Source organism: Bactrocera oleae, chromosome 5, assembly GCF_042242935.1.
Source record: "Bactrocera oleae isolate idBacOlea1 chromosome 5, idBacOlea1, whole genome shotgun sequence".
Lineage (NCBI taxonomy): Eukaryota > Metazoa > Arthropoda > Insecta > Diptera > Tephritidae > Bactrocera > Bactrocera oleae.
The window spans coordinates 54,097,637-55,171,009 of NC_091539.1; the positions used below are offsets into that span (position 1 = coordinate 54,097,637).

Consider the following 1,073,373-nt stretch of genomic DNA (forward strand, 5'->3'; position numbering starts at 1 on the left):
TGTTATCATTTTGATCAATTTGATAATTAATATTCAATAATGCGACGCATCAGATGATGTGACCCTCTATACTAAATAATTTATTTAATTATAGTTATAAAGAATCGAGGTATTTTTTTACTAAACTGTCGGAACACTGAAAGAAGAAAATAGACTTAAAATAACCTAAAGAGGTCACGATATCGCCTTTTGCCTCCTTTTTATATAAATTTTTTTTCCAAAAATTGAGAAGTTCAAAAGAATCAGCCCTAAGTCTAACAAATAGCATCAGGCGCTAAATTAAGAGTTTCGTTTAAGGGAGTATATTCACTTGTGAATTTAAAAAAATCATTTGTTTTTTGCTTACGAATGTACGCACATACATATATTTGAAAATATTCTTTACTTTAAATGCGTTTTTCTCGAAACGCTGTTTTCAGAGTCGGTTTGGAAAATTTCTCTGAAACGGCTTACCGATCGACTTCTTAAATTAGTTTTTTCAGCTAATAATTGAAAGAATACGATTTTTGATAATAATTTGCAGTCTAAATTTTTTCACAAAAAACGAACTTTTTGGGGAAGTTGCCATTTTGCAAAAATCAAAATTTTGACTGGACCTTCGATAATTAGCTGTCTTAATATACCTACATATCGTAATAATAACTTTTTTTTTAAATTTTGGTTTAAATATTTTAAGCAGAAAAATCTTCCTCACAACGAAACAACGTTTTTCGGAGGTCCTACTGGAGATCGCGAAGGAGTCAAATCTATTTAAATTTTTTCAAAATGTATTACCGATTATTAAAGTACACCAAATTCTGTACGTTTTTTCTTACTTGCAAGTGGTTATAACCCCTTAAGTATAAAGCGGTACCGAACATACAATTAAGTTTAACATTTTAAATTTGTTATATATATTTTTCTCAACCTAAATGTTCTGAAAAAGCATTCTTATTTGTTTTTTGGTCCACTGGAATGAAAATATGTTTTATACTTATAAGCTGGCCTAAAGAAACTTAAGAAATTGTTCAAATATATTAGCAGTAATTAAAAATTGTTCAGGAAGACTTGACTTTAAGTATCAAAGGATCATAATCAATGTGTGCTTGCCCCAAAATCATATTCTTAGATTATTTAATTTCGGATTATAAGTGGTGTTTCAGCAGGAGTTGCTTGATTTAAAACCAAGATCATTAAGATAATTCACATTTGACAAATTTGAAATTTTTCTCATAAAAATTATATAAGTTGACAGTGAAGTTGACCTTCGACAGAGGTTTGGTTGGCCGACAGCTAATGCCTTTTCCAATAACCGAGTGAATTGCACGAAGAAGATCGAAAAGTATTGCCGAATTAATTAGCTTTTATTTATTGATAATTGCATGCTCTGTAGATGATCTATATTGAAGTATTCTAAAAATATACTTTTCAAAAACAAACAACAAGGATTTTACTGGTTATGCCTGCTGATACACCCTATATAATATTGTATTTACTTAGTACTAGGCTTATATGTATAATATTTATGTAAGTATATTATATAAGTACAATAGTTATATGTACATAGATTCTATTAAAAACCGTGCTATGCTACAAATATTTTTCATAAAATTCTATCTTTACTTTTTACATACGCGTTGTCGTTTTTATACATTTCTTGTGTTAAAATACTTGCTGGAAAAGAATTTAATATTAAATAAACTTTAATTGAAAAGCTAAAAAAAAATAATATATTAATAGAAATAAAGTTTAAAAAGTTTAAACTAAAAAATAGTATTATATTTAAATTACATTTTTAATAATTTATTTTAAAAATATCGTTTTGCTTTTATATCCGCTAACCTCATATTGAGATACTCTCCACCGTTTCTTCCGTTTACTTACATATAATTCTTTTAGCAATTCTTACTTATTCACAAATAATTTCAAACCATTTTCAGTTAGCCTGTAGCATTGCTGAACCCTAACACGTTTGTTTCGATTTTTTCGCTAAGTTTCACGAATTGCTCTTCGGCGGCAATTGTCTACTTTTCGTCGCGTCCTTGTATACTTGTAATAAATTTAAATTTAAATGCACCATTAAATCTCATTAATTCCTTTCAACTATTCAGTTACATATTTTTTTTATTTATTTACTTATTTGCTTACTATGTACTATGACACATACACATATACATGTATGTATATATGTGTGCATGTGTATATGCTTACTATAGTATAAATGTATGCGTGCTTATCTACTCGAATTAAGTATTACTCATCTTTTGTTATTTATGTATGTATATATTTCAATGTATATATGTATGTATTTAGGTCTAAGCATTATCCTTTATATTACCCAGATTCGTAACAACAACATTAACTGGAATCTTAAAATCTACAACTACACCAACTATGAAACAACGACACAACACAACGGCAGTGTATGCGTGTGTGTGAGTGTGTCTGTAAGCGTCACACCGCACCGCTGCCCGCGCGCAAGATTACGAGTACCATACTTATTGCTTTCCGACGTTCCCCACATACGACAAATTAGTCTTGAAGTCAAAAGTCTCACTTAAACTATTTCAAAGAAATTGTTTTTTTGCGTGTTTTGTTTTTCACTTTTTTCTTGTTTTTGTACGCTTATACGTTTTTGGGTCGTTGCCTCTTACAGTTCCGTCACGGCATAGTTGGAGTCGTCGGTGATGGCGGGCGGTGGTGGTGGCGGCAAGTCGTCATCATCATCCATATTATTCGCCGAACTGCCATTGTGTAGGGGCAATGTATTGGCGCCGTTACTATTGTTGCTGCCGGCATTGTTGCCACCTACGTTGCTGCTATTGTTGCTACTACCATTGCTGCTGCCGTTGTTGGTGTTGTTTTGTTGACTGTTGCTGTTGTTACTTTTCGAGTTTATGTTGTTGTTATTGTTGTTATTATTCAATCCATGACCAGGCTTGGGTGGTGAAGCGATGCCAACGCCACCACCACCAACACCAACACCAACACCACTACTCACGCCGACATTACCCACATCCGTTGTGGCCTCTAGTGGTGGCGGTGGCAGGGGTAATGATGAATCGTCGTTCGCCTGTCGATTATCCACTGCTGTCGCTGCACCATTTTGCATTTGCTGTTGTTGTTGTTGTTGTTGCTGTTGTGCGGCCGCATGTTGTGGGTGGTCAGTGTGCGCATTCGCGTTCGGTGGCGGCGGCGAGGTGGGTGTGCCAATTCGTGGCGGTGGTATGGCTTTCATCTGTGGTGGCAGCTTCATGGGTGGCCGTTGCAGCGTCCTGTGACACAATAAATTACACAATGGTGTTTTTTTAATCATTACTCATTTTTTATGAATTGGCAGGCAGAAGGGAGAAATGATTTACATAGTTACAGTTTAAGAATTACTTAAAGTAGTAAAGGAAGCATTTTGTTTTTTGCCACCATGTCTTTCTTAAAGAGATTACATAAATTATATAAATGTTCAAAAAAAGAAAACTAAAATATTGCTTTGGTAATAGAACGCCAACTGTTAGCTGATCGGTCAAGAAAAATTTCCTAGAACCTCCTTATATAGCAAGAATAATTTATTTACGAATCGAATAATGCCAAATACTCAAAAGATTCAGTTGAAAAGATCCAGAACTTAATGATGCATAACTTGCCCACTTTTTATACCTTGAACAGGCTATATTAAGTTTGCATTTAGCCATATCCGTCTGTCTGCATATACACGAACTAGCCCCTCGTTTTCAAAGATATTCATATTAAATTTTGCACATCTTCTTCTCTCCAAGAAACTGCTCAGTTGTAGAAACCGCCGATATCGGACTACTACAGCATATAACTACCATACAAACTCGGACCACGAAAGCATATAGCTGTGATTCAAACTGACCGATTAAAATACAGTTAAATATCTTTTTTACTCTTTTATGCTATAAGAAATGCATCTGTGTAGAGTATTATAGTATCGGTACAGCCGAAGTTAACGTTTCTTTTTAGTTTACATGATTTTATAGACATTGGGACAGCAAAGTCCACTTTTCGGACCATTAACCCTTCACTTGATAAAATCACTGAAGGATATTATTAAAACAAGATTAATGAAAGGGTCGCTGTATTTCAGAGAGGTTTCCTCAATAAAACCTCATTCCAATGATAATTAGCCTGAGCAAGGGAAATATTTCCGTCGTTAACATTTAAATTGAATGACAATGGACGGATCGTATTACTCCTAGGAGACCGATTTTTAGAATGTTTAGCAATTAGTCCCGAGATAATCTGACATGAAAAAAATTGTGGTCCGTTCTTACGAAGTACCGAACTTTGAAAACAATATTAGGGCGTTATCACAATTCCAATTTTTGAACTGCCTCACCGTAGATTGACATCGTTGTCCTACTACACTAACATTATGCTTAGATTGACAGTCGAATATTCATGTAATATGGGGTTATCCCCAAAGTAAAAAGCTGGTGTAAAATTTTTATAGATATTTCTTCGGATATAAAAATTTTCATAAGATGCATATTGAAAATCGAGGCATTGAGTGAATTGTTTAAAAAAAAGCTTTAAAATGTGAAAGCTCGCATAAAAAAGCTTGTAATATGTATTTCCAAAGTGAAATACAATATTCATTTTGAACATTTCATTCAAGACTAGCGCAACAATAGTCAAGGCTTTAAAAGTTATGAAATCTCACATCATGCAATACAAAAATTACTTTAGTGGACCCGAAAGTATTCAAAAATGGGAAAGCTCTCAGAAAAAGCTTGTAATAACAGTTTCAGAAGTAGAATAGAATATTAATTTTTGGGATTTGCATTAAAAGTATTCAAAAATAGAAGAGCTCTTGTAAAAAGCTTGTAGAAACAGTTTCAGAAGTAGAGTAAAATATTAATTTTACGGATTTACATTGAAAATCGAGACTGGAACGGTATAAAAAGAAAATTCTTAAAATTGTAAAAGCTCCTAGAAAAAGCTTGTAATAAGAAGTTCATCTATACCAATGCATGCAATACAAAATTTACTTTAAAGGAACCGAAACCGTTCACAAATCGGAAAGATTTCGTAAAAAGCTTTTAATAAGAGTTTAAGAAGTAGAAAGGAATACAAGTTTCAACAATCCATACTAGGAATACTAATGCTTACCATATGCAACTGAGTGAGAGTAAGTTTTTTACATAACTATAAATAAGCCACTTACTTCGAGTAACTCTGTTGCTGTTGATAAATTGACTCAACCCTAGGTGGATCTGCGTCTTTTGGAATCTCAGGTAATGGGCAATTCAAGATCGAAGGCTTATACTTGGGATCAAATTTGCCACCTTGACGCAGTGTCGAACATTTGTAGATCTGTTTATCACGGTCGTAGATTGCCGTATCCATACCCGATGTGGCAGGTATATCACGATGATGCAAACCATCCTGTGGCGACTTCATTTGATTGTGTGACTGTTGCTGCTGTTGGTTTGGTGGTGGTGGCTGCTGTTGCTGATGCGGCGGTACATGATGAGCTGGTATTTGTGGATGACCTTGGCTCTGTGAATTCTGACGACGCATCGTTGCCATATTCGAGACATAAATTGAGCCCTGACTAACAGCCACCAAAGGCTGATAGATCGAATGCGGATTGCCATTTGGCTGCAATGCGGCAATGTGTGCCGGTATCTGTTGATATATTTGACCTTGTTGAGCCGCTGTCATGTGATGTGCTGGATGAGCTGCTGTGGCATAGGTGCCATATTGTTGAGCTGCCTGTTGTTGCTGTTGATGATAGATGGCATGTTGGTGTTGGACCGCAGCGGCGACAGCGGCATGCGAATGTGGATGCGGATGGTGACAATAGATCGGTTGACCTGCCAATTGTTGAGCTTGCTGCTGGGCGAGTTGTTGCTGTGCCGCTTGTTGTTGCTGCTGGAGTGCCGGTTGACTTCGTGCTGGATCGCTACAGGCTACTGGTGATTTTCAGTAAAAATCATTGGCTTCCAAAGTTTTGCATTGTTTGCTTAATGTAGCATATTTACCGTTATTGGGACCTGCAATTTGGGCGTAGATTATGTTAGTGAGGAATGAGAGGCGGATAGGCGTGGAGGTGAGTGAGGAATATAACGTGAAAGCGTGATATATTTGATCAGTGAGAAAAATTGGAAATGGAATATACTACTTTGAAGAGTTCATAGAGATGGAGGTCGAGTGATGGCCGAATGAAAAACGTTTGGCTTCACACACACTTACCAGTCAAGTGGGTAGGGCTATGATTGTGCGACGGCAAACGACCCAACGTATGCGTGCCCATAGCCCTCATGTTCTGCTGCATGTGCGCGTGTGCCATCATCTCGTGCTGCTGTCGCTTAGACGGATGCTGCAAGGTGTGCGAGCCACTGATCACCGGCGGACTGAAGTGCCTGCAAAAGAGGTTCGAACAAACAAATTTAAACAAATCTTACATGAGGGACATGCTCACCCGTTGTGGTTGCGCGGCAATGTACGTGCCGCATTCATCATTTGTTGATGATTCTGTGGTGCCGGATGTGAAATATACGACGGCTCATCGACCTGTGCATAGTCATTACGCTTTCGTATATAGATCCATGTGTGCGAGTCAACCCAAACCATAATCGTCAAGAGGATCGCGGCAATAAAGCTCGCAATCAACATCAATACCAAACCGAGCAGTCCACCTTCGCAGAGTCCTCTGGCGGCGGCCAAGAAGTTATGATGCACAGCCTTACAGTCCACCAAAGCTGTGAGTTGAGTTAGCAAACGCTCACTGCTATTCAAATCTGCATTGACCGCGCCCAATTTCGGTTGTAAACCCGACGACTTGAAGAGCACCAATGATATTTTCATTACCGTAGCCATGGCGCTGCGTGCATTGTTGAGCGAATTTTGCGACTCACGCAAACGCTGTGTGAATGGATTAGTGTGACCGGGTTCACATTGAGTGTAATGGAGTAGAACATTAGTTGGAAGATCACGTGGCGAAGTGGAGACTAGGAAATCAGCGGGATTAATGCAGAGATCACCCACAGCAACGGATGATGAAAGGTAGAGACCAGACATTAACCAAGATCCGGTGACCGCAAGTAGGCCGCAAACGCTGAATAATATGAGTGCACAACGTGAATGACGCGCCACGCCCACCAATAGAACGGCACAAAGTACCAATAGTAGCGCTAGAGTGGCCACAGTGCCCGGCCAACGTATAAGTTCCCACTGATCGCCACGCTGTAAAATATTTTAAGACATCAAATTGATTCAGATATTTTGTAAAAGTAAACATCAAAGGGGTATTATAAGTCCAAACATACCGACAAAAACTGTGTCATAGAAATACCCAACAACGGTCGACGTATATCACCAGCCGCGTTAGTGGCTAGCGTCACATTGCCCTGCACAATATTCAGTGAAACGAAGAGTATGGAGAGTGCGGTCTGGTTGGCGACAGGTTGGTCAAAAATATCAGCCAACTCAACGAGTTGTGGCCGAATGCGATTCTTCAAAGTATTCTCCAGTATGTGCGTCTGATTTCGTATGGTGGTAACCAAATTATCAACCTTGCGTCCGGCGGTCAGCACCTCAAGCAGTCCATTGTGGAGATCATCGTTGCCATATAAACCTGCAAAAGATAAGTGGAAGGTATTTGATTGGGAATATTAAAGAAATTCGTACAATTGCGAATGAGTATTTCCGATTTATATATACCTAGAGTCCACAGAATGTTTAACTTGCTACTAAATATTAACTCGAATGCTTTTAGAATTGGGCGACAGCTCTTCTTGGAATGAAATAGCGAATCTAAATATCACATATTCTAGGCAATGAAGAGGGACAAATACACACATATATTGCCTAGTGAAGCTTCTTACTCATTTGCTGACTCCGTTCTTGGAGTTTCCTTTAATATCCGTAAACATTTGACCAACACCCTAAAGCTCACCCAACAACAACATAATTTTACATATCAAATCCTGTATTCCTTGATGATTGACTATCGAATAGCGTGTAACACGCTTTACAGCCATATTCATCATCGAAAAGTCCAAACTACGCCTCATATATTATTGTGAAATAAATAACTGTACTTTTATTTCATGTTTTAAAGATGTTTGCCTTTTCATATGTTTGGCTGAATTGTAAGGGTTGGCTTTTGACTATATTTGCCTATGCTTACCTACGGTTCGGCGTCGATACTTCAACTATTATGCGATTAGTGACATTATACTAATACTCCAATAAATTTACATACGAGTACATACTAAGGTATATATTCATATTTCGTTTGAGTTGTTATTGAAATGTACTCCCGTTTAGAAGGAGTGCCACTGCCAATCATCAAAGTAATCCCTTACCAAAGTGGACACACCTAATTCAAACATAATTGTAATAAGAACTCACTTTACTCTGTGCAATAAAACTAAAAAAAATATATATAACAAGTTTACTTGTACAAAGTGCACATTAATTAGTTTTATTATCAACTTTGCCAGTTTTATGGAAATTTAATGAAATTATGACAAAAAAAGAGAGCTTTTGTGTCAGAGACAAACTTTTCACCTTTTTATTATTTGTTGTTTTTTCTATTAGACAACCCACAAGCGTCCACAACCTTTGCTTTAATTAAGTTGAGAGCAGAATTTCAAATTTCGAAAATACTTACCGAGTCCTATCGCCGCACAGCACATTACCGTTACAATGGAGAGAGCAACTTTCAAACTTGTAATGGAATGTGCTGGTCGCGGTTTTCTATCACAACATCGTGTCATTAAATAGAGCAGCAGTCCAAGTAGGGATATGATGAGGAGCGCGGCCGGCACGGAACCCAATATACCCAAACTCTGTAAATGAGAGGCATAAAGTTTATTAAGTATTATATAGGCATATTTTATTAGTTTTTAAAATATGCGTAAAAGACATAATTATTTTTTAGGCAAAGTTGTGATTAAAATTTAATGCCAAATTTACCTACTTATTTAGTCTCAAAAATATTTTTTTTTTAGTACTGTAACCTATTTTAAAGTTTGCCGGGCGTGCCGACTAACTCTCTTTCTTTTTATACCCTTAACAGGGTATATTAAGTTTGCCACGATGTAACACCCAGAAGGAAACGTCGGAAACCTTATAAAATATATATCTAAATGATCAGCGTAACAAGCTGAGTCGATTTAGCCATGTCCGTCTGTCTGACTGTCTGTATATACAAGAACTAGTCCTACAGTTCTTGAGATATCGATCTGCAATTGTGAATACACATTCTTTTCTTCCCAAGAAGCTGCTCATTGGTCGGAACCGCCGGATCACTATAGCATATGGCTGTCATACAAGCTGAACGATCATGTCCTTGTAAGAGCTTTTTTGTATTTGTAAAGGGTATTATATAATATTTTATGGATTTTATCTAAAATATCACTTAAGCAGGTCAATCGGATGGATAGATATCTTATTATTATAGAAGTAAGGGAAAGATATGGACCGATCACTTCGATAATTTTTGGGAAAGAGTTACCATACATTATGAACATTAATTCTACTAAGTTTTGATTCGATAACTTCACTAATATTTGTATTATCGCATTTTTAATAATTTTTTGCATCACCCCTACAATTTGCAATTGCTACGCACTCGAGGGTAAATGCTCTTGTATTTCCTTGATGCAGAATCCGCAGTTCCCTGTCGACCAAATACCAATTTTGTTCATCGTTAATTCTAATGAAAGGAACACGAAAGCCTGGGAATACTGGAGGCCACACATACAGATTCCCGCATCTTGAGAAATACGTCACTGTTGACATATGTATATAAAATATTGAAAAAGTGAAGGACTTTGTTTATCTCGGAACCAGCATAAATATCACGAACAAGCGTGGATATCAAGCGCAGAATACCTCTTGACAACAAGTACTTTGGGATCGGTTGGCAAGTGAGAAACCCTCTCTCGACAAACAGAAATTACGCTCTATAAGTCTCTTGTCATTTCCATCCTATTATTCGGCGCAGAAACATGGACAATGATGAGATGAGAAAGCAGTTAGAGCATTCGAGAGAACTTTACTCTACAAGAACTTCGGAGTGAGTACCGAAGAGATGGGATCACGAACTGGCTGAGCTCTACAGCGACATGGATATAGTTAAGCGCACAAATAATCGAATGAATGCGCAAGTTATACCATGTTGTAAGCATGAAAGACGATGCTGGACAAGGTGCATAGGGACCCTCTCGGCCCACACCAAATTACGATTGCAGTAACAAAGAAGATAAAAAACTAAGGAAAGGCTTTATAATGATAATTCTTGTTTGTCTGTGGTTGTCTTTTGCAATCGAGTCCCAATCTTGACTCTATCGTTTTTGATGCGTTTCTCACTGAAATCCCCAGCTACGGTTAGGTTTTGGGCAAGAAATTATCATAATTCCCAAGTCGATGGAAGTTGATGATTGCAGAAGAAGAAAATGACCTCCAATGGTCTTTTAATTAAAGTTAAAGAGTCATCTTTGGAGGACATATTCTTAGATATATAAACTATGAAATAATATCAGAGTTTGCCAATAGAATTATATGGAGAGATTCTGAACTTACTGGAAAAGCAATATAAAATAAACGGTTCAATAAATGGACTCAAAAATATAGTTGAACTATACAAAATCCACTCCCAAAGAGACCTAAATTCAAATATCTTGATTAATGACTATTTTGATACAAAACTCCTATGAAAATATTATATTTATATATATCACAAAGTTAAATACTGTTATTCACACTCACCTCCAAATAGATTTCATCATTCGGGCGAAATGTGCTGTTGATTTTGTGGAAAGTGATGTTGTAGTGCGGCAATGCATGCAAAAGCTTCGCGATGACCGGCACCCTATATTGGTCCGTATATTCATGATGATAATCACCCATTTTCACACAAAAGCCCCAATTAATTTAATGTCTCTTTCGCAACGCCTTCTCGTTACGTTACGGTTTCTTCTCACACGCTTGCCACTTTCCTTTCCTTTTGTGAATTTCTTAAATCCGTTTACGAGCTTAAGTACATACTCATATAAACACAAAACCAACAACACACTTTAACACACGGTGACTATCAGGTCCGAGCGGCGCATAGGTGAGAGGGCAAGCGCGTACGTGACGGTCGGTGATGAAGTGCGGAGATGCGACGTTCCGCAAACAAATAAACCGAGGTGACAACGTTAGCGCCGCCGATGTTATCAGCCAAAGAGCTGAGGAGGTTGCTGTATGCTGATGCTGATGCTAATGTTGCGATTGTGCGATAGATGTATGTGCTGTTGCTGTTGTTGTCGTTGTGTTCTTTAATGGCTGAACCTTTTTCGTAAAAGGAAATGAAGCCAAACACCAAAACACTTTACACTGGATACATTGTTGAAGGGAAGAAAGAAAGCAAAAAAGGGAGTAAAGAAAAAATGAAATTTAAAAAGAGAACTTCTTTTGTTTTGGTGAATTGGAGCACACCTACACATATTTAAATTAAGGCCTCCTATACCCAGAAACTCACACACACACTTGTACTTGTGTTTGACAAAGTACCGGAAGTGTGTCAAGAGTGCAACAAAATAAAAACAACAAAAAAAATGCAAATGCAAAGACAATTTCTAGTAAAAGATGTACACCAACAACCACAAGACACCCACAGATCATGATCTCGAGTGATACTTGAAGTGTCGGCGTCGCTTGACTGCCATTCAGTCATGTCCTCAACATGTCTCCCTGTTCATGTCTCCTTCTGATACCAGCATTACATACATATAAGACGCATACGAGTATAGCAGTGCCGACCGAAGAGTTGACATGGGGTGCAATTATTTATTCTGTCTTCTTCTTTTGGTTCTCGGCTTAGAACTTAAATTTATACTAGTAGCCGAAAAGTGATGTAGGTCCATATTTAATAAAGTACCAGAATTATAGTTCAGCCTCAAGATAAAGCAATTAACTGTTCAACTGTTGACTAGTATAAAATTATGACCAACATTCTGTTGACCAAGCGCCAAGACAAAACTACTGCTAAAATTCAGATATCAGCAAAGGATAGATAAGCTTAGGTTAGGTTAAGAGATCGATCCTAACAGTGGTCTCAATTTTTATAAGGCGACTAATATCAGTTTCCGCGGAAAGTCTCTTGCTTCGCCGAAAGCAAGGCTACCGAGATATTTCCATCTTAGCCTTGCAAAGGTTGGACATTGGAGGAGAAAGTTTATGGATGTTTCCATCTGTTTCCAGGGATAACTTCACACGGTAGAAAAACTTAACCAACCTTTTGTAGTAGATAAATGGAGCCATCTTTTTTGGGAAAAATAAAATTTTGCAAAGCCATCGTACTAAAAGTTCTATATACCAAGAAAAGTAGCCACTAAACTCAGGAAAGTCCATATCGGCTGAGTTAAATATATATTATATATTCTAATGTTGAATGTTTTACTTTCTTCAGACAATTTTTATTTCATTCTTTAATTCGCAGCTCCTAAACTTGCCGTCGCCGAACAGGCTATATTTCGGACTTTGTATGAGACCCGTTGGCTTTTTGTACCAAACTTCGTCAAATATAAAGATTTGGTTCCACATACCTAACCATCTTAAGTAGTGAAGAGACTTTGTAGAATCAAAGGTATATATAAAATCAAAGATATGCTATGTCAGTAGTAATATTTGTTGCCAGTTTATTGATATAAGTTATTTTAGTTTTAGGTTAGAAAAACCAACAGGGATTTTTCTCTCTGCAAGTTAAACGGTTTTTTTTTGTTTAAATATCCAAAAATATCACTATATCGAAATTTGTTATGGATATAGGTCGACTTAAAATTGTGTTTGGACTTGGGTTTGGTTTACTAGCGAAATTTTCAATTTATCGTGGGAAGCTTCAGTAATTTTAATTATAGTGTAATCTAACTACTAGTTTCAATGTTTTAAGTATTTCTTCCTTGAGCAGAGCTTATTAAGTTTGCCAGGAAGTTTATAATACGCAGCAGGAAATGTCTGAGACCCTATAAAGAATATATATATAAATGATCAGAGTGACAAGATGTATCGATGAGTTCTGAGTTTAGCCAGGTCCGTTTGTCTGTCTATATACGTGAACTAGGCGCACTTTTTTTGAGATATCGATCTTTTTCTCTCCAAGAAGCTGCTCATTTGTCGAAACCGCAGATATCGGACCACTATATGCTGTTGCTGCCATATAAACCGATCTATTTAAAACAAACCTCTTTTATTTGGCAGGGATTATTGTCCGAAATAATTTTATAATCATTTAACAAATTGTTCAGATCGGATCACTCTAGTATACAGCTGCCAACAAACAGATCTATCAAAATCAAGTCCTTGTATGGAAAACTTATTGCACTAGGCAACGCGAATCAGTCAGTCATCGAATAATTGTTCATTCGGCCCACTATATTGTAGTTATAGCTGCCATGCAAACTGGCCGATCAAAATCAAGTTGAAAAGCCTTGTACACCCTTTCGTGTGTGTTTTTCTTAAGTTTCGGACCATTCTGTACTTGGCGCCTTCAGGCCTATAAATCCATGTCCAACAGCTATTTTTACAACTTAAATATTTTTTTTTTAAATTCTGAACCCAAAAAAAATCGCCGCAGATACGCCCCTGTATAAACGGGTTCTACTATACTTCCAACAAATTTATATATACATCGATAAGAGTTTCGTAAAAGTCCTTCGTTTACGCCCGCGCAGCTGCCTTTTGACATTCTATTCTTCGACTTTGTCTGCATGTAACCATCAATCCGTTGGTAAGGGTGCACGCCGTGCTTCCTTACTATCGCTTTTGATGCATTTTAGCATTTTAATGACACTCACTGAGGCACTCATTAACTTCGATTCTTCGCTGGTGAAAACGTAATTACATACATACGCAATATATGGTTTATACGTGTACACATTAGCACTTAATGCATTTCATTAAAGCGAATCGCATGAATGAAGGTGCTTTGACGATGTTACTAGAACAAAACTGTATGTACATATGTATGTGTCTATGAGTGCAATATTACGCTCCATCATCTTAAGTGTTTACTACATACTACTTGGACGTCTTCCAATTCATATTTCTCGCACTTTACTACCTACTTTGCTTTTTAAATAGCCCACTTTAGTGTATCTAACTGAGATTTATTGCATGCTTTCTTTAATGGCTATATTGGTATGGAAATGTGAATAGATAGAGCCACCCACCTACACGTACACGCCTACTTTTTATGCACACATACATTATCATAGATATTCATGCACATAGCTCAAAAGCAAAGAGCAATCCAAGTGAGGCAGCAGCAGCTCTAAACCTTAATCTGCAAGTTAAATAAATATGCCCTTCGGTTGAAAAGCTGCCGAGTTTATTTGCCTACATTGCGGGGTCACACATTTTACTAACAATGGTATCCCAGTGAGCACAAATGGTGGTTTAAATATTGTTCAAGGATAATGAAAGGTGCTTACTCTAAATACAAAGACGTAATCCGAGTCTAGAGCTAAATGTAAATGTAAATGTAACTTCGAAGAGTTAGAGACTGATAGAAAACGCCATTTTAAATACAAAATGAAAGAGTGAGCAATATGTTTATGCCGTGATAAGCTTGAATGTGCCGTAATCCATAAAACTAAATTTTCCTTTTCCTTCCTTCTAGTTAATAAGACCCTGAGTGTCTAGACGATAAATCTCTAACGGAGTATATAGATTTTTTTTTATTATATGGTTAGGTTAGGTCGTAGGGTTGATCTTCGTACCAAAGGTAACGGGGAATCTCACTTAGACAGCTGTGAATGCGTTGTGATTGACAAAATCCGTAGATATGAAACACCAGACATTTATTGACCGACAATGCCTTATGAGCCTAACACAAATTTATTAAGGCGGCTAATATCAATGCCAGCAACTGTGCTAGGTTGGACGAAGGTCTGACAAAAGCTGGACATTTAAGAAGAAAGTGCCAAGATGAATTCTCTTCGCCTTCCTCCATACAGCTTTGGCAATTTTCATTCGACAAGATATATAGTCTCACCGCATGTAAGCCTATTCGACAATGTCCAGGCAGAACTCCTACCATTGCGGCGAGTTGAACTAAGAGCAAGTAGTTGAGAGAACCTATTCTGTCCATTCTAAGCGAGAAGGATCTCGCAGCTGCATAAGATTTTTTTGTTCCTGACCAGCCCTTGCTAATGGGAGGTCCATCAATCCAACGCTGAAGCGTAAAGGGTGCCCACTCGTTCCCAAGCTGATAAAATTGGAGTAAGATTGCCCCACCTACTATAGTGAATTTATAAATTATTTTCAGTTTTACTCTTTATAAAAAAGGTTTTGTTAAGATTGTTAATAGTTACTTGAAATATATTTTAAAACAAACCATAACACTTATCGATCCAATTCAGCAGAATTATATTAATTAGCGAATAATTTCTGGTGATTAGATAAGAATAATAGGCACTCAATATAATTATAATTATAATTATTTACTATCATATTTCTAACCCAGCAAACACCAAAGTTAATTATCGAATATATAATGATTATATAACTAATCCCTTTCTCTAATCTCTATTATTATAAAACAAAGTATAGTAAACGAAATGTCTATAATTCTCCAACATTAGAGACTATGTTTACTTTGGCTTTGCGAACTTTATGCATATTTTTACGATTGGTATATTGCACTAGAAAATCTCAGAGAATCGGACTATTATTGATAATTGCCTAATATAAAGGATTTGTAAAAACTCTATTATTATTATATATAACATATAGAACACTAAAAGTCAAAATTTAAAATAAATTGTACCCTTACACCTAATAAAGACAATTTTCACTAAAAGTCTTGAGTACTCAATTATTAGTAGATCGAATGAGGGTTCAAAGAATTAAATGGGGACTACTTGATATTCTTTTAAAAAAAATATTAGATATGGTCCCAATCTACAATAGTTCTGTACATACTGGAGGATATTACTACAAAAGTTTGACCTTTAAAAAAGGGAAAGCATAGTGAGAAATAAAGAAATAAAATCACCCATTTATCTAGACTCTGTTGGCTTGTTTGTGGTCCAGTCTTGAACAAACCCAAAGTTAATAGTGCGTAACTCGATATTATTAAAATTTCAAGAATGTTGCAGCCTCTTAGATGATAAAAATTGCAGAAGAGTGGGAAAACCATTCTGAGAATTTTGTATAGAAAGCGCCTTTGAATATTATTAAATTTCGAAGCATGTCTTAACAACTGACACAAGTCAACTCTGAATATTATTTTAGCCTTTTGGATCAGCTGGATGAAAAAACTCGTGAGATAAGACCTGGTTTGCAGCAGAAAAAAATCATTTTCCATTAAGACAATGCCACCTGCTCGCAAAATTGTTTTAACAATTACAAAATTCAACGAATTAAAGTACGAATTGCTTGAGCATTCACCGTATTCACCAGATTTGGCTCCCAGTGACTACTACGTCTTCAGAAACCTGAAACAATTCCTTCGTGAAAAGCGTTTTTCATCGAATGAAGAAGCTATTACAGCCGTAGGCGGGTATTTTGCAGAGCTTCCAGAAAGTCATTTCAAGGATGGCATAAAATTATTGGAGCATCATTGGAATAAGTGTATTGCAGTTAAGGGAGATTATATTGAATAAAAAATATATTTCGTACCAAATGCCGGCATTTTTTCATTTCGAACGCAGAACTTTTCAACCAACTTGTATATTTAAGTTCTACGAGGGTACCATTTAAGCAGACACTTTTTATATTTGCTCAGAGCGACAGTTGTAATAAATTGTCTTTAATTTCAATACTAGCTGACAATAGAGCTTTAATTGAAGAGTATACATACATTTTTATGTATACAAAACCCCGGATGGTATTTATTCTTTAGCTCAACGATTATTTTGAAATATTTTTCGTGGCAGAAGTATCAAAATATTTGCCGTATTGAAGAAAAGGAACTTGATTTTCTGATTTTATATTAACTCAGTTTTACACTCCCTAAAAATATTATCTATATATAGATATATATCTAAGTTTATCTAAGTACATAAACTTTGTCTAACGCCTGTCTGTGGAATTGTGTGTGTTTAGTCTCGCTGCGGATAAATCCTCCTTCAAATACTTAAATTTGTATACATATATGTGAGTGTAAAGTGTGTGTGCGTTTGTGTAAAAGGATAATTTCATTATAGTACTTAGAGCCGAATAAAATCACTAGCCTTGTTTATATGTGGGCACACACAATTTTCATCCCGGAATTAACAAATACTCGAAGCGAGCAGAACTTCAATGAAACGTTGAGCAAAAAGAGCGACTAAATCAAATCGCCGAGAGCGCACATGAATTAAAATCACTTATACACATACATACATATATATTGTATACAAGTATATTTTTATCGCGCCCATTTGTTTGTTTACATTTACGCCAACGGTATTATCCTGGCAGCGCATTCTTGCGCAATAACCGGCGAATTCGCCGCACAAAGCGTGAGCGCCTAACCGTTTGTGTGTGGTAGCGCTTGGCGAGAGCAGGAAATGCAGATAACTTTTGCTCTGTGATAAACTAACTTTTATTTGACTCTTCTAATTGACACTCTCACATTGAGGTTATACGGCATGTTAAAGGCTACGCCTCCCGTTTAGTGAGTGCCACAAAGTTATCTCGTATCCTGTGTGCTATGCTCTCACTGCCGTTATTGATGACGAGTACGCGAACGAGCACGACGGCGCGACGACAATGGCTGGTTATCCTGTTATACAGTTGCCATATCAGCGGGCTAGCCAGCCAGGCAAGTGCTCTTATAAAGTGTATTGATTAAAAAATCCGCTGTTTTTTTTTTGTTTGTTTGAAGTTCGACACAACAACAATAACAATAATAACAACAACAACAGCAGCGACGTTAAAGTATTCGAATGCGCAGCGCGTATTGCTAGTGTTATTCCTGTTCCTATTTCAATGTGTCTTCCTATTGTGTCCTGCGCGAGGGTCGCCTTGACTCGCACGAATCGTGGCACAAACACACACACATACACTTTTGTATGTGTTTGTGTGTGTACGGCTACGAATATCAATAAGGACGTGCTTGCGGCTGACAAGTACATGTATGAGTCTCGTAAAATGCAACTAACGGTGGCGGGCGTCGAAGTCAGTCCGTTGTTTGGCAAATGCAGATATACAACAAATGTATATACTTATGTATGTGTGTAGAGGGAGAGAGCGGGGGTTGACTGCTCGCCTGCCTGCCTGCCTGCCTAGAAGACGTCGGCTACGCCTGAGACTGCGGCAGGCGCTTTACTATTGTGTTTGCTGGATAAATGTGGCATGTGGTGATGGTATGGGGTAGCGCGGGTGTAAGGACAAACCTTTGCTGGTTGAGTAATTGCAAGCGCTTTCATGTGGTTGCGTATGTGTGTTGCTCGCATGGATGCTGCTTTAGGGTTAGCACTGTCTATAGACTTTACCGTTGCGCGCACACATACAAACACACACATTAGAGGCAGCATTAGATATGTATGTATATGTATGTGTGTGTATTTCCGTGCATACATACATTTGTATATGATTTTGTGTTCCTGCAATGCACAAATATTAGAAAATCTTCCACAGACACAAGCAGACAGGGAGTGGACTTGAAGTTGTTGCGATTTAATTAAAAATTGCAATTAAAGTGTTTCTCTTGCAGCATTGCAAACACTTAAGTATGAACTTTAAACTTGATTTTGCAGCTTCGTCAAGCTTTATCTGCGTGTACTAAATAAATTTTGGTTTGAAAATAATTTTTAAATAGAAAAAAGTTTTGCTTTTGCACACTTAGCAATATATGTAGCTGGTATTTTAACCGTTATTATTATTTTGCACAATTTTCCTGAACATTTTTATTTAGTATGTACTTTTGGCTACACTTTTATTTATATATTTTTTTAACTAATACACACTCACTGATTTTTCTTTAAATTTTTATTTAATCTTCTATTATAATTAATGGTAATTTTGTGCTTTGCATTCGCAAAACTTTTATGGATACATAATTTTCGCCCCACAAATGCACTCAGCGCAACTACAGCAAGCAGAAAACTATGAACTATATTCGTCTGAGCTTGTATTGTAGCTGGAAAAGCATAAATTCACAGCCATTGCTGCTTTTTTGCCAAACACTTACTTTTCCTCAAATCACATACGATTTTATTTAAAATTTTTGTTTTTTTTTCAATCACATATTCTCCATTTATTCATATTTAATTCATAATTATTATTTTTTCTTTTGTTAATTATTGAAATGAAGTGAATTTTTCAACAATCACTTTGCTTTGTATCCGACGGTCGATTTCAAACGGCTACCGTAACGCATGAACCACACATTTTGAGCGTCGAACTAAGTATGAAATTTTTTTTCTTTTAACCCGGTCACACCCTCTATCGCTGGGCACACGAACACTCAGCTATGAGTATTCGTTGATTTTATGTACAATTTGTGGAATATACGAGCATAAATATACGGAACAGGAACCAGGACTCAAAGCACTCTGTGCAAATGAGAATATCAAGAGAGAGACAGCGCGAGCGGCGAGCTAGAGCGTTTCTTTAACATTTTCGCAGCGAAAATTTTGAGAGAGACAGGATTTCAAGCCCGCACTATGTGCTTTACAGCGTTTTGTTTAAGTGCTTGGCGAGTACTCTGATTTCGCTTAAGAGAAGAAACAAGTGCAAAAGTGTGCTTTCTAAAAATTATTTAAATGCAACTTTCAATTACACAATTCAATTAGATATTCAGTTTTAAAACTACAAGTATATGATTTGTAAAATAATTCTGCTAAATACTATCTACACTGGTTCTTTAACTTTTTGAAAGTTATCGTCATTAATAAATGTAGATGGTGGACTTGCATGAGGCAAGTTTTCGATGTTGAAGCAGTTTATAAGGACAAGTCCGTGTCAAATTTGATCAATTGGTAGAACCGACAGTTTACCGTTGACCATTTTGTGCCAGTAACACTTCTATCTGCAGTCAACAAGGTACACCGCTGAAAATAGTCTTAACTTGTCTCTAAAGAGGCTAATAACCTTAGGTCCATATGCTGATAACAAGAACCGCTCTCTTTTTGTCTTTTTTTCTAAGTATGGATTCACTAGCATCCGTCTTAATGGTTTAGCGGCGACTTTTCTAGCCAAATAATCGGTGATCTTGTGTCCACGAATACCTATAAGACACGAAGGTTTTTAGAAAAAATATTTTTGTGTACCTTTTCTTAATATTTCGATAGGTAACATACTTTTTTTTTCAATTCTATTTTTCAGATTTTATTATTATTGCTTTTCCACAGGCTTCGTCTAAAAATCTCATCGGTATTCAATTAAATCCACATAGTTGAATTTCGAATACTAAATCAGTATTTACTTACTTTTTATTCAAACTTTGAGGTGTTCAAGGATCGGCTGAAAATTGCGACAAAAATTCAGACCTGCAACGTCGCAGTCTCTGTACAGGCACAGCCCCTGTTGCTCTCTTCACAAGTTTAATCAATTCGCCGCAATGCTTCAAAATAATTTTTTTGTAAGTTTTGTATTTGTAAGCCATTATTATCGTGCGCTTTCTCTCTCACAAAGCAAATCCTTTGTTCATTGATGACAGGAAGGAAACTTTGGCAATGCCGGAAGTAATGTGTTCGCCTTTCAAAGGAGCGCTTTGAAGTCATATGCAATATGCTACTTGCGCTGACCTCAAAAGTGATGCAATTAAGAGTTGCTACCGTTAGTTAGCTTACTACGTGTTGGCCAAGTAGAGAAATAATACTCGAAGCTAATAAGTATATAACAAAGCGATACATTTGAAGAAGTAAATGTTATTATCGCTGCGGTATAAAAATAACCGATAAAAGCGATCTTCTAGCTTTTCGATACCATATTTGTAGAAGCGGCTATTAACTCTACTTTCTCGCATTTATAAGGTCTATTAAAAATAAATCCAATATTTTTCCAATAGATGACTTTAGTAATCGTCGAGTCCAATCTCATGTAAGCACTCTTTCGATTGCACAGGAGCTAAACATTACACAAAAGACCGTTTGAAATCATTTAAATAAGGCTGGACGCTGACCCCACAAGCTCCAGGAGGTTGGCTAGGAGGTTCTCATGCATTCATCTTGTAGGTAGTGCGGAAGTGGCACCAAGTGAATACCAACTGTTCCTATCTATTGCCACTAATTTTTCTGGTGAAAATATCGCCTCAAGAGAAGAGTGTTGTTGTTGTTGTGGTTGTAGCGGCAGAATTCTGCCGAGTTGAGAAGCGTGTAAAAATCAACTATTCAGTGTTTTGCCAATAGGGACTAGGGTTTCTATGAGAGTAGCTTTGATACATACCTCCAGAATGACTATAATTTAAAAAATTAATAAAACCTTTAATTTCAGGCAAAAATAATGAATTTATCTTTACTATACATTATAACTTTCCAGCGAGCATATCCAGGGTCTGCGAAAAGAGAAAAATCGTAGAGTATGGTGTAAGCGCAATCCATTATATTTTGCCATCGTTTTCTTTGATTTGTGGTCACGGTGAATACGACAATACAATCCTATTCCTGAAATTGTGCTATTTTCCGCGATTTTATAAGGATGTATATCCATCAATCACTCTCACATATCGACGCAAAAGTTTAGGTTTATTAGTTCGCTCTGTACTCACTTTGCACAGCCATGCCCAACACATTCACTCCTCTATGTTTATCGACTACAGAGCTTATAGGACGTATAAAAAATTTATCAAATCACTTTCGAAAGGATTATAGAAAAATATTTATATGTTATTATATATTTAAAATCACATGCTAACAATTTCCCAGGAGAGAGTTAAAAGAGTTTCTGAACCTTCAAATAACCTATAGAAGAGGTAGATCTTCCTTCCAACCACAGTCAGACCTAACAAACCGGAAAAGGTAATAATTTTTGTCCATATAATGACCACTACCACAATACATTTCTATTACTTATATTTCTTATAAAAGAGATATGATCTAAATAAATAAAAAATATATTTTCAAAACAAATCAAATATTTTCCACCTCATTTTTAGTTTTGGCAACCCTGTGCAATTGATAAGAGATTGGCCACAGCTGATCACTCTGAAATTACAGTTGTCAAACCAATTTGACTTTTCATTTGTTCTCAGCAATAATTGTGAGTAAATTTCAATTTATTTGTGTTTGGAAAAGGAGTGTAAAGTAAATTGCCAAAAATGCGCTAAAAAATAAAATTGCAATAGAGTGTGTAACCGATTAAATAGGCCAACGACCAAAAGAAAAATATAATTAATAAAATTCCAGTTTGCGGCGGAGTTCAATGTAAAAGCTAGACGCGTCGGTTAGTAGCAACGATGTCGGTAAAGTCACAACGTAAAGCCGTTGCTACGGGGGCAATGGGGAACGCGACCGGTGAAGGAGTTTCCCATGAAAAACCCAATTATGGTTTAACTACGCGTGTTGCACTATCACGTCTGCACGATGATATTGAAAAATTGTTGCGTGAGCATGAGGCCACCTACGCCAAGGAGAGGTAAGTGCAAAAGCAGGAACATTGCTAGACTTTCGCGTAATTGTTTGTGTATATGTACATATATATGTATGTGTTTTAGTCTAGTCAAAAGTGTTATTTATGTACATATTGCTTGCGACTGTTTGCATACTTAATTATTAATAATATTTGGACAATTTCCAAATTTTCGTGTTGTTGTTTATTACAGCTACTATCGCAAACTGCGTTCGGCATTCTTCAAACCAAGCGACACACCATTGGGATGGCCTGCAATCACAGCTACGCTATTCACTATGATTGCGTTGCTTATTGGTGAGGCATATCTGGCGTCGATCTGTGTTGCGGCTATCTTATCATTGGATTTGTGCGTAGTGGTGCGCGAAAATCATTTACGTCGCACCGAAATCTACCGCAAGACACGCCAGGCACTCGCCGATATACGACTCGCTGAACGTGATCTATGTGGCGAGTGGCAACCATGCAATTATCCGCATCTGTGTTGCCCAGTTTCACCTTGTGTGTCGCTGCAGTGGACATATCGCGATGGTAATATTGTAAATTTACCGTGGGCCTTATTGGTACGCGGCGATCACATTGTACTACGACCGGGTCACATAACGCCCGGTCCGTGTACGGAAGTGAATGGAAAGCGCACATTTGAAATGCATGAAATATATGGCCCAACACAGGTGAATGATCCGCCAGTGCGTCCTTTGGCGCGTGCACCTCTACCAGATTTAATATGCACATTGCAGACGACGCCTTTTCTGGATAATTTGCGTGTCATTTTGGAAAACTCATTGAAGCGCCCATCGACGATATACAATCAGCAGCGTTATTTGGTGGGTAGTCTAGTGTTCTATTGGAATGTTTGGTTTTCCAATGAAGTGCTAATTAAATTATGAAGTTTATGTGAATTATTTTATATACAATTACTTGTGCATGCGGACCTAAACAATTATTATAAGAAGTTTTATGATAAGAAGTTATTTTTAACTAATTAAGTCCACATTTGACCAAATTTATATAAAAATAATTCCTGTTTTGTACTACTTTTCAATTACTAAATTTTTTATTCATCCACAGCTGGTAACGAAATACATACAACAATGGGGCTTCATATGTGCACTTTGTTTGACGCTTTTTGCCGGCATGTTGCGTATTAATGGTTTAAGCAGTTCGCCCAATGTCGGCACACATCCCAATGAGCAACATTATTGGAAATATGTTTTCCTAGAGACACCAGCTGCTGCAGTTATACCATTACTGCCACTCATTTTCCCCATCATGTGGATATCGATGAATTTGTGGGGTGTGGCAAGACTACAATGCTTTCTCAAAATACCACAAGTGCTCATCACTAAAGACTCGGAAAAATCATTCGAAGAAGACTTGGATGCGCCCACCTTTGATTATGACAACATATCACTGTTGCGTTCGAATGTATTTCGCAATTGGTTGCAACTATGGCATGGTGACAGTGAACTGCTACCACGTTCATCGAATTTAGTGCAAGTATTAGGCTCTATAACAGCACTTTGTTGCATAGACAAGAAAGGCATACTTTCATGGCCAAATCCAACAGCTGAGAAGGTATTCTTCTTACACGATACCGACAATGATCACTTGGATGATCGCAGCACAAGTTGTTCTACGTTGAACACCGAAAGTAATCATACGAGTCAGGCGGAGAGTAAAAACGGTGGTATTGTTGCTGAAGTGCTCGATCTAACACATGATCAACACTGTCCATTTCGTTTGGAGTTCGATGATCATGGGTGGAAATCGCATATCACATCACTTAAACCATTGGGTGTGTAAAGAATTTAAAATTAGAAATAGAATAAAAAAAAATCTAAATAATCTACTTGTTAGGCCTCGCAATATTGTTGAATACTTGTTCGCCGCTGACGCATGCACATTACGCGCAATTCTGTGGACATGTAACCGCCGTGGCGATGCTGGATAAAGATTTGGTGCCAGTCACGAATCGGTATGCCCACGTTGATTCCAGTTTGACTAGCTTTTTGCATGGGTACGTAGTTCATTTTCGAAGCTTGCCTTTTGTTTCTTGGTTAAAACCTTTTTGGGTTTCTACTATTTTCCAAATATATTATATTTTTTTTTGCCTATATTTATAATATTAAACAAATTTACTTCTCAATTCTTTTTCCACAAAAAATGTTGAATTTTCTCAATTAAAATTTTTGTATTTTGCACAAATATGAAGCGAACAATTTTGAAAAACCATCAGTTTTAAAGCAAACAAAAGAAAAGTAAATCAAGCGCCAAATTCCAAATTAACGAAAAACAAATATTGTGTGTATATATCCATTGAAATAAGGCAAACTCAGCAGAAAGCGTGCTACGTACTGCCACTAAAGCGCCAACATAAAGTGATTTATGCAGAAAAATTCCAAGTTTTATTATGCATTTGACCGAATTGTTGAAATTCATGTAAGATGCGAAGCTATTTTTCACAGCATTACACTAACGCACTTACCCAATAACTACAACAACAAAAACAGCTACAAAACTTAACCAAATTGGTTTTTTTGCATTATTTTCGCCATTAAATATTTTTAGCCGCTATTTAATAATATAATACTTTTTTAATGAAATTTCTTTTTATTAACGGAAAAAAAAAACTTTTGTACTCATACAAAAAGCTACGCTGAAGCATTTAACGCAACAAATGAATAACAGGTTTATTGCACTGTATAAAATATGTATATTTTTCTCATATTTTTATATTCGCTTTGCTTTTCCAAATTGTTAATTAATAACAATCGTTCGGCATGTTGTTTTTCAAAATTTTTTATAAATCTTTAATTGTTGTAAAACTGTTATGTAATAATTGCCACATGAAAAACTCATATTTCATCGTATTAACCATTATTTATTTTATTTTATATATGTGTGTGTAAATAAACAGTGAAAATATTAGTTTATATCATGTTGCACACTCATATTTGTAGTAATTTTCGCCATTTTATTACTTATTAATTATTAATTTTTATGAAACAAAATAAGTGTTTTAATATAAAAAAATACTTAATGTCTCTAAAAAAATTTCAAAATCCAATTTTGAAAATCCAGTACCGCGAAGTTTTTGTGTTATAAGGATTAAGGTGTAGGTAACGGAAAAAATATGAATCTTTCATTTTCTATTGTTAAAAAATAAACTATTCTCAACAAATCTAATTATTTATCATAGAATTTGCTTAAGAAGTTATATCCACTTGTGAAATTCGAAAACGCAATTTTTTTTAATATACATATATATAAAATGTACATATGCTTGAGAATATTCTTCGAAAATTTGAATTTGTTCCGACAAATTGTTTTGGAGATATGATCGTATTTAAAAAATTTAAACTTAGCTACCAAAACTTTAAAAGCGTTTTTCTCGAAACCTGTTTTCAGATTAGGTGAGGAAAATTTCTCCGAAACAGCTAGACCGATTGACACGAAATTTAAAATTTTCGCACGATATACTTATATATATTTGTCAGCTGGAGATTGAGGGAAAAAGTTTTGACAATGCTTTCGATTTTTTAACCCACTCTGAAGTGTAAGTTTTGTCACAAAAAACTATGTTTTTTTTTGGAAGCCGCCAGTTTGTGAAGAGTCAAAAATTTGACTAGTCCTTAGATCATTATCTTTATTCATCTAAAATAAAAATATATTTTGCTTTTGGATTTTGGTTAATTTTAAGTTAAAAAATCTTCCTAAACGCCAGACACCTTTTTCGGAGGTCTTCTTGTTGATTTGCTATGTGATCAAAGAAATCCGAAATTTTTCAAAATGAATCGCCGACTATTAAAGTACATTAAATTTTATAAATTTACATTTCTTAAATTTAATTTATTAAATAAAATGCCTCTTCAACGAAAATTCAGAAAAAACGTTAACTTCGGTTGCACCGATCTACTCAGCTCGCTATGCCTATCATTTATATAGAAATATATAATAGAGTCTCCCAAGCTTCCTTCTGGATTTACAAACTACGTGTCAAACTTAATATTCCCTATTCGGGGTAACAAAAAAAACGTTTTCTTCCTGACTTGCAAGTGGTTATAACTCCTTACTTGCTTCTAGCGCTTTTCCAACATATTTGTTTTAAATGTTTATATCATTATGTTCATTTAAGTTTTCTACAGTTTATCTACGCATATTTTTATTTCTTCCCTAACATACCAAGCAGCTTACTTGTTTATGTATGTATGTAAGAACACTAACATATTTCTCTTCGTAAACTTTCCCTACAGAATCCATTTGTGATCATAGCTTCGTATTTAAGTCATCGACTATCTAAGTGTTTGTGTATTTACAAAATTTTCAACGAAGACATAGAACATTTTCTTATAAAGTTTTTGTATTTGAAAAATACTCACACTTTGTTTTTTCCGTTACTTATGTAAGCATATCATCATTAGCACATTCCTACATACATACATTAAACATCATTTCTACATACGCAATTTATTATGCCCATATTTTTACATTTATTCAACATTATAATTTAAAAAAATGCATTTTTCTTCAAAATGATTTTACTAATTTTAAATTTTGCTATTTGCAACGTGAAATTGTGTGCAGACGTTGCCTTTGCGAATTGGCCAAACAAATCGGTTTTAAGGATTCTGCTACAGATCATTTTTCACTCGAGGGTCAGTTGGCTTCCTACAGACATTTGGTGAGTAATAAATATGGATTTTATGAAAATCAAAGCTAATAAATATTATTCAGTTAAATATAAATAAAACATGAAAGAAGAAGTTACCGGCGCGGCTTAGTAATGTATAGTCTCGAAATTTGTAAAAATTAAGGACGTGTCTCGGGTGCCTCAAAATTTTATTAAAGTAAAATCAAACGAGATTTTGAACACATCTACTTTGAAATCAACCGGTCTAATTTCAATATGATGAATGATAGGTATGATTCCAACATTTTTCGATATGAAATCTTTAAGTGAAAGATTTTCTTCCAATTTTGTGGAGATATCTCCGACCGACATACAACGACATAGGGGTTACATGGGTTTTACGGCTTCAAAAAAAAAAAAAATTATTATCATATTTAATTTTTTAACATCTCTAGAATAATGTCCTAAATTCTCAAGTTGATACCAGTAATAGTTTTGGAGATACAGCTTTGAAAAGTTGCGCGCTCGAGTTTAGCTATATAATCGCTTGAAACTTGAATCTCTTTCTTTTCGAAACTGTGTTTTCAAAGTCGGTTGTCGAAATTTCCCACGAACTACTCAACCGATTTTAAAAAAATTTTACACAAGTCTTTAGGATATAGTTTACCGGGTCTTGCCGTGGAGGATTTTTTAGTTAATTACAACTATTTAAAAAACAAAAAACGTCGAGGAATTTTCACCAAGATTTGCCTGTTTTTTTTTAAAAACGTTTGCCAAAAATACAATTTTCACTTTATATGTTTTTTCTCCGTCTCCGTACCTAGTTAAGGGTCTTAGTTCAAACACGTATTTTTATCTTTATTTTTTCCGAGGGTCTGCCGAAATGACGTTGTAATGACTGAGTTTTGAATATTTTCCTTTGGGTGGTGGGCGTGGTAAATAGCCGATTTTTCTCATTTTAGATGGTGATATAAAATTTTTTTTTCTCTAGTTTCGCTGAGATATGCTCAGATTTCTATTAGAAAGTATTACGCCCATTTTCATTAAAATTTCTAAATTTTTACTCAGTATAAACAACCGTTAAGTATTTATTATCTCACAACGTACAACATATTACGCGATTATTTGCAAAAATAAAATAAATTTTTAGCAATCTTATGTTATAAATAACAAAATTATTATAATTTTCTACCTCCCTCACGCGCATCCAGCAACCGGAAGTGGTGCGTCGTGACATTCGCTTCGCACGCCAACTGCAGCTATCGTCTAAAGTGAAGGTACCCTTTCCGCACTCACTGTCGGTGGTGATGCGCGAAAACCCTGCCGGCTACCTTTCGCTCTTCACCCAAGGCACCGCCGACATTATAATGGATTTCTGTGATGATTTTTGGGATGGCAAAGACTTGCGCCCACTTTCGGCGCAGGATCGAAAGAAAGCGCTCGATTTCTATCAACGCAGCGCGCTCACCGCCTACTGCACCGCCTTCTCGTATCGCCCGCTGCGACATGGCATTAATGGCGCGCTCAGCGGCGCACAGCACACTGGTGGACCAATTGCATATCTAGAATTGCCACCCGAATCGAAAATACGCATGCAACATGTTGATCGCGCCCATTGCGATTTCGAGAGTGGCGGCCATATACATACGAAATTGAGTCACAGCATCAGCACTGATTCGCTATTATTCAGCGAAAGTAAAGACGATGACATCAACGATGTAGAGGGCTGCTTCGAAATGCAATGCCATCAGGTGTTCATCGGTATGGTGACTATGCAGTATCAAGCGCAGACGGACATTGTACAGCTGGTGGAGCGACTGGAGCGCGCTTGTATACGGTTCGTACATTTCAGCAAAGAAAACGAGTTGCGCTCGCGTGTATTCTCGGAGAAGATGGGTCTGGAGTCCGGCTGGAACTGTCACATATCGCTGTTGAATGAGGGAGATGATAAGGCCTCAATGAATACTGCTGCCGAGAAGGCTAACACCAGCGGTACGTCTGGGCGTTCGGGTAACAAAAGTTTGCAGAGTAATAATGAGAATAATATCAACATTGTTGAGTCCGCTCATGATCACACGACAGCCATTAGCACAACCATCAACAAAAACAACAACACTGCCACAAGCACCATCAATTCAACCACCAATAATGTTTCATTGCCTCATAATGTAGAAATCATAAATCAGTGCACAAGCACGCAGAACACCACCACCACCACCATTACCACTACCACCATCAACATAGGTAAACAGAAAAACAACAACAGCAATAGTAGTAATATTAGTAGCACGCATCCCCCACATCAAACGCACCTAAATATAACGAATATTACAGGCGGTACAGGCGGTACAGGCGGCACCGATAACGACGCCGACGACGAAGGCAGCGATCTGCATCATCTGCTACCGCCACCCAATCTCGAGTCTTCCAAAACACTAAGCTCATCAGCACCGGGCGCCATCTCCAATCCCGATGAGTACCAAGCGGTGCAGCTTAGCTCAACACCGCCCTCGCGTCGCAGCAGCGTCAGTTGTGGTGGTGAAGGTAACGGCAAAAACGAGTCCTTACACATGGTGGATGGCGGCAACCAAGTTATTGTAGATGCCGTTGACGATGAGCACCGCCAATCGGAGGACTCTGCCATGGATGAGAATTGTCGCTCGATGAGCATCATAACGGAGAGTACCGAGCAGAGTGCTCCCGTACACTTTGACATGTCTAATCGTGCTAAATTGCCGCGCGGCATAGAGAATATACGTCCGCATTTGGAACAGGTGGACAATGTGCCATTACAGGTGTCGCTATTCACCGACTGTTCGCCCGAGGCGACGCGTCAAATGCTCGATATTATGCAGTCATATGGTGAGATTGTCGTGTGTCTCGGCTCTTCGGCCAGCAATTCAAATGCGAATATATTCCTGCAAGCCGATTGCAGCATAGCTGTCGAGCCGCTTTATCCGCAAGTTTGTCAAGACATTAACGCCTACACGGATGGCAATCTAACAAATAACAAATTGCGTCTGCTGCGTCTCAAAAAAGATCTCAATGGCGAGGAGAAATATGGCAGTCATGAACCCTATACCACCGAAGAGCTGCTCGAAAGCGGCTTCTATGGCAATGATGAGCCACAAATGCGTCCAATGCAGTCCGCCGGCAACACTGTGTCCCCCGTCTACCTAGGTCGGCTTCTCAACTCGTTGCCCTGTTCGATATCGGTGTGTCGCGATGAACCGTTATCGCTGGTGTCCATTATCGAGTTGTCGCGTCGCTTTTCGGCTGGCCTTTGGAATTGCATACAATATTGGGCTTGCTGTGCCGGCGCGCTTTCGATGATCAATATTTTAAGCGCTTGCCTTTCGCTGCCGCCACTATTGACGCCGATTATGGTGCTTTATTTGATGAGCGTACCGGTACCGTTGATTGCGCTCGCTTTGGCGCACATCGATATCGATCCGAAGATTATGAATCGTGCCACAGGCAAGAAGCAAACCGAGTATGATACGAAGGTCTTCGGTTTTGTGATATGGTGTTATGGCTGTAAATTCATCGCTCCCATTTTGATTATGGTAAGTGCGAACTAATTGAAATTTTATTTATATTTACTACTCAAGCTTTGAGCCTTCAAAGTGATCGACCAAAACCAAGTCCTTGTATAGAAAAGTTTTATTTGACAAGATATCTGTACGAAATTTGGCATATATTATGGCCCAAGACAAAGCTAATCGATCGAAATCAAGTTCTTGTATGGAAACTTTTGTATTTGCGAATTTTTGTGATATTTTTTTTTATATATTTTTATAGGGGTCGCCTTTGCTGAACAATATGAGCAAAAATAAGAACATTTTTGTTGTGATATTACGAAATTGTTCCCTTTACACTGCTCTTTTATAAGATTAGTAGAAAAATATGTTCCGAGAAACATCTGCGTTGACAATATTCGGATGATTTTATCCCCGTTTGAAAATTGAAAACCCTACCTGCATAGGCAATTCGCCTCAAAATGTACATGCGTATGTTCTACTGAAGCTAATAATATTTCATTTTCCAACAGATTTTCGCCTATTGCACATTTATGGCGCATCCCATCGAGCTCATGGACATTGACGAGGAGAAATTGCATATCAACTTGCAAATCGCGCGCATCTTCTCTTTCCTCGGCATCTTAGTGCATTTCGGTGAGCATATTTAGCATATTTACTAGATACAATACTCATATCAAAATTTTTACCTTCAAGTGGTGATTTCCGCCTGCTTCGTGCACCGCGATCACTCGCTGTGGCAGCGCAATCCCTTCCGCAATCACATCTGGGCTTTCACCTGCGGCTGCACGCTGCTCGTGCACATCGTCATCTGTGCAGTGCAGATCTGCCTGCAGGACAATTACTTCGTGGAGGCCTGCGGTATGTGGCCGGCGATTGCGTTTCTCTATGGTGGCAGTTTTATAAGCCTGGCGATCACGGAGATTTGCAAGTGGCAAGAGATTAAGTGGGTTTTCAAATTGGAATATAATTAATTTTTTGATTCATTTATTTTTCTTTATATTTTGTTTTCAGAGTTAACACACGCTATCAGCGCCGCGCGAGGCTTGACTTTGGCACCAAATTGGGTATGAATTCACCGTTTTAAACACATACAACACAATTATAATAACAATTGCGACTGAACATGTAAGCATTGAGTATTGGTAAACAATCTAAAGAGACTAATTCGTAATCAAAGAAACAAAAATAAGTAAACGTTGCAAAATGCGCAATAAAAAATACCCTAATCTACATTATTAAAAGGCAAAATAGGAACATATTTAAAACATAAACGATAAGCAATTCAAGATGTAGTGCCAAAGTTGCAAAAAAAAATTAATGCAATGCAAAAAATTACAAAAAGAAAAACAATAAAGTTTAAACGTAAATTTGTATGAAATTCTATGCCGTAAGCTAAATGTGAAATGCGAATGCGCCGCTGACACTGCCTAATATTAAAACATATTCCAACTATGAGAGCAAAAAGCAGTGAAATCAGGCACTGAATATAACGGTTATTTTGAGATTTTAAAAACGTTTTGAAGAATTTCTTCAAAGCAAATACTAACTGATATGTTATGTTTACCTAAGCTAAACTTATTTTTGTTTTGAACATTTTACGTAATCTCTCTTTTAAGATTATTATATTTACGACTGTACATATTTGAAGCTTATATTATATTTATATATTTATCTAAAGGTCGAACTAAAATAACTTTCTATTTAAATTTTTTCAATTTAAAAAAATTTATTTTTATGATTTGTATTTTTTGATAAAAAAATAATTTTATTTTGGTCTGATTATTATTTTTTCGTTAAAAAAAAGTATTATTCTTTATTTTGGCATATTTGAACAATTTTTTCCACTAAAATTTTTAAATTTAAAGTTTTCACACTGCTTCAGCAAGAATACATATTTATTAATACATAAACTTATTTAGAAAAAAATAGTGTAGATAATATAGCGCTACACGAGTTTGCAGGAATAAAAAATATGAAAATACAACAAATACAAGTTTTGTTAGAAAACTAATTATTTTTATCAACAAAAAAATTAAATAAAACTTGAAAATAATACTTTTTTTCTATCGAAAAATAGAAATCAAAAACGATTATTTTTATATCGAAAAAATTACAATATTTTTTTGTCGAAAGCATCGATAACATAACGATACTTTATTATCGTAAAAATATAAAACAATATTTTTGGAAACAATAAAGTAAAACTATTTCTAATTTTTTTTATCGAAAAGAAAGAAAATATTGAATATTTCTTCTGGTTGGAATCGATATTTTTAAAAACTGTAAAGTGCCAAGTATCAAGACCAAGAAGAAGTTAAACAGCAAACTATCGGAAAATAACAATCGAAATACGGTAATTTTTTTGTCGAAAGATAAATAACGAATAATTTGATAAAATTTAAAAGTAAAATATAAGCACACTTTTTTGTCGTAAAAAAGATTTATTATTATTATTAATATATAATTAAAATTTTATTTACAATTTTATATTTTCACAAAAAATGGATTTTGAAATTTTTTTTAAATGTCTGCCGGAATCGATTTTTTAAAAACTATAAAGCGTCAATTATGATTTAACGAAGAAATTAAACTGTTAAATATCGAAAAGAAGCCACAATAACGATATTTTGTCGATACGATATTCGATATAACGATTATTTTTTATTGTAGAAATATCTAACGATAACTTTTGTTTTTTAAATAAATAATATATATATAATTTTTTATCGAAAAATAGATTTCTAAATTTTTTTTTCTTATATTATAATATATGGCCGAAGTCGATATTTTTAAAAACCGTAAAAATCAATTATGTTTCGCCTAGAAAATTAAACAGTAAAGAATATCGATTATCACAAAACACAATAATAACGTAAAATTTATCTAAGAAATTAAACCGTAAAATATAGATATTTAGCGAAAAACAGAAATTATATATTTGTATGATAACCATTACAGTCCCGTAATGAAAGCTTGAAGATTGAATTTATACAAACATTTGTATTTACAATACAATTATTAGGAAGTAACGGAGCTATCCTGTCGCTTATCTACGACCGTGTGTTGTGCACTTAAGAAAATCGATTTCAGCTTTTGCTCTCAATTGAAAAAAGGCATTTCCTTAAAACTTTCGACTACTTCTCGCGCGCATTCGCATTCACGGCATATTAAGTAAAACATCGTAGCTTCTAAGTAAATAGTTTTTAGTATGTGCTGTCAAGCAATTAACTACATATGTATGTACACTTTTTTATAAACCGTTGTGTTTTATGTTCATATGTTCATATTTTTGTATTTAACTGTATATAGTTAACAAATTTTCATATATTTAACGACAGAAAGTGTTTACGAATTTTTTCACTTACTAACAAATACCGTTATGTAGAATTTACTATGTTTAATGTATGTAAAAATAGAAGATATCGCCGAAGACAAGAAAAACATACAAAACGTATAATATTTATAATTATAATATTTAAATATATTTTTTAATACTGCGATTTTACAGATTTTTTTTTATTCGTTTTTTTTTATTGCAATCACCTTATTTTCAAACGCTTGAAAAATTTGTGATTTTATTGAGTTATTTTAAAATATGGATACAAACATATGTACATACATACACAAAAGATTTTGAAAGGTAGTTTTATATTATATGAATTTAAATTTTATAAATGTTTGAAAAAAATATTTTAAATTTTATATTTTATTTATTGCTATCAGGGTTGCGAATTTTTTGATTAAAAAATTTTGAATTTTGAATGTTGGAATTAAAAATTTAAATATTAGAATCTATAAAAATATATTTTTAATTCTTAATCCAAAATGTAACGGATTAAAAATTTAAAATTTAAAATGTTATTTTATTTGGAATTTTTTTGTTAAATAGTAATTCTAAAACATTTTTTTAAAATTCGTTATTATATGCTTTGGAATAATTTTTTTTTGTCAATCCGATATTTGGAATTAAAAATTAAAAATCAATTTAAAAAATATTATATTAAAATTTAATATAGTAATTTTATTTAATAAATTTAAATATTAGAATCTAAAAAAACAGATATTAAATGCAATAAATTTTCTTAAAAATTTAAAATTTAAATTATTTTTAAGTGTTTTTTGTTTTTTTATTTTGTTATATAGTAATTCTAAAACATTTTTTTTTTAATTCTTAATTATATGCTTGTGATTAATATTTTTTATTTTTCAATACGACATTTTGGATTAAAAATCAATAAAAAAAATCTTCTATGCAAATTCGAAACAGTAATTGTTTTTACAACATTATTGCAACCCTGATTGCTATTAATCATTTATTGTTAATTTTAAACTCTTTTCATGGAAATTTATCTATTATAAAAATATTGAGAAAAGTATTTTATACGTTACACACTTGAACAACACTTTAGAATTTTTTTTTTAATTTTTATTAATTTTTTTTTTTCAAAAATAGTATTTTATAATCAAATCAGGTAAATAAATTTTTCCATAAATTTCTTTTTTTATACTATTGGCTAAGCGTGTGTGAGCTTAAGCTTTAACAATTGAAAAAAATTTAATTCAATAAAAAAATTCTAGATATTTTCCCGAAAATATATACAAAATTTAGAAAACTTGATATCGTAAACAGTTAAAAATATTTGCATATTTTTTTAATACACCTTAAATTTATTTAGTTTTTCTCTAAAACAAAATCGTAAAATTCGGTACCACCAAAAGAAATTAAGTCTAAAATTTTTTTTTAATTTTAAACTTTTTTAAAAATTTAAAAATGCGCAGTTATTTACATCAAAATATTTAATGTGTACAAAAATATTCAAAAATTATTATTTTTTTTATAAAATATTAAACTTAATTTTATTCATCAGATTGAATGAATAAAATATCGAATTTCGTTGTGGTTTTACTGAAAACTTCAACAATCAATTACTATTTTATTTGAAACATAAAAATTCTCAAAATACTGTATAATTTAATTTGTATATATATGTACAGCTGTGCTCACAGAAATAGCAGTGCGAGAAATGCAATCAAGTAATGTTATTTTTTTCAACGTCTACGCATTGTTGTTGTAGAATGGAATGTGTATAAGGAAGAAACGAAAAAATCCCGTTAGATTTGCGAGATTTAAGCAAATGAACAACTCGTTTTGCTAGAAGCACCAGTCTTTGGCTGTTCATTAAAATAGCAGTGTGTATCTTGATAAGCCAAAAAAATTTTGTTAAGACGTTTAATTGATAAAAAGTAAGTGGTTTTGTGTTAGTGACTATTATTAACATTAGAAAACACTAAAATAAATTTATATTTTTTAACTTAGTGGGCAGGGCCAAACATTGTACTCCTGAAAAACAAAATATTTTAGTGCAACTAAGAAACCTGGGAATAACATATAAAGACATCCAAGAAATATTTGTATGTTCTGCTAAAATGATTCATAATGCTTTAAACTTTAAAGAAATGCCCGAAAATCGTGGTATCCAACGTAAAACCACACCTCATGAGGACCGATCTATTGTGCGATATAGCAGGGCGCAGCCTTTTGCATCGTCCAGCAAGATAAAAAAATGACTTAAGCTTGAATGTTAGTGGCGTTACTATTCGGCGACGTCTTAAAGAACAAAATCTCAAAGCGTGCCATCCACGAAAAGTTCCACTGTTAGCCACCAGACATGTCAAAGCACGTTTGGAGTTCGCCAAAAGTCACCTTAATTGGCCCATTACAAAGTGGCGAAATATTTTATGGAGTGACGAAAGTAAAATTGTGTAATTTGGTGGAAAGGGCTCCAGACAATATGTCAGACGTCCACCTAACACAGAGTACGATCCTAGGTACACTTTGAAGACAGTTAAACACGGCGGATTGAGTATTATGGTATGGGCATGTTTTTCTTACAGTGGAGTGAGCCCTATATTCATGATTGATGGGATCATGGATCGATCTGTATATGTTAACATATTAGAAAATGTTATGCTTTTTTATGCCAATTGGGAAATGCCACTAAAATGGACGTTTTAACAAGATAACGACCCCAAACATACAAGCAAACTGGTCAAAAGCTGGATGGCATCAAAGCGGATCGATCTTATGTCATGGCCTGCGCAGTCTCCGGATTTAAATCCAATTGAAAACCTATGGGGAGATGTTAAACGATATGTTGCAAATGCAAATCCAACATCTCGATCACAGCATTGGGAGGTTGTTCAAAAATCATGGGAGCGGATCCCTGTCAAGCGCTGCCAGGACTTGGTGGATTCTATGCCTCGCAGTTGCCAGGCCATAAAAGAAAATAATGGGTACACGACTAAGTACTAACCCAAGCAAACAAATTAAAATAGTTTTTTGGAGTTCAACAATGTTTTTTGCAACTAATTCCACTGTTTTCATTACTCACTGCTATTTTTATGAACAGCTGTAAACAGCACTTTTTTGTTTAAATTAATAATGTAAAAAAATTAACAACATTTTGAATAATAAATTGATGTGTTTTTGTTTAAAATAATCACAAAGTTAAAACAAAATTAAATTTGTGAACATTCATTTACTTTTTGATATATAAAATTAAGTTTAAAGTTGTAGCTCATGAGCACTGCTAATTTTATGAACACAGCTGTACATATGTACATATGTATGTATGCTTTCATATTTTCTTTCATACATTTTTTCTAAATAAAATAATTTAATAAGAAAAAATATTCTTTCATAAAATTCTTGAAAGAAAAAATTTTTATAGCGCACTTACACCAAAATCAGAACACACTTTCGGAACGAAATTAATTTTTCCAAATTTTTTTTTTTAATATACTATTTTTAAAATTTTTCCAAATATTACTATAAAAATGTTCTTAGTTTTTTTCAGCTAAAGCCATACAAACACAATATTATTTAATTTTAATATTTTATTTCACTAAAATCGCCAAAACATTCATATTTTTCATTAAAAAATCACAGAAAATTTAACACACATTTTTAATATTTTATTGAGAATTTAAATTATAAAAAAAAAAATTAAATAATAAAAATAAAAATTAAATAATAAAAATAAAAATTTAAAAAGTCATCAATGTTGTTTTATTATTTTTCTTAGAAAAAAGTTTCAATTGCAAAAACTTTTATTGCACAAATTATTTGCACCAACTCCATCATATAATTACAGCAAAATTATCCCATAAAAATAACTCGCACTAAAAATATAGCGATCGACCACCCTAGTTGCGGCGTTACAAAAATTATTTTAGTAGCGTACGAAATTCCCAAATCGCACCAGGCGCGCAGAAACAGCCAGCAAGTGGCGGCCGCGAAAAAAAAATAGCAAACGTGTTGCATGCTTTCAGGCGCAACACTACAGGGCGCTGCAATAATTAATATAACAGTTTGTATGCCAAGCAGCGTGCAGTTTGAGAGCCACGCGCACTACTACATGAAAGAAGCCAATGGCATAATAAAAAACAACAACAATTTAATGCTTATACGGATTTTCACAATTTATTTTTGCATTTTGCACCATTAAACAATTTATTTTTGGTTTTTTGCAGCAGTAAATACAATTTCTGCTTGCGTTTGAGTTTACTATTAAACAATTTGCCGGAGCAATTTTTTGGTTAACAAGCCGAATTGAGGAAATTGCAAAATAATTTATATTACATATACATACATACGTGTAGGCATAAATACAACAACCTATTTTAACAGTTACTCATTGGAAGAGGCTATATATACATATATACTATAAATAACAATATTATTATTATTATACATACATATATTTTACTCCCTTAGAAGCGATGGCAAATTATAAAAAAAAAAATATTAATAAATTTAAATAATTAAAAAACAATAACAAATTTTATAAATCCTCCAAGCACGTGCTATATTCCGAGCTAAGAAAAAATGACTTAACAGCTTCGATTTGATTTGCTTTTTCAGCTTCATTTTCAACTTCTTCACCTTGCAGTTGAATGTCGTTTGCACTTTCCTCTGCAATTGTTTAGACTTTTGTTAATTGTTTGAGTTTCAAGTGTTAGATATGAAACAAAAAAAAAACAGTACAATAAATATATGTGTGTGTACAAAATGTCACATTCACAACATCATACATACATATATCTTTTCCATTTATATTTATGTTATAACAAGAAGATTCAAAATACATGTATGTAAATACGCGCGTGTTGAAATAGTTGATTTGTTTTAGTAACAGCAGTTATATGTAGTAATAATGGTATTAATAATATTCATATATATGTATATAGTAATTACAGTTATAATTGTGGTAGAAAAAAGAGGCTTAAGAAGTTTATATAGGTAAGTTCATGAGAAGATGTCGACTCAACTGTCATGGCACCAGCTGTTCGGTGTTAAGCATACGCTTACGCAGTCTGTCTGTGTAACAAGTTTGGGTTTGTGTTTTTGTTGTTGTTATCACATTTGCGTTTGCTATTGACCTTTGTTGCTGCTGCGCTTGCGGTTGCCTCCATTTAGTTTACTCACTTTTCGGTATCTCATGCACCTTGAAGATATTCGACAGTTCGTCGAGCAGCGTTTCATGCCGGTAGGCTACGCGTATGTCGGGCACATTGGTGCGTGTGATGTCGTTGCCAGCAACACCTTCCCGCGTGTAATTCGGACCGAGCCAATGCTGTTTGACCTGCGAACGAAATATGAGAAGTCGGTTAAAATAAAAGTACTATAAATAATTAATGAACAATCAGAATTGGATGAATGATTTTTTTAGTTGAGTCAAAACATATTGGAAGAGAGATCAGGTTAATTAAAATCTTGCAATCTTATTTACCTTAGGTAGTATAAAAAAAACTATATCTTAATTTTAATAGGTCAGTTTGTATGACAGCTATGTGCTATAGTGGTCCGATGTGAACAATTTGCTCGCAGATTTTAGCATTGTCTTAGATAATAATTCATGCCAAATTTCCGGAAGATATCTTTTCAAATAAAAAAGTTTTCTATACAAGGACTTAATTTTTATCGGTCAGTTTGTATGGCAGCTATAGTCTTATAGTGGTCCAATATCGGCGGTTCTTATAAATTAGCAGACTCTTGAGGAAAAAGGGCGTGTGCAAAATTTCAGTTTGATATCTCAAGAACTGAGCGACTAATTCACCTATATACAGACAGGCAAATGGACATGACTAAATCGAATACAGAAAAAAGCTATCACCTTAAATTAATAACAAATTTTTATAGTTAAAAATTTCATAGGAATAATTTTGAGGAACATTTTACACCTCTACCGACCGTATATATACGTTTTTTTAGATGTTTCGATATAAGTTAAGCCCAGATAATAAGCAATAACGAGATTGACATGCCCCAGTAGTGTATTGGGCAATGCAGAGATATCGAGCGATATTTAAAGTTTCAGAAGGAACAAAAATTTATTTCCAGCCGCGAATTAGCAACTCAGAAACACCTTCACAAAAATTATAAGCAGCTGTTACAACAACCATAACGACAACAACACATTTTAAGGTAAATGTAAGTACCAACTCTAATATGACTTGTGTGGATGACGTAAATCCACTAACTAATATAATACATGAAGTTTGTATAAAGATAAAGCCTACACTCGGTTATATAATATTTGCGCTCACCTTATGCGGAAAACCACTCATAATCACACTGTTGCGCGCCAATTCGCACATATCACATGAGCTCAACTTCCACACTTGCGCCGCAATGCTGTACTCCTCCATCAGGGGTTCCTAAAGCAAATGCAAAAAACCCAATTATTCCACTTCAATTAAACTCAAACCGAAGCTTGCACACTCAACTCACCTTTGTGAAGTGGAATTGTAGCGGATCATCAGTGGAAAGTGAGACTATAAGACCGCGCGCCAAATACTCCGGCAACGGATTGCGATGATAGTTGAGAAAGAGTGAATTATTAGAGAGTGGCGACATGGCAATGCCGATTTGTGTCAGATAAAAGAGATACTGCAGCACAGGCACTTTACGTAACAGGAGACCGTGAGAAATGTTCTCAGCCATTAGGTAGCCACAAACTAAATGCTGCACCGGACCGGCCTCACCGCAATGCGGACGTAAAACGAAGGTGTTCATGCCGCGCGCTCTATGATAGAAAGGGTAGGGATACAAATTTATAATTAATATATAAATAAAATTTTGAAAAAACAAAAAAATAATAATAATAAATTCAAATAATCACTTACTTTCGGTATTGATTCAACACAGTCATATTTGCGTACATGTAGTAAATGTAGTAGGCATATGGTGGATTCTCCTCTTCACTCCACGCTTCCGGTGTTGGTATGTCTAAATCAATAATTGGATTCTCCGGTTTCGATTCATCGTCCACCGAATCGAAACCGATTACATAATTTAGAAAACGATGTAAATCCGGATGCTCGCTGGGTCGGCTTGTAACCTCAAAGAGTGGCTTAAAGATGTTATCCAATATATTTTGGAATGAATTCATCAAATTATTGGATTTGAAGATATCACTGGAGAGAGAAAGAGAGAGTGGAATTAAAAATAATGCCACAAAATGTGAGAAAGAAATAGATGAACTCACTAAAGTCGTGGTATCTGTATCAACCAGCGTACATTTGTCGAATGCACATTGTATTCGATGGCCCATTTTGCTAACTTCTTCCACTCATCCGGTGATTTGCCATAAATGGAGAGACGTAGCTCGGTATTTTGGTATTTCGATTCCTCCAAATCGAAGGCAACTTCCTGTTAAAAAAAAAATATTTATAAAATAAAGTTTAAAAAATACTCAAATATATAAAATTAACGTCCCTTCTCCACTCACCTTAATAATTTGTGCAAAATATTTGCCATTCGAATAGTTGTCCGTCTTGAGGAAGACCTCGCGCAAACGCGACTCACCGATCGGATTGTATTTGGAATTGAATTTGTCGAAACGATGGAATGTGTTTCGGTCCGCATGCACATCCAACATATCCACAGTTAGATCATAGGTGGTTAGATTCATTGACTGGAACACATCTTTCAGTGACATTGGTTGACCTTTGGTGATTGTCACAATTTCATCGGCGTTATTTTTCAACGTCTTCTTAATGAAACGCAGCAAATGTTTCTGATTCATGCAGGAGGCGGCGTGTATGTGAGTGTCCACCTTTCTGTGTGGAGAAAATATAAAAAATTGTTTTTGATAGAAATTAATTTAAAATTCGAAATTTTCTAATTATTAAATTCTTAAGGCTTTGAAAATCCTACACGAACTTCAGACTCTTAAAAATTTAAATATCTATGTTTTTTGTTGAAATTTATGTGAAACAACAAAAAACAAATAAAATTGAAAAAAGCAATATCTTTAATAAAAAATAAAATGCAGTGAGTTGGGGCATAAACAGTAAGGTTTACACCAAATTTCGCTATATCGTTAGATAAAAATCAAGAACTTAGTTATTTGAAAATTTTCACATGAATTTTGAGGTTATGTCAAAAATGTGTGAATACAAACGTTATAGATATCTTTAGTATCAACAACTTTACAATTAGTTTTGCGAAAATCGAGATAAACCAATTTCAAAATTTTAAAAAATGGACGGTTAGTCAGACAGACATCGCGAAAGCAGTTCGTCTGGTCACCCGAATATTTTTGATAGCAAGTTTCATCAACACATTTAGAAATTTATAGACCACAATCTATATAACAACTGATCAAAATTGACCCGGATTAGTCTATTTAAACTGCGCGTGAAAGCCGAATCGATAAAAATGCTTTTTTTTTTTAGATTGATAAAACCTTTTTAAGGTTCGTGTGAAATGACTGTTTGTTTACGACACCAAAAGATTGTTGACGATTTTTACTATAACAAAAAAAAGCATTGAACCTAGTTTCCTTGAAATTTTAGGATCAATGGAATCACGGCAACGCAATCGTTGAAAATGTTGCACAAGTGTTTTGGAGAGTCTACTTTATCACGATCAAAAGTACTTTAGTGGCACAAAGCATTCGGTGAAAGTCGTGAAGTCGTCGAAAATTTGCCTCATGCGCGTCGTCAATCCATGTTGTTGTTGTCGAAAACTTTCCTGAACTAATTTCGAGGAATGGTGCCGAGTTGACAGTGCTTGGCTGGATAAAAATCCGGGTCCGTTACGGTTACTTAGACACGACTGTCGTGGAAACGGTCGTCAATACATCTCTGTTAAAGACGATAACATCGAAAATGTTAAAGTTAAAGAAACAGTGCCTAAAAAACATCGTGTTGGCAGCAGAGAGATAGCAAAGGATCTCAACATCTCTTATTTATCGACTCAATACATTTTAGTTAAAGTTTTGGGTATTAAGCGTTGAGTAGAGGTCGCAATAGCGATGCTTGACAGTGTAGCTGAGGACACTCAGGAATAATATATCGAAACTGTTCAACAATCTAGCGAATGGTGCTACCACCAAAACCGAAAAAACCCAAAATTCGCTAAAGGCAATGAAGAACGAGGCACAAGTGTAGGGAAAATTGCATTAAGCGTTGGCATGCTTTCGTTGGCGCAGATGCATATTTTGTAGGCGGCAATTAAGTTTTGTATTAAAATACGTGAAAATGTAGTTATTTTCGCAGTCCGGGTCATATTTGATCAGATGGTATAACATTGGACATATCTAATTTTATGTTTCTGAAAGTACTAAATAGTCGATTTTATCATTGTATCACTTTCAAGCCTTAATATTTAATATAATAAACCTACTAGATTTAACTTACCTAATATTATAGAAATCGCGATGTGGCACCGCTTTCTGAGAAGCCAACTCACGTAGCTCATTTAAAAGAACATGCAACTGGAATTTCGATGAGAGATAGCAAAGCCGGCGATAACAAAATGATTTACTGTGAGGAAAAAACAGCAAATATTAGTGAAAATTAAAATAAAAACTTTATGTTTGTATGTATATAGAAGACAACTCACAGTGGTCCATCAACAATCATATTACACATGACCTGCATGTCGTTAACGAACTCCTTGAGATTTGGATACTCGCATTTCACCTCCTGCGTGCATTCCTGCGAATATAAAGTGAAGCATGAAACAAACTACATATATAAGTATTTACATATATGTGCAAAAAAAGTGCACCCGCTCACCTTATCCTTGTAGACGTGGAAGACACCGTTAATACTTTTGATTTCATAGTCATTATCAGCTGGAAATTCCAATTCCCATGGATCAGACTTGTTAATTGGTGGATGTATGGGATGGTCTACATATTACAGGGTGTCAGGTGCCAGCGGATGGCGTATGGCGGATGACGGTGTGGAGGTGGTGACCAAGTTCATGTGTTGATGACCCAGTTAAATACGTGCGTGTGTGTTGTTGTGATTTCCATAATTGTAATTGCATTTGCGTATTTTGTTGTCGTTGTTGTTGTTTGGTGTTTAATTTTCATGTCATTACGTGTTGCGTGGCGGCGTTGCGTTTCAAAAATAGTTTTACGCAAACGCATGCAATTACCGTTGCACGTACAAGTGCGCAATGTGTATGTATGTATGTGTGTGTGTGTGTGTGGTGTTTAAAAAGGAAAAGAAGAAAATCAAATGTTTATTTTTATACTAAAATGTGTCATCTACATAAAATAAGAATTTAGTTGGGTCAAGTTTACAATACATACAAATGTACATATATAATGTATGTAATATGTATTGTACGTAATTTAATTCTACAGTTATATGTATAACTAATTTGTATGTAAGTATATATGTATGTAAGCTAAGACTAAACACTAAGTTGATTAAGCAAATCTCGTAGGTTACACAAATAAGTCAAAGAATATAAAGAAAAAGCACACAAAAAACAATAACGGTAAAACAAAAGCTTTCGATTGTTTCGCATAGCGCAAGCAGAGGCTTAGTAACAATGCGCTTCACAAAAAAAAATAATAATAATTATAAACAAGTAAAAAGCTGGTCGGCTGTCGGTCTTCAAAACCTTAAGGTCAAGGCTTTAGCGCACAGAATTTTGGAATTCTATTCAAAATCGTTTGCTAATTTATAATTAAAAATAAGAAAAAACGTTAACTTCCTTACAAGAACTTAATTCCGATCGTTCAATTTGTATGGCAGCTATATACTATAGTGATCCGATCTAAACAAATTCTTCGGAGATTACACTGTTGAATTAGAAAATAACTCATGCTAAATTTCGTGAAGATTTTACGTCAAATAAAAAAGTTTTCCATAAAAGTGCATGATTCCGATTGTTCAGTTTGTATGGCTGCTATATGCCATAGTTGTCCGATATAGGCCGTTTCGACAAATGAGCAGATTCTTAGTAAGGAAAGACAGGTGCAAAATTTCAGGTCGATAGCTTAAAAACTGAGGGACTAGTTCGCGTATATACAGACAGACGGACATGTCTAAATCAACTCAGCTTATCATGCTGATCATTTATATATCATTATATAAATATTTTATAAGGTCTCCCTGTTCAGGATATAATTATACAACAGCGATGATTAGGCATTTGTGTACATAATTTTTTAATTTTTATATATTGTAAAAAAATAAAAACGTTAACTTCGGTTGTGCCGAAGCTTTAATACCCTTCACAACTACTAAGGCTCCTTACAAGAACTTTGATCGGTCAGTTTGTATGACAGCTATATGCTATAGTGATTCGAACTGAATAATTTTTTCGGAGATTACTTTGTTTAGACAATAATCCATGAAAAATTTCGTGCAGATAGCTTGTCAAATGAAAAAGTTTTCCATACAAGCACTTCTTTCCAATCGTTCAGTTTGTACGGCTGCTATATGGTATAGTGGTTCGATATCGGCCGTTCGGAACTAATTCGCATATATAGATGGATAGACGGACGGACATGGCTAAATTGACTCAACTCGTCACGCTAATTATTTATATACTTATATACTCTCTGTATAGTCTCTGACGTTTCCTTTTGGGTGTTACAAACATCGTAGCAAACTTAATATACCCTGTTCAGAGTATAAAAATAGCATTTATATTATAAGATGTATGTAAATGAATGTCCTCTGTATAATAAACACATGTCAGGCTCTCTACTTTGAAGCTTCTTTGATAAGTTTTTCCACCTGTATGCTTGTCGCAGAGTAATAATAATACCGGCGAATGTAATTAATTTTGAATCAAAAAGTTACAATCAAGGGAAGGGTGTGTCATAATATGCAGTCACACAGGTAGAATGGAACTGTTAATACCTGATATTGGTTTTCATGGATATTTAATGATTAATAGAACTATATTTTGCATTTGATTCAGAAAAAACTTAACATCATATACCATATTTAGGTTCTAAGGGGAAACTGGACCTGATTGTTGCTTGGGCGATATTTCCTAACCAGTTAATAAATCTGGCTGAGTACTTATTTAGTATATATATAGTACTATCAAGATAGCAACCATAAACAGCGCAAAAATTTTCGGAACCTACCAATAGAAGATGATTTTTGGAAAACATACTTTTGTTCAAAAATATTTCATTTTACGAAGAAAAGACACGATTTAAATTGTACGGAGTTGTCTGTTTAACAGTGTCAAATATTATTTTTTTTTACCTACGGGAATTATCCACCTGACATACACATTCAAAAAATCGATTTTTGTTTTGCTTATACAGCGAATGTACAATACATATTTTTGAAAATGTTCTCCGAAAATTTGAATTTGATCTGGCAAATAGTTTCGGAGATATGAGCGTATTCGTTAGATTTTTTTTAATTAGTGTAATCGGTTCCCAAAACTTTAAAAGCATTTTTCTCGAAACTCTGTTTTCAGAGACGGTGAGAAAAATTTCTCTGAAACGGCTGAAGCGATCGACTTGACACTATCACACTTTTTTTCATTGACATTTTCACAAAGATTGGCCTAAAAGCTGTAATTCTGTATCAGAGGAATTCGTTTGATTTTTTCTGAATTCCAAAATAAGATCTCAAACTGAGACGTTTTTTGAAGGCGCTAAACTGGCCTTAACCCTAAAATTATGCAGCCATGTTACTGAAAGACTCATATCAATGCGATACTCATGAATCGAAATCAATATTGTAAAGATTTTTAACTGGATTAATTTAAAAACAGCAAAACGGTTTCATAGAAAATTTATATAAGTTTATAGTTTCGCAAAAATTGTTGCATTACGACGTTGAAGCATATTTTCTGTCAGCTACAAATTAACCAACTACTATTTGTTAAAGTTCAAAATACTATATACTAAAGCTCTATGGGCTTACTATATTAATTACAAATTTAAGAAGTAGAAGCCATCTTCTATTCGCCACTTCACTAGTCACTACGGGCTATTGAACACGCTCACTTAAAAAAAAATTACATTGAAACAATCTAATTAAATATAAGAGAGTCTCTCTATTAATCGTATAATCTCATTCTTTTTGATACCCAATTGATTTATCCGACTCTCCGGGTTTGGCGATTCGAACAAACAACTGGTACGAAACAAAGTTTAAGTAAAGCAAGCGCAGAAGTGGCGAAGCGAAGATGACTTATTTATCCGAGTATATAATATATTAAAAACTAAACAAGTTTTCAATAATCATTATATTAAGCATTACATCGAGAAATTAAAATAAATTCACTTTTAAAACATTGGTGAACAAAGAATATATATTATTTAAAAGCAGACAAAATTTGGCGTGCAAATCAATTGGAAATTGCAAAATTCCAAAATAGGGTGAGGGAAACATAGCAAATAATAACTGAAAAACACAATATAAGTAATTCAAAAAATATAAAAACAAAGCAAAAATAAATGCAAATATACTTTTATTTCAAGTTCAATCACATTACAACATATATAAATCGTGTAAAATCTTAGAGCGATTCCGGCTTTCGGTGATTGATATTTATATGATCGTATGTTTTGCAATGAGATAACAGTTCAATGAAATTTTGAAAATCGAAACGAAAATTTGCAAGTCAAAAAAAAAGATTTAACAAAAAAAAAGAACAAAAGTAAGACACAACTCATTCGCCCGCTGCAGTGGTGAAATGCATAAACGAACGAATTACCTGTCTGAGTACTGGGGAGGCTGATCTTGCGTATTATGGCTATAAAAGAATAATGTTGGAAATCAAATACATATTTTTGTTTGCTCCAAAAAATAATTATAATAAAAAAATAACACAAAAATAACAAAATAATGAAATAATCATAGAAAAAAGTAAATAAAAAGTAAAATGTGTGGCTAAAAGTAGACCGAGATTTTCACATTTTCTATATTTTAGAAAAACATTTTTCGAGAAAATTTTGTACATTTAGAAGAAAATTAATATAAAAAAGAAGAAGAAGAAAGAATTTGCAGTGCGATAGGCAAAACACGACACGACATAGCGGCATTTATTTATGCATGTGTAACTGTTATTTGAGGAATTTTAAACGGTTAAAAAAACCTACAATTTTGCTTTGTACATATTTACAATGAGTAAGAAAAAAATTAAACTGAATTGTATAAATTACCAAATTTAAATTTTCAATTCAAAAACTGCCAGAAATTAGCGGAAATAGTTGTTTGTGTAAATAATAGGTACATACGAGTATAATATTATTATTTAATAATTAAAAAGTAGGACTTTCTAAGAAAAACTACTTTTTCTACATTAAATTTCAAATACTAAAACTTTCAATAAAATTTGGGTATATTTTTTTCTAGCTACCTAACATTTTGAATGAATTTTCGTTGCCTTCAAATCGAAATTAGCTTGACTCACCTGCAATGGTCTTGCGATTCTCGTGTTCAATCGTGCCGAAACGATTGCGCTCGTGCACGGTTTTTAGAAAACGTCTTGTTGTTGTCGGGAACGATTGACCAGAATGCAACATATAACGTTCACGTAATTCCAGCGCTTGTATGAGTAGCGTGGAAGCGCGTTCTAAATCTTCCAATGGCACACCACTTGTATCCTCACCGGAAATGGAAACACGTTGAAAATTGGGCAATTCATGTTCCTCTACGTCGTAATTATCCAATGTCATTAAACTCTCTTCGGTGAGTAATGATTGATGCTTGTCAGATCTGTAAAACAAAAAACGAAAGAAAAATCAGTTTATTAATTTTGTTTTTATAAAAATGTTATATTTAAATAAATATTATATATATTAATGAATGCTCGCATTAATTTTGCGAAAAAAAGAAAATCGTTACATTCATATGCTTAAGCTTTGACTCGATTTTCCTTAAAATTATTCAATTTTCATATATAAAAATTCGATCATATATAAAATATAGCTTGGCAACTCAGAAACAACAATGAGAATGGAAGAGAAGAAAGCTTTAAAACGATGACAGATTTATTAATATCAGATCATCTTCTACTTATTCATACTGAACTTAGAAATGGCAGTGAAAGAAATATAATCTTAATACTGAACACTTTTGTTTTAATAATTTTTTAGTTAATTTTTTTATAATTAGTTATTGGAGGTTACGACAACACTATTATCGAATATATTATCTTTCGAGATTGAGATTAAAAGATACCCAATAAAACCTTGGATATCACCTGAAATCATATTTACCACCTACCGAGTTGTAGTTTATGATTATATATAAAATATTGTTGGAAAAGTACTATTTGTCATTTTGAAAGTAATTTCATAATCCCAATCTCATGGAACTCTCGATTAACTTCTCTTGTGGCAAATTTTTCACCAGCAAAATTAATCGCCATAGATAGTAACATATAGTGATCAGTTTATGCCATTTTCGCACTATAAAAACATAATCTGCATAAGAATATCCCAAACAAGCTCCCGGAGCTTCTGGCGCATCCTTATCGAGTTGTGTGGCCTGTTGTTCTCCTGATGGAGCATAATTCCGCTCTTATTGGCCAAAGTTGGCCATTTCTGCGGGATTGCCTACTTCAGACGGTACAATTGTTCACAGTACAGGTCCGAATGAAAAATGCGCGTGAAGAGGAGCCGCTCATAGATGATTCCCTGCCAATTCCACTAAACACACAGAAAAACGTACCTTAACGTTGTTGTAAATGAACCTCTTTTTATTCTCACTAACCATACGCTTCCGTCACCCACAAGCGTTCTTTTTGCTGATGTCCATCTTTGCATCGTTCTCAAACAATACTGAGTCAAGCAATCACAAAACGGTCTGAGATGCTTCTTTTTAGGGAAATCTTATATTTCTAACGCCATATAGCTTAACTCAATCGCAATAATACATCGCGAGATACAGTGATACAGATTACTGAACCATCTTTGGCATAATTAATGGTTTTATTTTACTAGAGCCTATATATTATATAATACATTTTTCTAGACCTACTGTAGTTTTGTAACTGAACTTTCTCAAAGCAACTGTATAGAAAAGCCTCAGAAAATTAATTTAGATATAAAATTGGAAGATAAGGAAATTTTTATTTCTCACATTCACAACACTCTTTAACATTCGCATAAAAAACGTGTATGCTTACCTGTAGAATATTTCCAATGTTTTAAATTTATAAGTATCACAGGCGAAAGACATTCTCGACGTTTAAGACGCGTCTTAGCATTAACATATACTACTTAGGTATTTACCGTTGAAATAAGGCACTTGCGTATGTCATGAGTATAAACACTTAAAATAGTTCAATATTTTGCTCGCAACCGCTAAAGGATTACAAGTATTAACTATAAAACAACCCAGAGGCAAATGTGTCACAAAAACTATTTCTTGACACACAGAGTCGTATGCAAAAGCATTACTGTTTTTATTCCTTTTTTTTTGGGTTTATTGCATTATTGACAGTTGTGACGCTAAGTAGATGTCATGATCGATTGCTATTATTGTTAATTTTATTTATTTATTATTTATTTTTATTTTGTAAAACTAATGCCAAGAAGATGTAACTGCTAGGATAAGCAAATGCCACGTGCCATTTTGTACACGCAGCCCAGACAGACAGCTGGCGTTTAGCAACAGATACGAATATGATTGGATTACAATTGCTGGCAAACACTCAATTTTTTACTTCCTCAGAACAATTTTGCAAACAATGACAAACCAACTAACATACCATCTGACTATGCTTGCATTCAATGAAAGACCTAAGACAGTGAATGTCATTTTGTAGTTTTTGTGTAAAGCGAATTGACAATTTCTGGAATTCGGGAAAAAGGTGTTGACCTCCACACGCTTTAAATGTCATTAATTGAATGATTGAGTTTCGTGCGACACGAAAACGAAGTCGAAAAGTTCAAAGCACGCAATTTGAGAAACTACTCAAGGAAGTTGTGCAGACTAATGGAATTTTTTTATTTAACTTGAGTTTTAAGAATAAAAGAGTACAAGTATTATTGAGACAAGTTGAAAATAACCATTCTGATCCCATTGAAAGTAGTAAAGGAAATTTTGATTTATGACAGAGATTTCGGATTTTTTTGAACCCAATCAGAACAAAAAGTCGTTTGCTATCAGTTAGTCAATCTTCATGTCATGTCTTTGCTAATTCGAAATATGCAAATAATTTAATCTTTCTTGTCAGCAAGTGCTCTTTTAGACTGAACATGATTAACGCGAATAATATTTCGATTCCATGGCATATTTCGAGACTTTGAAACATAAAAGGCCCAAGAAGAATATGATGAATAATTCTGAGGAAACTAGAAAAATTGACGATTTTGTTAAAATGTGATATCGGCTCAAGCAATGCAAATAAATTTTATAAATAATAAATTAAACTGAAGATCCATAAAAACTCAATTCTAACTCCATCCCAGAAACAACAGCAGAATATACGATAAACCTCTACTATTTTCAATAAATTCAATCCCGCTTAGTGATGACAAAATCTTATTAAGTGTAGGGCTTAGACCACAGCGATTATTATATAGCAGTCTTGGAACGTATCAAATACGTAGTCGATAAAAAAAAGACACATTTAAAAAAGAAGAAAGTGTTTCTTCAAGACAGCGTCACACACATCAATGAAAATTATAGAAAAAAGGTTAATTTTGTTCTATTGAGTTAAATTTTCAAATAAAACCTCAAAGTAAAGAGAATTTATTTAAATATATACGAAATAACTCCATTTTCACGACAGTCGGTTCAGCGAAGCCAAAATAGATGGCGCGTTACATCTTAGAAACTTACCAAAAGGGATAAAAAAAATCTGTAGTAAACAGAAGACAAAGACAACAAATAAGAATATGCATTATTTTCCAATGAAATATATATACGAATCAAAGAGATGTGATATCTGTTTAAAAGGAGGTCTGTTACCTCAAAAGCCTAGCCTAACAACAAGGTAATCTCTAGTTATCCAAGTACTTTTTATGTATTTCTTATCAAATTAAATGCATGAAGACGAGCAACCGGTGTTAATTTCTTCTTTTTTTTTTCAAATCCACCGACCGATATTTGATTGGCACAACAACGTCGGTGGTAACTGTAAAGTTATGCGGGTTATGCGCGCACGTTATTTGTATTAGTGGTGACAACTAATGAACTGGGTCTACAAATATCGCAACGACATTGGACGTTTTGAACAACGAGAACGCGGACGCCGCGTTCCAAATCATTTGAATGCAAAAATCGTACTAAAACAACATATAACTAATCTGTGGGTTGTATGCGGCTAACAAACAGGCCCAGGTTATAGAAACACACACATATGTACATACGAGTACATACATTTATGTATAGATTCATTAACATGTATGTTCATGCAAATATGCACTGCAATCTATACAGGTGCAGGTACTCGCATATTTCAGCGGCATAGAACTCTGTAAAAAAAAAAAAACTGTCAAACCAAACCAAACACTGATGGATGATGGTTGTCAATGATGATGTGTCGCGAAATTGCACCAACTGGCGCAAGCACATAACTAAGCTTCTACTCACTCATTTCTTTAGGTATGTGCTCGTGAATGGAACACGGTCATAACACCTCGACAACTAAGAATTACGACAAATTTTGAATACGGAACGCATTCGAGTGCACACACCGCCACTAATGCACCCTTATTCGGCAGCCAGATATATGTATGTAACATACATACACACATACATGTGAACACTAGCTGCCAATGTCGGCTGACGGTGTTATATGACAGCACTTATGATATATGGTGGGTGAGTGCTTAACTGAATGGCAGGAGACACTAAATCGGCAGTGGAGTGAAGCCACATATAGACCGGACACTACAAGTATACATATGTATGTACATATAGGCATATAATTTTGATACCCATGTCCAAAACTTGTGCACAACACACTAAAGTGTTTGCATATGCTGAAATAATTATTTCCAAACAATTGAATAGTAATTGAGCGGTTTTTGGAGAATGTCTTTATAAACACAAAACGCATTTACATAATAATTTTTTGATTAAGAAAAATAAAAAAATAAAGTGTAGCGGATAAATGAAACTCAAAGGAATCTTGCTGTGTCACTTGTATTGTGGCGTAAACTAGAAGCTTAAGTTTACACTTTAAAGCAAGATGGTTGCTTTCTAAAAGACCGCCCCATCATGCTTGGCTGGATTGTCACGTTTTTATAATAATAATAATATAATAATAATTAATATTGCATAACTCAATAGTAATTTAATAGTTGGTTTGTGCAAGAAAATCTCCTAACCTTGACCATAAAAATAGGTACGTCTGGGTGGAAACTATATTAAAATTTAGAGTTAGGGTTGAGACTCAGTTTAATACAAATCTGTGTTCATAAGCCCGAACGTTAGGACGATAGGGATAAGAGTAGCATAATGTTATTATACAAGTCTAAATTCCATATCTGTACCGATTATTGTCAAAAAAGTATTTTTTGTTTTGTTTTTTTGATAATTGATGGTTGTCCATGGCAAAATCCTGTCACGAAGTGTTGCGCATAAAATTTGTTAGACTTTTGGTTCCGCATTATAATTTCTCCGATAAAAGTACGACCCTCATATTATTAATTTCTGAGTCTGCGCTGTTAAGAAGGCATCGACTGAACCCATGAAGTCTGCGACTTTTATATCTTTATATTTTGATACCTCGAATATGTTACGCTATCACAAAGAGCAGCCAGATGAACAAATCTAACATCTGATCACATTTGGCTGCCGATTTTTATTATAAAAAAATTTAAAAACGGGGTTGACTGAAATTTTGTGTTTCCAATGGAATTACGGCTACGGAAGCGTTGAAAATGTTGCAGCAGTTTCTTGGAGAGTCTACTTTATCACGAACACAAATATTTGAGCGGCACGAAGCATACAGTGATGGTCGTGAAGTCATGGAAAACGTGCCTCATGCGAGTCGCACATTTACCTCTGTTAACGAACCGTAAAAAAAAAGATCTGAATCTTTTGCGAAAAGCAAGATCGAAAAGAGGTTGCAAAGAGATGCTTGAAAAAGTAGCTGAAAATCCTTTATTTCCTCCAACGCATTATTACTGGTGGTGAGATATGGATTTATGAATATGACGACGAGGCTGTCCAACAATCTAACGAATGGCGCTCCAAAAATGAGCTAAAACCGAAAACACAAAATCGCTGAAGGCACTGAAAGCCAAATTCGTCGAGGCTTAAAACAATTGTATGGAAAATTGGATTAATTATTGGCATGCTTGTATTGCTATCAGGAGCAAATTGAACTCGATAATAAATATTTGTACTAAAATAAGTGAAAATTAAGTTTTTTTTTGTCAGTCCGGTTCCAATTTTTATTTTCAAATTCTAGTTTTAGACAGTTGCTAAAATGTATAAGAAATATTTCGTAAAAAAAAAAAAAAACAAGACGCCGTATTAAGAATCCTTCATGGGCATTTCTCTCTCCTAATGTTTCAAACCAACAAAACGGTACGGAACGGTTATCGCTTAGCAACACAATCTCAGAAATTTTTAAAGCAATATTTCTCACAACTTTAATGGCCGAATATATTCCCTACACAATAAATAAAGCAAATGTGATAGTACAATGGCAAGGCAAGATCTGTAAACACCGTAATATTTTGGCATGTAATCAAACTGTTCCCATAGTGGAAATGTAATAAAAGACATTAATTGTCTGTGTGTATATCTGTCAATGAATTTAACAAATTATCGTATAAATTACAAAATCTTGACTCTAATGCAAACAATTCATTGCATAAATTTCGCACGATTTGGCAATAATAAAACCTACATATACAAGCATACCTTCTGTGTATTGAATGAAATTTTAGAAATAGCAAGAAGGTGCATATATCAGACACATAAATACATATGTATGAAAAAATCGATAATTCTTACATTTTATGTGATAAATGGAAATTTTTTTATATTGTATATATTTAGGTGGACTTGAACACTAGGAAACATATTTCTTATACAATATTTCCAATAGTCTAATTCTAATTTTAATAATAAGGTAAAGCAGTTTTAAATTGATGACAAAAAAGGAAACAGGTAGAAAAGGTGTTAGCCTCGTTTTTTCATATAGATTTTAAGCCAAGCATGTGCTTTTGGCTGTAGCTAGAGTTGCTAACCGATAACTTTTCAATACAATTTTTGCGTGGAGACCCAACAGATAATTTCTTACTTAAGTAATGGTCAAAATGCATTCTAAAAGAAGGAACCAAGCGAACATAATTTTATATTAATTGGTTATAAGGGAAAAATAATTATATTTTAATATTTTACAAAAAAAAACGTGGCCTACATTTAGGCTAATATTGATATAACGTAACCGAGTAATTAATAAAATAAATCTGTCGGCTTGCGAAAGAAGAAAATCAATAAAACAAATCCACTATGTAAATCTGTAATCATGGTCACTAAATATTTCGAGTTTTTTAATTCGTATTATAAATAATTACCGCAAATTCGTCACAATATTATAAGCTACTAAGAAACCTACCTCGAAGGTATTGCCTCATTTAATTGCCGCTGGATTTGTAATTTCTTCTCAATTTGTTCGATAGGGAATTGTGGTACCTCATATGGTGCGGAGATTTCATTGGGAAGTCCATCTTCGGAAACGTCACTGGGCACAGGTGTCTTGATTAGACGTGCCGCTGCAGTGGAGGTGGGCGAATCGGATCCTGAAATAAAAAAAAATAGTTGATAGAGTAAATAAATGAAGTATATAATAAATAAAGTGTTTGTGTGAATTAAAAGAGGAAATTAAACGCTTGCAGCTGCCGCAGTAATCTAAAGCTTGTGTCTGCTGCCTGCTGCTGTGCATTTTAATTAGTGCAAAAGGCTGCTGGCCGTAATCAACGCATCCTGCAGCTGCTTTTGATCAACACCCAGTTGATACGAGTAATCTAAGTACTTTTGCAGCTCATTACTACCACTATTGTTGTTGGCCTAGTTCTCACACCACTCACCCGCGCCATTAAAGCCAACACTCAAATTAATGGCGCTGCGGGCGAAGCTGCACACGAGGGTACGTAACTACAAGCGTAGAGCCCACATTTGGCATGAAAATCAATATATCACTACTACTGACGGCTCTGACGTCGCTGACGGCAATGTGGCGGCGCTATTAAGTGTTGCACAGGCATTACCTCACACGCTTGCAAAAGTACACAACACAACTATTTTTGCGTGTTTTTGCTGTATTTGGTAGCTGGTCTTTTTACTTTGTTTTCTCGAATTGTGCTTTCAACTTTCGCGTTGTTGCTACTGTCGTTAGCCTGGCGGCGTGATGGGGCGTGTTTGTGGTAATTGGTTACCAAGCAATAGTTGTAAAACGAAATAGGACACCTTTAAGAACGCTATCCTAACATCAATCAGCTATGTATGTATGTTTTTCGTTAATTAATTATCACTGCAAAACTTTGAAAGTCAACTGCAAAGAGTGAACTGTCGCCCGCATACTCGCTCACCTTTAATAGTCAAACCAAAAAGTTTTGCATCGACCAACAGGCGTTGTGACGAATCTATTCGATTAAAATTCATTTCGAAATACTCAAGCTCTTCGAAGCTGCTGATCGATTTGAAAACCGAAAGTAACTAATACGACTCTATTTACGAACAAAACAACTTAATTTGATTTAACACAAATCTCCCGACAAAGCTATGCTGTATTTCTAGTGCATTTTGCTGATAGGCAGATGATTTCGAGTGATAAGTGGGCATATAGACAATGGGACAGTTGAAAGAGACTGAAATGCGCTCGGGTAAACAAACTGAACATTTATAATCTTCGTACAGTTCTAGTGTGTCTATTTTTGGAGTACAAGTTAATATAAGGCAGTATTTAGGTTTTTGAAAAATATGAAAAATATTTTAAAAATCAGAAAAAAAAATAAATAATAATAAAAATTTAAATCGAGATCAAATATACTCAATAAATTTCCTATCCAATGGTTTTAGGGAAAATACTTTTATGATATTAATTAATTTTTTTTTATACGATAATTGAAATGTTATTCTCTTCCTAAAGCTATGTTCTAAGCTCTCAGCAGCAAATGAAATTAAAATTATGGTTTAAAGAACAGATGCCTTCATTTTTCACTAAAAATATCATTTGGCATCCGAACAAATCACATCATCATATCAAATAAAATTTTATCACTGCGATACTTCACATATTACATTAAATCAAATCATTCTTTCATAAGCCGAATTTCTGAAAATACCATCAATCATAATGCTGTGAATTACACATGACATCACTTCTCTAAAATACATTACGCGAAAATTGCTAGTTTAAGCACATCCCACAACTAATCATATGGAAACATCACGCCTACCACAAAACATCACATTACATCTCATCATTTTATATCAAAAACCAGTGCAATCCTATTACATCGTACTATATCAAATCTCATCATATCGCATCGGTTCAATACATTTATGCTCCAATAGAAAATACAACACTTTTCATCAATATGTAATGAATCCAAATCACCAAATCATATCACGTCACATCACTTCATTAAACGATTGATATTATCTCACATTGTACAATGACATGGTAAATGATATCGTCCCAAAAATTAATCAGATTTCAGCACGTTATCAACACAAAACTCCCACCATTTATTACCAAAAAAGTATATATTTATTCTATCATTATCACTACATCATCATTTCACTGTTTAAATGAAATACTAAATCAAATCATGTCACATCTATCGAATCACATCATATCATTAAGCAAAATATATCACATGATGTATACGTCATATCCCATCATTATTTCTCCATCTGTATTTTGAAATCAAATAATCATATCACAAATTACTACAAAATATATCCTATTTTGTGCAGATGATATCATATCACACAATCACATCATATACACATCACTTCATATTCAGAACATCATTTCATATATTTCATCTATCAAATCACATCACATATTTAAAATCGAAACATTGCAAATTAAATGGTATCACATCACATCAAATTGTTACATTAAAAATCAAAAATGCATCGCAGATAAAGAAATTTAACTAAGAACTAAATCGTAAAACTAAGTTTTTATCAGAAAAGTCTAAAATATGTATTCTAGTACCATGACTATAAATGTGAAAGTTTTTACTGTTAAAAGGATTAAAAAAAACTCTTATAGAAAACAAATAATGTAAATCAAATAGTTATTACATCATACAGATTTATATTAGATGATTAGATAATGCCTATGTGTCGTACAATGTTAAGCTAGACTGAAAGCAATTAAATTTCACAGGTAATTTTATTGCAACTCAAATTTAGAATTAGGTGGTTATATCCACTTGTGAATTAAATATAAACTTGAAAATACTCTATGAAAATTTGAAGTTGATCCGGCATACAGTTTTGGGAATATGAGCATATTTGTAAGAACTTTTTAACTTTAATTTTTTAATTTCGATTTTTTAAGTCACTCTGAAGTGTAAAAAACGATTTTTTTTTTGCAGGACACTCATTCCCCGAGCTCATCTTAAGTAACAATAATTTTTTGGGGGTTTTGGATAATTTTGTGGAAAAAATCTGCCTCACCGCCAGATAATTTTTCGGAGGTCATCACAGAGACCACTATGGGATCAAGGGAATCCACATTTTTCCAAAATGAATAGCCGATCATTAACGTACATTAAATTTACCTTGTTTTATGTATTCACTAAATAAAATGCCGGTTTATAAATCACGAATCATGAGAAACGCGTTGTTACTAACTTGTAAGAGGATACAACCCCTTAATATGGAATAATTTTTAATTTACATTTCCTTGTATATTCCTTAATTTGAACGGTAACAAAACGTAATTACTTTTTAGTGAGCAAGTAATCGAACCACCTTAGTTTAATTACGTTTTCTTTTTAAATTGCCAATTCCATTTATTTTATTTGTTGTTAATTATGGAATTTTCAACGTTCATGCTTGTGATCAGCGACAGTCGCAAGTGATAAGACACAAATTGATAAGCTAAGTTTTATTACACATTTAACATACATTAGGGTGGCTAAAAAACGTTTTTTTTTCGCTTCGTACTCTGAAAAATTGGTTGATAGACACCTCTAAGAAAATTTATCCAATTAATTGTAACGGGAAGGTCCTTCGACTAACGGTTTTCTATTTTTTTATTATTATCGCATAGAAAAATTCATATCTCGCTTCCAACTACTTGAAAGAGCAGTAAATTTTTTTCATGACTATGAGCTTTGCAATTTAAAATGATGTTTTTTCATGGAGTTATATACAAAAGAAAAAAATTAATTTGCCCTAAAATATTCAAACTTCAACTATTAATATCTTTTAAACGGTTAGGAAAGAGAGAATTCAATTTCCTACAAAACCTATTAGTGGTTGGAAGCAATTTTGGAAATTTTCTATAGAAAAAAAAAATAATGTAAAACCGTTAGTTGGGGACCTTTCCGTTACAATTAAGAGCTGATAGACTTTCTTAGAGGTGGCTATCAACCAATTTTTCAGAATATGAATCCAAAAAATAAAAAGACATTCGTTTTTTTTTTTACCCACCCTAATATACATATAGTATGTGAACATGTATGGACAGCGAACTTATTTTTGACAATATAATTTGTGATGAATGCTTGCTAATAATCTTTAATTTACTTAGCATTCAAATACTCGTAGGAAGATACATTGAAGGAAATCAATCAAATTTAAGCAAGTAGGTGAGAGAATTTGAAATATTATTAGCACAAATTTTAAAGGGAATGAATATAAATATAACGTACTTTAAGGAGTTTCAACACAATTCACAATACAATAAAACTTACTGGGCGTTAGGGCTCCAGGTCCCGATATAGACCGCATAACTCGATGCGTAGTCACAAAGGGATAACGACTGATTCGCGGCTCTGGTATATCAATCGAATCAGTGGAATCCAGTGCGTGCACACCACGAAGACTCATCTTTATTATTTATATTATTATTAACGCTTTTCACTAGTTGTTGTTGTATGTACACTGCTATTTTTTATGTTATTTATTTGATTTTCACTTATGTAACAAAAGGAAATTTAGGTTAACACACAATAATTCACGTAAAATTTATTATTTATTATATTTTCAATTTTTGCAATTTGTTAATTCTGAAGAGCAATCAAAATGAAGTAAAATTTTCGAAATGTCAACCGTTGTTGGGAACAGAATAAAAATTAATTTCAATCAGCAAAAATAAAATCTATTTCGAAAGTCTATATTTCTTGACTTATTATTTATGCTTTCCTGCGACGTTCGGCAAGTAAATAAAGATATGTATCGTAAACAATTTTACACCAATTCACATTTGTTTGACTTTGCTTTGAAAATTGTGTTGCTATTGCCTTTTCATTTTATCGTATTTTGTTTATTTATATCAGCTGATGCTTTTCACTTTTGATTGTCTTTTCAATTTCGTTTATATTATTTATTTATCGTTTTTTTCCTTTCATAGCGGTGCAAATGTTGCCAGAGTGCTAATATTTATCTAAAAGACACCTACTGAAATCAAAGAATTTCATTGAATTTCATTGAACATAGAATGTTAGGCTTTATCAGTGAAGACACTGAGCTCAGCTCCGCATTTTTTATTTGCAAATTAACATATCGCGTCGATCGGTCGATTCAGGCAATGATCTACAGAACATTCATTTTTAAACGAATAAATTTCAAATCAATAAATTTTCAATCTTCGCAAGTGCATTATAAAGATGTAATATATTTATCGAACCCTAATGAAATTGTGAAAAATATTTAAGTTTCTTATTTTATAGCAATATTAGATAATTTCAGAAATTTTCGGTATGTATCGGTCCATATAAATAGGAGTTTCCTATGTTTTCTAATTTTATTACATTTATTATTTGAACATAATTTCCAACATACCATACATATTCTCACATCGAGTGAGTCAATTAAGACATTCCTGTCGATACGGATTTGTACACGTTTTCAAAGCACAACAACTGTACACATACATATTTTGTTGATAACTTGTCGAATTTTAGCTTCCAGCTTTTCGGTCTCAACTGATTTATCCCTACAAACAGTTGGTTTGACGTATCCCAACAGAAATTAATCGAACGAAGCCAACCGATTAGGTAGAAAATATTTCGTAAAAAATTTATGCTTTCATGCGCTTTAGTTCTTGTAGCAATTATCTGCTAAGTCCCTTCACCACTTAGGTGAATGAAATTGACCGAAACATAGCAAATCTTTTACCTTTTAGACTCCTTTTTGAGGGTAATGATGACCTTATCTTTATTTTTAACAAAGTTTGGACCGTTTTTTGCTGCTATGCCGCTAAGAAGTTGTCTACCTCCAAAAAACATCATATATACATAGTAGGGTGGTTGAAAAAACGAATGTTTTTTTTCGCTTCGTACTTTGAAAAATTGGTTGATAGACTCTAATCGATCCTCTAAGATATGTTCTCCAAGTATGAGCCCCTAATTCTTCCAAAAGACCAAAAATGGTCTGTTTATTTTTTGTTTTCTTTCCCTTTAAAAGACGAAAAATTATACGGATCATTTTTGTAGAGCAGAAAACTTCCTCTAAGACTATGAGCTTTGCAATTTTAAATTATGCTTTTTCATTAAGTTGTAAAACGCAAAAAAAAACAAATTTGCCTTCAAATTTGCCCATTTAATATCTAAATTTTTTCAAAATGATCTCCCAGCTGACTGTTTGATAAATAAAGCCACACACACCCTAATTTTCAAACACATTTAGCAAATAATCAGATAGCACTGTAGGTATGTCAATATGTCAACAAACGATTTGTGAATTAGACAACGCAAAGAATTTACATTCAAAGGTAATTGACTGCACAATGAATTTGCGATTTATACGAGCATTTTGCCTAGTCAGTCCGTGCACACATCTGCTGTTATAATGACAAAGCAATGAGAATAACAATGCGGCGCCAAAATATAAATAAGTGTTTGAACAGACACGAATGTGTTAAATGTACATTAGGGTGGTACTCGGGTGCATCTTTTTGCTGTTACAATTTTTGCTTCCAAAATTAGATATACTCTAGGAGAAAAAACCGAATGCACAGTAAAAGTGGTGTAAAAAATATTTTTTCAACAAAAGAGCTTATCAGTTTCTGAGAAGTGTTTGAGCGGAGGTGAACTATAAAATTTATATTTGAAAATATGACGAACACGCTAAAATACGTTTCACCTGTTGGGATAAATATATATATGCAATAAATAAAGACTATCCTCCTTTGTCATTGTCACGGCGCAATTATTAACCACACGCTAAACTGAGAGACAACAAAGGTATGTTTGCCTATATTATACTTGTATATAATATATATTTGTATGTATGTATGTATGTATTTCAATTTAATGTTTTGTTTACAAAATTGGATCAATATAAAAGGTACGAAATCGTATGTGCATACATATATATTTGTGTGTATCACTCGTATTAAGTGATCTGATCGCTCTAGAGATCACATACGATGACTTGCAAGCGCTTGCTTTTGCTTTTGGCAAACATCCAACAGAATTAATGACCGGCAGATGGCTAAAACAGTACTTGATTTAAATGAGGTTAATAATTTGTTAGAAATCCCACGTATGTATGTACATAAATCGGAAATGTATTAATTCTTGATATAAGTATGCTATAATTACTAAATACACAAATCATAATTTAAGAAATTGTTTTTATTGCTTAAAAATATTTTAGAAAGGAAGAAGCAACTATTCATTAAAAAAATGTCAACATATTGTAAATGCGGGTTATCTGATCCACTTTTTAGAAATGTAACAATATATCTTCTTTCAAAATGAAAACGTCAAAAAGCGTGCAATTTCTAAAAAACATGCATAGCTCCGCAAAAAAAAAAATCCTGTGATAAAATATTACTTAAACAGCTAGAAATATATTCCGAACAAATACTCAGACGAATTAATACTTATGAAGATTAGATCTAACTACAAAACATATGCAATACAATTCAATATACAATTACATACAATTACAATTCTATTGGATACAATTCATTAAAGCTCTCTCATAGAAACTATAAGATACGAACGATTCGCTATCAGTCTGCCTCTTTGTATAAAAGCCTAAAACAAGTTTCGGGTTTTCGAATGTGCATATTTTGGATTCAATATGTCCTTTGATTTTTCTAATAAGAACTTTCTACAATCACTTCTTTATCTGTTTGAGAATTCGTGACGATAAAAATTATTTCTAAGAAGAACTAAGAACTTCCACGCCAAGTCCACTTATCAAATTCTAAGCTTGCGGGAACACCAAATTATCAGTTTGTGGAATAGATTAAATATTATACGTTCATATCTCGAATCCACTGAAAAGTCAGCCAGATTAGACTAGTATGATTTTTAATTATGATTAGAGTAACGTAGCAATACTTAAATCTAATGTGTCAAGGAACATGCTTAACATCATTAGTGCTGTTACAAAGAATAAGCAGAGGGTTTGTATATAATATCGCTCTTTTCTACAGCGGTTTCCCCCGTAACTCTATTCCACAGATCTGTTGTAAATTTATGTATCCTTGAATGTTTAAGTGACTAAAAATATAGCACAGAGATATTTTATTTTCACATATTTACAAGATGGACAAATCACTTACACATTCAAACAGTGATATTAAAAGTTTTCAGTATGCCAAACAAATAGAACAAATAAAAGCGAAACAAATAAATAAAACATTTATTTAATGCTATTAAAATCAATTGTTATACAAATGTGCTGTATATTAATTAAGACATTTTCTAAAAGCTTTGCACTCAAGCATAATTGTATATGTATATATGTATTTGACTGTTTTTAACTGTCACTATGCTAGATTTCTTGCAGAAATTTTAATTTCTTTCAATGATGTTATCAACTGGCTATATAAGTATACTGCGACAAAATCAAATAAGCATATAAGTATGTATATGCACATATTTGTAGATTGTATTAACATATATATTATATATATTTATTATTTTTATATTGTATTATCTTGTAAATATATGAATGTGACGTTTTAATCACTATATTTACGACACATTGAACCTAAAAGACACTCAAAATCAAGTACAATACACTCGTATTCATACAAGTATATCTCAATCAACACGCATATACCATATGTACATACATATTATATGTATGTATCAATGAATACATGATGGTTCTTATTGTCGCGTTATTGTCACTGCTACTATAGTAAAATCTATTTTTTCACTGATTGTTCACGTACAATGTTATTATTTTATGGCTTTACAAATTGCTAAGAAATACAATGGGGCTATCTCATGTAACACATACTTATGTACATTTATGGATATATATACAATATATACATAGTTTGTTTTACAAAAATTCAAGTCGAGCTTAGGAATATTCTCACAGCTTATTTTAACAGCTTATCATAGAAATTTGAATATTGCATTTATATGGAGACACATGTTCGTTGTGTGCCGAGTACACCTTGACGATTTTGAAATTATCATATTACTAAAATTCTCATTTGTATATGTCGTCACTTAAAATACAAAATAATAAGCTAACATAACTTTCATAAGTTTACAGGAGAAGGAAAAAAATGTATAAAATATATAAACTACACATATTGTAAAGAAATCTTAATTTTGGTTATAACTTGGTTATATCGGGTAGCTTAAGGGTTTACATGGGTTTGGTAGAGCAAAAAACGCCCTATTTTCAATAATTTTTTTTCATATAAAAATTAATTATTCTATACAAACTTTTTGTTATTCCGATATTTGATAAAAAAATTTTGAAAGGAAAATATTCAAAACTCGGTCATTACGACGTCATTTCGGCAGACTCTCGGAAAAAAGGTGCTTCTGCGTTGACAGCAGAATTTCTAACAGGATCATCAAAAGGGAAAGAGAAATTTGTGTTTGAACTAAGTATTGGGATGAGAAAAAACAAATCAAGTTAAAATTGTATTTTTGGCAGACTTTTTTACAAAAACATGCAAATTTTGGTGAGAACATTTTTTGTTTTTTAAATAGTTGTGTGCGGCAAGAAATTGTAAATTAGAGAAATCTTGACAACCGACTTTGAAAACACACTTTCGAGAAAAACGCGTTTAAAGTTTTAAACGATTATATAGCTGAGCTCGAGCGCGCAGCTTTTCAAAGCTGTATCTCCAATACTATTACTGGTATCAACTTGAGAATTTTGGACAATATTTGATATATAATATAGAATTTAACAAGACAATAGAATTTTTATTTTTTTGAAGCCGTGAAACCCATGTAACCCCTTATGCTTAAAATTTTGTAGATATGTATATGTAATATGATTAGACCGGGGTAGATAATATTTGAAAGCAAAAAAAAATCATAGTAGGATGAAATCGATTGGAAACGCAAGATAAAATATCAAAAATTAAAGGAAAAATATGCACGGACGATCTGCGGTCGGTAAGAGGAAAGAGGAGGGGCGTGGTTGAATTTTTAAGGGTCAAAAACGGTTTGACTCAGTTTCCGGCAAAACTAGAAGTCCTATAGAAAAATGTTATATAGCAAAATTGTAGGTATTGAAAAGATTTACTACTTTTATAACAACACCTTTTTCACATAACCTCAAAATTTATGTTAACAAATCAAATTTTCAAGTTTTTGAGTACTTTATTTTTGTCTTGTACAACAAAAAATATTCTTGGGTGAAATTTGGAGTAAATGTACCTACTTATGTCCCATCTTATTTTTTTTATTTATAATATTAAGGAGGACACCTTATTTCAACTTAAAATCGAAAAAAACCCAGTTTTTAATCAAAATTTCTCGCTTCAAAATATCCCATGTCTTTTTATTTAAGTAGTAAGCTTTATGTTATTTGAAATCTCTTCTTTCTGATGAAATAAGTAATACTCGTATATATATTACCGAGGAAAGTTTTCGTAAATGAAAAAAAGAATCCACTAAACAGCTGCTACTACGATATAATAGGTAAATGAAGTAAAAAAAAACAGCTTTCAACAATTTTTCAGCTTCTCCTTTTACTGATCGTTTTCAAATGATGAACCCTTGTTCTATATATAGTTATATTTTTCATTTAAAAATAATAAGTTAACCAATTTTGCAAAAAAAAAAATTGCTTTTTTCCTTCGTAGTGTTCCCAAAAAGTGAAAAATTTACATTTCGACAGCTGTCAAATACACACTAATTTCCATATAGAGATCTAACTTTACATGAGCATAAAGAAAATTGTAGCAATCTAAGAAAAACTGCTCGCGCATTTTATATGGACTAGTGCGCGTCAATTTTGATCTTGAGTGTATTATTATCAATTTGATTTACACGGAAGTTTTCATGTAAAAAATTTTAACATTTTTACGCAGCTGCCAAATACAAATTGTTTAAGGCACACTAAGCCAAACATGATGACTCAATTAACACCTTAATTGCTACAGCTAATTGAATTATTTGAGCTGATATAAATAAACGCATTGTTGAGCACAATATAATTTGTAATCTCTGGTATATTTTGCTATACAAAACACTGTGCAAATGGGTGTCAATTACAATTAACGAAAATATTCAAGCAAAAATATTCTTTCTCGCCTTTCGAAAATCACAACTAAACACGAGATATAACAACAAGTTAAACAACCGTTTAAATATCCATCAAAGATCAGTGTCTAGGTCATGCCCATTTACAATATTTTTAGCGAAAATGCATTGAACTCGACAAAAATTGTGTAGGTGAAAATAACATGAGTCATGGCATGAGAAACATTTTCTACACACACACTCGTATGTATCTATAATTTCACAACATTTCACAAATCTTAATTCGTAAATTTTTAAATAGGTTCATTGCCCTGTTTACTTTTCACGAAGAGGGTTGAAAATCCTCACTGCAATGTCAATGCACAGATTTATTTCCTACTACTTAATCCCTTCCATTAACCTTTTTCGAAGACAGATATATTTCTCCTCCCACCTCCCCAGTTATAAAAAGCACTAGCGAATGAAAAATGTGTAATGACAGCGCGATACTTATCTTAGACTTATCTTTATTTTTATTGGATTAATTCGTTAACAACGTGTTTACCATATAGGCAGTCGACTAGAAAGAATGTGAGACATATATAATATGTACCTCTATTACGTATCGCTAATACCGCGAGTATAGTTGCTGTTCGACAACAGTTTGCCAAAATGTATATTACAAGTGGATATCGACTACCGCAGGCAGTTGCGATATTTCTACAATCTTATGTAATAGCGTTTATAATATCTATTATCGCTTTAACTGAGCAGAAAGCCTACCCTTTTGACGTTTCAAGTGATATTTCAGAGATATACTTATGGATAAATGTTTATGTGATCACTCAAAGAGATATCTCAGATATTTTTGGGTATCAATGCTTGCAGAAGGGATCCTGAAACCTTTCGAAACGAACAACAAGGCAAAATAACATAGTAAAAATAAGAAATCATATTTTGTGAGGCTTTCTGGATTTTTGGCTTTCCAAAAAAAATAAACGACTTTACTTGAAATTTTGTTTTTACAATAGAATCACAATTACGGAATCGATGAAAATGTTGCAGAAGTATTTTCGGGAGTCTACTTTATCCCGAACACAAATTTTTGATTGGATTTTTGAAGCCTTCATTGAAGAACGTTAAGTCAGTCCGGGTCAAATCAGTTGATAAAGTATGGTTATTCATCAAAAAAATATTATAATACTAGTGCTATAGCGGTAAAAACCTTCCAAAAGTTGAACATGTCAAAAAAGCAAATTAATTCCAAGCACTATTTCAACTCCCACCACATTTATTCGTCCTATTCATGGCACTTTTGCGTAGAATTATTTTTATTATTATTTGCATGCCTACAGCAACTGACGCCTACTAAAGCACGCAACCCCATCATCATAACCCCACAAATATTTTCCACTACTCATACCCAAGTGCAACCACAAATATTTTTATTAAAAAGCACTAAAAGGAAAATGCTAACGAACAAGCAGGCAAAGCTCTCGTTGATTTTATCTCTCTGTCGCTATTCATCACTCACACTGTACACATTGCAAATACATAACTGAAAGAAAATTATAGAAGAGTAAAGTAAATAAATAAGAGCATGTCATTCATAGCACACAATAAAGGCGTAGAAAACATGAAAATTTGCGAACGAAAATGACGTTCTACGCTCTAACTTTGGCAAAAGCGCAAATGACGCAGTGGGCGCGCCAACAATTGCGACGACAGCGATGCGGTTTGTAATATCGGTGCATTGAGTATATGTATGTGTATATATAATATATCGGCAAGGGGTTCTCAATTGGCACGGATAGATGTTGGCGACCGAATGCTGTTCGTTGGCGACTGCCTAAACTGATGGCAAACTGCCACAAAGCTGCCCAATTGAAACTGAGCCTGGAAACCTAGGTTGGTAGTAGAACCTTTGGCATTCGTGGAAACAGCCTGTAAGTTTATCAGCTATGCATTTGTTTATGACGCAATGTATAGAAATTACCACAATTTCGTCTCGCCACCTTTTCTTAGTGCGTTTGACAGAAAATACATTGGTTTTCGACGTCATACAATCGCTATGACAGATTGACAGTTTGTTTCATTTAGGATGTAGCGTATAATGTAGACTCTTGAAGTCGTCCATCCAACAATAAAATGAAAAAAGTTATGAAAATTGTGCTTCAAAATAGTGGTTGTAGCATTATAGAGATATCACAGGCTGTCAATATCGCTTGCGAGTCGGCTCAACGTATTTCAGTAAATGTTTTGGAATTAAGGTAGGTCTATGCCGAACCCGGACAGAGATCACAAAGCTAAATCTTAACTACCAGATTTAAAATACTTGTTTTTTTTTTTTTTTGTTTGATACAGATACTTCTGATTTCTTGATATGCGCTCTGGGTAACATGACATGTGTTTATTATCGCAAAAAGTAATTCGCTGAAGCTTCTCAAGGACTACCCTAGAAGGTATGTATATTAAAATTTATTATGTTGGGAAGCTCGATTGAGCTCAAAGACAGCCTATTTCAAATAAGAAACATTAAAAAATTCGAGCAAAAGCTTCATTATAAGCAAATTAAAAAAAAATAATAATTTATAATTATTAAATAAATACTAAATCGGATAATAAAATTATTATATCGATTTCACATACGAATTTTATTTAAAAAAAAGAGTTTTAGTGTGTGTGCCAAGCATCCCGGAAAATAGAATCATGAAATGTACTAAACTAAAAATGCAACCAGCTGACAAAATAAAAGAGGATAATTAAGTATCCTCCAGGTGGGGGTCCGTGAAAATAGAGTGGCTATGAATGAAGAAACTGAATAACAAATCTAGCTATTTGGAGAATAATGTTACGCTTAATAACACAAAATTTCAATAAATCGCTTCCGTCAATGAACCAACCAATCTTTTATAGCTATCTGGTCGATGCCAACATTTGAAAACATCGGCTATATCGATACAAGATTGATGCTGTTCTTGACGTTGATAACCCTCAATTGGGGAGCAGTACAGAGCGATGATTCTACAATTTATTATTTAAACGGCATTTTGCTCCAGCACGATAAATGTACGGCGTGCCGAGCGAGAATTTTCGAAACGAAAGCTAAATGCTTTCACGTGCTCGCCCGATGCGTTTACTCTCTACTTTACATTATGGTAAATACATATTGTCTTGATGAGGTTTTAAAATAGTACACAGTACCCATAGTTCATATGAAAATTTTCATATATACCCCTATTGAAACAACTTTAACTCAATATACTAAACTTTCTACGTTAAGCCAAGTAACTCGGTCATTGAGTCCTATCCCGGGGCCTTTAAAGTAAAATAAAATAAATTTATACAGAAAAACACCTCTTTCACTTTACTTTCCTCTGATCTAAACGCATTAATCGCCATCGATATTTATCGATTGTTTTTCAATGATCGATTATTTTCGTAATTCGAGTTCTTTCGTCACACAAACGTCAGAAGAGCAATATTTTGAATCTCAGTGCATATCAAAACGCACAACACAATGCAACACTGCACTACGCGCTGCTAGCACTCGCAATAGCAACAACAATATTTATCTTTTAATTGCGATGACAATTCTGTCAGCGATTTATCATTGTGTTGCATAACAAGACATTTTCTTCGCTGCGTTCACAACTGCTCTTAAGAGGCAAACGCAGCGCTGTTCATCAACAAATAATTCCGAGATTTATTTCAGCGATTTATAAATTTTCCCACACAACATTATTAAACAGAATTCATTTCATTTCAATTATTACAATGCACAATCTGCTGTGAATGCACATTAAGTTTGAGAAGTTGAACTGTTGAGCACTTGGCACTTGGCGGTTGGTGGTTGTCGTTTGGTTGTTCTTTGGTTTGTTGCAATCACTGCACTTGCCGTTTGTCAGTTGACAAAGGAAATTTAGTTTTCCGCTTGAAAATCTACGATAAACTGAACTGATTGCCTTCGCACATTCACAAAAAGCAAAGCAAAATAACGCCGCCGAACGATCGAAACAAAAGATTTCTTAGCGTGAGTGCGGCGGAGCTACTACATAAATGATGGGATAATATTAAACAAATGAAAGTGCACACACATCCACACATAAATACTTATAGATATGTGCATGCATTTGAACAATAGCAGCAAAGGAAAAATGTGGAGCAAGAGAGTTGCAGGGGCGATGTTGTACGAGCGCTAAAGCTTCGACGACAACGACAACGCCAACAATTGCTAAGGCAACAAGAGCAACAAAATAATAATAAATACAAGTGTAAACAATGTAGAATATATTTTTGATGCATTAGTGTGCTGCAAGGCGCTACATACGACTGCGAGGTGCACTTGGTTAGATCGGTGGAGAATTGTCAAGATGATTGAATAATTTCTACTCTTTTTTTTTAAGATTTTATGATTCTTGCATAAAATATATTTTGTAAGTTATAGATTTGTTTTACCAAGATAGCTTTGTCGGTTCCGAAGAATCATTAATTACCTATTTTTTTAAATTTTAACACAATTATTATATGAAAATCGAAAAATAATATTTAAAACAAGTAACAATGTTAACTGTGACTACACCAAAGCTATTATACCCTTCACGTGTGCATTTTTTTATAGCACAAAAATGCATAAAAAGAACGTTATATTAATTTTAATCAATCAGTTTGAATGGCAGGTATATGATATAGTATTCCGATCTGAACAATATATACGGAGATTGCAGCGTTGTATTGGACAAATTTTTTTTTATAAAATTTCATGAAAATATATCATCAAATAAAAAAGTCTTCCATAAAAGAACTTGATTTTGATCGGTCAGTTTGCGTGGCAGCTATATGCTATAGTGGTCCGATACCGGCGGTTCCGACAAAAGAGCAGCTCCTAGAGGAGAAAAGAACGTGTGCAAAATTTCGCAGCGATATCTCAAAAACTAAGGGACTAGTCCAGGTATGTACAAACGGACAAACAGACATGGGGACATGTCTATATCGATTCAACTCATCACGCTGATTATTTATATATATAGTACTAGGCGCCCTCCACTGCGCTCCGGGACGCTCGCTCGCCTACGTCCGCCCCCCGCCGAGCGCGAGCTAGCTCGCTCTTATGTTAGTTGATTTTCGACAGCAGCAGAAAACTTTTATATATAATAGAGAGATATAGACTTTATATAGTCTCCGGCGTTTTTTTTCCAGATGTCAGAAACTTCGTTGCAAAATTAATATACCCTTTTGCGAGTAATATTAACAATAAGAAAAGTTCAATAAGGAGATTCCGAAAAGTTAAGTTGAAGTTTGTGGTAATACTAATAATGTTTTGTTGCTCATATATAGCTCTAAAATCCCACTACAACAACAATGTTACTGTAAGAAACATTTGCTGATCCTTAAATTAGCTGAAATGTAAGCGTTACTTTAACTAAGCGATAACGAATAGGAGTTTAGTAAACTCCAACTCCGCCAAGAGAGTGCTGTCCAATAAACTTACTAAATAATATGCATTTAAATTTTTATTTAGTCATCATAAAATACCGTCGCTTCCTGAATATTACATAGTCAATAATGAGAAAATATCGATATGTATCGATAGCCAAAATATAATAATACTAATTGTGACTAGTCGATTGTGTTTGGTGACCTCGATAAAAAAATGCAGAATATTATTAAATTACTTTTTTAACATTGCAAATATACATTAATGAGAATTACCAAGCTTTCTGAGCATTTGCTGAAGTTTTAAGAAATTTGAATTTATAACTAAAAAAATCTCAAAAAAAAAAAACTAAAAACCATAATTTAGGTATATGTAGTCACAATCGATACCACCATCACTTTTTCATGTAGCGAAACTATAAAACAATAACTCGATTTCTAAGCAAGAGTACACTTACTTTATTACTATATTTACAGGTGCTTATGAATCTGTATACCTATGGTATACAAATATATGAAGAAGACAAATATACTCGTATAGACATTGCTCGCACATACTTGCTAATAACCTCCTTTATGTTTGGGTATGTCGAAAGTTAATATCTAAAATTATTGTGAAATAAACTTAATACACTCATACTTATACTAATATGTACGTATATATGTATGTGTGAACATACGCGGTATTTAGACACTTGAGCTTAATTAATAAGTAATTGTGGCGGTGAGAATTAAAGTGACAGGTCAAGATGGTTGCCGGTAATTTTTTTTTTTGAAAGTCGATAAAAGATAAATTTTGCGAACAATAACCATTTAGTTAGGTGGGGTATAAATTTCCTGTAATTTTTTTTTTTTTAAACTGGTGCAATTTTGTGAATATGTTAAATTATACAACATATGTTAAAGTTATGATCACAAATATGAAAAATGTATAAACTGAGCCATCGATTATTAGTGCGATATTTTAAGACTTTTTAAAGAATGAAGAAGACCAATTCGAACAATTTGACAGCTTATTGAGTATGCACTTCTAAGAACCCTAAAGTCGTGTACAGCACTTCAATAGCTTTCAATCGAATAGCTTACAATAATATATAAGAATTAAAAACAAAAGGCAACTAGCGTAAAAAAATGTGTATTAATAGTAATTCCACCTATTCAAATATTCAGACCAATATCTCGAGATAAACTGAGCGACTTGGACTTGCCGTGTGCTGCAATAGAATTATGAAGGCATTAAGGGACAAACAGAATCAAAAGCAGATTTTTGAGAATTTAATATATAAAAATAAAAACTACTGTATAAATTGTTTTAACATGTATATCTATTTATGCATATTTTAAGAAATCACAGTAGAATTTTTGAAAAAAAAAATTTTCGAATTACACGCGATCTACGACGACGCTAAAAAAGTTCGTCCACTGCTGCAGTGATTAAGGCCGTCTCCGAGAATTAAACCTAAAATCAAAATCTCTACTAGAAGGTACGGTCCATACAATGACTTACGGTCGAAAAAAATAATCAAAAAGTTAAAAAAAATTACGGCCTTTTGAAAAATAATTGAATTTTACTCAAACTTTTGGATCAAAGAACTGATGGGTCGTTGTAAGGAGAACTATATGCGAAAAACTCAGAAGAAATTTAGATAATTATCGATAAAAACGCGTTTAAAGATAAACTGATTACGCTGATTGAACTGAGTTGCTACACTTTAGAAGACTGTAACTCAAAAGTTAGTCGATTTAAAATTTAGTACGTTATTTTTTAAAGGTATAACCTATAGAAAATAAAAAAAGTATCGATTTGTTTTGTAATTACACACTAAGTGTGGCTCTTCATAGACTCTTTTGAATATTGTTAAGTATTTGCCTTTAGCTTTTCAGGAATTTCGAAATCGTTTTATTTGGTATGCCAATATCTGCAACGAAGGGGTTATCCAACGAATTTTAAAGTATTCTGTCTGTACGAAATTTAAATAGAATTTAGATATTGAGGACAGCAAATAAAAAAATCTCAAACGCCACAACTTAATGGCACCATCAATCAGCCAGAGAAGCCTTGCCGAACTAAGCTGAACCATAAATGTTATTAATATAAACCATAATCTATTGTTGTCATTTTCAATTACGTTAATGCAATTGTTAAGCGGCTATATACCACACGATATCCGTATAAGTGCACATAGTATGTGCATATATGTATATATGCAATCCGGTCCAATCAATTATAGTTGTTATTAAATAAATACGTGAATGCACAAGCGTGTGGGCCACGATTTGCCATCTGTCAAAATGAATTTGTTTATACAATATTTTATAAGAATTATGTGCGCACTCACGAACGAGCATATACCTATATATGTACATACATATAGCAGCCGGCATTTAGGTTTACATAAGTACATATATTGAAAAAGGAAAAGATTTTAGGATTAGTAAAAAGTAAATAGCAATATGCTTTTACTTAAATAGAAGTTATAATAAAAAATCCACTATTTTTCCAACAGATAGCTTTAGTAAGTATCTCCTGTATTTGAGTTGCAATATAAGACGTTAAAAAGATAAGATATCGTGCTTAAAAAAACGTATATAACAGTTTTAAGATTGCGTAACTCAGTATTGTTTTAACATGTGTCAAAGATGGATACCAGCAAAAAGCAAATATGCCATATTTTACAGGGAAAACGGACCAATTAAATAAGGCTGGATACAAAAAGAAGCTCATCGACCGAATTTCCATTTGCAAATCGCTATTGAAGCGCAACAAAACCGATCCATGTCTGAAGCGGATGATAATTGCTGATGAAAATTGAGCTGACGCAAATGGTGGCCGAGCAAATATGGTATTGATGGTCTGGAATATTTTGCGATGTGTTTGGGATTTGCAGGGGATCACCTACTATGAGCTGCATCCGCACTGTCAACAGTTCGACCGTCTAAAGTAAGCCATCGCGCAGAAGCGGCCAACTTTGACTAATAGGAGAGGAATTGTGTTCCATCAGGACAACGCCAGGCTACACACAGCAATAGTGACGCGACAGAAGCTCCAAAAATTTGGTTTAGAGGTTCCTATGCGTACACCATACAATCCAGAACTGGCACCGTGTGATTACCACCAGCTCTTCACTATGGAGAATGATTTTGCTTGGTGAAAAAGGCGGCTCAAGAGAAGCTTGTGAAAATCGACTGTCTCGGTGTTTTGCCAATAGGGACGAGTGTTTCTATCAGAGTTGAATCATGAAATTACCTTCAAAATGGCAATTCCACATAGAGCAATAAACAAGCTTTCGAGAAGTGATACTTCTTGACATAATTGATGTATTTAAAAATAACAATCAAACTTCAACTGTTAATATCTTTTGAACGGTTAGGTTTAAGAAAAATTCGTTGGAGATTATTTTGTAGAGCATTCAATTTCTTGCAAAACCTATGAAAGGTTTTTTTTCTTCAAAATGTTGAAAGCGAGATATGAATTTTACTATTAGATAATAAAAAAATATATAAAAATTTAAGGCGGGGGACCTTCCCGCCAAATTAAGAGCTCATTCTAGGAGAGATTTTTGCAGAGGTGCCTAAGAACCTGATTTTCAGAGAACCAAGCGAAAAAAGTATATTAATTTTCTTTCTGGTCCACCCTAATGTACATACATAGTCTAATCTTATTTGATAAGATAATATAAATAATATTATTCTTAAATTTAAATTAACGCCATATGTAAGCGCCAGTAAACGATGAATCGCTGAAAATTTAGAGGAAAAACAATTGCGAATGTTGAAATATTTATGCGAGATATTTACTATGACTAATGCAAGCGAAAATTAAAACTATTGCGATAGCAATGCACTCATAGACACTCGTGTCGACGAAGGCAAAACTTTAAGTCTGCATAGATACAAGTCTCTAGGTAGCTATAAGAAAAATGTAAAATATTTAAATTGAGATTATAACTATGCGTATACTAAACGCAATTGCTAAGCAGAGCTATTTTGCAGTAAACAGAAGATATGACATGTTGAAAGAATTTTTAATGAATTTCGGCGAAATTCTTTAAATATATTTATTTAGATAAACTCAATTAGTATTATTAATTATTATTATTATTATTAATTATTATTATTATTAATTATATTATTATTAATCATTTTTATTAATTACTATTATTATTATTAATTATTATTATTATTATTAATTATAACTTTGGATTAAATTTTACAGAAATATGTAGAAATAAAAAAATAAATAAAGGAGATATGAAAAATCAATAAATATCAGATTTTCATATTTATACACATAATATACTCGTATATCGGTATGTTCATCGTATATCGTTGTATATTTTTATATATTAGCATTTATATTTATATATGTGTTTTTATTTTTGATAATAAATTCATATCTGACCAGAGTTTATCGCCTTTATAAGTTAATATGAAAAAACGGGTATATACATACATTTATGTGCACAAACTAAAACTATGGCGTTTCTATGCTGATAAATCGATACACTTAACACTTTAATAAGCTCTTTGGCATATAAAAAGTATATATATAATACATAGATAATATTATAAAGGTGAACAAATAATGGTGATTATGATGGATATACATAGATAATATTATAAAGGTGAACAAATAATGGTGATTATGATGGATAATGAATACTAAACAGGAGATGAAGTATCTTCAACATGAATAATAGTTGATTTAATGGTTATTTTTATAATGCAAAGGAAATACTTAAAGATACTCAAAAATACTGAAAACCTTAACAACATATACATATGTACATGTACAAACATATGTACATATATACAAGTATATATCAAATTTGACTGACATAAAAAAACATTTTCACGTATTTAAATAGAAATCTTTACTAACGCCTCGACGTCATTTTTGCAAAAGTTTCAGGTGTTTTGGTACAACTCTAGCATTGGCATGTTTAATAAGCAAAATGTGGAGCCATAAGAGATGTTGAGATCCTATGATATCTCTCTGAAGCCACTACAACAATTTTCAAGCACTGTTTCTTTAACTTTTTTTTTTTCGATGTTAACAGAGGTGGATGGACGACTCGCAACGGCAACTTTTTGATGAATTCACCGAATGCTTCGTGCCACTTAAATACTTGTATTTGTGATAAAAAGGACTCCCCAAAATACTTCTGCAACATTTTTATCAGATGTACATATGTACATATATTTTGAAAGATATGGAATTTTTTGAGGTATGAGCTGACAAATCAATTATTAAAGTAATGATCGGTTTATGTCAAATCGATGATCTATGGCGATAAACCAGTTAAGACTATCTAATTGGAAACCAATCGGCTCATTTTTGACGAGATATACTTAAGTGAGTTAAATTTTGTTCATGAACTAAATTCTATAAAACTATTAAAGCCAATATGAGCCCAATCATTAATTTCAAACAAGCAAACCCTTACAAATCTAACTCGATTTCTATAAACAAATGGAAAGGCATTTTAGGCACATGTTAAGAAAGTATATATATACTTAAAAACTTACACTAAAAATATTTTTGTTTTCGATTATTGTGATTTATAGATTTTAAGTATTTTATCTTAAAAATATTAGTTTATGAATTATTGATTTTATGGTTTTAAATATGATATTTGGAAAAAGTATTAAGAAATTAATTCACCTACATATGCAGAGATTATATAAATAAGCAACAAATTTAAGCTAATTGATTAATTTATTTTCAAGATACTCCAAAGCCAAAGAAAGACACCAAGTTTATTTTATACATATGTATGTATGTATGTATGTACGTATCATTGGTTTATTGTAAGTGCACACATTTTGCTTATCTAAAATCATTTCTACATGTTACTAGCTATTGTGGAGCGAATCTTAATAGATTAGGTTTTCATTTCACCTAAGGAAAAAATTAAACTTGTGCCTACATACATACATATATTTGTACATAGTACACATGTATATCCATATGTACATATGTCCAAACAGTATAAAAGGTAAAAGTTAAAATAACACGTTTGAAAAAATTTGTATAATATAATACTTGGTGATTTAGAAGGCTGTCAAAAACAGACATTTGTTGCATACGTCAAAAAAAAATCTTGTCAGGCAGGAATTTTTACACGGAACATGACTTGTTTACTTGCCTTAATAACAAAATGTGCATAAATTTGATTTTCTAATTACTTAAGCATTTAACTGACATATATAATCAATGAAAAGCAGTACTTTAAATTGGTAAAAAGTGCATTCGCATACCTTAGATGCCTTCAAATAGCATTTTAAAAAATCAGTAACGCTATTTTATTTCAATTTTTTAGAAACACCCACATAATTTTTTACATACATATAATATAGCACAACACTAGAACCATCTTGGTAACTTGGCAAATATGTATTTGTTTGTTTTGTTTTAGTCATTTTAATCCGACAGCTTGGCGCTCCTCAAAAACAAACACAATAACTTCAATCAAGCCGCCAGCACAATACTCCAATGATGCGTACCTGTATACATACATACATACATATGTACGTATAAACTTTTCATACCTATGACAAACGTAGTGTCAGCACAATGACCATCGTTTTTGGAAAAGCTGCGTCATACAAAAAATCAACTACTGCCACCTCAACCTACTTACGAAAATATTTCGCAAACTTAGTATTTTTAACATATTGAGCGCTTTTAACTCTCGGGTTTGCCGGTTCTTTGTATATTTTTTTGCCATTTGTGTCCCTTTATCAGCATATGCTATTTCCGTCCAACTAGACTCTTTAATTTTCAATAATTTTTTTTTTTTTTTATTAAAGGAAATACAATTATAAATAATTATACTACCTATAAAATATAAAAAAAAAAAAAATAAAATAAAATAAAAAAAAAAAAAATTCAATAAATTTTTAAAACTATTGTATTACTTACCCGATTTGGTTTTCAAGTCATGCCCATTATTCAAATCGAACTCCATTTCCATGTCCGTATCGAAGCCAAAGCTGCGATACCCCTTGGCACTCAAGGCATCCGCATAGTTTTGCATTTTTGCTTCAGCTGCCGATGACTCCAGTTTTCACTTATTAAGCACTGCACTCTATAACTGTATGTGTATGTGTGTGTATTTCACAATATGCAAAATATGTATCAAATATTTAAAAATATTTACACTTAAATGAACGCACTTTATTCACACTTTTCTAAAATTCACTTTGCAATTGAGAAAAACCAAAAAACAAACTAGCACAATTTCAAGTATGCGATATGTGCACTTAAGTGAATTTACGCCTCGTCTTTTACCTCTTTGATTCGGATTGCAATTTAATGCTGGAATTTTAAGCGAATAGTTGTATGGTTTGCTACTTGGCTCTTAGCCAATTTTTACACAAATGCTACGGGTATTTATAAAAATTATTATTACAAATATTAATTTATCAAATTTTGTGCATATAAATTCACTTTATTTTTGTGGATTAATTTAATTGTTGTTGCTGCTTTAAAAAGCACTACGTAAACAAAAACTTTCCGCTTCTCTTTTACGTTATGTGTGAACAATTTCACAGCGTCTTTGAAAATGCACCAATAATGTAAAGAGAAAGAACATAACAGAAACAAAAACAAATTCGAGCAGACCGTTTGCCAACCCTGCACTGCGCATACAACACTGGTGATGGTGCTGCCAATAAGAAAATAACATTCCTATTTGAATGTTGATGGAAATGATTGGATATATTTGCGGAATTAAAAAAGTAAATTGTAATTTCGTAATAATGAAATAATTAATGTAATATGCAATAAATTTTCAATTCAATTAAATATATATGCTGATCAATTAATTGTTTGATAGTAAAATTAAAAAAATTAATAATAATATCATATTCCTGGTATTCGTGATAGTTATAAGTATTAAAAAATATATTAGATTAAATGGAAGTATCGAAATTATTTATTTAGTAATCTGATGCTAACTTCGAGACTATTTCTTTTAAAACTTTCGTATAGACAACACAATAAATAAATAATTAGGCTTGGAAAAGTCGATATACTATAAATTTGTGTACTCGGCGAATAGCAAATATACTACATAGATATGATGTACTACTGGAAGATATATTTTATGAAAATTACATAACAATTTTAACCCAGAATCAAATTTTTTTTGGTTTTGAGAAATGAATTCCAGTTTTGATGAGTTCGCTATAATTCCCGGTAGTTTTTGGAGTCGACCTTTTAAGGGCCAATCTTTCGTATTATTTTCAACTAACTTCATATTTACATATATGACATCCCTCTTCATAGCTAGTTATAAGTCTATATTAAAAGTAAATCAATTGCTTTTCAATATAAAATAATCAATATTATTTTATATAAAACTAGGCTTTTAATATTTAATTGAAAAGATATGTATATGTATATATAAGAATATATTGTGTATATTTAAAATATAAGATCTATATATATATATATGCATATTTAAGATGTCAATATATTTTTAGCTAATACTTTGTTTCCGACGACAGTCAGTTTCGAACCACTTTAGATTCGAAATAATTCAAAATTATATGGTCGGTCAATGCAGCATATTACTTTCAAAACTATACAAGTTTTTGTATCTTTTGTATCTAAATAAATCTATAAGTATATAATTATAAATAAAAATATGATAAAAATTATACTTATAATAAAATATATAAATAAAATCAGACAATTCAATATTTGTTCGATACAAATCAGTAAATAACTACAAAATATGTAAACGATAGCATAATATATGAACTTAAGTAACTACTATAGTCAAGAACGAACGTTTGTTCTGAAAACAGGCCAGTTTTTTGCAGGGTTTTTGTTGTTGTTGTTGAAGCTGCAGAAAACATTTGTGAAATAATTTTGACGATTGCTAAAGAGTAGATCGTAAAAATACGAGTTCGTTTCACATTCGTAGACCCGACTGGTGCAGGTCGGTTTAAGGGCGCCAAATCTTTAGGAAAGTTGCCGCAACAAAAACTAGCACGCTAAATATCACGACTGCGCAATATAAAACCATCACTACGCGCAGAAATATTCGAATTGATTTCGTTTTGTACAAACATTTCAGTTTGTGGCGTTTGTGGAGTACGCTGACGTCTTCTTCTCAGTGATTTTGCATCCGCAAGCGACCAATCACGACTTTTCGACACACTTATAATACGATTTAATAAGAACTCCTTGTCTTTCGCCTCCAGATAGATCATTTCTTTAAGCAACTTAACCATAAGGCGACGCGCACGTGATTTGGCACGCAAATAGTAAACGAGGGCGCTTAGTGTGACCAACATTATGCCTACGGCAGCTGGACGTACAAGTAGTGTAAGTATGCGCCAAAGTGTCTGATTTTCCCGTAACTTCAGCACACCGTCGATAAATATTTGAAACATATAACCAGAATCACGAAACGGACCACATTGGGCGCTCATTGGCAGTCTAAATGAAAAGAGATCAAGACTACAAATATGAACTCATAAGCAAGTAATTATGTACGTACTGTGTCATTATGTAACCCAGTGTCAGGATGACCCCCAGTATTGATACAAAAGTGAAGACTAGATAAAGCGTTTGCGTTTGGGCCGAACGCCAAATGTGACACGAAGGTTTATACAGATGCAGCAAAAGCGCTTTGTTTATATAAAACTTTAGGAACAATTTACAGACGATAATTGCGACAAGCAGTGGTGAGAAGAGTAAACCTAGCCATAGTAAAGTTTGATTGTAAACGAGACCCAAACTTTTTTGTGAAATATCAAAGTCGGGACGACCGAGCCAAGGCCAGTACAAGCTGAAATTTTCAAAAAAAAAAATTGTATTTGTAACATATAGCAGCGCCAGGCACTTACCTTGACAAAAGTGTGCGAGTGGCACAGCAGAAAGGTATGACAATTAAACAGATGAAGGAATCGGTTATTATGAAACGGTACAATTCTTGTCCTATATGAGTCTCCCAACACTGAAAATATTGGGAAACATAAATAAATTATGCAGATATTAAAAATAGCAAGCAATTCACCTGACTGTATGACTTTGTAAGCAGAAAGTAAACCAATACGCTTATAATAACAGCCTCCAACAAAAAATTTCGCAATAATGCTATATGTAGCGTGCGGCGCGGCGAACGATAATCTTCCATTCTAAATGTAAATACATAAGCTTATATAAAGAAGCCATATAAAATATGTATACAAATCGCCTTACCGCGAAATCCATGATAAGACAGATTGCATAAGCAGCATTGTGAGATTTAGAATACCAGCAGTTGAAAGAGTTCGCCAGCCAGACACGTCATCAGTTGAGTCAAGTTCCTGGTAACGCATATAAATACAATAAATTACAACAAATTACAACAATTATCACCTCACACAACTTACTTTCAACAAAATCCACACGCCCACACCAGCACCGCCTATTATGGTAGCCACTAGCACATGGGCAATGGCGCGCGAACAAAAAATCCAAATACGCCACCAAACGGTTGGCTTTCTTTTGGGCACAGCCCGCTCATTAAGTACCGCTTTGAATTCGGCAAAAATCGCAATTTGTTTCAGTTCAGCCGCCTTCCGATTTGATATGCCAAAATCCCAAGCGCAGAATGTTTTGGCCACGAGTATGGCCCTGCCACCGCCGGCGGCTTGAATGAAGCTTATGCGATACACGCGCGCCATTCTATTGGTAGAGAAGTTCACAGTACATAAATTATATAAAATATTTGCACACAATTCTTTGAAATACGCACTTCGTGGAAATCACTATAAAATTCAGCAAATACAGCACCAGCATTGTCATGAAATAAGCATGTGGCAGGCTATATTGATTAAGCGCTGGATGTAGACGAAATGTTGCATTGCTATAGCCGCTATAGAAGATTAATGAATTTTGCATATAACCCTAAAATGAAAAGAGTTGTTATGGGTTGCGAGATAAACAAACTTTTCACATAAAATATTTACCTCTCCAGTAAAAAGATGCATGATTAGTCCACTAGCAGTCTCACTAGAATTTCCCGCGTATTTATCAGCTAATACTGTTTCGTTGAGATACATTTCGTTTGCTATGGTATTGTAGAGTAATTGTGGAAATATGACAAAACAGATAATGCAAAACAACACGAATACATTCAACATCAAGAGCCAGCGTAGAAATTTAAAGTATGAACTGACATTGCAGCCGAAATGTCCTTCGATGGTTTTAACCTCATCATACCATATTTCCAAACTATGGCTTATAACACCTACGAGTTTCCAACTTCTTAAGAGAAAACGTATGAAAGCATTTGTTAATTTATGACACCAGCTGCAGTGCGACTCCTCCGTTGAATGCTGTTCAATGCTGATGGCTAACTTTCGTTTAAGTAGACGCTTAGTGGCAAGTGGTTGCGGCAGGGCACGGAGCGTTTCACTAAAATGTTATGTACTAAACAAAAATGTACAAAAACTACGTTTAACTTTTTCTTACAGTCTATGTTCATGGCTGAGCGCTGTATCTTGCATGAGTCCGTCATGTTGCTCGATTTCCTTTGCCAACAATTCAATATCATTTTCAGCATCAACTCGACTATTCGAGAGCAGTTTTCCATCCGCCTGCAAATACCTACGCGATGGCATGCGATAAATTGTTTTCTCACGTATGCCGTGCTTATCTCGATCGAAACGTGCCAAAGTTTGTGACCAGCGACGCATCTAAAACGAAAAAGTGGAATTAATTTTATATCAATAACAATTTTTATAAATTTGCACAACTAACCATATTCGTAGGAGTCGCTCCACGATTGAAACTACTAGCTAACGCCGCCAATGGCGAAGTTGCTCGTCTATATTGGAGCGTGCCAAAATTACTAATCAACTCTATGGACTCATCGCCACATTGCTCATCAGCACCATCGCGACTGCCGCCACAATCGCTTTGTTTGCTTTTCGCATCATCTGCGGTCGCAGCACCTATAACAATCCTGAACTGCTGTTCATTACAACTGGTGGTAAGCAAATTTTGACTGCCTTCTAGTTGCGTAAGTAGTTCGCTGTGCGATGACGTCGTCGATGTAGTAATCACTTCAATTCGGTCCAAATCCTCAGCATCATCGGATACAAAGATCCGATTTTCCTGGCCATATTCCGACATGCCGTTCGGTTATTATTATGGGAAATAAAACATGATTTTAGACAAAACACAAATTCAAATTATATAAGAAAAATAAATTTAAAAAATTTAACAAATTGAACTAAAATTTTAAAGCCACTAAACTAAAATCAGCTGTGACTCTCGGAAGAAATTTGAATAGAAAGAAATAGGTGAAATCAGCTGTTATCGTGGGAGGCAAGAAAATTGCAAACTAACTTGTTTTATTTTGATTATTTTTATTCGTAAACATTCGAGCTGCTATTTGGTCTGAGAATTACTTAATACTCTTTGGTCAGTGGGAATTTTATCTCTGGTGGGAATGATTCAATTATTATAGTTTGTAACACCCAGAAGAAAACTTGGGTGAAAATATATATATATATATAACTGACCTGCGTGACGAGCTGAGTCGATGCCATGTCAGAACGGCGGATATAAGATCACAATAGCATATAGCTGCTAAGCAAACTGATCGATCAAAATCAAGTTCTTGTATAGAATTTTTTTTTTTTTGACAAGATATATTCACGAAATTTGACATAGAATATTACCAAAGGCAACGATATAATCCAGAACAATCTTTCTAGTAAATAGAATCTAGTTTATGCATATGGATTTGTTGACTCTTAAATAGCTCTTTGACCAATTTTATCTTCCCTTTTGTGTTAGGTGTCCATGTCTGTATGACCGATACATGAATACTGTGCGAGTCGCCAAAAATTAGTTGTGAAAAAGCACCGATTAGGGGAGTTATATATCAGTCTTTGGCGGATATTTGTATATTTGTGTCGGTACTGGTTACGTAAATCGGTCTGTCTTGAGGACGAGCATAACGTCTCGGTGCAATAGAAAATAGAAATAGGACCACGATCCACCAAGTTTATCGCAAAACATATTTTCTTAAAAACCTATTGTGACTATATGTATTATCTGATTAAGATGATGTAATTTATGACACTATTAATATATAATACATATATAATCTCTACAACAACTAGAATTTTGGAATAATATTTAATAGTAATAATTCCATTAATTATTAGGATTCGTGACAAATAATAACAGTAAGATCAAACACAAAGTAAAAATCCTTTAAGTCCATTCAAAAATCCGTAACACGTCCTTTACGCTCCCAATCACCGTATCGTGTTGGCTCTGGTCCAGCAGGTCCGCCAATTTCTCCAGTATGTGGGTTGGTTGCATTTGGCCACGGTTTTAGAGGTTCTTTCTCTTGGAATGGATGTTGTGAAAACTCATCTAGTTTGCCAATTGGTGTCTTAGCACGCAATTTCTTTTCAAACTCCACAACGCGTGCACTCTTTTCCTTTGGCTGCTTGGTATCACCGCAAACACACGCTGTCGTGGATATAGCAGCAATATTGGTTTGCAAAACATTTGCCGATGCTTGTTTTAAAGTCGACTCGCACAAACGACAAGTTTGCTTGGTAATATTCAACAAATTACTCATTATTTCAAATATTTTAGTAGGAATGAGTTTTGTATAAAAACAAATTTATTTCACAATAGAAATTGTATAATGACAATTGACAAGCTGGTTGTCAGCTGATTCTACTTGACTTTTTGGCTTCTCTCTTTCGTATGACATTTCGACATTTGGTGAAAATTTTGTTGAAAAATGTGGTGAGAACACGTTTTGTTTACTGTTCTGAATGTATGATTTAATAAATTCACCAAAAGCTTTTAGCGACCGGTTTTTGCCCACAGAGAGAGCACACGCAAGATAGAGAATAGAATTGTTTGAAGAGAACATATTTTATATTAAACGAATGTACTCTGGTGGGTGTTTGTTGATTTTATATTTATTTCTTTGTTCAGGCGTTCATGAAAGGGTCATGGAAATATAAATTTATATATAAATATATATATATATATCATATATATATATATGTACATATATATGAATATTTAAAAAACAACTGAACTGATAATACGTCCTTTAACGCACGTAGTCCGGCGTTCTCGCAACACAATATAAATGAATATTGGTCATTGGGGATCCATTTGTTTATGTGAATGCGTACGCATAATAAAAATTCGTAAATACATAAATTGTTGATTTGTAAAATTTTGAAACTTGTTTTTCCGCAAACTTGCTTTCCCTGCTAAATTTTGTCATATTTGTGTTTTAATTTATTATATGTTTGTTCGTAAATATTTACTTGTTTTGATCTTTCTGGATTTTCGTTCAAGATTGAATTTACTCACAATTTTAATAAACACGTGAAGAGTGATTGCAACAACAATCATAACATGCGCATATTCAACGGTCTACTTAATAAACACGTATTTGTATTTGAACACGATATTTCAGAATTTGTTTGTTATTTTTTAGACTTAGATTTTGAATTTACTTAGAAAACCAGTTAGTTTTAATGGACTTTAACCACTTTAGTCGATAATATTCTTTAAATACTATGAATCAATAATTACGGATAGGAATTAGTAAAAAAATATACATAAATAATTTATTTCAATTGGAAACGAATTTTTTCTACAGTACCTACAAACTTACTCAAAAAAATATTTAATATTATACTTTCGCAACCTGTTGCTACAGAGTATAATAGTTTTGTTCACCTAACGGTTGTTTGTATCACCTAAAACTAATCGAGTTAGATATAGGGTTATATATATATAAATGATCAGGATGAAGAGACGAGTTGAAATCCGGGTGACTGTCTGTCCGTCCGTCCGTCTGTCCGTCCGTGCAAGCTGTAACTTGAGTAAAAATTGAGATATCTTTATGAAACTTGGTAGACATGTTTCTGGGTACCGTGAGACGGTTGGCTGCTGTTAAAATTGTTTTTAAAAAGTAGGCGTGGTCCCGCCTCTAATAGGTTTAATGTGCATATCTCCTAAACCGCTAATGTTATAATAACAAAATTCAGTGGAAGCAAGTTTTTTTAGAACCTCTATTGACGGTGTGAAAATAGTTGAAATCGGGTGGCAACTCCGCCCACTCCCCATATAACGGTACTGTTAAAAACTTCTAAAAGCGCAATAAATCAAGCACTAAACACGCCAGAGTCATTAAATTTTATCTCTGGGATGGTATGAGATGACTTTATAGGAACCGCGTTCAAAATTAGACAGTGGGCGTGGCGCAGCCCACTTTTAGGTGAAAACCCATATCTTGAGATCTGCTCAACCGATTTTAACCAAATTTGGTGCATAACGTTCTTTTCATATTTCTATGTCATAGTGCGAAAATGGGCGAAATCGGACTACAACCACGCCTATTTCCCATATAACACCATTTTCAATTCCATCTGTTCAAGCCCCTAAGTACTAAATATGTGGACCCCTGTGCCTATAGTTGACCTTCTACCGAAAATATCAGCCAATCCACAAAGAAATCTCAAACGAGTATACCATTTGACTTTGCCGGAGTATAAAATGTTCGGTTACATCCGAACTTAGCCCTTCCTTACTTGTTTTTGTCATACATTTTTTTAAAAGTAATTTTCTAGTTTTCAAGGAGAATTTTGCATCATACCACAACGATAACAATACTACAAGAGCTACTTATTTTTTGAAGCTAACTATACACTTATTCCGAGGCAAATGATCCAGGTTGTTCGATTTTAAAAAACGTAATAAATGTAAATCTAGATTGTATAATCTCTGATAAATGTACGCATAAACACATGTGTATTTGACGAGAATACCCGTTACAACGGCGTAGAATGCAGAATCATGGCAATAGCAAAACGTTTGCCTACACACTCAATTTTTTTTTAGCGAAACAGCGATATAACTTTTTTTTAACTAATAAAATAAAAATAAATAAAAAATAAAATATTTCCCATCTCATTTATAATGAAAACGATACCTCTTAATATTAATATTGAGAACTCAAATTTTAAGAGGCTTCTTTTCTTACTTTAATGAAAGGTTTTAGCCTGTTTATTTCTTTTATCACCAATGTATGTACTTATATGTAAGTATTACTAAATCTGAAAAAGTAACCAACTAACGGTTTGCATCTAAGAGAACGCGTTTTGCTAGTTCTTTAAGGACACGTTGTTTGATATAACATCCTTCAAGTCGAATTAAGCTTAATTAGTAAGAAAATATACCTCATGTTAAGATCACTATCTCGATATGGCAGGTCAATTTATATAGCATTCGCTCTGAAGAATATGTTCGGAGATTGTAACGTTCGCTTAGGCAATATTTTATGCCAAATTTCATAAAAATATCTTTACAAATAAAATAAGTTTTCCAGACAAGAACTTGATTTGGATTGTTCAGCTTGTATGGAGCTATGTATATCGTATAGTGGTCCGATATCGGCAGTTCCGACAAATGAGCAGATTCTAGGAGAGAAAAGGACGTGTGCACATCTCACGTGTGTACGGTATCTCAAACACTGAGGGACTAGTTCGTGTATAAACAGACAGGCAGACGGACATGACTTAACCGACTCAGTTCGTCACGCTGATCAATTATACATCTATACACGCATGTATATATATTTTATGTTTCCGTCTAGGTGTTACAAACTTCGTGGTAAACTTAATATACCCTGTTTAGGGTATAATAAGTCCGTGGGAAAAGATATCAATAATACAGAGTCACTGAAGCTGGCCTTTTGCTCAATAAAGCAGTTGTTTATTTAAAAAGTAATAAATTAATATATTATATAAAATGACGATAGCTCAAGGACGTCTATAATTTATTTTAATTGAGTATTAATCATAATAGCAGCACAAATTTATATAAATTAAAATGTATATAGTACTAATAATTTATAGTATATAATAAACGAAACAAGGAGAGGTGAGAATGAGGACTTTTTTGAGCAAGTGAATTATTTTTGACTGTTGTTTGAATCATTATAAGCTATGATTCACACATATTTACATATATGGTATATCCTTCATTAATATTTTGGTTTTTTTAATATTGTAAATCAACAATTTGTATTATTGAGCAGAATTTGAATTAGAAATTTAAAGCAACTGTTCGTCGGCAACGCAGTTCTCACCCTTGTACATAGTATGTATGTATGTAGACAGATTGAACCAACTTCACTTCAAAATACTCATTTGAGCACACATTTTGACAAACCAGAAACCACGAATAACGTTACTTCAGCAAGAGTGGCGAGAAACACTTCGGCTTGAAACCAATTTGCTTTAAATAAGACGCAATTTTTGTTTTGATTCTTTTTACATAAAATATTTTGGTAATTTATTAAAATATAAATTAACACACTTATTCAGTCTAAATTGTTTACTAACTAAATATTGCTTCAACACAATATGCGCGTAAATATCTGGGTAATATTTTGTATCTTACAAATGCTTAAATGCTAGATAGAAAACAGTATGCTTTGGACTAGAAATCTGAGACGCGACCTCTGCGTTCCCAATCGCCGTAACGTGTTGGTTCGGGCCCAGCTGGACCGCCAATTTCACCTGTGTGTGGGTTCACGCTATTTGGCCATGGTTTCCAGGGGTCCTCTTGTGGCACGGGCCGTCCCGTAATTTTTTTCAAAGAGACTTTCGAAAGAAATTTTCTTGAAAATACCATAGCAGGGCTTTCCGGTTTATGAGCGGCATTTGTCTGATTGCATGTGCACGATGTGGAGAAGGCTGGAGCGGCTGTCTTCCAGGGATTGGGAAAGAAATTGATTTGCTTGCCCGCTGTCTGGCATAAGCGGCAACTCTGCTTCACAATATTGCTCATTGTTGTAAGTTTTGATTATTATATTTCACAAACACAGATTTTCAATTTAATATAGAAATTTTTTTTTAAACTTTTTCACTTTGTGACCGTTAAAAATTGGTTTTCAGTTTATTTTGGTTTTCGCTTTCAAGCTTTTGACTTGTTGTTGGTTGCTCGTTGCTGAACGAATGTTGCTCCAAAGCGGCGTGCAAGCGCTTTTATACACACTCGCCGAAAACCAAAGCGATACCGAAACCTTGAATGGCATACTCGCAAGTGAGCGCGCAATGGATTTCACGAAGAGCACACCGGACGCTCAGCGTAATTTTGCAGCATGTGCTTGGCGTGCGGAGCGCCGGTGAACTCACGTACGCTTGTTCCGAGTGGAGTGAATCACACGATAGCGGTGGTGGTGTCTGATGGGCTTTTCTGCATACGTATCAAGACTCGTATGTATGTATGTATGTATGTGGGCCTAAGCATTTCGTACGTTGTTGCTGTCACCAGCTGAGCTATCATCACAAAGCATTTCGGCGGCAATTGGTACGTATAATATCTTATTGAAAACTGATCACCAGCGATGTTACGTCCTTAAATGCACGTACGCCGCAATATGTAGTACATATATATGTGCTTGCGTATGTACATGTAAACATACCGGAAGGCAATTAGCCAATACACTGGATCGCTCACGTTTTATCTCTCTTTGGTGGCGCTTCACTGCGAAATCGGGGTTGCCCAGCATCAGGTGCAAAAAATGTGCAATATTCCATTTTTTCAATAATCATTCTAATAATATAAGGAATTCTACGAATTTGTCTACTCTCATACATACATACCTATGGACCGTTTTTGGCGGCAGACCTCTGTGCGCGTTTCTGGGGGGGTTGAAGTCAAATTCAAAGTCCAGTAAACGATCGCATAGTTTTGTGGTTGTTGTTGACTTTTTTATTCTTTTAAAGCTAATGTAGCCCGGTTTTAGAGGATTTGGTTTGCAAAAATTTAGATTTTTGCAAAACAAATAAATTTTCTCAATCAATCAAAATCAGAAAATAATACAAAATAAAAAAAAAATATTAAAAATATAATATATAAGTTTAAAAAATTAAAAAAAAAATTTTTAAATTAAAAATTAAAAAAAATTAAATATAAGAATTGCAAAAATCTATAAATTTAATTTTTTACGGTAATCTTTCATCACTTTTTTGAGAGAAGAAAACGTATTAGACGTTGAAAGATAAGGTCTAGACGGAAGAAAGTTGAGTAACGGTTATTTTTACTGCCAAAACTATGACTATAATATGTATAATGGGGTGGCAATCTGCATAATGACCATCTATGGGATTTAAATATATGCTTGGTATTAAATATGGGCTTGGTATTATATAGGGTGTCTTAAATTTTTTTTTTCAACTCCTACTCTCTCAAATGTTTCTATTTGTTGAAAAACAAGAAAAAACGTTTACTTCAGTTGCACCGAAACTATAATAGCCTTCACAAATACAAATGATTTTATACCAGAACTTGATTTTGGTCGGTTAGTTAGTATGGCAGTTATATGCTATAGTGATCCCATATCAGCGGTTCCGACAACAGACGGACGGGCATGGCTAAATCTACTCAGCACGCAATGCTGATCATTTATGTATACACTTTATAGAGGGTCTCTGACGTTTTCTTCTAGACGTTACAAACCCCGTGGCAAACTTAAAAACCTTGCCGCTTCAGGGTATGAAAATCCTCACCAAACATTAGACCTGTTACTCAACTCTAGCGAGTGTTTTATTTTCATTTAAAAAGCACCCTAATATACATACTTATTTATATAAATGTAGCTAGTATGTGACCTCTCCTGCTGATATGAGCTCTATTAAGCCCACAGTAGCGATTAGTGCCAAAGCCCGCTAATTCAAAACAATTTTATTTATTAATTGCTTTATTGACTATTAATATAATTAAAGGCGACAATAAAAACAAGCAAAATAACAAACAATCTGGGTTAAAAGCTTGATCCCAGTTCACAATTTTTAAAACAAATAGAACATAGTGAAGAAATGCCTAAACTGTTTGCTGCCTTAGCAGTTAAGAAAATAATATTTCAGACCCCAGTTGATATGACAGTAATGTTGCTATTATTGAATCACGAATTAATTTAAGTGGGTTGAATTTTACTACCATTATACTTTGATACAATATCCCAATTCATTCACAGTATACTTAATTATAATCTTAATTAATCTGCTCTACCTATTTAGATAATATCGGAGGGAATGTCTTAAAATACGTCACAGGCTATGTACTTATCAGATATATTTTATATACATAGGTAGGCGTTATAAAGGTAGCTCATGATTTTCTGAAATATTTTTTCTCAACTGTGGGTTTACGGTTATCAGATATTTAAATATTATTACGTTCCAAATTAGGGAATAAATTGAAGTACTGATGTATTTAAACTACACTGATTTGAAAATATTTATAGGGTTTGATACAAATTCGTGTTTATGAAAAGTTTTGGCTTCGAAAATCAGTGAATATGATACAGATTTACAAGCTGGCTTCACAAATAAAGGTATTCAACAATAATACTTTAGTTGAAAACAAAAAAAAATGTTCTTTTATACATTAGGGTTATTCTTAAAAAATATAATTATATCGGCAGCACCATACCCGTGAAGTCAACTATCGGTTAAGTCACTGGTTAATTACCCAAGAGGGCTACCAGAGACTTCTTTTAAAATTCCTATGAGTTTCTTAAGACCGAATTGACAATTATAATGGAAACTCTTGTGTGGGTGTGATTGTTCATCTTTTTCCTACGTTAACGAGTATTGGAGCTGGGCAGTTAAAAGCTATGACATACAATTAAAAAATTTCCGTTGAAGGTGTGTTCAAAGTGTTTAATAGAGACTGAATAGTTAAACTTATTATACCTTTTGTCTAATATAAAACGTTTATATAACTATAGCAGAGAATGTAAAATATTATATTACGTCCTCTGACTATAGTACATACTCATATGATGGCAGATATGCATATACCTTTGTCTGATAGGATATATTTTAATTATTTCATATGGCTAGTTATTTCGATGGAGGGCAGGAAAAAAAAACTATAGAAATATTATAAAATTTTATATGCAACAAATTAATCAAAATCATTTTTAGAATCCATGAAGAAAACGATTTAATTTTAATTGTTTTAGAAAATTTGCCTTGAATTTATCAAAATTCAACCGTTAATATCTTACAAACGGTGAGGTTTACGAAAAAATCATTGATGACCTTTTTGTAGAGCATTCAATTTTCTACAAAATCTATGAACTGTGATATTTTTTCAAGTAGTGGAAGCGAGATTTAAATTTTTCTATCTGATAATAAGAAAAAAATACAAAACTGTAAGACGCAGAACATTTCCCGCCACAATTAAGAGCTCATACTTGGAGAGACCTTTTTAGAGATGTCTAAGGACCTATTTTTCAGCGTACCAAGCGAAAAAAATCGATTTTTTTTATCCACCCTAATATATACTATGTAAATATATATATAGAAGACACTGCTGATACTTATAAATCTAGTTTTTTAAATACTATTGTATAAGAATTTAAATGTATTTACGTAAATGTTGAACTTGCTGCCAAAATTTTTATTTTAATATAACTAGACTCAGCTGTTGTTTGTTGAGTATTATGTGTTGTTTTGCGTGACGTGTTATAAAATAATATCTCAAAAACTCTAGTTGCTCAGTTCGAGTATATAATATAAAGCGCATAGAGTTTGAAAAAATTAATACTTTTTTTTGTTTATATACAGTGGTTAGAGCCACAAGTGTAACTTTTGAAGTAAACAAAAATATATTTTGACTTTTGAACATATCTCGATATGTACATATATATGTATCTTATATGTATGTACGTATGCATATATATATGTCTATTTATGGTTATGATATGTTTATCGCCTACAAAGTATTTTGTGGTCTACAAAATTGTAAACAAATGTAAACATAATGTAGCGCACATACAGTACTTACATACGTACATATATACCATACATATACTCGTATAATTATACAGACGTGTTCGACCCTTCCTACCCTAAACTATTTTCTGTTTTGCCTCCAGCGATTGTGCAATTATTCCACGATTTCTTGATTTATTAAAGTTCATTTGCAAAGCTTGTAAATGAATAATAAATATGTACTTATAATATATTCATATCTTTTCACTTCAACTATTGACGTTGAATATTTTATAGAAGTAGAAGTCTATTTGTAGATATTGGCATATATATGTATGTATGTATGTATGTATGAAAATAAATTCTTATCAATTATAAGAATTATAAACACAATATCTCTAGAGTGTGTTTATTTGTATGTACGTACATACATACATACGGTCATAAAAATGTGCATGTCCATTTACTAGTGCATTTTCTATTTATAGGCACAGGAACCGATTACGAACCGAGTTGAAAATCGATTAATATTCAAATTGAAATTAACGTTTTCACACCATACAAATTACAAACATACATACATATGCACATACTTAGATAGACACATGTTATACAGTTGTTTTGTGTAAAAGGAAACTTGCTTTTTAATTTGCATATTGGCATAAGCTATTTATTTTTATACCACCACACACACTTACATACATACATACAGTCGTGCGTACATCTGTGTGGCAAAAAATAGGTACAAAATGCAAATAAGTTTTAATTGACTTGAATTAATCGCAATTCAAATGTTATTGTTATGCTATTGCGTTATCAATTTCTTCGCTGTCCCATGTAAGCGCGCAATTTTGAGAAGAGGCCGGTACAAAGTCCACTGCGATTCCTTTCGTACTGCGCAATAGTGTAAACACCAGATTTGAATACATAAATATATAAATACGAATAAACGTTTTGATATCAGTTTCATATTTGACCATGTAAAGCTTAAGTAGGGTTCTCGTTGCATAATTTTAACTACGTGAAATGCTACTATTTTGAGTTGAGAAGGAAGTTATTTAAATTAGCTAAGCCAAATGTGGTTTATACCTAAAAATTTGATATAACAACCATTGTGGAACAAAAAAATATTTATGCAACAAAAAAGTGCGTGATTTATTAATGAAAGAATAACTTTAATTTATTCCAAAAAGAGGCTTTTGACCTACAAGTACAAATAAGTTGTATGCTTGTTTTTTTTTAATAAAATTATAAGACTTTTGAAGGGTATTATAAACATTAAAAAATAAATTTGTAAAGAGTTTGAGCTGCGCAACACCACCTACTCAGAACCTGGTTTCTAACTGCGGAATTTCTAACTATATTCGTGCCGTTTTCCAAAAGCTGGTGTGAATTGACTATTATTCCATTGTTTTAATATTTCCAACATGCGTTAGAAAGCTATTGATCTTGTACGTATGCCATTCATTTGAAACGTAAGGAACAATAATTTTTTCACTCAATTATGTTTGACCTTGGGCTTGAAAAGATGTTGCCAAACACAAAAAGAGCGCGCGGAATATCTGAGAGCTACTTAAGCAGCCGCGTTTAAAAGCAGCTGGATTAATTCAAAAATAAGGAATTGTGACTGGTGATGAAAAATGGATCCATTACGACAGCATTAAACTTCCTTGATGCCAAAATAATGGCGGGATCAGAAAAGCGTGCTCATAATACAAGCTTCTAAAACCGGATGAAATCATTGATGGGGAACGCTACCGTCAACAGCTCATCAAATTGAAGAGTGCGATTGCCGAAAGACATCCAGAATTCGCCACACGAGGCAATAATTTTTCATTATTATAACGCTCAGCCTTATGTTGCAACACCGGTCAAAAACTATTTGTAAAACAGCGGCTGAGAAGTTTTGCCACACCCGCCTTATAGCTTACACGTTTCCCCCTTTTGACCACGATTTGTTCCGATCGATGCAGTACGCCCTCACTAGAATAAGGTTCTCATCAGAAAATTTCTTCTTCAGTTCTTTTGGGATGGAATCCACAAATTGTGAGAAAGATGGAAAAATGCTATAGCTTCAGATAGGCAATACTTTGAACAATACTATAGTATATGTTTTTCTTAAATGAACGTTCAAATTTTGCAAAAAAAAAAACGCATGAATATAGTTACAGATCCAATGCCAACTAAAAAAGTACTATTTCTGCTATTTTCATGCCTAAAAGCACAACTCTTCGCAACTATTCATTATGAGTACATTAACCTCCCTCCGCACTCAGCATATGTATAAATGTATGTACATGTTGGCATTATCGCGCTCCCCATCGTGTTGGTCGTATTGAGTAAAGCAAAAACAAAATCACGTGCATAACAGCACGCTACTTTGAAATAATTCAGAGAACTTCAATAATACGAGCATATACGCACTCGAGTTGTAATGGGCTGTGTGGCTGCCTACTTTTTATATTCTCTACTTATGTATCGCTGACCGTCTGATCGCCTTTGACGACTCTCAAAAGTAAACAAAAAACATAAACACCACACGGGAGAGAGAGTGACGGTTTGCTATATGGTAGAAGCATAAATTGGGTCATAGATATGTACAATATGCTCATGCTTGCATGTTGTTTTTTTTTTGTTGTGTTGTACTTTTTTTGGCATAAGTTGGCTTTTGACTGCGTTACGATATAAAAGTCACGTCACATACACGTGATACAATCGGAAAATTGCAACAACTATGCACACACATTTATGGGCACATGTACTTACTCGGATGTTGTCTGTATGTATGTATGTCCGTATGAGCGTGTATGATTTTAGCTTGCTCGAGTACAAAGTACGTCGCTTTTCTCACGTACGCCGGCGAAATGACCTCCAGTGAAGTTTTACACTTTAACTTTAATCACTTTGTGCTTATGTACGCATACACATAAAAAATATAAGCAGTAAACATATGTATGTACATATAAGCGGGTGTCTACTCCTATCTTTATTTTAACACATTCAGGAAATTACATTGAATGTCTGTAATGTATGAATTATTATGGCTAATGACTTATGTCCGCTTTAGAATTTTAAAATTTCTAATTTACTGTTCTATGGCTATCTGCAAACAACGCATACACATACACACATACTTATATGGATTCATATGCCGTCATCTGCCCATATTTAAGTGGCGCGTCAATAAATCAATAACTTATTTAAAGTCGATAACTGAGTTTTGATTTGAAAATGTTCTCATTGTACTTCAGTTTCTAAATAAAGAATATTATTTGTGTTTTAAGCGCAAACAATTCTATTGTTGAAAGCAACAATACTTTCGACGGGTTTTGCACTTTTCTTTTTACCCTTTGCATTTTCGTTTTACGTCGGAGCCGCTTTATCGACACCATTTTAAACACATTATGTATTCATAAAAATTTGGCATACTTTTAGGATGAAATTTGAAGTCAATAAACAATTAATAATTAATATTTAAAAATAACAAGAAAAAATGTTAATTTCGTTCGCACCGAAGCCATAATACCCTACACAGGTGCAATTATATATTATAGCATAAAAGGGTAAAAAAAGATCTTAATTTTGACTTGAATCAGTCAGATTGTATGGTAGCTATATGCTATAGTGGGCCGATCTGGACAATTTATTCACAGATTATAGGAAGGCCTTGAACAATAATCAAAATTTCATAAAAATATCTCGTCAAATAAATAAATTTTCCATACAACAGCTTAATTTGTGTATGGCAGCTCAGACAAATTAGCAGCTTTTTGGACAGAAAGAACGTGTGCAAAATTTGAAATCGATACCTCAAAAACTGAGGAACAGTTCACGTACATACAGACAAACGGATAGACAGACATGGCTAAATCCACTCAGCTCAGGAATCACTTAAAAAATTGGGTAATCTGAAAACTCCTATAAAAATGCACCGACTATATCTTTTTTAGACTCTATATACCGGATATGAGGATCTCTGTCTCTCTGGTTGACCGAATACGAGTACATGTATTTTAAATGAAGAGGTCTCAATAAAATGAAGCGAGCATATTTTGCTTATCATTAAGTGGTACGATTTCAATAATAAGTGATACTGATCTATACTACACCAGCACTTACAAGATTATCTATTATATCAATAGGCCTTCCGCTTCTGTCTAATTTTCCGTTCCGCCCAAGCTTAACCATCTTCTAAACGGTAGCAAGTTTTGAGTGAGCTATGTAATGGCTAAAACTATTTTGGTAACCAATTTTGAAAACGATATTATTGGATATGATTATGAATCTTCACTGAAAGCTTATGAAGTGACTTGTTGGAAAGTATTTTTTATGAAGCAGTTTATACGCAGAATTTAAATGAAGGGTAGAGAGTGTATTTCAATATTTTTGTGTGAAATCTTTAAAGCTTTCCTTGCTTTTGAAATTCTCTATAATGGAAAAAATTTGGTAGTCTATTTTAAAACGAAAATTGTTGGAATGTTGAGCTTGTTTTGAAATAAAAACGCATTCTCAGAGTTTGCCAGATCAAGAAATCAGTATTGGGCCTTGAATTGGTGCCATACTCCACTGACCTAAACTTCAACAACTTTTTCCTGTTCTCAGAACAAAACAATGCTCGCTAGAAAGAATCGTAGCAATAATGTATGATGATGACCGAGTGAGAGACTATTTTTTTAGCATAAGATAATACAAAATGGCAACCGACAAGTTGGAAAATTACTATACATTGCTACAGTTTGGGTCAAATTTGATCAGATGGTACACTACAGAGTTTAGCATTGGCAGAGCATTCTCCGGTAATGGAGGAATTCAACGAGTGGAAGTTGGCGAAGTTTAAAAACGCTTCACTAAGGATCTTTTGCAAGAAAATGTACTAGATAACTTGCGGTCTACTTTCAAATTCAGTTCAATACTAGTAATATCAAAAACTAGCGCTAAGAGTTAATAAATGCAAAACTTTTAAAGCTGAAAAGCTTTGCCTCGATATTAAGTATAGGTTTTAATTTTTTTTTTTTTTTGTAAAATAAAAAGTATATTGTTTTTTTTTTTTTTGTATCTGTAAAAAAGATATTATTTATTTATTTATTTATTAGGCAAATTATTGTTGTTGCTTTGCAGCGGTAGCGGTTTTTTTCGTCTGCTCATTTTTTCTGTGTGGGAAAAACATTATAAAACTTATGGATGTGGAAACTTTAAAAATATAATAATAAAAAGTAATTAGCAAATATAATAAAATTATGTATAATTAAGTAAAAATAGCGTTTAATGGTAAAAATAAAATAAAACTACTTTGTGAAGTGCATACGAATGCAGGTGTATGGGCCGTTCGACAGCCACACACACACAACCAAACGATTGCAAAATAAAAACTAATTTTAAGAAATATAGATGTAGTAATCTAGCGCTTAATATATGTAGATATGTATGCATAAGTATATTAAGTAATTATATATATGTATATAAGTATATTTATATATGGATTTAATTTATGAGATTTTCATGAATTTTATTTTTAAATGTATGTATGTTTGTATATATATGAATAAAAATTATAAGCATAAATGTGTGTGTATATAAAATACAAGCACTAACTAGTTTGTTAAACGAAGTGGAAGAGTTATTTATTTCTTTTGAGTAGTCAAGGACTAAAAGCTTTTCTAAAATGTGGAGTTCAAAACGAATTTTCGTTTTTTTTTGTTTTTAATTTTAAGTTTCATATGTGGTATTTATGTGCATGCCAATTCTTCTTTATGTACAACCATAAAGTAATTGCATACAATTTTTTTTTTAATTTTTGTGGTTAGAATTTAGCAGCATATGCCAAAAGGAAGTGAAAAGGATACTTCAAAGGCCACAGTTCAAAGTATACTTATGTATATATGCAAGCATGTAGATGTGTTTGTAAGCACTTGTAAGTATGAGTTAATACTTACCTGCATTACTGTCAGCAATAAGCTTCTTCATTTATTTTCTAACAAATTGCACTTGAACTGCAATGTACGGCAGCTTTGCTTGAGATTTCATAATTCCATTTAAAGTCTAATTTTACAACTATTTTATGAATTATTTAAGCACTAAGTTCTATGTTTATAATTAATGCAATAAATGCTTAACGCTAGTGAAATGCAAAACAAAATTCGCCCGGCGATTATTGCTTATTAACAGCGCGGCGCTTCAAACCGCTCATAGCGCTAAGAGCGCGCTTGCCAACGCGGTAGTTCATGGCGGACGCGTCTCATCGACGACTGTTCAACATCTGTAGGTAGTATTCACAGTTGGTGCAGTAGACGGCGGGCGCGATCACGTGACGCTTTCGACACAGATTGCACTCCACCGCTTTGGCGGATGCCTTGACGATAGCGTTGTTGTAGACGCGTGTCGGTATGGCGGTCACATTGACGCTGCTATCCAACATCACTGGCGGCAGACCGTTCTGTTGCGCTGCAGCGGCATTGCTGTTGGCTGTGGCGCCGCTGAGACCCAACGGTTTCGGTGGTAACGCTGCTGTCATATTGCTGGCGCTGCTGCTGTGGTTGTTGCTGCCATTGCATAGTGAGTCCGTTTCGCCTTTGGTGCCGGGCTCGAAGCTGACCTTCTTCTGGTGCGACGCTTTGGTGTGCTGCGGTTGGGTGTTGGCTAGCGCGACAACGGCATTTTGCGGCACGGGGAAGTAGGGTGAGGGAGCGGCATTGGAATTGTGTATGGCTGTGGTGGGTGAGGGGTAGGGATGTTGCGGTTTTGGCATGTTGTTGGGGGTAGGCGATGGGAATTGTTCGCTGGCATAGCCGTGTGGGAGGGGTACGCGCTGGTAGGGTGAGGGTAGTGGTGCAGTGTCCAAACCTGGCACGCCCGGATAGTAGCCATTATTAGTTGGCAGTTGTTGATGTTGCTGTTGCTGCTGTTGTTGTTGCAAAAGCTGTTGGTGCTTTTGCAGTTGCACTGAGTAGCTTTGTTGCTGCTGGTTAACGTGCGAACGCGGTATGCTCACATAACTGGATTGTGCATCTAAATGTTGCTGTTGTTGTTGTTGCTGCTGCTGTTGAGCTGCTAGCATCTGCATATGTTGCTGCGTGGCAACATTAGCGATGCCGCTCATGCTCGTGCGCGCGGCAAGCAATGCATGATTGTTGCTGCTGTTGTTGTTGGCATGCATGCGCTCATCGTACAGTGCGTGTTGCTGATGCGCTGACGTCAGCTGCATAGCATACTGCGGCTGTTGTTGTTGCTGGTGCTGCATGCGATAAATATCCTGCATGGGTGTGTACACCTGCCCCGCTTGCATATATGGTATGGCGGATTGTTGTTGTTGGCGCTGCTCTTGCTGCTGCTGCTGTTGAATTTGCTGCTGCTGCTGACGCAGCGCTTCGAGTTGTGGACGTTGCAGCTGTACATAGCGTTGCATATCTTGACCCTGTAGCGGCAAGGGGCGGCGATCGTTACTCAACATTGGCGACGGCTGCGCCAATGGTAACGATGCCGGCAATTGTGGTTGCGTATGATGTTGTAGTTGAAGATGCTGTTGTTGTTGTGGTTGTACTGGTGTTGGCAGCGGTTGCACTATGCGCGGTTGCGCCTCTGTCGGCAAACGTATCATATTCTGCTGTTGTTGTTGTATGAGCTGCGCGCTCACCTTCTCGTTGGGATTTTGCGCTGTACGTAAGACGCGCTCCAAAATCGGATTCGGTATGAAGTCATCGTCCTCCTCATTGTCTGCCGTCGCCACAAGTATTACTTGATCGCAGAATGAAACGCTCTTCTTCTTGACGCGTTTGGGTAACACGGTGGCTGCAGCCGCGGCGCCGCTCTGTTGCGCGCCTTGTTGTGGTTGTAGCATTTGTTGCTGTTGTTGCTGCTGTGCTACCTGTGTATTGTTCAGCGTTTGTTGCACCATTGTGTTGAGCATCTCAACTTCGCGCAGCTCTTCGGCGATCTGCGACTGTGGCACTTCGTATTTCGGCTTAGGCAGCACCTGGTGTGCCGGTAGACGTTGCAGGCGCTGCGGCGCGCAGTCCACTTCATCCGATTCGCCCTTGAGTGACAACAGCGCTGGCGGCAGTCCATTCATTTGAGTGCGTATCGTGGTTTTGTTGGCGTTCAGTAGCTCCTGTGATGAGTAAGAACGTAGTGGTGGTTGTTCACCCGCCGCGTTTGCTTTCGATTGTTCGAAACGGTTCGCCAATTCGCGTACGCCATTTGACGATTGTTGCGTCAGCTGTACGATTGGTGAGTCTGTGGTGGCACGCTGTTGGGCATTTCTGAGATCAGTTTGCTTGGCCTGCAACTCTTTCAGCCAATTTGTAGGTTCACAGGTGGGTGTGGCCTGCTCTTTACGTAGCTTCATGAGTTGATGCCGTTGCTGCAGTTGTGCCAAAATGCTAGTGGTGCCCTCGAGCGTCTCCATGCTGCGCTGCTGCTTGTTTGCTTCGAGCACTTGCAGTTGGCTGATTTGGTGATTCAGCGGTTCAAGATCGATCTCCGGCGGTGGTGGTGGGAAATCTTCGCTGGCCTGACGCGAATGACAAGCCGATTGTGGTGGACTCGGGTATGGCGGTAGTTCGAGTGGTGCTTCGGTCGTATTACTGCCAGCGTTGCTATTAACGTTGCCGTTGGTATTACCGTTACTGGCGCCAGCTGGTATATCGACTTCATCTCGACCCAAATCGACTGCGGTGGCAACAAAACCGTTATAGTGCTGATATTGTGCCACACCATTTGTTGTCTGATACAAGGTGTCCTTCGGCGGACTCTGTTCGTTGTGAACCTGCGCGCACGTTGTGATAATGGTCTGACAGGAGTCCTCGCTGATTGAGGTGTTGGAACTCATAACCGAAACGTTGGAGAGATTCGCTTCGTGGTGGAAATGTTGCAACACCGCAGCGTCCTGTTGTTGCTGTAGTGCTAGCTGTTGCTGCAATTGCTGTGGTGTCAGGGCTGAACTTGTACGCATGGGTGGTGGTGGCGCCACCTTAGCGACCACAGTCAATTGTCGTCCGCTACCATGGAAGCTCTTGCGCATCAATTTGCTGCGCTCTAAATTCGGATTTGCATTGTTCGAGTCACGGTAGTCGAAGTGTCCCTCGGAAATGTAGCCACTCATGCCATTCTTACCATTCAAACCGACTGAGCTGTCGTCCACTGAAGTAGCCAACGGTGCGGGCGCCTCTTTCTGGTTGGCGGCGTCATCGCCGGCTTCGGTCAAATCAGGCATAGAGCGATTCTTGCGTCTTATAAGTCCACCCATTAGAAGCTTGCGTCGTATCTTGTGCTGCTTCTTGCCATTTTTATCCTTCTCCTTCTTCTCATCCTTGTCCTCTTTGTGTTTCTTCAGCGTATCCTTGGCGTTTACCAACAAAGTTTCCGTCAACGAGAACTCACGTGTCAGCTTATTGCGATCTTCACTGCGACTGCGTTTCTCCTTCTCCGATTTGCTGCTACTACGACCAAAGATTGAGCGACTCTCACGCTCCGGCTTCGTGACAACAGGTGCGGCTGGCTCGTACTCGATGGCGTTGTCGTCGTTGCCCACAGCGGCGGCTAGCGCCTTTAGCGGACTCTTCTTCTTCGGCAGCGTTGCATAGATCTCAATGCTTTTGTTGGCTGCTGAGGTCGCTGCAGCTGTTGCAGTTGTATTTGCCTGCATTGGCAACTTGTCCAATGTTTTATCCTTGCTATTTTGACGCACATGCTTCACACTGCTGTTGCTGCCCTCACGCATATGCTTCATCTCGGGCATGGCATCCATATCGGCGCCCTTCTCTACTAAGATGCGACGATGTAAGCTGCGCGCACGCATCACGCATGTGTTGTGTTTCATGCGTGCGAATGTCATGGTGTGCGGATTGCTATAGGGCGCATCCATTGCGGCGCGTGCGCGTCCAGCGGCGGCATTGCAGAGCACCAGCGCGGTCTCCAGATCATGTGATTCCTCGACGAGACGTGATTTCTCCAAAAGCTGATCGGCTTCGTGACACAGCTTTTCGCAATCGCCCGTAAGCATGGTTGAAGCAGCAGTCTCGGGTATCTTCGCGAGTTGTGGATTCAAATGATGCTTCGGTGGATATGAATCGGTTGAGCTCAACGAGAACGAATCATAACCAGGATCGTAAGGCAAACCATTGCGTGTGGGACTTTGCGGCACTGCGGGCGGATTACGTTTGCCCACCATGTAGAGATAGGGGTTATCCAGCGTCGTGGATGAGGCGGAGCTTGCGCTATTGCGATCACCCGACCAGTTGCCCGAGTCACGACGTCGCGGTTGATTCAAGTGATCCGGCATAGTCAGACCATCACTGGGCGGTGAAGAGCCATTCGAAGAGCCACCGCTGACATGTCCCGACTCAGCACTCTGACTGCGTTGCAACTGTAGATGATATTTACGCACCATCTGCGCATTAAGTACTTTGCCGATCTTGTGCGCCAATGTATCGCCATCCTTCTCCTCGGCTGTTTGCGCGTTCGTGCCGTTACTGTTATTGTTGGCGAAGATCTTATCCTGCACAACGCTCAAATTCTGATATTGCTGTGCATTCAGCACGTGCTCCACCGTCTTGCGGCGTATGTAAGCATCGGTTTCATCATTGCTGTTGTTGGTATTGTTTGCATTGTTGTTGCTGGTTTTTGCAGCCACAGCAGCGCCAGCAAAGATATTCTTTTGTATAACGCTCAAATTCTGATAGTCGTTGGGCGAGCGCAACGGTGTTGGTGTGATGGCACGACGTGTATTGCCCAAGTTCGGTTTCTCCGGCGTCATGGGGCTCGGTGTTATGGCGCGACGTATAAGCGTGGATTGTGTGATTTCCGGCGCGAATTGTGTGCCTCCTGAAGGTGGCTGTGGCACAGCGTAGAGCAGCAGCAGCGGCTGGTAGCGTCCACGACTGCATTTGTCGACAACACCTTCCCAATTGGGACCGACCTATGAAGCAGATAATATTTATGTAGTACGATTCGTATTGGGCGAAATATGCATGACTTACCTCCTTCACATTTGCATCATCGAAGTACACCCAAACCTTGAGTTTGGTGTGAAAGAAGAATGTCGTATAATGTTTACCGTAATACGAGACAATTCCGACCAATTCATGTTGTGCATTTTGTGCCCAACGATGTTCGGCAACCTGATGGAAGACGTCCGATAGACGTAAGCTGGTGCCGATAGCCTTGAGTACAGCATGCACTTGATCGGCGGCAGGACGTTCGGAGTCCCACACGATGCCAATCGAAACGACATCCGGACGATTGAGCAGCGCGCGACAGATGCCAATTTTAGCGCCACAAGAATTCTAGAAAATGACGAGAAACGAGTTTAGCAAACCAATGTTTCGAAATATTATGGGGGAGGAATTTAGTAGGTGCCACTTACCGGACAATCTCTGATGTCACCCATATTACCGGCGGCGCGCAGCAGCTGACCAAATGTGAGTTGTTGATGATTTTGCAATGCCAAACTATTTTGTGAAGTCAACGCTGATGCCGAGACATAGTGTACCATCTGAAAAAGAGACAACAACAAGAGCAAAAATTATAAATCAAAAGTTGCAGCCAAATTTGTGCATGTTTGTTTTTGTTTTGGTTTACTATAATGGTGTATGATTGGAAAAGCTTTAGCATAAGCTATCGGTTTTTAATTAAAAAATTAGTCAACAATAATTTTTCATATCCGAACTGAAAATGGTGTGACCCACTTGCTGCGTGGGTTCATTCACGACTTACGTTTAATCAAACTCGAGCTGTTGAACTGTGGAATGAACTTAAGCTGTACTTAAAGCGGTGATTGTTCGACAAATTCAAAACCAGACTCAACGCTGACCAAAAATGATCGTTGGACAACTTGACCGCTTGGGGTGAGTGTTGGGTCATTGTTGTTGTTATTTTATTTTTGCATAAATAATATTGTGTTCACACCGGAAAAGGACGCCCACTGCTTAAGCGCGCAACTAACCGTCCAAAGTCGGCAGTCAATGTGGAGACTGGGGGCGTAGTTGTGGTTGCTGTTGTTGTGGCAGCACGTGTTAGAGTGCTTTAATATGCTTTTAATGGACATTTAAGATAATCCACTTGACTAAGCATACACAGTTTCATCGACAACTAACTTGCAGATAAAAAAGAGAGCAGGTGTAGGCGGACCAGTTGTGGAGAGTGAGAACTGGAGCAGCATAAGACTAAATTATGTATTCCGATTGAACACGAGGCGAAAAAGCTGTCAATAAAAATTAAACAGTTTTCAAGTAACTTTCAGGCCCATGCGCTTTAGTCCAGTAAAAAGTTGCCTAATAGTTTTTTGAAAAACATCCATTTGGGAGTTCAGAGATTCTCAAGGTTTATGTATCATTCTCTGCGTTTTCGTTGATATATTTGTAGTATAAATGGAATAAGATATCGAGTCATCCGATATTTTAAATATAATATTACTCTAAGTCACTAGAGAGATACAAATATTCGTGTCTTATAACTTGAATTCATTTCCCTTTGTTCTTTGGGTGTAGACATTAGCTCTTCACCTTTTAAGCCGACTATAAATAGCTGAAAATTTTTATTTGAATTTTAGATGAGAACGTTGACAGAATGCACTCGGAAATCTTTCATTACTCAGGAGCTCATAAATTTAAGGACCAGCGTTAAAATTGTGTATATTCTTAAGTACAACCTAACTATTTAATATTTCATTCTCTTCAATGTTTCTCGACCAAAACTATGTAAGGAATATTTGGAAGAGACAAAGAAAGGATAGATAGATAGTTTACTGATCACTATTTCACCTCTTCGAATTATATTCATAGGAAGCTATTTTGCTGCCGATCGTATTCGTGTAAGGCCATATATCTTTTACTATCCATAAAGTTCAGAATAGTCAGAATAATAGCTACGTTTTAGGTACAGCTTAGTGCTGGTTTTTAAACTTTTTCAAGATGGCGACTTCCCTCTGTAATTTCTATAAAAATTAAACAAGTTCCTGAGTCTGTAAAGTTAAAATAAACCCTTTTCTATGTTTTTATGCAAAAGCCACTACAGATTTTGAACTATCAAAGCCTGACAGTTAAAATAGTTATTATATTTACTGCACCCATACTTTTTCCAAGCACTGTTGTAAGAAAACAGTTGATAAATGGTAGCGACAGTACTTTGTTACCACTTGAGTTAAGCTGTTTTTTGATTTTTAATAGCAATTATGGGGCGTGTGTATATTTTACTTATTATTTTTATTGTTATTTTTTGACATTTTTTCACTCCACTACTAATGAGTTCGAATGGGTGTGGGTCGCGCTGTCTTGTTGAAGTGGTAAAGTGTAATATAAATTATATCAAGACCAAAAAATAAAAATAAGAAATATATATGTATGTAGTATGTTCCGTACCGATCACGATCAAATGGCAAGCTCATGGCCATTTCTTGCGATTTGCTTTCATTTTCACTTGGCATTTTGCTCTGGAAAGCAAACAACGAGTTAAATCTATTTTGTCATGCTTCCTGATTGGGCAGTGAGTGGAACTAATACTGTTGGCACAATCAGATCAAGAACAGCTAAGACAGCGATTGCCAGCGTGGGCGAATGAATAAACTATGGTAAACGTTAAAGCGATTATGAATGCTTACATGAGATCATTTTATAATATCTACTAATGCTGGGTTATGTACATATAAGTATATTTGTTAGTATGTGGGCACATACATATATTCGCGAATGTATGTAATAAGTACTTCAAGACAGTTTTGAGCAATGTAGATCGTTTGAAATTATGCTTTTTAGAGAAATCTTATATCAACATTGATCTATATAAGGAGTTTCCTAAGCCTAGCTCAAAATTAGCTAATCTAATTGGTTACAGTTGGTGGTTTTTGGTTTGCAAACAATTTGGTACCGAAATTTTAGAAAATATTGGAAAAAAAATGTCATAATATTTATGTCATGACATTTATGTCTTACTAATTATTGTAAAAAGAAAAATATTATCTCATGATGTTTATGTCATAATTATATATATTGCATAACATTTATGGCATGACATACAAAAAATTTTATTAATAAAAAAATGTCTCTAAATATATATACATACAATACTTGCCATATTTCTAAAAGCTAACAGCTACTAGCTATATTACAAAGCTAAGTACCATATATAAAACAATAAAAATGTTGAAAAATATCTTTGTTTACATTTGCTATTGCACTCAAATATTTTTGAATTGAATTGAAATTGATCAGCACATATTTTTTCAACACTGATTTAGATAAACCATTAATATGGTATTCTCCTCTTATAAAGATGTTAGCAAAAAATTAATTAAAAATCGAATAAAAGTCTGCGCACAGCACTGGAGTACTGCTACTTATAACACTACTTCAAATATTCAAACATAGGCAGCAACCACCCGGTAGGAAAAATTTGATACTTTCTAAATTGGTCAAAATCGTTACATATTTACTAGTTGCCTTGTCTCAATTGGTAATTTTTTCAACAGTTCAAAATTTAATTAGGTTTTTATTTGTGTCTAATTTGCATGATATTTCGGTAATTTATGTCATGACATTTTTAAAAAGTAAATATTTTTCGGTTATGTTTTTACAAAACTAAAGTCATACCGAAATAAAAAATCCATTATTTTCCTACTGGGTCCGTATGGGATTTTCTCAAACATTTGACAATAGAAAACCATTCGCTCACTCGTCTAATGAGTCTACCAACGACTACACATAAGTCATTTATCTTGTTTGCTTCGTTTTTGCTTTTGTAAATTGTCCTTCAACACAAGATTAATGCACGCTTAGCCACATATAAGTAAATATATATGCGTCCAGCTGCTTAAAATACGTAAAAGTGGCGGATAAATATCAATGATTTGCACAAAGTCTGTTTTGACCGTCAAGTAGACGATTTTCACATGCCCGAACGCAATTCTCAGGCAACTTCATTTAGCACTCATGCATATTTATGTATCCATTCAAAATTCAATGGAGTGGTTAATTGTGGCAATTGTTAAAAAAATTAAATATATATATAAAAAATAATATTTAGAACAAACGCGCAGGTGCTTGGCAGCTGGTTGACAGTAATGCGAACTGAACTGGTTCTCAAAGACTGCAGTGTGTTTGACAACTTCAACTTTTAGCGCATTTTGCATTAGTTGAAAGCGTTCGTAAATTATTTGTTGCTACTGTTTTTTCCTAATATTATATTATATTAAAAAATATATATTTTTTTGAATTTTCAATTATTTTTAATTGCATTTTTTTTTTTAATTTCTTTGCTTTTAATTTTTTTTTAAACCATTTATTTTAAGATACAAAATTCAACCGAATTTTTTTTATAAAATTTTTGTTATAGTAAAATTTTTTTTGCTAAATAATTTTTTTTAAATTTTGTTTTTAACCATTCATTTTAAATTACAAGCATTTATAACTTTTTTAACAAACTAATATTTTTTACTTAATTAATTTTTAAAAGACCCACTTTTTAGTATTCTATTAACTCACTTCAACTTAGTGAGAAATATGTGAAACTCGTTTAATTCGCGCTATCCAACCAGATTCGCATGTAAATGTATACTTCTAACGTTTCCCATTTACATGCACATGGGTGTATCTAAGACTGGTCTGTGCAATTTATGCTGTTGTACTTGAAAGCCGCGTGTGCTCATGCTTTGCATGATTTGTAACGAAAGACAAGCGTTGCGGAAATTTGCATACTTGAACTTAACACCAAATTGCCAGGTGGAGTATACATACACACACACAACTACATAAACATGTTCTTGACACTGCAGTGTGACGGACGAAAAGTGGCGAAGGTGTCGCAGCAATCAAATGTAACAAGCTGATATTTCCTTCGCGGAGCTAGTTATAGGGTAAGGGGTGGCGATGGCTTTCGTTTTGGTTGGATTGTGGGCGTTGATATTTGTTTATGTATATTTTTTAGTGCTACTACAGATTTACGCTTTAATGCTTTATATATAACCGTGCATAAATGAATGAAAGAATTAGTTTTACTGAAAGAAAAACGCCTTCGTGGTTTAGGCTCAAGTTTAGTTCGACACATTTAACCATATATGTACAAGTATGTATGTAGATTCATGACTTGTGAAATACTACCAAAAGAGAGACAGAGGGTGATGGAAGAGAAAATGAATGAACTAATGCTGGGTTATGTACATATATGAACTATATATGAAATTAACTTTAGCTGAGCAAAGAAAAAAGTTACAGCTTGATGAACTCAACAACGACTTTTACAAATTTTTGGTTTTACTAAGGTTTCTAAGTACTTGAATGCAATATTGCAACAACCTAATTAGTAATTATTGGAGAGGGCCTGACCTCTTAACTCTATGTAACCTAAAGGACTGTAATCGATCGACTCTATGTAACCTAAAAAACTGTATTCGGCTAAAAATCATATCACAGAGGACAGATGAGCTGCCGTGACATCATGGTATCTACGTAAGATCGAGGTGATCTAGTGTGGAAGCAAGATTTCGGATTTATAGGTTTAACGAGGTTCTTCATTTATTAATTGGAAATAATTTGATTAGTGACGATTAGAGAGGACTGAATCAACTCTATATAACCTAAAGAGCTAAGATAAGTCGAAAATGGTATCAGAGATCACCGGTGAGCTCGTCAACTTCGGTTTGGAGCACAGGTAACAAGTTCTATTATCAATACTAATATAATTTATAGGACAGGATATCTAACTAAGACTGCTCCCAATAACTTCAATAAAAATAAAAGTTTCCTTATTTTCCCCGGATTTTCTTTGCACTCGACTTTTGAAATCCAATACTAAACTTCAACCAACAAGGCTCAGTGCTGAGGATTTCTTTAAAATATTGTTTTTTTTACGCTTTAAGCTCATTATCACAGTAGCATAAAGTTCTTGATTGATGGCGTCATTATCTATGGAAAGGAATTGTTTGAAAAAAATAGTTCCATGTTGTAAAAATTTCAACAGTTTTTGGTAGGAATATATATTTATAAATTTTCTAATTTTTGATTTTCTGCTATACCGCTTTCTAGGCGGATTAAGTTAGACGTTTAAAACAATCATTAGCTGATATTAAAATATACACTTTCTGTTAGGAAGTTTTCCAAATTATAAAGCTTTCTCTGCCGAGGAAGTCTATAAACACAGCACTACTTCCCATTAAAAAAACATTAACTGCGCTTTTCTAATTATAAAACTTAATTCCCAACAAATTAAGTAAAATGCATGCTATGCCTAATTTGACTTCGTCACTCACCTGTGTGAATGGCAATTGCTCCGAATTGGCGCCACACTTGCACACGCTCTGCTCGATGACGCGCATTGCGAAGCGACGATGTGCCACACACGCCTGCGACTCGCAAGCGTCGCCATCATCCGGTGAAATGTGCGAATGCACACGATGCAAAAGCAATTCAAAGCACTCGGCCGCATCGCCGAGGCAGCCGAGCGGAAAGCGGCGACCAGCTAGCGGACCACTAGCCAAGGCGCGACGCAAAGGCTCCGGACATAGAGCCGGTTCAGAGCTGGTCTGTAGTTGTTGGAAAAGTTCCTGTGGAAAAAGAAAAGAAGAAACAAAATTTAATAAATAAATGAATTGGTAAGGTTGCAAATTAGCAGTGGATAAGAGTGGGTTAGGTAATAATAATTAAATGCTAGAATGCACACATAGTCACACACACACACAGACACATAGAATATGGTAGTAAAATGTAAAATCAAATTAAATTAAATTGCACATAGTTTAACAGTTTACGCTTCAACACTCACAATCACAGCGGTTATGCAACGATCGCGCTCACCGCCACCCGCTTCGTTTGCTGCCAGCGCGAGCAGTGTGTCGTTGCTGCCGAAGATGTGCTCATTGCTGCTGCTCTTCCGATAGTAATAGCTATTGTTATTGCTACTATTATTGTTATTGTTGTTGTTGCCGTTAATTATATTGCTCATGCTGCCACCGACGGCGTAGCCCCAACCAGCTAACTCCGCGGTCGATGCCACCTTCGCGAGCGCGGACACTTTCCGGCTACTGGCGGTTTGGCGCGTCAGCGTCGCCGATTTGTAGCCGTCCAGCAGGGGATCGTACATTTTACGTGGGCTGCTGCGTGGCAAGGTGCCATTATTGCTGATCAGTTGAGCGTGCTGCGGATGCTGTGGCTTGAGTGGCGAGTTGATGCTGCTACAGTTGGCAGGTGTTTGTGCGTAGTGTTGTTGTTGCTGCTGATGCTGTAGTTTTTGTTGTTGTTGCTGGTGCTGTAGTTGTTGTTGCTGATGCTGTAGTTGTTGGAACTGTTGCATTTGCTGTTTCTGTAGTTGTTGCTGCAGCTGCTGTTGCAATTGCTGTTGGCTCAGCGCGTTTTGATTTGGTCGACAATTCTCTTTCGCCGCAGACGCTACTGCTGCTGCTGATTTGGCATCCCTTTGACTTTCCACATTGCTATTTTTAACATTATTGCTGTTATTGTTATTTTTGTTTTTATTCGCGTTCTTCGTTTCCTCCAACGTTGTCGTCGTCGTATTGGCCGCGGTGTTAGCCGGTTCTTTGCGTTTATAGCGAAACTTAATCATAGTGATAGTGTTTTCTTCGTTACTGTTGTTGTTGTTGTTGATTTTGTTATTTGCTGGTTATTATTGTTGTTGTTGTTGCCTTAAGTAGTGGCGTTTCCGTTTCTGATTAGTTACATTAAATTACCAATGTGAACATGGCTGACTTCCGTTCGCGTTAGCGCCTTCTCGTTGTTGTTGTTGTGATATTTTCTGTTTTTATTGTAGTGACTGTAAAATGTTGTAAATAAGTTTCGTTGACGACAGAAAAGTCAATGAATGCATGATTGGTTTGGCTAAACGCAGAAAAGTGTTGAGAGCTGACGGCGATTTGGAGAGCTTTTTTTACTTTTTACTTTTGTTTGAGCTTTTTTATCCGTAAGGAAGTTTCTATGCTTAAAATTGCTTCGATATAATAAAAATATTTTGTTTTTGTAAAAATAATACCCATAACCTAATAAAAATTTTCAATAAAAACTCATATATGAAAAGAGTGGTACTTAGCTAACAATTTGAATTTTTTTGAATTATTTCTTCGTGACGTCATCTTAGCGTTGTCTTGGAAATAACTTTGAATGAAAAATCAATCGAAAGTATTTATTTATAGTCTTTTAGCGAATTTTTAGGCACTGTATTGTCACAATGATGAAGCATTTATATTCATATAAGATCTCTCTTTCATTTACGACTCTCTTAACTCGGTTCATAAAAATTAAATAAAATACAAACATGTAGAAAAATTTACTGAATTAATTAAACAGTAGAGAGCATGTACAAGCCATATTCAATTGCTATAACTTCTTTTGATTCTTTTTCCCCAGAAATATCGCAGTCTATCTGATATATGGCAGCTCTTTGTTCGATTCGCCACTCTCTAAATTTCAACTATTTGAAAGCAATTTGAAAATAATGGTAATAAATGAGAGCAACAAAGGGAGAGATAGTGAAATGAAGAGCAAGAGATAATTCGTTTTTAAATCTTATAAAATTAATATTTAAGTTTTCCGTTTTATTTAGTTTATTTTTTGGTAATCGTTGCATATGAAAAAACTGCTCTGAAAATGAATTCACTCAATCTACCTTCGCGTGATTATATAATTTGTGTTTTTGGTTTCTGCTCTATTTCTGCTATTGCTTCAGGTAACTCATTGTGAGTCATATCATGGTTTAAATTTCGTAATGCCTTATTTCCGTTAGCACATTGCACCACAATTTCAACTTGACCCCATTTAACCCGCAAGAATATCCCACAACACAGCAAATAAATCAAAGCAAATTTTATATAAAAAAAAACCACATATCTGAATCAAAGCGGAAAATGTATAATAACAATAGCGAACTGGTTAAATGAGACTAAAAAAAGAAAATCGTTAAAAAAAGCAGTGTACTACGCATACAACGGAACTTTTTGTAGGGTAATGCGAAGCTTGCTGCTGATTTACCTACAAGATAACGAGCAATGACTTAACTAGCGAACCAAGATACGGGAACGGACAGATGGCAAGTGTTGGTAGCAAAAGAATAAGATATGTACTTTTGCTTATATAATACATTATGTGCAACTAATATATATATATATATTGTATTGCTAGACACGCTCAGCTTGACATGCTTTTATGTATGTAAATTGCTGAAAAGAAATATAGGAGCTGCCAGCTGTCTTGAATGGCAATGACTCACGGTGCGAACCGTTGCGAATTCGCACAAAAAGTTTGCAAAAATATTGTACAATTAAAAAATGTGTTAAAGTAAAGATAATTAGTCTAACACAAAGTAAAGAAATGGTAAAAAAAAACCAAATAAAATAATTAAAGAAAGAAAATAAAAAATTTTAATGATATGAAATAAAAATATGATAAAATAAAATAAATTAAATTGAATTAAATTAAGTTAAGTAAAATAAAATAAAATAAAATAAATTAAAGTAATAAAGTAAAATAAAATAAAATAAAAACAATATATAATAAATTAAAATAAAATAAAGTAAAAAAAAGTAAGAAGATAATAAAAAATAAAATATAACCGAGCAAATTGAAATAATAAAATTATAAATTGAAAAAATAAAATAAAATAAAATAAACTAAAATAATAAAGTAAAATAAAACAAAATAAAATAAAATATTATATAAATTTAAAAAATAAAATAAATTTAAAAAATAAAGTAAAATAAAATAAAATGAAATAAACTAAAATAAAATTAAATAATGTAAAAAAAATAGAAAATATAAAATAAAATAAAATAATTTAAATTTGATAATAAATTTAGAAAATAAATTGAAAAAATAGACGAAATTTTATTAAAATAAATAAATAAAACGAATAAATGAAATAAAAAATTATTTTATTACTAAATTAAGAAAATCAAATATAAAAAATGAATGATATAAAAATTAAATAAAATAAAATAATAAATTTAGGAAATCGATTGAAAAAATGAAACTAACAAAATTTTATTAAAATAAATAAATAAAATACAATAAATAAGTGAAATAAAAAATATATTAAAGTAAAATAATGAATTTTGAAAATACATTGGAATATAAATTTTTGAAAATATATTAAATTAAAATAAAACAAAATAAAATAAAGCAGAGTTAGGACTACAAATTTGTATAGTTAAAGAGATTATCTGAAAGTGAATACAACATATATGGTTTATTCTAAGATATATATATCTACGTACATAACTGCGCCAGAAGTACAAATTTACATAATGAGTACAAGAACCAACAATAATAAAGCAGTCAAATGTGCGACATCACAACCAGCTTTTAATAAAATCCCACCACAACTCAGCTTAGCCGGGCAACGGAAGTACGACGTACTTAGTAAGAACGTCTCAAACTCTCGATACCCAAAGGAAGTAAGTAAGTGAATAAATGCTAAGTTATCGCTTCGCGGCAATTGTGAATTTAAGCGCTCCGGAAGCCTCTAAGGCGTATACGAATTTAACTCTTTGACTTTTCGACGTACTGCCCTTGCGCTGCGCAGTGTGGTTGTCTACCCAAATGGGGCGCTATAACCTATTTGAACTTTTGCTTCCAAACGGAGGTATAAAATACAAGCTTGAAATGAGAGTAGAAGCCAAGAAGGGGAAGACCGACTAAAGGGAAGAACTGAAAGACAGTCATTAGTAAAGTGATGCGGGTAAATGTTATAAATGCTATCATTTAGAACGTGAATAAATATGCGTACGTTTGTGTATGTGTGTTTGTAGACACATGCAAATTCAAGACTTGTGCGTTTTTGGCGCACGTGGCGTCGCTCAAGTTGGTAAGCAAATGACGTTAATGACATGCCACGAGGAGGAAACATGAAAGCAATACAAGTCAGTAAGGAAAAAAAAACAGAAACAAAGGAGTAAAATACAACAACAAAGCATTAACAACAGTTGTAGCTACAAGGCGAGCCGACTAATTTCGTTGTTAATATACAACAGCTGGATTGCAAAAACATCACACACAAACTCACATGTATGTGGGTTAGTGCGCCCGGGGCTTAAGTGTGACATTAGGATACTGTTGGCTGCAGTTGCTAGCAGCTTTTCTGTTCGTAGGAGCAACAGCAGCCGCCAATTTGTCTTTCTTTTTTGCGGTATAGCGCGCATGTAGCACGTCATACAGCGTGTGGCATGTAGCAAAGTTTAGTTATTGCAATAACTCTTTATGTTTGACACTTGCTGTTGTCTCTCTGTGAGTGACGTCAAGTATTTCGTTTGGGGTTCAGTGTAAATTTTGTAGCATATTAACATGCAGGTTGTTGTTAAGTGCGCAGATGTTGGTTAAATGCGAGTATATAGTATATCATTAGTCGTATTATGTCAAATATAATTCTAAAGTATTATGAATACACTTTTTTTTTAATATCAAAGCACTTGCTTCTTGGATCGTTTGGTCAGCGGTGGTGCTACTTTCAACGTTATCGAAAACAATCGAATTAGTAGCTTTATAATAGGTTTAAGACAGGCGATCTAATTTCACAAAAAAATTTTAATAGTTTATTCTCGTATTTTATTTTTTAATAAAAATTTAAGTATATAAAAATTTGATATAATAAAATTTAGTTTTCTATTGAAAATATTAATTTAAGATTTTTTTGTAATTATGTATATTTTTTTAATAGGTTTGCTCAAACTCATATAAAAACATCAATAAATTAAATTTTTAATTGTATATTTGAAATCTTTTATTTACAATTATTTAATATTTTTCATAAAATCTTTCAAGGTTTTCATCTTCATACTAATACTAATACTTCATACTGAACCATTTTATCACTTAATTCCAACTCATTCTAAAGCGCACTTAACTCTTTCTTACTTTCTTTGCATCATCTCCGAAATTCGCTTGCTCAGCTGCTAAACTTTCGTTTTTTTTTTCTACAACATACACTCCTTATTGCGCAGCTTTCGCTCTTCCCATTTTAAAACAACAAATAATTACACATTCACTAGAAATTTTCCGCTCAAACATATGGACACACAAACAAGCAAACACACACACAACTGCAGCGAGAGTGCCGCAAAAACCTTTAATAAACTCATAAATTTGGCAACAACAGCGGTCACCTAATTTCCAAACCGGTATTACCGAATGCCGAATTCTGCAAACTGCATACACAAATACACATGTATACTTGTATATACTATTTAAGCATGTGGTTGTGTATGTGTGTGTAAGAGTACATGAAAGCGTCATTCAGCGGTGATGGCGTCAGCGCACGCTTAAAGTACAATAAAAAAGTGGCACAAGATATCAACAACAAGCGAGATGTACTCGTATAAAGATCGAAATCGTCAAAAAAGTGCATAAATCAGGAGATTTGGTTTTGCGCGAAAAAACACGTTAAACTTTTATGAACAATCGACAGCGCGTCAGCTGAAGTGACTGCAAATGAAGTGAGCTAATTGCCGAAAAAAGTGAAGCTGGAACAATTTGGCGGTTGCTGATTAATGTGTGGTTGTTATTTTTGTTGTTGAGTAATTGCGAAGCGTGCAGAGAATAGTATTCTTAATTTTTTTTTTTAGATAATTTTGGAAATTTTGAACATTTATGTATATTATAAAAAATATATACATTAATGTAGAACAGTATATAATATATAAAACCACTTATTTGTGCAAAACGACTATTTTGTTCACTTATAAATATTTAATTCAATAATTGCTTAAAAAGAGATATTATATAAATTTTAATATAAATTTCAATAATTTTTTAAAAATAAAATAAAGAAACCAGTTAGATTTTTTTTTTAATTTTTTTGGAATTTTTTTACTTGTCGAATATAAATTTTTTTATATTTTATACTGTTTGCTAAAAGTGTTGAATTTGCAAAGACAATGTCGCGCAAACGACTCTTCGTCTTCTGTTCACGCTTTCTGCTTATTTAAATATGTATAAAGAGCCCGTTGATACAGGTGTCAGATAGCGTAACGAGCGAGCAAGCTAAGAACACGAAATATTTCGCACTAGTGTATAACAAAAAATATTTACACACATACATGCGTATGAAAAAGTGTGTTGAAAGGGTGCTTCAATAAAAAATAAAAATATAAAAGGAAAAAAGTAAGTTTAAACAAGGGATACAAAATTAATTTAAAATAAAATAAACAATATAAAATAGAATCAAAGAAATTACAAAAAATTAGATTAAAAAAAACCAATTTAAATTTGATTTAAACTAAAAATTATTTATGTAATTTAAAATAAAAATAAAAATAAAAATTAAATTTAAAATTAATATTAAAATTAAAAATAATATTAAAAATAAAATTAAAAATAAAACTAAAATTAAAATTAAAATATGTATAAAAAATATATAGAAATTAAATTTAAAAAAATTGTATTAAACTACATGAAATTAAAATTAAAATTATATTTAAAATTAAAAATAATAATATTATAATTAAAAAATTAAATTAAATTCAAATATATTAAATTAAATGAAATTAAATGAAATTAAAATTAAATTAAATTTAAATTAAAATTAAAATTAAAATTAAGATTAAAATTAAAATTAAAATTAAATTTAAATTAAAATTAAAATGACAAAAATTTACTAAAAAAATTATAAACATTTAAAATAAAGTAAAATAATAAAATAAAATAATAACAAATAAAATAAAATCAATCATAAAAAAAATAAATTAAATTAATTTTTTAAGAATATTTAATTCATCACAAAATTGCAAAATTTATAAACAAAGCAATTTTTTTCAACTACACATATTCTCTAATATTATTTTCAACTCCTCTAATATTGTGTCTACCAAACTCTCTTAAAGGCAATACAGCACTTATTATTTTCCGAACATTAGTTTTTGTTTGTTTTGGGCTGTTGTCTTTTCGTCAGCTCGCTTTATTCGTGAAATGCTTAGATAAGCATAAAATGTTTAAACCTTTTAGATGCTTACGCATGCAAATTTTATGCTATTTACGTAAACACAAACAAATATAAGACGAACATTCACACTCATATATTCTATGACAGTACTTTTATTGCAGTGGCAAAGCCACGAAAAGACGCCGCGAAGTAGAAACTCAAACGCCTGAAAGCAACTTGGACTGCCAAACCGCTAAGCTGCTGAAGGGCTGTTTGTACCTACATGTGCATAACTACATATAAGTGTAAAATATAAATTTTATATGTGCATACACATATAATATGTAAATAAAATTCTACGTTTGCATTTGATATTTTTATGAGCGCACAGAATGCATTTAATTTCAATTTATTTAATAGTATAGTATATAAGTGATTGTATATGTGTGTGTTACATACACATATACATATAAATATATATGCATACAACTACTGGCAGTTACATAAAAGTATCTTCGTTAACAAAGAGCTGTATGCATGAGTGTTTAAGTGCAAAGAGAAGCATTCTACCATATATACATATGTATATTTATACTGGATAAACCTTTTACACATATATATGTTTGTTTGCATTTACTATTGTGACTTCAGCTTCCAGCATGCATACAGCTGCTGCATCTTTTTCGACAGTTATCTACAACCTTTTCTTAACTCTTTTCTGTTGCTTTCTTCTTCGCTTTTTAATTTCTTTTTTTCTCTTCATTGCTGGTTAACTATTGTTGGGCGTCGTCGAACGCATAGCCGATGATTATCTTTTTAGGTTGGCTAATTTATTATGTGAGAAATGTTTGCATATGATTTCTTCAAATGCACAATAGTATAATAGCTACAGTTCTCTTTCAGATTCAATAAGCTATAAGCCAAATGATGGATGGATTGAAATCAAATAGTGGAGGTGTGGGGATTTTAATAGCGTAAAATTTCAATAAATCAAAGGGGGATATCAAAAACAAAGCTAGAATATCGTGAAGGGATGCGAAATATAGCTTGATGCACAGTGAACAATTTTATAATGATTTTTATTGATTTAGCAATTCTTTAGTACGTCATAAATCAATCAAATTTACTAAAGACTTGAACGCCTATATCTCAACATTTTAATACCTACAATGTATGAAAACAATCTTGTGAAGGCTTTACAGATCTATTAATTGTAGCAAAGGCTCTTCAGCTACCTTGTTAATGTAAGTTTTGTTTTTGATCTAACCAAAATTATCAATACTCAAAGTGAAAGCTCAGCCGAACACAGTTATATAAATTTTCTTATAACTCACATACTCTAAGTTAATGCGATATTCATCTATCAAAGCTAAGGCAAACGCATAGTGAGGTAAGGACCAGAATTTAATCTGTATGTCCTCAAAATTGGTTGAACCACTTAGTCTGGGTATTATAAGGATGATATTTCCACTTTCTTTGAATACTTTCGGACAATGGAAATATTAAAATATTTTTATAAAAATAGTATAGTACAATGGCTTGAAAATATATATAGCCCTGGAAGTATTTTCAGCTGTTTATAATGATATACAATTTCCTAGAGGGTATTATGTAAAAAACTAACTAACTTATTATTTTTTTGTAAGTTTTGAAAAATAAAATTGGAAAACTTTAAATTTGAAATGTTTTAAGTGTCACACAAATGACCTTCGATAGAAATAGGATTTATGGAGAATTTTTTTCGAGCTTGAGTTACTTGATTTATTTTTATTTTTTGATTTATTTCACCAGTGACCATGACATGAACAAACAATTATTTTTGCAAGACTTTTGTGTTCAACACAAATGTTTTTATGTACGTATATTTTTTAACTGCGCAAAAATACACAAAAGGAAGCGACAATGCGCTAACAAATTGAATAACTGTTATTTACCCACAAATATATAAGGCAAAGCTTGTATGAATATGAAAAATCAATCAAATAAATCAATGAAGGCGTCAGCATGACACATGCAAATTATCAAAATTAGGCAATTTGGCGATGAACAAGTGATAAAAAGCAAAAAGTATATAAAAAGTGGAGAAATAAATAAAAAAATTCAAAATTAAAAAAAAAGTAAAAATAACAACCAAATGTTAAAAGCAAATATTAATTCGAAAAGTGTGCACTTTCACCTGCAAAGCACAAATAAGCAGCACAATCCCCCATACAACATATATAATATTTATTGTATATATGTATGAGCATAATATTTGAAGGCAAAAACAAATGAAAAAGCAACCAAGAAATTGCCGTAAATGCCAATGCGTAAGGTGAAATTATTAATAGAAAGAAAAAAAAAACAAAAACACATGTAACACATTAAAAAATTACTTATAATGGTCAATAAATATGCTTCACATACACACACAGATGTGTGCTTCAGTGGCGCATGCGCGCTTATGAGAATTTCTATTAAAAGGCCACTTATGCATAGAAAGCAGCGAATAAAACGTTAACTAGGTAAATATTTACGATATGCAAATGATGATTGGAACGAAAGTTTTTGTAAAATAGTAGGCCATTAATCGAAACTTGCATATCTAAAGACAAAAATGTGCTAGAATATTTTTCTTAAGAAATTGAAAGCTCTAAAACAATACTGATACCCATATACATATGTATATAGGTATGTATGCTTTTGAAAATTTTAATGTAAGAAGCATGTTTATACATTTTTTGTCTTGTCAGAGCTAATCAACAGTCATTGATGCGGCCTTTTTGGATGCCATTTGGTGAGCAGCGAGCTGGGAAGCTCAGCAAAAAGTTGGCCTTTTCAGTAAATAGCAAGAAAATAACATGGCAATTTAATGGTCAATATTATTGTCAACAAAAACACAAGCAATTTGTGACAAAAAAGGTAATACATTAAGGCTGTGCATACGAGGGTGAATCAAAAAAGTCTGATCTTATGTGTTTTGAAGGAAAATATTGAAATTTTATTTAAAATCAGGTTTTTTTTCTAAAACTTGTTAAGTATATTTGTAAAACCACAAAGTAATGAAAATTTTTCAATCGATGCCTTTAAAATTGTAAAAAAAAAATGTCTGATGATGATTACATGATTTTTAATGCTTTTAGAGGTGGAATAATTCCATCTTATTGTGATATTTATTCATATAAATATAAGAAAAATTTATATAAATAATAAAATAGCACTTATTTTTTTATTACAATTTTTTTAAAGCTGACAAAGTTAAAAAAACTTAAGAGAAATTAATAGCAAAAAAAATAATAACTTTTTATTTACTATTAAAAATAGCGCCTTTCAAAAATATTTCTTGTTTTGGAAAAATGTTTTTTAAATTAAATTAAAAATTATAAAAACAAAAAATATTTTTACACAACTCAAATCATTTCAACAATTAAATTAATAGTTATTAAATGGCGCCATTAAAAAACAAAATTTTTTATTTGAAAAATTTTAAAAAAAAATTTCAACACACCTAAAAATATTTTAAAAATTCCAGTTTCAGTTAGTAACTGGTGTCATTGAAAAACATTTTTTGTTTCGCAAAAAAAAATTATTCAAAAATAAAAAAAAAATGTCAGCTCAACCAAAATAAGTAAAAAAGTCCATTATTAATTAGTAACTGGTGTCAAAAAAAATATATCTTTTCTAAATAGTTGATAAAAATTACAAACATAAAATCCAACTCAGCTATAAATATTTCAAAAATTTCAACTTGCAATGCCTGCCATAAAGGAGACTTGGCTTACCAATTTCGCATTATCATAAAAATAATTAATTGCAAATATAAGCTATGTAATAATTAAGTTGTGTAAATACTTGGCTATTTTCTGAAATCACACGCACGTATTTATGCTCCTCAAACACATACATCTGTAAGCGCATCGGTAAGCTCTTGTTATTGTGAGCATTATAATTTAATTAGCTCACAAAATCAGTGTCAACCTTTTGAACCCCAGCCATTTTTTGATTTACTGACTGCAAATCTCGTGAAGCGTTGAAAAATGTTGTAATGGTAAAGCATGTAATACAAAAGACTTAAGCAACGTACTTGACACACTGGTCGCGGCTGTCAAGCTGCGCTTGTGCGTACATAATTTATGAAAAATCGTACACATAAGTGTAAAATCATGGCATACTGCCCAGCTTTGACCGCAACTATGAGTTTACGCTTAGGAAAAAGAGCAAAGTGTTTGAGTGTATGTTTTTCTTAAATTTTGCAGAGCTCTAATTAGTCAGCGTGTTTGCGGCGCTTCAGCTGTCATTCAAGCAGACTATTTTTTATGAAAATCTTTGTTTATGTTTTTTATTTCTTTTTTTGTTCAGCAGTTCAACCATTTTTTTTTTAAGCTAATGCTTTTTACTCAGTCACTTAAGCTATGTAATAATTAAATTATACAAATACTTTGCTGCTTATACGCACGTACTTTGAGTTATGTAATTATCTGGTGGAAATTAAATATTTATGAGTTTTGCTTACGCGCAGCGCAAATTGTACATTTTACAAATATTGTATAATTATACCGCGTACATAAATTTATATGTGCATTAAAGTAAATATTATAATATACATATATATAATTATGTATGTGTGTGCAAAAAATTAACAAATTATATAAATTTTTAAATTTATTTTTTATAGCCAGTTTTCGCTTTGCAATTATTTTAATCGCTCGTAAACGTGACAAAATGGGCAAATAATAAATCCTTTTTTATATTTAATTGCACAAAGTGAGTTCCTGCGTTTTATCAAGATCAAAAGTGTGATGGAGCATTGAATTTTAAAATCACTAGTACAAACATCTTTGATGTGAATAAAACTAATCTCACATACTAATAATATACACACAGCAAGTACATTTTAATAATAAATTTCCTTGTAAAAAAATTAGCCAGCTCCGAATGTTACCAACTTGCTAAGCTAACCGACCACCAACAGCTGTCACGTGTTTTTTTCTAAGCACACAACAAATGCCTTTTTTTCTTGTAAGAAAGTAGTTTTGTTATTTTTTAGTATTTTCTTCTCATACTAGTATGTGTAAGAGTACATTGTTCTTGCTGTTGTTGTGCTTTGTGTTATGCTTTTTACGAACGCGACAACACATTTTTTTTGTACCTTTTTGGGTGTCTGCCATACAGCAACAAAGGAGGAAAAGGTAATAAAAAAGCGTCCAGCGTGTGCACAAAGTGGAAGTGAGGAAGTACTTGTAGCGGTTCGAACAATTTCCGGCGCCACAACAAATGACTTTTTAAGGCATTAAAATGCTTGGCTGTTGAAAATTTTGAACAAAGGAAGGAATTAAATGATTATGAGCGGGAAACTGAGAATTGAAAATTCATTGAAAGAAAACCAAATTCAGATTTTAGAAATAAAAATTCAAAATTCTTAAATAATTTTTTCCCGAGAAATCACATGATATTACGGCTATTGACGTCAGCCCGTCGCTAATGTCACTTTGACATATTTATTACCTGCAGACAGTTATTAATTAATTATTAATTTTTATTAAGTTGAAAAAAATTGTTTCTGAGAAACAACTTTGCTGGGGTTTTCCTCCGCATGTTGCCCCCTTCTCAGCAGGCATTCATTTTTTCACTGAATAAATATTGTTGGCGATATTCGAAGGTCAGCAAATACGCTCATTGGCCAACCAGCTTTATGGTGAATAAACATTCATACACACATACATATGTATGTATTTGAAACTTGTATGCATTATGTTAATAATTTTACTAATCATTTTGTTGTGGGTTGCGCGTGTTTGCAATTTTTTTATGAAATTAGTTTCTTTCACCGCTTGTATTTTAATGCATAATTTCAAGAAATGATTAGTAAGAAATAAGAAAAAATAAAAACGCTATTAAATTGCATGTTTATTGTGTACAGGGTTGCCAGTTACTTAATAGTTATAAAAATAGCTAAGAACAGTGTTGCCAACTATTTTGAAATTTAAATAATCAAATTAAAATTAAAATTTAAATTTTATTAGCGAAAGATTTGAAAAAAAAATTTACTTTAGTTAAAATTTTAGAAAGAGATGCCAAACATTTAATATAGTATTTAATATTATAAAAGTAAATATAAAGAATATTTATCCATAGGCTTGCCAACTGTTATTTTCGTTGTAATAAAAATAAATTTTTACTTACATTAGTGAAATGTATGAAAAAATTATTTTATTTGCGTTATAATTCTGAAAAGGAGCGCCAATCCTTTTAAAATATTTTTTATTATATATTTTATTTTATTGCTTTTAGACAAATAACCACTAAAACAAAAATATAATACAATAATAAACGTAAAAAATAGCTATGAAAAGGGTTGCCAATTAATTTTTATTAAATAAAATTATACATTTTTTTAATATAGTTAAAATTTAGAAAGGGTTGCCACATTTTTTAAATTAATTTTAATTGCTTTTTTACTAGCAATATTAATTCTTTTTACGAAATTAGCCATTACAAATGGGGGATAATATATATAATATAAATAATATAATTAAAAAAATATATTTTAAATCATAATAATTTTTTCTATTTTCTATTTTTTATTTCTTTAATTTTTTTGTAAGTACGTTGAAAATTTTGAAGTTCCTACACTTACGTTTATCAGCGATTTATCACAAAGTCACCAGCGCATTTGCATGAAAAGTGCATTGACAGGCGCTTAGGACGGTGCCTTCATTTAGTAACTTTCGAATGCGTGTAGCATAAACAGCAACATGCGTTGAATTTTAAACTAGATAGCTTTACCTCAAGAGTTCTTTTACCTCTAATGATGAACAATGGTTAGAACTTAAGCTACTTTAGTGCTGACTTTAAGTTAAAAAGCACTTGTAAGCAATAGCAGGTGACTGTATAAGCTTCTTGTTACTATTTTAGACTTGTTTAGATAGATAAAAATGTGTTTATATATATATTTGATATTGAATAATATATATTCCAAAATTTTTTTTCGAACTTCCGAATAATTTTGCTTTTCTTTATATATCTGTTACAGTTTTCTATTTGTTTCTTGCAATTTAAATTCACTTCTAACCTGTAATTTAACCCCTTAAAAACCAACATTTTATGGTGGTCATTCATTTGAAATTTTGTCACGTCTGCCACAATTGAGCACACATTCGGCATAATGACCAAAATCTAGGTTGGTACGAGAATATTTGTTGTTCTGCACGCAGCATTGTTTGAGAAATGACACTAAATTCTGATATATTCTTTTGCTGTGAATCTTTGCTAACGACACCTGCTGTTCTGCTGCTACCACCAAACAATTGTCCAATACACAAAATCAGTGTAGTGATAAAAGGAGAAAACACAGATAAAATCTTACGTTTTGCCTTTATTCAACGCAACATTTATGCCAACACACGTTTTACCTGTTTGTTGGTGTATGTGCGTGTGTATTTGGCTTCCTCAAAGGGGTCGCTTTTCATCTTTTTTTTCGTAATTTTTTTTATTTATTATTTTTTGTTTGTTGTTTTTTTCATCTATTCTATTCGACATGCATTAAAATTCTACTTGTGTATTGTCTGTGGGCAAGACGAATGTCGCCGATGGCTAGCAACATCATAAATTTGAACTCATCGTAGTCATTTACAATCGAATTGTGGAAATCAAAAGAAACTGTTTGTATTGAATGTCGTCTTCGCTCTTGTTTTATAACTTAAAATCGTAGATAAATAAAGGCTAACTAGTAAAAATCGACTTAATTTAATATCAAGTTGAATTTATAGCGATTTAACGTGTGTGATGCGGTGTGTTATGTAATCTAACGTTAATCGTTAAACGATTTTTATTGCCCTGAAAAGTTTGGTTTTTTGATGATGGATTTTATATATACTTAACTCGAGGATGTTGAGTATTGTTGGGTTTGGGTTTTCTAAATGTAAAAAAATCTTAAATAGAAAAAAATCATTATAAATGCTGTGGCAACCCTGTGTCGATTTTTTAAAGTGAGCATGAAAATTTGTTTCCTAAAAAATGTATATATACTATTTTTTATTTATTATACTAAAATAAATATATTACAAATTTGGAAAATATATGCTTTTAAAGTCCTTTAGAAAACTGGCAACCCTATTTTAACAATAAGTTTCTGTTTCTTTCAAGTTTGTCTTCCCTTAGGTTAAATGGGTTTTTTTAAATCTATATATTTTTATATATATGTTTGTTTTGTATTTTCTTACTAAAGTTTTAATTTAAAAATTTTTTTTATCAAAATGGTAGTTTCTAACTTTTGAGAACTAACATTTCAAAATTACTACATTTACTATTATTCTATATATACTTTTATGAATTTGAAACCACATACTTTTTATATTATATTATTTAAAGAAATACTTGGTAACCCTATTTGACTACTTTTACATTTTCTATGTCAAAAATAAAATTGAAGACGTTGTTTTTAAATTTAAGTATTTTTAAAACAATGATGGTCAACTTTAGTTCAAATTAAAAAACATACAGTTATGTTCAGAAAAATAGCAGTGCCTGAAAACGTTGTTTTCAATAAATATTCAATATTTTTGACACAATCATGGACAATTTTAAATTAATACCATACAATTTAATATCTAATTAAAAAATTACAGTTATGGTTAAAAAATAGAAGTGTTCTTTTAATAATGACAAATAATAGCAGATTCAAACTAAAATTATTAAAAAAAAAATGTATAAAAGATAAAAGTTAAAAATATTATCAAACTTCATGCAGAAAAAATTTGTAAACGTAAAAATTAAATATTATAACAAAAAAAAAAAAAAAAATCAAGAAAAAAAATTTTTATGGTAAACTAGTATTGAAAGGGTTCAAGAATTGTAAATTTATCAATTCACCACCATAATATATAAATCAAGTCTTTTTTTTAAATCCAAATATTTGCCTCAACCAAACACACTTATAAATCTGACGCTATCCATCGATGACAGCAGTCACCGCAGCCAATCAATCGTTATCGCACACAAATCTGACGGCCATAAAAGGGTAAAACGGGTAGCAAATGGGGATTCCACTGCTAATAGCAATTTATAAATAAGTGAACATACCTGCAGCGAGGCATAATTTTATGCTCACATACTAGGCATAAATATACAAGCGTACTAAATTAATAAATATTTGCATTTGCATATTAGAGACGCCCAAAAAGCGATAAAATAAGTAAATAAATGAGCCAAGGGTTCGGTGCTTAAGGTAAATACAAGTATGGACACTTGCTGAAAAAAAAATTTTCCTGACGCTCGACAGTAGCAGCATAATAATTCACGTGGTATATGGAAAAAACGTACACACACACAGACAAAGTGTATGTGTTGGTGTGGTTGTGAGTGTGTGCACCTTGACAGCATAACAAATTCTTGATTTTTTCCAACGGCAGCAGTGCTTGAAGAAATTTACAAGACAGCAGTGTCAATAAGACGACAATAACCAACAATAAATATTTAAATGTTGTTTTTGTTCTTATTGTTGTCGTGCTGGATAATCGATAGCATAGCTGTGCGCATTGCATGTAAATGTTTGCACAGCTATTATTTAGCTTTAAAATAAAGAAAACAAAAATATCAAAAGAACGCCAAGAAGTTTGTGTCTTAAGTCTTTTGTTGGATTGCGCGCGCGCCCATCGCATACTAATTTCTGTATGAAATGCAAAGCAGCGCGAGATGTGTCTTTATTTGATTGAATAGTTAGTTGATTTAGCGTTTTGTTCTTCGCATTTGTTGTTGTTGCTGTTGGTTTGCCTGGGTTAATGGCGTTTTTATGCAAATGCCGGTAATTGACAGTTGGCTGTGCAAAGCCAATACATAGCGCTTGCCGAAAGTCCGCGTTCGCCTTTTTTTTAATTTTATAGTTTGTTGTTGTTTTTGTGTTTGATTTTGAGCTGCAAATAGCTACAGTACACTTTAAGGTTATGATTTTGCAAACGGTTTGTAGGTGTGTTGGGCTTAAGGCGTTGATATGCACACCAAGTGAGGTGTATGCAGAACGTGCGGGGCGAAGGCGTAAATAAATGCTGATTCGCTGTAAAATTGATTGTGCGTTGATTTTGAAATGAAGTACATATTTGTATGCAACCAGTTGAAGCGAAATTTCTTAAGAAAAATGCGGTATCGAACGCAAATTGAAATGCGATGCGAAGCTTAACGGAACTGCTTTTCGATTAGCTTATAATGATTCTGAGAAAGTGTAACTTTAGCCAACAAATATTTTTCTTAAAAAAATTTTTTTTTTTCTTCAATAAGTTTACTTCATAAATACCTTTTATTAATTTTTTTATGAATAAATTTTATTTTTTAAATATGTTATTTAAACAAATTATTTAATATTTCATTTTCATTATCTTTATTCAATTAATATAACTATATTTTTAATTATGAATTAATTTTTTATAAGTTTATTATTTATTAATTTTACTGTACATTTTTTTGTACAATTAAATATAAAGAATGTTACTACTAAAATTTGTTTGAGTAATTTTATTTGTAGTAAAATAATAATTTTTTTTTTATTTTAAAAGTTTTGCTGAGTAATATTTTAGTTATTTATAAAATGTTATTATTGAATAAAGTATTCACTTAGTTTGATTTTTTTTAAATTTTTAAAGTTAATAAATATTTTTTCTTAAAAAAAATTAAGTTTTTCCTTCGTTTAATTTATTTTAAAGTTTTTCTGTAAAATTTTTATTTGAAAAAATGTAGTATGTTACTAACAACCAAACTTTTTGTTAATTGATTTGTAAATTTTTAATAGTACTAATATTTTATTTTTAAAATTCTGTCTTTACTCAATTTTCTTAATTTTTTTTAACTTTTTTGCTTTTTGATGAAATTCATTTTTATTTCTTTTTTAGTTTTTATAAGAAAAAATCAAAAAATTATTTTTTTAATAATAGTAAATTTATAATTATTTTCCATTAAAAAACTTCTTTTTTAATCCTTTTTATTTAAAAATTTTTTTTTAGTATTTTAATTTATTTTATAGGAAAAATATTGACAGAAAACTTTAATTTTTCATTATTATATATTCAATTTATATGGTAAAATTTATTAAAATAAACTTTTGGCATTTTGAAAATAAGTAAAATTATATTTTTAAAATATGTCAACAATGGTGGATACCATTTTTTAATTCTTAATTTTCAAATTTTTAATGACTTTTATTTTATTTGTCAAATTTTATCCTTACTTATATTTAATTTAATTGAATTGTGTTCTTTTTCATGAAAGAAACTAAATCCAAAAACGCGGTTAATAACTTTTCCGCGTTAAGCTTTTACACTGCAAATTCCACCTTTTATTGTCAGACATAAAGTAAAGAGCAATTATGCCTTGTCAAATATAATTAAACACTTACTTTAATATACAAACATAAACTACACCACTTTAGTGAAATAAAAATAATTATATACGCCATTAAAAGTTTTGCGTGCAGAGCAATTTACGCACCTGCTATATATACACACATACACTCATACAGATGTATTTATATGCTCTATATGATTAAGTATATGAAAATCGAACTATGAGAGCGCTTTAAGCTAATTGTATAAAGCTTAAGTTAATTTATTTAAATCACTCATCTGCTTAGAAAACATTAGCTCGCTAATTTTGAGACAAAATTCATGGTAATCAACAAGTGGCGAAACAAGTTTTTGAAACCGTTTTATATTCATTGCCTCAGTAACCTGCTTCTGTGGTTTTTAAGTTTACATTTTGATATTTAAATATTGCTTGAAACTTTTTTTGTGAAACGTATTAGTTGAGCAGACAAGTCAGTGAACAAAGCAAAAGACTTAAGCGACGAACCTCAAATGTTTTGTTTTAATAGTTGTGGAATTAAATTTAGACAGATAACCATAACTAATTTGAATTTTTATAATGATAATTGCTAATAATAAATAATAGTAAATAATAAAAGCAAAACAAAAAAAATGTATCTTGATTTTTATCGGTCAGTTTGAATGACAGCTATATGATACTTGTATAGTAGTGCGGTCAGAACAATTTCTGGAGAGATTGTAGCGTTATCTTGGATAATAATGTATGCCAAATTTCCTGAAGATATTTTGCCAAATCAAAAAGTTTTTCATATGAGGACTTGATTTTGATCGTTCAGTTTGTATGGAAGCTATATGATATAGATGTCAATCCTCCCTCTTAGACAACAATCTATGCCAAAAAGGTTAAGAAAGCACGATTTTCCATTTTAAATAACGGAAAGCTCCCTAAAATATTTAATTTCATACTCTGCCGGTAATAATTGCTTTCTAGCCTTATACATATTTATATCAATATATAAATGGATTTCATCTGCTTTAAATTCAATAAAAATTATATTTTGCATTTAAGAATAAATATTTTTCCAGCTCTTTTATTTTTAAAACCGTCCAGCAAACAACACTTTCCATAGTAACTCCAAATCCATTTTTTTTCGTTCTACTTACGACTTTAACACTTAAAACAGCGTACAAAATAAATTTGCTATTTTTAGCAATAAAAATAAATATTTTTTCATAAAAGCAATTGCAATTTGTCACACTGTAAGCACTTTACTTGCGGTTTTCTAAGTAAGAAATTGTAATATTTGCACCAGCAAGTTATAAACACTTCGTAAAATATTTTTATTAATTCCTTCAAGCACTTCTTTTTGTTGTTTTCTTTAGTACAAAATATTTGCAATAATCAATTCTTAGGTATTTATTCTTTCAATTTCGATTTCCTCATAGTTCACATCTCACTTAAAAAAACTCGCGCCATTCGTTCACAGCTTCCCAACAGTACAATCGTCTGTACACATTGCGCGCTAAGCTAATTCGAAAGATGAAAATCGAAAAAAAAAATACAAATACAACAAATGTAAAAACGTTAAACACGCGCAAAGCGGCAAAAACGCGTCCAAACGCTCGAAACTATGGCCTAAAACTGAAACTCGTATGCCCAAACGGGCTTGGAAAACGTGTGGCCAACGAAAGAGAGAGCGTCAAAGAGAGCGCACAGGTAGGTAAACACAGGTGAGAGCGGCTATAACACACTTGTGTGCCGCAGAAAGACAACTTGCGCACATGGAATACAGCTAAGTAAACTGACGATGTGACTGACAGGCGAGTAAACAAACAAGAAAAACCCGAGTGGCGGCACACACGACAATCGGACCGACACACCAACCGTGAGTGAAACAAACAAGTCCAATAAAACAGGTAACAGACAACAAGACGAGCATAACCGGAGCGGTACAAGAAGAAGGAAAACAATAAGAATAAAACGAAGAAATTAGTGGAGGAGACACATTATGTTGGCAACTGGTTGTCAGACCGCCATTTGTATGGGTTGTCGGTGACGGTAACTGAGTTGGTGTCGTCACCGCTAGCAGTGAGTTCATGTGTGTAAACAAAACACTGGCTGTTGCCAGCAACAACAAAGCGCGCTATTCTACACGGCGGCTCACCTGTACTAACACAAGTGTGTATGAGAGAGAGTATTGGATACGGACCCTTATGTTAGGAGCATAAAGACGGTAAGTAAAAGCCACTGTCGGAGCGGTGAACTGGTTGGAAGCATTGAGTGTGTAGTATTGCTGCTGGAGTACAGGTAAAACATATAGTTTGAGAGTTGTAGGGTGTGAAGAAATGAGTTTGGAACGCTTGTGTATAGCTAAGCAAGCACTGAATTGGTTTTCATGCTCTTGTTACACCCTGTATTTACTGTATCCATTTGCAATTCGTTCACTGGTGGATGTTATTTATTAACGCCAACTGATTGGCGGGAAGTGCAAATGCGATTATGAAGTTGAGATTTTATTTTGTTTGCGCAAATTAGCTCTTAAAATTTTAGCATTTGTCAGAAGATTTTAAATCTAAAATTTTACACATCTACTAGCTAAGTAATTTGAATTTTTTTATTTGAAATATTACTATTTTAAATTATTTGAATTAGATAATTTTTTTTGTGTGGTAAATTCAATGAAACAAATCTTAATTATTAAGATTCGATTTTTTTGTTCACATACCATTTTTCGCCACAAAATTTCATTTTGCCCGCCATTTATGTAGCAAAACAAAAAATTTCTAAAATCTCTTATCACATAACCTCATTGCCCAACAATTACGCTTCCATTATTAATACACATTATTCAACTACTCACATATACAATTTTTGTATTATATTTTGTCATTCCTCTTTACCTTCCATACATCAACAGCATCTTTGTGTCTCATTGCCAGTGACACTCAGTGCTCACGTCTCAAATTTGGGGGTTAATTCTCATATCTCACAAATGCATCTAAACGCTTGAATTTTTATTGTTTTAGTTCTTATTTGTTGTAAATTGATTGCGCTCGGTTTTAAAAAATGATGATAATCAAATTAAATCGGAGTGTTTGAAGAACAGGTTTATTGAAATATGAAGCGGGATGCAGGTCAAAAAAAGAAGAGCACTATATGAATAAGGTTAAAGGACTTAGCCAAAGCAGATTATGGGATCAAAGTAATCAAGAAAATTTAAGAAAATAAACTGAGGTACAAAAATGTGTCAAAATAAAGAAATTTGAGTTTTGATTGCAACCGAATTATCTGGTGGCTTGATTGTGAAGAGTTCTGAGTAGTTGACAAGTGCTATGGTAGCTGAAATTTGAGGAATAAAGGGATTTGTTTAATGGTTTGGGAATAATCGCTTATCGTAAGAAGCGATTTAGTAAAAAATATTTTTGAGCATTTAAGTTGCTTAATTATATATTTTCTTTGAAAGGCGTGTAGAAACGCTTTTTAATTAATATAGATTTAAATTTAATTTTTGAAATAAACTAAATATTTAAACAATTTTTCTTCACAAAATATTTGTTTTTAAATATGGCTACATTTAATAAGTAGCCAACTTATTCCATATTAAAAAAAAATGTTCGCTATATATTGCATGCACAAAATTTTGTTTTAAAAATATTGTTAAACTATTTTTTCCATTGTTTTGAAAAATGATAAAAAAATTTCCAAAATATATTTTTCAATATTATTATTAATATTTTATAAAAAAATTTCAAAATTTTCATAAATTTCAATTTGAAAAATATTTAAAAATGATTTTAAAAAAATCTCATCAAAAATTATGAAAAAGATTATCCAAAACTGTATTATTTGCGTAGAAATATAAATTTAAATTAAAAATTTGTTCTGATACTGCAAACACATGCAGATTCTGCTCAATTGAAATAATTCGACGAGACTAGGCATTTACAGGTTATATACAATAATTTGCCTATAAGGCAAACACTTTAAGAACCAATATCCGAAGAATTAGAAAATTGTTGTAAAAACAAAGTTTTTGTTTTTGTTTTAATATTATAAAATATTTTTAGGCTTACAAACATTATTATACAAGTTAGTGGTTAATGGGTATAATGGGGTTATGAAATATTATAAGTAAAGTAATGCTTATTTACTTAAAGAACAGAATTTTTTACTTACAATTTTTTATAGAAAATAAAAAATATATTTTTATAAATTATTAATTGGCATATACCTGTTTGTATGTAATGATAAAATATATATATATGAAAAAATAACACAGAAACTTTGTTATAAATTAAATTATTATCTTAATCAATTCATTTAATCACATACACTACAAAACAGCCAATAACTTGCAATAAATGTATGTATATCGACCATATTCGAAAATTCGCCAGCGAACATAAACGGAAATGCCAAACGGTCCAGCCACCAAGTAACAAAGCACGAGTGTTTGTAGTAAATTTTGTTAACAAAAAGGCCACAAGAGAGTCGTGAGAAACTCTGCTGAAACTAAGAAAGTTTGAAAAGCCCACAAGCGTGTAGATATTAGCGCCAGCGGCTACTAAATAGATTGAAGTATGGCCAACTTACTTTGAATTTAATTGCAAGGCAACACAAAAGTGCAGTAAATCAAAGGCTAAACACTCGTGAAATAAAAAAAATAAATAAAATAAGTGCTGGTTGATGCTCGACTTATAAACATAGCTGCAGCATAGCGAAGAGATGACTCACGCATGCGCGTAGACATTTCTAAGCGAAGCTAGTTGTGTGTGGAATCCCTTATGGAATGCGGAGAATGCATGTAAAAATGCAGAGAAATGCGTGTGTGTAAAAACTACATATATATGTATTTGTATTCATGTAACAATAGCAACAAACAGAAACTGTTAACTTAACTTTTTGGCTTTCATATAAATATATGTAGCCCTTTTTTACATCTGACAGGCTTAACTGATTGAGCTATGTGTTGTACAACAACAGTAAATCAATCACGCAGCAATCAGCGGCTAATTGGTAACGCGACACGCCACAAACTGGCTACTTAAAGGCTGCATATGAGGAAGGTATAAAAAAAAGGTATACATTTTGAAAAAAATTGAAAAAATTTTAAAACTTGAAAAAACAAAATTTTAATCACAAATCTTAAAGTTTTTTAAAAATTATAAATCTGAAATTTTTTTAATGAAATAGCGGTGGCATGGCAATAAAAAATAAAAATTAAAAAATAATAATTATATCGGAAATTTTAAAAAATGATATATATCAAAAACCCAAAATACGTAAAAAGAAAACAACAATATACAACAAAAACCGTTACTGGCACTTAGCGTTGCCGTATGCATCACCTTCGTTTCGTAGAAGCAAAATCATACAAACTTGAAAAAGCGAAAAATCCCACAACGATTGAGCAAATCATTAATAAATAAATGAAAAATAAAATTACTAAAATCATTGATACTATGCGCTGAAAGTGTTTGGTAAACACTGTAGACTGAGGCCAAGCGTCGAAAGGTCTTAAGCAGAAAATTACCAATATTAAAGCAGAAATAGCAATGAAGCGTCAATAAAATCGAAAAAAAACACGCACGAAATAGCGCTTCAAAATCTTTTCGAAGTATGAATTGCTGCTACAACAACTAAAATGGGCACACAAAAAAATTCAAAATATATTGAAGCTTTATAATGAGGCCTCAAAAAGTAGTAGTGAAAAGGTCAAAACGCTGTTGCTGCGCGTTCAAGCTGTCAATTAAAAATTCGAAAATACAAAAATAAAAACAAACAACAATTTTAAATATTGTTAAATACATTTTTTTGCTAACTGTTTTGTTGTTGCTGCGTGCACAACGCACTTTACAACTTCTGCCAACAAAATATTTAGGCTTATGCGCCATCACAGCAACAAAAAATTAAAAAAACAAATTAAATGTGCCTCGCATATAGTGATGTGTGCGCATGTGTGTGTTTTTGATGAGTCAAATGGCGCGAGCTACATAAGAGCATCGCCGTGGCAATCATAAACTTTGCTGCTGGTCCACATGAGTTGAATGCTTAACGGCGCGATGTTGTTGTAATGCGTGGTGCCCTTTTATTTACACCGTTTTTTCCTATACATACTTGTATGTGCGGGTGTCTGTCTTAAAAGTTTTGATCTTCATCACATCACATTTTTTATTATTACAATTCTGGGTATTGACTTTGTATGTAAAAGTTAATTTTTTCCGCTCATCTTACATTTGTTGTCACACGCGCTGCGCTGAGTTTCTTCTGAGTCATTTGAGCTAAGCTTTAATTTTTTATCTTTTTTGTTTTTGGTACAGCACTTTAGTTACTTTTTTGTTTCATGTTTTTGAGCTCATCAAACAGCTAATATGCATTAAAAACCTATATGGTTGGTGTTTTTTAATTAAAAAAATTTTTTTTTTCTAAAACTGTGTGTAATAGGGTTATTGTACAATAATTTTTCCATAGTCATTGGGCGCAGAAAAATCATAAAATATTAGACATATTAATACTACCGGCATAAATTGCGCTCGTGTAGCTTTTGTTGTTCATTTATTAGGCTCACATTTTAGTAAATTCTAGTTGTGTCGAATTGTAAATTAATGTGTTTGTATTTTTTCAGACTTTGGAGTTGCTGCTGCTTAGTTACAAGTAATTTATTTGTAATGCGCGTTAGGTTTACTGTTTACATCCAAACAAATCTACGAACGCAAGCATATAAAGACTACTGAGCAGAGCTTTATAAAAACTGTGTATAAATTTATGGGTAATTAAATAGTATTTGTCAATAGCAATCAAAGCGGAAGGTTTACAGTTTTTTAATAATTTATTTATAAACATATATATAAAGATTGTTGTTGTTGTTTTTATATAAGAACACAATACATTATTAATATATTATAGTTTAGTAAAACTGTTTTAGCGTAATAATCCCCCATTAGATATTTTAGATCTTAAAAAATTCTACTAATATCAATAACGAACGGTAGCACAAGGGCACTTCCAAAAGTTTTTAAATACACAAAAAAGGTAAATTTTTAGATCTTGCTATTCGACTCTTAATAACTTGAAAATTTTGAATAATAATAATATAATAAGATTGTAAGATACAAATTATTTAAGTAATTTGGTTTATACACTGATCTTGCATGAAGTATTTAGAAAAATAATATCTTGAAAATCAAAACATTTTCATGAAAATGTCATGCGATTAGCTTGTTACGGTTTATGAACAATTTACAGACTTTCTTATTTCCGGAAACTATGTTGAATTTGTTAATAGACTTATTAACACAATAGTCTGCCATCTGCCGGACAATATGTGAAGACTAAGGATACTTAGCATAATAACTAAAGGCAAATTCGAGGTAAGTTGGTAGATGGTCCAATAGATTGACGATAGTGTTTGAAAATATTTGCTAAAAGTCTAAGAAAATTACTTCTTTCTCACTATATAAAAAACTAGCTCTTGAGAATTCATTTATAAATGGAATAAGTGTTGTGACAAGATACTAAAGAAAAATGGTTTGAAAAACAATTATATGTGATTCATATCAAATATGTAATTCAACTGTTTTCCCATGAATTTCAGAACTACCCTAATATTGTGTGTTTACTGCTTGTATGATATATTGTGCTTACAATCTCATTTTATTTGATTTTTTTATAATAACTTTTCTTCGCATGTTTTGACCTACCCTAGTGTGTTTTAATATGGAAATATTTACAGAGTTGCAATCTGATCAAATTTGACGCGGACTGGTCCATTTAAACAGCGGGTGAAAATCAAATCGCTAATTTTTTGCCTAGGATGTTACAACTTTTTTTTACGCTTGTGTGAATTTTCTCCATATATTAAGTACTCTGTGTTTAGCAGCTGTTCGTTAACGATGCAGAAACGCAATTTTTTTGTTAGTCCGGTTTAGTTTTGATCCGCTGGTATAGTTTAATTAAACCAAATACATTTTTAGTAGACAAAGTTTTAAAACACAAATAACTATTTCTGAAACATTTTAATATTAAATTTATTAATGAAAGTTAACTGTGTCGGGACTGCTAAGAAACCCCTAAATTCTTTGAACACAAATTTTAACTAATATCTACTCTTTTTTAGTAGAGCATTCTTGAACAATTAAAGTTATAAAGAAATCCCGACGATGAAGCAAATCAGCAGGCTAAGGCTTAGATAACACTAGATATATGCATACCCAAAATAAAAATTCATTTTAGCAATAAATCTAATAAGCATTGGGGACTAGGTGGTCAGCGTTCCTCAGGAATGTTTCTTGCACGTACAACAACAACATAACAAAATACAGCTGTCCTATGGATGCTCTGAAGGACACTCTGATTATCTGAGACTTCCTCAAAATACATAAAAATTGGAATTTCATGAAACAATTAGAAGAACTGTCGTTGCAATAAATAAAATATAATTTAAAATAGTTCTTTTAACAACCACTAATTCACGGCACTTCGCTTTAATTCCAAAGCAATCAGCTTAAGTTACACAGCATAGCATTAAACCCACTTTCATAGAACACACAGTACTTTAGAAACGTGCTCCAACAGCTTAGCACATAATATATTTATGCAATTAACGAGTAAAAAGCCTTTGGTGTAAATCATAGCAAACAATTAATCGAACGTTAATTAAAGCGTGTGCATTGTGCAGCAGGTAACAACAGCAACAACAATTTATTATATAAACGATAAATTCCGAATGTCAATAAGCCACAAATTACAAAAATACGTTTATGCACATATATTATGTATGTAAGTGTTTATGCATGTATATATGTGTAGCTAAATTAAGAACGCGCTTGGAAAAGCACGTGCTGTTGCGACTTATCAGCAAGCAATTACGCACAAAGCGGATTTGAAGAGCGCAACAACAAGCCGGGTGCACTTTACTCCGACGCAGAATACACCTTTATATATACATATATATATACAATACATATATATACATATTTATGTGTCTATATATACGTTTGGATATATTTATTATTAAATAAAGTGGTACTCATTTCCAACTAGAAAGAGCAAACGTGGACAAAAAAGAAGAGCTAGACAAATAAATGTCAGATTGCTGCATAAAAGCAAATAAATATACTTGTTTGCATTAGGCGCTTATTTGTTGTGAAGCACATTTCAGCGCGACAAACATACAAACCTAAGCATAACTGTTGTGGTTTATGTGGAGTTTGGTTGGATTGTGCGACACAAAAGCGGTTTGTCGCCGGTAATGCGCGTGTTGCATTAAATCAGAACATTTTTATTTATTTAACTATTTTTTTTTTACTTTTGCTCTAACACGATTGCTGTAGTTTAGATACAAGGAAAAAGTTTAATGTTTGCTTATTACAATACTATTTTATTTATGCATGTATGTGTGTATGCATCTATTTTTTTGTTTGCACCTCAATCACTTATAACAGTTTTCTGTAGCAATTCTCTTTTGTGTATGCACTTCACTGCACCTTTTGATTTTTTTAACACACACAATCACACAACATATGTATGTCTACATATGATTCATATATTCATCAGTATGTATATTAACTTCATAATGTTTTATCATCGCTGTACTTGCATTTTAGCGCATATCTTGCAGACCATAGACCAATATAAACTTCTATGATAAGCCCTGACTAAGTCAATAAGCGTATTAAAGGGCTGTCGCAAATGTACAAAGCGATAAATATAAATATAATTCAGTTACAGTATGTATTATTTTATATATATAGATGTTCTCGAGTGTGTTCCCTTTTTCTTAGTAAACACAGCTTTCGTAATTTTTCAAAGCAAACAATTTTAGTTTTATATGTCACAAGCAGTGACTAGTTTTCCACAATAGTCGTAACTACTAGAACACAGTTTTATCATATGCATATTATACATTTACGCTTACATATAATCCTATGTTACTAAAATTTTAAGCAATTAAATGCATATGTGTGTAAGTACATATATGCGAGTCTTTGGTTGTACTGTACTACTAATAGTTTTCGGTATTCAATAGGATTTTGAAATAAGCCTCAATTACCTTTTAAAAGTTTTAATCAGATTTAACAGCATTACAGTTAAATTCGGGATCCCGAAAATTTTCGGGACCCTTCGGGATTTTGAAATTGGATTAAAAAAAATGCTTTAACTTCAAATTTGTTCCGGTGAGCATAGTATTATGGCAAAATTTTCGGGATTCAACGGGATTTTCGCATAGGCCTTGCATTTATTCATTTAACATTTTAAAATTTTTAAGTGGCTGTGAACCTACTGAATTCGCGATCCCGAAAAGTTTCCGAACTGATCGGGATTGTTAATCGATCTTAAATTTCCACTAACATTTCTTCAGGTGACCACAGCTTAATGAGAAGATGGAGAAAAAATTATATACTCTGGACCAAATCGTGAACTATAAATATACGCTCGGGATCTCAGAAGAATTTTTTGAAACAAGAGATTTATCGATAATAGGTATGATTTTAACTGCTCTCATCTTTGCGTTTGCTGTCTGTGTATGCCTCATGAGGTAACGGCTCAAGTCGTTTTTTAATCTATAGCACAACTTAACTTCCAATATCTCACTTTCAATCACAAAGTGTTTTAGCATCCAATGTAACATAAACAACAAAATAACAACAAAAAGATGTTTAATGATATATATATTTCATTATCTACTAATCCTACTCTAAACTCAGACTAACTTCAAAGTAGCAGCGAAGGCATTGAAATTCTCCGGCGCCGGAATCGAATTTATTTATTCCACAACAAATATATGTTAAATTACCTCGTGAAAAATAATTTACTCTAATATACTAGCACAATAAGTCTAGACTCCAGAAAGGCACTTAGCACCTTTTCTTTTGAACTTATTATTGGAAAGTATCACAATGAAATTGAAATTTACTCAATTTAAGCAACAATTAACTAAATGATTTTTATAGAGCTTCAATTTATGGTACATAGTTAGAAGTAAAAAAGGAGTTGGAAGAGTTAACACCTTCAGAAGAACACTTTGGTCCTTTAGCGAATATTAGAGAGATCAAGAGAACTATGCATTACAAAACAAACACGAGTGATTGCTCAAAACGTATTCACAGTCATAAATCGGGTTACATAATGAGCTAAACTATAGTTACAGACAGACAGTTAGATCTACTTAGAGTAGAAAAACACCCTTAAGTAGCTAAATTAACCGTCGACGCCATATATGTACGAGTATATTACATATACATATACATACAAGGAAAAAGCTAATGATAATGAGTTAGCTATAGAAAACCTACAACTGAGTAAATGCACTCGCTCATTAAAATTGTATTGAATCAAAATTTGTCAAGCTATCAAACTGATTTAGCATTCAATCACTCAAACAATCAATCAATTTACTATTCACTAAGTAAATGATGAATTATCATGTGGGCAAATAAAATGTCAACAAATTAGTGGAAGACGTGGGATGAAAGAGGGATATAAATTAAAAAAAAAACAATAATTTTATGTAAATTTGGGTGTATGAGAGTGGAGAAAAGTCTGAGAAATTTGGTCAAGCGCATCCAAAGTGTGTTTTCCCCTTCAAAGATGAGTCACTCGAACTCCATAAATGCGATGTAATGCCAAAAGTGCAATAAAAAAATTAGAATCAAGCAATGAGGGCACAAAATGTAGCAACAGGATCATAAAATCTATTTTTAAAGCAGTTTTGGAAGCTATAAAAAGATTCTCGCCACATGTATGTAAGCGAGTGGTGTCCTAAAATGACTTAAATTATATGCGCGTATGCTTGTAAAAACCTCTTAACATATGTGCTCGTCAACATTTAATTTACAAAACACACGCGAACTGTGTACACACGTCTCTCTCTTGCTTCTTGTGTATATCTTGCTCGTATCACTTTTTCAATTTAACTTGCAATTAAGCAGCGCTATTCACAACTGGCGACTAGGTATATGGTAGGCAGCAAGTGTATTTAGTAAGAACTTTAAGACGGTGTGAAAGAGTGTGTTCAACCGCAACGGTCGCGCTGCTCGGCTTGCGTGGGAGATTCCCAGCGTTGGCCGAACGATTTTCATAATTTAAGCAACACACACGGCGTTTATTTGGTTACCCCACTTCTAAGCGCTCTAGTTGGAGTCAACGAGTCAACGTTTTAGTGCAGATTAATGTTTGGTTTTTCAACTCAGTATGTTTTCTTAGCTGACGGCATGCTTTTTACTGCCTCTGGCTTTTAATGTTAATTTATGCTTTGAATTAAAAGTCAAATAAAAGGAGCAGCAAAACAAATGCAAACAAACAAACAGAATAGGAAGAAAAAATAATTATAATTAAAGCCGGATTGCGAGCGGCTAAGCGTGTGTGGTTCTTTACACTCGTAGATAAATTTATATGCAGCGATTTGGGCTTAGAAATAAGCACCTGTGATTGCTAATATTTTGAAGTTTAAAGGTTTTTTTTTATTTAAGTAATTATTATATTACTACATTTTATGTTGCATTAATGGAATCTAAAATAAGTTTTATATTTTTTGTTCCTTTTTAATTTCAATGCTAGTTTTTTTAACTTTTTTGAGTAAAATTTATAAAAAAGAGTATTATAATTTGTACTTTGTAATATTTATTTTCTAAATTTAATATTGTAAAAAATATTATATTTATATAAAACATGTTGGGCTTAGGAATAAACACATATATTTACTAATATTTTGTTTTGCTTCTATTTCTACAAGAATATACAAAAAAAAAAATATTTAATTTATTATTAAATATGTTATCTGTATTATTGCACAAATATTAAGAGTTTATAAGTTTCATATTTCAAAAAAATTTATATTTATTTTTGCATTTATTGAATTTGTAGTTAAAAAGGCGAATATATACTTGTACTTTAAATTTCTTGCATTTTAAAAATTTATTGATATTTAAAAACAAATTTTAATTTATAACTAAAAATTTTTAAAAATTCCGCAAATACATATTTTTAAATCACGTTAAAAAATAAATAGTAAGAATTTGATTTTAGTGCTTGTTTTTATCTTGAATGAACTTTTAATATTTTGTAAATAAAATTATTAAAATATATAAAAATTCATATTTTTGATATTTTTATAAAAAATAAACATTCAAAAAAAGTTTTTATTTATTTGTGTAATTATTAAATGTTATAAATTTTTACTTGTCAAAGAACACGATCTTTTTTTAACTTTTTGTATTCGAAAACATTTTGAAAAAGGTTAATATTCTGCTAACTGCATTTTTTTTTTCTATTTCAAAATTCTTTAATCTTAATAAATATGATTTTAATTATTATTTTTAAATTTTTTAAATTGTCTTATTTAATATTTGTTATTTATTCTAAAAAGTACAAAAAGCCAATATTGTTTACATTTCTTGTTTGTGTTCTCTTATTTTAAGTACATACATATACATATGTATGTGTTTATCTACTGTTAGCAAATAATCGGTACGCTTTTTCGGCACTTCCTTTGTTTTAGCGCAACAAATTTAAGTAGCAAACAAATGTTAAAAGCCGAGAAGAGCTTTACAGTTCAAAGCAATGACAACAGGCGGCTGGCGGTAGTATAGAAGTAACAACAACAACCGCAAGTGTATGAGTAACAATACAAAGAAAACAGCAGCAACAACAACATTGCTCTTGCAATGACAATAAATGCAAATAAAATTGTGTGATACGACAACAAAAACATTTACAAAGCACAACAACATCTAAAACACAAGAAAATAACATTTACTGGAAAAAGTTGTAAGCCAGAAAAAAACATGCATGCAAGCTCAAGAACATGGCAAACAAAACAAAGACAAATTACAAGAAGTCACAGGCGCAGAAAATGCAACTACGACATATGTATGTGTTAAATATATGTTGCATATATGTACATATGCAAAAATGAGAGTAAAATTCTGAAATCAGTTTACAAAATTTTCTTTGTTAATGATTTTTATTTAATAAAATGTTTATTATTTCTAGTAGTATTTTTTTGTAGCATGATAAAAAATTGTAATAAGTTGTTCTTGTTGTTTTTATTTTATATTCTGTTTTTGTTGTCTTATTTAAATAACAAAATATTGGTTATATAATAAAATGTAACCATTATGTTGGCTTCCTACTGCTTAGGAACCAACAGTCAAAAGAAAAAGTTTGAGCGCCACTGTATTGCTTCCCAATTGTATACATGCTACTACAATATTTACTTTACCATCATAATTGCACTACCTTCCTCCTCACTTATTTTAAAGTGGTTTTAATCATGTACGCCCCACTTTTGTCCTATTTCACTCACCTTCTCTCAAAAACAAATATACATACATGTGTATGCAAATACTATATGTACAAGTATATGAGAACCTATTTTTATTGTCATTGTATAATCTTTCTTTTTTGTTGTGGCTCTTTAATAACACGTTTTCCACTTTTAACCATCTTCTGCCTCAGCATCTTGTAGTTCAAACTCCCCTAGAAACTTCTCTCTCTTAACTTCCTCAATACATTCCCATCCGTAATATTACTATTCTTCATACGCCTTCTTTGTGTCGTCATTGTTTCACTTACAGAACGTTCCCAAGCAGTCATTGTCCAAATTTCTATTCCCGTTCCCTTTTGAACTCTCACTGCTAGTGCCAATCTCCTAGCCACCTCTCTTTCTCTTTGCAATCGAGTATTTAGAAGTTCTTCTAAAAGACATCACTCGCTCGCTGTCTACGTTCATTCGCCGGTAGTTTTTCTTTATTATTATTATGGTTTTGTTGTTTAGTGGCTTTCTGGCACTCACACTACTTGTATTGCTTTCTACAACGTTCGTTACTCACTCTCATACATGATCACCGCTACACCTACTCTATCACGTGCATGTTTGTGTGTGTATTCTGGCGTTGGCCACTCACAAAAAATGGTACAGTCGCGCGCCATTTCACAAATTTTCCGAAATAGTGATCTGATGCTTGAAGTTTTCCCGTTTTTTCTTTCGTTATCCCCTCAATTCTCTCTTCATATCGTAGTAAGTCATGGTGGAGTGTTTGTTTTGTTGTTGGCGGTGATTTTTCTTACTTGTTTGGGAGGGATGTAGATGGCTGTTTATTATTTTATTTTCAAGCAATGTTGTTGTTGTGAATAGCAAAGGTGATGCTGGGGGTTAGCTGAAGTGTGTCTTATAGGATTTTCTTTGAGTTTTTTATGTTTTCTTTTTATCTTTTCAGTGTTTTTTGTTATTCAAGTTTTTTTGTGTTTTTGTTTATTTTTTGAACTTGGTAGGCGAAAGTGCTGTTATAATCCTCTATTTGTGAAGTTTGATTTTTATAGGTATTTTAGATGATTTTGAAATTAGTTTGATAACTTTGACATATTTTTGGAACTCACATCATCACATAAAAAAATTAAAAATAATTAATTAATTTCAATTAGTCAGTCAAGTAATATAAAATTTATTATGGTTACATCCGAAATTAAATTGCCACATATTCTGTTAAATTATTTAAACTAGCGAATTAAATCAAGTTGCTGCGTTTTTCAGAGTTACTTATTTTTTTAGCTAAGTAATCAATAGCTCTATTGAATTTTTGATGTTATAACTTGTATAGGGTTGCCACAAACAATAATTGGTTGATTAAAATTTATGACGCTAGTTTAAGTTAAATACTAATTTTAATTCAAATATAAGATATACCCAAATTTCATATCATATTTATAATAGAGTTGCCACAGATTTTGTTGATATGCAAACATTTTTTTTAATCTAAAACACATTGATTTAAGTCACAAATTATTAGTACGAATCTTGTACAAAAAGAAATTTACGAAAATCTCTTAATACCACAAATATAATATATGTATATATGGCAACCCTGACACATATTCGCATAGTAACATTTGCTAAAGCACGTTGTATCATTCTAATCATGCTAATACTTGCTTATATATTCTTGCCTATATCTTAAAGTATAATATTTGTTTTATGGGGTTGCCACCCATTTTGATTCCAAACCGTATTAAAATATACTCGAAGTATAAAATAAAATACCATAAATTTAATATATACTATACATTTTCCTAGTATTTGGTAAATTCGAAGAAACAAAAATCAATGATAAATCATAATACAGAAAAATTAAAAATATTTCAATAAAAGATATTTGCAAGTAGAGTTACAAACGTAAATAAAATTTCAAATTCTCAAAATAAATTTGCAATGTGAAAAAATTGAAATATAGTACAATTTTTAGTCATATCAACACAGTGGGAAATATTTTATGGAACAGGGTTGCCATCTACATGAAATTAAACAGTTATTATGGGCTATAGTAAGAAAAATACACAATAGAATTGATGGAAAGTCAATAATAAGTTCAAAACAAACTAAAAATTTAAAAAACTAAAACATGGCGCCAAATTTAATTATAACAACTCATTAAAAAATACATAAAACTATATTACAGAGTTGGCATCTATAAAAAATTTTACATTTCTTGTCTAGTACTTCATCTGAAACACGTAGTTAATGAAAACGCCTAAACTTGACAATAATTAGAAAGACTGTGAGCATATACATTTTTCAACAGCGTTGCCAGACGGTTCTTAATTCATCAAAAATTTAAAATGCCTTAGAAAGTTTCAAAAGAAAATATTTTCAGTATCTATGCTCAAATTATAATAAAAATTAGAATTTAGTAATAGAAGCTCTTCAGCTCCTCAACATCAATCTCAATGCTCGCTACTGTGTGCATAAATTTAAAATTCTACATTTTCTTATTTAAAAATTGCCTATGTGAAACCATCATTTGCAAAAAGAAAGGTAAAAAATGCCATCTAATGCAAAGTGGTTTCAGCAATTAAGTATCACACCTTATTATTCTTTTATCTCAACTTTTTTTTTACACCTTTCACACATTTTCCCACACACTCACCGCTGGTAACACGCAACAGCTTGTTCACGTTAACAACTTTCCTGCATAGTGGCAGCACATAAATTAAGAGGCGTACAACATAAAGTGGCTGCTGCATACACAGGTAACTACCCCTCAACAGCAAAGAGTTAGAATATAATTTTATGATTTGTGGACATATACATATGTACTTGCAACAATATATGCATGTAAGTGCTCTTTATGCAAATAGTTATGTAATTATATAAGTGCGGTCATTTAATTAACATATTTAGCACGTAATTTATCAATGCGCACCATTAAACTTCAAGTGTGGACTATTTAATATGCCACGCAATTGTCATCTAATTTCCTTTGTTTACTTTCGCCGTGATAAGCCATTTTTTATTGCCACTAAGAATTTCAGGAATGAACATTAATCAACGACAAAGACAGCAAAATGACATTTCAATTTCTACTTAAAATTAACACAATGGAAATTTATGCGAAAGCGCAACGAAAATGCAACCTTCAATTACAACTGCATGCATATTTATGCTTTGTGGCAGATATGCCAAAGTTGTGTGGCGTCCACTTGGCGTACACACACCCACATATATATGGTACACAAACACAAGTATGTACTTGGTGAGGTGTTGTTCGGCGCTGCCGGAAATGTGTAGGCGTTCGACGCGTCAGCGCAACAACAACAGCAGCAGACAATTGGCTGCCCGTGTCCTTTAGAATTATTATGACTTTCGCCTTGTCATTGCAGTCTTGTAGTCAGCGACCTTTTGTGCAATAATGCGGACTAGACACACTACCAGTCATCGCTAGTTAGTCATTGGAAATTTTCAGTTGAATTGTCAAATTTTATGTGCGCGCACACCCTCTCGCACTTAACAGCCAAAATACCGAAATACCGAGAAACTACACGAACACTGGTAGTTAACTGGTGTTGTATGTTTCCATGTGCAGTGGCATGCAATTTTATGGTATTTTCCATAATGTGAGTTATGGCTGTTGCACATAAATATTTTGTGGTCTATGGGTATTCCGTTAAAGTGCTTAAGCAGGCGCAGACGCATGCGTTTGTAGTAGCGGGAAAATTTATGTTGTTAAGGACAATGATGATGATGGAAATGATAGTAAAATTTCGAATGAAGGATTTTCCCAATAATAATATACCAAGAGGTTGCAGGAAATTTCTAGGTACATTTGTGAAGAATCGAGAAAATTTGGAAAAAATAGATTCAACTTTAACCCATCGCAAAGAAAAAAAAAAACTTTAAGTTAAGCATTCATTTAAAAAATGTCAATATTATTGAAGATAATAACATATTATATTAAAAATCCATTTCAGTCACTTAAATGAAATGTTTCTTATTATACGAGTCCATTTTCCCTGACATCCCTACTAACGCCTAAAAAGCTTATTTCAGCAATCTGCTTATTATCATGACATTGTCTTTAAATTTTATATCATGAATTTCCAATAATAAATTTAAAAGTGAATAAGAGTAAACATATGAGGGACTAGATGATCACGGAACTAACATTGGTACAGTAGAAAAGACTAGCGACTAATAAAAGTACATATATGAATAGAAAAAGTAGAGAGAAAGGGGCCTGCTTCAAGAACTATTTGATTTAGGTTCTTGCTAATATTAACCTACCAAGGTAAGATATAAACCTATACTTGTTCATAAATATCGAATATATTCTATCAAATCATGTTCAAATTGGCTGTTCTTGGGAAAGTTAGAAAAAGTATACGACTAGGTTTTCAAAGATTCCTATATCTACCTATCGTTTCAAGATGCCTTGCATTCTCAACAACTTGTAGCTGTTAGCTACTCCGTAACAGTTTTTACAGTTTTATGAGCCCCTACAGGCTTTCGAGAGTAGAAGAGCCAATAGTTTTGCGCTGGTTAAAATATAGTTTAAAGAAGGCTAAATCAATCACAAGGAAGCATAAATTCCAGTATTTGTTATGATTATTATATGCTACTAATTGCTGGATATATACACTTTGAGCACAATGCCAACTGAAGTGCTCTTAAAATGTCTTAGGCAAATCTTTAGTAATAACGCAACGATTACCCTTCTCCAGCCCAAGTCATGAAAAGTAGGTGAAAAAGTTTTTTAAACATCGAGATCCCAAGCGGCTGAGCTACAGAAGCAAAATTTTCAACAGCTAAGATTTAACAATACTGAAAATATATGAAGATTTTTTTTTTCATAACAGGGAGAGTTTACTAAAAATCCATACCCAGAAAAGTGTAAAAACTATAATTATAAGTATTTTAATGCTTTTAAGAGAAATAAAAAGATCAAAGAAGCATATATAAGTAAAAGTATATACCATGATATAAAAAAATGAGTATATATGATATATTATATAATATATGAAAAATCTATATATAATCGAAAACATTTGGTCCAAACGGAAGTATGCGAAAATATTTTTGAAAACTTTATATAAAAATATAATCCGCTTTGAGAAAAAAATACTATAATACAACAAAGCAAAGAACAATTTTAATTACGTTTGTGAACTTATGAAATACTTTTCACGTTTTCTTAGTAGAAAAAGTTTAGGAAAATATATAATGATTATTAAAAAATATAAAAATAAATTTTTTACCATTTACTCTGCATTTACAAATGAAATAAATTCTATTTAACATATATGTAAATGTCAGCAATCGCCATAAAAAGCATTAGCATTTCATTTGCCACACTTAAAATAAGTAGCAAAAGGTCGAGCGGCTTTAAGTTATCGCTGGCGAGCGAATGGCCCGCGGAGAATTGAAATCTTGTTTGCAAACGACATCAACAAAGCCGCACATCAAACGTGACGGTAAATTTAAATTTGCAAAATGTGCATTTATTTATTATAGTTTAAGGCAAATGTATATTTTTTGCAGTAAAAAAGAAGAAAAAAAATTAAAAATAAAAAACCAAAACAAAAACAAAGAAATATGAACTGAAGAAGCGCCAGCCAGTTCAACTAACGAAGCTAAAACAGCGGCAAAACAAGTTTCGAAACGGAACTCACAGCTGAAAAAGTCAAAGTTCATGAAAAGCCGCTTTGTTGCAAAGACAATTTTGCAAAGTGACAACAGCAAAAAAAACCAAGCAGCCAACAAACTGATTCTCACAGCAGCTAATCGCGTGCGCAACAAAAGACTTAAGCGGCGAACTCGGCGGCCAAAAGAGTTGAGGAACTTGTACAGAAATATATATTTGCGCTAATATATGTAAATATATCTCTATGTTTATATATATAGTTAAATCAGCACATGCTCATCATATGCGGCAGTTCGAGCGCCTGTTGTGAAAATCCCTCGACCACATAGCAGAAAACAAAAAGAAAATGTGTGGGAATTTTCCCTTAATACAACGCCTGTGCATTTTCCATCCCTCCACGAATCGGCAGCTTAGCAATAGCGCCATTATATTGTCATAAATAGGCGCAGTCAGCACGCACTTCTGCACACACAAACAACCGTTCACTTGAAATCGGCCAAACTGAGCGGTGGCACACCTGAGGGAAAATCGCTGCCGCTGGTTTATGGCTGGGAACAACAACAAACACGCACTTGAAATGGGCTCTGCATGCATTTGAAGTCACTCCGATTTTAACGACTAATTGCAATCATGCGCATCTTGCGAACACATACACACATATGTATCTATGCAAGCAACTTTACTTGTAGGTACATATATATAATATGTGTGTGCGTGCGTGTGAGTTTTGGTTTGCGCACGCAATATGCTTATTTCACTTTTCTGCAATAACAACAAAAGCATGTAGTGAGCTCCTGCAATTTTCCGCATTATGCACACACACACACACAATCTATGACAGGCATATACTAGTATATTTGACAGCTTACATTCATGCATCTTAGGCATGTAGTTTTTGTTTTTTTTTGTTTATATTTTCCTGCATTTATTTACTTTATAAGTAATTAAAAAATATCACATATAAAGTGTTTGTTATTATTGACGGTAAAAGTGGCAAATGCGTTAAATTTTTGACATGGGAAGTGAGTAAATTATTTTTACAACTTTAATGTGTTAAATGAGATTTTGCGACTGGAACTTGAAAAAAAATTAAAAAAATTAGGAAGTTCGGAAGTGTGGTTGGCAAACTTAATAAAAAATATTTTATAAAACAAAAAATTCTCCATATAAATAATATAACATATTTATTATACATTTTCGGCTTTAAAAGACCGAAAAATTATTTTACGATTTAGTTAAAATGTGCATATTTCCTGCATATGCAGTTCTTCTCAAAATTGCTATTTACTTAAGGGTTTATATCCACCACATTCGCAGTTTTTGCTTGTATATCGAATGTACATATGTATATGTAATTTTAAGCAGCTAAATCTTTTCCCCCGCCAGGTCCTCCTGGATATCGGCTATGGAATCAAAGGAATCCAACATTTTTTAAAATGAATCACCAATAATTAAACTGCATTAAATTCTGTAAATGTTTATTATTTATAAAATAAAATAACTTTAAAAAAAATCATGAAGGAACGCGTTTTTTCTGATTTGCAAGTGGCTAACCCCATTAAAGAAGTTAGGTAATGTTCATATTTTTTAATTGTAGTATACTATTAGGCGCATTCAATATTAATTTTACTTATTTTTAGAAGAAAGAAGATACCTTAAATAAACATACATATGTATATAATTTTAAATTTTGCTTCATTTTATATTTTTAATTGTAATTATTTCTTATAGGAAAATATATCCAGGCCTAAAGTCAGCGAACATTTTTATTGCTTTGTAGTAGGTCATAGATACTACCAGGAATCTGTGCTATGCAATTCGAAGTGAAAACTACAAAATATTTAGACTTTAAGTGTGGTTATTGGTGAATAAAGAAGTGGGTCAAAAAATACTCCAAGAAATAATTAATTTGAATGCTTGCACATTATAAAATCCAGAAAAATGTTTAATTTAATGTGCCTTTACAGCCATTTAATTTAGTTATTAAAAACTATAATTTGAAATTTCTTTCAACAGTTAGGATCTAGAAGACCAAAAAATGAGGTAACACAAGAATACAATTATTCACCGATATTAATCATAACTGGTAAAAAAAATATATTAAAATACATACACAACTTTGTACTGAGAAAATGGCATCAGTTTGCCTATAACTATGCCTTAACTAAGTTTACATTCCACAAATCTACTATTAGTGGATTCCAAATTATTTCGATTTTCACAATTGGCTTAATTTTGCTCCTTTAAAAGCATTTTTGTAATATACTTTACAGCGAAGATGTAAATTTTTTTATAACTTGCCAAACGAATATCAGCAAATGAAGTTTAAACTCCAATGCGATCGTATAACACAATCCACTCAATACAATAAAGTACATTGGAAGATCAGCAAAACGTTGCATACTTTTAGTCGCAAGCGATGTGATTAGCCACAATTCACGCATACGCTAACTCATACACACACAACAAAAATTTTATATAACAACAAAATCGTTTTATCGTGAAACATGGGTTGTCTTCACTTACCTTCAGCGCACAGAATATACAATCTTGACCGCAGCAAATGTGATGATTGAGGGTGCGAAAAGAACGACGAAAGGCGTCCAAGTGCCATAAGACCTGCAAGCAAAGAAGAGGAGATAGGGAATATGAAATAAAATTGTAAAACTTTCAGGCCAACATACATATATATTTATATTTATGAACATATATATCCATACATATATGAACTTAGAAAAACACAAAAGCAAAGTAAAAGAAATCATAAAAAGGTTTGGCTGCCAAGCAAAGCATTAAGTCTTCGTATTTTGTGCTTTGTCTCGAGTATTTTCTCAAGCCAGTCACTTTAGATTACGCTCTACCGTATCGAGTGAGTCAAACGAGTTTTTATGGCGGCCATGTTTTTGTTTTTCTTCTACAAATGCTCGGCGCACAACAGAACTCCGCGAGCAACGCTGTTTGAACGATTTTCGTAGCCAAAGCGTACAGCGAAAGAGTTAAGCGAAGAGTTCAAGATTGGCTGCTGTACATACACAGCTATATATCTAGTCAACTATAGATGTATATATGTATATGTGTGTTTACCCCATTCGCCACAGTCACAGCCCACCACAGCGGAGAACGACACAGCAAGAAAACTGGTTTCTGTGCTGCTCGAAGTGGCCAAACGCTTTACCCCAACACCACACGCTGGTGGCTGGGGCAGAATTTAGACTTAACAGCCGCAACATTTGTTGCTCAGCAACTTTGAAGCTGCCAGCGCCTACGTCGCTGCCGCTGCTGCTTGGGTCTTTGGAAAGTAGGTACAGTTTTTGTAATTGGTTTGGTGTCGCACAGCTGAATTGGTTGTGGCAAAAAAGCTTTTCCAGCAAATAGTCGCACACAACTGCAAGAACAACAGACAGTTCACGCTGAAAGCAAACAGCAAGCAGACAAGCAGTCGAGTTGGGTAGCTTGGCAGTCAGGCGGTCGAACAATGGCTTGCGCGTTGGCTTAAAGACACATACATATACATATATGTATGTATGTTGATATAGCAGTGCGCTGAAGCCAGAAAGGTTCATTTGCTGTAGACTGGAGGTAGTGCTGCTGCTTGTTGTTGTTGCTTGTTTTTTGTCATTTGCTTATCTACCTTCGAATTTTGCGGGCAAAACAGCTTGGCCAATGCTGAAGTTGCAGACTTTTGATTTCCTTCTTTCTGCACACAGGCACACACACTCTCACACAGACACATATATGCAACATACAGCTCTCAACAGATATACTTTAAAGCTGCTTGTTGTTGCTGCTAATGTTTTATGGCTTAACTTAACGCTTTTTGACTTGTCGAATTTTCTGATATTGTGCTTCTTGTTTTTGCTTTTGTTTTTGTCAAGCCAAGCCATTCAGGCAGGCAAGCAGTGAACTATTGAAAGGTTTCAGGCCAATTGTTTCAAATGCTTTTTGATTGCTTTGGCACTTCGCTTAGGTTTGGCGCGTTTCAATCGCCTGCAATGTGAGTGTATGTGTGTGTATGGCTATTGCTTTGTGTTGTTCGTGTTTTGCTGTGAGCTTCTTTGCAAATGTGTTGCTGATTGTTTCGCATACATATCTTGTGCTGCTGCAGCTGCTGGCGGGTCAGCAACATTATTTTTTGTATCTTAGCATGCGCTTATGTATCTTATTAGATGTAGACGGTTAGCTAGTAAGTGCATATGTATGTGTGCCTTCTAATACATATGTGTTTATGTTTTTTGTTTGCTTCTAACTCCTCGTTCGCGTTCGTTTTTTTGCTCGTCTGCTGTATTTTCGTTTATCTTTGCTTATTTTTCTATTGTTGTTGTTGCATTTTGATTTTTTTTTCTACTTCAGTTTTTTCTAAGCACGAAGCCCTCGCGTCTTTATTCCGCCATTTTGTTGTTGAGTCCCAAAAAAAAATTATTGTATCTATTCGCTTTACTCTTGACTGAACTGTGTGGCGTTGATTAACCTCAAATCTTTTAAGATTTGAAATTTTTATACATGTTTATACATTTTTTTCTAACTTTCAGCGCGCAGCTGCGCCTTTGCTTCATGGACATGCCAGTTATTGAATACTTTTCAAAGTATCTGTTGCATTGTTTATGCTGTTATATGATGCTGGCACGCACCACTTACCAATGAAGGGAAAATCAAACAAACAACAACAAAAAATCGTATAATATGATCGTTTGAAAAATGGCTAAAGGCAAAAATTTGTAACCTAAAGTCGGTTTCAAGTGTTGAATTTGACTGCTTGTATATCAATTTTATTGCTAGTTCATTTATGTTTTTGTTGTAAATTTTTTTTTTCACGTCTGTACGCATTTGATAGCCAAATTTGGTTTTTTCTATAAATTCTTTGTCAGATAATGCTTTGGTAGGGCTTTGTGTTGCTGTTATGTATGTGTGTTGTAGGCCTTTTAAGCGCTTTGTTCGAGTTGATTGAATTTTTAGGTAAAAGTTAGTGTAATATATCGTGTTTGGTAATTTACATGAACACAAATTGTGACACTATTTGGATGTAAAGTATAAGTATAAAATAAAAATGTTTTGTATGTGGCCTAGTGTACGTTTAAACATAACAGAGAAATAGATTAATACGAGACATATATATAGAAAAAGATGACATTTTCAATCAATTTCCGCTGAAAAAATAAACAAATATGCTTTATTTTATTGCCATACAATTAAATATTTTTGGTTTTGTTATTGTAAATTAAAAATTTTTATATTTAAAAATATACAGGGTATATTAGGATTGCCACGATCAAAATCAAAATTTTCAAAGGAAAACTTTTTTGTTAGACAAGACAACTTCACAAAATTTGGCAAAGATTATTCTCAAATATAACGCTAAAATTGTTCGAATTGAACTACCATAGCACATGGCTGCCATACAAACTGACCGATTAATATCAAGTTCTTATAAGAAAACTTCTATTTGACAAGATATCTTCTCGAAATTTGGCGTTGATTATTGCCTAAAGCAACGGTGCTATCTCAGCACATACTGCTCAGATCAGACCACTATGGCATATAGCTGTCATACATGCTGATCACTCAAAATCAAATTTTTGTATTGAAAAATTTTTTAGTTGGAAGGATATCTTCGCAAAATTTGGCATAAATTTTTACTCAAAACAGGGCTATGAACTCCGAATATATTGTTTAGATTGGACCACTACAGCAATGACTGACATACAAGCAGACCGATCAAAATCAAGTTAAAAATTTTGTATGCACTTTTATACTATAAGGAATGCTTCGTGAAGAGTATTTTAATTTCCGCGTTGCTGAAGTTAAAGTTTTTTCATGTTTTTAAGTAAATTTAATATTTAAACTTGGCTTCATTTTATCATTATGTACTATTTTATTTAGTACATTATATTACTTACAATTTTTATTACACTTTATTTTAAAATTTTAAGTTTCAACAGAGCAAACAAGTTTTCAAGTATTTTCATAAATATTTGCTTTAATTTTACTTTGCTCCAAACCAATGCTTAATAATCCCTTATATATGTATATCGCCCAATAAGAGCTTAAAACCAAATTAACTGGCCTCAACAAAAGACTTAAGCAACGAACGTATTCGATAATTATTTATGCAACAGTGTGTAGTATACCTACATGAATTATATTAAAAAATTAGTTTTGCAAATATATGCTAATTGGCCAATTTTATGCTGCAAAATTGATTAAAATGATAAGAGCGTATATACAAAACTATTGAGAAATTGAGAAAATAAATTAAATACATTCAGTACATGTATAGTATATTTGCTTATATTATATATTATAAGCCGAAAGCAAACATATCACGCTAACGCTTTGGTAGTCAATTAAATAATAATTTAAATTATTGTGACAAGCAGCAAGCAGCGAGGGGATTGAGATTGAATCAAGCTTATATTACAGTATGAAAGATTTAAGCAACTCAGTTTTGAACTAAATCAGTGATAATAAATAATATTAAGACCAAAAATAAATAAATAGCACTAGATGTGTCAGAAGTTTCGAAAAAAAAGTAAGACTCTTAAACAAAAAAAACCATAAACTAAAAAAAATAATTAAATAAAAAAATACTCAACTATCTGACAACGCTAGCTATGGCTTTTTGTTGCTGTAGTAGGAAATCCAAGTCGAAATTTAATCTGTATTAAATCTGTAACTGTCACTTTGAACACACAAAGTTGACCAAATCCGCGTAACTTAACAAAATATCTAAACTCGTTTCTTTCGACAACGAATATTTTATGGCAGCAGTTGGCAGTTGCACCAAACTTTAACAGCAGCAAGAGTTAAACAAAAAAATAGTAAAAAATAATTACATTGAAAGCAGCAACAAATTCAACTAACTGACAGCAATTGCAAAATCACAACATATTATGCTGTCCGCACTAAAAGTCGAGCAAAAGTCTTGCAAATAGATAAGGCAAGCACGAGCGAGCGCAAGCTGGATGGACGGGCGACAGTTAGCAAAACGGCAGTGGGCAACCGGTCGCCCAAATGGCCAAATGTCCAGCTGCACTACAAATATTAAAATACATATATGTATGTATGTATATATAATATATAGAGGTAGATAGATAGCCAGTGAAGTTAATTCGAAACAGCAACAAAAACAAAAAACAAAAATCAGAAATCAGGCTAACAGCAAGCCGCTTGCCAGAGCAGTGGCCAACTAGCGTTTTAGCTGCCTTACGTGCGCTCTACGCTGTAATTTAAAAGTGCACAGCCAAATTGGAAATGTGCTGAAATTAGAGCAATGAACACGCATCGCCTCGGTGAATGGGAGTGGTGAGTATATAAGCCGGAGTACTTACTTCATGCGCATATGATTATGTACATATATATATACACACCTGTATATATATATATATAGGAACATATAGAGAGCTCGCATGCGATAGAAGTAAAAAACTGAACATTAATATTAATAAAAATAGAAAGTAATTCGAAAGATTTATATATTTAAAAAAAAGGTTTCGAAATCCCGAAATTAATTATAAGAATTATTAATATAATTTGTGATATTTTTAAATTATTAATGCGTATGTTGTAAATATGGTGCATGAAAAAAAATTTAGAGTCCCGAATTCGTGATCCCGAAATGTCGGGATTTGGAAAGTGTTCTTGAAACTGGTTGTTTCACACAAATTTGCCATTCTTTCCGAACTTCGAATTCCATGCTTCGAGATCCCGAAAATTCGGAATTGGGAAATGTTTCTGAAATGCGTAATTTCACACAATTTCGTCAATATATGCAATTAAAAACTCAAAAAATGACTTAATGTTTTGCATATGAAAAAAATTATGTACGTATAAATTAAAAATTATTTAATTCAAAATGTTAGCTGTTTAATAAACAATCGAAATGCCTTATATATATTTTAGTGATTCACTAAACCAGTTCTGCATATGAATATTATATTAATTATTTATGTGCTTGCAGAAGAGTTTCGCGCTTAAGTCTCTTGTGTCAAAGAAATTTGCAAGCAGAATTCCAAGCGTATATTATTTCGATTTGCAACTGAAAGAAATATAAGTGTCTTTACGAATAATGCAAGACGTGTTTGCTAAGCATATTATATTATATATTCAAACATTTGTATAAATATTTGCAAATTTGTAAGTATGTGCTTGCACGCCTGCGCACAATAAATAATGAAATGTGAGTAGTGACAGCGAGAAGCTGATTCCAGTTGCTACCAAAGTAAAACAAAGTGATTGCTAAATAATGAAATAATATAGTAAGCAAAGGGAGAGACAAAAGGCATTAATAGCAAAGTACAATCACATTTCAAAGAAGCTATGCTGGCAGTGGGGTGGGGTATAAAAAGTATTATTCCAGATTGGAGCGATGTATACTGTTTGTAGTATAAAGCTGTGCATATATTACTTATAGATACAATAGATACATGTGTAGGTATATGCATATCTGTGTCTACATAAAAGCTATTTTATAGTTGCTCATCTGCCAGTGCAACAAATCTCTTTCACACTGTCTGCAGCAATAATGCGAACTCACTATGATTTGCTACTCTTTAGCAGATATATTAATTAAAATATAACCTTGATGCTTTGCTTCTCACGAATAATGCGGGATGATAGCCTTTGTTAAAAAGTATGAATCTGTATAAGGTTTACAAAGAGTTTTCTAATATGAAAAAAATCTATTTGTTGAGAAAAAAGGTAACTTTGAAGAAAAAACAATTCTAAAAGCCACAGTAATTTTATTTTAAGAAAAAGTCTAAATCAGCTCATTTTTATTAATGATTATTTAGTCATTATTAATTATTATCAAATGGTTTATTTTTAAAAATTATTTCATAAATATACTAACAAACTTATTCAAAGACAATATTTTTACAATATATAAAATGAATTAAGTAAAATCATTGTCGTTACAAAAAATATTGCAAATTTGTCAAAATTTTTTTTCCAAAAAACATTTTACAAAAAAGTGTCCAAATACATCAAAATTATTTACAATCAACATTTTACTGCTAATTCTCAAAAAGGCAAAGCAAATCGTTCATAACCTTATTTAAGTATAATGGGCCAGCATCTGACTCATACAAAGCCTGTGCTAATTACACACATTCGTTGCACCATTTTTGGCAGCTGGAAAAATTACCTTAAAAAGAATACAAGTTCGCTTGGTATTGACATACATACCTATGTAAATATGGCGTGTCGGCAATTCTCAAATGAATAGGTAGTGAAGCTCAGACATTTTGAGAATGGAAGTACAACTGTAGCACTGTATACAATTCTTATTGAAATGTGAAATTTATTTTTGAGATAATACCTGACTCGGGCAGAAAAAATCAGTAAAAAGGAAGACTTTAATTTCTAGTGAAAGCAAAGAATTATGGGATATGTATGTTGGATCAGGATAAAACATTCCACCGTCTAATGAATTCCAAGCTCGCAGCGAGGATTTTTTGAATGAGTTTTTGACCTTCAAGCACTTAAAGTGTCTTTCAGTTTTAACATCTCAAGGACTTTTAAGCTTAACTGATATATAAACAATTCTATAAGCAAGCATTTTAATATGAAAAGGAAGTTATTTGGTCTTTGAAGCCTTATAAAAGTTATTGATTGCCGAATGTGATATTGAGTCATACACTTCCACTCAAACTTTCTTAAATTAAATTTTTCAAACTAAAATTTTTATAACTATAACTAACACTAAAATAGCATGCTATTTTGTTTGGTAAAGAAACTGCTGTTGATATTTTTTCAATACATAAAATATTTCTAAAATGGTTTTGAAGAATTCTTACGAGTTGACAGCCTTCGAAAAAATATGTTTTCGAATCCGTTTCGACTAAGACGCATAGTCGGTTGTGGGAATGGGAACTGGTCAGGTAGTCAACTGGCTAAGCTGCCAGACAAAGTATTATATGTGTTAAGGTTATTGCTGAAAATTTCAATACTATAAATGTTATGAAGATTTTATCTCTAAATTATGTATATAATTCTATTATATATTTATTACTTATGATCCAAATCAATAATAAAATTATTTACTTTATATGACTTTGGATATATTTTTCCCCACCTATAACTAAAAATATTTAATGCCTTATAATGATTTTTTGTTAAGCAAAGAAAGCTACACAGAAATTAAAAAATTAAAGCTTTTAATATGACACCTGGAACACGAATAATAGTGAGGCAAATTCCCAATGCAAATAATCAAAAAATAACGTTTCCTTTTCTCGATGAATGCGATTTTCCAAGTGAAACTAAAACAAAAAACATTTTAAAAATCTAAAATTATATACCTTCGGTGTGAACTGAATATTTTTAATATAAATTTAATACATATTTTCAAAAACAATAGTTTCGTATTCATGGAATCCATTCTCTTGCTCTAAAATTTGGGAAATCAACTTTTCTGCATTGTATACTAAAGACTTAAACAACGAACTCGACACCTCAGACTTAGAAATAGTATTATAAAACATTATATTTTGCTTTAATGACGTTGAACAATCGCTTTAACTGATTGCAAATTAATAAATGATGACCAGTAGAGATCGTTAAATGAAGTGCGTGGTTATTTACAAACCGCCTACTGTTTGCAAACACAGCAAACAATAAAATTTTCCACAAATGCACTCAAAGCGAGACTTGTGTAGGTCTCAATAACCCACAACTAACTGACTTAAATTAAATCGGATTCATTAAAAGTAATATTTGCTTGAAAGAAACAAGGGCTTTATGAGCGTTTAATCGAATTTTGAAACAGAAAAACGACAGTGACAACAGAAACTTCACATTAAATCGAATATAAATTGAACATTTAACGTGGGTTTGTGGCGTCACACGCACTTCCGCCCATGCAGCGGCCGGCAACGGCCAAATGAACGCCAGCAGATGATAGCGACTAACAGCAGCAATGAAAATGCACAGCTGCAGCACACAAAAAATAAAAAATAAAATCAGAAATGCTAATAACGGAAAATAAATTTATGCCCGAGAGACAAAAATCAAATTATGATGAATTTTTCAATTCTGTTTCTTATTGTTGTTGTGTCATTTTATGGCGCTTAGCGGCAAGCGAAAATGAAAATCCGCCAACGCGACACTCAACTGACCAACCGGAAGGTAAATGACCAAACGATTTCAGTTTTTTGTCAACAGACATAATTTTTTTCTTTGCTTTTAAACCCAGCCGCTCTGTAAGCAAACTTAAATGTAGTAAAGCAAGCTCAAGTAGGCGTTTGTTGCATGTCGCGTTGAAAACGGTCCATAAAAATGTAATGAAAATATTAATTAACTCTTCAAAATGATTTTTTCTTAGTCGCGACTATCTGGGATACACACACACACATATTTATACACAAGCAAAGAGAATGTGTGGGCGCTGTGACAACAGAAAATGACAACAGAGCGCTGTTTGAAGTGGAAAACGGTAAAATATTTAATCCAAATAACAACAAATGTTAACTTCGTGCACATCAAAGCTATAATACCCTTCATAAATGCATTTAATATAGCATTAAAGGGTATAAAAAGATCTTTATCTTCATTATCATCGAACAGTTTGTGTGGCAGCTATATGCTTTAGTGGTTCAATCTGAATAATATATCCGGAGTTTGTAGCTTTGAAGATAATTCATATCAAATTTCGTGAAGATATCTTATCAAAACGAAATTTTCAAAAAAAACTGAGTAATTAGTTCGCATATATACAGACGGATATTTTGACGGCTAAATCGACTCTGCTCGTGACGCTGATCATTTATACATATACTTTATAGGGTCTCCAACGTTTCTTCCTCGGTGCTACAAGCTTCGTAGCAACCTCAATTAAATATAAATATAAACACACAAAAAAGGTTGATATTCCTCGCGCTCTCATCCACTTATCCTCTCTCCACCCCTTCACAATTATATTTTTATTAAATTTTCCGTTTCAATTTTTTCCGTATTAATGTGATTTCCATACAATTTATGCTAATTAAACGTTATGATATAATAAAATAAATGGTAGGCATTCAACTAGTCGTACCAACACGCAAACACACATACTTATGTCATACTAAATATAGCAATATACTTGTTGTTGTGTAAATAGTGCAGCAAAGCTGGCGGTGTGGTCAACGAAGCGTGACTAAACGTGTGCTAGCCCAACAACAGCAAAATAAAACAAAATTATTACCGACCGAAATCTAAATTTATAAATATGCAAACAGTCATTGGACTCAACAAAAATTACCGAGTGATTTATATCCGATGACTTTCGTTTTCATGTCGTGAAATATTTTCGCTTTTTATTAACAATAAATCACTGATAAGCGTTGGCAGGAAATCAGCGGTAGAGAAACAAAGCAGCAAACACGGAAGTGCGGGATTACAATCTTAGACACATACATATAAACATATATGGACATAGGTATATACACAAGGGCCGCTTGTAAGATTAGAATTATTTGTATTTGAAATGTTCGAAATGTCATGCTGCCACGTGCGAACGTGTCCTTTCCGGCATTGCTGCCATTATATGACTTTCAAGCCGCCGCCTGCGATAGTAGAGACTAGCTAGCTACGGCTTTATGAAGGTAAAGAACGCAGTCGGGCGCTTTAATTTCTTAGGCACGTACTTTGTGGCCCTGCTTAATAATCAATAGCACTATACATCGTGTATTTGTGGTATTTAAGGATTACTACAGCTATTTAGCAAAGTTCCAGCGGTATTTGATGCAGCGTGTGCCAACCGGAAACTTGCTATGTAATGTTATTAATATAAAATGACACGCGATAAAATTTTTTAGGCTAGGTTTAGTATCAATCATAAAAAAAAATTAAAACTATCTGCATTAGTTTGTTCAACATCATATTTTTCAAATTTCAAATTTTCTGAAGAATGATAAAACGATTTTTTATTTTTTTTTTTAATATTTAAACTCAAAAATGTTTCTAAAAATATTCACTTAAAAGACTGAGGTTCAAGTTTGTTGTACGTTTTGCATATTGGAGTAGCTTTTGGGAACAATCTATGCGTTTCAAAGGTGACTTTAGATATAAAAATTGCCGAATCTGCATCCAAAAATTTTAAAGGTCTGAAAATCTTCATTTTAGTTATACATAAATTTTCCTCCAATAATCTATTATCTAAGCAAATTAAAGTAAAATATTGTAATATAGATTTTTGTGATTTTTAATTCTATATTTCTTTAATACTTTTTTTTCCATTACTCATCAAAATCATCTATTAGAGCATAAAATTACGCACACCACGCAACTGCGTGTCAGATGAGACCGGTCTTCATTGGCGCTTTTGCCTTCATCACAATCATATCAATGACAATGAAATTTCAAAGAACAAATATATATACGAGTAAATGTAATGTGTTTACATAAAGTCTTATTGGCCTGCTACGAGGAAATGTAATCAGCTTATATTTTTATGACTTAAAGTAATATTATAATCGTTGGAGCAGAACACTATGGCGAAATTTAGAATAATAGAAGTGTTATATAATAGAGGAAACTAAAAGGGTAAATACGGTACAATTTTTTTCTTAAGAAAATAAGCAAGAAGGTGATGGAATTATGTATAAAAAGGTATTTGATTAAGAAAAAAAAATGAATTAATATTAGAAATGAAAAGAAACTATTAAAGAATAAATAAATAATAGAAAAAATTTTATGAATAATTAGCATTTAATATGGTTTAATGTAAAAATTTAATGTTAAGACAATTATGGCAAAACTATGTTTTAAAAAATTTTATTCGAAAATATATATATATATTTTTTAAGATATTTCAAACATAATTTTTTTTAATTTTTCAATAATCATAATAGCAGATTTAAATAGGAATAAATAAAAAAAAAATTTACATATTTCATAAATATATATTTTTATTGTTCAATAATCATAATACCAGACTTAAACTATAAATTTTTTAAATTGGTATATAACGTTAGAAAATTATTTAGATAAATATTTCGTAAGTTAAAAAATTTAAATTAAATAAAATTTATGTTGATATCAGAAAATAGTTCAACAAAATAAAATAGAGCAAAAATAAATTAAAATCTTATAAAAACTTAAATGTAATAATAATTTTTTATATGTATATTATTGTATCAAACACTAAAACTTCATGCAATTTCATTTATTGTAAAAAAATATAAAAATTATTAAAAATAAAAAAAATATAATACAATATAAAATTATTTTTTTTTAATGATTTCAGTCAAAAATATATTTAGGAAGTGTTGAAAGTTAGAAAAAAATAAAATAAAACTAAAGAAAACATATTTTGTAATAGTATTAATCAAAATTGAAAAAAATGTTAATGTTAAGGATTAAAAAAATATTTAAAAAAAATATCTTTTAAGGATTTAAGCCAAAAATGTATTTAGTAAGTACTGAATGTTAATAATAAAATAAAACAAAAAGGGAAATATTTTTTAAGCTTTCAAAATTACACATGAAAATGCTGCTTATGGCTTATGAATGAAAAGGGCACTAACATAAATATTTTACTAAGCTAGTTAAAAAAAAATTCAAGACACATTAATAAAAAATAAAAACAAAATCAACCCGAAATTTAAATTTTTTAATAAAAAACTGAACCAGTGTCAACTACACATGTGAGCTACATTCAAATAAATAACTTTAGTCATAACAATAAATCCAAATAACAAAACAAACAAACAAATATAGATTTAAGTCACGAACTTGCTGATAAAATTTCGACATTACACATTTTAACTTAAATATTTGCATATCAAATAATGCATAACTGAATAATAAGCTGATTTCCATACATACTTATCTCAAACCAAACAATTTCCCTTTTGAATTTTTCAATAATTTCATTTTCAATTTCTCAGCAAAAAAGAAGAGGAAGAGAAAAAGCTGCTCATTCCGCTATGTAAATCACTTAATTACGAGTATAAAGCAAGAGGTCCAAACTAGCATAAACCACCAGACAACTCGAAAATAATAGCACACACTTGTATTGGTTATAAGAAAATTCAGCTGATACAAATAACCGAGCGCATTGGAGGGCATTTGAGTTTTGTGAAAGTTTTCCCACTTAACGTCATAAGGCACAAATAAACAAAAACGTTCATACAGACATACAAAGAACAGCTTACGATAACTATAGTAGATATGTTTGTGGCAAAGAGTAAAACGTGGCAACAAGCAGACTTGCAGCCGGCAGCACTTGACAGCTTCAAGCGGATAGGAAACAGCCCAGCCACTGGCTTTGTTGGCGCAGCCAAGCTTTCGCTGTTGTTGGTGGTCAATAAAGCAGCAATACGCTGCGAGCTGGCTGAGCGCTGACCAATTTAGCTGTCGCAAATTGTTGGATTTTTTCATCTGGCCTTACAATACTAATACATATTAGTTATTAAGCTATTAAAGTAATTTTAAAAATTTGTAATATAAAAAAAAATATTTCTAATTTAATGAAAGCAAATTTTTTTATTATTATGCTGTTTTTAATGAAAAAAAGTTGATATCTGTTTCTATTTTATAGATTTATTAATAAAAATTGTTTTTTTTTTTCTAATATATATTTACCACAATTACCACTATTTGCATCCACGACGATCAGCAGATGTAACTGATAAATCCCAAAACGAAATTTACCATAATTGAAATGTTTTACAACAAAAATTTGCATAATAAGTTCCGATTGTTGGCGATTAAATCAAATTGCTTTATATAAAAACAAAAAAAATGCTTACACACCAAAATAGCATAGGCTGAATGCCAACAATGTGGTTACTATTTCGGCTCGGCTTTGAATATTTAATTGGGCGGCATTGGAAAAAATTAAAAAAAAAAACGAAAAGAACTACTAATCGACAGTTAACGATATACAAGTATTTTGTTGTTTTGGGCTTTTTTGGGCAAGTGTAGCACATAAATATGCACCTGTATATATGTTTATAGTTTATATAAATATTTATGCGAAAAATATGCCGCACATTTTACAAATATATTATGCGAATACATTTATTGAGAAATAATTTAATTTAAAAAAAATTATTTTTTATGTAAAGGCGCAAGCATATATATGTAAATACCGTTTAGAATAAAAGAAATCAGATTTTTGCTAAACGATATATTTTTCACATTACTCTAGCTTCTGCTCGTTTCGTTTAGTAACAGTAATATTATATTTCCGGTTTGGTTTCTTTATATTTGATAGAAATGTTTGATGAAGTTCAAGAAAAAATTTAGGTTTTGACATTTATAAAGATAAAAAGTAAAATGTCATTGAGAGAATACATAACTATAGTTATAAATTGACATTTTTTAATTAAAAGTACATATTATATATGTAGAGGTTTTTTTTAGTTTTTTGACCAGAAATATGTTGAAATTTTTTTTATTTCGTTCCAAAAACGATTCTCCGACAAAGCAATGGCTGTGGAGCCATTGGAGTCGATGATAGAGAGCACACCTTTTTCAAATGTCCACAATGCGATGATGAAAAACTCATACACTAACAATAGGTCAAATCGATAAGCACTTAGTGAAAGCATGGAAAAAATACTATATAAGAGGAGCTCTAAATTCAAATTTAAGCACTACCGGGTTGAGCGATGAAATGTTTTTAGTCCTAGGACAGATAACTGCTGGTTATGGTGAATTCTTTTTAAAGCCCTTATCCATCATATATAATATTTTATAAAAAAAAATCAATGTCGCTTGACCAACATCAGATGCCGTTTCAGAATTCTCACGACAGAAGTAAGAAAAATATAGAATATTGGAAGAGTGAAGGAAAAGTGTGGGTATCATATTCATCAGTACAACAAATGAATTGTACATTTAACATATGGAATAAGCTGTCCGCCCCACTAATGAGATCGGAGGGTTCTTGGGACTTTGGGCTCTTGACTCTATTCTTCGGTTACAAAAGAAATTTTGATAATAAAAAAACTGATTTCATAGAAATTCGTTGTTACATTGCCCAGTGTGAAATTTTTGCAAATATTTTTTTATGGTATCTGAGGTTTTGTAAATCTATAAAGACAATGCAACATTTTTTTATAAAATTTTGGTCCTTAATAAAATCTCTTATTTGCCTCGCAATAGGCGGAAGGAAATTAAAATTTTTTTAAGAAATCCCTAAACGCTTGATGATATTTACAAAAATTATAATCAATTATTGTTCGATTTAGAGTAAAGTAAAAATAAAATAAAAAAAAATAAAAATATTTTATTATAACAAAAAATAAGCCTAACTGTTTCAAATTTATTTTCGATAAAAGAAAAATTTTTTGATAATTTTTTTACGGCAAACATAAAAATTCGATAAATGTCATATCGCAAATAAACTTGGAATATAAAAAAATTATTGTCGGACTTGTGCTTACCTGCCTTTGAAAATTTTATAAAAATCCATGTCAAGTTTATTTTCGATAGAAATATATCGAAAATAAAAAAAGTATCGACAAAGTTTTTATAAAAGGCGGACAAGCAAAAATTCAACAACAATGTTTCACATATTTTAAATAATATTATCTAAAGAAAAATGCTCGCTGGTTACACATAACGCATGTATGTACTATGTAAACTCATATGTATGTAAGTAAATTCATAATAACAACAACTCGTACGCAACACGATTACAAACAACAAATAAACAACAAAATTATCAAAGCCATGCATATATTTAGCACACCAGTGTTATATGTTTGCCATGAGTTGATTAGGATTTTCCTGGCTCTGCACATTTTAGCGTATTCGCTTTCATTAGCACGGCGGCAAAAAGCCACAAAATAACAACAAAAGAGATACAAGAAAACGTATATAGAAATTTCCGCTTATTTGGACGTCACAAGAGCAGAGAGTGATAAATTAAGTGGGCATGCGTGCATAGGAAAAATGTTAACAATCTTTGAAGTACACAAACACTTACACACTTGTACACATATACATATGTATGCATATGCTTATACTGACACCTCAGTTTTTCCGAAGTGAGGGAAAAGCTGTCGTGGCTCGTTGACACCGAAAACAAGCAAACTTTTAAGATAACATTTCTCCTTGTATGTGTGTGCGTGTGTTTGCTCAAGCGCCATTTCGCTTCCCTGCTGTCTCACTGGAGGCACTCAGCCGCTGCGATCAATTAATTCTGCTGTAATTTTCATGCAACGCAATTTATTGAAATGCGCGTGTGAAATTTCGCTTTGCGGCTTTTTACGCCACCGACTTAGCTAAATGCAATTGCAAACTGTGGCAAGTCATTGCATAAGGTGGATAAATGTTAATGCAAAAACCACATATGCATGTACATATGTATATATATATATAAAATAAAATATAAATGTAAATCACAAATACAATAACAACGAAAAAATTAAATAAAAAGTAACAAAAAATAAATAAATAAAATAAATGCAAAAAATTATTTAAAAAATAATAATTATAGCATGCGAGAAAAAGTTTGCAAAAAAAAACTCTCAAGAAATATTTTTTTTTCAACACTCGCATTTTTTTGACACTTTTTTTTCTCACAGTGCACTCCAAGTGTTGCTAGCAAGTTAACAAGCTACTTTACGAGCTCAAAGCTGTTTACTTAACTATTTTTGGTTGCGCAAATGTTGCTAATTTTGTGCCCTTTATATGTTTTGTAAAGGCATACCTTGTAATAGCTTCACATATGCGTCAACAAAACCGAAAATTTTCTTGTCTTTTGGTTTTTGTAATTACTGTGGTTTACAAAACTCACGCACATGCTCACGAACACATAAATACCTCAGGTGTTGCAAGTAACCAAAAAATTTATTTCTCACTCATTTCATTCTGATCAACAGCAAACCTAACAACAATAACAACAATTTTGATATATGTTGCTTACCTTAATGACAGGCAATGCATTATTACGTCACGCATGCGCATTCATTGTTAGCGGATTAACAAGCAGAAGGACGAAGAATGCAGGAAAAGAGAAATAATTGAAACACAAAAAAGAAAAGAAAATGTGTAAAAGAATAAAAAAAGTAATAAGTGTGTGAGAGCAACTCAAGAAAATCTGTAAGACCTAGACTTTTTGTTGTATTTTTGATTTTCATATTTTGTTTTCAAAACAGACACTGTACTAAATGCTTTTATGTGGAAATTTTGTATTAGAAATTGCGTTAAATGTACGTGAGAGCCAATCAAGAGCAGACTTTACAGGCAGCTTGTTGGTAGCACTTGTAGAGATTTACTCCGCGAATCAAACGGCAGCAGTGGAGCAGCTGTCGTTAGGTGCTACGTAGCTGAAATTTTTACATTATTTTTTATGGATAACGGAGGAACACCTAAATACATGCGTGTGTGAGAAAACAGAAGATTTAGGCTCACTCCTAAGTAAAATAGTATAAAATTGAAAATAAAATTTATATAGAATAATACTTTATACTAACAAAAAATAAAGAAAACACGTTAACTTCGGTTGCACCGAATCTATAATACCCTTGATAGGATAGGATACAAAATTTTTTATGTTGATTTTGATCGATCAGTTTGTTTGGCATCTATATATCTATTAGTTGTCCAATATCGATGATTTCGACAAATGAGAAGTTTCTTGGGGAAAAAAGGGCGTGTGCTCAAAATCTGAGGGTCAAGTTAGCGTACAGATGAACAGATTCGTGGATAAATCGTGGTAAACTTAGGGTATATTCAGGGTTAATATATGATTATAAGTATATTATCTGCATGTGTGCCATAATGTTAAATATACAGAAAAAGCTTACAAATTTAAAATATCTTGTAATTATCAAATTTTTTATGTGCGTATATTCTGCGTATGTAAAAATTGTACTAAAATAAATAATAAAATTTTTTTTAAGAAATTATAAAGTATTATTTTATTTTTATAGGAAAGAGTTGTATTTTTTTATAATTATTTAGTTAACATTTGTAGTCTACCAAAATTTTTTCTAAATAAAATTGTGATATATTGTATAATTTGTTCAACCATCATAATTATTGTCACTGACCGCAAAAATTAAAACTTTATAATAGTTTCAAGTTATCAAGGATTATTTTCTAAATTAACCCAGTCAATGTTGGTAAGTGGAAACATACATATATCTAGTATGTTTTTAATAATTTAAAATTTAATGTTTAATAATTTATGACTAATTAGTAAATTTATTTACTTTTGGTATAAGTGACCTTATTTTTTTCGTTTATAATTATGTAGAATTATAAAAATTATTTTTATTAATTATGTTATATAAATAATTGCTAAGAAATATCAATTTAACTTTACCTAGATAATAAAATAAATGACACGCTAAGTTGTTTACTTAATAAATTAGCTTATTATTCTGTTTAAATATAAAAATAAAGAACCTTTCCTAACCAAAGCAACTAACAAAATAAATTAAAAAAAGAGCTAAGGCCAATCGCTAAAAAATCAAAGTCAAATGGGGCTTATAACATTTATAACAACAACGAAAAGTACACGAAATAACCATTGTACTACTCGGCAAATATAATATCTTGATTTTGAATCTATCTTGGCAACAAACACCAACTGATAATTGCTGCAAAATAATTATTCCAAGTCAAACGCAGCTGTCTTGCTCACAAACACACACATATTATAATATTATATATACACACACCCATACACACCAAAGGGGTTTTCTCATCAATTCGATTCGTGTTGCTTTTTTTCTTCTGTAATTGCACGGGTATGTGGTTGTTGCCGCTATGTGAATGTGTGACTCATAGTCCAACTAACTGAAGCATAAATGCCAGCACAGACGTGAAATGGTAGACTGCGCTCTAAGGCCTTATATATGTATATATACACTTTTGTATACATATAAACTTAAGTTTTTTATTATTCCATGGCAAAATATAGGCAAAAGATTAATAGCGAAGGTGAAAAATACTGTTTTTTGGTGTTATCGCTTCTGAATTTTTAAGCCTTCATAACTAACATACAGATTTTTTTTATTATTAAATAAAAATGAAAATAATATTTAGAAAAAATTCAAATAAAGTATTAATAAAATATAATGAATTAAATTAAATATTATATTTTTTAATTTTTTTAATTATAATTAAATTATATTATAATTTTTTTAATCAATATTAGTAATTTTTTGATCAACTATAAGATTTAAAGTCAACATTTAAAATAAACAAATTATAGTTTTTTTTTGAAAAATTACCATCAAATAATAATTTTAAAACCTAAATTAAGACATTTAAACTATTTTTGGCTTTTATAAAGTATTTTAAGACATTAAAGTATTTAAGACCGATAGTACAAAGTAAGGTTTTATTTCACTATATTTAGTAGTATACACTATATTTATGTTTGCAGACTTTGTTTAACACCTTTCATGTAAATTAAATACTTCAAAAAATTAAAAATGAACTTCAATTTTCGTAACTCATTCACTTTAATTGTTTAAAACGTTTCCAGCTAACAAGTTACATAGTATAAATATAAAAACACAGTCTAAAATAAAATTGTCAGCGGTAAGCCCATTACTTGCGACAAACTACACTTCCTCAAATGACTTGTCAAAAAAATGCTTAATCAAAAAAGCAACAAAAATATCAACCAGCACTCTTTGATGACAAGAAAATGGAAAACTTACAACTTTGACAAGACACATAAAATCGAGCGACTTTGAAATAGCAGTATGGGTATATATACTCAAGTAATAGTATACATAAATTTTTATAAATGCACATTTGTCTACATATTTGAGTATATAATGCTGCGGCAGGTAGGAAAATTTTAAAAAAATTGGTATAAATAAAATAAATAAATTTTTTTGATTTTTGATTTTATATGAATAAATAAATATAAAAATTTTGATTATTAAAAAATCTTCGTTAATATGTTTTTTTATTGAAAAACTAATAAAACACTAAATACTTTATTTTAACTTACATTCTTAAAAGTTTATTATAATAAAGTTGTAAAAGTATTCAATTATAGTAAAAAAAAAATTTTTTTAATAAAAATTTAATAATTTTAATAATCAAAATTTCAAAACGGAACAAATATAAAATCAATAAGAAAAAATTAACACTAAATGTTTAATATATAACTAAAAGATATAATTAATATTACTTAAATCAATAATAGATTTCGTAACTTAAAAGACACTACTTAGAATTATTTACGCAAATTTGAAAATAAAAATAATTTTTATTACAACAATATTTTAAATAAAATTTGTTTTTAAATTTAACTTTTTTTCTATATTATATTGAATAAATTAGTTACAAAACTTTTCAAATAGAAAAAAAAAATATTAAAAAAAAAATTTTGAAATAAAAACTATTTCATTTTATTTGAAATTATTTTTTCATATAAACATAAAAGAATTTTTAAAATATCAATCAAATGCCAGTCAAAACAAAGTCAACGGCTTGGAAAATGAACAACAACAATAACTTATAAAACACTTAGGTGTCAGCAGAAATTAAATTTAGCTACCACCGCAACTAGTTGTGAGGAAAATGCCCTAAAAACTGCTATACAACGAAAAATGCTATTAAAAAGTCCTCTAACGTCAACCACAAAATTTTCAAAATGAAAATGAAAAAAGAAAAACGAAGTCAAGCTAGCTTGTACCATATATGCATTTACACTCCATATGTATATATGTATTGTATATCTATAGTATATACTTACTAATATATGTACTTGTATAAGCAGTAGCGTAATTTGTGCATTACAAGCATTGTCGTCAACCAAAACAAAGCGCATGAAATACTCATACTTATATGCATACAGACTTAAGTAAAAAATAATGACAAGCCACCAACAAATCAGTCAAGCAGCAAGTCAGGCGACAACGGCAACTGTTGCAAGAACACTTGTTTGTGGCCGAAAGCAGTCATTAAATATACGAAATTACTTCTACAAACATATGTATGTATGTATGTATGTGTTTGTGGATCTTTAAAAAGCTTTCTACTAGTATTAATGAAAGAAATGCGCGTGACTTTTGCTGCTCATCAACAATTGTCACTGCTTTAAAATTCAGTGTGTGTTGAAATTTTCAACTATAAGTATTTAAATACAAAATTAAGAATTTGAGTCTATGTTTGTGTGTAGTTAGTGACTTGTGCACGTAAACAAAAACATAAATTGAGAATATAAAATATTTTCAAGCAAAACAAAATATGTTGAAGTAGAGGGGAAGTGGAGAATATATATATATATAATTGTATATAAACACAAAATGTCATTTATTTTGTTACAGTGTTGCTTCTAAACAACTTAGAAAATTACTAGCATAACAACAACAAAATACTAACAAGCAACATTAACCAACTTAGAAGCAGTTGGCATTTAATTCTTATTAAATAAAAGGCGCTCAATGAATTCAAGTTTCATTCAAGTTATAAAACAATGTAGTATATGAAACGCAAGGGGTAAACTCATTGAAACTAAGCCGCGAATAGAGTCATAGATCACATGTGAATGTGTGTGTGTGTTTGTGAAGTGTGACTTACATAAATTACAAGCAAGCAGGGGTGCAAGCTTTATGGCCAACAGCTATTCGGCTGACTTACACATACACATGTAGCTGTGTACAAACCTGTGTAGAGCTTTAAACGAAAAAAGTTGCATTCCGCGCATAATTATGTAAATTACATCGCAAGTGCTTACCCGCTGGCTACTCAATTAATAAGCGTTTATGCGCATTGACGCATGCGCACCGGTGCAATCTGTTTAAATTACAACAATTATATTGTTTGTGCTACATTCATATGCCAGTTATTTGTTTGCATGGTTGTTGTTCGTGTTTATAAAATATTTGCAAATATTTTATCTGGGAATTTCTAGTATGGATGAGTGGGCGATTCATTTCAATGGAATATTTTGATTAAATCGTAATATTTTATGCTCAATTTTATTTTTATGTTATTATTTTTTGAGTTGAAATATTTTTTTCAAAGATTTATACGGAGTCTTAGAGTTTTTAGCAATAAAATATTATTGTAGTAAGTAATATATTTTAATTATAAAAATAAGAACAAGAATTAAATATAAAATTTCAATTATAGTTAAATTTTTTACTATTTTATTATCTCATTCTATCCATTCTATGAAAATTATCGAAAATTTGCGATTATTTTATATAAATTCTATTTAAAAAATTAATGTATTTGCTATGGATTTAAAGGTGATGATGTCGAAAAAATGTAATAATAATGCATATCTACTTCACAAAAGTGTTAACTGCTAACTAATATTTTTTGAAAAGTTTATTGTTCAACTGTCAAACAACCGAAAAAAAATTTATTTTGATTTATTTCATTTTACTTATTATTATTTTAGTTCCATTAAATTGGAGTAAATATATGAAGCGCATAAAATGATCTATGCAATTTGATCAATGTTTTTCAGAATTATGAAACTTTTTTAACAGTAATCGGTGCTGAAAAGTTATCAAAATACCTATTAATTAAAAAAAATGTATAAATACGCCCCTTGAAAAGCAAAGAGCTGTTTTGAAATTACGTGTGATCTCTAACACTCCCCTTCACTAGTAAAAACTAATATTTTTGGAAAACTTTTAAAATTTCTTACTTATTTTCTCAGTAACTCAAGTTTGTCGCTTAAGTCTTAGGTTTAGGAACAAAATCTTTAAGCTGTAAAAAAGTATTGTATTGTAGAGTACAGTATTGTTGTTGTAATGTATTGAATGGTACTCTAACAGTCTCTATGTTTATAGTAATGCTCTTAGAATAAATAAAAAAATATTTTCTAAAAAAAATCTAGATAAACACTAAGCATAGCCTTAGTCGCCACAGTTCATTTCAATTTTTAAGACAAAATAAGTTTTCCAAAAATCGCTTTATTTTCTTATTACAAATTATTAAAATATTTATATATATTTTATATTATATTACAAAACATATTTTTGGGTGTTAAAAAAATAACATACAAAAAATTTGGTTTTAGGTTGTTTTAACTATATGAAAAATTTTTATACATGCTTTTGTTTTTGTTGTTGTAACTGAAACATTCCAAACCTCTACAAACTTTTAAAGACTCACACTCAAATTTACAAAAGAAAAAATATATTTTTGCATGTGTCTTAAAAAAACATTAAATTTTGAAAATTTATAAAAAACGAAAGAAAAAAGAAACCATCATACCAAAAAAATATATATAAAAACTATGGAGAATTCCTTTAACCATAAATATTAAATATGTGTCACCCAAATGCTTACAACTCAAAACACAAATTTCCACAATTTCTTCACAGCTAACATTACAAACAACCAAAAAAAAATTAAAAAAAAAGAAACAAAACCAACTCACCTTGCAGGTTTGAAAAAATGCGCCAACACTAGTTTTCGTATAGAAATCAGCATTATTTTTGGACGCTTTAGCGGGCAGCGTTTGCTGTTGTTGTTGAATGGCATTTTGTTGTTGTGTGGCAGCAAGCGGCGCATGCGGTGGCGCGGTTTTAATAGCAACAGTATCCATTTTTATAAGTTTTGGCAGTGATTTACTTGGAAAATATTATTTGTTACCTTCTTTTATTTTTTTAAATGTTTTTTTTTTAAGTTGTTTTTGTTAATATTGTTACAGTAGTGGACATTTTTGCATAAAATTTATTATATTGCAACACTTTCGCCAAGTTATGTGTTAAAATAATTGGCATATGTAATGCTTATGCAGCGTTTTTATGCCTGAATGCACACAAGTATTGGTTGTTGTTGTATGGATGTGTGTGTTAGGGTGTATTTGCACATATGCAGGCACTCACATAAGTATTAAGAATATTGATTGTATTTAGTTTTCAATACAGTATATTTGTTTTTGCTTTTAATATTTATTTTTATTGATACACACACTTGTTAGCTTCACAGGCCGACCCTTTTCTATATGTATATGTATGCATACATATGTTTATATGCAATATATGTACATATGAGCACACACTTGATGAGGGTTGTGCACCTTTTCTCAGCGCGTCTGCTTATCCTTATGTCCGTCCGTTTGCAAGTGGTCGGTGTGGCAAGTGTATCTTTTTCGCTTTGCGCAAAAAAAGCGAAGAACGCGCGTATATAAAAAAGCAAAAACAGAAACAAAAACAATTTCGGAACTACAGCACAACTGTTGTTGATTTACTTCCCTTCCGCTTTAGCTTTGTGCTTCTTCTTCGTGTTTGCACACTTTCGAGCGCAGCTTTCGACTTTTACACCTGTTCTTCGCTGTCCGGGTATATAATTTATATGTCTCGCCTGCGTATATGGTTACTAAGCAGGGAAACTTGAACTTGTGGTTGTTACTTTTGTTGCACTCATCGACTTTTCTACAATTTTATTTGCCTTTATTTGCTTTTATTTGTTTTTATGCACACTTTGTGTTGTTTTTTGCTCAAATTTTATATAGTTTAGGCAAATACCTATGTACATCATATGTCATTGCTTTAATATATATATGACAAAGAAGATCATCTTACTATGTTTTCAAAGCTTTTTTCTTTATGTTTTTCATTTGTTTTAAATACTATTTTGTTTTGTACGTGTTCTGCTCACTTCATAGCTGACATCAGGTGTCAAAAGTTGCACGTTGCTGGCTACAAGAAGTTCACAGCGTTAATTAACACTCAAAGTTAGACGCTCTCGAGCGCTCTTTTTATTTTATTTATCAATTTTAGTTGTGTCTCAGCACAGTTTTCGCAAGAACTGATGAGCATATAGCAGTAAAATATTAGTAATGCTCAAAAAACTAATCAACATTACTTCAATTCTAAGCACAATTACAATAACAAATACCTTTCCCGCTTCACTTGAGTTTTGATTTCACTAATCCACCGGATATATGAATTTAGTCAATACTTCTTTCTCAAAATCACTTCAACTAGTACTTTAGTATTCATACTCTCATGCACTTCATTTACTTTTTCTTCACACTCGAGCACATACACACGCACGCGCTGCTTTTCTAGCGCTCTTCTTCTTCTTCTTCTTCACAGCAAACATATAATTTCTCTAGTTAGTTTGTGCCACATATTTTTTTCCTCAGTTGTGATTTGTTTTTATTGCAATTGCCTTGCATTGTTGTTCTTCACTGGCGTTGTTGCTTCTGTTACTTGCGCCATCACGTCCACTACTCTTTACCGCATGCGATACACTGAATTTACCTGGCGTACAGGTAAACGAAAAATCCCTAATAGCAGCGCATGCAGTCGGTGGCTTGTCAGTGGCTGTGTGTGTAACGCCGTGCTTGTAAAGCAAACATTTTCGAACAACTGCTAAGAGCGCGGCTTACCTGCTCAAATAAACAATTGTTGCTGTTGGCATGTGAGCGGCGCGCTCTTTGCCTTAACTACCTGATATTCTAGCCAATTTGATAAGCTAAGCTGCTCTTGTGTTTTATAAGTCGGAGAGAGGGAAATTATGCTTCACTGCATATGCTTGAGTATATTTGTTGCCTACTTTCAGGTGTGTAAGTTGTTGAGTTTAAGTTAATAGATAAATGGAAGTTTAGCAAAAAAATGTTAATATTAACTGGCTTATGCTAGTTTGAAACTGTTACTGTTGAAATTATGTATTTTTGCTACAGCATAGCTGTTAATAGATTTCTCATAACAGCTTTACAGAATATAGTTAAATGTTTATCATACTGTTAGTTAATTACTTATATACAAAGGCAGTTAAATTTATGCTCATAAGTATAACTATTAACAGAAAATGTCAAAGCATCAAAAGAAAAAGAATGCTGTTAGTGGTTTAGCTTAAAACGGCAGTGATGTTAGTATAAAGAAGTTAACAGATTTGTCAGCGTAACATCATTAGTTTTTTCTAAATTCATGAAATTTATATAAATTTGTTAATTAATATTTTTGGGAAGGAGTAGACTATATTTTCAATGCTTAGTATTTTATAACTTGAAACTAATGAAAAATGTTCATAAAATAATATAGGCATCTAACAGTTGTATAGAAAATAGGATGAACTGTTGACATGCTTGTATTGACCAGGAGCCTATTTTGAAAGCAATAATAAAGTTTTTCGTATTAGTAGACGAGAAAGTGTAGTTTTTTTTGTTAGTTCGCGTCACAATCGATCAGATGTTGATAATATTGATTTTAGTTTTCAGAATTTACAGATTACACGAAGACTCTTATTTGATGCCAATATCGTAATAGTGAATTTATTTTATTGATTTCATAAAAAACAGCTGGCAACCCTTCTCAAGAATATTTCAAATAAATTTGGTTTGGTATACACGTTCGAATAATTCGCTCAATTATTCATTATTAATAATAAAAATTAAATAGGTGGCAACCCCACTAAAATACTTTACACTTTATATTTTCTTAAGTTTCTATAGTTTCAAATAATTTTTAACGGTTACAGATACAAGTAACTTGTATACTTTTTACGCACACTGAATTATACCAGAAAATTTATTCAAATCACCTTAGTCTTTACATATGGCGACGTCCAGCTTCCATAAAATATTAGGAAATTTCTGTGATTATAGTAGCTTAAATTGAGTTAAGGCCTTTTTTATGCATTCTATTTTAATTTTTCAACCTAATGTCAACCTTTCATAATTTTTTAACAAATCAGCCTCAACTTTTAATAAATGTGTAGCAGTTTTATAACTCGTGAATAATTCCTTTATCTGTTAACCACTTAAAGGTATACATTTATGTTATACTTAACAGAAAAAACGCAAAGTTAATTTAATTAACAGTGTTCAAACTGCAACAGCGGCTATTCTGTTTACCCGCTGTCTTCGAAAATTGTAAATTCTCACCTCACACGCCTGAAAGTATGTACTAAAGTTAACATATTAATTTCAAAGCCATGTTTTTGACTTAGCCTCACGTCTTTAAGCTACCAACACAACTTCACCGCATCGGACTAAGAGAAAACGGCGCAAAATATGCGCACAATTGAGCAAGGGATTTTTTGTCGTTATAAATGTTGTTTAAAGGGATATTTTTATAAAAAACATAAAAATAAAAACTATTGGCTTTTCGAAAACTGCACAAAAGCAGGTAAAACTTAAAGTTTTTATTCGCCACACTGTGCTTCATATAAAACCGGATTATGGAGTATTTTATGGTGGCCCATCAAAAAGGACTAAAAAACGCGGACGCGAAAGTTAAAAATAACGTTGGCATCAGCGATATTTTCAAGTCACGTACTATATGCTAAGGCAGATAAGAAATCGATTTAAAGTGAGGCACACATAAGGCTAAAGTGGCTTTTCGAGGAAAGCAATGAGGCAAACAAAGTAAAGGATTGAACAATATAATAAACATAAAACAATAAGAAAGGTAAAAGGGAATATATTTCATTGTTGCTGCAGATGTTTAAAGCAGGTTTGCAGGTATAAAATTATACAACTGAGACCCAAGAAACAGCAAATTATGATACTGGGCATAAAAATTATATTTAAAAAGTATATTTGTAGAATTGTATAGAAAAATATATTTTAAAAATTAAAAAAAAAATAGTTGGAATATACCAAAAAATGTATTCATAATTATAATAAATTAATATTGATTACGTATATATAATTTTTTTTTTCAAAAAAAATTTGATTATAACAATGTATGCTTTCCAACCTCAAACTTAAAAATTAATTTTTTTCGCGCCTACAATTCGGCACAACAATTCCCCCCAGCAGCGCCATTCGAACCTTCCGCCGAGCTTCAAACTTGAAAAGTAACGAACAAGCGACACATTCGTTTGGCGCGCGCTTAAACTCAAGAGCGCGCCTCAAGACACAAAATAAGTAAATCAAAACTAAAAACAACTGGAAACCTCAACTCAGCTGCAAAAGCAAAATAAAGCCAAGCGCTTATGTGTGGTATAACAACAAAAGCGCTTATGTGTGGTGCAAACGCGAATAAAATAACAAACAAGAGAACTGTCTCAACCCAGCTTAGCCGGTCACCAAAACAAAATGGCGGCTGTTGGGCTTGTTTGCTGTGGTTCTTCACACCGCACTGCTACGCTGCTTGCCTGACGCTCAACTCTTTCTTATTGTTTACCTGCCACTCATATAAGCAGATAGTGAACTAAAGTATACTGGTTTTTTGTTGTTGGCTACACACATATTTATATTTATATAGATATGCTTATTCTTCTTATTTTGTTGGCGCGTTGCACGTAGTAGACTCGAGTATCGAAGCAAACGTAGTAAAGTTGTAAGTATTGTAAATATATGTATGTATATATGAGTATATATTTATGTATGTGTATATGTGTGTAAAAATGTATAAAAATTTAAACTTATATACATACACTCGTATAAAGATTTATATGTGCGCGATGCAGTTTTAACTCGCTAAAAGTTGTACTCGAAGCACTTAAGTAACATTCATACATATAATATAAAAGCATAATATATATATAAATACGTTTATAAGTATATATACCTATATATATATCTATATATATGTCCGTGGAGCAACAGCGATCCGTTCACCTTTTGGCCAACACTAGATCTGGCATAAAATCGCTTTTACAGCATTAATTGCAACATATATGTATGTATGTACCTGTATATGTGTGGGTACTAAAAAGCGAATTCGCCAAGCTTTTATAAAATATCAATGTTTGTGTGTGTGTATGTTTATAGTAATAGTACCTACATAGTACTAGCAGAAATAGTGCCGCCATTAGCAGTGGTCGTTGCTGACGGAGCTGAAGGGTCGCTAATCTGTGCACTTCTCTGCCGCGCAGGAGCAACCGCCTCGCCACTCAACACCACCAGACGTTCGCTCGTTTTTAGCTACGCTCTGTGGTGGGTAGTTTGCGCTGTGATTGACTTTTTTCTGCATTTTAATTTCCCTCGCTTGCCTACATTTACTTGTGATTGCCTTTCTTTATTTTTATACGATGCAGCGGCTGCCAACTTCAGTTGCGCTTATCAACTTGCATTCTACTTTAGTCTTTTTTTTTTTTGTCTGTTGACTGTTGGCATTTTGTTGCTATTGTTGTTGGTAATCATCCAGTTGGCTTTGGTTTTTATTTACAATGATTTCTTCTTCTTTTTACCTTATGTTCTTTTATCACTTGGCCTGATGATGCGTGAAAACGCGCGAAATATCCACTTTGCAATTTTTAATTTAATTCTTGACATTTATATGTATGGGTGTATATAATATATGTATGCGTGTGTGTTCTATAGCGTATGCCTTCTGAATTTTAATCGAAATTATATATTTTGTAGTGAGAAAGATCCGCGTTTTTGTGGTGCCTCAATGTTAACCTGCTTCTCGCTTGAATTATTGCATAATATTTTATTATTATTTTTTCATGAAAGTTTTTATTTAACAAGAATTTTAAACAAAAATTTGAAGAATTTTTGATGTATATTATATTTACAAATATATTTGTGTGGAATAAGGAAAGGTTCTATTGACGCTTGGTCAACCAAAACTATGTACGCAAGTACTAGAAATATTTTAGTAAGTAAGTAGTAAGCAACTGATGGCGCTATTTTCTCAGCGTAAATAAAGAAATAACTTTCAGTAAAAACATTTATGTGAACCCAAGGAGGAAGCAGTAGTTTATATTCTTCCACCACTTATAAGATATGAGTTCTTACTGGACATTGTGCAATCGCCATTCATGCGATAAGGCCAAGAGCTTGTCTTGGAAGATCGTAAGGTGGAAACATGGAGGCATGTTCTCCTCTATTGTCCACCCTTTGCAAGACTGAGGGTAAAATATATTGGCAGTATTATTTCGGCGAACTAGGAGACATAGCCAAAGCACTTTCTCAATTTATGAAGCAGTAATGATCAGTTATAAAGAAGTTTAAAATATCACAACAGACCGGAGGTCTAAGCTATCCAAGTGATATCACTGTTGGAATCGACCTCATAAGCTTACCTACTTAACATAGTAAATATAATATTATTTAATAGTTTTTTGAACTTTATGTAAATAGTGTCCAAAATGTTTTAAACCCTCCGAAAGGCTAATTATTGTAATTGAAAGGAATTGCAATTACAAGACATTGGTAAAAACACTGTCAAGCTGTTGAAATCTATTGCCATCTATCACCAGTATAAAAATGGTACAAGATCATAGTATTACTTACTTAAGATCGACAACGATAATTTGTTGATTAATTTCGGTGCTACTTTTTATTCTTTCTCTTCCTAAATTTTTTAATATCAAATAATATATAATATATATATAATATCATATAATATATTTTCTCAAACAAATTATGAATGAAGGCATTTTCCATTCTTCTTGAGATAAACAATCTCCCCACATTATTTGAAAAGATTTTTTTTATTAGACTCTAAAAAACTTAGGATTGCGCATTAAGCACAGAATTTTTCGTGCAATTTTATATGAAAATTGCAAACAGAGTTTGAACCTACAAAAGGAAGGTGTAATATTGATATTTTCAATGAATCCACCACTGTTCTCAACTGAGTTTGGCTCAAAACCACCACCTCGTACTCTCAATTCCAACAGGATCGTGGTAAGCCCCATTATCCAAAGTAATTTCCCTGCATTACTGTGAACCAAGAATAATTTACGCTTCACCGAAGTATGGCTTTTCAATTTAAAAATTTTTTCTTTATAATTGTAAAACATAACTCAAATATTTTCAAGATATTAACACCACACATTCGTTCATTATGCTGATTGTATGAAACAAACGCGATGAACTCGTGCATCACAACACTGACAATTGGCACACCCGTAAATGTAGCGTAAAATATTTATGACAATTGATTTTAATTGTAAGCGCGACCATGGCATTTTTTCGCTAAATTACCAATTTTTTTTCCTAATTTTTCTATTTTATGTATCTACCTTTTATTAATTTTTTCCCCCATTGGTGATTTTTTCGCTACACAGCGATGATCATTTGTTTGCCTTGTCGTAAATTAACACTTGGGTACAACAACACACAGCAGCAATAGCAACAACAATATTGATAGAAATAGCAACAGCTAGTTTAGCAAACAAACTCGCGTCACACATGTGTGTATGTACGCACATATATATGTATCTGTGTCTGCAGAAAATTTAAATGAAGATGTTGCTAATAAAAATTGCAAACAACTCGGCGCAGGCCTGGCAGGCCTTACAGACACGGCTGAGCAACAGCAACGAGTGAAGTGAATAATAACGATTATATGAGTGTGTGCGTGTTTTAATAGCGGAGATCATACACACATACAAATAAGTTTATGATGATCACCTCGCTCACAAATGATCAACAGTGTGTGCGTCTGTTGCTTACAGGAGCACGGCGTGGAGATTTGTTAGCAAAGACATGTACCAGCAAAGTTAGAGACACAAAATTTAGTGTATGACTTTGCTAGCGTTGAGAAAATTAATAACACTATAAATTAAAATAAAAATTGAAAAACAAGAAATAATAATTAAAATTAATTAGAAATAAAAAAAAATCGAAAAAAAACAAAAATTAACAATAAATAAAATAATAATATTTTTAGTTTTTAAACATTTTATAATGTGCATACAAGTGAAATAAAATTATAATTTTAAACATTAATAACTTTTTTTCCTCAAAATAAAAAACAAAAAGTTCAAATCATCAATTTTAGAAACTGAGTAACTGCTTGTCTGAAAATTCTACAGTTCTCTTGACAACGTTATAAAATATGCAGATTTGCCTATTCACAATTAGAAATAAAAAATAATTAATAAATGAAATTATTAAAATTCCGTACACGTGCACATAAAAACAACAACAACACTCAAAACGCATTTCATATTAAGTTTCTCTTTAGAGTCACTGGCTCGGATATGTGGCGATTCAACCAATTGTGTTTTCTATATACAATACATTGCTCAATAAATATACTTAGGTATATAATATCCGTTATGTCGAATTCTTGTGCGTTTTCGATTGCTTCGGGCATTTATATAATAATGAATAATAATTGATTACTGATTTTGTAAATTACCGAGCAATTATTTGAAATGTTTTATTAAAGTGCTTTCTTTATATCTGTACGTCAAAAATATGTTATTTTTATTATTTTTTTACGCTAACAATCATTAAACATAACAATCTGCATTTATAGTTGCCTCAGTAAAAACTACGCACGCTTGAAGGCACTGAAGCCCATCTCAGCTGAGGCTTATGATAAGTGTATTGAAAATTTAATTAAGCGTTAGCATGCTTGTATTGGCTTAAGAGCCAATTTTGAAGGCGATAATAAATATTTGTATTGAAATGCGTGAAATAATTTTTTTGTCGGTCTGGGTCAAATTTGATCAGATGTTATATATAATTATCTGTTTGATACTGTTATATATTGACATTTTTGTACACATTTATGAAACAATTCTATATATAATATGTATATATAACGCAAGCTGATAAAAACTGTGTATTTACACCAATAACAAAAAAAAATAAATTTTTTTTTATAAAAATGTGCCAAATAATGACATAAATATGGAATTGAGGTGCTACTCAAGCTTTTAACTTAATCTGAAGTGATAAAATATTTTTGAAAGAAAGTGATATCTACTGAAAAAATAAATAAACTTTAATTTAAGATTTGGATTTAACCATGGTTCATGGACCCTTCAAATGGTCGCCGTACCTTCATCATACGTCCATAAACATACACATATGGACCTTAAACTAATTATTGTGACATATGTACCCGCATACAAAACGGTAAACAACGAGCTTGCCACTGCCATAGAATCACGAGTTTAATGTTGAACACGAATACAGCATGCAACAAATTTCTAGTGAACAATCAATGCTCGTCTGCTGGCGTTTTTGCCGCGTAAAAACATTATAAAACCAGCGTGTAAACTAGAAAAAAGGCGCGAATTGCCAACAAACAGCAATTGAGAGCAGCCAGCAGAGAAGGAAGAAGAAAAATTCAGCAATCACTAATAGCGAAGTGGATTTTCCAATGGCAAACAGTCAACAAGTACACAAAAGCACGTCGACAACTGCTAAAAAAGGACTGGACTTTGTTGCCTGTTGTTGGCGTTGGCAGTGCCACCTTCTGAAGCGTAGCGCAAATCGTGTGCACGCGCGCCGAACGTGCCAACAACTTGTCAGCAAACAACGCAGCAACAATAAGCCGAAGAAAATAAAAACCGAACAAAAACAAACAACAAATCGCAGGCAACAAACAGCAGACGGCAAACTGCTGACTGCAAACAGCAAACAGCAACAGCTGGACCAACAAACAGTAACAACAACTCAGTGAAGTCGCGTTGATGTGGAATATGATAAACGAAAATCAGATGCTGCCAGGAAAATTGCGCGCAAATTGCAAATAAATGAGTGCGCTAGTAGTTGTGCAAAAAAACAAAGCATGAAAAATAATAAAAATGTATATGAGTGAAGTATAAAAATGCAATACAAGAAAAAGTGCTCGTAAAAGGGAACCAGTATAATAGTTAGGATCGTAAAAGGCCAAAGTACAAAGTCCGGTTTGGCATTGATTTTGTGAACTAGCCCTTCAGATGCTGGAAAAGCGTGACACCTACATAGCGTCTCATAGATTTAAACGAGTTTTCAGGCACAACATATACAAGTATATGCATGTGTGTATATATTTATAAATAGGTGTGCAATTGCAGCGTGGAAAATGGCGGGAAGCAGTTAAGGTTTCCTGTTAAACAAACTAGTCTGATTTCCAAACATAAATGAAAGCTTCTACCGGAAAAACTGGTATCACAGGATACCAAAATTCGAAATGCATATGAAATAATTTTTAAAGCATTAATTTCCAATTAAAAAACCGCACCGCACTGAAGCTGTAATACGCTTCACAAATGCCCCTTTTTTATAATAAGGTATCAAGAGATCCTTATATTGATCGATCACTTTGTATGGCAACTATACCGTTTAGTGGTGTGATCTGAAAATGATTTTGAAGAATATAGCGTTGCTTACGGCAACAATCTATGCCAAATTTCTTGAAGATATAATGTAAAATATAAGATTTTTTCATACATGAACCTGAGATTGATCGATCAGTTTGTATGGTAGCTATGTTCTAAAGTGGTGAATATCGGCGATACCGACAAATAAGGAGCTTCTTGGGGTGAAAATGACGCGTAAAAATTTGATATCGATATCTCAAACACGGAAGGATTTACACTTATTTTATTTTTTCTAACAGTAGTGCGCATCAAACTCAACTTACACTCGAAAAAACGAATGTTAAAGTTACAACAACATAGTTTTCGTAATAAATGAGAAAATATTTAAATCTATAACTTTACGAAGCGTTATACGTAACTTATAAGTAGTAAAGGTTAGTACTTTAGCGAATGCGAGGTCTCAAAAAATTAATGATGATTGATTTTTCTGCAAATTTCCCGATAAGACAGGACTTTCATTCGAGTATGTTCCCACAAAAGTTATTGTATATTTATCTAATTTTTATCCATTCTTTGGAATGAGTCTCATTAGATCCTAAAGTATTAAAACAACACGGAAAACAACTGATACTTTAGAAAGTAGATAAATATGCAAAAATAGCCGAAAGCAGCAACTAAACACGCATTATTACTTTTCCAACATAATAGTGAGCCGAAAAGTCATCAAAACATTGAAGGTAATTAATGAGAAGACTTATTCTGCATGTCTTTTATACCAAATCTTTAATATCAAAACTGTATTTTCTTCCGGTCAATGCAGAACCCCCTTTATACTACAATTCAGTTAAAGGTTTGGAAATTTACGCTGATCTTTATGTATCTAACATATATGTATAAGCGAATAACTAGCAGCCCCACCCAATCAAAAAATCAAAATGAGACGACAACTGAGCACCCATCAGCTTTAGCTGCCCTTCACTGTGACGCAGAGTTCAAACTTAAGGCCAAGAACAAGTTTCAACAACAGTAAGTAAAGGCTTACTATCGTTCATTGGCAACATATCAGTTGCAACATCAGTAGTGAAGCTAGACCCTACATATATACATACTACTTATGCTATACAACTACTCTTAAAACTTGTATTATTTCAAAAATATATACACATATATGTAAGTATAACGAAGTAAGTGAATATATATTTATAAAATATTATTTCAGCATTGCTTTCTTAGCTCTTCAGCTGGATTTTAATTTTGCAGTGAAAACTCATCTCAATTCAGCTCAACCGAAGTCAACGCAAATCTGTCAAAATGTGCGCTTCAAGTGACTCTTACTCACATCAACGAATGTTGGGCATAAATTTTCTTCAAATAAGCAACTTATATATTGCAGTTGGCAGTTATCAAGATGGTTTTAAGAAATTGCATTGTTGCTGCTTTGGACATGCGCTTAAATGCGTATTGGCTGATTCTAGTTCGAATGCGCAGATTCTCGACTGTTGTAAACTGCTCAAACACTGTTCTATTTTATGCTTCTTTTTATTTTATTTTCAACGTTTTTCATTATTTTTTTATATTCCTTAAACAAAGTCCGCAGCTTCATCATTGAGCTTCGCATTTATTTACTTTAAGATTCGCCATATCAAATTGGCATGCACACGTGCGCGCTGCGCACATCTGTTGTTCGCTGACAAACATTTGCACCAGCAGCTAAAATTGTTGTTGGCCGTGTTTGACGTGTCCATGCTGCCGGCTGCTGCTGCTCATTTCTTTATTTAAATGTGTCTGCTTACGCCTTTTTTGCCTCGCTCAGCAGATTTATATGCAGCATCAGTCGAACGCTTCTTATGGATGGACTACACTGAAAAGGGGTTCGCGCTTGCTCACTGATGGCTGATTGCTTGTCGCACAGCTGCGGGCAAATTGTAGACATTTTTATAATATAATATTTTTTTTCTTTTTATATTTCTTTGCTATTTTGCTTTAGATCATTATGGATTAGCTGGCTGTTTGTCTGCTAATTTGTGCACATAAATTGTGGCGCATGTTGGGCTAAGCGAAATAGAGCAGTAAAGCAGTGGATAGTGCAATAAGTACGTGATATTTCAGATGGTATCTCAATGATGTAGATTTTATGTCGCTTTCAAGGAGTTTTTTTTACTCAAAATTATGTTTTATACATAAAAAAAATGAAAATTGTAATAAATGTTGAGCAAAAATTCTGAAAAAAGCAAAAATATCGTCTTCTCTTCTCATTATCAGTTAATGTACTTGTATATTTATTAATTTATTTATCATAATGTATATAAAGTTTTCTTGATGCAATCAACTGCTTATCCGATCTTGACTTATTATGCCTAGGCTCAGTTAGATAGGTCTATGTAGGGGCAACGTTAGTTCTTGTAAGTTTTCAAGCAGTTCAAGAGTTATATTGATACATATAAATAATTAATAATATAGATATTAAACACTTAATATTGTTTTATATAAATAAAAGAACAACATAGTTGTCTCATAAATGTTGCTCTTGAACAACATCTTCGAAAAATAAATAAAATTTTTGTACTAGAAAAAGAATAACTACATATTGCTTTAGTTTCCGATTCTACGGCGAAATACAAATCTGTCAAATATTATAGTGAACTAGTGAATCAGGATAATTCAATCTTAGTTTTTACAAAGGCGCAGCAGCGACAGAAATGACCGATGAATCAATTTCACCTTGACATCTAAACTTTTGATCAATTAATTTGTTATGAAGTAAACTGGAGCTACGTACATAGATTCATAAGGGAGCCAATTTTGATAATTTTTGGGTGTTAGTTTTTCGATCGGATTTCAACTATTTTCATGCCGTAACAAAAAGTACACAATGTTGCAAACAAGTTTTGATGTCATAGCTTTAGAAATTAACGAGATATAAGTATGTAGACTGTAATTGAGCTCGGAAACTATTTTCAAATGAATTAAAAGGAATTTTTTAAATTATTATTATATGTTTCAATATATACAGCATTTTGTTTCATATTTAATAATTTTATGAAACCAAATTTTTACTATAAATTTTTTTTTTTTTAATTTTTATTTTTACATTTCGATTTTAGCATTATCTGCCATTTGACACTTACTTATATACGTGTGTATAATCGCCATATTCTTATACACAATTTTTACTTTTTCATTTTTCCTGCATCACTTTCGTGAACTCATTACGCGGAAATTTGTATGCTGGCGTGTGCGACGGCCACGCAATCGAACAGAAGACTCAAGCGAGCAACGTGATTAAAGCAATAAATTTTTTATTCGAGACTTAATCTTGCGACAGTAAAACCATAAGCTCGCTCGCTCGCTACGTGCATGCTTCACATATAAGTAGTATGCAAAAACTATAATACATCTGTACATATATACTTAAATGCGTAAGTAAACATGTATTTGCTTCCTGGAAGTCTGCTGGCCTTTTTGTCGCACGCAGTGGCAATAAAGCAATTAACTGTGCCGCAGATTTATTATGACTTTATGAAATTTATGCAATATTACGTAAATTTTTCCTGAAGAAATTAAGAAATTGCGAAACGTAATTGCGATGGCATGAGGTGTGTAAATATTAGTTGAAAATAAAAATTATGGTTTTTCATTATTATTTCCTTTTTAAAAAAAGGAAAACTAAGCTATCAAAAGCTCTTCAGATGTTATTTGCAAATCTTCAGTTTTTATAATTTTTTAATTAAATTTATCTCTAAACAGATAAAGTTTGAAAAAATTAAAATATTTGTATATAATAAAAAAATTTGAATATTATAAGATATTAAATAAAAGATATTAAATATATGTGAATGGATATAGCTATATAATACTATTGAGTTCAGTTTATCAAAGCATCAAAGATCGGATCAACTTTTTACCGTCCATCATGGGCTAAATCAGAGCTTTAAAAAGTCAAATCAGTTCAAGATAATTCGAAGCTATACTCTACACTAATAGAAAATTTAATATATAGAGTTGCCTGCTATCAAACATGTCAAACTTTGTGAATTATAATACAGTTATTTGTCACACGAAAGAAGTTAGAAAAATATTTTTAACATTATGTAATTCACACATATTTTGGATAGAGTTGCCACATTTTTAATCAACTATTAGCTAACAAATTATTAGAAATTATATGCCAACCGAAAGATGATTTACAAATCGCTCCAGATATTAGTCGAAAAAATGTTCATTTAAAGCTTTTTAGAAAAATAGTTGTCACCTATCGCAAGAAGTAAAATTAAACAAATATATATATATATGATCAGCGCGACGAGCTGAGTCGATTTAGCCATATCCGTCTTTCTGTCCGTCCAAATGTACGCAAACTAGTCCCTTAGTTTCGGAGATATCAGTATAAAAATTTTACACACGTCTTTTTTTTCAAGAAGTACTTATTTGTCGGAACCGGCGATATCCGGCCACTATAACATATAGCTGCCATACAAACACGTGGATCAAATTCGAGCTCTTGTATAGAAAAGTTTTTGTTTTAACAAAATATCTTCATAAAATTTGGCATAGATTATTATTAAAAGCAACGCGACAATCTCCGAACAAATTGTTGAAATCGGAAAATTATAGCATATAGCAGCTATACAAACTAACGGAAAATTCTAGATAAATATCTTGTTATAGTTTTTTATGCAATAAAAAATGCACATGTGTAGGGTATTATTACTTCAATGTAGTCGAAGTGAACGTTTTTTCAATTTTTTTTTATCTATTTTCCTTTGTAGGTTATTTCCTTATACATCTTTCTCTTTCTAAAGAAAAATTAAGATTATTTAATGCAATTTTTTCCACTGATCACTTCCCGGTAACTTAATTCAATGCCGTGTAAAGTCAAGTTCAATTAATATAGCGTTACCGCCAACTCAATAGCATTTGTATTGTAAAAAGCGAGTATGTGTCTAAGAGACAAGAGTGCGCACGCGCGCTTACTTACATGCCCGTGTAATCGAATGCGTCTAAGAGCAGCAGCAACAAATGGCAGGCAATACATATGTACATATATAAATATATAAATAGACATCCCTATATATACGTCTTGGGTAATCGAGCGAGCAGCAGTGCACACAGCACACATACATACTCGATCCAACGACAAGGCAGTCAATGCCATAACCCGAGATTGAATCTCGACGCTAAATGGAAGCAACAGCAACTAAACTTGCCAGCGGAGAGGAACAGTTAGAATCGATGGTAAATTTATGTGAGGCTCGTGCTAAGGCACTTAATATTGGTGGTCTAACAAGTTACACATTACATATATACATACAAACACACACATACACATTTCTAGCTAGACATTCATACACGTTGCATTACAACTAACATACAAGCGCAGCAAAACAGCATCGACAGTGCATTGATGAGCAACAAGGTACTTAAAAAGGCCATACACACCGAAACCGTCCGGAAGGGGGCGTTGGGCATTGGCTAGGCGCGAAGCACAGACTACTGGTGTTGTTGGCAGCGCAAATGTGTCTTGCACGTCAATGCGGGATATTTATGATGCTGTCAAACGGTCGCGTTGTTTTTGTTATTGGCACTTTGCTGCTTATTTGTTGTTTTAATTTTGTTTATTCTTTACAGCGCTATCATTTTCAACCATTGTAGTTGATTTTATTGCCATTTCAGTGCTTTAACTATTAGACTCCATAATAGTTAGGAGCTGTTTGTTGTTGTTGTTATTCGCTTCTACAGTGCTCATTATTATGATGGTACATGTTGTTAAATGATGTTGTCGCCGTTAGAATGGCACACCACTCGACTCTCAATGCTGTATGGTGAATGGTGGGTAGTGTGTTGGGGGCGAGGGGTGTAGCAACACTTAGAAAGCTGTTATAAAACTTGCTATGAGCATTTGCTCCATGTTTATATGCTGTTCCACGCATTGTTGTTGCACAAAACGGCAAGGAAATGTTATTTAATTGTGCTCATAAAGCCAAGATTTTCAATTACCATTCTAAGGAAATTAAATCAAAAGACTTTGGACACGAACTTTGCCAATTGTTATATGGCTATTAGTTGGCAATGCGTCGAAAGGCGAGCGTACATAGCATGGAGCTGTACAAATCTGTTCTCGATACAGAGTAGACTGTAATTATAAGGCTAGTATATAATTGTGAAGTGAAAAAGTAAAAAATATATTAAATGTTATATATTATTCGTTCTGATTATATTATAAGTTTTTTACATATTTTTAATTTAAATTTTTTTACCCTAAACAGGGTATAAGAAGTTTGCAACACAAGAAAACGTTGGTTGCCCTATATTAAATATTCATAAATGATCAGCGTGACAGGCTAAGTTGCTTTATTTGTGTCCGTCTGTATACTATACGCGAACTAGTTCTCCAGTGTTTGAGATATCGATCTGAAAATTTGCAAACGTGCTTTTCTCCCCAAAAAACTAAACATGTGTCACAATCGTCGGTATCGGATCACTATAGCATATAGCTGCCATACAAACTGAACGATCGAAAATTTTTTTTATTGGCAAGATATCTTAACGAAAGTTGGCATGAAATAATGCAGTAGACAACCCTACAATCTCCGAACAAATTGTTTAGATTGTACTACTAAGGCATATAGCTGTGATACAAACTGACCGATAAAAATAAGTCCTTGTAAGAAAAACTTTTTTATTTGTCAAATTATTTTCACTAAATTTGGCATAGAACACATTATTTAGTTCGGAACAGTATAGCATATAGCCGGCATACAAGCTACCCTATTCAAATCAAGATAACGATCTATTTGTTCCCTTCTATGTTATAAGAAATGCAGTTATTTGATTTTATTCTATCCTTTTTTTAATTTAATTTTATTTTATTTTATTTTTTATTTTATATTATTCAATTCTATTTTATTTTATCTTATTTTATGTTTTTATGTTAAATTATTATTTTTTTTGCTTGAAGCTCTTAACTTTCAAATATAAATTTAGATTATAATTTTATATAAATAAGTCATTCAGTATTAACCGTTAATAACTTTTAAGGATCTTAAATTAACATACTTCTTATATAACTCATAAATTGCTAATTAACATTGACGATACTTTGCGTAAAATACTTCCTTAACTCCTTGATCGCATCTTTTCAACACACATACATACATATAAAGCATGAATATAACAATGGTTGTGCTTTTGTCTTGATCGTTTGTTAGCCACGAGTCAGCGAGTCATCGAATGTCCCATCAATTGTGCTGTCTGCTGCCAACAGCTGCTGCTGGGCCCCGCTAAAGCACACAAGAAAGGCAGACTTAGCGTTTGGGTGCAGCTGCCAAGGACCGGTTCGGCGCGTGCCACTCAAATGCGACGGCGCACCATTGCCACAATGTTATTGTGTGTGTGAGTACACAATACAAAAAGTTTTCATATTAGTATCGGCAATGTGTTAGTGCTGCGCTTATATATTGAATTCATATAAGTATATTTTTATTATTCTGTTATTGTTATTGTTGCAAATCAAATGAATTAATTAGCTTCGATTGCTGTGCGCGCGTGCGCCAATACTTTAACTGCGAACGCAACGTTAACTTGCAACATCATCATTTGTGCCGTGGTCATTAATGACCGGCAGCTGAAATCCACTGTTACCGAGACACACACACACATATTTGTATATGAAAGTATATAAATAAATGCATGTGGTGTTCTGTGGCCACAGGTACAGTCAGAACTTCAATTTTGCTGTTAATTTACGCAATTCAATGCGTCTATAGCGAAGCATTAACTATTCCAACGGTAACTGCTGCTGCGCATGCGCGTTTTTATTGTCGCTTTTTGCGTTGGTTTTTTCGTTTTTTTTTTGAGTGACCACTGCGTATACGCAATGCAATTAAACTATTTGTTGAGCAATGAGGGAAAAGCTTCACTGAAGCCGTGCCTAAGCGTTTTGCTTTGCAAATGTGCGCTAAATAACTAAATGCAGCGTCATTAAAAATTCATTAGTTGCATAATAAGTGAATAGTTGAAAAATGATTGACAAATGTGTATAAGTAATTGCTATCAGGTGTTAAATGATAAAGCCCGTATTAATGTATAAATTTTGAGCAGAAATTTCGACAAAATTTATATGGAACAAAAAAAATATTAACTTAATTTAAATAAAACACTTAAAAAATTTTACTTCGGTTGGACCAAAGCTGTAATACCTTTCACAAATACATAATATATATTACATACAAGAACTTGATTTTGATCGGTTAGATTGTGTGGCAGCTGTATGCTATATCTAGTGATCCGATCTGAACAATTTGCAAGGAAATTCTAGCAGTGTCTTTAACAATAATCTATAAAAAATTGCGTGAAGATATCACGTAAAATTTGAAAGTTTTCCATACAAGAACTTGATTTTGATCGTTCAGTTTGTATGGTAGCTATATGCGATAATGGTCCGATATCGATGATTACTACAAATGAGCAGCTTCTTAGCGATAAAAAACGTCCGCCAAATTTCTGTTCGACATTTCAAAAACTGAGGAATTACGAAAGCCTATATTATGATTACGGAGAATAATTCTGAATAACAGAGAAATTATTTACTTTCTTATGACTAAATCTTTAAAAAAATAGATTCTGACAAATACTGTACTAAAGTTTTTGTTTTGATTAGCGTTTGGCCGAAAGTCAAACGAGTTAAGACATACATATATTTTTCATATTTTTCATTTCTGCCAATTCTTATACCTCGTCCTCAATAGTTCCTTATAACCATCAATCATTAAATCCTTGACCTCCTCTCTTATCTGCAAACATTACCTCAGATATCTTAATTTAATTCAAATGATAAATGAAATAAATCAATAAAAATTCCAATCATACACCACATACAAGTATATATATATAGGCAATTTGATACAACAGCATATATATATATATGCATGTGTAAATCAAAATCATTACGCAGTGCAGTTTGGAGTTACCGCATTCTCTGCAACAGCACTGAATGATTAATTATCCAATGTCTATTGCACATGAAATCCATTATAAATTAATTAACTCGCAGCGGCGGCGCATCGGGCGCAGATCAGTGCAATAGGCAATTAATATTTAATGTACGATGTTGTTGCAAAATAACACCGTTAGAATGGCCGACCATCTAGCGGCATAACGAATTGCTCGAAATTAATACTTTCGCTTCCTATTCCTGTAGCCTGCAGTGCTTGGAGTGTTTAAGTTACAAAGCGGTTGTACATCAAATATTATATATACATGTGTATGTGTTTATTAAGTTATTCTAAAATCATTGAAACCTTTGAGGCTCTTCTTAACGGAAGTAAAATGTGAACGTTTTTTTATACTCTATAATATTTCGACTACTACATCTATACAAGTATGACTATTAATGAAAGATTATTAAACTCAGCAAGCAGTGTTATCGAGTCTTTCTGAACTTAGTAGATTTTTGTTACATTTAAAAGATATTAAATTGTTTTTAAATTTTTAATCTTTTTTTTTGCCCCTATGGAACAATTCTCTAATTCAATGTAGTAATAAAACCTAGTATTATTAGGTACGCCCAATTTTTTTTTTTTGATTTTTCCTAAAGCATACAAGATAAATTAAAACAAAAAAACCAGGTCAATTTGATCCGGCGTGTTCTTCGAAGGGTTAAATATATATAAATAAAGTCTCAATTGAACTACACGGAACGATTGCTGCGAGTTAAGGCAAGCAATGATATATTGAGTCTATAATTATACTCGTGCGATGTGCCAAGAGATGGCGGATGGAAAGGATTTGATTATTATTCCATTGCACCAATATTTCGAACATGCGTGGGGAGCTATTGACCTTGCGCGCCTTTTTCAGTAGATGTCTTTGAATTTTTTTCACTCCAAGGAAGTTTATGATGAAGATGAGCTAGCTGGACGAATCTGCCAAAAGAGGTTTGCATGATTTTAGCTTGGAAAACGCAGAACATTCTGGGCGGCCAAAAGAGTTCAAGGTGGAAGCATTACTCGATAAAAAAATGTGGCCAAACACAAGAAAAGTTCGCAGAATCTTTGGGAGTAACTCAAGTAGCTATTCCAAAACGTTAAAGCAAAATTATACATTCAAAAGCAAGGAAATTTGAATTGGATAGAGGCCAAGAGACGATGAAAGCTAATTTAGCATGTCAGAAATACTGCTTTAACGCTACAAAAATACATAAGTCGAATTTGCATTGGATTATAACCAGTAATGAGGGATTCATGTGTTGCTTAAATAAATATTGAAATAAAAAAAATATAAAAAAAATGATTAATAATTTTACTAAATGAACCTTCAATTATCGATTTATGTAGTTTTAGGAAAACCTAAGCTTAATAAGAAAGAAAGGATTGTGAGTAATACTCAGAGATTTTACTCATTATATTTTCTTCTCATTTACTTACAAAATACTTAACAAAAACCAAAAAAAAAATTAAGAACTTTTCGTTACTCACAAATATCTCAGCAATTTTAAGTATACGTCATTTTATCTAGTAAAATCAATATTTATTGCTTGAAGAAGCTTACCTGCAAAGAAAAGAAAATGACAATTTTACATTTTAAATTTACAATTTATATTATTAGTAATAATATTGATATGTATATGAACTTTCTGGGATGTAAAAAATACATATTGCAAAGTATATATATTTATATTTAATTATTTACTGTATAAAATTTATTGTAAAGTTTTTCAAATGCAAGTATTAATTCCATTAATATGTAGAAAAAAAAATAATCTAAAATATTTTTATATAAGAAAATAAGCGTCAATAAAAAATAAAGATAGAACTTCACCACTAACAAATTGCTAACTTCAATTATATAAATAAGCAATCTCACTACATATGTGGTCTAATTTGCAAAGAAATCACATAATGTATACTAATAAGAAATCATAATTATCATATAACAACAATTAAATTGAAATAAAATTACGGATGCTGAACGGAAGTGCTCGTATCAGTTACATAACATATCTTAGTTATTTACTGTACATATGCATTTATGCAATACTTTATTAAGCGGTTTCTACTTCCACATAAAATACATAATTGCAGTTCTATACAATATTAATATTAATAATAATAGTATAGTGGCAATAAAATTGCTAACCGGTGACAACGATATCAGCAGAAAATATGGGCACGGCCAGAATTAGCAGCAATAGAAACGGAAGTCGCCTTCTGTTAGTTTGTAAGTGGAGCCACCTTTATAATATTCTATGCATGCTTGTATGTATATTTGTTCGCCACGATCGGAAGTATTTTCAATTATTCTACTTCCGTTTTCTTCGATAAGCAACTTAAGTGCATGTATGAAGGTATTACAAACCGAGATGTAGTAGATTGGAAGGAGAGAATTAATAATTGTAGAGTTCGAGCTAATCGGTAAAAGCGGCTTGCTGTGAGCAGCAGTTAGTCAGCCATACATAAACATAAAGCTATTTTTGGAGGGGCTAATTAGTTAACACCTAAAATGAGCAAATGGGGTTGGTGATGCAAACATACAGCATATCCATCCCAAACGCCAACTTCACCTTCACATGGTAACCGCTGTTTAATACGAACGCGGCTCTGTTGACCGAGTAAAAGCGGTATAATCAAGTAGATTACGAAAACCAATGAGGGCTTGCGTTCCACCTAGGAAGTCTGGAAAAATGTATATATATATTTTAGAGAAATAAGATAAAGGATATGATTTTGAGAGCTGCTTTGTATAATTATAACTTGTGAGGCTGTCAGACTAAGAGAAACTTGGTACCTACGTGGATAAAAGTCTGATTACTCTTAAATTATTGGAAACGTCGATTCAATTTACGGTTATGTAGACCATCCAGTTGCCAAGTCAATTCTTGAAATTCATAGAAATTCAGTGATCTCTTGTCCTCAGTAAAATTCGTCTCTCCGTATTTTAGTAGAGTTTTACCTCGTCACTCTTCGATGGATATATAGGCAGTGAAGCTAAAAATCCTCTCGTATACAATTGGCAAATGTTTTTAGAAGGAACATTGTGAGACTATTATTAGAATAGCTCTTATCTCATGCCTTTATCAATTTTATGATGGGATGAAGGTGATTTGTCGATATATAATGGTTTATAACCTTTTTCAATAGCTTTTGGTACCACAAACGTGTTGCATAAATGACATCTATTACAATAAAAAATTTTGAACAAATCGGAACAAAAAAATCTCACATAAGTGATCGTGAGTTATGAATAATAAATTTCTTAGTATTATCCACATACATATTAATGACTATCGACTATATAGTTCGACTGTGTAACATGAAAATATACCAGATTAGCGTAAACATGTGCACACTTTTATTACAAAATGACAAAAACTACATAATAATATTCTAATTATTTTTTCAAATTATTCTATTATATTATTTTGGAAGTTTGTTGTCTTTTCTAATAATAATAAAAAATCTATACAAATCTCCGCAGCAAATCATAAATTGTTGTTTTGTTTAAAAAAAAAAGTAGCATAAATTGTTTTCAAAAATGTATTCAGAACATTATTTTCTGTTTTTTGCTACCCAAAAATATACCACTCCCTTGTCATTGAGAACATAATAAAAATTGCAGTAATATATCAATAGCATTCATACCTCTTTTTTTAATTAACAATGGAGAAATTGTAGAGGCGGCAATTAATTGATCGAAATATACATCAGAAAAAGGAATAAAAACTGTACAAATGAGCGCAAGACAACACTGGTGGAGCAAATAAATGCAGCGGCGTCAAAAAGTTGAAAACTAATACATGCCAACAGCAGCAACCAAAGACACAATAAAATCCAGCTTTTCGAAAGCCAACAAAATTAATAGCCAAAATAATTAAACGAAAAAAACATAAAAAAGCAATAAAAATAAAAAAATCGTAAACCAAATATATTAAACAGAATCAATAAAATGCTCGCGAAAGTGATGCAAAACTACGATAGGAGTGCCACACCAGCAACAAAAACAACTTGGCTACACAGCTAGCCGGAGAACGACTTTGGCACGCGCTCATTTGCTGCGCCATCGCTTACAAATAGCCTTAATAAAACAGTAAAACAAAAACAACAACAGTTCAAATAAAAAATTTCAAAAGCAACTTTAAGGCAAGGGCCCGCTTTGGTGCTTAAAATCAGTAGCAGTGGCGTAACGCTTCTGTGGCGCAAAAAATGAATTTCCAACAAAGCTGTGGCGGCTATTAGCCAGCCGAAAGCGGGCAGGAACTTATTGAGCTGCTAATGGCAGTGCAATTTATTTGGCTTAACCAGATCGTATTGGAAGCTGCAGCTCGGCGGCTACCTGAACTATTACGCCGCTGACTCGTTAATTCATTTGCATGCTGGACTATTTGGCTGAAGTGAAGGTCTGATTAGAGACCAGCTTAGAATTTATATAGCAGTTTTTGCAAAGGAATTTATTAGCTATGTTACTGTGTTTTCGTATTTACTGCAATTTTATGTTTTTATTTGATATTCAATCAAAACTTGGAATGCCTTAAAAGTATCAAGTGTATTTTTACAACTTCTCGTGTTATAAACTGAATTTAATTGCCAAATTTTTTTAACTTCTTTACTTTTTCAAATAGAAGATACTGAAATATGAATTTGTCTTTCCAATAATAAAGAAAAACAAGAAAATCATTAACCATTAACTTCGGTTGCACCGAAGCTATAATATTCTTCACAAATACAAAAGATTTCTTACAAGAACTTAATATTGATCGGTCAGTTTGTATGGCAGCTGATGATTTATATATATGTTTTATAGGGTCTTCGAGGTGTTACAAAGCTTGTGGCAAACTTAATATACACTGTTGAGGGTACAAATAGGAGACAGAAAAGCGGAAGACATTCTTATGAATATTAAGAGCGCATATTTGGAGAGAATTTATGAAGTGTCTTCTAACCAATTTTTCAGAGTATAAAGTGAGAAAGTAATAGACTTTTTTGACCCACCGTAGAATATATGCTCCAAAAACTGGGTGTTTTATGTACATAGGAGAACATATCAGTTTTAAAAGATGATATTTTCCAAAGCATCATACTATTATGTTTTTTGGAATTTTTTTTCTATCGATAATTGCGTCATTCTGCGTTTTTGGCAAAAATATATAATATATTAGAAATAGTACAAACTAATTTTCAACAATTTTACAGTTATGCGAAATAGTTTGTAATATAATTTTTCCAAAACTTGAATCCAATTGGACAAAATAAAAAGTTTGGTTTTTCGGTTTATGGAAGTCATAACTGTGCAAAATAGCCATGAAAATAAATTCAATGTTCTTTTTTAAAAAAAATTCATGAAAATATCATCTTTACTCATCTAAGCACCCATACGAAAAATATAAACAATTTGTACTTTATACTGATATAAATTAATGAAAGGGTCCAACATGCTCTATTCCTTTAATCCACATAACGGAATGAGTGCTTTGACTAGTAGTTAAGAATAGGTGCTGATTCTAAAACCTTACGCAATTTAGTGGCAGTGTCTTCACATTCTCCTCAAAAATTTAAAATATAATAATACGAGTAAATGCTTCTCTTAATAGCTTATAATCATTCAGAGGACCTCTACACTTTTTAATATATGATTATGTTATTCCATTTACCTACTGAATACAAGCGAATATCAGTAATCGAAATACAAGCTCAGGCAAGTGAAAATAATGACAATTTTAAAAAGTTCATAACAAAACACTACTTCTCTGCTTTTATCTCACCTTTCTTTACTTTGAGAATATTACGCCCAATTTTTAACTTAAGTAAGCTCAAATTCCAATTATATATCCCCATGAGTGAGAAATGTCAATAAATTTGACTTCTTCAAAGATGTTTTTGTTGATCTAATCAATGAATTTGGGATTCTCACCACGTTTAAGGAATAAATGTCGTATAAACTAGTAGTTGATAACCTCAAAGTTTTACCGAAACATCTAGAAAAGTATTGTCCCATGCTAAATATAATATAAACTGCCATACTCTTTGAGTAAACTAAGAAAGGTTCCATCTTTTGGGTTCCACTTTCCATCAAGAAAGGCTCCTTAAAATACTCAGATTGGGGTTACATTCTTACTCACTGCTTTCTTTAATCAAGTTTTTGGGATACTTCACGAATATTAGACGATTTGGGACTTTCCGGGAAGCTTTACCCCATAATAGGTAAATTCTACTATAAAGTTATTACAAGATATCAACAATATATATTTATATGATTTTCAGTCATTATTTCTCGTAACCCTTTTCCTCAACTAAACATTTTCAAAACAAGTTTTAAAACAAATAACTTGAGAAAAATATCATGATCAAAAACTACCTTTTTTCTATGGTATTAGAAGCAAAATATGAGCCACATCCATGGCATACTTTATTATAATAATTTGGCTTAAAATCTACCTATTTATTAGTAAAGGTTTTAGTTCGGTTTGATAAGAGTTTTGAAAGATCTCGTGTTACTAGTAAATGGACAAAATGTCTGTGTTATTACAAAGAATATTTAGTCAATGCTTGAATTAACAAATGACAACTCCAAGGTAATTAAAGTTAGAGAGCTAGAATACTATTTCCGCTAGTTAAGATATTGCAATCTAACTGGTTACGCCAAAATCTAATCTTATTCTACCGTTATTTAATTGCATTAACAACTGTATCTTCAAATACATACATAAGCGAAGATATCACTTAAGCAACATGTACGTTTAAGCGTACTGTATTTCTTAATTATATATATGTATCTCTATATATATATAAATATATATTCGAAAGTACAAGTGCTTCTGTAAAGACAATGACAGCTTCAAACAACAACGTCACACACTAAATCTTCGGAATTATTTCGTTTGTTTTGGGTTTTCCATTGCCTTCAACACTTTACTTTTGCTGTCATTTGATAGTCTGAAGTGGATATGCACACAAACAGGTACGACTAATTACACAGATATGAAGCAAACATATAAAGGTGTATCTCAGCACTGATACTTAAGTAGTTTTTACAACGTAGTGCCGCTTGGCAGTGGCAAGTAAGCAAAATCGAGAAAAAAATTAAAACTCTATAGAACAGTTCCATGCCGCTGCCACTTACGGAAGTCATTTAGGCCGGCTAAAAAACAAAAAAAAAACAGCGCTAACTGCGCAAAATCAGCAAATGCTCGAACAGCCATAAAAATAAGCTACTGAAATCCCAAAAAAACATAAAAGTATACTTTTATATCAAAATAGATGCCAGCAGCTTCTATTACACCGCTACGCTTGCTGTGTAGCTCCTGCTATCGTCCAAACTTGTGTCTATACATTTACTTCTACACCAGTGGTTAGTGAGTTCGTTGGCTTCGCCGACTTGTTTTGACGCAATCAAAGTGCGAACAGAAGCAATCAGAAGTTAAAAATGTAATTGCCTATAAAATTATTATAATGACATAAAAAAACAACAACAAAATGATTTTGAATATTTATGTCGCGATATACAATATATAGATATTTGCCGACCACCTCCCAGAATAACAGGTAGGTTCTCGGTTTTATGTGAGGTACCAAAAGAAATTTTTGAAGCGTTCATCAAAAATGCTTATAAGGAAACTCAAACTGACTTTTAATTTACAGTTTGGACTTTAAAGATGTCACAAAATGTTTTATAAATTTTTGGTAGGTAATTTGAATTTAAGTAGAAATTTTGCAACGACAAAATGTTTAAGGGTCGAAATTATCGAACACTGAAATTTATTTCTAAATTACTGTAAAGCACAACAGGCTGAGTGAAGAAATAGCTCAGTATAACTCAAATCGTTGCCATGCTTGTGCACTGTTCAGATCATGGTTGTCTCAGTTCATATGAAATAAATTCTGAGACAAGAAATTAATCGGTAGGTGGCGCTAAAGTCTAAACATCTCTCAAATCCTTTCACGTGTAAAGAAAAACTACTATAAACTACATATATACATTAGGGTGTAGCCAAAAAAAAAATATATCGTTTTTGCTTAGCCTGAGGGTAAAATCTGTAGATTATAAAAAAAAAGAAAATTTTTTGACAAAATAAAACGTTTTTATTATTTCATTCTTTTAAAGTAAATTTCGAGTTAAAATTCTTTTGGACAAATTTTTTTGGTTTATTTTAAGGGGTTAGCGGTAGTCAGAATTTTCAAAAAAATCTATTTTTTTTTTGCATTTTTGTTAAGTGTAATTTCCCGAAAATATTCTCTGAAAATTTTAAGTTGATCCGACAATTACTTTTTGAGTTATTCGACAAAGCGCTCGGGAGCAGGTAAGTTTTTTAACAAACTGGCGGGTGACAACTGTAACTCAAAACCGCTTAGTAGATTTTAGAGAAATTTATACAGGTTTTAGAATACATAATAAACTCGACCTTGATCGAAGGTTCAAACTTTTGGATTTTTTCACACCAATTAACTGTTGATTTTTTCCCAAAAATCTAGAAAAAAAGTTAATTTTTAAAAGTAACAAAAAAAGCTTCGATCAGGCCCAGGATTATCTATTTATAAAATAAATTTTTTTATCCGATTGCTTTTAGATGAATCTTCAAGGACTTATGATTGTCACCGCAAGGACCTTTTTTTGGAACTGAGTCAACACAGAAAGCTATAACTTTGGAAATTAAAATTTTGTTTTGAAATTTTCGTGACTTCAAGTCAAAACATTGTATAATAATGCCACATTACTACTTTTGTAAAATAAAATGACTTAATATCAAAAAAATTGCTGAAAATTCTCAGTTTTTCATGCCTCTGACTACACCTAACCCCTTAACGCTTAGGGAAAGCATGTTGTCGTTTAGGACTTTTATTCAAAACTCCAATAATGACCACAAAAATTTTAATTGGCCAGAAAGAGGACTCTCCACAGCTTCTAGAACACTTATCAAAAATATTTTACGAAATAAAACTCGAAAAATTTACTTTAAAACTGATAATTTAAAAAAAAATTTTTTTTGTTCAAAAAATTTCTTTTTTTATAATCTACAAATTTTACCCTCAGGCTAAGCAAAACAAAAAAAAAATGTTTCGCTCCACCCTAATTTACATATAATATAAGGAATTATAGCAAGGCTACACTGAATTCATCATAATGGAAATTGATTAGTTTGCTTTCTCTAGAGTGTGCAGAAATAATTAATTTTTCTCACGGAAGACCCTGCAGTGGTCAGAAAATTAACTAGAAATAAGAATAGAGACAAAATTATAACTTAAAAGGACGGGTACTAAGTCTTTGTTCAGGGTAACAAACTGACAGAAGAGTTAGAGAAACTTCTCCAGACCATTACTACGCCACTCGGCTGGCTGGCAAATTCGAGAAAATAATTTTGATATATAAAATTTTTATTTTTTTTCTAATATTCGAATATAACATATTGCAGCATCGGTCATATAAACTTGACCGAAAAATATTAGACATCATTGAAATACGAAGAAAATGTGGATGATACCCATATTTTCACTTTTAAGTAACATTTCATACTACTTTTTATAATGATGATTTCAACATGCTCAATTTCGAAGTTTAAAGTCAAATATTACAACTTTGTAGGCTAGATTCGAAAAACGGAGAAATTACTTTTACTTATGACTCAATATCTCGAAAAAAATTGTTTGGTTCAATACCCAGAAAAAGTCGCTTTTGCCATATAGTGTAAAATAAACTTGGGATCGATAACGTTGTAAAAATAAACATTGCTATAATCGAGTATTTAATATAACCTAACATATGAGTAAAGCAAGTTAAGCAGTCCTAAACATATGGTATTTCTATTTTTTCTCCGATATTTCTTAGTTTGGAAGGTAAGTTCTGAGGAATTTTATCATAACTATTTGATTAGCAATTAAGCTCTCTTTTGTGATACCAAATCATATGTTCTCTAAAAGTCAGCTCTCAGAAGCAATATATGTCAAAATCTTTAATGTGAAACTACAGAAAAAAAATTACATTTACGTGCATATTTATATATACTTGTAATGTTATGTGTGTTCCTATTCATAACAACAGACTTGAATGATTAATTAAACCATTAGTCACATTCCATACACTTTAAAGACAGCATCGCCAAGGCACCGAAGCAAGAGAATTTCAAATATTAGGTAATAAATAAAAGCAAATAGAATCACAAAATAAAGTATAAAAAAAGGAATGTAAAATCAATTTAATGCTTTACCCACACGGATCCAACACATTCGGAAGCAAGAGTTGTTGTTGGAAGATATATGAATAAGCGATGTAAGTACATGTATATGAACGAGTGCATAAATGTCACACATAAATAAGACATTAATGCAAAATTGTCCATTGTTTTATTCCCAAATTTAAGTATATCAAAGCTTTACACTTACTTATGGATCTTAAAATATCTTCCAAACTTAATTCTACTACAATTTTGTATTTTATGATAAATTTCCCTAATGTCATTAAATTCCCCTATTAGTTGTTCTAATTCTTTTAATGCGTTCTTTTATTGTCGCGTAGGTGTGTGCATTTTGGTGGCCTATCAGTCACCAGCAGACCACACAAGCACAGCTTCTTTTCTTTTGTTTTCATGGTTTAACTTCCATTAACTTCATTTCTTTGTACTCTTCCATTTATTTCTGATTTTTTTTTTTTGGCCAGCATTATTCTTGCGTCATCTATTGTTGTATATGTTTTCAACACCAATGCATTTTTAAGGCAATTACTCATTGGATCAGCAATTAAGGCGCTTTGACACTTCCGTTCTTACTACCTTACTATACTGCAACAACAAAAACAAAAAATCATCTGAAATAAAAAAAGAATACTTCCTTGGCTTGAGTTCTACTTGCGTGGCAGCATTAATGGTAATATATAAAATTTTAAGTATGCCAGAACTTCTTAAAGAATTAAAGTACTATACAACAAAGAAATTTCATGATGCTATTTAAAAATCTGCTGGGCCGACTAATCATATTATTCCACTTTGTGGGTGAGCTGCTTAAATTTTTATTTTGGAAGAATGGGATTTAAAAAAAAAAAGAGTACTAAGATGATTTCTTATGGTCATCTTCCAGAGGACTTTGACACAAATCTCAGGTAAAATATTTGCCGTCACACTTAGAATCTCTCTCCAACTCTAAAAGAACATATCTGATGGCGTTAGTAGAATAATAGATTAGTCAGAAGAATAAGTTATAAAAGCTTTCATTTATTCAGACAGTACAGCAACGATCACTCCAAAGTATGTGCTAAGATGCCAAAAATTGAATTAAAATAACTGGCAGAGTCGTTCGAAAACTTACTAACCTGTGCTTCTGTGCACAAAGATATAGAAAGAGACGAGACTACAGATGGATAGCAAAGACTGCAATATTTCTCTAAGTAGTTGAGATAACAGAAAGTTTGCACTAAGTTAACAAAAAAGAACTCCATACATATTTTATGAAAAAAAAACATTCTTAGGATCTGTAAGACAACCTAAAAGAGCTGTGCCAAAGAAATCATTTAACAAAAATGGACCAATGGAAAATGAAACTAATCAGACTAGCTAAATATCTCTTCAAGTAGTATTCTTAAACTCACATTGTCAGTTATGAGGAAGTGATTATTTGGGACAACACACTACTCCAGTTATTTACAGAGTCACCGACAAAGCCAAGCAAAGGTTAAGTTCTTATATAGCAAACTTTTTTATTTAACTACATATCTTCACGAAATTTTGCACAATTCATTGTTCAAAACGGCGCTAAAATCTCCGAATATTCATATATATGTATACTTTTTTTAATCGGACTACTATAACATACAAACTGACCGATCAAATTCTTGTGTAAAAAACTTTTTTATTTGACAAGATATGTTCACCAAATTTGGCATAGATTTTTATACACGATAGCGCTATAATCTCCTAATATATTGATCAGATCGTATCACTTTTGCATATAGTTGTCACATAAGCGAACCTATCAAAATCAAGATAAAAAACTTTTAATACCCTTTTATACTTCTGTTCAGTCAAAGTAAAATTTCTTTCTTGTTTTCTTTAATTTTTCTAAATTTATAGATATTGTACTAGACTATACTCTTACCACATTTTGCTCTAACTTTCATTTCAAAAGGAAGAAAATAAATTTCTGACATGTTTCTGGCAATATAAATAAAAGTAAAAAAAATATTTAAGTTCAATATAGGTTTTTCTGTCACTTTCAAAACAAAACTAATAGCTGGAAGTACCAATTTCTATTTTTTCTTACTACACAAACACACTTTCTTATTACTCGTGGTCAATAGCGATTAACAACTTGTATGCTGTTCTGCATGACTACGCAAACGGCATGAGGAAACAGTTACAAAATTTGTATCGCCCCAGAACACTTTTTAAAAATGCAGTAAAAGACTTTAGAAGCACTCAAGAAGCAGTTTTTAACTTTCCAAGCAAACTAGATTTTACCAAAAAAACAACGCTTCGCCCCCTCACAATACATGTACAACCACCAATAATTAAGCCATTACATACGCCGACACGTTTAAATTTAAATGTTGCATTTCCTGCACTCAAACATTTCCGGCCAACAAAAATTTACGAGTATTACGAACACAAAAGCCGAAAATTAACGAAAGTAAATAAACTCAAAAATTTGTCAATACACAGGGCAATCGATTGTCAACAAAACCGCAGAGTCTTTGGAAATGCGAGGAAACGCTCATTAACATTTTGACACTTTTGTGGACAACGTTTATGCGTAAGCGTTTGCATTCGGGGAATTTGATGAGTCGCATATGCAGACAAGCGGATTGGAAGTGTAAGTGCTCCAATTAACACGAAAAACGTGTGATGTATAACAAACACAGCAACAACAAAACAAATTATAAAAAACGAGAAAAGCAAGAACAACAACTCCGATGTGCAACAGCAACAGTAAGGCACAGTAGTCAGCATTAACTACTTACACTCTCCATAAAAGTGTTGAAAATAAACGATTGAATGGCGAACAGCGCTGCGCAACAAAAGACTTAAGACACGAACTCGATTTACATTCACAGCGAATCAAAGCAGCAGCTCTGCGAGCAGTAATTTCAACAATTAACAACAACACTTCGTGAGTGCTTTTTTTCTACTTCTTCTCGGAAATTAATTGATTTGCATTTTAGCATGCAATACAGGGTGCTTCGATTCGAGATACAGCCACTTGGCCGGTCGGCTTATTAAAAATGCATTTGCTTAATTGTGCAGAACACCGAGTGCTAAACACTCAATGCACAATAATTGGCAAAGTAAAGGCATGTAAAAAATATACATAAATATTATATATGTACTCACAAGTATTATATATAAAAAAGGGCATGTCTGCTGTTTCATCGCAAATTTCACAGGCTGCGCTTTCAAGCGTAACATATACATCAACAACAACAACAGCAAGCTGTAATGCCTTTTTAAAACTATGTTACACTTAATGGCCTATCAGCAGCACCTTTTGTTGTTCTTTGTGGTATTGTTGTTGTTTTTAGTGGTGTTGATGGCATTGGCACTGATTACTAAGCAGCAAAGCAGCAGTGTCGCTCACTAGTTCACACCAAACACCAAAACTACATTAATAAAAAAAAGCCAAAGACAAGTTAGCACTAAAGCTGTTGCTGCTGAGGCAACGAGGAAGACAATTAAGAATGAAGAAAGGTAAAAAGTTACTTAAGAAAGTTACAACTCAACGCATATTTCTTTGCTTGCTTGTCAAGTAGAGGCGAGGGCGGCACCTACCGCTGTGCGAACTGGGCGAGTCATGAGCGGCGCGAAGTTCAGCTGAGTTCACCGGAGAAGCGCCACAAGTCGATCTCAGTAAATTGATATCATGTGAAGCAACAAAAAAAATAAAAAGTTAAGTAAGTAAAGAGAGGATGGACAGCCACGCTGACAAGCACGGTTGTTGGTGGAGTGCAGTGGACAGTTCGAAGGGTGAGTTTGATGAATAATATTAAGATAATGTGTGTGTGCTTATGATATACATATTTAAGTATATGTTCATAAACATATATTTTTTGTAAATAACTAATATGCTTGAGAGTATGCTGCTTAGTATTGGTATATAGTGACTAACAAGCATAAGAGAAGCGTTTCAAAAGCTTTGTTTTGGGTTAAAATTATTTGGTATATCTACATATAAACAGGGTTGCAAATAATGCAGTAAAAATATAAACGATTTATAATAACTTTTTTTTTTGAAATCTCGAAAGTCTTAATCAAAAAAAAATTCCAAATTTCTAAACGGAAAAACCGAATTGAAAATTAAGTAAAAATTTTTAACCACAAAAACTGGTTAAAAGATTAAAAATGAAAACTTTAATTCTAAATATCGGCTTCGAAAATAATTACCAAATTTCTAATTCGAAAAACGGTTTTAAAATTACATAGAAATTTTTAAGCAGAAAAATCGGATTAAAAATTCAAATATTTATCCTAAATATCGGATTCGAAAATAATTTTAAAATTTGTATTCCGGATATTATTAAAAACTTATGTTTAATTAAATCAAACGAAGAAAAATAATCAAGCACTTGTGTCACTTTTATACTCTCTTGTAGGACACTCAAACGAATAACTTCGTTTCTTATTTTTCATTTATAATAAGAAAATTGAGCTCAAAACTACTAAGCGGAATCTGTCGAATCGAAGACGGCTAATAAAACAAACATTATGTAGTTAATGTGAAATGTGAAAAAAAGATTAAAATAAATATAATATAAACATTAAAAAAATTATTTTTAAGCTATATACTTAAAATAAAATATTTAAAATAAAATATGTAAACCATTGCGTGAATTGAATTAAAAAAATCTTTTTCGCATTAATATAAGACTGGTTATACACCGAACTTCGTTTTACTAAAATACTAAGAAATAAATGTGTCAATTAAAGGCGTAAATGCATAACATATATAATTGATTTAAGCAAATTTTGGGTGTGTCTTAACAAGTTTTGAAAGCAAATCGCTCAACATCAACTCAGACAACTAATTGATTGCAAGCAGCATTTCAGTAAATCGCAAGCAATAATAAAAAAATAAACATAATACCAGTAGCTGCCATGAAACCGTTTTTCAGTTGTCAGTTTTAGAGTTGTCTTAGCTACTGGAACACACCCCAAAAATGCATTTAAAATTAAAACGCAAAAAATAAAACACAAAAAAAAAGTTTTAAATACAAAAAAACTCAGATGTCTAGTTATTTAATAAAGCAAAAAATAAGTGATTAACAATAACAAAAAAATGTTAAAAGAAAATCTCATAAGTAAGGAAAATAATGGTTTTCTTTTTACTACACCTAATATGTAACAACAAGCGCGAACTAAACGCTTATATAGACAGCTAGTTAGTACTTGTATTTAACAACAAATAATCGTCTATTTCCTTTAAGTACACTCAAGTCAAACCAAATTCTGCTCCACTTTATTCTATTCAAAGATTTAATGCCACAAATTTTGATCTGTAATTTTTTCATAAACCTTTATTTTAATTAATTCTTTGCTTTTTGCTGTGAATCAAGCATAATAAAATTATTCTAACTCTGGTTTTCAGAACTCGGTAATTTAAGCGTATCAAAACGTCTGGTTATTTATACAATATCAACATCAATTGTTGTTTAAAATTGAGCAATTTTCTTTAGGTCAGCGACTGTAAATTCAACTTAAATTCAATATACACATACAATACATACTTGTAGATATACATATAAATTCTATATGTACATAAAAGTGTATAAGTAGATAATCGCGGTTTAAACAATACAGCGGCTAATATAATTATATTATAAGCTTAAATTCTTTTGGCAAATTAGCTCAACCATTGTAAAAATTGTTTTCTACCGTAATAAGCATAGCTCATAAATCCAAATAGGTTTAGCGGTGTTGTTGAAAATCTTACATATATTAAATAGCTTTGAATTGCTTACTAATGAAATCTCTTATGGCTGCTGAGTCAATTGGTATGTTATACTAACAAAAATATTACATAAATACGAGTATATAAAATAATAATCGCGCCATAGTATCCTTATTGGTAAATATACACTGCTTTCATAACTAAATTTGGGCTCATAGATGTTCTTTCTCTATTGCTGTTGAGAAATCCTCTGACCTTTTGAATGAGAAAGAATTGAAAAATTCTAATGCATTTCTTTTCTCACAACGCTAAAAGAGTTATATAATATAGAGTGAGCAATAAACTTTAAATGATTCGCAGTCGATTTTTTAATATGCTAAAGCCACCAAAATAATTAATTACACTACTCAACAAATCTGAAGGAAAAATTTGCGACTGATGTGCTAAGTATTTGAAATGTCGTGATTACGAATTTGAGTTTTAAAATGTTCCATCCGTATAGCTATTTTTGTCATTTTAAGAAATGGTGGTGATTTTACCCCTACACTCTTAACTGAAACCCAAAAAATCTTAATTTACTTATTATTAGTTATACGACCAGATGAAAATGAACTGGGAACATTTTAAATACTCGTATAATTAGCTTAATGAGCGTATATTATAAATTAATTGCAAATAAGTCTTTTCGAATGGGAAAATTAATAAAGCACCAAAATCAATGTCATATGTTTTATTGTTGAAAATTTAGGTTTTCTCTTAATAGACTCTGTACACTATCCAACAAACTCACACGCAGCTATATCTCGAGCGCCAAATATCTTGACTCTTGCCATAGCTATATGGAGGAAGGCGAAGTAGAATCAACCAGGCACTTCCCCCTCTATAGTCTAGCATTTGTCAGACTGAGATTAAAATATCTCGTTAGAACTACCTTGTGCACATCTAGTGAAGTAGCTGAAGTAGCGAGGATTAACTATCCGACTTAACCTACTATAAAAAACCTAAAACTAAGATTTTATGTCGTTTTCAAAATTGCTTAGAACTTAAAAAAAAGTTTAACAGATTAATTAAAAAAATCGTTTACATAAAAACTCTTCACTTAATTATTCATCACAATTACAATCCTCATTTATAAAGTACACCTGTACGTAATTCTTCAACACGAAATAAATATTTATGTAACAATTTTACAACCCTAAGAGGCTTAATTTCAAACACTTGTGGAATTTAAACCGTAAATATAAAATTTGATAGCCACTTAAAAATATATAAATATCTGTGTATATATATGTTTCCATGTCTGTTTGGATATAAACAGATGTGTGTGTGAAACAGTAAAAATAAATTATAATTAACGATGAGTCATTTATATATGCGCTTTAAGGGCACGCGAACCGCAGCAAATAGTATATAAAGATAGGCTTTTAAACGTTAGCGCCAACTGATACACATATGCGTACATAAAGATATATTTATACAAAGCTATAAAAAATTTTATTTTACTACAACGTGAGTTCTACAACTTGCCACAATTTTAACTGACAAGCTCACCGGAAGAAATGCACCGCCATCAACCTGCTCAGGAAGGAAGTAAATGTGTCTGAAGAAGGCAAAGAAGACATTGACTTAAATTGTATCTTTATATATGTATATGTGAGTATTTATATGTAAATGTCTCTTCACTTTAGTATCGTAAAAGACAATCATGCAAATGCAAAGCACTTATATATACAATCTGATCAAATTTGAGTCGGACTTGTTCATTTAAACTGCGCCCGTAAACCAAGTGCACACAAATATATATAATATAAGACACGAAAGAGGGTAGCAACTCAATGAGAGCAGCTCGCCTGCAATTTATTCGTACGTGAGTTCATTCGTTCTTGATAGACACACAGACACTCGAACGACTAGCGTCACCAGAAATTAGATGACGACTGCAATGAGGTTTATAGTGAAGTGCATAGTGCAGCTTGGCGGTGCAAGTGAGACCCTTCAGGATGGTTGTTGGTGCCCTGCTCTTAATGTATATGTGTGTGTTTGCAAAGGAAATTAGCTCGTAATGTGGAAGCAATGCAGTTTACTTGTTGCCTTGCACTTGGTGGTTGTTGCTTGATTATTTTTATTCTCTATTTTTGCTTTTAGCTGCCAGTTGTTGTCATCTCTCACTGTGCTACTTAAGAACATTGCGGCTACATTTAGTAGCTTCTTGAGCTACAATTCAATTCACTTTTGCTTTGCGACCGTTCCCATGTGGTACTTTGGCATTTGTTTGCCAGTCGGAATTATGATAGCCACAATCAGCATCACCCCAGGCCAAGGCATGAAACTCCATAGCAGAGTTGGTAGCGGCGTGATGGTCACTGTGGCTCAATTTAGCCGAGGAAGATTAGTTCACACGATAAGCCTGGGTAAGATGAATTTAATACGTAGGGAAATAGATGTGTTTGTATATATGTATATAGTATGTGTATGGAGCTGTAAGTAGCTGTAAGTAGCTTGTGTATCACAGGAGCAAGGCAGGAATTGATTTGCTGGAAAATATAGCAATCTCATGAAGAGTCGCCATGCAGCAGGGCATAAAATGATTATTTTCATTTATAATGCGAGCGTTTTGAAGCACGATATGCTGACGTTCGTGAAATCTATATAGAAAACACTTGTGGCTATTCATATTTGTTGTTGTTTTACACCCTTTTTTCAGCTTTGGTTGTCGACATTGATTGTGAGAAAAAAAATTACACAAGCGTCGAGGGCTATTACAATGGCAAAAGGTGTCTTAACACAGCTGCACTAAAACGAATTAAAAGTTACTTTTTAATTATTGTTTGAAGAGGCAACGCTTTAATTGGCTGACAGAGTGGCGCTTAGTCGCGTCTTAAAGCATAAATGGAACAACAAAAAAAATATTGTAATAATTATGAATAAAAACATATAAAAAATTAAAAAAGAAAAGTTCGCTGCTTAAGTCTTTTGTAGTTGCCAAGTGACAATTCGCACTTTCACTTTGCTCGCGTCACTAACAAGTGTCGAAAATGTAACGAAACAATGAGTGTAGCTAGTTAAAGCCACAGCACTTAATAAGAGGTAATAAAGAAAAAAAATGAAAACTTAAAATTACAAACAATGAAAAACGCCTTAAAAACTCTTAAAGCTACAAACTTAATCCGGAGCACCGAAACCTGCAATTAGAAAATAAACAAAGCGCTTGCTCTGCAATAAAGAAATTGTGCCACATGCATGCTGACATATAAAACGAACTACAACTAAGTAGTACAACGTCATTATGTCGGCTCAAACACCTTTGCGTCAGCTGCACATTACAAGCACTTATATTTGTAGAACGAAGCAAGAAACATTCAGAAAAAAATGTTTGCAAATAAAACAAAGCTAGCAAAGCAACGCGCCAATACAAAAAAAGGCAGAAAATAAAACTGAAAACATACAAAAGTAAATAAAAATCCACTTAAAGTTTTTGGCAATTTGACAGATGCGTTGGCTGTTTGAGCTGAGCGCTTTCGGCTGTTACGGTCATAAAAATATGCAACAATGCGCACGCGCTTTTTCGCGAGTGTATATACACTCATATTTCTATATATATATAAAACAAAAAAAATATAATATTACTGAACCCCGAAAACCGGGATTTGGGGAAAACATCGGGATACCGAAAAATAATTTTCGAAAAATTAACTTATTCTCTAAATTATAATTAATAAAGAGAATTAGTGTTATTGAATAACGAAACTAGTACTTTGAGCAAAATATCGAGATTCCGAAACAAAAAAATTAAATTGTTTCTTAAAATAAAATTGTTGTAAATTGATTTTAATAAAGAAAATATTAGTTATTAATCCCGAAACGTAAAACTCAGTTGTTATACATGAACAATTTACGATAAAATTAGACATTTTAAAATTGTCGGCATGCCCAAAAAAATTCTTTCATGGTTTGAAAAATAAAATATTTTACCATGTACTCATTTTCAACATGCCACTGCCGATATTAAAAGTTTCGGGATCCCGAAAATTTTTTTCATGGTTTGAGAAATGAAATATTTAAAATACCGAAGTTTCAGTTTTTCAATAATATTAGTAATTTTGAAATATTTGGAATGCCAGTCCCAAATTTACAACTTTCGAGATACCGAAAAAGCTCACTCATGGTTTGAAAAATATAATATTTAAAATATACCACCACGTCGACGTTTTGATGAATGAGCGAAATCGATATTGATTTCATAATTATATAAATACAAATTTTCAATATGTCAATCCCGAGTTTATAACTTTCGGGATTCCTAAAATGTCTACTTGGATTGAGAAATGGAATACTTAATACAAGTATACCGAAATTTTAAAATTATGTAAATACACATTTTCAACCTGCCAGTCCCGAATTTTCCACTTTCGGGATTTATTATAAATTTTATAAATTGAAAATTCTATTATTTAAAAATAAAATATATTACTTAATGAAATTTTAAAATTAATCTACAATTACATAAATGATTATTCACATACACAAAAGCTTTCAATTAAATTAAACCACTCTCATCATTTACTTTGTTTCCAATTGAAATCTTGAGAGTTACTTTACTAGCTTTATATTTCCTTACTGATCACTTTTTATATTTCTTTGGTTAAATTTTCTCATTTTAGTATATTACAAAAGGGAATTTTCGGAATCTTTTTCATCTGCTCTGCCACGTGTCTTGCAAATTTGTATATTGCAGCTGCTTCCAAATAAGTTACTAAATAACACAGCAGCCTGCATAGCGGACAGCTGCTCCGGGGCAAAATTGAACTGCACTTAGCAGTAGCGCTTGCTTTTGAAGGCTTTAAAATGTCCACCAAAATTCAGAAAAACACATTATCTCTAAAAAAATAAAAAGAGATTATTGTTTTCTCTTGCTTTTTACATCTTCACTCATTTTCTGACATCTCTGTGTCGGCGCTATTTAATGAATTTCCACTATTTCACTGACATAATTGTTTGACATTTCAATGCTCAATTCATTTATCAGCTCTTGAGGGGAATAAAAAATGTTAATTGATTGATTGTTTCAGCTTTGCGTGCGTGAATTAAGTTATTAAGTTTTGTGCTTAATTGTTTGTGGCCCTACCGGTCTTTCTTTAGTTACTCGCGACTAGCAAGTTCGATAATTTGGCAAGTACATAATGAACTGAGAATTATAAATAAAATTGTCTGTTAGCAATATTGATCTAAGTATTACCTGAACTTAAAAGATGGTTCTATAAATTTGAAAATCCCTCGCTTCATTATAAAAGAGCTAAACCACAAGCCTGTTTGCAATTTTTCTTTTTTTATCCCTATTACCTAGTGTATTCCTATTACCTACTATATGCTTGCCTCCGGCTGAGAAATATTAACTTTGATGCAAGTGAGAATCAGCTGTTTCTATAACAACAACAACAACTACAAGAGTCAGCCAGTCAGCTGATAATTTGATATTCAATGCAGTCGCTTAGAGTGAAATGCAAGCCACAATCTGCAACAGACGTGTGAACCTGCTTGCTTTTTCACATGAAAACTACAATTTGCATTTTATAAAAATCAGAAAAAAATAATAATAGAATATAATGCTAAAAATGTATACTAGGTCTGATTATGTTTAGTAGTAAATCTTCATTTTATATAGAACGTATATAATAATACTATATATGGATGGCGTGTTGAGTAAAAATCGCAAGGAAAATGTCTGCAGACATACTAGAAGCACCTAATGGTAGAATAGTATATACATGTATAAAGCACAAAACCAACAACAATAACTATAAAAGTAGTAAGATGTGATATCAAAGCATAAGTATATATTACATTTACAAGTGCATACTTACTTGTATATTTATGTATAAGGGGACGTGCTGTTTAAATTATTGTGCTGGGAATTTGGTGAACTTGTAAAATGTGCAGCGTGGCGAATAATTAGTTGACTAAATAAGTAGTTTATATGCAAAAAAAAGGTGCAGAGTGAATTTAAACATATCATGAGACGCATATACAAATACATGCATATACCTATTGCTGTATAATATTGCTATTACTCGAAAAAAATTGGTATTAAAAAAATATTTATGAAAATAAATGGCTTTAATACATTAATAATAACATATTGGTCATTGATAGACATTTTTTTAAGGCGGCACACGCGTTTAATTAGCAAATATTTATAGCAATTTAACTTTCCTAATATTTCTGCGTACCTTATCAACTGAATAAAAAAATAAAATCAAAAAACTTAAGAAGTATGGCAACTTTATGAGTTATCTGGATTGTTCAAAAAATGTAAGTAACTAAACTAAATAATCAAATTACATAGTTTTGCCTTAACAGCATTTTGGGAGATTTTTAAAAATAAATTAAAATTTTCATCTATGAAATTGTTGGCAACCCTGCTCAAAACTAAGCAAAAAAAAACGTATTATATATTAATATTAAATTTGAATATGTTATAAATATATGTTTTACTACTGATTACATCAAATTAATCTAGGAATGGCTGAACCAATAACTATTTGAAAAATGGCAACCCTAATTAAAATTAAGCCTATATGAACAACTCTTCTCAATACTATGAAGTCATTTAAGTGCAGCAACAATTATCTTTTATAAATAAATTATTTTATGGTTCTCATAAAAAAATATATGGCAACCCTAACATTTACAGAAATTTACAAATAATTAAATTAAATTATATCAATTTATATTTATTGCTAGTTTATTACGCGACCGGTGAGTATAATTTTATCAAAGGTAAAACACATATTTTAACGATTTGTAGTATTAACCAATTCTTAAGCGAAAAATTTTGATTCTATATAATATAAAGCATATATATATGTATATATATATATCTACGTGCTGTCCACGTAAACATTTTATAACTTTTATAATAAAAGGTTATGAGAAATATTTAGGAACCAAAAGTGTGCTTCTGCTTGCTTAATGTTTTACATCAACTTCAATTATTTTACTTTTTTGCCTATTTTTAACTAGCAACATTTTAATTAAACAACAATTAGCCATACATCAAAAAGGTTGCACTTCGATATAATCTAGTATAAAATTCACCCATATGAGTATATGCATATCCTACATGCATTGTCCACATTGCAATTTATTAATGACAGCGTCCGACAATAAAACTAAGACCACTGAAATTGGCATTTAAAGCTAAAAGGTGGTCACTTATTTAAGTCACTCAAGTGAGAACCTGTCTTGTAGCATAAAAGAAAAATTATACATAATTATTATGGCAAACCTCACACTTCACAAAATCAACGCCTGAGTCACATTTTAGTTGTCGTAATTATTTTGTCAACTCATGACTCTTTGCTTGAACGATTGTGACACACAAAAGATGATTTTGTTCCCTGAAAATTATTATACTTTTTTTTTTGTATTTATTTTCAAAAGCATTGAAATTTGATTTCCAAAAACCAAAAAAAATACAATTAATTGATGATGATTTTTTCCCTGAAAATTATTATAATTTTTATTTTATTTAGTTTCAAAAGCATTGAAATTTGATTTCCAAAAACCAAAAAAAATACAATTAATAGCTAACAAAATATACGCAAATCCAAGCAAGAAGAAATTTGGATAAAGTTAAGTAAATACCGAGTTGTCTGTCAAATACTCAAACAAGAAAAGATAATAATAATATTTCAATGTCGCCTCTGGTGTAGGAGGCTTTGATTTGACGGTCATCCTCGGCAACTGTTTTGTATACTCGTCCCAATTGTTTCCCAATAAGGCTTAAGACACTCAGCGCAACTCTGTTTTTTATTTGCATGCAAATACTCATATATATTTATATATTTTTATTTCTTTCGTCAAAATTATGTCATGCTGTTAAAAAGTTCTAACATTTAATGAGAACTCAAGAAATTATTACTTGACACAAATTTGAAAAAAATGCATAATAATGTACATAAGTAATTAAAATCAATGTCTTTCTCCAAATAATGATAGGAATGAATGGAAAATAAAGGGTGATTCACATGGATTAAAAAGATAATTGAACTGAAATTTTAATTAATTTTTTTTTTGTTTTATAATCTCAAAAATCTTATTTAAAAATAATTTTCAAAGTTTTAATCGCAGATACTGGATTTTTTTTTTCAAATCGAAATTACAAATTCAAAATGAAAATTTTATTCCTAATAACCAGATTGAAAAATAAAAAACCAAAGTGAATTATAAATTTATACTTATAAATGTGTTTTTGAATCTAAAATTTTTGACGTTTGCGTCCTTTCTGTTATACCGCTTTTATCTTTGTTCGCGGTTATCTTTGTAAAAGAAAAGCTTATTTTTAATAAAATTTCGACATAGTTAAACACTTTTTGTCTTATTTACATTTAATTACTATGAATAATAGTTAGTTAGTTATACGTCGATTTTTCCTTGATTGTACCCTTTCCTTCCAACTTTTGATTCCAGATATATTTTTATATTTTAAAACTAAAACAAAAATAAAATCACCAAAATCAGAATTAAAAATTTAAAATTTAATTTGTTACCCAAAAAAATTTAATTAGTAAATTGACAACTCTGGCGGTCGCTATTAATTCAGTTTCTGTACTTTGGGATTTTTGGGAAGCTCTGAATCTTATCTGGGAGAATCTGAAGAATATAAGGTGGTATTTTTCTGTGAAAATATTGCTTGAGGTATTATTAATTTATATATATTAGATATTATAAATATTTTTTTTCCAAAAATTGAAAATGAGAACTCAGCCTAAGCACTTTTGAATTTCCAAAGAGCCCCGTAAGATTTTTCTGAAGGATGCCATGAAAAACCGATATCATTTGAATAATCCTTGAATGATTCAATAAAATAATTCAAATTTAGAGCAAAAATCTTTAAAATTTTGGAAAACTAAACAACTGCACAACCTCACTAAAATAATTAATTTCCTTAACCAAAGTTTTCTTCTAACCTAGACTCATCAGTATCATCAAAGCTAAAAGAAGTAGCAATTGCAAAGGCGTGGAGACCTCAAGAGCGTCTTTGCTTAAATGTTTATTTTTGTGTGGGAGAAATGTGCAAAAACATGTCAGCTATATTTAGCACAATTATAAATACAACACAACAAACAACATCAACAAAGCAAAAAAAATACAAACAATAGCAAGAAATTGATAGGAAAGTTCACATCCTCAAAGAAACAAAAGAAATCAAAGGCAAGCAGACAATAATTATGTGTATATGAACACGTGCATATATGTTTATATATATCAATTGCAAAAACAACATAAAAACACCCAAGCTTCGTAACAACTGAAACCAGTGCGCTGCGGTGCTTTCGTTTGAAAATTAATTTTTTTTTTGGCATAAAAAGGTAAGGAAATCAAGGTAAATGGTGGGAAAAGTGCATAATATGTAAGTTTCATCAACTACCTACAGGGTGGTTTGACACAACATCAAATATTGAAATTTTCTGAAAGGTTAGAATGTTAACTCAAAAAATTTTTAAAGTCATTTTTTTAATTTTTAATCGAAAAATAACGAGCTGGCTCGATTTATCCATGCACGTCTGCCTGTATATAAGTGAATTTGTCTTTCAGTCTTTGAGATATCGATTTCGATTTTTCGCAAGTCCTCTTCTCCGTAGGGAGTATTTTTTTTCTTTTTTTTCACGAAATTCGGCACGAATTATTGTCCAAGCTAACTATAGAATATCCAAAATCGTACTACTATAGCATATAGGTACCATAAAAACTGGCCGATCAAAAGCTACAATTAATTAAAATCTTTTTATTCCCTTTTACGCCATAGAAAATGCATCGGTAAAGGGTATTATAACTTCGGTGCAGTCGAAGTTAACTTTTTTTCTTGTTATGCTAAAAACTGAACTGCAATTTTCATCTAAAATATAAACTACAGCAACTCAAATATGTGAAGAATAGGAGTTTTTAGTCTTCAAAATTTCCTAAACACCCTATAAATATATGCATCCAGCAAACAGCTGCTCACTCAGCTGTTAGGCACCTACATATTTGCCACAGTCTGAGAAAATGCAACAGATCGCATGCGCGAGGCAATAATAATCGCAATGCGGCAGAATTAAAGAAGATAATAAAAATAAATAAAATACAACTTCTTCCTCCACGTCAGGAAACAGATACAAACGGACACATACATATATACCAACATACAATTCGCAGCAGGCGCACGCGCGCCACTTATGCGCTGCGAAATTGCAAAAGTGAGCGTAGCAAGCTCAAAAAAATTTTAAAAAAATGCATTCACATATATCCATAAGTACGGATAATTACTTATAGTATGAGTACTAAACGTGTGGTCGTATATGAGTATGTGTGTATGGATTTTTATTATTTTTAGTATTTCCCATGCATGGTTTTCCTTACAAACAATTTTATGTTGCTTTGAAATAGTTCTTGTTTTATTTTTTTGATTTTTTCTGCCACACGATTTTATGTTATGCTTTTAATTTGCAAATTAATTTATCATTTATTTGTTTGAATAATTTCCATTGCGCTTACATGCCGCGGAGAGACCGCGGTAGCCAAGCATCTAGCAATCTAGTAAAAAAAGGTGGGTTTAGAATATGAATTTTTATGTCCATATTTTGCCGCCACAGAGCGATTTATTGCATGTTCTATGTTAATCTGGAACATGACTCAGACAAATCAGCGAATTGAAAGCGCCATTTTTTCATTAATAATGCAAAAAAAGCACCAAGAGCGTGTGAATGAGGCGATTTACAAGTTTACCTAAAGGTGGATTTAATTATAGTGGTGGGTGAAATGGGGAATATGTAGTGATTATATGTAAGTGTTGAACTTTATTAATTATATGCACATAAGAATGGAAAATAATCTATATTTTTTCTAGCATAATGAATTTTCTGTATGAAAACCTGAAAGGTATGACCCAAAAAGAGTAATTTCCTTTAACGAAATTACACAAAAGAAGTGATAACTTACTGTATTTGCAGAGTATTGTCTAAAAAATGCATTAAAAGTTCAGTCTTACCAAATTTTTAGTATAAAACTGAAGCCTTAAGCAACGAACTTGCTTTCAATTTATTCACATATGATACATACAATTATACACTGAATATACATAGCTAGATATAGCAAGTTTTCTATAACAGTTACAAAACAATTTATATTTATCGTTTAAAATGAATATTCTTATATCTGCACTAAAATTTTTTGATTTATAAATTTTCTAAAATTTTCGTTTTTTTTTTTTTGCAATAAAAAATTTCAAAAATCTTTTCTAGTATAATTTATTTATCACAAAACTATTATTTTTAAACTCAAAACTCACCTGCACCGCACAATTGAGGAAGCAATTATTTTGCCCGGGTCCATTTAGTAAGCCCTTCGATGAGGGTTCCAAGGTTGGTGAAGTTAGTATGTTGGGTGCGCGTAGCAGCTCCATAAGTCGATTGCGTTCACTTGCGTTTTGCACACCACCCATGGCATAGTGTTTGGTTGGCGTGACAGCATATAAGCCATTGCTTTGAAGTGTTGCCGTTTGGCGGTAAATCGTTGAAGTCATTGGTGAAGCCATTACATAGACTTTTCTTAAAAGATGGAGAGTTAGTTAAGATTCGTTTGATTAATTGCTCTCATAAATGACATTTTTGGCTGAAAATAAAGAAGAAAAATAATTTTTTAATAAAAGTTTGAATGTGAATCATTTTAATTTAGGTTACAATTTTTTATATTCGGCCAGCATAGAGTATTTTAAGGCATGTGTATTAAAAATATATTCATCAAAAAACTTTTCAAAATATAATGTAATACTTTTTCTTAACTTCCGTATCCTTAAAATCACTTCTATTAATAAATAAATTGTATAGGCTGTCGGAAACACCACTACTAAAATGTTAATTGGTAGTGGAAAGTTATTAGAATAAAATCAATATAAAAAAATGTTGCGCAAGCGCTACAAAATTTATTATTTTAGGGCAAAATGTTTCACCTGCAATGACTTTTTGACACCGGGTGGCGAAAATATAAAACATCGATGTCCAAAGAAAATGGAAGATCAAGTATCTTGTTACCTAGTTCTGTTTTTTAAACAGATTCCACAAACAAAATTTTCCACCATTATAAAATTTAAGGAAATGAAGAAATTATTATCCAAAAAATACAGAACTTTTCCGAAGAAACTTGTCCAGCAATGGGTTTTAATTTATTAGTCTACTTTTTTGAAAAAAAATTTACAAAAACACTTCACCCTTTCTGTATAGAAAATTGGTCGGTGTTATAGAAATATATCTATAAAGGTATAAAATATTTACGCAAGATTTTAATCAAATGTGTAAGTACCATCAATATACTTGAATCTTAAATATCAAACATCCTCGTAAATATACAAATACAACCTCAAAGTAAAATATATACTATTTTTTAAATTTTTTGCGAATTTTATTTTAAGAGTAATTTTATTTTATAAATAAATCAATATGACGTACATTTAAAGACTCTCATGTTTTTAATTCTGAAAAATTATGGATTCCGTCCATCCCATAGCCCCTTCCAAAAAAGGTAAGAAAAATATTGAGCCTAAAGTTATCTCAAATCAAAAAAACCAAAAAAAAAATTTTATTGCAGATAATTTATCATAATATAATACTAGTAATGATCGACGGAATAGTAAAAAAAATAGTTTTTTGAGAAAAAAATTACACTTCTGACTGGCGTCAAAAAGCAAAATAATGATTAAAATTATTATTTCAATCAATACCTGGCCAATGACTCTGAAAAACAGCGTTTCGAAAGACTCGAGTTCAAAGTTTTGGGAGCAAAATCCACTAAGTTAAAAAATGCTTACAAATACGCTCAAATCTCCAAAAATATTTGTCGGATCAACTTCAAATTTTCGAAAAATATTTTCAAAGATATATATTTTTGATATATATGCTGAACAAAAAAGTGAGTTTTTCTAATTCACAAGTAGATATGACCACTTAATCGTGATGGAAATATTTTTTTCTTTAACGATGCATATGATTTTTCTTTAATATATATGTGTATATATTTTTTTCAAATATACGCAAAAAATTATTTTATTTTGTAGTTTTTATGAATTTACTTTTTGCAAGCGAGTACTAATTTATTTCAATATCAACGAATTTTTCTCAAAATTCACACTTTAACATATACCATTTTTTCGAAAGTGTGTGACTTTTTAATTGATTAAATTTTTTAATATTTTTTATTTAATTTTCATAGTTTATTTACCAAATAAATCCACATTTGCAACATTGTATGATGTCCAAGCGAATACATCATACAAACTTAATTAACCTAAGTCTGCAACATTTTTCTTTTAGTTTTGTTATTGACGCGCATTGCACAATCACAAATTCCACTCAATGGACAGCACGGTGATAGATACAAACACCATGTAAATATATATTTTCATGCTACTTAAATGTATACATAGTGTGCATATCTATCTGCACAAACAAATCTGCTTGCATTACAAACCAGCGCATATGTACATCATACTAAGCACACATCTCAACTATTTATTATACTTGTACATACATACGTACACATCTACCATTCATTTGCAGCACCATCACCACCAAATTCAGCCAGTCACTCAAATGATTTTTCAAATCACACCGAGCTGATGGCTAACATGTCAACGGTTTATGATCGTAATTACATCATAATGACCACAACAGTTGCTGTTATTGTGGCAATATGAGCATACAAAGCCACATACATACATATATATACACTTAACTTCAAACATAAGCATAAAGTGCATATATTTCAAGTGGCATGCAGACAAAAAGTGGAACTTGAAGTGAGACGCTCACCTCGGCACAATTGCCGATCACTTACATACAGCCCGCCGCGCTAACGGTGTTACTAGTAAATTGTTGCTTTTGGTTATATGGCGGAATATTTTATGAATGAACGTTTGTCGGCAATTATACAACGACAGCAAAGTAAAATGTTTTTGTAGCGTAGAGTTGCTTGAGTTATGGTAAAAGGTAAATGTTGCGCCTTTCAATTCGCGCGGCGTTTAAAGCCGAGCTTTTACTTAAATACTAAAACATTTAACGAGCTCTTTTTTATATCCTAAATGTGTAGCAGAAAATAGTGAACTATTTCATTGTCTTTGTTAATTTTAATTCATTTAATTTTTTTTTTTAAATTATGTGTTTTTGCTCCACTTTTGTGTGAAAAACCACTTTCACCATCAAAGCAAAAATCCGCTTGAAAAGTGTAAGAAACTTGCGAATTTTAGCGATATTCGCGTTTTTCAGCCTAAGTTTGAAATTTCCCACGATATCAAGATATTTTAGATAATGGAACATGTATATAAATATAATTGCACTAATTATTATCAAAAATGTAAATAAGTTTAAACAAAAAAAGTTTAAAAAAATTACTTCTCATCAAAGCTTTAAACACAAAAGCCATTCCATGCATGTCCATTCATGACAACTCTACTGTATATCAAGGATTTAGCGCTGTCAAAATAGTTGTGGAGCAAAAAATAGACATTTTTTTAAAAAAATTTATATCAAAAAATATGAATTTTCCATTAAAATGATATGCAGTTTTCAGCCTGCTTGGTATACTGAACTATGTCGAACTTGAATTTAGTGTTTTATCTACCAACTGCAGGGGCTAGAAACCCTAGTCTGTCATTTTTATACCCTGAACAGAGTATATTAAGTTAAGATCAGCGTGACGAGTTGAGTCGATGAAGCTATGTCCGTTTGTCTGTCAGTATATATATGAACTCGTCCCTCACTTTTTGAGATATCGATCTGAAATTTTGCACACGTCCTTTTCTCACCAAGAAACTGCTCATTTGTCGGAACGGCCGATATCGGACCACTATAGCATATAGCTGCCATACAAACTGAACAATCGGAATCAAATGCTTGTGTGGGAAACTTTTTTATTTGACGAAACCTTCACGAATTCGGCGTGAGTTATTTCCTAAGCCAACAATGGGTTAGCATTTATATAAATGAGTCCTTTGCGAGATGCTGTCTTCATGCTCATACATACCTAGTTCTCCTAAAAGTATACCAGTGCAATAAAGTAGCATACATCTAGGCATTATCTTCAGTTATGACAATAACAGACCGGCAGCTAATATTTTTGTAAAATTGCACACTTATTTCAAATTTACTAAAGTAAGTAAAAGAAAACAACAACATTCGACAGAATATTATTGTTGGAAATATTTCCTTCTATATTAAATTTGTCTAAACTCCGCTCTAATTTTTTAATAGAGTAAACAACATTTCTCTAAAACGTCTCTAATTTGGAAGCCATTAAACAACAAGCAACATTTTATAACGAAACGTGACATAATTTAAGTTAATGCAACTAAAAGGCGCATTATGTAAATAAAAGAAAAGCAAAGTTAAGAGCTATGTAAAAGAGCGACGCAAAACTTAAACAGCATAATGAGACATACCTATTATCTATAATATTATATATATGTACACCAATATAAACATTCTTTGTATAAACATTTGTAGGTTGCTTTGTAAATTGATTACGCTTATAATTGGAAACCTTAATTAGAAAATATCTTGGCTAATGATAAACATGACAGAGCGACATGAATCTGAAATAGATGGTTTGGCGTGAGTCTTAAAAGCCGAGCGTTCTGTTACCAAGCTTTTAAGCTCCAGAAATAATAAAAAACATTGAAAAATAAATGGAAAAATGTAAATTAACAACAATCTCGGATTTAAAAACCGATCATTAGACTGCACTAACCACTACTAGATAACTTTAAAAAATTCCATATATTTCCCTCCAGTTAGGTATTTGTATTGCTGCGCGAAGGCGAGGTAGGCCATTAATCATAACAAAGTGTCCGTTGAAAGTTTTCGAAAAATTCTGTAATCTGAAGACGCACCCACTGTGTTTGCAGAAATCGAAGAAGTGAAGAATGTACATATGTATGTTCATATGCTGATGTTTGTTTATTTCTCTTATTTTTTAAATCACACCTCTCAAATGCCGCGTTCCGCCAGAGGCATTGCATGACTTCATTTGTTTGTATGTATGTTTTAAAGCACATCGCAGTTATCATAAATTGTAAATTATTTGTTGTTTCTATAGAAAAATGCCAAAGCTGTTTTTGCTTGTTTATAGCATCTTTTAATGAGAAATGCCATATTATGTAAACAACCTCTTCTTTTAATAAACTATGTCACACTTTTTGTTTGTGCTGAGTTTTCAAATCAAGCAAATACAAATGATCTAGTTTTGAATAAAGTCATTAATCGCATTTTCTCTGGATCACTGCCAAAACTAATTTGCGAAATCTCGAAATTTCGGGACTCACATTTTTTTAAATTCCTTAAAGTTTTAACAGTGTTAACGCTGATCAGACGTCAAAGGTAAGCTGAAGCTTTTCTATTCGAGGATAAACAAAGCAACATAAAGGTATTTTAATACAACAGCATCGCTGGTAATTTTAGGTTGGAGAAAATTCAGTTCAAATTTATTGTTAACATATTTGTATTCAACGACCTTTGGCGAGGTCAACGAACCTTTTCTATAAATTTAGCCAGCACAGCGGCTCCCTGCTTTGTTTACAATCTTTGTTTAATCAATCAATGTTTAATCCAATCGATGTTTAAACACAAAATATTAAAAAACGAAAATTTCGGGTCTGTGATTTCGGGATACCTCAACGGAACAATTTTTTTGAGGTTGATCAGATACTCTAAGTATGAAAGTAGTGTTGAACTTAGTATTTTTAAAAAGTGAAGTTCCGAATTTTCGTATTCGGTATTATGATGACGGGATTTTTATATTTTTAATTTTTATTTTAGATTTTTAATAGGATTTTCATAAACTTAAATCTTAATAATAATAAAATAAATTATTTTCTATTTCTAGCATCAATTTATACCAAAAATCATTTCAAAAACGAATTCTTCCATATCATGTTAAAACCTTCAGGCCATAAACGTCATCGATACATACCGATAAAAAAAGTAAATCCCAAAACACAGCGCATAAGAATAAAAAGATTTGGCTTGAGGCCGCTTACAGCAACAACTGCGAGATTTCATAAAATTCCAATAGAGAAAGTTACTAAGCAAAACCTGCTGACAAACATTTAGCGCACACACATACTGATATTTATGTATATAAATGTGCATAATTAAATTCGATATGCTTAATTTATGATAAATATGGAAATGGATATTTAAAAATATAAGCGTCAATTTGGTCGAGAGTTGAGAAAATTGAAAAAAAGTAAAAAAAGAAAGATAGTTAAATGAAAAATAAAGTGAGATTATGCTGAAAATATAACTAATATATGTACATATATTTAAATATGTGTAGAGAAAATCTTATACTGTATGTATTTAGTATTTTAAAATCAAAGTGAAGACTGAGAAGATTTGTTAAGCTTTCTCGGATCCTCTTGCTGTAAAATCACATGATCAACTACTTCTAATTTAATTGTTTGCTTGAAGCACTTAAAATATATTTTTACTCTCGCTACAGTACCGTTGAAACAGCATATTCTGGACATCTCTTACTAGATGGATTTATGGATGTGATAGTGAAGATTTCATTAAGATTCATACAATAACAAGAGCAATAAATAAATTCAAGAAAGATTAATATTAACGGGTTATGCGTACTGTTGTAGTCTCTAACACTCTAATGCTTCCCTCTTACGAAAAATTATTCTCAAGAGCATCCAGTTTCCCAGGCATTAGTCTACGGATCGGTTCCACCCTCTCATATTATAACGAACAAAATTACTGGTTGGTGGAAAAGAGAAGGCCGCTCTGTCCAAAGTATAGACTTATTAAAAATAGTGTTTGCAGCGTATTCCGAAATTAAAAAATAGAACATTTTGGAAATATTACTACAAGTATTGTAACTTGAGCTTTCCTCTTGTCATCCAAAGACAAGATCTACTGAAAGAGAATGTGCCGAAATGCTTAAATCTATTATTAGCATGGCCTGTCGTGGCGCACAGCGTCCGAGGTGTATTTTATGTATCGTCAAATGTAATCCTTGAATTTTATGAAGTCTTCCTATGCGTTCACTTATTGACCATAAACAATAGCGATATTTCAAGATTTTCTTCGACATTCATAGTAGAACCCTGTGACCGTTTTGTTCGACTGAATCTCAGAAAACCGTGACCATCATCGCCATCCGGCATTTAGTTCAGCCTTGTCAGCCACTGTTTCGAGTGTTCCTTGATCTCTGTACCGTGATCCATGTTTGGTTTCATCGGGGTCACGAACGACGACCCTTTCGGCTTGAACTTCAACAATTTTAGCGCTCAAATTTGTATAACTTTATGCGTGAGTAAGTTGGCAGGTAAGGAATGAAGTATCCACTTACCATCCACCTGCAGCTAGGAGGCATCACTAAAAACAAGTTGCGCTGTCTACTCGTTGCTCTAGTTACATAAATGCAAAATCAACCTGCTCCTGCATTGCCTACAAATTTAATGCCGCTAACATTTGGCAAGCCTTACCTAAAATGAAACGGTTCTTTGCAGCGACTTTACGGCTATATTATGACATGAACAAGCTGCGAACCTGTTGCTCTGTCAGCGCAAAAAGCACACGCACCTGTCTCGAGGCAACCAGCGATATTTTCCACAAAATGCGCTAGTTAACCTTTTTAAAAGAGTCGCGTATAATTTTTATAGCCGCGCAGTGCGTATACCGCTTTTTGGCACGAAATTTGCATTCGATTTGCGTTTGGCCAACGAAAAGCCTCAACTTGTTGCCAAAGTTGCAGTATGCACGACTAATTGCTTAATGTGGCACCGCTTGGCTTAGAAAGCAGCATGTACCTGCAACTGGTCTTCAGAAGCTATTTACGAGTGCGTCGAGTCCGGTCCGGTTGATGGCTCGCCATGTTAACTGCTGCGCCGATGCGTTGTGCGTGTAAATATCGAAATTGTTACCATTTCTGACAATTTATAAAGAATTTTAATGAAACACGCACACACGAAAGCAAAAAATCGAAGTAGCCATCTCGTGAAATCGCTGTAACATAGCAAAGCAGGTGCTGCAACTGACTATATTGATGGAAGGTGTAGCGCAGCGTGTGCGTAATTGAAAAATATTGCTTTTATTTGTCAGTGGTACCAGCGAAGTCGCCACATATTCCGGGAAAATTTTGATTGAAAATTTGATTGAATATGATTATGGCCTCCAATGTTTATTAATTTGATTGCAGATAGTATGTGCGCATGCGTATGTACGAGGGAAAGCATGTGAATAATGTTCGACTAGTTAACTAAGCAGTTCAATAACTAATTATTGGTGAAGAGATGAAGGATCACAACAAATTGTTATTGACAAGACGTTAAAGTCAGATTTCCAGATGTGAAAAATCGTCTCAAACAACTACTTTTACGTTCACACGGCAAATACTTGTTAGCTTTACTATAGATCTGTATAAGTTTCAATAATCAATATAATGATTTGCAGCCTCTGCTCTTACCCAATAACTGTTATGCTCATCTGATATCATTTAAATTTTCGAAATGCCTTTAATTTTTATTAGTCACCAAGAAAGATAGATATGATCTCCTATTTAGACTTTTAGTAACTCTGTTCAAGCCTCGGCAAACCGTCTTTAAACTTTTAGGCGGAAAATCCATCTTAACTCGTTGGATCATCGCACATACGTACCAGATGTTTCAGGGGTATAATAAACAAAAACCTCTCAATAAAAAAAATTTCACATTATTTCTTGACCCAGTATTGTTTAAGCAAGCGTCATAGATGGATTTTTGGTTTTGTCGATTCCGTTCCGGTAATTTTTTGGAATGCTTTGAAAGGCTAATTGCCAGAAATATCGATAAAATTATGGAAATCGTTCGACCGTCATGTAGGCAATGTTTCGATTGCACAGATTGTTCGATGTATGTAACGTATCGCTGCTGAATCGATCGCTTCTAAAGTGGATGTTTACTGGTGATGAAAAATGGGTCACTTAAGACAACGTCAAGTGGATTTGGTGGGATTAGCGGGAAATCATCTACTATGAGCCATGGCGATTGCAGAAGAAAACAATCGCCCAGAAGCGGCCAGCTTTGTTCAATAGGAGAGCAAGAAGCTTCGAGAGCTTTATTAGGAGATCACTATGCATTAGGGTGGAGCGAAAAAAATAATTTTTTTGCATAGCCTGAGGAGAGAAAATTTTATTTAACATCTAGAGGCGGCCCACTAACTTTTAAAGTAAATTTCGAGTTAAAATTTTTTTTGAATTTTTTTTTTAAAATTACCGAATTTGACGGTTTTTGACTTAAAATTTATTTAACACTTAAGGAAAGCATGTTATCGACTTTCTTTCAGAACTCCAATAATGACCACAAAAAAATTTTTTAAGTTGATAACCTAGCATTACTACCTGTTCTTGTCTAAGGCTAATGATTTTTCTGGAGTCGATTTCTCTTTACTAAATCTTATATTGCCTCTTCTAAAGAGAGTCGTCAAAGGAAAAAGGTTATATTTATTGCCAAAAATCCAAGATTTTATCAAAAAAGAACTTTTCAGATTTGAACAATTTGTATTTGGTCTATATATTTACTTCTATCTAAAAACCACGTGACAAAAAGCTTTTAAACTTTCAGTCTTTCGAAAGAGAATAAAGAAATGTGATTACCCATCACGGAAAAATAAAATCTTAAGCTACAATGTAACAACTTAAGCCATAAATTATGCTTAATCCAAATGTCTAACCCATTTTGATAACTCAAAATCATTTTCCGTCTTAGTTGCCGAACAAAAGCTTTAGAAGTAAAATATTTTAATCAATATTCAACAACAGACGCACAAAACGCACAGAACGTAAGGTGCGTCTAGAAGCCAGCGAACACTTGACGCCAAGAACGTGACACAGTCGGCAAAGCAACAGCCGAAAAGTGGAGACAAACAACTGTTTTTCCTCAATTTCTGTTCGGCGACTTCACAAACAATGACACAATATTTTCGCTTGTTGCCAAGAATCTTTTGTAGGCACAAGTGTTCTATAGGCTTAGCTTATTTTTAATTCTTTTTATTACGAAATTAGCATATTGATATGCAGGCGCACATAATGACTGCGTGCTCCACATACTCAATTATTTACAAATACACAAACACTTGTGAACAATACTTTGTTTATATGTAAATTGTATTATTTTTATTTTATTGTTGGTAACTACATACAATTTGGCGCATACAATTGCTTCTCCTACACATTTAATTAATACATATACATATATTTATATAATAATATATACATAATAAATCGATTGTATGTATTGCTTTGCTTTTATATAAATTAAGCAGCCTGCACGTGCCGGCCAACTTGTGGGTGGCTCTGCCGATCTTTATTAAAATCACATACTGAAGAGTTCAAGCCACGAGCTGGTCTCTTAGATCATTGACAGGCTACCCAATAGATTCCACTGAAATATCCAAATGCTTTTGAAATTTTAATTGACTCAGCTGTAGTGTGCTTTTTTATGGAATGGTTTTCGCTTGAATCTATTAAAACTTTGGTTGATGACGAGTTAGCAAGAAGGCACGTAGAATAGATAGTGTTAGACTGATATCATCTAAACTGACTGATCCAGAAGTTAGGTGGTTGCATAATATGTGTGTACTATCTTAAAGATAAGCTTTTTTATATATCGCTTAGAATGTTTTAACGATCTTCAAATATAAAATGTACGATCAAAACTGTGCCCTGGGTATTAGTATCACTTTCGATCTGATTAGTCAGCTATTTTTTCAATTATTTTAGAAGTTGAGCTTGGAGAAAAGGGGTGTATATCCACTATATAGATTATTTACTTATTTGATACCTCCAGAAATTGAGATAACCCCTGCAGAAATGAACAATTTACATACAGTACAAAATATTTTTTAAGATAGAAAAACTCACTGTCGTTCGATTTGTGTACTCTAATCTTGTAGAAATAATCTCAATTTAACAATTCGAGCCCAAGCGCACTGAAAAGACAATTCTTTGTTACCATGCCTGTGAAAGACTAAACTTTGAAGTTAAATCAAAAGTGGGTATCATTAAACCAACACAGACCCCTTAAATTAAGTTCTAAAGTCCAATAAAAATCACTCTAAGCAACCAGTGATATTTTAGAGTAAAGAGTTCAAAAGTATACTCCTTTTGCGCTCGACAAATATGCATCATCTTATTTCAAGTTTGTTGCAAAAATTTTGATGAAGTATTCTGCAGTATGAACTTTATGATAACTAAAATGAAATTTTGAGTTTACTCTAGCTTTAAAATCAGCTTCTGAGTTTTGGTCGACTCTCCAGCTATGAAAGTATTGGATGTGCTAACAACTGGATAACTAATTTATTTAGATAGTTAAATAGTTTAGGAAAAGATTCAGACTGAGACTATATGACTCTTTTGATTCAGGCTAGGCTTAGAAAAAACAAAATTTTTATTATTTTCAATTCCCTTTCTTCTCGATTAATAGTTTTATAGCATTGCGCCTAAATGTAGGTATTTTATGATGACCAATTGTTTTATAGTAAAATGTCGACTTAAATATTTTTGTATGCTTGTACTGTGCAAGTCAATGAGCTTTTAAAGTACTTGTAATTTCAGTAAATTTATGGTTAAAAATTTCCGACAAATTAAATTAAATGGATTTCAAAAATATAGATAAATGTCTCAACTAAAAGTTTATATTCACTTCTGTTCTGTCGGCAATTAGTTTCGGAGATATGAGCGTATTTCTAAGAAATTTCCCATTTTTCTCAAAATGCTGTTTTCAAAATCGAAGAGGAAAATTTCTCCGAAATAGCTGGACCAATCGACCTAAAATTTTCAAACGACCTTCTTAGATATATTTGTCAAATAATGATCGAAGGAATAAGGTTTTCCAAAATAATATTGATTTTTTAAGCCACTCTGAAATGTAGTTTTTTTCACAAAAAAAGTTGTTTTAAGAAATATTTTTACTAGTCCTTCTACCATTACCTGCATTCATCTATTGTGACAATAACTTTTTTGGGTTTTTGGATTTGATATAATTTTAAGCAGATAAAATCTTCCTCACCGCCAGACACCTTTTATCGGAGATCTTCCTGGAGATCAGCTAGCGCAAGGGAATCACAATTCTTTCAAAATGAAGCACTCATTAAGTATTAAGTAAGGATAAACTACATTGAGTTCTATAAATGTATCATCATCCTTCTGTAAATGATACATCATTAAATGATGTATATCTGTATATTTATATATAAATATTGTATATATTATATAAAAATATAAGTATATATAATATTATATATAAATATTGTAATTCATTGGCAAAGACTTTATTTTATTGAATTTTCTAACTGCTTGTATCAAAATCATTTTGCATGTGCCGAGTGTGCAAGGTCAAAATTTTTTTTCTTGAATTCATTAAATAAATTAGCTAAAAATTCCAAGTAATCATGTAACAATTACGAAATAAATATTTGCAACAAACAATAAACGTCGCATAATTTACACAGCAATAATTTTTCAAAGGCCAAGAACAGTGCAAATCAAAGCTATTTGAGTTATTTCATTTTTTGCACAATTTTACAATGGACATATGTGAATATGTATGTATATAGTTGTGAGTGATGTTTTACACCTGCATTAGTAGCGCAAATTGCATTTTAGAAACAAAGCTACGTCAGTATCACACGTGTTCCACTGCTGTGAACTAATAAGATTAGCTAATGAACGTCAGCAAGTGCTTTGTTTTCGTGGAATTGCATTACTTGAAACAAAAAATAAAAATAATCAAATACATTAAGCTGTATCATGGCATGTAATCGAAATTTTGAGCACCTGCACGCGGCCACTGGCTAAGCAACATGTTGCCCCAAGCAAATGAAGAACAAAAGTCACAAGCAACAACAGACAAATCTACTATTTCATGCAGTACAGCGCGCTATTCCACGACACATGCATGCATTCGTACATTTCTAATGACGGTGATGGCCAAATTAATACCACCGCAACAAAATATTGCTCGCAACATGTTGCCACACTGACCACACTGCATGTTTATATGCATACCAGTGATAAATATCACAATAGAGTGTGTGTATATTTATTGCAAACTCATGCTCTTACCCAATGCCGATTATGATGTTGCTGTTTGTGTTTGTATATATGTATATACAAATACAACATTGCTGTGATTAGCGTGGACGCCGTTAGCGTCAATGCAACAAATAATGCTGCACTTCTATTGGAGCGACGCGCAATTACCTTGGAATGCTGATGAAGCATTTAATCAAAGCAGAGTAACCGCGTGTTCTCATAAGCGTTGATTGAATACATACATGCATACACATACATAACTATACTTACTATATACTCTAACTAATTACACACACACATATGTATGACCGCTAGTATTAAGTGACTAACAAAGCTGCAATGCTGCTATTTTACACACTGTGACCACTACAATTACAGAAACACACACAAATGTTTATAACAACAACAACTATTGAATAAGTAATAGCACAGTTATGTGTTCTCGTATTTGGTGCTTCCTGCCGCAGTTTGCGGTGCAGCCAAAGCCAATACCAAAGTAAGCGGCGGACTGTTCAATCGTTTACAAAAAATAACGAAAACTCAGTCAACCGTGTCAGTGGCTTACAACGCATACAATGTCGCTCGTATTTTTATACTCTCGCAACCTGTTGCTACAGAGTATAACAGTTTTGTTCACCTAACGGTTGTTTGTATCACCTAAAACTAATCGAGTTAAATATAGGGTTATATATATATAAATGATCAGGATGAAGAGACGAGTTGAAATCCGGGTGACTGTCTGTCCGTCCGTCCGTCTGTCCGTCCGTCCGTGCAAGCTCTAACTTGAGTAAAAATTGAGATATCTTTATGAAACTTGGTAGACATATTTCATGATACCGTGAGACGGTTGGTATTGCAGATGGGCGTAATCGGACCACTGCCACGCCCACAAAACGCCATTAATCAAAAACAAATAACTTGCCATAACTAAGCTCCGCAATAAGATACAAGACTGTTATTTGGTACACAGGATCACATTAGGGAGGGGCATCTGCAGTTAAAAATTTTTTTTAAAAAGTGGGCGTGGTCTCGCCTCTAATAGGTTTAATGTGCATATCTCCTAAACCGCTAATGCTATAATAACAAAATTCACCAGAAGCAAATGTTTTTAGCACTTCTATTGACGGTGTGAAAATAGTTGAAATCGGGTGGCAACTCCGCCCACTCCCCATATAACGGTACTGTTAAAAACTACTAAAAGCGCGATAAATCAATCACTAAACACGCCAAAGATATTAAATTTTATCTCTGGGATGGTATGAGATGACTTTATAGGAACCGCGTTGAAAATTAAGCAGTGGGCGTGGCACCGCCCACTTTTAGGTGAAAACCCATATCTTGGGATCTGCTTAACCGATTTCAACCAAATTCGGTACATTACGTTCTTTTCATATTTCTATGTCATAGTGCGAAAATGGGCTATAATGGGAAATCGGACTACAACCACGCCTACTTCCCATATAACACCATTTTCAATTCCATCTGATTCTTTCACTTTCCACTATGCAAATCAGGTAACAATGATTATATCGGGGTAAAACTTTGCGTGAATAATGCAATTAAAGTATGCCACTTTGCGGCCAAAAATTGTCTAAATCGAACCGAAACTGTTCAAACCCCTAAGTACTAAATATGTGGACCCCAGTGCCTATAGTTGACCTTCTACCGAAAATATCAGCCAATCCACAAAGAAATCTCAAACGAGTATACCATTTGACTTTGCGAGAGTATAAAATGTTCGATTACATCCGAACTTAGCCCTTCCTTACTTGTTTCTTTTCGTATTGTTTTTGAGTTGTCTTTTTTATTGTTTTCTTCTAGCACAGTAATTAACATAACGAATTATTTTTTATTCTCCGCTCTAGCGCCAACTTGTGGGCTCCACCTCCACACGCGTACAATTTAACGCTTTAACGGTGCATGCACATAAATTGTGTAGGTATGTGTGAAGCTCATGTATACGCTTGTATGTATGTATGTATGTACACCTATATAATTAATAAAATGCCAGCAAAGCACTTAGTCACTACTAACGTTTAGTTATAGTTGAACTACATTTCAACACTTGATTTTGCTTAGTTTAGTACACTTAAAAAAAACTCTAGAAAACCAAAATAAATATCTTGAGGAAATTAGTATATTTTCGAAAAAAGTTACAAAATAGTGTTGAAAAAACGTTGAATCCTCTAAATATCTTTGCTGTTCTAAAAAAAAATTGAAAGGGCACATCTAGTGTAAAATTTAAAAAAATCGATTTTCCCCATATATCGATAAGTCATAGCTTTAAAAACATCAAACAAAAATTTTAAATCTATATTTCAAATAGTTTTTGAGTTACAGCCTTCTACAATGTAGCCACTCAGTTTTATCAGCTACATCAGTTTATCTTTAAATGCTTTTTTCTCGCAGCAACAATTTTTATACCCAGAACAGTGTACAATATACGAGTATTAAGTTTGTGACATAGTTGGAGATAAATAAAATATATATGTTAATGATCAACATGACGAGCTGAGTCGATTTAGCCATGTCCATCTGTATGTGTATACGTGCAAAAGTCCCTGTGTTTTAGAGATATCGATCTGAAATTTTGCACACCTCCTTTTCTCCCCAAGAAGCTGTTCAGTTTTCGGAACCGTATTAAAAATATTATAGTTCCGGTGCAACTAAAGTGAACGGTTTTTCTTTTTTTTTTTAACGCCGGCATGTTGAAAATGTTTGATTTTTTTCAACCATAGGTTGAAGGTACAAGCAATATCTTCTAGAAGAAATTTTTTTGATGTTTCATCCACGGAACGGTCTGGAATCGCTGCAGCAATGGAGGACCTTTTTCAGCTAACAATACATGTGACATTTTTGATATCACTGAATCAGTTTATAGAACTATTTCTGTCAATGGTAACTGGATCGTTATAACCATATTATATTTATTTCTAAGGTTCTATAATTGAAAAATCATTAAAATTAGAAGTCGTCATATTTCGAAACGCTTGGTTATAAATTTTCGGTAGAAATATAAGAAAAAGAGAAAAGTTAATATTCAAAAAATACTTTAAACTACCTCTAGTTTTCATTTGTCGATTATTAGTTCAGATTTGAAAATCACCACTTAAAGAAAAACTAAACAGTTCTGCTATGAAAAGACAGATCTCAAAGTATTATTGTTCTACTTGTACAATTATTAAAAGAGAGAAAAATTTACTACCAGCAATATTTTTAGTTAAAAAGAAACTATATTCTTATAATATTATATACACACAAATCTTGTATATCGACAATAGAAATCCTCAATTTAACGATTTCAGTAAAAACTATCCAAAACTATAAATTCATGTTTAAAAATCAGTTTTGTTACCACTTTAACTTTCAATTTCTCATTATGTACATAAGTCGATTCAATTAACGAAGTGTTAACGATGTGCCGTCTATGCATGCTTCAATAACATTTTCAACACCTTGAAAAATGTAACAGCAATAATTTCATGCTGGTATCGCTAAGTACACATGTGTGTAATACTGCTAATGTAGAATTTGTATGGGAAATTTTTTATTACCTGAAACATGAAACATCAAATGAAAACGAGAGACGAGTTTCGTCTACAAATGGGTGCGCAGTTTCAATATGGAAGTGCATGTGGTCTAAATATAAATAAACACTCAAATATACATACTTACATAAATACATTTGTGCAAATAATGAAAATGCTTAACATCATCAACTAAAATGCAACCTGAGCATCACCAGCAGCTGCACAAAAGCAAGTATTACTTTCCTATCAAGCTAAAACTACTTACTCCACCCTTCTAAGTTAACGTCTTGAGCGACTTATTTTATTAGGGTTTTCTAAACTGCACAACTTAAGGTTTTCGATTTGACTTTAAGCCACATAAGTTTATACATATATGTATAATATATAATGCTATGATTAAAAAAATAACTCTGTAGAATTGTTTAAATTTAATCGAATAAAATAAGTTCATAAGTTTTCTGGAATAACGAAATAAAGCGCAAAATATTTTTACGGAACATGTAAAATATATCGATCTCGAATATTGTTCAAGAATGGATTATGGAGATTTATGAACTCTTTTTCTCTGAGTGCGGAATATACTACTTATTTCTTTACCCTTTTAGGAGCTTTCTCCAAACTTTTCATGTTAACACTGTCAGCGATGGTGATGCAGAAGTCTAGATGCAAAGGCTATCACTTTTTTATCATTATCATACTATACCCATTTTTTTCTCCAGAAAAGTGACGATATTGATGTTAGTTCAGCTTGAAGCCCCTTCTCTAATATCTTATCAAATAAATTGTATTTGTTCGCAACGATTTCAGTGACAGGATGAATGAAAAAATCGAATCTTAGAAGCAACGAGGCCAACATAACTACATAACTTGACCCTAACTATAGACACTTCATTCTGACTGACCTATAACTACATATTACGTAAACAATAAAAAAAATGTTGATTGTAATTGTTGAACCATTTTTTATGTTGTATACGTATGATGAAAACAGCCACCTAGTCAAGGTTTAAAAACACTTACTAGGTGAACTAGGAAATGTAGTCTAAATACTATTTCAAATTACTCTATTTCCTAACCAATAATTCATTATCTTCGAGAAAATAAAACCTACATAGATACAGTATTGATCTGAACTTGTCAACAATAAGTTTATTGTGTTTGGATTGAAATTGTGGGCACGAGATGTTAAATTCTCGAATGAAAAGTTATTGAATCTTTTTCACATCGCAACACTTTAGCCCACACATAATGGAATGAACCCACCGGCTCACATAAAATTGTCGTTATTGCATATAAATGCAGATTTTACAATTATTCTGTCAGAAAAATGAGTATATATGGTTTACTTGTAAAGAAATGTAGGAAGTATCAACAGCAGAGCGTGGGTAGATGTCTACAATGTAATTTTAGTGTGCATAATAAAAAAAAATTTTTTTTTGGAGTTGTGTTTAATGAATTTATCAAGAGTTTATGAAATTTTTCTGGTCAGAGCGAGCCTTTTAAAAATAAAATTGCCGAGCTTTTGACGGAGCTCCCTCAAAACCAACTACCCCTGACAAAAAATTAGTAAATGTACGATATACGAAAAGTGGATACAGTATTAAAGCAACGGATAAAAATACTGTGAAATAAATAAAAATAAAGTCAAGATAACAATTTTTTTCATATATTGAGTAAAAAATGTCTTTGTCTCTGCCGCTAAATTTTTAAATCAACAAGAAACCTCACTCAATAATCAAAACAATCGTGTACAGTCAACTATGTAAATATTTATGCATTTGATGAAAGTGAAACTGTTGTTGAATTGTTGCACTTGTCTAGTGCTAGCAACAACAAAACTCACAAAACAATAACCCAGCTACCCAGAAATAATTTCCTCTGCTCAGACGCAGACAATTTTTCAATTTCATTGTGACCATAAACAATCAATTGTCATTGTTCGGCAACGGGACATCGTTGACACACTGAAGCATCATTGACAGTGGCGTCAAGCAGTCAATGGTGGCATAGCGTAAACATAACTAAAAAGAAATATCGAAAAAATGCAAGAAAAAGTGAAACATTAACAGGTAGTTAACACAACAACATTGTACAATGCTGTACAATCAACTGAGGAGAGGCTCACAGCTGCATAAACTAATATTGATTTAAAAGTCTGAAGCCTGAGAAGAAGGTTGAGAATGTGCAAGAAAGCGTATTAAAAACCACTACAGATACCTAAACTCAGGGTTTCACGTAACGGTTACACTCTTTTGAAATCCATAGCTTATAAATGGAAGATTTATCACAAACTATCGATTGACAATATCATGACTAAGAATCTAATTAAGAATGAATCTAAATAAGCTTCGTGCATTTTTCCATAACAGAAAAGCTATTCAAAAAATGTCTACTAAATTGTATATGTTACTAGTATATTGGTATTATATCAATATAGAATGATCAATTTTAAATTTAATTAACAATTACAAGTAAATAGCAAAAGTAGTCGAAAAAATTTGAAAGATAGCTATACAAGTGAATCAGATTGGATAAGAATTGACTTTCACATATAATTTTAACTTGTTTTTTCAGTCCATAAAATTCTTTATAATCTTAAATCAACCAACTAATTATTCTACTCGTGAAATCAGTTAACTGAACCTATAACGGCAAAATTTTAGGTTTCATTTAGCATCACCATCCCATTTGCGCATTTATGGACCGTTTTCACTCAATCTTAAAACACATATTGATAAAAATAAAGTTCCCGCTAGGTGGTATTGAAGCTCTTTATTTTCTAGTTGTATGTACATACAGAGACAGACGGACATGGCTAAATCCACTCAGCTCGTCACTCTGATATTTTATAAATATATGTATATACTTTATAGGGTCTTCGACTTTTGGGTACTGCAACATCGTGGCAAACTTAATATACCTTGTTCAGGATATAAATAGTGGGTATCTGGCAAAGATATCTTTCAAACCCCCGAATCGAAAACAAACAAAGATTTGCTTTTAAACTTATTGTAAAGAAATTTGTTCAATATTCTTGAGGATACCATTTTATACATATGACGAATTTTAAGACAAGACACTTACTACCTAACCCCATCATTCAAGTCGACCCGACCATTTTATTAAGAGGCTTGTAATTTTCAAGTCGATAGAAAGAAGGTAACGTCAATTATTAGATATAAGAAATCTGTTCTTCTTGCTTATACATATATTTCGTGTTGTTGTGCCCAAAAACCATCAAGTTTGTTGGTATGAGACGTGAAAATATTTCTAATACATAAGTTTTTGTTAGCATTTTCGAGACTAATACAAAAATATTAGTATATATGGTAGCATTTTTAACATATTCAAAACTGCTTCCTATAATTAGGGCGAAGCAAATTTTCGAAAAGAGCCAACCATAATATCATTTTTACATTCAGCTTTCGTGAAAGCCATAAAAGTATGCTGTAAAATAATTTTAGTCTTAAGCTCACCTTTTGAGATGACTCGCTAACTAAGCAACTCGATGAAAATTGAAAGCCAACACCTGTAAAGAAAAATAATATATGATTTAAATTAATATTTCAAAACAAATATTTGTTTTATAAAAGCTTTTAACACATTGACAAGAAATGACTAATGGCATTATAATGAGATATATTACTACAAAAAAATGTTATAATAAAAATGTACACAAATGATGGGTTGAGTGTTGCCAGATAATTTATCCAAAAAGAGTGTAAAAACAGAAAATAAAATTAAAGCAAAAATAATAAAAATAAAAACCAAAATTCAAACTTAAACACAATAGAAATAAGAAATTAAATCTAAAAATTTTTTAAAAATTATTATATTTGCATAAAAGGCAGAGTTAAGCTTTATTAGGTCTTTAAAAAACAACAATAAAACAGCTAGCCAAACCAAAATCACAGCTTAAACACATGCGTTAATTTATGAGCTTCCTAAATGTTTTAATAAAACTATACACGCACCAAAAATATGCGTTGATTACTACAAAAACTAACAACAACAATGTGTAAGAGTGTCAATCGGCGTTGAAAAAGACGCGTAGGCGTGCTTATGTAGATGAGGCAAAGAAACACATAAAAGAGATATATGTATGAACAAGCGCTTAAAAACCACAAAATGTGCACAAAAAATTTTATAATTATATATGTAAAGGCATATATATATGTATATGGTGTATAAGTATGTGCTTTATAATCCCACAAAATATGCAAATAACATAACAGCGCTCAGACCCGTTTTTTTTTTCAGTTTTGTCAGTTTTGTTGAAGTCTATCAAGTGAAATAGAAGCTAAACGAGCAACGAGGGTGTTGGAAATGCGCCAAAAGCAACCACAAAACGCTGTTTCAATGAACCTTTGTGGCTACAAAAACAACAATAATTCATAGGCACTTGTTATAACACGAAGTCACAAAAAATAGAGACAACGCTTGCTATTTTAAGATTAATTTTTATCCACGTGCTGAACATATTTGAATTTGCATAGTAAATTTGAGTAATTTAAGTCTCTCAAACTCGGTTTTCCTAATGCTTGGTTTTAGGTTTTATGCCGACATTTAGTATTGACCATAAATTAAGATTTTAATTGGCGTTTAAGTAAAATTAAGGCAGAAAATTAAATTTGAGACTGCTCTTGAGTCAACACATAAAATACAAAAACAATTTTTGTTGAAAAAAAATATTATAAAAAAAATTTTCTGCGAAAAATATTAAACAAAAAATTCACAAAAAAATGTTTAACCAAATTAGAGGTTATGTAGCTCGAAGCAGTCTTCTTTTTACATTCCAACTAAGCAGAAAAAACTCCAACATGTAATCGCTGTAATTGGCACCAAATTGAAAATCCATTTAAAACTTGTAATTATATTTTTTCAACTAACTCCAAGTGGCGGAAGACCTTAAATGATCCAATTGTGGGGAAGCAATTTAAGCTGGTGAACAAATGAAGCTTAGGGCATTTTTTTTACTCGCGGCTTTCTCAGACATGCTTAAAAGCTAACAAATACACATACTTGTAATAAATATTACATATGTATATACACGCATTAAAGATTTTTTCATGTTTCATCATTTTTTCTCATTTGCTTAACCATAATTCGTAGCCGCACTCAAAGACAGGTGCGTGTATCTGACTCGGCAATGTTATACTTTCAATATCACGCAAAGCTGTTCTTGATCTCAGCAAAAAATAAAATAAGCCAAACAAAAAAATTTAATACCAAAGCGATTTTAAAATTGATACCCCAGCGCAGGCCACAAATATGTTATGACAGGCATAACAAGCGAAATGAACGGTGAATGGTATGGCGTGTGTCTCAAGTTCGTTGCTTTTTTTAACAGATAAAAATCGAACATATGCGTATACACGATCATAATAGATGTGTATTAGATTGTAGCAGAAAAACAGGTCACCGTAATCTCTGCAATATAAATTAATGCAAAATAAATCTAAAAAATATTTTTTCTGATCACCATCGGATCATTATTATCTTAAAATATACACGTGCCTCTTTTCTTCGGAAAAATATTTTTTAATTGGAAAGAGTTAAAGGAAATTCTATATATAATATGTTATATATGATAATCTTACAAATGCTTGGAGCACAAAAATACTCTCTCGCGAGTTTTTAGTCGAGTTCATGCTGCTTTGAGATTAAGCTATGCTCATATCAAGTTTCGTGTTAGAGCGCCAAAAGCGCCATTATGAGTAATTATAACGGTTATTGCATGATTCTAGTTGAATATTTAAATAATTATCTTGTGAGAACTTCGAAGACTCATAAAGTTTAAGTCAAACTCGTTGTGCTTGGGATCTCGATAAGACTGTAAGCTTTGAGGAGCTAACTGTTTGGTTCAAACTTTACTAGAAATTATTGTGACTTAATCTACTAAAAGTGTAATGAGAACAAAAGATATACTTGTATGTAGATAGATAGATATTCTTTGATTAATAAAGCTGAGAACTTAAGCACTTTTGTTGATTACAAAGCACAAAAGAATAAATATATGAAATAACTCATAAATTAACGCTTTGGAAAGGTTTAAAAATCATTAAAATGATTAGAGTCCATCTTACTTATTCTAAGGATATGAGGCCTTCGTAAAGCACTTTACGCCATCTATACCCAAGATTATCAAGTTGTAATAGGCCGAAGATATATTCTAGAATGATCTTAACGAATCTACTTCATATCTCATTAATATATGGAAGAACCTTTTGGAATTATCATAAAGTATACAATTTTTCTGGAAAAGGTTGCTTTCATAACAAAGTTAACTCAAAATTACCGATTTCAAGTTCACACTTGGCGATTAATATTTTCAATTGCTTTCTTTAAGGCGTACACTTAATGTGAAAGTAATGTGTAAAAAATATTATTTTCATATTTTAAAAGGTTATACCTTAAGCAATAACATACTAAAATTTTAAATGAATGTCTCAATAATTTTTTGAGTTACATCGTTCTTTAATGTAACCTCTCAGTTCAACCAGTTCCATCAGCTTATCTTTAAAAGCGCTATCAAATTTCCCTTTGTGTTCTGTACACAGTCCTCCATACAATGACCTACCTAGCATTGATTGATCAAAAATCGAATTTCGGCAGGCCAAAATTTTGGGTAAAATTCAATCATATTTTCTAGTGAGAATTTTTTAGATTTCATTCATCATGGAGAAAGTCGGAATGACTGCATCAGTGGAAGACCTTGTTTTAGCGTTTTCGCAGATCACATGTAACTCGAAAAATATATAATTTTTTTCTTTAAAAATTTTACTTTGTTTTCTTAAATCTGTATAAATATGTGATTTAAAAAGTCACAAATTTTAAAAAAAATTGATTAAGTCTTTTTTTTGAGTTTTGAAAAAATCGCCTTTTTTAAGGTATCATCCCTTAAACCAATCTTTCCGGATTTTCAAATAGAAACTGGCGCGGTAAATATATATATATATTATACATTAAATACCCAACTCAAGCGCATGATACAAGTATTAACGAAGATTATTTAATTTAATAACTGTGTTTGAAATCGCATAGATACATGGATTGTTTAAAAATATTATTCACTTAATAAATAAATAATCATTTGCCCACTTGACGAAGAGACTGCCACAACGCCTATATTTTCAATTTACAAAAATACACCCATCCATACACTTATGTACTTACATATATCATATTTAATATTTTAATAAAAAAAGAGTACCTATGCGCTCATATTAGCCAATGGGCATTAAACAATACAAGCAAGTTGGAATCAATTGTAGATAAATGCCTAGGCACATAATTATTACTTTATTTCCGTGGGATAAATTCAAGCAATTTACATAGTTGCATTGTTGCAACTGAAGTGGCTGGGTAAGAAATTCCAATTGCTGCTTTATGTTTTCACTAATGTAAATTTGAATTTGTACAAGTTCGTATTCATGTAATGCTATGCATATGGGCACTTGTAGTGCATTATGGATTATACCATGCATAAGTATGTGCATTATCGTCGCTTTAGAAGGTTAGGGGCATTTATGTTTCTTGTTTCTTTTGTTGCATGCCACTTATCAGACATGATGTTTGCCACCGCCTCATTATTTCAAAGCAACTACAGATTTTATATATAAAAGTGCATGCACATACATACATATTATATATTAATAAATTCATATGGGGGTTTTGAGAAATTTGTTGAAAAATTTATTTCAATTTGTACATGTTCATAACAGTTACATATATATACATATTTTATATAATAATAGTCTATTATTTCATTATTTTTATGATTCGGGCTAAGTTTCTACCTCTTTTTGATGTGCCTATCAGCCTACTATAAGTACAAGGAAGGAAGTTCAGAACAATTAGTTCATTCCCAAACTGCTTATGATTTTTAAGAAAAGATATAAAATAATAATTACACACATATAAACTGATAATTATCAAAGTCATCGCTAGCAGCATATTTTCTTTACAATTATAGGAGTATTTGCGGTTGTGACTCGAACACGGACTAATGCAGTTATATAATATTACTTATGCTATTCTTGAAATAAAACATTTTTACATAGATTGGTACAACCTTTTTTATGTTTGATCTCTATAGGTCAATTAGTGTATTTTTAACAGATTTTTGTGTACAACGAGAAAGGTTTGTCTAGCGACTTTTACATTAGGAAAACAAATTGAACAACGATTTTGCTTGAAATTTTTTGTTCCACATGGAATCACGGCTACGGAATCGTAAAAAATTTTACAAACTTATTTTGGAGGAACCTACTTTATCACGAACGACATTCAATGAAGGCCATGATGACAATAACATTGAAGAAATAAAGTTGAAGAAACAGTGCTTAAAAATCGTCGTTTTGACATCAAAAGAATAGCAGAGGCTCACAACATCTCTTATAGATCGGCTCAACATATTTTGCTCAATGCTAGACTCGTACCAAAAGACCTAAATCTTTTGCAAAAATGACGTCGAGTAGAGTGACAAATATTGAAGTTTCTGCCCGCAATAATCCAATCAGGAACCAGTTAAATCGGATATAACTTAAGTCTCTGGATAAAGCAGCATAAAGTTTCTTCGAGCAAAAATGTAATGATTGCAGTCATTTGAAAATTCTAACTCTATTACTACCTATATCTCTAAGATATACAACTTGGAAGCGATAATATTTACTTTAAACCCATTATAGTTTTAAGATCCGCTCTTGCTTCTACGTCATCGTTCACGCACAAAAAAGCTTCACTGCGATCGCTTGCACGCCATAAAAATTAAGAAAACACATAAGCACACACAAAATGAAGCAGTAAACAGATCGACACGTGCCTAAAATACAGGCCCACGCAGAGAAACAAAAAGGGCAACAAGCAGACAGTAGCCATTGACGCCAGCTAGTGATAGCCTACACTTGCTGCTGAGTAAACAACAATGGAAAACAACAAAAACAAAGAAAATCAAGCTGAAGCTGCAAGTGGCAAGCCATTCAAGGTAGACACAGCGAGGTAGAGGGCAGCAATGGAAAGCCAACAACAAGAAAGTGTGGTGGGTGCGCTGGTATGGATTTGTATGCGTTAGTCAAATGTGTGTGGCAACTAAAAAGCTATAAGAGGTAAATAATTTTCGATTTGGAAACAGCAATTTACAGGTTACGAATATATGTATGTGTGTGTGTGTACCGTAAGCTGAACTGCCCAATAAGGCATATTTGTGCGTCTTCGCAATGTTGCTGGATCTGCACTGGAGTTCAGCTGCTGCGCTGGACCGTTCAACGCTTTTTGTTTATTTATTTCACTTTTTATAGGCTTATGGCTTTATGACTGGCACTTGTTTCTATTTGTATATTTTTTCCGATTTTCTAATAGCTAAAAATAGAGTATTAGAAAATCTGTGTGTATGTACCTACTCTGGTCTCACTTTACACTGAGGCAAACGGCGGCTTTTTGAACTGATGTGCCTAGGGAGTCTTTTTTTCCTTTTGCCTGGAGTATTGAAGTAATAAAACTCTGAAATTACACATCGCACACACACATAAGCGCATATCGCTATTTATAGGCACACACACATAGAGGAATGTGGCTACTTTAAGTAAACAAGTGGCTTGTGTAGCAAATGCATGTTCTATTGGTCAGTCACTGTAGTTCGCTATGTAGTGTATGTAGTGTAAAATATTCAACATGTGTTGCAAGCAAAAACACATGCAGGCCTTTCACTTGCACTAATTTGAAGCGCACATAAAAATTCTTTGCTTTCTATTTGCCCTCGGGAAATTCGTATTTCCCTTTTTCGAGCAACTAAAAGAAAATTTGTAAGAATTTCATGCATAATTGCAGGAATCAACAATTTTTCCAGACAATTTCCACCACCACACTCTTTGTCGCCAGCAACCACTCAGCACTGAAATTCATCAATTACGGGTAGAGGGTGTTATTTTTTATTTTTTGCATTTAGCTGGTAGTCGAATTTCAAGTGGTTTTATATTACACTGGAATTGTAGGAAATAGGGAAACGAAAAAGCTAGGTTTCATTTCTCTAATTTATATAAATATATAATGCCTCATGGCATGGCACGGCATAGCATTCAAAAACAAAAATTATTTTTTTTATAAAACATAATCTTCGCCCTTTATTTGCTTAAGTCTGAAGATGTTTACTACAATACAAAAGCGAAAATTTTCGTACGAAATTACCGCAAAAGAAATTTTTAAATTTATGCAAAAGAGTTTTGAAGAATCTATTTAATTGAGAATATATATAAAAGCGCCTATAAAGATTTTTATCAAAAAAATTTTACTGTAGATTCATAAAAAAAAAATGTTGATCACCTAAAACCAAAATGAACAAGTTGTTGAAACTTTTAAAATCAAATTCAATACGCATTTATGGGGATTTGAAACAACCGCTTAATTTAGTCAACCGACATTTTAATATAGACACGTTACAGTGTAAAACTTGCTCACTGATTGAGTCAAGGCGTTGCCTAAAACGCCTTTATACGAGGCTCGTAATCCTCGTGACTACTGCCAATAAGTAAACTTCTCAGGAAAAATGTAATATAGAGAGTATATAGACCGAGCATTCACATTTTGCATAGATGAATAAAAGAAGCTGCGACTATTGCGTTTAAATTTCAAAACGAAGAACTGCTAGAATTTCCATTTTTCGGCGATGTTGGTGTTTGAAGATCTTGACTAATGGTTGAAAAAACCATGAATATATCTAAAATTCCAAACCAAACCAACCAAACACTAGCTGTCTTCGATTAGCCATTTCTCTGCTCGCTTCTGCTCTCTTGTCAAAAACAATACATGTAAAAGCAACAACAAAGTTATCTAATAGAATTCGTACAAGAGAGTGTGCAGATACCTCATTAAAGTGGTACAGTCGCTATCTACAGTGCTACCAAGTTTTTTTTGCATATTATAGATCAGTTTTACTATTGTGAAAACAACAAAAACATGTTTAAAACGAAAAAAAGGTTTTCTCCACTAAAAAAAAATTATACCACTATTGTTTATGCGTCAGAAGACATATCAGTTTTGCCCCTTTATTGAAGCATTTGGTATAGTTTGTTCAATTCGCTGGAGAGTTACGCTTGGCGAATAGAAGACAACTACTATTTATTCCTCAGATGTTATGGGTATCTTTCCAAAAAGAGTCGGCTCAGAATAAAAGCAATAAACATAGATTTATATGATACTCAGGGTTATGACCAAAGCCACAGCTCCAGAAACCATATAATTAGAGTTTTACATAATTAGATATGTAACAGATGATAAGAAAATCATTATCACAAAAAAGACTAAAAAGCAAGGAGCTATATTCAAGTGTCGTACATGCAACACAAATTAATATCGACATGAAGTTTACTTTCTTTTTTTTTTTAAATTTGTTAAATAAAGTAAGTATATATATCAAGCTAAATTTTCACATACAAATAAGATTTAAAAAAAAACTCAAGAATTGACATTGTCGCAGTTTTAAATGATCAAATCTTAAGCAAACTTCAAAATAATAAACAAAAAACTCAATTAAAGTAAAAATAGTGTACTGTCACGACTTTTGTGGTCAGCAAACTGTTTACCACTCGAGTTTCCGGTGCAAAAACATTGAAACGGAAATGACATATCCAAACAAATGGCAACACCTTCAAGCAACACACAAGAGTCTTCGAAAGCCAAAACAAACATCTACACAAATTAAAATACACACACGAAAGGTATGCACTAAGTAAACAAATGTATTTATTTAAGGTTTGGCACAAGGTGTCCGCAAAAAAAATAAATAAACAAATAAAAATGGGCAAAAAAATCAATCATTAATCGCTGCTGCGTTCAAATTGACCAGCATAATTTATGTGCTGTGAAAATTTGCAAGTACCCACAAATAACGTGATCAAAGTCCAAAAGCAATATTAATATTGTTTACAAATTTAACAAAGTATGTATGTGTGTATATATAGATAATTATATTAAATTTTTTTTTTTGTGTCTCTGACCAGTTTATGTTTACTCAAGCAATATTTTGTTTGTGTTTTTTAAGTGCGTTCACTTATTCAATGGGCATTTCTGACCTAATATTAGCGCCATGGATTATTACGAAATCGTGACTTTTGCGGTTTTATTTTTGCCTATGCGCACAATGCCTCAAATATAAAAGTTTGCATGAAATTTTATACTTATAAACGAGTGTTTGCTCTGGTTGAAGTGCAAATAAAGCGAAATTCTAGGGAAATATAAATATATTAGTTTAAATAATCAGCTAAAGTAAATAAAAATTTGTTTTGGATCGCATACGTGCGATTTCAATAAATATACATAAAGTAAAAATATTAAAAAACTGCTTTTCGATGTTTTATGTGAATTTTTAATTATTAATCGTGTCATTTGTAAAAAAAAGAAATGTTTGAGTCACTGCATAAATTTCTTTAATAGATCGTACTAATATACCATACAAGTTTATAATTTTCATATTAATTTTTATTTTTTTTTCAAACTGAAACTTTTTAAAAGAAATTAATTTTATTTAAGTTTTCAAATCCCAAATTATGACAATACCACATTTAAGTATATCTATATGTAAATATACGATTAATTATTGAGCAAAACACACCTTTAACCCTGCACATACTCTATAACTTTTGGTATACCTGTTTATCACAACCAATCAATCAGCGTTTCTTAATCGATTAGCTTCGTTGTAATGAATACTTTGGAGTTGTAATTATATTTTAGCTCGGGTTTTGCTCTAAATTTGCTTACCGACAAAAATTTTTTGCGCTGAATTTTTCCTTTTTTTTAATTTTTTTTTGATTACTGTTTAAAGTTTAATGCCTTGAGCCCGAAAGCGGAACGACAGAGAGAGAAGCAAAAATAATTACAACTTAGTTTATCGGACACTTCAATCATTAGAAGTAGAGACAAGACAAAGTTATAATTGAGTAAATAAGAAATATCAGATAAGAATATACTTAAGAATATTAAAAGGTAAATAGACTATATTTAAGCGATTTTGAAAATAAATTTTAACGAAGTGTTGTCATAAAATTATATACATTAAATACATAACTACAAAAGACTACAAAAAGTATAGCTGTTTGTCTCAACTATAATTAAAATGGTGCAAAAGAAGAAAGTTAGCTAAATAGGGTTGCCATTTAGCTGAATTTTGAAGTTAGTTATTACAATCTAAACACAAATACAAAATTTATATAATATTAAGTAGGTATTTTTAATATATGGTATACTTGTAACAAATAATCAAATTTCATATAATAATGGGTAAAACGTTTCGTCAAAAGTGTTGCCAACGGCTAAAACCAATTTGAATTCATCGAATTAAAGCAATTAAGAAAATGGTAATTGAGTTGGCTAAAATTCGAAATAATACAAGTATATTCGAGTTGCCAACTTTTTTTCTAGCAAGTATGAAATAATTGTATGATATGATTATATAAAAAACAAAACGATTAAAACTTTTTATTAGAAGATATCAAAACGGAAAAGCATTTTTTTAGTATTTTTCTTAAGTAGAGTAGCCAAATTTTTTATAATTTCTTTTTTTATAATCGCAACATTTTATAAAAGAAAAAGCCATTCGATGAAGCAAGAACTTTATTCTCAGCGTTAAGTTAGTATGTCAGCTGTATGTTATAGCGGTTCAATATCGGCAGTTCCGATAACTGAGCAGCTTCTTGAGGAGAAACGAACGTGTGTAAAATCCGATATCAGATCGATATCTAAAAACTAAGAGACTTGTTCGCGTATATACAAACAGACGGACAGACGAACATGGCTAAATCAAGTCAGCTCATAACGCAGGTTATTTGACGGGGACACTAAGTTTCCTTCTGTGAAAACTGTTTCGATTTTATTGCCAACATTTTCAGTAAAGAACAATTAATTCAAATAAATAACTTTTTAATATAAAACACTTAGTACATTTAATTGGAATTAAACTACAAGATTAGGCCATTTTAATGAACATGGTTGCCCATAGGCATAATTTTTATAGCCTTCGACTAACCAATTTTTGTAATTTTTAAATTTTATTTATAAAAGATGTGCCATTATAATTTTGTGTACATTTTAATATTATGGTGAAGCCAAGTACGGGCTTAATTTTTTCCATTTTTGAATTTTTTAAATTTAATTAAAAAATTATTATTTTTTTTGTTTTTTGAAAAAATACCTTCAAAAAGCTCTTGAGCTATCACCTAAGGCAAGTTTTAGTCATTATGAAATATTATAAAATTCCAATAAAACGGAGTGCCGCTACTGCCAGCGTAAGCTGAGCCATGCAAAATGATCAAAGCCAATATGAAAATAACAAGACACGCAAATACATATGCACATACGAGTATATGGGCAATAACAAGTTATTATTAGTTATAAATGTAGTAGCATTGATGCATAGCTGGATAGCAAGCAATGCGAAGCAGTAATTGTTGGCCGCTGCAGAACAAATCGACCATGAAAATAAGTTTACCAAAGCTAAGCGCGAAATTCGCGACGCCCACTTTGAACACTATGAGCAAGCAATGGAAATGTTGCAGACAAAATAAGACATGTTGCCACTAAATACATGTAAAGTTACAAACGTACATATATGTATGTATATGTGTTAAATATGAAGTATTTGCACACGCTCCCCGTTAGCAGCCTAAGCACCTTTAGTGATTCCAAATACGGAGGCGTGGGAAAATCAACCCAATCAAGTATGTTTATACTATTATCTCTCGCAGTTTCCGATTTGATCAATTGTTCTATTGAAATTCGACTAAAGCATAGAAATAAAACAAATCGAAAATTAAGTTATACGCTCAATTAAACTCGCATATGTGGAAGGTGTGTAAACAAAGGCGCAGTGTGCATGAGTATACCATATGTGCGTATGTGTGAGAAAAATAAATTTCAAAAAATGTTTGATAACTTAGATCTGCTGAATTCAAAAATAAATTAATTTACATTTTAACACTACACTATATCTGAAATACACAATTTCATACATAAAATAAATATGCAAATCTCCCAAGTGCGCTTTTTTTGTTATATTCCAGTAATTAAAAAAACAGATTTTCTTATTGTTCTTCATTTTCTCACCTCATGTTTGTGCTATTGTGCGGCAGCTAGCACCAAATCTGCTAGTCAGCATTTTGTTTCGTTACCATTTTGAAATTGAAGAGCATGTAGTTACGTACATTAGGGTGAGCCAAAACAATTAAAATATTAAATGTATGGGTTAAAATTAATCGAATAATCTATATACAGAGAAAATAATAGGAGGTGGTTAGGGGTTTTTATACAATTCAAACATTTAAGCATTTTGAAGCTTTACAAAATATGCAGTTCTAGTGTTTTTACTTTATGTCTTGAAACCATTTAAATGTTAAAAATATATATTTTTTAATTAATAAGGTTATTAATATAATATATAATAATGTGAAAAAAGTTTTAATAAGGCATTCATTAAAATTTTTTTATACTAAAATATTGTCTTTAGTCAATATAAGATTTTTTTTTAATCTAGATTATAAACAAAATTTTGAGCTGTTTTTAACAATAAATTTTGTGCTCTACAAAGATGCCTTATAAAAAAACTTAATTTTATACTTAACGGTTCTAAATTTATGACATTTTTAATTAAAACATATTTTTTACCAGCTATCTTAATGCGAAGCTTTGAGTTCTTCTTAAAATTAAGCAAAAAATCCAGCCTTACAGGAATATTTTCTCCATCTGTAGATATGTTGGTTCGTTTTAACGCATAAATATCTAGAACTTTTTTGGCTCACCCTACTGTATGTATGCTTTGAAGTTCAACTTCCAAGTTTAGTTAAAGCGAAGAACTTAAAGTCACTGTCATTGTTGCGATTTAATTAATTTGAAAGTAATATTTTTTCGATACAAAATAATTATAAAATAAAGAGGGAAGATCTAAGAAATCTCGCATAAGTTTGACTAAAAACAGTGTGAAATGTTATAAGTATTTAGAGTAATATTACCTACGTAATTATAAAACAGTCGATATAAATGTAAAGGCTAAGCGAACATTTTTATGATTTTCTCTATGTTTGGTACCAAGCCACCTACTGTTATAGGTTAATGATGACCTAATTTCATTATAGTAACTACATATGTTATTGATCGAAATCGAGTCTTGTTCGAAAGCTGGAAAAATTATTTAATGAAGCAATCAATATCTTATATTCCCCATTATATCATGGTTATATTTTTAAATTGACGATATTGTAAGATTTCATAGCAAAATGGTAACCAAATTAGTAAAATTATGTATCTATTTGTATATGTACGTACTATTTAAGAAAATGTAGAAAAAAGAACCTACTCTACATACAATATATGGCATAGAAACGAAGCTTCACCAATTTTATGGTGTTTGGTAGCTGTTTGCTTTTACCAGTGCTTGTCGTGTTGATATCAAAGAGACAGCAGAGGATCTCAACATCTCTTACAGATCGACTCAACACATTTTGATTAATGTTTTGGGTATGAAGCGTATAAATGCTAGACTCGTACTAAACAACCTGAATCTTTTGCAAAAACGACGTCGAGTAGAGATCGTAAAAGAGATGCTTGTCAGAGTCGCTGAGGACCCTACCTTCGCCAAAAGGATCATTATTGGTGACGAGACGTGGGTTTATGAATATAGCGTCGAAACGGTTCAGCAATCTAGCGAATAGGTCTTCAAAAATATAAGAAAAAAATCGCTGAAGCCACTGAAGACCCTGCCAGACGAGGGTTTTAACAAGTGTATTACTATGTAACTCAATAGGAGCATATTTTTATGGCGATAAATATTTATATTATAATTCGTGAAAATGTAGTAGTTTTTTGTCAGTCCGAGTCATATTTGATCATATATACCATACATAAGGTTTACAACATATTTTTTGCTCAAATATTTCCCGGCCTGTTTAAGCTCATATTTTTATCACTGAAAATATTGGGGTCATCAAACTGAATTTTTCAGCTTCTCGTCGACTAAATAGTGCACTCAACAAGAATTCTGAAATATTTTCTCGTTGCTCAGTTATGTAGAATTTCGACACACTTAAAAGTTATGACAAAATACAATAATAACAATAAAAACCGAAGCGTAAAGTTTGACATGATTGATAAACATCAGTCAAATATAGAATAGCACAAAGAGATAAGCATAAAAAATGAGAGCAAAATAGTGTAGAATACTTTTTTCGAGTAAAAATTATCAGAAAGAAATACATATAGGTTATAAGATACGTATGATGTATGCAAAAACTTGCTGATAAATTGACAAGACTGTACAATGAAATATTTTTTCTTGCAGCATACAAAGAGCTGTCTATGTAGTTTTACAAATGTAAACGTATATACAAACGGATTTTAACAAAATACATATGAATATAGGTATATATGTATATTCATATGAATTTGGTTAAAATTTCAAGAAATTTTTTTCTACGCAACAATTTTGCGTTCCAACGAAATTCTCTTTCTGCCACAACGTAATCAAGCTTCCGGCTTACAACCTAATTTTTTCATCATCATCACTTGTTTTTATAAGACCGCGAATGCGCGATTTCTACAACAACTCGATGCAGCATAAAATTGTCATGTCCTCAATTTGCTGCAAGCTACGAGTAGGTCTGTAGTAAGTGAGTACATGAACGCAAGAGGAAAAGAATAGAAGGAAAAAAGTTGAAAAGAACCGCGACGTATCGAAAGATGAAACATGCGCCGGACCACTCAACACACCGAGTCTGCGCGTAAGCTTGCGTAAATAGCTGTTAACGGTGTCGTGCGCATTTTCAGCGAGAGCTAAGGTGAAAATTGCCGCTCAAAGAAAAATGTGTACGCTGAAAGATATATACATAAATACACAAATACGTTCTACATATTTATGTGTCTGCTTATCATTGTCTTGGCCAAAAAAGAGATGCGTGCGGGGAAGGAACCTGTTTGGTAAAGTGCGTGTAAGATTTTTGAAACTTTATATTTTCAATATTTTTATACCCTCAACAGAGTGTATCAAAATTGCTACAGAGTTTTTATAACTCAGAAGAAAACGTGGAAGACCATATAAAGTATATACATATGTACTTGTATATAAATGATCAGCGTAACGAGCTGCGTCGATTTAGTCAGGTTTGTCTGTATATACCTGAACTAGTTCCTCATATTTTGAGATATCGATCTGAAATTTTGCACACGTTCCTTTCTTCTTCAGAAGCTATTTATTTATCAGAATCACCCATATCCAACCACTATAGCATATAGCTGCCATAAAAACTGATCGCTCAAACCAAGTCCTTGTATGGAAAACTTTTTTATTTGACGAGATAACTTCATGAAGTTTGGCAAGCATTATTGTCAAAAGCAACACGACAATCTCCAAAAATATTGTTTAACTCAGATCACTATAGCGTATAGCAGCCATACAAACTGACCGACCAAAATCATCAAAAGATCTTTTTACACCATTTTACGCTATAAGAAATGCAGCTGTGAAGGATATTATAGCTTCGGTGCAGCCGACGTTAAGGTTTTTTCGTTTTCTTTTTTTAATTTTTTTTTAAATATTTTTTTTAAGAAGCATGATCGACACATAGACACAATACCTGAACGCTTGTGAGCGAAATTTTAATTACTTTTAAACGCCTAACGGTATTTACAAGCGAATACAACGTGCAGTCTGGTGGTTAACCAACGCCACACCTCGCCACTTATTGTCTAGCTAACGCACAGGCGCCCATTATGGGCATCGGCAACGTACTCATTTTTAATTTGCATTGCTTTCATCACTTTTTATTAACCAATACACATATAAGTACGTATATATACATATGTATATGCAAATTACAAATTTATGTGAGTGCGCGTCAGCGATAAGGCGCGCCTGCGCAAATCGCAAGCGCTGAAATTGCCACTTTCTACAGCTGGCGGTTATTGAGCAGTGCGTGCAACGTTAATAATTAATGCTGGAAAGTGCGTTTGCCACCAAAACACAAACAAATATAATATATACACACGAACACAGAAAAAGCTGTCAACAGTCAACAAGCGGTTCAACCGCATTTAACTCCATTCACGCTTTGAAATCCCAGACGACCAAAAACCTTGCATGTAGCAACATACAAAAAACAAAAAGAAAACGAATGATTTGAAAAGCTCATTTTACAATTCTGCGACTTTCTCACATCACACACACACACACACACAGGAAGCATGCAGTGACATTGAATTTGCCACAATTATATGATTTCATATATTTTTATCATTGTTGCTGACACCCGTAGCTCCACATGAGCCCGTAGACTCGACGCTGACTTATCAAGGCGTTCATTGTACCGCTGCAACGCCGCTGTCAATGTTCGCTCAACGCATTTCCCCATTAGCGGTAAATAAATGTGGCGTCAAAAAAGTGATTTAATATGGGTATCCATTGTATGCACTTTGTTTTTGTTTTTGTTGGTTACACAGTTGTTTTAGATTTAATTAAAAGTGCTTAAACATTACAGAAATTTCCAATTAACAATTGTGTGTAATTATTTTCCAACATGGCTCTTACGGTTTTACTTAATTAATAACAGCGGGTTTGAACGCGGCATAAAACACTTAGGCGGTATCAGGTATCGATGTAACGGTATATTACAAATTGTTTGGGAAATATATTTTTTTAGTTAATGTGAATGCCTACGTGTAATTTCATACTAAAATCGCTGTAAAAGAGTTGTGCATGCAGTGATACCTAGAGGCGAGACAATCTGTGAAGTATTCATACATGTATCAAAATTAACAAAGAGTGCTGATGTTTTGTCATATTGAAATAAAGTAAATATACCACAATTCTTCGAGCTATTTAGACCAGCATTTCGTTAATACATATGCTAACCGTTCTACCGATCTCTTAAATTTAAACTACGCGCAAACCGAATCGTTACAAAATTACCCTAGATTTGATACTCCAAAAACAGGCTTCTAGCACTAAAGCCCGATTATGGAACACCCATCCTATTAAATATCACAATACGGCGACATTCTAGCGCTATTGGCTCATTACTACCATCTGATCGGACTAGTCCATTTACTCTACGCGCAAGCTGTCTCTAAAAAAAAAAAATTTTCTTAAGTTCGTCAATTTGTGTGAGATAAAGTTTTACTAAAGCATGTCAATGCTAGACTCGCTCTAAGAAACCTGAATCTTTTGCAAAAACGACGTCGAGAATGTGCAAAAGAGATACTTGACAACATAACCCTACATTCATCAGACGGAAGCTTATGAATATGAATGGCGCTCCAAAAATGAGACAAAACTTCTAGCCGAGACTTATAACAAGTGCATGGAAAATTGTATTAGGCCTTGGCATGTTTTTATTGACTCAAAAAGAGCTTATTTGGAAGGCGAAAATAAAGATTTGTATTAAAATACCTGAAATTGTTGTTTTTTATTTGTGAATTCGAGTCAAATATGATTAGGTGGTAGTATTCTAATAAGCCTCAGTAACAGTCAAAAAACAGGAAATGCTCATTTCCGAATACCAAGGAAGCTCTGGCACATCCTAAGGCTTCCAAATCAACAATTACAATTATGCATAGTTGCCTATTTCTGGAAAAGCAGTGGATATCATCCTGATTATTATATGTATCTATATGTATCACGTCTCAACTGAAATAACGAATTAGCATAATTTCAATTTTCTATCGTAAATTTCTTTCTATTTTTAGTTAATGATCAATAGTACTTCATGGGCTTTTTCAATACCTATATGAGTCATCAAGAAATATAGTTGATGTCCGGGCTGTTGATTTGAGTTTAATTATTACAGCTTCCATAAAAGTTTCGGTTCCAGTTTTAGAGAGTTCAAAACGGATGGTTCTAAGTAAGTATTGATTATATAATATCATAGGATTAATCTGGAAATTCAAACAATATTCATTCAATACAGTGCTATAAAGAAATAATATATACGGCAAAAGAAATGCCGAAACGCATAAAATAGCAGTAATAAATACCAATTTTTGCTACTGACTCCTAATTATTTACGCTCGTAATGATTTTCCAAATCGAATATATATACCACACATACATACATGTACATATTTTTATGCTGAACAAAGAAAGTTGGAATATTATTCGACTTTATCGCCATTTACAAGTATAAACAAAGTACGTTTGAGTTAAGTAAAACAATTGACAATGAAAGAAGATACTTGCATCTGTCACTTTAATATAGAAAAATGTAGTGATTGCCATGAAATATCTTTAAAGATATAATGACATAAAGAAAATTTAATTTAATCCATAATTTGATGACATAGTATTCTAGAATAAATAGTTATAGCAGTATGTAAGGGTACAACCACCGAACCAACACTTTTTCCTTTCCGGCAGCATTTATATATGAATATATTATTCTGCCACATTAATTTTCGACTGCAACAAATTGAATTAACCACAACAACCGCCGTGGTAAGGCTTTCTTGTTATGGAAAACTTGTTGCTTTAGACAGGAAAGTGGCCGTAATGAGGCAAGAGTACATACACACATATGTACATATGATAAGCATACATCTGGTAAGTAGTATTTCCGAACTACAGACACACAGGAGAAACCCTCAGTTTTAAAACTCTTTTTTTAGCTTTTTTGTTATCGTATTCGAATTTTTATTTTGTTGTTTGGTTTTATTGTTTTTTTTTTTTTTGTCAGTTCGTTTATCTTCTTTTTTCCATATATATTTGCAATATTGCTTGGGTATTTGTAACTTCTTACTTCCACCTTGTGCGTGCTCTTTGCCAACAATTGCTCGCGCTGCTTATTGATCCAAACAACCAAATAAAGCTCTTTGCGGCGGAGAATAAGTGGCCAATTCGAAATAAATTAAATTTTGGAGCTATTGAGAAAAACGTTTTCGTAATTTTTATATGGAAAGAATTGTATTACGGCAATAAAGTAGTTTATTTAGAAATATTGCGTGTACTTTTATTTATAAATTTTTAATATTATATATTTATATCTTGAAGTAGGTATATTAAATTTGCCACGAAGGTTGTAACACCCAGATAAAAACGTCGGAGACCCTATAAAAAGTATATGTGAAAGATGAGCGTGTCGAGCTAAGTTAAGCCATGTCCGTCTAATTTTGCACACGTTTCGCGCCAAGAAGCTGCTCATTTGTCGGTACCGTCGATATCGGACTACTATAGTATATAGCTGTCATACAAACAGAACGATCAAAATAAAGTTCATGTATGGTAAAAATATCTTTCCGAAAATCAAATAATCTTGCCGCAGAAACACGACAATCTCCGAATAAATTGTTTAGATGGGACCACTATAGCATACAGCTGCTATACAAACTGGGCGATAAAAAACCAAGTTCTTGTATGGAAAGTTGTTTTAGTATAAATCTTTCTATAATTTTTTTTACTCACAGTAGTCATTCAGACATAATAATACTTTCAATACTGGCTTCCCACTAATATCTGCCTACATTTGCTTGTAAGTATTCACCATTCAACTTAACCATGCTCAACCTAACCTCACAGTCGCCATCAAAGCAGCCGCTTTATTTGAACGATTGCAACAAAGTAATTCCAATTTACTTGCCTTTTTTCGTGTAGTACAATAATACCACAAACTGACTGATAAATCCGTTCTAAACCGCAGACTGCTGTGAATGTGGATCTTTTTTGTTCTTGTACATATATATGGTTTTTGTTTTTTTTTTTTTTGTTTTTGTGAAAATTTAATAAATTTGACCACAACAAATAACTTGTCTCATTATCGCCTGCAAACAGGATGTTTCTTCTTAATTTTATTGCCTGTTGACGCTCACTCACTGGTTAAATTATTTTTTGTCGGTTTAATGGTTTTTACTTTTACCGTTACAAATTTGATTAAAATACAGCGCTTGTATTTAACTCAATATTTTTACTTCAAATGTGTATGTATATTTTAAATTTTTTCGGATGTTATAATAAAAAATTATAATTTTTATTACAAAAAATATACTATTTATAAATTATATTTTTTTAAATATTATTTTTTTTTACTTTTGCTGCAAATGCTGCATAAAGATAAACAACACTTTTTTATTTAAGTCACTTTAATTAAATCTCTGTATATAACTATATATTTCACTTTGTTATTTTATTTTTCACTTATTTTTTATTTTCATTTTTTGACACAGCAAAATTAAACTTGGGCTTTGAGTATGAATATATGTATGTATGTAGCTATGTAGGTATTTTTTTTTTTTTGTGTTTTTTTTTCAATTGTTAAATTTATTTTTAGGTTTGTAGTTTTTGATATATTTTCTAGTTTTTTATAATTTTTGTTTTTATTATAATAATCAAATTCAAATTCACCGCTTTATAGTAAGTATATTCATTTTTGATTTACTGTTTTTATTTTACTATATTTACACTACAATAATTTTTGCATATTTTCCCTTAAGAAATTCTTTTCAACAAATTTTACGTTTATTCGCACACTTTCACCTCCGCGGCAACATGTGAATAGCTGTGCAGTATGTATGTATGTACTACAACTGAAATATGCACTTTTCACCAGCATAAGTATAAACATATGTTTGTATGTATGTATGTATATATAAACAATCGTTTTGTTTCTAAAAAATCATTTACTTCAAGCTTTAAATATGTTAATTGTAGCTGATTTGAAACTAATATCCACCACAAAAATAGTAATTTTTTGATACACCAAAAATAATTTTCCGCCTTAGTACGATCACTTGATTAATTGTAAACAATTATTTATTTTATTATATATAATATTTTCATTTTACACCTGTTTTTTCCTTATTTCTTCAAATTATTTTGCAATTTGCACGCACCGATCGCCAAGCACGATCCATAGAAAGTTGCATAGTTTGCCTATTTAGTAGTTTACACCAACAAGCACGCACACCCAACGCTTTACGCGCCCAAATAACAATTAATGCGCAAAAGTACAAACGTTCGCACACACACACACTAACGCTCACAAATGCGATCAATCAAATCGAACGCGTTGTATTCACGGCTTTGTGGCTAAAATGTAACAAAAAACCGGTGGCAACATATCCGCGATTGCCAGTTAATAAATTGGTATGTATGTGTCTGTGTATTTTGTATAGAATTGTTTGGTCGTACAACCACGATCATCAAAACACTATAGCGCTAAAATCGCTCACCGGCACTCTCTGTGCTTGCTTTCGTTTACTTCGGCAGTGGCAATCGTACTGTCAGTTGGGAATTGGAAAATATAAACAATTGCCACAAGTGACGGCGCAAAAACACCGACGCGACGACTTGTTTTCATACAAGTATAAGTGTGCATACATACTTGTATATGCATGGATGCGTGTGTATGAGTAGTAAAAACAACACTTGACAGCTGAGCAAGCCTCGTATGCCGCCGTTGCCGTTGAGATCGGTTGTTATGAGCATAAAGCAACAACAGCATAAATGTGCGCATGTGTTGGTAAAAAAAATGCCGGCAAAAGCAAACGGAAAGAACACTGGCGATCGAGAGAAACAACAAACAAATGACACATATAAACATATGTAGTATCTCTACTGTTAACATAAGCGGCATATGTTAGTTAACATAACGTAATGGCATAATAACGTAATATAAATTGTTCAGTTATTTATAAATTTGGATTACCATTTGTTCAGTAGATTAGAGATTCAATCCAAGTTCACCAACAATCGGTATTCGAGAAGCAGTGCTAAATCTACTAATGTTTTTCAAGATGCCTTTGATTTCATGCACAGAACAACATTTATTATAGTTTTTAGAAAAGTATTCTATCTATGCTAGAAAGATACTACCAAAAAGTCACATGCGTTTCATATTTATGTTTAGCCAAATCTTACAAAGATGAACACCAGAATTGTATTTAGAAATCGAGAAAATTATTACCCACAATTCCCTTAAAGATAATAACTTTGACGCATGTCAATATGACAAGAATTTCATTATAAAAGACCTTTAGATCAACTTCCATATTATATTGCCTGATTCATAAGTCTGCACGCGTATTTTCTTCTCCATCATAAACTTCTTCCTATATCTCGGTTTTCTTAGTCTACTTTAGACTGTCATTTATTATTTGACTAGCCAAAACTGTGTGATGTATATGTGTCGTGGTGTATTCCTTTCAAAAGGATCTGCATTTAAAGGACAATAACATAGTATTTACTAGCACTCTTAGGAAATCTGCTACCAAAACTGTTTGAACTTTGTTAGAGAAGGAGATAGAATCCCTAACTGGATTCTACTAAGTAAGAGCATACTTTCGCAAGCTCTTAATTCTAGTATTATAGTATCCCGCTTCACATATTCATATCGGGTTTTGACAACACCACATACTTTTGACTTTTACGAGATGAAGAGGAAAGAATGTATGAGGATCAAGAATTTGTGCTTGCTAAGGGTTTAACAATAAGACTAGATTTTGTTCGCATCAGATTTAAATAATTTTAGATATTCTGAGTCAGAAATTATAATTTATAAATTTATTCTTTGTCAATATATGTATATATATGTATAATATCTTGCGACTACGCCTAAGATATGTTTCAAATACTTTTTTTTAATCTAAAATTTCAAATCATTTAAAAAAAAGTTTCGATTGCGATAAGGCTATGTTGGATTTATAGAGCAGTTATTTAAGAAGCTATAATAGCCTTCACAGATACAAAGGTTCCTTACAATAACTTGATTCCGATCTAATTTCGTAAAGATACCTGGTCAAATCAAAGAGTTTTCCATACAAGCATTTGATTTCGATCGTTCAGTTTGTATAGCAGCTATATCATATAGTGATCTGAAAAATTTCTTCAAAGATTACATTGTTGCCTTAGACAATAATCTATGTCTAATTTTGTGAAGACTCCTCGTCAAATGAAAAAGTTTTCCATGAAAGCACTTTACTCCGCTCGTTCAGTCAATATGGTAGCTATATGCTATATTGATTCGATCTAAACCATTTCTTCGGAGATTACATTGTTGGCTTAGCAAATAACTCATGCCAAATTTCGTGAAAATTACGTCATATAAAAAAGTTTCCCACACAGGCACTTGTTTTTATGGCAGCTATATGCTATGGGGGTCCGATATCGGCTGTCCCGCAAATGAGAAGCGTCTTAGAGAGAAAAGAACAGGTGAAATATTTCAGATAAGAAAGAAAGCTTAAAAACTGATGGACTAGTTCGCGTATATACACACAGTGGGCAAAAGGATAGACAGACGGACATGACTAAATCAACTCAGCTCATCATGCTGTTCATTTATGTATATATTTTATAGGGTCTTCGACATTTCCTTCTGGGTGTTACAAACCTCGCGGCAAACTTAATATACCCTGTTCAGGGTATAAGAAATCAACGGCAATGCCCTTGATTTCCAAACACAGAAAATCTCTTACTGTTTTCAGCTTTTTTTCAAATTTCATTCTAAGCAATCACACTAACTCTTCTCGTAGCTTTCAACATATTTAAAAGGAATTACTCGCCTCAGCTCATAAAATTATGCACGCTTGCGCATATCAACAATTCAAATCACCGTCATTACATCTATTTGCAACAACAGTGCAAAGGCGTAAACAACAAATTTAATTCAAATTGGCACACGTTTACCTGGGCTAAAATTAAAATGCAAATTTTCTTCTAATACAAAAATAACAAATAAGCGGAGAAAAACAATTATTACGTTAAGATAAGAGCATAGAGGCGACGCCTGCTACGAGCAAAATAAATATGTCCAAAATTTAACTTCACCCAACCAAGCGCAACAAATGCAGTTGACAGGCGAATTGGCCTAGACTTGGAGGCAACACTCAAAACTCAAAAGTGTGGCAGGCGAAGGCGAAGCGAATAAATTGTCACACCTTCGGCTGTTGAGCAAAAATTCATGTGATATATGGTATGTACCTATATACTATGTATGGTATCTTGTATGTGTATGCATGCTGTTGTAGTCAGTTACGAAAATAAAGTTAGACAATATTGTGATATAGTTTCTTAGACGTTATTGCAAAAGCAAATCTACTTTGTACAAGGGGACTCAATAAGAAAACTGGAAGTAACTTATTTATAGTACAGTCAGCATTAGAAAGATTTTACTGTAAAATAAAATTTAAATCGACTTCTTCTATGTTATTATAAAAAATTAAAAATAAAATGTTTAATCCCGCATACCTGATTAAAAAAAAAATTAAATAAAATTTAATCCCAAAAATCGGATTGCAAATTCATTTTTAATTTTTAATACCAATTTTAATTTTTAACCCCAACTACCGGATTGGAAAAAAAAAAGAAACATTCTAATCACAAGCATATAATTAAGAATTAAAAAGAGGAATTTGCTTTAAAATTAACATTTTTTAGTGTTCATTCAAATCAAAAAGTAATATCTTCAATTTTTAATCCCAACGTCAAGATTAAAAAATGAAAATGTAATTTTTTTAAATTTTTTAATTAAAATATTCGCTTTGTTCAGTACAGGGATTCGTAGCAGGGAGAGCACCTGCGGGGCCCCACCCCCTATCATATTTTATGTTTATATCTCACAAGCCACATAAGCTACAAGTATATATGGAAGACCAAATTTGTTGAGAAAAAGTCTTTCTGGAATTTCTTCACCCACTATCGAAATGGGTGAAATCGGATGATAACTCCGCCCATGCCTCATACAATGGTTATATTGGAACTACTAAAAGTGCGATAACTAGATCAAAAAATTAGTCAGAAGCAATAAATTTCACATCCTATATGATACATGACGAGACCTCATCAGAGGCAGTGACAAAATTAGACAATAAAAATGGCACTGCCCAACCTTTAGGTGTACCCGACCAAAATAAACGAAATTTGGTTCATTACATTACTTTCACGTTTCTATGCTACCGTGTGAAAATTGGCGAAATCGGACACATTTATATATAAATCCAATCCGCTATATATCGGTACTGAATTTTGGAATTCCATCTACCTATGTAAAATCTAAAAATTATCAAAATCGGACCACAATACGGAATATGTTGAACCCAACGACTATGGCTGAGTTTTGACCGAAAATATCGGTCAATCTATGAGATATATTATTAAAATTTAGATAAATATTTTTATGATAAGAGAATGTCTTTGTGTAAAAAATAGGTAAAATAGAGTGGGAAGTATTGACCCCCATATAACTAATACAAAGACTTTCCAACTTACGGTTGACTATATATTGCATATGTCAGTCCGTATGTGAGCTATCTTATATAAATTTAGTGAACGCATATCACTTTACAATATGTGTATATACTACAGTTTAATGCCAAAAATGAGTGAAATCGTTCAACAAAATAACATATTCCTGGGTATAATAATTTTCGTTATTCTAGCAGATTTTGTGCCGAATATATGATTATTACAACCACGACCACTTAAGGCAGTGCCAAAAATTTAAGGCCCATTTTTTATCAATTTATATCAAAAAGATTTCTTATAGTGAGTGTATAAATTAATAAATATATATGTAGACACTAAAAAGTGAAGAGAAAAATTATTTTTCTGCATCGATAGATCCTCTAAAATCATTTATAGCTCTAATTTATATTTCCTATATTTTGGTTTTCATTGCAACATTATTATAAATTTATGTTAATCAAATCTGTTGCACTCAAATTGCTACGAAACCCACAGGCTTGTTATTGTTAGGCGTGGTGTAAATGTATACGAAGAACTAATCGTTTAATATTTATTTGAAACTCACACATAAACTGCACCTTCGGTCAACTAGAATGATTTAGTAACGAAAATAGAAAGAAAAACGCATTAAGCTATCAATTATATAATATATAAAAGTACTTATGCTGTTTACTATAACAATCGGCAAGCCCCTAGTACTGGTATGCATTGGTAAAAAAATATAAAAACTCCAAAAGCGTTTATATTTAATTGAACATGATAGAACTTGTCTTATGCTAAATATGGGGTTAACCACTGTCATTTACTTCACCAAAAACTTGAATTTGCGTTGACTTAACAGATACATAAATTTTCGATAATTAAATACACAATTTTTTTATTGTATTATTTTCTACTATTTCTGTATTATTTTTTTCCCCACCAACATTTCTACAAACTTTTTGTTTTCACACTAAACTTAACTTAAAATTCTCTCAGCCGGAATTATTTGAGCTCCACGAAGTAGAACTGGCATGAGCAAAGGCAACACCACGTCCATTATTTTGACCATAGTTACCATTTTGCTGACTCCAAGCGGAGGAAGAAGATTGGGCTGCAGCAGAATTGTCAACAACCTCACCAGTGTAACCCAAAGGTGGATATGCATCGTACTGATCGCCTTCAATCCAAACCGGGCCAGCAGGTACTGGTGGTACAGCTCCACCACCATGAGCCATTGTCAATTGTTGTGCTCTACTTGCAGCTTGCGCGTTCTCTTCATGCTTCCATAATGTAGTTGAGCTGTGACTCTCGGCCGTAGAGGCTGCAGCGGCTTTCTCAACTTGTGCATAATGGTTATTGGCGTAATTCAAAACTGGAGCTGGACGTCTATCACTTCTAAAATTATGCGTTTTTACACCGTTAGCATTCATGAAATGATTCATGCGGCCAGAAGAATATTCTTGAGAATTGTAGGCATTCCCAGTGCTTGACACAGCCGCTGACTCGCCATGAAATTGTAGCGACGGCTTATATGCTTCAGCGTAGACATTAGGCATTGGGACCATACCCATCGGCTGCACGGTGTGTATGCCACCACAGGTTCCACAGTCCGTGTTGACGCCGAACATACGTTCTTTGATTTTATTATACAACACTTGGCTCTTCAGCAAAGGATTGGCCCATGTCAACACTAGTATGCAGTGAAATATTATTAGCTGTAAGTAAAAATTTTTAATGTGAGTAAAAGTTTATTGAATATATTGAAAAATAAATCTTACCAAACGCATTGTGTTATTAAATTAGTAAAGAGTAACGAGATGTGTACTACTACGCGGGTCAAATGTTGAAATACGTTTAAGATTGCCGGTGCCTGTTGCATGGCTTTTATAACATGTATTGAGGACAGGTAGAAATTTTTCGAAATTAGAAGTATTTACCTTTGAGTTCTCATAGATTTGAAAAGGGTGCAATAATTACAAGGACTTTCTCCTCTAAGCCCATGTGACTGAGAGAGTACACTATATATTATCAGTATGATCACTATGCTTTTATGCACGCATCAATATAATTATGTATAGAAAATTTCATTAAAAATTGAGTACCTGTGACCTTAAGAACGAAAGTAAGTGCCGAAAAAGCAATATTGTTTTGATTTTGAATAGAAAATCCGTAAAGAAAATAAAAGATGAAATATATGCATATTTAGGTAAACAAACTTCATTTATCGGCATATGTATTTGAATATTACACATGCACTTACTTTTCACAATAAAATACAAAATAACATACATTATGAAATTAAACTTAATATGAATTTTTGTTTAAGAGCAGGTCTTATTTTTATTATTATATAATATATTTGCTTACGATATTTTTACCGTCTAAAGCCCATCACTACTATTTATTCGAAACAATTTTCGAAAGTAATTTTGGAAAATGCTCAGGGAACAAACAAGTTCATTATAACAAATTTTCTTCTTAATTACATTTATTATTGATCAATCTTGGATAAATCTATTTTAAAAATTTTCTCGAAAAAGCATTTTTGTAATTTTCCGCAGGGATTACTTAGAGCCAATCACTATCAAATTTTTTCTGTATGTTCTGTATATAGTTTTTCACAATATTGCATATAATATTTTTTGATCCGATAAAAAATCGGGTTTTTTCAAGCCAAAAAATAGCAAAATTTTTTTTTACTTAAATTATTTTAAAACAATGTAGGAAAAATTTCTTTAGATATCATCCATGGGGAAAGCCTGCAGTGGTGGATCTTCTTTTAGCGCAGTCGGAGAACGTGTATAATTTCACAAAAATTTTTAATTTTTTTCAAAAATTTTACTTTATATTCTTAAAATATATATAAATTATCATTTAACTTTAAAAACAATTGATAGAGTAGTTTTTTTTTTTAATTTCCAAAAATCGTATTTTTTAGGCTGTCTGTTTTGGTATCCACACCGAATTATGAGGTTTTGTTAGAGAATACTAAGTAATTTAGTAAGTAATAAAACGCGTCTCAAAGTTTTGTTAAGCGACTGACACATGGTCGAGACGCTTTTCTATTACCTGCAATATCTTCGAAATCAAACCTAATATTTAGCATACACATCCATATGTATGTTTTCAGATAGTTTTGAAAGAGATTAAGCTAAAAAAAATTGATTATTTTTCGGTTTACCTAACTATATTGCTAATTTTTTGAGCGTACAACTATTAAAACGTTTGATAAAAACATACGCTAGCAAGATTAGTGGGTCTGGAGTAAAATCGTTTTTTACCTCTCTTCGCCGTATTGACTGTAACCTTCCTTCGACCTTCGAAATCGTTAACAATCTCCCTTATCTTTGAACAGCTACCAAAAGATAGTAGACAAAGGCGACAAGACTAAAGTTTGCCAAATCATTTTTGAATGAAAGAAATAACATTTTATAAGCCCCTTATCATTCCCGTGAAATATATTATATGATGTAGAAGCGTGGTCAACGACACATCTGATTATTGCAATTGTCAAAAGAAAGATTCTGCGATATATTTAAAAAGTTTTACGCAGAGGTACGGCGAATATAGCATAAGAAAGAGTCGTGAGCTAAGCAAACTGTATGACAAAAGGTTTCAAAACTATATATGTTCATATATAATATAATACAACTTAAAAGTCACTTGTGTAATTCAATATATGCGGCACAACTGAAATACACGTAAAATAATAACAAGAAAAAACTTATTGAAAATCACTGTCATGGTTAACACTCTTTCAGTACCCACTGAATTCAAGAAAGGTAAAAAAAAAAATTACACGCACAAAGAAAATGCGTAAAAAATTATCGAGAGGATGCTTCACATACATACATATTTATAATTGATTACATATACAAGCACCTAATGCGTAGTTACATAAATATGAATTTACTCGTAGCTTAGCTTCATGCTGTGGTAGTTCGATGACGCCGTTGGTAATTATTTAATCGAATCAGTAGAATTATTATCCGCAGCAAAAAGATGTGAAGCGAATGTAAAACACATTAAAAAATCGCGGGAGTGCTTCACATCTTATATTCGCATCGTTAGTACTACTATATTGAGAATTCCACAAGATTAGTCAGTTGTGGCATCCACAGCTAATAGATCGAATTACAAGCTCAAAGCAAAGCTGAATAAACCCGCTTGTAAAGAGATATGGAAAAATGTGTATGCATATGTAGTTACATAGATATATATTTATATACATACATATTTACATATATAAGGAAGAAAGTTAGCAACTCACGTAATATGTATGTATATATAGATTAATACCCATATTAAGACCCCTAGTACCATATACGTATGTGTAGAAAAGTGTACGAAAACACCAAACTCAGATCATGAAAAATATTTACCAGCTAAGCATTTGACCCTAACTGATCCATTGAAACTGCGCGCACAAACCGAATCGATAAAATTCTTCCTTAGATTGTTACAACCAGTTTTAGGTTGGTGTCAAGTGTGATCTCCATGCATACGTCAATTTTTCGAAAAGTTTGTCTGGCGATTTTTACTATGGAAAAAATAAATTGAACAACGAGTTTGCTTTAAGACTTGTGTTTCCAAAGGAGTTACAGCTACAGAATAGTTGAAAATATTACAGAAGTGTTTTAGGTCTTTAGTCTACTTCATTATGGACGCGAGTATTTGAGTGACATAAAACACTCAGTGAAGGTTGAAAAGTCATTGAAAATTTGCCTCGTTCATCCACCTTGATAATGACGAAAACATCGAAAAAGTGCAAAAATGCTACAAAATTGTTGGATCGTCGATCTCAACATCTTATATGTATCGACTATTTTGAAGGTGGTAATAAAAATGTGTATCAAAGTATGTGAAATGTATTTTTCTTTTATCAGTCAGAGTCAAATTTGGTCAGATGTTATATTGCGGTACATCAGGAAACGAAAAACATATCCCGCTCTCATAATTTTAAAGGTTATTAAAGGTGTACACTCTCACACATCACATTCGCTGATATTTCTCAAAGTTCATATTGCTTTCCAAATGGTATATAAGAGAATAGATAATATAGGATAACTTGTCTGCTATTTAAGAAATAGCATATGTACAGTGACGATCTGTAAAACCGCAATGTGTACGCCTTACTTACATTCTAAGTACTTACATATATACAGATATATTTTATAGTTAAATATCTAAACTGGAACTGTCAACGGCACGAGACAAATCAAAGCCAACAACTCAAACCCACAAACAGTTAGACACATATCAAACCACACAAAATAAAATATACAGCCACAGGCAACATAATAACAGTAACTGTATACTTTTACATATAATTTTTCGCCACAAACTGGCAGTTTTTTCACATTTAAGTACAATATGCTATAATCGATACATATCTACACATCGATAGTACAAATATTCCGATATGAAAACGGAATTTGCAGTCTTAAGCTAATTATTTTCTAAACAATATTTGCAACTCTTTACAAAAGTTGAGCAACGTCACACATACATAAGTCACCTTTAGTGCCCATTGCCGAGTGTACATATTATATATACAAACACATAAAACATTTGCCGCAGAGTCCACAAAATCAGTAAGATTGCTCCAGTTAATTGATTTTAACAGGTGGCAGGTTTCATGCTATTGCAAAAATCCGTTTACTGGTCTAAACCATTTGTGGCCAGCAAGCAATGTGCCTTTCACCGTGTGCTGCTGTGCTGTGCAACAAAGCCATTGCACTTTTGAGTACACAGAGCAGCACTTAGTAAAACATAAAATTTTACATACATAGATTAATACATATGTGTGTATGTATATGCATATATGTATATTAAGCATCAATGATTCCAGTTTTCTCGCCCACATATTGCAATGCAATCAGCAACTTCACAGGAGACACGAATGACCAAGCTAGCTTGTGCAATATCTGGGCAATAAACTACTGTTGCTGATACTGATACAGTTTTCATGATCTGATTAGATAGGTTGGCAGAATAAAGTTGGATAATTTAATTTGGTTTTCATGCATAGAAAATGCTTAAAAAAATATTTACGATAAGGCGGCAAATACTCAAAGAACATTTACCATTATTAATAGATTGAAAAAATGAAAGTATGAACATTTTATATATTCATATATACTATTTATGTTTAGTGGCTTAAAATCTTTTAAATAATATTAGCGAACTAACTATATGTTTGCTTGATAATGGCATAAAAACTTCAAGTTGCTTGCTTGAAGCTGCTGTTCTCACTATCCTTTGATAATCCCTTCTCTGAACAGTTTGGGAATACATATATCATTATTTTTATTTCCTTCCCACTATGAAAGTAGTAAAGTCGGCTACCACTACTGAAAAGGTTTGCGTCATGACTGCAATCGAATCGGCTGAATTCAAAATATGCACTAATTTATTGTGAGTACTTCTAAATATAGCTACTTGCTATAAAAACCGTAAATTAGAGTTTTTGAGTTTATACCAATATTGCGGCATTTAGTTTATTTTAACATTTTTTCGTATATTGTTCGTTTGTAAAATTTATGAAAATTTTGTTTTCCTAAAAACGCGTGTCTTGTGAATTTTGTTTGAAGATGCATTTTTTTTAATTACTAAATATAAAAGTGCATTTACAGAATTTATAGTACTTGAAAAAAAACTACTTTGAAAAATTTTGGATTTCCTTGATCCCGTAGCCGATCTGAAGGACCTCCGAAAACAGGTGTCTGGCGTTGAAAAAAATGCTCAAGATTATCTCAGATCTAAACACCAAAAAAAATTGTGTTGCTATGGATTGTTAGAACACAGGTAATGATCGAAGGACTTATCAAAATTTTGATTTTTGACAAAATTGTGGAACCCAAAAGGGTTGCGAATTTTTTATTCAAAACTTACAAATTAAAAAAATAATTTCATTTTTAATTTCGATTTCCTATATATGTTTATTCACTTGTATTTTCACTAACGAAATATTACACGACGCAAACCGCACACGAGATACTGAATTTTTAACAAGAAACATTAAATATTGTGCCAAACATTTGATGAAATTATACAAACTATAAAAAACAAAGAAACGCACAAACAAACACGAAGACGAACGGCACACGCATGTAATCTTTTACCTCTCCATCAAATTCGGAAGTCACTCTCTCATTCACACATACTAGCAAATCTCAACTGTAGATTTTTAATTACTTTTCCGCTTCCTTATGCATTTTCTTTCCGTGCCGAGCTATATATTTGAATATAAGAAATAATGTTTGAAGCACCATCTATCGAGGAGAAAAGTGCACTCTGTGGTACAGGGTACGAACAGATGTATGAAATGAAATAAAATCCAAAAGCGATCAAGTTGTTAGTACAATATACCTGGTTATATATTATTTATAACTACAATTTAACAAAAATTTGTACAATAGAAAATAATATTCAATACAATACACAATTACAGTGAAATCACATATATTTACATTTGCAACACCGATTTTGAGTATTCAATTGCGTTAGATGGCGCTCCTCAATTAGTTTTTATCTTTTGAAACGGAAGAAATAATTCATGAAGTTGCGGAACAGTGTGTGTGAGAATCGGAAATGTATATGTAGTTCCCTTGTAAAAAGGTGAATGAATGGTGGGAGTGTATGAGTAAGGAGAATAAATGAAAGACAGGAGGAAATGGACACTAAATTACAAATCTCTGTTGCCAAAGATTGAAATACCCTATTATCCCAAAATTCAATATCTAAAAAAACAAGTAAGGAAGAGCTAAGTCAGCGTGTAACCGAACATTTCATATTCGGGTATAATATTTTATATATCTGGCGTATTTAGTCATAGATTTATCACCCCTTTAGTAGGATTTAACAAAACCGTTATATGGGAAGTGAGCAGGGTTAACATCCGATTTCACCGTCGCAAAAAGTGTTGAAAAATGTGTCCTGTACAAATTTGGGTAATATAGCTTTATTGGATTGGAAGATATATACATTGTACTTATTAACTGGCGGGTCACACCCACTTTTTAATGATTTTTAAAACACACATGTTCTGTATCTCAACTGAGGGCTTAGTTAAAGCACTTTATACGGTTTGGATTAATGGCGTTTTGTGGCCGTGGCAGTGGTTCCATTACGCACATCTACGAACTCGTCCTTACTTCTTGTCAAGGAATATGTGTTCTAAGCTTCATCAAGATATCACTCAAGCTTGCACGAACAGACAGACAGGCGGACGGACAGATAGTTACCCGGATTTCAACTCGTCTCTTCATCATTTATATATACATTAAAATATGATTGAAAATATTTAATTTCTATATTTTAAGCTAAATAAACACACGAATAATCAAACATTTTTTTAATTTTGTATCACATATGTATGTATGTACATATGTAACTTAAATTTTTCTAAACTTGAACTGCCACGTAAGGCGTGGAAAGTTGTAGGTGAATAGGCCTTTATAGTTTTATTATTTCGTATTTAGTAAACATAATTATATGTATGTATGTTCTTATCATAGATGTGTATATGTATATTTCGAACTACCTATCATATCTATATAATATTTGATACCAATTATTAAAAACCAAAAAATATTGCGTTTGTATCTTTTAATGGCACGCGCGAAACATTGCAGTGAGAAAAAGCGAAAATTTATTAGGAATCGAAACATCCGTGGACTCTCTGAAGAGAAGTTGTATAGTTATGATACTACCAAGTACAAAGTATAGCTATAGACAAAACTTCAAAAATATCTTTCAGCGATCATTTAAGATTACTTTTTCTATTATTGCTCCACTTAATTTCTATGTAAATAAAAATGTATGCCCTACCTGTGTGAACTAAATTCTTTTTGCATATAAAAATAGTACGAAAAGGAAATTTTACATTTGCAATGCAACCAGAGCCAAAACCATTTAAAATTGTTAACAATTGAAAAAGATTTAGTGTTGGTACACACTACTACTTCATTACTCGCCGCTGTATATACCTACATATATATGTACATTTTCTAAAGTGATATGTTCGCATAAAAACTGCATTTTCATATAAAAACACTCACCTTGCACATATATACTCGCATACACATAAACATAAATATTTACATATATGCATATGAATGTAATTGCAGCTACAATTTGTATTGTACTCATAACGAAATATTACACGTACGAACAATTGCATACACGACGCGAACCACACTCGAGTTTGCAAGATAAACTATGAAATAATTTGCCAAGCATTTAGTAAAATCTATAAACTATTAAATTAACGCGACATTTTATGGAAGATATGGTATGTATAATAATTTCGAAACACTGATGCAAAGGAATATTATAATATAATTCGCGATAGAAACGCACAAGCACGAAGCCGTAAGGCACCCGCACAAATTTCACTTTTGCCATCTGCCACATCTTCTTTTTTCACAAACAGCCAATTGGCTTTAAGCACATATTGCAATGCTCACATTTTTATATATTTCACATATTATTTCCACTATTTCACACATTTATTTCATTACTTTCAATTATATTTCACTAGTTCAACACATTTTCTGCACTGCACTCACAATTGCATCAGCACGATTCACGATTGCGCTATCAAAACATAACTGTCGTTTTACATTTACTTTTCCGTTTCCTTATACATTTTCATTCCAAACTTTTGAATTCAAACATAAACAAAGCACCATCTGCCGAGGAGAGACGTATGCAATGCGGTACAGGATGATTCGCGCGTCTTTTAATTCGTATTGCACCAATGGGTGAACAAAATAAAACAAAACCGAAATTGTACAATATTTACTAAAACGACTAAATATTGTTATAAAATAAAGAAGTGTAATAAGATTACTAATTTTTTTAAGTTGTATTACGTAAAACATGTTATTATTTTTAATTTGAAATGTTTCTAGATGTAATCCTAATTAATGCTTGTCAATTACGTTACATGGCGCAACTCTTCCATTTTCTAGCCACAAATAATCGTATAGCTGCGGAAAAAAATGAGTGGGAGACGGAAATGTATTTGTAATTTCCTCTATGTATGCCTGTGGAGAGTAAGTAAAGGAGAGAATAAGATGAACAGCAGATTAAAATTCAGTTGAATCTGTGCCGGTAAGATGAGTTTGATGTATTGTAATATGAAAGGTAAATATTATATCAAATGTGAAAACGAAAATTAAATATGTATAAAATGAAGTAAAGCTCGCAGAATAAGGTGTTTTAGTTCTAAGGAAGGTTAATATTTTAAATGCAAAGAAATATACGTGGGTGAAAGCTAAATGGCTATATGCACAAGGCAATTAAACAAATGTAAGTTGTGTCATAATCGTGCCGTTGGTTGTATGTAGCTGCCACAAAATGGTTGCCTATTTGGTAGTCGGTTTATTTGCATGTGTGTACGTATGCATGTATGTACACAACAAAATGGCAAGTTCATATACATATGTACATCTCTTGGTAAGTAACATAATTTTAAATCATAAGTTTCCAATATAATATTGTACATATGTTATAAAATTCAAAATTAATATTAAATTCCTATATTCATAGCATAAGATATTCCCCGTATACACTCCTATGTACTTGTATGTATGCATATGTACATATATACAATCTGATAAAATTTGCTGTTCAAGTGAAGTTTGATCTGCTAATTAGTGTGTGTAGTTAGCAATTTTCCCCACAAAAAAATTGAACGATAAAATAGAAATTTAGTGTTTCAAATGAAATCACTGCCACGGAATCAATGAAAATGTTACAGAAATTTTTGAAGGTCGCGAAGTCATCGAAAACTTGTCGCATACGAGTAGTCCATTCACCTCTGTTAATGACGATAACATCGAAATAGTCAAAGAAACAGAGCTTGAAAATCATTGTGTTGGCATCACAGAGATGACAGAGGATCTCAACATCTCTTATGGATCGACTCAAAACATTTTGGTAAATGTTTTGGGTATGAAGCGTGTCAATACTAGATTTGTACGAAAGACCTCAATCTTTTGCAAAACGACACTTAATAGAGGTCGCAAGAGAGATGTTGAACAACGCAGCTGAGAACTCGCCATTCACAAAATATATCATTACTGGTGACGTGAGGTGGGTTTATGAGTATAACGTCGAAACTGTCCCACAATCTAGCAAATGATGCAACAAAAAGAAGGGAAACCAAAAATATCAAAATTCGCGGAAATCACTGAAGGACACCCCGGCCGAGGCTTATAACAAGTGTATGAAAAATCGGATTAACCATTGGCATGCTTGTAAGGCATGCTCAGGAGCCTATTTTAAAATACGTGGAAATGAAGTTTTTATTATCAGTCCAGTTCAAATTTGATCAGATAGTATTTACGCAATTTTATTTCTATAATTTACAATATTTTTGTTATTTGAAGAAATGGGTTTGGGATCGCTAACTATGCATCTAAAGATAATTCCTTAAATCCAAAATTACCTAATCTCATTATTAAACGATTTATGAATTTTTATAATTAAATATAGAATAATTTAATTAATTAATTTAGTGAATTGTCACGATTCAGGGAAATATAAAATGGTTTTTGGATGCAATTTGAAACTAAATATTACTTTAATTAAAAATATATTAAATTATTTGCGAAAAAAACTTTATATTTTTAACACTGAAAAACATTTCGATTATTATATTTTAAATTGACCAATTTGATTATATATACTATAACATTTTTTATTTTTTAATATCCACATATGCCGATTTACAATATTTTGAAATATTAACTTATATTTGAATTTCGTTTTAAAATATAATTACGGAACTAAGGACCAGTGATCCCAGTCTTGTATTTCATTGTATAAAATCAAGCCGGGACTCTGAGTACTCAAAACTTGCGAAGCAGCTAAGAGTATATAATTACGATCCAATTCACCATCCTTGACACCACAAGCCAGAAGCCTTTTAGCCGCAGTTAAGGCAGAGCGCGATGGGAGCTTCTCTGTGGGAAGGTAGACATTTTATAAAATAGATTTATAATAAAATGTAATTAAAAGTGAATTATCACCATATATTACCTGCATAATTTCCTATGAAAGCAATACCGGTGCCATTCATATTATAGCCATAGGTGTGTGCGCCCCGAACGCCCCAACCAGTGCCTTCATAAACAATACCATCATTGCCGATGAGAAAGCTGCAAGCGAAAATATTTATTTAGGAGAATGGCACATGCTAATCTAAATGATAAGAGTTCTTGTTCAACTAAGTTTGACACATAGTCAGTAACACCCGAAAGGTTGCGAAACGACGCAGAACCTATAATATGTATGTATATATACGAGTAAATGATCAACGTGACGAGCTGAGTGGATCCAATTGAAATTAAGTTCTTGTATAAAAAACCTTTCTCTTTGACAAGATATCTTCACGAAGTTTGACATAGATATTCACCAAAGTAACGGTACAATCTCCAAACAAATTGTTCATTGTATGTATGACTTTTTTATTCGACAAGATATCTTCACGAAATTCGGCTTGGGTTATTCTTCAAGGCAGCGGTACAATCTCAGAAAACACTTTTAAATCGGACCACTATAGCACATAGCTGCGACACATACTGACCGATCAACACCAAGTTCGGTTTTTCTAGTTTTTGTATTAATTACGTCCCTCTTTTTTTTATTGGGATCATAACAAGCAATGCCTCAAAATTTGTGGGCGTATCAACAGAAAGAAGGATAATCAGTAAACTAAACAAACACTCACTTATAACCGATGTCATCGTAATCCAAATCATTCATATGATAGGTTTGTGTATTCTGCAAAATCGATGCACATGTCAAAAACTCACTACACTCATCAGAGACGGTATGATGAATGATAACATAACGTATTGGACGCACTTGATAGGTGAGCGACTTAGCCGGTTTACCGCCCCACTGACGTTTCAATTTAATATGCGGACATTCGGTTTTACCCGCCAAAGCATGATTAATGCAAAATATCAAGCCAAACACTAAAAGCAACACGCTATTTCTCATTTCAATACTTCTTTGTTAGTTATTTGTATAGTCGTAGCTTTTGCCAAACGTCGCCGTTTCTTTTAACCGTTCCGATAGCTCAGCTGTCTCCCGCACAACTGATCGTTCTTCTGTCACTTGAGGCACTGTTTTATTATCAGCTTGTTTATGCACGACTTTGACGCGACAATTATTGCTTCTAGTCTTGCTCAGCGCTCTCTGCGGAACGAGAGAAATTTGCAAAGTTCTTTAAATACTACACAAGTGTATAAATATATACATTTGTATGTTTAAGGCAGGAATTTAATTCTTTGTGAAACGTCATTTTTCGAAACCAGTTCCGGTGTGTGAGTGATCCATAGAATTCTACTAATTCTTCTGAAAAAATATACGCAAATTAACAGTGCAAATATTATATAGATCTCGGTGTCTTGATAAGACATCACTGTAATGACGTTCCAAAAAAAGAAAAACTGACATAATTGAGATATAAGTTATTTTTTTTTTTTAATTAAGTGTGTGGTATCCCGCTGGAACCTGCTTTTTGTTTTGCATTCGTGTTCAATTGTTAATTAAACGACAATCAAAAATGAATTAAGGGTTTATAGAGAGGTACTTCCCCTTCCATTTGTTTAAAGCACAACAATATTTATAATACTTAAGAAACATTATCATTAAGAAACGATAAGAATGTGTGAAATATTTCTCGAAACGTTTTGATGATTATAAACTTGAATGTCTAAATTGTGCAAATTATTCATTTATTTATTATTTCTACATTAAAAAAGCTTCTTTTTTCCACAGGTAAAGATACATATATGCAACATAAAACTCTAGTGAATTATATATAAATTTAGTGTGAATAAAGCTGAAATTTCTATTAAGAATTGGGAAAATTTAATTTTCCTCAAAAATGCTTACTTTTCTATACAAAAGGATCTATTCCAAGCTAGTTCGCTGCAAAAAGGAACGAGAGTCCTATAGCCATGTTATAGTCATAAAGCCTTGAAGATGGGATGATGCGACTCTCAAATTATGTATGGATTTTGGTTTTTTACTGCACCGACTGTTTTAATCAATTTGAGCAATGGAATGAAGTTTTAAGAATGCAGTTAATCCTTACCAAGCAGCTCTTAGTGCAAAATGTGCGATTCTTGTCTAATAAAAGATGATGAAAATACTTTGCATTATACTACTTCTCAGTATTATAAAGACAAATAAGGTTGCTGAAGAGATCTATGGTGAATATATTATATTATATTCAGTCACGCTAGACGTTGTAGTGTGTACTTTTTCAAGTTAAAATATGTGGCACTATACCCTCATTTATAAGCTTTTTAAATATTCTTGACAGTAATACAAAAGTGATGAGTAAAACTGACATCCATTTATCTATATATTTTTAATATACCAAAAGTAGATCTTAAACTTAGTTCCTTTCATTTTCCATAAAATCCTTCAGTAAGAACCGAGTTTTCATTTGGGTGCTTATGTCCGGAGATGGGTTTGTCGAAATATATAATATATAAATATCCTCCGTTTTTTTGAAGCGACAGGTTTAATACCGAAAACAAAAGTGGTTGTAAATAAAGTTTAAAGTCACATTCCTTTATTCTGGTGATCTCTGTAATACCTAAAGTATTCAATTAGATAATTAATGACACCAAAGCCCAAGTAGGTAATGAAAATTTTCGGGGTTATATCGAGGACTCTTACTCAACGATCTAAACCCTCTTATAGGATCGATTACAGTACTATATATTTAAAGCAAATGACTAAACTTTAAATAATTACCCATTAATGCGATTTAAATATTAATTTTTATTATAAATTAGGATTATTTCATATCGCAACATTTTAGCAATTAATGATATATTTATATATACGCATATATACAAGTATTATATATTCCAGCCGCTACTGTTGGTTATAATTATTTATGGTCAAATCCCATTTTGCTGCGGCACCTGTTCACCATTTGGCGCTGTCATGTGCGCGCACCTTATGGTCACTTCGTGCATCATCCCTTTAACGTTTTTTGTTTTTTTTTTTAGAGCGAATGTTGAGGAGACGCACTCAATATTTTGCTCATCGAGTTTTCAACGCCTTCACACTAACCGGTGCACACGCGCAATAACGTTTTCCACATCTATTAAACGCTTCATTGAGCGCCGTCAAATACACATTTATTTATATACGTGCAAACATACTCATATATATGCATACTTTTAGATGTCTTATATATATGCATATGAAAATAAAATGTGAAAATAGGTGAATTGGCTGACAGGCGGTCGGGTTAACACCCTGTCTCTGAAAAATTCTAGGCAGGAGGACAAGTATACCAAGCTATTATATACATACACATACATATGTATATATAATATATATCCATACGTGAGTATCTTTGTATGCATATCGATATGTAGTATTCATATTCTAATATTCGAATAGCTGCTCAACAATTGATTCTGACCAAAGAGCGGCCAACCAGAACGCATGCGGTGCAACTCGTGCTACCACCTTCATAAGTGTATAGGCTGTTACATATATGCATAAATGTATATATATGTATATACATAAATTTCTGTGGTAGGTGAAAAGTAAGAGCCTAAAACCGAAAATTGTGAGCAGGAAAATTGCCGTCGTCTTCTCAGCCAATTTGTACTTGCATGACTGCGCAAGGGTAATGAGCAATGCGATTCCTTTCCGGCTTTGCGAGTCGAGTATTCGAAATTGCACAGCTGACAAAAGATTGCTCAGTCGGAGTTGAACTAGCGCATCGAAATGTACATCTAAATGGAGGATATAAAAAATCGGACCTTTAGTATAAGCTAAAAAAATTTCAAAAAAATTTAAAAAAAAATTAAGAAAATTAATCAAAATTAATAAAATTAAAATATTTAATAAAAGATAAGAAGACAAAAAAACTTGTGGAAAGTTCAAAATAAAATATAAAAAAACATGAAATAATATCAAACAATTTTTAAATCAGTTTAAGTGTACAAAAATTAATAAAAAAAAATTAGTAAATAATTTTATTAAACAAAATTAAATAATAAATAATAATGTAAATAATTTTATTTAAAAAAATAAATAATAAGTTTAAAAAGTTTAACAAAAATTAAAACACAACATATTATAGTGGAAAGTTCTATGTTATATGAAATTGAAAACAAAATTTAGCAAATATTAGATTATTTCAATTTTAAATTATATTATATTATTTTGATTTTAACACAACTCAAGAGTAGAGACATAAATAACATTATTAAAAAAAAATATTGGTCTCTATAATAAGTAGTGTAATAAACCATACGTAATACCATAAATAAATACAAGTTGTATAAAAAATTAAATTTAACAAAAAATCAAATATAAACAAATATGAAAATGTTAAGTCGAAAACTCTAAAAAATTTCAATGACAAAACAAAAACACTAAATGATGAAGTTAAAAATGTGAATATGAACATACAAACTATTAAAAAATTTATTCTAATTAATTAAAAATATGTGTACGTACTTTTTCAAAAAAACAAACAAAAAACAAAGTTCAAAGGAAAATAAATTAAAGTAACTACTGCACTGTCTTAACTAATTGACACTAAACTTCTGAAATTATTATGTAAAAAAAAAAAAAACAAATTAGTTACAAATCTTCAATAGGGCGTGTGCGTGTGTGTGTCAAATTCGGTGCGTTATGATCGTTAATATGTCAGCAACTCCTAGTGGTCACTTGCCGAATTCGTTGCCGGCAAATTCCGCGTCCACGAACTGCCTCGATGGCAGCTCACCGACGCATTGTGAATATAATTTTCTAAAACGAAAATTTGACAGCGAATGTGACTTAAGCGACTGCAGCGCCAATGTCGGTGTCCCGGAATGCAACACTGCTGACTATCACAACTCCACGCCGAGCACAACGCCGGCCTGGAAGAAGCGTCACCTAGAAGAAACCGCCAGCGATATAAACGATGCAAATGCCTGTTACAATAACAACGCCACCAACAACTACAACATCTACAATCAGCACACACACAACGAGACGCAGATGCTTTTAGATGCCATACAAACCGATGAAAATGTACAGAACGAAATTTGTGTCAGCACCAGTGCCATCAGTGCAACAAACAACAACAATACTACAATTAACAACAACAATAATAATGATAAAATTATTAACAATAATAATACTAATAACAACAATAGCAATATTACATTCAATCTGATAACCGGCAGCAGTTCTTTCATTAACGATCTCTTCGCCTACGATGCCAATTTGATTGTGCCAGTTACCGCTAGTTTGGTGAACCAACCCACCAACGGCAGTCCGGATTCAATATTGCCTACCTTTGTTACACCATCTAATAATGTTTGCGTGAATACCAGCTATGATGATGGTAGCAATTGGCAAGCCACAGATTTGCTAGAACTCGATCACCGTTATAATTCTGGTTTGCAAACCGAAATTGCACACCTGCATCCGACGGTCGCATTGAAGGCTGCCGAGGAGAGCACACTCAGCGTTGTACAGCAAAATCAAGAGCATTCCCATCCACTACAACAGCAACAGCAAATGGAGGTACCCAATCCATCACAGTTTCTAGTCCCTGAGAAGCAAGTGTCAAGTCCAAACGGAAACACGGGCCTTAGCAGATACCGTTCGTTGTCTACAGGTGGTCAGCTCATACAAACGCAACCGAATCAACAAACAACTCTTGCACAATCAACAACGCTAACAGATACAGAAGCTGACTTTGAGGACAGAAATCTCTCTTGGTTATTAAATTTTAAATTCGACGAATTTCCTCACCTTTCGCCAGATTTGGGTGGCAATAGCAATAATAATTCGCACACGAATGCTTTAAATAGCGGTTCACATCACCGGAATTCGTGCTCGCCTACATCCTCCCACAAATCGAATTCCTGCTCTCCACAATCCTCAACTCCATACTCAGGTATTCAACAAAACGTGAACGACTACATGCGTTCGCCAAAGGGCACTACGAAGGCGGGTAAAAAATTCGAAGAGCTTGTTATGGAAGTCACAGCCGAGGTGGATGGCAACGATATGATGATCGCGGAAAATGTTATAGTCGAGAACTCGCCACAGAGAACGTAAGTTGGCGCAATATTGGCGGATGAAAATTTTAAAATCCTCGATTGTATGGTCTATATCGTCATAACTATGAAACAAACACAGTAATTATGTGAAAGCATAATTTTTACGAATATGTTTATACCCTGAACCGAGTATACTTAGTTTGCCACGAAGTTTGTAACACCCCGAAGTAAACGGCAGAGATCCTTTGAAGTATATACCTATTATGCATATAAATGGTCAACGTGACAATCTGAGCCGATTTATCCATCTCCCTCTGTTCATCTATATATACTCGAACTCGTCGCTCAACTTTTGAGATATCGATCTAAAATTTATCACACGTCCTTAACTCCCCAATAAGCTGCACATTTACAAAATTGCCATTATCGGATCACTATAGCACATAGCTGCCATACCAACTGACCGATCCAAATCAAGTTCTTGTGTGGAAAACTTTTTTATTTGACAAAATAACTTCACAAAGTTTGACATAGATTATTGTCGAAGGGAACGTTACAATCTCCGAACAAATTGCTCGGATCGGACTACTATAGCATATAGTTATTATCTAGATAAAGATCTTTTTATACCCTATAATGCTGTATGAAATACACCCATCCAAAGTAAACGTTTTTTTACCTTGTTTCTAAAAAGGGACTCGTTACAGTCTGTCCTACAGAAAGGATTTAATAGTGTAATAGTATGTTAAACTAACTAAAAAGAGAGAGTATGAAAATTACAAATTAAGATCAATATGTGATTTCTAACAATATTTCGTTATAATATAATATGTAAAAGATAGATACTAACTAGTCAATAACCTATAATTTTAACTAGTCATTAACCTATCATCCATCTGGTAAGGTTCAACGTCTTGGCAGGTTTCAGAAAAAGACAAATTAGTTTTACTGTTCCGGCCTTTCTAAATCTTAACTTAAATACCTCAAACATTCAGTCATAGAGGAAGCCTAGAAATAAACAGTTAAAAAGTTTACAGGAGTTATCTGGCTTCGTAAAAAACTTGTTTTTATCAGTTTAATATTTCCATAACCAATTCAAACCATTTGCTTTATTAAATATGTTACATATATTATTTTTAGAAGCATATTTTAACAATTTACGGTTATAAAAACAAATTTAAGTATAGAACAACATACATATACATATGCTCTATAATGTTTCTATTTTACCCTTTCCATGTACCCGCACATTTTATTCCTCGAACTTCTTTGTACCACATACAATTCAACCACCAACAATGATACGTGGTATTAAACAACTCCCACTCCCAACGTCGCTTAAATGGAACGCCCCAACCCACCCCCACTGCGCTATTTCAATATGCCAACACAAAACCAGGCCAAAGAAACCACCATTCACGTATACGGAGCTCATTGAATACGCCCTCGAGGATAAGGGTGAACTAACGGTTTCTGGAATATATCAATGGATATCGTAAGTACAATTCTACATTTATAAATATTCAGCAAATAAATCTTTTTATGTAATACACACATACACACACTAAAGACTCGTGTAGTCGCCGTTAGATGAAATGTGGCGCCATTTTGTATAAATTCTATGCATTGTTTCAAGCTATTCGTTCAAGTAAGCAAAAGATTTAAGAGAGTGTGAGTGATGAAATATTTCGAAAACAAAAATGTAACGGATGTAATTAGACAAAACGAAAGTATGTACAGACTTACTTTGCAACTACCAGACAAAAGTATGTCTAACTTGAAAACAGCGAAAAGGTTAAGGAATTTTTGAAGCAGACAAGTTTTTCAACTGTAAGTATACCTGGCGTATGTAGGTTGATAAATGCATACATAAGCATATGTAATAAAACTCTCATATTTCACTTTTTTTGCGAAAATTTATATTATTTATTATCGTCTTCAAATTGGGACAATTTGTAACTTGATACCTCGAACATGATGGTCCAATTTTTTGTAATTGCTTCGATGGAGACATTGCTAATTCCTTGAGTTTCGGGAATAAAAACACAGTGAGCAAAATATCATGTTTAAAAAAGATGAGCGACGATTTTTTGTAGGTTTGCCCAAAATTTCACTTAGTAATTGACTATTTCGATCTCAATACTTTATATTCGATGAAAACGAAGAAAATGGCCCTGACTTTCAATAGACCAATTCCAATTCAAAACTACACCTTTTTTTTGTATATATTGTATTTATTTCTCCACCAAGCTCTGAATTTTTAAGCTTTTTAAGTACAAAAATTTAACCCTCTTCTTACAACCACCTTTTATGGAGTATCATATAGTACGCCTAGAGGAATTAACCTCTCTCAGGATTTATTTACATGGATAGTCATAACTTGAAAAGCTTCGGTGACTCTATGTAACGAATCATGAGAATATTCGCGAAACTGCTGAAAATCTACTTTGACTTATTCGTAATTCTTGTGGATCGTTGATTGGTTGAAAACGGATACGCAGGAGCGCCAGACCGCAAGCGGTCGCTCTTAAGCCATCATTAGGCCCATTTTGTTCCGAAGGGGTAACCAATTAAGTTCTATACAGAATTGCAGTGGATTTCACAAAATATCTTTTAAATTGGAAGATATCCCGTGTCAACTGGCCGAAGACTGGTTATTCGCAAAGGTAATGTTTCAGCGTCTCATCATTCCCCGCATTTGCATTCTATCGACTCCACTTTAATAAGTTTCTGAAGGTGAAATCTCAGAGGTAGGTGCCCTTGTGATGACTCCTACAATGTTACTTAGTTCTTTACTTAAAAGTAGAAGCTTTCTGGTCTGTCCACCAACGCTATCCCAGAGTACTTTTGCGGTATGCCCTGAGTTGCTAGTGTTCCAAGACCTGAGGTGTTCCTCTAGAGTCTATTGCTTCACGTAACGCTGAAAGAAACTGAATGGACTGACGAAGCTTAAGAGTATTGCATTCCATTCACCTTCAGAGCGGCCTAACTTTTTATCTTTTCGACTCCTTCTATTCCTATATAACTGAGTACTCAGATGATTTTTACTGAGTTGAGTCTATTTATCGCCTCTTTACGTAACCGACCGCAGTGAGACGTAGTGTATGCACTACAAATTGCCCAAATTGCCGCTTGGCTATCCTCTAGAAGGTTAATGGATGTGCTGGTTGGAACAGAAATCAAAAATTTCGCATGCTTCTCCTTTTCCTGATCGCATTCCCAATCAAACCTGAGTTCAGTAAAAAAAATCAAGTATAATACCATGCCCACAGTAACGCTGAGCCTGGCTTTCGTGGCCTAGTACATTGAACCGACTGTATTGCATATCACTTCACTTGAATACAAATAGCCTCCAGGAGCTTTGTCGAGGTAATTTTCCTTGCGAAGGCGAGAAAGCCCTCTACACCTGTTACAGGCGTTTAATGCGTCACTTTTTCGTTAGTGTCATCTACCAAATCAAAACCCAATATTCGATATACAAAACAGATCACTGCTCTGGACTCTTTAAAAAAATACTAAAACAATTACACATCAGCAAACGGTAAAACTAACTAACATATAAATTAGATGTACGCTACTAGTGAGAATAAAATAAATTCTTAATAGTACAAGCTTGAACATGTACTATCATATAACTAAATCTTTCAAGTTAACATATTAGCTAAAACTGCATGTCATCCAAGCCTTCGAAAGCACACATAATCGATTATGAAAATTTATCACCCTTTTCGTGACTGCCGTTCATTTGCATTATGCATAAATTTAAATTAACCGGAAAGGTCTGCAATACCTGAAACCACATACAAATACAAATATAGTCCATGCAGCACTCAATCGAAAGTAAAAAATGCCAATATCCGTTGGAATATTTGGAAAAGCATGTGCATTACACCATATCGAACTTGTTCGATGGCGTTTCGGTAATGGACAGCACCTGATCGAAAGCATTCAAGCGTATAAAAGGTGCATATAGCACACACACACACAACCATACACGAAGAATTCGTGTTTTTAGTGTGGGAGTCGGCGTCACGTGCCGCTTGCACATATAGATTTCTGCATGAGCGTGTGTGCACAACTTATTACCGTAGCACGCATATCGAAGTAATGCCCTCAAAGGAATCTCATAAGGCACCACCCTTCGAATTATAATATTTGATGCATATAAAAATGTTCATGACAAATGCCTAAATGCTGAACATAAGTTAAACGAAACATTTTACGCCCACCTTAACCTATAATTATATGGTGCACTGTGTGCTGAGATGGGATAAATTATAGTTAGTATGAGGGTTTTTGAAGCAATTAATGAATTGTTTCGATATAAGCTTGTTTTAGTTTGTTATAATAAGAATTTATCCTCACTTGTTACTAAGCTCCAGTTCAATTTTCAACCAAGGACTTGGTGAAAAAAATATTAATTTAACGTCGCATACTGGAGATATAATCCGGGAAATGTTTTATAATATATTATATAAAACATGTTTTGTTACCACGAAAGTAGAACTTTCGATAAAGAAAACAATCACAATGAACACCAATGAAATGTATGTTTCAACCCATCTTCATTTCATCTTTTTTATGCTTCCAACCAAATCCAAACCAGATACCAAAATTTTCATTAGTAATACCACTTTTTATTAGCATACAACAAAGAACGTTAACTTTGGCTGCACCTAAGCTCCAATACACTTCACAGGTTATTTTTATAGCAAAAAAGGGTATAAAATGAACTTTATCTTGATTTTGATCGGCCAGTTTATTGTCAGCTATATGATATAGTAGTCCCAAATTGGTGATTTCGACAAATAAGCGAAAAGGAAGTGTGAAAATTTTTAGATCGACATCGCAAAAACTGACCGGTATATACTTGTACAGATGGACAGACAAAGGGAGCCTATTCAGGGTGTAATAATGTTTGTTAAAATATTCGAAATACTTATCACTATTAATTTTAATCAAGTATCAACTTGATTCATACTACGATGCGAAAAAACTAAAGCAAATACATATTTTTTATAACCTATAAAAATCTAAGAAATTTTTACATATTCCGAAAGGTTTGTTAAAACTTCATCTTCGTCAAGTAATACGTACTCATATACAGATATGTATACATATATACATACCTAACCTCAATAATATTTGAATACAGCCCACAAGACATATTTGCCGACGATTAATGAAATAATAATAACAAACATTTAACGGTAACTTTACTCTCAACCCTTCTTCACCCTCGCACTTAAACTTCACTTCAGCTCATACCTTGCAAAATTTTATTGACTACCTACGAGTTTTATGAGTAAAACATAGTTAAAGTTATGCCGCCACGTACAATTTCTGTAAATATATACATATTTATGTACATATATATGGTTTACTACTTAAAACTATACACACACATGCATAAACACGTGGAATATAGACAATGAACACGCAACTTTAATTTCCTTTCATTTAGTGAGGGGAAAAAACGCTATAATGATGAGACGGGGAAAAACTATGAAAACTTATGACGGAACCTTGAATTATGTGCAGGACGAAAAGTTTGTCAGAAATCTCGGACAGCTTTAAGCAAATAACAATTAGTAGAGGAGAAATTTACCTACTTTGTGAAGAACTTTAAAATTTGTTCGTGCATTTACATATACCATATAGTATATAGACGTATATGGTATATGCATTTACATTTATTTATGGACTTTCTAGAACAAAACATGCTTGTAGTAGGGAGATTGAAAATTATAAACTGTACAATGTAACAATATTTGTCGAGAAATCGCGATCAAAGCTAAGTTAATATACATTTCCTTCATTTAAACACCATATACTACCTTATAGAATATGTTCGAAAAATTATTATCAAACTACCAGACATATCAGTACCATATCAGAGCGCTACATGCAGAGACAGAAAACTATTTGATTGCAATAGCAAAAATTTTACCAACTGTCACTTTCTTGGGCGAACTTCATATGTAGACCATTCATTCTGCACATTTCGACAAAATTCATTATTCCAGACACTTTTTGTAGCGAATTTTCAAAATAAAGTAGAACGTTAACTTCGTTTGCACCGAAACTATAATACCCTTCACAAAGGCAAAAGATTCCTTACAACAACTTTGATTGGTCAGTTTGTAGAGCAGCTATAACATATGCTCTGATGACTATCTAAACAATTTCTTCTTCCACCATTGCCCTAAGCAATAACCCATACAAAATTTCGTGAAAATATCTCCCCAAATGTAAGATTTTTCCATATATGCACTTGATTCCGATCGTTTGTATGGCAGCTATATGCTATATATAGTGGTTCGATAACGGCCGTTCCGACAAATGAGCAGCTTTTTGGTGAAAAACGGAAGGGTGCAAAATTTCAGATCAATATCTCAAACAGTGAGGGACTAGTTCGTATATATACAGATGGACGGACAGACAGACGCTGATCATTTGAATATACATATACTTTGTAGAGTCTCTAACTTTTACTTTTGCGTGATATAAACATCGTGACAAACTTAATATACCCTATACAGGGTATAAAAAGCTACATCAGGCACACATTGGATGCGTGTCGTTTCTCCTATCTTCTCGATCAGCACTTTTTCTCAAACTCTTCCAACTCCTCATTATTCTACTCACAGCGGAATTGCGGGAAACTGCAAAGCCGTTGCACTCGCAAGAAAGGCATATTTACCCAAATATCATCAAGCCGGGAACGAATGGGAGTTTTTCTGTCCTCTAGATTTATGGATCTCGCAAGATCTTAGCGTTTAATCATTAATCAGCAGCTAGCTCATATGCGGGTTCGCAATCTTTTTGGCCCAGAGTGAAACGTAAGAGCACTATTGAGTTGCTCGCTCTTAGCAAGGTTCATCTTGTCGCAGTTGTGGATGTTCTAACTGGATACTGTCCTATAGATATTCATGCTGTGAGGATAAGAACTATGCTCGCTGCCACCTGTCCAGTTTTCGCTAGACTCAGGTTGAAACATCTCGGTAGCCACAGCTTTGACGAACCAGGCAGATTGGCCGGAATTTATATAAGTCGCCTCAACAATTTTGTGACAGGCTTAAGGCGCTATGCTGAGTTACTAGGGTCCTGTTGATGAAAAAACTATCATTCTTAGCTGTTCAAAAAGACAGTGGCGACTTCTGTCACAAGGATCAGCTAGTTTACCTAACCTAACTTTTCTATATATTGGCCCCAAAATACCACCATTAGCGGACGTAAAGCTCAAGTTGCCTCGTGAGATCCGAATCATTTTAGCACAAAATTGCGATTGTAAACTGTTATGTTTTCAACTTAACGACAGTAGCAGTTAGATAATATTACATAAAATAGTCCATCGAATTCCCATGCCTGTCAAATTTTTAAACATCATCTATTAAAGTATGGTAAACTTTCCTCTCTCAGTCACGTCTATCCTAACTGGTCTTCTTTACTGAAGGTAACCGACTCTGGACTTTATATGGTTCAAAGGCAATATCTCAACATCTGCTGTGGTGAAGAGGAGAATATAGAGAAGTATTACATCCATTTTATTTAAGAAGATAGTCTGTGGTCAATCCGTAAGGCTAAACTACTGCGGTATGAAAAAAAGTGACTATTTTCTTGCCTCTGGCCATAATAAGTTCGTTTTCTCTAAGAACAAATTTGCTTGTTTCCATATATAGCATTTAATAAGTTCTTAATTCACCTACGAAATATTCCATTAAAACTTTCTGTCAAAGCAATAACAATATTCTTTCATAAACACACAACTAGTAGAAATAAATACAAGACAAAAACAAATTGCAGTAGAATAAATTATTACAAGTATTGTCATTACACACACACACATACACACACACACATCTCCATGTCCTGCGTGCCACCCGGACTTCACCAAAATCGTAAGCAATAGGCTCGCCAATGTACTTGTTAATATGTTTATAGTCACGCATCCACATAGATATGAGGCAAAAAAAAACTACGTAGGAAAGAATTTATATAAAATTTATGAACTGGCTTTCCGCAGCACAACTCGAAATGTACCTTGAAAAAAAAAATTGTTCGGAACCATCAACGGCATTAAGCATTGGTTTTGGCGTAGTTGGCCGTGCCGGGGCGTGCCTGGCACGAAAACCAGCCATCATCAGCCAAGCAGCCAGCCAGTCAGTAGTCGGCTGCCGGCAAACGGCCTATCAACCAATTTAGCCAGTCAGCCAACAAATAAACCAACCATCCACGGCCCACGAGCCGACCGGCGAGCCACCAGCCAACCAACCAACCACTAAACAGCAAACGAGCAGGCGGCTCTTCAATGTCTGGGCCCAACGTCAGCAACCCAGCCAAGTGGCCAGGTCATTCGAAAGTCTCGGCAAAACTTTCGAAAGGGGATGGACAGTGTAAGCGTGTGTGTGTGTGTGTGTGCAACAAAAGCTATTCGTGCTGAGCGCCGTATGTGGCGATGATCGGGGTATAGTCGTCCGTCATAAACATTTCATCGGAGTTGGAGAAATAATGGATTTTTAGTGATTATATGTAAATTTCGGTTGGCAAAATATGTACACCTATACATACATACACACAAATCAATTTTTCACTCTTAATAGGCATTCCTTCAGCGAAATATAAGTGTACGTGCATTTTATTTCGCCGTAATGCACATCCCATTTATTTTGTATGGAAAATGTATTGGCATTATTGTCATTGCTACTGACGTACGAAACCAACTAACTACGATATACATATATATATATATATATATATGAATATATATATCATAGGTATATTGAATTGCATTTGCACCTTTGCAACGCCCAATAATGGATCCTTCAAATACACAACACTAAATTTACCAAAAAATTAAGTATTTCCTGTTTATGAGTATATTATATAATAACATACATATATAAATAGATGACTATCAATATTATTGACAAGTGCGATTTTGTATCGAAATGTGTCAGTGTATGTCTTCTATTTTTGCCAATCACACAAACTCTTTACCTATAACGAGAGTATTTGGACTTGGTCCCATTCTCCCTCACACGTCAATAAGCTAGTGATAATACGAGTATCATCTATGTAAGTATCTTTGTACATACATATGTGTAATGGCTGACGTCTTCCGTCCATCGATTACTGCAAATGATATTTGATATAAATGGGTAAGTGGCACGACTTATACAGGGTGTGGCATAGTTTAGGTCATTAAACACTACATACTTCTGTCTTACATATTATATGAAAAAAGACATACGCCGAAATCTTAGGAGACCCATATTTCCTTTCTATGATATGAATGAGTCAGGATATGTTAGGTTACTCTAGTACTCAAAAAATTCAAAATTTTCAAGTTTTAACCTCCCAATGACGGGGTTTATTAAAAGGAAAATTGTCCATCCATACATGGAATCCGGATCCGAAATGGAATTTTTAGAAATTCTGATCACATTTAATTATTTATGCCCCTCCAAGTGATCCGTCACTAGCCAGCATAGTAAGAGATGATGCTTAATAAAAAGTTGCTGAGAAGCTTACATTCAGCTAACGCATCAATACTGGTGACGAGACTTGGATTTATGAATATGACGTCGAAACTTGCCAATAACACTGTTAAACACCGTTTTTGTCACACGAACTTTGTGATGATATTTGTTTTTGTTGGGTACATCATTTACATTGATGTTTCACGATGAATATCTCATAAACGCTTAGCTTAAACGAAAAATTATATGAGATCATATTTGTAGGGCAGTAAATTTCCTACAAAACTTTGAGTTTTGCAATTTGTACTTATTTTTTTCATTGTGGTATAAAATTATTTAGAAAAAAAATGTGCATTCAAATAATCAAACTTCAACTGTTTATATCTTTTAAACGGTTACGTTTACCAAAAAATCGTTGTAGACCTTTTTTGTAGAGCATTCAATTTCCTACAAAAGTAGTTGGAAGCGATATTTGAATTTTACTATCTAATAATAAAAAAAAAATAGAAAACTGCAAGGCGGAGTACCGGAAGTTTCCTAGAAAAGAGAAGAACCCTAATTATCATCAGATATCGATGGCGTACTAATCCAACTCTTTGTGAAGACATGCAAGGGAAGTCACCGTAAACCTAGGTACACACTAAAAGCACAAAAGTAGTAGCATTTCCTTAAGACACTTCCCGCACATTATGGAGCACCCTGTTTATTCAGAAAAAAGAAACGAAAACGGAAGCCTTCAAACTTATTCATAAATAAGCCGAACATCTCAAAACCGAGACAACGATACAAATCAGTCAAAGGCCTATGCACATACCTAAGAACATGCAAGTATACAAATATGCAAAAATACGATTATAGAAGAGTAGGTGGAGCTCTATTTCGCTACTTGTTCCAAGTAATACAATCAGAATGAACGCACTGGCACTCCACCATGAATCCTTTGCGTTCCGCGCTCATAATTAACTGCACGCAAGGCATATTTACCGTTGTAGCTATGTAAATCATAACGCCAATAAAGCGTTCCCCACACACTACGTCAGTGTGCAAGAAAACTGTGAGTCGCCATATTTTACTTTTGTTTTTGTTTTTTCTTTATTTTCATAATTTACGAGGAACTGCCCCTCGTTTAGTGCGCAACAGAAATTTGGGCTACACGACAATAAATATAAGTAGAATGACAAATTTAAACGAATGTTCCACATTACTTGGTATTCCTTTTTCGCTGTGGGCTGTATGAAGATTGGTCGGTGAAAAGTTTCTAGCGGAAGGGTCATTAAAAATTTACGAGTTTAGACATGGCTGACATATAAAAACTTACCAATCACTATTGTCATTCTCCCTTTTCCTGCGTATTTTTCACCTGTTTGTGATTCGCCTATGGTAACGATTTTTTTTCTTTTCCTGCTGAACGGTTTATAACACCGTTCAATTTCACGATAGACCATTAAAAAACGAGCGACTCATTTTTTTCCCCCTTGGTCTTTCAAGGGAGAGTGGAAGTGGGGAGTTCTCTGCTTTAAAAGTTGGAGTGCTTTGTCTCATGTTATGCACAAATTTAATTCAAAACCATTCTTTAAGAATGTAAAAAATACGACCCATTGTTATAGCTATTATAATGATGTCTCTCTACTCGAGGAAGTAATGCCTAATTAGTATATAACTTTATAGAAATCGAGAAACTAAGGCTCGCTACTAAGAAACCACTCCAACTTTGACCAAAACTTCATAGATGTCATTTATATGTCAGAGTAAATGCTCAGACCTCTAATAGAGATGATCCCACGCTGACGATCATGTCTTTTTTCTTAATTAGAAATTTGCTGATACCTGCAGGTGTATGAAATTTAAGTGAAATAGATTGCTGGATGTGTGACAAAGGGTTATCGGGTGTTTAAGAATATGACGAAACCTATTACGACCCGAAATATGACTTCGGCTCGAGCGATAATGCCTTTGACCGCGTCTATAGAAATCTATATAAATGAAAGTATAAACTAAATATTTCGTATTTTTCACCAAAATAATATTAAACGGCATCCATTTTTCGAAATTAAACTATGTAGGCAAATCTGTATTTACTATCGTATAGCAAAACCACTGACATAGCTTTGACACACGTTTCATACCATCCAATGCCCAGAACGGCGCTGACAGGGGGCCTAAATTGTTCACATGCCACAAAAGGGTGGCTTGCTGCATGCAATATGGTTGTTGTTGGTCGCAATGCAAAGCTATTTACTACAATATATGGCAATTGTTGTTGTTGCATACCTATTAGCCGCGTGTGCGCATTGCACACGATGTCCTTTCCGGTTTTTCCAACCCCACAACGAACGCCTGATGGGCTCACTTTATGACGCTAACCATTTGCAACCCTCTACGTTCTTTCATACCTGATTGGGGTTATATGCACTGATATCCATACTTACATACTCGTATAATGTTACTTGTATATATACAAGTATGCAAATGACGTTATGGGAGGGAATTCCGTATGCGGAAACAATGTAAAAGTTGGCTCAACTTTAATTGCCACTGGTCAAAGTTTTGATGAGTTTTTGTTCGTGACGCTGGCCAATGGTGGCTAACTTTGTTTTGATTGACAACCGCAGGGTGGCCTAACACAAGCAAAAGCCGTTATAACACACACATTTACATATGAAACTATATAAATGGTTTACAAAATGGAGCATTTTAATTTATTTGACGCAAAACTCATTAAAACTTTGGAATTCAACTGTCCAAAGTAATTGATGGCCAAAGAATCGAAATAATTACTGTTGGATTTAGAGTTTTTCAATATGTGCATGTTAGGTCATTGAATCCATCTAACAAATTTATGGATATTAAGTACACCATATACATATATCTAAAGTATATATATCTAAAGGATATCAGGTTATTGAACAGTATTTCAAAAGGCCTATAGACGAAGCAATGCCTGAAAGTCAGTTAAAGAGGAACTTCTGTCCAAATTGCCAAACCGTGAAACTTCTTCAAGAGTTACTCTATCCTACATTACAGAGGGTCTGTAAAACAAAAAATCGACTGGATCTAAAACTCCTCCTTTCGAAAAAGTAAATAAAAGTCTGTTAACTTGCGCTTCTAATTACTGACTACACATTTGATTGAAGAACAATATCAATGGAGTACATATCGAGTTTTCGTAGTCTTATAAACCCTCAAAAGTTGAGTTCAATCAGAGTTTCTGAGCAATACTAAAATATTTCTAATAACGGTCAGCGTTTTATTCGTTTCAAATGCCTATTGGTTTTCCTGTTGACCAATAAACATTTGAAACGAATAAAACCTGTAGAACCATCCAATTTTTGGACAACTCCAATCACACAGCCCTATTGGGAAGAAAATCTTCGGCCAAGTTTGTGTTGTATTTGAGAAAGTTTGTGTATTTATGGAATATGGTCCGAAATAAATGGTATTGGTTCTGAGTACTTTGGCATCCAACGCCTTATCAAATAATGAATGGAGGTAGCGTCTTACCAAATTGTTTCAATTAGACGTGTGCTGATGGCATACATTATTTTTCGATTGTAATCCCATCCCAGTCTAATCCCAGTAATACCAATTTAAATAATGATAAATGGGCTGAAAATGTTGCATAAAATGTTCTGAATATGTGTTTAAACACTTTTGCCGAAGTTAAAGTAAAATCGCCACTCGGCTTAATTTACACACACATTCGAAGGAAGTACTGAGATGAAAAAGTGGGTCATAAAATTCATTAGCTAACCGGAACACTCTAAAATTGTATGTACATATAACGAAAAATAAAATATCCCCGCGGAAATAACAAACATTAAAAGGAGCAACCCTTTAAAAGTTTTCCGAAAACAATATGCAATTAGTCCTGAAATCCTTAGCCTTACAGCGTCAATCAAAGATCTTTTTGGTTTTTTGTTTTGTGTTTGAATGCCAGTAAATAAAAAATGTAAAACAAAATTTTAATAAATAATAAACACTTTACCGCTTTACAATTCCAAATTGCATTGCAGTGATCGGTTCCCATACTATAAATCGAACGATGATCGTTGGAAAAACTCAGTACGACATAACCTCTCCATCAATCCACATTTCCGCAAAGGACTCAAAGCACCGCAGGGAGCCGGACACTTATGGACAATCTCAAGTGGAGATTCAGCAGAGAATGTGCTGGCTTGGGAACACGTACGACACGCTCATTACACACGACATACGAAAACTAGCTTTAATTTCCCATTTATTTCACAGAAGAAGCAACGACTGGATCTCTTCTTCAAAATGGAGTCGATGAATCGTGAACGCCTGCAGCAGCATCAACAGCAAATGCAGCAACGTCAGAGCTGCACTTCGCCGCATCCAGATTGCCAACAACAACAACGAAAACAGCAGCAACAACAACAACAAGCATGCATCTACGATGAGGCAGAAGTGGCAGCCGCCACAATAGCACGAGAAATGCTGAACAACAGCAGCGACGAAGGCTGTGCGCAAAATTGCAACAACTCCAACGACAACAACAATCACAGGCTTGAGAGTAACCATTTGGTGCACGAGTTGCCCTTCAACGATCTGATGAGCGATGAGGAGCTACGCAAGACAGCCGGTCAAATATTGAACGGTATTCACCGCGAAGTGGAGGTGCAATCGGTGAACTCTATCATCAGTACCTACCACGATGTGCTGCTGGACAATGGTAAGTAGTAGCGCTTGACTGTAAAAACAGAAAGGGCACTACATTGTTTTCACACTCTATCTTCTTTAACCACCAGAAGATTACCTTAATCCCATACACAAGGATGTCGCCGTGCACGAAAGTGGTCTGCGCAGCACGAACGCCACACATCTGGCGTCCAGCTCATACATACATTCGCACAACACAACGAACTCTCAGTATTATGTCACCGAAATCGATCCACTGGAATTGGGCATACAAATGTCACATCAAGTGGGTGCCGAAGAGGTGCTCTTCAGCGATGAGTTCAATTTGAATTACTTTGGCTATAATGGCGCCAATGATATTGTTGCCTGACCGCCAGCGGTAAACAGAGCTGATGGAGCTTCGGATGCTTCAGCGCCGCTCATCAATGTGACCGCCGTGGCCGGACGTGTAAGTTCGATCGCGGCTTTAGAAGCTGGCACACAACTGCTGCGACCGAGGTCGATTGAGCAAGCTTACGGTCAACCAAAGCAATAACCGGTGTAGTCGTGTATTAGTAATATTAATAGTTTTTAGTATATGTGTATGTCAAAGAGGTCTAACAATCATTTCTAGTCATTAAATGTGGGCGATATTAGTATATTTGATGGTTATGCCCACAATTAACCAAAGACACATCTAGCAATTTTTTAGAAATTAATCAAGTAGATAAGTATATATTTAGTTGTATTAAAGTCCTTTTAAGTGTATGTGCGTACTTAAGCTCCCAGACAGTAATTCATGTTGATTGGAGCCATTACATTGTGCGAGCTTTTTCATTAAGAGGCCAGGAACGCCTTGATTACATTCTAGAAAAATTAGGTTGCGATGTTTTGTTCATCGGAAATTTTTCGAACGCAATTAAAAAGTCGGTATTTCCGATGTTGGAGGGTTAATAGATATGAGACTTTCAGAACAACATGCCACCCATTGTCACACTCGACACTGTTATTGTCAGTGAGTGCACATAGTTGGGAAGCTTGGAAACAGTATAGGGATCTCAGGACATTTCATCCCTCAGAAATATTAGAGCAATACAGTTTTAACTGTATTTACTAAAGAACTATAAACATTATGGTTTAGTACGGGTCGCCCGAGGAAAGCTCCTTGTTATTCAGGAGATTTCCGGTAGGCCAGGTTCAGCCGGGTACGCATTAGCGCACATACATGATCAAATTTCTTTTCTAATACATAAAAACTTAAGTCCATAGTCAAGATATAATGAACACTAAATTTAAATTTAAATAAACTCTCAATAAATGAACAAGTTAAAAGTATATATTTTAATGCATTGAAATTCGGTCATTTCCTATAATAAATGTACTTTGCAGGAAGAATTTCGACGTAATGATTATAGAGACTTTATTGGCTGATAATCATATATAATCATAATCATAGTCAATGGACGAAACGGACTTCTTCGACGGGATTGTACTACAGGGAAATCGATGTTAGATAAAAGAGTTTGAGAAAGAATCTCGACAGAATGATTTTCGAGAGTGTATTAATCTGGTAAATGGTGAGTTTAGGTATTGACATTGACTTCTTCAAAGTGTGGATTCAGGAAACGCACTTTTTCAACGGGTTTGGACTACAGGTATATCGATATTAGATGAATGAGTTTGTGGAGTCATGGAAAGATATCAATGCATTTTTGGAGAACACTCTTCGGGCAGTTATGTTTCGGCAGATGTTTATATCAAGTGGTAACGACTCAGTGAGCCTGCATTTTAGTTCGGGTTAATACCTGTCCGAATGTGGACATCAGCGTTTCGGACTTTAACTGACGAGAAAGCAGTGAACATTTTCAAGAGTTCAAGGTTAATATAGTGGTTGAAGCACGGGAGTAACAAGAACTCATTTTTTCTTTTTTTAGTAAATTTCTGAGTGAGGCAACTACTAATACCTATCATATACTGTACATAACCCCCAAAATAGAAAACAATTTGAAGTGCGGTGTATGAGCTCATTTATATCTCAAATGTATGTCTTACTACAAATGACTGTAATACAATTATAATTTGATTATACATTGAAGTTGAACAATTAATCTTAAATGCTATATAAAATATTTTCATATGGATATCAAAAAGAAATAAGTGTTCTTATAACTGTAGTGTGCTGCAAGTGCCCAGTGTGACACTGCAACAACTCCCTTAACCGCGCAAATAACCTAGACAAAGAATTAATCGTCACTCTCTTCGAATGTTGGACTGCTCGGCGAATATGCTGGACTGGTTGGGCTATAGCCTTGTGATGGTGCCGTCGGCGAATACATCGGTGATGTGGGCGAGTAATTGCGTGCGGTCGGTGTGTATGTCGGCGATGTTGGTGAATATTTGGTGCTACTCGGTGAGTAGATCGACATGTTGGGCGAATAGCGTGGACTTGTGGCCGAGTAACTGGAGCCAGTAGGACTGTATTGATTGGCCGGTGAATGCTGCGGTGAGCTGGGCGAATAAAGTGGCGATGTTGGTGAATACTTCGGCGAAGCCGGCGAGTACTGTGGCGAACCGGGCGTATATTGTGGTGAACCGGGTGAGCCATCGTACGATGGTGATGGCGGCGAATAAGTTGGTGAAGTGGGTGAATATTTAACACCTGTTTGCGAATATGCCGGTGAAGCGGGCGAATAGTGTGGTGAAGCCGAATAATTGGGTGAGGTTGGTGAATATGATGGTGTAACTGGTGTGTAGTTTGGTGATGACGGTGAATATGAAGGGGACGTTGGCGAATAGCATGGTGAAGTTGGTGAATACGAGGGACTGGAAGGTGAATAAGACGGGGATGTGGGCGAATAACTCGGTGAATTTGGCGAGTAATTCGAAGATGTTGGTGAATAAGCGCTGCCCGGCGAATACATATTTGTGCCACTACCCGAAAACGATGGACTGGACGATTGATAGTTTGAAGTCGGCGAATAGACTGGCGATGTTGGTGAATAACCGCTGGTCGATGGTGAATAGCCAGTCGATTGTGGTGCGAAATTCGGTGTCGTTGAGTAACGTGGACTTGTGGCCGGATACAATGGGCTTGTCGGCGAATAATTCGGACTGGTTGGTGAGTAATTGGGTGAAGCAGCACCCGGTGATGAAGCGGTATAATTTGGACTTGTCGGCGAATACGATGGCGAAACGCTGGGCGATGGTGGTAAATATGGTGACATCGAGGGGCCAGGTGAACTAGGCGAAGAGCCAGGATGTGCGGGAGACCAACTTGGTGACATGCCCGAAGCATCAGAGGCGGCTGATGGCGAGAAGCTGGGACCGCCAGGTGTCATGCCACTCACTACGAATAAAATGTACAATCAAATGAAATAAGCAACGTATTAAAATAGTATAGCAAAGGTACTTACTTTGTCCAGATGGCGAGAAATAGCGTGGTGTACCGCATTGTACCCAAGGTGTCATGGGTGGTGTCATGCTCGGCGTAGCACCGGCGCCGAAGAACATTGCCGAACCGCCAATCATGCTCGAGCCCAATGTGCTCGGTATTTCAATGCCGTAGCGACACTTCTCAGCATCGAGCAGCAAATCGAAACAACCTGTAATTAAAAAGTGATTTTTATTTAAAAAAAAAATGCATGATTAACTTTTCATGATTCTCTCTCACCCGTGCCCATACGCGGCAATTGGCCCATAATAATGTTTTCGGACACACCTCTCATCGGATCGGTTTCCGCATGCGCGGCGGCATCCATCAACACATCGACCGTTTCTTCGAATGAGCAACGCATAAGTGCACCAGTATCCTGTCGATTGATGCCGTGACGTGTGATGGCCATCAAGTGACCCTTAGCTGTCATTACGTCACACAACAAAGCCAAGTGACGATAGTTCACGTACAAGCCGTAGAACTGCAGCACAGCATTCATTTCCTTCTCCACCGATTTACGCACAGCCTCTATGCCCAATACTTGGAAAATTTCACAAATATCATTCGACGATGTACGCACCGGATCCACATCACGTTCAGAGAGTACTTTCATCATTGAAGTACCGTCAGTTTCCAAAAGCCACTCACCAATGGCCTTAAATTCACCCGTCTCGGTGATGACAATACGCTTCTTACTGTCCGTTTGCGGTAAATGCATGTACACCTTGCCAATGGCTTCGATGCCCTGCAGTGTCATGTCCGAGAGCATATTCGCTTCAATACAACGCAAGAACATATCATCCTCCATTTTATCAACGGCTTCATCTTCATCTTGGAACTTGGTTTCCTCATTGTTCATGATACGTATGCGTAGCACCAATTTGTCAGCGTTGTCATCATTGAAAATACAATTCAAATCGTCACCGAAACCAGCGTTGATCTTCTCAGCAATCTGTTCCATAGTCAATTTCTTATCGGTCATACGTTTGCGATCCAATTCGATACGCAGCAACCAAGGTGAAATGCGCGTCGGATCGAAATCGGGCATCTCATAGTAGACATTCACGAATTCTTGATCCTCCGAGATGACAGTTCGCTGCGGATCGGGATCGTAGTAAATAGCAGTGTTGGCGGTCACCTTACGTAAGGTGGTGTGTTCCAAACGACACAGCACATTCTTAGCTTTCTCGGCATCACGCGCCGCACCGCCAGTAAGGAAAACAGTTAGTGAGGGCGCTTTTGGTTTTTTGGAGATGTTAATAATTTCCTTTAAACGCGGCACACCCAATGTTACGTTCTTCGACGACACACCAGCAAAATGGAAAGTGTTCAGTGTCATCTAAGAACACATAAAAAACAAAATACAAAAATTAATGAAGTAAGTAGACAGTTTAGCATTGCACAGCTGTGCTTACCTGTGTGGCGGGTTCACCCAAACTCTGCGCTGCCAAAGCGCCCACCATTTCGCCGGGGTTGGCTTGTGCCTGCTGGAAACGCGTTTCAATCTCACCAATCAACCATTCGAACGCTTCGGCTGAGAGACGAAACTCCTCCGCTACATATTTCGTGCAAAGCGTGGAGCGCACCAAACACTGGAACAGCAGTGTGGCATTCTCATTGGCCTGCTTCGAAAGGTGATCGTTGCCCACCACAATGACACAGCGCTGCAACAAATCGCGTACGCCATTAATTACGCGCAGCGGCGACAAATCTGTGGGCATGCGCTTATTAATGTGGAAAATCTTTTGCACATTCCAAATCATGCGCTGCAAATTGCAAGGCAATACAACCTGGCGAATGCAAAACAATATCAGTAAAATGCGTTACCAATATGAAAGCAGAAAATAAAGACACCGTACCTTAGAATCGCCATTGGGGAAAATCTCACGTAACGCTTCACGATCCCGGCACAATTGATCCCATTCGATTTCCAACTCGGGCAGCGCATTGCCACTCTCGCTCAGCTCTTTGATTACATCGTCGGTGAAAACTTTACGCATATAACGTTCGTTGGACCAATCGAATTTGAATCTCTTTTCAAATGCTTTATTTGACAATTTGACAGTTGGTAAATTTTGAAATTCTACCGTTTCACCAGCCAAACCGTCCTCGCCGTAACGTAACTGAATCAGCTGACCCACTGAATTACGCACTGTACCGTCGTAGTTTACCATAACCGACTCCATAGCCTTTATGAGACGACGTTGAATGTAACCAGTTTCTGCAGTCTTGACAGCAGTATCGATAAGACCTTCACGACCACCCATAGCGTGGAAGTAGAACTCGGAAGGTGTTAAGCCGGCAAGATACGAATTCTCCACGAAGCCACGCGACTCAGGACCGTAATCGTCTTTAATGAAATGTGGCAATGTGCGCTTACGGAAACCGTATGGTATACGTTTACCCTCAACGTTCTGTTGGCCCACACAAGCAATAACCTGTGAGATATTAATGTTGGAACCCTTCGAACCCGACACCACCATAGCCTTTAAGTTGTTGTATTCAGTCAAAGATTTCTTAGCAGAACCACCAGTTTTGTCACGAGCATCGTTCAAAATACGATTCACCTGATTCTCGAAAGTCTGACGCAAAGTATTACCTGTAGGTACGAACTGGTAGTTAGAAACGGTATGTAAAACAAATAAAATAAAAATAAATAAAATAAAATAGAATAAAAAAAAATAAAATTAAAATAAAAAAAAATATATAAGAATAATAATAAAAAAAAAACAAAAAAAAATAAAATAATAATAAAAAAAAACAAAAAAAAAATAAAATAATAATAAAAAAAAACAAAAAAAAAATAAAATAATAATAAAAAAAAACAAAAAAAAATAAAATAATAATAAAAAAACAAAAAAAAATAAAATATTAATAAAAAAAATTTAATTAAAATAATATTAAATAAAAAAATATTTAAAAAAAAAATAAAAAATAATTAAAACAATTAAGTAACTACAATTAGTTTAAAAAAAATTAGAAACAAAAATTTTTCAAATTTCAAAACAAAAAATAAAGAAATTGCAAAAAAAAAAATACAAATATAAAAATTTCAAAAAAAATATATAAAAAATTATATTATACTGAAAGTGATGCCCTTTGTCATCAACGCACATGTTCATTTTTGAACACATTTAATCAAATAAAAAAAATAAAATAAATAAATAAAAAAATTTAATTAAATAAAAAAATGTTTAAGTAAAAATAAAAAAAATTTAAAAACAAAATTAGATAATAAATAAAAAATCAGCACATACCGGGTGTGGGCTCCAACTCCATGTTGTGTGCTTTTTGAATAACGTTTATGACATCGTCCTTGGCTTTCTTGATGGCCATTTGAATTTCGTTATAGGTCTGAGGATCGGCAATTGTGTCACCAATACCGATGCTGTGACCCTCAAGCAATAGCCAATTATTAATTACAGTCTGAATGTTACCGTAGAAACGACCGGCAATTTCGTGACCCAATTCCAAGAAACAAATATGCAGCAGTGAACCCGCCGATGTACCCAATGTCTTTTTACACAAGATACCCATAATTAATTCACCATGTTCGACCATGACTTTAGTGTCACCGGGTGAGATCCACTTGTAGGGACCATCATCTTCATCATCTGGATGTGTAGAATGTGTGCGTATCATGTTTACATTGCCAGGTATAATCAGTGAAAATAATTGTTTGCCCGTCCACAGAGGACGAGGTTTCAAAATACACGGCTGTGGTACTTTGCCATCCCATGTGGGTAAGAACATAAGCAAATTCATCATTTGCTCACGCGTAATGAATACATCACGTTTTGTCATTTTACGTACAGCTGTTAGAGTATCCTGCACAATACCCATAACGGGTTTGTTAGCCTAAAAAAAAATAACGTAAAAAATTACACTGCGAAAAAATATAAAAAAGTATGATGGTAGAAACCTGTGGTGTGATAATTTGACGTGGTGTAACGTGTATATTCTCCACCTCAGCACGGGTTTCCATCGATTGCGGCACGTGCAAGTTCATTTCATCGCCATCGAAATCAGCGTTGTAGGGTGAAGTACACGACAAGTTCATACGGAATGTAGACCAAGGCAATACCTTGACACGATGTCCCATCATACTCATTTTATGTAGCGTGGGCTGACGATTGAAAATAACCAGATCGTCATCGCGTAAATGTCTTTCTACTTTGTAACCACATTGCAAATGCAAATCTGATGGTTTTGGGTGAAAACGCAAATCTATACGCTCACCATTGTCACGTACAATATACTTGGCGCCAGGATATTGTGAATTACCACGTCGCACCAATTCCTGCATACGATCAATATTAAAGGGAGTGACTAGCTCTGGAAATGTTAAATTTTGCGCAATGGAACGTGGTACACCGACTTGATCAATACGCAGATTTGGATCGGGTGTGATGACAGTACGTGCCGAGAAATCGACACGCTTACCCATCAAATTACCACGAATACGCCCTTCTTTGCCCTTCAAACGTGCTTTTATGGCTTTGAGTGGTTTGCCAGATTTTTGCATAGCGCGTGGCATACCGGGCATGTCATTATCAACTAGCGTGGCAACGTGGAATTGCAACATTTTTATATTCTCTTGTATGACATGCGCTGCAGCGCCTGTGCCTTCGTTCTTTTTCAATTCATTGTTTGCTTTAATAATATCCGCAAGCTTATGCGTTAAATCGTCCTGATTCTTAGCAGCACCAAACATAACAACAGCTGGACGCACAGCTAATGGTGGTACAGGCAATACCGTGACAATCATCCAATCGGGTCGTGCATATTTGGGATCCATACCAAGTATGAAACATTCTTCATCAGTAATATGTTTTAAAATTTCCCAAACACGCTCCGCCGTCACTATGATTTTCTTTTCCTATACGTATTGAATAAAATTTATAGTTGTAATAAAATACAATAGTATTCATTCGTTGTTGTTGTTGTTTACCTGTGAATCTTCATTTACATGCTTCCACTCGGCGGTCAACTCTAATCCACTGCGTCTCAATGATGGTTGATAATGACCGCAACCACCGTGACCTTGTTTTTTATTAGGATCCGTTTGTTGTCCATCTTTTGCCATATCCATATCCTCACCACCCTCGCACACAGTCTTACCTTTACACAAATCATATACATATGCCAGACGCTTTCGTGGCTGTCCCTTTGATTTCATAACAATCTCTTTAATTTTTGGATTTTGTGGAGATACTAACATTTTCGAGCAGTAAAAGCACACACAACGCAATATCTTAATCGTCTTTGTAATAAAACCAATATGAAAAACTGGTTTTGCTAAATCGATATGGCCAAAATGTCCCGGACATTCTGTCATATTACCAGCACAGGTTTGGCATCGAGATGTTCTGTCTATTACACCTTGACGTGGATCCATTAGACCGCCCAACTTTGGTCGACCACCTTCCATGGTCTCGGCAAACTGTACGCCTCCTTCTGTAACGGACATGCGACGCTACATCGTCGAGTGATAGTTAGCAATAATTATATCACTTATAATTATAAACTTGTCTTAATACTTACAATTTCATCAGGTGATAAAATACCGAATTGCACACGTTTCACTTGGCGCAATGGCGCCTTTGAATCGTTGGTCGCCATTTTTTAAGTATAATTATTTATGAGTTAAACAAAATGCCTCTTGTTAAAAACACATCAAAATTTAAAAAAAAAAATGCTAGCGTTCCGTTGAAATCTGAAGACGTCAGTTGTGCTGCACTCTACACGATGTGTCTTTTCTACGAAAGCTTCGTTCGTTATCGACGTCGCAGTTTCTTTTGGTGAAATTTGCAACTTTTTCAGACACCTTTTAAAGCTGGAATATCCACCTGTGCAATATAAAAAATGATGCGCACAAGTGCAGCAACCACTCAGCTGTAGTTTTTACAAACTTTTGTTTATATTTTTCGAGAATTTATGCTATTTTTAAATAATAAAATTGCCGCACGTTAAAAATAATGATTTTTTCCTTGGCGAAACGAAGCGAGTGTTTCGCGCGGGCCCATGGTCGCTATATTTATATCCGTGAAAACCTACAGAGTTGCATTTCTTAGTATTTCATTAACAATAGGAGAGATAACAATACAATATTTTAATGATACAAATATTATATTTTTAAAAACAAATATTTAATTAATGGTATTATGACCACGGGAATCTTTGGTGCGCCAAAATATTAAGATTTCGGTTAAGGAAAATGTTAGGAAATTTGTATTCGCATAAGTGACATATAAACCGCATGATAACAACTCTGCTATTTCGCAATGTCCAATGTTCACTGAACTTACCACCCAATAATTGTAAATAAACATAAAAGCAATCTGATAATAATTTTAGAAGGAGATATATTAATTGAACTGTTTTGGGTACTAAAGAGCATTTCTTTTGAAATGTCTGATATTACACCAATTTCCTCCAAACCAGCCATAGTCGAAAAAGACTCCAAATATAAAACGCAAGGTTTGAAACATTTATTTGACTATACGCATATTTAACCTTTATCTTGTCTTATGTCACGGCGTAAAAGCGGCAGCATTTCTTGGACTGGTTGGTGGAGTATCTGCGATATTTGGATTTTCTAAAACACTGGGAAAAGCAAAAGAATCACATAGTAAACTGATAGAGAAAAGTGGACGTGAGGCAGGTATCTTGCTTGAGGAGGGCTCTGTGTTGGCAATGCGTGCATTAGGTTGGGGTACTTTTTACGCATTTCTAGGTACAGGAGTGTTTTGTTATGGTGTTTGGAAACTATCTGGAGCGAGAAATGTAAGCCAAATATGAGATATTGTTAACATTACTTATCAATTTTTATCCACACAGATGGACGAGTTTCGTCTGAAAATGGGTCAAGGATTACCAAGAATAACGAAAGACACGCCACCAACTAGTCGTACGGATTTTGAATCACTGACAGATTTAATGAAATACTTGGGTTCGGGATGTAAGGAATAACTATTACCTTGCGGTCACATGCATAAAAATGGTTGAATAACTTAATATTTAGGAAAATAACTAATAATATCCTAAGAGATTTAGAACATAACAAAAAACTGTAAGTTTAGCCTTTTTGGTAAAATAAACCTTATGTTTGTTTATTTGCTAAATTTTCTTCAATTTTGGTTTCTTTTTTGATAAATGCATTGTGCTCGCATACCTCCATAACATTTCTTAAAACAACTTGAAATTGTGCATAGTCTTTCTCCATAAATATATATGCTTTTTGACGAAACTCGATTGATTCGCGTATGAATCTTTGCAAATCAGGAGCATTCTCCAAGTACGCACGATTTTGTGGCGACAATATAGATGTGTCAATAATCGGATGAGACTTTAGTTTAAACGTCTTTAGTTGTTGAATGGAATCACGCCAGAGTGTACTCCACTCTTTAATCTCCTGTCTCAAACGCTCTTCATAACTATGACAGAATTGGAAATGTTGTTATAAGCCAATAGAATTAATAAGAAACGTATATATAACATACCTCTTCACTTCGACATCTTCCTGATCGTCACGGTCTAGGAGAACAATTTATTCATTTTGATAGTAAAACGAAAGAACTTATACTTGTGAAGATATGCAACATAGATATATACATACCGTCATTTAATGTTATATTAAATATGCTTTTAGTGGCGTTTGTGGGTTGTGAGGCGTGATTGAGTACAGACTCATCTAGCTCTACAGTAGTTTCTGCTTCAGTATCTGTTAAAATTGGCGCCTGCATATTTTTATTTTGAAGTTTAAAATATATATGTGTATATAATAAGTGAATAATATATAAATTGAAATTGACAAACTATTGTTGCGCCTTTTTCGAATGTTCTTCTTCTTTTTCTTTAGTTCACAATTGAACTTTAAAGCGAGATTAATCTTTGAGTATTGAATATACATTGTTGTAGGTCTTTTAATTAGAAAAAAAAACTGTATAACTTTTTAACGTGAAAAATATTCATAGAGTTTTTATTTGATTTAAGTTTAAGGCTGTAAGTTTAATTCTGAACGAATGATTTTACGTTCAACTGTTCTCAACACAAAGTGTGAACTATTTCGTTTCTCATTTCAAGAAGAAGTTATATGTGCCCTACAAGTATTTACTTGTAAATGAAACACAAAAGCATGGAATTTCGTATTTTAGAACTCTTTAGTGGCATTGGTGGAATGCATTATGCTTTTAATAGTATGTATCTAAATAATGTCATAGTATATATAATATATTATCCTCCTTGTTTTGTCAGCTTCTGGATTGCCTGGAACTATAGTAGCCGCAATAGACATCAACACACATGCCAATGCGGTGTACGCCCACAATTATTCGTCTTCTGTAGTATGCAACAATAATATACAAAGTTTAACCCCTCGGAAAATAGAGAGGATGGACGTAAATATGTTACTTATGTCCCCACCTTGTCAGCCCCACACGAGGGTCGGTAATCGGTTAGATATAGCTGATAACCGGTCTGATGCTTTGCAACATATTTGTGATTTGCTACCACAATGCCACAAAATACAATACATACTAATGGAGAATGTCAAAGGGTTTGAGGTGTCAGAAGCGCATAAGCAATTTATTGAAACTTTAAATACTGCAGGCTACCATTGGAGGGAATTTTTACTAACCCCAACACAATTTGGCGTACCGAATTCTAGAAGTCGTTACTATTGTTTAGCACGTCGGAAAGACTTCAATTTCACTGGTGAATCTATTTTAGAAAAAATACCAAGTGAATGTGGAATTCCGGAAAATGGATTCAATGAAACTGTGATCAGCGACTTGATTGAACCGGAAGGTCTAATAACTAAGGACTATTACGTGCCAGAAAAAATATTAACCAAGCGTGTGTGGTTAATGGATATAGTTACTGCAGAATCAAAAAAGACAATGTGTTTCACTAAAGCGTATACCCATTATAGCGAAGGCACTGGCTCAATATATACATCTTTGTCTAAGAAAGATATGGATTTAGTATTTTCTAAGCTAAAAGAGTTAGAAACGTCGGGTGGAAAGGAAGAACTTCGTATTGAACTACTGAAAAGTTTAAAATTGCGTTATTTCACTCCACGTGAAGTTGCAAGATTAATGAGCTTTCCAGATACGTTTGATTTTCCGACAGAAACAACGAATCGCCAGAAGTACCGTCTTTTAGGCAATAGTATAAACGTGTATGTTGTTAGTATATTAATAAAAATTCTATGCTCCTGAAAAGAATTTGGTTAATATTTATTTGGTAGTGTATTTAAAATAATTTCAATAAAATAAGTAATAAATACAGTACAAACATATGTATAAGGTCATCTATTTATTAATACACTTGAATACATTTTCCGATTATTATTTGAAAAACTTGCTTTCTAAAGTATAATTTATAGTCGGATAAAATTTTCATGGTAATTGAATGCATTCGTTAACAAGTTTGATAAAATATGAGTGGAATGCCCAATTCTTATAATGAATGACCAACTTAACACAATAAATTTTCTATAATTAATATTGGAAATATAGTATTTACATAAATAAGCATGTCTGCATTTCTACAACAAATAGTAATAAATGTACTACACCCATTTAACCGTCCTTTAATTCACTGCCCCACTCCTTTGCAATCATGTATATAGTGTTTTGGTTTAATTTTGGTCCAAGTAGTGGATTCATCTGAGCCATGTAACAGCATAGCCAGAAAAGCCAGCAAGTCGCTGCAGTTAACATCATAATGCAACGAAAGAGACTCTGATTGGGTCCTTTTGGTGTCATCATTGGTACTCCGATGCCAACACATGCCCAGAATGCGGTGAAAAATAATACAGGAAAAAAAGCTGCTCCCATATTTTTGTTTAATTTATATTTCAACTACTATTTAATTCACAAAAGAAAAACTTGTTCGCGTCCGACGAGAAAAATCAATACACAAAAAAAATTACAGACGACAGATGACGATGTCAAAAGAACAAAAAAAACCAAAACTGTGCTGCCATGTTCATAACAGCAAGCATGAGCGACAGATGGTGCTGTGCTCCCTTTTTTTCTTATATAAATTAGAGAATGTAAATAATTTGCAATCTCTAATTTAAATTGTGAATTGGAGATCTTTTGTATAAATATTTGAAATAAAAATATAAATAATATTGTTGTTGTTGTTGTAGGAAGTTGAAATACAAACAATCAATTTATATATTTTAAATTATACCTTGTTAATTTAAAGGAAATTATGAAGGAAAAATTTTACAGAATTTCATATAAATTAACATATAATGATAACATTTTGCAAATTTGAAAATTTAAAACATTTTGTAAATTATTGCGTTATATTAAAACAACAAATTACAAATTATTTCATAATAATTTAAAAACTTGAAATGAATATTCTTTATTTTGTATGACAGTATTCCACTGTGCAAAAAAGCGGGCTTAGTGCGACCCTGTCTTAAGGCGTGGTTTAAAGAAAAATCTGTCAAGTCTACTTGTCACTATTTAGTCAATTGTGTTTATAGTCTATTTGTTGTGATTTTGTCAAAAATATTTTAATTTCAGCATCATCCTAAAGAAATCCTACACCACATATAGCGAAAATGGAAACATGGAAGCTTTTAATTATTACCGTTGTAGCCATTTATTATATTGAACAAGGTAAGTCAGACCAAAAGCTCTTGCCAAGAACAATGTCAACGTATTCTCACACTAATATCTACTTTCAGTAAACTTCGTCAACGGTTTGGAGTGTTATGTTTGTTCCAATCAGACAGGTAACACAGAGAAATGTTTGAATACGATAAAAACATGTGAACCAGGTGAGGATGCTTGCGGTACTGAGATCCGTTGGGGCAGCCAACCGTACTTCTCTCAAGGTGCACTAAAACAATACTATGTTTCCAAACGGTGTATGACAAAGCAACAATGTCAACAGCGACGTAAACGCTATATGCAATACTGCACACATATTTGGTATGAGGACTGGTGGTGCTATGAGTGCTGTGTTGGTGATCGTTGTAATTATTTTGTGATTGTAAGTTTAAATAGTTTAAAATCGTATGTATTTGATATTTCAAATGATATTTGTCCATTTGCAGAGTGCGTCAACAAAACAAAAAATAACTGCCACCACTTTAATCAGCGGCTTATTCTTAATTTCGCTCTACAGCGTGTATTCATTGTTGCATTGAAGAATCTGTTGAAGATATACTAAGAACATCGAAGTGCCTCGAAGTTTTTACTTCTGCAAAGTAAAAATTCGTAATAAATGCAAGATAAATAAGCATACACCACCTTTAGGAGAAAGTACATAGAATACTTTTATTTAATTAAATTCATACGAAAAATCTCAGCATTATTGTGTTCGAATATTATCCGTCCAACTTTTACACTAAGCTAAATGTTACAATTTGTTATATTACGATATTGCTTTGGAAAGGCAACAACATAAACTCTTTTATAATTTTTACTTTATTAACATTGCATCGTATTCATATTTAGTTTGTTAGCTGCATAGTTAAAGCCACAAGCGTATGCAGTATTTATTCCAGAAAAATTTTAAAATATTTATACATAAGTATAAGGCAACATACAAAATTATGCTCAAATTTGAGCCTGCACAATTTTTTACACATCAATAAACTCTTGTAAAGTTATATATCTGTCTTGAAAATTGGAAAAAAATAGCTTCTTAAGGTCGTTAATGCATTTTTTCTAATAATTAAGTCTAACGTTATACGTAGTATGCTTTTCCACAATATGTATCATCTCTCGTGATTCTCTACCACCGACAGCTACCGTTACAAAGTTTTTATAGCTACACAAAGCTCTGTATCTTATTTGCATATCACTCAATCTGATTTGTCGTTAGCCATTATAAGTGGGGCTCGGCTGACACGTACTGTTTGTACATCTTCTTTTCCTAGCATTTTTATTTTTTTTACAAATATTTTTCAAATGACTAGAGCACTACTAAGTCGAACTTTGTAACAACCTTTGGAGATTTCTACAACAATTGGCAAGTGTTTGTGAAAAATAAGGGTTTACTGACATATATTATATAATATACATACTTATATATTTATATGCTGCTCTTGACGTTGACATGTAAAGAAGAAGCAACGCGATAATCAGACTGACCGCCAAATTGTTTACTTTTGAAAAGAGAAATAAAAAATACAGTAAATGAAATTAAAACAAAAAAGTAATGCAAACAGTGGCTCTACAATAAATTTTATACGTGGCTTTCTAAGCAGTTTGCTGGCGTAACGCACAGCAAGCGGTTATGCTTATGGACACACTAGAGACGCAGGCATCAAGCAGCCGCCAACAACGGACGAACCTAGTTGGCATGAATGTGGACTACCAACGGTAAGTGGCGACAATATTGTAAAAAAAAAATACTAAATGATTTTCAATTCATTATGTAGACATGAAAATAGCGAATCGAGCAGCGTCAAGAAACGCAAGCCTTTGGCTGTTAGATGTGTGCACGTGCTAGCGAATGGATTCGTAAACGCTTTTTACGGATTTCTCAATTCGCGATTGCTCATGTAATAATCGGCAAGTAGCAGCAGCTATGAATACGTAAAGCTACCGCTACAATAACAACAAAAATGCATAGAGCTGCTATGCGTTGATGTATTTACCTGTTTTATTTGTTTATGCAAACATTTAAATACATGTGTATGGATCAAATATATATTCATAAAATTATGTAGAAATTTTAATATAAACTATACTCATTTTACCACAACCAGTTGCTTAATTGTTAGATTTCTTTGAGTTATTAAAGTAGAATTTTTTTTATTCATTAATATATATGTACGTTTATCGGACTAATATGTCTGGAAATTGTAGAATAATAGCCTTGGATAATAATCTATGCCAATTTCGAGGGGATATCTTGCGAAATAAAAAATGTTTCCATACAATAGCTTGATTTTGATCGGTTAGTTTGTATAGTAGCTATGTTTTAAAGTGGTCCGATCAGAACAATTGGATTGGTCAGCTTGTTAGAATGAGCAGCTTTTTGGTGAGAAAAGGAGAAAATTTCAGATCGATATCTCTAAAAAATGTTGGCAAACTTAATATAAAGAGGGTATACCTACAAATACAAAATAAAAGTTAAATAGTGTGACATTTCCAGTATTTATTTAATTTTCATCATAAATACAATTGTAAGTATGTATGTTGTATGTTCTAAATTATATACGAAATTAAACATATTCAAGTAAATTCAATCAATTATTAAATGCATATAAGACATAGCACTGAGTATAGTATCTGTATTATTATTTTCCTTTCTTCACCGTAATTATTATAAATACAAATAGTAAAAAGGAATTTTAATTGGTTTTCGATTATCATTTCATTCATTTATTGATAGCTTTTTATATTAATTTTTATACTTTGAACAAAAATGCAATATTATATCCAAAGCTTACTGCGCGCCATACCAGTGTTTCAATTTCAAACAAACACACACAATTAATTGTCTAATTAAACAAAAACTTATTCATAGAACCTTTGATTATTTTTACAATCTCCGATTACAATAAAGTTAATCTTCAAATTGACAATTCGTAATATAATAAGGAAAGTAATTTCATAGCAAATACATACATACATACAATGAAAATAAATCAAGCGCTTATTTTCCAGTAGCTTAGTTTATCTTTTTTTATATTAAAATTAATACAAAAAAGTATATATAATCACAATTGCATTTTTATGTATTTTTTCATTAATGAAGAATTAAATAAAATAGATTGCTATTTTTTTGTTTTGTTTGTAAAATAAAAATAAAACATCTTTCTAAAGTATAATTAATACGAGTAAAAAGCAACAAAACAGCAACATTATTATTAAAAATTTCATACATATTTCTAATTGTTGTTGTATACGAGATTGATTGTTTGATTTAAATTGGTTTGATTGGTATTAAACTTCAGCACTGTCATCGGTATGTAACTGCTTGTGTATGTGCCAGCAGAACGTGTATGCTTGTGTATGTGTGTATCTGAGTGTGTAGGATTTAGCCTATAGCCTAATAACATGCTTTACAGCTCATCCTTATGCAGTAATGTATAACGGTTTTTCGATGGCCCCAACTTCTTAAAACTCGATTCGGGCGGTGAAGTGCCTTTGCCAATTTTCATTACAACCTCGGTTTGCACTTCATTGCCAGATGGATCAGGACCATAATGGAACTCTCTGTATATAAAAAAAAAAAATTGAATAACAAATAAATGGATTACAAATTTGTATAGAAGTGTTTTGACACCAACCTGTGCAATTTGCCACTATATAAATCTTGCAAAAACTGCTTTAGTTTACCAGGCTGATACATATCTTCGAACTTTGGGAACATGTACATGTGACGGAATGAATCGATGGCAATCAATGGCAAGTCATCCTCTGATTTACCCAAATGGTGTAGTGGATGTGCAAACCGTTGGCCATCGGCGGTAAGGAAATTGATATTCTCTGCAAATAATATTTTTTTATTTTAATTGCTCATTAGATATATGTATATTAGGTTTCTTACGTTTTTCATCCAATAATTGTGTTTCGATAATTGCCTTGTAGTCTTTAATTGCTTCGGTATCGTCGGGTTTGTGGAAGAGTATCAAAAATGGCAAGCCCTCTTCGGTCAACTCTTCTGCGTTTTCGAATGTAATTTCACGCACCAATGGCACACATTTTTCTTGCACCCAAATCTTCAGCTCATCAAAGTTTTTCAAGCTGCCGGTATAGGTTTCGTCGTTTTCATGTGAGAGCGCAACATCGGGACGGAACACAATAATCGGGTTGCCTGGTAACAAATTGAAATGGAAATTAAATATCAAATAAATCACTTATATAAATATATATTTAAGCAAGCCAGCACATATAACCAGCACCAGAATTATTCAGTCTGTTGGGAAAATAAAAGTTAAATATTAAGCAGAATTATTTTGTACTTTTCGGTATATAAATGTGTATGCAAAAAGTATTAGTAATGGAACGTAAAAAATAGAAATTTGACCCAAAACCATTTGGAAATAAAAAATAAAATTAAGTAAGAGCGCTGAAAAATGCTGTTATATACAAAATAAAAATTATAAATAAAAGAAAAAAACAAGATTTACCTAATGTAAAATTGAAAATCGCATTACCTCGCTTTATATCGCTGTCAGCGTCCACAGCTTATAAAAATTTTGAGAAAAGTTAAAAGTTGTTATTGTTACATTAATATATGCAGGTTAATAATATAGTTTATGCATTAAGGCAATAATATATATTTTGAAACAATAGCCGTTCAGTTTTTTTTTTTTTTTAATTAAGACGAATAGCCAATCAGTACAAGTACAATGCATGCATTTAAGAAAAAGTATTTATTAGTTAATTTATATTAACTAACAAATTAGAATGTTGTAAAATAAAAAATAAAAAAATTGTAAAAAAACCTACAATAATGAAATTCCTTAGTACTCACCGGGTGGATGCATAGCCTGGGCTGCATCACCAAAACCGACATGGAATTGACAATCCTCCTTCAAATTTGTAGCAGCCTTACGGAAAGTATCATACTCCGGCTGATCGCGACGATCGAAATAACCGATAATTATTCGTTTCCGTGAATCAAGATTTTCCAAATCTTTCAATGACTTGAACTCCTTGATGGGATCCTCAAGCTGTTTGCGTACAAATTCCAAAAACGCCTCCGCAGAGCGTTGCCCACGATATTCACGCTTGCTCAGCTGTCCATTGCGTATCACCTTAAGTGTTGGGTATTTGGTTATATGGAAACGAGATGCAATCGAAGTTTCGCGATCGCAATCAACTCTTCCGAGTACTACTTTGCCTGCTTCAGGAAAAGCCTCTTTGACCTAAAATTCGTGAAAATTAATATTATAAAATAATACTTGTGTTTGTTTATTTTTACCTTATCGGCAGCTTCATTGAATATTGGCGCGAGGAGATTACTAAATCGACACCACTCGGCGTAGAAGTTGAGAAAAACCAATTCATTGGAAGCTGTTAACAAGCAGAAATTATGTTTAATTAAGCAAGTCATATGAAATGTTAGTAACATACATACATGTGAATTAGTTTAAATATATGTACGTACGTACGTGTGTAAATATAAATCTGGCTACACCTTGGCAGAAAATATACGCATAGATAATTATGTTGTGAATGGACGAGGAAAGAGAAAGTTATTTATGTAAATTTATGAAAAACAAAAAACAATGGAAACGCTTAAAAAATTGTACAAATAAGATGTTAATAAATTGATGCATTTTTAGTTAATCTACTTATTCCATATTTATACTGTATGACAATAGCATACTAAGAATAGTAATTGCCTATATATGTATTTCAAAACAAAGTTAACAGCTGTTTCAACTGCAGGTACAAAAGTATAGTACAATGATCTTCACAATAAATGGCAATTTAATTTTTTCTTTCGATTACTCAGAATAATTCCAATTATATTGTTTGTTATTATTCAAGTATATGTGTATAAAAAAACACATGTTTTTTTGCAAATATCTTAATGATGTACATAATTACTAATTTATCCCTCTAAAAATATATATATTGCAATAGTAGACTATTGGGAAAAAAATAAACTATTACCTGAAATGTGGTATTTTGAGTACGCATGTACATATGTATCGAAGTCTTTTATAATTTGACATACATAAATATCTGCCCAAAGAGTAACTATATATTTCGATAACGACAAAGCAAAATTGTAATGGTAAATTTTGTTTTAAGTTGAACGAAAGCAGTGGGAATAGTTTGCTTTTTTCATTTGTACCTCCATACGCACACTTTTACATAGCAAATTGTTAACTAATTAAAAAACAATTATAGCGATAACGATGTGACGCATCCAGTTTTATACAGTTCGAATAAATTTTCTAAACTTGCGCTGAAAGTCATTATATTAAAATAAAAATTTAGGAATTTTAACATTAGTACTAACCACAGGATATCACTATAGTACCGCGTTACTTAATATATTAAGAAACAAAAGCAATCAACGATATTCGATACGCCTATTTTTTTATCTAAGTATACTGAGCATAATTATACGTTAGTACAAGTCATATGTTAATGTACGCATTATGAAAAGCAAAGCTTTACGCCTATTTTATTTAACAAAAATGGGCATTTATTAGACTTGATCATTATTAAATTTAATTTTATGATCTACAGTGTACCGAATCAATTTGACCCCACATATGTAAATACTTATTAATGACAAATTGAAAATTGCAACAAGAATACCAAACGAAATAATTTAATTAATGCTACCAAAAAATTGGTTTTGCCTTTTGGCCTGTACACTCACACCAATTCTGGTATTGACACGTCAAGAGGAATAAAACGAGCGGCGGTGCGATAAGTGTGTTGATCTTCCTTTTCTTTACCTAAAATTCCCCAAATATGTTTATGCATAATTTTTACTTACCTAAAGTCATATCAATATTTTCACTATTCATATCCACTGCTCCAGAATCGGTAGGATTATAAAATACGTAAATTACCTAAGTAATACAGGTTTACATTAATGTTATGAATGAATAAGGAAAACTTTCCAGAAACCAAAAAAATTGATGCGACAACAAATCGGCTTAATAGTAATTGGTTAACATATTGGTTACTATTACTTACCATAAATATTGCTAAGAAGCGACATTTTCTACTGCTCCAAAACTGCATATTGCTAAAGTTCTTTATTAAATAAATATAAATAATTTAAGAAGATTTTGAGAAAGGTTTTCAGATGTTCGTGAAAAAAATCACTAGCACACTACATTCGTTTGTGTCTCTTTAGTAATTTCTTCTTTCCTTCTTATTGCCTTTGCGATGATATCCGTCAACTGCTGGCAGCAAAACAATGATGCCTACTCTAACACACATTGCGACATCAACCTTATGCTAATCTCCAAATTAATTATATATACATATATTCTTATTGATGATTGATAGATCGCGAGAAAATGCTACACGTTCAATAAGTATCACGTCAGTATTTATTCGAAAAAAATCGAGTTTATTAAACAAATATGTTAAAAGATAGTTTCTCTTATTATTTTTACAAAATGCCGAAAAAAATTGAATAAAAGTATAAATATAGTATAAAAAAATAAAAAAAAGGGTTTGAACATAAAAATTCTAGCAGCTATTGTTAAGAATTCCCCGGATCTTTAAAATTACTTATTTCAAAACTAATTTTTGTATAAATATAAACAAATAACACAATTTTAAGAAAATTTGCATGCTTTTAAATTATTTTGAATATTGTGTTCTGTCGCGCGATCAATATTGAACGTTTAACGCGTGATTCACGATACGAGATCCGCACATCAAAATATTTAAATATTATGTTTTATGAATCGCAATAGATCAATATTGCATACTACACTTTCAATATACCTACGTACCTACTACGGTTGTGCAAGTACTAAAAATGATAAATGGTATAAAAGTCAAGTAATGTTCTTTTAGGCGATATTTGTTTTTTTCTAAATACTTTAAGATATTTGGAGCATATCGTTATATATTAATTGCTAGTGTGCTAACCATAAATCTTAATAAAAGCTCTGGCATCCCATAATAATACCATTTATAACTTAAAGTTGGCTGCAATTAAAAGTTCTAATACGAAAAATGTAATCCGTGTGAATCTAGTGCGCCAAGAGAATTATATTATCTCTTTCTTATTAATATTAATTTTAATAAACGAGTTATATGCGAATACAAATATTGATTGTGCAATAGATTAGTAAATCTACTGATAATGTTTGTAATTAAACAAGTGAATGATCAATTATTCCATGTAACAACGAAATTGGAAAGAAAAACTTGCATTTAGTGACAAAGAAAAAAGCGGAAGATAGAAACAAAGGTGGAATAAAAGTGCAAAGGGTAAACAGATGAATGAAATGAATAGCAAATAAAATGAACCATACAAAGGCCGAATCAAGACGCATAAAATATAGCAGTGGACGAAGAAAAATCAAATAAAAATAAATTGTCGATTTTTTTTATTCATTCGCAGTATCTGTATTAATTTTTTAGAATACACAGTGTTATATTATTGTGCCCACGTAAAATAATAAGATATTGACACAAGTAAAAAAGAATCAAATAATTCCATGTGATTCGTTCAATCCTTAGTGCAGTTGCATAAAATAACAAGCTGTAACGCGCTGACGTCAATATTGAAACGAAATAAAAAACTGACCGTAATAGAAGTTTTTGACCGAATTGTTGGAAATTAATATTGGGTAAGCTAGCGGTAATGTTTTCATATCATATTATTTTTACAAATGGTGTATCGAAGTGTATTTATTATTTTTAATTAATTTACAATAACTTTTAAAACTAATTCTTGTAAGGCTTTATTGGACTTTGGACTTACAATGCCGGCTTAGGCTTTTACTGCTTCATAACATAGCCATTGCCGTTAGCGGAGGTGGCCTTTCAAAGCGTTATTCCAATAAGTATTACAGTTTGTTTGCAAAGTGCATAATTCCCGTTAGAATATGTAACCGCAAATGTTTCAAAACATACATAAACCAAAAACAGTGCCTTATAGTATACATATTTGTTGTTATATATTTGTATGTGATCAACTGTATTAGATAAGAATTGCAAACTTTCAAAGTGCTATAATTAATACTTAATACTACGTTAAGTTTTCCTGAAGATAGGGTAATAATTTGTGAATAAAGCTGCTGGAAAAATTTTCAATGTAATTACTGCTTAGGGTTTCAAACTTAATTAATTTGATCACACGTGAACATGCATATATTAAATAATATAAATTATAGGTTTGAATTCAATTTTTATATCCTTTGAATTTTTTCTGCTCACCACATTTTTTTGTTACTATGTATAAATGCATATGTATTATATATTCATATTCAGTCTCATTGCCTTCCATGCTTATTATTTAAATTGTATATGGTCATACAAATGCAAATTTGCAAAATTCTCTCAACATCATCGTACATTTGCTATCTACTATTCACGAAATTTGCAAAGTCATATTTTACTTATTCGCTTTCGCTTTTTTCTCCGATATCCGCTTTTGTATTGTGTTTTTATACTTTTCTTTGCCTATATCTATATAGTATATAGAACATACATACATAAATACATATTGGTATAAAATATATTATATGACACACAAACAATAATTTATGTATGTGGATGCATTTGTTTATATTTTCCTTTGTTGCGAAAATTGTTTGCAAAGGAGAAATGTTAAACTTGTTTATACGAAATAAAATTGCGCTTTTAATTTTTACATTAATATACCTAATTACCTTGCACAGCATAAAGTTTTTATTTCCTTTTTTCTCTATTATTTCTCAGAACTGACTTAATTGTTTAAATGCCAATTTATGGGTACGAAGAAAGCAATGTCAACAAAGAATTCGCAAATTGACACTGCTTAAGCGTAAACATATTTTGTAAGTGCCTTTAATATTACCCGTTTATACATATTAATGAACTTAACTATGTAGTGTATACATATGTGAGTTCGCAAATTACCAGTGCACGCTCATATACGTTTCCTGTTATTCGATTATTAAAATGAATATAAAGGTTTTTATTTAAATACATTTTTACCTTTTGCCTTGCCACAAAGTTGGTACCAGCCTGAAGGAAACGTCGGAGACACTTTTAATCTATGTACAAGTATATATGTATAAATGATCAGCATGGCGAGCTGAGGCGATTTAGTAATTTCTGTCTGTTTGTTCGCTTGCTTGCATGTACATATATACGCGAATTAGTCCATCGATTTTGGGATATCGATATTTTGCAAACGTCCTTTTCTCCTCAAGAAGCTGTTCGTTTGTCGAAACCGCCGATATCGGACTACTATAATATATAGCTGCCATACAAATGAACGATCAAAATCATCTTCTTGTATAGAACATTTTTTTATTTGACAAGATAATTTCAAGAAATTTGATAAAAATGTTTGTCCAAGGCAACACTGCAATCTCCCAACAAATTGTGCAGATCGCATCTCTATATCATATAGCTGCCATACAAACTGACCGATCAAAATCAAGATAAAGTTCATCATAAAATATCTTTTTTTCTCATGAAGTAATTTTTATTCGACTTAAAGGTTATTTCTATCAAACAAAGGACCAGAAAAAACTGGCAAAACGTTTCTCATTAAGCGGTTACGTTTTCATATATGTAGTTGCTAAAAGAAATGCACCTGTGGAAGATATTACAGGCTCGGTGCAGCCGAGGTTAACTTTTTTATTGTTTCTTTAAAAATTTGCTATGTTATTGTTTAAGAAAGTATGGCCTTTTAAATTCGATTGTATCGATTGTTTCGTGTTTAATATTATGTGTGTACTACACTTTTATCCAACGTTGCATCAAAATTTTTATTAGGTCGTTGAACTCAAATCGCGTCCTTGTGTGTGAAGGCGAATAATGAAACACGACTTTTAATGAAATGAGAATACTCTAAAAATTAATAAATATTTTTTTAAAGTTTATGTCATAAAAGTATAAAAAACAAGTAAGGAAGGGCTAAGTTCGGGTGCAATCGAACATTTTATACTCTTGCAACTTGCAAAGATCAAAGCCGGCTAACTATTGTACTTATACTTGTAGGTGTTGGAAAAATATTATATTAAAACAAGTAAGGAAAAGCTAAGTTCGGGTGTAACAAAGGCGGAGGTACATCTACAGGTTTTGGCAAAACTTTATATGAAACTAAGAAAAGTATCGCTATGATTTCATCTATTTAAGGAAAGAGGATATACTGTTATTAGAAAGAGATTCTGAATTTCATATAGATTTCTTACGTATTGACCGATAGGTGCGGACTTTCGAAAATATTTATGTTGGGTATATGGGCGCTAAGGGAAGTGTTGAGCTGCTTTTACCCATTTTTGGCACAAGTTATAGTGCGATTTCGACTATTTAGGACGCAAGACGAAATGCCTTGAAGCATATTTGTGCAAAATTTTAATGAAAGAAAAGAATTAAAAAGTTTGTTATTTGCGAATCAGGCATCTTTGCCGATTTCGCCCTTTTTTCCAGTGTCTAATAGGAAATTTATTGCTTGTGGCTCATTTACTCAGTGAGTTAGAGCACTTTTAGTAATTTTCAACATACCCGTATATGGGGAGTAGGCGTGGTTATTATCCGATATTTCACTGAATTTGAAGAGGTGTTAAAATGACATCTTAGGTTTATGTTGCAAGAGTAAGACAACTTTTTTCTATATGTGTAGCAAAAAAAACAATGTAATTAGTCACTGCTGCTCTCTTTGAGAAGAAAACACATGAAGATAATTATAAATACTCAAACCTTCCGAATATCACCATATACATTATATATCACACAATATATATTGTGACAGGTAAACGAAAATGCTTATGACAACGACGATGGCTTCTTCTAATCAATTTTTACTTTGCTGGTACATACCATCTGAACATTGAGATAACATATTTTTTGTTTTGTATACGAAAGAACAAATTAAAACATAGCAAAAACTTATCAGCATTATCATATTTGTATAAAGTTAAAGACAAAGCATTCCAATAGAAATCGTCAGTGTACCATATAACTCGTTACAGATAACACATTTTAACTTGAGACATTATTCGTTGGTTTCGCCATATTCGCATGCCGTATTTAATAGATTAGTATGTACTATACGTACTATATACACAATGTTTATTTACATTTACTACATTCGCTTTTCGGATTCTATCTAACATTAATCAATAAGCATACTTATATAGCTGTTGTTGTTGTTGTTGTAGCGGCACAAAGCATTTCTGAAGTAATTTCGAGGTAAGGTGCTGAGTTGACAGTCCTAGACCGGATAAAAATCCGGATCTGTTCTGGTTACTTAGACCCGATTGTCGTGGGAACGGACATATACATATATTGTTGTTGTTGTTGTTGTAGGTCCGTTCCGGTTACGTAGATCCGACTGTAGTGAGAACGGTATATATATAATATTTTGATTTGGTCAATCTCTTGTCTTTTTAGACATAAACTTCCGATTTTTAATAGAATACACGAGTGGGAATAACAGTTTCATTAAGTTATTACTGCCATATGAAGGCAGATTAACTATACAATATGTATAATTGCATTTTTCATAGAGAATTTCTTTTAGTATATCAATACAATTTTATGGCCTGTACCTACACTACTGCGCCTAAAACTATGCTACAAATATTTCTATATCAATGGTCTACGATTTTTCGTGAGAATTCGCACTGGGGTCTCACTGTATATTAGGTTTCATTTCTAAATTTAAAATAATTTTAACACCGAGATTAGAGATTTCCCAGTACTAAAAGCAACATTTTAACGTTGATTTTACCTATTCAAATTTGATCCGGACTGGTCCATTTAAACAGCGCGCGCAAACCGAATCGATAAAAAAAATTCCTAAATTGGCAATACCTTTCTTATGTTTATGTGAAGTTTGATCTCCATATGTCAATTACTGTGTATTTGGCAGCTGTTTGTTTACGACGCGACAGGTTTGTCTGGCGATTTTTACCATGAGAAAAAAATGAACAACGAGATAGACTCAACACATTTTTCGAAAAAACCAAAATACACTGTTGTTGTTGTAGGGCCAACAATAAAAATCCGGGTCCGTTCCGGTTACGTAGACCCGACTGTTGTGGAAACGGCCAAAATACGCTTAAAGCACTGAAGCCCTTCTCAGCCGAGACTTACCATACATAGAATATGTATGTACAAAAAGTGTATGGAAAATTGGATTAAGCGTTATACGCTTCTATTGGCTGAGGAACCTATTTTGAAGGCCATAATAAAGATTTGTTTTAAAATTTGTTTTGTAAAATTTGATTAGATTGTATATTTTTCCCAATTGTCTACGAAAGTGCTATGTGAAATATGAATCCAGAAAAATTTCTAGGATATGCCGTGGTTATATCAGCGAACACAAATTGCATTCCACGTACTTTGACTATAATGGTGTTATATCATGATTAGCAGTGAATTTTGAAACTACAATTGAAGTGTTTCAAGGTTTCGGGTATAAAACAATTATATAGTAATTTTATAATTTTTAATTTACGCTACTCATAGAATATTACAATGTAAAACGAATAAACTATACTTCAAACAAGTAAGGAAGGGCTAAGTTCGGATGTAACCGAACATTTTATACTCTCGCAAAGTCAAATGGTATACTCTTTTGAGATTTCTTTGTGGATTGACTGATATTTTCGGTAGTAGGTCAACTATAGGCACCGGGGTCCACATATTTAGTACTTAGGGGCTTGAACAGTTTTGGTTCGATTTAGACAATTTTTGATCACAAGCTGGCATACTTTAAACCTATTATTCACGCAAAGTTTTACCCCGATATAATCATTGTTGCTTGATATGCATACTGGAAAGTAACAGAATCAGATGGAATTGCAAATGGTGTTATATGGGAAATAGACGTGGTTGTAGTCCGATTTCGCCCATTTTCGCACTATGACATAGAAATATGAAAAGAACGTTATACATCGAATTTGGAATCGGTTAAGCTGAACCCAAGATATAGGTTTTCACCTATAAAGTTATCTCATACCATCCCAGAGATAAAATTTAATGTCTCTGGCGTGTTTCGTGCTTGATTTATTGCGCTTTTAGTAGTTTTTAACAGTACCGTTATATGGGGAGTGGGCGGAGTTGTTACCCGATTTCACCCATTTTCAAACTGTAGGTAGAGGTTCTAAAAACATTTGCTTCCAGTGAATTTTGTTATTATAGCATTTAGAAGATATGCACATTAGGTTTAGGAGATATGCACATTAAACCTATTAGGAGCGGGACCACGCCCACTTTAAAAAAAAATTTATCTGCAGATGCCCCTCTCTATTGTGATTCTGTATACCAAATAAGAAACATGTCTACCAAGTTTCATAAAGATATCTCAATTTTTACTCAAGTTAGAGCTTGCACGGACGGACAGATGGACGGACGGACAGACAGTCACCCGGATTTCAACTCGTCTCTTCATCCTGATCATTTATATATACATAACCCTATATCCTACTCGATTAGTTTTAGGTGATACAAACAACCGTTAGGTGAACAAAACTATTATACTCTATAGCAACAGGTTGCGAGAGTATAAAAACGCTTGATGCAATTAACAATTATCGCATATATTTTACATTCTCTATTTATACCGCACTTATAAATAAGCCTCTTTGGCGCCGGCCAGTTTTTATGAATTAATAATCTCTGTAAATTTCCCTTATCGCAGCGTTTAAATATTTACTGCGTATACGTATGTAAGTATGTGCATATACAGTGTCTATTAAAACTAAAGCCCAAAACAAACCATATTGCCCCTTCTCTCATTTTAGTTAGTCAGAATTTTCAAATAATCCATTTTTTTTTTTGTATATGCGTATTTCTTGAAAATATTCTCTAAAAATTCAAAGTTGATCCGATAATTACTTTTTGAGATATTCGACAAATAACAAAGTGCGCTCGAGCACTTCAAAGCGCTCGGGAGCTCTACAAGTAGTGTGAAACTTTAAATGCGTTTTTCTCAAAAATATGTTTTTTGAACTGGTGACAACTGTAACTCAAAAACCGCTTAGTAGATTTTAATGAAATGTATACAGCTTTTAGAATACATAATAAACTCTTGCCTGATCGAAGGATCTTTTTTTTTCCAAAAACTTCGATTTTTTAAGATTAATTAACTGTTGATTTTTTCCCAAAAATCTAGAAAAAAATGTCCTGAGGCCGCCTTTTTGTTAATTTTTTCAAAAAAAAGAAAAAAGCTTCGATCAGACCCAGGATCATCTATTGATAAAACTAATTTTTTTTTAATCCGATTGATTTTAAATGAATTTCCGAGGACCTTTTTTTTTGGAACTGGGTCAACACAGACAGCTATAACTTTGGAAATTAAAAATTTGTATTTTGAAATTTTCGTGACTTCAAGTCGAAACATTGTATAATAATGCCATATTACTACTTTTGTAAAATAACATGACTTAATAGCAAAAAAAAATTACTGAACATTCTGATTTTTTCGTGCCTGTGACTACCCCTGACCCCTTAAGTAATTGCTTCTATATTTACAAAAGCAAATAACAGAAAACTTTCTATTGAAACAAAATATATCGTTTATTCTGACATACTATATAATAATATATAAGATATATTTATTTCTCATTCTCCACGTTGTTCTGCGTTTGCTATCTGTTTGACTTTACATATACAAAATAGGGCTCGTACTTTAGTTTTAGCGGTTACTGTACATAAGTTACTACATTATTAAATCTTTAGTCAATCAATAAATGCTTGCTTATAGAATTAATTTGTTAACCTCAAGTCATGCCCTATTAAGTACATATATTACCTTGAATCGATTTTTCGTTCAAATTGACTTCTGTACCTGAAGCAATTTTCAGGGCAAAAGATTTCTCAACTTTATTACTGTTTGATCAAATGGAGACAAAGTGTTGACACTTATCATATTACGTGTACAATCGACACGTGTGTACCATATACAAGTGTAGTAGTAAACGAAATTTATCCAGCGGACAGAAAACAAAAAAAAATTAAAAACAAAGCAAAAAGGGGCATGTATATAATACATATATTATAAAGAACAATTAACTGCCTGCCAGTGTTTGCTCTATTTTTGTAAATTTATTTTTAGTATAATTTTTTTCTTTTTTAACTCGACAGCGTTAAATTATGTTAATGTGTTCGTGAGTTTTGTTTTCTTTTTGCATTTGTTTTGATTATTTCATTTACCAGTACTCAAATATGTACATATATAATTATAAATATACATACATATGTAAATGTATATTTTTGCCGATCGTGTTCATTTCTTTTCTACACTTTCATACATTTTCAATAATTTTATTTTGTTTCTCATATTTCTCGTGAGTTTTGTTATTTATTTGCATTCTTTTTAACCGAATACAAGTTTTTAGTGATAATTGTCACGCGATTACGTCTATATATTATAAGTAGTCACGATGGTTTAAGGAATGCACCTACAAGTATCAGATAACTTATGCTGAAAATAAAACAGTAGAAAGAAGCTATAGAGAATTGAGTGTAAGATAAGTTTTTGTGTTTAGGGTATTATGCCATCTGTTTAAACTGGACTGGTCCATTTAAACTGCGCGCGCAAACCAATTTGATAAAACAAAAATTTTCTAAAGTTTGCTAAAACTTTTTTTATGTTCGTGTGTAGCTCCATATGTCAATTAGCGCGTATTTAGCAGCTGTTTGTTTACGACGCGAAAGGTTTATCTGCCGATTTCTACCATGGATAAGATTTTGAAAAATTAATTTACTTGAAATTTTCTGTTTCCAATGCAATCACATCTAAGAAAGCGTTGAAAATGTTGTAGACGTGTTTAAGGGAGACTACTTTATCAAGAAGGCAAGTATTTGAGTGACATAAAGCATTCGGTGAAGGTCGTGAAGTCATCGAAAACTTGCCTTATGCGAGTCGTCCATTCACCCCTGTTAATGATTATAACATCGAAAAGGCTTGAAAATCGTAGAGTTGCCAACAGAGAGCTAACAGAGAGATCTTTATAGATCGACTCAACACATTTTGATTAATGTATTGGGTATGAAGCGTGTCAACTCTAGACTCCTACCAAAAGACCTGAATCTTTTAAAAACACGTCGTCGAGTACCGGTCGCAAAATAAATGCTTCACAACGCAGCTGAGGTCCCTTTATTCATCAAACGCCGTATTATAGGTGACAATATATGGATTTTTGAATTTGACGTTGAAACTGTCCAAAAATCTAGCGAATGACGCTTCAAAAATGAGCCCAAAAAAATCAAAGTTCGTTGTAAACACTGAAGGCAATCCAAGCCGAGGCTTATAATAAATGTATGATTGCATTAAGTATTAACATGACTGTATTGGCTTAGTAGCCTACTTTGAAGGCAGCAATAATGATTTGTATTAAAACACATGAAAACGTAGTTGTTTATTTTGTCAGTCTGGGTCAAATTTGATCAGATGTTATATATCTTAAAGCGTTATAATTATTAAAAAATTGGATTTAAATAATACAAGGGCTTACGTAAGATTTGATTGGAGTTCCCTAATAACTTCTTTCTTGTAGGCTTCATCTTGAAACTTGAAGCGCTGCTATTATCTCTTAAGAAAATCTGCTCCGCTTTCTTTCCGTTATTTAGAACAAATAATTTTGGGGAATATTGTCGAGTTGACAGTCCTTGACCGGATCCGTTCCGGTAGCTTGTCTGTTCGATTGCAATTGTGCTCTCTTGTGCTGTGAGAAAGTTTCATATTTCCCAATACTGCCTTTTTACCATTATTTTGAGAACACCCAAGCCCATTGCTTACTTCTGTTTAGCAATATTGACAGAAATGAAAAGTAAATCTAAATTGTTTGCTGTTAAATTGTAAAACCCGCAAAACTCCCTACTTTTTACCTTAGACTATTTTTTTAATCAAAATATGTCGGAATAAATCGAAAAAATGTTGTCGTCTCAGGTGGTTTATGTATGTTTGTATGTACATGAACTCACATCGCCTGTTTCTAACACAACATACGCGTGCTTAAGTTATTTGGTCCGTCTGCTGATGTATAGTGTCTCGAGTGAAAAATCTAGGTCAGTCTTGCTACAAATGCTGTTGACATCGTCGCAGTTGTCGTCACCTTCGTGGTTTCTTGGCTACAATTGTGGCGCCGACATAATCGAAACATATTCAAGATATAAGTGAAATAGTACTTTCAGAAAACTTAACGGAAGAATATGGCAAAAAAAAAATTTGAAAAAGTGTGAAATCATTGCATAATGCGAAAACTCCAAGGCACCCCTTCAAACAACACCCAGGCGGACGCAAGGTTGGATTTTCCGAAATCAACAATTTATTGCTGCAGCAACTGAAAGTTGCAGATATATGTATGTAACTATGTGTATGCACCTCAGCTCATGTTGTGGCGTCTTTAAAACTGCCTTCCTTTATTTTCAATTTCATTTACTTTTTTCACCTTGCACTTCAGGCGTCTTCTTCTTCCTTTTTCTATACCATTTAAATACTTATCACTTGCCTGACTGTAAATACGTTAAAACCAATTAATTCAGTGTTAAGTGGAAAAAGTGCATTTTCATTAACAGTTTTCAATGCACGAGCCACACAATGCTGCCCGTTAACGCATACCGCGCCTTGCCATGCCACCAACAACTAACAGCTTATAAACGTGCCAAATCGTCGTTCGCATACCCATCACTATCTCTAACATGGGAAAAGTTGCAACAAAAACAACAGACGCGACTCATTGTCAGTTAAGCCAGTCACTTTGTCAGCGTGTCTGTGTTGGAAACTACGACAAGTCTGTGGCGGTGGCGTCGGTGTTACCTACCAGTCAATAGTAAGTCAAGTCAGTCGACTACGTTGACCAATTGCAATTTCTTTTCTCCGGTTTTCCTTTGTCACGTTTCACTGGTTAAGATTCCAGCAAAGGCCGGTCGGTTGCCTTGCCGCTTTTCCGATTTTTCGTTGCATTGTGACTGTGGCTAATACTTGCCTGCCACCGACCATGTGGTTTTTGTTTTCACCTTTAAGCAATGTGTTTGTCTTTTTGTTTTTGTTATTTTCAAACGATGTTTTACTACAGCGCTCGTATTGCGTCGTTGTATGGTTTAATTTAGTGGCATAGTCGTTAGTTCGGTTGTTTAGCTCGTTAGTTGTGCAACACACACATAGTGCCACATTCATACATAGTTTTTATACATATGTATGTAATGTATGTATGTATGTATGTAGCTAGCTTTTTCCAAAAGCTAACGAGCTGTCCAGCCAGCATTTACTCGTTGTTTTTACTCATTCATCATTTACCTTTCTTTTTCGTTATGTACGAAGCATGCACATTCGTGTATTGCGGTTTTTGTGTCTGATTAAATGAGTACTCGATTACTTGTTTCCACAATCTATTATAATATTATCTGTTCGTACACAAAGTAAAAGTGCTGTTCGTGTGCGTATACGTTATTTTTTCATTGGTTCCGACGCGTCCACATAACAAGAGGCCAAGCAAAATGTGTACCTTGCCAAAATGTGTGCATTTTATGTATAAATATGTATGTATGTATGTATGTATGTATGTATGTATGTATGTATGTACATATTTGGGGTATGTTTGCTGTTGATGCACGTGTATTCGCATAACTAATGTGATCATTGCCGGATATGTGTGTATTAAATGTCACATTTTGTGTATTGAAAAGAAAGTGAGTCTGAAATGCAGTTGAAACGTGAATGAAAACTTTCGTGCAGTATGATTTTATAACATACATACCTTCGTGTGCGACACTGTTGACAAATGCAATGAAATGACAAATGTGTTTAGATGACAGTATGTGAAAAATTAACGGCACAACAGCTGCATTGTAGGAAACATTTGTATTGTAAAAAATATGGTAAACATTAAATGCGTCTAATATTTATTGCATACACGGAGAGATAAAAAAAATTAGTTAAGACGAACTGCAAACATATTTCTAGAGCGCACTTAATGTATGGTAAGCATATGATCAAATTTGACCCGGACTGGCAAAAAAAACTACATTATTGCGTATTTAAATGCAAATCTTTATTATCGTCTTCAGTGCCGTTAGCGAATTTGAGATTTTCGATTTCAGCTCGTTTTTGGAGCGCCATTCGTTAGATGGACAGTTTCAGCGTCATATTGATTAATCTATGTACATACATATATCTCGTCACCAGTAACACTGCGCGTGATGAATGTAGGGTTCTCAGCTACGTTGTCAAGCATTTATTTTGTGATCGGTACTCGACGACGTTTTTGCAAAAGATTCAGTTCTCTTGGTAGGAGTATAGCATTGACAAGCTGTCCTGGTTACATAGTTACTAGTTTTAGGCAGAGGCAGAAGTAATTAAAATAAGTAGATTCCTTCATTGGAAGGTAGGCTTGATCATAAACCGAATGTACAGTTATTTCGAAGCTATTTAACTGTTACTAGAAGGAGTACCTATATGCTCATATTGATCAGATGATACATATGTAGGTATGTTTCATTATGACTCTTATCAACAGCAGTCATCCTAATTTCAAAATAGGTCGTGTGTATATTGAGTCTCCTTAAACTAATTAGAATTAAAAATGTCTCTAAAATTGGACAATTGTTTAATCAATGTTTGTTGAATAGTTGTGAGAGTAAAATGACGATAAGAAGTAATAAGTTTACCTAGCGTCTTATGCCATTTCCGCACTCTTTATTTCAAATGATTCCATTGATAATCGGCAAATTTTTATGAGCATTCATTCAGAATTTCAGTGCAATCCACGAATAAAAGCTAATATGCGAATTCAAAACAAATTAATTAATTTTAATTTTTGAACATAATTCGTACATATAATTTGACCTTGAAAATATATATGTATGTATATGTGCATATGTATGCCTCTCAAACGACTGATATTTCCTACTTATTTTACAAGGTATGTTCATACTTTATTTTTACTCATATATTTGATTTTACTAAAACAAAACTGGATTTTGTGTTCGTGTTTGTGCTCCAAACTTTTGATTGAATCTACACGCATTTTTCAAGCACTTAAGTAACTGGTTGATCAACATTTTTTGATAATGCTTTATGCAGATTTACTTATTCAATTTAACAAAAAATAAAAATCACTGATTGAACAGAAATAAATATATTTTGGGGTCTTTGCTTTTGCGCTGATAAAAATAAATATTTCACTCACACTCAAAACCTTCGATAGCTCAGTTGGTAGAGCGGTGGACTGTAGAAGTGATTTGCAAACAAAAACAAAAGTAGACATCCATAGGTCGCTGGTTCAAATCCGGCTCGAAGGATACATTAAGTTGAAGATTTTTTGCTGCTTTTTTTTTTTAAGTTGTAACTTAAGTTTCTATAAATAAGAGTGAAAGCCTTTAAGCATAAATAATACATGTATATATTTTTTAATATGAAGTCAAATTTTTCTATGTTTTGTATAAATAAATGTTTTAATATTTTTTATTAATGCATTATTTTGTATAATGGTCTGTATTCCATGAAATAATGCATACTTTATATAATGTGCCTTCGATAGCTCAGTTGGTAGAGCGGTGGACTGTAGAGTTAATTGCATACAAACGTAGATATCCATAGGTCGCTGGTTCAAATCCGGCTCGAAGGATCTATAAATATGACTTTTTAATAATAATGACTATTATAGGACCTTCATTTAGACCCCATATACATATGTACATATGTACCTACCAAACGTATAAACTTCCCTTGTTATTTTGTCCATCGCTACCATTAATACAAGTATATACAATTAGTTGAAATATACACATTTATGTTTTTTTTTTTTGTTGACATTATGCTGCAATAAGGGAGTTATCTCAATAAAATGTTCAAAAAATTTGGTATAGTAATATAGTTCACATACTGCTGTGGCACAGTTACGTCAGTTAGCGATAACTCGTAAACACCTGATTTATTGATTTATATATCTCATTTCGAAAAACCTTCGATAGCTCAGTTGGTAGAGCGGTGGACTGTAGAGTTAATTATGTACAAATATAGAAATCCATAGGTCGCTGGTTCAAATCCGGCTCGAAGGAGAATATGTCATGTTTTTAGAGAAATTATAAATGAATGGATGTCGCAAAATATATACATATTTCGATTCCACCGAAAATAATAAAATTTATTGGAGTCAATTTAGCTAGTTTGTACAGAATAGGGCTATACTAAATAGATGAACTCATTGATATGATGTAAATCATAAATAAACGATTAAAATCCGTAAATTTATGAATATTTTTAATAGTTCGACCTAAGATTCAAAAGACATGTACATATGTATGTATATAAGACAAAATCGGCTCGTGATTTTGGGTTTTTAATTTAAAAAGGGTTTGATTTACCCTTTTTTTCCAAGTGCTTGAAGAGAATTACCCGCCTCTTCGTCAGACGTAGCGACCATTCATGACTGATTTGCTGAAGTCCGTAAAGGCATTTGAGCGACAAAGGACATCCAAAATAAACTGTTACGGACTCTCAAAGCACTTCACAAAGTGCTTTTAGGTGAACGTAATTTGAAGTTGATCGAGATAGGTGAAACTCGAAGGATATCAATTGATAATGTTAAGTGATGGTTCATGAATATTTGCACAATCTAACCTGAAAACAATGACAAAATTGCATGAATTGGTCTTCGAATTCCTCCCGCATTCTCCAGATCTAACACCCAGCAACTTTTTCCTGTTCTCGGACCTCAAGATAATGCTCGCTTGAAAGAAATTTAGCCGCAATGAAGAGTTAATCGCCGAGACGTAGACCTGTTTGAAAGCAAAAGACATATTGTACTCTAAAACTGGTATAGAAAAGCTGGAATAACGTTATAATCGGTGTATGTTGTTGTTGTTGTAGCGGCAAAAAACTTCCTGAAGTAATTTAAAGGAATGCTGTCGAGTTCACAGCCCTTAGCCAGATAAAAATTCTGGGTCCGTTCCGATAACGTGGATCCAACTGTCGTGGGAACAGATATCGTCCTCTTTGGCAATCATGTTAAATAGAAGAGTCGAATTTTCCGAAAAAATACGCTTTTCTTTACAAACGAAAAGAACTTTTTAACTTACCCCCTATACCAACCTGCGGATTCTGAAGAAAAAAAAGTTTTTGTTTTTGTTTGAAATACTCTCTAAATAGTATATTACGCGTATACGATATACACAAGCGCTATTCTAATCACTTGTACATAGTATTGGATCAAATATCTATTACAATACAATCATACGAAGTGAAAGGACACACGAAATAACAGTTAGTATACCTGACTATATATAGTATAGAGGGCTTATAGGAATGTGCGTATATATCTACATTAAATTGTATATCATTTATATCTAATCATTCAAATGTTAAGTACATAGTATTATAATAATAACTTTTATTGCTTCTAATACTTTACAAAATCTAGAACTTTTTGTTTTTCTTTTACATATGTATGTACATCCATACAAATATGTATATATATATATATATATATATATCACGTCTCATAGTACCTACAATACAACTTTCTCGAATGTATCGGCCATTGCCAGCCACTTGGTGGAAACATTGACTCCACAAACAGCGACACTGGATACTCGCTGCTTGCTCCACTATGAGAACGAGAGCGTTGCCATTGCCACTGCTCATATTCCAGCATACCTTGCACATCCAAATATATGACCATATCTATCCACACCATATATATACATATATACATGTATATATGTATATAGTGCGATTGTGTATACGGGCAAATCTACAATACTTTGAATATGTATATATATATATATATATATGTATATTGGGTCTTCGTACGTCTCCGATTACTACGATTGCGGCTACGCCATTTACGGTTGTAATCGCTGTCACCGCTTTTAGTCAACTACAGTTGCTACTCGGTCGCGTGACGCTTTGTAACTAAATAATTCAGTTGCTTTAAAATAACTATATAAAAATATTAACAAAATCATAGTATATACTTTTAGTTAAATACCGTTAGACATACATATGTGCATATACTATTATATATTCAATGTTTGTTGCAATTTCTTATGCGTATAATGTGGGGTAGGTCGGTTCCATAAAAACATACATTACTCACTACTTGTGAAAGTCTACATTTAATATACCCATATAATTTGGCCTCAAGTAATCGCATAATTAATTTTAATGTCAATTTAGTTGTTTAAGATTTTTCCTTTATCAATTAGACGCAATAATTGAACTAACATATTTAATATAGATAAGAAATAGCTTATATTCTTGCTTCCCACTTTGCTTTTACGCTTTCGTCCTGTCTGTCACTTTTACGGTCGCGTGTTCCTGTTCGCCGCGGCACAATCCACTGTGCTAGATACAGACTATATTCTCCTGCGTGTGTATAATACAGACATGAAAAATGTGTGGCGTAGTTTTAATTTCCTTTTCCATCAGTTTTGAAGTGTAACATATTCACTCGGCAAAGTAAAAAAGAATTTTGAAATACATTTTTTAAGCTGCTTACATACTTTTTTTTTCGAGTGAAAGCCATAAACAATGTGTCAACTGCATTTTTAGTTGCTGGATGAATTTGTAAAAGTTTCAGTGTCTAAATTGTCTACAACAAAGTGTATACTCATGTGTAAGCACGTGCATGGCTAATGATAGTATTTGGTACGTGTGCGATGGAAATGTAGTTAAATTCGCCGCTTAAATTTATTTACCTATAGCTGTGTCGCAAATCATGATTTGAGCTTTAATAAAATGTTATGGAAAAATTTGTTCACGCTATCTATTCATTTCGCTGTTATTCCAAATATATTTAAGGTCTTAAAAGCCTTGAATGTTTAATTTTCTAATAATGCTTAAAGTTTTTGAGATGTTCTCGAATAGTATTTTGTATGGTATTTCTCATAAAGTGTTTTAAGATAGAATTCACAGTTTCCTTTTCTAATATTATATGAGTCCAGTAAAAACGAAAAATGAGACCTTATAAGAGACATACTGTATTGAGAGTATATTATATTATAACTGCAGTAACTGAACGTGACTATCTTGTTAGGTGTTGAAGAACCTGATTCCCTGATTTTTGATCATAGAATTGATGTTTTAGTACCACCTCCTTTGAAATTTTAACGCCGGTTATAATGAACAGTAAATTTTAGCAACATAAAAATATTTATTGAACGAAATTCTAGTGACAACCTATAACTCAACACATCAGTTCTGCAAAGTTGGTTTTAAATCCCTTCTACTCCATAAAAATCTATCCACAGCAAAAAAAAAAAAATCAATGAAGTCTATATAAATCTATTACAAGTACGTTACTCTTGCTTAATAAAGCTTAAGATCTTCAGTATTAATTTGAGGCTAATGATGGTTGCTTCTAATATACATAATATTTTAGATAATTTTTAATTCGTGTATTTTTTTTCAAAAATTAATCGCTTATTTAAGAAAAACATGTACAATATGTGTAGAATTATTCAAGGCATTGCCCATCTGAATATATAACTTTTTCTCATCTTTTTGGCAGCGTCGGCTTGGCGGCCAAGCAGGAATTAAGCCAATTTTTGCTACCATTTTCTGATATGAACCGTAATCTAGTGAGAGCGTTCTGCATCGACCAGAATAAATGATAGTCAGATGGGGCAAGGTCTGGGCTATAAGGTGGGTGATGGAGAACTTTCAAGCCTTTGTTTTGGTTTCAGCCGGTTTTTAGAAAGTTAATACAGAACGTCCTTCTAATCCTATCAAATACAGAGCATCAGAACCATGGATTTTTGGCTTTGCCATTGGTTTGGCGGATTGGCCAGGTTTCACATATAATTATTTGTGTTTAAGGTTGTCGTAGTGGTTCCATTTTTCTTCGCCATTTACAATTCGATGCAAAACGACTTCTTTTTGTAGTGTTCAAGCAGCATTTCTGATGAGCAAAATTGGGTTTCTTGGCTTCAATTTGCATGGCACCCAATTTCGTTGCTTTTAAATGTATCCGGCTACTTTAAACGTTTGATTACTTGAATGACTTCCGAAGATATTCTGCGCGGCCTTCATGTGTTTGGTAACAATTTTAATCGAGGGGCGCCCAGGACATTCCTTCTGTTCCTAACTGAAATCGCCACTTTTAAATCGTATAAATCACTTTTGCTCTGCTAGAGCATGTTCACCATAAACTGCCATCAAAATATGATGAATTTCGGCGGAGGTTTTCTTCATTTTAAAGTTACGAAGAAGAACTCTGCAAAAACACATTCTCAGGCACAGCTCTCGACATATTTGAATAAAAATGTTTTTTTTTTATTGTTTACCCTTCAATCAACAGTATCTTTCTAGCGCATTTTTGGAATTTTGGAACAAAAGAAAGATAATCAAGTTACGCCCTCTATTGGTAGACCGCAGCAATATTAGTTATAGATCCAATATAACCTCGAATACAATTTTTTAAATAAAATATTCTCTTCTTATTTTCTTTATAGTTAAATGGAGGGAACGGATGGATCACCCCCACCTTCCTTGTGTATTGTGCGCGCTACTGAGTTTTTCCCAAGATTAAACATGGAAAAAGAAGATGCAGACTTGGAAGTACCCTATCAAGAACGTTCGTATTACATTGACATCAATTTTTTTTTAAAATTTTCTAAAATAAAAATAAAAAACTAACTCTACATTTATATATACTTGTATACCTACAGTTGCTGGGGAATTTGTCTTATATCTGGGACGTACTGATGATGGCATTTTGTCGCTCTCAACATACCGTATATTTATACTTAAAAACTCTACCAACTCAGAGACATCCGTGCCACTGGGACTAATCGAAAGCTTACAGATACGTGACCTGTTTCATCTAATCATCAATTGCAAGGACGCTAGCACCGTTAAATGTTCCTTTGAAACAGCTGAACAGTGCGCCGAATGGCTGCGACGTATACAGTTGTGCGTCGGTGTGCCAGAAACCTTAGAATCGCTATTCGCATTTCCCTTCCACTCGTACATGAGTGATGCAATAAATATGCAAAGCGAAGCTTATAATTCGCCCGAGTACCTGGAACGCTTACAACGCGCTAAACGTGCAGACGAAGATTTTATGCGCGAAATCATACGACTCGGTTTCGATTTGAACGGAACGTGGCGTATTTCCAAAACGAATGAAGACTTTAAATTATGTCCGTCATACCCGCAACGGTTACTGGTGCCGGCCTGCATTTCGGATGACATGCTTTACGAGGTAGCGAAATTTCGTGGCTCGAGACGATTGCCAGCCGTTGTGTGGCGTCACAAAAAATCCGGTGCAGTAATTGCACGCTGCAGTCAACCCGAAGTGGGTTGGTTTGGTTGGCGTAACAACACAGATGAACAATTACTCAAAGCTTTGAGCGAGGCGTGTGCATTTGATCGAGGTGAACAATTGCGTCGCCAAAGTCAGTCTATCAACACGGCGGTACGAAAATTGACATCGAGCGAGAGTACACCCTCAAGCACTGACGGCAGTCATGAGGAAGTAACGATGGATGAAGTGCAGGTTTGTGCATTCAACAAATTGTTTAAAAGTTTTCCAAAATAAGCTTGTCTCAATTTCGTATTTAGAAAGTCCTTATTGTCGATGCGCGCAGCTACGCTTCCGCGGTAACGAATCGTGCACGCGGAGGTGGTTGCGAATGCATTGAATATTATCCGTCGGCTGAAATCGAGTTCATGAATCTGGGTAACATACATGTTATACGTAGGAGTTTTCAAGCGTTAAGACAACTATGTGCTTCGCCAGCAGATTGTCAAAAGTGAGTCCTGATGGAGTTTTTTGTATTAAATGTGCAAATTGCATTATTAAAACCGTTAATTTTTTTTACAGTTGGCTAGGCATGCTCGAGAAGACATTGTGGCTGCAACATCTCTCTGGCTTGTTGGCCGCTGCCGTAACTGTTTGTCATGCTATTGAGAAGAAAGGGCGGCCAGTGTTGGTGCACTGTTCGGATGGCTGGGATCGCACGCCACAAATTGTGGCCACAGCACAATTGTGCTTGGATCCATACTACCGTACTGTGGAGGTAATTAAGCCAGTCAAAAAAAAAAGTGATCATTATATTCAATAAAAATTTTTTTTGTTTAGGGTTTCCGCGTATTAGTCGAACGTGAATGGTTGAGTTTTGGTCATAAGTTTTCTGATCGTTGTGGTCATGGCCCTGGTTCGGATGAGCTGAATGAACGTTGTCCAGTTTTCCTGCAATGGTTGGATTTGGTACATCAAATACACAAACAATTTCCTTGTAGTTTTGAATTCAACATGGCATATTTGGTAAACTTTATTATAACAGCAATTTTTAGGTTTGCTTTATTTATTTAACAATTTATTTTCTATAATAGATCAAATTAGCACAACATTCACATTCATGTCTTTTCGGCACCTTCCTATGTAACACATACAAGGAACGTTGCGAAAAGTCAGTGTTTGAGCGTACTTACTCAGTCTGGCCTTTCCTATCAGGACCTATGTATAGAAGTCCACTTTATTTACCAAACAAAGATACGGTGAGCTTGCTACCGAATATATAAATAAGCATACCTTGTTTAATGTAAATCTTTCCCTTTTTTCTCAGGTTATTTGGCCTGCGCACAATGTACGGGATCTACACTTATGGACTGAAGTTTATTTGGGAAGTTTGGGAAATCAAAATAGCGTCGAATTCGTAAATAATAGCAACGAAAATTTGCAGGGAACGACAAGTAAGTTTATTACAAATAATTTTTAGTAACGTACAACAAAAATGTAATGTATACAATCATATTTATAGCTCCTTTGGCTAAGACGCGTTCTTACGGCGATTTAGTGTCAGCAAATATCATGCAGAGTGGCATCTCAAGACGTTCCAGCGACCCAAATATGACTGTGGAACCGAAGTAAGTGTACCAAATTAAGCATCCATACCATATCATCAATTTTGGTTTGGCTTTGAAATGTTGAATTGGCCTTTTTTGAGTAAATTCAAGCATGCCACCGTTGTATCCATAACTCCATATATGATAGTTCATGTTTAGGATGGTATTTCTTGAATAGAATTTGTATGCGGTTTGCACCGCGACCTAGGGTCTATTGTGCCCTTATTTGTTGAATTATATAGCCTGTATGTAGTACATTCTCCGGAGCATATATTCGAGTTTCTCGAACAGTTAAAGATATAGAAATCCAAATCTACTAAATAAGAAAGCGGGGCTAGTTCTTTTTTGTGTGTATCTTAACAAATATTTCTATGGTATTGTGCTACTACTCGACATTCTTCTTGTACAAATTTAAGTTTATGGACAGTGGAATCGTGAGGAATATTAAGGGGCCTGTCTACAATTTTGGATTATCCGGATTATCTGTTAATGACGATAACATCGAAAAAGTTAAAGAAGTGCTTGATAAACGTTGTGTTGGCATCAGAAGGATGGCAAAAGATCTCATCATGTCTTATGGATCAAGTCAACACATTTTGGTTTATGTTTTGGATATGTTTTGGGTATCGAGACTTCTAAGAAGTGTTTGAAAAATTGGATTAAGCGTTGTCATACTTGTATTGACTTGAAGGCGATAATAAATATTTGTATTAAAATATGTGAAAATTTATTTTGTTTGTCAGGCCATGTTAATTTTATTTAGATGAAATGGTTTATAATATATATTTAATTTTCTCGTCCCTATAATAATTTATTTATTGCCAACGTTGTAATTGTTTTCACTTCTTTTATAGTTTAACAATGGCTACAAATTCTGAAAACAACTCCATCGCCGATACACAATCCGAACGTGATGATTTGCCAGATAATGTAATTGAAACGATGCAGCGAATTGATAATTTCACCACTCAGCAAAATAATCATGATGAAGACAACTTTATGGATGCCGCAAACACTGCAGAGAACCCACAAACTATTAATTCGCAGTCTAGAGAATTGTATAGGCCTATCATTAATACTGAAACGACTGTAGACTACAACAACAGAGCACTATCAGCTTTAAGCAAAAATGAGCACCAAGAGCACAATGAAAAAAATTATAATTCACATGACATTAAGCCAAAGGCTAACGGTATTAAACACCAAAATGGCACTACGAAGGCTGCCCACAGTAGCAGAGATATTAGAGATTCGGGAGGTGGCGACGATTCAAACGAATTTAAATCAAATACAAACGACGATCTTATGATAAGTGTAGAATTGAGTGGTAAGTAAAATTTTGTTGTTGAAATATCCACAAATAAATGAAGTGTATTTTCTATTTAACACGCAATTTTTTGAGTTTTCAACATTTTCTTTTCATTATGTTAGTTAAAATTTACAATAAATAAAAAAGACTTTTATATGCAAATGTTTTTTTTTTTTTTTTACTAATTTTTTTTCCGTTTTGTTCCAGATGCAGCCTTGGGCAGACACAGCAATTGGCATGGCGCTGTCAGCACTAGCACAGATACTTTAGTACCCATCGAAAGAAGACCAAGTACTAATGGCGAAGAAATATCGTCCTCGCCTGCCAAAGTGGAAGTCGATGTTATAGATGGTTTTCGTACACCTGAAAAACTATCCACATTGGCGGACAAAGAAGAGCTTGGCTTAAGTTCTCCGTATGTTCTATTAAAACAAGAGGTAATTAATTGATATATTTTGTTAAACTATTTATATTAAAATTTGTGTATGATCTTTATTACATGTTCTATAATCAGCGACAAAATTCTTCAACTGGTAATGGCAACAATGACAACAGACCTACCGCCAATGGCGTTAATAACAGTATTATGCCAAATGTTCATGGCACAAACGGTACCTCGAATCGTCAAATCTTGTCAAATTCATCTAGTAATACCTCCGTTTCATCTACATCGTCTTCACTCAATAATTTAAATACAAACATGAATAATACCAACAGTAATAGTAACAACAGCATCGCAACAACAATGACAACAGCCACAGATCAAAGCGCAAAAGATGTTGCTACAATAGATGTAGAAGCTTGTATTGCTGCTACAGGCGTACAAGCGAATTCAACTGATGTCATGAATGAAAGCATCATGATTTTGCCAGAACATCGAAAATTGCAAATATCTGTAAGTGGCAAGTGTGAGGCTATCTCGAATAACGGTTCGTCCTTACCAACATCCCCAACAGGCTCTGACGAAAAGCCAAGTACTAGTCGTGCAAGTGGTCAAAACGGTAGAGGTGAGAATGTTTGGAATGGCAGAGGCACTGAGGGCGGTAGACAAAATAAGAGTGGTGCCGGTGGTAGTAAAAGTGGTGCAGCCGGTGGTAGTGGTGCCGGTAGTGGAGCCGATGGTAGCGCCGGTAGTGGTGTCAGTCGCGGTGGCGATGGTGGTGACAGTCATGGTGGTGATAATGGTAACGGTGATGCTGGCAGAGCGGGTGGTGATGCCGCTGGTGGTGAGGAAAACGGACAACGCCGTCGACGCCCTTCAAATTCAAATCGTCAATATGATGGATTTCACATACGACAACCAGACGGAAGGTGAGATTTCGGTTAACTTATGAATATGTAAATAATTTTATTAACGCGTATTATTATTTTTTTTTCACTTATAGCATACGTTATTTTTTTACGGGTAATCGTAGGCCTGGTATACGCTCCTTACCGTTGTCACCGCCACCCCGTCAGGAACGACCTCACCTGTTATATTCCTGCCCTGACGGTTTGGCGCATGCGCTAAGCGAACAAAATATGCGTCTACATCAAATTGTGCAAGAACATATGGTAAGTGAAGCTAGTGAGTGGTAGTCTTAGAGAAAACGATTTTTAACAGTGAAATATTTGCTTTTCATTTAGTTAAGAGAGGATATTCTATTGCAAGAAATACATGATATGGAAATTGAACTGCGAAGGAAAAGATGTCCAAATTGTAATGCCGCTCAAAATAGTGATAAAAACGAAGAACAGGTAAGAAACTAAAGTCACCATTGAATTACTCATAATACTTTAACACTGCGCAACAAAATGTAGGATGATGATGATAAATAATGACAGCGAGAAGAGCATGGATTTTATTTGATTGAAAAAGGTGAAATTTTTTATTTATTTTTTTTTTTAAGGAAAGGAAAATTATGCATCAGAACGTCATAATTTATATCTAGCTTAACAGAAAACAATACTTCTACTACTACTATTTTTCGCGTTTACAAAGTTTTTTAAATGCAATGACATTATTAGTACTCGCTGAGAAATAATTTCGATATTTAAATATTTTTTTTTTAACTGATACTCAGTTGAAAATCTTCGGTGAAACTGAATTTAATTTTAGAACTGCCTTTGTTTCGACTGTTGTTCGCCTGATTTTTTAAGATTTCGTTTTGTTTTAACATTTGAATTTAATTATTATTTTGTAGTTTTTATTTTAATAATTATTTAATTTTTATTTAAAATATTTTTTAAATTTCTATTTAGTTTTTTTTTTAATTTAATTTTTTTTTTTATTTTTTTTAATTTAATTTTTTTACAGCTGTAATATTTACAGTTTTGATTATAATTTTCCTTAGCTTATCATTTATCTACATATATGTTTTTGGTTGACAATCTACGTGATTTGTAATAATACACATTCCTATTTATATATGTATGTCTATTCAATTAAGGTAGACGAACTCTTAGTTAGCAGAAGTAGAGTACGCGATTGTACTAAGTGCCAATGCTTGAATGCGAGATCGTGTACAAAGTGTAAATTACTATTGCAACAGCAGCAATATCGACAACAACAACAACAGCCACTGCAAAAACAACCACGACCTCGTTGTCATACTGCGGTTGATTATCGTGATCGATTTCCTAATCGTTTTCATAATTGCCATTGCCTTTGCCAAAATAGTCACCACCAACGTAAGCGTTATCATAGTTTCAGTTGTAGCCTTTGCTATAAGAAAGATGATAATATACAGATTGACGACGATAATGATATCACCATGACGTTGCTCAGACGTAATTGTAGTTCTGATTATGCTGATAGCAATAGTTCCTTGTTAACGGTTAGTCTTGTCATCGGTTTTCATTCGATCATTGCATTGCTTAAGTGCTTATTGTACTTGTATGTATAACGGTTAAGTCCGAGCATTTTCAGAATAGAGAAGGCGCAAATGTTATTTAATAGAATACAGCAACATTTTAAGTGGGTATTATAGTATATAATATATATTGAAAATTAATCATATCTCAATAGTATAAATATTCTATAATATCTGCTTAAAAAATGATTTTCGAATTATTTTAAAAGTTACCCTAATGTTAGTGTCGCGGCAACTCGATCGGTTTAGTCATAACGAATCTAACAGTAGAGTAAGATGGTGACGTGTACCACCACTGTTGCTGAAATCTGTTCATTAATATTGGTGACTTCTATATTTTCTGGTAAAATGCTTATGGCAGCATATCGATACGTTTGTATTCTAAACTTGTATTACGAGAGTATATGCACATTAGGGAGACCGTTATTTCCCCAAGTTGAATTTGTTTTTTGTGCAAACGCCCGCTGCAATTTTCAGTTCCAACTTTATCTTTCTCTATTTATCTATCTTTTTCCATGATTTTCCACTCCTTCAAAAGTTGTCCGAAATTAAATTTATGCATTCAAGTGAATTATAAATTGTGTGTTGCTCATACGACATGGTGTACTGTAAGAATACCTACAGTACACTTGATGCCATGACTCAATTATATAAGGTTGTGTCGATAGCCCAAAAACAATAATTTGTCAAAAGTAATTCGATCCATAATGCTAATTGTTTTGATTTTATGGTAAAAAAAAATTAATTTTTCAAATATTTCAACCAATGAAAATGCGTTTTTGAGTGATAACTGAATACGAATACGAATTGTAAATCACCCAAAATCATCAAATTGTAAACAGAAAAATCATAAGCAAAGCAAAAAACAGTTTTTTGACATTATGGATACAAACACTTCTTTCGTAAGAGGAAGCACGCTCCGTATCGACACAACCTTATTTAATTGAATCATGCTTGATGCATAACTTTATATGCGTATAACTTTTAAAGGAATGTTTCTAAGGAAAGACTAATCAAGCCTTTTTTGTTTAGTCGTAAATTTTGAATTATATATTCCTGTGTTCAAAGTTATAGGTTTATTTGCTTTGGAGATAAAAAATGTAAGGCAAAATATAAAAAAAATCCCATGTCAAATACATAAGAAAAGTAAAATGATTTAATCACGGTTTAAATTGAAAATATAGAGCTTTTTTTACGTTGAATAGTTTTTTTTATTGCAATAACTGAAACTTCAGGGGCGTTTGCAAAAAAAATAAACAAGAAAAAACGTTAATTTGCTATATGCTATAGTGACTAGATCTGCACAATTTCTTTGAAGATTGCACCGTTGCCTTGAACAGTAGCCCTTGCCGAATTTTTTTAAGATATCTCGTCAAATTAAAACGATGTCAATACAAACACTTGATTCCGATCGTTCAGTTTGTATAGCAGCTATATGCTATAGTAGTCCGTTATCGGCGTTTTTCACAAATTAATATTTTCTTGAAAGGAAAATGGACGTGTGCAAAATTTCTGAACGATATCTCAAAAACTGATCATCGATATATATATACATATTTTATAGGGTCTCCGACGTTTCCTTCTGGGTGTTACAAACTTCGTGGCAAACTTAATATACCCTGTTCAGGGTATAAAAAAATCAACTTGAGGAAATAACGTACACCCTAATGCACATACATGTATTTTCGGCTACATTTTCATAGAAAATAAAGACGAAAGTATTGCTCATACATCTTCTTTATAACAGTTTATAGTTTTCCTTGAGGAATTAAAGTGTTTTGAAAGAGTGGCTGTCTTCAATTAGAAGTATGATTGTGTAAAATGACTTAATTCTCCTTCCTTTACATTTTATAATGGTATTCCTAAGTTTATTGTTTCACAAAAACGTTAAAAAGTTTTACTTTACTTTCGAAAAATAAGAAATTATTCACAAAAATTGTTATAAAAAGCTCTTAGTGCTAAAAAAAAACATGTAATTAAATAACCTATAAAGTTCGAATCAAAATGAATTGATTTTGATTTTAACACCGCGAGCCTTACTTTACTTTCGAAAATGAAAAAATTCGCGAGCTCTTATTGCTAAATAAAACAAGTAATACATACATACATACATATCGATATGTTAATTTGTAACCGAAACTTTGTTGTTTGTGCTGTTTCAACGAATGCTGCTTTTGCTTGCTTTGTGCGAGTTGCACTTTTTCACTCCTTTGATTGCTGCGCTGCTTCTATACTAACTTGCTGTTGTTGCTGCTGTTCGCTATAGCAAATATGTACCTCGCAAAACCTCATAACAAATATGCACTTGGTCTAATTAGTTCTCCTAGTATAAATGTGCGTTTATTCCGCCTAAACTCTTTTCGATTAAAAATAAAGAACAAATTGGCTAATCGCATGTCTACTGCAAACTATTGAAATTTTCAATATAGTCAATGTTCAACACGTTTCCTTGTTTTAATTGTTGTTTAAATCACGTGACTATTGCCACAAAGTATTTTCTGAAAAATTTAATTTATCTGTGTTACAGTGTTCAGTGGCCGAAAATTTAGAGAATGCTTCAATATGCTCATGGGAGGCTGTGGAAGATCGCAGCGCTCCATCATCTAGCGCTAGTTCCTCCATACAACAACCAAACACCACAAGTGCCCTCTGGGTACCAGACCATGCTGTGAAACGCTGCACCAGCTGTCAAGTCGAATTCTGGATAGGCCGCAGAAAGCATCATTGCCGGTGTGATAAATAAAACAATTAATATTATACACTTTTCATTTCTTTTCTTTTAGAAATCTTCACTATTATACCTATATAAACTTGTTTTTTTATGACTGTTATGCTATTTTATGTTTGATTTTTGATTCATACACTCATTTATAATATAAAATATAACCTTTTTATAACATAATTTATAACCCTTTTATAATATAAAATATAACCCTTTTATAATATAAAATATAATTTTAATTCTACCTCATCCTTAATTAATAATTAAATTTAAAGCATCATTTGTTTTTAATATCAACATTATGCATTTGTTAATAACAAACTTCTTAATTATAAATTAAATACAATACTTATGTGTATACATGTTTACTTTCATTATGTGCTGATATAGTTATCCCATTGTTTAATAGTTTTTCCATTGTTTTACTGTCTTAAAATGTTTGTTATTTGTATAAACTTTGTTTTTATTTCGAACTATAAATCTCACTATATTAATTAGATTATTTTACTGCAATGAATTATATTGTTAAAATTTCTTGTTAACAAAATGAAGTTCTTAAAGACACATGAATAAAAAAATCTGTTCAAAGATTATTAAATATTAACTTCATTTTGTCCATGAATTAGTAGTGTCCATACACTTGAATACTTCCCTGGTTTTCCATTTTTTTTTGTTTTTTTTGTGTTCATATCCTATTTTTTATTTATATTATTGTTAATATTTTTTTGTATAAATTTCAAAACACTTTAAACTGTATTCTGTTTCTCGTATATGCGCTACATTTATATATTATTTTCTCTGTTTAGCTCTTGTGGGCAAATATTTTGCGCCGACTGCTCTGAGTTTTGGGCACCGCTACCTGATGCAAAGCTTTTTAAACCTGTAAGATTGTGTGGACCCTGCTATCTTGCCGTAACTACGAGAATAGAGGTAAACACTATACACATTAATTGAGAAAATTTGGTTCACCTACATACATATTACAAATTAAGTAAAATGAAATCATCGAATAAGACATTGAGAGGAACGAGACTAAATTTTGGTAGGTCAATTTTTAAGTTAATTTACTAGTTTTTCGTAAGACATTTTACATTAGCATAGGTATGTAGCTATGGAAAATCTATAACAATTTTTGTTTGTGGATTTCGCAGAATAATACACATAAAGTGTTTTATTTTCAAAAAAAAAAAGAGATATAAGCAATTATTTGTTCACTACATACTTAAACTCTTGGGAATATAAGTACTACTTGAGGGATACATTCTATAAAATATCAAACATATAACAAATAAAAAATAATTGCATGTACTTGTGAATATCTGTATCGTTTCGTGGCAGAACAAATATAATTCTAATTCTACGTCATTTTATTGAGAACATGAAAAGAATACTTTAGTTTAATGAGCTTAGGCATACCCTAAAAGAGTGATTTAAATCTCCTTCTATATCTCTTATTTGCTTTTTTTTATAAACCGAGGATTTAAACAACCTGCTCTCCGCTTATGTCACCGACATTTAACGACTTATTTACTAAAATACGGGGTATACCATGCAAGTTTGCATTTGTCGGTTTATATAGTTTTTTTTTGTAAAATAAGAAAAATTCTCTAAAGGGGCACACCTAGTGTGACAATCTAAAAAAGGCAATTTTTGGGAATTAAAAAAAAAAACTCAATTGTTTTCAAAATTTTAAGCATACATATTTTAAGAATACACAGCAAAAAAAAATTTTCGCGTTCTCCGACGGCTTTAAAAAAGGTCTTCCACTCCTGCCGTGATCTCGGGCTTCTCCGTGGATGAAACCTAAAAACGAAAATTTCTTTTCTAAAAGATGCTGCCTTGAAAAAAATTCAAAAAATTACAAAACGGTAGAGTAACTCAAAATGTTGGCCATTTTTTGCCTATTTAATTGTTAGATTATTGTATGGAGAACTATATACAGAATATGCAGAAAAAAATTTGATAGTAATCCGATCATTTGTCCCCGAGTAAATTCTCAAGCAAATTTGATAAAATGTAGTTTTGAGAAAAACGCGCTTAAAGATAAACTGATGGAACAGATTGAACTGAGCGGTTATATTTTAGAAGCCTGTAACTCAAAAAATATTTGAGATATCGATTAAAAATTTTAGGTTTTTGAAGAAACAAGCTATGAATATAAAAAAATAGATTTTTTGTTATTTAAGTGTTAAAGGTGTGGCCATAAAATCTAATAATAATACAATGCTAATTATATTTTCATCTTTTACCTAAACGTTGAAGGGCGAAAAATGCTTTGAAAGGGTTAAAATTACTGAATTGTACTTTTATAAATACAAACAAAGTATATTCCTGTTACCGTGGTATGCTGAACATTTGTGAAAAGAATAAGTATATAGGCTTAATACATATACATGTGTGTCTGTCATGGACTTTAAATATACCAATTCATTTGTGTATGCAATTATTTTAATATTTTTTTTTTTGATTATTGCCATGTTTATAATTGTGTTATGTATATGTATTAATGCTTCTGATCAAATTTGATCCGGATTGTACTTTGAGGTGTTAATACAACATTTTATTATCGCCTTCAAAATAATCAATACAAGCTTGTCAACGCTTCGTATACTTTCCCATACACTTATAAATCTCGACTGGGATGGGAATTTTGGAGCTTCATTTTGCTAGATTATCGGACAGTTTCGACGTTATATTTATAAAGCCATGTCTTCACTGAATGCAGATCAAATTTTTTTTTCACGCAAACAAAAACAAGGCTGTACCAATCTAGGAAAACACATTTTTTTTAAATATTCGGTATGCGCACAGTTTATGTGAAGACGTCCTGGTCAATTTTGATCAGATTATATTATATATATATATATATATATTTTTTTTTTTTTTTTTTTTTTGTTATAAATATTTACGTCACATCACTATTTCATTAAACATTTCTGATCCAATACGTTCACACATACAAGTGTATTCATTAGTTTGGAATTAAACAGTTCCGTGTTCGCAAAATCAGAAACTTTTTGTAGTAAAAACATTTATTTACCAAACATAAATATCGTTAACAATGAAATCATTCACATTTTCTCCACAGCAACAGAGCAACGCAATCATTGCAACAAATATGCCAAATTATACAGCCACAACCACCAGCACAACGGCCAATGCTGCCTGGACGACTGGAGGAGCCTCGCGAAGTTCGCCCAAATTAGCGGTGTCTGCAGTCTCCAATGCAACGGCAGTCATAACCACAACAACAACTACACCTGCGTCCAGCACCATAACGGCGACAGTGCTACAACAACAACAACAACAACCGCAGCGGCAACAACAACCTAAACAGCGACATAATGTAGCAACAGCAACTACAACAACTAATGGAGCATTAACTAATTTGCATCAGCCAGTTGCAGTACACGGCATCGCTGTTGCCACTGCAAATACACCTGCCTCAAGTACACGGATCATGGCGCCAATACCCATAACAGCCGCGGCAGCAGCTGCCGCAGACGCGCTACAACAGCAGCAACAAAGACAAAATGCAGCAGCAGCTGCAGCGACTGCAAGCGCTACCGTGGCCGTTGCAGCGGCCGAGAGCAGCAGCATGTCGCACATATTAATGACAGCGAACAAAAATATTGCAGCTAGCGTTGCAAATTAATGAACAAGAGCTAAAGCCTAAAGTGCATCATTTAATTTTATTTCGTAGCAGAAATTGAATTTTAATGATCATTATTTTTATAAGAGACACCTCTAACTAAAATGCTGTTAAATCTGCTCGTAAGTAAGTTTTAGCAGCTAATGTTGTGCTACTACATCACACTACGGAGAGTGGCGAACGCGAGAGAGACTGTGCTGCCAGACTGTCGGCAACTTTGTTGCTATCGTGCCTAGACATGTGTGGATTATAATGCTTAACGCCGCGTGCTTGTATTATTTTTTGAAATACGTCGTATACGTCGACTTTTGTTTCTTAACTTTTTAACTATACAGTGGTCCGGTAATGTACTATTGCATACGTTTGACCATTGTATATGTTTATTTTATAGTAATTCTCAAGATAGAATTTTACACTAAGAATTTATTTTAAATTAAACTAACTCTTTGCATAATTATTGAAAAAGGGAAAATCGGGAAATGCAATTGCGGCGTCGAAGTGGTTTTTGCAACAAAAATTTATTTTATAAAATACATTTTTTAAGTAATTTCAAAATGTATTGAATTAATTAAGACACTTGACTTTATATGTATATGTGTACCTTTAAAAATTGTTGATTGGCGCTAAATGGTAAACTATTTTAGAGAAAACGTTAAAATGAACTAAACATTATTGGAAAATTTGAAAAACTTGCACTAAATAATGAATTGAAATTTGCTTTACATGCGTTATTTAATTTGGTGCATTTTATTCACTTTCATTATTTGTTGTTACGAGTATATTACTACAGAAAAACAAAATCGCAGAAAAACGAGTTATAGCAAAAGTAATAAATTAAAAACAAAAATATAAAATTGTAATCGAAATGAAAAATAGTAAAATCATAAACCAAAAATTATATATGTATATGTATAGATATATATATACACACATACACACAATATTGACGAACACATTGATCGTGTAATTGTTTAAAATGAAACAAGCAACTAGAAGCTGCGTGCTTTTACTTACTAATAAATGTGAAATTTACAATATTTGATTATTTCTAAGGGAATATTTAATGCAAAATGGTTATGTTTAAATTAACTTTTCCCCTCCCTCCCACTATATTGAACACAATTGAATGTATGTATGTATTAACTATTAGGAATTTTAAATATTAAAGAAATTTATCATTATTGCTTATAACAAAATAAAGCAGAAAGCAAATGAAATACGAAAAACAAACTTTTACAAATGTTATTTTACGCTAATGATATTAAAAAAAAAAAAATCTAAGTGGTAAGTGTTCGTAATAGACAAAAACTTAAATATTTATTAAAAAATTATCAAAATTTTTACAGGTTTATTCTACAAACAACACCTCTTCAACGCCTTTGTCTTCCTACAAATGGCGTAAATACAATCTATTTGCAGGCTTCTTCAAACGGCTTAACACTTTTATTGATGAAATTATTTCTCAAAACCTCTAAAAATTCAACACTTTATAAACGCCATAGGAGTAGGAAATCTTAACAAGTAAAGAAGAACATGTCATATTCTTGCAACTTGCAAAGATCACATCGGGGAAAATAGTTTCAGGGGTTTGGAAAGATTTATATTAAAAAATATTACGTAACAATTCTACATTATGCGACGGAATCCTAAATGCTCTAAATACGCTGTAGCAACATGTTGCAAGAGTATAAAAATTGTATAGGATACTCAAGTAACAGCAGTGCATGTCACCACAGTAGCTTTCTACCAGAAAGATATTAGGTAACACTAAATTACCAGCGAAAAATCTCTTTAAATGTTTACCTTGATTTCTTCAAACCGCCTGATCTTTAAGTCCGTTTTTTTACCCAGAAGAGGGTGCATTAAGTTTGCCACGATGTTTGACACCCAAGACGAAACGTCGGATACCCTATAGAGTATATAATATATACTTATAAATAATCAGGGTGAGAAACTCAAGTTCTTGTATGGAAAAGTTTTTTATTTGACAAGACATCTTCACAAAATTTGGCAAGGCATCGCTAAAATCTCCAAAAATATTGTTCAGATCGGACCACTTTAACATATAGCTGCCATAAAAACTGACCGATTAAAATCGTGCATTAAAAAAGTCATATGTGAATGATTGGGGTGCAGCCGAAGTTCACGTTCCTTCTGGCTTTATGTTTGTTTTTAGTTTTTTTTTTTGTTTGTTTTAGTTTTTTTTTTTACATTTCTAACATTTGCTAGTCTGTAGAAATATAAAATATTTTCTTATTAGTATAAATTATTCGTCTATCTCTGCGAAGTAAGCAGACACACTGATCAAACAAACATCAAAGTCGCGACAACAGATAACGGAATCTTAAACAACACTAAAATATTTACTCATGAAGACATATTTTACGTTCATAAATATGGTACATACATTCATATGTGATCGTGCACTTAGCTATATACTATACTTATACATTAGTACTCAAGAATGATTAAAATAGAGAAAATGACATTGTTCTTAAAAAATTGTTCCTTTTATTTATATTACTTTTATTTAAGTACCTCTGTAGGTTGTATAGCCAAAAGGATTCAGTAGTAATGGAATATGATAGTGCTGACCCTGTTCACATTGCACCACGATCTCAATAAAGGGATAAAAACTATTAACGCCACGTTCAGCATGATATGGTTTCACATCGAAGTGCAACTTATAGATGCCGGATTTGTAGTGCGATGCGGGCACTAATTGGTTCACACGACCATCTTTATTGGTAGTTGCCTCACTCAGTTTCTGCCAATTATTTTCGCCCTCTAGACGGTGAATGGTAATGTTGACATTTGCTACCGCCTGACCTACTGTTGTGTCCAATATATGCGCAGATATAGTGCGCACATCAGCGCTCACGCTATTATTGCTAACCGGCTCAAAACCCTAAAAAGCATACATAAGGGAATATTAAGTTAAAGAATCAATAAGATGAATTTTCAATATGCACCTCTTTGGTCTCGACACGAAGACGAACGCGTTCCCAGCTACTGCTCATTGTATTATGATATTTTATAGAAAATATACTGAGTGACAGTATGAGCGCTGCGCTTATCTTCATTTTTAATTTATATTACTCTTATTGTTTATCTTCTGTATGATATTGTTTGCGTATGAGTTTTAATATTTTATCAGCAGAATCTGAAAAATTTTCATATTTATACCATATGTATATGGTAAATGCAGTATATGCCGTATATGACGTAAACTATTTTTATATTAAATATTTTTAAAAATACTTTGGAGTTTATAAAATTGGGTAGGAAATCACTATGGCAGCTCAAAAGCAAAAGGATCTAACTTTAAAAAAATAAAAAATAAAGTATTAAAAAAATGGGCCGAAATATAAAAAAATCCCTTCAGCTAAAAAATAAAAAAGTTGCTTAGTAACCGTTAGTAATTAATGGTACACGAAACTTCAAAAAATATATATATATATCTGAAAGGAGACAATCACACAATTTAAAAGACATCTTCAACTACCGTTAAAATAGGAAACACAAATTTATTATTAGTAACGGACAAAAATCTTCTTAGTAGACGTAGCTTAAGTACCTGATTAACTATACATTTATTTAACTCATAACTATAGCTTTATACCTTGCATCGGGTATAATTAGTTTGCCACAAAGTTTGTAATACACATAAGAAAACGTCGGAGACCCCATTTAGTATATAAGTACATAGACTTGATCAGCGAGATGGTCTCAATCGATTTAGTCATGTTCGTCAGTCAGTCTGTATATACGCAAACTAGTCCCTCAGTTTTTGAGATAACATAGTATTTTACATATGTACATATACTTACATATATACCCTTTTACACGCCACTATTGCTTAAAATCCTTCTACCGACACCAATGTGTAGATTCCAATAGCTACTTAGTTATTGAAACATTTTGTTTCCAATTTTCAATGAAAAGCTCAAAGCGCAGTGAACGATTCACGCATTTTTCTAAACTTTTCCTAGAATTCATTATTTGACATGCCTGAAATATACCCGAAGGTTACAAGTTGAGCTTAATGCTAATAATACTAATACTAATTTACATATGTTTGTACCACCTATTAGGAAAATGAGACCAATTTTTGGTAAGCAGATATGGATTCAAATCAAAGATATATGTATATAAACTAAAATTTGATCGACGAACAAAATATAAGGTAATTGATTACCAAAAATGCTTAAATATTTAATTATTTTTTGATGTTGTTGTTGTTGTAAGTGTGTAGATAGAGTGGATAAAAGTTTTATTTATGCAACCTCCGAGACAATATCAAGAAACCTCGACTGATAGTTACGATTTTTTTCCTATACAAAGCCTTGCATTCACATAGAAGATGTTTTATAGTCTTTTCTTCTTCTACCTCTTGACAGCTTCCACAGCAGTCCTTAGACAGTGACGCATGTGCAGCCCATGTTTCAAACATGCCACGTTTGCCTGCTTGTTCAGCAAGTTGGGGATTGACTCCATAGAGACTCAGCTATATCTATAACAAGTTTATCGATTAAATATCTACAAGTAGCCAGAGGCATATAAATTCCCTCTTTTTCGGAGTCTAATATCTGCTCTGGCTAGTTCATCTGCATCACAGTTACCAGGAATACACCTAATGGGAAGCGCAGGAAACGTGCTGTTTCGATGGGGCCGGACCATAGGGGGAAGGGTGTTAATTGAGAGTTTTTGAAAGATCTGCAAAGCCAGTAGAAAAGGCTTTGCAGATCTTTCGAATTGAACTAATTTAAATTGATACCGATGAGAGAAAAATTTAGAAAAGTCTCCCCCGAATTCGGGATTAATGTGGGTATGGGCGGATAGAGCAGGTTCTCCAGATTATAAATATATATTTAAAATTATAGTTTTGAGATATTTGCATTAAGGTACAAAAATTCAACAATTTAAAGAATTTAATATCTTCTCATCTGCCCATAGCCAATTTAACACCGAATCCGGGGGCCGCTATTCGAAATCCCAGTTGAAATGAGTTTTACATCTATAAAGATCAATTAAGAATTTGTTTTAGTACAACTTAGTAAATATTTCATACAACTTAGTTAATATTTCGCACGCAATATTTGTATGTGCACACCACACGTTATATTTTTAGAACTAAACACTGTTCCGATTTCGTTCGTACAAAATGCAACTCTGCTATAAGGCGAATACAACCATGCATTGTGAACGCCATTTTCCTCAGCGCTTGTCTATAATTTTGCTCATTCTTTTTCCGGTGGTCGAGTCGTACGGATGTGCTTCTAATTTTATTAGTGGGAGAAAATCTATAGGATACATAACTGAGGAAATTGTGTGTTTGTGTGTAAGGTGAAAATATATAGTAGACAACATGGACGGTGGTATAAAAGTTGAAGGAGTCAATGGTGCTACTCCGTTGCCACAAAGAGCTCAGAAGAATATGCCACAAGGTAATAAAAAGCCCATTATGAATGCTCAGCAGCAAAAACAGAATGATGGTGCTGATGGCGCACCAGCAGAGAAAAAACCACGTTTTAACCAGAATGGTCCTAATCAAAACCAAGGTGGTAATCAAAATAAAAATTTCGGAAATCAGAACCGAGGTTTTGGTAATCGCAATAATAATCGTAACCAACAAAATCAGAATCGTGGTAACCAGAATCAGAACCAAGGAAACTCACAAAATCAGAATCAGGTATGTAACCATTATTATATTTGTTAAAATTTTATTCAATATCAATATCTTATATAAGTAAGAAAACCACTAAACATTCATGTATAAATGTCCTATAAAATTAAAAAATCGATATAAATTTTCTCAAAATGGCGAATGTAAAATGGCGGCTAACCATCGTTCGCTCTTCGTGAATCGAAGGCGTAGGTTGTTCGTTTTCAAGAAATCGAATTGCCAACGTATGAAAATATTGTTTGTCCAAATAGCCACACATCTTCAATTCTTTTAATTTAAGTGCATTTTAAAATTAACATAATACCGTTATATTGTGTTACCAACTTGTAATTTATTTGATTATTTCAAAAACTTGCCTTTCAAACTAATATACATTTGTCGGTGAAAATCTAACTATTATTATGTGTTAAACGAAGAGTTCAATGAACATTTGAACTCGATATTCCAAAAAAAAAAAAATTGACTTAACTATTGTACTTCGAAAATAAAACATTAGTACAGTTGCGTCAATAGAAGAAATTGTGAACGTTCAACCCTACAGAAAAATATTTATTCTTCTAAATATACAAGTTTAGTTTATAGTAAGTATTTCAACAATGAAAAATCTTGATAAAACTTTTTCAGCAGAATCAGAACAAACAAAATCAGCCAAATCAACAAAAACAACCAGATGTGAAGCCGGTAGGTGATGGCAACCAGGCAGCAATTAAAAAGGATGTTGGTCCAGGACCGCAACAACAACAACCCCAGCAGCAGCAGCAACAACAGCAGTCCCAACAGCAACAGCCACAACAACAACAACCACAAAACCAACAAAGGAATCTGCAACAAAATCAGCAGAATCAAAATATGAATCTCAACCAGAATCGCAATCGTGGTGGAGGTGGCGGAAGTGGCCCTATGGGTAATCAAGGAGGCCCAGGTGGCAATCAAGGAGGTCAAAATAGAGATCGCAGCCGTGGTGGACGAGGGGGTCCAGGTGATGGTCGTGGTAATCAAGGTAATGGCCCTTATAATAGGAGTGATGAATTCTTCATTGGGCAACGTTTAAGGGCGATCGGAGGCCCAACACATGAACTGCCACCGGTTGAGGCTACCGAGGAACCCAAGTTCTCTGGCCGCAATCGTTTATACGTTGGAAATCTTACCAATGATATTTCCGAAAATGAATTGCGAGAAATGTTTAAACCATACGGTGAAATTGGTGAAATATTTTGTAATGCTGAGAAAAATTTCACTTTCCTTAAATTGGATTACCACGTAAATGCCCAGCGCGCCAAACGTGAATTGGATGGCACCATGCGGAAAGGACGTCAATTGCGTGTTCGTTTCGCTCCCAACGCTACCATACTTCGTGTAAAAAATTTGACTCCTTTCGTCTCCAATGAACTTCTTTATCGATCTTTTGAAATATTTGGACCTATTGAACGCGCTAATGTAGTTGTTGATGATCGCGGTAAATCCACTGGCGAAGGCATAGTAGAATTCGCTAAGAAATCGTCTGCAAATGTTTGCCTACGGTTTTGCAATGAGAAATGTTTCTTTCTTACTGCTTCATTGCGTCCGTGTGTTGTTGAACCATTTGAAATTAATGAAGATGATGATGGTCTGCCCGATAAGTCGCTAAATAAAAAATCACCAGAATTCCATCACGAACGTGGTGTAGGACCACGCTTCGCCGAGTTGGGCTCCTTTGAACATGAATATGGTACCAGGTGGAAGCAATTGCACGAATTGTTCAAAACCAAACAAGATGCGTTAAAACGTGAACTCAAAATGGAAGAAGAGAAACTTGAGGCCCAAATGGAATATGCACGATACGAACATGAAACTGAGCTGCTTAGGCAAGGTAAGAACTATAAGAGTAAAAACATAAAATTCAGATATAATAATTTGTTTTTATTATATAGAATTGCGTAAACGCGAGTCTGATAATGAACGCAAGAAGATGGAATGGGAAATGCGCGAAAAGCAAGCCGAAGAAATGCGTAAACGTGATGAAGAAAGTATGCGTCGGCAGCAAAATGAAATGCAATCGCGTATGTTGCGTCAAGAAGAAGAAATGCGTCGTCGACAACAAGAAAACACATTGTTTATGCAAGCGCAACAGCTTAATTCTTTGCTAGATCAGCAAGAAGGTTTCGGCGGCAATAATAATGGAGGTAATAATTTCGACAATTTTGGTCGAGCATCCAACAATTCACCATTTGAATTCAGAGGTAAATAATCTGATTTTAAATGGCAACAGTTATACTAATTTTTAATGGTAGATCCAATTTCGGCTCTTTTAGGCAACAGCGGTGGGGGTGGTAACGGTAACGGCAATGGCAATGGGCCAAATAATCCACAGGTACGTTCATTTTTCGAACTCTTCATGCAATCAAGATTCTAAACATACAAGCTCAACAAACATATCAATAAATTCTTTAAGTTAAAGCTGCAAAGTGGGTCATAATTATGCATCTTAAATGCTTTGCAATGCTTAATACAAATGATCCTTAAATCGGTCATATTTTGAATTGTTTCATAACAAATTCAGCTCGCACCATTGCGGTGTTATTGTTTACTACAATGATACGCTCGTAATAACTTAACGGGTTATATATATATACGCTGCTGCAATGGCAATAACTTGTATTATTTTTAATTTGTAAAGATATAAAATATAATTGTGTTCGTTAACTGAGGCTGTTTAGGTAATTAATAAAATATTGGTTTAAAATTTTCACTATACCCAATTTCTTATTGATGTGAAAAGGGCGTAGAGCAATAATTATTTATATCATAAACAATAGAACAATAGTGTAAGTAGCTACTCGTAATCAAAGCATGCGTGTCAGTTAAACATTTTCAAGGAATTTAATGATATTCGGCCAAATATTTTATATTCCAAAGGAACTGCATTGTAGAGTCTAATCTTAAGTATGACAATACATTGCAAACGCCTTGAATGTGCGCTTTGACGTAAGCTTGTTTAAGGGTATGCTACTGAATGATATTTGTTTCCTGATTAATAACAATAGACAACAATATGTGCACTCATTTTCAAAGATACATAGTTGATAACATTGGGTTAGGCAATTTGTTCTTTCGGTTAAAAGGAATTATGAAATGTTACAGTGTGTTTAGGAAATGTGTATTATTGCAATTATGACTTGAAAAATTGTAAGCACTCTTTGAAGAAACATATTTGTGTTTGAACTTTCGAAACTTATAATCTACGACAATCGATCGCTTAAGCGCTTAAACCTCTTAATTTAAATAACTTTTGTTTCAAAAAATATGTGGGATGTTTTGGTGGTGGGGGAACACAACTCTGTGTTGTACAGCAACAAAGCTTTGATTTATGTGGAATTACAATTTTGGGATTTTGTGGGGTACTGGAGTTGAGTAAAGTGACTCATCTCGGCACATTTGAACAAGTCGAAAATTCTCTTATAATATATAACGCTATACTAAACAGTTTCAGATATCAAAAAAATTTCGATACAAATTTAAGTGAAATACATATACTACTAACACTTGATTTCGGCGAAATTATGCTTGTTTTTAGCTTTGGGTTGGGCTTATAATAAATGACAAACAAATTTATACACAATTCATTCCGCGGCATAGCAATGATGAATGATATTGTTCAAATTGTATGCTAAATGTAATCGTCTTAAAAACATTGGTGAAATTAATTTGCAAATAGGCTTTTGACGGTGGTTACCAAAAGTACCATCAAATTTGAAACTTGATAAGTGCCGTCGAAATTTTTTTTCTAAACAAGAAAAAAAACATTAATCTAATAAATTATATATACGACGACTGAACTGCTTCGACAGCATTTATTTTTGTTATAGTTTCCGAACTTAAATCTACGCAGTGTTCTATATATGAATATGTTTTGATAAGAGTTGATATTTTCGAGTTATTGTAATTTAAACACATTTCCCAACATTATACACGAGCAGATTATATAAGAAACAAGTGTAAAATAAACTCCACACTCTGTTGTTTTGGAGAATCTATGTGGTGTGCCATATCTATTTGTTTGCATACGTAGTAGAAATGTTGAGTAATGGGTGGTTTTCATTTTTTGCGTATCAAATTCTTTATTAACAAAAGAAAAAACAACAGTCTAACTTATTACATTTGCATATGAAATTCTTTATTACCTTCACTTGCGAATAGGATACGTTTTCATTTGAATTTGGTGGTGGTAACCAAAACCAAGGTGGCAATCAACGCGGTGGTAATAACAACGGAAACAATAATCCATGGGAACGAAGAAGACGTTTCTGAGATTCAGTGTCACCTTAAATGAATGTGCGTGAGCGATTACGCTGTATTTTTAATGATCCAGAGTGAAAAATTATGAAAAATGATTGAACAATTAATACTACTGTACTACAACCAATTTCCACCCAACAATAACACACAATCAAGCAGTTCTATGGCTGTTGGAACATTTATAAAGAACATGCATATAAAGAACAAAAACTTTACTCAAAGGACCATTGATTGATCAACACACGATATTAAAAAAAAAAAAAAAAACTTGAAAATCAGCAAAGCGCGTACACCTGCGCAAGTTCTCATGTTTTAATTAATATAACTAATATATTTAAATGTACGCTTTTTTAAACGATTTAAATTCTAGTGAAAAAATGTATTCAAAACATACATTCTCTTTAGGCAGGATAAGTTATTTGGAAGCTATAAAACGTGTGTAATATTTGGTTTGAAACATTTTAAATTTGTATAACAATTGATCAAAATTGAAAGCAAGAAAATTCAATTCTGATGACGCTAGAAAGTGTAAGATTTCACAACATACTAGTATTTATTGATAAGGCATCAAACGTAAAGCAGCTTGAGCTTTATTTGTGGTAATTGTCTCATTTTCACCGATTGCGATCTCTTGAGGCATATGCAACACGAACTTACTCGTCTTGACCGTATTGGAAATTAAAAAAAAAACAGTATACACAGTATAAATTTCACATAAAAAACATATTCAAACTGAATATTCAGTTTTACCGTTAGTTTTAAGAAGTATTAATCCAATATTAATTATTATGAAGCACATGCAAAATCTGAAAATGTATTAACATCGGATGCTGCATACCAACATATATATTATATGTTTATGTGTAAAGTATCTTGAGGCATGAAATTTTACTTCAATTGATTGCGTCTGCCTACAATTGCTTTCTCGTGCAATTTTTAAGCTTTTGTGCGATGGAGATTTTTAGCTGACGAATTTGTGAAATAAAATTTCGTTTGTCTCTTCTTGCTCTATATTATGCGTGTGTAATATTTTTTGTATTACATATTTAGAACAAAAATGGTAATTTACATTGATTTATGTAGACAAAACTACAACAATTCTTAGTCTAAAATATAATATAATACATGTTCAAATATGTGTAATTAAATGGAAAAACTCTTTTAATCTAAATATTTTGAAATTAAAATTTATCGCAGTGTTGATGATGGTTGGAGGGGAGGGTGGCCGCGAAGTGATTTCACTTTGTTGCATTGTTTGTTTGTTTGTTCGTTCGTTCGTTCGTGGTGTTGGTTCTTGGTGCTGATGAGAAATGTGCGTGCCAAATGTAGGTGCTTTGGAGATTGTCAGAGTGTTTGTGTAATTTTTCGCAATAAATCATGTGTTTTCTATTATATATTGTACTTTTTATTTTGCGTTTTCAAGTAAGAAAAAGACTTAAGCTAATATATATAAAGATGTCCTTATGGTCTAAGAGACATTTGCAAAGCTTTTGTTCTTAGATTTGCACATTCCCAACTGGGATATGAAGTAGTTGCGCTATTTTTTTTTTTTATGTTTTAAAATATTTTATTTTATTAGGTACACAAATTTTTCATTTGATTCTTTGGCAAGAGCACATAATTGCATGAAATACAATATATTTATTGTTGCCCATCTGAGTCACATTTATTTTAAGAGTAAAAAGAAAGTTTAAGAGCTTTTCTCCAGTAAATAATTTTAACTAAAAATGCCGCAATTGCAAGTTATTCGCGATTAATGGCACTTTTTGCGTTGTATGAACATATGATGTCTAGCAAAACGAGAATTGTGTGCTTAGTTGAAGGAGAGTTTTTGAAACCATTTCACATGTTAGCGATTTGCTTAATCAATACTTCATGCTATTTCTCTAATAAACTTTTTGCGCAAATACTTTTCGATATTGTTGAACCATATTCATAGAACTTTTTTTTTTCAAAATATTCTAAAAATCTAATTTCAACTATGAATGTGCCAAATTTAATGAGTTGAAATTTTTTTCTTATATAGTATCTATCACCATTGATATTAAACCATTGCTGATGAATTAGTATCTATATATTTGCTAGAACAAAGAAATTGCTCTTTTTTTTTTATCACAAATACATCACTGTAAAAACAGATTTTCAGATTATTGCATTGGAGAGGAATGCACTCTGTAATATTTTCACTGGTTCTTGGATAAACCGACTAATTTATTCCATTAATAATGGCTGTCAGAAGTCTACGAAAAAGTTTTATATGTAAAAAAGTAAGAATAAGAACCGTAGTGATGTGGTTTGTGTTTAATTGGACTTCATGTGGTAATGGAGAGTAGAATTAAATTCTCTCAAATCCTGTAGTAGTTCGTGTAAAGTGTACTTTGCTGAGTTTTTCAATATTTCATGTGAAATTTTTGAAAAAGTAGTTTTTTGGGGTGTTCATATAGATATGTGATACAATTGGCCGCACATTTCTTTCGATTTTTATCACTTTATTTTTATAATAGCTTTCTTGTACAAAAAATGATTTTCAGCAATAATGGAACTGCAGAAATCCATCAAGTAAAGAACATTGAATTGAAAGGACTTATGACAGAAGAGTTCATCACATAAAAGTAAATTTGTAAATTTACGACTTTAATTTCGACCGAGTAAGATTTTTTCGAAAAATATCTGTTTTTAAAAAACGTACACGAGTAATATTCTCTTAAAAATTAATCTATATTGACGTAAGAGACTAGCACGTACTTTTGTTAATTGTCATTTCCAGTAATATGTCCAATAATAATTATGTACCATACTTAATGACAGTAAAATCAAGAAAATGTTGAAAAATTTTAAATATCAACAAAATATTGGTTTTTACGACACGACGTTACTATGGCATTACTATGAAAACGTTATTTGTTAAGAAAACATACTTTTTTATGGACGACTTTTGCTTTTAATACACTTACAACAATTTGCTATATGGTACGGCTCGTTTTTTGTGGAAGTGTGTTTACAACTAACTTGGAGGATGCAAAACCAATTTTGTTATATGCAGACCACACAACTGAGAAAAAACTTTTTATAATTCTTGCGGAGAAATTAAAGCTGCAATATTTCGTAAAACTATAATTTTTGAACAACAACAAGCAATATTGCTGCTTCTACAACATTTGCTATGAAATAAATTGATTGTGAAACAACTTTGTCTCGGAGAGGTAAGAAAATGCTGTCATTTTTAACATTAAATATTACAACAAAAAAAGTTTAACAATTTAGATGCAACATTTATAGAAATGAATAGTTTTAATCATGGTGCTTTATCCAGTGAAGTGCGCAAGTATAGGCTACAAAAATGTTGAAATTTGATTGCCTAATTGCATTAACTGAATAAAACAACACGTGAAGCTTATTCGAAAAATATATTGTTTATGGTACACTTTGCTGGAATATTAGATGAAAAACTTATTAAACAGTTATATATATATATATGTAATATTTTGGGGCTTTCTTCAAAAATTCTAAAAGCAAAACTCCTTATCTCAGATATGCCAATAGTTAGTGATATGAGGGAATAGAATCTGCATCATCATATGAACTGAATATGTAAAAATAATAAATTTTTTAATTATTTTACAAATTTCTGCTATAAATAAAAAATTGCTTACAAACTAAACTCTGTGTGCTGCCGAGAGCGCACAAGTCTCGTAGCGAGACAAATGTGCACTTTAAGCCGGCGCGCGAATGTGCCGAACTCGATCAGGTATTTAGGAATATTGTATTAAAATACTATATTTGAAGTTATTGAAGTTGAGCGTCAATGAGCAAGTTTCAATTCATTGTGCTATTTTATTTGAATTCGCATAAACAACTTGAAATTGTTGAGATTGAGGAATGTTGTTTTCTGTACGAATATGCATTTACAAACAAAATGTTAATATCTACCATAAATGTTACGAATTATTTACTTCTGAACGACACATTTTGCAAAATACAACTGCAAAATGGTGTATACAACTCTCTTGTGGACACTACAAAAATCTTTCTGTGAAATGGCATATCTGAGGCTTCTGATTTTTCTGGTCATGAAATTCCACTTCAATAATAATGAAGAGTAAACAAATCTAAGATGTGATGTGCTTCGCACAAGAACAAAAATCAAAACTATCCATCACTTGCTCGCAAATCTACGAAATGTTTTTCAAACGTCTTTTTAATTTTATTTTTGTTATCGGCATGTTTTTTTTTTTACGTATTTTTGATTTGTAGTTATAACCTCACAATTTAATTTCTATCATATAAAAAAGAGTGGAGTAATTACTCAAAAGAATTTTGGTTTGTTTTTGTTTAAAAGCAAAATTTATAAATATAGCGATTTAGTTTTTATGATTTTGTCCTGTAAAAATCGCAAAATATCGCTTTTCGATTGTTTGAAAAACATTTCCAACTGCCAAATTCAACTGGCAGTCAAAAGATATTCACCAACAAACTTTGTATTAAAACACACAGACTTAATTTAATCAATGTAAATATGTATTTTATAGAGCAAGCGACATAATTGGGTGCACAGTAGCAAAGGTAAAACTCCCAGTGGTACTGAATCATCAAAGTCAAATCCTTCGCTGCCATTCAATATAGAACAAATTGAAGGTTTAGCTGCCAATTTCGACTGGGATGCCGTCAAAGGGTAAGTGTGACATAAAAAGTTAATATTCTCAATGTTTTTCTTTAAAATTACATTTTGCAAGGTGTTGAGCGTTTTAAATGAATTATACAGCGATAAGCGTTAAAATTTACTTTAATGCATAACTTCCATAAATATATTAAGCTTGTAAAATAAGTCTAAAACAAGAGAAAACGTTAACTTCGGTTGTACTAAAGCTATAATATTAGCTGACCATTCGTCCCGGTTCGACCTGGACAATCCGAATTCCGAGTTAAACGTCCCAACCGTCCCGGGCTTGGAAATAAAAAAAAAAAGAATGGATTGAATAAAATTGTGTTGAGAAGCAACCTATTATAAGTCGCGATTTAACCGTTACAACAACAACAAATGTCTCTTCAAATGAAAAAGTGTTATATAAGTACTTGATTGAGTTGATTGTTTAGTACGATTTTGGTGATTTCGAGAATAAGCAGATTCTTAGTCAGAATATGATGTGCGCAAGATTTCAGATCGATATCTCAGAAACTGAGGGACTAGTACGCGTATATGATATACAGACAGACCGGCATGACTAAATGCCCTCGCGCAACTTCTTTCTGGATACTGTAGCAGGTTAAACTCCTACTTATCCAGAATAGACCCCGACATACCAAACACATGTCCTGCGTGCAATGAGTCCCCGCATGACACTAACCACCTCTTTGCATGCCCAACAAACCCCACACATCTAACACCCTTCTCCCTATGGTCCGTCGAAACAGCTCGTAACCTTAAAGTTTAATATCTGCATACTACTACTTAATATTTTAAATGTCTCTCAGTGTAAATATTTATTTGCTTGCCCAAGTTAAATTAAACAATAGTCGAAACTTCAGTTAGTATTTTCTTTATAGTTTTCCTACTTTGTATTGTAAATAATTCATGATTTCTTATTATTCTTTGCAGTTTTTTGTATAGTACTTTGCAAAGCTGATCGCTTGGGGAATCAATCACTGTTCCAAAGGTTAGTTACATACATATCTCATAGTTATAAATAATTTAGTATTAATTTTATGCACAACTTTTCAATGATTATACCAACGGATCTAATTTCTGAATACCTTACCTTACCTTACAATTATAGTGTTGATTTTTACGTAAATGAGATAAAAACAAAAATATTATTTTTATTATTCACAGTTTTAAATGCAAATCTAATGATATATTTTCTTTAATTTCTTGCAGACATAAAAATTGTGAGCACCAAGTGATGCATTGAGGTAATTATGCACTTTTTTTCATATGTAATAAAAAATTGTTGATAGGCTTTTTTAAATCTGTGATAGTGTGGAATATGCACTATTTTTTCATATGTAATAAAAAATTGTTGATCGGCTTTTTTAAATCTGTGATAGTGTGGAATATGCACTATTTTTTCATATGTAATAAAAAATTGTTGATCGGCTTTTTTAAATCTGTGATAGTGTGGAATTACTGCTAATTATCAAAATCGCGTTATATGATTATTATTTCTGGTCGCAAATATTTCTTGCTTGAACTGTTCTTAAACTAGCATTTAAAGATATTTTTTTTTAAACTTTATTATATTAAAAATATTTTTCAAATGATGATAGTAATTACCGTATGAGTATATTCAATGACTAAAACTCGACGGCTGCGCTCTTTGCGTACTGATTTAAACATTTAAATAATTATATATCTATTATTCTTTCATAAACATAAACCTAAACGAAATCATTTTCTATTACAGGCATTCGATTCCACAGTCTGCTTTGGTAAAACCAAACTGTAAATATTATGTTAGCGTCCATTCCAATGAAATTATTTCATAATTACTTTATACGACTGGAAAAGCGATAAAAGTCAAACGTATATGTACAGACAACAAGTTCCATAGCGACATCATGGTAAGTGTTTTATCTTAGTCCCTTATTACAATTAATACAATTTACGGTTATAATGATGTTATTAATTACCGTATGAGTTAAAAAAGACTATGACTTAATCTTAACGGCTGCGCTTATGCGTTCTGAATTAAATTGCATTAAATTAAGCGAAAAGTATTAAGACACAAATTTATTAATATTGAAAAGTAATTCAATGCGAATCAGAAAAAAATTGTAACAACCTTAACTTTGATTCAGAGAAACTTCCTTTTGGAACACACAACTGTAGAATACTCGTAAAATTTTTTTTTTTTTCAATTCATGTAAAATGAATTGTATCTCTTTAATAATTTTTTCGCTTGTTTTAATTTAAGCAATTAAAAATTATTGAAATTTTTATGTTAAAAAATTTGTAACACAGTGCTGTTTTTTGATTTCAGGGTCGTGCCTACCTACCAGTATGCAATGTATAATTTAATTAAATATGCAAAAGGTAAGTAATCGGATATATTTATTATTTATTTATTTACGACAACAATGTCTGAAAACAGTAAAATGTTTGTATGATGATATTAATTGGTCCGTGTTTATGAATTTATATTGATTTTCACTTTTCCAATTACTGATTCTAGTAAATAAAAGATAAATAAAAGCAATATGGCGATCACAATAACTGCGTATTTTATTTTGAAATAATTGAAAAGTTTATTCTGAGTTTTATTTTCTACTTTCCTATATTGCTTTGTATTTGTCTAATTACTACAGGCGTTATTTATATATTGTATGTAATATTGCATTTTATTTAATTCAATATTTTCTATTTTTAATTTTTTTTTAGTGTTAATCAACAAAAAGTGCACAGTAAAATATTGGCGGTGTTAAAATGGTGAGTTCAAATTTATTTTTTAAACCGTACAACAAATTTTTTAAGTGATGAAATTAATTGGTCCGTGTTTATGAATTTATATTGATTTCAACATTTCCAATTACTGATTGAGTTTTTTTATTTTGTATACAATTACTATCGTAATTATTATAAAAAAAAACATATATTCAACTTGTTTTTCTATTTGCAGATTACAACTTGATACTCTTGAAGCGAACAGCGAAGGAAGTGTGCTACGAAGGAAACGACGTAACGTGTTTTGTTTAGGATGTATGGAATGAATGTTGCAATTATATTTATTGCAAATGACAAATTAAGTTCACACAAATGCTGTAAAGAACTTCACTGCCTTAAAATCATTTTGTAAATAATGTAAATAAATCAATAATTAATAAAGTAGATATCAATAAAATAAATGCTGTATTAAAGTAAAAACAACTTCGTAAAATTTAAATAATTTGTGAAATTTTTTTTGACTTTAATTACATAAATAATTAATTTTACAGTGTACATATTCGTATTACTTATTTTTGAATTTTGTTTGCAATAGAATTTTAAAAGAAATAATTGTAGAGTTCTATTCCTTTTAAAATTAAGTGATAAATTAAAATGCAGAGAGCCATATCGCTTGATGCTGTAACATTCATTCAACATCAATATTACATAACACTGATTGCTGATTGATTATATGCAACAGGTAATAGAAAAAAACAACATATTTCATTTCATATTTCGTTCAATTAAATATTTAAAAATATCAAAATGTAGTTTTTTGAGTTACAAAAATATTAAATTGAACATTTAAACATTTGATTTTAGTTTATTATATTATTTATATTATAAGCATTATTCATCAAGTATCAAATTTTTAATTTAATATCTTACTTTTTCAGGTATGTCTAACCGAATATATTATTTATTTTATAGTTTCAATCGTGTAACAAAATGTTCGCCGCCATGTTTATGGTTAGGAAATTAAACGTTTAGAAACCATTGTAACAGGTGAGAAAAACATACAAGTTATATCGAATCATAATTACTATTTGAAACATAACTGAGAAAGCTTACGGACGGACTATTCTAATAATTACAAAAGCATATAGTGTTAATTTTCGAACTTCACTTATTTCTGTTGTCCGTCATTGTGTTAAAAAAAGTTATGTTTCGAATCGGTTATTGCTTATTAGGTATAAACACCAAATGATGATATTTTTTTTACATATTGTCTTCTTTTCCCGACATAATTTCATGTTGATGATTTTAAAATTTGCTGATCAAAAAAAAAAATTATTTTTTTAAACTCTACTTGATAACAAATACTAATGCTTTTCATATCTTTTTTTTTTACAGGTATGTCAATGCAGGCGTCAAAAACAGTGTTGCAAATGAAACATTTTTATTTTTTGTTATTTTTATATTCTTATTTTAGCTTTTATAATTGAAAGAAATAAATAAATAAATATAAATGGATTGCAAAAAGTTAAAACTCGTATTTTATTTAATGTAAAAAAAACTAGTTTAGACGAATAAAAAACATAAGGGTGGCGTTATACAATATTTTGTAGAAGTTTGCATATTTTAAGAAAATACGAAGTTATCTTAAAAATAGCTTTAGTTCAACAGCTTTAACCCCAATCATAACCTAACCGATCGGTACCTCTTAATATAGTTGCTAGTTTGAAGATGACCTCGCCATAAGATTCCGCCGAAATGCCTGAAACATTTCTTAATACGCTTTTAATTTCAATAGTTTAGAAAATGTGTCAGTTTACCTTTCAATTTGCCACTGCTCAATAAAGACTTTGGGTCTTTTAATTCTGGATTACGACCAGTTATCCAACTGGCAAACTCCGACACCATATTGCTGTTTAGCGGACAAAGTATAGGGGCGACTATTGGGTTGTTGGCATCCGCACCAAATACCGGCAAATTTATACGACCATAACCCAATGATGTTTCCACACCCCAACGTGTTTTGCCATATATGCAAACGATCAATTGTGGCCCTGAAATTCGTTTAAATGCACACATTCTTGAAATAATTTTGTATGTGTGAGTATATCTACTTACAACCAAAAGGTGTTGTACTCTTAAACGTCCATTCTAATGGAAAGTTGAATATTATTTTATCTTTAAAGTAGCCACTCTTATTCGATGCCGTTTGTGAAATGCCACTTTGTACACCGGATACCAACTCCCAATCCGGGCCGTACACAATTTCATAGCGACAAAACACTTCTGCTGCATTTGGGCCTAGTGGAAATTCCATTGCTTCCAATTGTCCAGTAATGAAGATATTGAAATAACTGGCCGTAGTGGGTGAGTCAGGCATGGCAGAGAGTTATTTAAAGAATAAAATACTAGTTTTTACTTATTGATACCAACTTTTATTATACGGATCTGCTTCCTGAGCGTTACAAAAGTGTAATTCCGTTTGATTGTATACATTTTCGTAGTCATGGCAATACTGCAGGAGCTGTTGTTACACTAATTAATGCGATAGTGTTGCCATTTACACGAATATGTATAACAGTTATAGTTTTCTTATGATATTTGATTATAGCTGTTTATTTCCTATATAACAACGTTTGACCAGCACCGAGCGAGAAGCGATTCCATGTAAAAGTTGGCTAGTATAAAGTCAAATATTCAATATGACATATCCGGTAACATTTACGCATGGTTGTGTAAATTATGCTAAATAGAGATACCAGATTGTATTATATTTGTCACACCATATCAGCATATACCTAAAGGAATTTCTTAATGAGCATAGTTGGCAAGTTGGTTGGAGGTCTAACATAGAGCGCAACAGCGCTGTTAAGTAGCGTATAAAACAGTGGGTTCATGTAATAAAGTGAAGTTGTTTTTCTCATTGTCCGTTGGGGTAAAGTCACATCGTTCGTGCGCTGTAATTATAAATATACCATAGACAGGGAATGAACCTGTTGTGTGTTTCAAAGGCAAAGATTCGTGTTTAAATTAATTATAAGAAATTTGTTGGCAGAATTCATAGAGTGGTTGTTATTTTATTAACGCAAGTGCAAAGCAATTAGTGAATACTGAAGTTTTCCAGTATTGTGCAATGGAAATTATTGCTAAAAATTTGAGCAAAAACGAAATCTATGTAAGAGTAAAATTCGATTAAACGGGGAAAAAATGCAGCAGCATCTTAGCAACAATAACAAGTACAACGAAGAAAACAAATAACAACAATAACCACAATATATCATCAACTATCGTACGAAATAATTCGCAAACGTCAATAACAACAATAATAATAACAAAACCAACCACATAGAGTAGCAGCCAACATGCGCATAGATGGCAATACATCAAAAACAACAAAAACAAGAGTAACAGTGACGACAACAGCAAGGTAGGCAACAAAACAACAACAAATATTTACCAATCGACGACGGTGTTATGATAGAAACTTGGCAAACGGCTTTGCTAGAAACAGTCATTATATGTAAGTGATTTCACCTAAATACTTAGAAGAAAATTCAATGAAAATAACAAAAAGACTGAAATAAGCGTAAAATTCGGTTTACTTATGAGCAGTTTAACGGTGAAATTGATCACTTAAACCATACGAATATATAATTAGCAGATTCATATGTCTTAGCTAAAGTGGCAAAATTTTTAGACAAATTTATGCACACACACACACATTGTATGTGCATACGTAATGATTGGTGTAAGTTGGTAAATATATTGTAGGTATATGTATGTATATATACATATATGTACATACATGTGCACGTTTGTGTAGCAAGCACTGACAGCAACGGACACTTGTTAACAACAATGTTGAAGCCAATTACCAGACAAATAAGCAGCAGCAGCAGCAACATCTCCAACGCCTCCGGTATATCTAGCGCATAGATACATATGGATATAGGAAATCGTATGTTTGTAGATAAGGGAAAAACATTTTAAAATCTTGTACCTCAGCAGTGAAAAATTCGGCAAATTTTACATAGAGGTGCTCTGCTAAGTGTTTATTTCATTAACAGGCTCTAAAAATCTGGAGGGTAGTTAAAAAGAATGTTGCTGCGCAGCCGTCGAAATTAATATAAAGCTTATTATGTGGTGTTTTTGCATTAATTAAATATTTATGTAGAAATGTAAACAAGTCAAAATTCAGTGTAAATAACAATTAGTATTTAAAAACGTTTAACTTCATCAAAATATAAATGTTATATACATACATACAAACTTGTATACGAAACCGATTATCAGGCAATGTAGGCTCCGATTAAGAAATCTGCAGACATATGTATATGTGTTGGATTTGCGGTTTCGTTCACATTATTTATACGTAAACATGCTGGTACAGTAAATAAAATGTTTTCGGTCTTCGCAAGTGAATTACCATATTTAAATCAAATGAGTGCCGGGATATGGTTGGCATGCGTGCAGTGACGTTTCGCCAGCGACTGTCTCTACCATGGATAAATCTTTTATCTATGTTTTTTATCTATGGTCTCTACAGAATTATTGAAGATCTATGATAACAGAAAATTATGAATGCATTGCAATAGTGCAAAAAAAGGCAATTGACAAAATATTACTATACTCTCACGACAGTCGGAGAAGAAGCTATATAATAGACAGTACAAGCAAAACAAAAAAAAAAAAAACACAATTGTGTAACAGACAGTACAAAACAAAAAAAACCATTGGGGTTTTCAGAGCGATCCTCGATACAATTTATATCAGAGATAAATAGATGCCCAACTGGAAATGAAGAGCGCAATTGCTAAACGTCAAAACCTCCTGAACTCAAGCAACTGTCAAAGTTCAGGAGGTCTGACGTTTAGCAATTGGAAAAAGAGGGACGGCCAGACTGAAATCCTACAGAAAAATATGTCAACAGAGAGATTTCTTGCCGCTGTTAAAGATCACTAACAAAAATTTGAAAACAATGAAAATGAAAGAAAACGCGAAATTAAAATGTATGTGATGAAATCTTTTGTTATACCATGCTTAGTAGTATTGATTTTCAATTAAAAATTATAAAAAACATTTATTCATTGAGAACTAATACATATATTCTTTTGATTAAATATTGAAAGTTTAGAAATCAAAAGATTTAATATATGACAAAATCACAAAAAAGGGTTTAAATAGTTTCTGCATATGTTTAACGGATACATGTATATTAATATTTAATCTAAATAAATGTTAGGTATTTTAATTTAAATGCCCTAAAGTTTTTATTTTGACTGATCTGGCTACAATGCAAAATGTTATAAAAACGCTAATTTTGAGGCGCTCTCACACTGGAAAGAGCTGGGCATCCCATTATCCCTGATTTATATAGTACAGATTATTGCTCGTACATATATTTGAAAATTTCCTGCGAAAATTTGAAGTTGCTCCGGCAAATAATTTTTTAACTTAGTGTAATCAGCTCTCAAAACTTTAAACGCCTTTTTATCGAGGTGCTGTTTTCAGAGACAGTGAGGAAAATGTCTACGAAACGGATGGACCTATTGTCTTGAAATTTTCCCACGACCTTCGAGAGTATGTACATATATTTGTCAGCTAATGATCGAAGTAATAAAATTTTTGTTAACAATTTCGATTTTCAAGCCACTCTGAAAAGTCAGTCTTTTTTTTTACAAAAAAACTACTTGTTTTTGGAACCCGTTATTTAGCCAAAAATAAAAATTTTGATTAGTCCTTCGACCATTACTTGTATTCATCTAATTGGATAATAAATTGTTTTGTTTTTGGATTTGAGATAATTTTAAGTGGAAAAAGCTAGGTATGACTGATTGCCAGGGTTGCAAATAAGGCATTAAAAAAATAATTGTATTAATATAGATTATTGCAAGAATGAATGAATATAAAAATCTGGTAGTTTTTATAATACCCAGAATAAATTAGTTATCAATTCTGTAGAATTTAAATTTATTGACAATTTTATTCTGGAAAATGTGTTTTCGCTGAATGTCTCTACATGTTGCCCATATTCAACAGTGGCGATAAATTAAGGCGTTTGTTTGAATTTGGCGTCAAATAGCATCGGATGGTTGAATTGCTTGCACAAATAATGATATAGACGATTCCTAACGATATTGTTAAATTGAGAAATTAAGGATAATAAAAGTGTATCCTTTAAAAAAAAAATCCTCATTCGCACGCAAGCGCTTCAATCTTCAATTTTAGTAATGTGCCAGTGAAATAGTGAATTTAAGCCACAAGAAATATATAAAATTTAGTGTAAGATTTTTTAAATATACATATGTATATTCAAAATCAAATCTGAATAAAAATAAATAAACGAACGGATTGTCAATTAAATAAATCTTAAAAATATTAACAAAAACTAATTACATAATAAGATTCCATAATATCGTATAAATGAGTTCGTAAATCAATTATGAAACTACGATTTACTGTTGAATGTAACAAAATGCCACAAAAACCAGAGCAATGTACGAGAGCAAGGTGAGTAGAAATATATATTTTACTTTATTTTTAATTTTTTTATGGGCATTTACGAATAGGGCATTTTATTTATAAAATATTAATACTTAGTTGGACTTGGTGGTACGCACATGCGCAAACAACTTTTATTTCTACACACTGAAATTAATTAATTTAACCTTCCGCTGACATTGTAGAATCTGAATAAAAATATTTTTATATAAATGTAATAAAATCAAAAATTTGATTTCATGCCAAAAAGTTCTAGTGGATCCAAGTTGTAGTTGTAGCGGCAGAAAACAACTCTCAAATAATTTGTATGACATTTTGAGAATGCTCGTGAGTAATTTTTTTTTTTTAACTTTTTCGTCTTCGTATTAAATATAATATTATAATACGGTGTCAGCTGTTATGCTTCAAAAGCACTTACACCTTTACATACTTTTTTCGATCCTTTTTACTAACATTTCTTTAAATTTCATTATACATCTTGTGCTTTCTGCGGTGGATCTAAGGCTTAAACCCCTGCAGCAGCAAAATCTAAACATAACTGCTTTTGTTAAAATTGTCATCATGTTTACTTGCGCTCTTTTATAAGAAGCTCGCATCAAAGATGAGATATAATACTCTCGTTAACGTTTGCATATTTAATTGCTGTCACCTCCCATCGAAACGCTTACAGTATTCTATGCAAATCTCTTGAAACTACACATTAGCACCGTTATATCAAGCACATGTTTAAATCATAAGATTGCAGAAATATCGTAGCTGAAGCTTCATATATGGGGCGTATGGCAGACAAACGATGCACACACACAACCTAACCTACATATGTACATACATACATACTGCATACTCATGCAATTTGAGAAAATTGTGCGAAGTTTTAGACCTTGCTGCAATAAATTAGCAATTTACTCGGATTAAGTGAAAATTACACAAATATTTTAAGAAAATCCGGCAGGCTTATCTATAAAAGTAAACCACTAGAATTGAATTCATATGTTTTTAGTTAGGCCTAACCTCAAAAAGGTACGCGCGTTCGCAGCTAGTAAGAAATTTATCTTGTTTTTGATTAGTAAGCTTGTATGACAGCTATATGCTTTAGTGGTCCGATCTGAACAATTTGTTTGGAAATCATAACGTCGTCTTGTACAAAAATTTGTTTCAAATTTCGTGAATATATCTTTTTAAATAAGAAAGTTTTCATATAAGGACTGGATTTTGATAGACAAGTTGATAGACAATCGATACATCAAAAACTGAAGGACTAAATCGATTTAGCCCGTCACGCTGACCAATTATATTGCGGTAAACTTAATAATACCCTATTCAGGATATAAAAAAAATGTCGTTATTATCAAAAAATGTCTACTAAGGTGAAAAATGTCGAAAGCTCTGTGAAAAGTGGACGCCAAACGGACTCCCATGCGATAAATTTCTGACTTTACAAATTAATGAAAAAAATGTCAAATTAAAAACTTGTATATTGAGTTTGAAATCGCCAACCCATCCAGTATATTTTTCGGGTCTGGAAGATCTCTGTAATCGATGTGTCACCTTCGATGGGAACTCTATTGAATAACAATAATAGTGTTAGCGTTAGTGTTAATACCCTACCACGATACCAGAAGGGGTTTTAGAGAGGTTGATTCCATCTCGTGCGTGTTTATCAATATAATGCTGGAAAAAGTGTTACGTGCCGCTAATCTGAACCATAGTCGCACTGTCTACTCTCACAGCCTTTTCCAGCCACATACAAAGCTTTTTCGCGTCTTGAGAACTAACGTCCCGAGATGAGAAAGCACTTGGAGCACTCGAGAGAACTGTACGAGTGAGGGACGAATATCCAAGAAGAGGAAACCACGAACTCTATGAGCTCTAGGTCGACATGCATGGATGGATAGTTAGGCGCATAAAAATCCAACGAATACGCTGGACAGGCCATGTCATTCACATGAAAGATGATGCTCCAGCGAAATGCTCCTTCTTCATGGGTGGACAACGGAAGCAAGGCTGCCCATGTTTCGCATCCAATGCAAGGACCAATTGCATAGCGACCTGTCTGCACTTGAGATGTACAACTGGCGTGACCTTGCAAAGGATAGAGGCAAATGCCGAAGCTTTGTGTTCTCAACAGCTGTAGTTCCAAAGAAGAAGAAGAAGTGAGGGCACATATGTACGTACCACTGAAAATGAGTCCAAAAAAATTTAAAAATAGTTTGACTTTGTCTTTTTTTTTGCCAAAAAATAAAAACTTATAAAAATTCCAATACTATTTTCTATTAATAATTTAATATGACCAATTGTTTCTCAGAATTTATCAGATAATATCTATACACATACATATGTAGATGTATGTATGTAGATGGTATTGCATGCAGCTATGCATTTCGTTTAAGCCCGACTTGCTTGCTAATGGCCTGTCCAAAACAAAAATGAACGGCATTGCCGACTGACGTCTCAAATGCGATTCCATTCAAAGTGGTACCATACCATAGAGTCAAATTATACAAATAGCGGTGTACAATATGATAATATACATATATATATATATACGTATGTATGTTTGTATGTGTGCATAAATAATTATCTTTATTTTACATACATATATAATATATTATATTTGTTGTACAGGTGCTAAACATTTAATGCATTGAAGCGATTAACTAGTTCTACCGCGAAATGTCAATTCGAGGCATTCATCCTTGACTTACTAAGAATTTTTATTAAAAACAAACACTAACCACATACATACATACATACACACGTGAAATTTCTGATAAAACTCGTTTTGGCACAAATAAACACAACTAAAATAAAAATACACATTTTTGGAACACATTTATATTTCTTAGAATAATCTAACAAAAATAACAATATGCGTATTTTGCAATTTTACATGTAAAGACAGGTATGCGTACGAAACTAAATTTTGAACCTTGCATTTTTGCATAAATTTCAATTTCGCGTGGCTCAGTTAGAGTATAGGAGAAGGTAATGAAATCAAAATACAGTATACTTCATATAGAAAATCGGCCGGTTCAAAAAATTAAGCAAATGTACCAGCTGATCAAATTTCAAGTATTTGAGTAGCACAAAGCATTCAGTGAAGGTCGTAAAGTCATCGAAAACTTGCCTCATAGTAGTCGTACATCCACCTCTATTGGGTATGAAACATTTCAATGATAGACTCATACCAAAAAGCCTGAATCTTGAGAACGTAACTGACCAGTAATGATACGTTTGATAAATGTAAGGTGTAGCGAATGACGCGTTGAAGGTCATCCCAGCTGAGGCTTATAGCAATTTTATGGAAAATCGGATTAAGCGTTGTCTTGGCTCAGGAGCCTATTTCGAAGGCGATAATAAAGATTTGGATTAAAATCCGTGAAAACGTATGTAGTTTTTTTTTTTTTATCAGCCCGGGTCAAATTTTATCGATAGTATTTAGAAAACCGGTCAGTTTGAAAACTAAACAAGTAGACAACAGCTTTTGCTCGCAAGAAGGAAATCGCGAATCGAGAAACGTATTTCTGACAGCAGCAAAACCTCTCATAAATATCCATAAGCTATAAGTACGTAGGTGGTCCGGCATAAGTTGAAAGAAGAAACTGTGTAAAACATCTGTAAAATTAACCGATAACAGCTACTAATAAACTTTTTCGATAGTATCTGAAAATGAGAGTGTTTCAAGTCTACGTTGACATGTTGACAAAACCGATAAGATCTACCATATGGCCATATTGGGCATCACCAACTCATTAAAGGCGCATTTGTAATTTGTACCGCTTACACATACAAATGCGCAAATTAACACAACTCAAAACAGAGCGAACTATTTATTAATTCCGTGAAACAAGTTTATAAATAACACATATAAATACATACTTAAATGTGCACTAACAAAGAGAAGGTGTGTAGCGAAATGAAGAGAATACAGCAGTCATAAAACAAACAACAATAAAATATTAGGGAACAAAGTAGATAAATTCCAAGCTATAGAGTTACACACAAACCCACATACAATCGCAAGTGTGTTGAACGGCCGATGTGACGTTCGAATGATGGATACAAATGTAAGCCAAATACGTTTGGAACAATAAACTGACAGCTAAATAAATAAGAAAACGATTATACGCACATCAGCTCCTATCACATCGGCAACGAATGACAACAATTAAAGGCATGAAAACGCCACTTGATAGTTTGTTTTTGTTGTTGCCTACAAATTTCAGTCAATATTTAGCATGTGCTTATGTATTTATGTATTCTGAATGAATTTTTGGAATTTGGAAAAAATGCTGGCATTTCAAGGCAGCAATAAATTGGGAAAAAAAGTATAAATGCGCCTAAAAAGTATTATGTTTGTACGATTACCGATTATATGCTGTATGAATTAAGAATATATGAAGTTAGTGACATATGTAGTTTGTTCGAAAATATTGTGCTTCCACCTTAAGTGGATCTACATTGTGCGAAATTGTGCAAAGACATACATTTTTTGTCGTTGTTGTAGGAAGAGGTAGCGGAAGAAACCCTTTTTCCTGTAGATTAGGTTAGGCACGATCAAGAAGGAAGTATTGTGTTGACTCCACCGCGTGTTCGTCTAAACAATTTTCAACAACCACTTCCTGTAAGATGTTATGAAAAATGGTTGATGAATTATACAACGTATTAAGTATTTTTCTATCTTTGCACCTTTACTAAATACTTTCTACAGCGTCTTATAGGTTATGCCACAAATTGTAGAATCGTGCTTTAAGTTAAAAGGCAAAGCTGCACTCATAATTTTTCAGTTCGAACTGCTTCTTCAGTCTTTCTGAGGTTAAATTCTTTCAAATACAGTGGTAGACATTCGATTTTACCATAGGCAAAACTCTTTTTGTCTAAATTTATCTATAAAAAATATCTAATTTTTTTTCTTCTCTTCGAAAAGTGTGTTATAGGATGATTATTCGTTTATACGCATTTACTAAAAAGTAACAAAAAAGTATGCAAAGAATTTTTTTTTAATTTTTGTATTTCGTGTGGCCTCCATTAATTTGAATGATGGTAAAAAATCGATTTCGCATTTTGGAGTTCGCGAACATTGTTGCCTTCAAGTGTTTCCCTTTTAAGTAAAATGTACCAGCAAGCATACTCGAAAGGTACGCGATAAGGTTAAAGTTAGGACTACATGACAGGAATTTAATGTTTTTTTTTGAAGAAAACCACTTTCTCGATTGCCTTAAAATATGTATGGATACATTCATTATCTTGTTGGAAAGCGAAGTTTTACTCATGTTATTTTTAATAATAAGGCACCAACACATATTCTAATAACTCTGTAAACATTTCGGAGTTCATTTTCGTTGTAATAAAGCTAATTGCAATAGCGATACTCCAAAATACGAAAAGGCTGTCAAACGAAACCCAAACGTTAGCTTAGATCATGCCAATACAATACTGTAACAGTCTAGGCCGTCCAAATTAAATATTTTTTCATCCGTAAAGAATAACATTACGCTAAGCCTCACTGCAGGTTAGGTATCTTCTCGCAAACTCCAATCGCTTTGTCTGATGAGCTGCATTCAGTTTTGACTAATCTTTTGTGTATTTTATTGTAGATATAGAGGTTAAAACTAGTGCCATATGTCGGGGAATGACGTGAAGATCTAATTTGCCACTGATTTGCCGAGCAGATAACATATTTTGAGTGGCTTCGTAACGAATTTGTCATTTTTGGCGCAAGCTTTATGTTTCCTCTACTTGGCGCCTTAACGTTATAGTTTTGGCTCTACTTCAAAAAATTCGCTATTACTCCCTCATTTCGGCAGGTTTTAATCAAAATTTGAAAATTTCTCGCCTTTCAAAATTCTAATTCTATTTTCTTCAGACATAATAATAAGCCTTGCACTTTTATCCATTAATGGCTATAAAAACAATGAATAATTAAAAAAAAATTTAACTACTTTGAAAAATGGGCCACAGTCGCCATTAAATTACATAAAATATTAAAATTCCACACAAATAATCTTAAGTTGTTTAACATAATGCAACTGCGCAAATGTGTGTATGTTCAACTTTATTGCTTACCAGAATAAGGAAAGTCCCACTATCACAAATATTTGTGGTGTCCCACATTCTTTACACTACACAAAATGTAGGCTATATTCAAAACTTTCCAAACTTTTTAAGTTTTCTTGTTATTTTTTGTTTTTCTTTCTGCCAGTATGTCCTTCTTGTTAATTGCACTCTGCCATTCATTAAAAGTCATCAAATGCCAATTTCAAATATTTTCTTTCAAATCTTCACTTGATATCTTATGCCATTGCGTTCTAAATTAAGTCGAGTTTCACAAGTACAAGTTTACACGGTTTTCTGCTTCGTAAGTGTTTGCATACTCACCATGAAAGTCATTTCTGCCCCCCTAATGTTTAGCTGATGCATAACCTGTATAAATAGTTCTTTGACTTGGTACAAATATTTAATTTATTTATTAGAGCTGGTGAACCAGTAAATAACTTCCTGCATCAATGTTCGTTTGACTTGAAAGGCGCTACAATGCTGCTTCCCTGAATCTACTTATACGTCTGCCCGTACAAGTTGACTGCCTATGTCGATCACATCTTCCAGATAATCGAGGCAAGAACATGCTAACCATACAAGAATTACTTCTAATAAAAATTCCCCATTGCTCATATCGGAAGTAGTTGCGTACTGAATACATACATATGTACATACATATGTATGTGTTTATGTTCTTTCCATATTTTTATGTTTTTTTTTTCAACTCGCTTCTGCTGCGTTCCTTCAACGAAATTAATTATTAATATTATGGGAAACTCTTATCTTGTGCAGCTTTATGTACATACATACTTATGTATGTATCATATAATTTATGCTTAAACTTGAATATGTATATTTATGAATAGATGTACGCACATACATATGTACATGCATACATACATACATAAATGGTAAAGTAAAAATTTTAGACAAGGCTTTAAAGCAAAGCAACGAAGGAAACAGGAACTAATCGTCAGAAATAATGAAAAGATGATTTGTGAACGCAGTCATTTTGATTGAAAATTTGTAGTTCATAAAATGCGCACATCAACTTATATACACAAATACATGCGTTATTATAAATTTATATGGTAAATTCTTACATGAAAGCAACAGGCGCAAACAAGAATGCCGCTTGCGCGTACCTGTGGTGCAGTGTATGCTGTTTAACATATCTACATACATACACATGCACACGCATAGCTATGCACGTCAATTTGCACAAGTTGGCTGCCACATTGTTTTGCTGCGCCCGCGTTGACGCATTGTCAATTCGTCGACCGAAAAGCCGACAGCAGCAGACGTCAGCCGAGCACAGCCAATATTATTATTGGTCAATGCAATATATTCCACAGCGTCAAGAACCATCGCAAACTAGCTATTATGGTATGCGCATGCGCACAGTGAGCCATACAGTTTTGCAGTTTTGCTTGATGAGCCTTTGGTCAATTGGCCGAGAAGAAACAGAATTTGAAGAAGTAGAAGTCATCCAGTTTGTGTTAGTCAGCCTTGAGTCTTGTTACGGACTCATTTCAGTGCTGCTTCCGTGCTGTCCACACACACAAGCCTTGGCACATTCATGTTTACATTTGTAGGTACATATTTAGACATTGCAGTTGTTGGCCACATCTTCAGTCCTGTTCTTTTCAACACAATTCACTCATCATGCGTCCAATCATGCATACATACACACGTATATTTCCACATACATGTATACATATGCACTTACATATATACTTGTGTCTGTATGTATGTTAGATATGCAGGTATTCATATTCCCGCATTGTCTGGCGTGCTTGTGCTGAATTCTGTCGTACAAGTTGGTGCTTCCACTGGACAGCAGCCTCGTCAGGCTGCCTGCCTATATATGTACGTATGTATGTATGTATGCATATATGTTTCTTTCTTCTGCTTTCTGCAATTCAAATTGTTTCGTTTTTTGTTTCTTGGAAATCATAATTTAACATTTTTAACAATAAGTACCACATCAGTCGCAGACACAGGTTTTTGTTCCATTGTATGTGTATGTGTGTGTGTGTGAGTGTGAGAGGGCGCAGTGCTACAGATGATCGTCACCGGAGTTAACAAGGCTGCACAGCTTCGGCCTATTGGCCTTCCGTCTTTTAGATAGGCGGTATTCTCGCCCAATTCAAGAGTCAGATTACTTGGAAAAAATGAAGATATCTGAGAATTGTTTTTATTACTTGTATGTGTATGGGTATATACAGGGTGTATTACAAGCGCTTCGTTGATATCTAATAAAGAATTTTATCAAGATTTTCTCTGTTGGCGGTATATTTACAATTTCATTCAAACTGTACCGATGTACCGCTTCGAATCCTGATTTGTTGGAATGCCATTGAGGCGGGTTTTTTTTTTGATTCAATAACTGTTTCTTCTATCTCTTATGATCCGCTTGTAGCCTCAGACAAGTTTTTTGAAGATGAAAACAAGAAAAGACGTTAACTTCGGCTGCACCAAAACTGTAATACCCTGTACAGTTGCATTTCTTATTTCATAAAAGTATATAAAGAGATCTGCAAATATCTTGATTTTAATCGGTCAGTTAGTATGCAAGCTATATACTTGCATATGCTGTAGTGGTCCGATCTGAACAATTTGTTTGGAGATTGTAGCGTTGTTATATGAAAAGGTTGTCCATACAAGGGCTTCATCTGGATTAATTAGTTTGTATGACAGCTATATGCTATAGGCGTCCGATATTGGCGGTTGCAACTAATGAGCAGCTTCTTGGTAATAAAAGGACGTGTGCACAATTTCAGTTCGAAATCTCGAAAATCGTGAGGCTAGTGCGTGTATATATGTATGGTACAGAAAGATAGACGTTCAGGCAGACGCACATGGCTAAATCGATTCAGCTCGTCACGCTGATTATTTATATACATACAAGTATGTACATATATATTTTATAGGGTCTCCGACGTGGTCTACAAACTTCGTGGAAAACCTAATATATCCTTTTCAGGTTATAAAAATGTTAGTGTTTTGCTTTCGTTCTTCGGAAATTTATGTTGCTTCGATCGATTGAAGGTAGTTTCGGGTAGTTTTATAAATCCAACTACATAACAAATTTGATAATATGGTTAGTAAATTCGCTTTCACAGGTAAATAGGTGGTGCTGAAATCAGTCGACAAATGATGCGAAGTCTATATGCTTCGCAGTGTCGTGAATATTTCTTTTCCATTATTAAAATATGAACTCTACTAAAGCAGAAATTGCAATCGTCGAGGTTGCAGAGGGATTCCTGGGGCAATTGGCATAGTTTTTCGGTACCTGGGTTTACTTATTGGACCAACTTTTTATACCTAAATACAGCGCACCCTGTATATAGTAATGGTCACTCGAATGCTTGCTTGTATTTGGATACATTTAAATACCATTACTTTTGCATGTACGGCTATGCATAAATATATATGTAAATATATATGTACATATGTATGATGTATAATAGGTATATTCATGTGTTGCTCTTTTTTCGATTATTTGAAAAGACCGCATGTGCGTGTATGTGTTCGATGGTGGATCCGGGTTGGCGATTCCGGGAGGAAGGGTGTGCAATATGTAGCGCGACTTTATGTCACTTCTTGTTAAAACCACAGTTGAAGAATTGGCATGTTCGCCTATTAAAGATGAATTTAAACGGAAATAAGCAACTGTTGGCTGCTGTTACTGCTATGCTGTTGCAGCTCAATGGAGCGGCTCATGCCGACATGCCGACAAGTTATCTATAACTTGAGAATTCTTGTACGATCAGCAGGCGCATATGCCGCATACATGGTTGCATTTAATATACACGGCTGATTGAAGGCAGGCAAATATTGAAAAAGAAAAGTATTTAATTTGTATAGAATTAAACGAAAATGGTCATGGAGTAGTACCCTAAACGATTATGAGCTATTTGCTCTTCAAGCGAATTTCATATATCACTTCATTTCACTCTTGACTTTCCAATTGCTGTTTTTTCGAGAATTCGATTTGAACTGATTATGGTTCTGCAGAGTTTATACATACATATGTCATATTTTCATAACTAATTATAACTTCCATGAAACTGAATGAATTTCTTGCTTATACACACTCTTAACTGGAAGAGATAGATTCATTAATTGCGTTAGTGTGAACTGGTGAAAAGATTTTGTTGCTATGGCATGCATTTGACTGAAACGGAAATTGTTCAATATGCCAGTCATCTATGCCTTTCTGCAAAATATACATACAACTGTTAAGTTCTCTGAATAACTTGGTTAGGAGCGCGATCATGCTCTTTGTAGATCCCTTTGGAAATATCCTAGAGAGTAAAGCAAAACATTCAACATAGTATTGATTAAAAAACCTACACAGATGGGATTTAGAGACTTTCGACCAAACTTATTAAGTACTGAGTCCTCTATTATTGAATCAAAATTATTATAAACTTGGGTATTTGCAATAAAAATGGTTTATAAAACTAGGAGATGAACTAGGCGGTTCTATAGAAGCTCTATGAGGCGTTAATATTTGCAAGCTGTATACATAACTTTTAATAAAATTAGTTTACCAAGAAAGAAAGTGAGTCAAGCATTTAAGCCTGCATGTCTACAGGTTGGTTGAAAAGTTTCTGCGCTCGAAATGAAAAAAAATACTGTTTTTGGTACGATTAAATTTTTTTATTCAATATAATCTCCATTAACTTCAATACACTTATTCCCATGATCCTCCAATAATTTTATGCCATCCCTATAATGACTTTCCGGCAGCTCTGCAAAATACCCGTCTACGACTGTAATAGCTGCTTCGTTCGACGAAACTTCTTTTTATGATCATTGTGACTTCACCTGCTTTGGAGCTGAACCACCAGCTTCTGTCCACTGTAAACGTTCTTGTTTCAATTTAGGATCATGGTGGTAGCTCTAAGTCTCATCCATAGTTATAAAACGACGTAAGAAATCGGTTTTATTCAGCTTAAAACGCTCCAAATTATGCTGAGAAATTTGTTTTTTATGATGATGATTCATAGTAATTGCCTTCACTACCGGGCTTAAATTTACACTTAAAATCAAATTTTACCTCGTCCCTGTGCCTTTTTTCGGTTCTCGAAACTGAAAAATCCACTTCGGGGTACGCGACATAACTTCATTGACCCAATAAAAAAACTTCTCGCGTCGTTAACAAACAGCTGCCAAGCATACTCGTACACTAATTGACTTATGGCAATCAAACTTCACACGAATATAAAACAAGGTTGTAGGGACCTGTCCGGGTCAAATTTGATCTCGGCTGTAACTCTGCTCCATGTTTACAATTAGATAGCATAAGCATTTATAAACCTTTAGTTTTCTAGAATTATTTTTATTTTGAGGAACAAAGTTTTTGTGGATCTTCTACAAGTTTTGAGGCACCTCTAATTTATTTTATGACAGAAATCTATTTTTTATCACAACTAAATTGCCTGCTGTAAAATACTGTACTGGACTGTATAGATTATGTGAAAGGGTTGGTAGAGCTTCCATTTACTTTTTTAAGGAGTCTGTCTATACAGCCAAAGATACCGATAGCTTATCTTTAGCATTTACAAATTTCGCCATCGTGATAATATTTGATCATCTCTGACCTGGATGATCAGGTGATTTATTAGAACACTATTGATAACTGCCTACAACTATGCGAGTATTTACGAAAATATCTGTGTGTAAGCACGAATTTACTGGTACATTACGAAATCGTGTAGAACGAGTTAAAGTCAAATGAAACTGATAGCAAGTGAGTAGTAGTTATTATTCCTAGAATATGCAAAGATTTTCCTATACATACATATACATATATCTGTATATATGAGAGTATATAATTGTAGTCATTAAGTAATTTGTTGTTATCATTTTACATGACTGTATACCTAATGTGTTTGTACCGGTCTACAATCTATAAGATCTCTCAATATCATTATTTGACAAGCTTGTAGTGATGCGCGTTTGATTAACGAGCAGCTTCTAAGAAAGCTCTGAATCGAAGTTTCAGAAATGTTTTAAGAAAGCATATTCAGTATAATATATTAATGAAAGTTGCAAAATAAAATTAAATCTACATAATAAGCTGCCCAAACCCTTCTAAAATATATACATATGTATATATACTCTGAACAAGATATATTAAGTTCGCCACGAAGTTTGCAACACTCGTCGGAGACCCCATAAAAATTATATGCAAATAGTGAGCGTGACTTGTTGAGTCGATTTAGACATGGACGTCCGTCCGTATGCAAGCGAATTAGTCCCTCAGATGAGATATCGATGTGAAATTGTCCACATGTGCTTTTCCCCTCAAGAAGTTGCCGTATTAATCGGAATCGCCGATGTCGGACCACTATAGCATATAGCTGCCAGCAAACTGAACGCTCAAAATCAAGAGAAAGATCTCTTTATTCCATTTTTATGTTAGGAATGCAGATGTGAAGGGTATTATAGCTTCGGTGCCACCTAAAGTTAAAATTTTTTCTTGTTTTAATTCAATTATAATCTAAAAATAATTTTTTAATGAAATATCAGTCGTTTTTTCCCGTTTCAAAACTAAAGAGATGCGCTCTCTCCCAGTACTCGGTGTGGAAAAAAATTACTCGCAATTCCTTCTAGCAAATTTACTTCTGCAATAAAAAGTAAATATTTAAATGGATTCTGAGCTGATTATAAAAGTAAATAGTGTAAGCCGTTTAAGCGTAATTAAGGGCAAGTGCATACATACCTGCAATTTAATTCAAATATAGGTACATACCTATAAACTGCATATACGGTATATAATATTAGGTGACTTAAGACTTTATAAAATTTATTACAGTGTTTACGGAATAATTGAGAGCGCTACGGATGACTTCTCTAAATATTAGAATATGCATGTACTTATGTACACGTATGTAGGAATAGTCCACATAACGTATTATAACTTAAACATAACGAATGTGACCGGTTTGCCCTTCTCGAGACACATCACAACTTGTGAATCCCAGCAAACGATGGCCATCACCATTCAGTATTTTGACTATTCCTTGGACTCATATACATACATATACCATTTGTCGTCATTGATCCTTTAGGATTGCACTTAAACAGCTTCAAACTCTACTGTGGAGTGGTCAAACCTGTCATTTATTGCACCGACAGCTTTTTTTATTCTCTATATTTCATAGTTTCAGCTTTCTGATCCAAGATCGTGGGTATTTGTCACGACATACTTCGTGGTAGCCGCTTTCGGGGCATCTCAGCGCGGCTCACCAAAAATCGACATGCGACTAGATTGAAATGTATGAAATCATTTTTAACGGTCACCATTAAAGAAGAAAATTCACTCGTTCTTTAATTTCTCTAGCCGATCAATCATAAAAAATGTTAGTAAAGACACAACCGGAGAGTCATTATATAACAAATAATATTTTTTCGATGAAAAATTGTGCCATATATTCACTCTTTAGATTTTATTTTATTGATTAATTGCTTTCTCTGAATTGGAAGTCTGCCCTTGAGACCACAAAAACTGAATCATATTCGTCTGCAATTGGGCACCCACATGATTCGATTGCTTGGCGATTCTTCGTTAAAAATGATTGCGTTCTCATTACGTATCCACTATTTTCAGAAGACTACGTAACTATATTTCATAAACGACGTTTCTTTACGAAAAGCTCTCAGAAATATGAATGAAAACTCCTGCATAAATAATTAGCAGATTCATATATTAAATGAGCTTTGATACCTAAGTAAGTAAGAATTATTGCTTTGGGTAATACAAATTTATATTTCTAACAGATTATGCGGCGAGTAATAGTTTTAGCGCAAATTTGAGTATAGCTACCGAAAAACGAAAACAAGTGAAAAGGTGCAAGTGAAGCCGAACGATGAATACTGTTACATAATGACCGATGTACAAACATATGTATGTAGACAATAAAAAATGAATTTGAGAGACAGAAAGTTCTTTATACATACATATATGTATTTACATAGTATAGGGAGTAGATATTGACCGTTTGGGTGAATACAACTTTTTATACTTACATAAGTACTGTACTGAATTAAGTCTTCGCATTCCCGCAAATTTTTATCCCGTCACATCATAGAACAATAGTTCTAAAAAGACTGGTTCTTATAGTAAAGCTACAATACAACTGGATGGTGAATTTAAACTACGCGCGCGAACCGAATCAATAAAAATTTTTTTTCTGGATTGGTACAACTTTATTTTATGTTCGTGAAAAGTTTGATCTCCATAAGTCAATTAGTGTAAGTTTGGCAGCTGTTTGTTTACAACACGAAAGGTTTGTCTGACGATTTTTACTATGAAATTTGCTTGAAATTTTGTGTTTCCAAGGGAATAACGGGTACAGAATCGTTTAAAATAAGTTTATCACGAATGTAAGAATTTTATTGGCATAAAGCATTCAGTGAAGATCGTGAAGTCATCGGAAACTTGCCTAATGCGAGTCGACCATCCACATCTCTTATGGATCGGCTCAACACATTTTGGTTAATGTTTTGGGTATGAAGTGTGTTAGACAGGTACAAAAATAATTAAATTAATGCAAAAAAGGCGTTAGTAAAGTTCGCAACAGAGATGGTCTTGACAATGTAGCTGCGATTGATGAATATCCATGAGCCAAAATTAAAAAAAAAAAAAAAACAATTCGCTGAAGGCACTGAATGGCCATACCTAGCCAAGTACATGGAAAATTGGATTAACCGTTGGAATGCTGGTATTGGCTCAGAAGCCAATTTTAATATATGTACGAGAAATCGTTTTTTTTTTGTCAGTCCGGTTCAAATTTGAGAGATGAAAGGTGGCTTGAAGTTGCCTGTAATAATATAATCTTTATTATTTTTTATCGGAAACAGTTAAAATTAAAGATCTCCTATTATTTGCTTCGAGTTAAACAGAGCTAAGGTAATACCCATAGTAATCTACTCATCATAAGTTGAATTTCGTTACTTAATGACATCCGTTCGAATAGTTGTGTTTCAGTTATTTATTATATCAGAAATATTCAAGCTTTGAGTTTAAAAATGTGTAGTGTTAGTGATTGTTAGAAACTAATAGTAGTAAAAAACGAAAAGCTTTTCACTGAGACGTTTTGTCTTCAAACACATACAAATTGCATGCGCTAATTGATATACAGGAATCTAAACACAACAAAAAACGCAAATCACTCTTAAAACTTATTTTCCTTCTATATGATATAATACGACAATTCAAACTACCATATTGTAGGCACTTAAACGCATGGGTCAGAGTTTTTCAGCGTAAAGTGTAGTTAAATTTGTTTGAACAATTCCAATAGATTAAATTCATTCATTAAAAGTTCATAATATCTTTGTACAGTATGTGTGTGTCTGTATATTTACTCCTACATAAAAACGGATGTAAAATGAGTCGGTATTTTATCTATCATTTTACTTCAAACGAATTCAGAAACTGGTCATCATTTGTCATTTAATTACCATAAATGTGCCGTGAACTTATTAACATTTATATGTATATAATATATGTATGTATGTAGACATAAATATGTAGTCATGTAGGTATAAACATATAGTACAGAAGCGCGCCAAATTTCATTTCATATCGTCATCTATTCGTTGTTGTTTCTAGTCGATTAGGTAATTAAAAATTACCTTTTGAATTTTCTGATGTTTTCGCCCGTAATAATAATTTTTGGATGTCCATTGAGTTCATCGTCTTTGGTGCTGATATGGCCTGTACGGAATTTAGCAAACAACTTCTGAATTGTGTTTGCGCCTTGCACAGAACCCGGTCAACACTTGTCAAGCGTCTTTTTGGTAATAGTAGTATTCTTCCATTTTTCATCAAAATATCAAAACTTGCATCACTCAAATACTATATCTCACAAATCAATTGAGTGATGCTGCACAATTTACATCCGGTTATGTCTAACTATAAAACACACAGGTTCAATTCTAGTTGAATTATTTGTATGTATGCATTTTCACAGATTTCATTCGGGTCGAATGCGAGTGGCGAGAGCACTTTGTGATATTTCGTATCTGGGAACTAAATGTAACTATCAGATGTGAACTAAAACAAAACACAAGAAAATTGTCAGTAGATATTCAAAATAACCAATTGATAATTTTTTTATTTAACACGGCTTTGTTATTTAACGAAACGGATAAAAACATTATAATGACAAAAAAGCAAAACTGCTTTATTTGAGAATCGCAGTTTATATTGTCAAGCAAAATTTACAAGTTTTTAATTGTTGTTTACTGAAGCAATAGTGTCGCACAAGCTGTTTAAAAATCCAGAAGCGAAGCTTACTGGCGCTAGATGCATCTTTCGTGAACTCTTTCCAAGCGTGAGCGTCTTCCGCTTATTGTCACGACAGCTTTACTTATGTACAGGTTTTTCCAATAAGAGTGATATGTTAAAAAAAAAGCACACTAATTCTTAAGAAAATTCAAATTTTTTTTATTTAATGTGAAGTACAATCGATACAATTAAGTTCTGAAAATAACGATCCACTTCTTTTGCAGGAACGAAATCGATGAATCCAATTTTCGAGTACTTTTTCCACTAAATCAAGTCGTATATCATAAATAGCACGTGCAATATAGACTTTGAAAGCTTGAAAATACCCTAGTTTATAGCCAAAGGCCAATGACTTCTAATAACCCCATAAGAAGTAATCTAATGGTGTTAAATCACAACTTCTTGAAGGCCATTCAATGTCACAATTTCTTGAAATTATCGCATCTCCAATAATTCGGTTGTTGCACGTGCTGTGTGGCACGCAGCCCCGTCTTGTTGGAACCAGATGTTGTCAAGATCAAGTTCTTCCAATTGCGGGTAAAAAAAGTTGGTTGTCATCGATCTATACCCACTCTCCATTGATAGTAACGGTGTCATCAGCGCCATTCGCAATCGAAAGAAGTACGGACCGATGTTTCCACCAGACCAAAAACCACACCATCTTCCATTTTGGGTGAATACAATGGTTGTTCATGAATAATTTGTGAATTTTCTTGGCACCAGAATCGAAAGTTTTGTTTATTTACTGCACCACTTAGATGAAAGTGAGCTTCATCGGAGAAGTTGATTTCTTAAAAATTGCAATTGGAGAACGATGACTTTGATAATAAAATTGAATAATTTGTAAACGTTGTTCTTGCGTATATCTTTCCATGATGAAATTGTAAACATTACTGAATACAATGAAAACAAATTACAGATCATGACGTCTTAAAAATGGCCGATACGACACTTAGAAGTCATATCATCCTATTGGAAAACCCGATATATTCTTAACGACAATCGTGTCGGAAGATAATTATAGCTGCTCGCAAGGAAGGCTTGAGGTCGTTGGAGTGTAATATTAGTTTAAATTATATTATGACAAGGGTGTTTCAGATCTTGTAAGGGTTTCTTTAGGGATTTTAAATCCCCTTTTTTATTTTGAGATAGATATGAAAAAATCTGAGATTAAATATTTTCGCGTGGCCTTATGAGATATTATTATGCTATTTACGATGTTTCTATACCGGCCCTTTTCGCACCTCTAATATAAAAGCTCAATTAGCAGTAATGCGAACAATGCCGGTGTTTGTTATTTTCTTTGCTTCTACTAATTTCTTCTTAAAAGCTTTGTGAGAAACATGCGCGGCGAAAATCCTCGTTTCTGGTTTCACCGGCTGCATAATTGTAGATTAACGTAACTTAAGTTCGAAATGTAGATTAACTTTGTGGTTTTAGTAAAACATATTACTAATGAACTTTTGGTTACCGCGTAAATAGTTGGATTTCCAGCATTTTGGGTTTATTGTTATATTATATTATATAACTGTATGAAACAAAGGCTCAAAGTCAGCAAATGCTGGAAGTAAGGCTTCACATATGTTGTATGCATTATAGGTACATACATATGTAAGTATATATGTGTTTTATTGCGCGTGAAGCCAAATGTTTTGCTCTCTTTTTTTTTAAATTAATTATAAGTTCATATGTATGTATGTAGGTATGTTTGTAATAATAGAGAATATAGAGATTTTATTCTCGTTTAATATGCATTGTCATTTGTATATCTGTTTATGTACAATTAAGAGACGATTGTACATACTGATTATATATTTCCGTTATTCCTGTAGTATTTAAGTTATCGCGTATAAATTCTCAGCATATGTATGTATAATATATGAAAATACACTGAAAAAATGCAAATTTAATTCATTAAAAGTATTAAAACTTTATATGAATTATATATGTGCATACATTAGTACGTATATAACTATATATTTATATATTTGATATTTATCTATAGTGGTTTTGTAATTTATGTTATAGTATAACCATTATTATTTTACTTAATATTTTTTCTGATAAAATGTTTATAAACAAATTATTATTAAAAACATTTTAAAAATTTGCAAAGTGTTGCTGATTTTTATCAATAAACTTTTAAGTAGCTGCTGTACGAAGACTTTATTGAAACACTGTATGCATTTCATGTACAACGTTACGAACTTTACGAATTAAATTTGTAACATAAATTAGGATCCACCTTAATGCACGAACTCGTAGTTTTTTGTATTTTGCAGCGACCGTTTACAAATAATACATAATACAACTTATGGCATCTAAGCGAAACCTTATCGAAATAAAATACGTATTTATTGAGAAAAACATATTATATACAATACATTTATATTTAGTTACATACATATTATATATACATACATTATAAAAGTATATACCTCACATCTTTATCGTAATATTTCATATATATAAATTCATAATATAATATTTCAGTATAATATTTGATACTTATATGTAGGTATAAGTATATGTTTATTACTATGACTATTTAATATTAAAGCAAAGCTTCCACGCGGTAAACCTTGGCTTTGTTTGACACTGTATATTTTTTAATTAAACTTGTATATACTTACATATGTATGTATACGCTAAAATTTTTGAAGAAAAAAAGAAATATTTTTCGAACATCACTCGATCTGCGACGACGCTAAAATATCCTCAACTGCTGCACGGATTTCGGCCTTCACGCGAATGAAATCTTAAAAAAATCTGCCAGGTTTTGTTTTACAAATTTTAGACCAGCTTTACCATTGTCAATGACTTATATGACCGTTCCCACGACAGTCGGGTCTACGAAACCGGAACTGACCCGGATTCTTTGCTAATACCAACTGGTACTGCGAAAACTATTTTCAGATCTGAACTATAAAGCCGCCAAACTTATATGACCGTTCCCACGACAGTCGGGTCTACGAAACCGGAACTGACCCGGATTTTTTGCTAATACCAACTGGTACTGCGAAAACTATTTTCAGATCTGAACTATAAAGCCGCCAAACAGACAGCAGCAATCGATTCACTTTTCTTGACGTTCAGTGCCTTGATACTGAATAATATTAGTTTTGTCATCTTCGATTATGAATTTTTGGCTAAACATCATTTTGTTGTAAGTATATAAAAATGTTCGTAAAAACGTCCACTTCGAACCTATTTAATTTATTGATTGATAAATTTAATTATACAAATATATATGTATGTTATCCGTAGTGTGAATCGCCGCATATTCTGACAACATTTTTGGATCCTATTTATTTCAGGCAGCCCTTCAAGCTCTGCTACAGTCTCCCTGATTTAATTGTTCCTCTTCATCGTAAGAAAATTTCTCCGATTTTGCCAAATTCATATTGTAAAATGTATTCGATTATATTTTATTTAATTAAAATTATGAAAAAACTTTCTTAATTTTTTTTCACTCCTATTATTTATACAAAGCTCATTGCATCTGGCAATATTTTGCAATGTGACATCTACATATGTGTGGTCAGTGAGTCCCAAATGAATAATGTTTTTAACTCAAGTATGCACGGGCGTATGAGAAATGTACATTTGAATGTACATAACCAAAAACATATACCCTTTAACGAATTTCGCAAGCTTTACTCATACATACTATGTACATACATACATGCATACACGTAGATTTATGCAGTTTAAATATTATAATTTCGAATCCGCTTGCCATTTGCGCATTTGTCACATGCTCTCCAGAATCTTTGCACGAACGCATGAAATGTTCCATTGATAACAAATTTTCTACGAATCCCATTGTTTATCTCCCTCTTTTTTTATACTCTCGCAACCTGTTGCTACAGAGTATAATAGTTTTGTTCACCTAACGGTTGTTTGTATCACCTAAAACTAATCGAGCTAGATATAGGGTTATATCTATATAAATAATCAGGATGAAGAGACGAGTTGAAATCCGGGTGACTGTCTGTCCGTCCGTGCAAGCTCTAACTTGAGTAAAAGTTGAGATATCTTTATGAAACTTGGTAGACATGTTTCTTGGTACTGTAAGACGGTATTTCAGATGGGCGTAATCGGACCACTGCCACGCCCACAAAACGCCATTAATCAAAAACAAATAAATTGCCACAACTAAGCTCCACAAGAAGATACAAGACTATTATTTGGTATACAGGATCACAATAGGGAGGGGCATCTGCAGTTACATTTTTTTTTATTAAAGTGGGCGTGGTCCCGCCCCTAATAGGTTTAATGTGCATATCTCCTAAACCTAATGTGCATATCTCCTAAATGCTATAATAACAAAATTCACTGGAAGGAAATGCTTTTAGATCCTCTACCTACAGTGTAAAAATGGGTAAAATCGGGTGGCAATTTCGCCCACTCCCCATATAACGGTACTGTTAAAAACTACTAAAAGCGCAATAAATCAAGCACGAAACACGCCAGAGGCATTAAATTTTATCTCTGGGATGTTATGAGATGACTTTATAGGAACCGCGTTCAAAATTAGTCAGTGGGCGTGGCACCACCCACTTTTAGGTGAAAACTCATTTCTTGGGATCTGCTTAAGCGATTTCAACCAAATTCGGTGCATAACGTTCTTTTCATATTTCTATCTTTTCATATAAATCGGACTACAATCACGCCTATTTCCCATATAACACTATTTTCAATTCCATCTTTCACTTTCCACCATGCATATCAAGCAACAATGTTTATATCGGCGTAAAACTTGACGTTTAAAGTATGCCACCTTGTGACCAAAAATTGTCTAAATCGAACCAAAACTGTTCAAGCCCCTAAGTACTAAAAATGTGGACCCCAGTGCCTATAATTGACCTTCTACCGAAAATATCAGCCAATCCACAAAGAAATCTCAAACGAGTATACCATTTGACTTTGCGAGAGTAAAAAATTTTCGGTTACATTCGAAATTAGCGCTTCCTTACTTGTTTAAATATAAACAAATGCGAATTAAGCAACTTTATTACGTTTAAGTAAATGTCTCAATGAAAGCTTATTCATGGTATGAGAGAAATTTCCGGACTCCCAGAAAGATGGTGCTTTTTTCGAATGTTTTTCGTTTCGGTTATGGATTCTAGGTAATCTGATTAGAGCGAATTATATATGATTTATATGTGGTTTATAAATGCTTATTTGTATTTAATCATTAATAAAGTTGTTTGTACAAAGTTTTTAAGTATGTAGTAAATACGTGCCTCGGTTTGTGTATGAACTTATTGTTCTTTCTTAATCAAATATAAAAATTTACTTTAAACTTATTTGTTAGTCAGTCAGTCCGTATATAACAAGTAGTTGCACAAAGCTGGAGTCTATATCAGTTTTTTCCCGACTGTATTGTGAATAACTTCCTTATAAACACTTTCCTTAAATATAATATGCTGTCGAGTTTACTTATGTATGTATGTATATACTAATTATTACGCAGTTTTGCGGTTAAAAATGTAGTTTTTTATCAAGTTGATATAAGTAGTTGGTGATAAAAAAGCAAGAGTTCCAAGAAAATTTGTTAACTCCAGCAATTTTAAATTTTTATCAAGGCATTTTTGGGTTTTAAATTCAAGTGATTTCAAAGAAGTGTGACATTTAATGTAAACAATATTAATAAAAACTAACAAAAAAATAAACGAAGAAAAGGAATATGACTTATAAACTTTATACTCAAAACTTAAAAACTCAAATTTTTGCAGAAGACCACAACGGGATATTAGAATGTTTAAAAATTAAAAAAAAAAAAACAAGAACATAATAAATTTCGGGTGCACTGAAGCTAAAGTACCCTTCGAAAGTGCATTTCTTATAGCATAAAAGGGTATAAAATAATCTTTAGCTTGATTTTGAAAATCCAGTTTGAATGCCAACTACTTATATGCTATATTGATCCGATATGATATGCCTGGAGATTGTTGCGTTTCCTTGGAGAATAATCTGTGCCGAATTTCTTGAAGATATCTTGTGACATAAAAAGGTTTCCCATACAAAGGCTTGATTTAGATCGGTAAGCTTGTATGACTGCTATATGCTATATTGGTCCGATATCGGCGCTTCCGACAAATGAGAAAATTTTTGAAAAGAAAAGGACTTGTGCAAAATTTCATATCGATATTTGAAAATTGTTTTCATATATGCAGACGGACATGGCTAATTCGACTCAGCTCGTCGAGCTTTTCATTTATGTACATATGTACATACTTATGTACTTTATATAGTATCCGACGTTTCTTTCTAGGTATTATAAACTTCATGCCAAACTAAATATGTATGTCCTGTTCATGGTATAAATATTAAATGTATGGTTACAAAGTGCTTATCGTGTAAAAGAAACCTAAGTTTAGGACAAAATTAGCTAGGGCGGTCAAATTTAGTACTTAGTCTACAAAACAAAAACGACAATTATATTATATTTCAATATAGTCTCTTTTTAGCTCGACACACTTTTCCTATCTATGCTTCAACTTGTTTAACCCTTCCCTAAAAAATACGTTTTCTAGAGTGACTTTCTCAAGTTTCGAACCATGGCCGAATTGGTGCAATAATTTGGTTTAGTATAGGCGTGCAACCGCTTTTCCCTTTCCCGGGTATTCGATTTAGATCTCATTTTATGAATCCTGAAAAATCGCAGCTATCAACTATCCGGCCGATAGAACAGATTACGTCTTCTTCGGAACAAGTTCGCCAGGTGAAGTCCACTGTTTCGACTGTTCCTTGATCTCTGGCAGCAGTGGATCCACGGTTACGAAACAATGCAGAAACTCCTTCCGATTGTGCTTTAATAGCGTCAAATTCCGCTGTGAAGCGCAATCACTTTTTTGTCCGGAATGGACAAACGCTTCCTCCATAAAATGTAAATTGTGACGGTAGGGTTATTTTCTTCTCAGATTTTCCATAGAGAGTGTACGGATTTAGAACCAACTAATGAAAGGTTGTTTTGTTAGTCACATAGCTTGGACAGCACTTATCAAGCCTCTTTTTAATGTGAGCATCGAATTTTCTCTCACAAAATATTGACATTCTACATTCGTCAAACGTATGATTACTAGTCACAAGACATGAGTTTATGAAAAATACGTCGAAACGGTTCCACAATTTAGCGAACGGCGCTCTTAAAATGAGCCGAAACTGAAAAAACCAAAATGAAAGCACTGGAGGCCATTTTGGCCGAGCCGTATAACAAGTGTGTGATTGGATTAAGCTTTAGAATGGTTCAAAAAGAGTTTATTTTGAAGGCGATAATAAAAATCTGTATTGAAATATGTGTTTGTTAGTTCGGGTCAAATTTGATCTAATATTATACTATATATTTTTGAATAAGTTCTATCTTTATAAAATCCTGCTTTTAGTAATATTAATTTTTATTCAATCGATTTTTGTTGCTTTTCTCGCACCATTTCCATAAGTAGTGCCTTTTGTCTCAAATGTGTAAGCATATGCATTCACTTAATTGCCAACAGATTCCAAGAACAATACAGTCACTAAACAATAAATTCAATGAACATTTCTCTTTATTGGAAATTAATAATACCTCCATTCTTGCAACCTTCACATTTATCAACATGACCTACCTATTATTTAAGTGTGTTTAACCAATTAGCGGTACTATAGGTGGTACAACACCACAATTCAACACATATGTATGTACATATACATATATACATACATATATACATTTATATGTGTACACTTTTGTAGCAAAAGCTGACGACTAATTTCTGTTATTTCTTCCCATCATTTACTTTCAGTTGGCGAATAGCAATACTGTCCGTCGGCACCATACTCCTGCACGCGATCGCCGCATTGACGGTGGATGCGTCGGCTATAATGCTGGCGACAACAGTGCCGACAGTGCTGACAACAGCGGCGGCATTGAACCCTTCAACACCAGGTAAGTGCTTAGCACATGCTTAGAGAAGAAGCACGTGCGAAAATATTTTTGCACTTCATTTACACGTCACTCAAACACAATAGCACTATTCACGATCTGCTGAATATATTAGATGTATTGCATAGGTGGTTTCGCCGACTCAGGCAAGGTATACTTTTTAACTTTGATATTTTTATTACAATGTTCAATGAGCTATAAGAGAAGTTTGGTTGGTTAATTGATGTTAGTTACTCTGTAACAGAATATGCAAATGCCTCTAATACCATATTAAAAAACTGATGGCAGCCAAGAAGAGCTTGGTATAATTCCTAAAACGGTTATTATTTGAGTAGCCTATTTTCGTAACATATTCTCAAAATGGCCAATGCCCTGAGATTGTGGTTACGAGTCTGTAAAGATATACCTATGTAAGTATATGTAATATTTTTAATTGTTTATCAGAGATTGTCTTTTATTTGTCCTGCTGGGTTAGATCTCTTCTACAATGTTTTAGTATTTTCCATCCATTTTGAACATACTATTAAAAAAGTAAGAGCCAGTTTCTGTTAAGAGTTTCAAGATTACATTGTTCGTCCCACCTCTAGATAAATATTATTCTTTTTATTTCAAGACCCCTTAATGACTATTTCTTTCGCTTTGCAGTTCTTAACATAGCTAGACGAAGAGGAATATACTTATCTATTTAATTGTTAAGAGAAGGCCAATGCTCTAAAGATTTACTGCTTATCGCTTTTTAATGCATCTATCATCTTTGAATTAATCTTAATCTATTCAGCAAGACTGTTCCTGGGCGGAAAATTTAAAAAATCCTAATATATTAGCAAAATGAATTACCTTGTTGTAAAATCCACCTACCATTTAAAGGTTTCAAAAATTATAAAAAGCTCGGTACCATATCTCAAAGGTTTAAATAACAATTTAGGGCTAGTTTCGCTGAGAAGCAAGTGGCGCTGTTTTTTCTTCTCTAGTTGCCTTGTGTTCTACGCCCTTCTATGAGCACTTTTAAATAATACATTTTTCTTTATTACTATTTGATCAAATTTGACCCGGATATTTTCACGTTAACGTTTAATAAAAATGTTTATTACCGCCTTCAAAATAGGCTTATATGCCAAAACAAGCATGTCAACGCTTAATCCAATATTTCATACACTTGTTATAAGCTTCGGCTGGGATGGCCTTCATTGCCTTAATTTTTTTCGGTTTCAGCTCATTTTTGAAGCTTCATTCGCTATTGGATAGTTTCGACCTCATATTCATAAGCTCACGTCTCATCGCCAGTAGTGAAGCGTTAGATGAGTATAGGGTCTTCTCTTTTGCGACCTTTACTCGATGTCGGTTTTGCAAAAGATTCATGTCTTTTGGTACGAGTCTTGTATTGCCACGCTTCATATCTAAAACATTAACAAAAACCAGTAATGCCATTAACCTATGAGCTCTGTCTGAGCATTGCAAAACCGTAGAATGTGTAAAATATGAGCCTGCAAACTACCACGGGGAAAGCCAAAGCAAAGATGCCGCTGGAAAAGTTTTTATCATACAATACTTAGAGTATTTACTCTGACTCCATATGGACGTTGTTTGGCTGTAGTGGTTTCAGAAGAGGCGAACCTGTTTGGCGCTTTGTTATAGGACTTTAACCTAAGCTAACGCCTTAAAATCCTCACATAAGTAACCATTAAAAATTTGAATTGTAACTCTCCTTATTTTTTATACTGACTATTATAAAGACTAAGTTCAATAAATCGTGAATAACCCTAACCAAAGGAATGTGTAAATAAGAATAAGACTTTGGGGTTGTAGGAATTATGTTGTGACGGGTTCGATATGTTTAATCGGCTACAATGGCGAATGCCTTAATTTCGTAGAATCAATCGGTGGACCATAGGTATCAGACTATTTTACCAGGTTGACTACTATAAATCTAGAAATATATTTATTCAAGTGCAAACAATATAATCATATACAATTTTTGAACCCAATTGTATAGTTCAAGAGCTCAATTGTTGTGGTTGATATCTATGACCTTAGCAAAATCTCCCACAATTCCTTGAACCGTGCTTACATTTACATATCCGCCATTCCATAAATTTTCACATTTGCAATTTTTATTACATTCGCATAAACAAGCATATACCTACATATGTATGTACATATGTATGGTGTATGCACATTTATTTTTTATGGGCGATTCGCACACTTCAATGGCCTTTCGGTGACATTCGCAGTTCACACATGCATATGTATATAAATATATATGAACATATGTGTATGAATACACATAGCTTAGTGTTCTTGACATTTTGCGAGATTGCAATAAATTACCATTTGTTCATCAATTTCGACATTTTCCTATTAATGAAACATTTAATTTCTCATTCTATAAAATACCGGCATAACGGCAATATACAATAATTCCTACATCAACGACCGATCATCAACGTTATTTTATCGCTGTCGATTTGTTTACACTTAAGGTTTATTTACTTTATTAATTTTCGTACATACATACATATATATGCGTTTGTATAATATGGAAAAGTATGTATGTCCGCAAAATCTCAGAATACAAGAAAACAATGTAACAAATGTCAAATTACTGTTTCTAAATAAATCCAATAGCTCTTGGCCATATTCAGGAGTGTGCCACTGTTTATGTGTCTGTATGTGCGTATGTGTAATTATTTCGTAAATGCCTTGTAGGAAAATTGAAAACAAACGCCAGTAATTAATGAATTGGAACTAGTTCTCTTTTTCATAGAGATCGCCAAGCGAACGCTATTTCAAATGTTTTTCGATACTTCTAAGTGGTGTGAAAAATAGGGACTGATTGGTGTTTAGTATTACAGAAGTTTTTGGTTGGTTAAGAATTAGGGTGTAAGAACGCCATATTAAACTTAAGCCATATTATGTGGTTACATGGGTTTCGTCGACCAAAAAACGGCCTATTTTCAATATTTTTTTTTTTGCATAAAAAATTAAATATTTTATTCAAACTTTTTATTATTCCAAAGAAACAAATTTTTCTAAAATTTTGTGAAATTTTCAAAGGAAAATATTCAAAACTAAGAAAAAAGCCGCCGTTTTGACAGCAGAACTTAAAGGATCATCTGCAGTAAAAAATAAAAAAAGACGTGTTTTAAATAAGACTGTAAACTACACGAAGGAAAAAAGTGAAAAATGTATTTTTGGCAAACGTTTTGTTTAAATAGTTGTAATTGACAAACAAAAAATCCTTCGTTCAAGAACTTGTAAAGTATATCTCGAAGTCCTGTGTAAAATTTCATTAAGATGAGTTTCGAGAGAAAAAACCGTTTTAAGTGACTATATAGCTGACCTCGAACGCGCAACTTTTCAAGGCTGTATCTCCAAAACTATTTAGGACAATATTCTAAAGATGTTATAGATTTAAATAAGATAATAAAAAACATAAAACGATTTTTTGAAGCAGTAAAACTCATGTCACCCCTTATGCTTATTCTGCTCTTCAGAAATGACAAGTTCCAAGTCCCCCAACCACAATTCTGAAATCATTTGCCCAGTTTGCCCATCATAAATACTACCGGAAATTGTTGTTTGATTTGGTGGCGCATCAATACTTTCTAGTTTGTCATCCGGCCGACTTTTTTAAGCTACATTTGACGGCATTGAAAGGTCTGGGGCAGTAAAAAAAAAGGTACCCATTTTTTTATGGTTCTCGAGGAATTTGAATACCTGAAGATGTCATCCCGGTCTAACAATAGATATCAAATAGTAGCATGACGAGTTAGTTCGGCTAAATATCAAAATCTTTAACGTTCTTAGCATTCTAATTAGAAAAGTTATAAATTGAAGTTCTTCATATTTTAGTATGGTTATGAAAATTGCATGGCCTTACCGCCTTTGTCTCTTTCGACGCATGGACTATATGAATTATATAAAAGTATGTCTGTATATTATATTTTATATTAACTCAAAAACCGTGAAGGAAAGATAAACAGACAAGCTATAATGGCTACATATATCAGCGCAGTTTACCACATTTGCATTTTTTTGAATTTGGCAAAATTTCTTTCTTTCATGTTTATTAGTTTTCCTACAGGGTACATTCGTAGGAGCGAGTGCACTTTTCCTGAATAAGTATGTACATACGTATGCATGTAACTTCGAAATTCATTGTAATAATTCGAGTTTTCTGGTTTTGGTTTTGTATTTCATTCTGTAGTGCCGCTTTGGTGCACCTGTCACTTTTCTAAGGCAATACAACTGCTTATGTATGTACATACATACATATGTATGTGTGTGTGTACGAATATATCCAGGTTTGAATATAAAGCCATATGATGTTATTTTTCTTGTGGATTTTAAAGTATTTTACACGTTAAGTGTTAATTGTATTCCATGGAAGTGAAATGTGTGAGATGTTGTTGTAGCATCGTAAGTATTCCCCGAAAATATTAGAGTAATCAAAATATGTATATGTAAGTATATTTATATATATTACAAAAATACACATACATACATACATATTTAATTTTAATTTTATGGTATACTAATACACTTACATACATACCAATATAATGTTATTGTTTATTTAGCAGTACATTTAGCGCTTAGGAAATAAAACACTGTCAACAATTGTTGAACTTCTTAAACAGCTGAGTGCTTTGTCCGCTTCATTACCAGAATTATCGGAGAGAATATAAAAATATAATATTGTATAATACAATTAATTTAAACGAAATGATATGTAAAATATGTAACAATTCTTGTTATTAAAATTAGTTATAAAAGATATGGTTAGATTATTACATGAATAGTTTAAATCGCACGGCATGAAAATAGCTTAAAGGGGGAAAAAAATACGTACTTACAAACTAAAATTGGATTTAATAATGTTCATTAAACTCGTATCTATGACTCAATGGGAAAATGTCATAGTAATAGAATGGTTGATATTCGATATACATATGTACATGTATGTATGTACCTAAAATCACTCATCGAGTTGCAATACAAATTCTTATGTTTATAAAAATGTGACCATTCGCCAGTGATTGATTTGCTGTTATATATTTCTTACGGGGGCACTGTCCGCAGCTTGCAACACAAATTTTACATATGTATAACAAATAATTATTAAATCTTAAAGTTTTGAAAGAGCTGCTTAGGGGGTATTTTAGTCTATAGTCATGAATATCAGGAAATTTTTGGAGTGTCGCAAAAAAAAGCAAGTAATATTTTAGCAATTTACTTGTTTTAATTAGTATTTTATTAACATTACAAAAATACAGGAAAAAACTCAAACAATTAAAAATTTCAAACATTAGCAGCTGATAAAAGGGGGCGTCTCAATAATTTGATAAGTGAGCATACCCACGACTTCAATCCTCCTAGCGATCGGAAACTAAAAAATAATTTTTAAGTTAAATTCTAGAATAATGTCGCAGTGTTCGGTACTACGGAAATGTTGGAAAAAAGTATTTTTCACGAAATGGGGGTTGTCTGAAAAAAAAAAATAATTTTTTTATAATTTTTTTGATTTCTTCGAATTTTTTATAAATAGTTAAAATTGAAATTTGGGAATATGGGAATATGGGAATATGGATAGTTCCAGACATGGACAAATCTTTAAAGAAGACTCTCAGAAATCGTTTTGAAAAAAACAATTTCGAAAAAAACGCGTTTTAAGTTTCAGTTCCGGTCAAAACAGTTTCAATGCCAGGTCAGCAAAATACCTACTTATATATCCGAAAATAATTTGAAGTTTGAAAATACTTTTGTAAACTTATTCTTGAAGTGTTAAACTTTGAAAATATAAAATAAAATTTTTCTTTTCAATGCCGAGTACTTTTGCATAAATATACAATACATACATACATATGTATCTAATTTTGAAAGACGAACAGAAATGTAAAACTAATTCAATTAGTGAGTGTTGTGATAAATTATTTCGCATAAAACCGGATCTTTGGAAATTAAAACTTGGCTTTAATTATATTTTTTCCAAAAATTACAAATTCTTTGAAAAAAATCATTTGCAAACATATATTTAAATATAATTGCTCACCTAGTCGAGCTTGCGCATTTCATCACTTAATGTATTTTGTGAACTGATGTTATTGATACTCTGGAAGAGGCTAATTTTACTAAATTCTTGAGGTTTATTGTTTACAAAAAGAAAATGAAAAATATGTATGTACAGACTTGCTTACAGTCAATATTTACAAACACAATTAGACTCAAAATTAAACCCTCATGGTTAACAATCGTGGAAATCTGTTATTGCGAGCCGTGTGTGTCGCCTCGAGCAACGAAAGAAGTGCCCCAAAGAACAGGGTAACATATTTTACTTAGTTTTATTTTTTTTATATTTGTTACTGTTGCGGTAGGTAATCTTCAATTAATCATCTTGTGAATTTGGTGGAAATTTTCGTTCGTATGAAAGAGTTATAAGCGAATCACATTCACTTCGCAGTTACAAGTTAACCGCGAAAGCTTTAGATTTAAACATTTAATTGGAAAGCAACTAAGTTAGACGCAAATTATTGTAAATTATGTTGGAGCATGTGATAACTATGGGAGAGACTAATTCGAGAAGCTATTATAGATTTAACGTTAAAAATCTTTATAATTTGACTTCAACTAAATGACTTACGCTCTGCTATGAAGAAATTTCAGACGAAGCAATCTTAGAAATCTGTTACGAGTCAGCGAGGTGTTTTAGGAAAATTCTTGAGATCAATAGTTTGTGACTTATGTAACAGCAAAAATAAAACTTGTTGAAGAGAATTGTTAAACAAAGTATACCATATTTCGTAGTCGAAAGGAATTAATCTTGACAAAGTTCCTTTATAAACCAGATTTTTTGTAAATAAAACTCTCCTCGTTTCGAATGTATGAGTATTAGGCTTTTTATCGTAAAGAAATATATATGTACGTACATACAAACTACAGCTTTCAAATATTCCCATATGCGGTTTTCATCGGTCAATTGAGAGGTAATAGCTTCCTACGGTTTCATATAAATTGATTAGGTTTGACTTTATCGAAAAACACAGAATTTCAGGCAATTTTTTTTTAATGGTGAAAATCGGCAGATAAACTTGTAGGGTCATAATCAAATCGCTCCCAAACACACACCAATTTGCATATGGAGATCGAATTTCACACGAATATAAAAAAGGTTGTACCGAAAGAAAGTCTATTCGGTTTGCGCGCACACGCTTTAAATGGACCAGTCCGGGTCATATTTGATCAGGGTATATCTATAGGTTGAAGATGATTGACTTCAAAACGCAAATATGTAGGAACCTTTTCGTCACTGGTATACCAAATATTTGTCTAATCAATGTGTTCAATTCTATATTAATATTTTTATTTGTTAGTAAATTTATTTCTATTACATTTTAGTAAGACCTGTTATGTTACTCTCTTATTTATTTTGCAGAGTTTGTCAAACGTAGCATCAGAGTGGGTTACAATGGCAACGCAGTTATAATATGTAAAACATCCGATCCATCAAAAACATGGTTTCATGAAGTTATAGAAAATATAGAAAAAAAACCACTGCATATTAACAATGAGGTAAGTCGATTTTAAGCATTTTAGTTTTGCTTTGTACAAATTTTAAAAATAATTTTTCCAGATTGCAAATCATTATGCGTTGCTGCTCTTAAAAGGTATAGAACGAAACGGTACCTACCGATGCATGCAAGGTGCGAAAATATTGAGCGAAACGATGCTGAAAATTGGTAAGTACCTAAATATTTTTAGTTTTACGAAATACAACTCTTTTAAACTATCATAATTATCAGGAAGATATATCACTAAACGATCGAGAAATTTAATGCATTAGAAATGTATTAAAGTATTTCTTTCTGAAATTTCAAAAGCCGCTTCGATATGTTAGGTGTTAAAAAAAAATAATATATTAGTTCCTTAAAAAAATCGCTGAATTTCAATTGATTGCTTGTCTTGTAGATTTGTTTTGTAACTACAAAGAAAAGGTCTTCAAACTTTCTGTTAATATCTTTGTTAGTCAAAACTATGAACAGCTTATTTTTTTATTTTTCGCTTTATGCTTCCATTCGAAAATGTAGAGTATTGTGCTCTACATTGGTCACTAAAAGATATGGTCTGCTAAAAGAATAAGAGATTTCAAGCGAAGTAGCATGACATGGTATCTACATTAAGCATAATATTTCCACTTCTTCCCAGATGTATCAGCTTAGGCTCTGAATCGCTTGTCAGCTGGAATTCCAAATGCGATTTCAGAGAATTCATAAAAAAAATATATATTTTTAGAATATAATAATCAGAAAAGGTTATAGCGTTGTATATTTTTTTGGAAATAAATCGCACATTACTTTGCAACTGCTAATTTTGAGTACAATTAAAAGCTTTAATAATACATAGTTTATGTTCAAAATCGTATATATGTATGTTATGTACGTACTAGCTAGTGTTCCTTATCTTCATTAATTTTTTTTTAATCTCGCAACATGTTGCTACAGAGTATAATAGTTTTGTTCACCTAACGGTTGTTTGTATCACCTAAAATTAATCGAGTTAGATATAGGGTTATGTATATATAAATGATCAGGATGAAGAGACGAGTTGAAATCCGGGTGACCGTCTGTCCGTCCGTCCGTGCAAGCTGTAACTTGAGTAAAAATTGAGATATCTTTATGACTCTTGGTACACATGTTTCTTGGTACAGTAAGACGGTTGGTATTGCAGATGGGCGTAATCGGACCACTGCCACGCCCACAAAACGCCATTAATCAACAAGACTGTTATTTGGTACACAGGATCACATTAGGGAGGGGCATCTGCAGTTAAAATTTTTTTTTTAAAGTAGGCGTGGTCCCGCCCCTAATAAGTTTAATGTACATATCTCCTATACCACTAATGCTATTATAACAAAATTCACTGGAAGCAAATGTTTTTAGAACCTCTACCTACAGTGTGAAAATGGAATGTGAAAATGGAATGCGATTAATCAAGCACTAAACACGCCAGAGACTTTAAATTATATCTCTGGGATGGTATCAGATGACTTTATACGTTCAAAATCAAAGAGTGGGCGTGGAACCGCCCACTTTTATGTGAAACCCCATATCTTGGGATCTGCTTAACCGATTTCAACCAAATTCGGTGCATAACGTTTTTTTCATATTTCTATCTTTTCATATAAATCGGACTACAATCACGCCTATTTCCCATATAACACCATTTTCAATTCCATCTGAATCTTTCACTTTCCACTATGCATATCAAGCAAAAATGATTGTATCGGGGTAAAACTTTGCGTGAATAATGCGTTTCAAGTATGCCACCTTGTGACCAAAAATTTTCTAAATCGAGTCAAAACTGTTCAAGCCCCTAGGTAATGAATATGTGGACCCCAGTGCCTATAGTTGACCTACCACTGAAAATATCAGTCAATCCACAAAGAAATCTCAAACGAGTATACCATTTGACTTTGCGAGAGTATAAAATGTTCGGTTACATCCGAACTTAGCCCTTCCTTACTTGTTATTATTGTTATTGTTATTATTTTTTGTCAACGAAATCAAATTCTATGCAGATTCGTAGAAACTGAAATTGAAATATTTTAGCACAATGTGGACCCTGAACAACCCCAAATATTTTCGGAAATTTCTGCATCATCACATTTCAGATATTTCTGAAAATGAACTAATATGAAATGAACACCGTGCTTAGCGACCTTCCTTAATGATATGATTTTTGTTGTACAATTTGCTTTTGCTTCAAAAATAAGTCACAGTCTCGGCGATTACCCCTTCGTTGCCGCTAAATTTCTTTCCCGCGAACACTTTCATGAGATTTAAGCATCCAATTTGCATTGTGTTGATAAAGCACAACTTTCTTCTTCTTTATCAAATGAGGTCAAACCCCAGCGATTTCGTCAGTAAAAATGCGAATTTTCCAACAACTACAGCTTATCAGCCTGCCTGTATAAAGTGATGTGTAAGCGTCAATTATGTACGAGTACGCTTGATCTCTTTTTTGTACGGTTTTTTTTACAAGGTTGTTAAAGCAGAGCATGCCCTTTTATACGAGGATTGTATTGGATGGAAGATCACGTATAAAAAAGATTCCTGTGAATAGCAGATCCATAAAAGCGAAGATGCAGCAGTTTTATGGCACATTAAAAAGTGAAGAGTCTTCCACTTTAGTGGATGCCATGCGATTTCATTGTCATACCAGTAATGGCTGGTTAAGAAAAAGTTCACTATGTGAAAATTAGAGGAGAAGCAGCCTTAGCAGATGAAGATGCAACAAGAGAGTTTCCCAAAATGTTTCTAGAAACAATCACGTTGAGAGGTTATGAGGCTCATCAAGTATTCAATGCGGATGAGACGAAACTTATTTGGAAAAAAATGCCTACTCGGATTTATGTGACAAAGAAAACTAAAGTCTGCGAAAGGTTTTAAAGCAGCAAAGGAGCGTGTCATATTGTTGTTAAGTAGCAACGCATCAGGAGACAAAATGTTGAAGCCTCTTCTTGTTAACGAAAATCTTAACCCTTGGGCTTTAATAAGGTTAGAATGTTTTGTTTTAAACACTGGTATGTATTTTAGTTCGATAATTCGTTTCTCAGGTATCGGCAAAGCCAAGCTTCCGGTGCATTGGATGACAAATAAAAAGGCTTAGATAACAGCTTCACTTTTTAAGAACTAGTTCTTAAATCATTTTGTGCCTGAGTTTGCGAGAGTATCCGCGTTCAAAAAATAAGTAGGTGCTGGAAAAACCTGTGGGTGGATGTCGCGGTAATGTGGTCTGAGAATATCTGATCATCTGATATTTTCAAGTTTCCTACACGATCGGATGAGAATGATTTCACGATATAAGCATTGAAAATATCAATGTATGTTTCGCAAATTTGCTATTTCTGATGATGAGATTTTGCAAAATTTTTATAAAAACGATGCCAATGACAACAAAGAGAATGAGGAAAGGAAAGAACATTCCAGCGCTGCTAGCCTTAGTGCAACTTTGATCCAAAATTTGCTAAATTGTGGACAGGACTAGGAAATGATTTCCTCAACTTGGACCTAAACACAGAACAGTCTGGAAGATTTCAGCGCAAATTAAATGAAGCAGTAGAATGCTACCGTGAGCTGTATGAATAAGTAAAGGCAAAGAAGACAGTGATTAATGACGGATTTTTTAAAATCATAAACGCAATTTATTTATATGAACTTTGAAATTTATTATTATTTTTTTACCATTCCGAGAATATTTTTGGTTTGTTCCTTTTAACAGTGATACATATTTATTTTACATAATACCATGAAAATCTGTTTTAATTGTGTAAATTCTCACTGTACGAATAAATAGATTTACATGTAAAATGAGATCTATTACACGTTTAAATTGGTGCTAATAGTGAGTTTTATATGAAAAACAATTTTTTTGCACGGTTTTTATTTCATGGGTAATTTACTGATCCAATTAACTATGCAAAAAGGAGATCAAGTGTACTTCCATATACTTACCATTTGTATGCCTCTTTCTAAGTTCAATTCTTGTTTTGTAGATAAGTGCAGAAGTCTTTGAAAATGGTAAAAAGTGAAAGAAATTCATGGTAGATTGAAACGAACGATAGATTGGTGGAAATCAAAAGAATCCGTTGTTGGCCCTTAAAAATTCAACCGAGCCTATCCCACCCTTCTTACGGGCCTCAGATCGCCCGTAAATTATTTTTCCTTTAACTTTTGCTATTTTATCCTTAATTTTCAATATGTTTCAGCCTACTATAATTTTTTTGCTTTCAAAAATTATCCACCCCGCTCTATTCTTTTATGATACAAATTTTAGTCTTGTGTTCAAAATATAATTATTTCATCTAATATTTGTTTTTAGCAGCACCAGACTTAACATCGCCGGAGCAAATACAAATTGGAACCGGTGATGACGCCGCACTTGTTTTTGTCCATGACAGCAACATCAACAACATCGGTTATTCCAGTCGAATATTGCCTCGAAATTACAGTGATTATAGAGACGAAAAATTCAATCAAATTGTAAGTACATATATAAGAAGCATATATGTAGATACATACATTAATTTAACAATAATAAGTTTAATACTCCCGATTCTTACAAATGTAATGTCGACACGACTGATTGCTGTTCAACAGCAATCCGTCAAGCGAAGTAGTAACTGATTTAGCAACAACCGATGTTGGCATAATGTCAACTTTCAAAACAAAAACATTAACCAACCTATACACACACATTTACATGCATACACACACACATGGTTGCATGGAAAAAACCCCATAAAATGTATGGATTTTACAGAGGGCTGAGTAGTGGCGCAGCAAGTTTTGCTTTATCACACAACCCATGCGAGACAAACGCTGCAAGTGCATACTACAAAGAAAGCTGGAACGTATCACACTATAGGCGGGTTGGATAACTGGGCGCCCCTCTAAAAAAGTTCTTTTTGAAGAGTTTTTATTTCAAAATTGTTTAGAGCATTCTGCGCTTAAATAAGTCGTTGACCCAAGGCATCCAAAAAATTATCTAAAGAATTAACCAGTAGAGATTTGGGAGAGTTATATAGTATGTACCTAGTGATAAAAAGTCTCCAATTTTACTTTCAGTGCTGTTTGAGTAAATTTAAGCGGGAGCCAAATCTATTTTTCTTATATGTGCTTGCTCTTTTTAACCTTTTTTGCTTTCTAGGTTCTAAATTATGAAATGTTTAATCTTTTATAAAATATATTTAAGAAATATGTTCACGAAAATAATTTGAAAATCTGATCACTTCGGTCCCATGGCGGCTAACTAGATAGTGAAGAAATTTCTTTATTGAGCATGTGTCCGATAATTGGTGGGTTCGAAATATAGCTAATAGCAGTAGCCTCTCGATAAGACGATAAATTATATTCTCTTCTCTCCAGTGCCTTAAAATGAATTGTTCCGCGGGACAGCCATTGCCTTGGGCCCCCATCAGCGTTGATCCGGCCATGGCTAAAAGAGCTTTTACATATGTAGATACACTCATACATCTAAATGAGTGCTGGCCGAGCTGAACAGTAGTGGGCATTGAACGTCCTCCACTGAATACCATTAGCAATATGTTGCAAACATTGTTGCTTATGCATTGCACATCTCCAACTCATATATCGTTAGTATGCATGTAAGTTTGTGGTATGTGATATTCTCAGTATTGTTTGCACATTGAGTCAACAATACTTGAACCGACCAAAAGCGGAGTATTTGGTGGAACAAAATTAAGAGTAGAACATAATAAGGAATATATATATAGATATATGTATCGTATATAGCCAACAACAAGAATCACACACACGCATACAGCGGTGCACCTCAAAGTAAAAAATGCAAATAAATACATACATACAAACATGTTTGTTTTTCCTGATTTAAAGAGTTTCAGGTTGCATACTACACACATCACCTGCGATGCTTCCACATGCGCAGAAATACATAAGTGTGCATATAAAAGGTACACTAGCAGTCAGGTAAATGTTTATTAAATGGGTTATATCCATTTGCAAGCCAGAAAAAACGTATTTTTTGTGCATATTTTAAGAGGCATTTTTAGATTCCCTTGATCCGTAGCTGATCTCCACGAAGACCTCCGAATTAAGTTGTCGGGCGGTTAGGAAGATTTTTCTACTTAAAATTATCTCAAATTCAAAAACCAAAAAAAAACTGTTGTTATTACAATAGATGAATGCAGGCAACGATCGAAGTACTAATCAAAATTTTAATTTTGCTAAAAAAAGTCGTTTTTGTGAAAAAATTAACATTTCAGAGTGGCTTAAAAAATCGAAATTATTAACAAAAACTTATTTTTCGATCATCACCTGGTAAATATATCTGAGAAGGCTTTGTAAAAATTTTTTCTCACCGACTCTACCACCTAATTCGAATTGTTATCTTTTGAATAAGCTTAATATCTAGAGCTAAAGAAGAAATCTCACGAAATCTTGATTAAATATCAGATAAGCTTTCTCCTTGAAAGAATTTAAATTCTTTAAAAATCATTATCCATCATATATCTAATAACTTCCAAAGAAAATTTTATAGAGGCACTTGCTGTTGAAATATATTTATTTCCTCGAATCTGACTCGATTACTCCGCTGTCGAAGTAGTTACTTTTGTTTTTGGATTAAGTTTTCTATGCTATCAATCTCTTAATATACTCGATAACATTGGGGTTGCAAAATATCCGCTTTTATTATATTATCGGTTGATCTTCAGTACTCTTCAGCTCCGCATCTGCTGACGTACAACCGTATGATGAAGATGAATGCCAAACGATCATGTGAAGACTTATCTTAGTGACGCGCAGTGCACGTCACACGTTTGCGCCTTACCGGTACTGGTAATGCAAACTTACTGTATACATGGTATATGCTAGACTCTACTTCTGCTGGCTATAGCTTAAAGCCACCAACTAATAGCAAATAACAAGAATTGTAATAACTTTATTTATATTACTAGTATTTTGCTTGTTGGCTTCTTTTCCCTATCGTCTTCACGTTTGCCCGGTAGCATTTGTGAAATCCATGAAATCGGTTTTTACGTGAAGCATTTTGAATTCTCACGTTCCCTAAATACAATTTACGACTGCGTCTTCAACATATTATACATACAAGTATGTATATAGATTGACTTTTTCGCGCGAATCTGTTATCGCCGGTGCCGCATTTACATACTTGTGTCTCGTTGATTGATTTAATTAAGACTTGCTGGCAATTGACCGTGCGCGTCGGCGGATAATACCGTTCGCTACATGGCGCAAGCGCCCCAAATGTTTGATACGCTTGTCAATCGTGTACACTTTTGACGATTTACATTTTCCTTGCGATCTGTACTCTTTGTGCGAACGTTTGTTTTTGACATATTAATATGTATGTAAGTCACATGTGTTCTTGTTTAGATTTATGCGTCTATCACTCAAGCCAACCGCTAGACAATCGACACTCCGTTTAAGGCGAATTTAGAACATTTTGAATTCTAGCTAACTGCATTTGATTCGTGCAAAGTCACTGACACTCTTCCTTGCCAGATCCTCGTATAGTCCATTTCTATGTATACAAGTATAATTGCTTCGCATACATATAACATTATATTTAACATATTATAAATATAATATATAACATATCGTTTGTTTTTGTAATAATTTTTTACATTTCTACAATTTCAGGAAGTCGATGAGCAGACAACATTGCTTTTGATAAGGAATGCATCAGCTCAAAAGTCTATATTCACGTTTGAATATGAGGATAATCAACGCAGTCATGAGTGGGAACTCGATGTGGGTGAGTAGAAATTCAGTTGTTGTATTTTCTATCTGTGTGTATACGACATATATAAAACTATATCCTTTTTTACTCGTTCCTGGCGCATATGGCATCAACAAGATTACGCCATCTCACACAATTAAGGGCTGCGGTCAGTAACGACATTCTCCGCGTTATCTTTGTTCGGCATCGACTTTTGCACTTGCGGATTCCAGTCACGTGACATCCACGTAATGCTGTCTGTTGTCTTCCGCTTTAGTTGCTTCAGTATGAGATTCGCTTTTGTTAATCTCCTTATAATAGTCCTTGGTTGCTTATCGTTTTGAGGCCGAATATTTAGTAAATGATTCGTAGGCACTTGTTTATGAATGCTTGGAGTCTTTGAGTGATCAAGTACGAGCCCAGCCATGTTTCGCTACCATACAGCAGCGTCGACTCCACGCATACGGAGAATATACCGAGTTTTATGCTTCTCTAGATTTGTGAATTTGCCCACGACGAACGCCGCTCTTGCTTTGCGCATTCTCCAGTTGGCATCCGCTTCTGCTTCTCCGTCGGTAGTTATTGTGTTTCTGAGGTAGCAGAAGCTGTCGAAGGACTCGATTTCATGATTTTAAATCTTTATTTGGCTATTGCTAACGGGATTGACTCTCATGGCCTTCGTTTTTAGAATGTGTATCTCAAGTTCGACAGGAGGAGGCCAGCTCGACTAGGTTATTGATCTTTTCTTGCATGTCGGAGAACGGATTGCTGATGTTGCAGTTGGGAAGCCTTGCTAACAGGGATAATGGGATGCCCAACTCTTTCCAGTGTGAGAGCGCCTCAAAATTAGCGTTTTTTATAACAATTTCCATTGTAGCCAGATGGGACAAAATAATAATTTTTGGGAATTTAAATTAAAATACCCATCATTTATTAAGATTAAATATTATTATACATGTATCCGTTAAACATATGCAGAAACTTTTTATACTCTTTTTTTTTTGTGATTTTGTGATTTATTAAAGAAGTGATTTTTGAACTTTCAATACGTAATCAAAAGAATAAATGTATTAGCTCTCAATTAATAAATGTTTTTAAAAATTTTCAATTGAAAATCAATACCACTTAGCATGACATCACAAAAGATATTATCACATAAATTTCAATTTCGCGTTTTCTTTCATTTTCACTGTTTTCCAATTTTTGTTAGTGATCTTCAACAGCAGCAACAAATCTCTCTGTTCACATATTTTTCTGTATGATTTTAATCTGGCCGTCCCTCTTTTTCCAATTGCTAAACGTCAGACCTACTGAACTTTGACAGTTGCTTGAGTTCAGTAGGTTTTGACGTTTATGAATTGCGTTCTAATTTCCAGTGAGAGACGAGTTGAGCTTGGATTCAAAAAGAAGCTCGATGTTTGGGTTTCACACGAACTAACGCAAAAAAACATTATGGACCGAATTTCCATCTGCGAATCGCTGCTGAATCGCAACAAAATCGATCCGTTTCTGAAGCGGATTGTGACTGGCGATGAAAAATGGGTCACTTACGACAATATCGAGCGCAAACGGTCGTGGTCAAAGCTCGGGGAAATGGCCCAGACGGTGGCCAAGACCGGAGTGACGGCCAGGAAGGTTTTGCTGTGTGTTTGATGGGATTGGCAAGGAATCATCTACTACGAGCTGCTCTCCTATGGCCAAACGCTTAATTCGGCCCTCTACTGCCAACAACTGGACCGCTTGAAGGCAGCACTCATCCAGAAGAGGCCACCTTTGATCAACAGAGGCCGAATTGTGTTCCATCAAGACAACGCCAGGCCACACACGTCTTTGGTGACGCGCCAGAAGCTCCGGGAGCTCGGATGGGAGCTCCTAATGCACGCACCTTATAGTCCGGACCTGGCACCAAGTGATTACGATCTTTTCCTGTCCATGGCGTTCGCGCTTAATGGTGAGAAGTTGGCCTCAAGAGAGGCCTGTGAAAATTGGCTCTCCGAGTTTTTTGCCAATTAGGACGGAAAATCAATAAAAAAAACCGAATGAACTTTTTATTTGACCAATATTACAAAATCACCAAAAAGGGTTTAAATAGTTTCTGCATATGTTTAACGGATACATGTATAATAATATTTATTCTTATGCAAATTCAAAATACAAATTTATTTTAATTTCTGTCACTTCATAACCCGATTTTAAGCGAATAAGGCGTATACTCGTATAACACAGAAATCAAAAATCAGATTCAATTATGAAGACTCAGTGAGAAAGTCAACAGTAAAAATATACCATTAACATCGGACAGCTATAACTGATAATATTTTAGATCTTTTGCGTATAATATCTTTTTTTGCCATCGCTTCTGCTTACCACTCTTTTGTTCCATAGAAGATATAAAAAAAGGTTTTCTGATTAACTTTTAACAGCTTAGGCCACTTTAAATATAATTTTAGGTTTTGATTTAACTCAACGTGACCAGTAATGGTAGGCCAAATATGTAGAGCTTCGATCAACGAAAATTGTTGAACCGTCACTGTCCAGTTGAGGGAGGTTTCACTGTATATTCGAAAATATCGAAAGTAATAAGTGGATATTTATTACAATAATGCATCTTGAATAAATATATCCCCATATTTTTACCTGAATACATATCGAGCTGATTACGCCGGCATATTCGTTTAATCGCGTCATAAAATCGATTACAAATTCATTTAAAGAAGCATTAAGCACCGAAACGACCAATAACTCAGTAACTGGCCGCATTTCGATCACCTTGCCTTAATGGCCCTTATTTTGGCGCATAGATGCACGTGCCGGGAATACTCTTACTTGGAACTGAAGCTGATTACCTGAAATTAATTAGCAACTATTGAATTACAAAAGCTGTAAAAGTGCACACACACACATATTTAGATATTACATGTGTGGAAAGGTATTCATTTCAATTGATGGGAAACTGTTGCTTACGATCTTCCATAAATTCTTGAACTATATTGTAGTAGCTGTTGCATAAAATCTTTCCATCATAAATTTGTGTAACGCTGCCATTATGACGGTCCTTGTTCAAGTATGCAACCGAGTCCGCTTCGTTTTCGAACTCACAGTCCGATTGGTAGGTTGGCATGGAAAGAAGATTTGGTCGAAATGTTTGAAAATTTAGACTGCATGACAAAGCTGCCTGTTCTACTTCCTCGAGTCAAATATGGTAGTCTGCAGTTATAAAATCTAGTATTGTAAAGGGTGTTTTGTTTTAGAAGTGTGTTTTACAATGAGGCAATATTTTTTAGAAGTTGGTCCTTTTGACAGCTGTTAGTTGATTTGTACCTAGCTTGGTTTGCCATTTCATAATGAATAGACTTACTCTGTAAACAAGGTTTGCAAACCGTGCAAATTTGTCACCAAATTATAGGTTCAGTTCGCGCTGTGTCCAATCTTCGGTCGACATAATCGCCCAGCAGAATCGGTAATTTTAGCATGGATGGGTTTTGCACCACGTTTACTTTAGTGGCGTATCCGCAGAGACTTGTATCTTGGAATGGCTTGTATCTTGGTAAATCTCCCTAAAATTTATTCCTTTCAAAAATGCTTGATACTAATGGATTCTGGTGGTTCTCAATAGGTGTTCTAATCTAATAAAATTTCGGCGAATAAGGATTTTGCAAATGTGGCCCCTTTCCGGAGCCCTGAACGACTGGCGATCTGTGATATAGTCATCTAAGATCGAAAACGTAAATCAGAGCAAGAAAAATGGTTAACCTGTGTTGAACCGAAGCTAGTATAAAATAATAATCTTTAATTTTCAAATTCAAATTTTCTATGCAAGAATGTAATTTTTATCAGTATGGTAGCTATACCATAAGTTAAAGTGGTCCGATCTGAACAATTTGTTCGAGATTATAGGCTTGCCTTGGAATACTATTCCAGCCAAATTTCATGATGATATCTTGTCAAATAAAAAAAGTTTTCCCGACAAGCACCTGATTTGGTTCATTACTATATGCTATAGTAGTCCGATCTAAAAATTTATCTCCAAAATTGATAGCGTTGTCTTAGGCTATGCAAAATTTCCTGAAGTTAGTGCCTTGTCAAAAAACGTTTTTCTTACATGAACTTAATTTTGATCGATCAGTTTGTATGTTAGCTATATTCTATACTGAATCGATATCGTCAATTCCGGCAAATGAGCAGCTTATTGGTAAGAAAAAGACGTGTGTAAAATATCAGATCGATATCTCAATAACTGACGTAGTAGTTAGCGTATGTGCAGACAGACAGAGAGATGTACGTCGACTTAGTACGTGACGCTGATCATCCGCTTCGATGTTTCCTGCTGGGTGTTGCAAATTTCATGACAAACTTAATATACCCCGTGCAGTGGGTATAGAGAAAGTTTGACCTTGCAAATAGTTTTAAGACAATTAGATCTGATAATTTGTAGAACGGTATTTATATATTCTTTAGTTTGTCTACCCTAACTCGTTTAGCTGCATGTAACGGTATTTATGCGCCATACAACGCTGGTTCCCAACTAATTGCAATCTAATCACTTGCACGCTAATTCAAGTAAAAACCAAAAAATGTATATAAACTTTTTTTTGCAGGAAAAGCTCCGGAGTCAGTAAGCAGTTTTCAATGCACAGGTTACAACTATGAATCTATGAGATGCAGAATGTTCTATCCACCAAATAACTTACCAACAGAATATAAAATAACATATGTAGTAAGTATTACTGGTAGTTTATATAATAGGCACTATAAAACTAAAAAAAATTTTAATTACTGAAAAAGAAAACGGAACTTAACATACACTTTTTCAATGTTCACATTTAGGCATTGAACAAGATTTTGCATTGCAAACTAGACAACGGCTCATTCCATAATATAACGTTGAAGACGTTAAATACTGGCGATTACTGCACTTATATTCCATCCGCCAACTTTCATAATTTCACTTTGATCGCGACGAATGTTTTAGGAGAGTACACGAATAAATTTTCCATAAACACCCATGAGCGCGGTAAGTTTTGAAGACAGATCTTTTATGTTTCTTGAATATTTTTCATGCTTCCTATTACTTGCAGTCATACCGGCTAAATTGCAAGTCAATGTGAGTAATAAAACCCCCAACAGCGTGCGCTTATCTTGGGAAAACGATAAGAAATATTCCTATGAACGTGGATTGGAATATAATATTACTGTTGAACCGGTTAACTTCAAAAAGTACAATTTAACTAAATACAATTTAATTAAATACAGTGCTCTCTTGAAATATGATTTTATACTCGAAAACCTTTCCTATGCCTATTGGCCATATGTTGTGAGGCTAACAGCGCGTGTTAATTGCAATACATGCGAATGGAATGAACCAACTGAAGTGACCTTTAATACCACCGAACGTATACCCGATCGTGCGCCACACACTTATGTTGGTGGTTTCTACAATTATGGCAATGACACAACCCTATATTGGGAGGATTTGCCAGATTATGAGAGGAATGGTAAAAATTTCACTTACGTCATTCAAAAGTTGGATATGCATGGACAAAAGTTGTACGAGTAAGTAAATTCTCAAGCTTAGAAAATTTGTCGTAAATTGTATATATTTTTATACCATCAAAAAACTTCCAGTGTTATCTGCTCTAAGTTAGATACTTTGTTACTTTGTTAGGTACAACAGCAGCTTGCTTTTTGCAAGCAAAATTTTAGGAGTGTAGAGTTTTTTTCCCAAAACACACACATATGAATTCGTCTCCGTTTAACATTTAGTCAACTCAATTGAAAGAAATTTAACTTTATTTTTTTTTTGCAGTAAAAAAGAAACCAAAAACACAATAGTTGCTTTTCATTGGTCTAAGACGCCTAAAATGTATAAAATATTCGCCAAAAATGCAGTCGGTGTTTCGTCAAATGTAAGCATAATACGCGTCCCACCCAGCGATATGAATCCGCCATTAGAAATTGAGAAGTTGTTTGAAAATGGAGCATTCAAATTAAAATGGAAGCATCCACATGACTACGAAAAGCGACCACCAAGCAACTATACTGTCTTCTGGTGTCAGCAAATGTTGATGAAGAGGACTGAGTGTGAAGTAAAGCAATATATACTACTATACAGTTTTTCTATACATATAATGTCTAACAATTTTTTTTTCACGCAAAATAGGGTCCCATGCACTTCAAATATGTAGAAAACACGAAAAGCGAATATCCCATACCCTCGAGGAATCAACTTATAATGGCCGTAGCCGCCAACTATCCACTCGGAAGTAGTGGACTTAAGTGGACCACTTGCTTTGCTGATTTAAACGCATCCTTAAAGCAGATAACGGTGGACGCTACCGTCATGTCGGAGTCAAGCATCTCTTTAAGCTGGTTTAATACAAATTGTATGAATGCATTCGATGGCTATAATATAACCTATTGCGTCATGGATAATAAAACGTTGCCCAGTTGTCATTCAGAAATCGAAACGTTTAGACAAAGTAGAAACTTCATTTTAACGAATTTGCAACCATATACATTTTATAACATCAGCATACAGTTATACGGCGCAAATAATCGAAAGAGCCCGCCTAGTACAGTGGTGGTTCGCCAAACTAATGAAGCAGGTGAATTTCAAACTTGCGATTATATAATTATGTTCATAATAAATATTAAAAACCTAACCTACTGTTATTTTAGCACCTGCACCGCCAACTAATCTTAAGTATATGGACGTGACAAGTAATTCGGCAAAAATTTCATGGGAAGCGCCGACCGAAACCCATGGGGTTCTGCAAAAGTATTATATTTGGTATGTATAACATTAAAAATGTTTGAAATTTCTGTGTGATGGTAATTTGTTTGTGTATACTTTAAGGTATAAAAAATACTACGAAACGGAGGTAAAATTCAATGAGACCGCTAACTTGTCTTATATATTAACCGATCTAAGCAGTGGCTCTGTCTATGAAATATGGCTGACAGCGTGGACATCAAAGCAATCAATTAAAAGTGCTTCAATTAATATTACCACCATGATTGGCAGTGAGTACAATAATGAATCTATTAACTCGTAGATGCATAGAGAGACATCGCGAAATCAATTTGTCTGATGATTTTCAACCAAATGATTAGACATGTAATATATGTATAAACAGCAAAAAGTATCCCTACTTAAAAATTCTGCTATGCAGGGATATTTTTTCTCTGTATCATCTGATCAAACTTGACCCGGACTGGTACATTTAAACTGCACGCGCAAACCAAATCTTTTATATTCGTCGGAAATTTGATCTCCATATGTCAATTGTCTAACTTTTGTATTGCTTAAAATTTAATGGAATCACAACTCCGTTGAAAAAGTGTTTTGGAGATTCTACCTTATCACGTACATACATAAATATTTGACTAGCATAAAGCATTCAGAGAAGGTCTTGAAGTCATCGAAAACTGGCCACGCACGAGTCGTCTATCCACCTCTGTTAACGACGATAACATCGGAAAAGTTCAAAATCATCGTGTTGGCATCAGAGATAGCAGAGGATATCTTATAGATCGACTCAACACGTTTTGGCTAATGTTTTGGGTACGCTTCATACCCAATGCTAAACTCGTACCAAAAGACCTAAATCTTTTGCAAAAATGACGTCGAGTAGAGGTCGTAAAAGCAAGCAATGCTTAAAAACGTAGCTGAGGACCCTACATACGTAAAGGCATTGTTACTGGTGACAAGAAGTGGGTTTATGAATATGACGTCAAACCTGTCTAACAAGCCGATACCGAAAAAAACAAAAGGCCATCTCAGCACAAGTGTATGGAAAATTGTATTAAGCGTTGACATGCTTGTTTTAGCTTAAAAGGAGCCTATTTGAAGGCGATAACAAAGATTTGTATTGTATTAAAACACGTGTAAATGTCGTTGTTTTTTTTTTTTTTGGTAAGTCCGGATCAAATGTGATCAGATGGTATCTCTCGTTAGTTTAATACGAGTTAATTATAACTCAAACTTTGCTATTTCGAGAAAATCGTAGAAATATGAAACTTTCACACAATATAAAACTTTAGTTTATGACCATTACTGCATGTATAATTCGAAAATCGCATTTTTGAAGTTATGACTGTCTTGCAGTAAGGAAATGATATATACGTAAAATTTTTTTAAATAAGTTATTAAAAAAATTGTGTCAATCATTCTTTTTTCAGTACCAACGTTACCAACAGATGTAACGCTAAATCGAGATGGTGGTGATTATGTGCTCAGTTGGACCGCAGCTGAAAATTTAGGACCCCATACGGTGTTCTACGAGCTAATATTTAATGACCATAATCTAAGACAGATTTTAACGGTACAGCCAGGAACAGGAAATAAACACGAGTGCCGCGTGAAATATCCCGATTGCAGGGAGGGCGTACAAAATATGCAAGTACGCGCTATAAATGTAGTAGCCGAAAAGGACCTAGATAAGAGCACTTTCGCTATCGCAGAAGAAGAAGCAATGCAACGAATGCGTCGTCTCACCGATCCTGCATACGCACGAAGTCCACTACAGACGCAAGAAACTACTTATAATATGTATAAGTATGACATATCAAAGGAACATATTGTGGCTGATTACAATAAAAAAGCGAAAAAAGCCGAATATGCATACAAATATAAAACGCACAACGATTTTAAGTGTGAACCAGTTGATGGAAGTATCCGAACACAATTACCGGACATGAGTAATACAAGATATTACATGTTGAAATCGGAACCAAAGAGTTCGCCGAATTACAATTGTTTGCCATTTCCGTGGGAAACATTAGCGGCCTCGTTTATTTTCGTTAGCATGTTCATAGTGACCATACTTTGGACCTACAATTTTATGCAACGTCAATGGAAGGTTTATGTACGATTTCCGGATTCGGTGATAATACTAATGAGCATGAGCTCAAAATCAACCAGTTGTTCGGAGGATAATAAACCGGAAAATATTTCGATTGTATCTACAAAAGCTAGTGATGGTGCATCGCTAATCAATATTGGGAATACGTCCGTACCTTCGAGTAGCAGTGAAAGTGGTGTCGATGGCGTTGGCGACGGTGGCAGTGACACACCCAGTACAAGTAGTGAAGATGTCAATAGGGAATTTTCACGTTGTTGGGCGAAAAGCGAGCCAGCATCGCCACAGACTACAATAACTTTAAAAAGTCTCAGCTCCTCTTCACCGTTGCGGTGTAAAAAGACATTTGACAAGCCCATTCTCATTAATGATGACTACTTGCAAGCGGAACAAATAACACCAATTATTATTAATGACAGCAGCACATCGAGCGAATCTTCATACTTACCCTTACATTCAATTACATCAAAGTGTAGTTCAGCTTCGGAAAGTAGTGCTAACAAAGGAAATTTCGGAGCTTATGTTACAGCGGGCGATATCGCTGCAAGAGTGTCAACCCCACATGTCGCTATGCTCAACAAAAATTCAAAGTCGCCGCTTTTGCTACAAATGACAAATAATAATAATAAAAACAATATTAATAATAATAATTTAATGAAAAATGCGCCACTGGCGAACAATTATGTGCTACCAGATTCACTCCACAAGGTAACTAATTTGTTTTTGTTATACTCTGAACAGGGTAACATACAAGTACAAGTATATTAAGTTTGCCACGAAATTTCTAACACCCAGCAGGAAACCCTATTAAAAAATATATATATATAAATGATCAACGTGACAAGCTGAGTCGATTTAGGCAAGTCCGTTTGTATATGCATGAATAGGTACATCAGTTTTTGAGATATTGATCTGAAATTTTGCACACGTCCTTTTCTCCACAAGAAGCTGGCTCATTTGGTAGAAACCCATATCGGTATCTAAGCACTATAGCATATAGCTGCCATACAAATTGGTCGATCAAAATCAAGTTCTTTTATGGAAAACTTTGTTTTTATTGTGTAGAGTATTATAGCTTCGGTGCAATAAATGTAACGTTTTTCTTGTTTTGGTTATTATTTATTTCAATCGTGTTTTTCTTATAATCGCCGCTTCTAGTTGTCAACAGCGCATGCCGAAAAGAATTCCGTAAACCCAATGGAAGTAAAGCACTCGCAAGCGAAAGCTGCAACGGCGCAGTCGCAACTCTTTCCAACGCTTGCAACCGGCGATTATGTGCTACCCGATTCACTGCACAAGGTAAATAACGGTTTCGATGAGTAATTGAATCGGTTTAAAGGAGTTATATGCACTTGCAAGTAAAAAAAAAGCGTTTTTGTGTGACTTTTTTTTTTTGTTTTTTAAGAGACATTTTATTTATTAAACAAATAAAAAAACGTAAACTTACAGAATTTAATTTACTTTAATAATGGGATATTTATTTTGAGAACTTTTGAAGGAGAACTTCCGAAAATAGATGTCTGGCAGTGAGAAAGATTTTTCTGCTTAAAATTATCTAAAATCCAAAAACAAAAAAATTATTAATACTATAAATGAATGCACGACCAGTCAAACTTTGGATTTTTTACAAGAAGGCGGTTTTAAAAAAAAAAACCGTTTTTTGTGAAAAAAATTCAAATTTTAGAGTGGCTTAATAAAATGAAATTATTATTCCTTTAATGACAACTGACAAATATGCATACGAAGCTTGTTGGTCCAGCCGTTTCGAGAAATTTTCTTCACTGATTTCGAAAACAGCGTTTTGAGAAACACGCTTTTAAAGTTATAAAAACCGATTACATTAAGTTTAAAAATTCTTACAAATACGCTCATATATCCGAAACTGTTTGCCGGATCAACTTTTCGGAGAATATTCTCAAGCATATGTACATTCGATATTTCTGCAAAAACAAAGTTCGATTTTTTGAAATTCACAAGTGGATATAACCCATTAATTTCAACGTTATCGCTTTTGTTGTTGTATCAAAATACTCGTATATATTTTATCAATTATATATTTTTGCAGTTGCCCACAGCACATATGGCTACCACGCGGGAAGATCAAAACGAAGCTGAAAAGCCATTACAACAACAATTTCCACAAATAGCAATCAAGCCAGCGCAGTCGGAGCCATTTAAAAATTTTGCGCTTACAACTGACGATTATGTGTTGCCCGATGAGCTACCTAAGGTTAATTGACTTTTCTTTTCCACCTTTTAATCGAATACCTAATTAAAGCTTCATTTTATATTTCTACAGATCGCTGCATCGCATACCAATATGTTTGAAAACAAGAAATCTCTAATGCCACTACCGCAACAACACTCACAAAGTAATTCTAAGCATGCGCAAGCCAATATTTTTAAAAATATGTCACTAACAAACAGTGGCTACCTACTACCCGATACGTTGACCAAGGTAAACACAAAACTTCAATAGAAAAGACAAATTTCCTACTAACACATAAACTATATCCACAGTTTGCTGCTGCACAAAACGCTACCAGTGACGCGAATATTGACGACGATTCAAAAACGCCAGTGCAACAACAAGTTCAGCCAATAGTTTCATACGGTTATGTTACATCAGATTTTTGGTCACAGCAAAATACAATGAAATGAATTTGAACTCATCGAGCTACTATGGAATGGCCAAATTAAAAAATTTAACCAAAAAAAAAATGTATACAAAAAAAACAAAAGTGAAAAGATTTGCACAAGGCAAGCTTCCTTAGTGATCGTATGCGGCAAACATTTGCTGCGCTGATATTGTAAAAATAATACAACTCGTATCAAGCATATTAATTGCATGTTATTGCTTAGTTGATGACTAGCGAAATTTTCACTATCACGGCCAAAGGTTTAGGCATTATATAGTTGTTGGTGATTTACATTTGGAAACTCTTTTGCGACTGATTTACTGTTGTTATTCGTATAAGTGTGTGCGAAAGTGTTTGAAAGGTACTTATATGGCATGCATGCCGCTATATACATGCATTTAGTATGTGTTTAACTAAATAGTAAGTAATATATTTACTAAACGTAAGAGTAAAAGGCTATGAGTTTGTAGCGATTCCCAAGTGAAACAGAAGAATTTTTATACTTAAACAAGTAAAATATATTATATAATAAGTAAAATATGTTTTATATTATTATATTTACACTTATGTACATATACATATTACTTAAGTAAATTTTCTTCAAAGTGAAGATAATTTAATTGATTGCTTTAATAAGTTCCTTAAATATTTTCGTTATATACTCATTATCTCAAAGATAAACCTACATACATACATACAGAAATAAGTTGAAAGCATCACATTTACATTTATTTTCCTTATTTTTTTTAGTTAGGTTAGGTTCAATGCTACAACCAAACCTAACCTAATATTAGTTACTACCACTCTAAGCAGGGTTAGGTCGCTGTAAGATGATCTTAAGATCATACATTTGTAGAAAATACTCGCCAAAATTATAATATTAAGTTCTTAAAGGAGTATTCTAGTCTAGAAAAAAAATTATAAGTTTTTTTATATTATCAAAGTTTAACTATTCAATAATATGTTTGCAAGAGGATTTTCAAAATTCAAATTATTTTCGAAGATTTAGGTATTTTGATAACCTGGCATCCAAACTGTTTCGGCCGGAACTGATACATTAAACGCGTTTTTCTCGAAACTTTCTTTATTAAAACGATAACCACGATTTCTCAGGTTCTACTGGACCGATTTACCTGAAATTTTTAGAAATTCTTCTTTATAGACATGTCTATGTCTGTAACTAACTATATCCAATTTCAATAATTACTATTTTTCAAAATTTCGAACTGTCAAATACAGTGGTTTAAAAATGGTTGAAATCGTGGGTATGATCACGTGTCAATCAACCCCCCACTTTATTAGCTGATAATTTTTTAACTTTTTTATTTTTTTGCTGTATTCTTGTAATGTTAATAAATCACTAATGAAAAATGGATAGTAAAAATATTAATTGCCTTTTTTACGACACTTTGAAAATTACCTGAAATTCATGCCTCTAGACTTGAATACCCCTTTAAGGTTTTTTTTTATAAAAATAAAATGTTGTTATGTTCTAGCTGTACGTAGTATTAGGCAAATAGTTTTGGGTAGTGCTACATGTTTGGCTGCACACAAAGTTGCGCGTACGAAGAACCAAGAATTTTACGAAAAAAATAAGCTTAATTTTCGAGATATCCTTCTGAAATTTCGCATACCTTCCTTTTTATCCCAAGGAAGCTCATTTCACGGAACCTTAGATATCGCACAACTATTGCATAAACACAAGTTCTTGTTTGAAAAATTGCTTTAATTGTCAAGGTATCTTCACGAAGTTTGGCATGAATTATTGTCCCAGGCAGCGCTACAATCTTGGAACAAATTGTTCAGATTAGTCAGAATATATGTAGCTGTCATACAAACGTACCTATCACACTCAAGTCCTTGTATGGAAACTTTTGTATTTGTGAAGGGCATAATAGCGTTTTTTCGTTTTTTTTTTTTTTTTGAAATTACCTTTATTAATTGATGAAATTTAGTGTTTTATAAAATATATTTTATACTTATATATAACATGATTGAATACAATTACCCCGAAAGTAAATTTTTTTAAAAGAACATTTTTGTAAATATAGCATAAATCAGTTTTTTTTTTATAATTTATAGGTAAAAACACACATCTACTTTTTTGGATATATTGAATTTTTTTAATTACTTGTTGAATTTCTCGAAATTTGATATTTAAACTAGTGAAATAAAAAACTTAATTTTGTTTTATTTTTTATCAACTATTTCTTTGTAATAAAAAAGTATATATTCCTGATGAATATTTAATATAATATTTTTAAATCAAAGGTATAGGTAAATAATTATCGTGCGCTTTTATTGTAATTTATTTGCAATTAAAATTTATTTCAATATAATTTCGGAAACATTTCAAACTAAATTTTTTTGTAAATATTTTTAATAGAAAACTTTAAAAGAAATTTTAAAAGTCCAAAATTAAAAAATTAAACACATGTAAAACAATTTTTTTTTTGGTTATACTGTTATTATAAATATTAGCACTCACATATTTACAACAGAAGTTATACCCTGAAGAGTGGCTAAATTTTTATTTTATTTTTTATTTTGTTTGTATCACATGAAAATTGTATTATTTCCGTATATGAAAAAAAAAATTAATTATTAAAAAGTTATTCGAAAGAGTCCACAAAACTGGTGACTTGGAAAAATTTTATCCATACTCGGTACAAATAAAAAATTCCATTTGTCAATTTTTTCTTCCGTAGCATACACACCTACATACATACAAACGTGCATATATTAAATATCTAGGATAAACCAGTAAGTGAAAGCAACAAGGTCTGGCAATGTTAATTAAAATTTACTTACACTTAGAGATTTGTGTCCTGCACTTATACTTAATACATAAATTACTTAGAAATTTCACATAAGAAGAAAAAACATACCAAAATTTGTCAAACAAATACAAATATTGTATATTTTAACAAAAAAAAAGTCATAAAACTTAATGCTTTGCATAAATATGTAAATATAAATTTAAATGTAAATATTTTATTAGTAAAAAGCGTTGTAAATATTTAGGTTAGATAATCGTTAAAAGAAATATAAATGTGCCAATATTATATGTTGAATAAATTTAAACTCATACATACAAACATGCATTCATACATATATACAATGTATATAAAATAGGCCAATTAATAGTGTGTAATAACTCTGTTAAAAGACTAATTATTTCAATGTTAGCATTGTATATACTAGTTATATAAATAAATATTTGAAAATGAAATTGTGTATGAAAATGCAAATGATTGTTATAATGAGAAAGTTGTGTTGTTTAGTCAAAATAATTATATATTATATATATTATGCATACATACTATACATATATATAATGCATAAAAAACAGTGAATACATACTCGTATAATGAAAACACGAAATATTAATAGTACGTTTTTGTAGGTTAGAATAGGCCAATGTAATTGTAATTGTTTTTTTTTTATTTAATTAATAAGCAACGGTTTCCACAATGTAATTGAATTTTTAAATTCGTCTCACATGAGCACACACACATTTATACATACAAACATTTAATATGGAAAATGTTGAAGAATTCGCACACTAAAGTTTACTACATATTTTTTTATGAAATATTTATAGCAATTAAATATATTAACGGGAAATTTGCTAACCAATGCATAAATGGCTGAAAATAAAAGAGAAATAGTTGTTGTTATTGTAACAACTGACTGACATGAGCAAGCGTTAGTGTTTGTATATAAACTAACTGAAATTTTCTATAAAAATCATTACTGCAATTTTATAAAATTTTAATAATTGCACTACAGTTACAGTTAGCCGCACATACATACATATGTATATTATATAAAGCGAGCTTTATAGCTTCAATTTGTTTGATTACTTATAAAAAGATTTGCCAAAGTCGTTAATAGGCATTTAAAATATATAAAATTCTCACTCTTTCACCCACAAATGGCTGTTACGGAAATAATATCATCTTATGATAATTATTTAATACATTTATGCATTGGTTATATACAAATAAAAGACATTCTGTACAAAAATGTGTTACTTTTACGACACACGCACACACACACACACTTCAAGGTGTAGCACTGAATATGAAAACTTATTACACTATATGACAAGTTATACACTGATAAGTACATAATTATTTACAAAAACATAAAATATTATAACAAATTGAAAAAAAAATATTATTCAATAAAAATAAAATTGTGAAAAGTGTGTTATATGTATACATATATGTACGTAAGTAAAGAAAAACAAAAAATAAATATTTCAATTATAACTGTAAACAACTGTAGTTTTATATACATATATATTTTTAGCTAGTTTTTGAATTTAATAAAAAAATTTTAATACTTACCAATATGCATAAGTACTGTTATCAAAACAAACAAAAAATTAGCAATTATATCCTTGTAAATATTTTTTTAAATTAAATAATTTACCGTTATTAAGAAATATTAAACAATTATATGTTTTTTAATAATTTTTTTGACTTAATATAATTAAATTTTTTTTTATTTAAGTAAGTATGCATAAATACCGTTATCAAGAAATATTAGCAATTTAATTTTTATATTATTTATTGAATTTTGTTTAATTTTATTATTTTGTTTTAATTTCTTCTTAATATTCACCACAACACCTTTTATAGTCTGGTAGCGTTAGCCCTGCTATTTCACCGCACACCATGGCAAAATGCCGATCGCAGAGCATGCGAATCAGCGTTGCCGTTTTGGTTCGGTACATTGTAGATTTATACAATGCTTTGGTAGTTTGGTTGATAAGCATAAGGTTTTTGTAGGCAATAGTTTTTATCAAATATATTTGGTATGAAAGTTCATCTTTAGATTGGTTCACTTAAAATTGCATACTTTCTTGATTGCGATACATTCTAACTAAGAAATAGTCATGAACGAGAGCCATCTGCTCAAATGAGAGATATAACTATAATTGAAACTGTGGATGAAGAGTGTCAAGAATTTTATATATTCGAACATTTCTTCAACTTCATGCATCAAATTAATGAAAAAGATGATCATGGGCAAGTAAATATTTTAGTTTTACTTCAAATAATTGTTAAAATTATGGTATACTTTTCAACGGAGTTTTCAGTTATAATAATAAAGTACCTAAAACTTTCGCAGTAAACAATTTGAAATCGTCGTCAGGTAAGTGAAAACTTAAAACTTTTGCGACATGTCAGTTAACAACTTGACAATGTTGGTGTTGTTTTTGTAGCGGTTAACTTATCCCCGCTTAATCGGACTATAGGAAGAGGGTGTCAGATGAATGAGATTCATTGGACATATATTTGTTATGTCGGAGTCGATTCAAGATAAGTAGGTCTTCAACCTGCTACAGCATCCAGAACGGAGTTGTGCACGAGTCATTCTATATTCTCGAGACAACTCGAGTTCTTCGTCTGGTTAGGTGGTGCTTTGGCTCCATGTACGGTTTCTGCGAAATCATCCTAGCAGAAACTGCTTAGAGGGGAGTGCATTATGTTCCTTGACTGGAAGCATGCAGGCCTCACTATGTAGGTGTTTGACCAGAGACATCCTGTAATGTTACGGAGTGCAGTATGCTGACATGTCTGAAGCTTTTTCGTATGCATTTCACTACATCCCGTCCCTCATACGGTGCAGCGTACTTGATGACCGGCCGACCGATTGCCTTGTATGCATGTTGTCAACAACGTTTCTTTGTCCTTTCCCTAGGAGGTGCTGGCTCTGTACTTTGGCATTATTCGTGGTCGTATGTGGAGCGTAGGTGTACAAGTTATCAAATGTTCTTGACAACTTGATAATATTTTTTATTGATGAATACTCGCCCGAGTTTTAAAGCAAAAATTACGAGTGGTTAAATGTATGTAATGTTGCTAAATTTAATAGAGCTCTACGGTTTATTCGTATGTAGAAATTTTTTTTTAAATGTAAAGTGAAATAAAACGCAATGTCTTGATTATAAGAAATTTTGGTAATTTTGCAACAGATTTGGTAAGCATTTTGGTACCCAAAGATGTTCCAAGTGGCAACACTGCTGCGAGTGACAGTGTTTTCTGTGCGGCAACCATGATCCAATTTTATAAGGTTGTGGCGTTAGCCTAAAAACAGCAATTTGTCAAAATCAGCCGTTTAGCTTTGTATTGTTTTGATTTTATAATTCAAAAATAAAGTTTTCAAAGATTTCAACCATTGAAAATACCTTTTCGATTGATAACTGAATACGAAGATTGTAAATCACAAAATCATCAAATTGTAAACAGAAAATTCATAAGAAAAACAACAACAACAGTTTTTTGTGACGTTATTAAGACAAACAAATTTGGTAAGAGAATGCACGCTCCGTGTGTCCCAGTTCACACAGGGACTCTTGTCGCCCATACCGGTTTTTTGTGAGCGATGGCACCACGAGGAAAGTCGAAAGGACCGTGTAAATAAGAATAAAATTAAGAAACTCAAATATATTGAATTTAAATTTTTAACAACATTTAGCGGTATTAAATGTGATAGTATATACATATATAAATAAATTCAAATAAAAATGAGGTTACTTTTACTTTTTCATATTAACATTATAAATTAAGTTAAGTAAGTAATATTGTTCTACAATTTTTATGTTAATTTCTTGTAAGAAAAATGTGAGACCACCATACCTCATACAAATGAACTAAACAATACGCTCTAAGTATCGCGTACCCGAACCGTACAAACATTATAAAAAGAAATGAGTGAAAAACTCGACTCGAGTTGCTGAACTCTTTTCGCTCGTGTGAACGCACAGAGCGACACCAAAAGATAATTTGCCGAAAATGAGCGACAAAAGAGTCCCCATGTGAACGTCATCTATCGACACAACCGTATATATAATCATGTGCGGCACTCACTCGTTCAGTTTACCAAGAGATTTGGTCAAGATTAGAGGTGTAAAAATTTTAAGTGATAAATAATTTGCATTTATTTGAGTTCTGATTGCATTTAGCAAACAAAAAAAAAACGGAATTGAACTAACTTATGTTAAATACAGAAGGATAATCAAATCTTGCTAAAAAGTGTATTTCACGCATACAGTTGTTAAGGAGGAACAGGAATTTAAATTTTTTGTGCAAAGGATAGGACAAAAAACGAACACAGTGTAAAAGGGAGAGAGGTAAAAATTCGCAAATGTAATCCATTACGTGAAAAATCGATAAAAATAGAATCAAATCGGAAGCTCGTCATAAAGGCAAAAACAAAAACGAATAGACGTGACGACGAGAGGAGCGGTACAACAACAAAATAACGAAGAGTCCAACGTCGGCCAAAGAGCGCATAGTAAGAAACGTGGTATAGTGAAGAATTTGAAAATAAAAAAGACGATATTCTTACTAGATTATATGAAATAATTCTTACGCGACCACAAATATAATCCTCTCGCGCAAAACGTATGAGATTAGTTGAAGTTTTTGAAATAAAGCAGTGAGGAGTATACACGGGAAAGGAGCAAAATCAGCTGATCAGCATTGTAACAGAGGAGAAGGAGAAACGCTTCTCCAACTACCGGTAAGGAGAACGTCACTACTTAAAAAAAGAGAAATATTTACTACAGCTGTCCAATCAGCCGTAAAAATAGCCAAAGCACAAAACGTCAAACAAAAAGTGTTGAATTTGTAATACAAACAAAATTGGAAAAAATATATACAAATAAAAGTCAAACAAACCACATAGCGGATGTAAATAAACGAGCACGAAAACCTAAGCAAACCAAAATACCGAAATACATACATGTATCAAAAACCACTCAAATTCCATATAGTTTTAACGTTATAAGAAAATATTGTACATATACTTGTAAGTAAAAATAACAAATTTCTGTTACAAATCAATAAAAAGTGGCTAAAGTAATACAAAGTAGTAAAGTATATTGAAATAAAACAAGAACCTAAATTTCAAATATTCACGAGTGCGGCAAATTAGTATGGGCACAGAAACCAAATTCAACAGTTACAAGGAGAACACCACTTCAACGACTGGTAGTGTTTTTCGTCCGAAAGTAGCGCACAATGGTACGTCGGCAGCAGCATTAGGCGCCGGTGTTGGTCAAAAGTTGCATTCCTCAAATGGTGCATTGAACTCTAAACAACAACAGCATAGCGATATCACAAACGGCAGCTGTGTAACTCCAGTTTTTGTACCTATACACATTGGCGACGACGTAATTAGCGGTGCCAAAGAGGTGCTGAATGCGATAAGGCCACAGTGGAATATTAGTCATGTACAATTTAAAGTGAGTACTGAATACATATTAAAAATTTATAAATCAAATTCATTATTATTGGCAACCAAATCGGAATTAGCGCTTGTTAGCGGCCGTCTGAAAACTTGAAAAAAAAAAACAATTTTTCCTATTGACTTTGTCGGATGTGAAAATATTTATATTATGTCAATCAAACAGAGTGTGGAAATTTCCATCATGCCGCTTAACCGCTTCGAAGATTTTGCGTGTACATAATATGCATGCATTTGCTATCTGTTCTACTTATTAGTTAGATATGTAGGCAGGCGATTGTAGTGAATTGTTGGAGAAAAAAATCTGCAAAACATTGTTGTAGAGCACCGGGCCTTTTTGAGAACTCTGGGCTCGGGAGAAATGGTCCCCGATCTCCGCCCATCTCAGCTTCACTGTATGTATGTAGGTTCGTTCAATTATCTATTATATTTAGTCGACATTAATAACAACTCTTCATGTTGTTAGCAACACAGGAACTAAAACTTTTACTTGTTTAAGGAAGTACATACATATATAGCACGTGTGTAGGTACATCGCGCAAATTATGTGTGTTCATACATAATACATACTACATATGAGATATTTCGATTAATTCGCGTTTATCGCCCATCATCATGGCGGGAGTAAAGGTGTTTTTGTTTAAACTTAATCGAATTATCGTCGTTTATAGTATAATGAACGCCACATTGTTTTACAATTAATAATTTATACAAATATAATAAATAATTATACATTCATACATATGTGTGCATATCAGTACGGTGGTTTGTGTTTGGGTATACATATTGTGCTTTATAGCATTCTTATCTCTTTAAAGGTTCTCGACGTTTATACTGAAAGCAATTTCTGTTATTGTGCACATGTGTTTTAAATATGTACATTTACATAGCATATTCTGTTGTAAAGGTTGTAAAAATTATAAATTTAATACCTACCTGCTTGTGAATTGACTTGCTCTTAATATTTTGCAATATTATTTCTGGAAAATTTCCACGCTCTTATATTTTTATGCCTTGAACAGAGTATATTAAGTTTGTCACGAAGTTTGTTACACCATAAAGGAAATGATTTAGCCATGTCCGACTGTCTATATCATATAATCTAAAATTTTGCACGCGTCCTTTTCTCTCCGAGAAACTGCGCATTTGTTGGAGCCGCCAATATCAGACCACTATAACATACATAAACCTGCCATACAAACTGACCGATCAAAATGAAGTTATTTTATGGAATATTTTGTATTTGTATAGAGTATTATAGCTTCGGTGCATCTGAAGTTAACGTTGTTTCTTGTTTAATTATTTGTTTTTCAAATTACACATTCCTTTCACATTGTTGATTGTGTGTTTTGAACGTGTTGTAATATATTTAAGTTTTTATTTTTTATGCACAGCTGCACCTGCATAAACAAACTTTCGCAATATGTAAATGACGTACGACAAAACGCGGCATTTTTACTTACTTGATATTTTTTTTTTTATTAATTTCTAAATAATTTTTCATGCAAATTCAATGAGATAGTTGTTTATATAACGTTGCATTTACTTAAATTGTCAATATATATACTATTTGTGTTTAATTAAAAATACAAATCCTATGCAAAGGATTCGAATATCACAGATATTAAGCACAAACGCCATTGATATTGTTGAGCTGGAACTTCAGAATCTGCGATGAACAGAAAAGGTTCCACAAACTTTTTTTAATTCATGAAATTTCAAATACTATGAAAGCATCGTTACCAATCTTATTTGTATATACTAGTCTAGTGTACATAGTGGCTTTAGGTGTTATCACTCACACATTTTCATACTTTTACAGAGGAATTGGGTACATATTGTATTATATATACTTATAGACTAGAACTACAAATTTTCTTGGTTTTAGAAGAAATAATAAATTTGTAGTTTGTAAGATGGAGACGTCGAAGACCGTATAAAAAATACATACATATGTATGTTCAGAGTGATGAGCTGAGTCGATTTAGCGATGTCCGTCTGTTTGTCCGTCCGTCTGTATACATGCGAACTAGTCCCTTATTTTTGTGATATCAATCTGAAATTTTGCCATGCATCCTTTTCTCTCCAAGAAGCTGCTCATTTTCCGGAAACGTCATCATCGAACTACTATAGCATATAGCTGCCTTACAAACTGATCGATCAAACTTGAGGTAAAATTTTGTTTATATAGTTATATACATATGTAGTTGGTGATGCCGAACCGTGCAATAGTTAGCTTAGTACTAATATTTCTTCCAAGAGAAGGAAACGTGGTGGTTGAATCTTGTAGAAGAAATGCATGCGTACAGGGCTCGATTACATATCATTAAATTCTTTATATTCTTACTTGCTAAATTTTTGAATAATAGGTATTTCATGAATCAATAACATCATCAAATGCTATGTCAATAGTTTTCCTTACAACATGTGTAATTAGTATTAATACTTTAGCAATATGTTCATAAACGACCTACTTTCTAACTCAATGAAAAAGAAAAAGTATTTTAGCGTAATTTTTATATGAATTGTTGAGTTGCTAGCTCATAGACGCCACACTTATGATCGATTCACATATATTGTATAAAATTGCTTTGAAATCTGTACATATATACAATATACACTATATAAGTACATACATATGTGCATTTTAGTCGTTTTATCAGTAATCTCTTTGTAATCACAAAAGCTCTCATTGTGATAAGAGTGTTAATTATATGACATCTACTCTGAAAAAGCCAATTACTAATTAATTTTAAAATACTAATTTAGTATTTTTTTTTATTGTTGAGCATGCATTTGTTTTATAATTTCGCATTGGGTGCATATTTTTTTTTTTATGAAATTAGTTCATATTTACCATTTTATTTGCGTTCTTTGAAAATATTGTGCACTAACTCACCTTGTGTGTTTGTTCAAGTTATAAAATGCAGAACTTAAAATTCTTTAAATTTTAGCTTAGTTATATCAGTAAGTGCTAAAAGTTCTAGTTACATTTGCCTGCTTAATATTGACAAGTGATGTATTAAGAATGTAATTAAGTCGTAATTTTTTTCTCTTTGCATTTACATACTTGTATAATTCAAAGCCGATAAGTACCTAAAACAGCACATATACCTTTTACAGAGCAACAGAATCACTTGTTCAGCTAGCGATTTGTTGATCTACGATGTAGTTCAAATTTTAAATGCAAATAAATTTTTGAATACATTTTATTAAATAAAATAATCTGAATTTTTCCCTGTACATATGTATGTAAATTAGAGTTTTTTATATGTATAACTTTTTCTGACACTCGTTTAAGTATGCTAACCTCTCTTATGGAATTTTACAAAATTAAAAATTAGTAAATTATTCTGGTATTGTATGAGACCGGAACACTGCCACGCCCACAAAATATATATTTTTTTCAATTCCTGCAAGATTTGAATCACCCCAATAGCGACAATTTTGTTTGTTGACGAAGCCATTAAGCCAGGAATGGGCCTCATCTGAGAATATGATTTTTCGATGAACGTGAATTTGCGTAATAATCTTGTACAATTTTCAAGCGTTGTCCAAAGCGAAACGTTACATATTTAAATGGCAAATTTTACTGATCACACTAACAAAATTTGACACAAACCCGTAAACAAACATGTCCGCCACTAGCTGTCAAAATCACGTCATCCATGTTGGTAGACGCTGTATATAAGCTTTTGACTACCTGTAAAACAGAAACGCTTAATTCGGTACTAAGAATGATAAATATAATCTTCATAATCAAATCAATAAAATTTGTTATACAATGGGCTAGCCAGGCACATGAGACTGTTAAAAATTTAATCAAAAACAAGAATTCCCTTCAAATACAAAGGCTCTTTACAAGAACTTGATTCCGATCGTTCAATTAGTATATCCTATAGATAACTTAAGAGTTGAAGATATCGTACAGATATGACAACTAACTTACAAAAATAGAGCCCATATTATGGATATATACATTCGTCTGAATTTAGGCCGTATATTTATACCTTTCTATAATTGATAAATTTTAATAATATTAATTTTAGACTATACCGAACTTATGAATTTGAGTACCACTCTTTAATTTTAGAATATATAAATCGATCTAAGTATATGAGGGATGTTATTAAAATTTTATGAGAATGTTTCCCTTGGCATGTTGTTGAGGAATGCTGCCGAGTTGACAATCCTTGGCCGGATATAAAAGTCTAAAGGCCCATTCATATACAACTTTACTTGGTTTACGTGACAGTTCATACCAAACAACGAAATGCAAAAAACAAAGGGTATGCCACAATGGACGCTTTACTTTCAGTGTTTCTCTTTAATAAAAATGGCGACCGTTGCTTGCCAAAGCGTTAAAAGATAAGAGTTGCCCAACATTGTGCTTGGCTTCGCGTCGCAAACTTTTTATGTGAACGTATTCATACAAAAGCGTATGTACATCAAATTTTTCCGTCAAATCAAATGTCTGACGCTAAGCGAAGCAAAAGTTCTATCTGAATTGGCCATAAGTCAATGGTACAATCTTCGAACAAATAGTTCGGATCTATATATAATATAAATAGCTGCCATACCTACAAACCGATTAAAAACAAGATAAACATATTTTTATATTCTTTTATGCTATAAAAAAAGCAACTGTGAAGGGTATTTTAGCTTGCAGCCGAACATAACGGGTTTTCTTGTTTTTATACGTTAATTGCCTACCACTTGAAATATAAACCCTAAATTTCATATTTCCGACAAAAGTTGCTTAGATTTGTATTTGTTAATATTTTTATTACACATACATACATACATAGATATTATATATCCTGCCCATGAACTCATTTATAATTTATTGCCATTGCTCATAGAGATTTATTAATTATTAACTTTTTGTTGGTGTACAAATTTGATTTGCGTGACTTGTGTTGTGTGAAATGTAAATAAACAAATTCTGTAAACTGCACTTTTACACGCATAAACATATGGAATACAATGTATAACAGCGACAATGCATACATACATACATTCTAGTTCGCACACCTAAATTTATATATTTATTTTTGCACGGTTTCTTATACCGGTTTTGCTTTTCATTTCCTATTATCATATTAATTGCTGGCTAAGAAAAATGCTACCAAAACAAAAAGAGTAAAAACAAGTAAGGAAGTTCTAAGTCCGGGTGTAACCGAACATTTTATACTCTCGCAACTTGCAAGGATCGAAGCCCGGGAAATTACTTCAGGTGTTGGCACAATTTTATATTAAAGGAATTATTGATCCGATTCAACCAATTTTTGACACAAAAAAATACTATTATCGAGAGTTATATTTATTTATTTTATTATATGAATTTCAAATATATATCTTACACTTTGACCGATATTTTCGGACTTTAAGATAGAAATATGAGTAGAATGTTATGTACCGAATTTGGTTGAAATCAGTTAAGCAGATCCCAAGATATGGGGTTTCACACAAAAGTGGGCGGTGCCACGCCCATTCTTTGATTTTGAACGCGGTTCGTATAAAGTCATCTCATACCATCCCAGAGATAAAATTTAAAGTCTCTGGCGTGTTTAGTGCTTGATTAATCGCGCTTTTAGTAGTTTTTAACAGTACCGTTATATGGGGAGTGTACGGGGTTGTCACCCGATTGCACACTGTCGATAGAGGTGCTAAAAAAATTTGTTAACAGTGAATTTTGTTATTATTGCTTTAGCGGTTTAGGAGATATGCACATGATTAGGGGACGGGACCACGCCCACTTTTTAAATAATTTTAAACTACAGATGCCCCACCCTAATGTGAGTCGTTATACTAAATAACAGTCTTGTAAATAATTGTGGAGCTAAGTTATGGCAATTTATTGGATTTCGATTTGTGGGCGTGGCAGTAATCCGATTACGCCCATCTGCAATACCAACCGTCTTACGGCGCCCTGAAATATGTTTCATCAAGATATTTCAATTTTTACTCAAGTTACAACTTGCACAGACGGATGGACGGACGGACGGACGGACAGACAGTAACCCTGATTTCAACTCGTCTCTTTATCCTGATCATTTATAAATACAAACAACCGTTAGGTGAACAAAACTATTATACTCTGTAGCAACATGTTGCAAGAGTATAATAACCGTTGTACATATGTATGGTACATATCTGCGATAAGCGTTCATTAGCACCAGTTTGTTACTCATAGTCACGTATATGTATGTATGTACATATGTATGTATGTGTAAATATCGAAGACCCCCAAAAAATATGCATGTATTTTTATACTTTTATTTCTTAGATTGCCACTTTAGTAAATACATATATACATATGTATGTATATAATACAAAATATATAATGAGTGTTTGATCTTTGGACCGGGACTGCTGATCCGCGAAGAATCCGCTTATATTTTTGTTGTTCTCTATGTCTTTTAACAATGCAATACTCTTTACCTATTACGTGGGAACACGTCGTACAAAACCTCGACCGCGCCACTCACGTATCACAGAAGTTTTATTTTTGTTTACGTCTATACTTGTATGCATTTGTGTGCGGGTTTAGTATATATTTCAGTATTATTTCGTCATTATATTCTACGTAGAATCTTTGATTTGCTGGTGTGGGGGTGTGTGTGTAATCATGGTGGCAAGATTTCTCTTTCATTGGTTCTTTGTTTATACTTCTACTGATACTTCACCACTGATTATTCATTCTTAAGCAATGCCAAATTGCTCTTCTCTTCTGTATTGCAATACTACTCTCAACCTCTGTAATCAGCATTGACTATGGCGACAACGTGGGGTGGCTAGCCAAAAATAGACACTTGACTATTGCACTACAAAAATGTGTGGGTATGGGCATGATCTCTTGTATACCATATACATATATAATATCTATGCATATATCTATATCTTGCAGATTATAAGAATGAAAATATATTCACACTACTTTAAAAGAGATCCATAATTATTATCTGGTTCAATTAACATACATATATTTTCTGCAATAATTTTAATTTTTATATTGTTCAGGTCCTTCGTATTTTTATGCTCTCGCAAAATGTTGCTACAGAGTATAATACAATAGTTTTGTTCATCTAACGATAGTTCGTAATACTTGTACATAAAATTAAACGGGATAGATTTAGTTAAACTTAAATGTTTAGGTGGACGAGACGAGTTAGTCCAGGAAACTATCTGTCCTTGTAAGTGATAACTTGAGCAAATATTAAGATATATATAATATTAGATAATCAAATATGTATAATATTAATTGTTTGATTTTTCAACCAAATAATGATATATGGATAACATTATTCTGACATTCCTTATGATGGTATGAAAATGGGGAAATCGAATCACAACTGCGCCTGCTATCCCTATTACATAATACAATTTTAAATTTCATCTGATTCTTTCGGATCGATTAAATTTGTGATCGGCTTAAAGCGCTTAGTCGGTTTATAGAGGTCTCTATGATCACTTTTATAGGAATTCTAGTTACCACAACGGACCGGCTATAAGCTGTCCAAGTAAGATTCCTGTTAGGAACGACTTTTTAACCTAACCTAATCTTCGTATGATTCGTCTCGCTTCACTTTTCGTCTGCACAGTAATGTGCAGTGACAGTATCTTGCTTTGCTTTGAAAGCAAAATAAAAATCAAATTCGCAGGGGTATTTATAAATGCCATAGGTATGCGAGTATGTGTGGTCATATCGTTATAAATTAACGTAAACATTTTTTTTTATTTTATTTAAGTGATAGTTTGCAATTGATTACATATGATTCGGATAAGTACCATATACAGGTTGATCAAAAAGTTTCTGCGCTCGAAATGAAAAAATACTGTTTTTGGTACGAAATATATTTTTTTATTCAATATAATCTCACTTAACTTCAATACACTTATTCCAATGATACTCCAATAGTTTTATGCCATCCCCATAATGACCATCCGGAAGCTTTGCAAAATACCCGTCTACGGCTGTAAAAGCTTCTTCATTCGACGAAAAACGCTTCAGGTCTTTTCTCACGATTTTTTTTTTATCCAGCTGCTTCAAAAGGCCGCAATAATATTGAGAGTTGATTGATATACCTTTCTGCAGATAATCAATCAACAAAACTTGTTTTGCATCCCAAAAAACTGATGCCATAGAAGGTTTGCTGATCGTTGTGACTTCTCCTGTTTTGGAGCAGAACAACCAGCTTTAGTCCACTGAAAAGATTCTTGTTTCAATTTGGGTTCATGGTGGTAGCTCTAAGTCTCATCGATAGTTATAAAACGACGTAAGAAATCGGTTTTATTCTGCTTAAAACGCTCTAAATTATGCTGAGAAATTTGTTTTCGATCCAGTTTTTGTTGAATTGTTAACGTGTGCGGCACTAACTTTCCAAACAGCTTTTTCATATGTAATTCTTCATGTAAAATCTGAAGTACTTGTTCGTCTGAGATGCCTATGGTATTAGCAATTTCACACCTAGTCAAACTTGAGTCTTCCCTAAAAATATTTCAAACTTGCTCAATGATTTCTGATGTGGTTGCTGTTTTTGGTCGTCCTTCGCTTGAATCGTCTTCAAGCCTAGTACGACCACGTTTAAATTCACCAGTCCAAAATTCAACGGTGCGTTTTGAAGGTGAGTTTTCCTTAGATACTTCTAATAATTGTTCATAAATTTCCATCACTTTTAAACCTTTCAAAACAAAGAATCTAATCACTGCGCGATATTCAGTTTTTTCCAGATTAAAAAAATACGCTGACACGTCAATTTCAAATGGCTCGTAAACAAAGAATTAATTGACGGAATGACTTCTATCTTTGCATGTGTTCTCACGACAGATGTACTAACTTGAGAAAAAAATTGAAGCTAGTAGTGCTATTTCTTGGTGTGAGCAGAAGCTTCACAACCACCCTGTATATACTTGTAGATAGATAAATATATAATAGCAGCAATATGTACTTAATTACTTGCAAATCAGGCGAAATTTCGCAACTCACGTGATAAGATAAGATAAGAGCAGCTGTCTAGCTAATTAACTTCATTACTGTGTACACATACACAAAAACACACACATAAATACATAGTTATTCATACATCTGTACATACATACATATGATGAGTGCAAGTTTCAAATTTGAGACTAATACATTTTTTGTTGCAATTTTTATTTATTTAATCAATATTATTATAACGATATGAATATATATTTCAGATTTTATGGTATGTGCGGTATATCAATTGATAAGGCCCTTAACGTCACCTTCCAAAAAAATTACTTCCGAACAATTCTGTTAATAAGAGTTGTTGTCAGACGTTTCAAATATTTCACATTATCTTGACAATAAATCATTTTGTTAGTTTTATGGGAATCATTCACGATTTATTACCAACCGAATTGGTAGGTGTAGTATATGAACCATACATCCAACCATGCATACATCTATCAGTCTATGATGTTGCCAGAAAAATACAACATTGTAAATGCTGTCACATGATTGCTAATTATTATTACATTGCTAACATCAGACAAGTGTAAAAATTGTATAGACATAATGAATGTGGATTTATATTATTATACAATACAATAGATCGCCAGATAAACAAGGTTACATGCTTAGATTATTTAGATTGTTTAGATTACTGTAGATTATCGCTCTTATTTAACACGTCTAACTAATAAATCAAGATCATAATTCCATTTGCTTACTTACCCCACATAAAGATACATATCTATCGTATCTGTTTTACACAGTCACAAAAATAATCATAATACGTATGTTAAACGTTTACATAATTTCTGACAACTTATTATGTTTGTTGTGTGCATAATCCAAATTACTCGCATAGACCTAAGTTTTCATTATATAATATATTATCTTGACTTTATCCATATACCCTAAGTCCTCGACATATTACTTTTAGCAAGTATAAGACTACCCACCCATTTTATTTTTGTGTTTAATATATGGCTTTTTAGAAGTACTTAGATATGAAAATGATGTGTTTGTAAGATTAGTAGAATTTTTAGGGCACTTGAAACATTCCCAATGATATTCTTGACTGCACCAAACAAGTTTCGTGTCGAAAAGTTGAGGTTTTCTGAATTAACAAAAATGTATATTTTTTATATTTTGCCGAATTGACAATCCTTGATCGGATAAAAATAGACTACCGTTTGGTTTATGTAGACCCGACTGCCTTGGGAATGGAATTGCATTTTAAAAGTGCCGCATCGGAGACTTAATTCTTTACTCGTACATTTTCTAATACTTATAATTTGAGGTTTTGAATAATGGCCGATCTCAGCAAATCCATAATTAATTTTTCCTCAATCAAATCAAATTTCAGAGTAGAGTGATCCTATCATGAGTGACTATATTTATATAAATCTATTTGCTTATTTTATACCATATATTATATATATATCATAGAATGCGCAATTCTGAATTAACGCAAACTTATTATCTATATTGTGTGCAGTTAATTTTATTCAGTGATAAATTGCACTTAATTATACACGATGCTGACATGACAATAATTTGCAGGAAAATATTATATATAAATACATACATACCTTACATCACATATTTAGGTCTATATGTAGGTATTTTTAAATAACATTTGTTCAAATTTGAGCCGGACTGACAAAAAAACTACATTTTCACGTATTTTATTACAAATCATTATTATCGCCTTTGAAATAGGCTTCTTTTAATACAAACATGCCAACGGTTAATCCATATTTCCAAACACTTGTTATAAGCCTCAGCTGGATTGGCCTTTAGTGGCTTAAAATATTTTTGTTGTTTTTCGGTTTCAGCTAATTTTAGGAGTGCCTTTTGCTAGTTTGTTGGACAGTTTCAACATCATATTCATAAACTATAAATGTAGGGTCCTCATCTACTTTGTATTTTGCGACCTCTAAATATTCAGGTATTTTGGAACGTTTCACGCCTCATACCCAAAACATTCACCAAAATGAGTTGAGTCGATCTTCTCTTGTGGGATGTTCAGATCCTAGGCTATATCTCTGTTTCCAATACGACTGTCAAGCACTGTTTCCTTAACTTTTTATTAGTTTTCTTCACGACCTGCACTGAATGCTTTGTGCCATTCATATGATCAGGTATTGATACGTCTGTCATAAGAACATAACCAAGCTGATTTTTGAGCACATTTTCCCTCACTCTTTTAATTTTAGTGTTGTTGTTGTTGCGATATAACGTTTTCCAAATAATTTTGCTGAGTGGACAGTATTTCGTGTGGTAAAAATCTGTGTCTGTTCCGGTTACATATCTATCAACGTTCATAACGGTAGATGAATAGCATAAGATGAGTTTTCTACAACATCGCTAAACTTTATTGATTGCTACACAAAATTTTGATTACTGTTATTTAATGTTATTTTTGTTTAATTATAAATTGTTAGGACGTTTATAATTAAACAATTAAGTTATTTTCCCAATTGAACCCTTAATTGTTTTGAATTTTACATGCAACGCAACAATTACTTAATTTCTCGAAGAGGGGATGCACAAAAAATTACCCGAGTAATTTTATATTGTATTTTCATTCGATTTTCCATAAGGATCCTTGAGTATCAGATTGCTGTAATGTTCAAGCGTGTCACCTTACGTTTCAAATATTTATCAAGGCTTCTCTGTTTCCTGCTCACAACCCGATTGCAGTCAAAATTCGATATTAGCGTTTTTTGATCATTTTAATCACAGAAATTTAATCAGGAAATCATATTTAATAAATGTAAACAAAAAAATTAAATAATTAACACTTTGAGTCAATTAGCTAAATATATTGACTCAGCCATGTTGTGAAATTTATTTTGATTGGCTAAAAACTTTATCGGAGCAATCAGCACTCTGTCTAAATTATCTAATTGCATTTAATTCACAACGGTGGATATTTAAATGAGGTAGAGAATGTGTTGCACTTTTGGTTAAAAAAAAATTTCCAAAATTTTAGTGTGCTTGTGTAACGTGTGTTGTTAGTGTGATATAGTGACTTATAAATTGGCTTAATTTAATTGAAATACAGATTGAGATAATGTAAGTTGAACCCAACAGTGGAGGCATGGATAGTGATCGTGTGATGGGGTTGACACCAGCTGCAAGCGGAAAGTGTCAGCCAACAAATTGTGAATATCAACACAAATTTACATACATCACTGCATGAGGACAAGGTCATTGCAATGACACACTAATTTCACCAATTTTCCACTTGTTGGTGTACATATCGCACCATAAGGGTTAATTTCTATGCTTCAAAGCATAACCAAAGGCACGCACCACCGAACGATTTAATCAATTTGGAAAGCAAAACAGTGTCATCATGTCAAGTGCTTGGTGTCACGGAATGTACATGTACATATACCTACATATGTATGTATGGTATATACATATGTAAGTACATGCCGCAAGTGCCGGCAATGATTGTTATGATTAGGCGTACAATTGGATGATACACACGGAATGGTTAGCGGCAATCAGACAAACGAATTCGTGCTACATACACATTTTTAATGATTTTTATTATTTGTTTTTTTTTTTTTTTTGCAATTCTAGAAATTCACCGATGGCATCACAAATAAGCTTGTCGGTTGTTTCTATAATCCCCCGCAAACCAACACAACAACAATAACAAACAACAGCAATGGCAATGAAATCGACACAGGCAGCGCCTATGGCAATGACACGCCCAACTCACCCCCTACTTTGGCATCATCCACACTGTTGGACGACAACAATGACTCGGGCAATATCAGCGACACGGATACATTGGATTCAGAGGTGACTATGTCGAGCGCACTTGACATAGATAATAGTCATAATGCCAGCAACACTGTGAATACGAAAGCTGAAAGCCAAAACAGCATTCCGATCAATGAGAGCAATGTAGCACTGGTGCGTGTCTATGGTAACAAAACCGATCTGCTGATCGATCGTAAAGCCGAGACACGCAACATACAGCTATTGCATACGTACGGTTTTGCGCCGACACTATTTGCCACATTCAAAAATGGTTTAGTTTACGATTTTGTACCTGGTGTAACATTGAAGCCAACCAGTGTTTTGGAGCCGAGCGTTTGGCGTTTAGTCGCGACACGCATGGCCGAAATGCATCGTCGCGTGCAGGTGCAGGAGACGCCAGCTGATGCAGCTTGCGGTGCTGCTGGAGTGGTGCCAATGTTGTGGCATAAGACGCAAAGTTTCTTCAATTTAGTACCTGAACGTTTTAGTGATCCCGAGAAACATAAAAGGTAATTGCCAACGTCGAAATACGAAATTTATTTCGTCACATGCCAAACTCATTATTTTATAGGCCACCCCAACCCAAAGAATGTTTAGAATGCAATGATGGACTTGGATGGGGGCGGCGGCAACGCGGCGACCCAAACGGCTAAGGCTCGGGCCATACAGGCTTCGGCTGCGGCTAATGGCGTCTATATATTGCGGCAAGAACGGGCGTTGCGGGCGTTGATTTACAATCGATTGGGCATGTAGCGAGAGGAGGTATGGGCAATGGAGAGTGTTGGAGTCGCGTGGCGGTGTAGGAGCGTCCATAATTTAATGTCACACGCCTTAGAATGTAACGTGGCGTTACGTTGCGTTCGGTTCGAAACTTGTCTGACTTCTATGTTCTCGTACGGCTGCATCACATTAGAAAAGCAAGAAAGTGCATGCATTAAAAAACTAATAATCGTCAGCCGTTGATCGCTTGCTTGTTCGTTGGCGTTCCTTCGTGGGATTGCTCGTGGCACGCGTTGAGCTTGCACTAGGCGCTAGTAGGCGCGTATTGGATCTGCCTACTCGAAACTCGGCGCTCGCACTTCTTCTTCGTCTATTTGTCGTTGTGTCTTCTTCGCTCGCTTGCCTACACCCGCTCACTCGTTCGTTCGATCGATCGTCTGCTCATTCGTACCATTCGATTTTCGATTCCATATGAAACTAGTAATGTCTTTTACTTACTTTTTTGTTTTTAAACAAAAGAACACAATTCATTTTAAATAGCATTCTCTGTTGCTTTTAACATATTTATAAATCAATTTTATAACAAAAAAAAACTTTAATTTTAATTAGTTGTATGCATTACATTAAAAATTTATATGAACAGAGCTGCTGTACTTATGTTTATGCATATGTACTACTCAAAAATCACTTCATTAAAAGTAAACCACATTCAGTACTATTAGCTTAGCAGACACACATACACAAACACATATAGAAATAAGTATATAAAAAAATATATTGCAAAAGTTGTAAGCATCTAAATTGAACGCATTTCTTCTTGATTTTTTCTCTTCCCCTCTGTGCGTTGCGCAAATTTTTTTTGCCTTCACTCACATGAAACCCAACCCACACCCCCAATTACAGAGTTGAGGAAACTTTCTTGCCCATAAAACGTTTACGCGACGAGTTCAATGCGCTATACAGGCGGCTCGAGCGTCTGGGCAGCCCCGTGGTATTCGCCCACAACGATCTGTTGCTGGCCAATATTGTCTACTTGGAAGCAGAGCAGTGTGTCAATTTCATTGACTACGAATATGCCGATTACAATTTTCAGGCATTCGATATTGGAAATCATTTTTGTGAATTTGCCGGCGTCGACGAAGCGGACTTCTCACGCTATCCGAAGCGTGATTTTCAACTTGCTTGGCTGCGTGTATATCTGCAAGAATATCTGCAACGTTCCGAAATTACCGACGCCGAAGTGGAACGCCTATACTTGCAGGTGAACCAATTCGCGTTGGCCGCGCACATGCTCTGGACCATTTGGTCGCTCATACAAGCGGAACATTCCAACATCGATTTCGATTATGTCGAGTAAGTAGCAATGCATTTCAATTTGTCGTAATCATATATAATTTTTCAAAAACTAATTTTCACAATAATTAAAATTTTTTTACACCAAAAACTCAGATACGCTCACATACGCTATGCGGAGTACAAAAAGCATAAATCCATAATAGGCCTGCGCACCACAGAGGAAGATGATGCGGCAACTGAGAACAATATTGCGGCGCAAAGTTAAGTTCACCATATGCACACAGCGCATCTAAACACATCCGCGCGCCGGCTAGCTGCTAGATTTCGAACTGTGCATAAGAGTATGACTCAAATGCTTGCTGGCATGCTTGACTAATTGAAATGTCGACGAATTTCGTGGTTCAAAAGGCAATAAGCTGCAAATATTACAACAACAACGGTCACTAAGCAACGTTTATTTCAACTCGTTACGTTTGTCTAATAATTTGCAATAGAAGACATAAGCAAAAGTTTGTATATTCGTGTAAATCCGTTGCGTAGTCGTTTTTCTTGTGTGTGACGTACGGTGCTATGACGTAAATAACAGTGAAAAATTAATTATATTAATTTTGACAAACAAAAAAAAAAAACATTCCGCAAGCATTAATTATTTAAATACGATTTTTATGTAATACAAATTGTAATTATAAAATACGTTAAAGATATTGGAAAAAATAGAAAACAAACAAGAACAAAAAACAAAAAAAAAAAAATAGAAACTAGTAAGCCAGAAAAGTGTTGACAACGCATTGTGATTTGTTTTTAGTTTAATTCGAAAGCATTATCGTTTTATTTATTGTCGTAATATAACCTCATTATCCAACTGCATTGATTAATTTTTAAGTGTTGAATAAAAGGGTATATATCTAACATATCTACATGCTAAAGCCGCAATTTCTGCTTTGACGGGCTGGTGTGTGATAGCAGAGTATCCCTACAGTGTAATCAACTTTTAATTGGTGAGAGGCAGGACTTTCCCGAACTAGCGTCAGTGCGACATTTCTTGTTACAAACTGACTAGTTTATAACCAGTTCGATTTAGTCAGGCATTTCTAGTTCAAAACAAGTCTTTTTCCCGCAAATTATATTTCAGTCACAATTTTTGTGTTACAAACTAGTCTTTTCTGACAAGTGAGATTTCAGTTAGATATATCTATCTAGTAGCAAACTAGTATTTTCCCGCAAATTAGATTTCAGTCACAATTTTCTTGTTGCAAACTAGTACTATTCCTGATTACTTTGTTAATATACTTTAGGGAAATATAATATTTCGTTTAATATTAACATTTCTTATCTAACCTAACATTTCTATCGCATTAAAAATACATACCTATATTCTTATATTTACATTTAGCTTGTGTTATCAATAGCTTCATAGTATATTATAAAATTATATTAGTAATATATAAAAGTATATTTGCTGAATTAGCGTTTTTGCGACGATTTGAAGACAGAAAACTATTGAAAGCAATAAAAACTAAGTTTTACAATGTTCAATAAATTAACTTATTTCATAAATTACATATTTATGTTAAATGAAGTCGTAGGCCTTGTGCCGTATTTTACAGCCCAAATAACATTTAATTATTGTAATATGACATTTCTAACCAAAGTATATCATGTATTACTAAAGGAAGCCAAATTGCATTAATTTGCGGTTTTTGACACATTTTTCGAACATATTTATATTCTAAAGTTATCTTTAACGCATTTCACTTTTAACTCGTCGCATTTAGTGCTCAAATAAATTAAGACAGCATTTTGGATAATTTGTACTACACAACTGGAACAGATTTAGAGAAGAAAGGCTTTTAAATTACATAAAATTAAAAAAATATATATATTTGCTATAATCTTTCGCAATAAAACTAAAATAGGGTTATAGAAGAATAAATTTTTTTCGAAAAAAACCAAAAAATTCTAAAATATTTTACTTGTAAAAATGTTAAATATTTATCTAAAGCGCGTTCTAAAATTTCAATACTTCGAAATTTACAAACTTTGATCTTTATTTAACCAACTGAAATTTTAAAATATTTCGATAGACACTAACTATGGGCGTTACATTTAAATTTCACACTTTTCTGCTAAATTTTTAATTACTGAACTATAAATTTTCAAAACTAGCATAATGAATATTGTTCAACTTGAATAATGTTAATATTTAAAACTAGACACTTTTTTTTGTCTTGTAAAACAAGTCATCATTAGCACGTCTTAAATACCTAAAATACTCACGACTTTCGGGTCTAAGTAACTGGTACGGATCCGGATTTTTATCCGGTCAAGGACTGTCAACTCGGCACCAATCCACAAAATTACTTCAGGAATGTTTTTTGCCGCTAAAATTTCGAAAAACTCTTAAATATTTTGAATAAAAAAAAATAAAAAAATTTTTGAGTGAAACCCATTCGTTCAGTTTTATGTAGTTGGCTAAATTAATATATATGGTATAGATAATTTTTTTGAGAGGTTACACGGGTTTCGTCGAGCAAAAAACGCGCTATTTTTAATAATTTTTTTTCCTATAAAAAATGAAATATTTTATCAAAACTTTTGGTTATTCCGAAGATACATATTTGATGAAGATTTTGTGAAATTTTCAAAGGAAGATATTTAAAACTTGGTCATTACGACGTCATTTCCGGCAGTCCCTCGGAAAAAGGGGATTCCGCGTTTACAGCAGAATTTCTGACAGGATTATCAAAAGTAAAAAAAAAAAACTTTGAACTAAGACCCTTAATTAGGTATTGGATGAAGAAAAAACAAATGAAGTGAAAATTGTATTTTTGCAGACATTTTTTACAAAAAAATGCAAATTTCGGTGAAAACTCCTCGACGTTTTTTGTTTCTCTAGTTTGTCGTAATTGACAAAAAAAAATCCTTCGTTCAAAAACTGGTAAATTATAACTCGAAGTCCTGTGTAAAATTTCATTAAGATCAGTTTCGAGAAAAAACGTTTAAAGTTTTAAGTGACTATATAGCTGACCTCGAACGCGCAACTTTTCAAAGCTGTATCTCCAAAACTATTATTGGGATCAACTTGAGAATTTAGAACAAAATTCTAGAGATGTTATAAAATTAAATAAGACAATAAAAATTTATTGTTTTTGAATAAAACCCTTTTAACACCTCAATACAAAGATTGTTCATTAAAAGTTATAAAATTTGACATAACGAACAGCCCTGGTAATGTGGATATTGCTAGTAGAGTGATAATTCAATGTTATTATTGTTTTAGCGGCAGAAAACATTTCTAAAATAAATTTGAAGAATGCTGCCGTGTTGACAATCTTTGGTCGGATAAAAATCCAGATGCGTTCCGGATGCGTAGACCTAACTGTCGTGGAAACGGTTGAATTCAATACAAAGTAACAGTCTATAGCTTTTCTCGTTTATTTATAAACTTAGCATCTTTTTACGGTTTAAGGCTTTCTAAATTTACCATTTATTTTGCATAACTCACACGCATTTTGATTTTAATTTTATAGAAATGCTGTTATATTCCAAATAATATGGCATTTCACAATATATTCTAAATATACTGCATTTCTCACTAACACTACGATTTATTTCACATTATTTATTATATTCTATATAAATAAATAAATATTTTGTAAAACTTGCTTAGATAATTCGCTCGCAAATCTTGTATAAATCTAGTAGTGGTGCTAATTAGAAGTGTTAAAAGCAGATCAATTAGTTGCGCATGCTCCTCGTGAGCATGCAAATTTTGTTAGTAATATTGAGAGAATATTGATAGCAAGTGTTATATAAACGTTTATATAGTATACAAGCATACACATAGCATACAAATATTACGCGTAGTTTTCTTACAAAGACGTGAGAACATTTGGTTACACAAAATAAAAAATAAATCGCATGTAACAAATTTTTACCAAATGAAATATAAAAAATATTACAACCACAAAATATGATTATAAAATTAGTGCTCAGTAATGTTGATGATCGGTCTTAAGGTCTTAAGGAATATGTGTATGTATGTAGTATATGTGTATGTTACAAAATAATAATTTATTATAAAATAGTTGTTTAGAATGAAATGTTAATAGCGGGGGAAAAGAGGGTAAACTAAAAAAAATATAATAAAAATATAACAAAATATATATAAAGTGCATAGTAGTGTGCATAAAATACTACACACAAACATACATATATACAAATTAAAATACCTATCATACTAATCAATAATGTTAATGCAAAAAATGAATATCACTAACTAAATATATATATAATATTATACCATATGTATATGTACGTATATATCATTCTATTATAATATTATTAAAAAAAAACAAATATAAATATATATATAAACCTTTGCGTATATTTTTTAATGTTTGACAAATTGTTTTTGGTTTTTATTCAAATAAAAGAAATGTGTACAAATCAAAGTGGTATTATTTTTTCTGTGCAGTTTTTAGAGCAAAGAGTTAAGAGCAGCATTGGCAGCCTTGAAAATTCTTAAACTAATCGTTAATAGTTTTATAATCGGCTAAAGCTGCGTAAATTATCAACCGAAAGTCTTGCAAACCTTGACTTCAAAGTTTTTGATTTATTCAGTATTTTTTTTTGTCGCAATTTTGTTTTTTACCTTAGTTTTTTTTCCTCTCTAGCTTTGCATAAATACTTTTATCAATATTTAGTAAGTCATGAAGTTTTTAACACCCAGCAGGAAACGTCGGATACCCTATAATATATGTATATATATAAATGATCAGCATGGCGAGCTGAGTCGATTCGGCCATGTCCGTCTGGTAGTCTCTAAGTTTTTGAGATATCGATCTAAAATTTTTCACACGTTATTTTCTCCCAAAGAAGCTGCTCCTTTGTCGCAACCGCTGATATCGGACCACTATAGCATATAGCTGCCATACAAATTAAACGATCGGAATCAAGTGCTTGTATTGAAAACTTTTTCATTTGACGACATATCTTCACGAAATTCACGAAATTGTTCGGATCACAATAGCATGCAGTTGCCATACAAACTGAACGATCGGAATCAAGTTCTTTTAAGGAATCTTTGTGAAGCTTCGGTGCAACCTAAGTTAACGTTTTTTCTTGTTTTTAGATTAATTTTGTATCGCCTTACAAACGGAACCAATAGAAAATGCATGTGCGATAGTCTTTGATAAAGAATTTTCCCCAACACTTTAATATAGGTCCTCTGAGCAATGAGCCAGTAATTTTTTGTGCGGAACCCCTTCAAAAAATATATTAAAAATCTTCGTATTGCAGTCTTATGCTACATTGACACTCAGTTCACAGAAATATAAACCGTTCAACTTTACGAGAGTCAACAGTAATTTTTTAGAATTATTGAGTACCTTGAATTCAATTAGCAGATTAAGCAATTAACCCTAAATAATCACGTTGTCATAAACTTATATGAATGAAATAAAAATGTCTGTGTTTTATTATAGTTATTTATTTTTCACATTAATTGTATATACTAGAGATAAAAATTATATTCAATTGTGTTAAAGTTTTTTTTCTTCAGCGCAACTATGAATATTACGCAAATGTATTGTATGTATGTACGTATGTTTCTAGAATTATAGAATTGTATATCATATTCGCTTGTATAATGTATATATTCCATATATTGTATGTATAGGTAGTATTAGGGTTAATGTTATTAATTTTCAATATCACAACACATTTCTAATTAAGAAATCTTTTCTTTTTCCAATAAAGAAATTAAATAAATAATGTAAATTAATGCAGTAAATTACAACAAAAAAGATAGCTATTGTAACAATTTGTTCACAATATATTATATTTATATATTTTAGTTACATGCTTTTGAATAAGCCATTCACTAAATTCAGTTCGTTTATGTTTGTTTACTTATATGTGTGCATGTAGGTGTATAAAAATTCGTAAAATGTTGGTAACTAAAAACCGATATCACTTCAATGTGGTTGGTGGTTAAGTTAGAAGTTTCAACTAAAAGTAGTCCTTTACTGGATTATCGCACCTAATCGTTGGTGTTTTATATGCAAATAGCTAGAACCAATTTTTAAAACATTCATACTAAATAGTATAAATAGTTTCCACGCACAAGTGTGCCGATAAAGCGAAAATACGACTAACGAAAATATTAAACATAAACACCAAGCATTTGAAGTCTCATTTCCGTTACTTTGAGCAACACAATATCTTTTTTCCAATTTTTTCATATATTTTCATTGGCGTTACGAAGCTTTTGTCGCTAAATAAAATGAAAAATTTCGATTTTTTAACTAAGCTTATAATTTCACATTGAATTTAGCTTCGCTTCATTTAATAATTTTGTGAAACAGTTATTTAAAATAAAATAATAGTACGTTTTGACGTTTGAATTTGTATAATTTTTACGATTTTCGACTTTGCATTTCTTCATTATTAATCTCATTCAATTTGCTTGTTTCTAATGTTATCCATTTTCGTTAAATTTATGTTTGTTGGTTTTTGTTGTTTTTGGGTAGGAAAAATGTTCGATTTTCTGCATGTTTGCCCTCCTATCTACTACGCCTGCTTCATTAGTAGACGCCTCCACACTCCTGGCACAGCAAAGTGGGCGATGTTAGTTATTTCGTTTACAAAACTTCCGATTTATTCTATGAAATCAATTTGTGCCAATGGCAGCACTTCTCTGACAACAACAACCGCACCACATATTCACACATAGCACATACTGCCGCTTGTCGTTTACACTAGCTAGCATATATTTCAATTATTGGCTCTTCGAAGCCTTCTCATCGGCAGTGGCAGCAGCGTTCTGCTCCTTCGCTGTAGCGCCGCCAGCAGCTGCAGCATCGGATGTGGTTACTGTTGTTGCGCTGCTTGCGAAAGGCTGTTGTGTGAGCACTCGCATAAAGTATTCACCGAAGACGGAATGATTATAGGCAATTACGCGTTTTAAGGCAGTGGAATAGGCCTCGAGTTCATCTTGGAAATCGGCATAGCCAGGTGGTGGCGGTGGCAAACCGGCTCTCGAACGTATGGCCAAACGGAAATATGTTTGGAAACGTTTCCCTGTTGAAGCCGATAAGTTATACGAGTGAAAAACAATTGTGCTTATTTAAGTATTTGTAAAAAAGAAAAAAAATATTATAAAAAATGCTTACACATAAGTTGGCCTACAGGTGAATCCTTGTTGCCTGCCTGCATTATTTGCGATTTCAACAACTCCTCCGTATTAGTATCCATCACCGGCTGATTCTCCTTTTGCAAGTACTCATTTATAACGGTCTTGACTTGCAGCCAAACATTTTCTATGGAATCCAAGAGCTCTCTACAACAATAAGATAGTTGTCATAAAAGTGCGTTTTACAACGTTTTTTATTTACTTACTTTTTATTAGAAGTGCCTTGCAATATGATTTCAATTTGTTTGGCAAGTGCCACACGATTTTCAGTGCGTTGCGAAATAATCGGCACACCAGAGCAAATAGAGATGACTGCCGCGCATGTGCAAATACGTTTGGCACGTTGGCCTAGTTTCAAGATACGCTCCTTGTCAACCGATAGCACCTCTGGGAACTCCTTAGACTCGTCCCAGTCCATAAGTTCCATGTAGGCATTAGAGATTGTTTGTTCTGGCGATGAGGGCACATTATTAGCATCATGTGCACAACTGTTCTTCAGCCAATTTTCGGTGGCTGGGAAGCCAACTATAAAGATGCATAAATTAAAATTTGTATATTTAAAATGTAAATGTCTTCGAAATTAACTAACATTTGTAATACTCCAAATATTCCTTGAATTTCTTCTTCTCATATTCCACCGAATTGGCCATAATGTCATTGCGTGCAAAATCGAGTAAAAAGTTGACCATATCTAATTTCATTAGCGCCATTGTTTCGAGTATATTCTTAAAAGTATCCACCACATCTGTGATTTCAGTCAATTGATGCACCATTTCGTCACGTGCTGGTGCACACGACTTAGCCATAATTTGTATGACGAAATTGGCATAAGCTCTAAAATCTAAAACACCCTCCTCGGCTTGTTGTTTGAGAACATCGATGTCCAGTATTTCGTTGATGTGCTGTAAGGCACGTGTATTATTCTGCGAGATGATTTGTGGAAAACAATCTTTGATTTCAGCCAATAATTGTATGGCGTAATCATAGCAGGGGGGATTTTCATTCAATTCACCACGCAATACATCCCAGAAGGCTTTATGCATAATATCTTTGATGCGGCGTTCCAGGCTATCGTGTTGAAAGTTGATTGCATTAATTTAGTAAACAACTTTGCAATTTCAGCTCTTATGATCTTACCTGTTCTCTGGCGGTTCATAAGGCTCGAATTTAAACTCTGGATTAATGGCAATTTCGTGCACCAGTTCCATGTTTTGTATATTTTTTAGCACATCACCCACTTCGTGCAGTGTTAGCACCTTTGGTGGACTACCATCCATGCTGGGCAGAACGAAGCGCGCCAGCCTGAAGTAAAGAAAAGTAAAAAATTTACCGTTAAAGTAAAATAAACTAGCATGATTTTACAATTACTTACTTGTCAGAACTTTCACTCTCAGTGCGACTGCGCAAACTTGAGGCACCGGGTGAGGTACCGAGTAAATTTTCGGGCGGATTAGACTCGCCACCAGAACCGTTGGAGTCCATTCTGAATAAGAAAGTAAGACATTTATAATACAGTAATAGCATGAAATAATTTGGAAACTAAATTTAACTTAAAAATTTTTATTAAAAAGGCTTTTTATAAAATTGAGTTTACTTTTTTTTATAAGCATTTTTTTGTTTTATTTCAAAAAATTCAAATTTACTGCTTATCGCTTTAAATTTTATTATTTCTTATTATACCCTGTCACAGTTTTAGCCATGCCCGTCTGTACGTTTGTCTGTATATGCGAATTAGTCTCTCAGTTTTTAATATATGGCTCTGAAATTTTGCACACGTTCTTTTCTTTCTAAGAAGCTGCTCCTTTGTCCGCACCGCCGACATCGAACCACTATAGCATATAGCTGTCATACAAACTCGCCGTTGAAAATCAAATTCTTGTATGGAAAATTTTTTTATTTGATAATATATCTTAACGAAATTGGCATGGATTATTATCCAAAGCAATGCTACAATATCTGTATAAATTTTTCAAATCGGACCCCTATAGCATATAGCTAGCATACAAACTGATGAAGTACTTGCATGAAATTTTTTTTATTTGTGAAGGGTATTTTTGCGTCGGTTTAACCGAAGTTATCGGGCTTTCTTGTTTTTTATATAATTTTCGATAATAATAAAACATTAATGTGGACAATTTCATAGTAAAATATCATAATTTTGACATTTATACAAATAAATATCCATATAAATAAAATGTATGTATATACGTAAAAAGTATACATTAATATTAACTCATACTTAATATACAAAGCACACGCCGAAGTTAATTAACTTTATAGTATGTACATATGTCTATAATTTTTTTTTTTTGACTAAGCAGTGCAATTATTGCGCAGCAAAGCAGAAAACCAGTAATTTGCAGTAGCCAATGAACTGTGTAGAGACACAAGAAAAAATATATAATTCATATAAAATGTGAAGCGTATGAAAAAATGCATTTCCTAACTTCTATTACACTAATTGTATCTGCATTGATAAACGCAAACTTTTCACCTCCCTTCCCGCTAAAGTGCGGCGAGTAATTTATGGAACTTCCTAACCACTACTACTCACCTTGAAACCGAATCAGCTGGCATATTTGTGCTGTTTATTATTGTTTACTTTTGTTGTCGTTATTTCCAATAGATGTTCTTTTTTCTGTTATTATTGCTACTCCACACTAGGAATTACTAAATGCAGCAACTTTTCATGCAATTCCGCGTCGAACACAAAGACAATTTTTTGCCTTCTGATTATTGAACTGGTTTTACCTAACCTGGCTTATTGCGTGTTTGCAATGTCGTACAAAGACAGACTTTAAGTTGTTTGTTTGACTGTTGATTTCTTTGTTTGCAGCTCCTTATTTGAAAGTAGGAACACACACCACTAACATCAATACTTGCTCTTCTGATGACTGTTTCCTTTGTCTACACAGCAGGTATGCTTTGGAGATTCCGATTTTCAATTTAGTCACGTGTATTTTTAAGTATTTTTTACGCACTTTTTTTATTTTTGCAAGCTGTAATTGAGGTTGAAAAGTTTGTGTAATCAGGATTTGAATTTTTAGTTACTACGCTACTGATTTCAAAATTTTAGAAGTTAGTGGCATATAATTAGCATTAAATATTCAAAATATATGATTTTTAGTTTTTTAATGATCTTGTTTATAGCGGACCAACATCACAGCAAGTTTTATTCAATTTCTAAAAATTTCGTGTATGGTTGGGGTAGTTATTTTATTTTCGTAAGAATCTTGAAATATTTTTACATTCATATGTATGGTAAGTGATTGTAGGTACATGCATTCAAAAAACTTAATATTTCGAGAATATTTGTTTACCGCGCCATTGGATCTATAAGTTGATGACTGAAGTACAAACAGGATGTTTTAGAAGGCTTGATAAAGTAGTTAAACAATACACCCTTCGGCGGAGAACATTGAATTTTACAGCAAAATTTTGCTCCAGCACACAGCTATGGCTTAAAAGCACTATTTCTTGTTTCATAGCTGCAGGAGATTGGGCTTCTGGAAGTCCAGATTTGAAGTCATTGGATACAGTTTGTGGACGGACTGGAGAACATGGCCCCACAGAAAATTTGGAGAAATAATAGCTGACCATTTCGAAATAAAACTTTGTATATGCCTTTTTAGGTAAATATAATTATTATAGTTTCTTTTTTATAACGGCTGGTTCTTGTAACAGAACTTATGGCCGGTGCTACTTTAAATATTAAATAAATCTTCATTTATTTATAATTCTACAACTTTTTGCTTTAGTGCAAAGTAGAAAGTGTTATGCTAACCGCATAGCAATCATAATATTGTAAGCTTTAGTAAAAATATTCACACTTCTGCAAAAAAAAACATTTGTAAACGGTAGATGTTAACAAACGTATGTATGTAAACAATACAATCTAATTATTTCTTGTAAAACTTCTAATTTTCACTTTCATTAATAATCTCAAGGTCGTTCTTCAAAAATAACCGCACATCTCGTCCAAATTATAATATTTTTTTGTCTCTCACTCAGCTCCACTATATATAATAATTTTATATGCATTTTTCAAGCATTGCACAACAGTCGGTGCTTATGTTTTTCAATAGTATACCTCGTCGAATAGGCTTTATCACAAAATATACTAAGGAAATAAACAAACTAAACGACAAAGCAGCAAATGAAAACAAAAATCGTGAAAATACAATGGGGAAAATATACAAATTGTGTATACACACGTAGAGAGGTATGTAGGTCTTTTGTAATACATTTGTACATATACATATATATAATGCAATGAGTGGTGGAACACGGATGGGCGGAACGTAAGGTGGTTGTTTGGGAAACTGTAACAAGGACGGATAAATATACAAAAGGTTGGCATACATACGCACGAGCATGTAGCTAATACTACTAGTATATTAACAATTACAAGGTAAATTGAAACTAAGAACATCCAAATGGCAATATTTATGTGCATAAACATATTATTCAAACATTTTAGTAAATTTGTAAAATTTTCTTTGATAAGCTTTAGTAAAAGATTTAAAAAAGAAAAACTGTAGTACTTACATACATATAATACATAAAATTTTCATTATATTGTAGAAAACATACCCAGCACTGACGCAGCACGATTCCTTCGTCAAAATTTGTAATGTTTATATGTACGTAGCAGACAAAGTACTCTTTCACTTTGTATTTGATTTCCAATGGTAGTTTTTTAAATAAAACGCAGTAAGCGTCTACTGTGACGAAAATTACTACTAAACTTCTATTGTTTTTGTTGTTGCTAAATTGGGTTTACGTTTCGGGCTTAAGCGCACGTTTTTAATACACAATTTTTCTTTGTTTTCAATTGGATAGATTAGTCACAATTTAGTTAGGTTTTGCTGAATAAATGCAAGAGAGGAAACTTTTTTGCCTCTAAAAGCGACCACAATGTTCGAGAAGAAAAAATAGATTGAACAGAAAAGTAAAATAATCAAACGAACAGATGGCAGAAATGTCATCGAGTTTTGTTTTGTTATACTTTATTGGTTTTTTTTCTACATATGTTCGTTGAATCAACATTGCCATATTTCAGTGGATTAAACAAAAAAATCTTCGACACAATCTTGAATTGTTAATTCGAATTCTTGTACATATAAGTATATTCAATGAATATTTTTTATGAAATATATAACTTTCATAAATAAATTTAGTCTGGTTGTGTTTTCTCTAAACAACATTTTATTTTTTATTTATAATGACTTTAGTTTTCCAGTTTTGTTTGTTTTGGTTTCGTTAGTTTTCCAATATAAATTTCCAGCTAAGATAAGGCAGTAGCTTGAGAGTAAACAATGTTAGTGATAAAAAGGGGCCGTGCAGTTGTATTTCTAGACAAAGCGGTAAAATTCCTCTACTTGCATCGTTCATTGATTTTTCGCTGCACAGTGAGTAAATAACAAAAATTATCAAGGAACTTTGAAAGTACAATTATTATTTTTTAATAAGTATGCACCTATTTTTTACAGACATAGAAGTACATCTTTAGAAATGTCCAAACCAGTGCTTCTAGTACATGGAGGAGCTGGTGGTATAAGTGATGCGCGTGTTCCTGGTAAAGTGCAAGGTATGAAATTGGCTTTGAAAGCTGGTTTACCATTGTTGATGCCTGCAAAGGAATGTGGTGGTCACGAAGCGGGTTCTGCGCTGGATGCTGTCGAGGCGGCTGTGCGTGCGATGGAAGATGATGAAAATTTCAATGCTGGCTATGGTGCTTGTCTTAATAGCGACGGCAATGTAGAAGTGGAAGCTAGCATTATGGAAGGTTCACAGTTACGTGCCGGTTGCGTTACCTTACTGAAGGACATCAAATACCCCATCACGGTGGCACGACATGTCATGGAAAGAACTAATCATACATTTTTGGGTGGTGTAAGTGCGCAAAAATTCGCTTTAGAAAATGGTGCTGTACAATTGCCGCAAGGTTCATTGGTGACACAAAGTGCCCGCGATGCATTGGCACAATTTAAGAAACAACAAGCGGAAGGTAAAGATACCACATACGCAACAACGGAGTTAGATACAGCTGTTAAAGAACGTCCGGGTGAGCCAGGCACAGTGGGCGCTGTAGCCATTGATGCTAAGGGCAATATTGCTGTCGCTACATCAACAGGTGGTATAACCGGTAAAGTGCCTGGACGTATAGGTGACACACCACTGCTAGGTTGTGGCACTTACGCCGATAATAAATGGGGTGGTGTATCCACCACGGGTCATGGTGAGACAATAATGCGCTTCAATTTGGCACAAAAAATTTTAGCCAATATTCGTTACGAGAATATGTCAGCACAAGCAGCTACTGAGGTGGCATGCAAAGAGATGACTGCACGCTTAGGTGGAACTGGTGGTGCTATAACTATTGGGCCACAAGGTGATATAGGCGTCGCATGGACGTCAAGGCGTATGGCTTGGGGTTATGTGCGTGATAACGAATTTATTTATGGCATAGATCAGGGCAAAGTTCTAAGTGAGCCATTTGAATAACTGTTAATAAGAAAAGCTTATCGCTAACGAGATAAAGACCGAAACTGCATATACACATTTTACGTTCTTTTATAACAAATTTTTAATGCAATATCTATTATAAAATAAAGACTATAAGAAGACTGCAAACTATATAAAGCTAATTGTATATATTGATGTCGGGGAATCCACAGCCAAGAAATGTCGTTAATGCAGGCAACATTTTTATTGCCGCCTAAAAGTAGGCAATGTTTTCCATTTGATATTATTACTAAATTTATAAAAATACAATTATACAAAATTTCGCTATGAATTTTTAAACTGTATTTTATTAAATAATTAAAAATTAGGGATATTTATTTATCAAAAATTAAATAATCAATTTACAGTATTAACTTTCTTCTCTTCATTCAATATTTTCACATTTTACTCTCTCATTTTTGGGCACCGCTCTCATAAACTACTATCTACGACAAAAATACTTACTGTGCTTGTATGCAATTGCCTGCAATGCAACTTTGGCTACTTCAATGTTTGTCGTTTTGCAATGATCGCTGCCGTTTATACGTGCATAGCAGAAGCAGCTGAGCAGCGAGAAATTAAATGCATGCGAAATGCAATTATTTTAGCTCAGTGTAAAGAAAAATTATTAAATTTAAATTTGTTCTTAATTACACGCAAATATATAAAAAGGCGTATATAATACGCTTAGTATACTCGGTAATAATTACGCAATCTGCTACAACCATGCACACTTCGACCCACTGTGCGCTGCCGATGTCGCAATCGAAAGAACAGCACCATTTCTCCAGCCGATGGCGTCTGCTTCGTTCAGTCTAAAAAGTAGTGGCAATACGATCGTGTGCTGTTATTTTGACGCGTTGCAGTTGACTTGTCTCAATTTCTTGTACGTTTGCGATCGCCGGAATTCGCATTCGCTTAAAAGAAAGTCGGGCAAAACAAAACAAATTTGAAGAGAATCTATTCAAAAAATGCAGTGCCAAAAAGTGTATAAAATTATATAAATGTAGCATTAAAAATTGCTAAATTCCAATTAAGTTATTATATGAAAAGTGAATTGTGAAGAATCTTGTGTGTTAGTATCAATGGAGATTGAATGAGAATTAACAAGTGTGTGAAAAGTTGAATAAATTCAGGCTGAGTTGTGGGCATTAAAAATTAACACAAGCTTGTGAATTAACCGCGATTGTGGGAATTTTTTTGTGCAACGGACGTGCGTATTGTGGGGTGCGTTTGTGTGTTTCACATCAAAAACATACATATGTACAAATTTTGAAAATTTAGCACGCAATATTTTTGAAGATATGAGCCGGCGTATTTTAAATGGTTTAATATCGAGTGGATTAATGTGGCGCATTTAAAGCTGGTAATTATTTTTAATTTAATAGAAAATTAAAAATTTAAGTTTGTGAATATGTAAATGTGTTGTGTACGTGGAGTGTGTCCAAAAAATACCTGTCAAGTCGACTTATCAGAAATTCCTGTTTCTACTTTTTTGTGGCTGCTTGTGCGTCCACCTTTTTTTTGGACAAATCCATATGTATCTATAAACATGCATACATAAACGAAGAAGATTTAGATTGTCTACATTTCCCCTCTTATGTACGCTTGTTTGCGTTGACATTCTAGTTATTCGCTCAAGCTGCAACCAAACACAAAAAGAAACAACAATAAAGACCGTCATGGTTGCCAAGCTTCTGTTTTGGATTAGGGGGGTACTGCTGCGTGAAATATCTATTGAAATACATTTATGTACTAAATATTATATTTATATATACAAAGTATAATAGCTTAAACTTTTAAGCCTTAAAGGGTTATATCCACTTGCAAGTAAAAAAACGGTTTTTTGTGTAAATAAATAAAAATAGTTTATTGTACATATATCGAATTTAACGTATTATAATAATCGGAAACTCATTTTGAAAAAAAAAAAAATTAATTCTTTTGCTCCCGGAGCCGATCTCCAGTAGGACCTCCAAAAAAGGTGTGTGCGGGGAGGAAGATATAAGCGGATATAACCCCGGAATTCGATTTCAATGTTAGATTAACACAGTTCATTTCTGGCACAGAAAAAGTTTTGTGAAAGAATTGCAGATTTACTAACGTTAGCTGTTATTACATAAATTGAGATATAGGTACATATTTGGCAACCCTAAATACTAGCTTCAATTGGGATGCAATCACTGCGCGTTATAGCGAAGCCAACGATAAACGTGATAATAGTGAAACCTGAATAGAAAGGAACAAAATAAACACAAACATATAGCGGCAAAATACCGAAATGCCGGGAAACCGGTTTCGCAGCTCAACGAAGTTAAAACGCACTGCTGCGCAGAGTCAGAGACCAGATTTCGCAGTAAAAACAACAACTGCAACACATGAATGAGATGCTGCTTGCCGAGCTGAATGTGGACAGTGGTAGTGCGGGTGGAGCAACTGTAATCCATAGCTTTTACGCAAATTCCTTTCATACGAAAGCGTTAAGACATATTATTGACGATTCTCTTTTTCGTACTGCTCTAAAGCTCAGTTCTAATAAACGAAGCAGCAAATTGCTGAAATCAATATGCTTACTTTTCTTGCAAAATTTTGACCACCCTAGCGTAAGTTTTTGTCGCCAATGAAGCTCACTAAAAGGTTATGCTAATCATGAAGTCAGGTTGTTTAACAGAGCCAGAGCAATATCGGTGCAATCACGCTTTGGATAAACTTTAACCCTATATGTTTATTTAGACGGAAAACAAAACAATTAGTTACAAAATTGGTTAGTAAAAAAAGAACATTGCCAAAAGTTAGGGCTCAACTAATATTTATTTTCCCGTTTGGTTTTAAACGGTTACATAAGCTTTGTCTACAGATCTTTTACGGATCATTGTTTTGGATGTATTCTCTAAAGTCATCTCACGGTAGATCCAACAGTGCTCGACCAATGAGACTGGATTGTTCGAGGCATGCAAATAGTCCCCTGCATCATACTAACCATCTTTTTGACTGTGACCTGTTAACCCGTCGAAACATTTCGCTTCTGTAGCCATGCGTTAGATTTTAGGAGCCATTAAAGAGTCTTTGATCAGCATGTTTTCTCCTTTTTATTTGGCGGTTACTGCGGTTTTTTCTATCTGAAGCTTATTCGTTTACTTCGTTATATTCAGTAATCATTATGTATCTCAGTTAAACTGAGTTAAATACTAACTTTAGGGAGTATTCCACTTCCGTTCATTAAATATCGTAAAGCCTTCGAGCTCACGATATGATTATATGATATGCAACCTCGGAATTGATCGGACAATTTGGCTCGGTACTGGAATGATTATACCCTGAACAAGCTACGTACATATATTAAGTTTGTTACGATGATTGTAACACCCAGAGGGAACCGTCGGAGACCCTATAAAGGATATATGTTTATAAATTATCAGTGCGACGAGCTGAGCCGATTTAGCCATGTCCATTTGTCCGTTTGCTTTTATATACACGAACTAATCCCTCAGTTTATGAATTATCGATGTGTAATTTTGCACACGTCCTTTTCCTAGGAAGCTGCTCAATTATCGGAAGCGCCGATATCGGACAAATATAGGTTTCCATACAAACTGATCGGCCAAAATGAAGTCCTTCTCCTTTTGTTTATTTGACAAGGAATATTAACGAATTTTGGCATGGATTAGTGTCCAAGGCAACGGTAAAAAATTCTTAATATCGGACCACTATAACATAAAGCTGTCTTACAAACAGACCTAACAAAATCAAGATAAAGATTTTCATATAATAACGTTCTAGAAAAAAAAAACTACTGAATGCAAACCGTTGGCCGCTAACTTTTCACAGGTATGTAGTTATTCATAGTAGCAGTTTTTATAAGAAATGCACCTGTGAAGGGATTATAGCTTCGGTTCGACCGGAGTGAACGTTTTTTTTCTTATTTTGAAATTACTTTGTAAAATGCAACTTTCTTTTGTATACCCTACTCCTATGTACATACATAAGTAACTATAACAATTTAGAAATCGTACGTTTACCCACAAATACTAGTATGTATCTAGACATGATCGGCGTTCTAAAACATCAACAATAACCCATCAATTTATCGATCGCTTTTACAAATACCAAACTAGTTCCATTATACAAACTCACACTCTACGCCGCCTGTCACTTCATTAGCTTTCAATTCAATTCACTAACAGTTGAAGTGATTCTCATGCGTCACTTCCTCCCGCAGGCGGTATTGAACCGTAACGTGCTAGTGGTGTGGTGTGGCATGGCCCGGCAAGGCAAGCCCGCATGCCATAACCTTATAGCGAAGTAAAAAATATACCTGTATATACTTATATATTTGTGAATAGAACTTGTATCCAGAACATACTCCTATGTAGACATTACCTACATATCTACATACTCGTAAGTATGTATGTACATATACATACATTGGTAATTATAGCAGGGAGTGCGCATGCGTACGTTCTCTGGTTCGAACAGTACGTGTTCTGTAACATTTTTTCTCTTTTCACGTATTCTTTTTAAATCGTGTAAAGTAACGTGCATAAAATGTTAATTTCAAGTCGTCATTTATATGTATGACTGTGTTTGTGTGTCTATCTTTCACAATTTGCCTTTCCGTGTGGGTTGCACCAGGTCTCTAAACCTGGTATTTAAATCTTTGGTGTTATTTTTTTCTACGCCGTTTTGAATTGATGCTTTCATCCGGCGCATTTACTCTTTTGTCTCACATTCTCTTCCTTGATGTCGACTTTGTTTTGTACATCTTAATTTCTTTGTTTTCCGGCTTGAGTTCAAATTGCGGGGCGTTTCTGCTGTGAATTTGCGTAATATTGGTAGCGGATTTCAACTGAGAGCCACGTGAGACTAGTAAATTGCTTAATCGTTGTGTCTGTATGCATTTGTGTGCCTTTAGTGAGGTTCTTATGACTGTTTAGCTTGTATTAATTACACAGATTAAGTAGTACGTGCTTTTTGATGAGAAAAAATATTTTAAATTATAACATTATCCATTATTTATTGCCACAGAATATCTATCAGATATTAGTTTCAATAAAATAAGTATTGGAAAATTAATTGTGACCTATTTTGATTAAGCCATTGGATGGTTTTAAAACCAGCCATTTCAATATTCAATTCTTATTTTAATATTATAAAGCAATTAGTTCAGAGTTATGTTGTTAGACCATAGCAGCTAGAAAAATTGGAATGAAAAGGTTAGGATTACTAACCTACATACTAAAGACAATATAATTTATAAGTATATACCATCTGATCAAATTTGGCACGGATTGGCAACAAAATATGTTTTCACGTATTTTAGTACAAATACTTATTATCGCCTTCAAAACCTTAATACAATTCTCTATATACTTATTATAAGCCTCTGAAATTATCTTCATCACCTTTAGCAACTTTTGGTTTTTTCGGTTTGGTTTTTTCATTTCTGGAGCGCCATTTGCTAGATTGCTGGACAGTTTCCACGTTGTACCTATGCATGAATCCACGTCTCGAAACTAGTTCGATGAATGTAGGGTTCTCAGCTACCTTGCCAAGCATCTAGTTTGCGACCTAGAAAATATTCAGGTCTTTTGGTACGAGTCTAGCATTGACACAATTCATACCCTAAACATTAACCAAAATATGTGGAGTGAATTCATAAGAGATGTTGAGATCCTCTGCTATATCTCTGATGCCAACATGACGATTTTCAAGCACTATTTATTTAACTTTTTCGTTATTACCGGCATTAACAGATGGACGACTCACATGCGGCAAGTTTTCGTTGGCTTCACGACATTCCCTAAATGGTACTCAAATACTTGTGTAGACTCCTCAAAACCTATTTGTAACATTTTCAACGGTTCCATAACCGTGACTCTATTGGAAATACGAAATTTCAAGCAAACTCGTTGTTTTATTTTCGTGGTAAAAATCGCCAGACAAACTTTTCCCGTCGCAAAGAAATATCTTTCAAACACTCATTAATTGACATATGAAGATCACACTTCACACGAACATAAAAAAAGATTGTACCAATCTAGGAAATGTTTTTTTTATTGCTTTGGTTTGCGCGCGGTTTAAATGGATGAGTCCGGGTAAAAATCACATAAAAATACCACATATTGGTGACAGTTTCTGCTTCTTCTATAACGAATTTATTGTTCTATTACTCAAGTATTCCAGGCCACTCTATAGCAAAATATATTCAGATATAATGCGCCTCCCTTTTTCGTGTATTTTCAACTGGAAATCTTTACACGCCTTGGTTCAGTACTGTAATTAATATTAAGGGCTCAAACTTTCAGGGATTTGTTTTTGGGTATTTCCAACAAATGTTCACGATGGGACCGAAAAAAATTGTTTAAAAAAAGCACCCTAATATTATAATATAGTATTATAAAGAAATACTGCATTCATTCTGTTGTAAATAATTTATACATTTGTTATCAATTATAAAAATATATATTTATTGTTAATTTGTCACAACCCTGTTATTCTTTAGTACTTACTGATCGTATAAGCTTATGCCTCTGTATATACATATGCCATACACTTGTATAGACAATAAATTATTGATGTCGCTAACTAATTGAGAAACGTCAAATTAATTTTTATCATATTGAGAGAGACACATTTTTCAAACCGATCGCTGACAATTTGTTTTCTGTTATCACTGATGAGATTGCACTACCATACAACCTATTAGAAGTGTGTATTAAAAATACATTTGTAGAACAAAGCGTGTTTGAAAATAAAAAGCAATTGCAATTGACCGACAATTTCAAAGAAAATACACGCACACACATGGAGTCACTTTGAAGCTGTCAATTATGTTGTTAGTGCTGACAATTTGTTGATATGTTAGCGAGGTTCACCTTGTTAGCGTACTACGATTGCAAGTATTTATTTTTCATATGTAGTAAGAGATGAAGTGAAGGAAGAAAAATTGCTTGCAATATACATATCCGAAGTTTTCAATTTAAAATTCAAATAAGATATGGTTTGGAATGATTTCAGCTTTATTCAGCTTATAAGAACTTAGATGTACGATCAATGGTCAAAAATTGCACTGATAGTAGCACAACCTGCAACTTTCCAAAACTAGGTCTTTCATTTCTTTTCAAAAGTTTTTCTAAAATAGATTTGTCATGTAGAAAGCATTAAGATAGTTTTGGTCTCTAATGCCTCAGTATTTATTATTGTGCACTCCCAAAACTACCAAAAAGTCTGAATATCGTTTTAAAGAAATTGGGAAATTTTCGATTTTATTAATAACATACACCGAAACATTGATTGGAGCGAGTCCAATTATAGTTGTAGTACAAGTTTTCTTTTGCTTCACAATATTCTTCGAATTTAACGATTAATTGTTGCTGATTTTCTTTCCACCGAGTATTCTCTGGAAGTCTAAGAATTCGATACCCAATTCATGCAATTTTGTCTTCATTTTTGTTGGTTTGTTACATGTTACATTTTTTTTCTTCAAATTGCTCCGGTTTGTTTTTAGTTGGTTGTGAGCTCGCGCGGCACCCACTTTGCACAGCGCTTTCGCAAACCCAAATTTGCATCAACAGTAAAGATAGCGCGTTAGTTTGATATCTTTAAAGTGTTGGCATTCTCGTTTAATTTCTTTCTACGGTCATCAAAATTCATTTGGTGGATTTGTTTGGACGTTCCCAGCGTTGATCGTCTGCACGTAGTTTAAAGAACCACTGACGAATACTTGTTTGTCCCAGTCCAGAACCAAAATTCATCACGACACTTTTTCGTATCAGAAACATTTTAGTTTTCTTTAAAATACAACGTACCACGAACATATGGATTTAGTTCCGGTGGCGTTTTCTTATGAAGACGGTACAAGCTTTTTAGCCAATCTGGTATACTCCCGAAATCTGTCTTATTATGCCTTCTGAAATGTTACAGTTAAACAGTAATCTTATATTCCTAGCACGATTCTTATATTCGTCATCTCTTTAAATTAGTTTTAGCCGATTTTGTAGTTATTTGGCATTCTTTTGATAGAGGGATGTATGTTAAAGCTACCGGTTATCTTTTGAGTTTTCTTCGAGCTGTTTCTTAATACTTCTAGTTAGTTTTTCAATAGTCCCTGTCTTCATTGTCATTTTTGTTGTGAGAGTACCGTATTTTCGGTATTATTATTATGTGTAAGTCTTTTTGCGAGTTGATGTGTTCTCGGCTTTGTCAAGTGTTTAATTGAGAAGCTAATTAACCATTTATTCACTCTAATTATTTATTCTTCATCTAATAATGTACATATATCTTCGCCTCCGCCGTTAGGGATCATCGTCTTGTGGTTATTAAATATCGCGGCATAAAAAATATATATATAGTCTCTGCTGGGTACTGCAAGCAGGTTGTCTCAATGTTATACATAACATACCTCACTATTTATTATACCTGTGGTCTTGGCTTCTTAATTTGGTAGCAAGTGTGTAATGTGTGGTAATCTGCTAATTTTAGGTCGTCTCAGCGATAAGAAGCTTAAAATTCATCGCCATAATGATAATATAAAACCGTTTGCGTATTATTTTCAAGGTGCTGAAGTAAGTTGAACGTTAATTTGAATGACTAAACGTTTGTAATGTGATATTTGGAAGAAAAAAATAAAAAACGCAATGCAGTGTATTTAAGTTACCATGCTTTAGCAATTCGTTGTTATGTTAGTTATGTAATTTATTCAGTCAATGCTTTTGCGCCACTTTGGTATATTTTCTAGTGGAGATAACTGAATCTTTCGAGAATATTTTGCTTTTTGTTTTGGTCTTAAATAACTTATCTTATCAACTCGTAGCACTTAGTATTAACTATGTGAAGTAGCAGCTCCAATAGCGAGTTCGCAAAAGTTAGTTGCTTATTTATTGTAATGAAAGTGTGATGAAGTAATTGAGTGATAACTAGAATATCAAACTGGTATAAAATTTTTTCGGAATGCCTTATTTAACGAGTACACTAAAGTACTATTGTGTATACAAGCTGGTGGTTTGATTATGGAAATTTACTAGTAAAGATGATAGTTGCTTTGATATGGAAATGCAAAATGACAAAAAGACGAAACGGAAAATAGTTGGATGAATAGGTGACGGAGAATTGGTAATAACGATTTCAGTGTGAGCACTTGAAATGTTTGTCAATTATTTCAATATATAAACAGTTCATAAAAATATTTGCTATAAACATCAATTATGAACATTTGTAACACTTTTACAATCTTAATGAGAATTTATGACTTGTGATTATGTTATATACATATTTTTGTTTGCCCTTTTTGTTGTTGTGCTAATTTGCCTTATGTTTGCACATGATTTAATTGGTTATTCATAGCACGAGCATATGCAATTGTATGCCGATTAAGCTAGAATAACAAGCGAAGTCAATGAATTGGCCTGGCTACTCTTCTGTTTACATTTTGGATATACTCATATTTACTTAGCTTACTGGCTCTACGAACTTCTCTGCAGGTGTGTAGGTAAACCGTATACGGTTGCATAGTGTACGAGCGAATATTATGTATTGTATTACGAATATTTTGTTTGTCGAATAGCCAGTCGAATAATTTATTTTTTATAAGACTGCAAGAAGTTCTGTTGCTGATATTTTTAATATGGAACTTTGTTAAGCTTTTCACGGTTTTTAATACAAATCCTTATTATCGCCTTCAAAATAGGCGCCTTTTGAGACAATACAAACTTGCCAACGCTTAATCCAGCCACGACTTGGATGATCTACAGTGCCTTCAGCGAATTTTGGTCAGTTCTTTTGGTATTAGTCTATCATTGACACGCTTAATACCCAAAACATTAACCAAAATGTGTTAAGCCGATCCATAAGAGATGTTGAGATCATTTGCTGTTTCTCTGATGCCCTTAAGGCCCACACGACGATTTTGAAGCGTTTTTTTTTATTATTTTTTTTTGTTGTAATTTTTCGATGTTATGGTCAGTAACAGAGGTGGATGGAGGACTCAAGTGAGACATGTTTTCGATGATTACAGGACCTTCACTGAATGGTTTGTGTCACTGAAATACTTGCGTTCGTGCTAAAGTAGACTTCCCAAAACACTTCTGCAACATTTTCTACGATTCTGTAGCCGTGATTCCATAGGAAATTCGAAATTTCAAGTAAACTCGTTGTTCAATTTTTTTCTAATGGTAAGAATAACCAGACAAACTGTTCGCGTCGTAAACAAACAGCTGCCAAACGCATACAAATTGAGATAGGCAGGACGAACTTCACACGAACATAAAAATTATTGTACCAATCTAGGAAAAAAATATGTATCGATTTGGTTGGAGCACGCAGTTGAAATGGACTTGTCAAATCAGGTCAAATTTGATCAGATCCTTTATCTAATTGAATATATTACTAAAAAAATATAACGTTGTTTTGAATAAACCGAAAGAAACAGATTAAGATTCGCAAAATAATTTTCCATTAATATATTGAATGAAATGCCCTCCTTGGAGTCAAAGTTATAAAAAAACAGTTTCGATTTCGATTTTAATCAGTCACTAGAAAATTATTATTTATATGTATGCATATTTGTTTGAATGCTTTTTTTGCATTGTTTTGTATACCTTTGTCTGAATTTTGATCGCACTCTATGTATGCTTGCGCTGCAATTATCATGTAAATTACGAAATATACCAGCGGCCAATCATTTAAATGATTAAGTGATGAACTCGCGCGTAATGTAAATTGTTTGTATCTGAGATATCCATGCCAGTAGGAATTAAATGTTATACAATAACATTTAAGCGGTCTACGATTCGCCAAGACTTGGATAGTTAAGAATCGAACAAACAACTGGTATAAATTCAATGGACTGGTATAATCGATTAGAGATAAAAGCGACTGCTGTAAAATATCGATATTACATATGTACATATTTCATGTGTACATATCATGACACCTAGTTTGGCTAGTCTTTGTTTATGCTATTTCCACGTGTTTTACCTAAAAAATAAATTAAGGCGGTTGCTAAAAATTTTGGTTTTTCTGGTGCGTCCTGTATTGAGGTAGAGTCTCCATTAGGATTAATTTGATACAACTTAATTTAATTTAACTTTTCTAGGCCTTGTAGATATCGAAGCAATAGTCCGAAAAGTGTATGCGGAAAAGGTATATTCGAGAGGATTCTAAAAAATTTAGGAGTTATCAGATTAAATTTTTTGTTGTGTTGGTTTAAGCTTTATTCTATAAACTTATTAGCCAAACAGTTATCAATAATTGTTACTGCTTATTCCGACACTCTCTATTTATACCTATTATGAGCAGAAATTCCCTCGAAAAATACCTAGTCTCGTTACCCATTGTCGCTACGGAACACAAAACATAAATTACCACCAATTGCTTCCAATTGATGATTGTCTTTTTGTTACAAAAGAATCTCAAACAATGTGATGAGCTGCAGATACAGATGAAAGAAACAGATTGCACACGAAAAATGCGAACGATTCGCATAATGTTGAACCTCAACTACTCCGAGTATATATAAATATGTTTGTAATTTCGGAATATTTTCATGGAATTATTCATTTCATGCAAATTTCTTCCTTCTTTATGACTGTTTTTAATACCAGAAATGACTGTTTTTTACCTCTAACGAAAATGTATCACTACGTACGAGGGCTGTTTATACAGTTCTTATAAAAAGCTGAGAGGATTTATTGTATCTAGCGAGTTTATAGTTGGCTTGCACACCTTAACGGTATTTCAGAGATATGTATTCCATTTTTAAGGGTTATGAACAGATAAAAAATAGGAAGAATCCCAACTTCTATGATATGCTGCAATTGCTAAATTTTCATACCTCATTCCATATTTAAAACCAAATGGAAAAAAAGGCAGACGAAGAAGAAGAACATTCCAGTTGTAATATTCTCTATCTAGCACTACGAATAAATACCATATATTTAGGTTACGCTAGAGCGTGGCTAAGATCATTTTTGGTTTAATTGAGGGTTATACATAAATTGTATGGTAAAGAAGTACTAATTGAGGTGAATTACAATAGCTGTAATGTTTTCAAAGAATATCTATAAGTAGATTGATGCTACCATTTTTCAAGCCTTAAAACTGACTTTTTATTTCGAAATATTGATTATATTCGAGTATGTGGTCTCAATATTTATTCACCCACCCTCGTGTAAGAATTTTGAGTGCATTTCTGTTGCTTCTGCGATACATTACACTTTCATATGTTTTAATAAATATTTATCAGCTTGTGAATTTATGTACCGAAATGAAAGAATGCATTGAGAGCAAGCTACAATTTTTTTCGATTATTATAATACTTGTGTGTATGTATGAAAGTATGTAAGCACTTTGCTTGTGTATTTGCTTTACACAAATTTGCCATCTGGAGTGTTTCTTAATTCGTCTGATTGTAAATTAGCCTAGTGACCTATCGATATCGACATTGAGATATTTTAATTAACTGGTGAATATGTAAATTTGTATACCTACAAGTAAGTAGTACTTGCTTACTGAGGCCGTGGTATTGTTTTTGTTACAATAGTGTAAGGTATGCTCAAAATAGACTTAAGATAAATGTGTGTAGAATTTTTGAGAGCCCTGATTCAATTTCGAAAAAATTACCTTCACGAAGTTTGTAACACCCAGAAGGAAACGTCGCAGACCCTATAAAATGTATACATAAATGATCAGCATGACGAGCTGAGTTGATTTAGCCTTTTCCGTTTGTCGGTATATATACAAACTAATCGCTCAGTTTTTAAGCTTTCGATCTGAAATTTTGCACCTGTCCTTTTCTCACTAAGAAGCTGCTCATTTGTCGGAACGGCCGATATCGGACCACTATTGCATATAGCTGCCATACAAAATGAACAATCGTAATCAAGTACTTGTATGGGAAACTTTTTTATTTGACGTGATATGTATCTTCACGAAATTAGGCACGAGTTATTGTTTAAGGAAATAATGTATTCTCCGCTGAAATTGTTGAGATTAGATCACCATATCATATAGCTGCCATACAAATTGAACGATCGGAATTAAGTTCTTGCAAGGAGCCTTTGTATTTGTGAAGGGTATTATAGCTTCGATGCACCCGAAGTTAACGTTTTTTCCTGTTTATGGAACATTTTAATATAGGTATTGTAGTATTTTTGGCGAAAACGCAAGCCAGGCGGTTAAGGGGTTGCAAAGGTTTCACGGCTTCAAAAAACAAAAATTGTATTGTCTTATTTAATTTTATAACATGTTTTTCTAAAAATGTAATGTAATTTGCATGTTTTTGTAAAAATGTTTCCCAATATATATAATTTTCACTTTTGTTGTATTGATTTTTCTCCGTCCAATACCTAGTTATTGGTCTTAGTTCAAACACGTATTTTTTTTTTTTACTTTTGATGATCCTGTCAGAAATTCTGCTGTCAACGCGGAATCATATTTTTCCGAGGGACTGCAAAACAAAATCGATCTATTGATGAATTGGACAGTTACTTATGTTGAAAAGTGGGTCACTCACCGACCACGTCAAGCGACATGAGCCGCCGCAAACGGTGGGAAACCCAGGATTAACGATCAGTAAGGTTTGGCTACGTCTTTAGTGGAATTGGCAAGGAATAATCTACTATGAGCTGTTTCCTTTAATTCGGATTTGTACTGTCAACAATTGGACTGTATGAAGCAAGTAATCACCCAGAAGCTTCCAATTTTTATATATAGTGTTAGGAAACACATATCTAGCATAATCAATTAAATACGAATTATTTATGTCTACCTCAATTTTTGTGCGGTGTCAGAGATGTTTGGCCTCCATTTTCCCTACCTACAATTAACACTCTATGTCAAGGTCACTACAAAGTTTGAAGCATAAACACATATATTTACACAAATACGGCTAAAAAAAATGTAGGTACACGTCAAGCCTAAAATGTCTTGATGCGTTTTTAATAGAATAAAACAAATTATTCACGGCTTGATCATTCGCCCATGTGGATCGGCGATATTTAATGGTGTTTTAATTGCTCGGTGTGTGAAAGATTGCACTCTTAGGACGTGCAGGCCGTGAAAACACAACAAACAAATTTTAATTAGTTGCGTCATGGCCTAACACATTTGCACGCATTGAGTATATTTTAGGCTGGTATTTTATTGTTAATTTTCCGTTGTAAATTTTGTGTTATAAATGTCATTAATATACATACCTACATTTGAGTGGTAATCGTAATATGTATGCCGACTTACATATATACTCGTATGTATGTACTTAACTTATGATAGAAATGTAATGAATAACAAAATCAGACCTTTTCGAAAATTAATGGTAGAAGAGCAAAGGACATCTAGCTTTTCTGCTACCACGTTGGAATGTTTACGTCTGAGTTGTATTTTAGATATAACGGCCCATCTAAGCTTATAGCGATTTTCCAACTTTACAATCCTTATTTTGTAGTACGATTTAATTTTAAGAGGTAATCGTCCTCAGTCTCGACCCATTACCGCTTCATTGTCGGTAAATATATTTTTAGCGATCATATCTTGAGGTTTGTGATTCCATGCACACTTCAAAATATAGACGTCATAACTTTGGTCGCGGTCTGCTGCGTATTTCCATTATTTGGATTCGGTTCATTGCCTGCACTCCATTATGATGAGTGTTTTTCATCCACTGTCAACTCCAACTCTCGGGATTATTTTGCTTTAAAACTTTCAACATTGCTCAGAATCATCAATTTGTTGTTATTTTTAGTTGATTGTGGATTCGCGCGGCATCCACATTGTAAAAAACTATTGCTTATCTAAATAATAATCAGGAACGATATAACTAATATAAACCTTTGATATCTTAAGAGTGTTAGCTGTCTCGATCAACTGTATTTGATGTTCATCCAAAATAATGTTGTGGATACTTTTGATATTTCCGTCCATTAATAGCCTCAAAGAGCTTAACTGGATTCATCATCATCGGGCGCAGAGCCCAAAACTCAATAATTTTTAAATTTTTTCTTTAAATACATATGAAGTATATATATTTTCATTAACACAATAAATTCCTTTTAATCCATTTTTATACACCGAAAAGGGTATATTAAGTTTGCCACGATGTTTGCAACACCTAGAAGGAAACGTTTGAGACCCTATAAAATATATAACTGAATGTTCACCGTGACGAGCTGAGTCGATTTGACCATGTCTGTCTGTATATACGCGAACTAGCCCTTCAGTTTTTGAGATATCGATTTGCACACGTTCTTTTCTCCCAAGAAGCTGCTCATTACATATAGCTGCCATACAAACTGAACGATCGGAATCAAGTTTTTGTAAGGAATCTTTTGTATTTGTGAAGGGTACTATAGCTTCGGTGCAACTGAAGTTAATGTTTATTGTTGTTTTTTTCAGAACATGCATCAATAAAAATACGATATTTCACGAACCATTTGCCCGATAGCAGTGAAATTTCTACACTATCTTTTCGACATTAGGTCTACCTAAAAAACATATGGGATTATTTTTAGTGTTGCCTCTCACTTCAGTTTTCGGTTATATTATGTTAGCAGATATGTTTTAACCCTCAAACCATAGTGCCCTAGTGTAGTTATCAAAATTTTAACGAACCCTTAATATCGAACTCTTGAGATTTTAGATAGAAATAATGTCAATTGGTCTTTCAGATTCAAAATCCTTGTAGGTGATAGTGCCTTTTCAATGAACATTCGTTCTTGTTTTTATGTCACAAGTTAAGGCTATCTAACGGCATATAGCCTTGAGAAATGGGTGAAAATTTTTTCGCCAATAAATTTAATGTTCCATAATAGTCAAAACAGTTCATATAAGTTAAAACAAATTACAGCAATTAATGTTTCGTTAGTTCATTCTATGTTACAGATATTTGGAAGGACATTAAATGCGATTATTCAGAATGCTAGTGGTTTAGTGAAATTGTACAACTACTTAAATAAATATCCAAGAACTGCCGAAAATTCTTGCCAATCAAAATGTCTCTTAACCAGGGCAAATATAAGCCCAGCATATGCGCCATCGATGAGGTTGACGATCGTAGTCTAAAAAACGATGATCTCCAAAAGCAACAAATCGAGGGCAGCGAAACGGCGCCCTTGACAACCAACCAACAGAAATTACACATTGAACCCAGTAATCGTACGGGGAAGGATGTTGAATCGCAGATAGATGATAATATTGGTGGCAATGGTAACAGCAAAACGGATGGACTCACCGCCGACACTGATAATGCAACTGCCAATGGTTTTCGTGGTGAGTACTTGCTTAAATTTTCTATTAAATGCATATTTGACACATTTTTGTCATTCACGCCATTAAATAATTTATTTTTCATTTTCATCTCTCATTTCATATTCACGCGCATTGTTTTGATTGTGCTCGTTAAAGCCTTCCTACTTCCAGGTCGCCTTTCCCTGGACGCACTAATGCAGCTCTCGCGCAAACGTCGCATACTTTACATAACGACCGTTTGCTTTTGTGCCTTACTCTTAGTCATAATCGTTATGTTGATTGCCTTCTGGCCGGATGTGCCATTCTACTTCCGTGCCGAATTGTGTCTGGAGAAGGAATGTGTGCAGACAAGCCAACAGCTGTTGCTGTGGGCCAATATTTCTAAAAATCCCTGCCACGACACCTACGAATGGGCGTGTGGCAATTTCGAACGTGAATATGCAGAAAATGATTACTATGTTATAAAGCGTGGTGAATGGAATTACAAGACCTACAATGAGTATGAAGGTAAGTCATGCGCTATTTAAATTGTATTGTCTTCTATATATATTTGACTTTCTCCTCTATGTCGCCCACAAGAACTGAATGAGCTCAACCGTTTCATATCAATGTTGCCATCGTCTGGTGCGTCATACACAGTGGAGTCAATGATATCTAGCTTGTATAGATCATGTCGTGAAATCGATACACTCGACAAGAGTCTATCCGATTTGCTGCTGAAAAAGGCGATCAACTTTGTGGGTGAGTGAAGAAATGTTTTATTCTTTTTGTTTTGGTTTAGGAAAAATTTAAAATGTTGACCGATTTATTAGTTACAATTGAAAGCATAAGAACGATTGTAGGACAATAATGATTAAAGAGTTGTCTGGAATCTTTAATACTAGACACGTAGGTATCTGATTTTTTTTATCTATTGTATATGAATATTATTTAGAACACGTTTTTCACTTTTGAACCGAGGTTTCTTTTATCAAGCAATTGTGAAAAATTAACGCTTAATCATCAGTATTTCCTTAATAATTTAATTGGATTTTTATATCCTGAACATGGTATATGTGTGTTTGCCTTGCAGTTCGTAAAACCAAGCAGGAAACGTCGGAGAGTTTGATGAGCTAAGTCCATTTAGCTATGTACATTTGCCTGTCTGTATATGCGATCTAGTTACTCAGTTTTTGAGATATCGACTTTTTCTTCCCAAGAAACTACTAATTTGTTGCCAATATTGAACGCCTATAGAATATAAAATATGTATTGTATATGCCATACAAAATGATCGATCAAAATTTAAGTCCTTGTATGGAAAACTTTATATTTAACGAGATATCGTCATGAAATTCGAAACAGACTATTATCCAGGGCAGCGCTACAATCTCCGAAAATATTGTTTAGATCGAACCACTATAGCATATAGCTTCCACACAAACTGAGTGATCAGAATCAAGTTCTTGTATTGAAAACTTTTTTATTTGACAAACTATTTTCGCGAGATTTGGCATGAATTATTATGTAAGGCAACGCTATAATCTCCGAATAAGCTATATCTACCATACGAACAACCGATCAGAATCACGGCAAAGATCTTTTTACACATTTTTATGCTATACGAACTACACCTGTCAATATTTACTTATAATTATATTTATACTTTTTTGGTTTTTGTGTAAAAATTCTACTTCCGTTTCCTTTAAGTAAGAGATAACTTTGATTTTCGGTTTTTTATTCAAAAATTTCATATAAAAAGTATTCCTTCGCTGTTTTTTACAGTGAACACTCTAAACTTCTTTATAGAGCAGTGATTTAAATTGCTTCTGAGGTATTGCGTTTAATAAAATAAAGATCGACCTAACAAACATTATAATTGAAAAATGCTAAATTTTCAATTTTTACACTGCTTTGGCCGGTGGCAAATAGGTGGATGATTTAGCACCACTGGAATTGCTTTGGCTAACAGCAAAGTTAGAACTAGAAGCGCCAACAACACCACCGCCGCTAATGCCTCCAACAGCGCTGCCAGAGCCATAGCTACCACCAACACCGCCACCAATACCAGCGCCATTACCACCAGCTTGTCCAGCACCACCATCCAGAATGCCAACCACCGATTGTTGTTGACCAATGCCGCCATCGGTGTGTTCAGATGTGCCTTCGATTCTGTCGTATTCGGCTGTGGAGAGTTCGAATTTTTTTTTTTTTAATATTTCTTGCTCTTCATAAAGCATTGCATATTACTTTACCTTGAATTTGTTGTTGTGCGTGATGTGCTTCCTCCTCGGTTTTGTATTTGATAAAGAATACATCTGGCTTGGCGGGCACAGTTGGTGCTGGTGTGGCAATGTCGTTGACTTCGAGTGACGAGTCCTTCTTGGACAACACATAAATGACGGTCTTCTCTTCTTGTGGTGCATATTCAGCTGAGAGTTTGACATTAGCCGAGCTGGAAGATGGCGCCTTAATGAAGACCACACGGTAGTTCTTTTGTGGGCGTCCAATAACGAAATGTTTAGTTTTCTCGAGTGTTTCATGATCTTCAGGCGCTGAAACGGTAATGAATTGCTTATGCACAAGTGGTGCTTCAAAGACACCAGTTTGTTGTTGTCCACTAAAACCACCAAATCCACCAGCACCAGCGTTGAAACCGCCAACAACGCCGCTGCCGAAACCACCGGAGCCGACACCGAAGCTGCCACCACCGATACCACTGCCGAACCCACCAGCGCTGTGACCAATGCTGCCACCGCTGCCGAAACCACTGAAGCTTGGACCGTTGTTTGTGGCGCTGCCAAAGCCGCCGAGACCACTACCACTGGCACCGAGTCCGCTCAGACCGCCGCCAAAACTCCTGCCGCTATGGTAAGTGCCACCCTGTGCGTTACCGCCCGAGACGCCAGCGCCATAATTATATCCTTGGGGTTTGCCATTGGCGATTGCAACTAAAGCGCAGCAAAGTACCTACGTTTTTGGTGAGAGAGCAGCGTTTGTTGTTATTTTTTAATGTTTATTTATTCCTTTGAAGTGTCAATATCTTACCAAAAATATACGCATTTTCTGACTTATTGTTTGTTTAGTTTAGTATCAACACAAAACCACTTGCTGTTGGTTGTTCACTGTTTGACTGATGCCTTTGCTACAGCTGATTGTGCTTTTTATAGCTACTATGATTACCCAGATGTGTTACTGGTTCCTCATTGCAATTTGTCTAACGGCTTTGCGGCTTTGCGGCATTCACCGCATAAAACGCAATCTAAAAATTTTTTATTTCAAATAATATATACTGAAACGCCCAAATAGTTAATAACTACTTTTTTTAATGTTCAAAAACAAAAACAAAAAAACATTTATCAGCTTTTTGATTTGCTTTCTGATTAATTGTAGCTTAATTATGAGTGGTAATAAGCCGTAAGCGCTTGAGCTTAACTTGTCATGAGTCAAATAACATACATATGCACATCAGCACATCGCATCATTCATATTGACCTAGCATATAACCATATGTATCTGCGCATGTGCAAACATGTTGTCTTTAATATTTTTCATAATCACACTTCGAAAACCGACCACGCCTGCTCCGTGCTTTACCCCTCCGATTAACTGACTGATGACTTTTTGTTATTGTGCGCTAATCTTTGCATATTTAACGGTGCTTTCTGCAGCCAAGCTTTGACAATATAATTGTTAAAAAAAAAACGTATTAATTATACAGCGAACGCACTCACCTATTCGCATAACGTTCGGTCACATCCATAAATGAGTCGCAATGCATAATGCAGTACCGCGAGAAGGGTGGGCGGTAGGCAACACCAACAGCATGCGGTACGAATTTCCAAGCGCTCAGTCTTATTGCAAGTATCACTGTTTTGACTGCTTTTTGTTTTAACCACTTGTCGCCTTAACAGTACATAAATCAAAATGCCTTTGTCATAATTCATCGTAGCCGCCTTTCAATCCATTGTGGTGTCGACTTTTCAATATTTCAATATTCAAATATGACATTGTGCCGATTCGCGAATTGGCCAATTCATTAAGCGCTGGTAAAACAAGAATTTCGCCAATTTCATTGCGTCTGCGCGTTTGTCTGCTATAGCCGGCTCACCGAGTTGTCGATTGTGTTGAGATGGGTTTGATGATTTCACTGAACTTGACTTTTTACCCTGCGGTCGTCAGTTTACGGTTAGTTAATCAACTGCAGCTGGATATGTAAAAATATTATATTAAAATATATAAATATAGGAAATACCAATTAAAGGTTGCACTCTTATGTGAAAAACTGGTTCTTAAATTTTGTTAGATAATTATTCGATGTCGGCTAAAGTGCCGAAGCTATTTAAGTGAGTGCTTGAATGAAAAAGAAGTTATAACTGAATTGTGTTACCTTAGAGTAATGTTACTCTTGCGATGATTATAGACGATAGGACAACACGATCAAATAATACACTATACATTACTACAAAAAAAGGACATTATTTTCGTTAGATAGTGTCATGAAAAATGACGAGAAACTAGTTCTACAGTATCATATTGATATATTGTAGGTTACGACTTTCATTGTAACAGTTCATTACCTGAATTCACTCACACGAAAGTCCAGAACATTTTATGTTTAATCTATGCCTAAAAGCAACCATCATTTTTGCTTTGAAATCATACTTTGATTACATGATTGATGATTATAGAATTCTATTCAGTGCAGGGTCGATAATTTTTAAAAGCAAAAAAATTCTAGTAGGAAGGCACTTATTATAAAAGGAAGATAAAATAATAAAAATTACAGGAAATACTTATTTGCGGGCGATCTGCGGTAGAGAGGAGGAAGGGGAGGGAGGTGGTTGATTGATTTCCGGCAAAACTACTAATGGCAAAGTTGTAGGTAATACAAAATCTAAACATTTTGTGATAACAGCTTTTTATAGTATAATCTCAAAAGGTATGTAAAAAATTCAAATATTTCAATTTAAAATATATGTTTTAGCCTTATTCTGACATAAAATCGGAAAATGACACTAATTTAGGTATCTATTGTTTTATTAAATAATCGCACAAATGCGGAAATGTAAATATATTTTTGTTAAATAATTATTAATTGTTTCATTTAATAATTTCATTAAATAATTAATTGCTTCATTAATTATTTCTCGCTTTCGGAAACAAATTATAAATAAGCATTCTGTATTAAGGTGTGTTCAAAAGAAAAGGTGAATTTTGTATTGTTTTGAAAAGTATTTATTCCTCGATATCTATTTTGTCCCCTTTAAAGTAATCCCCTTCGGATATAATACATTTGTGCCAACTCTCTTTCTAATCCTCAAAGTATTCTGAATAAGCGCTTTCCGGTATGGCCGGAGACTTGCTTCAAGTCTGAACTACATATTTTCAAAAACAATTTTTTTCACTGTTTCGATGTTTTCTTCGCTTGTTGACGTGGTCACATCTCCAGGATGCTCATCGTCATCAACATCTTCTCGGCCTTCTGTAAAGCGCTTGTACCACTTATAAACAATTTTTTGAGACAAAGTGGACTCACCGAATGCCACCTTGGAGTACTTTATTCCGTTATTAATGCAAAATGTAATACATATTCTTTGATCCATTTCTTTTAAAAGTCAAGAATCGAAGAGCACACAGAAACCTGACTAAACTTTTCTGTTGTCAAAAACAAACTATTTATCGCAGTTGGCTCCTAATGCGATTACAACAAAAACAAAATATCGATAATCGAATGTACACAGCCCGCGAAAAAATAAAATACACCTTTTCCTTTTAACACATCTCGTACTAAAGTGCTGCATAGAAGTGCGTTCCAAAGTAAATAGTAAAAAAGTAACAAAGTAAACTCTAGTGGCGCCATCTATATGTCGACTAGTGCGTTAGAATCTGCTATCCTTTATCGACTTCCAGTAAAAAGTTCATGACATTTCAACTATTGGAAGTGAAGTTATTGCGTTTTAATTGTCAGTATGTTTTTGTCATCGGTGCGAAAATGAGCTTCAAACAAAGCGCCGACATTAAATTTTGTTTTTTAAATTGGTAAAACTTTTACCGAAACGTTTCAATTGATGAAACAAGTTTATGTCGAGGATTGCCTATCCCGTAGCAGAGTGCACGAGTGGTTTCAACGTTTTCAAAGTGGTCGTAAGGACATAAATGAGAAATGAGCCGAAACCCAAAAAATCGCGCCTGGAGAAGTCAAAAGTGAAGACAATGCTGATTTGTTTTTATGATTCCAAGGGTATTGTCCATTTTGTTCCAACCGGCCAAAACGTTAATGCGGTATTCTACCTTAGAGTTTTGTAGCGTTTGGTGCGTCGTATTCGACGTGTTCGGCCCGAAAATCACGAAGATAGAAGTTGGCGTTTGTTGCATGATAATGTGCCGTCTCATCGATCAACGCCTGTGGCCGATTATTTGACCAAAAATCACATTTTAACAATCAACCACTCCTCGTATCCACCTGATATGGCACCGTGCGACTTCTAGGAAAGCGTTATGCAGACGTGGAGGCCATTCAAAAGGCTTGCACCGGCATACTGGTGACCATACCGGGCAACGAGCTAAAACACTCGTTCGACATGCTTTTGGGCCGGGCAAAAAGCTGTATTAAAGCAGAAGGAGACTATTTTGAATAAAATTAATTGATTTTGCTGATAAATCCATTTGTTTTGTCTTTTTTTTTTAAGTCCTGTTTACTCTGGAACGCACCTTGTATGATAGCTTAGTACTTTGAATACGTTATAAGATTTCAGCAAATGTGAGGGTGAATTTGAAATAACAATTTTAGAAGCCTGTATTTTAGAAGTACTCTAATATTGGATTATGCCTTAATCGAGTGGTTAGCTTTTTCCGTTATATTGTATCAAAAGTTATTATTTATGATACTAAAGTTTAATTCGTGCACAAAAAAACAATGCTACTTGAAAAATATTCAGATTGTTGATAGTTAGAAATGAAAGAGGTTGTGTTTCAATGCTCACTTTTTTGTAAGACTAATTTGGATATAAACTATTATTTATTATTAAAGATTTACGCTTCGAATAAATTTTTCCGATGAACAAACTCCCTTCGAAAATTCTTTAACAATTTAAAGCGATTAAGAATCATGAAATTGCATCACAAGTTAGTAAGTGCTTGTAAAATAATGACTTGTTATTTAGCTATTTTCAATTAATTGGTGAAATGTTGGACAATCCCTTTTATATAAATGAAATTATATACTTTGTAGTACTTTGAGTGTGAGTTCTACCTACACAATTATAATAATTTTTATCGTACGTAGTATATAATAAATCTACATATAAGGCACACAATAATACAACATGTTAAATTTACGGTCTATTTTTGAAAATTTTCATATTTTCAGGCAACTTACCTTTAATTTGCGTGTCTCTCATTCCATTAATGCTATGCATATCACTTGTCATATAATGAGATATTTTACTAAATGGAAAAAGATAATTGTAACTTAATATAAATTATTTAAGCAAATTTGTTTAGCAAAAAGTTTTCATAACTCACGCCTTGTAGTTAGTATCTTTTGTGCGATACTTCTCGTTTTTACGCACAAACTTGACCGAAGTCATTTTACGTGTGACAATAACCAAAATTTCTTCATTGCTAGCTGCTCAAGTCACCGACTGCTTGTGCCGATGAACGAGTTTAGTTCGAACGATCACTTAAACTGGAGCAACTCGAAACGAGTGTAGTTCCACAAAAGCTAACAACAAATAAACAAAACAAAAGTAAACAAAAGCATACGTGGTTTGAGTGGAAACTGAAGCTACAAGTATTTGTTAGGGTGATCAGATTTGAGATTTCTAAATTTAGCGCTTTGATTATTAAACTTTGACTTTTTCAATTTTCGGTTTGTATGACTAAGGCAAATCAAACTAAATTAATTTTATTATATTATTTTTTTTTTTACCCTAAAGTTTCCCAGGGAGTTTTGTAACACTCAGAAGGTAATGTCGCAGACTCTATAAAATATATATATTTATAAATGATCGGCGTGACGAGCTGAGTCTATTTAGCTATTTCCGTTTGTCTGTCTGTATATATGCGAACTAGTCCCTCATTTTTTGAGATCTCAATCTTGAATTTTGCACACGTCCTTTTCTTCCTAAGGAGCTGCTCATTAGTTGAACCGCTATTGAATCACTCTAGCATATAGCTGCCATACAAATTAACGATCGGAAATAAGTGTTTGTATGGAAAACTTTTTCATTTGACGAGATGTCTGTAATAAATTTGGCATGTATTCTTGCGCAAGGCAGCAGTGCAATCTCTATTAAAACATAGCATATAGCTGCCATACAAATTGACTGGTCAAAATCAAGCTTTTTAAGGAACCTTTTGTATTTGTGAAGGATATTATAGCTTTGGTGCAACCGAAGTTACCATTTTTTCTTGTGTGATGTTTGAAAATTTCAACCGACCTCTCTTCTAATGAATTTTATGCGATAAACTGTTATCCATTGCAAACGAAATACAGTAGTTGTCCCTAAAAATCCGACACAATTGGAATCAGAACATTATAGAAGTACTGAAAAATGTTTTGCATGGGTATGTTTAAATTAGCTGAATGGTCTTTTGCCTAATTCTGTGTTCGTCTTCCAATCGATTCAATAACACGCAGTAATATTGTTGTTTAGGTTGTTAAAATAGCAGTGGTCGCATCACTTTGAGACCAATTACTTGAAAACGTTTGGATGAAATGCCATTCTAGTTAAGGTTATTGCTCTAGGTTATGTATTCTTATCTAATTGCTTCAGTTTGAATACCAGAGTGCACACGGCTTGTCCATTTAGAAACAATAGAGCTTCTGGTGTCAAATTAAACCATACAACTTAGACCAGGTTTAGACTTGTAATTGTTACCTTCATTATCGTATTTGTGGAGTTGACGGCATCGTCTTTGTAGTGTGCAACCGAAGGTAGATGTTGGCATATCAAAACCTTCCGGACCGTCGGAAGAATCAGACCATCGCCAGTAACCATCCGTTTCAGAAATGTTGTGACGATTTGGCACCGATTCGCGGCTGAAAACTCGAACCATGAGGTTTTTTTGCGTTACCTCGTGTGACACCCATATATCAAACTTCTTTTTGTATCCAGCCTTATTGAAATGATTCCTAACTGCTTAGTATCTGGGCAATCAAAACATTGGTTATATGAAGGACTCGACGGTTTTTATTATTTTAACGATATTTTCGACAGTTGGTCTATTTTTGACGCGTGCTCAAACAATGCTATGTGAAGCAGTCGCAAAACTGGCTGCGAAGTTTTTTTTAGTATTTTAGTATTATTTGTTTTAACTAGACCTTATATGGTACATACTTGTATTATGTAAATCTTAGATCGCTTAACCTAGCGATAATGTCAAAACTATTTCCAAAAATAGTTTAATAAACATATGTATGTATGTATACATATTTAGCAACATATGGGCCTTAAAATAGAACACCTTGACTTAAAATATTTGTAATTGATAAACATATCTGCAGCTGCAAAGTAACAACATTTTTTGTAAGCGATCGAAATCATAGAATTAATATACACACAAACATATTTATTTTCGGTGGCAAAGCGCATGCGTCGCTTATGCCACCGGCCCAAGCGCTAGCCACTGCATCCACGTGTTATTTTTATTTCCTTATCTTAATCTATAATTTATCGGAAAGTAATGCAAATTGTGTTGAATAAATGCTGCCCTGCATAGTTGCATTTTAAACTTGATTTGAAAATAGATACCCATATTTTAAATTTCTGAATTTTTTAGATGGCTGTAACCATGAGAATATACACACATACATATGTGGGCGTGTGTATGCATTTTGTTTGTGGATTTGTTTGCTAGCGTTTACCTATTTTTGTCCACTCGTTTAGTTTTAGGTAGCATTGCATTTGCATAAACATTGCAACACAACTGGAATGCACTCATATGTATGCAGTTGTGTTTGTATGTATTTGTATACCCTGAGTAAGGTATATTTAGTATGCCACGAAGTTTGTAACAACCAAAAGGAAACGTTGGAGACCGTATAAAATGTATTTACGAGTATAAATGATTAGCATGACGAGCTAAGTCGATTTGGCCATGTCCGTCTGTCTGTATATATGCGAACTATCGCTCAGTTGGTGAGATACCGATCTAAAATTTTGCACACGTTTTTTTTTCTCGAAGCTGCTGCTCATTTGTCGGAACTGTCGATATAGCACATCCCTAGCATATAGCTGCCATACAAACTGAACGATCAAAAGCAAGTTTATGTATGGAACACTTTTTTATTTGACAAGATATCTTCACGAAATCTGGCATGGTTTATTTTTCAAAGCAACGGTACAATATCCGAACAAATTTTTCAGATCGAATTAATATAGCATATAGCTGCCATGCAAACTGATCAATCAAAATCAAGAATTGATATTTTTTTTACCCTTAAATGCACCTGTGAAAGGTATTAAAGTTTCGGTGCAGCCGAAGTTAACGTGTTTTCTTGTTTAACGCTCGAAAGCACTGCATTCCAACAAGTGCCATTGTCGAAGACCTTTATCTTGCTGATATGGCGCTAGGATGGTGATAATTACGAGCTTCAGCTCTGTGAATGTGAGTGTGTACATATTTGGGCTAACATATTAATACATATTGTGTTCATTTGTTGTTTCTATTTTTATTTCTTTGGCTGACTCATTTATTTTTAGCGCCTACGTTGCCATAAGTGGTCGTTTAACTAATGATGCTTGTTGTTATTGTTGCCCTTATGATTTATGCGCCATTTGTACTTGAGCCAATCTACATAGGTGGTCAACGAATCGAGCAACCAACCAACTAATCAGCCAAACCAGCAACCAATCCGTGCGTGGCACCGATTGCTACGCAACCAATGGCCAGTGCTATTAATCGATGCCTTATTAAGTAGAATACGCACATATATGCTTCGGAGTGATATCTTTATTGTGGGTTTTACTCGTATAAATTGCCAATAATTCCGTGTATTTAATGAACCATTGAGTATTTGTTAAGTGCGTCTTGTCTGTGAGCGACGTGTTGCGGCGGCTTTGATTGCGAGCATATACAGTATTGGCCAAAAGTCTAGCAACGAGAGCCTTTTTATGCTCTCGCAATATCTTGCCACTGAGTATAATTATTTTGTGAAACTAGTCGATATACTATCGATATACAATCATGTATCAAAATGATCAGCTGGTTACATACATATATGAAAATGATCGAAATAACGAGCCGGATTCATTTCCGATTGTCTTGCTGTGCATCTGATCATCTGTCAGAACTTTTTCTGATAACTTTCATATTATCGATATCATAAAAGTTTTGAAAAAAAGTTGCTCCAGATCAGGAGAATGAGTCCGATCCAGGCCAAAATGTTACCACCACATCATTTGCATAGTTGCAATAATACTTGAACTGAGGTCTGCATTCTTCCAACATGAAATAAATCTTTTACTTTCTTCACTGAATCATCCGAGAATAAAATACTTTTGTCTGGGCTGCCTAATAAATTTAAGTTTTGGTAAATTGAACTTTAAAACGTTAAATGGTCGACCGTTGAGTGAACAACCGTGCTACAAGGGGTCGTCTGTCAAATATTAACTAGATTAACTGGCAAACATAAATTTGTCTTTATATTAGTTAGTTAGTAGATATTACTGTATTATTTAGAAGGCGTTGTTTGACGAAAAGGTCAACTTGTCAAGTTCTTTCGTTCTATTCCTACAAGAAGTACGTTAATCAGAAGGCGATTTGATTAATATGTGTAGATATAAGGACTAGTAAAAATAAGTTCAATAATTTTGGCGGATTTGTTTATTATAGTTAGAATGATCTGTCGAATATGCAACGTGTAGTTCGTTGACTTGTTGCCATTTTGGACGAAATTTCATAATGCCACTGGGACAGTCGATTTTCACAAGCTTCTCTTGAGAAGAATTCACTAGCAAAATCAGCCATAGACAGGAAAAGGTAGTAATTATTTGGTGCCAGGACTGAACTATAAGGTGGATATATACGAACTCCCTCGTCTTCCGGACCGTCGTCATCACTATCGAGGTGTGTGGCTTGGCGTTGTCCTGATAAAACGATCAAATCGAAATAGAATCGACGAAAAAAATTGCGCGTGTATCAGGGTACTTTAGTTTTGACCAATACTGTAAATATATTTCGTTATACAAAAACCTTTAAATATTTTGTTATAAGCTCCTTTTTAATAATCCTAATATTTATAAATAACATAAAATACCACCATATCACGTTAAAACGGCGTATATATGTATATAAATATTATATTATAAGCATGCTGTCACAATTCGTTTGCACCATTATATTTTGCTAATTTGGTAAAGCGTCGGTATTTGTAATGTGTTGATACAAAAATATTTATGAATTTTATCTATTGCATTATAAACTCTGCATGATTTCGTAGCGTTTCTTCGAATCGTTATAATTTTTTATTAATCAAAATAAAGGGTTTCCCAATATTGACAGAAAAATGTTTAATTTTGGTATTGGTAGGTCCAAGTAGAGATATTGATAGTTAAAATAACGTAATTTCTCGCTATAGGACAGATTTAATTGGCCCACAATGAACCTGCTGCATAGCCTGATTTTGAATCTGAGCGATAACTTTGGTTATATATTATAGAAGAAATTTGGGGCATCTGAGGAATGTTGGCGTTTTCTTGGCAGACTACTACGGGTTTTCTTTGAGAAATATCCATATTTCAAATTAATCGAATGAAAGGTCACTTATTTGTACATTGTTCACATTCGGAATCGGACCACAACCACGCCTATACCTATTTCATACAACACCATTTCTAATTCCTTCGGATTTTTTCACTTATTTTCATTATAATTATAACTTACAATAAAGATATCGAAATTATCGCAAATAATGCCACTGATCGGTGGAAACTCTCGTCTAAAATTGCAACTACTTTTTCTACTATCCATATACCAAAAATAAGCCTGCCTCAGGTTTTCATTTCAATTAAGATTCTGCTCAAATATAAACGAGACTGGCTCAATAAATCAAAAACGGTTAATTATTTTTCAATATTTATTTTATCCCCTTCAAAATAGTCACCATTAGAGGCGATACACATATGCCACCTTTTTTTCCAATCTTCATAACACTTCTGGTAGGCCGCTTTAGGTATGGCTTTCAGTTCCTTCTTCGTATTCTCTTTTATGACTTCAATCGACTGAAAATGCTTTCCACGAAGCGGCAATTTGAGTTTAGGGAAAAGAAAAAAGTCACACGATGCCATGTCGGGTGAATACGGTGCTTGCGGAACAATATTTACGTTGTTTTTGGTCAAATAATCGCGTACAAGACGAGACGTATGAGCTGGATTTTGGAACAAGTCGAGCAGACCCACGTCTCATGCCCAAAACATCGTGAATAATGCTATGAGCGGATCCATTTGATATGTTGAGCTCACTAGCTATCTCTCTTTCAGTCACACGACGACTTTCCAACACAATTTTCTTTACTTTTTCGACGTTTTCTTCGTTTATTGACGTTGCTGGACGACGATCATGGGGCAAGTTCTCCAGCGATGTACGGCCGTCCTTGAACGACTTATACCAATCAAAAATACGTGCACGTGAAAGGCAAGACTCCCCATATGCCTTCTGCAACATTTTCATTGCGTCCGTCGCACTTATTCCATTGGAATAACAAAATTTCAAACAAACACTTTTTGCTCAACGTTAATTTCCATAGTAAAATTCGAAAAACACACTCGAGGTTGACTTGTTTATAGTGCCGTAAAAAAAAAACTATGTGACAGATCGCGCTCAAATTTGACATGTAAACTATAACAGTCCTGCCAACCTAAGCAAAAAAAAGTATGGCCATATGTCATGTCCTTGTCGAGTTATGGATAAAGTCTCGTTTATATTTGAGCAGATATTATGGGTTTCGTCGGGTAAAAAAAGGCCTATTTTCAATAATGTTTTTTCTGTATAAAAAATTATTTATTTAATTCAAACTTTTTTCTGTCTTAAAGATACACATTTAAAGAATAATTTCTGAGATTTTCAAAAAAAAAAAAATTAAAACTCTGCCTTTGTAACGTCATTTCCGTTGATCTCTAGTAAAAAGGTGCGTCCTCGTTGTCAGCATTACTCCTGACAGGAATATCTAAAATGAAAAAAAGAAATATTTGTGTTTTAGTTAAGACCATAAACTCGTGCTTGAACGAAGGAAAAAAAAACAAAAGTTAAAATTGGAATTTTGGCAGACCTTTTTCCAACAAAATGAAAATTTTGGTCAAATTTGCTAGAAATTTCTTTTTTTTTTAAATAATTGTAATTGAAACAAGAAAAAGTTCTTCGTCCAAGCACGAGTAAAAAATTTCATCAAGATCGGTTGAATAGTTCAAGATCTTGACAACCGACTTTGAAAACACAGTTTCGAGAAAAACGCGTTTAAAGTTTTAAGTGACCTTATAGCGCTCAATTTTTTGTCTCGAAAACTATTACTGTTATCAACTTTTCTTTCTTTCAGTCAACATGTGAGATTTTTTTATGAAATTAAGGAGAAATGTTTTCTTAAGGATAGAACATATGTAGTGTCATTTGGTGCCCTAGCCCTGTGGTTGCCTTTGTCCACCATACATATCGGTTAGTGAGAAAAGTATTTCAATAATATTTAATTCGTATATTTAGTTATGAGGTGGTTTGGTGTAATGCTGAAAATGGGTGAACTCGGTATTCACCTTGTCATAGTAAATTTCGTCCTATGGTTGACTTGATACCGCATATATTGGTCATCATGGAAAATGTCTTAATAGAATTAAGCGGGAAGGCTTCTTTTGAATCATTTCATTCGGTCCATACTTTCTTCCGACATTAATATGATCAATGGACTAATTTTAGTTACTCTAACTTAATTGAATGTAACTATTTCTAATATAAAATATTGGTTAGTGAGAAAAGTAAACCTCTTCGCCTTGAGAACCAGCTATATGTGATTATTTGGATGTGCAGTTTGATCTAAATATATCAAAAAATCATAACATCACATCACATCACATCATAGTAAATGGTGCTACTCGCACCAATTGCAAAACCCTGTAATTCTGTTTAGCCATTTTTTTGTTGAGTATTTTTTACTTTTAATGTTTGTGTTTGCATAATTTTGTTAATATCCTCTATTGCTGTTGTTGTTAATTAATTATCTACTGTCATGAAAAAACTGTAGGTGGTGTGTTAACAATCTTTTAATATGATATTTTGGATCATATTGGTGATAGCTTTTAAAATAATATATTAATTGGGTATTTAGACGCGCTTGTCATGGACATATGTGAATTAAAACATATTTTTTTTTATAATGTCTGCTGATTACTTAAATGTCAAATATATTGCGTTAAATTTTTTTTATACATTTCATAATCTTTTAGATGCTCACCTTCAGATATTGATTTAGTTTTGGGTTTCCCGTAGCAAAGATCTATGAATTTTTCTTTCAAAATATATTGCATATATGTAATTATATGTAGATTCATGTGTATATATATCTATTATTTTTGCATTAAATAGAAGGGTTTTTAGCATAGTTATAATGATCCGATTTTGTTCAAATATGCACTGTTTTGTTCAATAATTTGTTACAATTTTGAAGGTAATTTCATAATAGCACTCTCGTCTTTATTGCCAAATAACTGGGACAACTTTCGTTGTAGATTTACGTGAGTACCTGCCGGCGACGGCCTTACCTCACGGTGTTCAAAACACAACGGATCAATACAATGCGTTGATCAGCGCCCCAAACAAAACGAGCTTATGCAAGTATTTATTTGGATACCAGTGGCAGTGTGTCTGGGTCCACACTACCATCTTGGTATGATTCGAGGCCGACCTAAAACCTCTTCCGTTTTCGGGTACGGCACCCAGTTACTTGTGTAACTTCTTTTTTCGAACTGAAAATTCAGTTCTTCCAGCATTTAGGTTTAAACCACAGCCACCACGATACTCCCCAAAGGGCCGAACCCAATGAGCAGATTGAACAGAAGTCCAAGGGCTTTCTGCTCCCCGTGGTACCGGAAAGTCTCCGGTCAGACTGCGTAGCCTAAACTACTGCCAGTTGAGCTACCCATTACTCAAATGACTGGTGACATTTGTCGCTTGAACTTCAAATGTCTTTTTATTTGCTTTTTCATTTAAAGTGTTTCTAATATCAGTTCAAGCTGAGTATTATAGCACTATCACTCCATATACTATGCTGATATTACTGGGCAAAGAATATAATAACAGTCATAGTGCATATTGGCTTTTAGTCGCCTTTTACGACAGGCATGCCTTGCCGCGGGCATATTCTTTCCCCAAACCCGCAGGGGAAAAATAACTGGGACAGTCGATTTACACAAGCTTCTCTTGAATCGAAATTTTTACCAACAAAAAAAGTCGCCATAAACATGGACAGATAGTAATCACTAGGTGCCAGGTACAAACTATCAGATGGATGCATAATAACCTCCCAAGCAAGCTCCCGCACCTATCGATGCCCTGATGAAGCATTAATCCCACTTCTATTGGCCAAAGCGGACCGCTTCTGGACAATTGCTCTTTTCCAATACAGGACCGAATTAAGAGTTTGTTCGCAGGAGAACCGTTTATAGTAGATGATTTTCTGCACATTCCACCTAACACATAGCGAAACCCTCCTAACCGTCAATCCTGGCTTGGTCACCGTTTGCGCCGACTTACTGCTATTTGTATCGTAATTAAATGAATTTCGCGCGGGCAGAGCTTTGCAATTCGATTTAAGAGCGACCATCCGAAGATGCGTTCTTCGATCGCTCGATATTATTAGGTTTTATGTATGAACTTTGATCTGAAAACTTCTTTAAAGTGTTTGCGATGCTTATTGAGTTATACATCTGATTATAATATTAGAACATCAGACTTACTATAACTTCATAATTTATTGGTTAAGTCATGTTTTTGTTTGTCGTTGGCTAACACATGAAAAACCTGATCATAATGCATGTCATATGTAACCTCTCTACTATCAACGAAAATCGATGTAAACTAACGCTTAAGCTTTGCTGAGCTGCAGAGCGTAAGGGCTTACATTGCATTCTTCGAAAATATGCATTTTTCATCGAAAATGCATATTCATTATATAGTTTCCAGTTATTAATTAAACAACATGCAAAGTGCTATTGTCAACCAAAAATTGTTCACTAAAAGTGTTAATATGTCACCAGAAGTTAATGTCAAGGTTGAACCGCATTTTACACTCGGCTGTAAGCTTGTGTCTTCTTCGGCGGCGCGACAACGAATAGCGGCCGAATCAAAGCCCCAACACCGGTAGTCTTTGCTATTGAATTTACACAATGATCACTCATCGTGGAATTATACAAAAAACCCAACTTAAATTACTTACCATTTGCCATTAAGTTGTCAGTTTATTGTTTGTGGTTTGAATATATTTAAAATCGGTATTGTGCAAAACAGTGAGACGCTGGCATCGGCAAAGTAACAAAGGGCGTGCGGCATTTGTGTTTTTTTTTTCTTTCATTTCTGTTTTTGTTTTGCTTCTGCTTCTTGCGGGTTAACCATTGTTGCTGTGGATTATTTATGTGCTGAAAATTTGAATTTCAAAAGTTTCAATAAAATATGCCACATTCCAAGCAACTAGTTAATAAAATAGAAAATTGATACTAAACGCCTTTCATTTCAGTAATAATAGAATTTAAAATATTGATTACATTTAGTTCTCTGGTGCTTTATATATAAAGACTTATGGATTTCGGTGAGCGAACCAGCCATTTGTGATTATTGACGTATGCTCCAACTCATTATTTCTGTATAACAAAACTTTCACAGAATATAAATCTCCTAATTTTAGACTAATCAAAAGCAAAGGGTCAGATCATCAACCTTTTTACCAATTTCAATAGGTGTTCTTGACAGTTGCATTATTAAAACTAGCTTTTCTGATCATCATCGATCGATCAGATTTCATAAGAAACTTTCTCGGCAACTGTAAATCCACAAAGAAATACGAAGATGGGTTATTGTTACTTTGTTTTTTTTTCGCAGAAATTCCGTCCTCTCAATAATTCGTTAAAATAGTATGTTTACCATTTAAAAAATTAAAATTCAACTTTGTTCTTTTAATATCATTGTGGTCATATGATCTGTTCTAGTGCAGAAACAAGTAATACACTGCTTCTTAGCTGTTTCTTTAACGAATCTACCGTTCTTCCATGCTATTTTAATTTCAATAGATATGTATTGGATTCTGGCAATAAGAAAATTAGAAACTAAGCCTTTAAGCCTTTAAAAATGTGGGAATACTTCATAGAGAAATAACTTGATATTCACCGTTTGAAATCGGTAAAAATCCCTTAGTCGGTGATTCGACTTTTCTTTTTGGAAGGAAAACCAAGTGGTGAATTTCAAGAACGCTTGGATTCGCTGACGTTGACTCTTCCTGAAGGGGATATATATTACAGATAGCTGAGGTGGTACGCTTTTCAAAATGTCGAGCATGAGGAAGCTGTTGGAGTGATGTATGCCTCGACTACCTGAATATGGTCAAAATAGTCACATGGATCTACAATACCTAATTATATGACATATTCGATTTTGAATTGTAGGAAAACACGGTCTTATTTGGCTAGAAAACCTTGCTCTTCCCCATGAGAACGCATCGGCTCACCCTTCCGCAGTTCCAACAGCCAGTTTGATCGGGTTAGGGCACGAATTGCTGCCCATCGCCGCTATTCTTCATATTTTTGCCGGTACGACTACTGCAAGGAACGTCTTCTTTTAGACGATTTAAAGACGTCATCTTTGGGTCATGTGTATCATTCTAAAAAGCGATAATGTTGCGAAATAAATCGCCATTTTTATAAAATTTTCGTTATTCGTTAATTTTGTTATTTTTTGAACAGCTTTCGAGAAGAAGTGTCTGAGATTAACTTTAAAAGGAAAAGGAATATCAGAGAGACCAAAAGATCTGCGCTTGTGGCTCATCAAATGTGACTATATTTTCCTTATTTCTTAATCGAAATAGAATTTTCTTAATAATATTTTAAACTATGCCATTATCAATTTGCGGCGGTCGGACAGCCTTATCGTAATCATCAACTAACTTTAGTAAGGCATGATATTTAAAAAATAGACCGTCTAAATATAATATAAGATCGTTTTTGTATTTTTCGAAAAACTACTCCGCTTCCTTGCCATTAATTTAACACACGCTTATAAGACATATTTCGGCGTTTACCATGTTATATTAAAATTTGCTTGGGATTTCATTTACAAACTAACCCATAAATTTGACAAATAATGATGCGTAACAGCCAACACCTGTTGGAACATGAACTTTTTCAGGCATAATTAACCAACACAAATAAGCGCTTGCTGTTTTGTTAGCTATTTTTTACAATCCCGCCTCTAGTTATTGTTGTTGTTTCGTTAATTTATTTTTCCCCATAATGAAATAATTAAATTTATGCCAAGACGAAGCAACTAAAATTTGCCACAAGCCAAATCCGATTGAAACGCCTCCGACGCGAAACGCACAGACCAAGCAGCAACAGAGGCAGCAACGTGGAAGAGATTAAATACGCATAAAAGTAAAATAGCTAACGAAAGTGAAATGAAAACGCTAACTACAAGGGTCAACAAAACAACAATAATAACAAACAACGAGGTTATCGGCAATTAAAAAGAAAAAGAAAAACTTAATTTCGGCTGCACCGTACAGTTAAAATACCCTTCACAGGTGTATTTCTTATAGCATAAAAGGGTTTAAACATACATTTATATTGATTTTGATCGGCCAGTTTGTATGACAGCTACATATAATATATGCTATAGTGGACCGATCTAAATCATTTCTGCAGAGATTGCACTGCTATCTATGTCGAATTTCGTGAAGATATCTTGTCAAATAAAAAAGTTTTCCATTCAAGGTCTTGATTTTTATCGCTCAATTTGCAGCTATGTGCTAATGTTGCGATATTGGCGTTTTTGACAAATATTCCGTGGGAAGAAAGGGACTTGTGCAAAATTTCAGATCGATATCTCAAACACTGGGAGTTTATATACTGTATATATAGATGAACGGACGGATAGACGAACGGACATGGCTAAATCGAGTCAGCTCATCACGCTGATAATTTTTATATATATTGTATTTTATAGACTCTCTGATGTTTCTTTCTGGGTTTCCCGAACTACGTGGTAAACTTAATATACCCTGTTCAGGGCATAAAAAAGAAGATGTGCGCACAAAAACAGCAATAGTAGTAAGTGACGACTGTCGTCTGCCGTGAAATGCTAAAATTACCAAAAACGAATTGGCATAAAATTCGCAAATCGCAAAAAATACGCTAAATAGTGGTAAGGTGGCGGTGACGAAGCAGTTGCAAGGCCGCTAGATCAACAAAGCATTCGTCGGGTGACCAATCAAATCAAGCTCATTATCACAGCTATCGAAGCTGGGGTGGAGTGACTACAAGCGCACACATGCAGACACAGCTAACGCTCAAATTGACCTGTTCGAATCGAGGAAGTTTAATTGTCATGCATACGCATCCATACATAAATACTACAACTGTTTGTATTTAGTCGGATAATTGGACAAAAGCTCGCGCTACTCAAGTGGCAATTAATCACAGCGCATCTAAGCGCTTGATTTTCACTCACTACCATTCAATTGTATGGTATGTGCAGACATGGTCAACTTGTTTTTGGCTACTTAATTTTTGCGCTTAGCTTACCCAGCTGAAAGAGCAATCGCTCGCTGGCGTTGCAGCTAAAAAGCTTTATTTAATCGTATAAATTTATACTGTCATACTTAGTTTGCATAAAGCATTCGATGTCAAAATACAATCATCACCAACGCTATTGTTGTTATGTTGTTTATTTGTGGTTTGTTGTTGGTTGTATGCAACAAAATGCTGTTGACATGCCAATCAATCAATTGCTTATTGAACATAAATCTGCGCGCGTTGCTTCGCAGTGAAAAGAAGAGAAAAAGAAAATTAATGACGCTAACGTTAATATTGCAAGTTCGTTGCTTGAATCTTTTGTTTGAGCGCATTGCGTCTTCATTGATTTCTAAATGCATTAACATTTCATTTCGAGTCTGAATTTAGCTAAAATTTTTTTTTAATTAAAATTGAAAACATACATTTTTTACAAATATAAAGATGTGTATATGTATAACTGTTTGTGCGTATTAAAAACAATAAAACTTTAGTTTTTGTAACATAATGCTTTAGAAATAGAAACGTGCTGGTTGAAGAAAGTTTTTAATCGGCGAATCATCGCTATTTTGCACTTTCCGGTAATCATAGCCGCCATTGGTCGCCAAGCCGTCGAGCGAGCCTACGACCGATTTAATGGGCGCTACGCCCTCGTCGGAGAACTCAGAAGTGCCGCCAAGATTGTCATATTGTTCTGAAAATAGTTAAAATGTGTGATATATAAAAAAGAAAATATTATTATAACTGGTAGTGAATGTATTTGAATTCATCAATAATCCTTGGCATTTCTCGGAAAGTTCCTTATGAAATTTGTATTTTCGTGGCTGGTTTGATTTTCGTCTTAGTTATTAAATAAAATCTGCTTAAGCTAGTTTTCTGCACTTTGTATTGACTTTTGAAAATATTTTTCCATAAAAACTTTAGAAAAATTTTAAAGAGTGGCTAAGTTTGACTTTTTGATCATAATTGAGTTATAAATTACTAATAGTTTCAAAGTGAAATAAAGGTTTTGGGATTTAAATTGGGTTTGTAAACATAATTTCAAATAAATTGGTGACGTGGGTTAGATTCTCTAGATTCTCTGGCAAATCCTCCATATAGCAACTATGTTATTATATATGTATAACTAAATCTGAAAACGTAATCGGCCAACGTTTTGCTAGTTTGATGAAAATGATATATAAAATATTTCTTTTATAAAGATCTTTGTCTTGATTTTGATTGGTCAGTTTGAATTTCAGCTATAGGTATGTTAAATGATCTGATCTAAACAATTCGATATCTTTTCAAATAATTTTTTTTTGCATACAAGGAGTAGATTTCGATACATCAGTTTGTATGACAGCTATATGCTATGATTGTCCGATCTGAAAAATTTGTTTGAAGGTTGTAACGTTGCTTTGGGAAATAATTCATGCCAAATTTCGTGAAGATATCTCGTCGAATGAAAAATTTCTCGTTACAAGGATATGATTTTGATCAGTCAGTTTGTATGGCAGCTATATTGGCGGTTCCGACATATGAGCAGCCACTTGGTGAGAAAAGGACGTGTGCGAAATTTCCGAGTGATATCTCAAATATTGAGGGATTAGTTTGCGTACAATCAGACAAACTAACATGGCTAAATCGACTAAGCTCATCACTCTGATTATTAATATATACACTAGGGCTCTTAAAATTATTCGAATAACCTGAAAACCGATTATTCAAATATCCGGTTTGTAACCGTTTGCAATGTTACGACTATTCGAATAGTCGTTCTACTTATAAAAATAGTTTCCAAACTAACAAAAAAAAAAAAATCGTGAATGAAAGAAATATTAATATGAAATGGAAAACGTCACTTTTGTAATAATTCTGTCGAAAAATTCTCAAACCTTTTTAGAACCTATTAATATTTTTTTTCATATATACCATAATTACACGTATATTTACGCTTTTGGACTTTCTCTGTGTAGTAATTTCATCCCAAAAAGGTATTTATTTTTTATGTGAAGTCAAAACAAAAACAAAGTAATCTACATATGTATATATTATAATATGAACAAGACTCTTGATAATCTATCAGATATCGGAAATTGCTTATATGCTCATTTTCTAGGACTGTGTATTTTTTGAAGTCAACAAGTTCGCACAATATCTGTCAATTGGCTGATTTCAACTCACCCTGAATTTCCTTCTGCGCTGCGCTTGCCTCCTCCGGTGTTTTGTATTTGATAAAGAATACTTCGGGTTTGGTCGGTTGTGTTGGCGCTGGTGTGACAATCTCACCAATATTCAAGTCATTATCCTTTTTGCTCAAAACATAAATGACAGTCTTCTCCTCTTGCGGCGCATATTCGGCTGTCAATTTGAGGTTAGCATTCTCAGAGGATGGTGCCTTAATAAAGACGACGCGATAATTCTTCTGCGGGCGACCAATAACGAAGTGTTTGCTGCGTGTTTGTTCTTCGGAATCTTCGGGTGCGGAGACTAAAAAGAATTGTTTGGTGATGATCGGTTCGGCGGTGGGTTGTGAGGGTGGTAGATACTTGTCACCACTATAAGATTGTTGCTCCGTTTTTTGTTGTTGTTGTGGTGGTCGAAGTGTTTGGTGTTGCGGCAAGAGTAGTGAATTGCCGCTGGGCGCTGGATTAAAGAAACTTTCGGCGTTGTTGTCCTTCGAGCGAATGCCGTTGCTGTTTAAGCTGGGGCTATTGGAATTGCTAAGTGTGTTGGTGTTGGAGTTGGTGTTGCTATTGCGTTCATAGTGATAACCGAAACTGGACGCGGCGTTAGCGGTGACAGCGGGTAGCGCACAGCTATACACGAAAAGGACGCGCATTTTACACGGTTTTTTTTGATTTAGATTAAAATTGTTTTTCCTTTTTTTTTGGCAAAAACACGTAGCGACTAACGCAGCTCGAGGGAAACTGTAATTGTGTCTAAACTATTTTAAAAACTGTTGATAGTCTTAGACTGACAGCAACAATTTATAGACAGCCTAATGTCGGATGAAAATTAGATGTTGAATCTTGGGAAAATTTTATGTGTTGTATGCAACAGTAATGGTGAAAATAAATATTTATATATAAGCGAGTTGATCATATTATGTCGATATGCAAATACAAACGCATATCTGGCTGCGCCTGAGAAACTCCGAAATCTTTATGGGTTAATCAAATGTTGATGGTAATAAAAACATCCGCCCTCATGTAGGCTGGTATACACCATACTTATTTATGCAAGCAGATTTGTAACTCAACTAAATACTTTACTGCCAATTAAATTAGTTCAATGTCAATGCGTGGGCGCTTTTTTCCTCTCGTGCTCATTTGCTAATTGCGAATTATGCCCAACTTCCCTCTCCTTCCTATAACTGTGTGGTTATAACCTCTAATTCTCCGTTTTCTCAGAGACATTTTTTTGAATTAATTATAACTAATTAGTAGTAGTAGCTAATTAGTAGCGTAATACCATTTGTTGTTGGCGTATTCGTATTTTCACCATAAGATTCATTTACACGCTTGTTGCCCGCAAAGCTGTGTTTTATGTGGCAACACAATTACTATTGCACATAACTGTAACTGCCCAACTTGCGCAATAATTATGTTAGTGAATATTTTTCATCTAAATCTGCAAATCACCCCATATGGAGTAGCACGTGGGCGAGATATTTAACCGGGATCTCACGTAAAACCGCTTTTGAATGACTAGTTACTTTATCAGGAACGTAAGATTTCGACATAATTATACCCATAACAGGGTTTAGTTTTTGAGATATCGATCTGAAATTTTGCACACGTCCCTTTCAACCCAAAAAGTTGCTTATTTGACGAAACCGCCAATATTGGACTACTATAGTATATAACTCCAATACAAACTGATTGAACAAACTTACCAAATATAATTTGAAATTCGTTGTATGGAAAACTTTTTATTTGACAATACTTGTATATTTTTACGAAACTTACTCTGAATCATTATTCAAGGCAGTGTCACTATCTTTCAGTTCGAACCACTATAGCATATAGCTGCCATTAAAACTGTTAAATCTAAATCGATATAAAGATATTTTTATACCCTTTTATGATATAAGAAATTATTCTGTGAAAAGTATTATAGCTTTCGTGAGATCGAAGTTAATTTTATTATTTCCTTTTTGCCAAAAAACGTTAAATATTGTTCGGAATAGAGATTTTTATTAACTGTAAGCAAATATCATCGCTCAAGCATTTTACTCACTCAATTAGATCCAGGAGAAGTTACTGTTCCCGAAACCCATATATCCGCTCTTTTTGAAGGTGAAACGTGAATTAATTTTTGGTATAACTGTTTAGCGTCAAAATATACCTGCCGATATACATATGTATGATCCGATACCTTTTCGACAATGGAAGACTTCTTAAATCGTACCCGAATAATCTCCCGATTTTTTATGTCAGCAATCCAATTAAAACCTTAAAATTCCGCCTTCTCTAAGCAAAAAGATTCAAAAATTAATTTATTGGTTCGTTCACTAAGCAATTTCTTTTGATGGCAACAGCGGATCTTATTGAACTTTTTCGCAGCCAACTCAGATGATGATGCACTTAGTTTTTGTTTGGTGCCCTATCGAAGATGGAAAATTGGCAACACAATTACAGCATATTTTAGTTTTTACTATCAAAAGGATAAAAATGCAGTTTAAGGTAGTCGAAAATTATGTGATGTGTACGGAGAAGATGTGTTGACCGAACGCCAATGCTAAAATTATTTTGCAAAATTCCGTTCCGTCAATTTCGATATTGAGTATGCACCACGTCCTGGAAAGCCTGTTGAAGCCGATGTGGATAAAATAAAGTCGTTGGTCGATGTAAATCGTCGAATAGCAATTTCGAGAGATTACTGAAAGATTAAATTTGTCTAACGCAAGCCTTCACGTTACACAATAAAAAAAATTGTGTTTAAATTGTACTAAAAAACACGAAATTACTTAGTGTACGACCGAATATAAAGAATTTTGGCCCGAAGTTGCCTTGTTCATTGAGACTTTGCCTAAGACTTTTATCACTCATTCACTACATTTAAAACTATGTATTCAAGGTGATAGAGATAACGGCATTTCAGCAGCCTCGAAGTACGTTGTTTTATCTAAACTAAATAACAGTCATTACATTTCTGGTTTTAGTTCTGTGCTGTGCATCTATTTCCTTCTTCTGTGGTGCATATATCCTTTTCAGATTTTATTTATAATAACTGCTTGACCACAAGTTCATGTTACTACATTTCTTTTCCGACGCCGATTTATTTTCATCAAAAAATTAAGTTGATGTCATTCCACAAAACTTTAGATTTACTTTGTGCACAATTCGAAACTATCGATGAAGATTCTTAACTTCTATAATTTGTTTTCATCTTTTCGAACACTTCAATATAAGGTTTAGTTAAATTCATATGCAATCCCAAAAGCGGCAAAATATGTTAAGTTTTACACAGATTATCTATTTTTCTTTGCAACATTCCCAGCGAATTATTGAATTGTCGCCTTACTGCTCTAAAACTACTTGAATTCGTGAAAGCATTCAGACTCAATAAAAAAAGAGAACTTCGGAAAAGACAATAAAACCTTAACCTTGGTTATGCGATAATAACTAATAAATACAACGAAGAAAATGAAGAAGAAAAACCGTCTAGACAACAGTAGTTAGCGGTGATCAAATTCATATTTATGATTTTAAGAATCGGAAATGATTTTTTCAAAACTAATTGATGTTATACGCTCGTAAATTAACAAACTAACTTTACGAATTTGCAATGCAAATGAAAAGGTATAAATATTTAGTAGCGAAGCTAACTCCATGAATTATATCATTGAAAGCGCGAAAAAATATACAAAATATGTATATGAATAGAGAACGAAGAACAAAGAGAATTAGCGTAAACAAATATTTTAAGAATTTCGCTAAAAAAATTGTCATAGTGGTGTTTTGAAGTGCTATAACTATGCAAACATTTAATACATCAAACTGTAATTTGCTACATGGAATCGCAGTGGAGAGAGTCACCAGTGGGCCGCAAATTGTTAAAAAGTTGTTGTGTACGCGGCCTCAGATAAGTTGTATATCGCAAACCGCTAAAGCTATATAAACCATACGAGTACTTGTTGAGGACGATTCCTTTCGATACCTCCTCAGACACTGTGAAAATAGGTAAAAACTGATAACCACACTCCCGCTCCTCATATAACAATTATGTTGATGTTATGATTTTTAAAATTGATCGTATATTATTCAAAGGGCTCCTTGGAAGCCGATTTAAAAATTGAACAATGAGCGGGGGACCGCCCATTTTTAGGTGAATTCCTATACCTTAAAAACGACTTGACCAACTTTAACTAAACGCGGTACATAACATTCTCCTAACATCCTTGTGTTACAGTGCGAAAATGGGCGATTTTCAACTGAACCATGCCTACTTTCCATATACGCTATTTTAAATTCCACCTGATTCTATCACTTAACAGTATACAAATCTTACAACAATAAAAATAACAGGATAAAATAGTGTCTATATGCCATATGCCATTTTACGTCTAAAAATTGTTGAAATCGGACCATAAATTCCCAAATCCTCCGATATCGAATATGTGTACTCCAGTGCCTATGGGTGAATTTTTATCGAAAATATCGGTCACTGTGAGCTTCCATATATCTAATATACGAAATCGTGGAGCAAAAAATGGACAAAATCAGACAAATTTCGGGGTGTCTTTGTACTGTGTAAATCGGTCAATATATAAGATTAAGATATCTTAAAATCTGCAAAATTAAATGAACGTGTAATATTTGATATTTTATGCCAAAAATGTGTGAAATCGGTCTAGATTACCCCAGCTCCCATACACTAACGACCTTTTTTTTTTAGAAGCGTGGTTTTCGATTAAGCAATATTTTCTACGGAGTTGGTCTTTTTGACGACTTTTACTTGATTTATACTCAATTTATATTGCCATTTCATAATAAAGAGACTTACTCCGGAATATAACATTAAATTATATGAGTTTTATTTCTTCTTGAAAATCACATGTCTAAAAAAAAACACTCTTTACATATAATGTTTTTCGTTCTGTTGTTGTTTATGCCAAATATGTCGATCAGTGAGTGAGTTGTCTTCACAAAATTACGTGGAAATATATTTTTGAGTATACCAGACTAATGGCAAACGTTAATACAAGTAAAATAATGTGGTTTAGCGCTGAATATGAATGAAAATGGCCTGTACTCTTACTTACTCTTAACATTACACTCCTAATATAACTCTTCAGATTATTATATATATTAGCGCTTTCTTACTTGTTTTTTATTAATCTTATTTTATTTATTGTAAAGTTTAAGTTAAGTTCAAAAATTTCCTGGATCCGCTCAGTAGAAAAAACTTAATAATTTATTTTAAATTTAAATTTATTAAATCGCATAATTTTCGTAAATAAAAAACAATAAAAAGTAATATGTTTAACAACAAGTAATAATTAACAATTAATCAACGAGTTTTCGGCTTGATGCCATGTGTTACGCAATGCAACGTTAACAAATAACAACAAAACATTTCTAACAATTCAAGCTGCATTTGAAGCGTTGTCTTACAGACGCAAAGCAGCGGGCAGGTACTGGCTGAGTGGTGAGGATGCGCTGCCGAGCTCCTCTGGAGGGGGAGCAATGGCTCTGTAGTTATAGCTGCCGTCAGGAGCAATACCGTCCAAAGAGCCGATAACGGAAGCGACCGGAGCGGTACCTTCATCAGAGAATTCCTTAGTGCCACCCAATTGGTCGTATTGGTCTGTGAAGGGAATAGTTTTATTGTGATTATTTACAATTTTTTAAATGTATGTTCTTGTGCACTAAATATTTTCACACTCACCTTGGATTTCTTTTTGTGCCGCCTGAGCTTCCTCAGGAGTCTTGTATTTGATGAAGAATACTTCCGGTTTGCTGGGCACTGTTGGCGCTGGTGTGGCAAAGTCATTGGCTGTGAGTTCGTTACCCTTCTTGCTGAGCACATAAATGACAGTCTTCTCCTCTTGTGGTGCAAATTCAGCTGACAATTTCAGGTTGTCGTTATCAGAGTTTGGTGCCTTAATGAAGACGACACGATAGTTCTTCTGTGGACGTCCGATAACCAGATGTTTTGGTTTGCTAGCACCTTCAGTGTCTTCCGGCGCCGAGATTAAGTAGAATTGCTTGTGTACGCTGGGTGGTTGTGTTGTTGTGGCAGGTGGCAAATACTTCTCACCACCATGTGCTGAAGGCACGAAACTGCTGGCGGCTGGCTGGGCGCCATAACCATAACCGAATTGTGGCGCAGCACTGACGGCAGCAATTGTCGCCAAAAAAGCGACTAATACAAAAGAACGCATCGCGAATTGGTTTGTTTAGAATAAGTCTCTTCTCGAAAGTATTTGCAAATTGATTGCGTTTGATATTTTTTGATTTTCACCCAAAATCACACACTACACTTCACTGCACTGATTGTGTTGATCCTCTAAGAGGTTTACGGTTGCACTGCTTGACCTGTCTGCCTTGCAATACCGTTTTATATGCGAATTGTTACGCTTTTCGCACTACAAAATTTGCGAAATCAATGCAAATTTGCTCTTCGAACTGGGCGATCAAAGACGGCGACGCTAATGTCGATCGCCGCCGCGCGCAGTTCGGTTTACCAATAGATATTAGCGCAAAAGCATCTGCAATAATAATCTCAAAAGCGTTTAAATGTCTAGCTACAACAACAATATGCGCTGATCGTAATCGCATCCGTCATTAAAGCGCTGCTGACCTGCTGCACCCTCGGTATATGTCAAGCGCAGCGCCTTTTTTAGTCTGCAATTCTATTAACGCGAGCTCGATCTTTATTTTTGCACTCTTTTTCATCTAAGTTTACTTAAATTAATTGCTCACTTTATTTCCGCGACAACTTAGATTATTTCATATACACATATGTACGTAACTCAGAGACTAACCGAATTTTCTTGCATACTTTCGAGCGTAATTGTCGTTTTGATTTTCATTTGTTTCCTCAAGGCTAATCATTCCTAAACAGCTAAATTGCTACCTGTATTGAACGTCTTCAGACTTTTATGATGCACTTTAGTCTTCTGCCCATTGTGTTGTCGCCTTCCTTATGTCTGTCTTTTTGTTGTCAAACAATGTTTAATTCCTCATCGAAAACTTTGATCGTCGTTAAATACGAATCGGTTATAAAATTTGAGTGTTCTTGATGTCGAAATGATCGCAAAATTGAATTTAAATGTGTTCGCTCATAAAATTAATGACGAACTGCTTTGCGATGCTTCATAGTCAAAACAGAATCGATCATAAAATAGATGCTTATAATTCTTATTTAAAGTTAGTGTAAAATCAGCGGTCATTAACACTCGGAAAAAGTAGTTACTTTATAATGAAATACTTTCTTATTTAGTCAGTTCTGTATAGTGTTTCCGATCTACTTTCGCATTTGATGAAATTTGTGAAGATTTTTCGACTTGGTTGGTTGCTTGGTTGGATTTGATAAAAAATCTGATTTTTTCCCATGCGCCCAATTTCTATTAAATTAGGGCATTTTGAGCCGTAGAATATATCACGTCTCATCCGGCTGAAGGTAGGACATTCGCATAGAAAATGTCCCAGCGTCTCATAATTCTGCGCGCAAGCTCTGCATTCCACCGAATCCACTTTTTTTCTGAAGTTGGGATGTTAAGGGTAGGTGCTCTGCGATAGCCCCTACAATGTTACTAAGTTTTATTTTGCCTAGCAGTAGGAACTTTTTAGTCTATTCATCATACCCACACACTACTCCAAAGTAACTTTGAGGTATGTTCTGTGTTGCTTGGGTTCCAAACCTGAGGTGTTCTTCTAGGGTCAATTGCTTCAAACAATCCTTGAAGGAGATCAAAAAAAAAAACGTAAATCTAGTAAATTTTTTTTATCGAAACAGTTTGCGCCTGCAGTTTATATTGACCAGTCCATTATATGATTAGATGGTATATATTTTGTATTAAACATTTTAGAAATTTAGGACGTTGATTTTGATTTATTTTAATATTTTTTATTTTATATTCTTTTATATTTTTTTATTTAGCAAAAAGCTAAAGAATTTTTGCCAGTGTTGTTACGTGCTAAAATTATTGATATTCATGATATTGACCTTTAGTCTTACTTTAGCGTTGGGTATTTCCAACAGCAGCGCTGAATTCGAAACTAGGCTATAAATAAGCAATACAAATATCAAATTTTGTTGGTCTTCAGCCGAAGGAATTCAACAAAGATATTAACTGTATAAAGTTCTGAATTCACAGAATCGCATACATAAAAGGCAATACAAAGCTAATTAGGAAATCTGCAAAAGAAATATGCAAATATTTCTTGGATTTTCCCAAGCCTAACACCATTTTAGTTCCAAACACAATTCGTATGAGTCTCGATATAAATTTATTTAAAATAAACAACAAAATTTAACAAATGAAAATAACAACACATATAAAACAAAGAATGCGCGCATATAACAAATATGCTTGTCACAGATTCCGCTTAACAATTAATCAACATTGCTAACTAAATACGTAATAAATCGTAAATTTTCATATCAAATTCCAACTAAACCTTCAAAAAAGATGGCAAATATTGAGAGCTGGGCTGCTGGGGCTCCGCCAAATTGGCGCTACCACCGTTCACTTGACGATAGTTATAGCTGCCATCAGGGTTAAAGCTGTCCAAAGCGCCAACGACCGAGGTGATGGGAGCGGTGTCTTCTCCGAATTGGTTGTTGCCGCCCAATTGATCGTATTGGTCTGGAAGAGAGAGAGAGCAAAAGAAGTTTAGTTCAAAATAAGCACTTTTTTGTGACTTATATTACTGTGTACGAGTTTACATATATATCGGCACATATTGTGCCTTTAAGCGCTATCCCACAAAATTTGCTACTTGCGCCCATTTAAATTCTCAACACTTACCTTGAATTTCCTTCTGCGCCTGTTGTGCCTCCTCGGGTGTCTTGTATTTGATGAAGAAGACCTCTGGCTTGCTGGGCACAGTTGGTGCTGGTGTAGCAATATTGGCGGCATCGATATCTTCACCCTTCTTGTGCAACACATAGATAACGGTTTTCTCTTCTTGTGGCGCGAATTCGGCAGAATATTTAACATTATCGGGTGTGGGTGCCTTAATGAAGATCACTCGGTAATTCTTTTGTGGTTTGCCCAAAACTAAATGTTTCGATTTGGTGGCATTATCTTCCGGTGCCGAGATGGTGTAGAATTGTTTGTTTATAAGTGGTGCCTGTTGCTCGGACTCGGGTGGTAGGTATTTGTCACCACCACGTCCGCCGCCATGACTTAGGGAGTTACCATTGCCAATGGCACCACCGCCAATGCTGGGGGCGACGCCACCGCTACCGCTGGGCACTCCATTGCTGTTGCGTGCGGATAATCCACTGGAAATGCCTGCGGGTTCGTATCCATATTGCGGCGCGGCTGTGGCGCTTATGGCGAAGAGTGCGAGTGCTACGATCAGGAGACGCATTTTTGCAAAGAATTTTATTTAATAAATTTTTTTTTTATATAAAAGTTTTCAATATTTCACAAAACACTTGGTTATCACCGTTCACGTTTCAATTTTTTCAATATTCGATGTTTATATTTTAAATATTTTTCAATTTGTTCGTTCGATTTGCCGCGTCACACCGCGTTGATGCTTTAGTATCGAATTAAGTTGGTTTACTGGATATAAGCCTATTGATCTACATAGTTTATATACAAAGTGGGGGTCGCGTTTCGTTCGCCTTTACATTGGCTGTTGCATAAATTGAGCAGATCTTCTGCGCTTCTGCACCAGCTATTTAAAATATGCAGATTTGCTACTTTGTATTGGCCCCTTTGTGTCTCTGTATTTGTCCATTAAAGCCAATTTACTTCTTGGTGTTTTTTTGTTTGTTTGTTCGTTTTTCTTAGGCCTACCAAACCGTTTAATGATTTTGTCACCGCCATTGTTTCTATTGCCGTATGGTCTTATATGAAACGTGTGACACTTTGCTTTGCTATCATATATGAAAATTTAGTTAATCCAAGGGAGTGAGCCAAATTATACGAATTCCAATTTGTTGTGGTGCACAAAACGCTTTAACACCAGTGTTGTTTTTATTGTATCAGCGTTCAAAGAGCGTTTAGGCTTTTTAGTTGTGTACTTCGTTGTTGTGCAAGTTGTTTGGTGTTTTTGCTGGTTCTGGTTTCTGTCCAAATTCACACTCCAATTTTACGCATGTTCATAAGTTTGGTTGGATATATTATATCATTTTACTTGACAATAAATGACTTTGACTCTGTGGTCCATTGTTCGTCTGAACGCAGCTGGATAATTAATTAGTTGGTGATGTACTAAACGGGTTGGCAATTAATGGCATCAGATGTCAAATTCATTTTGTTTTACCTAAAATTTAAGTTTTTTTTACCGATTAATTAATTCATGTTTTCAGATGTATATTTGCTTGTTTGAAATTGGTTTTTCATGTAGGCGGTAATTTTTAAACAAATGTTGCATTTATATCTATCGGTCATTAGCGCTAGCCTTCTTATGCTTTGGTACTTGTAATAACGGTACGTACTTTTCATATCGTCCTTTTATTTATCAAGATAGAAAATATGTTAATAGAATTAAGCTTGGTACAAAAAAATTGGAAGATGTTTATCCATATCCTTGCCCAAACTCCATATACCGAAGTAAGTGTCAAGCCTTTTTCTAAGGCGAATGTACAGAGTTCTTCGCTTATGTCAGCTTTCCGGATTATCCTAAAGAGAGTCAGCAGGCTTTCTTGAATCCAGAAAACTTGATATTATACAGTAAAATCACGTTGAACGCTTAGGATATGTTCCATCAAAGTATAGCGTAATGCGAAATCGCGCTAAAAGAAGCTATTTTAACATTTAATTAATGGGGTTAGCGAAAGATAGATAGAATGGATGGTGTTTCCAATTTCTGACTTTGTCAAGAAGGCATCTAATGTAGTTTTCGTTTTATTATAGCATTCTGTTAAAAGTTGTTGATAAGTGAATAAAGCATCTTTAGCACCTCGTCTTGCCTTTGAACTCTTGTCAAAATTTAGATCATATTCAATAAGTTGGTCCATAATTTCAGTTATGGTGGTCCGTTTTACAAATGCCATCGAAAATTCGTTTTGCTCTTCTGTGAATATTACTGTTTTTTTTTTCTTGCTCAACTAATTCCTTGTGCTCATCGTTGCTGCTGTTTCTTGAATTATTCCTTCGACGTTTTCCACATTTATCTCACTTAAACCGCTTTGTTTTGCTAATTCCACTATTTCATCCATATGGACAGAATGTCAAATGTCTACGCTCTACTTATATCTGGCCAAATGTTTCTCCATAATGTTTTCAAAGATTTTTCTGTTATCTCATTTCAAGAAAGGTTTATGTTTTATACAGCATTCATGTTATTGTAGTTTTTCCAAATTTTTCTTATTGATTGCCTCTTTTCTCCGTCTACTTTTTCAAACATCTGTTTTAATGTTAGCCGCAAGTAACAATTTTTTTTCCGACTTCGATCACACTTATTCAGGGTACTTATTTGTAATTATCTTGAATTTAATTTAGTGTGAGGCCCTGAAGTAGATAGCTTCCATAAACACGAAATGTTGCTATCAACATATATTCTTCTCTTGGATCGGGGAACTTTCGGTATTCCAAACGACATTTCAAACTTTTTGCAGTCCGTTTGAGACACATTTAGTGTAAGATCCTCAGCCTGACAATTGTTTGGAGACACTAAACATCTCAAAAATTTTTCATCAGTTTTTTTTTTGGTTTGCTGGCTAATTTGATTCAACTAATATCTTGTTTAATTTATTCTAGACTCCGCCTTAATATCCTTTCCAAGATATAAGCTTATATTGGCTTCTCATAAATTTGATATCAATAATATAGTATTTTTAACAATCTACATATATATAATTACGCTAACGAAAAAGTTTTATTGCCGTTGACATATATGGATAAAACCTATACCCTTGGATAGGAGAAAGTGCAGAACGTTATTTTTCACGGTGGCGCGTTTTCATTGGTGTATGTTATTTCTCCTTTGCGCATCACACTTAACACAGTGGTATGCAGAAGTACATCGTCGCTGTTCTATATAAGTTGCAAATACATATGTATGTCGTGTAATTGTTGTATAGTTGAGTAAGACCACAATCACTTTTTCGAAAGTGTTGCTACTGAGATTTTTTTAAGTTATTTTAAGCATTGAAATATGACTGACATTGAACTTGCTCGTAAACCTTGCGAATTTTTTTCATATTTTAATCAAGCAGACAACAATCGTATGCAAAATCGGCAAACGACGTAATTTTTGTGTTTTACCTAAAAAATCAGATTGAAAGCCATAAAAATGCTTATCATCCAATTAATGGTAATCCATATATCCACAAATAGACTTGTGCTTTAACAATTTAGACTTCATTGATAATGATTTCTTCAATTTTATTAACACATCATCGCGGTGTGCTTTTATTTGTAGTCTCATAGAATAATTTTGCATAAAAATTACTTCAAATCTCCTCTTCTTTCATACAACCAACTTCCGAATGATAAATGCTAACGTTAAAAGTGCGATTGTGTTTTGTCGAAAAGCCGAGTGTACTACGTGTTCTTTTCGTGTGTGGACGTCGCTCGCCTAAAATGTCTGCGCACGCTCTCTCTATATCTTTCTCGTGGGTTTACCAATCTTGTAAAATTTTACGCTTTGTTTTACGGTTTTACTTTGATGAGTTATTTGGTTTTGTTTTTCTTTTCTTTTGTGTAGTATGACATCGTTTTGCATAATTTAGCCATTATACAAATTAGTCTAGTCTAGCTAATGGAGAAAAATAAAACTTAAACGCCTGAGATCTGTATTATTACATTAAATTTCGGATATTACTGTTGTTGTAACCTTTTTGTTTTATTTCTTATCTCAAAATATACAAATCTTCAAATTTGCCAATTTAAGTTTTTGTTTTGATGTAATAAAATATACCGAAAACACCAAATTTGTCTGCGTAATTTATTCGGAATCTGGGTATTTTGCATAAAAAATTGTGTTATTCTTAATTTCTTAATTTGGGGAATACCTATGATTTGGCCTTCGGTTATGAATATGTATACAGTTAAATTGTTAACATAACGGGTGTTTCATAGCGTTTGTTTGCGAATATTTTATTGTTATGAATTCTAAATTAATAATCATATACATATTTCATATATTTAGAAATGTTTTATAATAAGTGACACGTTCACAATTTGTAATTTCAGTCCGAAAAGTGTTGGTAAAATCTGAACTTCTTTATCTTAGAGAAAATTAAAGTTCATATATTATTAATTTTATTCCCTTAAATTAAATTACATTTTTATACTGTTTTCTTAATTTATATCGTTCTTTTCTTTCTAGGTAAGTGTGAAACTATTTTGACTTAAATCGACTAGCAATTACCATCAGTTCGTAAGTACATTCTCATTTTTATGATAATTCGTAGAAAACACTTTTTTTTTTGTACAAATAAAATGAACTCTTAGTACACTGTAGCGTTTAAAAACATTATTGCGTAACCGTAACCTTTGAATAACTTCAACAATTGTGTTGTTTAAAAAGTTTTGGAAACCTCAATGTTTTGACTATATGAAGAACCGCTGGCATAAGTGCATAATGTCGAATGGTTGAATGCGACCACATTAATGTAGATAAATGAATAAATATTTTTTTCAAAATACGGAAATTTTTCATGTTTTTTTTATTGAAGACATCTCGTATAGCCGCTATTCAAACTGACCGAACAAAATCATGATAAAGATCTTCACAAAAAATCGTTTTGCCTTATTAGGTCATAAAAGGTGGTTGCTAAATTTTTGGCTATAACATTAAATTTTATTTCATCTTGAAAACCACACATCTAACGTTTTTTCTTGTTCTAATACAAATCTAAAATATGCTCAATAACATTTGTTCCTTCAGCAAAATTATTTATTCAATGGACGGATTCCCCCGAATTGGATACTTAAGTTTCACGAGTAGTGAAAACGAATTGAACGATCGGAAGGGGCCTTTGTATTGGTGAAGTGCAAAAGAAGTTAACGATTTTTCTTGTTTCAGGTTCGTTGGTTCTTTTCTCTGAAAAATGACTTTAATAGATGTTTTGGTCGGAAACATAACTTATCAGGTCTTTCCCTAGCAAACAAACTTTTAAATGTTTAAAAAGGTATGCCAGAAGAGTTTGTTGTATAAATTTCTATTTATCTGAACAACATTTATAAGCATTAGAATTCAATTACAAAATTATGCCCCTGTAGAAAAAGGCATATAATCATATTTCCCAGCCGATCGATCGTCAACCGAAAGTAAAAGAACGTTTTTACCATTTCTATTACCAAACACTCCTTGCCACATTCAAGCTTCACAAAAATTCCAAGGTGAATGTCAAACAGTTGTATAACATGTTCTTAACTTTTAAAGTTCGATAATGGTCTTTTTTTGCAACAAATTGGGTCTGCCTTACTTGCTTTTTACAGTTCTGTGCAATTTTAGCATAAACGATGCTTATTAGCTCACTGACTTGTAGGAAATTCATAGAACTTGGTAATTATTACCTATGTATATACTATATACTCCTATATATACACATACATGTACATATATAAAATGCAAATACCTCAGCTCTTAGAAATATGTTTCTTTTTAAAATTATATGAAACATTTTGTTGGCCAACTACTAATCATCCATACATTAACATATCGCTGAGTACTTCTTTACTTCTTTTAAGCACTCAAGTGTATATGTTTGCATGGTGTCTATACTTATATAAGTCTGTATACATATGCATGAGCAAAAATTTTAAGTAGTATCGGCGACTAGCTAATGGGTGGTCAACGCCATCTTAAATTAAGTAATTTTATGATCGTGAAGTGCAGAACTGGGTCGCCAAGCTTGTTTGTTGCCCATTGAATTTGAAATGCCTTAGAAAGATTTACATAATTATGCAAGCTACTACATACATACATAAGGTCTGTATATATTTATAGCCGTTTGACTAGTACGGCATCTCATATAAAAGAATGTATCTCTTGAGCGACGTTACTGACTATTGTTTGTGCGTGTTATAGCTTAAAGGATATACTCCTCATATTACTAAACCCATTTGTAGATATGTATGTACATATATCTATTTTTTATTGTCGGGTGTGCATGTGTTGAATTTTTACGATCAACAATTTGACACATCATTTACAACTAATTGCACTAGAGAATTAACCCACTTAGCCGTTTGAAGTTGCCGCTTTTAAGCAGCTGCTTACACACACATACACGGCTATTACGTACGGTGTCAACATGTGCTCGTGTCTAATTTAAATTTTTATTTTATTTTTTTATTTATTTTTATTCAGTGTTACATGTTGATCGTGTGCGTGGCAGGGCGTCTCATATACTCTTTGATTGATTATTTGACCTATGTTGTAATCTGGTTATTTATTTGTACACTGAGCGGTCACATGAAAAAGCGTCATAGATAATAGTTATCTACTTAATTCGTTAGCAGTCTCCGAAAAGCATTAGCATCTTATTATTATTACGTCAAATATGTTTGTGTTTCTCCGAAATGGCGAATTTTTAGTGCACGGTGGTTCGCATATAATAAAACAAGTTTTATATACATATATTCTTTATGCACATTGCGTCCGAACTTAATATCGCTTGAAGACCCCTTCGCTAGAATAAGGTTAGATGAGAATATAATTGGTATTTCCAAAATTTTGCGACTACTTACTTTGAACTTGAGTGCTAAGTATGGAACAAATATGGTATATCCACACAAAACACAAAAAGGCTTATGCCCAAAAATATCAGGTTTTTAAGGCTATATTTGCTTCTGGTAACATAGAACTGATTGTTGAATGAGCAATGTAATTGGGATCCTAATCATAATTGATAGTTGGATCTTATCTACACGTCAAATATTTTTGGGCGACTTTTTATTGTGTCTTCGTTCCAGGTTATTCTGTACTTATTTACTCGATCGAGTCGAGCTAACCGAACGCGGTTGCATTATTTATAATTGATCGGGATTAAAAAAAGTACATTAATATCTCTTACATCAATGTGAAATTATTCCCCGGAAAATGTAAAAATATGAAGTCGTTACGCTAAATAATAATTTTTTTTATTTGTTATTTTTTATTTAATATCTATTTTATTATTAATATGTCAGTAACTAGATTTATTGACATAATCAATGTTGTTGATCCAACAGTTGAATCGTAAGCACATTATTATGAATCTCCAATCGCGAGAAGAAGCGACTACTAAATTCTTCTATAGTTTATTTTCAAGGTGCTCCCACTATAGTGCGAAGAAATTTATTTTGAAAAGCTGGTCTGAGTATTGCCTTATAGGCAGCTGCGCAAACCTAAACCTGAGCTGCGTTCTCTTACACTTGGTTTCTCCATGTATGCCTCTTGTCAACTGTAAGCTTCAGATATTTTCGTTTCAGCTTGTTGGTAGCAGCTGTCCATATAAGGTCACCTGCGCACATATTTCGTGACCTATGGTATAGACCACTTGTATGTTCTTTTCGGTATTAATATAAATCTTCCATTTGGTGAACCACGGTACCAGAGCGGTCTGTTTTGTTTTGCAGTTTCCTGGAGGCGGTCAAAAATTAACGTGAGAAGGTTGGCATACGTCGTTTTGTCGCTCCAAGATTAGGTCAATACTACCAAGATCAATTCTAATTCCAACTAAGTTTTATTTATTCACAAAGATGAAGTAAACTTTATGGGAAAACATTTCTCCTCCCCAATACTTATGGTCAATTATAACATAATATGTTATTTCATTTGTTTTCTATTTCTTTCATTTTATTTTGAACGATCTTTCTATAAAGGATCCCACTGTGTTCATTGCTATCACAATTCATTGCCGAGCTGTGATGCTCGCAAAGATCGTATCAGCAAGACTTTAATTCAGATATTAGTCGCATTTTATTTACGATTGTCAAATTTAACAAATGATAATGTTCAATTAGGAATTCATAATGACCGACCACTGGTGATGCCATTCTGCATAGTTTCACGAGTGCGCGCCCTTCGTTAGCGAGCAAACAGCGTAAATTTATGTAAAATTTTATTGGTGCTGACAATATTAGAGAGCTCTTCGGCTTTTATTGCCAATTTTGCATCGCCTGACGATCTTGACGATCGCTACCGCTGTGCTGATCTTGTCGGCAGCCGAAAGAAGACTGGTTGCCATTTGCGTTAGGAACTCGTCATTCTAGTGTTGCAAAATATACTAAGTATTATTATTATTACCATTATAATATCAGCGGCGCCTTCCTCCACCTAACGGCTTGCTCGCATTTTTGCTATTATATTTAAATTTTTGCGCTGTCGTCTTGTCGCGCGGATGTCAACAGATAAAGATCAGTGAGTTCATTGGCGTACAAATATGGAAATGTTGTTAGTGTGTGTGTGTGTGTGTATCATAGCCATGATATAGATGAGTTAAAGTGTGAATATATCTGCGATAGGATCTCTTTGGTCGAGTTCTGGCTGATCGTTTGTTATTTCTCCGTGCGACATTTCAGTGCGTTTGTGGTTAGTTTCAGCGCCTCATCATTTATGTATATATTCTACGAGATATTTTAAGAAAATTATTAATTTAGCAGTTTATAATTTTATCTTTATTTTTATTACAGCTATTTGGTGTTATTGATTTTCGCCCATTTTTATGAATTTTAGTGGCGGATAATTACACATACATATTTGTGCGTGGGTCTATCTTGGAGCGCGTAATTTGATCCAACACTTAATGGCTAATAAATTTGGCGCCTCGCTTAGCGTTAATCACCTAAGGTCCGACTTGTTGTTTTTCAATTTGGTATATTTTGACTTCTTTTTGGTTTTCATTAGCATTGTTGGCGGTATTATTGGTATTGGTTTAGTGTTTTTTTTCTATTTTCTTTTGTCTTTTGATAAGTCTTTATTTAGCGATTTTAATATTTTGTTTAAATATTTGATTTTGATTTTGGAATTTTTATGTTGCTGCATAAACCTTGAATTGTGAATTGTCAAAATTCAGTTTTGTTATTGTTATTTGGTATGTGCATTTGACTTTAGGCTCTTGACGTAATATTGCTACTACTATGCTTTAAAAGTCGTAATAAAATATATGAGTTATATCTGAATTATTTCAATTTACATTTTAATTTAGAAACACATTAGACATCTGCTTGAAACCTAATAACACTTTACTAGTTTTAATTAAAGTTGTGAAATACAAATTTCAAATACTCGTAGTTTCATTTCATACATTTTTGTTTAACATTACTGTCTGCAAGTTCTTTAATGTTTATTTTTTTGAGTGGAATGTCTAAACAAGTGCCTTGACCGCTGACCACGGCCTCTATCATAGATAGGAATAAGCAGTAGTACCTACTGATTGCTGCGAACTTCTAAAATTCTAAAAATAGGTCTAGTAAAAAGAAAACCATAATTTCTGTATTAAATTGAAGATTTTATTCAGCATAGTTTGAATCATATGATCTAGGTTATCTAGGGTATTAACTTTTTGGGCATACTGAAGGTAATTTCATACTCATAGAAAACCTCGTTCACAAGCTTCTCTTGAGTCGAATTTTTCACCAGCAAAAAATTTTTGAAGCGTGTTAACCTAACAATACTGAGTCAAGCAATCACAAAACTGTTTGAGAAGTTTTTTTTTTTTATAGAATACTAATGTCATTTATTGGAGAAATAATGTATTTCTAATAGAATATACTTCTTTTCAATGCGATATACTTAGTTTTGCCATAAATTCTGTTTGTAAAGTTAAGCACAACGAAATGACACAGCAGCATGCTTTGTCAAAAATGTGTCGTCCGACGCTTTTTTAAATACAATAGGCTTTTGAGAAGCTTTTTTGCTCATAGCTGTTGTAAGCGGCTAATCGATTTTATGCGAGTTCTCTATTTCATATTAGTCTCCCAAGACAGTTCAAAGAAATATGAAATCGTCCATCACTTCGACAGCAACAGTTAGGCTACCTCCAACTCGTACCGTATTGATAGTTTCAGAGTCTGAGGATTTGTTTTAGGCAATGTTGCTTTTCCTGCTGCTCTCCAATATAAATGCACAACAGAGAGTCACTGGGTCTCTATGCCTTTCTTTAGGTGGTTTTCATTTTACGAGTACATAATTCTATACGAAAGCAGAGTTTAATGTTTACTGTTTACACAAGATTTTTTTAAGTTCGTAATGCTTATAATAGAAATGGAAGGAGAAAACAAAACACTAATTACAAAGATTATTTTTAATAACACTTTTATTGTCCATCATTCTAACTGCATATAAAATATTAAAAAATATAAAAATGATAATACGTTTCGAAATTATTAAATATATGAGAGTAATTTCGCCTAAGGTTGTAAGTGTAAATTAAAATAGCGCTTCATTCCACCACAACATGTTCTCCAAATCCACGTGAGCGTCAAACATATTTAAACTTTCATTCATAGCTACGTAGCTTTCACAATGTGAAATAAAAGCTTTAATTATTAATCACATTTTACTTGTGATTCGGTGGCAAATAATTCTGAATTGCCTTATTGTTTGATGGTCCAGCCTGCACTATATGCGAGTCCTCAACATGATTATCCCCACTGCCAACCGAACCACCCAAATTGCCGATGACGGACGATACTGGAATAGAGCCTTCATTGGAGACGTCGCTGGAACCGCCCAAAGCGTCGTATTGAGCTAAGCATTGGAGAAAGGAGTTTTTCACTATGCAAATCACATGATTGTATTCAATTTGTCACTCACCTTGTATGGTGTCTTGCGCATGTAGCGCTTCCTCAGGTGTTTTGTACTTAATAAAGAATACTTCTGGCTTATTGACAACTGGCGCTGGTGTAGCGACCTCAGCGCTCACATCCAAAGCGTTCGCCTTCTTGGCCAAAACATAAATAGCCGTCTTATCTTCAACTGGCGCAACATTGGCGATAATTTTAGCCTTATTCACACCAGATGAAGGCGTGTTAATGAACACAACATTGTAGTTCTTGCGTGGTTGTCCAATATTTATATAACGCACAATTTGCTGTTCATCCTGATCCTGCGGTGCGGAGTGCAGCCAAAAGTGTTTGGTCACAATCGGCGCACGTCCAACGAAGTTCGATGATTGTTGAGTATAGTGTATATTGCCAGTGTTGTAACCCGCTTGATAGCCATTGCCGGCTGTTGAACTGCCTAAATCGCCTGCTTCACTTAAACTGTCTGACAAACCTCCATAACCGCTAGAGGAGTAGAAAGAACCGCCACTGTTTTCATTGTAACCAAAGCTGCCGGAACCGGAACCTCCAGAGCCCCCTACCCCTTTTTGGGAAAAGGTCGGTACTGGACTAAAATAATTGCTGCTTGTGATGTGTGGTGTCTGCAATAAATTGCCACCGGAGCTGCTGTAACCGGGGCGATACTGATAGCCAAGACTGACATCGGGACGCGCAATTATTAGCCGGATGCAGGTAGCAATGCAAACGATTAGCTGAATCGATGGAAGAGACAAATTCTATTAGAAGAGCACAAACACTTTTTTGTCACTTTTTCCAATGACATTTTTTTCATTTGAGGTCCTTCAGAACAATTTTTCTTATTTCTAGTATAAACGCTATGGAATCTTATTTAGGAATATTTGTTAGATGTTGTTATCCTATTTTCACTCACCACAATTGTATTAATTTTCATTTTCTTTAAAAAATTTTTAATTGATCAGACAAAATAGTCTATTCACCGAACTCGAACAAATGCTAGCTGAAACTGATGTCCTATTCAAAATTATTCAACAATTTTATATGAAAATATTATTAATTTAAGAAATCATATCAAATATATGCATCAGGAATTTCCAGTTGACAAATTTTTTCGCTTTAATTAAACTCAATTAAAGTTTAGTTTCAAAATTGTGAAAACGAGGTGTAGGAATTAACATGCGCTTAGAAGGCGCTAATTACTAGAGAAAATCCGGCAGACAAATTATAGTCATACCCTGTGGTTGAGTCTGTCTTTTGGTCATGCGATCATTGATTAAGCGCTAAGCCAGTGTTGCCCAAAGTGCATGTTTTTTTTATATTTTTATTTTTTATTTTTTTATTTTTTAGATTTTTGCACCCATAGACACTAATTTTTCGATAAAATAATAATGCCAAACTTTTTACTCAACAAAAATTAAAATTTTTGTTTTTGGTACTCCAGTTCTATGTTCCTTTTCGTTTTGTCTTTATTGACACTTAGGTGTTAAATTAGAGGTCTCACTAAATTTAATCCAGCAGATATGTATGAGTTACATATAAGTAGTTTTATATATGTGTAGATTAATGAAATGCTGTAATTATTTATATGAATTAGGTACGGTTTTAAAACAACTTAAAAAGAAACAATATGTTATTTTTTAGTGTATTGACCCCTCGATAGGCCTGGAAATTGTTATCGTTAGAATATTTGATAATATTTACTCAGGACATTAGTGAATCGAAAAGCCGAAACAGCTCTTATTAAATTATTTTTAAATGGAATTTGTTATCGGTGTATTAAGTTTAACAACAATTCAAAACTTCTCGAAATTTTCTGCTCCGAGACAGCAAACTGTTTCTTCACAATTCCAGTCATAGAAATTTTCGATCTGCTTTTGTCACTTTTTCTTAATATTTTATAACGACTAAACATATCTTGGGAGCTTCTTAAAGCGTTCTAAAGCTACTAACATTTTATTTCGACTCCGTATCGTAAAAACGCCAATGTCGCTATATGAATTAAAGACTACTTCAAAGTGCCAAAAGCTTGCCACAAATTCTGTTTCAAAGTTTACTATGCACAGAGAAAAGTCTCGTTATTTTTTTATTATAATTTGTATGCGGTATCTAATCACATAGAATAAACAGTTCAGTGGGGAGCTAAAGAATATCGTTTTGCGGTTATTATGTTACTTGACATACAAAGGCTTCTCAAAAAACTTCATGCTTCGGAAATGTTGATAGTTTTTCCCAAACGTCTGTAGTTGATTATAGAAAAAAAAATGGTCGTCCTCGTGTGGTTCGAACAAATTAAACTATAAAAACTCTACGCGGACCCATTCGCAAAAATCATCTTAGAAAGCAGAAAATTATGTGAAGGGAAATAGATATATCGACAAGATCTATGTCTAGACTATTTTGAGATGATCTCTAGACGAAAACCCACTGCCGGTCAACTGGTCATCTTCTGACAACGCACTTGAAGCAAATTAGACTCAATAGATGCAAGCCGTTTCTTTTGTTGCTTTCCACCGTTGACGAAGTTAATAAAAAACAACAAAAAACTACGCAAAAACTTCCAAAGGCGCATTAATTTTAATAGAAAGGTTCAAAGTGGTCATCATCCAGCTGCTGTAATGGTTTGTTGAGGAGTCTCCTGTAAAGGCGTTACACGACTTCTCTTCTGTGAAAAAGGGGTTAAAACTAGGAAAAAAGTTTACCAACAGGATGTTTTAGAAGACGTAGAAAGGCAGTTAAGCAATACTCTTTTCGATGGATAGCATTCGATCTTCCAGCAAGATTCTGATCCAGCACGTCTAGAAGTCAACGTTTAAATCCATTGGACTACAGTTTGTGGTCAGAGTTTAGGAGAACATGACCCATCGAATACCCCATATAAATTCAGAAATTTGACCTCAAAAAATTTTTGGTTCAAGCAGCGTCGTCAATATTAATGGAAACTTCGTGTGCTGCTATTGATCAATAGCCGAATCGTTTGAGGGCTTGTGTAAAAGCAAAAGGTGACAATTTGGAATACAATTTTGTACAACGCTACTTTAATATATGCATTATTAAAGTAAATTCCCTTTTTTGAAAAATGTATTATAATTTAATTTTTATAACGGTCAGGGCTTGTAAGAGAACTTATGGCAGAATTGTTCGCCTTGAAAATATCATAATTCCTTTAGTGTTTTATAGATGTCACATTGAAGATACTGTGTTATATTTTTGGTGATGCTTTTTAAGTTTACATCTATTTCAAGATATAAATCAAGGTCATTCCAAAAATGGAGTGTTTATTGAGCCATTGTCCGTAAAAGTGCATTGTATCGGATCGAGAGAAAACAAAAGTCTTTAAGCACTAGTAGTATTGCTGGATTTAAAAGCCAACATTTTTTTCCAAGCATCTAATTTGTGGTCGTTTGACCCGGACTTACAAGAAAACAACATTGTCTTCAAAATAGGTTCTTTGTTATAAGCCTCGGTTGGGATGACCTTCAGTGCCTTCATCGAATTGTTATACTCTCGCAACTTGTTGCTACAGAGTATAATAGTTTTGTTCACCTAACGGTTGTTTGTATCACCTAAAACTAATCGAGTTAGATATAGGGTTATATATACATATATAAATGATCAGGATGAAGAGACGAGTTGAAATCAGGGTGACTGTCTGTCCGTCCGTCTGTGCAAGCTGTAACTTGAGTAAAAATTGACATATCTTTATGAAACTTGGTAGACATGTTTCTTGGTACCGTAAGACGGTTGGTACTGCCACGCCCACAAAACGGCATTAATCAAAAACAAATAAATTGCCATAACTAAGCTCCACAATAAGATACAAGACTGTTATTTGGTATACAGGATCACATTAGGGAGGGGCATCTGCAGTTTAAATTTTTTGTAAGTGGGCGTGGTCCCGCCCCCTAATAGGTTTAATTTGCATATCTCTTAAACCGCTAAAGCTATAATAATAAATTCACTGGAAGCAAATGTTTTTAGCACCTCTGCCTACAGTGTGAAAATGGGTGAAATCGGGTGGAAACTCCGCCCACTCTCCATATAACGGTACTGTTAAAAACTACTAAAAGCGCGATAAATCAAGCACGAAACACGCCAGAGACATTAAATTTTATCTCTGGGATGTTATGAGATGACTTTATAGGAACCGCGTTCAAAAAAGTGGCACCGCCCACTTTTAGGTGAAAACTCATTTCTTGGGATCTGCTTAACCGATTTCAACCAAATTCGGTGCATAACGTTATTTTCATATTTCTATGTTATAGTGCGAAAATGGGCGAAATCGGACTACAACCACGCCTATTTCCCATATAACACCATTTTCAATTCTATCTGATTCTTTCACTCTCCAGTATGCATATCAAGCAACAATGATTATATCGGCGTAAAACTTTGCGTTTACGTTTAATGTATGCCACCTTGTGACCAAAAATTATCTAAATTGAACCAAAACTGTTCAAGCCCCTAGGTACTGAGTATGTGGACCCCAGTGCCTATAGTTGACTTTTTACCGGAAAGATCAGTCAACATAGAACAAGGCGGCAAGTTCCACAAAGAAATCTAAAACGAGTGCACCATTTGACTTTGTGAGAGTATAAAATGTTCGGTTACATCCGAACTTAGCCCTTCCTTACTTGTTTCTTATTCGGTTTCGGCACCATTCTCTCGATTGTTGGACAGTTTTGACGTGATATTCATACAACACACCCACATATCGTCACTTAACTTTTCGTTAAGTGTAATATCTTGAAAATATTCTGTGAAAATTTCAAGTTGGTCCGATATTTACTTTTTGAGTTATTCGACAAATAACAAAGCGGGCTCGGGCACTTCAAAGCGCTCGGGAGCTCAAGTGTTAAACTTTAAATGCGTTTTTCTCAAAACTATGTTTTTTGAACTGGTGACAACTGTAACTCGAAAACCGCTGAGTAGATCTGAATGAAATTTATACAGCTTTAAGAATATATAATAAACTCGGGCCTGATCAAAGGATTTTTGTTTTTAAGACCAAATAACTGTTGATTTTTTCCCAAAAATCTAAAAAAATATTTCCTGAGGCCGCCATTTTGTTAATTTAAAAAAAAAATGCTTCGATCAGGCCCAGGATTATCTATTTATAAAACTAATTTTTTTTATCCGATTGATTTTAGATGAATCTCCAAGGACCTGTCACCGCAAGGACCTTTTTTGGGAACTTGGTCAACACAGATAGTTATAACTTTGGAAAATACAATTTTTTTTTTTGAAATTTTCGTGACTTAAGTCAAAACATTGTATACAGTAATAATGCCATATTACTACTTTTGTGAAATAACATGATTTAATAGCAAAAAAAAATTACTGAAAATTCTCATTTTTTTGTGCTTCTGACTACCCCTAACCCCTTAATGAATGTAGGGTCATCAGCTATGTTGTCGAGCATCTCTTATGCGACCTCTATTCGACGTCGTTTTTTACAAAAGATTCAGGGTTTGTCTTGTTGAGTCGTTCCATAAGAAAAGTTAAGATACTCTGCTATCTCTGTGATGCCAACACGACGATTTCGAAGCACTGTTTCATTAACATTTTTCGATGTTACCGTCATTGACAGTGGTTCATTATTATGTTCAATTATTTTTCCATGGTAAAACTCACCAGGCAAGTTTTAGTCCAAGAATCCAAACCGTAGCTGCTGCTTCATTATTTCATTTGTTGGGCAGTAACATTGAGATTTTGTATGAGTGTACATTAGGTTGGAGCGAAATTTTTTTTTTTTTTTGCTTAGCCTGAGGGTAAAATTTGTAGATTATCCAAAAAAATATTTTTTTTAACTACCCACTTATTTTCGCTCCACCCTAGTGTACTCATTAAAATATTAAGATATTTAATATCAAACAAGTTCCCGTAAGCGGTGATCAAGCCGTTTACCATGTACAGTTTGTTCAAAAATTTAAGTTTTATTTCTCTCATTGCAGAGGGTTGGCAAGCGTTTCGGGATTCCATACAACTACGAAATTGGGAATATAAAAAGGCTTTAGTGCATCTTCAGGCTATTTATGGCATATTTCCATATTATAAAGTCAGTGTTGAAAATCGGTTAGTATTTTTCTTATATATATATGTATGTTTTATCGATATTTTTTTAATATTCGCATTATATATAATTTTATATAATTACTTTTAAACTTATTTCACCATTTTAGCTTTAACAAACCGCATGAGTACATCATAACTTTGGATGAAGGCGAAATCGGTTTGCCTGATCGTTACTTCTACAGCATTGACTCAAATGATGCGGTAAGTGCATAAATAAAGAGTTTTGATCAACCGAAGTTAACGCAATAACTCAAAAAGGTTCTAATAAGTTCTCAAGCAATTTAAGCGGCTTAAGACTTGTCGAACCATCTATTTGTTAAAAGATGCGTTAAAGGAAATACGCCGATAATTGAATTTTCTGTGAATGTGGCAACATCAAACTTTCTACAAAGCTTCTTGAATAGTTGCTCGGCTTTACCCTATTACCTAGATGCAACCGTTTGCAGGATAAACAGCTAAACTCAATTTGAAGCTAGAAAAAATTTGTCTAAATTTTGAGCATAACTGTTTTTATTTGAATTATTTTTTAAATAATAATAAGTTGATGTATTACAGATATAACTTCATTATATAATATATTATATTTCATTTTATGCAGATCGTACGCGGTTATAAATTGCTGCTTCGTGACTTTGCCATAAATATAGGTAAATATTTTAATGACGAAATTTACACTTTATATTCCGCTTATTATCAGTTTACTAAGTTATTATTATATTTTTGTGTTTTCAAAAGGTATTGTTTCACGTGAAGCTGATCTCTTTGCCGATGAAATTTTCCACTATGAGAAACGCATCGTCACACACATCGACTCAGTAAAACAATCCGATGAGAGCAAATTGAATGAAATAAAAACTTTGGCTGAGATGAAAACAATTGCGCCGTCGGTATGTCTACTGGAAATGCATAATATTTTGACATTACTTTGTAAAATTTATTTTTTTAAATTTTTATTTTTACATTTCAGCTGCCAATAATGGAATCGCTGCAAGCCATTTTCAGACACACTAAAATCAGCGATGAAACAGAAATTCTTGTGCGTGACGTGAATGTTTTTCGTGAGCTCTCCACTGTGGTCTCCACGTCCGATAAAAAGTATGTAAATATATGCATATATGTGTACGTAGACTTGGCTAGGCATCTATAAGGCCATAAGTGTTACTTTTTTACAAGTGTATATAACTAAAATTCTTAATTAAAAAGAAAGAATAGTTTACTGAAATAGAGATTTATTGTGAACCCTTTATAAACGCAACATAACAGTATATTTTTAACTCCAATTTGTAAATCCGGTCCTTAATTTATTTTTCATTTCGTAAGAATATAGTTGAATTACAATATATTACAATATTACTCGTATATATGTATTTTGAATTCCATTTTCAAAAAAGCAAAAATAAAATAATAATATGAAAACTTAAGACAGTAAATTTGGCATAATAAAACAGTAGCAAATATTATGTTTGCCATGAAGTTTGTAACGCAGAGAGGGTAATGTCGGAAATCCTATCAAATATACATATAGTATATAAGTGATCAGCGTGACAAGTTGAGTCGATTTAGCCATTTCTGTCTGTCCGTTTGTGTGTATATACGCGAACTAGTCACAAAATTTTTGAGATATCGATTTGAAATTTTGCACTCGTCCTTTCTTTTCAAGAAGCTGTTAATTTGTCGAATCCGCCGATATCGGATCACCGTACGATATAGCTGCTATACAAACTGACCGATCAAAATCAAGTCCTTGTATGGAAAGCTTTTGTATTCGACAAGATATCATCACGAAATTTGTCATACAAGTAGATTATTGTCCAAATTAACGATACAATGCCCGAAAAAATTGTTCGGTTGGAATCATATAGCTGCCATACAAACTGAACGATCGGAATTAAATTCATGTAAGGAACCTTTTGTATTTGTGAAGCGTATTATAGCTTCGCTGCATGCGTAATTTCCTTGTTATATCATAATTTAAATTATTATGTATTTATCATAATTTAAAAAAATAATAAAAAAATTAACTAGTTTTTTAACATAATTATTTTTTGTTTCCATAACTATAGTTTCTCAAGAATATTTAAAAATATTGGTTCCTATGTTTTTGAAATTTATTTTTTTTTATCTTCACCGCAGTTTACACATAGCATTTGCGCTCGTATGCATAATCCGTTTATTTATTTGATTGCCGTTGTAGCCTCAAAAAATATGACATACTGCGAAAAAAACAATACCGAACAGCCTTCGCCATCTACAATTTTTAGTCGCGAAATGCGCTCACTAAATGCCATATTAGTTCATATAACTAATTCAAGGGTTTTCCACACATTAAATAATCATTCATATATAAAAATTTTGCTGCCATCTTGAATTTCGTTTTATTTTTTATATTTCTTACATTTTGTCGCTTCGCTTTTGTTTCTATTAGCGTTACAAATTTCATATTTCATTGCTGATTTTATGCGCTATAACCATTTTATTACTCAATTTAAGGCGAAGGAGAAATCATTTAATTTTATTATGCAATATTTTAGACCCATTAACAATTTTATAATCTGGTCGTTGGCGCGTCATCTGTTGCCTCATTTGTCACCAGAATATCGCAATTTGATGGAGAACTTCGATCATGCTATTTACGGTTAGTTAGCACATTGGAGATTTGTTGCTATTGTAATTGGATTTTATTCATTTGTATTTATTTTTTAAGGTCATACGTCTACATATCCGCGTTGGATGGTTTGCTCGCAAATTGTACGCGATTGGCTGCCATTCGCTGTAGACGCGCTGCAGCAGCAACAAAATACTGAGCGATCAAAGGTGTGCACTAAAAAATGTGAAATAGTTTTAATTCTTAAAAAAAAAACAAAAAAAAATTACATACATATATTTTAAGTTTATTTTTATTAAAAATATTTTTACGACCTATAAAATTTTATTCATAATTTTTTGCTTTGTATTTCGGTGTTTAGTCCAAACGCTATGCCACGCAAGACTACAAACATGACAACGGCAAAGGTGCGCAGAATCCCAGCAAAGCGCAAGGCAATGATGCTTTCCTGCGACTTATGTATTACAGTCTGCAAAATCAGTTGAAGGATTCGGTGAATCAGGCTAATTGGATTGATAAGCGTGTCAAGAGCTACATTATAGATAAAGTATGCATATTTTCCACTGCTCATATATGTATATATAGTACCTTTATTTAACCTACGCTTTTCCTTAATATTCCAGTTGACTACAATGCGTCTGCAGATTGGCATACCCGAGGAGGCGCTCAGCGAAAAGACATATATCAAAGACTACTACAATGATCTTTTATTGAATAATCTGTATTTTGTTGAGCATTTGGAATCGATTTGGAGTTTTCGTAAAGCGCGCATGGAGGCAAAATTGAAGGCCATGAGCATTGTAGACACGTAAGTCGCGATTTTTATCACAAATTTTAATTTTCTATATAACATTTTTTTTTTACTTTTTTCTACAGCATTGTTTCCGAAATGTACGCCTATTATGTACCACAGCCAATTAGGTACTCGAATATTTTGAATATGTTGATCATATCGCGCGGTGTCTCTGCATCCAAGTACTATGATTACAGATATCCCATGTAAGTATATTAACATGCTATATATATGTATATACATACATTTTGCTAATTTTTTAAGTCATCTGTGGTCTCAATTAACTATAAGACACAAACAATTTATTCTGGGTATTGCACCAAATTAAATTTTGACGACAGAGAGAAAAAAGTAATTCTCCATTTTTCGAAGTTAGCTTAAAAAATCGAAATATTTTTCTTCGAAAGTCCAAATTAGCCTTATTAACAAACATTATTATTAATTATAATAAGTAGTTACTAAAAAATTAAAAATATGTATATAAACTACCTTTTTCACTGATTTCATTAGTGTATATCATTTTTCGGCCAAACTTATATCACAGTTGCTACGATATGGGATTAAAGCCAGATCTTCGAGAAAAAAATTCTGTTTTAAAAATACTGGTCCCGTTCGATCATATAATTATAAACCATTGAAATAAGAGGAAAACGTGGATGTTATCAATTTATTTAATTTGTTAAGAATTTACATATTATAAATAATAATAAAGTTCTATTTAAATTCAAACATCGTAAGGTTCAAACTAGCAGAGTATAAATATTTTAATTATTTTTTTTATAATTTAATTTGGTTTTAAGTAATAGCTTTAAATTTCATCACAAAAATAGTTGTTTGTTAATTACAATGACTATTGTAGAAGCTGTCAGGAGGTAAAAGAAGATGAGACTAAAAAACATCTTCTATGCGAATGTAAGGCTGTATACAGGAGAAGAATCGCAACTATCGGTTGAGGGTTCTTGGATGACGTATCAGAAGTTGTTCACATAAAACTATTTATACTGATGAACTTCATCAGAAGCACGGGTTGGTTCAGAGAGTAGACAATAGAGTGAGGGAACATTAGTACCGGTGGAATCACAATGGGCCTTCTATTGGCCTAGGTGCGTCGTCTACCTACCTAATTTACAGTATTGAATTTAAATTTAAAAAATTGTTTTTTTTCCGAACCCAAAATTATTTGTTTTCCTTGATTTTGAGACTATGAAAAAAGTAAATTCTAAAACAATTTATTTTTTTTGTTTATAATTATTATTTTAGGGCTACTTTTTTCAATCTCTTATTTGTCATTGAAATTTAAAAATAAATCCGGTTTTCAGGACTACATTTTTTTTCAAACCCGTATTTGGGTATTCGGAAGTAAGATTTTCGGTATTACAAAAAAAAAGGGAAATAATTCAATTATTTTTCTAATGCATTATCAGCAACCTATTCCCAACTGAATTAGGATGCAGAAAGGACAGATGTACAACATTTTTAATTTAAAAAAAATTCCCCTGAGACAAATTTTTTAGGAAATTTTATGTTCTACCGGTAGCCGCGATTTAAAAAATTTTATATTGAATGGTTCAAAAGTTAGGTTGTTTTTAATGAAAAATTATTTTTTATGTGTTTAAAATGGGAAACTTTAAAAGCTAGCCGATCTGTCTCGCTGAGATATTTTATTATCAATTATATATACGTTTATATTAACCAACAAATTCTGTAAGTCAATTTTTTTTGGCTCACCCTACTGTAAATATAACTAAATGGATACTTTTTTCGGTACCAGATCCCCAATTTTAATTTTTCTGCAATATTTATTTTATTTGCTATTAATTTTTTGTGCTATCCAAATTTTTTTTAAAGTGCTTTCTTTGTTGGGTTTAATTTTAATTCAATTAAATTTGATCCAGCTACTTTTTATTTTATTATTGTTTATTTTTTTCTGTGAAGATCCTTTTACTGAAAAAATATTATTTTGACTCTTTTCGTGTTTTTATTCTTTTATGTAGATATGTATGTTTTTTCATTTGATTTTTAAATTTTTTCTATTTTTGTCTATCTGATACATACATTTTTCCCCATCCCGCCTCTTTATAGTCCAGTTAACTTCGCACGCCTTGGCGCCGACATTTTGGAAGTTCTAATCGACTCCATCTACACATTTGTGGAGCAGTACAAAGCCGAGCACACGATATTAACAAACGAAAGCCTCGCAGCACAATTCGACTTGCCCAATGTAGATGTCAAGTGTATATTGGGCGAGGCTACGGCGCACAGTCATGCCAGCGATTTGGATGAGCTTTCCACGCATGCGTTGAGAAGTTTCCATTACACATTGAGCGCAGCGAAAATTGCCGCACGCGCTCAAACCACTTTCATAGAAGCCATCGATACGGGCAGTCCCATCACTGGCGCCAGCATTGATCAGGCACTGACCTATGAGAATCTACGTTTGACGCATCGCCATCGCATGCCCGGCTTGCGTTCGTTTAACGAGAACGAACTCTTCACGCTCGCTTATATGCAGAAGCACTGCAGCACGCTGATTGCGGACAGGTATTATGCGCCGATCAAGCCGCATGTAGAACAGCAGCTGGCTGAGGAATACCTGTGAGTTGTTGTGTGTTTGATTTGTTGTACATTTTTCACTTTTTAATTACTTTTATTTGTTGTTTCGTTGCAGTTTCACAGCGACCTGGCAGCATATACAATTCCTGCCGCGTTCCATTAGCTGTTCCGCGCCCGAAGCGCGCTGTTCCAACATACTCTAAACATGCATACAAACATATGTACATGCATGCCTAAGAATTTAGTCGTTTTTTGTTTTGTTTTAATAACGAAACAATTTCATATTTTTATTGCCAAGACTAGCGAATGCCAGCGCTATACATACACACGTGTGTGTGTAGTGGTTATAGCAAATAGCACATTTATACATATGAAGTTTACATTTACATTCTATTGTAGTTTACCGCTATTTATATATTATACTAATATTATTGTACTTGTAGAGTATTTTTTAAGTAGGACTACAGTGTGTAGAATTCTCTATACTATTTGTGCAGACTTTTTGTAAGTTTATACAAATTACTTTTAGTTAGTTCAGTTAGGTTTTAAGTGAAAATGACTTGCTGCGCATCTCTTCATTGTATACATATACATACATACATATGTATTTAGTGGTGTTCAAAAAATGCAAAAAATAAAAATAAAAATTTAATTAAGATTATGAAAGCGGTAGAAAGACACGCATGAATTTAAATTATTATTTACTACACAAAATGTAAAATAACATAAATCATTTAGTTTTTTAAATAAAAACCAATATTTGGATATGTGTCAAAATAAAGATTATTGAAGTAAAAAATGCAAAAATGTTTTTTATTTAATAATTTTTTATTTCATTTAAAAATGGGTTAACACACAATTTTATTTTTACATTTTTTCCTTAATTTCCCGAATTTAATTTATTTCTCAATTTTAATTTATTTTCGATTTTTTTCAATTTGTTTTTCATAATTTTCATTTATTTCATAATTTTATTTTTATTTATAATTTAAAAATTTTTTATAATTTGTATTTATTAAAATTTTTTTATTATCTAATTATCAATTTTTCGAAAGTATTTTGAAATTGCATTCATTTCTTACCAAAATCATAAAAATCGGTTAAGATTTGCCCGAAAAACGAAAAATTCGAAATACGAAGATATTTTACAGATTTAAAATTTTTTCGAATTTAAGTTATTTGATATAAACATTTAATTTCAATTTTTTATTACATATTTTATTTTATTTTATATTTTTAATCTATTTTATAATTTTAATATTACTTATTTTTAATTTATTTAAATTTTTTTATTTCTTAATTTTATTTAATTTAATTATCAATTTTTCGAGACTCCTATCAAATACCTGTCATTTATTTGCTACTAAAATCATTAAAATCGGTTAAAATTTACACCAAATACAAAAAATTGCAAATATATATTTAAAATTTTTCTATAATTAATTTTTAATATTTTTTTTAAATTTTTTATAAATATTTTTAATTTCAAAATTTTTAATTCATTTCATATTAATAATTTATTAACAATTTTTATTTATTAAATTATAAATTTTTCGAAACCTTTCAAATCCCGTTCATACGCCAAATAAAATTTTTATTTTTTAATTCACTCAATTTTTAAAATTTTTTGTCATAATTTTAATTTATTTCATAATATAATTTTTTTTATAATACTAATGTTTTCATAATTTTTGTTCATTTTTTTTATTTAATTAATTATTTTCAATTTCCATTTATTTGCTATCAAAATCATAAAAACTGATTAAGGCGACCAAAAATGCCCAGTAGGTGGCTCCGGCAAAAAATTTATTATTTTCTATTACATACCTCAAAGGCGCAGCTGAGGTCTCTGGTTCTGCGCGCCTGGTAGAAAACTACTATTTGTGCTACAACGAAAAAATTTTGGAGCGGCTGCGAGTGTCTGGGGTGACCAGATTGCAATTTTTGCGCAAATTTGGAAAATATATATTTTTTACCTTTCAACAGCGGCTAATTTCAGCAGCTGCAATTTTATAACATTGTACTATATATACATACTTACTTTTCAATTAATATTCTCCAGTTATTTCAAGTTAAAATTTGTATTTGTTTTTTTTTTGTGTTCTTTATTGAATTATTTTTTGGTCTCTAACAATAGCAGCAGCGTTGCTTTTGTCTTATTTGTTTATTTATTATTTATTATAATTTTTTCCTCTTCTATTTTATATTTATTAAGGTTATTTTATACTTATTACATACATATGTATATGTATAGATATTAAATATTTTATTTACTTATTTTTTACCATTTGCTGTAGTAATAATCTTAACGATTTATAAAACATTTCATTTGTATTTTTTAGATTTTTTAGAATTATAACAACGTATTTCTCTCTTTATGCATCGCATTTCGTGCCATGTGATGCATTATTAATTTTATTTTATATATGATTTCGTATATTTGTATTTTTTATTTATTTTTTCTTTCTTTCATTAAATAATACCTAAATTGTTGATGGCTTTTGAGTTTGTAACGCCACGCGCTGCGCCGCTGCAATGCTCTAGGGAGTAAATGGCCAATTTATTGCAATTTTTTCTTTACTTTGATAATTTATAAATTTAATATGAACTATTGCTTTAAATAATAATTGTTTATATGCATTACGTAATTGTAATCATGCTTGTAGTAAATAGTAAATTTTTGCATACTCTTTGTTGTCGCCGATCGTTTGTTGTCTCATTTTAAATGTTCTGCCACTTCGTTCGTCTAGAATAAAGCTATTCCGCGGAAATTTCAGTTTTCCCCCTTTTACTTCTCTGCGCCTGTTTGCCTTTAGGTACTGCTTTTTCGTTACATTTTTTGTTTGTTTCTATATCACATGCGTATCCTTAGATTTCTCCCACCGAACCCTTCGTTCATTTCGCTATTTACTTATTCGTTTTTTTCTTTTAGTTTATTCTTCTGCGCATTCTTTTCTTCTTTTTGTTTGTATATATGTTTTTTTTTTGGTTCTGCATTTTAATTTGATTTGTTTTGTTTTTGTATTTTTTTCGTTTTGCAGCTTCAAGGATTCTTATGGAAATGCATTTTTATTGTATTTTTAATATTCTCCTAATTTATTGTTTTATTTTCTGTGTTTTTTCTTTCTTTCTATCAATAATCATAAGCATTTATCTTTATTATTCATTTGTTGCATTTCTTATTGTTCTTTTGCATATTTGTTTTTAAATAAATTTATATACGCTTTTTTAGGAATTATTTCCTTTAACTATTTACTTTACAATTAAAACTGTTTAAAGCAAAGTTTTATGAAAATAATATTTTTTTTTTGTGGGTCAACTAAATATTTACAAAACTTAAATTTTCAAAATTTCTTTCATTGATTTGTTTTGAATTTTGCATAATTGAGTTTTTTTCTCGTTCTTAACCAGTCTTGTTTATATAAATAATTTTTATTTTAAATATATAATTTTTTAGATAATGCCCTGTAGCAAGAAAAATAAAAATTTTAAAATAAATAAATAAAAAATAAAATTAATATGATTATAATATTATATAAAAAAATTATATAAATTAAAAATGTAAATAAATTATGAAATTTAAACCGAGTGTATGACACGGGCCACTGCAACCCTAGTATCTATTAAAGCAAAAAATATAGTGAGTTGTAACTTTAAATAAATGTCAATATAAGTATTGACTTGGTTAAATGAAAAATGCACAAAGTAATTTCAAATTAATATTCGTGGCGTAATTTCTTATATTTGCAATATAGAAAACTGTATTTCGAAACTTTTAATAATATGCGAAAATCGCTATGAGTTTTAAGTAAACAAGAAGTCAGCAGGAAGTGAAAACACTTTGAGAAAATTAATTCAGAACTAAATAGTAATACCAGAGATAAAGAGAAGCCCAACTCATTTCTCACTGAAATTGAGAGAGCAATTGCTAAACGTCAAAACCTACTAAACTCAGCCAACTGTCAAAGTTCAGTAGGTTTTGTTTGACGTCTAGCAATTGGAAAAAAGGGACGGCCAGATTGAAATCCTACCAAAAAAATATGTGTATAGAGAGTTTTATTGCCGCTGTTGGAGATCACTAACAAAAATTGCGAAACAATGAAAATTAAAGAAAACGCGAAAATGAAATGTATGTGATGTTTAGTGATGCCATGCTTAGTAGTACTAATTATCAATAAAAAATTAAAAAAAAAAATTTATTAATTGAGAGCTAATACGTTTATTCTTTTGACTAAGTATTGGAAGTTCAAAAATCAATTGTTTTAATATACTATAAAATCATAAAACAGAATTAAATAATTAAACGTCCAATATATTATATAATAATTTTGAGTCGCCGACATGTATGGGTGTTTTAATTTAAATGCGCAAAAATTATATTGTCCGATCTGGCTACACTGGAATAAGTTGCACATCACATTATCCCTGGTAATACGCTGGACAGTAAACCTCTAAATTGATATTTTTACTACTGACATATCGGGGTGCAAATTTTCAAATTAAAAGCTTTGGAATTAAAATTAGTCAAATATATGAATAACTTATTGTGTGGCAATACTTCTCTTCACTATTGTGAATTATTTTGTTACTTCTCTTCCATTGTGTCTTTATCCTTTATCATTCATTCCGATTTCAAATTTCAATACAGACGGTTTAAAAGCAACATAATTTCAAAATGTTTGGGATTAAAAATTAGAGTTTTTCAATTAGAATTAAAAATATATAAAATATTTTTTACATTTCATTCAAAATTCAAAACAAAAGTTGATTTACATATGTGTTTCTAACTGAAACACTGTAATTAAAAGTAATTAAGCGTAAATAAGAAAAAAAGTGTTAAACTTTTCGAAGTTTTGTTAAAAATAAACTTTACTACTAAAAAGATAACCAAAAGATTAAAATATGCAGTACGCAAGCGCAAAGTAGTATACAATTCAAAAACACAATGTTTTTTTATTTTTTTTATCCAATTTTTGGGTTTAAACTTATTTTTAAGTTTTTAACCCGGTATTTGGTTTTATAAACTGCAAATTTCTCTTTTAAATAAGTTTTTAAGCATTACATAATAAAAAAAATCTGTAAATGTGAATTCAATTGTCTTTTTAATGCATTACAGCATGCAACTTTGTAACTGGAATAAGAATTATTGCTTTGCCACTGGCACGTTTCCATTTGTTTATTATTTATCTGATAAAAGTTAACTCGTGTGAATGACTCACAGTCTGGTGACATCACAAGAGTGCTAGAGTCAGCTTAGCGATTATCAAAAATTTCAACCAACTGCATAATTTGACTAAAGATTTGGTTAGCTTGTTTTGACTTTATAAATAATATGCACAATTTAAATTTTTTGGTCTTTCATTTTGGAAAAAAGCATTCAAATCTTGTAAACTTTCAGCCTTCTAAAAATATTCAAAATAAATTAAATAAGCGACAAAAATGTAAAAGACAAAATTATAAAATATTAAATAATATTTAAGTGGTTTATATTTTTTAATAATAATATAATAAAATATAATATACATGTATCTAACTAATATTTCAGTACGCGATTTGCGATATATTATATTCTCTAAATTATATTTTTCTTGTTGTATTTCATACTCGAAAATCATTAAAATATAAAAATTAGTATTTGAAAGCAACTTTTGAAAGAACGCGAAAACCTCTATGTGACCTATAGAAACAATTAGTCAGCGCGAAGTAAGAATGCTTTAAGCGAGTAAATTCAGCATTCAGCATACCTACCAAAATTAATTTAACTCGAAATTATAAGTAATTCAGTTCAGATTTACTTTAATCATAACGAAAATACTTGAATATATTACAAATTTTGTAAGCTCAAGCTCTTAATTTCAATTAATAGTTATTTTAAGCAGTATTGTAAGCAGATTTTGATGCAAAATCATTATATTAGCTGTTTTCGATTCGCCATTTGTCTGCTCGCTAGCTTTGCGCGCTGCTCTCTTGTTAAAAAAATTACATGTAAAAGTAACCACAAAGTTATCGAGTATGAGAGAGGCTACCTCATTAAAGTGGTATGATCTGCTATTTTCAATGCTACCAAGTTTTGTTTTGCATATCAGTTTTACTACTGTATTGGTTCAAATGACAAAAGAAAGTTTATATTATGACCTTTGATATTAAAAACTTAAGACTTAAAATCAATTATAATAGAATGAACAAGAGGTCGATGCTACAGGGATTTCTCTTAGAACACCGGAACATTGTGAAACTTCTGTATAATAGATCAATAGACCCTTAAAAAATTGATAAAGCGACTCTTAAACAATTTGTTGAAACGGCTAATGTCAGTTTTGGCTATGTCTTCTGGTTCATTGGTTCAATTACAGAAATTGATATACACTTTCTAATCATATGCTCACAATGTAGTAATTTAGTATCCACTTTTGATTTAGGCATAAATTCAGTGCAAATTAGTAAAAAAATTATATAGACTGATTATAATAAAAAAACAATTTCACGAAAGCAAATTCTATCGGTTGAAATAAACTAATTTGCTATTAGCATAGAGGACCAGTATGGAATCTCGTTCTCCTATTTATTTATTTTTACGCCATTTTGTGAGTAATTTAGTTGGAAGTATTAGTAGTTTATTTTATTATCCGACAATGCATGCATTTAACAAATTCTGCCGTGAAATTCACGACTAGTTTATATGAAATTAATATACACAATTTATTCATTAATCTATATACGGACCAGGGTTGCAAATATTGCATTAAAAAATAATTAAATTAATAATTCCAAATACGAGATTAACAAAAAAAAAATTTAAACCCGCCTACCGTATTAAAAATAATATAAAAAAATTAAGTTTTCTTAATCCCAAAAACCGAATAAAAACTTTATTTTTGATTTTTAATAAATAACTACCGGATTGAAGAATAGAAAAATTTTTAATTTTCAGCATATAATTAAGAATTAAAACAAAGAATTTGCTAAGGAATGAACATATTTTCGCGTTCATTAAAATCAAAAAGCAATAATTTCAAATTTCAATCCCAAATATTTTATATTGGATTAAAAAATTAAGATTTAATTTTTAATTCCAACAACGTGTGTTCTAATTGGTTTCAAAGCAGACTGCTTTAATGTGTTGGTATCAGGGTTGCGAATTTTTTTATTCAAAAATTATGGGTTAAAAAATAAAAATTAAATTTATCCCGTTGTTGGGATTAAAAATTAAATTTTTATTATCAAAAATGGTTGTTCTTAAACACTTGTCTACAGGGCATAATTTCTAGAAGCTAAATAATTAAAAAACATTAAGTTATTTTGAGTTTGGTATGTTTTGTGTTTAGTTTTTGACAATTTTTGTGCTTTCGATTTGACGTAATAAAGCAAAGCTCAGTAGAAGTACATAGAAAGGCTTTTTTAATTGTTGGTCTCTCTAAAATAATTACAACAATTTGTTCGCCTTTTTTTTCTTTGTAAGTGTGTATACATATATTTAATATCGTGTTTGTAGTTGAAATTTGTTTTGATTGAATTTGCTTTTATTTTTTCGCTTGAAGTTAAATAAAATTGGAAATTCTTGCTATGCTTGTTGTGTAATTACGATTATTATTTGCTATAATTTATTTAGTTTGATATTATTTTTATTTATTTATTTAATTATTATATTTTAGTTTAGTTTGGCAAGATTTTTAACAAATTATTTTATGTTCATTAGTTATTATTTTTATTATAACTTTTTGTTTTCTGTTTTTAGTTGTCTTAATTGATTTTTGCACGCACTAATACTTCGATTTCATACTTGATATTCATGTGTGTGTGTTTGCATTGTTTTGTATGTATGTATAATTATTTTATTTATAATTGAATTTTAGTTGCTTTGCTTTGTGTTTTTGTTTCTTCTTATTATTATTCTCATTTATACTTAGGATATTTTGAATAAAAAAGCCATTTCTTAATTGATTTATTTTTATTACACATTTCCATTTAATTTGATGTCTAGGATTTACAATAATAATTTGAATAAGAATATAAACACGCATCATTTCATAATTGAGTTTTATTCTTGTGTGATATCATTACACAGCTTTTGTGTTTTTTTTTTAGCTTTTTTTTTGGTTTTGATTTTTGATTTTATAAATTAAACGAAAAATTTACACAAAACTTCTATATCGATATGTTGTTTTTCTAATTATGTAATTAAACTGATGCATCAAATGGCGTTTTTAGCAATTTTTTTAGAAGTTCTCTATGACTTAAAAAAAAATAAATAAATATTGCAATTGAAAAAAAAATAATATAAATATATAAAATAATAAAAGTTATAAAAACCCTTAAATATGCAAAAATTAAAATATAATAATAATAGTAATAAATTAATCAAATATATTTTTTTTAGCATTAAAACCCTAAATTTATTCGCCTAACATTTTCAAGCATTTTCACCACATTTACTTAAAAAAAAAAGCAAAATATGTATGTGCATTATCTTTACTTGCTTCCTCTTCTTATACTTGTTTGATAAGTATTTTATTTATTTTTGGCGTGGACGGTATTCAAAGCTTTTAGATAACTTCAAAATTGTTTTTTTATTTACTCTCCATTTTTTCATAATTTTTTTTTACTTTGCATATATTTTTTCTTTTTGTCCATTTCTTGTCATACTTTTTACAATAAATATTTACAAGTAAACATATGTATGTACATACATATGTGTTCTTTACACGAACAGGCAAATTATATTTATAAGCCACACTATGGAAAATATACATTGTTATTGTTTTTACAAAAGGTATTTATTAAAACAACAATAAAAATATCCAAAATATATAAACAAATATTGCATAAAGTTTGAAATAATCCAAAAATGTATAAATCTTTCAAATGATGAATCCAAAGTATTATTATTTTTTATAAAAAATATATTTTTGTAAAATTTAGTCAATTACTTTAGAGGCTGAAATGAATTATATTCCAAATAGAAGTTTCCAGTGATTAAATTTATACATACATAATTAAATGTTTCGAAGATATTTCAAACGCAATAGGACTAAAATAGACTTCTGCTTTATGTAGAAACAAGTGATCAGAAGCTAACTTATTTCGGAAATAAAAGCGTTCTTTAAGACGGCTCAGAGGGACCTTACGGATTTTAAAGTAATATTGTTTGAGAAGAATATTCAAAATATTTGGAAAAAGTATTCTTATATTACCAATGACAAAAATTGACGCTATGGTCTTAGCTACTCTTTTATATAACCTCGGTAATTTAATGAGATACTTTTGTTAAACGTTATTTATTAGTTGAAACATAATATAATATTTGTAAAATAAAGAAATTTACTACCTGTCTTTATTTGATATCCTATTTGAGCAATTTAAAAAGAGAATTGAAAAAGATCTTAGGGTAGAATCGAATATACATCTGTCAATATGGCATAGATATATTAGATGCCAGTTATAACTAAATTAAAAGAATAACGATTTGATCTCGGTTTATTTACAGAGAGGCGAGAATATGAAACTTGTGTAATTGTAGAAATGAAGCTTAGGCTCAGAATAATTCAAAATTCAAAGTTTTGAATTGAAAATAAACGAAAAAGAGTATAACCCTATACAAAAAGAGAATTTTCCGATAATGAGCGCGAAAAGCGTCCGTGTGTGAACGCACTCAAACTTATGTATCTTGTAGAGCCTAGAATACATACAACTGTCTCGGCTCAGCGTTATTTTACTCTCTGCGAATTATACATTTAATCCAGATGAAGTTCCAGTTTTAGTTCATCTCATTAATGTCTGTTTAAACAGCGAATTGATTTGCTTACCAGAAGTCTAAATAACTTAAGCTTAAAAGCAACGAAGTATATATATCCTATGAAACTTTATTTATGTAGGGTAAGACTTTAGAACAATTGAAGCATTAACGAATCAAAAAAAATTATGGAACTTATTTTTGTTTGTGAACGAAAAAAAAAACTTAATGAAAACAAAAGTTTTTATGATATTCTTAGAGCAAACTCTAAAAATAGTTCAGCAGCTACAAATACATATATTTTTTTGATATTTTTTTAACTAAATTTACAGCATGAACACAAATATTTATTAGGCAGCATCTAAATGGATGCAATCATTGTTATACATACATACATACACAATATAATAGTGGAAGAGTTACATAAGAGTTTCGGGTAATGCTATACACTCATACATATACACTACGCATACTAATTTAATTATATTCTTGGAAGATTTTAATATATTTTTGCTAAAATTCAACAATAAACACATTTACTAAGTACTGAGTACTAAACTACTTTACGAAATGTTAAAGACAAATAAGAGACAAGTCAAAACTAAAAAAAAGGATTTATAATCAACATATGTTGGCTATAATTGTAGTAGTTTTATAATTTACAAGTTTACTGATACTTTATTTATTAATTTTTTAATAGCGTTTGTTGCAGTTGACTATTAGTTTTGTATTGCAGTAATTTATTGTTTTTGTATTTACAAAAGAAGATTTCATTATTGTGGCATTGAAATTGACGCTTTTGCGCTTTGTGTTTTTTGTTTTTGTTTCGACAATTTATCTATTTATTAGGCTTTGTTACTTTATTTTGATTCTATATTTTATTATTTGTTGTTGTATGTACGAGTACGAGCAGTTTGTTTGTATTTCATTGTATTTTTTATTTATATTTTAAACATAACGGCAGTTTTATTGATTAATTTATCGTACTTATGGCTGTATGCATGAATTTGTGTGCGGTATATGTGTGTGAGTGTGTGGGTAACTGACTGAAATGCGTTATATTATAGTTAATAACTTTTGTTGAGAGAAAATATATTTTAGAAAACATACAAACATTATTTGGAGCTTCGAGATTTATAGATAATAATAATTTGAAACAAAAAGAATAGTAAAACAAGAAAAAACAAAACTTCGACTGCAACAAAGCTATAATACCCTTTACAGATGAATTTCTTATATCATAAAAGGGTATTAAAAGATCTTCTGATGATTCTGATTTTGATCGTTCAGTTTGTACGGCAGCTATACGCTATAGTAGACCGATCTGAACTATTTCTTCGGAGATTGTAGCAATGCCTTGAATAATAATCTTTGCTAAATATCTTGAAGATACCTCGTCAAATGAAAAATTTTTCTATACAAACACTTGATTGCGATCGTTCTGTTTGTATGGCACCTATAAGCTATAATGGTGCGATCTGAGCGTTATGTTCCGAGATTGTAGCGCTGCCTTGAGTTTCGAAGATATCTTGTCAACTAAAAGAGTTTTCAATACAAGGACGTGAGTTTGATCGGTCAGACATATGGCAGCAATATGCTATAATATCCAATTTGCAAAATTTCTTCGGAGATAGTAGCGTTGTTTCAGACAATAATCTTTGTAAAATTTTTTAAAGATTTGTCGTCAAATAAAAAAGGTTTTTATACAAGAACTTGATTTTGATCGGTAAGTTTGTATGGCAGCTACTATATCCTATATATATGAACAGTTTCTTGGCGAAAAAAAACAGATCAATATCTCAAAAACTGAGGGGCAAGTTCGCGTATATATGTACATATAGACAGATATGGCTAAATCGACTTAGCACGCGACGCTGATATTTTATATAAACATATGTATACATTTTATGGTTCCTCTGACGTTTTCTTCTGGGTGTTACAAACTTCGTGGCAAACTTAATATAACCTGTTGAGGTATAAAAAGAGTGGTAACAAAAGAAGTGGAGTTTTCGAAAATTTATTTTAAAAAAAATATACTAATTTTTAAAGAGAAATATGTTAGAAGTACATTTCGTGTGCGCCATAAACTTCTATTTGTTGTTCATTCTCACAAACGCGAAATTTACTTTAAAAAAATTCTTTTAACACCATTTTATGGTGAAAATACTTTATATTTGAGACAAAAGATGATCTAAAAATTTACTAAATTTTTGTATGCACTCTGGAGTACTTTGACAATTCACTAACGCGTAATGTACACTGAACGCATTTAAAATGTTATAACGGACTCAGAATTTCTTAAACACCTCAGTAGCTTCCTCTTGCTGAACACTTGTGAATTTAAGCCATTTTATAACACTGTTGCCAATTTTCTTTTCTTTCTCTTCGGCCCTAAGCTTAAGTAAAACACTTTAGGTTATTGTTGGCTAATGCTTTGGTTGCAATATGCCTATAAAGCTAGTCATTCTTATAATTACAATACATGATCGTATTAAAATAAACTTTATGCTAGCGAGTCATATATTCGTTCGGCATCTGTATTGGCATAATGTAAACTAGGCATTAACAACAGCTGAGATTTATTTCATAATACAGCCCTTTTTTGAGCTTATTAAGCAATATTAAGCAGCACTCTGCACAACTGTTTGTATGTTTTCAATATTTTCTTCTTTTTTATTTAAAAATGATTCAATAAAAACTAAAAACAATAAATTTTACTAAAACAAATATTAACTTAAATAGTTTTATGGCTTTATCTCGATGAGTTTCGCTATACATATTGTTTTTAGTTTGATTTGTTTTACTAATATCGCCGCTAATACACAAAAAAATTAAATCTATAATAGTTTGTTCCCATTTAATAATTTCTCGTTATGTTTTGGTTTTTATAATTCTTACACTGCTTGTTGGTTTGCATTTTAGTTAAATTTTCTGTAGCTAAATATGATATTTTCTAAATGTGTTCTAAAAAAATTATTCGCTTTTTGTATTTTCATTGCTAACAATGAGCTAACTTTGGGTTTTGGTTGTTTCTTATTCTTTTTTTTTGTGGTTTCTTCACTTATTTTCAGTTTATACTTTTTGCAACATTTGCTTACTCATCAACCGCAGTGATTCTTCATTTTGCACTGAAGCGGTTTTAGACCGCTTTCGATGACGTTTCTGGCATCCAACGCAGCTTTTCACGTTGCCAATTGAGGCCGTTTTCCAAGTGTTTTACTGGTTGGTTAAAAAACATTTTTTTAGTAAGAAGTTTGAAGTAAGAAAAGTTTGTTTATAAATTTGGTGGATGTTATTTGAAATGCTGAATTATTAAAATGAATGAATGTGTTTAGTTTGAACTGGAACTGTAAATGATGAGCGTTTTAACCTGAGATTAATTCATTTGTCTTCTCATCGTTGGACAAACTAAATCTCCTATAGTGGTATGTTTTCTATTTGGTATGAATGTAGCCTACTAAGAAAGTAAGCCCAGAGCTTTTTCATCATAGATATGAAAAGATATGGAGGCTAGTGAAAATTTGCGACTTGAAAATTGACCAAAGTCACGACACATTAAAGACTTGGTTAACTAAAAGAAAAAAAAAATTTTTCTGTAAATAAATATTATTCTATAAAAGTCAAGGGTTCTGAAGTTTATTAATAGTGTGAGCTGTGCGATATAGAGCGAAATTCCTCATTTAATTTCTTTGCCGGCTTGCAAGCCTTCAAGAACAAATCTTATTAAGGGAATCTGATTTTATGTGCATTTTAATAATTTTTTAATGTTCGTCTTCGTAAAATATCCTGGACTTTATATGCCGTAGATTACCAATACATATAGGCAGTAAAGGAGAAGGGTAATCAGGGAAAATTCCTCCCGTGCTCTGAAAACATTTTTTGCAGATTTCCTTCTTCTAGAATTCATCACAATCATCCCCGTGCCTCGTTTTTCTCTCTACGGCCCTGCATGTAGGTACTGTTCCGATGAATAAGATATAGTACACTCAAAAAACCGAGAGGCTGCACTACCGATCAAATTAAACATGGATATGCCACCTAATGGATTCAAAACATACATAGGTATGGTGAAAAAATTTGAAATTAATCCCTCTTAAAGCTATATATAAAAAAGAGACTTTAAAGTCTAAAGTTTTAGAGCTATACTTCATCTGTTTTATGGCAAATTTCAGTAACTAAATTATAAACCAGCTAAAGTGCTCCGAAGTTTACTGGAATTAGTGGATTTAAGGCCAAACTTTTAAGTGAAAAACTATTTTTGTATAAGGCTTTCGGATTCGGAAACCTTAAACATTTTGTTTTATTTTACAAATTTAGAAAGCTAGTTGTAAGTTCAATAATTTTTATATCCCTTCACCCTAAACGAGTGTTTCTAAAGCAATTATGGATAATATATGTATGATATGATAGTATTGCTGCATTTGATTTTAGCGTTTTGATTTATATAAATATTCTGTAATATTTCCAAGTATTGCACTTACCCAGTAGTCAGACGTCAGTTTCAATGCTGACGGCCATGGCACTATTGTGACGCAGTTGCAGTGTATTTGTTTGGCCACGCAAGCCATTCTGTTGTTGTTGCAATTGTAATTGTTGCTTTTCGAATGATTGCTGTGCTCGCAAAAATGGAGCTAAATGTCGGCCAGGATGATCAGTCAAACCTGATGTAGCATCGATGCCATCATCTAAATCCATTATATCAGATGATGATTCGGACATAGAAGACTTCTTCATATGTTGGCCTGCAAGTGAATAAGGTGGATGAGAATTTATATATTACGGTTGGAGAGCAAAAGAAAGAAATTAATTTATGTATATATTTTATCAAGATTTTAGAATTAATATAATTGTCAATAGACTCACCCAATGCACCAGGTAAATATGAACAACTTGTGACGTGATTGAAATTTTGACTCTGCATCTCTTCCTGATCGGTTTCGCGATGATAGAAGTAATTGAAATTGCTGACGATTACAGGGACGGGCAGTGCGATGGTCAATACACCAGCGATCACACACAGCGAACCGACAATTTTGCCCCAGAACCCGACGGGACTGTTTCAAGAGTTGAGTTGTGTTGAAAATTTAATTTTTTCGTTTCATCGATTTTTTTTTTATAATTATTATTTATTTGTTTGGTTTATTAATTTTATATTTTATTGTTTTTTATTATTTATTTATTCATTATTATTAATTTTATTTCATTGGAAGAGGTTGAGAGAGCAAAATTTATATTAGAAACTCAAATTGATTCTTTTTGGTTAGTTAGAGAAAGGTTTTTGCCTAGTATAATACGCTAAATTGAGAGTAAAGTTTTTAGACACTGATTTTCGTAACTTAGAAGAGTAACTGTTAAAGCAAAATGAATTTTACGCTAATAACACGTGAGCAAGTGAGATACTACAAACTTTTACGTTTACTAAATTTGATTGGGGTATGAATATGGAAATGAGAGAGAACGTGTTTCAATATATGTTTGAATGATATAGATGGAAAAGAAAGAGAGCGAGATAGGTAGTTAGAGTAGAGAGCGACAAATGAGTATACGAATGAATTCTACATGAGTATATTTACGATTTAAGCGTATGATAAATGAGTACGACGAGTATTGTATATGTTGGAAATGAGCATGTTTTAGACTGAGCATTGTACCTACGTATATTTGAGTAAGTTGATGGCTTGGCACTACTTCGGAAATGCATATAGTTAACACCAGCGATAACGGTAAAATCGTATAGGTAAATGTTTGTACTAAGTTGTATGAGTGGCAGGCGGCGTAGAGCGCGTCAAATAGGTTTTCAACAACAATTATTATGAGTATGAGCGCATACAAAAATTATTTTTTAAGGTTATGTGAACTCAATTTTAATTGTTTATATTATATTTATGTTATGTGAGTTTTTTGGGTTGTTAAAGTGGAAGTCTAATATGGCTACATAGAAATGATATTTTTTTTTCAAATATACAAGTATTTTAAAAAATGTTAACACTTACATACACATTTTGCGTTTATTTAAGGGTTAACTAAATTTTAGTGTAGCGCTTGTTGACCATCACAGCAGTTTTTGTTGTTGTATTTAATAACTTGTTTTTATAAAAATTATTATTATTACAGTTACTGTTTGTTTTGTTAGTGCATAAAAATACGCAACGTGCTTAACTCTTCTGAATATTTTTCATTAATTAATGTAATTAATAAGAAAATTGCACGCAAATTACTGAATCATAACATGCAAATAGTATAGTCAGTAAGGAAGAAAATTCTAACAAAGAAATACTTGTTTTTTTTATCATAAAAATGGAAATAGAAATAAGAAAATACACCAAAATAATAGAACATATAATTGAAAATTGTGATTTACATATAAAAAATGTCTAACGGAAGAAGAAGAAAGTAAAGTAAGAGAATTAAAGAAATCAAGAAATACAATACATTTAATGGGCAATGTAATCATTGTGAAGACAATAATCATACACAGACACACATCAAGAAGTAGTAGTTATTTAGAAGGAAAATAATTTCATATTTGCAAGTTGCGAAAAATTGAACGATTGCGCAATTTTTCCAGACAACAAACAACAAAACAATATGTTGATAATTTACTTTACTTACCACATTCACACATTTACGTATTTACAATTTACGATTTCATGAAATCTGGCAATCAACCACATAACTTACGCTACGGATTTAAAACTAAAGTACTCATTACACTAAAATTTACAGCACTCGTATATAGGTACTATATATTAGAAAAAAATTATAAGTTAGAAAATTTTTTGTTTTTTCAATAATGATAATAATACACTATACTATACTAGAGCTTTAAATAAGTAGAAATACTTGAACTTGAAAAGCTCATAATTGAAGAGCAAGCTATAAGCTCAAAAAATTAAACCAAAAAAAATTGAGTTTTCGGCATTAACATATTTAATGAGAAGTCGAAAGCTTACGAAGATTATTGCTTTCTTCAAGAAGTGACTAATCATTTCTTTACTTAAGTAAAAAAAAATCGCCTTTAGAAAAACTTTCATTACGCCACAACTTCGTATTTGAAATTTAACTTGAAATTATCATATATTTTATATCTGATGAAGCGCAGTTTATTTGCACATATGTTTTCGAAAGATTTGAAAAATTTTGTGCGATTTAAATCACAAATTATCCATTTAAAATGTTTCATGGAAAAAAAGGAAACTTTAGGGGTTGTTCTAGTCTACAGGCATGAGTTTCAGGTAACTTTTGAAGTGTCGTAAAAGAAAGGCAATTAATATTTTATCATCCATTTTTTTTTATTTTTTATCATGTAGAATACATTTTTTTATTTTTTATTAAATAAAAAAAGTTAAAAATGTCAAAAATTAGCAAGTTAAAGTGGGGGGTCTTAAAAAATTGGCAAGAAACCACGATTTCAGCTTTTTCAGCAATCTGAAACCAAAAAAAACAAAAATTAATCACTAATCATTTCGTAATGCCTGGTTCTACGTAAAAGTTGAAAGCAATTTTTTCACGAAAACTATTTTTGTACCATTTTTTTACTGTTCGAACTTTTTAAAAGTAGTAAAAATTAAAATTGGGTGATATGCATAGTTCCAGACATAGACAAGTCTGTAAAGAAGACTCTCTAAGAATTGCAGGTAAATTAGAACCTGAGAAATCTTGGCTATCGTTTAGAAAATAGCAGTTTTGAGAAAAACGAAAAAACGCGTTTAAAGTTGTGTCAGCAAAATAAATATATCTATGAAAATAATTTGTATTTTAAAAAACTATCTTGTATACATGTTCCTAAATATGGAAAACTTTGAAAAAATTGACTTTTTTTATTTCTAGACCAGAATACCCCCTTAAATTTTATATATGAAAGCTTCACGTGAGCTTTTTCTACATAGCATGAGCTTTGAATTATCAGGTATCAATGAAATTTTATAATACATATTTAATTTCGAATTGTGATACGTAAAAAAAATGGTTTCGCATTTTCAATTTAGCGTATCAATGCAAAGGTTTTACATTTTTTTTTAATTTCTAATAATATATTTTAAAATTCCCGCCATCGTTTTTAAATATAGGTAATTGAGTGAGAATTATTTCTCCGAGAAATGAGCGGGGGTGCGAAAGACTTTACAAAAGCTAATAAAGATTAAAATTTTTAGTCTACAAAAAGATGGTAATGATAGCAAGTACGAATCCATTACGCTACTGAGAGGGTAAATGAAAATATTGAGCATATTTTTACATACTTTTTAAAATTTTGTACAACTTTTTACAATTTTTGCAACTATCATCTAAACTGTCTCTAGTTACGAGCAATTTATTACATTTTAATTAATTATTTACAGATTTCGCTTATTATAGAATATTTAGAGTTAATCGAATGGTCATCCCGATTTGGCCAGGACAGTCTGGATTCCGAGTTAAGCGTTCCGGCCGTCCCGGGCTTAGAAATTAAAAAAAAAATTAATTGAATAAAATTGTGTTGCTCTCTCACCTATTATATTTCGCGATTTTCAGTGAATTATAATATGGAAAAAATCAATGATTAAAAAAAAAACGGTCTTGGTTTTTACCGAAACAAATTTTAATTTGATGACCATAATTTAGAGAAATTTAGATGACCATAATTTTGAGAATCCGAAATTTTGGAATTTATGAAATGGTTATTTATAACCGGAAACCAAGTTGTGTTGCTTTTATTGATAGTGGAACACTAAGAAGAATTTGTAATTCTACCATAAAGAAATATTGGGATGACGAAAAAGGATATACCATATATGTGTGTTATATGTCTTGACACTGTATATTACTTGAGTTTCGCTAAAACGCATTTGTCGGAAAATATATTGCATAAAGCTACGTCTAATTAGCTGACGGACTGGAGCTTTGTGCAGCTTTATAGCTTAGAGGTTAGGTAAGAGCCGTGAAGCGAAAGTGGCTTGGAAATTTTCAATATACTCATTAAACATTGCATTAAAGTGCACTAGATTGAATCTCAATTAAATGGCAGACCTTTTTTTATCTAACTATTTGATTGATTGACTGATTGATATATTTTTGTGTAATTAGAAAAAATATAATTAAATTACATTAAAATAAATTAACGCTAAATTTTTAATAAAATATATTTATGAAAAACAGCACTGCATTAATTTTTTCTCATAATTTTATTACTTTTCTGCTTTTATTTTTTATTTTTTTTTGTCTTTCTATTTTTTGTTTTGTTAAACTATTTATCGGCGCTTTGTATTTTTTTAAATAATTTTTTGCTCTATATTATGTTGTTTTTTTCTTTACTAATTATCAATAATTATTTCATATAGTAATAATCATAATAATAATAATAATGCATCAGTAATAATAAGAATAATAGAGGAATATGCTTCTTGTTTGTATTTTGTTTATTAATTATTTATCAATTTATAATTTTTGTATTTTCTTTTTGCTTTGGTTTCTATGAAATGTTCATATTTTTAATATAATTTTTCGCTAAATTAATATTTTTGTGTTTTTTTTTTTATTATTTATTTATGCTTTAACATCTCGAATTACGCAGCGTTTTTGTGTTTTTCTTAATTTTTATTTATTTTTTCGTATTGTTATTGTTAATTGATTTTCAGTTATAATTTAATTAATTGTTCATAACGTTTATAAAACATTTTAATGCTTAACAACTTTGTTTAATTTTTTTTTAATTTTCATTTACTTAGTATTTGTTTTTTTTGTTTAATTTTAAGTATTTCTTTGTATTTTTCAAGCATAATTAAGTAATAATCGTAATTGAAAATTAAAAATTATTAATTATTAATGTATTGGTTTGTGTTTTTGTTTTATTAATTTTTGACATATTTCCTGCTAATAATTAAATTTTTGTTCTTAATTTTGCTTGTGTGTGTACGTTTAGAATTTAAAGTATTACTGGCGTTTATTATTTTGTTTGAACTGCATTTTTTTGTTTTCTATTTTAATTTTCAATTGTTAGCGTATTACGTTGCTTGTTCTTTCGTATTTAAAGTTATCAGGCTGGCGCAATTTATTTTTATTAATTTTTTTGTTAAATAATTTTTTTTTGTTTATTATTTGTTCAAATATTTCTATTTATACTCTATGTGGCAAATTGCGTTCAAGGTAGCTTACGAGTATTTATTTATATAATTATGTATGTTGCATTTGGTTCGCTAACTAATAATATTTAACAAAGGATAATGCATATTATTTACTTACAATTTCTTTATTTAATATCGTTTTCAATTTTACATATATATAATAATATTGTTTAATGCTAATTTTTTTATATTTCTCAATTTTATATTTTTAGTTTTTTAATTAGCAATTCGCGTCTCAGACGCTTTAGTTTAAGCTAACTTAAGTTGGATTTCAGAAATATTCGTAAAGCAATGCTTCTAAATTCAATTTCTGGGTACACAGCTTTTATATACGTCAACAATTTTTCAGAGAAAAAATCAATTCAAAAACTAAAAACTAAAAAAATTTCAAATAAATATTTTTTAAATAAAAAACAAAAATCAGTAACTACATTCCGACATTGGATATTTGCTTTGTAATGGCATGACTTTATTTATACAACAAGTTTGAAATCGACCGTATCAGAATTATAAAAAAAACTTAAGTATATTTAAGCAGGTTTTTAGGTGCAATTAATAATTTTATTTTATTTATAATTAATATTACTCAACTTAAAAATTTGTATTTTTACCAACAAATTAGCGAAACTGCTATTTTAATAAATTACTGTCACATACGCGCACGCAAACCTTTCTAAAGTCGACTTAAGCCATTCTTATATTTTCAGTTTTGAAAAAAAAAAGTTCTGAAAATTTCAATACCATTTTATGCTTTAATCTGCAATTCTATTTCTGCAAACCAATGCTAGTTTATAGTCACTGTAAAACATTATGAAAAAGAAAATAACTTCAGCACATAAGTTTTTAATAATATAATGCTTTATGCTATTTTAATTAGTAATTTTAATATATATATATGTAATTTTTCTATTTCCAGTCTTTTTATCAAAAGAAATATTGGTATTTTGAATTTTTGTTATAGATATTTCTTTCGCTTCTGCTTTGCTATTTTCTTCTCCCGCAAGCTTATTAAATTAACTAATGCAGTTTTTTAGGCATAAAAGTGGAAAAAGTCAGTTTTTATTTCGTGAGAAATATTTCAACTTGATGGATTGCATTACGAAGCTTTTAGAAAGCTCAAATATAATGCAGGTGTAGAGACAGAGGCGAGAGAGATCGAGAGAGAAAGTGAAAGACCTGGTTGTAGACAATTCGATCGATTTCATTGATAATATTATTAGCGATATGTTTAATTCATTTAGTCAAACAATAATAACCTAACTATTATTAAAAAAAAATTAAAATACTAATTTTATTATTTTTCACTAATTTCAATAATATTCGTTAAAAACTACAAGGGGTTCTAAAATTTGAAAAAAATATATACTAACTAATTCAAAATGGGAAATAAGTTAAAAACTATAAAATTAAAAAATTTTCAAATAAACATTCGTGCTTTCAAGTATCTACAAGAAATAGATGAGAATCCAAGTGTCATACACGGCACGACAATAGCGCTCATTAAAAGTTTTATGCTATGAACACAGCGAAAGCAACGGGCTACCGGTAACAGCTACTTTACTAGAATGAAGACAGTAGCTACATCTACCTGTCATATTTTCCCTATACACGATGCAATTTTGTATTGATAAATTTAAGTTAAAAGACAAAACTCCAAATTAAAGCGGAAATAGGTGATAGTCGTTTCCACTTGTCAATATATCTTATCTGTCTATGCTGAACGTATAAGTAACTTTGACACTAATCTTTGACTTAAGAGATAAAATAAGAGCAGCAGCATATGTAAGGTACAATTTCGAGAGATGAGTGGATACACTATTGTATAATGTGTGCTTTAGAACCGTTTAAGTTCGAAGCGTGGCTTGCAAGTTGTTAGTAAAAGATGCCAGTCTCAGAAGTTAGAGAATTTTGGGTTATTACATTAGATAACGGAATTTATTAGGAAGCTACATTCTAGTTTGGTTGGAGAACTAACGTTTACTCTATTTGCAAACGGTATTGCCAAAAGCTCAAAAAGTTGTTTATTGATGAAAAGCATAATGCACCAGACAAAATATTGAACATTTTTAGCGAAAATATCGTTGGAAAATCATTTTTTTTGACTAATCGATTCTTTTTTTTACCATTTATATAGGTGGATCTAGCACCTTGATATAAAAAATATTTCGGCCAACTAAAATAGAGTTCGGAGAATGCAGTAAAAGAGAGGGTGCGAACTAAAGTCGTTGTTATATATGTATAATTTCGAAATCATTCAAAATTTAAGAAAACATTTTTATCTTTACAGACAACGATTTCTATTAAATAATCAAAATTATATACAAAGTACCATATAAAATGAAGGTAATAAACAGAGATTATTACAAAAACAAAAAAAAAAATTTAGATTATATAAATAGTTTTTGAAAGTTTTCAGGCAAATTTCGCCACTACCGCTTAATCATTTTGCTTGCGACGGCGTTGCCAACTTCGCTTACTCACTTCGTACGTATATTAAATAGGTACATATGCCTAACGTTTAACGTTCTACGTACTAATACATATGCATGTCTGAATGGTTTATATGTATGCGCATAATGTGCTGTACTACATACACAAAAACTTTAAAGTTTGTTGCAATGTTCTAACTGCGACTGGAGTGCAGGGTATTTTTAATCATAATCAGGACGTTTAAATGGAAAAATACAAACTATGCCCGAATTTGTGGAAATTCTTCATTTACATATAATATATATATATATATCTATATTAACTAATTTCAATTTTCAACTTTAGACACTAAAAAATTTAATTTTACTAAGCGTTTCTTGCATTTTTAATTATATTATATTAGTATACTTATGAACGTCGTTTTCAATAATTATTATTAATATTATATATTCTCAACTGATATGTTTAAAGAGTAACTAAATTAATCAAAAGATCACTCAAACTACTACTAATATCTAAACTTTTTTAAACTAAATACAAAGTAAGTATGTTTTGGGTAGTTTGAGGGTAGCTATTTAGCTATGTTTCTTTTACACATAACCAAAAATTTTGGACGGCAATGAATTGAAATAAATATTATTATAAATATTCAATGTGCAGCTACATAAAGAAAATTATACAAATTAAATGAGTAAAAAATACAAACTTAAAAGCTTTTATTAGCTGCTGAGGGCAAGGCAATCATGTAATTCGCAGATATACAAAATATAAATAATAATACCAATTGATAAGTGATTTGAAATGTTGCAAACAAAGCTTCCATTAATGAAATTAGCAAACATTTGAGAAATTTATACAAAAATTTTGCGCCAAATTTGAAACAAAATTTTTTAGTAGTTGATTTATAAAATAATAAAATATTAAATATTATGCATTTACATATAATATAATTAAATATTGCAATTATAAAACAAATGTTGCTAGCAGTACGTTTCGAATGTAATTGTTGTAAGTTTGTACAATGTTGCTAGGCCATATAAAAAAGATATGGATATGTATACAAGTACAAGTATATTTGAACATAAAAGTGGCTATTCATTGTTGACAAACAGTAATAAGTTTCCGCATCATAGTGCTTAGCAAAATGTTGTGCAATAAAACCTATAGTTAGTACATATATATAGCTAACTCGCAGCTCATACTTGTACAATGCACATAGAAACATAGAATTTTAAAGGCGAATCAAGAGTTTTAGTAGCCACTTTGATTACTACAAATAAAAAGGTTGTCATTATCAACATAAATGTTGCGAAACATAATCCTGCAACATTTAGAAACAAGTTCTGCAACATTACAAGAGTTTACATTACAGTTTTTACAGCGTAGTCGCATTTCATTATTTTTGGCAATGTAATATAAATGTTGCGCAACATATTCTTGCAACATTTTACGAAAAAATTCTTGCAACTTTATTTTGAGTTTACATCTGAACAGCGTAGTCGTCTTTAATTATTTTCGACAATATCAACACAAATGTTGTGCAACATATTCTTGCAACATTTTACGAAAAAATTCTTGCAACTTTGTTTTGAGTTTACATCTGAACAGCGTAGTCGTCTTTAATTATTTTCGACAATATCAACACAAATGTTGTGCAACATACTCTTGCAACATTTTTAAATTAGATTTGTGTAGTCAGCTGGATGACGGTAATTTTCGGAAATATTTAATGTTTTAGAAAATATCAACATCAATGTAAATATATGAAGTATATTTGCATATATTAGAACATTATATATAGTCGCTTTTAATTTTTTTTTTTTGATAATATCAACATACTTGTACAAATAATTATTTAGAAAATCTGCAAAAATAAGAAAATAAATAAACAAAGCAATATTTTGAGAAATTTTGTTTTAAAAAAAAAGCGGTTATTCTTTGATTGTGTTAGAAAGATGATAATGAAAATGTATTAGGCGAGAATTACATATTTTTTCAATTTCTTGCATTTGCTTAAGCCTTCGAGAAATTGTATTAACTACTATCTAAAAATAGTCTATAAAGAGTATAATAATAGTTCCTATTTTATTTTACTCTTTATAAATTATTTAAAAAAAAAAAAAAAAATTAAATAAAAATAAATGCACAATATATTTTACAACAAATAACCGCTTAATAAATGTAAAAAAATTATAAGATAAATAAAAAAAGTAGAAAAATTAAAAAAAAAATGACATTAAAAATATAAATAAATTACTAAAAATATTACATACAATTATTTGTAAAAATTAACAAAAAATCACTACTTAAATAACACTCTTAAGCTTTGAAAAATGGAATAAAAACTCAAAGTATGTATGTGTATGTGATAGTTCACAATTTATTTAAACATTATTGCTCTATGCTATTTTTCAACCTTTTTTTTCGTTGGTAAAAAAAATTAAATAATAATCAACAGCTGGAAATACATACATACGTATAAAAGATGATGAAAAAACAAAAACCAACAAATAATATGCTATTTATTGTAATTAATAAATAATGCAATAAATAATATTTCAGCAATTATTATTTTTATTTAAAATTCAATTGAAATTCTTCAAATTTTTTACACTAACTTTGCACTAAGCCACTAGCTAGCTCAATTAATTTATTAATTAAATGTACAAAAATTTACACAATTCCAAGAACCTAGTACAACTTAAATTAATTACGTACGTTTACACTAAGAACTAAACTAGACTAAGTTTAATTAACTTTTTACAATTTTTTACGTTTTTGCTAATTTTTTTTATTATCAATATTAAATTTTAAATGAAATTCACATGTTTTTGTTTTGTTTGTTTCATTTCATAAATAAATTTTTATTCTTCATTCTTTCTTATTTGCATTCAATATATTACATTTGTATGGCGTAAATTAATTTAATTTAATTTCTTACTCACATTTGTTTTTGTTTACCTCTTAACTATTTACAATACATATCTAACAATTTTTACACGTTCACACAATTAAATTTCATTACATTTTCCATTACTTTTTTAATTATTTGTTGTTGTTTTTTAGTTTTTTTTTGGGTTTTTGTTTTGTTTTTGGTACACATAAGAAAAATTTTCAACTTCACATCGCAACTTATTTTGTTTTACTTTAAATTATTACTTTTAATTTTAATATTTCGCTAATTACTCATTTAATTAGTTTTGTTATATGTTTATAATTATATTTTTGAACACATTTATTCCAAATTTAAACATTTAGTTAAGCTTTGTTTGTTGCATAACTCGCTCAAGAGACATACTATCGAACAACAAATGAATGCAGTTAGGGTGAGGGGAGGAAGTAGAGGGGCGACGCATTTGCTGCGGATTGAGGAAGATAAAGGAGAACAAGGAAGTCAATTTTAGTAAATGACTAGTTTGAACAGTTTTAGCTGATCAAAATTTTTTCAAGTATTTTTATTCACAAAATTCGGTGCCTAACCTCAATTTTCTCATTTCAGCTTAAACTTCAGTATGCGTTTGAACTAATTTTGTGATATGCAGAATTTTAGCAGCAGCCCACGTATTTAGTGGAAATATAATCGAATTACGCACTAAAAGCTGTCTGTATGCCTAATATTCACTGTTTGTAAACTAACTGTCACGTGTTTGCTTTTCAAACTGTTTTGAGAGCCTTACATATCCTGCTCAGAGTATTTCTTACTATCTCTAATAAAACTGTTTTATTACATTTGTACAAAGTGTTTGTGTTTGTTTTTGTTAAGCGTTGATAGTTATTATTTTTATTAATTTGTAATTTTAAATATTGTTTTATCATAATAACAGCTGTAAATATTTACAGCAAGTCGTTGGAGATTAAGTAAGGGCTATTACTGAACGAGTAGCGAGTTGGCTGAATAGAGGTTAAAGTACAAAATTAAAATTATTGTTTTAAACGATGTTTAAAAACTGCCAAAAATAGTAGTAGTAGTAGCACCTAAGAAAAAGAGTCCCAAATCTGCTTAAAATTGCAAATCATTGTATAAACTATGAAACTTGATTAGGTATCGCAAAATGTGATTTTCTTACTAAAAGCTCTAAAGAAACTTATACAATTCTGAGCGAAAAATAAACGTGAGCTTTAAGATACGAGCGTAATGGGTTGACAGAGAGAGCTATAAAGACGAAAGTACATACATATGTATCATATGCCATATCATATTAAGATTGGTATAACAAAAAAGCTTACATAATTTTGAGACATGTGATTTACGAACTCAGAGTTATAAAAAGTTAGATAATAATTGATAGAAAATTAGATCTGCTAACGATCTATATCTTAGCAAATCTATATCTTAAAAAAAAATTACAATGTTCCTAGTAGAGTTTTGCATTATTTGAACATCTCACCACATGAAGTTAAATCAGTAAGGATATCCATACCACTTTGTTAGCTGAGTTTCTCTTACCGATTTTAAAAGCGATTGAAATATGAAGCTGCTTTTCGCGAGATATGGAATTTCGTGAGAACTTTTCTAACCATAAATACACCCCGAGCTTTGACGCAGTACTCCGATTAGAAAAAATCTATATTTTTAAATTTTACCTCGGTATTTACTCCAATAAACTCAAATAAGGTGAGATGTCACACCACAGTTGTAACCGTGGACGAAAAAGTATACAGGCTTCAGTATAAGGTTGTTACGGGTATGGGCTGAAAAGCAGGTTAAGATACATTAGCGGAAAAGAACTTGGTTAAACATGAATAAGATTTTAGAACGATTGACGTTAGGCAAAAAAATTCTTTCAAGGGATGAAGAAACAAACAAAAACTTAAAATTATCATTAACAATTCTCAACTGAATACTGTTTCGAAATTACAGATAGTGAGTAAAGTTATTACTTATTACGATGACTCACACGCCTATTGTATATGGCGACTAGCGCTAGTATAGCATCAGATCAGCAATCGTAAAGCGATATTTGCATTAGGTATGTCAAATTGTTACTGTGCGGCTGAAAACATAGTCGCCATTTTCGGTATTTTCGGTATTTTATGTATTGCTATCATTTCGTGTTATATTTTACAAAAATGTTAAATTCAGGCAACTACTCAAGGTCGGTTGCCTACAATATATTTCGATTTTTGGAGTATAAATATTTTTAATGTCTTTAAAAAATATATGTATACTTTATTTCAAAATTATTTACGAACATTTTTAATTGAATAATTTAGTAAAATTCTACAAAAAACTTTTAGCGAAGGACATTGCTTTATTTATGTAAAATTTTATGAATTCTTAACTAAATTTAAGCAATGCTGCAGGCAGTACTACTCCAGGACTCAGGATTGTTGTCAGCGCTATCTAGCATGTTGAGGTGTAGTAACCATACACACTTCAAAATTCTCTTATAGTGGTCAGGGAAAATTAATCGGAAACTATACACCATTTGCGTTACATATTAGGGGTGTCAATATTTTCTAGCAGATTTACTATAAAAAAGATCAGTAATAAAGTAAAACCAGTTTCGATTTGAATTATTTAAGAAAAAATCACATGTGCGCGTGAGCTTTGTGAAATCAACACTACTTCAGCAACAGAACAACCGCTACTCGTTCAATAAAGCACGCGTAGATATTTTCCACTTGAGCGAACTACAAAGCGTCATTTCGGTTTTTGTGTGTGCGAACTTTTCAAAATATATAAACGAAGAGATCAAACAAGAAAAAAAAAAAAAAATTAAAAGCAACTGCTGTGCAAGCTACGGCGTGTTTGAGTAAAAAGTTTTTCAAAATTTCACTACTTTATTTGTATTTTTATAGGAGCTAGAGGCTTACACTTCTCAAGTATTAAGCGAAATAGTCAGTTGGTTTGTTTGTTGGTGTGTGTGTGTGTCACTATGTGTATGAGTGCGTGGACGGTATTCAAAGCTGTTGAATTTACATTTTACTTTTACATACATACTTGCATTAAATTATTTTATTGTAGTTGTTGAATTTATTATTTTCTTGCTTTTTTTTTGTAATTATTATTATCAATAATATGTCTTCATATATATTTTTTTTTATTTTATAAATTTAATATTTACATATATTTAAGCTTATTTTAGTTAATTTTTTAATACATATCTTTGGTAGTTTTTTTTTAATGTAATTATTTTTATTTTCTTTTAGCTATTTTTTCTCCTATGTACACAATAACATTTTGATATTTAATTTACAAATAGTGCAACTTAAAAAAATTGCATATTTTCAGTCATCATTTTGTGTGTGTGTGTGTGTGTCTGAGTGTGTTTATGCTTGTATATAATTTGGTTGTTGCTGTTGCGGGTGATTTGATGAGTCAAATTGTCACGAAAAATCGGCTGGAAAAAATAATAAAGAAATTTGTATGTATGTTTGTACATAAATTAAACTTAGTAAGCGGCAAATATGCAAGCAAAAATATTTCAGCTTTTTTGTAGCGTGTTGAAAAAAGCTTACATGGCATTAGTGTTATCCTCTTGGCTAATTATTTAAGATTTTCGAAAAATTAATTAATTTGCTATTACTAAAGCACACAATATACAGTTAAATATGCCGCCTTGTAGTTGCGCAGTTGGTATGCATTTTAGTTGTTGTAATTCCTTAACTTTTTCTTAGTTTTCACTTTGTAAGTATGTATTTATTTATGTGTGGATGTGTGTGTAGATGATCATAAGAGCGGTTAACGGTTCGTTTGTTTTGTTATTTAACTCTATTTATATATTTTTGTAATTGTTTATACATATTTTCAGTTGGTTTGTTAGTATGTTTGCTCGATTGGGATACTGATACGTGAATTTTACACTTTTTCCATTTTGTACTTTTATCATTTATTTAGCATCGTGGGGTTGAAGAGAGTCAAGTTGTAAATATAATATTTTTCAAATTATATTTATAACAAAGAAACAAATATAGGTAATAAAATAATAGTAGCTGTAATAATTGTAGTAGATATTATTATGTAAGCAACGCAGTGGACTTATGGACCCTGTAGGATTCACTGTAAAATCGTACTTCGCCTAATACTTGTACTAGTTTAATTGAAATAAGTGTTTCGTAAAATCTATATTTTAGGTGTCTTAATATAAAACTACATAAGTATATGCAGATCAAGAACAAACGAGATCTTACAGAGCTCTTTTCGTTTGTCACACTGTTAGTACTCCAAACATGTTCTGAAATCGTGAAACAGTTATTTAAAGCAAAACATAGACTCGCACAAGTTGTTTTTGCATGTTGTTTTATGCTTGTGATATATATATGTATATATAGGGAATTTTTCCCATTTTAATTACTGCCAGAGGTCACTACTAGGACCGGCTAGCTATTGGATCGTCTTGACTTTAGGGGTTTATCCTCTTGTGAATTTCAAAAAATTAAATGTTTGTGTGCATTACTACAAGTATATCGAATTTACATATACTTGAGAATATTCCCGGATTTTGCGAAGTTAATGCGGAAAATAGTTTCGTAGATATGAGCTTATTTGTAAGAATTTTTTAACTCAACCTCGGCAGTCGAGTCGATGATGAGAATTTCTCCAAATTGGCTGGACCGATCGAATTAAAATTTTCACAGTTCTTGGATATTGGAAGAAAGCAATACGATTTTTGAAAATAATTTAGATTTTTTAAGCTACGCTGAAGTATGAATTTTTTCACCAAAAAATACTTTTTTTTGTGAAGCCACCATTTTATCAAAAACAAATTTTGACTAGTCCTTCGATCTTTACCTGGTTTGGTTTTTGGATTTAAGATAATTTTAAACAGAAAAAGCTTTCTCACCACCAGCAACTGTTTTTCGGAGGTCCTCCTGGAGATCGGCTACGGGACCATCCAACATTTTTTTAAATTATATCATTATTAAAGTATATTAAATTCTGAAAATTTGCATTTTTTGCATTTATTTTTAAATAAAAAAAAAATCCCCGAAAAAGTGTTTTAACTGACTTGCAAGTGGATATAATCCCTTAATGAGTGCACTGTGCTCAGAGTTTTACAAGTATGCCTTGGAGAGAGGACTTCATTTCTTTTGCACGAGGAGAGCTGCATTTGGAAAATTGATTAGGCTTACAATTTCAACGTTTGTTGTGATTTGCGAATCCCGCTACTTGTTTTGATTTTGTGGAGATACTTTACGCTCTCTTGAGTATAATATGAAAACTTGACTTACTCTAGCTCAATTGAAAGACGAATCATGTCGAGATGCTATAAATCTTGCAAACGACCGGATTTTTTAATTTTTGTATATGGTTTGAACTTAAAACGCAATTTAATTTAAAGTCAGTTCAGACACACCAACGCTGCTTACACACCTAAAATTGTAAAAAATAACTGTGTGAAAATGCATTTCAAATTTCAGCGTTTATTTTGATTCTTCTAAAGAAAGTTCTGTTAAATTTGTATTTTCGTTTTGTTTCAGGATTTCGGGTGGTATCAGTGTATGTAGCGGGTGGGTGATTGTTGTTGCTTTTAAAAGCCTGATGTTTTCCTACAATATTTTACTTCTTTTGCAATTGTTCGATATTATTCACTGTTTATTAAAATCTGCTTACTAAATCAGCGTTTTGTTTTTCTTGCTTGTTTTTATAGCTTTGTTGTTAGTGTATTGAATAATTTATAGTATTTTACATATTATTATTTATTACTGTTCAAAGTTTGTGTGTGTTTAGAATTTGCTTTTCGGTTTTAAGTAAGAGTAAGTATGCATATGTATTACTGGCTTTGTTTTACATTTTTATGTACATATATATAAATTGTTTTTGTTTTTTGTTTTCTTGCTTTTGTATTTTGCTATATTTTACTTTGATACCCTAGTAATTTATCTATTAACGGCAGTTTATTTCTTAAGGGATTTACATTATTATTTAAAAAATTATTAAAATATTTGCAATAGTAGTTTGTAGGCGCTAAAGCTCATTGAGCAGGCGAAAGCAAAGCTTTCATTATGGCCAAAAACAAAAATTTTAATAAAATAAATATTTGAGGCTGTAATTGTTTTTAAGTTTTTTTCTTTGTTAAGACTTTCTGGTTTTTATACATACGAGTACTTGTTTGCATGGAGAAGGTTGAAGTTCTTTCGAAAATTTGTTTTCGTGTTGTTTTTGTTAGAGAAAAAAAAGCATTCCAATTGTTTTCTTTTCTTTTCTTTTTTTATTTTTAATTTTTTTTTGTTTCGAAAACATTGCTATTTTATTTGCTTCGTTATAGTAATTGAAAGCTAACCAGACAATCTTTTACTCTTTGTGATTTTTTTTTGATTTAAAAATGTTTTAAATTATAAAAAATATGTTGACAACATTATAGTAAATGTACACAGGAGCTTTCTAAGGCTTGACAGCTTTCAAAAGTAAGCAATTATTTATTTTGCATTTATTTTAAAACTTTTCTTTCCAAAGATTCACTGAATTCTAAAAATATTGAGAGACAACTTTGTTTTCAAGTGTAAGAAAAAATGCTTAACCCTTACATTACCACTCGGTAGCTTATATCGTAACAAATTTTTACGTTAGTAAAAGTTATTTTCCTTGTCATAATACTGAAGCTCAAAAATATCAATTTATTAGTGAAGTTCTCGTTTAGAAAAAATCAAAACCCCAGCTTTTAAGGGTTAAGGCAAATTTGAAATTCTGATAAAATTTAAAATTCTGATTTTGAATTTCCTTACCTCGGGCTACTTACTATAAATATTTGATTTAATTTAAACTAAACAAAGGTTAAAAATATAACTTTTTTTTTTAAATTATAAGCTACATATCTATCAAATATATTATTTTTTGTAAAAAAATAAATATATCACACGAGTTATTAAATTTATTTTAACATAAAAAGGTTAATGATGTACTCAAATTTTAATATCATGTTAATAAAACAGCTGATTGTTTAAATTTTAAAATATTTTTCTGTAAATGTGAGCTAAAATAATGCATTGAAACAATATACAAATATTAACCCTTTTTAGGGGTATTTTTTTTAGTCATACAAAGGTTAATTAATTACGGAAATATTGCTGTTAGTAAAATATCGCTGTCTAAATACAAAATAAATTTTATAAAAGAAAATAAATCTTTTATTATTCCAAGGGTTTTTAAATGTTTACGTTAAAGGTAATTGAGCGTGAGCTTTTATAAGAAATTTATTTTCATTTAAGCTAAATTCAATTGTATAGAAAAATAAAAAAAACTGTTCACAAGGATTAAAATACTTAAGGCAATTAAAATTAGCTGGTTATTTAAAGATTAATTTAATGAATTTAGGTTTCAAGTACCTTCACTGAGACTAAGTGAATTAAAAAATTAAATATTTTTATAATTGCACACAAGGGTTAAAATATTAAAACCAGTTAGAAGTAACTAGTTGTTGAAGTGTTACTTTAGTATTTAAAAATTTTCGCTAAAACTAATTGAGCATGTAAATTAAAAAAAAGAAGAAATTAGCTAAAAATTTTAAACCATTTTGAATGCTTTAAATAAAGCTAGGCACTCACTTAAGGGTTAATGTTTTACTGATGGCACAACATTAGTTGCGGAAAGTGTTTCCAAGTATTTTTCGAAAATTAATTTCTACAATTTTTTTGAAATAAATTTTTCTGCTTCGATACAGAGGCAATACCACTTCAAGAGTCTCCGCAAAGTGCAATTTAAAAAAAAATGTAAAAAAATATTTTTGTGTGTGTGTTTGTTAGAGTGTTTCTTCTCATACTCTTCGCTACTTTCTTACATAATGCGTTTGCTTGCTTTGGCAGTCTTTTCCGGGTTTATGCATATACCTACATACATATATTTGCAACAAATCTTAGTTATACTGCCCCCTTCACTGCCGAAAGTTGCTTTTGTTGTCGCTACTAAACAATCTATTATTTACACTAGTCGCCATTTGAAATTGGTGTCTGACTTGCACGACGTTGTATGAAGCTGCATTTAACTAACCGCTAGTAACTGCTTAGATTTCTGCATGTCTCTATTTAACTTTGTCGGCTTGTTTGCTTGTGTAGGTGTGTAGTTATGTGTGTGTGAATCTTTTTGTTTACAATTTTCTGATATTTTCGATGTTTTTTGCAGTTTTTTGTTTTTGGATTTTTTTGCTTTGGTTTTGGTAAATTTTTTTTTTTTGCTTTTGCTTTGGTTGTTTTGCTTTCCATATTTGTTGTTTTTGTTTGTGTGAGTTAATTTTTTGTTATTTAAATTATTAGTTTTGCTTGCTTAATTTTTTGTTTGTTTGTTTAGTTTCAATTTGAATTAATTTAATTATTTGTCTACTTAAATTTAATTAAACAGCTTTTGTAGTCGTTTCTGGCATCCAACGTAACATTTCACAAGGCCAAATTAGAGCACGTATCGTCTTTTTTACTGAGTTTGCGGCAAAAGAGGAGAAATGGCAAATTGGAAAAGAACAAATTGTTTCGTTTAATTCAAAAGCAGCTGAAGCATGCAGTGTGACAAAACACATCATTGGCATAATTGAATTAAAATTTTCGATTTTTTTTCACTAAGTATTTAAAATTCATAAAATTTTAAGTTTCAAAACGTTTAATGCTCGAACTGAAGAGAAATTATGATTTGTGAAATTTTGTAGCCATAAAAATACAAAAAATTCTAGAAAGCTTTTCAAAAGTGAGAGCGTGCAAAGAAACCATACATAAGTATGTTGAGGCAAGTGCAAGAAAAATCATAATAAAAATAATATATATAATTTTTCTTTGAAATACTGACGCATTTGTATAGTACAAAGAATTTACCCTGAAGGCCAACTATCGGTAAAATAAATGGTTAATTTAACGAGTGTGCTACCAGATATTTATGTTAATGTTTCTATGAGTTTCATAATGCTAAATTGATAAATCTAACCAAAATTCTTGAGAACGCGTGATTATTCAACTCTTTCGTAGCGTATGTGTTAGTTTCCACGCTAATTCTTTCAATATATGGAGCTTCAGTAGTCGTCACGTGCTGTGTAGTATTTCAAAAGAAATGGAGAAACCCAGTGATGTCACCACTTTAGGTAAGTGTCTTAGATAAACATATTAATTTTATATGAGCTAAAGTCGAGCATATAAATAAAAAAGAAACTAGTTAAACTATACATCGCTCATTAAAAGACAACTTTGACGTTGCGTTTTGAGCTTACCACAAATTTATTCAGCTAACTACTAGGGAATTGGTAAACTCTATACATTTTGTGTGGATCCTAAGCAATCCCTTGAAATAATTAATTAATATTAAAAAAAAATTATTTATATCTAGATACCCGGAAAATAAGCTGTGGAAGTAGGTTCTCGACTTTCAATCCAGCGGAATCACTAGCAAAGGAGTGGGTTAGAAAGGTGGTGATATCAAAAATAGTGACCCGAATGTGGAGTATATCTGGATATTTGTGTTAAACAACGGCATCCTTGACACTCTATAATCGGGATGGCTGTCAGTGGATAGTGACGAAACGAACCAATAACTGGTATAAAAGCAATAGAGTAGCATAATCAAATGGAGATAGTTTAGTAAACGGTTAAACCAACTTAATGAGGCATTGGAGACCCTGAATTCAGTACGATAACTTTCTCGTTGCTTTCATGCAACTTTTTTGCACAGGAGAACGGAGTGACATAATAGCGAGCAAAAAAGTGACATATCGAAGACGGCAATAAGGACTTTTGGTTTAGTCAGCTTACTACTCTCTTTATATATTTAGTTATGTGGGTGTTACGTCTAATTTAGTTTTGAAAAAATGAGAATAAAACAATATACAAACTGCACGCATTTACATAATTTTGAAGTAAGTAAAAGCTATGAGGTTAAATAAATCGGCTTTTCGTTCTCAATGGTAATCTTTTTTTCAACAATAAATTCTACTAATTTTTAACTAAGAAATCCCTATTATTATTTTTATTTGTAAATAAAGTTAGTAGTTTTTAGTGGCAACATTATTGGTAGGCACTGTAATTTGTTAGATGCGCGCGAGCATGTTTACTTGTACATATGTTTATATGTAACTAGTTACGTTATTACAACAACAATTGAAACGGTAATACACAAGAAGATAGATAATAAAATATGCAGTTACAGGTAGGAAAGTATACAAATATACAGTTATATTACAAGTGGAATGGTTGCATGTTGACAACAAACCAACAAAAATCGGGAAAAAAATCGCTTAATATCACAATTCATAGCACATTGGTATGTATGTATGTATTTGGTTGGTTAATCGCACTCACCCAGTAGTCAAACGTCGGTTTCGATACTAACGGCTAGGGCATTGTTATGCCGTAGCGTTGTTGTTGTAGTCGTTAGGTTATTGCCACCAGTGACGCTTGTTGCGGATTGCTTATAACCATTTTGTTGTTGCTGCTGCAGTTGCAGCGTTTGCTGCTGCTGTTGATGCTGCGACTGCTGCGGCGACGCCTGCTGCATGGACGCTTGCTGTTGTTGCAACTGCTGCTGCTGCTGCTGTTGCTGCTGCTTTTCCATCAATTGTTGTTGTGCTCCTAAAAATGGAGCCACCGCACGACCAGGATGCATTTCACTCAATCCTGGCGTTGATTCAACACCATCATCCAAATCCATCATATCCGATGAGGATTCAGATAACGATGATTTCTTTAAATGTTGACCTACTTGTGAATGTACGATTAGGGGGGATTTTGAGTGGAGAGGAAATGTAATGTAGGGAGAGTGGGAAAATAAATTGGGGGCAAAGGAAATGTTTAGGTAGCGGTTTGGAGAGGAGAGTGTGTGGTGAAGGTTTGGGTTGGTGGGAAGGTTAAAGGATTGGTGGATGGATGAAAGGTTGTTAGGCGTGACAATTGGTTGTTAAGAGAGAGAAGAAGGAAATATGTTGAAAATTAACCAGAAAATTTTGCAAAAGCATCGCAAAAAACACCTCAGAGAACTTTCTCAACGAGTCGCGTGTATGTATGCACATATGTATGTAATTGTTTGTGAATGTATGTGTGTGTTTGTGATTTGGTTTAAAAACTTTATAAATTTTTATTAAAAAATTCAAGAGGCTCAAAGTCATAACATAAAATATTAAAATAAGAACCCAATATCTTGTTATATAAAACATGTTTCATTTTTTTTGAATGGGAAACGATACTAGACAGTTTCTTCTATGCATAGATCAAAATATTCAGTAAACATCGAAATCGAAGTAGCAGAAGAGATACGTCTGTAACTTAAAATTGTAGATTGCTAAATTTAGTCATTTTGCTGGGGTAAATAACAGGTTTTTTTAATTTCTACGACCATTTTGGTACGGTTTTATATAGATTTAGTGGGTCTATAAAAATCTTTTTCTGCCTGGCTAACCAGGAAAGAACTGAGCTTTGGCTGTATTATAATCTCAAAAATTTTAACCCAAAACACACACAGGAATCGCTGCAATAACCTAGGCGGAGTTTAACTGAAGCTTAGTAAGTAGACTTTTAGCTTCATAGTCATCATGCACTTTCTTCTTATATATCTGCAGATAATTTGTAACAAATTTAATATTTTGTATTTTTTGCTATCTAAGCATTCAACATCATTGTTGTTAATAACACTGTTATTAGACAAAGAATTTTATGACAGAAATTTTTATTATTCATATTTTTTGGATCTAAAGTGTATGATTATTATAAGGCCTAGTAAAAGGATATACATTATTTTTCCAATAGATCGCTTTAGTAATTTTATCTCCCGTTGCATAAGTGCGATCGCGTTAGGCTAAATAGCATTAGAAAGACAAGTATTATCGAAAATATTGATAAAATAGTGAAAATCGTTGAGTCTGATCGTCTTGTAAGCAATGTTTCAATTCCACTCGCTTGGAGCCATTTACATAAGGCTGGATACAAAAATAAGCTCACAATCACAACAAAAAACGAACAACGTCAATAGTAGCGATTAAATCGCGGTGAGCTGGCGCAAACTATGGCCAAGCAAGGTTTAATGGTCAGGAAGGTTTAGCTATGTGGTTGGTGCGTTTAGTAGGGAATTATCTGTTATGATTTTCTCCCATATGACCAAACTCGTAATTCGGTTCTGTATTGTCAACAATTGAATCGTCTATAGGAAGCAATCGCTAGCACTCACCAATAGGAGCGGAATTGTATTCCATTATTACAAAGCTAGACCGCACACATCAATAGCGATTCTTAAGCATTCACTTTATAGCCCGAACCCGGCACTTAGTCATTACTATCTGTTCCTGTCTATGACGAATAATTTTGCTGGTGAAATATTAGCCTGTAGAGAGGCTTATGAAAATCGACTGCCCCAGTTTCAAACCAGCAGGGACGAGGGTTTCTATGAGAGTGGCTCTATAAAATTACCTACAAGCTGTTAACAAATTATAGAACAAAATATGAATGTTTTTAGCTATGCTAAGTAAAACCTTCAATTTAGTGTAATAGTAATGGATTTTTTTTACTAGACGCTATAAATAATATTAAGTTGCTATTATTAATACAGAGAGCAATTATTTAGATTCCACTTATTTTGTAAAAGCAGAAGAAATTTAATGCTTACACTTTCCACAAAATATTGTAAGTTTTCAGTTTATACATCTGATTTTTATTTTGTAAGCATTTAAAGTAGTTGTTTAAAATTCGAGAAAATTTTGGGATTATTGTGCAAGGTTTTGATAAATTGGTGATTCTACTTTTGAACCGTTTCATCGAAATCTTCTCTTGGAGTAATGGAATCCCTCAAATAACATAATTTTTTCAAAGTAGAATTGAAAATCGGCTAACAGCGCCACCTGGTGAAGACTTTAGCCCTAGATGAACAACAAGAATTAATTTATCGTCTCAGAAAAACAGCCATAAATTATAGCGTTGTGGGTTAACTCCGTCATTTAATCACATTTATTAAAATTTTCCTTTATACAGGGTCTCAAATTATAATTTTGCCATAGGAAATTAATTTCTGTTTGGTTTTAGGAAACATGTATAGAGACATGCTTTTTAGATTGATATCACAGTATTGCCAACCAATTAAATAAGATAAAGGAAATTCGGAAATTTTTCTGAAACTCATTTTTTGTGGTTATTTATTGAAGTAAATATGGTATACTGTATTTATACTATACTTTGAGTTATGTCTATATATCGATTTTTAAACAATCAATAAATTTCTATTTATTTCAAGTATGAAAAATGTTGATATATCGAACCCCGAGTTGCCGTTAACTCTTGTCAAATATATTTTGAGGTTATGTAGAGCTCTCTTTTCTTTATTTACATAAAATTTTGTTTTCAAGAAACTGGTTTTGTATTTAAAATGTGGAAATTTAAAATATGCCACCAAAGAAATATCAAATTTATTAAAAATGTAACGGTTTGTGTAGTTGTGTGTTGAATGAGTGTAAACTCCCGTATACATACCATATGTACATAAATTGATATGCTCATACATATGTAGATAGTTCGATAAAATTTGATAATCATTTGATCAAAAAGTACTTACCTAATGTACCTGGTAAATATGGACAACTAGTAACGTGATTAAAGTTTTGGCTCTGCATCTCCTCTTGATCCGTTTCGCGGTGATAGAAGTAATTGAAATTACTGACGATAACTGGTACCGGGAGAGCGATTGTCAAGACACCAGCAATGGCACACAGTGATCCCACGATTTTACCCCAAACACCGACGGGTCTGTTGTTTCGTATTATTTTGCATAGATATATATTGTTATTTTTTTTTCAACATTTGTTTGCCACGTTTTCGATGAGTATTATCGATTAATTGCAAAATATGTTTTTGTATTTTGCCATATTTTTAATAAAAATTTTTTGCGCAGTAAAGTTGATTTGCGTTTTCATACGTTTTGCGTGATCATTCATTCATTCATTCACATATGATTGATTAACGTGCGATAAATATCGATTTTAGTCGATTCGATACGATTTTCAATTTCGATTACATTTTCGATTACGGTTGATAATTTGAGAAGTTTTTAATTTGAATTGTTTTTTTAATTTGAATCGATTTAATTATTATTTTTTGTTTTTTGATTTGGCATTGGGATGAAGTACGATGTGTAACGAACGAGAACGAACGATAATAAAATGAAAATACAAATATATAAAAATGTAAAGTAAAATTTCTTAAACTGCTTTGGTTTTGTTTATCATATATAAATAAGTATAAAAAATATCGATAACAATATATTTATATAATATATGATTTATAAAAGTACATTAAACATATAAAGTAAAAAATAAAACATGTTTAGTTACAAATATCGAAATATACTACGTTGAGAGATTTTCGGTTTTTTTTGTATTTGGAAGAAGGATAGGTAAAGTGGTTGACAACGATTGTTAAAGTCAAAATTATAAATATTAGATAGATTAAGTTATATTTTTATGTGAATGTATCGAAAAAAATTGTGTGAAGAGCATATATACAGTGGCGATTTATGAGCGGAACGCGTTGTAAGTGACGAGACACTACTTATTGTAATAGTTGTAGTGGAGGAGTGAGAGAGAAAGAGAGGGTGAGAGTGGCTGACAGATAGAGTGAGAGATCGGTTGTGTTACAACTAGTTTATAGAAAAGATTGATATGGAAAATGTGTGGTTATGTTTTATTGTAAAGTTATTTTTTCTATATATGAGTAGAGTGCTTTAAGTTTTCAATATGTTTACTTTAAATATATAATTTTTTTAATATAATATTTAAATTATTTTCTGTTATTACATTCAAGCTTTATAACCTTGAATATTTCTATAAATTTTTATGTATGAGGTGTCTATAGCGTTGGGTGAGTATTTCGTAGTCATTTTATTATGGGAAAATCATAAGGTGTTTTGGGGTGGCATGAAAGTCTTATAAAGGGCCTTGTTTTCAAACTTTGTGGATCGTTTTGGTAATTGAATCAATAGAAATAGGTACTGGGATCTCTGTTGAGGTGGATATCTAAAAGTTTTCCAAATCATAACAATTTTTTGTAAAAAATTTTTCTGCCGATTTTAACCATGGAAAAAAATTATACAACGAGTTTGCTTAAAATTTTGTGTATTCAATGGACTCACGGCTATGGGATTCCTGAAAACGTTGCAGAAGTGTTTTAAAAAGCTTGCTTTATCAGGAACACAAGTATTTGAGTGACTCAAAGCCTTCAGTGAAGGTCGTGAAGTCATTGAAAACTTGTCTAATGAGAGTTTTTCATCCACCTCTGTTAATGACGAAAGCATCGAAAAGGTTTAAGAAACAATCTTTGCAAATAATCGTTATCTATCTATGTATCAACTGATTTTGGTTAATGTTTCGGATATTCAGTATGTCAATGCTAGACTCGTACCATAAAACTTGCAAAACTACGTCAATTAGTGGTCGCAAAAGACATGTTCCACAACATAGCTGTGGAACTTACATTCACCAAACGCATCATTACTGATGACGATATGTGGGTTTATGAATATGACGTTGAAACTAATCAATAATCTAGCGAATGGCGCTCCCAAAATGAGCCGAAACCGAAAAACCACGTCAAAGTCGATCAAAAATCAAGGTAATACTCATCTTTTTTTTTATTACCGTGGTGTAGTTGTAGTTCACCACAAATACGTTCCACAGGGTCAAACGGCAAATATGGAATACTACATGGATTTGATGGCAGAAAATGGATAGATTTTTTACCACGATAATGCCGCATCACACTCTAGCATGTTGTGACTGACTTGAGTCATGGCTCAGCCACTGTATTCGCACTAAAGGCCATCCGAGCCTAGCCTTAGCTATCTTGGTTGTACTAAAGCAAAATAGTAAAGATTTTTTAAATACGCAAACATATTTATTCTGTCAGTCAGGGTCTGATTTGATTATATAAGATGAAGCCTTCGGAGAGGACAAAAAAATTTCAGAGATTTTGATGCACAGAATTTGGTGAAAAAAAATAGGTTCTATTGCGTTCTTTAAACTAAACAATCTGATTACAGTCACCATTATTGGAGAAAAAACTTTAATTTCGGATATAAAGCCTAACGTAAACAGTGGGAAATACTAACGAACAAACAAAATGGTGTTAGTGCAAAGTTTATGTGTGATTAGAAATGTAGAGGGAAATATGTTAAAAGCGAATATACGATTTGTGTGTGATTGATTGTCTCTTTAACGATGAATAAATTATCCTGTACAACACATTCTTATTTTTTATATGCATAAATACTTGTTATACATTTGTATGTATGTACAAATACATAAAAATATAGTTTAAAACAAACAGATGATTTAACATTTATAGAAAATAAATGAAAAAACAAAATGGAATCAAGTAAAGCAAAATAAATTAAAAGAAAATGCCAAAACATTTTATAATAAATGAGTATTAAAAATAATAACCGTTAGTTCAATAAATTAATCACAAAAATTTTCTCATTCAAATAATTTGCGCAGTTTTGCCAGCAATTGAGCAAACGAAAAAGAGCAATTTAACTTTTAGCCATCACAACTTTTGCCAGATTTTTGAAACATAATAAAGCATAAAGCATAAACAATGTTAAACATGCCCACATGCACAGAACAAATTTGATTTATTTAGATTTTCAGTAAACAAATACAAAAAAAAAAAAGAATTCAGAATTGTTGAAAATGTTGAGTGTATCTTAAGTATGATGCTGGCTTCAGATTTGTAGTATTTGCAAATTTACTACCGAAGAAGAAGAGTATAGTGCTGAAAGTAGTACTCATCTGTGTTAATACTGATATAGGTATAGATGACAGATGATTATAGATAATACGGGGGTCTACTGGATTCACTGTATATTAAATTTAGATCAAGTAAGGATTGAGATAAAAGTAGAAGATTCGTATATAACTTTGACTTTTTTGGTTTAATATTCTACCTCTATAGAACTTTAAGATTGTTTCATAAATATTTTTTTAAAAGTTTTTTTGTCTTCTCCTAGTAGGTGAACACTTAATTTTACTTCTTGCCGAGAATTTATTACATGGGCTTCACGGCTTTAAGGATTTTTTTTTTTGAATATTGTCCTAAATTCTTCTTTTTACGAGGGACTGCAGGAAATGACGTCGTAATGGCAGAGTTTTAAATATTCTGCTTTGAAAGTTTCAGAAAATATTTGTAAAATATATATGTTTGTTCGGAATAATAAAAATAATGAATAAAATTTAATATTTAATTAAAAAATTTTTTTTGAAAAAACCCTTTTTTGCTCGGCGAAACCCATGTAACTCCTTAAGCTTTATCGGGTGAAACGAATTTTTTTATTGATTTGCTGTACAAAATAGGAATTTCGGTTCTAAATACTATCGATATTATCGTTATCGATGAATTTGTCACGGCGTCTAAAGGCTACTTTGGATGGATTATCCAAGACGTATGTAATGGAAGGAATAAAGTTCTATCAATTTTAGATATAGGTTAGGTTAGGTTAGGTTAAGAGGTCGATCCTATCAGGGATCTCACTTGGATAGCTTAGAACGGCTGTTCATGGTGTGTGTTTAATATTTTAATTTTAAGTGATTTACTAATTAGGTTATGTTAAATTACTTATAATCGGAATTCGAATCAGTTTTTCTATTATTTTTTTTGTAATTGGAGGATATTGGTTTTAAAGAATTATTTTAACCATAGTTGGTTGGCAAACAGGTTATTTGGTTTTGACTACCTAGTAATAAATTTTTCTAATATAAAACTAATGAGAGGATATTAGGAGGACGGATCTATATAGAAACCTGAAAACGGACTTCATTTGAAACTATTACTATATATATAAATAATTTTGAGCATCAAGCATTAAATTGATCCTGAATATTTTCTGTAAACAATTTAAAAGGGTTAGAGATCTAAAAGATTTGAAACAGTTCTATATTTCCATTAGTTAAAAAGATACCAATAAAAGCTAATATAATATAATAAACAAAAAAATTGGTATACGCTTTTGAAAGTGTTCCAACTAGAAAAGTTAAGTTGTATACACCTCTAGGAGACATTAGAAGCCTATAGAAGATAACCTAAATTTTAATTTCCATTCTACTTTCTACATTGGCAATACTCAGACTAGTCATTTTGTATATATTGTTATTCCAATAAATTTCACGAGTGAGTCTTTTCCTCACAAAAAAAGTATGATATAATCTGTTTATTTCAAAAACTAATTTCAAATTGAGTTGAAATGGTATTAAGCTAAATGCTAGGTTGCCTTAAAAATGGCAAGGTGGAAACTAATCTTTGGATGGATTGAGGTTCGAATATGTTGCAATTTATAGTTATAAGCATTAAGGATTTAATAAATTTATATAGATATATTGATACTGGGATTTATTTAAAAAAATTTGCTTTGCTTTTAATTTTTTCAGTAATTTGGGATATAAGTTTTACGAAGCAAATGTGGAAAAGTGTGTTGAGACTCTAAGGTTTTCATAGGAATTTCATATATTTTCTTTTGGCTAAATTCAAAAAAGTTATGAAGGCAATATGCATTTGCGTAATAATGCTCTGCATTATACATACTTATATGTAAGTAGTAAAATTATTAAACAAATATTTTTTCTTTGAAATATTTTCATAAAATTGCATTCACATTAAAATGTCTTTAATATTATATTTTGGATATATATTGTAGTATTTAATTTTGCATAATTAAAAAAAAGTATGCATACTTGAAACCAAGTATGAACTCAGCTTAATACACGGGTGAGTGGAATTATGGCAGTATGTGTGTGATAGCGAACGAACCAAGGTAAATGCGTTGTGATGATGCAGAAGAATAGAAAACTAAATGAACAAGTGCAGTGTTGTTGTTGTGCACACCTGCCTGCTTATTTGTTGTTGTTGTTTATAAATGCTTCAGCGTAGATATATGAGCAAATGGGTGTGTGTGTTAACAATTTAGGACGCTTGAAAGACGAAAGTGGGTGGGTGGGTGTATAGCAAAATGTAATTGAATGAAATCGTGGAAGCTTATTGAATATTGTGAGTTAGAAAACGATTTTGATGCAATTGGATGAGTGTCTGTTGGAGCTGTATGGTATGGTATGCATGTATATGAAAATGGGTGCTTTCAGCGATTCAGTTAATGCAGCCGCGCTGTGAGTACATATGTACGCGTGAGTATGTATGTATGTAGTATGAAAATAGAAATGCGACTGTATGCAAGTTGTTGATAGACAAATGTTAATTACTGTATGTATGTATGTGTGAATGATGATTATTGAGAAGTTGTAACTGCAATGCAAATGAGTTCGAATGCAAATCTACTGTTTTCAAATTGTAATGTGATTTAGGCACAATTTTTTTTTTTGCTTTTTCTTTTGTGTGAAACACTAAATTCAACTGATATTAATGCGTTTTGTAATGCTAAATATTTCAATAAGCGATTTGCAAACGTTTGCAAGAATTTGCAAAAGAAAAGATATACAAAACTATATGTTTATATGGGTGAATTGGCGCAAGAAGAAATGAAACGTAGCGGCAAAATTACTTAAAGAAATTTAGAAATTTTACTTAGACAAATTACTTAAAAAAATTTAGAAAATTTTAATAACTAATTTTTTTTGCAAATATATTATATAAATTTAATACTTTTTTTTATTTCACTAAGCCACTGAGTTTCATCTCTTCAGCAAGCTAAATAAAATTTGAATGTTTTCAATTTAAAAATCGAAAACTTATATGGTCATGTATATATACGCAGTAAATGAACTTATGCGAAAAGTTAAAAAAAAAATAGTACTAGTTAAATAGTAAGTGAAAATAAATATTATTAGTAGATTTTGCATACGTCATGTCACCATATCCAACGGTTGTCATGGTAACGACAGCCCACCAAAATGCATCGGGTATGGACTTGAAGAAGGAATTTTCGCTTCCAGCTTCCGCAAAATAAACCGCCGATGAGAAGAGTACAACGCCTAAAATCAAACAAATCTATTGGTTTCTTCGCTATGGTTCTTGTTGAAAGAGAAAATGGTGATTTTGTCTTAGTTCTTGAGGAATTAGGATTAAGGATGAGTTTGTAGGATATAGAAAAGATTTAAATGTGAATAGAAAGAAAATGAACAGCTTTTAAACAAAGAGGAAAAAGTGAGAATTTGATGAGAGATTAATTGCGAAATAAATTTTTTTTGGAAAGAAAGGATTCAGGTCAGGGCGATTTACATATATTTTTGCATCAATTTGTTAACATGTATGACTTATATGAAGGATTTTAAATTAGTAAGTAGTAGTAGTAGTAGTAGTTCTGTATTGGCAGTATTTATTATTAATATTTCTCAGTAGTGATGTTGGTACTGTTAGTGGCACTGATGGTATTTGGTGTAGAAATTTGTTAGTAATGTAAGTATTTAAAAAAAAAATATTTTTAATTTTAAATATTTACTTCCTTGTTGGGTACTTTGTCATTGAACACACTAAATATTTGGTAATTTTTTTTATTTATTTATTGCGTTAAAAATACCAATTTTATTGAAGTAAATGTAAATTTACTCTTTAACACTAGTTTTATATGGGTTTGAAGCGGTTTTATCTAAAAATTTACGTTGTTGTAATTTATAAGCTTGAACAGCATAGTCAATATTTTTGAAACATTTTTTTTTTAGTTTTAATCTCTGCATTATAAGAAAGTAAAATATGTACTATGAGTACGTATCCCAAGCAGAATTGATGTGAAAGAAACGTGTGTTAATACTTCAAAATTAATTTTGGAATGCTTCTATTTTTGTCAAATAAAATTTAAGATGTTTGGAAAAAGAGAAAAGCAAAGAACTGATGATAACTGATAAGTTTCAAAACTAACAGACGGAAATTATATGATTTGCTTGTGCATGTCGGACATGCGAATGTAGAATTTGATTCTTTTATGATTAAAGAAAATTTTTAGAGAATTTTACGCGATATATATTATGTATGTATCTTTGAAAAAACAAAGTTTTAGATACTGAAATTTAGAATATTTTTTTGGTTTCTGATGAAAATAAATATTTGTTATTGATTTTTTTTTTTAATATTTAGGTTTTTTTTTATTACAATATTTTATTAATTAATGTTGCTAAGCCGGAGTAGCAGACGTACTAACACATTGGCAGGATTGTTCAAAAAAATTTTGTTTTTCTACCTCATATGAAATATGGTGATACGTTGCAAAATAGAATTTTTGTTTCTTAAGAATCTGTATTTTTTTAATACATAGAAAATGTATTATGTTCTGCTTGGGCTAAAATATTCATGCAATTGGAAAAAAAAAATACTAAATAATTGAAAATACATAATAAAATGCTTAATAATTCTCAAAATATTTGTTTATAACTGAAAGTGACAAAAATAAATAAATAAAATAATAATAATTGGTAAGAAAATCATTTCAGCACTAAATCAATTTGTTGGCATAAAATATTTGTAAACACAACACACACACGCACACACATCACTTTATACAATTAATATTTAAATTCAGCTCTTCAACACATACATTAATTGTTAGAATAAATTAAATATATTACAATTTTTTACGCACAAACAAAAGTTAACCGAAAATGTCACATTTATATTGAATAACTGGCGTACAAAAAAACGACACTGAAGGTAGCCACAGTGTGACACATATGCATCACAATGAATTGGTGACACAGAGGCACAGAAATTATACTTGCTTATATATATTATTTTTACAGCTTTTTTAATTATTTATATATATTTTTTTAGTTTGCACAGTTTAGAAATCAAAACATTTAATTAAGAATAAATAAAAAATACAAAGAGATATAAGAGCTTGAGAAAATAAGTATTTCAGAATTATAGTAAAAGCTGCAGTAAAAGTACAGATCCTTCACATCAAAGTAGCATGACGATATGCAGATATTTGTACAAATAATAATATTAATATTATAGCATATTGTCAATAATCATCAGGGACGGTTTTGAGTAATCAACTTTAAGATAATTACTAAAAAAAACCTTCATTAACGTTACTTTTATTCAATGAAATATGTGTAAACAATAAAAGAATTATATAAATTTATTTATGAATTTTTTGATGTGAACGTGACTAAGGTTTTGTAGGTCAAAAATAAAGAAAAACATACATATACTTTAAATTAGATAGATACATAATAAATATTACTATTTCAAGTAAAAGAAAATCATTTAAAAATAATAATTTCTTAAAAAAATATTAGATAAGCAAAAGATTTTTTTCGACAACTGTTAAAAGCAATACTGCAATTTTAACACAAAATTGTAGAAATATTTTTTTTTATTTCCTACAATTTTATTTTTTCGCCAAATCTATTTAGACTTCCATTAACCGTCCCTGATATTTGCAAATATACATTTTCATAGTTGACATAAACTAATTATTTTATGGTAATTTCGCTTTTATATTTATACCTCATATCACCATATCCCACTGTGGTCATGGTAACCACTGCCCACCAAAATGCGTCTGGTATGGATTTGAAGAAGGACATTTCGGCACCAGCTTCCGCAAAATAAACCGCCGAAGAGAATAGAACAACGCCTGCATTACGGCCAAGGGTACGACGTCATACACGAGCATTAATCATATGTGCATACAAATCAATGCAATGTGTGAGAATTTGTTTATATATTTATTTTACATATTGTTTGAGTTTTGAGGACAAGCGGCAAATGAATGAGGGAAATGTTAAAATAATTAGTGAAATTTCATTAAAATGCCAAATAAAATAATAAATATACATTATATGTTTTTATGTATAAATGTTGTTGTAAAAATATTAGTTTTCTTTCACTTCCGTTTAAATTCTGCTTGGAATTTGGCAAAATATTTGTTTATCAAGCTTTTCGTAAAGAAAATATTGTATGGCGCTACAAGCATATTTCCATGATTTTGTATATAAATAATATTTGTTTACTCATATGTACCCTGTTTTTCTTTGGTAACGACAAAATTTGATTTGTGAAAATTGACTTAAAGCATTGCTATTGTCAGCAACACACTTCCTCGTCAATTACCAAAATTTCTACTTTAAAATCTTAAAATATAAGAGCATAATTATATTTCTGTATAAAAATATTTTTAATTGCTAACTACATTAAAACAAAACAAAAAATTTGATTATTTTAAAGTTTTAGCAACATGATAAATTGAACGTTTCGCTAAAAGTAAATAAATGAAAATTATTAAATTACTTATAAACTTTAATTAAACTATTATTTTTTTTTACTAACTAGCTAAACTACAAAATAAAGATATTGTAGGAAAACAAATTGTTTGTGCACTTATTAACAAAGAACTGAGCAAGAGCAGTTTTGGGTAGAGCAAAAGTGGGATGGAAAAAAATATTGATATAAAAATCTATGTTATATGTGTTTTATTCCATGTTGTTTATCATAATCAGGTTAACTAAATGTGCAAATCATAGAAAAACTGCAACTAAAATACTATTAAATGTATATATAAAATTTCATTTCAAAACTAACTGTTTCACTAATAGTAGCCATAGTAAGTATTTCATACAAACAATTTATACTGAACCTTTTTCTGAGAATAATATAAGCATTATTCGTTTTCTTTTTCGCTGAAAAATAAACTAAACATTATATAATATAATATATTGTTATTTCTCTACAAAAAAAAAGATAATATTTCGTTGGAAATATTTTCTTTGTATGCATGTACATAGCGTGGCTGATTTGTAAGTTTTGTTATATGAAGGTATTTGCTTAAAAATACACCGAAGCAGTTTGGAACTATTTTGCATGTAACTTATTTTTAACGCTACAAAATGTTAGTTATTTTATTCTATTACTCGTATGGATATTTTGTAATAGTATGTCTGCATTATATACATATGTATATGTATATGATATATAACTTTTTACTTAGTTTTATATGTTTAGTTATTTTTAACATATGTATATTTAGCGTCACGAAGAAACACATTAGCTAAACTCTACAGCACAGGCATTAACGCACAAAATATATATTTATTTAATATTATATGTTTGTATAAATTTTGTATAAACAGTGAAATAAGTGAAAAAGAGATGGTTAGAGAATAGTGTCCATGTCGTACCAACAAGTTTGCGTCACATTAAACATAATATTTGCACGTTTAAGCTTTTTATGTAAGCATTTCAGTAAGTGTGAATCATCCTGTCGTATTGTTAGCTACAACGAATTCAGTCACTTGACGTTTGAAGGTAAATAAATTACAATATTTAAATAAACCAACGCGCTAGTATTAATATTTATTGGAATTAATCATTGAATTTGTGATTAGACATTTACTATTTTTTAGTATAAAATTCTATGGATAAGGAAGAGACGTACTTTTGTTACAATGAATAAATTTTCTAAATAATAAAATGCAGCCGAAACCTAACGTAGAAAAGTCGTTAAAGATTAGAAATTTAAGGGGTAATATTAATTTGCGGGTTTCAATGTCAGACAGTAAAATTTCTGGGAAACTGCTGGATTGAGCCACTTGAAATTTGCATACGATATTTTTAGATATATTTGAAAGATCGAAGGTATAAGATTTTGAGAATTATTTTGACTTTACACAATTTTAAAATGTTTTCTTTTACAAAAAAACAATTTTTTTATTGAGAAGCTGTTATTTTGTCAAAAATCTAAATTGTGACAAATGTTTCGTTTTTAACGTGAATTTATTTATTTTATAAAAAAAATTTTTGGTTTTTGGATTTGATATAATTTTAAACAGAAAAATCTTTCTCACCGTCGAATACTAGTTTCGGAGGTTTTCTTGACAGAATCAAGAAAATTTTTCAATATGAATTCCAGTTATTAAAGTCCATTAAATTCTATTTTTTCTGACTAAAAATCACCACTTTCAAATGAATTATCACCCAAATACCTAATGACTATATAAGGAGTTTACTTCCATTTATTTGGATCGCTAAGCTCTGGATCTTGAACTAATTATTATCGACTGTATCACCAGTGAATGGTAGTAATATTCGCCTAGGATCAGAAAGAGTGTAAATTGAATTTTAATCGGTTCTGACTATTCTAATTGAAGTGCAAATTTTTACTGTTTGGTCATTTGCGTCTCTTAGGTCAAATGAATTGTCCGTTAGTAGTCAATGTACATAACTGGTATAGTGGCTAAAGTGGTTAACGGTAATTAGGGTTAGTATTTATAAACGCTACGCTAAGCTATTTAATTTTTTTTGATTAGTAATATTAACGGGGTGCAAACTGGTAAACTAGTTTTTTTTTGGTATATTAGTTATGTATATAGTGTTCTCACGAAAGGAATGGTAAATAGACGATGAAGTATTGAAAATGCGAGTCTCAATATATCAATAAACTGAGATGTAAATTTGTTTTAAAATAAATATTTCTTATTATGTAAAAACGAAGTAAATTCATTACGATTGGAACAAGGTTGATATATTTTATTTTACATATTTATATATCTATTTTGTTATTGTATTCAAATTATTATTATTTTTATTATATCTTGAACATATTAAGTTTGCCAAGAAATTAAATGCTCACAGTAGGAAGCGTCGGATGCCTTAAATAATATATATATATATATAAATGATCAGATTGACGAGCTAATTCGATTTAGACATGTTCGTCTGTCTGTATATACGCCAACTCGTAGCTCAGTTTTTGAGATAACGATCAGAAATTTTGCACACGTCCTTTTCTCCCTCAGGTGCTACTCGTTTGACGGAACCATTGATATCGAATTATATTACCGAAATTTGCATTAATTATTTTACAAAGCACTGTTAAAATCTCCGAATAAATTTTTCCGATCGGATGACTATAGCATATACCTGTCATACAAGCTGACCGTTCAAAATCAAAACCTTGTATAAAAAAAACTTTCTTATTTGACAAGATATTCTCACGGAGTTTGGCATAAATTATCGCTACAATCTTCGAATAAATTGTTCAGATCGGGCCACTATGGCCTATGAGTGCCATATAAACAGACCAATACAAACCAAGTTTTTGTATAAACAACTTGTTTATATGACAAAATATCTTCCCGAAAATTGCCATGAATTATTTCACGAAGCAACACAACAGACAGCATATAGGTATGTATGTATGTAGCTGTGATACAAGCTGATCGATTCAAAGAAGTTTTAGTAGGACAACTTTTTTTTGTTTTATAATTTTTTTTCATAATTTTATAGTACACAATGACTGTATTGAAATTAAAAAAATTAAATTTAATGGAATTATTTGAAGTCATACATATTTAGTTAATAAAAATTTATTAAAAAAATTATTTTATATTATAGTCAAATCTATTTTTTTTCAGATCAACTCACTCTTAACATTTGAAATTTTTTTAATAATATTGACATCAGTAAAACAATTTATATCAATTTGACCTTATCCATAGCTTTAATTTTTTATTATATACATTTTAATTGAAAAATTAAAAATTTTGTTAAGCAAATTTATTTATTCAAGTATTTTATTAGTATTAATAGTTCGAAATTCTATTTTTTTGTGCTTAAAAATTAAGATTTAAAAAATTCAAATTAGCTCATTTATCTTCTATTTTCCATTCCTCTCGCGTAAATTTTTCCATTTTATCTAATTTGTTTTTTTTTCTTTTGAGGCAACTACAAACTGATAGCAACTAAACAATTACGACGTTAAATTACAACGATGATTTAGACGACTATTAATTTAATACGAGTATTTAATGTTTTGTATGTATGTATTTACTATATGCAATTGTACAACGTTGACCAAGGCGAGACATCGCGTATTTGAAGTAAAAAAAAAAAACTATACAACGATAAAGATTTGCAACATGAGACAAAACGATGAGACTACATTTACTACAGTCGGCAAAAAAATAACGGAATTTTAGCACAATATTTAGTTATATGTAAATGTATGTAAGTATGACAGACGTGGAGATTATGGTAAAACTTGAACGCAACAACACAAACAAAGCTTGTTAGGCCACATAACTTTCAAATAGTACACAAATGAAAGCAAAATATTGGTATTGGTATTGTTGTTGTTGTTGTGGTTTAAGCACAATAGCAGTCGACGAAATTTGCAATTTTAAGCATTTAAATTGGTGGACGAATCCCCAAAAAATTTTCGTGGTAATTGTGAATATGTCAATTGGGCTTGGCTTGGCAGTGCATACATCACAAGGGTTGCCAGGGGTGGTGGGACGTGAGTGCGAAGAAGTGGAAAGAATTAGTAATTAAAAGAGGGATTTGCAATCGATGCAGTGTTAAGGTGAAGTAGATAAAGTGATAAGTGTGAGCAAGTCAATAAAAAAAGTTGAATTCATTTTTAGTAAAAGGTATATAAAAAGTTGAAAAATAATTGAAAATTATAACAAAGATGGTATTATTAAATAACTTACCAGTACGTATATATTCTTATTGATGACGGACAAAAAATATCTTAAAAAGTTTATTAGTTTATAAGCCTATTAACCTTGTTGCAGATATTCTGCTTAATTGATCGTATTGGTATCATAAAAATGATTGCTGTTTCATAAGATACTTGAAATATACATATCAGTGACAATGTATTAAAGTAGCTTAAGTCTACTTATGTTAAGGTAAGTGTTCATCACCTAGTAAAAATAAATTATTTTACCACTTTCCATTTTAAGGCTATGTTTGATTTAAAATACAACGCCTGACGGCTACGCACTTTTTCAGAATGACTACAAATGTCTGCATTTACTTAATTCGAATTAAACTATAAATATATATAACTATAATAATAATAATTTGTAGCTCTTTCCGAAAACAAATTTCTTTCAAACAGAGAAACACTGCGGCAATTTTTCGGGAGAAATACAATATATTCTGCATTGATAAGACTGATTTAGCTTTGCTATTTGATTTTTTTAGACGTGTGGTTTTAAAGTAGGTAATACTCTTTTCGGAGTTGGTCTTTTCGACAGCTTTTACTTGATTTATACTCAGCTTGCTTTGTCATTTCATAATGAAGCTCTAGAACAAATTTTATAACTCGTTCAAATCTATTATCAAAATAATGGTTTGGTTCGCGCGACGCATCGCTCGCTATGTCCAATATTCGGTCGACATAATCGTCCAGCAGAGTCGGCAGTTCGTGCAACAATGAATCGGTTTCCCAACACGTTTACTCTAGTCGATAATGCGCATTCTCAGAGACGTCGTACATTGCGTACCGAAAACGTTACAATGCTGCTGCGGAGCAAAGTATCGAAGGAGATCCGAAAGAGTACATCCGACATCGCAACAATTGGAGCTGTGCCCATCGTTTGTGGAAGATGTTTTGTGAAAGATTTTGCGGAAGGATCGCGGCTTACGGGCTTACAAATTCCAACTCGCGCAAGAAGTGAAGCCGAACGACCATCAAGTGCTGCGCACGTTGGGTGAATGGGCCCAAAGCGAGATGGCGAGAAGAGAATTTTGTTTAGCGGTGAAGCTGAATTTTTGTTAGATGGATAATTCAGTTCTTGTTGCGACGTAGTTATGTCCTCAAAAAGACACCCATTGTTGTTCTCTATGGGCAAAGGGAATCACTGGCTCCTATTTCTTCAAAAAATTAAGTCGGCCATAATGTTAGAGTTAATAGGGAACGTTATTGGAGGATGTTGATGTGAATGACCTTTGGTTCCAATAAGACGACGCTACATATCATACAGCAAACGAAACATCTATTTAAGGAAACTTTTGAAGGAAACTTTTGGTGGGCACATTATCTCGTGTCATTGATCTGTGGGTTGGCCTTCGGGTTGCGAAGTCGCTTGTCTACGAAGATAAGCCCGAAACGATTGACGTCTTGGAAAAGAAGATTCGGTGAGTTATTGCTGACGTACGAGCACAATTGCTACAAAAAGTGTTAAAAAATGGGGCCTCTCGGCTGGAATTTATTCGAGCCAGCAGCGGTGGTCACTTGTCCGATATCATTTCTAAAACACAATGGCGAACCCTTATCTTTATAGTAAAGCTAAAAAAACAGCTTTTATAATCCTAGTTCCTTAACTATAATCTTAGCTTCGTTCTACACATTTAATAATCAGGCACTCGCTATAATCATATGATTGGTTGTGCGATCACTGTTAAGATCGACAATATTGAGAGCCTGAAATACTGAAGCAGTATCAGTTTAGGTTACTGATAAGAACATATGTCCAATTCGATAAGACAATAAACAATGAGATAAAGAGCTAAGCCTTCATTTGAACAAGTCTTTTCAAGTATAATTTTATACTGTATTTTTAATATTTTTGGGTCATAATTAAAAAATAAATACATGCGAGGTATTAAAAGAATATATCAAACCACAAAGATTAACTCGAGGAATATATTTCATTCGAAAAATTTATCGAAATCATTATTTAGAATTATGTTGAAGTTAATTTTAATAACTTCAATTATTATTTAACTATAAATTTAAATAAATACATAAAGCTAAAAGGATTCAATGCAAACAAATAAAAATTTATTTATAGCAGTAAAGAGTTTATTTCGCTCAATTGAATAAAGTCCTTGACTTAAGTAACTGATCTAACCTTTCTAGTTTTGAAAAAAAGACTTTCATGAGAGAAAAGGATTACAAGAAATATTAATTAGTAATAATGAATAATAATAACTTTTATAAAGAAGAATTGAAAGTATTTAAAGCTATTATTTAAGAAGTGTTAAATCCTATATTTGTCGTCATTAATAATTAATATTTGATTTTTAACTGAATTATTTGTATTTGTTAGAATTAAACTATTTCTTTTAAAGCATGAATCCATAACTAAATGATGATTAATAGTTCTCGTAATCAGATTAGTTCGACCAGTATTCTAACCAGTAATAAGAACATTAAACGTTATTACTTAATTTTTTATAAGTTGAATTAATAACTAAAAGATTAATTGATAATTTTTGTAATCAGATTAATCAATACTAAGAACCTGTTTATTTTTCTACTTCTTTTTAACAGCAATTACCTAATGATTTAATTTAATATGTGAAACTTATCGACAGTTTATCTCATGTTAAGTTAAATATTTATATTACTTTAAGATATTCCCATACTACTCTTCCGGAATATTTATTTGATTAAATATGTATGTAGTTTTAAAAAAAACTTAATGAATTATGTTAAAGTAATTAAGAAAATAAAAACCAATATGGTAAACACACACAGACATATAGGTACTTATGTATATTTGTTAGTAGTTACAGAACGCTCAGCAAGGAGAATTCAAAGAGATTAGCACTACAATTACTAAAAAAAAAATACTACTACAGCTATAGTGAAAGGAAAATGAATTTTGAAATGAATTCGATTAACTACGAAATAGAAGTCATTCCTGATGAACTTGAAAATACTTTCTAAATTGTGAAGAGTTTGATGTCAAGGACATTGGTTAGTACAGTTTAAAAAATAAAAGGACGAATACAATTGGAAGAGTTGAAGTTTTTTTTTTTTAATATCTGACGAAAAATCAATTAAGAAGTTATATTTGTATGCATGCAACTACACCCACCCACGTTAGTATAAGTAAAACACATATAATGTCTGAGAGACAAATAATTTTTTGCTTAAATTTTGAAAGATTTGCCATAGTAGGGACACATATACACATAAATATGTATAAGAATAATCTATATTAAGTAACATTTTTTGTTAGTGGGCTAAATTATAGTTAGTTAAGTGCGCCTGTTTTTTCGACATATACACAATATACGCTACGACGATTTTGTGGGCGACACAATCTCAATTTTAAATTTCACCTTAAAATTGCAAACGGACTGCTTGGCGAAACAAATGCGTTTTACTCTGTCAAAGTATATCAGGAGCAATAGACTAAAATTCGAGTAAATTTCTATATATTTACTTCTCAGGAATCGAAATGCTTATATATAGCACACTTTTAGGGGTTTCAGACGATGTGGTTTGGTGGTGGTAAATATATTTATGAATGTATTATATGGGTATACAGATATACGTGGATGCCTCAATGGTTGGATAGAAAATATCTCAGTACGCGTTCATACGGGTTTCATAGAGTGAATGTTTCATTTCAACTTATATATTGTATACATTTAGGCACTATATATAATTTTAGATTTGCTGTTGTGCGTAACTTTTGCTTATATGTAAATGTAAAGTGAGTACCTATGACACACTACGACATACATATGTCAGTATGTCTTTTAGTTGTTATTAATGACATTTTACCGCTACTTTAAGTTAATGATATTTATGCGCCTAAAACTATGCTTGCTTAAACATAAATGCACATATGTATATACCTAACGCCTACACCTACACCTAGTCACACACACATATATGTATATATATATATATAGGTATGTATGCTATACATCGATGTACAAAAATATATATTTATTTTGTTGCAATATTTTAATTTTTTTTGTAAATATTTTAGTAAAAAAGATACACACAGCACCTACATATAATCCTGTGTAAATTACAAGTATAAGAATCACTAGTAATCATTACTTAATTACTTTTCGACGCCAAAAAGGTAAAAAAAATCACAAAAATATATACTGCGTGAGCGGGCAAAGATTTGGGAAGCACTTTTGAAAGCACTTTTTGGAGTACTTTAGAAAGTACTTTCCCAAGCACTATTTGTTTTACTTTTTTTTTAAATATAATTTTTTAAATATTTTTTTCTATTCACATTCGTTGTTATTTTTCGCTAACATTTTACACTCAAAGGTACAGTACAAATGAATATTCGTTGTGCGTTTGCTTTGCCATCTTTACTATGTTAAGTTTACTATATTTTTGATATTTATAGAAAAAGCGGTAATTTTTTTTTAATATATATGGAAATTAAAGTGTTTTTGGTATGCTTTTCAAATGTTTTTTCATACAAAAAATTTCTCTGCAAGCTGAGAGTGAACCTTGGCGGAGGGAGGGAAACGTAAAAAGTGGGTTTTGAAATAAATTTTTTGGGGGAAAAGTGCATGTGTGGGTATTTGAGGTTGCTGTTTAAAATATTTTATATGTATTTTTAGTTCTTAGTTTCTTGAATATCAGTAAAAGGCTTAAGTGTGGACAGACATTCGTTGTTTGAAGTATTATATTTTTGAGCATGGCTTTAATGATATTTTAAATTTTATTCAAAGTAATTTGTTAAAATATTTAATATGTTTTAAGAATAATTTTTTTACACCGAAAAATAATATTTTATATCGAAAAATTATTGAAAATTAAACATTTTAAGAACGGTATCGAGCAAGCGAAGACTTTTGGAAGTAGTTTAAAGTTTATAATAATATGTACAATTTCAGACATCCCCTTAATTTAGTCAATTAGCAAATTTACCACAGTAATACGTTCCCGTATATGATCTTCAGACATTTGCTTAATTGGCTTTGTTTTTTAATTTTTCCTTGAAGATGTTAATGTAGACAATTTGCTAATTCAATTCAATTAAGCAGCAAATTAACTCAATTAAGATCCATTAATTTAAACTCAAGCCCAATTTTTTATAAATATAATTTTATTTTGAAGTTGGACTAAAATTTTAAGCTACCGATTGAAGATCTAAATTTTGAACTATTATTTAGTGTGTAATTTTCATTCTTAATTCCCCTTAATTTAGACAATTTACAAATTGATCCTAACTAATATGCTCCCATTTAGGATCTACAGACAATTTCTTAATTTGGTTTGTTTTTAAATTTTTCTCTCAATGTATTATTGTAGATAATTTATTAATTGACTCAATGAAGCGAGACAGAGACAATTACTAATTACCTTAATTAAGATTTATTGTTTTAATTGAAACTATATTTATTAATATATAATTATCTTTTTATTTTAACTTAAAATAACTAAATTTTAACGAAGCTGATCTTTCTAGGATGAAACATTGGAATATAATTTCCAGTAAAAATTTTAAAATTAGAAATCTCTAGTTCTCAAAAAAAAAAAAAAATGAGTGATCCCAATTTTCTTGTATGTATTCTTTTCTTTTCATTCAAGAATATGGTACTGAAAAATTTTACCATTACTTGTATCTCCGATTTTTTACTTGAGAAGTGATTTCGAAATTTTATATAACGTTTTAATTAAATACAGGTTTACAAAATATGTTTTAAAATTTATAACCTCAAATAAAATTAAATTCCAATTTTCACGTGCATCTTAAAAGACTCTTCATGTTTTCAATCAATATACATGAAATTAATCAGAGCAGAGCATTTTCAAATTTTTATATTGAAGTTTAAATTAAAATAATAAAAAATAAAAATTGAATCAATTACGCAAGATCATTAAAAAGTATTCAATTATGAAATAATAAAATAAATTGACAGCATATATTCGCAGACTCTTATTTTCCAACTATATAAAACATCGTTGAAAGTATATAAGATCTAGTTTTGGTAGTTTTGAGCTCTTTACAGATTTCAGAAATATTATAGTCTTTAATGTCTACTTTTTGAGCTTTTTACTGATTTCAGAAACATTGTAGTTATAAGAAATTTCCAAGCACAATTCGAATGGCTTGAAATTTTCAAAAATAGTTTTTTTTTTTATTCTTATACCATTTTTGGGCATAAAAATGGCACATAGAAAAAGAAAAAGTGAGTTTGTTTATTTGGACCATATAGAGTGAGTGTTTTGTTTTGGGATTCCCTGAGTTAGCTGAGTGTGTGTTCTTGTAATCTAGACTTTTTTAGAGGGTTTATGTGTGTGATTGCGTGTGCTTGGGTATAGATCGTTAGAATGGTTGTGCGCGGGTGGTAATTGTAATAGTAGTAGTAGTAGTAGTTGTGGTGGTGATAGCGGTACTAATAGTAATAAGAGTGGTGGTGGTGGTGAGCAAGGTTTTGTATAGTTTTCTTTGAGGAGTTTAGTATATGTGTATGGGTTGTAATTGGTTTAGTTTCCTTTTTTCTTTTGGAGTTTTATGTGTTTGTATGTGGTTGATGTGTGTTTTTGTTTGTTGTTTTGTTTTGTTTTGCTTTTTTCGTCTGGAACTTACCTATAAATAAGAAAAATATAAGTAAACCTAATTCCCGCATTGAGGCTTTCAGAGTTCGTCCTAAAATTTGTAAACCCTTCGAATGCCTAGATAACTTAAATATTCGAAATACTCGAACTAATCGTATCACTCGTAATATTGCCAAGGACATAGCCTGATTCGATGACTTGTCCTAAAAAATTATAATCGGTATGGCATGTTTTCAATCAACAAATTATTATATATGTAAATAGTTTTTTTTTTATATATATATGTATATATATAGGATATGTATACAAGTATGTATATATAGTATATGTAAATAGTTATGTAATCGAACAATTAATAACAAACATAAATATATTTAGTAAAAATTAACAAATAGCGGTGGGTATTGTATTGATTAGTAATTGAAATTGAAATAATATTAATAAATAAAAAAGTCATATAAATATATATATTTTTTTAACATAGTATATATATTTATAGATAGTAGAGAGAGAGTGAAAGATAGAGTTAGAGAGTAAAATATATATATATGTATATATATACTAAGTAAGTATTTATGTTTACATACAGGTATATTTATGTACTTGTATATATGTGTAAGTTTCTGAAAATTTTTTTATTCGATTATGTTTTTGCGATAGAAACCGTTAACGAATTTGAAACGTAAATAAAAAAAAATATATTTTAATTATATACAAAATCGATTTTTGCTAAATTTATGGCTCAGTGTGTAAAATTTATTATTATATAATTTAAAAATGATGAAACTCTCCACTACAAAAAAAAAAGAAGAAAATTAAGATAATTTAATTTTTTTTGCATTTAAATTTTTTCGTACTAGCTTATAATTCTCAAATCTGTTGTTTAAAAAGTGTTTTGCGATTTTTTTTTAATTTTAAATGTTTTTCCTCCAAACGCTATGTAATGGTTTGTAATTTTTTTTGTAATACTATTGTTGTAATTATAAAGCAATATAATTTGCAAATAGCTATGCTAATAATATTAATCAAAAGTAATGCAATTGTACTTAAATTTCTCACACAAGAAAGCATACCTGTGGACTGACTGGCGCTTTTGGAAGATTTAACGTATCCTCCTCTTCGGCGACGACGGTCGCCAATGTTATAAAATACGGAATGATGGCGATTATGTCGATAACATTCATGACATCCCTGCAGAAATGTAACTTATTCGGACATGCGAGGAACCTTTAAAAATGTAGAGAATGAGAGAGAGAGAAAAAAAAATAGAGATGTGTTGAGCATGGGAGAGAATATGTGAGAGTGATTTTGAGGTTTAATGAAATATGTGGCATATAAGGAATTTTTCAACAAAAAAAAAAAAAACAAAAAAAAATTTCCGATTTAATTTATGAGTAAATGTTTTTAAAAAATTAATTTGAGAGTAAATTTACGCATTAAATCAAAACTATATAAATGATTTTAATATTTTTCTTATAAACAAACGCTTAATGACAGAGTTTCTTAGAAAAATATTACTAAAATACTGTTGTAATTACTTTATATATTACTTAAGTAATGTAAAAATTTTAGTTTTTGTATAAAATTATTATTAGACAAATAAAAACGAAACTTAAAAGTAAAATATAAAATTTTAATAAAAAAAAAATTAGTATAACAATAAATATTATAAGACTATATATAGAAGACAGCCTGTGTCTTTTAAATTATTTAATAACTCAAAATATAAATCTCTGAAAATAATTAAAATTAATAGCAGTAAAAATTTTAAAGCTCATACTGCAAATAAATAATATATTAGCCCAACACTAGTTGTATTAGTTAGTGGTTTCTGTCTTTGTTTATATATTACATTCATAGCGAGGTTTTGCTCCACAGTTTTTATGTCAAATATAATCACAATTACTTCCTGATAAAAAAATATATATTAAGGCAATTATCAAGGGCAATATTTTAAAGCTATTGTACTCTAAAGAATCATATTTCTTTAAAAAAATGTGAAACTAACTATTTTTTGTTATAAAAACTATAAATAATTTTTGTTTTATTAACGCTTACTATTTAGTTTCGAACACTTCTTAAATATACAAACCCTTGAAAAAAAGCAAACTTACCTGACTGTGAGTTCAAATGTAAACCAAATAATACATAACGTTTCTATAAGGAAGAAAGGATCTGTGATGTCAGGCACCTCGTCTTCCTCGATTTTTGTGCCATTTGTTGTTGTATTGAACACCTGTTAATTTAAGATATAAAAAAAAAATGTTAACAACTAGATTTTTGAATCAAAATTTAGTATAAATCAACACTTAGTTAGCATAAAAGCATTTACAGAGTTTTATAATGAAGAAATAAGAATGTGATTATTTATGAATATTCAAAAATAAGTGAAGTAAGATTTCGACGCAGGAAAAATAATCGGTAATATTGAAATTACGGAATTAATTGTTAGTCAAGCAATGGAGTGGATATCAGATATGAAAATCAAGTAAACAAAATAGCAAATTCAAAAAATTTTCCTACAGGGATGATTGAGGATTATATATATAATTTTGAGTATTTTAACAATGGGATAGTATTGATAGTTTTTGAAAGTGGCTTTTACCATATATTTTAACATTTAGAATAAAAGTTTTTTAATTTTTTTTTTAATACTGTCCCATATTGGTTGTGTGAAATGACGATAAGAGCTTTTTACATATATTTTACAACTTAATGTCAAAAGGATATGTGCACTGTAGGCAATCGTTATATTCTTCGTAGGTATACACATAAATATTTTATAGTTGTACATTTTTCGAAATATAATCAAAATGAGTAGTATTTTATTATCCGTTAATACTAAGCTTATTTAGCTATAAACATTAAATAGAAAGTAAACTGGTTTGAGAGCTTTTCAATTGTATAGAAGACTACAAGAATTTATAAAAATAACTTTTTTGTTACTTTATAGATGGAGACTAACTCTAAAATATGAGACTCTGTGAGCGTTGAAAAGCTATGGAGCGGTACTCGAAAATTTTATAGTAGTATATGAAAAATTTATGGTAAACATTTTTGCACTTAGAATCAACTTATTTATGCTATGAAATCACTGGAGTAAACCTAAACTGATAGTGGTAAAAGTTTTTAGCTTATAATGAAAAAAAAGCTTTTTTGAAGCTTTGCAAAAGGTATTATTAAATATACGGAAAAGTATCGAAATTCTCAAAGTACACACAATATAGAAAGAACAAGTAAGTATCTATAATGGGGACTTTCATAAAGCTTTTAAGTTGGGGGACTGCAAATCGTGGAAATAAGGTCAAGCTTCAATTTTTTTCAAAGTAAAATTTTTGGCATAATAATCAAGAGATTTTAAAAGCCGAGTAATTGAGCTTAATAAATTTATAAGTTACTAACTTTTATAAAGTTCAAACCAGTATACATTCTAAATTTTTGCGCTGGCATTACATTACAGGCTGCATAACTATATTTATGTAGACCACATTTATATATTATCAAAAGGCATTGGTTGGAGCACACTGAGTTACAACACCGAACAACTAGTATAATGAATAAAATAGTAGTATTTTGTCAAAAAAATTTTCCAACCCGATCCTGGAGCTTTTCGTTTCGACAAATTTGACATCAAGTTGCAAAAATGCGCGCAAAAAGCAGAAAAAGTGTAAACAAAGGAAATGTAGTAAATTGTTTGTGTTAATGTTACAAATATCAAAACGAAAACAAAGAAATAAAAACATAAGAAACGTGAAAAAACTGAGCTTTCTCACACTTGTTTCGACAGAAATATATGTGGCAATAAAGCTTTAATTTTATAATGAAAGCTTATAATATAATAAAAGCTTTTTTTCTGATTTTACCGATTTTACTTTTATAACGAAAGCTTATAACATAAAATAGCTTTTTTATAATTCTTAATTACGATAAAGTATTCTGTGTATTTATAGCTTTCACTTTTATCAATTCTTTTTCATAGCTTTCATAAAAGTATACACTTTTTATAAGAAATATTTAAAAAGCTCCATATGTGAAAAAGCTCAATTGTTTAATTTTATACTTCATATTGAGTAACTTAATCGTTCAACTCACCTTGTAATGCTTAAATTCGGGTAATGTTTCTAGACAAAATATAACAATTGATAGCAATATAACAAATACACTAATTATGGCTACAACTCTGGCGGCTTGCGAACTCTCCGGGTACTCGAAAAGTAACCAGACTTTTCTTTGATTCTCATTATCCGGCAATGGTCTTTCTTCTTCTTTAATAAAGCCTTCATCCTCTCTGTGGCGGGTTCACAAATTGGGTTGTTGTTGTAGAAGTGTTGTTTTGAAAGATATTTAGAAAAGCACAGTGTGTGATATTTAGTATTTTCATGGAAATTATATAAACGCGCTGTTAATTTTTTGTTAAAACAACAAATAGTTTACAATAAATTTAAGTTACACAATATATATTTTTTTAACAAAAAATACAATTAGGTCAATTCAATGATTGCCGGCGATCACTTCAACCACTGAGCTTCTAAAAAATTATTCCAAAGTTCAACAAAAATAGATGTATAGCTATGTATATTAACAACAATTCTACTTTAATAAAACTAAACGAAGAATTCAAAAAAGATTTATCTTCGTTCGAATGCAGGATTATATTTAAATAATTGTATATAATATAATTATTCATACTATATTCAATATACATATATATAAAAAATAAAACATTCAAGTTGAAATAGAAACGAAAATACACAATAATAAAACCAACGGCTATGTTGCCAAATTTCACATCGCCTAACGGTGTACACAGCAGTAGCAGCGGTGACAGCTAGCTTCATTGGCTATGACGGTTTGTGTCTCGGGTGAATTGTATTGTTTAGCATGTGTGTGAGCACTTCTGTACACCCAGCGTTGTATTTACGGCGTTAGCTTAATACTCTTTATGTAAGCTTGTTGTACTACAAAATGATGGCGGCTACATACTACTAGATACATATAAATACTATGTCTGTGTCGTAGTGTGGTCGTGTATGTGTATGTATAAAGTTTTGTTGTTAGCATTTTGGTGATCGTCGCACTTGAGTTGGTGAAATTCACATTTTATTTTCAAATGGAATTTTGGTTTTGTTTACATTTAGCTTGCAGCATTGGCGCATGGGTGTGCGTGCCACGGTACCGGCCACATACTCCCCCCATGCCGTATGCACAAAATTTTAAGCTGGTGGTCAAGTGATTAACTGTGTCTTGATTTTTGTAATTTTTTACTTATTTTTGTTGGCTTTTGCGATTTCAATTTTGTTCTGCAGCATTCAAAGAATTTCGCTATTGCCGATTGTGTTTAGTTGAGTTTATATTCGTATGAAATTTATCTTTTATTCAACAACAATTTTTAGAAACAATAAAACATATATTTTTTCCAATTAATCTTAGTTTTTTTTATAATTTAATACAACAGCAATTTTAAAGAACAACAACAGCAATAACACTAAAAACAATATTTAGTTTATATGTATGTACATTTAAGTTAGATGTATTGAGTGTTATTTGGTGAGTTTTAATATTGAATGAGTTTCAACTTAAAAAATTATGCCCAGTTGGAAATCACACACATTGGAGGTTTTTAAGTAGTTGAGGTTATGTTGAAGTTAGACGAACTATGCTAGTTTTTTGCAACTTTAAGTTCCATTTTATGGTTTTTCACATTTATGGCTATTGTGTTGGGTAGAACAAAATCTCTGCGTGGTAATCAAACAAAAATTATTGATATGTTACTACCTCATCTTCCTCCAAACATCTTTTGCAATTGGCACTGGCGTGAGCAACATTAGGACAAAATTCTTTCATAACTCTTACAATTGGGCAAAGCTTAACCTTGCGATTTACTTTGAGCCACAAGGATCTTGTGACTGCACAGGTAGCGCTCACCAAGCTCCTGCCAGGTTCAGCTGTCTAATGGTAACCCGAAAAAGGACAGCGGAGCACCGACGCATTTCCACTCCAACGACAGCGAGGTGGCGATACCTTTTTTTGTCAACTCATAAGATTTGCAGTTGCCTGTGATTTCACTATGGCCTGGTACGCAAGCTAGTTTTATCCAGAAGTAACTCGGTGCCAGTGATTGTGATATTAGGTATTCTTTAGGTATATTCAGGCAAACGGTCATTGAATTCAATGCAAAAATTGCTGCTATACTATGGGAGTGGATAGTCACTTCACTAAAGGAGGCTGCTCTCTGGATCGGTAGATCAACTTTTACTTTCATGGAAGCAAATTCGGTTTAAAAAACACTATTAGCGTTAGTCAGTAAGCCTAAAACTAGTACTGATGGACAGATACCTTCACGAATGTTCCACTCAAGCTTTGACCTATCCTCAAAGAAGTTCACTGCTTCTCGATAAATTACAACTTTATCAGATTTTATTTTTAGACCAGAGTAAATAATTTTTAAAACAAAAAAGAAAATCAAAGTAGGAAACCCATCGGATATGAAAGATAAAACAGCAAAAACATTAAATGAACAATATTTTACTGGCAATACTGCTTCGGAAAAGGGAAGGGGAGGGCCTGGTTGATTTTTTAGGGATGAAGAATGGTTTATATCAATTTCCAGCTAAACTATGAGTCTCATAAAAAAAAGTTATATGGCAATGTTGAAGGTAATGAAAACTTTTGTATATAAACTTTTTTCACATAACCTTAAAATTTATTAGGAAAATTCGTATAACCAACTTTTTTTTATTGTATTTTTATCTTGTACAAACATTTCTTTCTTTCACGAAATTTGGTGAATACTTACTTCCTTATGTTTCAAACACACTGTATATATATATATTTTTTTAAATATTTAAATTTTCTATTTATATTGACCTTATATCGAAAAAGTACCCTAATTTTCAATCAAAAAATCTCAAGTCAAATTATCAAATTTTTTAAAATGTCAGTAGGTTTTATGTTCTGAAAATTCCTACTTTAAGATGGTACGTAACATATATACAGCACTATGATAGATTTTTTCTGAAAATGCCCCACTAAACAACTGAAAAACGATTAAAAGCTGTTTTTTTGTCTCACCTACTAATTATTTCGTAGTAGCAGCTGTGAAAAAAGCACTTTTGTATCGTTTAGTGGGGTATTTTTTTGACCAATTTTACTATAGTAATGTATATATTTTTTGTACCATCAGAATGTAGGGATTTCAACAAACATAAAACCGACTGACTTTAAAAAAAAAAACTAAAAGTTTAACTTGAGAATTTTTAATTGAAAATTAGGGGGTTTTCCGATTTTAAATCGAAATAAGGTTTAATCCTTAATGTGAAGTTAAAAAAATTTACAATATATTTAGGACAAAAGTAGTTAAGTTTACAGCAAATCTCATGAAAGAAAACATTTTTTTGTACAAAATAAAAAACCAAAAAAATTGGTTATTTAATTTTTTCAGATAAATTTTGAGGTTATGAGAAAAAAGTCTATATACAAAATTTATAGAAATTCTCATCGCCTACAACATTGCCATATAATTTTTTTCCATAGGACTCATAGTTTAGCCGGAAATCGAGATAAACCATTCTTAAGCCATAAAAATTAAGCCATGCCCCTTCGTTTTCCCGATCTCAGAACGCCCATAAATTATTTTTCTTTTAAGTTTGTTATTTTATCATTCGTTTCCGAGGGGTTTCAAACTTTTCTGAATTTCTTTATTTTTTATCATTTTCACAGGCTGCTGCAATAATCTATTTAATACAAATGTTGGTAAGTAAACTGAACACACTAGCTAATGTGAATAACTAAAAAGTCTTAACCGAAAATATTTGAATTTCTGTAAGCTACTAGTCTACATTGCAGAAGTATAATATATTACTAATTTTCAGCGATAGGGATCTTCCATAAGTTTTTGGAATAAGATGCACCCAGTGACTTTGTTCTAAAATGACTTTAATGAGACGGGCATTCCGTGCACTCTGAGATGATCCGAAGTGCAGATGATATTTCTAAATTGGCAATGTTTATATTAATTGAATATTTTCATGAGAATATTAAATATATCGTATTGCCGCTTAAGAGTGGAGCTATGTTAATATGGTAGTTTAAGTATATACATATAAACAACTAAAACTACTTTGAAAAGATTGCCTTGAAAGGCGTGAGGAGCCTGCAATATGTGTACAAGTATATTATTAAAAAAAATAACTGTTTACTACAACTTTTATAACTAAAATAATTTTTAAGCTATGAGTACATGCATTATTTTACACAATTTTTCCAACTGGGCTGTAAAAGTTATTAGTGTTACGTAAACAAAAAAATATTAAAAACTAAATTAATTTTTTCAAAAAGTGTTTTGCGCTGTACAGTTATTGTGTAAACAATTCTACATGAAAAACCAAATTTTTTATTTAAATTCATTCCGCATTAAACATTCAATTAAGTAAATCTACGCAATAGCTTTTCAACCAATTATTTATGCATATTATTATTACTTTTTTTGTTTTTGTTAAGAATAATAATAATAATGTTAACGTTTGTTACCAAAACTATTTTTTTGGCTTGTTAGTTTGGTAATTTTCTTACCTGAATTTATTAATTGCTTGATCACCTAATTCATAAAATTTTATTTCTTCACTAAATACGTCTAAAGGGACATTGACCGGTCTCCGCAGTCGACCACCTAGATGAGGGAGTTTATTTATTGTTATAGAAATTATAAAATCATGGCAATCGTATACAAATGAACGATGAGATTACAAAAAATTAAAATGCACATTTATTTAAAGTAAAAAAATGTATTATGGAAGTGCAAGACATTGTTGAGTGAATGAGTATGATTGTTGAATGGTAAGTTATGTGAGTGTTTGGTGCGCGAGATTGTATTTTGTCCGATGAATGGGGGTAAAAGAGAAGAGCAGAAAAATAAATGTTAATATTTATTTATTAAAAATATTGTACTTTAATTACTAAACATTCAATCAAAAAGTTATTTTTTTCCATATTTTAGTATTATCTTCGGATCAATAACACCGATAAGGGTTTGATCCCGAGATGGTGTTACGTTATTTAATTTGCCACTTTATTCTGCATTAAATTATTTAACAACCATTTCGTATATATTGTGTCCATAACTTGATTATTACACCATTGTTGCAATATGCATAGGAAATTTGTTGTTCTTGTCTTGTGCATGTTTTTCAGTTTAATTGGAAGCATTACTCGGTAAAGATTGTTGCCAAACACAAGTAGGGCTCGCAAAATTTTTGTGGCGTCACTTAAGCAGGCATTTCAAATATTATATTCCAAAGCAAGGAAATAGGGAGTCATACGAATTAAAGTCGTTGAAAGGCTCTGCTTAAACGCTACAAAAAAAATTCGTTTTTGCATCGGATTGTGATAGGTGCTGAAAAATGGTTCCATTACGGAAACGCTAAACACAAACAATCATATGCAAAACCCGGCCAACTAGACAAGTCAACGTTTTAACGGATGATCCATGACGCCAAGGTTATGTTCTGTATTTGGTGGGATTAGAAAAGCATGCTGTATTATCCCATTTATCAGTAAAGAGTTTACCTTGAGTAAGAACTATTTCAAACCCTCGGTAATTGAGTGAGTTTTTAGTCAGGAAGACAATTAGTAAACAATTTGAGAAAGCAGTACAGTTAAACTGTTCTGTAAGAATCTTTAAAATATGCTTTCAATTCTGTTGTGTAAAAGAGAGATCGACGAAAATATTTGTGCGTTCCAAAGTGATTTGAGGCCTAGGAAATTGCTGGAATTATGCCCATGATTCTCATATCACAATACTATATTTCTGACAAATGGGTTTGAGTGTGACAAACGAATTATCTGCTGACTCATCAATATTGACATCCGGTTGAAATTGTATACACACTTTTTTTGAAACGAGCTTAATACAAGAAAAAACGTTAACTTCGGTTTCATCGAAGCTACAATACCCCTCACAGGTGCATTTTTTATAGCAAGCTTGGAAAATATTCTATGCTAAATTGAAGATATCTGGTCAACTAAAAAAGATTTCCATGCAAAGACTTTTGATGATCGATCAGTTTGTATGGCGGCTATATCCTCTAATATGCAAAATTTCAGATCGAAAACTGTGAGACTAGTCACGTATATACCGACAGACGAACTTGGCTAAACCGACTCAGCTCATCACACTGATCATTTATATAGGTATATCACTCTTAGCAAAAAAAGCTACTGACTGCTTTTGCTGTTGGGTTTTGGAGCCCAAGTCTATGCCAACCGATGAGGCGTTAAGATTTAAGAGTTTTTATGCGTCGGTAGCGACGAATATTGCATATATTAGAACTATGCGCTGAGAGAATAGCACATTTTACCTAAATTAAGCGTTTGAATGTAGTATGCACATCAAATTACTATCTTCGACGTTGTAAAAGTAGTACACTTTCACAGCACCAAATCTGATTACTAGTCATATAGCGCAGAATACAAAACTCGATGTATTTTGAATTTTTAAACATACAATATAACTACTAATATACGTATATGCATATTCGTTTATAATTTACTAAATAAGGTACAAACAACAACAATGAATTACAATAAATATAGTGAAGTTTTACAACACTTACCACTTTGATAATAGTATAAAATTGCATCGAAGCTCGGCCGACTACGGTCAAAAAAATATTCATTTCTAAGCGGGTCAAAGTACCGTAATCGCCGAGCTGGATCCCCCAGCAGTGTGTCCGGAAATTGATTTAACGTTCGTAATTGTGTTTCGAACCTTAACCCGCTTACCTGCAAAACAAAATGTGTGTAGAAGAGGCAAGGGGAAAAGCAAAGCGAAATATGTGAAAAGAAAATGAAATTGGGTTATTTTATTTCAGAAATCTAAGTATATTTAGGTGATAAGGTAGTTCGTAACATTTATTAAAGGCAAAAATATTTATATTTTATATTTTATAATGCGAAGTAGTAATATTTTTTGGTATCAGTATATTCAATAAATTTATATACGTATACTTTTTTTAAAAATTATTTCGCAAATAACTTACATTTATAACGACTCTTTCGCAAAAATCATGATCATGAGGAATGGGTTCAAAGTGTTGTGGCCCCCCACCATACCCATGACCTGCCCCCCCTTCTTCGTCTTGACTGCTTAATTTGGGTAAAGACCTGTAAGTAATATAAATTTAAAGACAAATAATTAGTAAGAGTAGTAGGTAAAGTGGTTTTTTAAGTATGCGAAAATATTTCTTTAATAAATATTTCTTAACATAATATAGAGATTGTATGATATAATTATATAAATTGTCAAATATTACTTTAGTTTATCAAAAATAATATATGTAAATAAATTAAAGATTAACTGAACAATAATTATGATTAAATTAATTTTCTCTTGTTGCTTGTTTAAATTTTGCTCATCTTAAACTTTCCCCATTTCCTCCTTTATTACGCCGTTGCATTTGTTGTTGCATTTTCAGCATAACCATTAACTTTTGAACAAGCTCGTGGATTTTTACTGCGACCTTTCCTGCTGAATAGCTGTTGGCATAGTTTTCACAATCGCTTGCCAAGCAGCGATTTTCTTGCATTTAACACTTCAATAAATGTATAATTAAGCGGATATTTTTATGTTCGTGTTGAAAGTGTAATTGAAAGCATTTTTTTGTAATAAAATATATTTATTATATTTTCTTCTGGCTTCATCCTAGGTTGCTGTCGCGTCCATTATGAGTACAAAATTATTCAATGTTTTTTGGCTTATACGCCAAGTTTTGGCTCAAAACATTATTTGGATTACAAAGAGGCACTACGTCTACTTCTCATAAATCGAATTTAAGATTTCGGTGTTTTATGTGAGTTCTTAATTCTTAACTAAATAATTTTGATTATTTTGAGTAACTATTTCGCAATTAATTGAATTTGAACTTAAACTGCGCGCACTGTGCATTTTACAGAGTAGTATAACCCTGTTTGTATTATAATGTTGTGAAGTTTGATTTCCATCAGTCAATTAGTGTGTTTTTGGCAGCTGTTTGTTTACGACGCGAAACGTTTGCATGGCGATTTTTACCTGAAAAAATATTGTAGCACGGGTTTGGTTGACATTTTGGGTTTAAAATGGAATCACGGCTATGGAGTTATTGAAAACTTCCACATGCGGGTCGTCTCTACGTACCGATATTAAATGACGTTATACGTTTTTTTTTGTGAAAATGAAATACTAATTGTGAATGGGAAATGGGGTAAAAAAACAATTATTCAAAGTATTGACCATTGCTTTTTACATGGATAAGTCTGATGAATATGAAGAAGCCAAGTACTTTGACTGCATCCTCAACCGATTTTGCTTTCGGTGCAGGTGCATTATCGTGCAACAAAATTACTTTGTCGCGCTTTCCTTCTGGCCAATTCTGGTCGTTCTTCGATCAATGCATGGTTCAAATTGATCATTTGTTATCTGTAGCGATTAGTATTAACAGTTTCACCAGGTTTTAGAAGCTATTGATATAATACACCCTTCAGATTCCACCAAACACAGAGCATTGCATCATTATCGAATCGATCTGTTTTTGCAGTCGATGTTAATGGTTGTCTCGGTTAAACTCATGATTTTCTCCGTTTAGATTTCTTAAAATAAATCTATTTTTCATCGCCAATCACAATTCGATGTAAAAGTGATTTTTTTTCGGGTCTTTAAGGCAAAATTTCATTAATGTTTTTTCGATTTTCCATTTGTCTTTCATTCAATTCATATAGCACACATTTTCGACACTTTTGGATCTTTCCCATAGCTTTCAAATGGTCTGAAATTGTTTGTTGTTTAGCATGGCTGCCACTTGCTTTTGACTCAAAGTATCATCTTCATCCAATATTGCTTGCAGTTTGGCGTCTTCAAAATTTTTTGATGGTCTTTCACGTTCTTCATTTCTGACACACAACAAACTATTGTTTGTTCAACGACTGTAAGCTTATTGAATATATTTGACAGATATTATGCCAACTCATTTGTATTTTAATGCTCAATTTAATGCGGTACACTTTGTAATTGCTCACTACAAGCATATGATAATGCTTGTTGATCAGTATATCTTATCCGGAAATTAGCCTTACTATTGAAACATATTTTGTTTGAATAAATATCACCTATTGTTTTTTCTTTTAAATGAGACATCATCAAATATACCTTGGTTAACAAGGTAAGTTATTTTGATTTTATATCGTTGTAGTTGCCATTCAGAGAAATATCGCATAGAAAAAGTTGCGACACCGACATTTTTTGTCGGAACCGCCGATATCGGACAACTATAGCAAATAGCTACCATACAAACTGAACGATCGGAATCAAGTGCTTGTATGGAAAACTTTTTCATTTGACAAGATATCTTCATGAAATTTGGCATCGCTACAATACCCGAACGTATTGTGCAGATCGGAACACTATAGCATATAGCTGCCATACAACTGACAGATTAAATTAGAATGTAAAACTTTTAATATCTTTCTATGCTATTAAAAATGCACCTATATAAGGATATTATAGATTGGATGCAGCCGAAGTTAGCGTTTTTTATTGCTTTTTTTTGTGGTTTCCTCCTGAAAAGCTATATTTGAAGCTGGAGCTGTGTTCATCTTGTTCGGTGTTCATGTCGGTATTTATTTTGATAGCAATATCATTTTTTTTCGTATAAAAAGAGCAGACCTAATTGTTAGGACCGTCTGTTCTATATTGGAATGAATATAATTTGAAGTTATTTTAAGTTGGTTGCGATTAAAGATATAAGGATTTTGATAAAAGACAATTTGTAACGCGAGAAAAGCGCATGTATCTTTTAGGGTTTCTTATTTATTTATAATAATTATGGTATTTTTTATTTATATTTTTTACTACAATTAGTATTTATAATTTTTCAGGAAAGGACCCTGTACCTTTAAAAGCTTTTGTTTGGTATAATATAAAGGAGAATCTAAATCAATATTATTATTTTGTTGGAGCAGCGTCAAGGAATGTCTAACTTGGACCACTAATTATGGCTACTATATGTGGTTTCTTGGACAGATTGATGTGGCATCAGCTTAAAGAAAACTGTGTTAAAAGGTGTTTTTTGTAGAGTGTTGGCAGACGAAGGCTACAGAACTTCTCACTACGATAATTTAGAAAGCTAACAGTAGCTGCAGTTATAAATTAATTAAATCTCACTTTCATAAAAATGATGTATGTTCATCAGAACTACATTCACAAAATCCACCAATGGCAAACAAACATGTATTGGATGCCAATTCAACAAACTACAACAACACTTACTTATCTATCGCGAATCTTCTGCTGATTATCTGAGCAGCCTTGTAAACTTCCTTAATTTATTAAGTTATGCGGTTATTTACGAGCGAGCTGCTAACTAGAAACTCAAAATCACACAAACGCACATACATACAAATTTATATAATATATGCATATATGTGCATGTGTAACGCCCATAATCATCCATAAATAAATAACCTTCTTAAATCGTTCAGTTGCGATCAAGGCGGCGGAGAAAACTAATCCAATATTTGCCATCAAATTACTTCGAAGGACATCGAAGATGACGAGTTGATGAAGTAGAAAGGAAAGAGCAATACGAAGAAAATGTGAACAGTAGTAAAGCATTACAGCGCTACACCGATACACACACAGATACAAGTGTGAGGAAAACATCTTATTAAAAACTCTTGCCACTCTCAGCGGAGCAAAGGCAGAGGAGAGGGCTGCTGTTGTCGAATGATGCAATGCGCCTACTGTTGTGAGTGCACAAACACACATACATATACAAAGGCAAATACATATACATACATGCTTATACAAATAAATGTATGTATGCGCGTGTGTATGTGTATGCGCACATAAGCCGCCAGCAACTTATAAGCAGCTCCTTCAAATAGTTAAGTCGAACGAAATTATGCGAGGCTTGCACTTTCAAGGCCCAGCGCCTTTGCAAGTATATGAATCTATATGCCATATAGCAGCACTAAAGTTGGAAGGTTCTGCGGCTGTTTGCCAGCAGCCTTGAGTGAATGCCACAAATGCTGAGAAAACAAAAATAAATAAATTGAAAATTGAATATTATTTGTGTGTGTTAACAAACAGAAAGTTTTGCAAAATCAAATTCAACATAAATGCAGCGATTGCACCCGAGGCATCATGGCACCCGCTGCAGGTGCTGAATGAATGAACAGTTAGCACCTTTATTTCTACTCAACAACGGTTGTCGCTTTATTGTCACTCTTGTCGTCGTCGTTTAGCGATTGAAGGAAACTTCAATAAAATCAAATGAAACAAAGAAACTTGTGCCGAGAGCGCTTTCTATGATGGAAGAGAGGTGTGTGGCGCAGGTGGGTATGTATTGGGAAAATAAAGTCGATACGAATAATGAATGCAAAGGAAATGACGTCAGCATGACGAAAAGTGCATAGACGCATCGGCAGCGAAAATGTTGTTCATGGATGAAGTCAATAGCGACGCCAGTGTCAGATAGCCAGATGCAGTGCAGTGAGAGGAACAATCAATGGCCGAGTTAACTGGATTGCTCGTGCTCCTGTAAGTAGCTGCATATACCGTTATATAATTGGGCATGTATGGTATATGCTAGACATTTTGTTAATGGAAAGAGTATATATAACAGGTCGAAATTCATTATTGATTTGTGTCTAAGAAGCGAAATTTCAAGGCAGCTGCCTAAAGCAACCTGTAAAGGGCACAGCTAGTGTAAAATTGTTAAACAATTATTTTTCGAATGTTTATACCGTAAAACGTAAAATAATAACATTTTGAAGAAATATCTAAAATTTTTCAAATTTGCTGCAGTGATTAATCGAAAACAAATAATCTGATCTTTTAAAAATTTTTCCTCATGCCTACCAGCTTTTTTATCTAATCGAAAATAGAATTTTGGTAGGTAAAAATAACCAAAATCTTAGATATAATTCAATTAAAAAAAATTCTTATTTAAGTTATTGAAATTAAATTTATTACCAATTTTATTTTCACGACATTCTCGAGAATTTTTTCGTCAAAACGGCTCTATTTTTCAAATTAAAATTTCAAAGTTTCTTACAAATTTTGGGTAGTGTTAGTTGTGTTATTAATATCACTCGAAGTCAAATTGAATAATTTTGAATTTTTTGGGGCTAAAAAAAAATTTGGGACAAGTTTGAGCTGTTACTTTCTTGCTGTTATTTACATTTTAGTACAAACTTTCATATTATCGGGCAAAGCTGTGTTCTCTGAAATTTCGTTTCAATTATTTCGTAATCTGGATGATAAACATTTTCTGAAGATTTACAGAAAATTGAGAATTTTTTCGGTTTATTATGACCGTTTGTAGGTAATAGCCAAATGAATTTGGGTACCTTAAGGTTAGGTTTTCAAATTTTATAAAAAGAAAGCGACGGATATTATAGAGAAACCCAATTCGTATGTCTTATGCTAGGGCAGATCCTAAGTCTTAGTACTACTTTTTGCCAATATACCCAGTTCTATAAAGTAATAATAATTTGTATCTAAGTGAAGTGGATGGTGGTTGCGTCGATATTTATTTTTTTATAGTCTTACACTACACTATGCATCTTTTTTGTGATGTTTACTATACTCTTTAAAATTTTATCCATTACCAAAATGTGTATAATATTTATAATTAAAATTATGGAATCTACCTATCAACTTCTTTCACTTCTGATCACAGAAAAATTCATATAATAAATATTCATATAGTAGAGTACATATATAAGTATATTATATTCTTATATATGTACACCATAAATACTCCCATTTCCATATCCAATACAACTCGCTGCATACTTGTATTCGCATAGCCAAAGGCATCAAAGCATCATCAACAATAAATTTGATTAAAATAGCAATAAATCGAATTTAGGGCACATGATGCTTGCTGCTTCCATGTGACTGGGCATACAAATTTCACTTTTCATTGTTTCAACACACTTGCAGGCTTGCACAAAAGCCCGTTTCAGTGCTTAATTTCCCAAGCGCATTGCTTTTGTAATGTTTCGTTCAAGGATTAATAAAAAGTAGTCCTTAATTTTATTGTTGCACAGGCAAAAAGGTTTTAAGTGTTGTTAAGTTTGTTGTTTCAACAGTATGAATCACTTATATACAAATTTTTGAAAGCTGATATCATGTTATATTTCACAAACTAATAGTACGAGCACTGTGAGATTTGTTTATGTGTTCTTTGCAGGAAAACTACGAAATACCTAGATGTATGTATTACAAGTGAAGACCTCTCATCAAAACTAAAGGATATTTACCTGTCTGGTGTTAGCATTCAATGTACTTAGATAACTTGGTAGAAAACGATAAAAACGATAAAGCTTGCACATAGCGTGAAAGTTAAGTATACGCATTGTTGAACAAGAGCAACTAAAATCCACCAATGGACAATAAAAATTCATAAAAAATATTTCACAACAAAAAAGTATGAATGTTACTTGAAATTTTGTTAAAAAAGTTTTAAAAGCAACAAAAAGTCTTATTAGGAGCTTGGTTATTAGTAGCTGTTAAGGTTCCCAACAGACAACTGTCTAACTTGACAGATTTTTTTCTATATTTTGCCTAGTCCATTTGCATACTAAGGTGGGTCGAAAACCGAGTATTTTTTTTTTGCTTGGTACTCCGAAAAATTAGTTCGTAGATACCTCCAAGAAAGGCTCTCCAAGTATCAGTTCATAGTTGATAACCGATCATACGAAAAAAATTGAAAATGGTAAAACGGAGGATCTTCTAGTTACAATTAAGAGCTGATACTTGGAGAGAATTTCATAGAGAAGTCTACCAACAAACTTTTCCGAATACCAAGCGAAAAAAAATTCGTTTGTTTTTTCACCCATCCGGTTGCATACTCTTTTATGCAACAAGAAATGCCCCGGTGATAATGGTAATAATATAGTTATTCAAGCTGTATATCTACTGTCTTGCGTGAGAGATTTTTGTGAGGCATAATAATTGATAATATGTATATAACTATGCATGTAACTATGTAAGCTATTTACTAGCTATGTGCAAGAATATGTATATATTATATCGTATGCTCATTTATTTTTACCCTGCGTCATAGCAAGTCCATGGCTGTGCATTTTGTTTCACTCCGGAATGTCAATCGCTTGGGAGCTGTGCCCGAAAGCCGACAACAAAACAGTTTGCGGACATGCACAATAATGACATATCATGCAATAAGGGGACATGCTAATATAACATGAACACACACACACACACATATAGTATATATCCATTGTCGCAGATATGCGTGTACCCGCTGTTGGAGATGTGAATTTCATTGATGCAGCGGCGTCAAGGTGAACGGACGAGCATCGAGTGACGTGGAGAGCGTGTGCAGCGCTGTAAACGAAAGCCAAGGTAGGCTAAATGCCGCCACCGCTGTTGTCGACGAAGTGCAAAAATAACAGCAGAAAAATGCTTCGTCATGCTGCTGCTTGTTGTTGTATACATAGCTAATGTTGCACATAAACACATACACACAAAACCATACCCACAAATAAACACACATAACCTATTATAATCGTGTTGCTAACGCCGGTTGCCGAAGTTTTTATTGCTTGACTGTTGTTGTTGTTGCTGCCGGAGCATAATTTTCAGCATTCAAACGCCCGCATTTGCCGTTCCACGTCCATGATACAAGCGTTACTGTATGCGCTGGAGCTTTTGTGTGTGTATGCGTGTGTCTGACGAAGTATACAAGGGCGACAACAACAACAACAAAAACAATCGTAAAACCCAAAGCTTTTGCAATCGTATTTTCGTTGCGGTAAATGGTTGCATTCAAATTGGGTCAGCAGCAGCAGTGGCGAGGCGATGGCGGTATTTCAATGCTCGTTGCCGCTTACTCCCCACCGCCACCACCAATACAACGACTACCACATGCCACTTGCAGCATGCAACCTATCCACATACAATATTCATGTTGTGGCTATGCACAATACAAGTGCATATATATGTAAATATATATATATGTATGTATGTGTATACTTGTGTTATGTATATAAATGCGCTGTGACGTCACAGTCGCCTGTAAAGCCGCTTGTTGGGCCATAACCTCGACGCGTTGCATGTCGGCCAAAGTACCGTCTGAGCTGTCGCTGCTATGGAAAGTTGCTGCAACGGCCAGAATGTTGGTGAACAGGCGGTTGTTGTGTAAGTGTTTGACCTATATACAACCAACTTTGGTATATACACATTATTGTGCACATGCAGCATACATACAAACAAACACATATAAATTGTAGTGTGTAAATATATAAATCTAACTTTAGTGCACTTTTGGTACTAGTTTGCTTTTTTGAAAAAAATGGGGGTCAAATATTAGACATTATGCTCTACTCACAAGTACTTGTATATATTATATATGTATTGGTATTCTAGTAACTAGCATTGTGACGTAGTCAAAACTAAGTGCGCATAATAGCTAAGCTATTTTATGTTCCCGTTTTCGCCAGGATTTTTTGTGCAGGTATTTCTATCAACATATACACAGATATGTCACAGATGTGTATATGTAACCTTATATAATCACAACCTCATATACTTACGATATATATACATATAATATTATAGTAATTGTATGTATAAAGCAGTTATTTGGGACAAAATGGGTTGCATTTTTCGCCGGCATTACTTTTTGTTGTTGTTGCTTCAGCATGACGTCAGCGGAATATATGCATTAGTTTATGTGTGCTTTTGAGTCGCTCACATACAAACAGAAGTATTGCATTTTACTACTATAAAGTAGTTGTAAGAGAATTTTAAAGTTTTTCAGGTCGTTAAGATAATTGCACGCAGACATTCAAATCGAATTGCAAAAAGTTTTCATAGATTTTATGAAAATTAGATAAAGAAGTACATAGATAAAGAAGAATGAAATGCTTAGTTAAAGCAAAGAAAAATAAAATTTGAGTAGAAAAGCTGTAAAATGCTTAGGATAGAACATATGTTTTATTGTTCAAAACATGAATTTAAAAAAAAAGGAAAAAGCGTTAATTTCGGCTGCTATGACATTATAATACCTTTTGCAGTTACATTTCTTATAGCATAAAAAGGTATAAAAATATCTTTGAACTTGATTTTGATTTATATAGATATATGCTATAGTAACAATAACCGGTTACAAATTTCGTTAAGATGTCTTGCCTAATAAAAAGGTTTTCCTTACAAGCACTTAAGTCTGATCAGTCAGTTTGTATGTCAGCTATATGCTATAGCGATCCAATCCCAACAATTTATTTGAGTTTTTTAGCGTTATCTTATACTATAATTCATGTCAAATTTCGCGAAGATATCTCTTCAAATAAAAAAATTCTCCATACAAAAACTTGATATTGATCAGTAAGTTTGTATGGTAGCTATATTATATAGTGATCTGATACTAACGATTCCGACAAATGATGCTTTTTAGGGAGCAGAGGATGCAAGGCAAAATTTCAGCTCGATATCTCATAAACTGAGCGACTGGTTCACGTACATATTTACAGACATACGGACAAATATGGCTAAATCTACTCATCTCGTCACGCTGATCATATATATGTATATATATTTATAAACTGTATAGGATCTTCGACGTTTCCTACAAGGTGTTACAAACTTCGTGGAAAACTTAATATATCCACTTCCGGATACAAAATAGTCTATTGTGGTATCATATGGTATACTATGCACATAGCAAATTGAAAAATTTGTTTTTCATTGTAATGCGTGAGAAAACTTCAAGTACCTTGGTGTTTATTTTGACTCACTAAAGACCAACACTATCATAAACATTAAAAAATTCCCTTTTGTTAGCTTTGAAAATATCCATGTTACCGTTATAATAAGTATTGACCGTTGAATTTAGGAGTAAATATGTGATATCCAAACCTCAGTGTATTCTACTATGGAAAAAATTCAGTTACCTTATTAATTATGGTATACCATAAGTTTACCAGATTTGAATAACATTAATCATATATAAATATTCGATATAACCAAGCTAACTCCCATTATATTTTTGTCTATGTGCTAGAGATGTGCTTACGATATGTTAATATCCTCTCACTTAGCAATTGCGTAAAATGAAAACGGACACAAATTTAAAGTCGAACCGTTTATAAAGATCGTATGCTTTATTTTAGATTAGTAATAAAACATTAAAAAACTTTAACATTTACTAAGCGACTACCTTGTAAATTTTAATTTGGTACAATAATAATCCTGGATCGTTACACACACACTAACGTCAAAACAGTATAGCTTTACATTGAAAATAGTCACTATTAGATTAACTATGTGTGATCTGCTTTCACGCTATTTGACGACGTTAGAGGCATTAATAAACAAAATTTCCACATTTAGGAGCAAAAAATCCCTCTGGGTTCCACGAAACAGCATAGCAGCTGCGGTTGTTTCAACCGGCATTTGTACCAAAATCATCATTGAACCAAATATAATCAAACAAAACGAAACAGTCGATGAAAATTAATGTCAGCCGATATTGACTTTTTGCACATGCGTGGAAGATATTTTGGCGGCAACAATAAAATGATGCGACATATCTCATTGCGAATCAAAGCATTCTTCTTTGTTCTGAGTTCCTGTAATAAAAATGTTTTGACGAGTGATGTTAAAAAGGATTGACTTTAACTGCCATACCAGATCTCTCATTTGACTATCGCTGGCCTCGCTTTGCAAAGTGTATGCCAATCCTTGGAGTCGAGATCAATGTGAATAGAGGCGGTTACTTGATGATGTTGTATTAAAAAAATAGATAAAAACTTCAGGGTAGTAAACCTTTAACATTTGTATTTATATCCGAGTCATTCATGATTAAATTATTTCTCTTTGTAAGCATATTACTAAAGGTTCCCAACTGTTAGTTGAGGAAGGAGAAATATTTTTCTTGAAGTGGGAGCGGCTTCAATGATCACCTTTTATTCGCCTTAGTTTGTTAAGCTGATGGTTTTAACACAAAAAAAAAGCTTGGATTAGACCAGACATTTTTTTGTAGTTTTAAACAGCAGATTTACTCTATAAATCGAAGTGAAATTGCAAAAAATAATATATAAGTGCAGACTTATGCCAAATTATCGATTTCATTTAAAAACATTAGATGAAATTAGCCTATTATAAAAAAACTTCAATTTCACAATTTATAAATAAATTATTTTAATAAAATTATAACTCTAAAGTAATAATTAATAAACTATAGATAATAAAAAAATATATAAATAATAATTGAAATAATTATTAAATAAGATAATAAAAAAATCTAATTAAGTCCAAAAAAGCGAAAAACACAATCAGTTCATAACCAAAAAACTTGTAATGTTTTCTGTTTGGATCTACGTTTTGTTTTGATGAAATCTCCCTTACATCTATTTTCTCTTTTATGTCTAATTATAGACACAGGTCAATTTCTATTACAAGCGAAAGCAATTTCTCCACTTAAGAACACTCCGTGCCACACTAAGGTGCATATATACACATATACATATGTCTGTATGCATGTGTGTTGCTATGTAACCGTATATATTTACTTAAAAACACACAAACACATTTTTGCTTCACGAGAACCTTTCGTTGACCCTGATGACAGCCTCTCGAGCTTTGCCAGTAACATACGCACACATATACATATATATTATATAAAACACATGCACATATTTTTATAAATATATACTAGCAACTACATATATATATGCATATGAGTTATGAGTATATATGTTTGTCAGATATAATAAACGTTTACGCTATAAATAGCACGCATATACTCGTTCATATGTCTGTATATATATATATATATATATGCGTATGTGTTTGTGTGTACATGAATATTCGTTGTCTAAAAATAATTACTTCATAGAGTACAAAATAAAAATGTACAAGTGCGAAAAACACTTGACGCCACGTGCGGATGCATATACCCGTGTGGACCTACATATAACTGATTGTATGTGTGTATGCACTGAAGGTGGCAAGGTAACAACGCAGAAAGAAAACTGAAGGAAGCAAGCGTAAATATTGAAGACAGGCAAGAAGCAGGGGAGCAGTGCTGGCTCGAAGGAAGCAGAATAGCAAATTTTAAATGCAAAATCCCACGAGTAAACATTTAAATCGAAAGTTGCACAGAGATACAGTGGTGCGGTGTTGAAGCAGTAAGGAGAAGGTGCCGTGCAGTTTTGCTGCTTGTAGAGCAATCGAGAAACTCACTTGATATTTCTGCTGATTTTTATGTTAATTTCGCGTGAAATACTGTGCGTTTTTAAATATTTTAAATTTTATTGCATGATTTTTTATGGGAACGATATTTAAAAGTCACTTGAGGTTTCCAAAATTTGACATTTTTTCATCTTCGCCCAAGTATACTAGATTTGAAGATGTACACAGAAGAGGTTAATTTACAATTTTACATTGGGCTTAACACACAACATAATATGGGTTTTTCTGTAGATATTAATGTGCTTAAAATTTTACTCTGTTTCTTTTGCAAAAAAGAAATAAAAAAGTTATTAAAGCAATGCACTGTGCTTTAGCTGAACGACGAACGAAGTTAAGAATTAAGAATGGCAAATCCTTTCAAAGAACTATTCAACTATTGTTCGAAATCATTAGTCTGAGTTGGAAATTATAAGAAAAACCATCATATATGGTAATATCTAATACAACCACAATTCCTGTCTTCATTTCGTGCAAACTTAGAAAATGACGAATCGAACATACAACTTGCATAATTTTTAAATTTGACATCGCATAAAAAAGTAATCTTCATCCCCTCTTGTACTTAATTTAAATCAATAGGATTTGACGTCCTGTTCTCCTCAAAAAGCTGCTCGTTTGTCGAAACCACCGATATCGAATCACAATAGCATACAACTGCAATACAAAGTGATTGAATAAAATCAAGTCCTGCTAAGAAAAACTGTTTTATTTGATAGGATATTTTCACGAAATTCGGTATGGATTATTCTTCAGGGCAGCGCCAAATTTTTTGAGCATATTGTTCAGATCGGACCAATAAAGCATATATGTAGCTGCCATACAAACTGGCCGAACAAAATCAAGATAAAGATATTTTTATACTCTTTTCCGCTTTAAAAAATTCATCTGTGAAGGTTATTATAGCTTTGGCGTGGCGTTTTTCTTTCGTTTTTTTCTATTTTAGAGGAAAAACGAGGAAGGTCCATCTAGCTTTCGAAGTCGCTAGGGACTATTCAGGATATAAGTACTTTGGTTTCAACCTCTAATATTAATTATGGAGTTTGAGCAAGCGAAAAAATTATCCGATTGTATCTTAAAAATATTTTTATTGAATATAAATAGGTAGGTATGAAATAGTAAAACTTTGAAAAACTAATTGCTTTCGAAGTTTTATTACGAGCTTATTATGTCCGCTGCTTTTACCTACTTGTTATTATACATAAGCGAATTAAAAGGCTTGGAGCCTTTACTTTGAATCTCTGGCAGAACTTTTTTCCTAGAATTGATAGCTATGTTTTTTTTGGCTGTTTTTTTTCACCACACACTATATGCTCAGTCTTAAGTATAGTTGATTTTAATATTTCTCTATTTACCCAGTATTTAATAAAACAAAATACCGTAAAGTTAGTTCCTGGAATTTGGTTTGAAGAAACAAGTTAGGTTTTCGTTTAAATGAATTATCTTAGTAGACACAGTGCAGGAATGTAAAATCATGTTCTTTAGCTACGGTTAGTGTAGGTATCTTATCAACATATAATGAACCACAAAAGTTGATAAGAATCTCCGAAAAATAACCTGGTACTTATACCCAAAATATCGACCCTCTAACTGATTTGGATATAAGTTATATAATAGGAGCGTATGCATAAAAGATAAAAGCGTGTAGACAAATGTTTTATGACCGATTACTAAGAAACGTGCAATTTTTAAGATACTTAAAAGACACACCAAAAGTAATTAGACACTTGAGATTGCCACTTTAATATGTAAAGTTTGTAATTCAAAATTATTTACTGAAAATTTGTGATCTTGAAGTCCTTATAAAAATATATATAGGTCTAACCTTAAAAATCTATTTATGATCTGTATATAATCTATATTAAGATTGCCAAGAAGTTTGCTACATCAATCTGAAAATTTCCGCAAGTCTTTGTATCTATAAGAAGCTGTTATTTTTTTTATGATGTAGGAAATGCGTCCGTGAAGAGTATTATAGCTTCGGTTTCGTTGGTTGTTATTCAATATTTTGGGTTGTCCAAAAAATACAGCTATTTATTGTTTGTAAATAAAAATGTGTACAATCGCTTACGAAAAAGTTGCGTACCCCATTTTAATGCCCGTTGGGTTAAACGCCTTTCTGTTTAGTTTCTTGCTTTCGCAACGGATATGTTTTGAAATTTCTTTACACACGTTCTGAGCCACACTGCATTTGACGTGTAGTAGTTAAAACAATGGCGACAACAACAATAACAAAACAGTGATTTTGAGTGAAAAGACACGCATAGTTGGCGCTTCATTGGCCTCATTCGATGCGCCCACAGCGCAAACAAACTCCCACATTTTATAAAGCATAACAACAATAACATGCAGCAACAAATATGTAGACAAACGCAGACAAGCAAAAGCACACGAGTGAGTATATGTGGTATTTGCAAAGAGATTGTAACAGCCGCAAACGACTTAGAAATATATGCGAGCTGCTTGCAACTGCAAGTGGCAAGTACAAAAATTCGCTATGAATGCTTTCAAAAGTTGTTGTCGGCAGTTGGCTTTGTTGTTGTTGTCGGCAGTAAGCTAAGGATAAGAGCGCGCTATTACTTAATAGACTGGCTGGCTGACTTTAATTGTTGCCACAGCCACAGTTGTTTCAACAGTTGCAACTTTGACTGCTGACGTCGTTGCTGCCATTTGGTGTTGCATTCCAAGCTATTTGAGACGCTCACTTTCTCCTTGAGCAATGAAAGACTCGTAGATGTATAGAGGCACACATATACAAACAAACAAATGTGTGTGCGCGCCGTCACAGCCAGATTGGCTGTATGTTTTTGTGGCACTCGTTGCCAACTATTGAATTTTGTTGACAGCTACAAGGCGGCGGATATGCGGATATGTGCCGCAGATTGCCATACTTGCATGTGTGTGTGTGTGGGTATGTGTGCGTGAGAGTGAAAAATGATATGTATATGTGTGTGTGTGTGGAATGCATTCATCATCTTCGCCATGAATATTCACCATTCGCACTATTCAGTCGACTGACTAAATGGCTGACTGCATGCGTGTCGCTGTAAGTGCGAGCATGTGTATTTGTGAGTGTGTGTGCTTGCTAAACGTGTTGCCATTTGCACGTTAGATGCCACTCCAAGTTGAAGAAGCACATCAAGCACATGAGCGAGAAGTAGCAGTGGAAGAAGAAGAAGCAGCAAACGAAAGAAGATTGATTTTCCGTTTTCGTTATGCTTCTTGCTTTTGTTTTTGTTTTAGTAGTTTTTGCCGCACCGCCTTCGTGGCGCTCCATTTGCCTCATGAATATCGAAGTGCATAACTATGTTTTTCTAAGCGGATGCTACAACTTATATGTTTGTATGAGTACATGAATGCGCGGGTGTTGAATATAGCAATTTGAATGTGTGTGTGTGTGTGTGTGTGTGTACTTGTGTACTGCTGTTACTGCATGTTTATGTCAATTACAGCCAGTCATTCAGTCCTTTTAGCCATTTTAGCCATTCATGCAGTCAAGCTGTCAGCCAGCGAGTCAAGGTAATTACGCGCGAATAACAGTAACGTCAAGATGTAATCGGGAGTGTAATATTTATGAGGATTTTTTACGCTTTAGAAAATATTTCAACCTTAAAGGTGGCTGAAAAATAAGAAACACATGTAGATAGATAAGAATATATATTTCATTTATTTATGTTTATTCATTACATATTACTGTAAAACTTGATTATTTGTAGCGTTATTTCTGTTAAATATTCTCTAAATTCAGTAATATTCATATGTGGCTCAGCTCTCCAATTACAACTTGAGAACAGTAGAGGAAGCTTCAAGTAAGAATCGTTCAATGTATGCTAATGAAAAAATTGTTTTTTTTTCAATAATAGGATAATAGAGCATATGATCAATTTTGACTCGGATCGATCTATTTTACTGTTCACATAAATCGAGTAGATACAATTCTTTTTCCTAGATTGGTAGAATCGACTCAACACATTTTGGTTAATATGTTGAGTATGAAGCGTGTAAATGCTAGACTCGTACCAAAAGACCTGAATCAAGTAGAGGTCTCCAAATAGCTGCTTGACAAGAGAGAGAGAGAGAAAAGATATGCTTGACAACATAGGTGAGGATTGTACAATCATCAAACACATCATTACTCGTGACGAGACGTGGGTTTATAAATACGACGGAGAAACAGTATAACGATCTAGCGAATGGCGCTACAAAAATGTGTTGAAACCGAAACACTAAAAATTCGCTGAAAGCATACTAGGTCATCACTGTCGATAACAAGTATATCAAAATTAGATTAAGCGTTGGCATGCTTGATTTGTAATAAAACAAGTGACAATATTATCTTCTTTTGTCAGTTCGGGTCGAATTTGTGTTATTGTATATACAAGGTCCAGTAAAACGAAACCAAAAGATGACCTTAGTAATCTGTATCGGGCGTTGTATAAGTGCGATTGGGTTACGCTATATGGCGTTAGGAAGATAAGGTTTCGAGAAATAATAAAAATATGCCTCGTATACAAATCGCCTAAAGGTATGCTGATAATAATTGAGTTTTTTTTACTTGGGTGGCTATGAGGTTTCGAAATTAATTTCAACAAAAGGCAAGAGTACTGCGAATAAATTGTAATATATTTTAGACAATTTTCAGAATTTAAGGTTTAAAATTTTTTATTACCTTGATTTAAAGCTCAGACTGTGCGTTCAACTTGAAGCAAAAAATTGAAATTGCGAATCATCACGCAATGCAATAAAGATAGCTTCTACAACGGTGCACTTTGATGACTATTTTCATAGAAAATTTATGTATATATAAATATAATTTTTTTTATAAATATGTATATGGGTGTGTGTATATAGTAGAATGAGTGCAAACGCGCAGCACTTCGAGCGATCAAAAAGAACTGTTAAAGAGAAACACAAACAATAAACAAATAACTAAAAACCCAAACAACAATAAAAACTGCGAAAAACTCATGAATGCGAAATTTCGCATTTTAATGTGAGTAAATGTACATATATATGTACACATATGCGAACAAGCGCCCGACCAACCTAGTAAACGACCAGCTGTCAACGGCAACGGCACATCACGAACTGCAACAAATTGCAATAACAACAACAAAATACGGCACAGCAAGTACATGTGTAGCGCAACGAAAGCACAAAATTCTACATGACACTAAAAAGTGCAGGCAACAACAACAGTGGATGTTCGTATGTATGTGTGTATATGTGCAAGTACATGTGTGTATAAATAGCATACACACATCAATAAGAGACTATAAAAACGAAAATGCAATGGCACCATGGAGCACACTGTGCCTGTATGTGTGTTTATATATTTATATACATGTGTATGTGTATGTATGTCCGTCTCTTGGGTGCGGATGCCGAGTATAAAAACTTCCAATGACGTCACAAACGGCATTCAGTGTGCCTCACATACCGTATATACAGTCGCATGTCCTCACACACATACACATACTCATGTATATTTGAGTATGTGTGTATGAGTTCTTAATTCGCACATATACACGCACACATGCATGCATTTATTTAATAGCTTCGTTAGCCGTGCGCTGAGCGCACTAAAGTATGCTTAAGTTGGTCCGCATGATTTTTCGCATTAAAGTTTTTGCGCGGCGCAAAGAAAAAATCGCAAAGTGGAAATCGAGCAGCACAGAAGAAGGAAAAGCGAAAAGCGAACAAGAAAAAATTGAATAAAAAATGTTGAAAAATTTGTGTGCGTGCGTATTTTTAAAACTGTGTCTCGGACACACTTTTAAACGCACTTATAAAAGTGCAAAATAAGAAAAACAAAAAAAAAAAACGCAAATGAACTTGCTTTTGAAAGCGTGCTTTTAGGCGCTATGCCACTTGTTCAACAGTTTGCTGCAATTTTTTTTTTACTTTTCTTTTACTTTTCTGTTGCTTTCTTTTGGGTTTATGATTTGCAGCGCTGCATAACAAAAACAACATTCGAGTATACAGCAGCAATGTGCTGAATGCATTCGGCAATTGAATAATAAACACACACACACTAGTAAATACGTACATGTAAATTTAGAATGCCACTTTGGATTTGTGGCAAATTTAGCTGAAATTTCGGCAAGCCGCCAGCAAAGCTCATGCAAGCTGTCAGTGTTTGTCGCTGCTGCTTTGGAATTCATAAATATATATACATACATAGATACACACATATACGTATATATATTATATATAGTTTCAAAACACATGAGTTCGTTGCCAGTTGGCTAATTCAAAGTGGCAATAGAAATCGTTGGCTCGCCCATATGCGCTCACCCCCTCACCACCCCTCTCGCATGCGCATTCTCGCAAAATGTAATTCAATTATTTACTACATTTCAATTTTGAGTGCCAACGGCATTCATACATACAAGTATTTTATGCGCACACATAGAAGAGTATATGTCGAAGTGTCAGAATAAATTTGCATTCAACCCGATTCTGTGACATATGTAAATTTCCATTTGAAATTTTCAAAATGTTCGTGCTTATGAGCTTCCGACCACAACTGAGAATGTGAGGTAGAGAAAGGATTAAGCATTTTAATAGAATATAAGAGAGACATTATTTCATTATTGAATTTAATTATGTATTTATTTAAGAGTATATATATTATATAATAATGAAACTTAATACACAAAGTATAAATATTATATAAAGTAAAATAAATTTCAATGTAATTTTATTGGCATTTGTTTTAAAACTTGTAGCGCTCTGAAGTACCTAAGATATTTACTCGAACTGCGTTAGATATCCATGTAATATTTGAACGTATTCTTGAAAATTTTTTTTTTTAATTTATGCCTTTAACTTAATTACTTTCGATTTTGTTCGTTCTCTTTCAGACATAATTTTTATTATTTTTATATACACATAAATATTTTTTTTTTTTTTGGAAATTTGTTGTTTATATTTACATATTTAAAATATAAGTTTCGAAAACTCAAATAGTATTTTTTAAATTTTTTATAAAATAAGTTTCTAATTTTCTTTTTTTTTAACTTTTTATCTTTTTCAAATTTATTAAAACTATTTGGAAACTTATAATGTGAGTTTGAGGAAACAATTACAGTTTTAATTATACAAATATATTTTCGTCTGATTAAAACAAAAAAAAAAAAAACGAAACGATATTTTGAGCTGCACCAAAGTTATGATATCATTCACATGTCCATTTTATAGCATAAAAAGGTGTACGGGTTTTCGTCTGCACAATATATTCGAGATCGTAGATTAAGCAATAATCTGTGTCAAATTCCATGACGCTATATTGTCAAGTAAATAAGTTGTTCATATAATAACTTGATATGGATCAGCCAAATTGTATGGCAGCTATATGCTGTAGTGATCCGATATCAGTTCCGACAAATTAGCAGCTTCTTTCAGAGAAAAGGACATCTACAAAATTTCAGATCGATAACTTAAAAACTGAGAGACTAGTTCGCGTATATAAACACAGTGGTACGGAGAGACGCTCGCTAAAAATTAAAAACCCAAAAACTGGGTTATTTGAATATTGGATTTACATTTTGAGGTTTTGTGAAAATCGTGCTCAAACAATATTTGAAGATGTTTTCATTACCTATAACTTTGCCATGTAACTTTTTTCTATGTACTCTTAGTTTTGCTTTAAATCGAAATAAACTGTTAACAATGCATTTTGTTAACACATATTTGAAATCTTTTTAAAAAATTTTCGTTTAACGACAAATTTTTTTACAAATAGTCTATAGGTTAAAAATGTGGAATAAAGCGAAAATAGTATCAAAAGCATGAAAAAACCTTTACTTTATTTACATTGAAACTACTACTCTTCACCAAAACAAATGATTTCTTACAAGAATTTTGAACGGTCAGTTTTTTATGGCAGCTACTTGCTATAGCTATCCGATATGGGCGGGTCCGACAAATGAGCAGCTTCTTGGTGAGAAAACGACTGGTGCAATATTTTAGATCAATATCTCAAAACTGAGGGACTAGTTCGTATATAAGTATACAAGCGGTCAAGACGGGCATGGCTAAATCACGTGTATATATATTTTATATGGTCCCTAATGTTTACTTTGGGGTGTTACAAAGCTTGTGGCAATATACCCCTTCAGTGTATAGTAATAATTTGAAAATTTATATGTTTAAAATTAGGTTAGGTAATTGGTTGTTATTGTAATTCAATTTTCTTTTACTATTTATTGCATAGTTAGAAAAATAAGATTTTGTACCACAAAAAAAAAAAAACGAGGCAGTTTGGTAATTGCTTGAAGCCGTACTGTTTGACGCGTCAAAGATGAACACCAGCAAAGAGAAAATACGCCATGTTTTACAGTTTTTCTTCGATAAACGTAAAAACGCAGCTAGGCAGCTGAACCGGCGAATAGTGTTTAATGTTCTTATTTTGATTTAAAAAAAAAAAAATAGAAATACCCGAGTCCGACCGTTATGTAAACACTGTTTTGATTGCCCAGCAGCTAGACATGTTGAATGGGTGCCACACTAGTTAAAGCACAGAAAAAAAAACACTAAATGGACAGAATTTCTGACTGCGAATCGCTGCTGAATCCCATTAATATCGATCCGCTTTTGAAGCGGATGTTTAGTGTTGATGAAAAGTCGGTCAATTACGACAACGTCAAGCGAAAGCGCTCGTGATCGAATTGTGGTGAGCCAGCAAACGGTTGTCAAGTCCGGATTGACGGTCAGGAAGGTGTTGCTATGTCTTTGATGGGATTTGGGGTGAAAAGATTTAGCCAATATGAGAGAAATTGTGTTCCATCAGGACAACGACAGGCTAAACACATCAATAGGGACGCAATCGAAGATCCGAGAGCTTCGTTGGTAGATTCTTAAGCAACCACCTTATCATCCGTACTTGACACCAAATGATTTCTAGCTGTTCCTGATTATGGCGAATAATTTTGCGGGTAAGAAAGACTACTCAAAAAAAGCTTGTGAATATCGACTATATAAGTTCTTGCCAATAAAAACGAGCGTTTCTGGGAGATTGGCATTATGAAATTACCTTTGAAATGACAACAAGTTATCGGGCAAAGCGATACATATATTTTTTTACCCAAATCGATTAATTTTAACTGTGCTGAGTAAAACCTTCAATTTCATGACACATGTAAAAAAAATAAGTTTTTTTTTAACTAGACCAATTATAATGAGCTCAAAAAATACCTTCATTCAATTTCGGTATTGACTTAACGTCCAATCAGTTTTAAAATCGACAGACCTTTGATTGGAATAAAAATCATTTAATCACGAATAAACCGACGAAATAACGGTAAAGCGCATTAAATACCATATCCTATTAAAATTGCTTTCCACATTTTCCACACATTTCCTAAGTTAATTTGGCCCACTTTATATTGCGTCCTTGAACGACATGCAGCATGCAAACACACATACACTCACACATACATATGCTGCTACTTCATTATATGCATGCAACAAGAGAACAGGCGACAAATCCAACTAACTGAAGCGGACACTTGTGGCAAGTATATGTAGTACGACGCAGCGATGGATATATAATACTTTATATGGGTGTGTTTATATGTGTTAGTGTCAATGTGGTGGTAAAAGTTCGAGTAGAAATATTCTATGAGCGTAAATTTATGCCAAAAAGCGACAGTCAAGCTGGAATGGCAACTGAGGCCACCAGGCAAAGGCAAGCTGCCGCACACATACACATGCAGGCATGCAATTGCACACACATATACGTATTTGTGTGTGTGTAATCATTAGTTGGTTGGCAAATATGCAAAGGCATGCGTTGCATGAGAGGAAATTTGCTGATGAAGAAATGCACAAATGCGCCCATAGAAAGTGTAAAAAATGCAAAAAAAAAAAAAATGCAAAAATATGGCAACGACGCGCATATATTTCAACACACACGTAATATTATAAAAGTGTTTGTGTGTGTGGCTATACATTTTCGCATACGTTTAAATGCGCACAATCGACATGTCAACTGGACTTGCCGAGTGCGAGTGCGAGTGTGTGATAAAAATCATGACATGAAAGCAGCGTCCGACCGTTGCCACTCCCTCAAAGCCACACAACAACACATTAGCACATTCAGTGCACTCCATTATTACGTGTGCATTGCCAGAGAATGCAAGTGAATGTGAATTACTTGTAAATGTGGACAAAGGCGGCAAAGGAATTCGTAGTTTGGCTGCGTTGATAGGCATTTGCAGTCACGTTGCCGGCAATTATCCACCAAAAGGAAGGCAAAGAATGTGGTATTGTTGACTAACTGAAGCTTAAGTGTGCGAAAAGACACACATTACTTCACACAGTGTGCTATAAACTCATAGTAAGCACTTTATAACTGGCCGTCTGACTTTAGACTTATGCATATTAAGGCAGGTTCGCATTATTCCTTGAAGTTGACAAAAAATTTCTCAACTTAGATTAATGTAAGTCAACTGTAGTAATGTATCTGAATATTATACAAATATTTTGCACACTTTTCTAATTTAAGAGAGAGACAAGTTCAATTGTAGATTCTCTTAGTATCATAAACTCGAGTTTATGGGTCATTGTGGCGTTTAGTGCTTACAAATTCTTAAGGCAGGTTCATACTATTCCTTTAAATTGACAAAAATTTGTATCAGTATTATAATTCACAAAGCATTCGGAACCTTTTACCATGAAAAAATAATAGCAAGAGTTACATATACTGCATCAGTACAATTTGACTTGTTTAATTGAGTGTCGTAACAGCTATATAATACAGTCAATTAAATTAATATTAAGCATATCAATTTAACGAGTTCGGAGTTGAAACATTTTTAATTTAGCTTACCTAGCCAGTATTTAATAGTTGAAAACAAGAAAAACACGTTAAGAGACTACCCTTCACAAATACAACAGGTTCCTTACAAGAACTTGAGTCCGATCGTATATAAACTAATCCGATCGTATAAAACAGAACAATTTCTGTTAAGTTTATTAATATTTAATTAAAGAATATATTTTTTTTTTTTGATTTAAAGGATAGAGAATTGTTCTGAAATTTTTCTTGAGCAGAGACTTTAATTTTTTGACAATTTCATAAGATATGAGAAAATATTAGCATTAGTCAATTAGTTAATTGCATGTCAAATTTACTAACAATTAGGATTTAAGTGACCGAAAAATTATTAGTAGGCATTTATTATGTCTGAAATCAGAAAATTTGCTAGGAACTTGCTTTTTCGCATGAGAGCTCCTTATAATTGAATTTAATTGCATTAGAAGTCAAGCTTCTTATTATCAGTTTTATAACAGCTTGTATCAATTTAGCTGATGGTCAAGGTACCTATCAGTCAATTATGGACTTACATATATTGAGATTAAATTTTTTACATTCGGCAAGCAGATTTTTAAGGATATATACTAAATAATTTTTTTGCAAAGGTGAGAGTGGATATTGCTTAAATCCATAGTTTCAAATCAGTATAGTTAATTGAAAAAAATTACTTAACAATTTTAAAGCAACCGAGACCAGGTTTTTTTGAAGCATCGAATCTATTGGTTTTAGAAAAATTCATTTCATTATTAATGACAGTTTTCATAGAGAAATCTAAATTTTCACATTTTTCATAGAGAAATCTGAGTTTTGACACGCCTTAATAATTCTAAAACAAAAATAAAATTAATATTTCGAGAAAAATATTGGCAAGTAGTTGAGGTTTAGAATGTTTAACTTAAATTTTTTACTTTGAAAAAATGTAATCCGAATATAAATAATCCAAATAAGACAGCTACACACCTATTTGACACTAGCTTCATTTATGACATAGTGTATACTGGCATTATGTCCGAATTGCATAGTGGGCATATGTGTATGTAGAATAATGCTAAATGTGTATAAACGTTTGTGAGCGAGAACAATCTCGCTTGGCTGTTTGGCAAGCATCACAAAAGTCAAATACAAGAAATTATTCTGACAGTGATTTTAGTTGTTGGCAACAGTGATTGTTGACAATAGCGCCCAACACGATGCCGGAATATGCCAACATACATACACACATGTACATTTATTTGTGTAAAAACATAAACAATGACAACGTCATTTAGAATTGCTACTTGGCAATGGTGCATTCATTCTCAATCGCGCCAACTGTTGTGGCATGCCACAGCCACAGGGCATATGTGTAAGTGCTCATTTGTATGTACATATATATTTACATGAATTTATGACAGCATAAAAAGTTGAATAGATTTCATTGTAGGGTCAAAGTGGTTAATGGATTGTATGGAGCACTTAATAGCCACAACCATTCAGAGGTGAAAAGGTTGAAAGGTTCAAATATTTGATTGGAAAATGGGGCAAGCAATCGAGAAAATTACTATTTTTTTCTAAAGTTACTTTCATTTTTTTCAGTGCAAAAGGTTTAAGAACACTGTATTAGACTTGCTTCAGAATAAGGACTGAATCAAAATGCGTAAATATTTACAATGCAATAAATTGCAGTGACTTGCGAGAGCAGATTGCAACACAATAAACAAATTTGCTGAACTAAGCCAATAAAATCGTTGAGTAGCGCCAAATAATGCCCCGAGTAATTTGCCCGCTTGTCGGCGATTAGCAAATCAGCGAAATTGTCCGCATGTGAATCGAACAATGCAATTGGCATTGTTGTAGAATTGCGTGGAATTTGTTGTTATTTACGACTATTTTATTTGCTTATATAACAGCTGTCTGTCAAAAATAGTCACAGATAAAAACAAATCTACATGTGTATGTGTATGCATATCGGTGTGCGCTTTTCATCGTGTGTGTAATAAATTTCCTGTTTTGTTGTTGTAAAAAGGCAAGGAATACGAAATAACTATTAAGACTCTATTGAGTTGCTAAATTAAGTGTCAGAGCGCTTAAATGCTTGCTTAAATGCACTAGTATGAAGACATAGGGTATATACATACATGTAGATGTGTTGGTAGGGGTTCACATTTGACATGTGTTCACTCACGCGGCAAAATGGCAATGAATAAATTACTGTACTTCGATTATTTGACAATAGTTTCTCTCTTTGCTTACAAGCCAACTTGTTCAGGTTCTGTGTGAGATCAAAGCGGTGTCACTAACGGTAGTCTAGAGGCAGTGTAGTAAATTATGAAAGCACAGCTATAAAAGAAATGTAATGTATTCGCCTCCTAAGAAACAAGATATTGGTGAGAGTGGAGAGAAAATTGTCAGCTCTTGACATTGGATTTCTTATTAAGTCAAAACCAATCCACAAACATGAAAATATGGGAGATAGATTTAGATTAAATTTTGATATTATAATCATACGAAAATTAAACAACTTTTTGGCTCAAACGTTCTTCAAGCTGCCTTTTCTAAATATATACTCGTATGTAAGAGTTTTCTCGCAGACAGAAAGCTTTTCTATAATTCCAACAATTGCGGTTATTATATAATAATAAAAACAAGAAAAAACATTAACTTCAGTTGCACCGAAGCTATAATATTCTTCACAAATACAAAAGATTTCTTACAAGAACTTGATTGCGATCATTCAGTTTGTATGGCAGTTGTATGTTATAGTTATCGGAACTAAACATTTTTTTGGAGGTTGCATTATTGTTTTAGATAAAAATACATGCTAAATTTCGTGAATATATCTTCACAAATGAAAAAGATTTTCATATCGATCGTGATTCCGATCATTCAGTTTGAATGGCAGCTATATGCTATAGTGGTCTGATATAGACTCAGCTCGTCACGCTAATCATTTAGATAGATATTTTAAAGGTTACCAGACATTTTCTTTTGGGTGTTACATACATCGTGGCAGACTTGAACCCTGTTCAGGCTATAAAGATAATGAAAAGCCGTTGCCTGTTGAATTTTACGTTGTAGTAATTATGAATCACCGTAACGGTGATTGGGTTTAAAATTAGCTAAAGTGACTTTTCCAATGCAAAATTAGTATTGTCATCTGGCTAACTTACAGAGCTTTCATTGAATCTAGTTATCTGGTATCAATATTAATTTAATCTATCGCTATTAATTTAATATCGAACAAATATTATTAATTTTGTCTATGTATATATTCACAAGCAAAAAGTGGTGGAAGTCATCGCTATAGTAAAAGCTTTATTTATAAATACTCGTATATATATTTTTTATCTACACAAGCGGCTTTTGTAATAGGCACTACAAAATGTCGTCATTTTGTAAGATAAATCGAGTTGTCATAAATTGCTGTCAATGAGATTAACTACAAGACTGGCGTATAACATTAAAAGGAATGGAAAACTAATAAAAGGGAGTAATGAAATGACTTACATTGGGAAATATATGAGAAAAAATCAAAAACTATTATCTGCTAACTTGTGAATAGTATTCGTTTTTTTAATAATAGAATTGTCATAAATAATATTTTTGATATATTCTAAATGAGAACTGATAACATTCTTAAGAATGCTAATTTGAGTTGTAGGTCAATGAAATTCATGAAAACTTACATATTTAGATTGCGTGTGTAGAAGAAAAAGTGAACAGTCGGTTTTATTTTTATTTACTAATTTGTGTAGAGTGATTTTTATTGGCCAGTTTATACGGAGATGCTTGAGGCACATATTTAAGCTCTTTTAAGAAGCAAATATGAGAGCTTGCACTGCATAAAAGCTTTAATAATATTTATGTATATAGTGAAGCTCTTTTCACATTTTCACCAAATAATCTCACAAAATCGAGTCGTTAAGTATATATAACTTGGATAAAAAAAAGTGAAAATTTCCACTACATGAAAGCTTTAATGATTTTTATGAGTATATAATAAAACTCGTGACAGCTTCAGCAAAAAATTTTACAAAATCGACTATAGACATATAAGAATAGGATTAGACTGAATTTTACAAGAAGTCCATTATTATATTCAGTGTAAAATAAAATCTTATTTATAATTATTGCTATTGTTTGCATTACCTATTACGTAGAAGAGGGGGCGATGCTGTTGATAAATTTTCACCGCTTAATGGTTGCTCCTGACGCGGTCGCAGAACCGGTGTTAGGCCCCATCGTTCGATGAAATCTATGCGGGAAATGGTTGATGATGAACAAGTTGGTGGAATTGGTTGTAGTTTCGCCAATTTTTCGTATTTCACTTTTGCTTACGCACTACGCTTCTGCACCACACAGAATGATTTCAACTCAGACTCAACTCAACTTAGTATGTCACTTTCACACAAATACACAAAAAGCGCGCGCGCGCACACGAAAATTACCAGAGCTTTCACCAGCAAAAAGCTCGATGTAGATTTCAAAGCGAACTTAAAGCTTTGATGAAAATATAGGAAGCACGTTCGCTGATTGTAGCCAACATTTAGAGTGCATTAAATTTATGTTATTATAAAATTCTTAGCAGATATGCATTTGCTTAGCTTTTAGTGCAATTTTTGTGTGATCTTAATGGAATTCGGATGAATTTTATGTACGAGTATGTTATTTAAGTATGTATTTGTAGGTAGCAGCAGTAGTAGAGGTAGGTAGGTAGCAATAGCTGTAATTTTAGTTGTTGTTGTTGTTGTTGAAAAGTTGTAGTCACGAGTCACGTGTAGCGGTAGTACAAGTAGTAGTAGCTGTAGTAATACTGATGGTGGTAGTTGTAGTTGTAAGTAGTAGTAATAGCAGTAGAAATGAGCGCGCGCTAACCTTTAGCTTGTTATTGTTGTACGACTTTTTCGCTTTTTTTTAATTTTAAAGCAACTTTTTTCCACTTTCTTCAATTTGCTTTTACTTGCGCAGAGCTTTTAAGCGTTTTATTATCTGCACTGCATTTTGATGTTATTTTGATTTTTCATTTCTGGCACTATAAAATCTTCATTTTTATATGTATTGACTAACTTTGTATTGTTGTGGCAATTATTATTTTTTTGTTGTTGCTATGCCGAATTTTGCTCTTGAAATTTTCGTTAATAATTATTTATTTGTTGTTGCGATTTGTTTTGTTGATATTTTTGCTATTGAAATTTGTTTGTTGTTGTTGCTACGCGTGTTATTTGTAGCTGGTGAATTATTGTGTTAGTTGTTGCTAGCAGCGCATTAGTGTCGCATGCAACTGTGTTCATTTTATCTGGCAGCTTTGTTGCGTAATTTGTTTTGGCGATTTTTGTGTATTTTGCATATATGGCGTTTAAGTAAAGAAAGCAATAACTACGGAAACAGCATTTGATGCGCTTGTAGAAACAGCTCAATTGAGAAAATACTTTTTTTTCGTGCTAATATTTCGTTAGCATTATTGGGAAAATGATGTGTGCTCGGTTCCAATTTTGATATTTTGTTTTGTTCTAATAATTTTTTATTTTTATTTATTTGTTGTAAAATTTAAATACTTCTTTTGATATGGTAACTCTGAAAATGAAACTTGTGGCTTTAGATATTTTTTTATAGGAGCAAGAGCAGTACACTTTTTTGTTTTTGTATTTAGTATACATTTTTAATTGCATATAATCGAATTTACTATGCTTCTTTTAACTAATTTAATGTTTATATTAAAAAATAATAACTGTATTATTTAGTTTAATTTCTTAAATTTATTTTTTAATTTTTTATATTATTATTATTTTTTTAAGTTATTTTAAGATTTGTATAAAAAAAGTTTTAAAATTTATATTTGAATTATTTTAATATTTACATTTAAAAAGAAATAATTGTTTTATTTATTTTAGTTTAATTTTTGTAAATTTTTTTTACAGAATTCATGAGGTTGAATTGTTTATATTCGAAAAACCGATTTATTTGGCTTAATTTTTTTAAATTAATTTTTTTATTGATTTTATTGTGTTATTTTTTAAACTATTTTATACTTTCTATTTTTTAAACTTTGTTCATTATAATTTTTTATTATAAATACACGTATTTATTTTCTCATATATCTGATATATGTGCATATATATTTGGTACATTATTGGGTTTGAAAGAATTTGATTTGGTTTATTTCTAAGCGATATTTCTTTTCTTGAAATTTTCGAGGATATTAAAATTCACAAAACGAGTATTAGAGTTTCATTTTTATTTGGTTATGGTTTTTAACATATTTTATTAAACATTTTCTCATGTTTATGTCATTATTTTTCAAAAATTGGATATTTTCCTAGAAATATCTACTATTGAATGAAGAAAATATATTTCACGATACAATTGAAAACTTCTTATTATGATGCAGATAAAAAAATATTCCCCGAAACTATTTAAAATTTCAGTATTCGAGGTTACACATATGCCATGTCTACCACTTGCCTCTAGAGGAATAATTGAGCCCCTCAATGTACAAAAAAAAAATTATAAAATTTGAAAGAAAAATAAACAATTTAAACATAGTTTTCTTTTGTTCTATTGCATTAAAAAAAATATATATATTTCACTGCACTATTAAAAACTTATGTATCTGAGGTTACTCATACGCCATGTCTACCACTTGCTAACATAGTATGCTTAAGCCACTCACTTACAAAAACAAAAAAAAAAACAAATAAGTTAATTAATATAAACAATTACAACACTATAAACAGTAAGCATAAACAGAGACTCATATTTACTTTCATTTTACCGTTAAGTCACTATATTTCACACCTTTTTGCATGCAGGCGTGTGAAAAAACCACAAATTTTATTTTTAGCACACACACATTTAAAATTTTCGTTTGTGGCTTTGTTTTGTTGTTAAAAATAAATACCATACAGTGCACACACCCACGAGCACACATCTTTACATTTATACGCACATACAAATTGTGTGTATTCTCCTGCGCCGAAGCGCCTAACTAGAAATCAATTTAGCGCATTTTCAATGGCAGGGCGTTAAGCGGAAGTAAGCACGAAATTCATTTAGTAGGCACGTTAGATAACAATTTCCGCTTGTAGGTGACGGTGACAAAAATTAAATTCAGACATTTTTATAAGCATGTAGTGGTGTAGTTAGATATTTAATATGATACACATTCCGCTTTGTAGATAATTATTAGCTAATCGACCTGTGACACAAGCATTGCAGGCTGTTGGTAGGGGAACTTAATCGGAGAAATTAATGGTTGAATAAATTTTATAAAATGCACTAAATAAATTGGTAAGCAGGAAGTTTAACAACGCATTTTAAATCATTTTAGTTTTTTGCTTCATTCATTTTTCTTTTAATGGCTTATAACTTTGATTTTGAAAATACTAACTTCCCTTATTGAATATAAAGTTATGAGTAAAATCATGAAGTTATAGGTAAACACATCAAAATTTTGCTATGTTTAGATAGAAAAATTTCAGAATAATCAATTTTGATAGATTTTTTTATTTATATATATCCCAGATACAGGGCCAGCAAATACGGAAAATATAGGTAAAGAAGATATCATATTAATGTAAACCGAGAGAACCAGAGATCCTCTTTGCATGTCTCTCTGTCTTTACGTTTATTAAACTTTGTCAATATCTTCAAAGAAAATACTTGAGTTTTCAAAGTGTTGATTAACATTCCTGGAACAACAGTAGAGTTTTAGACAGAATAAAAATACTATGGAAAATATTTAAAGAACAAAAAGACATGAGATTGGACTGTACAGAACATACACGTGACGATAAATAAAAAACTTTGGGAATCCGTAAGATAATAAAGTGAAGCTTATTAATAATAAATAAGTGAAACTTATTCGCATCAGACCAGATATTTATATGAAAGGGCCTATCAGATAACGAATGAATAAGGATTAAAATGGAAAAAAATTTAGGCGAAACCCTTCGCTTGGTACAAGTACTTGGCAGTGAAACCTCTAGTTAAGGGAATTTAATCGGATACGGAGTACTTAAAAGCAACTTTCGTTGGAATAAAAAAGTTTAAAAAAAAGTGAGAATATGCTGGAAGAAGCACAAATCTATTTTAGCGAAGTATATAATGATTATCATTTAAGTAGAAAATCCACGGTGTTAAATAAATAACAAACCTAAAATATGTAGTGGATAGTGAGCTAACACATATTTCATGTCGCCTGAATATGATTGAAAATGGATCAATTAACAGAACCTGTTGTTTTTAATATAGTGGAACAGAATTTTCCTTTTTATGAATTTCAGTAGAATTACGTGACTGAATTTATTATTTTCTAAAGAAACTTTAAGCTTAGAATGAACCATAGATTTGTATTGGTATTACTGAAAAAAATTTTGAAATAAATGAATCATCTCGAGAGAACATTTTAGTGACTTGTTCCAGATAGTTTTCAAGTATAGGCCATGTTACTGCTTCTTTAATTATAAAAGAATATGAAGGAGGACTTAAAGACGTTCTATTATCTGAACAAATTTGGCTAGGACCGATCCAATTAAACTGCACGCGCAAGCCGAAGCGATAATTAATTTTCTTCTTTGATTTATATTATAAATATTAAAAGAGAATAAAAAAATTGCCAGGCGATTTTTACCATGAAAAAAAAAACTTGAACAACGAGTTTGCGTGAAATTTTGTATTTCCAATGGAATCACAGAAACCATTAAAAAGTAGTAAAAGTTAGATAGCAGAGGATCTCAACATCACTTATGCATCGACCCGACATATTTTGGTTAATGTTTTGGGTATGAATGCTATCTTTTGGTTCGAGTCTAGCAATTCGTTGTTAATTACAGCATTCATAGATTTTTCCACATCACCATATGCGCTTTCACATACTAGCATGATTTTGAATGAGTTTTAGGCCAAACAGAATTGGTCAGGCACCGTATTGGGCAGCTTTGGCACTCTGTCACTTTTTTCTGTTTACGAAAGTGAAAAATTCATTTTGGGAAGCGCGCAATGAGCCTAAAGAAGCCATTAAAAGTCAATCACTGAAGGCATTGAAACCCATAATAAGCAAGTGTATAATTTATAAAATTGAATTTAGCGCTGGTATGCTCAAAAGAGCCTATTTTGAAGGCGATAGTAAATTTTTTTTATTAAAATAAGTGGAAGTGTTTTTTTGTAAAATAATAATTTTCAGTAAATGTTTTCCTAAACTCATAACTCTATTATCTTTTAATATTGTTTTCCTTTTATGCTCATATTGCTTGCCTATCTATTCATTTTACGCCATTTACTTGCTTTCGCTTTTTCACTATTATCACATTTTCGCTTTCAACTCAACTTTTATATTTACCACAATCTACTAATTTTCATGTTTCACACCTTTTTCAGCTGGTTCGTGTTTCATGCTAGCGCTTTCTAACGTTTTTCTACGATTTTTTTTTTGCCACCATTTTTATATATTCACCTATTCTCACGTTTATTTCACCACATTCGGACTTTTTCGTTTATTATTGCTCATTTCTTTCGTGCGTTTTTTATTTGCTTCGTTTCGTTTCGCTTTTTTCGCACTTTTAAAACACACAAACACATAAACATATACATAAGTGCATACATTCCCACATACTGCTGTCAACCTTGAACCTTTTGGGCCTTCTGCACATGCACGCTACCACACACACACTCACACATACACATATACGCGCGCCTAAATGTATGCTTGTTCGCTGCCAGCCTCACTGTCGGCCAAACGCTGTGTATGCCTAAACGAGTTCAACAAGGCATAACAACTGCCGCAACGATGACGACAACAACAACGACAACAGCAACAACAAAAAGGAAAAGAAAAATGACACTAGCAAAAATAGTCTAAGTAGAAGCTGAAACCCTTGTACCTTGTGCATATGTTGGTGTGTAAGGACAATGTTGTGCAACAACAAGGAAAATAGCGAAAGCGAAAAGGGCAAAAGTAAAAATAAAGCAATAAAGGTTGACGAAAAGTAATCAAAAAAAAAACACAAAAAAAAGTTGTTAACAATTACGACTAAAAATATATATAAGTTCAAGAGCTAGTTGAGTTGTCGAGTGCCGTTGTCGAGTATATGTGTATGTTGCTTTTTATTGTTGTTGTTGTTGTTGTGCAAGTTCATGTTGTCAGTGCTTTGCTGCTTGACTATGAAAGCACAAGATAAAGCAAAAAAAAAAAATGTAGGAAAAAGGCATAAAACTTTAATGTGTGTGCATATGTATGTGTGTATATATGTTTAAGCGTGTGTGTTTGTGCATCGGCAACGGCTTCCGCGTGCACTAACATACTACCGACATGTTGGCAGTCACACTTGTGTTTGTTGTTGTTGTTGCTTATCATCAAATAAGACAGTTCCCTAAATTGGCCATAATTTCAAATTTCGTTTGCTTGCCTTTGCTTTTCACTTTCGTTTCGCCTTTTCGCTTTTCCGCACTTACGCGCACAAATCTTGTTTAACTTTAACGCAAAGCTTCGCCAATGATTTTCTAGCTTACTTAACTTTCTCTTCTGCGCTTTCGCACACACACATGCACACATATACAAATATTTTTTACGTACATATGTATTTATATCTTATATACAAGTATACATTTGTCTATAAATATGTATATGTATAATTACCGCACATCGATTCACTTTCTCTTCATTTTCTTATTGTCACTATTTATATTGCACTTTCCCACTAGCATGTTGTTGTTGTTGTTCGCATTGTTTTCTTTTTATTTTTGGTGTGCTGCTTCTTATTAGTCTTCTGCTTTCAATGTTCGTGTTATTTATGACTTGAGCGCGTACAGCTGCTTTGCACCAACCTGTCATTTCGTGTTAATGTCAAAACAGACAATCACACACACAAACACACACACATTTGTCGCAATCAGCTTCTAGCTGGAATCGCTTGGACAGCGTGAAATGAAAGTTGGGAATTACAAATAAGATGACGATGCTAACACTGGGGAATAAATTCATCTCCAAAAGTGCTTTTTGTTGTTGCTAGTTAGCGAATAGTTGATTTTTTGTTTTTGTTTTTTCAGTTTCTTTATTGCTGAAAGGGTTTGCATATGTTTGAGAGCAGCAGCATATACCTAAGCTGAGAAAGGTTAAGGTTTCTTCGCCAGCCGATGCAATGAGTTTAGTTTTTGTTTTCTTTTGTTATTGTTTAAAAAACCAAAATATTGACAAAAAATACGTATATTTTAGCATTTTGTTTAAAAGTAATTTTTTTTATTATTTTTCGTCAACTGAAAACCAATAATTTTTAAGACTATAAATTTCTGAGACTGCAGATCAACAAGTTGGGTTAATGACTAGATAGGCTGGGGAAACTGCTTGATGTGTTTCTAGATATTCAGCTACGATATACTGTTGATGCAATAAATTTGTATACAATGACGCTTGTTGGGGCTCTTCTTACTACTCATCTATGTTTGTTATATTCTTAAAGAGATTTTTAATATTTTTTCGGAACTTGGAGAAAATTGCAATGTCATATAAAGGCTTGAAGATGTGCATAACCTTAAATAAGGTTTTTAAAGCTGCTTAAAAAATGTTGGGATCTGTGTAAGGCAGGTTGATTGTCTTTAGCAACTTGAATTATACGGGATATATAATACATGTCTTCTTACATTTTTCTTATCTTTTAGCTACTGCTTCTGCTGTGGGCAGATAAGCTGCATTTTTAATGTAATCGTGGTATATTTTTGACAGTAAGGAATATACAGAATATTTACTTCATTCTATAACTAGAATCACAGGTAAATTACTTTTAGCCTTCACTTGAAATAATCCATTCATTAGTGATGCCAATTTTGTAATAAAATTTGGTAACATATTTAAGTCATTTGTAATAAAAAAGAGAATATCGATTATATATACAGTGCGTTCGAAAAATAACGTTTTTCCGTCTGTGAAATAAAAAAAAAAATGTTGCTCAGTATAAGAAAGGTTTTGAAACATCCTTTCTAACGAAAAGATTTTAACTTCCCAAATGGGTTATTAAAACAAGAAAACACAAGAAGAACTTTGATCCCTCAGTTTGTATGACAGCTATATGCTATAGTGACTCGATCTAAACAATTGCTTTGGAGGTTGTACTATTACCTTAGGCAATAAATCGTGCCAAATTTCGTGATGATATCTTTTCAAATGAAAAACTTTTCCAAACAAGCACTTTGTTTCTATCGTTCAGTTTGTACTGCAGCTATGCGCTATAGTGGTCCGATATCGGCCATTCTGATAAACGAGCAGTTTATTTGCGAGAAAAGAACGTGTGCAAAATTTCAGATCGATATCTCAAAAACGGACAAAAATCAAATGATTTATATATATATATATTCTATTGGATCCCACAAACTTTGTGGCAAACTTAAAATACCTTGTTCGGGGTATAAAAACCGGAAAGTGTTTAAGTACGAGTTGTACATTTGTGAAGAGGTGATCTGACCATTATGTGATACCTTAAGGTGAAGACAAAGCTATTGTTCTATATTTTGAGAAGAAATCATTGCTCAGTTTTAGAAAAGCTAAAAAAAATCCTATTTGAAACAAGATTAGATATATCGCTAAATATAATACGGGACAAACTTTAGAGATCTGGCATCAAACGCAGCAGTACTGTTATCAAACCCCTACTTTCAAAAACACATATTCAAAAAAGGTTAAATACATAAAACGAAAAGGAGTGTTAAGCACGAAATTCGAAACATATAAGTGGACTCTGTACTCAATGGAAATCATATTCTTACTTTAGATTGGCCATTTCAATAGAGATGCCAATTCAATAGAGAATGTTAAATCTTTAATGAGTGCAAAGATATCAAGAAATCATTTAAGGTGAACAAATAATTCATTCGGCTACCCTAACAGAGCTGGAGGTCGCTTTCCGTGAAATATGCGAAAAATTTTGTAGAAAGTTGCCATCAAAAATGTCGGGCTATAATAGACAACGCGGGCGATTGAAGCAAGCATTGAATAAACGCTAGCGACAACAAAACATAGTATTTTCGATAATTATAAATTTTTTTCCAATAGAAGCTACTTTGGAAAACTAAAACGTTAATCTTTGAACGCACTGTATATTTTTTAGGGTCTCCGACGTTTCTTTCTGGGCATTACAAAATGTGTGGCAAACTTAAAGTACCCTGTTCAGCGCATAAAAAATATGTTATTGCACTACACTACTGTGTCGTTCGTACCGTAATTAAATATTAAAAAAATTCCAAAAAATGAAATTATAAATTTATAAATTTCTGATATTAAAAGCAATTTCAAAATAGCTGCAGCCGCTAATATTTAACAGAAGAGACGTCGGCATCTGACTAATTACATTAATCTGTACCAACAAATAAAAAATTAAAGTCCTGTAAGTCTTGCCAGGAAGTATTTACAATTTCATATAAAAAACTTTATGAATGAAAAGCAAAATTAAAAAATTGCAGAAAAAATGAAATTAAAAAGAGCAACGGAATCCTAATGACTTTCCAAACTGCTGGATGCCCACACTTAGCGTTAAGAATAACAATATGCTGAGTGAGAGAATTAAGTTTGGTGGAAAGGAAACGCTATTTTCGTAATACAAATTATTCATTTTTGCGGCATATTTTTTAAATTTATATTTATTTGGTTTTTATGTTCATAAAGAGCTAAAATTTTGGTTGACTTTATATAAAACATAAAAGAAATAATATTTTTCCGTTGAAATTTGATGAAGATCGAAAAATTGAGAAAATATTGAGAACTTATTTATCAATAATTAATAATATGCTTTCCAATATTTTGCTTGTTTCACATAGTTATAGCTTGTGCTTAGTATTTCTACTTCAATTAATGGAAGCTGGCGACACTTGAGTACAAAGGAGGTATACTAGAAAAAGTTTGCTGATATCTATTTGACCAAAAATATACTTTCACTTGGATTTTTTCTGCACACATTAAGCACAATACACAGAGGAAGAGGAGTGAAACGGTGCATAAAAAATTTTTGGTATTTTCTTTAGTGTTGGCATTAGAATTTTATCTGACAATGATAATGTAGCATTAGCGTAATTAAATTTTCTAAACAAATGGGACCACTTGTTACAGCCAAAGGTAAAAAACGCTATTTAAGTGCTTTTATATTATATTATATAGGAATATTTTTTAAATGTTGCGTATGACGAATTTTAGACACATTTTTGTAGGCACCTTGCTTTATGGGCGAAGCGAAGTGCAAACATTTTTATTTAAGCACATACATTTAAGTAGCATTTATATAGAATGAGCGCGAAGCTTTTTCTTGCATTTGAGTATAATTAAAATTTTAATTAATTTAATTTTGTATTATTGTTTTATGCACTATTATTTAGTAATAAATAAGTTATAATTTATTGAGCACGCAAGCAATGCAGCACAATTGAACGGAGCACTAGCATACGCACACACCCACATACATATACATGCACCGCTGGCAGGAGCCGATAACTAACGCACCTTTTTCTTTTGTTCGTCAACGCGTTTGTTCGCAATTCACACAAATTTTCACGGCACATTTTCAGGCTGCAGCAGCCACAAAGGCAGCGCAAAACTTATTCACAGCATTTTTCTATTTGCACTTTTTTGTCTTAATAAAGCAATGATAATTGGAAATTTGTGAAAAATTGAATTTTTTCTTTAACGTTCGCACGACCGAAGCGAGTACTATCCTGCTGCTGGAGCACTTTTTCCACTTTTCAACTTTTCCACACACAGTTAACAGTTTTCCACTTTTGCTGCATACGCTATTTTTCGTGGTTCTGCCTCGCTTTGGCTGCTTTGTTGCTGCACACACACGAAACGGCCACGACGAATGCTGTGCGACCAACGTAGACATAGAGAAATGTGATCGAAGAGCAGCAGCAACAGTGGCAGCAGCGGCGGCGGCGGTGGCTGTGTACTTTCGCCGTTTGCTGACGGATAGGCAGATAAGCCGCCTATCGTGGTTGGTAATGCGAGCGAGCAACTTGGCTGGTTGGCACACAGGTCTCTATAAAACTACCACACACAGACACGCACATACACAGAGCGACGCATGCACAAACACCTGCTCACGGCGCTCGTGTGTGTGGCGACGCAGTGAAATAAACAAAAAGCGAAAAAGGCAAAAATACGAAAACAGGATTGCCAATGCAATTCGAAATTCTGTATAGGTTTGAAGCTGTTTATGCACCGTTATCTGTGTTTATGTGTGTGCATTTTTATTGTGTGGGTGCGGGCTTTGCTGTTTGTTACACAAACGCGTTGAGTAAAAGCGTAAAACCACCACTTGCTGCTGTAGCTGCCACTTCGGCTATGTGATTCGGCTCGCTTGTTGGTACTACGCGCTTTCGTCTATGCTGCATGCATGTGGTGTATAGCTATCTCTTTTACACTAATGAAAATGCGAAGCAACTGACATAGCAGTTTCGTGCGATAGAGCCGAAGTAAATATAATGAAATTTCATGATGAATGTAGTGTTGAAGGGAATTAATGGTAAAGTGTTGAAGTGGAATACGAGAAGGCTGACCGTGAAAGAAAGCCGCTAAATGACAGGGTAAAAGCGAAGCAGCGGTTAATTGTCATAATGACAGGTAGGAAAGGCAGCACAACGTCGACAGGTAAGCAGAAAGTTGGTTAAAGGATAAAAGCGAAACAGGAGAATAAGTGGTGAAAAAGAGAGTATGTGTGTGGCGTTGAAAAGTATGAAAGACACGGCTGAAAGAAAAAGTATTTACGAAAGCATTTAGAGGTGAAAATTATCACTAACTAATTTTAAAAAAATATTGCGTATGATATAAACACTGAAAAATTTAATATAAACATTTAATATAATTTTTCAATTGGAAAAAGAAAATAAAAAATAATATATTTTGTATAGTTTAAATTTATAACAATAATAAAACAAAAATTTAAAACACTCAGGCAGCAATGCAACAAAAATCGCTTATATTTATGAAAAATGTTTTTATAGCGCTTTCCCACCTTCAACTGCATGCGCACTATATACATGGCGTATGAGTAACTATTGTATGAAGTGTAAAGTGTATGTTGCGTATACGCCAAGTATAACCACAAAAGTGTATAAATGCTTCTTCTTCGTAAATAACTGCTATGCGAGTAGCTGACATACGGCAAAAATATTTTCAATTTAGCGATTTTCTATTGTAATGGTTTCTATTGAAAAATCGTTTTATAGCTGTAAACTTACATACTATATGGGCATACATATACAAACATATATTCTAGTGCGTACATATGTGACATATAGACTGTGTATGCCGTATTGACTTTACTGCTTGTATTTTATTGCTGCTTTTATAACTATTTCACGCCATTTTCAAATCGTTCATACGCTCTTCTCTGCTGCCAACTCGTTATAGTGGTACAAACACGCTCACTCACACACATACATATCTACGTATCTATAAATTTTCTGTCCATCTTTGTACTTTGTGTCTAACGCAAACCATTACATATTGTGCATACGCTTTTTTGTTGTTTTTATGTTTTTTCTATAGTTTTTGCTGACTTTCGTACTTTCTTCCTGGTCGCCCAGCTTGCTATGGTTTGTTTGTTTTTCCTTTTGTGTTGTTATACATACATATAAATACGCATTATTGACTATATTTTAGTGGTACTTTATTTGCTGTTTTCGAAAGCGTGCCTAACATTTTATTTTGGTAGTTTAAAAATATTCCTATATTTGCGTTTTGATACGCTTATTAATTTATGCTTTTGTTTATTGTTTTTAATTGGACATACATAGTTTGCTATTCCAAAGAGTATACTGAAAAAAATAGACTATCACTCAAACTATTTCGCAAACTTTTTTTATATATTATTATTTTGTTGAAAATGCGATGAAGTAGGTCTTCAGAAACAGAAGCACCAACATTTTTACTATCTTTTATTTTTGTTACGAGTTTAGCTGTATATTAATAAGCTTATCGTTTCTGAAAAATAAAGTGACAACATGGTCATTTTGCCCAATTTCGATAAACTAAAAGTAAAAGCTAACATAAAATTATAAACAGATTTAAAACGAGAGTTATGTTTTTATGTATTACGCACACGTTTTAGTGGGTATATACTAAATGCAAAAACAAGTGAAAATATATAAAAAGATTTAGAACGGATAAGACACTCATCAGGCGGCTCTCAGATGACTCGACTGGGAGCAAAATGGCAGGCAAAATATCTTCCAACAACTGAGTATATGATTTATGTTGTTAGCGTTCCATATAAAATTTAATGAATAATTTTCCAAGCAGACTATACAAGTTTGTAAAGTGAGTGGTTTGGAATCAGGAGTGGTACCTAGCCTCTTGGAGAACTAATACAAAATTCTTTATACAAAGACAAAAGTTTCCATACAAGAACTTGATTTTTAACAGTCAGTTTGCCTGACAGCTATATGTTGTGTGGTCCGATCTAAGCAATTTCTTCGGTGATTGTACCGTTGCTTTGGAAAATAGTCCGTGCCGAATTTATAAAGGTAACTCATCAAATATAAAAGTTTCCTATAGAAAGTCTATATTCCGATCGTTCAGTTTGTATGGCAGCTATTTGTTATGGTGCTCGGGATCAGTGGTTCCGACAAAATGTTGAAATGTACAAAGTTTCAGATAAACATCTCAAAAACTGAGAGACTAGTTAACGTATTGTATATACAGACCGGTGCACAGACGGACAGGCCTAAATCAACTCAGCTCGTCATGCTGATCGTTTATACATACATTTTATAGGAACTTCGACGATTTCTACTGGGTGTTATATACTTTGTGGTAAACTTAATATATCCTCTTCAGGGTATACAAATATTTTAAATGATAGACTAAGGCTTTATATCTGCTTGCACTAGAGAAAAACGCGGATTTTGAGAATATTTTTAAGAGGCATTTCGTTTGATAAATAAATAAAAGAAATGTATATTACACATTTAAAAAAATATTTAATTTACTTTTATAATCGGCGATTCATATTGAAAACGTTTGGTTTTTCTTGAATCCGTAGCCGATCCCCAAGAGGACCGCCAAATAACGTATCTGGCGGTGAGAAAGTTTTTTCTGCTTAAAATAATCGCAAATCCAAAAAAAAGCTATTACTACTGTAGATGAATACAGGTAATGGTTGAAGGACTATTAAAGTTTTGATTTTTGACAAAAGACGGCTTTTTAAAGTAAACAGAATTTGTAAAAAAATTTACATTTTCTTTCCTTCATTACCTGATATTTACATATATACATATAAGACGGCTGTGTGAAAATTTCAGCTCAATCGGTCTAAACTTTTCAGCGAAATTTTACTCATCGACTCTGAAAACATCGATTCGAGAAAAATTCGTTTAAAATTTTGAGAGCCGATTACACTAAGTTAAAAAATTCTTAGAAATACGCTCGTATATCCGAAACTATTTTCATTCGATATATGTGGAAAAAATTTCGAATTGTCTACCGCTAAAGAAATGAAATTAATTATTAAAGTCTACTTTGAAACTGGCTTTTTATATATTTCGTATAATAAAACTATTTGGAATACAATAGAATAATCTAAAAAGTAACATCTTTCCTAAGTATATATGTACATATATTCTGAACTGCAATATTTCATTCAGTAGACACAACTACTCATTCGTACGCATTCAAATAAGATTAATGCTTTGTAAGCAGCTAATAATACTCGCATTCGGGCACGAAAATTTATTAATATCGGAAATATGTTCTACCTCGTTTACCAAATACGCACACATGGACAAACATTTGTCACAGCACTAACATATACAGATATACATAACCATACATATGTACATCCTGCAGGCCAAACGAACACACTTTCATTGCTCTCCACAACGAAAAGCCGTGTGAAGCATAGAGGTGGATAACAAAGCGAATACACACTCAACCCAGAGGTTCTTAGGAGGCAGTTAGACAATTCCAGTTACTTTCAGTTGTATTCACTTGACTATCTGTTTGGCCTCACATGACTGACATGCGACCTGCTGCATGACGCACTCGCTTTGTCACTGCTGTGAAATTGACCCAAAGCGATAGAGAGAGAGAGAAAGAGAAAGAGGAAAAAAAAAATTAAGTGGAAAGGAACTTCTAAACGTGGCAGTATTCATTAAATGTGTTTGTTGTTGTTGTATATTACTTTGTAACGAGTGCAAATGGTGCATGTTAGAGAAGGTTTATGACCAAATAAAAACAACAACAACAAGAGTGGCGTCTAACACAATTGAAACAAGTTATCAAGCGAGTGTCCATGATGAAGTCGTTTTGGACTATAAATAAAGAATTAAAAGCAGAAAAAGACACACAAAAGTGCGAAAAATGGCAGCTCGGCAGTTTGGGAAAGGTTGTAGTGAAGGTCAGGATGCAGAAAATGGGAGAAAGCAGCGATAAAGCATGTAAAATATGCATAATAAAATGAAATGTTAAATGTGTGTAAAAGAGAATGAAGTATGAAAGATATTTGAGGATAAAGAGGAAAATAAAGATAAACAAGTAAGGAAAAGCTAAATTCGGGTGTAACCGAACATTTTATATTCTTGCAACTTGCAAGAAACAAATCCCGGGTAATTCCTTCAGGTGCTGGCAAACTTTATATTAAGAAATGCTGCGAAAGAATTAAACATTCGTTATACGATGAAATCGTGATTAAATCGTGATTAAATTACAATCAAATTAGTTATCTTCTTGTCTTATATTGAACTTAGACTTAGATCTAATCGTCAACCAGACCATCAGAATAGACCAGTTTCATTGTAATTCAGCGCTAAGCCACATCATTTTTAAGAAAACTTGTCCACTTAATTTCACTAAAATATCACACATTTGACCCCCTCACTTACGGGGTATATTGGCAATACAGATTGCTCATTGCATTAATTTTGATATTTCTCAAGTAAAATCGAAAACATATTTTGCAGCAATTTTATTTATAAATAATACTCACTGAAGGGCAAATTCGCCATAAAACTTGTTAGAATAACGACTATCATTATAAGTAGTTGGGGGTGGTATTGACCTGATTTCATCAGTTTCAGCCAACACCACATACATACATGTCAAAAAGTGCTCCCAGTGGTGCATTGATGTACCTCACATACCATCACCAATCATATGGAGTAAAGTCAGCCGGATGTCCGAAAATTCCGATATTAGTTTTATAGGAGCTAAAAAACTTTTTCACTCAATTTTACTTATTTTTGGCACAAATATACAGTGTTATTAGGAAAACACGCTTTATAATTTTTATTGAGATAACTCCCTTATTGGCTGATAGATGCGGTATAAATTCATCCGGAGGTTCGTAAATCTTTATATTAGGTATATGAGGGCTAAAGGAAATATTCATACCCGATTCAACCCATTTTTGACATATAGACATACTATCTTTAGGAAAGCATTCTCTTCCAATTTCGAAATCACTATATATATATATATCTCACACATTGACAGATATTTCCTAGTCAACCATATGTACTAGGGTCCACATATTTGGTACCTAGGAGCTTGAACAGTTTTGGGTCGAATTGGACAATTTTAGGTCATAAGGTGGTATAATTTAATGACATTCTTTGTGCAAAGTTTTATCTCGATAGATGCATTTTTGCTTGATTTGCGTACTAGAATCCGATTTCGCCCATTGTCATACTGTAACATGGGATTATTAGGACAACGTTGCATACCGAATTTGGTTGAAATCGTTTGAGCAGGTCCCGAGATATAAAGCCTTCTCGTATCATCTCGGATGTAAAATTTAATGTCTCTAGCGTTATTATTATTTGATTTGGAGCGCTTTTAGTAGTTTTTAACAGTACTGTTATATGGGGAGTGGGCGTGGTTATCATTTGATTTATCCATTTTTATATTGTCGATAGTGGTGCTTAAGAGATTTGTTCCGAGCGAATTTGGTTATGAAAGTTTTCATGGTTTGGGAGATATGCACATTAAATCTCTTACTGAAAAAATATATATGTTCATTAGAGCGGGTCGATTTACAGAGGTCGAAAAAACGGAAAAGTCGCTGTCCGGAAATGTTCTACGGATCATTATCCAATTGTTCATATATTTTTTATGCATTTTCTGAGAAATCTTACCATAGTTATGCATATATTTATTTTTTAAGTGAAGAAGAGAGTAATAGTCTAAAAATATACAGAGAATTTGGGATAGTTCTAAGCTTACACCAAAATTGGTGCAAGAAATTTTGTTTTGTAAAAAATTAAAATGAAAACCAATAACTATAACTTGGTTTCTTTTAAATTTTTCCCATATATGTTAAGGTTATGTAAAAAAGGTTTTTCTACAGGACTAATTTTGCCGGAAACCAAGATAAACTGTTTTTAATACTTATAAATTCAACCCTGTCGCTCTACTTCCTCTTTTCAACTTCAGATCGCCCAAAAATTATTTTTACTTTCATTCTTGTTACTTTATCTTTTCTTTTCAATTTGCCTCATCTTCTTAAGATTTTTCATCATTTAACAAAATGATCTACCATTTTCTTTAGCTTGAAATCAATTTTAGACGCGATTTTACGAAACAACCGACACGCTCTAATATACAGCTGTATACAGTAATTTATATTGCCGGTAACATATTTTTATATGCCCTACTTGCATTAATGGAAGAGCTTTAGGCTAAGTACACAGTAAAGTGGAACCCAAGTGGAAGAAGATATAAAAAATTTTGACATGTAAGTGGTTAAATATAAGGTTGTCATATATCTCCCTTCCGCTTTTTTGTCTTTTGAATTTCGCGGCTATGTACAAAGCGCTACAGAGCTCGTATCTGGCAACACTATACATAATTTGAAAGGTCTTGACATAACCTACAAAACAACGCTATGCATGATTAGTTTGGATATTGCGTTCAACAGTTATAGACGTGTAAACATAGAGTTCACTAACGCCGAAATTCGCGCTTTTTTAAAGTTTTCCTTCGTTAAAGGCAAATCCGCTAGAGAAACGTTCCGTGAGATTAATGGTGTTTTGGGGGATGGTACTCTATCACTTCGAACCGCGGAGGAATGGTTTCGACGATTCAGAGCCGGTGAAAACGACACCATGGATAAGCCAGCCGGCGGAAGACCTGTGACGACAAATACCGATCAAATCATGGAATACATCGAGTTAGACCGGCATATGGCATCTCGTGACATCGCCCAGGAGATGGGAGTTAGTCACCAAACCATTTGGAACCATCTGCAGAAGGCTGGATACAAAAACAAGTTTGATGTTTGGGTGCCGCACAATTTGACGCAAAAAAACCTTCTGGACCGAATCAACGCCTGCGATATGCTGCTGAAACGGAACGAACTCGTCCCATTCTTGAAGCGGATGGTGACTGACGACGAAAAATGGATCCCATACGACAATATCAAGCGAAAACGGTCGTGGTCGAAGGCCGGTGAATCGTCCCAAACAGTGGCCAAGCCGGGATTGACGGCCAGGAAGGTTTTGCTGTGTGTTTGGTGGGATTGGAAGGGAATCATCCACTATGAGCTGCTCCCATATGGCCAGACGCTTAATTCTACCATCTACTACGAACAACTGGACCGCTTGAAGCAGGCGATCGACCAGAAGCGTCCAGAATTGGCCAACAGGAAGGGTGTAGTGTTCCACCAGGACAACGCCAGACCACACACTTCGTTGATGACTCGTCAGAAGCTGCGGGAGCTCGGATGGGAGGTTTTATCGCATCCACCATATAGCCCGGACGTAGCGCCAAGTGATTACCACCTGTTGCTGTCCATGGCGAATGCCCTTGGTGGTGTGAAGTTGAACTCAAAAGAGGCTAGTGAAAAGTGGCTGTCCGAATTCTTCGCAAATAAGGAGGGGGGCTTCTACGAGGAAGATATTATGAAGTTGCCGTCTAGATGGAAACAGATCGTCGAACAAAACGGCGCATATTTTAACTAAATCCAATCACTGTAACACTTTTTATAAAGCATTGAATGAAGAGCAAAAAAGCGGAAGGGAGATATATGACAACCATATATGTTGCATTTTTACCAACTATGCAAAATATTTATTATTGTTGTTCACTCCGTAACACTATTTGTCTAGCTTTATTATTTGTATGTATATAGACAATTGCGAATATTTATACTAAAAGTAAATCAAGATTTGAATCGGTTGCTGCTAATGCCAGCGAATAGTTAATAAATCTTTGCACATATGCCATTTGAATGCTCCAAACACACACACACACACACACACACATAGATATACATTTTTATGAACACAGACAAACGAAAGTAGTGCAGAAAGCTTAACAGGTGAAATGTCTTATATTTACACACATACACATATATATGTATACATAATTATATATAAATAAATAAGGAAGGTGTATAAATAAAGTAGTATCTATTTTGAAATTTATTGTACGGCAACAACCAAAACTTAATATGCAGACATATGCATATGTGGCTTGTGTACTCGAGCAGATATATAGACATAAAACACACACATACATCCACACAAGCAAATACGCTAATAAACATTTATATTTGTATGTTTGTAAACGGGTTTGTATAAGCTTGTGCTAGTGCCGCACTAAAATTGAACTGTGTATTTGCAGAACAGTGCAGACACACTATAAGTCAATTAGGCAGCGCATGCAACTGAATACACACAGCTTACTGCGAAAGGTATTTCTAAATTTGCATAAACGTTAATGAATATTTTGTACATTAAGTCAATAATTTATTGGGTTACTAGCCGCATTACTTTGTGGATTTGCAATGAATTGTAGTAAATGGCTTCACATTTGGAAATTTATTTCGAATTTTGCGACTAAAAGCTGAATAATTATAATTCCGCTGGTAAATTGATTTTTGAAAATATTATGAATTACTTTGTAATTTGTTTAGTTTTATCCAATATATACATGATAATGCATATGTTTGATACAGAAGGCAAATACAAATGCATGCGTTCGATTCGCCACTTCTTTACTCGCTTGATTCAGCGCTGCTCTGGAAAAAAATGTATTTTAAAGAAATCAAACCATTAGTTTTGATCAAATGCTTTTTTTCGTTTCGAAAACATCACACTATTAAAAAAAATTAATAAAGCTTTATTTAAAAACGATCTACGCAGGAATTTAAAGTAAAATTATAAAGTTAAAAACTCTTTTTTCTTAAATGAAAAATTAATAGGTGGCTTTTTATACTTGTGGTTTTCAATCAGACAATACTATTTTTGGAGTAGGTTTTGTTTGACAGATGTTACTTGATTTATAATCAGCCTGATTCGCCATTTTGTAATGAATATAAATAACGACCATCCAGCACGTCGCACCTTCGGTGAATAAGCTGAAAACGAAATGGCCACCAATCTCGATTTCCACAAGAAATTTTGTTCAGCAATGAAGCTCTTGGTTGAATGTGTACGTCAGTAAAAAAAAATTGTCGTATTTGTAGTGATGATAACAACCAACCGTTGAGACGCTTTTTTAACTCCTAAAAAAGTCACTGTTAATATTAAAAAAAAACATCAAGATTGAAGAAAAGAAGTAACTAATTTACTTATTAAAATCAGAAGAATAATCCATTGAAATAACGGCTGTTTTTTTCGATGTATAGAATTTTAAGTTGGCATTACTGTTCAAGATGGCGACCGATTTAACAGCTGTCAAGTGATTTATTCGCAGTTTGGTTTGGCAATTCATCATGAATAGACTCACACCTAAACAACGCTTGCCAATAGTGCAATTTTGTTTCGAAAATAATGGTTCTGTGCGGAATAAGTATCGCGCACTACGTTCATTTTATCGTATGATGCGATGAAGCGCACTTCTGGTTGAATGGCTACGTCTACGAACAAAACTGTCGCATTTGGAGTGAAGCTAATCCTTCAGTGTATGTCGAAGCACCGTTACATCCAGAAAAACTGACTGGTTGGTGCGCTTTATGGGCTGGTGCAATCATTTGTCCATACTTCTTCAAAAACGATGATGACCAGAACGTTACCGCCAATGGTGATCGGTATAGAGCCATGATTACTCACTATTTTATTCCTGAGTTGAACAACCATCATGCCCAGGAGCTGTGGTTCCGCCTAATTTCACGTTTTGGACCTGTGAACTGGCCTCCATTACCTTGTGATTTAACACCGCTAGACTATTTTCTGTGGGGTTATGTAAAGTCTTTGGTCTATGCGCATAAGCCACAAACGCTTAACCATTTGGAAGACAACATCCGCCATGTTATTGCCGCTATACGGCCACAAATGTTGGAAAAGTCATCGAAGATTGGACGTCCAGATTGGACTACATCCGAGCCAGCCGTGAGGGTCATATGCCAGAAATCATATTTAGAATGTAATGCCATAAGATAATCTTTCGGATAAATAAAATTCATGTCAATTGAATAATCCATCGTTGTTTTATTGCAAATTAAAGTTCTATACCTCTAAAAAACACCCTTTATATATGGTCTGACAGTGGCGCACTCATGAGGGAGATTTCGGGTGTCATCAATATTAAAAACATGTTGACAAAAAGATATCGTTAAAATTATAGAAATCGTCGAAGTCGACATTTAAGCACTATATTGATTGCTTTGTAACTATATATTATATTGCACAAAAACGCATTTGGAATCATTCCAATAAGATTGCATGCAAAAAGAACCTCAATGTATGTATGCCATACGAGTTAACGTAAACCTTATGGACCGAATTTCCATCTGCGAATCGCTGCTGACTTGCAACAAAATCGATCCATTTCTGAAGCGAATGGTTACTGGTGATGAAAAGTGAGCGACCTGCGACAACGTCAAGCGAAACGGTCGTAGTCGAATCGCGGTGAGCCGACGCAAACGGTGGCCAAGCCAGGATTGACAGTCGGGAAGGTTTTGCTATGCCAGTAGCTCCGGGAGTTTGGTTGGGAAGTTTGTTTGAATCCACCGTATAGAGCGGATTTAGCACCAAGCGATTACTACCTGTTCTAATCTAAGGCGAATAATTTTGCTGGTGCTCAGGAGAAGCTTGTGAAAATCGACTGTCGCAGATTTTTGCCAATGAAGACGAAGGGTTTAAAGAAAGAGTGGATTTTTAAATTACTTTTGGCGAAAATTTATCGAGCACAGCGGTGTATAATTGACCTAAATTGAAGTATTCTAACTAAACGAAATAAAACCTTTAATTTAGTGCAAAAATATTAGTTTTCTTTTTGCTAGATATTTTAATAAACATTTATGATCTATGTTATAATTAATAAAGCTATGAAAATTTTTACCACAACTATTTTGATATACCTTACTTTTATACTCAACAAATGTTAGAGCTCTCGTTCTCTAAACAAAATTTTAAATATGTCATAAAAATAGTTGCGAGTATTAAGTCTAAAAATAAGATGTAAAAATTTTAGAGGTAAATTATATTGTTGATAAAAACTAAGTCTACCAAATGCAAAATCACACATACTTTTATAGAGACTAATTTGTATAGACGTTCACTCCAATACTTGTAAATCAGTAACTGTAGAAATAATTGAAATAAAAAAGTAGGTGGAAGTATGGTATAATGATCTTGCACTTACTAGTTGACCTATTTAAAATGGCTCCGCCGGCTTTTGCTTAAAATTATTTTCCTCAATTAATTAGTAATGTATTCTATATAATCGCTATTTGATTCTAAAAAATGTCTTTTAATTCTTGTGATTTTCGTATCTACGACACTTTAACCAAATTAAATTATAATATATAATATATATATATATATATGTCTGGCATTATTAGGTATTAAAGGTATGAAATATGAGTGAAACTGGTCACCGAATCTCCACTGCCCCCAAAAGAACGAAATTTCGCGAATATTTTTGTTGGTTTTCGTGAGAAAATAATATAAAGAACAAACTTTTTCTGCAATGCTACACGAGCTAATTCGTCACTCGATCTTAATTCAAAACAAATCGTCAAAAACTTTTTATTCTTACTCTTCAAAAGTTATTATGCTATGTATAAGTAATGTAAATAAATTGCAACAAATATTTGACATAACAACAAACAAATAGTAGCAATCACACCGCTTTGTTGTTTTTCTTTTTCTAGCGAATTCGTTTGCATGATTTGGCGTTGCATTTAGTGACACTTCAACTTTTGACACGCGCGAACACCTTCTGCTCTTTACACCAACAAAAACGCACACACACATGTAAGGATACACAAACACATACATTTTGCTTGGAAATTACATCTAAATTACATCTACTTGTGCAGTCAAGCAAAGCGGCAAGCACATATTTATATTTAAGCTACTTTTTCGCACTTTTCATGCAGCAAAGTCACCTTGTGCGCTGCAAGTGTCACTAACTGCTGTTGGTGTTTTTGTTATTGTTGTTACTTTTTTTTTTCTTCTTATATTTTTTGAGCTTTTTCACCCATGCATTTAAGCGTGTTCGAGCGGGAAAAGCAGCGAAAAAGAATTATTTATATATAACTGTTTATATGTTGTTGTATACGCATTATCTATGCATGTGTATGTGCTATATGTATGTGTATGTTATATGCGATTGCAGCTGCTTTCTGTAGTGGCTTGAGTATTCGAACGAGCGAGCGTGTAAATCGCCTTTGGAATGCCCTCAAGAAGCATGCTACAATATGTTTGCACAAATTTTACCGTTACTTCTTGTGTCTCGCTTCTGTTTCTCCTGCTGCTTGCTGCTTCTTGTATTTCTGCAACATTTTCCATTACATATTTACATGTGTTCGTTGCTTTTGGCTAAGGCCGAATTTTACTGTTGTTCTTGTTGTTGTGCTGCTGCTATTGCTTGTGGCGCACGCTTTGCTATTTATTGCCGTTACTACGAGTACTTCCACTTCTAAGTACGAATGCCTATTTTTGTCGCAATGAATCGCTGCTCCACGCTTTGTTATATAACATGTATGTATGTATCCATGTATGTGTGTGTGTGTGTATGTGTTTGTGTGCTGTACTCCATTCGTTTGTTTTTGTTTAGCGGTAAGCAATGGCCTTTGAAAGGCAGATTTATATGGACTTACATTCGTATACGTAGTGACCCCTAGTGCAGGTGTACTTGGCATCAAATAGACAAGCACATTTGTACATACATATGTTCTATATTCAAGTACATATATAATATAATATATATGTTTATATATATTTACTTATGTACATGTGCTATTGGTAGTATGTTTAGTATAAACAGCGTATTTCAACGCTATGGGCGAAATTTCGCTATTTGTATGAATATATGTATATATATGTGTATGTATGTTTGTGTGTGTTAGCAGGGTACAAGGTTTATGTATGAAAATATTGCCCTTTTATTGGCTTGTTTGTCATCGAATTATTTTATGAAATATATGTAGAGGTATATCTGCATATTGTCATTATTCTTAAAATTTAGCCAAAACTAGTTTGGATAGAGAAAATTAATTGAAAACTCTTTTATACTAGTTTGAAATTTGTCCAACGAGCATTTCTTGAAATTAATTATAATTAAAATATCCAGCAAACTCGCTAGAAAATTTTATACGCTATTTCTCTCCAGAATTTAATTTTTCTCTGATTACGTGACACTAAGAAAATTTGCATCGAAGCTATAATACTCACACACTCACAGCTAAATACATTACATAAAGCATAAAAGGTTAGACAAATATTTTTCTTGATTTGTATGATAGCTATATGCTATAGTAGTCCGATTTGAATAATTTGTTCGGAGATTGTAGCGTTGCCAAATAAAAAAGTTTTCCATACAAGAACTTAAGATTGTTCGTTCAGTTTATATAGCAGCTATAACCAATGATAGTTCAATATTGCCGGTTCCAACAAAAATGCATCTTCTAAAGGAGAAATAGACGTGTACAAAGTTTCAGATCGATATCTCAAAAACTGAGTTACTAGACTCGAAAAACGAAGAAAATAAAAATAAAACAGACCATTCAAAAAGGTTGTAAAGCCATTAAGCTTAAATATGTATATAATCCGGCACAGAGTGTAGCCAGAAATCTTGTATCGATTCAATGCAGTGACAGGATATATCGCTTCTCATTTGGAACGTAGTTGTGATATACACTGAATCTGAACAGTAAGGCTTACATTCGATTCGAAAACTTCGCGAAGTGAATTAATGAACAACCTTTTTATATTTACGTTTGATTTTAGCCTTTTTATTAAATACCTTTATTTAAAGTTTCTCGTTGATATGGCAACATTAGTTGAACCCACAAAGAGGTTAAAGAACTGTAAATAATATAAACATAAATAGTTCAGTTGAGATTCTAGGCCACTTTGAACGAACATTTGCTGGCCGAATCACACAAAATAAAGGCGAAAACGGTGAAAGCAGTTAAAATTAATATTCACTAAACGCCGTCGTAACAACTTTTTAGTCTATACTTCATAAATCCAAAAATAAAAAATTGGGTCAAAATAAATAAAAGTAGGCTTAGCAAAGCAAAATGAATCGAAATGAAGGTACAACGCGAATTGAATGTAAAAATTATATATTTTAGTATAACTAAACACTAAAATAGCACAATTTTATTATTTGGAAAAAAATTTAGACGTGATAGTTTTTGACGACTTGATAGGCTCAACTGTGGTTATAATGAAATAAACATATATGAGGACATCCAGCAAAGAATCGAACCATCAGCCGGAAATTTGCTTCACTAGACTATCGGTTTAACCTCAATAGTCCAAAAATATCCACGGTTAAGTGTGATAGTCTAATAAAAGATTATTTCTGAGAATTTAAATACAAAAACCTCCTCTACCCATTGTTTATATGGGAACATACTTTGAGAATATGCATTGTTTGAAGAAAAAAAAATTAAATCATTTTCGAGTTACACGCGATCTCCGTGATTTCAGTCTTCTCCATAGAAGAAACCTAAAAAATAGTTCTGTACCAGAAACAATGACCTACGGAAGAAAAAATCAAAACTTGACAAAATAAAGGCGTTAAATATAATAATAAATATAAAAATAAAGGTATTAAAAGTTAAATATGCCCAAAATTTTGGTAGTATTTGGCCTGCCAAGGTTTTTGAAATCAAAAAACTGGTAGGTCATTGCATGGAAGACTATATACAGACTTTTTCTTAGAAAATTTCTCGGATCATTTGTCTATGAGTAATCACTGCAGCGAACTCAAAAATATTTTCAATATTCATTAATTAATTAATGTTTGTTATTGCTTTTAAAGGTGTAGGCTATTGATATATGAAAAAAAAAAAAATTAAGATTTTTTCAAAAATTCACACTCGTTGTGCCTCTTAAGGACTAAAACGAAAGTCTTCTGGACTACGTTAAAGTACGCGAGCTAAGGGATCGAATATAAGAAAAACTCTTATATAGTCACATAAACACCGTCTTCTATACGCCACTTCACAGTTCGTTAAGTTTAATTTTTATCTGCTTGGTAAAGAATTTTCATTTCAAAATAACAATAATGTTATTTAGGTAAATTGAATAACATAAAAATATGTATTTCGGCACCTAATTAAAGTGGTACAACTGATTTTCTAAATCTATATAATTAGTTTAGCAATTTGATGTATTAGAAAAAGTTACGTGTTACTCGTTACTCTTCAGCATTTGATGCATTAAACTTTTTGGAAACTTATTAAGGAGTTAATTACTGATGCCTTTGATAATAATAATAAATACAAAAATAAACAAGAAAAACGTCAACTTCGATTGCACTGAAGCTAGAATACTTTTCGCATATGCAAAAGATTCCTTGCAGTTTGTATGACAGCTATATGCTATAGGGACTCGTTCTAAACGATTTCTAAGAAGATTGCAACATTTCCTTAGGCAATAGTCCATGCCAAATTTTGTGAATATATCTCGTCAAATAAAAATGCTTTCCCTATAAGCATTTGATTGCAATTGTTTAGTTTGTATGGCAGCTATATGCTGTAACGATCCGATATCGGCCGTTCCGAAATATGAGCAGCTTCTTGGTGAGAAAAGAACGAGGGACTAGTTCGTATACATATGTATATAGACGGAAGGACAGACAGATGAACATGGCTGAATCGACTTAGCTCGTCATGCTGATCATTTATATACATATATACTTTATAGGGTCTCTGGCATTTCCTTCTGGGTGTTACAAACATCGTAGCAAACTTAATCCAAGAATATCCTGTTCAGGGTATAATAATATTTGTAGTAGAAATGAAGTTTTTTGGAAAAGAAAGATAATTTAACGATCTGAGGTCGGAAAGGGAATGTGTGCAGCTTTGGATTGTATTGTCGTTTTTTATTAATTTTCTGAGCAAATTCACCATAATCATGTATATTTTTTTTACACAGATCAAAACCGAATGCGTTTGCAATATTGTATTAAAATAAGGTAATAAAGTAGTAGACTTGGGGTATAAAAAGTTAAGCTTACACAAAACTTGGTGAAAAAAATTTGTAAAAGATCAAAATAAAAAACAGAAATCTTCTTTTTTGAATTTTTCTCATAAATTTTGAGGTTATGTAAATTTGTGTTTTTTTAATAAATTTTGAGGATATGCACAAAAGTTGTAGAGCTTTTTATGTAAATGTATGCTTTAAAAGTTGAAAGACTTATCAAAAGGCAAAAGGAGTTGTGGCCTTTTTAGTCCTATTTTAGTTAGTTTTGGAATATTTTAGCTGTTGTTAGAAACTATATACATACTAAATTATATTTTATATGTTTAACTATTATTTTTGGGTTTAATTTAATTAATTTAATTTAATTTTCATTTATTATTGTTATAAATATTTTTATTTTTACGTTTAATTTATTTTCAATATTAATATTTACTGTAATTAAGTGTAGTTGTTTGACATTATACAAATAATTATTTATTTTTAATAAAGTCAGTTATTCAAATATATATTTTTTTCTAATTTTGTTTAATTTATTAAATCTTATATATTGTTATAATATTAGTTATTATTAATATAGACTTATTATACGAAAATATGGCGGATTTTCAAATCTTTTTTTATATTATTATTTTTTTTATATTATATTACTAAAAAAATTAAAAAGATTTGTTTAAAAATATTAAATTACAATATGCGTTGATGGTTTGTTGTTTTTTGATTAACGTTGCGTTGTACGCTTGTTTTTTGTGCTTTGCTATACTTTCTTTTCTTTTGTTTTACAAACTTCGACGTATGAATACACTTTAAAAAGCAAATACATTAATTTCACTACTATGAAACGGCATAGATTTAAATTATTTAATATTAAAATTTTTTTTTTGAGAAATAAATTTTGTTTTGATTTTTGTGGTCAACACTTGAGACACATTTTCTTTTGCTTTCACTTGCGATTTTTTCGCCTTTCGATTTTGTCTATTTATTGTTTTCCAGCATTGTTATTTGCTTTGGCAGTTACACTTGTCACTTTGTTGTTGTTTTTTTCATCTTTTTTTTTGTATTTTTTCCTTGCGCGACTGCAACCTACAGCTGCTAGTGGTTTGTCGTTGCTGATGCTGCTGCTGCTGGTTGGTGGTAGGTAATGGGTGGCTGCTTGGTTGGTTGGTTGGTTGGTTGTATGGTTGGCTGCTGTTTGTAGCCACGAGATGCGTCTTGTCGTTTGATATGTCAAGGTTAAGTAGCCTGAAACTCATACAGCACAACACCGTGGCGAGAGTGTGCACACTTTTGCTGTAATTTTATATTTCTTTTGTAATTTTGCGCTTATAAATTTGCACAATTAAATGGTGTTATTTATTCATTTTTGGTTGCAGACACTTTGTGTTGAGCTTTTGCTCAGTCGAACGTTTTCATAGATTTGAAAAGAAAAAAAAGTTTTCAAATTTTCAGCACCGTAGAATTCTTTGCACTTAGACACTTTGTCTTTAACGCGACTTCCGACATTGAATTTATTTTTGTAAAATTGTCACAGATTTTTCAAACGCACACACACACGCACATGCACGCCCGAAAATCGACAGTTTACGCGTACTAATGCACCGAAAACGCTTGGTTTTCTCTGCAGCGAAGGCGCGGAAGACACGTGTGAGTGTATTGTGTATATTTCCAGCGCATTTTCTCCAGCCAATTGCAAATTTTTTCAAATAATTCTAATATCAATATGAATATATATTTTTTGCTTATTTTATTTCGCCAATAAGCGCTTTTATTTGCTTTACTGCGCGTTTAGTCTATTCAACAAAAAAAATTTGCTTCATTTCCAACGATCCGCTCCGCCTCAATACTTTTCACATTCAACTCAATTCGGCAGCATCCGTCCGCTGTGTATGCCGTTTCAACGCAGCGATTTTTGTCGCTTTGAGTGGCTGCGCGTTCGCTGCTCGTCGGGTCTTTGGGAGGCTGGTTTGGTCGGCTGGTTGCTGCCTGCCGCCCACCCGCAGAGCGCCTATCTCCTGCTCGGTGGCGGTGGCTTGTATGTAAACACCTTTTCACAGCGAATGAGTCGTCCACTTATCGCGTTTGTGTACGTGTGTGTGTGTGTGGATTGAGAATTTATCTTGCAGGCGCACACAATTTTCCCACAGTCAGCGCCACTGCGGCGTTTCAATGTCTCTTCTCTGCGTTTTGTTTTTACTATAGTTGTTGTTGTAGTTGTTTCACGTGCCAGTAATTTCATGTTGTTGGGTTTTAGTATGCTTTGGTAAGCGAAACATCGCACATTTCGCTCCAAATGCATCAAATTTTGGCATCTGGAAAAGCTTTCCGTGTATGCATGTGGTTTTTGTTGCTGTTTGTGTGTGTGATTTTTGTATATGCGCGCGCATTTCCAGCTGTCAGTAGCCATACGGCTTTTCTGACATTTGCTTCTAACTGTTGTAATTTGTTTCCACAGTTGTTTGTTGTTTACGTAGCGGGAAATGTCAACAAAATTTGTAGAAATTGGAGACTCCGTCTTTCTTTAGTTAATTATATCAAAAGTTGGAACTTTTAAAAACAATTTGCATATATGTGTATGAATATTTTCCTTTTTTTATATGCCGAAACCAAATTTTGGCCTAAGGCCGAGGACTTTTGAATAAAATTGTCACAATAAACGAATATAATCATATGAGGTTACTTACAGATTTGCCTCAAGATAGGCATATCAAACGCACAACCTTATTTCTCACTCATTTGTGTCCGTCTTAAGTGTTGTGAACTCGCCTATTTTCCAAACACATGTGTGAGTACAGCCCTTTTCCAAACAACAATTCAGTTTAGGCCGAGAGCTCCATTATTGTTGGAATAAGTACTTAGTTGGTTATTACGGAACCTAATTATTAAGGTTTCCAGTAAAAATTTACATTTTCATGTCCTAAACAGAGTATATTAAGTTTAAAACCAAGTTTATAACATCCAGAAGGAAACGTCGGATACCCTATAAAGTATATATATACAAATAACCAACCCAACGAGTTGAATCGATTTAACCAGGTCCGAAACTTTGTACACGTCCGTTCGTTATCAAGAAGCGGCTCATTTGTCTTCACCTTTGATGTCCAACTACTATAGGATATAGCTGCCATAACACTGACCGATCAAAATCAAATCCTTGTATTAGCAACTTTTTTATTTGTCATAGATTATTGTCCAAGGCAGTACTAAAATATATTGTTCAGATCAGACCACTACAGCATATAGTTGTCATATAAACTGACCAATCAAAATCAAGATAAAAGTCTTTATAAAGGCTCTTTTATCCTTATTAAGTAGTTTTAATTTCACTTGTTTATATCAAAGTGGCTAGAAATGGCTTTGAAATACTAACGTTGTAGAAATTTTAAAAAAAATTTCAAATGGACGGATACTTAATCGACAAAGAACAAGACATAGCGACTACGACTAAAAAAGTTATTGATTTGGTACATCTTTATGAGGTAAAAGTGGTTATATTTAATATTTTCGCTAAACAATAGCCACCAGTTTTATCGATGACTATTTATTATTATTTTCTAGGGTAATTTTTCAGCCATAAAATGCGGTTTTTGGGCTCTGAATTAAATTTTATTCTTATATTTTTTATAGTAAAAATATAAATATACTATTTTTGAAACTTTTAGTAGGCCAAAACAAAAAAAAAATTCTAATAAATTTCTTTTCAGATTAATTGTATAATTTTTTTTTCTTATTATAATATGGTAGTCAAATTATTATCGATGAAATATAAAACTATTGATTAAATTTTTATAAAAATATATCGATTAAAACAGTTGGTAAAAAAGTAAAAAAAAGGGATTTGGACGACTTTTAAATCAGGCTTACTTACAAATAAAATCATAAATTTTTACTATAAAATTCTTTTCGAAAAAAATATCGTCTAAATTACCGAATAAATCCCAAAATAGCTATAGAATTGGTTGGGAATTTTTTTTTATTTTAGTATAACTAAATTAAATATCTCGAAAAAACTCAAAAACAAAAAGACAATTGAGTCGATTTGTAAACAACCTATTTTTAATTATTAAGATTAAATAAAACTTTGTACAATATAATACATTTTTAACGGAAACATATGGACTAAGGAGATAAAAGATAGTTAAAAATAACTATGAAATTTCTTGGAAAATTTTTAATTTTAGCATAGATATTGTATGGATGAAATATAAAATTATCGATTAATTTTTTATTGAAAACTATCGATTGATTGTGATCAAAAATACAAAAATCAAAAACGTAATCGAGATTGGGACAACTTGTGCATCAAAAAAATTTTGAAATTTTTAATTTAGGTATAACCATTAAAACATGATATTTTAAATCAAATGTATGAGATTTAATACCATTGCCGCAAATAAAATTAACAAAAAAATCTATATATTATATCTATTTATATATTTTATTTTTTATTTCAATATGTTTGTACAATTGAGAATTTTTAAAAATTATTTTGCGTTCATCAATTTCTTTAATTGAAATCATACAGTACATATATATCACGCAGATGCCTACAGATGTACTAATATATAATTATATATATATATATATACATATCTGTACAGCATCTTTAGTTCAATTCATTTTTTTTCTGTTTCTTTAAATTAAGTTCATTTTAATTTCACTACTGGGCCTTCGCTTTGAAATATCTGACAAATTTGCGTTTCGTTGATGAATTCATTGAAAACTTTTCAATTCCTTGTTTAGGTCAATGCTGTCATGAAATATGTCTTCAAAAATTTGCGGTAGTGAGAAACTAATTTTTTAATATAAAAGAGAGTACATAATCACTATCTTTGTAATGCGAAGTAAAAATTCAGAAATTAAAACCGGCAAAGATTTGTTTGTAGTAGTACTCATAGAGAACACACTATTATACTTCAAATATTAACAGTTACATCGTTGCATTTGTTAAAGTTCTGGAAGTACCAATGTGGAACTTACAACGTGCAATTCCGTTGCTCCATTGCGATGTTTCGCTCCAGCTTTTTCGGCAAAAACAACAAGTGATGCTGCGGAAAATTAACCACAGATGGCGCGCGAATCGATTCGAAGAGCCAATCGTCACAATAGCTTTTCAGTTGTGCAAGCTCAATGCTTTGCCGAATGAGTGTAGGTAAAAAAGTACAAAAAAGTTCGGAAGCTGCTACCATAGTAACCAGCTGAGCGCAAAAAGCTTTCAATGAAGTGCGAGCAGATGAGCATGAAAAGCTAATAAACAAAAATGAATAATAACGCAAAGCATGAAAGTAAAAGGCGAACGAAAAAGCGCAATAAATGACAGTGAAAAGCATAATGAAAACGAAAGTCAAAGTCAAAGTGAAAGTGGTTGAGGAGAAACTTAAAAAGTAAAGCAAAAAAACAAAAAAGTTCGCTCGAAGAGTTTAGGGAATGAGAACTGCCACAAGAATGCTTTTGAAAAGCGGCATCTATCATTTCTCACCGCATGGACTTGCATTTTTTACTTATTCTTTTATCACTTTGTTATGGTTTTCTTTTTTTCTTTTTATATGTTTGTGTGTATGAAAGTGTGTTTCTTTTGCGCTGCTTGAAAAGAGTAAACTGAATCACAGTGTACCTATGAGCGCATAGGGCAGTAACAAAAACAAATACACGGATAAGAAGCTGTGCGGAGGCATCACAGCACACCGGTGCGTATAAGTGCTCCACTGACGTGTGCTCATGCATATACATACATTCTTATACCATAAACATGTATATATCGTATATACTAGTACATATTTACGCATCACACTATGCAGCTGCACTGCAACTTGTTATTATGTAAACTGAAATGCTTTGCTCAGAGCCCTACGCTGCAGTTACTGCACTGCAAATTAATGATGATGAAGGTGTCGACCGAAAGGTCAAAACGCTTAGAACATTTTGCATGAATGCACACATAGCCACAGAGTAAATGCTTTTTTTTTTTGATTTTTAAGAAAATATGGCTTGATACAGGCATATTTGCATAAATCAATTAACAATTTAATTATGAGTAGTTATTAAATTGTGAAGCTTTATTTAAACCCTTGAGTACTTTAGTACCAACACTAAATATGAAAAAAAGGGAAGAAGATAACTTCTGCAGCGCAGCTATAATACCCTTCACGGGTGCATTTTAATACCACGAAAGGGTATAAAAAGATCTTCATCTTGATTTCTATCGAGCAGTTTATATGACAGCTATATGCTATAGTAGTCCGATCTGAACAATACATTCGACAATTGTTGCCTTGTTTGAAGCAGTAATTCATGCCGCATTCTGTGAGGATATCTTATCTAATGAAATAGTTTTTCATGCAAGGACTTGAGTTTGATCGACGTAATTGTATGGAAGCTATATGTAATAGTGGTCCGATCTAAATCATATCTTCGGAGCAAATATCTTGTCAAATAAAGAAAGTTTTTCATACAAAGGCATGATTTTCATCATTCAATTTGTATGTCAGCTATCTCCTACAGTGGTTTGATTTTGGCGGTTCCAATAAATAAGCGGCTTCTAAGGGACTAGTTCGCGTATATACAGATAGAGCGATAGAGAGATCAAATGATCTCCGGCTTCTTCAATTTATGCTCGAATTGGCATGCCTATTGGCATTAAGTAAATGTAGAGGCATACTGCTGATCTTATTGAAAATATGTACATACATATACGTATGCCAGAAGTTTCTCATGTATCAAAACTTGTAATGTGGTGACGATACTACAAAAACTATTTCCTCAATCTGTGTAATTGATCATGTAATAATTAATCTATTTTCTGAATATTGGAGAATAAAAAGCTTTAAAATTTCTACAATCCAAAAATAAATTTAACTATAAGCCGGCGTTAGCCTTTACAGTCAGTGTTAAACAATGTAATATTTTGTTTGATTTATATGTTTATTAAAAACTTTAAACATGTGGCAAACTTCCCAAAAAATACTTTTAATTTTAAGCCGCGGTTAATGTTTGGCTTGAGTACGATTTTAATAATTAATTAAGTATTTTAAAAATACGTGTATTTTTAAATTAATTATATTTTCTAAACAGGTGTCAGCCCACTAAGAATCGAGAGTATATCGAGCTGTAAGAAACTTTTATCAACTTCAATATGATATTAACAATATTAATAATATTAATAATTTGTTTATCTAATCAATATTTTTGATTAATAATTTGAAAATAGATGGCAGCTCAACTATTAAAATATTATCAGCTTTAAATTTTCTTATATATTTTGCAGTTTGAAAACCATATTGCAGTATTTATTTTCCTTGGCAATTTTTTTAACATAGGAGTACAATTTGTAAACTTGTGGCAACTATCCAACTATTTTGATTTTGACACTGCTAGTGTTAAATAGTATTATTAATTAACAAGGGAAGAAGCATTGAGGATTTAAACATGTAGAAGGAGATGAAAAAATACTGCAATGTCTCAAGCAGCGCTCCAATCTATATATGTACATACATTATGTAGATGTATGCACATATGTAGGTATATGTATATTGACTATAAACTTGTAAACGACTGATAACAGCTTTATCGCATAAAGCAAATTAATGCCAAGTCGAGATTTGCTCAGGATGACTTTTTGTTCATCTCTTTTTCTAATCTTATAAAAGTTGCAGAGAGAAGCATATCATATATACTCTTGAAGTAAATTAAACTGTAGCTCTTGAAATCAATTCAGAATAGCTAAAAAGTTAAAGCCTCTAAACTATACTCTATATTCGTACTTTGGGAATCTTTAGTTGAAGTCTTCATACGTATATCATGCCAGTGGTAGACCAATTACCCGTTCTAATTAAAAGCAACAAATTAACGTTACTCGATATCAAAGAATGGTCTCTATACATCGCCTAAGCAGATTTACGAGACTGTCGCTTGACTGGAATCCGCAAGGAAGCAGAAGTCGTGGCTGATCAAAATTGACATGAAATTGATGAGTAGAGTTCCTATGCTCCAGTTGCAACTAACGATAAACTCAGTATTTCAATCTATTACATAATATATACACATTATTTTGTTTTATTGTGGTCGCTTTTATTTTTACATACTTTTGTCAATATTAAATTAGCGAATTTTTCAAATTTTATTTCAGGAAGTATGGCCGGAGCAAGTGTTTTCACTTATCCAATCCTTATAATAAGACACCTTAGTGTAACCATCTGGTGTATTAGCACCGCAAGTCCTTAGATGATAGCTTGCAATGCCAACCAACAGACCCTTGTAAACGGCGGGACCACCAGCATCACCACCACAAATGCCATTTCCCAGACTCTTGGCTAGGCACAATATAGACGGACTAACCGGTCCGATTTCACTTTCACAATCTTCACTACTTATCGTACGGAGCGCACGACTATACTTTAAGATTTCGTGCTGCGGGATATGTTCACCCAAACGTCCCCAACCGGCAATATTAACGTCCACAGAAACAGGCACATCAACGGTAGTCACCGGAATTGGTTGTATGAGGTTGTTGAATTCTAACGCCGTTTCAAGTTTGAGTATAGCAATGTCGTGGTTGTAATCCAAAAAATTGGGATGTGAAAGAATTTGTGAGACATGGACGACAACGCCGCCGTCCGTGCGATTCACCGAACCGGCCTGCACCGTTAGGAAGTGTGGTAGTAGGCTGAAGATATATATACATATATACACAAATATGCATAAAAATATTATATTCCATTTGTATTTTACCTGTAAACGCAGTGTGCTGCAGTTAGGACATGCTTCTGCGAAATTATGGTGCCACCGCAGCTGTGCTGTTCACCTACGCGCACCGATACAACGTAAGGAAATTGACCCGGCAGCGCATTTGCACCACTGACTATGCGTGGTGTGGGCACTGGTTGGAGAGTATGCGTTTTGAGCGCCGCGTCATCGTCACTCTGTATGGTTTCGGTAACCAAGAGTGATATGACGACTAGCAGCTTGGCGTAGAAAATACGACAGTTCATAGCTGTTACTTTCAATAGTTGAAGTGAATACCGCGAAATGTTGCGATTGCCGGTTTATATACTCGTATAACAGACGCGTGTGCTGCGGGTTTTTGTGAAATTCGAAAAGGCCTAGGGGGCTAGAATAAAACTTCGTTATCTATGCAAATTTATTGCTTTTATTCATAACGATTAACTCATTAGCAGTTGTATTAATTGAACTTTTTTATGTATTAGACGAACATGTTACGGGTATATCGTAGCAGTTGAATATATTATGTAAAAACGTTACTAAGTACGGTTGAACGCAATTCGACTATTTTGATCTGGTTGTTCTTGGTTATTGGTTGAGCCATTAAATTCATTTTTGCGTAATTTTAAGGATCCAAATATCAAGTAGTTGCAACGAGCCACCCACTCCAAATTCTATTTCGAAAGCTATTTCTCAAGTGGTACAAAATCTATTTATAACAGTGGAGAGACTAACATTTTGTTTTTATTTAAATCGGGGTACCTTTTAAATGAGTTACTTTGTGTTTTTTTTTTATTTTCGTATAAAAATTATTTAAAATAATACACAAATAACTATTAAACGTCTCTCCTCTCATTTTAAGGAATGTATCTTTATACCATCCGGCAAGTCGAATCCAAAAGACAGCTATATATTATATGAGAAGCTGGTCATTGCAAAAAAAAAACAAGCTTGAGATTGCCTGCTAAAGGGCGAATACTTTTACGAAAGTTTTTTTTTTATTGTAGTCACTAGCATGACTAATGGATCGGTCCACTATCAAGCCGCTTATACTCAAAGTAGCGACAGTGTTTTTGAGGTATCTGATCGAAATTAACCACGAAAGGTGTGTTTTCATATAATTCTCTAATATATTATTTACTTTAACTGAAAAGTATCGATAACTTTAGCATTAAGAAAGATATTCTAAATCAGTAGAACGTTTTGATAATTTAAATTTGTGTAATTGCTGAATATGAATATAATACATTTTATACGAGACGAAATTGGAAATTGCTAGGTCTGATTCTGATTCCCGATCCGAAAATTTAATAAATTAAATTTAAATTAATAAAGAGTATTTTTTTAGATGTGTGGTTTTCTATGCAACAGTACCTTTTTCAGTTTTTTACAGCTCTTACTAAACTTATACTCAACTTGGTTTGCCATTTTATAATGAACAGACTTACTCCGAGTAAATTAATTACCAAAATTATAGTTCGGTGCACGTGACCCATCCGCGCTTTGTTCAATATTCGGTCGACATAATCGCCAAACAGAGTCAATAATTCGAGCACCCATGGATCTTGATTGAATGAGTATGTTAATAAAGAAAATTGTCCTATTTTTAGTGATGGTAATTCACATGCCATTGTTGAGATGACCTAACATTCTCAAAAAGTCACTGTTTGTTGTACTCTATGGGCAGAGAGAATCATTGGTCCAAAATTTTTCAAAAAATGACGCCGGCCATAACGTTACAGTTGATGGGGAACGCTACAGAGCCATGATTAGTGACTTTTTCGTGCTTGAATTGGTTGATGTGGATGACCTTTGGTTCCGACGAGACGGCGCTACTTGCCAATGAAACTATGGATTTGTTTAAGATTTGGTGAGGAAATTTTTGGTGAGCGAAATTTTTGAAGGCCTGTGGCGTGGCCTCCAAGATCATGCGATTAAACACCACTCGACTTTGTTTTTGTAAGGTCATGTAAAGTCACTTGTCTATGTAGATAAGTTCGAGACGATTGACCACTCGGAAGAGCATATTTGACGCGTTATTGCTGACATGGCGCCCTTCTTGCTGCAAGCAATGACTGAAAATTGGGCCTTTCGGCTGGAATTTATTCGAGCCAGTCAGGGTGCTTACTTGCCCGAAATTATTTTTAAACCATCTACATCTATAAATAGCTATAATCATATTTGAACCTTAAATATACAAAAATAAAAAAGATCGTGCTGAGATAATTTGGTACTGCTCAGATAGAAAGCATGTCAAGTATGTAGTTGTATTACTAAAGAAATATTGTTTTATTTAATGTAAGAAGTTCGGCAGCATCTTCAACAATACACTCCAAGCCACAAAGTTCTAATGATAGAACACTTAACGGGTTTTTCGAAAAAATTTAATTGCTCGTTAAATACTTTTCGAACACCCTCTATGCTTTAGTAAATTTTTACAACCTTCCTTTTTCATATAACTGTCACAGTTTAGCGTGAAGTTTCTTGAAACGTGGAATGCATGAATATCTAAATAATGAGAAATTACATTTAGCGTAATCAACATGAAATTCTATTGTATATGCAATTATCCATAACACCGCTCCCCTTTAAAAAAATAGCTGAAGAGGAAGGGGTTTTCGCAAGATACATAATCAATGGTTGTCGGTGCAAAAGTTTCAAAACTTTAGTTTTAAATGTCTTTTAATTATTATCTCTTAAAGTTAAATGTATAATAATACTCATACGTACGCATTTTCAGTCAACCAATTGCCTTAAATGTTAATTTAAATGTGCCACACTTACCTGTAAAGAAAAAGGTTAAGAAAATAATTAAAATATATTTTTATATATGTATATATAGTTATTTTTTGATTATGTTTAATTTTTTGACTTCTTAAAATATTCTGAAAATATTAACTAGTTCTGTTCGCACAACGATTAAAATATTCTTGAATATGACATATGTATATATATGGCATATAAATATTACCATAATGATGAGACGAATTGAGTTTCCGTTTACTAACTAACAGTTTATTGCTTCAACTGTTTGGCTGGGCAGAGATATGGCGCATTAGACTTGATATGTCTTGACGCATAGCTAAAATAGTCAGTAAATTTCTTTAAAAAACCATAAATTGACACTCCCAGCAAATTTTTGAGCCCGAGTATTCACTTTTGGTAGAAAGTGAAGCATAGTAGCGCCCACTAAAGGGGTTAATTGGGTTTCAAAAAAAAAAAAAAAAATGTTTATTGTCTTATTTAATTCTATAACATCTTTAGAATATTATTCTAAGCTTTCAAGTTGATACCAGTAATAGTTTTGGAGATACAGCTTTGAAAAGTTCCGCGCTCGAGGAGTTTAGCTTTATGGTCACTTAAAACTTTAAACGCGTTCTTGTGTATGTATGTTCGGAATAAAAAAAAGTTTGAATAAAACATTTCTTATTTTATGTGACAAAAAAAAAATGAAATGAAAATAGGGCTTTTTGCTCGACGAAACCCATGTAACCCCTAAAGGATACATATTTAATAAAATACCAATCAGCAAATTACTATATTGACCTTGGCTCAAAACAGCCTAGTTTCTTTATATGGTACATAATAATGATCTCTAACTGTTAGAAGATTTTGTAGCGCAAATATAAGGCAATATGTGAAACATCTTTACCCCATATAGTCCAAATGTTCGATTATGTTAATTGAATGAAGAATTTAGTCTGATTTTTAGACTTTTTAGAAAACAAATTTTTGCATAACTCAATAAAAACGAGAATTTTCTGTTTTGCTATTTACTATTATATTTTTTCACTTCTTTTATATACGACTTCCTCGAATCTTGGTTCAGCTACCTAGTTTTACTACAAAACAGGAATATCGTCAAGATACTCGAACTAAATTTACTAAAATTTATTAGGTGGATATGGATTATTAATATTGATAGAGAATATTTTGTTAAGAATAGTGAGAAGTTAGCCAAATATGAGTTAAGTTGGCCAATATCTTCCGCTTGAAACTGCATGAATTCGTTCTTCAACGAACTCTGTTGATCTATATCATCTCGTCGCTTTATTGATATTGGTTGATTATGCTACAAGTCTGAATTTAAGTGACAGTTAAGCAAGAGATAAAGGGACACAGGTCATAAGGCGCTGAAGTGACAGAGAGTTTATTAAGTAATTTCAAACAAGTTTTTATGAAGATTATATACGTAATTAAGCTTAACACTATATATTGTGTAAGGTTTTATGTTTTAATATATTATTTATGATTTTACTTTTATATACGCGCAGTATGTGTGACAGAAAGTCCAAATTTTTTACTCCACAAAAATTTAGTAAAAACTTTAATTCTTTGACTGTTTCTTTCCGAAAGGCGCTGGAGCTGTAATAAGCAATATTTGGCCATTTAAAATTTACACAAACACATATATATATATATATATGCCTGTGTTTAGGATAGTATGTATTTGATTAAATCAGGTGTAAAAGTTTTGGTTTGAGTGAGCGAAGTAATGTGTGAAAAATCCTCTCTTTTTTAACGAGTTGTGTGCATATCGGCTGTTGACACCAGCAGGCAGGTGATGATGATGTATTTTTGGTAAATAATTAATGTTTAACAATATGCTCTAAAAAAAAAGACGAAGAGGACGGGAAACATATTTTTAAGAATTTTATATTGATTCACTGGTTCAACATCGGCAGTGTTTAGTATTTAAAAGGACACAAAGGCAAGTTAAAATTCAGTTGAGTCCTTTCTGATGCAAATTTATTAAATTCTCCGAAACTCATACACACAAATTTCGGTAAAATTTTTAGCTTAACGTATTGTTATGACCGTTACATTTTAAGCTAATAACTTTTCACATTTTCATTTTAGTTTGGTCGCAATGCGAGCTCAGTGAATTAGTTAGAATTTTCCAGTGAATTGAATTCCATGGCCATAAACAATAAATTTTCCAAGCGAGTGCAGGGTAATGATAGCATCATTACGAAAATTCCTAAACATTGTGTGTGATATGCATGAGTGTGCATAAGTGTGTGCTTGTATGTGTGTGGATGGATGTCGATATTGTTGTTGGCCTTCAACTATTTTTAGTGGAAGAGATTTTTGCCAAATTTTCTGTTGGCGGCAAACTGTTGTTGGGGTGGGCATTTGGAGACAAAAAGGGTGTGCATTCGCAGTAAATTGAGAGGCTCGTACCATGTGGATGACATACATACATACATATACTTGTCGGACAGTATAACCGTGTGAATTAGTAAGAGAATACTTATATGGGGTTTTGGAGATTTGATAAGTTAATTTGAATGAGGGCTTCATATCTGAGGTTTAAATAATATGTTAGCATAGCACGAGAAGTGATGGGATATGAGAGCGAAACGGATAGTCTGGATTGGGATAGGCTACAGTCTAATACGATAAGACACGGTAGGTTAAGATATGCTCTGTTAGGTTAGATTAAGATAGTATAAGATTGAATAGTATCGGATAGTAAGGAAACGAAAGGAAAGGATGGGATGGGACGAGGATAAAATAAATAGCATCCATCAAAATAATAGTGATCATACAGTATAATAGGGGAAAGCATAGTACAAGATAGTATATAATATCGTATGCAACAAATAGAGAGCTGTGATAGCGGTAGCTTACTTCACCACAACTCTCTACATTATTGTATATACAACTTCGTCACCAATAATCAAAAGGCAACTGGGAAAAGCAAATGAGAAAACAACAAAAGAGATACTATCTAGTCTACAAGGTTGTTGCTGTTGATGCCATTGCAGATGCTGACGCAGACGTCGACCCAGTGAAACCTTGAACTGCTTATGCATACTAAGCAATAAGAGTATCCATGCAAATATCAGTATGTCTGTGTAACTGCATTTATTTAAATGCGTATGCATTTATTTAAAAGATTTTGAAGTATTTTATGTGCCTGAGGAAATGAAAACTTCCGAGTAAATTTTTAATGCGAAAATACGATTGATTTATGTTGGGAAAAATACTGTGAATATGTATACGAATTGAGTAATTAAAATGAGTATAAGTATGAATTCTAATAAAAAAAAATGAGTATGTTTTAGAAACAAATATGAAAGCGATTTTGAATGTAAAGTTTTATATGTATAGGTATCAGACAATAAATATGAGTATGGGTATGAGTACAAGTATAATTATGTGTATGTATATTGTTTTTAAAATTCGCTCAAATGCGTAAAAGACAATAAGTAGGACTATGAGTATGGATATAAGTATGAGTATGAGTATAAATATGAATACATTTGAAAAAAAATTACAAAAATGTGAAAACGATTTTGGAAATAAAATTTTGTATAAATACTTACAAGATAATAGAGTATGAACTGAATTAAGCAAAATAGCGTAGAAGGGAAAATGTAATAATACATATAACGGTAATATAATATAAGTAAGAGAGTTTAGGTGCAACATCAGCGTACTCTACGAATACACTATTGAAAATATGAATATGAGAGCGCATTAAATAGTAAATATTAGCATAATGAGTGTACGTATGAGTATATATTTATATATGAATATAGGTGGCAGTTTATATACAAATATTTTTTAAAATTCTTGAAAAATAATTAATAGCAGTGTGAATATGTATACAAATCTGACTCGAACATAAATTTGGCTACCTCAAAGAGTGACTGACAAACTAATGAACGCCAAACAAATATGTAAATTTTAATCATCATGAAAAATTATATACATCGCACTATAATATATAGTTTTGGGAATTATTGACTTTGTTACATACGAGTATGCATATACATACATACATACGTTTGCATGCACAAAGCGCAAACAAACAAATTTGCTTCATTAATTGAAATTTTTCCGCAGTAGTTATTTAGTGTTTACTTGAACATATACATAGTATATATATACGGTATACATACGCATATGCAATAGATTTCTATATTATTATGTGTTAAATAACTGCTCATAGGTATGCAATTCCATGTGTAAACTTATACACTGCATATACGCTTATACTGTACATGCGTACAACCATATGTGTAAGTATACGTTACAGTTTGAACAATATTAAAGTCATGTCAACCACTTCATTTTCAATATGCTGTGTGTATTGACTTTGTACTATGTAATTTAATCAAATAAATGTCAGCATAAATACTGACCCTATATTTATGTACATACTATACGCGCACTGTATATTAAAAGCCAAATACAACCACGTAGCGAATTATTAAATCAATGAGGAAAAACACTAGTTTATAATTAGAAGCCAGTTTGTACAAGTATAATAGCTATATGCTATAGTGATAGTCCGATCTGAACAATTAGTTCGGAGATTGTGGTATATTAATCCATACCGAATTTCGTAATGATATCTCGTCAATTAAAAAAGTTTTCCATATAAGAACTTGATTTGGATCAATTAGTTTGTATGGCACATATATTCTATAGTGGTACGATATGGGCGGTTCGAACAAATGAGTAGCTTCTTGTGGAAAAGAGTAAGTGTGCAAAATTTCGTAGCGAAATCTCAAAAACTGAGGAACAAGTTCATGTACGGACGGACACACATGGCTAAATAGACTTAGCTCATCACGCTGATCATTTATATTGTATATAGATTTCATAGGGTCTCCGAATATTTCCTTTTGGTTGCTTAATATACCCTGTTTAGTCTCTTTTTATATAAATATATGTATTAAAAATTAATTGTAGCTTAGCCTATAACAAGTAGTTGATTTCCCTACAGGGTGAATAAACATTAAACAAATGTGCGTTATTGTAGTATCTATGTATGTATACTTCTATGTATGTATACTAAACTTTTGCTTTCAACATATCTACTGTATATTGGCATGTGTGTGCCCCGTAATTGGGAGTGTCAAGCCGTTAAGTGATTTAAAAACCTCAACTGTGTTATTTTTGCCTTTAATTTACTGTAAAATTGGTTAGTTGAGTGTGTGCCAGTAATAAAATTTATTTGCAAAACGAAACAAAAATTTAAAGCAATGTAGCGGAGCAGCTACCATATAGAGACATTGTTATAAATGGTTAAAGTTACAAAGTGAAAAAGCCAAACATATTAGTTGAATTGTTGTCAGTTTAATGCGATGAAATATATTTTACTGTAAATATGGCTGAATTTTATAATAAAGTTTGTTGAAAATAAAAAATATTGGGCAACTGCATCAGTACTGTGGTCATTGGTTAAGAAACTAAGGCAAAAGTTGTGTAAAAGACGTGGTATGAAAAAAAAAATTGTGTGTCGAATTTTTCTAAACTGAAAGTTGTAAATAATGTAAAATTTTATGTTAAAAGATATTTCTTGTAGGATATTGGAATTTGGAATAGGATTAAAACTCAAACTCACAGAGAAAAATTTAGTAAATTATGCTTGATTATTGGGACTTGACGTAATGTTGTAAGCTAAATTTGAAGCTAATATCATCAAAATATGATTTATATAATTTATTACTAGTTGGTGGTCTCATGGGACTCTTTTTAAACAATTCTTACGCCAATATAAAATAATATATAACTCTTTCAAAGGAAATGTTAGTTTTTACCGCTTCTATTGCCTACACAAAATATCAGTAATCAATAAAATATTTGCGCCACAATGTAGGCAACATTTTATTATATTATTATTTAATATTTTTTTAGAGCATTTCTTATTTTAATATTATTTAAATTAAAACCAGAGTTAAGAAAAAAATATATGCTGCGTTTACTTGCAGTTACTAATTTAATTTTTAATAAATTTTTGTATTTCCGGTTACTAGTACTTTTTCACACAAGTTAGATTGAACTTCAGTTTTTATTTATCTTTTGTGGTATTAAATTATGACCGAGGCACTACTGTCATTCCAATTAATTAATGGCAATGCTGCTGGTATTTGCCTACTTTGTATTTGTATTAGCTCTGCCTTCTATTTACTTGCTGAAACCACAGGATTTATATTTATAGCTACTCAACTTGAACATAATTAAAGTGGCTGGGGACTCGAGCACGCTTTAACCACCATAGCAGTTTGCTGCGCTTAATCGCACATAAAAATAGCTGTTGGAAGGTTGAAGACGCGAAATACTGAACCAATATAGGGGTAGATTAAGCAACATTAGCTTTCAGTGATTAAATAGTGCAATTTATTGATTTTTTATGACTTGAGTGCTATTTCAACTATATCACTAAAGCTTGAAAATAATATGAAATTAATTAAAAAATATGTTACAGTACACAAATGTGAAACTTTCAGAAATTTTTGTTTCTTTAAATATTTTGGCTTTTATTTAAATATTTTAGAATGAATATTTTTAGTAGCCAAACCACTGTATTTAGAATTTTAGTAGAAAAAATATAGAGAAAATTAATATTTCGAAGCAAAATTTTTTCAAATAAAATGTTGGCTTATCTTATAAAAAAACTTTCACATATAATATGTATACATTTTTAGATGGCAGCCCAAAAAACGATATTGACATTAAAGCGTTCTACATATAATCCGGTTTTGATACTCACAGACATTTGGTCACCTTATATTGAGTGTTATTTAAAAATATAATCTTACCAAATTCTTAACTGATAGCTAACATTTATACCTGAAAAAAGTTTATTTGCTACGCCAAGTTTATTACACCCAGAATGAGGAGTTGGAGTTCTTATAAAATGTATATAAATGATTAGCGTGACGAGCTGAGTCGATTTAACCATGCCCGTCTGTCCGTTTGTCTGCAGGTACCGAACCCAGTCCCTCAGTTTTTGAGATATCGATTTGACATTTTGCACACGTCCTTTTCTTAACGATACATTTATCGAAACAGCCTATATTGGACCACTTGTATGCTGACTTATTAAAAGCAAGCCGTTATATAGAAATTTTATTATTTGACAAGGTATCTTCACAAAATTTGGCACAGAATATTGTACAAAGCAACGCTGTCATGCAAACTGACCGAACAAACTTAAGTCCTTGTATTGTAAACCCTTTTACTTATCAAGATATTTTCATGCAATTTGGAATAGATCATTATCAAAGGCATCGCTATAGTCTCCAAAAAAAATTATTCAGAAAGATCGATCACAATCAAGATAACTATCTTTTTATATCCTTATGTACTATAAGACATGCACCTGTGAAGTCTTTTATATGTTGTTTTTGTTTATATAAGTAATATTTGTAGTTGGTAACTCTGAAAAATATACTGTCACGATAACCATGTTAAATAGCCGCTATTGATACTAGTGTGAAACAATTAGTGAATATAAATTAAATAAATACTTCTCCAACCAAAAATTATCTCCCAACTGGAATTGTCATAACCAAGAATCAACCCGCTAGCTAGTTGTAAGCGTGCCACAACACACCTTAATTAATGCCTTTGGTGAAAAATGTGTTTAATTAATAGTGAATTTCGCTTCAAGGTTTTGTCCGAACATCGTAAATGGGGGAAACACAGCCCGTTGGCTATTTAAACTTTCATTTTTCGCAACAAATCTACAAACACTCATACACAGACAGTGTTTATATATATATAGAAGTGTACAAAGACAAAGACACACATGCATTTGCTTAATTCATTAATTGGCTTGTTAGTATTCTAAGCGTATTCTGAGCAATAACGACGACGGGCAACGAGCTCCGACCACTGGGCACTCGTGTTGGTTTTTGTAGAAATTTGTTGTTGCTGCGGATGCTACATTTTAAAGTTTGCTGCCTGTGCGATGTTATACAAATAGTAGTAGTAGAAGTGGCGCATACACACACACATAGACATGCAGACTTGAAGGTCAGCGGTGTTGCGAATGTTTTGCATAATTTTGTGGATATAACGACTTCCCCTATTTATTTATATACCCAAGTGTATATATATGTGTGTGTGTGTTTGTATGTATTTTGCAAGGTATGTAACGCAAGTGGTGTGAAGCGCAGCTGTTAAGAGAAGCTGAGTCGCAAAACTTTTCCAAGCGTACAGAACTCTGATTGCATTAGTTCTTAGCAAACTATGCAGACTCGACTTTGGTCAGCCGAATGATTTTTGGTTCAAAAGAATCTTAGGTTCACAAGAATTTAGGTACACACAACTAAATCTAGATTACGTTACCAACTTGAGCGTTTTATAACGTTCGTTGGCTCAAAAACTCGAGTTTAAGGTTTTGAGTTTATGAAAAAATAACAAGTATTTTAATTTGAGCGTTTATTTAGTTTGGAATTCAATTTTATATATTATATTTTAGGTAAATTTTTAAAAAATACAATATTAGCACCATAAAATCGGGTGAGATGTGGCGTTTTATCAGCAAAATTACATACCAGAATCGTTTACCGACTACCTGCACACTGCAGTGTCTTCCAAGCGGCGATCACAGTATTTAAAGAAAGCTTTCTTGTTCTGACAAAGAGTTTGCTCACAATCAGAAATATATAATATTTACATGTACAAATAGCCAAGCAGCTTTGAAATCACTAAAGTACTCCTAGGGTTTCATCAAAGATAGTGAAAAAATTTCTTGATCTCTTAGTGGATCTAACATCCTATTTCATGATATACTTGCTATGAGTTCCAGGGCATAGTGATATCCCTGGTAACGATGAACCAAACAAACTAGCCTGATGAGGTAATGCCCTACAGCCAGAATCCGAAAAATAGGGAAGTTATCTGTTGTCTCTGGCTACTTGGGCTATTTAATTGGAAAGCAAGTTAAAGTTGTGTCTCGGTGGAGTCAATCCCTAACTTGCTCAGTAAGCAGGCAAACTTTTAAGTTCAAAAGGAATGACATAAGAACTTTAGTAGGAGTGCTAACAGGTCAGTATCTAATTGGCAGATATGTTATGCCAGCAGATTGGGAATACCATATAGTGACTAGCTGTAAGGAGTTAGAGGAAGAAGAGACTATAGAACATCTTTTATGCGAATCCAAGGCTTTGCATAGGATAATAATCGCAAGTATGGGTCGAGGGTTTCTTGACGAGGTCTCGAAGGTTGCGCAATTAAAACTTTTTGTACCGATAAGCTTCATCAGGAGTACAGAGTGGTTCAGAGCGGATATAATGGAGTAAGGAGATTTTAGTCCGTATGGTTTCACCATGGGCCTTCTAAAGGCCTTGGCGTGTCATCAGGCATACACTCTACCTACTCACCTAACATCATAAAAAAGGTGATTTAAAGCAAGATAAAGATTTTTAAATATTTTATTTGTGAGTAGTGTTTAACACTTCTACGTATATTATGCAAGGCAACTGGTGAATAATTGTCCGTTAAATGGCCTGGCTACTATATCTGGCTTTAGTACTGCGTATCGCAACTCAACTTAAAATTGACAACATTGCTTAAAGTTTAGGTGCGGTGTTGGCTATATGTAAAGCTCCTATAGGTTTGAGTTTCAGCAAAATGTATTATTAAAAGCAGTGAGAAACATAGTTCGGCAATGGCTTTCAGATATTTATATATTTATTACTGTGTTTCAGATTTATATTTAGGTTGGACAGCATATAAAGATTATGTTGAATATTTAACAATTTTAAAAGGGTAGAAGTAAAAGATTGACATCATAAGGTAACTTTGTGGTCTACATATTTTTATGAAAATTCGGGGAACCGAGAGAATGAGCGGAAAAAAATATTTCTAACAATTTTTTAACTGAGTGAGATTTTAAATTGACTTTAGCCATAAAAGAATTGTAATACTTAAATTTATCTAAACTGTATCTCAGCAAAATAAAAAATCCTTTAATGAATTGCAGTAGGTGAATGAAATTTAGCCATTCTAAATTTTTAGAGGACTAAAAATAAAATATTTTGCATTATTAGTAAAAGTCACTATATTTACACTGCTCGTGCATATTCGAAGCTAACCAAATGGAATGAACGGCAATTGGCAGAAAATTGCAACAAATATCAAAATTACCGGCGCAAATACCAAAATAGAAACAAAAACAAACAAAAAAAAAATAGCACATCGCAACAGTATAATATTTCATTGCTGTAATATGCAAAATAGTGAAATAATATACATATTTATAAACAAGGTAATTTAGGTAGTGCCGCCGTTCAGGGCCAAAATCAACCAACTGACGAACCCGCAAGCCGGCCAGCGACTCAGGCAGCTATCCACCCACCAAATTGAGTGCCAAAGCTCATAAATTTTCCAGTTGGCAAACAAGTGCAACTACAGTGTGTGCAAAAACTGCGCGTATACATTGCATTACATAAATGTAAAACATGACACTAACATTTTCATAAACATCAACAACAACAAAGACTTACGACCGCACGCTGTGCAACCGCACGGCTCGACGTGCCCCTCAGCCAACGCTTTGTAACGGTACGACAGAGAACGTGTCGTGGGTGCCAAGAATTTGGTTTCGCTACAGTGCACTTTGGTTGTTGGCATTGTTGTTGTCGTTGTTGTTGCGCATTTTATTTATTTTTAATCAAGCGCAGCACTTTTACCAATTTCATGCACAAATAAAAATAAATATTGTAAATGCAAACTAATTTTACATGCGTTTGTGTGTAAATATGTTTGAGTTGTGTGTAAGGAGAAGCAAATAACGGCTATTTTGGAGCTTACTGAAAAACTTATAATAAATAATTAATGAAATTTAAAAATATTCACCCAAAAATTAACACATAATATTATAAACATATATCTACATAGGTGCATAGCTATATATGTATATGTGAATAGATAACCTTCTTTTATAAATAAGTTACTCACTAGCCCGGGTAATTTTTTTTACTTGTTTCATATATACTTGTAGTACAACACAAACTCGCGATATCTTTTCCAACGAACATTTATATTAAAAAAGGGATTTGTTTGTGATGAAAACATAATTGAACAAGTAAGGAAGGGCTAAGTTCGGGTGAAACCGAGCAGTTTGTAATTCCTTATATACATAAGGTATAAGGTGGTAAAGTAAGGGAAGGTTTTCGCCCGATTTTATCCATTTTGGCCACAGGATACATTGCCTTTAAAAAGATACGCTCTGTAATTAGAATGATTGATATATTGACTGATGTATGCGGTATATGGTATCAACTCACAGTTCGAAAATTTTAAAATTAGAAATACGGGGGCTAGAGAAAATATTGACCCGATTTTTCTGTGGTTCAAGAAGGCATGGGTGAAAGATCTAAATTTCTGAATTTCGATAATATATATCTGACAGGTTGACCAATATTTTCGGTAAGTAGTCAGCCGCAGGCACTGAGGTCCATATATAGTTGGTAACTGGGACTATTATACTCTGTAGCAACATGTTGCGAGAGTATAAGAATATAAGACACAATAAGATATTTTATGTTTTTTTAGGAAGTAAATCTAAAAAAAAGTTTACACGGAGTTGGCAATTTTTCACATAGCTGGGTATAGTCTTTGAACTAGGATTTCCTTTATATTCGCCTTCGACTTAACATTTCTGTAAAAACTCAAGTTAAATATTTATTTCAGTTAGGTTGTTTAAAAAACTTGGAGTTTACAGTTCAAAGTACCATTGCCATTTATTTTTACTTCAATGTTTTAAGTAGTGCTGAAGGCTAAAACAGTAAAGTTGAGCTTGTAATCCATGCAAATACGAGAAAAGTGTTTACAACCTTTATATTATCATTTAATTTTTAATATAATAACTTTACAGTCATTAAACATGTTTGGTATCATATTTTTTCACTGTATTGAAAATGTCAAATCGAAAAGTGCTGATTTGCGGAAAGCATTAATTGTTTGTTTCTAATTGAAGAAAAGTGCTGCAGAGTCGCTACGAATGCTTGTCGAGGCATATGGTGATCATGCTCTATCAGAAGCAGCATGCAAAAGATGGTTGCAACGGGGCAGAGCTATAGATATAGATTTATTTTAAGAAGTATTAACGGAGAAAGTCATGAGTTCAACCGGGATAACCATTAACATCGACTGTAGAAACAGATCGATTCGATAATGATGCAATGCTCTGTATTTGGTGGAATCTGAAGGGTGTATTATATCATTAGCTTCTAAAACCTGGTGAAACTGTTAATACTAATCGCTACAGATAACAAATGATCAATGTGAACCATGCATTGATAGAAAAACGAACAGAATGGGCCAGAAGATGCGGAAAAGTAATTTTGTTACACGATAATGCATCTGCACACAAAGTAATATCGGTTCAGGATGCAATCAAAGTACTTGGCTAGGAGCTGTTACCGCACCAGCCGTATTCATCAGACTTAGCACCTTTCGATTACGATTTGTTTTCGGGCTGAGCAGCAGAAATCGAAAATTGGATGTCTGATTGGTTTGCTTCAAAATACGAACTTTTCTATCGGCATGGTACCCACAAATTGCCAGAAAGGTGGTCAAAATGTGTAAAGAGCAATGGTTAATACTTTGAATGAATTTCTTTTACTTTCCCATTCAAAATTAGTATTTCAATTTCACAAAAACAACCGGTACATATGGTAAATTTCAACTGGCTGCTATATGACATGGTATGGTAGTCCGATCTGAATAATGTAATGGGAGTGTAATGTTGCCTAAGAATTGTAATCTATGCCAAATTTAGTGACGATACCTTGTTAAATGGAAAAGCTTTCTATACAAGTACTTGATTCCGTTCGTTCAGTTTGTATGACAGCTGTATACTATAATAGTCGGATATCAGATGCTTCGACAAATGAGCAAATTCTTAGTGTGAAAAGTACGGGTGCATAATTTGAGATCGATGTCTCAAAAACTGAGGGACTGATTCATATATATGCAGAGTGAAGGGCGGACGTGGCTAAATCAACTCTGCTCGTCACGATTATTTATATATACAATACTTTATATCGTCTCCGAAGTTTCCTTTTTGGTGTTACAAACATTGTGACAAACTTAATGCGACTCCTAGAATATTCCAGGAAATACTGGAAAAATGCTGTTTTTGAATGTAAAGCAATACTATAAATATTGAAGCCAAAGTTCACTACGTAATTTATAGAAGATTTTGAATGCGCTGATCTTGAAGGTTGCGTGCGAGCTTTTTTGATATACTTTTTGAGTTAGCTAATTAAGAAATAATGTTTCTTGAGAAGTTAATAATAACATTGGGAACTTTTTTTCCGTTTAGTGTTTGATTGGCATTCATATAAATGGGAGAACGTAAATTTTTCTGAGAGACCAGAGGAACTTGTGCTAATTTTCCATGTGGGACCTCGACTATATAATTTTCTTCTTTTATATCCATAAATGTTGATATGATCGCTGCCTTCTTTTCATGAGACCTGTTAACACTTAATCACTATCATTATTGAAAATACTTTACTGATTTGAAAGGAGCTAACTTCTTGCCTTAAACAACAGCACGAAACTCTATAATATAAAGAGACAATAATCGTAACATATTAGCATTTAGAGGGAATTAACCGAAAGCCTATTTTTTTCGCACACAAATTCATATTGAATAAAGCCATTTTATCTCTCTAGTTTACGGGAAAAAAAATACTTTACTTCGAAGAGCCATACCAATAGTTCCTACAGAGAGAAAAGAAGAAAAGAAATAGTCATACGAAATTTGCATTTAAAAGCAGAATATAAGTACTTTTCGTGAAATACTCTTTGTAATGTAAATTAAAAAATATATAGAAGAACATATAATTCGCTATGTCTCTTTTAGTCTACTATCAATAGTGATATTCAATAATTACGACTCTCAACACGAATTCTAATGATTGCGACTTCTTATTGGAGACATATATACATATTTTTTCGATTCAGAAGCTGTTTTTCCCAAACAATTTACAGTTATTGGTTCTAGCGTATCGAATTGCTAAATAACGCATAATAAACAACTTAATTTAGTTCCCAGACTTTTTGGGAAAAACGCATCCAAGCAATGTCCAATACTAAGCCATTCCACATATGAATATACTTGCAAGTATATACCAATATAATGGATGATGAAGGGAATAATTCAGTTATGCCAACCTACAATTTCGTTGAATATTTAAAGTTATGGCGATTGCTGGCTGGGGAGAACGCGAGGAATATAAAAAGTAAAATATAAATATATTTATTCCAAATAAGAAGAATGTCGTATAGGTGAGTGTAAACGGGATAAGATATGTAAGGCAAACCGGATATGGTGCAACATTGAATGATAGCCATTGTAGGTCAGTTCATGAGAAAATATTGTTGAGTGCAGCGAGTGGAATGAATGATGGCGTTGAATGCGCTGGACCGCATGCAACGAGACGGAGACGAAGCCGCTGCAGGCTGGCGCAGGTGAAGTGCAGCGCTGGCGAAGGCCGCACCATGCATATGCAATTTTAATTAATTTTAAAAAGTGTACGAATGCTTTATTTCCATTTCCATTTTACGCTTTTTATTTGTATTTATATTTATTTGAGTTTTTGTTTTTGTAAATATTTTTGCATTCACTTTTAGGCGCTTTGTTGCTGCGTGCAACGCATGGCATGCAGTGAAAGCTCGGGTTTATATAACACGGCGAAATTGGTGAGCGCATGGACAGCAGGGGCAGCGGCGTGTGAGGTAAGAAAGCGGTGATGGCACAAAGCGGGCATACACACACACACACACACACGCATACAATTGTATGCAAAAAATTTTTGGCAAACCAACGCGACTCTTATTTTGCCTATAAATAATGAAAAGCCAACAAAATGCAACGTCATACACGAGCAGTTACATACATGCATACGCACGCACACAATACCACCGGGCTGACAGGGAAAAACAGTGAAATTTATGTTTTTCAACGCATATCTGGCGCCGTATTGTCTTGCCAAGGCGCTGGCTGCTGGCCGGCAACCAATGTTCCTGCCGACAAATTTTAGTAATGCATCAGTGGCAGTCAAAAAGTATGTGGCATGCAACAACGAGCACTTATATTGTAACAACAACAATTGCAATAAAAACGTGTTATGTATGTGTCTACGTGACAGGCAGCGCTGGCTACCAAGCCGTTTGTGGCTACTGCAACTTCCGTTGTGATGCTGCCACTATTGTTGGCATCATCGGCTGCTGGTTGTTACTGCCTGACTACTTGCTTGCCTGTTTGGCTGGCTTGTCGGCCTGACTGCTTGACTGGCTGCCAATGTGGCTGCAGTAGTGATAAAAAATTCAGTTCAAAAATTATGCACTCTTCCACTTCCGGTTGTCACTGTAGTTGGTGGAAGCCCAGTGGTGGTGGCGCGTTGTAACTGCAAACATGACAAACTGTGCTGTTTCGCCATTAAAATTGCAAAGTGCTGTGTTTGCTTGTAATTGCAGTTGTTGCAACTTGTTTTCGCGTGAAGTTGTAGCGTGGTAGTTGACGTCACACATAAATTAAGCATACGATCCTTTTGGTCGTTATCATAAAAAGGTGCACATTTGAGCTTCTGCACTTGGTACTTATAAGAAAGTTCCGCAGCGTATTTGAATGCAGATATGTGGTTATTCGAAAAATATCCCAGAAGCGATAGTGATGTAACTTTAGATTCGGATGACAAATGAAAAAAGTTTGTATTCTTTACTTTTAATTCTCTTCTAAATTATTAACAAAATTTCTTACGATAAAAGTGTCTTCCGACTTAAGTCAAAAAGCCACATCGGTTACTTTGAATTCTCAATTTAAAGCATACATACACATTGATAGGTTTATATGAAAAATAAATATGTCTTTTCATGATATAAAATAGTAAACTACTATCAAGCAGTTAAAAACTGAAGTTAGAGCTAATGGAAAGAGCAAGGTTGTATCAACTTCCATTTTTAAACCAACCATGAAAGAAGCAAGCAACGCTCTTCATAATACCTGAACAGTTTGTTGACAACTCCTAACCCGCATCATTGTTGAAAGCCTTTTCCGATTTATGAGGAGCTCCAGACTTGAGGTTTAACAGCTGTACAAACTCTAGAATATACAGAGCAATAATCATAGAATATTTGCTTCATAAGGAAATTGGCCGAAAACTCCACAATCAAGTGAGCCCTTTTACCTATTTAATTCACGCCTGAAAATGTTTTACTTCGAAACGTCATATCAATAGTTTCTACAGAGCGGAAAAAGAGAAACAAAGAGTCATACCGAATTTGCAACTGCTTCGAAAGGTAAATAAAAGTGTTTTCCCTATATGACTTTTTCGATTATAACTTGAAAAATAGCTTTCTAAAAATGTCGAAAACTCTCTTTCAGAGACAGTCTGCAAAAGAGAAGTATTTTTAATGTGTAACAATACCTTAATTTCAGCCTGACAATTAATACAGTTGAATAATGCTCTTTTAAGTCTCTGTTAAGTTTCATAACTGTTAAAATTTCGGATTTGAGAGCATTGTTTCAATTTGATCTTTGAACACGCTCGAGCTAAAGCCTATCAGATATCTTAACATCTATTGGTTCTAGACCCGAATACTATTAACTTATTGAGTACTATAACTCAAGCAAGCTACAAAACTCGGGCAGAAAGCAAAAAATATTTTATTAAAGTCAATGTAAATTTTGCGTCAATAAAAGCGAAGAAAAAACACCAACTACGGGATGCTACAATTCTAATATTCAAATATGTCTGCATGCAGCTGTATAAAAATAGCAAAAACATTATTTTCTAGAAACTAGAACATAAGAGTTGTTTGACAGTATATAAGATCTAACAAAAAGAAATCCATAATTTTTCAAATATATAGCTTCAGTAATCTATATATCGTTAAAAAATAAGATCTCGTAATAAAGAGACATCTCAATCACTTTTGTGAATGCTTGACTCAGTATTGTTGGAGCACGCGTCAATAATGACGTAGTTTGGGTATCGTCGAATAAATTCCGGTAATTTTGCTGCCAATCATGCACCACGATCTGGAAGGCCAATTGTTAAAAATACGTTAAAATAATAGAAATAGCCGAATTCCACTGCCATGTGAGCACTGTTTCGATTGCTCAGTAGCTAAACATGGCGCAAAACCGTGTGGTGCCATTTATATAAGGCTGTATAGAAAAAGAAACGTGAACTATTGTGTCACACGTGTTAACGTAAGCAAATCTCATGGACCGAATTTCCATCCGAAAATCGATTTTGAATCGCATTAAAAACGATTAATTTCTAAAGCGGATGATTACTGGTGATGAAAAGTGGGTCAATTACGACAGCGTCAAGCGAAAATTGTCGTGCTCGAATCGCGCTGGGACGGCGCAAACGTTGATGAAGCCAGTATTGACGGTCGAGAAGACTTTGCGGTGTGTTTGCCATTGACAGGATATCATCTACTATTAGATTCTCCCCGACGGCCAAACTCTTGATTCGCACCTTTACTACGAACAATATAAGCATCTGAAGGCACAAAGAGCCAGCTTTGAATAAAGATAATAGGAGAGAAATTGTGTTCCACCAGAACAGCGCAAGACCATCGATATTGTCTTGGCAAACTTGGTTGGAAAATTCTTATTCATCCATCTTATTCATTCGGAGCTGGCACCAAGTGATTACTAGCTTTACCTGTCTAAGGCGCATGATTTTTCTGCTGAATACCTCGCCTCAAGAGAAGTTTATGAATATTGACTCTCGCAGGTTTTTGACAATCGAGACAAGCGTTTCTATTAGAGTGGAATTCTGAAATTGTGCCTGTTTGACTTAAATCAGATAATTTTAAATATGCTAAATAAAAGCCTTAATTTGATGCAAAAAATTGATTTCTTATTAATAGATCTATTATTTTCTATTAATTTAAGCTTAGAAGACCAATTGTATGCTGCTTATTACTGGATGCCATAAGTTAAGGTTCATCATCAAATAAACTTAGAGTTGTCTTAGACTTTCTCCTTTTTATGAACACCTCTCAAAATACGAAAAGTAGATACGGGTGTGTGACTACGCTAAAGTGTTATACTTAGTAGAAGACTTGGGTTAAGCAATGCGAGATTTCAGTTGGCTTGTTTGAGTTATAAGCAATCTTTAAAGGTATCTCTAGCGAGTATTGATTTCATTTAACATTCTAAGTGATCATCACCAAAAATAACAAAAGTTTTTAGTTTTTAATTCGCTTACACCTAACTCATAACCTATTTTTAGGCGCGTACACATGTTACGCGGCACTCCAACGAAGAATGACGCCTGTGTGCATTTATAGCTGACACGTACAAGCACAAACGCATATATCTTTCTGTGAACGAGAGTATTTCAGCGCATTGAAATGTGGCGTGTTAATGCGGTTGTGTCGAACATACTCGTACACAACCATATATAACACATACATATGTATATATATGAATATACGTGGTAGATATAGAGCGTGTGAATGTGCAAGTATTTGCAACACTAAATTTAGCAAGTGTTTGGCATCACATCACGTGCACACACACGACTGCATGCAGCGGCAACGTAAAAATGCATGGTACGTAGCACCGGAAAAATGTGGCAACGAACAATTCCATTTTTTCTTTGTTTTTGTTATTGTGCAAAAATTGCTTTTCACTTGCAGCAGGTGCGGCTAGCTTTGACTCGCCTCAACTCGACTTAATGCAGCTAAACTTAGTTTGGCGCCAAAAGTGTGCAGAGTTATACGCGCGCACACATAGAAGTGTGTATGCGTGTGTGTAAAACTATGTTTGTATATGTGTATGTGTGTGCCTATATGTTCATGTGTGCGCTTGCATCGAAAGCTGGCAATAAAAATGTGCGCAATGCCACTTTTAATTTGAAAATTTTAACGACCATAAAAGCTATGCGCTTTTGTGGTGGTGCTGGTGATGGCAAAAGGCAAACAAACGGTAAATGTGACAAAAGTGATGTAGAGACTTGCAGCAGCGTAATTGCTATGCAGTTTGAAAGCGTTTAGCTCACATTGTTTCTATTTTTATGACTATTAGTGCGCTTTTTTATTGTTTTTGTGCTAAAATTATCAGCAATTTTTATTTCAACTTTGCCAATTTCGACGAAGCACTACGCTGATTATTTCACTGTACCATATATATGTATGTGTGTGTGCTGTATTTGGCTGCCACGCAGTCGCCAGTGTCAGTTGACGCAGCAATTGAAAGCAAGAGAAAAAATTCGCCACTCAAAGCGAATGGAAAGCTTACGAAAAAGAAACAGCAAAGGATAAAAAACTTAAAAAGGAAATGAAAATGAAGCAAATGAAAAAAAATTCGTAAACTTTTGTGCCAACTTTTGACCGCATTTTGACGCGTTTCCCTCATTGCTGCTGTTGCATGAAAAATTTATCACACGTTAATTACTTTTAATTTTCGGCTTTTGGCACACACATACACATATGCACATTTTCGCTAAATAACCGTTGTAAATACATTGGTGATCCTGGTGTTGGTGGTGAAACGTGCGACAAAGTGCAAAGTCGGTGGCGTACTCACTAGCGCTCTGGCTTAAGTTGTAAGCGTAGCGCCATTACTCACACATAAATACATATGCATACATGCACACACACATATACAAGTACATGCGCAGTCACATTTTGCGCATTTTTTGTACATTTTCCATTAACCCACCGGTCATGCCAAGGGGCCTCTGCTATGCTTAATCTTTGTTGCTGGTTTTCTCAGTGCTTTTGTTGAGCAAAGAGGTTTTTAATGTTACGTATGCTAACTTATAAAGTGTCGCAAGTCAAAACAATTTTTTGAGGCCGGTCACACAACAAACAAGAAAAAACGTAAACTTCGGTTACACCGAAGCTATAATACTCTTCACAAATATAACATAGTCCTTATCTGTTATTTTGCCAAATAAACTATGCAAAATTTCGTGAAAATATCTTCTCAAATGAAAAAGTGTTTTATACAAGCTCTTGATTCCGATAATACAGTTTGTTGGGCAGCTATATTCTTAGTAAAACGATCTGATACATTTTTTTGAAGCTTGTATCATCGCCTTCGGTAATAATCCAAGCCAAATTTCTTGAAGATATCGCGTCAAATGAAAAAGCTTTCCAAACAAGCACTTTATTTCAATCGTTCAGCTTATATGGTATAGTGCTATATGCTATATAGTGGTCCGATATCGGTGGCGGAGGAGAAAAGGATGCGTGAAATATTTCATACCGATATCTCAAAAACTAAGAACTAGTTCGTATAGTTACAGACGTACGGATAGACTGAGTGACTGACGGGCATGACTATTAATTTTGTCACGAAGTTTTTAACTTCCAGAAGGAAACGTTGGAAACCCTCTAAAGTATGGTACATATATATAAAAGATCAGTGTGACGAACTGAGTCGATTTGACCATGTTTGGCCGCAATCTCGAACTAGTGATCACCGTAATCCTGTTGGGAAAAATGTAGAATGCCAAAGCAGAGTGCAATAACTACCAATCGGTAGAAAGAGGTTATAAATACTGGTACAAAATACTTAAAATTACGGAAAACTTTCTTTCAATAGCCAATATTAATACTTCTGTCTGGTTTTCAGGCGTTCAAAAAATGTATTGCAAAATGCAATAACTATTTAAAATTACTGGGTAACACTAGATGTTAGATTAAGGCTCATGCGTATGGTATATTATGTAGTCTCTCTAATTCTGCCACACAGCGATAAAAGCTTTTCTCTTTTCGACAAAGTACCAGCTCTAAGCCCTGGCTGCCGAAACTGCAGACGCAAAAGCATGAAGCATATAAAAAATCTGCAACCCCGGATTATGAGCTCTGAGAAATATTCCGCTTTAGATCATCTGGGCTTCTTAAGTTTAACAACACTATTTTTTTTTGTTTTGTATTTGATGTGAGTTGTGCCATTTTCAAAGTTAACGAACGATGAACATGTACTTACACATGTGCACTCGTGAATTATGCCAACGCAAGCCGGATACGTAATTTCTTGTGGGAATTACCTTTTGGTTTGACTAGTGGAATGTCGCGAAATTTAATTTTTTTTTTTTGACCGAAAAGGTAAGTTGCGTTTGCCGAGTAAACATAAGAGGGAAAATTACAAACAAACATTTTGCCACCATAAAAAATGAGTAAATAAAAGTGTTGCTTTTGAGATTGGGTCGCGACATTAATTAACCCAGTCAACGGGTAAATGTGTCGAGGTGAAGATAAGCCCAAATGTACATAGGTATGATATTATGTAATATAACATATATTTAATATTGTTAATCTAAATACACGGTTCACCAAATATCTCCCCGTCAGAATTACCAGTCTGTGTTTTGAATTCCAAATTTTTCAACTGACAAAACTGCCGCATTTGGAGTGAAGCTAATCCTCAAGTGTATGTCGAAACACCGTTACATTCAGAAAAACTGACTGTTTGGTGCGCTTTATGGGCTGGTGGAATCATTGGTCCGTACTTCTTCAAAAACGATGATGACCAGAACGTTACAGTCAATAGGGATCGGTACAGAGCCATGATTACTAACTATTTCATTCCTGCCTTGAACAACCATCATGTCCAGGAGCTGTGGTTCCAACAAGACGGCGCAAGATATCACACAGCTCGTGCCACAATCGATTTATTGAAAGACACGTTTCGTGACCGCCTAATTTCACGTTTTGGACTTGTGAATTGGCCTCCATTATCTTGTGATTTAACACCGCTAGACTACTTTCTGTGGGGTTACGTAAAGGTTTGGTCTATGCGCATAAGCCACAAACGCTTAACCATTTGGAAAACAACATTCGCCGGTGTTATTGCCGATATACGGCCACAAATGTTGGAAAAGTCATCGATAATTGGACGTCCAGATTGGACTACATCCGAGCTAGCCGTGGCGGTCTTATTCCAGAAATCTTATATAAAAGGTAATTTCACAAGATTATCTTTCGGATAAATAAAATTCATGTCAATTGAATAATCTATCGTTGTTTTATTGCAATTTAAAAGTTCTATACCTCTGAACCTTTACAATCGATCAGTCTCATAAAGCCTTCGAACGGGGAACTTATAAGTGCGGAGTATAAGATTTAATTAGATTACATTGCAGTAAGCTCAGTTAAGTTTCAGAGTAAGCTTAGGCTAAGTAGAAAAAAATTGGCTCAAGGCAAGGATAATAAGAGATATGATAAAACGGCCTTCAGTGAAAGACATAAGCTTACTTTACTTTAGAAATTCTGTTTTATATTTGCTGTTTGTTAATATATTAAGGAATAAAAAGTCAATGCTGCACCAGACCAGTAACTACTGCATCTATCCAACCCTTATAGTAAGCCAGCTTAGTAAAGCCTCCTTTTGCCATAGAGCCGCAGCCATTTGTAATAGAACTGGCAATACCAATTAGAATGTTTCTATAAACGGCAGGTCCACCATCGTCGCCATCACAAAAACCTGCTGCTTGTGGACTGAGGAGGCACAGTACGCCAGGGTCCACTGTACCGTTAGCTTTAGCGCATTCTTCATTCTTCAGAGTTTTCAGTGTTTTAGTGTACCTTAATATATCAGAGAGTGGGCCACCTTCGTATACACGACCCCAACCGGAAACAGCAACCAGCTCACCTGCTGGTACATCCCAAGTAGTAATCGCTACAGGTTTTATGACATCGGAGTAGTTGAATGGTGCTTCTATCTGTATCAAAGCAATATCATTACTGAAACCATACAGCGGGTGTGTGATAACAGTAGAAACTGCTCGGATTTCGCCGCCATTGGTGCGGCTCACAGTGCCCGCTTGTACACTTAGGGTGTTGTAATCAATGCTGCAAAAAATATGTAATCTTAATTATGCTTCTTCTTAAGTTTAAGTATTATCAAATCATACTAGTAGACACAATGTGCTGCGGTAACAACAAATCTTTTAGATATCAACGCGCCACCACAAATATGTTGATTATTGAGACGCACGGATACTTGATATGGGAATTGTCCTAAAGCAGCAAATCCCCCGCTGACTATTCGAGGACTCGGTATCAGTTCCGCGGAGCCGTCTTCGTTTTGCGTGGCATTAACAACCAGACAAAAAGCTATAAGGAGCTTTATAAAGAAGCTGCGATAATCCATATTAAGAAAAGTAAACTGAATTGCTTATTGCTTCAACACGATTTATATAGAACCAAGACTTGAAGACACGTCGGCAGTTCAATGAAACGCGACGAATTAGGGTCATTAAAAAGTGATTAGAATATTGTTGAATAAATCCAAATGTAATGTATTTGATACCCTCGCAACATGTTGGACAGAGTACAGTAGTTTTGTGGACTTAATGGTTCTTTGTAACACCTATATATACCAGGTGCGTTCCAAAGTAAACAGGACTTTAAAAAAAAAAATATTGTTTACTTTGGAACGCATCTTGTATATATGTTATTGTATGTATATGGAAACTGATTGGAATGCAGAAAGCGACGAGGTGAAAAACTTCATCTACTTTTACCTTACATTTCCGGTGATATTTCCAACGCATCAAGTGATTACGAAATCCGGGAGAGCCCCGTATTCAGCTGCACCCGAACTCAGATCTACCTTACTTCTTTATCTTTGAGACTATTTTGTTTTTGATTTGTGTTAAAGTTTTTTGTAATTGTTTAGTCTACTGTGATAAGAGATGTGAAGGGACAAAATAGTTGTTAATTATAGTTTAGATTTCCTTCACAAGACAACTAATTTCTATCTCAGCTTATATTCAAATCTATTGCGCCTCTCTAATATAAAGATCTCTTATTGAATTAAAAAAAACTGCAAGACATTTGGTAGTAGCCAGCAGTGTCCATGAATAGTGATAGTACTCATACTGCTACTGATAGTGACAAATTAAGATTATCTAGGTATTTGAAGTAAGTGCTGCAAAAAGTAGCGAAGTCCTTTTCCACTGTGTTCGTAGGGGGATTGATGGGTCGGGTAGGCACAGTTATAGACAAAAGAGAAGAGCATGGAGAAATTAATTCCTGAAAGTAGCTTTAATGAGCTAACTTGAGTTCATTTGGCGATGTCGGTGCATTTAAATTAAACAATTTACCAAAGCTTAGTAGAGAATAGTTATTTATAGAAGGACCAGAGAGAAAGAAAGAAATAATTTTCTTAGAATTAACTTATAGTATTAAGTAAGACTGGCCCGTTGACGCTTCATATTAGGCTTTTAAAAATTTAATATAGCTTTGATAATTCATACTTAGGTAAGTAAATTGAATCGTTCAATGCTTCAACACGTAGAACCACGATTTCAAGTCACATTTCAAGAAACGTGCTGAAGAAAGGTCATTAAAAAGTGATTAGAGTATTGTTGAATATATTTAGCAATTAATGGTTTTGGCACTCTCACACTCTGTTGCACAGAGTATAGTAGTTTGGCTCACTTAACTGCGACACGGCAAACTATTCACGCTCGATATGGTTTGAAATGGCAGGGTGAGGTGGACATAGTTAGCTTCTTTTACTTTACAATTGCCACATATTTACTATGCTTTTAATTATAACGAATTTCCATAGCATCCAGTATTGAGTTACACTCTACTTTACTGCTTTATCTTTCAGAATATTACATTTGTTTTAAATACATATGTGTTTAATAAGTTGTGTTTACTTAAATATTTTACGTACTGACTGAGATAAGAGCAGTCGTGTGACAAATTAATATTTAATTACTTATTGAACTTAGATTCAGAGCAATAAAATTCATGTGTAGCTGGCGGCAGCATACAGTCCGAATCACTGCGAATTTTGAAAAAACTTACATAATAATTTCTATTTAAGATATTTTATACATATTTCATATTTTTGGTATATTTATAAGCTATTTCCATGAGGAGATCCTAAGTATCTTAATACAAATTGTAAATTATCAAAATAATGCTCCGGAATTGTTCAGATTTCCATTTACGAGATATCCAATTTATTTATCTCAGCTTATCTTCAAATCAATTCTGCCTACCCGCCTTCTCTAAAGATCTTTTTTTTAACAGTAGGTGCCAAATAGACTCCTAACCACCAAGTTCATAAACCTTCTAGTGAATAGCAAAGTGGCAGTTAAGGCTCCTTTAAGTGTTTTTTGAAGCATTGGACCCTAGAAGAATACCTCCGTTTTAGGAACACTAGCAACACAGGGCATACTATAAAGTTACTTTGGTGTAGTGTTGATGTAAAGTTGAATTCGGCGGAATGCAGAGCATGCGCCGAGTATGATGAAATGCTGGAACATTATATTTGCAAATGGCCAGCATTCAGCTGCCTGAGACGGGTTATCTATCATGGCTCCCAATGTTCCAACTTAAGAGACATTGGGTACCTGGGGTGGAAAAAATGAAAATTTTTTACCAAATCCACTGAGTTGCTGGAAATGACTTAATTTGGTTACCACTCGGGAACATAATGAGCCTAATGATAGCCTAAGTACGTACAGCTATCTGCGGTCTGCCGCTTCTTTCTCGGTTATCTCTTCAACCAACCAACACTGATTGTGACAAAGCATGATCCTTTATGTGTTTGACGGGTCATATATTCAAGACCGAAATGGACAAGAAATGAAACTGTTTGTTTTGCTTCAACTTTGAATTCGGTAATCTAGACTTTGTGAAAGAATTTCGAGGCGGTATTCAATATAATCTAAAACAAGAGGAAGCTTATACTAGGAACAATACCTGAATCTACTTTCAAGATTACACCGAGTTCTACTAGATCAAGCTAAGTTAGCTACTAAATTATATCTAGGCTAGATTGAATAAACACTGCTTAATTAGAACAAAATAAGTTTTCTTTTGAAAATTTATTTTACATTTCCTGTTTGTAAATGATAAAATATTAATCATCATTATTATAGGCACGAATAATGTTTTGTATCCAAGTATAATATTTAGACACCTTAGTAAAGCCACCCTTTGTAGCAATGCCACAAGAATTTGCATTATAACTGGCAATACCAACTAGTATGTTTTTGAAAACGGCTGGTCCACCATCGTCGCCATCACAAAAACCTCTTCTCTGAGGACTAAGAAGGCATAGTGTGCCAGGATTAGTTATACCGTCAGAAGCCGCGCAGTCTTCATTCTTTAGAGTTGTCAGTGATCGGCTATACAATAACTGAGTAGAGAGCGGACCACCTTCGTATATGCGACCCCAACCGGAAATGGTAACGGATTCTCCTACCGGTACATCCCAAGCAGCAATTGCTATTCCTTTTACGACATCGGAGTAGTTGAATGGTGTTGCCAGCAATAGCAAAGCAATATCACTGTCGAAACCATACTGAGGGTGTATGATAACATTAGAAACTGCGCGGGATTCGCCGCCATCGGTGCGACTCACAGTACCGGCTTGTACACTTAAGATTTCGTCATCAATGCTGCAAAAAATATGCACTCTTAATTATGCGTCTTTTTTTGTTTACAGATTCCGAAGTCATACTTGTAGACACAATGTGCTGCAGTAAGCACAAATTTTCGAGACACCAGCGCACCACCACAAATATGCTGCATATTTACCCGCACGGATACCTGATATGGAAATTGTCCTTTTGCAGCTGTTTGACCGGTTAATATGCGAGGACTCGGTCTGAGTTCCGCGGAGACATCTTCGTTTTGCGTGGCCTCTGCTACCAAACAAACGGCTATGAAGAGCTTTATACAGAAGTTCCGATAATACATACTGAGCAAATCAAATTGAATTCCTCATTCATTAAGCACCGCTTATATGGAAACAAAATTTAGTGACACGTCGCGTGTTTAGTGAAATATGCAGAGAAAGAGTCATTAAAAAGTGATTAGAATATTGTTAAACTAATTCTAGAAATTAATTTTTTAGTCGCGCAACATAGTGAAAATATTATGGCAGTTTTGTTCACTTAACAATTGTTTGTAGCACCTCAAACTAATCGCTTTAGACATGAATTTATCTATATCAAACTGACTGGAAAGACGAGACGTTGTGAATGCGGTTCGCATCTTTTATGTTGCAATAAATAATATAATTCTTGATCCAGCTAACAAGTGTCATCACATTTTCAAGAAATAACCAATTCCTATTCCAGTGCCATCTTGCTCTGAATGCTATTGAAAGGATTCCACAAGCAAGAATGTAGTGGAGTGAAAATTCCAAAATATAGGTTATGAGACAATGCAAGGGTACATAATGGCTAACCAAGTGGAAAGTTAACATATAAATAAAACAGAACTAGTTTTGTTAATTAGGAAGTATAAAATCACAGATATTTTCTTCATTGAGGACTGTGAACAGGGTTATGCATTTTTTCGACGTTTTATGAGGATCTTTTTGTCTAAATCTAGCAGTTTTTGATATTAAAAAAGACTAGCGTTCACAGCTATTCAAGTGGGATCCCTAGTTTTCTTTGGAGCCAGGTTCAGCTGTATTACTTGAAGTCAATGGTGCATCCATCTCATGATCTCTTATTTATAAATTTTATAGAGATGGAAAGGTCAGCAATAGAACCGATATGTAATATAAGCATACAAAGCAGCTGGATATTTTTAATTACAGAGAGGTTACGAAAGTTGTCTTAACAGCAGTAAATGGCTATGTTTTCCTACGTATTAAAAGCAAGCATCACTAATAGTCAAAAAATGTAGCTTTTTTTGGGACTGCTGAATTGGATTGTCATTGCTTTGTTTAGAGAGGATATTCGTATTTATGGTAAACTTTTTTATATAATATAATCTTCTTTCTGGAAGGTTACGACCTGTACCTGTGTAACGTATGTTATTGGTATTAGCTAGCGGTTATACAAAGAGTAGACTTCGTAGTCTTTGAACTAACCCGACTATAAGAGATTTTGCCTATTCTGTAATATTTGTCAACCAACTTACTGACATTTTCAATTAAGGCTTTGAAAGCTGTGGAAAGACAGGGATAAGCTTACTGTACCAAGAGGAATACTTGACTTCCAATAGAATATGCTTAAGCACCTTAAATAAAATTAAAATTTCTGCGCTTAAGAACTATATTTTATATTTGCTGTATTTAAATTCATAAAACCTTTAAACGGAACTATTCGGCACTTAGCCGTAAACTACTGCTTGTATCCAAAGTTTATAGTAAGATGCTTTAGTAAAGCCACCATTTGCCATAGTGCCACAAGCATTTGCATTATAACTGGCAATACCAATTAGAAGGTTTCTATAAACAACGGGTCCACCATCGTCGCCACCACAAAAACCTCTTCCCTGAGGAGTAAGAAGGCATAGTGTGCCAGGATTAGTTAAACCGTCAGAAGCAGCGCAGTCTTCATTCTTTAGAGTTGTCAGTGATCGACTATACAATAACTGAGTAGAGAGCGGACCACCTTCGTATATGCGACCCCAACCGGAAATGATAACGGATTCTCCTGCCGGTACATCCCAATCAGCAACTCTTATTGGTTGTATGGCATCGGAATAGTCGAATGGTGTTTCCAGCTGCAGCAAAGCAATGTCATTATCGAAACCATACTGGGGGTGTACGATAACACTAGAAACTGCTCGGAATAACCCGCCAGCAGTGCGGCTCACAGTGCCCGCTTGTACACCTAGGAAATTGTGATCAACGCTGAAAAAAATACATTCGTTTTTTATTATCCTTCCTATACTTTGGCATGAAGCTCAACTCATACTTGTGGACACAATGTGCTGCAGTAAGCACAAATTTTGGAGACACCAACGCGCCACCACAAATATGCTGCTTATTTACGCGCACGGATACTTGATATGGGAATTGTGCTGAGGCAGCAACTTGACCGTTTAATATGCGGAGACTCGGTCCTTGTTCCGCGGATACATCTTCAGTTTGCGTGGCCTCTGCCACAAAATAAAAGGCTACAATGAGCTTTATAAAGAGGCTTCGATAATCCATTTTAGAGAAAAGTGAAATGAAGTACTTATTGATTAATCACGCCTTATATAGGGCTAAGATTTTGAGACACGTTGCAAGTTCGGTGAAACGTGCCGAGAAAAGGTCATTAAAAAGTGATTAGAATATTGCTAAAATCTAGCAATTAATGATTTTCATACTCTGGTAACACGTTGTACAGAATGCAGTAGTTTTGTTGACATAACGGTTGTTTTGAATACCTAAAACTCTATACGACAGATATAAAGTTATATGAAAGTATCAAACTATTTTGGAAATATCAAGACGAAATATAGAACAATTTGGGGTCGTAACAAATAGCAACTCTGTGCTATATAATTATTTTCTAAAACAGTTCAAACTTTTTCTATCTCATATAATATGTACTGATATTCTTCCTTCAGATTGACTTTATACCGATTGGCTTCCAGATGGGTAATCTGATGGGTAGTTAATTTAAAAATTAAGTAGAATATGGAAGAAATGTTGAATTGTTAACCTAATGTTATTAATAATCATTTTGAAAATAAAAGAGCTTGGGTATCGATGGAGCATCAGGGACGAAAATTACATATAATATGATGATGTTACAATTTAATTGAATTGATTGCGAGGGATTAAGATCTGGTTAAGTCACAGCTTAAGCTTTCACACACTAAAGCTTCCACAAGGAAGCGAAACTCGACAGTTAAGTTGGGTTTTACATAAGTGTATTAAAATTTAAATGATTGAAAACAGTCTGGTACGAAAAAGGAAAAACAGTTTATATGAGGATTGTTTTGGAGATCGAGTTGGTTTCTCCGACTAAAAAATATAGAAACATATAAGTTCTTGGTTTCTGTTAGTTTGATCACTCCTCAGCCGTAAGAGCTTATCATAGACGACTTTTAGCAGATTAGTGATTATCTATATGGCTTCTAATGATATCTCGCACACATTCACGGTTTCTTATTAAATTCACAGAACTGAACATGGACCCAATACGACAAAAATAATCTAAGATATTTATTTATATGAAAACTGACGACTATTTTTTACCCTAAACCGGATAAATTAAGTTTGCAACGAAGTTTGCTACACCCAGAAGGAAATATCGGATACCTCATAAACAAATATATATATATAAATTATCAGCATGACGATCTGTGCCGACTTAGCCATACCCGTATGTCTGTTTGTACGTTTATCAGTTTATAAGCGAACTACTTTCTCAGTTCTGAAATTGTGCACATATCCTTTTCACCTTGTATGGAAAATTTTAGTGTTTGACAAAAACTCTTCACGAAATTTGACATGCATTATTATGCAAAGCAGCGGTACACTCTCCGAAAAAATTGCTCAAAACGGACCAGTATAGCACATAGCTCAAATCAAATTCTTGTAAGGAATCTTTTGTATTTTATATTATAGCTTCGATGCAGGCGAAATTAAAGCTCGGTGAAATAATTGAACTGATGAAAGTACTGTGTAATTTCTATTTAAGATTCACGCAAATTTATGTGTTATGAAACCACAGTTATAAACAAAACGAAAGTTGCTGAAAACGAAAAGTCCATATCATGAAAGTAAGAGATTGGTATGGAAAATAATGCCAATAATAATTTTAATGAAAGGACTTAAAGACTTGTTTTTCCTTTCCCAGTAGTGATAAGTAGTCTCATTTAGATATATTTCCCCATTTCAGAGAATTCGCATTTAGTAGAATACCATTATAGCTAATGATCCTTCCTAGATCCGTAAATAAAGTCAGATACATACAAAATTAATCACATTGTCTTGGTCGCTGGTTTCCTTCCATTTTTCGACCACTTCACATGAAGGATAAGAGATAAAAGTTGTAAACCAAGGTGTTGAATACAGTTGAGCTTTATTGTTTATAAACTTGTGTTTCGTTCCAAACTGCTTCTAAAACGTATTTGCAACTAACCACCTATTATAATAGGACACCTTGGTATAACCGTCTGGCGCAGAAGAGCCACAGCCATCGGAATAATAACTGGCGATACCAATCAATACGCCTTTGTGTACGGCTGGACCACCATCATCACCATCACAGAAGCCTCTATTTTTAACCTTAGAAAGACATTGTATGCCCGCATTAATGGGACCGGCTATACGAGCGCACTGTTGATCACTTAAAACAGTCAATTTGCGACTATACTGTAATATTTCGGGGAGTACACCGCCATCAGTTAAGCGACCCCAACCAGTAATGGTAACCTCTTCGCCAGCTGGTGTTTCAGTAGTAGCCAATGTTATTGGTCGTATGACATTGGAGTAGTTAAGTGGTTCACTTAACTCCAGTAATGCAATGTCATTATCGTAATTGTAGTTGGGATGTGGAATTACCCTCGCTACTTGGGAAATAGTACCCGCTTCGGTGAGATTTATCGTACCGGCTTGTACAGTAAGGAATGTTGGTGAAATACTGAAAGAAATATATATTTCAAGTATGAGATGACTCTATAGCCGTTGAATGAGTATATTTTACCTGGCCACACAGTGTGCTGCAGTAACAATAGTATTTTGAGAAATCACAGCGCCACCGCAAATATGTTTTCCGCCTACACGTACAGATACCTGATAAGGAAATTGACCCTCTGCAGCGTTACTACCGCTAACGATACGTGGACTTGGACTTGGACTTTGTATGGCCTCGGCCACCAAACAAACGAGTACAAGCAAAGCTATGTAGAAGCTTGGAATTGTCATATTGATCTTGATATTTAATTGCTCGAACCCACGCTTTATATATGCTTCCACAGTATGTGGAAATATTTAGAAAAAAGCTCATTAAAAAGTGATTAGCTGGTTCTTAAAGCATTATGTCAGTCTACAAATTACTAACTAATTAGTCCGTTAGCTTATCGGGAAAGTAATGAGCTTCGATTTACAATACGCTGTGCGAGCAGACAAGAGACTCAGTCCATATAGTCACTATGGGAAGCGATCCTATACAGTGAATACAATGTATAGTAGACATAGCAACAAAATTTAATAATGTACAAGTATAGATCATTCCCCTGATGCTGATCATCTTTAGATTTCATCATTAGGCAGATCTTTCTCAAGCGCTTGTTCTTGTCGTTTAAGTGTTGAGTTAATTATTATCTCGAAATCTGTAAGATCTATGTAATATAACCGCCGGGAAAGACATGCAATCAACTTATAAACGTTTACGGACAGATTCTCACGGAAGGGGAAAAGTGACAGAAGGACACCGAAAGTTTGTATCAGGTAATTTAGGGACGTTCGAGTGCCGGTGATGTGAGGCCACAATGAAGACATTTAGCAGAAATTTGGATAAGGTGCTCTAGGACTAAAAATAAATTGCAAATTCTAGGCGGCTGGTGAATATTTAATTTGGTAGAGTTTGCCGAGAAGAGTAAGGGATTACTTTCGAAATGAATTTTCAGTATTGCAAAAGCCGATTGGGAGTTGTGAGTATATTTATCGCAATTTTCAACGACAGGCCTCCCGACGCGTGGTGCATCTTTGACATCGAAATTACCGGAACGGAACCTAACAAATCACTTTTGTGCTACACGTTCGTTTACAGCATCGGACCCATAAGTTAAATTAATTTTTTCAGCCACTTTGGCTATAGCGAATTTTCTCTTTGCTGGTGTCCATCTTTGACGAGCGCTAACAACGTACTGAGTCAACCAATCGAAAAACTGTCAAAGACAAACTTTTAGCGCGAATAAACACGTTTTCAGCGCCGTATATGCGACATGATGCGACAAAATGCGACACGTAACACTAGTACTATGGACAATAACGCCATCTCTTAGATAAAAACCGAACGAACTTTTTACTTGACCTAATATATAGTATATCTACATAGGTATATACAAATACAAATATATAATAAACAATAAGTAAGGAAAAGTGAAGTCGGGTGTAACTGAACATTTCATACTCTTGTAAATTGCAAGGATCAAAGGCGGGGAAAGATCTTCAGGTTCAGCGGTTTGAGAATGAAAATGAACCCAGCAAACGGCAGGTCCAGCCCACGTTCGACGGCACAAATGTTCAACGATATCGAACCTACACTATCGCAACCGATAAGGCATATGATACACTTGAGAGGATGTTTTAGAAATGAATAGATTTGCTAGCTGATGGTGATTATGAAAAAAATATCACTAAAAATTTTATAATCCTACCTAAAACTATACCTAATATATGATAAATGATAGCAGTTTTTGTATTTCTTGTCAGCGCAAGAGGCGCTTTTAAAAGGATGCTTATAATATGAATGCTTAGAGCTCACTTTTATCAAACATTAGGAACATATCTCTGTTATTACATACCATATATGTATTTAACCACCGCATTAGTCAGATTTAGCTGTTTTGTGTGACTTTTTACCTGTTTTCGAAACCGAAAATGCGCCACGAGTCCACTGAAGCCATTAAAAATCATTCGGTGAAAGTACTGAAAGCCATCCCCGCCGAGGTTTATACAAGTAACAAGTGTAAGAAAAAATTGAATTGAACCACTGTAAATAGGGCGTTCCTCCTATTTTCGGTTTATACGAGAAGAAATGTGTTAGGAAACCGTCTTAAGTACTTAATGGACAAAAAGGGTGTTGGTAAAGTCGATAGCATGAAAGTAAATGCATGATGTGGAAAAATATTTCCGTTAATGATTTAAGTGACAGGATTTGAAATATTTTTTTTTACTAGTCCCTGTAATGTGAGTACTTCTTTAGATATATCTCTCAACTTCAGGAAATAAAATTAAAAATCGAATAAGTATATAGTTAATGTCCTTCTCTTCTACTTTTCGATCACAACACAGGACTGATAAGAAATAACAGTTGTATGCAAAAGTGTTGGTTACTATTGAGCTTTATTGTTTATAAACTTGTGATTTCTTTCAAACTGCTTCTAAACTAAGTTTGAAACTAACCAGTTATTATAATAGGACACCTTAGTATAACCGTCTGGCGCAGAAGAGCCACAGCCATCGGAATAATAACTTGCGATGCCAATCAATACGCCTTTGTGAACTGCTGGACCACCATCATCACCATCACAGAAGCCATTATTTTGAACCTTAGAAAGACATTGTACGCCCGGATTAATGGGGCCGGCTATACGAGCACACTGCTTATCACTTAAAACAGTCAGTTTGCGACTATACTGTAATATTTCGGAGAGTGCACCGCCATCAGTTATGCGACCCCAACCAGTAATGGTAACCTCTTCGCCAGCTGGTGTTTCATTAGTAGCCAATCTTATTGGTCGTATGACACTGGAGTAGTTAAATGGTTCACTTAACTGTAGTAATGCAATGTCATTATCGTAATTGTAGTCGGGATGCGGAATTATCTTCGCTACTTGAGAAATAGTACCCGCTTCGGTGAGATTTATCGTACCAGCTTGTACAGTAAGGAATGTTGGTGAAATACTGAAAGAAATATATATTTCAAGTATGAGATGACTCTATAGCTGTTGAATGAAAATATTTTACCTGGCCACACAGTGTGCTGCAGTTACAACGGTAGTTTGGGAAATCAAAGCTCCACCGCAAACATGCTCTCCGCCTACACGTACGGATACCTGATAAGGAAATTGACCCCTTGCAGCGTTACTACCGCTAACGATACGTGGACTTGGACTTTGTATGGCCTCGGCCACCAAACAAACGAGTACAAGTAATGCTATGTAGAAGCTTGGAATTGCCATATTGATTTTGATATTTAATTGCTCGAACCCACGCTTTATATATGCTTCCACAGTATGTGGAAATGTCTCGAAAAAAGCTCATTAAAAAGTGATTAGCTGGTTCTTTAAGTATTATGTTATAATTAGTCCGTTAACTTATCGGGAAAGTAATGAGCACCGATTTACAATATGCTGTGCGAGCAGCCAAGAGACTCAGTCCATATAATCACTATGGGAAGCGATCCTATACAGTGAATACAATGTATAGTAGACATAGCAACAAAATTTAATAATGTACAAGTATAGATCATTCCCCTGATGCTGATCGTCTTTAGATTTCATCATTAGGCAGATCTTTCTCAAGCGCTTGTTCTTGTCGTTTAATTGTTGAGTTTATTGTTATCTCGAAATCTGTAAGATTTATGTAATATAACAGCCGGGAAAGACATGCAATCAACTTATAAACGTTTACGGACAGATTCTCACGGAAGGGGAAAAGTGACAGAAGGAAACCGAAAGTTTGTATCAGGTAATTTAGGGACGTTCGAGTGCCGGTGATGTGAGGCCACAATGAAGACATTTAGCAGGAATTTGGATAAGGTGCTCTAGGACTAAATATAAATTGCAAATTCTAGGCGACTGGTGAATATTTAATTTGGTAGAGTTTGCCGAGAAGAGTAAGGGATTACTTTCGAAATGAATTTTCAGTTTTGCAAAAGCCGATTGGGAGTTGTGAGTATATGTAGAAGAAATCTTGTAAGTTGAACAAAATTTTACAGTAAATAGCAACAAGGTCTAAAAGCAAGATGCCAATGGACAAAATATTCTATCATCACATCATCCATATATATAAATATATAATACGTTGAACAGAGTAACATAAATTTTTATAAAATTAGTATGCTTGTATTCGAAACTAACATAACCTTTCGATTAATAACGGTAACGAATCCCAAAAGAAATGTACTACACCTAATGATTTATGGTCAACAAGAATTGTTCTCAACAATTGGTGGAATGATAATCAAATAAAGCAAGTGGCGATAATATTTATATTTAAAAGACACAGTGAAAAGTTAATTGAAAAATATTACATTTTTTGAACATTTACGTAACACATAAAAATGTAGACGAGTAAAAAATTAAGTAAAGCTAAAAGAAGGAACTAGATCCAAAGACAACCAGCACACCCTGAAATGAAAATAAAAGTAAAGCAGAAAATGCAAAAGGAAAGAAGAAATTGTATTTGCTTGTTCCTGAGAGGATAGATGTTTAGATATACTTGTATGTTGATATGTATACACTTATACATATGTGTCGAATAACTTATTTGGAGTAAAATTCAAATTTTCTGCGCGTGGCTACAAATGTTTATAAAAAAATAAATCAGTACTATTATATGAGTTTAGAGATCTCTTTGAATTGATTAACGGTTTTATGCAGCGCAATCTTTTATAGTGCGGCAGGCACTGAAAAATATTTCTACAGGGTGATATCATAGGATGGTAAAAGAGCATAAATCGGAAGAAATATTATTTTCAACTAAAATCTGAAGTTTTAACTTATCGGTATGTAAAAATCATACGTTTAAAGGAGTTTGAGAATGAAAGTGAGCCCAGTAAAACTAAGCTCGATGGCGCAAATTTCTAACGACATCGAAATCTAACCCAAATATCGCAGCGCAAAGATATAAGATACACTTAATATGATGTCTAGGAAATAAATTGTTCTCCTAGATGATCGGAACTCACAATTGACTTCTCAACATAACTTATAGATAATCTATTTATTATTTTTATCGCTTAATATGAGTGCAGTCGTTAAGGTCAGAACACTATCCAAGGAAGGAGAGCATCCGAGTTGTCAAGGCCAATGTGATTATGAAAAAAAGATCGTTGAACATTTTATAATCCTACATAAAGCTTTACCTAATATATGATAAAATTTATCAGTCATTGTATTCCTTGTAGGGGGAAGAGGGTTTTATATGAACACCTAAAGCTTATATTCATCGAATCATATCTCTGTTATTATATACCATATATGTACAATATTTAAACACCGCATTTGTCTGAGTTAGCTGTTTTGTGTGACTTTTTCCTGTTTTCGAAACCGAAAACGCGACACAAGTCCATTGAGGACATTAAAAGTTATTCGCTGAAAGTACTGAAATCCGTCTCCGCCGAGCTTGGTACAAGTAACAAGTGTAAGAAAAAATAGATTAAGCGTTGGCATGCTTGTATTGGCTCAAAAGGATTCCATTTTGGAAACGATAATAAATTTGTATTAAAACACGTGAAAATGTTGTCGGGGTTCAGATTAGATTTCATCTTTGATATTTTTTTTATGTGAGAAACTTCGAGATTCTTTTGATGATATTAAAATACCACGATTCATGAACTAATTGAATTACGTCCCACTGTAAATAGGGCGATCTTTCTTTAGGTTCATACGAGCAGCAATTTGTTAGGAAACTGTTGTAAGTGGTAGGCCAAAAGGGAGTTGGTTGAAACGAAAAGTTGATAGCAAGGAAGTAAAAGAATGATATGGAAAAATATTGCCGTTAATTATTTAAATGACAGCATTTGAAATATTTTTTTTTACTTTTCCTTAGATATATTTCTCTACTTCAGATAATTAGGTTAGAAATAGAATATGAATGTAACTAATGAGCTTCCTTAGGTTTGGAAAAAAGTCAAATATAAAAAAAATTAATCACATAGTCGCTGGTTCCTCTTCTACTTTTCGACCACAACACAGGACTGATAAGAAATAACAGTTGTATGCAAAAATGTTGGTTACTATTGAGCTTTATTGCTTATAAACTTGTGATTTCTTTCAAATTCATTCTGTTTTCGAAACAGTATTTTCCACTAACCAATTATTATAATAGGACACCTTGGTATAACCGTCTGGCGAAGAAGAGCCACAGCCATCGGAATAATAACTTGCGATGCCAATCAATACGCCTTTGTGTACGGCTGGACCACCATCATCACCATCACAGAAGCCATTATTTTTAACCTTAGAAAGACATTGTACGCCCGGATTAATGGGGCCGACTATACGAGCACACTGCTTATCACTTAAAACAGTCAATTTGCGATTATACTGTAATATTTCGGAGAGTTCACCGCCATCAGTTAAGCGACCCCAACCAGTAATGGTAACCTCTTCGCCAGCTGGTGTTTCATTAGTAGCCAATCTTATTGGTCGTATGACACCGGAGTAGTTCAGTGGTTCACTTAACTCTAGTAATGCAATGTCATTATCGTAATTGTAGTCGGGATGCGGAATTATCTTCGCTACTTGGGAAATAGTACCGGCTTCGGTGAGATTTATCGTACCGGCTTGTACAGTAAGGAATGTTGGTGAAATACTGAAAGAAATATATATTTCAAGTATGAGATGACTCTATAGGTGTTGAATGAAAATATTTTACCTGGCCACACAGTGTGCTGCAGTTACAACAAAACTTTGGGAAATCAAAGCTCCACCGCAAACATGCTCTCCGCCTACACGTACGGATACCTGATAAGGAAATTGACCCCTTGCAGCGTTACTACCGCTAAGGATACGTGGACTTGGACTTGGACTTTGTATGGCCTCGGCCACTAAACAAACGAGTACAAGTAATGCTATGTAGAAGCTTGGAATTGCCATATTGATTTTGATATTTAATTGCTCGAACCCACGCTTTATATATGCTTCCACAGTATGAGGAAATGTCTCGAAAAAAGCTCATTAAAAAGTGATTAGCTGGTTCTTTAAGTATTATGTTATAATTAGTCTGTTAACTTATCGGGAAAGTAATGAGCTTCGATTTACAATATGCTGTGCGAGCAGACAATAGACTCAGTCCATATAATCACTATGGGAAGCGATCCTATACAGCGAATACAATGTATAGCAGACATAGCAACAAAATTTAATAATGTACAAGTATAGATCATTCCCCTGATGCTGATCGTCTTTAGATCTCATCATTAGGCAGATCTTTCTCAAGCTCTTGTTCTTGTCGTTTAATTCTTGAGTTTATTATTATCTCGAAATCTGTAAGATTTATGTAATATAACAGCCGGGAAAGACATGCAATCAACTTATAAACGTTTACGGACAGATTCTCACAGAAGGGGAAAAGTGACAGAAGGAAACCGAAAGTTTGTATCAGGTAATTTAGGGACGTTCGAGTGCCGGTGATGTGAGGCCCCAATGAAGACATTTAGCAGGAATTTGGATAAGGTGCTCTAGGACTAAATATAAATTGCAAATTCTAGGCGACTGGTGAATATTTAATTTGGTAGAGTTTGCCGAGAAGAGTAAGGGATTACTTTCGAAATGAATTTTCAGTTTTGCAAAAGCCGATTGGGAGTTGTGAGTATATGTAGAAGAAATCTTGTAAGTTGAACAAAATTTTACAGTAAATAGCAACTAGGTCTAAAAGCAAGATGCCAATGAACGAAATATTCTATCATCACATCATCCATATATATGTATAAATATATATAATGCGTTCAACAGCATAACAAAAGAAATGTACTATACCTAATGATGTATGGTCAACAAGAATTCTTCTCAACAGTTGGTGGAATGATGCCCTTTATATTTCGAGATAAGAGAACAGCAAGAAATGTTAATAGTCGAAAATGGCTTTATTGTTTAATAATATTCTTCATTAACACATTCGCTGCCAAGCCTAAATTATATGAAGTCATTCCCATTGCCATTGATTCATAAATCTGCGTCAACCATACCCCAAGAACAAAGTTCCCTTCATTATCTTGATGCTATTCCTGCCACACAACACAAGAAAAACCCAACCCGCAAATGTAGAGTTTATGCAACGAAATGCATTCGAAAGGAGACTCGGTATTACTGTCCAAGCTGTCCTGATAAACTTCCACTATGCATTGGACTTTGTTATAAATCCTATCATGAAAAGAAGGTATCATAAGTGATTTAGTTGCTATAATATTTTGTAATAAATACACGATGAAGTTGATTTTTGTAATAAATGATTTTGTAATAAATACACGATGAAGTTGCTTTTTGCGTGAAAGATCTTTCTCTATAAGAAATAATGTATTATTTTTTTAAAAAAATGTTGTTGTATTTTTCAAGTTTTTTACATATTTATATTATGTTTTTGGCAAAAAAAAAATTTGCTAATTCAAAAGCCTGCATGTTATAATATACATATCTAAAGTGGGACGAGTATACTTGTCTTGGCAGCGAATGGGTTAAGGTCTGTACACTTTCGCATGCGTTTGAACCAATTGTCGAAGCACTTCTGCCACTCTGATTGAGATGTCTGCAAAACACGCATTCTGAACGCATCAATCGATCGGCTTTTTAGGTGTTGACCTCTTAGTTTATTTTTTACGTACGGGAATAAAAACAAGTCATTCCGGGCCAAGTCAGGACTTTACGGTGGATGACTCATCAAATCGATGTTTTGAGTGCTCAAAAATGTAGTTGTTTCAGTTGAAAAGTGGCTCGTCCTTGGCGGTTTGCTTGCCTGATTTCTTAACAGACAATTGGCAAATATTAGGGGTTTGTAGCACTCGAAATTTGTTGTTCTGCATTGTTCTAGTGGTATCATTTGTATGGAAGTGCTACGTGCGAACACAACTTTTGTTAGATTTGGATCATCATCAGGCTCATTTGCGTAGATCCGGGATTCATCACCTGCTACGATATCAGAGACATGCTTCAAAGCACCGCATTTTTTTAACATTTCTCTTGACCAATCGACACGTGCCTTTTTTAGAGCGATTGACAAATTGTGTGGGATCTAACGTTAGCAATTTTTTTTTAAATCAAATGTTCATGCCAATTTGAATGCGTGCTGGTCGCACTAATACCTATAGTTGTCTTAATCTCACGATCGGTCACAAGACGATACCTTCACGAAATTCGTCTTGAAGTGATTTACGACCTCGATTGAATTCACTATAACATCGATAAGTACTGATCTTTGATGGGGCATCATCGCTAAAAATTGAATTAAGTTCATCAATGTACCGTTGCTGAGTTAATCGAAAAGTTGTAAAAAATATTCACGCTATAATGTTCGCGATTACATTCCATTTTTTGGCCGAGATGAATAGTTTTAGTTATAACCAATGTATAGTGAAAATTAAAAATTTTTACGAGTAAAAAAGTAAATAAAGCAAATAGAAAAAACCCAAAGAGAACCAGCACACGCTGAAATAAAATTAAAAGCAAAGAAAAAAATATAAAAGGAATGAAGAAATTGCATTTCCTTGGCCCTGAGAGGATAGATGTTTAGATATACTTGTATGTTGATATGTATACACTTTAACATGTTGACTCCTTATATATTTATATGTCGTATAACTTGTTTGGAGTAAAATTAAAATTAAATTTTTCTGTTTCGCCTTTTTTGAACGGGGTAATAGGAAAAGGGCCGCACATTTTAGAATGTATAATTTTATATGTATTTTTTGAAAAGCATCTAGAAAAACGATTTTTGGTTCGTGAGTTATACGATCTTCGAAGACAATAACTTACGTATGGATTACATTGATAGTTGCTAGGTGAAAGCTTATCTTTGCTTAATACTCCACTTTAAGAAATATTTCACCGCAGCAATTATACTCTTTTTAATTTTGTATTGAATTCGAAAAGGCTGAAGAAAGGCCCTATATGAAGTTAAATGAATATAATATTAAACAAGTAGTAGAGAAAACTAGAAAGATTTTTAGGATTTGTTAGCATTCCCAAATTTTATTCTAAAACCATTGTTATGCCCAAAAGTTTGCAAGCAGATACACCAAAATTTGGTTTTGAACCATTATGATTGTAATCACTCAGCAATGACACACACCTTTATTAAATTAATTGGATGCGTGACTACAAATGTTTATACAATAAGTAAGGCAGAAAGAAGTCGGGTGTGACCGAACATTTCATACTCTTGTAAATTGCAAGGATCAAAGACGGAAAGATCTTTAAATGTTGGCAAAACTTTATATTAAGAAATTTAGCGTAAAGATAATGATCCGATTTTGACAAGTTTTAAACTTGAGATGGCACACATTGAAGGAAATATTCGAGAAAGCTTTTATCCGGATATATTAGTAAGTGCTTGATTTTTATACTAGAAATTGAAAAAACCACATGGAATTAAAAGTTGTGTTATATGGGAAGTAGGCGTGGCAACTGTCCGATTTCGCCGATTTCCGTTTTTGCACTGTAGAAAGAGAATTCTAAAACAATTTTATGAACCAAATTTAGTTGAAATTGGTGGAGTATGTTTGGAGCTATGTGATTTCACCTAAATGTGGGCGGTGCCACGCTTATTGTCCAATTTTGCCACCTACTCCTACAAGGTCTCTTTGTGCAATCTCGGATGTAAAATCTCTTTGTGCAATCTAGGATGTAAAATCTAATGTCTCTGACGCATTTCTTTATTGATTTATTGCAGTTTTAGTAGTGTTTCACAAACCCGTTATATGGGGAGTGGGCATGGTTTTCATACGATTTCATCTATTTTCATGCTGTCGCCAGAGGTGTCGAAATAATATGAACTGTGCAAATTTGGATGATATCGCTTGAACAGTTTGCGAGATATATATTAACACGGGATATATATTAACGCGAGGCCACACCAACTTTTAAAAAATGTTGAAACCCAAGGTGATACTGGTTTTTGCGATAATAGTGATGGTGAAGTCATAAAATGGTAAAAGAACATGAATCGGAAGAAATATTATTTTCAACTATAGTAAAAAATTGTTAACTTATCATATTTTATCTTTGATATTTGTTTTATGTGAGAATCTGCGAAATTCTCTCGATGATATTGAAAGATAACGATACATGAATTAATTGAATTACGAACATAGTCGCTGGTTCCTCTTCTACTTTTCGACCACAACACAGGACTGATAAGAAATAACAGTTGTATGCAAAAATGTTGGTTAATATTGAGCTTTATTGCTTATAAACTTGTGATTTCTTTCAAATTCATTCTGTTTTCGAAACAGTATTTTCCACTAACCACTTATTAAAATAGGACACCTTGGTATAACCGTCTGGCGCAGAAGAGCCACAGCCATTGGTGTAATAACTTGCGATGCCAATCAAAACACCTTTATGTACGGCTGGACCACCATCATCACCATCACAGAAGCCACTATTTCTATCCTTAGAAAGACATTGTATGCCCGGATTAATGGGACCGGCTATACGAGCACACTGCTTATCACTTAAAACAGTCAAACTGCGACTATACTGTAATATTTCGGAGACTGCACCGCCATCAGTTAAGCGACCCCAACCAGTAATGGTAACCTCTTCGCCAGCTGGTGCTTCATTAGTAGCCAATGGTATTGGTCGTATGACACCGGAGTAGTTCAGTGGTTCACTTAACTCCAGTAATGCAATGTCATTATCGTAATTGTAGTCGGGATGCGGAATTATCTTCGCTACTTGGGAAATAGTACCGGTTTCGGTGAGATTTATCGTACCGGCTTGTACAGTAAGGAATGTTGGTGAAATACTGAAAGAAATATATATTTCAAGTATGAGATGACTCTATAGCTGTTGAATGAAAATATTTTACCTGGCCACACAGTGTGCTGCAGTTACAACAAAACTTTGGGAAATCAAAGCTCCACCGCACACATGCTCTCCGCCTACACGTACGGATACCTGATAAGGAAATTGACCCCTTGCAGCGTTACTACCGCTAACGATACGTGGACTTGGACTTTGTATGGCCTCGGTTACCAAACAAACGAGTACAAGTAATGCTATGTAGAAGCTTGGAATTGCCATATTGATTTTGATATTTAATTGCTCGAACCCACGCTTTATATATGCTTCCACAGTATGAGGAAATGTCTCGAAAAAAGCTCATTAAGATGTGATTAGTTGATTCCTATACAGGTGTAGTGTTATCACTGTTTTAAAATGACTAACTAATTAGGAAAGGAAATTAATGAGTTTCAAGTTGCAGTTCGATGTGCGTGTAGACAATTGACGAAGTCATTATAATCACTATTCTTTAGAATGTATAGTATAAGTACATAGTAACAAACGATAATGTTCGATAAGTATAGTTCAAGCAGCCTGAGGTAGTTTTAGCTTTCATCATTAGTTTTACCTTACTTAAGGTCTCGATTGTTTTCTTGAAAACTGTTATATCTACATAATATACCAAGAAAGACATGCAATCAAAGAAGAAATAGGAGGATATTGAAATTTTGTATAAGCTAATTTTTAGACATATTCCTGAATCGAATGTTGAAGGCCATGAGAAATCTCACGAAAGCTATTTTGCGGAAATTTGGGTTAGGTGTTTTTGGAATTAATATGAATAACCTGTAAATTCTAAGCGAAATTGAAAATTTAATCTTGTATAGTTTGCAGCCAAGATTTAGGGATGACTTTCGAAACAAATTTCCAGTTTTTCGTTGGTCTTTAGGGAATCGTTAGTATTGTACAATGTGAAGAAATGTTAAGGCTTTAACAAAACTCTATTGTAAGTGGTAACAAGGTCTAGAAGTAAGATGATAAAAAACCTACAGGCCTTGAAATGAAATGAAGAGCGGAGCAGAAAAGCAAAAGGAAAAATATACGTTTACTTGCTTTTCCCAAAGTGGATAGGTATATCCATATCTATGTTACAATATACTCTTAAATATGTTCAGGTTCAATTTTGAAGGGATCAAGAGGAAACGAGCATATCTACATATTTTAAAGTAATGCGACATTCGCAGACACTTACATATAGCAATATGGGTTATGTTCCTATTTTCTGTGTGACAGCTTGTCTTTGTCCAAGATTTACCGCGAGGATACCAATAATATTCACCAGCATCGAGTTAATAAAAAAAAAATTAAAAGAAACAAAACTTGAACTCAAGGGCACAGAGCCGGCTTAAAAGCAACATACCAGAGCACGACAGTGCTTTCTTTTGATTTATGAAGTAATTTTAAAAAAACGGCTTTTTTATAAAAAAAAAGTATAATTTTTAAGAATGGCGGCATGGTCTTTATTAGTAGATGCTCCAAAAGCTTGGACGATGACATCTTTAGCGGCTGTTGGGGTGTTCGAGAGAAAGATGCTGCAAAAAATTTTGCGGAGCTTTACTTTCTGGAAATGTGAAATAGTACCTGTATTAAAAGAAGGGGTAACTGTACATATACGCAATGACATGAACGGAAATGAGCATGGTATTAGAGCGGGTGCAGACACACAAAAATTGACAGTGGGGACAATGGGGGTAGAAGTAGCACTTGACGATATTCGCTGAAACTTGTATAGTTGAAATCAAGAAAAAGTTTCATTCAAATATTGGGAATATACTGAGAAAATTGAAAAATGCGATTGAGTCAAAATACCTTAGATTTATGAAGTGTCTACATACTTTAAGGTCAACGCTGATCTAATGTAGCCTTGTATTTCTATTAATGTAAAACTTAACTGAAATATATTGCATTTACAAATGATAAATCACCATGTAGCATATAAGATGCCGTTACTGCAGCAGCAGCAAGCAGCTCAAGCGATGTAATGTCTACAATGACAACTGTGACGTCATAGCATGCCTTACAATAAACCAGAGAAAAAAAAACACATCAATTGTGGAATACAATCACACACGACTGCTATGTTATGTATTGTTGTGTGTATTTACACATATGTAACATAGATATGTAAATATGTATTCGAAAGTGAGTTTCTGCGCTGACCAACATTTTTCTTCAACTTTTGGCGGCACTTCAAGCCAACTGTGTGCACATAATGTAATTATAAAGTGACGGCCAAGCGGCTGCTGGACACATACAAGCGCGCATTTTTGGCACATGTGAATGTGTTAGTGGCATAAAAGCCGTTTAATGGCAAAGTGAGCAGCACGGCAGGCGACATGCTTGTGCAACGCAAAACGGAAGCAGAAACAGCAAGCAAAGTGACAAGCTGCCGCAACTTGTGAGAGCAGCGAATTAAAGTAAAGTGCTGGAGAGAGTCAGCGAAAGGAGAGTGAGGGATACGTGTGAGTAGTTGCAAAAATTCGATGCTGGCAAAATGCCAAACGCTACAAGGGTAATGCAGACAGTTGCGCTTACAGACGCTTTTACAAGGAATTCGTGTTGTTGTTGTTGTTGCAATGCCTTTACTGCCTTGCATACTTGTATATGGTTGTTGTTGCTGATGCTGTTGGTTACAAGCTTAGTTGTTGCAGCTTCGATACAGCCACGACCGACTTTCTTTGGCAGATTTTCGCAATTTTACTTAGTTTACTTTCTTCTTCTTCTTTTTCATCTTCCTCTATATTCATTTACTGCCCTGCTTCTTCAGAGATTTTCGGAGTTTAAATGCTTGCAATGCCTGTGGCGAATATGCGCAAATGCCTGCACAAGGCAAGTGAAAACGCTTGTTTGCTGTGTTGGTGGCATGCGATCCGCCATCACTTGGCACTTACTTGCCTCCACTTAAAGAATCTTGAGCGACGTCGCAGCCGCGCACAAAGCAACCTATTTCATGCCTTGGTGCATGTGTGTGTGCATAAGTACAAGGGCGCAAACAGATTATGTTCCCTGTAGGAAAATGTTTAGTTTTGCGAGTAAGGTAGCCATATTTAGGGCTGAATCGAATATTGTTGTAGCAATGGCGAGGCAAAATTTTCAGGATTTGATAAAAGAGACGAATATTTACTTTTGGTGGTTTTGGATAATAATCATCAAGTTATGAATCAGCTAGAGTTGATAGTTCTTGATCTAATATGCAGAAATTACAGTTGGTTTCGGTATTGCAGATCCGACTAATATGGAAACGGCTCCATTAAAATGTCTTACCTTAGAAATTGGGGTGGAGACAAAAAATTACCGTTAAGAGACTAAAGTTGCGCTGTCTGAAAATTTTTACTTAGAAACCGTTAATGCTTGAAAAAGTTTCGAAATCAAGTCATAAATTAATCTAGCAATTACGAAACTGGTAGTACACTCAAGATCAAATTTGACCCGGACTGAACCATTTAAACTTTTTCCTGGCTTGGTACAACATTTTTTGTTTGATCTCCAGATATCAATTAGGGTGTAGTTGGTAGCTGTTTTAATACGTTGCAAAACATTAATATGGCGATTTTTATATATTAGGTCAATGGACTCATGTCGCGTTCCTCAAAATGGATTTTACAGTTTCGGATACATATAAAGGTCACAGGGAGTCAAGTCAGTCAAAATTACATTAGAATTTGGTGGTCTTTTGGTGCAAGTTTAGAATTGACATGCTTAAAACCCAAAATATTAACCGAAATGTGTTGTGTACAGCGATAAGAGATGCTAAGATCCTCTGTTACGATTTTCAAGCACTGTTTTCTTAACATTTTCCATGTTAACGTCACTAACCGAGGTGGATGGACGACTCGCCTGAGACAAGTTTTCCATGAATTATTTGTTTGAAATCCCTGTAAGTCGGTGTCTATGCTAAAAACTCTGGAAAACCTTTTCAAAGATCTTTAAAAAACCAAAAATTCACAACAAATGCAATCAATTACGAACAACATTGCAACGAAAATTTCTTAATGGGCAATCGCATGGCAACTTCACTTCACTTAGCAAAACTTTTAGTTAAGCATCGAGGCGCCGTAAAAATTACGATTTCTTGCATGAATTGTATATCGCAAATTGAAAATTGTTGCCAACACGCCAGTTGTTGTAGCTTTGATTGTAAACTGCATGAAACTTGCTTAATAGAATAACAAAATAGGCCGAGCACACGACGAAGAATGAAGTGCATTCGTAGCGGGAATTAAAGGGGATTAGAAGAAGTGTGTCTGCAAGTGGGTAAACATTAGCCGAAACCTTGGCTGCGATTGCTGCTTGGCCATTAGCAACATCATTATTTTCATTTTTCATTAGTTGTTGTTGTTTTCACTGTCGATGCTGACAGCGAAATTTGTTGCCTGCTGCCGTCGCTGGCTGCCTGCACTTGGCTTATGAATTAAATAAACTGTTTAAATCTCTGATTTGTATCGAATTGTATTGCCTTGCACACAACAAGTAGGAGACCAAATCGATATTTGCTTCTTGAGTGCACACACATATTTACAATACTTGTACATAGGCCCACATAAATTCTTGGGTGGGTAGGAAAGTTAGAAATTGCACAAACAAGTAATTAAGGTAATAAATGACTGGCAAGTGAGCTTTATACTATTTCAGTTTTGTAGTTAGTTTGAATGTAAGTGAACAATTATTCTGGTGACCTGATAGATACAAGTATATGGTAGTTGAGTACCATTTAATGCAATCTGTGAGTTGTAAGACAATATTGGTTTAAGGAAAGATCATTTTGTGCTTATTAATATATTGATGTAATGAGGTTGCAAAATCTCAAATTTCTTTGTTTTACTTTCTTCGAAGATCCGAATTTGACTTTTTATGGTATCTGCTGTATGAGCTTGACCGACAAATATTATCTAATCCTGATCTAACCTAGATCTCAGCTGCGTCTTAAAAGCTCCAAAAAAGAGTCTTCATATATTTAAAGTGCCAGTTATAAAAAATAAAAAAAAATAAAATAGTAAACTTTATTGTGGATCTTTTTCGTATCGAATGGTACTATTCTCTTTATGATTTACTTCGCATTAATCCCACCTCAACGCAACATTATGAAGAACAAGACAAATTTTAAAATAAGAGACCTAAATACCCCCGCCAATCAGCTAAGCTGGCAAACAGTAACACTATACTTTTATTTTCTGAACTTCACAATTTTAATTAAACGATATTGTGTCACGTGAGCATTGCGAAATGCCCCGCATGCACGAGTACGAGTGTAGCTAGCAAAACGGAGCGAAGACTGCTGCATATTAAATGAAAAATGTATACCTATAGCATTGTTGCAACTTTATTTATATTTTCTATAGCACAGTCGACTAAAAGCGAGGGTAGAAATGAAAGAGGCAGATGTTTGAAGGAATTCAAGTGAAGCTGAATCTAAATTGGCTTCCTTCAAGTAACAGTTTTAATAAGGGTCAGCTGCAACGTGGAACCTAATGTTATGCAAACCAAACACAACTGACGCGATTAGAACCAGTTCTAAAATTACAAGCCTTGGCTTGGTAAGCTTTCCTTCACAATTAAAAATATATCATTACAAGAACTTGATCGATCAGTTTGTATCACAGCTATATGCTATAGTGGTCCGATCTGAACAATTTTTCCAGAAATTGTGTAGTTGCCTTAGGTAATAATACAGGCCAAATTTCGTGAAAATATTTCGTAAAAAAAAGATTCAATACAGGGCTATGATTTTGCTCGTTCACTTTGTATGGCAGCTGTATGCTATAGTAATCTGGTATTGGCGAATCCGAAAAATAACCGCTTCTTGGGGAGAAAAAGATGTTTGCTAAATTTCAGACAGATAGACGGGACTGGCGCACACAGCAAAATCGACTCAGCTCGTCATCCTTCTAAACGGCTGGACTGATTCTGATGCAATTTTTTGTGTGTATTCAAGGGGGTTTGAGAATGGTTTAGATTCATAAATAAATAATGTTTGAACAATTAATTTTTTGCAAATGAGTATTCAGAGCAATGCAATCAACGTCTTCGTGTTAAGACAAAGAGAGGCGCGTCAATAAGTGACCGACACTCACAGAGTAAATGACCGACAGCGGGTGCAAAATCATCGAGTGCTGGCACGGGTATAGTTTAATCGCCTTGTGTTTGAATATGATCGGTAGTATGGACAAAGAATGCCAATATTTTCATGCTTTCGAATATAATAGTGAACCGGCCGATTTATGTTGCGCATCTGGAAAAATTTCACTGCCATCACTAAATCCGCCACCAGAACCTTTGAAAACGCTATAAGCTAGCTTTGCGTAAAATCCGTAAATGTCGGGTCCAATAGTTTATATATACATTTTATAGAGTCTTCAAAGTTTCCTTCTAGGTGTTAAAAACTTCGTCGCGTACTTAATATACACGGTTCAGGGTAATATTTGGTCAAATTGTCAAATAAGTTTATGCTCGTATTACTTCTACGATATTATTTAATAAGACTGATTCCACGATGCCGACATTGATTTGTATTTTACGCGGCCAAGGACCGTTGCAGAGAAAGAACTAATCCTTTTTTGGTTCGATAAATATTACTGAGTGTTCTGAGGTCACTTTTTCAAATACTGGTGGCCCCTTGAAAGGTAGCGGCAAGACTTAATTCGTATTTCTGTCAAGAAAACTAATCTTTTAGCCATTAACTGGTTTTCAACCTTACCATTCACACCATTTATAACAGAAAAGTTCAGCTAAGCACTCAGCAAGACATCTTCTCTTTGTGACAAGAAATCTCCAAACAGTGCTTATTTTATAGAAGGTATTCTCCAACTTAAAACTTGAATCTAATAAAATTTCAAAACAAGTAGCAGGTTGTAGCAGAAAAAATTTAAATGGAAACTCTGTAGGGAAATTAACAAATTAATATGTTCTAGAGGAAAGTCATTCACATTCACACACATACCCATACAAATAAATTAGAAACGCTTCAGCTGCTACTGTGGCATGCGCTTCACCAAACCGCGAAACCGATTTCTAGTTGTCAGCAGCAGCTGCCACGGCAATAACAACAAAAAGAGCAGCAACAATAACAAAAAAAATAACAACAACAATACAAACACGAATAAATAACTCAGCGAAGGCAAACGAACAAAGTGTCATGCGAAATTTGCACTTTTGCATTTCCGCATTGCAACACCTTTTCTGGCATTTGCATTGTAAGCGCATTCCATCGGAGCTAAACGCTTACATTGTAATATACACTAGTGCAAGTTGTTGCGCGTGTATGTGAGCGGATTATATACATATGTAGGTGCGTCACCTGATGTGGCATGATGGACAACGCGAAGTGAAATGTGTCAATGCAAATAAAAATTAAATCGATATGTTACCGTTATGCGCTCACGATGTATCTTATACACTTGTTCGCCTGTCATTCAAATACAAATGTTGTAAATACGTGTGGGTGTGTGTGTGTGTGCGAATGAATTTGCATTGAAATTCAATTCGAAATCAATTTCGAGTTCACACGCTGTCAATTGCGCTAAGTAATATGCCACAAAATGTTTGCATGACAGCGGCAGCCGCAGATATTGCTCGCAGGTACGCGAATGTAAATATGTAAATATGTGTGTGTGCCGCTGAGTGCGTTTGAGTGTAATTGTTAGAGTGCTTTTCACAATAGTTTACTGACTTCGCAGTGATTGCTCCCTCCTTTCAGTCAATTCGTTGGGGAAGTGGTGCGCTCTTGAAGTTTCCCCACTTGCCACACACACGCACACAAAAACAAATAAATTTTTCTCTCGAAGTTAGTACGTGTCCCTTTGTCGGGGTGTAATGAATATGACACACATTTTAAAACAAGAAACAAGAAAAAATATTAACTTCAGTTGCACCCTTCACAAATACAAAAGATTCCTGTATGGAACTTGATTTTGATCAGTCGTTTTGTATGGCAGCTATATGCTATAGTGATCCGATTTGCTTTTCTTCAATTTCTTCACATATTATACCGTTACTTTAAACAATAAGCCGAATCAAATTTCGAGTAGATATCTCGTCAAATGAAAAAGTTTTTCATACAAAAAGACATTATTTTGCTCATTAAGTTTGTATGGGAGCTACATATATGCTATAGTGATCCGATCTGAACAATTTCTTCGGAGATTATACCGTTGTTTTCGTTGGTATTATATGTCAAATTTCGTGAAGATATCTTGTCAACTAAAAAAGTTTTCCGTACAAACTTTGATTCCGATCGTTCAGTTTTTCTGGCAGCCATATGCTATAATGGACCGATATCGGCGGTTCCAACAAATGAGTAGGTACTTATAGAGAAAAGGACGTGTGCCAAATTTCAGATCGATATCTCAAAAACTGAGGCACTAGTCGATAATATACCGGCAGATAGACGTGGCTATGTCGACTCAGCTCATCACGCTGATCATTACAAACTTAATACACCCTGTTTAGGGCATAAAAAAAAACATCAACGCCAACTAATAAAAGGTGTCAGCGTTGCCAGCAATACGAGTATACCTGTATGTGTGCATGTGTTAGTGGCAGGTAACTGTGGTGTACTGCACAGAAAGTGGAAGGGACAACGCTTTCGACTTCGTTTCAGGAAGGAAGGAAACGAATAATATAATGTGTGGTAAATTGCTGGCCGCCAGGCACTTTGCCAATTTTGTAATTTTGTTGCAAGGTGTGTGTGTGTGTGTGTGTGTGTGTCGCTGTGGCCATGTGGTGTTCCAAGTGATTGTGTCATTAGAGTGTATTTAACACTTGTGAGGAGAAATAAATTTGCATAGATTGCTTGCAACTGATAAGCGTCATAAAATAATAAAATTGGCGCAAAAAGGTAAACGAAATCGGTTAAGAAATTATTATGTTTTCATTTACGACATAAATCATGTATTTTTAATTCATTACTCCTTTGTTGAAAGCAGCGTTTTCGTCAAATAAATATATTACCATATTAGAAATTCTAATCGGCGATGGCGCCTTTCATGCGATTAATTTTTATTTTCAAGCTTTAATTTTTTTAAATTTTATGTTTACATAATTTATGCCCTCCGGGCCACTTTTTAGAGATTCTGATAAATTTAGGGCGGCTTATCTTAATCTTAAAAGCCTTATCTTTAGTCTTTTTAGATACAGAACAGTGGTAGGAAAGAGTATCAGCATATATCAGGAAAACCGGAAGATAGGCATTTCGCAAACAGAGAACTTTGAGAAAACTACCAGGGTATCCCCTATGCAAATAGCGAAGGTCTTATTGCTGATCTAACTTAAAGGTTTAGTGCATTTGCAAATTTCATAGAAAATATTTTTTTGCTTATATATGGAACAAACATATATTTACATATATAATATTCTCTGATTTATAATATTTTCCGAACATTTAAAGTTAATCCAGCGAATTGTTTTGTTTTAAAGATATGAACGTATTGGTAAGAATTTTTAAACTTAGTGTAATGGGCTCCCAAATCTTAAAGGCGTTTTTTAAGGAAGCTGTTTCCAGAGTCAGTAAGGAAAATTATTCCGAAACTAATAAATCGATCGACCTTCTTAGATGTATTTGTCAGAAAAATATGACTGATAATAATTTCGATGTTTGAAGTCACTCTAAAATGTTAATTTTAACTGCTTTTTTGGTCAAAAATCAAAATTTTGACTAGAACTTCTATCATTACATATATTGATTTAGTGTAACGATAATATTTTTTTATGTTTTTTAATTTTATATAATTTAGTCGAGCTACTCTCTAATGCATATCTAAATCATATCAAAGTACATTAAGTTTTGTAAATATACACTTTTTATACTCTCGCAACCTGTTGCTACAGAGTATAATAGTTTTGTTCACCTAACGGTTGTTTGTATCACCTAAAATTAATCGAGTTAGATATAGGGTTATATATATATAAATGATCAGGATGAAGAGACGAGTTGAAATCCGGGTGACTGTCTGTCCGTCCGTCCGTCTGTCCGTCCGTCCGTCTGTCCGTCCGTCCGTCCGTGCAAGCTCTAACTTGAGTAAAAATTGAGATATCTTTATGAAACTTGGTAGACATGTTTCATGGTACCGTGAGACGGTTGGTATTGCAGATGGGCGTAATCGGACCACTGCCACGCCCACAAAACGCCATTAATCAAAAACAAATAACTTGCCATAACTAAGCTCCGCAATAAGATACAAGACTGTTATTTGGTACACAGGATCACATTAGGGAGGGGCATCTGCAGTTAAAATTTTTTTTTAAAAAGTGGGCGTGGTCCCGGCTCTAATAGGTTTAATGTGCATATCTCCTAAACCGCTAATGCTATAATAACAAAATTCACTGGAAGCAAATGTTTTTAGCACTTCTATTGACGGTGTGAAAATAGTTGAAATCGGGTGGCAACTCCGCCCACTCCCCATATAACGGTACTGTTAAAAACTACTAAAAGCGCGATAAATCAAGCACGAAACACGCCAGAGACATTAAATTTTATCTCTGAGATGGTATAAGATGACTTTATAGGAACCGCGTTCAAAATTAGACAGTGGGCGTGGCACAGCCCACTTTTAGGTGAAAACCCATATCTTGAGATCTGCTCAACCGATTTCAACCAAATTCAGTGCATAACGTTCTTTTCATGTTTCTATGTCATAGTGCGAAAATGGGCGAAATCGGACTACAACCACGCTTACTTCCCATGTAACACCATTTTCAATTCCATCTGATTCTTTCACATTCCACTATGCAAATCAGGTAAAAATGATTATATCGGGGTAAAACTTTGCGTGAATAATGCAATTAAAGTATGCCACCTTGCGGCCAAAAATTGTCTAAATCGAACCAAAACTGTTCAAACCCCTAAGTACTAAATATGTGGAGCCCAGTGCCTATAGTTGATCTTCTACCGAAAATATCAGTCAATCCACAAAGAAATCTCAAACGAGTATACCATTTGACCTTGCGAGAGTATAAAATGTTCGGTTACATCCGAACTTAGCCCTTCCTTACTTGTTTATTTATTAATTAATAATAAAAATAAAAAAAATTCACAAAATTAGGAATTTTGTTGACTTACAAGTGTATATACCTCCTTAAGGATACCTTATTATATTGATATACTCCGACCAATACAAGTAAGATTGTTAGTTCTATTCACAAGGAAATATAAAGTTCTAGAGGCCCCTCTACAAAAACAATGGTTTTAAGGACAAAACTTACATTTGAACAAATTTTCGAGAGAATATCAGTCAAAAAGGGGACTTAACCTTAAGAGGTGACATTACTTCGACCCAATTCACTAAGTGGAAACCATTGACCTATAGTTTGCCGATAAGAAGAAATATCGGCCACTTAGCCTATATAGTAGAAAACCATCATGAAAACCATTATAGAAACCAATAATTAAGGGAAAGCGTAATAAAAGCGTCGACGAACAGAAAAACAAAAAATCGACTCTCACCAAAAGCATTTCTTTAGCACTAAGAAGCAAGACTTCAGCTTTAACTAGGCTATATTTGGTAACTTTAATTCTATTCCTGAGAGCATAGCCCTGTCAAGTCTATTACTGTTACTAATGAAGGACATTCGAGGCTGGAAACTAGAGAGTTCACAACCTTTAGCTGCGTTTGATGCGCCGTTTCTTTGGTCGATATCTTACTGTGCTGCTCTCTTCAAATAATTTCTGCACCATAGAAAGAACAACAACACAATTGCGCATGCGTCAGAAGCAGTTTATTTGAACATCTACTATAGTTTGTTCGATTCGTTTCTCTCCTACTTACTAAGCTTGGCGAGTGGAAGACAGCTTATATCAACTATCTATGTCAGGCTTGTTCATTGTAGACTTTTGAAGGTTGCTAGTGGCAAATGTGAGAAGATTTTATGCCTTTTAAAGCAGTCTCTTTAATGTTGAAAAAGACTCCGTTAGCATGTCTCTAAACTCACTAAACTAGTAAATAATTATTTCACCTAGATATCGTATACTTTGAGACTTTTCTTGATAAAACGCATATACATATATGCCTGGTACTAGTGGTATTGGGAAACTAGTGGCTAATTAGCTTAAAGGAACCCTTATTCTAGTCAAACTATAACTGTATTGGGCGAGAGTTCTTGTTATCTGTTAAACAGTTGTGTCTAGCGTAGATTCAGAAAGCATTAGACAGCTAAAAAGTCCTTCTTTAGTCAACTTCAGTAAGTTACGTCTGTCGCCCTCTCTGATTACAAGGTTTATGTTTGGCCCCTTTCCGATTGGTTCAATGAGGTAAACTTGGAAACCTTATTAGAAATTTTATGTAATACATATATAAGAAGTTTTTATAAATAAAATTATTTAAATAATATCAGAGTCGATTATATAAAGGCAAAGTTTTCAAAATGCTTGCAGATTATGGTGGTTATATATTCCTTAGTATTAGTTTTATATGTAAATAGTTTGTAAAATCTTAAAATTTTTAAATTGTACATATATTTATGAAAAGGTAACGAAATATAAATTGCTACATCACCCTTCAAATGAGGCACGTGATAGCAGATGTTGTTGCTGTTCACGCAACAATTTCCGCTCGGCGATCTTCTTTTGCTCCTCCTTTTGTTCGCGTTGCTCCTGCTGATGATGCTGTTGTTGCTGTTGCTTTTTGCGATGCTGACGATCCTCGCCGAGACCATAGAGGCCAGCAACGGCAGCCATACTGTTGCTGCTACTGTTGCGTCGGCAATTAAGCCGACAGTAATACTAAGTTAAAGTGGATGGAGCCAAACTGATTGTTACGTTGTATTTGCTATGTTTCTTTGTTATTGGTTGTAATTTTAACTATAATCAACAACAACATTGTGGCACTAGCGGCCGTTGTAGTGATTTTGTTGATTTGTGTTGTAATTCCACAACAACTTGATGATTGTATTGGCAAAGAGACATTGTTACACTTACGACTAAATTACAAGTGGAATGAAATTAATATTTTTAACTGTTGTTTACGGTGATACTACAGCACTGTTGCAAGTATTAAACGCACATTTTTTATTTAATATTTTTGATCACTATTTGTGGTTTGTTTTTAAAAATTTCTGCTGAAATGTGTCTGAATGTAGGCAAGGATTATTTACTTTCTGTTAATATCCACATTATTGGGCATTTGTTGAAGTTGGCTTTGGTGAAAAATATTTTTTAATGTCAATATTTCATTGCATATTTCTACGCGCTTTATATAAAGTAGGTGTTGCATACCTTTAGGTGCTTTGTTGAAGGGTTTTGTACTAGCACATATTTAAGCGCAATTTTAAATGACTTTTTTTAAAGAAAAATTATTAAAATATTTAAGGTAAGATGTTATTTTTTTAGAGCCAAAAAAAAAACGAAAGTGTATTTTATTTCATATAAGAAAAAATGCCACTGTGTTTATGGCATGTACATTCTTTTTAATGCTTTTATATATACTTTTTATTTTTTATTTTGCCGTTATTGTTATTGCAAATATTATTATTATTATATTACTGTTATACCTATATATATTGTTAATTTTGTTTCTGTGCTTAGTTTCGACTACTTAGAACGGATGTTCATTAAAAGTTTTCAATAAGACAGATCTATTACGTTGGTGGGAGCACAGTGTGGTTTTAAACTTGTTGATAGTTAAATTTCAGTTAACCAAACATTATATGTACTTTTATAAACAAAAACTAAATATTAACATTTGTGTAAGCAGAACTAAGAAATGGGGTTTACTTTATAGCCACCTCTTTCAACAAAACTTCGGCTCTGCTTCTAATATACTTGTAGGTCACTCATTATTTTTAAGTTGAAATCTCGTCTTTCAAGTGTGCTATCTGCTATAACCTATGATTCATACACCCTTTTTTTGGCAGGAAATTTGATAAATATTTACCGATGCAACTAAATGTAGGCAACGGTGATTTATAATGATTTGTATCAAAAACAAAGTTCTTTAGAAAGTTGGCAGTATTTTGAGTATCTGTTATAATGGGTTATATGGGTCTAAACTGTATTTTTGATAAACAATTTGGCTAATTATTTGCCAATACCCCTAAATGTGGGCAACAATTGATGGTAGATGACCATATTATTGACTTGTGTCAGAAGCAAAACCTTTCTGATTATTGACTGGACTTTAAATAATTGGAGTAAATTGAATATTTAAACAAAAATGTTATATAAATCAAATTGGTGTGCCTTTAAGTATAAAAGTTATTTTTGGAACAATTTTCAAAAGAATATCAACATAAAAGTAAATTTAGTTCTAAGAAACGAAGTTATATCGATTATAACTACTTTTCAAAATATTTTAATAATATTAAGAGAGAGAACTTTGGATATGTTTTTTGTATAAGGGAGTATTTTATAAATAAAAAATATATTATATTAGTTTTAGTTTTATAATTTGTGCTTTACAAAATGCATAATTTACTCTTTTTATGTAAAACTGTATTAGTTTCACAAAGAGATTTTTATTTGCTAATAAGTTTTTCTACTTTTTTCTCCTTCTTGTTGAAAATTTTGAGTGATAAATAAACTAAAATTGGTTTTGTACAACACTTATACATATATTTATTTATTTTATAAGTTATCACCCTCAAACTACTTCGAACTAAAAATAAAAATAAATTTCCTACTTGTAAAAAACTCTGTAGTTACTCGACCTCATTTTCCTTTAATAGTATTTAGTTTATTAATATATTTTTAAAGCTGTATCATACAATGAACTCAAGCTCTTTATTATTACATATTTATCGTAGTTGTTATAAACAAAAGAAATATGCTTTGTAGCCACTTGAGCGGCAAGAAGCCGAGTAGCAAAAAGCAAGCGAAGGGCGGAAATTATTCTTGAAAAACAAAAATAAAACAAAGCGCACATAAAACGTGTTGAGTGCTTACAGGAATAACACAGACATAAATATGAAGAAGAAGAATGATATAATTTTCTGTTTGCTTTTTCATTGTATTCCCGCTTTGTCGCCGGCTCGCTTGTACAATACTTGTGCTTGTTTGCTCAGTTCCCCACGTTCCACTTGACTTTTATGCCAGCCATTAAGTGCGATACCGGCATAGACAAGTTTTACCATTTACATACATACAATTATGCTTATGTACATAGATGTTTATGTATATATGTTTGTGTTTGTGTGATTGTATGTGTATTTTATTACACTTGCAGCGGTAGTAGAGTTGTTTAAATTATTAAAATGCAATTTTCCATCCGGGCTTTTTGACACAATTTGGTTTTGTTTTCTTTTTTTTCGTAGAATTATTTTTTGTTCATTTGACTTGGCTTTCATCTATTATTGCATTATTTCGTATATTTTGCGCCCGAGAAAATTTATTTAATATTTTTTCTATTTTTTGATGTATTTGTCGAAATGGAAAATAGTGCTTAAATATCACCGAAAATTTAAAGGAGTCCTTGTGGATTCATATTAAGCTCGAATAATTTAGGAGACTTTTCCTATTTACCCTCGTTTTTGCTACTTTTGGACATAATAGCCTGAACGTCTATAATTTCTTAAATGGAAAAGATAAATATACTTGTAATAAGGTTGGAGTTAATATTCGATTTTTTCAATCTTTAAATGCCAAGTTTAATTTTAATAACCGACACCATACAATTCCAGCCCCGCATATACTTTAGAAATGTAGGCTCTTAAATACATATACTTGTACTCTTTAGAGTAAATATTTGGATTAAATTGAACCAATTAATTCGATAAGACAGTTATTTGCTTACGCATAGAACATTTATTTATGAAAGCTCTATACAATCGAATAATCAGAAAAAACGCAAAATAAAATATTCAAGCAAAGAATGGAATGTCCTAAATAACCGTTGAGATTCTGAGTTCTATATTCTTGAAAAATCAATAGAAAAATGCTAAATGACTGGATTATCTTATAGTGGTTGAAGAAATCACCAAGATGCTTATGTATTGGGTATATTTGTGTGGTTTGCTAAGAGATGGCGTAACTTCGTTAATATTATGATATTCCAATATTCTGAATCATGAGAAGCGTAAACAACAATATATTGTTTCTCTCAAATATGTCAAACCTTCTGCATAAAAAAATGTTTTTGCGAGGAGTTCTTCCTCACTACTTTAATCCTAAGAAAATCTCAGCCGAAAGTCATCTTATTTTGATGGAAATTTAAGGTGAACATGCTCTAGCTGACAGAGATATGGTTCCACTTGTTGCCAGAAAGTTGAGAAAATGTTATAGCTCCAGATGGGCAATACTGTGAATAATACTATTTTACATGTGCTAATATATAAACGCCGCTTACAATTTCTCAATTTCGTAGTGAAATAGTTTTAAATCTTTTTTTGAATATGAAACTTTTAAATACACAGTGCTTTTCAGTTTCCTAAAGGTTTGTTGATATGTAAGGAAAATCTAGTATACTCCTACTTATCTTCTAGAATAGGTTAATAAGAAATATATGGGAATAGCGAATGAGATACAATGCTCTATATTCTCGAAAAACTCTTGGATTGGAGTTGCCATGTGATAAACACTAGAACCGATTTTTTATAGAGTCTTAAGTGCCGCTAGATTTGTTTGTTTGGTCAAAAAGTAATTATAAAAGCGCTGCGCTATGTAAAAGCTCTAAGAAATGAAGATTTGGTAAGCCCATAAATTAACTTTTGTCAAAGCGAATCAGCTTTGTTTGCGCTTTTAATCACTAATCTAGGCGAGAAAAAAAATACATTTCTAAACCATTAACCACATATTGCTGATAATGAAATTTAATCAAATTATACCTGCAATCCGCTTGAAATCATTAATCAACAAACCTTAGTCATAAACTCAAACTACGCGGTTTCTCTTAACGAAAGGAGAAGAGATTGGCAACAATAGCCTAGGCTGACTTAAAGTAGGAAGTATATTTAAAAATATATGTGTTTCTACTTTTAATGCGAGCTTGTTTTTGTTTCCGTTTCTGGTTGTTTCATGCTAAGTACGGATATTGTCGTTATATTGTACTTGTGTTAATATTCCGCTTGCTTCCTTCTTTTCTTCATTCACTTGACTTTCGCTGCGATGTCGCTCATATTTTATGCAAAGGTAAACGTGGTAAATGCGAATGTGAATGCAGCAATAACAAAAACAATAAAAAACTAAATAAATAGACGAAAGCAATAACAAAGGTAATAGAAAAAATAACAACAACAACAACAACGGTGAGAGTAAAAAATAAAAAAGAAATATAACAACGGCGAATGATGCAAATGTGGCAAGGAAACAAAAACGCAAAAAAAAAAACAGTAAACAGCAACAATAAAATAAACACGAAAGAGAACCTGAGTTGGAAAAAATCAAGCATAGCACAACAATAACAATAAATATGTATGAAGCGAAATCACAACATTTTGTGGCGACAATGTTGTGGTTGCATGCTGGTGTATATGTACAAGTATATGTATATACGCATATGTACTTGCATGTTTGAATATTGTTGTTAATTTTTTTACTTTTATTCAATTTTATGCCTTACATACGTATGTACATATCTATATGCTTGTATGTTTGCGCGTATTTTATTGTTAATGTTTTCCATTGAATTGTTGTATACGATTTTATTATGCACCTACACATACAAACACACACATATATACATTTTTGTAACATACTGACCGCCAGCAGCGCATACAAGCGGCTGAGCTCGCGTGAGAACCATGTCGGCGGCTGCATGCGACACCGCCACGGCAAGCCCGCCACCGCGTTTGCCTTCCGCTTGGCCACTTCGGAACAGTGAAACGGTGAACTTCCGCAGTTTTAGCGTTTCCTAGCCAGCAATTGCTTTACATAGTTGGTTGACATCAGGAAATTTCTCTTTACACCGGTCGGCGGATAAGTGTGTGTGCGTATGGGTGTGTTGTGTGACACGTAAAAAAGCGGAAGTGAAGACATATTTTGAGGCTGAATTTTAGTTACAACAATTTCCTGTCTGCCCTCTAACTGGCTTTCTAAATATTATTCTTGCTGTTTGTATTTATAAAAAGGGTCTACTTGCCGCCTGTCTACCCCCACCTGCTCGTAGTTACATGTGCGAGCGCGAGTGTGGGCAAATATTTACCGCCTTTGCCTCGTTTGGGTTAGTTCATATAAAATTTTATATAACTAATACAAATATATATATGCTTGTATGTATGCATTTTTAAATGGTTTATGTGCATATCCTTTGCGAAATACTTTCTGAATTTTTGCTCGAAATTTATGATTTCTCGTTTGCGCACGTGTAGGTGTGTGCGTGTGTTTGTTGCCTTCCGTGTGTCAACACTGAAATTCGTTTGACAGCAAATATGCAATATTTATGAATCTCTTCGTGTGTATTTGTGCTATTTGTAGATCGTTGACACAGAAAATGTGTGTGCACTTTATATCTTATTGTCTGCTCTCTAAGTAAATCTCGTTGTAAATGCTTTGCATTATTCATAAGAATTTTGGTTTACAAATTTTCAGTTTTTCAACACGAAAAATTTTCATAGTAAATTCAGATTAAGCTCTAGATATATCAATCAGTGGTAAACTTTAGTCGAAGCGGTGATAAGTGAGAGTGTGTGGATACATTTTTTGAAAATTTAAGTTATTTATTGTATTTTCTCGTATTTAAACTTTGAAAACTTTTGCGATGTTCAAATGTACTATCTCAGCTGTGGCAAAACGCAGAGCAGAAATTTAAAATTTTTTTGTCTTTTCGTCTTTACACTTATTCTTTATTGTTTTTATTTGTCCACTATTCATTTAGCTTGAGTAATTATTTAGATCTGTGAATAAATGCCAGTTAACGGTGAGACCACGGTCCTCCAATTAATTTTCTAAGACAACTATACACCGCCAGCAATAATCTAAGAATAATAATTCAAGTGAGATATTTTTTTCATAATTTTTTGAGAAAATTTACCAGAGCAGTATTTATGCCTTTATACCATCAGAAATTAGAGATTTTAAAAAATATAAAACAAAGTGACTCTTTCAAAAAGCCCTGATATTTGGTCGTGAAAATTTTATATTGAAAATAAGGGTTCTTTCAATTTTAAATCGAAATAAGGTTTCCTCCTGAAGGAGGTATTCTAGTGTAGAGTTTCAAAAAAATTTTTTTTTCATATTTTCAAAGTTTAACTATTTGAGAATACGTCTACGAGAAGAGTTTTGAAAATTAAAAGTATTTTCAGAGATATAAACATTTTACTGACCCGGCCTCCAACTGGTTTGGCTGGGTCTAATCGAACAAAATGCTTTACACGAAACTTTAAATGCGTTTTTCTCAGACCAGACTTTTTCAAAACGATACCCACGAATTCTTGAGTTCTAGAAAACCGATTTACTAGAATTCAGCGAATCTTCTTTATAGACCTCTTTTGATTGATTTAGCCTCATCCATAAATTTAAATTTTTACTATTTTTTAAAATACGAGAAAATACAAAAAAATGGTAAAAAAATAAATCGTTTTTCTCAAACAGTCGCCATTTAGCAAAAAGTTTTTATTTTATTGTACTAACCGCTAGTTCATACAATTGCGTCATCATTGCATATTCATGGTCTTTTCTTTTCATTTCATCATAAAATCTTGGATATGCTCATGTGCCAAGTTTTTGAGACCCCCCAGTCAGTTTTTTAAATTTTGAACTTTTATTATTTTTAATTTTTTGTTGTACTCATATAACATTAGTAAATAAATGATAAAAAAATCGATAGCAAAACTATTGATTGCCTTTTTTTGACGCCTCTTTAAAAATTACTTAAAATTCATGTCTCTAGACTAGAGTACCGCCCTAATATTTTAAACAAAATAAAAATCTGTGTGAGCTTATATTAAATTTTGTGAAAGAAACTTTTTTTGAAAAATATTGAAATAACAAGTAAGGAAGGGCTAAGTTCGGATGTAACCGAACATTTTATACTCTCGCAAAGTCAAATGGTATACTCGTTTGAGATTTCTTTTTGGATTGACATATTTAGTACTTAGGGGCTTGAACAGTTTTGGTTCGATTTAGACAATTTTTGGCCACAAGGTGGCATACTTTAATCGCATTATTCACGCAAAGTTTTATCCCGATGCAGTCATTGTTGCCTGATTTGCATAGTGGAAAGTGAAATAATCAGATGGAATTTAAAATGGTGTTATATGGAAAGTAGGCGTGGTTGTAGTCCGATTTCGCCCATTTTTGCACTGTGACATAGAAACACGAAAAGAACGTTATGCACCGAATTTGGTTGAAATCGGTTAAGCAGATCTCAAGATATGGGTTTTCACCTAAAAGTGGGCTGTGCCACGCCCACTGTCTCATTTTGAACGCGGTTCCTATAAAGCCAATTAATACCATCTCAGAGATAAAATTTAATGTCTGTGGCGTGTTTAGTGCTTGATTTATCGCGCTTTTAGTAGTTTTTAACAGTACCGTTATATGGGGAGTGGGCGAAGTTGCCACCCGATTTCAACTATTTTCACACCGTCAATAGAAGTGCTAAAAACATTTGCTTCTAGTGAATTTTGTTGTTATAGCATTAGCGGTTTAGGAGATATGCACATTAAACCTATTAGAGGCGGGACCACGCCCACTTTTAAAAAAAAAGTTTTAACTGCAGATGCCCCTCCCTAATGTGATCCTGTGTACCGAATAACAGTCTTGTATCTTATTGCAGAGCTTAGTTATGGCAAGTTATTTGTTTTTGATTAATGGCGTTTTGTGGGCGTGGCAGTGGTCCGATTACGCCCATCTGCAATACCAACCGTCTCACGGTACCATGAAACATGTCTACCAAGTTTCATAAAGATATCTCAATTTTTACTCAAGTTAGAGCTTGCACGGACGGACGGACGGACGGACGGACGGACAGACGGACGGACGGACAGACGGACGGACGGACAGACAGTCACCCGGATTTCAACTCGTCTCTTCATCCTGATCATTTATATATATATAACCCTATATCTAACTCGATTAATTTTAGGTGATACAAACAACCGTTAGGTGAACAAAACTATTATACTCTGTAGCAACAGGTTGCGAGAGTATAAAAATACCAAAAACTTGGATGTTTGAACTTTTTATATAAATTTTGAGGTTATGTGAAGAAGGTATGAATACAAAAGTTTTATATCTTCTTAGTACCTACAACTTTGCCTCATAACTTTTTTCTATGGGACTCGCAGTTTGGTCGAAAATCGATATAAACGTTATTAACTTTTATGAATCTTAAGCCCCTCTTCTTCTTCTTCCCGACCACAGAACACCCGTAAATATTTTTCCTTTCATTTTTGTTATTTTATTATTATTTCCAATAGTTTTCATCTTAATATGATTTTTTTTGCTTCAAAAATTAACTACCTATCAATGATTTAAATAAGAAGACATATTTTTAGTGGACAATAAAAAACTCATACACTGTGCCAAAACCTATACGTTTTTAAATTTCATCATAATATGTATATAATCACATCAAAGCTACAACAAAACCAACAGCAAAAAATTATATCCTAGAAAGTATTTTGAAAGTTTTAGAAAATGCTCAACGGAGAAAAAAACCAAACAACATTATATGTTAATTTTAAAAATAAAATGCTTTTGATTTTAAATGATTTTTTTTAATTTCCAATTATTTCCAAAGTTATAGTCGTTTTAGTGTCGTGACTACTAGAACGCTTTGAGCTATGTAGTATGCCTAGTGAATAGAGTAAAGGACGATGTGAACTAGAGAAAGATGCAATGTTACCTAACTAAGAGAACACAAGTTATACGTACAATTCTATCAGTTAGGTTGCCTGAAACTTAACATAAAATTTAAACGCGTTTATCTTGAAACTACCTCCTTTAGTGCGATCGTCAAATTTCTCAAGTTATAGTCAGTTAATTTAGTTAAATTTGACATGAATAACTTTTAAATATTGTATATTTCTATCTGATGAATTTTTAATTTGTAATATTTTTAGAACAATCGAAAAAAGTTAAAAAATGAGTTTAAAAAAAATTATTAAACACTTTATTTTTGAGTAGCTACCACTTTAGAAGAAAAAATTCTGTTTTGTGGGTCAAAATAGTAATGAAATTTGTGTTAATGAAGAATTTTTTATTGTTTAATTTTTCAAACGGCTACAAGGATAGAGAACAAGATGACGAGAACCCAGCCTTACCCTCTCTACTTCAAGAACGCCTAACTTTATAAAAATTTGCTTTGGGTGCTCAAAATATTAATGGTAAAATGATGAAAAAGTGATGATACAAATATCCATTTCTTCTTTTATTAAGTACAAACAAAAAAACTTAAAATTTTGGAATGCCATCTAATAATATTAATAATATTAATAGCTGTAATAGATAAAGTCTACAGATAAGAGAATACTTTTGAAACAAAAAAAAATATATATATGTATATATTTACATTCATATAGTTGTCTACCATATATACATATATATACAAGAACAAACCGAAGCTTTCATTATCCAAAGAGAGGCTAAAAACCCCATGCAATTTTTATTTGGTTGGAAATTAATAGCCAATCAGCTCAGATTACTAAAAAGACCATAAAATTAAATGGAATACAGAAAGGTAGCCTGTGCAGAGACTCTTGGGGCTATTAAGTCGTGTATATCCTCCCTAGGTTTGATTTCAATAACCACTCGCATGTGATAATACCCTCTAGATTTAAATGGAGAGGAGTATAGAAAGTATAGTCTCAATATATACCTCCGGGTACAAAATGGTATAAAGATTAGTATACTTCGAGAATCTTGATATCTCTCTTTATATGCGTATACCAAACTCAGCTAGCATCTTCCAAGCGGAAGTAATAGGCATAAAGAAAGCCTGTGGAGTTCTATTGAATAACTACAGAAGAATACAGAAAGCTACCATATACTGAGATCGCCAAGCGATATTGCTAGCCTTGCTTTCGCCAAAGAATAATTCAACAAATGTAGAAAAGTTTTAAGCTCACTGGCTAGTCAACTCCACGTGTCCATAAATTGGTTTACCGCTCACTGGACAGCGAAAAAACAGACGAGTTGGTCAAGTCAGAAGCCTCTACAGGCGCATCCCAGGCAGAAATAATACCGTGCCGGCTAGGAACGATCAACAGGGAGCTCAATACACAATTTGAATGCATAGCTCAGAGCAGTTGGAAATCACTAACCAAATGCAAGATGGCGAAGCAGTTATGGCCTAAATATGACAAGGCCAGAACTAAGAACTTATTAAATAGGTTTACAGACTTATGGCTACGATAATGCGACATTGACCTTTTGGAGAACATGTTTTGAAAATAGATGTGCCATATAAAAATATTTTTCGATAAAGATATGTGCCCTTAGTGACAATAAAATGGCTTAAAAGCATAAAATACCATCATAATATTTTGAAAAAAAATATTTGTCAAAAAGCTTAAATAAAATTCTCTGCAAGTTTCGTTTTTAGTGTTTAATTTTTTTTTTTAAATACTTTTTTCAAATAAATTACTGTTTGAAACAATTATTGCGAGCCCATAAATACAAATACAATTTAGAAACTACTCTGTTTGATTAATTATTTTGATATTAGTTTTTAATAAACAATTTTTTATGATTTAAGCAACGAAAAATAATTATAGATATATATTCACATTTATTAAAATAAAGGTAAACTTCGACGATAAATTAGCGACACTAATTACACTGTTTAATGTGTGACAATAAAAATGTAATGTCATTTATAAAAGTAATAAATAAAAATCAATTAAAATTTCGTAGGCAAAAAGTAAATAAATCAAGCAAATATTTAATGAACGTGTTTGTTTGCATTTGTTGCCTAGCTGCAGGCGCTGGAGCAGCAAACCACTATAAGTTTATGAATTTTATGGAAATAAATAAAGGTATAACTTTATAAAAAGTGCTACAGAGTTGCATATGTAAATATACATGGTATAACATATATATATGTATGTAGGCATGAAGGTATATATTATTGTATATGTATGTGTGTGTGTGTATATTTTAAAGTTAGCATATCAACAAATTGTGCGCTGAAACGGAATGACAACGCCGCACGTGAATAAAATATTATTGCAACGGGTAGGGAGTCGTACATTTTCACAGCGGAAATAAATTCTAGAAATGAAAGGTAGAAATTCGTTTGAAAAATTTATGAAAAAAATTATGTCTAGAAAGTGTGGCATTGCATCACTGAAATGTGACATATGCAAATACCATGATTGGAGTGCGCCAAACGCTAAAAGCAACAACAACAATTTAGCAATTAAAAACGGATTTTTTAACTAACACTTTTTAAGCCGTTCGCAGCCCTGACCCGCTCGGCGCGTGAACGCAAAATTAATTTCTCTATTTCTCTTATGCAAAATGCAGTAATGCAAGAAAAAGCCATTGTTAGCATGCAGCTAAGCGCCACAAAATGCACACATGCACGTGTATTTAGATATATATTATATATGTGTATATATATATGCATGTTTGTATTTGTGTGTTTGTGTGTAGAAGCTAGTTAATGCTTCTAAGCAAACAAAAACGTTATTATCCATCAACGTTGTAATTTCATATGTGCATATCATCGCATGTATACGTGTATGTGCGTGTATAACGGTAGATATGTATCATTAGCGCTGTCTATATTTCGTGTTGCATGAAAAATAGCCACAACTGAGAGGTTTTAGTTTTTCATTATTTCATACTATTTTTCATCATTTTTGCTGTTGTTGCATTAGAAATTGTTGTTTTTGTTATGCTGTTTCTAGAAATCGATAAATAAAATACACAGCAACAACACTTCGCATGGACACTCGGGGGTTAACCAGGCTAATACTAATGATTGTTGGCTGGCTATGTGTGTTTGTTTGTGTGTGTGGCAGCATGCATGTCATGTCATATGTGGCATATTGTGGTATACATACAAGTATACTCGTATGTAGCTCTGAGGCAGCGTAGCACAACAGCTATTTTATTTTATTTTCATTAGCGACATATTACACACATGCATGTGTTAGAAAATAACAAAAATAACAATAAGCGCTTAACAACACTAACAATGGATAATAATATTGGGTTCACGTATAAGTCCACAAGAGTTTGGTGAACTGTGCCGCATGGAATTTTGGTGTGTCATATACTTTTATAATATATACATACATACCTACATACATATACATATTTATACCCTGAACAGGTTTTATTAAGTTTGGCACGAATTTTTAACATCGAAAAAGAAACTTCGGAGATCCTATAAAGTTTGTTTGTAAATGATCAGCCTGATGAGCTGCGTCTGTTTGAGACGGATATTATAGTTAGCTTCGGTGTAACCGAAATTAATCTTTTTTCTTGTTTTGACTAAAAATATTATATATTTTGTGCTTTTAACCGCTTTCAAGCTCATTGTTGCCCAAGCGCCGCTATGTAAGCGCACTTATATATGTATGTGAGTGTATAGTGCGCTCGTGACACTCTCGTTCACATTTCATACTTTATTGCTTACTCATTAAATTACAAAAATGTCACATTATGTCGATGTTAAATGAAGGATATTCAACGCTTTGTATTGAACTTGAGTGAACAATTTATGCTCCTGGGCACTCAAATTGAATTTTACAGATTCATGTAGACTATATTTTTATACCCTCAGCAGGGTATATTAAGTTTGTCACAAAGTTTGTAATACCCAGAAGGAAACATGGAAGACCGTATATATATATACATATAACTGAATTGCTTTAGCCATTTCGGCTGTCCGTCTGTAATATAAGCGAATCTATAAGCGAATGACCACCTTCAGTTTTTGAGATTTCAAAATGAAATGTTGCACATGTTCCTTTCTCACCATGAAGTTACACATTTGTGAGAAGCGACGATATCGCATTACTATAGCATATAGCCGCTATACAAATTGAATGATCAAAATCAAGTTCTTCTATGAAAAACTGTTTTATTTGACAAGATATCTTCACGAAATTCGACAGAGAATATTGTCCAAGGCAGCGCTATAATCTCAAAACAAAATGTACAGATCGTATCACACTAGCAGATACCTGCCTTATATAAACCGACCAATAAAAATCAAGGCAAAGATCTTTCTATTACTAATTCACCTGTGAAGGGTATTAAAGTTTCAGTAAAACGTTGCGAAGGGTTACATGACTGAGGGAAATTCTGTAAAAATTGATCCGTAGACTGACGAAAATTATCTCTAAGTATGAGAGCTTTTCATTGTTTTTTGAGCCATGCTACCGATTATCTTTATAATATAAATAAATGAAAGGTACAATGAGAGTTAAAGCAAATAAGAACAGAATAAAAATACTTATGAAGAAGAGTTTAAAATATAGAACAGCTGATAAATTATGGCATGTAAAGCTTTAAAATTAAACGTTTTATCGATCTTGAAGTGAATAGCAACAAAGCTAACAAAGTAATAATAATAACTTATAAAATTAAATGAATTGTGTTCCAAGAATTCATACTTCCAAGCTGTGGTTGCAATAAAATGTCATTATGTACAATACCATAGAACTGATTAAAACCAGTAAATTTTGATATTAAAATTTTATGATTAGATAAGCGAAGGACTTTGGTACAAGAAAAATGCCCAGTGACTATGCTATTGAGCTAAAACTCTGGCATGGCGTAAGGTGCACATCACTTTGAAAAATCTCAAGCGTAACTATTTAAGGCACTTTCCTTTCATATTGGCATACATATGTACATATTTTAAACAGACTCATCAAAAGCGAGCGCCAGAAGAACTGTCAGTGAAAAACTATTATAATTAAAACGAAACACATTTTATTTGAAAAATAAGATTTACAAATAACGGCTGAGTTTTTATTAATCGAACAAATAATTCCAGAGAACATCACTCATACGCCGTGTGGTCCGTTTATATGACAACATATTGTATAAACAAAGCGCTTAGAAAGCAAACGGCTCGTGTTAGAGCTAGAGGCATTTGTATAGAATATATACAACATAACCATACACACATAAACAAGCATGATTGTGTTAACGGCGCGCTCTCAAACTGATTGAAACTTAAGTAAGTAGCAACAACAAAACTTAGCTGTCAATATGCCAAATGACTGAATGCGTACGCACATATGTATATATGTATGTGTGCACTAATAAATGTATGTAGCAATATGTGCGTTGCGATAAGTTTGTTTACACTGGTGTGACATGCATGAAGCAGCTGCTGTACCATTTAATCACAGCGCTGCGGTGGCTATTGAGTTAATGTAAACAATATAAATGTGGTAAGTGATTTGTCAGAGTAATGAGGAGCGAGAAATAGTATGTGTGTGCGTATATCTGTGAGGAGGGTTTTACAATGGCAGAGCAATATGAAGAATGAAGGCATGAAAAACAACAAAGTGACAAGAAGGATTCTAGTTTTCAATTAAATGACTTTGAGCACGGAAAGAAAATAAATTCAATAAAAAGTAAAATATATATTTTAAACTAAAAAGAGGAGTTCAAGTTGTGGATTACACTGTTTATGAGTTTAAGATCTATAAAAGATTTATATAAATTTTTATATTCCGAATACATAACCTTGAACAAGAGACACTAAGCAGTCGAAGCCTCATAGACGAACTAGTTTTAAGTACTAATATTAATATAATCGTATAATATAATATAAAAATTGTAAATATATATTCAAGCAGCTATATAAGCTTCTTGCTAGTTTTTGAAGACACTAGGAGAGGATCATATTATTGGTATAGCTATTATGGTCTTAGCAAGACATATACAAGCTGACATATATGTTTGATTTTTATAATATTATATAATAAGGAAAATTGGTTTCTTTTCACAAGAAATTTTGACAGAAACCCATAAATATTTATGGCACTTTAGCTCTTACACTGTCCTTTTTGGGGTTTGTAAGCCTTCCACTGATAAACAAGTTTTGATGATCGGAAATTAAAGAAATATTATTGAATTATGACTAGTTTTAGTAGTTCCACAAGGGCAAAATCAAACGCAAACTTTTATGCGATCAGTTTGCCAGTCGTGTTTTCAACTCACTAAGTGGAGTTTGGGGTGTTGAGCCTCTATTAAGTGGAGTTAGGGGTGTTAAGCCTCCTTTTTTTGAGTGCAATGTAAACAAAAACTCTTGTTATGCTAGCAGTAAGGAACATAAAAAGAATTCCGAGCAAATCAATCGTGAATTAAACCAAAAAAAAAAAACACGTGATGACACAGAAAACTGGTTGTAACCGCTCGAAATCAGCCAAATTATTGAACCGAAATAAGAGGACCACACACTCCATTTATCTTATTGGAATTTACTCTTAGGCTTGATCTTCAAGGACACAACTAATTTCAGATCTAAAACTCTCTATAAAAAATTCGATCCCCCTCTCTCTCTATAAAAAATTCGATCCCATTATGCCAGTGAACGAGGGTAGAAAGAAGGAAATATTCTTCTTGCAATGCTACGCACATTTTTATTTCTTGAAATAAATATATCATATACTTGTTGGTCTAGCACTTGAAAGGCTCAAATTTGAATATTTAATTGGTAAGCAATGTTATCGGTATGACATTTTCAAGCAACAATAAGCAATACTTTTTCCCATCATACTTTAATAAGTTTTCAGCATTCTCTATATAACGATTAAAGAAACTGTTGTCTACATTTAGGCAGATGGTGGATTCGAATTGACAAAAAATTAACTCTAAAAACATCAGTTCAATATAATAATTTGCAATGAAAATATAAAAATACCGAGCCAAAAATACTTGGATGGACCACTAAACATAACATAATCTTAGGCGAAGTACACATTTATAAGTTTCACAATACAATTCTGCTCTGCAAAACATACGGGTGATCGTGTAAACCATAAATTTTTCTAATTTTATCAAAATTCAAAAATAAAAGTACGCAACAAAATAATCTGCAGTAAAAGAAGAAATGAAAATAGTATAAGTAATCCAGATGTGACATTAATATGGCTACTCGATGTCCTTAATTTGAAATGAAACTAAATAAATAAGTAAACCAACCACATCGGGGCACGAGCTAAAATATATAAAAGCACATATAATTCAATAAATACATAGAAACATGACTGTCTAGCTGATGGACTGCTGCTACAGTTCGACAGAAGTGCAAAAATAAATAAAACATTTTTAGTAGCACAACAACAACGAGTAATATAAGTATAGTGTACACCAAAAAGTAGGTAAACTCATATAAATAAATTTACAAGTATATATATATATATACGAGTACATAAATACCAATACACACCAGAGCATAAAGCCAAGTGTTTCAAAAATCACAAACACTCTTGCATATATATTCTGGCCGTATATGGCCTGCAGTGCAATTACTATGGCCTGAGGTATAACTATTTTTATCTCTTCACTTTAGTATTTATATGCTTTTTCTATCAAATCAAAAGCGAAAATAAAAACACAGCTGAACTCAAACAGGCTTACAAAGTAAACAACGTGGTTGACCAGCTTTTGCAATCAACCAGAAGTTGCATGGCAGTAAGTAATACTAATTTCACCAATACACCAATACAAGCGGATAACTTTATTGAACTGGCAACGAAGCCAAATGGCAATAAAATCGTATAGAACTGGGAGCAGTCAGCATTTGTGGGCTAGAAAGTTGCGCAAGAGATAAAAAATAAATAAAAATAGTAGATATAAAATCGAAAAAGAAAATCTAAAAATGAAATTGGAAATAAATTCAAAAAAGAGTAAATCTAAAAAAGTTTTGAAAGTACACAGACTGAAGTAAGCTGACGAAAAGTTTTGCTCTGCTGAGCAAACCCCCACCGCCTTTCGTTTTGTGTGACACAGAGCACCAATTAAAAGTAAAATGCAGAATATTTATGGTTTTAGACAAAACAAAAAAAAAAATAAAAAATAAAAAATAAAAAATCAAGAACAAAAACAAAAACCGTTAAATAGTTTGAAAAAAGTGAAAATTATCCAATGAGAATGATAAAAGTTTTCTTAAAATATTCAAAACAAAAAACACAGCAATCTGCGATTAAGGTGTGGTAAACAAAAATATCAAATTTAATTAAACCTCGAATATTTTTGAAAGGTGGGTTTAAAGGTGTGAAAAAGAAAGGGTAAAGCAAAGGTATGATAACGAAAAGGTAGCGTTTAACCGTCCGTCCAAGCTAACACTATGCGTCTTAGAAGCAATTGTAAAAATATGAAGTTGCCGTAAGCTAAGGAGCTAAAATTTTTATTAGAACTCACAGTTAGTACTTTGGAAAAACAAAGAAAAACTCTCTCTAATGTATTGTTGCATTATGAAACATGTTTTTTCAACTCAATTAACTCTACGAGACGGAACAATAATCAAGGCTCCTGCAGTAACGTATATTTATGTGGCTTCAATGAGTTATAGCTTTTTTCGAAAAATTTTAGTTAGCCTAGGAAAGTATTCCCGTCAGAGAGCTTTTTGTTTAGCACTCAATGTCGCAAACCCATAACCTAGAAGCATCAAAAAAGCCTTGCATAGTACAAACTTAGTATTTTTCAAACGGAATTTTGCCACTATCCGCACACAATTTTTCTTCCACTGGTCGAGGTTGAGGGAGCCGGAATATTATCTGGTAAGGTTGAAGAGCTCAAATCTCCACGCTTCTGTCAAGCCTGAATTCTTGTTGCTATTTTCAAATTGTATTTTCGACATCGAAATTCGTTCTTAATGTCACAGAAAAATCTTTACTTTGGACAGCGTTTTGTTTAGTGCTCAGAATTCGATTAATAACTACGAGATATCGAAAGACCCTTCCGGGATGATTCTGTGGAAATCGGAATATTACCCCTTACGAGCCAAGAACGCAATTTCTTTCGCTCCTAGGCAAAAGCTAGTTTTACCTCCACTACTAAGAGAGCTAAAACTCAGATCGTTCTCATTTCCTTTTACAGCATTTGATTTTGATGAACCATCCAATTCAATTAGTATTTGAAGATAGCAGATCACAGCAAATGGATTTTCCAACTCATATGACAGCAAATAAGCACAAGGTCAGAAAACTTTCTGAGTGTGTCAAGGAATACATTTTTCACCATATTATTTGTTTTTGAAGGTGAAAAGTATCATCAGTATCTGCTATAATTTCCGAAAATAAAAATCGAGGGTCTTTCTCCAATCCTTGTTGGCAACTCCGCGTAGTAACTTGATCTGTGGTCGACAAGCTAACTTGCTTACTTCAACAAACTTTCACTTTGAAATCAATACTAAAGAGATTCAAGCCAGCTTTAATAAATATATGTTCGCTTCAAAATATTAATAAATTAAATCAGCTGCACTGTTTACAAGCTTTCAACAATCATCTGCGATGAATTATTAAAAACACTTTTCTGCAAAAAAAAAAAAAAAAAAAACTGTAACGATGAATCCGCACACACGCTACACTTTATAGTCTCCACACCCTCCGCATGCATTTTTAAATTTATCAACATATCAGTAGGGTTGGTCAATATACAAAATATACAGTAACTAGCTGGATGTGTGTGTGTGTGTTTTGTAAAGTGTTTGCCAATTAAAATTCGCCTTAAGCCATAAGAAAAATGCAACTTTGTTTGAGTGCGATATGCGCTAGCCATCCCCCTACGCCTTGGTCTGCATCCGCACAACTAAGAGGCGAAAGCAAAATAAACAGAAACATATATATATACACATTGGTATGTATGTAAGTAGTGTATATGTATATACAACGCTCTCACACACATGCAGCTAGTTGGGTAGTTTAGTGTGCGTTTAACATAGTTTGTAATTTTTTGCCAGCGCTTTACTTTGTTGTACCGAACGGAAATTTAAACTTTTTCAACATGGCGTATGAGTAATTACTGTTTGAACTTTGCAGCGGGTGTGTTGTATAGATATTTGCACAAAACATTTAACTGATGAGTATTTTTATTATATATGCCAACATCGATAACAACAGTAATTTCTGAAAATACTAAACTGGTTATACCATATACTAGTTGCAAACTAGTAGTATATATTCATTTGAATATTGAAGGCTTTACATTCGTGTTTCACCGTTTTTAAATCGAATCAATGATCATAACCCGAAATAAACAGTTATGAGGTATAACAAGAATTCTCCTCATGAAGCTTCTATGTACTTTAGGAAATAGTTTCAACTAATTTTGATGCTATTCCACAATCTGATTCAAAGTGATGATGATAGATGTGCATCTATTGCCTATAATGCCTGGTTAGCGCGGACCAAATGATATGACGAGTGAAGTTTTGAAAATTATTCTCTTCATTTTTAAAACTTCACGCGTCATATCATTTGGTCCGCGCTAACCAGGCATATTTGATACTATAAACGATGCTTTCTAAAAGTAAGTCATCTATTTACAGCCGGGCTAATCTTAGATAATGTGGATGTGTTGGTATGACCTTAAATCAATAATGCTTCAGCCAAGGAGCAATAAAAAAATTATAAATAAAGGACGGCGACTTAACATACTTTCACACAGTAAAGCGAGTTAACAGAACTTATTTTTATCAGGTTTAGAACTATATTCGTGTGGTTTGCAAAGATATGGCGTAGCTTAATTATTATTCAATTGATTCAATATTCCAAACATGCATTGAAAAGCTGCTGTTAAAGCTGCTATATTTTCCAATATATAACAATAATTTCTCTTTCACTCAAATATTTCAAACTTTTGTATTTGAAAAAGTGCTTTTGGCGGTTAGTTCTTTTTCAAAAATATCTCAACCGAAAGCCATTGTATTTTGGTGAATGTTTATGGTGAAACATGCTCTAGCTGGGCGAATGTACTAAAAAATATTTGCGCGATTTAAAGGAAAGGCTGGGAAGACTAAGAACGTTGCAAAACACAAGAACAGCGCGCAGGATCTTTGGGAATCACTTACCCAACCATTTCAAAACATTTAAAAGCAGGCTTATACATGCAAAAGTAAGAAAATTGAATGTCGGAAATAATGCTTGAAAGCTAGAAAGAGAAACTGTTTTTATATCGAATTGTAACTGCTGATAGAGTGGATGGAATCCAGAAATCGCCAGAAAGTTTAGAAAATGTTATAGCTTCAGATGGGCAATACTTTGGATAATATTTTTGTACATATAAGGTTGGAAGGTATCTCCCTTCCGCTCGTATCTGGCAACACTATACATAATTTGAAAGGTCTTGACATAACCTACAAAACAACGCTATGCATGATTAGTTTGGATATTGCGTTCAACAGTTATAGACGTGTAAAAATGGAGTTCACTAACGCCGAAATTCGCGCTATTTTAAAGTTTTCCTTCGTTAAAGGCAAATCCGCTAGAGAAACATTTCGTGAGATTAATGGTGTTTTGGGGGATGGTACTCTATCACTTTGAACCGCGGAGGAATGGTTTCGACGATTCAGAGCCGGTGAAAACGACACCATGGATAAGCCAGCCGACGGAAGACCTGTGACGACAAATACCGATCAAATCATGGAATACATCGAGTTAGACCGGCATATGGCATCTCGTGACATCGCCCAGGAGATGGGAGTTAGTCACCAAACCATTTTGAACCATCTGCAGAAGGCTGGATACAAAAAAAAGTTTGATGTTTGGGTGCCGCATAATTTGACGCAAAAAAACCTTCTAGACCGAATCAACGCCTGCGATATGCTGCTGAAACGGAACGAACTCGTCCCATTCTTGAAGCGGATGGTGACTGGCGACAAAAAATGGATCACATACGACCATATCAAGCGAAAACGGTCTTGGTCGAAGGCCGGTGAATCGTCCCAAACAGCGGCCAAGCCGGGATTGACGGCCAGGAAGGTTTTGCTGTGTGTTTGGTGGGATTGGAAGGGAATCATCCACTATGAGCTGCTCCCATATGGCTAGACGCTTAATTCTACCATCTACTGCGAACAACTGGACCGCTTGAAGCAGGCGATCGACCAGAAGCGTCCAGAATTGGCCAACAGGAAGGGTGTAGTGTTTCACCAGGACAACGCCAGACCACACACTTCGTTGATGACTCGTCAGAAGCTACGGGAGCTCGGATGGAAGGTTTTATCGCATCCACCATATAGCCCGGACGTAGCGCCAAGTGATTACCACCTGTTCCTGTCCATGGCGAATGCCCTTGGTGGTGTGAAGTTGAACTCAAAAGAGGCTTGTGAAAAGTGGCTGTCCGAATTCTTCGCAAATAAGGAGGGGGGCTTCTACGAGGAAGGTATTATGAAGTTGCCGTCTAGATGGAAACAGATCATCGAACAAAACGGCGCATATTTTAACTAAATCCGATCACTGTAACACTGAAGGGAGATATTTGACAACCTTATCTTTACAAATTTTTGCTTAAAAAGAAGTCATCTTATTATTGTGTTTTAAGAAATAAATATATAAAGGGGTTAATAAAAGTAGCGTTAACGAGTACGTGGGTCCTAAAATGATCCATTTGAGTAAAATATCAATTGACCTTTATAAGATTCATCAACATTTCGGAGATGACTAAGAAACTGTAATTACCTGCATATGACGGACAAAATAAAAGAACTAGAAGGAATGCCGGAAATCATTTGATTTATTGATTGAATACTATAGAAATCTTGCAAATTAATATTCGGAAAAAACATTTATAAAACATTTTGGAAAAATTTTCATATAAACGAAATTTTATATTAGAAACTATTGAGCGCGCTGAATGAAAAATGAAAGTAGGGTAGTTTTAGCCAAGTTAAATTAGTTTTTAAAGCCAAAATTCTGACAATCCGCACTATATCTGCACATTATTACCACACAATTTTTTATGCACACTTTCTATGCACCGAAAAGCGAAATGTGCAAAACTTTCGCCGCATGTGACCGCAAAATAAAAACGATAGATGATAATGTGCAAATGGCGCGACGCACATTACAACGGGACCGTAAAATAAAATATAGACATACAAAAATCATTTGAGAGAAAAGAAAGGATTTTCAACAGATTGAGAACACGCTGGTGATGAGCAGCAACACACACGCAAGCGCATTTTATTGCACAATTTCATACGCCAAGAAGCATTATACATACACACATACAATTTTATGTAGCTGGTGTCACCTACAAATTACACGTTGCATATACAAGAGCATTTAGTTAATAAATTCACGCTGCTTGCATGTGTTGCATGTGTGTTAGTTAATTATATATGCAGCGCATTTTGACTCAACATTCGGCTCTATAATGTACTGAAAACAGACGTGTGTGTGTGAGCCTCAAATTTATATACCCTTTTGTGCGCCGCACAGCGCACACAATGCCTCAGCGCCAATTTGTATGCAACGAAAATTATAAATTCGCATGCAAGCGGTGCGCGCGAGCACTCCGACCCAAGCAGAGCTACTCTTCTACTTAGCGCTACACATTAAATGCTAAACGCTACTGACACTAGCTGACACTCGGCTTAATTCGCTGGCTGACTGCCTGGCTAAGGTTGCGGCTGAGGTTGAGTTCAGCTCACGGCGGCGCGGCAGCGGAGGGCGCGGTGCGGTCGCTTAACGGCCCAGCTGATAGTTTTAGCCACATATTTAGTCATATGTGTGTGTGTGTGTAAATATGTGCAGCAGATGAAAGCGAGCGTGAATATATTTGCGCATATTTGCATGCCAAAGTGGTCGCTGATGGTGGAGAGGGGGAGAGGTGGAGCAGGGCGTAGTTCGTATGAATAATCAACAATGACAGTGGCTACAATGGCACTTGGCTGTGATTCTCCTTCAAATAAGTATATGCAACACGACGTGCTCTAGCATGCGCCTACATGTGTTTGTGTGTGTGTTTGTGTGTATGTTTGTGTTTATGCAAGTAGGCGCGTTAGTGTGGTGCTTTGCTTTTCTCGCTTGTACGTCAAGAGCTACTCAATGTGCAGTTCGGTGCAGCGGAACAAGGGCACAACAACAACAACAAAAACAAATTTCACAACAACAACAACAACAACGAGAATAATAAATTTGGCAATAACAAATTTCACAACAACAACAACAGTAGCCAACAGTTACAACAACAACAATAACAAAATTTATAACAACAAACAGCCAAATACAACAAATTCAACAACAACAAAAGTAAACAGTGAAACCTCAACAACAACAATAACATAACAAAAGTTCAACTAGTATGTGGGCTAAAGTCAAGTAACAACAAAGCGCCGTTGGCAGCGCTCAGTCCACCGTGCGCTTGCTTGCTACAACGCTTGCTGCTAAAGCTTTTAGGGTTGGCCTGTGCCATAGAGCCGATATGCCTTACAGCGGCGATTGTTGCATGTGTTAACAATAAAGCCTTGTCTAGCGAAAAGTTAAAGTGCAACAGCATAAAAATAAATTGGTAGGCTTTCCTCCTTCACACATCGCTTACACTGCACTCAACAGTCAACGGCGGCAAGTGGCTTTTTCGGTACTGTTATTCGCATTGTGTGTTGTTGGTTGTGCATTGTATATGGATATAAATACATTTAAATTTATAAATTATTGCCCGTTGAAAGAAGCACAATGAAGTTCAATGAGGTTGGGGATTGTGATTATAATTGGATTCTGGAAGCGTGCCAAATTTTGACCTAGTTCTTTAGCATTTCGTATATATTGGTTTATCTCTCATAGGAAAAGTGTTAAAAGCTATAAAATACTACGCATGATTTATGTAAAGTTTTATGAAAAATGATTATTTAAGGTATTGAATTGAGATATATGTATGTGTAACATTAAAAATATATATTTAACACTAAGGGTACATTCAAAAATATTTAACATTTTTACAACCTCAAATATAATATTAACATAGTAAGTTTAAAAACTCTCTGCTAAAAGGTACCACCCCTACCTGTGTTCACATCGGACCAATCTGTAATTATAGTTTCAATTTCTGAAAGGCTCTGAACTTTAATTTGGAAATTTTTGACCACAGCACCAATTTGAGACCAATTTTTACCTAACAATAAAAGGACGGGCTTTTAAGGCTAAAATAAACCCTTTCAGGGTATATGCGTAGGCAATCCGTTTGATGATTGGATGGTGATAAATGATCTGTTAGGTATTTCTAGGAAAACGTTTTATTTGAATCCCCACTTAGAAAGCAAAATTGACGCAAAGTGCAAGCGAAAGGGATAAAAAAAAAACAACTATATAGAGATTTATAGTATGTCCAGAGATTTTTTAACCGTAAGGTAAACTTTTACTTCATAAAGCTTGGTTATAAACCTAGGGATCTCCTAACTGTCCCATCCAAACCGAGGCTATACATATTTGCACACAAACCACTTATGGCTTTCGCTGACTGTTTTCGCTTCTAAATTCATGCGTTTGGGTTTTGATTTTTTGTTTGCTAGTTCTCCGCCTAATTCATCATTAGAGGCACTTTGAGAGTTTGGTTTTGCGAAAACTGATGTCTGATATATAGTTAACTGTATGCCAATCATTAAGAAGTGTAAAGAAAATTGGTCCAAAATTTTTATCGAATTGCATAGTATTCGACCGTAAGTTATTGCATCATTTACCAAGCTTTTTAAACTTAAAAAAAACTTCAAAAAATATATTTCTCTGGCGAATCTCTAAGTGATCCACATTGATTACCCAATAAATGATTACACCCGGCATTAAATCGATGTATTAAAACGGATCAAGATACCTTCTCGCTCTGTTATGGTTTTTGGAAATTCTCTTCAGAAAGTGAGAGAGAAAGAAGATCATTATACAAAAAACTATCACATTAAATTATTATTTTTTCTAAGTCAGAAAGTGTGTTCTATTCTAGAGCACGCTAAAGTAATAAATATAAAGTATTAAGAGAGGAAACCGGGAGTTAAAACAACTCCGCTTTAGAAGCCACAACTATGATATTAACTTAGCAATGAACCAGTCGATAGAATTTACTTTCAAATTACAAATACTTTCTACCGACTCGACAACCTTAGAAGCAGCTTGTTTCGAGCTCTATTAATTATTTCACAATACCGTTAGTGAAAACATATATGCTGCTCATAGTGTGCTCTCATATTGAGATAGGTATACAAAAAATAAACGTATGTAATTCGGGTCAATAGAAATAAATATTCTTATCAAAATCCGCCTTGACAGCATAAAATATTTCTAAACGTCCAGTTAATTGATTAAACTCCTGAGTCAATACTGATAAATTCACAGTTGAAGGCATGACAAGTGAAGAATGATGTATAGCTTGTAATTTTGCATATAAGCATGTATTATAGATATAATTATTCACATATGTGCAAATATATATATATATATATATATATATATATATATCTGTATTTATATAAAATGACCATTGCAGATAGCATGGTTGAGTGAATTTCATCTACTCTGCATATTAATTAAATTAAATTAAATTAATTATGGCAAATGGCATGTAATTGCTGCGTAAAATTATGGCTTTCGGCTACACCAGCTACTATATATTAATATACATATACCAGTATATATGTAACTTCTATAATTATGTATACCTCATTCCATATAGAAACATACATACATACATATACGCAGGTAAAGTCCTACGTGGCAAAAACTATAAATAGTTATGTAATCTAATGCTTTAAGGGAAGCCACTAATAAAATTGTTGCTAAAATGCTATGCAAAGAGACATATGCTTAGCTAAGTCAATAAATTAATGAACAAATGAAACTTGTTGTTGTTGTCATTGGCGCTGCAGAAAGCAGGAAAAGTTGCCGACCGTTAGGAAATGCATTTAATAGCTTAATCACCGGGCACTTTACCACATTTATATTTTGAATTTAGATTTTTAAATATGCGATTGTATGTAGTGGCATATGCAACATAGATATTTGCAATAAATTAGTTAAACAAATATTTATTGCCGCTTAAGTGCTTAACAGGAGGTCACAATAAATCTGCCAAGGCAGGAGAATAGTCGAATAAATGTTTAATTTAATGAAAATATATTTAAAGTGCATTGTATAAAACATTAATATATTTAAGAATTTATGTGGCAAACTTTTGTTATTATCTTTACAATATATACAATAGTAATTTAATATATCCGAAAGTGCAGTATGTCCTTGGCCTGAACGATCTAGCCTTCTCTCACGAAACCAGTAATACTTTAGGTTTATTTATTATTAGTATTTAAATCACTAATATGTCATATGTAGCATACCTTTAGGGGAACAGTGTTTTTATTTACATTTACACGATTCTCAAACGGCAAAAAATAGCAATCATAAGCTTATAAATTAAAAAAATGACGTTAAATTTTATATACAACAAATCCGTCTAGAATCTAGACTTAGTTGCTTTGCCATCTAGTTATTGAAAATTTATCATTTAACAAAAAAAAAACATCCACAGCTACTAATAAGCCTCTTCATTCATCTTACAAGTAATCTCAAAATTTCTTTGGAGGAGTTTATGAAATATTTCAACTCGACAAAAGCTGCATAAAGCCAACCAAGATGCGTACAAGTATAATACTTTAGTAGTGACAGCAGATTAACCTTCCAGATATGCATATAACAATATAAAGAGGTTAGAGAGGAGAGTATTGGAAAGTTGTGGATTCAATAATTCTCTATTTTGTCGATTAAGTGGCACTTATGTATATGATTTTTTATTTAAAATATAATTCTTTCACTTATTCGTCTTATGCATAGCTATTCTGGTTTCGGCAACTTAAAAAGCCTTGACGTTCTACGCCTGATAAGTAAAATCAACGGCATAGCTTGAATGTTGTAAAATTGATTACCTTATGTGAGTTTTTAATATAACACCGGTCGCTTCATGCTCCAATTATACATATAATACTTAGATTTTATCATAGACAATAAGATACTGATTCAGCGTCTGGCCTTTCAAATATCTATTTGTTATTATTGTTTGATTCTAAGTGGACAAACACCTCAGGATTGAAGGTTAAGCGCTGGTAGGGCGAATATTGGAAGATCTCTACAGGAAATGATATATTTTATTATTTTGAGGAGATATTAAGCTATTTTATATTCTTAAATTATAACACCTTTAAGAATTAAAAAGTTCAGAGATATGATACACAAGAAAGTTATATGGCAACATTATAGGTAGTGAATAGATCTAAAACTTTTGAATTCACACGTAACCACCATATATATACGTATGTAATATTAAGATATGTTAATTTTTTTTTTGTTTTAGATTATTAAAATCTCTTAAAATTATTTTTTACATTTATTATAGTTTTATACTAAAATGTAACACCAAGAAGTATACCTCTTACGTATAATAAAACTTTACTTAAAAGAGAACCTTAGAAATCTCTATTAAATATAAAAACTGTAAATCTCAAAATTTACCTGCATTGAAATGTCTTATACATTTATATGGTGTTTGTGTATATGTATTAGAGTGAATCACTAAAACCACAGTTCTATATACTTCATTAAAAATTGTTGTAAAAATGTAGAAAAGCACAAATACAAACACAATAGGGCAAAAAACCAATGACATCGACCACTCAAAGTCAAAGCCAAAGTAATTATGCATACAAATAATATATACAATTTATATATGGGAAGATGCATCAAAAACAGCGGAATGTAAATGCGAACAGTAGCAACAAAAACACGTGAAAATAATAAGTAAATAAAAGTAAAAGAAAAAAAGTTAACTTCGGTTGCACCGAAGCTATAATAGCCTTTACAAATAAAGACGTTTCCATACAAGAAATTGATTTTGATCGTTCAGTTTGTATGACAGCTATATTCCATATTAGTCCGATCTGGAAAATTTCTTTGTAAGTTGTAGCGTTGACTTGCACTAAATTTCATGAAGATATCTTGTTAAATAAAAAAGTTTTTCATACAAGAAGTTAGTTTTGATAGTTCAGTTTGTATGGCAGCTATATGCTATAGTTGTGCGACCTGAATACTTTTTTCAATGATTATATTTTTGCTTTGGGCAATTATGTGTGCCAAATTTCGTGAAGACATCTCGTCAAATAAGAAAGTTTGTTGATTTTGTTCGATCAGTTTGTATGACAGTTATATATTATATTGATCCAGGTTCGGCGGTGCCGACAAATAAGCAGTTTTTTGAGGATTTTACAAAATTTCAGAGCAATATCTCAAAAACTTGGAGACCAGTTCGCTAAAATACAGACAGAAAGCCAGACAGTTACAACTACATCGTCTCAGCTCGTCATGCTGATCTTTTATACATATATATATATTTGATAGGACTTCCGACGTTTCTTTCTCGGTGTTATAAGCTTCGTAACTAAGTTAATATACCTTATTCAGGGTGTAAAAATATAAGATATATTACAATATATAAACAAAGCAGGTCGCTAACATAAAAGGTCTATAAGCAAATATTTGTAGGTATATATGCTCAAACACATATACCTGAAAATGAAAAAAAGAAAATTATTTAATTTTCGCAACAACTAACTTACAGCAACAAGCAAACAAAAGACGAAACACGTGTGGCATGCAAACGACTGCTTAACTAAAGCTAATGCTGACACTTACAGTTACTTGGAAAATAATGAAAAAAATAAAAATAAGTAAATAAACTAGAAAAGAAACTTGTTTTTGCTATTGTTTATGTTAAATGTCGATGCTTGCGCTTGCAACTTTGTTGCGCTACATTTAATGTAATTGATTTTCATTCAAGGCTGATTCCGACACACTTCCTCGATAAGCGCGACAACAACAACAAACAGCAACAAAGCAGCGCGCCAACTTAAGTGGCGCTCATTTGCTTACAAATGAAAATACACACACACACATACACATAAGTATATACTTGTACATAACTATTTTGTTTCTGTTGTTCTTATAAGTTTTTGTTGCAGCGCAAAGCGGCGAGAATGCAAGAGGGGTGGCATAATATAGGCACATTTCGAGTTGCGTTTAGACGACGCGGTCTAATGAGCACAACGACGAACGGATAGACGGATTTGCATGAAATACACCGAACAAGCAGGTGTTACAGAGAGCGACGAGCGGTGGGGAAAGAGGTGGTTGGTGTGGCAGTGGCGATAGCTAAGAGGTGGCAAGTGCATGGTGGCACAGCAGTGCTAGCTCACACTTTTACAACCTAATTGGAAAATACGGGCGTATAACTGTGGATATATGTGTATAAAATGAATGCTTAAATTTTTGTTGTTGCTTTTTAATTTATTTTTCATTAACTTGGCGTTTACTGTGTTTTGTGCACCAAATGGCTGTTAATAGTAACATATTTTGTTTTTCTTATTACTTTTGCTTCTCTTTCAGATTTTCGTTGCTCTCTTGCACCAGTTAGGAAATTAATTACAGTTAATTCTGTAAGTTAGTCACTCAATCGCTTGGTAAAAAAATAGTTTTTGTTTTCGATCAAATTTTATTTAAACTTTTTGTTTAATTTCAGTTTTTGTTGTTATTATTATATTTTGTTTTTGTAAGTGTTTTTATTTTTTACTTTTTATTTTCATCTTTATTTTTGTTTCTTTTAACTTTTGGTTTTAGTTTGAGTTTTTATTTTAATTTTAAAAATAATTTTAGTTTTAATTTAATTTAAATGTTATATATTTTATTAAATTTTAGTTTTAATTTTAATTTGATTTTTAATTTTGGTTTTAATTCAATTTTAATATGAATTTTAATTTTCATTTGAATTTTATTTTTTTTATAACATAATTTTAATTAAAATTTTTAATTTTTATTTTAATTTTTATATTAATTATTATTTTTCTACTTTTAATTCTTTTCCTTTCTTTTCATTTGGTTTGCTTGCTTTAAAGCAGTCAGGCTTTAAATTTAGTTATGTCTTATTTCAGTTTTACTCTTAATTTTAATGTTAACTTTAATTTTAATTTTAATTTAATTTCAATTTTACATAATATTAATTTTATTTTAATTTTAGTTTTAGTTTGGTTTTACTTTTAATTTTAATTCAATATTATTTTTAATTTTAATATAAATGTTTATATTAATTTAACTCTGAATTTTAATTTTAATATTAATTTTACTTTGAATTTTAATTTTTATTATAATTTTAATTTTTTATATTTATTTTAATTTCTATATTACTTATTATTTTTCTACTTTTAATTATTTTTCTTATTTTTTCAGTTTTAGTTTTATTTCTAATTTACGTTTTACTTTTAATTTTAATTTTAATGCTAATTTTAGTTTTAATGTTAATTTTAATTTTAGTTTTATTTTTAATTTTAGTTTTAATTTTAATTTTAATTTTAATTTTAATTTTAATTTTAATTTTAATTTTAATTTTAATTTTAATTTTAATTTAATTTTAATTTTAATTTTAATTTTAATTTTTAATTTTTAATTTTTAATTTAATTTTAATTTAAATTTTAATTTTAATTTTAATTTTAATTTTAATTTTAATTTTAATTTTAATTTTAATTTTAATTTTAATTTTAATTTTAATTTTAATTTTAATTTTAATTTTTAATTTTTATTTTAATTCTAATTTTAATTTATTTTTAATTTAATTTTAATTATTTTTTATTTTTTTCCTTTCTTTTCATTTGGTTTGCTTGCTTGCCCGTCTGCATAACTGCCTGTCGGTGTGTTCGCATTTACTTTTCCAACTCGCGTGACTTGCTGTTGGTGTTAGACGCACACCATTGCACGGACGCATACATACACAGACAATTCCTCATGTAATTTTAGTGTAACACGCACACAATCCTTTTCCATTTGGTATTAGTACATATTTGTGTATTTGCATGCACCTGCCCCTTTGGTTATTGATTAATTTTAGTTTTACTAATTTCTCAGTGTTTCTCTTACTCACTCACTCACTTTCACTCCTTCCCTAGATTAGCACTTGGTTTTTTTTTTTACAATTTCGCTAAGTAGCTTTGCTTAGCTTTTATTTTATTTTGTAATATGTTTTGAATAGATTTGCTTTCGAAAGGAATTTCCATTGAAATTCTGTGCATTGTTTATGGGATTTTCCCCTGTTTATGGTATTTACACTTGTTCGGGTATTTTTTATTAATCAGCATTTTATTGGTATTTTCCGTTGCTCTTTTCAAATGTCGTTAATGATGTGACAATTGAAGGAAGAAGGGCTTCTATTGTTCTTCAGTATTCTGACATTAACATGACTGTTTTGTTTTATTTGGAAAGTATTGGAAAATGTTTAGAAAAATTATGGAATTAATGAAAATACTTAATTATTTGTGATTTTCCAAACTCAAAAAGCAGTAAAAACAGTTGCTTAACAAGATGAGCATTTTTAAATGCAAAATAAATATCAAAACCATTAGAAGATATATTGTCAAATCAATTATAATAACAAAATATTTTGGTTTGGAGAGTTTCTTGACTAAATATATCTACCTTATTGCTTGTTCAAATAACTTAATTAATTTTTTATGTACTATTTGTTTAGTAGTCACACCCAAAACGTATTTGGTAATAGTTATCAGAATTCATCAGTAAAACAAACTGAATTTTTTTTTTTTAAAGACGATGAATTAAATTAAAAAAATCGATAGCTGGCGCTACGCACGTATTGTTAATGAAAGCTGTACTTATGGGCTGATTTAGCTCATATTTAAAATATAAGCCTACTGTCAACTGGAGTGACCTACACCTAAATGATCCTAATGTGTGGCGCCAGGTTCGTATAATGGTCAGCCTCATAACCGAAATACACATTTAAAAGGGAAATATCAAAAATTTTCACCAGAGTCGAATTATTGTCAAAAAGCTTTGTTGATTTGGAATCAGATATCTATTGATAACCGAACCGCATTTGCAAAAAAAAAAATAGTAATAGCACCTTTGACATACTTAATCTATTTTTCATATCATAGCTTGAATGCAAATAAGAGGCTTAAATTTTTCTCTTTGATGCATAAAGAATTTTAATTAAGTATTATTTTAGAAAAAAACTTGTAAAATATTTTGCAAGGAGTAAATGAAAAATAAAGAATTAGTGATTTATTGAAACTGCAGAGGGCCATCGGTAACTTTTGGATGACATTACTTAAATGCAAATATGTTTACCAGCGAGATTAAGAAACATTTGTAAAAAATTTAATATCCCAAAAATTTTCATTTCCTATAGAAAATAAGTTATATCAATTACTAGAGAATAGTGCTAATGTTGTACGGAATGACAGCGGAATGTAAAGAAATTAGAGCAAAAAAATGAATAGTAAAATTCATACAACCAAACTTTAGAACTAAAGAACGTCACCTCTCAATCAAAAATGTTATTTATTAGCATGTCGTGAAATTACTTTATAACCAAATTTGAAATCAAAATATTCAAAGAGCGTACTTACATACATACTTGTGTATGTGTATGCATGTTTATTTTTAGGTATGAAACGCAATTGCATTATTGCGCACTTCCGCATTTTCTTTTGAAACATTTTCGCCACAATTATGAATTGCATTTCGAAATGCGCTTTTATGGATGCATGTGGAAATTTCTGATTGATCATGAAACTAAAATAATAACGAACTGCGTCAGCGACAACAACAACTAAAATGTGAATTTTACGAAACACATATCAATCGATATATGTACCATATATTTCCAATAGAAATATGCGAAAATTTAAAATAATTAACTGGAAAAAAATGTTCTGAATACAAAATGGCCGCATGCTTTATGTTACATCAAATTTAATCTGTGAACAAGCAATTAGTGTCGAGCATGGTGTTTTCAAAAATAGATATTTTTAAATGTTAAATTGAAATTTTAAATGTATAATTGAAAGCACTTCTATCAATCACTATGCATGTTATTGATTAGTTTCATTATAAAAGGTAATATCACAGAAATAGCTTGAGCTGTTTGAACTGCTGCAAACTAAGCGGTTAAAGTTTAGAAGACTATAACACAAAAACTATTGGAGATATCGATTTAAAATTTTATATTATTATTATTTAAAGGTATAACTCCTTTAACGAAACTCTTTGTTGCGGAGCTATTTTTAAAAAGACAATATATTATTTATTTTTTTTTTTTACTTAAGTATATAAACATTTTTATTATTTAAACAATTCCAAAGATTTCTCAAAGTATCGCTGAAGTTAGTATTAAATCATTTTTATAGACTTATACTAAATTTAAGTCTAATTTGAACTACACTGGAAATAACATAGAAAGAATCTAAAGAGAATTGTATAGAGGGTAATTATGTGAAGCTACAGTTTGATACAACTGATGTAGTATGTGTAAAAATATTTTCAAAAATATATTTCGTTTTCTGCTATCTGCAGCCACTTTGAAGAAACTGGTATATAAATTGCAACTTAATACAATAAAGGTCCTTTGCGGTAACCTTGAGCAAGATAAAAAATTTTGGATAAAAACGGATACCATTTGGAGTTTTCCAGCATCTATTTTTTAAGTCTTGCCATTATTAATATATTATTTATATAAATGGGGACATGAAGAAACATTCTTACGACATTCGGGTCTACGACATGGGAAAGTATCTGTTTATGTGAACAAGAACGCAGCAGCATTGCCAAAAACACTTTATGTTGCTGCAAGAACAATAACTGCCGAAAATAAATGGCGAAACAAATAATATTGATTTGGTAAGATTATACAAAGCGCTTGAGGCACGGTTTTCAATTCTTAAATTTTGAATAAATTTCATATTAAAGTAATAGTTATTATTTATATTGCATTTGACAGAGTGCTGAGTGAACACCAAAACGTGCTCATAAATAATTTTGACGGAAAAAAAAGTATGCTGCTTTTGTTTGGGTTAGTTGAGCATTTACTTAATGTGACTTTCAAGAGTAACCAATAAGAAATCGTGAGAAAACTTGGTTTAAGTATATACATTAGTTTCAGCTTCTTCAAATATTTAGAGTAAAATATTATATATTTTGTTTAAGTACTTTCTATTTTTTAGTGTCGGTAATTTATGCTGTTAAATATGTTATATTTGTTGCGTGACAAATATTATTTACAGTGTGACCCAGAATAACTGTCACCCTTTTTACATTGTTTTCTGCGTTACAAAATAAAATTTAAAAATTTTCCAAGTATGCCATAATTTTTGAAATGGAATCCCATAAATGCAAATAGCAAACTTTTCTTCAATTAAGTCATTTTAAAATAGGTATCGCGATGGAAGCTAAACGAGAGTGAAAGTAGTGAATTTGTATTTAAATAATTTAAAATTATTAAAAAGGTTAAATCGCTCAATATTGGAAAAAAAAGCGTTCATAAAACTATAAAACGGTATAAAGTAACGGGACATTTTTACATAAAAAAGAAGGTTTAGGTTTTAAATATTTTAACAAATTTACTTTCAAATACGTGTTTTAATTATTTCCACATATTTTAAGCAATTAGTGCTTCATATGGTAAATGCCTTAATATTCATATAATCATCTGATGGATTTATTTATTGTTCTTTCTCTTCCGTTCAAAAATTAAAATATTTGCTAATGTTTTAAGACTTTTCTAAACTTTGTAGTTTTTTAAATTGTTGAAAAAGTTTTTGCGTTTCAAAATTTATTTTTCAATTTTTAATTCAGTATATAAATCCAGTGCACTTAAAGATTTTCTACATGATTTAATTTAAAAATTACTATCAATAATAGTTGGCTTCCAACTACTTGTGGGTTTATCGAATTTTTAAACAGCCATAATATGCTCGTATATATGTATATGTCTGAATATGAAAAAGTGTGTATTTGAAAAATTTATATTTATTGCTTGCATATATTTTTATTTTTTAATCCATGATTCTGTACTGTAATTAACCACAGAAATTTCTGAAATTTATTACATACTAATTTTATTTTGTTGCTATATTATTTTGAGCGTGTCGCCATACTTAATATGTTTTAAAATTTTTATTTAATTTTTATGAAATTTTTTTTATTAACGAAACCAAGTTATTTTGTCAACCATGACACTTTTTTTTTAATAATTGTAAGCACCAAATAACTTTTTATAACATTTAGCAATTTTAATTTATTAACTTAATATATACTATTCAACAGGATTAAATTATTAAATTTTTATCTGACGATTTGGCACATGCGATAGAACTAAGATAAATATGTATTTTTTATTTTTAATATAATATTTTTATTTAAATATTTTAATAAAAAGAAGAAAAGTTGATTCTTTTATTTTATTCTTTTAGTTTTATGAATATATAATTGTCACAATATATGTTAAGTTATCGTGTTACTAATTGTAATTGACTTTTCAAGCCAATTTTTATTTAAAATTTTAAGCTGTGCTTGCTTGCTTGGTACTATTTATTTTAAACTCTTTTACATAAAATAAAAATTACACATATTATTCTTCATTTTGCTATAATTTAAACAAATTTTCTACGATGTAAAATTTTTTCTGTAATACTCGATTTTTTTACTATTTTTTATTTTACTTAAAACCATAATTTTTGTTTATTAACCGATTTTTATTCTTGATTGATTTCTATACATTAACACCTTACACTCCCAAATGATAGAACTTTTTTGCACAAACTTTGGTGACAATGAAACATTTTTTCTAAATTTTGTGAATGTGTCGAGTTGGAGTAAATTGTATAATTTTGCACGAAAACATTGAACTTGGAATTTTTATAAATTAATTTTTACATTTTTGGCTTCATAGATATTTTTAAAAAATTTTACGCACCAAATCGATAATGCTCATGACATTACTCATATTTTTTTATCAACAAATATATTATTTTCAAAAAATTTTGATTTGCACTTCAATAAAATCATATTAATTTCTATTTTATATATTTTCCAAATTTCACATTTTTATTTATTTTCATGCAGAAAGCTCGTTCAACTAAGTTTTAGTTTAGAGAGTGGTGCGCGCACTCGCCCGCCATCTACACTATGCTACAAATCGCCCGTACGACTAACCGGCCGCTTACAAAATGCGGCAACTGCAACAAAAGTCACCACGACGGTTTGCCGTGAACGTCGTGGCCGAAACACTGAGTTCGAATCGAATTTCTATGAGCGGCGCAAGAGTGCAAAATACTATGAAAATTTTCAAAACGAAAGGGCAAAAGCAAATCAAACAAAAAAAAAACACAGTAAAATTGAGTGGTAAGCGGGTAGTGGCAACTCGCGTTATTCCCGACCAGCGAACTCCAACCGCTGCCAACCTGAGCTCACATCACATGCCAACGAAATAATTATTACACCACTGACCCAAACAATATTTTCCTTTCGCAACGAAACAGCAACAGAAACAAGGCAGGCGCTTAAGTTGAGCCGGTGTATGTGTGTAAGTGTAGTTGTATGTGCGCTTGTATGTGTGTTTGCCGTTGCCGTGGTGTGAGTATGTGAGCGCATGAAATGAAGGTGGCTCTAGCATTCCGGCGACTAACCACTTGCACTTCATTGCACCCGCTCCAATGCCACAGCTGTAAGCTGTTCCTGCCGATTCTCATGCCTCCGCCAACTAACTGTGTGGCACACTCAATAGCGTGGTGTTCGGATGTGTGTACTCGTATGTGTTTGTGTTTAACTCGGTATTTTATTCAGTTCATCGAATACTTCGGCCGTGTGCGGCTTGCGTGCGTGCCACTGTCTGCCTGCCTGCCAGTCTGTGTGTGTGTTTGTGTGCGTGTTGGTTGCGTGCATGTCCTATGTGTGTTGTGCTGTGCGCTAAGTTACTCATACGCCACGTGCGCCATCGCACCAAACGTACTCCACACATACACTCACATAGCAATCGAGTGGCAGTTGGAAGCCTTCCACTCTAACTGTTGTATAATAAACTTTGTTTCTTTCCTAGCTCTCTCTCTCTCCCTCTCTTTAACCTATATTTCGTAGTTGCTGTTCGCTGTCTCTCACACAGCGAGCTCGCGCTCGTCGCACACTTTAATGCCAGTCTTTTATCTTCTTGTTATTGTTGCTTTTATGTTATCCTTTCTTTTATTTTCCGTGTGGTTTTTACGTTACTTTTACATTATTTTTTGTTTGACTTTTCTTTCGCTTTTTGGTGTTTGTTTGTGTTGGCCTGTGCTTTCATATTTATTTTGTCATTATTCGCTCTTCAATGAGCGCTGTTCATTTCGTCACCGAGTTTTAGCTACTGGCATACACATACACTGTCTCAGTTTGTCCTTTGTTTGTATTTATCCTTTTGTTTGTTTAAAGGACATTAGCAGCGTGCCGCCACATTTTTCTGCATTTTGCTCGCTTTGTGTTCGATTTCTTTCATCTGTTTTTTCCCTCTTTTTTTATAACATCGCGTTGATTTGTTGTTTTTCTGCTTCTCCTTGGTTTTTGTCTTTTGATTACGGTCGCAACTTTGAGTTGAGTTTCTTATTTAAAATGCCAGCTATCTTTGCCTTGCTATTTTTGTTAGATCTTAGTTTGCTTTTTGACATTTACAAATAATAATGGTAGAACGTTTATTAATGACAGCTTTGTCATTACACTACTGACACTTTTGTCAGAGAGCACTAAATACGGCGGCATTTCTCAGTTGACTGATTTGCTTTCTTAGATTAGTGCTTCAAAAAAACAAAACCTATTTTCCAGTTCAAACAACTCTTTCTCTGATAACAGAGAAAGGCTTCGATAGCAATATACGAGTATATCGTCATTTTTAAAAACGAAGAACATTTGTTGGCTACCTGTCGGAGGTCAAAAATAATTTTCTATAATATTTAGCTACTTCTGTTTTTAATGCTACGCTTGTAAGATTTTCGAATCTTTTAAGAAGTTTTAGCATATAAGAAATGAACTTGCTTGAAATATAAGAAGAAATTCCAGGCATTTAAAAAAGAGAACTTATTTCACACTCTTTTTAATATTATACTCTTTCTTTTTTAGGTTAGGCCCCTCTCTGAACCCTCTTAAGCTATGGATATTTTGTAGAATATCTAAGCTTTTGAAACGCAATCATATACTTATTGAACACAGTCGAAATTCTCACAGTTTAAAGGTTGATCGAAGGATTTTTTTTAATTTCACCAGGAAACACTACATCTGCTTATAGAAGAAATATAAATCGGCTTTCGCTTGTACAGTTTGAAGATTAAACCTACCGAATATTGAAAACCAAAAAATTTTTTAATCTATGCTGAATATGAAGAAGAATTGTGGTATTTACTGAGTCTAATCATGTGATTCATTCGACGACTGTTGCAACGATAGTCGTTTTTATGGAACCGCAATGGATTCAGATATTTAGTCAACAAAGCACACTCAACTTGGCCGCATTGTACAAAAATGTTTGTGGATATAAGTTATAACAACCGATTTGATAAAATTTCGTATAGCAGCAGTCATACTTGTATATGGGATATGGGGTTGGTATTCAAAATGTCCACAAGTTCGTCCTATATTCTAAAATCGGTTCCAAATTTAAATAAGATTATTTCATATAAAGATGCACTAAAGTGGTCCCATCTGTACAAATTGGGCAATAATCTATGGCTAATAAAATAGTTTCCACACAAAAACTTGATTTTGATAATTCAGTTTGTATGGCAGCTATATGCTATAGTCGTCCGATCTGGAAAATTTATTTGAACACTGTACCGTTGACTTGGGCAATAAACCATGGAAAATTGTTTAAAAATATCTTGTTTAAATAAAAAGGTTACTTTACAAAAAAAGCGAGCTATGTGCTATAGTCGTCTTTAGGGTGTTATAAACTAGGTGGTAAACTTAATAAACAGGGTAAAAAAAAGGCAAAATTGAGAAGGAAAACCTGCACTACTACATACATAAATTGCGAACTTTCTAAGCTATTTGGTTCTGGATTTTTGGTACAATGACGATGTGTCTATAATAGCACGGACATGAGGCGTAAATAATTACGAAGGGAATTGATGATGCTTCTTAACATACTAAAATAGTTTAAAGTAGTAGTAAAGGTGTGAGTTGAATGTGATAGAAAAACTTTTCAGAAAAAAATTTAACCTTTGAATATTGAAGGAAAATTATTCACGGGTAGAATATTTGTGGACTTTCTTGTCCAAAACTCTGTTCTAGAAGGCTATTTGGCCAATACCGTTTCGGCCTAAAATTCAACGAATCCGAATCCAAGCGGTATTAACCACCAAGAAGTTGAAGCTGCGAACTTTCACTACTTTTGCCGTTGAAACCGTATATTGCAACCTGTATTCTGATTGAGCCCAAAGCATGATGAATTTGATACCTACAAGTATATAGCTCAACTTACAGCTAAAATTTATTGACCATTTAATGACAGGCGCAGAGAAGAACAGATTTTGTAGCGATGAAATCTTTGGTTTGAAGGCCTTGTTTGGTTACTCGAACTCTTTATTTTAAAATTTTATTTTATTTTAAAATTTTGTCGCTAATAAAAATTATATCAATTATTTCAAATAGTTCCATGCATTTAATGACCTAATTTTTTTATTTTTTTATTTACCAATAAAACCATTCCAACATAATTAATTGAAGCTATTTTTACCCTAGCACAAATTCTAAAGAAAGCAAAAGAGAGCTAAAAAATAAAATATCTAAACAAAAATACACTTCAAAGTCGCAGCAATAAACATCATCTTAATGTGCTGGAATAAAGACGAGAAGCAAGCTAAATGAATTAGTAACTGAGAATTGCAGTCAACTGGCGAAACGGCTCGTAATTAAATCGACGAAAATGCATTAAGCAAGGCATGAAAGGGCACAACATTTCAGAGCAATACAAATGTGAGAGCGCATTTTTAACTACATAGATTTCAATTAAAATGCAAAAGAAGAAAATTCGAAAAGGAAATTCGGTAAAATTGCTTTGAAAGGGAAATTAAATATTTCGCTATTGCTATTGACGATCACAGCGAGCAGTGCGAGAAGGCGAAGCGGAGCAATACTAGCTACTTCAACACTCAAGCCAGTTGCCTGCTTAATTTTTAGTACCACTCTCCGTTCTTTAAAACACTTGTACGCCTCTCGGTACGGCCGTTGCCAGCACGACGGCGACCAGCGGAAAGGAATAGTGAAAACCGTTATTACCATTTGAAAAATGGCACAAAAAAAGTGAGAAACACGAAAAAAGCTTGCGCAAAAACGGCAAATGGCGCCACAGTGGGCCAGTTCGTTGCCAGCAAATACCAGCATTGAAAACCAAAAGTGTCTAAAATCCTAAAAGCAGATGTAAAAAAAAACGCAAAAACAAAAATGAAATGAAAATAAAAACAAGTGGCAGCTGCAGTGGCATCAGCAGCGTTGCACAAAGAACAGAATGCGCCGCCATTTGGGTCTCTGCATTTTTAGTTTCAGAGGCAAATTGCAAGCGACTGCAGTGCTTAGCAACCGCCGAGAAAGCAAACCGAAAAAAGGCGTAGCAGTGTTGCAGCTGTAAATGAGCTACGTATATCGCACGCACGTAAACAGATGCAGGTGTGTATGTATATGTGTGCATACAAATAGAAAAAGTAATAGTAAGAGAGAAATGAAGACAGTAATAGCTGTAATGTGGCAAGGAAATGAAACGATTAAAAACATTGAAAAAATTCATTCTGCCAAAGGCATGTACATAAGTGTGTATGTGTGTGTGCGAGCGAGCGTATGCAATCGCACTTGTGTCATGCAAAAAGATTGTGCCGCAGCGATTATGGAGCTAGCGCCATGAAATAAATAAAAAAAAAACAAAAAAAAAAAAAACAGAAAAACAAACACACACAGAAAAATTAAATTGGAGAAAATACACGACAAGAGTTATACAACTGCTGCCACTTTAAATAAGTTTTTTTTTTATAAGTTTTGAGAATAAGCTTTTAATAGCAGGCCATTTTTTATTTTTTTTGCCCAAATATTCGAAAGCTGTATTAGACATATTAAGTAATTTTATATTGTTTATGGACACCAAAGTATGTGGAGGCTCTGCAATTTAGAGGAACTGGGCATTTATAACACAAATCGATTTTGCACCTGTAAGCAAAGTACTTCAAAGTGGCCGAATAAGCAGGAAGGTGAACGTCCTTTAAAGATTGTTCTAGTAGGAAGTGCGATTTTTATGACTAAGTTTTAATCTTTTCAAGCAAGCAAGTGTGGCGTACGATCAATTGTTATCCATCAAATGAGATGTTCGCATAGATCATACCTTTGGCGGAATTCTTCATAAGACATTTTTGAGAAATACTAAAAGGACATAAACATGCTATATTGTTTAAAAAGGAAAGTAAATTAAATGCGCTCAAATATAATATCAAAATAAATCTTCTTTTGCATTTAGACATTAAGCACTTGGGATCCAAGTCTTCCCACGGATTGGTTACGAAAAAATCTTGCAACCTGAAATATCTTGATGTAGCAACAACGGCAGTAGTAATCACCCCAGAAATGCTTATTAAAATCTCGAGCTATTTAATGCCAAGAAAATAAGTTAGCGTGATTTTGAGATGCCAGGGAACAGAATTTTTAAATTTTATTAAGAAAATGTATACAAAGGATGTTAACTAGTGGGCTAAGATGTATAAGAAATATTTTTAACATCTACAAAATTCATAAATGTATATAATTGGCGCTCAAATGGATTGATTGGAACCGTTCTTGGACTTATATGCTTATCGGATAAACTCAGGGACACACAAAGTTATAATGGCTTCGAAACGATGGGCGGACTTTTGTGAGAAGCATTTTCAAGGCATAAATATACTCGGAGTTTTTAACGCTTGGCGAGAGGCGTGTCGATATCAAAACAAAAGGTTTTGTAGGTTGATTTTAGTCGAAACTGAAAACGAAATACAAATTCCGCTGTGAGGACATCATACAGTTGACTTAAGGGGTTATATCCGCTTCTAAGTCCCAAACAAATTTTGGCGTATTTAAGGTACATATATTTGAGAACATTCTCCGATAATTTGAAGTTAATTCGCCACATAGTTTCGGAGATATGAACGTATTCTTGCGAAACTGCTGAGCAGATCGACTTGAAATTTTCAGACGACCTTCTTTGATATTTTTGTCAGTTAATGATCGAAGCAATAACATTTTTATATTCGATTTTTTTTTTGACACTCTGAAAAACAACTTACCGTAGAAGCCACCATTTCGTTAAAAATCCAAATTTTGAGCACTTCTTTTCGAATTTCTTTTTGGAAATGGGTTATGGGAATCTTTTTAAAATGGATCGCTGATTATTAAATTAGATTAAATTCTGTAGATGTACATTTTCATTTATTTATTAAATAAAATGCTTTTTCAAAAAAAAAAAATAAATCGGGTAAATATTTTTAAGTTGAATATACGATCAAGGATGCGTAACAGAGAAGAATTTATTATAATGGAATATGTCAAACACCCGAATTGATATATATGCAAAAACGAAAGCACCGTTCAAATTAACAGTAAACGACGGAAGAACACGGATAAAACTTCCTCTTTATATCAAAAGAAATTTAAATGAATATATTATGAAAATTTTAGAGTCCTGAACAGGTGAAATTTTCAGTTTGTGTTACTTAAGGAGAGTTTGTCTTACTGAGAAAACAGAAACAAAATCGCCATAGGAAACTACCATCTAAGTGGTATTAGACAATTTATGAACATGTGAAACATTTGAAATGGCTTTCCATGAAAGCAGATAAAGATAAACCATATTAAGAATATTCTGAGGCAAGTTGGTGTATATCTTTCCATGGAAGATTTGTCACTATTTAGTTGGTTTTTACTTTTTTTTTGCCTTGAAATGAGTAGTGCATTTCAAAAATAAAAAAAAAATTTCAGACTAGAATTGCAAATTTCCAGTTCACTTGAATTTTTTTTATTTTGTATAAATTTTCATCCAAATTCCAGTTATTCCAATTGTATAAAACGTAGGTTATGAAATCAAGTCATTTATTTCTCCACAAATTCTAAAAACTAAATCGATTGGTGCATATGTTAACCTCAAAAAGTAGGTAGAAAAATTGTTATTTTCACGATAATTTTCTTGTGTTGCCAAAAGAATAACCGAAGCGCATGCTTACTTAACGGCATGTTAGACTGCAAGAAGTCTCTTCGCATGCCTGCGAAATCAAAGTTGAAGTCATAAATTTCGCCAAACCACAATTTCCAAGTAATTTCGATTGAACAAACTGCCAGTGTTTGGCTGGCGATGCAACGATGCGTAATTTTGTGCCGAAAGTTTTGTGAAAACTGGAATTTAAATGCACACAAAAAAGTAAGACAAAAGGAATTTATGAGCATATGCACTGAAATTGTAGAAACTAAACTGGGAAAACCGCATGAACGGTTATGGCATATGTGGATATACATATGTATGTATGTGTGTACTATATACGTAAGTATGTGTGTGTTTGTTAGTTGAGAACCAAGTTTGTTTTTATAGACTATGGGGTTGAGATTTAATTGAGTATTGAAAAGGTGAAAGTAGAAAAATAGCGACTATAAGATGTTGCGCCCCCAAATGTATGCTATAAAACGGAGTTCTAGCAGATTTTGAGCAAAATTAAACACGTTGACTACGGCTGCACTGAAGCCAAAATACCCGCACAGGTGCATCTCTTATAGCAATAAAGGGTATAAAAAAATCGAAATCTTTATTTTAACCGGTCAGTTTGTATGGCAGCTGTATGCTATAGTGGTCCGAACTAAACAATAAATGCAAAGTTTATAGCGCTGTCTTGAAGAATAATCTGTGGCAAATTTCGTAAAGATACATTGTTAAATAAAATAGTTTTTCATACAAAGGCTTGATTTTTATGTGTCAATTTGTATGGCAACTATATGATATAGTGGTCCGATATCTGTGGTTCTAACAAATAGACAGGTTTTTGAGAAGAAAAAAACTTGTGTAAAATTTCATCTCGATAACTCCAAAATTGAGAGACCAGTTAGCGTAGATACATACGGACATGGCTTACTCGACTCAGCTCATCATGCTGATCATAGTGACAACATAATATTGAAATAAACTACAAAAATAAAAATCTTACATAACTACAGTGATACAATAAAACAATAAATTAAACTGAAATGTGCAAAAACAAATAATCCAAACAGTATAAATAAAATGCGGGGTCTATCACAGTCGTTAAGCGCAAATGCTCTCACATCGCAGTTGGTGCAACGCAAATGGTGAACGCATAAAAATAAATCAAAGCACAGCAATATCATTGGATAACAACCAAAATGTATAAAGAGTACAACATAAAAGTGTCCTCGTGTGTGTGTGTTATGGGGGGGGGGGGGTGTACGGTTATGTGCGTTCGCAAGGTTGCCCAAAAATTTGTGCGTGTTTGTAGATGCAAAGTCAATAGCGCCACTCACTGTCCTTTTTCAGCGAAAAAATCAATGTTGTTTTTGATTGTTGTTGTTGTCCTAGTTGTTGTTGAGCGTAGAGAAATAGCAAAAGCGTGTAGTTGGCTGCGTTTCTGTCTTATTTTTGTTTCCGCTTTAGAGTTATTATTGGTGTTGCTGCATATGTGTCTGCGTCAGCGATTGCATGTTTTCGTAGGCAGAAATGCCTACAGTTGTGTGCATAAAATTAGAATTTCAGATACAGTTCTAAAAGCCAAATATTTTTTTTAAAGAAACTTTCAGTTTTCATTATTTTTAGTCGGCTATTGTTAAAGAAAAGCGAGAGAATTTTTGAAGAATCCCTAACCCTTTACGAACTATATTTGGTATGCAGATAGAAATCTCCAGAGAAGCCTCTACTTTGACTAACGGCAGCAAAAAATTACTTATTAAATATATAAGATGTAAAAGACAAGGAATAGTTTCTGAAGAATTTGGTATACATTGATATTTCGAAAGAGTCAGCAGCAGTATATGAATCTTGTAAAAATGTATGTTCAAAATTTTGCTAAAAAGGGGCCGCTATGTATAATATAAAGGTATAAAAACTGAAGAGTCTCGCAGAAAGAAGGATGAATTCACGTTTTTTGCTAGACGGTGGTGAGAAAATTGAGCAAGAGTTGATATGCAAGGTGAAACGGAACTGGTACACACTAATATTGTGAAGGACTGTCGAGGTGATTCACCATCCTTATAATGCGGCAGAGCTGTGACCTGTGATATGCTAAGAATATATAGAGGGGCCCACTATGTTTATAATTTTTTTATTAAAAATTCATCATCAGTGATCGATCTATTTTGCACCAAAAAATTTAGTATCAAATGAGAAGAGGAAGGATTAGAAATTCCTTCACAAAAATTGTTAGGCTCGAAACTACTGTAGTTATTTTAGTTTTTGCTAAAAAGTTGACTTGTTTTAGGAAGCACACAATAAGCTAAGCTCTGATCTGTAATCGTTTTCAACATATTTTTTAATACATTTTTTTTTTGCCATATCAGAAACAATGTGTTATTATTCCGTTATAGAATTGCAGTCACACAGGTGTAATTTTTCTAACGCAACTGTAAAGTAAAACATTTATTATATCTATGCACACATGTTTGTATATACGATAGTTCTGAATTATTTGGAGATGCTGTGCGTCTCTTTGCTGGCTGCCAGGCGTTACTTCCGCAGAACTACCGCAATATGGTAACTTATTATGCAAATACACGCTTCAAACGCACGACAGGAGAACGTGCATATATACATGTAAGCATTTATGTGTTAGTAGATATGTATGCATGTACAAATATTTATATATTTTAAGGCACACAACGCAGAAGATGCTCAGACACACTCGACTTCACTCCAATACTAAGCGTATTTTAGACAGAATTATACGCGGATGATCATTTGTATGCATGTATGTACATTTGTATGTATGTACGACTGTATGCATGTTTTTTTTGTTTTTGCTTTTTTATAGTAGAGGGAAGCATCGAAAGCCGAAGTGCGGAATTTTAATCCGCTAAACCTAACGACTGCATGTATGCGTGTACGTATGTATATAAGTTTGCTGGAAACAGCACACGTTTTGGCTTGTGCGTTCTGTTTGTTTGCACACGCATAATTTTGAAGGTGGTACGCATTAAACGTACAACAGCTCTAACAACAATAACAAAAAATCGAGTAAAAATATTTTTGGAAGAGAATCGCTGACAAGCGATACATACAACACATATACCATACATATTTGCGCACACTTTCTTCACTTCTAACATTTATTGTTGTATTCACGGCTGTGTGTCGTTGTATTTGTATATAAACGATTCTTGGTATGAAACGACTTTACTGCATTTGATAGCTTTGGTTTTAGTTAAAAATAAAAAAAGTGCTGAAATGGATATGGCATTATCAACAATGAAATACTATAAGACAGCTGTCATTTATGTGTATGTGTTTGTATTTGTGTGTGGGAGTGTGGATGTATTTATTTACACGTGCTGCTAAACACACGTTTGTTAAATTGCCGTAAAGGCCTAGATTGAATTTGAGAAGATTGATCGCAAATCAGGTGAGAAGTGTTGCAATAGCGAAAAGTTCTGGGAATTTGTAAATCGTTCAAACATTTTAGGATGCGCTTTGATATTCTGAGAAATCAGTGCATTTCAAATCGAAAACTATGGTAGAAAAACAGTGATGATCCAAATATGTACTAAAACATAAACTATAATTAACTTTTGTTAAAAAAAGGAATATATTAATATACAAAAAATTTAAATAAAATAAACTCAGTGTTTATTAGACTAATAAAATTTGTCTCCAAGAAAATTATTGGTAATAAAATTTGAGTTTATTTTATTTAAATTTTTTTATTATTAATAATTAATAATTTTTTTATTAGAATTTATAATTAATTAATTTTCTTTTAACTTTTTAATAGTATAATATTTTTATTATTCTAATAAATGATTGTTTATAAAAGCTTTGTTTATTTTAATTTAAATGTTTTATATATTAATAATAATAAATTAAAATTTTTATATTATTATTATACCAAAAAAAAAAAATATATAAATAAAATAAAAAACGGAAAAATTAACAAACCTTTTATAGATAATGTTAATTATGTCCACTAAGTGAGTTGATTATATTTGTATATTTTTTTTTGTTTTTGTACATTGATAATAAATACAATTTTTTTATTATTATTTTTAATTAGAATAAAGTTTTTATTAGTTAAAAAAAATCATTAAAATAATAAAAATATTATACTATTAAAAAGTTTAAAGAAAATATAAATAAAATAAGGTGAAAAATAAAACAATTAACTAAATTTTCATTAATGAATGTCAACTAAGTCCACTAAAGTGCAGAAAATAATAGGAAAATGAATTTATCGATGACCTCAACCATTTTAAATAATAAAATTGTAATGCCCAAACATAAAAAAATAACATTTTTATCTCAAATAGTTTGCTAATGGTCATAATTATGCGATCAGACGGAAGTTGTTAAAAAACGTTGCCTACATTTTGGCGGAATGTAAAAATGTGTGAAAATGAAGTACGAGTGTTATTTGAATCAATTTACATGCAGCGACTATTAAATATTAATTAATAATAAAAGGGAAACACTTTTAAAAATATTGAAAAAAAACAAAAAACCTTTTAAAAAATTTATGTTTTTTTAAGCAAAAAAAGTGAGTATTTTGTGCAGTAAATTGCGTAATTTAGAATTTTCAAAACAGTTAGGCTTTCAAAGCATTATTAATTGCTTCTAAAATATAACGCTTTTTATACATCTATGATATGATTAGTAGTGTAGTATTTTTTGATCAAGATTAGAGTATAAAAGTAGGGAATCAATTGGAAGTTAGAATATTAATATCACCTGGCATTAAGCCAGGTTTAATTACTGATGTTTTCCATTAAATATGTGAATAGTCTAAAAAATTGGAAATGAGAAGGTATTTCCTGTATTAAATTACAGAAAAATGAAAAAATTACATATGAGATCGAAAATAATAACCATAAGTGTTTCATATACAAGAAATTAAATTCTTATGATGAGAAAAAAAAATTACAAAATACAGATTTATATTCCTATGACATATATCTCTGCCAAAACAATCATTCAGCAGTTCGAAAATTCATAAAACACAGTCAAGCCTATTGATTAAATTTGACTTCATCTGCCCATATTGGGAAATACTAAGAATTCCAAGTTGAAATCAACCAACGACACTAACAACCATTTAATGCTTATAATTCAGCAAATAATAAAAATTGTATGCCTCTGTGTATGCTTTTTATTGAGTAATTATATGCGCTAAAAAATCGAATAAATCAATAACACGCAAACCAATTAACATAAACAGTGGAACATGGTAAATAAAGTGTCCCTCTAGGCTACTACACAGCAGCGTTTGTAACTCGTGTCGCCACAGCATATTATAATTTTATAAATATTTTATATATATTTTTATTCTATATATTTTCTTCATAATATGAAAAAATATTATAAAAACTGCTTTAAACTTTTTATACTCATAATTACTTATAAAATTTCGAGCACATAAATTAAGTGTAAAACACTAAGCACTATATCATAAACGCTTCAGCGCCTGAAAGTATGCAACACAATCGTACTTCTTGCACACACACAAACCGCAGCGAGGCAATTAATCATGCAAAAGAACTTCACCACCACTGTGGAGCTGATTTGCAAAGATTTTTTGTGTGCGCGTGTGTATGTGAGCGTCGCCTAAATATTTTCCAATTTATTTTTCACCATTAATTTCTTACTGCGTGCCCGACAACGCGCATAGCGCGTACACTTTTCTAGCTACCAAGCGCTAGCAAGACAACGATACTTCAAAGGCTGGCGCTAACGTGTTCAAAAGTGAATTCAATTAAATGAGTTTTCAATTCTTAACCGACACGCTCGCGCGCCACTTTCACATAACTAAGCACTGACGATGGTGCGGCACGGGCGTCACTTGCAATTATTTTACACGCGAACGCGGGCGAATGCGTGCTAACGGCACACAAACACACATGAGCATATTTAAACGAACGCAAAATAATGCAACGCAGTGTATAAACTGCAATGCGCGCGTAATCCGGCTGAGTGGCTCACTGAAAAACCGACTGACTGATTGACTAACTCACTGAGTTTTTGACTAGCTGAGTGAGGCTGATGAAGCTCAGGCTGACAGACGGCCGGCAGCATGCAGCAGGCGCGGCGTCGTCGTGCTATTCGCGTGCTGGCCTCTGCAGAACTACTGCCGCCGCCACTTTTGTTGAGCGAGGTTAAGGCAAAGGCGGCCTGTCGTGCCTTTGCTTGGCAGCCGTGGCCGACACGGTGGCGGCGGCAATAACGGCGACAGGTTTCGTCGGCTGCAATGCAAGTCAGTGCAACGAAGGTAAAACACACGAACGTTACCAATAGTCAGTAGCGTTGACTACTACTAACACGGCACGAACTATTACGAAAGCGCAAAAACAGCAAAAAGAAAACGTGGCGCACGAGTGGCGGCGCGAGCGTGCAAGAAGAGTGGAGCGCAGCGAATGCAAAGTAGGCAATGTGGCGGGTGATTAGAGCGCGCGCCAGCCGACCGCATAGCGTAGCCGAAGATGAACATAACGACCGTGACGAAGTTGCAGCCGAAAGGAGAGGTAAATGCATGAGCGCACGAAACAGTGCAACGCGTCGTTTTATTATTGCCACCGCTGCAAGTCCACCAGTGCGGTGTGAGTGCACGAAGGCAAAATGCATGTGCAAGCGGCCTTTGGCATGAGAAATTTAGGAAAATTATGAAAGTCAACAGAGCGTCGCCTTGTCGTGCCGTATTGTATAATTTCCATCGGCTGCAACGATTAAATGCACGCACTTAAAACGAGTATGTGACCAAAACAACGGTAAGCATGTGGGTTTGCGGGGGCATTGGCAGCGCAAGAGCGGTTATGCACGTGCTGGCACCAGTCACGGTCGGCTGGATGCTTGAAATACATAAACAGAGAAGCAGAGCGTCGTGCAGAGAGCACAGCGCGAAGAGAGTCGGCGCCTGGTTGAGTGAGCAAGTGTGCAGTGACGAGGAATTCCTAACTTTTTTCTACTATTTACTGGTTAGCGAGCGTGCGACTGGTAAAGCTCACAAACAATGACGTCGAAGTAAAGCGGGGTCAGCGGTGACCTTAGTGGAACGGTTCGGTTGCATTTATTTGTTGACATTTATTGAGTTAAATGTGCTTTAGAAATTAAATTTATGTGCTCAGAACGTTGGTAAAAATTCAGTTGAAAATAATATGATTCAAGTAGTTTTAAATAAGTACATATAAATCGATTTTTATAAACTGAAGCATACATTTAGGTCCATTTGCAATTACTCAAAAAAAAAAAACTACGCCTTCGTTTGTGGGAATTAAATTTAATATAAATAATATATTTTATACAATTAGTAAATGTTATATTCAACTTTTTAAAAGATAAAACTAGCGTTAAATGCGATGTGCGCCTAAACCTATGCTGTGTACTTTTTTTAATATTGAAAAAGAAGTTGGATTTTTTCTAAGGTCAAAAAGCCTACTACTCTAAATTTTTTGATAAAAATTGAAATATTATTTTCTTTAGAAAAACGTGGATACGCGTTTAGATATATTCAACTCTTTCAATGATAAAAACAGCGTTATATGGGATGTGCGCCTAAATCTATGCTGTGTACTTTTTATAATATTGAATTTCTCCTATTTAGAAAAGCATATGAGCTTAAATTTGCACAAAGAAATTAAATACTGTTGGTTTTCTATAAAACATTACTTCGCGCCTAAGTGTATGCCAGTTTTATGATGAACCCACATATTCAAAGCATTTCACTTTACTTACTATTCAGAGCAAAATTTCAGGAAGATATAAAGAAATTTTACTTCTTCATCAGCGTATTTTTAAGCAAGTTTTGCTGACAAAAATCAAGTTTTCCGAACAAATTATTAATATTCAATTGGAAAAACTGCCCTAAATGATATAATTCTTAAACTATCTAAAATCTAAAACTTAAACTACATATCTTAAATTAATCAATACCAACTCCCTATTCCCGCATAAATTTTATTTATAAATATTTAATGCACGAATATATATGTACGAGTATGTACTTAAGTTACTCCTCTACATATATATATACTGCAGTTCCCATTCCCCAAAATGACATTTGGCTTTAAAGCTTACATTTGTAGCGCCAACTTCATACTATTATAATGTATTTATCTTATACGCTGACGCCTGCAGAAATATAAAAATATATAGACGTATAAAGTAAGTGCAAGCTCACAAGCTTTACTGGACTACTGTTAATCCTTTTGTAGCCCCATGCACAAGCAAAGCAAATGTATGGATATGCTTTGTAGGCAGCGTGTTTACAGAACTTTCTTACTGGTATGCCACAGAGCTTTTAAAAAGCTTATGTTACCCCGAATCATAGTAACTATGTTCAAATTTAATTTGAATGGTGGTACTAGCAGAGGAAGTGAGAACAACAGTGAGCTTTTAACGTATGAAAGCTTTTAAGAATGCATTCGTTTTTGTTTTTATCTTTCAAACAAAAATTCAAAAAATTAAATTGCTAACAAAAAAGAAAAATTCGCCATGAGGCACAAATGGCCAAAAGATCTGCCTCAAGGTCAACTTAATTATCTCTAACTCTCTAACAGGGAAAATCTAGTAATGCTTCAAGGAGAACTCGAAATTTTTTTTCTACTACTCAATGTAACAACTGTGAAAATCACTAAATGGCCCAAAAATGTTTGGAATATGCCTCCACCGTTTTCTTTAACTTTAGCGTGATTTTGTAATGAAGTTCACGTAGTTTGTAAACTTTTGAAATTTCCTTTGTATTTTTCTCTTATCATTTTCGTAAAAACTCTTCGCAACTATAAGCTTTCACATCAACTGAGAGCTTTCACTTCAATACTTCCAAAAGCTTGGGAACACATAGCTACAACAAAAAATGATCTATTGAAAATCTGAACACCGAATAGCTATCGGATGAACTTTGCTAGATATTATATAATAGAGATTTCTAACAATACGATTGCAAAAAAGGCACACAAAAGAATTGTAAAAAGTGCCGTGGACAAAAATTTGAAGAACGCTTTTCTAAAGGTGGGTACATACGCAAAACGAATCGATACAACTTTTTTTCCTGGATGGATTATTTTATACTCGGGTAAAGTTTGATCTTTATATTTACGGCGCAAAAAGCTTTTTTTAATTTTTATGACGATAACACCGAAAAAGTTAAAGAAACAGGGTTTGAAATCGTCGTGTTGGCTTCAGAGAGATATGGATCGACTCAACACATTTTGGGTAAAGTTTTGAGTTTAAAGCGTGTCAATGCTAGAATCAAAACAAAATAACTGAATCTTTTACAAAAACAACATCGAGTAGAGGTCGCAAAAAAATGCTCCGCATGTACGCGAATTAGACCTTCAGTTTTTGAGATAGCGTCCTTTTCTCTCCAAAAAGCTACTAACGTGTCGGAAGCAACGATATTGGACCATTATGGCATAAAGCTGCCATATAAACTGAACGATCTGAATCAAATGCTTGCATGGAAAACTTTTCCATATGACGAGATACCTTCACGAAATTTGACATGGGTTATTGGCCAAGGCTCTCGCTGAAGAAATTGTTCAGATCGGATCACTATAGCATAAAGTATAGTATCAAAATGAAGTTCTTGTAAGAAACCTTTTGTATATGTGAAGGGTATTATCACTACGGTGCAATCGATTTAACACTTTTTGTGATTTTTTTTTTTTTTATATATAAATTTTTTCCAAACTTAATATGAGAAATAATATATATAGCTGAGATATAACAATTATTTGACAAAATTTAACGTGAAGTAAAAATAATCGAAATAAAATGTTTTCGCTTAAAGAATTCGAGTTTTCGATGTTCTTGCAAAGCTCAGCAATAGAGAACTAAATATATTGATTGCATCCAAATAGGTTTGCGCTTTCCAATTTCGCCAGCATCGCTAAGCTTTTGATTTATTACAATGCACTAGGTCGAATATACAATCTTTTGCATTTTTTTACAAAAAACAAACAAAAAAAAACAATCAATAAGTGATATTTATATCATGACATTTCTTACCAAATTATTGGCAATAAATTATGCTTTAAACTATATATATATTTTTATATGTGTGTGGGAGTACAAACGCATTCCAATGACTTTTTTCTGGGCTGCGCCTGCATCAGCTGTGCCACCGCCACCGCCGATGCTTGCTGTCATTTAAGGTTTGAAAAATGAGCACATCAGCGGAATGTTATCAAGGCAACATAGAAAATTGAGAAAGTACAATAACAATAGCAAAAAGAATTCACGCGTTTCTGCCGAAAATTTAATTCCCCAGCTGGGTTGCTTAACATTTCGGCAGCGCAGCTGACTGCAAGATGCCTTGAACGACTGTGGAAATGCGTCAATGCAGAAGGCAGCAGATCTATATATGTATACATATATATATATATTTTTTTTTTTTAAATCCACAACCTTCCCGCTTGGGCGCTTGTGCTGCAGCTATTGCTGTCGACATTGTCATCTTTTGCCAACTTTATGGTTGCTGCTTGACATCGGTTGACATTGATGTGATTGCATGTCAGTGATAATGCGAAATTCTACGTCTATACTGCCAGTGGCTGCCTCCGAATTGCAAAGAGATTCACCACGAAAAGTTGCAGTGATTTCAAGGCGCTCAAAGGCGCATCCCGTGAAGGTGATTGAAAGTGATTGCGACGGCGATACCGACAGCGTCTGCGAGGACAATGGAACCCACACACACACACAAAGTGACATAAGATCATAAAAAGCATGCAGTTCTCCCGTTCATAAATTTCACTAGCGCGACTTTATTGAGTCGGCCACTAAACGTGTCTGAGATTTATGGCTTCGCTATTTGTTTCTTAACGAGTGTTACACAACAACTTTGCGCTTCACTTTCAAAGGCGCGTAACCTGAGATGTCGACAAATTTTTAACAACTAAAGTGAGAGATTAAAAAGTATTCTTACAAATATGTACATACCCTGCTGTCGTGTTTTACCTTCAGCTTTGCTTTGACGCAAGAAAGTTTGCGCTTTTATGCCCTCCAAAAATATGTGTCGAAATATTTAAAAGTATCTAATAATAAAAATGTGTTGGAATACGTACCTGGAAAGAGAAGAAAGAAGGAAGAAATTAGTAAAATTTTAATTGCAATCAGGTATAATCTTATTACAAAGGTTTTAGCTTAATTTGTCGAAAAGGAGGTGTGAAAACCTTGAAATATATAAACATTATGTGTGCATTGAAGCAGAAGCTCTAAAAATTCTATTTTCAAACGCCAAACCTCATACACAAAAACAAATTTCGAAATTCAAACTGAATACTTACGTTTTATCTTAGAGCTGTTTAAAAGAGATTTTATTTACACTTTCTTTATATTTAAACGAAAGTATCAAAAATAAATAAATTTTTTTTCAAGAAATGTTTCAAAACCATGTAAATACAAAGTATTTCGAAATTAAAAAATATATATGCGTAACTAAAATATTAAAATATAATTTGTAAAAAAATTATAAATAAATTTGGTCCAGATAATAATCAAGAAAATTTTAGAAAAAAAAAAATATATATCAAGCCATAAGGTATAGCATAAAAAAGTATTTCCCCGTATTCTATAATATAATGCTCACTCTTTAAAACCCTAAAATCTCTAATTAGGTATAAAAAGAAAATAAATTATGGCCTACAATTAGGCGCATTGCATGTTACATTACACTCAGTGGATTGAAATCGCGCACCTAATCGATGCTTTGACTTTCAACATTTTTGCTAACATCAGAGAATTATTTCCGAAGGTAATGCTCTACCAGAAGCAATTGAGAAAAACATATTCACCTTTACGTGCTTTAGTAATTAATATTATCCAAGTGAGACAGGAAGGTTAAATATGCTAAAAATTTTCATTAGGGCTATAAAATGTGAGCACCCGCCCTCTGAAGAGAATGTTGATTTGGGTAAACACTATCAAATAAATTGTAAGGAATAGAACCGCATTCGGATTGAAATCCTGTCCGTTCTGGTTTCATGGATGTCATAGGAATCGGACAGATAATGTTATCTCTCCGTTAGGAAAGATTTCTTCTTCAGTTTCAACTGTTTTAGCAGAATCCATAAATTTTCTCAATTAAACGATGAATTGTGATATGTTTGTATCAACCGTATTTTTTTTTTCTCTTTAAAAACTACTTTCAAATTATTGAAAAAAAAGTCACAATGAGACATCCAGATGAATAATAGGTGTAAGAAAAACCATCGTTAACATTGTTAAAGAATAATGTCATTAAAAATAGCGCTGATACAAAACGAGGCTGGCTTTATGAGGACAATAATATAGAAAAATTGAGAATCACAAAGCCACAGAATAGAAAAAAGCATTCGTAAGTTGCAATCTTGACACACTACGCGTTGCATGTAAAGTTTTCAAATGATATACTAAAAAAATGGAGCATCGGCGCTTCTCTTGTTGGGTTATATCTGATTGGGTTTCAAAAGCAGAGGAAGCACAGTGAGGTCTGCGGCATACTTGATTTCCAAAATAAAATTTAGTATTCATCATGCCTGCCTTGTTATCTGAACATTTCCAAAATACTAACGCCTTCGGTAAAGTAATGACTGACATGGAAATCTGACCGCAAATAACTCAACTGGAAGTTTAAAAGGTTTGAGAGAAAAGACATCTTTTTGACAAGCCTTGGTTTTATTAACTTGCTTCTTTGTAACTTTGAGTTTTCTCCTATTTTAAAAGGATATTTCCAAATTACGAATAAAAATGTTAAGTTGGACAATTTACTAGAAGAAAATGGTTTTGACGGTGATGAGCAGAAAGGCTAGGATGAATATTGGAAAGTTACACGAAATAGTCCTTCAGTTAATGAGAAAACGATCGGTGCTGTTTCACACGCCCATTTCTTCCCAAAAAGCTACTTATTTGTCAGAAACTTAGGAATGAACTAGTTTCCAAGCAAACGACACATACTCCAAATATTTTGTTCAGATCAAAACGCATTAATATATAAATGTCATATATTATATAATGCCTGATCAAAATCAGTTTTGTGTATGAAAAATTGTCTTAATTGATAAGATATCTTCACGAAATTTGATATAGATTATTATTCAAGACTGCGCTATACCTTTCGAAGAAATTGTTCACATCGAACCACTATAGCACATAGCTGCCGTACAAACTGATCGGCCAACATGAATGAAAATGTAAGAAAAACTTAATATTTTACAAAATATCTTCAAGAAATTTCGCACAGATTATTGTCCAGACCAACCCTATAAGATCCGAATATTTAGATCGGACTACTATAGATTATATCTGCCAGACTAGCTGACCTATAAAATTACTTGTAAGATAAAGATTTTTTATATCCTTTTATGCTATAAATATGCACATGCGAACGCTATAATAGCTTCGATGCAACCTAAGTTAACGTTTGTTTTGGTTCTTTAATGTTTTGATATCTTAACCGAGTGCATGTAAGGTTACTTTGAAGCTTTTTCCATGAAAAAGTCCATAAGAAAAGTTTTAATAGAAGGCAAAGGTTAAGTCATGCACTTAAATATGCATAAAAAACTTCTCCCTGAATTTGCTGATCATGTTCGATTTGCAAAAACAAAATCGAAAAAAAAGAAAAAAATCCTTAAGCTATAATACCCTTCATTAGTAAAAAAGGTGCCTTAAAATAACTTGATTCCGATCGTTCGGCTTGTATGACAGCTATATGCTATAGTGATTCGATCTGAAAAATTTCTTCGGATATTCCATTATTGCCTTAGGTAATAATCCAAATGTCAAATGAAAAAGTTTTCCATGTAAACACTTGACTCCGATTGTTCAGTTTGTATGGCAGCTATATGCTATGGTATAGTAGTATTGATATCGGTCATTCCGACAAAAGAACAGCTTCTTGGTGAGAAAAGGTTCGATGCTAAATTTTAGAAAGATTTCATTTACTAAGGTACTAGATCGTCTATATACAGACAGGAGGACAGTCGGACATGTCTAAATAGACTCAGCACATCATGCTGATCATTTATATATATATAATATTTTATAGGGTTTCCAAAGTTTCCTTCTGGGTGTTACAAACTTCGTGGCAAACTTAATATGCCCTGTTCACGGTATAGCAAAGGCAAAAAAAATACAAGAAAAAAATGTGTAAAAATAAATATTTATAAACAAACTACTTTGCTTTATAACGGAAAAGTAAATTTAAAATTTGAATAAATATTTTTGTATTTTTATTAACTTTGTTCTAAACAATTACCATTATACCTAATAGCATTTGCTTGTTTGCCTCCATAATAAAAAGTGAAATATATATATATTTGTGTTTTGAGGAAAAAATTAAAATTAGCATGAATTGTTTAAACACCCACAAATATTTAAGCCAAATGGAATAACGTAAAAAACGCTCGATTAAACACTGACTTATAAACAAAACATTGTGTTAGTTACAAACAATGCCGTTATGTAAATATTTAACCCCATACACACACAAATATACACATCCACCTAAGAAATGAGAAACAGCATAAACAATTAATTGACACCTAATTTAGCTAACTGGAAAAGAATAAGAAAAATAACAATAACAAAAGTCGTAATATATACAAACACACAAGCGCACAGACTAACAGCAACACGCCCATACAAACTTACCCGCCAGCAACAAGGATCATCTGCATTGTTGCGCACTTGTGTTTGGCTTTAAGTGCAACAACAACAACAACTGGCAATAAACAACAATTATTATTGCTTGCGCCTTAACTAACGGGATTTGATGTTTGAGGTTCGTTTTTTTGTTTTTTTTTTGTTTTTGTTTTTACTTCTTTAACAATCTTTGCTTTTTATTTGCCTTCCGTTTGAATTTTGGCCTTTTTCGCTGTCGGCTGGCGTTTTGCTTCTTATGACAACAACAACAACAATGCCAGCAACGACGATTGCGGTTGTGTTTGTGGCAAGGAAGCAAACTTTAATTGTCTCTGCTTCGGATTTGGTTTCGGTTTTGGTTTCGCTTTCAGTTTTTGATGTAGATTTTGTTTTTGTTGTTGTTGCGCCTGTTGTAGTTGTAATGGCAATGAAGGCGTTTGTGGTTGAATCAGTGTTGAAAGCTTTCTGTTTAGGAGGGATAACGGTATTGCTAAGGCATGTGTTATCAATGACATTGAGAATAGTGCTACTGTTGTTGTGGTTGTAGTTGTTGTGGATTTACACAGTTGTTGTTGTTGTTGTTGTACAAAATTGAAATAGTTTACAACTGTTGTGTGCAGCTTCATTAGTTGTTGTTGTTGTTCTAGTATATATTTTCTGTTTGGTACTGCAGTTAATGGTAAATCCATGGCTCCGGAACTGCGTGTATGCTATAACGGTGTTATTTGTTGTATAAACCTTTAGTGCTTAGTAGTAGTTTTATCTCAACAGGTATATATAGTTGTATTAGCAATTTTTTAATTTTAAGTTAAAATGGTGTGTAAAGTTCATTCCGGGTTTTATTAGCAATAAATTAAAGCCATCCATTTTCCATATCAAGGCTCTCTAGCAGGCAGGAGTGTTGCATATAACTCACATTCATATTGTCGTGTTGCCAAAGGAGTAACATAAAAAAATTATTGCATTCACAAACTGTTGCCTAAGGTACTCGGAGTAGTTTTGAAGTTTTCATTTTTATTTTTGCTTTTTTTCATTTTTATTTTTTTTCTTAATGCTTATATAAATAGTATCTGAAAAGCAGCATGTGGGTTAGAGGCGAGCAAGTAGTTATTATCCAACAGTTTAAAGCGCATTTTATTTGTTGTAATGCGGCATTCTCATAACTTGTTTTAATCTACAAAAGAATAGTATGCACTTAGAGAGACAAGGAGAGAGTAAATTAACGAGCACTGACAGCATACAATTGCGCTAATACTAATAAAGAACGCAGAAAATTGGGTTGCTGAGCTATTCTGTAATACTTCACAGCCAAATTAGGGAAGAATTGCGAGCAAAGCCATTCAAAATCAAAAAACATTTACATGTGCTTAGTAATAAAACATTATAAATATATGATGTAAAAATATAAATTATATATTTTATTACGCCTTTTTTAATAATTATTATATAAATTAAAATTTGTAAAACAAAAAAAAAATAAAAAAATGTGTCCATAAAACTAAAAACAGTAGACGAAATAAAGTTTTTATAAACATAAAAAAATTTTTTTATCATATTAAAAAAATATATATTTTTGTAGACTTAAATTAGTTTTACTTTTCCTTCAGACATAGCACACTTGTAATTTTCTAACCACTCTGTTCCTTGTACAACTATCAATGCATCCCTTCATTAAAAATTTTTTATATGACTGTTTTAGGCGATCAACAATTTATGTACATTTTTCACTCCAAAGGAGCATTAGACTGTGTAATTCTCAACTGGCTAACTAGCTGGAAATATTATTTTATACGCCAAAATTGTTACGGAGTTCATATAAGTCGTTTAATATTAATAAGGTTTTCATCAAAGCCTATGTATTGCTGCAAAGTGTGTGCTAAGGCTCAGGGAAGCTGGGTTTATAAAGTGGTCCGAACAGCTCTATTTGTTAGTTGAAACTAATTTTTGATACGAGATTTGTCATATACCTCTTCTTCTCTGGTCAAATTTGACTCGGAATGATCCATTTCAACTTCAAACCGAATCGATAAATGTTTTTCTTAGATGGGTACAACCTTCTTTAATATTCGTGTAAGCTTAGATCTACATATGTCAATTGGTGTGTGTTAGCCAGCTGCTTATTTGCGACGCGAAACGTTTGTCTGCCGATTTTAACAGTGAAAAAACCCCCAATAAGTTAAGCATATAATGCAGTGCTTTGTGTGTTTCCATTGGAATCCTACGGAATCGGTTAAAATGTTAAAGAACCAGTGCTAAAAAATCGTTTCGTTGCAATCAGAGAGATATCAGAGCATCCCAACAGCTCTTATGGATCATCTTAACACATTTCGGTTAATGTTTTGAATGCTAAGCGAATAGTATCCGAAGACTTGAATCTTTTGCAAAAACGACGTCGGATAAAGGTCACAGAAGAGATGCATGCCAACGTGGGTTATGATGGTATTGTAGATCATACCAGCCGAGGCATATAATATATGGTTGGAAAATTGAACTAAATCGTGGCATGCTTGCATTGGCTCAGATGAAGTATACGAGGTGTGTTCAAAGGAAAAGGTGAGTTTTGATTTTTCGCGGGCTGTGCATTTTCGGATATTGATATTTTGTTTTTATTATAATCGGACACATATGTTTATCAAGTGCTTGCATTAGAAGCCAATTTCGATTAGTAGTTGGCTTTTGAAAACAGAAAAAAAAGTTAATGGCGTTTTTTTGTGCTCTTCGATTTTTGACTTTTGAAAGAAATGGACCAAATAATATGTGTTAACTTTGGCATTAAAAATGGAAGAAAGTGCTCCAAGGCACCTGAAATGTTGACTGTGGCATTCGTGGTACCAGCGCTTTACAGAAGGCCGAGAAGATGTTGCATTTCAAAAGTGATTTTTGGGGATTAGAAAAAGCGTTGGCATAAGTGTATTATATCCGAAAGGGATTACTTTGAAGGGAACAAAATAGATATTGATGGATAAATAAGTACTTTTCAAAAAAATCAAAATTCACCTGAGCTGAAAGCAATTATAAATATTTGTATTAAAATTTTTTGTCAGTCCGCGTAAAATTTGATTAAATGTAGTGGAATCGAATTTTGTATACCTTCAATAAATATACATACGACTTTACGTATGGTTATACAAAAAAGCTATTTGGAAATAAGAAAAAATAAAGGTAATGTCCCACCAAGTAAGTTTAAATTTTTCAAAAGTCAAGCTTGACATATAATTCTTAACTTTTCATCTTGACAAGATAAAAAATATGGCATTTATGTACAACCTTATTTGCTATAGTAACTAAAAGTGCTTGTCTTATCGAATTCTGTCATTTCTGCACTTTAAACACTTAATTTAGTTTGAAAAAAATGTTATCCTTAATCAAATCAAATAAGTTACAAATACGCAAAATTAAGAATGATGGCATTAAATAAACCAAAACCAACGAGTAGTTAATCAATAATGTTAATTAATAAACAATAAAGTGCACATATCAGAATACACATACATACATAGGTATATGCATACACACACGCAATATATGATAATATATATTTATATAAGAACATATCTATTTATTTGACAACACCAACAGCAACAGCAACAATATGACAACGACAAAAACAGCAACACTTGATACTTGCAATATACAAATATACCAGACAGAAAATCACTTTAGATATACAAACAGACAGACATACAAAAATACACATACATATTATATAAATATATACATATATATCACATATGTATATTCATATGCATGTGTGCATGTCTGCCAGCAGCTAACACAATAATTTCAAGAAAAAAAAGAAACATATTTTATATGCAAATTGAAAAGAATTGCAAGTATGCTTGCTTGTTGTTGTTGTCGCGTGCTTAGCATAATGCAGTTACAGGATGCGAGCATTTCGCTGGCACATTTACTACAACAACAACACACGAGTAGCTAGATATTTATATTTCTATTTGCTAAGTACGACGCACGAGCATTTCCATGACATATATTTCCATTAACACATTTACACACGACACAAATGCAAACGCATAAGCATGACACACACATACATATACGCATACACACAGCTTTTTTTTACAGCACTAACATTTTCGCTTGGAATATTCAAGTTGTTACTTTGCATCCTCGCACAAATGGTTTCCGTTACATAGCAGCATACAACAACAAACTGTTGTTATTGTTGCATTTGCTGATATGTTTGATGTTGCTGTCGTTGTTGCCGCTACAGCTGTTCTTACTGTTGTTGTTGTTGTTGTTGTAGTTGGTGTTATGACAGTTGTGACAGTTAACAGAGGTGACGGTGGCATTTACAGTTGAGTGAAAAATGTTAATTGCTATCGAAAAACGCTTCACACAAATAAACCATTCTCGAGAGATAGATATATATATATATAGAGAGAGAGAGAGAGTGCCGGAGCAAGAGCAAGTGAGACAGCGTCAAATACGCGGGTTAGTGGAAGAGGGGCGTAGAGGGGCCGCATAGAGACAGAGGCTTAGGCGAGCGGACTACATAGTTAGCTTAGCACGCGCATAGATTAGTGAACACTTATGTTTGTGTTGTTGTGGTAGGTATGTTATGTTAATGCATTCACGCATTCACACACTGTTGTTGCATTGACTGGAAGCTTAATAGCGTTAAAGTGAGTGGACTTGTTGAGTGGCAATTGATTAGACAAGTAGCTGATTAGTTGATTGATTGATCACTTGCGCTCTTTACTACTATTATTGTTGTTGGTGTTGTTATATTAATTTATTTCTCTTCAATTATGCTTGTTAAGCAGCGCATTAGCAGTTGTGCTCACTTTGTGGGTGATTGTGTTGTAGCATTGAATGCATTTCCTTATGAATTAGAGAATAATTTTTTATTTTAATATCATTTGCACGGTTTTAGGTATATTTTAGTAGCTGTAATGTAAAAAGTGTGTGTTGTTTTTGTTTTTTTGTGAAATTAAATTTTATTTTATTTATTTATTAGGGTTTCTCGTAGTTTATAGATTTTAAAGCTAGAAATAAATCATTTTGACATAGCTTATTTTTATAAACCCACTTATAATTTTGTATGGAATTATTTTTTAATTTTTTATTTTGTTGCTGCAAAATATATATTTTTGTAATATATTTATTAGTTCTGTAGTATTTACTGTCAACACAAGTATCACTACCTTGGACATTCTAAATATAAAATAGTCACTAAAATTTGAAAATGGCTTTGTAGATTTTGAGAATCTAATATTCAGTTTATAATATAGATATTTTTCTAAAAATTTACTTAGGAGAATAAACGAATCTTCAGGGGGTATACTACTCTAGAATTTGAATTTTTATCGCCTTATTGGACAATTAAAAAGCCCTTATTATCTTTCATATGAACTTACTACTTTCTTTCTAGTATTTGCAGACCACGCAAAAAAATAAAAAAACGTTAACTTCGGCTGCCTTCAAGCTTTGATACTAGTCACAATTAAATTTTTTATAGCATAAAATTGTATTAAATTGTCTTTAATCTGATTTTCATCCGTGAGTTTGTATGACAACTATGTGCTATAGTGGTCCGATATCGACGATTTCAAACAATATGAACAGCTTTTCGGTGAGGAAAGGATATCTGCAAAATTTCGTATCTATGTTTCATTCATAATATTACTAACTTCCATGCAAACTTAATATACGCTGATCAGGGTATTAAAAAGAAATACATTTTCATAAAGTTATGTGCTCTTAATGTCGAGGGGGAAAAAGGCCGCGGCCTTACCGAGACGATTTAAACACTTGAGGTCATTTCGAAAATAGAAGAGTGACGAAATCTTAATTAGTACAAATGTCACTGTCATATGAAGCATACATATAAAACAAGAAAAACTATTCAAATAATAAGGAAGATTTTTTAAATAATTTTTTAACATTATCGAATTTTTTGAAAATATTAAACATTTTCAATTTTTGTGGTACGCTATTTACAGAATATTTACGAAACATTTTAGTAAGTCAATTGGTTATAACTTGAGTGATCGTTAGCGAAAAAAGTAGTTTTGAGAGAATTGCGTTTAAAGTGTTGAGGTAATATAATACTTAACAGGCGAGTTTTTACGACAAGAACTCTGGAAAATTTTTTAATTTTTAATTTTATTAATAAGATATATTGTGATTATATAAACTATTGAAGCACGAAAATATATATTTTTTTTTCAAATTTCCACAGTGGGAATCTGTCATATAACTTGTTTTAATTTTTTTTAAGCATAATTTATCTGGCTACATATGGTAAAGTCTTTAATAGCTTCTCTAAAAATTTTATCAACAAAACAAGGTAGTCTATTAATTGTACGATCGTATATTATACATCAGTCTCTTTGAATTAAAAAAAATAAAAATATATATACTGACGGTAAGAAGGCTGATGCGATAATAACTATGGATTTTGTGCACTAGAATAACGCCTGAGTGAAATATATTCCTAAAATAGGTAAAAATTCTAACAGACTACCAAGCAAAAACCGTGGTCTATGCATGAAAGTCCGTAGATAATTAATTTTTGACCACAAAGCGAGAGAAGACAATTGGTTTTATTAGATCTTTTTTGAAAAATAGGATAGTTAATGAGCGCAACGCGGGCGGTTACTCATAGGGTTCGGTTGACAGTTATAGTGAAATTATTCCCAATCAATGCGGAAATGTTACTGCAAATTCAAAGCTAAACGTTTATACACAGCCACTATTCAAAGCTTCTTTATTTATAATTTTAATTTTTATTTTTAATTTTAATTTTTATTTTTAATTTTAATTTTTTTAATATTTTTTTTTTAAATTTATTTAGTGCTGCCTTTACATATAACATTTATCTTATAATTTTTTGTTAACTCAAAGTTATGTAGTTTTATATAGCTGTATTTTTATTTATTAAATTAAATACAAATTAAGTTTACGTTATTTTGCATTAATATCATATATTTCGAAATTGGAATATTTTTACTTAATTTTACTACCATTAAATGATTTCTTTTATTACAATAATTTTTATTAAATTTATTTTGTTCAAACTTTTGTTTGCCACTTATGTATTTTTTTATTTTCATAATTTTTACACGATTTTTAATTTAATTTTTAATTTTTAATTTTTAATTTAAATTTTGCACAACTTAAACACAGTTATTCCAATATTTCGCCTTTAATGAAAGTAAACCTGCAGTATGTACTCATAAAAAATAAATTACTTCATTTTAATTACTTTTCCAATGCCATTAAAAGCACATATTCGAACGTACACACGCACGTACCGATTAATAAAACGACAATTTCCACACATTAACTTCGCAGCACTTAGTTACACTGATTTACTGCTGGCATTCATATTTCAATAATATCAATTAATAAATTCGCAAATTACAATTTTTACACATTAATTTCGCTGCATTTCATTTGCGTTCATTTAAAGGTCACTCATACGTCACGGCGAACACATTAACAGACGCGCGCGTAAGAAGACACTCGCGCTGTGTCTGGAGCGCACAGCACACCTCGAATTTCCATGGACACACACTTTTTTTTTTTTTTTTTGCTGCAGCTTGCACGTTGCACAAATAGATTTAAGTTTACTGTTACAAGTTTGTTGCACTTGTCGCGCACCTTTCTCCATTTGCACTTGTCCATTTGCTTTGCACACTGACAGGTATACTCGCAAGCAGGCAGCGCGCCTAGCATACAGCATTGCGCGTCGCGTGTACACTGCCACTTGGCCAGCGAGTCGGGCAGCCTTTGGGCTGGCTCGCCATTGAATGCGTCGCCGCTGGCTGTGGGGCGTTCAGCGTCTGCTGCCACACAACGTTCAACGTTTAACGGTAAATGCTTTAATGCTTGCCTAATCGCTTGTCTATGCGCACTCTTTTCACTTAAGCAACATAAGTTTTCGAAAACAGAATTTAAAGACTTTAATGCCATTCACTTTTCCACACTTTTATATCCTTTCAACATGTGCCACACAAAAATCACATGCCACGCCGTTGAGACATACATAAAACATCTCAATGACTTTCGTTTTTATTTTCTTGCCCGTTTAGCAGGTCGTGTTTGTTTATCTTAAACGAATTTATTACGATTTTATTGTTTGGTGATTTGATGTTGTTTTTTCTTTGCTTTTGTTTTGTTGTAGTGGATTTAATTTATTTTTGTAAAATATTCAAATAAGCTTAATGGCTGGTGCGTACAAAAAATTGCTCCAATAAGCGCGTATCTACCAACAGCCAACCGTCCAAAACATTTTTCACGCACACAACAACACACATACACGCGCAAATTGTTTCTACTCGGTCGCTGCTGCAGCAGCATCAGCAGTGGCGGTGGCAATGCCAGCAGCAGCAGCTGTTCTTTGGCTGATTTATTTTTGTTATTGTTGTCTTAAGTATTTTGCAATTTCACTTTCTGCTATTTCTTTGGCTTACTTTCGCTTAGGGTTGCCAAAGGTGCTAAAAATTAGCCGGAAAACTTAAAATGCTGGATTTTTAATATAAATAATTTTAATGATTTACAATGTTTAACAAATAAATAAATTATATTTTTCGGCTAAAACCAATTTTTTTGAAGAGAGTTGCCGTGCCGTTGAAAATTAACCGGAAATGCTATATTTTGAAAAAGCATTTAATTTTTTTTTTAATGTTTAACCTAACTAATATTTTTGAATAAAAAAATATTTTTTTAGTGAAAATTGATATAATGGAAACTTTTGTTGAACAAGCCCCTTTCTGCAAAGGTAAATAAATATCTTTGTATTAAATATTGTTTTGTAACTATGCTTGGTGTCATATAAATTAAGTCAGGAGACGGAGAAAAGCGATTTTACATGTCAGAAATGCTGCGTGAACGCTAAAAACCAAGTCGTTTTGCATCAAATTTTAACTGATGATGAAAAATTTATCCAATACGGCAACCCTAAATGCAAAAAATCATATGGGAAACCTGGCCAACAGCCAAATTATCAGCATAGACGAATACAAGGTATGTTATGAGATTTTAAAAACGGATGATATCGCTACTGGAGAATGCTACCGACAACAACTCATCAAATTAAAGCGATCAAGGTAATAAGTTTCCATAAAGACAACACCTGTCATGTTGGATTTGGAAAACAGCGGTTGGAAAGCTTTGCCTTCTGGCTACCATTTATTCCGATCGATGCAGAATACCCTCGCTGTAATACGGTTCACATCAGAACAGGGTGCCAAACATGGGCTTAATTCATTGTTGTACCGCAGTCCTTTTCAGATGGAATCCACAAATTGGCAGAAAATGCATTTTCGCAGTGCTAAACCTCTCGCGTTATTAGAAACATGGTTTGAAAAAACAAAAACATAACAATCGCCAACTAAGCAAAGGGGAAGGTCTCACTCAAGTGAGGTGAAGAGAGTGAGAAGAAGGTAAAAATTCAAGTCAAGTCAAAACTTAAAATCATTAAGCAAATATTTTCTAACGCCGTGAATCTCTCAGTGAATAAAGAGAAAAACTTCATATTTTCTCTCTGTGAGACATTCGGTTCTTGCAATTTTCTTTACTATACAAAAGATTAGTTCAAAATTTAGATTTGATTAATGGGTGTGATGGACATCGGCGGAGTGAAAATACAAAGAAAAGTAACAGCCAGAGTCGACTCTGTGACAAATTTTCGGTAAGGAGAATCTCCATGAGTCAATAAAGAGTACATAATGAACTTTGATGTAGAAACCAAAAGCTAAGCAAACCAAGGTCTCTAAAATATAAATTATCATTAAAGAATATTAAATGCTAAAGGATATCATTTGAACGCCCCACCGCTTGCACTGTGACTCAACTAAAGAGCTGGTACAGCGAGATACCATTTGTTCAACTTTGAATCGGGCTGGTTCATTTAAACTGCGCGCGTAAACTGGAAGGATAAATTTAATAATATTTTTGGTTTTTTTTTCTTTTTGTGATTCACAACTTTTTATGATATTTATGGATTAATTAATGTGTTTTTTTCATGTCATTTTATCAAATGTTCAGCAACAAAAAATTGTCTTAATAATTTTGCTCAATACCTTTATTATTTTCAAACTAATAATATTTGAATTTGCTTAGTAATTCTGCGAGAAAATAAAAAATTGCAATATTTAATTTAAATATATCAATTAGACGTGGAAACACTGCTTCTACTAGCATTTGCCCCCATAAAACTTATTTGTTGTTGTTTTTCATTGCTTCTTTCAAGGTCGTACGAGAGCCAAACAAGCTAGTCATCTCACTCGCGCACACACACGCCAAGCACCTAACGCGCAGCAAGTGAAAGGCACGAAGTGAAAGCACTTTTGCGAAAGAGCGTAAGAGAGCGTACTACGGAGAGCAGTAAAGTGAGCAATAAACATGTGTGCACATGCATATTCAAACGCTCATTCATTTAAATAAACACTGATAGAGACAGCACGGTGTATACGTAACAACTTTTACTATTCCCAAAAATCGCGAATCCTTTCGGAGCTTCTTAATGGCAAAGCTGAGGCACAACAGCCGTTGCTGTAAGTGAGTTTTGCGCGCGTATGTAATGAATGTACATATGTACATATATGTGTCTATGTGGCAGCTGCACATCAGCTTGCTGTTTGCTTTTACCAAATTCTGTGTCAGTTTTTTTGTTTTTGTTGTATCAATTTTCAATTGCTGCCATTTAGGTATAACAAATGCCGCTATTTTCCAATTTAGCTTGTATGTATGTACATATGTGCACATAAGTGCATTGTTGCCACAACTTTAAGTGCTAAAATTTTGTGCTGCACGCTGCTAAACGTTTTCCTTAGAAATTTTGTTGTTGCATGCAGCTATGTAAATTTTTTTTGGCCGTTTTCAGTTTACAGTTTTCACTTGTTTTTAGAATTTATGTGTCATCATCAAGGCTTGCTCCATGCTTTTTAGTGTGCAGTATGTTCTTTTTGTTTTTGTAGAACAATTTAGCGTCGTCATTTAATTTTCTTAATGAGTTTTTCGTTTACTTTAATTGTTTACCTAAATGAGTTTTCACCTTCACTTTTGACTTCTTGTATATACTTGATGTTCGTTTATTGTTGCTGCTCTTTTTATTATACATTCAGACACATGCAAGCATATATGTCTGTATATAGCATCCTTTTTATTTAATTTAATAAATGAGAAAAGGATCAGGGATGAGATGATTGACACTGGTATAATTCACATGTACATTAGGGTGGACCTAAATTAAGATATCAAAATCGTTGACTAAAATGAGCTTATATATAGAAAAAATATATCCCCGCAAAGAATACTTGTTAAGCTTAATTTTAAAGATTCGATGAGAACTCAAAACTTCTCATACAAATGCACTTAAAAAAATCGGATTTTTTTAGAGATATTATAACTTTCGAACAGTTTCAATTTTCAAAACTTTTAAATATACATCTTTTTAAATTGAAAAAATAAGTCCTTTTTTGAAAATTGTATGCTTTACGAAAATTCGCGATGTCAAAATTTTATTCGGTTTAAAATTTACGTTATTTTTAGAGACTGAACAGAGACGTTATTTTTTACTTAAGAAAGATTAAGTGCTCACCTACTCCTTTCAAAATGTAGCCAAAAACTTTTCCTTGCAGTGATATTATTTCTTCGGACCATTTTTTCTCTTTAGTACACCCTAATATAACTACACGTATGTATATGTGTATATAAAACACAAGTGGGTTGGGTTTAATAATTGGGAAGAAAATTTTACTTAATATGGAGAGCGCGTTTTGAACTTTCTGACATGGGTTTATGTCTTCTTTTTAATAAAATTTTCAGTCGTAGCTCTCTAAGTACAATCGATTTCTTTTAGATTTTTAAACTCTTGTTCCAGTGCATTACTATAGATATGTATCTCCGGAGAGATAATGCAACAGAGAAAAATGCATCTGAGCCCATTTCTTAACAATACCAACCTAGAAAATTGGGTTAAAATAAGAAAAAAAATATAGTAGCAGAAAGGAAAAGGATTCTTCCATGCGAACCTCATAGAAGGTGGATTCTGTAATTTTATCGTTAAAACCTGTGGAAACAACAAAGACGCCAAGTGGGCTACTATTTTAATCAGTAACTTGATTGAGTTTCTAGTGGATAGCTTAGCGGCAAAGAAGGCGATGGTTGCGTCAACACAATGTCTTGGAGAGTAAGGTTATGTAAGAAGGCATCTTATCTCGATATCTTTGATGACTGCCAGTTTGGCAATCTAAAATAGATTGGTCCAAAATTTTATCAAATCTAACGAGTGGTCGAAGAATGTTCACTCAGGAGCATAATGAATTTAGTGATGCCGTAAGTGCGAGCTCTGGCGGTTAGGCATTCATTTGACTTTCTAAGCAACCACTTTAGCGAATGATGGCAGTTAGAGTCAGCGATCTCTGTCGGAGAGTCTCAAAGAAGTCGGTAGTGTAGTTTATTATGTTCGAAATTGGTTCATAGTTGCTTTGTGGCTTCCGCCCAACCAAAATGTATCCTTCGACTAAGTCCGAAATATATTAGGAAGTAATAATATTGGAAGAATGCCAGTTACAATAAATCTGAGTACAGTTACTAAGTATTTATCATAATAGGAATGTTGTACGAATGCTTAAAAAATTCAAACTCATTTAAATTATTCCATTCTGATACACTTCTGAATCCACAAAAAGCTCTTTACAGTGGTATAAAACACCACAAGACTTATTATTCTAGCATAAGCTCACATTTTCTACCGCAAATTAATTTACAAAGCATCAATTTAGTAATCATAGGATTACACACATTATCATAAAGATAATGTCAAACCAAGCCCGCATAAAATACATATACATATGTACACACATGTGTTCTTATGATGCACACACACATTTATACAGAGTCGTGGCGCTTTACCTATTAATATTATCAGCTGCTGAGAGATAGTCAATTATTTAATTATTCATTAATGTTAAGCGCTAAAGGCTTCCAATGAGAAAATAGCGACCGTCAAGAAGCCATGATACAAGAACACACACACACCTATACACATATGTAAATGCACACATACTTATAGCAAAACTCAGTCTCTGAGAGGTTTAGAAAATATTTGTATACAAGCATATGCTTAGACTATGTACCAGGGGGGAAGGATAATAAAAGGCATGACACTAAATGTCAAGACAAGACAAGTGTCAACAACAGAAAGAGCATATAAAAACAAACAAACAAGAATATTAAACCGATTAGATAGAGTGAGACAACAGCAGGTAGGGCAATCACATATAGACAGTGTAAGAGAGGATGAGAGTGGGAGAGCAAACTAAACTGATAACAACAAAGTGAGCAGCAGACGAAAAAGAAGAAGAAGAAGCAGGTTGTTTACATTTCGCGCGTAACCGGGTTAAGTGGGTTGGTCAAGAGAGTGTAAAGTTCGAAAGTAGAATGAAAAAAAATTAAGTTAGATAAAAGTAATAAAGAGCGATTAAAGGTGTGATAAGGAAGTAGAGAAAGGGACAACGAAAGTGAGAATATACAATTAATAAGAAATATGAGAATGAAACACGTAAAATTGTTTATTTGATTACAACAATTTTGGTATCCGTTTTGTGTTGTTGTGCAATTTTACGTTCCTCTCATTTTTCATTGTACAGTTAAAAATGCTGTTCCTGCGCACAGCGTTGCAAGCCAATGTGGCACGAACTGAGTTGAAAATGGCATGAAACGACATTTTGGCAATTGTGTGTATTTTTGGCAAGTGCTTTGTATGCCACACGCTCGTGAGTAGCACATTTGTATTCGTGCATACAAACAAAAACAAAATTGCAGACCAAATATTGCATTGGCATAGGTTAGTTTGCTATAGAAATACACGAAAACATTCAAAGCGAGTCGGTTGTTGTATGGCTCAAAGAGGAAGTTGAGGAATGTAACATAGAAGAGGACAGAGCTGATTTGAAAAACTTAGGTTAAATAATTCAAAGGATTGAAATATTTTGTTTTGGTAAATATTTCATTTTTTTTTTTAATTTTTGGAAATTTTCATTAAAATTTACAAACTTTTTAACTGATTAAAAATCTGGCTTGAGTCTTGCAAAATGTAGTATGTGAAAAGCCGCTACAACATCGAAGTTATTTTATTATATTTTATACTAAAAAGTTGAATAAATATCAAAATGCAGAGTTGCCGAAAATGTTACTTCAAAGTGTATTAGACTTTGTATCTAATACTATATTTTGTATCTATTGTAATACAATAAACTCTTAGATTTAATATTTTCAGATAATAATTCAACATACATATATACCCAGCTCAACTGCCTATATGCACTACAGAGTGGAGGGTGGCGAATAGAACAAAGAATAGCAATAAGTCATATTGGTTATGATAAACAGAGAGTGAGTAGTTGTAGTGAGTAGAATAGCATCCCATTATACCAATTTAAAGGAAACGTATACCAGTCGTCGTTGAACCAAACAGTAGAGAGTAGAGAATCGAACAAGCTATACCAGTTGTTGAAATAGGCTGGAAGTACTTGCGGTGCAACCTTGCGCTAACATAACAAGGCAGGGATTTCTTTAGAGGAAAAAGATGAATTTCCATAACAAACGTCAATGCATCGGCTTAAAGAGGCCATTCAGGACATTGGCATAGTTTTCGTCTAATTTGAACTGAATTAAGTTTTTTCTTAAACCAAAAAAAGTCTTTGCAGTTTTATCATATATTGTGAATGGAATAGTAAAGCTGGTCTAAAATTAGAAAAAGGCATGGTGGCACTGAAAATATGGTCACCACTTTAATGTGGTATCCGCTTACTCTCTTATCGAGTTCAACTCGCGTTGAAAAGCAACAATTGAAAATAAATAATGAAAATATATATTTGGAACCTTATCCCAAGTGCCTCACACATCTACTACATAGAACATAATTATACCCTCAGCAGGCAATATTACGAGTTTGTAGCTCTGAGAAGGAAACGTCGGAGATGTTATAAGGTATATACATATACATATGTATATAAATATATATATATATAAATTATCGGCGTGATGATCTCAGTGATTTAGTCATGCCGTCTGGATATACGGGAAGAAGTCTCTCAGTTTTTGAGATATCGATTAGAAATTTTACACACTTTCCTTTTTCCTCAAGAAGCTGCTCATTTGTTGGAACCGATATCGGGTCACTATGGGATATAGCTGCCGTAGAAACTTATCGCTCCAATTCAACTTTTTTATGTGTGAAGGGTATTACAGCTTTGATGCAGTCGAAGTTAACTTTTTTTTCTTCTTTTAGCGCTTTTTATAACCTAATTCTAATCTAAAACACAACCTAAACTCTAACCTGAAATTAGCATTCATCCACCCTTCAATATAACTGTTGTTCAATTATGTTAAGTAAAAATCGCGCCCTTCACTGTCATAATCGCTATTGTAATCATAAAGTGGCAATTAAAATACAAGCTAGACATATTTAGCGGAAACAAAAACAACATTTTACCGAATGAATGCTCGAATGGAAATGCGTAAAGCAGACGAGAACGAACAAAACAAGCGCTGACTAGTCGCAGCGATGAGCTAAGCGTGCGCGCACTTACAATTTCCTGAAAAATTTGGCTTTATGAACATTTTAATAAACACACTTTCACATCCTTTTCCACACACACACACACCCACGGATGAGCGCATTTATATATATTTGCGGTGCGTTTATATCATTTGCGGTGCAGCAACACAGAAAATTTCAATGTGCATGCATGCGGATTTCCATTTCAATTCCAATTTTCATTTCTCGCACATACACACACGTAGAAGCACATACACACATAGAAGTGCAAAAATGAAAACAAAAATTTAAAATAAAAATATATAAACATATTGGTGGCGCGTTGTGACTGGGTGACCCAATGCGAAAGTCACGCCGCGACGACACAGACAAACCGACAGTTAGTCGGTCAGTCGGCCACCTCGACTGCCAGCCACGCTTTGAAGTGTGTTATTTAATCGTTATTTGCCAGTCGTATTGCCGCTGTTGCCACTGTGCTGTCGCCGCTGGTTGCCTGTTTTATTGCACGCTTGATAATACATATATGTACATAAATACAATTGATGAGTATGTGTGTTTGTGTATGCTTACATATATTTATAGACGCCGCATATCCTTTTGCTTAAATAAAATTCTGTATGTATGTATGTGTTTGTGTATGAGTAAGTGTGCCAAACATGTGCGCATACACAAACACACACACACACATTCACACCCTGTAAATATAAAAATTTTGGGAATATCGTAGTACCGGTTGCCGTAGTTGGCGTAGAGCGTGTCACATATATATATTAGGGTGAGCCAAAAACTACATTATCGAATTCAAAAATATACGAATTGATAGAATTTTTGGAAATTTTTTGCGTTCCAAGAATCTGTGATGCAAAATGTTTTATTTTAAACGCATCAAAAGTTACAGTGTTTTTAATGAAAACTGAATTTTATTCATATTGCTTATATAGGAAATTTTAAATGCTTAAAAACACCTTTTAAAATCAAACTTAATATTTTTCTTTTCAAGGATACTTCCTTTTCCGTCTATAGGTTAAGGCGTTTTGCTGACTTTTAAGTTCGAATTACATGAGTTCTATTTTTTATGAGGGCCTGTGTTCCACCTAGGAACTCTGGGAGAATATATATATATATATATATATATATAATTTTTTTAAGCTTAAGTGCGATATCAGAACCATTAAACAAACCTCACCTTATCTAATTTTCCCCCACCCTAATATAGAAACGTATATTGTATATTTATATGCATATATATATCCTTTATGTATCTATGGTATATGCGCACCATTGGCAAATAACAATGCATAACAAACAACAACAATAGCAGTAGAAAAACAATATTTCTATCACCCAGTCGGAAGTATTGACTATTTACGGGTATATCTAAAAGTAGATAGAGGCTAAATGGTAGAAACCTATGACACATTTCTAATGGAGGCAGTCTGTATATGGAAAATCGAAGCAAATACGAATAATAGAAGAGGTTATGTTTATAGAATAACTAGAAGTTAAGTAACACCTTTCAAAAAGCCAACATATTGACTTGGTAACTGCTTTTATAGGTTATAGTTTTAGGTTGTGTGGCCTAGGAAGAGCTAAGATTAAAACTTCACTGAATGTTCAAATTCAAGCGCCACCTATCGAATATACAAAATATTTGAAAAAGTTTCCAAGTTGGTATGTACACGAAGAGTTATTTTTATAACGTAAAACAGGAGTTCTAAATATTTAGATCCAAACTTCATTTCTCGGATATATAAAACATTGTATAAATATTGAAAAAAGTTCCAAACTCTACAGAACACATGTTTACACAATAATAACAATATTTATTATTATATGGAGCTCAGCGCCACCCAGCGATTTGTAGCATAACCCATGGTGAACTCGACTATCTGTCATATCTGAAATTTCTTGCTTGGTCTTTCCAAACTCAAAAATCAAATCGGTATAGTAATATAGAGAAAATAAAACAAAAATTCTGTACAAAAGTTGCTATAGCGAAAAAAAAGCTCTCTAACTATCATAACAAGGCATTTATGCTTTCTAAAATTTTGGAAACGTAACAAAAGTTCACAAACTAAGCTAAAATAGAGAGAAATTCAAGAGTGCAAAATGAAGAAGGTCATTAGGAACTCATTGGAGGGCAAGAAATCGAGGTTTTTCAACTAGTTAACAGTACTTTTGCTAGAAATTAGCTAGCGATAAGCACAATTCAATAAAATTAGAGATGGTTGTGCAATTTCGATCCGTTAGACTTAAAAGAGGAGTTTTGAGGGTATTCACTTATGAAGCTTAGGAATTATAAAGAGTTTTTAGGGTACTCACTAAGAGGAGACTTACTAATTTAGAGGAGTTTTGAGGATACCACTAAGGAAGCTCAAGAATTTTAATAGTGCAGCTATGGCAAAGAGGACAAGCAACCATACATAATTGATAATGAAACCCATTGGTATAAGGTACACTTGCTCCAAGGCTTTAATAGTAATTATCTACTAAATAATTAACTACATATGTACTTTGTTTCCTAGCATCAACTAATTATGCTGCTTTCGATCTAGTTATAGAGTGAAAGAATACAAAAGATTCATAAAAGAATTTTCAAATTAATCTGATCATAGATTAGCAAAGACGCACACCTATTTTCGATATTTGTCCCTCTGAAAAACACGAAGTTTCGACTACACGGCCAAAAAAAATTGATTTTTGCAGTGATTCTGTGTTCTATCAACGAATTAACGCTGATTTCAAAAAAGCTACAGCACCTATATATATTTAAAAAACAAGCAATAAAACGCGTTTAATGGAGCTGATTTAACTGAGTGGATACATTTTAGAAGACTTTAACTCAAAACTATTTGAGATATCGATTTAAAATTTTAGTATGTTATTTTTAAAGATATAACCTATGAAAATATGAAATTTTTTTTATTTTTTTTATAAATGTCAGATCAAATGTGACCCTTAATATTTAATTATGCAAACACTTTGAGCAATAAAAGGCATTCCAAGTGCGTCGAAAAAGAACTAAGTAAAACTAATAGCCAAGTAACGACTGAAGTGCGATAGTGATATAAAAAACGTTATTAATAATTTCTGCTTTATTCTAGACTGCTTATAACGAAGATTACAACAGCTGTCAGCTCTTTAGAGAATCCTTTAAAGAACTTAAAAAGCACTTACGCTACTATTTTATCAGCATAAACTTTACTAACTACTAAAATTTCGCCTTCAAAGTGCAAAATTGCTGCAAAAATTTTCTTAAATATTTACTAGCGACAAGCCAACTACCAACTGGGTACAACTATACTAGTATAACTGGTTGAATATATACATATGATTTTATGTATGGATGTATGTATTTTAAAGAAATGTGTATCAAGTGTCAGCGATGGCGTCGTCATCACCACAGCAGTAGCTATACAATCATTGATATTTTGCAAGCGATTTTCGTTTTCGCTATTTTATTCTTTACTTGTTGTTATTGTTAGCTGTTGTTATTGTAATTATATATACGCTATGGATAAAATTTATTTGTAGTCACACACACACACACATATATAAGCAAACAAACATTTATTGTAGATCAAAGTATTACGCGACTTTCGTTGCTAACACACACACATACAAAAATATACCAATAAAGCACACACATATACATCCATTTTTCAATAACTCTCCCATACATATATAAAAATACCAATAACACACACATACATACATACATACATATACTAATAACGCACACATACACCAATAACAATGAGTGGTAGGGCGTTTTAGAGCACTACGTAAGCATTTCACGCAAGCAGAAAATGTTATATTTCTCAATTTCACTTTGAAGAAACTCAACGAAATTAAAAAAAAATTTAAATAATCAAATAAAATTACTCAAATACTTTAAACACAATCGAAAAGATATATTGCCTAAAGCTTTTTAACTGTCAATAGTGAATGCGCTGAAATTATTGAGTGCTTATTGAGCAGAGCACGCAATTCCCTGACTTTTGGCTGTGAATTTTTTTTGGCAATGACACCAAAAGAATTTGTCAAAACGGACACCAGTGAATTATTATGAAGGAAGTGGAAAATTGTTGAAATTCACGGCATCATTGCAGAGGGCACGCACATACAAACATTAAGTGAACGAAGAAAAAAATACTGATTCGATTATCGAAGTGCACACACAAGACGACATTCATGACACTATGCGTTGCAGCTTGCAAGTCGCTTGCACAATTTTTTGGCAAATGCCACAAAGCGACTGGAAATATTTGCTAGAAGCAAATTTTTTTATTTTTTTTTAAATTTATATGTTTTATATACATGTTGTTTATATTTTTTTAAGTTTTGTTCAAAAAAATTTCAAAAAAAAATTTTTTTATATAATTTATATATCTTTTTTTGTATTTTTGTAAATATTTTTATATATCTTTAATTTTTTATATAAAATTTTTAAATATTTTTTTTTAATTTTCTAATATTTCTTATATTTTTGCTTATTTTTTTTCAAGCTTTCTATAACTGCCATGCGTAATTTTCATGCTTCTTATCACAACTTTCTCCAAACACCGCCGTGTGTGTATACAATATGTTACTACACGCGTTGTTGTTATTGTTGTACACTTGCTTACTTTCACACTTTTAGCTTAGCTTGAACACTTTTGCTGCATTTGATCTTGGCTCACTTTAATCACAAATATTTATTTATTTTCATTCAATCACTTTTCTTTCGGACGGAAGCTGCATTCACGAAGCACACATGCTTTGTTAGTGTTGTTATGAAAATTAAATATGCCACGACACATAGCGGAGAGGCACGCGCGCACGCTCGTCAACACAGCTCGCCTTAATAACTGTGGCTGTGGCGTTGACTTTGTCCAGCTAAACTATACTGAACCAAAGTGAGTTGAATTCAATTGAATTGAGTTAGTTGAAACGACGATAAACGTTGGCGCTGCTGCTGCTGCTGGCATTGCAGTCGCATCGCCAGACAATGCAACACACTGGACACACAGCGCAACGCAACAATGAGTTGTATGTCCTTCGCCCGCCACCCACTCGTATACACAAAATGTGTGGCGCTTATTTTGAATAAGTTACTCATACGCCACGGCGGCGTCTCTGTCCAACGTCTCTGTGCTAACTGTTTAACAGCAAGCAGTCTCGCTTGCCAGACAAACGGTCGTTACGGCCACAAGCGCACACTTACCGACATACAAAAACGCATTTATATACACACACAAATATTTTATATAGAACACCCATTCAGTGCTGTATGCGTAGAAGAGGAGCCCCAAATTCACATACACACACACACATACATATGTACAAATGCTCTCTATTTTTGTTTGCGCGTTTGTCGAAGTGTCTGCTGCCCACATGGCTGCCTGTCTGCTTGCTCGGCCGCTTCGGCACTACGCTGATACACTCGCTAGTTCGCCGTGGTGTAGGTGTCCGTTTGCCGAACGCTTGCAGTAACAGCTGTGTCATCGTCGTTTGACGTTCGCATTGGCGTCGACGCATCTGCCAACGCCACCGTTGTCGTGCGCAACATAAAAAACAACAACAACAACGCAGCAACGTCTAAAGACCGCGTAGCCGCAGCGCGCAAGGATAAAGATAATTCATGTCTATAGCGACACCGACGTTGACGTTGACGTCGACGCCATTGACTGCATTCCACTGTGGAAAAGAAAGATGTTGTGTTCGTTTTGATCGCTAACGGTGCGCTGTGCGTGCGTTGGCTAATGCCTAGGCGGAAATTCAGGATTTTACTAAATTTTATACAAACAGAAACGAGAGCGTACAGCAAAAGCGCGGGAAATTAATTTGTATTAAGCACATCTAAATCGCTAAAATCAATTAAATATGCATAAATTAATAAATAGTGTGGTTTAGCGAAGGCTCAGCAGCAACAATGCGGCATACACGGTTGTTTCGCCAAAGGCTCTAATTGATTCGGTTAATTAACTTTAATGAGCTGCAGTTGAATTATCAAGTGTGGGCAAGTTAGGTATGTAAAATTATTGAATATTCTACGAAATTTTAATTTTAAATTAGCATATAATTTTTTTGTATCATATAAAGGCTATAAAATTAAATAGGTGTATGGGTTCCTTCTGTAACAGTATACCATTTATTTCAAAGGCTAAAAATTAGAGCACACACTTCAGCTTTTACTAATATTTTGTGTGTTAACCCAATAAAAAAGGCTGATGTATTGCATTTCATGAGAGGCTTTACAAGTCATAAGTCAAAAATTATAACAGAAAAAATTTTTTTGTTCTTTGTGCAAGATTTGATTACAAAATACAGTGAATTGAAGTCACGCCTTCAACGACCAATTTTGATAGTAGTGATATGTTCAAACAATATTATTAAAAAAAAATACATTATGATTATTATGATTAATTATATTATTTTTTTTTATATTTAAGATTTTTTAAAGAGAAAAAATGGCGTGAGAGAGTTAATGTTTCCTAAACTTCGAAAAAAAAAGAGAGAAAGAGAGAGACTTAAATGAGTTCGTAATGATAAAAAAAACAAATAAAAAAGATAAAGTGCAGTTACAAAACTCAGAGGTTATGAACTCATATTTTAAGATATGAAACGTGTTAGAGCACGCTGCAATGATTTATAAAAATGATGCTATAGCATTGGAACGCACTGTATAATTCTTATTCGCGTTTATTATTGTTTCAACATGCTATGTGCTGTAGTTGCAGAAGTACAAGTTTTCGTCATATAATTGAACTTCATCGTAGTTAGGACTACACAGTGCAATTTCTCCCAGCACTGGTTTCTTAGTATTTTCATCTAATGCTTATGCTTCATATACCAAGTAAAAAAAAAAAATTGTTTAATTAAGCAAACGTGTTAAAAAAGATATGTTAGAGTTAGAAGAATCTTGTGAGAATTTATAATAAAAATTACATACCCGTACAAAATTTAATTTATATATTCATATAGAAATGTTGAGAAGCCAAAAAGCACTCAAAAGGTTAATTATATTGAGAAATAACACATTTGCACCCTAATGTGTATTTTAAGTACAGAAATTATAAAAAAAAAATTAAATTTACCACGGAACTTGAAATGTATTTTTCTCGATATTAGTGTCTTCACTGCGGTTGTCAGGATATTTCAAGTTTTAATCAATCTATATAGTTGAAAATTTGTCTCAAAGCTTCTTTAGATATCTCTCTATCGCATAAAACTGAAAATTTCTAATTTGTAATATTAAATAATAAGAAAATCGAAAAAGTTGAAGTAATAATGAGAAAGTCGACCTTTATTTTTGGAGCCAGCTCTAGAATGCCATTTTACGAAAAACAAACTTAGTTTTGTTGGTTTATACCATAGTAGCACTTATATATAGTAATTAAGAAGCCGTCATTTGTTTATTTTTGAAATGACCACAAGCTTAGAAATCGTGTCGACGAGAAGGCCTCCTCTTTACTTCAAGGACGCTTATTTTTATAAAAATTAATTGTCTTCATATATATTGTCTACTCTTTAAATTTAATAATTGAATGACGATGAAATTGATGGTAAATTGCCAAAAAAATGATCGAAATTCAGGCATTTGTACTAAAATACCTTCTTAAGAAAATAATCTTCTTCGAAAATATAACAATATAGTTATCGATCATAGTAAATTATAATAATTTTCAAAAAAAAAAAAAAATTATAATAATAATAATACTAAAGCACTGAATAATTGTCTAAAAGATTATCTTAAGCAGGCGAGAGAGAGAGAGAGTGAGAGAGAGTAACAAAAAATCACAAATTTTTACATAAGCAAAATAATAAATATTCCTGGGGGAATAAAAGCGAAACTTTAACGTGACAAAACTGCTAAGCACCAGCATACTTATAACCTTGGAGTCAACTAGTTTTTTTGGAATAAAAAGTTACATACCTAAATAATGCATATATATATATGTTCATATGTATATGTAGCTACATAGTAGATAAATAATTGTATGTATACAAAAAGTCTAACTTTCCAGTATAAACGTTTACTGTTATTCCTGATTTTTGTCGACTTTCACTTTTATTGTCATCTGGTGATGCTTTTCCTATATGCGTGTACCTTAAGCAAAAGTATACGTGTAGTATGTACCGAAATGTATAAGAAATGCCCCTTTGTTTCTACATCAGCTGCACCTACTTCTGCTGCTGCGGCGTGTAGTTACAGCGCTGCACTGCTGCTCGTTGCTTATCAATGACAAATACTTTCATATATGTGTGACTACATATATGTATGAAAATTCACATGAATATATGTGTAAGCATTAAAGAATTTCATTTTTACACAAAGTTACAAATTTTCATCGAGCGCACGCTTTTGTTTGATGCCGAAAATGTTGCCGTTACTCTTCTATTTGTATGAACATATGTATATACTATATATTACTTATATAGAACCTTATGTGCTTTGTATATACTATTGAAGATGTATGCTCGCACAACACTTGTATTTTATCACTTTTGCATCTGCAGCTATAAATTTATCACTGCCATAACTTGGCTATAAACACATTCTTCAATGTGGTGAAGTGTGGCGAAAAGGTGACAGAACAACAAGAAAAGTTAAGTTTCGTCGCACCGAAGCTATATTACCCTTCACAGGTGCATTTCTTATAGTAGAAAAGGATATAAACAGATCTTTATCTTGATTTTGATCGGACAGTTTGTATGGCAGCTATGTGCTATAGTGATTCGATCTGAACAATTTATTGTACAATTGTAGCGTTGTCAGAGACCACTAACTGTGTGAAATTTCGTGACGATATCTTGTCAAATAAAAAAGTTTTTTATACAATGACTTGATTTGGATTGGTTAATTTGTATGGCAGCTATATGCTATAGTGATCCGATATCGGTGATTCATGCAAGGAAGCTACTATTTGAGAAGAAAAGCACGTATACAAAATTTGAGATCGATCTCTCAGAAACAGAGGCACTACTTGCGTATATACAGACAGACGCACATGGCAACTGAAGTCAACTCATCACACTGATCACTTATATAACTAATTTTTTAGAGTCTTCAGCAATTCCTTCAGGGTGTTACAAACTCAATATACCCTGTTCAGGGTATAAAAAACTCAAATTAAGCAGAGTAGTTCTTAAATTCAATAAAAAATCGAAACAACTAGACAATAGTATTCCGCTTGCATGTATTTATGAGTTTTATTTATTTATAGACATTCTTTATTTATTTTACTTTTTCGCAACATTACGAGTTGATACAATTATTTTCGTCTGTTTGTGTCCATAATATTTCCCGAACTTTTTCGATTAATTTTCTGAAATTTTGTTTGATTTTTTTGCATACCAACAGGGGCACACAAGTGTGCAAAAATGCACACGTACATAGAAAATAGATAATTCTTTATTTGCACATTTTTCACTTTCAATTAAAATTCTAGCGTCTGCAGCGCTGTATGCGTCAACGTCAGCGGCGACGTCACTGCTGTACAAATGCATATACATACATATGTGTGTGTGAAAGTTTGTATGTGTATGTAAATTTGCATAAGCCTTTACAGTTTATGGTATATCCCCTCATCCACAAAACGGATACAGTTACAAATTTGCGCCCGCTAGACAACACAGCTGTCTTCGCCTTATTCACCTTATATATACAGTTATACCACACACACACACACACAACTGCAAGCGCAGGTAAATAGACTTAACAGTGACGAATTTGCATGCCAAGTAAGCGGCAGAGCGGCGCATCAGCCGCACGACAAGCCGAACAAACTCAATCGCCAACTTAAGCAACAAAAGAAAAACAACAAAATGGGTGTGCGTCAGCCAAAGCCAATTCGCTGCGGCCAAGTTTAGTTTGCTTTTGGACGCTTTAGTGCTAATTTGTTGCTTTGCCGACATTTGCCCTTTGCGGCGGCGCTCGGTTGTCGAGTGAAACATGCGGCTTTTATTGGCACAACTGCCGGCCTACCTGCATATGTTCCAAGCCGCACACACACACACATAAACATATAATACAAACACATGTACATCCCTAAATAGTAACTGTGTATTGGCTACACACTGTTTGTTGTTGTTGCAAGTCGCTATTATTGGTGAAATTGTTGTTATTGCATGCAACAAACACTATTATTCTTGTTGTTGTTGTTGCATTCTAATTATTACACATTTGCGGCGCTCTGGTGTCAAGGTGGTGTGGCATGTTTGACTGTCTCACCTCGCTTCCACTTGATTGCCTTGGCGGAACTGACTCGCTTGATTACTTTTTATTTTGCAAAATCGTCTGTAATGTGTAACGGCGTTTGTGGGCCTGTGTGTATATATTTACATGAATACAAGTTATAGTTATGCCTAGTATGAAATTGCAGAAGAAGCCCTTAAAGCTAAATTAACTTAATTTTGCTTCAAAATCACAAAAAAAAAAGTATTTTAAAACGGAATTTGATTAAAAGAAATAAAAATAATGTGTTTTAAAAATTTGTATATAATAAAATATATTAATTTTTTTTTATATGATTATAAAATAAAATTTAAAATAATATCAGACAAAAATAAAACAAAAAATAATAATTTTAAATTAATTTTTATTAAGAAAATTAAAACAATTTCGTCCTTGAAATTTGCGATTTGTAATCAAATCAGTATTGACTGAATTTAGTTGAAAGAAAAATTATAAACATTTATAAAAATTATTAAATAATAGAAAAAAATATTAAGTTATATTTATACTTGTATTATTAAAAATTTAGTTAAATATAATATTTGTTAAAAAAATTTCATATATTCATATATATAATATTCATTTCATGCAAGAAAAATACTTATATAATATAAATGTAATTTTAAATAAAAATCAAAAATAGTTTTAGCCTTTAAATTTAATTTTTAGTAATCAAAATAAATTTTTTAAAGAAGACCAATTGGAACTTTAGATCGTTGCGAGCAACCAACGAAAAGCTTTTATCTACTGGGAAAACAGCTTAGTATTTATGCCTATTTTAACTTTCGTATTTCGATATTTAGTTGCCAAAACAATATATAGTTTACACTGGATACAATGCCATCAATAAATCAGCATACAGGGTGCATTGTAAAGAAAGAGAATTAGAGGAAAGCTGGACAGAATATTAATAAGTTTTACAATATTAGCTGCACGCCAGTTGACCGTAAACGGTACCTTAACAATCGCATAACCTCAATTTTTATAAAGAAAGTATTTGCAATATTATATAAATTATGGAAATCCTTAACATGTTATGTTCTAAATATTAAATAATGGAGGTGTTTTTTCAGGATTTTATAGAATCCCCTATTTTTACATCACTCATATTTTAAAGGTAAATAAAATTGGAGTTCCAAAACCTTATTTCCTTCAAAAGTTAAAGCAAGTGATAAGCTAAGTTCAGGTGCAATCGAACATTTCATATGCAATCGAACATTTCATAATCTTGCAACTAGCAAGGATCAAATCCGCGGACTTACTTTCAGGCGTCGGCAAAACTTTATGTTAACACTAAGGTGAGTTAAGGGCATAGTATTATCAGGAAAGGATTTTTTCCGAATTTCAATAATATATCTCACAGATTGACCGATATTTTCGATAAAATTTTCGCTGTAGGTATCTGTGGACTTGATCAGTTGTAATCCGTTTTTTTTTGGTCATAAGGCTTTAAGCGCACTATTCGGGCAAAGTTTTATCCCAATACATTTATTGGTGCTTGATTTGCATACTGGAAAGTGAAAGAATCAGATGGAATTTAAAACTGCGTTATATGGGAAGTAGGCATAGTTTTAGTCGGATTTCACCCATTTTCGCACTGAAATATAAGAATGTCAAGATTACATTATATACCAAATTTAGTCAATATTGGTCGAGTAGACTCAGAGTTATGGGTTTTCACCTAAATGTGGCTCCTATGAAACCTCTCGTACCATCTCGGATGCAAAATTTAATGTCTGTGGCGTTTACTGACTTTTCGCAATTTTAGCAGATTAGTGGACGGTGGATCATACAATTTCATTCATTTTTACAATGTCGGTAGAAGGGCTTAAGGAATTTATCCGACGGCGCCCATTTTTTAAAAAATGTTACCCAACAGGTGCCTCTTGCTACTGCGATCACCTCACCGATCATGCCTATCTACACACTCGTCCCCACTTATTGGCCAAGGAACACGAGTACCAAGGTTCATTAAGATATCTCAATTTTTACTTAAGTTACAGCTTGCACAGACAGACGGACAAACAGTCACACGGATTTCAACTCGTCTCGTCATCCCGAACATTTATATATAAATAACTCCATGTCTCTCGATTAGTTTTATGTGATACAAACAACCGTTAGGTTAGCAAAACTATTATACTCTGTAGCGCCATCATTATCTCTTAAAAACCACTTTCATAATAAATTTCCCGAAAGAAAAACAAATATTTATAATTAATTCAGGATTTCTAGACCAGCTCCGACCGAAACGCCATCTGCCGAATTTTTTTAGTACAATACAACCAGACCTGGTTACGAAGGAATAAGAACCGAAAATTTCTTAAAAATTATAATATTCGGTGATTTTTGGATTAAGTGTTAATTCTGACAATCTCTTCGTACGTATGTATGTATAGTATATACATATATATATCCATAACTAAGGGAATATACCATACAGAGTTGTAGTCGAATGAAAAGAATGTTTAAGTGAAAGGAGTAGCTTTTGAGTAAAATCCATTGTAAGAGAGTTAAGGGATACTTTGTTTAAGAGGTATAAACTACTTGCTGTTCCGACTTAACACTGGCTTATGCCAGCCTTTATATTTACATTGTATTTATACTATTTGCGGCTTCTATTAGCCAAAACCTCAGACTAGCTAATTGAAGATTTATATTATAAAACCTTAAGTGAAATACTTGTATAAAGTACTCAAATTTATTCATGGCAAAGAATTATTTATTAATAATTCCAAAATATTTTGACGTCCTAGTTTATTAGCGTTTAAGAACACATTATTTTAAAAGGTTATTTTGTTATAAATAAAATGTTCAAAATGCAGAAATCATAAACTCAACTTAAAATCCTAACATTAATTGAAATATAAAAATTACTCTGAAAGAATCTGAAATATATTCGCATTAACTTCTATTACTTTTTATTCGCAAAAAAATGCGAAAATTCATATTATTTTCAAAAGTACAATTATAGTTTCCAACCACCTATCCAACATGTAAATGACATTGGGTGCGGCTTTACCTCATTCAAATTAAAAAAAAAAAATTCTGCTGAGTTTCAACAACACGCAAAAAAAAATATGGCGTAATACTTGCAAGCAAATTAATTAAATGCATTTGTCTCACACTATCAAAATCCTTTGCAATTTATCCTACTTAACAACTACACTGGTGTTCCGCTACACAGTGCACATGTGTAAGTATTAGTGTATTAGTGCTGACATTACAACGTACGAGTAAAAGGATTAAAACTATTAGAACACGCTCACATACACACACACATGCTTCCTACTTTATGCTGTTAAACGACATTGACTTCATCAGGAAAGTGTTTACAAACCTACTTTTATATGCATGATAATATCCCAAAGTGTGTGCCCTCTAGGACATGCACTGGTGAGTTTATAAAATTATACTGGTAAAAGTTTAAACGAAATTGAAAGAAAGCGCATATATGTCTAAAAATATTTTTAATTTATTTGAATATTCTCAATTATTTATTGAATATATGTATTAATGCCTTACTGGTTACAAACTACTGTATTATAAACCAGTTGGAAACTGATCTGATAGCATCTAGCTTTAAGCTTTTGATACATGTATAAAAGTTTGCTTCAAATCAGTGTTAAAAAGTTCGACTTAATTACGAAACTGGAATAAAAGCGCTTATGAGTTTTTCACTTTTAATATCAGTTATCACTTTTAGTTTTACAAAACTCATTAGTAAAGTTGAGTTAGTTTTTTGTTGCGTAGCAAGTTAACCCAGTAGAGGCACATCAGATACGAATTATTTAGCATAATGGGATTTATGAGAAACTCTCATTGGTCCGTCAAAAAAAATATATTATTATTAACTAGCCTACTTTAGTTCGTTAGTAGCTTCAGTAATTGAAACGTTTCGCCTAAATGTAGGCAACGTTCTCTATTGATCAATAGGTTGAGAACTAGGCTAGAAATGTATCAATACATTCACAAAAAAAAAAACAAATCTTATCAAAAAAAAAAAGTTTAACAGGAAAAAAAAAAAGCTGAACTCGACCGATTCGGAAGAAGACTTCTGGACAGATCTAAGCAACCTACTGAACCTAATGAAAAATGGATCGAACACAGGTAACTTTAGTACAATATGAATAGTACAATACTCAGAAGGTAGCTTCCAAGTGAATACCTACATCTATGTATTTCAGCACAAGTATTTCAGCTTCATTTTAAAAGCAAGTCTATGCCCTTTAAATTAAAGCCTCATTAAGAAAAAAATTATTATTTGCAAGGAGCTCAGTAGACATCTCTGGACAGAAGACAGCGAAAAGGCTCAACAGTGCTATCTTTAAGAAAAGGAAGATAAAAAATATATCAGAAGTTAAAATGCCTCAATATAGAGCTTAATATAATCAAAGCATGACAGGAGTCATTACAAAAAATCTGTGCCTGAAATTCCACTTCCAGAAATTGAGCAAGATATGATCGCCAATTGTGGAATTCGGATCGAGATGTGAATCTTTACATAAATTTTCTTCGGTGAATGCCAAGCTTTCAACCCAATAAGGCAGTTACCCTCCGCAGCGACAATTGATTTGACATGTTGAAGGAATCTAAGTGTATTTGTTAAAACTAACCTTTTGAGTGTCCAGTTGGAACGCACATGAAAACACAAAACACCTATTGATGACTTAAGTGTGTTAACTAGTGGATCACGCGTTTTTTAGAACTGCCCTTTCAAGCAACCGACCATAGTTTCACCGCCTTGAAAATTAAGTAATTTATCTTTGGATAATATTACACTATATTTTTAAGACAGCTCTTGAATAGTTTTTACCACGTTTTGAAAACATGTGTTCTAGATGTTCATAAAGTGTTAAGCTATAGGAATAAAGACACACACAGTTTATGGCGATAATTAAACAAAATTGTATATGATGTATATAGAAACAGCTGGTAGGAAAGGCATTTTAGTCCCGCTATCAATACAATGGGAACTGGTCGTAGATCTGCTCTTCTCGTGCGTTCTACTACTGGGTAGCTGGGCTTATGCCAAAAAATCAATTTTTTTTCACTTTATACAACGAAAAACTGGTTGATAAACACCTCAAAAATGATTATGATACCTCTAATAACTTTTGAAGGGTGAAGTTTACTAAAAAAATGTAAGAAATCATTTTTGTAGGGAATTCAATTTCCTATAAATATAAGATTTTTTTTTATAGGAGATACTGCTATATAAACGCTTTTCTCCAAAAATAAAGTAAAAATAAGAAACGAGAAAGCGGAGAACCTTCCTGGTTATTTCTTGAGAACCCATAATTGGAGAGAATTATTTTGAGATGTCTACCAACAAATTTGTCAGAGTATAAAAGAAAAAAAATCGATTTTTTTGACCAATACCATCCTATATATATAATATGTATATGCATGGTTAGTCGTTTTGAAAATTTATATTTCTATGTAATAAATATCGATTCTTTATTGAGCATGTTGCAGATGAAATAAATAAATTTATGTATTTATAAAATAAATGCAGAGACCTTGAATTCAATTTTCAACTTCAAAGTTGTCACTTTTTGGAAAGACGCTATTTTTGATTTATTCAAGGCTGATTTTAGCTTTTGTGTAGAAAAACCTTTGATTACTACCTTCTATCCACTTTTGACAAACAAGTATATGTTCACTAAGACTTTCTCGACTTAAACAAGAACATTTTAATAATGTACGATTTAAACACCAATTCGGTTACGGTGCAAAAAATTAGCCTGAAGGATATAGTAATAACGAAACACAATCACACTTGACAACCGCAACCAAATATTTTTTCATTTAAACGCACACACACAAACACACATTAATTCATTGTCACCGAAGTATTTTAATTTCGTCGCTTTACCATGATTTATGTGTGTTGCATGTTATGCTGACCCCTCTGAAAATTTATTTGTGACCGCTTTGGGGTCCAAGTCAACGTGCAAGGATATTACCGAACAAACAAAAACGGAGACATTTAAATGCATAAATGTGCTTTCTCGTGCATTTGTACATGAAAAGAAATATATAAATATATGGTATACACGTATGTAAGTATGTATGCAGCTACTAAGCAGCTTTTGTAGTACCGAAAATAGCGCAAGTGTGACGTTTGCACCAGTCGAACATTTATTCGCTTTGAGTTTGCAGAAATATGCACAACCGCAACTAAAATTAAATTTGGCACTGCGGAGAGAAGGTCAAAAGGACACACACTCGGAGTCGCTTGGTAATATCAAAAGCACGAGTAGCTGTAAATAAATTATGTGGTATTCATTTAATAGTTGCTGACTTAAATAGCAAGTGAATGCAATCAAAATGGAAGTGGAGAAAATCGGACAATTTTATAGCGGTAAATGAGATAATGAACAGTGAGTTAAGCGCGTTTAAAAGTGTAAGTATATTTTTTTGTTGTAACGTTGATCGAAATTATAAAATCATTCACAAGTAAATTTTTTCGTATACTATAGCCTAGCTTTCGAAAGTAATATTTACCGAATTCTATGAATACATATTTTCATATAAAAAAAGTTTTCCATACAAAGACTTGAATTTTATCTATCAGTTTGTATGACAGCTATATAATTTAGAGGTCCGATATCGGCGTACAATTTCAATTCGATATCTCAAAAACTGAGAGCTCATCACACTGATTATTTATATATGTATATATATACTTTTCATGCTATCCGACGTTTTCTTCTTGTTTGCTGCAAGCTTCGCGGCAAACTAAATATACTCTCTTCAGGGCATAAAAATTAGATTGAATAATAACTATATTCTTAAAAAATACTTTCAATTATTCTATTCTCTTTTAACACAAATCAATTCTCAGTGCCATTGGACACACCCACTAGAGTATTAAACTGTAATGCATGTCACCACAGCTTCCATTAAATGTCTGTGCTTGTGTGTGGCAATGTGGGCAACCAACACTTAGCCGCTCGTGCTGCAGCGAGTAAATCTAATAAATTTGATTACCCACTCAAGCATTCATAATTTATAGAATTTACAGATATGCATAATCTTTTTGGCAATCAAATTTGTATGAGCTACAATTTGATTTGTTTGACTTGTCCAAAGTAATCTCACTTAAATACGAGTATGTTGTAATGCAGTCAAGCGAAAGCTGGCGGTCGTGTAGCAAATTATAGAGAGATGTAGCAGGATGAAAGGCGTGAAGTAAAGATTAATCGATTACGCTCTAACAAGGCTTATGCATTCATACATAAAATAATGTGTGAATAACTAAATCTCTATAAATAAAGTATTTTTACTTTTGAAAAACAATTTATATTGTATAAAAAAAAATTCGGTACAACAATTAATTGAAATATGGATATTTAAACTGATGAATATATTATAATTTAATTTTGCTTATTTCATTACTCGAATTCCTTTGAACTATTTTTATCTATAAAAATAAAAAAATAAAAAAAAACAGTATAATATAATTTCAATAATTTGTTTGAAACAGTGATGCCACCTGTTTAAAATTTTAATTAAATGCAAAAATACCAAAATATTTAAAACGGGGAAGTAGAGCCAGCTAAGTAAATAAAATTTTCGTTGCTTTCGAAAAAGTGATCCCACCTGTTTGAATTTTTTAATTTAGTGCAAAAATTCAAAAAACGGAGAAAGAGATCGATGTAAGAGCCTCGATAAAATGTTGGTTTTGAAATTTTTTTTTTAAATAAATGCCACTTTTTGGAACCACAAACCACAAAAGAGACTCAATAAGTTTTTTTTTTGTAATTTTCTTTGAAAATAAATGCCATTTATTTGAAATTTTGAATTAATATTAGTTTATAAATTAATTTAAAGTTTATAATATGGAAATTGTATTAAATATATTTGTATAGTATAATACTTTCCTAAAGTAAATTATCTCCAAAATTAATATTCCCTATATAAATAATGAAATTATATATGTATAAATCAACGAGATCCCTACTAAATGCAATCCTAATGGAATGATCGTATAACAGCAAATGTTTAACAAAGCTGCAACCTATTCATACAAAATATCCCGATTTCAAAATATTTAAAATTTTTTACATTTAAAGTGAGGTGGTAAATACAATTATCAAATGATATATAAAAAATAACCGGTATTCTATACAGTGAATCGGCAACTCTCGAGAAGCTTTTAAAATTATATTGGTTCGAAATCGACAAGCCAACTCTATATATAAGGAGAATAAAATATTTTCTTGGAATATGTGAAAAGGTGGCAACTCTATAATTATAATTTTTAACAAAATGTCCTTTAAATTTTTTTAATTTTATTTCATTTTTTTTTTTTATTGTGCAGCTCTGTGGCTATATAATATTTACCATAATTCTATTTCAACTTACTTTTTACAGCGATTCGAAATCTTAATTGACCTCAATTATTTTCAAAATGAATCTATTATATGGAATAACCGCAGCATAGCCAATGTTTAAACAACTTAGGTAATCAAATCAAAATTTCAAAATCTTAATCTCGTGCTTCGTTTGCGGAATACCGCACTTATTGATCGTGCATAACGAGTTTCTAAAAAGTATATTATTTTAGATTCATAAGCCAGAAAAAAAATAAATATTAACTACTATAAATATAATTCTAGGGATGTGGAAAAATACTTCGTACAACTTGAAACCCGTTTTTCTCCAAATTCTGTCTATATATAACTGTGAAGAAATAATAGAAGAGATATGATTTCGAATAATAATTTCGAAGTTTTAAGCAACTCTGAAGTGTAAATTTTTCACAAAAAATTACTCCTTTTTTTTTTTGAAAAGCCGCAATTTAATCAAAAATCCTAGTTTTGACTAGCCGTAGGATCATTACCTGTATTTAACTGTAGTAATAATACATTTTTTTGATTTTCGAATTTGAGCTAATTTTAAGCAGAAAAATATTTCTCAACAGCAGACACTTTTTTGTCGGAGGTAATCCTGCAGATTGGCTACGTGAGCCAGGGCAGCAAAAATTTTTTTAAACTAAATTACCGGTTATTAAAGTAAATTAAATTCTGTTCTGTTAAAAAGAAATTAACAAAGAAACAAGTTTTTTTAACTTGCAAGTAGATATAAAGCTTTAAGTAAAAAATAGTATTTTAATTTCGAAAACAAATATTATTGAGAAAACAAGACATATTATTTAATTTTAACTTTTTTATTTTCTTATTTTTTTTTTTACGAATGAAAATATTTTAAACATTTGTAAATTTTGACACATTTAAATAAACAATTGTAATTACAGAAAAATGTAAACACTAGTGCTCAAAAGTTGAAAAATAATTCTTATAGTTTATAATTATTAATAAATGTTTATAAAAATTGGCAATAAAAATAAAATAGAAATTTAGATTCATATAAATTTTTAAGTATTTATTGAATAATATAAATGTATGTATTTTTATAGTGAACTATAATTACATTTTGTCGATTTCGTGTTTAATTGCGTGGTAAATAAACATGTTGCAACGTTGTTAAGCCGCAAAATCGCGGCTGACTGATTGGTGTGTGAAAAAATACTTAATCCTTTTTGGCCGGTTTACGGTTGTACTGTGTTGCTTGCAGGTATACTGTGGCTGTTTGCAGTTGTTGTTGTAGTTGTTGTAATTGGCACTTTCAATTATTTTTAAAGATATTTAATATTTAAAACTATGAACTTATTAATTTTAATATATTTATTTATGAACATATCAAAGGCAATCCACATATTACAATAATCAAATACACTTGTATGACTCGCCGTAATAATTATTTCTAAAAAGCACAGCATTATTTGCATTATTTCTTTTTTATTATTTACTTATTTTTAGCTCTACACACATGCACATTTAAGCGGCGATTCGCTGCTAATTAACCTTTGTTGTATAAAAACACACTTCACGGGCGGCTGAGGCTGCTGCTTTACCTGGCTTAACACCTTAGAAACACTTTCACTTTTTTGCACTTTCAATTTCACACACACACACACATGTATAGCCACACTCACTTATAATTTCAAGGCGCTTTTTTGTCTTTGATTTTAGCTTTTCTACGAATTTTTTTCTTTTCTTTCTTTATTTTTATGCAGCAGCTGTCACCCACTTAATATCACACGCAGGCACACACAAACGCACACAAGCACACACTGGCACAAGCGCTCCTTTTAGCTGCGTATGTGTGTAGCACTCGCTCACACGGCGGCACTTTTGCGTAGCACCTTCACGTTATAGCTGTCGCGTGGCCACTGCCTTAGGCCGAACTGGCACGCCTGTTCAGGCCGTAGGCATAGCTAACGCTAATTCCACCACTACTATGACGCCGACGACTATTTACAAGCACTGCTGGTGTCGGCTGTTACCGCTTTCACTTCCACTTCCGTTTCCGTTTTACATATGCTCATCGGCATTATCGCCATCACAGTCATCATCATCATCATCATCATGTTCACTATCAACATTATGCGCATTGCCATCAACATCTTCGCAATCGTCATCGTCAGCAAATGCGCCGACTGTACTATAACGGTACAGTGTGTAACTGTAACTGCAATTGCAACACAACGCTGTTTGTCCGCTCATAGGCATGCGATGCGACGCTCATCTTTGGCCAACAACGAAATTTCAGACCAGTTGGAAGTGTGCTGCGTCAGACACCAAGTGCAGTGGTAGGCATATTGCGGCCGAGTAAATGAAGCGCAACGTGGTGTTGCAAGGCACACATACTACAATAACGGACTACTGCCAAATCGTTGCTGACGATTGAAAGGTTGGCTGCCGAAAACTTTGTCTAAATCCAGTGACATTTATATTGGCAGCTTACGATTTTTCCTGTGTGTGTGCGTGTGTGTGTGTGTGTGTGTAATAACAACAATTCGGTGTGTGTACTTGAGTATAAATATTTTTGTTTGCGTAGACACTGCTGCACGATTGCTTGTTGTTATTATAAGCATTTGTTTGTTATTAAACTTATTTGTTGTTTGTTGTCGGTTTTTCTTCGGCAGTTCCACTTCTCTCTGCGGCTTGATGAGGTTTGATGTTCTTCACGGCTGGTTATTTTGGTCTGAGTATTTTATTTAATTTTTTGCTTTCGCATTGCTCATTCACATTTCTCAAGTGTAATTTACAACAATAAATGCTTGCCGAAAACTACTAACAAATTTCTACCGACATTTCTACATTTCTGCACTGTATGCTCTCGTGTCGTCATACACTGTATGCTAAAAAAAAACCGCTTATCTGAAATTATATCAAAGTTACTCAAATTGTACAAGTATGACAGCTATATGCCTTAATTATCCGATCTGAACAATTTCTTTCTCTTTCGTTTTAAGCAATAATCCACGCCGAATTTCGTGAAGATATCTCGTCAAATAAATATTTCCATACAAGCACTTGATTCCAATTGTTTAGTTTGTATGACAGCTATATGCTATAGTGGTCCGATATTTGAGATTCTGATAAATGAGCGGCTGCTTGAGAGAAAAGAACGTTTGCACAATTTCGGAAGTATATCTCAAAAACTGAGGGACTAGTTCGTCTGTATATAAATTTCCCAACGTTCTTGTTTCCAGATTTAATATTTTCTTATTCTCCGCTTTTTCTGTATTTACACAGTCTTAAAAGTACCTTTTCTATATTTATTTTTCTAATGAAGATAAGTAGTTTCCTTGAAGTTCTTTCTTAGTTAAAATAACCGCAGAACCTATGCAACAATTCTTAAGTATTCACAAAAACTCAGAAATATTCGACTGCTTTTACGTTTAACTTTCGTATTGGTACTTTTGGCAGGTACTGTATTCACTTGTGCAAGTGTTTGTAAGCATACATATGTACATTAATACATACATATATTCTTTTCATTAAGACGGCAGTTGCAACTGCTGTTCTTTGAATTCGTAGGAATTCTTACAGATAATTGAAAATGGAATTCTGCCGGATGAGCAGCACAAGAAAGACAAAAAAAAAATAATACCGCGCAAGACAGAAGATACAGTGTAACGAAACGAGCAAACAATTTTTGGTACACAAATTTCTCAAAAGCTTAAAGATTCTTATTGCATGTATGCCTTTGTTCTTTAAAAAATAAATTCTAAGAATTGTTTGCCCATTTCGATACACTGCAGTAATTGTAATGGTAGTGATAATTGTAATTTTGATTAGAATGGCATTAAATTAGATTAATACTCCCAAGATTTATTGAGCTTTGGGTACTATTTTAAAGCAGAGTTCGCACTGAGCACAGAGCCATCATATGAAATAGTTTAACGAAGCACTCAACATTTTGGATTCCTCAAAAATATTCTAATTGAAAACGCCGTAACCCTGATTACAACAAAACAACCAACATAGAGCAATTACAATTTTTATTTTTTCTACATTACAAACACACTCGACCCACTGTACTCATGTTACTACAGACGAGCTTATAATAGTCTCAACTATAGACATCTTGAAGGAAAGCATGTTTGGAATATTAGTTATGGAGTTGATCATCCTCGAGTTGCCCTGCTCCGCTCTGCCTTCGGTAAGTTTCAATTTCTACACACTTGGAAGCGAGTATTCACAAATACACTCTGTAAGGCTAGGTGTGTATCTATGTGTAGGGTAAAGTTCAATTTTATTCACGCTCGTAGTTTTACTTTTTGGCAGGAATCTCTTATTTCGTATTCAATGCGGCATATTACGACAGTTGTTATTGTTATAAATAATATACTCTTCATTTATTTTAGTTTCAATAGTTGTTGTTATGAGTATAATAATATATATATAAGTACATATGTATGTTATATTGTGTCGTCATCGTACAAACTAAGTGTCACAAGACATTTGATTGTAGGCCTTTTGGTCTCTTGGGTCATTTAAAGATTGGCAAGGTTCTTGTAGCAAGGCAAAATAATATGTATAGGTCTGTATATTAGTATGAATGTGTGTACGTACATACATATAAGTAAATCAATTTTCGTATTTTCTTCTTGTTTTCCTTTGACCTACCAAATGAGCCGAATTCGGCGTGCACTTTCAAGGCGTTAGGTTAAATTAGCTGCTGCATTATTTTGTAATATTGTTTGTTTTAGCGTTATTCTTTTCACACTTGGACTGCATATTAACATTTTCTAAAACAAATCGCTTGTTTACAAGAAGGTTGTAAGTAAAAATGCAGCAAATTGCAGAAGAAAGCGCAAGATATTACAATTTCGGTAATTTCTTACAAAAAAAGAAGTTAAATAGTATGTATTTTACACAGAATTAAGTTTTTTACGAATCTGCTGGAAAAAAGTTGAATGCCAGAGTTTAGGTAATAAAGAGAGAGATCTACAAATTTCGTATTAACACTTTTTTTGCATTACCTCAAAATGCATGTGAAAAATTCAAATAATCAAATTTTTATTTTTTTTTATTTTTATAACAATCAACCACCCCGCCCCCTTTCTCTTCTTGGTCTCAGATCGCCCATCAATTTTTTTCCTGCCATTGTTGTTATTTTATCTTTATTTTCAAATGGGTTTCATCTTACTATGATTTTTTCACTTTTTTCCATTGACATAAGCTTTAGCAGTGGCCTTAGTACCAACCTTGACCTTATAATAAATTTTTAGTCTCAAAATTTTGATTCAACTAAAAATGTGAAATTCAGACTAAAATACCGACTTGAAAAAGAAAGCAAATCTTAATGTCTGGATCCAAGGAATACTTAAGAAAATTAAAAAAAATCGTTAAATTTATTGTAAAATGTCTTAATATATGAAACTTCTAACAGAAAACTACTAGCGCATTTTTAATAACATTTCTACAGACTAGTTAAGCACTTTTTGTCTAATTTATAATTAATAACCGTTAATTATAGTATTTCAGTTAGAAATATGTTAATATTTCCTTTCTATTCCTTTTTATTCCACCCTATGATCAAAAAAAAATATTTTTTTTATGTTGCTCCAAGTTTATAATAAAAAAAATATATTATCGGTCGCTAATACTGATTTTGTGATTAAAAATTACCTTTCTAATTATTAATTTATAATTTAATTACATTTCTAATTTTCGATTAAAATTAAGATTACATTATTTATTTTAAATTAGTTTTTCGGTTTTAATTGCAATTTTAAATTCTGATTTTGGAATTAAAATATGATAAATTAATTTTTAATTCAAAATTTTTTTATTAAAAAATTCGAAACTTTGCATTCAATAGCAAACATATTAAAAAGCAAACATATTTACATGTGTATCTTCTCAACTTATTTACATTCAATGTACTTTTATATGGCTCAAATGCAGCAGTAAATGCTTAAAATAAAATAACAATAAATACACATTCATATGCGATTGTATTTACTCCTCTTAGTAAATTTTTACGAACAACACACACGAGAAAACCGCGCACATTTCACTCACCTTTTGTTAACGAACACGCCAACGCATGCAAAATTCTCGCTAACACGTTTGTGCATGCACCTATTTTAATACATTAATGCACTTTTTATTCACCAATAAATTCAACATGTGCTAATTACTAATTCGCTGCGTCATCAAAAATGTAAACAAGACACAGAGTTGTATACGCGATTAGTAATATTGAAGTATTTTATATACATATATTACAAATAGAAATTTTAAATTTTCGGTGAAAAAATTTTTTTTGAGGAAATAATTTAGAGAGTATTTAACATAATATTTTATGTAGTTTGCAGTTTTTGATTCTTAAAATTTGGTTTTGTGGGCGTTTGAAGTTTTAAACAGTAGAGGCATAAATAATAAGTATGAGCATCAAAATATAAAATAAAATATAATTTATGTGAGGTATTAATTCCTTATGGAAGAGAATTAAATTGGATTAAAGCGATTTTCTGGAAACAGTCACTTCAGAGTCGAGAAGAAGAATTGCTACATTACCTCTGGACCAATCGTTTTGAAATTTATAATACATACAATTTTTTAGGGTATATTTCTTTGGTAATGAATGAGAGATAAGAGTTTTTTAGCCAGTTCGAAAAATATTTTTATCATCATAATTTCGACTTTCTATTTAATTACCTGTATCTATCCATCCCTAAAATAAACCCCTCATATTTGTTTCGACTCCAGATAATTTTAACCAGAGATATACTGATAATCTCTAAACTTTCTTTTGTGGAGAACTTTCAAGTGATCATGTGTAAGAGCAGGGAGCTTAATATTAAAAGAAAAATTCGGAATCTTAAAGCACATTAAAATTAAAAAAAAAAATTCGAGAGTTTTTATAATATCATCTATGCCCATCCTCTGGACAATTTTTCAATATATAAATATTTCGTTTAAGATAATGAAATTCAGCGATGACGAGCCTGAATATATTTGTAGGATTAATAGTCAAGTATTTAGGTTAGGTTAAGAGATCGATCATATCAAGGATCTCACTTGAACAACTTAGAAGGCCGGTCCATTGTGCCATCTAAAACTCCTATATAATTGATCATAAAACTTTCGTAAACCCACTAAGCGCTTTGAGCTTATCACAAAATTGTTGAGACTGGTAATTTTAGTTTAGGCTATGTCTTTTGGTACGCCGAAGGTAAGACTGCCGAAATGTTTCAACCTCAGTCTCGCAAATGCTGCAGAGTAAAAGAGAAAGGCACTAGATGTTTCCACCCCTCTTTTACCATACATCTTTTAAATACAACTTGTGTCCGACTGGATGTTTAGACTTACAGTATGAATGCATATTGGACAATGTCCAGTAAGAGTTCCTGGGATTACGGCAGGATAAACTTTGCTTAGGGGAAGTAGCTCAGTAGATCTCCTGCCTTCTATTATAGGCCAAAAAGATCATGCTGTCGCATAAAAGTAGGTCGTCGACTTACGTCTGCTAAGTGTACGCCAGGTCCATTGATGCAGCGGTAGGACGCAAGACGCCAATAGAGATCCAGCTCGTTTTGCTAGCTCATCAGCTTTGCAGTTACCAGCGATTCAGTATTGAAAAGGCACCCAAACGAGTCTGATTTTGAAGTAGCTTGATGCTAAATGAAACAAATGGCTCAGAGAAGAGGAGGAGAAACATGGTATGCTCTCTCAATTGTCTATCAAAAAACTTTTTATGGGAACGCATCTTGGTAAAATCTTCTATTTCTGGCGAACTAACAACCTTTTGAGCTTAAAAAGAACACTTTTACTATCAACTCGACATAACCTAACCTTTGCACAACATATTTCGAAACACAAAAATTGCGCCACAACTAAACACTAAAACTAAGGCTAACTAAGGCCAACTAAATGCGAATAATATGCAGTAAATAATAGTTGAATGTACCAACTGCATTCGCATTTGCAATTAACTCTACAACACCACCAACCACAACAATTAAAACAACAAAAGTTTTCTGCGCAGCCATAACGGATGTACTCAATGAACCTCTCAGCCACATCTGCTGCTGCAACTGCCCGAACAAGTGCTCACTCCACGCAGGCAATGAAGCATAAACGGTAAACAGCAAGCAGAAAACAAAAAGCAATAAACAGTTGTTGTTGTGAACATAAAAGTTTTGCGTAACCGAAAAGTAGTTGTTGTGTTGAAAACTCTGCGACGAAAGGAAATATATGCGACGAGACGAAAAGTGTGAGGATCGTAGAAAGGACAGAGAGGCTGCACGTAGCTTGAGTGTTATGCAAGAAGCGAGGTAGGGATTCCTAGTAGAAATTTTTGTAGCTAGTAGTATCACCATAAATATCTGCTATAAACGAGAGCAACGCGGAATTAAACAAAACTGGAGGGAATGGAGGTGAATGAGTGGCGATTTTGGGAAAACAATCTTTGTTGCTGATGCTTTTTGTTGTTGCGAAAAGTTTCGAGGATAAACAAGTGCTGGCGGATGCGCTGCGTTGCTATGCGATGGCCACACGTTTAAAGGCAGCCGTGAGGAAGTAGTGAAAGTGCACGCACCACAAAAACTTCCACAAGTTGCTGCTGTTGGTGCCCCGCTTGCTGCTGGCCGATGAATGCTAGCGCAGCATAATCTACGCGCAATACGTACACCATGCAATGGACCACCGGATGCAGTTAAGATTGGCTCAATGGCGCGTAGAAGCCCCACAGCACAAGGACTAGTTGCGGCGAGCGACGAGCAACACGCGGTTGTGGCAAGTGACATATGTCATGAGTCGACAAAGAAAAACAACGCTGTACACAGTTATGTAAAAACGGCAAGCACAGCTGTGACCTGTGAGAAGTAGCAAGAAAAAAATTGAAAGTTGAGGCAAGAGCACGTCGAGCTTATACTAGAAAAACAATGCTGAAAAAAAGATGGAAAAACAAAGCGCCGAAAAATCGTTAAAAACAAGCGACCAACTCGGTGGTGAGTAGTTTCGGGCGTGAGAAGTATGCGCGTATGAAAGTGGAGCAGCAGCGTAGAGTTCAAGGATGCGGACGAGCGCTTATTGGCCAACAACTGACGTTGACGATGAATCATACGACGACAAGGCAGCATGTGACTATTACAAGTGACTTACCGTGGGCTGGGTCAGTGTTAATAGGTGATTTACCCAGTAAGGAAAAATCTTGGAAGGAATTGGTTAGGTTTTGGACTATTTTGGAACAGTTGTATTAGAACTATTGTATTAGAAAGCTTTTGATTCATGGATCATTTTTATACAGTTTTAACAAGATTTCTAGTTTGGAATAATATGAAAATTTTCTAAATATGGGCGAATTGTTTACTAAGATTAAAGAAAATATAGCGGAGAAAAAAGAAACGAATTTGTAGCGAAATCAAAAACGCTTGCTTACTGGATACAGTGAGACTTCTTCAGTGGCAATCGTAAAAAATTTAATTGATGAGGTGCAATGTCGGTTTGGTGAGCCAAAGTCCAGATTCCTTACAAAAGTTCACGATTAGGTATTGAGAAGTTCTCCTAAATAGCAGCCATTTAAAAAAATCTCGGCGATCTACCACTGTTTCGAACGGTAACGTATCACATGGTATGATCGACTGTCTGGAGAAAGCAAAACTGACACCGGACTTTACCATGCTGAGTTATGGTAGATTCGAAGCGGAATTAAAAAAATGGCTTTACGTCGTTGAAAAAGTGCATCATAATTCGCCGGCTTACACAATTGAGGTCGTCACGGGTCTTAATAGAGACCTACTTTCTGAAAAATATGATTTTTCAAATTTTTTTTCGGGTTGAAGCAGTTGGAACATTGAAAGCTGAAGTTCAACGTACTAGGTAGGTAGGTAGGTTAAGCATTTATCGTACCGCCCTAAAGAAATAGAAGATATTAGCTCTTGTTTCATTGAAAGACATGGTAAACTTGCACATTTGCAATTATTTGATATTGCATACAAATAAAAGGGACTCAAGTACCTGCTTCCAACTCGATATGCAATTAGTTCGGATTGAATTGATTCGATTCGGAATTTGGAAAAACTAATTGAGAACCAAATGACTTAATTACATAAATTTAGTACTTGTATAATTTTTTTTGATCATCGTAACTCTAAAAATACTTCGAATTAGATATAGAATTAGTTTGAATGAAATTAGAATCTACTAGTTTCCGAACTACTTACAAAACTACTCTAAATCCAACTGATTAATTTCCAACATATATAAGGACTAGTTCAGAATCAAATGCAAAATTTATATATAGAACTATTCCAAATCAAACTAATTCACTATATGGACTAGTTCAGCATAAATCGCCGACACCAACAGCCTGAACCAACTAAACATTCCTTAACCATTCAAAATTACAATCACATTATTTACAGAACTAGTACGTAGGTAACCAATGTGGCTTGCAAACCTTCGGCCCAGTTCTGTTAGCGGAAAGAACTAGTACCGCTAATGTCATTCAAGTTTCTTTCACTACTAGGTCTATAGACTATATATAATACAGATATGAGCAACATAGAAGAGTTATTCGCTAGTTTAGTACAAAGAGTGACTATCACTAGGCGAACCATTTATCGGCGAAAAATAAGCACCCTTCCGAGGTATGTGCGAAATAAAGCAGAGAACTAAAGCTTATTCAACAACTGCCCAACAAAATTCGAAAAGGATACGTGTAATATATATGGGTGCAAATATGATTGTGAGTTTATGGTTTGCAAAAAATCAAAAAATTGCAAATTTCAACGCTCGCTAAAGTTGTTCAGCCTTCACATTCACAGGCCGCCGCTTACATGGCTCATCCACCACAATTTATCGCTTCTCATACAACAGCTTGGTAATCATTCAACGACAATGGCAATGTTCCTACAAGCAGCGTACCTTGGCTCATCAGCACATGTCGCTCTTTACCTACAACACTGCCGCCCCTTTGTTCCTCGAGCACTAGTAAAGTAGAGGAATTTTTGAAAATCAAGTTTTCGGCTTTTAGCAAGTTCCTTTGTTGCTTCCGCTCCATGAGGTTACCGGCGCACGGTGGGAGCAGTGCAGAATTTGAAAATTTTCTCGTTAACTCTGACCTTGAGGAAAAATTCGTTGTTCATCGTTCTGCCTGTGTACATACCGAGCTGGTTATTATTATGTGCACCACACACACAGCAACTTTTGCAAGCAGACTTAAGATTTGCTTGGTTGTGGTTGTCTTGATTTCGACCACAAGTCGGTGTGTTTGCCCTCGTTTAACTCTTCGCCTGACCTTAACATGATGAGGAAATATTTGGAAAAACAACAAATTTGGTGGCTAAAATGTCGTTTCATGGCAAAAATGTGTTGCCACAAAATTACTTGTTTACGTGTATGTGTATGTGAACATATGCTCTCACAAATAGTTACTTCTAGTATTCTTCATACTTATACTTCCTAATACGAGTATACCGATATTTTTCATACAAATTCAAGTACCGTTCACTTGCCAAGAACTTCAGTTGCCGCGTTCACCACCTGCGCTATTGCTAAACGGTGCTTTGAGTCACTTGTAGCTTACCGAGTCACATGTAGTCATGCGGAAGCGTGAAAAGTATGCGCTACATGTTTCTAGGTTATATTAAATTGGCAAAAATAATTTCGTTATCCTTGCTGAAATCACGGCAAATGACCACATATTGCGCTCAAATAGCTTATATTTACTCACATATAAGGTATTCTCAATATACTAAACATTATATACATTCTCTCAAAATGCATAAGTACACTTCATTCGCTCTTTAAGACTGCAGTACGTCAGTCAGCATAGAATGTTATCTTTAAGGAACTATACTGTTAACAAAATAGTCAATATTAGAATTAGAATGTAATCTATCTTTTGTAAAGTTAGGTTATGTTATGAAAAAATAATATTATGAAGTAAAATAATGACATGTCTGTCTTACTAAAATATGTATAAATGGGCTTTGAAATCGTATCAACTTGAAGACCAAATCGGCATTTCGTCTCATATTTCGACAGTCCTTGACAATCAATACTTGACATACCTTACCGAAGGGTACCCTTGTGATCGAAAATATGGCCAAAAGGATGTCAAATATTCAATTACAATGAGTGCTTATGGTCTTCGAAAAATGATGGGGCAGTTCGTGTATGATTTACCGCCGGCGTCAGTCCGGACAGGATCTTGTGCTCGACCTTGTTAATAAACTCGTGCTAAATAGGCAATGCAAACGAGGAAAAGAGATTCATCAGGAATTAAACACAACGTTTTCATTCCTCAGTAGAAAAGATTGGACCAGTGATTCTGCGATGGACAGTTTCAACAGCTCAATCTATATATTCACCGACGGATCACAGATTGAAATGGGAACAGGAGCGGGCTTCTTCTGTAGTAATTCATACGCAGAAGGTATCTTCAAACTAAATGACTTCAATTCAGTCTTTCAGGCCGAAAAATATTGGCACAATAGAAGGAGTCAAGTGGACTTCCGCTCTAACAGGTGTACAGCCAAGCGACAATTAAAGCTAACCGTAGCGCCTATACTAAGTCTGCGTTAGGTTAAGCGAGAAGACATAAAGTAGACGCTCAAAAGGGAACTCGGTAAATATCATCTGGTATGACTGCATACCTATGTCAAAGAGGAATTGAAGGAAATGAAAAAGCAGACGATTTGCCCGCTCGGGGGCAGGCACTATTTCTCTAAGCTGCTCTAGACCATTCAGCTCCTTCAAGGATTGTTTGAAGCAATGGACGCTACAGGAGCACGAGCAACATAGGGCATACTACAAAGCTACGTTGGGGTGGTGTTGATGGTGGAGCGTCTATTTTTAGGCAAAAAAAAGTTTGGAAACACTGCAGAGTTCATCACATGATTCGGCGGAATGCAGAGCATGCGCGTGGGACCATGAGACGCTGGAACATTAACTTTGCCCAGTTTTCAGCCGACTAATAAGGGATGTTTTGAAAAGCTCGCAATGGTCCAACTTAAGAGACATTGGGCAACTGAGGAGGAAAAAAATCCGGTTTTTTACCAAATCAACTGAGTTTTATTATTGTAACCACTCGTGAGCAGATGGAGCCTAATGAGCACCTATGTGCAGCCTGCTACCTGGAGCTCGAGCGTCTCCCTTTTTACCAACCAACCAACACCACTGAGAGATATTAATCAGAAAATTTCAACTCTATTGGCATTTGACTGACGAAGATTAGTGCATTTAATCCAACTGGATTTAGAACACTTATTTGCTCTTATTAGTTTAAAATATCACAACTTACAGGTATATCGATTCCTGACTTCATTTCCATCCACATGTGGTAAACATTATTGCATGATTTAAGAATGTTGAGGTTATGGAAGGTTTTGAGCTTATGACTTTTTCGCACATACTTCTGCGGCATCGGAATATATTTTATGGACGTAAATATATTAATATTTTAAAACGCATGTATGGCTCGCTTGAAAAGTCGATACATGCGTAATATAAAATTTGCCTTTTACTATGTTTCGTAAAGTTTCTGAAATCCACCAAATATGCGGAAGACCCTCAATTGCCAAAGTTTAAAGTCGCTCGAGAAATTATTAATAGTTACTTTATTGGACCCAACATGTCTTTAACTCTACTAAGGTGATGCCACAAAGCGGTAGAATTATTTATTTTGTGCTTGAACTTTAGTCATGAAGTATGACTGAAAATTTTTCGATCTATACTACGCTAGCTTGTTTTGAGTAAAAAACATTTCGATTTTGAATTAAGTAAGCGAGAATTATTTAAAACACATTTAAATAAAATTGGCTTTTATTTAGATTAAGTCAAAGAATATAATGTAAATAAGAAACTGAAAGCTTCAAATTAAAAGGAATTAAAATTTTATTTATTTTTGATAATAAATAATTATATATTATACCTAGCATTTCATTCATAAATAGCACGGAGCCTGCAAGTGTCTAGAAAATGTGACTACAATACCACATTTTAATCTAAAATGGCATAACTAATCCGCCAAAATATCTCAAACATGACCCTATAATATTCATACGAATAATGGCGAGACCTGTGTTGAGATTTGCTTTCAAAATATTTCAAGATATACAGACAACCCCTCATAACAACACTATTTGAATAACTAGAGTAGCTAACTCGTCATCTTAGTAAAATGCTGCTGTGACTCAGTATATAATATAGCTATATCATCGAGACGTCAGAAAACACTTCTATTTCGGGTGTAAATTTTTTTACTTAATATGCCTGTCAGATGTTTATAAATATATTTATGTCATTAAAGTATATAATTAACAACATTACAGTCGTTAAATGTAATAATATCAGCATGAAAAACATAGAAGCAACAGACAGGTGGTAACCTTGAAAGTAACAACAAACGCATTTTGATCAACGTTATAAAAATCAATCAATAAAAATTATTATAAAATTTTTGCATGAAAGCTGCGAGTACCAGTCCTACTTAAATATAATACCAACAACAAATATGTAACTGGTTTTTAATGTTTTTTTTTTGTGTTTTGCATCCTTCGCAACACGTGATTAGCTTGTTTGCATACGCATGCGTGCATAGTGTCAGTTAATGGACATCGTTTTTTATAAATAATTTATTCAACCGAAGCAAATGCAAACAAGTGACCCGACCGGGTCAGGTTTTTAGACTCAAGCAAAAGTGGAAAAATGCAAAATATTAAAAAATTCAAAATTCGAAACGAAAAAAAAATCATATGTTGCTCGAAATGTAAAAAGCAGGCTTGTGCGACAGGAGCGAGAGGTAGGAACGCGTACACGGTTGATTTACTGTGTCAGGGGCATGTTGTTGCCAATGCTGCCTGGGAATGAGCGGCCGCCGGCAAGGCTAAATTTAAATGAAATATCAAACATTGTGGCCACACTGTTGAGCTGGGTTAGCGGCACTGACCACCGGTTACTGCGCGCTGGTGAAAGTTGTATGCAAATTATTATTATAATTTTTGTTGTTTGCTTTTGTTTGTGGAAAGTGGGGTGGTGTATAAATATGCATACGAGTATTAGGTAGGTATACAGGCATTTTGCTTGACTACAAATGAGCAAAATGTTGCGTTGTCGTAGTGGTGAGTGAGTGCGGTAAATTGTGTGCTTTGAGGTGGAAATGTAATGTTTAAGTGGAGTTTTAATGTCATGCAATGTTAAATGTAATTTTTTTTGTATGTGTATGTAACACGTTATTCTAATATTGCTACTTAGTATGAATTTTTTTTTGTAGCAACTCATTTCATGATTACTAATTTTTTTTTTTTTTTTTGTGCAAAATGCTTTAATCGCGTGGCATAAGCAAAACTTTCAAGCTCTTGAACTGGGGCGTATAAAAATGCAGCAGCTGTGGGGTATAACTCATTTTAACACGTGTCGTATATGTTTTACTCCCATAAATGTGGAAAAAATCTAATTTTTTTGGTTTCCTCTTACAAGGTAAGGTCAATATATTTAACCACTTGCTAGTCTAGAAATTAAAAAAAAATCGAAATTTCACAAATTTCGATAGCTGAAATGTTCAAGAACATTTCTTCAAAAGTATTTTTCGAGATTGAAACTATTTAAAAAATTACAGCTTTTTTAGCGACGTGGTAACCAAGAATTAGTTTTCGATTTATTTGAGATTTGGCATGCATTTTTATTTTTTATCATTAAAAAAAATTGAAAATTTAAAAAAAAAATTTTACAAAAATCAATTTTTTTAAGTAACTACCATTTTGCGTGAGCATTTTTTTTAGTTCTAACGCTTTTAAACATAGACATTTGTGAAGAGTGAGATTCGACTCTTTTGTTTACTTTCCGATGACTAGAAGAGTGGACACACATACGGAGCTGTAATGCAACATGTGACATGCGAGACAGTATGCAAAACGTTTCACTTAAAATAATTATTTTTTTTTTGTCAGAAACCAAAAGCGATTAAATCTGCTAGATATTAAACACTCTTAACAGCTGAATACTGATAGTTAGCTTGCTATAAAAAGATGGATACTAATATAAAGGCAACTTCACCATACTTCTAGCAAATTTCGAGCAGAGATATATAGAGTCTTCTTTGTAAAGTTTCTTTAATAACAAAGTCTCTGTATACGTTAGGTCTAACCTACTTGTTTTCCAACAGCGTCAGTATAACAAGATGACACAAAAATTATGTCATTATAAGGTTTGAATATTTTAGAGGCTTGTAGTATGACATTTCTGTATATAGTACGGAATGAAATTTTCGTTTGATTTTATGACAGAATTTTTAAGAAAAATAAGAAAATACTGAATATTAGGGGAGAATAGAAGTGCTGAAAATATTTTGAAACGTTGATTTAGCGGTTGGTTTCACTAGAATTTCTCTGCTTTTTTTGATTTTTGTTTTTGTTATGAAAAGACTTGATTTTTGCATGAATGTGGTAATAATTTATGAATTTTATTTATCAGAACAAAATATCTTTTGATTGTATCAGATTTCTTCGAATATACCTAATCTAATTCGCATATGGATATATAAAATCTGCCTTTGTTACGTGTTCGGCCCAGCTTTTCTTACTATTTTTGATAATTTTCTTAATTTAAGAAAATCGGGCCCCAATAGGATTTAAACAGCCTGCGGGTAACTGATAAATTAATGAGTAAATTTTTCATGCGAGCAGTACACTCATAGTTATAACATTGCTGTATATCAATATAAGATTTTTGTGCTATATTTTTGCATATTCCGCAAAATTTCTTTTTATAAAAAAAAAATTTTATTTCATTAGTACTTAAACACAGTAAAAAAAAAGATTTCTTCATTTTAAACCAATTTTTTTTTCTTTAACCTACTTTAACCTACTTTCACATTCATTTTATTATTATTTTCTTAGTTTTTTGGTTCGCTCCATTACACATGGCACCATACTGCGAGCGATGGTGGCGCAAAATAATTTATAGTTTTATGCCAAGTTAAGCTCTAAGTTCAGACATCAAATTTTCCTTTTCGCAAAGCTTTCTTCATGTCAATTTTATGATTCCAATTTAGATTATGACTGAAATAGTAATTCGTAATTTTATTGCTGTGCATTATATGAAGTTATATAAGGTTGCTAACACACACATACATGTGCGAGTGAAAACCAAAGCAAAGCAAATATGCAAAAGCCCACGGTCATTAAAAAGTAAAGTGAAGTTTTGCTCTGGCCACACACTAACTCTATTAAAAAGTAGAAGCTCAGGCACTCAGCACACTCGCACAGCAACAACAACACTTAATTGTTATGAAAGTGAAGTAATTTGATTGAAATACAATGTTGTAGGCAGCCATTATGCATTGGCAATTATTCTGCGCCGAGGACACGTGAATATTTTAGTACGAAATGTATAATGTGTTCGGAATAATGGCCGCGGCGCAGGTGCACACCCACATTCAGGCACAGTTGTGTGCAAAAATGTTGTTAATTTTTTATTTTTTTTTTGTTACAGTTGTGTGAGTTGCCGCGTGGCATGTTTATAGTTAACGCTGTTGACTAAGCAAGCTGGTTAAAAACCTGTGGGAAGCGAAATTTTGTCACCACCTCCAAATGAGGAAAAAAATTGCAGTTGCCGTGTGCAAAAAAAAAATCACACAAATTATTTTATATCCATTGCGTGTGTTTGATTACTATTCCGGTCGCATTGTCGTGACTGGCTTTTTTTCCTGCGTTGTTGTTTTTCCTGTCACCCGCCATTAGTTGCACTTGCTTCATTTTGTTTGGCTTTGGCGGTGGAATATATGTCAATGTCGCGCAAATCACACGAGCTCTCATCAACATTTAGCCTTTGTACATTTGTGAATGTGTAGATAGATGAGTATGTGTGGGCTGCGTCGCAAATACAAGCCGGCATTATTACTCTAATTGCTGTTTCCCCCTTCTAAAGCGCGGTTTTTCGTTAGTTGTTTGAAGGTTTCTTGCTTCTACTACTTTTTTGCCAGCGAGTGAGATTCTGGTTTATTGCGTAACTGACTTTCACTTCTTTAGCGGGATTTATTTGTTTTATATTTTTATGAATAAGTGTATTAGGGCCTGTTTTATAGATTTCTCAATTTCCATTTTATAAAAATATCTACGTAGAGCACTTCATAACTTTTTTCCTCCTTTAGAGTTTCTTTATACCCTGCAGATTCGCAAGCATTGCAGTAGTTCCACGTCCAGTCAATTATCGAAGGTGTGAAGTTTTCTCGTTCTATCAGACATAAAATGCTTTCTTCTTAAGAACAGTTATATTAGTCATTGTAAGTGGAATAATGATAGCGCTTTCAAATATTGCAGTAATGTCTCTGTATTGCTAATGTTCATTATAACCAAAATGTAGTGGTAATCATAATGTAATGGTAATCATAATGTAATGGTAATCATAATGACAAATGAATTATGGTGAAAACGACAATGACCTAAAGATTGCAGTACTGGTAATCGTCATTGTAATGGTTATATTAACGGTAATGTTAATGTAATGAAAATTGTAACTATAACTTCAATATTATGTTAACGATAATGTAAGTGATACAAGGATTCTAGTAATGGTAATGAATTGTAATATTGATAATGATCCAAGTATCGCAGTAATGGTAATGGTAAATTGTAATGATTTTTTATTCTAATGGTAATGCTAACTATAACTCAAAAACAATATTATGATAACGATATTGATGATCCAAAGATTCTAGTAATGGTAATTGTAATGATAATAGTAATGTTAATGTAATGTTAATGCTAATCAATATTAAAATATAATAATAAGGATAATGATAATGATGCCACAAATAAAATAATTGTAATCGTAATAATAATGATAATTATAATGACAGCGTTAACTATTACGGTAATGACAACAATAATGGTAATGCCAATGATAACTATAATTACAACATGATGGTAATGATATCGATGCAATGAATGAAGTGCTGGTAATAGTATTCATCACGGTAATGGTAAGGTTAATCATAATTATACTATTATGGTAATAACAACTATAATGATAATGATGATGATAATGACGATAATAATTGGAATGATATATAATATATTAAAAAATCAAAAATTCTATTGTACCATTATAAACTATTTTTCATATAGAAAAATATACATTACATAAAACAAATTTGAATGTAGTTTTCTTAAACATCGAGCTTGAAGTTTCCAAAATTGCATGGTATATTAGGAACAGCGTACATCAACGCACTGCCACAACAAGAACTAAAATTGAAATTCATTCACACAAGGAGCAAATTGGCTGAATGATTACTCCATTCCATAACATTCACACGAATTTTAAATTTCACTTGATTATTTTCGGACTTTTGGCAGGCATAGCAATTTAATTTTGTATACCAAGGGAAAAGCAAATAAAATCAGCATAGAGTTTTTTTCCTATTGTAGCACACATACTAGCAGAGTACGTACATGTAAGCCTGCAATTTGCAGACTGAAGAGTGCATAGGCGGTGTTGTTGTGTTCTGTGTTGAACTCAAATTAAATCTGATGTGAATGATATTATGTGATGTTAATCTACCATGGAGAAATTGCTAAATATATGAGCAGTAGTTCAGGTGAAATGCCCTTCATTGTATCGATTTTTTCGAAGAATACACACTTCCATGATTTAAGATAAATTTAATTAAAATGCCAGGCTGAAGTACGTAATTGAGTTTTTGTTGCTTTTCGGTAAAAAAAATACGCAAACAACTTGAAAAGGCAAACCAAGGGAAATCTATGAATTTAGGTTACTCATACGCCCTTCCTTCCAATATTAGAATGTGTATAAATTAAGTATACGCCACGTGGTCGCAAGGAGTTCAAATGAATTTATAATTTAAAGAGATAATATGTCAATATATATTTTAAATTAAAGATTTTTTGCAAAAATAAAAAAGCTCAAAACCAAAATGCTTAGTACAAAATAGTGTTAGTGCAAATATGCTTATTTCTGAAAAGTCGTATGCAATTTTTCTGTATAGCATATTTCAAATAAGTTTTTAATTTTTTGCTTTATCGCAAATATTTTCATCGAAAAATATGCTTAAAGAAGAAATAGTTACCACGACATTAAATATTACTCATACGCCCGGTGGTCTCCACCATTTAGTGCATGTAATAAAAGTCTTCAGCGATTTTTTTTATTATTTCGAATAGTTTTTTCACTTTGTTAATATAAAAATATAATAATATATAAAAAATAAACAAACAAGAAATAACGTTAATTAGTTCAGCATGTACAGCACCTATATACTTGTACTATAGTGATCCGATTCGAACAGTTTCTTCGCATATTGCGTTATTGCCTTAGACAATATCCCATGCCAAAATTTGTGAATCTCGTCAAATGAAAACATTTTTCTTACAAGAACTTGATTTCCGTTCCGATAGTTCAGTCTGTATGGCACCAATATGCTATAGTTGCCCGATATCATCGGTTCCTATAATCAGCAGTTTCTTGGGGAGACAAGTACGTGTGCAAAATTTCAGATAACTCAAAGCTGAGGGACTAATTCGCATATATACAGACAGACGGACAGGGTATAAAAATGCAGATATTAATCATACGCCCCAACGTTTATGAGCATTTCTTAAAAGGAAGAAACATCATCGTGTATGTATACAAAAAATACTCAATAATCCTTTAAATTTATTTAAAAGAAAAGCGCTTAGATATAAAGACGAGATTAACAAAACATATTTGTTTGTCAGCAGCATATCGACCAAACATCTTAAGAATTAAATACAAACTAAGGTGGCCTATATACTTTCGCTTATATTGTGAAGAAATATAAGTGACAGAACTAAAGGGAACAGGAAGTAAATGGTATTTCTCATTGTAGAAATTCACCATAGGAAATAAACGATTTTTTTCTTAAATATTTACTGTAATGATAATTTTTACATTTATCTTAGATAATATTAGATCTCTCCAGCAAAAATGGAAATCAGAGCAAAGCATAAGCTGTAAAAGTAGCTGGAAGAATTTCGCAAACAATTTACAAGCAACAGCAGGAATTCAAATCAAATGTTATGAACGCAATTTACGCCAGTTGGCTCCTACTTGGCGGTGTGCGCTGCTGAGAAAATTACTTTTATATACATGTGTACAATACTATATTTAAGCGGACAATGAAAAGCTAAGCACTTACAATGGAAACCAGAAAAAGTATACTTTACACCCACACCCACACACACACACGCAATTAACTTAGCATATTCAAGCATACCAACATGCTCCTATTTATACGTCAAGCTATTTTCAGAAGAAGAAAAAAACAAATCACAGCAGAAATAAAAATAAATAACACTGCGGATATGCGAATATCATGACAAATCGTGGGACACGCTTACAAGTCATGTAAGTGGAAAAATTGCTGAACAAAACAAGGCACCAAAAAATGGCGGAGACGCCAGAGTACATTGACTGTTGTGGTAATGTTGGAGCAAATCATAAAAAAATGCGCAAAAAAATTGCGAAAAGAAAATTATCTACAACAAAAGAAAGGAAAGCAGTGAAACACATGCTGGCGGCCAAATCACAGGAGACAACATTCGCTTGCCAAAGGCAATACTCGTTACTTTTCATTTTCATGTAGCGTTTTCGAAGTAAATATTTTTTGGTATAAAAGCGCATAGGCGTAAGTACATATATATTTCACCGATTTTATATATATATATTTTTTTGCGCACATTTTCTTCTGCCTCTCTGCTTTAATTGTCGCAGTTTTACGCTGGTATACAAACACATAAATACATATATGCACACAAATACATCATTTTTGCGTCGAGCACTGGCCACATCATGCTCGCGATTCTCCGCTATTTATTCATATTATTTATTCTTCTCTCATTTACCCATTGGCATTGTGCTTTGGCGCGTAGTGACAACAACGTCAGCGACAGCGGTAGCATTTAACTTGGCTTCAACGGCGGTGATATGTGACCTTTTTGCACGCCAATCCCTCAATGTTTCAATGCCCAAACGTTTATTAAATCGATAGCCAGCAGACGACGGCCTAAGTGATGGCTCTGTTTGTTGTGGTACATGAGGCAAAGGAAAGCACTTAGCTGCCAGCCTTGCAGTGTGTCAAGCAATTAGATATTTATATAAATATTTAGCATGCTTTATATGTTTGTGTGCGCGCAGTTTTACCTTCAACCATTGTACATTATAATTTAATGCGTGCGAAAATTTGTTTTATATAATTTAAGTTTGTTCTTATTGCAAAATGGATTTGCTGCTTACGTCGCATAAATTAAAATTTAATTGCTGTTATAAGATAATGTTAAGAATGCAATATGTTTATAGAAATTTATTGTATTATTAGGAATACTAGTTTGTGACTTTAAAGTTCTTTTAATATTCTTTTTTTTTTTTTAGTATAGTGCTTGGAGTAATGAATACGGCAGGTAGTCCAATTACAGATGTTTTAAGCGTTAATCAATGCCAGAAGTGGCAGAAAGCATTAAATATAGAAAACAACAATAAAATTAATATAGAAATAAAGCTTCACAAAATGGTTTTGGTCAAATTTTTTGTTCACATGTGGCTTCATAATTTATTTCTTAAAGTTACTCAAGCCATATAGCAGTTCAGCAGAAAATAAATATTGAACTTGTTTTTGCAGCCCCTTTCTAACATGATTTTGGCAACTTGTTTTAAAAAATATCTCTCATTGATACATTCGTTTAGCTTACATATAATTCAAAAATTCCGCATACTTAAAATATTTTGTCATTTATTTTTATTTATTTAGTTCATTTTATACCTTTGGTGTTCTTTTCGAAAAATTAATTATTTGTAAAACTCTTAGACGTAATCTTTTTATCAGAATTGTTGAAATAATAATAACGTTATAGATTTATGAATAATTAAATAATTTTTTGAGAAATAATACTGATATAAGCAGTTTTAAAATTATTTGTTATTACTTATACGCAATGGTGCATCCGAAAGCATAACGAACGTATTATAATGAATGGAAGTCAATTAAATATTCTCATGTTACTTCGTATTTTTAGATTTTTGAATACTATAACGAAGAATATGTAATCGCTTAACAGTGAGTAGAGCAACACAAAAGGTTACTTATGCGCCTCTACCGGAACTCCCCATGCATACTTAAATTACGTATACGCCATGGTATTCAACAAACTACAGGGAAATAAACCACCGGACCATTATAGAATATAGCTGTCTTACAAACTGAGAAATAAAAATCAAGTTCTTGTGTGGGAAACTTTTTTTATTTGCCAAGATATATTCACAAAATTTGGCATAAATTATTATCTAAGGCATCGCTGCAATCTTCGAATATATTGTTCAGATCAGACCACTAAAGCATATAGCTGCCTAACAAACTGGCTGATTAAAATCAAGTTCTTGTAGAGAAATTTTTTTTATTTGCTTGTTTTTTTTTTGTTTGTTTTCTAGGAACAACATATTCTTGGTATTAAAAATACCTTACAATATCAATCGATATTTAATTTTTATAGCAAAATATCGATTCAATATTTATTAATTTTTCAGTGCAAATATTTCGTAAACTGGACACTGAAATTTTGGAGCAATTATACCACAAATGAATATAACCTTAATATTTTGTTGTTGATTTGGTTTGACTGTACTTTTAACACACCTCCCAGGTCTATAGACTTACGCAGATATATATGCTGGTAGTTTATACTAATATATCTCTTAGCACTGGAAATGATGAATTATGAAAAACGAAATTAAAAATATTTTTATTTTTTATTTTTACTTCATGATCCATTTACAACTAATATGTCCCCCCACTATTGTAGTGCTTAACACCATCTGCTCAATTTTGCACACATCTATCCCATAGCGACACACTGCTGCACCGCTCACAGCCGCTGTTGCTGTTATTGCACGTCGATAATTGATTAGTAAAAACCTTCAGCAATCATTTGCCATTGCCACTGCGACTGAGCTTTGCTTAGCAATCGCATATATAATTTCTATTTGCACAAACCTACACTGACACATGCAAACGTGTTTCTGATTTCAGCATTTGCTTTTGTTTCACCTTGTTATTTATTGGTTTTACTACCTTTTATTGTCTATTTGTACAACTGCCGTTTGGTTTTTATGCGCTTTGCTGGTGTTTGTTGTAATTGCAAAATGTGTTGGGCGGTTCGATTTTATGTATTTTAGGGATGCAAGTGCGGAAGTGAATCTCACTGCGGTTGTGTCAATTTGATTTCCATAATTTATTATCGAGTGCAGCTTATGCAATGAATCGTTTTTGCTTGGTGTTGCAAATACTTGCAGAATCATTCCATAGCAGAAGTTGGTATGTAATGGTAAATATATTCAAGTATATACTAAAGAGATGTGTCAATATTTACAAAAAAAAAATTTGAAAGCAGAAAATAAATAATCAAAAATTTTAATTTTGTTTAGGGTAGAAGTGTTATGGAGAAGTAATTCCTGACAATTTTATATGGTAAATTGTGTCCACTAAAATTTTTATAAGAGCCTCGAATATAAAATAAGATAACGACATAACTTCTGATGAAAATTTAAGTAAATACTCAACCGTTGAATACCTTCATTGTTTCTAGATTGGAAAAGTGTTCGTCTAAAAATTTTACTGATATTATTCAATTCCTTATGTATCTTGAAAATTTGAAGAAAGTATCGACCTCCGGACAAATATCTGAAAACAAGGGAAGAGGGAGCTCGCCAAATTCTTGGATTCAACATATCACGAAATTTACAGCTAACATATAAAATTATTTGTAAACGATTTATTGTATTAGCAATTGTTTTTTTTATTACAGAAGAGAGAAAATATAGAATCCTCAAATACTTTAGTTATCTACTTTACGAAAAAATTCATCAAAGAAATCGAATAAAAATCCAGAAAAATTCTTCACAAGTGCATTTTCTGAAAGCAAGATAGAAGATAATTCGATCTGGTCCCACAGAGCGTGCAAACCAAAACAATACACTTTTTTTATGTTGGAATAATCAGGGTTTTGGAATCATTGAAAATATTGCAGAAGTCTTTTGAAGTTTTTGAGTGGTACAAAGCATATGGTGAAGGTCATGAAGTCATCAAAAACTTGCTTTATACAAATCGTCCATCCGCCTCTATTAATGACAATCAATCAAATAAAAAAGCTGAAACCGTAAAACCTAAAATTCGCTAAACGCACTGAAGGTCATCCCGAGGCTTACAACAAGTGTATCAGAAATTGGATTTAGTGTTGGCATATTTGTATTGGCTCAGTACCATATTTTTAAAATGATAATATTGTATAATTTATATATTGTATTGTAATTGTATAATTTTGATTAGATATCGGAGAGAGAAATATAGAATTTTCAAATGTTTTAGTTACTCCCTCCACGAAGCAATTCGTTAAAGAGTTTAAAAATAAAACTACAATACTTAGTGTACTGATGAATGTTTGTCAAAATTATGTATGATTTGTCGCAGTCGTGTCATAATACTGACAATATTGAAGTACCCACCGATTGTTAAAACATATTTATATCGTAGTGGTAACAATAATATAAGCTAAGGAGTCACTTTGAAATATTCTAAAATATTATCATAATGCGTTTCCAAGTCATAACAACTTTCACTTTTATATACACTTAACATTTTTCGTCACAGTCAAACAGTCTTTTTCGATTGTCAGGATTGTCGGTTCCTTTTTAAAACAATTTACAATAATATAGAAACTCAAATTGACAATCTCACGAAAACACCAAATATACATAAAATACGGCCATTTTAGAGAATGCGTTGGCATGTCATAAAATTTGAAATAATGAGAACCACACAATAGGCCACAAATCTAAAAAACTCAGGCAATAAATTTTATAAAAACCGGTAAATTTTTGGTTCATAGGATTTGTCATATACGAGAAGTGTTCAGAAAATAACGGGAATTATATTATTATATTGATATATATGTTCCTGAAATACGATAATATTTTGAACTGTATTCATTGCTTAATTTATCCTAAGCAGCCGCTAAAGTCAGATGTGTTTTTATGAGCTTGGCGATTTTCATTTTATTTAAAAAGTATTTTTTCGTGAATTTTTATCCAAAAACAATACTGTAATGGTACTGCAGCCTCCATATTTGCCAGACATAAGTCCATGTGACTTTTTCCTAATTCTAAAAATAATAAAAAGAGAACTTTAAAGTTCTTTCGTTTGTTTTACAAGATAGATGAAAATTACTAGAGGCTATCCCAAAAAACGAGTTTGAAAAGGCTTTCGACGATTGGGCTAGCGTATGTGCATAATATCAATGGGTACTGTTTTGAAGGCGACAACTGTAACGTAGACGAAAGAATAAATATATATTTTTTTTCAAAATAGGAAAGTTCCCATTATTCTTATTTTCATATGTCAACTCCAGCGTCCTCTAGCGGATATATTTGTGCTTCGAATATTTAAATATTTCATGATAAATATTATATATTATATTTTATTACAATATATGCTAAATCAGAAAGTAAAAACAGGTTTTAGAAATGCGTCGATTATTGGGTAGAGTTTTGGTCAAAGTATTTTGCATAATGTGAATCGAACTTTGAAACGATCGATCGATTAAGTGCGCGCGTAGCGCCATCTATCGGATTTATTTTTTCTTCATTTTGACTTTGAATATTTCATTTTATATTATAATAAATTTATAAGTTTAAGAAATTATAAGATAGGAAAGGTATAATCCGGAAAGGCTGTCCAGTAGTTTTCCTTCATATAATATATATTTGTTATATAGTTATATACATAGTTTTTTTATCTAAATAGGAATTAAAAAAGCTGCTCATTAAAGTTCTTATAAAATCAATAATCTACGAACGAAAACTTCAATGTTTTTCGACATTAAGCATTTAGCTGATATATACAGTAAAATCAGAGCTTAAACTACAAATAAAAAATGGCCAATATTTCGTTTGAATTCTTCTTTGAAGCCATTAACCAATATTTTTTATATAAATTGTGCACTGAATAACAAAATTTTGCTTAATCACATTATATAATCACTGAAAATGATTTTTGATTGACAAGCTGATTTAGTTAAGCAGAGAATACTGTAGTTTTGACATACAAACAAATTGTTGCGGTACAAAAACAAAAGTCAGAGCTGCATAAAAATCAAAAGAAATGCCAATAAAAAGAAAGAGTCATATAAGTTAAATAGAACCAACAACAACATTATACTATGCATGTGTGTGCGTGTGTGTATGTGTAGTAAACAAATAACAAAAGCGCTATAGAAAAGCGTTGAAGCGTACGGTAAATCGGCGTTGCACTGAAATGAAGAAAACCATATGAATCAAATAAAACAAAGCTGCTGGATATAAATTTACTTTTATTTAAAATAAGTATGTATTTTTTGCTGCAGCGCAAATGCTTGCTCTCTAAAGGTGTAGCCGCTTTGCTAAAAGTGCTTTGGAAAAATTAACGCAATTTTTTTGTTATCTAAATTTATTTAAAAATTTTATTTTGTGTGGGTACTTCTCATAGATATACTCCATGTCCAGTTCGACATCTTGTTGCTGTTGTTTTTGTAATTGTTGTTGCTGCAGCTGTTGCAATATTTTCAATTGAAATTCCAGCTGTTCCTTCTCTCTGTCCTTTTTGCTGCTCGGCGTGTTTTGACGGCGCGGACGATTCATCATCGGATCCTCCATTTGACGCGAGGCCTGCGCGCGCACCTGTGGCGGTGGACCTGGCGGTTTCTTCTTCTCCTTCTTTTTCTTCTTCTTCTGCTCGAATAGCGCTGCATTTGCCGAGGCAACAGTTGCTTCGCGTTCCATTTGTTGTTGTTTCTTCTTGGCCAAAGCGGCGGTTTGAAAATGCACCAACGGCGAGCTGCGTCGCCGGACAGCCGCGGCATGCGCGCCAGTACAACGATGATCCGGTGTGCCAACACCGAAAAGACGACGTATGCGCCGCTTGTTGATGAAGCCGAGACCCGAACTAAATGTAGAGCTGGCGCCGCCTTCGCTGCCGGCGACCATTTGACTGAAATTGCTGTCTAAATCGCACGAGCCACTGCCACTGTTGAGCGTTACAGCGCCAATGGTGCCGGCGGAGTCGGCGCCGCACGGAAATAGATATGTATTGAGTGTGCTCAGTGTGGAGGAGGTAAATTGGCGCGTCAGCTCGAAACCGCCCAAGGCGCCGGCGTTGCTGCTCCCGTTCGTGAAGTGCCAATCAAAACCCGGCGGTCCGACGCCGGTGGTGGTGATCTGCGGCGGCGGTGGTTGGGTGTGATTCGTGTGCGCGTTCGCTGTGGGTGGTTGCGGTGGCAAGGCGACTGCGGTCGAACCGGTGGCGGTGGTGTGTTGCGAGATGCTTGTGTTGCTGGTATTCGTATTCGAGTGCGTGTTATTGTTGCTGCTGCTCCTATTCATATTATTATTGTTAGTGCTAGTGGTGGTTGCGTTCGCGGCGTTGTTATTGTTCGGTTGCATGCGCGGTGCCGCGCCGCTTGCCGCTTGCATATCGTACGAGTGTGGATTCACATAAATATGATTGTTGTTATTATAGTTAGGTTGTCCGCTGGCGGTGGTGGCGCTCACACTCAGCGTATTAGTCGTAGTACCACCGGTGGCGCCAACAACAACAACGCCAGTGCCACCCGTATTGGTGTTGTTATTGTTGCTGAGATTCATGTGCATATTCACCTGATTGATGTAGTGCGCGATGCTGGCGTGTTGCGTTTGCGCTGCGCCACCGCCTCCGCCGCTAGGTACCATGTTATTGTTGTTCTGCGCATCTTGCGTCTGCTGGTGTCGACTGCCGCGCGCTGCAATTATCGCCACAGCTGGCACTCCCAAGTGATGTTGCGATTGCTGCTGGGCTAATGGTGGGCGCGGCGGCATGATCGGCACAATGGGCAATGGCGGCAATTGTGGCGGCTCGCGCTCTCGTCGCAAGTGTAGCGCGGCAGCCGCGCCGAACATATGCGGCGGAAATTGTGGATGTTCATGTTGTTGTTGTTGGCCGTGAGGCCGTTGTCGCTGTGGACTGTTGTTGTTGCTATGCTCTGCTTGTTGTTGTTGTCGCTGCGGTGCATCGCTGTTGCCATTGTTGCTAGCGGTAGATGAGCTGCCACCGCCACCTCCGCCACAGCAGTCGCATGCGCCCGCACCATGTGATCCCATGGTATTGCCTTAAAGTTTAGCTTAGAATACAGGTGTGGTGAGTTGTGAATTGTTTGTTGCTTCCTGCAGTGCTGTGCGTTAGAAGTTGCGCTTTGATATTTTTGCTTATTAATAGTTGTTGATAAGTGTTTTTTAGCTATTGTGCAGATTTATAAACAATTTTTCAGTATTGGGTTTCGGTTAGTATAAGTGGTTTATCTTTTTGAGTAATGTCTTGTTTCTGATTGCTTTCAAAAGTGGCTTTGAAACCGTTTCAAATTTATTATATAAGATATTAATTTAAAATGTGTTTATATGTCGTTTATTCAAGTTTGATATCGGAATTCACAAATTCATTTTAAATTCACCATAGAGTGGTGGTTAGTACACTTGAGTTCTTTTTTTTTATTTCTGATACATAATTTTCGGGAAAATTAAGTAGACTTTCGTTATTTGCTGTCTAATTTTTGTTAAATTTGTATATAAATATATGTATATCTCAAAGCATCGTGGTGAGTTTTAAAAAATTTCAAGCGTTATAATTTACTTTATGCGTATTTCTTATAGCAGTACCGGTGTTTGCAAACTTGTTAGGTAAACTTTTTTTTCACGCTTGAGGCGAAGTTTTAAAATGCTACAGGTGCTGTACTTTGGTCGAAACTATCCATTTCCCTCGAGAATAATTTATTTTAATTTGTGCACTTACACATAGTGATAGATAATGTAGCCGGAGTTTCTAATTAGCAACCACATCTGCATTGATATCTACTATGATTTTACCATTCTAAAAATTTGTCATAGCTTATTTCACACGTCTTAGATTTGCTTATTGTTATTCTATATTCACTATTTAAAGTACAACAAAAATAGTTCGGCATATTTTAATGAGCGTTTTACTTATGAGCGATGTCTAAAAATTAAACGTTATGTTGAAAATACAACACAAGTTCATTTCTTGGTTTTGCGTGCAAAAAAATCTTTTTCACCACGGTGTGGTGAGTTTCAAAAAATGCGTTTTTGTCAATTTAACAAACACTAGCATCACTTAGAGTTTAGTTTCCTTGTAAAAACTTTGCTTTTTTATAGTTATGAAGCTTTCTTATTTTAAACATTAATTTTTGGGTATAATGGAATGTTTACTGGCAGTTAACGTTCAGCGTGCTTATTTCACTGATATTTTTTCTTGGTGCTATTATTTTTTTTCAACACATGATAACTGTTACATAAATTTTTATTATTCTTTCTATCATATTAATAGGCGTATTAATGTAAGCTTATTTTGTTGTTGAAGTCAATAAAATTTCTGTATCAATTGTGCACATTTCAATTTTATTATAAAGCTTGTTTTGCTTTCCGAAAATATTTCTTCCGATGTACTTAAACAAAATTGCTTTGACGATTATAAATGTAAGTAAATATTTGTATTCAATAAGCCACTTGTTATCACAGCAGTTGCGCAATTTATTAAATGAGTTAAGTGCGCACTATTATTTGCGAATATTTTTTTTTATACAGATTTTTTAACGGTATATATTTTACTCTGTTTTATTTTCTTTAGCAATCAAGCAACAGTGTCAGAATATCGAAAATGTCTAGGTGTCGCGCCAACACGCAATGAACTAAGCTAATACTAAGCACTAAGCATTTGAAAAAAATTACTGTCATTTAGCATTATTGTTTGTTTAAAAGATATTTTTTATTTTTTTATTTTATTTTTATTTATCATAATTGGTTACCTTTTTGAAAACTTCCTTTTTCACACACACACATGCATTTTTATTAGATGGATTGCATAGCAACTGACGCAAGGTCAGATTTTTTAAATTCTCTTTTTCGTTGCATGTTTTTAGGCGTTGTCACATGTTGTTGCATTCGAGCCATTTTATTGGATCTTTTTTGTCATTTACTAAATTGCTGCATTTATCATATAAATATATATTATATATAATTTTTTTGCTGCACCGCACAATTTTCACTTTGTATGTTGCATCACGATATGCAGATTTGCATACTTTTGGGCGCACAAGTGATTTGAAGCCATTCGTGCCTTTAGTATTACTTTGTGATTTAGGTTTAAAAAATATTTTTAACTTTCTTTACCATTTGGTGATATTATTTATTTAATATTCTATATTTAAATCACCAGATCTCAAATTATTTTCATCTCACTGAAGTTTGCTTATTTTTTTTCCAAATATCTCCACTTTTCACAAAACGCTTTGCATCCACAATCGGTCATAGAATTTCAAATCTCGGCGGCGCCAGCAGCGACCAGCACGCATACACACAAACGCACAGACACTTGAGCGGTGAACTTTTAAATCGGTTAGTAGTGCCATCAGTGGCTGTTGAAGACACACGACATTCACCAGTTTTCATTGCTACATTTGCGGCTCACAGAGTTCAACTCAGCTCGGCACAGCGCTTAACACAGCACAGCACTCAACGTTAGTTGTTCACCGCATTCGTTTGGCAACAAACAACAAATAAATCGCATCAACTTCACTTAGCTTCGCGTAACCAGTCTGTGAGCCAATAAGCCAAGCGACCAACCAGCCAGCCAGCGAACCGTCAAACCAAACTAACTGAAGAGCTGTGTGAGCGCACGAGCATGCATACGGCTAGTTAGGCCGTTCAAACAACAAAAATGTCGACGACCAGCACAACAACTACACGAAAGACGAAGAGCGCAAAGCGTTTCTCATATTGCCGTTTGCTGCTTTTCAACAATTCAACTTCAACTATTTTACTTCCTTTATTCGCCATTGTACTCCACACGGCGGCCAGACCGTGGCTTGTGGCGTTTCCGCTACTGCGGCGGTCGCTGTTATTTTGTTGCTAACTCGTGCAAAGGCGACGTCGCAACAGTGCTGGCAGTGTTCGTGAAAGTAGTTTAAGGAAACACAGACGATTGTTAGTCGTGCCACCTGCTTACTAATACGTGAGAACTGTGAGAGCAACTGCGTAACTCTCTCTCCGTTATACGCTCTTTGCATCCTGTGAACTGTCAAAGTGACAGCCAACACTGCGCGCCAGTTAATAATTTTTACTTCGACCTCCTTTTTTTTAAGTTTTGCTGCCTTTTATTTACTCACTTCCGCGCTTTGTTATTTATTTTCCTTCTTACCATGCATTCCAATGCGCTCACTTGTGGTAATGCCATGCTGTCGGCTCTCAGTTAACATATCTGCTCTCTCTACATCGCTGCTCTTCCTCCTTGTCACTTCTCTACATGTTTTGTCTACCATTCGGCAACTAAAACGCTCCCACGGCAAACCTTTTATGCGAAAGAGCAATCCATGGCGAAGCGTAAGCGTCCAGGCGTACAGCCATTGTGTGTAGGTTCTTAGCGTAGGCATCTTTGAGCTGTTGGTTGAGTCAGTAAGCTCAACTGTGGGGTATATCATATTCAAAACGTGCTACTTTCTTTTGTTGTTGTTGGTTTCTTCTCAAGTGCACGAGGGCAACTGTCAGTCAACAACGAAGACAAATAAAATCTAAACGGCAAAAAGTAGCTAAAGAAGCTGCATAAATACGAGCATTACGCCAATCGAGGAGCACGTGCTTCCAGACAGTACCTCTTCTCACGTGCCAGTTTGATTGCCATTTTTGTTTGGGAACAATATGTCCTGGTTGGAATTCCCACACGAGTATCTTTTTAACACCTTGAGTGCACTTAGTATAATTTTAATCTCCCTATAGAAAATTCACAAACCGACTAAAGCTTAAAGATTAACTCATTAGTGTTATATTATATATTATTTCAGATTTATAATTGGCTTCGATTTCAGAGAGCTCTGAAACAATCTTTTAAAACCAAACTATCTATTGCATAAACACTGAAAGATAACTAATCTCGAACATGTTAAGATTTATAGCGAGAAACCAACATTAGGTACCTCTTCGAGCTTTTAAACAATTCGGCAGTTCATCACGCACTTTCTTTTATAGAGCAGTAGATCTGCATACACCACCCTAGTGAAATTTTTAGAGCCGCTGATATCATGCTCTCTTTTACCATTTATTTACGTCATTTATATAAAATCAAGATAGCCGAATAAGTCTCGTATTAGAAGAAAATATTCGGGTAACTATATTATCTCGCTGAAGGTTTAAGTTCAAGATAAGTTCTTAGCAAAGTCTTAAACTCAAAGTTATGATATTTAGAAGATTTCGTAACTTCAGAAGTAAAACATATACCTTTTATGACAGTTTTCTGATTTTTAAACATTTTTTAAAATGTCTTTTTATGTGCAGTGCTTCTCAATAGGGCGGTAATACTAATTAAATCTGAACGCTTTTCAGTTGTTCAAATTTTCTTGCTAAAATTTCTACAAGCACGCGGAATAGTAATAGTAACAATAGTACAATAGGTGTTCGAGTAAAAGGATCTGCGAAGATTCTTATAATTAAACGATAATGGCTGAAGTATTCTCATTTATTAAAGTCTTCTAAAGAACATCAAAACACGACTGAAACATTTTTTGCATTGAAAATATATCGCTAATTGATCCAAATTTTTGGATTCAGTACTCGACTGATAAAAAATTTACTCGAAAAAAACTAACTAGTTAGATAATTTTATCATTGGTAATACCATCTGATCAAGTTTGATTCAGTGAAGGTCGTGAAGTCATCGATAACTGGCTTTATATGCTAAGATTCGTGATGTCAACTCTTTCAATGACGCTAGCATTAAAAAAGTTAAAGAAACAGTGCTTGATTGTCATCGTGTTGTAGTCAGCGAGATAGCAGAGAATCTCAACATCTCTTATAGATCGACTCAACACATTTTGGATAATGTTTCGGGTATGAAGTGTGTCAGTGCTAGACTCGTATCAAAATACTCGAATTTTTTATAAAACCGACGTCGAGGAGAGGTCATAAAAAATGCTTACCAATGTCGCTGAGAACGAGACGTGGGTTTAAAAATATGACGTTGAAACTATCCAACAAACTACCGAATAACGTACCAAAAATGAGTCGAAACCGTAAAGACCAAAATTTGTAAAAAAAAGGACATCCCAGTCTAGGCTTATAACAAGTGTATGGAAAATTGGAATAAGCGTTGACATATTTGTGTTGGCTCAGTCCTGGTCAAATTTGATCAAATGGTACAGCTGTACGTGATCCAAAAAAGAATTTACTCTGTAGAACATTATATTAAGCAACAATATATATACAATTTATTTTTGAATATAAATCATATTTATAAGCCTCTAGTCGAACAGAAAAGTTTTCCTCACCGCCAGACACCTTTTTTCGGAGATCCTCCCGTAGAACGATTACGGGATCAAGAGAATTCAAAATTTTTCAAAATTAATCACCGATTACCCAAATATATTAAATTTTGTTAATGTATATCTTTTTTACTTACTTATTAAAAAAAAGGACCTCAGAAAAAAAAATTACATAAAATAAGTTTTTTTCTGCCTTGGTTGTAACTAATTTGATATATGTATATAATAAATTTCCTCAACTTAACTTTTGAAAGAGTCAGAGAAATAAACACATTATGAAATTAAATTAGCTTTTCAAAGCAAAGCGATTTTTATACCCTGAACTGGGTATATAAAATTCGCCACGAAGTTTGTAGCACTTAGAAGGCAACTGCGGAGATAGTTTTTGAGATATGGATCTGAAATTTTGAGCACGTTCTTTTCTCTCCAAGAGGCCGACAATTTGTCAGAAACGCCGATATCGGACTACTATAGCATATAACTGCTAAACGAACTTAACGATCGGAATAAAGTCTTGTGTGGAAAGCTTTTTCATATGACGATATATCTTCACCAAATTTAGCGTGAGTTATTTTCCAAGACAACCAATCTCCGAAAGAATTATTTAGATCGAGTCACTATAGCATATACCTGCCATACAAACCGATCAAAATCAAGTGTTTGTAAAGAATATTTTGTATTTGTGTAGAGTGTTGTAGCTTCGGTGTAACCGAAGTTAACGTTTTTTTCTTGTTCTTATATCATTATGGTCAACGTAATTAGAGTTCGCGAAAGTAAAATTGCAAACTCCACAAACACCAACGACCTTGAGACATCAGCTGTACATATGAACTGCAAACTGCGTGGAAATGAAGTCGGACAACTTCAATGTCATGTTAATCGATAAGGGTCTCTAAATCACACCGCTTACTTTACAATGAAACCCACAATTTTCGCGCAACTATATACATACTTACAAACTCACAAACATGCAGATAGGCGTTTTCATATGCAATAATTCACTTGAAACATGCTGTTGGTACAAACAAATCACCTGCGTATAAAGTTAGCAACACATACGGGGCTGAGAAGCCTAGCGGGCCCATTGCAAGTAATCGCAGCAGACGTTTATTGCCTCAATGCGCCATAAATTCACTGCAATGTGCCACAAGGTGCTGCAAATGCAACGTCAACCACTGTTGGTGGTTGTTGTGGTGGCGGGGAAAGGGGCTACGTATGAAGACATAAGCAATGGGTGTGTTGGGGGTGCAAAGGGGGAGGAAAAGTATACAGTTAGCAACGCAGGGATTACCATTGTCATGGTCATGCTGAAGGTTGAAGACTTAGTAAACTCATATTCATGTATGTGTGTGTCTGTAGGTGTGCGCGTGTGCACATAAATTTATGTTCGAACAATTTTTATGGCTGTGTGTGTGTATGTGTGTGGGTGTTTGTTGCAAACTGTATTTTGCTGATGAATTGTTGGCGTGAATCAAACAAATAGATTTATAGCTCAACGCCAAATGTTATTATAGCTCGCTGGCTGCCATGGCTGCGACTGATGTTATTGCTATTGATGATTTCTGCTGTAAACAGCGCTCTGATTCATTTATGTTTGTCGGTTTAACCGAAACTGATTTCCATTTTATTTGATTTGAATTTTTTTCTGCTAAAGAAATGCAAGTAATTCGAAGGCTATGAGATTTATTTTTAAACTTTTAAGGTTTTTCGGGGAGAAACAATTGTATAGACCTTGAGCTAAAAAAATGCAATTGAAATCACTTATTAAAACCAAATATAAAAGAAATTTAAAATTTATATTGTATTATTTATTGATATTTTTTCTCTTTCAGTTAAATTGATAACTTCACTACTATTTCATATTTATTTTGATAGTACACAAAAAAATGGTTCCAAAAAATTGTTTTTGGGTCATAAAAGAGTGGATCACTTACAGCGTGAACCTATATTATATAGAACAGTTATTATAGCGTAAAACGAAATAGATATCTTTAACTTAGTTTTGATCGGTCCATCTGCATGGCAGCTATAAGCTATAAAGATCCGATCTGAACAATTTTTTCAGACAGGACAAGGACTTGAGTTTGATCGATCATTTTTTATGGCAGCTATATGCTGTAGTTTTCCGTTTGAACAGATTATTCGGATATTGTAGCTTTAGATAATAATCTATACTAAATTTCAGCTTCCAGAGGAGAACATTTCTGTGTGCAAAATTTCAGATCGATATCTCCAAACTGAGAGACTAGTTTGCGTATATACAAAGAGACGGTCGAACAGACAACTTTCGTTGTTGATTTACGTGAGTATCTGCCGTCGACGGCCTTACCTCACGGTGCTCTAAAGCACAACGTATCAATACAATGCATTGATCAGCGCCCCAAACAATACGAGCTATTTGCAAGTATTAATTTGGTTACCAGTGGCAGTGTGTCTGGGCACACACTATCATCTTGGTATGATTCGAGGCCGATCTAAAACCTCTTCCGTCTTCGGGTACGGAACTCAATTGATTGGGCAACTTCTCTTTTGAAGTGAAAATTCAGTTCTTCCAGCATTCCAGCCACCACGAATCTCCCCAAAGGGGCCATAACCCAATAAGCAGATTGGACCGAAATCCAAGGGCTTTCTGCTCCCCGTGGTACCAGAAAGTCTCCGGTAAGACTGTGTAGCCGAAACTACTACCAGTTGAGCTACCCATTACTCAATGACTGGTGACATTTGTCGCTTGAACTTCAAATGTCTTTTTATTTGCTTTTCCATTTGTCTTGTGTTCTGAGTATTATAGCACTATTTCTGACATACTATGCTGATATTACTGAGCAAGGTACATAATAACAGTCATAGTGCATATTGGCTTTTAGTCGCCTCTTACGACAGGCATGCCTTACCGCGGGTAACTTCTTACCCCTACCAGCAGGGGGAGGTCGAACAGACAGGCAGACATGATTAAATCGACTCAGCTCACCAAGCTGACTTTATAGAGTCTCCGATGTTACCTTTTTGGTGTTAAAAAACATTATGCCAAACTTAGTATACCTAGCTCAAGGTATAAATATGTGGCATGTAGTAAAGAAGAAAAGTGCAAGAAGACCAACAAACAAGGATCCTTTATTAGAGATAATCAGTAAACTATAATTGTTTGTTAAGCATGATTATTGGATTTGGAAGTGTTTGAAACAACCGAGAGAATGTTAAATTTAATTAAAGCAAAGAGAAGGAAGAAATTGATCCTGTCAAGAGCTTAACGAGAAGAATTATTTCAATTATTTCCTACAACTGATGAAAGTAAAAACATTAATTTCTAATAATGGTAAGCTTCAGACAGCTGGATTGCGAAACCAGATTATATTTAGAATCTCAAAGTAAATTTTTAATGCGAAAAGCTTATATTGCTTCTGAATGTACCATATTATTCCTAAGGAAATTTTTCTCAATAACTGAACCAAATCGTCACAGCAAGCATATCTTGAGTCTTGTGAAGTATCACGTTAATGTACCGTATACTTTAAGATAGTCTTATATATAAACCAAATTTCTAGCAAAAACCTGAATATACCATGTATGTAAAGCTCAGTTTTATTTTATAACGACTGGCTGTCATTACATCGAATTAAATGACAGAAGTAAACAAATGCAATACAAATTATTATTTAAGTTTTATATGGTAGTAACGCTTTATGAATATATTGAAATCTAGTAAAAGTTTAATGAATTTCTCGATATATTATCGTTCAAAATATCAATTGTACCATTGTCTATTTAGCGTCATTGAATTAGATATAGTGAAAACCGCGCTTTAGACTTTGATTTTCTTACTTACATTTAATAAATATGTCTAACACATAAACCTATGCTAAATAGAGTTTGGGAGATATGTCGACACTAACGCCATGCATGATAAAGATTTATTATCCCAATATAACAACTTATGTAAATAAAATTTTAAATTATACGAACTTTGCTGTGCGATTTACACATTAATATATACCACGAAATTATTGAATATTCGGGCAATAGAGAGTTTCTGGATTGCACTCCCTGTACAAGTCTTTAGGTTTCCGCGAAGCGGTTAATATGTTACATAGATATTACATACAGGTACTTGCTCCTAAATCAAAATTTAGCACATTTATTGCGCATAATTTTAGGTCATACCCTAATTTGACTTAAGCTTCTGATATTACAAAAAGTGTAAACTAACCTAAACTGAAATGTTATAAGCTATTAAATAATATTTACCTTCCAGTTTTATAACGCTTTTGTTGGCAAAAATAATTACTCACAACTGCTTGACTATAGTATTACGAAAAGATTTTCCCTCTTAAACTCCAATAAGCCCTCCTCCGCCCGCAGCTTTTATTCAGTACCGACAGATGGTGGCATAATTACACCACTAATGACGGCAATTAGTGCCGAGCTGTGGTTGCCATTTCCGCAGTGACTTTCAATGGCTTTAATATTTTATTACTAAAATAAGTAGCTTCTTTCGGTGTAGTTGTTTTAACGTTTACGGTAGTCGGACGGATTATTTATTGCCACAAGAACTTCCTGTTTCGTAACCAAGTTTAACACTTACTATGTCGTGATTAAGTTATAAATTTTATGCGGTGATAAAAATTAGTGAAAAATATTTAAACAATTACAGTTTTATTGTCAAAGTTCTTAGATATGCCAATAATCAGGTATAGTGGATGTACAATTCATCGCAGGAACTAACTTCGGTATTATATACGAGCTAACTTGTGTGAAAAAAGAAGGCGGAAAGGCTTTGTGTTTGTACAAAACCATAGCGTAATTTTGAATTAACCCAAAAGCAAAATTTAAGAATTTGAGGGGAAAAAGCCATCCGAGATACATGTAACTTCTCATTGCATGGCTGCATGAAGTGATTGTTTGTGACGGGGTTTTCGCTAAAACCAATATTTGACTGTATTTAAAAAACATGAAAAAAGAAAGGTTTCAGAAAAAGGATGAAAATCCTTTCCAATTTAAATATCTCAAAATCGTGAGCAGTATGCCAAAGTTGGCGAGACCAATTAACATGGCAGAGTTATTATTAATAAAAGTAAACTTATCATTTCTCATTACCGCAGACAAATGAATTTATAAGATCTTTATAATGTCCACCATCAAATAATGTACAATACAATCTAGATAGCATTAGAAAATTTAACTCTTTTGTAAATTGTATAGAAAAATCGATAATATGTATTCTTATATAAAAATGAGTAAAACTTTTAGTGTACATTAAAAATTAAAAAAAAAGATGTAAAAATAACACCCAATAAGGTTGCCACTTGTTCAAAAAATAATTCTTTAATAAAAATAAGTATTCAAATAGAAATAAATTTTTAAATTTATTTTATTTAAGGCCGTGTGAAATTTACAACAAAAATTCAAAGAGTTGCCAAACAGTTTAAAGAGTTACCACCTAACTATAAATAAAATTTTATTCAATTTCAATATGCAACCAGCAATTGGTTTTAAAATTTTTTAATTTAAGACCACGTGAAATTTACTACAACAACAATTCAAAGAGTTGCCACCTAACTATAAGTAACATTTTTTCAAAATACTAATCTTTTCTAATAATCATCAATATTAACCAAGAAATTCGTGTTTTTTTTAATATTTATTTTAAGGCTACGTGAAATTTACAACAAAAATTCAAAGAGTTGCCACCTAGTTATAAGTAAAATTTGATTAAAAATATTAATCAATATTAGTAATAATCAATCTTAAACAAGGAATTCAATATTTATATTAAGGCCACGTGAAATTTGCAAACAAAAACAGTTTAAAGAGTTGCCACCTAACTATAAATAAATATTTAATCAATTTAAAAATACAACCAGCAATTTGTTTTAAAAAATTTTTAATTTAAGGCCACGTGAAATTGACTACAACAATAATTCAAAGAGTTGTCACCTAGCTATAAGTAACATTTTATTAAAAATATTATTCAATATTAATAATAATCAATATTTGACAAGAAATGTTTTTTTTTAATATCTATGTTAATGCCAAGTGAAATTTAAAACAAAAAAAATGAAAACGTTGCCACATAACTATAAATTAAATTTTATATAATATAAATATTCAACTAAACTTAAAAAAAAAGTAATATAAATATAAACGTATGCGCGTTACTTACGAATGAGGTATTACATAAATTAATTAATTAAAAATTTACGTTGCCACCTAGTAAAAAATAAGTAAAATATTACTTAAAATTTACTTTCAATTGCTTGATTTTTACTGAGATAGAAATATAAAGCTTAAGATAAATATTATGTAAGTAAATAATATAAATAAATTAAATATAGCAACAATTATATTTACATCATTTTTATGCCATCCTGCATAACAAACTCCTTCTGCCTGTAGAGATTTTGGAAAAAGATCAGGTAAACATGAGAGTGTAGAAATTAAAAACCATACGAATCGGGAACGAAGTGAGAGTTGAGTGATCAATATAAGCAACACCCACCGCCAGAATAGAAAAAAGTTAATGTTAAAATTTTTAAAAATACACTTGAATGAAAATATCATACATGTTGTAGTCACTAAGTAAAATCAGCTATTGACAACTTAAAAAAAAAGATATTCAAGCAACTTCTGAGCACTACTTCTGCTCACAACAAAGCCATTTGCAGAGTCTCCTACCTCTTCTTTTTGTGCCGCATCTCGGCAGGCGAGCGCACATTCTGTGACGATTGCATTCTTGATGAAACGCTACAATGGAAGGATGCCTGCACTGGCGAGGTGCACCGATAACGCCAACAAAAACAACAGCAAACGTCAGCCGATGCGTTAAGGAGTAATCGTAGTAATCGAAGTAATTATATTGTTGGCAGTAATTATAATTTATAATTATGATTCCATCAGCCGCATTAACGGTATTTAACGATGTTAGGCGTTGATGTTGTTGGTGTAGACGGCGGCCGTTGCAGGCACAACCGTTTACCGTTAGATATTGCACATACATGCGTATGGTTGTGTAAGTGTGTGTGTGGCAGGCATGCAGGCACGATTCGCGCGCGTTCGTGTGTGTATGAGAGAGAGTAAGCAAGAGTGGAGTAGAAGAGTAAGTAGGTGGAGTGCGTGTAATGCGTGGGCGTGGCAAGTTGTAAAGCCAGATTTGATGGACCGCAGAAAAATCACAGTTATAGATTAGAGCGCCTAGAGAAGTGAGATTTTGGGTGGATGTAAAACGGTGGGCATGTGTGTGTATGAGAGTATGTGTTGGTGTGGAACAAAATATGTGCGTGTGTGTGTGTGTGTGGATTTAAGTGGCGAGTATAAAGTGCAGGTGCTTGCTTACATACTTTTAAGCGCTACATTTTAATTTGGAAACAGCGCAGGAGCTTTGATTTGGTTATTTATTTATTTTTTTTCCTCTATGTACGAGAATTTTCTCTTAACTGCACTTATTCATAAATTTTCTTTCTGAATTAATTATTAATTTCTTTTTGTTGTAAGCTTATTTTAAAACTTTTCTAAGCTATTTTACGAACTTTAAACTGACTTTGTTTATATTTTTCACCTTTTCTTGTTCTTTACGATACTTTTTTTCTTCTTTTCAACGATTACACAATCACACTGAGCCGCACACGCGCGCGCTATTTAACACACGTCAACTTGCCACTGACAAAAGTTGCAAAATTATGATTTTTTCACATATCGGAAATATGATTGCGAAACGGGTACGCACACATACATAAAATAGTATATACTTCTAACGCGATACACGGCGTTATTGTTGCTAATGCAACATTTCGCATACAATAAAAATACTGATAAGCAGCCAACAAGCGCTCATATATGCTTTAAACGTGTTATTCTCCTTTCTTCTTGTTGCGCTGAACTAATTTAATTTTAAGCTTTGCAACACTTAGCTGTCCATTGCAATGGCACAGTGGCGGCGTGCGATTTTAATGACAACAATGACGCGGTTTGTTGCATTTGGTGCAATCTAATGTGCTCTTTGTCACCTTTTGGTATAGTAATGCTGTTGGAGGGTGCGTTAGCCACGCCACTGCCGGACTGTGGCAAACCTTGACTCTGAGGTAATTAGTAAATGTGACAAAGAAATGGAAAATAAAGCGTAGACTAGCTGCACAGAGAAACACCGGTTCTTCTGCGTTAAAATAAGGGAAAGGCGGAAGAGGCACGTACTGAACTAGATATTTTGCTTTCTCATACATTAGAAGTCACTTCGTGATACAGATTGTTCGTGACATCAATAGCATGATTCCTTGGTTAATATTTCCAGCCACTAAACTCAGGCCTATTTACAACATAATCTACTGTACGTTGAGACCATTCTCTCAGCTACTGAAGTACTTAGTTAGGAAAGGCTCAAAAATTATTTGTCTTCATGGTTTCTAGAACCAAGTCGAATTTATGCGAAAAATTTCATATATTACTCCTTTTCACCATATTAGATTGCAGAAATGCTTTCCACAGAGCAATATGGGAAGACAATTTAAAACACCATTTTAGTTACTTGATTTTTACACCACAAACTCTACGCATAAGAATCTTTAAAACATAAATAAGACGTAGTAAAAAAAAATCCATTATTTCTGCATACTATTAACGATTTTATTTAGAATTGTTAGAATGATTCGATTTATATCAAATAATCACTGTTTTGTTCGATAACTTGTTGCGATTTTGATAGTAAATATTTAATGCATCTTCATGAAAATCTTCGTCCTATCGTGTGGGAATTTTTTTACGAGCCATAGACAGTATAGGTGTTCGATTTTTTTTCTTTATAAAATCACATATGCGTGAAATGTTTTACGGATCATTCTGTACAAGTTTACCTAAGAGACTATGGACCTAAAACCGGTTTTGAGCCAGCGATTTAATCAGAAAGCAAAAAGCACCCAATTTGGCAGAACTGTTCTCTAATACATACTTAACAATGACAGTGAAAATAAAGGAAATAAGAATAGTTGTCTACATACATATATCTTCCATAGAACCGATTACTCAGATATTTTATATAAAGTTTGGCGTTGTCCTGACGGAACACAATTCCGTTTTTATTGACCAACGCTGGACGCTTCTGCGCGACTGCTTCCGTCAGTTTAGACTCTGGGAAGCGTTGGGCAGCATTTGCTTACTCTTTACTATTAACCATTCAAAGTTTGATATCACATTTTTTGTGAAAAAGAAAAAGTTGAAAAAGAATTGAAAGGCTATATTAAAAAGCAAAAAAGACTCTTGAAGGTAATAATAATCAAACAAAAAAAAACGATATATCTCTTTGAATTTCATGAACGGCTTAAATACAACTCTGAATTAAGCAAAAAAATTATTTTCAAATAATTTTAGATATTTTTAATTTCGCATCCATGGGCTTCTCGGCGTAAAACTAAACCGCTCCCGTACTTACTTAAGTGCTAACAATTGAACAGCTGGCCAACCAATCTACCGACGGGTGAGCTAATCAGCGACCCAGACAAACAGTCAGTGGAGCAAGCGCGAGTGCAAACAATTTACAAGTATGCACTATATATTTAAATTAACCTCTCAACACAAACACCTAAACAAACAAACAACAGCAATACACGATACTAAATGCTTAAAACAATACGCGTTGCCTTTCGCTAGCCTATTCTTTTTTCTCGGTCATTTTCGTATTGACACATGTTTTGCAACATTCAACATCTTTCGTTTGTTTTCCAATAAGAAACAAAGAAACAATAAAATTGTATAAAAATACAGAAACTTATAGCAACAACAATATTACAAAAAAAATTGAAATTTTTTAAATTTTCTTCTTTAATTTATAGTTTGCCATTTTCATGTGGGAATAAAAAAGTTCACAAAAGTAAAAAAAACAACAACAAAAATAAGAAAATTGTAGTTGATATTTTTGCTATATTGCTTTCCTACGGTGCCTTGTAGCGATTCATTGCCAACCTCCTTGCATTTGACGTATGGTCTCCATACATGCTTATATATATATAAATTGCTAAATATATAGACAATGTACATTAGGGTGGGTAAAAAAGGAGCATAGTACTCTGAAGCAATGGTCGATAGACACCTCTAAGAAAGGCTCTCCAAGTATGAGCTCTTAATAGTAACGGGAAGCTCTTCCGTCTTACAGTTTAATTTTTTTTTCTTATTATCAGATAGAAAAGTTTAAATCTCGCTTTCAACTACTTGAAAATATATTTTGTGGATTTTGTACGAAATTGAATGCTCTTCAAAAATTGTCACTTTTTTCTCTTTATTGCTCTACCAAAATGATCTTTATAATTTTTCGATGAAGTTAACACCGAGGTCAAACATCAAAGCCTATCAAAGAAGAACACAACAAAAAAATAAATAAATAAATAATAAAAAAAAAATTTAGGAGAACGAAGCAAGTTTCCTGCAAGACTATGATGTCTTCAATTTAAAATGATTTCTTTTTCATTGAGTTATAAAATCCAAAAGACAAAACTGTCGCACAAAACCTATGAAACGAGATATAATATTTTTTGAAGTAGTTGGAAGCGAGATATGAATTTTTTTTATCTGAACATAATAATAAAAATATATAAAACCGTTAAGCCGAGGACTTTCCCGTTACTGCTAAAGGCTCATACTTGGAGAGCCTTTATTAGAGGTGTCTATCAACCTATTTTTCAGAAAACCAAGCGAAAAAAGAAAATTCGTTAGTTTTTTCGTTGACTCACCCTAATATACATTGCCTATATATATTTAGCATTTTTCCACTCGCTGGAAATATTTTGAAGGCACGTTTTTTATATGCCATTGTTTATTGTTGTTATTGTTGCTATTGTTTTTGTTTGTGTTTTATGTCTGCTTCGTGTATTTTTATGAGTTTTGCCACTGCCTCTGTTTACATATCGTTTAATAGGCCAATAGCTGATATACCGATATGGGCATCATTAAATTTAATTGTTATAATTAAAACAAGTTGTGTGTGTGCACTTTTATTGGCGAAAACTGCCGAGAATATTTGAATGCGAACTGCCTACGTTTGGTTCTACTGTAATGGTAGATATTTGCATAACCTTGTGCTGCTATCAATTTCAAGCTGCTTTAGCATATTGTTGCGTTAACACAGGGTTATGCCTCATTCGAGCTAATACAAAGGGGCTAAACTATGTGCTATAACCTAAGAAATTTTTTTTTTTTATAAATATAAATATTTCAGAACATGTGTTTACGAGTTAGATAGCGGTAAAAAAAAAAAAAATTAATGGGATTAAGGTCGAAGACAGTGTGCTGAAATTGCTAAAAAAAATTATAAATTTTAATCACAGAAAACTCTCTAATATTCCTTTCATACCCAGAAATATATTAAGGGTATATTAAGTTTGCCACGAAGTTTGTAACACCCATTATGAAACGCTGCAGACACTTTGATCCGTATATACCATATATCCGTTTGTCTGCTCGTTTCTCTAAGCGCGAGCTAGGCCTCCAGTTTATGAGATAACGATCTAAAATTTTGCAAAAGCCTTTTAACTCCTAAAAAACTGCTCCGAACTCTGGAAAAGTATTATTCTAAATCCATAGTAACAATGACATAAAGAAAAAAAGCATAACTGTTGTTAAGCCGGGCTGTTTAGAATGGGCTACTACTACTACAAGCACAAGCTTCTTAAAGGAAAACTAATCGAATTCAAAGTATATGCCCCAGGCATTTTTTAATTATTATAAGCCTCAGTAAAAAAGTTTGTTCTATTCTGCAGTCTAGATAAAAATTTTCCTAAATGAATATTAGATCGTTGTATAATCAATAACGATACGAGTATAATAATGATCGATTTCAGTAACAATTATTATCATTAACTACATCAAGTAGCTAAAGTCGCGATTTACTCCCACTTTTCTACTTGTCCTGATTCTGAACACAACATTTCGAAGCTATTTGTGGCAATGGCCAAGCAGTTTCCGTAGAAGCATAGGTAAACCTAAGATGAATGAGACGAACAAGAAAGTGCTAATAACAATAAAAGAAACAGACAAAAGAAGAAAAATAAAGCTTATAGTGGGAAATGGAAAGGAATGTAAAAGGTCCACAAACAATTACCTATCAACTACAGAAACTAAATAACAATGAACCAAATCGAAAATCCCACTATAAAGTCGATTAAAAGCCGTCTTAATTAAACAAGCGAAAGCCCATAACTATGTTGAGGAGAGCTTACAAAACCAAGTAAGTTTAGTTTCTGCGAATAAATAAAACGATTATATTATTAAGAGAACTTTAAGTACAAGGTAGCAGTGTATATCATGATATATGCCAGAGAAAGCTGGAAATTGACTAAAGGGAATACTAAACCTGTGGTAAATTATAAATTTCTAAACTTCATACCAACATTAAAGAAGGAATATAGCGACAAGAGCTGCAAAATAAACTATTCTCGTAATAGGTCCTATATACATAACAGTATATTAAATACCAAATAATCGGCGGAGGGTTGTGATATTCTCCACTCTCAAAAAAAAGCCAACAAAACGTTAACTTACAGCTTTGACCTTATTCGCATGTAAGCCGAGTGTATCTAACTAAAATTTGGTAATGAAAAGAATTTTTATCTAGCCAAGAGGAGAGTCTACTGCCGTCCTGACATTGACAGCCTTTACTAGTTTTCTTTGCAATATATTTGCCATAAGCCATAAATTTGGACTTCAATGTTTAAGACAAAGTTGGCACTCTAAGATGCGAGAGAATGTGCCCTTAGAAAATGCTGATTTGCCAGAATAAAAACAAAGGTACTACCAAGGCGTGAATAATCTAAGGAATGTCAACTCTATCAGCAATAACATATAACAGAACATGAACTATTTGAGAGTGAGAGAGTTCAACAGAGTCAAATTAGGAAAACTTATGGAATGATACATGAAAAATGCAAAAATGGTTCTTGGGTGAATTAAAGTTCTAATTTCTGGAGTATAAGACTCTAGCTTATATATTGATAAAATTACTTTTTATTATATAATATATTTATTATACTTACATAATTATATATTTAAAAAAAAATTTTTTTTTCAAAAACACATGCTAAATGTATGTATATAATACAGTATGCATTTATAATAATTAAAATAAATTATATGTGTGTATGTATATACATTTATAGGTATATGGTTCTCAAGAATTACCTGGGCGCTTGTGTTAAGCTGCCGTGCGTCGAGACGTAGGCCATGCATGCATTTCCATTTACAGGCGTTCCACAAACGAAGTTATTTACACGCACACTACTAAGTCACAAATACATACATATATGCATATATGTATATGTATATGTGTGTATCTACAGGATGCAAGTAGAATTCTACAACAAATTATACACACAAAACCACAAATACAGCAACACAGAAATTTTGTTATATACAAATGCAAATGCAATAACGGTCAATTGATACGTTGCCTGTATTATTTACGTGCCTACACATACACATACACGTGCAAGGGTGTATATGTATGTATGCGATATTTTTAGAATTTACATATTTTTTGCAAAATATCGCATGAATTTATTAAAAATATTTTAAAATTATTTTACAAAATTTGCTTAACAAATTCTCCACTTAACACATACATACGTACATTGCATTGAAACTTGCTAGAGTTTATTTATGTTTATTTATGTACAATATATGGCAGGAATTATCGTAAAATTTTTAATGAACTGTGAATTCTTGTAAATGCAATAATTTTCATGTAATTACAAAATTTATTTTTAGCTATGTTGTTGTTCTGATCTCTCTTTTTGGTTGTTGCTATTCGAAAATTGCCATGAGAAGGCCAGCATTGGCCTTGTCTGGTAATTGTGTAAGTAAGTAAGTACTTGCTGTAAAGCTGATCGATTCGGCACTCGTTGCTGGGCGAGCCAGTAGGTGTTGCACCTCGACGAGAAACTGTATTGTAGTTGTTTTTTTTTTTATTTATGGCGTTCTGTGCAGTTGGTAGGCGGAACGAAGAGCTGTGATGCGTTGGAATTTTTACTTTGCGTACTCGTTTAGAGTTTATTTAATTTCGAGAAGTATTTTTTTCATATTTTATTTTAATTTATTACACTTTTAAATATATTTGTTTTTTGCACTATTTAAAAATTATTTGCATACTTCACTTTCAGCACTTTCACAATTTAAATTAATATTCATAAATAACCACGCATAAAACGAGCATTCAATTTTTATTTCATCGAGAAGTTATTTTAAACACTAAACTTTGAAACTTTTTTTATGCAATTTTTGAAATTTCCAAATTGTGTTTCTTGAATTTATAAGTAATTTAATATGTCACAATAATTTTTTATTACACACAAATTTATGTAAAAAGAGGAAAAGTGTTTTTTGTCATAAATACTTATAATTTCATTTAAAAAACTTAAGATGACCTAAAATTTCTAATAATTTTTAATGTATAAAAGAGCCAACGAAGTCCTTTGGGTAATTAATTTCTAACGATTTTTTCATAATTCATACATTTTTAATTTAATATTCATAAAATTAATAACTTATTATTACATGTGAATAATAAATATTCTTCTTTCCATAAACTATAAGGATCTTTAAGTTCTTGAATTTAGTGACATATTGCTAGTTAATTTATAAAAAAACGAAGTTGCTTTAGGTAAATGTTTCCATTGATATTTTGTTTGTTTTTACAATATTTTAATAATTAAATTAGTATTTTAGTTTTTCGAATTTAGGAAAATAAATCCAACAAAAGTTTAATATATTTTTAATTTTCTTTATGCTTTCCAGATCATATCTCATTTTTACATATTATTTTTTTGGCAGTTATATTTTGGTAATTTATTTATTAATTTTTTTTTTTACTTATATTTTTATTTCATTTTATTCCATTAAATATAAGGGTCTTTAAGTTCTTAAATTTAGTAACATATTGTTTATTAATTGATAAATATAACAGAAAATAACAAAAAAAGATTTTTTTTGATAAACTATATTTTTATATTTCTTTATGCTTTTTTTTAACAATATTTTTGTAATTTATTTATTGATTATTTTAATTTTAATTTTTAATTTTTTTAAATTTCTTTACCTTTTATTATTTTATTACTTTTTTATTATATTTTATTATAATAATTTTATTTTTAAGAAAAACTATATTTATTTATTCTCAGATAAGTACTTAGCATAAATAACTGGCATTCAAACGCAGCTTTGCAACTCTAGAAAGGGACAATAGCACATATGAATATACTGGTTTCTAATATTTATTAGTTTCAAAATATTTTTTTTTCAAAATTCTACTTTAATTTATTAAATAATTTTAGTTTTTAATTATATTAATTTTTAATATTATTTTTTTAGTAAACATTGCATTATTATTTAGAAATTAAAATATATGTTAAACTTTAATAATTAAATATTACTTTTTTGCAAAATAAATTTGTTTCAAACATACTTAATTTAATTTTCTATTACAAAATTAAAAGAAATTTCTTAATCAATTATTTTTTTTTACAAAATTTTTTTTTAATTAAAAAAATTTTATTCATCCAAATTTAGTTGCATTTATTTAATTAATAAATTTTTTTTAATTAACTATGCCGATTTTTTTAAATTTTCGAAAAATTTTCCAACTTTTGTTTTTCGCAATAAGTTGGCCTAGTTGGCCAAAATGTCAGTAACGAGTGAACTCTCAAAAAAGAAGTAGGTAGTAGAAGTAGGTAGAATTTTTTTTAATTTTATTAGAAATCAATCACTTGATCTCATTATTAATGAACTGAATTTTAAAATATAGTTTTATATTGAAAAATCTGTCTTCTCCATATCTATTCACAGGTATATAAATCAATATCAATATTTTACTCTCCTTGAGCCGCAAAGACTATCTGCTATCCTTTATTTATTAATTTTTAATAAATACAGTGTTTAAAAATATAATAAGGCATGTCTTTTAATCAACTGCCAACTCAATTTTAACACGGGTTCACTATATACCTCGCAATTAACCGGTACATATTAGTAACCGATTACTTAAGTACACAAATTTGCATACAACACACTTTTGTTGTCACCGCTTGCACAGGCAACGAGCAAGAAAAAAGCCAAACACCATTTACAACTACACTTATCGGTATGTAAGTGTGTAGGCAGGCAGACAATTTTGGGTGACACTTAAGCGACAAACAACTTATTAAATTTTTAAATCACAATTTTTTTTTCGCCATACATATTGGAGTTCATGGCAACAGACAAAGCAAACGGCTACATAGTACAGCTATTCGTGTCGCAGCAACCACACTTCGTCAACAATTTATTTTCGATTTACTTTTTCATACTTCGATGGCGACGTCATTAATTTTATTTATAAAAATTGTAAAAAATAATTTTGAACACAGTTTTCAACATTATTTTTTATTATGAAATATATTTTATTTACTTTATTACTATTTATATACAAACACTTTCACTATGCGCTTCCACTTGTCGGCTATCCCGAATTTGATTTATTTCTTTCGATTTGAATATGAAAATAATTTCCGAAATTTTCACTAGCGCTTTGTTTTTGTAAAAAACTGTTTGTCATTCAAAAAGTGTGTTTGTGTGTGTGTGGGTGTGCGTTTCGCACGCACATTAGCCGCCACTTGCACGTTCACTAAATACACTAGCCGCTGGCTGTCGTCACGCGCACACACCAAATTGATTACTAGGGAGCGCTTCCTTTGGATTTTCTCGACCAGCCGATCCAGCCAACCAAGCCAACCTCAACAGCGATCGCTCGCGAGATTTCTACTCAAAATTATTGTTTTCGTTTTTTTGTTACAAGGCAAAGAAAAATTAATTTTTCCGAGTATTATTAAATGATGTGGTTGTAGGTGCAGCGTGTGAAAGCAACAAATTGTTGTTGATCTGTCTGTCCAACAACTCGCAGTTGCTCTTGTTTTCCTCGTATTTTAAGGTTTCTTTTTTTGTCGAAAATTTCTCTTTACTGCCATCATAATTTCTTGTTTGCCGCTTGAGTGGCGATCGACCATGGAGAGTGGCCGCCAAAATGGGAAAGCGCGGAAAGCATATACATACCTACCCACATACCCATCCATAGTATATTTATATACTATGAATATACATATTTTATGGATGCGACAGGGATTTTCCCGTCCGCAGTAATTATAGTAATTATTCCATCAAATTCATGCGAGGCTGAGTAGATATTGCAATCAATTTTGCTTGAGTATTTTGTTTCAATCTACTTTTGTTTTTGTGTATTTCAGAAAAAAATTCTTGGTATTTCATACACGACGGCAACTCTGTTTCATAGCGTAAAACACATATGTAACTTTATAACTTAACGGTTGCTTTTATGGTGTTGATGTGAATTTTTGAGGTTAGTTTTATCTCTCTAAATGCCTGGTTAAGGCAAGGTACTGAGTGAAGCTGTTAACGAAGCAATTGACCGAAATTCAAGATAGTAGGTCGCCACAAGGATGCCAACGCATAAACAATTTTCCATACACTTGTTATATGCCTCGGTTGGTATGGCTTTCAATAATTTTGGTTTTTACGGTCTCGGCTCATTTTTCGAGCGGCATTCGCTAGCTTGTAGCAGAGTTTCGTTATCATATTCATAAACCCACATTTCGTCACCAGTAATGATGTATTTGATAAATTTAAGCTCTTCAGCTACGTTGTCAAACATCTCTTTTGCGACCTCTACTCGATGTCGTTTTTGCAGTAGATTAAATTGTTTTGGTACGAGTCTAGCATTAACCGGCTTCATACCCAAAACAGGAACCAAAATGTATTGAGTCGCTCTATAAGAGATGTTGAGATCCTCTACTATCTCTCTGTCACCAAAACAACGATTTTATAGCATTGTTTCTTTAACTTTTTCGATGTTATCGTCATTAGCACAGGTGTATGGACGACTCTCGTGATCTTCATTGAATGCTTTTTGCTACTCAAATACTTATATTTTTGATAAAGTGAACTCTCTAAAACACTTCTACCACATTTTCCACGATTCTGTAGCCGTGATTTCATCTAAAACTCAAAATTTCAAGAAAACTCGTTGTTCAATTTCTTTTTCAAGTTAAAAACCGCCCTATAAACTTTTCGGATCGTAAACAAAGTTAATTCAAATGGTAGAGCAGCCACCAAGATCTCCAAGTTTAACGTCCTCTTATTTCTTTTGGAGAGCTTATTTTTATGCCAATGTTCTTCGGATAATTGACGACCTCAAGCCGAACACTCGTACCGCGATCATTGCGTTCGATATGAGCGCCGAAGACAATGAACTTTTACGAACGAAAACCCCTTAAAATTCGAAAAATGAGTTGAGATTACCGCCAAAAAATGTTGGTCAGCTGTAGATTTTCAAGATATCAAATAAAATATTCAAAAGCTCCGTGCAGAGTCAGTGCCGTGCGGCTTACAATTGTCAGAAGTGACAAATCGATGAAGAAGTTTGGAAAACGATATTAATTGGGCTTCCTATGCTTCCGCATCCACCATCGGTTCCCAAATTTAGAGACAATAAATAGCTAAATTGTGAAAACTAAGAGTTACCTCCAAGATAAATACGAAGCGATTAATAAACTCAGTTCAGATCGGTTTTAGTTGAGTCAAAGGGCTTACAGATAAATTTATTTAAACTTAACGACGTTTCTACGGTGGAATCGTAAAAGTAATATCATCACACCATTACTCCTTATAGTAAGAGCTGGGTTCGAAAACAATCTATAGTCTGCTGCCGGCTGCCGAGTAACCTTCCAAATTTGTTTTCTGTTTGATTGAGCCTGTCTACAGCTTTATATATAGTCTATAATATATAAATCTATGCTAAATATAGCGTTATAAATACACGCGATGCTTAATTTTAAAATGGTCTATTTTTATCTATTTTGATTACACGTCTCAAAGCTCAACGATTTATTTCGATTTTTAATTGATCGTAAATAATTTGCGTACGATCTATTTGGAACATGTTGCTACATCAATATCATTTGCGTTTTAAACAATAACATGCATCAGCAAATGTTAAACACTTATTTGCAACCATACACATGAACGGACGTAAACTATAAATACTAGAGAGTATGGACCAATATGCTGTAGCAAGTTTTATGGATTTGGGCGAAAATTTTTATTTGATTATTCGCTTGAAATGAAATTTTCTAATAGAATTTAATTGATATGAATTCGAAGGATTTAAATTATAAATAAAATTTATTGGAAATTTGAAGATTTACATATAATATAGCATAAGTAAATTTAAATATACAGTTGAAACCTGCGGTGGGTCTTAAAATAGAAAAAATAGAAAATCGACACCAATGTCATCTAGCGGTAAGCCATAACAATTGCTTTTTCTGAGTTAAATCATAGTGATGATAGGGGTGTAAGCTGTGTGTGTTATATAATGAGTATACGGAAAAGATAGAAGTTTAAACACCGAAATTATCACAAGAACACTTATGATAGAGTACTCGTGTGTGCCCATAATTTGAAATTTTTAATAAATCGATTTTTGTTTTTCATAACTCGATAAATTATACTTTTAGAAATAAGATTCTAAAATTTTAAATCGATATCTCAAATAGTTCTTGAGTTATAGGCTTCTAAAATATAACGGCTCAGTTCAATCGAATACATCAGTTTATCAGTATCACTAAAAAGTCAAATATCAGTATCAGGTTTTTTCTGCATGTTCTGTATATAGCTCTCCATACACTGACCTATCAATTTAATGATCTGATCGAAAAAATTTTACTAGACAAAAATATCAAAATTTTGGTAAAAATTCAGTTTTAGATTGGATCTACAGTGAACGCCGAAATCACTGCAGTAGTGGAGGACCTTTGTTTTTTAGAGCCGCAGGAGATCATGTCGAGCATGTAACTCGAAAATAATTAATATTTTTCTTTAAAAATTTTACTGTGTAAGGTGTTCAATTCGGTTTATAAAGATTTGACCCCACATTATGTGCTACAGATTACTTTTTTGGTAAATGTGTAACATAACTGTACAGTCAATTCGAAAATTTCGAGTCTAAGTAAAGTTCACACTTCCTCAGATTTTCGACCTAATACTGTCTTTTGGCTTATAGGACATTAAGTGTAACTTTATTGATAATTCACACTACTAGGACTATAGTGAAGGGTATAAAGACATCATGTATATAAGTACCTCCAACAATTAGGTTAGGTCTAATCATATCAAATTTAGGTTCAAAATTCACTTGACCAAGCTGACCAGGTCAATTGCTGACTTTGATCTTTTATTTCCTGGTTTCTTTAATAATTTTAAAGACATCACAACTTGGTGCAAATAAATAAAATAAATAAAGTGGTATGAATAAAATCCAATAAAACAATTTGGAAAATTCCATACAAAAATTAACGAACTTACAAAGAAAGCTTTCAACGTGGAGAACACAAAATATTTTTATTGGAAGTACAATAGTAAGGGTAAAATTTGGAAAATTCAAATAAAATGATGTTTAATTTTGAATGAACTTCATAAAACCATTACAAAATTGTTTGGCAGCCAAGTGTAAAGTAAAATGAAACGGCTTCATAGAAACGAAAGGTCAATTCGATAATAAGCCAACCAATTACTCAGTTTATAAAGATATTCTACTCAAACAATACATATGGCCAGTGTAAAGTGTCCCACCATCCCTTCTTCTTACAATTGTAGCCTTCACGTGGCTGTACACAAGAATTTGTCTGCTGATCACTATGATTTTGTCAGCGCACTCTTAAGCTATAATAACACTCACACATACATAACAAAATAACGGCATTTAGTTAAAAAGTGATTTGAAGTGAAGTGAAAAACATGTGATGCTGCCAAAAAATCGCACGAGTTCACCGAAACTCAGCTGAGGGCGGCGAGAGCTGGTGATTTACGAATGAATTGTAAGCAGCACTGCAGTGAATATATGGTATATATATGTATATCCTATCTTTATATATATATGTAGATATCTACTATATGCATGTAGATCTTATATTGTAATAGAAGAAATCACACATAAAACAATCGATGAAGTAAATGCGCAAAAACCGACGAATAGCGGCAGGGAGAGTGGAAATTCAAAGCAACTAATGGCTGCGTCCAAATTTATTACTGTAGCCAAGATAGCTCTGTTGGTTTCTTTTACATTTGGCACAAATAGCTACTCGATAGTGGTCCAGTGCTTGTGAACTTGTGTACTTGACTTCTTCGAATTACCCGCCGTAAAACGTTTGACTCAAATAAATTTAAGTAAATACAATACCATATAACATATTTGCCGCATGTTAATTTTGCTGCCACTAGATAAGAAACTGGGTCATAAGTATTTATTAATAACAGCTATAAAGTAATTTACGAGGGCAGTGATAACGATGAAAGTCAGATAATTACTCTAGGTTTGATTTCTCCACAGTCATTTCGATTGAATCAGGCCTCAAAGTCAATAAAGTAAGGTTCGACGGCCATAAAACACTTCGGAGTGAGAGAGAAGGTTAGTTAGGAAGCAAATTTATATCAGGTAAAGTGAGAGGCAAAAATATGGTTTTATAAAACGTTGTTGAGTCAACGATTTTTGTTCGCTAGAAACCAGCAGCTCTACCAAAGCTTAGTAAAGTTCTTTGAGACAATTTTATAGAGATTTTATATATTCAAAACCAACTCGCAAGTGTAGATCTCATTTCATCAATTCATTATATTCTATGTGTGTCTCCGAGTCCTGCTTTATAAGGCAAATTACTTCAATTATATTATATTAATTTCCTTTATTGCATCTGTTTGCTGATAAGACCTGGTCCCAGATCAGTATGAAAGGGTTTACATGTTCAAACACTGAGTCAACTAAGAAAGTCCTCACCCCCAGCGCGTCGAGGTGTTCATAACGTGTAATAAAATGTACCAATAAAATAATATAAACGGTCCTCAATTCAGCAAGCGTTACTCTCCAGCAAATCGAACAAACTATACTAGATGCTCAAACAAACATGCAGCACTTGTGTTGTAACCCTGCGCTAACATGTCTTCTGTCACATGCCACACTACATTCAGTAATGTTATGATTCTTAGAAATTTTTTTTCGCGTTAAAAAACGTTGTTGTAACCAGTATTTTTTTTTTTTTTCTATAAAATATTATAATTAATTTTAAGTCTTATGTTTTAAAACAACAAGAAAAAAAAAGAAATTTGTATTTTTTTTATCATTTGAGTCATGCAATAAAGTGAGCTAAAATATGAAAATGCATTGAAGATAGAAGTTATACTACTTTAATGAGGTATTCGCATATCTCCTGCTTCAATTCAACTCGGTAACTTTGCTGTTACTTTCATATGTACATCTTTTCACAAGCAAGCAGAGAAATTATCAATCGAAGACAGCTAGACTATAACACCACCACCAAGAGACTGTTCAAATATATTATTATCAAGCATTTTTATATGATTCTTCGCAAAGCAAATAGAATTTGCTCAAGCTTTATAATTACAACTAATGACTATACGTGGAAGACCCATACGGTTGACTCAACGTTACGACTGATTACACCTTAACGGCTTATCAATTGCAGGCGAGCTAATGAAACAATGACAGTCAATAGCAAAATTAGCGCCTACTGCCTCTACTATCATCACCTTTAGGTTTGGTGAAATTTTGATAAAGGGACTTTTACTGCAAGCAAATAAATGCAAAACATGTTTTTTCCAAAAACACTAATAAAAAAAGTTCAACTAATTACATGGGTGATCTAGCTAATAATCAGTGCAGTAGAGCTCCACAAAAACACTAATAGGTATATAAGTAGAGCTACAGCCCTTAAACTGCTCAGAGTTCGTATGTCAACAGGTGCGTTAAAAGTCTAAAGCGAGAGAAATGGGAAGTCGTAATACCGTTAGTGTGGTAACACATTTACTAGTTAGTTGTGGACTTTTGGTTTTAGTCTCGACTATACCAACAACTACGCAGGTTGTAAACAAAGTTCATGTGGAGGACTTGGAACTAGTGGACGATACACCCACCTCCCGCATTGTTGGCGGTCAATATGCAGCCGATGGACAATTTCCACATCAAATAGCATTATATGTACGCGGCGGTTTTGCTTGCGGTGGTTCGATCATTAGTGAAAGTTATGTTGTGACGGCGGCGCATTGTGTAACCAGTCGACCTGGCAGCAAGTGAGTCTACAGCACACCAAATAACGTAGTATACAAGATGTTTATTTGAGTTTTCCCCCTTTCTAGATATCCAGCTTCCTACCTAATAGTATACGCAGGTTCTTCCCAGCTCTACACAGGCGGTGTATACAGCAGCGTCGCCGAGACCATAGTTCACCCACAATATGATGATTTCGTATATGATATTGCGCTCTTGCGTTTAAGTACGAAACTCTCCTTCAATAATCAAATTCAGGCAATACCGTTGGCCACCGCTGAACCGCCCAACCGTTCCCCTGTCACCATCTCCGGTTTTGGCCGTGTGCGCACTGGTAGTGAATTGCCGTCACGTCTTAAATACAACACTTTGTGCAGCCTCAGTAATGCCAATTGTAAACGTTTCCTTAGAGATGTAGACACAACAACGCTCTGCCTATCGCACACTGCAGGTAATGGTGCTTGCAATGGTGACTCTGGTGGTCCAGCTATCTACAATGGTCAGTTGGTTGGTGTGAGCAACTTTGTTGTTAATGGTTGTGGCTCTACTTATCCCGATGGTTACGCGAAGGTTTCCTTATTCCGCAATTGGTTGCGCCAAAACTCTGATTTGCCGTGAGTCAAACGAATCTAAAGCGAACTGACTAATTATTGTGAAATGTGTAAATCAAAATAAAAAACTTATTATGAACAACAATTATTGTAAACTAATAAGAACTGTGTGTGGACTTTACGTGTATATTGATTACTCTATTCTGTGGAAATATTCCTAGCTTTGTTTGTATCAAGTTTATTGTTGGTAAACTACCAGTAACTTTGCGCTTTTAGTCTCGAGATGAGTCGCAAGAGTTCCGTTGAATATCTTGTGCTGTGCATGTTATGTATCTATACAGGGTGTTATCGGGATCCACTCGGGAAAACTAGAATGCTTACCTGATTACCACTGTGGAAGTTGCATGTAGGATAGCAAATTACAATTATCTCATTACATCTTTTACTACTGAAAAACTACGGTCTCAATCCCACCTTCTTCTAGGCAAACTACTTTATAGCGAAATAACTCAACTTATCAGATTTATATTGCACTCAAAACTTGTGGTGGGTTTACGAAGATTTATCCGGACGTCAGAAACTTAGCAGCAACAATGTTATAACTTTAGAGGTTCAAATATGATCTTCCTGCAACAAAGTCTAATTAACCTAACTAACCTGATTTCTTATAACCTGGGACTGATCGGTTTCCTATCCTATTAATAAAACTATTCATTTTAGAATATACCAGCATGATCTTCAAACAATCTAGGATCATTCTATCCAGGTGCAGATAATTCCAACAGTGTGGTCAGATGGATTTCTGCAAAACATATTTACCAAATTCTCTTGGTGTTATTCCTGATCACTGTGAACTCTTAAAGCTATACGAAGCACTCGATGTTTACGTTTAAAGGTATCGCAGTTTTAAAACCCACATTTAAGCGAATTTATACAGAAACTATTATTTTCAAAAATCTGTTACTTGTTACTTGTGTTTGTTAAGATGTATTTTAAAAAATAAAAACGAAAGCAAATCAAGGATTTTACGTACTTTCCGCAGTCGAACTGCTAGCATATTGTTTGTATCGACATTTTCAAGCATCTTTTGACAGTTCTCCGAACTTGAAATGCCAACTATCAACTACTGAGAAATATACACTAACAATTTCAAGGTCAAATTGTGGCAAAAGCAATGAAAATAGTTCAATGAATTTGCGTTAAGCATTAACGCCTTGGTAACAATTAAGAAGAGAAAAGTGGGCCCACAGTTTAGCGTAGCAAAAACGAGCCGAGGAGAGGTACCTTTCTTTGTCATTTAAATCCATATACGAATTCAAAATAATGTTGTTATTATGGTTAAAATGTATTTGCTTATCAAGAGTACTCATTTATATTAATAACAAGAACAAACGTTAACTTCGCTTGTATTGAAGCTGTAATACCCTTCACAAATACAAAAGATTCCTTTCAATACTTTTGATCGGTCAGTTCGTATGGCAGCTATATGCTACCGTTCCGACAAATGAGCAGTTTCTTGGGGAGAAACGGATGTGTGCAAAATTTCAGAATGGTAACTGAGCGACTAGTTAGCATGAATACTGACAGATAGGTGGACAGACGGACAGACAAAACAGACAGACATGGCTTTACCGACTCAGTTCGTCATGCTGACTATTCATCTTCTTCTTTTCTGACGTTTCCTTTTGGAAGTTACAAACAACGTGGCAAACTTAATATACCCTCGTCAGGATATAAAAAAACACACTAAATCTAAATATGCAATATAAGGTGACAGCTCTAGTCATAGAAAATGTCTTATGATATGATAATTTATATTTAGCAGCTTAAGAAAGCTTCAAAATTAAATAAGTAATTTTTTTTTGTTTTTTTCTTGAAAAGAAAATACCCGGTAACTTTGCCCAGCACGAAATATTTGAAATAAATTAATTTTATGATATCATGTTTTAGCAAAGCAAAGTTCGCTTTTTAATACAAATTTTTTTACTAATAAATCGTAAATTATTGAGAAAGTGGCAACCCTATAACATCAAAAAAAACGTGTAATAAGCTTATATAAGTCTACGAACATTTTGATAAATGAATTTATTGGCAATCCTGTATGTACACACTTTTAAATTTGTGTTGGTTTAAGCGAATTTCTTGACTCTTAGGTAAAAAAAAACATACTTTCTAAAAATTGCCGGCAGAGTTTTATCATTTGATCGCAAAGTAAAAAACTTAAGTAAGCTTTTAACTCAAATAAATTTAATGAAAACCCATATAATATATTTGCCGCATGGTAATTTTGCTGCCACTAGATGAGAAACTGAGTCATAAGCAGTTATAAATAACAGCTTTGAATAGTTTACGAGGGCAGTGATAACGATGAAAATCAGATAACTACTCTATGTTTGATTTCTTCACAGTCGTTTAGATTGATTTAGGCCTCAAAGTCAATAAAGTAAATTTCGACGGCCATAAAATTCATCGGAGTGAAAGAGAAGGTTAGTTAGAAAGCGAATTTATATCAGGTAAAGTGAGAGGCAAAAAAATGGTTTTATAAAACGTTGTTGAGTCAAAAATTTAGCTCCACAACAGATTTAACATTATCACAGATATCAATAACTTAGTTATCAATCACAATAAAAACAAGTAAGGAAGGGGTAAGTTCAAGTGTAACCGAACATTTTATAATCTTGCAACTTGCGAGGTTCAAACCCGAGGAAATACTTTCAGGTGTTGGCAAAATTGTATACTACAAAATGTAGCGAAAAGGTTAGGATTCGATTTTGTCAAGTTTTAGACTTGGTACGTAACACTATTTTGATAATCCCATGTTATGCGAAAATTGGCGAAATCGGACTTTAACCACGCCTACTTCACACATAACACGACTTTAAATTCTATCCGATTTTCCCACTTTCCAGTATACAAATCAAGCATTAATCAATATATCGGGGGACAAATTTTCACCAATATTTCGTTTAAAGTACAATCCGTTTTCGCTCATTTTCTCATAACATGTCAAAATAGTCTTACGTACCAAATTTATTTAGATTATCTAAATTTTTACATAAGTTGCACAGACAACAGACAAACGGACCGACAGACAGACATCCGGATTTCAACTTGTCTCGTCATCCTGATCAGTTATATATACATATCACTCCATAACTATACTCTTGTAAGTGATACAAACAACCGTTACGTGAACAAAACTGTTATACCCTGCGGCAACATGTTATAAGGATATAAAAATATCTTATTGCAGATATCTGTAACAGCTATAACGTAGTCTACAAAGGCAGTAAAGAAAGTTAAGAGGGCTTGATGCAGCCCTCGGAGTGACTAAGGAAAGGTTTGGGAGTAACAAAACACTCTAGAGATAGAGAGGGAAAGAGTGAGAAAAATGGGGTCGGAGAGAGAGAAAGATAGAGATTGGCAGTGAGATGGCAGTTTTGATATATCAAATATTTCAGAAAGAGATGTAAAACTAAGGTATTACAAAACATTATTCAGCCAAAAGTTCAGTAGGTGTTAGCAAAAGGCCTTTCTGGTCATAAATAGTTCTTCTTCGGACTAATAAAAGGAGACCCTATTTAGGCATGGTAAGTCTTTCTACAATAAATGTGTAAGATGTCGGAATATTTGGCACCCGGTTAAATGGAATATTATTTTTCCTCTCTCTTAGTCACGCATTGCTCATTCCCTAACTTCACAACAATCTTTGTTCCCTAGAAACCAGCAACTCTACCAGAGCTCAAGCTCAAGCTTTATAATTACAACTAATGACTATACGTCTAAGACCCGTCTAAGACCCAGCTCAACGTTACGACTGATTACGACCTAGCGGCTTATCAATTGGAGTCGAGCTAATCAAACAATCACAGTCAACAGCAAAATTATAATCACCTTTAGGTTTGGTGAAATTTTGATAAAAGAGAATTTTTCTGCAAATAACTAAACGTAAACAAAATTTTCCATAAATGATAATAAAAAAGTTCAACTAATTACTTGAGTAATCTAGTTAATAATCAGTGCAGTTGAGGTCCACAAAAACAACAATAGGTATATAAGTAGAGCTACGGCCCTTAAACTGCTCAGAGTTCGTTTGACAACAGGTGCGTTAAAAGTCAAAAGCGAGAGAAATGGGAAGTCGTAATACCGTTAGTGTGGTAACACAGTTACTAGTTATTTGTGGACTTTTGGTTTTAGTCTCGACTATACCAACAACTACGCAGGTTGTAAACAAATTTCATGTGAAGGACTTGGAACCAGTGCAAGATAAACCCAGCTCACGCATTGTGGGCGGTCAATATGCAGCCGATGGACAATTTCCACATCAAATAGCATTATATATACGCGGCGGTTTTGCTTGCGGTGGTTCGATCATTAGTGAAAGTTATGTTGTGACGGCAGCACATTGTGTAACCAGTCGACCTGGCAGCAAGTGAGTCTACAGCACACCAAATAACTTAATGTACAAGATGTTTATTTGAGGTTTCCCCCTTTCTAGATTTCCAGCTTCCGACTTCACGGTACGCGCAGGTTCTACTCAGCTCTACACAGGCGGTGTATACAAGAGCGTCGCCGAGACCATAGTTCACCCACAATATGATGATTTCGTATATGATATTGCGCTCTTGCGTTTAAGTACGAAACTCTCCTTCAATAATCAAATTAAGGCAATACCGTTGGCTACCGCTGAGCCGCCCAACCGTTCCCCTGTCACCATTTCCGGTTTTGGCCTCGTGAGTGCGAATGGTGAATTGTCGTCACGTCTTAAATACAACATTTTGCGCAGCCTCAGTAATGCCAATTGTAAACGTTTCATTGATGATGTCGACCCGACAACGCTCTGCCTATCGCACACTGTAGGTAATGGTGCCTGCGAAGGTGACTCTGGTGGTCCAGCTATCTACAAAGGTCGGTTGGTCGGTTTGAGCAGCTATGGTGTTGGTGATTGTGCCTCCACTTTTCCCGATGCTTATACGAAGGTTTCCTTATTCCGCAATTGGGTGCGCCAAAACTCTGACTTGCCGTGAGTCAAACGAATCTAAAGCGAACTGACTAACCATTGTGAAATGTGTAAATCAAAATAAAAAACTTATTATGAGCAACAATTATTGTAAACTAATAAGAACTGTGTTTGGACTTTACGTGTATATTGATTACTCTATTCTGTGGAAATACTCGTAGCTTTGAGGTTTGTATTAAGTTTATTGTTGGTAAACTACCAGTAACTTTGCGCTTTTAGTCTCGGGATGAGTCGCAAGAGTTCCGTTGTGCTGTGCATGTTATGTATCTCAACCCCTCCTTCTTCTAGGCACAACTCAACTTATTAGATTTGTATTGCACTCAAGACTTGTGGTCGGTTTACGAAGATTTATCCGAGGTCAGACACTTAGCAGCAACAATCTTATAACTTTAGCGGTTCAAATATGATCTTCCTGCAACCAAGTCTAATTAACCTAACTAACCTGTTTTCTTATAACCTAGAACTGGTCGGCTTCCTATCCAATTAATAAAACTACTTATTTTTAGAATCAATCTAGGATCATTCTATCCAGGTACAGATAATTCCAACAGTGTGGTCAGATAAATTTCTGCAAAACATATTTACCAAATTCTCTTGGTGTTATTCCTGATCACTGAGAACTCTTAAAGCTATACGAAGCACTCGATGTTTACGTTTAAAGGTATCGCAGTTTTAAAAACCGCATTTAAGCGAATTTATACAGAAACTATTATTTTTAAAAATCTGTTACTTGTTACTTGTGTTTGTTAAGTTGTATTTTTAAAAATAAAAACGAAAGCAATTCAAGGATTTTACGTACTTTCCGCAGTCGCACTGCTAGCATATTGTTTGTATCGACATTTTCAAGCATCTTTTGACAGTTCTCCGAACTTGAAATTCCAACTATCAACTACTGAGATATAGACACTAACAATTTCAAAGTAAAATTGTGGCAAAAGCAATGAAAATAGTTCAGTGAATTTGCGTTAAGCATTAACGCCTTGGTAACAATTAAGAAGAGAAAAGTGGGCCCACAGTTTAGCGTAGCAAAAACGAGCCGAGGAGAGGTACCTCTCTTTGTCATTTAAATCCCTATACGAATTCAAAATAATGTTGTTATTATGGTTAAAAAGTATTTGCTAATCAATAGTAATCATTTATATTAATAACAAGAACAAACGTTAACTTCGCTTGTATTGAAGCTGTAATACCCTTCACAAATACAAAAGATTCCTTTCAAGACTTTTGATCGGTCAGTTTGTATGGCAGCTATATGCTGCCGTTCCGACAAATGAGCAGCTTCTTGGGGAGAAAAGGATGTGTGCAAAATTTCAGAATGGTAACTGAGCGACTAGTTAGCATGAATACTGACAGATAGGTGGACAGACGGACAGACAAAACAGACAGACATGGCTTAACCGACTCAGTTCGTCATGCTGACTATTCATCTTCTTCTTTTCTGACGTTTCCTTTTGGAAGTTACAAACATCGTGGCAAACTTAATATACGCTATTCAGGATATAAAAAAACACACTAAATCTAAATATTCATTGAGTATGGTGACAGCTCTAGCCATAGAAAATTTCACATGATATGATAATTTATATTTAGCAACTTAAAAAAACTTTAAAATTAAATAATTTTAAAATAATAACTTTTTGTTGTTTTTTTCCGGAAAAGAAGTATTAGTAGAGTGGCAACCCTGTAACATCACAAAAAACGTGTAAAAAGCTTATATTGGCATTGAAGTCTATGAACATTTTGATAAATGAATTTATTGGCAACCCTGTATGTACACACTTTTAAATTTGTGTTGGTTTAAATGAATTTCTAGACTCTTAGGTTAGAAGGACTACCAATTTGGTCTCAGGTAATCGTTAATATTCAGTAAAAAAAAACATACTCTCTAAAAACTGCCGGCGGAGTTTTATCAATTGCTCGCAAAGTAATCATAATGAAATCGTATTTTATGACTGACTTATTATATATGTACGTATCCAAATAATAACTACGAATATTTTTCACACTTTTGTATATTTTCTATGAATATGTTATAAAGAAAGTACCACAAATCCCTGTTGATGTACGAAAAACGTTGTTAGTGCGATTGATTGGTATTTTTTCTAGCCATATATATATTTGTGTGCAACATCAATCCAATAATCCACAATAATAATTTAAAAAATAATAGAAAATAAAAAACGTCAACAAATATATGATTTCTACTTGAAAATTTGCAGATTTCAAGTAGGAATTTCCGCCGCTGTCAATCAGTGATTATTTCTGAATATTTACAACATATGTATGTACATACAGTCAAATCTACATCGAGTGTTTGCGAAAATGGATGAAAAGCAGAATGTGTTAAGTTAATATATTTTCGTTGCGATTGCGGATGCATAAATTTATACTTTGTTAATTAGTTTACTTCACAATCTTGTACATGCATAAACATTTGTTTGTATGGCGTTTACTTACATATACATACACTCAGAGAAAAAAAAAAACCGACGAAGTCGAAAAATTTCTAATATTCCAATATTAAAAATGTCACTATTTGCTCAAAATACAATATATAAATAACTTTTTTAAAAATGATATTATTGTTCATAACGAATTTGAGGTCTGTTGTTTGTTATAAGTGTTAAACTATAAGTTTATTATATAAAAATGATTTGAGCATGAAGTGAATAAAAAGGGTTCACTCTCAAAAAAAAAAAAACGGTCTAACTTAAGATAACATAAACCTCAGTTTTGCGCTATATATAGCCACTTTGTAAAGTGCGTGGGTTTTTTTTCGCCGAGTGTATATATTTATCAGTACGCAAAGTATGTAATCATCAGTGTTAATTGATTACTATTACTTAAACAAGTTACTACATCTGATATATAAATGTGTATTATACTATTAAATAAAATTTCTAATATTTTACAAAATTACTTTTAAGACTTTAATCAGGGTTGCCAACCAAAAAATAAATTTTAAAAAAGATATAAAAAATAAAATAATATCTTTTTCAATAAAAATATATAAATATGAAGAGATTAAAGGGAAGCAAAAATGGGTTTACCAGATTTTTGGAAAAAAATAATTTATAATAATATAAAATAAAATAAAATAAATTAAATTAAATTAAATAAAACAAAATAAATAAAATATAATAAAAATTAAATTAAATTAATTAAATTAATAAAATAGAATAAAATAAAATTAAATATAATTAAGTTAAATTAAATTAAATAAATAAAAAATTTAATAATAAAATAAAATAAATAATATATAATACAATAAAGTAAAATAAAATAAATAAAATAAAATGAAGTAAAAAAATATAATAAAATAAATTAAAATAAATAAAATTAAAAATAAAATATCATTGTCATAATAATTATTATTACTTACAAATACATTGTTTTGTTGCCATCATTATTTCTCATAATTTTCTTCTAATACCCAGTGATGTTTTAAGCACCAAAATACTGACAAAATATCCAAAAATATTTTATGTTATATTAAGTACCAAAATACAAACTACTAAAGCACCACTTGTGATGCGATAAAAAGAAACTAAAATCGCCATAATTAACACTAAATATAAAATTAAAATTTTTCCAACACAACGGTGACTAAATTATATTTTCCATGTGACAAATTCCCTCATTTGTCACTGCATATTTAATTTCAAACAAGCAATGCACATGTAGCGCACACACACGTATGCACTCTTTCCACACAGCCCCCTTAATTCGCATTTCACACACCCATCCACATCATCATCACCGTTAAAGACCATCTGTTTTTCGGAGAGCTGAGCGCAAAGCAACATACCGCCACAATTTTTACGCCAATGACGTCAAATGTGACACAATAACCTCAAAAACAAGCATCCACTCACGAGGGAAGTAGTAAAACTAAGCATTTGTATATATACATACACACTTCCAACATATATACACTACATAAGAGGCAGAATTTCCTTCATATAGCAAGGCATGACAAGCAAAAGTATGTGTTGAATGAAAAAAAAGCCGCATAGCAAGGCAAAAGCATGTTGCAATCATATGTTAAGTGAGTACAAACAGATGTATATAGCACATATATTGCTAGCAATATGTTGCCGATAACACTGCGCATGACTGAAGCTAATATTTGTATTTTGCTTATATATGTTTTTTGTTTCTGAAAATAGCGTAGAACTTGTGATACGCTTAGGAACAAATTGCAGATACATGCTGCTTCAACATATTGCTGATAATTGTAGCGTAACGAATCTTGCATGGCAAGAGGACCAGTAGGAATATTTTTAGTGGAATTAAACAATGAAAATATTAATAAAAACAATTTAATTATTGTAGATATTAGTTTTTAATAATGGTTAATCACTTACTCCGATTTATCAAGTATTTTAGTACTCAAAAACTCAAACTTACCTGAGAAGAGAGGAATAAAATTTGTTAGAGCTGCAGATTTGTAATTAGAAAAATGAAAATTATAATCAATGAATAAAGTTAACTAAAATTTTTTGTTTAGTTATCAAGTCTATTAGAATGAGGGCTCGGTTGGTTTTGTCGCGCCGCATACTTATTATAAAAGCTTTAAAACTTCGTTAGGAAATTTGATATAAAAAAAAAAAAAAATTCTCACAGATAAAAGAGTCTCCTTAAACTGTTTCTCAGCTGTTCTAAGATAGCTAATAACTTGTCGTTAGTATTTTTAAAAACAACCCATAAACAAGTAGATTTTTTTGCATATGTATTGAGTATATTGAAGGTCACGAACTGTGCCCTTAATGTTAGTCTAGTAGATAGAATTAGATCCTTGTTCTCATTTTTCATACTAACACTGGCAGTTGAAAGCTCTAAACGTGACGCAATATGTTGTTCACTATCATCATCAGGCAATAAATCCTTAGCCAGAAATAATCGTCCATTCAACAATCGGCATACTTCTACTTCATAAAACTCGTAATACTCTCCTTACATCACGTGTCTCAACTCCAGCGCAATCTCAACAATTTATCGCATGTAAAATACCGTTGAGTGTCCTTGCTAAAAATACTTTCAATTCAACTTGGCAAATCTATTTTTAGGCGCAAGAGAAACAAGTGCCATAAATAGTTCACACACCCCACCAATACATGCATTTAGAGGTCAGCTAGTGACACGACGCTTGCTACATTTACCAAGAGCGAATGTTAGGCAGCGAAAAAATAATATAGGAATATACATATGTATTGCAAATACATTGCGGTTATGTGTTTTCAAAGTCATAGCAGCGACCTGCTGACCTCTTTTACATCAGCGACACTCCAATCGTAATGGGGCAGAGACAATTTCGCGAATTCATATGGCACAGACGTCATTCAGAAGAGAGATTCTAACGGAATTGCAAACTTTTGAGATTTCACACAAGCTCAAAATATAACAGTACTATCAAAAAATGCGATTTTATACTTTTTGATATCAAAGATTTCCAACTAACTTTTGTCTCTTTATATAAATAAATGTTATAAATAAATAAATAAATAAATAAACTTATTTTTAATAAAATATTATATATTGCATTGTAGTGCTTAAAACTCTGCAAAAATTGTTGAAAAACCAAAATGTAGTCTCTTACTAAGAGCTGCAGCCATATGCTTAAGCTCATTCATATTTCCATCTATCGGTGACTTTGTGCAACACCCCCTATGAAAAGTAGCAAATTCGATTAATTCCGGTTGAAAATATCCCAAACTACAACAAAAAAATAGTCAAAGGGTTCAATAACTTGCTCAGTTCCGAAAAATTTCCTGCATACTAGTTTAACTAGTGCCTTGCACAATATAAAGAAATTCATAAAAGCTCGATAGGCATGCTTTACGAGACGAGCTTTTAAAGTACAAAGCACTTAGATACGGAAATTGAGCATTACAAAATGTCTCCAGTATTTAAAAGTTTACTTCCACTTTTCGTAGTGGCGCTCCAGTTTTCTTTCTTGCTCTTATCGCTCACTGGCTTTTGAGCTTTCGCTCTGAGTACAAACAACCATGATTTTATTTTAGTGCTCTCCGTATTTCGCGCTTTTGGTCAGCAAATTTTTCACGCGCTCTGGTTATTTCGTCGCTGCTCAACAGAGAGTTCCGGAGTGCTTGTATAATACAAGCTGCGTCGTCACCAGCAACAGGAACTTGCCGCAGCTGCGTTGTTTGTTGTTGTGGGCGTTTATTTCTGATTGCCGCATTATGCAGCACGTGAGCTGAAAGCACAATGGCAATACGTACAATGCCGCGCGGCAAATGCAAAAGTTATATTGCAGCGCTGTAAGGCAAATATGTAGTTATCCTAGGCCAACAAGTATGAACTTAGCTCAGCGAAATTTTACTTTGCCATTCTTATTTGAGTTTTCCACTTGACAGTGACGGTTTGCCGTTTAGGCTATTTTGTGACAGTAGAATTTCTTGTAGTAATTTACAGACTATTATACAGTTATTTTCTGTCGATTTTTTCAAATCAATATTTGTTTTGGTTTTTTTTTTTTAATTTAGAATAATTAAAACTGAAATGGATTGGAAATAGCAATAGAACTCTTTATTAGTGTATGTTGGAGAGTACTTTTAATTGTATGATGCTGTTGTTATCTCATTTAAAATCTGAGAAAAAAGCGAATTAAGTGTCGGTAAGATCCGAGAAAGTTTAATAATCAGTTGGACTCTAACTTTTTCTGCAACTCATTAATTTTTGATGAGCCCAATATTTTACTTGAGAGTTTGGACCCCTACCTGAATTTATTTTATTTTTTAAGAAAGTTACCATTAATGGAATATTTCAGTTAAAATACATTTAAATGGAACGACCATCAAAAACCCATGGTTACATTTTACATATAGCTCTCCTAAAACAGTCATATCTACGTAATAGAAACGGTTTTTCACTTACTATATATACGGATTTTCACACCGGTAGCAACTCTATCTATATCTCCGGCAGATATAATTTTTTAATATTTTTAGTTTAGTAATCGAAAACTAACATATCCTTTATTTTTCCAATGTAATAAAACAAACAAATTATAACCTGTGGCAACCCTTCTCTAAAATGTTTTCAGCTTTAACCTTTTTAAAATAAAGGATTTCAATTCAAATATCTATTTCTTTAGCTTGTCAATTTTATTGATTTAATTTTTTCAGCAGGTGGCAACCATGTCCAATAAATATTTTTATTGGTTAGCAATTTTAATAATTTTCAGGTTCATAACCATTTTTTAACGTCTAAATATTATTGATGTAATTTTTTTAACAGGTGGCAACACTTTAGTAAAAAATTAATTTGAACTCTTATTAATTTTAATCGTTTTCAGTTTTACACCCATATTACATTTTTAACTTAATAACTTTTTTATGACTTCTAAAGGGTGGAAATATGCTACCATATTATTTCAAACAATCCAAAAATTCAAAAATTATTCAACTTAGTAGCCTTCTCTATTGCCGTACTCTGCCTACTACAAGTATATCATATAATAATTTTGAAGAGGTTTTCATAAAATTCAGTAGCCGACTTGAGCTTTGAAGGACAGACCAACTCTAAACGTACGAGTACACATTGATTTATAAAGTCAATTTCTGTTACAGGAAATGATCTGCGAACATAATTATTTACTCCCCTCTTACTTACCTTATCAAGTCTTTTTTTTTTCAAAGTATCCTTCTAATTTTCAAGTTCTACACTTTCAACACATTGTTACTTCAGCTCATTCAATTCGTTCACACTCAAATTGCAAACGCAGCCAAAAAGACGTCGTCGTTGCCGTGGCTACCAATCTTCTCTTCACTTACTCAACGGCTCACCTGTCACAGGATCCAAGCTGTTCTGATGCTGAGATAATGACACTGCTGATAATGCTTTCGATGGCATTATACTTACACACACACACACAACTGAATTCATTCCCTTTAGTCCATTTTCTCTCTAAATACACACGCATACACCTACGAGTAATTGTTGAAGTAGACACAGTGCAGTCTGGCCCAGTCTTCAGCTCACAGTTTACTTTTCACATAATCTACTCTCTCGCTTGCAAGCCCTGTCATAATAATGCTGAAGAGGCGAATCTCTTATTGCGATACCTCTTTGGATATAAGCTGTTGCCAGTCATTGCTTTAGATAACGGCAACAACAACCACAATTTTAATAGTAATGCAAAATAAATAATACAACAACAAAACATATTACAACCAGATTATATTATGAGTGCGCTATCTTCGTAATTTGACCTGCAGTATTCTGCCTTCCAGTTCGCCATAAAATCTTCTGTTTCATTCTCTTCAAGTGTTTGTAACATTTTTCGAGTGTTGTTAAGTTTATTGATGCATAATTTTGCAATTTTCAATTGCTTTCAGACCATCGAGAGATGTGCAAATTATCAAAATTTAATTGTTTTGAAGCAATGACGGTTGATTGGATTGTTATTTCTATGAGGATTCACTGCGACAGGTCAAGGTCTTTTGGAACTTGCGTTTGCAAGCAGTTTATAATAAATTTATTATAACATTAGTCATATCTATACAGCGTGTGTTGGATTTTATAAAACAGTTAATTGTGATTTTTATACTCTTCTTGGTGTCAGTGAAGACAGCGCCATCTAGCGTATAGACTTTTTTCACATACGACTTTATTTTGGTATTTAACCTCGGTACCTCAGGTGTACTTAATTTTAAGAAAACTTAATGTACCGTTACTTTTTTCAAAAAATTTGTGAGCTATACTTTTTTAATATCTCTTAATACTTAATGCAATAGCACTTACCATACATATTATAATACATATAAGGTCTAGCGAAAAGGAATCCATTCTTTTTCCAAAAGATGGCGTAATTTTGTAACTCGATTTATATGTATAAGCGTTCGAGCTACGCTACGCTACGCTACGTTTCGTCGATTCCGTGCCACGAATATTTATGTCAAAGATATACCTTCATCTGGAAGGCCAATTGTTGGATATATCGATAAAATAATACAATTTGTTGAATGCGACCGTCATGTAAGCACTGTTTCGATTCCCTTTTATAACCATTTAAATAAGGCTGGATACAAAAAGAAGCTTGATGGGTGGGTGCCACCGAGTTAACACAAAAAAACTCTTGGAGCGAATCGCTGCTGAATCGAAACAATGGCTGCATTTCTGAAGTGAATGATTACTGACGATGAAAATTTAGCCACTTCTCATGAAAAGCGTGGTCGAATAGCGGAACCTGGCCACGCCAGAATTTACGGTCAGCGCGGTTTTGCTAAGAGTGTGGTGAGAATGGTAGGGAGTCATCTCTTATGACCTACTCAAATATGGCTTAATCTTAATTCGGAAGCAATCACCCAGAAACGGCCAGCTTTGGACAATGGAAAAGGAATTGAAGCTGTTCATTCGTCGAAACCGTCGCTATTGAACCACTATAGCACATAGCCACCATACAAACTAAATGATAAAAATCACTTGCATGGAAATTTTGTTTGTTTGTAAAGAGTTTTATAGCTTCGGTAGAACCAAAGTTAACGATTTTTCTTGTTATTGCTACGTTTGTTGCCTTAATACACGATTTCTATGTCCCAGTAAGGTAAAAGATGAAAAAAAAATCAAAGAGACACAAAACAACAACGTCAAAACATCAATCGTTTGGCAAAAATTCAGTTCCATTTCAGCGTCACAGCAGTTGTCCCGTGGCGTTAGCAAGTGCATACATTCCCAGTGTGGATCCAAGGATACTTTTTTTTTTTACTCTTATTTTGAATTTGCAACGGAACACGTGTATCTATAGTATGCATATTTGTGCAGCAAACAAGGACAGACACATACATATGTATATACGATACACATACACGCATATTTGCATATATACCACACAGCTGTACATATAAGTGAATTGTGATGGTTTTACAATAATATTTTTAATTCAAGTCACTGCATCTGTTTATAATGCGCATCTAATTAAATGACGGTGTCGAATGTTGACGGCTGTGACAATAACTTGACACACTTTTGAAAATTCAGTACACAAATGCATATATTTATGTCTGAGTAGATTTGTGATTTAAACCGAGAGGCAATTGCATGCTCGAAGGGCGTTAAACATATACCTATTATATATATATATATATATATGTCAATACAAGTATGTATACATATAATACTAGCATTCGTTGTGTATAGATGACACTGCTACTGAATCGCTTTTAATTTCCTGCGGTGTTTCCTCAACTTTTTTATTCAAAGATATATTTGCCGTAAAACAAAAAGACTAACCACGCCAGAAAACTTTAATTTTTTTTACTGAATCATTTCTATAAATTATAAAAAAAAAATCTAATAATAACTTTTATCATAAAAATGTTTGAGCACTACTCATTTCCTATTTTAAATTGTGCAGTCGTGCGTAAACTCCCGCTGAGTGCAGTGATCCACATTCAAATGTTCAAATTCACATTTAAATATGCGCATCTCTTCAGTTCCAACATCTTGACATATGTATGCATAGGTATATGTGTGGGTAGATAGCAGGGCAATTGCGAAATTGATCTGCACAGTGAAATATGTCGTAATATGCAAATTTTGTCGTTTCGAAAATGATTTATGGATGACGATAGAATGCAGCGTTGCGCAACAAAGCGCCCTGTGACACTGAAGGCAGCGAGTTGACACAGAATATGCACATACTTACATGTGTATGAAAAAATACTGTGTGTGTTTGTGCAGTAAATCGTACTAGTTGCATGCTATTTTTGTACGTGTTTACTCGTTTTTTTCCAATTGAAAGTTTTTTATGATTTGATGCCGAAGGTATTATTAATTGTCAGACTTCGGTCAGATACCTTTAAAATCTCCTACCAGTTGGAAGTAGAAATATGAATCATTAAAACGAAATAAGAACACAATATAGAACACCCTTTGAATTCCGATTTAAAAAAAATATGACAAAAATATATAAATACACAGGACGAACTGTTTTATAAAATTTTATTTTGGCAGCTTTTGATGGCCGACTTCCATACTAATTTGCCTTGTGCTGACTTTGTTTAACCTTTTTTTAATGCAAAAGCAAAGACAATGTTTTCCGTATTACTCCGGCATGGTTCATACTAGTATGCATAAGATTAAAGCGATTTAACAGCTTTCTTATTATGTCAGTTGCTTTATATTAAGCCAGTTGTTTGTTCGATTCGAAGTTCTCAAAAGTTTGAGGAATCAAAGAAACTCGTGTGATTGGTAATAGACCGTTGCTTCTCTGACAGGAATTTTCGGTTTTCAGGTATTATATTTCCTAATTCGTTCAATACTTCAATAGAGAGTAAAATTTTGGTGTGAATTTTGCGCAGGTGGCATAATTGGATCAATGGGACTGGTCAAGCAGTGACTCGATATCGTGACATGATAAACCAAGTCGTATGTGTAAGAAAAGCCATGGAAACCATTCGCCCCATGTGTCATTGCATAAATAACCCTATGTAACTTATTATCAATATAAAAATTATAATCGAAAAACTAAAAACTGTGTTTTCTATTTAATTCCAAAATATAGTTAATTTTGGGACACCGTTTATGTATAGCTCTCAGTACTCTCAGCCCTAACCGAAATTTGGAATTTTTGCAAGCGAATTATTCTTAATACTTATTTTCCGTAATAATTCATTGTAAAATAACCAATTTCTCCAGCACGAGTAGCAGGCTAAACTAGAACATATGTACACGATGTAATGTTCAAAATATGGGAAAAAATATAACGAACTCTCCGAAGCGAAATTCTCGAAAACGAAACACAACTTTCAAGGCTGTTAAGTACATATTACATATCAAGCACACCAAATGAAAGAAATTAAAATTTTAGAAGCGGAGTTTAATATAAACAAAAAACATAAATGGCTTAACCCTTAGTTAGGTAACATAGATAAATTAAAACTCAAGTAGTCGCCTAAGGTTCATGAATATACGCGGAATTCAAAAAATATATATATATATACTTGTACAATTATCTGTAAAGTAAATAGTAGGTAAGTACTAGTAGTAAACAGTAAGTACTTCTATTACAACTTTCGAACAATTTTAAAAGTGAGATTGAAAACTATGATTGATTTGACTAAATGTGGGTTAATCTCCAGTAAATAGCCATCATACATTCATGCTGTGAAATTTACAGCTAATAATTTCTTTAATATTGTTTTTCTCTTATATCAACAATTTTGCTAAAATTTTTCCCTTAAAAAGTGGAGACTTTTTTATTTACACCTCATATTTCTCAATCAATAACTGTCATTCGCTTTGTTATTGTGTTTATGTGTATTTTTGTCAAAATTTCCTGCATATTGCAAATATTTTAAATTACAGTCTACATAGATAAATATTTGCGCAATTTGAGCTTGTTTGCTTTTATTTTCCCAGCAGTTAATGTTTCTTCTAAGCAACTAGGGGTTATGTGATATGCTTGTGATACTTTGCCAAAATTCTCTACAAACTTATAAAGCTTATATACAAGTTTATTTATACATATTCATACTACACATACTATATTTAATATCATGTGAATAAATACTCTTAAAAACATGGTAACTGATGCTTTTTTCATTTGCGCAGCCAAGCAAGCATAAAGAGGTCACATCAACGTATGGTAGCGTTAATTTTACTCTCAAGTTACATTTTAAGTGGTCTTCAAGTAAACAAATCTAGCAAAAACAATCAAGCAGTCAACTATGGCAACTTGTGTAGCGTCTAAGAGATAGAAACAATAAAGCAACAAATAATATTTTACACTAAATTTTTTATAAATATGAAGTAACCGGCAATTTGTTATTAAAATCCGTGTAATATCTAAAATAATAACATAGCTAATATGCTTCTATCTCTACAAATTTCTTGTAAAATTTAACATGTGATTAGTGCATCATCATATTAAACTAGAGAAAGGCATAGGCTAATGATGCCCACTTTCTGTCAAACGCCACTTTATATGAGTTTCTAACTCAGTATGAGTTTCTAATGAATGAATATAATTCGTTTTTCATACTTCGATCTGTTATACCTTTAAAAATAAATTACCAGATTTTTAATCGATATTTCAAATAGTTTTTAAGTTACATTCTTCTAAAGTGTAGACGCTCACTACAATCAGCGCCATCAGTTCATCTTCTAATTATTTGCCTCAAAACTAAATTTTTCAAGTTTGCTTGAGCGATTACTCCGAAACAAATGCTCCGATCATATGTATGGTAGTTATCCAGGCCTACAAGTTTTATGATCTGAAAAAAAATCGAGTTTAGGCTGACCAAAAACGTTGAAATTTCGGGTAAAATTAAACTTTCGTTTAACAAAAAACAAAAAAAAACGACGCGTGGTTTGTAAACTTTCTATTATTTATTTTGAAAATAAGTCATTCTACTAGTGGAAAATTTTCTTTTTGGGTTTCATCCACAGTGGATGCCGGAATCACTACTGAAGTGGAGGTTAATTTTTTAACCCCGGCGTGTAACTCGAAAATTTTTAAATTTATTTCTTCAAAAAATGTTACTGTCTAATCCTTAATTATGTATAAATATACCCTCAAACTTTTAAAATAATTGATTAATTAGTTTCTATTTTTATTCACAAAAACACCTTTTTGTTAGGCTGTCACAATATATGTGCGCCTAAAGATACCTCACTACCTTTCCGAGCAACTAAATGATTTAATGAAACACTTTTTCTAGACGGAAACCAGTTCTGAAGTTTGCCAATGCTGGCCGTGGGGTTAAAAAATGTCTTCTTTGATGTTAGATAAAAGCTCCGAACGAATTTAGGCTAGATCTTGTGATAAAACGCGCTCACTCCGCTACGCCGTCACCGGTTAATATGACCGTTTGCTCATTTAAGCTTTCTTGGAAATATTTTATTAGAAACATTTTTTATTCACACTTGAACTCATTTTAGGATTAAGATAATACGATTAAGCATAATTTAAATAAAGTTTTTCTCTATTTCAACTTATTTCACTTTATTTTATTATTTTCATACACATTTTTTTCTTAGTCGACTTATAACTTTTCTAATGCCTTCATTCCGCCGTTAATTCCACACAAACAATAAAAGAATAAATGATCAACAAAAGCTCTGAATCGCATCTTACGCACCATTAATCACAATCCATTGTCGCTTTTCATTACAATTGCCAAAGTAAATGGTAATCGAATTTGTAAAAGACAACTTGAGGTAGGTCATTGTGGGGTGGCACAACTGCTTGCAAATTTCGTCGAAAGAACAAGCCAAAAAAGACAAAGTCTATAAAATTTTACCAGCAGAGAGCTTAGAACAATGAGTTACATTGAGCTGTTATAAATGGCTATGCGGTAATGGCAGATAGGTAATTAGCACTAGGCTTTCAACCTTCACATTGCCTTTTATGTAGTTGTTGTGTTCTTGTAACGTTGACCTTGACCGCAAAGTTAAAGAAATAAGTTGTCGCAAGACAATAGGCACCCAAATTTTTGTCTTTAACTCGTCTTAAACCTTCTAAAAAGTGGTATTTTAGAGCTTATGGTGGTACAGCTCTGTTTTACAATGCTTATAGAATATGATGTTAAATCAAATCAGATCAAAATTCTTAGTTCAGAATTACTAACATATCAACTTAAAAATGGGGTTTATAACAGAATAATTAAAAAGTTAGATTTTTGGTATTTGTAAGACACATGAGCACATTTTTGGTATGTGTCTGGATGTTTTTCACCAAAATGAAGTATTATACATTCTTTCCATAAATGGGTCATAGATTTTTATGCCTAACAATAAAAGTTTCTGCCACAGCCATTCACTAACTGAGTGGTATAGTATAGAATTATAATAAATGACACTTCCAATTGACTGTAGACTGACCAGTGTGCTTTTATAAAAATAGTGTTAAAACATAGAATTACAGCTTACCCAATTATTTAACTCTCGCAACATGTTGCTACCGAGTATAATAACTATTTTCACCAAACGGTTGTTTGTAACACCTAAAACAAAGCGAAACAGTTATACCATAGAGTTATATATAAATATATATATTAGGTAAAGTAAAAAGTTCGTTCGGTTTTTTATTGATTTTTCAAAAGATGATAACTTTGTGTACATTTGTCCGATTTAAGTCAAATATGCGCTGTTTTGTTCGTAAACTTGTTGCCAACGAGATGCCAACTTCATTATACCCCTCTCATAGAAGACTGCGTCCCTATTGCCAAAAAACTCGGAGAACCAATTTTCACAGGCCTCTCTTGAGGCCAACTTCTCACCATTAAGCGCGTTCGCCATGGACAGGAAAAGATGGTAATCACTTGGGGCCAGGTCCGGACTATAAGGTGGGTGCATTAGAACCTCCCATACGAGCTCCAGGAGCTTCTGGCGAGTCACCAAAGACGTGTGTGGCCTGGCGTTGTTCTGATGGAACACAATTCGGCCTCTGTTGATCAAAGATAGACTCTTCTGGATGAGAGTTGTTGGCAGTAGAGGGCCGAATTGAGCGTTTGGCCATAGGGGAGCAGCTCGCAGTAGATGATTCCTTGCCCATCCCACCAAACACACAGCAAAACCTTCCTGGCCGTCAATCAGGTCTTGGCCACCATCTGGGCCGCTTCCCCGAGCTTTGACCGCGACCGTTTGCGCTAGATGTTGTCATAAGTGACCCATTTTTCATCGCCAGTCACAATCCGCTTCAGAAACGGGTCGATTTTGTTGCGTTTCAGCAGCGATTCGCAGATGGAAATTTGGTCCATCATATTTTTTGCGTTAGTTCGTGTGACACCCAAACATCGAGCTCCTTTTTGAATCCAAGGTTATGCAAATGGTTCCAAACGGTTTTCTGGCTTATCTTTAATTTCTCAGCAATTAAATAAGTGTTCACGTGACGGTTTGTTTCCACTATTTCCATGATTTTATCGCAATTTTCGACGGCAGGCCTCCCGACGCGTGGTGCATCTTTGACATCGAAATTACCGGAACGGAACCTAGCAAATCACTTTTGTGCTACACGTTCGTTTACAGTATCGGGCCCATAAACTAAATTAATGTTTTCAGCCGCTTTGGCTGCTTTTTCGCTTTGGTCGAAGAAAAATTGCCGTATAGTATGACATGATGCGACACGTAACACTAGTACTATGGACAATAACGCCATCTCTTAGATAAAAGCCGAACGAGCTTTACATACATATATATAAATCGAAGATGATGAGTCGAGTTTAGTTGCGGGTAACTGTTAAACGATAAAATTGAGATATCGTGAAGAAAAAACATGGTGCACGTGTTCCATGGCACCCAAAAGAGGTTGGTATTGCAGACAAGCGAAGTTTTGGCCACGCCCACAAAATGCTGTTAATCAAAAACTTAGTTATGCTATAACTGAGCTACAATTTAGGACACAAAGTTGTGATTTGGTAGAGGGGATCGCATTAGTTAGGGACACTTGCCGGCTGAAAATGTTCAAAAGTGGGCGTGGTCCCGGCCTCTAATAGATTTAATGTACAAATCTCACAAATCATATGAGCTATATTGACCAAACTTGCTGAGAAGGAATTCTTATGACATCTCTTTATACATTGACATCGGATGATAACCACTGCCACTCCCCCATAAAATGGTTATGTTGAACACTGCTAAAAGTTAAAATGGTATATATTGGTTTAAAAGATGGTGGACAATGGTCGTGGCACTCCCCACCTTTAATTCAAACAAAATTTAGTGCGTAATATTTTATTTGCATGCTTATATAACAGTTTGAAAATGCGCAAACTCGTTCTACAACTACACCTACTTCTCATATATCATCATTTTTAATTCCATATTATTCTTTGACTTTACGCATAAATCCAGAGCCAATGACGTGGTCGAAGTAAAACATTGACATTTTACCGAAAATATCGCCCCTTTTCTGCGAGGTACCTTACTCAAAGTCAGAGAGCATCTTTTTGCTGGAATATATAGTTATACCAGAAATGGATAATATCGATTAAATACTATCCATATACCAAATAGAAACGTTTTTGAACTTCCGGTTAAGTTTATATCATATATACTATCTTAAGATATTCAGAGCGTCAATCTCGACTTACTGTGTGTACCTCTGCCTAAAATGAATAAAATCGGGAAAGTAATAAGTGCAGCTCGCATATAACTAGTATATAAATTTCAAACTTTAATAAGTAAGGAGTCTTAGCAAAATTAAGTGAACGTATAATATTAAACATGCTACAGCATATATCACCCTGGCACTTCCCTATAATCAAAATATCCAGTACCGAGAAATATTCAGACGTCGGGACGAACGGAGGTAAATATGGGTTGCTTGTTAACAAAGACTTTGATCATAAAGCTAAGAATTGCTCATTTGGTGCAAAACATCTTTAGTCTATATGACCTACATATATATGAACGCTAGTGGATAAAGTTTAATAGATTCTTAAGGGAACTTTTGAATTGGGTGCATAATTTTAGTTAACTACTAAAATCGCATATAGAAATGAAAAAAATTTAATGATAAGACCAACCGATTCTTAGTTACACCACAAGATACCATTCAATATCAAAAATTATAAATTAGACAAAACGAAAGGATCAACCAACTGTGACACTTAATTAAGAAATTCCAAAGACGAAAGAAAAGTATATTGCAAACAACTGAAACAAGCAAATACATATGTCTTCACGACTAAAATTACTTCACAAATTAATAAAACTGTCACATCGCCAAAAGTGGGCAAGAAATTAGAAAAGAGCAGAAGAAAGAAGCGCATGGTAGGTGGCAAGCTTCCGGAAACAATCACTTAGGCTCACAGAACTAAGAATGTGTTGTTTAAAACTGTCCAATATTCATTTTAATTACAAGAAATGACAAATTACACAACAAACTGTCTGCCTCGGACATTTGCTATGTCAAAGTGAAGTGAAGCCAAAGTGGCGAAGGTATGCGATTTGAAGAACGCGGAATGCCAAAGACCTACAGACCAGAGCCAAGTTCAGTGAGGTGTATAAAAGGGAGCGCACTTGGCATACTAAGCGCTGTGGCAGGTGTGAACACGCTGTTCAAAATGAAGATAAATGATTTTTATGACAAATTAATAAAATCCCCTAGTAGGTGGGGTGGGTGATCCATCATTCGACGATAAGGTGTTGAAATGCGCAACAAGACGAAAATGGACTCACTTGAAAGGGACCTAAACAAGATGGTACTTTGATTAGATAAGTAGGTATACTTGCAAGTTGTCTGTATATAAGTACTTAAATGTTAAGTAGGAGGGTGGTGACGGTTCCTTCTTTCACAGTTCGATATATCAAAATGAAAATAAGATTAGAAAAAATTGTGGGGTAGATGAACATAAATGATGTACAGTAGATATGAGGAGAAAGACAAGAAATGAGCCGACGTATAGGAGTAGGAATAAACGGAATTGTTATTGAAAGTAAAAATTGCAGACATGTTGACTGCAGAGTTTTGAACCGCGCCGTAAAAAAGGTAACATCATTAGCGACTTTTCTCGGTTTTATGATTCAGGGTAACATAAATCAAACTAAGGCGATTTATATTAATTTTAGGTCTTCTCCGTCAGGCCCTATTTGTCTGGAGGTAAGGTTTTAATTAACTCAAACTTCTACTACATTCTTTCAGAGCTTCTTTGTTGATGTTACTCCGCAAATAAAGTGACTTAGGAACTCTCAAGCTGACTCCACATAACTAGTAAATTTTTAAGCAAAGCTTTAGATGTTAGTCATAGGCTTGTATAATGGAAGTTCACCAAAGATAGTTCGGAAGTAATCTTACAAAACGAATGGGTTGGTTGTGAAGAGATTGATAAAGTTCTGCCGCCAATCCTCTTCGAACACACCTAAGAAATCGTCATATAGCTTGAGAGAGTAGATAAGATTTAATATGATAAAACTTTTCAATGCTGTAGAAACATAACCTCTTCCTATGAGGTCACATTCACTTCCCACCCAAGATGAAGCATTGGATTGGTTAACATGCAAAATTCGGGCGATTTCTAAATTACGAAAAAAAAAAACGTTCCATTCTGGATTATATTTGTCAGTAAAAGCCTATCGCACTGGAAGAATATTTTTAAAGGATAATAAAAGCTTGATGTCATGAGGTTTCGTTTGTAGTTGAACGGCATGAATCAATCAGAAAAACAGCGGACTTATTAGGTTTAAAAAAATCGAGTTCAAATGACAGTATGGCGAACTAATATCGTTTCTGTGTAGAAAAATGTATTTACAGAAAATGTTATCCCAATTTTTGGACAATTTAAAACAATAATTCCAGCCGATTACTTCAAAGAAATATTCAACAAAATTTTACGCATCTTATACTTTAAGTTTCTTCTAGATTTAATTTCCAAATTCAAATATTTAGTTCCCCTATTTGATTCCATATTTCCAATGTGTAGAAGGCTTGATTTATCTATTATTTCTTACTATTTCTTTCTTAGAATTTATATCACTTTTTCCGCTTATTTATAATTTTCTTTCACGCTGCATACAAATAATTTTAGTCTAGCAGTTCACTTTCGTTATTTATGGATCAAAAGCAAAGAGAATAGAAATTCTTTTACTGGCTTTTATTTAAAATTTATTGCCCACCAAGCATTTAACTTATTTAATACACATTCTAGAGTTTAGCAGACAATTCGCATTGACCTTAGGCCGCAGCAAAAGGATACATTCCAAAGAACCATACAATATGAAAAGGCGAAAAAATGTGTTGATAAATAATGAAACTTTACAGCCCAGAAATAAATAAAACACAAACTGTTCTTTGGTGCTTTAAAACAAAAACGCAACCGCTAGTGGTCTTTCATTTAAATTTGGTTTTCTTTTTCTTTTTTTGTTATTAATTGTAAAATTTGTTGTCCTCATAAAATATAAAAATAAAATTTTGTTCACTTTCAATAACATTTAAATATTTATTAATAAACTTTTTTCACTGTTTGATTTTACTCCCTTAATTACACCTTTTATTTGGAAGAAGTGCCAATGCTTTTCAGCACACTAAACCCCATGACCTTTTCTAACTTGTTGCTTTCCAATAATTCAACAATTTCTTGCGTTCTGCCCTCTTCTTCCACCCTTAAGTTATCTCAAACTTTTCTGCTTTGTTGTTATTTTTGCTTACACTTGCATGAATGTCTTTATTCCGTTTATGGTTCAGTTAATCGATTGCGACAAAAGTTTGCCAATTTATTATATTTGATTCCTTTCAATATGCGTTACGTGCAAACCAAAGTATTTCTATATTCTCCTCGTCCCCTTGTACCGATTTTCCGCCTTTGAAATGTTTCCTTTCACTTCAAAGTGAATTCTATGAAATTCTATTTTTCTCACAAAGTTTTCTCCTATTGCCGCTTTTTACTTTGATCAAAGTATTTTTCGCATTTTATTGCCTCACTGCTAATGGGATAAATGATGTTGGAGAATTTTTTTATTGCTGGCCTGTAAGACTTAGCTTACCTTTGATTTGATGGAAGTAAGGAAGAGTATATTTGCTTTAAAGTTTAAAAGATAAGTCTAGTATAATATTTGATATGATGAAGGCTATGTATGGTATATGCTATATATTCTTGGAAGGGGCTGTCGTATATGGAAAAGAAAATGGAACTAACTTATGAATACATATGCCATACTCATGAAGCGTATAATATCTAATCTATATCTATATCTAACCTTAGATATTTGCAAATTTTGAGACAGTTCAATATCCATTCAATATATAATACAATATGTGTAATCTATGCTACCAGGAGCATCAGAACTTCTCACGGTTAGTTTAAGGGATTAGCTGGTGAATAAAATCTATTTTTCTAAAAATATTCTCTGAAAATTTGAAGTTGATCTGGCAAATCGTTTCGGAGATATTAGAATGTTTTTTCTTAGTGTAAACAAAAACAACCCGGTTGAAACTCTGTTTTCAGAACAGAGAGCACAATATCTCCGAAACGGCTGGACCGATCGTCCTAAAATTTTCACACCACCTTATTAGATATATTTGTCAGGTAATGATCGGAAGAGTATAATTTTGACAATAATTTCCATTTTCTAAGTCACTCCACCACTAAGTGTAATTTTTTCACGACTTTTTAAGGAAGCCGCTATTTCGTCAAAAATCAAAATTTTAACTATTCTTTCGATCATTACCTGTACTCATCATAGGTAATTACATTTATACTCTTGCAACATGTTGCTACAGATTATAATAGATTTGTATCACGTAAAACTAATCAAGATAGATATGGAGTTATGTATATACATATGTTTAGTTGAATTCCGAGTGACTGTGTGTCCATCCGTCTGTCTGAGCAAGCCCTTACCATATAACGGTTCTGTTAAAAACTAGTAAAAGCACGATAAATCAATAAATAACCACGCCAGACACATTAAATTTTACAACCGAGATGGTATGAGAAGCCTTTATAGAAGCTATTATTATTGTATAGTTTTATGATGGGCGTGTCACCGCCCACATTTACGTGAAAACATATATCTCGGGACCTGTTCGACCGATTTCAAGAAAATTTGGTGTGAAGTACAAATTAAAATTGGTGTGCAGTATACAAATTAAGCACCAATCAATTTATAAGCATAAAACTTTGTACGAATAGTGCCTTTGAGGTGTGTCACCCCTTATGACCAAAAATTTTGCATAACGGAGATACCAAAGATACCCCAGATACCAAAAATGTGGACGCCAGTTCCTGTTGCGAACTTTAACCCAAATTTCGACAACATGATAGAATATTTATGTTTATATGTAGATACGAGTAAATACCCTATCAGCAGCATAAACTTAATTTATCTCGCATATTTCAAACTAGATATATCATTATAATTGCAATTCCTGTCATTCGCTTTCACGCACAATCACTAGAATTTTGCAAGTACTTTCCTTTACTGCCACCAATTTTCCAGTGAATTTGCACAGCACAAATAAAATATGAGTATTGTTTTAATGTGAATTGCAAAGCGTTTTCATCGGCAGTTCGTGCCATTGAAAAGCGCTCACGGCCGAACAGTGGCTAGCGAATAAGCGAAATGTAACGAAACTTTATTCAATTTGCGCTGTGGCTGCGGGACATGCGGCAATAAAATGCTGTCAAAACAATTTACATGGCGGAATTTTTGGCATTGCCAGTAGATAATTTGCGAAAGCAAAAAGGAATTAAATAAATTTTATAAAAAGTGTGTGGGAGTCGCTTGTAAGGGTTGTTGGGAAAGGATGAAAGGTAGAAGTGAAATTGTGAAACAAAATGTTGTTGGAAAATGGGATTAACGTTGTTTTTGGAACTTTTAAAGATGCGCAACAGGAAATTACCGCAAGCTTGGTAGGAAATTAAGGATTTTCAAGGTAATAGTGGATTAGGGAGTAAATAATGGAGATTGAGCGTGAGTTGTGAAACCAATTAATATTACGGTAAATATCTTATAAATAATGTACTAAAGTATTACAAGGATTTCAAATGATAGAACAGGGTGATTCGATAAGTGCTTAGCCTCACCACTCGATGACACTACTAATGATAGAGATTCGGACTATTGGTTATGTTTTGAGAGCGTGGAAGAGGAATTTAATAAATTGAAAAAAGACAACAAACGGTCGGCAATTCGAGTATTGCTTTTGAAAGAGAAATCGTGTAGTGAATTTAGAGAAGGGAGGAAAAACTATTAAATTAGGGAAACATAAATTGTTCTTCGGCCATAAGCGACTATAGAATTTTGCTTCCAAATTTTCCAAAATCACTCACACGGACGAAATTTCAGTCGAATGAGGTCCTTATGTCCACGAAGATTTTATTTTGCATATTTCCAGAAATCTTATATTTCAGACGGGTCAAAAAAAAAATTGGAGCATCACTGTGTCAAGTGCATCGAGCTAACAGGAGACAAGGTTTTATGCAAAAAGTTTGTTATTTCTAAAACTTGTAATCACAATCTCAAAACACACAACTTTTCTCATTAACATTAAATTGACGCCGAAAAGCCAAAACTTTCTCTTCAAACATTTTTTTAAAGGAACAAGACATTTGTAACCAGCGAAAAAGTTTTCATTTTGAGCGCATCAACAGCAAATTAAACAGAAAATGTTCATAAGCTCCGAATGGAGTCGCAATGTTTTGAAACTGCTTCGGTGATGACTGTGTTGGTCAAACGTGCTTTGTCATATTTCGCAGTCATAACTGTAATTTAAAAAGGACTCATCGGCGGCCGCACATTTGTCAAACACTGGCACCCACATAAGAGCTTTATGCCACTAGTCATTTGAGGTTACTGCCAGCCCAGCACAATCACCATTTCACCTCATATACAATGAACGCTTTCGGATCTCGCTTTGAAGCGGCGCTGTCTGCTCGCTACGTTAATTTGAAATGTGGTCAACTGAATTTGTTTACAGTTCTGCGTTGCCTGTTGGTAAAGTGATGCGAAATTTTTATTTACAAAATATGTAGTTGTAAGTGAGTACTCAGTGGTTTACCGCCAGCGCTGAAACAGCAATCAGAGAGTGATGGGTGGCCGATGTTATTAATGTTATTAAAGAAGAAGCAACAGGAAATTTATGAGTGCTTGTGTGTGGTGAATTACGTAAAATTTAGTTGAAATGTGAGCATTATGAAATTCGAGGTATTTAAAGTCGTTAGCATACGGAGCTGTCAAATAAATTCAAATAATTTAATAATATAATAAAACACCAACAAAAACAAGCTTCAAGAAACCAAGGGACTTGTATCTAAATGGTACTAACTCGGGGAAGAATATACTGCTCTGCATACAATATTTGAAGTTTAAGACTCTCAATGAGATTCAGCTCACAAACACAAAATCTTAAGTAAAGTGTTTTCGTTCTGTCTTGTATATCTATGAACTGGTTGCACTTGTTTGCATTTGTTTTATCTAGTTATACATGGCTTATAACTTTAAGACGAAGCTGTTCAGAATTAAGATGCAAGACAAAACACTACAAAAATTGATTGGATACGAAAAGTTAAGACGTAACATAGGAACATAGGCATGGAAGACTGGTTCACCTTTGAATCAAAAAACATTCAGCTTAGTTTAGTAGCCGCTACCAAGCCGGTACGAAAAACCTGCTTACAAAATAACCTACTTACACAATTTGTATACGTAACAAGATAGAATCGTTTTCCTTAAATTAATAGAATAAGAAGTAAGAAAGACAGGTTTTAAAGCAGCACCAAAAAAATCTTATAAATACCAAAGAAATCTTCAAGAAAAAGCTTTTGTGCTTCCTGGTGCTCTGTAAATCGAAACCCTTCGCATGAAATATGGCCTCAGAAATTTCAAAATCTGTTCAGATTCCAGAACTGCCTGCTTTTGGGATATTGTACCTCAGCTCTTGTTTCCTGAACATTATTAGCCAGCGAAAAATTTCTATATTACCTGACTTTCCTGGAGATGAGACTGAAAAGTTTTTACATCTGTATTCCCTTCAGAACCTTCGTATATTAATATATATATATTAATTGGACCAACTTAATATTTTCGTTGTCAATTTTATTGTCTCAGTAATTTGAGGGCTTTGAAAAATATTAAACAACTGATTATTTTCCGATAGCTACCACCAAAATATACTTCACGTATCAAATGATGGATAGGCTTACCACTCAGCCTCTATTTGGAAAAAAAACTCGATATTACTCGACTTCAAAATCATTGACAAAGAGCCAAGGTTTGTACCATGTCCATTCAAAAACTTTTCCAACACCTACTTAACCAGTTGTCATTTCTATTACCCGCAAGCCCTCAGATTACGCAAACGACGTCGATATCAGGGGTTTACTATAAGAATGTGGACAACAGTTCTGCTAAACACTTGGTAAAGTTGTGCATATAGCTATAAAGCTGATTACGACATAATTTTACGCAATCAGAACTCATTATTGTGTGCCAAGTCAGGCTGTTAATGACCAAGCAAATTTACATAACGGCAGTTTATGCGGTTACACGAGTGACAGGAAATTAATATACCATAGAATTATGTGATTTGACGAATATATACATAAATGTACAAGATTACATAATTTTCGCAAATTGCTTTATGAATATTAACGAAGTGAGTAAAGCGTTTGGGGTGTTGATAGAATCGTCACTGCTACCAGTCAAGTCGGATGAAATTCAAGTTTATGCTACAGTGTATTATGAAGAAAGGTAAAGAGTACTGTGAATTAAAAAAAATGTCCGTACAAGGATTGATTTTGATCGAACAGTTTGTACACCAGCTTACCACATGCGAACAACTATTTAGGGAGAAAAGGACTTGTGCCAACTGAGGGACTAGTGGACATGGCTAAATCAACTCAACAAGATCATTAAATATTATATTTACTTTATAGGTTCTCCGACGTTTTCTTCTAGATGTTACAAACTTCGTGGCAAATTTAATATACCCTCTGTTCAGTGTATGAAAATAGGGCTGAATTACCATTTCAGATTCTTATACAGGGTATAAAAAAGTTCCAACAACCGAAGAGTAAACAATCATTAATCTTACTAGCGGCTTTGACACAATAAGTATTGTATAATCCTTGATAATTATCTGCCTTCCGAAGCATCATCAATCCAACACTCTTTTGCTCAACATGAAAAGAGCAAAGCACAAACAACTACCATACACACAAAAGAATTTTAAACATATACATATGTATCTTAGTGTGCATGTCCATAAATCAGAATTCTTTACCATAACAGCCGTAAAGAGTAGGTAGTGGCAATATACATAACGTACTTAAATCAGTGTTGCAAGTGTGTTGCTGTTGCAAATTGCAACTTAAAGATAATGTTGACATAAAGGACATCTCAATGACATGCCATTAGCGATTGATGGCTGTCGAATGAACAGCAAAAACAAAAAAATTAAAAAGAACAACAAACGTGAATTAAAACCCGCAGACGCGTGCACTTTGTAATGTAGTACATATGAATGAACGTAATATGATAACGTAAACATAACATAACGGAAAAGAAACATTACAAAACTGTCAGGACAAAAATGCGAAAATGCAGCCAAGTGGTCTCTTTCAACGGCAAAGTAGACATTCCTGAAACTGTTGCTAAAATCCCAGTCAGTGACTGTTGTTTTTAAGCGCTTTACAAAAGTTTCTTATGAATTGAACTTTTGAAACACTTTTGTATATTCCGAAATAGTTGTGAAGAGCTGAGTTTTTAAGCAATTATTATATAAAATCCTATATAACTTTACTTATGGCAATACAAAATCGCGTATCTCTCTATGATATCTAACTTTCACTCACTGAAAGTTGCTTTTGTGCCATCTTATATTAATTGATAACGAATTAAACTTTTGGAAGACTTTACTATATCCCGGAGTAGTTCTGTAGTGGTGATTTTTAAGTTGTTCCAATGTAATCACCTATGTAATCACCCTTGTGCTCTTACTACTGGTAAAAGAGAATCGCTTATGTTTCGCTGACACATAAAGCACATTAAAATGTGTGGAATGATGTGAGAAAATAAGAAGACACATTACTAAGAAATGTTGCAATGCGCTTTTCATGACAATGTAAAGCAGCTGACTGACTACTTAAGCGCAAATATACTTAACGGTACTTGTACTCAAGCAAATATGACAGCAATATCGAAAGAGTAAATTACGACGAGTGTGTAAAAATTATAATAATGCAGGCTACTTGGCACTTTCTTTACCGTTAGTTCGTAGATTTTTGTTAAAGAATATTAAGGCTGGTGTTAATGATAAATTTAAAATATAGTTGGTAGGACTGAACAGAGGGCCACCATGTTTGCAGGCAGTAGTCAATGTGAATTGTTAGATAAGGTGTAAACTGTGAGTGGTTCCCAAAAGAAAAATAGCGGGAGAGGAAATCCTTTTAATAGTCAAAAAAATCATTCCAGGCTTATGATCGCGCTGTGGTGATTCCCTTTTGGAAGCTACTTCAGGCTAGAAACGTCATAAAATGTGAAGATGTGACATATCCTGTTATAAGCCTATTGAAAAGCGGATTTTATTTATTTTGAAAATGGTTAAATGAAAGTAACTAGAAGATATTTCTCAGCGAATAAAAATAGTACTTCATCGAAAAGACAGAGAAACCTGGACTGGTTGAAAAGTAAAGTCTTCTCTTGACAAACAAAGACCAAACTCTACAAGTTTGCAATATGGTTTTTGAAGCAAATATTTTGCGGAAGATTTATGGACCTTTTTGTCTTGGCAACGGCAAATACACCAGTCGATGGAACGATGAAGCTATACGGCGACATTCACATAGTTTAGCGAATTAAGAGAGAGCGATGACGCTGTTGCCGGACGGATGAGAACAATCCAGCTTTGAAAGTATTTGATGCTATACGCGTCGATGAAGGTAGAGGAAGAGACAAAATGTAAGAGTTTCAAATAGAAAGTATTAGGTGCGCAACTAAGTTCCCGCTGTTTGTCAATAGATGGCTCCAGCAGTTAGTCGTGATCGATTTTGTTATATTTAAAACGTGATAAATTTAATCTAGACATTTGAAAAAGAAACTGCGTTTCCACATTAGTGACTTTATTTATGTTTCATATACTTTTGGCTGTGTGCATATGTCTAATTTTTTGCCAAGTTATCGTCATTTGATTTCTGTCAAAGAAATTGGGGCTGAAGTACATAGGGAACCCAAAAAAATTTACGGAGGTACTGCCCCAAGTTAAACAACGTGCCATGATTAGTTTCGTCATTTCAAAGACGGCGATTTCGATATTAACGACCGTCCGCACGAAAGAAGGCCAAAAACCTTCGAAGACAGTGAATTGGAGACGTTGCTCAATGATGATCAGTGTCAAAAGCAAGAAGTATTGTACTTGCTTCATCAGTGGGAGTCTCCCACCAAGCCATTTCAAAGCGACTACATGCGCTGAAAAAAAAATTGAAAACCTACCTGGAAACGCCAAAATGGGAAGTTCTACCCCACCCGCAATATTTCTCAGACCGTCCAATTATTATTTGTTCTGTTCGATAGCACATAGGCTTCGTTCCTGGATGGCTTCACAACTTAAACAGTTTTACCGCAATGGTATTCGAGCGTTGCCAGAAAGTTCGGAAAAAGTTGTGACTAACGATGGGCGGCATTACTTCGAATAATTCATTTGAAACCGTTTCCTTACAATAAAATTGCATTTTCACTTCACTTAGTTGCGCACCTAATTTAATGTTAAAAATAGGGGTTGTGTTAGCTTTTTAACAGAAACTAGTCCAACATTCTACTATATAGGCTTCGAAAATTTATCGGAAGGACCAACTAAGGAATCAAAAAAGAAAGCTACTAAAGCTCTTTCTAGAGAGGGGTATAATATCTTTCTGAAATTTGATTATTGTTGAGATCATAGAAAAAGAAAAAAATATATACTGGGTAATACCCAAAATTTTAGCAAATCAAATATTAAATGAATCAAATGTACATCCATTCCTAATCCACGTATGCGAAGTACTAATATTTCTTTATATTTATTAGTCACGTGCTTGTGCTTATTTTCAGTAATTTCCCATCATAATCAATGTCCCAGTAATTACCAATATGTCAAACACTCGATTCCCCACACTTCTAATAAGTTCTATGCGTATTATGCAACAACTCACGACAAGTAGCAAACTTGCAAGCAGAAAATAGCTGAAAGAGAAATGTATAAATGTCTATAAAAGACCATTTGTCGATGCTACAACGGTACATAACTCTGTTGCATAAGACTCAAGCAAATATTAATTTCGGGCGACTAACATAGCTCTACATAACAACAAAACTAATTTTCTTGTACAAAGTTGGCCAAGAGTATATGTAGTTGGGATTTCCTGGTGAGGCTATAAGCTACAGATGATGCATATGTGTTTAGTTATATATCTGACACTGTATATTATGACATATATATACTTATTTATATTAATATTAATGCATATTTCATGCTAGAACACCTTTTAGCTGGCAATACTGCACAGCATGACAATAAAATCAATTTCAATGTATGCATACATACCTATATACAAGTGGATTTATGTGTGTTTGTGACGGTCGCAACTTGGCTTATTTACGCATAATATTTGCACACTGAGCAGCAAGACAGCAGAGCAACAAGCTAAGCTGTCATAAGCAATACAGATGTGACTACATGAGATGTCAGGTTAATATGGTATGTATGCTATTATATATAACTGTATGTATTGGTGTAAAAACATTTTCTTGGCCTGTCAGCATTTTTATAAGTGCAAGCGAGTATATTTGTATGTATCTATATTTATACCCTAAACAGAGCATACTTGTATTACGTTTGCCACGAAGTTTTTTACACTCGAAAATATCGGAGCTCTTTAAAGAATATCTGTATATAAATAAACGACGTGACGAAATTACCGGATGGACCAGTGGACTTGTGTGTCTATATCGTTGCGAACTAGTTCCTCAATTATTGAGATATCAATCTGAAAATTTGCACACGTCGTTTCTATCCAAGAAGCTGCTTAGGAACCGTCTATATGCTGTAGGAAGCGTCTATATCGGAACACTATAGCATAGCTGCCTTACAAACTGTCCGATCAAAATCATAACTTTGTATGGAAAATTTTTTATTCGATGAGATGTCTTCACGCAATTTTAAATATATTATAACGCCACGCAAAACAACAATTTTCAAAGGTATTGTTCAGATCGGACCACTATAACATACAGCTTACGAACTTACAGCTCAATATAAAGTTTTGTAGGGTAAACTTTTTTACTTGATAAAATATTTTCGCGAAATTTGCCATAGATTATTGTCAAGGCAACGCTATAATTTCCAAATAAATTGATCACATCGAACTACTTTAGCATATTGCTGCGATATAAACTGACCGATCATAATCAAGATAAAAATTTGTTTATACCCTCTTATGCCATCAGAAATGCACCTGTGAAGGGTATTATAGCTATAGCTTTGCTGCATCAGAGGTTAAAGTTTGTGTGGCTATTAGTACAAGTGTGTTTATTTGTGTGAATGAATATTTTTTTTCTGCGTAGCGAAGCCTGAAAATAATTTAATGCTCGAGTGCTTGACTTTATTATTATTTTTTTTTTTTTCTCTCTCACTGGTCAAATATTAGTAAGCTACACTGTTAACAATATTTTATATAGCTACAAATATTTATATATACATAGCTGTGCGAATATAAAAATAGCTATTATACTTGGTTTCCTTGTTTAGTTAGAATTGCTTATTTATACAAACACATGGCTGCATGTGTGTACAAACATAACGTCTAACGGCTTGCTGTGTGACCGTGGCATGCTTGAACGCCTCATGTCGATCGATTGCTTTTTCATTGGTTGCATGCTTCAATGCCTCAATGGTTTCGTAATTTATGTCCACTGCTCGACAAGCAATGATATTTATTGTTCAATTTTTATTTTTTTTTGTTATTGTTGTCGCTACACAGTTTGTGCGAAATTGCTCATTGCGGGTCAGTGGTGGCGCATATGTGTGTTTATGTGAAGTGGGGGCGTTGGTGTAGGAAATAGAAAGATTGTCTAAAAATCGCCATAAAGACAAATGGATAACGGCTGCATTGTACTTAAGCTGCAATTAATGGCCTCTTGCGTCAAGCACACTCTCGTTTGTATGCGTATATGCATAAGAAATATTTGTGTGCAGCATTGTCGGCATATAACCATTTGTTGCGATTAAGTGTGACTTGCCCAGCTGGTGCGATAAGCATGTCACTTAGTGTGCAACTTTAGTTCAACTGTATTATTGTCATTTATTTGTCTGCTTGAGGGAGGGTGAGAATATTACTTAGACAGCAATTGAAATTAATGCTCGCAACAATATGTTTATTTAGAAATATTTTAAGTTATAGCATGCAGTTTTTTGAAATATTTGAAATTCATAAATTTTTACTAAGCCAAATTTATCTTTTTGTTTGTAAATATGTGTTTTCTTTAACTAATTGGTGTATGAAAACTAGTTTTTTATATCTGCGTTCAAATGTAGTACTGCTTTACTAATAAAGCGTTCAAAATATATCAAATTATTTATTGCCTACTATTAGGCACACTCCAATTTTTTACGTTAGGCTTAGGTTCTGCAATTTTTTATTAACGAATATGATACTGACATCACTAATAATACATATCGACAATGAAGTAAAAAATATATTTTTTAGCTACAATTAGGCGTATATACAATAGCAGGCTTAGCGAAGTCACACACACATACTAGATATCATCAATATAAAATTTAATTACATTTTATCACATCTTTGATTATAATTCTCATTTTTCGAAAGTCAGAATTAAATAAAATATTTATTTTTAATAAAAACATTTAAATAAAATATTAAATCCACAACTTCTTCTCAAACAGCTACAAGGCCTGACTATTTAAAAATTTATATTTAAGATCAACAGACTCTAATTCGTTGTATAATTGCTGCTCTCATTTTCCGTCATGGTACTGATATCAGTGGCAATATATATCGGATATTTTATATAAAATATTTATTGCCTTTATTTAGGCACAAATACAACAGAAAGTTTAGCAAAGTCACAATCATAACGAGATTAAATAAATAGAGAATTGATTTTAAATTTTGTCATTTTGTAACAATAATTTTCATTTTACTCATTATTTATTTTTATAATCATAATTATCATTATTTATTAATATTGTTTATTATTGTAATCCACATCGAGATAAAGCTTTTTTTAAAAAGATCTATATATAAGAAATAAAATACATTAAATAAATTTAAATATTAAGAAACTATCAGTAAGCGAGGGAACTAAACTTAAAATATAAATATTAATTTATAAAAAACTAACGATAATCACTTTGTGAATGATTTTTATTAAACTAAATTTTACTATGGACAGAAAATCTTAATATACTCAAATGTTATGTAAAATAAATTTTGCAAAACTTGTAAATATTAAAAAAAATGTTTATTTTCCAAGTTGTATGTTATGATCAGGATTCAACATTTCCATTATAAATCTTTAAATTTATGTTACTCCTTTATTCTTGGTTTTTAACCACATATTCGTAAGTAAATTTTTTGTAAAACAAATTTAAAAAAATGTACTTTGGAAACGGAGCTTCGTATAGCATCTTCTTATCGGAAAGTTTTTTAGCTTAATTGTGGGCTACTATTCAGCTACTTTCTCATAATAAGTTTAGAAACTAAATTTAAGAATGTTAGTTGAGATTACTTATACGCCAAGGTGTCGATTTTCGTTACATTTTCTATGTATACTTATTTACACAATAACCCAACAGTTTTTTGATTTGATAAAAAAATAATATTAACAGGGCAATAAGAACTAACATTTTTGGTAAATCCCAATTTTGTATTTTCGATTGTAGTCTATTGTACGGACAATATCTGCTAGTAAAGAACTGCAGCAGTGGAGAATCCTTTTTTCAGCATGTGTAACTCGAAAAATATTTTTTTTTTTTTTTCAAGAATTTTATTGCGTATACTTAAAATATGTATAAACATACTCTTACCATTTTAAAATAACTGATACAATAGCTTTTTTTATAAATTCCCAGAAAGCCTTTTTTAATATAATATATAAATATATAATAATTTTATGGCATTATTGTAAATATTAGATCTTAAAGTCCTATATTGCAAAATTATCACATAACTACAATTTTTCAAAAAGTTTTATTGAATTTATTGAACTTTGATTTAAGTGCTGCACTTTATATTAACTACTTTCGTTCAGCGATTCAAATTGCATTAACACCCAAACCTAAAATTCTACTTCCACGCTTCGCGAATCACTGAAATGTCATGCGTGAGTAAGCAAAACCAAATCTGCATATGCTAATTGTATCTACAACCACAACCACACACAAGAACATATCTAAATCATATGCATTTGAAATTAGTAGACACAGACAAAAATATTGTAATTGTGACCACCATGCATTACCAGCAGGTTGACATCAAATGTTAATGGTTTGTGCGGTTTGACCGCGACATAAATAATTAAATTTAACCACAAAATTGTATTTTATTGTTGAAAACTTCATAGTAAAATTGATTTTAGTTTTTTTGCTAATTTATACAAGTATGCATATTATATATAGTTACTCAATGCCGTATTTAACGCTGCGCAGATGCTTTTTAAGCGCTTCTCGTAATTAAAGTGAACATGAAAATTAGTTAGGCGTTAAATAATTGCAGCAAATTATGTGCTAAGTGCTATAAAATATTACATTTTGTTGAGTGAAAAATAATTGAGCGACATTTCAGTTTTATTTAATTAAATTACAACAAAAGGTTACTTATTCGCCCTGTGGAACTTTAACGCATACGCTGTTGGTTGGAAACTTTTACATGATTTGAAATGAAAAAAAAAAAACTAAGAATTAATAATATGTTCATAAGTTAAAAGCAATGTGCTTTTTTAAATATTTATTTTGAACATTTCAGGTTGGCCGCACAAAACCACGCCTGCACCCCCAGAGAGCAAGCAGCTCAAAAAGGATATGTTTTTTGAAGCTGCATTTGCCTGCGTCCGGTGGGTTTACACAGATGTTGAAAATATTTTTTTGTAGAGTGATAAAACTTTTTAATTTTTTGTGAGTTTGTACAAGGATTTTTGAGTGTACTTATCAAATAAATAACTAAAAGAATGCATGCATTACGTTAAAACAACGTTTTCTATTTTTCTATATTTCAATTTCAATGACAATGCTAGTTTTTAATTTAACTGCGTAACCTCTATTAACCAACCAAATAAAGTAAGTAGTAATAAAAATTGCACTCTAGACCCACAATATCTTAAAGTGAAACCTAAGAAGTAAATTACAGGAAATGTTTTCCTCCCGTTGCCATTTCTTATATATCAACTCCAAGCTAAATAAAAAAAAAAAACTCATACAATCACAGCCAAAATTGTTAGCTGCAGCAAATTTAATGATACACCTGTGGCTTGCGCAATATCTCTAAGCAATCACTACAGTGGAGCTAACGCCTCTGTGGAACTTCCTTGGCACCTTGACAAAACCGCCACTTATATAGTTCGCCTTTGTGCGACAAGCTGCTGAAGAAAAGTGAAAGTAGGCAGACAACAATGAAAAGATTTGAAAAATAAACAAACCACACTCTATTGTAGTCAACCGACTAACGGCAACTTGGCAGCCAAGCAAAGGCCACTTCGAAATGAATGGCAACCTTTTTGGCAGCCGAATCAGCAAACAAACGGCAATGCATCGGTAAACAGCAAAATCGTGAAATAAAAGTAAATAAATAATGGATTATGACCGCAATGTTTTCGTTGTTGAGAAAAATGAGAAAGATGAAAGTTTTAATTACTAAAAGTTGGTGAAGTAAGTAAAAAAACGTGGAGCACTTCTTGGTTAAGGAAAAAATAATTGTGCAGTCTTAATTATATGGATGCAGGTTTTACTACAAGAAAGCTGGCTGAGGGATTTTATCCAAGTAAAATTTTATTTAGAGAATTTTTCTGAACATTAGGGTTAAAGAGAAGTACGCGCCTGTTTTGTTCAACACGAATTAAATAAAAAACAAAATATCGAAAAAGTTTTTAATGAAAACACAGATTTCTCTCATCAGCCACCCTCCGTATTCGCTGGATCTATTACCATGTGACTAATTTTTATTTCCAAAACTAAAAACCGACATGAAAGAAGCAGTTGATGATGACATCTCAATAACCAAGGTGCTGAAGAACATTCCTATAAATAACATAAGAAAATCAATACCTAGCAATGAAGTGAAATACTTAACTGATATTTATAAGTTTTCTAATACTGTTCACGGTTGCATTTTTAAACTTACTATATAAGGATCAGCTTTTAAGAGCCAATTTATGCATAATAATATTGTTTCGATCACTGGATAAAAAGTCTGGTTTAATTAAGTTCAGATCAGATAGGTCAAGAGCTCTGCCTTGGAATAAATATCGTTAGTGTTGGCGATGATTAAGTAAAAACAAAGTCATGCAAAATCATATATAAATCGATACCACTTTAATGCGTCAAAAATCCTCTCAATTTCAAGATCTTTCGAAGCGAAACGAGAAATCGAAGAAAAGGGGAAAAATAAGAAAGTTATGTTTAAAAAATCCCTCCTCTCCCTTTTCTCTCGAAAATCTTTTTTTGAAAATATTGTTCAAATTTCAACTCATTCAGTGAAGAGTTAAGCGAGTCGGCTTAGTCAAAAAAGTAGTTAAAATAAGCGGTCCAGCCACGAGATTAATCTTCTAGACCCAATTTTTGTGAACCAGCCGTGCGAGTTTTCAAAATATAACATGAGTTACCCTTAGTCATGTCATGGTACCAATTCGTTTGCATCCTGAATCTTCTTTCACTGAATTAATATAAAAGTTCTATTTTCTCATCGAGGACATAGTCCAAAATTATTTACTCAATGTTTGTAACAATAATTTACTCAATGTTGTACGTTGATCCCGTCACCGATCTCCACGAGGATCTCCGAAAAACGGTAACTAGGGGTGAGCAAGATTTTTCTGCTTAAAATTATTTCAAGAATGGCTAGTCACAATTTGGACTTCCCTAACTGATCCTTGCCAGTTGCAAGAGTATAAAATGTTCGGTTACATACGAACTTAGTCCTTCCTTCCTTCCTAAACTTATGTTCACTCGATATGGAAATTTAAAAAAAAAATCGATTTTTGAAGGTCATAAGTGGACTTATCGCCTTAGATATAGATATAGACCTATACCGTTAGGTTCCCTCCACAGAAAATCCCGTACTCAACATGCAGCTATAACACTCTACCTCTCCATCTCACTTCTCGTCATTATTACTCTAAGCCTTTCCATGCAAAATTATTTTAACGCATTTAATCTATAACTTTTTCCGTTATTGCCAAAGTATTGTACATACCCTCAGAGCAGCCATCGTTAACTTATCCCGAGCTATGTTTATCTTATTGTTGTCATAAATTCAATTCCCGAAATACAAACAAATTAAACATTATCTACATGAAAAACAATATAAATTGCGCTTTTTGGCAGCCACAGAAATACGTCAGCCCCAAGGGGACTGAAATGACACGACATGAAAGAGTTGCCATTGAGCTTTGAGCATTTGTAACGAATTCGAATGCAATCGAAGCCAATGTGTGAATAAAGCAAAGGGCATGTTGGTCACTTTGGCAATTAACGCAAGCAAACCAAGTTAGCAAAAGCAGAAACAACCAAAAAAAACAGTACTTAATGCAAATATAAAAAAATACTAACAAACATTTGTACACACAGATGCAAACTTACAACAAATAACGGTAAAACATTGCACTTTTCGCATGAGCACATTTCGATTGTGCTGCCACTTGCAACTGAACGAGCACTCAACGGCGCTTGGCGAGTCCGATTGTGTGCGTATGTGTATGTGGACCTAGGTCCATTAATACCAAATCACTTGAGGGCATCAGTGGCTGACTCGTTGAAGACAAAGCAGCTGACTTTGACTTCTGCTTGTTGGCCGCTTATCTCGCATTACCACAGCATTTACGGTTGTCAGTCAGCCATGCGAGAGTAATGAAATTCGAGAGAGAGGCAATTGAAGGGATCGGGAGGTCATTTTAGACTACACTAGCACAGTACTTTTTTCTTGCAACGGGAATTCCATTGAAACACAATGCCACATATTACAACTACCTTAATTATAACAACAACAACAACAACAAGAAAGAGTGCTGTATGCTTTCCCCTCTCTTGCTTGCAACAGCTTGTTGTTGGCAGTCCATTTAGTGCATTTCGATATCCCGTTTGTAATGCCATTGAATAGCAACTGCAACCGACATTCAGCACAGCATTGTCACTTGTTCATGCCACATTCTACTAATGCTGTTGCATGCCACAAAGCCAGAGCAAAGCACATGCACGCATGTTAACATGCTACACATAAAATGCCATGCTCTTTCCGTGTGCAACGCCAAGCCGCCTTAGTCCTCAACGCTTCGAGTCAACGCTCACCGCTGCAGCACCTCATATGCATACGTGCAACGTTTTGCAAGCGTTGCGTGGCATACTCGTTTTAAGTGGTTAGCCCATGACGGCGGGGCAGTGGTATTAGCAACACACAAACCTCCACATTTGCTCACAAACACCCTTATTCCGGTGGCATTGTACATCCGGTGTGGCCGGGGGTGGTGGATTGTTTTGTAAGTGCATTTGTTGTTCGCCTGATTTTTATTTTTATCTCCTAGATTTATTGAAATCCATTTCGCTGCATCTGCCTGTCTGTCAATGGGTTTGTCTGACTAACACTCGTTTTATCTGTTTGTCCGTTTGCCTGCCTGTCAGCCAGTCGGTTGGTGTTTGCGGTTTCACGCTGTTCTCGACAGCAAGTTTGTAGCTTTGTATGGGCACGTGTAACTGTTGTTGATGGCCCTGCGAGGTTTAACTGTCCTTGAAATAAAAATGTTAAAGAGTTCACGAATAATTCTCAGACCAACAACGCCACCGTGGAGACCCTATGATACACCTTATGTACACTGGAACACCGCTTATAACTTCGAAAAATTTATTTCTGGCCTAACGGGTGAGTAAATAAACAAAGCTTGGATATTTACAGTGGGAATAATTTTTAAGATACCCTCTAGGCTCCCTGGCTTTCAGAAATAATAATTTTTTATTACCTATAACTTTGCATTTGAGTTTTTTTCCACCAGACTTGAAGTTTTTTCAGAAATTAAGACAAGCCGATTTAAAATTTTACAAACTAAACCACTATTCCTCCCTTCCATTTTCCGACCATAGACTGGCTTTAAATAAATTTTCCTTTCAGTTTTGTTTTATCTTATGTTTCCTCTGATCTGTTATATTGACTTACAAAGTGAACTTCATGGCAATGGTTTCACGCTGATAAAAATTTTTTGAATAAACATATTAAAAAGCAGGTTTTTTAATGCACAAAATCAGTCAAATAGGCTCAAGTGTGGCACAAAGGCTTACATTGCCAAGAAAAAGTGATCCAAAGCAGTGATATTACAAAATAGTTGCCGATTGACCAGTACAAAAGGTTTTAGTGATAGTTTCGATAATATGGGAAGATGTAAGCGAGTATGTCAATAGCTATTATCTTAAGAGAGCCCTATTTCACAGTTATTTAATAACAAGTAATTAAACTAGACTTAAAAAATTTCTTAACCAATCCTGTCCACAGGTTCATGATTTTAGAGCTGTTCAACTGACAGATTAGATATAACCCAGTTAAGGCTAAGGTATATTGTTACAGTATATAAATTGCTATAATGCTTTGTGAAGACTCAAACCCATCATCAATTAGCTATCTAACTAACCCTCTTTCTAACTCAAACTAATACAAATATACAAAATATGCTTAGCAAATAGGTTTGCTCTCCTATCATCATATTTTAAGCTCGAAAATATTTTACCGGATAACGGTACGTATCTGAACGGTTTACTTTTTTTCCAGCAAGTAACACGACGTGTGTTTTCTGTCGTTGCATGTTAGTTTTCTACAAAATTCGCGTTCCAACAATTATACAAGCACACAAACAAACATCTATTCGAATATGTGCACCCACTACATATGTATTTGCTCTAACTACTCGCTCATTTGTTGTTCTACTCCTGTCACCACTGACAATTTTCCAGTTTAGCTCGCGGTTTTCGTTGAATTCATTCATATATTTGCAGCTTTTATTAGCTTAAGGAATGTTTTCATTTCAAGTTGAACTCAAACTAAATTGCATTACTGAAATTGCTTAACTCAAATTTGAAAGCCAGCTCAATTTAATTGTATATGTGTAGACGTAATGTGTTTTATAGAGAATTGATAGAATTTAGTTGAATGGCATTGAATTTAATTATTTGCTCGCTTATATTATATGATAAGAAGGGTATTATTGTATATCATAAACGAACCCAAGCAGTGGACACAATAAAGCAATGGTAGTAAATATTTTGTGTCCCACAGAAGAAAATTAAAGCATACCTTAAGGCTTTACGCAAAATTTTATGATTTTATTCACCACGCGCTACAATTGTGTAATTCTCAAACTGTTAATGAAAACTCTTTTAGAATTAGATGACTTATAGAGGTTGGGAGAATGCTAGTTTTCGTCAATAGTTTTAATCTTTTACGATATTCTTAATGCCTCAAATGTTTTATTTGTAATCGTATTAATACTAAACTTTTCTACTGACGATAATTGTTTTTAAATATTAATAGAAAGCTTTAGTAAATGAGTTGGTGTCGTCAGACCGCCATCAGCGATTAAAAGATTGACTACGCTTTACCGAAAAACTATAATGACTGAATGGTCTACTTCAGAAGATACTATTAGTCTTCAAAACTGAAAAATTTGCTATAATTTACTTATTCAAGGCCACTAACTTCATTGTTGATATGAATGTCACAGGTGGTAGGTGTATATATGTATATATATATAATAACTAAAATGACTTCCCAAAACATATTCATGAAAAAACGCGTATTCTAGCTTGTTAATTGATATAACTCCTTAAAAGACAAGAAAGTTTTAATCTTGGACGACATTCTATATCAGAGTTTATTTCAAAACCATTTTTTAAAACATTCTAATACAAATAAACGCTATATCCTACCTGCTAGAAATATTGTTCTGCATTAGGATTGCGGCTTCAAAAATTATATTTCTGCAAATAAACGCATAACTTTTTTAAACAAAAATGTATACATTTTTCTTGGTAAACCGCTCGAAACCATCGAAAATGCTTAGGCTTCTGAGTTACACATCATTTCTATTATTTTATTTGAGTTGTAAAATTTTGCCTTAAGAAGTTGAAATGCTGATTTGTTGTCAACTTAATATAAGTATATATAAACTATAATGTGAATGCATGGATAACACAGAAATTTTTTGTACATGTTATCCATTTTCCATGGGTACATACTCTGACTGATTTCTCAGAGTGCGACAAGTAATGCAGACTTTCAGATACTTCGGAGGAAACTTGTGTTAACGATACGAGTACAATACCCGCAAGCAAATCAGATGTTGCAATTTATCACAGCTACCAACTGCTAACACGCAGGGAGGCAGGCAGCTCTTTTGGCATGGAAATACTTTTAGTTACACTACAAGAGCGCGCTAACAAGCTGCCGTGTATTGCCGCAAGTCAGAAATGGTAAATTGCCTATGTGACAAATTTATCTTTGAGGTAGCTTTCGCGATACAATTCTTAACACAAAAGGAAAAAGTTTATTTTTTTGTGTAAATAAAATCAGTGCAAATTTCAAAGAAACAAAAACATTGAAAATACTAAAGAAATTGCATAAAGTATGCATCTTACTAGAATTTATGTTGCCCACATTTTGGCGTGTGAAGGAAAGTCTCAAAAGCTTGTGCAATATGAATTGATGAATGAATGAAAATTGTGAATATGAATAACTGTGAAATGTTTAGTGAGTAATCTGAATCGAAACCCTTGCTTTAATTTGCTGTAACATTTAAATTACAATTTATTGAGTACTGACATTTTGCCATAAGTGTATGGTATACACTGCGTATGAGCAATATTTATGCAATGTAACCATATAATAATCAATTATCATCCATTAAAGAACAATCAAATGTCATTATATTTACAAAAAATCAATAACTTTGCAATTATTAGCTAAATATTTCGCTATTATTAGTTGTGATTTTTATCTGAAGTTATTGTTGGCCTACCTTCTTTCTATCACAGTTTTAGTGGCCTATTTATGTCCCACTTTCGACATTTATAACCGCTCATGCAATACTTAAAGCCACATTTGCAGGCTAATAACTATCCACAGTTAGCTTGTGTGGCCGTCCGTTGGTTTCTCCATTAACTGTCTAATGGTTATCCATTAGATTTACAAAGCGCAAGTGTGCCAATAAAAGCAAAATACTATTGCCACAAGCAACAACAACAACAGTAATAATAAAAAAACACGAAAAAGTTATCTTCGACTGCACCCAAGCTTTAACACCCCCCACAGGTGCATTTTTTATAGTAAAAAAATATTTAAAAAGCTCTTTCTCTCGATTTTGATTTTTCGGTTTGTTGTATGGCAGCTATATGCTATAGTGGTCCGATTTGAATCACATGTTCGGCGATTGCAGGGTTGCTCTAGACACTTATGGAGGTTAAATTTTATAAAGATATTTTGTCAAATAAAAAAGTTTTCCATACAAGAGCTTGATTTAAATCGATTAGTTTATATAGCAGCTGTATGTTATAGTGGGCCGTTATCGGCGGTTCCGACAAATGAGCAGCTTCTTGGGGAGAAAAGAACCTGTGCAAAATTACAGATCGATATCTCAAAAACTGAGGGACTAGTCAGGCGTACAGATAAATGGACATGGTCATCGACTCAACTCATCATGCTTATCGTTTATATATAAACTTTATAGGGCCTCCGACGTTTCTTCGGGGTGTTACAAATTTCGTGGCAAGCTTACAGTCATATACACTGTTCAGGGTATAAAAAGTAACACACAGCAACAACACCACTAGTAATAATAATAAAAAAGTATATTAACAATCAGTAGACAAACACAATGACCAGCCAATCACTAGTTACCACCGACTATGCTATAATAACTGATGCAATGATTTATTATATGGCCTCGCCGGTTCGTGCCGTCTGCCATCCACTGGCGATTTGCTCCTGGCGGCATGCAAGCCGCTAAGGACCGACCGTCGGTATTATTGCACCGCCTGTATTGTTTGTTGCCTTGCACTAATGTCATTGTTGGCGGTGTTGCAGTTATTTTTATCGTCGTTGCTACTGCCATTCATTGTTAGGCAGGCGTACGCTTGTATGTATGTGGCATTTTTGTAATTGTTGCAAATGTTGGCGCTGGTCGATTGCATGCTTCCTGCTGACCGCTTTAGCGCTCTGGCTATCCGCTATTTACGTGTTGTAATTGGTTTTTTTTCATTTATTTTATTTTTCATTCTTTTATTCACCACTCACACCAACCGTTATTCAACTATTTTTATAACATTTAGTATCAGTAATGTAGATATATATGCCGTTGATAATTCACAATTCATTTTTCATGAAAACTATACATTCTGTATGGTTTCTTAAATCAAAAAAAGGAAGGAAAGGCTCAGTTCGGGTGTAACCGAACATTTAATAATGAAAATTAACACACCCACCGACATATTGGACAATAAAGTCAGCTGCAATAAACAAAATTATTATACATAATATATGGGAGCTGGGAATCGATTTCACACATTTCCAGCAATAAACTATAATATAGTCAATATTAAACATTCATTTAATTTTGCTAAGACATATCATATATTGACCGATATATACAGTATCAAGCCAACCGGAAGTTTAAAATTCTTATGTAAACTGTATGGGGGCTAGCGGATGTATTGATTCGATTTTGCCCAGTTTTTATACTACCACATATCATTACCAGAACAAGATGGTATTTGTGTTTCGTTAAGATATATCACAGATTCGCATATGTATGCGAAATAAAGTCTATCAGAATTTCAAAAATATTAATATTATGTATAGGAGAACTAGAGGAAGTATTGGCCTGATTTCGGCACTTTTTGGAACAAGGGCATGATATTCAGCATTCATTCTTTCTGAATTTCAATACTAGACCACATTGATATTTTCTGTAAAAAATCCGCCACATGTACCATAATCCACACATTTTATATCTGGGGACTTGAAAAGTTATAGTCCGATTTTGGCAATATTTTGACGTGAGATAGAATATCTAAATTGCGCTATTTGCAATAACGTCAGTGACTCTCCGTTTATAAACTACACAATGTAATAATAATATTGAAGTTAAAATTTTATGTATAGAAAGTAGGCGTGAACATAATTTGATTTTGCTCATTTTCTCTACTTAAAATATAATATCTGAATAATCTTATATAATTTAATTGGTTAAAATTCGTCAAGTTGTTCCTAAGATATAAGATTTCATCTGAAGTTGAGCAGTGCCACGCCCATTTTCCAATTTTGATACTGCCTATAAAGCCTTTCAATACGATAAAGAATGTAAAATTCAAATCCTTCTGACTCATTTATTTACACGAAGTAAACTGGGTTCTCATATATGGGGAAATTAATAAAAATCATTGCACTTATTTCAAATCGAAATTTACCTTTTAAGGTCCACTCACGCAAATAGCTTTATGCAAAGCAACATATTTTATTTTTAAATCAAACAATTTCACTGATAAGGCGACAACGACTAATCAGCAATGACCAGACTTGCCATTAATCAAAAGTTAACTTTAGTTCTTTTTCTTTTTCACTCTTTCAACATGCCAGCGATTGCTAACAGCCGATATACTGCTAATTAATTACATGTCTTCAAGCGTGCCGACCTATAAAAAAAAATATTTATTAGGTGTGTGTTTACTTAGCGATATTTAGCATTTAACACACCCATTTCTACTGCGCGCTAGTGGGCTTTAGTTGGCCACATTAAGTGAGTGAGCATTGCCAGCGCATTCGATTGTATCGGTCCACCGTACTGTCCTTCTGTGGGTTGTCTTCCTATCCATTTGTATGGTTGGAATGGTAAGTAAATCACTGCTGAACGCAGCACAGTAAATAAATTTGCGCTTGATTGGCATATTGGGTGCAGCTGTAGTTACATGCTGGAGAGGGGAGTAGCGCTGGAGCGGTTGGTACGCCACTGTGGGGGGGAACGGTTTATAGTCGAAGTTTTCCCTGATGAATCGTATGCTTAAATTGGCGCTGAGTGATTGTAACTGTCACTGGTGTTTGCGTTTAACATTTCGCATTTATTTTTGTGTATTTTTTTTTTTAGTTTTGGCCCTTTTTGGTAGTGTCTTCTTATCCGGTTTCTTTACTCACCGTTTTCGTCGTTTCCATCGCAATATCGTGTTTTCTCCGCACCTTTTTTCTTTTGTATTTGACTAAAAGTGATGTTTGTGTTTCTTTACCTTTCCCCATTTTTTGTCGGTTGTGCTCGACTTTCACCCTCTTTGCAACAAAGGTTGTTGTGTTTGTTTTGTGTAACTGTTATTGTTGCTTTTGGGTTAAACGTGCGTTTTAAATCACCATTTACTTTTGTATGTACTAATTGAATAAGCAATCTTTGTCTTTAAAGCTTCTTCAGCTTTATGTTTGTTTTCTAAACTTGTATAAATTTCAGAGCATTGTTTGCTTGGTACGTGTTATCGCTACCCAGAAAACTTTAAAGCTAAAAAAGTGCGTAAGGGATTAATTGGAATTCTTATTGCTTTTACGTTTTCAAAATGTATATAAATGTATATATTTTCCATTCTGGTTCACTTAATTCCATAGTTTTGAGGGGCAATCCAACAAAAAAACATTTTCTAGGATATTTTTTCATTCATATTTCCACAGCGTAAAAATTATAGAGTGAAAAACTACCCATCTAAAGAGTAACAATTTAATTAGATTAAGATTAGTTATTACAAGAATTTAACTTTTGTGTTTCCAATGGAATCAAGGCCACGGAGTCGTTGAAAATGTTAAACAAATGCTTTAGGAAATCTGCTTTATCACGAACGCAAATATTTGAATGGCCCAAAACGTTTAGTGATGGTGGTGAAGTAATCGAAAACTTGGCTCATGCGAATCGTCCACGTCTTTTAATGACGATAACAACGAAAAAGTTCAAGAAACAGTGCTTAAAAATTATGTGTTAGCATCAAAAATATAGTAGAGGATCTAAACATCTCTTATGGATCGACTCAAAATATTTTGGTTAAAGTTTTGGGTATGAAGCGGATCAATGCTAGTGTAGAAACTGCGGACCCTACATTCAACAAACGTAACGAGAGGGTTTATAAATATGACGTCGAATCTGTCCAACAATCCGTCGTATGGCGATCCAAATATGAACCGATAAAATCAAAATTCGCTAAGGGAACTGAAGACCATGATAGCTAAGCTCAGAACAAGTATATGGAAAATTGGTCTACGCGTTGGCATGCTTGCCATGGGTTAAATGGAGCCTATTTTGAAGGCGATAATAAATATGTGTGTTATAACACAATATGTGAAAGGGTTTTTTGTCAGCCCGGGTCAAATTTGTTTAAATGTATATACATGAGGATATATACCATTTCGCTCCAAAACATTCACAGGACCTGATATTAATTTTAATGCAACCAAGTTTTAGATACTTGACTTGCAAAGTTTCTACATCGACTTCATAAATAAAAGGTCCGTGCGTAGTTATTTAAAGCTGATGGGACCACAAACTTTCCTTATATACTTTCATCTTGAAGGTCAGTTTTATTTTATGCCTTTAAAATTATAAAAGTCCACGTATCTGATTGTTTCAAAGACTCACATTTTATTTAACCATACAGGTCACGTTATTTAATTGCTGGATCTGATATAGGTCAGATATATAAATGGAAGATATATAAAGCATTAATTTTTATACTCTTGCAACATGTTGCTACAGAGTATAATAGTTTTGTTCACCTAACGGTAGTTTGTATCACCTAAAACTAATCGAGATAGGTATAAGGTTATATACTCGCTTCGCTCGCTCGCCTACGTCCGCCCCCCGCTGAGCACGAGCTAGCTCGCTCTTATGTTAGTTGATTCTCGACAGCAGCAGAAAACTTTTATATATAATAGAGAGATATATAAATGATCAAGATGATGAGACGATTTAAAATCCGAGTGTCTGTCTATGGGTCCGTCTATCCGTCCGTGCAAGCGATAACTTGAACAAAACTTGTGGTAACGCAATGAAACTTGGTACACGTGTTCATTGACAAAAAAGTGAGGACAAGTTCGTAGGGCGTACTCGGACCACTGCCACGCCCTCAAAACCGAAATCGATCGCCCATTAATCGAAACCTATAAATTGCCAGAACTAAGCAGCAAATTAGAATACAATATTGTAATTTAATACAACGAATCAAAATAATAAGGGACACCTGGTTTAAAAAATTTTAAAAAGTGGGCTTGGCCTCGCCACCTAATAGGTTTAATGTGTATATCTTCCAAACTATTTAAGCGATATCACTCAAATTTTTACAGGACTTATCTCTTCAACACTATTTGCGACAGCATAGAAATCAGATGATAACCGCGCCCACTCCTCATATAACAGGTTTGTTAAAAACTAAAAACGTTAAAACTGCTATAAATCCATGACGAAATGCATCAGAGACAGTAATTTAACATCTGAAACAAAATGGCTTTTACAAATAGGTATCAAAATTGGACAATGGGCGTGGCACCGCCCACATTAAGATGAAATCACATATCTCCGAATCTACTTCACCAATTTCAACCGAAGTTGTTACATAATGTTATTTTGACATTCTCTTGTAACAGTGCGAAAATGGGTGAAATCGGACAGTAACCACGCCTACTTCCCCTATAACACAACTTTAAATTCCATCTGATTTTTTCACTTTCCAGTATACAAATCAAGTACTAATTAATATATCGGGATAAAAATTGGCACAAATATTTCCATCTCAGGTCTAAAAATTGTTGAAATCGGACCATAACTATTCAAACCACAGATACCAAAAATGTGGACTTCAGAGCTTATGGCTGATTTTATGTCGAAAATATCGGTCAATCTGTGAGAGAAAATGTTTTTTTAATAATAATAAACCCTTTTGTCAAAATTGGGTTCAATCGCATCAATACTTCCCTTCCATATACTTAATATAAAGATTTTCGAACTTCCAAAATTTATTTACCCGCAAATAACAGAAGTTATAACTAATTTCACACACATCTACGTATTTTAGGCCTTACCCTTTACTCTCAACAGCTCTCTATTACATCATATAATATATATTAACGCTACTCCAAATCATAAATATTTAAATCCAAAAAAGCGCTACGCACCAAAGGTACAAAATGTGCACATACAAGGTTCATAAGTGTGTTTCTCAATTAAGTTGGCACAATCTTCGAGCCATTTGGGCTTTCCTGCATGTGCTGTGGGCGCACTTAACCTTAAATGGTTGGGTAAAATAGCCGTGTGTAGAACACTCACACACTCAAGCATAGGTATATAAAAGGTAAAGGGTAAAGATAGTAGTTGCTCTCTTATCCTTTCGCAGAGTCGTTTACGCATAAATTCTTTACTTCTTTTAGTTATTGTTAACATTTCTGACCCAAACGCAGAGGACGGCATAGGAAGGAAAGGACAGAAAAAGTTATGGCAGTGAAGAAGTAAGGCATAAAGGATTAGTGAATGTCTCAGCACTGCCGCAACATACAAAGGGACATGCATGAAGTCAAACAAACCCACAAGGTCTTTAAGAGTAAAAAATGTAAAAGGATTTGCATTTCTTACAAACAGAAAATATGAGAAAAATGAGAAATGTTACCTACATAAATATTTTACTCTAGTAGGGTAACGTATATATATATACATAAATATATATATATGTATAGCCCTAGATATATACAGGTGGTCTAAGGCTCTTCAACGAAAGGACAAACAGCCGCATGAAGGCCAGTCAACGTGAGGTCAGTAAGTTCGCTTAGCAATGGGATTAAATAGTCGCTGAAAGTCGAGTGAATAGCGAAAGAATAAAAGAGAATGCCTCAAGAGATAATCTTGGGTTTAAATGTTTAATGTGAAATGGAAAAAAACTGGAGTTCTTTTAAAAAATATATTTTTTTTGCGAACTTGCACTCACAGACTCTTTAAGTAAAACTGTACGAGAACTGATATGTATTTTATTCAGAAAATTAGTTCCAAGTTTGGTTTCTGCAATCCCTTAATGAACTGTAGGATTCTAACCGGCATTCTGAAGGCCTGACATCTCCTCCGAATTAGTATTAAATATTAGGGCTTAGCTGATGATACACGTATACATTAATATTAAAGACAATTTTTTAATGGAACTGTTTTTGGAAATGATCGCCAATTACAATCAGCATCCCTACTGAATAAACGCGTCTTGATGGACAAAGAGTTACTAAAAGACCTAACCCTGACGGTAAAGAACGAAGAAGAAGCATTAGTAATAGATAAGTATCATCTTCTAGACGAATCGACGTTTTACCTCAAAAAATAATCGGGTTCAGACGTATGAAACCGTAGACTGTTTTCAAAGATTAGAAGACTACTGAGCAAACTGATAGTCGTTCTTTTTATAGAAGGAATATACAGATGGACTTTACTGCTTGTTTTTAATAATCCCTACTATCGCTGTTACTCATTCGATAATAATTTTATTTGTAACCAAACTTTAACCGGTTACAGTATGGTTTTTCAACGTCGTAACTCTTTTCAGTTTGGTAGGTCTTTCTAATAAGGTTACGACCACTCGCCAGCAGATTCAAGTTCAACATCTCCAACCCTGTCACGTACGACTACTCCACCATATAAGGCTTAAAAGGCCACATATGCATCCTACTTTCAGAAAGTGGAACTCTGACAAATTTCAAGCAATGGATGAAACTATTTAAGATATGCTTTCACTTAAATGAATCGCTAACTAAAGATCCTACTCCCTTAGTCTTAGGTAACTTCATCCTATCTTGTGGTCTTTAACATTATATTCGGTGAAATGACCGTAGGATTTAAATCACCAACTTGGTCCGAGGGTTCCTCATAGAAGAGACCTTATGATCGATGATACAACAACCGGTAAATCACTGTACGCAGACAAAACGACAGACCTCGGTCAACCGCTTAAAACCTATCCTGCCTAGGTGTCAAAATCTAATTCGATTACAAAGTTTCGGCGAATTCAAAGTGAAGAAGATTTTTAAGAAGACAGTTAACACTACAACGGTGGATAAGACCAAAAGGGGAGTCATTCGCCGTTGGTAATCTTTGATAAAAGTTATCACGAGGAATGTCAAGACTCACTTCCCTGTTTCCAAGTCCAAATTAATTTTTACTTATCAAGAATAAGTTCTGGTGTCTTCAACTATTATTGATGTCCTGACATCACCACTCATAATCTGAGCTTTGACAAATTTCAATTAGCAGCGAAGTTTTTAACACGTAGAATGAAACGTCGTGAACCTTATAAAATATATTTATAAAATAATCGGCATGAAGAACTGAGGTGAGCGCGAACTAGTCCCTCAGTTTTTGATATATCGAACATATGAAATAAGTCCACGCTTCTCTTAACCTGCTCTCTAGCTAATTCATATGGGACCTTATTTCCTTCCATACTAGATTATTCACTGGCTCCAAGCTTGTTCGCTATAAACGGGTATGTACTTTTATATCTATGTTCCACATAACATACCTAGCACATTTGAGACAATTAACAGCTTATCAGTACTCCAGCAGCATATTGATGACCATAATCCATATTCCTCGGCAGAAATTCGAAGCAGCGGTCCATAACGCATACTTAAGTTGAATTGCATTGAAGTTTGAAGCGCCCTCATACACAAATACATATGTATGGGTAAGTATGGCATATCTGAATGTACAAGTATAGCATATATGACCCACTCAATTACAACAAATGCACAAATTTCTATGCTGACGGCGCAAACCGAGTACAGTGCACGCTAGTGGAAGTTAATGTAATAAGGATTATTCACACGACTGGACGGCAGCCGCAAGGCACGCACTCCCACACGCAAACACACGCACACACGGTCATAATATTTATTCATAGTTAGGTATAATGTAATGCAGAGGTGTTGTAATTTGCTTTCGCATTCCAAATTGAATTCTGCGCTGTAAGTCAATTGCAGTGAGCGCACAAATTGCATTTGCTGCGAGATCTGCGGAAGTATTTATGTGTATATGTGTGTTTCGGATTTACTGCAAATGGCGCGCGCTCCACCACGCACACACACCTACACACGTAATGGCATAAAACCAATTAATCGATTTAATGTGCGAAATTTTAATGGCCGAGTAAATCAAATGCAGCTTTGCACGCTGTTCGGAGATGGTAGAAATTTAAATATATTTCGAAATAAATAATGCAATGCTGCGCTGTCAGAGCAATTGTACCGTTATTACGTTATAATTACATTTTAATTAATTTTTAATTACTGTATACGGATCTATGCAATTTATAATATTTTCAGCAGGCTAAATTAAGTCGCGGTCGCTATAGTGACATTTGGGGTGAGAGGAACCAATTGTGGGTCTTTTGAAAACATTTACTCTTCCTAGCTGGTTTGCTCTCTAGTATATTGACAAAATAAAAGCAAATAAAGAAAAGCTAAGTTCGGATGTAATCCAACATTACATATTCTTGCAGCTTCCATCGATTAACTGGAAGTTCGAAAATCTTTATATTAGGTATATGGAGGCTAGGGGAAGTATTGATCCGATTCTACTTATACGGGCATAGTATTATCAAGAAAGGAATTTTTCCGAACTTCAATAATATATCTCACAGAATAACCAATATTTTCCATTAAAAAGTTCGTAATAGGAACTGGAGTCTACATATTCGGTATCTGGGGGCTTGAATAGTTATCGTCCGATTTTGACAGTTTTTGGGCGTGCACTATTCGTGCAGAATCAGATTTAAAGTTGTCTTATATGTAAAATAGGCGTGGTTGTAGTCCGCCCGTTTTCACGCTGTAGCATAAGAATATCAGGGTAATGTTATCTACCACAATTGATTGAAATGAGTTGAGCAGATCCTGAAATATGAATATTGATTTATTGTACTTCTAATAGTTTTCAACGTAACTACATATTACGGGGAGTGTGCGTGGTCATAATCCGATTTCAACCAATTTTAAATTTTCAAAGGGCATGCTAACAATATTTGTTTGAGCAATATTGGTCGTTTTAGCTTAAGTGATTTGGGAGATATGTATACTTAACCTATTAGGGGGCGCAACCACGCCCACTTTATAAAGATTTTCAAAGCACAGCTGCTACTCACCACTGCGATTCTCTGCACCAAACTACAGTTTTGTATTTTAATTTGGAGCTTAGTTGTGGTATTTTATAAGCATTTTGTGGGCGTGGCAATGGTCCAATTCCGCCCATCTCAATACCAACCCTTCTTGAACAGCAAGAAACATATGTAACAGCATCATACTTCATCAGGATATCTTGATTTTTACTCAAGTTAACGCTTAATGTAGTGCAGGTCGCCTCCGACTTGGTGCATCGTGGGTAATGCTAAATGACCGAGAATAAAGTTTGGGTCAAATTTGATAGAGTACAAGAGAACTCTCTATGACTTCAAATACATTTCAACTTGAAAGCATTTTTTGACAACTGCTATATTTATAAATCAAACTATGAAGAGTCGGAGCTCGTATTTAATTATTCGATCATAAGAGAGAGGGTTAGGAATGTGTAGTTTGTTACAAGCTGAAGAGCTTAGATAAACCCCCTTTAAGACATGCGTTACTTCTGAAAATCACAAATCTTTCTGCAAATCACACCCGTAACTCATTATATTGTACTTTCCTAAACACCGAGAACGGTAGAAGCCAATTGGGACACAGGCAAATCTAATATCCGAATTATCAATATTCTCTGGCACTTTATTATTCTACCTGTGGAGCACTAGATAATCATCTTTTGAGTGGGTACACCGTTCTAGATTGTAAGTAAGTATATAATTCATTCTCTAGCATAGCTTTAACACTTGTATTTTCAAAATTTATGCACTTTGCCTTAAGCCGACGCATTATATATTATAATCAAAACTCCTCAACCACTGCGCATCAACTGAAATCTACTCGAAAATCACTCGTAATTTCTTCTCTTCCTCTTTTTTACTGTAATCTTAAACAAGAAACAAACATTTTTAGACGAAGCTATGCATAAAAATACATAAATTATGTACTTACTGATTTAGATTCCGTTCGTTGGAGCCACTCTGCGATTGTACATTGTCCGCATGTCGTCGCTCCTTGTGTACGATGCCCATTAATTTCATCCATGGATTATTTTGGGAGCCATGGCCTCCCATGCCGCCACTCTGCCACATCGTCATTTTGCCGGCTGTTGTTCTTGTACTAACACAATAGAAATATACACAACAAACAACCTGAAAATTGGTGGTAGTGGTGGTAGTGGCACAACGAGCACGTCAACGCGTGTCAGCCTCTCCGTCGAGTCGAACTGAGTTGAGTTGAGCGTTGAGTTGAGTTGCGTAGAATTGAATTGAGTTGACAATAAACGAAAAGAATTAAATTAAATAAAACACACACACTCGCGTACGCGTAAATTTAACTTTAATACTTAAATTACTTTTTAATTTGTTGCTTTTTATTGAGAGCTTAGCTTTGAGCAGTGAATAGTTTTTGTTGTAGATGTAACAGTAATATCCCGTTCTTGCATCATAAATACTTATGCCAACTGAGCAATCATTAGCAATGCCACTTAGTCGCTGGCGGCGTGAACGCATACGAGCGCGAGAAAATTTTCTGTTGCGGGCACGTCATTGCGTAAAGTAACCGGTTCAGTTATAGCGAGTTTATTAGATTTTTCTTTAATATGGAAGTAGTTTTATCAATGCGAACAATTAATTTGGCCACTAATGAAAGTTTGGAATTTTTCTTCGCTATTTTTGAGATACTTTATTTATAACTCAATTTTTAGGCGTATTAGGTTTAGGCAACCGTAGCTTTATATTTTACAAATGTTTTCCAATTATTGTTAGCTATTAAATAATTTGCAGTATAACTATTTTTTTAATTAATTATTGCTCTTTTTGCGGTGTTCAGTGGACTGCGCTCTGAGTAACCGATTTTTCGTTAGACTTTTTGAATTTTTTATTTCAATTAATATTGTTTAGTTTTTTAGGCGTAAAATTTATTGCACGGCGCGTTAAAAGAAATATGTTTTAAGTATTCGGTTTTTAAGTGGTTAACCGGTTTTTCAAATAGTCGGTTTCTACTTATTATTCGTTATAATGCGCTTGTTATTTATTTTGTTTTTAAACAACTCTGTTTTATGATATCTGATTTAAGTAACCGGTTTATGTTAAGTAACCGCTTTTGTATTTGTGAACTGCCAGTGTGCACAATTTCTTTGCTGAATTCCGTATAACTTATATTAGCTAAATTTCATTGATTTTACTTTAATTGAAATTGCTTTAAGTAAATATTTTAACATTTGTTATAATAATGACGCATTCATAGGGAAGTGTATGGATTTGGACTAATTTTTTATTTGATTTCTTTATAACTTTTCTCTAAGCAGCGGCGTGTAACTTATGGGCGGCTGACGTTACGCTGGATTAATTTGTTTAGCAGTTATAATATGCATTAATTATTATATCTATTTAATTTTTATAACTTTTGTAAGAGCTTCAATTAATTAATACTTTCAAATTAATTGTTTTGCTATTAATTACTTTTAATTAATTAAAAACGGGAGCCTATTTTTTAAATTGGAAATTATTTAAAATTTTATGCTCTTTTATACATTCACACTATTTTTTATCGATTTAAATGTTTATTATTATTATGTATTTTTGCTTTGAATTACCGTTAAATTTAGTTTGCTAAATTATTTTATATTTTAATGGCAAACTTTTACTGCAGTTATTTTTTTTATATTTTATGGCGACTTTTTATTGCTATTTAGCTAACTACTTTGGAATTTATTATAAATTAAATTAGCTTTTTATTTTTACTGAAATTATTTTTCCAATCTTTTTTTGTTTTATAATTTTTTGAACTTTAATATTTATAATTATGATTTTCGAGTATTTTTTTTTAATTTAATAATTATTCTTTTATTTGTAAGCTATAATTAAGAATCACAATGGCGTTATTTCCGTTAACATAAATTTAAATTTTTTATATTTTACAGTTTATTACTAATATTTTCTTTCTTTTTGTTTTATTTAATACTAAGTCCTTAAATAAATTGCTCTAGCTAAAGTTTCTCACTTTTGAATTGCTTGCATTATATATTTATTATTATTTTACTTTATTTCCGCTATTATTGACTTATTTTAATTAAGAAATTTTGTAATTAAAAATCACTACTTTGCTCTCAACCGACGCTCTGCTCTCTATTTAGCTTAAACTATTTGGTGTTGTCGCTTATAAGATCATTTAGCTGCAAATGAAAGAACAACACAAAATTTGAGGTTAGAATTATATGAAATAAATGTAAATTATTATACTCTAGCAACATGTCGCTACAAAGTATAATAGTTTTGTTCAACTAACGGTTGTTTGTACGAACTAAAAATTATCGAGCTAGATATAGGTTTATATATATACCTATATATATACATAAATGATCGGGATGACGAGACGGGTTGAAATCAGAGTGACTGTCTGTTCGTCTGTCCGTCAATTCATCTGTCCCTGCAAGCTGTAACTTGAGTAAAAAATAAGATATATTAATGAAACTTGGTACACAAATCCCTTTAAAGAGGGGCAACTGCGGTTTGATAATCTTTAAAAATGGGCGTGGCCCCGCCTCCTAATATGTTTATTATATACATATATCTGTCAAACCAATAAAGCGATATCACCTAAATTTACACAGGGCAAATTGTTTCAACCCTTCTTACGATAGTGTGAAAATCGGTGAAATCGAATGATAACCTCGTTTTTGTCGTTTTTCTTATTAAAAACTTTTTCAAGAGTGAACATTTTTTCATCCGTAAAAAGGATACTTTCATGGCCGTTAACCGCGTGCCTTTGAAGAAGCTGTTTGCGTCTGTTGATCTTAATTTGCTTCATGCGCATTGTCAGAAGGTGTCTGGTAGACCGCCGGTAGGCTTTCATTTGAAAATCATCTAGTATATATCTTGACTTTCATCTGGTAGATATATATATTTCCCTTGATATAATTTTCTGTTTTCTAAGAAGGATTTAGGCGAATGCGTTCGCGAACAGTTTTTATGGTTGTAAATATTGTAACAGAATTTATGGCAAGATTAAGTCTAATATTCAATATTTGAATCACAATTATGTCAATAATTTTTTCTAGTTCACTATCTGCTCTCTAATCACGCTAAAGCTCAATTGTCTTGAGTATATTTAGCTAATTAATCAATAGTCGCCAAACTAACACTCAAACACCTACAAGTGCGATGCCGAGGAGACTTCATGGTATTGTCACTGATTGGCTAATCTTCGACAAGTTGCAGTTTTAAAAGCCATCAATTAGGCATTCTTCTGTTATGTTTAGCTTTTCATTTTCTCTCAACACTCACTCACTATCTTCCCTCGCCCATTCCTGCCTACATTAAGCATCAACAGACTCAATTGATTGCTCAATAATTGCTTGTACAATAATTATACTAAATCAAGTAGTTAATCCTCGATGGTTGTTGGCCATTTACACACCATTCAACCATATCGCATATCAGCTAAGTGGCATTTACGTTCTCACATTAAAATCAATTACACCACCCATTCTCTCATTCACCCACACCCACAGCAAATCAATTGAGTTCGTCTACTAATCGAATCATTAGAATTCGGTGTGAGTCCCTTGCTGGATCTAAATCACCGTCAACGTTTTTTTCACTTTATACCACACCTCAAATTTTTTCTTCATCTTCTTCATCATTCAGTCTACCATCACTTCGTCATTCTCATTCATAATCTATTTATGTCACATGAAAATTTTGAACATTTCCTTTTTCATTGTAAGCCCTTTTTTTCCTACGTGGATTACAATACTTGTATGGCTGTAGGTGTTTGTTTGGGTTTTGTAAAAATGTCAAGTGTCAAATCACTTTACTAAGGCATACAATCGCATTACAAATATTAGCAATGGCCTTTCACTTATATCTCTTTATTTACAAATGTTCACGAAAATGCATTTAATCAAATTGAAGCTTTTGATTAATTGAATTGGTGCGACTTTAGTAAAGGGTATGGACTTGTTGATTTTGAGGTTTGTGCCAATCTGAGTCCTTCTTTGTGACGACCTCCTCACTGAGTAGAGGTTACCGCTGTGGCTGAATTAATAAGTCTCCCTTGCAGAAGAAAGTATAAGCTCAAACACTGAAGTTTATCCAACTGAACTATTGCTAGCTATTAGAACCTCCTATACTATGAGAGGCAGCCGAATCGAAAAAGTTAAAGATAGAGTGCTTGAAAATGGTCGTGATGGCATCTGAGAGGCAGCAGAGGATCGCAACATCTCTTATGGAGCCAACCATGACTTTTTGAATAATGTTTTGGGTATGCAGCGTGTCAATGCTAGACTCGTGCGAAAAGACCTGAATCGACGAAGACGAGTAGAAGTCGCAACAGAAATGCTTTACAACGTATCTGAGGATGCTACATTCATCAAACGCACCATTACTGGTGACTAGAAATGGGCTTGTTAATATGACGTTGAAACTGTCCAATAATCTAGCAAATGGCTAATAATGGCAAAATTGCTCTTTATGTCCTCGAAACTGAAAAAACGATTTTTCAAAAGTGTAGAATTGGTCTCCTAGTCGAAAAGGTAGATGAAGTGAAATACGAAGAGTATGCTCTCATTCAAATAGCAAGAGTATCAGAGGCTTTTTATAATTATTATTCTTTGTAACACTGAGATTTGCCTTGATTTGCCACTTCAGAAGAGACTCTGTACCTAACAACAACTTTACCTCTTCTGCTCTCCGTGCCAACTAACAGACATTCCGCTAATTAAGTCCGAAACAATCGCTCGGACTATGGAGAAAAAGTACCGAATAATAATTCTTAGTAATGAACGACAGTTGAGTCCATTCCAACTCGTAAGAACGTCATTGATTTAAAGCATCATTTAAATCCGGAAAATTTTGATTCATATAACTTATAATTATTTGGTTGTCACAATAACATTTTTACCATACATAATGCCAAATATTTCGCTTTAATCGAGCATTTTAAACCTTTATCAGAAAATGAGTCTAAAATAATCTTCTTCTCGAAAATGTCTCAACTCAAAACGAAACGCTTTCATCTACAACCACTTTTAATCTTATTTTTTCAGATATTAGATCAGCTTATGCAAAATATTTTCCGCACTGTTACTTGGCAAAGCAACGCCTTCTGGAGATTTCACATTTCCATACATATACATTGTGGTTCAAACTTCAAGTAAACATCGCAAATAAAAGGCAAATAAGAATAAAAGAGGATTTGTGCAACAGAATTGCAACAAAGATAACGGAAATAATCTGTCAACGTCAAATGTGTTGGATTGCGCGACATTTTGTTATTGTTGTGGCTTAAATGTGGTCGCCGGACTAGCAAACTTTTGTGGTTTTCGGAAAATATTTGGAAAATTTGTTATGCTTCACTTAACAGAGCATTGCAGTGACAGGAGTGAAGAACGAGAAATAAACACGTTAGATGGAATTTGTGAAATTGTACTGTCTGAAACTGTTATCGGTTGTGACTGCAAGAGACAGGCCAGCGAAGAAAAGTAAAATGTGGAAAAGAATTGAAATAATAAACCTAAACTACTCAACTTTTTTTTACGTATCTGCTGTAAAGAAAACTTCGTGGCTAACAGTTAATAAAAAAAAAACAGTCTATAGTTTATGAAGTTCAATAAGAATCGCTTGAGCTGTTGGTATAAACAAGATTTGTACTTAACAGCAAAGAGAAAGAATGAAGCAAAACTCAAACTATCTAAATGGCGTAACTTGATAAGTATTTCATTGTTTCAATATTCTGAACATACGATGGAAAGCAGCGTCTTTGTCAATAATAACTTGAAGCGAAAGCAGCAATAATTATTTTCACACAAATATGTTGAACTATGTGCCTGAAAAAGTATTTTTGCGAAGAACTTCCCATAATTTTATATGAAAAAAAAACCTCAGCCAAAAGTCTTTGTATTTTGGTAAAAATTTATGGTGGACATGCTCTAGCAAAGGTGGTGATTTTGGCTTGGAAGACGATGAATGTTATGAGTGGCATTACTCGATGAAAACTATTGGGAAATATAAGAAGAGCTCACAGAATATTTTGAAATCACTCAAGCAACCCTTTCAAAATGCTTAAAATCGCCGAGTGTCATATAAATTGAAGCCAAGAGACGTTGAAACACGATTTTGCATCTCAGAATTACTGCTTGAGCGCTACAAGAAGACGTTGTTTTTGCATCGTATTGTAAATGGTGATTAGATAGAATTGAATGGACCCAATATGACAGCCCTAAATGCATAAAATCATATGTGAATTCTGGCCAACCAGCCAAATCAACGAAACCAATTTTATGACGCCAATGTAATGCCCTGTATTGGGGGGGATCAGAAGGGCATATTATGGAATATTATGAGCTTGTAAAGCCGGTGAAACCATTAATGGCTAACGCTACTGATACCAGTTCAAAAAATTTAAGAAATCGGTTGCCGAAAAACGTCCGAAATTCGCGACTTTTTCCTCAGGCGCCTTATGGTCTAGACCCACCCCCTTCTAACTATCATTTATTCCGGTCGAGGCAGATCGACCTCACTGAAATATGGTTCATATCGGAACAGGGTACCAAAAATTGGCTTGATCTATTATTGGCACTTCTTTTGTCTGTAATCCATAATTTGCCAGAAGGATGGGAAAATTTGATAGCTTCAGATGGGCAATTCTTCGAGTAACTATATTGAAGACAAAAAAATTCTTTAGCTAGATCAGAAGCTTTAAACATATTTTCCGCTCCCTCGGCAGTCATGTCTGAGTAACCAGGAAGCACTCGAATTTGACCCGGCTACGGGTGATCATTCGGAGAATGCGCTCCAGCGCTACAAAAGCTACAATTTTTGCAAATAAGTGATTTTAAAATAGAACAAAAACTCAAACTCTACGCTTTAGCTTACGAATAAATCCAAATGCCCCAAATTCAATGAATATATGGTATGTATGTACATGCTCATCAATGCAAGCAGATGACTTCTTCAAAACTAAAGAAACGGGTTGAAAAACGAGGGGTATGCCATTATTCTATGGATTCTAATTTTCCATGCTAATAAAGTCCTGCAACAGCTGTTGCCACTTAACTCTGCACTTGTGTTTTTTTTTTTTTTTTGCTAAGCGCTTGTTGCATGACTGCACTGCCATAAATCTATTTCCAATTTTAATGAACTCATTGCTGTAATAAAATAACAATTAATGTCCTTTTTACCAGCAACAACTACCACACAACAACAATGACAACTAAACGCCGCAACAAAATGTAACTGTCGAACAATTGCTGGCAGCAGGCACATCTATGTATATATATGAGTATGTATTGTATTGCACAACAATGTGGCAATAAGAAATTACTTAATTGCAATAACATGCTTGTTGCAACAAGCATTGCATGCCAGCGTGAATGCACACGTACTTGCCTACTTATGTGCTTACATATGCTCCGGCACTAATATCCCTACAAACAGGCACGTGCCAACACGCTAATACATACATATATACATGTACATATATACACATATATATTCATGTATATATTTATGTATATAAATATAGTATATTTTTGTTGCTGTTGTTGTCTGCATGTGGTGCTCTCACGCAGTCTTCGAATTGCTGCTTTCCGGCATTCTTTGCGTTTATGCTGCCTCGAAAGTATTTCCAAAGTCACTTCTACACACATACCATCAAATAACATACAACCGCATGCATAACAAACACACACATTCAAAGTGCATATTGTCATGCTATAAATACTATTCTATTGGACCGCAATGTTTCGCAAATATTTCTTTGGTTAGTACCAGTTGGTGGTCTAAAATTCGAAATTGTTGCACTCACTTAACTCAAAGTGACCAGTTTCAAGGATGTTGGGGTTTGGTTGTGAAATAAATTAAATAACCGTAAATAACAAGGGTGAAGGTTTTTAGGGTGGCGATTTTATGTCTGTGTGTGTGTGTGTTTAGCATTTTTGTAACGACATTTATCATTTTTTTTTCATGTCTCTCTGGCTACGGGGTTAAAATAAACGGCTAAATTTTAATTCAATTTCGTCTACATTTAAGCTATTCATGTGTTACGTTTTCAATAAAATAAAATAAAGTATATAATATAATATAATAAATAATAAAAAAATAAAATATAACCATCTGATGAACCCTAAAAAACTCTACTTTACTCTTTTCTTCGCTAGAAGGTTGTGTCCGTACCATGACCAACCAAAATTGACAAAATGGTGGCTATTGAAAAAACAGGTGAAATTTACACAAAATTTTGGACGTTTTTGGCCTGTGAAAATTCGATTTTTGCTAAGTTTAAAAACGCAGAAACAATTTGACAATAATCGGATGATTTGGCTCCGAGTAATCGCTCACAGAAATTTGAAAAATGTGTTTTTGAAAAAAAACGAGTTCAAAGATAAACTGAGGGAACTGATTGACCTGGGCGACTACACTTTAGAAGGCTGTAACTCAAAAACTATTTGAGATATCAATTGAAATATATTTAATTAAGATAGTTTGGTATTTTATTATTTAATAAATCATGAAAAAATAAACGATTTTATAAAAATTTCACACTAAGTGTGCCTTTTAAGATGATTTTTTTGTTTGGATGGTTGAATGCAAAGTAATTGCTCTTAAAGTTGTGGATCCCACTGCTAAGGGCGTACCAATGAATAATTCTAAAGACATTGCTGGACAGGGCATGAAAAAGCCTTAGTCTGGCGAAGAATTTATGAATATACTTGTACGAGTAAGTGTATTCAGCTCTTCGAAATTCTAAAACATATGAGCTCTCATCTCAAAATTAGAAAAGAAAAGTTTGAAGACGAAGAGATACTGATTCCGACCTTTGAATGAAAGTAGTATGGTTGGTTCGTTCTGTGACTCAGGTTACATCTATGTAATGAAATCTAATTGCAACGGGCGATCCAAGTAGAGGTACTTTTTTGAATAGCCTTTTTCTGAAAGACCACGCATGAGTCGTGTCAAGCTGTCATATTATTTTTGTTCTGTATTGTTTGCCTTTTTGTCATGAAAAGACTTACGAATGAACAACGTTTACAAATCACTCAACTTTATTAAAAAAATTCACGTTCTGTAAAGAACGGGTTTCGCGTACTTCTCTTAACTTATAGTTAATATAATCTGCCTACTGAGCGTACTATTCGTCATCTTGAGACTCATCATTCATTATTGGATAATATTCGACCGAATAGATCACGTCCGGCACGCAGTGAAGAAAATATAGCGGCCGTAGCTGAGAGTTTACACGAAAACCGTGAAGAATCAATTCTTTTGAAAAGTTCTAAGAAGTTCCTAAGCTTTCGAGCCAAATTTTGCTCAGCGATGAGGCCCATTTCTGGTTCAAGTCGTATGTAAACAAGCAAAACTGCCGCATTTGGGATGAAGCGCAACCTGAAGAGATTCAAGAGCTGGAATTTCATCAAAAAAAAACAACGGTTTGGTGTGGTTTGTGGGCCGGTGGAATCATCGGTGCATATTTCTTCAAAAATGATGCTAATGAGAATGTAACCGTCCGTTTTCGGTTTTCGTTTGATGTCTGAAATTGAAACTCGTAATCTCGGATCTTGGATTCAACAAGACGGCGCCACTTCCTACACATCGCATTAATCAATGGATTTATTGTGAGAACAACCTTAAAAATTTAATTGATGCGACTACGGGGTAAGACGACTCATAGGGGTGGACCTAAGTGGATGAAACCAAAGAACGTAGTTCTTATAAACCATTTTTACACAGGACGCTGACGACCACTTAACTTCAAACTACTGTAAATTTTGTTCGTCATCCCACTTGCATGTGTTTACATAACTCAGCGATGTAAAATTTTTCGCCTGCATCCGCATCGATACTATAAACAATGAAGAAAAAAACTGTCTGGTGACAACGACAATATGCCTCTTTCGGTGCAACCAGCCATTTACCAATTTTTTCTGTATGCTTACTCGAGCGAATGTTTTTAACAGTTTTTATGCACACACACATACCCCACAACTCATCTGCGATCAACCCAATAAATGTTAGTGCAGTGAAGTGTTGTGAAAGTGCATGTTTTACTTGGCGCGCAGTGGCAACACAGATGCTTTGCACACAAACAAGCATTGCCTCCATGTGTTGCATGTGAGTAAATAGACCAGCGGTTGCATGGTTGCATTTTGAACGCCTCGAGCCTTGCCAATTTTTGTCAACGCCTAGCCATTTTTTATTTTTCACTACTTTTTTTGTATTTAAATTGAGCCTTTCATGGCTCATTGGCCCGTAAATAACATGAAACGATTTTAAAAGCCCGAAGTGGAACATTAATTAAACAAATTCCATTAAAACATGCGCCGCACTGCCAACAGCTAGTTATAAGCCTCATAAAATGGCCACCGAAAGACAAAAAACATTAAAACGAGAGCGAAGGTAGAGAGAAAAACAGCGTCGGGAATAAGCGCTCATTTAATTTAAGTTGCCACAACAATTAGGGTATTTTTTAAACACAAAGTATATATTATATATGAGGAATGAGGAAATTTAGACAGAGCGTTGCTAAAAAGTTTGACGACGGGTAAATAGAAAGATTGCGGCGGTTTCACACCCATACATATACACAAATTCACATAGCCAAATACACCAGCTCAACCCAGCATGCGGTTTTCACATAAAATATTTACCAAACAAGCGGGTAATCAGCGGCATCAGCTGTCACGTGGCGTTACAAAAGGCCAACAACACAAATGTGCTACAACAAAAAAACTCACAGCGGCAGCATAATCAACCGCCATCGTGCTGTGAAGCCGCGGATCCAAAGTGTACTTAAGAAATTTCGGCTTTTCATTGCGGTAGTTAAGCGGCGTTCTTACATTAAAATTAAAAAGTGGGTGGTTGCAGTGCTAAGTGGCTGGCAAGGCCGGCGATATTATTCTGAAGCAACAATTTTGGATAAGTAAGCCGCACTGCCGAAATGTCACGAAACTAAGAAGCCACTCAAGCGGCGGTTACAAGTTTAATGAGTTAAGGATATAAGAAAGTTAAAACAGCTAAGGCGGACTTAAGTTTGATGGGAATCAAATATTGTTGCCACTCGGATATTGATAAGTAACGTTGTGGGCGAGAGAGTTGTGTGAAAGTTCAATGTCTGCCATTCAGTATCTCATGCCTAGGTTTTGAAAACAAAAGTGGTCAAAAAATCCATTTTTGATTATCGGTAAAAGCAACATATCGGAAAAATTTTATAGCTAACGCGCTCTCTCCGATATTCTTCTTGTTCGCTGGCATTTCGTTGATCGCTGGCCTTTCTGGGCTCCTTGCGAACTTTCGTTTGTAGATCAATGTCGAAATTTGGAACGAAATTTTTCTTCTCCAGATTATTATGTTCTTCTTTATATTATATGGCAAAAGGTTACAAAAATACGATTGGTACTGAAAAAAAATTTAGTCAAAACTGAGATCGGATCCAAGCTTAAGGCGTACCGCTTATCACCGACATTCAAAAAATTGCATATACCTACATTTTTACTTCCAAAATCATAACATCTCATAAAACATGACTGCTCTCGCTTATAAAAAAATTCAAAGCATTCCAAGGCTGTCAAATGAAGTGGAGGTAGGGAGCAGTTTTTTCGCCTTCACAGCTTGAGTCCCACAAGCATTAGTTATGCTAAGTTATGCATTAGTTTTCATACACTACTGTACTAATTTTCATAGAAACTGCTTAAAATAAGCAATTTCGCCTTTTATATAAGTGTGAGAGACATAAAAAGTTTTCTCATTATACAATACATATGTATATCCCGGCAGTGTCTTTTCGCAAATATGGTGAACACAAAACTCCTTCAATTTACAAAATAACACACAAAATTAACACTGTCGTTAGGAAATCCAAATGAGTTTTTACCCGCAGGCAAATGAAAACGATTTTAGTTGACGAAGGTTGCCATGGGGAAAAGATATTTTTGTAGCAAATTTCCATATATGTACATAAAGAATAAAATACATATTATATATACAAAATATAGGTACACAATAAATTTAACTCTGTGAAGTTTTTTAATATGAATAAATATTCTTAAACAAATAATAACATACATAATTACAAATTAAATGAGATTTGTAAGGTTTATTTCGACCCGCGAGAGGTTTTAATGTGAAATTGTGGAAGAGTGAGAATTATATGGGGAATAATACATGAGTGGTAAAGGGGTTCTCACCGCGATGCACCGCCTTAACTTTATTCGTCTATATAAGTACATCACTGCATAAACTAAGAACTTAATTAACAAAAAAAAATTCCCCTTTATTCCTAGGAGTGGGCATAATCACATTTCTGAAAGTATTCTTCTGTTTAAGATCGTCCCATCTGTTTTAGCATTTCAGATATTTAGACACATTCATCATTACCTTCAGTTGTGGAAAAAGTGTCCGTTTTGTACCAACGATTTAATTCAATGAATAGTTCTACCATGTATTCAACGGCTTGCCGTTCTCAGTCTCGACCTACCGTGTTCAGTCCCAGATTTCTGTAAATCCTTGCATCTTTTATAGTATTTTAAGTCTAACCTACTTTTTCTCATCTTATTCTGCTTCTGTCGGGCTTTAAAGGAAGTGTTAGGTTAGATTACGAGGTCGATCCTAACCGGGGTCTCACATGGACAGCTAAGAGCACCGATCTGTTGCCGACAATTCCCAGTGAGCCTATCACAAATATATTGACACGACTACTGTCAGTTTGGGCTATGTCTGCTGGTTCGCCGAAGGTAAGATTTCCGAGATGTTTCAACCTCAGTCTTGCAAAGGCTGGCCAATGGAAGAGAAAGTGCCTGAATATTTTTACCTGAACTTTCTCTATATAACTTTGACATCTTCCGTCTAACAAGACATTAGCCTTACCTTGCTCATTGAATAATGTCCAGTAAGAACTTCTGCGATTGCGCCTAGTTTAACTTTGCTAAAGGCAAGTAGTTCAGAAGATCTTCGGCGTTCTATTATAGACCAACGACCATCGCCTGCTAAGTGCACGTGCGACCGTGTGCTAGACCGCAAGATGTCAATGGAGATTCAACTCGGTCCCATTCCCCTCTAGCCCTTTTAGCTAGCTTATCGGTTTTGAAGTTGCCAACGATTCTGCTATGACCAGACACCCAAATGAGTCTGATGATGAAGTAGGTTAATGCTATTTCTAGGGAGGACAGACACTCCTGGACTAGCTTTAAGTACACAGTTAGCAAGGTCAGCGTACATTGGTACAGTAGCCAAAAGCTAAGATTGGAACAGAGCTCCTTTCAAAAAACCCTCGTCAGTATGTGAGCAGAGAAAAATCACCACAAGTAGCGTCTGCGAGACAGTGATCCAAGTTTTCAGGAATTCAGGTGAAGGAAGAAAGAATTTCATCATTTTCCTATAGCTCCTATCCTATATAAGGCAACAAATGCCTTCGTTACTCACTCCTCAATATTTGGTTTCAATGAAAAATTTCTATTAAGAATAATCCCAAGGTATTTTACCTGTTTCACCTGTTGATAATACAGGTTGAAGACGTGAGCATCCAAATTAAGAGAGAGAGAAACGTCTGGGATTTTATACCTCCTGGTCTATAAAGTTTAACTTGGGTTGACGGTAAACCGCTTTTATTAGACAAGTTAGATACCACGTTGAGATACCCTTCGGTTAGCAATAGTTAGTTCAAAGGATGAATAACTGGAAACATTCAAACAGAACTTTCTAATTAATTGTTTGAAGCTATTTAAGTTTAACAACGCCCACTTCATCTCCCTAGTTTTATATAAATAACTCGCAAGTAGTAGGACTTTCTTTTATACTCGTATCCCAATTGACTCATATAAAGTTCAACGGCAACTTTTCATCTCCACACTAAGTAAGGCACACAAAATAGCTGCTACTTTTCGAAACGGAAACGGAAGTACTTGGTAACGGCTTGAGTAAATGGTATGGGAATTCATGTAGGCGCGAAAGCGAGAGAGGAGAGGTCGGATGACTCATATATACAAGTGTCTGCCATGGTGAATATTGTTGTGTTTTGCAAACAGCTGCCGCCGGTTCAACAAAGTTGGATCGATACTAACGCCGCCAGTAGAAATTACTAATTCAAATGTAGAGGATTCACTTCAGATTTCATTGAAAGGAGATACTTAATATTAACAATGGTAAGTAATTGATAAAATAATAATTAAATAAAAATAAAATTGAAAATATACACAAAATAACTAAATACAAAAGCCACCGAAGAAAAAACTCTCTAAGAAGGAGAAAGCGCGCTTGGAGGCCGAACAAGCTGAACTGTTGCGTATCGAGATGGAAAAGGAAAGGTAAATGAACTTTTGATTTTTTTGGATTACAAGTATAGCATTGAACTTATACATCGTTTAATTCCACCAGACAAAGAAAACTGGAAGAGGAGCGACAGCGACGACAAATCGAGTTTGAACAAGCTAAACGCCGTCAAAAGGAAGAAATACAAGAGAACAAAAGGCGACGTGCCCAGCTCCGCAACAGCATGGGCTTCTTCAAAGAGGTACGCGAAGTAACAACCGGCATCAAGGCTCTGGAGCAGGAGGAACGTGATTGGGAGCGATTTATGCGCTGCAATGGACTGCCCAACGCTAATAGTCCCAGCGATTTGCGTCGCTACATACACCAATGGCGCAGCGATATGGAGCGACGGGAGCGTGCCTCACGCAACTGGCTTTTGAACACTAATGAACGAACGCTGCTCACGCAAGATCTAGACGCGCCGGATTTATCGCGAAAAAGTTTGCGTCAGCGGCAAGGCAATGCAGGCGATGTGTATGCGCAGCGTATACGTGAAGTCTTGGGGGTGAGTTAAAACAGAGAAGGAAAGAATAAGAAAAAAAGAAAGCTAAAGTGAGTGAACTACTTCACCCGATTAAATTTTTATTTATCCAGATACTTGCTGAGCTCGATGAGGCTCTGCTGGATAAAAAGAAACCTCCGCATATCATTACCGATCTCATTTGTCTCAAGATGGAAATACGCGTGCTCGTGAGCGAACATCTGGATGAGTTTACTTATAAAACAATGTCGCACATCGATCGTGATATGGAGTGAGTACATCAGATTCCATTATACTTGTATATTTTTAATGTCTTCAATACGATGTTATAGCAATGATCGCCCGGGTGTTTTTAAACATATCTATGTGTCTGATGTCTTTAAGAGCCACATTTGGACATTTTCAAAGGATTCACAGATGTAAGTTTATACCGTTATACCAAGACTGAATATAGAATATGATCCCTTTGAACATCGCCTCAATTATGTCTATGATACAGCAGATTTAGTATCATATTTAACTCTTTAGGGATTGCTTTCCGAGAAAAAAATGTAGCTGCCGTTTCTACTATTGAATTTTTGAGCTCTATCAAAACCACTTTATTTTCCCTTCAATAGTTCTGTGAATCCGAAAGGCCGTATTGGTGAACAGGTTACTAGCAATGATATCGAATTTCCAGCGCTGACACTTCAAATGGCCCTTCCGATCTCTGTGGAGTTACAGAGCTCTGCAATGCGTGGACTTTGGTTGGACTATGATCACTTTAGTGACTATTGCGACAGCTTCAATGCAAAGAGAGCACTACCTGAGCATATAAGTTGAGCGAAGAAATATTTCACTCCCCGATCTGACTAAAATTACACTTGTTATCTCTCTTTCTCTCTGTCTCTAACACTCTCTCATAGATATGCTTCGTTATACCAAACGAGAGTGGATTAAGCGTAAAGATATTTTACAAAATATGCTCGAGGATTGCACTAAAGACAGTCCGCTCTCCACCGGTGCAGCAGATCAAGACAGCTCAATTATCGCAAAGCGTGAGCGAAGCTTTGACGTGGATAAAATATATGCTGAATATGAAGAGGAGCTCAATAAAGCGCGAAGACGTGCCATTGGACCGGAAAGTTACCGACTATCCGAAACCGATGTGAACTTACGTAAATATCGCATTATTGGTGGGGTCTACCGCATAGATTACTTAGAGACGCCGCAGCAGGATAAGCGACTTAATGAGCGCTCTTTTATAAGAACCAGTGAGTATACTGAGCAGGTATCTATATAAATTCTAAGCTTTATATATAATTAACTTTTCGAACGTGACAGTAATCGCACCTGACCACGTGAGTCACAAGATATTTTACGAAAATTACAAGCCACCACCGCCACCCCAACCCGGCGTACGGCGTTTGCCCGAGGAAATTGAAGCGGAGATGCGTATGGTTGAAGCAGCACTCGACAAATTAGCATTGGTTAGCTTAGAGTAAGTGTTTGACTAATCAATCAAAGCGAAGCAAAATCAATGGCAGTGACAGTGTCAACTCAATCTTTTCGACTTTCTTCTGGTTTTCACTCCATTCTACTTTAACTTGAAAAGCTTGCCCGACTCTGTCATTTGGTTCGAACCGCCCATTGTTTGTCGCTGGGAGACCAACTTTGAAACGTTGGAATCAAATTTGACGGATGGTGCGAAACCACCACTCGGCAATGCCGCCAACACCACCGCCACACCTACCGAAGCCACGCCACTTTCTACCACAACCAATGCCAGTCCACTTAAGGGTTCGCCACGTTTACCCGCAAAACTACGTAAACGCAGTTCACAAAAATCAACAATGGAAACGGAATGCCTGACAACAGTGGGTACTGTACGTGAAGTGAGCGACTTTGACCTATTCAACATACCGCGTGGCATTGATATTTACGGTTTGTTGCAAGATTTCGTTGTACCACGTCTGCCACCAGGCTTTTGTCTACGTTGGGAGAAATCAACACCGGTATTGAGTAGCAAAGTGTTGGCTCGTCAACAACGTAAACAGAAGAAGCGGCGACAACGTGAGGGCACTGCACAGCGTTTGATTATGTTAGCACGACATCGAAGTGTCAACAGAGCAGACGAAACGCTCAATGGTACACAAGCACTAACAACGACAAGTAGCGGACGTAAGACCACCCTTCAAGTGGGTCAAGAATATATAAGAAATGAGTTCCTAGATTGGGATGAGCCGCGTGAACTTTTTCCGGAAATCGAAATAAAAAAGTTGATAAAATTTAAAGAGAACACAACTGACAAGAATTCGTGTGGTTTGAGAAGCGAAGTGGCAAAACAAAATCAGGCAGCAAGCGGCGTCAATCAAGATAAGCTCCAAAAGCACGCGAATATAAAGAATGGTGTTGAAACAAAGCGCATAAGCTTGAATGGAGTGTGTGCACGAAATGGTACAACAAATGGCAGTGGAAATGGCAAAATGTATGGGCATAAAAATGCTCCCAACGGTAAAGAGCCTGTGCCTCCGATCGCAAAAAATGGTAATGGTCAAGCAAACGGCAATGGCGGTGCAGTGAGTGATAATAGTTCTGGACGGAGCTCTAACGAAGCCGCTGAGACGACACCGCAAAAAATAGAAGTAGTGGCCATGCCAAAGACTTATATGTTCTCCAAATTGCTTGAGGTGAGTTTACTTTATAGGCTTCAGTTGAGGGGAATGAGGCGATTCAGTGGCCAGTGGAGTCCTTTTGGCCTAAATATTTTTTAAAGAGTATGAATGCCTTTAGTAGCTGTTCTGAGAGATAAAGAGTAGCTGACCGTAATTTAGTTAACGAATCTCTATCATTTTTCAATATTAGTATTTTCTGTTGAGAGTAATTGCGAAAGTCACATCTTACTTTAATGTTGCTCTCCATTTGTAGAAAACGGACCGGAATATCGGTTATGCTTTACATTTAAAAGTAATAGTTATCTGATTGTTGGCCTTCCTGAGCCACTCACAAACCGAAATTCCTTCAATCATGAATATAATGATCACACTTAGACTGCTAAGTACAGTCCAAGTACAGAGAAAAAACACTTTTTATTTGGATATTAATTATCGACAAAGCGACATGAATTAATAAAATATTTGCTTAGGTACCTTATTTCTATTTCCGCCAATTCACCTGGATGTCTAAACGTGTGAGATCCGAGATATTTTCGCCTTGATCTGGTAAAGGCGAGACATTCGAGAAGTATTGAGATAGTTCTATATCACCCTTTTTCAATCAGCTTATAAAATTTGGAGCCGATGAAATTTTCAAACTTACCGCCTCAAGAATCGCGATCGGGTAGTGTTCAGTTAGAACTCCTATAACTGTTGAAAGGTGAACTTTGCTGAGGGCCAGGATCTCACTAGCCCTCATTAGTTTTTTTTTTTCATCGCTACCGGGTCTCGGAAGCTTATCTGACTTTACGAAATAAGAAATCTTTCGACTAAGATATTCGTTTTCTTGTCTAGAAAGCAGTGACTCATCGAACGACTTTTTAATAGAGAAATGTCTTATAGGTATTATTATGAGACAAGCGTGGGATGGTTTGTGCCATATTTTTCGTATACTAGAAGTATTTTTCGGTCAATACTACTGTCAGTTTATATAAGGAATTGTATTTCACTTTTTAGTTTGAAGTGCTTTAAAAGCGTGTTTTTTAGTTTAAACAATATTTATTCTTATTAATTTGTCGCAACATTTCATAAGTTGGGACATTTTGAGCTTCTCAAGCCATTATAGCTTATCATTAAGCCACTTTCATTTGTTTTGTAGCACTACAATAGAATTCTAAGATCATTCAGTATTAAATTTCTTCAATAGGATGCTGTTATTATACATAATCAAATAAATGAAGTCCTAAAATGTTTATAGAAAAGCATATTAAATATAATATTACCACTTTTACGAAGTATCCCTTCAAGCCACAAAAGTATTCGTGTTACAAAACAAGATCAACAAAATGCGAACAGAGGCGATAAACCCTTTTAGACACAAATTTGTACCGAAACGAAGATATTTAAACCGACGAGATAATGTTACACTGCGCTACGCCCGAAAGCAAAGCGTCAACAATAACCACAACGAAAGGCAACTACGACCAGTTAGACCACAAAGCAAATAATGTAATAAATTTTCATTTAATTTTTTATCGTTTATTTTATTTCACAAACCATTTTAAGCAGCCTTACTAACATGCACATACGTCTCGCTCTTTTTCGTTTTGTGTGTCACCTAATGTTCCTAAGGATTTGGATCATCTTGCCGAACTGCAGCTGCCGCTACAAACGGATGCGCTCAAAAGAATTTCGGCTAATCTGACCTCGCCACCCGCAAACGGCTCGGCAGATTTACGTGATGCAGCAGCCAATGATACAGCAGCTGTTAATGGCCAAGAGGCTGAAAGGCTTGCGGAAGCCATGCAACCCGCTTTCAACTACTATCCGGGCTTTTCATTTCTACGTGATTTGGATGCGAAAAATGGCGTCGGCGATAATAATAAAGACGAAACAGCTGAACTGGAAGGTGCCGAGGATGAAGATGAAGAAAGCAGCACTGATGAATATGATGATGAAGATGCCTACGACGCTGACGGTTGGGATGATGAAGCGCTTCTTGAGAACTTTGATGCCAGCGCGTGTAAGGACGTGTTGCCTTCAGCAGTGGCGAATTTGAATTCACTGCTCAGTGGTGATGGCAAAACTTTGGCTAGTATAAACGGTGGAGGTGGAGGCGCTGCTTCAGGTGGTCTACAGCAAATGCTCGCCAAGCATCAACAGAGTGAAAGTGACAACAGTGATGGGTAAGTGTCGTAATCTTATATATTGTGGTGTTCTTGATTGTACGCTTTGCACTAGCTGAATTTTTCGTGTGGAACTCAGAAGGTATTGGAAGGCATATTAATAAATAATAATAATAAATTTTACAGAAAAACAGAAAGTTTGAAATAGATATACCTTCCTTTCGATACTATTTGATAGCGAATGGTACAAATGCGTGATAATTCCAATATTTAGAACCTCAGAAAGCTCCTCAATCTTTATTTTCCATTTGGTGTGAGTGGTTGCGATGGAAACCTTTACTAAAACATAGTCCCATTACTTTCTAGCAAATTTTTCCAATTACCTCACTTGAAAATAATATAAAGTATACAACTCCAGAGCATAGTGGGTAGATATAATTTTGGAGCTTAAGATTTATCGCTCGAAGATTTTTTAAGAAATTAAGATGTTAAGGCATTTAATCATCTTAGGGTAGATAGTTTATAAACACAACAGGTTAGGCTAGGTTAGATTCGCTGGCTAATCCAAGGGTAGCACTTGGACTATTGTATGCAGTTCTTTGTGAAGGAGTAAAATTTAACACCTGTATCCGATTTTATAAGTCGGCAAAGCGCTTTGTGTATGCGAATACAAATTTGCTTAGACGTTTAATATCTATTCTCACCAGCTAAGTAGAATATCTGAAAGCGTGAGCTTCTTATAGCTTCTACAGCTGGCATCCAGTAAGATTCTCAACCATACAACATCGACGCCGGCAATTGCCCGTTAGAACACCCACAACTAGGGAGAAGCTAGAAGAGGGCAGAGAGCTCACTGGATCTCTTACTGGGCCAAAATGATCTTGCGACAGCACATGCGCCAATGGTAGCCCAGCGCTGACCAAGCTCCCGCGAAACCCAGCTATCCAATAGTTGAACACAATTGGGGAGTGGAGCATCTATTCTACTGATAGCGGAGCTAGCCCGTGATTATGCTGTGGCCTGGCAACCACACTTATCTTATCACAAAGTGACTCGATGCTATTTATAACGAGGTTAGGTATTCCTCAAAGTTTATCGCCGCCCTTGTGGAAAATAATTTCTCTGAAGGAGGCTCATGGCAACTCATGGATAATATTCCCTCCAATAGTTATTTGATCTGCCTTTAATTTTGTATTAGATATAATTTTATAGATATTCAGAAACACGTCTTAACATTAAATTTATAATACCGATTTGGACCAGGCAAAGTTTCACAGTAGTAACCGTAAGATACGCTGTTATACAGTCGGATGACAATCAATGATATCATGAATATTCCATTGGGAAAGAACTCTTTTTTTTAAACTGAGACGCATAAAGCACCCTTTTAGTCAAGCATCGTAGTCAAAATAAAGTAAGAACTTTAATATAGCCCTATTCTCCGATTTTAAGCACATCTGTTATTTTAAACTTTTAATAGTCTGGAACTTGGTTTACTTCTTTAAGACGCTACAATGGCCTTATTTATAATGTAAAATCGTTTAGAGTTTTAGTTAAGTTAACTTTAATGTTTGGGGCGCAATTTCTTCACCCTGATAGACTACTATAAAAGGAAATGGTTTGTTTTCTTTTCATCCATAAAACATAAATCTCCAACCCCTTTCTCCATGTGTTTGCATATTATTTTCTTTATTCTTGATAAATAAAAGTAATTGAATGTCGGCAGGAATTAAAGTCATTGTTGGAACTTTTATTGCAAAACTTTTTCGATGAATAGCAAATATAACGGTATGTCTCTAGCAATCGCTATTCATCAGCGAACAACTGTGAGGTTAGGGAGACTCAATGCCTGAAAATTACGCAAACGAAAGTCTAATAAGCCAAAGCAAAAGGCAGAAAGAATTGAGAGGAGAAAAGAGAAAGCGGTAGGCAACAATTGAAATGCTCTCAGCCCTTTTGTGTAATAATGACATTGGCAAACATTTGCCAATTGACGGCAATTGATTTTTAAACTCGAAAAGTGTCAGCCTCTACTATGCTACATACGTACGCATACCATATACGCTTTTGTAAGTTCATATGTACATATGGTGTGTATTTAGTAGCGTTTTGGCTGACACTTTCGTTTCTCTGTTGTTCTTACGTATTTCCGTCACTGCGTTGCTTTTTCAATTTGATTTGAAGTGAGTGTGACTTGATGTTTATTTTGACTCTTTTTTACCAACATTTTGTAATAAGGAGTTGTGCAAATTGGTGCTCATATACGCTCTCTTCTATACATTTGTATGTAAGTAAAAATAATCGATGTATAGGAAAGCAAAAAAAAAAATCTGGAACACAATCACATACACAAAGATTCATTTCCGTGCCTAAAATAAAATTCGTTACCGCCGTTCAATAACAAACCCATTCAAGTGTGGCAATGCTTGGAGAGCTTGGCGCTACCTGAGTTATGAATGGAAAAAATGAATGCCGCGTCAAACGGAAATTGAAAGTTTAATCGAAAATAGATGAAATACGATTGTGAAGAAGTTTTGAATGAAGTAAAAAATTATTATAACGGGCTCACAGCAATATTAGTGAATAAAGTGCAGGGAAATTTTATATTTTTACCATCTTTAAGATGAGCGAGATGAAGGTGCTACTGTCAACAAGCATTGAATTCGGTTGTAGAAGATACTGTCCGTACCATGACCTACTTTCGGAAAAGAAAATAAAGAATTAAAGCAAAATTGTGGCGTTTTTATTTCAAGTTTGAGTTTTAAAGTTTATATTTACCCAAAGCTTTAGACCCTTTTCGGGGTCGCCAAAATTCAGATCAGACCAAAAAACTGGTATCTCATTGTATGGAAAACTATATACAGAAAATGTAGAAAAATTTGATAGTGCTCGGATACTTTGTCTCCTAGTAAGCAATCAAGCAAATTCAAAAATGAAATTTTGAGAAAAGCGCATTAAAAATATACTGCATAAATTAATTGAAATGAGTGTCTACACACGCTGTAACTCAAAAACTAATTCAGCTATCGATTTAGAATTTTAGTATGTTATTTTTTATAAGTATAACCTATCGAAATGTGAAAAAAAATAGAAAAAAATTAATTTCAAATTTTTCAAATTGAAAAATTGTTTTGAATTATTATTTCAATAATATTAGTCTAACGAAAATATTTCTATGCACAAGCAAGAAACTTCACAGACTTCATTTGCTAACATTATTATATTTTCAAAATTCATTTTATGAATTTTTTGATAAAAATCAGCCAGTTGGCAACCTTACTCAAAAAAAATACTTAAAAAATCATTCTTAAACTTATTTAGTTTAATACTGATTTTGTAATATTATAATTTATTCATTTTTAGTTTAATCGAAGAAAAAGTAAAAAATTGTGGCAACATTTCTAAAAAAAACATAATGCGATAGACATTTTTTATAAGATTATTTTTTGTATTTTTCTTTACTTACTTTACCCTAAAAATTTAAATTTTCAATTAATAGCAATTATCTCTTCTCATCTTTTATTTATCTTCGTTGTGCAGTCCATCCAAGTATTTATATGGGCAGCATTACATCAATATGGGAGACAAAAAAATGAGAATTGATAGAGTTCCACAAAACCTGTTAAGTTCTTAGACCAACAAACATGTATCAGCGGAATCATGCATAGATCTATGATAACTAATATCCATAGCTGGATCTAACGACCCGATGTACCAATAGGCATTTATTTCAGCGGTTTATAGATTTAATACCTAAAATGCACAGTGAGGGTGAAAAGATGTCGCCTAATAGAATAGTTGCTCAACCGGCTCTCCCAGAATTTTTAAAATTTGAATCAAAAACTATTTGAGCTCAGTTAGACTGGGTCACAAGTTAATATTGTATCGCTTAGCCGTTAATATTCACGCCCACTTCACTTTTGAAGCTAAAATACTTTCTAACCAATAATACTAGAAAAGTAAAAAGATGTAGTTGAGCTGTGAGCTATTATAGGTTTCCTAAAAGATTAGTACCAAAATTAAACTAGACTCACTTTTCTATAAAGACATATGTCTAGTTAAAATTTACAAAATCAGATCTTATCCAGACCAATCTTACTCTACTTTCTACAATATCAAAGGGGATTATAATTTACTTACGTCCGAAATCTACAAGTAAGTTTCAACCGCTATTTTAGAAAAAAAATTTCTAAATGAAAACTTGCATAGACAGACTATTTGCAACAAAGAGAGATTTATTATATTTGAATTCTTTCGAGTTATGAGTGTGAGACTCTTTCAGTTTATCAAAACCCAGCTGTATATTCCTTGCTATACAATAAAATTGTGTTATCAAGTATTTACTGTTACTTAATGAAAACAATGGCATTAATTATTTCCAATACAAACTCAAAATCGTTCTTACTAAGAACTTTAATTACATTATTATACACTGAAGCGGGTATATTAATTGCCACGAAGTTTGCAACACCCAGAAGGAAACCTCGCAGACCCTATAAAATCAAATATTATATATAAAATTCAGTCTGCCTGTATTTACGCAAACTAGTCGCTCAGTTTTTGAGATATCGATCTAAAATAAAAGCTGCTTATTAATTGGGACCGCCGATATCGGACCACTATAGAAACAACTATATGTAACTGCCACACAAACTGACCGATCAAACTCCAGTCCTTGTATGGAAAACCTTTTTATTTTAGAAATTATCTTCACAATATTTGGCACAAATTATTGTCCAAAGCAAAGTTACAATATACGAAAAAATTGTTCAGATCGAGGCACTATAGCATATAGCTGCCATACAAACTGACCGATTAAAATTAAATTCTTGTATGGAAACTTTTGTATTGGTGAAGGGTATTATAGCTTCTGAAGTTAACGGTTTTCTTGTTTTTTAATGAAAACAGACCGAAAACAAATCCACCTTGAAACATTGATTCTGTTACATGAATATTTCGGGAGATTCCTCAATCCTTTCGAATTTCAATTGTGTACAAATGCACTTAATTATTATTATATTAGTGTTAAATGATTTAATCCCAATCTTCTCTGATTTCGCAGCAAAAAATGCAAATCATCGAATCTAATCGCACTCACACAAGGCAAGTGGAGTACACGCGATGTTCACGATACCAAATTTAATGAGGAGAAGCTTTCGCTACAATTTCGTACAGGACGCTTGGGTGAGTATGCGTGTGTGCCTGCCACATGAAAATTTCAATTTTAACTCTTTTCGTGGTTTATCTCATTTTGCAATGCTCTGGTGCTGCCAAAACAAAATGTAAACAAACAAACAACCGCAAAATTCGATGAATGTAAATGGCCAAACTGTAATGGGAAATTGCGCTTACGCTATCACCTGCAATGCACCTGTGTTCAACCAAATCTATGTTTGTACTGGCTGGTACTGGTTGCTGCTGGTGATGATGTGGCAATAACACGGCGGTCATGGTCGTTACTCTCCATTTGTTCAAGCGTAGGTATATTTGGGCTGGCAATGAATCGTTACAGCAATATGCCGTATCAGACGTGGGAAATAAGACCCGATTTTAAGAGGTATGCGAAATAGTTGGAATCTATGTATGGGTGTGTGAGCCTTTTAGCCTGTTAAATGCAATATTTTCGGGTGTGTTGTAGCCTCGAACGTGTGTGTTTTATGCACACAATCCAACGGCATGCGAAATGGCGTTCGAATTCCACAAATTTCCTTGTTTAAACGCCAACACACCTGAGCAAATACGCGAAGATAAACAAAAAATCACTTAAAATGTGTGTAAAACTGTGGCAGCTATAAAATCATAATTAATTCAACCATTTGACTGCGTACGAAAATTTAAATTAGCTGCAAATTTAATCGTGCATAAACCAACGAAGCTTTTGACAACGTTTTATGAACTATTCGGAAAAGGTTTTCTCACCTTTTCTATTGGAAAATCCATTTCTTTTCTGATTTAAAGTCCTTTTCCTGTACAGTATTTATAACGATTTTTTATATTCATACCCATATTCATTAATAAAATCGCTATTGATGCCTATATCCCCTGGAATATGTTCCACTTAGACCTAAATTTAGATTATTATGTTCGGCGCTACTCAATTTAGCTTAAACAGCTTTTATTTGATAGCTGTATAAAAAGTATTTTCATTTTGTTTTCAATTTCCACGTAAGTAATCATATTAATTTTCATAATTTACAACGGAATGTTGAATTTTTAAAGTCCGTATAAAAAAAAGATCAGTAGATAAGAAGCAGTGCTGCATCTGATTCGATTTCATTTTCTTTCTTAGACCTAAATTGATCATTTTCCTTCTTAATAGATGATTTCATTACAATTTCTTTAAATAAGGTTTAATACACCCTGCACAAGGTTGCATTAAAAGCTTGTATCATTATCATATTGACTGATAATTAAATTTAGAGCTGTTGGATTTTTAACTGCTGAGATTTTCCTAATTATTCAATGAAAGGGTACGTTTAATATATATTTGTATACATATAAACATTTTATCTATATCCACTTATATTCCGAGTTCATATTAATATGTTGGTCAATAGGCGTGGCACCTCCCACCTTTAGGTGACGTTCTATGTCTCAGGAGCTACCCGACCAATTTGAGCAAAATTTACTGCATTATCCTGACATCCTTATGTTTATATGTATAAAAAGGCGGAATTGGACAACAACCACGCCTACTTTTCATATGAAATAATGTTAAATTCCATCTGGTTATTTCAATTAATAGAGATATTGGAATAATGCCTATAAGACATGACGTTTCACGTCCAAAAATTTTCGAAATCAGAACATAACTTTTCAAGCCCCCATATAACGAATATGTTGACCTCAAAGCAAATGGCTAAGTTTTTACAGAAAATATTGGTTAATGCATAAGATATATTTTTGAAATTCAGAGAAAATATTTTCCCGATCATAATGTGCCCTTGTATAGTATAGCAGCTGAATATGAATGAAATTCGTCTAGATCTTGGTCTAAACGCCATAGCTGATTTAAACAAGCAAAGGCGTACCCTTACTCTCACACACAGTTTTTAAATAATAGATAAAAGGCTTAATGATTTTTTTTTTTATTCCACGCAGTCCCGGAACTATTTTCTTCAGCTTTACCGCTTCCATTATTAGCCTCGATATGAACATTACATCTGCGGGTTATTGCGTTAATAATTTTCAAGGTGGCAGCACTCCGGCCATCAATGACATGCTTGGTAAGACACTGTCGCTAGCCGAACTCAAGTCCATACTCATCGCAGCAGCAGTTGATATTTTTCCTGAACCGGATACATTCTGTTACACTGAAGGTACTTGTGAGAAGAATTTCGTGATGGAAATGCATTTGTATGCGTGTATTTCGACGCTGGTGCAGTCGCACAACTTCAGTTGGTCACGTTGGAATCTTTTGGCCGGCAGCCGCACAATTGTATTGCTCATGCGCGAACTAATCGAGGGCAAGAAAGTGGTAAGAATGGACAATGTGCTGATACACATAACTTTAAATATATTAATTGACAACTCTATTTCTCTCTATCGTATTTTCTATCTCCCTGGCTAGCCTTATCATTCCACGTTACTCGTGACTCCGCTAAAGACTGCTATAATCGACTGCACTGAAGTTTCACCGAGTTTCAATTCTGCTGGCATCGCTGGCATGGAGTACTATGCCGATCTCTATCAGCTCTCGCAGGTTTATGCGCTCGCCAGTAGCCTTGAGAAGCAGCGTAATATGGATCCGATGCTGCGTGAAAATGTCGTGCGTATTTTGATGGCCATAAGACCGTTGAGCTTTTGTTGAAGGACATAGTCTTTCAGCGTTTTTTGTATTCAAATATTTTTAACCTATTTTATATAAAATTATAACTACTCAACAAGGTAAAATTTTACAGCTTAGAGCTATAAACGTCACGAATATATCCGATTACTGCTGAGCAAATCCGTGGAAAAAATAAAAATAATTTTTTGGTAATGAGGAGTGAAATGGTGCGAGTAGCGTTCCATAAGACTCAGCTTAAGTTGTTTGAGAACCTTGATTACACTCTGAAAGATATAATATCCACAATTCTAAAGCCTTTAGAAGACTATAAAAAAGTATCGTTTCCCTTTCTCATTTGAAATTGTTTGGGTCAATGGCACATATGTAGATGAGAAAATCTCCCTCTAACTTTTATCTGAGTCCAAAACTCTATTGATACTAATTAAAATAATAAAATTTCTACTAAAATATCTATCTACACGGTGCCTTATGGGAAGTATTCTTGAGAGATTTCAAATTTGTCCATGATAGAATGATGCTCTTTCAAAATATCATATAAACTATTTTTTATGGGATTTTTAAACTTTTTCTCATACTACACTAGCATTAGCGGCAGTGATAACCTTTTAAACATGTCTACCCTGTTTTTTAAACCTAACAATGCACTCTGAATCTCTGAGTTCTGGAGTTAGAACTGCAAGGATATATTCAATGATAGAAGTGCGTACTTGTTAAAGAAATTTATTCCAAGTTAAATTACAATATTTCTACTTTTTGAAGTGAACATATCAGACTTATCTGCTAGAAAAATTGACGAGTTGATTTTCAAGTATTCGGTGGATAGTATTATCCGAATTTTTGCCGAATTGATCCAAGAATTACCTCTACATACAAGCTATTCCTATAATACGTCCTCCAACGACTTCTTCCTATCCTCAGACCTCAGGTGTATGGCCGCTAAACCTTACTCTGCTTAACTTATTATGGGTTTTGTGTACATATGTTCTCATAAATATAAACTCACCATCAGCCATTTTTTAAATGCTTAATGGATTCCTCGTTTGCTATACAACTTAATTTTATTAACTCAGCGCTCTGAGCATATTCATTACTCTCGCAGATATATAAAGCAGATTGTGAGCAGAATGCTTAAAATAATTCTCAATTATAATGTCTTCACATTCTTTAAGATCTAAGGAATGCAATTACAACACAACAACTATCATCTCCTTCATACTCTCCTTTGCCCATTTCTCTTCTCTGGCTCACACACTTTCATACGTCCTCGCTTAGGCTACAACACAGCTGCTCCCTTTAATTATATGCCATCTTCTGCGTTTTGGCCGGATGTACGAAGTCATTGCAGCTGTCGTTAAGCTTTGCTAAGTAACCGTTATGCTTAAAGCTGTCAATATTACTTAGGTCACGAGCAGAATTTTGGCATACGAATATGTCTTTGAGTGACTAAATGGACAGACATGCGAGGGCGCACACGACATGAATGCATAATTAATTCAGTATAAAGCAGTCCCATTTTAGTTGTTATCAACTGGTACTGCGCCTTAGTGATTGCTGGCAATGTGTTTTCATACTTCGCGCTTCATATGTATTACACTATACTAACGGTGCAATGCAATTACGAGCACTCGACAGTAAGCGCCCGCAACGTGTCAAAATTTTTATGTTTCGGCAACGCCTTTTAACGATAGGATATTCTCCGACAACGCATCTGCGTCATTTGAATGTCTGCTTGATTAAGTTGCAAAGTCAAGCCAAAGTCTCACTGGCGGTAACCGTTTTAAACTTGGACGCTTTAAAACATGTTTATAAGAACACAAAGCAGGTAATGTGGATCGGTATATTTCTGCAGTTTTCCCAGTTACCTTGGCTGTCATTAAAACTATCACACTTCCAAGCCACGACGCCCCCACTTTGATGTGGCAACGCGGCCCATACCCGTCAACCGGTTAGTTAGTTGTCAATTGATTTAAGCGTTCTCCCACTTTAACCTCTTCAGAAATCCGTTCGCTCACCGTCGGCAACACTCCGTCACCTTCGACATTTTTACCGCCATTTTCGTGTACGTTGATGTAGCTACTAACGAAAGCTTGTGTAATGTTTGACTTTCGCACTCGGCGCAAATGTACTCGTACGATAGCGATATTTCCTTTGCATTGCTTGTTCTTCTACCTCATACCCCTTCTATACTCTCTAACTGGTTGCTGCTGTCAATTTGCTGGGTTGGAATGTCGCAGTGTTTACCATGCCTCGTCGTCTTCGCCTTCAAAATTACGTTAATTATATTCCGAGATGTGGCACGCTCGTCATACATATGTATATACCTTGAGATCTTTCCAACCAGCCGCCACTTCGCGTTAATGAGGCCTTCATTCTTTCACCCACCCTAAGCACCTCATCTGACATGCACAAACGTATCACTTGTGCCCACTTTCTTGTAACATTTAAGTGAATTGGAATTTTTAATTAGAGCAGAAGACGGAATAGAACTTAAAAGAGAATATAAAAGAAAGTGGTCAAATAGTTCACTTATTACATTCATAACACCTTGGTTAAGTTAAAAATGGCTGTTATAAATAAGATTTCATATTTTTGCCACGTAGCCTTTAAGTTCAGTTTCGTTCAGTTCTCATTCACGCTGACGCTCAAGGTAATTCTTGCAAAATGTCTTCTGAACTAAATTCTAGTTAGTCAGAGAGTTTCTGTTGGCAGCCATAATGAAGGTCTGAACGTGCTATTTATCCAGAGAAGGGAAACCTGCTCATTAGGTCAAACCCATCTCCTTTGATAATATATTTCTTATCCACAATTTCAAAATATCTTCAAAACTAACTTTATTATAAACAAAACTTCAACCGAAAGTCATCGTATTTTGGTGGAAGGTAATGGTGAACATAGTTAAAATTAGTGATTTTTGCATGGAAGATGAAGGACGACCCGGGTAGCCAAAAAATTTGAAGACGAAGAACTGAAATTATTACACAATGAAGATAAGCCAATCAAAGAAGAGCTCGCATACTCCGACACCGGGTAAACTCAAAAGCAAAGACATTGGATGTCATACAAATTGAAGCCAAGAGATGTTGAAAAACGATTTTGCAGCACTTCAGAAATGCTACTGGAAGGTACAAAAAAAGTCGTTTTTGCATCGGGTTGTGGCTGGTGATGAAAAACTTATCCATTAGGGCAATCCTTAATGCAAAAAATCATATGCGAAGCCTGCCCAACCAGCCAAATCAATGGCTAAGCCAAATATCCACGACGTTCTGTATTTGGTGGGACCAGGAGGACGTACTGGGTTATGTGCTTCCAAAATCAAGTGACACCAATAATGCAGATTGCAATTTCCGAAAAACCCCTGGACTTTGCGACTAGACTAGAGGCAATGGTTTTCCATCATGATAATGCTCGGCCTCATGTTAAAAAATATTTGGAAAGAAGCGGCTGGTAAGTATTGGCTCATCCGCCTTATAGCCCAGACCTTACCGCTTCTGACTTCCATTTGTTCCAGACGATGCAGAACGCCTTCACCGGAATACGGTTAACGTCAAAATAGGCTGCCAACAGTTGGCTTGATTAGTTATGCTTCAAATACTCCAGCGACTCCCTCTGACTCTTAATAGACATAGGAATACACTCACCTCTTATTTACATTTTTACAGATTACTAGTAAACTTTTTAGGCTTTTACTTTACAGAATACTTAAAAAGGTAGACTGATTCAGAAGATATGATACTCAGTCAGTTTGGTTGGTTTACAGACACATTGCACGCAATTTTGGTTTAATCCGCTAACAAAAATTTGAGATGATAATGAAACGAGAAGCTCGAAAACTTTTTGATTTATCTGTCGGATTCAGAGTTCGTGATTTCAATGAATTAGAAATTTCTTCTTTAAATTTCATCTTATTAGTTATTTGAAAAATTATGGTTAAACCGCTTTGATGTTTTCTGAGATTTCTTAACTTTCTTAAGACGGTAAAGATTTTTAGCTGGTATTGTGAGTCTCGAAACGTATGATCTATCGATTTATCAAGAACAGTAGTTAGACCAAATATTTTTCAAACACTTGTACCAAATTTGGTTTGGCCACCTTCACATATTCCTAGACGCTGTAAGTATATTTCCGTGAAATTATATTTAAGCTGCGTTTCATATTCACACAATTAATTAACTTTTTGTACAATCCGAAAACCGCCAATCAGTCACGCTTTCACACCAGTCATCCACTAACGCACTCAGTATAATTAAATGTGCGTCTTTATTATTTATTAATAATGCGATTATTTGTTAACCGCTGATTATTGTAGAGCTTATTGATTAGAGTGAGAGAGAAGAATATTCAATATTTGCTAACGTCAATCAAACACTCCAGAATAAGCACGAACTGAAAGAAAACTCATTGTATGCAACAAACACTATATGGAAACCAGCAAGAATTACTCCACAGCATTGCAATTAAAAATTTCAGTCAATCTACGTAAACCTACGTGTACGGAACTCAATTGATGCCTCGAACAATGAGGCAACGGAAGTTATTCTTGGGCATTGCGGTGGTTATTTCATATTTCCTCATACTGCGTGCTATCGAATTGGATGAAGAGAATGTACCGGCAATCACTGCTGAAGACTGCGCTCGCATCACAGCTCTTGGTAACTGTCACTGCGTCCGCGATATAAACAATTTAACTGAAATAAAATGTGCCAAGTCATCAGTAAATATTTCTGTGAACAGTGTGAAAGATGTGGAATTAAACTGTGGCAGTGACTTTCATGTGAATAAGCTCTCAAGCTTACCACAATTGGGCACACTACGAGAAACTACCTATACTACCACATACAACTGCACACACATCACCGAGCTGCTAGCCCAGTTGGCACTAACGCCAAGATCAGCACTGAGTGTACGTGGTTTAAAAATGAAACAAGTAACACTCGACATTTTCGGAAGTGATCTCAAACGTTTGCGTAACGTATCCCAATTAGAGTTACGCGGTAATATGAACCCACCAAAGTTGAACGAGACTAAGTTGATGCGACAGGAGCTTGCTGGAGATATACTTACTCCATTGCCCGGCCTTTTTGAACTCATAATCGACTTGAACTTTGCACAACTGCCGACTGATCTATTGAAACCGGTGCCAAATATTAATGGTATTTCTTTGTACGGCGCGCTATTTACATTTCCGAGTGATGTATTTCAATATTTACGACGCCTACGTCAACTCGAATTGCGTCGCCATCATTTCGAGCAGCGTTTGCGTGAAAATATATTTAGGAATTTAACTACGATTAGAGGACTTTACATGATTAATTGCAGCATAACAGCAATTCCTGAGCATATATTTGCGCCACTGAAGACGCTGAGGAATCTCAATTTAATGGGCAATCAATTGAGTGAGCTGCCGCCTAAACTTTTAGCACAGCAAAAAGGTTTACAAACATTAAATTTGGCTGACAATCGAATACAAGTCATACCGCTAGGATTTTTTGTTGCAACCACCAGGCTAGTGAAACTAACATTGAGTCGCAATCGTTTGCGATATTTGGCTGCCAATGTACTACCGCCCTTGACGTCCCTAATTGAACTAGAGATTGACAACAACGTGCTACGCACAATAGCTTCGCATACTTTCGTCCAACCTAATCGTTTAATAAAGCTCGACCTCACAAATAACCAACTCGATTGGGCAGCTGAGGAAGGTTGCGCGATATTTGACGGTCTGCAACGCCTACAACGTTTGCTGTTGCGCAATAACTCATTGCACTATCTGTGCGATCGGCTGGGCTCCAGCAACCACTCAACCAACGCGCTTTCCGTGCTCGATGTGCGTCAAAATCAGCTAAAACTAATCGGTTCACAATTAATCGACACACTGAATACAAGTGAGTCCTTCAGCGCCGTCCATCTTTCGGAAAATCCATGGGATTGTAACTGTAGCGCTCAGCCGTTACTTAGCTTTGTCAAGAACAATCGCAGACGGCTCAATGCTGCGTCCGTCATGCGCTGTGAGAATGCACAGCTGGCGCCCTTGCTTGACCTCTCCTTTCGCGATTTTTGCCTGCCGGAGGTGGGTGTGCGCACTGTTGTGGTGGTCATATTAGTTTGTCTAATCGCTTTAGGTATGACACTCACCACCACCGCGCTGTGTTACTACAAATATCGCATCGAATTGAAAATCTGGCTGTATGCGCATCGTCTGTGCTTGTGTTGTGTGAGTGAACGGGATGTGGATCGTGATCGCAAATGGGATGCTTTCATCTCATATTCACATCACGATGAGGAATTTGTGGAGAAAGAACTAGTGCCGGGATTGGAGCAGGGTCCACCGCCTTTTAAGATCTGTATACATGTACGTGATTGGCTGGCTGGCGCTTATATACCCGAACAGATTATTGACTCCGTCGAGCAGTCACGTCGTACAATTATTGTATTATCACAGCATTTTATCGAATCCGATTGGGCTCAGATGGAATTTCGCACAGCACATCAGTGCGCCGTGAATGAAGGCCGCTCGCGTATTATCCTTGTGGTTTATGGCGAAATTAAAGAAACAGAGCTGTTGGATCAAGATCTGAGAGCCTATTTGAAGATGAACACCTACTTAAAGTGGGGGGATCCGTGGTTTTGGCGTAAACTACGATATGCGATGCCACATGTTCAGCGCAGCGAACTGCAACTCAACAGCAGTGCGGAGGAATTGGAAAAAAATTAGACATGAAAGGAACGAACTCTGTTAACTGACTTTCAAAAATGTTTTTCATTTGAATTTTAGTTTGTTCAGTCATCATGTAATATGTATATTGATTAGGTCTTACTTGCTGTGGTATTTGGAAACCTTTCATTTTATATAGCAGCGCTTACCTGAAATAAAAAAAAAGAAAAGGAGTTAATAAAAGTTTTTTTTTTGCTTTCAAGATCTTTTGAAGCGGTACTTTATAAATGTTAAAAGTAGTTCTACAAATATAAGTTATAGGAAAACCGTGACAAAAGAGTTAGGCGATTTCACTTTAACTTTACAGAGAGCTCCAAACGCCAAAGTTAAGAAGATGACCCCAGAATTTTAATTTTCCAGTTCAATATTTAGATAAATATTCTGACTAAAACCCACTACAACTACATATTTTAAGAAAAATTATTTTATACTTACAAAATTGTATTCAGCCATCATTTGAATCCAGAAAGTTGGGCACCTCATAAAGTAACATTTATTTTATGAAATCAATATTTTTCAAATATGCCTTAACAAAGTCTTTTACCAAAGCTCTAGGCCTAATTACATGCATCTCAGAACTTGTTTTCAGAGCATCCTACTTTAATGAACGATTCCACAACTATATATTATAGGATTTCTGTTTACACAGATCGAACGTTCTTTAAGTAAACTCTGTATTAATCTTCGAAATGGCTCTAATATGGGTAACCTTGCTGTTTATTTAATTAATAAATTAATTTTCACTTCACTCACCTTTAGCAAAAAATAATTAAAAAGGGAAGAGAGTCGATTTCGGCGGGTGCTCAAGGAACTAATCGCTAGCGAGTCGATGCAAAAAAAGGGAAACGGGATCCTTCTTTTGGTCCCTTATATATCTGTTGATGTCTTCATGGTGGTGTGATCGGTGTTAAGTTGTATTTGTGTGCGTGTTGGTGCATGGTGTAGTGATGTGGAATGTATGGTAAGTAGGTGTGGTGATGTGGATGTGAATTGGTGTAGTGTGACAGTGTCTTACGGTGAGGGGGTATTGAGTGGTCATTTAGCCACTTGCTTTCAGCCGACGGTATAAACTTTAAGTCGAAGTACTCTCATACGATTACTGCAACAGCATACATAGGGCTTTCCCAAATTGGAAAGAACAGCTCAACAATTCAAATTGTTTATTATTACTCAACTGGTGCCAAGAACATATTAAATTTTCAGCAAAATTATATATTTAAAAATTAAATATAACAACGAATGCCAGTAAAACTAAAGTCATCGCATTTATCACACGCATTTCTCTTAAACATTCTTGCTGGCATTTACCGCTCAAATATAGAGCAGGTGAGTGTGCTCTGTAATAAGCAGGCAGACAGCGTATGCTATCCTTATCTCATATAAACACGTGTTGGACATTACTACTGCTTCCAACTTTCATATTTCTTCCATTATCTTTTAAGAGGCAGCCCACGGAATTTCTGTCTGATGAGCGCACATATACTTTTATACGCACACAGAAACACAAAAATTCTAAAACATTGTTGTGGCTTTTAAACAAAAGAATGAAGGTTCCTACTTAAATATAATGTCTTGCATCTTAACGGTTAACGACATATCATAAATTTTGGTCGCTTTGCACTTGCATTATGCTTTAATGTCTGTAGATGATTTGAAGCGAAATATAATTTCAATTACAGTGTTAATTGATATTGTATTTAGCCATATTATGATTAGTATTTGGCAACATCCTTAAAAAGTAAAGTAATCTTGTTTGTGAAAACTTCCATATGAATAATGTTTTAACTTTAAAGTAACGTACATTGAATTAAATTAAGTTTGATATAATTTCTGTTTAATATAATCGAATTCTGTTTGCGTTATGTCCTTACACTGTCCTTATACTCTCCCCCAAATCGATAAATGCAAGTTTGTTGTTTCTTTAAAATTGCTGAAATTCTTCTGATTGCCTCTTGACTCTTATAGTACAAATTTTTTTTTAAATATTCTTTGGTGAGCATAGAATTTTGCCTGATAGCGAATTCACTAGGTCACATATAAAAACAATATCATAAGGAATATAAGAAGAAATGGAATTACATTTAGTTAAAGTACTAAGTTATATAGTAAAAGTGATCAGATGTATTCGTAGATTCGAAATGATTTCAACCATAAGTAGAAAACGATATGTAGGAACATTTTTCTCTGCTGGACAAAATCTTACATATTGGGGCTGTAGCTAAACTCGTGCGCTTTTTCAAAATTAAAATGGTTACTTAAAAAAATCTTTTCAATAGTAGTTTTCAAATATTACCCACCTAAACCTATAACATTTTTTCATCTTTCTGGCAATTTGTGAATTTCATCCTAAAACACGGGCGTCTTAACGACCAAGAATAAATGATGTGAACCCTATTCCAGTGGGTCGGATTCAGAAGATCATAAAACCCACCAGCGCCTAATCTCGGCGAGAGGGATAATCAGTTCTGCCGCTGCTTTGGCTGGTTGGTCAGGTTTCACATACAAGTATAATTTTTTGCGTTTAGAGTTGTCGTATTAGATCCATTTTTCATCACCTGTCCAAATTCGTTACAAACACGATTTTTTTTTTTTGTAGCGTTCAAGCAACATTTTTGGCATGCAAAATCATCTTTCAAACTCTCTTGGCTTCAATTCATATGACAACCAACTTCTTTGCTATTGAATGCATCCGAAGGCTTTTAAATGACTTCCAAAAATTTTGCCTGCTGTTCTTGCGTTTGGCAACAATCTTCATCGATTTATGTTGCTAGTTCCTCATCTTCAAACATTTTAGGCCACCCAGGATGTTTTGCGTCTGTTTTGTTTGCCGGAACAAAGGTCCAACCGTGAAGTGGTGGTACTTTGAAAGAGTTTGAGCTGTCCTATATCTTCAAGGTTATTCCTCTAATGCCTACTCGTACATTCCGGGGAACCACACAAGTAAAAACCTTGACATTCTGACAATTTATGTAAAATATAAAGGTTTTCTTTATCATTGCCTGCCAAGGGATGATGGATATTGGAAAAAAATATTTAAAACTATATCTTTACCTTCACATAGTTGACTAACAACTCGAATATTCCTTTACTTAATGTCGTTCAATCGAACAACAGCTTCCCCAGTAGAAACATGTACCCAAGCTATTACAAAATTTCTGTTGCTGTCAGCCGTCGGCATGTTCAATAAATACTACTTCGCGGCAGCCATTGTCATATAAATATTTAATTTTTTCCGGCCTGCGAGACCATTTCTTATTTATCTGCATACAGTTAGTACTCGTGCGGCGAGTATGCTTCATTAGACGTGGGGCGCAACCTAGGAAGCGCCGCAACTGCACCAAAGAGCTAGTAATTCTTCGCACGTACTCTGCAGTAAAGAAAGATATGTGGGCACTTCTGAGATAGTTTCAAGCAATTCAGGTTCCGTAGGTTTTTTCTTACATTTTTAGTTTTCTTTCACATATAAAATTTTTCATACAGACTGTGTGGTTTTTTTATTCTCTACTTTTTTTTTTGTACGCAGTGCTGCTTTTTTGTCGTCTCAATATCACACGCATCTGCCATTAAGTGCTTTTTCGCGCTATTGTTGTTGTTGTTTTACAGCAAGTGTTTTCTACACACATCACGCCTTTTTTCGCAGCACTACCCTCGCCGCCTATTGTTTATATTTCCTTTCAATTTGCGCTCATTCATGAGTAAAGTGCTCATTCACACATTACTTGCCCAACACTGTACACACCCCTCCGCTTGTAGCCTCCTTTTACTTAACGAGCGATGCACATACTCACATGCCACACACATTCCGTTATCCTTGCTGTCAGGCCTATGCGCATATTTTACGGTTACTCATACACGCCGTTGTCTGGTCTTGTTTGCTTTTGGTCTTGGCATACTTCCATTGTTTTTTCGCGTAGTTTTTGTTGCATTTTTCTTCATACTTTCAGTTTGCATCTATTTTTGCCACACAAAAGGATTCCTCTTAAAAAAATTCTTTTGTTCCAAGTTGTCGCTTATCGCGTGCTTTTTTCTCTTTGTTTTCAAAGATACTCGCAGTTCTGGTAGGCTTTGTTTACTCGTCTAGAGCGTTATGAGGGGCGTGAGATGATTATCGCATAAATGTTAATGGCCAATTTTTTGTGAGTCAAGTGCAGAAGAGAGACATAATAAGGATTCAGTTGAGAAACCGATTTGTGTGACAATTAACGGTTTTAAGGGAAGTGAAAGCAGTTGACTCAATTAGAAAGTAAATTTAAATTAGGTAATCAATTTGCTTTGTGCAAGGTGGTTCATTTTTAAAGTTAGGAATTGTTTGTAATGTCAAGTGGAGTCAAGTTTTTTCTGATCATATGTGGCGTAGAGACCCTTTGTGTCTTATCCAGTACTACAAAAGAGGGCGTATGTGTTAATTGGCATATATCTTGCCTTAAAATTTAAGAAAATACCGTAGAAAGTGATCTCCACTTCTCCACTGTCTATTCTATTTCTAATAATTCTTGTGAGCAATAGTAAGTCTTCATATACTTTCTTGGTTAACGCAAGCACTGGTTAGAATGCTGGTTTCTAGTATTACTATATTGATAGCAACATCAAGCGAGGGCAAGAAAAGAGTGCACGGGATATTTGCTTACAATCAAAGCTCTTTAACCTTAGTTCCGTTCCCAATCAAACCCATAGCAGGGCAGCGTTACCGCTGGGACACCAAAAACTCCATAATTTATTACTTTGGTTGAATGAACCCTCTCGTTCCATTATTATGTTGTTCGCTTGCCGTTGTCAGTAGTACGGCTACGTTTTATGTAAGCTGAGTGTTGGCTGAATAACTATTAGTCGCAAAGCCTTTCAAAAATTAGTTCTACTTGTAAGCCCGTAGCAAAGTTTTCTGGTAGCAAGGCTCTGGTTCTGACTCATATTGGTGCTGGTTCGGCAAAGACTAAAAAACTTGCTGACAATCGTCGAAATAGTCTTCAATGTCTTCCACTTTAGCCACCCAGGTGAACTATTTGGAATTAAAATCTATCACATTATCAATTTTATGAGAAGCTCAAGATTTGTGGAAGTTTAATGCATTATCGGACGTTTTTGGCATCAAAAACGACTTCATTGCAAATGTCCAAGTTTCCCAAAAGAGAAGCAGCCACAAAACATAACATTATCTCACCTAAACAAAATTGTTTTTTAGACTGGTTACATCAATACTACCAATATTTATTGATATCCTGCTCTTATACTATATCAGCATAGCCCACTAATTGAGCAATCGAGAGAGTTTCAGCAATTAAACCCACATTTGTTTTCAATGTATCATTTAATTAAACAAGAAAATGCTCAATTAGTATTTAATTGTCAATTATTTGAAATTAAAGAAACCATGCAACCCTGCTAGAACAAAAAATTAATGACAGAAAATCAAAATATTTTGTACGATGCCTCGAAAAACATTAACTGTTTAATATCTGGTTAATTTTAAAATTGTTTGATTTTCCTCTTCTTTTTTTTTTATTATTAATATTAAATTTTAATTTTGGAGCAAAAACTAGCGAAGCTTTTTTATTGGGAGCACAACTCTGTGAAGTATGTTGAATCAGTCCGAAATGGAAACAAACGGGTGAACTGCTTAATAGTATCGGCCGATTTTTTTGGAAAAATGATATTTCAGCTAATTTCTTTTTATGCTCTCTAAAGAAAAACCCTGTAGTAATCACTAATTCGTCAATGGATTATTTTCTTTCCCAGTAGGGTTTATCATGCCATCACTGTGTTAATAATGCAAAAAATATATTAAAGATAATACTTGATCATTAAGATAGATGCAGAATTCCCGTTCAGGGATCAGATACTTCAGTAGTAAATTTTCAATTATAAAGTCTAAGTGTCAAACTTTACTATCGATCCTATTTGTATAAGAGTTAACAAAAACAATTATTGCTATATAATCTCAAACAGCTATCAAAACACACCTCACTTTCCTAGCGACTTGATGGGAATAAAGTGGATATATATGTAAGTGCATTAGAGGCTTAACTATAAGAGAGAGACAATCTAACATTTCGAAAAGAGATTTTTTAATAGCATTTAGCAGCCAGCAAATAATTGTTTAGCTCCGATTGGATTTCTATCATGAAATTCTTTTCCAGAAACCCATCTGTTACACATACGTAACTTAAAACTTACAGATCCAAGCATTTGCTGCAATTAGTAATAGTAAAACATAAAATTTGTGCAAGATTTCTACCAATTATTCTTTCATAGATGCATATCTGAATAAAAAGTACCTAAAAGTTGAACACAAACATAAACCTTCGCTTAATAACACTTGCAGAGGCTTTTGGACTTTGTAGAAAATGAATTAAAATAATGGAAAATTTCCAGCTAACTGATATAAATACATATACCAAATTATATTTACGTAGAGACTTATGCATAGGCAACATCTACCGCTGCCCGGTGGTAGACAACCGGTGAAATTGAGCTCAGCACCGCTGGGAGTATCAAATTTCGAAATCACTTGCCGGATATGAGTGACGATATGCAGACGCCTGCACAGACACAGGCAAGCTAAGGCAAAGGCACAAGGGTAAATACATTTGTATGCACCTTTCTATGTGCACTTTGAAAATGCTAATGTGGATGCAACACACACGTACTCGTGCTTGTACACAAATCCATTAAATGTAAACTCAGAGTTCACCTTGGCTGAGAAAGTGTAATTTAAACGATGCTCTGCGGCATGTAGAGCAAGTGCAGTAGGCAGGTACGCATGTATGTGTGTCGCTGCTGCCTGTGGCTTGTGTGGCATTACAAATCAGGCTAATGTCGTCGCTGCACCAGCTATTCTATGTCACAAACGAAGTAGAAAATCGGTATCTGTGTGAATGGTGAGAATGCGTTGCCGTTGCTATAGCAGTCATAAGTAAAGTGATGCCGCTGTTGCAAGTTGCGAACTAAAGCTGCTGCATAAGTAGCATGCAACTATTGCAAAACATTTCCGAGTCAAATGTAATGAATGCCAAGTGAATCTACTTAATTTTAGTATTTTAATCTCCTTAAAGGTTTTTTGGACCGAATGCACAGTTGTAAAAGGAATTAGAAAAATTTAACTCTTTCTGTTTGCATTCTCATGAGGAGCCTTGCTTCATGTTATTGGGGAAGTCATGGCCAATGCAGAAAATGAAATTTTGTGGAAATTTGGTAAAAATCTGTTGAGTATCTCTTAGAAATAATCACTTTATATGAAAATTATTATTAAGCGTAATAGTGAAGGATATCTATTTAGCTTAGTCTAAGCACCTAAGCACAGCCACTCGCCACATTTCCTCAAAAATAAGTAAAAGTATGAACTTATGCACTTGTAAGGTTAGATTCTATAACTTTTTACCAAGATGAGAATCATACTTAAACCACTTTTCAAAGTACATGGTATCCAGTATAGCCGCCCTGCTATCGCAGTGGATGATAGATGATCACTCCTCTCATAGAGGCCCCATTTCTGGAAATCGTTAGCTTGCTTCTTTTTCTTCAGAAGCCTATTTTTAAGGCGATAATAAAAATTCGAATTAAAATACATGAAAATGTATTAATTATTACAGTCAGTGTCAAATTCAAAATCATGATAATGAGAAATAGATCCAATCGGTCATTAGCGCCATTTTCCGCATTTCAAGGTATTCTTCATTCCTGTCCGTGCACAGCATGTACCGATCATCAAGTGATGATGAATATCTTAAGTAAATTAGGAGATACCATAACGATATCACTAGTGGATGTAGTGGGACCATACCCTTCCTCTAAGTCCCCATATCTGAAAGTTCCGACGCTCTGTTGCAATTTAAATTGTAGTAAATGTGAATGTAGTCAATATAAAACCAGCACAGTATAAAAATTTCATATACATTAACATTTCAAAGTACACACATACACATATCCAAAATTTCTACATAAATTTATATTTACATCAGCGTATACATATAAAACGCGCTTTCATCAAAATGCAAATTTTTCTCATTACACAACATACCCAACAACATAATTATTGTTGTTGTTGTTGCTCATATGCGCATTGTTTGCGTTTACTATTGTTTTCTTAGCTTACAAGCGAAACATATGTGTTCACATATATATATTTACATATCTATTTAAATGTAAATGTGGAAATGTGTTGTAAGAATAGCGAGCTTAATGCGTGCAAAAACAATAATAACGATAGTTAAGATTTTACATAAACCAAAGTACGCGAAATTAGAGCTTCCGCATACACACACAATGTTGTTTGCTGGTGGTGAAGTGAAAATTGCGCACAATTTAGCCCAGTAAATAGATCTAAAAGAAGAGGACTGCAAACAAAATCAGTTTCTCTCTTATAGTGGAACTTGCACATGACTACAACAATTTTTCGTGGATAACACTGTATAACAAAATAATAAAATCGGACAATTTTTTATGGCTTTACAATAAAAAATTATAACATTATTGGGAGATGTTAATTTACGTTCGAATTGTTGGATGTTTTCTACATTCTGATCTTAAAAAGTTTCCAAAATTAATTCAACCAATTGTTCAAAAAAGTTTCAAAAAAAAAATTAAAAACCAAAAATAAATACAAAAAAAATTCGAAAAAAATTTAATTAAGTCTTTCTAAACAATTTAAAAAAACACCCAAAATTTTTTCGGGGTTTGGAAAAAAAAAATATATAGTACTATAATACTTTTTCTTCTAATTAGTATATTTTTTTAAATTTTTATCCTCTAAAACTTTCAACAAGGTTTCAAAAAATGTCGTAAAAAGTTCATAAAAAATCTTTCTAAATAATTTAAAAAACACCGTGCATACAATTTTTTTCAGATTTAGAAATTTGAGGGTGCTATATTTATATTTCCAACATATTTTCAAAAATAACTTAAAAAGTTTATGAAAACTTTAAAGAAAATTTCGAACCAAAACTTTTAAAAGTTTTAAAAAATAATAAATAAAACAATAGAAAAAATAAATAAATAAAATGAGAATTGTTCAGACAATCTAATTTTTTGTAATAATGAAACAAAAAATTTCGCTATAAATTAAAAACAAATTAAAAAAGGTTTGCAATAAAATTTTATAAAATCTATTAATCAAAAAATCAGGGTGGCTTCGAATAAATTTAATAAAATTTTAATTAGTCACGATTTCGTATAATTACTAAATAACCACATTAAAATTCAAGCTTTTACCTCCTACCACACACTGTATGTTATTAAAAGAAAACTAGCAGTTGAAAAGCATAATTTCTTTGACACATATTTGCTCAGATATTTAGTGACGCAACCAAAACACCACTGATATTCCCGAGTACAACTTCTACGAACTTTTCATCGCGCCATTTTCCCGGCGCACAGCACTTTACCTGTGCAATTTGCAATTACCGCTGTTGTGTGCTTGATGCAGTCACAGTTTAGCAACGGGAAATCTGGTAGCGCGACCTCCCGTTCCTGTTACCCAATTCAAAGTTGCATGCCGAGTGGCAAGGAATGTGTATGCCGAATTACTTTCTGTATATGGTCTGGCTGCGCACGAGGTCACGGAAATGTCACACTTAGTCACATCCGCAGTGTGCAACTCGAAATTACAAGTGCACAAGAGCAACAATAAAATTTGGCATAAAAAATAGTTGCCGAAAAGTATTGCCTTTTGTACACTATACGGCGCTGTAAGGCAAAAGTTACTGTGCCTAATTTCTATATGCTTACATGCTACGTGTTGGATATGCTGCAGTGTTGGACACATGTAAATAAATGAAACTGGTCAAATGTAAAATGAAAAAATCTGTGTTTAAATATTGTATATTTTATTATAATTGCGTTTATTACTTTTTTCGGACTATTGACTATTTACGGAATCCCGAAATTTCGGGATTAAAACATTTTGTAAAGCGTCCTTAAAATACTTTAACAGATCTTTTGAAATAAATAATTATCTTTTAAAGAACATTAAACTTTTTAAATACAGTGTTGGGCACCTAATTGGAAGGAGCCAAATGAACAAATCTGAGTTAAAAAAAAATAAAATTCATGTTTACTGAAATTAAACATATTATTGTTTCCAGGCTTCGTCCATTAACGGGATCCCGAATTTATGAAATCCCGAAATTTCGGGATCGACACATTTTTTAAATAGTATTTTCTTTTATCTTTCAACAAATCTTTTGAAGAAAAGAAATTTTGGTTAAAGGAATACAAATTTTTCATGGGTTCATTTTCTTCTTTTAAACTTCACTGTCTAAAATTCCTATATACGCACATACATACATATATGTATATTTAACGATGTACCAATATGTATATGTAGTACTTATCTAGACTTCTGCAAGATGATCTAGAAATCCATGCACATATGCAACTTTGACCATAATCTCGTTGACTTCTTGCCACCGAGAAGCGCTAGCCAAGCAAGCGACTACGTAGTATTACACACTTGACCGCCATTTTTAACTTTCACCATCAGTACCATCTGGAGCTTTAAATTGCTTCGAGCCACCAGTACTTGGCAACCACTTCAGTACGCTCACAAAAGCGAGAAAAAACTCTACTCAAAATACATTTGAACCACATTTGTGTATTTCTATGTATGTATGTATGTGTGCTCATGTATGATTTCAAATGTGTATAGACGTTCTTGCTGTTGCCACACTTGACATATTACATGCATTTTGACTTCCGTCGTTGACACTTGGCACCTTTTGTCGCTCTCGCATTTGCCAACAATAATTCAAAACTATGCAATGTCTACACAATGCCTTTCAATTGTCAGTTTGCTTCTACGAATACCACAGAGTTCGACTGTGTTGGTGTGACAAGTGTGGAAGGGACGTGGATCGGAGTTCATAATTGCGCTTGAACCGCAATTGTGCGAGGATTTAATTTATCGCTGCAAATCACTGTGCATTTTGCTCAGCTGGCAATTACTGGAACTGGAAATTATGGACTGGGTGGAGGGAAAATAAATTGGAATAACAGTGCGAATTTGTAATTGAGAAACAAGCTGATGAGCGGTTAGTAAAATTGGTCTATAATGAGTTCACAAATGCCTATAAACGGGCTTCTGGAAACCATTATTTACACTGGACCATTTTCAGAAGTCTTCATGATATGAGGTCCTACATTTTCATCACGAGAATTGAAACTTCACATTCACGTCTTAGTCTAGATTTTGTTTGAGAAAATGATCTCTAGATTTTGCCTCGCAGTTTTTTTTTACCCTCTTCTTATCTCTAAATTTAGTCTATAACTTTTTCTTATGCGTTTGGCGTAGCTTGATTATTGTTCGCTTGTTCCAATATTCCGAACCATGAGCTCAAATCACTGTCCATGAGTGCGTTTCTCAGTATATGTCATTAATTTGTTTTGATTAATTTTTAAGACGAGAAACTGGAAGCATTTCTCGAAGAAGATTGTTGCCAAACAAAAGAAAAGATAGTGATGAAAAATGGATCCCTGCAAAAAATCATGTGTGAAACCTGGTAAAGACTTCTATAACCTGGTGAAACCATTAATGCGGAACCCTACCGACACCAACTCATCAAATTGAAGTAAACGATTGCCGAAAAGCACCTGAAATCTTCGACTAGACACGGGGCAATAATTTTCCAATATGACAAGGCTTGACCTCTGTTGCTAAACCGGTTAAAACTTATTTAGAAAACAGCGACTGGAAAATTTTATCTCCCCCGCCTTATAGCCCCGACCTTACCTCTTCCGACTATCATTTGTTCCGGTCGATACAGAACTTCGTCACTGGAATACAGTTCACATCAGGACAGGGTATCAGAAATTAGCTTGAGTCATTCTTGACCACTAAGCCGGTGCAGTTCTTTTGGTACGTTATCAAAAAATTACCAGAAAGATGTGAAAATATTATAGCTTCAGATGGGCAATACTGAATAATACAATTCTATAAGTTTTTCTTAATAAAAGTTTAGGAAAAAAACCATGCGGTATAGACTCCATAATAAGTATTAGATGTTGTCATTTACGATGTTTCAAAATACGCGGTAATTGGGATTTTTTGTTACATTAGGAATCTTTGAAGATTAACAATTCCAAGCAACCTTGGACGTTAAGCGTCTGGTGCCGAATATTTATGTAATGAAATCCAAATGTTTCAATAGAGTACAGTCATGCAGGTGGCTATTTATATAGTTTTTTCGTATCTTTAAGATAAATTCGGTCAAGCTATTCTCTATTACCCCTCTAGTAGTTGTTCAGTGTGATATCAGAGAGTGCTTGGCGATGTCAGCCGTAGCTCCATCAAGATACTAAGCGTTTAGATACAGAATTAGAGATGATAGGGTTATAAAAATCAATGAAGGTCTTTCTATAAATAAACACAAATAATGTATTTGTTTCATAAAGTTCTTTTGTCATACGAGTTTAAATTTATAAAAAAATGATTGAAATTAAATTATTTTTATTAAGAAAATTACTTAGGTTAAGTTAAAGTGTTGTAATAGTGGTTTACTTAAACCGTCCTACGCGAAACTACTAAACAAAAGTACCTCTAAGTATTTCCTTTAACAACCTTTATAGCGCAGCAAAAGAAGCTGAGAACCCAGGCAATTCTGGCTGTTTCGAGCCAGATTACGTACAAACTTGCACTTCTCCCAAGTTTAACTTTACTCTGATAAAGGATTATGTAAAGAGAAAATCCAGCAATTTGTTACTGTATGACAATATTATTAAGGGACTTGCTTTCCGGTAGACTTTTTGAGAATATATTAATATCCAAAATAGATCTAAGATACTATAGTTCTCGACCGACAGAGCGTAGTGAATAGAGTTGTACTCTATTGCTCCGTACAACCCGACCTTCGTTGCTATCCAGCACATTTCTGCTTCAAACGCACTGCTCTGACTATTTGAATCCAACCAACCGAAATGCTTCCAAACAGGAAATTTTTAATTTTTAGAAGAACATTTAAATATATTATATCACTCAACAACAGCTTGCTTCAACGCCTGCAATTATGTTAATTCATGCAAATAAATGTATACCTTTTAGTATAGAAAGATATTCAACAGTCATCTTAAATAAATTCTACAAATTCTACAAATGAAGTTTTCCTCAACATAAACTTTTACATACTAAAAGAGAAATGGTTGTGGCTTAAGCAAAGAAAAGCCAAAATGTCAACCTGGTATTTGAAAAATGTTCTTCAACAATTTGGTTGGGAAATGTCACTGAGTTTTGGAGAGAAATTTTCTCAGGAATTTCACATTTTTGCACTTTTAGCGATTGCCAAGTTTTCAACTCAATTATGTATTTCACACATACCTTTCTTAAGGTGGTTAAGGGGATTCAAGTAAGAAAAGATGTATGTACAATATGTATAAAGTATATACATATGTATGTATATCTTTACATATGTTTATATGAGTTGAAGTATATGTACAAGCCTATTGTCTCTAATGTCTTTTGCTGACTGCTCAGGTAATTTGCATTTTACAGTTCTTGCCAGTTCTTGGATCACACACACACCTACATTTACAAATATACGCATACATACAAGTTTGCTATTTGAGTTATGTATGTGAGTAAATATTCATACAAATGTATGCACTGTCATTTTCCTGTCTGCCAGTTGCCTCCAGTGAGTCTATGAAATACTCCTATATGCCTGTGTGTGTGCATGTAGTGCCGTATTTGTTTGTGTAACCATTATTGTTTTTGTTTACATAGTTGTTGTTGTTGTGCAATGTAATGATAACAAATAACAGTGACATTTATTTAGTTAACATTTGTACGCAATAATACCAATATGACTTTGCACACCGTGGAACTCTATAACTGCACACACTTGTATGTACATAAAGACAACGAACATTCAAGTACATAGAAATATAGTTGGACAGTTAAGCACAGCAAGTCAATAAATATAATTCGTAGCAATTATGTAAATATTAGGTAGTTCATGACTTTAAAAGACTAAATATGGTATACTTATATAATTCAACTTAATCAACAATACAGGTAACGAACACTATTATAGATTTAGACTGAGACTTAGACATAGACATAGACGTAGACGCAAGACATAAACTTAGACTTATACCTAGACTTACAATTAGACCCAGACATAAACTTTTACTTAGACATACACTTAACTTAGGCTTAGGCATAGAGTTAGACTTAAAATTAGACCCAGACTTAAACTTATACTTAGACATACACTTAACTTAGGCTTAGGCATAAACTTAGACTTACAAATAGACTCAGACATAAACTTTTACTTAGACATACACTTAACTTAGGCTTAGGCATAGATTTAGATATAGACCTAGACTTAGACTTAAAATTAGTCCCAGACTTAAACTTACACTTAGGCTTTCACTTAACTTAGGCTTAGGCATAGACTTAGACTTAAAATTAGACCCAGATATAGCCGATGTTTTTTTGGCTACTCACACACAGTATTTTATAAAAAATGTAGAAATTCAAACCACAAATTTTGTTTATATCATAGAGATATAGTGAACTCTCCAGTAACTACATTAAATATGAATATTCCGCTACGATTATTTTGTGGATTAATGGATTCGCAATAACAATTTTAAATATGGAGTTTTATGTTCGAACAATAATTTTTGTTTACCTAAGTGTAAAGTGTTCTCCATCGGGACAACCACATCAACATAACCTAACCTACCCGCAAGTTTGTAACATTCCTTCCTTGTAAACTAACATCAGAAAAACAACTCATTTGAGCAAATATTAAAAAATTCCAAACATTTTTCTCAATTATTCCCAAATAGTCATCTCTTTTTATCAGTGAACTAAATACTTGCAGCACTTCCCAACAAACAATTGAAACTGCATCACAACACCCCATCAGTTGCACTTGATGTTCAAGTGGCGCAAGAAACTGTAAAATGTCGAATATCCACTTGCGTTTGGCAAAAATTTTATTGCAGCAACGAAACTTTGCGAAAAGACATTACGCAGTGATAAACTCCAGTGGCAGCTGTTCAGAATCTAACGACATATTAGAACCTTGAAATTCACTAACTTAAACGCTACAACAAAAAAAAAAACCTGCTCGGCATTACTTAGTGCAAGTGAGGAGAAAAATGCGGAAGAAAGAGGAAAAAGAATCATAAAAAACAAAGTTTATGTGCGGAATATTAGATGTGCTTATATGTGCACTATGTTGCATTGCACGAGGCACGTACTTTACCCTGTATATCTATTCATAAATTTTTAGTGCACAAGCAGCATATACAGACATAAATACCTAAATATATACGTAAAATGCATTAAACGATTGAATGCAATAAGGAAGCAGGTATCACAGTAGGGCATATTGCTGATTTCGAGTAGAGCTATTTTTTTGAAGACCCAGATTGTTGAGAAAAATTTTAAAATACTGCAATATTGATTATATTACCGAGGTGCATTCTTTTGTGCTAGAAAATTCATTGAATCTTGTAAATATCAATACGGTCCTATAAATACTTTTTTGTTTTCCTTATCAACAAATTTTTCTTATGTTATCATTATATCCTTTAGCTCAACGCACTTGATCAAGGGATGCTCTAATTCGATATAATAGAGCCGTATTTTTCTTCTTCCCTTCTTCGATTAGTCGCTGTAGAACACATCTCGTGATACACATAAAACGTGAACCATCGCCTTCCACAGCGAAGTTCCTCAAGTGACGTCCATTGTTCCATTTGTTGGTTACAATAGTATATCAAAGGATCCATGTTTTTTTTAACGCTCACGTAACGACGCAGAATTTCCTTCGGTTTGCCCTTGAACAGCGTCAAACACAGCTGCGAAATAGTGCCATGGTTCCGTTTGTTGTTCGGAGTTAGCAAACGTGGCACCCATCGCTCCGGCAACATTTTTTTCGGCTAATATTTCAAACAAGATATGCGCCCCAAAGTCTTATGAGATACCTGCTTTCTCAGTTGTCTCGCACACCTTCAACCGGTGGTCTGCCACTACGAGATCGTGAACTCTTTTCATCCAAAACCAATTAATGACCACGTCGAAACTATTTTAATAAATTTTTGACGGTCGTCACCGAAATAAAAGAGCCACGGTAATCAGCTGGCAACGTTTGTTGATTTCATTCGATTGTGGCATCATCTGGCGGTGCCACTATGTACTTGTAAGACCCTAAGGGCCTTATTCGATTTTTTTTTTTAATTTTTTTAATTTTATTCTATTTTTATTTAAAATTCCAAATTTTCGTAAGGTTCATTCTATCAGTAAAAAAAATGCTAAAATTAGCGAATGTGGAGAAAACCAGACAGTTAATCCTTGCAAAAGTTTATAACTGAGCTTTACTACCAAACGCTTATAATTCCAGAAAAAATCGATGCTTAACGTGAACTGATCTTTCGGAATTATGTGTGTGACTGTTGAGAAGCAGCTCAGAATAGAGGATTCCCTGCCAATCCTACCAAATATATAGTAAAACCTTCCTGATTGTCAATCCTGGTTTGGCCACCATTTGCGTCGGCTTTTGGCGATTCAACCAGTTTCGTTGTTATAACTTGCCCACTTTTCATTACCAGTAACCATCCGTTTCAGAAATGGTTGAAATTTTTATTTGCAACTCTTGCGGCATCCATACATTGAGCTTCCTTTTGTATCCAGCCTTATTTAAATGTTTCCAAATGTGCCATGTTGAGTTTCTGGTCCAACTGTGGTTCATCTGTCACATCAAAATTACCGGAACGCTATCGATGAAACCAAATTTGTGAGTGATTAACGTTTATTATCAGTATCAGAACCAAAAGCATTACTCACATTTTCAGCCACTTGGCTTGCGCTTTCGTCTTTGATTCAAGCAATACTGACACTCACAAACATGAAGTTATTTTAGTACTTATCTTATCTTTCTAACGTCATATATCATAACACGTTCGTCTATACACAAAGCAAGATATAGATTACTAAATTCGTATTTAGTCGCAGTTCATAAATTTTCGCTTTTAATAGCAAATTAATTATAGATAAAAATTTCCGTTTCAACAAGTTTAATTATAAGAGCTGTTTGTATGCTATGCATAAAAATATGAATCATGAATCACAGCAAATCTATACATCTGCATATATCTAGCTTTAGAATAATATAAATATTTTCTATTTCATATTCCACACCCACTTTAATCTGCTCGTAATTTGTCGCGTGTTGCCGCTATCGGCGGCTAAAAATCGAAATCACATAATTATCCACTGCTTCCTGGGCTGTGCGTGTATAAATTTTTCACTTTGCGACTAAAAAGCTTTTAATACGATTAAAAGCTAAAATCAAAATAGTCAGCTGTCTAAAGTAGAGGGCGCATAAAAAATCGGGCTAATATGTAGACGTGTATATATATGTATGTATTTTATATGGTCAACAAAACACACACACACCTAATATATATATATTATATATATTTGTATATATATATATATTTGTATAGTGTGAACTAGCTGCATTTTTATCAGATGGGATAAATGTAAATTTATTTAAATACTCGCTGTTTTAGGTGTGTGTGTGTTTTGTTTACATATTGTTTGTGTGACACAATGTTTATAAGAGTTGCGTGCGTGGCACAAATATCTGTTTGGGTGTGCGTATATAAAAATATATTTATCGTCAAATAAAATTGGCAAATGCACAAACAAATATGTGTATATCTGTATGAGTTTGTCTAGCCAACGGCGCTTTTTACAAGATTTTATTTTGCTACTATAAGTTTATTTCATTTTATTTTGGTATTTTTGTAAAAGAACCATAAAAAAGAGCCAACAGCGCAAAATATGATAAAAAGAGCCAAAATCTCTTTTATTTTCATTTCAAGCATCGACATTTCTAAGTTCCGCTATTTTTGATGTGTGAAACTTAGTTGTAGGATTAATTAGCATTTAATCTTTGCATATATTTTTTATTACTGATTTTTTATAATAAATTTTTTATGTGTGTGAAATGTACATCTCTGCATGTATGTTTACAAATTTTTATAGCCAAATATAATTAAAAAACATTTTTAATTTTTTCTGTCTCGCTAAGAAAAATCTGCCGAATTAACGCGTCCGAGAGCCACCTACACCCGATGATTGTTCATTAAATGACGCCAATTTGTGCGACTGCCGACAGATTTAATTGAGCAGCAGCAAATGCAGTTAACAGCAATGAAATGTCATTGGCTTCTCAATGACGCAGTGTGGAAACTAAAAAATAATTATACCTATTTCGATTTTTTTTTCGTCTAATTTATATGTGTGTATTTATATCTCTATATACTTTCGACTTAGTCATTACTTTTGCAGTGATTGAATATATACAATATTTTTTTTTTTTCAAAAATCTCTTTCACATCAATAAGAATATAAATTATTTATAAGAAATATCGAGAATTATTCGCTTTTGACAAATTCAATAACGAAGACCGTTAAAGAAAACTTTACGCTATAATTTATAGGCGTTCAAATTGTTATATAAGATCTTTTAAAAAGACATCTGCTGGTTTTGCAATAAAATGAAGCTTTTATTGAGCGTAGTTAAAGTGATACAATTCAAGCCAAATATGCACCGTTTTTTTCGATAGCTTGTTGCTATTTTGAAGTTAATTTCCGAATGCTACTTTTATTGAAGCGCTCGCCTATATTCGCAAAAAATTCTGACAGTCACAAGCTTTTGCTGATGCGAATATTTAACTAGCAAAAACATCCTTAGTCTAGCATTGTCCTCAGGTAACACTATTCCGATATATTTTTGGAATCTTTCAGACGATCTAACTTTTCGTAGTACAGGTTCAAATTAAGAGTTCGGCCGTAGGAGAAAGGCTCATATTAGCTGATTCGCAGGCAATCCCACCAAACAGATAGCAAAACCTTCCTGACCGTCAATACTAGCTTGGCCACCACTTGCGCTGGCTCACCGAAATTCGTCCGGTTTGCTAGACATTGTAAGTTTCATTACCAATCGTGTGGCAGAAAAATATCAGGTTTGTTTTTAATTGAGAAATCGGTTTGGGTAATGCTACATTCAAAACAGTTTGGCAGTATACAAATCCCGATCTGTTTCAAATCATAACTTTACGACAGGAATAAAACATTGAACGGGATACACAATAATTTTTAGTCATACAAGTATAACCTATTCGATTCAATAGAAAATAATTTCTTTCTTCCAGTCTTGACATACTAAATAAAATGCTTTTTAAACTTGTTCCTTTACTTTGAACCATTTATAACAGTTGGTTTGTAACAAATTTGGAAAATATTTCGCTAAATCTATTGTTAATAAATGATGTATATATAGTATTTAATTGTCACTTAAGAGTAAAAATACATCGAATACAAGGTGCAATTCAAAAGTTTCAGGACTTTTATTAAAAAACGAATATTATTATTATTATTTTTTTTTTTTTAAATTTGTCGGTATACCGTTGAGGATGGCGGTCGTCGCCTTTTGGATAGCGCCTCCGCTCCTCTGAAGACTGCCACTTCGCACTTTGACGCTTGGTTTCGGGCTCATATTCAAAGCACCATGTTTCGTCACCAGTCACAATTGAATACAAAAAGCTTGGATCCTTTTTGGCCTCTTTAATGATGTCTCTTGAATGTTGAATTCTGAGGTCTTTTTCGTGTTGTTTCAAAGTGTACGGGACAAATCGAGCACAAACCTTTCTGAGGCCCATTTTTCTGTCAAAATACGATAAATCGACGCTGCGGATATTGATAATTCCGATTCCATATATTTAAGCGATGATTTCGGCTCTTTTTTAATGAATTCACGCACAATTTTCGTGTTTTTTTCGTTCACAACATCTTTTGGCCGGCCCGAGCGTTCGTCGTCTTCCAAGTCCTCCCGTCCCTTTTGAAAACGTTTAAACTACTCGTGAATACGGCTACGGGATAGACAATCATCGCCATAAACTTGTTTCATCATTTGATGAGTTTTGGTAAAAGTTTAACCAAGTTTAAAACAAAACTTAATGTTGGCTCTTTGTTCTGTGCTCATTTTCCGACCGACACTACAAATGTAATGTCACATGTAGAGCGATATCTCAGCTGTTATACAAGTCAGCTGTTATATAAATTTTATACGACAACACTGAAGAATACACAATTGAGGGATAACAATTTCAGACAGATGGCGCCACTAGAAGCCGCGTTGTTTAAAAAGTCCTGGAACTTTTGAATTGTACCTTTGTATGTTCACAGTATCCTATCACCTCAGATACATTGATTCGTCCATTGTCTGGACTGATCCGAGTGAGCATGAAATATTTTCAGGATTGCGGAACTCAGTAGCGCTGTTGTAAGTTTCTCGAATAATCAAACTACTGATTTCAGTTCTAGTTTAGATTCTAAACGAGAACGGACCTATAGATTTACATATTATTATATTTAATATTACTTCTGTTTCTCACTAGCTATCATTGCCTACTCGGCTATTCAACTCTAGTATATTACTATTTATTTTAGCTTATGCAAAGAATCAGCTGAGGAAGTTTTTGGTAAAATTAGGTTTAAACGATGGACACTTTGAATTTCGCTTCAACCTATTCTGACATGAAAGTGGAAGTAGTTTAATTATAATTTATATTATTGATTATTTTATAAATTTCTCTATCCGCAAAGGGAAATTCCCACAACCGGAAATGACCACAAAATGTACGAGGATGGGCTACCGATATTTCCCCGAAATATGTTGCCATAATATATATTTCGATATTTTACAAATCACTGCTCTACATATTTAGAAACAAGTAGAAGAAAGTGCGGAGTATTTGGCAAAAGGAAAGTGTAAAACAACAACGAAAAATGTAGCAATAAAATCGCAAACATCATAGCCTATATAACTACAAATATACCGATACATACACCCCAGTAGGAAAATTTTAGAATAAGTACTCAAAATACTGTCATATTGTCCTAGAAGGAAGGAAGGATTTTATCTTATGATTTAAGGTATAAACTATAAAATAAACGTAAAAAGTGTTGCAGAAAGGTTCTTGGGAGTCTACTTTATCACAAACATAAGTATTTATGGGGTACAAAGCATTCAGTGAAGGTCGCGAAGCATCGAAAACGTTATTCGTACGAGTCGTCCGTCTACCCCTCGTAATAACGATAATATTGGAAAAGTTCAAAAAACAGTATTTGAAACTCGTCGCGTTGGCATCAGAGAGAAAGTAGAGGATCTCAACATCTCTTATGGATTGCCTTAACACATTTTGGTTAATGTTTTGGATATGATACGTGTCAATGCTAGACTTGAACCAAAAAACCTGAATACGCCGCCTTATTCTAGCATTATTTTGACTGAATTTTTGGTCAAGCACTATCGCCCAGCCACCGAATTCACCATATTTGGCTCCTTGTGACTTTTTCTATTGTATTATTTTTCTATGTTATTGTAAGTAAACGGGCATAATTTTGAAATTTCTAGAGGGTGCAAATCCAAATTGATAAACTTCTCTACAGGGTTGTTATTGCACATATATTCATTTAGATTTTTTGCGCCTAATCATGTTTTAATGTGTATATTACGAAGTAGAAAACACGAATAACGGAAATGCCATTAGAAATCTGAACATACTAATACATACTCACAAAATCACTATTTGGCACTCATATATAAAATTATGTAAGGGCAAGTAAAGTTCTAAGTGTTTGTAAGTTGCAGCAAACTTCCCTCAAACACGCATCGCGAATAAATGCAGGGGAAAGTACAACAAACAAATTTAGGACCAAAAAAAAACAGATGAAAAACACAAAGTCATCGTCTTCAGTGAGCTCGTGATTTTTAATAGGTTGGTGTGACTTTTAGCTCACAAAAAAATCGTGACTTGCTTACTTTTATATAACCAACACTTGAAGCTTTTTTCAGACACAAAACAGAAAAACAACAACAATAATATGCAAACTTATGGCAGGTGTTGCCAACTTATATTTAAGACAGAATTTACCAGCTTTTAGCGTTGCCCCGCCTCCTGTAAGGAGGTAAGGTCGAAAGTAATTTAAATATTCATGCATCTTACGACCGCTTGCCTACATTTAGGCGCGTTGCCAACGTTTGCTACATGCCGACGCATTGACAAGCTAAGCACGTGCGAAGAAATACCGAAAACGCAGAAGGGCGTATCTCGCACATACTTAAGTATAATTTTATGTTTTATATTTAAATTAAATATAAATAAATTATTATTTTGAGAGCAAACCGCACACTCGCTTTGAATGCAAATCCACAATGACAGGCTGCTAATGCTTATGCCATGCCTTAAAGTAGACCTACAAGTATTTATTTAATTGGCGACAAACGAGCTGATGATTTAGCGCACAAATGAAATGCAGTAAATTTATGTACAACAACAGCAATAACAACAAGCGTACATACCGATTGCATGCACTGCGCGTTCAGGCCTATAAAGACCGATTTTATTGGGGCTGTGGGAAATTTATGGCCGACAAATGTGGGCAAAGATATGTAAACACATACATATATAAGGTATATCTATATAAAGGGTGATACATTTTGAGGTTCTCTCCTATTTTAAAGAAAAAAACACAGAAAATTCATATTGAATGGGGAATATTTATTATCATACGAAAGAACATTCTTAAACATTTCTTTTTTGAAGATTATCTCTTTCAAATGAAGACTCCGACTATGGCTCAGATGATGCTTCCGTTGAGTATAATTTTCGATGACTCGTTCGAGCATTTCGACTGGTAACTGGCGAATGACACGCGTGATGTTTTGCTCTAAGGCTTGAATCGAAGCGGGATTGTTCGCATGGACCTTAGACTTTACATATTCACACAGGAAAAAGTCTAACGTTATGATACGACACGATCTCGGTGGCCAATCAACTGGCACAAAATGTGAAATTATCTGCTCACCGAAGTGTTCTTTTAATAAATGCATTGATTGATGCGATGTGTGGGAAGTGACACCGTCTTGTTGAAACCAAATGTCGCCGAGATCACAAGCTTTAATTTTAGGCATTAAATAGTATGTTATCAAGGCGCTATAACGGTCACCATTGACGGTTACGTCCTCACCAGTATCACTCTTGAAGAATGACCGATGATTCCACCGGCCCACAAACTACACGAAACCGTTGTCGTTTCTGGATGAAATGGCAGCTCTTGAATATCTTCAAGTTGCTCTTCGTCCCAAATGCGGCAATTTCCCTCTTTTACATACCACTTGATCCAGATATGGGCCTCATCACTGAACAAAATTTGGCTCGAAAGCGTCGGATCTTCTTGGAACTTTTCAAGAGAATCGACTCTTAATGGTCTTCGTGTACACTCTTAGCTACGGCCGCTATATTTTCTTCACTGCGTACCGGACGTGATCTATTCGGTCGAATATTATTCAATAATGAATGCTGGGTCTCAAGATGGGTGATGGTGTTGCGAATAGTACGCTCAGTAGGCCGATTGTGTTGACCATAAGGTGAGCGAAGCGCGCGTACCACATTCTTAACAGAACGTGAAATTTCGTAATAAAGTTGAACAATTTGTAAACATTGTTCAAGCGTAAGTCTTTTCATGATGAAATGCCAAACAATACTGAACAAAAATTAAATGACAGCTGGACACGACTCATACGTGATCTGTCAAAAAGAGGCTATTGGGAAAAGTACTTTTACTTGGATCACCCGTTATATATACAAGTAGACATATTGAATCTATATATATGTGCATGTCTTTGCGTTCTCATTGGCGGCAATTAAAAACGTTTCTTTCTTATTCTTTCATTACTCTAATAATGAATTATGACCACACGGCTGGGCGACGCACTGGCCGGCCGGCATTTCGGCCAGCTATTTCTGGCGCGTCAATTGTACTGCTGGCATGTTGCACTCAATTTTACTAAGCGTTGCAATTTTTCATTCTGCTTTCCGTCGGCCTATCGCCCGCACACCGTTGGCTACCTATGCCCGGCAACCTCTTCGCCCTTCTTCAGGTGTGGAGAATACTCATATGGTGGCATGTCTGCCTGTAGTTGCATGCGCTGTGACATGCAGCTTGTTGCAACGTGCTACATCAACACATATGTATAAAGACAATAACAGTTTTAAGCTTGCGTTCGTCTACCGCTCGTTAATTTTTACTGTCAGAGCAAAGTCATAAAAATGCAATGAAAAGTTTAAAAAAAAATCGTATAATACATATATAGTATATATTGCCTTAAATGGGCGCATAAATGTCGTGGTTTATGTTTACATTCGTAAGCGCAGCAAAAGAGCGTGAAATTTATTTGTTTATTTTTGTAAGTTTTAATTATGCGCATTAATCACTGTGATAAAGTAAAGACTGCCGATTTTATATTTCAATAATTTATCGCCATTGTTTGTCAGAATGGTGTTTACACGTGAACGATAGCATATTGGTTGGCACCGTTGCTACTTAATGGCCATGTGATAATTATTTTCAATAATAACAGGTGGGCTGGAAAATTCAGCAAAAATACTGTTTAACATAGTTGCGATGTCACTTAAGGTTCAAAAACTGTCTTCGTAGTTTTTTGCCAACGAGTATTCTCTTCTGGTCTAAGAGATGGGAAAGGAGCTAGATCTGGAGCACATGGTTGTTGCGGAAGCAATTCAAAACAACATTGCTCTTGCTTTCTTTACAACTTACAGAGCATGGTCTTAATTGTGAGTCCGCTTTCGTTCAAGGTGCTTGTAATTATATTTACTGATTTATTTATTATTGCCCTCTTTTTTGGTCTCTTTGACTTCAAACGTTGATGAGTTTCTTCTATTTTTGACTTCAAGGCCAAAGATGAAAGCATTTTTTTATAAGTTCAGAGCCCCTAAATTCACTCCTTTATTTTTTATTCACAAGAATTTTGGTAATGAGTATTTGTATCAAAAACTTCGGGATTTCGAAAGTAAATTATAATGGGATCTCGAAAACATAACATTAAATGTGGAGAAAAAAGCCTAAAAATCTTATATAAAAATACTTTTTAAAAAATTTCGGGATTTCGAGTCTTAGCAATATCGGGATCCTGAAAACTTTTAACCATTGAGGACAATAACATAACATGAGAATTTATAGCCAAACTTTTTTGTTTTTTAATTTTCGGGATTTCAACCAAGCAATATTGCGATCCCGAAAGAAACCGGTGAGAAGAAACGTAAAAAAATGTTTAGTTAAAAATACTTAATTTCTTAAATACTGAAAATTTTTAATATTTATAATTTTGCTTTTTATGCCGATAATATAAGAAGATGTTGGTATGCAATTAATATTGATAGTTACATATTTATGCTTATGTAACTTTCTACAAGTCGAATATATAATTATGTACGTACATATGTATTAATGTATATAAAAGAATATCTATAAAAAAGAAAAAGAAGGCTTTCTTCTTATGACCTCGTATCACTACAAAAGTTCTTTAATAAACTGAGACGATAAAACTGAAAGCTTCATCTTTCATTGCTTATTACAAAAAAATGAATTGATATCATGAAAAAAATTATAGAATTACAACATCACTTTAAATTTTCATAAATAACCTCCGTCTGTTCAGTACCTTGACCATCGACCAACAGCTATATATTTCACGAATTCTGTCTTTAACATCCTATATTCGAGTTTTGTAATTTAAAAATGTATGAATTTGTAATAAAATTCTGAGAAATGCAATTTCAAATTTACACTCTTTATTCACTTTTTCCCGCACTAGCTTTCATTCAATCACGCTTGATTTGCAAACAATTTGCATTTCCTAGCTTCAGTAATTATCTGAGCTACATATATTCTATTACGAAAGTTTGAAAATTTATTCCATTAGAGCACATTTTTTACTTTTTAGTTGCTTTTCACCTAATTTTTCAGTGAACACTTTTATTTTATGCATATAACGATGATTTGTTGTACCCCCTGCGAAGCCAGTGGCAAGTAGCAAGCAACAAAAATAACGTAAATTACGGTCGCAAAGTTGCTGCAATATTGCAAATGAAAGAATAGAAACAATAACAAAAAAACAAACAACCATCAGCTATGTTTCAACCCACAGCCAAGCATTTTCAAGCAATTTTTTTCATGTCTTCCCATGCTGACATTTCAGGGAAATGCAAATTGTCGATAAATCATAAGAAATTGTGAAAATTTCAACGAAAAAGGAAGGAACACGATGAACTCATGAATACTTACTTGTATGTATGTAAATGTATGGTTGGAAGGATAACACGTCGTAAGGATGGCCACCATAAGTGAAGGGAAAGGTTAAGTAAAGTGACAGAATCAGCTTATGTAAACAGCTAATTAAGGAGTAAAACTCTGAAAGGTTTGAAGCAAAAATTTTTGATGCGTGCATAATTTTGCCCGTCACACAGGCTAAGATAGAATCTGACGCTTTTAAGAGTACTTAATAAGCCCAGATACAGAAAGACAAAATCGGCAACCCATTTTGAGAACACAACTCGTGGAGAAAAACCCCCACCAAGTTTATATCAGAATCTTTACTTAATACCGAAATCCACCCTTTATATGGTTCCAATTTCAGATTAATATAGAAATTGTTTTACTCATAAGAGCAAAAACGGATTGTTAGATACCATTGATAAATAGAAAAGACGCTAGAAGACTTTTCCTAAATTATGGGATTATACATAGCTCCAAAAATGCCGTAAAAAATTTCGCTGCATCAAAAAAGTTAACATTTTAACCACTTTCTTTATCCCGAAATTTCAAGTTTTTAAATGCACAAAGGCGAAATCCAAAAATGTTTCAATATATTATATATATGGAAGTCTGAATCATTATTATTATCTTACACAGTTAAAAAAAAAAATTACTGCAAATAACTCTACAGACTTACATATATTGTGTAGTACTACCACTAACTAGAGAATTGATGAGTAAATGTAAATTTGTTGTATACTTAAACACTAATTAAACTAAAAACAAGAGTAAAATAAAAATAAATACGTAACGTCAATAAACTAGTGAAAAAAACGTAATTTTGTCAAAAATATTGTTTATAAAAAATTTTGGGATTTCGAATCTAAGTAATATTGGAATCCCGAACCGATGAGAAAAAACGCATGAGGATTGTTAGTTATATTTTAAGAAAAAATTTCGGGATTTCGGGACTTCGAACACAACCCACCTCGCAATCCCGAAATTAAAAAAGTAAAATAAACATAAATAAATAACTATAATACATATGTAAGTAAAAAGAAACGCATGCGAATTTTAGTAAACATAATTTTTAACAAAAATTTCGGGATATCGAATCTAAGTGATATCGGGATCCCGAAAAAGTAACTATTAATCGGTGAGCAGAAATTCATGAGAATTTTTTATTACAAATATTTTTACCAAAACTTCAGGATTTCATTTTAAGCAACCTTGCGATCCCGACACATTTAAAAAATTTGGAAATAAATAATTAACTATAAACTATTGAGAAGAAAGGCATGAGAATTTTAGTCAAAAATATTTTTTATCAACAATTTCGAGATTTCGAATTTAATAAACCGGGATACCGAAATTAATACACAGTGAGAAGGAACGTATAAAAATTATATTCAAAAAACACTTATTTTTCAAAAGTTTTGGAAAAAAAGATCTGTACCCCGAAGAAAACAGGGTTTAACAGGTGAAAAAAAACCATAAGAATTTTTAGTTTAACATGTTTTTATTAAAAATTTCTGGATTTCAAATTAAAGCAGCATCGGGATTCCGAAAAAATAACTATTGACCGGTGAGAAGAAACGCATGAGAAGTTTAAAATATTTTTACCGAAAATTTCGGGATTTCGAATTTAAGCAATAACGGGATCCAAAAAAAACAGCTAATATATAAATAGCTATTAACCGGTGAGAAGAAACGCATGAGATGATGATTAAAGTCAAATACAATTAGTTTTCAAAAATTTCAGGATTTTGATTCTAAGTAATATCGGAATCCAGAAAAAAATTATGAAATATAACTTTTAACTGATGAAAAATAAACGCATGGGAATTTTCAGTTAAAAATATTTTCTTTAAAAAGTTTCGGGATTTCGAATCTAAGCAAAATAGGAATCCCGAAAAAATAACTATTAGGTAACTAATGAGAAAAACATTTAACAATTTACAAAAATTTTAAAATTTACAAAAATATTTTCATCAAATATATCGAATTTTCAAATTTAAGCAATAACGTGATACCGAAAATTTACAAAATTAGGAAAGTTTACAACAAAGCAATATTTTTGTTTTAATTCTATGAAATTTAATATAATAAATAGTTGCATATTTCTGCTTATGTAAGGCACAACAAATATGTGAAAATTCGTTAGAACCTTAGAATTTTTGTTCGACGTTCACTTTAATACTTGAAAAGCAAAAACAACAATCAAAGAAAATTTGCTTTCTAAAGCTGAAATTATTATGAAATAATTTTCACTTGCAAAATTTAAAATCTAATTTCGTTTACGAATCTTCTATTCATACCAAGAAAACGTAAAATTAAATTGCACCAAATAAATTTGGACAACATGCGACATGGCTGACGACAGATATTTCTATTACAATTGCGCTTATTTTTGGTGCTTGCATGTGATTGTTGTTGTTTTGGCGTGTTGAAAATGCATTGCTGCTGGTTATTTTTATATAAAAAGCATATAAAAAAGCGGCAGACGCATCAAAGCGTTGACAACACGCACGTAGGCACACAAACGCTTTACCTACACATATACATATAATTGTGTGCGTGTGTAGGCCAGCTAAAATTTATATACTACTGCAGCCATTTAGTGGGACACCACTGCAAGTTGCATAGCGGCAACGACAGCCGCAACTATTTTTAACGCAAACTGAAATACCAAATGATGCGACAATTTGATGTTGCACACAATATTACAAACACACACACGCAAAACTAAAGCTTTATGTATGCATATGTGCCTATGAATCTCTCAGCTAATGATAAACAGACAAATAAAAGTCAGAGCAAACATTTTGGAAATGCAGCCAATTTATGCAGTTTGACATGTGGGTGGACACTTTACAAACAAACATACGCACACATGCGTAAAAGCACATCTGCAAGCAAACATTAATATAAGTTGGCAGTGTGTCGCGTCGTATGAGTGACTTTTAGGTACAAATAGCCGTACAGAAGCGTATTTGTGCGTCACAGCGTCGACATAAGAGTGCACAAGAGTCAAGCAAAGCACAGTGAAGCGTGTAAACAAAGCAAATAAACAAACAAGCTGATAAACAAATAGTATTTTGAGTGTGAGTGAGCGCATTTACGCGTAGAAAGTGACACAATTCATATTTCGTATGTATAACGACCCACCGCTGTTGTTGTTTTAGTTGTCTTTCTGCATTTATTTTGTGCATGTTTCATTTACGTGATTTTTTCAACTCTAAACAAATATTTATTGCTGCTAAGTGCGAAAATGACGTGCATAGCAGCATTTATCTGTGTTATGTTTATGTGTGGATGGAACAGGAATTTATATGTAAATGTAAGGCAACAATTGGTTTTATTTCTTTTAATTAGTGACCCACCTCAACTTCAAAAATTTTTAAATTGCTAATAAATAGAGAAATTAGTGAAGAAAAAATGTATAAGCATTATTAATAATACTTAACTAATGGTTATTATACACTGAAGAGAGTGTATTAAGTTTGCCACGAAGTTTATAAAAAACCAGCAGCAAATGTCGGAGACTCTAAAATATACATATGTATATATAAATAATCAGCATGACAAGCTGAGTCGATTTAGCCATGTCCGTCTGTCTGTATATACGTACGCAAACTAATCCTTCAGATTTTGAGATATCGGTCTGAAATTTTGCACACGTCCTTATCTCCACTATAGCATACAGCTGCAATACAAACTGAACGATCAAAACGATGTCCTTGCAAGGAAAAGTTTTTCATTTGACGATATATCTTCACAAAATTTGGCATGCATTATTGCCCACAGCAATGATAGAATCTGCGCGGAAATTGTTCAGGTTGGGCTACAATAGCATACAACTACCATACAAACTGGTCAATTAAAATCAAGTTCGTATATGGAATCTTTTATATATATTTGTGATTCGATGCAACCGAAGTTAACTTATTTTTATTGTTTATAGTTGCACGTTTTAATTTTGATTTTATTATACTAATTTCTTGGTATTAAATTTTTAACAGGTGGCAATCCTATGCACTTTAATCTCACGTCAATTTCTTTTATTTCGATGACGTTGTAACATTTCATTTATTTTATCATTTTATTTGAATAGAAAAGTTGCAAACAAAAGGCAACCCTATTCAAAAATAATTTCGACTGTAAGCTTCTGATAACCTCTTTATTTTGATATTGTAATAATTCAATTGCCTTAGCAACATAATTCTGTTTTTTAAACAAGTGACAACTCTAATAAAAAATATTGCCAACTGTAGCGTATGTTTAATCTGCTAAGTGTTTCTTTTTTATAATTTTTTTCCCCCTTAAAATTTACAACATGTGGTAATTTTGCAATTTCTCGTTTTTAAATTTTTTAACAATAAAGCAATCCTAAAATAATCTGAATTGAATCTGGTTCATGACGTAACATTATATTTATTTTATGCATTTAAAGATTTAAAATAATAAATGTTTAATGTAGCAACACTCTTTAATAATATTTTTAATTAATCGTAACAAAATCGTTCCATATCTGAAAAATCTTTCACTTACGAATTCATCAAGCGAAAACGAACGAGGATTGACAATCAGAAAGGTGTTGCTATGTGTTTGGTGAGATTGGCAGGGAGTTATCTACTATGAGCTGCTCTCTTACGCCCAAACTCATAATTCGAATCTGTACTATCAACAATTGGACCGTCTGAAGTAAGCAACCGCACAAAAGGGGCCAACTTTGGCCAATAGAAGTGAAATTGTGTTCTATCCGGAAAACACCAGGCCACACAAATCGCTAGTGACTCGCCAGAAGCTCCAAGAGCTTGTTTGAGATATACTTATGCACTTACTTTATAATCAGGAACTGGCACCAAGTGAGTACTACCTGTTCCAGTCTATGGCGAATGATTTGTCTGATAAAAAAATTTGCCTCAAGAAAATTTTGTGTTAATCAACTGCAAATAACAACTTCTGGAGCAAAATGGTTTAACGTAAATCGGATCAGTCTAGCTATGCTATATATAACTTTCCATAGAATTCAAAAATAAATAGCATAAAGCACAATAGAAACAAAAAACGATTTCTAATTTATTTGTAAAACCTTGGCGGACCCTGACTTTATTTTTACGTTAGCTAATACTTTGTTTTTAAATACAATATTTGATTATTTACTTTCACGCCTCACTTCATTTTAAACTGCTGTCCACTGACACCAAAAAACACACATTTTTTATAGTTTACACACACTTGCATATATATATACTATATAAAATACCTTTCTATTGAAAATTCAGATTAAATATTTGCACGTACGATTCTATTAAGCACAAACAAACAAGATGGATGTAGAAACAATCGTTTAACACGGCGTTAAAGGACATAGTGAACGTGAGCGGCGCAAAAGAGCACATATTTGCATAAGCCTTCGAGCAAGTATATATATACCATACACATATGTATGTGTGCATGCAGGTGTTGCCCATGTGTGTTCAAATTAAACATGTGTCTAAAAGCAAGTTCAACATTTGCGATTTATTTTTTGGTAGTTCGCACTTTATTACTTTATTTGAGCGTTTGCTTCCAGCCCTCAACCTGGCCTCTTCACTCTCGCTTTTCAACTCTCAATCGAACCGCGAGAACATTTCGCAATTCGCACAAATGCCTCCCACAACACTATTCAATTTCTCTGACACGCACACATTTACACCCACACTAAACATACTGTTCATACATCAAAATTATACTTGTACTGTTACTTTGTTTTTTTTTTTTTTTTTTGTTTTTGGTACAAACAAACAAACAAAAAGCACGTGTTCCTGTTGTTGCAACATTGTAATGGGCCAAAGTGCCTAAATGCCAAAAGTTCATGTTTATTTGCAATTATAAAAGTCGTTGAATTGGCGGCTAATGTTTGCACTTACACTCATGCATACACACATAGCCAGTCGTTTATTCGCACACATGCATGAATAATAAAGTAGATTGCGTTGAAGCGACTCCTGCCAGTGCGAAAAAGAAATGTTGTAACAACATACATTTATTGAATTACCTGGGATGTACTTTTATGCATGTGTGTGTGTACTTTTTCATATGACTGTGTGTGTGGGACTGTTTATATGCGATAGCAATGATTGTGGTCGTGCTTTGTTTCGTTTTCTGATTTAATTTAATTGTATATTTGCATTGTGTACAACATACAATTCGTTGCAAAACTGTGTGGGAGTACAGTATTGAGCAAAATATGAGCATATGAATACATATATCTGGACTTTGAGCAAAAAAACTGATATAAAAAACGTTATTGTTGGCATCAACATAAAGAAAACTCAAAGTTAAATAAATTTACCGAAAAATGTTGCCACCTGTTTAAAATGTATAAGCAATAATGTTGCAAAAATAAGCAAAAAATTTAAAATCAAGGCCTACAGCTAAAAATATTATTGAGAGTGATTGCCACCTGTTTAAAAAAGTAGTTGAATAAAATTGCTTAAAATAAAACAAATAAAATAATTTAAGCGAAGTACATATAAAAAGAATTGTTATAGAAAAATTGTTATAAGGGTTGCCACCTGCTAAAATTTGTTTACAACTAAATTGACTAAATAATCATTCACTTCAAGCAAAGTAAGTATAAAAAGGATTATTATAGAACAAATTTAAAGAGTTGCCACCTTTTCATAAAAATGTATACAATTAAATTAATAAAAGTAAACGAAATAATAGAATACCGGCTCCAAGCTAAATAAATGTTTGAATTAATTTTTGTAAAAGATATTCTTCAAAGAGTTGCCATCTGTTGAAATTTTCAATTTGAATACTCAAAAGTTTACATTGAAGCGTAAATATGTCTAACATAACAAATGGCTGCTTTGTTGCTAGTATTTATATGAAATATATTTCAATTACCATTTTGTAAACATTTAAATTAATTTTCAGTTATTTATTTTTTTTTTCATTGTAATTAAAAATATGTCGGACTAAATTACACACATAAACATTAAACTTTGAATTACCACACGATAAATGTACAATATGCGTAGTAAAATTCGGAAATTATTATTATAATCGCGTGGAATTGTAAAAATATTGATTTAATTTGGCTTAATAGCTGCCGAAATATTTTAATTGCTATAATTAATATAAATTATTGCAGAATTTTTGTTTACAAAAATAATCATATTTTATATCTGTGAGTATAAATATAATAGATTACATATGATTATGTATTCACACAATATGCTTTAAGTAAATTGAAATCATTTCAGTGGAACTTTAAGCGATGTTAGGTGCCGTAAGCTTAATTCAAATACGAATATTTTCCTCGCTAACTTAAACCATGTTAGAATGTTCCTGAATTTAGTCAATTTTGTTTTAGTTTTAACTCCTGTTTCATTAAGAAATAAAAGTAAATAATTACTTGATTTGCAATAAAAAGTTATCTCAAAAGTGGGCGCTTGATATATACTTGTATTATATATATCCGGCTCATACGAGCGCATTTTTCCGGGTTGGGAAAGACAAGTGAGTTATAGTCGAATTAAAATCTAAGACAGCTCAGCTAACTTTATTTCAACAGGTAAAATTTTAGAGCTAAATGAAGATAAAACTAAGTAACAACTTATTTGTTTATTTAACTTAACAATAGATAGCTCTATTTTCTATAAAGAATCTAAGCACACGTGAGTAGGACTCTATGTATCTACTCTACTATCTTCCGAAATGGTCAAAATCTGATTAATTTATACTCTCATCGATCTTTATATGGGACTTATAGGGAAAATAAGTGGAGCATTTTACAACCAAAGATGTACGAGTACGAATTGGTATCAAATAAATATATATGAAATCGATAAATATCCTAGCACAACCCGTATATACCGAATAGAGTGCATTGGGTTCTTCTGCTTAATTTTCAAGTCGGTAATACCTTTTCTTAGCTGCCATATAACTAAATATAAAAATAAATTTGAGAAATTCTGTCAAGTTGACAGCTCTTCACGCCTGATCAAAACCTACATACGACAACGTCAAGCGAAAACGGTCGTGGTGTAAGGCTAAGAACGGTTTCCCTATGTGTTCGCTAGGATTTGCAGGGAATCATTGCTATGAGCTGCTCTCCTAAGGCAAAACTCTTAGTTCGGACCTGCACTGTCCACAGTAGGACCACCCGAAGGAAGTAATCAGCCAGATTAAGGAATTAAGTGATTATTAGCTCTTCCTGCCTATGGTGAATGATTTTCTGGTGAAAAGTTTTCATAAGAGAAGCTGTCTCATTGATTTGCCAACAGGAATGAGAGTTTCTATGAGAATGGCATTATTTAACCAAAATCGGATCATTATATCTATGGTACATATCACCTTTAATTTATTGCAAAAATAATGGAGTTTTTTTACTTGTGTTCTCTTCCGTACAATTTATTTTGTTCACAGTTTTAATTAAATTTTACTTGAAATTGATTTTATGTAATTTACAACAAATTATATAATGACAATAACTTCAATGCATTTTCAATTAACTCAATTAAATTAAATTTTTTCAACGATATTCAATTTCCTAAACCAAAAAGTGCGAATTAAACACAAATCACAATCAAATCAATCAGCAGCGCTCAAATATTCATTAAACGAATGCATAATGATGCAATACATAAATACAATCGTAAGTGATTGAATGAAGTTTTCCGCACTGTGAACTAAAAGCTTTGAAACTTTGCGTCAACAACAACAATTGCGCTGTTGTGACATTGCTAATTGCATTCCACTTGTGACATTTTGTCCTTGTGGGCGACGAACAAATCGATTTCATTAAAGTGAAAATTTAAAACGAGCATACTTACAGACACAACAACACAACGACAAACACATACGAGTTTGTGTATATATTTGCACGTCTGTTGTCAGCACAATCGCATTTTCTCACACAAAAATCGGGGTAAATACTTGTAAATAAGTTCAAAGATCGAATTGCCTCGAAGTATTCTTAGGCAGCGAATATTTAATTAAATCGAATTGACTTGCAGACAAAAAAAAATGTTGGCTAATTAAATGATTTTTCAAATCGTAAATGAATTAATACATTTTATTTTATTTTTTTTCGAGACTTTTTTCTAATTAATAAAAAAAAACATACCTTGGCACCAAAAAGGACTGCGTATAGTATTTTTATATAGTGCCGTTATTTTACGAGTTTTCCCTAATTTTTTTTTTTTTTTTTGCTATTTTTATTGAGTTCAGCCGGCCAGTGCTGAATATTTTATAGACTTTTAAGAGCAAAGCAAATTTCGAGTGCTCTTTATGGCCTTTTTTGTGCCGCCCAGGCTTTTGGAAAACAAAAGGACACAAGGCCCACATAGCAGCAAGTAAGGCTTATACAAACAAACACATTAAACGAGCTGTAAGCAGAAAAGGTCAAGTGACAGGAAAAGGCGTACGCTGATGGCAGTCACATGGTAGCTGCTTGTGGGCGAAAATTAAGTTGGAAAAGTTACAAATGCGATTAAATTACTGAGTTCGCCAGAGAATGGATTAAACTTTTGTCAAATGTTGAACTATAAGAATTAAAGTCATATAGAATACTTCATAGTATTGACAATACGGCATTATGAAAAATATTGCGTATTAGGCGAAGTTGTGACTCGATTTCCCACTATTATCTTATGCTATAGGCAAGTATATAGTTTTATAAAAAAAAATGTGGAAAACGGTTCTCGCAAGTAAATCAACCGATTTTGACCCGGTTTGCGGCAAACGATGTGTTTTTTCAAGGTTTAGAACTGATTAGTTTTTGGTATTGATCGGTCGAGTCGTTTGGAAGTAATTTGAAAAAAAAAACGATTTTTTCGAAATTTTTCGTTTTCGATATCTCGCAAGTAAATCAACCGATTTTGACCCGGTTTGCGGCAAACGATGTGTTTCTTCAAGGTTTAGAACTGATTAGTTTTTGGTATCGATCGGTCGAGTCGTTTGGAAAAAATTCGAAAAATTTTTTTGAGATTTCTCAAAATCTACTGGTCCGATTGGGTCCAAACTCACACGAAATTCAAGTGCAATGAAACCCTTTGGAATGCCGTTTAGTTTATTCAAATCGGTTGAGCCGTTTAAAAGTTATAAGATGGTCACATACATCCACACACACACACATACATCCACACATACATACAGACATACGGACATCGTCGTAGAAATGTTCGGGGAAGCTTCCTCGACCCTCAAAACGTCGAGATCTGTTGAAAACTCGATTTTTGCAAAATGGGGTGAAACCAATATCTTTCCGATTTTTAGAAAATTTTCAATTTTCTTAGCGGGAAGTTAAAAATTGCAAAATATCCCACATTTAGGTCAATACTTTTAAGTCAACACAACTAATAGAAATATGTATATTCAGCATATTAACTCTGGAAGAAACTATCGAACTGAAATAACGAAATTTTTGACCAAAATTTATTATGTATTATCTTTCTATATCTGGTAATAGGCTGAAAAATAATATATAATATTTGAGAAAAAAACAATGCTCATATTTGAGTTTTGGAGGCCCGAAAAAGTTAATGAAACGGTTCTCGAAAAAAAAGTATAAGCACCGGAGAGATAGCAGAGGATCTGAACATTTCCCATGGATCGACTCAACACATTTTTTTATGAATGTTTTGGGTATGAAACGGGTTATTGCTAGAGTTGCACAAAAGTACGAAGTACGAAATGTAGAGGTCGCAAAGGATATGACTGACAACTTAGCTGCTGACCCTACATTCATCAAACGAATCATTACTAGTGACAAGAGGTAGATTTGTGTATATGAAGTCGAAACTCTTTAGCAATCTAGCGAATGACGCTTCAAAATTAGCCGGAAATGAAAGAAACAAAATTCGCTGAAGGCACTGAAGGCCATCTAAGTCGAGGCTTATAGCAAAGGTTTGGAAAATTTAATTAAGCGTTAGCATGCTTGTATTGGCTAAGGAGCCTATTTTGAAGGCGATAGTAAAGATTTTAATGAGTATTAAAATAAATGGTTTGTATTTTCAATCCGGGTCAAATTTGATCGAAGGTATACTTCATCTCACAAAAACTTAGTTTTCAATTTGAGTTCGAAATGAAAAACTATATACCTTTATTATTCAAAATAATTTAAAACTTGACACCTTTTCTATGATTTTTATACATATGTACATTATATTTTGTATGAATATATACATATTCTCAGTAAACCACACGACGCGTTGTGCCAATGTAATTCTTCCTTCGACATCATTAGTTGTTAACAACAATAAATGCGTCAACAACGAGAGAAGTACATTTACATACATTAAACAGCATAATAAACAGTTATGTATGTACATATACGACGCGACTGCAATAATATTCATGATAACGCAAAATTTATGAGCAACATTTACATTAACTCGTAAGAGTACAACAACTTGAGTGTGTGCGAATGTGTTGGTTAGTGTGACTTAAGAAAGTTTTATGCTACAGTTAGGTGTAAAAGTCTATATTAAAGTGGCAACTTTACTAAAATATTACGGCTTACGGATTTTATAAAATTATTCTTGGTAATTGTATAGCACTTATTTCGATTTAAAAGAAATGTAGTAATTTTACTTTCAGGAAAAAATAAATTTCGAAATTGAATTTAAAAAGTTATAGATGTATCTATGGTTGCAAATAACGCAATAAAAATAATTGAATAAACATTTGAATACATTTTTTATTTTTTTTTGCAATACCAAATATGGGACTAAAACTAGAAACTAAAAATTTAATCTAACACCGGTTTAAAAGTAAAAATAAAAAATGTTAATCCCAAAAATCAAAAACAAAAAATTTTTTATTAAAAATTTTTATACTCTCGCAACCTGTTGCTACAGAGTATAATAGTTTTGTTCACCTAACGGTTGTTTGTATCACCTAAACCAATAAAGTTAGGTATAAGGTTATATATATATAAATGATCAGGATGAAGAGACGAGTTGAAATCCGGGTGACTGTCTGTCCGTCCGTCCGTCCGTCCGTCCGTGCAAGCTCTAACTTAAGTAAAAATTGAGATATCTTTATGAAACTTGGTAGACATGTTTCTTGGTATCGTGAGACGGTTGGTATTGCAGATGGGCGTAATCGGACCACTGCCACGCCCACAAAACGCCATTAATCAAAAACAAATAACTTGCCATAACTAAGCTCCGCAATAAGATACAAGACTGTTATTTGATACACAGGATCACACTACGGAGGGGCATCTGCAGTTAAAACTTTTTTTTAAAAAGTGGGCGTGGTCCCGCCTCTAATAGGTTTAATGTGCATATCTCCTAAACCGCTAATGCTATAATAACAAAACTCACTAGAAGCAAATGTTTTTAGCACTTCTATTGACGGTGTGAAAATAGTTGAAATCGGGTGGCAACTCCGTTCACTTCCCATATAACGGTACTGTTAAAAACTACTAAAAGCGCGATAAATCAAGCACTAAACACGCCAGAGACATTAAATCTTATCTCTGAGATGGTATAAATTGGCTTTATAGGAACCGCGTTCAAAATTAGTCAGTGAAAACCCATATCTTGAGATCTGCTCAACCGATTTCAACCAAATTCGGTGCATAACGTTCTTTTCATGTTTCTATGTCATAGTGCGAAAATGGGCGAAATCGGACTACAACCAAGCTTACTTCCCATGTAACACCATTTTCAATTCCATCTGATTCTTTCACTTTCCACTATGCAAATCAGGTAACAATGATTATATCGGGGTAAAACTTTGCGTGAATAATGCAATTAAAGTATGCCACCCTGCGGCCAAAAATTGTCTAAATCGAACCAAAACTGTTCAAACCCCTAAGTACTAAATATGTAGACCCCAGTGCCTATAGTTGACCTTCTACCGAAAATATCAGTCAATCCGCAAAGAAATCTCAAACGAGTATACCATTTGACTTTGCGAGAGTATAAAATGTTCGGTTACATCCGAACTTAGCCCTTCCTTACTTGTTTTATTTATTTTTGATCCAAAATTTTTGAATAAAAAAATTCGCAAACATGGATGTATGTAGATGTGTTATAATCTTTATTAAATGCTTTTGACTGCTTTTCTCAGTAATACTTGTGTGCCCTTAAATTTTTATTCGTCTTATAGCTTTGGTTATTTCCCAACCAAGTAATGGAAAAAAATCATAAATGCGTATATTAAAATAATAGTTGATGTTTTTACTATCCATTTGTTTACCAATTGTTTACTTTAATATCGAGAATACATAAAATAAATTTAAAAAAAATTTACAAAATTCACTCGGCCGAGTTGCCACGACACTAAAATGGCCATAACTTTAAGAGTAGTTGATGTTTTCACTATCCATTTGTTTACCAATTGTTTAATCTATTAATATCAAGAGTACATAAAATAAATTTAAAAAACATTTACAAAATTTACAAAATACATGATTTCTCTACGGCTAACTCATCCGAGTTGCCATGACACTAAAATGGCCATAACTTTAAAATTAATTTAAATTTTGAAAAATACTTTTAAGAAGATATTTTTGAATATATAAACTATCGAAATATGATAACACAGAGTCTTCAGCTCAAATTTCTAGACTGGAATAACTTCTTAAAGAATTTATCTCATGAGAGTAAAGTAATACTTAAAGAAATACAAGTTAGTCTATAAAAGAGTTATTTAGGTGGTAAACACACATCGTTTCATTTATATGATCGCTTCGACTGGTTGCCTGTTAATCCCGTCCGCCGAGAGAGTTTCTGTCTAAATGGAGTACTCAATAATCACATATAATAATAAAGAATTTGCATGATAAACGTCCTGCTAAAATCAAAGCTCGATCTAGAGAATTTTTAATTTCCGTATAGAAAAACATTTTTATCGCGAATAAGTTACAGATTTTCGCTAACCGAAATGGTAAATTAAAATTAGGTTTTATTAAAAATATAAACAAGGCGCATTAGCCGTTTTTCCCTTCGATGATTTTTAAGTAAATAAACTGAAATTCTATAACGAAGCTGAAAACGTTGTGTCGTTAATTGCTGAGCCAATATTCCAAGGTTCTTGTTTCAGGCTGGTATATAGGATAATGAGTTGATAAACTGAAAGGCAAAACGATCTTAATTAAGAAATCAGCCTGAAATATTTTTGGCATAAAATTAGTAGATCCGTAGTCATGAGCCATTATTTTCCTCATTTTTAATACTGCTATCTCTCATACAATTAAAAAAAATTTCCGAAAGGATCACTCATCATCACAGATGAGAGTCACAAAAAGCTCTTACAACCTATTCTCAAAGGTTAAAGGACTAAAATAAATCATATGTGGAACCACATCATTACTAGTTAATACAATGTCTACAGAAAGTGTAGATGAATTTCAAATTATATGTTAATCACTAAACAGCTTTAATCATCCTGATAAGAGCAGAAAATCTTCAAGGAAAATACAAATTTTAAATATTAAAAGCACTTCAAACACTTAATGCGGCTAAAACATAAAACAAAGAGCATGCTAATCATTTTTGTATCTAGGAATATACATAACTCTTTAACGAGTTTAATGTGTATAGCCAGACATACTACGTATTCATATATAAAACATTACATCTATACATAAATTACCAACGCATATATCAAAGACGAAGAAAATTCACAGATTATGTGTCTAATGTAGTGGAAGAATTGAGAATATACTTAAAACTCATTACATTTGTGAGTTCGCGTAAGTTTGTTTGCCAAAGTAAAGGCATACCGAGATGGGTACTTCGTGAGTGTATATCCATTAAATTAATTTAATATTTTCAAGTCAAAGCGAAAGCAGCAATAAATATCTACATGAAACGTTATAAAATCAAGCGAAGTGAATATTAAAAACAACAGCCGATAAGCTTAAGTGCCTGGCGCTGACTTTGTTAGCTAGTTAATTAATGAATTTAAATGTGTCCGCGTTCTTTTTAGTCTGGCATTGACTTTGCGCCATGAAAATGAAGTGAGCTAAATGAGATGGCTAATAAAGCGATGCAGCGAATTTACCAAAGCATTCCTGTGATGCCGTCGAAAGCGTGTTTAATATCCACAGCGATCTAATGGCAACAAAATGTGGGACAACGCAGCATACGAGCTTTGATGAATATAATTTTGCATAAATTGAGGCCATTCAAGTTTTTGTTGTGAGCAAAAATTATCTATTAAAGTTTTAATCGAACAGTTTAATGATTAAATAATTCATAGATTAACCGTTAAATTGATTTATACTATAATAATTTTCATATTTATATAGCCGAGTCCGAATGATTTTATTCAATGATTTTGAAAATTTTCAGATTTTACGACATAGGCTTGTGAGATAGCGTCAAATGATGTTGTATGGAAATTTTGGGGTCGGAAACCAGCAACTTTAACATACGACATCAAAATTACTAAATAATTCTCAAAATGAAACTTTTAAAGACTTTAGTAATTTAGAGATTTCTAATTAAGACTATACTTAGAACGATAAAGATGCCAACAATTTGTACTAACAATTTTGACTTAGAAAGTTGCATGCTTATTTTATAAGATATACAAGAACTAAACTTAACATAACATATCATGACATAACATAACGTAACATAATTTAACATAATATAGCATAACATAACTTAACGTAACATAACATAGCAAAACATAACATAACACAACGTAGGATAACGTAACATAACATAACACAGCTTGACATAAAGTAACTTAACTTAACATAGTATGACATAGCATAATAGAACTTAACATAACTTAACATAATATAGCATAATATAACGTAACATAACCTAGAATGACATAACGTAACAGCACACAGCGGGTTAAGGCTAAACAAAAAAATATACGGCAACGCACCATATACATATAGCGCTATAAATAGACAGAAACCAGGTTCTAACGGAAACTTGTTGAAACTTTTTAAATATAATACTAACCGCAAAAGTTATGTTATATCACTATAGAGGCACCCTGTACTTGGCATTCAAACTAAATGCAGACATTGCAAAATAATGCTGCTCAGCAAACTCATTTGAATTAATGTCGCTATCAATTAAATGTTACTTATACGCACCCGCGCACAATATTCTTACACAATATGAACATACATTTCCATATATTTATATACCTCTATATACATTTCAATACATATAGAGTACATAATTACCAGTGTAAGTTGACGCACAAGGTTGGTTAGCTTTTCATTAGGCGATTATGCTAATATCACCACTAATTATGGGTTTGAAAAAGTTACTGCAACAGCAGCAAATTAATTTAAATGCCACAAACGGACCTGAACAACAACAAAAAGAGAAAAACAAAAACACATTCATAAATGTTAGTAGGAGGTGCAAAAAAGTTGGTAAAATGGAATATTATCCTGCCCAATAGACCAACGACGAATGATACAATTGGTGATAATAATGTTGAAAGGTAGTGAGAAAAGTAGTTCAACAACACACACATACATACATACAAACATACATATTGTATGTATATAGAAACAAACGTTAGCATGTTGAAAGGTAGCACTGAAAGTTAAACGAAATTTGCGAAGCAGAAAAACAAGCAGAAATATTTCTTCCACAGCCACAACTTCCTCACTGGTGCCGAGCAGGTGAGCTGGTACGCGAACACTGCATGTTATGTAACAACAAATATTTAATTTAATTTCGAATGAAAAAGGGTGAAAAATGTGCAGCAATAAATAAGGAGGGATCTACTTGTATGTAAGCAGCAAATCCTGTGGTCAGCTACATTAATAACTGTAAGAGAACACAACTGAGTCGACTAGCCTGAAGCCTGAAGCGAAGTAAATGCAACAACAATTATACCTATACAAGCAAGTAGCAAGCTATCTAACTGCGCTAACGTAGTTGCGAAGACACACCATAGTCTAGATGGATAGCGTACTAGATGGCTAAAGTAAGACATAATGAAAGAAGTAATAAAAGGAAAGAAAAAGGTAGTAGCAGGTAACATAAAAGCAACAAAAAATAAGAAAAAAGTTAACTTCGGTTTAACCAAAGCTATAATACCCTTCACGGGTGCATTTCTGATAGCATAAAAGATTAAAAAAAAAAATAAAATTTTATCTTGATTGTGATCGGTCAGTTTGTATGGCAATGATATGCTTTAGTAGACCGATATGAACATAAATTTGTAGATTGTAAATTTGTGTTGGGCAATAATTTTTGGCAAATTTGGTGAAGATATATTGTTAAATAAAAAAAGTTGTCTATACTAGGACTTAATTTTGTTCAAAACTGTACTTTATTCAGGGTATACAAATCACAATAACACACGCAGCATATGGAAAGTCTCAACGGCAATAAAAGTAAGCTAGTTGCAGAAGTTTTCATCAGGATACTCATAACCAAATAAACAACTGCACATATGTATATTTACTTCCCAGCAGCAAAGTGAATTGGGTTAAAGAGGAAACTTAAAGAGCAGCTGAACTCTTTTTGCGCAAATTGCAAGCAAAAGGAAGTCAATAATTTCTGTTGCCTTACGACAAATTGCGAATGTAGACATATCCACATACACACACAGGTGTGCGCATTATTTACCTTGTACACATGGCATTACCGTGGATTACAGTTTATTTCGTGCGAGTATTTATTTGTTATTGGATTGTTTCATTTGCTTTTGCACTTTTATTGCGATACCGAGATTTGTGTCAACGTAAAAACGGGATTTCAGCCTAGAGGGAAAATTGGCAGATGAAGCAAGTTGATCTTCAAAGATGGCCTCGCTTGCTGAAAGAATGAAGCAATGTTTATGTAAGAACACTAAAACATACCTACAAGCTAGTTGTAAGGAAAACTTGTAATATTTAACTAGCTATTTGTGCACTTAGATTGTGCGCATGATATCTGACTACTCCCAAATCGCTACGAAACGTTTTAGATACAGAATAGAAGCTAATTAAGCTTAAGGTCGATACCAAAATTTTCTGTGACCCAATGACTGGAATATACAGATACATAACATGGCATCATATAAAAAACATAACATAACAAAACATAACATAACAAAACGTGACATAACATAACCTGACCTAACATAATAACAACGCATGACATAACATAACGTAATCCGTAATACGTAACAATCATGCAGACTTATCTGTTAATAAGTTTCATATACCACAAGAAAGCATATAAAATACATTTAACACAACGTCGACAACAAGCAGAGCTGTCGAGGATATTTTGTCCAAAGGTCAAAGAACCTGAGAAGATGCAACTCATTATTTTACCGTAGGTTCATCAATCGCCTTACTTTTAAGGAAATACGTACTATATCTAAATATAGGATATGTTACTTACTTACTTCAAATTTCTTATGACGTCGTGAAAACACAATTTGACTCAGTTGAGGCTAGTAATGGAAGAAAAGCCGTTCCTTATAAACTCCGCAAATGTTACTTTAAGTTATGAATTTTTTTTATACTCTATATGAAGTTCAGTCGATCCGATTGTTAATTTGTCCCTGTATAAGGTTTTCAGTGAAGATACCTCCTTGTGGTACGAAGTTTTAATCTAATATTAACAAAAAAATAGAAGAATATCATTTGACCACAAGCTATAGTCTATGTTAAGACCTTGGAGAGACACAGAAAGTGATCACAGTGAATGCTATTTGATATTTTACCTGCTAGCTATTTTATTTTGCTGAAAAATAATCCAGATGTAACCTTAAAGATTTTTGTTGCGATTTCTGCTTGTACTGACGGAAAAACCTGATAGCTACTTCGGTGTAGTTCGAATAAACTAGCGAATAAACTAGCGAATAATTTAACTTATCGAATATCTGAAGCTTACAAGTATTATAAAAAGAATTATTAACTACTTTAAATTATGGTAGTGGCCTTTATTAATCTAGATATGTTTATTAGAAAAGAGCTTCTCTTCGTCGCATAATTGCAGTTCATCTTAGAAATATTATTAACACTTTAATGTCATTAATTTTTTTTTTTTTTTTTGACAATTTACTGAAGAACTCTTAAGAGCTCAGATATTTTTATTTTTTGTGCTGAATATAAAAAGTTGTTGAATACTTGTAAAACGATATGTGAATATACATACCATATGTGTATATCCATTAAGGTTTTCGTTATTTTCCAAGTTTATTTTTTTACAAAATTAAAACTTTTGGCCATTTTTTGCTCTAAAAAAACAGGAACAAACTTTTTTCTTTTTCCATTTACTTATATAATAAGGGATTTTTTGATCTTTTGCTTTAAGTTTTTATCTCCAATGTAAATATCTATATATATATAATTATGTATAACCCTATATAAAAGAGGATATTCTAAAACCAAATTTAAGACTCTACAAAAAATGTTTTATTGGTTTTTTCTGTACAAAATATTACTTTAAAAGTTATACGCAGTTAAAATTATGCTTCAAATATACTGAGCACTTATACAAGTGTCTTATAAATTCTGTGTTGCTCATACGGCATGGTGTACTGTACGCATCCACAGTACACTGAATGTATAATTTTAACTTCATATAACTTTTAAAGCAGTAGTTTCATGGAAAAAATTATTAAAATCTTTTTTATAGAGTGAAAATTTTTTTACCAGAATATTATTTTTTCAAGACTTTAGGTTGACTTGTTTAAGGGGTTACATGGGTTTCACGGCTTCAAAAAACAAAACTTTTTTTTATTGTCTTATTTAATTGAATTTAGAATATTGTTCCAAATTCTCAAGTTGATACCATAATAGTTTTGGAGATACAGCTTTGAAAAGTTGCGTGCTCGAGGTCAGCTATATAGTTCAAACGCGATTTTCACGAAATTGTGTGTTCAAAGCCGGTTGTCAAGATTTCTGACGAACTACTCAACCAATCTTGATGAAATTTTATACAGGTGTTTGAAATACAACGTACATAAAATACAGTTTACTCATGCCTGGGCGAAGGATGTTTTTTTTTCAATTACAAACTTTAATAAAAGAAATGTCGAGGAAATTTTACCGAAATTTTGTATGAAAAAGGTCTGCCAAATTCCAATTTTAACCTGTTTTTTTGTTCCGTTCAAGCACGAGCTTATGGTCTAAACTACAACACTTTTTTTTTCTTTTTAGATGATCCTGTCACGAGTTATGCTGACAACGCGGACGAACATTTCGAGCGGTCATCGGAAATGACGTTACAATGGCGGAGTTTTTATTTTTTTTTTTTTTTTGAAAATCTTAGAAATTATTCTTTAAACGTGTATCTCTAAGACAGAAAACAATTTGTTTTAAATAAATAATTTTTTAAAATGGAAAAAAAATATTGAAAATAGACTTATATTACCCGACGGAACCCATGTAACCCCTTAATGCGAAATATCAAAAAACGGTTTGAATTGAAAAAATAAAAGCTTTTTTAAGTGAGATCATATAATATTTGTTAGGGCTAAAACTAAAACTTCAGGGAGCACCTTAATATATATTTATATATATATTATACATGTAGTTATTGATAAATGAATAACGTTTTGCTTTCGAGCCCATATTCATAGCTATCATGCTGTCGTGTACAAACATTTACCAAACAAAGGTATTTTCACTTTGCCGCCATTTTTATTGTTCCTTTATATTTTATTGTTGCTATTTAACAAACAAAATCCATCAGAATTTGACAAGTAGACTATTAAAGGGGAGAAAACACACATTAAGCGAGCGCACAAACACATACACAACTACAGACAAGTGTTAAAAGCATATATGCAACATAATAAATTACGAAAAATATACAAGTGTGGCAGGTATATTCATTATGTGGTAGATATTGGTTATATACTACTATATCTATATCTATATAAATGTACGTATCTGATCAAGCATACTTATATAGACACTCAGCATATTTACAGACAAATATGTCATATTCGAGCAGCAGATTGTTGCTTTACTTTCACTTGACTCTGCTGGCTGTGTCTTCGAGCCAGTCAAGCGCTGCAGCTTGCCATCCATTATCTCTCCATCCAGCAGAAGACGCCTCAACACAGCATTCTGCACCCTTCAGCGAACATTTGTTGCCTTGCGGCAATATCGTCTGTGCTTGCGTTTGAGTATTGGTGTGTGTTTGTTGTTGGCTTGAGGGTTGCCAGCAAGCATATTGCCGCTTGTTGCTTTCGGTTCTCATTTGTGCTTGCCAACTTTGACAATTACACACGCAGTGCCCACTCAGTTAAATGACTTTTGCGGTATTAATGCTATTTGTGTTGTTTTTGCTTTTCTCACAGCTATTCTCAGCATTTCATTGCGTTGCTTTATCATCGCTGCTGCGTTCTATCCATTTTCCTAGGCTCTTATTCATTACACTCTGCTTTTGAACTTATCTCGGTTAATACAGTACATTACCGAGTTGTTGTTGTTGCTTTTTATTGCTTTCACTGTTCGTTGCGCTTAATTCGCTCACCGACACCGCCCTTCGGCTGCATGCCCCAACATAAAGCTCTTTGGTCTTTGGCATCGTCTTCTGTGCTGGCACTTTGTCTTAAACATACCCACAGACACACACACACACACATATATATATATATATATATATATGTTTGTATGTGTGGTATTGTTGCTTACAACTTAACGCTTCGCCATGGCTAGTAAGCCAAAGTCAGAGATAAAAGTAAATTCGTTTCATACAAAATTATTCGCTACGAGTATCATTCACTTGGCCGCCGCCATCTTCGCTCTCCGCCACTGCTCCCCACCTATGCAACCTTGCAGCTGCAAGTTTGCTTTCATTTGTTGCCGACATTTTGTTTAACTTTTTTGTGTTTGTTTTTGTTTTTCCTTTATCTTTGTTCGGGTCCATGTGTGCGTTTCCGCCACAAGGTCGTTTTATTTCCGCTTGGTTGCTGAGTTTTTGCGGCATATGCTTCAGGCGTACAGTTAGTTAGTGTCTGTTTTTAATTTTGCTAGCTCAACAGGAGCAAAAATTGCGCACCAACACAATCACACACACTTTTTTACACATGCAACGGTACTTGGTACGCGAGAAAGCAATGATTGTGAAATATGTGCGTCTATAGGCATGGGGCGACTGTTGCCAATCTAAATATGTTTCGTGCGAAGCCATTTTAGGGGCGATTTTTTTTTTATTTTACTTTTACTTTCGTTGTGTTTTTATTTTTGGACCATTCGGAACAAATGGAAAATTCCTTAAGATACATATACATTTTTGTGTGTGTATGGTGTAGATATATAATAAAATATCATACATCTAATTGAATTAAACTTGAATTATTTACATAAGAGCAAAAACATGTACCCATTAGTTGGCGCTGCGGTCAAATTATTGCCAAAACTCGTCTTAAGTGCAGATTCAACCGAACTTTGTTTGCACGAAAGAGTATTTTTACCCACTATTTAAGTATTGGATAAAGGTCTTTGAAAATCAAATTATATTTATAAGCTTATATTAAAAAAAAAAAAACAGAAAAAACGTTAACTTCGGTTGCAACGAAACTATAATACCCTTTACAAATACAAAGGTTCGATACTAGAGCTTGATTCCGACCGTTCAATTTATATGGTAGCTATATGATATAGTCATCCGATCTTACCAATTTCTTCGGAGATTACATTGCCAAAAAATTACTTAGAAAATTATTCATGCCAAATTTCGTGAAGACATTTAGTCATATAAAAATGTTTCCCATTTAAGTACTTAATTCCGATCGTTCAGTTTGTGTGGCAGCTATATGCTGAGGGACTAGTTTGTATATATCATCATGTTGATCACTCATCATGTTATTCATTTATGTACATATATATTTTATGGCGACTCCGACGTTTCTTTCTGCGTGTTACAAACTTCGTAGCAACCCTAATATACCCTGTTCAAGTTTTAATTAAAGCTAAGGTTGAAATAGTACAAATAATCTGACTTAAAATGTGCTAAATGATTGCTGCTGCATCTGAAACATAAAATACAAACTGACGCCTAAAGAAAAAGTAACTTAAAACTAAGCACATATTCTAAAACCACTACTTAGTACCGATTCTGTTCGAGCACAGGCAGACACATTAAAGAACAGGTACAGAGTATAAACGAGTCGCTGCTTCGCTCATTAGCGTTTCAATGCATATTCTGAAAGGAATTTAGAGAGTCACTTTTCTATTTACAACTCAATACATACCTAATATGTCGTAGACCCTAGCTTTTCTTCTACTTTTAGATATTTTCCACAGAGATTATATCTTAGCTAGCTAATATATATAATAATATAATATTCACGGTATCTATACCATATTTCCTTAAGGAATTATTCTTCATTACATTAATATGAAGAAAATCTTAGCCGAAAGTCATCGTATTTTGGTGGAAATTTACGATGAACGTGCTCTAGCTAAGTGAGGGTGTCAAAAGTGGCTTGTACGATTTAAAAGTGGTGATTTTATCTTAGAAGAAGAGGAACGTCCTAGGCGGCCACAAATATTTGAAGCTGGGGAACTAGAAGTATTAATCGATGAAGATCGTTACAAAACTTAAGGTAATGCTATAAATTTATTGGGATCAGAAGCTGTATTATGAGCTTCTAAAACTGAGGAAACCATTAATGAGGAACGCTGTCAGTAGCAACAACTCAACAATTGCAACGAGCGATTGACGACGACCAAGCAATAATTTTCCATTATGAAAACGCTCCGCCTCATGTTACAAGACCTGATAAAAATAATTTTTATTTTAAAAACAGCGGCTAGGAAATTTTGCACACGCACGTTATAGCTCAGGACCCTTTTCACTAACATTTGTTCTAGTTGTTGCAGAATGCTGTCACTGGAATATGGTTTACATCAGCACAGGATATCAAAAATTGGCTTAATTCGTTCTTGGACACCAAGCCGGCGTAGTTCTTTTGGACTGAAATACTTGACGTGCCGAAAACAAAAATGAATCTAAAAATATACTTTATTTTCAAGTAGACCAAATCTAGGTCTAATAGTTCGCGAAATCTTTAGTTCTACTTACTTAAGGAAATATATTCCGTAGGTGAAGAAATTTGGGTGGATATATATAAGAGGATATCTCTTTTAGTTTTGTTGAAAATGAAATAACCCTCAACGGTTGAATGAGAATTCCATTTCAAGGTCAATTTAAATCAACAAAGTCCAATACATTTATAAGTAAGATGAGTCAAAACGGTAAATCTCATGTAAATATATATTTGGTAGAATTGAGCCTTTAGCTGTCCACCTTAGCTCATTTAAAGCAACAATTAAGAAATATAATAATTACATTCAAAATCTGATTTTTTAAAACTTCGCCCTGTTATCGAATATGTTTCCCTCATTTGTACAAGCGCTTATCTGCTACTGAGAGATTATATAACTGAGGAACAAAACTCAGAATTCACGTACGAGAAATTTTTAGATATGCTTTGAGGTTTGTTACAAATAAATTGTCAAAAAATTTTTAGACAACTTTCCCTTTTGATTTAACGAAAACAATATTAAAAACCAACCTAGAATTAATAGATTTGTTCCAAAATAAACTAGAAGCAGGCATAATCATAGTATCATTACTCCATATACAAGCATATATTTATACAATACAAAGCTGTGTATACAACAAATTCCATGCTATAATGTTTATTCCTTTTTTGCACGCCCACAAGTATGCTTCACGGAATGCGTTTGCTGCTGAATGAAATATTTTCATTTGTCATGGTAATTGTGGATTGTAGCCCGAAAACCATTGGCATTGCGTATTAAGCCAGTCGCCTTACCCCCTCACCACATAATCCCCCTTAATAAGAATATCATGCCCCACATAGCGTGTAAAACTCAGCATCCGTTTTTTTTTTTTTGACGATCCAAATTTACAGAATTCCTGCTGACAGTCGGATGACAGAGCGCAGAAGGCTCCGCAGAGCATTTTATTACATTCGTAAATACACAGCAAGTAAACCAATACATAAATATACAATTCATGTGCCTGTACCCATACAAACAAACGCGCACAAAGATACACACACAGCAAACATGTTTGGCCATCAGCAAATTTTCAAAGACAGCCAGCTGCATCTAGCCACTCTGACAACCAACCAACTGTCCTTCGTCTCATTTCCGTTCAGGCTTCATTATAGTTTTTTTTCTTTCTATCATAAAATTTTATTTTACAAAAACAAAATTCATTTGCTTTTGTGTCTTTGTGCTATTTTCGTTTGTTTAGTTTGGTTTCGTCTTTGGTTGGTTTTATTATTTTCTTTGTTGGTCTTTGCGGTTTGTATCAGTAAATTATCATATTTCTTGTGAATCTTTGCCTTGGCATACACAAACAATAACTTCTATTAAAGGCAAATTTCTATTTGAGAAATTATCATGGGATAAATTAAATTGTTGAGGCAATAAGGAAGATATCAGTGGCATAATAAAATAATATCGCTAAGAAATGGGTACGGAAAATTAGCAAAAATCTATTATTGCAAAGGAAATACTAGAAAATTTTTAGCATTTTGCGCCTAAAAGAAGTACTCTAAGACTTTCACAACTTTTGTTAAAGTTCTGTGAAACTTTTTCATACCACTTTAATAACACTATACGAAGGCCACCTTTTGCCCACATCTGTCGACTCAATGGGCAATTTTTTAAGTTTTTCATAATTTTCCGTAGAGATCTCTGCTATGTGACAATATTACTCCAGAATATGAAACCATAAACCTTAGAAGCCTTTGATCGGCCCTAAGCTCCAGAACGCATGCGATGAAACGCTTTAAGGTGGATGCAGCAATATCAAATATTATTGCGAGAGCACCTGCACAAAGGTAATGAAATCAGATTAAATCCGGAGGAATAAAAATACATATGGAATCTCATTATCATTGTTCTAATCCAAGTTTAGAGAAAAATTTATCGAAAAAGTACGGGTATTTGCGTATTATCTTTTAAAAGAGCCGAGTATATAATATAAAGAGAACAAAGAAAAACACAGTAATTTCTAATAATTTTCCTAAGCCTTTGGTGAGCTAAAGAAATTTGACCTAGCGTATTTGCATTTCAAAAAGCTAAGCAACTGCTTCGACTTTGAAACATAAGACGGCAGAGGGTCTATCTATTATATTCAGATATCGAACAAATGTATAAAAGATACATAAAACTCTTTCTCTATTTTAATAATGCGTCAACCAACTTAATACAGTATAGGGTTCTCATCCAAATTTTTTTCCAAATTTATGTATGGCTTTCTTATAACAACCTGATCAAATTTGAACCGGACTCGTCCATTTAAACGGCACGCTCAAACCCAATTTTTGTCTAGATAGATATAAACTCTTTTTGTATTCGTGTGACGTTTGATCTCAGCTGTTTATTTACGAAACGAAAAGTTGGTGTGGAGACTTTTACCATAGAAAAAATAAATTGAACAACGAGTTTTCTTGAAATTTTATGTTTCCAATAGAATCATGGCTACGAAATTATTGAAAATATTACAGAAGTGTCTCCGAGAGTCTATTTTATCACGAACACAATAATTTGAGTGGCACCAAGCATTCAGTGAAGGTCGTGAAGTCTTCGAAAACTTGGCTCATGCGAGTCGCCCTTTCATCTCTGTTAATGACCTGACTTTCGCTGAAGTCACTAGAGGGCATGCTTGTATTGGCTCAGGAGCTTATTTTAAAAGTGATAATAAAGATTTGTATTTAAATATGTGAAACGGTTTTTTTTTTTTGGTAGTCCGGTTTTGATCCGATGGCATCCGCAAAATTTTCACTGGAGGCAACACTGTATGCAAAGGTATCGAAAGTCAAGTTTCATATAAGTAAATAATATATTCAATCAAAATTAAAAATTTTCTATCAAGGCATTCACATTTTTTCGACTTAATACTAACTAGCTTTAATTATTGCAGCCTCAATTTTAAATATTTGTAATTCAACATTTTTAAAAAACTAAACTAAACTTCATTTAAAACTGTATTAATACGCATTTATATAAAATCGTTTGACTTACCTTAAACCGCAAAATATTACTATTTATGTATGTATGTATTTGTAAGCTATTGCTGCTAATCCGTTGCTACACTAAAACGTACTTGAAATGAATTTGCATTAAACTATGAATTATTAATTTAAAAACCGCACTAATTTTTTATTTTTTTATTATAAATATTATTATTTTTTAGATTTGAATAAATTACTTTTTTTGTATTAATTTCGATTTATTTATATTTAATGATATTGGATTTATATGCACAGATTTTTGTGATTAACTTTTTTCTAAGAATTTTTATATGTTTCAGTTTATTGCTATTAATTTTGTTAATAATTATGCCATATGTATGTTTCAAACTTTATCTCTTTATTGTGTTATTATTTTTAGTTTTTTGCCTTTGCATTTGCTACTCGTTGCTATTTTGTGTTGTATTATTTCATATATTTTTTTTTAATAATTCCCTAGCGAATTTCACATGCAACTCAATTTATTTATTACATTTATTTTTTCTTACGGTCTGGCATTCTCTCACTCCTTTTTGTTTTGTTTCGTTATTTGCTCTGAGCGGGCGGGCGTTTTATTGATATGCCTTGTTGCAGTTAATGATATTGGCTACGTTAATTATAATTAAGCAGATTTATGTATTTATTTGCTTTTTTCATTTCTTTTATTAATGGTTTTTACTTTTTTATAAATATATTTTGTTTAAATACTTAATTTCTGCCTTAACGCTTGTGATTTTCTCATTTAAGCCAGTTTATTGCACTTATTTGTCACATTTTATTTCACTTGGAAAGTCGCAAATATTTTTCGCTTTAACTCAGTAAAATTTCTACCAACAATTAACGCGCCGAGCAAGGACATTGTCGAGCTGCAAGTAAAGAAGAAACGGAAAAACTAATTAAAACTCATAATAAAAGCTGCAAAGTATCATTAAATATTATAAGAGTACTCCTAAAAGCAATAAACTTGATAACTGCGTGTGTATTGATGCACTTATAGTATGATTTATAAATCACGCTTTTATATTATATAGATTTTTTTCCACAATAATAATAATTTTTGCAGTTCTCTACTTTTACTCGCGCTCCGCTCATGCCAATTTTTGTGTTTTAATACCGTATTTTCTAATTTCCTTTTGCCTCTCTTATTCACAATCAACGCCACACCCACAACTCTAAGTGCATTTGTGGAAAAAAAAAACGGCGAGGAAAAACGTTTTCACAAGCACTTGACTTTGCCGTCAGATAATAAAATTCTCTGAAAATTGTAAAAGTTCTCAAATGAATGTATCTCCCCGCCCACTTGACCAGGAAGCACTACAGTTACCGCAATTTGCAGATACTTCACACTTCCGCTTTTCAAGTTCTTCTTATTCTTACTTGCTATTACAACAAAAAACTGCAAGTACATATACATTACACTTCCATATATGTATGTATTACATATACACCCACACACAGATTTTAATTTTTTTCTAAAACATCCAAAAAGTTGGGGTTTCCTGCATTTGGAAATTGCAGTGTTTAACCTTAATTTTATTTGTGTTTTATTGATCGTTAGCTCACAGTACTTTTTAATTTGAAGGAAAATTTCTTCAACAACAAATACAAGCGCTTTCTTTTTAACGAAAAGTTCATTTCAAGAGGTTAATCAGCATCTTTGAAAATCTCACATTACTTAATTGTACTTAAGTGTTCCATGTACCTCACGAATCGAATTTTTTTTTGCCTGTCTAACATTGCTGCGAATGATCAAGTATTAAATAAAAATATAGGAAAAGCTGATGTTATAATCCGCAATATTCACTATAAAGCCACTAAAGAGATTATTAATTAATTGTTTCCATTTTTCGGCTCTGAGAATAGCTTTATCTATTTTTGATAAATCCAAAATAGGTTAAGATCGGTTACACCCTGCTTAATTTCGTAAAGACAGTTTGTCGACTGAAAAACGTTCCATGCAAGCAATTGATTCCGATCGTTCAGCCTCTTAAAGATTTCAGATCGATATCTCAAAAACTGAAGGACTAGTTTGCGTATATACAGGCAGATGGACATGGCTTAATCGACTCATCTCATCGTACTGATCATTTATATCTATATTTTTTAGGGTTTCCCACGTTTTCTTCTAACTATTACAAACTTCGTGGCAAACTTAGTATACCCTGTTTAGGTTATAATAAGTACAACAAATATTTTCACTTAATTTTAGTATCTGATATATTAGCCATTGAAAAAAATTCACGAAGGTTCGGAAGTCCTCAAAGTCTATATAAGAGGCTAGGGTAACAAATAGACTGATTTCGCCAGTTTTGTCCATATGAAAAAATTCACCTTTCCTAATAATTATGTTATGTATTCTGAAGGCACACAAGTTTATGGGATTTAGCACAGTAGTAAGCGTGGTCGATCAGTCCATTTTAAAGTCATAAATTGCTGCTTTCATATTATAATACCTACAAAAACTGTTTTCAAGAAAGTATTTGTATTATTTATACGGCAAAATGAAGTTATCTAATAGGGGTGAGACTGTTAGAATGCTAAATAAATCTAATTCAGAGTTAGCAACAAAGTTTTTGGTTACTTCAAGCATAATATATGGTCTGAAGAATGATGTGGCTTCACATCAAAAGCTTATATTATTAATGTAAAATGTAGTATGAATTCAGAGAAGAGCATTTTATACAAACTGAATCTGAAATCTATCGTATACCCTAGAATAGGTTACATTTTGACGTTCATTATATCATATTATATTATCTGAAGTGAAACTTAACGCATTCTCTAAAATATTGAGTCACTTTCGTCTTGTTATTTTGAAAAATTTTAGGTGAAATTATAACAGAAATTGCGTTGTTTAAGCTTAACTCTCATTCCAGCAGATTTGATACATAGGAAATACTACAATATTGCCTTGATTAAGGACTTATTTTAATTTAGATTATATTAAATTAGAAATTTTATAATCAGCTTGGGAATTTATTTCGGCAGCTGAACAGATCTTGACTGGTAACAAGTTACCATTGTGACTCGGCTAAAAATAAATAACCGCACGTAACGCGGATCAAGCTACTTTTATATTATTTATTGTCGGTAAAAGGAGCAACCACTTGAAATCATATTCGTATTTTATTTATAATTATGCGCTACTACAAAAATCTCGTGACACCAAATAAACTATATATTTACGACTTTGAGTCGGTACTCAGTTGCTCTCTTGTACTCTAGCGCTGGACCTATGGTTTGTTTTACCACAGAACTGTTTTATCTCTTAAGTCACACTGTATTTTTGAAGTCGAAAGCTTAAATTTTTCCTTTTAGAAGTCGCAGGCGAGATTTTCAACGTATTCTGAGACCAAAATCGAAGCTAAATGCTGAATCAAAGCAATGTTTTTCACGTTTTTCGATTCAGAAGAGCCAGCTTTAGATCAAACATATTCGGGCAGATACTTCTATTAGACATATAATCACTTTGAATCGTTTTAAACAATTTGGGACAGCTTACACTAATGACCTATCTCTGATGCTTTCATTTCATTCATTTTAATCAGTATAGTAGAATGAAACACTAAATGTTTATTAAAATATAGTAGCAAAGAAAATTGTATAGTGCTTTAATATGCTTTTTAAATAAATATAAAAAGATTTTGTTTTTTTTTTATTAAAAAAAATATTTTTTCAAGGAATAATTTTTTAGGCATCAAATTTTTTCTATAAATATTCATTTCGTGCCACTTATTTTTATTGTGTTCTATTTCATTTACTGTTATTACAGTATGCTAAAACTACAAATATTAAATTGTTTTCATTTTCTAGTTTTCAATTTTGTTTTGCTTCTTGCATGAATTTGTATCTTTGCTTTAATAAGGAAAATAACACATACACACACACTTTGCCGCAGGACATCCTAAAATTTCAAGGACACTCGCAAAGACAGAGCAAATTGCCCTGTTAGCTTAAAAATCACATACATATACATAAACATGGTCACAACCGTTAGTATAAAGCCACTTTTTTGTTTTAGAGTAGCGAATCTCAAAAATTCAGATATAATATTTTTTTGGTAGGAGCTCGCGAAGTTAAAAATTATTTTAGACGCAGAAAAAAAAGTATTCTTTACTTTCGATTTTTATTTAAACACTAAAGCAATCGTTTTTTTTTTGCGATTTGGTTAATTACCTCGAGCAATGAAATATGCCAAAAGCGAAGCACACAACGTAATCGTAGTAAATCAGCAAATTTACCGATGGGAAGCGTAAATGTAGAGGTCAATGAAGAAGATGATGGAGCTATTGTGGGGTATGAAGATTTTCATTTTATGTCACTTGTTTTGACTGCGAAGTACAATATTTTGTTGCAATTATAATTTTTTTTGTTTATATTTTTTATTATAATTTTCGGTTCGGTTATTTTATTAGAAAGAAAAAATTTATAAATTTTCACCTATTTCCACACATAATATGCAAGCACTACAACGGCCAGGCAACTGAGCTGTGGTCAAGAAGAAGTGGGATGAGACTGGCATTGCATTTGAAAGAGAGTAACGAGTAAATAGAAATTTTTTTCACTTTGCATATTTTATTATTAATGAAAATTTTGCTAACACAGTTTTCAGTTGTCAGCTTTCGAATTTGGACACACACAACCTTTAAAATTTGGCAAGACTTCCTTATCTTTAGGCTCAAGAACGCTCCAACAACTTGCTTGTGTATGTATGAGGGGGTGTTAGATTGAAGAACACACACAATATACTTTCAATACGAACTTTTCTAAGCGCCTAATAGAGTCACACAATTCACCGCATACATAATCCCGTTTAAACTCATTGAACGAGGCAGCGCGCTGCGACGCACTGCGTCAACGGTCACCGTGACCATTAGCCGTACATTGGGCGATCTTTCTAAGCACTGTTTGCTGTCAGCCAAACCGATCCACGAATTAAATGCTAAAATAATAGCATACACACTTTTTCTGAAATTGCCGTTACGCACTGCCAAGCATACATATACTAAATCCGCGTCTTAATCACCCCTGTCTAGGGCGACTAGGCCGCTTTTGAACGGCGAATGGATATTCACCAGTTAACCACCCCACTTTGCACACACACAGCCAGTGTGCACTCTGCTCACAATGCTTCACTGAGTTTTGCTTCTTCAAAATCGAGGGTGTGTGTGTGTGTATTGGCCCCTTTCGCTTCAACTGGTGCCCTCACTTTTCACTGTATCCCTTTATTTCACATTTCCGCCGCACCACATTGGTTCAAAGTGACGGCGACAACTATGATAGTGGGTGCAGTACAACAAATACAACGATACCGATAGCGACAACCACAACAACGACGACAGCGGCGGCGGCAGCAACAACAACACATTAACGACAACAGCGACAACTTCGTTTGCGTACGCGGTTCTTAGCATCGCGGCGTATTCCCAGCGACTATCGGCCGCAAGCACACTGAGTTTTCTGGAGACCGACCAACCAACCACACCGAAACGGCAGCGAAACAACCACCGAACGAGCGGCACATCGTAAAAAATCGACAAACCGAAACGAAGCGGTGTACAAAATTCGAAAAAAGTCGATTCGGTTGTAACTGAAATGCAACAACAGTGGGAGTATTGAGCTGCGACATGTGCCGCATAAAGAAACACTGCAACATAGCAGGTATATATGTGCAGCTAATCGGGATCTACACTCACCTTGAGCTTTTTTAGACGACACAGCTTCTGTTGGATGCCACATTGTTGGAGAAAAGGAGCGAAACTCATAAACGAAGCATAGAAAGGTTGGAGAACCATCAACTTTTGCTCTTTTTGGCTCTTTCTCTCGCTCTCTCTCTCTCTCTCTCTCTTTCTCTCTCTTTCTCAGGAGAACCGCATAGTGTTTTTTAAGGTTTTGGTTTATTTTCCGATTAGCTTTGACAATAATACGACCAAAGCGACACAGTGTTAACGAGGGCGGTGTGGCTAATTTTTGGGGGTCAAGTGGTTAAGACGTCATCGTATAGCATGCACAAAACGTCACTACTCACAAAAACAATTTTCAGGTAGAGACAGTGGAGTAAAATTGGAAATGTAGTCAGAAAATTACTAGAAGAAAAAGTTTATTGAAGAACAAAATCTGTATGATTGATATATAAATAAATTCGTTTCAGGGATAATATTATAATATTAAGCTATTAAAATTTCGTACATAAAAAGTTCACGGATACCACGCGTAAAAAATTTTGCAAAACGGTATTCAATCTGCAACGGTATTTTAAAGAAAAGACTTGACAAAATAGGATCACCTCAGGTATATTTTAAAGAATTTGGCAAGAGTTTTGAAGGCATAATTGGAGACGGAAAGAAGAGAACTTCAGTAAACGTAACAGTAACTAAATATACGATTTAAGGCTTCAGTAATTCTATATTTGACAACGTTTATCCAAAAGTGTGTCGGTTGGCCCGTGTAGAACTCGCTATATAATTATTTTCTGAGATCAAAAAAGTGAAAGATAAGTCGTGAATCTGGGTTGTTAAAAATAAACCCACCCCGTCGTACCTAGTGGAATTTTGTATTAAATTTTTTTATATCCAAGATACCTTCAATTATCGAGGGTCGATTCGGACGTAGAATCAGAGTAAGTTGCTATTCCATTTCTTAAGCTGACCTGAAAAGATTAGCTTAGATTTAGATTAAATTAGGTAATAAGACTAGTAATTTATCGCGAATGAACTGACTTTAAGACATTAATTTCTCATAAGCTTGAACGGTAGCTTTTTTTCTCAAAAGCGCTCAAAGCTTATTGTCCAAAGCTACAAAAACTAGGGAGAATAAACAGAGAAATTTTTGATGCGTTAAAAAACAGCAGAAAAATTTATGAGCGTATCACACTCACTACAAAAATCCATTCGAGAGAACTGCGGGAAGACCAACTCACAGTGAGAGCAATTGTTCTAAGGAATTTTATACTCAGCGACACTCACACTCGTTCATCATTGCTGCAGCTGAGTGCGATTGTTGCTTGCCTGCTGCTGCAGCGTGCTGCTGGCCATAGTCAAAGGATCTCAACGAGCAACTCGTAAACTTCGTTGTAGGCAATATAGGGCAGTGATAGCATACGAATGGAAGATAAGCCGTGTCGTCTAGAGCGTACTTGAAACACCATTTTTCTATATTTATTTTAAACGTGTGCTTCCTGCTGCATTTTCGCTGTTTTTCCACTTCTCTTTTCGACCGGATTTTACTACGAAAATGTTGGTCATAGTAGATTTTGGGAGTTTTCACACAGCAGTTTCGCAGCTAGTGCAGCTGACGGTGTGTTGAGTTACGGTGGTCGGTGTTGTGGTGGGAAATTAATGACTGCGAAGTGTATAGGCCAGCTCGTATGTGCTGTCGTTTGGCCAGTTGTTTCAACGTGATGCTTCACCGAAGGCTTCCTCAATGGATGAACACGCACATACGCACATACGCACACACGCACACACACACAAAACGCAAACATGGGAAACTTCGAGCGAAAAGGGAAGTGAAAAGTAAAAGCTACCAGCATTAGCAGCAGCCACAACCGACGAAAGTGTCGAGAAACTGAAATAAGCGAGAATATCTGCAATCAATGCGAGTGAGGGAGCACCAATACACATGTGCATATGTATGTGTGTTTGTATGTATGTAAATACATTGTATGCGAAAGCAAACGTATTTCAACTTGATAAAAGTTATATTTTATTTTGGTGGTAGTGTATTTGCATTGAAGTTGAAATTCAGACTTAGGATTATCTGCTATGTAGATATAGGTATATATGTATAAGCATATGTATATCTGCCATTTTTGTTAAGATGTTTGTGCGTATTTTCGGCTGTCTAATGCACGAATTTCAGCACGTTTGTTGCATGTTCAAAGTAAAACAAACTTTCAACAGTTTGCGTTTAGTTTTGATTGGCATAATGAGCCGAATTTTCTTAGCAAATTTTTGTTCTAATATTAGGAAGTGATGGAATCGTAAAGTTAATGTTTAAATATAACTCTAAATTATATAAACCAATTTTTTGGGATCTTTATGAAATTTTTTATTATTTTATATAGATTTTATTATGAGAAAAATTGCTAACGAAGATAGAAAAAATAATAATTCGTGGCCTGTAGACATAATAACGGTTTAAAGTTTGTTCAATGAGTAAAGGAAATTGAATCGATCGTATTCCTCGCAGTTAATCTAGGAATTTGTGCTAACACAAGCATGTTAAAGTTCGTGTAAAACTACAGTTAAAATTTCAAATAAATAAGTCTGGTAGCCTCCGGGAAATTTTCAAGAAAACGCGTTTAAAGTTTTACATGCTGACTAAGCTGACTAACTTAAATGCTTCGACACTACAGCCGATGGGACATATGATTTTCGATATTTTCCAATTAATGTTGTTTTAAGGATGCCACAGTGTACTTTATCACAAAAATAAATACTCCTTAAGGCTCAGCTTAAATTAACAACACATTGAGGACTAATTTTGTAAATAAAGATAAAGAAAAACATTTCAGCATTAACATAGATGATTTTATAAGCTAACCTACGACCCTTCAAACAGTGAAAACGCAAACTAAGTGCACCTGATGACTATAGGGTGTCAGTTCTATTTATGGACATAAAAAATTTAATTGCCTTATAAAATCTTAAAAAAATTAAGATTTATAAAGGATTATAGACCGCAAAGTATCATAATGATCGCCCACATAGGTAAAGAGCCGGAGCCCACATTTACTTTCTATAGTCAAGTTAGCTGTTTTGGCCTTACAAAAATAACTGGATAATGAACAAAGATATCGAAACAAAACTTAGAGTATATGGAATCCTCCTAAAAAGTCACTTTCTTCGACGACGAATCTTGTATTGAACATAAAGCGTATTAGCACAATTGGCCTTTGAGATGTAGCAATTTAATTAACAAACTTTTAGATTTTTAAAAAATATAAAAAAAAAGAATTTGTGTTACGAAAAAACTATATTTTGATTTAAAAAAATTATGCTGATGCTAAGCATTGCCTAAGCTCTGAGCTTGCGTAAAAAACCATTCGTAAGCTCATATGAGCTACGAAGGCAGTAAATACAGTGGAGCTGACGCTTTAGATATATTAAAGCAAACAGTGCAAGCTCTCCAACGAACAACAAGAACAATGAATTAAGGGGTATGACCACTGTAGCGGGTATAAAATCATATGCAGATTCATTAATTTTTTTCGTGATTTCGTCATTTACTTACAGAACTAATGAAACACTTATCAGGTTGGTAAAAAATTATATTTTTCGGTTAATTTTGTTGACTAAGTAAGTATAACAAAGAAATCGTGCGATGTCTCTTATTTTTATTTTTTTTTTGAAGCGCGTCGCGGCGAGACATTTAACATTCACAATTGTCATCCCTGAGCCAAATAAAAAACGTCGCTCATCTACATGAGAATACCCATATGAGTACATGGAGAAATTTGAAAATATTGATGCTTCAAAAATTTTAAGCATTTGAATAAAAAAATTAAATTTTTTGTCAATAATTTCGTAATAAACTGGCCATCAAAAAATTTTTTTAAAAAAATCGAAATTTTGCTACGAAATTCTATGCAAAATTCAATTCTAAAACTAATCTCAAAATTTAATGTCGATCGGATAAAAATTGTCAAATTGTCTCGATAATTAGAAAAAATTCGTTTTGAGAAAAACGCGTTTAAAGTTTTGCGAATAAAACCAGGGTTTGGGATTTTTTGGTTCAAAAATTTGGGATGAAATATTAAATTTTTATTTTTAATCCCGATGTTGGGATTACAAATTAGATTTTCTCTTTTTAATCCAAGATGTTTGGGATTAAAAATTGAAAATTAAAAATATTAATTTTTGAATTAAATGAACTTAAAAAAATATTAATTCTGAAACAAATTCTTTTTCTAATTCTTAATTATATGCTTAAGATTGAAATTATTCATTTTTATTTTTTAATTCGGTATATGGGATTAAAAATAAAAATTTATTTAATAAAAATAAATTTTTAATCCGGCTCTTCAAAATAATTTTTTTTTTTTAATCCGGTATGCGATTTGTATTAAAATACAAGAAAATGTTGTTTTTTGGTTATCTGGGTTAGATTTGATACGATTTTTTTTATTTTAATTTTTTTTTAAATTATTTATTGTTGTAAATTTTTTCTAAAATTTATAATGACTTTAATGTTTTCTCTAATTTATATGGAAATAAATGTTTTTCCTATTTTTTTGAAGGTACAAACTTTCAACTTCATTAAATCCAAAATATTCCAATTAAATGCTGTACTTGTTGCTATTACTAACTGAAAATATTCCACCAACAACAACGACCCATTTAACTCCCTCTTTTTCAGTATCTAATTTCAAATAACTAACTGCTGCAATGGAGTCTCCGTTACTTCACTTGTTGCTTATTCGTTTTCAATATGAGTGTTTAAAGCAAATAACTGTAAATAAAGTGCAAACAACTGGGGACAAGAAAAATTGTGTTAAAATGCACGCTAACACGGCTAACCGTCACTTATGTGGAGGTGTGCACATATATGTGTATGTGTAAGAGTCACATTCCATTAGTAAGTGTGCTGACAAACAAGTGGCGGCAAAAAAATAAAAATGTGAATAAAATAAATGTAAAAAACGCTATGAAAGCGGTAAAATGCACGCGACCACGGGAACACACACGATTTGCCGCTGTTGCACAAATAAGTTGCATGCACCACAAGTAAACAGGAAATAACACAATACGAGCTGTGGCATGTCAAGCCCAAGTCGGATGGTTTGCCGTTGCACACAGCATGAAAATGTGCTTATTTAATAAATAATTTTAATTCTGTTGCTTAGGTGCCTTTATGTGGTTTAGTATGTACGTAAACATATTTATAAATGTAAAAACAAACGTTAACGATTTTTTAGGCATAATTGTCAGTCGCCAAAGGGAAACGTCGGAGACCTGTCCTTAGTTTTTGAGATACCATTGTGAAATTTTGCAGACGTTCTCTTCTCCCAAAAAAGCTATATATTTGTCGGAGCCGCCGCGAACCACTATAGGATATAGCTGCCATACAAACTGACCGAACAAAAACAATCCTTGTGTGGAAAACTTTATTATTTGACGAGATATCTTCATGAAATTCGACATTATAGTTCAAAACAACGGTACAATCTCCGTAGAAATTGTTCAGATTCATCCACTCTAATATATAGCTACCTTACAAACTGGCCAATCAAAATCGAGATCAAGATATTTTTTACTCTTTTATGCTGTAAAAATAGACCTGTGAAAGGTATTATATATTAGGGTGGAGCGAAAAAACAATCTTTTTTTGCTTAGCCTGAGCGTAAAATTTGTAGATTATAAAAAAAGAAATTTTTTGGAAAACAAAATTTCTTTTAAACATCACTTTTTAAGTAAATTTCGACCTAAAATTTCCTAAAATAATTTTTTTTTGGTTTAAACTCACATTTATATAAAAATTACTGAATTTGACAGTTTTTGACTCAAAATTTATTTTAACGCTTAACGTCGTTTAAGGCTTTTTTTTAAACTCCAGTAATGACCACAAATTTTTTTTGTTAATTGATAACTTTTAATTGGTCAGAAAGAGGACTCTCCACAGCTTCTAAAACACTTATCAAAAATTTATTACGAAATAAAAATTTTTACTCGAAATTTACTTTAAAAGTGAGTGAGCCTCTAAATCTTAAAATTTTTTTTCCTGCTCCAACCTAATATATATATATATATATATACATACTCGGTGCAGTTGAAGTTAACGATTTTCTTGTATCATTATTGCAACATCATAAATTGCATGTTGCACATGCTCGAACTCATAACCTCTTGCAGTAAAATGGATGGGTATATGGTACGCCATAAATTTCAATTATTATTTGGCCACAAAATTTTCACCAAAAATAAAAACAAAAACTTGTTACGTTTTTGTTACTTGCCACATTGGCAACTTTCGCCGAAACAAATAATCAGTGTTCATGCGCATAATTCATGCAGCAATAACAATAATTTACAATAAAGTAAGACAGAAAAAAACTTACAACAACAATAGCAACAAAAATATGCACAAACACAGTTATAATTGCAGACAACTGTTGTTCCCAGCATTGATTATTTTGAAAATTCGCCAGCAAATATTTTTTTACAACAAAAACCTTTGGCAGCAGAAGGCATGCAGCCAAACATTCAACAAGTTTATAAATAAATTGTATTGCGGTTAAAGTTCTGACGTTAAAGCGTGCCAGCGTCGCCTGTTTGCAACACATTTGCAACTTGTTAAAGTGGAGTACGAACAATTTGAGAATTGCAAGGAATAATAATACTAAGTGGAAAGTAGGTAATCACGAAATCTTAAGAAAAAATATATTAGAACACCAAAAAGCAAAATATAAGTAAAAAGTGAAAAAAAATTACTTTTACTTCGGCTGCCCGGATCTTTAATACCCTGCACAGGGAGATTTCTTATAACATAAAAGGCTATAAAAAAACATGTATCTTAATTTTGATAGGTCAGTTTGCAAGGCAGCTACATGCTATAGTAATCCGATATCACCGAATCCGACAAATGAGCAGCTTCTTGGGGAGAAAAGAACTTTTCCAAATTTTCAACACTGATCATTTTTATAGCGTCTAAGACGTTTACGTCTGGGGGTAAAAATCATACCAAATAATTAATAAATATTTTGATATTTTTCATTAATTATTTGGAAGTAAGCAAATCAAAGCTTAATTATCAATTTAAAGCATTTCCAAATGTATATAAATATTTATATATTACGAAATTCATTTTTATTATGTTTCATTCATATCTGTGAGGACAACAGTGCGTATGATGAACATGTTAGTATACTCTTTAACACGCAGCACCGTAAGGCGTTCGATGATATGTAGGTGTGTGCATGCGCAAATTTATTACCCACATAAAGCCCATGTTTTTTATGTAGACATATACATATACATACACATAAACATACACTTGCACAACCATGTTCAAAGTGTTTCCGTATGCTCTTCTTTCTCAACGTTCTCTCCCATTTTGGCATGCATACGGTATTTATTGACCTACGACATCTGCTGCGTGAATTTATGGATGGATTTGAGTGTTAAAATAGCAATTGAACTGCTTTTAATATTTACCAATGAAAATTGTAGTAACGTTATCTTTGTTGTTTTTATCTATTTCAGTTTATATATGTTTGGTGTGAAGCTTTTTTGTGACCTTAGCGTACTCAGTTTAATTCGTTATATAAATGTTCAATACATACATACAAATGCGTTAAAATTAGCGTTAAAATTGTGAAAAAAAATAAAAATATTTATATGCTATTGCATAATTGCAATTGGCTTGCGCACGATGTTGGCATCGACCAGTCGGAGTCAAATTTGATCAGATGGTCTTGTAATCTTTTCTTCGGAAATTTAAGCAAATTAAAATTAATTCTGAAAAAAAAACTATACACAGCTAAATGTAGTTGACCCGGTTGGCAATTCTATTCTGACTCTCTTTTGAACGTTTCCGAAGCGAAAATGAGAAATTTGTACCATAATTCGCTACGCTTTGGAAAAAAAAATTTTAAGAACATTGATATGAAGTTATGAGCACGTTTTTCAACTCAACAATGAAAAATTATAACAAAGGAATTAATGTCGTACTCTCCATAACAAATAAAGCATATAACTTAACAACATCATAATAATTATACAGCCATTTAAGGGGTTAGGGGTAGTCAAAGGCACGAAAAAATTTGAATTTTCAGCAATTACAATGTTTTGACTTGAAGTCACGAAAATTTCAAAAAAAAAATTTCCAAAGTTATAGCTGTCTGTGTTGACCCTGTTCCAAAAAAAAAGTTCAGTGCAGTGACAATCATAAGTCCTTGGAGATTCATCTAAAATCAATCGGATAGAAAAAATTTGTTTTATAAATAGATAATCCTAGGTCTGATCGGACCTTTTTTTGTTTTTTCAAAAATTAACAAAATGACGGCTTCAGGAAATTTTTTTCTAGATTTTTGGTCACTGTTTGGTTTTGGTCTTAAAAAATCCTTCGATCAGGCCCGAGTTTATTATGTACTCTTTAACCTGTATAAATTTCATTAAAATCTACTAATCCTTTGGTTTATGTTAACGCCAGCATTTTTAAATTAAAATCAAGAAACATTCAGTAACGGATTTTTTAACGCAATCTTATCGCCAGCTTGTTAAAATGCTTCTGTTAATAAATTATAAAAAGTAATTACTTCCATATCAACGACTTATCTCACACACTCACATATTTACCTGCACTGATTATTTAAAAAGTAATTATTTAAAATATTTTATTTTGAAATTTCTAACGACACTAATGCGAGCTTATTACGATATATACGATATACATGAGTGTGAAAATTTGTTAATTTGCCGGTTCTTTGCTAGGTTATGCCAACGAAAGCATTTGCCGGTGCCATTTTTTGTGGGTGCCGCTTAATAAATGATTAGAGTTATCCAAAGATTTCACATGGCCGTAAAGCATTTTCTGCATAAATTCCAAATTTCATAAATTAAACACCAAGCAATACTTTAGTTGCTTTAATTTCAAATAATGTACATTATAATCACTACTTAACACTTTACGCACACTCCATTGAAATTTTTGCATACTTCGATATTTAATGTAAAAAAAAAACATTTATTTTATACTTTAACTTCTTTTACTCACAATACACTGCAAGCTAATCTTATTAATTGCTTTTAAGCACTCAAATTTTACTAATTATCAATAAATTCACATTCACAGAAAAATTAAAATTGGCATTTAGAATATTTACAAATAACAGTATGGCGGCGGATATGGTGTTGCCAACTGCCTTACTTCCAATGTCAAATTAGAGGAATTCAGATAAGATAGGAATTTGGCATCCAATTGGAGGAAAGCTGGAGGAAAATTTAAACATGAAAAATGAAAAAAAAAATTTACAAATTTATTTAAGGCGTCTAAAAGTATGCAATGTTCAGCATTTTTTCGTCTGGTTTTAAAAATAGATTATAAAGTACGCAAACGAAACAAACTTGTTTTAAAATATTTTTGGAGTTTATTATCGAAACAAAGATAATTATAAATATAAAAAAACATTCTTCAAAACAAAAACATTCTTCAAAAAGAAAACAAAATCAGATTGAGTACGCTTAAGTTTAATATTGCGTAAGCACAGAAAAATAATGTAAAAAAGATAAGATAATAAAGATATCGGATATATTAATATCCACAAAATCTTCCTTATACACCACATAGCTTATTGTCCCCGTCTGATTTTAAAAATAAATTATAAAGTACACATGAGAAAGAAATTTGTTTTAAAATATTTTTGGAATTTATTATCGGAACAAAGAAAATTATAAAAATAAAAAATCATTCTTTAAAACAAATAGGAAAAGAAAACATAAGCAGATTGAGTACGCTTAAGTTTAATATTGTGTAAGCACAGAAAATAATGTAAAAAAGATAAGATAATCAAGATATCAGATATGTATGTATATTAAACATGCACAAAATCTTGCTCGTACATACACATGTATTTATATATGTATATAGACACACAAATACATTACAATAACAAAACAATAATAATTAATGTTTCACTTAATTAAATTTTTATGAAACTCTTTATACGCTGCAAAATTGTATTAAAATTTATTAAAATCGGTATATTGCCATCAGCAACGCAACAAAATTAATGCACCACAGCAAAAGTAAACAAACCCATTTGAGATAACTTAAACAATGTTTAATAATAAACAAGTTTATCGCCAACAAAGGTAAGTCAAACTGATAAGGAGAAAAATAAAAATTTCATTTTTATAAAAAATCTTTGAAAAAATTTCACTTTACTTTCAACTTTGAAATATTACAAAAATATTATCGACTTTTGGATAGATACACGTATAACATTCTATTTATGCCTAGATTTAAAAATCAATAATTTCCGATTAAATGCAACAATATGAATGACAGAGTGCGCTAGTTCACCGGCGAGATTAATTAATAACAAACCATTTAAGGTTGCATGCGGAGTGCACCATCAATACGAATAGTCTCGCCATTCATCAATGGATTTTCATAGATGGACTGCACTAAATGAGCATATTCCGATGGTTCACCTAGACGTTGAGGGAAGGGAACTGATTTGGCCAAGAAGGTGCGCACCTTCTCGGGCAATCCCTGCAACATTGGTGTGTTGAAAAGACCCGGCGCAACGGTACACACACGTATACCCTGTGTGCTAAGATCACGTGCAATTGGCAATGTCATGCCAACCACAGCAGCCTTCGAAGCCGAATAGGCAGCTTGTCCAATTTGACCGTCATATGCAGCAACAGAAGCGGTATTTATAATAACGCCACGTTGTCCATCCTTATTTGGCTCGTTTATACCCATTACACCGGCCGCTAGACGAATGACATTGAAGGTACCAACAGTGTTGATCATAACTACGCGTGTAAAATCTTCCAAACGATGAGGGACATCCTTATTGAAGTTGTAAGTCTTAACAGCTGTAGCTGTGCCGGCACAATTCACAACCAAATCGAGACGTCCGAACTTTTCCTTAGCTGTCTGTACGGCGGTTTGTACATCCTTTTCAGAGGTCACATCGACTGGTACAAAGATCACATTATCACCAATTTCTTGTGCCACCTCACTACCTTTCGAGCTGCTCAAATCGGCCAACACAACACGAGCGCCTTGTCGTGCCAATCTTTCAACTGTTGCGCGACCCAAACCAGATGCACCACCGGTTACAAGAGATACGGCGTTCTAAAAGTATATATAAATTGTTATCAGTAAACGCGATATGATTTACAAGTAGCGATTGTATAATAAATCTTGTTGTATATGTGCGTTGTGAAGCCAAATATGTACGTACACACCCCCACTGAGAGAGGTGAACTTTGGACTTTGTTTACCGAACAGCGAAAGGCAGGACCTACGTTGCTATTGATATTTTGGTACTTGCCTTAATCATGTTGCTTGTTCCGTGTAAATATTAAAAATGACTACTTTGTGTTAAATTCAACTGCTTATAAAAAGATACGATGATATTTTGGAAAAACACCGGTTGCTTCAGCAATCAAAGGAAACCAATTGGCAATGAGAATCCAATTGGAACATATCAGTGTTCTTAAATGGCAGCAAAATTTCCAGTGAAGGGTTGCATTTTAAAGGTTTAAACGAAAATTAATTTATCAATGCGTCATCAACTTTAAATCGTGTTTGCCCTTTGAACTTTCGTTTGTTTTGTTTACGTTTTGGAAAACAAGAAATATATGCTGTAATTAAAAATAATCATGATTTTTGTATACCCTTAACAGAGCAAAGTTAATATGCCACGAAGTTTGTATAACTCAGAAGGAATGATCAGCGTAACAAGCCCATATTTTTCTTATATATCTTCACGAACGAACAACAACGGTACAAACTCTGAAGAAATTACTCAGATTTGGCTAATATCGTTAACGTTTTTTTTTTATTCAAAAATTCAAAATTCATGTTGTTGTATTATAGATTTATAATATTACTTTTTTATTTATACATACAATATAATAATATTTCTCAATAAAAAGTTAATTAATTTAGAAATTATTACTTTAATTTAAGCTGAAGTTTCGTTAATTCTCTGCCAGCAATATTTTTTATGCACATAAAAGGGTTAAGTGAGTCAGCTGTCAGCTGTGAAAAATTGTTTCCATTTAAATAAATTGTTGAACAAAAATTCTATACGGTTTATCTATATTTTGTAATTTTTTTTATGCATTTTCGAGGATTTCTAACAACAATAAATAATGGAGAAGCGACAGCTACGAAATAGCACGTCCAAAACGGACGAATGGATAAAATGTCAGTCCAAACAACGGCCTGGCCAATATTATATGTTTAATAAGGGAACAGGCGAAACCAAATGGTGCGGTGAATTCAAAGATGATTTGCCAGTAAACAAATCAAATGATAACAAGAAACCAGCCACGCTACCAAAAAATATAAGTAAATATAATCATTATCACAAAGAAATTTACACTATTTTGAATACATTATTTGGTTTCAGGTACAAAATCCATACGAACACCAGCGCAGGATCGTCTTAAGCGTTTGCAACATGATTTAAAAAAGGACCATAAGGAAAAATTAACGCAAAAGCAAACTAACAGCACACGCCGACAGCGTAGTCAAGAACAAGTGGTTGCAATTAGCAAAGAAAATGAGAATGGTGCGACTAAGGATACAAATAATTCAAAGAATAAAAATACAAAAACAAAATCCACAACAGTTATTACGCCAATAGATTCCAGAAAAGATTGTCAACCATCAACAAGTAAAAACGCTTTATTAGCCAACAAAGAAACGGATAAGCGAACAACAGCAAACAACTCGTCACAGAAAAATACTAAATCAAAACAAAAGTCACCGAAAAATCAAACCAAAAAACGTACATCCGCCGATGCCACAGTAGAGACGACACAAAAACGGCAAAAACGTCCAAATCAAGAATTGCCCTTTAAAGAAAAAGACCCAGCAAACACCGATGATACAAAAATTGAGGCGACTTCACACCAACAAACTGCTGCTGTAAGTGGTATTGGTAGTGGCATTGTAAACAAAATAAAAGCTATATGCAAAAGTACCTTCAACAGTTATTGTAACGCTAAAAACGCTTTGAGCCAGAAACCATTAAAGCCATGTATTAAGCAAAATAATTTTAAAATACCAAAAAAACCAAGTGGAGCCCAGCATTCCACAAATTTGTCAGTACAAACTAGGGAACCTGAAAATCGCACAGCCTATGAAGATGGAAGCGAAAGTGATATGTCCAACCATAGTAATGATATATCTACTACACCAATGACTATTGTAATGAAGGGCACTGCAATGCCATCTAATGGCGATGCAACTGTGGATTTTAAAGCAATTGCCCTAACTACTATGCCCTCACAATTATATGGTGCATCGCAAAATCGTGCCTTGCCTTATCCGCATGGTAGTGGTAAGTTTGTATTAGTCATTAGGTACATACAAATATAATACTAACTAATTTGGAATATGATGCATTCAAGCTAATACGCGCTTAGAACGTTTACGTAATTCACTTAACCAACAAGCGTTCGCGAATGGCCAAAATCTGTCCACACCAACGCGCCTATGCGCTTCGGCGTGTTCATCAGCTTTAGCGTGTGTGCTACGCGACACGGCGATGGCGGAGGAAAATACTGCAAATGTAGATGGTGCGTATAAGTTTAAAGTGTTTATAAGAACCATAAATATTAATATTTTAAATAAATAAATTATATTTTGCATATTTCTAGAACCGATGGACTGGATGCCAATTGAAGAGATAAAAACGGAAACAATTGAGTTATCCAGCAATGAGTCCAGCAACCAACACGCTGAAACCATGGGCGAGTACTATGGCACCGTCAATGAAAATCTACTACGTTGCGCAGTAGAACATAAATTTGGTGCGGCGTCTACAATTGGCAGATGGCTTAATGATTACTATTATTTTGTTTTGGATACAAATGTCTTGCTGCAACATTTAGCATTCCTTGAAGAGTTGTGCCATATGACATTGTGCGGTTAGTAGCAAAACTAGTGAACAAATATTAAATATGTGCATAAATGTCTCAACAACCTTCTCCAACTTTCAATTAGATACCGGCGGTACCATACTGTATATACCGTATAGTGTATTACAAGAGCTAGACAAATTGAAACAATTTGCGGTGGGCGATGGCACCAAAGTGCTGGCAGTGCGCGCTATCAAGTACCTTAATTCCAAGTTTGAAGCAAAGAATAAACATTTACAAGGTAAATATTAGTTTTAGCCCCATGCATAAATATATGTACAGTTATATGTGTGAATATTTACTGTAATTAGTGTTTTTTATTATAGCACAAAGCGCACTTAGCGAACTGGAACATCTTGTCGAAATCACTTCGCCAGATGATCGCATAATCAACTGTTGTTTACAAGTCAAACAACAAATTGATCATATTATCTTATTAACTGAGGATATAAACTTGCGTAATAAGGCTATTTGTAATAATATTTTAGTGTCGACAAAATCAGATCTTGTAGCCAAGCATACATAACGGCTACAGCTGTAAATTTAAATTGACATTAATTGTACATTTAAAAAAATAAAAACACAGCTATATTTGAGGTTATGTCTGTCAAATGTGGTAAACGAGTGATACACTGCCATCCTAGACGTTTAAGTTTCATATAAATTCTATTCGCGTAACGTAGAATGTAAACTATTATAACAGCGATACTCAGTCACTCGCAACATCACTTCATTTCGTTGAGTATTTTTGAACAATTTGTGATATGGAGAAAAAACATAACATTACATAGAATAACTATTAGTTTAGTACTAAATTTAGTTTGTAAACTTGTTACAAATATTCGCAGGAGTTACATTTGAAATATGTATGTATATGAATTGATATTTTTATACTTGTATGGAATACACATTAGTTAATATTTTCTAATAAATCTGAATAATTTTCAAAGCAAACAAAATCCATTTTATATACACAAGTAACTGTATATTTAATTGAATTTAATTTTATGGGTCAGCTATCTTTTGCCGTTAAGATGGCGTCGCAACAAATATTTACACAAGAATTTGCACTTATGAACAATTTGCATGTCAGCTACAGTAGCGGTGAAGAATATATTTTACAACAAAAAATTTCATAAAATCTTTTCAAATCAAAAATTAAAATTTATTATTAACAGTAGAGCTTTTTGAAAAATCTTGAATCGCTCACTTAAAACTAAAAATCAAAAACTTTGGATTAACACCTGTTTAGAAAAGCATTTGTTAAAATTTAATATTAACGTGCCCATTGTAACTAACAGCACTGTAACCGTAAAGCTATATCCGAACAACCAAATGGATTACCAATTGCGTTTTTTTTTTTTTTAATATTTTTGCTGTTGAACAATTAATAAAACTACCAATTTCTGTAGTCTTCATTATTTCAGCATTAGGTCTCTTTATTACGTTTTTATTTGTTGTACAGTGCAGAGGTGCGGTCACTACCTATACCGCGGTGAGTTTGAATTTCATATTTTTAATAGAGCAAAAATTACTTGAATTAGAAGAGTTATATTATGAAGTTATTAAATTTTGTTAAGTGTCTACACTATTTCTCATTTAGAAGTGCCACTAGTATAGAGCGTTCAGGTGTTGCATTAGTTAAGCGCGGTTCTGATTGTGTTTGCCCTCCACCAGTGGTGGCCCAAAACTATTCGTATAGAAAACAATTTGCCTGTAAACGTTCGAGCTGATCGGACAGTACTTTTTGCTCTGATGTTAAACGATGTATTTCCTGCTGTTCCTCCACGCTAATTGGCTTGCGTTTGGCTTTATTTTGCATTGTGCGTTTATAAGCTTCGAGTATTTCTTGATCAATTGTGTCGAGTTTACGTTTGATTTCTAAACGCTTAATTTCTTCAGCGGCAGATTCATGAAGCCTCTTCAATGCGGCACCATTGTACTCAGCTATTGCTGATAATTCGGCGATTAGACGTTTTATTTCTGCATGTATTTCATCTTCATCATTATTTGGAAAGTCATTCAGGTCCAATATACCTTGCTCGATTAGTTCTTTTTTGACACGTTTTTCAATATCAATACAATTGCGTAGTAACGACAGCGAACGGAAATTCATTTGTGCCGAGGAGTGTGTATTCTCACTACTGCTATTGCTGCTATCAGCCACCGCCGATGCCGCTAGCTCGCTGGGATTTTGTATCAGTTGCTCTTCTAATAGTGCCGACACTAAACGTTGTGTCAAAGGCCCAGTAACACATTCATCCATCATGGATTCAGCCTTTTTTAACATACTACTTGCTGCACTATTTTGCAGTTTTAAACGATTTGAATTGGCGTTTGGATTTGAAGCTTGTTGCACTTCCTTCATATCTTCCGTAGCCCAAATTGTTGAGTAATGCGGACCCAGTTCTGGTATTGGCGGCACTAGTGGTCCAGAATACTGTTCAAGGAGATCATCAAGCAAACGTAGGTCTTCATTTGTTAATGGCATACAATATGGCTCGACGGAAAGCCAAAATTTATTTGGCGTATCATTTTTGGGTAGTGTGACTTTTTGCAGGTGATGATCACGATTTTGTCCATGACCATGAGAACTAGTCGGTGGCACATAGTCCATGCTATCATCCGTATTCGGTGCAACTGGACTGTTTTTAGCATGTTTTGTGTGTTTCAGTGACGAGGCGGGTGTGTGTTTGGGTTTACGTACACTTGACGTTTCCTCACGCTTACGTTTACCGCTAGACGAGCTATTTACATTGACTGTTTGTGTTTCGCCGCTAGCAGCATGCTTCGTGCGTCGTTCGTTACGTCGTTCATCTTTATCCAAATTCTCATATTCGGACTTGAGTACACGATAACGCAGCGCAACACTCGAAAGTAATGTTTCAAGTTCCAGTTGTATATTGTCTAATTCCTCTGCCGCCAAATAGTCATCAGCTGAACGTTGCAGCGCTGCATGATATGTGGGTAGTTGTTTACTGTTGTCTTTAGTTTTCATTAGTGGTATGTTTATGCCAACGCTATTGGCCTCAGCATCTGGTTGAGACGTTGTCGAAACCGGGCCGGTTTTGCCACCAGTTCTGTTACCACCACCTGATGAGCTGGCGCCAAAACTGGAAGCCTTAACTCCTTTTGAATTGCTTGTTGCCATATTTTGCGTATTTTTGTGCCAAAAATTGTTTTATTTAAAAGTTTTTTTCGCAGTCTTTTCGCAATTTACGTTGTATTGATTGAGAATGATTTTATTCTGAGTTGTCAATGGTTGCGTTGCCAATTATAATAACCTTGTTGTTTACATATGTTGCGAGTGTTGCTCGCTTTAATATAGCGCTGGTTTTTACATATACATATTACTTCATTAAATGAAATGCATTAAAAATTTTAACAATAATTTGTTTTATATTTAACAAAGTAATGTAAAAGATATCGGATTAAATGTTTATATGGATAACGTGACAAAAATTTGATAGTTTAACGCTTTTAAGAGATTAGTTTCCCGTGAATCAGAAGTTTCTCAATGTTCCATTCCCATGCAACCCTGTACAACCTGAGCGAATTGCAGTTTTGTACGGCAGCTCTCAGCTGTTCTTTGTTTAGTCGCCGCTGGGAATTCGTCGCGTTAAGTATTTAGTTAAAGTGATTTGTGTGCAACATATTTACTTTAAATAAAGAAATTAACCTTGTTTTTATTAAAAAAATAAGTAATATTTAATTTACACAGTTCTTTAATTTTAAGAAAACAAAACTTATATTAGAATATGAAAAACAACCACTAATGAAATAAATAATAATAAGTTGAAGTACGTATCAAAAGTTGTGATATCAATTTTCAATTGAAAACAACAAAGTGTGATCAATTTAATCAGCTAGCTGCGGCACCACAACGGCGACTAATAGTAAAATACCAATTGACGCTGCTAAATTCAATGCAAAGGGTAATATTTAGAAATTTTTATTTCGCCAACGTTTACTCATTCCGAAATTCCGCTTGATTTACGTTGGGTGGTCAATGAACACACAATAAATAAATTAGTTTTAATAAAAGTACGCCTTGTACTCTACATTGATTGTGAAACAGCTTTTAATAAAGCGACGCGTAATTATCTGCTTTACTAATTATTGGAAGCAGAGTTTAAGTACTTAATAGACAAAGTATATAACTTTATTTAGAGTTATGTACAGTGATGTGTTTACTCGTGGTTATAGTAAAAGTTTTTTATATTTTATAACTATTTGAAATATTTTGTAGAAAAGTTTAAGATCTGCTGCAACAAACTCTAGGAAACATTTTCAGAAATAATTTACAAGCATTATTAGTTGATAGTTTACTTTTTTCATAGAGAAAAATTTAACGTCATTAATATATTGTTTTCATGTGACTAGGTCTGCAGTTATGCGTTAAATAGCCTTTATGTAAACAAATATATAACGTTACTAATTTGGAATACAGGCATTTAACTGTAACTGAAATTGCCTGTCTACAATAAACATGTCTTAATGGAACACAATGTTTTAGAAATATCAAATAGGTGCATTATATCACTTTATTTATAACTCGGCCTTTACCTTGGCCAAGTTAGATATCGATTGTTTTTATATTTTCTAGTTAATTTTGTTAAACTAATTAAACTTATTTTAAATGTCTTTGTTAAAATTCGTACAGCGATGCATTGCTGCCTGATTCAAATTATTTTAAGTGAGTAAGTGACATAAGAAAGTAGCAACTGTCAGTCTATTGGCATTTCCTACGTCTATTAATGTTATTTGTATATAGTTGCTACAATTTTAAATCTTAATAATAAAATTTTAATAGTCGTGACTCCGTACTGTGCAATCCACCGCCAGACAAAACAAAGAGTCGATAAAGCCTAGAGCGTTTATGTCAACAACCATTTAATAATTAAAAATAGTAAACAATACAATTATGGCTTTGTCTACCAAATCACATCGACTGGTGCAGCACATTTTCAGCACATGTCAAACAGGTTTACAAGATGTTTTTGGGTGCATGGAATAAATTTACAATGCATTTGTAACTGTACGCACCCTTTTAATGAAAATAAGCAGCTACACATGATTTTTGTAGCCGCATGACAATAATTTTGTTTGCGTATGAGCCTAAAAATTTACAGGAATCGATTTACCGCTTGATATTATATACACAAAATCAAATTTCCTTAAATTCCACCGCAAAAAGTTTCCAATGTGTAATTTACAAAACGCGCCTGCATATTCGACAGACAAACACACAAAAAAAAAATTTATTTTAATTATGTGGTATTTCTTTGGCCAATATTTACCAAGTGCTAATTATAATTTTTGTAATTGTTTGACTCTTAACTGGCGTCATTGTTTACTTACTTTGTATGTATGTATGTATGTATGTGGCGCTGATTTAATTTTTCCTTTAAATTTCTAAATTACTTTATACACCAATACATATGTAGCTATTTACCCGTAGGGAAGCTAACAATTGCAGCAAAACGAGATAAGCACGACCCAAAACAAACTCATTATAGTCATAATCAGCGATAAGAACTCGACAATCTCTTGGCGAACTATTTAGAATGCTTTTATAATTTATTGTAACTTTCAAGTTGAAGCTGAATTGCATGAAACGCCGTAATGAAGAACAGCTTGTTTCGAAAGTGTATGCGTTTTTATTGAAAATTGAAGTGTGGTTGAAGTAATTACATGTGTGTAGTTACATGGCAAGGGTATAAGGAAAGGGTAATGAGGAAAATTTCTTACGTTTTATATATACTGTACATATGTATATTTATCATAAAAATTGTTTGAGAGATGTAAGTAGGTGCTTGTAGCATTTCTTAAATATTGATTGATAACAAGTTTATGTTTTGCTCTTAAATAACTTTCTAAAAATTTTATGTTTGCACATTTGCAAGCTTATCACTTCATTTTCAAACTTTAAAACGTTTACGACAGCTTGTATAGATAATTTAATGCTCTCGACTTGAAGTGATCACATCTTTAACATATCGATCCATCAAGTTTCAAGTAGATATATTTATATGAGCTTACTTGGCTAAACGTTTTAAATAATTTTTGAGCTTACCCATCGACAAATATATGTACATACATACATACGCACAGAGTCTTGTACAAATGTGTAAACTCGTACATATACACATATCTGTGCTTGTGCATCAAAACTATTGGTCATAGCAGTGCAATGTGCCGTCAAACATGATTGATTGCCTGGGAATGCTTGTCGAATAGATAACACCTTGTATGTCGTATCAAATGTCATATTAAGTGGATTAATCGAGTAAATTAAATACTCATATTTCACTATGTGTACTCGTTCATTAAAATACATCCGTAATTATAATTAATAACGGTTACGGAAGTCAGTTCCACAATTCAATATAAAAAATAAAAGTTTTCAAATATTTAAAATTTTTTGTTTCTCAGTTGTCTTACAAACACGGTCTTAAATATTATTTAAATATTAGAAGTTTGTAGCACTTAGACGGCAACGGTGGAGACCCTATAAAATATAATATATACGAGTACATATAAATGTACATATACATGTGTATGTATATGTATACAAATGATCAGCGCGACGAACTGAGTCGATGTAGCCATATTTGCCTTTTCTCGTCAAGAAGGAGCTCATTTGTCGAAACCGCCGATACCACTATAGCATATAGCTGTCATACAAACTGAACGATCAAAATCAAGTTCTTATATGGAAAACTTTTTTATTTGACAAGATATCTTTACAAAATTTGACATGGATTATAGCTCAAGGCAACGTTTTAATCTCCGAACGAATTGTTCAGATCGGACAACTATATAATACAGCTGCCATGCAACTAACCGGTCAAACTCGAGGAAACTCTCTTATTGTCTAGGTATCTTTACAAAATTTAGTATAGCTTATTATACAATTCATTATTAAATAGAGTTTATTATATTTTTTCGGTTATTTATGCGAATACATTTTATCAAATGCTCTTCTGGCGATCTGTTTTGCAAATGTTTGAAGTAATTTGCTTGCGAAACACTCAGACTCCATATTTTTCACCAATGCCAACAATTTGCTGCAAATTGGAAGATCATTCTCTCGAATTCCATTATACATGACAGCCGTCAATCATAAGCATAGTATTATCTATTGCAATCACCTTTGATTCACGATATATATATACATATGTATGTATGTACATATAATATTTACGTCCTACACTAACGAACAATATCTTCATAAACTTTTTATACAAACTTCGGTACTACGCAAATAAAATTGTCAATATATAATATATATTTATATATAATATGTAATATATAATAAAATATATACTAGGGTACATATGTTAAAATTTATATATACCTCATATTCATATCACACATTCACTCTTCGATGCCATCCGTTTTACGTTTGCACATAAAATTTGCCTCTTCAAATGTCCCCATAATCAAAATTTACCCATCTCATTAGATATATCCCAGTAAAATGTTATTATTTTCGCAGTTATTGTCGCGTTATCGGAATTTTTTCTTGGATTGTGCAAGTTGAAGAATTTATTGTATTTTTTTATTTTAATTTTAGAATTGCTGTATTTGTGCTAAAACAGAGTAAATTTTTCTTTGTTTATTTTTATTTTTTTTTCTGTGTAAAAGATTATTTTAAAAGGGAATTTATATACACTCTCACACACGGCCCACGATAATATACAAGTATTGAATGATAACTTAAGAAATTTAGGAAGTTTCAGCAGATCCAATGGTAAATTACCTAACAACTTTACTCTGGGAAAGACATTGAAATTGCTAACAAAAATTCTAAAGCCTTCAAGTTCATTGTCACCGGAGTTCGCATTCTCTCACTTTTTAAAGATGTAAAATGTAAAAAAAACAGTTTACCTACCAACGAAACCTGAAGCACCATGATATTATCTCTTTCTGGAGCACTGAATACTGAGTTAATTAATTTGGCTGTTATACACAGTAGACGCTTCCTTTCCGTTGATAATGTAGTGTTAGGAAAGTAAAAGTTAGGAAAAGAGATTGAGTAACCTCGCGAAAATCCTCTGCCGCTCATTTAATACTCCTGTTTGATATTTCAACCCCTTACTAAAAGTTCGTTTTCACACGATTTATGACACACCTGCATAGGTTTAGGGATTCCGTTGTCTCATTCGCTTAATGTCATGCTATGTGCTGGTATGGCTTAGCTGATCAAATTTGACCCGGACTGTCGAAAAATATTTTCACTAATTTTAATAGAAATATTTATTATCGCTTCCAAAATAGGTTTCTGAGCCAATAAAAGCGTTATTTTTCATACACGTGTTATAAGCCACTGCTGAGAGCGATTACAGTTATTTTAGAGCATTTTAATTATATCTGTTATATCGATTTATAGGCGATGTTGAGATCCTCTGTTATCTCTCTCATGCCCACCCGACGATTTTCAAGCACTGTTTTTTTAACATTTTCGGTGATATCATTATTAACAGAGATAGACGACTCACATGAAGCAAGTTTTCGATGACTCTACGGCCTTTGCGCCACTCAAATACTTGTGTTCATAATAAAGTAAACTCCCCAAAAACATTTCTGCAACATTTTCAACCATTCCACAGCCGTGATTTCATTGGAAACAGGTAAACTCCTTGTTAAATTTTTTTCTCTGTAAAAATCGCCAGACAAACTGAAATCAAACTTCCCACGCACATAAAACTAGCTTGTACCAATCCAACCAAATTGTTGTCTATCGATTCGGTTTGCGCCCGTAGTTGATTTGGATCAGTCCGGGTCAATTTTGATCTTGAGTATATATGGTCAAAAATTACTTTTAAATGTACACGTTGTACGCAGGACCCCCTTTTCCACCGATACTGTCATCAATTACACTAAGTGTCTTTACAAATTTACTTGAACGTGTGTTTAATTTCCATCCAGTATAAATTACTTATAAATCAACACTCTCGCTTCTCGGTAGCCAATTTCAGAATTTAAGGGTATTTCTGTTATCAAAGCAGCTTAAGGCCTTTGTTTTCGGGAATTATGCACTTTGAAAACATAAATTTATAAGCTTATTTTAGCCTTCCTGTTGTATCAATTGTTGTCATTAAGGTCTCTGTAAATAATTAACTTATACTCATAGGCAACTGGTTTAGAGGTTTACATCGCATAAATGCTGAAAAGATAACAAAATGCATTGTCCCACACAGCTCTTAACAAGGTGAATGAATTTATTTGTACTCCAATTATTTTATTGTTGTTATTTTCCTGTCAAACTCCGAAAATTAACACATCATTAGTTAAGGGAAATGAAGGTAAATGAATACAATTAAGCAATTCAACTCTGCTTGCTAACATAATTTACACATCTAAATAAATCTGTTAACACAGCTGATAGTCACCAAATGCTAAGTGACCAGTGATTAAATGCAATTATCGTTTCATTTCAAGCATCTTTTAACATTCTTCATGAGGTTAATTTAAAAATATTGCTTGCCCTTGCTTTTATGTGGCTATCTATTAATTTCATTGGACAGTTAAGTAAACAGCTCTAGTTGCTTGGGTATGGGAAAACTACTTCCAATAACACACCTGCTTTTCATTACTTTCAGTTTGACAGTAAATTTTCTCCACTTGCATGCGTGTGCGTATAGCAAGAAAAATACAGTGACGGCTACATAATTACATACACATTTCACATATGACTATACTTCCAGCCGAATATAAAATCTATTTACAATATATCCATTCTTGGTACAAAATCACAATATTGTAAATTAATTGTTATTAAACTGTGGTAGGTTAATCGGAAGAACCGATATTCTTACATTTGGATCGTGGAAAAATATAAACAAATTTTGACTGTTTTGAAGGAGAGAGGAGAGTTCAGAGGAGAATTTTTTTTTGCATAAGTGTACAAATGCTTCAGTTATATTTTGGAAGTGTAAACAAATTATAGAATTTAAGTTGATGGTCTAAAAATTTGCGGCTTAATTGGGTACTGATTTTACCCATTTTCTGTAAGTAACATAAATGTTTGTAGGATATATAATTTTATGGAAAAAAAGGCAGGGCTATATTCAAATATCAAAATGATTACCTAAGTTTACCTTAATAAAGTTGTTTGATAAACAATATCGTTTTGTGGACGTTGGCAGATCTATTACCAATTATTTCCTTCAAACTTATCTCTCACAAAAGCTTTTCTTATGGCATAAAAGTGTTTACAAATATCTCTAGCTTGATTTTGATTCGTCAGTTTGCCATACAGCTGCCATATATGCTGTAGCAGTCCGGCCTGAACAAAATGTTTGGAGCTGATAGCGTTGCCTTGGCCAATAATCGATGCCAAATTTCATGAAGATAATAAAGTTTTCAAATAAAACAGTTTTCCATACAAGGTCTTGACGTTGAACGGTCAGTTTGTATGGCAACTATATCTTATAGACGTCTGATATCGACAGTCCCAACAAATGAGCAGCTTCCTGAGCAGAAAAGGTGTGCAAAATTTTGTTAAAAAAAAGTATTTCCAATTGAAATGGAACCCCTTGAGTAAACCGTTATTTTTGATTGGTCCCCCAGGCATTAATTCCAAGCTTCAAATCTTTTCTATGACCAACACGAAAAATGCATGTATATATATTTTAAGTAATATCTTCCCTTTAATTAATCTCTACATTTTATACCTACAAAAACCGACTTAGTAATTACTCCAGTAATGAGCAGTTATTCTCAAGTGTCACTAATTCTGTGACCGCCACTGTAGATACATAAGTAAGCACTTTTTGCACCTATATAGATATATTTCTAAATATTACATAAATAATTTACGTGTTATTCCGAGCCGCGCCGAGCCTATTTGTAATATGCGCGAAAATATAATATTATATTATTTTCCAAATGGGATCACGTGTTATATATGTCTGTATGTTAGTAGCTTAGATATGGCCATTGCATGGGGGAAAACTATTATTATCAATTTATTACGTATATTTATTGTTTTTTTGTTGCCACAAACAGGCGCTGAAAGTGGGTGGGATTTGTTGGGCACAAAATATCACGCATAACAACAATTGGCTTTTGTGGCGTTGAAGCCATTCATGTCGGTAAGTGGTCTATAAATGGCGCTATTAAGTTATTACTCACCTAAGAACGGGGCAATAGTTTTTTTTTATGTAGAGAGACTTGCTTTTCGTTAAGTACAAGGAATTCCCGTTAGTAATAGTGTTGTTATATTTGCTTAAAATGTATGTGATACTATCTACTTTGAAATGTGGTCAGCTCTTTGCAATAAAAGTGCTTTGTTGAAAAAGCTCCTTCCGATATTTTTTAAAGTAAGATAATTTTCTGCACATAACAGTACTTTTTAGTTTCTGAGTAGGTTTATGAAAAAATAAAATTAAAACATTAAATTTGTTTTAATAAGATCCCTCGTACATTATTTTGGACAATAACCGGTAAAGAACTGTAAAAATGCTGAAGCAGGTTTTTATAATGCATCGAATAGTTTATGTTGCAATGAACTAAAGCCATTACGATCTTGTATTTTTATGTCATAGGAAACGTGTCTCATGCGAATCATCCCTCTACCTCTGTTAATTACGATAACATCGAAAAAGTTTTACACTACTTCGCCTAGCCTCAATTCGACCCTGTTACTTGCTTAAAAGCAACAGTCATACTAGTACAACAAGACCGAATAAGAATTATTGCTACTCCAATCTTTAAGAAGCACTTTTTTCGTCATTTGGATACATTGGAAGTGTGGTGTAAAGCTATACCAAAAAGCTCAAAAAATCACTGTTAGATGATAGACTCAAAGTCACACAAAGTATTTTCACCGAATAATGTTCATTAACTTGATCTAAAAAGCTAGTTTTATCTATTTAAACTTTCATAAACTCTTTCTTGTGAGTAATCTTGTAACAAGACTTATTGCGGTTGAAGAGTCCTGTTTACTTTTAAAGCTTAAGGTTTCCACTATGATTATGAGTTGTACAGCTTCTACCTATTTATATTCGACTTTTGCTTTCTTACAGGGTTTGCATGATTATTATAAATTAGTATTGGATTTGGAATTAGGTCTATGTAACCTTGAAATCATGCAGGTTATAATGTATTTACCGTATGAATAAAGAAAGCTTTTTACATAATTTCAAAGCACCCTTATCTAACCGATTCTTTGGTTCAGAGAAAGTTTATCTTAGATTCGATTATAAAACTTGAAATATTTGCTTATACTCTGAAAAGAAACTGATTGCCAGTTTATTTAAAATCATTCAATAATCTAAAATTATGCTTGTTTCGAACAAATGTCGAGTTGTCGTTAGAAATTTTCATATCTTATTTTCATAAGCCTGTAATCATCTCCAAAAAAGGTTATATTTTGGTGGCATGTGTGCCGGTCGTTCTAAAAGAAACTGGAGTTGAGTATAGGTATTTTGCAGCGTAAATAGCAGAGATGGTTAATACTCAGTTGTTCAAGGCCTGAAATTCGAGATAAGCTTATTCAAATAGAATTTTTCTTTTTTTTCATCTTTAATAATACTAGGATAATATTAGGGCTAACATCAGCAAAAGCAATTGATCCTAAAAATGGCATCAGCTGATCTGGCGAACCTCGCATTCTATACGATTATTGATATATTCTGTTCTACAACAACAACAAATTTAATTAGTAACTCTAATCTTCAGAAGATTTTCTACATTTGTTTGTTGTCACACGATGTAATTAACAGTAATACGCTATTATACTGTTTATTCCCGTTATCTAATATATCTGTAATTCCAGATAAATTGTTGCGGCATAAACGCTGTAAAACCAGTTTATCAGCCGTACAAGCATTTAATTAATTTTCCAATTTGCATTTTTAAATTTTTGATACAAAAAAAGTTTCCTCTCACACAAAGGGTGCTTGCGTTTATATATTTACTTGTATATATGTATGTATATAGAAGTAATTCCCGTTAAGCGCATCTTCAATGTAAGTAAGTGATCTCCCTTTGCATTCGGATTATCAATTGCGTGTAATTGTTGTTGGTAAAAGCCAGTTTTGATTTATTAAAGGTAAATAAACCACAACAAGCCATTACATATGTACAAGCTCTGTGCGCGTATGTATGTGTGTATATGCTGATTTGTGCTTATAAATCCCAATCAATTGCTGTGCAGTTTATTGCTGTTTGTATGTTTGTATTTAAATTATTGTATAAAACGGTTATTTTGGGTTACCAGCAGGTTTGGGTGGCTGACAACGAGAATCAAAGCAATGCCACAGCGGCTATTGATCAAACAGGGCGCGTGATGTCTTGTGATTGGTATTTTTTTTTAATAAAAATTCGAGGGAAATTAATATGTCAGGACATACAAACATATATGTAAAAATATGCATATGCATATGTATGTATTTAATATACTTTGAAGTGGCTGTTTGCACTGCGATTCATCATAATTTATCAAAATCTTGAGCAGCGGCATAGACAAGCTTGCATAAATGTATAATTTATTTATTTTTTTGATTGATGGCGGCGCGTCACTATTTAAATATCTTAGATAAAAATACGCAACTGAGTCAAACGGTTTGCTATAACGAGCAATTTGTATACCCTAAACGGGGTAAATTAAGTTTGCTCAGAATAAAACATCAGAGACCCTAACCAATATATGTGTACAAATGATCAGTATAACGAGCTAAGTTGATTTAACGAAAAAAAATTTTGCACACTTTATTTTCTCCCAAAAAGCTGTTCATATGTCAGAAACGCCGACAAACTGGCATGGGGTATTGCCTAAGACAATCCATTTTGAAGCCTGAAGAAGAAGTTAGTACTTTAGAAGCTGCTTTGCTTAATATGTTGAAAAATTCGACCTTCTCGTATGGTTTGGCCATAACCCAAGTATGCTACTCTGATAACATTTTCTCACCTGAGATCCTGGACATCAAGCCCAAAGAACTGCGTGTAAAATTCCAAGCTGGTATTGCCATTTTAGCCGCTGTATCGTTAGAGATTGATTATCCAACTATTGCTTCGGCAGCACACAGTGTTACCAATGGTTTCAAGAATCTATTGGCTATTGCTGCTACCACAGAAGTGAATCAAATTTTTTACTGCTGCTGCTGCCGCCGAAATAAAGAAAGAAGCCAAAAAGGAGGAGTCGGAATCAGAAGATGACGACATAGTTTTCGGTCTCTTCGACTAAACAACCCAATGCTTTAAGATCGAACCACTATAGCATATAGCTGCCATACAAAGTGACCGATCAAAATCAAGTTCTTGTATGGATTTTTTTTTTATTTGTGCAGGGTATTATAGCTTCGTTGCAGCCGAAGTTAACGTGTTTTTTTTAATATACTTTTTGCATTTTTTGTAGAGTAAATCACACACACATTTCACTTAAATGTAAAATAATGTTATTTTCACCTTTCATTACAGCGGCGGACCATTGAGCTGACAAGATGAAATTCGCCGAACATCTCTCGGCGCACATAACGCCGGAATGGCGCAAACAATACATTAACTATGAGGTATATTTCGCAATACATACATGCATATTTAAAAATATTTAAACTTTCGACTAAAAACTCTAAAAAATTTAATACAGGAAATGAAAGCCATGCTCTATATGGCTGTCGAGGAAGCGCCCTCTGTCGACAGCGTTGAAGATGAGGTACTCAAACGTCATTTCGCCAATTTCGATGAGAATTTCTTTCATTATTGCGACAAGGAATTGAAGAAAATCAACACATTCTATTCGGAAAAGTTAGCCGAAGCGACACGTAAATTTGCCACACTCAATGCCGAGCTGAAGACGTGCATCGACGAATCGGAACGTTCGGCGAAAAAATCGAAATCGTTGAAAAAGTCCGGTTTACCGCATCGCAAAGCGGCCGAACTGAAACTGGCGTTCAGTGAATTTTATCTAAGCTTGATTTTATTACAAAACTATCAGAATTTGAATCATACTGGTTTTCGAAAAATTCTCAAGAAGCATGATAAGGTAGGTGTGTTTGTGTGTAGAGGTGTAATGTAATTTGTGATATCACAAAATTAAAAATTTTTTCTGCCTTCTACTTGTTGTTTCCAGCTACTACGCGTCGACACCGGTGCCAAGTGGCGTCAGGAGTATGTGGAGGCCTCACATTTCTTCACCAATAAAGATATTGATAATATTATCAATGAAACGGAGACCACGGTCACGACTGAATTGGAGAGTGGCGATCGTACGCGCGCTATGAAACGTTTGCGTGTACCGCCGTTGGGTGAACAGCAGAGTCCGTGGACTACATTTAAAGTTGGTCTCTTTTCCGGCAGTTTTATTGTGCTTGCCATAGTGGTGGTGTTGTCGGGTAAGTTTGCAATTTCGGCCTTACAGTCCGAGAAATATTTCTTATTTTAAAATCACGATTAGTTTGGTATTATATTTAAAAACTTACTGAATTTGAGTTTAAAAAAGCTATGGCTTGAAGTATTACCATTACTAAGATGCAATCTGGCAACCTCATAGAACTTTCTGCTATAACTTTTCGATCGTTCTATGCCAGTTGCTTCTACATAACCGAAACGGACCCGGATTTATAACCGTTTAAGGAATTACCACTGGTTAGCGTTATTCCAAATTATTTGAGGAAATTTTTCAACTAAATATTTTTGAACTCGCATTTTAAAATTTGTGTTTATACCAGTGTTTATCTTTACAACCGGACTTTTCTTGCTCCTTTTCATAATTCTTTTTACTCAATAGTTTTTTAAATATATTTTATGTATTGAAATCCGATATCTCTGTCTCATTTCAGCAATTTTCCACGATATTACCGGCGAAAATCTCAAAGTCACTTTCCGTCTGTATCGCGGTCCGTTGCTTATAATTGAATTTATCTTTCTAATTGGCGTTAACATCTACGGCTGGCGTTCATCAGGTGTCAATCATGTGCTCATCTTCGAATTAGATCCACGTAATCATCTCTCCGAACAGCATCTAATGGAATTATCTGCGATATTTGGCGTAATATGGACGCTGAGCATGTTAAGCTTCTTGTATAGCGCCAGCTTAAGCATACCGGCTTTCATTAATCCGCTTACGCTAACCATTGTGATGGTGGCATTCTTGCTGAATCCATTTCATGTATTTCACCACGATGCGCGTTTCTGGCTATTGCGCATAACTGTTAGTTTTATCTTTTCAAATATTTATGTGTGTGTATAAATACTCCTTTAATTTACAGGGTCGCATGGTAGCAGCACCATTTTTCCATGTCGGCTTCGCCGATTTCTGGCTTGGCGATCAGTTGAATTCACTCAGCACAGCCTTGCTGGATTTCGAGTATTTGGTGTGTTTCTATTTCACCAATGGCAATTGGTTTGAGGCGCTCGACGCTACAACATGCATGGAAAAAGATTTTATTATACGTCCTATATTTAATTGTTTGCCAGCGTGGTTCCGTTTTGCGCAGTGTCTGCGTCGTTACCGCGATTCGCGTGAAGCCTTCCCTCATTTGGTGAACGCGGGAAAGTATTCGAGTACCTTTGCTGTGGTGATATTCGCAACATTAAGGAGCTTTAATAATCGTTAGTATTTGCTATTACAACTTCATACTAGATTTGCAGACCTTGTAGCTTTCAGCGCGTATTTGACTTAAGATAATGTTAGCTGAATAAAGTGCTGAATATGGTCACACTTCTATACTAGAGTTTCTAGGCCGTTTGGCTTAATTCAGCTATGATTATATTAAGCTGAATAAGTGCTGAACGCCAAAACACCTAGAAATTGTAGTGTCGTTTTAAGTTGTACAATAATCGTTAGTATTTCGAATTGCAACTCCATACCAGATTTTCAAGCTTTCAGCGCTTATTCATGGTGAGATAGTGTTAGTTACACCATTTTATCAGAATTTTTAGAACGTTTGGCTTAACTCAGCTGTAATTATCTTAAGCTAAATAAGTGCTGAATGCTAAAGCGTCGGAAAAGCTTGATAGTGAGCTTATTATTAACCCACGGCTGCATTTTTCAGGCTACTACTCGAGCACATTTGACAATCCATACACCTGGCTGTGGATTATTGCCTCCATCATCTCCTCATGCTATGCTTACACTTGGGATATAAAGATGGATTGGGGTCTCTTCGATAAGAATGCGGGCGAGAATACATTTTTGCGCGAGGAAATCGTTTACTCAACAGTAAGTGCTAATTAAATCTACAAACAACAAACTAGAATATACCATATACCTCACACATTTTTAACAACCACAGGGCTTTTATTACTTCGCCATCATCGAAGATTTGGTGCTACGTTTCCTATGGGCCTTATCATTTTATCTAACTGAAATGAAAATTGTTAGCAGCGATATTATGTCATCCATAACGGGTATTTCGGAAGTATTCAGGTAGGTACAAATTAAACAATAACAAGCTTAGTCTATTTTATAACATATATTTTCCATTGCCCAATAGACGTTTCGTTTGGAACTTCTTCCGCTTGGAGAACGAACATCTCAACAATTGCGGTAAGTTCCGTGCCGTACGCGATATCTCAATTGCACCCATCGATTCATCCGATCAAACACAAATATTACGTATGATGGACGAACCGGAGGGCGTTATAAATCGTTATACGAAAACTAATCGTCCCAAACCGAAAAAGAATAAGGATCCTGAGAAGCGTAGCTTGCTACAGCCACGTGGTTCGCTGCAGGATCTTACTATCGATATTGATGGCACGAAAAAATTATAAAGTCCTGCAATAATAATGATCTGTAACTAAATCTTAAGTATCGATTAAGTGCTAAAAAGTCCTGACCACTTAAGTAACAGTAAAGAAATGTATGCTTCCATTGTGAGAATTGTAAGGAATATTAGTGAAAACATAAAACTTAGCCAATAAGCCATAATAGTATGTACATATACATTTGCCAGCCATCTATTACACAAACATAGTTACATTTAGTACAATTTTCTTTGGGCATATTAATATAAGTACTTAAAGTTAGAGCAGTTTATTTTTTATACCACCGCTAAAAGCCAACAGTACTTTCAAACGTTTCGAAGTGTGAAAATTGAAACACCCACTGATTGCTATAACTCTTTGAGCACAACAATATATATTCGGCAGTATTACTTATGTATGTAATTACAAATAATTTTTCGTACTTACACATTTTTGAAAAGCTTATTTTAGTTTCGTTTCTTATCTTTTTATGCTAATCAATACGTGCAAGTAAATGTGGTATGTAATTAAAAAGACAAGACACTAAAACCCTTTAGACTTACTATACATTTAAATATATACTAAAAACCTTTAGACTTAGTATACATTTAAATATATACTAAAAACCTTTAGATTTAGTATACATTTAAATATATACATTTATAAAATAAAAATAAAAAAATATTTGTAGGTTATGAAATAAAGTAACCGTTAGCGACATTACCTTTTGTTAACCCAAAACATTCCCCCAATTGGACTTTTGCTAAAATGTTTAACATTTACAAAACTATATATTGATAATTAGCTTAAAATTCAAAAGAATTAAAAAAAAAACATTTTTGCATATAAAAAAATTTTGTTATTGCTCTTTTTCTCACATACATACATATGTAGTTAGCCCTAGGCGCATTTGCTAAATATATGAAAATAAAAATACGAAATTGCAGACACTCATTTTATTGATGAGCGATTTATACATATACCCCTATAGACCAATATATTGTTGTCTAAACCGTAATAATATTTACTAATTCTAACTGGATTGCAAGCGTAAAGTATAGTCCAACGAATTATTGTAATACTAATAATACTAACTAATGCTACACAATAAAACATCATATACAGAAAAAATCATAAATATAATGTATGCTTAAAAATTTTTTAGAGTCAATAAATTGTCAACGCTGCATATATTGCTTTTTTAATAAATTTAAGATAAAAATAAAAATACTAGACTGAGTAAATAATAATGAAATAATGCGAATCTTCTCGATAGTTCTCGATTGCTTTTAATCCACATTAGAATTTTAAATAAATAAATAAAGAAAATACACACTTTTAACAGAAATGTTTTGCACAAAATTAGTGAATATTTTCAATAGGTGAGATATTGACAACACCAACCTTTAAAAAAAACATTATTTTCAAAATGAGCAATACATTACAGGACAGGACGTACCGCTCCCACGACAGTCGGGTCTACGTAACCGGAACGGACCCGCATTTTATACGGTCTTCTACATCAATAGTGTTAATCGGTATATGAAAATTGTCGTGTAAGCATCAAAAATATAACCGATATTAATTCTTATAAAGCAAAATAATTATGTTGAAGTTATTATCCAAAAAGAAAACAGAATAGAAGTCGCAGAAAAATTATCTTCAATGAATTCCCAACAAAAGTCACCACTCAGTGATTCGGTAGAATTGATTGTTTGTAAATTCCGGAACCACAATGAATCAATTTACGAAATATACAGAAATTCGTTTAAAGAACCATTTATTAAAAGTACGAAAAATTGGATATACGAATGGCTCACAATGATTATTGTTTAAAACCTATTTTTGTGAGGTTATTACTACCTGAATACAAGTACATATTCATCTTAATATTATATCATCATAACATTTTTATTTTTGGTCCCACTGTACATTCGACAAACAAACAAATTCTAAAAACTAATTGATGCAATTTTTTAACTTCCCGCTAAGAAAATGGAAAATTTTCTAAAAATCGGGAAGATATTGGTTTCACCCCATTTTGCAAAAATCGAGAATCAGGATAAAAATTTTTTCCAAACGACTTGACCGATCGACACCAAAAACTAATCAGTTCTAAACCTTGAAGAAACACATCGTTTGCCGACAAAAACATTGAAGTTGTAAATAAAAACGAAATTGTAATCGACAAGTGGCAATGTTTTCAAAACTAATTTTAGATTTTATATACATACATGCGTATATAGTTATGTATACTTATGTATACTTATGCACGCGGCATATAATTTTAGACACATCAAACTAATGCGTGCGAGATTTGTGATTCTGCAGTTTCCGACACGCATTGGCTCGGTTGAGCGGCGAAAAGATTTCATGTAAACAAATTTCCGTGCAAGCAACGTTCGGTAACCGTAAAAAAAAGTTACGCTGAGTGTTATCAAATATATTGTTATCAAAAATTAATCTTAAGTTAAATTGGTCTCTTAATAGAAAGAGGAGAGCGTAAAAGAGAGTCCCACAAAAATTTAATTACTAGGTTCTATGAGCACATGGGCGAAGTTTATACATATATACCATATACATTCTTAAAAGTATATATGTAAATACGATCTGTATGAAAGTAAAAAGAGTGATTTTGAACTAGCTTGGGCTGTTTAGTCAAGGCCAAGTTTTAATGAGATTTTCAGTTCGATAAACCGTTGAGTACGTCCTTTAGAGCTGGTAAAGCAGTTCGGTGATTATCTTATTTGCATTTGGAAATAGGTAGAACTCTTGGATTTCACCGGTGTCTATAAATAAAATGGTATACTCGTTTTATTTTTTCAAATTTTTATTTTTTAAGTTGGGTCTAAATAAAAACTTAGAAAGCATTTAAACGACTACAGTAAAGGTAAGGCCAGTCGGCCCTCCAGATACCTAGGTCCCATGGGTCTTACCTATCCGAAGCTATGGGTCACTATCTACCTATAATTTTTTATGATTTTAAGAGCTTGAGAAAAGAACATCATTTAGGTGTATTGTGGAAGTAGCCAAAGATCACAATTTGGACCAATTTATTTTATTGGTAATTTTTTTTCCACTAGATTCTGGAGCATACAAAAAGCCTTTATTACAAGAAGATCAATTTGTTCTTGGTTCCCAACTGCTAGGTTCAACAAAAGGGTATTGGAGCACAAACCTATATTTTACAACCATCGACCATCGGGTCTGGGAAGTATCATTCAGTGTACCAATGCGGTTTCGGTTCGTTTTATATATTAAAAGAGCAAAGCTCTCGAGATAACTTTCCTGTATTGGAAATGACGGATTCTGATTTCATTTTATCGTTTTATATATTAAAAGAGCAAAGCTCTCGAGATAACTTTCCTGTATTGGAAATGACGGGTTTTGATTTCACCCCGTCCTCTCTTTGGTAGCTGATTATTGAATATGTTCAATATATTGTCAAGTCAGAAAAAACGCATTTTTTGTGAATTCTTTTTGTAGAAGCGATTTATTTAATTAATAAATAAAAATAATGTATAATTGTAGAATTTAATGTACTTTGATAATCCATGATTCAGTTTGAACAATTTTGTACGCCTTTGACCTATGGGCAACCTCCAGAAGGACTTCCGAAAAAAGATGTCTGGTAGTGAAAAAGGCTTTTCTGTTTAAAATTATCTCATCAAATTCCAAAACCAATACATTTTATTATTATTCTAAAAGAGTACATGTAATGAAGCATAGACTAGGTAATATTTTGATTTTTGAAAAAATGGCGGCTTTCTTGAGAAAAAATTTATCCTTCAGAGTGGCTTAGAAATTATTATCAAAAATCGTATTCCTTCGATAAAATATACCTAAGAAGGTCGTATAAAAATTCTAAGTCGATCGGTCGAGTGGTTTTTTATCGACTCTAAAAACAGCGTTTCGAAAAAACATTTTAACGTTTTTTCAAGTAAATTAACAAAATCTTACAAATTCGCTCATAAATTATTTGCCAATTTTTTTTAGAATATTTTCAAATATATGTATTGGATGTTAATGCAAAAATATGCTAGGATTTAGGTTTACACCCAGTATATAATAGAAAGATAATTTGAAATGTGTCTTGTCCTCCCCGTACTACACTCTCAGTGGATCTAAGAGAACTTTAGGTGTCAGTAATTAGCTCTTGATTTAAATAAGTACTTCTGTTAGTTCTGTTATAGCCCTTCGTCCAGATTACGATTATTTTAGTTAAATACACTTACAGATTTTCAATAAGGACACGACTATAAGAATTGTAAATCGTAAGGAATTATAATAATAGAGTCTATCGAATTATTTGGTGTCAGGAATGCTTTTGGTCGAGATAATCGGACGACTTTAGAGCAAAACTCAAAATTTCTGAACTATTCAAACCTGAACGAATTTGAAACTCAGTGTAGGGTAGGTAAACAGACAAAATTGCTCCAAAAGTCAAGCGCGCAAAGCACGTGAATTTCTTTTTTCCTTTACACGCCGTCACAGTGTCTTGAAAGACTTAATGATATGCCTATAAACAGTAGGATTGCATAAAAATGCATGTCTAATTGACTACAACATAATTATGTCTTCAAATAGCGCGTGCGGTGTATATTTATATTTGCATACACCTTACGGATATAAAATATTGATATTATTTCAATGGTCGAACACCAAGTGGGTGTGCAGTCGGCAACTTTTGCTGAGCGACAAAATTTGGTAATTTTAAATTCAAGTCCAATATCTATGAGTACATATGCAAACAAACAGGTGAAGGTTCTGTTAACAATGGTGCGCAATTAAAAAAATGCAAAAAAAAAAATAAACATGAATTTTGAACAAAATAGTACAATATTAAACTCTTTTTATAGCCAACAGTGTACGACTTTTCTTTTTTTAATTAATCAAAATAAATATTTGACATACCAGCCAAGGAAATCAACAACCACAAAAAAAAAATAGATAAAGAAAATACATAAACGGTAAAAAGTCAGCAAATACACACATGAAAAAAAATTATAATATTAAAATGCGAAACATAATGGTTGTGATTTTTTCAAATACTAAACTAGTTTGAGTCCAAGTTTGGCATTCGCTAGTCACGCACCGGTCAGAAGTAGATAATACAATTTATGATATTTATAAGTAAACCAAATGCAAGCAACTTTTCATATAACGGTAATCAGAACAAAAGGCGCTCTAAATGAAATTTCAACAAAATCTACAATCGCATCTAACACCCGAGTGGCGTACACAATATATCGATTACGGCGTAAGTCTTGAAACTAACTCACACTAACCTAAAAAACTCAGCTCTTTCAGTCATTTAACAAACCCTTTCATCCCTTTTTATGGTATTTAGTTCCTGAAGCAAATGATACTCGAAGCGGTTGAGAATGCGCCACCCCTCAACAGCCCCATGTTTACGGAATATTTTGCGCAGTTTCAGCAAAAATTCTTTGAAGTTTGCGATAAAGAATTGGAGAAAATCAATTTGTTCTACGAAGCCAAATTGGCCGAGATCAATCATAAGTACACATTACTACGAGATGAGATGAAATTGGTCGAAGAGATGGCCGGTACAGAGTTATTGGCGCGTCCATCGATGCGCATTAAAAATCGTCAATATCGACAAACGGTCGATATGACTAAAATATTGACGCGACATGCGACACATGACTTCAAGGCGGCCTTTAGTGAGCTATACTTGAACGCTATACTCTTGCGCAACTATCAGATTTTGAATTACACCGGCTTTCGTAAGATGCTCAAGAAGTACGATAAGGTAAAGTGCAAGAATTTTAATATTAAAATATTAAATGCCTGTTCTCTTAATATCCCTGCTTGTAGCGCATTAGTGGCAGAGCCGGTTATTACTATTTGTCAGGGACAGTGGATAAAGCGGTATTTTATACGAATCGTGAAACTAAAGTCCTTTTGAAAAAAATCGAGGACATAATGACATATAATCTGGAGCATGGTAATCGTCACAAAGCTATGGAGCGGCTTCGTGTACCACCGCTCGCTGACAAATCCCATCCATGGACTTCGTTTCGCACAGGCTTCTCTCTGGGTGCACTTATTATACTCGTCATCATGGTTGTTTTATCGTGTGAGTATTGGCGTGTTTTGAGCGCATGCTAGTGATCGTTTAAGCTTGCAATTTATACCCGGAACACGTTTCGACTGGATTCGATTTAAATTGAACTGAATAAATAGAAAAGTCTGTATAAATAATGTTCTAGCTTGGTCAGTTTGAGTGAAAAGATTCTTAAGAATTTCATCAAGTCCACCGAGTTATTGAATGGTGATTAATAGAGTCTAGTTTGGGAGACAACAGACCTAGTGATCGTATAAGTGCGGCCCACTTTTCAGTCAAAAAATGGCCTAGCTTCGAAAAATATAAAAATATGCCCAATATCAGAAGAAGTTTTAGTTGTAGAGCTTTCGGACGAGCAAACTCTAAACTAAAGTAAAGAGATAAACATTTGAAATCGAAAGCCATACCCAAATGTATTTCTTCCACATATCGCATATAAAATCTAAAAGTGGTGGAAAAGGGAGACTTTCACTGGCTTAGGCCAGGTACTGGCTACTTAAAACCCTAAACAAAGATGAAATATCATACGAACTGTGTGTTTTTAGTTCGAAAACATTACTTTGGCAGTAAAGAAAAACCAAACAGTCTACTTAGACAGCTCTCAAGCCAACAGTTAAGACGTTCTTTTGATAAAAGGGTGCCGAAGCTTAATCCAGTTCGAATTGATTTAACCTCTGCACTTAAATTGTTGCAGTAATTTGTTTAAATATAATTAATTTCTAAATTTTTCCTGCCAGTCACAATGAAAGTCATCGACGTGGATGTGGTAACATGTGTATTACTTTTTCGTGGTCCTTTTACGATGATTCTCTTTCTGGGACTGCTCAGTTTGAATTTCTATGTCTGGCGCAATGTGGGTATCAATCATGTGTTGATATTTGAACTGAATCCTCGTAACTTTTTGGCTGCTGTACAAATTCTTGAGATCGCCGTTGTATTCGGTTGTATATTATCACTGCTGACACTCGCATTTCTACATTCCCAGTACCTTGGCATGCCGCCGTATGTCTTTCCGCTGGCTATGCCTATAATAATGATTGTTTTTCTCATCAATCCAATACGAATATTTCATTATAAATCCCGCATGTGGCTGCTGCGCTATTTGGTAAGTGAATTAAAATCCCATATATACAATAATGAATGTTATTCCAAATGTGATTTATTTTTTATCATCTTCACTAAGGGTCGTATTGCTTGTGCACCTTTCTTCAAAGTCGTTTTCGCAGACTTTTGGTTGGCAGACCAATTTAATTCGCTCGTATCGCTTTTCGTTGATTATAGTCACATTATATGCTACTACACGACACCGTTCGATTGGTATTACGCCAAAGAGCCGACTACTTGTTACATAAAACAACGTTATACGGCATTGATACGAGTGTTACCCGCTTGGTTTCGTTTCGCACAATGTTTACGACGTTATCATGACGATCCTGAAAACTTGAAGAAGCATCTAATTAATGCCGGAAAATATTCAACTAGTTTCTTTGTAGTGTTTTTCGATTTCATGGCGAGAAAGTATGAAGGTAAGTAAATATGATGCGTAAAGGATAGTGAATATAGGGGGTATAACTCGTAACCTAACTCATGCGTTTTATATGGAAAAAATTCTAGAAAAATATTAGAAATATTAAAAAAATATATTTAATTTAGTAATTGAAAAGTCATATTTTCCTGCAAGCTTCTTACAACAGCCGACTGGAGAATCCATTTATCTGGTTATGGATATTGGCTGCCATCATTTCTTCCACATATGGTTTAGCGTGGGACTTTTTAAGAGATTGGGGTATTTTCAGTGCAGATTGCGGCGACCATAAATATTTACGTGCGCAAATTCTCTATAAACCGGTTAGTAAATTAAAAAATATATATAAGATCTGACAACTATTGTTTGTCTTTAAGCTTTAATCTTTCTTAACATACAACCTTTCAGAGTTTTTACTACTGTCTGATTGTGGAAAATCTTTTGCTACGCTATCTGTGGGCCTATGTATTTGTATTGAATGAAACAAATGTGGTCAGTCAAAGGATCATGGCGCCTATAGCGGATATATTGGAAGCAATACGGTAAATTGTCATTACAATACATTTCTATTATTCTAACATTCTGCGTATTTTTTTTTTCCTTTAGTCGTTTCCTGTGGAATTTCATTCGTTTGGAGAATGAGCATCTCAACAATTGTGGCAGATTTCGCGCTGTCCGTGATATCTCAATTACAGTTATTGAACAGCCTTATCGTGGTTCTTTTGCGCCTATTACTGAACCCCCTGCTAAATCTGTACACAATTCGAAAGGTCGTGTTAAACTGAAAATTCCAAATGATTCTAAATCGGTTGTCAATGTTGTATAGTATTAAAATTCATAGTTTAAAAGTTTTACTTAATTGTAATGTAATTAATATATGAATTGAGTAAGCATTAAAAGTCATGATTATCAAGAACTTATTTTATTGTATTTTCTGAACTTGTTCTAAGATGAGATTTTTTTGTAAAATAATTATTATAATAGAATTTAAAATTAATTCATATTTAAGTGACTATATTTAATATATAAAAAAAGGTTTAAATATACATATAGCTTTAAGGTTTAATACCTTTAGCACGTGAATATATTCTTATTTAACAGAACTTATAACGACAAAGTCAAAATTAAAAAAAATCTTATCAAAGCTCACATCAGGTTTATAAGCGTGTCCTGGTGTGCAGGATATCAGGACTCCAAGTAACCCGAAATAGAAGTTGTTGAGCCATCCTTAAAGAGGAAGGATGTGGTTATAGAACTATGAGAGGATTTTGTTAAAAAAAAATTTTCACAAAATGGCGGCTGTTTGAAAAATATGTTTCGTTATTTTCCCGTTTTTTCGCGAAAGTATAATGTATAAAGAAGCTCTGTATATGATTTCAAGTAAATCAATTGAGTAGAACTTGAAATATCATGCACGCCGTTTCTAAAAAAGTAGTTCAGAGAAAAACGACTTTAAAGCTCGCACTGAGGTGCCAGTCCATTTTTTTGGCGCATGACAAAATGAGCTGTAGCTCCGAAAATAATTGAAATTTCAAAAAATCTTTTTAGGAACATATTCTTAAAGGGTTATACTACTATAATATGAAAAAAATCGATTGTTTTTAAATTTCTAAACCAGAATACCCCTTAAAACTTCCTTACAAATGTAGTGTCTAAATAAACTCAGCTAATTCATTTTAAATCAATATAGTTCAGAGGTTGTATATATGCAGCGCTCTTGTCAATTTTCAAACTTAAATCTTAATAATATTTTCAAGAGGCTTTAAAAGCCTTCATAAACATTACTTGATTAAATTTAGATATGTGCATATGTTTAACTACTAACAACAAAAAAGCAAAAGAAATATTTCTTCAACATTCTCTGGCTGCGTTAATAAAAACAAACTTCACACACAAACCAAAATCTCACTAAATTATCCTTTAATAACAATCACTGACAGAGTTGAGCTTTTAACAACTTCCCTCTCCCGAATAACGAATATAAACGAGCAACGCGCACATAACTAGGCAACACTTTATTTAGCGACCATTTTGATAGGACACATGCTGAACAAGAAAAACTATTTAATTTACATATACACTTACCTAAAACCAATTGAACACTTTTATTCTGCTGCTGATAGATAATCACAGCAAAAATTGCTTTTTAATTACTTTTTATTCTACTTCAAACCCTTCACTTCTCTTATTTCACAGACATTACATGACTTTATATACTTAAATATACTTAAGTTCCTTTTCTTTCTTTCCGATTTTATGTTATATTTGGCTAGTTTATTTTATTTGCTTTAGTTTTTGGGATACAGGTACTTCTTGAAATGTCGTACTACTTTACTTTAATTAAACTTTAGGGTAAGACTATATTTGTCAATGACGCTATGTCTACATTAAGCAGAACTTGTTTAAATGATCCAATAGATTTTGTGCTGTCGTAATCACCACATGTATATGAACGCCATATGAATACGCCTGATCCTATTAAAAATTTGGGAATTTTGGTTATGTTTTTGAAAGCTCAAAGCAAGGCTGGGGGATGTTTTAAATATATCAGTAAACTATTTACGAAATTATGCACAGAAAAAATTAAAGCTAGTATTTTTGTCGATCCTCAAATCAAGGAACTAATAAAGGACCAACATTTTACTGATTGCATAACAGTTAAGAAGAAATATGTATGGATTGAATTTATTTGGGCTGTGCAAAATTTTTAGGAAATAAAAAGTCTTCAGACTACATTCAACGCATTGAGCAGCTCATGTTGCACTTCCAGAGACTAGGGTATAACATGAGCATCAAGATGCACTTCATCTTCAACTATTTAAGCCGCTTCCCAGAAAATTTAGGCGACTTAAGCAAAGAACTAGGAGAACGCTTTTATCAAGATATTCGCACTATATAAAAGCGATACCAGGGTCGTTGGGATGCAAATATAATATGATGGCAGATTACTGCTGGAGAATTCAAAACAATACTGATATTTCTACTCATGTAAGAAAAGCACATAAAAGAAAAATTATTTAACATTCAGTTTTCTGCTAACGGTAAGTGCTTTCGGTAAACGGAAACTGTAAAATAAATTAGCATCCGCACGGAAGTTCCGCAACAGCTTAAAATTGCTGCTTAAATTTGCAAAGAACGAGTTCATACTTTTACTAGTTGCTCAGTATTAGTTCGGAAGTTGGTGCGTGCGGTTGTCAAATAAGTGTAAAGTCGTGTAGTGTTGGTGAAATAACAGAAAGGAAGTATTAAAAGTGAAATAAAAAACAGTTAAAAGACATAATTTGCTGTGCGTATATATCAGCTGCAAATTAAAAGTGTTCAATTGTTTTTAGGTAAGTGTATATGTAAATTAAATAGTTTTTCTTATTCAATAAGTGTCCGAACAAAATTACCGCTAACTAGTTCGAAGATCTTCCACTGGAATTACTAGAAGGAATATGGAGAGAAGAGAAGAAAGTGCTGACTAGTTATACGCGCGTTGCTCATTTCTCTTTGTTTGTACACGCAGGATAAAAGCTTTGCCTTAATTATTTGGTTAGTGGTTCTTGCCATGGCTGTTTGATTGCTTTCTTAGACATGCCACAGTGATTTGCAAACTGTTCACCACACTTCTCTAAAAATTGTATTCATCAGTGTATTTGATTAATCGTACAAAATGTTATTTACTTTTTAATATTGTAGACTTAACTTATTCATTCACAACATCTTTTAAAATACTTTTATGAAAATTAAAATGTATATAAATATGGCAACAATAAACAATACTAATTTACAAAATAAGTTCAACCTATTCTTGAATACGTCTTGTTATTTTGAGAGCTAAGTTATAAAAATATGAGGTGTTGTGTGCGATTCTCAATAAAGTAAAAAAACACGTGTGGTGGTTTTCTCTACATATTCTGTACGTAAACCTTTTTGAACTAGGTAGTTTTTCTAGAGAGGAAAATTGGTCTAAGCTCCAAAACAGTTAATATGTGACTAATAAAGGAAAAAAGTTACATGGAAAAACGCGCATGGTGCTGAGTGGATAGGCACTGCAATGTACAGAAGCATAATTTGAACTTAGAATATATTTTATTAGCATTTACTATTACCAAAATTGCTGTAAACAATAAAATCTTTCTGTTCTAGCGGAAACGCTAAAATTCTATTAACATCTGTCCGGAATTAGCTCACACGCTTATTATTACATACTCGCTGGTTCAAATTATACTAGTTGCTCAGTACAAACTCCAGAGTTCGTGCGTGCGATTGTCAAGTGAGTATAATTTCCTGTTGGGCTTGGTAAAATTAGCGATCGGCTATTAGTTTCAAAATTTAAGTGTTTAGTTGAGTGTAAGTGCATACTTAAAAAAAAATAATATTCCTTCGCTTAAGGCCGAAATCAAAATGGTCGCACTATTAGTTCGTGATTTCACTAGAAAGATGTCATATACATACATACATACATGTAAAATGAAGAGATAGTTTTGTTTAGTTGTGCGCGCGTTGCTCGTTTCTCTTTGTAAAAGCTCAAATCCTTTTAATGAGTTATTATAGAGAGTACAAAATGTTGAAAGCTTAAAATGCTTTGGTGCGAAGTTTATGAGTAGAAGTCAAATGAACGAGAAACGTGTTATTATATGTATTTTATTAGATTTTCAATAAAAAACCTGAAGAGATAAGAAACAAAATTATTACATACAAAATTATGTATTTTATTATATTTCATATATAAGTTTGTGATTTTCTTTTATTTTATTCTAATAGACACGTGAGGGGTATTTACAAGTGAAAGCAAAACGAGAACTAAGCACTTATTTTCTTATGTTAGGATAATTTTGTAACCGGATCTTAAGAAGAGAATAAACACCGCCATTCATACAACGGAAACATATTTTTTTGTAGAGCTCAGGTGACTGTTTTGTGAACTGTACATGGAGATCATTTTCGTAAATCTTAGTTATTCATGAAAAAATAATTTATATTAAGATGTATATACATAATTATATGAAGCTTGGTAAAATTTTCTCTACGGACCTACACAGATGGATATAAAATATATTAGCGCAATTATATTCATGTAGATATTGGTGTATATTAACATTTCTTTAATCAACCTTTGGCAGGAACAGTTTTAGGTGCTAAAGGCATTTGATGATATTTATAAAAGACTACTAGTTCCACTTTTTCACTTTTCTACATTTAGTTTGCTTGTCAAGCTTTTGGTCTTGTAGTAAATAAAGCTTTACCCACTTTGTCCAAAATACCCTTTTTATGCTTTTCTAATATTTTTATACCCTGAACAGGGTATATTAAGTTTGCCACGAAGTTTGTAACACCCAGAAGGAAACGTCGGAGACCCTATAAAATATATATATAAATGATCAGCATGATGAGCTGAGTCGATTTAGCCATGTCCGCCTGTCTGTCTGTCCGTCTGTCCGTCTGTCTGTATATATACAAACTAGTCCCTCAGTTTTTAAGCTATCGATCTGAAATTTTGCACCTTCCCTTTTCTCACAAAGAAGCTGCTTTGTCGGAACGACCGATATCGGACCACTATAGCATATAGCTGCCATACAAACTGAACAATCGGAAGCTAGTGCTTGTATGGGAAACTCTTTCATTTGACGAGGTATCTTCACGAAATTAGACACGAGTTCTTGCTTAAGGCAACAAATTATTCTCCGCAGAAATTGGTCAGATCAGATCACTATATCATATAGCTGCCATACAAATTGAACGTTCGGAATCAAGTTCTTGTAAGGGGCCTTTTTTATTTGTGAAGGGTATTATAGCTTCGGTGCAACCGAAGTTAACGTTTTTTCTTGTTTTATTTTATTAAAAAACAATTTTAATAGTTAAAATAATTTAAATTGCATTATATTTCGCAAAATAAAGTGAAACATTACACTCAAGCATTATATTTTGTTTTATTTTATTTTATTTTGTTTTATGTTATTTTATATTATTTTATTTTATTTTATCTCCATTAATTGATTTGGTGTTAATAACAAAGAATATTAGCAAATTAAAAATTCCTTCCCTGAGAAAACTGTAAAGAATAACCTCAGTAGCCTAACAAGAACAAAAAGAAACTGATTTAAATCAGTATTAACTCCGTATTTGGTGCTTTAATTCTGTATTTGTTGCGTGCGGTTGTAATAAAATCGTGTTGTGTTCGGTAAGAAAAGGAAAATAAGTATTTAAAGTGAAATTGCTTGCAATTAAAATATGATCATGGCTTCGAAAGTGTTTTAATTTTAAAATAAAGTGTTAAATTTTGTGTAAGTGAATATTTAAATAGTTTTTATTTGCTTATTGCTCAAATCAAAGATACCGCAATGTAAATTGTTGTTTGCATTGAAATAGCAGTAGATATGTAAAGCAAATGTTTGTTATTGCGCGGGTCAATCGTTTCTCTTGAGTCTTTTCTGGTGAGAGAAAAGTTGTTCAAAGCTCAATATGTTTTGCTCCTTAATAAGGAGTCCTTATTTAAGGATTAGAATTTGTTTGAGCAGAGATGATGTGTGATTATTTTATTATGTCCTTAACTTTTTTTTACTGTATGCATACATATGTTATATGTATGGGTTATGTGTATGTATATATGTATATTGTATTATTTTTCTAATAAAACATTGTTATTATGTTTTTTTTTGATTTTATTTCATTTTATTTTAAAAATTTCTATAAATAATTTCTGTTTTCAAATTTTATTTCAGTGCAAAATTGGATATTCGTGCGTGAAGAGTAAATTTGTGTGAAAATTACGAAAATTAAATATTTAGTTTGCCTAGTTTCAATGTAAAGTAATGTTATATTGTAAAATTAGTGTTATAGAGTAAAAAGCTTAAAGCAATATTTTATTGAAAGTTTAAAAAAGATGTGAAAGTGTGTAAATGTGTTTCAAAATAAAAAGTGTGCTAAAAGTGTATTTCAGAAAAAGTGTTTGAAAATAATTTAGGTTCTTTGTAGCAAGGTTTGGCTAATGGAAGAAAAAAGTGTGTGCAGGTTTTTCATCTATAGTGATAAAAGTTTGTGGAAATAGCTTAAAAAGCTCTAAAGAATGGAATGTGCACCATATATCTTAAGCGGTGGATCATATATTTTTTGTTGATTTTTAAAGTTGAGTGTCTCAAGATACAAATATTAATAAATTTATTTTTTCCATAAATATTTTTAGTTCTTCGTGGTAGAGTAATATTAAAATATATTGCAATTACATAATTTAAACAAAATACAATACATTTATTGATAAATATCACTTTTGAAAAAATCTTAATTCCTACCGACCATGCCGCTTATAATGGAAGTTTTTGTACATAATTTAATGTATATTTGTATGAAAAAATTAAAACCAGTTAGATTTTTTAAACATTAAAAGAGTACCTAGTTTTGAAAAATTTGGGCAAATCGTAAAAAAATATAAATCTTCAGCTCTTATATAGAACACATACATTATGTTATGGGGCATTTTAAGACACAAAGTTTCTAACACCCATAAGAAAGCGTCGAAGGCCCAATAAAGTATATATAGGTATACAAAAGATCAGCGAGAAGAGCTGAGTCAATTTAGCCATGTTTGTCTCTCTGTCTGTCTGTATATACGCCAACTAGTTCCTCAATTTTTGATATATCGATTTGAAACTCTGCACATATCCTCCCAAGATACTGTTCACATGTCAGCACGGCCGATATCCAAACAGTATAGCATATAGCTGCCATACAAACTGACCGATCAAAATCAAGTTTTAGTATAAAAAACTTTTTTAAAGAGCAAGCTAACTTCCTCGAATTTCGACATAGAATATGGTACTAGGTAACACTAGAATCTCCGATCAAAATCAAGTTAAAGGTCTTTAGGGTACACCTTTTAATCTGTAATAAATGTAACTGTGAAGGGTATTATAACTTCAGTGCAGCCGAAGTTAACGTTTTTTCTTGTTTTTATTAATTATTATTATTATTTTTAAAATATATATAAGCGGAGAAACGAAAATCATTTACATATATGGAAACGGAAAAATATTAACATATCCTTTTGTTTCAATATTTCTTATATATTCACCATTGTGTATGACGTAAGGCAAATTGTCGTTCCTATGAATTATTTTACTCTGTATATTAATACCAGTGAAAGATATAGACCGATCTCACTGATCTTAGGAGGTAAGTTGTTAAATGACAGTGAAATTATGTGTCCAAAACTTTGTTGATGATGACATATATATATATATACTTTAATGTCAAAATAATAAGAGGTGAAAATATGAGAATGTTTCATGAGCATTGAGCTTGTCGGGAGGAATTTGAGTGTAATTTTTAGTCAAATATATTTTATAGCCAAATACCATATATGTATGGTATGTGTTTTATATCA

General features: G+C 33.2%; 48 protein-coding genes, 3 long non-coding RNA genes and 5 other non-coding genes across 124 annotated transcripts; 25 read left to right on the plus strand and 31 right to left on the minus strand.

Moving 5' to 3' along the window:
- Positions 1–655: 655 nt before the first annotated feature.
- On the minus strand, positions 656–19,318 carry tty (tweety). The gene is made up of 9 exons (XM_036378491.2): positions 19,115–19,318; positions 10,723–11,331; positions 8,621–8,798; positions 7,272–7,579; positions 6,425–7,188; positions 6,196–6,365; positions 5,985–5,996; positions 5,165–5,915; positions 656–3,254 (listed from the first exon to the last, which is right to left on the minus strand). Exons 2-9 carry the CDS (start codon positions 10,861–10,863, stop codon positions 2,630–2,632), a joined length of 2,949 nt encoding a protein of 982 aa, XP_036234384.2. The 5' UTR covers positions 10,864–11,331; positions 19,115–19,318; the 3' UTR covers positions 656–2,629.
- A 2,767-nt stretch (positions 19,319–22,085) lies between these two features.
- On the plus strand, positions 22,086–34,119 carry l(2)k05819 (transmembrane protein 94-like protein l(2)k05819). Of its 7 annotated transcripts, none has more exons than XM_036378485.2 (10): positions 22,086–22,500; positions 22,688–23,321; positions 23,566–24,292; positions 24,355–24,514; positions 27,082–27,178; positions 28,339–29,371; positions 29,471–30,693; positions 31,179–31,302; positions 31,363–31,612; positions 31,681–34,119. In XM_036378485.2, exons 1-10 carry the CDS (start codon positions 22,322–22,324, stop codon positions 31,751–31,753), a joined length of 4,500 nt encoding a protein of 1,499 aa, XP_036234378.2. In that variant the 5' UTR covers positions 22,086–22,321; the 3' UTR covers positions 31,754–34,119. The 7 variants fall into 7 exon arrangements, with proteins under 7 accessions (XP_036234378.2, XP_069965514.1, XP_036234380.2 ...); XM_070109413.1 differs by having other exon boundaries at positions 28,339–29,137; positions 29,462–30,693; XM_036378487.2 differs by having other exon boundaries at positions 28,339–29,137.
- A 4,006-nt stretch (positions 34,120–38,125) lies between these two features.
- Positions 38,126–79,537, minus strand: AMPdeam (AMP deaminase). 8 transcript variants are annotated; one of them, XM_070110510.1, is made up of 15 exons: positions 70,304–70,518; positions 59,817–60,039; positions 55,493–55,676; positions 48,374–48,678; positions 47,675–47,713; positions 43,759–43,874; positions 43,583–43,677; positions 43,378–43,503; positions 41,463–41,793; positions 41,220–41,383; positions 40,858–41,148; positions 40,463–40,757; positions 40,279–40,389; positions 39,158–39,314; positions 38,126–38,644 (listed from the first exon to the last, which is right to left on the minus strand). In XM_070110510.1, the coding sequence occupies exons 2-15, from the start codon at positions 59,950–59,952 to the stop codon at positions 38,514–38,516; spliced, it is 2,481 nt and encodes an 826-aa protein (XP_069966611.1). In that variant the 5' UTR covers positions 59,953–60,039; positions 70,304–70,518; the 3' UTR covers positions 38,126–38,513. The 8 variants fall into 8 exon arrangements, with proteins under 8 accessions (XP_069966611.1, XP_069966612.1, XP_069966610.1 ...); XM_070110511.1 differs by lacking the exons at positions 59,817–60,039; positions 70,304–70,518 and adding an exon at positions 78,889–79,537; XM_070110509.1 differs by lacking the exon at positions 70,304–70,518 and having other exon boundaries at positions 59,817–60,131.
- Positions 79,538–80,366: 829 nt separating this feature from the next.
- Positions 80,367–84,408, minus strand: LOC106624963 (transmembrane channel-like protein 7). The gene is made up of 10 exons (XM_036378469.2): positions 83,728–84,408; positions 83,440–83,663; positions 82,935–83,382; positions 82,721–82,872; positions 82,356–82,650; positions 82,183–82,289; positions 81,998–82,118; positions 81,828–81,937; positions 81,479–81,769; positions 80,367–81,417 (listed from the first exon to the last, which is right to left on the minus strand). The coding sequence occupies exons 1-10, from the start codon at positions 84,100–84,102 to the stop codon at positions 80,970–80,972; spliced, it is 2,571 nt and encodes an 856-aa protein (XP_036234362.2). The 5' UTR covers positions 84,103–84,408; the 3' UTR covers positions 80,367–80,969.
- Positions 84,409–85,204: 796 nt separating this feature from the next.
- On the minus strand, positions 85,205–85,570 carry LOC118683920 (succinate dehydrogenase assembly factor 4, mitochondrial-like). Its single transcript, XM_070110300.1, has one exon. It carries the CDS (start codon positions 85,568–85,570, stop codon positions 85,205–85,207), a length of 366 nt encoding a protein of 121 aa, XP_069966401.1.
- Positions 85,571–89,466: 3,896 nt separating this feature from the next.
- On the minus strand, positions 89,467–89,817 carry LOC106625944 (succinate dehydrogenase assembly factor 4, mitochondrial). The gene has a single exon (XM_070110301.1). It carries the CDS (start codon positions 89,815–89,817, stop codon positions 89,467–89,469), a length of 351 nt encoding a protein of 116 aa, XP_069966402.1.
- A 9,901-nt stretch (positions 89,818–99,718) lies between these two features.
- ec (ubiquitin specific peptidase echinus) lies at positions 99,719–261,083 on the minus strand. 4 transcript variants are annotated; one of them, XM_036376360.2, is made up of 8 exons: positions 260,717–261,083; positions 241,589–241,641; positions 221,804–222,126; positions 152,324–152,416; positions 110,989–111,282; positions 105,115–105,243; positions 104,729–105,034; positions 99,719–104,667 (listed from the first exon to the last, which is right to left on the minus strand). In XM_036376360.2, the coding sequence occupies exons 3-8, from the start codon at positions 222,047–222,049 to the stop codon at positions 99,991–99,993; spliced, it is 5,745 nt and encodes a 1,914-aa protein (XP_036232253.2). In that variant the 5' UTR covers positions 222,050–222,126; positions 241,589–241,641; positions 260,717–261,083; the 3' UTR covers positions 99,719–99,990. The 4 variants fall into 4 exon arrangements, with proteins under 4 accessions (XP_036232253.2, XP_036232254.2, XP_069965486.1 ...); XM_036376361.2 differs by lacking the exons at positions 221,804–222,126; positions 241,589–241,641; positions 260,717–261,083 and adding an exon at positions 175,101–176,908; XM_070109385.1 differs by lacking the exons at positions 152,324–152,416; positions 221,804–222,126; positions 241,589–241,641; positions 260,717–261,083 and adding exons at positions 111,501–112,487; positions 131,048–131,531.
- On the plus strand, positions 186,210–187,766 carry LOC118683489 (uncharacterized). Its single transcript, XR_004979338.2, has 3 exons — positions 186,210–186,357; positions 186,441–186,646; positions 187,608–187,766. It is a non-coding gene; the product is annotated as an uncharacterized lncRNA (long non-coding RNA).
- A 6,149-nt stretch (positions 261,084–267,232) lies between the features above and the next one.
- On the minus strand, positions 267,233–268,180 carry LOC106625264 (uncharacterized). The gene is made up of 2 exons (XM_014245088.3): positions 268,074–268,180; positions 267,233–268,010 (listed from the first exon to the last, which is right to left on the minus strand). Exons 1-2 carry the CDS (start codon positions 268,080–268,082, stop codon positions 267,288–267,290), a joined length of 732 nt encoding a protein of 243 aa, XP_014100563.2. The 5' UTR covers positions 268,083–268,180; the 3' UTR covers positions 267,233–267,287.
- A 9,799-nt stretch (positions 268,181–277,979) lies between these two features.
- Positions 277,980–279,498, minus strand: PGRP-SA (Peptidoglycan recognition protein SA). Its single transcript, XM_036376357.2, has 3 exons — positions 279,038–279,498; positions 278,347–278,465; positions 277,980–278,270 (listed from the first exon to the last, which is right to left on the minus strand). Exons 1-3 carry the CDS (start codon positions 279,310–279,312, stop codon positions 278,086–278,088), a joined length of 579 nt encoding a protein of 192 aa, XP_036232250.1. The 5' UTR covers positions 279,313–279,498; the 3' UTR covers positions 277,980–278,085.
- A 3,292-nt stretch (positions 279,499–282,790) lies between these two features.
- On the plus strand, positions 282,791–299,922 carry fd3F (forkhead domain 3F). 4 transcript variants are annotated; one of them, XR_004979336.2, is made up of 6 exons: positions 282,792–284,411; positions 285,757–285,852; positions 297,853–298,024; positions 298,088–298,532; positions 298,609–298,946; positions 299,867–299,917. XR_004979336.2 is itself a non-coding variant. In XM_036376350.2 (5 exons), the coding sequence occupies exons 1-5, from the start codon at positions 282,994–282,996 to the stop codon at positions 299,881–299,883; spliced, it is 2,148 nt and encodes a 715-aa protein (XP_036232243.2). In that variant the 5' UTR covers positions 282,791–282,993; the 3' UTR covers positions 299,884–299,922. The 4 variants fall into 4 exon arrangements, 3 of the variants coding, with proteins under 3 accessions (XP_036232243.2, XP_069966482.1, XP_036232242.2); XM_036376350.2 differs by lacking the exon at positions 298,609–298,946 and having other exon boundaries at positions 282,791–284,411; positions 299,867–299,922; XM_070110381.1 differs by lacking the exon at positions 299,867–299,917 and having other exon boundaries at positions 282,791–284,411; positions 298,612–299,300.
- A 565-nt stretch (positions 299,923–300,487) lies between these two features.
- On the minus strand, positions 300,488–307,918 carry Polr2A (RNA polymerase II subunit RpII215). Its single transcript, XM_036376348.2, has 9 exons — positions 307,455–307,918; positions 306,862–307,386; positions 305,833–306,789; positions 305,168–305,768; positions 303,770–304,509; positions 303,326–303,700; positions 302,148–303,249; positions 301,891–302,079; positions 300,488–301,823 (listed from the first exon to the last, which is right to left on the minus strand). The coding sequence occupies exons 1-9, from the start codon at positions 307,530–307,532 to the stop codon at positions 300,721–300,723; spliced, it is 5,670 nt and encodes a 1,889-aa protein (XP_036232241.1). The 5' UTR covers positions 307,533–307,918; the 3' UTR covers positions 300,488–300,720.
- Positions 307,919–308,212: 294 nt separating this feature from the next.
- Positions 308,213–309,044, plus strand: LOC118683488 (transmembrane protein 242). The gene is made up of 3 exons (XM_036376356.2): positions 308,213–308,390; positions 308,458–308,696; positions 308,751–309,044. Exons 1-3 carry the CDS (start codon positions 308,321–308,323, stop codon positions 308,880–308,882), a joined length of 441 nt encoding a protein of 146 aa, XP_036232249.1. The 5' UTR covers positions 308,213–308,320; the 3' UTR covers positions 308,883–309,044.
- On the minus strand, positions 308,988–309,762 carry Kmn1 (kinetochore Mis12-Ndc80 network component 1). Its single transcript, XM_014246256.3, has 3 exons — positions 309,529–309,762; positions 309,413–309,446; positions 308,988–309,346 (listed from the first exon to the last, which is right to left on the minus strand). The coding sequence occupies exons 1-3, from the start codon at positions 309,653–309,655 to the stop codon at positions 309,013–309,015; spliced, it is 495 nt and encodes a 164-aa protein (XP_014101731.1). The 5' UTR covers positions 309,656–309,762; the 3' UTR covers positions 308,988–309,012.
- Positions 309,763–309,937: 175 nt separating this feature from the next.
- Mt2 (methyltransferase 2) lies at positions 309,938–311,211 on the plus strand. Its single transcript, XM_036376354.2, has 2 exons — positions 309,938–310,108; positions 310,167–311,211. Exons 1-2 carry the CDS (start codon positions 310,033–310,035, stop codon positions 311,129–311,131), a joined length of 1,041 nt encoding a protein of 346 aa, XP_036232247.2. The 5' UTR covers positions 309,938–310,032; the 3' UTR covers positions 311,132–311,211.
- VhaM9.7-a (Vacuolar H[+] ATPase M9.7 subunit a) lies at positions 311,197–311,848 on the minus strand. Its single transcript, XM_014242080.3, has one exon. The coding sequence runs from the start codon at positions 311,750–311,752 to the stop codon at positions 311,495–311,497; it is 258 nt and encodes an 85-aa protein (XP_014097555.1). The 5' UTR covers positions 311,753–311,848; the 3' UTR covers positions 311,197–311,494.
- A 527-nt stretch (positions 311,849–312,375) lies between these two features.
- On the plus strand, positions 312,376–313,551 carry cold (coiled). The gene is made up of 3 exons (XM_014242084.3): positions 312,376–312,553; positions 312,622–312,929; positions 312,994–313,551. Exons 1-3 carry the CDS (start codon positions 312,496–312,498, stop codon positions 313,084–313,086), a joined length of 459 nt encoding a protein of 152 aa, XP_014097559.2. The 5' UTR covers positions 312,376–312,495; the 3' UTR covers positions 313,087–313,551.
- A 1,476-nt stretch (positions 313,552–315,027) lies between these two features.
- ERp44 (Endoplasmic reticulum protein 44) lies at positions 315,028–319,757 on the minus strand. 3 transcript variants are annotated; one of them, XM_036376351.2, is made up of 8 exons: positions 319,568–319,757; positions 319,365–319,440; positions 317,826–317,917; positions 317,376–317,769; positions 317,029–317,085; positions 316,446–316,712; positions 316,186–316,384; positions 315,028–316,111 (listed from the first exon to the last, which is right to left on the minus strand). In XM_036376351.2, the coding sequence occupies exons 1-8, from the start codon at positions 319,613–319,615 to the stop codon at positions 315,958–315,960; spliced, it is 1,287 nt and encodes a 428-aa protein (XP_036232244.1). In that variant the 5' UTR covers positions 319,616–319,757; the 3' UTR covers positions 315,028–315,957. The 3 variants fall into 3 exon arrangements, with proteins under 3 accessions (XP_036232244.1, XP_036232245.1, XP_036232246.1); XM_036376352.2 differs by having other exon boundaries at positions 317,056–317,085; positions 319,568–319,756; XM_036376353.2 differs by lacking the exon at positions 317,029–317,085 and having other exon boundaries at positions 319,568–319,754.
- An 811-nt stretch (positions 319,758–320,568) lies between these two features.
- On the plus strand, positions 320,569–353,122 carry LOC106625050 (phosphatidylinositol-3,5-bisphosphate 3-phosphatase MTMR3). 3 transcript variants are annotated; one of them, XR_011396777.1, is made up of 18 exons: positions 320,569–321,186; positions 338,960–339,081; positions 339,176–340,005; positions 340,071–340,261; positions 340,333–340,528; positions 340,591–340,776; positions 340,845–341,009; positions 341,078–341,204; positions 341,273–341,378; positions 342,212–342,684; positions 342,874–343,103; positions 343,181–343,977; positions 344,052–344,220; positions 344,293–344,403; positions 345,096–345,482; positions 348,046–348,248; positions 349,047–349,282; positions 351,329–351,468. XR_011396777.1 is itself a non-coding variant. In XM_070110780.1 (18 exons), the coding sequence occupies exons 2-18, from the start codon at positions 338,964–338,966 to the stop codon at positions 351,893–351,895; spliced, it is 4,980 nt and encodes a 1,659-aa protein (XP_069966881.1). In that variant the 5' UTR covers positions 320,570–321,186; positions 338,960–338,963; the 3' UTR covers positions 351,896–353,122. The 3 variants fall into 3 exon arrangements, 2 of the variants coding, with proteins under 2 accessions (XP_069966881.1, XP_036232238.2); XM_070110780.1 differs by having other exon boundaries at positions 320,570–321,186; positions 349,047–349,170; positions 351,329–353,122; XM_036376345.2 differs by lacking the exon at positions 345,096–345,482 and having other exon boundaries at positions 320,572–321,186; positions 349,047–349,170; positions 351,329–353,122.
- Positions 333,702–333,805, plus strand: TRNAY-GUA (transfer RNA tyrosine (anticodon GUA)). Its single transcript has 2 exons — positions 333,702–333,738; positions 333,770–333,805. It is a non-coding gene; the product is annotated as a tRNA-Tyr (tRNA).
- On the plus strand, positions 334,035–334,131 carry TRNAY-GUA (transfer RNA tyrosine (anticodon GUA)). The gene is made up of 2 exons: positions 334,035–334,071; positions 334,096–334,131. It is a non-coding gene; the product is annotated as a tRNA-Tyr (tRNA).
- On the plus strand, positions 334,468–334,564 carry TRNAY-GUA (transfer RNA tyrosine (anticodon GUA)). The gene is made up of 2 exons: positions 334,468–334,504; positions 334,529–334,564. It is a non-coding gene; the product is annotated as a tRNA-Tyr (tRNA).
- Positions 353,123–354,375: 1,253 nt separating the features above from the next.
- LOC106625510 (5-hydroxyisourate hydrolase) lies at positions 354,376–355,025 on the minus strand. Its single transcript, XM_036376344.2, has 2 exons — positions 354,865–355,025; positions 354,376–354,800 (listed from the first exon to the last, which is right to left on the minus strand). The coding sequence occupies exons 1-2, from the start codon at positions 354,973–354,975 to the stop codon at positions 354,423–354,425; spliced, it is 489 nt and encodes a 162-aa protein (XP_036232237.1). The 5' UTR covers positions 354,976–355,025; the 3' UTR covers positions 354,376–354,422.
- Positions 355,026–357,128: 2,103 nt separating this feature from the next.
- Positions 357,129–380,581, plus strand: LOC106625511 (protein no-on-transient A). 11 transcript variants are annotated; one of them, XR_004979315.2, is made up of 13 exons: positions 357,129–357,584; positions 358,203–359,427; positions 359,489–359,797; positions 359,849–359,928; positions 366,383–366,525; positions 367,450–367,507; positions 367,729–367,763; positions 368,255–368,411; positions 368,831–368,883; positions 369,229–369,276; positions 369,467–369,973; positions 370,170–370,278; positions 370,627–370,762. It is a non-coding gene; the product is annotated as a protein no-on-transient A (long non-coding RNA). The 11 variants fall into 11 exon arrangements; XR_011396778.1 differs by lacking the exon at positions 367,450–367,507; XR_011396779.1 differs by lacking the exon at positions 367,450–367,507 and having other exon boundaries at positions 370,204–370,278.
- On the plus strand, positions 368,951–369,021 carry LOC118683493 (small nucleolar RNA U18). The gene has a single exon (XR_004979342.1). It is a non-coding gene; the product is annotated as a small nucleolar RNA U18 (small nucleolar RNA).
- On the plus strand, positions 369,318–369,388 carry LOC118683492 (small nucleolar RNA U18). Its single transcript, XR_004979341.1, has one exon. It is a non-coding gene; the product is annotated as a small nucleolar RNA U18 (small nucleolar RNA).
- On the minus strand, positions 370,416–371,918 carry B9d1 (B9 domain-containing protein 1). 3 transcript variants are annotated; one of them, XM_014245564.3, is made up of 4 exons: positions 371,662–371,912; positions 371,347–371,582; positions 371,049–371,282; positions 370,416–370,990 (listed from the first exon to the last, which is right to left on the minus strand). In XM_014245564.3, exons 2-4 carry the CDS (start codon positions 371,543–371,545, stop codon positions 370,902–370,904), a joined length of 522 nt encoding a protein of 173 aa, XP_014101039.3. In that variant the 5' UTR covers positions 371,546–371,582; positions 371,662–371,912; the 3' UTR covers positions 370,416–370,901. The 3 variants fall into 3 exon arrangements, with proteins under 3 accessions (XP_014101039.3, XP_014101038.3, XP_014101037.3); XM_014245563.3 differs by having other exon boundaries at positions 370,416–371,001; positions 371,347–371,918; XM_014245562.3 differs by having other exon boundaries at positions 371,347–371,912.
- On the plus strand, positions 372,137–428,133 carry LOC106625379 (cytokine receptor). Of its 11 annotated transcripts, none has more exons than XM_036376322.2 (19): positions 372,137–372,748; positions 375,268–375,738; positions 399,868–400,010; positions 407,440–407,576; positions 407,638–407,743; positions 411,885–412,045; positions 415,208–415,322; positions 419,885–420,003; positions 420,114–420,300; positions 420,365–420,839; positions 421,093–421,372; positions 421,447–421,891; positions 421,965–422,076; positions 422,143–422,309; positions 423,468–424,855; positions 425,306–425,446; positions 426,213–426,377; positions 426,447–426,605; positions 426,668–428,133. In XM_036376322.2, the coding sequence occupies exons 2-19, from the start codon at positions 375,671–375,673 to the stop codon at positions 426,806–426,808; spliced, it is 4,509 nt and encodes a 1,502-aa protein (XP_036232215.2). In that variant the 5' UTR covers positions 372,137–372,748; positions 375,268–375,670; the 3' UTR covers positions 426,809–428,133. The 11 variants fall into 11 exon arrangements, with proteins under 11 accessions (XP_036232215.2, XP_069966883.1, XP_036232223.2 ...); XM_070110782.1 differs by having other exon boundaries at positions 411,888–412,045; XM_036376330.2 differs by having other exon boundaries at positions 372,137–372,655.
- Positions 428,134–433,657: 5,524 nt separating this feature from the next.
- eas (ethanolamine kinase 1) lies at positions 433,658–453,967 on the plus strand. The gene is made up of 4 exons (XM_036376342.2): positions 433,658–435,049; positions 447,623–448,317; positions 449,432–449,881; positions 449,978–453,967. The coding sequence occupies exons 1-4, from the start codon at positions 434,741–434,743 to the stop codon at positions 450,087–450,089; spliced, it is 1,566 nt and encodes a 521-aa protein (XP_036232235.2). The 5' UTR covers positions 433,658–434,740; the 3' UTR covers positions 450,090–453,967.
- On the plus strand, positions 434,937–534,642 carry goe (gone early). 5 transcript variants are annotated; one of them, XM_070110725.1, is made up of 16 exons: positions 434,937–435,049; positions 479,400–479,786; positions 479,922–480,272; positions 480,345–480,506; positions 528,317–528,437; positions 528,545–528,638; positions 529,036–529,084; positions 529,173–529,324; positions 529,405–529,532; positions 530,969–531,072; positions 531,142–531,251; positions 531,404–531,589; positions 531,666–531,850; positions 531,919–532,041; positions 533,918–534,430; positions 534,504–534,642. In XM_070110725.1, exons 2-16 carry the CDS (start codon positions 479,510–479,512, stop codon positions 534,589–534,591), a joined length of 2,643 nt encoding a protein of 880 aa, XP_069966826.1. In that variant the 5' UTR covers positions 434,937–435,049; positions 479,400–479,509; the 3' UTR covers positions 534,592–534,642. The 5 variants fall into 5 exon arrangements, with proteins under 5 accessions (XP_069966826.1, XP_069966824.1, XP_069966823.1 ...); XM_070110723.1 differs by lacking the exon at positions 434,937–435,049 and adding an exon at positions 464,335–464,892 and having other exon boundaries at positions 479,383–479,786; XM_070110722.1 differs by lacking the exon at positions 434,937–435,049 and adding an exon at positions 464,335–464,892.
- On the minus strand, positions 455,298–461,970 carry LOC106626195 (T-complex protein 11-like protein 1). 2 transcript variants are annotated; one of them, XM_036376339.2, is made up of 8 exons: positions 461,613–461,970; positions 459,574–460,018; positions 458,392–458,502; positions 458,157–458,321; positions 457,609–458,087; positions 457,226–457,544; positions 457,000–457,166; positions 455,298–456,907 (listed from the first exon to the last, which is right to left on the minus strand). In XM_036376339.2, the coding sequence occupies exons 2-8, from the start codon at positions 459,594–459,596 to the stop codon at positions 456,606–456,608; spliced, it is 1,566 nt and encodes a 521-aa protein (XP_036232232.2). In that variant the 5' UTR covers positions 459,597–460,018; positions 461,613–461,970; the 3' UTR covers positions 455,298–456,605. The 2 variants fall into 2 exon arrangements, with proteins under 2 accessions (XP_036232232.2, XP_036232234.2); XM_036376341.2 differs by lacking the exon at positions 459,574–460,018.
- LOC106625069 (probable isoaspartyl peptidase/L-asparaginase CG7860) lies at positions 462,277–463,664 on the plus strand. 2 transcript variants are annotated; one of them, XM_014244870.3, is made up of 2 exons: positions 462,277–462,430; positions 462,512–463,664. In XM_014244870.3, the coding sequence occupies exon 2, from the start codon at positions 462,534–462,536 to the stop codon at positions 463,524–463,526; it is 993 nt and encodes a 330-aa protein (XP_014100345.2). In that variant the 5' UTR covers positions 462,277–462,430; positions 462,512–462,533; the 3' UTR covers positions 463,527–463,664. The 2 variants fall into 2 exon arrangements, with proteins under 2 accessions (XP_014100345.2, XP_014100344.2); XM_014244869.3 differs by having other exon boundaries at positions 462,310–462,430; positions 462,492–463,664.
- On the minus strand, positions 481,472–487,359 carry Twdlalpha (Tweedlealpha). Of its 3 annotated transcripts, none has more exons than XM_036376319.2 (6): positions 487,272–487,359; positions 487,126–487,193; positions 483,479–483,951; positions 482,793–483,006; positions 482,000–482,714; positions 481,472–481,929 (listed from the first exon to the last, which is right to left on the minus strand). In XM_036376319.2, exons 4-6 carry the CDS (start codon positions 482,805–482,807, stop codon positions 481,649–481,651), a joined length of 1,011 nt encoding a protein of 336 aa, XP_036232212.2. In that variant the 5' UTR covers positions 482,808–483,006; positions 483,479–483,951; positions 487,126–487,193; positions 487,272–487,359; the 3' UTR covers positions 481,472–481,648. The 3 variants fall into 3 exon arrangements, with proteins under 3 accessions (XP_036232212.2, XP_036232210.2, XP_069966828.1); XM_036376317.2 differs by having other exon boundaries at positions 482,793–483,420; XM_070110727.1 differs by having other exon boundaries at positions 482,793–483,951.
- Positions 500,951–503,341, minus strand: LOC106621971 (uncharacterized). Its single transcript, XM_014241004.3, has 2 exons — positions 502,676–503,341; positions 500,951–501,203 (listed from the first exon to the last, which is right to left on the minus strand). The coding sequence occupies exons 1-2, from the start codon at positions 503,331–503,333 to the stop codon at positions 501,022–501,024; spliced, it is 840 nt and encodes a 279-aa protein (XP_014096479.3). The 5' UTR covers positions 503,334–503,341; the 3' UTR covers positions 500,951–501,021.
- On the minus strand, positions 508,020–509,016 carry LOC106621964 (uncharacterized). Its single transcript, XM_036376321.2, has 2 exons — positions 508,388–509,016; positions 508,020–508,306 (listed from the first exon to the last, which is right to left on the minus strand). Exons 1-2 carry the CDS (start codon positions 508,881–508,883, stop codon positions 508,110–508,112), a joined length of 693 nt encoding a protein of 230 aa, XP_036232214.2. The 5' UTR covers positions 508,884–509,016; the 3' UTR covers positions 508,020–508,109.
- Positions 510,936–512,260, minus strand: LOC106621970 (uncharacterized). Its single transcript, XM_014241003.3, has 2 exons — positions 511,476–512,260; positions 510,936–511,313 (listed from the first exon to the last, which is right to left on the minus strand). Exons 1-2 carry the CDS (start codon positions 512,041–512,043, stop codon positions 511,120–511,122), a joined length of 762 nt encoding a protein of 253 aa, XP_014096478.2. The 5' UTR covers positions 512,044–512,260; the 3' UTR covers positions 510,936–511,119.
- TwdlX (TweedleX) lies at positions 521,894–523,299 on the minus strand. The gene is made up of 3 exons (XM_070109647.1): positions 523,279–523,299; positions 522,379–523,099; positions 521,894–522,312 (listed from the first exon to the last, which is right to left on the minus strand). The coding sequence occupies exons 1-3, from the start codon at positions 523,297–523,299 to the stop codon at positions 522,122–522,124; spliced, it is 933 nt and encodes a 310-aa protein (XP_069965748.1). The 3' UTR covers positions 521,894–522,121.
- A 7,675-nt stretch (positions 534,643–542,317) lies between the features above and the next one.
- Positions 542,318–934,644, minus strand: Sh (Potassium voltage-gated channel protein Shaker). 13 transcript variants are annotated; one of them, XM_036376276.2, is made up of 14 exons: positions 859,800–860,216; positions 859,138–859,228; positions 858,814–858,852; positions 604,571–604,694; positions 604,145–604,313; positions 602,106–602,202; positions 597,627–597,822; positions 595,649–595,770; positions 594,608–594,761; positions 593,566–593,737; positions 579,378–579,507; positions 573,093–573,283; positions 569,861–570,259; positions 562,782–562,992 (listed from the first exon to the last, which is right to left on the minus strand). In XM_036376276.2, coding segments are annotated over exons 1-13 (1,878 nt in total). In that variant the 5' UTR covers positions 859,801–860,216; the 3' UTR covers positions 562,782–562,992; positions 569,861–569,867. The 13 variants fall into 13 exon arrangements, with proteins under 13 accessions (XP_036232174.1, XP_036232169.1, XP_036232173.1 ...); XM_036376280.2 differs by having other exon boundaries at positions 859,138–859,223; positions 859,800–860,214; XM_036376279.2 differs by having other exon boundaries at positions 859,138–859,653; positions 859,800–860,214.
- LOC118683486 (uncharacterized) lies at positions 552,823–557,317 on the plus strand. 3 transcript variants are annotated; one of them, XR_004979310.2, is made up of 4 exons: positions 552,823–553,026; positions 556,353–556,427; positions 556,506–556,561; positions 556,628–557,317. It is a non-coding gene; the product is annotated as an uncharacterized lncRNA (long non-coding RNA). The 3 variants fall into 3 exon arrangements; XR_004979311.2 differs by having other exon boundaries at positions 556,635–557,317; XR_011396758.1 differs by having other exon boundaries at positions 552,823–553,021.
- On the minus strand, positions 666,985–668,039 carry LOC118683484 (serine protease SP24D-like). Its single transcript, XM_070110060.1, has 2 exons — positions 667,664–668,039; positions 666,985–667,598 (listed from the first exon to the last, which is right to left on the minus strand). Exons 1-2 carry the CDS (start codon positions 667,921–667,923, stop codon positions 667,058–667,060), a joined length of 801 nt encoding a protein of 266 aa, XP_069966161.1. The 5' UTR covers positions 667,924–668,039; the 3' UTR covers positions 666,985–667,057.
- Positions 692,644–697,146, minus strand: LOC106615668 (transmembrane protease serine 9). Its single transcript, XM_036376304.2, has 4 exons — positions 696,882–697,146; positions 696,281–696,819; positions 693,307–693,568; positions 692,644–693,244 (listed from the first exon to the last, which is right to left on the minus strand). The coding sequence occupies exons 1-4, from the start codon at positions 697,118–697,120 to the stop codon at positions 692,707–692,709; spliced, it is 1,578 nt and encodes a 525-aa protein (XP_036232197.2). The 5' UTR covers positions 697,121–697,146; the 3' UTR covers positions 692,644–692,706.
- LOC138855545 (serine protease SP24D-like) lies at positions 698,413–699,342 on the minus strand. The gene is made up of 2 exons (XM_036376306.2): positions 699,079–699,342; positions 698,413–699,014 (listed from the first exon to the last, which is right to left on the minus strand). The coding sequence occupies exons 1-2, from the start codon at positions 699,315–699,317 to the stop codon at positions 698,489–698,491; spliced, it is 765 nt and encodes a 254-aa protein (XP_036232199.1). The 5' UTR covers positions 699,318–699,342; the 3' UTR covers positions 698,413–698,488.
- On the minus strand, positions 701,165–702,054 carry LOC106615681 (serine protease SP24D). The gene is made up of 2 exons (XM_014231998.3): positions 701,806–702,054; positions 701,165–701,742 (listed from the first exon to the last, which is right to left on the minus strand). Exons 1-2 carry the CDS (start codon positions 702,024–702,026, stop codon positions 701,220–701,222), a joined length of 744 nt encoding a protein of 247 aa, XP_014087473.1. The 5' UTR covers positions 702,027–702,054; the 3' UTR covers positions 701,165–701,219.
- On the minus strand, positions 704,153–705,033 carry LOC106615667 (serine protease SP24D). The gene is made up of 2 exons (XM_036375896.2): positions 704,796–705,033; positions 704,153–704,732 (listed from the first exon to the last, which is right to left on the minus strand). The coding sequence occupies exons 1-2, from the start codon at positions 705,008–705,010 to the stop codon at positions 704,210–704,212; spliced, it is 738 nt and encodes a 245-aa protein (XP_036231789.2). The 5' UTR covers positions 705,011–705,033; the 3' UTR covers positions 704,153–704,209.
- Positions 707,784–708,675, minus strand: LOC118683403 (serine protease SP24D). The gene is made up of 2 exons (XM_070109775.1): positions 708,432–708,675; positions 707,784–708,368 (listed from the first exon to the last, which is right to left on the minus strand). Exons 1-2 carry the CDS (start codon positions 708,650–708,652, stop codon positions 707,834–707,836), a joined length of 756 nt encoding a protein of 251 aa, XP_069965876.1. The 5' UTR covers positions 708,653–708,675; the 3' UTR covers positions 707,784–707,833.
- On the minus strand, positions 712,930–713,815 carry LOC106615677 (serine protease SP24D-like). Its single transcript, XM_070109776.1, has 2 exons — positions 713,580–713,815; positions 712,930–713,516 (listed from the first exon to the last, which is right to left on the minus strand). The coding sequence occupies exons 1-2, from the start codon at positions 713,792–713,794 to the stop codon at positions 712,982–712,984; spliced, it is 750 nt and encodes a 249-aa protein (XP_069965877.1). The 5' UTR covers positions 713,795–713,815; the 3' UTR covers positions 712,930–712,981.
- LOC106615688 (uncharacterized protein DDB_G0292186) lies at positions 845,438–849,824 on the minus strand. The gene has a single exon (XM_014232006.3). The coding sequence runs from the start codon at positions 847,247–847,249 to the stop codon at positions 845,555–845,557; it is 1,695 nt and encodes a 564-aa protein (XP_014087481.3). The 5' UTR covers positions 847,250–849,824; the 3' UTR covers positions 845,438–845,554.
- LOC106615683 (serine protease SP24D-like) lies at positions 875,258–876,292 on the plus strand. The gene is made up of 2 exons (XM_070109939.1): positions 875,258–875,619; positions 875,686–876,292. The coding sequence occupies exons 1-2, from the start codon at positions 875,318–875,320 to the stop codon at positions 876,212–876,214; spliced, it is 831 nt and encodes a 276-aa protein (XP_069966040.1). The 5' UTR covers positions 875,258–875,317; the 3' UTR covers positions 876,215–876,292.
- LOC106615680 (serine protease SP24D) lies at positions 880,221–881,272 on the plus strand. Its single transcript, XM_070109842.1, has 2 exons — positions 880,221–880,579; positions 880,646–881,272. The coding sequence occupies exons 1-2, from the start codon at positions 880,278–880,280 to the stop codon at positions 881,172–881,174; spliced, it is 831 nt and encodes a 276-aa protein (XP_069965943.1). The 5' UTR covers positions 880,221–880,277; the 3' UTR covers positions 881,175–881,272.
- An 11,029-nt stretch (positions 934,645–945,673) lies between the features above and the next one.
- LOC106615665 (uncharacterized) lies at positions 945,674–960,385 on the plus strand. The gene is made up of 15 exons (XM_036376365.2): positions 945,674–945,694; positions 947,175–947,263; positions 947,334–947,772; positions 947,862–948,019; positions 948,081–948,167; positions 948,366–948,565; positions 948,654–949,001; positions 949,072–949,228; positions 949,343–949,757; positions 949,791–950,417; positions 952,014–952,567; positions 957,570–957,691; positions 957,989–958,064; positions 959,609–959,984; positions 960,078–960,385. Exons 1-15 carry the CDS (start codon positions 945,674–945,676, stop codon positions 960,315–960,317), a joined length of 3,909 nt encoding a protein of 1,302 aa, XP_036232258.2. The 3' UTR covers positions 960,318–960,385.
- A 4,427-nt stretch (positions 960,386–964,812) lies between these two features.
- On the plus strand, positions 964,813–967,137 carry LOC106615664 (protein toll-like). Its single transcript, XM_014231980.3, has one exon. It carries the CDS (start codon positions 964,813–964,815, stop codon positions 967,006–967,008), a length of 2,196 nt encoding a protein of 731 aa, XP_014087455.3. The 3' UTR covers positions 967,009–967,137.
- Positions 967,138–1,035,929: 68,792 nt separating this feature from the next.
- scu (hydroxysteroid 17-beta dehydrogenase 10) lies at positions 1,035,930–1,037,253 on the minus strand. Its single transcript, XM_014231987.3, has 2 exons — positions 1,037,094–1,037,253; positions 1,035,930–1,036,894 (listed from the first exon to the last, which is right to left on the minus strand). The coding sequence occupies exons 1-2, from the start codon at positions 1,037,100–1,037,102 to the stop codon at positions 1,036,136–1,036,138; spliced, it is 768 nt and encodes a 255-aa protein (XP_014087462.1). The 5' UTR covers positions 1,037,103–1,037,253; the 3' UTR covers positions 1,035,930–1,036,135.
- A 544-nt stretch (positions 1,037,254–1,037,797) lies between these two features.
- On the plus strand, positions 1,037,798–1,040,230 carry Swt1 (Swt1 RNA endoribonuclease). Its single transcript, XM_070110626.1, has 6 exons — positions 1,037,798–1,038,118; positions 1,038,180–1,039,115; positions 1,039,186–1,039,353; positions 1,039,435–1,039,704; positions 1,039,781–1,039,936; positions 1,040,022–1,040,230. The coding sequence occupies exons 1-6, from the start codon at positions 1,037,920–1,037,922 to the stop codon at positions 1,040,219–1,040,221; spliced, it is 1,929 nt and encodes a 642-aa protein (XP_069966727.1). The 5' UTR covers positions 1,037,798–1,037,919; the 3' UTR covers positions 1,040,222–1,040,230.
- Positions 1,040,231–1,041,062: 832 nt separating this feature from the next.
- Positions 1,041,063–1,058,584, plus strand: LOC106615706 (solute carrier family 53 member 1). 2 transcript variants are annotated; one of them, XM_070110625.1, is made up of 9 exons: positions 1,041,063–1,041,190; positions 1,054,126–1,054,217; positions 1,054,295–1,054,690; positions 1,054,778–1,055,039; positions 1,055,487–1,055,857; positions 1,055,916–1,056,258; positions 1,056,702–1,056,868; positions 1,056,942–1,057,075; positions 1,057,143–1,058,584. In XM_070110625.1, exons 2-9 carry the CDS (start codon positions 1,054,149–1,054,151, stop codon positions 1,057,420–1,057,422), a joined length of 2,022 nt encoding a protein of 673 aa, XP_069966726.1. In that variant the 5' UTR covers positions 1,041,063–1,041,190; positions 1,054,126–1,054,148; the 3' UTR covers positions 1,057,423–1,058,584. The 2 variants fall into 2 exon arrangements, with proteins under 2 accessions (XP_069966726.1, XP_069966725.1); XM_070110624.1 differs by lacking the exon at positions 1,041,063–1,041,190 and adding an exon at positions 1,043,303–1,043,630.
- Ada3 (transcriptional adaptor 3) lies at positions 1,041,099–1,042,960 on the minus strand. Its single transcript, XM_014231988.3, has one exon. It carries the CDS (start codon positions 1,042,844–1,042,846, stop codon positions 1,041,386–1,041,388), a length of 1,461 nt encoding a protein of 486 aa, XP_014087463.2. The 5' UTR covers positions 1,042,847–1,042,960; the 3' UTR covers positions 1,041,099–1,041,385.
- A 3,688-nt stretch (positions 1,058,585–1,062,272) lies between the features above and the next one.
- Positions 1,062,273–1,065,937, plus strand: LOC106615682 (solute carrier family 53 member 1). Its single transcript, XM_014231999.3, has 8 exons — positions 1,062,273–1,062,655; positions 1,062,746–1,063,168; positions 1,063,234–1,063,495; positions 1,064,221–1,064,588; positions 1,064,667–1,065,009; positions 1,065,165–1,065,331; positions 1,065,417–1,065,550; positions 1,065,615–1,065,937. The coding sequence occupies exons 1-8, from the start codon at positions 1,062,587–1,062,589 to the stop codon at positions 1,065,832–1,065,834; spliced, it is 1,986 nt and encodes a 661-aa protein (XP_014087474.2). The 5' UTR covers positions 1,062,273–1,062,586; the 3' UTR covers positions 1,065,835–1,065,937.
- Positions 1,065,938–1,073,373: the final 7,436 nt, after the last annotated feature.

What these genes read in the sequence shown, in the direction of transcription:
- goe (XM_070110725.1), top strand. Translation starts at nt 479,510, where the DNA reads ATGTCTCTTAACCAGGGCAAATATAAGCCCAGCATATGCGCCATCGAT. An exon ending in GTCTCCACGTCCGATAAAAA is followed by an intron (nt 529,533 to 530,968) that starts GTATGTAAATAT and finishes GCAATATTTTAG; the next exon opens with ACCCATTAACAATTTTATAA. An exon ending in CAGCTGGCTGAGGAATACCT is followed by an intron (nt 534,431 to 534,503) that starts GTGAGTTGTTGT and finishes GTTTCGTTGCAG; the next exon opens with TTTCACAGCGACCTGGCAGC.
- TwdlX (XM_070109647.1), bottom strand. Translation starts at nt 523,299, where the DNA reads ATGAAAATTAATACAATTGTG. An exon ending in TGAAAATTAATACAATTGTG is followed by an intron (nt 523,100 to 523,278) that starts GTGAGTGAAAAT and finishes CCATCGATTCAG; the next exon opens with CTAATCGTTTGCATTGCTAC. An exon ending in TGCGCAAGACACCATACAAG is followed by an intron (nt 522,313 to 522,378) that starts GTGAGTGACAAA and finishes TCCAATGCTTAG; the next exon opens with CTCAATACGACGCTTTGGGC.
- LOC106615667 (XM_036375896.2), bottom strand. Translation starts at nt 705,010, where the DNA reads ATGGCAATTCCAAGCTTCTACATAGCATTACTTGTACTCGTTTGTTTG. An exon ending in GCAGCACACTGTGTGGCCAG is followed by an intron (nt 704,733 to 704,795) that starts GTAAAATATTTT and finishes TATTTCTTTCAG; the next exon opens with TATTTCACCAACATTCCTTA.
- LOC106615680 (XM_070109842.1), top strand. Translation starts at nt 880,278, where the DNA reads ATGGGAAGTCGTAATACCGTTAGTGTGGTAACACAGTTACTAGTTATT. An exon ending in ACCAGTCGACCTGGCAGCAA is followed by an intron (nt 880,580 to 880,645) that starts GTGAGTCTACAG and finishes CCCCCTTTCTAG; the next exon opens with ATTTCCAGCTTCCGACTTCA.
- LOC106621964 (XM_036376321.2), bottom strand. Translation starts at nt 508,883, where the DNA reads ATGCGTTCTTTTGTATTAGTCGCTTTTTTGGCGACAATTGCTGCCGTC. An exon ending in GGCACAAAAAGAAATCCAAG is followed by an intron (nt 508,307 to 508,387) that starts GTGAGTGTGAAA and finishes TTCCCTTCACAG; the next exon opens with ACCAATACGACCAATTGGGT.
- Ada3 (XM_014231988.3), bottom strand. Translation starts at nt 1,042,846, where the DNA reads ATGGCAACAAGCAATTCAAAAGGAGTTAAGGCTTCCAGTTTTGGCGCC.
- LOC118683488 (XM_036376356.2), top strand. Translation starts at nt 308,321, where the DNA reads ATGTCTGATATTACACCAATTTCCTCCAAACCAGCCATAGTCGAAAAA. An exon ending in CTCCAAATATAAAACGCAAG is followed by an intron (nt 308,391 to 308,457) that starts GTTTGAAACATT and finishes ACGGCGTAAAAG; the next exon opens with CGGCAGCATTTCTTGGACTG. An exon ending in AACTATCTGGAGCGAGAAAT is followed by an intron (nt 308,697 to 308,750) that starts GTAAGCCAAATA and finishes TTATCCACACAG; the next exon opens with ATGGACGAGTTTCGTCTGAA.
- LOC106615682 (XM_014231999.3), top strand. Translation starts at nt 1,062,587, where the DNA reads ATGAAATTTCAACAAAATCTACAATCGCATCTAACACCCGAGTGGCGT. An exon ending in TGCTCAAGAAGTACGATAAG is followed by an intron (nt 1,063,169 to 1,063,233) that starts GTAAAGTGCAAG and finishes CCCTGCTTGTAG; the next exon opens with CGCATTAGTGGCAGAGCCGG. An exon ending in TGTGGCTGCTGCGCTATTTG is followed by an intron (nt 1,064,589 to 1,064,666) that starts GTAAGTGAATTA and finishes ATCTTCACTAAG; the next exon opens with GGTCGTATTGCTTGTGCACC.
- LOC106624963 (XM_036378469.2), bottom strand. Translation starts at nt 84,102, where the DNA reads ATGTCGGAATATGGCCAGGAAAATCGGATCTTTGTATCCGATGATGCT. An exon ending in CTCAGCCATGAACATAGACT is followed by an intron (nt 83,383 to 83,439) that starts GTAAGAAAAAGT and finishes ATAACATTTTAG; the next exon opens with TGAAACGCTCCGTGCCCTGC. An exon ending in CTGGGTTACATAATGACACA is followed by an intron (nt 81,418 to 81,478) that starts GTACGTACATAA and finishes CTTTTCATTTAG; the next exon opens with ACTGCCAATGAGCGCCCAAT.
- LOC106625944 (XM_070110301.1), bottom strand. Translation starts at nt 89,817, where the DNA reads ATGAGCAATATTGTGAAGCAGAGTTGCCGCTTATGCCAGACAGCGGGC.
- LOC106625050 (XM_070110780.1), top strand. Translation starts at nt 338,964, where the DNA reads ATGGAGGGAACGGATGGATCACCCCCACCTTCCTTGTGTATTGTGCGC. An exon ending in TAACGATGGATGAAGTGCAG is followed by an intron (nt 340,006 to 340,070) that starts GTTTGTGCATTC and finishes TTTCGTATTTAG; the next exon opens with AAAGTCCTTATTGTCGATGC. An exon ending in TCGCCAGCAGATTGTCAAAA is followed by an intron (nt 340,262 to 340,332) that starts GTGAGTCCTGAT and finishes TTTTTTTTACAG; the next exon opens with TTGGCTAGGCATGCTCGAGA.
- AMPdeam (XM_070110510.1), bottom strand. Translation starts at nt 59,952, where the DNA reads ATGAGTCTTCGTGGTGTGCACGCACTGGATTCCACTGATTCGATTGAT. An exon ending in CGCGATTTCTATAATATTAG is followed by an intron (nt 41,794 to 43,377) that starts GTAAGTTAAATC and finishes TTCTCCACACAG; the next exon opens with AAAGGTGGACACTCACATAC. An exon ending in ATACAGATACCACGACTTTA is followed by an intron (nt 41,149 to 41,219) that starts GTGAGTTCATCT and finishes TTCTCTCTCCAG; the next exon opens with TGATATCTTCAAATCCAATA.
- Kmn1 (XM_014246256.3), bottom strand. Translation starts at nt 309,655, where the DNA reads ATGCAGGCGCCAATTTTAACAGATACTGAAGCAGAAACTACTGTAGAG. An exon ending in TAATATAACATTAAATGACG is followed by an intron (nt 309,447 to 309,528) that starts GTATGTATATAT and finishes TTGTTCTCCTAG; the next exon opens with ACCGTGACGATCAGGAAGAT. An exon ending in GAAGATGTCGAAGTGAAGAG is followed by an intron (nt 309,347 to 309,412) that starts GTATGTTATATA and finishes ATTCTGTCATAG; the next exon opens with TTATGAAGAGCGTTTGAGAC.
- Polr2A (XM_036376348.2), bottom strand. Translation starts at nt 307,532, where the DNA reads ATGGCGACCAACGATTCAAAGGCGCCATTGCGCCAAGTGAAACGTGTG. An exon ending in GTCAAATTATCACACCACAG is followed by an intron (nt 305,769 to 305,832) that starts GTTTCTACCATC and finishes ATTTTTTTTTAG; the next exon opens with GCTAACAAACCCGTTATGGG. An exon ending in TTTCTCGCCATCTGGACAAA is followed by an intron (nt 301,824 to 301,890) that starts GTAAGTACCTTT and finishes TTTTATTCGTAG; the next exon opens with TGAGTGGCATGACACCTGGC.
- Swt1 (XM_070110626.1), top strand. Translation starts at nt 1,037,920, where the DNA reads ATGGAGAAGCGACAGCTACGAAATAGCACGTCCAAAACGGACGAATGG. An exon ending in AAATACTGCAAATGTAGATG is followed by an intron (nt 1,039,354 to 1,039,434) that starts GTGCGTATAAGT and finishes GCATATTTCTAG; the next exon opens with AACCGATGGACTGGATGCCA. An exon ending in AAAGAATAAACATTTACAAG is followed by an intron (nt 1,039,937 to 1,040,021) that starts GTAAATATTAGT and finishes TTTTTATTATAG; the next exon opens with CACAAAGCGCACTTAGCGAA.
- LOC106615706 (XM_070110625.1), top strand. Translation starts at nt 1,054,149, where the DNA reads ATGAAATTCGCCGAACATCTCTCGGCGCACATAACGCCGGAATGGCGC. An exon ending in ATTAAGGAGCTTTAATAATC is followed by an intron (nt 1,056,259 to 1,056,701) that starts GTTAGTATTTGC and finishes TGCATTTTTCAG; the next exon opens with GCTACTACTCGAGCACATTT. An exon ending in AGGAAATCGTTTACTCAACA is followed by an intron (nt 1,056,869 to 1,056,941) that starts GTAAGTGCTAAT and finishes TAACAACCACAG; the next exon opens with GGCTTTTATTACTTCGCCAT.
- LOC106615664 (XM_014231980.3), top strand. Translation starts at nt 964,813, where the DNA reads ATGAGGCAACGGAAGTTATTCTTGGGCATTGCGGTGGTTATTTCATAT.
- fd3F (XM_036376349.2), top strand. Translation starts at nt 282,994, where the DNA reads ATGATCGTTAATATGTCAGCAACTCCTAGTGGTCACTTGCCGAATTCG. An exon ending in GAGAACTCGCCACAGAGAAC is followed by an intron (nt 284,412 to 285,756) that starts GTAAGTTGGCGC and finishes ACACAAAACCAG; the next exon opens with GCCAAAGAAACCACCATTCA. An exon ending in GGAATATATCAATGGATATC is followed by an intron (nt 285,853 to 297,852) that starts GTAAGTACAATT and finishes ATTGCATTGCAG; the next exon opens with TGATCGGTTCCCATACTATA.
- VhaM9.7-a (XM_014242080.3), bottom strand. Translation starts at nt 311,752, where the DNA reads ATGGGAGCAGCTTTTTTTCCTGTATTATTTTTCACCGCATTCTGGGCA.
- LOC138855545 (XM_036376306.2), bottom strand. Translation starts at nt 699,317, where the DNA reads ATGGATTATCGAAGCCTCTTTATAAAGCTCATTGTAGCCTTTTATTTT. An exon ending in GCAGCACATTGTGTCCACAA is followed by an intron (nt 699,015 to 699,078) that starts GTATGAGTTGAG and finishes TATTTTTTTCAG; the next exon opens with CGTTGATCACAATTTCCTAG.
- LOC106615681 (XM_014231998.3), bottom strand. Translation starts at nt 702,026, where the DNA reads ATGACAATTCCAAGCTTCTACATAGCTTTGCTTGTACTCGTTTGTTTG. An exon ending in GCAGCACACTGTGTGGCCAG is followed by an intron (nt 701,743 to 701,805) that starts GTAAAATATACT and finishes TATTTCTTTCAG; the next exon opens with TATTTCACCAACATTCCTTA.
- ERp44 (XM_036376351.2), bottom strand. Translation starts at nt 319,615, where the DNA reads ATGCAGTTTTGGAGCAGTAGAAAATGTCGCTTCTTAGCAATATTTATG. An exon ending in GCTTCTTAGCAATATTTATG is followed by an intron (nt 319,441 to 319,567) that starts GTAAGTAATAGT and finishes TGTATTACTTAG; the next exon opens with GTAATTTACGTATTTTATAA. An exon ending in TCAATGAAGCTGCCGATAAG is followed by an intron (nt 317,770 to 317,825) that starts GTAAAAATAAAC and finishes CACGAATTTTAG; the next exon opens with GTCAAAGAGGCTTTTCCTGA.
- eas (XM_036376342.2), top strand. Translation starts at nt 434,741, where the DNA reads ATGGGCACAGAAACCAAATTCAACAGTTACAAGGAGAACACCACTTCA. An exon ending in GATCCCGAGAAACATAAAAG is followed by an intron (nt 448,318 to 449,431) that starts GTAATTGCCAAC and finishes CCCCAATTACAG; the next exon opens with AGTTGAGGAAACTTTCTTGC. An exon ending in ATCGATTTCGATTATGTCGA is followed by an intron (nt 449,882 to 449,977) that starts GTAAGTAGCAAT and finishes CCAAAAACTCAG; the next exon opens with ATACGCTCACATACGCTATG.
- LOC106626195 (XM_036376339.2), bottom strand. Translation starts at nt 459,596, where the DNA reads ATGCCAGCTGATTCGGTTTCAAG. An exon ending in CAAGGCACTTCTAATAAAAA is followed by an intron (nt 457,167 to 457,225) that starts GTAAGTAAATAA and finishes TTATTGTTGTAG; the next exon opens with AGAGCTCTTGGATTCCATAG. An exon ending in ACCTGTAGGCCAACTTATGT is followed by an intron (nt 456,908 to 456,999) that starts GTAAGCATTTTT and finishes CGGCTTCAACAG; the next exon opens with GGAAACGTTTCCAAACATAT.
- Mt2 (XM_036376354.2), top strand. Translation starts at nt 310,033, where the DNA reads ATGAAACACAAAAGCATGGAATTTCGTATTTTAGAACTCTTTAGTGGC. An exon ending in AATGCATTATGCTTTTAATA is followed by an intron (nt 310,109 to 310,166) that starts GTATGTATCTAA and finishes TTGTTTTGTCAG; the next exon opens with CTTCTGGATTGCCTGGAACT.
- LOC106621971 (XM_014241004.3), bottom strand. Translation starts at nt 503,333, where the DNA reads ATGCGCGTCCTTTTCGTGTATAGCTGTGCGCTACCCGCTGTCACCGCT. An exon ending in AGCGCAGAAGGAAATTCAGG is followed by an intron (nt 501,204 to 502,675) that starts GTGAGTTGAAAT and finishes AACTATTTTCAG; the next exon opens with AACAATATGACAATCTTGGC.
- ec (XM_070109385.1), bottom strand. Translation starts at nt 112,298, where the DNA reads ATGATTAAGTTTCGCTATAAACGCAAAGAACCGGCTAACACCGCGGCC. An exon ending in GTTGCATAACCGCTGTGATT is followed by an intron (nt 111,283 to 111,500) that starts GTGAGTGTTGAA and finishes CTTTTTCCACAG; the next exon opens with GAACTTTTCCAACAACTACA. An exon ending in GTGACATCAGAGATTGTCCG is followed by an intron (nt 105,035 to 105,114) that starts GTAAGTGGCACC and finishes GTCATTTTCTAG; the next exon opens with AATTCTTGTGGCGCTAAAAT.
- LOC106621970 (XM_014241003.3), bottom strand. Translation starts at nt 512,043, where the DNA reads ATGCGTCTCCTGATCGTAGCACTCGCACTCTTCGCCATAAGCGCCACA. An exon ending in GGCGCAGAAGGAAATTCAAG is followed by an intron (nt 511,314 to 511,475) that starts GTAAGTGTTGAG and finishes TCTCTCTTCCAG; the next exon opens with ACCAATACGATCAATTGGGC.
- LOC106625069 (XM_014244869.3), top strand. Translation starts at nt 462,338, where the DNA reads ATGTTAGTGATAAAAAGGGGCCGTGCAGTTGTATTTCTAGACAAAGCG. An exon ending in CATTGATTTTTCGCTGCACA is followed by an intron (nt 462,431 to 462,491) that starts GTGAGTAAATAA and finishes TTTTTTAATAAG; the next exon opens with TATGCACCTATTTTTTACAG.
- LOC106615677 (XM_070109776.1), bottom strand. Translation starts at nt 713,794, where the DNA reads ATGGCAATTCCAAGCTTCTACATAGCATTACTTGTACTCGTTTGTTTG. An exon ending in GCAGCACACTGTGTGGCCAG is followed by an intron (nt 713,517 to 713,579) that starts GTAAAATATTTT and finishes TATTTCTTTCAG; the next exon opens with TATTTCACCAACATTCCTTA.
- LOC118683920 (XM_070110300.1), bottom strand. Translation starts at nt 85,570, where the DNA reads ATGAGTAATTTGTTGAATATTACCAAGCAAACTTGTCGTTTGTGCGAG.
- LOC118683484 (XM_070110060.1), bottom strand. Translation starts at nt 667,923, where the DNA reads ATGAACTGTCGTATTTTCTACGCCAAGCTGCTAGTCGTCATATCACTC. An exon ending in GCAGCACACTGCGTTTACAG is followed by an intron (nt 667,599 to 667,663) that starts GTAAAATACAAA and finishes ATATATCTTCAG; the next exon opens with CCTACTACCACACTTCCTAA.
- Twdlalpha (XM_036376319.2), bottom strand. An exon ending in CGCACAACAACAAATTCAAG is followed by an intron (nt 481,930 to 481,999) that starts GTAAAGTAATAT and finishes AACTCTCCACAG; the next exon opens with CCGAATACGACAGAATCGAA.
- LOC106625379 (XM_036376322.2), top strand. Translation starts at nt 375,671, where the DNA reads ATGAAACTACGATTTACTGTTGAATGTAACAAAATGCCACAAAAACCA. An exon ending in CACTGCATATTAACAATGAG is followed by an intron (nt 407,577 to 407,637) that starts GTAAGTCGATTT and finishes TAATTTTTCCAG; the next exon opens with ATTGCAAATCATTATGCGTT. An exon ending in TGCCCGATGAGCTACCTAAG is followed by an intron (nt 426,378 to 426,446) that starts GTTAATTGACTT and finishes ATATTTCTACAG; the next exon opens with ATCGCTGCATCGCATACCAA.
- LOC106615683 (XM_070109939.1), top strand. Translation starts at nt 875,318, where the DNA reads ATGGGAAGTCGTAATACCGTTAGTGTGGTAACACATTTACTAGTTAGT. An exon ending in ACCAGTCGACCTGGCAGCAA is followed by an intron (nt 875,620 to 875,685) that starts GTGAGTCTACAG and finishes CCCCCTTTCTAG; the next exon opens with ATATCCAGCTTCCTACCTAA.
- LOC106615668 (XM_036376304.2), bottom strand. Translation starts at nt 697,120, where the DNA reads ATGTATTATCGGAACTTCTGTATAAAGCTCTTCATAGCCGTTTGTTTG. An exon ending in GCAGCACATTGTGTCTACAA is followed by an intron (nt 696,820 to 696,881) that starts GTATGACTTCGG and finishes TATTTTTTGCAG; the next exon opens with CATTGATGACGAAATCTTAA. An exon ending in TGCCTATAATAATGATGATT is followed by an intron (nt 693,569 to 696,280) that starts AATATTTTATCA and finishes TGAAGCAATAAG; the next exon opens with CAATTCAGTTTACTTTTCTT.
- B9d1 (XM_014245562.3), bottom strand. Translation starts at nt 371,608, where the DNA reads ATGCCTGACTCACCCACTACGGCCAGTTATTTCAATATCTTCATTACT. An exon ending in GAGTACAACACCTTTTGGTT is followed by an intron (nt 371,283 to 371,346) that starts GTAAGTAGATAT and finishes AACGAATTTCAG; the next exon opens with GGCCACAATTGATCGTTTGC. An exon ending in GAGCAGTGGCAAATTGAAAG is followed by an intron (nt 370,991 to 371,048) that starts GTAAACTGACAC and finishes GAAATGTTTCAG; the next exon opens with GCATTTCGGCGGAATCTTAT.
- LOC106615665 (XM_036376365.2), top strand. Translation starts at nt 945,674, where the DNA reads ATGTCTGCTGGTTCGCCGAAG. An exon ending in AGCACTACCTGAGCATATAA is followed by an intron (nt 948,566 to 948,653) that starts GTTGAGCGAAGA and finishes ACTCTCTCATAG; the next exon opens with ATATGCTTCGTTATACCAAA. An exon ending in TAATCGAGGGCAAGAAAGTG is followed by an intron (nt 959,985 to 960,077) that starts GTAAGAATGGAC and finishes CTCCCTGGCTAG; the next exon opens with CCTTATCATTCCACGTTACT.
- LOC106625510 (XM_036376344.2), bottom strand. Translation starts at nt 354,975, where the DNA reads ATGAAGATAAGCGCAGCGCTCATACTGTCACTCAGTATATTTTCTATA. An exon ending in TTCGTGTCGAGACCAAAGAG is followed by an intron (nt 354,801 to 354,864) that starts GTGCATATTGAA and finishes TATGCTTTTTAG; the next exon opens with GGTTTTGAGCCGGTTAGCAA.
- LOC118683403 (XM_070109775.1), bottom strand. Translation starts at nt 708,652, where the DNA reads ATGGCAATTCCAAGCTTCTACATAGCATTACTTGTACTCGTTTGTTTA. An exon ending in GCAGCACACTGTGTGGCCAG is followed by an intron (nt 708,369 to 708,431) that starts GTAAAATATTTT and finishes TATTTCTTTCAG; the next exon opens with TATTTCACCAACATTCCTTA.
- LOC106615688 (XM_014232006.3), bottom strand. Translation starts at nt 847,249, where the DNA reads ATGGGATCACATGGTGCGGGCGCATGCGACTGCTGTGGCGGAGGTGGC.
- Sh (XM_036376272.2), bottom strand. Translation starts at nt 726,221, where the DNA reads ATGGCTGCCGTTGCTGGCCTCTATGGTCTCGGCGAGGATCGTCAGCAT. An exon ending in TCACGTGCCTCATTTGAAGG is followed by an intron (nt 604,695 to 726,039) that starts GTGATGTAGCAA and finishes TATTACTTACAG; the next exon opens with GTCTTTACCCAAATTAAGCA. An exon ending in GCGAAAGAGTCGTTATAAAT is followed by an intron (nt 604,314 to 604,570) that starts GTAAGTTATTTG and finishes TTTGTTTTGCAG; the next exon opens with GTAAGCGGGTTAAGGTTCGA.
- PGRP-SA (XM_036376357.2), bottom strand. Translation starts at nt 279,312, where the DNA reads ATGAGAAATAGCGTGTTGCTTTTAGTGTTTGGCTTGATATTTTGCATT. An exon ending in TACGATGACATCGGTTATAA is followed by an intron (nt 278,466 to 279,037) that starts GTGAGTGTTTGT and finishes TTTCGCTTGCAG; the next exon opens with CTTTCTCATCGGCAATGATG. An exon ending in TTTCATAGGAAATTATGCAG is followed by an intron (nt 278,271 to 278,346) that starts GTAATATATGGT and finishes ACCTTCCCACAG; the next exon opens with AGAAGCTCCCATCGCGCTCT.
- cold (XM_014242084.3), top strand. Translation starts at nt 312,496, where the DNA reads ATGGAAACATGGAAGCTTTTAATTATTACCGTTGTAGCCATTTATTAT. An exon ending in CATTTATTATATTGAACAAG is followed by an intron (nt 312,554 to 312,621) that starts GTAAGTCAGACC and finishes ATCTACTTTCAG; the next exon opens with TAAACTTCGTCAACGGTTTG. An exon ending in GTTGTAATTATTTTGTGATT is followed by an intron (nt 312,930 to 312,993) that starts GTAAGTTTAAAT and finishes GTCCATTTGCAG; the next exon opens with AGTGCGTCAACAAAACAAAA.
- tty (XM_036378491.2), bottom strand. Translation starts at nt 10,863, where the DNA reads ATGGGTGATTATCATCATGAATATACGGACCAATATAGGGTGCCGGTC. An exon ending in ATGATGAAATCTATTTGGAG is followed by an intron (nt 8,799 to 10,722) that starts GTGAGTGTGAAT and finishes TCTCATTTACAG; the next exon opens with AGTTTGGGTATATTGGGTTC. An exon ending in CTATGACACAGTTTTTGTCG is followed by an intron (nt 7,189 to 7,271) that starts GTATGTTTGGAC and finishes AATATTTTACAG; the next exon opens with CGTGGCGATCAGTGGGAACT.